This window comes from Pseudorca crassidens, chromosome X, assembly GCF_039906515.1.
Source record: "Pseudorca crassidens isolate mPseCra1 chromosome X, mPseCra1.hap1, whole genome shotgun sequence".
NCBI lineage: Eukaryota > Metazoa > Chordata > Mammalia > Artiodactyla > Delphinidae > Pseudorca > Pseudorca crassidens.
In genome coordinates, this window is record NC_090317.1 from 53107975 (window position 1) to 54261407 (window position 1153433).

Consider the following 1153433-nt stretch of genomic DNA (forward strand, 5'->3'; position numbering starts at 1 on the left):
TTTAAATTTAATGTATCTTTATGGTACATAACATATAGCTGTGATTTTTTATTTCACACTATCTGTGTATTTTAATAGGTGCATTTAGATCATTCACATTTAAAGTGATTATTAACATTAAATTAATATTTATCATGTTTATGGCTGTTTTCAATTAATGTATTTGCTTTTGTTTATTTTGTACCCTCTTTTTCTGCCTTTCCTAATTAATTTTTTTAATTGAAGTAGAGTCAATTTACAATGTTTTATTAGTTTCAGGTATACAAACATAATGATTAAATATTTTATAGATTATACTTAATTTAAAGTTATTACAAAACAAGAGCTACACTTCCCTGTGTTGTACAATATATTCTTGTTGCTTATCTATTTTATACATTGTAGTTTGTACCTCTCAATCCCATACTCTATCTTGCCCCTCTCTCCTTCCTTCTCCCCATTGGTAACGATTAGTTTGTTCTCTATATATGTGAGTCTGTTTATGTTTTGTTACATACATTTGTTTTATTTTTTAGATTCCACATATAAGTAATAACATAGAGTATTTACCTTTCTCTGTCTGATTTATTTCACTAATCGTAATACTCTAGGTCAATCCACATTGTTGCAAATGGCAGAATTTCATTCCTTTTTATGGCTGAATGTATATACATATATACATATGTATATACATATATACATATGTATATACATATATACATATATACATATGTATATACATATATACATATGTATATATATACAAATATGTATATATGTATATCACATCTTCTTTATCCATTCATATGTTGATAGACACTTAAGTTGTTTACATGTCTTGGCTATTGTAAATAATGCTGCTATGAACATTGGGGTGCATGTATCTTTTTGAATTACTGTTTTCATTTTCTTTGGGTATATACCCAGGAGTGGAATTGCCAGATAATTTGGTAGCTCTATTTTTAGTTTTTTAAGGAACTTCCATATTATTTTCCACAGTGGCTGCCCCACTTTACATTCCCACCAAAAGTGTACAAAGGTTCCCTTTTCTTCACATCCTCACCAATATGTGTTATTTGTAGACTTTTGATTAAAGTCATTCTGAGAGGTGAATTGATATCTCATTGTGGTTTTGATTTGCATTTCTCTAATGGTTAGAGATGCTAAGCATTTTTTCATGTGCCTGTTATCCATCTGTATGTCTTCTTTGGAAAAATGTTTATCAGGTCTTCTGCCCACTTTTTAATTGGGTTGTTTGTTTTTTGGATGTTGAGTTGGATGAGCTGTTTATATATTTTGGATATTAACCCCTTATCGGTCATGTCATTTGCAAATATTTTCTTCCATTCAGTAGGTTTTTCCTTTCATATTGTGGATGGTTTCCGTTGCTGTGAAAAAAAATTGTAAGTTTGAGTCCTATTTGTTTATTTCTGCTTTTATTTCTTTTGCTTTAGGACACATGTGCAAAATACTGCTATGATTTATGTCAAAGGGTGCTCTGTCTATGCTCTTTTCTAGTTTTATGTTTCAGAGCTTACATTTAGGTCTTTAATCCATTTTGAGTTTATTTTTGTATTTGGTGTGAGGAAGTATTCTAATCTTATATTTTACACATAACTATCTGGTTTTCACACCACCAATTATTGACGAGACTGTCTTTTCCCCATTGTATATTCTTTCCTCTTTTGTCATAGATTAATTGACCATAAGTGGTTAGATTTATCTCTGTGTTCTCTATTCTGTTACATTGATTTCTGTTTTTGTGCCATCTTCTGTTTCTAATACTGTTTGATAGACAACTTTCAGCCAGTATCTAGTGCTCTTTTTGTTGCTGTGTGTCTCTGACCATGTTCTACTGGGTCAGAAAACTGCTTCTTGAAATGGATCCTGCTACCTAAAAGTCCTGGCACAACCCAGTCCAGGTTCCAGTGAGGCCAATGTGAACATTACATTTTAAAGCTTTTATAACCTTTGTTACTCTAGCCTTTGGATTCTTGATTCTATGAGCTTCATCTACAATAACAGCTGACCATTCCAAACTGCTAAGTTCATCCAGACACAAGTACAGTATTTCATAAGCCGTTACAGCAATTTCACATTTCCTCTGCTTTACACAAGTCGGTTCATTGTCTTTTTTGTTACCATGTAAAATAGTGATTCTGAAATATCCCCAGGTGTCCAATTCATCCTTCCAGTTGTAGAGGACAGAAAGAGGAGCAACTATTAAGAACATATTTTTTGCTATAAGAGAAGAGGTGCTCCTTTTTCATACTTTGTAGTAAAACCTCTGTCATTTTATTTTCAATATCTTCATGAGTAATCTATTTATGCAAAACTGCCACCAAAAATGAAATACCCTGTACTATTTTTCCAAGTTCCATATCATCACCAAGAATACTCCCTCTTCCTTGGATGAATTGTCCATAGATAAACCGGACTCCTTCCCTTTGGTAGTCTGTCAAATACCCATTAATTGTATAAGGAATAGAGTTTCAATCTTCAGATAAGAGAAAGCAATAGCAGAAGATGGAAATTTTCTGTCTAGGAAGTAAGGTTTTTCCAAATCTTCATCATCAAATATAAAATTCCTGAAGCAATCTTTAACACTTCTTACTTCTTGAAATCTTTTGAGAAGTATTTTCCTTTCTTGAAAATCTGAATATAAGATGATGCAAATGACTTCCTATTTTCATCCACAGTGATAGATTTTATGAAGTTTTATGAAGTGATAGATTTTTATAAAGTTTTTCATTATCTGGAGAAGAGGAAAGACATCTTTCTCCTGGATGCCATGTATTTGCCAGTCGTTTCCACACCTGGTTTCTAGGCAGAAGGATCCGTCTGGCCAGGGGGAGGGGCCTGACAGTTTGGCTGCATTTAGCCCCAGGCCAGGCAGGAGGATGACAAGGAGGAGGCCAGTGGGAGGATGGTGGCCAATACCACTTCCTGCTGCCCTCTATACAGTGCCTCCCCCATGTGGCCCGTTAACATGTGACAGAGGGAACAAAGGAGGGGCCCAAGGCGATGAAGGGAGAAAGGACAGTGGCCAAAGTATGCTGTGGAAGCTGACAAGGCAGCACTCACTTAGTCCTCTAGAGCTCTGCCATGGTGGAGGACAACAGGTGGGCAAGTCAACCCCCTACCCTCCCTTTCAGTGTTGGGCCTCCCTTTACAGCACACTGCAACTTCCCAATTCTGAAATGTTTGTGAGAATTCATCAGTGAAGCCATTGAGCCATGAGCTTTTTGTTGGAAGGTTGTTAATTACTGATTCAATTTTTTACTGGTAATTTGTCTGTTCATATTTTCTATTTCTTCATGATTCAGTTTTGATAGGTTTTATGTTTCTAGGTATTTATTCATTTCTTCCAGACTGTACAATTTGTTGGCATATAATTATTCATAGTAGTCTCCTACAGTCCTTTGTATTTATGTGGTATCAGTTGTAATGTCTCCTCTTTCATATATAATTTTATTTATTTGTCTTCCTTTTTTCTTGGTAATCCAGCTAATAGTTTGTCTATTTTGTTTATGCTTTCAAAAACTAATTCCTAGTGTCATTGATCTTTTCTATTCTCTTTTTGTCTCTAATTTATTTCCACTCTGATGTTTATTTTCTGCCTTCTGTTAATTTTGGACTTAGTTTGTTCCTTTTCTAGTTCCCTGATATGTAAAATTAGGTTTATTTTAGCTCTTTCTTGTTTTTGTTTGTTTGTTTGTTTGTTTTTGGCTTTACAAGCTTTATTTCTCCTTCAATTCAGAGTTTATGATTTGTCTATCACTGATATCTTAAAATTAAGAAGGCACATTCTGTTTTATAATGTTACCAACAATTTAAAAAGAAGATTATTTTTTTAAAGATTTTTAGAAGTTTCATGTAATGTCTGAAACATTTATATTAACATGTTTCCATTAAAATAACCCAAAGAGAGACTTCTGGGAAGATGGCAGAAGAGTAAGTCATGGAGATCACCTTCCTTCCCACAGATACACCAGAAATACATCTACACGTGGAACAACTCCTACAGAACACCTACTGAATGCTGGCAGAAGACCTAAGACCTCCCAAAAGGCAAGAAACACCCCACATACCTGGGTAGGGCAAAAGAAAAAAGAATAAACAGAGACAAAAGGATAGGGACAGGTCCTGCACCAGCGGGAGGGAGCTGTGAAGGAGGAAAAGTGTCCACACACTAGGAAGCCCCTTTGTGGGTGGAGACTGCAGGTGGCGGGGGGGGTGAGCTTCGGAGCCACGGAGGAGAGCACAGCAACAGGGGTGTGGAGGGCAAAGCGGAGAGATTCCAGCACAGAGGATCAGGGTCGACCGGCACTCACCAGCCCGAGAGACTTGTCTGCTACCCCGCTGGAGTGGGCGGGGCTTCGGTCAGAGCCCAGGGAGAGGACTGTGGTTGGCGGCCTGAACACAGCCTGCAGGGGTTTAGTGCGCCACGGCTGGCTGGGAGGGAGTCCGGGGAAAAGTCTGGACCTGCCAAAGAGGCAAGAGACTTTTTCTTCTCTCTTTGTTTCCTGGTGCACAAGGAGAGGGGATTAAGAACGATGCTTAAAGGAGCTCCAGAGATGGACTGCGAGATGCGGCTAAAAGCACGGACCACAGAGACACACATGAGACGCTAAGGCTGCTGCTGCTGCCACCAAGAAACCTGTGTGTGAGCACAGGTCACTATCCACACCCCCCTTCTGGGGAGCCTGTGCAGCCCGCCACTGCCAGGGTTCCGGGATCCAGGGACAACTCCCCCGGGAGAACGCACGGCGCGCCTCAGGCTGGTGCAATGTCACGCTGGCCTCTGCCGCCGCAGGCTCACCCTGCGCTCCGTGACGCTCCCTACCCCTTGGCCTGAGTAAGCCAGAGCCTCCGAATCAGCGGCTCCTTTAACCCTGTCCTGTCTGAGCAAAGAACAGATGCCCTCCAGCGACCTACACGCACAGGTGGGGCCAAATCCAAAGCTGAGACCCTGGGAGCAGTGAGAACAAAGAAGAGAAAGGGAAATCTCTCCCAGCAGCCTCAGAAGCAGCAGATTAAAGCTCCACAATCAATTTGATGTACCCTGCATCTGTGGAATACATGAATAGACAACGAATCATCCCAACTTAAGGAGGTGGACTTTGAGAGCAAGATTTATTATTCTTTCCCCTTTTCCTTTTTTTGTGTGTATGAGTATGCTTCTGTGTGAGATTTTGTCTGTATAGCTTTGCTTCGACCATTTGTCCGAGGGTCCTATCCATCCATCTTTTTTTCCCTTAATAATTACTTTTTTATTTTAATAACTTTATTTTATTGTAATTTATCTTCATTCTTTCTTTCCTTCCTTCCCTCCTCTGGACAACAAATCATCCCAAATTGAAGAGGTGGACTTTGAGAACAAGATTTATGATTTTATCCTCTTTTTCTGAGTGGGTATGTGTATGCTTCTGTGTGAGATTTTGTCTGTATAGCTTTGCTTCCACCATTTTTTCCAGGGTTCTATCCATCCATTTTTTCATTTTTTTCCTCTTAATAATTATTTTTTATTTTAATAAATTTATTATATTTTATCTTACTTTATATTATTTTACTTTAGCTTTTTTCTTTCTATTTTCCTTCCTTCCCTCCTTCCCTCCTTGCACCCTCCCTCCCTCCCTCCTTTCTGTCTTTCTTTATACTTCTACTAATTCTTTCTTTCTACGTTTTCTCCCTTTTCTTCTGAGCCGTGTGGATGAAAGGCTCTTGGTGCTAAAGCCAGGAGTGAGTACTGTGCCTCTGAGGTGGGAGAGCCAAGTTCAGGACACTGGTCCACAAGAGGCCTCACAGCTGCACATAATATCAAAAGGTGAAAATCTCCCAGAGATCTCCATCTCAATGCCAGCACCCAGCTTCACTCAACGACCAGCAAACTACAGTGCTGGACATCCTATGCCAAACAACTAGCAAGAGAGGAACACAACCACACCCATTAGCAGAGAGGCTGCCCAAAATCATAATAAGTCTACAGACACCCCAAAACACACCACCAGACATGGACATGTCCACCAGAAAGACAAGATCCAGACTCATCCACCAGAACACAAGCACTAGTCCCCTCCATAAGGAAGCCTACACAACCCACTGAACCAACCTTAGCAACTGGGGACAGACAGCAAAAACAACAGGAACTATGAACCTTCAGCCTGCAAAAAGGAGACCACAAACACAGTAAGGTAAGCAAAATGAAAAGACAGAAAAACACACAGCAGATGAAGGAGAAAGATAAAAACCCACCAGAACTAACAAATGAAGAGGAAATAGGCAGTCTACCTGAAAAAGAATTCAGAATAATGATTGTAAAGATGATACAAAATCTTGGAACTAGAACAGCAAAATGCAAGAAACATTTAACAAGGACCTAGAAGAACTAAAGATGAAACAAACAATGATGAACAACACAATAAATGAAATGAAAAATACTCTAGATGAGATCAATAGCAGAATAACCGAAGCAGAAGAATGGATAAGTGACCTGGAAGATAAAAGAGTGGAAATAACTACTGCAGAGCAGAATAAAGAAAAAAGAATGAAAAGAACTGAGGACAGTCTCAGAGACCTCTGGGACAACATTAAACGCACCAACGTTCAAATTATAGTGGTTTCAGAAGAAGAAGAGAAAAAGAAAGGGACTGAGAAAATATTTGAAAATATTTGAAGAGATTATAGTTGAAAACTTCCCTAATATGGGAAAGGAAATAGTTAATCCAGTCCAGGAAGCACAGAGAGTCCCATACAGGATAAATCCAAGGAGAAACATGCCAAGACACATATTAATCAAACTGTCAAAAATTAAATACAAAGAAAACATATTAAAAGCAGCAAGGGAAAAACAAATAACACACGAGGGAATCCCCATAAGGTTAACAGCTGATCTTTCAGCAGAAACTCTGCAAGCCAGAAGGGAGTGGCAGGACATATTGAAAGTGATGAAGGAAAAAAACCTGCAACCAAGATGACTGTAACCAGCAAGGATCTCATTCAGATTTGATGGAGAAATTAAAACCTTTACATACAAGGAAAAGCTGACAGAGTTCAGCACCACCAAACCAGCTCTACAACAACTGCTAAAGGAACTTCTCTAGGCAAGAAACACAAGAGAAGGAAAAGACCTACAATAACGAACCCAAAACAATTAAGAAAATGGGAATGGGAACATATGTATCGATAATTACCTTAAATGTAAATGGACTAAATGCTCCGACCAAAAGACACAGACTGGCTGAATGGATACAAAAACAATATGCATAACTTTGCTGTCTACAAGAGACCAAATTCAGACCTAGAGACACATACAGACTGAAAGTGAGGGGATGTAAAAAGGTATTTCATGCAAAATGAAACCAAAAGAAAGCTGGACTAGCAATTCTCATATCAGACAAAATAGACTTTAAAATAAAGACTATTAGAAGAGACAAAGAAGGACACTACATAATGATCAAGGGATCAATCCAAGAAGAAGATATAACAATTGTAAATATTTATGCACCCAACATAGGAGCACCTCAATACATAAGGGAAATACTAACAGCCATAAAGGGGAAATTGACAGTAACACATTCATAGTAGGAGACTTTAACACCCCACTTTCACCAATGGACAGTTCATCCAAAATGAAAATAAATAAGGAAACCCAAGCTTTAAATAATACATTAAACAAGATGGACTTAATTGATATATATAGGACATTCCATCCAAAAACAACAGAATACACATTTTTCTCAAGTGCTCATGGAACATTCTCCAGGATAGATGATATCTTGGGTCACAAATCAAGCCTTGGTAAATTTAAGAAAATTGAAATTGTATCAAGTATCTTTTCCGACCACAATGCTATGACACTAGATATCAATTACAGGAAATGATTTGTAAAAAATACAAACACATGGAGGCTAAACAATACAGTACTTAATAAGAAGTGATTACTGAAGAAATCAAAGAGGAAATAAAAAAATACCTAGAAACAAATGACAATGGAGACATGACGACTCAAAATCTATGGGATGCAGCAAAAGCAGTTCTAAGAGGGAAGTTTATAGCAATAAAATCCTACCTTAAGAAACCGGAAACACCTCGAATAAACAACCTAATCTTGCACCTAAAGCAAATAGAGAAAGAAGAACAACAACAAAAAAAAGAGATAGCAGAAGGAAAGAAATCATAAAAATCAGATCAGAAATAAATGAAAAAGAAATGAAAGAAACAATAGTAAAGATCAATGAAACTAAAAGCTGGTTCTTTGAGAAGATAAACAAAATTGATAAACCATTAGCCAGACTCATCAAGAAAAAAAAGGAGAAGACTGAAATCAATAGAATTAGAAATGAAAAAGGAGAAGTAATAGCTGACACTGCAGAAATACGAAAGATCATGAGAGTTTACTACAGCACTCTATGCCAATAAAATGGACAACCTGGAAGAAATAGACAAATTCTTAGAAAGGCACAACCTGCCAAGACTGAATCAGGAAGAAATAGAAAATATGAACAGACCAATCACAAGCACTGAAATTGAAACTGTGATTAAAAATCTTCCAACAAACAAAAGCCCAGGACCAAATGTCTTCACAGGCGAATTCTATCAAACATTTAGAGAAGAGCTAACACCTATCCTTCTCAAACTCTTTCAAAATACAGCAGAGGGAGTAACCCTCCCTTACTCATTCTACGAGGCCACCATCACCCTAATACCAAAACCAGACAAGGATGTCACCAAGAAACAAAACTACAGGCCAATATCACTGATGAACATAGATGCAAAAATCCTCAACAAAATACTAGCTAACAGAATCCAACAGCACATTAAACAGATCATACACCATGATCATGTGGGGTTTATTCCAAGAATGCAACGATTCTTCAATATATGCAAATTAATCAAAGTGATACACCATATTAACAAATTGAAGGAGAAAAACCATATGATCATCTCAATAGATGCAGAGAAAACTTTTGACAAAATTCAACACCCATTTATGATAAAAACCCTGCAGAAAGTAGGCATAGAGGGAACTTTCCTCAACATAATAAAGGCCATATATGACAAACCCGCAGCCAACATTGTCCTCAATGGTGAAAAACTGACATCATTTCCACTAAGATCAGGAAGAAGACAAGGTTGCCCACTCTCAACACTCTTATTCAACATAGTTTTGGAAGTTTTAGCCACAGCAATCAGAGAAGAAAAGGAAATAAAAGGAATACAAATCAGAAAAGAAGAAGTAAAGCTGTCACTATTTACAGATGACATGATACTATATATAGGGAATCCTAAAGATGATACCAGAAAACTACTACAGCTAATCAATTAATTTGGTAAAGTAGCAGGATACAAAATTAATGCACAGAAATCTCTGGCATTCCTATAAAATAATGATGAAAAATCTGAAAGTGAAATCAAGAAAACACTCCCATTTACCATTGCAACAAAAAGAATAAAATATCTAGGAATAAACCTACCTAAGGAGACAAAAGACTTGTATGCAGAAAATTAAAAGACACTGATGAAAGAAATTAAACATGATACAAATAGATGGAGATATATACCATGTTCTTGGATTGGAAGAATCAACATTGTGAAAACGACTCTACTACTCAAAGCAATCTACAGATTCAATGCAATCCCTATCAAACTACCACTGGCATTTTTCACAGAACTAGAAGAAAAAATTTCACAATTTGTATGGAAACACAAAAGACCCCGAATAGCCAAAGCAATCTTGAGAACGAAAAACAGAGCTGGAGGAATCAGGCTCCATGACTTCAGACTATACTACAGAGCTGCAGTAATCAAGACGGTATGGTACTGGCACAAAAACAGAAAGATAGATCAATGGAACAGGATAGAAAACCCAGAGATAAACCCACGCACATACGGTCACCTTATCTTTGATAAAGGAGGCAGGAATGCACAGTGGAGAAAGGACAGCCTCTTCAATAAGTGGTACTGGGAAAACTGGATAGGTACATGTACAAGTATGAGATTAGATCACACCCTAACACCATACACAAAAATAAGCTCAAAATGGATTAAAGAACTAAATATAAGGCCAGAAACTATCAAACTCTTAGAGGAAAACATAGGCAGGACCCTCTATGACATAAATCACAGCAAGGTCCTTTTTGACCCACCTCCTAGAGAAATGGAAATAAAAACAAAAATAAACAAATGGGACCTAATGAAACTTCAAAGCTTTTGCACAACAAAGGAAACCATAAACAAGACAAAAAGACAACCCTCAGAATGTGAGAATATATTTGCAAATGAAACAACTGAGGAAGGATTAATCTCCAAAATTTATAAGCAGCTCACACAGCTTAATAACAAAAAAGCAAACAACCCAATCCAAAAATGGGCAGAAGACCGAAATAGACATTCCTCCAAAGAGGATATACAGAGTGCCAACAAACACATGAAAGAATGCTCAACATCACTAATCATTAGAGAAATGCAAATCAAAACTACAATGAGATATCATCTCACAACAGTCAGAATGGCCATCATCAAAAAATCTAGAAACAATAAATGCTGGAGAGGGTGTGGAGAAAAGGGAACCATCTTACACTGTTGGTGGGAATGTAAATTGATACAGCCACTATGGAAAACAGTATGGAGGTTCCTTAAAAAACTACAAATAGAACTACCATATGACCCAGCAATCCCACTACTGGGCATATACCCTGAGAAAACCATAATTCTAAAAGAGTCATGTACCAAAATGTTCATTGCAGCTCTATTTACAATAGCCCAGAGATGGAAACAACCTAAGTGTCCATCATTGGATGAATGGATAAAGAAGATGTGGCACATATATACAATGGAATATTACTCAGCCATAAAAAGAGGCAAAATTGAGCTATTTGTAATGACGTGGATAGACCTAGATTCTGTCATACAGAGTGAAGTAAGTCAGAAAGAGAGAGACAATTACCGTATGCTAACACATATATATGGAATTTAAGAAAAAAATATGTCATGAAGAACCTAGGGGTGAAACAGTCATAAAGACACAGACTTACTAGAGAATGGACTTGAGGATATGGGGAGGGGGAATGGTACACTGTGCCAAAGTGAGAGAGGCATGGACATATATACACTACCAAAGATAATGTAGATAGCTAGTGGGAAGCAACCACATAGCACAGGGATATCGGCTCAGTGCTTTGTGACCGCCTGGAGGGGTGGGATAGGGAGCGTGGGAGGGAGGGAGATGCAAGGGGAAAGAGATATGGGAACATATGTATATATATATATAACTGATTCATTTTGTTGTGAAGTTGAAACTCACATATCATTGTAAAGCAATTATACTCCAAGAAAGATGTTAAAATGAAAAAAAAAAAAAAAAAGAAAAGGAAAACAAAACTGTTTATGTGATATAACTACCCAAGGGCAAAAAATAATAATAATAACCCAAAGAAAGTTTAGTATTAGTTGTTTTTTGTTTGTTTGTTTGTTTTTATACTGCAGGTTCTTATTAGTCATCAATTGTATACACATCAGTGTATACATGACAATCCCAATCGCCCAATTCATCACACCACCATCCCCACCCTACCTCAGTTTTCCCCCCTTGGTGTCCATACATTTGTTCTCTACATCTGTGTCTCAACTTCTGCCCAGCAAACCAGTTCATACGTAACATTTTTCTAGGTTCCACATACATGCGTTAATATACAATATTTGTTTTCTCTTTCTTACTTCACTCTGTATGCCAGTCTCTAGATCCATCCAGGTCTCAACAACTGATCCAATTTCGTTCCTTTCTATGGCTGAGTAATATTCCATTGTATATATGTACCACAACTTCTTTATCCATTCCTCTGTCAATGGGCATTTAGGTTGCTTCCATGACCTGGCTATTGTAAACAGTGCTTCAATGAACATTGTGGTGCATGTGTCTTTTTGAATTATTGTTTTCTCTGGGTATATGCCCAGTAGTGGGATTGCTGGATCATATGGTAATTCTATTTTTAGTTTTTTAAGGAACCTCCATAGTGTTCTCCACAGGGGCTGTATCAATTTACATTCCCACCATGAGTGCAAAAGGGCTGCCTTTTCTTCACACCCTCTCCAGCATTTGTTGTTTGTAGATTTTCTGATGATGCCCATTCTAAATGGTATGAGGAGATACCTCATTGTAGTTTTGTTTTGCATTTCTCTAATAATTAGTGATGTTGAGCAGCTTTTCATGTGCTTCTTGGCCATCTGTATGTCTTCTTTGGAGAGATGTCTATTTAAGTCTTCTGCCTATTTTTGGATTGGGTTGTTTGTTTCTTTAATATTGAGCTGCATGAGCTTTTTATATATTTTGGAGGTTAATCCTTTGTCTGTTGATTTATTTGCAAATATTTTCTCCCATTCTGAGGGTTGTCTTTTTGTCTTGTTTATGGTTTCCTTTGTTGTGCAAAAGCTTTGAAGTTTCATTAGGTCCCATTTGTTTAGTTTTGTTTTTATTTCCATTACTCTAGGAGGTGGATCTAAAAAGATCTTGCTGTGATTTATGTCAAAGAGTGTTCTTCCTATGTTTTCCTCTAAGAGTTTTATAATGTCTGGTCTTACATTTAGGTCTTTAATCCATTTTGAGTTTATTTTTATGTATGGTGTTAAGGAGTGTTCTAATTTCATTCTTTTACATGTAGCTGTCCAGTTTTCCCAGCACCACTTATTGAAGAGACTGGCTTTTCTCCATTGTATATCTTTGCTTCCTTTGTCATAGATTAGGTGACCATAAGTGTGTGAGTTTATCTCTGGGCTTTCTATCTTGTTCCATTGATCTATGTTTCTGTTTTTGTGTCAGTACCATATTGTCTTGATTACTGTAGCTTTGTAGTATAGTCTGAAGTCAGGGAGTCTTATTCCTCCAGCTCAGTTTCTTTCCCTCAAGACTACTTTGGCTATTTGGGGTCTTTTGTGTCTCCATACAAATTTTAAGATGATTTGTTCTAGTTCTGTAAAAACTGCCATTGGCAATTTGGTAGGAATTGCATTGAATATGTAGATTGCTTTGGGTAGTATAGTCATTTTCACAATATTGATTCTACCAATCCAAGAACATGGTATATCTCTCCATCTGTTGGTATCATCTTTAATTTCTTTCGTCAGTGTCTTATAGTTTTCTGCATACAGGTCTTTGTTTCCTTAGGTAGGTTTACATTTGTTTGTTTTTAATTTTGGCATTTATCACAATGAACTTGCCTCTTATAGCTGCTCTGTGGTGTTCCATATTTTTTGGTGTATTGTGTTTCATCTTCATTTCTCTCAAGATACATTTTTAAAATTTATTTAATTTTTATTTATTTATTTTTGGCTGTGTTGGGTCTTTGTTGCTGCACACAGGCTTTTTGTAGTTGCAGCGAGCGGGGGACTACTCTTCATTGTGGTGTACGGGCTTCTCATTGCAGTGGCTTCTCTTGCTGTGGAGCATGGGCTCTAGGCACACGAGCTTCAGTAGTTTTGGCATGCAGGCTTCGTATTTGTGGCTCACGGGCTCTAGAGCTCAGGCTCAGTAGTTGTGGTGCACAGGCTTAGTTGCTCTGCAGCATGTGGTATCTTTTCATACCAGGGATCGAACTGGTGTCCCCTGCATTGGCAGGTGGATTCTTAACCACTGTGCCACCAGTGAAGTCTCTCAAAATATTTTAAATTTCTCTCTTGATTTATTATTTGACACATTTGTTGCTCAGGAGCATGTTTAATATACATATATGTTTATATGTATAAATGTTTATATGTTTACATTTATGTAAATTTTCCAGTTCTTCCTATATATCTGGATGTCTGTTTTTTACCCCAGGTTAGGAAGTTTTAGCCATTATTTCTTCGATTAAGCTTTCTGCTGCTTTCTCTCTCTGTGTCTCTTACACTGCATATATTGGTTCCTTTCATGAGTCCTATAAATCCCTTAAGCTATCTTCACTACTTTTCCTCATCTACTTATTTACTTCATTTTTTTCTCATTTCTTTCCCCATTTGAATGGATTCCACTGCCCTGTCTTCAATTTCACTGATCTTTGCCTCTGCCACATCTAGTCTGATGTTTAACCCCTCCACTGAATTTTTCAATTCAGTGATTTGTGTTTAGTACATTTTAATATTTTCTATCTGTTGAAACTCTCACTCTGTTTGTGCATTATTCTCCTGATCTTGGTTAGAAGCTTTATGACACTTATTGTGAACTTTCTATCAAGTAAATAAATTATCTCAATTTCATTGGGGCATGATTCTGGAGTTTTGTTGTTCTTTTATTTATTTTTATTTTTAATAATTTTTATTGGAGTATAGTTGCTTTACAATGTTGTGTTAGTTTCTACAGTACAGCAAAGTGAATCAGCTATACATATACATAAATCCCCTCTTTTTTGGATCTCCTTCCCATTTAAGTCACCACAGAGCACTGAGTAGGGTTCCCTGTGCTACACCGTAGGTTCTCATTAGCTATCTATTTTATACATATATCAATAGTGTATATATGTCAATCCCAATCTCCCAGTTCATCACGTCCCCCCTTTCCTCCTTGGTATCTATACATTTGTTCTCTACATCTGTGTCTCTATTTCTGTTTTGCAGATAAGATCATCTATACCATTTTTCTAGATTCCACATATGAGTTAATACATGATATTTGTTTTTCTCTTTCTGACTTACTTCACTCTGTATGATAGTCTCTAGGTCCATCCATGTCTCCACAAATGACCCAATTTCATTCCCTTTTATGGCCAAGTAATATTCCATTGTATATATATATATATATATATATATATATATATATATATATATATATATATATATATACACACCACATCTTCTTTATCCATTCATCTGTTGATGGACATTTAGGTTGCTTCCATGTCCAGGCTATTGTAAATAGTGCTGCAATGAATATTGGGGTGCATGTGTCTTTTTGAATTATGGTTTTATCAGGGTATATGCCCAGTATTAGGATTGCTGGGTCATACAGTATTTCTATTTTTAGTTTCTAAGGAACCTCCATACTGGTCTCCATAGCAGCCATATCAATGAAAGAATTCAAAGATGACACAAACAGATGGAGAGATGTACCACGTTCTTGGATTGCAAGGGTTAATATTGTGAAAATGAGTATACTACCTAAAGTAATCTACAAACTCAATGCAATCCCTAACAAATTACCAATGGCATTTTTCACAGAACTAGAACAACATATTTTACAGTTTGTCTGGAAACACAAAAGACCCCGAATAGCCAAAGCAATCTTGAGAAAGAATAACCAAGCTGGAGGAATCAGGTTCCCTGACTTCAGACTATACTACTATAGTAATTAAGCTATAGTAATTAAGGCAGTATGGTACTTGCACAAAAACATAAATATAGATCAATGGAACAGGATAGAAAGCCCTGAGATTAACCATCGCACCTATGGTCACCTAATCTATGACAAAGGAGGCAAGAATATACAATGGATAAAGACAACTTCTTCGATAAGTGGTGCTGGGAAAACTGGACAGTTACATGTAAAATAATGAAATTAGAACACTCCCTAAAACCATACACGAAAATAAACTCAAAATGGATTACTGACATAAATGTAAGGCCAGACACTATAAATCTCTTAGAGAAAAACATGGGAAGAACACACTTTGACATAAATCGCAGCAAGATCTTTTTTGACCCACCTCCTAAAGTAATGAAAATACAAACAAAAAGAAACAAATGGAACCTAATGAAACTTAAGAGCTTTTGCACAACAAGGGAAACCATAAACAAGATGAAAAGACAACCCTCAGAATGGGAGAAACTATTTGCAAATGAAACAAATGACAAAGTATTAATCTCCAAAATATAAAAACAGCTCATGCAGCTGAATATCAAAAAAACAAACAACCCAATTCAAAAATGGGCAGAAGACCTAAATAGACATTTCCCCAAAGAAGACATACAGATGGCCAAAAGGCACATGAAAAGATCCTCAATGTCACTAATTATTAGAGAAATGCCAATCAAAACTACAATGAGGTATGACCTCACCTCACACCTGTCAGAATGGCCATCATCAAAAAATATACAAGCAATAAATTCTGGAGAAGGTGTAGAGAAAAACGTACTCTCTTGCACTGTTGGTGGTGTTGTTCTTTTATTTGGAACATATTCTATTTCTTTATTTTTACTCTGTGTGTTGGTTTCTGTTCATTAGGTAAAACAGCCACCTCTCCCAGTATTGAGTGGTCTTGTGTAGGAGATGGACCTCCTCGATCAGCCTACCAAACTCCTGATTTTGTCTCAGACCTTTGATTGTTCAAGCCACCTTCTTTGTTCTTAGTGTCTACCAGTAGTTGAGGGTGGCCCGAGACCTGCTAGTGTTCCAAAGAGGAGGATCACATTCAACACCTAGATAGGAAGTTGGATCCTCAGGCAACAGCTGGGAAAGTATGTGGTTAAGCCCCTTCCAGGGAGAAATGGGGAGATGGACATCTTTGCTTATTGTTTGTATGCTAGACCTGGAAATACAACCATGGGGGAGGTGCTTCTGCATCCATTAAGAAATGCTTCTTTTTTGCTACAGTCCTGTGGGACTCATGAGTCCACGCTCCATTGTCTATCTGAGCCAGATGATCCGAGGGCCAGTCCCTCAGGTAGCAGCCACAAAAATTGGGACACCATATGTGTCAGTTCCTTTCAGGGGAATACTGGCAACTTGGAAAGTGTTTGAGGGAGATGGTGAGAGAAATGTCCATCAGCTTACCCTGTCTCTGGGGAGGATCAATGCCAGACTTTAGATGTGTGCTAAATTAGAAGCTTGACCCTCAGGCAGCAGTTTTTAGAGTGTGAAGGTGGACCCCTTTCAAGAAAAGACTGGGAGATGGTCATTTTTGCCTGCTTCTTCTGTGCAGACCTCAGAGGGGAAATAGCTGGTTAAGAATTCCATTGTTTGCTACAGTTCTGTGGGACTCATGAATGGAAGTCTTCTTGGCTAACAGAGCCAGGTAATCCAGGGATTTGTCCTTAGGCAGCAGAGCAAAATCAGGGTGCATACATGCATACAAGCTTCTTTCTGGAAGATACTGGTGACTTGGAGTCGGCTACGTAGAGATGGCCTGGTGACTGCCAATTTCCCTGGTTTCTGGGGAAGAGTGCATCTAGTCCCTAGATGTGTGCTAAATTAGAAATCTGGCTTTCATTCAGCAGCTTTCAGAGTATGCAGATGGACCCCTTTCAAGGAAAGATTGGGAAAGGGGAATTTCTACTTGCTCCCTCTGCACTGCACCCTGAGGAGATAGCCATGGGGGTGCTTGCCACCCATTAACAACTACTGTTATAGTCTTGTGAGTTTCCTGAATACAAGCCTCATTGGCTTTCAGAGCTAGGTGTTTTGGGGGCTCATCCTTTAAGCAGGGGTCTAAAAATTTGGGACACTAGATGTGTGGTACAAACCCTTTTCTCCTCAGGGAGAAGCTAGGAGTTGGAGCTCCCTCTGGATTGTGTGGAACGGTGCCAGTGTGGGGTTTATCTTGAGAGTGTTCCTCAATCTTTTCTACCCATTTTGATGTGAGTTTTTCTTTTGATGTGGGTTTTTCTGATTTGCCTGTTGTGTAGTAGTTGCTCAGTTCACTTCAGGATTTCTTTCAGAGGTAATTGTTGTGTGTAGATCTACAGTTGTTATGGCCATGGAGGAGGGGAGTTCAGGAGCCTCCTGTGTTGCCATCTTGGTCTACTCCTCTCCTGTAGCCTTGTTTGATTTAAATTCAATTTTGTTTAATACTTGTTTAGCACTCCCCTTTCTATTTTCCTTACGATTTGCATGGAATATCTTTCTCCATCATTTCACTTTCAATCTATTTGTGTCTTTGGAACTACAGTGAGTTTTTTGTAGACAACATAGAGTTGGTTTATTTTATTTTTAATCCATTTTGTCAATCTCCATCTTTTGACTGGAAAGTTTAATTCATTTACCTGCAAAGTATTTACTCAAAAGTAGAGACTTCAGTAATTTTGCTATTTGTTTTGTATGTGCCTTATAATTTTTTTGTCCCTCATTTTCTGCATTATTGTCTTTTGTTGTTAGTTGACTTTTTTGTACTGAAACATTTAAATTTCCTTCCCATTTCGTTTTTGTGTATTCTGTAGCTGTTTTCTTTTTGGTTACCATGGTGATAACATTTAACATCCTTAAGTTATAAAACTGAACTTAATTTTTTAGCAGCTTAACTTCGATAACATACAAAAACACTGCTTCTACCTATATAGCTCCATCTCCACTCTCTTTTAACTATTAATGACACAAAATTATGTCTTCATACATTGTCCAAAATGTAGACTAGTAATTACTTTTATGCATTAGTCTCTTAAATCAAGTAGAAAACAAAAAGAGGGAGTTTCAAATCAAAGTACAATAATTGTAGTTTTTATAATTTTCTATGTATTTACCTTTACCAAATTTCTTCATGTCTTCATACATGTAGTCTCCTGTTATTTCAACTGGAAGGACTCCCTTAAGCATTTTTTGCAGGGTTGGTCCGGTGATAATGAACTCCTTCAGCTTTTGTTTATCTGAAACGTCTAATTGTTACCTCATTTTTGAAGGACAATCTTTCCAGATCAAAGATTCTTCTCTGATATCACTCTATTAGGGAGCTGTAGGAGTGCCTTTTTTCTGCATCTATTGGCATTTCTGAGTTCCAGCCTTCTTAAACTCCAAATCTTGGATATAAGAGGCAAAAAGAAATCCAAGAACTGACCACCATGTCTTTCTTTAGGTTTTAAAATCCCCAGCCAGTCTTTCTACTTCTCACCATTTTTTAAAGTTTCCTTATGTTTGTTTTATATAATGTCTGTAGTATATTTGTGCTTACCAAAATGACGAAGGTAAAGTATGTCTAATGTATCTTCCTAGAAGCATTAAAAAACTCTATTGAGATTTTCATATGTTATTTGTCCTTTTATTCTATTAATCTGGTAACTGACATTTATTGATTTTTCCCCCCTTGCGGTACGCAGGCCTCTCACTGCCATGGCCTCTCCCATTGCGGATCACAGGCTCTGGACGTGCAGGCTCAGTGGCCATGGCTAACGGGCCCAGCCGCTCTGTGGCATGTGGGATTCTTCTGGACCGGGGCACGAACCCGCGTCCCCCGCATCGACAGGCGGACTCTCAACCACTGTGCCACCAGGGAAGCCCCCTTTATTGATTTTTTAAGTGTTAAACTATTTGGCATTACTTGAATAAACTTTATGTAGTTTTATATTAGTATCATTTTAATATATTTTGTATTCAATATTCTAATATTTTGTTATAGATGTTTTAATCTCTATTCTAGGCATACATTTCTTGTTTTCTGAAAATCTCCTTGGCATGTTTTGGTATCTGGGATATTTTGACCTCTTAAAAATTAGAAAAATGCTCTCTCCTTTTTACTATTTTGTGGAGGAATTTATATATGAATACTGTAATTTTGTTCTTAAAAAATCAAAATAATTTTATGATTTAACCTCTGGATTTGAAATTTACAGTGTAAGAATGCTTTTAATAATGGAAATAATTACTTTTAGTAAATATGGGACTTTTGAGATTCTCTGTATTTTTATCAGCTTTAGTAAGTTTTATTTTTTTTAATTGTTCATAATATCTTATTGAAATTTGTAGGATCTGTGGTTATGTCTTATTTCATTTATTATATTTGTACAATAATTTGTAACTCTTTTAAAGAATATTTATGACTTTTAATTTTATATGCCTTGTGTTAGTGTTCTTTTGCTGTCTGTTATGTACTGAGTGTTTGATTTCCTGCCCCAAAATCATATGTTGAAGTATTAACCCCCAATGTGCCTGTCTTTGGAGATGGGGCTTCTAAGGAAGCAATTAAGATTAAATGAGATCATAAGAGTAGGGCCCTGATAAAATAAGATTAGTGCCCTTGTAAGAAGAGGCACCAGGGAGCTTGCTCTCTCTCTCACAAGCACAAAGAGGTCATGTGAGCACACAATGAGAAGGCAGCTATCTAGAAGCCAGAAAGAGCCCTCACAAGAAATTAAACCCTGCTGGACTTTGATCTTGGACTTTCTAGCCTTCAGAGCTGTGAGAAAAATAATTTCTTTTGTTTAAGCCATGCAGTCTGTGATATTTTGTTACAGTAGCCTGGACAGACTAAGACACTGTCATAAAATTAATACAAAGATAGCAGCTTAAAAAAGCATAAATTTATTATTTCACATTTTTTTAGATCTGAAGTCTGGGTGGATTTTAATGTTTTTTGTTTGTTTGTTTGTTTCTTTTTTTTACTCCTTATCTCACATGGCTAAAATCAGGGATAGAGGATCCTTTTCATATACCAGTAGCAATAAAAAAAATACTCATATATATCTTAGTGTAAAGAGGGTATTACACTGTAAAAAATACCTGAATAAGTGAGAACAGCTTTGTAATTAGGATTTGAGCAGGGGCTGGATGATTTTTAAGGACTATATTAAAAAATGTCTAAATTCCTTTGAGCAGATTGTTTGTCAGACTGTTTTTCAAGTTGGTTCTACTATTATACATTCTTACTAGAAATATATGAGGATTTTAATTGGCCCTGTATGATTTTCATGATATATTTAAAGTATGGCTCTGTAGTTTCTGAAACCTGCTGGATCTCATTGGCTCCTTCACTTTAAGGCTTTGTCTTAGAAGGGAGATTTTGTTGGTTAGTTTTGATTGTTCACATGGCCTTCCTGCTCCATTACCTAACTGCAGTTTCTTTGCAGTCACCTCTGAATTTCCTGTGTAATGAAGTTTCTATGTATGTGAAGAAGTAAAAACCAAACAAAAAAGAACTCCAAATTTTAAAAAGCGCACACACAATAAACTTTGTAAACACTAATCACTTATCAATTCTCTATAGGGGAACTAGGTTATGTTTCTGATATGTAATAATTGGGCATTATAGAAAGACCAATGAAATATACATTAAAGTATATATCTGAAAAATAGTTTTATTATCCATGTGACAATAAACATGCAACATTTATGCTACCTTTTTTAAAAAAAGGGAAATCCTTTATTCATTACATTTTAATAAAGTATGCATCATTATTAAAACATTGTGTGAACATGAGATGACATTTTTCAAGGCTTTGTCTTTTGACATAGTGCAATACATTTACTTAAACTTCTTTGGAAAAATTTAATTTGATACTGACCCTATAACAAAATATAAAATATGTGATATAGGCAATTTAAAGTTACACACAAAAGAGGAAAAGAGACTGCTCACTAAGATTTCAGAACAGTAGCCTTCAAGTTATTAAAATATTTATATTAATAAATGTGTAATGATATCTACAATTGTGAAGTAGGGAGTATGTCTTTTATCCATTTGGAAAGTTTTATTTAGAAAGATTTAGATGCATAGAGTATTAATGTTTGTGGTTGTGGAAGTAGTTAAGGATTTTATCATAGAGACTACTTTTCATAATCAGCTACATACGTATTCCAAATAATCAGGAACTTACTTTTCCATCAGATCAGTCAAAATTAGAAGACAGTTCTTATTTCATCTTATAAATAATAATTGCTATAGGTTATCACATATCCACCATTTAAACATAGAAAAATATGTGGCTATCATTAATGTTATTCACCAGAAAATGAATGGTATCAGCCACTTTCAATTCCTGAAGATAAGGAAAACACTAATGGTTGGATTCATTTTTATTTTCCAAAACTTTCTATGTGTTCCAAAACTCTGTAAATCCAGGAGCAGAGAATAGTCTAGAAAATGGTGATTCTCTTCCAAGTCTATCTTTTTATTACCTTGAAAAATATCGTTTCAGGGCTTCCCTGGTGGCGCAGTGGTTGAGAGCCTGCCTGCCGATGCAGGGGACACGGGTTCGTGCCCTGATCCAGGAAGATCCCACATGCTATGGAGTGGCTGGGCCTGTGAGCCATGGCCATTGAGCCTGTGCATCCGGAGTCTGTGTTCCGCAACGGGAGAGGCCACAACAGTGAGAGGCCCATATACCGCCAAAAAAAAAAAAAAAATATATATATATATATCATTTCAAACATTTGGGACACTGTCTTAAACTGATAGTTAACATTTACTGTATATGTATCATATTTTTCTCCCAAAATTAAAACCTCTTGAGAACAGGAGCCATGTTATTTACTTGTTTTTCTTATTTAGCACTGGGGAAAAACACGAGGTTTATTAGTTCCTCAAAAAAAAAAAAAGCATTGGACTTGCAATATACTAAAGAAAAAGAAATCCCTCTGTATTCATAAAAGCATACTCTGCTATGGATGCATAATCACATGTGTCCTAAAGATGCAGTACACTGTTGAAATGATTAAAAATTGTCTCCATATAATATAAGTATTATTATTATTTAAATCTGAGCATTGAATCTAAAAAGAGATACCTCTTGTATGCCAATGATAATGGTGAGCTAACATTTACTACTGCCAGGGAAAATGGTAAGCATTTTCAGGTATATTTCATTTAATCCCCTTAAATATTTATGAGACAGATGTAATTATCCCCATTTTACAATTTTAAAAAAATGAGTCAGAGAGGTTATGTAACTTTTACAAATCTTTCAGTTAGTAAGTGGTAGAACTAGGCTTCAAAGTGTACACTTTCAATGTCTATACTATATTGCCTTTTCAGTTATGTAATACACTGGATGAGAAGAACTCAGGTCATACAGTTGGACTGATTATAAAGAACTGAAGTCTTGCACAATAGCACAATAACCTGATTCCTCAAGTACCAAATCTACTCAATATTTTGTCACACATCTAGCAGAAGAACCTTATTATACAGTTCTCTATCAAATAGTGACAGTAATTTAGTACGTTACTAAAATAATACCTGATACTAATTTAGTGTCTTACTAGAATAATATCTTTTTCAATAGAAAAAAAAGAATGCAGTTCTTCAAAACTCTATGATCCAAGGATCAACTTTAAACCTAAGCAAACATAACTCAGTAATATTCTTTGCTGGTTTCAATTACTTGTGTGCAGCTCTGCCACTTTCATTCCATTATTACTTGAGATTCCATCTGTAGAAACGACATCTGTTTCCCTGTAGCCACAAAGAAAATGTATCCACGTGTTCATATAAACACTTTGAAGCAGGGAATACATTATCACAGTGAATACAAGCTGCGATTGAAGCAGTGACATCCATAAGAATATGTGATACAAAAATTAACTCTGATTTCCCAATAGAATATGATGATTTTATTGCTACCATTGATTTTCAAAGTATTTCATATAGATTAACTTAAGATATAGTCTTGGGCTTCCCTGGTGGCGCAGTGGTTGGGAGTCCGCCTGCCGATGCGGGGGGCACGGGTTCATGCCCCGGTCCGGGAGGGTCCCACATGCCGCGGAGCGACTGGGCCCGTGAGCCATGGCCGCTGAGTCTGCGCGTCCGGAGCCTGTGCTCCGCAATGGAGAGGCCACAGCCGTGGGAGGCCTGCGTACAGCAAAAAAAAAAAAAAGATATAGTCTTGACAAAACATTGCTGATGCTGATGAGTCAGCTCCAAAGAACATGAGAATCATTTCAAATTTGTGGCATTAAAATATAGTTTTCACAGTAAATTGAGGACTAAGTAAACATAAGTAAAATACTTTGGGCAAAGAGCTAACTAGGATTATCCTTTGGTTTAGGTCATATATCAACTGTATGCTTACCTTACATATCTATACTAATTCCATAAAATCTTTCATTTGATGAAAGTAGCAAGTGTGAGATTCACAAGTGACCAGTAGTAGAATCTTAAAATTCAGCTAACAAAAGAAGTAATTGAAATTAAAGATATAAAACTTAAAAGGGACAAATCTGAGTTCTCTTATATATGTCTAGGTAGATTCCATATAACATGTATTACTGAGAAGTAAAACTATTCCCCAGAAGGTTCTGGATTAACTAAGCACTGAAGGGCATTTGAAGAAAAAACCTGTTAGGGAAGGGATCAAGGTGACAATGGTGTATGAACCACATAAACGTTAGGAATTCTGATATCATTTTTGAGGTTGCTATTTAGAACCATTATGAGAATAAGTATTATATAAGTGCACTGATGTATAAAAAAGTTAGACAAAACTTGAAAGCAATCACTTTCTGGGACAGATTTCTTAAATATCATGACACCCAGCAGTAGTGCTACAGTACTTTAAGCTATGATTCCACACTGCCAGATATGCCATTATTGTAACATTGACATGGTATGTTAGATAGGGTAGGAAAAGTTTATTAAAATTATAAAAGTTGGTTGATATTTCCTCAGATTTAAAATATAGTCTATTTTTATTGGTTTAGCACAAATGCAAGGACACTTCATTGGACAGATGGAATAACAAGAATCTGAGGTTTTTGGCCTGCAAAGTCTTACAAATCATATTAAGTATGATGATCTAGAGTGTTTTAATTACAGAAATAATACCCATAGCCTGGGAGTCTTCAGATTCTTCAAGCATATTAGAATGCTCAGAGTGACTGGTGAGCAGAGCGAAATCTCCCATGGGCACTACCAGCTGGGTGGTGGTGAGGCTCAGTGGTATAGATCAGGAGAACAAGGTGAATGGGGAGAAGATATAAGGGGAGAATCATATGAATGATAGGGATGATACGAGATACAGGACCATTATCATGATAGTCAAAATTATAATAGTATAAACAATAAATGTGGTATAAAACTCCAATAAAATTTTTTAGAATAAAATCATATTTTCCAAGGTTGTTGGACAGAGGCATTCTGAAGTTTTTTATAAGGTAGAGCAAGCTTGGAAGTGGGGACAAGTGGATGGATGGAGCCTGCTTCATTGGTAGGTGGCAGAGAGTACACACTAAAATAATGTCACTCATTGGCTACTTTCCCCGTTTACATCATGTTTTGTTTTAATGGTGTCTTACCTAATGGTTTTTAAGCAAAATCTCAGGAGTCACTTATCGTATTTTAAAATTGTTTAAAATTCTAAAGTAGAAACTACCACACCACTGTAAAGCAATTATACTCCAATAAAGATGTTAAAATAACTCTAGATAACTTACTCAGTGGGAGGAAACATATTCCTCTTCCCCCCCAGCTACACATATGCTGCCACTGTTCTTCAAGTTCAAGCTATCCACACAGCCAAGAATTGTCCTCTTAGATAACTAAACCAGGCTGAAATGACAGGTGGGACTGTCACATGGATGGACTTGGAACTTACACCTGGAACTCCAGAACTCTATACCAGCTGAACAGTGTACCTAAGTAATTTATTTAACTGTGCAATAATGTGACCCCACCATCTTAGGTGACTATATACTTTGAATTTCATATAACATCATTGTAGAAGGTTTTTGCTCAAGTATTTTGTCTCTATCCCTAAACCACCAAAAGGCACACACACACACACACACACACACACACACACACACACACACAGGAGTACGGGGATAAGAGGTTTTGTATGTGTTTAACTCTCCATGCAGAGATTGACAAAAATCAAATGCAGAATTGCATCCTATTAATGGTTGAATTACAACACAAGTTGAACTTCCAGCCTCTCATGGTGTCTGCTGTTAAAGGGAAAGAAGAGTATCCTGAAAATTGGAATGGGAAGTGTGTAAAGACCCTGATGGGAGACCTTCAAGATGGCGAGGACTAAGACATGGAGATCATCTTCCTTACCAGAAATACTTCAGAAATACATCTACATGTGGAACAACTCCTACAGAACACCTACTGAACACTGGCAGATGACCTCAGACTTCCCAAAAGGCAAGAAACTCCCCACGTACCTGGGTAGGGCAAAAGAAAAAAGAAAAAACAGAGACAAAAGAATAGGGACAGGACCTGCACCTCTAGGAGGGAGCTGTGAAGGAGGAAATATTTCCACACACTAGGAAGCCCCTTCACTGGTGGAGACGGGGGTGGCAGGGGGGAAACTTCAGAGCCGCAGAGGACAGCACAACAGCAGCGGTGCAGAGGGCAAAGCAGAGAGATTCTCCCACAGAGTAGAGGTGTTGACCAGCACTCACCAGCCTGAGAGGCTTGTCTGCTTACCCACCATGGTGGGAGGGGACTGGGAGCTCAGGCTCTGGCTTCAGAGGTCAGATCCCAGGGAGAGGACTGGGGTTGGCTGTGTGCACACAGCCTGAAGGGGGCTAGTGCACCACAGCTAGCTGGGAGGGAGTCCAGGAAAAAGTCTGGAACTGCCTAAGAAGCAAGAGACCATTGTTTCGGGGTGCACGAGGAGAGGGGATTCAGAACACCACCTAAACGAGCTCCAGAGACGGGTGTGAGCTGCAGCTATCAGCCCAGACACCAGAGATGGGTGTGAAATGCTAAGGCTGCTGCTGAAACCAACAAAAAGCCTGTATGCAAGCACAGGTCACTATCCACACCTCCCATCCCAGGAGACTGTGCAGCCTGCCACTGCCACTGCCAGGGTCCCGGGATCCAGGGACAACTTCCCTGGGAGAACACAGGGCCTGCCTCAGGCTGTTGCAATGTCACGCTGGCCTCTGCCATTGCAGGCTCACCCCACATTCCATACACCTCCTTCCCCCTGGCCTGAGTGAGCCAGAGCCCCCTAATCAGCTGCTACTTTAACCCTGTCCTGTCTGAATGAAGAAAAGATGCCCTCAGCCAACCTAAACTAAGAGGTGGGGCCAAATCCAAAGCTAAACCCCAGGAGCTGTGCGAACAAAGAAGGGAAAGGGAAATTTCTCCCAGCAGCCTCAGGAGCAGTGGAATAAATCTCCACAATTAACTTGATGTACATTGTTGCATCTCTGGAATCCATGAATAGACAATGAATCACCTCAGAATTGAGGTGGTGGACTTTGGGAGCAACTGCAGACTTCAGGGTTGCTTTCTACATCTAATTTGTTTCTGGTCCTATGTTTATCTTAGCTTAATATTTAGAGTTTATTATCATTGGTAGATTTGTTTATTGATTTCATTGCTCTCTTCCTTTTTTTAAAAATATATATATATATATTTTTTTCTTTTTCTCTTTTGGTGAGTGTGTATGTGTATGCTTCTTGGTGTGATTTGGTGGTCTGCATAGCTTTGTTTTTACCATTTTCCTAGGGTTCTGTCTGTCCCATTTTTGTTTGTTTGTTTTTTTAGCATATATTTTAGCACTTGTTATCATTGATGGATTTGTTTTTGGTTTGGTTGCTCACTTCTTTCTTTTTAATTACTTTTAATTTTTTAAATTATTAATAGTTTTTTTATTTTAATAAGTTTATTTTATTTTTTCTTTCTCTCTTTCTTTCTTTCTTTCTTTCTTTCTTTCTTTCTTTCTTTCTTTCTTTCTTTCTTTCTTTCTTTCTTTCATTTTTTCTCCCATTTCTTCTCAGCTATGTGGCTGACAGGGTCTTCATGCCTGGGTGTCAGGCCTGTGCCTCTGAGATGGGACAGCCAAGTCCAGGATGTTGGTCCACTAGAGACCTACCAGCTCCACATAATATCAAGCAGTGAAAGCTCTCCGAGAGATCTCCATCTTAACGCTAAGACCCAGCTCCACTCAACAATGACCAAGCTACAGTGCTGGACACCCTAGGACAAACAACAAGCAAGACAGGAACACAACCCCACCCATCAGCAGAGAGGCTGCCTAAAATCACAATAAGGTCACAGACACCCCAAAACACACCACCAGACACAGTCCTGTGCACCAGAAAGACAAGATCCAGCCTCATACAACAGAACACAAGCACTAGCCGTCTCCACCAGAAAGCCTACACAATGCACTGAACCATCCATAGCCACTGGGGGCAGACACGAAAAATAATGGGAACCACGAAGCTGCAGCCTGTGAAAAGGAGACCACAAACACAGTAAGTTAAGCAAAATGAGAAGACAGAGAAACACACAGCAGATGAAAGAGCAAAGTAAAAACCCACCAGACCAAACAAATGAAGAGGAAATAGGCAGTCTACCTGAAAAAGAGTTCAGAGTAATGACAGTAAAGATGATCCAAAATCTTGGAAAGAGAATGGAGAAAATACAATAAATGTTTAACAAAGACTGAGAAGAGCTAAAGAGCAAATAAACAATGATGAACAACACAATAAATGAAATGTAAAATTCTCTAGAATGAATCAATAACAGAATAGCTGAGGCAGAAGAATGGATAAGAGACCTGGAAGATAAAATAATGGAAATAACTACCACAGAGCAGACTAAAGAAAAAAGAATGAAAAGAATTGAGGACAGTCTCAGAGACCTCTGGGACAACATTAAACACACCAACATTCGAATGATAGGGGTCTCAGAAGAAGAAGAGAAAAAAAAAAAGAACAGATAATATATTTGAAGAGATTGTAGTTGAAAACTTCCCTAATGTGGGAAAGGAAAGTGTCAATCAAATACAGGAAGTGCAGAGAGTCCCATACAGGATAAACCCAAGGAGAAACACGCCAAGACACATATTAATCAAACTATCAAAAATTAAATACAAAGAAAAAATATTAAAAGCACCAAGGTAAAAACAACAAATAACATATAAGTGAATCCCAGTAAGGTTAACAGCTGATCTTTCAGCAAAAACTCTGCAAGCCAGAAGGGAGTGGCAGGACATATTTAAAGTAATGAAAGAGAAAAACCTACAACAAAGATTATACTAACCAGCAAGAAACTCATTCAGATTCAATGCAGAAATTAAAACCTTTACAGACAAGCAAAAGTTAAGAGTTCAGCACCACCAAAACAGCTTTACAACAAATGCTAAAGGAAAGAAACACAAGAGAAGGAAAAGACCTACAATAACAAACGCAAAACAATTAAGAAAATGGTAATAGGAACATACATATCAAAAATTGCCTTAAATGTAAATGGATTAAATGCTCCAACCAAAAGACATAGACTGGATGAATGGATACAAAAACAAGACCTACATATATGCTGTCTACAAGAGAACCACTTCAGACCTAGAGACACATACAGACTGAAAGTGAGGGGATGGAAAAAGATATTCCATGCAAATGGAAATCAAAAGAAAGCTGGAGTAGCTGTTCTCATCTCAGACAAAACAGACTTTAAAATAAAGACTCCAACAAGAGACAAAGAAGGACACTACATAATGATCAAGGGATCAATCCTAGAAGAAGATATAGCAATTGCAAATATTTATGCACCCAACATAGAAGCACCTCAATACAGAAGGCAAATGCTAACAGCCATCAAAGGGGAAATTGACAGTGACACAATCATAGTAGGGGACTTTAACACTCCACTTTCACCAATAGACAGATCATCCAAAATGAAGATAGATAAGGAAACAGAAGCTTTAAATAATACATTAACCAAGATGGACTTAATTGATATTTAAAGGATATTCCATCCAAAAACAACAGAATACACATTCTTCTCAAGTGCTCATGGAACATTCTCCAGGATAGGTCATATCTTGGTTCACATATCAAGCCTTGGTAACTTTAAGAAAATTGAAATTGTATGAAGTATCTTTTCTGACCACAACATTATGAGACTAGATATCAATTACAGGAAAAAATCTGTAAAAAATACAAAACATAGAGGCTAAACAATATACTATTAAATAACCAAGATATCACTGAATAAATCAAAGAGGAAATCAAAATATACCTAGAAACAAATGACAATGAAAACATGATGGAGACTTCCAGTAAGATGGTGGAAGAGTAAGACGTGAAGATCACCTTCCTCCTCACAGATACACCAGAAATACAGTTACACGTGGAACATCTCCTAAAGAACACTTACTGAACGCTGGCAGAAGACCTCAGACCTCCCAAAAGGTAAGAAAGTCCCCATGTACCTGGGTAGGGCAAAAGAAAAAAGAATAAACAGAGACAGAAGGATAGGGACGGGACTTGCACCAGTGGGAGTGTGAAGGAGGAAAGTTTTCCACACACTAGGAAGCCCCTTCGCGGACAGAGACTGCAGGTGGTGGAGAGGGAAAGCTTCGGAGCCATGGAGGAGAGCACAGCAACAGGGGTGTGGAGAGCAAAGCGGAGAGATTCCCGCACAGAGGATCGGTGCTGACTGGCACTCAGCAGCCCGAGAGGCTCGTCTGCTCACCTGCCAGGGTGGACGGGGCTGGAAGCTGAGGCTAGGGCTTCGGTCGGAGCACAGGGAGAGGACTGGGGTTGTCGGCTTGAACACAGCCTGGAGGGGGTTAGTGCACCATGGCTGGCGGGGAGTCTGGGTAAAATTCTGGACCTGCCAAAGAGGCAAGAGACTTTTTCTTCCCTCTTTGTTTCCTGGTGAGGGAGGAGAGGGGATTAAGAGCACTGCTTAAAGGAGCTCCAGAGATGGATGCGAGCTGCGGCTAAAAGCGCGGACCCCAGAGACAGGCATGAGATGTTAAGACTGCTGCTGCCGCCACCAAGAAGCCTGTGTGCGAGCACAAGTCACTATCAACACCCCCCTTCCGGACAGCCTGGGCAGCCCACTACTGCCAGGGTCCCAGGATACAGGGACAACTCCCCCGGGAGAACGCATGGCATGCGTCAGGCTGGTGCAACATCACGCTGGCCTCTGCCGCTGCAGGCTTGCCCTGCACTCCGTGCCCCTTTCTCCCTCCGGCCTGAGTGAGCCAGAGCCCCCGAATCAGCTGCTCCTTTGACACCATCCTGTCTGAGTGAAGAACAGATGCCCTCTGGTGACCTATACGAAGAGGCAGGGCCAAATCCAAAGCTGAGCCTCTGGGAGCTGTGAGAACAAAGAAGAAAAGGGGAAGTCTCTCCAAGCTGCCTCAGAAGTAGCGGATTAAAGCTCCACAATCAACTTGATGTACCCTGCATCTGTGGAATACATGAATAGACAATGAATCATCCCAAATTAAGGAGGTGGACTTTGAGAGCAAGATTTGTGATTTTTCCCCTTTTCCATTTTTTGTGAGTGTGTATGTGTATGCTTCTGTGTGAGATTTTGTCTGTATAGCTTTGCTTCCACCATTTGTCCTAGGGCTCTATCCATCCGTTTTTTTTTCTCTTAATAATTATTTTTTTATTTAAATAACTTTATTATATTTCATCTTACTTTATTACATTTTACTTTATCTTCTTTCTTTCTTTTTCCCTTCCTTCCCTCCTCTCTTCCTTCCTTCCTCCCTCCCTCCCTCCCTTCTTTCTTTCTTTCTTTCTTTCTTTCTTTCATTCTTTCTTTCTTGCCTTCTACCTCTACTAATTCTTTCTTTCTACTTTTACTCCCTTTTATTCTGAGTGGTGTGGATGAAAGGCTCTTGGTGCTAAAGCCAGGAGTCTGTGCTGTGCCTCTGAGGTGGGAGAGCCAAATTCAGGACACTGGTCCACAAGAGACCTCCCAGCTCCACATAATATAAAATGGCAAAAATCTCCCAGAGAACTCCATCTCAATGCCAGCACCCAGCTTCATTCAACAACCAGCAAGGCACAGTGCTGAACATCCTATGCCAAACAACTAGCAAGACAGGAACACAACCACACCCATTAGCAGAGAGGCTGCCTAAAATCATAATAAATGCCTAAATGCCTAAAATCATAACCCCAAAACACACCACCAGATGTGGACTTGCCCAACAGAAAGACAAGATCCAGCCACATACACCACAACACAGGCACTAGTCCCCTCCACAAGGAAGCCTACACAACCCACTGAACAAAACTTAGCTACTGGGGACAGACACCAAAAACAACAGGAACTATGAACCTGCAGCCTGTGAAAATGAGACCCCAAACACAGTAAGATAAGCAAAATGAGAAGACAGAAAAACACACAGCAGATGAAAGAGCAAGATAAAAACCCACCAGAAAAAACAAATGAAGAGGAAATAGGCAGTCTACCTGAAAAAGAATTCAGAATAATGATAGTAAAGATGATCCAAAATCTTGGAAATAGAATGGAGAAAATGCAAGAAACATTTAACAAGAACCTAGAAGAACTAAAGATGAAACAAACAATGATGAACAACACAATAAATGAAATGAAAAATACTCTAGATGGGATCAATAGCAGAATAACTGAGGCAGAAGAACGGATAAGTGACCTGGAAGTTAAAAGAGTGGAAATAACTACTGCAGAGCAGAATAAAGAAAAAAGAATGAAAAGAACTGAGGACAGTCTCAGAACCTCTGGGAAAACATTAAAGACATGAACATTTGAATTATAGGGGTTCCAGAAGAAGAGAAAAAGAAAGGGACAGAGAAAATATTTGAACAGTTTATAGTTGAAAACTTCCCTAATATGGGAAAGGAAATAGTTAATCAAGTCCAGGAAGCACAGAGAGTCCCATACAGGATAAATCCAAGGAGAAACATGCCAAGACACATATTAATCAAACTGTCAAAAATTAAATACAAAAAAAAAATATTAAAAGCAGCAAGGGAAAAACAGCAAATAACATACAAGGAAATCCCCATAAGGTTAACAGCTGATCTTTCAGCAGAAACTCTGCAAGCCAGAAAGGACTGGCAGGACATATTTAAAGTGATGAAGGAGAAAAACCTGCAACCAAGGTGACTGTAACCAGAAAGGATCTCATTCAGATTTGATGGACAAATTAAAACCTTTACAGACAAGTAAAAGCTGAGAGAGCTCAGTACTGCCAAACCAGCTCTACAAAAACTGCTAAATGAACTTTTCTCTGCAAGAAACACAAGAGAAGGAAAAGACCTACAATAACGAACCCAAAACAATTAAGAAAATGGGAATAGGAACATACATATTGATAATTACCTTAAATGTAAAGGGACTAAATACTCCCACCAAAAGACACAGATTGGCTGAATGGATACAAAAAGAAGACCCATATATTTGCTGTCTACAAGAGACCCACTTCAGACCTAGAGACACATACAGACTGAAAGTAATGGGATGGAAAATGTTATTTCATGCAAATGGAATCCAAAAGAAAGCTGGAGTAGAAATTCTCATATCAGACAACATGACTTTAAAATAAAGACTATTAGAAGGGACAAAGAAAGACACTACATAATGAGCAAGGGATTGATCCAAGAAGAAGATATAACAATTGTAAATATTTATGCACCCAATATAGGAGCACCTCAATACAGAAAGCAAATACTAACAGGCATAAAAGGGGAAATCGACAGTAACACATCCATAGTAGGGGACTTTAACACCCCACTTTCACCAATGGACAGATGATCCAGCATGAAAATAAATAAGGAAACACAAGCTTTAAATGATACATTAAACAACATGGACTTATTTGATATTTATAGGATAGTCCATCCAAAAACAACAGAATACACATTTTTCTCTATTGCTCATGGAACATTCTCCCGGATAGATTATATCTTGGGTCACAAATCAAGCCTTGGTAAATTTCAGAAAATTGAAATTGAATCAAGTATCTTTTCCGACCACAAGGCTATGAGAATAGATATCAATTACAGGAAAAGGTCTGTAAAAAATACAAACATTTGTAGGCTGAACAATACACTACGTAATAACAAAGTGATCACTGAAGAAATCAAAGAGGAAATAAAAAAAAATACCTAGAAACAAATGACAATGGAGACACGATGATCCAAAATCTATGGGATGCAAAAAAAGGAGTTCTAAGAGGGAAGTTGATAGCAATACAATCCTACCTCAAGAAACAGGAAACATCTCGAATAAACAACCTAACCTTGCACCTAAAGCAATTAGAGAAAGAAGAACAAAATACCCCAAAGTTAACAGAAGGAAAGAAATCATAAAAATCAGATCAGAAATAAATGAAAAAGAAATGAAGGAAATGATAGGAAAGATCAATAAAACTAAAACCTGGTTCTTTGAGAAGACAAACAAAATTGATAAACCATTAGCCAGACTCATCAAGAAAAAAAGGGAGAAGACTCAAATCAATAGAATTAGAAATGAAAAAGGAGAAGTAACAACTGACACTGCAGAAATGCAAAAGATCATGAGAGATTACTACAAGCAACTCTATGCCAATAAAATGGAAAACCTGGAAGAAATGGACAAATTCTTAGAAAGGCACAACCTGCCAAGACTGAATCAGGAAGAAATAGAAAATATGAACAGACCAATCACAAGCACTGAAATTGAAACTGTGATTAAAAATCTTCCAACAAACAAAAACCCAGGACCAGATGGCTTCACAGATGAATTCTATCAAACATTTAGAGAAGAGCTGTCACCTATCCTTCTCAAACTCTTCCAAAATACAGCAGTTGGAGGAACACTCCCAAACTCATTCTATGAGTCCACCATCACCCTGATACCAAAACCAGACAAGGATGTCACCAAGAAAGAAAAAACATATGATCATCTCAATAGATGCAGATAAAGCTTTTGACAAAATTCAACACCCATTTATGATAAAAACCCTGCAGAAAGTAGGCATAGAGGGAACTTTCCTCAACATAATAAAGGCCATATATGACAAACCCACAGCCAACATCATCCTCAATGGTGAAAAACTGAAAGCATTTCCACTAAGATCAGGAAGAAGACAAGGTTGCCCACTCTCAACACTCTTTTTTTTTTTTTTAACATAAAAACTGTATATATAGCATCACAGTTCTATGAAATGTCAATGTAATGTATATACAATATATTTGCGTATATGCAAGCAAATTAAAAATAAGGGAACAGAACTCAGTAAAATGTTTCTTTTTTTCCAGTGATGGTGGGTTTGCTGATTATTGATGTTTTCATCTCTGTAGTGAACTGTATTTCAGTCATTTGGTAAAATGAATGTCCATTACATTTACGATGAAAAAAACTTTCAGCCCCTAAAGATTTGTTACTTATCAAATATATCAAATTACAAAACTGTAAAAAGAGCTATAAAAAGGACACACGTACCATACTATGCAGGTTATAAGCAATAAACCTGACAAATGCTTTGAGTCCCTCTCCTTATTGCACCATCCTTCCTTCCCCCTCAGATGTACATATATATATATGTATGTACATATATATATATATGTATTTCATACTGTAAGTGTCCTTATCTTCCATTTGATAACTTGATTTTTTTTTTCCTTAGGCACCTGTTTATGTATGCTATTCTGCTCTTTACAATAAATAATTAAATTTAAAAGACTTAATTCCTCACTTTTAAGACCTTATTAGTTTACAAATTACATATTGACCTATGCTAAATTTTATACCGACCCATGCTAATGAATTCAGTACAGAAAACAAAAAACACTGCACTCAAGCAAACTACATATATATATATATATATATATATATATATATATATATATAACTTATATGAGAATTGCTACTCCAGCTTTCTTTTGGTTTCCATTTGCATGAAATACCTTTTTCCATCCCCTTACTTTCAGTCTGTATGTGTCTCTAGGTCTGAAGTGGGTCTCTTGTAGACAGCAAATATATGGGTCTTGTTTTTGTATCCATTCAGCCAATCTGTGTCTTTTGGTGGGAGCATTTAGTCCATTTACATTTAAGGTAATTATCAATATGTGTGTTCCCATTCCCATTTTCTTAATTGTTTTGGGTTTGTTATTGTAGGTCTTTTCCTTCTTTTGTGTTTCTTGCCTAGAGAAGTTCCTTTAGCAGTTGTTGTAGAGCTGGTTTGGTGGTGCTGAACTCTCTCAGCTTTTGCTTGTCTGTAAAGGTTTTAATTTCTCCATCAAATCTGAATGAGATCCTTGCTGGGTAGAGTAATCTTGGTTGCAGGTTTTTCTCCTTCAACACTTTCAATATGTCCTGCCACTCCCTTCTGGCTTGCAGAGTTTCTGCTGAAAGATCAGCTGTTAACCTTATGGGAATTCCCTTGTGTGTTATTTGTTGTTTTTCCCTTGCTGCTTTTAATATGTTTTCTTTGTATTTAATTTTTGACAGTTTGATTAATATGTGTCTTGGCGTATTTCTCCTTGGATTTATCCTGTATGGGACTCTCTGTGCTTCCTGGACTTGATTAACTATTTCCTTTCCCATATTAGGGAAGTTTTCAACTATAATCTCTTCAAATATTTTCTCAGTCCCTTTCTTTTTCTCTTCTTCTTCTGGAACCCCTATAATTCGAATGTTGGTGCGTTTAATGTTGTCCCAGAGGTCTCTGAGACTGTCCTCAGTTCTTTTCATTCTTTTCTCTTTATTCTGCTCTGCAGTAGTTATTTCCACTATTTTATCTTCCAGGTCACTTATCCGTTTTTCTGCCTCAGTTATTCTGCTATTGATCCCATCTAGAGTACTTTTAATTTCATTTATTGTGTTGTTCATCGTTGCTTGTTTCATCTTTAGTTCTTCTAGGTCCTTGTTAACTGATTCTTGCATTTTGTCCATTCTATTGTGCATTCTATCTCCAAGATTTCGGATCAACCTTACTATCATTATTCTGAATTCTTTTTCCGGTAGACTGCCTATTTCCTCTTCATTTGTTAGGTCTGGTGGGTTTTTATCTTGCTCCTTCATCTGCTGTGTGTTTTTCTGTCTTTTCATTTTGCTTATCTTACTGTGTTTGTGGTCTCCTTTTTTGCAGGCTGAAGGTTCGTAGTTCCTGTTGTTTTTTGTGTCTGTCCCCAGTGGCTAAGGTTGGTTCAGTGGGTTGTGTCGGCTTCCTGGTGGAGGGTACTAGTGCCTGTGTTCTGGTGGATGAGGCTGGATCTTGTCTTTCTGGTGGGCAGGTCCATGTCTGGTGGTGTGTTTTGGGGTGTCTGTAGACTTATTATGATTTTGGGTAGCCTCTCTGCTAATGGGTGGGGTTGTGTTCCTGTCTTGCTAGTTGTTTGGCATAGGATGTCCAGCACTGTAGCTTGCTGGTCGTTGAGTGAAGCTGGGTGCTGGCGTTGAGATGGAGATCTCTGGGAGATTTTTGCTGTTTGATATTATGTGCAGCTGGGAGGCCTCTTGTGGACCAGTGTCCTGAAGTTGGCTCTCCCACCTCAGAGGCACAGCACTGACTCCTGGCTGCAGCACCAAGAGCCTTTCATCCACAGGGCTCCTTAATTTGGGATGATTCGTTGACTATTCAGGTATTCCACAGATGCAGGGTATATCAAGTTGATTGTGGAGCTTTAATCCGCTGCTTCTGAGGCTGCTGGGAGAGATTTCCCTTTCTCTTCTTTGTTCTCACAGCTCCCAGGGGCTCAGCTTTGGATTTGGCCCCGCCTGTGCGTGTAGGTCACCGGAGGGCGTCTGTTCTTTGCTCAGACAGGACGGGGTTAAAGGAGCCGCTGATTCGGAGGCTCTGGCTCACTCAGGCCGGGGGGTAGGGAGGGTCACGGAGTGTGGGGCGGGCCTGCAGCGGCAGAGGCCGGGGTGACGTTGCAGCCTGAGGCGCGCCGTGCGTTCTCCCGGGGGAGTTGTCCCTGGATCCCGGGACCCTGGCAGTGGCGGGCTGCACAGGCTCCCCGGAAGGGCGTGTGGCTAGTGACCTGTGTTCGCACACAGGCCTCCTGGTGGCGGCAGCAGCGGCCTTAGCGTCTCATGTCTGTCTCTGGGCTCCGCACTTTTAGCCGCGGCTCGCGCCCGTCCCTGGAGCTCTCTTAAGCAGCGTTCTTAATCCCCTCTCCTCGTGCACCAGGAAACAAAGAGGGACGTAAAAGTCTCTTGCCTCTTCGGCAGGTCCAGACTTTTCCCCGGACTCTCTCCCGGCTAGCCGCGGTGCACTAACGCCCTGCAGGCTGTGTTCACGCCGCCAACCTCAGTCCTCTCCCAGCGCTCCGACAAAAGCCGGAGCCTCAGCTCCCAGTCCCGCCCGCCCCGGCGGGCGAGCAGACAAGCCTCTCGGCTGGTGAGTTCCGGTCGGCCCGATCCTCTGCGCTGGAATCTGTCCGCTTTGCCCGCCGCACCCCTGTTGCTGTGCTCTCCTCCGCGGCTCCCAAGCTCCCCCACTCCGCCTCCCGAAGTCTCCACCCACGAAGGGGCTTCCTAGTGTGTGGACACTTTTCCTCCTTCACAGCTCTCTCCCGCTGGTGCAGGACCCGTCCCTATCCTTTTGTCTCTGTTTAGTTTTTTCTTTTGCCCTAACCAGGTACGTGGGGGGTTCCTTGCCTTTTGGGAGGTCTGAGGTCTTCTGCCAGCATTCAGTAGGTGCTCCGTAGGAGTTGTTCCACGCGTAGATGTATTTCTGGTGTATCTGTGGGGAGGAAGGTGATCTCCGCGTCTTACTCTTCCGCCATCTTCCCGGAAGTCCTCTCTCAACACTCTTATTCAACATAGTTTTGGAAGTTTTAGCCACAGCAATCAGAGAAGAAAAGCAAATAAAAGGAATCCAAATCAGAAAAGAAGAAGTAAAGCTGTCACTGTTTGCAGATGACATGATACTATACATAGAGAATCCTAAATATGCTACCAGAAAACTGCTAGAGCTAATCAATGAAATTGGTAAAGTAGCAGGATACAAAATTAATGCACAGAAATCTCTGGCATTCCTATACACTAATGATGAGAAATCTGAAAATGAAATCAAGGAAACACTCCCATTTATCATTGCAACAAAAAGAATAAAATATCTAGGAATAAACCTACCTAAGGAGACAAAAGACCTGTATGCAGAATATTATAAGACACTGATGAAAGAAATTAAATATGATCCAAATAGATTGAGAGATATACCATGTTCTTGGATTGGAAGAATCAACATTGTGAAAATGACGATACTACCTAAAGCAACCTACAGAGTCAGTGAATTCCCTATCAAACTACCACTGGCATTTTTCACAGAACTAGAAGAAAAAATTTCACAATTTGTATGGAAACACAAAAGACCCCGAATAGCCAAAGCAATCTCGAGAATGCAAAATGGAGCCAGAGGAATCAGCCTCCCTAACTTCAGACTATACTACAAAGCTACAGAAATCAAGACAGTATGGTACTGGCATAAAAACAGAAAGATAGATCAATGGAACAGGATAGAAAGCCCAGAGATAAACCCATGCACATATGGTCACTTTATCTTTGATAAAGGATGCAGGAATGTACAGTGGAGAAAGGACAGCCTCTCAAAGAGTGGTGCTGGGAAAACTGGGCAGGTACATGTACAAGTATGAAATTAGATCACTCCCTAACACCATACAAAAAATAAGCTCAAAATGGATTAAAGACCTAAATATAAGGCCAGAAACTATCAAACTCTTAGAGGAAAACATAGGCAGGACACTCTATGACATAAATCACAGCAAGATCCTTTTTGACCCACCTCCTAGAGAAATGGAAATAAAAACAAAAATAAACAAATGGGACCTAATGAAACTTCAAAGCTTTTGCACAGCAAAGGAAACCATAAACAAGACCAAAAGACAACCCTCAGAATGGGCGAAAGTATTTGCAAATGAAGCAACTGACAAAAGATTAATCTCCAATATTTACAAGCAGCTCATGCAGTTTAATAACAAAAAACAAACAACCTAATCCAGAAATGGGCAGAAGACCTAAATAGACATTTCTCCAAAGAAGATATACAGACTGCCAACAAAAACATGAAAGAATGCTCAAAATCACTAATCATTATAGAAATGCAAATCAAAACTACAATGAGATATCATCTCACAACAGTCAGAATGGCCATCATCAAAAAATCTAGAAACAATAAATGCTGGAGAGAGTGTGGAGAAAAGGGAACCCTCTAGCACTGTTGGTGGGAATGTAAATTGATATAACCACTGTGGAGAACAGTATGGAAGTTCTTTAAAAAACTACAAGTAGACCTACCATATGACCCAGCAATCCCACTACTGGGTATATACCCTGAGAAAACCATACTTCAAAAAGAGTCATGAACCAAATTTTTCATTGCAGCTCTATTTACAATAGCCTGGAGATGGAAACAACCTAAATGTCTACCATCGGATGAATGGATAAAGAAGATGTGTCACATATATACAATGGAATATTACTCAGCCATAAAAAGAAACGAAATTGAGCTATTTGTAATGAGGTGGATAGACTTAGAGTATGTCATACAGAGTGAAGTAAGTCAGAAAGAGAGAGATAAATACCGTATGCTAACACATATATATGGAATTTAAGAAAAAGAAATGTCATGAAGAACCTAGGGGTAAGACAGGCATAAAGACACAGACCTACTAGAGAATGGACTTGAGGATATGGGGAGGGGGAATGGTAAGCTATGACAAAGCAAGAGAGAGGCATGGACATATATACACTAACAAACATAAGGTAGATAGCTAGTGGGAAGCAGCCACATAGCACAGGGAGATTAGCTCGGTGCTTTGTGATCGCCTGGAGGGGTGGGATAGGGAGGGTTGGAGGGAGGGAGACGCAAGAGGGAATAGATATTGGAACATATGTGTGTATATATATATATATATATATATATATATATAACCGATTCATTTTGTTGTAAAGCAGAAACTAACACCCCTTTGTAAAGCAATTTTATTCCAATAAATATGTTTAAAAAAAAAATTATGACCCAAATCCTATGGGATGCAGGAAAAGCAGTTTTAAGAGGGAAGTTTATAGCAATACAAACTTACCTCAAGAAACAAGAGTCATCTCAAATAAACAACCTAACTTACATCTAAAGCCTTTAGAGAAAGATCACAGAACCCCAAAGTTAGCAGAAGGAAATAAATCATAAAAGTCAGAGCAGAAATAAATGAAAAAGAAATGAAGGAAACAATAGCAAAGATCAATAAAAATAAAGCTGGTTCTTTGAGAGGATAAACAAAATTGATAAACCATTAGCCAGACTCAACAAGAAAAATAGGGAGAAGACTCAAATTATTAGAATTAGAAATGAAAAAGAAGTAACTACTGACATTGCAGAAATACAAAGGATCATGAGAGATTACTACAAGCACCTATATGCCAATAAAATGGACAACCTGGAAGAAATGGACAAATGCTTTTTCTCCATACCTGTTAATAAAGATGACCAGAAGCAGTTTTCTTTCAGCTGGCAAGGTGAGAAATATACTTTTACTGTCCTATTTCAGAGGTATGTCTACTATCTGGCCCTATGTCATTATTTAGTTCATGTGGATCTTAGTCGCCTTTTCCTTCTGCAAGTTTTCACAGTGATCCATTACATTGATAAATTTATGCTGATTGAACCTAGTAAACCAGAAGTAACAGCCTACTTATTGGCAAGACATTTGCTTATCAGAGGATGGGGAATAAATCTAACAAACTCTTATAGGTTGTCTACTTCAGTGAAATATCTACGTGTCTAGTGTTATGGGGTATGTTGAGCTATCCCTTCAAAGGTGAAGAACAAATTGTTGCATCTAGCCCCTCCAACAACTAAAGGAGAAACACAATGCTGAGTGGACCTCTTTGGATTTTGGAGGCAATATATTCCTCATTTGGGTGTGTTACTTTTGCCCATGTACTGGGTAACCCAAAAAGCTGCTAGTTTTAAGTGGGGCACAGAAGAAGGGAAAGTTCCGCAGCAGGTCCAAGCTATTGTGCAAGCAATTACATCACTTGGACCATATGATCCAGCAGATCCAATGGTACTTGAAATGTCGGTGGCAGATCGGGATGCTCTGTGGAGCCTTTGGAAGGTCCCTATAGGTGAATCTTAGTGCATGCCTTTAGGATTTTGCAACAAAACTGTGCCATCCTCTTAAGGTAGCTACTCTCCTTTTGAGACACTTTTTTTTTTTTTTGCCTGCAACTGGGCCTTAATAAAGACTGAATGCAACAGTAGGCCACCAAGTTACCATGTGCTGTGAGCTTTCCATCCTGAACTTGGTGTTATCTGATCCACCAAGTTATACAATTGCACATACACAGAAGCATTTTATCATCAAATGGAAGTGGTTTATAACTAACTGGGCCAGAGCAGGCCTTGAAGGTATAAGTTACATGAAGAAGTGGCCAAAATGTCCATGGTCCCCATTCCTGCTACATTGCTGTCTCTCTCACAGCCTACACCTATGGTTTCATGGGGAGTTCCCTACCATCAGTTGACAGAGGAAGACAAGAATCAGGCCTGGTTTACTGATGGTTTTGTGTGAAATTCAGGTACCATCTACAGGTGGAGAGCTGCAGCACTGCAGCTCCTTTCTGGAACATAGTTGAAGGATAGTGGTGAAGGGAGATCATCCCAGTAGACAGACCTTTCAGTAGTGCACCTAATTGCTTACTTTTTTTTTGAAGGAGAAATGGCTGGATGTGCAATTATATACTGATTCATGGGCTGAGGCCAATGATTTGGCTAGATGGTCAGGGACTTGGAAGAAACATGGGTGACATAGAAATTTGAGAAAGGTATATAGATAGATGTCTCTGAATGGGCAAACCATATGAAGATAATTGTGTCCTTTGTGAATGGTCATCAAAAGGTGATCTCAGTAGAGAAGAATTTTAATAATCAAGTGGATAGAATGACCTGTTCTGTGAGTACCAGTCAGCCTCTCCCTAACCACTCCTATCATCACTCAATGGACTCATGAACATTGTGGTCATGGTGGCAGAAATGGAGGTTATGCATAGGCTCAGCGACATGAACTTCAACTCAGCAATGCTGACTTGGGCACAGCCACTGCTGAGTGTCCAATCTGCCAGCAGCAGAGACCAACAATGAGTCTCCTGAATGACAGCAATCCCTGGGTAGTCACTCAGCCAGCTACCTGGGCCATATTGATTACACTGGACCATGTACATGATGAAAGGGGCAGTGTTTTGTTTTTACTGGAGTAGACACTCAATATGGATTTGCCTTCCTTGCACACAATACTTTTGCCAAAACTACCATCTGTGGACTTACAGAATGCCTTGTCCACTATTAGGGCATTCTACACAGCATCACTTCTGATCAAGGAGCTCACTTCACAGCAAATAGTGTGTGACAGTGGGCCCATGCTTATGGAATTCACTGGTTTTACCACGTTCTTCACTACCATGCAGGATATAGCTTGATACGATGGAAGGTGGAATGGCCTTTTGAAGACTCAGTTACAGTGCCAGCTAAGTGGAAACACCTTGCAGGGCTGGTGTAAGGTTCTCTAGAACACTCTATGTGTTATAAATTGCATCCAATATATAGTACTGTTTCTCTCACAGCCAGGATTCATGGGTCCAGGAATAAAGGGGTGGAAATGGCCCCACTCACTGTACCCCAAATAACCTACTAGCAAAATTTTGGCTTCCTATGCCTGTGAGCTTATGTTTTTCAGGTCTAGTGATCTTAGAGAGAAATGCTTCCATCATGAAATACACCAATGATTCCACTGAAGTAAAAATTAAAACTGGCTCCAGCCACTTTGGGCTCCTTATTCCTCTGAATCAACAGATAAAGCAGGAAGTTATGGTGTTGGCTGCAGTGATTGATCCTGATTACCAAAGGGAAATTGGACTACTACTCCACATGGAGGAAAGGAGATTGTGTTTCCAATACAGGAGACCACTTAACACATCTCTTAGTATTACTATGCCCTTTGATTAAGATCAATTCAAAACTACAACATTTCAATCTAGGCCGAGACCCTAGGGACTTGTCTGCCTCCATAATTGTGTGGGATTATTCCTTATTAATATATAAGGATATATTGAGTGTTTTGTTTCTCTGGAAAATTCTGACTAATACATGGACCGTTTTTGTTTTGTGACTATCCATTTTCTATTTTATCTTATTTTTCTAATGGAATTTAAAATTTCCTTTCAATGATCATCTTTCCCCTTCTCTCATTTATATGGTTGTGGTCAAGACAACATCATCTCTCACTGAAGAACTGGGCACCAATCCATGATCAGCTAATCAGACACTCACAGTAATTGGTTCAGGGATGAGAACATGACCTAGTTTGGACTGGTTATAGTCATGCCTGGGACTTTTTTAGAAAGAGTGAAAAAATGTGGCTCTCTTTCCACTGAGGTGTTAATTTCTAGTTGCTGTGGTTACCTTTCAACTATAAGAGCAAAGTCTTTCTGAGAATGATGCAAACATAGAACCAAAATATGGAGATAATGAAATTCTTAATGAAAATTTTGACCTTATCAATCTAGCTATTCTTCAAGTCTACCTTTGGATTTTTCAGTTATATAAACTATTCTTGATGGGTTTCTGTCACTTATAACTAAGAAAGTCCTGTTTAATACAACTCGTACAGCTGGAAATATTTCATTTTATCTTCCCATATGAATGCTATCTTGCTTGAGCATGTGTTTCTTGCCTTACAATCATTTTCTTTCCATTCTTGAGATATTCTCCTACAGTATAACTTACACTTATACAAATGAGAAATTCAGTGACAGTATGATTCTCTTTCATAGCTATTGTGCTTTTTCTCTTTATGGGAGATTAACAGAGTTTCCTTTTTTTCCCTGTAATTTAAAAATTTTTCCATCACTTGTCTAAGTGTAGTTCTTCTTTAATACTACTTCCTGAAATTTTGCATGTGCTTGGGTATAAAAATTCAATTTTTTAATTACTTTGGTTCAAAATTCAGTGAAGTTTTCTTTTTAATTACTCTATCTTTGAGCATAGATTTCCTTTCATCTTTTCCTTCCTTCCTTTTTTTCTCGCTCCCTCCCTCCCTCCCTAAATCCATATTCTATTTTAGTTACTTATTTTGTCATTATTAGTAATGTTAATAGAAATGATAAAATATCTCAGCCTTTTTTCATTGTAATACAGCCATGATATTAATTTTATTAGAAGACTACATTTCTTGATCAGGTAGAGATATGATTCTGTGTTATATTCAAAGGACATCCTACATTTTAAATGAAATTTTGAAATTGCATACTGTGACTAATGAGAAATTATGTTATATAGTTTCATCTTTTATTTCAGTCCCATATTACTGAGTCACAAATGTCACTTCATGTGTTTCTGAGGCAAGAAGGAAGCTTGACATTATGGTATCTAAACATTCATATAACCTTTTCAAAAATATCCATTTAATATAAGAAGTTATGCTACTCTTAGAAATAAGTTATAGCATAATAATAGACATATCTTAAATGTTGACTTGAGATTTATTGTAGGGATTTTTAAGGAAAATTTAGGGGAGAAATAACACTATTGCATAGTAATATTTTAAATCTTAAGAAATTATCTTTAAATATCACACAATTTTCAAATTCCCAGATGTTATTTATTTATCATATATGCATATGGATTTGAAGATACTTAAATTATCAAGACTTCAGGAAACAATTACTACTGAAATTTTCTTTTGTTAATTCAAATGCTTTAAGTTACACAATGAAGTTGTTTCACCATACTACATCTAGATTATATTTCCAAACAATTGAAGAATTTACTGCATGTTTTTAGTATTCAGTTATTTGAAATTATATACATAGTCATAGTAATGCTCTGACTTAGAATGCATTCATCTATTTTTATTATAAATTATTTTTTATTTATTTTTTTTAAGTGAAAATTGTTTAATCATCTTAAAGCAGTCGAAATACAATATAAGATTGGTATCTTGGTGTCTGAAAGCAATCATTTTACCATTTGCATTTTAATCTTTTGTATTATTCATTTAAGTTGATGGTTAATTAAAAAACCTAGTTTTAATCAAAGTTGTTTTCAAACATTGTCATAATGTCACTTTGAAGAGTCATATCAATGGTACCAGCCATTGCTTCTCTTCTCCTCCGCTCTTGCTCTTTCCCCCTTGCTAAATTACAGTCTTTGAGAAGCCAGAGTTTGCCTCCATCTTGAGCTTACAGTGACTGCTGACGTTCTTTCTGCTCTTCTCCAAGACACTTGTTTTGCATTTTATTTGGAAAAGATTCTAGAGTGAAGCCATGGTCCCTTTGATTTTCTTGAAATACTTTTGGTTCCTTTGTATTCTGTTCCAGATGTTTCTGTATTAGTTCCTGTGTTTGAGCTCTCACTTCCTTTTCTATCACTGCTTTTCTAAATTGGTTGAAGAGTTCATCTGATGATTTCATTACCCCTGATGTTTTGACTGGTTTGCCTAAACTTTTCCAAGAATCTGCATTCTTGATCTTTATGTCCTTTTGCACTGGAACTTGGCATTCTGATTCTAACACCACTGTGTCATTATCACCAGACTGATGCATCACAGTTAGGCCATTCAAGCATTGTTCAGGATTATCTGAAAGAGGCAGAATTTGTAAAAGTGAAATATTTTCCACACTCTGTAAACATTCTGATTCTTGATAACTTGATAACTAACTGGTGGTGATTTGGTGGTGTTCCACCTGAACATGTAGTCTGATGAACCAGGCTAGTTTTCCCAGAGGTTGTATCTTGCACAGAAGATTGTATCTTTACTTTCTCTTTAGAAGAAGAATCATTCTGTTTTACTCCAGTAAATTTAGGAAACATTTCTGATTCGGAATCACTGCGTCTGAAGAACTTGAATCACTGCTACTACTTTCAGACTCTGATGAGCTACTGATGCTGCTACTGCTGCTGTTTTCATTCATTCGGGAACCACTTCCAATGGCCTATTTTTATTATAAATTATATTTTAAAAAGAATCAAGTTTTACAAGTGTTCTCTTAAGTAAAGTTTGCAATCCAGATTACTGTATAAACATGTTATGAATGTGCAGTTGGTGAGGATAACAAGAATAAATGTTTATTAATAGATCACTTCAGTCACTATTGTAATCTTGGATTATATTCACTGTCATTACTATGACTGTAATACCTTCTTTCCCACATTTCTTTTTAGGCAGTTTCCCCTCCTTCCAGTTTAGCCATATAGACTGAGTAGGAACTGCCATTCTCTCATGTGACCCTACCACAATGGGCACCATTGATAGTCAAGGGATAGACACTTAAACCAACCTGAGACAGCCATTTTTTGAGATTTTTCTAACTAGAGATATCAGTTAACAGCCTTTTGCTTTCCAGTCACAAAGACATAAGGATAGAAGTCTAGAGTTGTTGGGTATATACCTCCTTTTATAGGGAAAACAAGTCATAAAATAAAGTGTAGTAAAGAAAGAAGAAAAGATGAAAGATGAAGAGACAGTTCTGACAGCATCGGAGACCATAGTTCTAGATTTTCTTGGCTTTCTTAAGATTATTTGTTGTTCAGCCATTATCTGAGCCTGGGAACTGAGCCACTGTAGTTTCTTAGTAATTAATTTCTTTTTTTTCTTCTTATTCTACCTTTTTTTTTTTTTGCTTAAGTTATTCCAGTTAGTTTTCTGTTACTTGAAAACTAAATAGCCTGCCTAACTAATATACAAAGTCTTGCTCTTGCACATATATTGAAATTATCCCTAAGAAGAGCAAATCTGAAGAGTATTTCTCAAGTCAGTTCCTACCAATAACACAGCCCCCTCTGAAGGAGTATATTCTTACTCTACATCCAGCCTTTTTCTGAGGTTTGTGGTGGTTTATAAATGTGTCCAACATGAAAAGTTCTATCAAAACAGAGGTGATGAACTAGACAGTAAATATGGGGAAATTCTATCATTTGCTAGCAACAAGAGAAGCTGAGAGTGACTCATACGTCAAATTGTGAGTAAGCAGAAGCAAGAAATAAAAAGAAACCATAAAAAAAAGAAAGAAAATATAAAGAGAAGGTGCACAATGTAAAGACTGAGGCAGTTTGTTGGTAGTAACACGTACAGGAGAAGTAAAGTCAAGAGGCATGGTATTGCCACAATGGAGAAAGCTTAATGAATCCATAATGCTAACAGACTAATATGATAATCTGGATCCCAGAGGACTGGGCTTGTATCTTCTAAACTGCATTTTATCTCCAATTGTAGAGTTATACAGCTGTTTCTGCAATCCTGTAAAATTGCTATTTCCTTTACTTCCATATATGGCATTCATTATTTATCGTTTGAGGTAATGAGTGACTAAACCTTTTGACTAAAATAAACTAAATATCACAGTTCTGCACTTTCTATCTCACACCATTGTAAATTACTTACAAATATATATATATAGTTTTATAATGTCTCACAGACAAATTACAAGAAATCAGGTAATCATAAACACTTCACCCATGCAACAGTTAAAACATTAAGTCTATTAGAACAAAAAAATTAGTATGGTAAGAAAAATTGGGTAGCTTCCTTTTTAAATATTATTTTTCCTTCTGAAATCTTCAAATATTGATTTCAGGTTTTCTATTTTGTTTTTATTTCTTAATACATTATTTTAAAAGTTTTATGCTCCATTGGAACATTGAATCTGAGTCCCTACCCACCTTGGCAAAATATATGAGAATATATATCTATGGGACTTCCTTGTTATTATTTATTTTTAATACACACTTTAATTAAAATTTTGGTAGAATAAATATGATATCACTAATGGGATAACACTTTCTATCAATATATATACACACACACATACATATATATATATATATTCATATATATATATGTATTGTAAGTATACATATAAGATCTTGACAAAAATAAGTCTAAATGGACATTAAATTTATTAAGAGTAAAGGGAAACTAAGAAAGGCAATCACTAATAAGTAAACAACATGCATTACTGTGAGTGATTGTTTTACTTACAACATATAGACAACATAAATTTAGTATATTAAAAAAGGAAGATAAAATGTTCTTCTTGCTTTGATAGAATAACTAGTAGTGGACTTACCTCCCTCTTCCAGAAAAAATTAGAAAACTTGGGGGAAAAAAGGATACTGTTTTCAGACATTGGTCAACATGCAACTTAGCACTGTGATCAGTAAAAGGCTGTAACAAGGTAAATAGTGCAATATCCTAGACAGAGGAACAGGGAAGATGAACCCAGGGGAGGAACTGTGGTCTCCCTAAATTTAAGGTATAGAAATTGGAATTTAGGGAGGTTTAGATGACTGGAATTTGTAGGGCAGAGTACCAGAGAAGAAGGTACAATACAGAGGAAGAACTCCAGAAATTTGCAGAGAAAACAGTTTGAGATTTTTGTGCAGTAAAAAACTGAACATAAAAAAAAAAAAACTGAACATCCATGAGACTATACAGAGAACAATAACTGGGAATTTCCAACCTGAATGATTCCCAGATATCACACAGGGCTGGGAAGCATTCAAATTCTAACCAAACAGCTTAGGGAAACCTCACTATACCTACCACAGGGCACTCAGTAGAGATCTCAGAAGCTTCACACCTTAGTAGTAGAACATAATTATCTCTATGGTTAAAGCTACTCCACACATACCCTAACAAAGCTTAAAAGCAAGTCCCAAACGAATCAAGCTTATCTGTAAGTTAATGCAATGGTAAAAGTTATGCCATGCAAACATTAGTATAAACAAAGCAACAGTAGCTATATTAATGCTAGATAAAGTAGACTTCAAAACAAAGATTACTAGGGAAAGAGATAACAATAAAAGGTTGGATTGAGTATATTAATATCAGACTAGGGAAAGTTTAGGACAAGTAATAGTAGCAGAAATATCTCATTCCATGAGAAGAAGGTGTAGTTATATAGTCTCCTTTACCTAGGGTCACACACCAGTTACCCATCTGGACTTAAAATAAGAAGAGGACCCAGATAAAATTTTCTAATCCAAGAATCAAGACATTTGAGAAAGAAAACGTTTCTTGTGGAATATCAATTTTTCTTTGAATATCAGTGACCAAGCCTGGAGAACTCAAGGCATAGTTTATACCATTAAAAAAAAGTGTAAAATAATTCATGGCTACATAAAAACAAGTTTCCAACCACATACAGAGGAAATAAAAGCATCTCTGTTCTGACTAGAGTAGGATGGAGAAAACTAAAAGAAACGACCAAGACAATAATCTTGATCTAACAACCTGAGAAAAGTGACTCAATTCTATTAGAGTATTGTAAACCTGGAAGTGGATGATAGTAACTCAGAGAGAGGTCTAAGGAACTAAATGGTGAGGTGACTTACTCTGAATCCTGATTGAAAATTTGAGGGGAAACAACTTTGTGGAATGTCACTGTAGAGTAAGAATAAGCATAAGATTAGTTTCCTTTGGAGGAGAGTAACTGAGTTGGGATAAACCCCTCACTGTTCATCATTAAGTATACCATAAAATTTGAACAATGTGAATGAATTACATCTTCAATTTTATTTATGTATATATATATGAAAAAGGATTAAGTTTTTCTAAAGTTAATTGATTCATTGGCTCTGATTTTTTTGCACTCTGCTAAAATTGTAAACCCAAGCAACATAACACATGGAGCATTAAGGTAAGTACATAATTTATATTAATATACAGTAAACATAAATGCCTATTATAAATGGCACATATATAATTTGTGTTTCTCTATTAAAAAGTGTCAGTTGTCAGCCAAAAGAGGAGTAAAGCTGAGAGGATGTGCAAGAGAGGAAAGAACAGGTAAAGCCAATTTACAATACATTTCCTTAAAATAGAAAATAGAAAAAATAAATAAAGAGGATATAGTGTTTTTTATTATTATTATTGTCTGGCTACTGAATATCTCTAGACCTTCCTATTCAGGGAAAGAGGGTCATGATGGGAAGTGGAGCTCTACTTCCTACCCTGAGAATCAAAGGTGATACTTGTGCAAGTCTGGGTCCACTGGATACACTTGACAAGAAATTTGAAAATTGAAAGGATAACATAAAGATACAGAGATATTTAAAAATTATGTTGCAGACTTGAGATTCTAGACATGGCATCAGGAGTGTCCAGGAGTGGCCAGAAACGGCAGCTCCAGGGATGTTATGCTAACCAAACTTCAATGAACTTCATTTTGTAGATTCTTATCTTCCTTTGGTTTCTCCTTCATTTTCATACCTGGTTATCCATTTTCCGTTGATTTTGTGACTTATACCTTTTCCTTTTAATAAGCTCGTTTTCTGTATAAGTTATCCACAGCAAGTTTCTACATTTTACAACTAACAAGCCATGCTTATAAAGTGGATTTTGGGTTGTAGGATACAGGTGATGTTTATTCTGATAGGTGTAAGTGTTTAAATGACTTATGGAGTTTTTTGTATGTTATGTGTGATTAAGTGAAAGAGCAACACTAATCTTGCCTCTGCCATAAACTTGTTATGTATCCTTGAACAAGTCATTCAGTTCTCTGGTACTCAGTGTCCATATATATAAAATCAAGTGACTAGGAGTGACATCATGGAAAATGGCAGTGTAGGGAGCTCAAGAATCAGTCTCTCCACTGAAGGAACCATTATGCTCACAAAAACTGTCTGAATCTTTTTTTTTTTTTTTTTTGGAATTCTGGAATCTAGTTTAAAATTTATATTAACAAGGAGAATGCTAAGTAAAGAGAGAGGCTGCTACATTTTAGTAATAAAATATAGTGGTATTTTTGCTTACCCGCCTGCCATCTCTTAATTCCCCAGCTCAGTTAGCTGTAGGGACAGAAGCCCACATTCCTGGTACAGCTTTCTGGTGTCAAGGGGAAAGGCAATACAGACCTCTTTCTCAAAAAATTTGTGGTTCTGTGTTCAAATTGGTCTTGTATGTAAAACAACAATTATAAATCTAAGTTAGTGTGCACAAGATGTATAAAAGATGTGTTTGTGGTGGCATTATCAACATAAAGGGAATGTATTAGCCTGCTCAGGGTGCCATAACAAAAAACACAGACTGTGTGACTTAAACAACAAAAATTTATTTCCCAAAGTTACGGAGGCTGGAATTCCAAGACGGTCAGGTAGGCTTTGGTTTCAGATGAGGGCTCTCTTTCTTGTTGGCTGGGGACACCTTCTCACTGCAGTCTTCACACAATCTTCTGAGTTAATCAGAGAGAAAAAGAAATGGGGGGAAGAGAGATATCTGTTTTTTTCTTACATGCTTATAAGGTCATCAATCCTACTGGATTAGGACCCCACCCTTATGACCTCATTAACCTTAATTACCCTCTCACGGCTCTATCTCCACATACAGTCTCATTTGGAGATTAAGATTTCAACACATGAATTTTTGAGTAACACAATTCAGTCCATAGCAGATGGGTGCTGAACTGTATAGGACCAGAGTTTTTGTATGTTATTAAAGCTAAATTGGTATCTATTCAAACTAGACATTTATAAATTTACAGTGTTGATTGTAAACCCCAGGATGAAACAGAACCCTAAGATATATGAAGCAAATAGTGACAAAAGTAAAGAAAGAAATAGACAGTTCTACAGTAATGGTTAGTGACTTGAATACCCCAGTTTAAAAATGGACAGATCAATAAGGAAATAGAGGCTTCAGAACAACATTATAAAGAAGTTATATCTAATAGACATCTATAAAACATTTCAGCCAATAAGAGCAAAATACATATTCTTCTCAAGTGCACATGAAGCATTGTCCAGATAGACTATAAGTTAGAATTAAAAAAAAACAATAAATTTTCTAAGATTGCAAATATACAAAGTACATTGTTGACCACAATGTACTGAAGCTAAAATCCATAAAAGAAAGAAAATTAGAGAATTCAAAGATTAAGAGTGAGAAACATGCTCTTAAACAACAACATGGTCAAAGAAGAAATCACAAGGCAAATTAGAAAATTATTTGACATTAATGAAAACAAAAACACAGTGTACTGAAGACTTATGGTTTCTAGTCCAACATGTAAGGAGAGTGTCACTCAGACAGTAGTCACTCCTGTCCTCATGACAAAAAATTGTGGAAAACTGAAAATTGACAACTATCTTAGATCAATGAAGATGTTGAGGTATCAGGGTAAATTGTCTCCCCTCAAACTGGAGAGAATGCAAATACAGAGAATCACAGCTTATCAGGAGCATAAACCTCTACTGAAGCCTACAAAGAATATTTTAAAATATCCTTCAAATTACAGGAGAAATAAAGACATCCTCAGACAAATAAAAATTGAAGGAATTGTCACCAGTAGACATAGCCTGCAAGAAAGGTTAAAAGTTCTGCAGAGGAAAGAAAAATTATATAAGTCAGAAACTCAGATCTAAATAAACAAAGGAAGAGCATTAAAAAAGGAGAAAATGAAAGTAAATAAGATCTTTCATTTTTCTTGTTCTTAATTGATTTAAGAGTTAATAGCTTGTTCAAAATGAAAAGAGCAAAAAACTATTAGGTGATTATAGCTTATGGAAGAGTGAAATGAATTAAACCAATTTAATAAGAGATAATAAGGAAGAATTGAGAATAATTTGTTATAAAGGACCTGAATTACCCATGTTATTTGAAAGTGGATTTAGATTAGTTGTATATTACAAACTCTAGGGCAACCACTAAAAAATCTTTTAAAGGAAGTATAGAGAGGGCAGACAGCAGAAGCAAGAAGAACTACAATCCTGCAGCCTGTGGAACAAAAACTACATTCACAGAAAGATAGACAAGATGAAAAGGCAGAGGGCTATGTACCAGATGAAGGAACAAGATAAAACCCCAGAAAAACAACTAAATGAAGTGGAAATAGGCAACCTTCCAGAAAAATAATTCAGAATAATGATAATGCAGATGATCCAGTACCTCAGAAAAAGAATGGAGGCAAAGATCAAGAAGATGCAAGAAATGTTTAATAAACACCTAGAAGAATTAAAGAACAAACAGAGATGAACAATACAATAACTGAAATGAAAACTACATGAGAAGGAATCAACAACAGAATAACTGAGGCAGAAGAACGGATAAGTAACCTGGAAGACAGAATGGTGGAATTCACTGTTGCTGAACAGAATAAAGAAAAAAGAATGAAAAGAAATGAAGACAGCCTAAGAGACCTCTGGGACAACATTAAATGCAACAACATTCACATTATAGGGGTCCCAGAAGGAGAAGAGAGAGAGAAAGGAACAGAGAAAATATTTGAAGAGATTATAGTTGAAAACTTCCCTATCATGGGAAAGGAAATAGCCACCCAAGTCCAGGAAGAACACAGAGTCCCATACAGGATAAACCCAAGGAGAACCATGCTGAGACACATAGTAATCAAATTGGTAAAAATTAAAGACAAAGAAAAATTATTGAAAGCAGCAAGGGAAAAATGACAAATAACATACAAGGGAACTCCCATAAGGTTAACAGCTGATTTCTCAGCAGAAACTCTACAAGCCAGAAGGGAATGGCATGATATAATTACAGTGATGAAAGGGAAGAACTTACAACCAAGATTATTCTACCCGGCAAGGATCTCATTCAGATTCAATGGAGAAATCAAAAGTTTTACAGACAAGCAAAAGCTAAGAGAATTCAGCACCACCAAACCAGCTCTACAACAAATGCTAAAGGCACTTCTCTAAGTGGGATACACAAGAAAAGAAAAAGACCTACAAAAACAAACCCAAAATAATTAAGAAAATGGTCATAGGAATATACATATCGATAATTACCTTAAATATGAATGGATTAAATGCTCCAACCAAAAGACACAAGCTTGCTGAATATACAAAAACAAGACCAATCTATATGCTATCTACAAGACACCCACGTCAGACCTAGGGACACATACAGACTGAAAGTGAAGAGATGGAAAAAGATATTCCATGCAAATGGAAATCAAAAGAAAACTGGAGTAGCAATACTCATATCAGATAAAATAGACTTTAAAATAAAGAATGTTACAAGAGACAAGGAAGGATACTACATAATGATCAAGGGATCAATCCAAGAAGAAGATATAACAATAATAAATATATATGCACCCAACAAAGGAGCACCTCAATACATAAGGCAAATGCTAACAGCCATCAAAGGGGAAATTGACAGCAGCACAATCATAGTAGGGGACTTTAACACTCCATTTTCACGAATAGACAGATCATCCAAAATGAAAATAAATATGGAAACAGAAGCTTTACATGTCACAATAGACCAGATAGATTTCATTGATATTTATAGGACATTCCATCCAAAAACAGCAGATTAAAATTTCTTCTCAAGTGCTCACAGAACATTCTCCAGGAGAGATCACATCCTGGGTCACAAATCAAGCCTCAGTAAATTTAAGAAAATTGAAATCATATCAAGCATTTTTTTCTGACTATTATGCTATGAGATTAAAAATGAATTACAAGAAAAAAAACGTAAAAAGCACAAACACATGGAGGCTAAACAATACGTTACTAAATAACCAAGAGATTACTGAAGAAATCAAAGAGGAAATCAAAAAATACCTAGAGACAAATGACAATGAAAACACAACAATCCAAATCCTATGGGATGCAGCAAAAGCAGTTCTAAGAGGGAAGTTTAGAGCTACACAAGCCTACCTCAAGAAACAAGAAAAATCTCAAATAAGGGACAATCTAACCTTACACCTAAAGGAACTAGAGAAAGAAGAACAAAGAAAACCCAAAGTTAGCAGAAGGAAAGATATCAGAAAGATCAGAGCAGAAATAAATGAAATAGAAACAAAGAAAACAATAGCAAAGATCAATAAACCTAAAAGCTGGTTCTTTGAGAAGATAAACAAAAATGATAAACCACTAGCCAGACTCATCAACAAAAAGAGGGAGCACTCAAATTAATACAATTAGGAATGAAAAAGGAGAAGTTACAACAGACACTGCAGAAATACAAAGCATCCTAAGAGACTACTACAAGCAATTCTATGCCAATAAAATGGACAATGTGGAAGAAATGGACAAATTCTTAGAAAGGAATAACCTTCCAAGGAAGAAATAGAAAATATGAACAGACCAATCACAAGTAATGAAATTGAAACTGTGATTCAAAATCTTCCAGCAAACATAAGTCAAGGACCAGATGGCTTCACAGGTGAATTCTATCAAATATTTAGAGAAGAGCTAACACCCATCCTTCTCAAACTCTTCCAAAAATTTGCAGAGTAAGGAACACTCCCAAACTCATTCTATGAAGCCACCATCACACTGATACCAAAAGCAGACAAAGATACTACAAAAAAAGAAAATTACAGACCAATATCACTGAGGAATATAGGCAAAAATCCTCGACAAAATACTAACAAACAGAATCCAACAACGCATTAAAAGGTTCATACACCATGATCAAGTGGGATTTATCCCAGGGCTGCAAGGATTCTTCAACATATGAAAATCAATCAATGTGATACACCATATTAACAAATTGAAGAATAAAAACCTTATAATCATCTCAATAGATGCAGAAAAAGCTCTTGACAAAATTCAACACCCATTTATGATAAAAACTTTCCAGAGTGTGGGCATAGAGGGAGCCTACCTCAACATAATAAAGACCATATATGAGAAACACACAGCCACCATCATTCTCAAAGGTGAAAAACTGAAAGCATTTCCTCTAAGATCAGGAAAAGACAAGGATGTCCACTCTCACCAGTATTATTCAACAAAGTTTGGAAGTCCTAGCCATGGCAATCAGAGAAGAAAAAGAAATTAAAGGAATACAAATTGGAAAAGAAGAAGTAAAACTGTCACTGTTTGCAGATGACTTGATATTATACATAGAGAATTCTAGAAATGCCACCAGAAAACTTCTAGAGCTAATCAATGAATTTGGTAAAGTTGCAGGATACAAAATTAATGCACAAAAATCTCTTGCATTCCTATACACTAATGATGAAAAATCTGAAAGAGAAATTAAGGAAAGACTCCCATTTACCACTGCAACAAAAAAAATAAAATACCTAGGAATAAACCTACCTAGGGAGACAAAAGACTTGTATGCAGAAAACTATAAGACACTGAAGAAAGAAATTAAAGATGATACCAACCAATGGAGTGTTATACCATGTTCTTGGATTGGAAGAATCACCATTGTGAAAATGACTATACTACTCAAAGCAATCTACAGATTCAATGCAATTACTATAAAATTACCAATGGCATTTTTTATGGAACTAGAACAAAAAATCTTAAAATTTGTATGGAGACACAAAAGAACTTGAATAGCGAAAGCAGTTTTGAGGGGAAAAAAATAATGGAACTGGAGGAATCAGACTCCTTGACTTCAGACTATACTAGAAAGCTACAGTAGTCAAGAGAATATGGTACTGGGTCAAAAACAGAAACATAGATCAATAGAATAAGATAGAAAACCCAGAGATAAACCCACACACCTATGGTCAACTAATCTTTGACAAAGGAGACAAGGATATACAATGGAGAAAAGAGAGCCACTTCAGTAAGTGGTGCTGAGAAAACTAGATAGCTACATGTAAAAGAATGAATTTAGAACACTCCCTAACACCATACACAAAAATAAACTCAGAATGTACTTGAGACGTAAATGTAAGACCGGACACTATAAAACTCTTAGAGGAAAATAAAGGAAGAACACTCTTTGACATAAATCACAGCAAGATCTTTTTTGAACCACACCCTAGAGTAATGGAAATAAAAACAAAAGTAAACAAATGGGACCTAATGAAACTTAAAAGCTTTTGCACAGAAAGGAAACCATAAACAAGATGCAAAGACAACCCTCAGAATGGAAGAATATATTTGCAAATCAATCAACAGAACAAGGATTAATCTCCAAAATATATAAACAGCTCATGCAGCTCAATATTAAAGAAACAAACAGCCCAATCCAAAAATGGGCAGAAGACCTAAGTAGACATCTCTCCAAAGAAGACATACAGATGGCCAAGAAGCATATGAAAAGCTGCTCAGCATCACTAATTACTAGAGAAATGAAAAACAAAACTACAATGATATATCACCTCACACCAGTTAGAATGGGCATCATCAGAAAATCTACAAACAACAAATGCTGGAGAGGGTGTGAAGAAAAGGGAACCATCTTGCACTATTGGTTTGAAAGTTAACTGATACAGCCACTATGGAGAACAGTGTGGAGGTTCCTTAAAAAATTAAAAATAGAATTACCATATGATCCAGAAATCCCACTACTGGGCATATACCCAGAGAAAACCATAATTCAAAAAGACACATGCACCACAATGTTCACTGCAGCACTATTTACAGTATCCAGGTCATGGAATCAACCTAAATGCCTATCGACAGAGGAATGGATAAAGAAGATGTGGTACATATATACAATGGAATATTACTCTTCCATAAAAAGGAACGAAATTGGGTCAGTTGTTGAGACCTGGATGGATCTAGAGACTGTCATACAGAGTGAAGTAAGTCAGAAAGAGAAAAACAAATATCATATATTAATGCATGTATGTGGAACCTAGAAAAATGGTGCAGATGAACCAGTTTGCAGGGCAGAAGCTGAGACACAGATCTAGAGAACAAATGTATGGACACCAAGGCAGGAAACCCGTGGTGGAGTGGGGACGGTGGTGTGATGAATTGGGCGATTGGGATCGACATGTATACACTGATATGTTTAAAATTGATGACTAATAAGAGCCTGCTGTATATAGAAATAAATAAATTAAATTTTTAAAAAAGAAGTATAATTGATATGCTAAGTAAAGAGAGAAAAAAGATCACAGAAATTATCAGTAAAATATAGACAAGACCAAAATATAGTGGAACATAAAAAGAAAGAACAAGGGCAATGAATGGAAAAGATTTATAAATATTGTTGATATTAATCCAATTATATAAATAATCACATTAAATGCTAATGGTCTGGGGGTTGGCGGTGTGAACAAAGCCTGAAGGGGGCTAGTGCACCACAGCTAGCTGGGAGAGAGTCCGGGAAAAAGTCTCATGCTGCCGAAGAGGCAAGAGACATTTTCTTCCCTCTTTGCTCCCTGGTGCGATGGGAGAGGGGATTAAGAGAGTTGCTTAATGGAGCTCCAGAGACAGGCGTGGGCCACGGCTATCACCGTGGACCTCAGAGTCAGGCATGAGATGCTAAGACTGCTGTTGCAGCCACCAAGAAGCCTGTGTGCAAGCACAGGTCACTACCCACACCTCCCCTCCTGGGAGCCTGTGCAGCCTGCCAATGTCAGGGTCCCGTGATCCAGGGACAACTTCCACAGGAGAATGCACGCATGCATCAGGCTGGTGCAACGTCACCCTGGCCTCTGCCACTGCAGGCTCACCCCACATCTGTACCCCTCCCTACCCCTGGCCTGAGGGAGCCAGAGACACCAAATCAGCTGCTCCTTTAACCCTGTCTGGTCTGATCAAAGAACAGATGCCCTCAGGCGACCTACAAGCAGAGGTGGGGCCAAATCCAAAGCTGAACACTGGGAGCTGTGAGAACAAAGAAGAGAAAGGGAAATCTCTCCCAACAGCCTCAGGAGCAGTGGATTAAATCTCCACAATCAATTTGATGTACCCTGCATCTGTGGAATACCTGAAGAGACAACGAATCATCTCAAATTGAGGAGGTGGACTTTGGAAGCAAGATATATTATTTTTTCCCTTTTTCCTCTTTTTGTGAGTATGTATGTGTATGCTTCTGTGTGATTTTGTCTGTAGAGCTTTGCTTTCACCATTTGTCCTAGGGTTCTACTGTCTGTTTTGTTTTGTTTTGTTTTTTTTATTTAAAAATTTTTCTTTTTAATAATTATTTTTTACTTTTTATTTTAATGATTTTATTTCATTTTATCTTACGCTATTTTATTTTACCCTATTTCTTTCTTTCTATTTTTTCTCCCATTTATTCTGAACCGTGTGGATAAAAGGCTCTTGGTGCTCCAGCCTGGACTCAGTGCTGTGCCTCTGAGGTGGGAGAGCCAACTTCAGGACACTGATCCACAAGAGACCTCCCAGCTCAATGTAATATCAAATGGCAAAAATCACCCAGAGATCTGCATCTCAACATCAAGACCCAGCTTCACTCAACGACCAGCAAGTTACAGTGCTGGACACCCTAGGCCAAACAACTAACAAGACAGGAATACAACACTATTCATTAGCAGAGAGGCTGCCTAAAATCATAATAAGGCCACAGACACCCCAAGACACACCACCAGACAAGGACCTGCCCACCAGAAAGACAAGACCCAGCCTCATCTACCAGAACACAGGAACAAGGCCCCTCCACCAGGAAGCCTAAACAACCCACTGAACCAACCTTAGCCACTGGGGAGAGACACCAAAACAATGGGAACTACGAACTGCAGCCTGCAATGAGGACACCACAAATACAGTAAGATAAGCAAAATGAGAAGACAGAAAAACACACAGCAGATGAAGGAGCAAGATAAAAACGCACCAGAAAAAACAAATGAAGAGGAAATAGGCAGTCTACCAGAAAAAGAATTCAGAATAATGACAGTAAAGATGATCCAAAATTTGGAAATAAAATGGAGAAAATGCAAGACACATTTAACAAGGACCTAGAAGAACTAAAGAGGAAACAAGCAATGATGAATAACACAATAAATGAAATTAAAAATACTCTAAAAGGGATCAATAGCAGAATAACTGAGGCAGAAGAATGCATAAGTGACCTGGAAGATAAAATAGTGGAAATAACTACTGCAGAGAAGAATAAAGAAAAAAGAATGAAAAGAACTGAGAACAGTCTCAGAGACCTCTGGGACAACATTAAACACACCAACATTCGAATTATAGAGGTCCCAGAAGAAGAAGAGAAAAAGAAAGGGACTGAGAAAATATTTGAAGAGATTAGAGTTGAAAACTTCCCTAATATGGGAAAGGAAATAGTTAATCCAGTCCAGGAAGCACAGAGAGTCTCATACAGGATAAATCTAAGGAGAAACACGCCAAGACACATATAAATCAAACTGTCAAAAATTAAATACAAAGAAAACATATTAAAAGCAGCAAGGGGAAAACAACAAATAACACACAAGGGAATCCCCATAAGGTTAACAGCTGATCTTTCAGCAGAAACTCTGCAAGCCATAAGGGAGTGGCAGGACATATTTAAATTGATGAGGGAGAAAAACCTACAACCAAGATTACTCTATCAAGCAAGGATCTCATTCAGATTTGATGAAGAAATTAAAACCTATACAGACAAGCAAAAACAGAGAGAGTTCAGCACCACCAAACCAGCTTTACAACAAATGCTGAAGGAACTTCTCTAGGCAGGAAACACAAGAGAAGAAAAAGACGTAAAATAACAAGCCCAAAACAATTAAGAAAATGAGAATAGGAACATAAAGATCGATAATTACCTTAAATGTAAATGGATTAAATGCTCCCACCAAAAGACATAGACTGGATGAATGAATACAAAAACAAGACCCGTATATATGCTGTCTACAAGAGACCCACTTCAGACCTAGGAACACATACAGACTGAAAGTGAGGGGATGGAAAAAGATATTCCATGCAAATGGAAATGAAAAGAAATGAGTAGTATCAATTCTCATATCACACAAAATAGACTTTAAAATAAAGATTATTAGAGGAGACAAAGAAGGACACTACCTAATGATCAATGTATCGAACCAAGAAGAAGATTTAACAATTGTAAAAATTTATGCACCTAACATAGGAGTAACTCAATACATAAGGCAAATGCTAACAGCAATAAAAGGGGAAATTGACAGTAACACATTCATAGTAGGGGACTTTAACACCCCACTTTCACCAATGGACAAATCATCCAAAATGAAAATAAATAAGGAAACACAAGCTTTAAATGATACATTAAACAAGATGGACTTAATTGATATTTATAGGACATTCCATCCAAGAACAACAGAATACACATTTTTCTCAAGTGCTCATGGAACATTCTCCAAGATAGATCATATCTTGAGTCACAAACCAAGCATTCGTAAATTTAAGAAAATTGAAATCGTTTCAAGTATCTTTTCTGATCACAATGCTATGAGACTAGATATCGATTACAGGAAGAGATCTGTAAAAAATAAAAACACATGGAGGCTAAACAATACACTACTCAATAACGAAGTGATCACTGAAGAAATCAAAGAGCAAATCAAAAAAATACCTAGAAACAAATGACAATGGAGACAGGACAACCCAAAACCTTTGGGATGGAGCAAAAGCAGTTCTAAGAGGGAAGTTTATAGCAATACAATCCTACCTTAAGAAACAGGAAACATCTCAAATAAACAAACTAACCTTGCACCTAAAGCAATTAGGGAAAGAAGAACAAAAAAACCTCAAAGTTAGGAGAAGGAAAGAAAGCATAAAAATCAGATCAGAAAGAAATGAAGGAAATTATAACAAAGATCAATAAAACTAAAAGCTGGTTCTTTGAGAAAATAAACAAAATTGATAAACCTTTAGCCAGACTCATCAAGAAAAAAGGGAGAAGACTCAAATCAATAGAATTAGAAATGAAAAAGGAGAAGTAACAACTGACACTGTGGAAATACAAAAGATCATGAGAGAATACTACAAGCAACACTATGCCAATATAATGGACAACCTGGAAGAAATGGACAAATTCTTAGAAATCACAACCTACCGAGACTGTACAGGAAGAAATAGAAAATATGAACAGACCAATCACAAGCACTGAAATTGAAACTGTGATTTAAATTCTTCCAACAAACAAAAGCCCAGGACCAGATGGCTTCACAGTTGAATTTTAGCAAACATTTAGAAAAGGCTTACACCTATCCTTCTCAAACTCTTCCAAAACATAGCAGAGGGAGGAACACTCCCAAACTCATTCTATGAGGCCACCATCACCCTGATACCAAACCAGACAAAGATGTCACAAAGAAAGAAAATTACAGGCCAATATTACTGATGAACATAGATGTAAAAGTCCTCAACAAAATACTAGCAAACAGAATCCAACAGCACAATAAAAGGATCATGCACCATGATCAAGTGGGGTTTATTCCAGGAATGCAAGAATTCTTCAATATATGCAAATCAATAAATGTGATACACCATGATAACAAATTGAAGGAGAAAATCCATATGATCATCTCAACAGATGCTGGGCAAGCTTTTGACAAAATGTAACACCCATTTATGATAAAAAAAACTCTACAGAAAGTAGGCATAGAGGGAACTTTCCTCAACATAATAAAGGCCATATATGACAAACCCACAGACAACATTTTCCTCAATGGTGAAAAACTGAAACCATTTCCACGCAGATCAGGAACAAGACAAAGTTGCCCACTTTCACCACTATTATACAAAATAGTTTTGGAAGTTTTAGCCACAGCAATCAGAGAAGAAATGGAAAAAAAAAAGGAATCCAAATCGGAAAAGAAGAAGTAAAGCTGTCTCCGTTTGCAGATGACATGATACTATAAATAGAAAATCCTAAAGATGCTACCAGAAAACTACTAGAGCTCATCAATTAATTTGGTAAAGTAGCAGGATACAAAATTAATGCACAGAAATCTCTGGCATTCCTATACACTAATGATGAAAAATCTGAAAGTGAAATTAAGAAAACACTCCCACATACCACTGCAACACAAAGAATAAAATATCTCAGAATAAACCTACCTAAGGAGACAAAAAACCTGTATGCAGAAAATTATAAGACACTGATGAAAGAAATTAAAGGTGATACAATAGATGGAGAGAGATACCAAGTTCTTGGATTGGAAGAATCAACATTGTGAAAATGACTCTACTACCGAAAGGAATCTACAGATTCAATGTAATCCGTATCAAACTATCACTGACATTTTTCACAGAACTAGAACAAAAAATTTCACAATTTGTATGGAACCACAAATGACCCGACCCTGAGTAGCCAAAGCAATCTTGGGAGCACAAAATGGAGGTGGAGGAATCAGGCTCCCTGACTTCAGACTATACTACAAAGCTACAGTAAAAAAGACAGTATGGTACTGGCACAAAAACAGATATATAGATTAATGGAACAGGATGGAAACCCAAGATAAACCCACACATATATGGTCACTTTATCTTTGATAAAGGAGGCAAGAATATACAGTGAAGAAAAGACAGCATCTTCAATAAGTGATGCTGGGAAAACTGGAAAGGTACATGGAAAAGTATGAAATTAGAACACTCCCTAACACCATACACAATGATAATCTCAAAATGGATTAAAGACCTAAATATAAGGCCAGACACTATAAAACTCTTAGAGGAAAATATAGGCAGAACACTCTATGACATATATCACAGCAAGATCCTTTTTCACCCACCTCGTAGAGAAATGGAAATTAAAACAAAAATAAACAAATGGGACCTAATGAAACTTAAAAGCTTTCACACAGCAAAGGAAACCATAAACAAGACCAAAAGACAACCCTCAGAAGGGAGAAAATATTTGCAAATGATGCAACTGATAAAGGATTAATCTCCAATATTTACAAGCAGCTCATGCTGCTCAACATCAAAAAAATAAAAAAATCCAAAAATGGGCAGAAGACCTAAATAGACATTTCTCCAAAGAAGATGTACAGATTGCCAACAAACACATGAAAGAATGCTCAACATCATTAATCCTTAGGGAAATGCAAATCAAAACTACAATGAGATATCATCTCACACTTGTCAGAATGGCCATCACCAGAAAATCTACAAACAATAAATGCTGGAGAGTGTGAAGAGAAAAGGGAACCCTTTTGCACTGTTGGTGGCAATATGAATTGATACAGCCACTATGGAGAACAGTATGGAGGTTCCTTGAAAAACTACAAATAGAACTTCCATATGACCCAGTAATCCCACTACTGGGCATATACCCTGAGAAAACCATAATTCAAAAGGAGTCATGTACCAAAATGTTCATTGCAGCTCTATTTATGATAGCCAGGTCATGGAATCAACCTAAGTGTCCCTCATCGGATGAATGGATAAAGAAGATGTGGCATATTTATACAACGGAATATTACTCAGCCATAAAAAAATGAAATTGAGATATTTGTAGTGAGGTGGATGGACCTAGAATCTGTCACACAGAGTGAAGTCAGAAAGAGAAAAACAAATACTGTATGTTAACACATATATATGGAATCTAAGAAAAAGAAAAAAAAGGCATGAAGAACCTAGGGCGGACAATAATAAAGACACAGACCTACTAGAGAATGGGCTTGGAAGGTTTAGCTGGGACAAAGTGAGAGAGTGGTATGGACATATATACACTACCAAAAGTAAAATAGATAGCTAGTGGGAAGCAGTTGCATAGCACAGGGAGATCAGCTTGGTGGTTTGTGACCACCTAGAGGGGTGGGATAGGGAGGCTGGGAGGGAGGGAGATGCAACAGGGAAGAGATATTGGGACATATGTATATGTGTAACTTATTTACTTTGTTATAAAGCAGAAACTAACACACCATCGTAAAGCAATTATAATCCAATAAAGATGTTAAAATGTAAATAAATAAATAAATGAATAAAATAAAACAAAATAAAATAAAATAGCCATGTAAATATCCGTAATGTAACAAAGGATGATAATGGCAACTTTAAGCTCAACTAAGCCTCAGTAAAGAAGAACCAAGCAGAAAAACTGGATATGAAAGCCTAATAGTTAAAAAAAAAGAACTCAGTCAATGAGTTGATGAGCAGAATAGATTCAGACAGAAGAGAAATTAGTGAGCTAGATGAGGTTGGAAAATTTACCCAGGATGCATCATGAGAAATTTCTGGAGGAAAAAAAAAAGACAAAAGAACAACTCTTACAAATGAACTAAAGCCAGGTAGACATAAGACCTCTAATGCGCATCACTGTATGCAAGAAGACAGTGCATAAAATTTTAAAGTTTCAGAAAATTAAAACAATGTAAATTTAATCACAAAATTCCTTTAAAATTACTATTAAAATGGGAAGGTGAAGTAAACGTATGTTTACTTTCTTGGATAAATATCTTGGCTATTGTAAATAATGTTGCAATCAATATGGGGGTGCATATAAATTTACAGTTAGGGTTTTCATTTTCTTCAGGTAAAAACCCAGAAGTGAAATTGCTGGATCACATGGTAGTTCTATTTTTAATTTTTTGAGGATACTCCATACTCTTTTTCCATAGAGGCTGCAACAAATTACAAGGATGGCAATCATCTCTGTATGCATAGGCTACTACCTGAGTGAGAAGTGGTTTGTTTTCAATTCCTTTGAATCTTGGCTGGTCCTGTGATTGCTTTAACCAATAGAAAACAGCAGAAAGGATATGCTGAAACAACTGAGCCTAGACTTAAATAGGATTGGCAGTTCCCATTTCCTTCCTTAGGCAAGTCTTGTGTTGGATTCCCTCTTAGAATCCAAACACCATGCTATGAGAAGTCCAAGCTTAATGGAGAGACCACACCAAGTAGAACAAAGCTGGTCATCAGCCACAACTCAGATCATAGTCAGCATCTAGCCCCAACTCCCAATCATACAAGTGAACAAGCTTTGATTTTCAAGCACAGCAAAGCCCCCAAATATCTGCAACCCCATTTGATATCTGAGAGAATAGAGGAACCCCCAGCTGAGCCTGGTTAACTCATAAAATCATGACATATAATAAAATGTTGCTTTAAGTCACTAGGCCATGGGGTAATGTATTACCCAACCATAGATAAATGAAACAGCTGGAAGGCTGGGGATTGGAATAATCTGATGGTTCATTCACTCACATGTCTGGAAGTTCATGCTGTCTCACAGCTGAAACCTTAGCTGAGGTCATTGTACAGAATTACTTCATATGACGTCTCCATGTGTTGACCAGGTTCCAAAAACAAGTGTGCTGGGAGAAAGAAAAAGATATAAATGAAGTGAAGTGAAAACTGTAAATTTTCAATGACCTAGTCTCAGAAGTCAAATAGCATCACTTCTGCCATATTCTACTGGTTGGAGCAGTCACAAGCTCTCTAGGTTCACAGTAGGTAGGAGAATAAATCCACCACTTTGTGGGGACTGGCAAAATTCTGGAAAATAATGCAAGACAGAAAATACTCATGTGGTTATTCTTGTAAAATAAAATCTACCACAAATATTTCTTAAAAGGAAATGTGTGGTCACAAACTTAATGAAATTTATCAAACCTGTTTTTTTTTTAAATCTTGCTTCTCTATTTTAAAGAAAAAGCAACTGAAATACCATGCCTTATCATAAGTTGCAGATTAACCTTCTGAATATAAGGATTACAGTACAAATTTACTAAGAAAAAATTCTATATAAAGGAAATATTTTCAGTGCCTGGATACAAGCAGTACAGAAGCTCATAGAAATGTTTTGCTTCAAAAACATGTAAAATGTACTTTCTCTTTTAAAATGATGTTTTCACTTAGAAATAAATATAGCATGAATAAAATGAATAATTGCAATTAACAAAATATCCGTTAAACAGCCTCCTGTTAGCTCTTGCTGTATTGCTTTACAATAATTGACTAAAATGAGTAAGTGAATGCCATTTTAGAATTATTTCATAATAATAATATGCCTCAGGATGATATTAGAAAACCTGTTTTAAAGACAATGAATTTGATTAGCTTCAAAGTATAATTTTAATAACTTTCCAAAATACATTCACCTTAATCTCTACCTTGCTAAGAGATAAAACAGAACCATTTTGTGCTTAGAATTTTATTTGTTTGAAATTCATTGCTTAAGAGAAGACACACTTTAATGTTTCGTGAAAATGCATTTGCTAATTCACATTCTTAACATATTTACTGTTTAATCTTCTCAAGACCCCAGATGGCACTATCTTGTCTCTTTCTTCTGATGATAGAAAAGATGTCACGTTTCTGATACTATATCCTGTCCTATGTCAGATCACTTTTAAAGCCATTGGAAGAGAAAAATATCTCAATGACCTTGAGTTTGGCAATGACTTTTTAGAAGAAACACCAAAGGCATGGTCCTTGAAAGAAATAATTAATAATAAGGACTTTATTAAAAATACAATTTTTTTGCTCTGCAAATGACACTGTCAGGAAGATAAAAAGATAAGTTGTAGATGGAGAAAATATTTGCAAAATACATATGTGAAAAGGACTTCTATACAAGATATCCAAAGAACCCTCAAAAGTCAACAATAAGAAAACAAACAACCTCATTAAGAAATAAGTCAAAGGTCTTAACAGACACCTCACAAAAGAGGATATTCAGGTGGCGAATAAACATTAAAAAATGCATATGTCATCAAAGAAATGCAAATAAAAACGAGATAACACTACACACTTATTAGAATGGTCAAAATCCAGACCTCTGACACCACCAAATGATGATGACTGGTGGAAATGCAAAATGATTCAGCAACTTGTGAAGACAGTTTGACAGTTTCTTACAAAAATATACATACTCTTACCATCCATCATCACACTTCTTTGGTATTTACCAAAGAATATGAAAACATGTCCATACAAAACCATGCACACAGATGTTTACAGTAGTTTTATTCATCATTGCCAAAACTTGGAAGCAAACAATATGTACTTCAGTAGGTTAATGGATAAATAAGTTGTGGTACATCTAGACAATGGAATATTATTCAACTCTAAAAAGAAATGGGCTATCAAGTCATGAAAAGACATGGAGGAAACGTAAATGCATATTACTAAGTAAAAGAAGCCAATTTGCAAGGACTATGTACTATTGAATTCCATATGCTTTTTTTTTGAAAAAAGCAAAACTGTGGTGATAATAATAATAAAAAAGTGGTTGCCAGAGGTTTGGAGGAAAGGAGGGAAGAACAGATAAAGCACAGAGGATTTTTAGGGCAGTGAAACTACTCTCTATGATACCATAATGGTGGTATTTGTCATTATACATTTGTCCAAACCCATAAAAGTTACAATATCAAGAATGAAACCTATTGTAAACTATAGGTTCATTGATTGTAATAAGTGTACCACTCTGGTGGGAGATGTTGATAATGGTAGATGCTATGCATGTGTGGGAGCAGGGGGCTTATGTAAAATCTTTGTACTTCATGTTCAATTTTGCTGTGAATCTAAAACTGCCCTAAGAAATAAAGTCTATTTTTGAAAAAAGAATAATTTTCAAGCTGTTAAATTAAAAAGTGAACTTGGCATTTTATCACCTTAGATCTTCTATTTCCTCCCATATCAATAGTGACACAATCTACTCATGTTTCCCAAATTGGAACCCTGTGATTCATCCTAGACATTTACATTTTCCTCATCACCTGCATCCATTCTGTCATGAAATCCTGTGAAATCTAATTCCTAAAAATTCCTCAGACCTCATTTTTGCCATCTTAATTGCCACTGCATTAAATCAATGTTCATCACTTTTTTTCATGAATTGATTACTTTCTGATAATTCTGCTTCCAGTCCTATCCCTGGCCTGCTATTAAATTACTCTCTTTAGAAAATCACAAATTACTTTTTTCATCCTTTACTTTATACCATCCAATAGCTAATCTTACTCCTCAGGATAATGGTTCAACAGAGTATAAAATGTACACTGGGGTAGTTCCTGTTTGCTTCACCACTCTCATCTCTGGCTACCTACCCATAACAATTGGCATTTTGTTATGTATATCATATTCTTTCTTGCCTGTATGTCTTTGCCAATGATATATCCTTTGTCTGTTATTCTTCTCTTTTCCCACTCTCATATTATTTCTATTTGTTGCTCAATACTCAGTTGAAGTGTCATGTTCTTGAGGAAGAATTTCCTGATTTCTTCACACTCACATCCCCATCCCAATCAAGTCATGGTTATATACTCCTCCTCTGTTTTCTTTATAATATTGTTTTTAACACCATGATAGCATGCGTGAAAATGCATTTCAATTTTCTACTAGTTGTCTTCCACCCTAGACTCTGGTCTCCTTGAGGACAGAAATCCTCTCTTGCTTATTGTTGTTTCCTCAGCATTTAGGCCTGTGCTAACATAAAATAGGTATTTAATAAGCATGTGTTAATGACTAGTTGAGTGAATTAAGTACAGTAAAATGGAACAGGCCATGGACTAATTGCCAGAAATCTAGCTCCCAATCCCATTCTTTTACCTAATAATTGTGTAAGTAGGGACAAGTGACCTAACCTCTCTGAACCTCAGTTGTCTCACCTTTAAAATAAAAGAGGCCAAAAATAAATAAATAAATAAAACTATAAAATAAAAGAGGCCTACCCATTTTACCAAAAAAAAAATGTTAAAGCACCTTACAACATAGATATACTATCATTATTTCCAATTTTTTCTAAGATTTAATTTATTATAACTAACCCATTGAAATAAGTCAGGGTTGAAACTTCAGTTGTTTTACCCAGAATCAAGGCTTCTATATCAGCTAAGATAATTTTAGCTACAAGTAATGAAAAACCTGAAATTGGAATGCTTTATACAATGAGCAATATTGATTATTTTCAGCCAGTGAATGAAAAGCTATGGACTCTTTGTTTACTATAGCCCTCCCCACTTCATTTTTCCTCTCTATAAAAACTTTCTCCTTCCCTTGCTGTGCAGGATCTTGCACATGGCTTGCCATGGTTGCAGACTCTGAATTGCAATTCTCTGCTGAATGCTAATAAACCAATCTTTACTGGAGAAATACCTGCCAATCGATTTGTTTTAGGTCAGCACAACATTTACATTTTTATTTTTCAAAAATTTTCTTCCATTGATTTAATGAAAGAAACATGATAATTTTATATTTGGTAAAATTTACCCTCCTGCCAACATTTCTATTTTTTTCAGTTCTTCTAATTATTCTAACTTGTTGGTTTTACCAAAAGAACTCTAAACTCTAGCTTCAGAAAAATATCTAATGACATTTTTATTGGGCTACTTTAATGTAAATAACTTGGGGAAAATTAACTTTTATGATGTTGATTCTTCCTATTTAAGACCAGAGGACCCTACTAATTTTTTAAAAGAGTTATACTGCTAAAAATATCAGAAATTAACACTAAATATGTCTATTTTTTTAAGTTTAAAATGTACCTTGGACTATCTATATTAGGAAGAAGGCTGGAAAGAACAGTTTTCCCCAGCACTCACTTCACATAGAATCAGAAAGAAATTGCACATGGGGAATATTCCAGAGGTTAGGGCCAGCACTGTGGAGAATGATGGACAAAAGAGCAAAAGATGAGCTTAACCAAGGAGCATTTTCCAACCCCAAGTTACCTCTATCCCATTTCAGAATTTCTATGTATCAATGTCTGTTGTATGTATTTCACTATTTTTCATTTTTTCTCCATGGAAATACTTACTGCTATTAAAGTGTGCAATAGTGTGCAATAACATTATGTCAAAAAGTAATATGCATACCTTACTAAAAATAGTTTATTACTAAAAAATATTAACCATCATCTCAGATGAGTCTTCAGCAAGTTGTAATCTTTTTGCGATAGAAACATCAAAGAACACTTATCACAGATAACCATAACAAATATAATAATAATGAAAAAATAATGAAGTATTATGAGAATTACCAAAATGTGACACAGAGACACAAAGAGAGCCAGTGCTGTTGGAAAAATGGCACTGATAGACTTGCTCAATGCAGGGTTGCCACAAACTTTCAATTTATAAGAAATGCAATATTGGTGAAGTGCAATAAAATGAGACACAGTAAAACAGGTATGCCTGTATTCAATTTTCCTCTGTTTATGAGAACACAGGGGATTAAGTTTTCCACCTCTTGCACTTAAGTGGGATTGTTTGTTACCATGAGATGTAGATATGTATTTGATACATGGGGATTGTACATTTTCTTTTCTGTATTCCTGGTTCCCTGGCAAATAGGGATTGTACATTTTCTTTTCTGTATCTCTGGTTCCCTGGCACATTATATATACACTTAGCAAATATGTATTAAAAGAATGGAAGCTATCATCTCAGAAATTCTAGCAGTAGTATCTCATGACCTCATATATTTTTGCACTGTAAATATAATTAAATTTCCAAAGTTTTATGATTATTAGTTTTCACTAACTTCCAATTTTCTGAACATGTCAGAAAATATGTATCTAAAGGAAATATCCATCTAAGGAAATTATTTTCCTTTATTTCTGTGTTTTACTCATCCTTCAGGAATTCTATTCCTTTTCTACCAATCTCTTAGTCATGTCTAGGTATTTTAGTGCTGTTTTGTTTAAAAAAATATATCGATACATGAAGGGTAGATTTTTACAGTTGTCTAGTAATAAAACTCATCACCTATTTTCCTGAGATTAGTCTAGAAATAAAGTAAAGCTCAACAATAATTAGAAAATAGATTAACTGTGCCCATATAGACCATTGTACTTCCAATCCAGTGGTATGTTTACTTAACTGACAACTAAGTGTCTCCTTTTAGGATGTTTTGAACAGAAATAAGTACAATTTGAGCTTGATAAAGTGCTGATGGAATGAGAGTGACATCTCAGTTCATCTATTGATAGCTATATTTAAGGGAAGATACTTTGGGGAGATTCTATTCCTTAAAGTGAGTGTAGTACTGTCGGGAGCCATATAGGAAGTGCCTTTGAGTTACAGCACAGACGAGACCCGTAGTGTTAAGCAAAGTTGATGCTATCAGGTACAAATATGGAGAGGCAAAGTTCTCCTCTGTAAAGCTGATGCTGTCAGATATAAATATGGAAAAGCAAAGCTTCCTGAACATAGGGTTTTTTACACTCCCCCTACCCTGTTGAGGCCTCCTGGTGGCTGGTGCCGTGCAATCGGTCTCTCTTGCCCAGTGTTGTAAGCTGGGCCCTCCCTGGAGGAGAAACCTGGGTTCCCGAAGACATGTGACCAGAGCCGGGGCCCCGCCAGTTGGCGAGGGAATCCCAAGGCAGGTGCTGGGCGTGGAGGCCACGGGGGCATAGGCCACCAAGGTGACAGAGAACTGACCTTCTCTGGGGGCGCTGCACCTCGCTCATTCGCACACCTCACATCTCCCTGCTTGGCCCCGGAGGATGGCTGGTTAGCCAGAGACGGGTAAGATTCCTCAGGGAAGGAACAACCTAAGACAGGCACAGTCGCAGAGGGGCCATCAGGAGAGAACTTGGGGGCCAACAGAGGTGGGGCACAGACCCTCACCCCCCCAACTTGTCCCCATGGCTGCTTCGCTTCCCACGCCCAGCTTAGATGGGAACCCAGGTGGCAGACAAGAGACCTGGCCAATGGCAACTGCTCTCCCGCCGCAGCAGGGCTTTGTTTCCCATGTCCTTCGTGGACCACAGCTTTCCTCTGTGTGGTAGCAAGGCTTTGCTCTGTGTGGTTCCCTTTGTCTTCCCCTGCCTTTGCCTAAGGTGATTTTTGGAGGATTGCTATTGGTGTTGGGAAAAATGTGTAGTTTTAATGCAGGGGTTTAAGAAAGACCCCAATTTAGGGTAAAAATCAAGAGAAGGATTATAGCTACTTCGGCTCCTTTAATGATTATATTTGTTTAATGATTATATTTGTTGGGGAAATACAATGGTGGGAACATTTCTGCAGCAGCTTTTGATTTTAAAAGAAAAATTGCGAGAGTTATGGCCTCCCAGTGGAGTTATAAACATGCTGGGAAATACCTGGGTATGGTGGCGAAGTTTTATGCAACGGTGGGTTTAATCAATGAGTTCATGGTACAATGCCCGCTCCCATGGTTTTCTAGAAGTATAAAAAATAATGTGTATTGTTTTGATTATTATGGTAGGGTAAGAAAATTTGTGGATGAGATGTTGTATTATTGTTTTTAATGGTTAATCGAATAATATGTTTAAGTTTATGGTTTGATCAAGCGGAATGTGCAGGTACAAGAACACCTTAATCTCCTGAGAAGAACAAACAGAGTTCCTGACCTAGATGTGATCAAGATGTACCTAACCACAGGGGACGAAGGAGACTGGAAACAATAAGAAGATTACTTAACTTGTTTAACCTGCTGATGTAAATTACTTTTGTTTTTATGATGTATGTAGGGGATTTTTTGGCATGGGAATGAAGTTTTAAGATTGAAAATGAGATTGCCTTACAGTATAAAAGCTGTGGAATCATGACAATAAATTTGGCAGATCCTTGCATCCTCTGAGGTGTCTTGTGCTCTGTCCACGCCGACTCCGTCTCCCCTTTGGGTGAAACCTGTTCAGCTGGGGCTGGTCCCCGGCATAGTACAAGGAAGCTGCCATTAAATCTTGCTGATCCAAGGACACCTGGACTTATAACTTGTAAAGGACTACATAGACAAAGAGTGTTCACACTTTGGGGGCGAGGTGGCTTTTTTTGAAGTTCTTACATATACTTTTAAAGTTAAAAAAAATACAACACACTTGCTCAAACTATCTTTTTAGATGCACAGAGCACTTATTTAAAAATTTTTTTTTCTACAAACAAGATGCAGTATATTCTGATCTAAAGTAGACATTCAGTAATTTTGACAAAGTATTATAAAAATCTACTTTTGAGTTACCTAGCTTCAGAAATCATCTGAAATAATTTACATCTGAAAAATATATTGAGACAACTGAAGTGGGGTATTACATTATAGCAAAGCTTTTCTACAAGCTTCCTTTCTAAGAGCAAGAAAGAAATTGAAGTTGACAACATGATTAAAAAACTGTATATAGTACTTATGCTAAGGAAATCACACAGCAGACTTTGATTACCTAAGGTAATGGGGTGCTGATAGAGCATGCAGTTAAGCTCCACAGATAATCATTTTAACCATGAGTTTCAACCATCTAAGCTATTAGTAAGTAGCCAATTTTTATTTCACTGCTCTCCTCCCCAGTATCATTAAAAGTGATAGTCAATGTTAAGGAACAAGGGTGAGTTACTAACAACTCAGAATATTCCAAAACCTGAATTGATTTCCTGTATAATGTAGGATTTATCATGCCTCTTAATTGAGAAACACGACTTATGTAGAGAGCAAAAGAGGTAGAAATAATTGAAAAGTCTTTGCTTGAGGGACAGAGAGGAACCCTAACAGGGCTGGCCAGCCCACTCAAAGGAAAAATAGCTAAACATTTCTATAATTTTTTTCCAATGGAGGGATGAAAATTCTTTATGTATACACTGCATGCTTGATGTTTCTATAGTCTAGAAACACTATTTGAAATTGTCATTGACCTCTGAAGATTCATAAATGGATAGCATGATTATTAATCATAAATTATGAATGGAAAGACAATTTAATTTTTTTATATTGTTTTAAAAAGTATTATATTATTACCTTGAAAGTTAGCTACTACTTATTGTACATTATTTCATGCTTATGTAAACTTCAAATTGATTATTTTCCTGATAATTGTTTCATCCCCAAAATGATTACTTAACTCATCAGTAGCATATTTTTACCCTATTTTATTCAAGGCAATATGACAAAAGGTAATTTAAAATCTTACCCTAAGTGTCAGAAATACAAGGAATGGCAAAGATTATGGTAAACTAGAGAGCACATGTTTCACGCTGACCATACAACTGCTATTACAGCCAATTATTCCCATTCAAAGACATAAGGCCAAGATTGTCAGATCTCCTACTATTTCAAGAGAAGCAACTAATAGCATAATTATCATAGTTACACAGATTAATATTTTCATCATTTTTCTGTTCTTTATAACTCAGGGACAAAATGGCATAGTATAGGGTTTCTGTCCCTTAAATTCTTAAGCAAACTTTTCATGCAGCCACATAGTTTTCATATCATGCTTCATTAAATAACTGTATACTTTAGTTACCTTTTCTTATTGTTAATGCCACATGCTGACCACAAAGACAACATCTGGCTACTAAGAAGATTTTGTTATACACAATAATGATATTTATCTTGTTCTGATACAGAATCTTGCTCTGCTATACTCTTTTTTTTTTTTTTTTTGCATGGTACTCAGAAAACTAGAAACATTTAACAAAAAGTGTTTCCAATTTTAAAAAGAAAAATAACTAACTCCTGTTGATGTGAATCAGGGGATATAAATTCTATTTTTATGAAACATTCTGTACAAACACTATGATGGTAAGCAGAGGAAGTAAGCATAAAATAATTATGATCTTCCAAAAATATATTGGTTCCCTCAAAGTTTAGGGAGCACCTATGCTGATGGTTACAGTTATAGCCACATGAAAAGTAGGAGTGTGTGTGTGTGTGTGTGTGTTTAGAGAGGAGGGGAAGGACCTTTCTTTGAAATCTGCAAAAGATAAATCCAACCAGTTCATTTTTTATATGTGCATGAATGCACATACACACACATTGATATTCATTTAGTCCCTTTTGGTAAAAACGTGCTACAGAAGTGGCTATCAATGCAAGATTGCAAGATTCAGGAGAAAATGCTATACAATATTTTTTGAAGAGTTGCTTTGTAAGACTAGCTGCATATGCTGTATAGTAAGTAGAGATTGTTTAGATAAATTCCTGTAATTCAAACCTTGAGGAGAACTAAAGATTAAACATAGGGCAAAGCTTTTAAGTCTAGATGATACTAGTTCTCCTTCAAATCCTTATACTTGCACTCCAGAAACATACTAGAGAATGGATTTTTAACATATTAAAAAACTTAGCAATATTCAGTATTAATTTAAGATGCCCATGGAAGAGAAATAATAAAAATTCCCCCCAACCACACACACATACACACAAACACAGAGTGGATAACAGTGGCTGATGCTGTAGGCCAACTGGACAGAAAAATAGAAGCAAATAGAAAAATCTGAAAAAAAAATCCCCATGTGTTAATTAAGACCAAAGTCATGTCCCACATATTAAGCTCATTGCATGAGACTTTGGGCTAAGCAGAATAATTCGACTCATGAATAAATTAATAAAATCTGCTGTCACTCTCCGTATCTTCAGATAATATAAAGCTTCTCTTCTAAGGATGTAGGAGGTAGCAGAGAACCTGGGATCAGGACAATGTGCCTGTTGTCCTAGGCTTGGCATTTATGTTATTTGTCAGGAAAAAACCTTGACTTTACCAATATATATCTTATTCTTATACTGTACCTACATAAACCAGATGCAATCAATTATAAACCTATGGGACAAAGGAAATTTCCACTCAAGATGAACTCTTTAAAATATCAATAGACAAAAGCAAAACCAAAAGTGTGAATAATAGCCAACAAACTCAATAATCAGAAAAACTTGCTTCTGAGGAAACAGAAATAATAAAACAATCTGAACATGACTTTAAAATGAATGTTTATTATCTACCATAGAAAATGAAAGGGTTGATATCCAGAAAAGAGCAATAAATCATTAAACAAAAGAAAAAGGCTATGAATCAAAAACAGATATCTAAGATAATAAACCTTTCAGTTAAAAAAATATAAAATACAATAAGAGCTGATATATTTAGAACTCAGATGAATAATTAGGAACTGATAGTACTTAAGAATTAGCAAAGAATGCATTACAGAGCAAGAAAGTTATTTAAACTATGAAAAATAAACCAGAAAGGACCTACTGTACACAGGGAACTCTACTCAATATTCTGTACACAGGGAACTCTACTCAATATTCTGTGATAACCTATATGAGAAAAGAATCTGAAAAAGAATGAATATATGTATATGCATAACTGAATCACTTTTCTGTACAACTGAAACTAACACAACATTGTAAATCAACTATAATCCAATAAAATAAAAAAAATAAATGAAGAAACATAGAGAATAGTTTGAGATTAATTTCATGACTGAAAAGAGTTCCTAATATAGAGAATGGAGGAAATGACATACAGGCATCATAGTCAAGTTTTTTAGAATTGAAGACTTGAGTCATAAGCTTGAAAAATAATACCAAATATTGAATGAAATTAGACTGCAAATTATCATGGACTAAGGCAAAATCTCAAAATCTAACTGCAATTGACAGAACTGTTCATAATGACTCAAATTTGGAAAGTATATAAATATCTGTCAATAGTAGTGTGCACAAATAATTTGTGCTTTAATTACACATTAAAATACTATATATCAATGATGATGAATTAACTATAATCATATGCACATTTTAAATTCTTAAAATGGAAAATATTTATTTCTTGCTCATGTTACATGTCTATGCAGGTAAGTTATTCATCTTATTCACTTGGAAGCAGTCCTCAGTATGGGAAGTTGGCGGATAAATATCCCAGGTTTCTCACTCCTCAGTTGGTGTAACTAAGAGATGTGTTTCCTCACTGTCTCTCAGAGATCCTCAGTGGGATTAAACTACAACTGCCACACTGATGACTGGTTTGATAATGTTAAATTTCTCGGTTTACTTTTCTTCCATCTTATTTTTCCACTTCCCTGACACTGTTTACTGAGATCACCTTCCAAATAAACTATTTGCACTCAAATCCTTTTCTCATTGTCTGTTTCTTTGGAAACCTAATTCAAAGCAGTTCCCCTTCTGGGTGAAAAATTACAAAAAAACACCCCTTATGAGAAGACAAATTAGAAAAGTCATGCTTCCTTCAGCTTTATGCAGCTTTTTACCAGATGATTGTTTAGTGAGCAAAGTACAGGGTAGATTTTAGTCCACCCTTTCCTCATTGGAAGGGAGCCCTTCTTATGGAAATATCCTACGAATTGTACACATTGATTTCGTCGGGTATGTTCTTTTTCATTAGATAATTACTTGACTGACACCCTTGTTGCTTTCAGTTTTCTGCTCAAACATCATAGGTTAAATGAGACCTTCTCTGTCAAATCGCTAATACAGTAAAACCATTAACTACTGTTTATGAATCAGTGTAGATCCATGCCTTTGTCCATCTTTTCTCTTATGTACAATATAATACCTAAAGTACTACTCAAATTCTGCCCTCTGGGTTGGGGGTGAGGTAGGGGTGGGGTGAGGTGTGGTGGTTCCTTCCATTATCTTCTCCAGTGCTACACAGCTGGTGCCAACATATCATGTAGGACTATCTGCTAAACAGCTCAATTATTTTTTTTAGTAAACAGGTTATAGGGAGCATCTCAGGAAGCACTATGATGTTTAAAGAGAAACTGGATCTGTTGAGTGGATGCTAAAGCCCAAGTGGCAGAAGTTGCTCACTTTACAACTTAAATCATTCCAGAGAGCCTTTTCTTTCTGGGATTCCTCCAAAGAAGGCAGCATTACTGGTCACTTCATAAATAGATTGAAGTAAATGAAAATGCACAATATATTGTCTACAAAATAAAAAAAAATCCAACAAAGATTGTGTATGTTTCTTACTGGAAGAGATATAAAGTGCAACAACTCATCATTCATGAGGTTGAGATTTACTGCTTTGAACCAATTAGGGGACTGGATTTAACTGATTTGTTGTGGGTTTGCCCAGATAGAGAATTTACAGGTGCTTCAACCCAAGTATATCCATTCTGATGGAAAACCTCAAGGCAACCCTATCCAATTATGAGCTGCAAAACTCAAATTCCCCTTTCACTTTCCAGTCCTCTCTCTTATTTAAGTATTTGCTTTACATGATTCCCTGTGAATTGCAAAGTGAATATATTTGAGTAACTGCAATAGTCCACTAGGACTGCCATAACAAAACACTGCATGAATTAAACAGAAATTTTTTTTCACAATTCTAGAGATGAGAAGTCCAAGATCAAGGTGTTGGCAGAGTCAGTTTTTCCTGCAGCTTCTTTCCTTGGCTTTTTGATAACCATCTTCTTACTGTGTCCTCACATGTCCTTTTCTTTTTGTGTGTGCATTCCTGTGTCTACAAGGACATCAGTCCTATTGAGTTAAGGCCCCATCCTTATGATCACATTTAACCTTAATTGAATCTTTTTCAATTGACTTATAGTTGACTTAAAACATTATGTTAGCTTTAGGTGTACAGAATAAGTGATTCAGTATTTTTGCAGATTGTACTCCATTAAAAGTTATAACAAGATAATGGCTATAATTCCCTGTGCTATACAATATATCCTGGTTACTTATCTATTTTATATATAGTAGTTTGTATCTCTTAGCCCTATACCCCTATCTTGCCCCTCCCTCATTTCCTCTCCCCACTGGTGTCCAGTAGTTTGTTTTCTATAACTGTGAGTTTGTTTTTGTTTTGTTAAATACATTTGTTTGTTTTATTTTTTATGTTCCATATATGAGTGATATCATACAGTATTACTCTTTTTCTGTCTGACTTATTTCACTAAAGCATAATATTCTCCAGGCCCAACCACATACTACAATTTAACTCTTTTTTAGGGCTGTGTAATGTCCCATGGTGTGTGTGTGTGTGTGTGTGTGTGTGTGTGTGTGTGTGTGTATACCACATCTTCTTTATCCATTCATCTGTTGATGGACATATACTTGGTTTGTTTCTATATCTTACTGCTATGAACATTGGGGTGCATGTATCTTTTAGAATTAGGGTTTTAGTTTTTTTCTGAATATATACCCAGGAGTAGAATTGCTGGATAATATGGTAGCCCTATTTTTAGTTTTGTTAGGAACCTCCATATTGCTTTTCATAGTAGCTGCACTGATTTACATTCCCACCAATAGTGCATGAGTGTTCTCTTTTCTCCATATCCTCACCAACACTTATTTGTAGACTTTTTGTGATAGCCATTCTGTCAGGTGTGAGATGATATCTCATTGGTATTTTGATTTTCATTTCTCTAATCATTAGCAATGTTGAGCATCTTCTCATGTGCCTGTTGGCCATCTGTATGTCTTCTTTGGAAAAATGTCTATTCATCTCTTCTGCCCATTTTTTGATTGGGTTGTTTGCTTTTTTGATATCGAGTTATATAAGCTGTTTATATATTTTGGTTATTAAACACTTGTCAGTCATATCACTTGCAAATATTTTCTCCCATTCAGTAGGTTGTCTTTTCATTTTGTCCATGGTTTCCCTTGTTGTGTAAAAGCTTTTAAGTTTAATTAGGTCCCATTTGTTTGTTTTAGCTTTTATTTCTTTTGCATTAGGAGACAAATCCAAAAAAATACTGCTAAGATTTATGTCAGTGTTCTGCCTATGTTCTCTTCTAGGAGTTTTATGGTTTCACATCTTGCATCTAGGTTTCTAATCCATTTTGAGTTTATTTTTCTATATAGTGTGAGGAAATGCTCTAATTTGATGTTTTACATGTAGCTGTCCAGTTTTCCCACACCCATTTGTTGAAGAGACTGTCTTTTCTCCATTGTATACTCTTGCCTCCTTTGTCATAGATTAATTGTATGGGTTTATTTCTGGGATATCTATTGTGTTTCATTGATCTATATGTCTAGTTTTGTGCCAGCACCATGCTGTTTTGATTACTGTAGCTTTGTAGCATAGTCTGAATATTGGGAGGGTGATGTCTCCAGCTATGTTCTTCTTTCTCAAGATTGCTTTGGCTATTCAGATCTTTTGTAGTTCCATATTTTAGAATTATTTTCTCCAGTTCTTTGAAAATTTTATGAATATTTTGATAGGGATTGCATTAAGTCTATAGATTGTATTGTGTAGTATGGTCATTTTAACAATACTAATTCTTCCAATCCAAGAGCACTCAATATTTTTCCATTTCTTTGCATCATCTTCAACTTCCTTCATCAATGTTTTGTACTTTTAAATGTATAGAATCTTTCACCACATTTGTTAAGTTTATTACTATGTATTTTATTTTTTTATGTGATTTTAAACAAGATCTTTTGTTATCCCTTTCTGGCAGTTAATTATTAGTGTATAGAAAAGCAACAGATTTCTGTATATTAATCTTGTATCCTGCAAATTTGCTGAATTCATTTATCAGTTCTAATAGCTTTGTCTGGAGAATTTAGAGTTTTCTATATAAAGTATCATGTCATCTGCAAATATGACAGTTTTACTTCTTTTCTTCCCTTCCAATGAGGATGCCTTTTATTTCTTTGTCTTGTCTGATTTCTGTAGCTAGAATTTCCAATATTATGTTAAATAGAAGTGGAGAGAGTGGGCATCCTTGTCTTGTTCCTGAAATTAGAGGAAATGTTTTGAGCTTTTCACCATTGATTATGATCTTGGCTGTGGGCTTGTCATGAATGGCGTTTAATATGTTGAGATATATTTCCTCTATACCCACTTTGATGAGAGTTTTTATCATGAATGGATGTTGAATTTTGTTAAATGCTTTTTCTGCATCTACTGGGATGATCATGTGATTTTATCCTTCCTTTTTGTTAATGTGATGCTTCACATTGAATTATCTGAGAATATTGAAACATCCTTGCATCCTCGGAATAAATCCAACTTGATCATGATGTAAGACCCTTTTTATGTATTGTTGGATTTGGTTTGCTAATATTTTGTTGAGAATTTTTGCATCTATATTCATCAATGATATTGTCCTGTAAGTTTCTTTTTTTTGTCATATCTTTGTCTAGTTTGGGTATCAGGGTAATAGTGGCCTTGTAGAATGAGTTTTGGTGTTCCTCCTCTTCAATTTTTTGAAGTAATTTGAAAGGGATATGTACTAGTTCTTCTTTATATGTTTGGTAGAATTCCCCTGTGAAGCCGTCTGGTCCTGGACTTTTGTTTGCTGGGAGTTTTTAAAGTACAATTTCAATTTCACTACTAGTGATTGATCTCTTCAAATTGTCTATTTCTTCTTGATTCAATCTTGGAATATTGTATTTTTCAGGAAATGTGTCCATTTCTTCTAGTTTGTCCAATTTGTTGGCATTTAAATGTTTGTAATATTCTCATGATTTTTTGTATCTCTGTGGTATCAAAGTTCTTTCATTTCTTATTTGGTTTATTTGGGTTCTCTTTCTTCTTGCTGAGTCTGGCTAAATGTTTATCAATTTAGTTTATCTTTTCAAAGAATTAGCTCTTGGTTTTACTAATATTTTCTATTGTCTTTTATCTCTACTTTATTCATTTCCTCTCTGATCTTCATTGTTTCCTTCTTTCTGTTTATTTTGGGCTTTCTTTCTCTATACTCCTTTGTCTAAGTCCTATAGGTAGTACCCTAGGTTGTTTACTTGAGATTTTTCTTGTTTCTTGAGGAAGGCTTGTATTGCTCTATACTTCCTTCTTAGCACTGCTTTTGCTCCATTTTGTAGATTTTGGAGGTTTTTTTTCCCCATTGTCATTTGTCTTGAGGCATTTTCTGATTTCCTCTTTGTTTCTTTACTGACCCATTGGATTTTCAGTAGCATGTTGTTTAGTCTCCATGTGTTTATATTATTTTCCCATTGTTCTTTATGTAATTGATTTCTATTTTCATATAGTTATGCTCAGAAAAAAATTCTTGATATCATGTCTATCCTCTTAAATTTGTTAAGATTTGTTTTGTGGCCTAGTATGTGATCTACCCTGGAGAGCATTCCATGTACAGCAGAATGTGTATTCTGCTGTTTTTGAATATAATGTCCTGTAGACATCTATTAAGTTTAACTAGTCTACTGTGTCATTTAAGAGCACTGGTGGTTGCATTATTGTTTTTCTGTCTGGATGATCTGTCCATTGATGTAAATGTAGTGTTGAAGTCCCCTACTATTATTGTATTATTATCTATTTCTCCCTTTATGTCTATTAGTATGTGCTTTATATATGTAGGTTCTCCTATATTAGGTACATACATGTTAACAAATGTAATATCTTCTTCTTGTATTGATTCCTTTACCATTATATAATGCCTTTCTTTGTGTTTTGTTATAGTCTTTGTTTTAAAGTCTGTTTTATCTAATATGAGTATTGCAACCCCCATTTTCTTGTAATTTCTGTTTGCAAGAAGTATCTGTTTCCAACCCCTCCCTTCACTTTAAGTCTCTCTCTGTGTTTAGCTCTAAAGTCAGTCTCTTCTAAGCAGTATATAGAAGAGTCTGGTCATTTTATCCAATCAGCTACCCTATGTCTTTTGATTAGAGAATTTAGTCCATCACTATCTAAAGTAATTATTGATAAGTATGTATTTATTGCTATTTTATTACTTGATTTCCAGTTATTTCCATAGTTCTATGTTCATTTCTTCTTCTTTTTGTTTCTTCCCTTTTGGGTTGATGCTTTTTTTTAGTAGTATGCTTATGTTCCTTTTTTTTTTGGTTTTTGTGTATCTATTGTAAAGTTTTGATTTGTGGTTACCATGGGGTACAAATATGTTGAGCTATAATTATATCTACTTGTTTCAAACTGATAATTATTTAAGTTCAAGCACGTTCTAAAAGTTCTACATTTCTTATTCCCTTCCCCCACATTTGACATCTTCATATTTATCCTTTAACTCTTTACTGTAGCTATAGTTGCCTTTATAACATTTTTGTCTTTTAATATTTTTACTGGCTTATTTAAGTAGTTGATCCTGTCCTTACTATATATTTGCCCTTCCTAGTGGGATTGTCCCTTTCCTCTAGATTCTTACTTCTTTTCCACTTAGAGAAGACCCTTCAACCTTTCTTTTAGGGTAGGTTCAATCTTTCTGGGTAGAGTATCCTGTGCTATAGGTTCCTCCCTTTCAGCACTTTGAATATATCATGCCACTCCACTTTGGCCTGAAAAGTTTCTGCAGAGAAATCAGGTGAGTTCCTTATGGGAATTCCCTTGTAACTGACTCTTTGTTTTTGCCTTGCTACCTTTAGAATTCTCTTTATCTTTAAACTTTGCCATTTTCATTATGATATGTCTTGGTGTGGGTCTGTTTGGGTTCATCTTGTTTGGGACCCTCTGTACCTGGATATATGTTTCCTTCCTCATGTTTGGGAGGTTTTCAGCCATAATTTCCTCAAATACATTTTTCTTTTTTTTGTTATGTTCTTCCATAAAGATAAATACACAAACAAATAAAACCTATTTTTTGGAAGTATAGTTGATTTACAATGCTGTGTTAGTTTCTGCTGTACAGCAAAGTGATTCAGTTACACATAAGTATGCATTCTTCTTAATATTCTTTTCCATTATGGTTTATCACAGGATATTGAATATAGTTCTCTGTGCTATACAGTAGGACCTTGTTGTTTATTCATTGTATATAAAATAGTTTGCATCCACTAACCCCAAACTCCTAATCCATCCCTCCCCTATCCACCCTTGGCAGCCACAAGTCTGTTCTCCATGTCTGTGAGTTTGTTTCTGTTTTATAATCAGTTCATTTGTATCATATTGTAGATTCCACATATAAGTGATACCATACAGTATTTGTCTTTCTCTTTTTGACTTATTTCACTTAACATGATAATCTGTATGTCTATCCATGTTGCTGCAAATGGCATTATTTCATTCTTTTTTATGTTTAAGTAGTGTTCTATTGTATATATGTACCACATCTTCTTTATCCATTCATTTGTCAATGGACATTTAGGTTGTTTCCATGTCTTGTCTATTGTGAATAGTGCTGATATGAGCATAGGGGTGCATTTATCTTTTTGAATTATAGTTTTATCCAGATATATGCCCAGGATTGTATTGCTGGATCATACGGCAACTCTATTTTTAGTATTTTGAGGAACCTCCATACTGTTTTCCCATAGTGGCTTCACCAACTTACATTCCCACCAGCAGTGTAGGAGGGTTCCCTTTCTTCCACACCCTCTCCAGAATTTGTTATTTGTAGATTTTTTTAATGATCACCATTCTGACTGGTATGAGGTGGTACCTCATTGTAGTTTTGATTTGCATCTATCTAGTAATTAGCAATGTTGAGCATTCTTTCATGTACATGTTGGCCATTTGTATGTCTTCTTTGGAGAAATGTCTATTTATATCTTCTGTGCATTTTTTGTTTGGCTTGTTTCTCTGTTGTTTAGTTGTACAAGCTATTTGTACATTTTGGAAATTAAGTCCTTGTCAGTTGCATCATTTGCAAATATCTTTTCTCAGTCTGCAAGTTATGTTTTTGTTTTGTTTATGGTTTCATTTGCTGTACAGAAGCTTGTAAGTTTACTTAGGTCCCATTTGCTTACTCAAATACATTTTTCAATCCCCTTCTCTCTCTCTTTTCCTTCTGGGACCCCTATAATGTGAATGTTGGTATGCTTAATGTTATTCCAGAGATTTCTTAAATTGCTTGCACTTAAATTTTTTTTCCACTTTTTCTGTGCTGATTGGTTGATTTCTATTATTCTATCTTTCAGTCACTTATACATTCTTCTGTATCACTTATTCTGCCATTAATTCTTTCTAGTGTATTTTTTATTCCAGCTATTGAATTCTTCATTTCTGATTGGGCCTTTTTTATATTTTCTAGTTCCTTGCTGTAATGTTCATTGTTTACATTAATTCTTTTCCCTGATTAAGTTAACATTTTTATTACCAATGTTTTGAATTATTTATATGATAAATTGCTTATTTTGGTTTCATTATGTTTTTCAGGGGTTTTCTCTTGCTCTTTCAATTGAGAGCAGTTCCTGTGAATTTTCATTTTGCTTACTTTCTCTGCCTCTATGAATTTAGGTGAAAGAGTTACCTATTGCATTCTTGAAGGGGTTTTCTTCTGTGGGAGCATTTGTATACAGACTGTGTGTGCCCAATGCCTTTGGTGGGATAGCTGGATTTGACATGAATGCAATTCACATATTTCCTCAGGGTGTGCTGGCATCTATTACCTTGATAGGGGGTGGAGCTGGAGCTAGAGAGCCTAGAGCTAGCTCTGGGTGTGAGGCAGGACTTCCCTGCTGCTCCATGGCCATCACCACTTTATTGGGTGTGGGGTCTGATCCCATGTTCCTGGAGCAGAAGCTCTGAGGATTAGGCCCTGTGCTGGCTCTGTTCCCTTTAAGTGTGTGTTTTCCCCCTTCTTCACCCTGAGACACTTGCCCCAGAGTTGGGGAGTGCTGAAGGAAGGAGGGTCTATGTGGACTTTCAGCTCATGTTGTGTACAGACAGAGGTACAAGCTACTTCTGGTGCACTGCCTGTGCAGGTGTCTTTACTTTTATCCCTCACTCTGCTCAGACACAACGTCAGGTGCAAGTACCCTTTGTCCCTCACAGTCAATCACTTCCCCCGAACTCCTCTTCCCCCACCCTATTGTGAAACCACTCCACAGGGTAAGACGGGCCACATGGACTCTCAGCATGTATTGGAGAGTAGGCTGTGATGGAGTGGCCACCATCGGAGATCTGAACTTCTGAGGCCCTGCTTGAGTAAGCACCAACAGTGGCTGCTGCCACATCCAGACACTGCCTTGGGTCCAGGTTGTCTCTGTGCCTCATGGTTGGGTGTTTTTCCCAGTCATGACTCCCCCAAATGCAGTGCTATACAGTGGCATGGAGTGAGTGGGGCTGGAGTGTTGACTCAGCTTGGGCTGGCACACATGATGGGATGGTGGCAGGAAACCCAGCAGTTGCTAAAGCAGACGTCTCTGTGCCCTTCCTCAGGGGAAAGCCAGCAGTGCATACTCCTCATGTGTGGAGTCCAGGCTTCCCTCTATTCTTCCCTTAGTCCCAGTGGTGCTCCAATCAGTCAAGGGATCTTGTTTCCCAAACATAGGACTCAGGACTGGCATGCTCATTCTGTGGCTTAAACTGCTCACTCCCAAGGGTTGGTGTCCACTGGTGTACTCTCCCTCTTCCTATGAGTCCCCTCCCAGGGGCGCAGGTCTTAACCCAATCACTTTTCTTCCCTTCCGATCCAATTATGTGTGTGTCTTTCTTACAGCCTTGGTTGTACAGGAATACTTCTGCCAGTTTCCAGTTTGTTTCCAGTGAGAATTGTTCCATGTGTAGATATATTTTTCATGTGTTCATGGGGGGAAATAAGGTCCACACTCTCTTACTCTGCCATCTTGATTGATCTTCTTTTAATTGCCATTTTAAAGGCCCTGTATCCAAATACAGTCACATTGTGGGCTAGGGTTTGAACATATGATTTTGGGGGTGACACAATTCAATCCATAGCAGTAAGTAAGGAGCTCTCAATTGTATGTATTCCCTTAGTTTTGTGTCAGTTCCTTTGTTCTGGAATGATGTTTGACATGTTCATGTGCATAACTACCCTTGCATAATGTTAAAATTAATTTTTAAAATAATTATGAGTTATTTTTACATAATCATTTAATGCACAACTATAGATTCTGTTATGGACTAAATTTTTTTCCTTCCCCCTAAATTTATATATTGAAGTCCTAACACTGAATATTTCAGAATGTGACTGTTTGGAGATAGCACCTTTAAAGAGGTATTTGAGTTAAAAGATGTCATTGGGATAGGCTTTAATCCAACAGAACTGGTGTATTTTTAAGAAAAGGAGGTTGGGACACAGACACATACAGAGGGAATATTGTGTGAAGACACAGGGAGAAGAAAGCCATCTACAAGCAAAGAAGAATGGGTTAATAAGTAAACAACCCCACCAACACCTCAAACTCAGACTTTTGTTAGAAAATGAATTTCTGTTGTCTAAACTACCCAGTTTGTAATATTGTGTTTTGGCTGCCCTAGCAAACGAATACAGGTACCTAGTTTCTATATATTTTTTCACATTTGACCCAGGCCCCTGTTCCTTTTCTGACCCGATTATTGTCTGCAAATTTATATGCTATGGGATAGGGATTCACATCTCTGAATCAATCAGATACTTGATGTCAACTGCTCTTTTGGGATGGTTTGCCCAGATGACAACCTTGCAGAAACCCCAACTGAAACACACCAGATTGGGTGCAAACCTTAGAGATTCTGTGCAATTTCTTCTTTGCATACTGGGTCAATTCATCCCAAATGTCCTAGTAACCCAGTAAAGACAGAAATCTCCCAGAAAAAAACTCAATTCCCCTGTCACTTCCCAGATAAACCCTCTCATTTAAAGTCTTGCTTTCCATGATTGATAATGAAAGAAAATGTGAAGTGCATTTTTGGGAACTGAGGATCTCTCTCAATTTTACTGACTCACTTATGTCTTAGCCATTTTTTTTGACTAATTTCCTTAGGAAAATGTGAATTGCCTCTTCTCTGTGCCTAATTGGGCTTCCTCTTTTTAAAAATGAGTATCTTTAAAAAAGAACATACAGACAGTGACGTTACCAAATCACAAGTGTTCAGGTGGATGAACTGACCATTTAAGTCAATATACATTGAATTAATTCCAGTATCTAAGTCCTCTGTGTCTCATATCACTATCACTATTCCCACTCTCCATTCTAACACTGTAGGTTAGTTTTCCCTGTTTTTGTAATTTTTATCAATTGAATCATAAAGTATGTGCATTCTTGTTACTGACTTTTCTTTTTTCTTTTTCTTTTTTTTTTTTTTTTTTGCAGTATGCTGGCCTCTCACTGTTGTGGCCTCTCCCGTTGTGGAGCACAGGCTCCGGACGCACAGGCTCAGAGGCCATGGCCCACGGGCCTAGCCACTCCATGGCATGTGGGATCTTCCCGGACAGTGGCATGAACCTGTGTCCCCTGCATCGGCAGGCGGACTCTCAACCACTGCGCCACCAGGGAAGCCCTTGTTACTGACTTTTTTGGTTCAACACTATATATGTGAAATTTTTCCACGTTGTTGCATATGGGGACACTTTGTCCTCTTTTTAATTCTTCATAGTATTCCATTATGTGAATCTCCTGCAAGTAAACTTACTCGTTGGTTCATTTCACTCTTAATGGCCATTAGGGCCATTTCTAGTTTCTGAATTATGAATAATTGTTCTATGGACATTTTTACATTTGCATTCTGGTGCATGTATGCACCCATTTCTGTTGGTCATATTCTCATGAATGGAGCTTTGGTTCAAAATTTATGTATATGTTCATTTTTAATAGAGGCTCATGAACAGTTTTACAATGTAATTTTACCAATGTGGATATCCTTTTTACAAAGAGCCTTGATAAACTTTTTTCCCATTTTCCTATTAGGTTGTCTATCTCTTACTAATTTCTAGGAATTTTCTATATATTATGGACACAGGCACCTTTGTCCATAATATATATTATCAGTTAAATCTATTTCAAATGTTATAGTAATACTCTGGCTTGCATTTTCGTTCTCTCTTTTTTTTAAATTAATTAATTTATTTATTTATGGTTGTGTTGGGTCTTCATTTCTGTGTGAGGGCTTTCTCTAGTTGTGGCAAGCGGGGGCCAGTCTTCATCGCAGTGTGCGGGCCTCTCACTATCGCGGCCTCTTTCGTTGCGAAGCACAGGCTCCAGACGCGCAAGCTCAGTAATTGTGGCTCATGGGCCCAGCTGCTCTGCGGCATGTGGGATCCTCCCAGACCAGGGCTTGAACCCTTGTCCGCTGCATTGGCAGGCAGATTCTCAACCACTGCGTCACCAGGGAAGCCCGCATTTTCGTTCTCTTAATGGTATGTTTTGATTAAAAGAAGTTTTTCATTTTAGTGTAGTCCAATTTATCAATCACTTCCTTTATGGCTACTGCTATTTTTCCATTTTATAAATATTTTCCTATCACAATGTCATGAAGATATTTTTTGATATTATATTCCAAATGCTTTTTAGTTTTACATTTCACATTTAGAGGTTAGAGGCTCCTGTTAGGGATCACCAGGGACAAACCAATAGCCTAATAAAATCTGATTATTGACCCACCACAAAGGAGGGGCATTTTAGAAGGCCTGTGGAATGTCATTTGACAAGACAGAGGAAGGAAATATTTTTGTATGGTTTGGATTACTGCTGAAGTATTCTGAGGACAGTCTAAAGGAAGAATGGATCAGTTCTAGAGTGGTTGTTATTTCTGAGATTAGCTTAGAAGCAACACAGATTATTAAGGGTTTGGTTACTGGCAAGAGGTGAGAGAAGTTCAGCATTTGGGTTTCCCTAGTAAGAAATAATAGAAAATCTAACCTGGGGGTATCAATAGTAAGAAAGTAGCACTCTCTCAAAGAGGTGATTTTTATGGCATATTACAGCTATTGTATGATCTTTGAAAAAACCGTTTCCTTTTAACCACAGCTGACTTTATCATGTCTACCCTCCCAGAGTGATTAACAACAGGCTGTCATTTTTTTTTTTGACTACCCAATTGGCTCAACACCATTAACTGAAAGGACATTTCTTATCCCACTATTCTGATGTGTTATATTTAAGATAAATCAGATGACTTTATGTTGGTATGTTTCTGGGCTCTAGATTGTTTATTCTGTTTCACTGGTATATTGTTATGAAAAATACCACATCGTCATCTGTTTTTTTCCTTACATCTTTATTGGAGTATAATTGCTTTACAATGGTGTGTCTTTTTTCTGCTTTATAACAAAGGGAATCAGTTATACATACACATATATTCCCATATCTCTTCCCTCTTGCATCTTCCTCCCTCCCACCCTCCCTATCCCACCTCTCTAGGTGGTCACAAAGCACTGAGCTGATCTACCTGAGCTATGCGGCTGCTTCCCACTAGCCATCTACCTTACGTTTGGTAGTGTATATAGGTCCATGCCTCTCTCTCGCTTTGTCACAGCTTACCATTCCCCCTCCCCATATCCTCAAGTCCATTCTCTAGTAGACCTGTGTCTTTATTCTTGTCTTAGGCCTAGGTTCTTCATGACATTTTTTTCCTTAAATTCCATATACATGTGTTAGCATACGGTATTTGTCTTTCTCTTTCTGACTTATGTCACTCTGTATGACAGACTCCAGGTCCATCCACCTCATTACAAATAGCTCAATTTCGTTTCTTTTTATGGCTGAGTAACATTCCATTGTATATATGTGCCACGTCTTCTTTATCCATTCATCCGATGATGGACACTTAGGTTGTTTCCATCTCTGGGCTATTGTAAATAGAGCTGCAATGAACATTTTTGTACATGACACTTTTTGAATTATGGCTTTCTCAGGGTTTATGCCCAGTAGTGGGATTGCTGGGTCATATGGTAGTTCTATTTGTAGTTTTTTAAGGAACCTCCATACTATTCTCCATAGTGGCTGTACCAATTCACATTCCCACCAGCAGTGCAAGAGTGTTCCCATTTCTCCACACCCTCGCAAGCATTTATTGTTTCTAGAATTTTTGATGATGGCCATTCGGACTGGTGTGAGATGATATCTCATTGTAGTTTTGATTTGCATTTCTCTAATGAGTAATGATGTTGAGCATTCTTTCATGTGTTTGTTGGCCGTCTGTATATCTTCTTTGGAGAAATGTCTATTTATGTCTTCTGCCCATTTTTGGAATTGGTTGTTTGTTTTTTTGTTATTGAGCTGCATGTGCTGCTTATAAATTTTGGAGATTAATCCTTTGTCAGTTGCTTCATTTGCAAATATTTTCTCTCATTCTGATGGTTGTCTTTTGGTCTTGTTTATGGATTCCTTTGCTGTGCAAAAGCTTTGAAGTTTCATTAGGTTCCATTTGTTTATTTTTGTTTTTATTTCCATTTCTCTAGGAGGTGGGTCAAAAAGGATTGTGCTGTGATTTATGTCATAGAGTGTTCTGCCTATGTTTTCTTCTAAGAGTTTGATAGTGTCTGGCCTTATATTTAGGTCTTTAATCCATTTTGAGTTTATTTTTGTGTATGGTGTTAGGGAGTGATAAAATCTCATATTTTTATGTGTACCTGTCCTGTTTTCCCAGCACCACTTATTGAATAGGCTGTCCTTTCTCCACTGTACATTCTTGCCTCCCTTATCAAAGATAAGGTGACCATAGGTGCATGGGTTTATCTCTGGGATTTCTATCCTGTTCCATTGATCTATCTTTCTGCTTTTGTGCCAGTTTCATACTGTCTTGATCACTGTAGCTTTGTAGTATAGTCTGAAGTCAGGAAGCCTGATTCCTTCAGCTCCGTTTTTCATTCTCAAGATTGCTTTGGCTATTCAGGGTCTTTTGTGTTTCCATACAAATTGTGAATTTTTTTCTTCTAGTTCTTTGAAAAATGCCACTGGTAGTTTGATAGGGATTGCATTGAATCTGTAGATTGCTTTGGGTAGTAGAGTCATTTTCACAATGTTGATTCTTCCAATCCAAGAACATGGTATATCTCTCCATCTATTTGTATCATCTTTAATTTCTTTCATCAATGTCTTATAATTTTCTGCATACAGGTCTTTTGTCTTCTTTGGTAGGTATATTCTGAGATAGTTTATTGTTTTTGTTGCAATGGTAAATGGGAGTGTTTTCTTGATTTCACTTTCAGATTTTTCATCATTAGTGTATAGGACTGCCAGAGATTTCTGTGCATTAATTTTGTATCCTGCTATTTTTCCAAATTCATTGACTAGCTCTAGTAGTTTTCTGGTAGCATCTTTAGGATCTCTATGTATAGTATCATGTCATCTGCAAAGAGTGACAGCTTTACTTCTTCTTTTCCGATTTGGATTCCTTTTATTTCCTTTCCTTCTCTGATTGCTGTGGCTAAAACTTCCAAAACTATGTTGAATAACAGTGGTGAGAGTGGGCAACCTTGTCTTGTTCCTCATCTTAGTGGAAATGCTTTCAATTTTTCACCATTGAGGATGATGTTGTCTGTGGGTTTGTCATATATGGCCTTTATTATGTTGAGGAAATTTCCCTCTATTCCTACTGTCTGGAAGGTTTTTATCATAAATGGGTGTTGGATTTTGTCAAAAGCTTTCTTTGCATCTATTGAGATGGTCCTATGGTTTTTCTCCTTCAATTTGTTAATTTGGTGTATCACATTGATTGATTTGCATATATTGAAGAATCCTTGCATTCCTGGAATAAATCCCACTTGATCATGGTCTATGATCCTTTTAATGTGCTGTTGGATTCTGTTTGCTGGTATTTTATTGAGGATTTTTGCATCTATGTTCATCAGTGATATTGGCCTGTAGTTTTCTTTCTTTGTGACATCCTTGTCTGGTTTTGGTGTCAGGGTGATGGTGGCCTCGTAGAATGAGTTTGGGAGTGTTCCTCCCTCTGCTATATTTTGGAAGAGTTTGAGAAGGATAGGTGTTAGCTCTTCTCTAAATGTTTGATAGAATTCGCCTGTGAAGCCATCTGGTCCTGGGCTTTTGTTTGTTGGAAGAATTTAAATCACAGTTTCAATTTCAATGCTTGTGATTGGTCTGTTCATATTTTCTATTCCTTCCTGGTTCAGTCTTGGCAGGTTGTGCTCTTCTAAGAATTTGTCCATTTCTTCCAGGTTTTCCATTTTATTGGCATAGAGTTGCTTGTAGTGATCTCTCATGATCTTTTGTATTTCTGCAGTGTCAGTTGTTACTTCTCCTTTTTCTAATTCTATTGATTTGAGTCTTCTTTCTTTTTTTCTTGATGAGTCTGGCTAATGGTTTATCAATTTTGTTTAACTTCTCAAAGAAACAGCTTTTAGTTTTATTGATCTTTGCTATTGTTCCCTTCATTTCTTTTGCATTTATTTCTGATCTTATTTTTATGATTTCTTTCCTTCTGCTACCTTTGGGGTTTTTTTGTTCTTCTTTCTCTAATTGCTGTAGGTGCAAGTTTATGTTGTTTATTCTAGATGTTTCCTGCTTCTTAAGGTAGGATTGTATTGCTATAAAGTTCCCTCTTAGAAGTGTTTTTTGTTGCATCCCGTAGGTTTTGGGTTGTCATCTCTCCATTGTCATTTGTTTCTAGGTATTTTTTTTTATTTCCTCTTTGATTTCTTCAGTGATCACTTCATTAATAATTATTGTATTGTTTAGCCTCCATGTGTTTTTATTTTCTACAGGTCTTTTCCTGTAATTGATATGTAGTCTCATAGCATTGTGGTTGGAAAAGATACTTGATACAATTTCAATTTCCTTAAATTAACCAGGTCTTCATTTGTGACCCAAGATATGATCTGTCCTGGAGAATTTTCCACGAGCACTTGAGCAAAATATGTATTCCGTTGTTTTTGGATGGAATGTCCTATAAATATCAATTATGTCCATCTTGTTTAATGTATATTTTAAAGCTTGTGTTTCCTTATTTATTTTCATTTTGGATGATCTGTCCATTGGTGAAAGTGGGGTGTTAAAGTCCCTGACTACAAATGTGTTACTGTCGATTTCCCCTTTTATGGCTGTTAGTATTTACCTTATGTATTAAGGTGCTCCTTTGTTAGGTGCATAAATATTTAAAATTGTTATATCTTCTTGGATCGATCCCTTGATCATTATGTAGTGTCCTTCTTTGTCTCTTCTATTAGTCTTTATTTTAAAGTCTATTTTGTCTGATATGAGAATTGCTCGTCCAGCTTTCTTTTGGTTTCCATTTGCATGGAATATCTTTTTCAATTCCCTCACTTTCAGCCTGTATTTGTCTCTAGGTCTGAAGTGGGTCTCTTGTAGACAGCATATATATGGGTTTTGTTTTTGCATCCATTCAACCAGTCTGTGTCTTTTGGTGGGAACATTTAATCCATTTACATTTAAGGTAATTATCGATATGTATGTTCTATTCCCATTTTCTTAATTGTTTTGAGTTCATTATTGTAGGTCTTTTCCTTCTCTTGTGTTTCTTGCCTAAAGCAGTTCCTTTAGCATTTGTTGTAAAGCTGATTTAATGTCGCAGAACTCTCTCAGCTTTTGCTTATCTGTAAAGGTTGTAATTTCCCTATCAAATCTGAATGAGATCCTTGCTGGGTAGAGTAATGTTGGTTGTAGGTTTTTCTCCTTCATCAATTTAAATATGTCCTGACAGTCCCTTCTGGTTTGCAGAGTTTCTGCTGATAGGTCAGCTGTTAAGCTTATTGGGATTCCCTTGTATGTTATTTGTTGTTTTTCCCTTGCTGCTTTTAATACGTTTTTTTTTTTGTATTTAATTTTTGACAATCTGATTAATATGTGGCTTGGCATGTTTCTCCTTGGATTTATCCTGTATGAGACTCTCTTTGCTTCCTGGACTGGATTAACTATTTCTTTTCCCATATTAGGGAAGTTTTCAACTATAATCTCTTCAAATATTTTCTAAGTCCCTTTCTTCCTCTCTTCTTCTTCTGGAACCCCTATAATTTGAATGTTGGTGCATTTAATGTTGTCCCAGAAGTCTCTGAGACTGTCCTCAGTTCTTTTCATTCTTTTCTCTTTATTCTGTTCTGCAGTAGTTATTTCCACTATTTTATATTCCAGGTCACTTATCTGTTCTTCTCCCTCAGTTATTCTGCTATTGATCCCATCTAGAGTATTTTTAATTTCATTTATTGTGCTGTTCATCATTGCTTGTTTCATCTTCAGTTTTTCTAGGTCCGTGTTAAATGTTTTTTGCATTTTCTCCATTCTATTTCCAAGATTTTGGATCATCTTTACTATCATTATTCTGAATTCTTTTTCAGGTAGGCTGCCTATTTCCTCTTCATTTGTTAGGTCTGTTGGGTTTTTATCTTGCTGCTTCAACTGCTGTGTGTATTTCTGTCTTCTCAATTTGCTTATCTTACTGTGTTTGGGGTGTCCTTTTTGCAGGCTGCAGGTTTGTAGTTCCCGTTGTTTTTGCTGTCTCTCCCCAGTGGCTAAGGTTGGTTCAGTGGGTTGTGTAGGCTTCCTGGTGGAGGGGACTAGTGCCTGTGTTCTGGTGGATGAGGTGGATCTTGTCTTTCTGGTGGGCAGGTCCAAGTCTTGTGGTGTGTTTTTGGGTGTCTGTGGACTTATTATGATTTTCGGCAGGCTTTCTGCTAATGGGTTATGTTGTGTTCCTTTCTTGCTAGTTGTTTGGCATAGGGTGTCCAGCACTGTAGCTTGCTGGTCATTGAGTGAAGCTGGGTGCTGGTGTTGAGATGGAGATGTCTGGGAGATTTTCTCTGTTTGATATTATGTGGAACTGGGAGGTCTCTTGTGGACCAGTGTCCTGAAGTTGGCTCTCCCACCTCAGAGGCACAGCATTGACTCCTGGCTGCAGCACCAAGAGCCTTTAACCCACACAGCTCAGAATAAAAGGGAGAAAAGTAGAAAGAAAGAAAGGAAGAAAGAAAGAAAGAAAGAAAGAAAGAAAGAAAGAAAGAAAGAAAGAAAGAAAGAAAGAAAGAAAGAAAGAAAGAAAGAAAGAAGGAAAGAAAGAAAGAAAGGAAGGAAGGAAGGAAGGAAGGAAGGAAGGAAGAAATAAAGAAAGAAGGAGAGAAAGAAGGAATGAAAGAAAGAAAGAAGGAAGGAAGGAAGTAAAGAAAGAAAAAAGTGGAAAGAGGGTAAAATAAAATAAAATAAGATAAAATAAAATAGTTATTAAAATAAAAAATAATTATTAAAAAAAATAAAAAAAAAAAAGAAATGACAGATAGAACCCTAGGACAAATGGTGACAGCAAACCTATACAGACAAAATCTGACACAGAAGCATACACATACACACTCACAAAAAGAGGAAAAGGGGAAAAAATAATAACTCTTGCTCTCAAAGTCTACCTCCTCAATTTGGGATGATTCGTTGTCTATTCATGTATTCAACAGATGCAGTGTACATCAAGTTGATTGTGCAGGTTAATCCACTGCTTCTGAGGCTGCTGGGAGAGATTTCCCTCTCTTCTTTATTCGCACAGCTCCCAGTGCTCAGCTTTGGATTTGCCCCTGACTCTACGTGTAGGTCACCGGAGGGCATTTGTTCTTCGCTCAAATAGGACAGGGTTAAAGGAACAGCTGCTTCGGGGACTCTGGCTCACTCAGGCTGGGGAGAGGGAGGGGCACAATGCGGGGCGAGCCTGCAGCGGCAGAGGCTGGCATGACGTTGCACCAGCCTGAGGCGTGCCGTGCGTTCTCCCGGGGAACTTGTTCCTGGATCCCGGGACTCTGGCAGTGGTGGGCTGCACAGGCTCCCCAGAAGGGAGGTGTGGAGAGTGACCCATGCTCACGCACAGGTTTCTTGGTGGCGGCAGCAGCAGCCTTAGCATCTCATGCCCGTCTCTGTGGTCCACGGTTTTAGCCGCAGCTCATGCCCATCTCTGGAGCTCCTTTAAGCAGCGCTCTTAATCCCCTCTCCTTGCGCACCAGGAAACAATGTGGGAAGAAAAAGTCTCTTGCCTCTTCGGTAGGTCCAGACTTTTCCCCAGACTCCCCCCCGGCTAGCCGTGGTGCACTAACCCCCTGCAGGCTGTGTTCACGCCACCAACTGCAGTCCTCTCCCTGCGCTCTGACTGAAGCCCTAGCCTCAGCTCCCATCCCCGCCCACCCCGGGGGGTGAGCAGACAAGCCTCTGGGGCTGGTGAGTGCCAGTCGGCACCGATCCTCTGTGCAGGAATCTCTCCACTTTGCCCTCCACACCCCTGTTGCTGCGCTCTCCTCCGCGGCTCCGGCTCCGAAGCTTCCCCCCTCCGCCACCCACAGTCTCTGCCCGTGAAGGGGCTTCCTAGTGTGTGGAAACCTTTCCTCCTCCACCGCTCCCTCCCACTGGTGCAGGTCCTGTCCCTATTTTTTGTCTCTATTTTTTCTTTTTTCTTTTGCCCTACCCAGGTACGTGGGGAAATTTCTTTCCTTTTGAGAGGTCTGAGGTCTTCTGCCAGCATTCAGTAGGTGTTCTATAGGAGTTGTTCCACGTGTAGATGTATTTCTGATTTATCTGTGGGGAGGAAGGTGATCTCCGTGTCTTACTCTTCTGCCATCTTCCCGATTCCCCCATCCATTTACTTTTAATTTGTGTGTTTCTTTATATTTAAAGTGGGTTTCTTGTATACACATACTTACTGTTAATCTGGATTTATCCTGTGGTTATAACTTTGGGAAACATTTCTGTAAATAGAATTTGTGTATGTTTCTGCCAGTAGCCGGTGGGAATCCTTTATCCTATGATATCTCAGTCCCCTATAGAGTTTTTAGCTGAAAGTAGAAATCCCAAACTAAGAATTTATAAGTCTGAGTATACCATTTTATTTCCTTAAGCTCTCAAGTGCAGTTGGAAATAGACATCCAACCCACAAACCTTGTGTTCCTCATTCCAACAGTGTATCATAATAACTCTTCATTACAGTCACCAGTGAAAACTTAAGTAACTATTTGCCACTGTCTTCTATGAACTAACAGTTGTGTATTCTCCAATAATAACAAGATTTTCACTACATTTATACACAATCAGGTCAGATAACCAATCCCACATTCTCAATCTTGAAGTTTTATTGCCTGAAATTACTTCTAGTATCAAACACTTTCTCAAGGCTTGGTTTAGATAAAAGAAACTATTCCAAATAGTTTAATTAAAAAGGGACTTATAGTAAATTCAGTGTTTATGAGGTTATTGCAAGAGTTAGAGGATGAAGCTCAAGACTTTACTGGACCTCCACTAATGGTACCTAGTACCCTTCAGAACAGATATTTTAGAAGTGTTAATATTTTTCATCATAATCAGGAAGGTGGGGAATCAGGAGGTGACCCCATAAGTTATGAACTTTAATATAGCATTATAGTAGCCATGATCCAGGAATTAACAAGACTGTTCAGGAAGTCATGACTACTACTACAAACACTGCATGTGTCTGGACACTGAAATATGGACTCTAGAGTCCATGATAGCCACTTTTTTTCTCAGTACCCATAACGCTAATGACTGGATTCTGAACTGTTGAGTCTGGCCACTATTATTGCTGTAATTGCCACTTTCATGAAACTGGAAATTGAGTAATGACATCTCTACCGTCAATTTTTGCCAGCCAGAAAACTGAAACGCTATTTTAGAGGGCCTATGCCTGACTTCTGCCTTCTAAATCTTATGTGCGTACAACTCATTAGCAAAACTTAATTTCACTATGTAGTTGTTTTCTATTGCTGCATAACAAGTTACCACAAACTTAGCAGTTTAAAACAATTTCCATTTTTTTATCTCACAGTTATCTAGTCCAGGAGTCTGACATGGCACCATTGGGTTCTCTGCTCTGTATATTACAAGGCTGGAATCAAAGTGTCAGCCATGCTGAATTATGGTCTAGATGGTCTGGGAAAATATCTGCTTCTAGCTCATTCAAGTTGTTGGCAAAATTTAACTCCGTGGAGTTGTAGAACTGAGGTCCACATTTCCTTAAATGCTGTTAACCAGGGGTCACTCTTTGTTTCTGAAAACCACTCTCTGGTTCTTGCACATGATTCCCTTCATCTTCTAAGCAAGCAACAACAGGCCCATTAAATCCTTATTCTGCTTGAAAACTCTGTGACATCTCCTTCTGCCATCAGCTGGAGAAAATTTTCTGCTTTTAAAGGACTCAATTGAGTCAGGTCCACCCAGATAACCTCTGTTTATTAACATCAACTGACTTGGGACTTCAGTTACATCTGTAACAATCCTTCAAAGACATACCTAGATTAATATTTAATTGAATAACCAGAATATGGGAATATTAGGGTTGAAGGGCTGAGTTAGACTCTTATCTATCACAGCCTCCATAACTCCAGTCACAAGAGATTTCTGGATATTTTTTTTTAGCTAGTATTAAAAATCATGCTAGAAGGAACTTAGAACTGTGTCATTTAAACACATCCAACCAAGGATATAGCTAATAAATAGGAGGTTTTTTAAAAGTAGCATGTATAGGAAACTGCAAGAAGTTCAGTATGTTTAAATTGTAGCATAGGTGCATGATGAAAGAGGCAAAAAATGAGCCTTTCAACGTGGGTTCGGGAAAATTGTGAAGAACCATGTATGAATGTATGAGGATTTTAAACTTATTTCTGCAGGTGATGAGAATTTATATAAGATGGAGTTTAAATCATAAATATTGAAATGATATTGAGATTAAAAATACTGGTTTATATCCTGGTTTCACCATTAATGAACTTTATTTTCTTGTGCAAATTACTTGAAGTTTCTTAGCATCAGTATCTTTATATGTAGATGAGGATAATAATGGTAATATATTATTTTAAAAGGATTTTAAAAGACTACATGTTAAGTGAATAGGATATAAAGAGCACTTTAAGATGCTAGTTTTTATTGCCATTAAATGTATTGTACAGGATATTTATCTGATTTAACATGTGTTTTAGAAAGAAAACTCCCAAATAAATGTAGAAGATAATTTAGAATGGAGAAGAGACCAGAGAGTTAGACAAGTAAGCAAAGGTCCAGATAAGAGATGATAAAAATATGTAAACTAAGACACAGTTGACCAGAATGAAAAGGAAAAGAAAAACTGAGAATCATTTCAGAAATAGATTTATCCATGTAAATTTATTTAATTTACAGGTGTCTTCAATTGGTCAATCACAGTACCTACTATGTCAAAGCTATTCCCCTGCTAGGGGAAGTGGCCCCTGGTTGTTTCTTGATTATGTTATGCTCATGTGATGTCCCACTTTATACTTCTCCACAACCAACCCTTACCTACAGGGTATTAGACTGTGAATGGTCACTTGATTATAACAAGTCATTCTCTAAACTTATCAGAAGCCTATGAGGTGAAAAAATTGAACAATTCTGGAAAAATAAGGATAAGCTGAACCAATAATATTCCCTTTTTAAGAAATATAAAGGGGTGATCTCAAGAGAATGATGTAGTTAATAAGGACAGCTGAGGCTAAAAGCATGTACAGAAGGATGAAAAGGCATGAAGGACCATAAAAAAAAGATTCAACTGAAGATCATGGGTTGGTCAAAATTATAAGTAAGCAGAAAATTTGTGTAAGTTGGAGATTGTTTTATCGGATGTCAATGTTACACACACATTTTAAAAATTTATTATAAAATAAATTTAGAATATTTGAATATGGTAAGTTATGCATAGTAAACCTGGTTAACATCAGGGAAGACAGAAAATATACTGAATAGAGGTTAAAATAGTCAATGCAGAGAAGGAGGAGAAATAAGAAGAAACAAAGAAAACATTAAAAACCAAAAGAGTAGCTGTGTCACATTAATGGTAGGACACTAAAGTGAAAATCCATGAACAACTGTTACAGGGGTTCCTGGAAGTCTTGACAGTCCATAACATAGTCTCAAAACTATGTTATAGTTCAGTCTGTGAAATATGACTGCTGCTCTGCTCATCTTTTGGAATTACCATGGAAGCCCTATCACAAGTTTTCTCATATTTCTCCTCATATTAATGCCCATAACTTGAACTCTTCCAAGAACGATCGTGTTCCTTGCAACTAGAAAAGACAGACATAAAATAAGGAAGCTCTTATCTGTCTGTTCTTTGTACGATGCTCCATTTGTTAGTCTCTCTATTGCTTGAATTCTTAATATCTCCCAGTGTTGGGTTTTCCTCTTGTGTCTTCAAACATGGCGCAGCTCTCCCTGAATCAAAAATTCATTTACTACTTCCTGTCACCTCTTCAACGTACTGTCTTGTCTATTTTTCTTACTTTCACATTTCCTTCAGAGAAGATTTCAAAATTGTCTTCACTTCTTTACCACCCATTCACAGTTTTACTTCTTAAAATCATTCTCTTAACTGATTCGTCTGAACCATTTTACTGAAACTGCTTTACTAGATATTAAAAATTACCTTCTGGTTTCCAAATTCATTCACCTACATCAATATTCATTTTTCTTGACATTTCTGCAGTATTTGATGGTGTTGACAACTCCATACTTCTAAGAATTCCTCCTCCTTTGGCTTCTGTAAAACTGTACCCTCCTCATTTCTACTTGACTTCTGTATCTTTTGTCAGTTTCTCTTATTCTTTCAGTCTGCTAAATACATACAACCCAAATTTTACTATCTTACTATCTCAATTGCTGACAAATTTTACTTTGATCCCTCTACAATGCCTGGCCTTATCATTTGTCCCCTTGGGGGAATACCTTTAAGGGCTCCACATTCAATGTACCAGCATTGTGCCATTGGCTGCTATGGTCATCCCTGTTTTCCAGCTAGGTACGGTTTTCTAATTTTGATGGCCACTGCTCTGTCTAGTACAACAGGCATTGATGAAATGTTGTAGGTCAGTCTGTTGCCACTAATCTGTTCCTACATTTGTGGATACTGGTGTTTTCTACTTGATCTGCTTGGCACAACATTTATCTCTTCCTGTTGCCAAAGGTAACAGGGTTTGCATGACAGTGTGATGGAGTGTAACTCCCTCCCCTTTATTTTCCAATTTGTTAAAAGAATCCCAAAGAAGTGTTCTTGTGCATCCATATCTTAAAGAATATTTAGTGACATATCTCTCCATAGGTCTCAGACAATCCAACTGGAGCTGAGCCAGGAGACTAAACATAATAATAATTAACATTTGTTGAGCACTTACTAAGTCTCAAGAACTGTTCTATATACAGACAGTATTTAACTTCTTTTACCACTACAACAGACTTATGAGGTAGTATTATTTTCTCAATTATGAATTTGAAGGTACTGAGGCACAGAGAAGTTAAGATACTTGCCCAAGGCCACAAAGCTAGTAAGTGGAAGGGCAGGAACTCAAACCCACACACTCTGGCTCTAGAGACTCTATTCTTAACCTCTAGATTCTACCTTCTTTCAAATCTGTGCTGTGGACACAATGTTTTTCTTAGATTGTTCTTTCCTAAATTAACTAAACTTCATTCTACGTCAAGTGCAGGATTTTAAACCTTCCTGCCAGGAAACTTTTCTTGGAAGGGTGCAACAGTTTGCTGGACATGCCTACCTGTGCCTGAATTATTTAAAATATAAAAAAAAAATCTTCACACAATTTACCTTGTGAGCCCATCACATGAGTTATACAGCTATTTGCAGATCTTCCTTAATCAATTTTTTTTTTCACGGTACACAGACCTCTCAGTGTTGTGGCCTCTCCGGTTGTGGAGCACAGGCTCCAGACGCGCAGGCTCAGTGGCCATGGCTCACGGGCCCAGCCGCTCTGCGGCATGTGGGATCTTCCCAGACCGGGCCACGAACCCGTGTCCCCTGTATCGGGAGGCAGACTCTCAACCACTGCGCCACCAGGGAATCCCCCTTAATCACTTTAATCCTTAAGTTGGATCTTGCTACTTTTGTGTATTGCTTAAGATTCCATTCATGACCTTCTGGTCATCTGTTCTTTAGCATCCATTCCTCAGAAAATTTATCTACATCCATAGATTCAACTATCACTTCTATGTAAACAACCCTTACATCCATATCTTCAGTCCTAATATCTCTCTAGACCAGGAGACCTGCTGAGCTAACTGATATTTCCACCTCACTGGCACCACAAATTCAACATTTTAAGAATTAAACTTTTCATTTTCTTTCTCAAGACAATTTATTTTTCTGACATTTAATTTATTGCAACAGTTCTACTCAAGCTTGAAATCTCTATATCATTTTTTACCCTTCCTCTCTATTTTCTATGGCCAATCCGTGGCTGAATTTTATTAATTTTAGTTTCCGTGGGATACCTTTTATCCATTCTTTCTCTCTGTTTCCTCTACCACTGCACAAATTCATGCTTGATTGACTTAATATTGAACTTTTATAAGGCCTTCTTAGCTGGTCTTCATCTTTTCCGCCTCCTCACTTCCAAATTATCCTATCCTCCTATCAGAAAAATATTCTTTCAGTAAAGCTTTATATATTTTATTTTCTTACTTTAGAATATTCATTACTCCTCCTCAGTTAACTATGAAATTAACTTGAAACTACATCACTTTGCATCCAAAACTCTCATCATTTTATTTCAAATTACCTTCTCAGGCTTTTATTTGTCTAACTTGCTAGATCATGTACAAAAGATCACTCCACAGACATATGGGGATGCTTATTGACTCATGCTTTGCTTCTTCCATGCTTATTTTAATCCATCTTTTTGGAATGTCTCCTATACCCACCCTGGAGTACATATTTTAAAATTCTGCAACTCTATCTCACCACTTCTTTAATGAAACCTCTTTTGATCCCTCTAATTAGATGTGGTCTTTCATTCATTTCTCCCCACACCATTTTTACCTATTTTAGTGTATTTTTACATCCTGATTATTTTAGTTATTTTTCATTTATCTCCCTTCTATTTCCACCTTACAATCCCACTCCCAACTTCATCCCAGTTTGTGTCTAAGCAATTCAAGAGAATGGAAAATAATTTTTTATATTCTTTTCCCTTGTAGTGATTAACAGATTGCTTACACATAGAAAGTACTCTGTAAAAATCATTCAGTTGAATTAAAATTTCAAATAAGTCAGAATTCCTAATGCATGTGGTGGAGATATAAAACATTTGTCAGTTTCGTTTCTTTTTATGGCTGAGTAATATTCCATTGTATATACGTGCAACATCTTCTTTATCCATTCACCTGTCAATGGACACTTAGGTTGCATCCATGTCCTGGCCATTGTAAATAGAGCTGCAATGAATATTGTGGTACATGACTCTTTGAATTATGGTTTTCTCAGGGTATATGGCCAGTAGTAGGATTGCTGGGTTGTATGGTAGTTCTAGTTTTTTAAGGAACCTCCATACTGAGGTGGATGGACCTAGAGTCTGTCATACAGAGTGAAGTAAGTAAGAAAGAGAAACACAAATACCATATGGTAACACACACACATATATATATGGAATCTAAAAAAAAAGGTTCTGAAGAACCTAGGGGCAGGACAGGAATAAAGATGCAGATATACAGAATGGACTTGACACGGAAATTGAGAAGGGTAAGCTGGGTCAAAGTGAGAGAGTGGCATGGACATATATACACTACCAAATGTAAAATAGATAGTGGGAAGCAGTCGCATAGCACAGGGAGATCAGCTCATTGCTTTGTGACCACCTAGAGGGGTGGGATAGAGAGAGTGGGAGGGAGACTTAAGAGGGAACAGATATAGGGATATATGTATACGTATAGCTGATTCACTTTGTTATAAAGCAGAAACTAACACACCATTGTAAAGCAAGTATACTCCAATAAAGATGTTAATATATATATATATATATATATATATATATATATATATATATGTCCATGCTCACGGAAAGAGAAGGAAAGCTGCTAATTTCTTGAGTAGGGCAAGGGTGACAACAAATACAGCTACACCAAAGGTTGCCCACTAATAATTTTCAGAGTGTCGCCCAAAATTCATCAGATATCCTCATTACACATAAGTCACCAGTTGTGAAATAATGAACAATCAAAAAATCTAGAACAGTTTGTGAAGTCCCTGAGGTCAGCAAATATCTTTATTTTCTTCACCACTGTATCCTCCATGACTGGTGGACTATTGATGCATAATATACCTCACATATTTATAGAATGAATATATAAAGGAAAATAATTGAATAATGGAAGTGAAAGAATACCATGAAGGAGGTGGTTTCCTTTGTCAATCTGTTTAAAAGTTGTTCTTAGCTTAGTGAGAGGTTAAATTGGGGTATGGAACTCTGAGTAGAGTGAGAGTAAAGAAGGAAGCCATAAGGTAACTTTGAACACACTGACTATGAGAACTTTAAAATTTACTGATATGCTTGTTGATCCCTATTCAAATAAACTCTCTACTTAAATATAAAATTGTGCTAATATCTATTACAAATGCATAATTGTGCATTTTTGAAAATTTTCATTCTACCAAATGTAGAAAGTGGAGAAAGAGAACAGACATGCTAGTTTCTAGAGCATCATGTAAGGAGCTTGGAAATTAACAGTCCTAATAACAAGGAAATAGCTGAACAAACTGAAAAATCGACAACTCTACTTAGATCCATAAGAGAAGTGAGGTCACAGGGCAAACCACTGTCCCCAAAATTGGAGAGACAGACAGGTAAATACAGAGAATCACAACTTACCAGACCAGAAACCCATGAATAGAAACCTCCATGGGAACCTGTGCTGGGGTAGGAAAACCTGAACTGTAATTGATGAATTGCTGGAGGCTCCGTGTGGACAGGTCTGAGAGTCAAAAACTCCAGGGAGACCCAGTTACAGGAGTGTGAGTTTTACCTCTAGGAGCTCACAGGTTTTCACAGTGAATACTTAAAAGGAAAAAAACCACTTCAGGCAGAAGGAGGGAAAAGGTAGCCATTTTGAAATACACCAGAGCAATCTGTTCTTCTTAACAAAGCCTGCAGTCAGGAAAAACTATTTAACCAGGACCTAACTTATTGGGGATTTATCAGAGTCTAACTGACCCGAGGGAAGGGAAATAACCAACTCCAGGCCTCTCTATCCTTCCATGCAGGGGAAGGCAATTATTTAATTCCAGCCCACTCTAACCATTCTGTTCCACCTAAGGGAGGGGTCTCTGAAAAGTACTTGTGAAATTCACTGTCCAGAGGCACAGGTTCACTAAAAGACAGAGATCTAATCATAGGACTATAGAACGTTTCCTCTCCCCACACATCTTACCATTATTAAAGACCTATTAATGGTAGTTTCTTTTATCCAATACATCATGTCTGGATACCAAGAGAAAATTACAAGGCACAATAAAAGGCAAAAACCACTGTTTGAAGAGATAGAACTAGCATCAGATCCAGACTCAATTATGACAGAAATGTTGGAATCATCAGACTACCAATTTAAAACAACTACAGTTAGTAAGCTAAGAGCTCTAATAAATAAAGTAGATAGTATGCAAGAACAGATGAGTGGACTTCCCTGGTGACACAGTGGTTAAAACTTCACCTGCCAATGCAAGGGACACGGGTTCGATCTCTGGTCTGAGAATATCCCACATGCCGTGAAGCAACTAAGCCTGTGTGCCACAGCTACTGAGCTTGAGCTCTAGAGCCCACAAGCCACAACTGCTGAAGACCGTGTGCCTATAGCCCTTGCTCTGCAACAAGAGAAGTCACCACAATGAGAAGCCCATGAACCACAACAAAGAGTAGCCCCCATTCACTGCAACTAGAGAAAGCCTGCACACAACAACAAAGACCCAACACAGCCAAAAATAAATAAATAAATAAATTTATTTTAAAAAAGAGCAGATATGCAATATAAGCAGAGAGATGAAAATTCTAAGAAAGAATCAAAAATAAATGCTAAAGTTCAAAAACACTGTAACAGAAATTCAGAATGTTTTTGAATGGTTTATTAGTAGACTGGACACAGCTGAGGGAAAAACATCTCTGAGCTTGAGTATGCCTCAATCAAAACTTCCAAAATCATAAAGCACAGAGAAAAAGACTGAAAAAAACAGAGCAGAATATCCAAGGACTGTGGAACAACTACAAAATATGTAACAAACAAACACATAATAGGAAAACCAAAGGGAAGAAAGAGAAAGGAACAGAAAAAAATATTTGAAGAACAATAATGACTGAAAATTTCCACAAATTAATGTCAGACACCAAGTCACAGATCTAAGAAAATCAGAGAACACCAAACCAGATAAATGCCAAAAAAAAAAAAAAAACATTCTATACTGAGGCATGTCATATTCAAATTGCAGAAAGTCAAAGGTAAAAAAAAAAAAAGTCCAAAGAAAAGCCAGAGGGTAAAAACGGTATACCTGTAGAGGAGTAAGGATAAGAGTTATATCATCAGAAATCACGTAAGCAAGAAGAAATGGAATAAAATACTTAAAATGTTGAGAGAAAAAACTCACGCACCTAAAATCCTGTACCCTGCAAAATTATCCTCCAAAAGTGAAGGAGAATAAAGATTTTCTCAGGCAAAGAAACATTGAGGGAATTTGTTGCTAGTAGACCTACCTTGCAAGAAATGTTTAAAGAAGTTGTTTAGAGAGAAGGAAAATGATTTATATTAAAATCTCAGACCTACATAAGGAAAGGAAAAACATTGCAGAAGAATAAATGACGGTAAAATAGAAACTTGTAAAAAATGTTTAATGGATAAAACAGGTAATAATTTTTGTAAAATAATAACATCAACAGTACAATATATTCAATTATGTATTCATATATATGTATGTGTATGTATATGCTTATGTATTAGTGAAATGAATGAAAATTGTGATTAAAGGGATGTGAACAAAGAATTAGGATAATTTTGTTATTATATGGTACCTGCATTACACATGAAGTGATATAGTGTTATTTGAAAGTGGACTTGGATTAGTTGTAAACATGCATCACAAACTTTAGGACAACCACTATGAAAAGAAAAGTAAAAGAAGGAGTATAATTTATATGCTAAGAGAAGAAAGAGATGGAATTACATAAAATGCTCTAATAAAACCACAAAAGACAGAAAAAAGTGGAAGACAAAAATAGGAACAAAGAAAAAGGGCAACAATTAGAAAACAGTAACAGATAAGGTAGATATTAATCCAATTATATCAATAATTATTTTGAATGTCAATGAGTTAAATGTACCAATTAAAAGACAGAGATTGTCCGAGTGATTAAAAAAAATAAGACCCAACTGTCTTAGTCAGTTTGGGCTGTTAAAACAGAAATATCATAGACTGGGTGACTCAAACAACAAGCATCTATTTCTCACAGTTCTGGAGGCTGGAAAGTTCAATATCAAGATGCTGGCAGATCTGGTTTTTGCTGAGGACCTGCCTCCTGGTTTTCAGAGGACCATCTTTTCATTGTATCCTCACATGACTGAGAGATAAGAGAAGAAGAAAACTCTCTCAGGTCTCATCCTTTATAACACATTTATGAGAGCTCCACCCTCATGAACTCATCTAATCTTAATTATCTTCCAAAAGGTCCATTTCCAGTAATGCCATTATATTGGGGGGTAGGATTTCACCATATGAAATTTGGGGAGACTTAAGCATTCAGTCTATAACACCAGCTATATGTTGTCTACAAGAAACCCCCTTTAAATATAAAGACATATATAAATTTAAGGTAAATGGATTGAAAAAGCTATACCATGCTAACAACAATTAAAGCAGGAGTATCTATATTATATATATTTTAACATTTGGAAATAAATTAATGTAATCCATCACATCAAGAAGCTAGAAAAGAAAAATTACATGATCATATCAATATATGCAGAAAAAGCATTTGACACAATTCAATACCCATTCATGATAAAAACTGTCAGTTCACTAGGAATAGAGGGGAATTCCTCAACTTGATATAGAATATTTACAAAAACCTACAGATAACATCACACTTAATGGTGAGAAAATTGACAATTATCTGCTAAGAATAGAAATAAGGCAAGGATATCTCCTCTTACCACTGCTTTTCAATATCATACTGGGAGTTCTAGCTAATGTAATAAGTCAAGAAAATGAAATAAAAGATATACTGATAAGGAAGGAAGAAAAATTGTATTTATTTGCAGATGACATGATTGTCTATGCAGAAAATCTAAGAGAATTGACAAAAGAACTCCTAGAACTAATAGTATTTAATTATAGCAGGTTTTCAAGAAATAAGGTTAATACACAAAAGTCAATTGCTTTCCTATAAACAAGCAATGAATTACTGGAATTTAAAATAAAAAACACATTCCCATTTACATTAGCATCCAAAAAGAGAGGAACACTTAATGTTATGAACTGAATTTATGTCTCTCCAAAATTCATATCTTGAAGCCTTTAACCCCCAATGGTATCTGGAGGTAATTAAGGTTAGATGAGGTCACAAGAGTGTGGTCCTCATGATGGGATTAGTACTCTTAAGAAGACACCATAGAACTTTCTCTCTCTCTCAATGATGTGATGGACACAGAAAGAAGACAGCTATCTGCAAGCTAGGAAGAAGATCCTAGCCATACACCAAATCTGTGAGGACTGATATTGCTGTGAAAGAATTGTTAAAGGTGATTATGATGAGGACTTAGAAAGAAAAGGGAAAAGCTGTCAATAAAACATCCATCTTTTTAGAAAATACATAAATAATTATGCAGACAATGCTAGTAGAAATATGGACAATTAAGGTCATTCTAATGAGGTCCCAGATAGAAATTAGAAATGTGATTGAACAATGGAGAAAAAGCAATTCTTGTTATAAACTAGCAAATAATCTGGCTGAATTGTTTGTTCTTGTGTTTTGTGGAAAGTAGAACTTGAGAGTGATTAAAATTGGATATTTAGCTGACAAGATTTCTAAGCAATGTACTGTGTTCTAAGCATCTTGGTTCCTCCTGACTGCTTATAGTAAACTATGAGAAGAGAGAAATGAATTGAAGAAATAATTGTTAAACAAAAATGAGCTGAACTTAAAGATTTGGAAAATTGTTATCCTATTTATATTGAAAATAATTAGACAGTGTGTTTGTTCAGAAGGGAATAGCAAGGGTGGTGCTGAACCTTTGATAAGGAGATTAATATGGGTGTGAATCATGGAGCTAAACAGTCACTCAAGCAGGAACACTGTCCAGTTTAAACTAAAGGGGGGGGGTAAATGGGACAGAATGAAGGAAGGCTGTTGAACTTCTTAGATCCCACAGGACAGGATGATAAAGCTATTTGGCTGTGAACTTGTGCTATTCTCCAAAAAAAGGGAAGGTGGCCCCAAAGGCAAATCAGAGATCACCAGGACCTTTGCCACAATTTCAAAAGGCAATACAGCATCCATCTGAATCCATGGGGTCTGGGCCACTCAGAACCCTGGGAGTGAGACTTCCACCCAGCAGAGCCCTGTAGGTGGAAACCCCACTCTGCAGAGTCTGCCTTGGCTCTCTTTGGGAGCCCTTCCCATGCCACAGATCTGCCATACAGTGGAGAGGGTGCACCCCACACAAGTGGGAGTGGCATTGACACCACAGTGGAACTGGAAGGTAGAACATAAAACCAAAGAGGATTACTTGCTCCTTAAGATCTAATGGGATTTTTCCTGCTGGGTTTTGACTTGTAAATCTTATGCCTGTTCCACCATTGTATTCAAGAAGCATATAACTTGTTTTCTTTCAGGGGTTCACTGCTGGGGAGGAATTTGCCTGAGGATGAATCTCATCTCGAGTCTCACCCATATCTTATTTACATGTCATTTAGATGAGACTTTGAACTTTACAGTTGATGCTGGAATGAATTTAGGCTTTTGAGACTATTAGGATGGAATGTATGCATTTTGTATATGAGAAGGAAATAAATTTTGAGGGACCAACAGAAGAATGCTATAGACTAAATATGTCCTGCTGAGATTCATATATTGAGGCTCCAAGCACCAATGTGATGGCTTTAAGAGGTAGAGCTTTGAGAGGTAATTAGATTTTGATGAGGTCATGAGGGTGGAGTCCTCATGATGGAAATATAGTGCCCTTATAAGAATAGACCAGAGAGTTTGATCTCTGTCTATTCACAATCCAAGGGCACAGAAAAGAAGACTGCCATTTGCAAGCATGGAAGAGCACTCTCACCAGACACTGAATCTGCCAGTACCTTTGTCTTGGACCTCCCTGTTTTCAGAACTTTGAGAAATGACATTTGTTCTTTAGGCCACTCAATATAGGGTATTTTGTTTTAGCAGCCCCAACTAAGACACTTAAGTGTAAATCTAACAAAATATGTGCAAGATATATATGAGGAGAACTACAAAACTCTGAAGAAAGAAATCAAAGAACAGTAAATACTGAGATATTCCATATTCATGAATAGGAAGACCCAATATAGTCAATATAGTCAAGACCCAATATAGTCAAGAAGTCATTATTCAAAACTTTATCTGTAGATTCCATAAAACCCCACTCAAAAATGCACCAAGCTATTTTGTGGATATCAACAAACTGATACTAAAATTTTTAGTAAGAGACAAAACACACAGAATAGCCAACACAAAAAGGAGAAGAATGAAATTGGAGGACTGACACTACTCGACTTCAAGACTTACTCTAAAGGCATAATAATCAAGAGTGTGTAATATTAGCCTAAGAACAGACAAACAGATCAATGGAAGAGAATAGAAAGCCAAGAAATGGACCCAAATAAATATAGTTAACTGATCTTCAACAAAGGAGTAAAAGTATTACAAGGGAGAAAAGATAAATTTTTCAACAAATCATGCTGGAACAATTGGACATCCTCATGCAAAGAAATGAATCTAGACACAGACTTCACAATTTTCATAAAAATTAACTAAAGATGTATCACAGATATAAATGTAAAACTCAAAACTGTAACTAGAAAATAAATCCTAGAAAATAACATAGGAGAAAATCTACATGACCTTGGGTTTAGTGATGACTTTTTAGATATAACATCAAAGGTACAATCTATGAAAGAAAGCAATGGTAAGCTGGACTTCTTTAAAAATAAAAATTTGTTCTCTGCAAAAGGCACTGTCAACAGAATGAAAAGACAAGCCACATACTGGGAGAAAATATTTGGAAAAGATATATCACATAAATTATTGTTATCCAAACTATTCAAAGAACTGTTAAAATGATTTAACAAAATGAACAACTGGATTAACCAATGACCCAAGACCTTAACAGACACCTCACCAAAGAAGATATATAGATGATAAATAAACATATTAAACAGCACTTCACATCATTTGTCTTCAGGGAAATGCAAATTAAAATTGCTACACAACTATTAGTAGGCCGAAATCTGCAACACTGATAAATTCAAATACTGGAGAGAATGTGAAGCAACAGGTACTCTCATTCATTGCTGATGGGAATTCAAAATGCTACAGCCACACTGGAAAACAGTTTGACTGCTTCTTACAAAACTAAACATACTCTTACCATATGATCCAATGATCATGCTCCTTGATATTTACCCAAAGGGGTTGAAAAATCATGTCCACGGGGAAGTTTGCACAGATGTTTATAGTCGCTTTATTCATGATTGTCAAAACTTGGAAGCAACCAATATGTCCTTCAGTAGGTGAATAGATAAACACACTGTGGTAACTGTGTGCTTTTAATCCACACTGTGGATTATTCAGCTCTAAAAAGAAATGAGCTATCAACCCAAAAAGACACGGAGGACACTTAAATGAATAAGGAAGAAGCCATTCTTAAAAGGCCATATATTCTGTGATTCCAGTTATATGACATTCTGGCAAAGAAAAGTTATGGAGATAGTAAAAACATCAGTGGTTGCCAGGAATTAGTGGGGAGGCAGGAATGAAGAGGCAGAGCACAGATGATTTTTAGAGCAGTGAAGTTATTCTGTATTATACTATAATGGGGGATACATGTCATTATGAATTTGTCCTAACGCATAGAATGTACAGCAAGGGTGAACCTTAATGTAAACAATGGACCTTGTTTGATAATGATGTGTTACTTGTTCATCGATTGTAACAAGTGTACCACTCTAATTGGGGATGTTGATAATGGAGGAAGGTATACCTGTGTGGGGGTAGAGGTATATGGGAAATTTCAGTACCTTCCTGTCAATCTTGCTGTGAACCTAAAACTGCTCTAAAAAATATATTCTTTAAAAAAATGGAGGGTGACCACCAAACATATCAAAGAGCAAATCAGTAGAACTTGCTAAACTAGAGACAAAACAGGATTTCTGCCTTAGACCATTTATAGTTTTCAGTGCGGTTTAAACTTAGCCCTTCCAACTACATTGAGTAATGCCATATCTTTTAATAAACTTGGCACCTCTAAAATTTACTTTTCAAATAATGCAGAGAAAAGACATAAACAAATCAAATGTATTTCTTCTACAGAAGTCACAAATACAGTGTATCTAAATTTAAACATGGTAAAACCAGGAAAGATTAATTTTTTCTTCAATGATGTTTCTATTTAGGCAGCATTTCTTTCAGGAAAACAATAAGTAAGTATATTTAATACTTTTTATTCTGAGTTGCAAATTATAATTTTGATTTATGTAGAATTACTCAAGAGGCAATTTGTATGCAAGATCAAATATGAAGAATCAGAATATTTTCCTCTTGGGACTTTCTGTGATATATCAAAATTGTATCACAATGGTCTTTAGATAAATGAAAGAAATATAAAACAGCAGGTTTAAAAAAATTATTTTGGTTTTGTTTTAAATAATGATTGTATCAGTTACAGGTCAATGGAGGAAGAAAAAGTAAGGTGTATATAAAAAATTGACTTCTTTTTAAATTTTCCTTTGTCATTAATCTTTCTAATGTTATTATGTAAATACCAATCAGCACTATAAAGTGACCTTTGATTTCCTTGTATCTAGAAATACAATAGCCACTGCCTTTCCTTTTTGCAAAGAGTAAAATAAGCTACAAAAGGCAGCATTTTGTGGTTTATCACAGGCTAGGAGATTATCGGAATTTAAAAAACAAAAACCCTGTAGGAAAAATTTTTTCTATAAGATGTGCCTGTGCAACAATGAAATTGCCAGATCATCTTTGTCATTACACATGAAAATAAACATCTATGAATACATATACCCAATAAGATTTTGACCAAAAGAAAGATGAAAATGGCTCAGCTATAGATATCCATTACAACTGAGATGAGGAAAACATAGGAATGAAAATCACATTTAGATTGTATCAGAGTCTGAATTTCTTTACAGCTTGCTACAATAAAATTCTGATGTACTTTAAGAACATTTCCTTTCTTTTCTTTTCTTTGTTTAAATTATTTCCCTTTCATTTGGTAAAGGCACCTTGCCTTTCTTTTGGAAGATAACACTTTCCTCAATCTTCTTTTTTTTTTTAACTGAAGTATAGTTGAATTACCATGTTGTGTTAATTTCTGCTGTACAGTAAAGTGATTCATTTATACATATATATACATATTATTTTTCATAATATTTTCCATTATGGCTTATCATAGGATATTGAATATAGTTCCTTGTGCTATACAGTTGGACCTTAACTTATCTATATACAATCATTTGCATCTGCTAACCCCAAACTCCCACTCCATATCTCCCCTACCCCCTCCCCCTTAGCAACCACAAGTCTGTATTCTAAGGAACATATCTTTTCTTATCCCAGGTTTTGTTGTTAATACACGATTCAGAATGGTGAACATATATTTTTGGGTGTGGGTATTTTTTGTTTTTTTTTTTTGAGAGAGAGTTGTTGAGTTAGAGTGAACTATGTTTAAATCCCTGCTTCACCACTTTCTAAGTCATTGGGAATGTTATTTAAAAATTCCCAAACAATTTTGGGAATGTTATTTAAGCTTTTTGAGCTTTAGTTCCTTCACTGTGAATAACAGAATCTACTTTGAAGAGTTGTTGTGACAATGAAATGTGGTAAATAAATTTTATTCACACACTTAGATGTTACACAGTCATAAAGAGGTACCATCAGTTGCCTTAAATTCTTTTTGACTGAAACTCATAGAAAAGATATTGAAGGAAATAACTTCATTTAGAGGTGTTTTTTTTCTCTTTCAAGGAAATCTACATTTCCTAGATTATAATACTTGATCCTTTCTCAATGATTTTTTTCACAGAATGTATAACTTTTGACAGGAAATTAGTTTTAAAGCCTATAGTCTCCAACACACCTAGAAACCTATAATTTCCACATTTACCTTCATGAAGTATATGTTATTCATAGCACTTTCCTTTGGAATCTAGAGCAATAGTTATATGCCTCCCAATAACGTCAAATTTACTCCATTGTCTCAGCAGATTTCAGCTATATCTCAAACAGTATACAGTTCATAATTTAAACAGGCATAATAGAAAAAATAATAATAATAAATAAGAGAATGGAAAATAGTCCAAATATAACAATAATGACATTCAGAATATTCACTTCCTGTATCAAAAGAAGATTGGGATAAATCACAAATCTAGCAATATAGTGACACCTGGAAGAGCCACTTTTAGAAAAATATTAAGTAGAATAAAATATGGGTTTGTGATATATTTTTAAATAGCAAGAAAAACATAAGTAAAAATTATAATGCCTAAAGGGGGGTGTAAATAAAGAAACCCCATTCAAGAGGACTAATTTAGTGGCACAAAGGTAAAAACTATAGTAAATATTTTTTTTAAAAAAATGAGTATATATTTCTGAAATAAAACAGCAAGAACATATATACACGGAAAAATGGATAAAAATGCATGGAAAAAACAATGGAAGTGGGCTTCCCTGGTGGCACAGTGGTTGAGAGTCCGCCTGCCGATGCAGGGGACATGGGTTCATGCCCCAGTCCGGGAAGATCCCACATGCCATGGAGCGGCTGGGCCCATGAGCCATGGCCGCTGAGCCTGCACATCTGGAGCCTGTGCTCTGCAAGGGGAGAGGCCACAACAAGAGGCCCGCATACCGCAAAAAAAAAAAAAAGGAAGCAAAATTTCAATGAGATATATTTATATAGAACTAATAAGCTAAAAAATATACTAAGATAAAGAGGACAATTAATAAATAGGTAACACAGATTTGTGTTGTTTACTAAACAGAAAAATAACTTATATTTCCTGTAAAATATACCTATATATTTTATTGAAATGATGCAATAAGCTGTCATTAGAGGCTGTCATTAGATTTTTTGAATAAGAACTTTACACATAACTTTTTTAGATTGAAAACTATAAACAAATAAAATGTAATCAAATTATTTAAATATTTAGGCTTTTCAACGTACCCTTTTAATTATAATAACCTCAGGAAAGAAATCATAATATATCAACAAAACATATGTGTAAATAAGAAAATTAAAAACAGAGGTTGGTTGGTTAATCCAATACACATTCATTCACCATTCTTTTGATATACTGCCAATGGTTATTTTATTGTTATAATTTTAAGTATGGAGAAGTAATTGAGGTCCCCCTCACATCACCTCTCTTATCTAAATCTTATCCATGGTACAACTTCTACAACTTCCTGTCTCATTTTTTTAAAACTGGAGCAATAATTTATATATCCTTGTGAATTAGTCTGAATATGAAAACTCTTTGAATTGTTATGATTTGTTCTCCAGTCTTTAAAGGTTGTCTTAAGTGCACTTAATTATATAGCAGTTATTTTTAGTATTTCTCTGGCATTAAGTCTTACCAAAACATTCAATTTAGTTTCTATAGAAACACTTCTTTTTTTTTGCACTCATATTTCCCAACTTTGCATGATATTATTTATGTATATAACTTCAGTAACAAATATGGGTAGTATAAATAAGTTTGGCAATAAACTCAACACACTCTGTATAAACATAATTTAACTGCCAATCTGCTCTCAACTGCTTCTATAGTACTTTTAGAGGGACCCAGAAAATCTTGATTATTTATCCCGTATTACAGGAAGAGTGTTTAGGATTCCATTAGGTTGCTGTTCACTCCATCCACTTAGACTGTCTCCTCACTCATATCAGTGACCTACCTTTACCAGTTAAGAATTCATTTAGCTACAAACAACAGATAGCTACACTAATTGTGATTCAAGCAAGAAGAGGCTTTCTTATATAACAAGAAGTCTGTAGTTAGGCAGTCCAGGACCTTTGCAATTCAGAAAGAATGTCATCAAGGGCCCAGTCTCTCTATTTCATGTTTTACCATCCTCAACATGTGTTTTTTGTCCTTGTGTTTTCAATGTAATTAATGCACCTACAAAGAGGAAGAAAGGTGAAGGACAAAAGGCAAAATGTCAATGAAACAGCTGAGAGACTGAATACACAAGTGGAGAATGGCAGACCATATATAAAAATAGGACTCTGACCCCAAATCTTCAGCAACCAGCCTGGAAAGCCAACTCATTATCTACAGTGACCATTCTAGGAAGTCAGTCTACTGTCTCTAGCAACCAATTTAGGAAGCCAAACAATGAGCCCTGAAACAATCCGACCCAAGTGGTCAGGACTTGGTTAATGGTTGACAACTACTCTAATTTTTGTTCTCTTTTCTAACTGGAGGAAGTTAAATATGTACCCTTAACCAATCACATAGGATGCCCCACTTCTAGTTAGCCTGCCTACTGCTTCCCCCATGCCAACAGCCTCCTATCAGAGCATACCTGAAGTCTTCCCTTTTTACCACTATAAAGCTTTCCCACTCCTGTGCTTACCTTTGAGTCTCTGCTAAATACAAGTGATGTTGCCAGACTTGCTATAGCAAGCTCTGAGTAAATAGCCTTTGCTTGTTCTCATTTGGGTGGTCTTTGTTTATTTCCACATAGCCATTGATCTTGTCCCTTTCAAAAGAATTCCAAAAGACATTCCTAAACTTCTTACTCTTACATTTTATTATCTGCAAAAGAAGGAATCTGAAAAGGTGAATATTTTAGGTTTCTAGATGTCATTAAAGTAAGGTAAAAGTGAGTTTTAAATGACTTTGAGTAGACATTCTGCAGTATCTGCCACACTACTTAACATTTAGTATCTATGTGGAACAAAGGACAATTTTACAAAGTTTCCATTCTCCTGGATTACAACCTAAAATATATATTTTTCTTGGGAAAATTCTTAATTAATTAATTAATCTAAGGTTTCTGACCAGGTTATTTTTAAATGTATAAAGATAAGAACTTTTAAATTATAATCATAATAACAGTATCACATATAAAAACAAATAATAAAAATTACTATCCTGTCAGTTCAAATTCCCCCACCAATTCATATTCTATAGATTATTCATATAAGAATCGAAATAATAGTTATACTTTTAAATTTTATTTTATCTCTCTTATGTTTTTCTCCTTTAATTTATACTTTCCTCTTTTTTTTTTCCCCAGGATTAATCATATTAAATAACCTTAAGGCACATTAACGATCCTGGAAAGGGCTGGCGGCACAGTGATCTGTTGATTCTCAGGGAGCAGGTAACCATCAGTTAATATGTGTTTCCATAGTCAATAAGGCCACCAAATGGCAAAAATCATTGAATATATTGTGTTGAAATAAATTTCTAGACCCAAGATGGAGCCACTCCTGCCTGGAATGCAATGTCAGCCAACCAAACTTTTGTACTCCTATAAACACTACACTTGACCGGAAAAGCAGTTGATCAGAAATGTGGTGCAGTTGACCCTTGAACAATGTGGTTTTAAACTGTGTGGGTCCACTTATATGTGGATTGTTTTTCAATAAACATGTACTACAGTACTACATGATCCCAGGTTGGTTGAATTTTCCGATGTGAAACTGTGGATATGGACAGTAAAGTTATATTTGGATTGCGCCCCTAACCCCTCCTCTGTTCAAGGGTCAACTGTATGTCCAATCAGCCAATCACAAAATGCCAAGCCAGCTCTGGGCTCATACATATTTTCTTGTTCCTTCATCTTTCTAAATAAGTCAAATACAAAACCCCAGCCAATCATGCCCTTTTTTCATGTTGCCACTTCTAACGCTGTTAGAAAACTCTTGCCCAAAATCCCTCAGGAAGAGTGCACCACTGCTTGTGAGGCACCACACTCCCCCAGTCTATGAAATTTTTCCCTAGAATAAAGGACATCAAGCTTGTTACTAACTTGTTTTAGCTTTGTCATTTGATATTTTGTTGAGTCTTCATTGTTCTTAATGCTGTAAGAGTATGTGGAAATCAAAGGGGCTGCAGCAGAGGACTAGCAGCCTGCCTGCTTCTAAACAGCCAACCCAAGGGGATACATTTAAAGTGCTTCTTCCTTCCCCCTTTGTACAAAAAACTGGTTAGAATACTCCAACAACCATACCTAAACTACAATGAGCTAACGAGTTAAATAATTCATTTAAAGCACCCAAACTGCCAGAAATAGAGACATCAGTGAGAATATATAATACATTCATAAGAAAGAAAACTTGCTGACAGAGATAGATGAAGACTGAAATAGAAAAATAATAAAGGACTCTTGAGGAGCTACAATCATAATTTCCCAAGTAAAGAATTCAGTAAACAAATAGAAGATGATGGCCAGTGCTGAGACCCCATAATTGGCATTATTATTTTAAAGTTTAAATCAACATTAATGAGGTATAATTTACTTTACAAGAAAAAACACAGATATCAAGAGTTCAATTCATTTTGTCAATTGTGTATAAACCTGTGTACTCACTACCTGAAACAGGCTACAGACTATTTCTATCTAACTTAAAACATTCAGCAGTGCTATTTTGCAGTCAATCCTCTCAACTCTTGGTCCTAGCAACAACTGATCTATTTTCTTTCAATATAGATTAAGTTTTGCCCATTTTAAAATTTCATATAAATGGAATCATACATACAGCTTGCACTGTTTTTTGTCTGGTTCCTGTTTTTGTCTGTGTACAGTTTTTGAGATTCATCCATGTTATTGAATGTATGAGTGTTCCTTTTAATTTTCAAGTGCATTCAATTGAACGGATATATGGCAATTTGTTGATTTATTCTCCTGTTGATTGATTTTTTTGTTGTTGGCTACTATAAATACAGCTGCTACGAACATTTTTCTACAACTCTTTTGGTGGATGTGTTTCCCCATTTCTCTTGTGTAAATACCTAGGAGTGGAAATGCTGGATGGTACAGCTAGTATAGTCTTAGCTTTATAAGAAACTGTCAAACTATTTTCCAAGATGACTGTACAATTTTTATTACTACAACATATGAGAATTCCAGTAACTCCACAATCTAACAAACACTTGATAAAATTAGTGTTACTATTTTAATCAGTCTAGTGAGTATGTAATTGATATTTTAATTTGAATTTTTCTGATGTTTAATGATTTGATTACATTTTCATGTGTTTATTGGCCATTTGTACATCTTCTTCTATGATGCATTTAAATACTTCACCAGTTTTTTATTGGGTGGTATGTCTTTCATTGTAAGAGTTCTTCATATAGTCTAATTTATTTGACAGATATACATATTGTGAGTATTTTCTTCCAATCTATTGCTTTTATTTTCATTTTAACAGTGTCTAATGAAGAACAAAACTTGTTATTTTATATGAAGTACAGTTTATAAATTTTTACTTTTAATTAATTTTTTACTTTTTGTGTCCCATCTAGGAAATCATTGCCTATGCCAAGATCATGAAAGCTTCTTTTATTTTCATATTGGTTCTGGGAGACCTATGGGGAGACGCAGATCTCAGCAGCATCTTCAGCTACTCAGACATCTGTTGTTCATTGCTTTTGTATGTTAATGGTTTATCCTCCTATCTCATTCAAATTCTTTATATTTTGAGGGAGTTTTGAAAAAAAACATTGATTCTCTTGTGTTTTCCATACATAATATAAAATCACTACATATAGAGATAGTTTAAATTATTCCTTTCTAATTCTTAAGCTTCTGGTTGTTTCCTGTTATTGAATTGCATTTCCTTATGCCTCAAACACAATGATAAATAGTATTGGAAATAATGAGATTTTTTACCTTGTTTATATCCAACAGTGGAAATGACTCTGTTGTTTTCCATTAACTAAGACACTTGTTTGAGAAAGAAAATATATATTTATATTACCACATTAAAAAAAAGTGTGCACTGATTTTTTTATTAAAGGTTTTCATCAGTAATCAGTGTTAGAACTTAGGAGTTCTGTTTCCAGGGACAATTGAGAAAAAAAAAGCGTTTATCTTTCCAATTTATGCAATAAAAATATGCAGTAAATAAATTAAACAATGCTGTACAGACATTGGGCAATAAGCAGTGCAGGACAGTGATCACTGGGAGAAGACAAACAAATGAGATTAGCCTTATCATTGACCCAGTTTCCAGGCTGAAGCACATTGAGAGCAGTCCCATAGACAGCACACTGGTCTCCCTGAGTTGAATAGACATAGTTGAGCAATCAAGGACAGCACACCAGGTAGAAATGACAATGAAGATTACCAAGGGAACTGCACAGAAAAGGGTTGCAGAAGATTCACTTGAGTGTGCAGTTTATCACTTATTAGTGCAAAACAGGTTTCTAAATTACTAGAGAACAGAGAGAGAACTACAATAAATTAGCAGGGAAAACAACTCCTAAAGCACACACAGGTTTGGGAATAGTTCCTGCTCCTCAAAGAAAGGAGAAACCTCTTAATACACACATCAGATAGAGATATCTGTAGAATATTGCATCAGCAATGATGTCAAACTAGTACTAAAGACTGTTCTGGCTTTGCATAACAATGCTTACAAGAGAGTCCCAAAATGATTAAACTATTTTCAAGTAACTTAACTTCATATCAGAACAAATCCCAAAATTATTGAAATGAATTTTAAAAAAGAGCATAAGCACTCAGCAATGAAAAATTCACAATGTTTGGCATCAGAAAACAAAATTCTCAGGCATGGAAAAAGCAGGAAAATTTGACTAGTAACTTTGAGAAACATCAATAATAGAAATAGACTTAAAAACAGATGATAAAATTAATACTGGAGAACATGTAATAAGTATTATTGACATATTTTATATGCTTAGGAAGTTCAAGGAAAGAATAAGCACATAAAAGACACATGGAAGATGTAGAAAAACACAGAATGAACTTCTGGAAATAAAAAAAAAATTAAACTGTTGGAGATGAAAAATACACTGGTTGAAATGAAAGGCAGATTACAAATAATAAATTCTGGAGAGGGTTTGGAGAAAAGGGAACCTTTCTACACTGTTGGTGGGAAAGTAAATTGGTACAGCCACTATGGAGAACAACTGCCATATGACCCAGCAATCCCATTCCTGGGCATACACTTGAAGAAAACCATAATTCAAAAAGATATATGCACCCCAATGTTCATTGCAGCACTATTTACAATAGCCAAGGCATGGAATAATCTAAAAATGTCCATCAACAGAGGAATGGATAAAGAAGATGTGGTACATATGTACAATGGAATATTACTCAGCCATAAAAAAGAACAAAACAATGCCATTTGCAGCAACATGGGTGGACCTAGAGATAGTCATACTGAATGAAGTAGGTCAGACACAGAAAGACAAATATATGATACCGCTTATATGTGGAATCTAAAAAAAAAGGGTACAAATGAACTTATTTACAAAACAGAAGTAGAGTCATGGATGTAGAAAACAAACTTATGGTTACCAGGGGATAAGGGGGAGAGGGATAAATTGGGAGATTGGAATTGACATATACACACTACTATTTATAAAATAGATAACAAATAAGAACCTACTGTATAGCGTGAGAAACTCTACTCAATCTCTGTAATGGCCTATATGGAAAAGAATCTTAAAAAAAAAAAGAGTAGCTATATGTATATGCATAACTGATTCACTTTGCTGTACACCTGAAATTAACACAACATTGTAAATCAACTATACTCCAATAAAAATTTTTAAAAAGGAAAGCAATCATAATAAGAAAGCATAAGAAAATAATGTAAATTACTATTTACAGTAAAAAATAAAATGTGGAGCAGAAAAATAATAAAATTAGGCAATGTGAGCTCTTCACAGATATAATGTTAAGAAATTTGTTATGATTTTTTTGTAGAAAAAAAAGGCATATAAACTATGTTTACTATTCTTGAAAGAAATGTCTCTTCTAGGGGACTTATTTTCCTATGAAAATTGAATTGAAGATAACTAATGAATAATTGTTAACTAAATCAATTTTAGGACTTTACATTTCACTAATAAATTAGGTCATTATTAGGTTTTTATGAGGATTTTACTATTCTTATTTCTCTGTGCTATAATTTTTGGCAATTATAAATAGCATAGAATATAGAATGTAAACTTTAGGAAGTATCCTAGATAATTTAATCCAATAAAAATTTGGAAAAAGCCAAAAAAAAAGAAAAAAAAGGAGAGTAGACAATGCAAAAGAAGAGATTAGTGAATTTGAAAGTGTTACAGCAGGCAGGTTGCTAGATATCAGCAGAGAAATGGGGACAGGGACCAGGTGGCAGGAAATCATGCATCTTGTAAACACTGGGGGGTCCATGGGCAGACAAAGAAAATCAGGAACCTTCAGACTGACAGGGAATGACACATTTTGGGTGATGTGTCCTGGAGGCAGACAAAAGAAGGTGGGAATCTCCTTCATCCAAATGTAACCTGTTGCTCATTATGCTCTCATTACAACAAAATGATCCTTGAAGCTAAGAAGTACCCATCATCCACCGACACCATGACACTTCTGATCTAAGGTAAATAAGGACAAAAGTCCTTCCCTCGGGAAGATGGAGCTGGGATGAAAATCAGGGAATATGACCCCCAAACTCCTCCTTCCCTAGTGAATATTCCACACCATGTGGTTGGAACTCATGGTGGTAGGACAAAGTCTGGGCTGCCATTGTTCAATGCCCATCTCCTGGTGTTTGGCTGGCCCCCTCCAGGGTCCACCCTGACCCCATCCCCACCCCACCCTGTTGGGGTGGGACAGGCCACTCATGCTGGGTGGGTTGTGCACACGGCTGTGCGCTGGGGATACATGCCTAGGCAATGACTTGCATTTGCTGTGCTTGCTTCCTCCAGGGTCATGGGATTGGGAGTGTCCTTCCAGAGTCACAGGGCCCTCTGTCTCCCAAATGCAGATGTGGTGCCTCCGCCTCAGGCTCCATATCTGCCCCTGCACCCATCCCCACTTCCCACTGCCTGGAGCACATGTAGGAAGGGGTGAGGGGGAGGATGGCACCAAGGACCTGGGGGGTGCCACCCACAAAAAGGAAAGGAAGAAAGAGGGTTTTTTCACAAACCATCTCCCTTAATGGCCATGCCTATGTTCCAAAACTTACCACCTTTTTAGAGAAAAAAAAAAGGCTGGGACCTAAATAGGTCCTGGAACCATGAGGATGTCCATTGCAGGGGAACATATCCCAGAACACAGGGATTAATCTATAGAATCTATAGAGAAGCCTACAGGAAGGTCACTCATCCTGGGTACTGCAGATGCCAGGATAGGACACAGGTCCCAGGATGCTAGAGCCATCAGGACTGCCACATGGGGGAGTAGCTAACTCCTATTATGGATAAGGTCAGCAGGACTAGGTGGACGGGGACACCTAGAACCAGCTCTGTCTTAGACAGCCGCCAAGGGACCTCCTAATGCTAATGATCCTCTCTGTTACAGGAGCATCCTCTCCCTGAAGGAACGATGGGGAACACCTCCTCCATCCCCAAGGACTCACACCTCAGGTGTATTTTGATTCACTGGGACAAGTTTTCTCTAGATTCTTTAAAATGAAAAAAACCTCATTTGTTTTGTAATGAAGTCTGGCCCCAATATAAACTTGAGGACAATGAGGCCTGGTCAGAAAATGGGAGCCTCAACTATAATACCATCCTACAGTTAGACATCTTTTGCAAAAGGCAAGGGAAATGGACAGAAGTTCCTTATGTTCAGGCTTCTATGGCCTTAAGAGAGAACCTAAGAGCTATGGAAGTCCTATGTTAGGAAACCTTGCCGGCTGGGACCCATTAAGGCTACACAGAAGCCCTCTCTAGTGGCACCCCTGGAGCAACAGGAGCCCCAGACAGAAGATTCAAGTCCTAACACTCTTTCGCCATCTTCAGCTTCTCCCCCACCCTATAAGGCTCTTTACCCTGCAGTACCAGAAATGCAGCCAGAACCTCTTTGCCCCCTTCAGAGAGTAGTAAGTAGGCCTCAAAGAATTACCTGAGTCCACATCCCTTTTTCTTTGTCTGACCTTAACCAGTGCTGTACCCTCTTAGGCAGATTCTTGGAGGACCTAGCCAGTTCATCGAAGAATTCGAGGCACTGACCCCCTTTTTTGACCTTACCTGGAAGGACGTAAATATTATCCTTTCCCACTGCTGCACCGAGGAAAAGGCCCATATTTGGGCACAAGCTTAAACATATGCTGATGGATTACACATTGTCCAACCACATCAATACCCTGTGAGCCTAATGGCAGTGTCTCTAATGGATTCCAATTGAGACTATCAACCAGGCCAGCCTGGAATCACTAGAAGTGATCACATGGTCTTTTGCCTCATTGATGGGATGAAATAATGTATAATTAAACCTGTTAACTATGATAAGGTTAAAGAGATCACCCAAGGCCAAGATGAAAATCCAGCCCTATTTCAGACCTGATTGGAAAATGCCCTCAGAAAGTATACAAATGTAGACCCAACTACTTTTGTATTTGCAACCCAATTCATTAGTCATTCAGCCCCTGATATCCTTCAAAAGCTCCAAAAGCTTGCCATGGGGCCCCAAACCCCTCTCAACCTTCTATTGACACAGCTTTCCATGTCTTTAACAATAGAGACTAGATTGAGAAGGAAAGGAAAGAACAGCGTGACTTAAGGAAGGAATGATGGCAAGCCAGGCTTTTGGCAGCTGTCATGACAAGACCTAATCCACCTCCTGGTCACGCCAAAATTATTCCCAGAAGACCTCCACCAGGGAAGGGAGCCTGTTTTAGCTGTGGGGGTCCCGAACATGAGCAAGGAATGCCAGGAAACAGGTGCCAGCCTACACCCAAAATGCCATGCCCACTCTGCAAGAAGATGGGTTACTGGAAGAGAGAATGCCCCCAGCTTCAAAGGGAGCAAGGAAATTCCCCCACACCTGTCACGGCAGTGTTTGATTGACTGGACCCATGATCTCCCAAGGTTCCCAAGACAGTCATCATCACACGGGAGGAACTGTGGGTGACCACTGACATGGCAGGTAAGCTTGTCCAGTTTCTAGTGGACACGGGAGCTACTTACTCTGTCCTGACTTCTCATGCTGGGCCACTTGCCACTGAAACCTGCTCTGTTGTTGGGGTCAAAGGAAAACCAAAACTAAAACATTTCACCACCCCTCTAGCTTGCACCTGGGGAAAGACTCATAACTCACAAGTTTCTTGTCATGTCTGAATGCCCCAGCCTGTTATTGGGAAGAGATTTTCTCTCAGCCTTGGGGGCAACTCTTACTCTTCCTGAAAACCAAAGCCAAGGAATGTTTTTGGCTGGACTATGTGTTATACAAGACACAGACAATCCAACCCAAAATATCCCCCCCAGAAACTGAAAAACTTTTACATCCACAGGTCTGGGACCAGGGAATCTCAGGGAAGGCAAAGTTTGTCACTCCTGTAAAAATAACCTTAAAGGAAACTAATAACTTCCCTTTCAGGAGCCAATACCCCATAAAACCAGAGGCTCGATGAGGCCTCCAACCCCTAAACTCAAAATTAATTAAATATGGGCTTTTGGTGCCATGCCAATCTTCCTATAATACTCCAATCCTACCTGTCCTCAAACCAAATGGGGAAATGTAGAATGGTCCAAGAGCTCCTGGCTGGCTCGCCAAGATGTTCCAGGTGAATTTAAGGTTCTTGCCTCAACGCGGAAAGAACTTGGAGACGAGACAAGGAGGTTAAGAAAGTAAAGTGAGAATTCATTTAAGCAAGAATACGCTCTCAGAGGCAGAGCAGGGGGACAGGTGAGTAGCTGCCGCCTTGGGTTTCTTTGACAAGCCAGTTATGGGGGGCATACAAATGAAGGGGTGGAATATTCACTGGGGAAGGAGGAGTTTGTTGTATTCCCTGATTTTCATCATAGCTCCATCTTCCCAAGGGGAGGAGGGATTTTTGCCTTTATTTAGCTTAGATCAGAAGTGTCATGGTGTCGGTGAACGATGGGTACTTCTTAGCTGCAAGGCTCATTTTATTGTAATGAGAGCATAATGAGCAACAGGTTACATTTGGACGCAGGAGATTCCCGCCTTTCCCCCACCTTCTTTTGTCTGCCTCCAGGACGCTTATCACCCAAAATGTGTCATTTCCTGTCAGTCTGGAGGTTCCTGATTTTCTTTGTCTGCCCATGGACCTCCATTGTTTACAAGATGCATGAATTTCTTCTACCTGCTCCCTGCCCCCATTTCTTTGCTCATATCTAGCTACCTGCCTGCTGTAGCAAAGACACATCAATAGAGCTATCTAAAATGAACACAGAGAGAAAAAAAATTGTGTAATTTGAATTTCAGCAGGGAAGAAGAGAAAACATCTTTGGAGAAATAATCATGAAAATTTTCCCAAATTTGATAAAAATTTTGAAGCAGGGTTTCTCAACAGCAGTGCTGTTGAAGTTTTGTGTAAGATAATTCTTTAGTATGGGAGACTATTCTTTTCATTTTAGGGTGTTTGGCATCATCCTAGTAGATATCAGTAGCACCCCCACTTATTTAACAATGAAAAATGTCTGCAGACACTGCCAAATTAACCCTGTGGGGTAAAGTTTTCCCTGGCTCAGATATCCAGAATATATAAAGAACTCCTGCAACTCGATATCAAACACACACACACACACACACAATCTGATTAAAATATGGGAAAATGGCTTGAATAGATATTTATCCAAAGAAGATATGAAGATATGCAAAAGACTAATAAGCACATGAAAATATTCTCAACATCTTTAATCATTAGGAAAATGCAAATCAAAACTTCTAAGAGCTACCACTTCACACTCATGAGGAAGACTAGTAATCAAAAAATAGAAAATAACAAGTGCTGGAATGGATATGGAGAAATTGGAACACTTGTGATTACAGAACAATAAAATTCATCCAATCTACACAACAGAGGGAAAAAATACATTGAAAAAATGGACAGATCCTCAGGAATCTGTGAGAAAAAAAACACAAAAGATAAAAACTTCTCAGTAGAATTCTAGGAAGGGAGAGACAGAGTGAAGGTGAACAAGTATTTGAAGGAATAATGGCTGAAAACTTCTGAAGTTTGGCAAAAGATAAAAACCTACTACCCCCAAAAGTCAAATGCACCCCAAACAGGATGACCCCACAGAAATCCATGCCAGGACACATCACCATTGATCATTTGAAAACAGAAGACAGGATAAATCCCTAATGTAGCCAGAGAATAACATATAGGGGAACAATAAATCAAATGAAAGCATATTATTTATCTTAAGCAATGGAGACCAGAAAGGAGTGGCACAATATTTTTCAAGTGCTGTAAGGAAAGAACTGTCATTCATGAATTCTATAGCTCGTCAAATTTTCTGTTAGGAAAGAAGGGGGTATTAAAACATTTTTAGATAAAAGAGCACTAAAAGAATTTGTCATTAGCAGAACTACCATATGAAGGAAAAAACGGAGCTGGAGGAATCAGACTCCCTGACTTCAGACTATACTACAAAGCTACAGTAATCAAGGCAATATGGTACTGTCACAAAAACAGAAATATAGATCAATGGAACAGGATAGAAAGCCCAGAGATAAACCCATGCACCCATGGTCAACTAATCTATGACAAAGGAGGAAAGGATATACAATGGAGAAAAGACAGTCTCTTCAATAAGTGGTGCTGGGAAAACTTGACAGCTACATGTAAAAGAATGAAATTAGAATACTCCCTAACACCATACACAAAAATAAACTCAAAAAAAAAATTAACTACCATAATCCAGGGAAATAATGAATAAAATGAACTCAGAGCAAGAAGAATGCACAAAATTATATGCATAATATACATAATAAAATAGTATATAAAATAAATATGTGTGGATGTCCATGAAGTTGAAAACAGAAAAACAATTTAAAAAGATTGTAATGTATAATTTGAAAAGATCAATAAAATTAGCAAACTTCTAGTGAGGCTGACAAAGAAAAAAAGAGAGAAGATCAAAATTATTAATATCACAAATGAAACAAAGAGTATCACTACAGACTCTGCAAACTTCTTAAGACTAACAAAGAAATAGTATAAAGAATGATACACACAAAAGTTTGACAACTTAGATTAAATGTACCAATTCCTCAGAAGGCACAAACTACCACTACTCATCTAGTATGAAATAGATATCCTATAACTATTAAAGTAATTTAATTCATAATTAAACAGTCTCCCAAAAAGAAATCTGCAGGCCCAAATGACTTCTCTGGTGAATTCTACCAAACATTTAATGAAGAATTAATATAAACTCTACTGAGTATTTTCTACCTCTATCTCTCATGAATATAAAGCAAAAATTGTTAATAAAATAATAACAAATTGAATTCAACAATATATAAAAATAATTATAAAATATGAACAAAAGGAATATTCCAGGGATAAAGGCTGGTTCAGTATTTGAAAATCAATCAATGTCATCTACCATGCTAATAACTTAGGAGAAAAGTACATAATCCTATCAATTGATGTAAAAGAAATAATTGACAAAAATCTAAATCCCACTCGATAAAAAACTTTCAAGAAGTTGGAATAGCTGGAAAACTGCCTCTATATGATAAACAGCAGCTACAAAAATCCTACAACTAATATCATTAAAAAAATATAATTGAAAAATCCAGCACCTGTTCATGATAACGGCTTTCAGAAAAATAGTAATAGAGGGATCTTGATAAAGAACTCTTACAAAGAACATACAACTAACTTTATACTTCATGGTTAAATACTATATGCTTTCCCCTTAAAATCAGGAACAAGGAAAGGATGTCCACCCTCACCACTCTTACTCAACATAGTACTGAATGTTCCAGCAGGTGCAGTTGGCAAGGAAATGAAATAAAAATTGTACAGTTTGGAAGGAAAGAAACAAAACTGTCAGTATTTCCTGATGACATGATAGTATACACAGAAAATCCCAAGCAATCTATTAAAACCACCTAAAACTTATTCATCAGTTTAGCAAGGTTGCAAGATATGAAATTTAAAATAAATTGCATTTCTGTATACTAACAATGAACATTTGGAAACTAACATTAAAGTCAAAATATTACCTTTAATCTTTCCAAAGAAAATTCGATGCTTAAGTATATACTGCAAAAAAAAAATACACAGGTTTTGAAATTAAGAGAAATCACTTTAATGAAATAAGTCAAAGAAGGATTAAATAAATGGAAAGACATACCATATCCATAAATTGGAAAACTCAACATGGTCACAAAGTCAATTGTCCCAAAATGGGTCTGCAGGTTTAATGCAATTCTTATCAAGATCAGAGCACAGATTTTTGAAGATGTAAACAAGCTTAATCTAAAATATATATAGAAAGGCACAGGACCTAGAAAAGCTAAAATAATTTTGAAAAGAAAAAAGAATGGGGAGATATTATCCACTCTATATTAAGGCCTATTATGTAGTTACAGTGATCAAGTGTAAGATTGGTATGGAGGGATAGACAAAAGATTAATGGAACAGAAAAGTAACTCAGAAATAGACCCATTCAAATATGCCCAGGATGACGGGAATATGGCAGAAAAGGAAGACGCGGAGATCACCTTCCTCCCCACAGATACACCAGAAATACATCTACATGTGGAACAACTCCTACAGAACACCTACTGAACACTGGCAGAAGACCTCAGACCTCCCAAAAGGCAAGAAACTCCCCACGTACCTGGGTAGGGCAAAAGAAAAAAGAATAAACAGAGACAAAAGAATAGGGATGGGACCTGCACCAGTGGGAGGGAACTGTGAAGGAGGAAAGGTTTCCACACACTAGGAAGCCCCTTCATGGGCAGAGACTGCGGGTGGCGAAGGGGGAAAGCTTTGGAGCCGTGGATGAGAGCACAGCACAGGGGTGCAGAGGGAAAAGCGGAGAGATTCCCTTACAGAGGATCAGTGCTGACTGGCACTCACCAGCCCAAGTGGCTTTTCTGCTCACCCACTGGGGCGGGTGGGGCTGGGAGCTGAGGCTCGGGCTTCAGTCGGAGCGCAGGGAGAAGACTGGATCTGGTGGCATGAACACAGCCTACAGGGGGTGAGTTCACCACGGTTAGCCAGGAGGGAGTCTGGGTAAAATTCTGGACCTGCTGAAGAGGTAAGAGACATTTTCTTCCCTCTTTGTTTCCTGGTGTGTGAGGAGAGGAGATTAAGAGTGCTGCTTAAAGGAGCTACAGAGAAGGGTGCAAGCTGTGGCTAAAAGTGTGGACCCCAGAGACGGGCATGAAACGCTAAGGATGCTGCTGCCACCACCAAGAAGCCTGTGGGCGAGCACAGGTCACTATCCACACCCCCGTTCTGTGGAGACTGTGCAGCCCTCCACTGCCAGGGTCCCGGGATCCAGGGACAACTTCCCCGGGAGAAAGCACAGCACACCTCAGGCTGGTGCAACGTCACACCTGCCTCTGCTGTTGCAGGCTCACCCTGCACTACATGCTCCTCCTTCCCCCCGGCCTGAGTGATCCAGAGTCCCTCGAAGCAGCTGCTCCTTTAACCCCGTCCTCTCTGAGCAAATAACAGATGCCATCCTGTGACCTACACACAGAGGCAGGGCCAAATCTGAAGCTGAGACCCTGGGAGCTGTGAGAACAAAGAAGAGAAAGGGAAATCTCTCCCAGCAGCCTCAGAAACAGTGGATTAAAGCTCCACAATCAACATGATGTACCCTGCATCTGTGGAATACATGAATAGACAACAAATCATCCAAAATTCAGGAGGTGGACTTTGAGAGCAAGATTTATGATATTTTTCCCTTTTCCTCTTTTTGTGAGTGTGTATGTTTCTGTGTGAGATTTTGTCTGTATAGCTTTGCTTCCACCATTTGTCCTAGGGTTGTGTCTATCGTTTTTTTTTTTTCTTTTTTTTTCTATTTTTTCTTTATTATTTTTTATTTTAACAACTTTATTATATTTTACCTTACTTTATTTTATTATACTTTACCTTCTTTCTTTCTTTTTTCCTTCCTTGCAGCCTTCCTTCCTTCCTTCCTCCCTCCCTCCCTCCCTCCTTTCTCTCTTTTGTTAATTTTCTTTCTTTCTTTCTTTCTTTGTTTCTTTCTTTTTTTCCTTCTACTTCTACTAATTCTTTGTTTCTACTTTTTCTCCCTTTTATTCTGAGCCGTGTGGATGAAAGGCTCTTGGTGCTACAGCCAGGAGTCAGTGCTCTGCCTCTGAGGTGGGAGAGCCAACATCAGGACACTGGTCCACAAGAGACTTCCCAGCTCCAAGTAATATCAAATGGAGAAAATCTCCCAGAGATCTACATCTCAAGACCAGCACCCAGCTTCACTCAACAACCAGCAAGCTACAGTGTTGGACACCCTAAGCAAAACACCTAGCAAGAAAGGAACACAACACAACCCATTAGCAGAAAGCCTGCCGAAAATCATAATAAGTCCACAGACACCCCAAAACTCACCACCAGACGTGGATTTGCCCACCAGAAAGACAATTTCCAGCCTCATCCACCAGAACACAGACATTAGTCCCCTCCACCAGGAAGCCTACACAACCCACTGAACCAACCTTAGACACTGAGGACAGACAGCAAAAACAACGGGAACATCGAGCCTGCAGCCTACAAAAAGGAGACCCCAAACACAGTAAGATAAGCAAATTGAGAAGGCAGAAAAACACACAGCAGATGAAAGAGCAAGATAAAAACCCACCAAACCTAAAAAATGAAGAGGAAATAGGCTGTCTACCTGAAAAAGAATTCAGAATAATGATAGTAAAGATGATCCAAAATCTTGGAAATAGAATAGACAAAATGCAAGAAACATTTAACAAGGACCTAGAAGAACTAAAGATGAAACAAACAAAGATGAACAACACAGTAAATGAAATGGAAAATACTTTACATGGGATCAATAGCAGAATAACTGAAGCAGAAGAACGGATAAGTGACCTGGAAGATAAAATAATGGAAATAACTGCTGCAGAGCAGAATAAAGAAAAAAGAAAGAAAAGAAGTGAGGACAATCTCAGAGACCACTTGGACAACATTTAATGCACTAACATTCGAATTATACGGGTTGCAGAAGAAGAAGAGAAAAAGAAAGGGACTAAGAAAATATTTGAAGAGATTATAGTTGAAAACTTCCCTAATATGGGAAAGGAAATAGTTAATCAAGTCCAGTAAGCACAGAGAGTCCCATACAGGATAAATCCAAAGAGAAATATGCCAAGACACATATTAATCAAACTGTCAAAAATTAAATACAAAGAAAACATATTGAAAGCAGCAAGAGAAAAACAACAAATAACACAGAAAGGAATTCCCATAAGGTTAAAAGCTGATCCTTCAACAGAAACTCTGCAAGCCAGAAGGGACTGGCAGGACATATTTAAAGTGATGAAGGAGAAAAACCTGCAACCAAGATTACTCTACCCAGCAAGGACCTCATTCAGATTTGATGGAGAAATTAAAACCTTTACAGATAAGCAAAAGCTGAGAGAGTTCAGCACCACCAAACCAGCTTTACAACAAATGCTAAAGGAAATTTTCTAGGGAGGAAACACAAGAGAAGGAAAAAAACCTACAATAATGAACCCAAAACAATTAAGACAATGAGAATAGGAACATACATATCGATAATTACCTTAAATGTAAATGGAATAAATGCTGTCAGCAAAAGACACAGATTTGCTGAATGGATACAAAAACAAGACCCATGTATATGCCGTCTACAAGAGACCCACTTCAGACCTAGAGACACATAGAGACTGAAAGTAAGGGGATGGAAAAAGATATTCCATGCAAATGGAAACTAAAAGAAAGCTGTAGTAGCAATTCTCATATCAGAGAAACTAGACTTTAAAATAAAGACTATTAGAAGAGACAAAGAAGGACACTACATAATGATCAAGGGATCGATCCAAGAAGATATAACATTTTAAAATATTTATGCACCCAACATAGAAGCACCTCAATAAATAAGGCAAATACTAACAGCCATAAAAGGGGAAATCGACAGTAACACATTCATAGTAGGGGATTTTAACACCCCACTTTCACCAATGGACAGATCATCCAAAATGAAAATAAGTAAGGAAACAAAAGCTTTAAATGATACATTAAACAAGATGGACTTATTTGATATTTATAGGATATTCCATCCAAAAACAACAGAATACACATTTTTCTCAAGTGCTCATGGAACATTCTCCAGGATAGATCATGTCTTGGGCCACAAATCAAGCCTTTGTAAATTTAAGAAAATTGAAATTGTATCAAGGATCTTTTCGAACCACAACACTATGAGACTAAATATCGATTACAGGAAAAGATCTGTAAAATATACAAACACATGGAGGCTCAACAATACACTACTTAATAACAAAGTGATCACTGAAGAAATCAAAGAGGAAATAAAAAAATACCTAGAAACAAATGACAATGGAGACACGATGACCCAAAACCTATGGGATACAGCAAAAGCAGTTCTAAGAGGGAAATTTATAGCAATACAATCCTACCTTAAGAAACAGGAAACATTTCGAATAAACAACCTAACTTTGCACCTAAAGCAATTAGAGAAAGAAAAAAAAAAGTTAGCAGAAGGAAAGAAATCATAAAAATCAGATCAGAAAAAAATGAAAAAGAAATGAAGGAAATGATAGCAAAGATCAAAAAAACTAAAAGCTGGTTCTTTGAGAAGATAAAATTATTAAGCTATTAGCCAGGTTCATCAAGAAAAAAAGAAAGAAGACTCAAATCAATAGAATTAGAAATGAAAAAGGAGAAGTAACTACTGATATTGCAGAAATACAAAGGATCATGAGAGATTACTACAAGCAACTTTATGCCAATAAAGTGGACAACCTGGAAGAAATGGACAAATTCTTAGAAATACACAACCTGCCAAGACTGAATCAGGAAGAAATACAAAATATTAACAGAGCAATCACAAGCACTGAAATTGAAACTGTGATTAAAAATCTTCCAACAAACAAAAGCCCAGGACCAGATGGCTTCACAGGCGAATTCTATCAAACATTTAGTGAAGAGCTAACATCTATCCTTCTCAAACTCTTCCAAACTACAGCAGAGGGAGGAACACTCCCGAATTCCTTCTACGATGCCACCATCTCCTTGATACCAAAACCATACAAGGATGTCACAAAGAAAGAAAACTACAGGCCAATATCACTGATGAACATAGATGCAAAATTCCTCAACAAAATACTCACAAACAGAATCCAAGAGTACATTAAATGGATCATACACCATGATCAACTGGGGTTTATTCCAGGAATGCAAGGATTCTTCAATATATGCAAATCAATCAACGTGATAAAGCATATTAACAAATTGAAAGACAAAAACCATATGATCATCTCAGTAGATGAAGAGAAAGATTTTGACAAAATTCAACACCCATTTATCATAAAAACCCTGCAGAAAGTAGGCATAGATGGAACTTTCCTCAACATAATAAAGGCCATATATGACAAACCCGCAGCCAACATCGTCCTCTATGGTGGAAAACTGAAAGCATTTCCAGTAAGATCAGGAACATGACTAGGTTGCCCACTCTCAACACTCTTATTCAACATAGTTTTTGAAGTTTTAGCCACAGCAATCAGAGAAGAAAAGGAAACACAAGGAATCCATGTTGGAAAAGAAGAAGTAAAGCTGTCACTCTTTGCACATGGCATGATACTATACACAGAGGATCCTAAAGGTGCTACCAGAAAACTAGTAGAGCTAATGAATGAATTTGGTAAAGTAGTAAGATACAAAGTTAATGCACAGAAATCTCTTGCATTCCTATACATTAATGATGAGAAAATTGAAAGTGAAATCATGAAAACCCTCACATTTACCATTGCAACACAAAGAATAAAATATCTAGGAATAAACCTACCTAAGGAGACAAAAGACCTGTATGCAGAAAATTATAAGACACTGATGAAAGAAATTAAAGATGATTCAAATAAATGGAGAGATATACCATGTTCTTGGATTGGAAGAATCAACATTTTGAAAATGACTCTACTACCCAAAGCAATCTACAGATTCAATGCAATCCCTATCAAATTACCACTGGCATTTTTCACAGAACTAGAAGTAAAAAAATCACAATTTGTATGAAAAAACACAAAAGATCCCGAATAGCCAAAGCAATCTTGAAAACGAAAAGCGGAGCTGGAGGAATCAGGCTCTCTGACTTCAGACTATACTACAAAGCTACAGTAATCAAGACAGTATGGTACTGGCACAGAAACAGAAAGATAGAGCAACGGAACAGGATAGAAAGCCCAGAGATAAACCCACGCACATATGGTCACCTTATCTTTGATAAAGGAGGCAGGAATGCACAGTGGAGAAAGGACAGCCTCTTCAGTAAATGGTGCTGGGGAAACTGGACAGGTACATGTAAAAGTATGAGATTAGATCACTCCCAAACACCATACACAAAAATAAGCTCAAAATGGATTAACAACCTAAATGTAAGGCCAGAAACTATCAAACTCTTAGAGGAAAACATAGGCAGAACACTCTATGACATACATCACAGCAAGATCCTTTTTGACCCACCTCCTAGAGAAAAGGAAATAAAAACAAAAATAAACAAGTGAGGCCTAATGAAACTTCACAGCTTTTGCACAGCAAAGGAATCCATAAACAAGACCAAAAGATAACCCTCAGAATGGGAGAAAATATTTGCAAATGAAGCAACTGACAAAGGATTAATCTCCAAAATTTACAAGCAGCTCATTCAGCTCAATAACAAAAAAACAAACCACCCAATCCAAAAATGGACAGAAGACCTAAATAGACGTTTCTCCAAAGAAGATATACAGACTGCCAACAAACACATGAAAGAATGCTCAACATCATTAATCATTAGTGTAGTGGAATAACTGAGGACATGGAAAGGAGGTGTGACCCATGAGCCCTCCCCCCCAGCAAACGGGGGGCTGGTGAATAAGCCAGAACTGCAAACAGTCCTGACTGCTTTGAGCCCCCGCAACAAACCAGGGGCATGAGAATAAGCCAGAACTGCAAACAGTCCTAAATGCTTTGAGGCCCCCCCCCCGGCAAACCGGGGGCCTGCGAATAAGCATTGAGTGCTTTGGACACTGATCCATGAGATGTCCTCAGTATAATCAGAATGGTGAGAACGCAAGGAAATGTCCTTGTGCTACTTCATTATAATCAAAATAATGGTGGGAACTTTATGCTGTTTTTGCGCTCAAGGACGAAGCACGACATGTTTTCAAGAAAGCCCATTATTGCTTGTATAATCAATAGAAGCATATGTTACTGCTTTGGCATTTCTAAAATGTTAAGAAAACAAGTCTTAAAATGTAAACATAGATAATGCTTTAATAAAAGCTACCACAACAGGACAGACGGTGCTGTTTTGCCTGAGTGAGTGGCAGCCCTCTACTGCTGTGCTTCGACACAATTCATGTCATGTGATGAGCTTACTTTTGGCCCTGTCATAAGATAAACTACAACATTTGGCACCCGAACAGGGACCTGAAGGTAAGTAATCACGTGATTGCGGGACCGAAGGGGAAATTGGTCCGCTCAAGAGTAAGCGAAACCTTTGGGAGCAGTAGAGTAACTGTAATGGGGAATTCCCATTCAATAGAATTTCAATACATTAGACTCCTGAAACAGTTATTACAGAGTTCAGGAGTGAAAGTAAAGCCAGAATCTTTTGATGAATTGTTTGCGCTGGAATGTAAACATTGTTACTGGTTTCAACCTACTGGTCATAACCAGTTGAATTTAAAAGTTTGGAAACAGGTTATGTGAGCCTTAAGAAGAGCTCATCAGCATGGAGACCCTATATCTGTCCGTGTTTGGTCTCTTTGTAAATTAATTTCCCTTGCCCTGGAACCATTACAATCTGAGACTGAAAGTGAAAATGGGGCACACCCTCAGCGTCCGAATTCTGCTCCCGATCATTCTGCTGCTTTTCGTACTCTGTTTCGTGAGTCTCCTATAGAGGACCTTCCTCCGCCTCCTCCTCCCCTTGTGTCTGAGACAGGAGAGGATTTTTCAGGTTCCAGTGATGCAGGGGCTTTTTCTGATGATGATAAAGATCGGGAGCAGGCTAGCAAACAAAATGAGATGCCACTTTCTCAACAGAATGAGATTTCTGATATACTTTCAAAGTTAAAAAATTTGATGGTTAAATTGGAAGAAAATAAAAACAATGCTACCACTCTTTTATATCAGGAGCCATGTCCTACTATTCCTTCTGCTCCTCCTTTAGAATTAGCAGCTTATCTTGTTGGAGCCTCTTGTCAGTTTCGCTTTCCTCTAAAACCTGAATCTAATAGACTATTGTTGGAAGAAGAGATAAATAAGGAGGAAAAGCAATATTCTGAATCATTTTTTGCTTTCCCTATTGTTAGACAAGCTATGTCTGCTAATGATCAATTTCCGAATGGATATGTAAATGTTGAGTATAACCATCATTATGTAAAATTTTAAAAATGCTAAAAGAAGCTATTAATGCATATGGGATGCATTCTAATTATATTCAAGGTCTTTTGTCTAGGTATGCTTCCGAAAACATATTAATTCCTCAAGATTGGGAGGCACTTGCCAAGACTGTTCTTGACTTGGTGGAAAAAAGAAGACACCTCCATTGACCTGGGGGCAAATGAAAAAGTTTACAGGCACTGCTAAAAATCTTGTCATTTCACAGGGTAAACCCCTCACTAGCACCAATCTTTTTGTGGCCATGATGGCAGTGTTGTCTACACAGGTAATAAGCATATCAGCCAATGAGATAAATTGTACTAACCATACTTATTGGACTTATATTCCTAACCCTCCTCTTAATATGGGGGTTACCTGGTGGGATGCCCCAATTCTTGTATATGTAAATGAGTCTGGATGGTTGCCTGGTCCTTTTGATGATAGAGGCCCTTTGAAGCTGAAAAAAGAAGGAAGGATAATAAAAAATTACACAGTGGGTGTTAATGGACCTCCTATTTGTATGGGAAAGGGAGATCATTGCCTTAAAATGAATTATCAGGCATGGTTAAGTGTTGTCAAAAATGAAAACAGATTTCATGGGTTATATCTTTTGAGTGCTTATAGCTTTAAAAGTTCTAATTCCACTCTTAATGAGAATGTTTCTGCACCTTACTTGCCTCCATGCCAGGTGCCTCTTGTGGATCGATTATTGGATTGGGTCCATTGGACTCAATGCCGAGGAGAAATGGCTCGGATTCTTGTTAATACTTCTTGGGGAAGTGTCATTGATTGGAGCCCTTTTGGCTCCACCCGAGGATAAAGGGGTCTAAAAAATTTACACTGGTATAGAGAGGATAACACTATTTATAACAATACTATTAACGATACCATAGTATGACATGCAGGAGGGTTTTCTCCTCCTGGTCCTCATTTAAATGGATATCCTATCCAAAAGGATTTGTGGAAGCTTATGACAGCTTTGAAAAAGATTAATGCTTGGGTAGGACATATGGTTAACAAATCTGGAAATCATAGTTTGACTTTTCATAAAAATGTTACTCGGTATACTCGTAGTTATGTGAAATTACCTTATATATTGTTAAAGGGACCAGCTGTATGGAATGAGACTCAAGGTATTATAATGTGTAAAAATTGCTCTCTGTATACCTGCATTAACTTTAGTATATCTTTTAACATATCTACTAAAAGTTTGTATATCTTACAAGCTCGGACAGGTCTTTGGCTTCCTGTCAATCTTTGAAGGAAATGGCAAAAATCTCTTCCTAAGACTGTTTTGCAATATTTAGTTGATGCATTAAAAAAAGGTAAAAGATTTGTAGGAATGTTGATTACAGCTGTCATGGGTATTATAGCCATAACAGCTACTGCTGCAGTAGCTGGAGTTGCTTTAGAACAATCTATTCAGACCGTTGATTATATAACTGATTGGCATAAAAATTCTGAAATGCTTTGGTCCTCTCAACAACAAATTGATTCGGAAATACATTCGGAAATAACAGATTTACAATAAGCTGTGGTTATGTTGGGGGACCAACTTGTGAATTTACAAAGACAAATGAAGCTACGTTGTGACTGGAATCAAAGTGCCTTTTGTGTCACTTCAGTTCCATATAATCAGTCTACATTCCCCTGGACAAAAACTAAAAAGCATTTATTACATCACAAAAATTTGACAAAAGAAATTGTAAATTTACAAGAGAAAATTCAACAAACTTTTCAGAAGAGATTGCAACAACTTAATTCACAAGAAGTATGAACTAGAATTATTCAAGGACTTAATAATCTAAATCCCATGTCTGAATTACATGCTTTATTTGGTTCTACTGCAGGATTGCTAATGCTCATTATAATAATAACCATATGTTTAATTGTAGTCCAACGACAAGTAAAAACTACCCACCATACAACATTGCAACAAGCTGCTGTGTTCTCCTTGATGTTACACAAGCTACAAAACAAAAAGGGGGAAATGTAGTAGAATAACTGAGGACATGGAAAGGAGACGTGACCCATGAGCCCCCCCTCAGCAAACTGGGGGCTGGCGAATAAGCCAGAACTGCAAACAGTCCTGATTGCTTTGAGCCCCCCCAACAAACCGGGGGTATGTGAATAAGCCAGAACTGTAAACAGTCCTAAATGTTTTGAGCGCCGCCCCCCCCGGCAAACCGGGGGCCTGCGAATAAGCATTGAGTGCTTTGGGCACTGATCCATGAGATGTCCTCAGTATAATCAGAATGGTGAGAACGCAAGGAAATGTCCTTGTGCTACTTCAGTATAATCAAAATAATGGTGGGAACTTTATGCTGCTTTTGTGCTCAAGGTGAAGCACGACATGTTTTCAAGAAAGCCCATTATTGCTTGTATAATCAATAGAAGCATATGTTACTGCTTTGGCATTTCTAAAATATTAAAAAACAAGTCTTAAAATGTAAACATAGATAATGCTTTAATAAAAGCTACCACAACAGGACAGATGGTGCTGTTTTGCCTGAGCGAGCGGCAGCCCTCTACTGCTGTGCTTCGACACAATTCATCTCATGTGATGAGCTTACTTTCGGCCCTGTCATAAGATAAACTACAACACATTAGAGAATGCAAATTAAAACTACAATGAGATATCATCTCACACCCGTCAGAATGGCCATCATCAAAAAATCCAGAAACAATAAATGCTGGAGAGGGTGTGGAGAAAAGGGAACACTCTTGCACTGCTGGTAGGAATGTGAATTGTTACAGCCACTATGGAGAACAGTATGGAGGTTCCTTAAAAAACTACAAATAGAACTACCATATGACCCAGCAATCCTACTACTAGGATTGCTACTAGGATTCCTACTACAATCCTACTACTGATCATACCTGAGAAAACCATAATTCAAAAAGAGTCATGTACCAAAATGTTCATTGCAGCTCTATTTACAATAGCCCGGAGATGGAAACAACCTAAGTGTCCATCATCAGATGAATGGATAAAGAAGATGTGTCACATGTATACAATGGAATATTACTCAACCATAAAAAGAAACGAAATTGAGCTATTTGCAATGAGGTGAATAGACCTAGAGTCTGTCATACAGAGTGAAGTCAGAAAGAAAGACAAATACTGTATGGTAACACATATATATGGAATTTAAGAAAAAAAAATGTCATGAAGAACCTAGGGGTAAGACAGGAATAAAGACACAGACCTACTAGAGAATGGACTTGAGGATATGGTGAGGTGGAAGGGTAAGCTGTGACAAAGCCAGAGAGAGGCATGGACATATATACACTACCAAACGTAAGGTAGATAGCTAGTGGGAAGCAGACGCATAGCACAGGGAGATCAGTTCAGTGCTTTGTGACCACCTCGAGCGGTGGGATAGGGATTGTGGGAGGGAGGGAGATGCAAGAGGGAAGAGATATGGGAACATATGTATATGCATAACTGATTCACTTTTTTATAATGCAGAAACTAACACACCATTGTAAAGCAATTATACTCCAAAACAGATGTAAAAAAAAAATGACATTTGACAAGAATGAAAGAATGCAAAAATGATTCAATGAGGAAAAATAACCTTTTCTACAAATGGTCATGGAGTAATTAAAAAATTCAAAATGGATTACAGACTTAGGTGGAGAAAGGAAAAGTATGAAATTTTTAAAAGATTATGGGAGAAAATCTTCATGATTCAGAGCTAGGCAAAAAGGTTTTAGACTTGATCCCAAAAGCATGATCCATAAAAAGATAAGTTGATTAATTGGACTTCAAAATTTTTTTTAAACCTATATTTAAACTTATTTTATTAAAAATATTTTTCCTTTGTGAAAGACGATGTGAAGAGGATAAAAAGACAAGTCACAAGTTAGGGGAAAACATTTGCAATCTATATATCCTACAAAGGACTTGTGCCTAGAGTACATAAAGAATTCTTAATACTAAACATTTATAAGAACTGTATTAAAAATAAGTGAAATACATGAACAGACATTTCACTAAAAAGCATATGTAGATGTAAAATAAGCACATTAAAATATGTTCCACAACATTAACCATCAGGGAAATGCAAATCAAAGACTACAATAAAATATCACTACACATTTATTAGAATAGCTAAAATAAAAAATAGTGACAACACCAAATTCTGACACATCCATATCCAGAGAAACTGGAGCATACATACATTGTTAATATGAAATGATAGACCCATCTAGGAAAAAATTGGCAGTTTCTAATATAACTAAACATGCACTTACCATATGATCCAGAAATTCACTCTTGGGCATTTATCTAAAGAAATGACAACTCATGATCACACAAAAGCCTGTATATAAATGTTCATAACAGCTTTATTTGTAAGAGCCAAATTTTTCAGAACTCATTCAACTGGTGAATGGTTAAACAAGATGTGGTGCATGCATAACATGGAATACTACCTCAGCAATTAAATGATACATACAAATAACTACTCAGCAATTTAAAAAAGTAAACATACTAATTCAACCTTGTTGAATTGCCATGGAGTTATGTGGAGTGAAAAAATCAATCCCAAAAGGTTACATACCATATTGCTTCATTTATATACATTTTTTAATAACAAATTTTAGAAATGCAGGACCAATGGAGGTTTCTAGGGGCTAGGGACAGGAGGGAGGGGAGAAGAGGTGGGTGCAGTTATACAAGGGCAATATCAGGGATTCTTTTTGACTGAAATGTTCAGTATCTTAACTGTGGTGGTGGATTCAGAAACTTCCACGTGTGATAAAATGTTGTAGAACTAAATACAAATATACACACAAACACATGCACACCTCACAAATGAGTACAAGTAAACCTGGTGAAATCTGAATAAGATCACTGGGTTTTATTAATGTCAATATACTGGTTGTGATATTGTTGTATAATTTTGCAAATGTTACTACTGGGAAAACCAGGTCAAAGATAACACAGTGGATTTCTCTGTTGTATATTATAACTGCATGTGAATCTGTAATTATCTCAATAAAAATTTATTTTTCTTCTTCTTTGAAGAAAATAAATCTCAATTTCTAGTTTTAGTGTTAATGGTGGAAGGTTAAAAAAAAAAAGAATTATACGGAAGAAAAACCATCTAGGGAAATATTGAAAAAGTCATCCTCCTTTATGTATGTAAAGCAATTAGCATTGTGTCCTCTTGCAACACAGAGTGAGTACTCAATAAATGTTATCTACTATGCACAATGACCCTACCTCAGTAAGGGAAGGATTATTCCTGAAAGTCTAATTTGAAACTCTGAACATTTTTTTCCATAGAAACTTTGTTAAACATAATATAATGTTTTGTGCTACAATCTGTTTAGAACAATACTTAAGGGACCTTAGAAGTTAAATAAGATTTTACGGAAGTGCTGTAGATATCTATCTGCCATATTAAATATTCCCTAGAAGAAAAATAATTTCCAAACAAATTAAATGCAAATGAACTTTACACCCTTCTCACAAATTGTAAATTATTATTATATTTATGGGTATTTAAAAAATATTTTATTGTAGTGCAAATATAATTTTCATATCCAAATATATATATAAACTTTATTTCAAGAATTATTTGTACCAGTCATTATTTACATTGCCAAGAAAAATCTGATCTATCTTTAAAGAATGCACGAATTATTTTTACAAATATATTATAATTTTTAACTGATTTTCTTTCCATATATTTCTATTCTATATTTGTTTTCATTAATTGTGCTCCTTCCCTTTTGTCAGCTCCTTCAAATCAAGACTCTGATGTCTATGAATAAAGTGTCTAGATGTGAAGAGAGAAATTATTTCTTAAAAAACTATTGAATATTAGGAAAATCTGAAAAAAATAATTGAGATGAATGTGCAGACACCAAAATAATTAATGGGAATATTGTGATGAAAATTAAAGTTAAAATAAGAAATACCTTAAAATTCTGCTTGTGATTATTTCACTTTGGGGAATGTGTAAAGGAGAACAAAATCAAGTTTTTTTTTTTTTTTTTAATGACCTGCAAGTATCATAACAAAGCAAAACAAACACCATATACTAGTCATTGTTTATATGGCCTAAAGAATATTTTAGTTACTATTACTAAACTTTACCTCATTAAGCAATATAAAAGAGTTGAATCGCTAACAATTGGGCATCTACTTCTAATTAGGGCAATTTAAATTTAAGTAATCCAGTTAAAACGTGGCCCTTGATTCTCATATAACAGCATTGCGAGTTATGCATCAAATAGAAGCAGGCCCTACTTCTAGCAGAAGGAATGGAGGGAGAGAGGGTAGGTAGCCTAAAAACACTCACAATTTTAAGACTCATATCCTGCTAGTATGCCAGATTCCTTGAGACCTAACTGGCATGCATGCTGGTTTTGAAGATCCTATTTAGATGAGTTAGGAATGACTGTTTACTTCTCCCCTTAATACTTCTAAATAACTGTAACGCCAACTAGAATGGTTAGTCAACATAATATATAATCTCGCTTAGGGCAGGAATGATTCATATGCATACATTTGTTTTAATTGAGTAGATAAATTGTCTTTGACTAAAATGTAACAAGTTTAGTATATCTACTAAGATAAACATACTAACATAATGTTAATTTGAAAAAAACAAGAAACACAAGTACAGATGGATCAGAGAATTCAAAAGGAATTTGAAATTTACAGTTTTCCTGATATTGTGCCATTAACATACATTGGGTAGAATTATTTTTATCATAGCAACTGATTTAAATTTTGACACTACCAGAAACTACCAGTTTAATGTACTAAACTAGGTTGATTCTTTATATATATTTTTTTTCTCAAGGTAGACTTTGTTTTTGTGTGACAATTAAAGACTTATTAATGCATTTACAGATTTTCCCTTTCAATCTCCCTTATTCATACCAAACCCATCCCTCACCCAGGAAAATCCCTGTGTTTGCCTATAATGTTAATATTTGGGACACTTTGTGCAAATAGGATAATGGGTGAAGAAAACACATGAGTGAAGTCCAGAAGTACTATAATGGCCTGTAAAATAATATATTGAGGTACAATTGACAGGAAGAGGAGTAGATTAAAATTTTTAAATTTATAGTAATTCTTGGTAAAGTTGAGGTAGTAGTGGATATAGAGGAGTTTGTAAAATAGAATTGTGAAGAGTTAGACACTGAGATGAGAGACGAATAATTTTAGTACATTTAGATGTGTGTCATGCACATGCATTCCTCTGAAATTACTCAATGATGATTTAAATTGTTTTCCAGGACTTTGTGGTCATTGACTTTGGGTTTCCATCTACATCACATCACATGATAGGGTTGACCACAACGACTCACACAGATTTGGATTATGCATATTTTAATTTATGCTATTTTTAAAATATTTTTAAAGTATGGAAGTCATACCTGCTCATTCTACTAAGTGAAAATAATACAGAAATGTAGAAAGTCAAAGTTGAAGGAAATATATATTCTCATACAATTCTGATAAGAGTGTAAAATGTTAAAACTATGTTAGCCTCTTAACATGATGAAAATCATTACATAAATTGTACTATATAATACTGAAAATGATTAAATGATGGATTGACATGGATAAATCTACAAAGCATGATAACCAAAAAATGTTGCAGAAAAGAATGCTTTGTATGATAGCAAAGGTGGTAGGCAGCCACTGGGATCACCTCTAATGATTCCCACCTCCTGATATTTATGTCCTTGTGTAATCCTTTCCACATGAGTGTGGGCTGAAATTAATAACTTGCTTCTAATGAATAGGAAAGACTCTGGCTTTGGTCTTGGCTGCACTCTCTTGCTCTCTTACTTGGGAGCTCCAATGGAAGTCAGCTTCCATGTTGTGAGCTGCCCTATTTGGAAGTCCATGGGTCAAGAAACATAGGGAGGGTATGATGGTTAATTTTATGTGCTAACATGAGGGGACTAAGAGAAGCCCAGATAGCTGGTAAAATATTATTTCTGGGTGTATCTGTGATTGTGTTTCTGGAAGAGATTAGCATTTGAATCAGCAAACTGAGTAAAGAAGAGTGCCCTCACCAATGTGAGTGGGTATCACCTAATCCACTGAGGGCTTGAATAAAACAAAAAAGTGGAAGAAGGGACAATTTGTTTTCCTTGCTTGAGCTAAGACATTCATCTTCTCCTGCCCTCAGACATATGCACTCTTGGTTCTCAAGCATTTGAACTCAGCCTGGGACTTACAATATTGGCTTCCCTGGTTCCCACGCCTTCATACGTGGACTGAATTACAGCACTCACTCTCCTGTTCTCCAGCTTGCAGAGAGCAGATCATGGGACTTTGTGGTCCATAATCATGTGAGCCAATTTCTATAATAAATGTCCTCATATTTCTATCTCTATCTATCTATCCTATAGTTTCTGTTTCTCTGAAAAACCTTGACTAATACAGGAGGCTTCTGGTCAATGACCAGTGAGGAACTGCGACCCTCAGTTCAACAACTCAAAAGGAACAGGATTCTACTAACAACCATGTGAATGAACTTGAAGGCAGATTTTCCCTCTGTTGAGCTGTTAGGTGACATTGCAGCTATGACCAATATCTTTTTTTTTTTTTTTTTTTTTTGCGGTACGCGGGCCTCTCACTGCTGTGGCCTCTCCCATTGCAGAGCACAGGCTCCGGACACGCAGGCTCAGCGGCCATGGCTCACGGGCCCAGCCGCTCTGCGGCATGTGGGATCTTCCCAGACTGGGGCACGAACCCATGTCCCCTGCATCGGCAGGTGGACTCTGAACCACTGCGCCACCAGGAAATCCCCTATGACCAATATCTTGATTGCAGGCTTATGCGAGACCTTGAGACAGAGGCACCCAGTCAAGCCACGCCTAGATTCCTTATCCACAGAAACTGTGAGATAATAAATGTTTGTTCTTTTAAGTCACTAAGTTGTAGGGTAATTTGACATACAGCTAAGATAACTAATATAATATCATTTATGTAAAATTTAAAAGCACAGTACATTACATTTTATGGACACGTAAAAAAATATGAATAGGAATAACGACAACTTTTGGATAATACTTCTTAAAATAAGAGAAGGGAAAGGTGGTGAGTGGGGGTGGTCAATGGCAAGGCATAAGTGAGTTTCAACTGTAACTATAACATTTTGTTTACTAAAAAGTATTTTAGAAGTAAACATATTAAATATAGGTGGTAGGTAATTGGAGTATTATCTCATTCTCTGTTTTTTCTACTATATTTTGGAAATACTTCATAAGTTAAAAAACAACAGTGAAAACAATGTAAATATTCTAAATAATTTATGTTTATAAAAACTTATCATTCTATACTATTATTTTCTGTAACTTGAATTTGTACTTACAAATTTAAACTGGATATCTTATAATGATATTCTGCTTTATAGTTGCAGAGTGGTCCATTATGTAGAATTACATAATTCAGACGTCGAAATAGATAGGCATTTTTATTGCTTCCTATATTTTATTAAAATATTGTCTCTGAATATTATTTGCATTTGTACAAATGCTTGCTCAGAAAAAAAATGGACAAATGGATTTTATAATTCAATGGTTTTGTGGAATTTACATTTTAATTAATATTTCTATGGTTCTGAATATGCTCCAAAAATTTATGCTTGTACCAACATTGTATAAATATGCTTTTGCTAGCACTAAATTTTTTTTTATATTTTAAATCTTTGAAAAAGTGAAGAGAACTTGTTTTGATTTGCATCTGTTTGATTAGTAAATTTGATGTTTCTTTTCTTATGTTTGTGAGCAATCTACAATTCTTTTGTTAATTCTTGTGTTTACTTATTTTAAATGAGGTATTCATGTTTTACTGGTTTATAGATTCTCATATATTATAGACACGTCTCTTGTTTGTCACATATATTTGTAAATTTCCCAATTTGCTACTTATTCTCTAAATTTGTTTATAGTGTCTTCTTTCACATAGATTAAAAAATAATTCTGCATTCAAACTTGCCTGAATTTCTTTTTAAAATTTTTAATCTTTGAATCATGTTTATGTACATATCCTCTAATATTTTCTTTTAAAACTTTAACAATTTTTAAAATTATTCTTTTGGTTTACATTTAGGTCTTTCCACCATCTGGAATCTATTTCTGGAAATGGTGATATAAGCTAAATATTTCACTGTATTCTTTTTCCAAATGGTTAATTATTCTAACATAATTTATTGAGTAATTCATCCTTTCTCTCCAATTACCTGAAATATTACCTTTTCTATATAAATTCTTATTTATGTTTTATTTTGCTTCTGGACTCTGTTGCATTTATCAATTTTTCTACTTAAGTTCAAAACTCTTGAACCTTTGAGATTTAAAATAAGTTTTGCTATATTTTAGTGAAAGTCCTAATTTTTTTCCATAAATTGCTTAACTATTCCTACACTTTCATTAAGCTATTAATTCAATAAATATTTGAATTTCTAACATGTGTCAGGCACCACATTTGGTATTAAAGTAGTGAACAAGCTAGATGTGGAAATTTCTATATCATTATCTGGTTAATATTACATTAGTTAATTTTCATTTGGTTCCTAGCATAGAGCCTTGCACATCATAGACAGTCAAATATATATCAAATAAAGAAGGAACTTTTATTCATAAGTGAGACAAGGTTATTGTTAATTTTTTTCTAAATTTATCATGTTTTATTATCAGCATTACTCTAGATTCATAAATGAATTCTGGTGGTTTCCTTCTGTCTCTATGCTATGAGCTGGTTTAAATAACATGAATTATTTATTACCTGAAAGTTTGGTAGAATTTATATTCACTTTAATCTAGTCCCACAATTCCGGTTTGGGGAGTAGGTCTTTGACAATTTTTCACAAATTTAGCTGATTGGCAGAGTTCATAACCAGCTCCACTATTTATTAACTCTGTGTTCTTGGGAAAGTATTTCTTCCTTATCTCTAAAATACAGAGAATGATAGTATTAAGCTTACAGGGTCCTTTTGAGGATTAAATATGTGAAAAGCACTTAGCAAATGTTTGGAAAAAAGTAATTTTCTTTGTGACTTATATAGATGATCACTATTTGAAATGTGCCATAAACATTTGAAGACAATGCACATTTTCTGTTTAAAAAATACCAGATAGATAGATAGATCTAGAGCTAGATATGCTTTTGCCAGTATCTATTCTGCAACTGAATGCATCTCTTCATATAATTTTTGGCAATTTAAACATCCTAGAACACTGAGAAATTATTCTTTTTATGTGGAAGTCTGCACTCTTTTTTAAAGTATATTTCAAAAGATTTTTTTCAAAGTTCTCTCCTTTTTTTTTTTTTCTATGAAGCCTCTTAACAGGTTGAAGCCTCTTAACATGTTGATCCATTTGACCTGAATTGACAATTTGAATTTTCTCTTTTGAGCTAATATACTGATATATCCAGTGATTTTAATTTTGTATTCTATTCCAGATCAATAAGCCATAAACTGGGGGCCTATAGTTTGGTACGGTGGATTTACTTTCATGTTCACTGGAGTCCCCATAATCACTTAATATTTTCCACCCAAAGGGCTTCACATAGTTACATTTCCCGATTGTTTTCTGATGAGTTTGCTACTTCTGGTCTAAGTGAATCGGTGTTGTTAATGGGTGTGAGTCCTTCCAAATGTATATAAATTTATTTTTCACATTCTTCCCTGAAACAGATGAACAGTAGATAAAATCTCTTCCCTTATACACTTGGGAATGAATAGAATGGGCCAACTAGGGCAGGTGGAAGTGTTAGACCTGCGCGGTCTCCTAGGAGTTTCGACTCGCCCAGGAAACAACAAGAGTCGGAAGTCGATGCAAAACGCAAGAGGTTTATTGAAGGCCGGTGCACCGGGGTTCCTTGGTCCTCATGCAGGAGGTCGAAGAAGAAACTCTTTTGGGCGCGAATATGTCAGTTTTATAGGTTCCCACTTCCCCGTATGTAAATTATAGATTTGGTTGTGTTCTCCTGCTGATTGGTCCCGGCTTAGGCTCGGACCAGAGAGGGAACTTGTCCCCAACTGCCTGATTGGTCTTTGACAGACACCCTTTTTTACATTTTGTTATCTCCCTCCTTCTCCCCAGCTGCCTGATTGGTCTTTGACAGACACCTTTTTTACATTTTGTTATCTCCCTCCTTCTCCCCAGCTGCCTGATTGGTCTTTGACAGACACCTTCTTTACATTTTGTTATCTCCCTCCTTCTCGGAAGGGGGCCGGACATCCTGGAAATTCACCCATTGTCTAAGAAGCCCCTATTGTCTGGAGAGTTCTTAATCATTAGCTGGAACAATGTCCCTCGAGTCCCACATTCCCCCCTTTTTCTTGTGACTATTGATTCCAATCATGGAATCTCAACCTTCTGTTCGTAAACTTTGGTACTGTTGTCTTAACATTAGAACTTGTACAGTACTGATACGTTCTCTAATAAATGCTATCAAGCGATTTAGAACACATGGTCCAAAAGTTAAAATCAACAATAAAACAATAAGAGGTCCCAACAGAGTAGAGATTAAGGTGGTAAACCAGGGGGACTTATCAAACCATGATTGAAACCATCCTTTTTCGTTTTCTCTCTCCTTTTGCCTTTTATCTAAGCGTTCCCTTAGTTTATCCATGGTTTTGGTAATGGTTCCTGAATGATCAATATAAAAGCAACATTCTTCTTTTAGAGCGGCGCATAATCCCCCTTCTTTAAGAAACAGCAAATCTAGGCCTCTTCTATTCTGCAACACCATTTCTGAAAGTGAGGTGAGTGATTCCTTTAGTTGAGTTATGGAACTTTCTAATGCTCGAAGGTCGATGTCTACAGCCTGTCTTAAACTTGCATAATACTGGGGTTGTTGTATGAGGGCTGTGGTTCCTGTTCCTATCCCGGCAGATATTCCTAGTCCTAGAAGGACAGCCAATGTGAGGGTTACAGGCTCTCTCTTCCTTCTCGTTTTTCCCTCGTATTCATCTAAGAAGGACGAATCTGAATGATAGATAAGTCTAGGAACTAATTGCACTAGCACACAAAAATCAGCTGAATTGTTGAGAACCTCTAGAGAGACACAAGGGGTTAGCCCCGTGTTACATGCCCACCATCCATCTTGGGGAGGTACAAGATATCCCGAGCCTGAAGGGAGGCTGAAATCATGACAAAGGTGTCGATGGGACTGGGGAGGTGTTCCTATACAAGTACCATTTCCAGAAACCGAAGACAGAGTTAATTTACTGTTCCCTTTCTGTTTCCATCGACAATGGTCCGGGGAGCTGACATTAGTATAATTAGAACTATATCCTATAGCATCATAATAAGGGGGAGGGGCAGCATAACAGAGCCAACATGATTTTGTAGCCTCCGGGTTTGTAGCATTAAGGACCGTAAAGGCTGCCTGCACCAAAGAAAGCATCCTATCCTGAGGAGCCCCAGGCTTAACTGTGGGTTCTTTGGATCCAGAGGTTTCATTAGTCTCATTCTTTGTTGACGTAGTTGGAGGGGCCGGGGGAAGCAAAGGGGGGCCAAGTACGGGATTTGGGCCTATTGATATAGGAGCAGGAGTCTCAATCTTTAGCTTAAGGGTCATTAATATTCCCAAATCATATCCATTCTTGTAAAATCTAATGCCCCATGAGTGGCCATTTACCCATTTTTTATCTCTTTTTCCAGGATTACTAAAGGAAATTTTGAGGGGGTGGCACCATCCTGAACATTCGGGGGCGACGGGTCGGGGACCCCTATAAGAAGTATGAGTGTAGTTGGCTGTTACTGTAATAAAATCCCAAGTTGAGGTGGGTCTCCAATAAGTATCTCCTGTGGTTTCACATCCCCAGTTTTGGCAATATAAATTTTCAGTTCCCCCACATTTATAATTCAGGGATCGGGGGCGATGGAACCCCGGACATACATAGAAGGAGAGGGTTCTGAGCCAACTTCTTCGGACCTGGTTTTTACAACCCTCTCCGGAGTAATCAGCTTTAGTTAGAAGTTGGGACGGAGCATTATGCTGATCATAATAACTCTCTAGATCCCAATAGGGAGCTCCTATGGCCAGTTTACAGACATCAGGAAAAAGGTCTGGCCACCAGGTCCAGGGAGGGGCAGTATGGCTAATGGACCAGGTTATATCTCCAGTTTGAGAAATTACCTGCCAAGTTAGACGTTGGGGCAGGTGAGGGCTAAAATCACTTACAGTCAGTAAAGGCAGTAAAACCAAAATTATAAGTCTTAGGTTCGTAGAAGCTTGAGTTTGAGCGGGTTGTCGGTTCTTTGGGCCTGCCATCCTGATGATGCCGCCGCTGGTGCAGCTTTCACGTGTGAAGCATGGATCCAGGCAGCGATGCCGTCCACTTTTATGGCCGTTGGGGTGGTTAGGAGGACGGTGTATGGTCCTTTCCATCGAGGTTCCAACGTCTGGGTTTGATGCCGACGGACGTATACAGAGTCTCCGACTTGGAAAGGATGAGTTTCTCCCAGTGTTCCCGGTTGGTAGGCCTCGGCGAGTTGGGACCATATCTCCTTTTGGACCAGTTGGAGTCCCAATAGCCTAGCATACAAGTCAGTGTTATTTTGACAGTCTGGTTTTATTTCTTCTCCTAAGGGGAGAAGGGGAGGTGGGGCCCCGTATAGCACCTCAAAAGGAGTAAGATGGTACCGGGAAGGTGTATTCCTAACCCGGAACAGGGCTAAAGGAAGGAGCACCGTCCAATCTGTACCGCCAGTCTCCAAGGACAATTTGGTTAGGGTCTCTTTTAGAGTTCTATTCATTCTTTCTACCTGACCTGAACTCTGGGGTCTATATGCACAATGTAATTTCCAATCAGTCCCCAAATATCTGGCCACATCCTGACTTACCTGGGCGACGAAGGCTGGACCATTATCAGACCCTATTACCTTTGGTGCTCCAAATCGAGGAAAAATTTCTTCTAAAATCTTCTTGGCTACTACAGCAGCTGTTTCTTTCTTTGTTGGGAAAGCCTCTATCCATCCTGAAAAAGTGTCTACAAAAACTAAAAGGTATTTATTACCGTACCTTCCAGGATGCACTTCGGTAAAGTCCACCTCCCAGTAAGTTCCTGGGCGGTCCCCCCTGAGTCTCTTTCCAGTTTCAAGTTTCCCTTTGTGAGCATTTACCTGTTGACATGGGACGCATTCCTGCACAATTTGTTCAGCTAATTTTGTCATTCCAGGGGTTTCGTACCCAGCTTTTTGTAACAAGGCTACCATCTTTTTAGTCCCCAAATGTGTCCATCTGTGCATCTGTTGTAACATGGATTCTGCTTGCTGAGAGGACAAAGTTCCTTTTGTTGTGGCCGGGATGATTTCTTCGTCGCGGCCTGGTTTTTCAGGAACTTTATCTGACAGTCCTAGAATGACTTCTCCCGATGCTATTTCTCGGGCCACTTGGTCAGCCATATTATTTCCCCTAATTATTGGGGTATTTCCTTTTTGATGTCCAGGGCAGTGGATGATACTGACTTTAGTAGGAAGCATAAGTGCAGTCAACAAAGCCATGATTTCGTCTTTGTTTTTAATTTCTTTGCCACCTGAAGTTAGTAGCCCTCTCTGTTGGTAAATGGCACCGTGGATATGAGCGGTAGCAAACGCATATCTACTGTCTGTGTAGATGTTTACTTTTTTATTCTCTGCCATCTCTAATGCCCTCGTCAGGGCAATTAATTCAGCTCGTTGGGCTGAGGTCCCTTGTGGTAGCGCCGCTGCCCATATGACTTGTTTTCCGTCTACCACGGCTGCCCCAGTTCGACGCTTACCTTCCTCCAGGAAACTGCTCCCATCCGTGAACCAGGTGAAATCAGCATCAGGGAGGGGCAGGTCCATCAGATCTGGCCTACTGCCGTGTGCTGCGGCCAGTACTTCCTGACAATCATGTATGATGGTGGAGCCTTCCAAGTCAGGATCAGGTAGCAAGGTGGCTGGATTGAGTCCTGTGGCTGGAGCAAACTTGATGCGATCTGAGTTTAGCAACAGGGTTTGGTAATGGGTCATCCTGGCATTAGTTAGCCACCTATCCGGTGGTTGACGGACTACATTTTCCAGGGCATGAGGAGCTGTTATTGTTAGATTTTGTCCTAAAGTTAGTTTGTCAGCATCTTTGACTAGAACAGCCACTGCAGCGATTATCTTTAAACAGGTGGGCCATCCTGATGCCACAGGGTCCAATTTTTTTGACAAATAAGCAACTGGGCGATTCCAGGGACCCAATTTCTGAGTCAATACTCCTTTTGCAATGCCCTTATTTTCGGCCACATATAAATGAAAAGGTTTGGTTACATCTGGCAGTCCTAGGGCTGGAGCTGAAAGTAAAGCTCGTTTGATTTGGTCAAAAGCCCGTTGTTCCTTATCGCCCCAAACGAAAGGAGTGCTGTTTTTGGTTAGGGGGTACAATGGGGCTGCCAGCTCAGCAAACCCTGGAATCCATAGTCTACAGAATCCGGCCGTCCCCAAAAATTCTCTAACCTGCCTAGCGTTTTTGGGAGCCGGAATTTGGGCCACCGTATCCTTTCTGCTCTCCGTGAGCCATCTTTGCCCCCCTTTTAATAGATACCCCAGGTAACTGACCTGTTGTTGGCATATTTGTGCTTTCTTGGCTGAGGCTCTATATCCCAGGGTTCCAAGTTCCGTTAACAGTTTTTCAGTACCCTTGATACAATCTTCTTGGGTCTCAGCAGCTAATAAAATATCATCAACGTATTGGAGTAATGTTACCTGGGGATTTGATTCTCTATATAATGCCAAATCCTGATGGAGGGCTTCATCAAAGATGGTCGGGGAGTTCTTAAATCCCTGAGGTAGCCGTGTCCATGTCAGCTGACCAGACATTCCCGATGTTGGATCTTTCCATTCGAAGGCAAAGTAGGGTTGGCTCAGGGGAGAGAGTCTTAAACAAAAAAAAGCATCTTTAAGGTCCAAAACAGTATACCACGTATGTTGAGGTGGAAGAGTGCTCAGGAGGTTGTAAGGGTTTGGAACTGTGGGGTGGAGGTCTGCCACCCGTTTGTTTACCTCTCGTAGATCCTGCACCGGCCGATAATCATTTGTTCCTGGTTTCTTTACCGGCAGGAGAGGGGTGTTCCATGCTGATTGACATCTTATTAAGATGCCCAAGTCTAGTAGCCTCTGTATATGGGGACGGATACCGTCTTTGGCTTCTCTACTCATGGGGTATTGACGGACCGTTATTGGGGTGGCAGTTGCCTTGAGTTCCACTAGCACCGGGGGCCGATTTTTGGCCATCCCCATTCCGGCAGTTTCTGCCCAGGCTTGAGGGAACCGAGTTACCCAATCTGTAACATTAACTCGTGAGGATGAAGGCTGCTCGTATAATTTATATTCATCTTCTAATTTCATAGTCAATATTTGAAGTAACCTTCCTTTATTATCAGTTATGGTGGGACCTTCTGGCTGAAAGTGGATTTGAGCCCCTACTTTGGAGAGTAAATCTCTTCCCAGCAAAGGATAGGGGCATTCCGGAATAATCAAAAATGAATGGGTTACTCGTCCAATCCCAAGATCTACTGTCCTTCGTGTGGTCCATGAATATTGTTTATTCCCAGTGGCTCCTTGTACCCATGACCTTTTAGCTGAGATAGGACCTTTTGAGTGGAGAAGGACGGAGTGCTGGGCTCCGGTATCTACCAAAAATTGAACAGGTTCCCCCTCCACTTTAAGAGTTACCCGGGGCTCGGGGAGAGGGTTCGAGCCCTGACTTTCCTAGTCTTCTTCTTCCAAGGTTAAGATTTTGTTTCTGGTTGGCCTTCCTCCATTCTTTTTCTTAGGGCATTCTCTCGCCCAATGTCCTTTTTCTTTACAGTAGGCACATTGGTCCTTGTCTAATGGTCGCCTTCTGTCTGCCGTTCGCCCTTCCTGCCCATTTCTATCCCCTATATTTCTTCCTCCAACCACAGTGGCCAGTATCTTACTTAAATTCCTCTCTTGTCTCTTATCTCGTCTTCTTTCACGGGCTGCCTGCTCTTTCTGCTTTCTTTCTTCCTTCTCTTCCTCTGTTTCTCTTTTGTTATATACTTTATCTGCCTCTTTTACTAACTCCTGAAGCGAAAATCCCTGCAAGCCATCTAGCCTCTGTAATTTCTTCCTAATATCAGGGGCCGCTTGATCAATGAAAGCCATTGCTACAGTAGCCCTATGTTCCTCCGAAGTTGGATCATAAGGGGTAAAGCGTCTAAAGGCTTCCATTAAACGTTCCAGGAACACAGTTGGCGATTCCTGGGGCCCCTGAGTTACTTCCCTTACCTTAGCCAAATTAGTGGGCCGTCTGGCTGCTCCATGGAGACCCGCCACCAGAGCCTGGCGATACATTTTCAGGCGCTCCCTACCTTCCGGGGCATTGAAATCCCAGTTTGGCCTGACGAGTGGGAAACCAACATCAATCTCATTAGGCAGCTGGGTAGGTTGCCCATTGGCGCCTAATACATTTTTTCTGGCTTCTAAAAGAACCCGTTGCCTCTCCTCAGTCGTTAGGAGAGTCTGAAGCAGCTGCTGACAATCATCCCATGTGGGCTCGTGGGAGAAAACAAGAGATTCTATTAAAGCGGTAAGGGCCTGTGGATTTTCGGAAAAAGTTGGGTTATGCATTTTCCAATTATAAAGATCTGCAGAGGAAAAGGGCCAATATTGGAGAGGTCTATTCCCTTGGCCGTCGGGGGGGCCATACTCTCTAAGAGGTAGGGCAGTGGAGTCCGGGGAGATAGCCCTCCGGCTCCTAGTGCCCGCTGAGGGACCCCTTTCTTCTTCCATCATGGATGGTTCCCTTTGTGCCGAGGGCAGTGGAGCTGGGGGTCCTCTAGGTGGTAGGGGATTTGGGGCCGGAGGATAAGGGGGTGGGGAATCCAAAAGAAGCAAATCGGACTGCGGGTCAGGATAAATCGCCTTCGGTGGATCCGGGGCGTCAGGTAGCTTTTCCGTGTTGGGGTTTTTCTTTAAGGCTAATATCTCCGACGCTGCTGATGTGTGCGCGGACGTACCTGTTGAGGAAACAAAGGGCCGGACCCACGGAGGTGGAGAGAGAATTAAATCTTCCCAGACCAAGACATATGGTACTTGGTCTGGGTGTCCGTGGGGATCTATATTAAATATTTTAGACTTCAGCAGCTTAATCTTGTCTAATAAAAAGGATCCTTCGGGGGGCCATCCTATCTGAAATGTTGGCCATTCAGAGGCACACAAAGTCTGCCACTTTCCTTTCTTCACCTCTACCGAAAAATTATGGGCTCTGGCCCGAACTTCGGTCCAATGGCTTAGGGTAAGGGAAAGAGGAGTCGTCACAGTTTGTCCCATTGTCGTCCGTCAGAGAAGAAGAATAGACCACAATACAGAAACAGTTAAAACTCCATGAAACACATATATGCATGGGCCACCGCGAGCTCGCTTCAAAACCGAAACTTCTTCAGATGGCAATTATCACCAAGGGAACTGCCGAAACCGAGTGAAGGGGAGACAGAGTTTGCCTCTCCTTCCAGATGAGCCACCAGGGCGTCCCCTAGGGCTCATGGACGCCGGCTATTAGCACGTCTGCCTAGCCAGAGGTCCGATACAGATTCCATAATAAGCCGATTCTTACGGCTTTCCTCCGATAATGGCCCACAAAGAACAAGGGACAAACAGACAATCAAGCTCGAGCTTACCTGGTACCTCCAACTCCCGATGTTCTTGTGGTCCGGGGCGAGTGGAATCCCGGACGAGCCCCCAAATGTTAGACCTGCATGGTCTCCTAGGAGTTTCGACTCACCCAGGAAACAACAAGAGTCGGAAGTCGATGCAAAACGCAAGAGGTTTATTGAAGGCCGGTGCACCGGGGTTCCTTGGTCCTCATGCAGGAGGTCGAAGAAGAAACCCTTTTGGGCGCGAATATGTCAGTTTTATAGGTTCCCACTTCCCCGTATGTAAATTATAGATTTGGTTGTGTTCTCCTGCTGATTGGTCCCGGCTTAGGCTCGGACCAGAGAGGGAACTTGTCCCCAACTGCCTGATTGGTCTTTGACAGACACCCTTTTTTACATTTTGTTATCTCCCTCCTTCTCCCCAGCTGCCTGATTGGTCTTTGACAGACACCTTTTTTACATTTTGTTATCTCCCTCCTTCTCCCCAGCTGCCTGATTGGTCTTTGACAGACACCTTCTTTACATTTTGTTATCTCCCTCCTTCTCGGAAGGGGGCCGGACATCCTGGAAATTCACCCATTGTCTAAGAAGCCCCTATTGTCTGGAGAGTTCTTAATCATTAGCTGGAACAATGTCCCTCGAGTCCCACAGAAGCTTTAAGGGTATTTGCTTCGCTCAGGTAGTGATGGGACTGCACATTATTCCTTGCAAGCCTGGAGGCTTTTCCACAAATAGTTATAAATGTCTGTAGATGGCTAACTAAACAAGAGGGCAGGTTGAGTCATTTTCCGGCAAGTGTATGTGTGTGGTTTGGTGTGAACTGCTGTATGTCTATTCCAGGAGGAGTAAAGATCAGGAGTATACAGGCCTCCTCTTGCTATGTGACTGGGAATAACGTTCCCCAAATGAGACAATTTTGAGAAGTCTCATCGTGCAGTTTCTGTAGCTTTCTTATTTAGAAGGGCTGCTACTAGGAGTCTAAGAGATGGGACGCTTTCTAAGGGACCCGTCTCTCTAAGTGACTTCATATAACTATTCTGATTCATTCCCAGGATAAATATAGGTGTACAGAAATATTTCCACGTGCTTTGCTGTCTTCTACAGGAGTAGAACATTTTATAGCTGCTGTTCACAATGCAGAGTAAACTCTGAGGCCTACAGTTAAGAAACTAAGTGTATTAGGACATTCTGCAAAACAAAATTTTGTCTCTTGAGGTATTAACCTTAAACCATGCAAAACTGCAGCAGATTTGAGATTACAGTTATTTTAAATATACCCAATTCAAATTCTTAGATGGGACTGCCTTCTCATGCCAAATACTTTTGCTTTTCTTTTCCCTGTTCAGAGAATACCTCAGGTATGGCGGGTGTTCTCCCAGTTTTATATGTAAATAAAGACGGATGGAAAAATATATGTAGATATAGAAATAAACACCTAGGGTCAACTCTGTAAGCTTTTGTTACCTAAAACTTCAGAAATAGGTTTAAATGGTTCAAAAGATTTATTTGCTTAGTATTTGTTATTGTCTACTAAACAGCCTTGAAAATAATGAGAGTAGTGAGTGGTGAATGCTTGCTTGCGCCTTAAGCCATAGTGAATAAACTACACCAAAAAAACAAGCAAGAATCTCTAAATGTAACTCCAGTGTCCTCCAGCCTGTTAGCTCCTGATTCCTTGTCCTTCCTCTATGCTTTAGGACAAATGATGCTGCCGAGAACGGACATTGTAACTCCTTGAGATGATTTTAAAGCAATAGCATATAAAGTTTCTAACCTGTTTTATTATGAGAGTATTGCCAGTTCCTCAAGAATTGATCAAGCTGGAAAGAAGGGAATATCCATTTTCAAAGTTTGATTGTAAGCAATTTTTACCTCTAAATAAAAATAATCTCTGGAAAATCTTAGGCTTACTTAAAATAAATCTGTGAGAACTGGGGTAAGGGGAAATGGGGAATTTTGTTGCTCAATGGGTTTAAAGTTACAGTTATACAAGATGAATGAGTTCTAGAGATCTGCTGTACAACATAGTGTCTATAGTTAACAATATGTTATTGTGCACTTAAATTTTTGTTAAGACAGTAGATCTTATATTGTGTTATTACTGCAACAACAAAAATAAATATAAATCTACAAAATTGTAAATTCTACAAAAATTCATATGATCTTTCCTAGATGTATGATGAGTATATGGCAATGCAAAGATTGAATCTAGATTATAAGGATATGATAAATAAAGTCGTATGTCTTCGTTGACTATTTTTCATGATCTTTTGAATGTTATCATTAGTATAATAGTTTGTATTTTTTCAGAGAAAAGGATTAAATATATTTGCTTTAATTAATTTTTTTCATATTTTTGGAAAAATATCAAGTAAGGCAACTTATGTAGCAACCAGAATAAATAAATGAAAGAAGTCTAGGGTATGAAATTCAAATATGGCAATATCTAACAAAATGTGAAGAGCTACTTAAGAAACAATTTTGCTTTGGACAAAATTCATCTTTGTCAATAGTTTTATTTTTTCATATAAGCAAAAATTTTATTTTAATTTTCCTTTTCAAATCTAGTTCTACAAAAGGTCGGGCAGAATGTAGAAGGAATAACCCACTTATATGTTCATTTATTTCTACTAATGCATCAATGCACAAGTAAAGCATATAAATATTAACTAATTGACTAAAATAAAGCTCTTTACATAATCAGTTTGAAGGTGCATTGTTTCAACTATCTATTGCTAATAACAGCTTAATGATACAAAAGAGCATTAATATATTATTAACTATTGTTATTATTATCATCACTTATGGTTCAGAGGATTGATTTGGATCAGGTAGACAATTCTATTATTATCATCACTTATGGTTCTGAGGGTTGATTTGGATCAGGTAGACAATTCTTTTGTGGGCCTCCCAGGTTACAATCAGTTGATGACAGGGGCTGGAGTCATTTAGAAGGCTTCCTCACTCACATGTGTGGCAGTTGATGTTGGCTGCTGCCTGGGACCTCAGTGATGGCTGTCAGCTGATGTATCTTGACAAGGATTCTCAATGTGGCTTGGGCTTCCTTATAGCCTGGCAGCTGACTTCTGGTAGTTACTGTCCCATGAGGAAAACAGGTAGAAGCTCTATTGTGTTGTCAATGATATGAACTCTTATCAAGAATATAACCTATTCATGAACCTCATATACAGTAACATTACTTACACTATATGTAATATCACTTCCATCAGGCCAGTAAGAAAGACCCACTCAAGTTCAAGAGGAGGGAATATAGTTTCTATCTCTTGATAGAGTTGTTTGTGAAAATGTGGAAGAGCATGTGGGACTGTAAATATTGTTGCAGTTGTTGGAAAATACTATCTGCTATAGGAATCTAAGGAAAGTAACATAAGAGAGTAGTTAAGTATGGTTCAGTCTCTGACAATAACCACAAGTATGAGCTTAGGTAGGTAAATTGTTCTACGTTTCTAAGGCATGGTTTCCTCATCTACAATGTGGGGATAACAACTTCTAATTTTTAGGGCTAATGTGAGCATTAAATGGGATAATGCATTTAAAGTGCTTGGCACATTGTGGATGCTTAACAAATATTACCTACTACTACTATTATTATTATTCATTATTATTGCTATTGTATGAAATGGAGCCACTCTATCCAATAGCATTTTCTTTATTAATATAAATGTTCTGTATTTTCATTGTTCAGTATGGTAGCCTTTAGCCACATATGGCTATGGAATTCTTTAAAAGTGACTAGTGCAATTTATGAACAGAATTTTAGAATTTTATTAAATTTAAAATAGTCACTGTTGGGAGATTTTCAATGGGCCTCTTGAATTTCTACATCTCTTGTGAGGGAAGTACTAACTGTCTCTTGTTCTGAACTAGCTTATCAAGGATGTTTGCAGAGAGAAGAGCCTTGGTAGTGTCTCCCTCCAGAGAAAAGAGCAGGCATACTTAAAACCCAATAAAAGATTTGAGCTCCGTAAACTCAAAGTTTATCATCTATAATACATCTCATTGTGTATGCAGGTTTCAGATGGCTTTTTTTGTATCACCCTGTGGGAACTGAGGCTCAGAAAACCAGTGCAAAATATGATACTCTTGCTACTGCTATTGCTGTGGGTAATGAACTACCCTTGTCTCGGATCCAGGAGTTTCAGAAAGCTGAATAATATTCTATTGTATGTATATGTCACATTTTCCTTATCCATTCATCTGTTGACAGACATTTAGATTATTTCCATATCTTGGATATTGTGAATAATGCTTCAATGAACATGGGAGTGCAGATATGTCTTTCAGATCCTGATTTTAATTATTTTGGATATATACGCAGAAGTGGGATTATATTCAAGTTCACTGATTCTTTTTTCTGCTTGATCAAGTGTGTTGTTGAAACCCTCTAGTGAGTTTTGCAGTTCAGTTATTATATATTTCAGTTCCAGAATTTTTGTTCAGTTCTTTTTAGTAGTTTCTCTTTGCTGATATTCTTATTTTATTCATGTATTGCTTTTTAAATTTTGTTTAGTTGTGTATCTTTGTTCTCTTATAACTCACTGAACTTCTTTAAGATGATTATTTTGGGCCTCTTGCCTTCCAAGATGGCCCACACTCTGTCTATGGAGTGTGTATCTCCCTGAATAAAACTTCCTTCACTTTACTATGTCTTGCTCTTGAATTCTTGCCTGCACAAAGCCAAGAACACACACTTGGTGGCCATCCCAGGGACTCAGACATGACTTGGGATGTGACCATCCTCTCGCACCCCACTCTCTTTCCTGCAACATCTTTTCTGGCACCCAATGCGGGGCCTCAAAGGCCATAATCTCGATCCGCCTATTGGGCTATGGCTCCCCTCTGAAGGGTGGCTGGGACTTATTCTGAGCCATGGAGATTCAAGTAGCCCGTTAAGTGGCAGCTGACGTCGCCTGCAGGATCTGGCAGAGACCACTTCTCTGGCCGCTAAGAAGCACACTGAGGCCAAGGCTTTTCTCCCTCAGTCTTTCTCATTCTCCTATTGCTCTATCTCTTTGGACTTGAAAAGATCCACCCAGACGACCACCGAACATCCAAATTAAGACTGCGCGGCAAGTAATTGACAACTTGGTTGGGTCTAAAGAACTCCTGCCAGGGGGCTTATCTGGTGGCACAGTGGTTGAGAATCTGCCTGCCAATGCAGGGGACAGGGGTTCGAGCCCTGGTCTGGGAGGATCCCACATGCCGCGGAGCAACTAGGTCTGTGCACCACAACTACTGAGCCTGCGCGTCTGGAGCCTGTGCTCCGCAACAGGAGAGACCACGATAGTGAGAGACCCGCGCACTGCGATGAAGAGTGGTCCCCGCTTGCCGCAACTAGAGAAAGCCCTCGCAGAGAAGCGAAGACCCAGCACAGCCAAAAATAAAAAAGAAAATAAATTTAAAAAAAAAGATGATTATTTTGAATTCTTTGTCAGATGATTCATAGATTTCCATTTCTTTAGGGTCCATTACTAAACATTTTTGCTGTTGTTGTTCCTTTATTGTATCATGTTTCCCTGATTCTTTGTGTTCCTTGTAGCTCTGCTTTGATGTCTGTACATTTGAAGAAACTGCTGCCTCTTCCAGTCTTTACAGACTGGCTTTGACAAGGAAAGACCTTCACCAATCAGCCTGGCTAGGCATTCTGGGAGCCACTCAAACCTTTTCTATGAATGTATCTTCCTTGAACTTGTGCATGTAGATTGTGAATTAGAGTGATTTACTGGTTTCTTTCTTTCTTTCTTTCTTTTTCAAGACTCTATAATCTCCTGCTCCTCTGTCCTTCTGGTGTCTGACTGCTATACTGTAGGCTAGGACATTAGAGGCATGCTCTACTTCCCTCTCTCCTTCCTTGTGGAGGAGTCTTAAGATCGGCCCCTTTTCCCAATTTTGCAGAGCGGTGCTGGGAACAGCAAGCCACCCTTCACTCTTCCTTCTTATTAATTGCCTCCATAAACCTAAGTTGGTTCCACCAGGGTCCTTTGTGAGGGGTGACAGAAATGAGCCTCTTGGGCAGCTTAGTGAAAGACCAGAATGTTGGACGCATTCTCTACTCCTCTCCTCCCTCTAAGGGGAGAAGTTTCAGGTTCTTTACTTGATTGCAATCTCACAGAGCAGTGCCAGCCACAGCAGGCTGTCTGCCCCATTTCTTTTTTTCTTAACTTCCCCCTGGCATCTGAACTATGCCAGTTTTACCAGGACTACATATGAGGCAAGACAGAAACCAACTTCTCCAGCAATGCATGTAAGCACCAAGATATTTGAGGCATGTTCCATTCTATCTTTTCCCTGATTGGAGAAGTTGCAGGCCAAGGTTGTCTCTATGTGCAACTTGAGGAAAGGGCTGGCTCAAGTTAAATAAAACTACTCTTCTTTCTCATTTCAGTGTGGCTGTTCTTTGTTTTGTGCTCATCTGGAGTACTGCAACTTCCTAACTGAATTTTAGACCTCTCATAAAGGTATTTTGGTCCATATGTTATTGTTAAATTGGTGTTTCTGTTGGGGAACGAGGACTAGGCCTTCCTACTTTGCCATCTTGCTGACATCATTCCCTTGTTATTTTAATTGATGACTTATAGTCCAGTTTTCCTCAAAAGTCAGAATCTATTCCAAAGGTAAGAATCAGGAACTAAAACTATTTTGAAGCTATGTATAGGTTGATGGGACTTGCTTACTGATGAGCTTAGTGAGAGCTTTCTTTTATTGGACTGAGATTTGGTCATTATGTTTGTGGATGCCCACATGTTAGAACTTGGAAAATTTCACTCTGGGATAGTTCAATTTATTTTGATTAGAAAAACTGATTGTATCTGGAAGACAGACTTTGGGAGGTAACAATTCTTTTTTAGGAGAGGGAGAGCAAATGGGAAATTTACTTGTCAGTGTTCAGTCTTTCAATCAATTTCACATTTTCAGTCACATATTTTTTTTCTAAAACGCTTTTATCTAGTAGAAAAGGTAACAGTAGGCACTGAAGAACTCCAGAAAGGTTGAGTACATAGAAAGAGCACACATGATGGTGTGGAACTTGTCTACCTGAAAGAGAAATAGAAGATTATGCCCACAGGTATTTCAATAACTTCTTCGATTATAGATGTGAGCCTAGGCACTCCAAGATATTTTCTAATTTTGAATAACTTTGTAAAATTTGTGTAGGTTTGCAGAATTTGCTGTGAAAGAAAGTGTTGTTTACAAATTTGAAAGAAATAATGAAAATAGAGACAGAATCTTTACAGAAATGGGATTCTTATCATGGAAGAAATAGTATAAGCCTGTCCTGTAAGCTGCAGTTAATAGACCTTTTAAAGGATGGCAGAACTGTTTTGTGTAAATGTAGATGAGTGAATTATAATTATAACAGCACTAGCTACTATTATTTGTTGTCAAGCAATATGATTTGCATTATTCAAATAATTTAATCTCCACAGTAACCCTCTATTTTACTATAACACAAAAAGCCTATAATTCTGATGTTATTTTTGTCTTCAATACAGTGGAATAATTTTGTAACTAAAACAGATTAAGCAATTAACTAATAACAACATAAGCTCCATTAAAATACACTTAACATATCCATTCCATAGACTGGGGGCCTGGGGTAAAAACAAAAAAGACTACACATCATAAAAGTAGGTTACCTCTAATCCTAGATTCCTATAAATTAATGTAGCTCTGGTCTTTCATAAGTGTGACAGACTGAATCAAAGCATTGTTGTTAATATGTAGCATTTTTAGAAGGCCAGTTTTTAAGTAGTCATTGTAAACCACCAAGAAGTAATAAATATCACTTAATACAGAGAGTTATTACATTGTCATGGCAATATTGATCGAAGTGTGACTAAAGGTATGGAATGGGATGCTTTGGAATCTGACCTCTTGAGGTTCAACCTAGCACAGTAACCTTTTAATGTCAAGATAACTGACTTTCTACTCTGCATTTGATGCAAGATTTCCAATTTATAAGACATTCTTTTCATTTTAATTCATAAAGAATGCACTGTTAAATGTTTCATGTAAGAACCTGACTGGTACCTTGTAAAAGTATAGGTTAATGTGAAGAGTGATCCCTTTTGTTACATTTTGAATAGAATATTCAAAATATTCAATTTGAGTATAATTTGTATAATTTTAGTTTCTTTGAATAATTCAGATGCATTCATTTATTCTTGATTAGTGAATCAAAATCTGAAAAAGAATATATTTTACTTTATGACATGTAGCATTAATAATTTATTACTTCACTCACAAATCTTTCTTTCGGGAAAGCAGTAGGAAATTTTCAGGGAAAGTAATACTCAAAATCACAGATGTACTAATGCCAGGTAGCCACAGCATGATATGAAGAGCAATCTGGATGGATCTGATAAGAGAATTTAGTGTTCTGACAAGCACAGCCATATAAAAATACACCTTTTCTATGATTTTAGAATGAAATCTTTTCCCTGGATTTTATCTAGGTACATATATATGGGTAAAATGTCTTCGAGATTATGGTTTATCCTCATAGCACTCTCAGACACAATTCAATGTTACTATGCCTTCCTAATATTTTTCACGAAGTTCTACTTCTATGACTGATCAGTCACACTAAATGAAAAATAGCCAATTTGGTGCTCTTAGGTACCTTAGAAAACACCTACAGGACCTCTATAATGAACAGATTATATTGAATTCCATCAAGATATGGATTCTCAACAAGTCACATGTGCCGTAACCCCTTCCCAATGTGTTGCCAAATATTTTCCAAAGTGTAAATTTTATTTTTGTTACAACTGAGAATATGTATTTCATGGCAAAATCTGTCAGAAGAAATATTGAGCTGAGCAGTTGTAAGATACAACATAAGAAGGAAGAAGTATAGCAAATACCAAGCTGTTGTCAGATGAAAATCTTTTACTCCATGAAACACTAGTGAAATTTGCCTCTTGAGTGTATAAAAGGGTAAGGTCAAGTCAGTAAAAAGCTGTAATGATTTAACTAAAGTGAACATAAAAGTCAATAGAGTGATCAATGCTGATGATATTGTGTACCTTCTGAGTCAATATTATACTGTAGTAATGATTATTTTATAACTACTGTTGATTTGTGATTGTTGTGATACTTTTAATTTCTACAATTCTGTCACCCAAACTTCTAACATTTTAAATGTATTGTGAAGTTCCTGATGAAAACGGAACACATATGTTTGTTTTCTTCTCTCCTGAGGAAATACTGCTAGGAGATTCAAGAGTCTCTAAAAAAATTCTACCTAGTGTTCAAAGAAGATATTGGAAATCCAAGGTTTGAATAGCTGGAGAAGGCCCTGGATGTCAAAGGAGCAGGATATTTTAATGTATTAGAGCTTCGCTTCAAATTATACTAATCCATTCAAAATTTACAACAAAAATATTTCCTTTAAAAGCCAGTAATAAATGAATCAATTAATTTTGTATGATTATACTTTTTTTCATTATGAGAAGTTTCAAACCTATGCAAAGTAGAGAATTTTCTAATGAAGCCACATGATCTCACCACTAAACTTAAAAACTATTCAACTGTTCAAATTATTCATCAACAATTCATGTCCTAACTTGCTGAATCACTACATACAAGTCCCCTGCCCCACCCATAACTGAGATTATTTTGAAGAAAATTACATAATTATTTCATACTTAAGTATATGCCTCTGCAAGTTAAGACTTTTAAAAATATAACCACAATGGAATCATCAAACTTAAAATGAATAATTCCTTAATATCATGAAATATCCACTAAGTGTTATCCGCTAAATTTTCCTCATAGTCTTACACATGTTGTGAGACATTTTAAAGGCTTTTTTAAATTCAAAAGTTAGAACTCTCTTGAGCTTAATTTAAGGTTTGCATTTAGTACAAAAAATTATAATGTTTTTTCTTTTTCTCTTACTTTTGCTCCTGTACACAGGAAGTTTAAATGACCTGCATGAAGTATTTGTCACAGTGGGGGGAAAAAAACAATAAAGCAAAAGAAGCAACATTTCTCTGATAGTGCAGTGCTTAAGAAAGAGAGAACTGGGAGAAAAATAAAAGTACTATTTCTACAGTGTTTTTTTGTTTTCTTATGATAAAGGTACAACAGTGTCTATACTTAAATCAAGAGCCTTTTGAATAATACTTGCTGAAGAAAGTAGATTTCAATTTGTTCTATAATTCACTAACATTATCCTCCATCCAATTCCCACATATATCAGAATATAAATCCTAGACTTCCCGTGACAGTGGTCTGTAATGAAAATGCAAGCAGTATTGACAGCAAACGAAGAGCCAAAATATTTTGAACTGGTTCTACTCTGTCCAAGCTAGACTCAATCCTCAACTGTTATTCTAGCTACTTATATTCAATAATTTTGAGCCCCCTTGTTTCCTGCCAAAGCTGAGAGGCAAGACTGTTGACTTCAGTAGAATGCACTTCAAGCACATATATCTAAAATTGGGAAATTACAGAATGTTAGAATTCTAAACTTATGCACATTACAACATTAGTTTCTGAACAGGTTAGTATGCTTTCAAATTTCTTCACATGAGGTATTTTTGCTACCATTGCCACACCCCACATCATGGACTTCAATATTTAGTGAATCTACTATAATGATTACTCCATTTCAGAGCCGTATATTTCTTTGTAAAAATAATTGATTGTAAAAGGATGAGGAGAAATTTATTTTTGTTTCATTACATAATTTTTTAAATCTAATTTTTCATTCTTTATTTGACAGATTCATAACTTTACAAGGTTTTCTTTTTCTGCATCTATTCACATGACACTAAAACAAAAATTGATTTATTATTTAGGGATTTCCTAGAGTATTTACCTTCCAATACAAACACATAAATGAATGGGAAACCAACAGAACATGACTTGCATTTTATTTATTTCTCCAATAACAGCCATTAAAAAGTCAAAACCCTTAAAACATCTCAAGGAAAATTCACAGTTTGTTCTATATGCTTTTAGTTTAGGTTTTTTTTAACATCATTATTGGAGTATAATTACTTTAAAATGGTGTGTTAGTTTCTGCTTTATAACATGTTATCGGCTATACATATACATATATCCCCATATCTCCTCCCTCTTGCATCTCCCTCCCACGCTCCCTATGCCACCCCTCTAGATGGACATAAAGAACAGAGCTTCTCGCCCTGTGCTATGTGACTGCTACCCAGTAGCTCTCTATTTTACATTTGGTAGTGTGTATATGTCCATGCCACTCTCTCACATCGTCCCAGCTTAGGCTTCCCCCTCCTCATGACCTGAAGCCCATTCTCTGCATCTGCGTCTTTACTCCTGTCCTGCCCCGAGGTTCTTCAGAAACTTTTTTTTCTTTTTTTAAGATTACATATTTATGTGTTAGCATATGGCATTTGTTTTTCTCTTTCTGACTTACTTCACTCTGTATGACAGTCTCTAGGTCCATCCACCTCACAACAAATAACTCAATTTCGTTTCTTTTTATGGCTGAGTAATATTCCATTGTATATATGTGCCACATCTTTATCAATTCATTTGGCAATGGACACTTAGGTTGCTCCATGTCCTGGTTATTGTAAATACAGCTGCAATGAATATTTTGGTACATGATTCTTTTTGAATTATGATTTTCTCAGGGTATAGGCCCAGTAGTGGGATTGCTGAGTCATATGGTAGTTTTTAGTTTTTTAAGCAACTTCCATACTGTTCTCCATAGTTGCTGTATCAATTTATATTCCCACCGACAGTGCAAGAGGGTTTCCTTTTCTCCACACCCTCTCCAGCATTTATTGCTTGTAGATTTTATTTTTTGCAGTACGCGGGCATCTCACAGTTGTGGCTTCTCCCATTGTGGAGCACAGGCTCTGGATGCACAGGCTCAGCGGCCATGGCTCATGGGCCCAGCCGCTCCGCAGCATGTGGGATCCTCCCTGACCGGGGCACGAACCCGCGTCCCCTGCATCGGCAGGTGGACTCTCAACCACTGTGCCACCAGGGAAGCCCTGTAGATTTTTTGATGATGGCCACTCTGACCTCTGTGAGGTGATACCTCATGGTAGTGTTAATTTGCATTTCTCTAATGTTTAGTGATGTCGAGCACTTTTCAAGTGTTGGTTGGCAATCTATATATCTTCTTTGGAGAAATGTCTATTTAGGTCTTCTGACCATTTTTTGATTAGGTTGTTTGTTTTCTTGATATTGAGCTGCATGAGCTGCTTGTATATTTTGGAGACTAATACTTTGTCAGTTGCTTCATTTGTAAATATTTTCTCCCATTCTGAGGGTTGTCTTTTTGTCTTGTTTTCAGTTTCCCTTGCTGTGCAAAGCTTTTAAATTTCATTAGGTCCCACTTTTTTATTTTTGTTTTTATTTTCATTTCTCTAGGAGGTCCACTTTGAGTTTATTTTCATGTATGGTGTTAGGGAGTGTTCTAATTCCCTTATTTTACATGTAGCTTTCCAGTTTTCCCAGCACCATCTATTGAAGAGGCGGTCTTTTCTGCATTGTATATTCTTGCCTCTTTTATCAAACATAAGGTGACCATATGTGTATGGGTTTATCTCTGGGCTTTCTATCCTGTTCCATTGATCTATATTTCTATTTTGCACCAGTACCATATTGTCTTGATTACTGTAGCTTTGTAGTATAGTCTGAAGTCAGAGAGACTGATAACTCCAGCTCCGTTTTTCTTTCTCAACATTGCTTTTGCTATTTGGGGTCTTTTGTGTTTCCATACAAATGGAGAAATTTTTTGTTCTAGTTCTGTGAAAAATGCCATTGCTAGTTTGATAGGGATTGCATTGAATCTGTAGATTGCTTTGGGTGGTGTAGCCATTTTCACAATGTTGATTCTTCCAATCCAAGAACATGGTATATCTCTCCATCTGTTGTATCAGCTTTAATTTTTTTCATCAGTGTCTTATAGTTTTCTGCATACAGGTCTTTTGTCTCCTTCGGTAGGTTTATTCCTAGATATTTTATTCTTTTTTTTGCAGTGGTAAATGGGAGCGTTTCCTTAATTTCTCTTTCAGATTTTTCATTATTAATGTATTGGAATGCCAGAGATTTCTGTGTATTAATTTTGTATCCTGCTACTTTCCAAATTCATTCATTAGCTCTAGTAATTTTCTGGTAGAGTCTTTAGGATTCTCTATGTATAGTATCATGTCACCTGCAAACAGTGACAGCTTTACTTCTTCTTTCCCAATTTGGATTCCTTTTATTTCTTTTTCTCCTCTGATTGCTGTGGCTAAAATTTCCAAAACTATGTTGGATAATAGTGATGAGAGTGGGCAACCTTGTCTTGCTCCTGATCTTACTGGAAATGGTTTCATTTTTTCACCATTGAGAACAATGTTGGCTGTGGGTTTGTCATATATGGCCTTTATTATGTTGAGGTAAGTTCTCTCTATAACTACTTTCTGCAGGGTTTTTATCATAAATGGGTGTTGAATTTTGTCAGAAGATTTTTCTGCATCTGTTGAGAGGATCATATGGTTTCTCTCCCTCAATTTGTTAATATGGTGTATCACATTGATTGATTTGTGTATATTAAAGAATCCTTGCATTCCTGTGATAAACCCCATTTGATCATGCTGTATGATCCTTTTAATGTGCTGTTGGATTCTGTTTGCTAGTATTTTGTTGAGGTTTTTTGCATCTGTGTTCATCATTGATATTGGTCTGTATTTTTCTTTTTTTGTGACATCATTTCCTGGTTTGGGTTGCAGGGTGATGGTGGCCTCATAGAATGAGTTTGGGAGTGTTCCTTCTTCTACCATATTTTGGAAGAGTTTGAGAAGGATAGATCTTAGCTCTTCTCTAAATGTTTGATAGGATTCACCTGTGAAGCCATCTCACCCTGGGCTTTTGTTTTTTGGAAGTTTTTTTTTTTTTTTTTTTGTGGTACGCGGGTCTCTCACTGTTGTGGCCTCTCCCGTTGCAGAGCACAGGCTCCCGACGCTCAGGTTCAGCGGCCATGGCTCACGGGCCTAGCCACTCCATGCCATGTGGAATCTTCCCGGACTGGGGCACGTACCCGTGTCCCCTGCATTGGCAGGCAGACTCACAACCACTGCACCACCAGGGAAGCCCCCACCTTTATCTGAGTGGTCTGCAGAAAAGCTATTGACCTTTAATTTTTTTTTCCTTTTAATTTGATTCCAAATATGCCTTCAAATTATCTTAATATTTTTACTAGTTCATAGAAGAGTCTGTGGAATTCCAGAACATTTTTGGAAATAACATTTTTTCAATATTTATTGGAAACAACTTTAAGTTTTTAAGATTTATACTGAAAGTTTCATTTTATTATCTTATTCTACTATATAAAATCTCCAAAAAGAATGTCATATATTAGTGAAGAGAGCATGTATATGTCTTTTTCTGACAATAATGGAAATTAGTATTTCATTACTATTTATGTCTGTTAGTTTTATTGCAAAATGTATTTACCATATTTTGTAGTTCCCTTTAATTTTTATTTACCTACATTTTTATTTGAGTTGGATGTTTAATTTCAGCTTCTATTGATACAATCATATATTTTCCCTTTTAATTTATTGTTAGAGTGAATTCTATTGATAGAGTTTCTAAAAAGAACCCAATTTTGCATATGTGGAGTAGAACATACTCTGTCATCATGGTATATTGGTGTATTGTTCTCTTCATGTATTACTTAATTTGGATGACTATTTTTTAGATTTTTTCATTTATGCATAATTTAACGTTGTTTAACATTTTCTTCTTTTGTGCTACTTTTGAGGTTTAATATTTAAGCAGTAAAGTTTTGTTGGTTTCATAAAATAAATTAAGGAAATTTTAATTGTTTTTTTTAATGAATGGTGTAGGGGAGCAAAATTTGCCACCCCAAAATGTATCTCTTTGGTATGAGGATTCATTTAAGCTCATTAATTTTAAGGTGCAAAAGACCCAGGAAGAACCTTTGACCTTCCCCCTAACTGCCTAAAAGAATGTAGATAGAGGACCTGTTCCAGGCAGACAGCTATCACCATAGATAACTATAGTATGAATTAGGTATATAGAAATAGAGGAACCTACAAAGTCTGTTTGTTAAAATTCTTCTCTGTGTCCCACCTTCTCTGCTTGGCCCAGGAAACATTTGCGTTTTCATCTCCATGTGAATTGCCTTCCTCCCCTTTGAAGTTCCAAACCACTACCGCCAACATCCTCTTTTGTCTTTAGTTGAAGATGGTATTTAAGGTGAGGGTTTCAGCCATTTTGGTGAGTTACTCAGTTTTCCTGAGTCTCTCTCATGTATCAATGTTATTAAGTTTTTGTTTGATTTTCTCCTGTTAATCTGTCTCATGTCAATTTAACTCTTAGACCAGCCACAAGAACCTAGAAAGGTAGAGAAAAATTTCTTCTTCCCCCAAAATGGAATGAGTTTGAAAACTATAGCAGTTTTAAGTGTCTTAAAAGTTATATAGTTGAACAGGAAAACATCTAAGTCTGGACTTCTTTTTAAATAGGTTGGTGTTTAATTGCCTCTCTTCTGTCTTCTAAGATTACTTTTATGTTTAGGTAGTTTATCATTTCTTTGGTCAACTTTGGTAATTTATATTTGCAATGAAATATTTTTTTTCCTTCAGATTTTAAAATTATTTGAGTAGTATTCCACATTAATTTTTTAAAATAAGTTCCATATCCATGATTACATTTTTTTCTTATATGACATAATTTTACTTTCTTTATTATGCTTACTAAGTTTAGACAGAAAGTTACCTATTTTATTTGTATTTTTAAGAATTAACTTTTGGTTTCATTTGACATTTCTTCAATTTTTAAGATTAAGGTTTAGGGAAATTGATTCTAGAATAGTAGTGTGAGGAGCTTGCTCCAATAAAACAACCATAAGTGGTAAAAGTTATTGAAAAACAAAAATAAATAACCATTTAAAGTCTCTGGAAATTGTTCCAAGGGCATATAATACACTTTTTTTTTTCCAAGAAAATCTGGTAAGAACAGAATGTCTATATGGCGTTTGAGCCACAGTCCACTCCCTTTCTCTAGAATCATGGGAGGTCCACTCATGCTGGGATCAGCTAAGAACACAGGGTTCCCTCCCCACCACCGACTTCCAATCTATTGTTTCAGTGTCTTCCATGGATGGGAGGGCTACCAGTATATCTTACCCCTCCCAGATCTGTGTTGCAGAAGCTCCATTCCAGGCAAGACTGATTCTGGGAATCTCTTTCTCTACTCAGCCCTAACTCATGGGGTACTAGCTCTTCTCCTGGTATGGCAGGCTGAGGATACTAGGGCCTAGTTACCTTCACTTCAGATTACTCATAAGATGGAGCCATTCTAAGGAGGCAAACTGAGAAAACCAGAAGCTACCATCCACTTTGGGTGTGAATGGTGTAGGGGAGCCTGAGAGTATTGAGCCACTGTCATGGTCACAAGGTCTGGAGCAATGGCAGAAAGATTTTGCACAATGATAGAGACAAGTTGTAAGAACAGAAAACTCTGAAGCTCACCCCAAGTTATCAGGCTAAATTTAGAACGGACTGTGGGGATGTTTAAGCCTAGGAAATTTGTTGAAAGTAATGCAGATTTTAATGGTAAGCAATTCTGTTGCCTCCATGAGAAAATTCACCAAACCATAGACCAGCTAGAACTTTACGAGAGACAACCAGGGAAAGAGACAACGAAGAAGGCACCTCCAGGGTTATAACAAGAGAGAAGGAAGACTATATGGTCACAGATGCAGGCAGTTGGAAATAGGAATTTGTGGTAGGAGCTTGTGAAAATTCTGTTTGAGTTGCTCCAATGTTCTCATTAAAATAAGCAACAATATTATCAACCAAGGATGAGTGAATCATCTAGAAGAGTAGAAGAAAAAATACACTAATATGGTATGGTTGTTGGGCAGCATTAAGGTCCACTTGAAGTGAAAGAACAGTAACAAAGTTCTGACAATTAACAGAGTCAAACATTCACATTTTGTTGATATTCTTTCCTTCTTTGACTTCTACAAAACTACTCTTGTTGTTTTCTCCATACTTATTATCTCTACCTCCCAGTCTCAATTCATCCTTTGTTGCCTCTTTTATCATCCATATCTCATCTCACCTCAAATGTCTTCTCAAAGAGGCCTTCTAAGGTTGCTGAGAATTTAGCTAAGCCACTCCATGATATTACTACCTCAGCACCCATTTTGCATCGCTAATAGCCTACAGGGGCCTTGAACTGACACTAGTCTTACTCACTAGTGCATGCCCTAAATAATGGCCTTCAGAGTCACAAGTAAGTGCAAGTTCCTGATATGACTTCCTCAACACCTCTGGTGATAAAACAGTCACTCCTGCCTCCCAACTCCTTCCTCTTGTATCCCCTTTAGGTAAGACCGCTGTGGAACTTACCAAAACCCCACTTTTTTGATTTGAATTGACCAATCTAGCCTTAGTCCAGGAACCCCAAAAGCATTCAACCCATGGACCCTAACAAAGGCAAATGCCCCAGGTCTTGTTTCTTGCTTTCTGCCTGTACTCTGCCCTGCCCTTCCCATTTGGACCCTCAGGATGTACTCTCTACATCTCTAGAATAGTAATAACCTTCTGTATTTCATTTTCCCTTGTAGTCTTCTTTGAACAGGTGGTTCACCGACTGGTACCCCAGGGCTTTACGTAACAAATGTTAATTTAATAAAAATCACAACAAAACTGGCTCCGTATTTGACTAAACCAAATCTATTTCTTCTAGTTTAATTTATTCATGGCAACTTCATGCACTTTACCAGTGATTGTTTCATTAGGGACATGTGACCTCATTTTGGCCAATAAAATAGTCAGCTGGGAGGTCCCCGAGGAAGATTTTTCTGTTTCTTGAAATATGGCATCTCTTCTTCTTTCTCTGGATGTTGCTGTATTTAGATGTGACAATGAAATTGCAGCCGTCTTCTTACTAGCAGCCTGAGGATGAAGCCAATAAACAATAGTAGGTAAAACCAAGGGAATTAACAGAGAAGCAAAGTTAGAGCCTGGATGTACCACATCTGAAACATCCTCACCTTAGGATAGATATGGTGTTAAGTCAAATAATGAAATTTCTCATTTTGAACTTATTTGAGTCAGGGTTTTCTATTATATGGAGCTAAAAACATCTTAATACACATACTAAAGAGTCGGCCTCTATCATATTACTTTGTTGGATTTTCCTCACTGATCACTATCAGACATTTTCTAATAAATGTATGTGTATTCTTGTTTATTGCCTGTCCCCTACATATCATTAGATCACTAGCACCAGAAGAGCAGAAACCATTTTTCTTCTCATGATTGTATCTTCAGTGACTAGAACAGTGCTTTCCACTTCATAGGCACTCATTAAATACCCACCGAATTATCAATTCTCTCTTTCAAGGCTGTCTTTCTTATTTCCTTCCCTGCCTCATTATCTCACTCTCTAAATATTTGTTTCTTTAAGTTCTTTCCTTTACTGCTATCTTCCTCACTAATAAAGTTCTAAGCATAAAACTTTAGTAATAATATGATGGCCATGATCAGGTTAGGTGTTTGAAAATGCCCATAAGCATTGCCTCAGTGCCAATGGGATGAGAGGCCCTTGTGTTCTTCAGGTGACTAACAACTTCACTTCATCAGGTGGTTAGATTTCAAGTGTCTCAGGGCTGAGGCACCTTCTCTAAGGACAGAGGAGGGTTGACTAGTTCATTTTTCTTTATTTCACTTCCCCATTGAATGGAAAGAGGTAAAAATCTAGTAAGGTGAATTATATATAGGTGTCACTCCAGAGGAAATATTTTTCACTTTTTTATTTGTCCTTTTAGTTGTTCCCTTCTCCAACCAAAGTTCATAAGTCACTTATTGCCATGATTGCTTATAATATACCTGTATTAACCCCAGTTTACAAGAAAGAAAAATGAGGCTTAAATATTGCCCCATGGTAATCTAGCTTTCAAGTGGAAAAACTGGGATTTGGGCCTAGATTTGTATGATTTTAGAACTTAACTACTAAACAATTACTGGAGGCAGATAGAATTCTAGCTAAGACCACCTGCATGTCAAAAGAATATACTTCTCTCAGAACCCGAATACTGAATGAAACAGCACTTCATCAGGCCTGATCTTGTATGACAGATCTTAGTTAAGATATGCTTAAAATTAAAACCTGTATTAATCAGGGTTCTCCAGGAAAAAAAAAAGTACATATAGATAGATAGATAGGTAGATAGATAGATAGATAGATAGAGAGAGAGAGACAGAGACAGAAAGAGAGACAGAGACAGACAGACAGAGCCTGGCAGAGACAGAGACAGAGAGGTTGATTTTAAGGAATTAGCTCACACAGTTGTGGAAGCTGGCAAGTCCAAAATCTGAAGGTATGCTGGCAAGCTGGAGACCCAGGGAAGCAATGATGTTATAGTTCAAATCTGAATGTGGTCTGCTGACAGAATTCCCTCTTCCTCAGAGGGAGGATAGGAGTTGTTTCTTAAGGCCTTCAACTGTTTGTATGAGACCCACCACACATTGTGGAGGATAATCTGTTTTAACAAAGTTTTCTTATTTAAAAGTTAATCTCATGTAAAAAAGACCTTGACAACAACATCTAGACCAGTGTTTGACCAAATCTCTGGTACTATGACCTACCCAACTTGGCACATAAAATTAACCAACAAAGAATCTCAGTACTCTGCCTTGGTTACCTATCAAATCTAATTGCTAGAATCAATTTTGTTGGAAAATCTAGTGTGAACTATTTTAACCAGAGACATAGACAATAAGATTTTCTAAGTAATACATTTCCTGGATTTTTCCACTTGCTCAGCAGCACATTGCAGACAAGAATAATAGGATGATTGGATAATTCCTCCAATTGGATGGCTGGCAAGACAAGTACTTTGTATCCTTACAATTCATGTTTAAAGTTCAGCTTCTTTCAGTGTCATTCCTGGTTGAGAAACAGACTTGTGTGTAAGACAGTCTTTCTTGACACCTTACCGAACACAGCTAGGTAAAACTAAAGCTATTTGGAGAGTCGTTGGCTGACCCTTTAAACAAATGCTCCCTTCTAGGCATATAACTGTATTGTAATATGTAAGACAATGACTTTAAGTACTGGAAATGGGCAGTGTATGACTTAGGCTCTTAGTTTCATTGTGTTTGATCACGTGAATGCTTTCATAGAAAAATATACAGTGACAAGCATTATCATCTTTGTGCCTAAAAGGCACTCACATGTGTCATCTAGTAATTGATTTTTTTCTCTTCCTATGAATAAAGAATGCAGTGGAAAAAATTTACCTTGGGCTATCGCAGGGTAATTTGCTTTATAAATTTGAACTGTTCTTATAGAAGCATTCTAAATTGAAAGCCACAACTTTTTTTTTCCTTTAGTTTATGAAAAATCAATTCCCTCTCACACATTGAGTATATTGTTTGGTAATAAATTTTTGTAACTACCAGATATATGGCATCAAAGAGCCAATTGGTTTAGGTGTAAAATTTAAAAAGACTTAAGAAAAGGGCCAACAGTTTTCTCTCATTAGATAAATCTTCAATAACATTTCTCCCTTGACAATGTCTAGTGAATATCCCCTAGTAGATAAACTTGAGCTTCAAAGCACCAATCTATTAAATAATAATCAATTTATCTACACTTCTTCACAACTCCAAGACAAGTAAAACAAGTTAGAATCCAGCAATTTTTGTCCCCAACCCCAGAAATAAGGGATATTTACCTATTGTATTGTATTTGTTCTATGTGTGTCTAGGTGCTCAATGTCTTCTACTTGTCATTAAAAAAGGTAAAATCTCAGTTTTCCACCTCCTTCTGTGTTTCTCTTTCTTATGTATCTCCTTTACTACTCACACAGAATAGTTCACTTCAGATACTTCTAGTCACAAAATGTGTGGAGGTTTTTTTCCACACCAAGCATTTCTCTGCATGCAACACCAGCTGGGTGTGCTACAATTCAACTCAAGTCTGACACTAGATATCCAGATAGCATAGGATTCTATAAGTTAAATTTTCAGTCCTACAAGACTGTCCCCACCCCCAACTTTAGACACCAGTAGTAAGCACAGAGTGTTACCTGTGCTTCCCACTGACCAGTTACAGATTGGAGATTCCTCCCTTAGGTTCCATTAATTTGCTAGAGCAGCTCACAGAACTCAGTGACATGTTTACTTACCTTTACCAGTTTATTAAAGGGTATGATAAAGGATACACTGAACATCCCTTTGGAAGAGATGCATAGGGCAAGATATGTGGGAAGGAGTGCAGAGCTTCCATGCCCTTTCCAGGCACACCACTCTCCCAGCACCTCCACATGTTCACCAACCTGGTCATGTTTGAGTTTCTATGGAGGCTTCATCACATAGCCATGGTTGATTATTAACTCCATTTACAACCCTTTTCTCTTCTCAAGAGAATGGGGGCAAGGGCGAGGCTGAAAATTTCAAGCTTCTAATCATGGCTTGGTCTTTTAGATGACCAGCTCTCATCCAGGAGTCCACTCAGAGTTGCCTCATTAGAACAAAAGACAATCTTACCACTCAGGAAATTACAAGGGTTTCAGGAGCTCTGTGTCAGGAACCAGGGTCAGAGGCCAAATACTGAAACAAAAGATGTTCTTACTGCTCTTATCACTTAAGAATTCACAAGGGTTTTAGGATCTCTGTGGCAGGAACCAGGGACAGATACAAATATATATGTATTTCTTATTACAAATCACAATATCATAGACATGATTCCTGAAATTTTCATCATTAGTGGAATATCACCACAGCACTCATTTACTATTTAGTAACTGTGGGAAGGGGAACACAGTTACTTATTATTTTCTATTAATACTTTAGTTAAAATTGCCCCATTAGACAATGAAAAATTAAAATGAAATGTTACGATAGTAATCTTTGTGAAAAGTGGTAATTTGGGAAAGAGCATATCTTAAATTATCCCATGGACTTCAAGAGCATGGAAGGAATGTTGTCGGGATATCCTGAGCCTCCGTGCACCAAACACTTGAAAAATTGTGGGTCTCTGATTCAATGGTGAAGAGTGAAACCTAAGCAGAAAGTGAGATGATGCAAAACACTAACTGTATAAGTTAAATAATGTACTATCATGTACAATTCATAAAATGTGATGAAACAGGCACTTTGCCTCTATGGTCTTCCACTCAAAAACATATAGCCCCAGTCTAATCAAGAAAAAAACACCAGATAAATCCCAACTGAGGGACATTCTACAGAATACCACACCAGTATTCAAAACTGTCAAGGTCATCATTAACAAGGAAAGTCAGGAAAATTGTCACAGTCTAGAGGAGCTTAAAGAGACATGACTACTTAATGCAATGTATAATTCTGGATGGGATCCTGGAATGGAAAAAGGACAGTAGCAGAAAATTTAGGAAAACTGAATAAACTATGGACTTTAGTTGATAATAATGTACCAATATTGGCACATTAATTGTAACAAATATGCCATGTTAGCTATGTTAATAACATGAGAAACTGGGAGATGAGTATTTGGGAGCTGTATCATCTTTGCAATTTTTCTGTAAATATAAAACTCTTCAAAACTGTTTATGAAGAAAATGTACAATGAATAGATCCCTGATATACTTAAATTGTTGACAGGATTAAGCTTCCATTTATGGTTTTCTTTATTTTTGTCTTTTACTTTTGTTTTCCCCAATTAACTTTAGAACACTTTGATAGACAATAAAGGAATTAAGCCTGCGTACAAGTTAAATTTCTATTGTTTTTATGCAGCTGTAGATTCTCAGATACTTGAAATGGCTATTGAATTTGTAACCCAACTTACAGAAATTAAATACTGTACCTACTTGCCTGCTTCACAGTTGTGTTTTGTTTTCTTTTGCTTTGTTTGAAGCCATTTCCATTACACCATTAACAATTTATTTTATCAATCACTGTGACCAGTTCTAGCAATGAAAGCAGCAAGTTCAATAATGTCTTTTTTTTTTTTTTTGCGGTACACAGGCCTCTCACTGTTGTGGCCTCTCCCGTTGCAGAGCACAGGCTCTGGATGCGCAGGCTCAGCGGCCATGGCACACGGGCCCAGCCGCTCTGCGGCATGTGGGATCTTCCTGGACTGGGGCACGAACCTGTTTCCCCTGCATCGGCAGGCGGAATCTCAACCACTGTGCCACCAAGGAATCCCCAATAATGGTTTTAATCAAACTAAATATTAGCTCACTAATTTTTCCACTTGTTGAAATATAAATTTTCAACATTCTTTTCCAGTAGGGCACTTTTCCCCCATTCACACAGTGTGTATTCACTTTTTCAGGTTTTTAGAGTTCTTGCCAAGGTTATTATGATAATGTCTATCTCTAATCTGGTAATTCCTAATCTACATATTACTCACTACAGCTTGTGTTTTTTCCCAAATGGCTGGAGTCAAGCTGAGAAATAACACAAATTAACCTACACATATGTTATACTTCTTCTAAATCTCCAATCTCCTTTTGCCAGAAATTAAATATTTGCTTGATTTAATTTTTTGTTTTTAATTCCTTCATCAGCCAACCTTTGGTAAGAATGAGTACATTAATATCACAATTACAGAAAAATGGGTGAGAAAAGAAAGAAGACAAAAAGCTCTAGATTATTGCTCTATAACTCTTAATCAAACTTCAGGACTGATAAAAATACCAAGTGCAATGGAATATTTACTGATCCTGTGTAGCCTGAGAGGTTTCAAAGTACTGGAATTCTCTCCATTTAGCCAAAGTGAAGCCAGGAGTGAAGTTATTTTGTTCCACAAATATTATCAACATTCTCCAGCATCTTATTTCACTTGGATCCTCAAGGGTTGTGTAGGGAAATCCTTAGGTGGCTTTTACATTAAATGAGACAATAGGCCTATTCTGAAATAAATAAATATCTCAAGTTTGTCTTGTAAGATTCAAAATAAGTGTTCTAAAAGACTACAATATTGCTTACCAACTTTGAAAAGTGGGTGAAAAGATGTGCATTTCAAAGAACTATATTGAAGGGACTGAGCAAACAAAAAAGTAAGCTAACTCATCAAAATGTTCCACCAAAAGGTGTATTTTACTCTAGATAGATTTAGAAAACTATTTAAAATAAAATAAAACCTTTGACTTTTGAATTAATAAACACACACAATGAATATGTATCTTCATTTCTCAGAGCTTTATTAATACCTATATTAATGAATAAGAAAGCATGCAATACAGAATCTGATATTGAACAATTAATACACATTTGCCACTGGACTACATACTGCCATCCTGGGCCATACAATATCCAACCGTCTCACTTCCAAAGTATGGCTAGAGCTGCTTTGGGATACTGTTCACTTTCAGATGCTGTATGATGTCACAGAGGAGGAATCTTCTCGAAATACAAACATAAATACATATTTCATAAAATTCCAAGTATTTTAAGCAGGGATAGCATAAATTTCACACATTTTATTTGTAAAAGTATCACAGACAATCACTAAACAATTGCCTTCATTATTTTTGTTTTCATTTGTGCACACACATTTTTCTGAGTGGCCTTTTCATTTTACTACTTTTACTGATGTCAACTTGTACTGCTTTTAAAAATCATATTTACTGAAAGCATATGGATGGTTAGTGTAAGAAAGCTACTATGAATGAATATTTTAAGGCCTCTGCATAAAATTGCTCTGGTGTGATAATTGGCATGTTAATGTAAAAAGTTTCCTGTCCAAATATAGTTCAGCTTCTCTTTCTCCCATGTTTTCCAGGGCAATTGTACCAGTTGGAAATAGGCAAAATAGTCTAATGATTGTGAGAAAAAGTTCATCTATATATAACCATAAATTTGGTTTGGAAAAAATATGAAAGAGGAAAGACAGGAAATGATAACTATAGTGGAAAATATACATCAGAAGAATATAAAAAGAGAAAAGATTAAACAAATAGGTGTTCACAAATGTGGATTAGGAGATATACGCACATTCAGACTTAATATAAACAACAAAAAACTAATGTTGAAATATACATGTGAGTAAAACTTAATTTTCCCATGACTTTAATGAAAGTGTGTGACAAATATTGGTTTGAGAAGGCAGAGGCTCTTCATAACTGTCACCAGTACACAATAGCACTAATCATTTAGCAACCTTTTTTTTTCTAACCAAATTTACATTACCAAAAATAAAATGTTAAATAATTAGATGAGACTACACAAAATGTACCTTCTAAATGTATTACATTGTTTGTACCATATGTAAGTTTGTTTTTAGTACACTGACACAGTATTAGCTAAAACTTGAAGATAAAGTTCAAGGAAAAAATATGTATGCACTTAGCATATAAGATACACAGTGTTTGAATACATATTTACAAATGTGGTATATTAACATTATAACTAGTAAATTAATGATCACATGTAACTGAACATGGACACAAAATAGAACAACCAGTCTGACTAAACATATTATTACCATCCTTGTCATTCAGTTATAAGTTCTTATTTCCAACTAAATCAAATCTTACTTTTTTCAAGGGAAATATTTTTGGTTGATGGTAAAATAAGACTTATTGGAGTTCCAGGACTAAATTTTTGCACATTAAAAAAGCCATCTGTGAGTTTTGTCAACCTACAGCTCTGTCCATCCACTCAAAGAAAGAATTTGCAATGTGATGAGAAAGATCTCATCAGATCTGAAACCTTGGACGTTACAGGTTGCCAAGTCCAGACCCAGTGGAAGCTTAGGAAGAGAATGCATAGGGGAGCATAACTGGGCTCACACCCCTTGCCTCTTTGGCTACTTTGAGCCTGCTTCCATTCAAAGCCTCTCTGGTACAAACACAGAAGAGGGTGCCCAGTCATTTAATATTCTAAACACAATCTAAGTCTGACTGTATAATCAGAGTTAGAAAGGACAATAAAAGCATATTTGTTCATTCCTATATCTCTAGGAAAGGTATCAAAACTTCACAAATTTTACATGAGGATTTAAGAGCCACCCATATAACTCAATAAATCACACTATCAGAAAAAAAATCCCAAATATCTAACATTGATTTCTATTCTGATTTTCATTAACATAGATAATAACTATTCATACTACTGACATTATTTGTCTTTCAGTTTCTCCTTTTTATCTCTTTTTCATTTATTTCTTTTTGTGTGTGTAGATCTTAACTAATAATGTGGAGAAGAAAATGTAGAAATAACTAAAAAAAGAAAAAAAATAGCACATTATCTTTGCAAGCTTTAGAGGCAAAAGCATTCTAAAATCTACTGGAAGCACCGATTTTGTCATTCTAGGTTTCTTTATCTTCCCCAGGTATAAAATCTTCATTAACCATAGCAACAAGAATACCAACACATATACGTCATCATATTTCAATATCTTCACTTTCAAACATCATCAGTCCTTCAGGACTCACCTGCATCTGGAATACCAGGATGCTCCAAATCCCTTTGAATATAACAAACACAAATGAGGGAAAAAAATCAGTAATACTAACTAATTTGAAATTTCAGTAATTAAACTCTAGTAGTTAAAAGTTAAGAAGTTCTACACACCAAATCAGATATGATTTAAAGAGCTTCATAATGGGAACAATATATTCTCAAAATGCTACGTAACCTGCTGGGCACATGAAGAGAAGCTTTCTCAACATTCAATGGAAACTTTCACCAATGAAACTATACATTTACCACAGTTTATAATACAACATTTACACACAGTTTAATCATAAATTACATATCTTCAAGTTACACATTACAAAGTCTACATCTAATTTAAGCAAGAAGAAATATTCACTCCCCCCCCACACACCACAACTAAAACATCAATTGTCTCTTGGTTTAGCGTAATACTGAAATAAATATTTTCAGTTTTGCTATGGATGAAAATTAAGTTGATGGTGTTTCGGTAAATTGATCAAATGTGCACATAGAAGACCACGGACAGTTAAGAGGACAAAAAATAAAATAAAGAACAGACAACAGAAGGAAACTAATGTTCCCTAGGAATACTCATGTATTCTTTGCTTAGAATGACATATATTGTTTCATATATGAGATTTTGTTGGTTTATTTTTTTGTGTGTGTGTGTTATTGGGGTATTTCTTTTCAACCCCAAGAGGTAGTCATGAACCCCATTTCTCCCTCTGCACATCTCCTTAAAATTCTATACTGTAACACATTTGATGTAGATTTATAATTATGTCTCTTGAAAAGTTCCTTCCTGACTTTCATCTTGTTATCAGTGGTTTTCTTCAGTAGGTTGAACTAGAATGACAAAAATCCCTTAGTCTTATAGGTTTAGTATGTGGTTTTATCTACAGTTATGTTTATTTTAATTAGGAGTTGAATACATCCACCTTCTTTATGATTTTCTAAGCTGTTATATACAAATTTCAGAAGATAAAGACCCAATTAATAATGGAATATAGGCTTAAAATGACAGATACAACATGATTTCTGATGCACTTTACACTAAACTACAAAGATAAATTTAACACAAAAAGAAAGAGGCCCTTTTTAGCAAATAATTGCCTAATTTGGGCACAGTTATTGCACTTCAGTGTCTCGAACTCTACTAAAGAGTAGAGAAATAGGTTATAGACGTAAATCTGTACAGTTTTTATAAGTTCTTTACTGAAAATGTATATACAAATTATATCAACAATATATTCTTAAAATAAAGGTAGAAAACATAAAAAACAGACAGAAACAAAAAATATAAGAGATATCTCCACCCCCTATTGGTCATTTTTGCAGAAAAACTAATAACAAAAAAGTGGAGACAACAACAAATATCAAACAAAAAGACAAACAAAAATGTCACCGTACTTAAACCTTCTAACAGTCTAAACAAAAGTTTAGATAGAATAAACGTACTCTTGGAAAATCAGATATTTGTTAGTTTTCCATTAGCTATGTACTGGGTCCACAAAAAACAGAATGGAAAAAAATCAGTAATATTGCACATGTTGGTAAAAATAAATGAAAAAATACAGTGCACCAGAAATAATATATACTATATATTAATATATGCCATGATAAGCCTTTCTGTACAAAAGGGTGCAACTTTTTTTTCAATTTCTTTTATTTTTAAATACACATTCTGAATTAATCAAATTGTAAATTTATTTTTAACTTTTGACTAAGGGTCTAGCTCTAGACTTGATTCTGGTATTGGTTTCTATTTACATAGCTATTTACAAATCTAATAATTTGAAGTATTCATTGAAATTGGATCTTAAACTTTGATTATATACATCCTGTTGGAAAATGTGAAGTAGCTGTTTTAGTTTTATAAAGGATGTTCTTCCATAGTGGGAGAATCACCCCTAGAGGGTCTGGCCTGCTGCCCTGGAGTGAAGGTTTTCAAGGGAATGACTTTAATTGAATCATCACTAGGATGAAGTCTTTCAGACATGGCGTAAAACTGAGATCTTGTACTACCTTGTGCTCCCTGATCAAGAGAAAGTAGTCCATCAGGGCCAGCACTTTGCCCCCAACCTTGCTTCAGACCCATTGGTGGTTGTGCGGGGCTACAATGGAGGGCAGCAGCCTGTGGCAGAGGAGGGCTGCAGTGGATTGTGGCAGCCTGTGCCAGGGGAGGGCTGTAGCGGAGGGCAGAGGCCTGTGCTGGTGAAGGGCTGTGGCGAAGAGCAGTAGCCTGTGCTAGAGGTGGGCTGTGGTGCAGAGTGGAGGTCTGTGCTGGTGGAGGGCTGTGGCACAGTGCAATAGCCTGGGTCACCGGCGGACTGTGGCAGAGCACAACGGTCTGTGTCACTGGAGGGTTGCGCCGGCGAAGAGTGGTCTGCGTCAGGGGTGGGCTGTGGCACAGAGCAGAGGTCTGTGCCTGTAAAGGGCTGGAATGGGTCAGAGAAGCTGGCATCCAGCAGGCATCAGAGTGACCCAAGATGAGACATTCTTGAGTGCAGTTGTCAGAGGCCTCTTCCAAGGTTGGTTGAACAGTTATTTCTGCAGCTGTTAGGGTGGGAAACAAATAATAAAATTTATGTTTCAAAGGCATATGTTTAATAGCTACTTAAAATAAATCATATTGTTACAGGAACATTTAATAATCTGTATATAAATGCATCAGAGACTTCTAATATTTTCACGATTGGTACTTGATTTGTCAAGAAATAATTCTTACAGTAACATAAATAGCCAGGAGTGGGAGGATGGCATTTCATTTCTATAATTAGGATACTTTGGTTTAGTCTCCCAAATGTAGATATTTTAAATTATGTTTGTGACTGGGAATGGAAGCTGTGGTCATTGATCTCTACACACAAGTCAGTTGAAATATGGTCCTAACACAAAGAGACGACATGAGTGAAACCAGTCACAGAATGGTAAATGGAAAAACCAGTCACAGAAACATGTAATTAACTAACCAATTATAGCTAACGGTTTGGTTAAGAATCTAATTAATTAATCTGAGAATAAATCTAAGAATCAATTAGGTTAATTTGGAAACATAGCTTATTGAACTCTAAGATATGTCTTTTAGTTTCCAGAATGAAATATAGCTGTAATTATCTTAAAGACAATTGATTTCTGTATTCCTCATTTTCTGAAATCATGGCAAATCAGTTTAGCAACATAATTAATTACAGATCCAAAATACTTAGCTCTAAACTACAATACTTTTGAAAACTCCTTTATAAGATTTCTGTAACATTTTCAAATTTCCATAGGTATGAAATATCAATAAGTATACCATACAAAGACTAGCCAAGTAAAGATAGAGTAGCTATATCAATGTAAAAGTTGACTTTAAAGCAAAGAATGCTACTAGCGATGGTGAAGGATATTACATCATGACTTTTTTTTAAAAAAAAGGTCATTTCTCTAAGAAGACATAACAATCCTAAAAGTTAAAAATAGAATTCACGTTCCTATAAGTCCTCAACAGGATATAGAGTCCAGGTACTCGCATTATACTATCACACTTAAAGCCAAAGAATAGTATATATCAGAAGTGATTCTCATTAATAAGGCTAATTTTCCCCATTAGATAACCATTTACTTTTCTTCATTTAGAAGGCACTTTAAAAATGTCCCTATGAGATTAACATTTAAAATATTCTATATTTTTGCACAATTATATTTGGGAAGTATTTGGAAAGGTAGAGTGTTATATATTTCGGGTGACATTAAATCATAAAAGCATGCATGGAAATATATGAACATACATACAACTATACTTTAAAACAAAATTTAATTTCCTCACCATCAGAAAAGCAACTGATCTGGCAGCTTTAAATTTTACAACACAAGAATATATCATAATTTCAACATTGAGTTATTTGCCTCTTTATGATGAGGAAACATACCAAGTCATTTTCACTGAAATATATGATTTATAGAAATTCCTTTTTTAACAGCTTTATTGAGATATAATTCACATGCCATAAAGTTCACTCATTTAAAGTGAATAATTCAATGGTTTTTAGTATATTCACATAGTTGTGCAACTATCACCACAATCAATTTTGGGACATCCTTATCAGTCCCAAAAGAAACCTGGTATCCATTAGCAGTCACTGGCCACTTCCCCCCAAAATCCACAGCCCTAAGTGACCATTAATGTACCTTTTTCTTCGATAGATTTGCCTATTCTAGGCATGTAATATGAGTGGAATCCTTTAAATGAAGTCTTTTGTGACTGGCCTGTTTCATTTAGCATAATGTTTTTAATGTTCACCCACGTTGTAGCATGTATCAGCGCTTCAGTTATATTTTTTATTGCTCAAGATTACACTTTGTATGATTATACCACATTTTATTTATTCATTCATCAGTTGATGGACATTTGGGTTGTTTTTACTTTTTGGTTATCATGAGTAATGCTTTATCAACACTGTATAAAAGTTTTGAGGGAGGGGAAGATGGCAGAAGAGTAAGACGTGGAGATCACCTTCCTCCCCACAGATACACCAGAAATACATCTACACGTGGAACAACTCCTACAGAACACCTACTGAACACTGGCAGAAGACTTGATACCTCCCAAAAGGCAAGAAATTTCCCAGGTACCTGGGTAGGGCAAAAGAATAAACAGATACAAAAGGATAGGGATGGGACCTGCACCAGTGGGAGGGAGCCGTGAAGGAGAAAATGTTTCCACACACTAGAAGCCCCTTAACGGGTGGAGACTGTGGGTGGCGGAGGGGGAAGCTCTTCTCTGTGGAGGACAGCGCAGCAACAGGGGTGCGGGGGTCAAAGCGGAGAGATTCCTGCACAGAGGATCAGTGCCGCCCGGCACTCACAATCGCGAGAGGCTTGTCTACTCACCCACCAGGGTGGGCGGAGCTGGGAGCTGAGGCTCGGGCTTCAGTCGGAGCTCAGGGAGAGGACTGCGGTTGGCAGCGTGAACACAGCCTGCAGGGGGTTAGTGCACCATGGCGAGCCGGGAGGGAGTCCAGGGAAAAGTCTGGACCTGCCGAAGAGGCAAGAGACTTTTTCTTCCCTCTTTGTTTCCTGGTGCGTGAGGAGAGGGGATTAAGAGCGCTGCTTAAAGGAGCTCCAGAGACGGGCGCGAGCTGCGGCTAAAAGCACGGACCACAGAGACGGGCATGAGACGATAAGGCTGCTGAGGCCTCCACCAAGAAGCCTGTGTGTGATCACAGGTCACTAACCACAGCCCCTTTCTGAGGAGCCTGTGCAGATCGCCACTGCCAGGGTCCTGGGATCCAGGAACAAGTCCCCCAGGAGAACGCACGGTGCACCTCAGGCTGGTGCAACGTCATGCTGTCCTCTGCTACCGCAGGCTTGCCCTGCACTCCGTAGCCCTCCCTCCCACCCTGCCTGAGTCCCCGAAGCAGCTGTTCCTTTAATCCCGTCCTGTCTGAGTGAAGAACAGACACCCTCCGGCGACCGACGCGAAGAGGCAGGGCCAAATCCAAAGCTGAGCCCTGGGAGCTGTGAGAACAAAGAAGAGAAAGAGAAATCTCTCCCAGCAGCCTCAGAAGCAGCGGATTAAAACTCCACAATCAACTTGATGTACCCTGCATCTGTGGAAGACATGAATAGACAACAAATCATCCCAAATTGAGGAGGTGGACTTTGAGAGCAAGATTTATTATTTTTTCCGTTTTCCTCTTTTCGTGAGTGAGTATGTGTATGCTTCTGTGTGAGATTCTTTCTGTATAGCTTTGCTCCCACCATTTGTCCTAGGGTTCTGTCAGTTTTTTTTTCTTTCTTTCTTTAAAAAAATTTTTTTCTTAATAATTATTTTTTTATTTTAATAACTTTATTTTATTTTATCTTACTTTATTTTATTTTCTCTTCTTTCTTTCTTCCTTCCTTTCTTTCCTTCCTTCCCTGTTTCCATCCTTCCTTTCTTCCTTCCTCCCTACCTCCCTCCCTACCTCCCTCCCTTCTTTCTTCCTTCCTTTCTTTCTTTCTTCCTTTCCTTCTTTCTTCCTTTCTTCCTTTCTTCCTTTCCTTCCTTCTTTCTTTCTTTCTTTCTTCTTTCTTTCTTTCTTTCTTTCTTTCTTTCTTTCTTTCTTTCTTTCTTTCTTTCTTTCTTTCTTTCTTTCCTTTCTACATTGTCTCCCTTTTATTCTGAGCTGTGTGGATGAAAGGCTCTTGGTGCTAAAGCGAGGAGTGAGTGCTGTGCCTCTGAGGTGGGAGAGCCAACTTCAGGACACTGGTCCACAAGAGACTGCCCAGCTCCACATAATATCAAACAGAGAAAATCTCCCAGAGATCTCCATCTCAACACAAGCACCCAGCTTCACTCAATGACCAGCAAGCTACAGTGCTGGACACCATATGCCAAACAACTAGCAAGAAAGGAACAAAACCCCACCCATTAGCAGAGAGGCTGCCTAAAATAATAAGTCCAGAAACACACCAAAACACACCACCAGACGTGGACCTGCCCACCAGAAAGACAAGATCCACCTCATCCACCAGAACACAGGCACTAGTCTCCTCCACCAGGAAGCCTGCACAACCCACTGAACCAACCTTAGCCACTGGGGACAGACACCAAACACCATGGGTACTATGAACCTGCAGCCTGCAAAAAGGAGACCCCAAACACAGTAAGATAAGCAAAATGAGAAGACAGAAAAACACACAGCAGATGAAGGAGCAAGATAAAAACCCAAAAGACCTAACAAATAAGATGAAATAGGCAGTCTACCTGAAAAACAATTCAGAATAATGATAGTAAAGATGATCCAAAATCTTGAAAATAGAATAGACAAAATGCAAGAAACATTTAACAAGGACCTAGAAGAACTAAAGATGAAACAAACAACAATGAACAACACAATACATGAAATGAAAAATACTCTAGATGGGATCAATAACAGAATAACTGAGGCAGAAGAACGGATAAGTGACCTGGAAGATAAAATAGTGGAAATAATGACTGCAGAGCAGAATAAAGAAAAAAGAATGAAAAGAACTGAGAACAGTCTCAGAGACCTCTGGGACAACATTAATCGCACCAACATTCGAATTATAGGGATTCCAGAAGAAGAAGAGAAAAAGAAAGGGACTGAGAAAATAGTTGAAGAGATTATAGTTGAAAACATCCCTAATTTGGGAAAGGAAATAGTTAATCCAGTCCAGGAAGCACAGAGAGTCCCATACAGGATAAATGCAAGGAGAAATATGCCAAGACACATATTAATCAAACAGTCAAAAATTAAATACAAAGAAAACATATTAAAAGCAGCAAGGGAAAAACAACAAATAATACAGAAGGGAATCCCCATAAGGTTAACAGTTGATCCATCAGCAGAAACTCTACAAGCCAGCAGGGACTGGGAAGACATATTTAAAGTGATGAAGGAGAAAAACCTGCATCCAAGATTACTCTACCCAGCAAGGATCTCATTCAGATTTGATGGAAAAATTAAAACCTTTACAGACAAGCAAAAGCAGAGAGAGTTCTGCACCACCAAACCAGCTTTACAACAAATGCCAAAGGAACTTCTTTAGGCAAGAAACACAAGAGAAGGAAAAGACCTACAATAATGAACCCAAAACAATTAACAAAATGGGAATAGGAACATATATATCGAAAATTACCTTAAATGTAAACGGACTAAATGCTCCCACCAAAAGACACAGATTCTCACAATGGATACAAAAGCAAGACCCATATATATGCTGTCTACAAGAAACGAACTTCAGACCTAGAGACACATACAGACTGAAAGTAAGGGGATGGAAAAAGATATTCCATGCAAATGGAAACCAAAAGAAAGTTGGAGTAGCAATTCTCATATCAGACAAAATAGACTTTAAAATAAAGACTATTAGAAGAGGCAAAGAAGGACACTACATAATGATGAAGGACACTACATAATGATGAAGGGATCAATCCAAGAATATGATATAACAATTTTAAATATTTATGCACCCAACATAGGTGCACCTCAATGCATAAGGCAAATACTGACAGCCATAAAAGGGGAAATCAACAGTAACACATTCATTGTAGGGGACTGTAACACCCCACTATCACCCATGGACAGATCATCCAAAATGAAAATAAATAAGGAAACACAAGCTTTAAATGATACATTAAACAAGATGGACTTAATTGATATTTATAGGACATTCTGTTCAAAAACAACAGAATACACATTTTTCTCAAGTGCCCATGAAACATTCTCCAGGATAGATCATACCTTGGGTTACAAATCAAGCCTTGGTAAATTTAAGAAAATAGAAATTGTATCGAGTATCTTTTCTGACCACAATGCTAGAGACTAGATATCAATTACAGGAAGAGATCTGTAAAAAATACAAACACATGGAGGCTCAACAATACACTACTTAATAATGAAGTGATCACTGAAGAAATCAAAGAGGAAATAAAAAAAAAAAAACTAGAAACAAATGACAATGGAGACACGACGACCCAAAACCTATGGGATGCAGAAAAATCAGTTCTCAGAGGGAACTTTATAGCAATACAATCCTACCTTAAGAAAAAGGAAATATCTCAAATAAACAACCTAACCTTGCACCTAAAGCAATTAGAGAAAGAAGAACAAAAAACTCCCAAAGTTAGCAGAGGGAAAGAAATCATTAAAATCAGATCAGAAATTAATGAAAAAGAAATGAAGGAAACAACAGCAAAGATCAATAAAACTAAAAGCTTGTTTTTTGAGAAGATAAACAAAATTGATGAACCATTAGCCAGACTCAGCAAGAAAAAAAGGGAGAAGGCTCAAATCAATTGAATTAGAAATGAAAAAGGAGAAGTAACAACTGACACTGCAGAAATACAAAAGATCATGAGAGATTACTACAAGCAACTCTGCCAATAAAATGGAAAACCTGGAAGAAATGGACAAATTCTTAGAAGAGCACAACCTGCCAAGACTGAATCAGGAAGAAATAGAAAATATAAACAGACCAATCACAAGCACTGAAATTGTAACTCTGGTTAAAAATCTTCCAACAAACAAAAGCCCAGGACCAGATGGCTCGACAGGAGAATTCTATCAAACATTTAGAGAAGAGCTACACCTGTCCTTCTCAAACTCTTCCAAAATATAGCAGAGGGAAGAACACTCCCAAACCCATTCTACGAGGCCACCATCACCCTGATACCAAAACCAGACAAGGATGTCACAAAGAAAGAAAACTACAGGTCAATATCACTGATGAACACAGATGCAAATTTCCTCAACAAAATACTAGCAAACAGAATCCAACAGCACATTAAGAGGATAATACACCATGATCAAGTGGGGTTTATTCCTGGAATACAAGGATTCTTCAATAGATGCAAATCAATCAGGGTGATATACCATATTAAGAAATTGAAGGAGAAAAACCATAGGACCATCTCAATAGATGCAGAGAAAACTTTTTACAAAATTCAACACCCATTTATGATAAAAACCCACCAGAAAATAGGCATAGAGGGAACTTTCCTCAACATAATAAAGGCCATATATGACAAACCCACAGCCAACATTGTCCTCAATGGTGAAAAACTGAAAGCATTTCCACTAAGATCAGGAACAAGACAAGGTTGCCCACTCTCACCTCTCTTTTTCAACATAGTTTTGGAAGTTTTAGCCACAGCAATCAGAGAAGAAAAGGAAATAAAAGGAATCCAAATCAGAAAAGAAGAAGTAAAGCTGTCACTCTTTGCAGCTGACATGATACTATACATAGAGAATCCTAAAGATGCTACCAGAAAACTACTAGAGCTAATCATGAATTTGGTAAAGTAGCAGGATACAAAATTAATGCACAGAAATCTCTGGTATTCCTATACACTAATGATGAAAAATCTGAAAGTGAAATCAAGAAAACACTCCCATTTACCATTGCCACACAAAGAATAAAATATCTAGGAATAAACCTACGTAAGGAGACAAAAGACCTGTATGCAGAAAATTATAAGACACTGATGAAAGAAATTAAAGATGATACAAATAGATGGAGAGATATACCATGTCCTTGGATTGGAAAAATCAACATTGTGAAAATGACTCTACTACCCAAAGCTATCTACAGATTCAATGCAATCCCTATGAAACGACCACTAGCATTTTTCACAGAACTAGAACAAAAAAATTCACAATTTGTATAGAAACACAAAAGACCCTAAAGAGCCAAAGCAATCTTGAGATCAAAAAACGGAGCTGGAGGAATCAGGCTCTGTGACTTCAGACTACGCTACAAAGCTACAGTAATCAAGACAGTATGGTACTGGCATAGAAGCAGAAAGATAGATCAATGGAACAGGAAAGAAAGCCCAGAGATTAACCCGTGTGCACATGGTCACCTTATCTTTGAAAAAGGAGGCAGGAATGTACAGTGAAGAAAGGACAGCCTCTTCAATAAGTGGTGCTGGGAAAACTGGACAGGTGCATGTAATAGTATGAGTTTAGATCACTCCCTAACACCATACACAAAAATAAGCTCAAAATGGATTAAAGACCTAAATGTAAGGCCAGAAACTATCAAACTCTTAGAGGAAAACATAGGCAGAACACTCTATGACATAAATCACAGTCAAGGTCCTTTTTTGACCCACCTCCTAGAGAAATGGAAATAAAAACAAAAATAAACAAATGGGACCTAATGAAACTTCAAAGCTTTTACAGAGCAAAGAAAACCATAAACAAGACCAAAAGACAATCCTCAGAATGGGAGAAAATATTTGCAAATGAAGCAACGGACAAAGGATTAATCTTCAAAATTTACAAGCAGCTCATGCAGATGAAGAACAAAAAACCAAACATCCCAATCCAAAAATAAGCAGAAGACCTAAATAGACATTTCTCCAAAGAATATATACAGACTGCCAACAAACACATGTAAGAATGCTGAACCTCATTAATCATTAGAGAAATGCAAATCAAAACTACAGTGAGATATCATCTCCCACCAGTCAGAATGGCCATCATCAGAAAATCAAAAACCATAAATGCTGGAGAGGGTGTGGAGAAAAGGGAACACTCTTGCACTGCTGGTGGGAATGTGAATTGGTACAGCCACTATGGAGAACAGTATGGAGGTTCCTTAAAAACTACAAATAGAACTACCATATGACCCAGCTATCCCACTACTGGGCATATACCCTGAGAAATCCATAATTCAAAAAGAGTCATGTACCAAAATGTTCATTGCAGCTCTATTTACAATAGCCCAGAGATGGAAACCACCTAAGTGTCCATCATTGGATGAATGTATAAAGAAGATGTGGCACATATATACAATGGAATATTACTAAGACATAAAAAGAAACGAAATTGAGCTATTTGTAATGAGTTTGATGGACCTAGAGTCTGTCATACAGAGTGAAGTATGTCAGAAAGAGAAAGACAAATACCGTATTCTTACACATATATATGGAATTTAAGAAAAAATAATGTCATGAAGAACCTAGGGGTAAGACAGGAATAAAGACACAGACCTACTAGACAACGGACTTGAGGATATGGGGAGGGGGAAGGGTAAGCTGTGACAAAGCGCGAGAGTAGCATGGAGATATATACACTACCAAACATAAAATAGATAGCTAGTGGGAAGCAGCTGCATAGCACAGGGAGATCAGCTCCGTGCTTTGTGACCACCTAGAGGGGTGGGATAGGGAGGGTGTGAGGGAGGGAGATGCAAGAGGGAAGAGATATGGGAACATATGTGTATGTATAACTGATTCACTTTGTTATAAAGCAGAAACGGACACACCATTTTAAAGCAATTATACTCCAATAAAGATGTAAAAAATGAAAAACAAACAAACAAAAAAAGTTTTTGTGTAGACACAGTTATTCATTTCTCTTGGGAGTGTACCTGTGTATGGAGTTGCTGAGTCATATGGCAACTCTATGTTTAACTTGAAGAAGTGCCAAACTGTTTTCCAAATTGGCTGCACAATTTTACATTGCCATCAGAAATACATGAAAGTTCCAATTCCTCTTCTAACTTTCTGCAAAAATTCAGTTTGAATTTTGTTAAGTATTGTTTTGAATCTGAAGATCATTTTGTGAAGTATTGAACTTTAACAGTATTAAATCTTCCTGTCTTTGAACATGGGATGTCTTTTCAGTTATTTATATCTTTAATTTCTTTCAATAGTTATTTCAAATTTTTCAGAGTAAAAACTTTGCACTTCTTTTGTTGAATTTGCTCTTAAGTATTTTATTCCATTGCAAATCGAATTGTTTTCCTAATTTCTTTTTTGGAATATTTATTGCTAGAGTATAGAAATACACTTGATTTTTATATATTGCTCTTAAAGCCTGTAACACTGCTGAGCTTGATTAGTTTTAATAGGTTTTTATTGGATTTTGTAGGATTTTCTCTATACAAGATCATATCATCTGCATATAGAGATAGTTTTGCTTCATTCTTTGCAGTATGAATGCCATATATATATATATATATATATATATATATATATATATATATATAGTCTAATTGTTCTGGCTCAAACCTCCAGTATAATGTTTAATAGCAGTGATGAAAGTGGACATCCTATGTCTTATTCCTGATACTAGGGGAAAACAGAGTATTTCACCATTAAAGTAATTTCTAATTTCTCTTGTGATTCCTTCTTTGACCAATTGATTATCTAGGAGTGTGTGGTTTAATTTTCCCATACATATTAACTTTCCAAATTTCTTTCTTTTATTTCTAATTTCGTTCCATTGTGTCCAGAGAATATATTCTGTGTGAATGCATTTCTTTCAATTTATTGAGAATTGTTTTATAGCGTAGCATATAGTCTATCCTGTACAATGCTGCATGTGCACTTGAGGAGACTATGTATTCTGCTCTTATTGGCTGGAGTGTTCTGCAGATGTCTGTTAGGTCTAATTTACTTAGAGTACTGATCACTTCTTCTATTTCCTCTGTGGTCTTTTACATGGTTATTCTTTCTATTATAGAAAGTGGAATATTGAAATCTCCAACTGTTATTATTGAATTGTCTATTTCTCCCTTCAATTATGTCAGTTTTTGCTTCATGATTTTTAGAGCACTGTTTTTAGATGCATATATGTTTATAATTGTTATATCTTCCTGATTATTTGACCATTCTATCATGAAAAAATATCCCTCTTTATCTCTAGTAACATTTTTAAAGTTTTTCTAATTTAAATAAGTCTGATATTAGTGTAGTCACTCTATCATGATTTCTGTGTGCATGATATAACTTTTCCATCATTTCATAATTAATCTATCTGTATCTTTGAAACTAAGACCTGCATCCTGTAGGCATACATTTGGATTTGATTTTTTTAATTCAGTGTTACAATTCTTCCTTGTTTGGGGTTTCTAATCAATTCATTTTCAATGGTCTTATTGATATAGTACATTTATATCTACCATTTTACTTTTTGTTTTCTATGTATTTCATGTCTTTTTCTGTTCCTCTATTCCTCCTTTACAGCTTCTTCTGCATTAGGTGAATACTTTCTAGTTTAATGTAATTCTTTTAATGATTTTTGACTACATATGTATATATAATATATAGTGTATATAATGTTACATGTAAATATGTATACTTATTTATGCACGCATATGTGCACACGTGTGTGTGTATGTCATTCTCTTAGTGGTCTTTAGATTGTGTGGGCTTATTACAATTACTTCAGATTTATTATACATTAATTCCAGTGAGAAATAGAAATATTACTCCTATATATCTATATTTTCTCTCCTCTTTATTGTGCCATATATATATATACATATATATAACACATATGTATGTAAAAATTCAATATATTGTTATAATTATTACTTTATGTATTATTTGTTTTAATGAAGCTGAAACAAGGATAGGAGTGCAAGTTTTATAAATAATTATCAATTATTTTTTACTAACATTCTTATTTGCCATTTCTGGTTCTCTTCATTTGTTTGCTTGTTTCTGTGTATTTTGAGTTACCATATGATGTTGTTTTGTTACTCCAATTCAGTTTTGCTCCTACCCACCCCTTTTATACTGTTATTGTCATATATATATGTGTGTGTGTGTATATATATATATATATATACATGTATAAATTTTATATATATATATAATTTTAATAATGCTGTTATCAATGCATGTGTACAAATATATTTGAGCCCGTTTCAGTTGTTTGGGGTATATATCCAGGGATGAAATTACTAGGTTATATGGTAATTCTATGTTTAATTTTGTGTGGGATCACCATACATCTTCTATAGCAGCTGCACCATTTTATATTCTCACCAGCAATACACAAGTATTCCAATTTCTCCACATTCCCCTTGAAGCTTGTTATTTTCTGTGTGTGTTTGTGTTTTTAATAACTGCCATTCTAATATGTGTGAAGTAGCATCTCACTGTGGTTTTGATTAGCTCTTCCCTAATGACTAGTGATGAACAGCATCTTTTCGTGTGTTTATTGGCTATCTGTATACTGCATTTGGAGAAATGTCTTCAAGTTTTTTGCTCATTTTTAAACTGGGTTGGTTGAGTGTTTGTTTTGGTGTTGTTAGAATTCTCTTTATATTCTGGATATAAGTCCCATATCAGATATATGATTTGCAAATATTTTCTCCCATTCTGTGTGTTTCCTTTTCATTCTGTTGACCAGATCCTTTGTTGTACAAAGGATTTTAATTTTGATACAGCCCAACTTATCTATTTTTTTTTATTGCTTGTGTTTTTGGTGTCATACCCAAGAAATCTTGCCAAATCCAATGTCATAAAGTTTTTTCCCCATATTTTTTCTTGTAAGATTTTTATAGTTTTAGTTCTTACATTTAAGCCTTTGATCCATTTTGAGTTAAATTTTGTATACGGTATATGGTAAGGGTGCAACTTCATTCTTTTACAAGTGGATATCCAGTTTTCCCAGCACTATTTGTTGTCTTCTAGTTGCTAAATGGCAGCCATTCATATTGCCCCTTCTCAAAAGATCTATTTCTATATATTTAAACAAGCATCTTTCAAGTTTTAAAAGTCTAATTTATTAGGAACCATCCACCTTCTGAATTCACTTGCTGTCACTCTGTCTCTAGTTAAGCATTAACTTTACCAAGTGAAATCAATAATTTCCAACTAGATAGCTTTCATCCATAGAGAATAAAACAAAGCATGCTAAGAATTGAATTCAATACTAACATTTTGACTAACAAAATTAGAGAGTTCTTGAAAACTTGGGAAATTAAGTAACAAATACATACAGAATTGAAGAAAAATTAAAAAGCCAAAAGGTAAGGGCTTTTAAAAAATTCATTATGCATATAAAATATTGTAGTGTTTTTCACAATTTGACAGATTTTCTGAAGAATTTGGAAACTAGCTGACACATAATATTTTAGATGGACAGACGATACTTCACATAAAGTGCTTCCAAAATATGTGATGGAACAATGTAATATTATTGTTCAAATGATATTTACTATAAAATATAGGTAATTAAGTACATCTCTAGAACTTTTCTCAATAATTCACCTTGACACTAATCCAAAACATCTTTTTTATTTTCTCACTTAACTCTAATTGGCTTATAGTAGATAAACCACATAAATACTAATTGAATAGAGACTCTGTCAATTTGGTAGTAGAGTTTTAATAAATAACCAGAAACATTGATATTATTTGTCCTTAAAAAAACTCTGTCTTGTCCTTTAAGTAATGGGTATTGCTATAGTTAGTAACATTCATGACTTGAAAAAAGCCTATTCACAAACTACAACAAACAGAAAACATATATCCAAACCTGCTAAATGTAATTATACCCAATTAGATAAACAGGAGATTGTTCACAATGTGTGTGGGTGTGTGTGTGTGCGTGTGTGTGCGTGTGTGTAAAATTTATAAAAAGTCACATTTTTAGCTAAATGTTTTTAATCTCAGAATTCAGAATACCTTGGTGAAAATCCTAGTTTTAATTAAAACAAGTTTTGTAATAAACTTCGTTGTTGTATCTCTAAGTGCATAAAAATCCACCAACTACTAGAGAAACAATATAAATAAAAGCACAAAAACAGAAGTGTAATTAATATTCTAAGAGGTTCTATTTGAATGAATGCTACTAAAATATTCTTTTAAGCATATTTTTTTAGTGGGCTATACAGTCTCCCTTAATACTATCGATACCGTTTAATTAATGAACTATTTCCCAAAGAGAGAGTACAAGTCAAGCACAGACTAGCTCAGTGAAAGTTCAGAATAACATTCGTTGTGAATTAGTGGAGTTCAAATTAATTACACTTAAAACAACATTCTCTGAGGGCTTCTGTAACTTATTAATAACATTTAACTTTGAAGAAATAAATATTCTTCCTAGGGAAATATATTATCCTCGTAAAGCACAAAAATACCCTTTGGATATCACAGTAATTTTCTATAGGGAAAATGCGATGTAGTCATATTTTTGATCATTTTATCATGTTGAAAAGGCAACTTGAACTAAAGTTATGAGTCAAGTGATGACCAAAATTCTGCCAATATGCACCTCAATCGAGTATACTGGGAAAATGGAATATATAACAGGGTGATAAACATACCTATCTATAAAGAATATATTGCAAAGGAGACAGACCCAATATCTCTCTTTGGAAATCACTTACAAGAGAACTGTTACCATCTGCAGTTGTTGAGAAGGAGTGAGGAAAAATGACAGAATATTGAACTATATTTTTAGCACAATGAAATTAAGATCACTGTTAGAGTGTAATTCATCTGTTTTGTGTCAGAAAGAAAATGTGCTCTTATGAGGTTAAATGAATTCATTTGGATATTCTTTTCCTTTGTTCTAAATGCTTACACTTATTTGACCATTAAATTGCTTTTGAGAACTATCTGTTAACTCACATTTATTTAGTTGGCTGATATATATATATATATATATATATATATATATATATATATATATATATATATATATATATATATATATATATATATATTTCAAGAAATAGAGGAAAAATTCCAGTCTTTCAGAATTCAGATAACAAGTTCATAGATATGATTAAATGTGCTCTGGTGATGCTCCCTATCATTCTCTAACCTTTATCAATTTGAAGACAAATGCATATTTTATAGACATTTTCCTTAGTGCTATTCCAAAACTTAATAGAATGTTCATTATACAGAAATCTCCAAACTGTTCCATTTAATATATCTGTTAATCTCTGATAGCAAATTACATATGATAGAGTTCTTATACAGATCATTTGATTAGTTTTCAAAGCTGACCTCTCATGAAAAAGAATGTGATATTGTTATAAATTTGCTTTGGTCTTTCTTTCTCTTGCTCTTTCAGTAGCTTTCCAATTATACCACTGAAGATTTTCAGTGTCATGTTTTAGGGGAATACTGCATTGTAACTGATACATTTATTTCAGCAAATAATTTTTACTGCCCTCAGTTGTTCATCATTTGGTCTTCCCAAGTGAATAACTGGAAAATTTATGACTTGCCTAATGGGTTGACAGTTCAGAGTTTGGTTTAATGTGGTCCAAATGCCTAGTAAAGGTATTTGGGACATTCAACTCAGATTTTCACTTTTTATTTAAAGTTTTGTGAGATTTAAAGTTCCCCTAATATTGTTGAAGATAATCTGTTGCAACTTGATACCTTCAATCTATTCATGTAAGTTAACTAGTCAGAGTAGCAAAAGGACACACTAGAAACAAATATAATAAGATGAATGATCCTATTTTCACCTGACATCTCTCCAATATCCACTGAGACTTGTTGGGAACAAATTGAGTAAAGTTCCCATCACCAAAATAATAATTTGGGCCCATATGAGTAAGCAAATATCTGGAAATAGGTGGGGTTGGAAAGCTTACTATGAAAATATCGTTAGAGTTGGCTACCTTATAGCTACAAATATATCTATACTTTTTTATGCTAATAAATTGTTTATTCTACACCAGACCTTTAATCAATCCATGGTTCCATAATCATATATTAGTTCTGAATTTAGACTTCCCAGAGTTTTATTCCTATATAACTTAAAGTCTAAGTTAGTTAACTAGCTTAACAAAGAGCAGGTTTTTGTTTTGCTTTGTTTTGTTTTGCGGTACGCGGGCCTCTCACTGTTGTGGCCTCTCCCGTTAAGGAACACAGGTTCCGGACGCGCAGGCCCAGCGGCCATGGCCCACGGGCCCAGCTGCTCCGCGGCACGTGGGATCCTCCCGGACCGGGGCACAAACCCACGTCCCCCGCATCGGCAGGCGGACTCTCAACCACTGCGCCACCAGGGAAGCCCAAGAGCAGGTTTTAAATTAAGCAAATTCTTAATATTAACAGTATAGCATTGCATTTAGAGTAAAATGATGAAAGAAGCAAAATTCTCACACAATGAAACTGTCTATAATTACACAGATACTTTTCATATTTCAAAACACTGCAAATACATGAAAACATAGTTCGCAATATCAACAACCATCAAACAATGAGAAGTGACTCATTTGCTATAGCATTTCTGATTAATCAACAAGTGTAGCAGTTTTTATATTATCAGGTTATTGGGACCTCAGCGAAACAATGGTGACAACCTTACACTGGTTCAGTTAACAATAGTCACTAAGAAGAGTCTTCCTTTCCCCTTTAAAAGTAGTATTTGATGAAAATAACAATTCAAACCTGGTAAAAGAAGAAAATCTTCGGAACTACCACAGCAGCCAAAAATAATCTCATGGATAATATCACTGAATAAATTTTGTTTCATGTCTATCTGCAATACTTTGAAAGACTTAAAACTTATTTGTTAATATTAATTGATATACTTTAATAAAATGAGCTGTGATATCTTTCATTTCAAAATTCTGTGACATATTCTGCATCATGTGACTGTAAAATATTTTAAACACCCAAATCTATGCAAAACTAAGACAGAATGCAGGTAAATGCCAAATTTTTAATTACTTTATTCTTTTATATTTTATCATATTGAAATAGTGCACACATACTTGATGAAGAGGCAATGACACTTTGATGCAAAACATTATCACGCTAGGAGTGTTGTGATGCAAAGTATACTTCACAAAGCACTAATTGTATTTGGCTTTTGAAATTGGAAAGTAAAACATTTTCATTTTTTCTGGGGGATTAGCAGAGAATATTTTATTATTCTTTAGAACTTTGATTTATAGCGTGAACTTAATATCTACAAGTCCAAAGCAGAACAAGGCCATTACCTTAGTGTGACTTTTAATTTTTTTTAGTTTAATGAAGAATCTATCAGACTTATAGATTCTCCTTTTGGAAGATGGAAAAAGGGACTTTTGATCTATGGCCACAGACACTATGAAAAACATACAGAATTATTAATGACCAATAAATGTAGCCAATGCCTTTCATCCAATAATCTTGGCCTATTTGTGCTAATGAAGTGGGCTTGGTAATACCTATTGCTATTCTATAAAGCAGGAAGCCTGTGTTTATTTAGACTGGGAAAACTGGGACACACCTGCCTTGTTTAAGAACTCACTTGGCAAAATCTTCACACTTCAGGTTTAACCAATTTTTTTTGAATATATCTTACAAGAAATAGAAATTGTTCTCTCCATTTAAAAATTAATAATGCTAAGATTATAAACTTCTCCTATTATGAATTCTGGGAGTTTCTTACAAGCATGCTAGGTCCTTCTAATAATGAGTCTTTTTAGAATACTGAATCATTAATAATAAATGCTGTCCAGTGTATTTGTTAACAAAGGCTATTACAGTTAAACATGTTAATATACGTTATTACAGAGACTCATAGGTGACTATAAACACAAAATCAGTCATGATATTTTGGGATTATTTGGGGAAATATTTGTTCATAAATTTACTATTAGTTAGTAACTATTCAAGAACTATATTTTGCAAAAGCAATAGTTAATGTTATTGCTTCTAGGCCTTTTGGCTAAGATCAAGTGAAGAGTTAATTTTAGTGATTAAAGAGATATGTAATCAATTAATTTATATTTTAAAATGTAATTGATAGCTTTTAAAATATGCCATTTAAATATGCCTTTCAACACAATCTACAGTATTGGTGTCTTTGACATAAAGAATAGGAAGTACAAGAAAAAATATATTCAAAGGTACTGAAAAAGTACCATTTCATGCTTATTAAAAAACAAAGTCTGTCATATATAATACTATGTAATGCTGTTAAAAGATATACATAGAAAGAAAACTCAGATATCTAAATTACTTTGGATATTCCATTTAAATAATTTTGTTTCTATAAAACTGATTTTTATACTGAAAACATATACAACAGAGAAAGTGTGAGCTATTACTATCATCATTGCTATCTAATTACAATCTGAAGAAGAGAAAGGATTTCTTCCCCTAATGATGCTCTTTGAATAGGGCACTAATAAGAGCAAGGATAAACAGTAGTGACACCAGATATTCCCACTGCTGGGATCACCTCTAGGTTATTCTAAGGTAGGATTTGGAAATGTCAAAGTATATAATGAAACAAATGTGGAAACATTTATTCTATGGTAACTTTGAATAAATTGATTCAAATGTGAGAGAAGTCATGCAAACTTTCTCTAGTGGAAATATTCTTACTCCTGTTACAATGTTTATGAACTATTACCCATAATATAGGTGGGTATGAATTAACCATTTGGGATTCAGTATTACATATTACTTGAATGAAATTTTCAATAAATTCTAACTTACTGCAGCCAAACATTATGCATGTGAGCATTTATTCAGTATTTTGTATTTTAGTCAAACTCAATATGTTCCTGGTGTCAATATGCTGATTGTCTTTGAGCAAGAGAGAAGAAAAAAGTGTTGCTTTTCTTTTTTGAAACAGAGAATGCCTGGTACTTGCTTTTCTATTTGTGCTTGTATTGATTTGCATATTCTTTAGAGGTAGGTCATTGAAAAAACAATGCTTTATATAATTTTACACTAATAATGCAAGTACATTTAATTGGTCAAGAGATAAAGCTAATTGCTTGCTTTTATTAATGCAGATATCATAACTGTACTGTAAATGACATATGAAGATTTTCTTTCAAATTGTTTTTTTAAAAATGGCAACTGGTGCTCCAGTTGTATTAGGCATACTATAGATTCAATATTTTTGATCTGTACAAATTTGTATCTGTTTTGTAATGAGGAGCATTAGAATGTTTGTACAGATATATTTTGTAATGAGGAGTTTTTTAATGAGGAGCATTAGAATGAGGAGTTTTGTGAAGTTTTATAATGAGGAGCATTAGAATGTTTGTACAGATATAAGGTGGACAAGCATTAATCAAATTTAGTCTAATGAACTATAACTTTGATGTTTGCACTGCAGACAACCTGTATTTCAATTAATCTGTACAAGATTTCAAAGGTAAGTGTATGTGCTATAAAAACATATAGAGAATCATAGAGATAATGTTCATTTAAACAACAACGTTTCTTCACAGCAAACTAAAGTTTAATTAACAGTATAGATAAATAAACTGTTATAATGTAATAGACTAATCATACATTTCTTACAAAGTGGCTGAAGATATGGACCAAAAAAAATAAGATTTCTTAAAATGTACTTAATCCAAATATATGTATGTAATTTGTGAATGACAGCCAATTTAACTACTCCATTTAAGAGGAAGATGATAAATAAGGCATAGGTTGTGTGTGTGTGTGTGTGTGTGTGTGTGTGTGTGTGTGTAAAATAAGGAGGATGTGATTGTGGTGGCTATGGAAGAGAGAGCACAATATCCATAGAGGTCTGGGGACGATAGAAATGAGTGAAGAAAAGGAGAGATTTAGGTACAGGGAGATTTGCAGGGAACTAGTGTGAACAGTCCTTTGGACAGTTAATTGGAACCTTAAGTGAAGAGGAAGGCCCCGGAGGCAGTACTCTTTCTCAATTGAGGGAAATGAACCAAAAATGATCCCTGATAAATGGACATGGAAATAGATGAAACATTGTTCACGGTATGTAGGCTGGCATATTAAGATAGAATATAAAGCAACATTCCCTGAATTAAACAGCATACTTATTTCAATACATTTTTCCTAAAATTGCTTTTCCTCACTATTAACATGTATCCTCCCCACATATGGATTTTATTGTACATACATACACAACTTAAGTGTAATTCAATACATACAAATGAACTTTCTTTTACTAAGAAAGGAAGAAAGGATTAACCTCATATTCTTATTCTATTTTTAACTCATTATGTTTTCTAGTGATTCAGTTGCACTTAGGCTCTAAAGATGGGCCTGCATTTATTCACTATAGCAACAAAACTTACTATGTTACTGGGGTGAATTACAAAGACATATTTCTAAATGTTAAAGAAACCATGAATTCCCAGGAAATACTTCATTCCCTAATATGTATCTCACATTTTATATATTGTTAGATTTGTTTTGCTAATATTTTAAATGGACATTGTGCCTATATTCATGAGGAATATTGTTTGTAGCTTTTTTATTCTTTTCATTTCACACTGTCTTTTCCTGGATTTTAGTGTCAGAATAATGCTGGTCCCTTAAATGAGTTGTAAAACATTCCTTCTTGTATTTTTTGAAAAAGTCTGTGGAGAATTATTATTCTTTCATCCTTAAACATTTTTGAAAATTCACCTTTGAGACTCCCTGGGCTTGATGTTTTCTTTGTGGGAAGATTTTCAGCAAAAAAAGTAAATTCCTTCTATAGATATAGAACTGTTCAGATTATATATTTTCTTCTTGAGGGAGTTTTGATAACTTGTGTCTTTCAAGGAATTTGTTTATTTCTTCTAAGTTGTCCAAATTGTTGGAAAAAAGTTGTGCTTAACTATTCTCTTATTTTTTAGTATCTGTAGGATCTTTGGCAATGGCTCCCCTTTTTTCCCTGATATTGATTGATTGATTTTTGATCCCTATCTTTTTTCTTCATTGCTTTAACAAGGGATATATCAGTTTTATTAAAGTTTTCAAAGGACTAGTTTTGACTTGTTCATTTTCATTAATGTTTGTTTTCTATTTTGTTGGGTTATGCTTTTTTCTTTATTACTTCCTTCTACTTACTTTGGGTTTATTTTGTATTTATTTTCTAGCTTAAGTTAGTATCTTGGGACATTAATTTTAGACCTCTTATTTTTTCTAATATAAGCATTTAAAGCTTATGTTTCCTCTGAGAATAGCTTTAGTTATTTGCATCTCATTAATTTTGATATATTGTATTTTTATTACAATACAGTTTGGAATAGCTTAAACTTCTTGATTTCTTCTTTTTCTCATTGAAGTATGTTGTTTAAATTCCAAATATTGTGATTTTTCCTAGGTATCTAATTGTTATTTATAGTTTAATTCCATTAAGTTCAATAAATATATTGTGTGCTTTCAATCCTTTGAAATTTATTAAAATTTGTTTTATGATCCAGCAAATGGTCTACCTTGGTGAATGCACTATATGCATTTGGAAAACAATTCATATCCTGCAGTTTTAGGTTGTAGTATTCTGTATGTAATTATCAAGTAGGTGAATGTGGTTGATTGTGTTGTTTGGATCCTCTATTTCTTACTGATTATTTTTTTTAATCTACTTGTCAGTTGCAAAGAGAATGATGTTTAAAATCTCCTACTATTTATGGGATTATGTATTCCTTGTTTTAATTTCATCATTTTTGCTTCACATATTTTGAAGAAATTAAGTGCATACCCATATAAGATTAATATATTTTCCTAACGAATTAACACTTTTTAAATTATGAAATAGTCTTTATTTTTGGTAACACTTTTTGTCTTGAAGTCTATTTTTCTAATATTAACATGGCTACTCTGGCTCTTTATATTTACTGTTCAATTTATATATCTTTTCCTATCCATTTATATTCAAACTATCTATATCTTTGTATTTAAAATGCATCTCTTCTAGACAGCATAAAGTTGGATTTTGCTTTCTGCCTTTATTTAGAGTGTTTACTTTGTTAACATTTAATGTAACTTGATATAGTTTAATTTGGTTTCCCATTTTATTGTTAATTTTCTGCTTGTCCTCTATTTTTCTTAATATCTGTTCCTATTTTTCTGCCTTTTATTGGATTATTTGAATTTTTTAGATATCCACTTTAATTTATTTATTGGCTTTTTAGCTATATGTCTTTACATTTTTTTAGTGATTGCTCTAGGAATTAGAATACATATTCTTAAATTTTTACAATCTACTTAAAATGAATGTATTGTTAAAAAATTATTCTGACACTTGTTAAAACTATAAGGAAGACTTTACTCAAGACACTGTCATAGGTGTGGTGTGAAGACATTTTCAGTAGAAGAGAGAGATTGAGCTCTTCTCTGAATACAGTAAAGACAGCTGAGTACTTATAGTCAAGGAGAAGAGAGAGGGGGAGATGGATGGGGAGATGGAAAATTACTAAGAGGAGACATCAAGGGTAGGGAGATTCTTGATAAACCAATTCAACAGAATTCTTGCTGAAGTCATGCCTGAGTAATCAAATATCGAGGGTGTGGGATTCTCTCTAAACTGAATTTTCAGGGCTTGACAGGCCAAAGAGAGGGCCCAAAAATGAGATCTAGTCAAAAAGAGGGCTCAGAGGAACCTATCTAAAGTTTGGTGAAGGAGAGAGTCTTTGTCAGTACCACTGAACATAAAATGTAGTAATTTACTGTGTTTACTATGACATATTATTTGGAGAACAATACCAAAATATAGTAAGCAAGAATTTGTAAACTTTTCCACATAACGATGTTTTTAACTACCCACTTTGTCATTCTTCTACAGATTTCTTCTGGAAGAGACATAAAGCATATTATTTCTTTATTAAAAGAAAGTTAATATTGGGGAGGAAGAAAAGTATTTGATAAAAACAGTTCTGATAATTGGATAAGGAAAATCTGAAAATATTAATTATATTTATAATTTAATTCAATTATTTAAAGTGTCTATGTTTTCCCTTTATCACTTTTCTGGGCAGATTGAGCAATAACTCAATAATAATCATGATATTAAATCCTGCAGGCACATTACAAGAAAGACATTATAATGTTATTGTAGTTAATACAAATATAACAGTTAACAGAGAATATTCCAAGACCATGTTCTTATATTCAACCCAAAGGATTTTAACAGTGCTTCTTGACTAGGGTTGCCAGATTTGACAAATAAAAGTACAAGTGGCCCAGTAAAATTTGAATTTTATATAAACTCCAACTAACTATTAGTGTAAGTATGCTTGATGCAATATTTAGATCTACTTATGCTAAAAAAAATGTTGTTTATCTGAAATCCAAATTTATCTGGACATCCTGTATTTTATCTGGCAGTCCTATTCTTGATATGATGCTCTAATGTATCCACGAATTTTCTGTAACTGCACAATAACCACAAAAAACATCAATGAGAATTTATTTGCTTTCAATCAGATGCTAAAAAGATAACTTAAGTAACCCTTGTATATGCATAGTAGGTAACTATTTTAAAGAAGAAACTTATCATATATTTCTTATATACATCCTAACATTATAAACCATATACCTTGTGGAGAAAGAGAGGAACTAATTTCTCAATATTAAATTCTTCAATTTAAATCCCAGGTCTTGAAAAACAGTCTCTTTTTTAACATATTAGACCAGCTCTGCTCCCTACTCTCAGAAAAATTCCTTTCGTTTTTTAAGGAATACATGATATTATTTTAGCAAAGACCTGTTGAGCAATTAATATTTATTTGGTTCTAATATTTCTGATATTGATGGAGGCTAGACCATATACAAAAATTTTGATAAATCTGTTGCTTTTCATTTTGTGGTGCAATCTATTTTAGTTTATGTCTAAAAAAAGGTGTTTAAGGAGGCACATTCTATTATTCTGGTCATCTTAATATTAACTAATAAATTATTATTCATTTATGAATATTACTGTGCTAATTCAAAGTTAGCAGGAGAGATGTCAGAGCCTTGCTGAAGGCAGTCATGGATTTATACTGAGATAGTCACTTTCTTGCTTGGCCCTGCCTGTGACCAAGGATCCACATTTGTAAGAAAGACAAACCAAATATTAAATTTTTATTACATGAATTGCAGGAAGATTTTTGAGCTACTGTACAATAAAAATGTGTTTTAAACACAAGGGATAATATGTACCTATATTATTTACTTTTACAAAAGCTATTAAAAGTAAAATTGCATCTAAACAAGTCAATAAGTATGAAGTATGTCTATATTTTTGCATTTTTTCCTAAAGTGTTGCAATTCCAACCCAAAATACATTTTCCCCAAGGTTTGAATCATCTGTCAATTTCACAGAGCAATCATTATATAATTGAAATATGCAAATATGCAGATTTTTGAGTTAGACATTTTATGATATTGTGTGGTTACATAAGTTGTAAAATGAAACTCACTATTAAAACTACTTAGAATATTTTATAAAATCAATTTAAGACATAGTCAATATACTATTATAGTACTCTTTTTTTAAAATAAGCTTTATACCTTAATGATTACATATTAAAAAAGTTTATTATAGCTCTGTGGTGATTCATCCTATTTACTCAGGTAAAAAAATATATATATTTTCAAAACCTAAATTGCTCTGACAATATTACACCTCTAGGAACAATACAATGCAGGAAGTTTTCAATATTCAACTAATGTGTTTCTTCCCAGCTAGTCTTGCCAATTATTTATAATATCATAGAGATAGTAAAATGTAATTGAAATCTACTTTATATCACTTAACTGAGTACATTATGTATATCATATAATTTAGAAAATTTTATTAGATTCCATTAGTCATGTTCCAAAGGCTACAAACACAACAAATATGAAACATATATATTAGAATTTATAACACCTGTGCCTAACATTCACACCTTTCAAAATAATGATAGAATAGATGCCATGCATATGCACTGCATACATGCATATGTTTGCCCACAATTAATTTGTATTTTGTAGTTAATATCTTATTGTTATGGGCTTTTTAAAGTTTGTTTTATATAAATTTTGGATGGTAACTGCATATATTATCAAATATAATAATTCCTTTCATTAAAAAAATACACATTGTTTCTCAAAGAAAATTTAGATCACTTTCTATAAATTAAATGCAAATCAACAGAGTGATAGATTACATTTATTTATACAAGAGTGTGAGTATAAATCAGTGTAGGTAGATATGAATGTTTTAAAATATATGGTAACAACTTACACAATAAAAAGGGTAAAAAGCAATGACATATTTTGATTATTGGTTAGTTGCACCAGAAAGTATAAACATAAAATGAAACATTTCATGAAGCAACAATTTAGTATTTTAAATGAAGGGAAAATGCGTAGTCAAACTGACAAATAGAAATAATATGAGTGCTACAATTTTCACATCAATCTAAGGAAAAAACTGTTTTGAATTACAGTCTTTTTAATCCTATGTGATAAAGAAAATTATTTCAAATGTGTAATAATTTTAAATAGTATAATCCAGATTTCACTGTGCCCCTATCAAATCTAACAGTGTAAAAGTGTGCTTCTGAGTAATGTATATCTTCCGGCATTTCTGAAAAACTGTTGAAAGCTTTTGTATTAGAAAAGTGGTGAGGGGGACCTTGAAGATGGCGGAAGAGTAAGACGCGGAGATCACCTTCCTCCCCACAGATACACCAGAAATACATCTACATGTGGAACAACTCCTACAGAACACCTACTGAAGGCTGGCAGAAGACCTCAGACCTCCCAAAAGGCAAGAAACTCCCCACGTACCTGGGTAGGGCAAAAGAAAAAAAGAAAAAACAGAGACAAAAGAATAGGGACGGCACCTGCACCAGTGGGAGGGAGCTGTGAAGGAGGAAAAGTTTCCACACACTAGGAAGCCCCTTCATGGGCGGAGACTGAGGGAGGCGGAGGGGGGGTTTCGGAACCGCAGAGGAGTGCACAGCAACGGGTGCGGAGGGCAAAGCGGGGAGATTCCTGCACAGAGGATTGGTGCCAACCGGCACTCACCAGCCCGAGAGGCTTGTCTGCTCACCCGCCGGGGCGGGCGGGGCTGCGAACTGAGGCCCGGGTTTCAGTTTCGGACTGAGCGCAGGGAGAGGACTGGGGTTGGCAGCTTGAACATAGCCTGAAGGGGTTAGTGCACCACGGCTAGCCAGGAGGGAGTCCGGGGAAAAGTCTGAACCTGCCGAAGAGGCAAGAGGCTTTTTCTTCCCTCTTTGTTTCCTGGTGCGCGAGGAGAGGGGTTTAAGAGTGCTGCTTAAAGGAACTCCAGAGACGGGCGCGAGTCACGGCTAAAAGTGCCAACCCCAGAGACGGGCGTGAGCCGCGGCTAAAAGCGCGGACCCCAGAGATGGGGGGGAGACGCTAAGGCTGCTGCTGCTGCCACCAAGGGGCCTGTGTGCGAGAACAGGTCACCCTCCACACCCCTCTTCCGCGGAGCCTGTGCAGCCTGCCACTGCCAGGTTCCCGGGATCCAGGGACAACTTCCCTGGGAGAACGCACGGCGGGCCTCAGGCTGGTGCAACGTCACGCCGGCCTCTGCCGCCGCAGGCCCGCCCCGCACGCAGTGCCCCTCCCTCCTCCCCCCCCCCCCCCCGGCCTGACTGCGCCAGAGCCCCCGAATCAGCGGCTCCTTTAACCCCATCCTGTCTGAGCAAAAAACAGACGCCCTCCAGCGACCTACACGCAGAGGCAGGGCCAAATCCAAAGCTGAGCCCCTGTGAGCTGTGAGAACAAAGAAGAGAAAGGGAAATCTCTCCCAGCAGCCTCAGAAGCAGCGGATTAAAGCTCCACAATTAACTTGATATACCCTGCATCTGTGGAATACCTGAATAGACAAGGAATGATCCCAAATTGAGGAGGTGGACTTTAGGAGCAAGATCTATGATTTTTTTCCCTTTTCTTCTTTTTGTGAATGTGTATGTGTATGCTTCTGTGTGAGATCTTGTCTGTATAGTCTTGCTTCCACCATTTGTCCTAGGGTTCTATCCGTCCATGGTTTTTTAAATTTTTTTTCTTAATAATTAATTTTAATAACTTTATTATACTATACCTTCGTTCTTTCTTTCCTTCCTTCCTTCCCTCCTTTAGACAACGAATCACCCCAATTTGAGGAGGTGGTCTCTGAGAGCAAGATTTATGATTTTTCCCCCTTTACCACTTTTAGTGAGGGTGTATGTGTATGCTTCTGTGTAAGATTTTGTCTGTATAACTTTGCTTCCAACATATGTCCTAAGGTTCTATCCGTCCCTTTTTTTTTAAATAAGTATTTTTTAATTCAATAACTTTATTATACTTTATTTTATTTTTACTATATCTTCTTTCTTTCTGTCTTTTTTCCTTCTTTCCCTCCTTCCTCCCTCCTTCCCTCCCTCCTTTCTTTCCTTCTTTGCTTCTTTCTTTCTTTCTTTCTTCCTTCCTTCCTTCCTTCCTTCCTTCCTTCCTTCCTTCCTTCCTTCCTTCCTTCCTTCCTTCCTTCCCTCCTTTGCTTCTTTCTTTCCTCATACTTCTACTAATTCTCTCTACTTTTTCTCCCTTTTATTCTGAGCCGTGTGGATGAAAGGCTCTTGGTGCTCCAGCCAGGAGTCAGGGCTCTGCCTCTGAGGTAGGAGAGCCAACTTCAGGACATTGGTCAACAAGAGACCTCCCAGCTCCACATAATATCAAATGGCGAAAAACTCCCAGAGACCTCCATCTTAACACCAGCACCCAGCTTCACTCAACGACCAGCAAGCCACAGTGCTGGAAAACCTATGCCAAACAACTAGCAAAACAGGAACACAACCCCACCCATTAGCAGAGAGGCTGCCTAAAATCATAATAAGTCCACAGACACCCCAAAACACACCACCAGACGTGAACCTGCCCACTAGAGAGACAAGATCCAGCCTCATCCACCACAACAGAGGCACTAGTCCCCTCCACCAGGAAGCCTACACAACCCACTGAACCAACCTTAGCCACTGGAGACAGATATCAAAAACAGTGGGAACTACAAACCTGCAGCCTGCAAAAAGGAGACCCCAAACACAGTAAGATAAGCAAAATGAGAAGACAGAAAAACACACAGCAGATAAAGGAGCAAGATAAAAATGTACCAGACCTAACAAATGAGGAGGAAATAGGCAGTCTACTGAAAGAATTCAGAATAATGATAGTAAGAATGATCCAAAATCTTGGAAATAGAATGGACAAAATGCAAGAAACACTTAACAAGGACCTAGAAGAAATAAAGATGAAACAAGCAACGATGAACAACAGAATAATTGAAATTAAAAGTACTCTACATGGGATAAATAGCAGAATAACTGAGGCAGAAGAACGGATAATTGACCTGGAAGATAAAATAGTGGAAATAACAACTGCAGAGCAGAATAAAGAAAAAAGAATGAAAAGAACTGAGGACAGTCTCAGAGCCCTCTGGGACAACATTAAATTCACCAACATTCGAATTATAGGGGCTCCAGAAGAAGAAGAGAAAAAGAAAGGGACTGAGAAAATATTTGAAGAGATTATAGTTGAAAACTTCCCTAATATGGGAAAGGAAATAGTTAATCAAGTCCAGGAAGCACAGAGAGTCCCATACAGGATAAATCCAAGGAGAAATATGCCAGAACACATATTAATCAAACTGTCAAAAATTAAATACAAAGAAAGCATATTAAAAGCAGCAAGGGAAAAACAACAAACAACACACAAGGGAATCCCCATAAGATTAACAGCTGATCTCTCAGCAGAAACCCTACAAGCCAGAAGGGAGTGGCAGGGCATACTGAAAGTGATGAAGGAGAAAAACCTGCAACCAAGACTACTCTACCCAGCAAGGATCTCATTCAGATTTGATGGAGAAATTAAAACCTTTACAGACAAGCAAAAGCAGAGAGAGTTCAGCACAACCAAACCAGCTTTACAACAAATGTTAAAGGAACTTCTCTAGACAAGAAACACAAGAGAAGGAAAAGACCTACAATAATGAACCCAAAACGATTTAGAACATGGGAATAGGAACATACATATAGATAATTACCTTAAATGTAAATGGACTAAATGCTCCCACCAAAAGACACAGATTGGCTGAATGGATACAAAAACAAGACCCTTATATATGCTGTCTACAAGAGACCCACTTCAGACCTAGAGACACATACAGACTGAAAGTAAGGGGATGGAAAAAGATATTCCATGCAAATGGAAACCAAAAGAAAGCTGGAGTAGCAATTCTCATATCAGACAGAATAGACTTTAAAATAAGGACTATTAAAAGAGACAAAGAAGGACACTACATAATGATCAAGGGATCGATCCAAGAAGAAGATATAACAATTTTAAGTAATTATGCACCCAACATAGGAGCACCTCAATACATAAGGCAAATACTGACAGCCATAAAAGGGGAAATCGACAGTAACACATTCATAGTAGGGGACTTTAACACCCCACTTTCACCCATGGACAGATCATCCAAAATGAAAATAAATAAGGAAACACAAGCTTTAAATGATACATTAAACAAGATGGACTTACTTGATATTTATAGGACACTCCATCCAAAAACAACAGAATACACATTTTTCTCAAGTGCTCATGGAACATTCTCCAGGATAGATCATATCTTGGGTCACAAATCAAGCCTTGGTAAATTTAAGAAAATTGAAATTGTATCAAGTATCTTTTCTGACCACAACGCCATGAGACTAGATATCAATTACAGGAAAAGATCTGTAAAAAATACAAACACATGGAGGCTAAACAATACATTACTTAATAATGAAGTGGTCGCTGAAGAAATCAAAGAGGAAATAAAAAAATACCTAGAAACAAATGACAATGGAGACACAACGACCCAAAACCTATGGGATGTAGCAAAAGCAGTTCTAAGGGGGAAGTTTATAGCAACACAAGCCCACCTTAAGAAGCAGGAAACATCTCGAATAAACAACCTAACCTTGCACCTCAAGCATAGAGAAAGAAGAACAAAAAAACGCCAAAGGTAGCAGAAAGATAGAAATCATAAAAATCAGATTCGAAATAAATGAAAAAGAAATGAAGGAAACAATAGCAAAGATCAATAAAACTAAAAGCTGGGTCTTTGAGAAGATAAACAAAATAGATAAACCACTAGGCAGACTCATCAAGAAAAAAAAGGGAGAAGACTCAAATCAATAGAATCAGAAATGAAAAAGGAGAAGTAACAACTGACACTGCAGAAATAAAAATGATCATGAGAGATTACTACAAGCAACTCTATGCCAATAAAATGGACAATCTGGAAGAAATGGACAAATTCTCAGAAACGCACAACCTGCCAAGACTGAATCAGGAAGAAATAGAAAATATGAACAGACCAATCACAAGCACTGAAATTGAAACTGTGATTAAAAATCTTCCAACAAACAAAAGCCCAGGACCAGACGGCTTCACAGGCGAATTCTTTCCAACATTTAGAGAAGAGTTAACACCTATCCTTCTCAAATTCTTCCAAAATACAGCAGAGGGAGGAACTCTCCCAAACTCATTCTACGAGGCCACCATCACCTTGATACCAAAACCAGACAAGGATGTCACAAAGAAAGAAAACTACAGGCCAATATCACTGATGAACATAGACGCAAAATTCCTCAACAAAATACTAGCAAACAGAATCCAACAGCACATTAAAAGGATCATACACCATGATCAAGTGGGGTTTATTCCAGGAATGCAAGGATTCTTCAATATACGCAAATCTATCAATGTGATAAACCATATTAACAAATTGAAGGAGAAAAACCATATGATCATCTCAATAGATGCAGAGAAAGCTTTTGACAAAATTCAACACCTATTTATGATAAAAACCCTGCAGAAAGTAGGCATAGAGGGAATTTTCCTCAACATAATAAAGGCCATATATGACAAGCCCACAGCAAACATCATCCTCAATGGTGAAAAACTGAAAGCATTTCCACTAAGATCAGGAACAAGACAAGGTTGCCCACTCTCACCACTCTTATTCAACATAGTTTTGGAAGTTTTAGGCACAGCAATCAGAGAAGAAAAGGAAATAAAAGGAATCCAAATCAGAAAAGAAGAAGTAAAGCTGTCACTGTTTGCAGATGACATGATACTATACATAGAGAATACTAAAGATGCTACCAGAAAACTACTAGAGCTAATCAATGAATTTGGTAAAGTAGCAGGATACAAAATTAATGCACAGAAATCTCTGGCATTCCTATAAACTAATGATGAAAAATCTGAAAGTGAAATCAAGAAAACACTCCCATTTACCATTGCCACACAAAGAATAAAATATCTAGGAATAAACCTACGTAAGGAGACAAAAGACCTGTATGCAGAAAATTATAAGACACTGATGAAAGAAATTAAAGATGATACAAATAGATGGAGAGATATACCATGTTCTTGGATTGGAAGAATCAACATTGTGAAAATGACTCTACTACCCAAAGCAATGTATAGATTCAATGCAATCCCTATCAAACTACCACTGGCATATTTCACAGAACGAGAACAAAAAATTTCACAATTTGTATGGAAACACAAAAGACCCCGAATAGCCAAAGCAATCTTGAGAACGAAAAAAGGAGCTGGAGGAATCAGGCTCCCTGACTTCAGACTATACTACAAAGCTACAATAATCAAGACAGTATGGTACTGGCACAAAAACAGAAAGATAGATCAATGGAACGGGATAGAAAGCCCAGAGATAAACCCATGCACATATGGACACCTTATCTTTGATAAAGGTGGCAGGAATGTACAGTGGAGAAAGGACAGCCTCTTCAATAAGTGGTGCTGGGAAAACTGGACAGCTACATGTAAAAGTATGAGATTAGATCACTCCCTAACACCATACACAAAAATAAGCTCAAAATGGATTAAAGACCTAAATGTAAGGCCAGAAACTATCAAACTCTTACAGGAAAACATAGGCAGAACACTCTATGACATAAATCACAGCAAGATCCTTTCTGACCCACCTCCTAGAGTAATGGAAATAAAAATAAACAAATGGGACCTAATGAAACTTCAAAGCTTTTGCACAGCAAAGGAAACCATAAACAAGACCAAAAGACAACCCTCAGAATGGGAGGAAACATTTGCAAATGAAGCAACTGACAAAGGATTAATCTCCAAAATTTACAAGCAGCTCATGCAGCTCAATAACAAAAAACCAAACATCCCAATCCAAAAATGGTCAGAAGACCTAAATAGACATTTCTCCAAAGAAGATATACAGACTGCCAACAAACACATGAAAAATGCTCAACATCATTAATCATTAGAGAAATGCAAATCAAATCTACAATGAGATATCATCTCATACCAGTCCGAATGGCCATCATCAAAAAATCTAGAAACAATAAATGCTGGAGAGGGTGTTTAGAAAAGGAAACACTCTTGCACTGCTGGTGGGAATGTGAATTGGTTCAGCCACTATGGAGAACATTATGGAGGTTTCTTAAAAAACTACAAATAGAACTACCATATGACCCAGCAATCCCACTACTGGGCATATACCCTGAGAAAACCAAAATTCAAAAAGAGTCATGTACGAAAATGTTCATTGCAGCTCTATTTACAATAGCCCGGAGATGGAAACAACCTAAGTGCCCATCATCGGATGAATGGATAAAGAAGATGTGGCACATATATACAATGGAATATTACTCAGCCATAAAAAGAAACGAAATTGAGCTATTTGTAATGAGGTGCATAGACCTAGAGTCTGTCATACAGAGTGAAGTAAGTCAGAAAGAAAAAGAAAAATACCGTATGCTAACACATATATATGGAATTTAAGAAAAAAAATGTCATGAAGAACCTAGGGATAAGACAGGAATAAAGATGCAGACATACTGGATAACGGACTTGAGGATATGGGGAGGGGGAAGGGTGAGCTGTGACAGGGCAAGAGAGAGTCATTGACATATACACAGTAACAAACGTAATAAGGTAGATAGCTAGTGGGAAGCAGCCGCATGGCACAGGGACATTGGCTTGGTGCTTTGTGACAGCCTGGAGGGGTGGGATAGGGAGGGTCGGAGGGAGGGAGACGCAAGAGGGGAGACATGTGGGAACATATGTATATGTATAACTGATTCACTTTGTTTTAAAGCAGAAACTAACACACCATTGTAAAGCAATTATACCCCAATAAAGATGTTAATTAAAAAAAAAAAAGAAAAGTGGTGAGAGATTGGCTCAAGATGGCAGAGTAGAAGGATGTACGCTCATTCCCACTTGCTAAAGCACAAGAATCACAACTAATTGGTGAATAATCATTGACAGAAAGACACTGGAACTTACCAAAACAGATAACCCACATCCAAAGACAAAGGAGAAGCCACAGTGAGATGGTTCGCAGGGTGCAGTCACGATAAAATCAAATCCCATAACTGGTGTGTGGGCAACTCATAAACTGGAGAACAATTATACCACAGAAGTCTACCCACTGTAGTGAAGGTTCTGAGCCCCACGTCAGGCTTCCCAACCTGGCAGTCTGGCAATAGGAGGAGGAATCCCCAGAGAATTGGACTTTGAAGACCAGCAGGATTTGATTGCAGGACTTCGACAGGACTGGGGGAAACAGAGACTCCATGCTTGGAGGGCACACACAAAATAGTGCATGCACCAGGACCCAGGTGGAAGGAGCAGTGACACCATAGGAGACTGAACCAGACCTACCTGCTAGTGTTGGAGGGTCTCCTGCAGAGGTGGGGGGCAGCTGTGGCTCACTGTGGGGACAAGGACACTGGCAGCAGAAGTTCCAGGAAGTACTCATTAGCTTGAGCCCTCCTGGAGCCCACCATTAGCCCAACCAAAGAGCCTGTAGGCTCCAGGGCTGGGTCCCCTAAGGCCAAACAACCAACAGGGAGGGAACACAGCCCCGCCCATAAGCAGACAAGAGGATTAAAGTTTTACTGAGCTCTGTCCACTAGAACAACACCCAGCTCTACCCACCACCAGTCCCTCCCATCAGGAAGCTTGCACAAGCCTCTTAGATAACCTCATCCATGAGAAGGCAGACAGATAAAGCAAGAAGAACTACAATCCTGCAGTCTGTGGAAAGAAAACCACAATCACAGAAAGATAGACAAAATGTAAACGCAGAAGACTATGTCCGAGAGGAAGGAACAAGATGAAACCCTAGAAAAACAACTAAATGAAATGGAGATAGGTAACCTTCCAGAAAAAAGAATTCAGAATAATGATACTGAAGATGATCCAGGACCTCAGAAAAAGAATGAAGGCAGGATCCAAAAGATGCAAGAAATGTTTTACAAAGACCTACAAGAATTAAATAACAAACAAATAGAGATGAGCAATACAATAACTGAAATGAAAAATACACTAAAAGAATCAATAGCAGAATAACTGAGGCAGAAGAACGGATAAGTGACCAGGAAGACAGAATAGTGGATATCTCTGCCGTGGAACAGAATAAAGAATGAAAAGAAATGAAGACAGCCTAAGAGACCTCTGGGATAACATTAAATGCACCAACATTAGCATTATAGCAGTCCCAGAAGGAGAAGAGAGAGAGAGAAAGGACCCGGGAAAATATTTGAAGAGATTATAATAGAAAACTTCCCTAACATGATAAAGGAAATAGCCACCCAAGTGCAGGAAGTGCATAGAGTCCCAGACAGGAGAACCCAAAGAGAAACACGCCAAGATACATAGTAATGAAATTGACAAAAGTTAAAGCCAAAGAAAAATTATCAAAAGCAACAAGGGAAAAAAGACAAATAACATACAAGTGAACTCCCATAAGGTTAACAGCTGATGTCTCAGCAGAAATACTGTAAGCCAAAAGGGAGTGGTATGATATATTTAAAGTGATGAGAGGGAAGAATCTAAAACCAAGAATACTCTACCCAGCAAGGATCTCATTCAGAATCGATGGAGAAATCAAAAGCTTTATAGAGAAGCAAAAGCTAAGAGAATACAGCACCACAAAACCAGCTCTACAACAAATGCTACAGGAAATTCTCTAAGAAAGAAACACAAGAGAAGAAAAGGACCTTCAAAAACAAACCCCCCAAAATTAAGAAAATGATAGTAGAATCATACATATCAATAATTAGCTTAAATGTGAATGGATTAAATGCTCCAACTAAAAGACGCAGACTGGGTGAATGGATACAAAAACAAGATCAATATATGTGCTGTCTACAAGAGACCCAATTCAGACCTAGGGACACATACAGTCTGAAAGTGAGGGGATGGAAAAAGATATTCCATGCAAATGGAAATCAAAAGAAAGTTGGAGTAGCAATACTCGTATCAGAACAAATAGACTTTAAAATAAATAATGTTACAAGAGACAAGGAAGGACACTACAAAATGATCAAGGGATCAATCCAAGAAGAAAATATAACAATTATAAATACATATGCACCCAACATAGGAGCACCTCAGTACATAAGGCAAATGATGACAGCTCTAAAAGGGGAAGTTGAAAGTAACACAATAATAGTTGGGAACTTTAACATTTCACTTACACCAATGGACAGATCTTCCAGACAGATAATTAATAAGAAAACACAAGCTTTAAATGACACAATAGACCAGATTTATTTAATTGATATTTATAAGACATTCTAGCTGAAAACAGCAGATTACACTTTCTCCTCAACTGCACATGGAACATTCTCCAGGATAGATCACATCTTGGGTCACAAATCAAGCATCAGTAAATTTAAGAAAATTTAAATCATATCAAACATCTTTTCTGACCACAATTCTATGAGGCTAGAAATAAATTACAGGAAAAAAAAACTGGAAAAAATACAACACATGGAGGCTAAAAAATATAATACTAAATAACCAAGAGATAACTGAAGATATCAAAGAGGAAATCAAAAAATACCTAGAGACAAATGACAATGAAAACACTACAACCAAAAACCTATGGGATGCAGCAAAAGCAGTTCTAAGAGGCAAGATTATAGCAATATAATCCTACCTCAAGAAACAAGGAAAATGTCAAACAAACAATCTAACCTTACACCTAAAGGAACTAGAGAAAGAAGAACAAAAATAACACAAAGTTAGTAGAAGGAAAGAAATCATAATGATCAGAGCAGAAACAAATGAAATAAAAGAAAGAAAACAATAGCAAAGATCAACAAAACGAAAAGCTGGTTCTTTGAGAAGATTAAAGAAAAAAGATAAACCTTTAGCCAGACTCATCAAGAGAAAGAGGGAAAGGAATCAAATCAATAAAATTAGAAATGGAAAATGAGAAATTACTACGGACACCATAGAAGTGCAAAGCACCATAAGAGACTATTACAAGCAACTATATGCCAATAAAATGGACAAATTCTTAGAAAAGCACAACCTTCTGAGATGGAACTAGGAAGAAATAGAAAATATGAACAGACCAATCACAAGTAAGGAAATTGAAACTGTGATTAAAAATCTTCGAACAAAGAAAACCCCAGAACCACATGGCTTCATGGGTGAATTCTATCAAACATTCAAAGAAGAGCTAACACCCATCCTTCTCAAACTCTTCCAAAAAATTGCAGAGGAAGGAACACTCCCAAACTCATTCTATGAGGTCATCATCACCCTGATACCAAAACCAGACAAAGATACTATACACAAAGAAAATTACAGACCAATATCACTGATGAATATAGATGCAAAAATCCTCAACAAAATACTAGCAAACCAAATCCAACAATGCATTAAAAGGATCAAACACCATGATCAAGTGGGATTTATCCCAGGGATGCAAGTCTTCTTCAATATATGCAAATCAATCAATGTGATACACCATATTAACAAATTAAGAAATAAAAACCATATGATCATCTCAATGGATGAAGAAAAATCTTTTGACAAAATTCAACACCCATTTATGATAAACACTCTCCAGAAAGGGGGCACTGAGGGAACCTACCTCAACATAATGAAGTCCATATATGACAAACCCACAACAAACATCATTCTCAATGGTGATAAAGTGAAAGCATTTCCTCTAAGATCAGGAACAAGACAAGGATGTCCATTCTCACCACTATTATTCAACGTAGTATTTGAAGTCTTAGCCATGGCAATCAGAGAAGAAAAAGAAATAAAATAAATCCCAATTGGAAAAGAAGAAATAAAACTGTCACTGTTTGCAGTTGACATGATAGTATACATAGAGAATCCTAAAGATGCTACCAGAAAACTACTAAAGCTAATCAATGAATTCCATAAAATTGCAGGTTATAAAATTAATGCACAGAAATCTCTTGCTTTCTTATACACTAAGAATGAAAGATCAGAAAGAGGAATTAAGGAAACAATCCCATTTACCATTGCAAAAAAAATAATAAAATACCTAGGAATAAACCTACCTAAGGAGACAAAAGACCTGTATGCAGAAAACTATAAGACACTGATGAGAGAAATTAAAGATGATACAAAGAGATGGAGAGATATACCATGTTCTTAGATTGGAAGTATCAACATTTTGAAAATGACTATGCTACCCAAAGCAATCTACAGATTCAATGCAATCCCTATCAAACTACCACTGGCATTTTTCACAGAATTAGAACAAAAAATTTCACAATTTTTATGGAAACACAAAATACCCCAAATAGCCAAAACAATCTTGAGAAAGAAAAACGGAGCTGGAGGAATCAGGCTCCTAGCCTTTCAGACTATACACAAAGCTGCAGTAATCGAGACTGTATGGTACTAGCACAAACACAGAAATATATATCAATGGAACATGATAGAAAGCCCTGAGATAACCCCATGCACATATGGTCACCTTATCTTTGATAAAGGAGGCTAGAGTATACAATGGAGAAAGACAGCCTCTTCAATAATTGGTGCTGGGAAAACTGGACAGCTACATGTAAAAGAATGAAATTAGAACACTTCTTAACACCATACACAAAAATAAACTCAAAATGTCTTAAAGACCTAAATGTAAGGCCAGACACTATAAAACTCTTACAGGAAAACATAGGCAGAACACTCTATGACATAAATCACAGCAAGATCCTTTTTGACCCACCTCCTAGCAAAATGGAAATAAAAACAAACATAAACAAATGGAACCTAATGAAACTTAAAATCTTTTGCACAGGCAAGGAAACCATAAAAAAGGAAAAAAAGACAACCCTCAGAATGGGAGAAAATATGTGCAAACGAAGCAACTGGCAAAGGATTAATCTCCAAAATATACAAGCAGCTCATGCAGCTTAATATCAATGAAAAGAGCAACAGAGTCCAAAAATGGGCAGAAGACCTAAATAGACATTTCTCCAAAGAAGATATACAGATTTCCAACAAACACATGAAAAGATGCTCAAAATCACTAACCATTAGAGAAATGCAAATCAAAACTACATTGAGGTATCACCTCACGCTGGTCAGAATGGCCATTATCAAAAAATCTAGAAACAATAAATGCTGGAGAGGGTGTGGAAAAAAGGGAACCCTCATGCAGTACTGGTGCACATGTAAATTGATGCAGCCACTACGTAGAACAATATGGATGTTCCTTAAAAATCTAAAAATAGAGCTACCATATGACCCAGCAATCCCTCTACTGGGCATATACCCAGAGAAAACCATAATTCAAAAAGAGTCATGTACCACAATCTTCATTGCAGCACTATTTAGAATAGCCAGGACATGGAAGCAACTTAAGTGTCCACTAACAGATGAATGGATAACAAAGATGTGGTACATATATACAGTGGAATATTACTCAGCCATAAAAAGGAACGAAATTGGGTCATTTGTAGTGAGGTGGATGGATCTAGAGTCTGTCATACAGAGTGAAGTAAGTCAGATAGAGAAAAGCAAACACTGTATGCTAACACATATATATGGAATCTAAAAGAAAAAAGTTTCTGATGAACCTAGGGGTAGGACAGGAATAAAGACACAGACATAGAGAATGGACTTGAGGACACAGGGAGGGGGAAGTGTAAGCTGGAATGAAGTAAGAGAGCAGCATTGATGTATATACACTACCAAATGTAAGATAGATAGCTAGTGGGAAGCAGCTGCATGGCACAGGGAGATCAGCTCGGTGCTTTGAGACCCCCTAGAGGGGTGGGATAAGGAGGGAGGGAGGGAGATGCAAGAGGGAGGAGATATGGGAATATACGTATGCATATATCTGATTCCCTTTGTTATACAGCAGAAACTAACAAAACACTGTAAAGCAATTATACTCAAATAAAGATGTTAAAAAAAAAAGAAACTTGGTTGAAGATCAAAATATGCACTGGAGAGAGACAGTTAATTTCAGATTAAACAGTATTTCCTTACATTGACCCCAAATCACAATACTGTCTAAGTAAGTAGCCAATGAAATAAAATGAAAATCCACTTCATGTTCAAAATGAAATAAGTAATGTATATGAAAGTCTTTATCAACTATTAATGACTGCTCGAAAATAAAGTAATGTAACATATCAAATTAAATTTTAAATTAGGAAAGCAAAGTCAAATTTAAATACGTAATTTCTAACTTGAACATTAGTGTGAGATTTGGCAATTACAACTTAGTATTCCTCATAATGTACTAAAAGCAGGATTTTGGACCTCTATATCACTGTATTTTGTGAGATTATATGAGTTTTTATTTTTTTTTATTGTACCTTGTTCTGTTTTGGTCAGATGTATCTGGTGCCTGTTTTAAATTATTAAATGGCAAACAAAAAGGCAGCCTCCTTAATGGGAGAAGGCATTTACAAATGATATATCTGCTAAGGGGTTAATATCCAAAATATACAAATAACCCATACAATTCAATATAAAAAAAAAAAACTCAATTAAAAAATCGGCAGAGGGCTTGAACAGACATTTGTTTCCAAAGAAGACATACAGATGGCCAACAGACAAATGAAAGTATGCTCAACATCACTAATCATCAGGGAAATGCAAATTAAAATCACAATGAGATACCAACTCACACCTATCAGAATGGCTATTATCAAAAAGACAACAAATAACACATCTTGGCCAGGATGTGGAGAAAACGGAACCCTCCTGTACTGTTGGTGGGAATGTAAATTGATACAGCCACTCCAGAAAACAGTATGGAGGTTCCTCAAAAAGTTAAAAATAGAACTACCATATGATCCAACAATTTTACTTCTGGGTATTGACCCAAAGGAAACAAAAACACTAATTCAGAAAGAAATATGTACACCAATGTTCATTGCAGCATTTATTATAATTGCCAACATATGAAAGCAAACAAGTGTCCATCCTTAGATGAATGGATAACGAAGATGTTATTTTTTTTTGTGTGTGTGTGTATATATATATATATATATATAATGAAATCAAACTTGCCAACAGAGACAACATGGATCTATCTAGAGGGCATCATGCTAAGTGAAATAAGTCAGACAGAGAAAGAAAAATATGATCTTACTTATATGAGGAATCTAAAAATAAAAAGAAAGAAAACAAAGCAAAAACAGGCTCATAGATACAGAGAGTAAATGTGTGGTTACCACAGTGTAGGGGGGTGAGGTGTTGAAATAAGTGAAGGGGATTAAGAGGTACAAACCACCAGTTACAAAATAAATAAGCCATGGGGATATACAGAATAAGGATACAGAATAAAGAATATGGTCAATAATATTGTAATAACTTTTTATGAGGACAGATGGTTACTAGACTTACGGTGTTGATCATTTCATAATGTATGCAAATGTCAAATCACTCTGTAATACACCTGAAACTAATATAATGTTGTAGGTCAACTATATTTCAATCAATCAATCAATCAAATATTGAGTGGTACACTTTAAACCTGATTTTAATAAATGACAATTATACTCTCCACACATTAAGTATATGGATTAGACATTTCTTAAGACATTCTGATCTTTTGGTTTATATTTTGACTGTTGCTTCATTTAATATAATTTTAATAACTGTGGTAATGCTTGCAGTATTCTCTAATAACAGGTGAAACATGTCACTTCAAAAAGTTTACTTTTTTTCTGTGTTGTTATGAACAAACATTTCAAATAGTATTTATGTCACTTGGTGTTAGCTCTGTCATCTATTAAGAGGACTACTTCTGATAGCATTCTGAGAGATAAGGGGAAGACGGCTGAAAGCAAAACTTTGACATTGCAGTATAGTTTTTGTTCACATTCCAGAAGGCACTAATTTTAAGAGAAATTAATTTAGGGATGCTCATCATATTATCACAGGTTTGACAGGATCAGCAAGTGTCATTGTGAACACTGATGATAAGATGTCAGAAGCTAGATAAAAGAATAAAAAATAAATGAAAGTACAGGAAGGAAATGAGCTCTTCCCTTTATGGGTATTTTATAGATAGTGATGCAGAATTTAAACTTGAATTGTGTTGGGAGGAGGAATCCAGATCATCTTTTTTTAACAAGGGCTTTCGGTTTTAATCAACTTTTACATATATCGAAGCTATTGGCACCTGATACAAATAGAATTTAGAGTTTTAATATAATTTCTGTACTACCAAAATAACATTTTAAAGGATGCTAAAAATCTTACAAATAGTTCACTATCTATACAATGGTGGTGAAATAGAATATTTTTGCAAAATCCAGTGTATTTTTTCTTATTTACAGATGGAACTGATAAAACTATACAGCAATAAGAGTATCAGTTTAATACCAAGAAAAAGCTCTTTAGAATAAAAATGACCAGTTATCATTTTTCTCAAGGTAAGTGTGTATCTTCTAAAAGCCTTGATAGGGAAAAAGCACACTAAAGGTAAATCTTCATGATAATATAAGGTAAATAACTAGCAACATTCTAAATTTTAAGGTGGGGAGGGGGGAAGGAATGAAGGAAAGGAGGGAGAGAGAGAGAGAAAAGGAGAGAGAGAGAAAGAGAGAGAGAGAGGTTTGTGTTCACATTTCTTCTTGAGATTACAACTTAATCTTCATTTAGAAACCCTAAATGGGAAGTAGAATATGCATTTAAATAGCATTTTTCCAAAAAATGAGTATTACCTTAAGCAACATTTAAAAAAAATCAGTTGTTATTTCACCATATTTTATTTTATAACCAATTCCCTTTATCACTATTCTCTCACCTTTTATGTCATTTTCTAAGTAGTTTATCAAGGAATCTTGACAGCTATGAAGGAATAGAGAAATCTGGCCAAATCACCATGATGGTACTCTAATTCACAGAAAGAAAGTGTTAATAATTCTTGATGGGGATTTATGTTGAATTTATGGTGGCAATAGTGCTTTCAATGGAACTATCTAGAAGCTAGTTCTTTTTTGCTGGGTTCTCCTAAGGGTGCAATAAATATGTCCACTGTGAGGAGGAAAATTGTTCCCCCCAGCCCCACAGTAGTGAGTGATGTTAGTGCTCCAAGGAGGACAATAAGATACTGTGCTGGGGCGTACTGTGAGGAGACAGGGAAGAGAACAGCAGATCAATTTTTGCAATTCAGGCAACAGGTCCTTGTAATATAATAATTAAATGTTGATTAAATTTATGGAGTCTATGTGCTCCTGAAGCTGTAGATCCAATATTAAGGAAAATTAAGCTAAAGGCCACTTGCAGACATTACTTTTTTTACAAGAAAAGCAATATACTTGTGTAAATGGAGGGTAGTGATAAAATAATTGTGTGGCTTGAAATACTGTAAGGAAATACAAAATTTCATCAGACACCTGCACATTTTACATAGTTCTCAAACTTGGCTCTTTTTCTCCACTTAACTATAGATTATTACTGTATAGTAACTTTATTTAGGCTGTCATAACATCTGTAATTTGGAAGAGAGGAATGTGGGGAATTGGCATTACCTAACTTTTTCCTTGAGTAACATACTCTAACAATTGTTTCCTAATTGTTTGCTATCTATCCTCAAAATAAGAGTTAATAACAAGGAAAATAAACTAGTAATGATTCATCTAGAATACTTATTGAAAAAAAAGTTCTCATAAATACACGGAGATGAGAATTTTCTAAGATGTCTCCACATATGTTGATGGAAGATAACAATATTTGGCCTTTAAAGTGATGCTGTCTTCTCTAATACTGTATAGTTTCTCATTTTAGCGTTATTCCAGCCAGATTCTGGTAGCAAGTCAATAATTTTTCTTTTGGGTTTTATTCCTAATTTCCACAACTAAATAAATGTGTGATCTTAGGTTAGTCACATCCTCACTAGGGCTTAGTTTTCTCATCTATAAAATAAACAGTGTGAACTCCCTGATCATCAAGGTTCTTTCAGATAAAAAATTCCTTTCCTTTTCTTTGTCATTTTTTTCAAAGAGGAAAAAAGGCCCCCAGTTGTGTAAGGTTCAGCCCACCACATAATACCTTGACTGGATATTCAGCAGTTCATTGTCGGGTGCATACTTTTAAAATATTGGGTTGGCCAAAAAGTTCGTTTGGGTTTTTCCGTAACATCTTACTTAAAACAAACGAACTTTTTGGCCAACCCACAATAAAAGGAGCAGATCCTTATCAACAGTGCCTGAGGGCTAGTGATAATACTTCCTCTATTCCCCATCATACAATTTTGGAGAAAGAGATAACAGAGAAAATGCTACCTTTAAACCAAAGGTATCAGGTGTGACAATAATTTTATATTCTTAACCTAAAATGTCTGAGAAGGGGTTTCTAAATTCATACTACTGATTTTTCTATCACATTATGCGCAAGAGCCTTATTTAAATTTATGCACATGACCGCATATCAGTGGATTAATTATCAGTCAAGAATTTAACTCTTAAAGTCAGTGATTCAAAAAATTACAATTTTACATATCTCCTTATCTGATAGAATAAATATCTCCTATGTGGTAAGATATCATTCATCTTTGGAACAAATAAACTCTAAATTATAAATTGCTCTGGTAAAAATTGAATATATGCTAAAGTAAATCCTCACATGCTCCCTTGGTGGTTATAAAACTCACATGCTTATCATTATGACTTTTCTCTCCACTCTCTCCCAGGGAGTATATCAAAAGCTATAACGGCCTTTTCAGTCCACCTTATGGGAGCATGCTTTTAGACAATAGGATCTCTCCAATTATTCTATTAAAACCCCTATACTATGCACTAACATTTCCGTCCACTTCTAGGAGTCATGGAACATCGGTGCAGGTAATAGGAAGAGATAGGTGCCAGTCTACTCTGCCTGTGTCTTGAGGTGTATGAGTCTGGATATATAAATTGCAGGATTCTAGGCTATCAGTAAAAATACACCACCTAAACTGATTCTAAAAATTTCATTTATACAAGTTTTCCTTACTTTAAAAAATTGCTTCCATTGTTAATTCACACCAATATATTTTCTTCATTAAAGGCATTTCTAGAATTTGATGTTCAGGAGAGCTTTGATTAAATCAGGTCTTTAATTACAGTGAGTCTAAGAAAATCCAATTATTTTAGATAATGTGTCCAACCTTCTGAACTAAAATAAAAATCATATAATGGGGTTAAATGTTAAGATGTCTGTCTCCAGTGGTAACTGTTCACATAAGATAGGAACAAAGAGGGTAAGACAAAATAAAATAAAACAAAAGCAAAAAAAAGAAAGCAAAATTGTCTTGTGCTGAATTCTCAGTGTACTTCCTTGGCTAACTAAGTCTAAGTCTAACAACAGCTCTTCTAATCTCATTATTTAAAAAAATAAATCAAGGGCAAACTGTTTTGCTGTACTCTTTGTTAAACATAGCCAGTAATTTTCTCTTCTATTCTTCAAGGGCTCTGTTCTTCATAAAACCTATTTTGGAGGAGAACATAGCTATATTTTCTCCAAGGGTAACTTATGTACCTAGGAAAAAAGCAAAATGATACATTCTCTTAAGGCATTTTGCTATCCTACTTAACTAGTTTATGGGAAAATGTGAAATATGCAGAATCATTCCCCAAAAGGAAAATTTAGTGATGAAATTGTACCTGCCTGAAACTCAGGGTTTTATTCCAATACATATGGATGTCACAGTGAGGAAGGTGTTTAAAAACTGCCCTATGCTGACCCTCCCCGCCAAAACCTACCAGTTTCATTTAAGAGGGAAATGAAATTGTCAGAGGCTGATTTTTCTTAAACTTTCTTCTTCCCTTCCCTCCTTTCCTTCCTTCTTTCCTTCCTTTAATGGTCTATCGACAATTGAATCTATGCTACTTACACAGTTGTTTTTTTTTTCTTGTTTTATCTTAGATATCTATGTTCTTATTTACCTTTCACATATTTGGAAAATAAGATTGTCTTTTGATGACTTCCTTAGATGACTTGAGTACAGCATATCCTTCTGTTCTAGAGTATGTACTATGTGCAAACTTTTTTTTTTCCAAATAATGACCCTGATACTGATCTTGTGAATTCATATGACAACTTCTAGCCTATTTAGAACATTTGAAAAAATGAATTAGCTAGAGATTTCATTCTACTTTCTGATTAGTAGGGATTATTGGGAAATTAAGGATTGAAAACAGTCTATTACCATGTATATTCTTTTTTTTTTTTTTTTTGCAGTACACGTTTCTCTCACTGTTGTGGCCTCTCCCGTTGTGGAGCACAGGCTCTGGACACGCAGGCCCAGTGGCCATGGCTCACAGGCCCAGCCACTTCGCAGCATGTGGGATCCTCCTGGACCGGGGCACGAACCTGTGTCCCCTGCATCAGCAGGTGGACTCTCAACCACTCGCCACCAGGGAAGCCCACCATGTATATTCTTGACATGTTTATACTTTTGGAATTGATTGGCCAACAATGTTGATTTGAATAACAATTTAATGCTGTGTTGATAACTGTAGGTCATCTTTATAGTATAAAAGTCAATTTTATGTGATATTTACCTTCAAGCAGAATTTTGAGAATTTACATGTGTCTATAGGAAATCATGGCAATGTTTAAAAATAAAGGTTCAAAAGTTATTAAGGGCCAACTTTTAAAAAGCTCTATAATTATTATTGTATGATCAAGAACTGCAGTGTTCTGACATTCAGACATTAAACTGACTAGTGACTTCAGATATTTTTAAAAAATAAACATGACCCCTTCAAATATTTGTAGAAATCAGATACTCTCACTAGTTCCTCATATTCTAGATGAAAAAAATGGAAGTGAGTGTTCTATAATCCAGACTTAACACTTTTTTGAAAGATGAAATAAAATGCTGAAGAATTTTGATCTCTTATGATGAATGATCCTGTTCAGGATCATTAATAACACAATTGGTTGAAACACTTCATTTTTCTTCTGTACCATGGAGTATCTAGAAAGATGGCTCTCTGGAGAGTAAAATGATATTTTCTTTATTGCATTTTTAAAGAAGATCATGTATTCTTTTTATTAGAACTGCATTGAACTTCGTAAATTTCTGCCACTTGAGAGGCTTTAGGTTTTTCATAGAGAATACTAGTCATCAGAAAATAAATAACAATTTTTTAATGGTGAAAGGATTCCATTTGTTAATGTTATTTTGCATACTTTCACAGAACATGTTTTTATTCTTTCATCTAAAAGGAGAATGTTATGTATCTCACATATAAATTGGCTTCAAATGATTTTCTTACAGATTATTTTTAAGAAGCATATGTTGAGCCACAAAATTTGGGCTCCTATTATGAGCTCTTAAGAAAAAATTAGGAAAATGTTTTTATTATAACTTTATTAAAATTCATAGACACTTTGAAACATGCTAATAGTACTTTTAATCAAACAATAAAATGTAGAGTACAGGCATATCTCACTTTACTGCACTTTACTGAGTTTTTTTTTTACAAATTTCATGTTTGTGGCAACCCTGTAGTGAGGAAGACAAAGTCCATGGGCACCATTTTTTCAACAGCATTTGTTCACTTCATGTCTCTGTGTCACGTTTTGGTAATTCTCCCAATATTTCAAACTTTTTCATTATTGTTATATTTGTTATGGTGATTTGTGATCAGTGATCTTTGATGTTACTATTGTAATTATTTTGGGGTGCCATGAATCATGCCCATATAATATGACAAACTTAACTGATAAATGTTGGATAAATGTTGCTTGTGTTCTGACTACTGCATGGACCAGCTGTTCCCCCATCTGTCTCCCTCTCCTTGAACCTCCCTGTCTCCTGAGACACAAAAATATTGAAAGTAAGCAAATTAATAACTCTACATAGGCTTCTAAGTGCTCAAGTGAAAGGAAGAGTTACAGGTCTCTCTTTTTAAATCAAAAGCTAGAAATGATTAAGCTTAGTAAGGAAGGCATGTGAAAGCTTACATAGGCCAAAAGCTAGGCCTCTTGTGCAAAAAGTTAGCCAATGCAAAGGAAATGCAAAGGAAAAGTTTTTAAAGAAAATTAAAGGTGCTACTCTGGTGAAGACACTAATGATAAGAAAGTGAAACAGCCTTATTGATGATATTGAGAAAGTTTTAGTGGTCTGGATAGATCAAATTACTCACAACATCCCCCTTAAGCCAAAGCCTAATCTAGGGCAAAGCCCTAATTCCTGCAAATTCTATGAAGGCTGAGTGATGTGAGGAAACTGCAGAAGAAAAGTTTGAAGCTAGCAGAGGTTGGCTCATGGGGTTTAAGGAAAGAAGTCATCTACATAACATGAAAGCACAAGGTGAAGCAGCAACTCCTGATGTGGAAGCTGCAGCAAGTTATACAGAATATCTAGCTAATTAATGAAGGTGGCTACACTAAACACTAGATTTTCAATGTAGACAAAATAGCTTCTATTGGAAGAAGATGCCATCATAGCTAAAGAGGAGAAGTCAATGCCTGACTTCAAAGTTTCAAAGAACAGGCTAACTCTCTTCTTAGAGGCTGACACACCTGGTGACTAAGTTGAAGCCAATGCTCATTTACCATTCTGAAAATACTAAGGCCTTTAAGAATTATGCTAAGTCTACTCTGCCTGTGCAGTATAATGGAACAACAAAGCATGGATGACAGCACACCTGTTTACAACATGGTTAACTGAATATTTTAAGCCCACTGTTGAGATCTGCTGCTCAGAAAAAGAAAAAAAGTCCTTTCAAAATATTACTGCTAATTGACAATGTACCTGGTCACCAAAGAGCTCTAATGGAGATGAGCAATGAGATTAATATTCTTTTCATGTCTGCTAGCACAGCATCCATTCTGCAGCCCATAGATCAAGGAGTAATTTCAACTTTAAAGTGATTATCTAAGAAATACATTTCATAAGGCTATAGCTTCCATGGATAGTGATTCCTCTGATGGATCTGGGCAAAGTAGATTGAAAATTTTCTGGAAAAGATTTGCCATTCTAGATGCCATTAAGAACATTCATAATTCATGAGGAGAGGTCAAAATATCAACATTCACATGAGTTTGGAAGTTGATTCCAACTCTCATGGATGACTTAGAGGGGCTTAAGACTTCAGTGGAGGAAGTAACTGTAGATGTGGTGGAAACTAGAGAACTAAAATTAAAAATGGCACCTGAAGATGTGACTGAATTACTGCAATCTCATGATAAAACTTTAATGGATGAGGAGATCTTCTTATGGTTGATCAAAGAAAGTGGTTTCTGGAGATGGAATCTACTCCTGGTGAAGAGGGTGTGAAGATTTTTGAAATGACAAAGGATTTTGAATACTACATAAACATAGTTGATGAAGTGGGGACAGGATTGACTCCAACTTTGAAATAAGTTCTATCATAGGTAAAATGCTATCAAACAACATTGCATTATTTATTTTCAACAGACTTATCGGGTCCATAAAATAATTTAGAAGTAAAAATATAAAGATCTAAGTTAGATTAGATCATATAATCAAATACTAGCCAATTAGAAATTGAAGCAAAGGTAGGAATAAGATCCTGTGATACAGTATAGTACCAGTAAGGATACATATTTGAAAACACGACATTATGTAGAGTGATCTTAGGTTAACAAGACTATCTCCTCAAGTCTTTCTTATTTTAGCACTGTTTTGCATAGAATCGACAAAAACTTTTGCCTTCTCAAAGGTATCATACTGGCTGGGTGAATAAGAAACGTCTTAGAGGTTCATCCTTTAATCTTGATATTCAATCCTTATAAAGTGTTTTGTGTTACAGGGTTTGATAATGCTGTTTCTCTAGTGAGTTTGTGTTCCCCATAATCTTTTTTTTATGTTAACATTTCAATCTCCCCAGAAAAGTTTCACCTGTATGAATCTTACTGGTAATGAAGTTAAGGTAAGTGTCGCACATTTTTTTTAAATATAGAAAAATAGAATATAGTAGCTTAGTAGTTTCAACAAAGAAACTGCTATTTCACCTCAATAAGAGTGCTTATTTTTTTTTCTGAAATTATCTGAATAAAAATATTCACATAACACTATTTATGAAGATTCCTAATATGATTTGATGTTAATATTAACAAATCACACTCCTCCCACAATCTATCTGGTACATATGTTGAAACCATGGCAACTATTTTAATATAAATCTTTGTCTTCACAAAATAATAGAGTCACATTGGGATTATTCACTAAAAATTTCAATATTTGTAATCATTTGACTTTGCTATACAGTTTAGTAAGGAAAAGATTAATGTTTTTATCTGTCTTGTAGTCTTTTGACTAAAGATACACAGTAGTAATTAATAATAAATTTCTCATAAGGAAATATCTAGTTGTCCTAGCTAAAATTTTACTCTTGAAATATTACTGTCCCACAAAACACCTTCTAAGAAGCTTGTACAAGTTTTATCATTATATTATGGAGACTATTGCGCTACATGTCTTAAAGAGTTTCTAAGTTCAGGAAAGCTTAAGAATATAGTATGAATATCTTTGTTTAAAAATTGGTTATAAAAGTTCTAAAGCCAGAATCTGATAATTTAATATAATTTCAAAAGTCTTATAGATACATGCAAGTATAATTTTTCTTTTTCTCTACTATAGATTATAAACGTATTCACACTAGATAGTAAGCTTCAGGTTACATAGACTAGACACATGTTAAATTTATGTAATGTAATTAGTAAATATGGTCACCTGCTTCAGGTCTTACAAAATCATCACCTTTTCAAGATTTCTACCTGGGCAGGCCTATTTAAAATAAAATCTGCCCTGCACCTAAAAATCAACTTGCAAATTTCCTACCTCTGCACTAAATTTTTCCATACCACTTGTCACCTTCTAATATATCACAAAATTATTTCTTAAGTTGATTGCTTATTGTCTCTCTTTTACCACTAAAATATAAGTTCATAGAGGGCAGGGAATTTTTTTTCTGTTTTGTCCTCTGATAAAACCCAGCTACCTAGAACTGGGTCTGGTATAGAGGATCTAATAAATATTCACCAAAGGAATTTTTATTATACATATAAAATTATGCCATAACATCACAAGTATTAGGGCTATATTTTAGTATTATTCATCTTTATTTTTCTCTCTCAAAGATATTTTATTAGTATTCTATCTTGTCTATGATCTCCTTCTCAAGGCCTCCAAACAAACTGCACATTCTGTTCTAATCAGTTTTTAATGTTTACAAATTTTTTTTAGAAAACAAACATTTCCTTGCTAGATACATTACTCCTTAACTTATCCTGAGTCCCTTTTAATATATTCTTAAACCTCACTGCATCCTAATGTGAACAGCTTTTCACTTTCTATGTTGTATCTTATTAAACCTAATCTGTATCTTTTCTCCCATTTCTACTATTTCCTAATTTATTCCCCTCATTCTGACTAAACACTTCGTGTCTCTACTGTCTACTCTCATATATGCTTAAGTACAACAAAGATTTAGTTGATGATGAAGATAGTATGGTATTTGTTAGTATACTGTATTTAGTAAAGAATTTTCTTCTTTAAAAAATTATTTAACATTAGAGCTACTCCTTATATTTGAATAGTAAAGGTAACATTAAGTCTAATTTCTTAAGGAGAAAACAAATGTAACTGAATTTAGGTTAATTTAAACTCTATCTGAAGAGTTTCTTATTGATGTCCTCACTCCCCTTTTATTGATCACTTTGGGAGAATGAACACTATATTTATCAATAGCCAATATTTATGGACAGCAGCTAAATAATGGAAACTTGAAGTATAAAGGACAGACCAGATACTCTCAAGGTACTGTAGGGTCTACAACAATTAAAACATATTTCTATTGGTGTATCTTTCTTTCATGAAATTCCCTATACTAGACCTCGCTTTCCCCAGTGTCTACTTTGTCCCTGTACTAGGTTAACATGATTACTGAGGTGCCTCTGTGGTATCATTAGTAATACATTACTGCTGCATGACAGAAAATCCCATTTATCCTTAGAATACCAATGAAAAATAGGAATTAAATTATCCACATTAGTGAAATTAATGAACTTAAAGATCTTTTCATTTCCAGTCCCTCAGGCACACTGTTAAGCCATGATTTTTCATGATTTTCTCTGTGAAAAAGATAATTGAATATTTTTTGACAATATAAGACTCTCACTAAACTCAGAAAAGCTTAAGGCTAAGAAAGATCACATAGGTGGGTCAGTGGTTTAATATTAATACTTTTCAAGTCAAGTTCTCTGATATGTCAAATATTGTCAAAATAAGATTTTTTTCAGTGTTAGTGTAAATATTTACTTGCTTATTTAAGATATTCATAAAAACCTTCAATTTTTGATAAAATCTGGTTGAGCAAATTTTCAGAGCATGATATATAATATGTTAATAGCAAATAAGCTGGTTTAAGCAAATAATGTGTAGGAACACATTTATGAATTAAATAAGTAAATTCATTAAGAGTATGCACACAGAGTTCAGATCTTCAGAAAACAGCATATTTCTGTCAATGATTTATATTATAGAAAATTATAAATATAAATTATAAACCCATCTCTGGATTTCACTTATGGGGGAAATAACTTTGACATCTAAAGTTAAAAACATGAGAACACTGACATTCTGCTAAAAGACGTAGCTTTGGCATTTTTTGATAATACCTATGACGTCTTACCCTTTGTTTTAGATACACTGAGGATAGAGTTTTATTTTCAAAGTTAATTTTAAGACATTAAGTTTTGTTCTAAATCCTTCAAAGAAACCTCAGAGGAGTTAAATTAAGATTCTGTCTACACAGTTTAAAATTGGCACTTTACTCCTACTGAATTGATCTATCTATCTATCTATCTATATATATATATATTTGGCTCAAGGAAACCTTTCCATTTCTAGTGTTTTTCTCACATGTGGGAGTGCCACAGATGTGTTTCTTCTAACATAAGAGAAATAGTTTTGGAGATAATGCATTAACTTGAGAATTAAAAAAAATACGTTCTACATCTACGTTTGCTACCAATATACTTTTAGACCAGTTGAAATTGGCACCATCTATCCATCCATGAAAGGATAATTTAAAAGGCTTTACTTAGAATTGTGTGACCAACATGATGACTACATCAGATGACTCCATGACTAATACAATTGTTTCTTTGTAATCAGTTGTCAAGGGAGAGAAAGAAAGAAAGAAAGAAAGTAAGTAAGTAAAATCAAGAAGGGAGGAAAGAAAGAAAGAAAGGAAAAACGAGCTAAAAATAGTTGATTCAGAGATTCATCACCTAAGTGATATCATATTCTGTCTTTGGGTTCTGTGAGTCTGGGGCATTTTGTTTATACCTTTTTAAAGTTCTGCAATCTTATTCTTTAAGCACAGAACCATTTTGAAGCATTACTGTAACTTTTGTACTAAGAGACCACAGGGTCTTTGAAAGGGATATGCATGACAAAGTATTAGGAAAGTGGCATTATTAGCACCCATCTCTGAATTTCTCCTGCCTGACAGCTATAGTTTGTATCTATTACTGGGGTAAGGCTTAATGTTCTTTGTAGTTGGTACATTGACAACAATGTGGGGCCTGTTTTGGTGGTGGTGGATGTTCTCCCCCAGCCTTCTCAAGAAAGTTTGCATTTGTACACATTATATGTAAAAGGGGGAGTCAAGCTAATTTTTCAAAATAATCAATATTCAAATGATTTTGAATCTTATTGGAAGAACTTCTACTCCCCCCATAGATGAAGACTAATTAGGAGGTCTAATATGTACCTTGAACTTGGGGTTCAAAGAATAATAAAGAAAACAAAATTTTTAATCTTTTAAAAAAATTTTTTTTTCGCTTTGAGGACCGCCTGAATTGAAAGTTAATTTTCAGGTTCTAAGGTTTCTTTTCTTTTCTTTTCCTTTTTTTTTTTTTTCTAAAGAGGAAAGCATGGTGGCAAAGTATTTCAAATCACTTATTTTAATATCCCTAATTCTATTACACATAGTTTATTTACAAAACGCTGTTTCACAAAAAAAAAAAGGTCAGTCCTTGCTAAAGCACGGTATCTTACAGAGAAGTCCTTTGTATATTCCCAATAAATCCTTATATAATTTTCAATTGTTATTTCTACCAAATCTAGAAGACGGTTATCAACAATGATGGACACCATTATTGGCTCAAGTTATATGTACCTCCAATTTTCCTTTCTCATTCACAAACAGATCACAGAACCTATATTTATTTACTTTTACTTTTTGAAAATATCTCTTTCTTTATTAGCATCCCATAGAACATACTTTAGTAAATGCTAGTCTCTACTTACATGCATTTGAGTCAGCTATTCTATTTTCTTTATATTCAACAAATGAAACCCAGAGAAAAGATGTGCCATCTGTTTTGGCTACTTATATGTAATTATTCACGATTTTACATCCATTAATCCTCTTCATATTCACTGCTATCCCAGTGCTACTCTGGGCAAGAGCTTAGACTGACTATTGCTCTTGTAGTTGCTCTTTCTTATTACAGTATAAGGGCTCTACTGCATTACCAAGATCCATGAACACAAATAAATAACAGAGAAATAAAAATCTGGAAAGCTCTAAGAGTGGTAATGGCACTAAATAATACATATAGATTCAGTGGACTGTGATTAGCATTTGTCTGAAAGGTATCACAGCTCTGTTCTGCTGTTTGTTAGAACAACATTTGCAGCCATGGAATATATCTATATTAATGCTAGAAACCCTGACTAATGCATTTAGTATGAATAACCCATCCAAAAAACAAGCAATGGTGGTTTGCTGGTTACAACAACACAGATTGCACACTAATCACTGCTTATTCTGTAAACATGAATCCAACTGTGTTCTTTTCTTCTGATTTCCTTTAAAAAAATCATTCATTCTATAAACACATAAAAGGGGGAGCTTTCCACAGTGTTAAGTATAATGCTTCAGGAAAAAAGTGGTGCATTAAAAAGCTCTACCCTTTAATCCAGACAGCAATCTAAATCTAACCTGGGCTGTTTATTTTTTTAAGGTGTGTGGATCTGATTATTATATCATTCAGTGATTCCCTCTGTTACCTTTATCAATTCTGTACTAATCTTTCCTCAGTTAATAATGTAACAAATTTTAGGGCTTAAATTGGACATAATTTCCTAAATCTCTATACTGATGCTCTTATTTTATCACCTGAGTTACATATACATTTGTAGGTAGTGGGTTTAAAGATAAAGACCACTGTTCTTCTTTTGACCATCCAAACTTTTGTACAAACATTACCTCTTCTTTTCTCAGAGATATTAAAGTAATAATTCAAATTCTTATTAAAACATGGAGAAATATAGTGTTTTCAGAGATATATGAAAAAAGGTTGAACTGGAATTTCACTAAGAATTCCTGCCACAACCTAGGACTCATTAAATGCATGTGCATTGTGCATGTATATGTCTGTGTCTGTGTGTGTGTAATTTTATTTGTCTTAAAAGGAAACTTCTCTGTAATTTTGTTAGCTGCATTATGTGACCTCTTGTTCTTGGAAGAATAATCAAACTCTTTAACTAACCAAAGAGACCTGCTTTTACAACTAGTTCCACAGTTACCAGTCTCATTCCTCTTTTGATTAGTATCTAGGGCTAGGAGAGAATTTAGAGGTAGTTCTCACACTCTCCTCTCATTTTCATCTATTCATCTGATAATGGGGAATGTTTTTCACACTCAAAGAGCTATCTGGAAGTCTGTCAGATTATGGTCCATTTCATTCACTCATGCATTCTTACATTCATTCATAATAAATCTATGATTGCTTTTTAAATATGCTTGACATTACTGATGGAAAGAAGAGAATCTAATTTTATAAGTGAAGTAGAAATCAGATATTTGGGTTAAAATTTTACTTGGGTCTTGAAGGAATGAATGAATGCCCTTTGGAAGAAATGGTCAATTATATTAGATAACTTCTCTTGGGCGGGATTGTTGAATAGATGAATACAATTTTGGATATTTATCTTTTTAAAAGTGTTTTCTTTTAAGTGCAGGGTCTGATAATTTTTTTAAAATAAATTAACTTTAGGGCTAATTTCTCAACCTATATTAAATAACTATATTCTGTTTGTCAAAATTTCCAGCATTTTAAAATTGGTTATAAGCATTCTAAAGGTATCAGAATCATACCATGTGTAATTAAAAAAGAAAAAGAAATGTGTCCAGTGATTTCAAATATCCTTCACGGGAAATTGTACTATTATAATGCTTTTAAATGAAGACATTGATTTCATTTTTATATATTACATTAATTTAAAAAAATATCTTCATTTATGCATGTGATCTGTTGGCATTTTTAGGATTTATGACAAAAATACTTCAATCTTGTATTCTGTCTAAGAAGACACTATATAAAACTCCCTTTCAAGCTTCACACTCATCAAAGACATTACATCAGATATCACACTGCTTATTTAGTTAAACATATGAAGATTTCAGTAATAATGTAAATATTTTAAAATTTGCATGTCAACTTAGCCACAACTGAAAATCAAAAAGTTCAATTTTTACCAGTAGAATAAAACACATTATTTTTACTCTGAATGTAAATATACATGGGCATTAGCCATCTCTCTGAATAAAATCTACCCAATGTATATTTTTACCATATGACTTCAGGATTTTCCAGTAAAAATGTCTTTCTCTCTAACCAAGTCTATAGCATAAAAGCTCTAATTTTCAGGAAATGAGGAGTTTTGTTTTAAAATGTGATAATATGTTTTTACAAAATAAAACAAAGAAAAATAGACCAAAACAACAACTTCCCCCATGTAAACATGAGCTATTAAATAGCAAGCAAGTAAAGCAGAGTTCATAGAAAGCTCAATTCATGGAAAAATTACGGATTTCTTCTTTTCCTTACTTGGCTTCCACCACCTTCAGTACTCCAAAAGCTGCTAATGATCATAAAGGTGAAACCAAATATCAAATGTTGCAGGTGGTAGAATAAGAAAGGAAGGAAATGCTAAAGTCAGTCTACAAGGACATAAACCTCCTGTGATGAATTAAGAATAACTTTTATTTCAAGGACAGGTACTCTTTTAAAAGTTCAGATGCTGGCCTATTGTATTCTGACACCTGAGAAATATTTAGCTACAGGGAACAGCAGGGAATCTGCAGCCCAAGTACTGAGTTCCATTTCTTAATTTTGTATCCCAATTAATTCTTAGGTCATTTCCTAGCACTCTGTGTTTTATCTTCTAATTTGAAAAATTAGAACAAGAAATTTGAAAATGATCCAGTGAATGAATTCTATTGTCTAGCTTGTCTAGCTAAAGTTGCATTATCATTGCAATATTTTTCTTTTAAATGGTTATCAATTAAAATTTAACACACTGGCTTCAAAAATGGTTATGGTTAGGATGTTTTATAAGGCAAGGTTGATAGAGAACTTTTCAATAAGCCATTGTGTACCTGATTGGCCAAAACCTCATAAAATAAAGATTCCATGTTAAAAAAAATCTTATTTTTGGCAATTTTATGCAGTACCATTTTTGTGAATAGCTTTAATTATTTTTTATATTTTTCTTGACATCATGACTGTATCTATAAAAGAAAAAAGTAGGCAGCTTCTTATCAAGTTTAAAAAGAAGACACAACTCAGGAAGGAAATTTGGCAGATATCAAAAAGAAAATTCAAAATGGTTAAAAAGGATATGATAGTATGAATCATAACACCACATGGAAACTAAGTTTGTTTTTAATGGGTTGAAGACATAATATTTTATGAAGATTCTACACAGTTTCTATTTAAGGACTCTTTTCTGGCACAGTTACTTATTACTGAGTAAGGAAAAACTTTACAAGTTTGTTTCTCATTGTCAGATTTACTTTTTTGGGTAGGTTGCAGATCAATTATCAAAAATCACGGAGTTCCTCATAGCAGAAAAACAAGGTCCTGGTCAAAGACATGAGCACAAACCGTGTACTGGACTTTAGGCATTGCCAATACACATTCTAAAGATGACATTCTCTTAGCTATCTATCCTCCTATTAAGTTAACTTTTGGTCAATTATCAGATCTCAAGGGAATGGCAAGGCACAAAATGGCAATAGATTGAAACAAGTGTCTGTTACAGGGACAGAACATGAATTCCAGAGGATAAATTTCACCTGTATTTAGTTGTAGTAAAGAAAAGGACAAACTGACCTTGAAAACTAACACTGAAAACACAAATCTCCAATGAAAACACAAATCTTTTGTAGGGGTATAAAAATAGGGATGAAATAACTGGTAGGTGGGAGTGGATACCCACATTGTCAGAAATCAGAGGATAAGCCAGATAAATGTTATTGCCTTAGTTTCACCACAGTATGCATTAACAAGAGCTCCTTCTGAGAAATGAATAGGTAAAGAATTCAGATTTTGGATAAGAGACATAGAGCAAAAGTTGGACATCTGATAGATTTACACCGTCTAGGTAGTTAATCATTTGTGTCTTCCTATATTAACTCTACCTGATATATGGCATGATATGTTTGCTTCATATTATAAACTCTTTTTCACAACTCTAGAGCAATTTAAAGAGAAAAGGGAAAGAGATCTTCCAAGAGGATAAGTTGCTTAAAATCAATAGGGATAAAGGTAGTAGCTGGGTACTGAGGTGTCAAGGTGTTTAAAATTTAACTCTGGATAATACATGATAAACGAAAATAGCCAGAAGCTCTAGAATACCAAACCATTTTTTCTTCCGTAGTAATTGTTTACTACACGGCTTCTAGCCTCCCTTTTAGAGCATACTGAAACATATCTAGTTTGGTATCTGAAAGTAGCTCACCTTAATTCAAAATGAAGTCATAGAAAAAGGATGAAGAAACAGTCATATTTCATTTGGGAAAGGTGCTAAAAACTAAACATTAAAAACAAATTATGATGAATTGAGAGGTCAAGGACATTTCTGAAAATAAACAAAAAAGAGCACGTGTTAGATTCAGGATGTAAGAAAAGTAATGATCAGTGAGCAAAAGAAAGAACTTTATGATGAGGTGAGCTATTAAGTACCAGAAAGGCTAATTGATTCACTGCTGCAAAATCTCTTTCCCTGGAAGTTTTTAAAAAAGCATGTGTGCATTAGGGCATATGCTCACGCCCTTAGGGAGGCCACGTAAACTTTGTGGGCAGGGTGACCAAAGCAGAGATGGAGGCAGTTGGAGAAAATCCCTGCCACTGAGTTCCAGGGTGAACTCTGGTGGGCACAAAGTCAAGATTATGATAGCACCAGTTAATGTCAAATTTCAATCTTGATTCAATATGTCTTGTTTTTATGAGATGTGAGAAATGTATAACATTACTCTTACTATTTATAGAAAAAAATGTAGCTCACAGCTATCTAACACATTATGAGGGAAAAATAATGAGGAGATGAGTGGATAAAATATTTGTGGACCAATTTAATAACATGAAATTTTAGAAATAGACCAACTATAATTCCCTGTGTATGTAGAAAGGGATTCAAAAGAGCCTGTGGGCAGAGTAGTAAGCAAAAGACATGACTCATCCAAACCAATAAATATCATCATTTTGGTCGAAAAGCAGTGCATCACTGAGAAAAGTTGATATGACATTGGATGGTAATGACAAAATGGATTGCCTGTTGCTGTGATGTTATTCTGGGGGAAAGACTTTAAAATGTGACATCTTTTAAGGGATATGCATATTTATACAATGTCTGCATGAGCTGAACAATACTTCAGACCAAATCATGTGCAACCAAATTTTATAGTTTTCTAAAACAGCCTGAGAAGTTCTACTTTGCTACCTTCAGCAGTTTTGCCCCCAAACATGACACTTAATTAATGATCATTAAAATAGTGCAGAAGGCTTGACCCATCATTTCCTGTCCTATATTTAGCTTACTCTCTGACTGATGCATCTATGGCAGATTTGTCAGAGAGCCTTACTTTCTGAATGGTCAAAATCTTAACTGCAAAGAACAACTCTTGAATATAGCTTATTCAAGTGGCATCAAGTTGTGGGAAAAGTATAAGTATTAAGGGTCAGATAGACTTGGGCTGTTTTGGCACTTAAGAGTTTTTGATCTTGGGAAAATTAATTAGCTCCCTCTGTGTCCCTTATCCCCTTTTTCTTAAGGTCCAGAGTGAGTTTGCAATTCCTATTCTTCAGAAAGACTGTTTTGAAAATTGGACATAATGTATGTAAATTTCTTATCAGAGGATCTAGAAAATAAACAAAATAACATTTACTATAAATACAATAAATGTTCATGTTGATTCCTTTCTATTTCTTGCACCCCCAAGATATTTTTATTTATCAGCAATTTTTCTATACAATGAGTCATTTTTACAAATAGTGTCCAATTATTCTTTTTCCTCTCTCATTCATATAATTAGAAGCCAACCAACTGCTCCTTCCATCCTACCCCACAAGGCAAAGAAAACACTTAATACTTGTCAGTATCATTTCTCAATTGTCATAGTACAAATTCAAATCTACAAAGATATATCTATTGACATTATTGTCATCTCTAGTCACAAATCCTCAAAAAGCCAACAAAATCTGTAAAAAAACAAGCATTTCCTATTAATATGTACTTGAAGTGGGCATATGAAGGCAAAGAGAGGGTGAAAGGGATAAAGGGAAAGTATAATATTGTAAAAATGACATGCTGAAAAATGAAACATATTATTTGAATATACTGGGACGATTAATTAACTAATGATAAAGATATAATTTTGATTTATTTTCCTGTCATAAATTAAAAAAAAAGAATATGATGTCATTATGGTAAATTTCTGCTTTCTGATGCCAACTGTAATTTGAACTAATTACAACTGATAGGTTAATATGCCTTTTGATAAATGAGTCTACAGTCATTAATTATATTTTTTATCTCTAACAAAGAAAGTAATAATTATACTTAAGCACTCTGCAAGACAGAGAGTGGTACTAGCTTAATCATAAAGTAAAGTAAAGGCAAAGAACATATAACCTGGCATTAGGGAGAAGGAGAAGGTCATGTTTTGATAGAAAGGATAAATCTATGTCCTAGTATAATAGAAGGATAAACACAAGTTTGGCTTTAATTATGAATGAGTTAACACCCAGTTTCATATGAGCTTGAATGAGTTACCCAGGTTCTCTATACATAGTTCATCTGCCAGTGCAATGTATGAGGCACTTGACATGCATTATTTTATGTATTCTTACAAAAATGAAGTAGTTAACATTATGATCCTCATTTTACAAATGAGGAAATGGGGTTCAGAGTGTCTAAGAGCTTGTCCAAGGTCGCACTGTTAGTAAGCAGTAGTAGCAGGACTTGAAAGATCTTTTTATCAGTAAGTCATACTGAATGCTCCCTGAAAGATTTGTTTTGTATCTAGCAAATTCCTTTTTTGCTAACATGCTCCCAGAAGGTCTTCAACAGACTACGTTAGGATGTAATGCTGAAGGGCCTGATCATTCTAGCTTTTGCAAAATTGAGGAAATAGGCCTTATATAAGCAAGTCAAAAAGGTGCCTAGACCAAGTGGAGAATGCAAAACATCATCTCCTTTTCATAGTGATGAAAGGTATATGGTGATATCCTCCCAAGAAAATAATTGGCTCAATTGAATTGTTCCAGACCATATTCCCTAGCAATCACTGGACTGAGTCTACAAAGTGCATATGTATACTATGCACACACACACACACACACACAGTGTTGTGATTGTGTTTTACAAAAGTATTTTATAATATCAATATTTATGCTTATACATGAAGATATAGTTGCTGCTAAGGAAAGTATAATAAAAATATCCACATGATAGGTAAAGAGAATGTAAACAAACATGAAAAGAAAGACATTTCAAAAAAATGATATATACAGCATTTAACTTCTCAATTTGGATGAGTTTACAAATATTCTTTAAGATTAAAATCCAGTTAAATTAAAACAAATTAGTTAAATGAAACAGGTTTAAGGCAGATAGGAAAGTCAACTTTGTTTTTGAAAAATATTGAAACTATATGACAGCTTTCACATACTAATTTGTTTAAAATAACATAGTATAAAAGAAAGAAAGAAAACAAGAAAACATGGGATTAATCTATCATCTTAGTTCAAACAATTTTCACCAATAGACCATGGAGGTGAGATCCCCAGTGAATGGAAATACTGTCATTGCACTGTAACATCTTTTTAAAAATCAAAGAAGTGGGCTTCCCTGGTGGCGCAGTGGTTGAGAGTCTGCCTGCCGATGCAGGGGACAGGGGTTTGTGCTCCGGTCCGGGAGGATCCCACATGCCGCGGAGCGGCTAGGCCCGTGAGCCATGACCACTGAGCCTGCTCGTCCGGAGCCTGCGTGTCCGGAGCCTGTGCTCCGCAACGGGAGAAGCCACAACAGTGAGAGGCCCGCGTACCGCAAAAAAAAAAAAAAAAAAAAAAAGCCATTTATATTAAAAAATAGGACAATAGAGACAGAAAGTAGATTAGTGATTGCCTGGAGTTAAGGATGGACACAAAGAATCTTTTACGGGGTGATGAAAATGTTCTACAATTGCATTGTGGTGATGATTGCACAACTCTGTAAATTTGCTAAAAGTCATTGACTTGTACACTTAAAATGCGTGAATTTTATGGCATGTAAATATTATTTCAAAGAATCTGTAAAGGCAAAGATTAAACATTAAAAAAAATCAACATGCGGAACCTTATGAAAATAAGAATATAAAAGGAAAAAAGTACTTTTCGAATTGAAAAGTTGAAATGATGGGAATAAAAATGTCAAAATTAGTGAATCTTCAGAGGTGTAACCTTCATTTCAAGTCTGAGTGTTTAAGATCTTCAACAGATAAAATAATCACATATTGAAAATTTTTATGGTCACGAAATCCTTATGAAATGTCACATTATGTGGTGGCCATATTTCTAATATTCTTATTTTTGTGTAGTGCAAAATATAAAGGAATTCCTCACTATGATTTTTTTATCAATTCCATAACTTCATTTCTCCCTTTATTTCCAAAGTTTCATTATTTTTGATAGTAACATTTTTCATACTTTCACAATATAAAGGCCACTACTTTCTTAATAAGAAAATCTTCTTTCCATTCTCAGTAAAGAAGCAATTTGCCCTTGTTTTTTTAGAAAGAAGGGGCAAAACTTGAAGTTACTCAAGTTGCACAGGGTATGTGTACACATGTGTGATTAAAAAATGCATTCACCTTTGTCTCCACTTTGTATTTTAACAATAGTAAGCATGAGAATACACTATATTTCATAATATAAAAGAGATAACATACTGAATAAGCACCATCCTAACTGCCTTAAGTCATTCTATCTCTATTAATTAATTCTTAGGGCTGAAACATATTGAGGACTTAATATATGTCAGGCATTTTTCTATACACGTTATACACATCATCTTTCATTTAATCTGCAAAGCATTTCCATGAAGTAGGTACTAATATTATCTCCATTTGACAGATGAGAAGCCTGAGGCACAGTTAAGTAACTTGCCCAAGACCACACAGCTAGCAATTGTAGAGCTAAGAATAAAATTCAGTAGTCTGACTGCAGAGCCAAGATCTTAACCACTGCTCAGTGCTGCTTCCCACTTTGTGTTAAATTTTCAAGCTAATATTTCAAAATAATCCAAAATCATTTGATTTAATAAATGTACTATAAAAATCACTTTCCCATTGTGCTTCAGCACTCTGTACACCCACTGTGAAATGATGGCTCAGTTTTATGACCTGTAGTTACAAAGATACTAACTATGGCTTTAATTAAACATTTTCCTTTCTTTCGTGTATCATCCTTTAAACATTCCTCCAGTAATTTCATCCTAGTTAAATAATTTAGTTCTCAGGAGAAACTCATCTTAATTCCATACTTCAAAAACCCAGTCTCCTCAAGACACTTTAGTTGGTTCTCTAAAAATGTTGTAACAAGAGGAAGAGTATTCTGATGAGTTCAATATAATTATATTTAACCCCAAAATAGTTCCCAGTATTAATATGCTAACTACCATCTACTAATCTTGGAAGTGTTGTAGTCATCAAAGGCTGTTGCATTTTCCAGTGATGTGTCTCTCTTTCCTTCAAAAGAGAAAGCACTGATTCAACTCAATGAGCCACAATGAAAAGATAATATTCTTTTGCTTTCCAAAGCACTGGTAAATGGACAGGTATCTGCATGAATGTGTTGATGCTTCAAAGAAATAGACCATTATATTAGGATGTGCTTCACCTAGCGGATGGTATGTGAAATCAGTTTCATGGATGATGAGGCTTCTAAAGGTTTTGATTTGTAATCCATTGCTTTAACACGAAGTAATACATACTCAGGGAAGAGTTTCCCCACAGCAATATTTTATAATGATCCATATTTGAAGGAATACCCTTAAAGACAAGCACAGACAAGCAATAGACATTACTATGTGACGCCATAGATAAAGGCCTTATTGGATTTCAGCTAAGTTTGCCATCAAGAAGCTGGACCTGTCATAATCTTATGCCCCCCCTCATCTTCTAGGAGTGGGGAGGTTCCTTGAAAGCTTTTGATTCCACTATGTACACACTCAAGAAGCAAAGAACACGATATGGAGTTTCAGGGGATTTTTTATGCTGCTTCAAATTATTTCTTAGAAAATACAGGAAAATCTTATCCTGCCTCTGTTCTCTGTCACTAAGATGCTTCAAGGCAGAAATGCACTGAATTAAGACTGGGTTTCAGACTCATCTAGTTCAATTAACTTCTCTGTGCCTCGTTTTGTCTCTCCATGGACCAATAATGCTAAAAGCAACAATAACAACGATAGATACAATAAATTTGGAAGACACTCTGTTACATGCACCGTGCTTAGTGTTTGTTAAAAAACACGTTATATTGCATTAAGGTGGATATAATCACATCCATTTTATAGCTGAAACATATTAGGTTAATAACTAATGAATACAATATTCAAACCCAGACTCCCTCTTCCGAAGCTGCACTCCCCTTTCCAGCTTAATGTTGCCTATTTTAATGTTGCCTATTTTGCCTCCTCACTACCAAATAATGGGATTTTGAACTTTAACATTCTCTGTTGTCCCATTTGATCTAAATTACTGCCAGCAATATGTTCTAACGATGCTCTGCAACTGTCTCTGCCTGGGGTCAGTAGAGTTACTAGAATTCCTAGAATCACACAGTTGCCATAGGAATGCCTTTCAGACCTGGCTCACAGACAGTAACAATTTTCAGGTATGCTCATCTCTCCGGAAGAGATAGCACAGGAATGTGTATTGGACACATGCAAAGACACAGCGTCCAGTGACAAACTGGAATCACTACAGGCTTTACTTTTATACTCCTAAATTGCATCTGGGAAAACTGGCCTGCAGAACCTCCCAGCACATTCAGCCTTGCTGTCTGCAGTCTGAACATTCAACAGCTTTAAAAGGTATTGCTAAAAATAGCCAAAGCAATCTTGAGAATGTAAAACAGAGCTGGAGGATTCAGACTCCCTGACTTCAGACTATACGACAAAGCTACAGTAACCAAGACAGTATGGGACTGACACAAAAACAGAAATATAGATCAATGGAACAGGAAAGAAAGCCCAAAGATAAACCCATGCACATATGGTCACCTTATCTTTGATAAAGGAGGCAGGACTGTACAGTGGAGAAAGGACAGCCTCTTCAATAAGTGGTGCTGGGAAAACTGGACAGGTACATTTAAAAATATGAGATTAGATCACTCCCTAACACCATACACAAAAATAAGCTCAAAATGGATTAAAGACCTAAATGTAAGGCCAGAAACTAACAAACTCTTAGAGGAAAACATAGGCAGAACAATCTATGACATAAATCACAGCAAGATCCTTTTGACCCACCTCCTAGAGAAATGGAAATAAAAACAAAAATAAACAAATGGGACCTAATGAAACTTCAAAGCTTTTGCACAGCAAAGGAAACCATAAACAAGACCAAAAGACAACCCTCAGAATGGGAGAAAATATTTGCAAATGAAGCAACTGACAAAGGATTAATCTCCAAAATTTACAAGCAGCTCATGCAGCTCAATAACAAAACAAAACAAACAACCCAATCCAAAAATGGTCAGAAGACCTAAATAGACATTTCTCCAAAGAAGATATACAGACTGCCAACAAACACATGAAAGAATGCTCAACATCATTAATCATTAGAGAAATGCAAATCAAAACTACAATGAGATATCATCTCACACCAGTCCAAATGGCCATCATCAAAAAATCTAGAAACAATAAATGCTGGAGAGGGTGTGGAGTAAAGGGAACACTCTTGCACTGCTGGTGGGAATGTGAATTGGTTCAGCCACTATGGAGAACAGTATGGAGGTTCCTTAAAAACTGCAAATAGAGCTACCATATGACCCAGCAATCCCACTACTGGGCATATACCCTGATAAAACCATAATTCAAAAAGAGTCATGTACCAAAATGTTCATTGCAGCTCTATTTACAATAGCCCAGAGATGGAAACAACCTAAGTGTCCATCATCGGATGAATGTATAAAGAAGATGTGGCACATATATACAATGGAATATTACTCAGCCATAAAAATAAATGAAATTGAGCTATTTGTAATGAGGTGGATGGACCTGGAGTCTGTCATACAGAGTGAAGTAAGTCAGAAAGAGAAAGACAAATACTGTATGCTAACACATATATATGGAATTTAAGAAAAAAAATGTCATGAAAAACCTAGGGGTAAGACAGGAATAAAGACACAGGTCTACTAGAGAATGGACTTGAGGATATGGGGAGGGGGAAGTGTAAGCTGTGACAAAGTGAGAGAGTAGCATGGACAGGTATACACTACCAAACGTAAAATAGATAGCTAGTGGGAAGCAGCCGCATAGCACAGGGAGATCAGCTCAGTGGTTTGTGACCACCTAGAGGGGTGGGATAGGGAGGGTGGGAGGGAGAGAGACACAAGAGGGAAGAGATATGGGAACATATGTATATGTATAACTGATTCACTTTGTTATAAAGCAGAAACTAACACACCATTGTAAAGCAATTATACTCCAATAAAGATGTAAAAAGTAAAATAAATAAATAAATTAATAAATGCTGGAGAGGGTGTGGAGAAAAGGGAACCCTCTTGCACTGTTGGTGGGAATGTAAAGTGATACAGCCACTGTGGAGAACAGTATGGAGGTTCCTTAAAAAACTAAAAATAGAACTACTGTACAGCCCAGCAATCCCACTAATGGACACATACCCTGAGAAAACCATAATTCTAAAAGAGTCATGTACCACAATGTTCATTGCAGCTCTATTTACAATAGCCAGGACATGGAAGCAACCTAAGTGTTCTTTGACAATGAATGGGTAAAGAAGATGTGGCACATATATACAATGGACTATTACTCAGCCATAAAAAGAAACAAAATTGAGCTATTTGTAATGAGGTGAATGGACCTAGAGTCTGTCATACAGAGTGAAGTAAGTCAGAAAGAGAAAAACAAATACCATATGCTGACATATATATATGGAATCTAAAAAAAATAAAAAATAAAAAAAATGTGGTTCTGAATGAACCTAGGGCTAGGACAGGAATAAAGACACAGACATAGTGAATGGACTTGAGGACACAGGTAGGGGGAAGGGTAAGCTGGGATGAAGTGAGAGAGTGGCATGGACATATATACACTACCAAATGTAAAATAGCTAGTGGGAAGCAGCAACATAGCACAGGATCAGCTCGGTACTTTGTGTCCACTTAGAGGGGTGGGATATGGAGGGTGGGAGGGAGATGCAAGAGGGAGGAGATATGGGGATGTATGTATATGTATAGCTGATTCACTTTGTTATACAGCAGAAACTAACACACCATTGTAAAGCAATTACACTCCAATAACGATGTTAAAAAAAAAAAAGGTATTGCTAAATCTGCACTTCTTAGAGATAAACACTTAAGACAATTGAAAGCCTGAGAATAGATTTCCATAATTTAAGAATACCTTTCATGCACAGTAATTGAAAAGCAGAGTGAATCTGATGTTTCTGGGGAAGCTGTACTTAAAAATCAAGAGATGAGTTAGGATAATATGAACTGAATTTCTTAACAATCTTATAAAAGGCACAAGCAGAAGTGTTCTATTAAGAGAACTTGCACCTTCCAGAACTGCGCAAGATACAGTCTGTTAATCCAGGGAGGCATTGTTAAGAATATTTAGTCAGATACACCCCCATACCTGAATCACTCCATGGTGATAAGTTAGGTTGCTCTACAGCATAGTTAGCTTTTCAAGGCCTCTTCAGGACAATTTAGTGCCTTGAAAATTGTCAGTAATATGCTAAATGCCCTCAAGTTGCATTTTCATGGTTAAGCAAAGTAGAGACAGGCAATTATTATATCAGAATAATTCAGACAAAACCCTTTCCCCAAATTTGTACTGAGAGCTAATTTAAAAGATTCAGAAACTGGCATTTGCAAGATTTTTGCCCTGTTATTTAATTCTTTCAACCATGCTGATACTGCTCAAGTGTTTATCGTATTGCCATGTTGTTATTCAGGAACAGGGGAAAGCAGGTTTCATTCACTATCACTAAAGGAATGAAATAAAGTAATCAACTGAGAACAACTCTGTAGACAAGATGTTATAGCCTGGCGGTGGTTCCTACTAATTAAATATTTCAAGGTTGTCCTCAGTAAGTTATAAATTCCAATTATATCAAGATTTAGGTTTGTTTTGAAGCAAGAAATTATTTAATTTCACCCACCTTCAAGTTCAATACTTCATGTTTACTTTCACACAAGAACAACAATTACATTACAAATTAAAACGTCTGAAAACATATTGTTTCATTATTAAATATCCTATAATTTTTGAAGTGAGATTCTAGCTAAATCTCTATTTTAAATCGTGGCATATTTCATTATGAGTCTCAAAAAAAAGGGAGAGATATTGTAAGGCTCAAATGAGAATATGACTTAATAAGAAAATTTGCAGGTTTATCTCAAAGATCAATAATTAATATTTTTCCTACCAGTGTTTCCTTATGTTGCACAGAGAAGCTATTATGAATTTGACCTTTGTCTAGCCAAACAATTCTTTACCCAGGGGTGAGGATGGAAACTAACAACTATTAAGCATCTCCTATATACTAAGATCTAGAATAGAAACCAGGTCACCTAAGTCCCAGCCCAGCCCCATGTTTTTCCCCATATACCATTGTTGCATTTCTTGAAATGCAGAAGAAATAAACAAAAAAAATATTACTGAGGCAATATTAGTTCTTATAACAACTGACTAGGAAGCTGTAATCAATAAGTATGTAGACTGCTCTCAAATAATACTTATCTAAAAGAAAAGGAGAATCTGAAGCAGAAACCATTTTGCAGAATTCTAATCAGAATATGTCTCAAAAAAGGAAAAGTAAATACAGTATTTCTTGTCACTATTAATAGCACTTTCTTTTTATCTGAACTTTTGGCCTTAAAGAATCACAATATCCAGATTCCCAAGTTATAATTTATTTGAAGAAACTCTAAGTCTAGTGCCAAACTGTCAATCACTGTAGGTCTTACATGTAGGCAAATCTGATATACTCATTCTCCCCACCCCCACCCAACCCTCATATACACAGCGCAATTTCCATCCCATCATTTCAGCTAAGAAGTAAATCTGACAATTTATTACAGCCCTCCTGCACCAGATAATGGTCCAATTGATGGTATGTGACAGAGCAGCTTAACTTCAAGAGCTACTGCCGCTTTCTACAACTGCTGTCACTTTTGCTTTCCTCAGCTTCACCTTAGTAAACGATTTCCTTGCTGCTGTTTTAATTTTGATATGTCTTGTTTCCCTAGGAAATTTCTATGAAAGTGAATAAAAATAGGTAGCTGTGAAGTTTTTTTTCCCCAGTATATACATCAACTTTTGTCTAACATAGTCTCAGAATCAGAGCAGTGGCTAACACCAGACATTTTTTTTTTTCTAGCCAGTATGAAAACATGGGCACTGTCTCATCTTGGCAAAACTCTTTACTTTTTCAGTGATATATAATCTATTGAGGCAGAAGAAAAAAGTTTTAAAAATTCATTGTTTTGATCTTAATATTTAGTAAAATTAGATGTTCTTCAGGAAATTTAAAAATATGTTCTCTTTCAACTTATTTGTATATACAAAGTTATTTTCAGGCACCTATTAAAATCCCAGCTAAATTTCTGTCCCAAATGCTGTTCTAATTTTGCTATTATTTTAGTTATTTTAATCTTATGTTGATTTATTTTAATGAGTTTTATGTTAGTCTTAGCTTTACATCATTTGTAAAATATCCATAAAATGTTATGCATTCTAAAATGAGAGGGTTGATATGTGTTGGAGGTTCAATGTTAAAATTCTTGTTTCTTGTTGTTGCAGCCCGGCCTCTTTACTGCTACTCCAACACCAGTTAAACATCAGTTTACAGCATGAAAGTTTTTCTTTAGGTGCAAATCAAATATTTAATATCCACATGGAAACCCAGATGATTCAGCAGAAGTTTGCGCCAGTCATTTCGATTTCAAATGAATAAAATGTCAGTGTCTAAAAACATTTTTCTCACTTAAAGATCTGTATTTCTCATTGTAAGAAACTGAACTAGAGTCAGCTCTCACCAATCTGACCCAGCAGAGGACAGTAGCAAGGATAATCCATAAGGTATTTATATTTGGTTTTGGAATGCATTTTTGACATGGCATTTTTTGCAATTGAGTGTTTTCTGATGTGGAGCGCTCAATTCAAAGTGATTCAAAGACATTATAAAAGTCCAATTCTGAAATGGCTGGAAAGCTGCTCTGATTTGCACTCTCAGAACTGTCCCCCCTCCCACCTCATGTTTATGTTCTCGATTTTCTGCCTAAATCCTCCCTATATCTCTCAGGCCTCTATATTGTTACATGTTTCTGGCACTATTTCTGACAGTTTGTAGGATCTCTCTTTAGCTCAGTCCTGATGGGAAATAAAGGCTTTTGCCACTTTTCCTCAATGGAAAACAAGTAGAAATATATTCACCCTCTACATTACATTTTCGACCTTTGAAGATGAGGATAGGAATTGATGTTGTAAAAAGGAAAATAAAAGGTGAAACAAATCACATGCTTTTCACAGATTAAGGTAATTTTTTTCAAAATTAAACACTATTAATTAGAGAGATGTATAAAAGGATCCTGATTCCTGGAATTGAAATCATTTGAAAGATAAATTGTTTGGATAAGCATATAAAAAAGTGGAGTGCAACCACTTTAAAACATTTTACAACTTGATTACACGTTCAGTGTAATTTTCATTCTGGGTATCAATTACAAGAAAAGTGTTTTAAGCCACAGAAATTTTCATAAATAAATTGCCTCTATAAAGATTCATTTTAGCTGCATTAGAAATGTGTTACAAAGCAAATACAGTGAGGAGCTGGATTCACAGTTGAAGAAAATTATACACGTTACGGTGACAAGAACTAGCATTATAAAGGCCAGAGAAAGATTGGAATTACTTATTGCCCTTCTTCAATGGTATTTCTAAAATGCATTATTCATAGTGATGGCAATAACTATCCACTGGTTTTCAGAAACTCCAAAGGGAGAGGTACTTTCATTTATTTTATTCTTTTTTTTTAAATCCAGAGCTCATGTCTGGGCAAAAATTACTATCAAAATTGTATAAATATAGAATCAAATATTTGATTGTTTTATATTTATCTGTTTACACTGAAGAGAAATAAATCTTAATTAATTAGCATCATATTGATAATGAGTAAATTTTTCCCCTAAGTAAATAGTCATAAATATCGAGACAAATTTCACAGACCCTCTAAATTCTGAATTAAAAAATATATATATTGTATTGAAGTGATTTAGATTTAATGAAAGGAGATAAGGTATAAAAGAAACCAGAATGAAACAATTAGGAGATATTTAGTACATTTAGGGAGAATTTGGGAGGCACTAAAACAATCTAAGTGTCTGTGGACTTCTTTTCAGGAAGATTATAAAGAATTACCCAGAAAAAAAATATGCTATATTTTCCATTCCCCAAGTTATCTCTAGAATATAGTCAAGATATTTTGAATTATGCTATAATATCTAATCTATTGCTGATGTGCAATATACATGAAAGAACTACTCAGTTTTGCAAAGAAGCTGCTTCTTTTCAAGATAAGGAATTTATCTTCCACTGGGTATTTTAATCACTGCTTCAGGTTTATATTATTCATTTCATATTTGAAGGTTGCATTTTATGTGTATAAGTGTGATCTTTATTTTTAAGCATTTTAGGATTAAAGTGTTATGTATCACACAAGTATATAATAAACTTAAAATTTGCAATGGTTTCATAATCACTATATTGTTTGATTGACTTAGTACATTATAAGGCTAACTATATAACTAATAAACGGACTTGAAGTTTCATTCTTGTGTCATGGTATTTATTTTTAACAAACTGGGCAGCAGAATTTTTGAGGAAAAAAAACCTCTACTGCAGTAATGTAGCAGATTTGTTTTAAACTATCAAATGTCTGTATGTTTAGTGATAATCCACCACATTCTGTTAGTGAACCACAGGTGTCTCTAAAGAGTGGGTAATTTGGTATACCATATGTGATGACATGCTGTCCCAATAGGATAACATATTTGCTATAGAAACTTTACAATTTAGCGTTATGCTTTGTTACTTTTGTAGGTGGACTAATTTTACTCAAGACAAACTAAACTACCTCTTTTAAAGAGCATACTTTCATAAAAATAACTTTAAAAGAGAGAAAAGGAAAACTCTCAGGGCATGCTTAATTGTGGACATCTGAGATAATGGTCCAATTTACGGAAGTACCATTATACTCTATGCAAATGTTTGTTATATTTTGCAGTTTAAACCAACAAGAAATGTGTCTTTGTTTTTTGTTTTCTTTGCGGTACATGGGCCTCTCACTGTTGTGGCCTCTCCCGTTGCGGAGCACAGGCTCCGGACGCGCAGGCTCAATGGCCACGGCTCACGGGCCTAGTCGCTCCGCGGCATGTGGGATCCTCCCGGACCGGGGCACGAACCCGTGTCCCCTGCATCAGCAGGCGGACTCTCAACCACTGCACCACCAGGGAAGCCCAAGAAGTGTGTCTTTATACACTAACAAAACAATGAATTAAAAAATTTTAAAAAACGAATTAACTGGATGTTTGACTTTTCTCCCACAAAGCAAATTAATCAGACTTTTTGTAATCATGTATTATCCTTAAGTGATCAATATTTGCACGGAACATCTAAGGGCATAGCAATTTTACAAAAGCATATCAAATAAAATTTTGATAACTTGGAATATTGATATACTTGGCAAATAACGGACATTTGCCTAGTCCTATGCATATATATCTATATCTATAAATATATATCTGTCTAGTTCCAATTCAAACAAGATCATTCTCTATTATGATAATTAATGATTTGAAACAAAGCAATATTAAAATTTCTCATGATTGATCAAATAGTCAATTAAATGAAATAATTCTTATTTTTATAATTATGAAATATATATAAACATTTCAATCAAAAGTTTGTACTTTGAAAGATTCACCTTTTAACTGTAGAATCCTAGTGTCTAAATCCTAATGAATACCTGACACTACTGCTATATTTTAAAAAATAGTAGTTTAAAGTTACCTTATGCTCTGTACTTAAAAAGTTAATTTCAATTCAAATAACAACTTATCACAGCAGAAATCCACAAGAAAAACCCCCATGAAAACCAGTGCCAGGGTAGGAAAACCTAAACTGTAATTGAGAAATTGCTGGATGCTCAATGCAAACAATTCTGAGAGATAAAAACTCCAGTGGGACCCAGTCATTGAGGTGCCCCAATAGTTTTTGAGTTTTACACCCTGGAACTCTACATTTTCTTGAGAAAAATCCCCAAGGTCTTTTGGCAGGGAGAGGGAGAAAAGAACCATTTTGAAAGATGCCAGAGCCCTCCGTTCTTCTTAATAAGACCTGAATTCAAGAGAAACTGTTTAACCACAGCTTAACCTGCTGAGGTTTTATCAGAGCCTAACTAACCTGGGGGAAGGGAAATACCCAACTTTGCTGCTATGGACTTCTAAATGGAGCAAGGGAAATGTCCAAAGCCAACCCCTTTAGCCATCTTGTCACTCCCAAAAAGGGTGGGGAAGTTGAGAAACATTTGTGAAGTTCACAGTCCAGAGGCATGGGCTCACTAAAAAATTGAGACCTAGTCATAGGACTACAGAACACTTCTCCTTTCCCTTATACCTTATCACCATGTTAATGAAGATCTATTTACAGCAGTTCCTCTTACCCAATATATCATGTCCTGTTATCAAGAAAAAAGTGACAAGGCATACTAAAAGGCAAAAAGCACAGTGCGAAGCAACAGAGCAAGCATCAGAGCCAGACATGGCAGGAATGTTGGAATCGTCTGACTAGTAATTTAAAACAACTATGATTAATAAACTAAGGACTCTAATGAATAAATCAGAAACAGCATGCAAGAACCGATGGTCAATGTAAGCAAATAGATGGAAAGGATGAGTAAGAAATATTAGAGATCAAAAAACGCTGAAACAGGGCTTCCCTGGTGGCGCAGTGGTTGAGAGTCTGCCTGCCAATGCAGGGGTCGCGGGTTCGTGCCCCGGTCCAGGAGGATCCCACATGCCACGGAGCAGCTGGGCCCGTGAGCCATGGCCACTGAGCCTGCACGTCCAGAGCCTGTGCTCCGCAACGGGAGAGGCCACAACAGTGAGAGGCCCACGTACAGCAAAAACAAAACAAAACAAAACAAAACACTGAAACAGAAATGAAGGATGCCTTTGATGGGCTTGATAGCAGGCTGGACACAGCTGAGGAAAGAATCTCTGAGTTTATTTTAGCTGCTATGACAGGGGTCCATATAGGATATAGTGTTCAATTCTACCTGGGGGAGGGTCGTGGAAGCATTGTAAAAGGAATTGACTCTTGAGCTGTGGGTTGAAAAATAAGAAGTGCTTTAAAGTGGACATTGCAAACAAAGTAGTATATAAACCAACAAGGAAGCTGAGTGACTCATTAAGTGAACTTTAAATTATTTGGATTGTTTAAAGCATTGAGATTGAGGGGCAAGTGGAGAAATGAGCATGGAGAGATAGATGAGATGCAGATCATGGAAGACTTGCTAAGCTAAGCAATTTGCATTAGTTGATAAAAAAGAATGGCAACCAGAAAAAAAGGGCTGCATCAATATATAAAATGTTTATACAAATATTACAGGAAACTCACTGTTAAAATGCAGTGTGATGTGATGAGAAAAGGACTAGGATAGAGTGTGACAAATCAGCCTTTAAATATCAGCCCTTCTATTTAATAACTATATACTACAGGGGAGTTACTTAACATTTTTGAATCTCAGTTTACATATGAACAACTTAAATTGCTTAGATATTGTGGACATAACACCAATGCAATGGTATTATTGTATCTGGCAGAGTCATCAACTGTAGAACAGCACCTTGTAGTCTATATATATAACTGTAAAATGCGAGCCCAGCAAGGCAAATGATTATGTTCAGTTTTAGTTACAATACATGTGAACCGTTCCCAAGTCTGATGCATTTACTGATACCTCAGGTTAGAGAAAAAACTCCTACCACTCTTCAGGGTCTGATCATTATTCCAGAAAGAGGGCATCACTGTAGATCAATGCATTTTCTTGAATGCATTATGTAAATTCAGTATTGTCAGTGAGAAAGGATGGATTACAGTAGTGCTGGCCTATAATATTCACTGGAGAAAACAAGGAGAGTTAAAAAAACATCAAACGTCAGCCTCTCTCTACTGAAACGAAGTGAAAGGTGAACTGTTTATACATATGGCATGACAGCTCCACTAACATATACTTCATTTTTCATAGGATAAACAGACAGTGATATTTAATACTCCTAACAGGGGATAGATGTTCTGATCTGTGAAACTGCTTGGCAGTTCATGAGGAGAAGACAAAAGTGCACTGATATCCTATTGAAAGGCCAGGACAAAATATATCTCTTGAATCACAAATGACATGAAAAGGACTTAGAAGGACTATATTTGCATGATCTTTGGGTTATTTTATAATAACAGGTTTTGAACAATTTATACCTCTTTACTATTTCTTGTACGATACTTTGACCCTCATTTTCTTTAAGGGAATTGTTGAATTGTGTGAGTTTGAGGTGTGGCTTTCCAACTCCCTTTAAACTAGATGGATGGGTAAAATAGCAAAATGGATATTTTGGTAGGGTTGTGTGTTTGACCGTTCAACATATGCTTCTCATTTTTTTTTTTTTTTGCATTATAATACTTAGCTTTGTGAAGGGAAAGAAAATAACCTTTTTGTAAAATGTTGTCAAATAGGGTTATAAAAATCAAGGGGACAGGGCTTCCCTGGTGGCGCAGTGGTTGAAAGTCCGCCTGCCGATGCCGGGGACACGGGTTCGTGCCCTGGTCCGGGAAGATCCCACATGCCGCGGAGTGGCTGGGCCCGTGAGCCATGGCCACTGAGCCTGCGCGTCCGGAGCCTGTGCCCCGCAACGGGAGAGGCCACAACAGTGAGAGGCCTGCGTACAGCAAAAAAAAAAAAAAAAAAAAAAAATCAAGGGGACGGACATGTAGTTTTTATTGCTTTAGTTCACTAGTTTCTGTGTTATGCAGAATCCAAGTATTAAATAAAAGTTTCCCATATTTTTTGGTCGTAAAGATGGATTTTGTAACAAAAATGAACACACTACTGCCTTATTGACTTCTAATGAGACCAAAACCGACAGAGGTGTGAACTGCCCTATTTATTATATTGAAATTCCAATATTATCATTTATTTATGACAGTTTTGATGTTCTTACTGAAATAAGACTTTAGAGGTTTTTTTAAAAAAATATTAACCTTGCAATCAAAAATAAAATATCTCTCACTGAACTATATTATATTCTCTCACAATGAGATCTGTACTTATGACATTTTAGTATGTGCAAGATACATCCATATATGCACATCACAAATATATTTTATATAGATATTTTGGAAATGTATATTTATTTCACATGATTCTTATTTTAAAAGAAGAAAATATTATAAATTAATTATTAGCTAACATTTAGAGAAATCACACCCTATTTAATATCAAATGTTGGGCTCTCAAGGGTGTTTTATAAAGATGTTTGCAAATTCTAGAGCTTTTTCTCAGCTCTAAAGGATCACTTGGTAACATAGTAGATAAGTTAAAGAAATGTACTAGTAGTCTTTTGGGGAAATGAAAAAAGAGAAAATTTGTTCTGATCCTCTCTGGAAAATTAGTCCCCATAATACTTGCCTCAAAAGTTCTGCTTACCACCGAGCATCTATACTTTCAGAATTTTTACATATACAGTTTAACAAGCAACATACATATTGGTAAACGCATCTTCTATGACTCATATATCCTAGAGCATGTTACTGTCAGTGCCTTAACTAATGACATTCTTCAGGCTCATGTTCCAGATGAATCTCAGTAAGGTTAAGGACCTCACAGAAGGACACACAGGCATATTCTAGTGACTGGGATTTAAATATTTAAATATTCTGCCTAGCTCACCAAGACATGCTGGCTTTGTGGGAATCAACTCCAGCAACAGCAACACTATTAGTACTTGTAAAGGGCCTCAAGGCTGATGTATGCGGATGATTTTCAGAGGGCATGGCTATATTCTAAGAAAGTTAAAGCATAGTAGTCGTCATTTTCATATCAACAAACCATCTCTACTACCCCTATGGTGTGCCAGTGTGTAAAAATGAACTGAAAATCGAAAAACCTGAAGAGTTAGAAGCAACCTGACTAATTTCACATCTGAGTCACTGAGAAATACAGCCTAGTATGTTCTCAGTGTTTTCAACTTTGGTAATGAGTCTCCTATCTCCCATCTGAATCTCATGCTAACCCAGGCAGTGAAGCAGGGGGTTGCTGATCCTTCCCATCTGACACTGGAACAGCTGAACTATATACAATAGGTATGATTTTTCTCAAAATAAATGACAGAAAAAAGACCTAGGACTAGAATGCAAATCTCTAGTTTCCCAGCCCCAGGCACTTTGAAGTTCCTGAAAAGCTGATGTAGTGACCTGTTATTAAGGCTAAAAGAAGAAATCAGCTTAAAATATATAACATGTTTTCAGTCATCAAAACATATCTGTTTACTTTTGCCCAAACTCCAAAATGTATGTTAAGCAAGAACGAAGCTCACAGTTAAATTGAAACCCTGATTAATTAATCCGGTCTTATATGTTTTCTATGGGAAAGATATAAAAGAAGGTGTGACATCTCCATAATAGTGTTAGCTTGTATAGTTTGCATGCACGATCTGAACAAAATACTTTTTTTTATGGGCAGATTTAGATCTGAAACATCCTTTTCCCCCCATTGTATACTGATTTGGGGAAAATTTTTGCTACCTGAATTTCTAATCAATGACACAATAAAAGTTTGGATTCAGCTCACCAATACACAGAAAAAGCAGCTTTCTCCAAAACAAACATATTTCACTCTAAAAAACCGTGAGAGAGAGCAAAATACTAAAGTGATTAACTGAAGTGAAGAAATATATGTAGAAAGTTATTTGAATATTTGGTACCTAGCTATTCTGTAGTGAAGATAATATCACAATAAAGGTTGCTATGTTTGCAAAAGTGAATTCAAACTAATTGAATTGAAGCACTTATTTGTGTAAACTGCTATTGTAAAAATACTATTTTCTAATGATGTAGATTACCTTAAAGTTTAAGTGGCTTATTGTTTTATTGCAGAAGTATAAGTAGTATCTAATCCTTCAAGTTGTACCCAGAGGCTCAGAACCAATTAGCAAAAAAAATAATAAATACATAAAAAATTAAAAAGCTAATTCAACACAGTTCACTTTAATTTTTACAAACAGCTAAAATAAAATAGGTTTGAGGATAAAACCTAAACTTAAAATGAACATGGCTTGTCACCATTAAAGACTGAAATTTTTCCAATTAATACATATTTTACTATACCAAATTCAAAGCTGATGAGTTTCATGACATTCAGATACAGATATTGCCAATACATGCCATACAAATCAAGCTATTAACAGAGACTTAATGTAAGACAATGGTAAACTAAGTCTCTTGTGTTAAGCCACTTGGACTATACAACACAGTCCTAGAAATGCAACACGTGGAGGAATACCCAATATTTTCTTTATTTCATTTTTTTTTATATTACATGGAGGGAATCTGGAATTTTCTAAGTACAATTTATTATGTACCTTACATTTTTTTGCCTTCTTTTTCCTCCTGTTTCTCTTTTAAACTATTTTAGTGAAATTTGAATTGGGATTCTGGCAATAACTTATATGCCATGATTTAAAATAAATTTGAGTAGAAAAAATATACTCACTCATAATTTACTCAACTCTCTCTTCCTTTTAGAAGACCTGTTTCACTTCCTATTAAAATAGATCACAAAATAGATCACAAGACAAGCTTCACAAGATCCTCCTGAGGTCTGTGCCTTGTTTTTTAGTTGATATGCTTGTAACTAATAACAATCATTCAACTATCAAAATTCCCAGATTAGAATTCCCTAAGACTCTGTGTCAAAAATCACAGCTGTCTTTAATTTCTCTCCTAGTTATCATTTCAGTAATTGTGCCAAAAACTGAATGGCTCAATGAAGACTGAATTTCTGTCTCTCTCTTAAAACAAGTTGTGCAGGGCAAGCATGGTAGTGAGACAGGGCAAATAAATTCAGTGCCACTGCACATGCCACTTCTGTACTGTGTATTTAATAGATAATCATGGTCTCTGGGGTCCCTCTTTCTGACATCTGGCTTAACTTCTATTGGTGACAAGTTCATTATAAGTACATAGACAGATTTTTCATGATCATTGTTATGAAAAGTAGCATTTTACTTCCCAGAAGTATATAACTTCAACCCACATGCATCTTCACACGTAGGTTTTGTTAATTGTATATATGTATTTCTGACATAAACCTAACTGCATCATCACTGTCAATACAAGGAAGAAAAATACTCCAGAGTATATGACATAAAGATATGTGGAGGAAAAAAAAAACTATAGAGGTTTAGGTGATATAAATTATATTTGACGTTTTATTGCTGTAAAGCCCATGATTAAAATATCTATTCTAAAGATAATCCATGTCCTTATTTCTCTACTAATTTGTCTCTGATGCTCTTGTTACTCTTTGAAAACAAGGAGCTCTCCTGTCTCTTTTGTACAAGTTCTTAGAAACAGTAGTACTGAGAATGTATTGACTACCATTTCATCTATTAGTGTCAGTTCTAAAGAACTTATTAGGTTTGCATGTCAGCAAAACCTTTTTCTACTTTTGTGCAGTCCAAGGACTGGCATCGCTTTGTCATGTTCACAGTTGTTTTTTATCTATCTGCCTTGAAGTTCAATTTTATTTGAGAAAGCTATTATATTTTTGTTTTTGCTGTTATTATTATTAGTACTTTAATCATTATTACAGAATTATAGGTGTTAAAAATAATATGCCAGAATTAATACTTATTGGGTTCAAATAAGATCACGTTGTTTCATACAACAGCTTGTGTGAGAATATTAGTGATTTGAAAGATATACATAAAAGTTCTGTGGCATGACTCCTATTATTTCAATAAATGAAATGGGCCAGAATTAGAAAGATTAAAAGGGTGGAGATGCAGATTGTTGCAAAATAATTTTGATAGTAAGAACAGAACAGAGTCTGACAGAAAAGGGTATATTATTTCATCCTCAGTTTAGCTCTATGAGGATCTGAAAGAAAAACTTAAAAAAGGAGGGTGGAAATAATTAAGTAAACTCACAAAGTTTGACTCTGCCCCAAAAGAAAAATAAACATTGTGAGAGAAGGGGTAAGGGACAAATATATTTTGTACTAAATGAACATTCAAGTGTAAACATATCTGGGTTTCTGGGTGAAGGTCTCTGAGAAGCCATTGTTTTCCCCAAGCCTAACATGGGCATTGCCTGTGGTGACCATTTTGACTATGACAGCCATTTTTGTTCAGAGCAGGTGGTGGGTGTCTTTCACCAGGATATAATACCAGAAACGTCTTTTCCTCATGCTTTTATTTTTTCAGACATAGGAGTAATCCAGCAAGGTCCAAAAGTGAGTGAAAAAGTTCATTCACATTAATATTTCTGGTGGTATAATACCACCATAACTATAATCACAATAAATGCCAATCTACTGTGATGTTAAAAAATAAATTAATCCAGCTCTGCTATTTATTAGTTAGAAGTCGAAGTCATCAAAGTTAAATCATTAGTTTGGATATAAAACTATGTTATACACAGCATATTTTAAAATGTTCACTTGATGTGGGTGTGTGCCCACATCCAGGGTCTGGGTGCATCTGGCCATTTGGAAAAGCTACAAATTAGCTTGTGTGTGAAATAATCCCCACAGAGCTGCACGTGTCACTTTCTGGAAAGTTGAGCTGTAATAAGTTGTTCCAAATAACTGTCTTGAAAATTGGCCATATCATCCCTAATTGTTCTTTCTTCACTTTCTGTCCATATAAAGACAGACTCTAGGGGAATCTGCATATCACGGTTTCTGAAACAAGTGTCATTTCTTCAGATCAGAGTTTGTATGGTATATACCTGTTCTGCAGCAAATAGTGTTTTACTATATCTAGATTTAGACTGATTAGGTCTTTCTTTGCAGTCCACATTGAAACTATTTTGAATACAAACCTAGCTTATAAACACGCTTCTTCAAGCCTGCCTGAGTCTAACAATTAAAGATTTTGAGCTTTCTAGTAGTTAACTAGCTCAAAAATGTAAATTCAACCTTAGTCATTGTTCATGAGCCCTGTATATATTTGTAAGACAACTAGAATAATTGTACTCTACTAAAGAAATAGACAAATGATTGATAAAATTGGGCAAAAATTCACTGAACAAGTATTTATTGGAAAGCTTATATATGCCAGGTACTGTTATAGGCACATGGGAAACATCAGTGAATAAAACAGACCAGAACTTGGCCATCACAGAGCTTACTTCCTAGTGAACTTACATTCAAGTGACTAGAAAGAAATCCCTCTCCTAACACTCAAGACACTAAGCAAAACTTTCCCCAGAATAGAGGCTTCTTGTCATTTCTTACAACCTGCACCCTAAGAAGAAGTTACTGATGGTAAGAGGTTAACTGAGGAGATGATTATGTGATACGGTTCTAATAAAACATTAACCAGATTCACCCCTTACTGATATTCAGGATTTGAAATTAATTGGGAGGTAATTCAATCACATCATTACAGGGTGTTCATTGAAGGATGAATTATTCTTGTCAGTGGTGCATACACATCATTAGTTGGCAAATATTGAGTCCTAACAGAAACCTATTAGCTCATAGGAGTCAGAAAGGGCCTTCTTATTTCTCCAGAGCAGAAAACTATTTTCATAACTATATCTTCATATAGTTCATATGATATATCAACTATATCATAACTATACCTTTCATAACTATATCTTACTATACTATATGGGAATTACCTATTTTTGAACCTAAATCTCTCTTAGAAACAGAGATTGCAGTATACTTATTTCTGAGCCCTAGGGTCCTACCGCAATGCCTGACACAGCATAAGGGCTCAGAATTGCTAACTGAGCTATTATTGAACAATAAACAATCTTACTCTTTTTTTAAATGAAGATTTAAATACCATTTATAAATAGCAACCATTTGAAAATTTTACCTTTTTATGCCATTTCTCTGTATACAGAAATAATTTGGCATAATTAAGTACTAAAATACTTAGTATTTTATAATAGAATATTAGAAAACTGCATTACCATCTTGTATTAGCTCAAATAAAAGATGAAAAAGACATTTGATCAGTGATCTTAATGGAAGGTAACTTTACCTCCAAGGGGACACGTAGTAATGTCTAGAGTTTTGTTGTCACAACTCTGGGGCGGGGGAAGGGTTACCACTTTTATCACTTGACAGAGAATAGAAGCCAGAGATGCTGCTTGGCAACCTACAATGTACAGGACAGCCCCACACAACAAGGAATTACCTAGCTCCAAATGTTAATAGGGCCAAAGGTGAGAAACCCTGCGTTAGATAAATATGGGCTAAAATTATAGGAAGTATAGATAAAATTCTAACATAGCTTGTCAATATTTAGGTGACAAGAGTAAATAAACATTTCAGTGAACATCATGAGTGGAAAACTGGTAAGATATGGTAAAACCTTTAATTATTTTATTTGTTACAGCTATTTTAAATGTTTATTGATGATTTCCAAAGGCAGCTGGTTTGCATATTTATTGCAAAATGGTGGTGGGGGGAGGGGGAGAAGTCAGTATATTCCAGTAGATAGAACTCTGAGATAAAAGATCAATGATCATCTTTCTCTTCTAAGTGTAGCACTAACTCCGGGACATCTTGGGGAGGTCACGTAGTTTCTGGGACTCAGTTTTTGTTGTGCCACCTGCTTCTGATCAGTAAGTCCTCAATAACCCACTCCTCTCTACGGCAGCATTGTCCAACAAAAATATGAGAGGCCCAGGTACAAGACACATATGTAATTTAAAATTGTCATGTAGCCCCATTAAAAAAAGTAAAAAGAAACAGGTGAAATTCATTTTAATATTATACTTTATTTAACATAATATATCCAAAATATTATCATTTCAACATGTAATCAAAACAAAAAACTACTCAGATATTTTACATTATTTTTTAATACTGTCTTAAAAGCTCATATTTAGTTTACACTTAGGGAACATATCAGTTTGAGCTAGCCACATTGCAAGGATTCCTAGACACATGTTGCAAGTGGTTAATATATTGGTCAGTACAGACCTAGATATTAAAACCTGACTCTTAAATTTGCCCATGGAGGTTTGAAGAAAGAGAAAGGAAAAAAAAATCAGAAATCACGGCATTATCACTATTAACAAGTTTTACTGGTTCCCTCTTACCCCATTTATGTGACTCTTGTGATAAGGTTTATACCTATAAACATAGCCATTTTTTCTTTTCATCTTCGGGCATTATTAGATAAATAAGTATAATAAACTAATCTGGAACTTTTGTTTTACATCTGAAGAAAGTTGAGATGGGTGTTTTCATATATTTACAACTATGTGTTTCAAGGTATTCTCCGGTAATGGTAGCCAGAGATATTAACTAAACAAACAGGAACTGAGTAATGTCTGTAAGGGCAGAAAAATTAACAACATTAAGTACTGTCTCTGCAATCTTTTCTTTCTTATATCTTTCCTTTAATAGACTAACCAAATTGTGAAGCTGTATCTTTAAGTTCAAGTGAAACAAAAATAGAGTTTTTTTCTTGGAATTGAAAAACTATATATTTGTTATGTCACTGAAGCTTTGCTAAGGAAAGCACTTCATCCACAATCATATGAAGTTCTGAAGCTTCACAATGTAATACTTCAATTGAAAACAACACAGGATTACATGACAGTTGGAAAAATGCAATACAGTATCTCTGAGAGGATATACTAAAATCCGTTTTGACAGCATAATGATATTACTACTGCTTAAAGACACATGCTAAAAATGTTTTTTTCAATTTGTTCACTTAATTGTGTGAGTGGTGATAAAAAATCAGAAATATTTGTTAAGTTTATTGCTCATATCAATATATTTGCACAAGCAAAATAATTTCCCAAGAAAAATTAAGTAGGTAAGGCAGAGAAAATAAATGAATTATGAGTTATGATGGTTTGGAGCATACCGGTTAAAATTAGTATATTTTCTTCTAAAGAAGAATTTGAATATAGGAGTATACAGATATTTGAATCAACTTGGGATATGTGAGAGTCACTTTACTTTTTTATAGCTTTGCATTGTATGTCCATGATCTTTAGCTTTTATGATTCTGTATACACATATTGCAAGGAGCAGCTGATACATACTGAGCATTTACAACACGACAGGTGTTTTGCAAATATTGGTTTCAACATAGTACTGTCCCACATTTTCTGATGAAGAAATCAAAGGTATTCGAGTTTCAAGTTATAAAGATTAAGGAGATAGTAATAAATTTCCTGCTTATTATTTAATACATGTATACAGGATCATTTTCATGAAATCCTTGAAGAGTGGAGAGATTTATAAATAAGATTTAATAAATTTACAATGCTTGCCATGTTAAATATAATGCCTTCTGTATCATTTACTCTGTGAATCTTGCCCACCTGTACATCCCAGCTAACAGGTAAAACAGACAATTTATATTCTCTTATACTCTGAGTTTTGGGGGGAATTAATATCACTTTACTTAATGATAATAGCAATTAAAATACTTCATTTTTCTTGCATCTAGATAGTTAACACTTGCTCTCTAAACTCTGTTCTGCATTCTGACAGCACTTTTCAACCTGGTAATCTAGTACAAGGAAAAATTCCCAGAAGGCAAGCTTTTTTTTTTTTTTCGGTACACAGGCCTCTCACTGTTGTGGACTCTCCCGTTGCAGAGCACAGGCTCTGGACGCGCAGGCTCAGCGGCCATGGCTCATGGGCCCAGCCACTCTGCGGCATGTGGGATCTTCCTGGACCAGAGCACGAACCCATGTCCCCTGCATCGGCAGGTGGACTCTCAACCACTGCACCACCAGGCAAACCCAAAAGGCAAGCTTTGACCTTATGTTCTACTACATAAAGAATTAGGAGGGAGGGGAAGATGGCGGAAGAGTAAGACGTGGAGAACACCTTCCTCCCCACAGATACACCCGAAATACCTCTACACGTGGAACAACTCATACAGAACACCTACTGAACACTGGCAGAAGACCTCAGACCTCCCAAAAGGCAAGAAACTCCCCACGTACCTGGGTAGGGCAAAAGAGAAAAAGAAAAAACTGAGACAAAAGAATAGGGATGGGACTTGCACCAGTGGGAGGGAGCTGTGAAGGAGGAAAGGTTTCCACACACTAGGAAGCCCCTTCTCGGGCGGAGACTGTGGGTGGCAGAGGGGGGTAGCTTCGGCGCCACAGAGGAGAGCGCAGCAACAGGGGTGCGGAGGGCAAAACGGGGAGATTCTCGCACAGAGGATTGGTGCCGACCAGCACTCAACAGCCCAAGAGGCTTGTCTGCTCAACCGACGGGGCAGGCGGAGCTGGGAGCTGAGGCTTGGGCTTCGGTCAGAGCGCAGGGAGAGGACTGGGGTTGGCGGCGTGAACACAGCCTGCAGGGGGTGAGTTCACCACAGCTAGCTGGGAGGGAGCCCGGGAAAAGGTCTGGAGCTGCCGAAGAGGCAACAGACATGTTCTTCCCTCTTTGTTTCCTGGTGCACGAGGAGAGGGGATTAAGAGTGCTGCTTAAAGGAGCTCCAGAGACCGGCGGGAGATGCAGCTAAAAGTGCAGACCCCAGAGACGGGCATGAGACGCTAAGGCTGCTGCTGCTGCCACAAAGAACCTGTGTGCGAGCACGGGTCATTATCCACAACTCCCTTCTGGGGAGCCTGTGCAGCCTGCCACTGCCAGGGTGCCGGGATCCAGGGACAGCTTCCCCGGGAGAATGCACTGCGAGCCTCAGGCTGGTGCAACGTCATGTGGGCCTCTGCCGCCGCAGGCTCGCCCTGCACTCCATGCCACCCCCCGGCCTGAGTGAGCCACAGCCCCCGAATCAGCGGCTCCTTTAACCCCGTCCTGTCTGAGTGAAAAACAGACGCCCTCCGGCGACCTACATGCAGAGGCAGGGCCAAATCCATCGCTGAGCCCCTGGGAGCTGTGAGAACAAAGAAGAGAAAGGGAAATCTCTCCCAGCAGCATCAGAAGCAGAGGATTAAAGATCCACAATCAACTTGATGTACCCTGCATCTGTGGAATACATGAATAGAAAACAAATCATCCCAAATTGAGGAGGTGGACTTTGAGAGCAAGATTTATTATTTTTTCCCCTTTTCCTCTTTTTGTGAGTGTGTATGTGTATGCCTCTGTGTGAGATTTTGTCTGTATAGCTTTGCTTCCACCGTTTGTCCTAGGGTTCTATCCGTCCGTTTTTTTTTAATTTACTTTATCTTCTTTCTTTCTTTCTTTCCTTCCTCCCTTCCTTCCTCCCTTTCTTCCTTCCTTTCTTCCTTCCTTCCTTCCTTCTTCCTTCTTTCTTTCTTTCTTTCTTTCTTTCTTTCTTTCTTTCTTTCTTTCTTTCTTTCTTTCTTTCTTCTTTCTTTCTTCCTTCCTTCCTTCCTTCCTTCCTTCCTTCCTTCCTTCCTTCCTTCCTTTCTTTCCTTCCTTCCCTCCTTTAGACAACGAATCATCCCAAATTGAGGAGGTGGACTTTGAGAGCAAGATTTGTGATTTTCTTCCCCTTTTCTTCTTTTTGTGAGTGCGTATGTGTATGCTTCTGTGTCAGATCTTGTCTGTATAGCTTTGCGTCCACCATTTGTCCTAAGGTTCTATCCGTCCATTATTTTGTTTGTTTGTTTGTTTAAAAATTTTCTTTCTTAATAATTATTTTTTAATTTGATAATTTTATTATATTTTACTTTAGTTTATTTTAATTTATCTTCTTTCTTTCTTTCTTTTTTCCTTCCTTCCCTCTTACCATCCTTCCTTCCTTCCTTCCTCACACCATCCTTCCCTCCCTACTTTCTTTCTTTCTTTCCTTCATTCCTTCTTTCCTTCTTTTGTTCTTTCTTTCTTTCTTTCTTCCCAATTCTACTAATTATTCCTCTCTATTTTTCTCCCTTTTATTCTGAGCCGTGTGGATAAAGGCTCTTAGTGCTGCAGCGAGGAGTCAGTGCTGTGCCTCTGAGGTGGGAGAGCCAACTTCAGGACACGGGTCAACAAGAGACCTCCCAGCTCCACATAATATCAAATGGTGAAAAAGTCCCAGAGATCTCCATCTCAACACCAGCACCCAGCTTCACTCAACGACCAGCAAGATACAGTGCTGGACACCCTATGCCAAACAACTAGCAAAACAGGAATACAACCCCACCCATTAGCAGAGAGTCTGCCTAATATCATAATAAGTTCACAGACACACCAAAACACACCACCAGATGTGGACCTACCCAGCAGAGAGACAAGATCCAGCCTCATCCACCAGTACACAAGCATTAGTCCATTCCACCAGGAAGCCTACACAACCCACCGAACCAACCCTAGCCACTTGGGACAGACACCAAAAACAACGGGAATACGAACCTGCAGCCTGCAAAAAGGAGACCACAAACACAGTAAGATAAGAAAAATGAAAAGACAGAAAAACAGACAGCAGATGAAGGAGCAAGATAAAAACCCACCAGACCTAACAAATGAAGAGGAGATAGGCAGTCTACCTGAAAAAGAATTCAGAATAATGATAGTAAAGATGATACAAAATCTTGGAAATAGAATGGAGAAAATGCAAGAAACATTTAACAAGGACCTAGAAGAACTAAAGATGAAACAAACAATGATGAACAACACAACAAATGAAATGAAAAATACTCTAGATTGGATCAATAGCAGAACAAGTGAGGCAGAAGAACGGATAAGTGACCTGGAAGATAAAATAGTGGAAATGACTATTGCAGAGCAGAATAAAGAAAAAAGAATGAAAAGAACTTAGGAGAGTCTCAGAGAGATCTGGGACAACATTAAACACAGCAACATTCGAATTATAGGGGTTCCAGAAGAAGAAGAGAAAAAGAAAGGGACTGAGAAAATATTTGAAGAGATTATAGTTGAAAACTTCCCTAATATGGCAAAGGAAATGTTAATCAAGTCCAGTAAGCACAGAGAGTCCCATATAGGATAAATCCAAGGAGAAATACGCCAAGAGACATATTAGTCAAACAGTCAAAAATTAAATACACAGAAAGCATATTAAAATCAGCAAGGGAAAAACAACGGATAACACACAAGGGAATCCCCATAAGGTTAACAGCTGATCTTTCAGCAGAAACTCTGCAAGCCAGAAGGGACTGGCAGGACATATTTAAAGTGATAAAGGAGAAAAACCTGCAACCAAGATTACTGTACCCAACAAGGATCTCATTCACATTTGATGGAGAAATTAAAACCTTTACAGACAAGCAAAAGCAGAGAGAGTTCAGGACCACCAAACCAGCTTTACAACAAATGCTAAAGGAACTTCTCTAGGCAAGAAACACAAGAAGAGGAAAATACCTACATAAACAAACCCAAAACAATTAAGAAAACGGGAATAGGAATATACATATCGATAATTACCTTAAATGTAAATGGACTAAATGCTCCCACCAAAGGACACAGATTGGCAGAATGAATGTAAAAACAAGACCCATATATATGCTGTCTACAAGAGACCCACTTCAGACCTAGAGACACATACAAACTGAAAGGGGATGGAAAAAGTTATTCTATACAAATGGAAACCAAAAGAAATCTGGAGCAGCAATTCTTATATCAGACCAAATAGACTTTAAAATAAAGACTATAAGAAGAGACAAAGAAGGACACTACATAATGATCAAGGGATTGATCCAAGAAGAAGATATAACAATTGTAAATATTTATGCACCCAACATAGGAGCACCTCAATACATAAGGCAAACACTAACAGCCATAAAAGGGGAAATCGACAGTAACACATTCATAGTAGGGGACTTAAACACCCCACTTTCACCCATGGACAGACCATCCAAAATGAAAATAAATAAGGAAACACAAGCTTTAAATGATACATTAAACAAGATGGACTTAATAGATATTTATAGGCCACTCCATCCACAAACAACAGAATATACATTTTTCTCAAGTGTTCATGGAGCATTCTCCAGGATAGATCATATCTTGGGTTACAAATCAAGCCTTGGTAAACTTAAGAAAATTTAAATTGTATCAAGTATCTTTTTCGACCACAACATTATGAGACTACATATCAATTACAGGAAGAGATCTGTAAAAAATACAAACATATGGAGGTTAAACAATACACTACTTAATAACGAAGTGATCACTGAAGAAATCAAAGTGGAAATAAAAAATTACCTAGAAAAAAATGACAATGGAGACACGACGACCCAAAATCAATGGGATGCAGCAAAAGGAGTTCTAAGAGGGAAGTTTATAGCAATACAAGCCCACCTTAAGAAACAGGAAACATCTAGAATAAACAACCTAACCTTGCACCTAAAGAAATTAGAGAAAGAAGAACAAAAAACCTCAAAGTTAGCAGAAGGAAAGAAATCATAAAAATCAGATCAGAAATAAATGAAAAAGAAATGAAGGAAAAAATAGAAAAGATCAATAACACTTAAAGTTGGCTCTTTGAGAAGATAAACAAAATTGATGAACCATTAGCCAGACTCATAAAGAAAAAAAGGGAGAAGGCTCAAATCAATAGAATTAGAAATGAAAAAGGAGAAGTAACAACTGACACTGCGGAAATACAAAAGATCATGAGAGATTACGACAAGCAACTCTATGCCAATAAAATGGACAACCTGGAAGAAATCGACAAATTCTTAGAAATGCACAGCTGCCAAGACTGAATCAGGAAAAAATAGAAAATATGAACAGACCAATCACAAGCACTGAAATTGAAACTGTGATTAAAAATCTTCCAACAAACAAAAGCCCAGGACCAGATGGCTTCACAGGCGAATTCTATCAAACATTTAGAAAAGAGTTAACACCTATCCTTCTCAAACTCTTCCAAAATATAGCAGAGGGAGTAACACTCCCAAATTCATTCTACGAGGCCACCATCACCCTGATACCAAAACCAGACAAGGATGTCACCAAGAAAGAAAACTACAGGCCAATATCACTGATGAACATAGATGCAAAAATCCTCAACAAAATACTAGCAAACAGAATCCAACAGCACATTAAAAGGATCATACACCATGATCAAGTGGGGTTTATTCCAGGAGTGCAAGGATTCTTCAATATACGCAGATCAATCAATGTGATAAACCATATTAACAAATTGAAGGAGAAAACACATATGATCATCTCAATAGATGCAGTAAAAGCTTTTGGCAAAATTCAACACCAATTTATGATAAAAACACTGCAGAAAGTAGGCATAGAGGGAACTTTCCTCAACATAATAAAGGCCATATATGACAAACCCACAGCCAACATCATCCTCAATGGTGAAAAACTGAAAGCATTTCCACTAAGATAAGGAACAAGACAAGGTTGCCCACTCTCACCACTCTTATTCAACATAGTTTTGGAAGTTTTAGCCACAGCAATCAGAGAAGGAAAGGAAATAAAAGGAATCCAAATCGGAAAAGAAGAAGTAAAGCTGTCACTGTTTGCAGATGACAGGATGCTATACATAGAGAATCCTAAAGATGCTACCAGAAAACTACCAGAGCTAATCAATGAATTTGGTAAAGTAGCAGGATACAAAATTAATGCACAGAAATCTCTGGCGTTCCTATACACTAATGATGAAACATCTGAAAGTGAAATTAAGAAAACACTCCCATTTACCATTGCAAGCCAAAGAATAAAATATCTAGGAATAAACCTACCTAAAGAGACAAAAGACCTGTATGCAGAAAATTATAAGTCACTGATGAAAGAAATTAAAGATGATACAAATACATGGAGAGATATACCATGTTCTTGGATGGAAGAATCAACATTGTGAAAATGACTCTACTACCCAAAGCAATCTACAGATTTGATGCAATCCTTATCAAACTACATCTGGCATTTTTCACAGAACTAGAAGTAAAATATTCACAATTTGTATGGAAACACGAAAGACCCCGAATAGCCAAAGCAATCTTGAGAATGAAAAACGGAGCTGGAGGAATCAGACTCCCTGACTTCAGACTATACTACAAAGCTACAATAATCAAGACAGTATGGTACTGGCACAAAAACAGAAAGATAGATCAATGGAACAAGATAGAAAGCCCAGAGATAAACCCATGCACATATGGTCACCTTATCTTTGATAAAGGAGGCAGGACTCTACAGTGGAGAAAGGACAGCCTCTTCAATAAGTGGTGCTGGGAAAGCTGGACAGCTACATGTAAAAGTATGAGATTAGATCACTCCCTAACACCATTCACAAAAATAAGCTCAAAATGGATTAAAGACCTAAATATAAGGCCAGAAACTATCAAACTCTTAGAGGAAAACATAGGCAGAACACTCTATGACATAAATCGCAGCAAGATACTTTTTGACCCACCTCCTAGAGAAATGGAAATAAAAACAAAAATAAACAAATGGGACCTAATGAAACTTCACAGCTTTTGCACAGCAAAGGAAACCATAAACAAGACCAAAAGACAACCCTCAGAATGGGAGAAAATATTTGCAAATGAAGCAACTGACAAAGTATTAGTCTCCAAAATATACAAGCAGCTCATGCAGCTCAATAACAAAAAAACAAACAACCCAATCCAAAAATGGTCAGAAGACCTAAATAGACATTTCTCCAAAGAAGATATACAGACTGCCAACAAACACATGAAAGAATGCTCAACATTATTAATCATTAGAGGTATGCAAATCATCTCACACCAGTCAGAATGACCATCATCAAAAAATCTAGAAACAATAAATGCTGGAGAGGGTGTGGAGAAAAGGGAACACTCTTGCACTGCTGGTGGGAATGTGAATTGGTACAGCCACTATGGCGAACAGTATGGAGTTTCCTTAAAAAACTACAAATAGAACTACCATATGACCCAGCAATACCAGTCCTGGGCGTATACCCTGGGAAAACCATAATTCAAAAAGAGTCATGTATGAAAATGTTCATTGCAGCTCTATTTACAATAGCCCAGAGATGGAAACAACCTAAGTGCCCATCATCAGATGAATGTATAAAGAAGATGTGGCACATATATATAATGGAATATTACTCAGCCATAAAAAGAAACGAAATTGAGCTATTTGTAATGAGGTGGATAGACCTAGAGTGTGTCATACAGAGTGAAGTACGTCAGAAAGAGAAAGACAAATACCATATGCTAACACATATATATGTAATTTATGAAAAAAAAATATCATGAAGAACCCAGGGGTAAGACAGGAATAAAGACACAGACCTACTAGAGAACGGACTTGAGGATATGGGGATGGGGAAGGGTAAGCTGTGACAAAGCGCGAGAGTAGCATGGAGATATATACACTACCAAACATAAAATAGATAGCTAGTGGGAAGCAGCCGCATAGCACAGGGAGGTCAGCTCGGTGCTTTGTGACCACCTAGAGGGGTGGGATAGGGAGGGTGCGAGAGAGGGAGATGCAAGAGGGAAGAGATATGGGAACATATGTATATGTATAACTGATTCACTTTGTTATAAAGCGAAAACTAACAGACAATTGTAAAGCAGTTATACCCCAATAAAGATGTTTAAAAAAATAAATAAATTAAAAAAAAAGAATTAGCACTCAGCCTCTCCATCCAACCCAGTTTTAATAAAGCTACCCAAATCCTCTTGGCTGATTCTTTGGCAGGATTGTATCACTCAAATACTCAATTTTTTGCTTGCTAATTCAATAGGCAGCCTGAAAATGCTTTCAGCTCTACATTTAATGGGATAAAGATTTTTATGTATTTTCAATTTTTGTTCTGTTGACAGAAAAAAATGAGTTTTGAGAACTCCAACAAGACTTTCTTCTCTCATAATAAATGTTACTTCTAACCTAGGGGCAGGACAGGAAGGAGGGAGAAGCAAGAGTGAGGGGATATGGGATATATGTATACATATAGCTGATTCACTTTGTTATACAGCAGAAAGTAACACAACACTGTAAAGCAATTATACTCCAGTAAAGATATTAATAAATAAATAAATAAATGTTTCTTCTAACTTTAACATTACTTACCATTTCATCAATCTTTCCACTATTATGCAAGTTTACATTTTAGAGGAATATAATATTAACTTTATTATCACAAGTAATTGAAACTTTATGGATTATTAATAATAATAAATTAACTCATTCCTTCAGGGCTTAAAATAACTTCATATTTTATTACCTTTGGAGAGAAAATTTATATTTAAATATACTAAATGTGTCATTGTGTTACTTTATTAACCCTTTTCTTATTATTAAATGCATAATTGTTCTTCACTGTAAATGTGTTTCTTATGAGATGTGAAAAAATATGAGCATGTTTGACATAAGTGAAGTCTTCCTGATCTTTTCCTATGTCATTATCATTAATCACTAATTTTTCTGGGGTAAGTGCACTGCTATATGTTTATGTCATTATCTTTTTCAATATTCTTAACAGTTTTAGTCATATGACCAATGAAAGAGTGCTCCAAATACAATCTTTATGATGTTTACTATTATAATAATAATTTAAACACTCCCCAAAATAGGTTATCTCCAAAGATCCAGTATTCCCCAAAATAGGTTATCTCCAAAGATCCAGTATTTCTCATCTTAAGAAAAACTGATTATCACCATGCAGAGCATGGGAAAGAAATAAAACAAAACAAACAAAACAGATACAAATATCAAGGTACCTTTTGGTACCTGGGTACAGTAGAAAATTGTCTAACAAATAATTAATACTTTTAAAGCAATCATCCCTAAACCCTTATATCTTAATGGTGCTTTGTGGCTTCACATTGCTTTTTAGAAGTATAAAAACCAGTTTATCATTCATCACTTGAATGTTAATTCAAGTGTTTTCTTAATTTTGCACATAGCTATGATCTCTGAAGTCTACTTTAGTCTTCTTTCTACTGAACATTGCTCCTTCCTGAAGTTAAGTAGTAATGCTCAGGAGGGAAACATTACATATTACACTGCTATGTCACTGCTTTCTCAGTAGTTCACATTCTCTGGCAGAAATGATATAAAATCAGAAATAACCTCACACTGGAATAGAGACTTCGATTTCTAGGCAATACATCAAATGCAAAATATTGCTTAAGTGTTTAAATCAACTATCTATAAAAAAACCATTTCTCTTATGGAGTGGATTGTGAAAGAATAAAATAAAAGATAAGCTTGTTCTTTCTGAGGTTAGGAATTTAAACTTAACTGGTGCTTATATGCACACAGGGCAAAGAATGTTACAAGGAGGAGTTTGAATTTCCAATCAATTACAAGTTTCCTTGTAATCATATCTATTGACTTTTTACAAGAATAGTGAGCTAGACAAAGCAATGCAGACCAATTTCATGAAAATGTCTAAGTGTCAATTTCCCTAACAGACCTTACATAAAAATGGAATGATTTTTAAATGGATCATGACATATACCTGACTGTAACTGAAAAGAGACATTATCAAGGACTGCATACTCAGTAAACAAGAGATTATTTTCCCAATAAGCAAAGAGAAGCTATTGCTTGTTAGGCTCATTCAGGCACTCTAAGTGACATTCTGAGACTTCGTTTCACTCTGAAAAAATAAAATAAACAACAATAAAGTTATGGAGAAAACTTCATTTTCTTCTAAACACTAAATGAAATTAACATTATGTGGAATGAAAATCTCTTAAGCTAAAAGCTCTATTTCTCCACCTAAGGCAAATTTCAAAATAAATATTAAGATTTTCAAAGGATAGTGTTTAAAGTTCTTGTTACTGAGGGAAAACAGAATGAAATTAATAAACATATGTGCATAAATATGTATCGAATCACAGTCTGATAAAATAGAATGGAAGTATCTAAATATTTTGTGATAAATTCTTGTGGAAAATATGCTGCTATAAAATGTGTGTAGCATTTAACTTGTAAACAATTCCGAATCATCTTCTAAATCATCTATCTGTAGGTGAGGTTCTCATGCAATCACTAACACATTCATTTCTAAAACCACTAAATGTAAATTTTAATGTTAGGGATAACTTCTGATGACAAAAAAGGAAGTACTTCTAACTGTACCAGGTTCCCTACCATATGTCTTCACACCTTCCCTTACCTCTATCCACCCACCTATAGATACCAATTGCAGTTCCTGGAAGATACTTCTTTCAGATAATCTCATTATATGGCCAAAGAACTGTGGTGCTACTTTAAGCTCGAAACATATTCCAAGTTAACACCCTCTTGTGATATGGCTTCATGTAGTGTACAGTCATCTAATCCACCCTTCCAACTCTGACTCAGAATTTCCATAGATACTTTGCACATGATTTAGAGAAAACCATAAAATAGAAATAATAAAAATAGCACAGTCTGTTGTTTCTTAAGCTATAGACAATCATAAAATGCCAGTATGAAACATATTTGTAACATTGCATATACATAACTATTTATTCAAAGGTACCTCTTATCCTGTGTGATATGAAATGGAACCCAGCAGGTCTTCATTTAAAAATGATTAAAATTATGTGAAATAATTTTAAAACCATTCACCCATTTTGTTTTGTTTTAGAAAATGGCATTGCAAATTATTACATTATTTACATTCTCTGTATCATTTATTGTGCCTTTTGGAGAGGGTATAATAGAATGCGAAGGGGATTCATAATAACGTTGACTGGGTTTAAACTGTGAGACTGCTACTTAAAGTCTGGATGCACAGAGAAATTAAGCGACTTGTTCAAATGACAAAAAGTAAGATTTGTAGTATTTTTATTATTAATATAGGATTGATACAGTGGAAATTAATAGATAATATTATATAGTTCTCTGTTAACTGCTCTGTATCTACTACCTCACCCTTTAAAAATATTATATTCATGGATTTAGAACATGGAATTATGCAAATCATATAGCAAAGTACCAGAACACAGAAGGAGTTAAAAAATGTTAGGTATTGTAGTACTGTATAGAAAGTTGGAATATGTTACCAAGTTCTAGTTAGAAAGTAAAGAACAGAGTGAAAGGAAATGAATATAATTCCTGATTTTGAGGATGTCTAGGTGATGGGTTGCATTCCATTTCTCTTAATGTCACTGCAGATTACCAGATGGATATCTCACTGAAAATTAGTGTCCTATCATTTATAACTACACACGGTACCAGGTAAGATAATTGTTCAGTCCTGATTATTTTTAGACCAAGGCCCCCTCTTATTCATGTCTATATTTTCACATCTTTTTCCAACTCATTTGCCATTCAAGTCCAATATTGTAATCCTCAAAATAGTACAACAGACCAATAACAAAATTGTGATAGAATTCAGGAAATTTTAGAGAGATTTAATCTATTAATACATTTTAAAGTATAATGTTACATCAATACAATTTAATGGGAGAACGAATAGTCTTTTTAACAAATTCTGCCCTGTAATCACATGGAAAAGGATGCAAAAGGACCCCTAACTCAAACCATGCACAAAATTAACTCTAAGTACATTATAAACTTAAATATTGTATAGAATCTAAACCTATATATCTCTTAAAAGGAAACATTGCAGCAAATGCAATCTTGGATTTGGCAATGGTTGCTTAGATATGCCATCAAAAGTACAAACAACAGAGACAAAATTGGATTTCATCAAAATAAAAAAACTTTGTCTTTGAGAAAAACTGTCAAAAGGATGAAAAATTAAGCTAAATACTGGGAGAAAATATTTGCAAATCACATATTTGATAAAGGAATGTATTCAGAACATATAGGTAACTTACAGCTCAACAATAAAAAGACAAACAGCCCAATTAAAAATGGGCAAAGTGTTTGAGTAGACATTTTGCCAAGAAAATATACAAGTGGTCAATAAGCACGTTAAAGATGTTCAGTATTATTAGTCTTAGGAAAATACAAATCAAAATCAGGAAATATCACTTTATACCCATTATAATGGCTATAATAAAAAAGATAATAACAAGTCTTGGGGAAGATGTGGAGCAACTGAGAACTTCATGCAGTGCTGATGGGAATATAAAATAATGCTTTGGAAAACAGTTTGGCCATTCCTCAAAAAGTTAAAAATAAAGTTATCATATAACCCAGTAATTCCAACCCTAGGTATATACCAAAGAAAATTAAAAATATATGTCTACACAAAAATGTATATACAGCAGGGAAACCTTCAAGATGGCAGAGGAGTAAGACGTGGAGATCACCTTCCTCCCTACAAGTACATCAGAAATACATGTACCTGTGGAACAACTCCTACAGAACACATACTGAATGCTGGTAGAAGACCTCAGACCTTCCAAAAGGCAAGAAACTCCCCACGTACATGGATAAGGCAAAATAAAAAAGAAAAGACAAAAGAATAGGGACAGGACCTGCACCTTGGGGAGGGAGCTGTGAAGGAGGAAAAGTTTCCACACACTAGAAAGCCCCTTCACTGGAGGAGACAGGGCTGGTGAGGGTGGGGGAAACTTCAGTGCCAAGAAGGAGAGCACAGCAACAGGGGTGCAGAGGGCAAAGCAGGGAGATTCCTGCACAGAGGATCGGTGCTGACCAGTACTCACCAGCCTGAGAGGCTTGTCTGCTCACCTGCCAGGAGGGGTGGGGTCTGGGAGCTGAGGCTCAGGTTTCAGAGGTCAGATCCCAGGGAGAGGACTGGGGTTGGCTGTGTGAACACAGCCTGAAGGGGGCTAGTGTGCCACAGCTAGCCAGGAGGGAGTCCAGGAAAAAGTCCGGAACTGCCTAAAGGCAAGAGACCATTGTTTCAGGGTGTGTGAGGAGAGGGGATTCAGAGTACCACCTAAATGAGCTCCAGAGAGGGGCACAAGCTGTGGCTATCAGAATGGACCCCAGAGATGGGCATGAAATGCTAAGGCTGCTGCTGCAGCCACCAAAAGCCTGTGTACAAGCACAGGTCACTATCCACACACACACACACACACACACTGGGGACATGTGCAGCCCACCAAGCCAGGTCCTGTGATCCAGGGAAAACTTCCCTGGGAGAACACACAGCACGCCTCAGGTGGTTACAACATAACACAGGCCTCTGCCTCCACAGGCTCACCCTGCATTCCGTACCCTGCTCTCCCCAGGCCTGAGTGAGCCAGAGCCCCCTAATCAGCTGCTCCTTTAACCCAGTCGTGTCTGAGCGAAGAACAGATGTCCTCTGGTGACCTACATGTAGAGGTGGGGACAAATCCAAAGCTGAATCCCAGGAGCTGTGTGAACAAAGAAGAGAAAGGGAAATCTCTCACAGCAGCCTCAGGAGCAGTGGATTCAATCTCACCAATCAACTGGATGTACCCTGCATCTCTGGAATACCTGAATAGCCAACAAATTATCTGAAAATTGAGGCAGTGGACTATGGGAGCAACTGTAGATTTGAGGTTTGCTTTTTACATCTAATTCGTTTCTGGTTTTATGTTTATCTTATTTAGAGTATATTATCATTGGTGGATATGTTTATTGATTTGGTTGCTCTCTTTTATATATAGATATATAGATTTTTTTTTTCCTTTTTCTCTTTCTGTGAGTGTGTATGTGTAGGCTTCTTTGTGTGATTTTGTCTGTAGAGCTTTGCTTTTGCCACTTGTCCTAGGGTTCTGTCTGTCTTTTTTTTTTTTTTAAGTATAGTTTTTAGTGCTTGTTATCGTTGGTGGATTTGTTTTGGTTGGGTTGCTCTCTTCTTTTTTCTTTCTTTCTTTTCTTCCTATTTTTCTTTTTTATTTTAATAACTTTATGTTTTTTTCTTTCTTCCTTTCTTTATTTCTCTTTTTTCTTCTGAGCCGTGTGGCTGACAGGGTCTTGATGCTCTGGCTGGGTTTCAGGCCTATGCCTCTGAGGTGGAAGAGCCAAGTTCAGGACATTCATCCTCCAGAGACCTCACATCCCTATGTAATATCAAATGGCAAAAGTCCTCTCAGAGATCCCCATCTCAATGGTAAGACACAGCTCCATTCAAAGACAACCAAGCTACAGTGCTGGACACCATATGTCAAACAGCTAACAAGACAGGAACACAACCACACCCATTAGAAGAGAGACTGCCTAAAATCATAAAAAGGTCACAGACATCCCAAAACACACCACTGGACATGGTCCTGACCACCAGAAAGACAATATCCAGCCTCAGCAACCAGAACACAAACACCAGTACCCTCCACCAGAACGCCTACACAACCCACTGAACCAACCTTAGCTACTGGGGGCAGATGCCATAAACAATGGGAACTACAAACCTGCAGCTGGTGAAAATAAGACCCCAAACCCAGTAAGTTAAGCAAAATGAGAACATAGAGAAACACACAGCAGATGAAGGAGCAAGGTAAAAGCCCACCAGACCAAACAAATTAAGAGGAAATAGGCAGTCTACCTGAAAAAGCATTCAGAGTAATGATAGCAAAGATGATACAAAATCATGGATATAGAATGGAGAGAATACAAAAACCCTTAACAAGGACCTAGAAGAAATAAAGAGCAAACAAACAATGATGAACAACACAGTAAATGAAATTAAAAATTATCTAGAAAGAATAGCAGAATAACTGAGGCAGAAAAAACGGATAAGTGACCTGGAAGATAAACTAGTGGAAATAACTACCACAGAGCAGACTAAAGAAAAAAGAATGAAAAGAATTGAGGACAGTCTCAGAGACCTCTGGGACAATAGTAAATGCAACAATACTAGAATTATAGGGGTTCTGGAAGATGAAAAGGAAAAGAAAGGAACTGAGAAAATATATGAAGAGATTATAGTTGAAAAATATGGTAATATGGAAAAGGAAATAGTCAGTCAAGTACAGGATACAGGATATCCCCATACAGGATAAATCCAGGGAGAAACACACTGAGACACATATTAAACAAACTATCAAAAATTAAAGGCAAAGAAAAAATATTAAAAGCAGCAAGGGAAAAACAACAAATAATATACAAGGGAATCCTCATAAGGATAACAGCTAATCTTTCAGCAGAAACTAGGCAAGCCAGAAGGGAGTGGCAGAATATATTTAAAGTGATGAAAGTTAAAAATCTACAACTAAGGTTACTCAAACCAACAAGGATCTCATTCAGATTCGACAGAGAAATTAAAACCTTTACAGACAAGTAACAGGTAAGGGAATTCAGGACCACCAAGCCAGCTTTACAACAAATGCTAAAGGAACTTCTCTAGGCAGGAAACACAAGAGAAGGAAAAGACCTACAATAACAAACCCAAAACAATTAAGAAAATGGTAATAGGAGCATACATAATGATAAATACCTTAAATGTAAGTGGATTAATGCTCCAACTGAAAGACATAGACAGGCTGGATGGATACAAAAACAAGACCCATATATATGCTGTCTACCAGAGAGCCACTTCAGACCTAAGGACACATACAGACTGAAAGTGAGGGGATGAAAAATGATATTCCAATCAAAAGGAAATCAGAAGAAAGCTGGAGTAGCAATTCTCATATCAGTCAAAAAAGACTTTAAAATAAAACTATTACAAGAGGCAAAGAATGACACTACATAATGATCAAGGGATAAATCCAAGAAGAAGGTATAACAATTGTAAATATTTATACATCCAACATAGTAGTACCTCAATACATAAGGCAAATGCTAACAGCCATAAAAGAGGAAATCAACAGTAACAGAATAGTAGGGGACTTTAACATCCCACATTCACCAATGGATATTTCATCCAAAATGAAAATAAATAAGGAAACACAAGCTTTAAATGATACATTAAACAACATGGTCTTCATTGATATTTATAGGACATTCCATCCAAAAACAACAGAATACACTTTCTTCTCAAGTGCTCATGGAACATTCTCCAGGATAGATCATATATTTGGTCACAAATCAAGCTTTGGTAAATTTAAGAAAATTGAAATTGTTTCAAGTATCTTTTCTGACTACAGTGCTATGAGACTCGATATCAATCACAGGAAAAAAACTGTAAAGAATAAAAACACACGGACTCAAACAATACACTCTGAAATAACCAAGAGACCACTGAAGAAATCAAAGAGGAAATCAAAAAATACCGAAAAACAAATGACAATGAAAACACAATGACCCAAAACGTTTGGGATGCAGCAAAAGCAGTTCTAGGAGGGAAGTAAATAACAATACAATCTTACTTCAAGAAACAAGAAACATTTCGATAAGCAACCTAACCTTACACCTAAAGCAATTAGAGAAAAAAGAACAAAAAAAAACCCAAACTTAGAAGAAGGAAAGAAATCATAAAGATCAGATCAGAAATTAATGAAAAACAAATGAAGGAAACGATAGCAAAGATCAATATAACTAAAAGCTTGTTCTTTGAGATGATACACAAAATTGATAAACCATTAGCCATACTTATCAAGAAAAAATGGGAGAAGACTCAAGTCAATAGAATTAGAAATGAAAAAGGAGAAGTAACAACTGACAATGCAGAAATACAAAGGATCATGAGAGATTACTACAAGCAACTACATGCCAGTAAAATGGACAACCTGGAAGAAGTGGACAAATTCTTAGAAAACCACAACGTTCTGAGACTGAACAAGGAAGAAACAGAAAATATAAACAGACCAATCACAAGCACTGAAATTGAGACTGAGATTAAAAATCTTCCAACAAAAAAAAAAAACCCAGGACAAGATGGCTTCACAAGCGAGTTCTATCAAACATTTAGAGAAGAACTAACACCTATCCTTCTCAAATTCTTCCAAAATATAGCAGAGGGAGGAACACTCCCAAACTCATTCTACAAGACCAGCATCACACTGATACCCACACCACATATGTCACAAAGAAAGGAAACTACAGGCCAATATCACCGATGAACCTAGATGCAAAAATCCTCAACAAAATACCAGTAATCAGAATCCAACGGCACATTAAAAGGATTATACAACATGATCAAGTGGGGTTTATCCCAGGAATCCAAGGATTCTTCAATATATGCAAATCTATCAATGTGATACACCATATTAACAAATTGAAGGAGAAAATCCATATGATCATCTCAATAGATGCAGAAAAACTTTTGACAAAATTCATCACATATTTATGATAAAAACCTCCAGAAAGTAGGCATGGAGGGAACTTACCTCAACATAATGAAGGCTATATATGACAAACTCACAGCCCACATCACTCTCAGTGGTGAAAAACTGAAACTGTTTCCTCTAAGATTAGGAAAAAGACAGATTGTCCACTCTCACCACTATTATTCAACATAGTTTTGGAAGTTTTAGCCACAGCAATCAAAGAAGAAAAAGAAATAAATGGAATCCAGATCAGAAGAGAAGAAGTAAATCTCTCACTGTTTGCAGATGACATGATACTATACATAGAGAATCCTAGATATGCTACCAGAAAACTACGAGAGCTAATCAATGAATTTGGTAAAGTTGCAGGATACAAAATTAATGCACAGAAATCTTTTGCATTCCTATACACGAATGATGAAAAATCTGAAAGAGAAATTAAGGAAACACTCCCATTTACCACTGCTACAAAAAGAAACAATTACCTAGGAATAAACCTACCTAAGGCGACAAAAGACCTGCATGCAGAAAACTATAAGACACTGATGAAAGAAATTAAAGATGATACCAACAGATGGAGAGATACACCATGTTCTTGGATTAGAAAAATCAACATTTTGAAAATGACTATACCATCCAAAGCAATCTACAGATTCAATGCAATCCCCATCAAACTACCAATGGCATTTTTCACAGAACTAGAACCAAAAATTTCACAATTTGTATGGAAGAACAAAAGACCCCAAATAGCCAAAGCAATCTTGAAAAAGAAAAATGGAGCTGGAGGAATTAGGCTCCCTGAGTTCAGACTATACTACAAAGCTATAGTAATCAAAACAGTATGGTACTGGCAGAAAAACAGAAATATAGATCAATGCAACAGGAGAGAAAACCCAGAGATAAACCCATACACATATGGTCACTTTATGTTTGATAAAGGAGGGAAAAATATACAATGGAGAAAAGACCACCTGTTCAATAAGGGCTGCTGGGAAAACAGGACAGCTTCATGTAAAAGAATGAAATTAGAACACTCCCTAATGCCATACACTAAAATAAGCTCAAAATGGATTAAAGACCTAAATGTAAAGTCAGACACTATAATACTCTTAGAAGAAAACATAGGCACAACACTCTATGGCATAAAGCACAGCATGATCCTTTTTGGCCCACCTCCTAGAGAAATGGAAATAAAAACAAAAATAAACAAATGGGACCTAATGAAACTTAAAACTTTTGTACAGCAAAGGAAACCATAAAGAAGACAAAAAGAGAACCCTCAGAATGGGAGAATATATTTGGAAATGAAGCAACTGAAAAAGGATTAATCTCCAAAATTTACAAGCAGCTCATGCAGCTGAATATGAAAAAAAACAAACAATCTAATCCACAAATGGGCAGAAGACCTAAATAGACATTTCTCCAAAGAAGATATACAGACTGCCAACAAACACATGAAAGGATGGTCAGCATCACTAACCTTTAGAGAAATGTAAATCAAAACTACAATGAGGTATCATCTCACACTGGTCAGAATGGCCATCATCAAAAAATCTACCAAACAATAAATGCTGGAGTGGGTGTGGAGAAAAGGAAACCCTCTTGCCCTGTTGGTGGGAAGGTAAATTGATACAGCCACTATGGAGAACAGTATGGAAGTTCCCTAAAAAACTAAAAATAGAACTATAATATGACCCAGCAATCCCACTACTGGGCATATACCCTGAGAAATCTACATTTCAAAAAGAGTCATGTTCCACAATGTTCATTGCAGTTCTATTTACAATAGCCAGGACATGGGAGCAACCTAAGTGTCCATCGACAGATGAATGGTTAAAGAAGATGTGGCACATATATATAATAGAATATTACTGAACCATAAAAAGAAACAAAATTGAGTTATTTGTAGTGAGGTGGATGGACCTAGAGTCTGTCATACAGAGTGAAGTAAGTCAGAAAGAGAAACACAAATACCATATGCTAACACATGTATATGGAATCTCAAAAAAAAATTGTTCTGAAGAACCTAGGGGCAGGACAGGAAAAAAGACACAGATGTAGAGAATGGACTTGAGGACACGGAGAGTGGGAAGGGTACGCTGGGATGACGTGAGAGAGTGATATGGACATATATACACTGTCAAATGTAAAATGGATAGCTAGTGGGCAGCAGCCACATAGTACAGGGAAATCAGCTTGGTACGTTGTGACCACCTAGAGGGGTGGGATAGGGAGGATAGGAGGGAGATGCAAGAGGGAGGAGATATGGGAATATATGTATTTGTTTAGCCGGTTCTTTTTCTTATAAAGCAGAAACTAACACACCATTTTAAAGCAATTATACTCCAATAAAGATGTTAAAATAATTTATACACAATTGGTGATAGCAGCATTATTCATAATAGCCAAAAAGTAGGGAAGAAAACAAATATCCATCAAGTGATAACTGGGTAAATAATTTGTGGTTATCAATACTATGAGATATTATTCAATAAAACACTATGGAACTGTACATTTTAAAATGCTTAAGATGGTGTATTTTATGTCATGTTTTTATACTATAATATTAAAAAGCCAGGAATTGAGGTACTGATATACATACTCCAGAGGGATAAACCTTGAAACTACTATTCTAAGTGAAAGAAGACAGTTAGACCCCAAATAAATAATTTCATTTATATTAAATATTCAGATTAGGCAAATCAATAGGGACAGAAGGTAGATTAATGGTTGTTTATAACAAGGAGCATGGAGTAGAACAATTGGGGGTGACTGCTAATGGGTATATGTTTTTTTTCTGGGGCGACAAAAATGTTCTAAAGTTAGATTGTGATGATGGTTGCACAACTCTGTGAAGATATAAAACCCATTAAATTGTATATTTTATGTGGGTACATTTTATGGTATGTAAATTATATCCCAATGGAGCTGCTAAAATTTATCTATCATCTATCTATTTATTTTTCTTTCAGACTTTGATACTCACTTCTGAAGAATAGAGTATGGAAAGGGAAAAAGAACAAATTTACAGTGGAGAAACCTGGCATAATATCACCTTAAGCACGTGGTCAAAGAAAATATTACCATTGATGTCATAAGGATATTATATACTCCCAATATAATGAGACAAGAAAGCCATTTCACCCTTCTTTTATTCTCCCTCAAATCCATAACCCCTCTGTTATTCTCCCTCAAATCCATAATCCATAATCTAATCATGAGACAGACATCAGACAGATCCAAATTGAGGGACATTCTAGAAGACCATTACTCTTCAATATTGTCAAGTTCATAGGAAATCGTCATAGGTCGCAAAAAACATGACAATTAAATGCAATGTGTTATCCTGGATTAGATCCTGGAAACCAAGAAAGAACATTTTTGGAAACACTGGTTTAATGTGAATAAAGTCTATAGATTAGTTCCGTTTTAGCAGTGTTGATTTCTTAGTTTTGATAAATGTACCATAGTTATATAAGTTATTAACAATAGGGTAACCTGTGTGACAGCTCTAAGGGAATTCTCTGCATTATCTTTACAGATGTTCTTTAAATAAATGATTCCAGAATAAGAAAAAAAATTCACGACAAAATATTAGATATATACTATATGTAACTATTACACCTCTAATTTACAAATCATTTAATTAAACAAAAACAAATACAAAATGATTATTTCAGTGGCAAAATTATAGATAGTAGAATATGACTTTTGATATTAAAATAAAATGTATATATGATAAAAATGTTTTCTTATGTGCTCCCCCTCCCATGATGCAACATATTCATGTTAAATCAGGGTATCATCAAAGTGCAGAATCTAAATAAAGACATTATCACTGTGTCAGATTTGGGGGTGATGAATTTTAGCAATATATTGCATATAATTTTATGAATAAAATAAATTGTACAATATACAACACTGAAATATATAATTTATGTAAATTAAGGGGAAAGTCTATATAACTGAAAGAACATAGGACTTCCTGAGCATGTGTTATTGACTCCTCTGATTTTGGGCCTTCATAAACTAACTATATGATCTTGAAGAACTACTTTTCTATTTATGTACTCCATTCCTACTTCAATGCAAAACTGTTCATATGCATCATGATCATTAAAATCAATATTTGCATCACATGTGAAAATAATAAGACATATTTCCAGAGAAAACCATAATTCAAAAATATACATGCACCCCAATGTTCACTGCAGCACTATTTACAATAGCCAAGACATGGAAGCAACCTAAATGTCCATCGACAGAGGAGTGGATAAAGAAGGTGTGATACATATATACAATGGAATACTACTCAGCCATAAAAAAGAACAAAATAATGCCATTTGCAGCAACTTGGATGGACCTAGAGATTGTCATACTGAGTGAAGTAAGTCAGACAGAGAAAAATATATGATATTACTTATGTATGGAACCAAAAAAAAAAGGTACCAATGAACTTATTTACAAAACAGAAATAGAGTCATAGATGTAGAAAACAAACTTATGGTTACCAGGGGGGAAGGGGGGGGAGGGATAAATTAGGAGAGTGTGATTGACATACACACACTACTATATTAAAAAAGATAACTAATAAGGACATACTGTATAGCACAGGAAAATCTACTCAATACTCTTTAATGGCCTATATGGGAAAAGAAGCTAGAAAAGAGTGGATATACATATATGTATAATTGATTCACTTTGCTGTACACCTGAAACTAACGCAACATTGTAAATCAAATAAACTTCAATAAAAATTCTAAAAAACGATAAAGTCAAAAAAAATAAATAAGTGCCTTTGTAAATATATCGCAACTCTCTTAGTACAACTTATATATGGTGAAGAATAAAAGATTAGAAATAATTCAACAGCATATGTGTTTTTCTCTAAGCTATTACTAATCATTTGTGATTTAAAAATTTTAAAAATATTTAAAAATCAGTATTTGCATCACATGTGAAAAGAATGAGACAAATTTTTCCCATGCAAGGTGCAGTCTATTGGTCAAGTGACAACAAAGCCACATGCTTCACTGAAGGAACTGTGTCTTTGGGGAATAGTTTAAACTCCAAAGCATTGAGAAAATGCCGTTTTCCCAGCAATCCTTCACTACTTCTGACAACAGTCTGTGTAAAAGGCGATAAATTGTTTAGCTGCAAGGAATGTCAAACAAGCCATGCGCCACAACTGTAACAATTTTCTCTTTCTTTATAAAATTATGGTAATCCATGTGTCTCTGTTGATTTATAAATTCATTTTGTCATTTAAAAAAAATAGAATCTGGATTATCATAATGTCATACATAAAGCCTACAAGAGGCAGAGAATTTAGTTTGAGTTTAGATGTGTGTCATATGACTTCAGGGAATTTAATAAATACCCTAATTATCATTGAAGGGTAAAAAAAGACAATTAATTTACATGTTCCACATCTTTCCTCAAAACACCTCATATGCTAAGAAGTATCAAAGGATGAGATAAGAAAAAAAATACTGTTTAATGTTTAGTGTCAGATTATTAATTCAGACACAATATAGCATTCCCATGGATGTTAAAATACAAATGTTACTGCCTAATTCTTAAAAAGATATTCCTATTTATAACTAACAATAAAGTTGAGACTATTTATAAGGAGTCTACACACAAGTTTGAAGACTAAGAAAAACAAGTAAAAGAAGAATGTCCCTACAATTTTAATAAAACATATGTGGGTACGAAAGAGTTACTACAACCTTAGATTTATACGCATACATCTATTAATTTCTATCAAGATTTGTTTAGATTTTAAAATATGCAAATTAACCTTGCTACCTCCTTATCACCTTTAGAGTTAGACACTAATTAACAGAGAAGTTAGCTTAGTTAAAGGTAAAGGTTAATTGTATTTAAGTATAAGAATAGAGGGTTCAAAACATATTCAACAGTTATAAACTTCTTTGATAAACTCATTAAGAAGTATCTCTCTTGCTTTTTAACTTGACATATATGCCTGAAAATACTGACAATGATAAAAGAATATAATTACACATGAAGCTTTATTTTTTAAATTCATAGAAAAAATATTTCATGGATTGATGAAAACAAGCAGCACCTCTTTTTTTTTTTTTTTTTTTTTTGCGGTACGTGGGCCTCTCACTGTTGTGGCCTCTCCCACTGCGGAGCATGGGCTCCGGACGCGCAGGCTCAGCGGCCATGGCTCACGGGCCTAGCCACTCCGTGGCATGTGGGATCTTCCCGGACCGAGGCACGAACCCGTGTCCCCTGCATCGGCAGGCGGACTCTCAACCACTGTGCCACCAGGGAAGCCCAGCACCTCTTTTATTAATTTATATTTGAAATAAAAATAAAACAAAATGAGTTTTGCCTAAAGGCTAAGCAGGAAAACAGTATAATTTGCATCCAGATAAATAATAAAAATGGGAAAATAACAAAGCTGTTATTATATTAGCATAATACTGAACATCTTCAATGTCCAAAGGACAGGGCTAAGTTCTTTGTATGCATTAATTCATTAAATCCTCACCACACACTATGAAGTAGTTGCATAATGGTATTTATATTTTACAAATGAGGAAACTGTGCCTTTAAGAGGCTAAATGAGTCTTTGCTAAGAAGAAAGATATGTTTATAATTTGAAATGCTGATGCAAGGAAATATCTTTACACCAAGTCAGGTTGAAAATTGTGGAATGGGTCATTTAAAATCAACCAGGATTTAATATCCTAAAAACCTGAATGAACCTGGAATGTCAGAAACAACCCCAATTTCCAAAATAGTTCTCAGCTTTCTTGGATATATCTCAAAGGTCAAAGTTATTGAAACTACTTTGTTAAAAATATGTTTAGACATCTTTTAAACATGGTTACAGCATTAAAAGTTGCTTTTCAAACAGTAAAGTGTGGTGTGGCAGGCAGAATAAATTCTCCTATCCCCAAGATGTCCAAATCCTAATCCTTGGAATCTCTATTATGTTATATAATACATGGCAAGGGAGAAGTAAGGTTATAGGTGGAATTAAGTTTGTTAATCAGATGATCTTAAAGGAATTATCCTGGATTATCCCAGTGGAGCCAACGTTGTCACAAGGGTCCTTAAATGGAGGAAAGGGAGGAAGAAGAGTCAAAACCAGAGCGATGACATTGTGAGAAAAACTGAACCAGGCTTTGCTGGTTTTGAAAATGGTAAGAAGTCATGAGCCAAGGAATGCTGGTAGCCTTTAGAAACTGCAAAAAGGCAAGAAAATGGATTCTCCTTTAGAGGCTCCAGAATGCTACACAGTCCCATCAATGCCTTGATTTTATCCAAGTGCATTTTGGACTTCTGCTCTCTGGCAATGTAAAATAATAAACTTATTCTGTTTTAAGACACTAAGATTGTGGTAATTTGTTACAGCATCAATAAGAAACTAATACAAACAGAATGTTGCTATAATCTGCTTGATTATTGTTCTAGTAATCTTAGGTGCTATTCAAAATGTTGGTCACAAATATTCACTAGAAACCTGTTAATAAATTGACTTTGAAAACAGAGGAGGTATGCAACTCTCAGAAAGATTGATAAAATTTGCATCCATCTATCTATATCTGTATCTATATCTATATATCTGTATCATCTATACCTATATATCCAACTATATATGCAAATCTAATAGCCAAATTAATATTCAGGAGTTAATTTGCAGTTATTAAGGCATAATTCTAAAAGCATTTCTACCAGTTTTCTATCTGCCTGCTTACTTAAAGCAAACACTAATAAGTTTGACATTCTCTTTTCTTTCAAATACCTGAAGGAAAAATGTTATTTGGTATGAATCACCTGGATTATTTATGTGACTATAAAATTTAAGTTAAAAAAGAAACTTAAAGATTGAATTAGAAAATGTAACCTAATTTCTTGTTACCACCTGAATGGATATCATTCTTGGAAACTTTAGTCGTATAAAAATTATGAACCAGTTAGATGGCTAAATTCTTAATAAACCAGTCAAATTGAATCAATTTAAAAATACTTAAAATATGTCTTTCCTAATTGTATCTCAAGATTTTTATTATTCTAAAATCTAAATTTAATTATAGTGATAACAATAAATTGTTTCATGTGGAAAATTCCTAAAAGTATCTCAAACTATATTAAAGGCCTATAATTTCCATAATCCTTAAAGCTTGTTTGATTATCAGTAGAAGCCTGATACAGTAGAAGATCTGTATTTACAAAGAAAAGTAGCCTTATAAAATTTTCCCTGGTGGACAGGAGACTTTTCTTATGTTACTGAAACAGCAGAGATAAAGAATGAGATTAGCTTTCCAAATGTAACAAAATTCCCTACATGTATTAGGTATTCTATATGTCTAAAATGTGCAAATTAAATTTTATAAGAAAAATTAGGGATTTCTTTCCAGATATTAAAGTATTGTTAGTTTAAGTAAAAATTAAGGATAAATTTCTAGTAATAAAAAATCAATATAAGGTTTACTTTGTAACAATCTATTTTTGTTCTAGTTCTCTTGATTCTGCTTGTTTTATACATAATTTTAAGACCAAGATATACTGTATAAGAATGACATCAAGATTTCTCATAATCCTTACCCTATCATTATTTTATTTTATTTGTGAGGAATTTATCATAATGAGATGTATGAATCTATCCTTGAATTGACCATTTATTTAGAAAAAAAATGTCATTTTCAATGATCATGACAGATCAGCTATGAATATGAGAAAAAAAACCTTTCAATAAACTGACTTCAATCTATAAAATTGACTTTAAATGTGAATATTCTTTTCTTAAATATAAGTAACGTCAAAATTATTTAAAATTTATTTTTTGTGTGTAAATAACCTCAAAATATATACAATTCCAAGGAATATTAGGAAAAAAAGCAGCTGTTATTGATTTAACTTCACCATTTCTGTTAATGATACTTAACCTATATTCTGTTTTACCTTCTGAAAAAAATTTATATATCCTATAACCTCAGTAAGTGTATTTTTACACCAACTTTCTCTCTGATGTTATTTTTACACACATTTTCACCTTTTTTTGTGTGTGTGTGGTACGCAGGCCTCTCACTATTGTGGCCTCTCCCGTTGTGGAGCACAGGCTCCGGACGCACAGGTTCAGTGGCCATGGCTCACGGGCCCAGCCGCTCCGCAGCATGTGGAATCTTCCCAGACTGGGGCACGAACCCGTGTCCCCTGCATTGGCAGGCAGACTCTCAACCACTACGCTACCAAGGAAGCCCCACATTCTCACATTTTGATAAATCTGTGCTTTTTATTCTATGGTGTTGTAAGGAATCCATATTACTTTGTACCATAAAACATGAATATTTCTTGAACCATAGATCTCAGCTCATTATGAAAAAATTTTCGCTAATATACTGTACTGTTGTAACATATTCAACCTACAAATAATGAAAATAAATTCAGTAAATAATTATTTATTAATAATTAAATACTCTATACGATGGCATTAATCCATGATTGAGTAATCAATATTAATTCATTATGAGCCAGACACTAACCTAAGCATTAGATATATATCAGTGAACATGATCATAAGAGTACTTTTAGCTAGTAAAATAATAGAATTTATTAGCATAACATAAACATAGTCCAGTTGTTTTATTTCCCCATTTCACAATTTAAAACAGTTCACAGAGTATTGAGCACCCAACATACTGACAGATATTTTGTTTAAAGCTAAATTTTATATTTTCACTATACTTCATAATATATAAGATTTTTAAGTGCGGAGATTTATAATTAAATTTTGATGGTTGAAACAGTGGGAATTGAAGGTATACAGAATTAGGTTCAAAATCTTGCTTCGACTATCTGTGAAATGGTCAATATATAGTATTTTGACCTTTGTTTCTTCATCTGTAAACTGAAGGTAACATTTACCATGTGAGGATTAAAAGAGATAAAGAATTCAGAATTATGCCCTCCATTAAAGGTTGTTATTATTTTAACTTCTTATTTCTAATTGTATAGCTTAACTAGTAGGAAAATAGACTGTATTGCATTTTTAATACTATAATCAGATGAAATGTATTCAATAAATGTAATCACACCTAAAACTGATTCCAGGACTGGTGCCAGCTAACATTGTAGAATAAGAAATTCTCAAAATCCTGTCTTCCATGAAAACAATGAAAACACTGGCCAAAATATCAGAACTAAGTTTTTTCAGGACTCTTAAAGCTAACCAAAGGTTTTAAGCAATCCAGAGAAGGTTTATTCAAGAAAAACAACTTTACCTCTAAAAGAACAGCAAGATTTGTCATGCTTTAGCTTACACTAGACTCATTCTCAACCCTTCAGCTCAGTAGTAGCTTTGAAAAATAACAACCCATATTCCTGGGGCAGCTTGGTAACCCCTGAAGAGAGTAGAACTTAATTGAAGCTATTTGAAAAGCCTCATTCCCAAAGGGTTGTCATTATATTACCTGTTTTGTGGTCCCCTGTAAGACCTACTTTTAAGCTGATACAGAGCTCACCCAGTGCTAAAAACCTTCTCCCAGAGAGCTGATGTTGAAAACAATTACAGGCAAGTGTTTTGACATTTCAGCTTCCTGAAGTGATGGATAACAGGGAGTACATAATAGACGTACCAAAAAGCTTAAAAGAAAAGGTGGGGAATGAATTTCAACAGGGCCTTTGATAAGCCACAATATATTCTTGGATAACTACAAACACATAAGGGTAGGCCTGATTACATTCTCAGGAAGGACCTGAGAAAGCCCTCAACTTTTGCCTTTGGCTGATATTGAGGCTCTATATGAGCAGAAGTAAAGGCTAAGGGTAGAGGTGTAAAGAGCCTAGCTGAGTGTTGAAGGCATGGCTCAATAGACACAAAAATCTTCTCAGCAAAGACTAGGAGATTTATAGTTCCAGGCATTTAAAGAAAGTGCTGCCCAATCATTAGCTTACCAGTTAGCTATTCAGGTAAATACTTCAGTGAACATGCATAACAAAGAACACACAGTTTAGAGAATTAGTTAAGAAAAGTAATTAAATAAACAAATACAAGTGTCAGCAACAACAAAAAAATATCCTGGGGATGGGGGAGAATCTGATTTCTAGAGTTGTCACATTGTACTATTTTAAACTGCCAGTTTTCAAAAAAATATAAAACATAAATTATGACTTATTCATAGGAATAAAAGCTATAAATAGAAGCTGTCCCTGAGAAAGTGCAGACATTGGACTTATTAGATACAGACTTTAAGCATATATTTTAAATATGTTCAAAGAATGAAAGGAAATTATGTCTAAATAATTTTTTTAAAGCATGGGAATAATGTCTCACTTAATAAAGGATATCAATAAAGAGGTAGAAAATGTAAAAAGAAACAAGTAGATAATCTGGTATTGAAAAGTATGATAACTGAAATGAAAAATTCACTGAAGACTATCATCAACAGATTGGCACATGCAGAAGAACCAACAAAGTTAAAGATAGGTCAAATAAAACTGTCTATAGGTGGAAAAGAACTAAAAAAGAATGAAGAAAAATGAAGAGACCTGTGAAACACCATCAGATGGACCAATATATTCATAATGGGAATCCGAGAAGCAGAGAATAAAAAAGAAATAATCTCTGAAGAAATAATCACCAAAACCAGCCCCAAATTTGGTAAAATACATTAATATACACATCTGAGAAGCTGAATGAACTCCAATAAACACCTAGGCACAACATAATCAAACACTTGAAAGACAAAGACCAAGAGACAATCTTGAAAGTAGCAAGATAGATATGACTCATCCTGTACAAAGAATCTTTAATAAGATTGACAGTGGACTTCCCATCAGAAACTGTAAAGGCCAGAAGTGTTCAAACTGTTGAAAGAAAAGTACTTCAACCAAGAATTCTTTACCTTGTAAAACTATCTTTCAACAATGAAAAACAAATTAAGACATTCCCAGATTTATTTTTAAAAGAGAGATTCCATTACTAGAAAACCTGCCTTACAGGAAATAATAAAAGAAGGCCTTCAGACTGAAAGAAAAGGACACTGGAGAGTATCTCAAATGCTGGTGAAATAAATGCATAGGTAAATATAAAAGATAATATAATTTATTTTCTATTTGTAACTTTTTATCTCATTTGATTTAAAAGAGAACTGTATAAAACAATAACTATAAATCTTTTGATTGACATACAATATAGAAAGACATAATTCATATGACAATAACAGCATGATGGAGGGGAGAGAGAATGGAACTATAGAGGAGCAGTTTTTATATATTATTAAAATTAGGTTAGTGTTCATCATAACTAGATTGTTATAAACTGCATTGTTCATTATAATCCCCAAGGTAACCACTAAGAAAATAACTCAAAAATATAATAAAAGTAATGAAATTTGTTAAATAGTCATTTAACAAAAAAAGAGGAAAACAATGGAGGAACAAAGGAACAAAAAATGCATAAGACATATTGAAAACAAATAGTAAAATTAAAAATTCAAGTCCTAACTTGGTAATTACCTTAAATGTAAACAGATTAAACACTTGAATCAAAAGGAAGGGAGTGGCATGATATACTTAGAGTGATGAAAGGGAAGAACCTACCACCAATATTACTCTACCTGGCAAGGATCTCATTCAGATTTGATGGAGAAGCAAAAGCTAAGAGAAGCAAAAGCTAAGAGGAGTTAGCACCACCAAATCAGCTCTATAACAAATGCAAAAGGAACTTCTCTAAGTGAGAAACACAAGAGAAGAAAAGGACCTACAAAAACAAACCCAAAATAATTAAGAAAATGGTCATAGGAACATACATATCGATAATTACCTTAAATATGAATGGATTAAATGTTCCAACCAAAAGACACAAGCTTGCTGAATGGATACAAAAACAAGACCCATATATATGCTGTCTACAAGAGACCCACTTCAGACCTAGAGACACATACAGACTGAAAGTGAGGGGATGGAAAAAGATATTCCATGCAAATGGAAATCAAAAAAAGCTGGAGTAGCAATACTCATATCAGATAAAATAGACTTTAAAATAAAGAATGTTACAAGGGACAAAGAAGGACACTACATAATGATAAAGGGATCAATCCAAGAAGAAGATATAACAATTATAAATATATATGCACCCAACATAGGAGCACCACAATACATAAGGTAACTGTTAACAACTGTAAGAGAGGAAATTGACAGTAACACAATAATAGTGGGGGCCTTTAAAACCTAACTTACACCCATGGACAGATCATCCAAAATGAAAATAAATAAGGAAACACAAGCTTTAAATGACACAATAGACCAGATAGATTTAATTGATATTTATAGGACATTCCATCCAAACATAGCAGATTACACTTTCTTCTCAAGTGTGCATGGGACATTTTGGGTCACAAATCAAGCCTCAGTAAAATTAAGAAAATTGAAATCATATCAAGCATCTTTTCTGACCACAACGCTATGAGATTAGAAATGAATTACAGGGGAAAAAACGTAAAAAACACAAACACATGGAGGCTAAACACTATGTTACTAAATAACCAAGAGTTCACTGAAGAAATCAAAGAGGAAATCAAAAAATACCTAGAGACAAATGACAATGAAAACAGGATGATCCAAAACCTATGGTATGCAGCAAAAGCAGTTCTAAGAGGAAAGTTTATAGCTATACAAGCCTACCTCAAGAAACAAGAAAAATCTCAAATAAACAATCTAACATTACACCTAAAGGAACTAGAGAAAGAAGAACAAACAAAACCCAAAGTTAGCAGAAGGAGAGAAATCATAAAGATCAGAACAGAAATAAATGAAATAGAAACAAAGAAAACAATAACAAAGATCAATAAAAGTCAAAGCTGGTTCTTTGACAATATAAACAAAATTGTTAAACCATTAGCCAGACTCATCAAGAAAAAGAGGGAGAGGACTCAAATCAATAAACTTAGAAATGAGAAAGGAGAAGTTACAACAGACACTGCAGAAATACAAAGAATCTTAAGAGACTACTACAAGCAACCCTATGTCAAAAAAATGGACAACCTGGAAGAAGTGGACAAATTTTTACAAATGTATACCCTTCCATGACTGAACCAGGAAGACATAGAAAATATGAACAGAGCAATCACAAGTAATGAAATTGAAACTGTGATTAAAAATCTTCCAACAAACAAAAGTCCAGGATCAGATGGCTTCACAGGTGGATTCTATCAAACATTTAGAGAAGAGCTAACACCCATCCTTCTCAAACTCTTCCAAAAAATTGCAGAGGAAGGAACACTCCCAAACTCATTCTATGAGGCCACCATCACCCTGATACCAAAACCAGACAAAGATATTACAAAAAAAGAAAATTACAGACCAATATCACTGATGAATATAGATGTAAAAATCCTCAGCAAAATACTAGCAAACAGAATCCAACAACACATTAAAAAGATCATAAACCATGACCAACTGGGATTTATCCAAGGGATGCAAGGATTCTTCAATATACGCAAATCAATCAATGTGATACACCATATTAAGAAATTGAAGGATAAAAACCATATGATCATCTCAATAGATGCAGAAAAAACTTCTGACAAAATTCAACACCCATTTCTGATAAAAACTCTCCAGAAAGTGGGCATAGAGGGAACCTACCTCAGCATAATAAAGGCCATATACAACAAACCCACAGCAAATTTCATTCTCAATGGTGAAAAATTGAAAGCATTTCCTCTAAGATCAGGAACAAGACAAGGATGTCCACTCTTATCACTATTATTCAACATAGTTTTGGAAGTCCTAGCCACAGCAATCAGAGAAGAAAAAGAAATAAAAGGAATTCAAATTGGAAAGGAAAAAGTAAATCTCTCACTGTTTGCAGATGACATGATACTATACATAGAGAATCCTAAAGATGCCACCAGAAAACTACTGGAGCTAATCAATGAATTTGGTAACTTCGCAGGATACAAATTAATGCACAGAAATCTGTTGCATTCCTATACACTAACGATGAAAAATCTGAAAGAGAAATTAAGGAAACACTCCCATTTACTATTGTAACAAAAAGAGTAAAATACCTAGGAATAAACCTACCAGGAGAGACAAAAGACCTGTATGCAGAAAACTATAAGACACTGATGAAAACAATTAAAGATGATATCTATTGATGGAGAGATATACCATGTTCTTGGATTGGAAGAATCAATATTGTGAAAATGACTATACTACCTAAAACAACCTACAGATTCAGTGCAATCCCTACCAAATTACCAATGGCATTTTTTTATGCAACTAGAATAAAAACTCTTAAAATTTGTATGGAGACAAAAAAGACCCTGAGTAGCCAAAGCAGTTTTTAGAGACAAAAACGGAGCTGGAGGAATCAGATTCCCTGACTTCAGACTATACTACAAAGCTACAGTAATCAAGACAGTATGGTACTTGCACAAAAACAGAAATATAGATGGAAGCAAGGATATGCAATGGAGAAAAGACAGTCTCTTCAATAAGTGGTGCTGAGAAAACTGGACAGCTACATGTAAAAGAATGAAATTAGAACACTCCCTAACACCATACACAAAAATAAACTCAAAATGGATTTTAGACCTAAACGTAAGATTGGACACTCTAAAACTCTTAGAGGAAAACATAGGAAGAACACTCTTTGACATAAATCACAGAAGATCTTTTTTGATCCACCTCCTAGAGAAATGGAAATAAAAAACAAAAATAAACAAATGGGACCTAATGAAACTTCAAAGCTTTTGCACAGCAAAGGAAACCATAAACAAGACCAAAAGACAACCCTCAGAATGGGAGAAAATATTTGCAAATGAAGCAACTGACAAAGGATTAATCTCCAAAACTTACAAGCAGCTCATGCAGCTCAATAACAAAAAAAAACAAACAACCCAATCAAAAATGGGCAGAAGACCTAAATAGACATTTCTCCAAAGAAGATATACAGACTGCCAACAAACACATGAAAGAATGCTTAACATCATTAATCATTAGAGAAATGCAAATCAAAACTACAATGAGATATCATCTCACACCAGTCAGAATGGCCATCACCAAAAAATCTAGAAACAATAAATGCTGGAGTGGGTGTGGAGTAAAGGGAACACTCTTGCACTGCTGGTGAGAATGTGAATTGGTTTAGCCACTATAGAGAACAGTATGGAGGTTCCTTAAAAAACTACAAATAGAACTACCATATGACCCAGCAATCCCACTACTGGGCATATACCCTGGGGAAACCAAAAATCAAAAAGAGTCATGTACCAAAATGTTCATTGCAGCTCTATTTACAATAGCCTGGAGATGGAAACAACCTAAATGCCCATCATCGGATGAATGGATAAAGAAGATGTGGCACATATATACAATGGAATGTTACTCAGCCATAAAAAGAAATGAAATTGAGCTATTCATAATGAGGTGGATAGACCTGGAGTCTGTCATACAGAGTGAAGTAAGTCAGAAAGAAAAAGACAAATACCGTATGCTAACACATATATATGGAATTTAAGGGAAAAAAATGTCATGAAGAACCTATGGGTAAGACAGGAATAAAGACACAGACCTACTGGAGAACGGACTTGAGGATACGGGGAGGGGGAAGGGTGAGTTGTGACAGGGCGAGAGTGAGGCATGGACATGTATACACTAACAAACGTAAGGTAGATAGCTAATGGGAAGCAGCCACATGGCACAGGGATATCGGCTCGGTGCTTTGTGACTGCCTGGAAGGGTGAGATAGGGAGGGTGGGAGGGAGGGAGACGTAAGAGAGAAGAGATATGGGAACATATGTATATGTATAACTGATTCACTTTGTTATAAAGCAGAAACTAACACACCATTGTAAAGCAATTATACCCCAATAAAGATGTAAAAAAAAAAAAGACACATGTACCCCAATGTTCGTTGCAACACTATTTACAATAGCCAGGTCATGGAAGCAACCTAAATGCCCATTGACAGAGGAATGGATAAAGAAGTTGTGGTACATACATACAATGGAATATTACTCAGTCATAAAAAGGAATGAAACTGGGTCATTTGTTGAGACCTGGTTGGATCTAGAGACTGTCATACAGAGTGAAGTAAGTCAGAAAGAGAAAAACAAATATCGTATATTAACGCATGTATATGGAACCTAGAAAAATGGTACAGATGAACTGGTTTGCAGGGCAGAAGTTGAGACACAGATGTAGAGAACAAACATATGGACATCAAGGGGGGAAAACTGTGGTGGGGTGAGCCTGGTGGTGTGCTGAATTGGTCGATTGGGATTGACATGTATACACTGATGTGTATAAAATTGATAAAAAAAAATGCAAGTCCTAACTTGGTAATTACTTTAAATGTAAACAGATTAAACACTTCAATCAAAAGCTATAGATTGACAGAACAAATTGAAAAATGATCCAACTATATGCTGACCACAAGAGAAACACTTTATATTCAAAAATACAAATCGGTTGAAAATAAAATGATGGAAAAATAGATACCATGCAAACAGTAATCAAAAGAGGAGTGGAGAAATTGTATTAACATGAGACAAAAAACACATTAAGACCAAAAATGTTACTAGAGACAAAGAAGGATATTAGATAAGAAAGGGAGATAAAAGAAATTCATATTGGAAGGGAAGAAGTAAAACTCTCTCTATTGACAGGTGAAATAATGTATACAAAAAATCCAAAGAAATACACATAAATACTCTTAGAGTTAATAAACAATTTAGTAAGGTTGCAGGATACAAGATCTACATAGAAAAGTCAATGTTTATGCACTAGCCATGAACAATTTGAAATTGAAATTTAAAAACAATTCTATGCACATTAAAAGAATAAACTATTTAGGAACCTATTTAACAAAAGAAGTTCAAAACTTGTGTATTAAAAACTACAAAACATCAAGAAATTAAATAAAATTTAAATAAATGGAAAGATATGTGTTCATGGATTAGATGACTTTATATTATTAACATGGCAATACTTCCTAAATTGTTCTATATATCCAATACAATTTTTATTAAAATCTGAGCTGATTTTTTTTTAAGAAATTGACTTGCTGATCCTAAAGTTGTTTCAGAAATTCAAGATATCCATATTAGCAAAAACAATCTTGAAAAGGAGGAACAAATTTGGAGAAATGCTTTCTGATAGCAAAACTTAACACACAATTACAATAATCAAGCCTTTGTGGTACAATCATGAAGATAGACATGTAGATTAACAGACCACAATTTATATTCCAGAAATAAACATATTCATTTTGCTCAATTTTTGACATGAATGCCAAGAGAGTTCAATGGGTAAGGAATAGTCTTTTCAACAAATGCTTCTGGAACAATTTGATTTCCACATTCAAAAAAAATGAAGTTGGTTCTTACCTCACCCGATATACAAATATTAACTCAAAATGAATCAAACACCTAAACGTAAGAACTAAAACTATACATTTTTTAGAAGAAAACATGGGTGCAAATCTTGAAGACCTTGTATTAGACATTGATTTCTTGATGTAGAAACCTAAAGCATCAACAAACAAATAAAAAATAGACAAATAAGACTTCATGAAAATAACTTTTGTACTTCAAAAGACACTATCAAGAAAATAAAAAGACAATCTACAGAATGAAAAGAATTATTTGCAGATTGTATATCTTTTATGTAACTAGCATCCAGAATTTATAAAGAACTCTTACAACTCAATAATTTAAAAAAAATACTCCAAAAGAAAAATGAAAGGTATTCAAATAAACTTTTCTCCAAAGAAGATATACAAATGGCCAATAAGCACATGTAAATCTTCTGAGCATCATTAATCATTAGCAAAATGTAAATCAATGCCAAAGTGAGATAATAATTCACACCCATTACTGTGGTTACAATTAAAAAGACAGATATTGACAGATGTTGGTAAGGATTTGGAGAAATCAAAACCACCATACAGTGCTGATGGGAATGTTACATGGTACAGTCACTTTGGAAAACAGTTTGGCAGTTCCTTAAAATATTAAACATAATGTTAACACATGGCCCAGCAATTCTACTCTTTTAAATAATCACTGAAGAGAACTGAAAACATGTTCACACAAAAAAGTGTACACAAATGTTTGTAGCAGCATTATTCATAACAGCCAAAAGATGGAAACACTCACATTTCTATCAACTGATGAATGGATAAACAAAATGTGTGTACCACACAATACAATGATATATTACTCAGCCTTACAAAGGAATGAAGTACTGATATATACTATAATGTGGATAAATCTTGAAAACATTATGCTATGTAAAAGAAGTCAGACATAATAGACTACATAGCGCATGATTCTATTTTATGAAATTTCCTATATAGGCAAATCTAGAGACAGAAGTGAGAGTATTGGTTGCCAGAATGCGGATATGGGGGATTAGGGTGTGACTGCTAATGGTTATGTGGGTCTTTGTGGGTGATGAAAATGTTCTGGAATTCAATAGTGGTGAAGGTTGCTCACATTTATGAATATATTAAAAACAACTGAATTGTACATTCTAAAAGGGTGAATTGTATATTATGTGAATTATATCTCAATAAAAGCACTAAATCAACATATATTAGTTCTGCTATATAAGCTTTCAAAGAGAAAATGCTTACAATAGTTGTATTCAAGGGAAAATTTAAAAGTTGAAGAAACGGCAACACACAGTACAACTAAATACCATAACAATGCAACAAATCCTTTTAAATTAGGATGTGTTAATTAATTAGTTAAAAAAAATTTACAATTTCCAGTAGAGAGTCTTTTCAAGAAAGTATCAATTGATTGGGTGATATTTCTTAAGTAAATTCTAAAAGTAAGCAAATGTGTATGGTATAACCCTAATTTTGAGTTTCCATTAAACTGTAAATAAGAATTATTATATAATATTATCATAGATAAAATGGAAATTCAGAGTTCTTGCCAGAAAACCTAAAAGAACATATGGAATTAATAAAACCTTGGTAGTATTTTCCCTTCATAACAATGCTGTTTTTTTGAACATCAACTAATTACAATAAAATATTAAGTTTAGGGGAGTCATAGAACTAACCTCAAAAATAAATTAGGCAGTGCAGTTACTGATAACTAAGGAAAGTGGATGCTTTTATACTTGAGCCTAAAATTAGATTATCAAGTTAAGTAGTTCTGTTATCTGACTTTCAATCAATCCTGATTGCTTTAGCAGCTTGAAAAATGTGGAAGAATATTCAGAAGTATATATGATTAAAAAGTAGTTTTGTTTATACAGTTTTAAACAAAATTCCAATATCATTTTTCATGATGAAGCTATGCATGGACCATTTTGGTATTAAACTGAAATGCAATCATATAGCAGGCATGAAAGAGTACATTCTCAAAGTGATCCATCCAGGCAGACTCTTTGGCTTATACTTCTGCCTCTGAATATTTTGAGAAAATGTTGAAAATTGTATATAGTTTTTTTTCTAGCAATCCCATTTGAAATTTATCTCTATGTTATCCTAATGCAAGGTCACAATATGTTAAATCTTCTTACAAAGTATACCATGGAACATTAATATTAAAATTGTAATTTCATATATTTATGAATAAATAACTCTACCTCTGCCTCTATCTAACTTCCATCTCTAACTATAGCTATACTACTAATTTTCTCCCATGTCATCCCTTGCCTATTGGAGAGAGATTAAAAGATGAAGGAAGGGAATTAGTATAGTGCCTGGCATGTATCAGATACTCAAAAAAGATTGTTGAATAAAAGGAAGCAAAGGGAAAGAGAGCTGTCGAGAGCTGTCAAGAGGCCTGTGAAAGGGAAGGTTGGGAGGAAAAGGCAGGTTTGTGCAAGACTTTTAGGAAACTCTTTACTCTCAATGTACATTAACATGAAAGGAGCAATAGGGCTACATCTACAAATATAAGCCAGTTTGATGAAATATTGTTAGAAGAAATCATACAATCATTTAAAAATAACCCATTGTTTGAAAGTGACAGACTTCATCTGTCGCTGCTTTGAAACGTGAACAATGAGTAATGTTTTATACCTACTCATTAAAAGTTGGTGATTATTATTACCACTATCATCAAAATCCATATTTAAAAAAAGAGAATAGCTATTACTTAGTGCCATACAGTCTGCCTTCTGCAATCATCCTTTCTTTCAAGAGCTATGTCTAAATTAATGATAATAGAATCACTCTAGAATTTAAATTTTTGGAGTAACAGTAATTTCCATAGTGTAGCATGAGAACTAATTTCAGTATTTCAATTCAATGAAATATATTTATCAGAAATGTTTGGAACTAGTTTTGTCACAAATTATACAGATATTCAGGAGTAAAATTTTAAATGAAGTCCATTTCTTTGATTAATTAATATTCACATATTTTCTTCTACTGTATGTCCCCAGGTTTATAGTTACATCTTTGACCTACTATAATTTTTTTGGATCTGTATTTTGGAGTGATGATCTTTTTCCAAATACTTTGCCAAATTTCACAGCACAATTTGTTTAATAATTCATGCATATTTGTTTACCTCTGGTTTTGATTATTTTTTAATCATATATTAACTTCATGTATGCATTATGGTCAGCTTATTTACTATTTTACCACATTGATCTATCAATTTCTACACGCTTACCATCTTGTTTTTGTTAAAGCTTTATATATTCTGACATTTGCTGACAAAAATCTTTCCCCTCTTTTTGTTACTTCTCTAAATATTCTTATTCTATGCATTTTAAACACATTAGAAAAAGCTTAAGAAGGCCAGAGTCAATATATTTGGAAAGTATTTAATATGAGTTTTCTAAAGTTCCCTATTTCTTCCCTCTTATCTTCTAGGATATTGTTATATTTGGAGAACAGCAACAAATATAGACAGCAAATAAAATACAATTTTTGTTAATCTGATATAAATTCAAATTGTGTAAAGCCTTCAACAGTCAGTTTCTTCAAAATGCAAACTGTTAAAATTTTATAAATTTCACTTGGATTCTGAATAATAGGTAAATAGTATATTCCATATCTTTACCTATAAGCAACAATATAATTAGATATGATTGTAGTTAAGAACATGAAGCATTTTTCGATTTACTTGAATGTTGTCTTATTAAATGAGCATTGCAGTTCATTACTTTGTAAGGTGTTTTCTGTTTTTAGCTTGGTGATATTTTGGACCAGTAATAAGTGATTATCAAGTGAAGAAATCAATGCTTTAAATTGTCTCTGACACACAGCACTATTTAGAATCATTTTTATAGCGGGTGAACCTAGGAAATACACCCTGTGAGCATGAGCACCATGAATACCACATGCAGACATCTATTATATAAGTATTTTAGATTTGTTTAAGAAATTACATGCTCTTATTTCATATTCTTAGAAATTCACATTCTTACATTCACATTAACATGGTAAATTATATTGCTAATCTTTTAAAATTGAAGTATCACATTTTATATGAACTGGAAGATAGAAAATTTTCAGCCTTCTGGCTCAAGTTCTGGTAGTGCTACATATTGATTATTATAAAACGCTATACAATACACGTTTTAAAATCATCCATGCCTCGAGATTAACAAGCACCAATCAGTGTTCTCTACTGAAGGCTCCTCTTGAAAACTACTCAAGAATTTCAAGGAGAGCAAATTGCAATGAATTGTGTTTCTTAAGAGCCTCAAACATATGACAAAAAGTCTGCAATTGAAAGTGTTGACTTTGATCTATACAGCCCTTTGCTGTTTCACATTGCACATTGTTTCATCCCCCATGACAGCGAAAATCAACAAGAGTACATTTACCAAATGTTTTCTGTTTTTCTTTGAACTTTGACCAGCCAGGGGGAAAATGTCCTCAGATGAGCAAGGATAAATTCAAGGTTTTCAAGCGTTCTTTGTTTGTTTGTTTTTCTTCAAGGTATAATATCAAGCCAATGTATACGAAAGCCCTTTTTTTCTCTGCAGCCCAATCCCAAATCCCTAGTCTTCGAGAGGTATCTAAAGCTTTTTTGATGTAGCAGCCACTAGTCACACATAGCTATTGAATACTTAAAATGTGGCTAGTTGGAACTGAGGTGTGCTGTATGTGTAAAATGCATGCCAGATTTCCAGATTTACTATGAAAAGAAATGTAAACTATCTTATAGAAAATTTTTATATTGATTACCTGTTGGAATAATGATATTTTGTTTATGTTGGGTTAAATAAAATATATTGGTAAAAATGAATTTCACCTATTATTGGTTTTTTTGTTTGTGTTTTAAATGTGGTCCCTAGACAATTTAAAATTATATATGTGTCCCTCATTATATTTCCAGTGACAGTGCTGATCAAAATCAATGATAATAAATTACTTGAACTTCAAGAATCCTGGGCTATATTCTCAGATAGACAATTTACCTAATGAGAAAGTTGCCTTTTCAACAATCAATTGTTATGTGTGTCCTAGAAAAAAATCACCTGTTTGTAAAGTATATTTCGATAGAAAAATTCTGCCTCATAGTAGATCCAGCTTTTGATATGGCATCTGCAAATGAAAGTAAAGTAATATTTTATCATTTTACTGTGTCAGTCAAATAGTATCAATTTCAAGGCAATATAAGAGTGATGTAAAATAAAATTATGCTTTAGGGTTACTATTCTTATTAGCTGTAGCAGAAGTAATGTTTATGGGTCATTTAAATGTTCAAACCATGATTTGCTAACAAGCAGCTGACCAATATGTCACCTAGCAATACTATTTATTTCTCTACAAAGATTTTTTAAAAGACATTAGTATATACTCAGAACATAAAGTTTAAATTATGCATTTTTATTCACAAATTATATACTGTTTCAAAGCTATGCCAAGAGTTTTTATCAGAATGATAACACTAAAGTACTGCACCCATTTTCTAACTTTAATACACTGCATAGCCTCAAAAAGATACTAAATTTTCTACTAATCAGTCAACTTTTATGTGATAAATAATATCACATTTGTTTCTTTTTTCTTCATTGTAAAAAAAACATTAAAAAACAATACAATTTTATCATAAGACATGTTTTTTCTAATTCTATGTGTCACTGTATAATACATAATATGGTGGAATGAACTTGTTATACATGATCTAAAGAAGGCAATTTTAGATAGTAAAATATGCAAATCCTTCATTAGACTTAATTTCTTTCACAAATATTGCTCTATGACATTCTAGAGTCTACTATTAGTAATCGAAAACAAAACTAACAAAACTGCATATTGATTTAGTCCTTTGGTCTGAGAATTTAGGGAGATATTATATAAATTAACATAAAGTGATTAATATTATGGCCTGTGCTATAAGTTTTTCATTTTGAAACTTACACATACATTTTCATTAACTCCTGGCCATGAAAAAAAAAAAGATACCTTATGAAAAGACATTACTTTTCTTACTAATTGACATATGAAAAGCTCCATATCTATCATGCATAAGGATGAATTATATTTTATGTTCACAAACTATTATTAACTAAGTAGTTGGATGAAGATAGGTGAGGTGATTCATTTGGCTGAGAGATAACTCATTTCCCCAGTTTTTCCTAGAACCTTCCACTTCAACCTACTTTCCACCCCCCCCCACATTCTAATCTCTAAACAGCTTCTCCTGACTCAAATTCAACATTTCAAGTCTAAAGTAATGAACTCCTAAATTACAGCTGGCCCTTGAGTACTAACAATAAATATGGAAACCTCTCTCAAGAACAGATCCATGAGAGCTATCTGAAGGCCAGAAGGGTAATAAAACACTGTAATGATATGCCAACACTCAGCTTGGACAACTGAACATTACTATGGACAATGAACGACTGCAGGTAGACAAACCAGTTGACATTCTATTGCTTAAACCCTAGACCTCAATGAAAACAGAAAATGTAATTGATATATTATAGCTAAAACTCTCACCTTACATTAAAACTTGTCCACAAAAAAAGGAAAGTACACTTGCAAGCAAATTCAATGAAAGGTATTAATTTATAAATGTTTATTAATGTATGTTTTCCTCAGAAGGTGGTACAAAAGAATTTGCTCTGAATGAACTGACAAGTATATATTTGCAATTTCTTACTTGGGGACAAGTAAAGCATAACAGAATTAAAAGTAATTATCTTATTACTAAGAATTTGCATGTATATATCTTATTTACTGTGAGGGAAAAAGCCTACATATTTTTGTATTTAAGAAAAAACTCAATGTCATCCCTGGTTATCAGTTACCCTTCAATAGAAGAGTTAAATAAACAAAATGATCTTAGTTTTATAAATTTATGATTAGACTCGCAGAGGGCTTCTTCCTCTTATAAACTAACATTTAACTACATAAAATATGCCTAAGAAATTGTGCTATGTGAGTTAAATAATAGCAAGTCTACTCAAATGAGTTGATGAAAAATGGATATATAAAATATGGTATGAAAATTTTCATAGAATATAACTACAAAAGGTACTATGGTGTTTCAGTGCAGTTGGAGGCAGAGCCCAGTTGCATTATGAATATACTAAATAAATATCAATTACAGCAAGGTTTAAAATATGAGTTTAATTGCAATGATCATTACTCATTGGTGTATTGATAAAGGTTTAAAAATCTAAGTAATAGTAGTGTTTTATACAGGGAAAGTGCTTTAATTCATTTTATCAAATGAATTTCTATATTATTTAGCCTTTCTTTGCCTCAGTTTCTATCTTTACAAAAATGGATAAAATGATAGAACTTACACATAGCAGGGGTGTATTAAGATAAAAACATTTGTAGGTTATAGGGACAGCGTATAGAACTGTACACACTTGTGTTTTTTTTTAAATTTGTGATTATTATTATGTTGTCATGTTTTAGCAGCATGACTTCTCCTGAGGCTTAAGCATAATTATGATTACTAGATTTTTTTAATGAGGGAAAGAAGAAAATGAAGACTCTGAGTTTAAATGACTTGGCCAGTATGCATCTAGTCAGGTGCAGAACTGTCATTAGAACTCTAGATGTCATGGCTCACATTCAAATGCTCTTTCCACTATGCCTCTGAATAGTTATGCTCAAAACACCTTGACTTTGCATCACAACCCAAAAATATCACCATGACTTTATATAGCTCTAGTTTCTGAACAGTATCTATCATGGGATACGTAGAAACTAATGAGAAGGGGAGAGAAAAAATGAAAAGTACATGTAATGCATCCACTTTCACATGAATAACCCATGTAAATGTTGAATACTCAAGACTTTCATGGGGAGTAAAATATTTAGCTTGAAATTCTGCTAGTTAGATGATAGTTAAAAATTTATCATGGACATTAAAACAAATTACATAAGATCACAAGAGAAATATGCCAATGCAATGTAAAAAGACCAAAGCAACATTGAAAAAAACATTTAAAATACCAAAAATAATAACACATGCTGTTAGTATTGATGATATGTCAAAATTAAAAACTAAAGGGGAAGTTCTTTACATAACGATTTAGATTTTTATGACTGATTTCAGAAAAAATTATTCTTTGAGTGCTATTTCCACCCAGTCAAAATATTGATGGACTGTAACATATTTTAAAAGTGTGTGAAGTGAAACGAATTATTGTCTTAAATAGCAATGAAACAATATGATAGATCCATCCTGAACTATGAAATACACAATAAAGAAATTGGTGCATATACACAGAGAATGCAAATATATTTGGAACATTCAAAATACCCTGCATCATTTTAAAACTTTATCAGCACAGTAAAATTAGATACGTTTTAACTGATTGCTTAAACTCCATATTTAAAGATATTTGTTTTCTGTTGACCATGACTTAGTATAGATTCACATGTAATCCATATATATTTTTTGGCAAAGAAAATGCATATTATTTACAAGTTCACAAAGAATGTTAACTTGGATTATTTTGTTAGGCATGTATACAGCATTCACAGTTTACAGATCAACTTCAAATGAAAATATAGAAAAGTAGAATTATATATTTAATGCATCCTCAGACAGATGCCTAAATATGCTTATACTGTCAGAGGAGAAAAATGAATAATTAAATTCATAGGTAATTTGAAAGTAACTACTGTAAGTCAAATAAATGACAACAGGCTCACATTAACATCTAAAGATTAATTACACATAACATGGAAAAAGCATCCAGTTATATAAGATAACCAAATGACTGATACCTTTCCTAGATATCAGTTCATTTTAAACATATTAAAAATGTGTTTGAAGCAAACAGTTGAAATTGCAATGTTTTATGAGAAATGAAGAGGCCAAAGTTCTTAAAACAAACACAAATTCATTTTAAAATGATAAATGCACCATGGTTATGATTTGTGTTGATTTCTACTGTACCTTTCTTTAGTCCAGGAATGAAAGCTAAAAAGACAGTTTAACAAAGTTAAGTACAAATAAATATTTTCTTTTATTCCCAATATGTTACATTAACTAAATAAATGTAAATTGTAATATATTGCAATATATGTTCAACATCATTTTTTAGAGAACGTGATGACTGAGATAGATAAGGTAGAATACTGATAACCCATAAAAATCTATCTCCTATAGTATGTTTTTCTAAACTCAGACCAAGCCTATGCTATATTCTGACCTCTTGGGAAGTCATGATTGGTCCTTCCCCTGAAGGCAATGTATTGTTGAACTCAACATTTTGCAAGAACTCAGTAGATTTTCTAGCTTCATTGCTGATGATAACAAAGTGTAGTCCTCTATTAAAATTTCACTTTTTCTCCTGGAACCTCCTACAGGAAGTGTAGCATAAGGAAAACATTGTTTTTGACTTAACAGGTTGTTTTTCCTCCAAATCCGATTTGAAAAAATCATGGGAAAAAACAAAACATCAATGGATACTAATATTAGATGGCATAATAGAAGTATTCTTATCTTGGTTAAGACACTTTTTCTATAATACAGCTATTTTCATAACTAAAATTTCATTTATTTTTCACAATTAAAAATGGGGGATTCGAGATCATTATATTTATTATCCAGATAAATAAATTATGGCACTGCATTATCAAGTGACTTCCTTCAAAACACTGTGAGATCATGCTTGATCTAAGACAAATAGCAAAGTCTATTTTCAAACAAAACAAAGTAATTATATATTTATAAATACTTTGATATGTGTTGATCTGGACAAATGAATCACAGATTTATTCTTTGTAAAATTTTAAAGCCAACAGTAAAAATGATTTTCTGATATATTTAATAACACACATCTAAAGATAAAAACGTTAAAGATAAACATTTTGAACTTGTTAAAAATCAACTTTGGATTAAATTTGAATATTATGAAACTAAAGATGTATGCAATGCTTAGAGAGAAGGAATAGGTCAAAGACAGAAAAATGGAGGTGAAAGTAATGTTTCCATACAATAATATGGATTAATTAGAGAGCATTGCACAACATTTTAAGTGTCATTGACATATACATGGCACATTTATTTTTCATCATAAGGTGTTTTGTCCATAAGCAACGTAATTTAATGGTAATACAAACCAAAGTATAAAGAAAAAAAAAAAGTAGTGCTTTCACAAGGCACTTTAGGTAGAATTGATCTTCTAAATAATATTCATCAACTCTGCACCACTCAAATAATGGTTCTACTTCAATGATAAGTCTCTCACTCTCTATCTCACACACACACAGTATTTTAATTCATTATTTGAATTAATAATTAATTCCTGTAATACTTTTTTTAAAAATTCCTGTAATATTTAAATGTAGAGTTTTCAATATACTGGAGTGAAAAAGAAAGGCTGTTTTAAGCAGAGAAGTAATAAAGTGCTTGCTTTCATTTTTAAGTATGTAATTTCAGTGTGTTCTAGACCTAGTTATTAAAATCCTTTCCAATTTGGTAACTGAAAAGGTCAGAAAAAAAAATGTGATAGGCCTAGACTTATTTCTAAGGGTAAGGAGGTACAAATAAAAAAAGCAAAACAAGTGACATGACAACAATGAAAAAGAAAACAAACACATTTTAAAAATCTATCCCAGGAGACATTTAGCTCCCAAGCTGAAAAATGAAAATTGGTTTATAAACTAGTAAAGTCAAATATTGATCAATTTTCTTTAAAATTCAGGACAATAAGCAGATTCTGCATAAAATTTTCAGGACAGTTCTGAAGAGACACAAATTCATCACATGAAAAATAGTCAAAAAGGGAACAATTTTCCCCCTCTAAAGCAATATTAAGTACTCATATGCTGACACAGAAATTAATAGATACATTCATTATATTAGGAAGAATTTTTACATAAAGTTCATTTCCAAATGCATTCCTAAATTTCAATTGCTTCCTAATGTTTAAAGGTTTATCATTGATATTTTTGAAGCATCCACACTGCTCAAGATTTTTGCAAGATCAAAATAAGGATAATCCTTGTCATTTGAGATACTAGAATCTATGTGAATCACTATGACTGAAATGAATTATTTTACTAATAAATCCAACTACAGTTATATTATGGATGAGTTATCATTTATGTGTAACTTGATATTTTACTAATAAATAAAATAAATATATCTAACAAGTTAAACTTGCTTTCACCAAGAAAATTGTTTTCAGGTTATTAAATATTCTGCAATGTATTTAATAATAAATGTATTAATTAATAAATTTAAGCCATTAATAGTTCAGGTATCATTAGTTTTACTTACACAAATGCAATAATCACATAAAAATTTAAGTTTGTGTACATGCTTACTTTGAAATATACTTGAGGTTTTAACATTACTTTCTAAATTTATTACTCAAATATCTTAATTAGTAAAGGAACATAAGTAATTAATTAGTAAACAACATGAATTACTGGGATTCTTGTACTACAAAGTTTAAATTAAGGAATCACATTTTACAGTAAAAAATGCAGCTTCTACTTAAGTCACATAAAAATTACAAAAATTTATCACAAGAACAATAACAGAACATGTTTTATTACTCTATACAAACATATTTTAACATTTCCTTCATAATCCTAACATAAATGTTTAAATACTCAACATGCACTAGGAACATCTGGCTAAATGTGAAAAAAATATTGATAAATAGATACTGCTTGAATAGCTTAAAGGTCAACAGAGCTCACCACAAAATTGATTGTGTTGCCTTAATGTTTGTTGATCAAATATCATGCACCAATCTATTACTGCCATTTACTTCAAAAAATAGTAACAATTGCAGTTGTTTTATCATGTATAATTTTTAAAGTCACATAATAAAGCTACTTTAATGAAATTTTAAAAGGTCATTACCTTGGGGGTAAGTAAGATTTGAAAACATTTTTAAAGACATTCATTTGGAGATAAGCAGATATCTTTGCCACTATAGTCAATTGAAGGATAATGTTTTCTATAAGTATTAAATAAATATTTAAATATTTATTTATTTAATGCATCACCATGTCTCAGTACATTACAGTGTTTACTATGCTTCTTAATATAGAGAAAAATCTGATAAATCAAGATTCAATTCATCTAAAGCCTAACATATTCTAAGTTATGGACTAATTTTTGAGAACAAGTTCCTCATTCATTTTCTTATGCCAAGCCACACAAGAGTTTGTACTGAAGGTCACAGAATATAGCTGAATCAATATGAAAAACAACAACAACAATGTACTTGAAGATGTAATGTCAAATTAATTGGCCAATACCTAGTTTTCTTTGAATAATGCTAATTTTAAAGCGTTACAGAAGATGTGCCAAGAAGATCCAATTCTTGATGTATAATCCAAATCACCCCAGTGCATCTCCTGTTTATTGCAAAACTAATAAGCTACAGCATTATTGTACGTGAGTCTGAACCACAAAAATAGTGAAGCTCAAATCAAATTTTCTGTTCAAATTGTGTGAAAGGTTAAGGCTACAAATGCAAAAGATGCAAGGCGATTAGTATAATGAGTACCTTATTTACAATAAAAGCAATGTTGCAAGTATAAAATAAATTTCTCATCTCTGTATATTAAAATTTCTATTCATATCGGTCCTGAGTTTCTATAAAAGTTAGTTTACTGCTGGATTAAAGAAATATTCAGGGAATTCCCTGGTACTCCAGTGGTTAGAACTTGGCAGTTTTACTGCCATGGCCTGGGTTCAATCTCTGGTGGGGGAACTAAGATCCCGCAAGCTGCGCAGTGCAGCCAAAAAAAAAAAAAGAAATATTCATTTCAAAATTGACAACCAAAGTCATAGTGTTGGCTTTATTGGAGAGACTAAAACCTAGAAATTAAAAGGAAACATTTTCACTAATATGCAATTACCATTCTCTACATTAATAGGATTTTGGTTAACCAAACTCATGCTGAGCCATACCAAATGGCTTATTTTCCTTTTTAGCCTAGAGTTGTACATATTTTTAAGTTTCTGAAGTTAACACATTTTTCCTATTTATTACAAAATATTTCTAATCCATAAACTATTGGCTGTATTTTCTGCCTTTTTATTTAGGGGATATCTTTGGGACCACAGCTTAGAGCTGTATGTCTTTTAAAATTCCTGAAATTAACTCATTTTTTCTATTCATTACAAAATCTTTCTAATCCATAATCTATTGGTTTTCTGACCTTTTATTTAGGGGATATGTTTGGGACCAGTGTAACAGATAGTACTTTCAAATGTCATTTTCTTTTTTATGTTGACAGTGTTTGTACTTCAAAGAGCACAGAGGTACAACTTAAATTTTTTCTAGAATAAAATAAATTCACAGGCCAAAGACCAGAGCCCTTAGAAAATCATTTGATTCAATATTCTTAGTATACATATGAAGAAATGAGGTCAAAAGAAATGAAATGACTTAAAAAGTACAAACTTGCAACTAGAAGATGAACAAGTTCTGGAGATCCAAGGCATAGCATACTGGTTACAGTCAAAAATACTATATGACATACTTCAAAATTGCTGAGACTAGCTCATAAATCTTCTCACCTCAAAAAGAAATAATAATTATGTGACATGATAGAGCTGATGGCTAAAGCTAAAATGGTAATCACATTGCAATATATAAATGTATCAAATCAACATGTTTCACACTTTAAACTTACACAATGTTATACGTCAATTATATCTCAATAAAAAATAAAAATAAATTTAAAAAATAAGAGGAAATGAAATTACTTATCTATGATCCACACAACAAATGAAAGGAAGAAGTAGAATTAGAATTCACATTTTCTCTACCAAAGAACTCACACACTATGAAATGTTTTATTGATGGTTTATTGATCATTTCCAAGAGATGGAAACAATATGTATATCCGAACCTATTTGCCCAAGATAAACATTTACTGCAGAGAGTATCAAAAAATCAGTGCTTTTAGAATATATTTTGGGGAAATGCCAACTTAGATGAATATTAAATGTAATTTACATTTTACTGTACACACCAATTGACAAGGGCAAACAAGAGAAGAGCATACTTTACGAATCAAAATCTTGATTTGGCAAATCAAAAAAAAGATAATTCCTAATAAAAATTGTAATTTGTAATTTAGCTTGGTCCTGGAGTGTTATTCCTCCTTTCCTTAAAGATTTAAGTCAAAAAGTTCCACCTCAAAATCTGACCTTAATGTTTTAAATGGCTCAGAAGCATACGGAGTGAATCTAGCCAATCATAATAGCTCCTTTTGACAGTTACAATTAAGAGAAGAAAAATTCTGAGGTGTACAGGGCCAGATACCTTAAAGAATAGGACTCCTGTGAACACAGATATTTTGGCTTCACTTAATCACTTTGTAAAACTGTTCTAAGCAGCACAAATGCTAATTCCAAATACTTCTGGTTTAGTTTGGTTATTTAAGGGAGAAGATCCTTCTTTTAAGAATTGTGCTGCAAATTCCCTGGCAGTCCAGTGGTTAGGACTCCAGGCCTTCGCTGATGAGGGCCTCGGTTCCATCCCTGGTCAGGAACTAAGATCCTGCAAGCTGTGCAGTGCTGCCAAAAAAAAAAAAAAAAAAAACAAGCAAACAAACAAAAAAAACCCAACCAAACAAACAGAAAAACACACAAAAATAAAAAAAAAAACTATAAAATAAAATGAGTTGAGCTCACTCCCCCAACTTCAAAACAAACAAACAAAACAAACAAACAAACAAACCTCAAAGAAACTGAAACATGAAGGATTCTGAACTTTTCAAGAAAGCAAAAGTTGGAATATAAATGTTTTTACAGTTCATTGAAAGGACCTACCAAGGCCCTAGTTACATTATTCTGAGAGGTGTATGAAGCTGTTCTGAAAATAACACAAATTTAAATGATCTTGAGAAATTCCAAAAACAAAAGCCTGAGGGCTGGATCCATTGTGTTTTCATTTGGCAAAGAAAATACTAAAAAATCAATATTTATGAAATCTGCCTCTAAGCTATCCAAAATGTTTGAAACAATTGTAGCTCTCAAATATTTCACACCTTTTAATACTCAATCTGTTATTGAGTGAATGAATTCTAAATTATGACCATTTTAAAATAGGACTTGATGGTGTATCTGGTCTTTGGGTCCATAGAGAAATTGATTTTTGAAGCATTTTCCTTTGCCTGATTTAATGTAAAGTACATACCTCCAAGGTAATAGTGTACAATTTTCCCACTACTAACGGATTTAAGTTTTTAAATCTCTTCTTTGTGAAATTTAATATGATTTTCTTTTAATCAGTTTATTCAATTTTAGAAGCTTTGACTGGCTTGTCAATGACCATGAGTTGTGCACACAGAAAAATAACACAGATAAACCTTAAGTAAATCTAGAGATATGTGCTAAATGTACTAGGCTTATTAATATAATGAAACTTTCTTTTAAAAATAAGTTACTTTTTAGATTAAAAAACTTTTGAATATATTCCCTCACATTTTCACCAAACTGTTTGCTCTATAACAAACAAATTAAAAAATCTGCTGTAGTAGGAAGAAAACAGTAGGTAATTAAAGTCTCTGTATGGCATAAGTGGACATGATATCAGGGAATGGCTTTTACTAAAACACTTCAGATTATTATTTCATTAGTGGAAATCAACTTTGTGAATTCCAGAATATTTTGTCCTTCCACATGAATATATGCATTTTTAAAAATATTAGGCTCTGCATACCATTTAAAGTACAATTTAGAGACAAAGATGTTTCATTGGAGAAACATTTATATTTATAATATATGCACATCTATATTTATATTATAAACATATTCTGTATATTACTTATGTATAATATATGTGTAGTATATGAAATAGGAAACCAGGAAAGGAAATAGTTCATATAATAACCATTTGAAAAATACCTGATTTAATTCTATTTTGAGCAGAGGTTGATACATTTTTGTACACAGGAGCATAATTTTTAAAAATCCATGAGAACTAACTTCAATAACATTCTATCTTTCACTATCAGTAAATATTATATGGCTCTCCAAAACAATGTTCTATTAATTTCACTTTAAAATTCTTTGAAAAATGAGAAAGATAGTGAACACTATTTATTGATAGCATTTGTTCTCCCAATGCATCAATTTAGAGAGATGTATCTGGATGTACTACTTAGAAAATTCCAAGTAAATTGGTCATTCTATGATGTATCTCTTAATATTTACATAGCACATATTTAAGTAGATAAAATGACTGAAAGAAAAAGTATGGTGTTAGAAGGGCAATCTGACTTGATGATTCTCTTTATGAATATGTTTTCATTTTCTCATATGCTACGTTAGTGCCTAGGAAGTTATGATTTCTTGTAATCACAGTGAATTAATACCAGTTTAAATCACAGTACCAAGCTGGTATTTTTAAATAATTGGAGACTTTTCGTTTATTTTCTATTTTATAGTCTTTCTCTCTAATGTATATTTTGCTGGGACTTTGTGCCAGAGTACAGAACACAAGCTTTGGCAGAAATTTTCATTCTTGGAACTAACTGGCTATTCATGTGTTGTATTTTAACATTTGGGGAAAGGAGTTGACCTTGAAACAATAGGCCATTTCTAAAAAATAGTCTCAAGCTAGTTTTATTTTTTCAACTATTTGGGACATTATATTGAAGAAAAAATGAAAAGTAAATGTATTGGAAGACCTATTTTTCCATTAGGACAGTTAAAAGAATGAAATAATATCCACATTTATGTTTGCTTGATATCAAAAGAAGTATGATCATTTTTCTTTATTTTAGATTTAAATTATTTTAAAATCTAGTGTTTAATGGCACTATCCATATATAATTATTATCCATAAAATTATTTAGTTTTATATTTCAAATGTCAATGGATAAACCTGACATATGGACATCTGGCTATAGATTTTAGGAATAAACAAGAAGAAACATTTTCCATGTGGTGTAACATTGAGTATCTACTGTGGAGAAACAATCTCCTTTGGTGATATATTGATAAGTATTTTACAAATAAAAGAATAAAGAGTAAAAGACAGTGCCACAAACATGAAGAAGAAATGAAAAGTAGAAGTAAGCTATTTCAAACTGAATTAAATAAAAGTTTATATGCACAGGAAGAGAAGGAGGAGTATGAACGACTTATGCTACCAGTCTGACAGATGAACTGACTGCATAGGACATGTTAAAAGGTTTTTTTGAATAAACCAAATGCTATCTGCCTTAGAAATCATCTTCACTTCATGATTAGAAGACACAGATTCAAGGTAATAGCTCTTTGAATACACAAAATATAAATATTATATTTTGGTATTTGCAAAAGAAAAGCATATCAGTTAGAGATAAAATATTGCCTAAGATCTACTTTTTACATAATAAGAAAGAAAATATAAATCTTTCACATAGTATAAATTTGATACTGTACTTGCCTGAGTTCTTAAGTATTAATCTCTCCCTTTACTTAGCTAAGTTGCTTCAGACATAAAATGATAATATTTCTGCTAGCCAAGCTGGGGAAATGATACACAAATTGTGTCAAATATGCCGATTAGTATTGCTAAGAATCTGAAATTTGGCCTAAGAGAATCTAAAGCATGACCAACCAAGACGTTTATTTAAAATGTATGTCACTCCTATCTGGTCCTCCAATGCTCACTGCACTCAGATGAAACATTATGACACAAGGATTTGTAAGAAGGGACAATTAAAATGTTCTAGGCAGGTCCTTGAATCCCCTGATCCCTAAGTAGCAATACTTTCTTATTCTGTTTCTACATTTGTACTGGATCAGGCAGGGAAGAAACCAGTGTTCACTCAGTTTGCATAGTTACAACTCACTGAAAAAATTCTAAAAGTGATTCTACATGTTTTTTTTAAATAGAATTAAATTCAATTTTATTTCTTTAAATTAAATTTAAGGACTACATGTAGTTTTGTTTGTAAAAATTGAAGGGAAAATTGTGTAATTAAATTAAATAACCAAACCACAATGTATGTTTCCAAAAACAAAATAATCTGATCTTTTCCCTGTAATTTGAAACATTACACCTGGATTTCAAGTGTCAAGAGAAAGACAAAAATACTCATTTTTAAAATAATAAATACTACTTGATTTAAATAAGACCTAAGAATATTGTTTTTTCTTACTAGAAGAAATTTTTGGATTTTTATTTTTTAGAATATATATTATCCTTTAGGTTAATGAAGATAAAAGAAGAATTTGATATATGGTTTTGAAATAAATATGCATGAATTTCTAATCCTATGTTTTTAAACTTTACTTCCTATACATACTTAACTGAATAACATCAAAAAGAACCAAACCTAGTGCATCATTACATATTTTCAGCATAAAACCATATATGGTTATCAATAAACTCTGAATACTATCACAAAACTCTCATTTTGAAAAATAGGCACTTTCAGGAATGGACACAAAACATTCCCAGCTACCAATTGGCTCTTTAGTTCAAATAATTTAAATGAGATACATTAGAAGGAAGATATAGGATAGCCTCATCCACCAGAGGGCAGACAGCAGAAACAAGAAGAACTACAATCCCGCAGCCTGTGGAACAAAAAACACATTCACAGAAAGATAGACAAGATGAAAAGGCAGAGGGCTATGTACCAGATGAAGGAACAAGATAAAACCCAAGAAAAACAACTAAATGAAGTGGAGATAGGCAACCTTCCAGAAAAATAATTCAGAATAATGATAGGGAAGATGATCCAGCACCTCGGAAAAAGAATGGAGGCAAAGATCAAGAAGATACAAGAAATATTTAGCAAACACCTAGAAGAATTAAAGAACAAACAAACAGAGATGAACAATAAAATAACTGAAATGAAAACTACACTAGAAGAAAACAATAGCAGAATAACTGAGGAAGAAGAATGGATAAGTGACCTGGAAGACAGAATGCTGGAATTCACTACTGCAGAAAAGAATAAAGAAAAAAGAATGAAAAGAAATGAAGACAGCCTAAGAGACCTCTGGGACAACAATAAAATGCAGCAATATTCACATTATAGAAGTCCCAGAAGGAGAAGAGAGAGAGAAAGGACCCGAGAAAATACTTGAAGAGATTATAGTCGAAAACTTCCCTAACATGGGAAAGGAAATAGCCACCCAAGTCCAGGAAGCACAGAGTCTCATACAGGATAAATCCAAGGAGAAACATGCCGAGACACATAGTAATCAGATTGGCAGAAATTAAAAACAAAGAAAAATTATTGAAAGCAGAAAGGGAAAAATGACAAATAACATACAAGGGAACTCCCATAAGGTTAACAGCTGATTTCTCAGCAGAAACTCTACAAGCCAGAAAGGAGTGGCATGATATACTTAAAGTGATGAAAGGGAAGAACCTACAACCAAGATTACTCTACCTGGCAAGGATCTCATTCAGATTCAATGGAGAAATCAAAAGCTTTACAAACCAGCAAGAGCTAGGAGAATTCAGCACCACCAAACCAGCTCTACAACAAATGCTAAAGGAACTTCTCTAAGTGGGAAACACAAGAGAAGAAAAGGACCTACAAAAACAAACCCAAAACAATTAAGAAAATGGTCATAGGAACATACGTATTGATAATTACCTTAAACATGAATGGATTAAATGCTCCAAACAAAAGACACAGGCTTGCTGAATGGATACAAAAACAAGATCCATATATGTGCTGTCTATGAGAGACCCACTTCAGACCTAGAGACACATACAGACTGAAAGTGAGGGGATGGAAAAAGATATTCCATGCAAATGGAAATCAAAAGAAAACTGGAGTAACAATACTCATATCAGATAAAATAGACTTTAAAATAAAGAATGTAACAAGAGACAAGGAAGGACACTACATAATGATCAAGACATCAATCCAAGAAGAAGATATAACAATTATAAATGTATATGCACCCAACATAGGAGCACCTCAATACATAAGGCAACTGCTAACAGTTATAAAAGAGGAAATCGACAGTAACACAATAATAGTGGGGGCCTTTAACACCTCACTTACACCCACGGACAGATCATCCAAAATGAAAATAAATAAGGAAACAGAAGATTTATATGGCACAATAGACCAGATAGATTTAATTGATATTTATAGGACATTCCATCCAAAAACAGCAGATTACACTTTCTTCTCAAGTGTGCATGGGACATCTTGTGTCACAAATCAAGCCTCAGTAAATTTAAGAAAATTGAGATCATATCAAGCATCTTTTCCAACCACAACACTATGAGATTAGAAATGAATTACAGGGAAAAAAACATAAAAAACACAAACACATGGAGGATCAACAATACGTTACTAAATAACCAAGAGATCACTGAAGAAATCAAAAAATTCCTAGCGACAAATGACAATGAAAACACGATGATCAAAAACCTATAGTATGCAGCAAAAGCAGTTCTAAGAGGGAAGTTTATAGCTATACAAGCCTACCTTAAGAAACAAGAAAAATCTCAAATAAACAATCTAACAAAAAAAAGAAAGAAAGAAGATGTAATTCAAAATTAATTATATAATCTAAATCAAGGATTTTAGGAGTCATAAATATATAATAGAATGTAGTACTACTACTAATAAACATATTGCCACTAAACCTAAAAATATTAATACGTATGTGTGACTTCTTGACAAAAAAATGTCTCAAAGAACAAATCTTTACACAGGTGAAACTATTTTCAGGCCATGTATAATACAAATCCGAACATATCCTGTGGTAAAACAATGCAATACACTTAGGGGCATATAGTAATTTAGTAATAAATTCTCTCACAATATTTTTGGTCAAAAAAATTTTTTCAGGCTAATGTGCTATGGTATATTTAGCAAAAGATTGCACAAAAATAACCTAGAATAGTGTCTGGCATCATTAAGCATTTGGCAAATATTGAGTGAATGAAAACATGTTGAATATTTGAGTGTCAATATGTCACAGTCACCCTGTAACACTAATTCCAGCTCAGTGAAAAATAACGAAACAAAATCTAAGGATGAAAGAAAAAAGTCTATAATGTATGCCTGTATCAAAACCATTTCTCACCCTCTTGGGGCAAATTTTCCAAATGGTCTTTTTGTCAGACTTTTGTATAACCTATTTCTGTTATAAAGAACATCCTTCTGCATCACTGCCTTGGTTTGCCAGGTCATGAGTTCTCCACCAATAAGAACTTCTGGAACCCTACATTTTTCATGATTTTTAATCTTAAAAGAAGAAAGAATACTTTTTGCTTACTCTGTTTTGTTTAGGCAGAATTTCCAAATCTAAAATACCAAAAAGCATCTCTGACATTCATTAGACCAAAAAATATTTATCATTTATTATGTTGTAGGACTTGCTATATATTGAGAATACTTTGGTGAAAAAAAAAGAACATGGTCTCAGATCACCTGGCACTTTTATTCTATTAAATATATATATATATATATATATATATATATATATATATATATATATATATATATATAGGAAGACATGCTAATGTACAGGTTTCTGTTTAGCATTTTTCAGCAGTTTTGTCCTGTCTTTGGTATGTTGTCTAAATGGCTTAACCTCAGTGAGTCACTTTAAAATGGGAAAATTCGGTGTCATTTTCCTACAGGTCATTGATCCAAATTATCTGTATATAAGTACAGGTACAGATCATAGAACATCAGGTCAATAGAAGAGTACATTCAAATTTCACTTGATTTGCAGGTACTTGCAATCACTTTACAAGCCTTAACTTTAAGAATGTAAATATTTTAAGTACTATTTCAAATGGAAGAATGCCTTCTTTGGTTTTCAAAGGACATTTAAATCATAGACTGTCTCAGAAACAATTATTCAAAAATAGTTTATAAGGCAATAGAGAAATGTCTAAAAGATGCTGTAGGTACTACAATAAAATAGAAAAATAAATTTCATTCTGTTGACCAAATGGTTGGGGTGGATTCCATTTTATGACTTTTGAATTTGATAGCATTTTTAAAGAATCTAAATTTGACTATTGAGTAGAAAGAACACTGACCCAGTTTTCAAATACCTATGGTTACACTCCTTACTTGGTATGTAACCTCTGCTGACTTAAAGTACTTTGCCAGGTCGATATATGTTTATAGTTCAAACAATTAAGATAAGAGTTCACCATCTTATATTTTCATAAACTAGTGTTAATTAGGACCAAATTCAGAATGGATACTCATGACTATAATACTTGCTATCACTTCTATATGCTGCATTTCTGTGGCATGCAGGAGTACAAATGAAATGTTTATTACACAGCAAGAAAACTAAGTCATTTCTCTAGTTTCCATTGACATAGCAATCAAGGAAGTCACTTGGTCTTTATCATTAATGTTTAATCCCAAATTAATATTTAATACTGCATAAGATGTATCATTACCGGTCACATTTATAAGACAGATTTAAGAGAGGAAATTGTATATCTCAAATACTATTATAAATGTTGACACCTCTATAAATATTCAACATAATTATAATTCTATATGGGTCATTCTCTAAGTATGTCAGGGAACTTGTAATAGAGGGACAGAAGACAATAACAAAAACAAAGGTACAGAAATAAAAGAAGGAAGACATATAAATGCCACAAATATTGTATTGTTTAGTATGCCATTATATATCTCATAATATTATATATGTATATATATGAAATTTTGCTTTGTTTTTAGATCATCTCAGTTTTGCACTGTAGTGCTTGAAGATCATTGCTATACTCTTTGTCAGGGTGGATTTGTCTTTGTTCTTACAGGAAGTCTTTATTGTAGATGTTAAAGAACTCAGAAAATGAGTGATTAAAGCTGCCTAAGTTTACAAAGTTGGTAATATTTGGACTCAGACAATCTGATCCTGATGCTTATATTCTTTCTTTTGATAAATGTTTTGTTTTGATAAAAGTCTATACATGAATCAATATGCTCAGAAAACATTCATCCTGGATGTAATATATGTATATTTATATATCATGCTATCTAATCTATCTATACATATCCATAAATAGATAATATTAACATACAATACAATTCACACATTCATGTGTACTAAAATATCATTTTTAACAGTTCTTCAGTTTTCATATCAGTTCTATGAGTACTCTCAGATTCATAAAAATATTATGATATAATTAGCAGATGAAACTTTAATACCCATTTGAATGATTACTGATCACCTTCCTGTTTCCTTTATTTTGGGAATTTTAAAATCATTGAATTTAGCCCAAGAAGAATTTGACATGATTAAAAGGAAAATTTTGCTTTTCATCTCTCTAGTAAAGTATTTTGTGATCCTCAAACTAATACTGTTAAGTAGTTGACCATAAACAAAGTAGAATGCCAGAAGTTTGTGGCTCTTCATTAAATTAATTGCAATTAATCAAGTTTCTTTGCTTTCCTTATCATGAAGGCTTTTCTATGTTACATTTAGCCTAACAAAGTTTTGAGAATGTGCTTTCTTAGTAAACATATTTTCTTCCCTTGTGACACAAAGAATTGATGGAATCTAAGATAAAACTTTACCTTCATTCTCACCAGAACTCAAATGGTAAATGATTGGAAGGTATTTTAAGTTTTTCCATTCAAATACTGGTTCTCTAATTTGTCTGCACATTTAATCAACTGGATAACTTTGCAAAACTACCATTTCCAGGTTCTATTCCCAGAGTAAATGATAATATTGGCCTGGAGTGGGACATGGCATCAATATATTTTGCCTTTTTTTAACCGTGGTAAAGTATATATAACATAAAAATGTACTAAAAAAGAATTTCCATTAACAAGATCCACAGGTGATGCATCTGGGCATGAAAATTTGAGATGCATTCATTTTAGCTACTCTAAAAATCATTCATATGTACTTTAAAACTTTGTATCTCTGATTAAAGGCTGATGCTGCTGTCAGGTAGCAGTCAAGTAGCTGTGAAGGATATACACAAACTGCAAACAAACTTTTTAGATATTAGAAGATTAAATGTATTGTGTTGACTTTTCATCAAAATTTCAGTTTGGCTACGTAAATACAGTGCTAAATTGTAGTGAGGTCTACCATAATTAGATGTCCCACTTTGATATGGCAAATATTTTAACATTAATAAATTAAAAACTGTTTTGACAGGCCTCTACTTAATCACTTCATTGGTCAAACAAATTCATTTTTCTTTCCATGAATAAAACATACTGACTTGTTGACCTCAGTAAGCTGTATGTCCCCAATTAGGATGCTACTTTATAGTATAGTATGTCCATTTACTTTTTTGCTGCCAAAATGTGTTTTATGCTTAGGAAAAGTTAGATATGTGTTCATAGACATGTTAATATCAGCTGCATTTGCTATTAAATTTATTTCATTTAATTAAAATCTTATGTTAACTAGTAAAATATGAATACAAAATAATTGTTTCAAAGAAGATTAAACTGAGCTTTTCAGAAAGACTTGTTAATGGCAAGTTGCACCAAGGCTTGTCATAGAATTACGTCTGAGCAGGATAACAGCAGAAGATTCAGGAAAAGTACCATAAAATTCCAGAGGCATTCCATATTCAGAAAGCTTTTCAAGAATGTTTAAATACACACTATTTTATGGGACCCAAAACTGGCAATTACAGACTATGTATTATGGGTGTGGTTTTTGTAATAATATGGTGCATGACTCTAACCAGTGAACATACAGCTAAAGAAAAGACAAAGACATCAAATAATAGAAGATAAATGTGCACTTATTTGTTTCAACTATTTATGAATCACATATATTTAAGGTACGTATGCATTTTAAAATAATTTACCCCTTCATCTGATTTCTTTGGTAAAGCATCCTACAACTGGTTCTAATTGTATCTGTTAATAGGTTTCCTATTAGAATTGAATAGGGTTATGTTCTTATAAATAAGAGTCTTCTAATCAAAAGTTTGTTAATCTTATCAATAAAATTTAACTTTAATTTCTGGTCTTTGTGGTTTAATTCTTGGTGGGTGTGCATGAATGTATGTGTATGGTAAGAAAATTTTCCCAGTGATCTGTGATGGACACAATTCAATAAACTTTTATCTTTGCCATTTCAGGAACTCTATAATAAATAAGTCATTTATTCAATGTGAGATGAAATAATTTTTTAAATTACACAATTATACATTTTCAATTTTAAAAAAACCTATAATATACTTTTGTTTGTTACACATACTATGTGTCAAGAACTCTTTTTGCATTTATTTTATTCCTTCAACAACTGTCTAAGTTTGTAAATATTACTATTTAATTCCTACTTAATGGATGAGGAAACTGAGTTTCAGATAAGAAGATAAGGGGCAGATCTGAGATTGAAATAAAGGGGTTTCTGACTTTTGAGACCTTTGTGGGCTTAATCATTGCATGAAAATATTTCTTCAGAATGTTCCCTGACAGAATGGGCAGAACACAAGGCAAGTTCTCATGTAAGATTCAAAAACAATTTTGAGACTGGTTTTTAACCCAAGTGTTATCATTACACTTTTGTGTAACTTTGTGCAAATAACCTATCCTTCTGCCTCAATTCCAGATCTGTGTGGTAGAATGTTTGTGTATATTATTTTAAATATTCACTTTAGAATTGAAAGATTTCTTATACTCTTATATTAGGGACTAATTTTTGAATTAGCAGGTTGACCAGAGACTCATTTTCTCCTTATTCTCTTGGTTGGTATCTCTTCTTGTTCTTCTCACTCACATGAGAATATCCCCCTGATAATGCTATGAAGTCAAACAAAAAAATTCAATTTAATAGTCAATTAAAATTTGTGGTAGAGAAGATTGAAGTTATTTATTATATTAGAAGTTAATCAGAGAGTGTTTGTGCTTTTCAAATATCTGATTTGCCCTGGTTTTATTTAGTTGACTATAATTGCCTGTTCATACTGTCTATACATGAAATGTCTAAGTATGATACCTGTGCTATTTGCTAAGATTTTTCTCTAAAAGTAACATTCTACATGCTACTTGTAGGGTAATGATTATAGTCCATCATGAATGAGCAACAAATTCAAAGTATGGCTATGTTGATCTTCCTGTTCTGTACCAATTTAGTTAGGAGATGAATGTCAAACATTTATTTGTTAAACTTGGCAAATAGAAGTAAAGACTTATGTTTCATTTGAAGAGGATCTTAGAAAAGTCCTATATTCTACATCACATTCAAGTGGTACCTATCTGAAGAATGTCAAAGCCATCTGCAAATGAGCAGATTTACTTATGTGAGTCATTCTAAAATGATCTGAATATCTGTTACTATATATTTTAAAGTATAATGCTTTTGCCAGCTAATGAACAATAAAATTCAGGCTATAAGACATTAGTGAAAATGAATTACCTAAGCCAATACTTACATGTATTTACATGTATTAAATACAATGTAACAATACTTACATATATTATAAGAATTTTACCTTTCAAAATTCTCAAATTGGGAATGGTTAAATCCTGCTCTCTATTTCCCAACTTTTTTTGTCTGTGTGTTCATTCTCTTTAGTTCTCATTTTAAAAAATAATAGAAATTACATATAATCAATTCAGGACAATTTTATTTAATATTCTAGTTTGTATGTGCTCACTCCTGTGTCTATTTAATCTGGAAAAAGAAAGCCACATTATTTGCACACTACATAGGAAAGAGGAGAGGCTAAAACTGATCTAGAGTCAAATACTGGCTGATATTCAGGAAGTAATAAGTATTCTTGTTCTTTCTTTTGTTAATTCTGCCTCATAATCCCTTGAAAATGACTTTCTAAGATTAAAAATCTAGGTGTTATTAAGTAATTATACAGAATTTAAAATTTGACTTGGATTTGGTGAAATGTTAAGCCATGAAAAAAAATAATATGAGGTTAAATTAAGAACTTCACTGAAGTTGGAGGCATTTGATGACATGTTTAATTCATTCAGAATTATCATGGAATCAAAGTGTAGGGACAAAATAATAATTCTCTTAATCCAGTCTGCTACCTCATTGCAAGGCTGAATTTTAGTTATCTGTGTTACTCTTAATTATTCTCAAGAGAGATGACTCCACAATTTCCCAGAGACTTTATCCAATGGCCTATCTTACTCTAAAAGAAGCAGTTCTTTAGAGCTAGTACAATATCTAAATTTAATTCAAAGGCTTTTTCTATATTTAGTGAAAATAAAGAACTGTTGATCTTCAAATACTCTGTTTTCACTAAATATTTAAATACTTGAAAACAATTTTAAAATCACTTTTCAACCTTTCCTTCTCCCAATTCCTTTATACTTTTCTCATGGGTTATGTTTTCTTCCCTTGATTGGTTGTTTTGTTCTACTCTGAATACTTTCGTTGTTATTGTTGTTGTTGTTTTAAACAATCCTCATAACTCATGGTGCCCCAAACCCTAACAGTGGTAAAGGAATGATATCAAAGTTCTTCTGTTCCATGTAGACTGTTACTTATAAGATTTATACTTTTCTAAATTGATCCAAAGTGTGTGATCCTACTTCTTTGTTGCAAATTTAACTTTGGACCTCATTAAAATCTGTGCTGTAATTTGGTGATATTTAAATCTTTTTACCAAAAAAATTGTTCATTTTATCACATAATGAAATAGAAAATAGATTTATTACTCATGACTGGTGGATCAGTAAATTACATTGGCTGCTGTCCCTTATGCTATGCTTACAAAAAACTAAACAAATAAAAATCCCCCTTAATTCTATCAGCTCTAACTTCAATTTTTTCTTCAGTTATCTAAGTTTTTCTGAATAGTCTTTAAATTAAGGTTGCCCTTAATGATAAGCACTTTGAGTGACTGTATCCAAGATCTGAATATTACACCTTTCATCTTTGAATTCTCTAACATGTTAGTTAATAAATTTACTACTAAAACATTGATTTCTTTAGGATGAATGTTATCCAACTTTATAAAGTGGCTTCCAAACAATTCTTTCATTGATATGCCATAAAGCTAAATCTCAATCATACTTGGCATGAACTATTGAAATCTATGTTGGCATTAATTTGTATTTTGAATCATTTTAAAGCAATTTGTGGTATTTAAAAATATGAAATCTCACAAATTTAAGAGATCATTGGAAGAATGGTTTAAAAAGTTAACATTTAACATTATTTAACAATGTTAGAATCAAGACTTGTATGTACTTGAGAATCTAAAGGGAAAAACATATTAGCCCGTCATAATAAAAGCAAAAAAAATAAATGAAAAAACTAGCTATCACAGCATTGTAATTAAGCATGATTATCAAGTAGAAATGACTTTAAAAGTAATATTTTAGACTCCATACTCTTATATTATATCCTATAATTTATAATACTTTTTGGTTTACTGTTTTCAAAAAGTCTTTAATCTTCCAAAGTTTGTGACTATAGTGTTCTCTTCAAATCATTTTGCTTTAAATATCTCTAATGCATAAGCAGATGCAAAGAAAAGAAGGAGGAGGCAGGAGGAAGACAGGGAAGGAGGAAAAGAGAGTTGAAATTTCTATGTTGACATATTTTTACACACCTAAACCTGAACTCTCAAGAAATTCACAAAATGTCTGTTTAAAATGCTTCGAGGAATGATTACTTAAATAGCATGTGTCTTTAAATGTAGATAAGAAGACTTTTAGCATGCTTTTTAATCTTAAACTCAGGTGTTTTTTTTCATACTCTTACAAATATATGCTTTTAAACTGTAATGGTTTTAGTACTAGGTGATTTGATCAACAGCTACTCAGAAAAGCTGCACTTTTTAAAAAAATCATCATATGGAGGAAGACCCCATGGCTCTGATTCAGTATGTAGTCTGTCTATACTCTTCCAGATTGAGGTTACACACTGTTGTCCTTTTAAGCTCTGGTCTCTTATTTCAATATAATATAAATGGTCACAATCCAAGGTGATCGCTAGGACAGCACAGAGCTAAATTATTTTTATTATTGCTGCCCACTTAGTGTTATTACCTTCAGAGATGTAATCCTAGAGACACTCCTCTTTCCTTCTTCATTTTTATGACAGTTTATAACCTCATTTTAATTATGTAAATGCCATTAATCCACAATGGCACCTAAGAAGCACAAATGAAGTCTGAGTTATATATTTATGCACAGTCTCACATTCATTGAAAGGCCAGGTTTCTCCTGTGTGTTTCTTTAACAGAAAAATACCAAAAAAAAAAATCCCATGTATGTCTATGTGCCATGTCATGACATATATGCTCAAGTGCATCAGATTTCCCTTAATGAATGCTTGGTGCATAATTCACTTTTTAAAGTTAAATACAACAAAATCATCAGTTCCCTTAACTAATACTGCATTGAGTAAAAGCAACAGCACACAGGTACCTTTTTTTGTTGTTGTTACAGTGTGTGTCATGTTTTCTAAAGTATGCGCTCATATAATTTTTAACACAATGTAAAGAATCTTTCAGGTTATGATTTGACTTGTCATTAGAGTAGGATTATGGAAAGGACAATATGTGGATTAAGTTCTTTGACTGAATAATGAGAAGTAATATATGACCTCTAAATTTCCTTACAAGACTGAATTTTTATAAACTCTAAAATATTGCCTTTTGCTTATGTCTGTCTGACTACCCAACAGATTATGTTCAAACCATGCAGACTGCCTTTTAGGCAGAACCCAACTTCTATTCAATCTTATCTTCCATTACTCATCAGTCATTCCCTTATTGTTTCCAGTACACCTAAATCATACTTCCATCCTACCTGTTACCTGTACCTGTAATTGTGTTACCTTTCTCATCCATCTTTCTACAAGCTGTACTTTAATCGAGGCTTATAACAACATCCTTTCCCATCTTCCAGTTCTTTCAGACTAATTCTAAGTTACAATTGTTTTCTTACATGACCACTATATGTGTACAAGAATCATATGTATTACACACCACCTAAGAAAATTTCTACACTGTTGCAGGATTTCTGTTTCCATTTAAATCTGTGGACCATTCCATGTGAGAAATCTCTTCTGCTTCTCTAAAAGCCTCAAAGGCAATAATAGCACATTGCCAGAGCAAATGATACAATTAACAAAGCCAGTGAAATTAATTAATAAGCAGATGTTAAGTTTAAAGAGAGAAGGGAGGGCACACATGGACAATTAGCAAATTAATTATAGTCATATTTATGCCTCTATTATTAAGGTCAATTATGTATTTATTTTAAGTAAGGTGATTTAACCTTCATTATCAGTATTTGACTTTCCAAACTTACATTTACTTTTCAAATATATTGATTTTCTGAGTAGGGATTCACCCAAGAGATTCACTACAAAATTTTACTGACACTTGTAGAAAATATATGAAATTTTACCAAAATGATTATGTGATTATCTTTAAGTAGAATTGTCAAGAGAATTGTGACTTACTATTTTGCTAACCACCCATTCCTATTGTTGATGTCGATCTTGAGCCATTATATAAAACATATATACATACACTGTATTTGTCTCTTTATTTTTTAAATGTGATTTATATATTTAAGGTTACTTAGTGTCTCATTAATAACAGCACTATGAATTTTTCAAAGTCCGTCTTTGAAAATTCTCATCTAAAACTCCCATGTTTTCATCCCATGTTGTTTCAACCATATTGTTCCCCATGTTTATTGGTAACAAGGTCAAATGCTTACTTTTACTCAACACTTATATTTGGGGGTTTGAACTGGCTTTGTGCCCAATCTTATATTCAGGCACTCTGTGCAAGTTAAATACAATTACAGATACTAAACAGCAATATATTAACAACCCGAATAAAACTTTTGCTGCAACACACACTCAAATTTGATGACTACCTGCTCCTTGATGAGAAAACATCAGGGGAAAAGTTCAGACACAAATTATTTTAGAATTAAAAAGAGAAGACAAAGTCTCAAATAGCAGACATTATAACCAGATTAAATGACTTATAATATTATTTTTTATAAGTGACAGTTGAGGCTTATATCAAAGTTCACAGTATTCAGGTTTTCTTTATTAAATATTCCTACATACAGCTAGTTCATACTCACAGACAACAATAAACCTGAACAATGCAATTGAAAAAAAATCCCTGTGTATATACCCATGCTATGCGTGAGTTACCCTGTGATGAGATATACCTATTAAGCACTACAGTGGACAAAAACATTATCCCTGCTGGCTTCTAAGTTAGTTAACAGTGATACATTGTTGATGTTATAATTACAGAAAACAATGAAATAGCAGATTAGTACTTATTTTAATTCCTTGAATAGTATTTCCACAAGTCTATGGAAGCTAGGGGATTGGTTGTAAAATACAACCATGTAGAAATACCAGATATTAAATCAGGAGAATTCAGGATATTATGCATATTTCTGGTTTCTGGAGTTATTAATTTTTTGCCTAATTCTTCTTAAAACATATTAAATTCATGTTTTATAAGGGACTTTTTTCTACTATATTTATTACTTTAATGATTATATATGTCAGCTATTTCTCTATGATAGTTTCTATTATTATTTTGTTCATCTATTTAGAATTTATTCTTTTATGTCATTCAGTTTTCTCCATGCAGATTTTATCCAAATCAAGATGGGAGATTTTTTATTTGCACTATTTAAAATTAAAAATTTCAAACAGTTTTACTTCTTTGGACAAAAAAATGTTATTTTTTTTTAATTGTTGAAGATCCTTTAATTTTGTTAGTCTCCAAATTATTTTCACTATGAATTAGGGGTTTTAATGTGAGTCTTAACTGATAGTATTTTTTTCCTAAATTGGTACTAGACAACCTGTCAAAAAATGAGGAAGTTTTAATTTTGAGTATGGCCATACACCATTACTTAAGGTATCCATTTATTGAATATGTTTTTTAAAATTCAGTCTACTTTTTGCCATTTATATTTTATTCATTATGAGTAAAGATATTTAATACACTCTGCCAAAGACTGACACATTTTGTCCTTTTTTTCCCCTTAAGCTATGCCAATGAAAAAAGTAGTGTCATCTCATTATAAAATCTTGCTATGATTTTTGAAAGATATATTTGTGGTAGTTATAAAAGGTGGTTCACTCATGTTCCTTTCATTCAGCTTCTTTTTGTTGAAGCAAACGTTAAGCACCATACTGGTAAATGGCAAAAGTCTATTTGTACATCATGGCATGAATGTATAATTATAAAAATACACAGATGATAAATGATAGATAAATTTTAGTTTAAAATACATCTATAAGAACCCTATGTTTATGCTGTATGATTTTAAAAGAGGAGAAAATAATGAAACAGATTCTCATTGTATTCACAATCTGAAGCTAACTCTAGGCAAAGTTAGTTTGCTTTTGGTGTTCTCTTGATTCCATGAGCCTGCTGTGTGTTCAGAACCTTTTCTCACTGTTTTACCACTACTCGCATCACGGATGTTATTTGATCATGAAAAGACATGTATGTGTCAAGTTGCACCTGTATTCCTAAATCTCCCTATATCAACGAAAACAGTGACAAAAACAATAATGTATCATAACTGTGCAGGTAATAGGTTTCAAGCACTATACTATGTGCTTTATGTACATGTGTCATTTGATCTGCACATCTACCCACTGAGGTAGGCATTATCATATTCATTTTACAGCAAAGTCAGTATTCACTTTCAGGACTGATTCCAAAACACACGTTCCCTTCACAATTCTAACTGAGGATCATTTGTGGAATAAATTATAAAATTCCATAACACTGACATTTTGGCAACACACCACAGACTCCTACCATAGATGTTCTCAGAACATAAAATCTAAGAAAAAGGAATAAGGCTCATGGGACATCTTTGAGCTGTCTTACATGTCCTTCATATGTTCACAAGGCTTTATGTGAATCATGATAAAAAGTGAATATTCCACAGTGTGAAAGTAGGCCTCTACAGAATGCTTGAAAAATGTAGGTCACCTTTCTGGACCTACAGGAAAGAAGGTTGAATATTATTTATTTATTATTATTATTACTACTGTAAATAATGTCTTATTTATACACTTATTTCCTTGCTACTTTTGGTTGCTTGGTAAGGCCAAATGAAGGAAGGGGATATTGAAACTTTAAAATACTAAATGATTTATAAGCCTTTTTTGGGATAAGTTTATTGTTGGCTTATATTCCCTAGTAGCAATTACAATGACAGTTTCTAAAACAACAACCAAACAAAACCCCAAACATACAAGCCACAAAAAACACCACCAAAAAAAGTCTTCCCTATCATTTCCTACTGAAGAAATTAAAATCATTCATTTATTGTCTATTCCTTGTTGAACCAAGCTACACTTTACTGTGCCCAAACCCATGTTGACAGATTTACAGCAGGCTTTGAAGTAATACAATATTCTTTAGTGTATCTCAACCAAAATTGTGTTGAAGATAATTTAATTTAAAATTAAGTCTTAATTAACTTAAAGCATGAAAATGAAATAAATACACTTTGAAAATTTGCTCACCAGGTTTTCTTGTGGATTTCCCTAAAGATTCAGAGCTCTAATTATAAAACATCATAGCCAAGAGTAATAAAACAACCATAATGATGCTGTCAATATAATGAGTAGTTATTTTTGTTAAATAATGAAATTTTAACTTTATTTAGCTGTCATATTTCTAAATAAATAAAGACCAAACCCCCATTTTAACAAGGAGTGCTCACAGAAATTACAGTCATATTCTGGCAGGATTTCTTTAGCAACTGTTTTTCATGCATATTCTACAACTATTTATTCATCTCCTACTAGATATCAAGCACTGAACTAACTACCAAAGGATATGCAGAAAAGAAAAGGAAGTATTTGGGGCTATACTGCATTTATGAACCCATGTGATGGAATTTTTCAATTCTTGAAAAGGTGATTTTGATGTCACTCATATCTAGGAACATTACATACTGGAGAATAAAACTTTAAAATGGAAGACAGTTTAAAGTAGAGCTTGCTGTGCAAAATCTAATCTATGAAATCTTTGAACCAGTCTAAATAATATTTCTGTTGAAAGCCACTGATATAAATATACAGCTGGTTATAGGAAAAACTGGTCATAAAAGCTTCAGAAGTATGGTGCCACATGATTTGTAATCAACTAAAAATTCAAAAATTGACAATGAAATTTTTAAATGACTTTGAAACAAATGCTAAGAAAGATGAAAAAATAGAAACAACAATACCAACAATCCTGGTATAAAAATTCAAAGGGATCATTAACTATGATAAAATGATCAATTCATTATTATTATTTGAAACATGCTTTTGTTCATATTTGTTGGGTGGTGCATTTCTGGGCCAATCAAATGTTAATAAAATATTTCCAAACCATTTTCTAATTTATATTAAAATATGTAAAATAAATCTAATTAATTACTAGGTTAATACAAATTTAATTGAAGAGTTAGAGGTAATATTTCCTTTATAGTGTTTCTTTAAAGGAAAGACTTTAAAAATTATTTAGGATTCTAACCTTATCTAATTTTCAGAGGAGTGAAAACAGGTGGACTCCTAGACATAAGCTAATTAATTTCCATAAAGGTGATACACAGTGAGATAATTCAGTTCCTAAGCAATATCCAACTTCCCAAATGACTGGCTTGACTATATTGTAAGTTGGTGATTTTCAGGCAGAAAAGGATATAGGCAGACAGAGTATGTTCTCATGCCACTTGAAGATAATGTATTTAAGATGGCTGAGGGTTGAATTAATAAACATATCACACATGATTGATAGACAATAATAGCTTGATAATAATGCCCCCTACCTATCCCTCACCACCTGCAAAATATATATGTGTGTTTACAAATGCTTTGATTACTTGTAACTACGTTTTCCCCCTTACCTTCTTATAGGTGTCAGTAAGCCTAACAAAAATGGAGATTCAGTTCTCTTGTCTTAAATTTGATGACATTCTGCTAAATCCTAAATGTTTCCCTTTTATCATAGTGCTAATTCATGGACAGTACTATCATCTAGGGACAAAATACCTCTTTAAAGTATATTTATCTTTAGTGGAAAGTGCCTGTGTACAAATTTTATAAATGCATTACTTCTATCATGCAAAACATCAACAGAACATTTTCTTCACAAGTATGGAGACTTAGAACTGTAAGTATTAAAGACAGTGTAGAAAAAAGTCAGTCTTCAGTTACATTTTGAGGGAGAGTGTTAGGAATCCTGTACTTTTCATTTTATTTCCCCAAAACAATATTATTATATAATATAAGGTGAGGTTAGCTTTTTTTACATCTTTATCTTAAAAAAAGAAAGAAAGAAAGAAAGAATGTCTCCTGCAGGTAAATCTTCATTTTGTAAAGTCAGTAGAAGACTAAGTACAGTGGAATTCACTTTAGCTTTTAATTCTTAGGCATTAATTTATCAGCAAAGAAATTTCAAAGTTGAGGTTTTGAGAATACAAAGATATATTATCTTAATAATCAGCCCTATAAAACATATGCTATCATGCATTACAGATGGATGCAGAGTTGTAAACCTGACTTATGCTGTTATATGTACTATATATAGTGCTGCCTCTGACTAATGACAATGAACCACATATGACAAACTACAATTACAGTACATTGTACTTTCAGACTATTTCTAACAAATATTTTAAACCAGTCTTCCACAACAGAAATAACACAACTTTGTTCCTCTGTGACTTTTAAATATATTTTTTAACACATCATTAATGAATACAGATTTAAGATTGATGGCAGTGGAGGTTGCAAATTATTTTTAGAGGAGAAATGTTGAAAGTTCAACCACATAGCCAAGACATTTACAGTCCCTAAGAAGACCACACTCCTTGACATTAAACTGTTCTATCAGCAAGTTTCCTCTTCCTCGGACATAATAAATGCAAAAACATTGAAATTATTATCACAAAAAATGAACACTCTAAAGTAAAATGGATAAACTGCTCAATTGACACTGGAAATGAAAAGTCTAGTCAAATAACTGTGCCAAACTACTGAATAAACATGTAATCAATTGCCATGGGAAATTAATTCTTAACTGCTATTTTTCACATTTAATATATTTTCTTCTGAATCTTATTTAGCCTTATCTCCATCCTCAGATAAAAATAGAACACAAAAGTTCAAAAATGGAATTAGAACAGAAATATTATGCATATTAGGATGAACTGTCACAAATTGTGAACTTCCACAAGAAGGCCTAAAATTTGGCAGGATGCCATTTAGAGGATATTTTCACAATGGACAAAATCCTAAAGATGCTCACAGTACAATAAGTTCAAGTCTATTAATTTTAACCCTGGAAAGAAATCATTGATAACTGTTCTCTGAAGACATTAAGGCAGATGGTAAGTTGCATATTCTCATACAAAGCATACTTCATGCTTCTGTTACAGACAGAAGTTGCTAAACCTGAAAGAACATTTCTCTTGTTTAACAATACACTGGAAGTTTTAAGAAAACTTATTATGGAGGAAGAAAAGTCATCAGTTACTTAACTTTTCTTCCACATCGACAAACCTGAGTGTGATATTATCTGTCAATGAAGCTCACCAGGCAGTGATTCTCACAGGGCTACGCACCTCTGGGAGGTTCAGAGAATCTGGGTAGTGAGGAGGTGTAATTTGAAAGAGCCCATCAGTTATCACGATCTGCATCCCCTAGAGGTGCATTACCGCCCACTCATACTCTCTGAAAATCACGGATCTCTCCTCCACCATAAGGCACAGAATACTTCAAACAAGGACTTGTGTATAAAAGCATCTAAAACTCCATCTATCTCAGCTTTTCATTAGCCAGGTGTGGATTATTCTTTTAAAATTTCACTAACTCCCTGACATTGGCTTTCAATGGCCTGTTTAATTCCTAAAGTGTGTGTATGGCAGATACTATTAATGGACAATAGAGTTACCTATGACATTTATCAGGCTGCTAGATGCCACCTGTGCTTTCAGGGCAGGATGATTCTGTAGGAGGGTGTCTGTGCCCTCCAAGGGTTGACAGACTTCTCAACTCTTCATTTTTATACACCAATTGTCACTTTCAAGACTTATTTTACTTCCTATGACCCTGGAGTTTCTTTTCAGATACTGTTGGATTTTTCATTGGTCAAGGTAAGTTTTGTCATATAGGTGAAAGGGAAAAGTCACTTAGCATTCTGAATTATCTTCTCCTGAATAAATGCAAAAGGTTATTTATGCTAGTTCCCATCATTGGCCACTGAGAAGAAAATTATTTGCTATTTTCTATATAAGCTAAGTATTTTATTTTTATTTTAAAATTCAGGACCCCAAAACCCAGCACTGAGGCATCTAGAATGCATTTGGTTGGACCCAAGCATTGTCTGGTGCAGGACATAATCAATTCAGTACCCTCGACAGAATTGTGACTGGGCTTTATGCAGTGTTATCCCTCTTGCCTTATTGAAAGCCAGAGTATATGAGTCCATCTGCTCCAGATTCACCCTACCATATGTGTTATGAAAGCTCTCCTGCCTCAGAAGAGAGGGTGAAACTATAAATACCCAGGTGCCTTGACAGCTGTGGCACAAGCTGGATTTATTCAGTTCATGTTAATTATGTCATCAAAGAAGCTAAAAGGCTAAATTTTCAGATGACACAACAGTGGCAGCATGCTTACTGAACCAAAATAAATAAGTAAACGTATGAGAGTTGGCAATGCTAAAAAAAAGAAGAGGCATTTTTATAAACGTAGATGAATAAAGGCCATGGTGTGTGAGGCATTCAACCACTTATTCTATCTGGATGGGTGGGAGGGGGTGTATCGTGATGTGTTATAAAAGATTTTTTCCTAGAATGTCAAAGGCACAGAAGGAAATCAAAAGGGACACCAGAAAGTGGAGACTATGACAACTGGTACGTTTGCTTACACATACTCTTGCCTTCCTCCATTATCTCCAGAGAGTAAAGTCGGGAAGGGAAAATGTCACTCACCTGGGTGGGCTGGATGAGAAAATAAACAGCGGGCCAAACAGAAGGGAAAGCACAGGAATGTGTACAAAGCAATCCATTGCCACATCACTCATCCTGTTACAAACACAGATGCACAATTCAATTCATGCTAATAAGGGCCATCAGTTCCCAAAGAAAACTCATTGCCTTTTCTTTATGGTGCACACACATGTTCTGCAAGAGTTTTATTATGACTCTGAAGGTAGCACTGCAAGAAATGTTGCTGTATCATTTGTATACTTGTATGAGAAATTACAATGGCATCAGCAAATGCTCATTTGAGGCTCATAAATAAAATTGTCCATATCACTTTTCATCTCAAACCCATTCAATAGTACAGTTAAACACTCTAATAACAAGCTCAATTTGATTACAATTATTAAAAGAACTGGATTTCTTAACACGGAATATGAAGATATGCCAAAAGTCTTAAAGCAAAGATAATACTACTTTAGATTATGTATCCCTTTTATGCCTCCACTTACTTATGATGTCACTAACTGAATTTTAAGTAGACCAGTTCCATAATAGTTCACAGGTCCTACTATGGCTATTCTTTGAAACAGTGACTATGAATATGTTCATGAGTTTTCATAAAGGTATTTCCCATTTAAAGAGAGTTGTTTCTGATAATAATATTGATATTAAAAAATAACACATGAGTACTTATACTGTGTCAGGTGTAACGTTTAAAGCTAGCAATGTCATAATAAATTAAGCATAATTATCCTTATTTTCTAGATTAACAAACTGAAGATCTGAGGTATTAAATATTTGCAAATTTCAAATGATTGATAACTATAAAAAGTGGAATTCAAAACCATGGTTGTCTGCACTCTTAAACCAGTAACTTTTAGGTATATTGGTCAACACCCCAGAGAAAAGAGAAATCTCAGAACATGATTGATCTGAAGTTCATGAAATAAATCTGTAGGGTTACTGTTATTTCTTTCTGTCCAAGGATATATGGGCTATTTTGTTCTCTGAAATAGTAGAGGTTATTTTTTTAAACTACAAAGAATTTAGAACATTAGAGTTCTTCTTCCAAATAACTTCAGTGGTGTGTGTGTGTGTGTGTGTGTGTGTTTGTGTGTGTGTGTGTGTGTGAAGTAAAGAATTATGGGGGATAGTACTAGAATGATTCTTCTCTTTCAACCTTCTCCCATTTCATTAACATTTAAATCTTCCTTTCTTTTTTTTTTTTTAATTTATTTTATTTTTTTATTTTTGGCTGTGCTGGGTCTTCGTTTCTCTGCGAGGGCTTTCTCTAGTTGCGGCAAGCAGGGGCCACTCTTCATCGCAGTGTGCGGGCCTCTCACTATCGCGGCCTCTCCTGTTGCGGAGCACAGGCTCCAGACGCGCAGGCTCAGTAGTTGTGGCGCACGGACCTAGTTGCTCCGCGGCATGTGGGATCCTCCCAGACCAGGGCTCGAACCCCTGTCCCCTGCATTGGCAGGCAGATTCTCAACCACTGCGTCACCAGATAAGCCCCCTGGCAGGAGTTCTTTAGACCCAACCAAGTTGTCAATTACTTGCCGCGCAGTCTTAATTTGGATGTTCGGTGGTCGTCTGGGTGGATCTTTTCAAGTCCAAAGAGATAGAGCAATAGGAGAATGAGAAAGACTGAGGGGGAAAAGCCTTCGCCTCAGTGCGCTTCTTCGCGGCCAGAGAACTGGTCTCTGCCAGATCCTGCAGGCGACGTCAGCTGCCACCTAACGGGCTACTTGAATCTCCATGACTCAGGATAAGTCCCAGCCACCCTTCAGAGGGGAGCCATAGCCCAATAGGCGGATCGAGATTATGGCCTTTGAGGCCCCGCATTGTGTGCCAGAAAAGATGTTGCAGGAAAGAGAGAGGGGGCGTAAGAGGATGGTCACACCCCAAGTCATGTCCGAGTCCCTGGGATGGCCGCCCAGTGTGTGTTCTTGGCTTCGTGCAGGCAAGAATTCAAGAGCAAGACGTAGTAAAGTGAAAGAAGGTTTATTCAGGGAGATACATGCTCCATAGACAGAGTATGGGCCATCTTGGAAGGCAAAAGGCCTAAATCTTCCTTTCTTAAAGGAGAAGAATAAGCAAAAAGCTGATAGGGAGTACGGAGAAAAGAAGGAAAAGAAGAAAAGGAGAAAGGCAGCTAGTGAAGGGGAAGAGAAAGGAAAGAAAAAAGACATTTTCCTAATATGTTTAATTTTCTTCTCTAATATGATTCTGAAAAATACAGCAGCAAGAGTACTGAAAACCACCTGATACCAAACTTTGTCAAAATTAGCTGTGTTACTTTGGGTGAGTCATTATATACACTGTATTTAAATTTCTACATTTGTAAATACATAAACTTGGACTATATCATCTAAAGTGTCCCTTCTAAATAAAATTATATTATTTTCTCTAATATTTTCACCTTAAGTTCTAAGATAAAATACTATTTTAAAAGAGTATATTAAAGATAAGCAATATCTTGTTTTCAACATTTCAACATATTTTCATCTACATGAATATAAACAAGTATGATGTTTAATAATTTCTTAAAATAGTATTATTTTATGTATTAATATGTAAGCATTGATATTAGGTATGATATTGTTAAAATTGAGCCTTTATATTGCTCCCTATAATAGTTTTTAGCATCTCCATGAAAGTATAGTTTAATGCAAAGTTTTCATTATTTTGAAATATATATGTCTGTCCTAAATATGTAATCCCAAAATAATGTATGCCAACTTGTTATTACAATATTCATAAAATTGATGACAACACATTTCTTAGTCATTTTAGGTTGCTCTCTTTCTCTACCTTGCATTGCCCTTTTAAGACAGAACAGTAATGTTTCAAATTGCTTTCAGCAATGCCTGAAGTCTAGAACTATTGAAATGTCCTTCTAGCTCTATAAATATTATTTATGCTTATTTACTAGGAGTAGAACATTTTGGTCAATTCCAGTATACTTTGAGGTTAATAGTTATCTATTGACTATTTAATAGCTTAATCATAACAATAGAAAAATGAATGCAAAAGCTGAAAGAAGCAACATATTAATAAAATCATAATATTTTGTCAAACTACATTCTAGATTTCTGTTCTTTGAAAATCTTTTCCTCGAACTCACACAATTTCTCTGCTTCCCTTTTAGCAAACTCTTCAAAATAATTGTCTATGCCATTTGTATCCAATTTCTCTCCTCTCATCTGTCTTGAACCCACTTGATCCAGACTTTCACTTTCAATACTACTCTGATTATTCTCAAGGTATAAGCAACTTCCATGGTGCTAAAATCAAATAGTTAATTCTCAGATCAAATTTTACTTGAAAAATCTCATTTTCTTTCTTTTTTTAACCTCTTTATTGGAGTATAATTTCTTTACAATGCTGTGTTAGTTTCGACTGTATAACAAAGTGAATCAGCTATATGTATACATATATGCCCATATCCCCTCCCTCTTACGTCTCCCTCCCACCCTCCCTATCGCACCCGTTTAGTTGGTCACAAAGCACCGAGCTGATCTCCCTGTGCTATGCGACTGCTTCCCACTAGCTATCTATTTTACATTTGGTAGTATATATAAGTCCATGCCACTCTCTCACTTCGTCCAGGCTAACCCTTCCCCATCCCCGTGTCCTCAAGTCCATTCTCTACATCTGCGTGTTTATTCCTGTCCTGCCCCTAGGTACTTCAGAATCTTTTTGTTTTCTTTAGATTCCAGATATATGTGTTGGCATAAAGTATTTATTTTTCTCTTTCTAACTTACTTCACTCTGTATGACAGTCACTAGGTCAATCCACATCACTATAAAAAACTCAAATTCGTTTTGTTTTATGGCTGAGTAATATTCCACTGTATATATGTGCCACATCTTCTTCTTCTTTTTTTTTTTTTTTTTTGCAGTATGCGGGCCTCTCACTGTTGTGGCCTCTCCCATTGCAGAGCACAGGCTCCGGACATGCAGGCTCCACAGACATGGCTCATGGGCCCAGCCGCTCCACGGCATGTGAGATCTTCCCGGACCGGGGCACAAACCCGTGTCCCCTGCATCGGCAGGCAGACTCTCAACCACTGCACCACCAGGGAAGCCCTGCCACATCTTCTTTATCCATTCATCTGTTGATGGACACAGGTTGCTTCCCTGTCCTGGCTATTGTAAACAGAGCTACAATGAACATTATGGTACATGATTCTTTTTGAATTAGGGTTTTCTCTGGGTATATGCCCAGTAGTGGGATTGCTGGGTCATATGGTAGTTCGATTTTTAGTTTTTTAAGGAATCTCCATACTGTTCTCCACAGTGGCTGTATAAATTTACATTCCCAACAACAATGCAAGAGGGTTCCCTTTTCTCCACACCCTCCCCAGCATTTATTGTTTGTAGATTTTTTGATGATGGCCATTCTGAGTGGAGAGAGGTGATACCTCTTTGTAGTTTTGATTTCTCTAATGAATAGTGATGTTGAGCATTCTTTCATGTGTTTGTTGACAATCTGTATATACTCTTTGGAGAAATGTATATTTAGGTCATCTGCTGATATTTGGATTGGGTTGTTTGTTTTCTTCATACTGAGCTGCATGAGCTGCTTGTAAATTTTGGAGATTAATCCTTTCTCAGTTGCTTCATTTGCAAATATTTTCTCAAATTCTGAGGGTTGTCTTTTCATCTTGTTTATGGTTTCCTTCGCTATGCAAAAGCTATTAAGTTTTATTAGGTCTCATTTGTTTATTTTTGTTTTTATTTCCATTTCTCTAGGAGGTGGGTCAAAAAGGATCTTGCTGTAATTTATGTCATAGAGTGTTCTATGTTTTCCTCTAAGAATTTTATACTGTCTGGCCTTACATTTAAGTCTTTAATCCATTTTGAGATTATGTTTCTGTATGGTGTTAGCGAGTGTTCTAATTCCATTCGTTTACATGTAGCTGTCCAGTTTTCCCAACACTGCTTATTGAAGAGGTGGTCTTTTCTCCATTGTATATTCTTGCCACCATTATCAAAGGTAAGGTGACCATATGTATGTGGGTTTATCTCTGGGCTTTCTATCCTGTTCCATTGATCAATATTTCTGTTTTTGTGCCAGTACCATACTATCTTGATTGCTGTAGCTTTGTAGTATACTCTGAAGCCCAGGAGCCTGATTCCTCCAGCTTTGTTTTTCGTTCTCAAGATTGCTTTGGCTATTTGTGGTCTTTTGTGTTTCCATACAAATTGTGAATTTTTTTGTTCTAGTTCTGTGAAAATACCATTGCTACTTTGAAAGGGATTGCATTGAATCTGTAGATTACTTTGGGCAGTACAGTCATTTTCACAATGTTGATTCTTCCAATCCAAGAACATGGTATATCTCTCCATCAGCTTGTATCATCTTTAATTTTTTGCATCAGTGTATTATAGTTTTCTACATACAGGTCTTTTGTCTCCTTAGGTAGATTTATTCCTAGGTATTTTATTCTCTTTGTTGCAATGATAAATGGGGGTGTTTCCTTAATTTCTCTGTTAATTTTTTGATGATGGCCATTCTGACCATTGTGAGGTGATACCTCACTGTAGTTTGGATTTGCATTTCAGATTTTTCATCATTAATGTATAGGAATGCAAGAGATTTCTGTGCATTAATTTTGTGTCCTACTAATTTACCAAATTCATTGATTAGCTGTAGTAGTTTTCTGATAGCATCTTTAGGATTCTCTATATAGAGTATCATGCCATCTGCAAAGAGTGACAGCTTTACTTCTTGTTTTCCAATTTGGATTACTTTATTTCTTTTTCTTCTCTGATTGCCTTGGCTAAAACTTCCAAAACTTTTTTGAATAATAGTGATGAGAGTGGACAACCTTGTCTTGTTCCTGATCTTAGAGGAAATGTTTTCAGTTTTTCACCATTGAGAACGATGTTGACTGTGGGTTTGTCATATAAGGCCTATATTATGTTGAGGTAATTTCCCTCTATGCCTACTTTCTGGAGGGCTTTTATCATAAATCAGTGTTGAATTTCGTCGACAGCTTTTTCTGCATCTATTGAGATGATCATATGGTTTTTCTCCTTCAATTTGTTAATACAGTTTATCACATTGACTGATTTGTGTATATTGAAGAATCCTTGTTTCCTGGAATAAACCCCACTTGATCATGCTGTATAATCCTTTAAATGTGCTATTAGATTCTGTTTGCTAGTATTTTGTTGAGGATTTTTGCATCTATGTTCGTCAGTGACATTGACCTGTAGTTTCCTTTCTTTCTGACATCTTTATCTGGTATTGGTATCAGGGTGATGGTGGCCTTGTAGAATGAGTTTGGGAGTGTTCCTCCTTCTGCTATATTTTGGAAGAGTTTGAGAAGGATAGGTGTTAGCTCTTCTCTAAATGTTCGATAGAATGCGTCTGTGAAACCATCTGGTCCTGGGCTTTTGTTTGTTGGAAGATTTTTAATCACAGTTTCAATTTCAGTGCTTGTGATTGGTCTGTTCATATTTTCTATTTCTTCCTGGTTCAGTCTCAGAAGGTTGTGGTTTTCTAAGAATTTGTCCACTTCTTCCAGGTTGTCCATTTTATTGGCATATAGCTGCTTGTAGTAATCCCTCCTTATCCTTTGTATTTCTGCAGTGTCAGTTGTTACTTCTCCTTTTTCATTTATAATTCTATTGATTTGAGTCTTCTGCCTTTTTTTCTTGATGAGTCTGGTTAATGGCTTATCAATTTTGTTTATCTTCTCAAAGAACCATCTTTTAGTTTTATTAATCTTTGCTATCATTTCCTTCATTTCTTTTTCATTTATTTCTGATCTGATCTTTATGATTTCATTCTTTCTGCTAACTTTGTTTTTTTTTTGTTGTTGTTGTTGTTTTTCTTTCTCTAATTGCTTTAGGTGTGAGGTTAGGTTGTTTATTTGAGATCTTCTTGTTTCTTGAGGTAGGATTCTATTGCTATAAACTTCCCTCTTAGAACTGCTTTTGGTGCATCTCATAGGTTTTCAGTCACTGTGTTTTCAATGTCATTTGTTTCTAGGTATTTTTTGATTTCCTCTTTGTTTTCTCGAGTGATCACTTGGCTATTAAGAAATGTTTGGTTAGCCACCATGTGTTTATATATTTTACAGATTTTTTCATGTAATTCATATCTAGTCTCGTAACATTGTGGTCAGAAGAGATACTTGTTATGATTTCAATTTTCTTAAATTTACCAAGGCTCGATTTGTGACCCAAGATATGATCTCTCCTGGAGAATGTTCCATGAGCACTTGAGAAGAAAGTGTATTCTGTTGTTTTTGGATGGAATGTCCTATAAATATCAATGAAGTCCATATTGTTTAATGTAACATTTAAAGCTTTTGTTTTCTTATTTATTTTCATTTTGTATGATCTGTCCATTGGTGAAAGTGGGGTGTTAAAGTCCCCTGCTATGACTGTGTTACTGTAGATTTCCCCTTTTATGGCTGTTAGTATTTGCCTTATGTATTGAGGTGCTCCTATGTTGGGTGCATAAATCTTTACAAATTGCTTTATCTTCTTCTTGAATTGATCCCTTTATCATTATATAGTGTCCTTCTTTGCCTCTTGTAATAGTCTTTGTTTTAAAATCTATTTTGTCTGTCAAGAGGGAAGAGATATGGGAATATATGTATATGTATAACTGATTCACTTTGTTATAAAGCAGAAACTAACACACCATTGTAAAGCAATTATACTCCAATAAAGATGTAAAAAAAAGTCTATTTTGTCTGATATGAGAATTGCTACTCCATCTGTCTTTTGATTTCCACTTGCATGGAATATCTTTTTCCATCCCCTCACTTTCAGTCTGTATGTGTCCCTCAGTCTGAAGTGGGTCTCTTGTAGATAGCATATATATTGGTCTTGTTTTCGTACCCATTCAGCCAATCTATGGGTTTTGGTTGGAGCATTTAATCCATTTGCATTTAATGTTATTATCAATATGTATGTTCCTTTTCCCATTTTCTTAATTGTTTTGGGTTTGTTATCATATGTCTTTTCCTTCTCCTGTGTTTCCTGCCTAGAGAAGTTCCTTTAGCATTTGTTTTGAAGGTGTTTTTTTGTTGCTGAATTCTCTTAGCTTTTGCTTGTCTGTAAAGCTTTTAATTTCTCCGTCAAATCTGAATGAGATCCTTGCCGTGTAGAGTAATCTTGGTTGTAAGTTTTTCCTTTTCATCACTTTAAATATGTCCTGCCACTCCCTTCTGGCTTGCAGAGTTTCTGCTGAAAGATCAGCTGTTAACCTTATGAGGATTCCCTTGTATGTTATTTGTTGTTCTTCCCTTGCTGCTTTTAATATTTTTTCTTTGTATTTAATTTTGATAGTTTGATTAATATGTGTCTTGGTGTGTTTCTCCTTGGATTTATCCTGTATGGGACTCTCTGTGCTTCCTGGACTTGACTGACTATTTCTTTTCCCATATTAGAGAAGTTTTCAACTATAATCTCTTCAAATGTTTTCTCAGTCCCTTTCTTTTTCTCTTCTTCTTCTAGGACCCCTATAATTCTAATTTTGGTGCATTTAATGTTGTCCCAGGAGTCTCTAAGACTGTCCTCAATTGTTGTATTCTTTTCTCTGTATTCTGCTGTGCAGTAGTTATTTCCACTGTTTTATCTTGCAGGTCACGTATCCGTTTTTCTGCCTCAGTTTTTCTGCTATTGATCCCTTCTAGAAAATTTTTATTTTCATTTATTGTGTTGTTCATCATTGTTTGTTTGCTCTTTAGTTGTTCTACGTCCTTGTTAAACATTTCTTTTATTTTTTCCATCCTATTTCCAACATTTTGGATCATCTTTACTATCATTTCTCTGAATTCTTTTTCAGGTAGACTGCCTATTTCTTCTTCATTTGTATGGTCTGGTGGGCTTTTTCCTTGCTCCTTTATCTGCTGTGTGTTTCTCTGTCTTCTCATTTTGCTTAACTTACTGTGTTTTGGGTTTTCTTTTTGCTGGCTGCAGGTTCTTAGTTCCCCTTGTTTTTGGTGTCTGCTCCCAGTGGGTAAGCTTGATTCAGTGGGTTGTGTAGGCTTTCTGGTGGAGGGGAGTGCTGCCTGTGTTCTGGTGGATGAGGCTGGATCTTGTCTTTCTGGTGGACAAGTCCACGTCTGTTGGTGTGTTTTGGGGTGTCTGTGGACTTATCATGATTTTAGGCAGCCTCTCTGCTAATGGGTGGGGCTGTGTTCCTGTCTTGCTAGTTTTTTGACATAGGGTGTCCAGCACTGTAGCTTGGTGGTCGTTGAGTGGAACTTGGTCTTAGCATTAAGATGGAGATCTCTGGGAGAGCTTTCACCATTTGATATTATGTAGAGCTGGGAGGTCTCTGATCGACCAAAGTCCTGAAGTTGTCTCTCCCACCTGAGAGGCACAGGCCTGACACTGGCTGGAGTACCAAAACCCTGTCAGGCACACAGCTCAGAAGAAAAGGGAGAAAAAAAGAAAGAAGGAAGGAAAAAATAAAATAAAATAAATAGTTATTGAAAACAAATTTAAAATTATTAAAAAAATTATAAACTAATTTTAAAAAAGAAAAAAAAAAAGAAAGAAAGGAGAGAGGCACTAAATCAAAAAAACAAATCCACCAATGATAACAAGCTCTAAAAACCAAAATTAAAAAAAAAAGGACAGTCAGAACCCTAAGACAAATGGTAAAACAAAGCTATACAGACAAAATCACACAAAGAAACATACACATACACACTCACACAAAGAGAAAAAGAAAATATATATATATATATATCCATATATTAACAAATAAAAGAGAGCAACCAAATCAATAAACAAATCTACTAATGATAATATACTCTAAATACTAATCTAAGATAAACATAAAACCAGTAACCAGTCAGTCACATACAGCAAACCCCAAGTCTCCAGTTGCTCCCATAGTCCACCGCCTCAATTTTGAGATGATTTGTTGTCTATTCAGGTGTTCCACAGACGCAGTGTACATCAAGTTGATTGTGGAGATTTAATCTGCTGCTCCTGTGGCTCCTAGGAGAAATTTCCCTTTCTCTTCTTTGTTTGCACAGCTCCTGGGGGGTCAGCTTTGTTTTGGCCCCTTTTCTACGTGTAGGTCACCTGAGGGCGTCTGTTCCTGCCCAGACAGGATGAAGTTAAAGGAGCAGCTATTTCAGGGGCTCTGGCTCACTCAGGCAGTGGGGTGGAGGTGGAGGGTGGGGTATGGAATGCAGGGCGTGCTTGCGGTGGCAGAGGCCAGCGTGATGTTACAACAGCCTGATTTGAGCCCTGTGTTCTCCCAGGGAAGTTGTTCCTGGATCATGGGACCCTGGCAGTGGCAGGCTACACAGGCTCTTGGCAGGGGTGGTGTGGATAGTGACCTGTGCTCGCACACAGGCTTCTTGGTGGCTGCAGCAGCAACCTCAGCATTTCATGCCCATCTCTGTTGTCCATGCTGATAGCCTCATCTCATGCCTGTCTCTGGAGCTTGTTTAGGCTGTGCTGTGAATCCCCTCTCCTCACGCACCCAGAAACAATGGTCTCTTGGCCTCCTAGGCAGTCCCAGACTTTTTCCCAGACTCCGTCCCAGCTAGCTGTGGTGCACTAGCCATCTTCAGGCTGTGTTCACAGAGCCAACCCCAGTCCTCTTCCTGGGGTCTCACCTCCAAAGCCGGACCCTCAGCTCCCAGCCCCCACAAATCCCAGTGGGTGAGCAGACAAGCCTCTCAGGCTGGTGCGTGCTTATCAGCACCAATCCTCTGTGCGGGAACCTCTCTGCTTTGCCCTCTGCACCCCTGTTGTTGCACTCTCCTTCATGGCTCCGAAGCTTCCCTCTCCCCCACCACCACCTCATGTCTCTGCCAGTGAAGGGGCTTCCTAGTGTGTGAAAACTTTTCCTCCTTCACAGTTCCCTCCCCAAGGTGCAGGTCCAATCCCTATTCTTTTGTCTCTGTTTTTTCTTTTTTCTTTTGCCCTATGCAGGTATGTGGCGATTTTCTTGCCTTTTAAGAAGTCTGAGGTCTTCTGCCAGCATTCAGTAGGTGTTCTATATGAGTTGTTCCACAGGTAGATGTATTTCTGATGTATTTGTGGGGAGGAAGGTGATCTCCACGTCTTACTCCTCTGCCATCTTGAAGATCTCCCCTCATTTTCTTGACGTTATGTTTGATATTGTTCCTGTGGCTTCCAGTATCCCACTGACTCAATTTTTCTCTTACATCATACTGCTCTTTCTCAATCTTCTTTGTTGATTTCTTCTCACCTCTACCACCTCTAAAGGTTGGAATGTCTTTGGAATAAGTTCTCAGAACTTTTCCCTTCTCTGTCTATACTTATTCCCTAGGTGATATCCATCTTCACGGCTTTAAATTCCATCTATATACTCAACTCCAAGCCAAAGCAACTTGCCTAAAATCCAGCCTCGTATATCTAAGTGCCTAGTTAACATATATTTTGCATGTGAAAGTGGCATCACAAATCCAATATGTCCCTCTCCCCTGGAAATTTCTTTTAACCCCACACTTGGTTCTTCCACAGTCTTTACCATTTCAATTTAAAAAAAATACTTCTATTTCCTTAGGTCAAAAAATTGGACTACCATTGATTCTTCCATCATTCTTAAAATTGCATGTCTGATATATTAGGAAAATTTCTGGCTTTATTTTCAAAACATACCTACAATCTGATGACTATCCTCCACATATACTGCTACTATCCTGGTATAAACCATAATTCATCTGAATTATTGCTATACTTTCTAACTAGTCTTCTTGTTTTTGCTCTAGTACCATTCAGTCTGTTCTCCAAAGAGTAATCAGAGTGATCATCTTGAAATAAACATTAGATCATGCCATTTATTGGCTCAAGACCCTCCTTTAGGAGTTATCCTAGCCTCACATATTCATGCTGATAAAGATAGTTTGTCCCAGGAGCCACTGCTGAAACCAGCTTGCAGTTGTGTCAACACTTAAAGGAGCAATAAAATCACACCACCTCCTCAGAGACCCCTGTGACAGTTAGCCAGCATCCCCTTCTCAAAGGCCAGAGTCTCAAGCCCAGAGAACCCTCCTCTGTGCTCATAGATGTAAGGACCAACTGAAATGCACCTCCTTCTTAGAGGGTTCTAATTCTGTCCAAAATGTAGTAAGCCCAGTCTAGCCTATGTTTATCACTGATTAGGACTAAAATCTCTGGAAAATATTTAAAAATCAACTACCTGAAATATAACCAAAAAAGAGGGTAGATGGTGGAAAGGAGTAAAAACATGGAGAAGCAGGGGTCTTCCCTGGTGGTCCAGTGGCTAAGAATTCACCTTCCAATGCAGGGGATGTGGGTTCAATCCCCGGTCGGGTAACTAAGATCCCACATGCCACAGGGCAACTAAGCCCACATGCCACAACTACTGAGCCCGTGTGCTCTGGAGTCCACACACTCCACAACTTGTGAGCCCCATGTGCCACAACTAGAAAGAAGCCCATGTGCCTCAATGAAAGATCCCATGTGCTGCAACTAAGACCTGATGTAGCCAAAAATAATAAATAAATAAATAAATAAATAAGTAAAAATTTTTTAAAAAATGAAGAAGCAACCTATTCTGGGATGAGAATCCCCCTACATTTTGTCCTTTTTGTCTCATGAATTTGCCCATAGGGTCCCAGTTGCAAAGCTGAGCAAAGGTTTGGAACTGGCAGCTAAATCTCCAGTAGAAACTGTGTCTTTCTGGCCAGAGGAACAAGAAAAGTGTCAGAGAATGTGAGGGAAGTCCTAGAAACATAAATTTAAATAAACAGACTCCCTAACTCTGTGTATGAATCCACACAAGTCCCAGGCTCACCCCTGAGCTACACAGGCTGGAGACAGGCTCAAAGCAGATTAGTAAAGGGCCTTGAGAACTGAACTATGATATCCAGGCATACTGCTTAGATATTGTGAGTTTGGTGTCCGACCACTGCAATAAAGCAAGTCACATGAATTTTCTGGTTTCCCAGTGCACATAAAAGTTAAGACCATGGGAATTCCCTGGTGGCTCAATGGTTAAGAATCCACCTGCCAATGCAGGGGACACAGGTTCAATCCCTGGTCTGGGAAGATCCCACATGCCACAGAGCAACTAAACCTGTGTGCCACAACTACTGAGACCATGTGCCACAACTACTGAAGCCTGTGCACCTAGAGCCCATGCTCTGCAACAAGAGAAGCCACCAAACTGAGAAGCCCACACACCACAACAAAAAGTAGCCCCCACTCGATGCAGCTAGAGAAAGCCTGTGTGCAGCAACAAATACCCAATGCAACCAAAAATAAATAAATAAAAATAAAATAAAACAATTTTAGAAAAGTTATCTTCACACACTAGTCTAGTCTATTAAGTGTGTGATAATAGCATTGTCTAAAAAAAAGTATATATCTTAATTAAAATGTAGTTTATTGCTAAAAAATGTTAACCATAATCTGAGCCTTCAGTGAGCCAGAATTTTTGCAATAATAACATCAGAGATCACTAATCACAGATCACCATAATAAATATAATAATAATGAAAAAGCTTAAAATATTGCAAGAATTACCAAAATGTGACACAGAGATGTTGGAAAAATGGTATTGATGGACTTGCTTGATGCAGAGTTGCCACAAACCTTCAATTTGTAAAAATTGCAATATCCATGAAGCACAATAAAGTAAAGAACAATAAAAAGAAGTACCTCTGTAAACTACAGCCTAAGCCTCAACTAACTCTTGAAGCATGCATGTACTGGATTAACCAAAACATCACAGCAAACTCTTTTAAAAATGAGATTAAAAAAAAAATAATAAGATTAGAACAACTGTCTGCTAAACAAACAAATGGAAAAATCAGCATTATTAAGATAATTCAAATAGGACCCAAGATTTCTACCACATAAAATTTGAAATTAAAAAGATGTAGGAAAATATGACCAATTCTAAATACTTAAGAAAATGAGCAGATGCCAATACTGAGATGATTTAGGTATTGGAATTATCAAAGATTTTAAAGCAGCTAATACAACTATATATTTGCTCCATGACATAAATCAAAAGGTAGAAGTTCTATTTCTTTCACAGAAGTAGAAACAATACAAAATATCCAAATTAAAATTATATGACTGAAAATGCAATATCTAAAATAAAAAATAAACAATTCACTTAATGTGATCAATGACAGAATGGAGATGATAGAAGAGTCAATAGACTTGAAGTTAAATCAATGGAAATTATCCAATCTGAAGAACAGAGAGAAAAAAATGTTATAAAAAGAATGAATAAAGCCTCAGGGAACAATGGGACAATTTCAAAAGTTTTAAAATATATGCCATTGGAGTCTCAGAAGAAGAAGAGAAAAAGATCAGTGCAGAAAAAATATTTGAAGATGTAAGGGCCAAAAACCTCCACATTTGATGAAAGACATAAAATTACAGATTCAAAAAGCTCAGCAGACCCTCAATCACAGTAAACTCAAAGAAAACAATGTCCAGGCACATCATAATCAAACTACTAAAAACAGACTGGAATAAATAATTTTGAAAACAGCTAGAGAAAAACAATGCATTACAATCAGGGGAACAATGATTCAAATTACCACTGATTTTTGATTAAAAATCATGGAAGCCAGAAGACAATGGGGCTGCATCTTAAAGGGATGAAAGAAAATAACCACTAATCTAAAATTTTATGTATATGGAAAATCTCTTTCAGGATGAAGGATAAACAAAGACATCATCAGATAAAGGGAAACTCAGAGAAGTCATTGCTGGTAGACCTGCTCTAAAAAACGCTAAAAGAAAATTTTCAGCTAAAAGGCAATGATATAAACTTGAATTTATTAAATCTCTTTCTCAGAAGAATACATTGTTAAAGATTATATTTCATTATTATAAGTAATAAGAGGTTTTTCTGAAGGCCAGTAGAGAGTATATTCAGGAATGAAGGAAGAGCAAGAAAAATAGTGAATATATCAGTAAATGTAAAATCTTATTTTCTTTTAAATTCTTTAAAATATGTATGCTCACTGAAATCAATTTGTATAGATTTAACCCATATGACAACTGTAATGAGAAGTCTAATGGGGGAGAGTAAAAGAAATCTATATGGTTGTAAAGCTTCTACAGTTTTACTGAAGTAGTAAAATATAACTGAGTAGAATGTGAAAGGTTAGGTATGTATATTATAAAGCCTAGAGCAAGCACTAAGAAATAATACAAAAGATATAGCCAAAAGTCAATAGGTAATTTAAACTGGAATATGAAAACAATTCTCAAAGAATACAAAGAAGGAAAGGAAAGTGGGAAAGAGGAGCACAAAAGAGAAGAGACAAACAGAAAATAGGTAATATAATGGTAGAATTAAATACAATTATATCAATAAATACATCAAAATAAATAGGTACATCACATTTATTAAGATATTGTCAGGTTGGATTAAAAAAAAAGACTCAACTATATTCTGTCAACAAGAAACCTACTTTAACCATAAGGATATAGATAAGTTAAAAGTTGAAGGATGAAAAAAGATATGCTATGTGAACAATAATTAAAGGGAAATTGGAATGACCACATTACCATCAGAAAAGGTAGACTTCAGAATAAAGAATAAAACCATGGGTAAAGAGAGAAATTATATAATGATAAAAAGATCAATTCATAAAGAAGACAACAATTTTACAAGTATGTGTTTTATGTAACAGAGCTTTGAAATACATGAAACAAAAAGGAATAGAAATGGAGAGAGAAATGAAGAAGGCACTTCTAATTAATACATGGGCCAAAAAGGAAGTTTCAAGGGGAATTGGAAAAATTTTTGTTGAATGAAAATAAAATCACAACATGCCACAATTTGTAAGATGTAGCTAAAGCAGTGGTTAAGAGAAGATTACATTAAATATCACAAATTAGAAAATAAGACAGTCCTCAATTCCATGTTATAAATTTCCACCTTAAGAAATGAGAAAAGGAAATTACACCTAAATCAAGCAAAAAGAAGGAAATAACAAAGAAAATAGAAATCAACAAAATTGAAAACAAAAATAATAGAAAAAAACAATGAAACTAAAAGCTGGTTATTTGAAAGGTTATTTGAAAGTGGGTGAAAATTTTAAAAAGCACAGGATATAGTAAATAATACATTATCTTGTAAAGATACTTTTGCTTCTGACAAAGTAAATCTATGGGCAAGATAATCAGAGTTTGAGCTATCTTCTATTTTCACATGGACAATTTGATCTTAGTTCATTCTATTTCTGTACAATTGTTGAAAATCACTATAATTATACAAGCCAAGTGATGGATGAGGCATGATCATGGAAACTATTGGTTATCAAACTTTATGGTCTAGTACTGTGTAGCAGAGAATTAGAAACAAAATTTGAAAACTAAAGGATCTCATTCTATAACATTAAAAAAAATATCTTAAAGCATATTTGGTTGGGAAAATACGTATTAGTAGTGCTTTCCTAATATGGAGTTGGAGCTGTCAGAGGCCCAATTTGAGCCCCTTGAAAAATTCAGATTGTGTTAAACATAAATCTCCACAATCTACAAGTCTACATGTATTCCAAACAGATGACATTTGTGGTCTTCATTTATTCTAAATAATAAGATGTTATGTATATAATATTCACAAATGAATAATAGATCTGAAACTTTTGAAAATATCTGGAAAGTCATTGTAAATAAATATGATTTGAGATTTAATAAAAAATGAGAAGATAGCTGTGAAAGCCTTGGTCACACATGCTTTGGTGACTAAAATGATGATCAAACTGCCTCTCTGTAACCATAATAGAGTCTTTACATAAAAAGTCTCAAAAGGTAATGGGGAAAAGAAAACGCCATACATACTTCATCAGGGAAAAATTTTTAAATAAAACTATAAACATATTTACTTAGAATATTTTGTTTGTTTTGTTCCTCTCACCATTGCATTGGAAACCTTTTCAATATAAACTTTCGTCTAAAAATGAAATTTACTCTGGATATATCTGCGAATACTCACACTGCAATAGCAGAGTCCCTATTAAAGTTATCAGGCTTTGTAGAAAGTTGGATGTTTGTACTGATTAGAATCTGGCTTGTTGCTCCAGGAATCTACGTCCATGAAATGGCATCTGTCTGTCAATATTCCCCCCAGTAAATAAATTATTAAATGAATTATGACAGTAAGTGAATGTAGAGAAACAACATTGGGAAAGCAAGTGAAAAGCTATGAACCCCTTTCTAAACATAAAGTCATAAAATTTTGTTCTCTGGTGTCATTTTCTCACTAATCAAAATATGTCACATTGCACTAAAAAATGAAATTTACATAGCTATCATTTCCGTTGAAGTCCCTTATGCACACAGCACAAGGTAATTTGATGCCATTCTAGGTGGATAATATGAATAATTTATGACAAATCTCATGGGGACTAATCTTGTCTTATTCAAGGTTAAGATTTCCTTTCTCCCGTCCTTCCAGGTTTATTGGCCTGATTTTCTAAAGAACCACTGGGTCTTAGTGACTACTACAAAAAATAACAACATCTATCATTATTTCACAAACTGTTATTAAAAAATCAACAAAAGCCAGATCTGGTAAACATTTTATCACTTGAATGCAGTTGTATGCCAGAAGAATTATTTCCTTTTCTAACAACACACTGGTTTTATTATGTTCTGAAATTGTCCTAAATGTGCAGAAAGTACTTGGCAAATTCCTAAAAGTTGCCTTATTTTACTAACATTTTTTTCTAAATGAATAATTTATCATTATCAAAGGATAGGAGACACTGAAAGTTTATCAAAGCTCCAAGATATGGATTACTTATCATTTAAATATCACAACAAACCTCTAAATAAAATATTATTTTTAAAAAATCAGGAAATTATATCTGCCTTTACAGATACACTTTTGTGATTATCTGGCCATTTTTACTTTATGATTATCTGCGGTTATGGATAATCAGGAATTTACTCTATTTTGATACTTTTGTCTTAGCAGGCAGCAAAACTTAGTAGTAATTATTCTATACTCTTAAACTAGTTGAAACTACTAGTACTATCAAATGTGTTAAATCAGAAAAACTAAAAAAAGAAAAAAAAGAAAAACTAGTAGGTAGGGAAGAGATCTGGCATTGGGCAATAGAAGCATGTTGGAAGTGGTGGCAAATGTACCTCAGCGGAAGGTTAGATGAATTTTATTCAATATCATATTAAAAACATGAAAATCCTTATTCAACTAGGTCAAAAGACAATTATATTAAAATCGAGTAAACAGAACACACCTCATGTAGTAAACCAGTCTGTCAGGAGTGGGTTAGTCAAAGCTTAGCTTTCTAGTATATGAAATAAGAACAAGCTTTTGCATAAGAGAAGAAAGAGACAGAAACAAAGAACAGAAGAAAAAAAGAAAGCAAAAGTGTATGACCAGGGCTGTAAGCCAAAGTGACTTGATGGCTGTTCAATATTAATTAAACACATTAGGCAATGAGCTAAACCTCTGCAGTATTCACTGCCAATAACAGTTTCATAGTCTCCTTAACCAGTCATTATTGCCTTTAAATTTAGCGTGAGCAAGGAGCAGAAACAAAGTTTAACAAAAATTACATGTATAGATTAGAACTCCCTAAACATTGAAATATATTTTTCTAATTCATATTGAGTATTCCCTATGTGTCTGTCCTGAAAGAAAGTTAGAATAACATTCTATTTCAATATTGTAAGTAATAAAAAAAAATCTGTTTGAAAGCTAGTATAAAAGATCCATAATTCAAGTGCTGACACATTTGGGAGCCAGCCGACTGCAACCAATGCAGGGTGCATATCTTTTGTTCTAATGCTGAATAAATTTCTAGAAATCTAAAAGAATAATATCAATTTGGCAGCTATGTGCCTGGTATGACATTAGCACTATAATAGAAAAAAACACAAATAATAATTATTAATACTTTGGAAATACCAACTCATACAAAATGCAAACACTAATATTTACTTGCTTTTCACAATTCAACTAACACTATTCGTTATATTCTACTAGGAGTTTATTTATTGTTACCTTTCTCTCAACAAATCATTAATTTGTCTACAGATGGCATTTATCCCATGCATAATGCACACTACACCATCACTCTGAAAAGGACTACAACAGCTAAAAACAATACCTCTGACTCTCAGCCGCCCACCTCTGTCATTGCTAAAATCAATGAGATGCATTTATGTGTAATGAAGTAATTGTCCAGTATACTAAAGCTATAATTATGAGATGATGTTAAAAAAAAAGCCACTAAAGTGGCTTGGATCCTGAAAACACAATAAATTATGTACAACTTTAATTTATAGTTAACAAATATTTAGTTACTAGAATAAATAGAAGCGCCAGGTTTAATGTTCTCAAAGAGAAATATGCACTAAAAAAAACAGAGGAATCAACTTTCTAATTATTTCCATTCTCAATTAAGCCCAGATCTTCTTTTAAACATATGCCTGCTTTTTCCTCTCTGCTTAATTGAATATACTGGAGTTTTATACACTAAATATTGATAAGTTTACTTAAGAAAACACACACACACACACAATCAACAGCCTACCTGTAGCTTTTAATTGGTTAGAAAACATGAGAAATATTTTGAATTCAATTCACTTGGGAAGCTTCATTATATGTATATTCAATACAGCACAGTAAGAAATAAAAACAATGTTTACTTTCCTATTAGCACATATTAAAGCCATTTTTCCAATCATAAAAAGTGTAAAATAACTATGGATATTTAGTCTTCCCTAATAATATAAAGCTTTGGAAATAATTTTTCCTAATAAGTGAATTGTAGAATGTCAATATTTTAATTGCAAAATTTGGAATTTGTGCCATTTCACCTATTAGTTAAAGCACACATTCAGCATAAATTGTGTCTTGTAATTCACACTTTCATGATTGCTATTCAGCTAAGTATCTAAATAGACCAAACACACCTCTCATTGTAGTTATAAACATAACACATTATTTTTCTTTTCTAAAATTCCATACAATTTTGCTTTAAAGTCACTAAAATTGTTTCTATTGGAAATGTTTTCAAGTTGTCTATACTGTATCTTCTTGATTATTTTAATGCAAATAAATGCTGACTTGTATTTTAGAATATTTCATTTCATACTTTTTGAGTCAATAAAATACTATTTCTTTTTTTATAAAATAAATTTAATATTCAGATAAGACAATTGATACACTTGTATTTTCATTTAGGGACTAGTAGTCTAATTCATATTAAGAAGTAGAAATTAGGCTTTGTTAGTCAGTGACAGAAAGGTACATTAATGTAATGAAGTAAAGTCCATGATCTCTTGGAAATTATTTTAAAAGATAAAATGATAAGCATACATATGTTCACCCATATGAGGTAAATCATCTCTTGTAGGAAGTTAAGTGGTCCTCCTGAAAGCAGTAGTGCAACTCAGAGTAGAACACTCTCCTCTGATGAAGATGCACTGTTAATGGGTAATTATTAGTGAGTTATAGAACCTTCACTCAATACCATATGCTTCAGAAAAAAAACAAAAGCTTAAATAGTGTAAAGTTCTGAAGAGTACTACATTTCATTCCAAAGCCCTTGCTTATGAAAACACATTTTTTCCTCTTTAATCTAGCGCTATTGATCAGAACTGAGATTTGATATTAAAATAAATGACAACAAAGTATACACTGTACCCAAAGATAAATGCTGAGAACTATAATATAATTGCCTTCTGGAAATCAATTTTTCAATTTGGAGGTCATTGGATTTGGCTGAGAATAAAAATTCCAGTGTGATTGTTTATGTCATTCTTTGGGTAAGAATTTCATCCTAGGACTCAAGACTTGAGGTGACATTGGTACAGCCATGTGACTCTTGGTTTATAGTGGTTGATTGTCTTGGAAAGCTGTAACCTTTTAAAATTAAAAATAATAATAATGATTCTGTGAAACAGTTGGTGATATCTTTACTTCTTGCTCAACTCATAATCAATGTGCATGTGCAAATGTCATAAATCTGTAAACAAGCATTTGTGTCAGGTTCATTTAATAGTTAATAACAAAGATATTGGAATCAGATGTACCACTGGTTCCATCATATTCTAATGGTATAACTTGGCAACCTATTTAACTTCTGTAAGCCTTCGTTTAACAACCTATAAATTTGAGATATTAAATTCTGTTCCATATGTTTGATTTTGAGAATAAAATCTTAGTGCCTTGAACACAGTAAACACCTGATAAAAGGCATTGATCTCATTATTAATTAGTAATTAGCAATATTAAAACATTTAGTTTGCCATATTTCTAAATTTTCCACTGGGATTACCTCTTGATTCATTCTATTGTGGTATATTAAGAGAATATGAATTGAGAGACCATAAATAACTAAGCCCACCAGACCTACTTTGCAGCAAGACCTTAGAAAAGTATGTGCATCAATGTTTGATTTCCCTCAAAGAGAGATAGATAGCAATAGAATTTGTTGTGTTCTTGAGAAAATGATAAATATATATAGATCCAAATGTTGCCAAGTTCTTCTTAATAAATTCTGGGTTGTTTGTACTGTAGGAAATAATCAAAGATTATTTATTATAACTTTTGTGAATTTCTCTGTGAAACAATAATAAATTAACATGGAGACCTGAATTAGGAAAAATAAAACTAGATTTCAACAACAACAAAGAACCAAGCCAGGGGTAAAAAGAATGTTCAAACCGAATATATGATTACCCACAATTGGCAATTTATATTGAACACCTCTTAACTAGGTCATCTATAAATAAAAAGAACTAATGAAAGTGATGTTGGCTGGTTAAATTTTTGTAGGCACAAAGGTTAATTTTTAAAACATTGAAATTTAGGTAGAGTTTTCTGATCAGTATCCCTAAATCTGTTTTAAGTTTTGTCATATCATGTCTATTCCAAACAAAAAACAATGATTCATTAAATAAGAAAAAGTAATTATGTTGAATGCATAGTGATAGCTTAATAAAAAATTCATTTTAAAAAGTTGGTCTTTGGGGGCTTCCCTGGTGGCGCAGTGATTGAGAGTCCGCCTGCCGATGCAGGGGACACCGGTTCGTGCCCTGGTCTGGGAAGATCCCACATGTCACGGAGCAGCTAGTCCCGTGAGCCATGGCCGCCGAGCCTGCGCGTCCAGAGCCTGTGCTCCACAACGGGAGAGGCCACAACAGTGAGAGGCCCACGTACCGCAAAAAAAAAAAAAAAAAAAAGTTTTAAATTGTCGTTGTTTAGTTGTTTCAAGTATTACATTACTTTTCAGGAATATAAAAAGGTTATCCAAGAAGAAGATGGAAACAAGTAGGACACTGAAAAGTAATAATATCTAATGTGATTGAATACAGAATTTATTAAAATATATTTTCATTGAACTAATTATAATGTTATGAGGCAACTTCCAGTTTCCACTTTGGTATGCAAAGAGCTAGCTCCCTTACAAGAAAAATCTGAACAAGATGAAAATCAATTACTTTTCTTGGATCTATCAGAGAACTAAGGTTGCAGGACAAATTGTCAGCCCAAAATCTGGAAAGATAGGCAAAACCAGAGTCACAGGTGACCTCTGCATACCTGGAGCAGAAGCCTCTAGAGTCATAAGACAGTAAAAACACTTAAATGGTAATTTTGATGAAATGCTGGAGGCTGTGAACTATCCTGAGAGTAAAAATCTCCTGAAGAGACGCAAGAGGGAAGAGATATGGGAACATATGTTTATGTATGACTGATTCACTTTGTTATAAAGCAGAAATTAACACACCATTGTAAAGCAATTATACCCCAATAAAGATGTTAAAAAAAAAAAATCTCCTGAAGACCCTCATTTCTGGAAAGGATCCTCAGTGATAAGTCATGTATATAATGTGTAATCTTCATATGATATGATGACAATAGTATTTTACCTCTGTTACCCTCAGTTTATCTGATTAATCCTCTCTGAAACAGCATGTTTGATTTGCATTTCCTGTTAACTCTTAAATGCCTTGAAAAATAAGTGCGACCACATAACTTTGCCAATTTATTCAACCTGAAGGGAAATATATGTTTAGTGTGTCTTCATAGCATTGAACTACCCAAACATTCTCTGGCAAAAATTTCTTGCAATATATTGTATTTTAAAATCTTTCTGCCTCATATTTTTGTTAGTTTTAAAAATTAGTGATACAAAACAGCCAGGAATAAAGAGAACATTGAGGTTATTTAAACTGTAATCTGCTGATTTTATCCACTTCCACAGCTAATAATGGAATGCAAAAGGTTTTTTCTTGATTTGTCTTTTTCTTACAGACTGATACCACATAGATCTACATTGCTTCCTAGAGAGTTTGCAGATACCACTTTCTTATCCCAAAGGCACAGATTTTCTTTATCCTTTGATGTCATCAAATACCAGCTGACCCTTCTGAGATCCCTCAAGAAAGCAGTCCTTACTACTTATGCAGATTCCCTTATCTTCCCATTGTCCCTTGTAACTTTTTGGCATTGTTGATTCAAAATATCACTTCTAAAATCCTAATATGCCCTACTAAGTTTTATAATAATGAATATTATGCCAGGGCTTCTGGGTATACAGATTATTAAGGACTTTAAGCCAAACTGGCAAACATTAATGATAATCACAAATTATATTTTCCTTTATATCTTGAAGGAATCACCTATCTCTCTTCAAAGCTATCTTTTCATCACCCCCTTTCTTATTCTCCTTTTCATGCAGGTGTAGCATTAAAATTCTCTTAGTTGGTACTGCAGGGGCAATTCTGCATGAAGAGTTTCACTCAGGTACCAATTTCACCTTGAAAATATAAGAATATATCTTTTGTTGCTGTGCAACTAATTCTCAGTATAGACAGTAAGTTGCCAAGCAAGTCACTCACTATATGTACCAAGAAAGTGACTCACTCCATCTCTAGCTAAACACCTGGAAGGATTCCTATCAGCAAGCAATGGGAGGAGAAGAGATAATTATGCTTGGTAATTCCTAAGTGTGATTTTCCTCCCTTAATTACATTCCTTTCTACCAATTTTCCCAGTAACAATGATGGGACGGGCGGGGAGGTGCGGGGGCGGGGGGGGGGGAACCCTGAAATGCATAAAGGATGGTTTCTTTAAAAATAAATTATATGGATGCCACTGGAGGGAGGGAAGCCTTTATTCTCGCATGGATACATCCTTTTAAATTCCTCTCAAAGTAATTAAAGCTATTACTACAGTCACATTTCTAGTTTAAATTCTGCTTTCGCCAGTCCAATGTGTAAATATATGTTTATTTTAAAATGTTAAAAGATACGCTCTTAAAGTGCTGGGGAAAGATAAATATTTCACACTTCAAAGTGTAAGTCTTGAATAAGCAATTTCTTGGCATTGATTTTCAGTAAATACAAATGTTAAGAGTCCACTAATTGAAATAGAATAAGCACAAGCAAAATGAGGTAGAGTAAAGCAATTAACTAAAAGTACTGTGAATCAAATAGACTTAAGGACCAAATCTTCACTTGAGTTTAGCCATTGTTACTTTTTAACCCAATTTTTAACAAAGCATAATTTCAATATAATACGTTCAATGTAACACAATTTTGTGGACCACAGAGTTTGAAATTTTTTGTATTTCAGAAATAAGGGAGAAAAACACTGCATAGCTCTATTATTTCAACCAAATGGCATTCTCTCATTACTATCTACTTGCCAAATCTACACTATATTTCCATTAATATACATAATGTGGATGATTTATTCACCAACATGGAATTTATTCAAATAACAAAATAGTTATAGCAACAAGACAAACAGTGTTTTATAATTTGTATACCTCTTGATCTCAAAGTGATCAAGAGCAGGGGAAGTTTACCATTTTGATGTGGTCTTTAAACAGAATGTCAAACCAAGTTCTAGCTTAAGTATTATGTGGTATGCTTGTGTCTATATGAGATAACTACTATTTAAAATTGTCCTCTGCTGAACTATGATGACATCAGGCATATTATTGGATGATACATAATTTAATTCTAAAAATGCATTTGGTATTGTAAATAGCATCTCTCAAATTGGTCCTGCATGATTAAAATAAGTATAGCCACAGTCAAAGAAAGTCATGCTAGCAAAATAAATTCTCCCAAAGTACTTTAAAACTCATTTCAAAGTAGCAAATGATGTCTTTCACCCTTAGTCCTCAGGAAATATATAATATACAACATATCAGTGTAATGTTGACATTTCCCAGCTTAAATTGTATCACTCTAAGTATAATTAGCCAGGTATCTTTTTAAAAATATTTTAACGCTAAACATGCTTTTCTATAGATAAAATCTATATAGATTTATATAAAATATAATCCTGTTAAGAATAGTGATAAAAAAGACATTTCTCGGTGTGATGAACTGGGAGATTGGGATTGACATATATACACTAATATGTATTAAATGGATAACTAATAAGAACCTGCTGTATAAAAAAGTAAGTAAAATTAAATTTAAAAAAAGGCATTTCTCATCATTAAATGCATTCTAGTAAACTACAGCAAACACTAACATTTTGGGTGTTTCTTCTGCCTTCTGTATGAGTTAAATAATGCAAATTAATTTCTATGCATACAGCTTTACGTAACTGACAAATCTGAGAATCTACTTTTTAAAAACTGCAGAAATTGGTAAAAGTCCAATATGTTGAAAAGTAATAAAGATAAAGGGAAATTTTTTATAGCTGAAATTAATATTCTGGTGAACACATGTTAAAACATGCTAAGATGTACTGTCTCACTCATAAATATGGAAAATTACATCTGGACATCAAAGAAACACATTTTTCATATATCATTTTGGCAAAATTAAAACATACTAATAATATCCAGTGTCTGCAAGAGTGTAGGGAAAGAGCAAACACATACATACTTTGGGGTATTGTAAATGTTTTCCACTGCCTATGTCATTTGATCCTGAAGACAATCCAGTGGGGTGGGTATTAACATTATACACATTTATACAAAGGAGGAAATGATAGAGCTTGAGTATGCAACTTCCTCAAAGTCACAACCAAACATCATCTTATAATGCACATCTTTATTCTTCATAGGAAGTGTTGGGGCAATAACAGAATATTATTTGCATGCATTGAAAGTTCCCCTAACACAACAAATCATTTGTGTCCTTTAAAATTCTTCAGTTTTGTGTTTGCTTAAACAAAATGGCAGAGGCCAGAGCTGGCTATATTATATGTAGTTAAGTCCATTCTTCAATATCTACCTACCTCACAAATCCACTGGATGGAGTGGTAGAATTTAGTGATTAATTTTAAAGACCAACCTATGGCCTAGTCACTCACCGTTCTACTTAAACTCTGCTAGAGAAAGAGTTCCAAAGATATGTAAGCAGGAAGACTGGAAGTTGTAATCCATTTGCAGCTCTGCTATTTATTTTTTCCCTTAAATAAAATCTTTCTCTTTAGAAGAAAAATAAGGTTCCTATTCCTATACATACAACTTTAAGATAAATAACAAATGGTATTATATTTTTACTATAGATTAAAACTTGAAGGTATAGTAAGGCTAAATCTCATATATATATTTTTTGTTAATTAGCTAGGAGAGTATATACAATTGAAATTTTCATTCTACATCTCCATGTGATCCAGCTAAAGACAACTTCTTTTTTTTTTTTAACATCTTTATTGGGGTATAATTGCTTTACATTGGTGTGTTAGTTTCTGCTTTATAACAAAGTGAATCAGTTATACATATACAAATGTTCCCATATCTCTTCCCTCTTGTGTCTCCCTCCCTCCCACCCTCCCTATCCCACCCCTCCAGGCGGTCACAAAGCACCGAGCTGATATCCCTGTGCCATGGGCTGCTTCCCACTAGCTATCTACCTTACGTTTGTTACTGTATATATGTCCATGACTCTCTCTCGCCCTGTCACAGCTAAGACAACTTCTTTACATAGGTAATTTGAACACAAATGAGGGTAGATTGAAAGCCCATTCATTCATTCATTTATTTCTGAGGATGGTGAAATGCGTAAGAGTTTTAAAATCTGGTTCTATTTTCTTTCATATCTTTTGATTGCTCTTAAGATAGAAACATAGTTTTGTTAGATTTTTGATTTAAGTATTAGTAAAAGTAAGGTCAATTAGAAAATGTACAATATCACATGGCATTTAAAATTTATTTTTAGCAAAAGGAATTATGCTTTTAATATTAAACTGTGAAACTTTAGTGAAGCCTTCTTACTTAAATTCTGCCAGTATTTCCATTGTGCAGAATTAATTACAATCATCATCTTAAACATAAGATAGTGATTCAAATCAAATGAATTAGTCCTATTTATCATTTTTGAAAATTATGGCTCAAACCAGGAAAAGTAAATCCTACAAAAGAAAGGTGAAAATGTGAGTCACTTTGATTTTTTGGTTAGATTTTATCTAAGAGACAAAGCTTAGCTTATCATTGAGTCTTCTGTTTTCCTGATTGCAATCTCATTTCACTTGCCCTTGATAAGAAATGTTTGTAATGACCTCCAGCTTGTTAAATATTCAGCAGAAAGTTTATGGACTTTCCCATAATATTGATTAAAAGGCTTTTGGGAAAATAAATGCTGAAACAAGAACTTTCTTTGAAAAGCAACTTGAGTGCTCCATGCTGATTTCAGTTTCACTAATAGTACTTATGATCAGCAGTCACTGGCATAAGATGAGGCCAGAGGTAAAATATGGAAAAGCAACCACTCTCTTCTTATGAGTTACTGTCGTAGCAGACTAAATGAGGTATTTACAACCTGATTTAGCAAGCAGAAGAGATTTATTTTTAAACTCATGGGAGGAATGCATGAAGTGACTTACAAATTCACATTCTACAAAATAAATAGCAAGTATATATCCCACCCATATCTCTGAACACACATGTAAACAGATACTCACATAGGTACTCAAATACAAACAACAATTCATGATGTTTTGAACCAAAATAAATAGGAAGTTTGTAGATTTTAAATTTGAAGATCTAGATGTAAATTAATAATTCAGACTGATTTGAGTTCATATGAAACCCAGGGAAATTTCTAAGATAGGAGGAAGCTTCATTATCTCAAGACAGACAGTAATCCTCTGCCTAAATATCTAAGTCATATTTACCTTAAATTGCATAAAAATGGACTTGTTATATTTTATTAGTAATTTATGGTTTATCATTTCTTCAGTGTATTACTTTGTTCTGGAAGCTATTATCAGTAACTCAAAGGCATTGCAGTAAGATTTCCTGGATTTAAATGCACTATTCACCTTTAATTATAATCTATAAAAATCTAGTACATTTAGTTTTCAACCTGCTGTTTTGTTTTGTTGTTATATGTATAAAATAAGTTACTAAAATCATTCATGATCATTATATCTCTCCCTTTGATAAATGCTTAGATTGGAAAAAGGAATCTAGAAGTTCAAAAGGAAATTTAGTTTCTATACAATGTTCAAAAAATAGAAGTGAGCACCATAGCTTGATCTTCTTAAGGTATATTTTAGCTATGATTTTTATTTCCTTTATTTTCCTCCCTTTTAAAAATGAGCTTCCTACCCAAGGTATTTATTTCTTACATTATGTATGAGTGATATTTGTCAGGTAGGTTTTAATGTAAAACTTGCCACTAATTTTCAATGGAGTTAAAACATAAGCAGAAGAGAAACAAACCTTACAGATAATGACATTTAGTATTTTTTGAAAATCATATGAAATACATTCAGTGATCATCCTTACAAGTAATGCTGACATCAGAAGTAAGCCATAGTCTCAGAGAAAAAGTGACTTTGTTGTTTAATATTGAGTTATCAGAAGTAATGATAGTCTAGCTATCATTCTGTAATGCAAATTTAAAAATGGAAGATATTATATCAAACTAAAATTTCTTTACAAACTTAAAGAACCTACCATCATTTCTACTGAAAATTTCATAGTGCTCTGGGTTTTAAACATGATGGATAGCATAACCTGGATTAAAGTCCCAAGACTTTTAAGTACATAACTTACAAATAATCCATTAAACCAAAGTCATGACAATGGGTGCAACCTCTGTATTAGTCTTTGGATGGTAAGTATTAAGAGTATGAGAAATTGTGCTGAAAACTCTATCAAGAATTCACCATACCTTCATCATATTAATGGCCTGAGAACAAAATACAAGTTCTTTGGAGCATATTGTGTTACTTTTCTTAGAAAAAATATTTTAATGTATTTTAAGATATTTTAAAGTGATTTGGCTTCAGGGTTATGTCAGATATGTAAAATAAGTCTTTAATATATTATTTCCATGGGCCCTTAAGAACTTTGTGAATCAATGCAGAAATAACACAAAATACATAGCATAATTTAAAAAATATATATGTGTGTGTGTATTTGTGTTGTATAAATAGAGTACTTAATTGTTCCCAGTGAGAGCCTATGTTCACATAAGGGTATTCTTTACTTTCTCTTACCTGTACTATATCTTCCAACAAAAACATAATCTTAAACATTATTAGTAGGCCTGTGCTGAATGAAGCAAATCTTTTCATAGTATATTAAAAAAGAAAGTAGTGTGTAATTAACTTTGTCTTTAACTACATACATCCTCCCTTCCCATCCGAATGAAATCTAATGAAATAATAATCTCTTTTCACCAACCCGCAGGTGAGAGGTAAGGCTTATCATTAACCCATAAAAAGTATAAGCCCTCAGCAGGTTTACAGGGAGAAAAAGTATTTTTTATCCCAACATTTGATTAGATGATACTTTCTCCAACCAATGAAAGAAAATACTGAAAGATGATATATATGTGTCTGCTTTGGCAAATGTCTGAAATTGTAAACACATATAAAAGAAGAAATGCAGTAAAATCAGTTGAAAAAACAATGTTAATTGTTCATCTTGTATTTGCCTATGAAGCAATTGTGAAATTTGGTGTTAAGATCTAAGGAAAGCTGTGTGGTCAAAACATCCACAGAAAAAGCCATAAAAGCCTTAGGTATTTCTGATAAGATAGTGGGCAGCAGTGGAATGGTGTGCTTCAGGAGCCAATTCTATAGGGCAGATAATAGATGTAGACTATTTATTTAACATTTCACCAACAACTACTCCCTCTATTTTTAAAGCAGCACAAAACAGAGTGTCACCTGTATTTGTAAATAAATTAAATAGTTCATGAAAAATAATAGTTTCTTCGGATTGAGTTATGCTGTAAAATGTTAAAATGGAAAAATAAATATTTCTCAAATTCTAATGATTCTCCTTAGGTAATACTTTCTACTGCAAGCACCTTACGTTTTATCAGAATTCCCTATGAAATTTTCTATCTCCCTAAATTTATACATGATTGATTCAGTACCTATGAATCATCGATAATAAACCGACATGTATAGTAGAATACTTTAATGATATTTTAATAAAAATGTTTTGTTGCTGCCTGTGATCACTGAAAATATTTTCTTTATTTTCTCTAATATTTTCTAAAGTTATATCATACCTACTGGTCTACTAGAATTTCCCTTAAGGCTTAACCTGGGTAAGATATTCTCCTAGGTATTTAGCTGGTGAATTTTTGAGGTATTTAAAGATTTCACCCTCATGTTGAAGTTATTATATTTTTAACACCGCACACTATTTTGTTAGCTAAAAAAGAAAATTAAAATTCAATCGTTTGGGATGAATAACAGGTATTAGTGATAGTTATTATCCAACATTAACAAATTAAGGTAATGTAACAGAAAAAAGTAGAGAATTTTTAAATTGCTACCTAAGCAGAATATAATATTGTGTATGGGAAAATTGAACAACAAAATTATAGAGTCATTCCAAGCCTGTTATTTTACAAATATGTGACATGGGCCTAAAGAGAATAACTGACCTCTTTAAGGGCACAAAGAGTTATTGACAGATTCTATATCTCTGTCCCCCTTATCCTTAACCTTGTTCTTTCCATGTCTATACAAGTAGACATGTATCTATTAATTTGATAAGAAAATTATTCTTTCCTTCAAAAACAGGAAGGAGTAACTGAAAGAGGACACTAAGGATTAATTCATGTATCCATCTAAGTGCCATTTACTTTTCCATGCAAATGAGTATTTCCCTTAAAAGCCATTTCTATATTTGCTTAAGGACGTAGATTCAAGAAAGAAGAGAAAGAATATAAATGAGGCATTATCATTTGATCTACAGTAATTTGTCAAAACGGCAAATCATTGCTTCAATAACTTTCACACATGCCTAACACTGTCTTCATTAGATAATTACTTGTTATAAATCAGCACAAACTGAAGTCTTGATAGGGCATTCAGTGTTCCAGATATACAGAAGTTTCTTTACTTATATCAAGATAAAATACTTTAAAAGAAATTTCATTGATTAAAAACATATTTTTGTGCTCACCTATGACTTTTTTTTTAAAGAAATAACATTTTGCCATGGGTTTACTTGCAATAAATCACCTTAAAATATTCCAATAAAATGGCTTGGTCTCATATAATACAGGCATTGCACAGAGCATTTAAGAAACATGATTTACAGTGAAATGCTTTTGTAATGGAGCAAAAACATGGGGCTGCCATATTCATGCAATAAAAACATAATATTGGGCTTCCCTGGTGGCGCAGTGGTTGAGAGTCCGCCTGCCGATGCCGGGGATACGGGTTCATGCCCCGGTCTGGGAAGGTCCCACATGCCACGGAGCAGCTGGGCCCGTGAGCCATGGCCGCTGAGCCTGCGCGTCCGGAGCCTGTGCTCCGACTGCAACGGGAGAGGCCCCAACAGTAAGAGGCCCGCGTACCGCAAAAAAAAAAAAAAAAAAAGTTAAAAAAAACATAATATTAAAGATGGTTTATGTCTCTGAAAATGGTGGGAAGTTATAAAAATGGCAAGTATTCTTTTTATTTCTTCATGCTCAGAGTAAGTTAGTTTGCTTTATCTTCAGTATGTTCAATCCTCACCCTGGGGAGGAATACTTATTTGCACTTATGCCTAAGGAGTGTGAGGGTAAGCCTGATCTACAAATCAGCAGTAACATATTCTCCATTTACCCCTTCTAACATATCAATCCACCCACTTACAAAGAAGAGTATACACTCTGTAAATTTCAACATGAACATTTTACTTTTGACTGTATGATTATTATTGCTGCTGCTGCTGCTATTGTTGATAGGATCCTAAACTATTCATTTCTGGGAAAAGTTCTAATAGTTAATTTGAAAATTCTAAAACAATTTGAAATAAAATCATTAATATATTTTAAATTCTGTGAAGGTTTAATTCAAATAAGTCACAATGTTGAATAGAATTTGGCTGTCTTTGATTCCTACTGTGGAATAGAAAAAGCCATATACCATAAGAGATGAAAACACATCTGCCTACAATTTCCCTCAGCATCTATATTCAGAAAGCATCATGCATACTAAAATCACAGACTTCCCTTCATTTTATGTCCATTAGACTCGAGGCATAGAGCCTCCTAAAACAAACTAGGAGGGGGAGAGTACGGAGAAAGATTGCAAAGAAAATGAATGATAATAATAAAACATGATGCAAGAACAAATGATCAGTCAATAATTCTTCACTCTTTCGAACTAAACTAGGATATATTAGTGAGCAATGAGATAAAGAAAGAAATAAAACTCACACATAATGAGCAGTTACTCAAAGTTCCTATCAGAGAATATATCCACATTGAATTGCTAAGCAAATATGCCTTCTCAAAACTATTAGGACTTTAACAACAGGACATTTCCTTTTTATGATTCAATAGGCATACACAAAACACAGACTCTTCTGGATACATGCAAAAGTAGTCAAATAAAACAGTACAGCACCCCACATTCAATAGGAAACTTATCTGTCTCTTTGCATTTACTTTTTGCCACTTTCTCGACTTCTTTATTCATCTTCCCCATTCTGATAATAGTTCACAGAAATCAGACCATCAACACGAGCAATGATCCAGAAGGATTCTTAATCAGCTTGTGTGTAATGGGAAGCTTAATGACTTCACGTGCATATAAGATGTTTGCTGAGTCGATTAGTTGACTGTGCAGCTAGTGCTCTACTTTGCTAATGCCCTTTCTGCCCTGTTGTTCTGATAAGTTTCCCAGAAATAGAGAGCCTGTATATAGCTGCACACCTAGAATAAAAAGAGCATTTATCCTCACCTAGATGACATGGTGACATATAAATAGAATATTGTTTTTCAAATTGGAATTGTCAAAAAAATAAGATGTGTGCACTTGTATGTACATGTGTGTGTGTGTACCTATGTGTGTATGAAGAGACAGTAAGGAAAGACAATCTTTTGGTTGAAGAACCAAGTGAGTACATACTAACACTTCAAAACTATCTAGAAGGCTTTTCTACACTTCGGTACAAGATTTATGCCAAAGTGTATACAATATAAACTCCAATACAGTAAATTTTGATATTTCTTAAAATATAACAGAACCTCCACTGAGGCTTTATCACAGATCATCATGAGTTATTTTAATGCCTTAACTCATCATGGCTAATTGTTGCACTGCTCTCCCTCATCTCTATTTTGGTCAGCTACTCAACACATTTGTTAGAACTTTGCTAATCAAAGTGAGGTTCCCAGACTAGCAGGATCGACATTGTCTGGGGCCTTGTTAGAAATGCAGAACCTCAGTTTCCCACACCAGACTACTGTGTCTACATTTTAACAAGATCTCCAAGTGGTGTGTGTGCATGAAACTTTGGAAAGTACTGTGTGAGAATATGCATTATCCCAAGAAAAAATCCTGTAAAATGCTTTAAGTATATGTATATACTCAGATACATGTGCACACACTCTTTTAATACAACAATTCTGTGAGACAGCTGTTATCATTGCCATTTTAAAAATGAGGAAAACTGAGTCACAGGGAACTTAAATTTCTTGTCAAATGTCATATTGCTAGTGAGTTGCAGGACTGAGTCTAATCAAGTAGTCTGGCCCCATCCCATTAGAATGCTTCTTTTCATAACTAATTATTTAATCATGCATATTACAACAGCAGCTAGGCTCACTTGTAGATGTGAGACTAAAACAGAAATGGGAGAAGACAAAACATATCTGCACTTCATCTTAATGTATTTTTTTAATCTTCTGAGAGTTAAAATTCTTCAATTTCAGGGAAAAAAAACCTATCTGGGAGTGGGCAAACAAAGAAAATCAATGTCTTTAAAAATCAAAGTCTCTTAAGGTCTTAGCTTGAATTTGCTCCAATATTTCTTTCTTTTTGCAAAAATAGTATTGCTGAAACAGCTCAGAAAACTCAGTTTAAAATGTGTGATTAATTTTACCTATGCCGTGGTCTTTCACTCTCTGTCCTAAAAGCAATCTGCTTTTTTCCTATATTGAGTGATAATGTATAGACAGATTCATTTCAGACTATTGGGTATTATGGGATCTTTCTAGATGAAAGGTTTTTTTACTTAGCCACAGTTCATATCCTTTGAAACCCTGAGGGGATATTTCAAAGAGTTACATGGGTATTGAATTGGGTTCAATGTGTTTAAGATCTTTCCTCATGATATTTGGATTTCAGATATTATATTTTGGAAGCTAAGTTGTTCTGCAAAAAGGTAATGGCTAGTTCTTTCAGAAGGGAAGTCTTAATAGTTCAATATGATGGGATTTTTCATTGGAATTTCAATATTTGGATTTACTTCTGGTTGAATCCCCAAATTCCAATTTTCTACTTGAATAAAAACAGATACCTGTGTGAAGTTTTTGATATATCCTGTTCTCCTGTCCAATTCAACTCAGAATCAGCACTGGAGAAGAGGACAAAACATTAGTATTGCAATGTTTGTAATAGTTCTAAACTTGTAAAACTACATTTTATAGAAAATGATCTCTAGGAAAAAACAAACAGAAACAGCTCAATAAAAAGCATGATAATCCAACAATTGAAAAGGCCTTTGGTGCATTCATATTTCAAAAACATCTCAGATGAGTACTGCATCCTTGTAACTGGAGTTTGAATTAAGCAAAGAATCCCTGAATTTCTTGTTAATATTTAACTTAGTCATATAATTTGCTAAAGATTAATTTGCTACATTCTTTAAAATGACTTAGACAACATGTACGTGCCTCTGCAAAATTGGCTTCTCCTTCAAATCAAAGCCAAGAAGTATTTATACATTATGAGAACACATGTTTCGAAAAGAGATAAGCAGGGTGTAGTTGAATAGAACCATCAATTAAGAAGGAATTGTGCAATTCAGTTTTGGATTAATTTCCATGCATAGATCTACATGTAAGTAAATCTGATCTGACCCCAACCCTGGAAAACTAGGCCATTAAAACAAAAATGATAATGTGCCAGTGAGCCTTGTGCTACACTGCTGATGAGCCAAAGAATAGGAGTAGAATATCAAAAAGTCAAATGAAAATCATCATATTTTACATGCTTAGATAATTTTGAGCTGTAAAAATAATGCTATTTGTAAGACCAAAAAGTATTTTTCTCAAAATATTTTTTTTAATTTCAATGTGATTTTCTCAATCCAGAGGATTAACTTCCATGTCATCAATTTAGTATAAATAAAAGCAACATACTTTCTAGGTAAGACAAACTTCTTCACATAATTTAAAAGTTTGAGCAGAGTACAGCTGCTTTATAGCTCTAAAAGTTATCATGCCTTTATCTACAGTTCTGATCAGTGTCCATAAAAGACTATTATAATGTTTTCTCCAAATATTTTACTATACGGCACACTATTAACTCAGTAGACTTGAGTCTATCAAAATCACTTCCCTGTTAATTATAACTTCAACATTCTGCTAGGAAATTGAAGTAGGATAGAATGACAGGAATTTCAGAATGGAGGAAGAGTTGAGTTTTCAGCAGAAAGGATGAGGGATATGTTCACATATTCATTCTGTTTCACCCCCCTGAGATCCTTTTTATGTACTTTTCACCCTATTCAGAGGAAATTAACTTTGTACAATTAATTTTTAATCCCAATTTGCTCTGTAAGTAGTATGCACACACACATGCATGCACACACACACACAATCAAAATTTATGTATGTTAGATAATCATAGTAAAGACTAGCTAGTTTCCTGACATAGCAATCATTAAGATTCAGCATGTTTTCAATTTTCCCTATAAAACTTTCATTGGTTAGCACTAAGTAATTTTAGAAATGATCAGTCCATATTGCTCAATTGCCTTTCAGTTCTATAAGATGCTAAATGGGAACCATTTTAAAATTTTAATACAAGGCCTCATCACATATATTAAAAATATTTCCATATGGATATATTATAACATTCCCCTTGAGGGATGGTAAATATTTAAATTTTATACTTGTCTATTCTCAACAAGTTGCTTCATTTAAATTACAAAAAGTAGCTGCTTACCAACATTAGTGACTCTTCTAGTTTAGAACATGATAAACATTAAATCTTGGTTTAGGACTTTAAGCTATTGCTTAAAAGGCTTAAATCTCAGTTGTCTCATTTGCATAATGAGGGAGTTGGACTAAATGGCATTAAGGTCCCTTAGAGCTCTGAATTTCAAAGACTATATAAATGGCAACATCTGAACATGTACATTTTGCGATTTTAATACTTACAAAATTATGACCCTAGAAGGGACATTAGAGATCAGTATAATCCCCTTATTTTTTAGCTAAGGAAAAGAAGATTCAGTAGGTTAAAATGCCTGTCCAAGGCCACATAGCTAGTTAATTGCAGTGCCTGAATTAGAACCCTATAATATGCAAAATAATGGCCTAAATGAGTTGATGTACTGTGGTCTGTGGTAAAAATATTTCATGGATAGTGATTACAAAATGAAGTATTACAATAAAACTATTAGTCAACATCCAAATTTTTTAAAAGTATGATTTACATAGATACCTCAAAGTAATATTTAAAATCATCTGTTTTCTCATTGCTTTTGAGAACTATACATATTACAGAAGAAATTTCTGACAAAAAATATACTTTTAAAGGCTAATTTCATATATACTACTTAGAAGAACTTTTTTATGTAACCTACACATTTTTTCCAATATAAGATTGATAAAGTGCCAGATGATCATGTACTTTATTTTTATTTTAGTGGAACTGGGACAAAAATTACTAAGATTATTGATTAAAATGGGGAAAAATTGGTTCAGCAAACACTGTCACTTCTATTCTCTACTGGGAATCTTCAACATTTGATAAAGATGTAAATTAACAAATTGCAGAAATCATGGTAAGATAGATCATCTATAATTATTCATTATTTAATGATTTCCTTGATATACTTACTAGTTGTCGAGTGTTCTGTTGATGCAAGCAGTTATGAGACTTGCAAGTTACTGTACAATTTAAAAGTGTCATGGGGACAAAATATATTGCTATAGTGCTTCTCATTCATTAAAATTTATAAATTATTTTAAGACAAGAAATTGGTATATGGCTAATACTACTAAATAGTCCAAGTCACCCCAAAGTTGCATCTTGCATGACTGATTGTATTATCTTTCAAAGAACTATAAAAAAGAACACATGGCAAACATTCTTGTCTTATAGGCAAAGTGAGAAGTAAGAGTAAGATAAAAAAAAGCAGAAGAAAGACAGAAGAAGGTCATAAAAAGAACTGCCTCATGGCTCATAAATAACAGAAATATAAATGTCAAATGAACTTTATTATGTGGTATAGGTAGCCTAATAAAAATTTAGACACAAAGGAAGGCTTATTGTGAAGAGAAGGCCACATATTCTCTGCCACTGAAGGTGGTTTTTCAAGCTTACTGACATTCTAGACCTTATGGCATTGGCTTTCAATTGGCAGCTTGTGCCAAGCTTCTAGTGCTTGTCATTTTCAAACAGAAAAGACAAGATAAGAGATTGCTTTACTTAGAGGGGCCTGCTTTTGACTGATAAAACTCTATCTAATCCATATTAGATTTAAGATACTAAAGATACACTCATCTTAAAGGCTGTCACCCAAATGGAATCCTGTAAATGTCTTCAAGTTTCCAACTTCAGAGGTATACTTTTCATCTTGATCCATGACTTTTGTGACTCTTTTTTTTTTTTTAGATTATCTCTAGTATAAATCCTTCATTGACTTCACAAAGCCTAGATACTCCAAATGAGATGTCACTTTTTGATTGCTTTGTATGGTGATTGCATTTCCTGTATAGGAAAGTTAGATATGATAGGATGGTGCAGTAGGATTTGTTTCACCCATTTTCTTATTAAGATATATATTTTAACTTTCGTAAGTATGAAAAGAAAAAAATTGAGTTTTTGAAAGCATGTCAATTTAAGTGATAAAATTAATACAAATTACAGAGCATCTGCCACTAGATCACTATTTATATCTGCCTAAGCTCATTTAGTATACAACTACTATCAAGTGTGCCTTATTCGTTCCCAAGCAATGGCAGACCGCTGAACTCTTGGATGGAACCATTCTTTCTAATCTATTTATATACACTATTATTTATATAACACACCAGGGACTAAAATAAGCTGGTAGGCACAGACAGTATTCATGACTGCAATGATTTCCCTGTGAGAATCAATAAAAGTGACTTATTTGATATTATTGTTAGCTTAAAAAAATATTACTCTATGTGAAGGATTTTGTTTTTATTTCAATAGATGGATAAAGCTGAATGTTGTTGTCTATTGTCAAGGCAATGAAAATTAGCAGACATTTGTTTTATACCTTCAGAATCCAGGAGCACTGAGCTCAGTCCCTTCCTCCAGGTGGGACAGAACAAATACTAGAAATACTGATTGGTTTATCTTTCGAAATCCGTGACTTCAGGTTTGTTGAGCTGATTTAAATTATTTATTTATTTTACTTTTCCCTCCCTGGACTGACACTACTATACAGGCTAAGAATGAACACAGTTTAGGAAACTATCTTTCAAATACATAACCAGCTGAGACAGAATTGGCCTGGGTGGATAATTAACCTTTAAAAGCAGCATAACTTTTCTTTCTCAGTTTGAATGCATTTCCTGTTTGTTTCACATAACAATATTAACAAAATGATGCCATTCACTTTTCTTTCTTTTTTTTTTTTTTTTTTTTTTTTGCGGTACGCTGGCTTCTCCCTGTTGTGGCCTCTCCCGTTGCGGAGCACAGGCTCCGGACGCGCAGACTCAGTGGCCATGACTCACAGGCCCAGCCGCTCCGTGGCATGTGAGATCTTCTCGGACTGGGGAACGAACCCGTGTCCCCTGCATCTGCAGGCGGACTCTCAACCACTGCGCCACCAGGGAAGCCCAGCCATTCACTTTTCTTTCTGTTGTGGTATGGGAATTGATGTGTAGCTTTGCTCAAAAATGCATTTAAAAAAATATCGGAGGATTTAAGAAGTCAAATTTGGCAACAAACAAAAGTACCTAATTAACATTTATATGGGTAACATTTGCTGAATTATAGATTTAGATGATTTTCTGTGACATCTTTTGGAAAAGTAACGGCTACTGGCCCCTTAAATATATATACCATTATTATTATTCTTTCTAACAAACTGAATGGTATTTTCTCATTGAATTTTTCGGATGAATAATTAACACAATACTAGTATATCAAATTTGCCTGAAAAAATGTTTCCTGTACCGCAAAAAAAAATTAAAAAATAAAAAAAATAAATAAAGCTCTTATATTGTTACTAACACTTGCAGTTTTTTTTTATTGAAATACAGTTGATTTATAGTATTATGTTAGTTTCAGGTATATACTTGCACTCTTAACTACTAATAAAATGTGGTCCTGTAAAGAACTCTGCATTTGAATTTTTTTTTTTTCCGATACGCGGGCCTCTCACTGTTGTGGCCGCTCCCGTTGCGGAGCACAGGCTCTGGACGCTCAGGCTCAGTGGCCATGGCCCACGGGCCCAGGAGCTCTGCGGCATGTGGGATCTTCCCAGACCGGGGCATGAACACGTGACCCCTGCATCGACAGGCAGACTCTCAACCATTGCGCCACCAGGGAAGCTCCTTAAATGTTTTATAATAGATTCTAGCCCATACCAATTCTGCCCCTATTACTATCAATAATATACCATCTTAGTCTCATTCGGCTTGAAAATTTATTTCAGGGTTAGATCCACACTGTGGATGCTTACTTTGAGTTTATTCTTTAATTGTTGCTATACAATCCTCTAAGAAAAGGGTTTAATAACACATCATACGCAAAGGAATCAATTCTCTCTAGTTTATAAAAATGATGCTTATTTCATCTATATATTTCTATCCGTTAACAAGGCAGAGATAGGCCTACAATTACAATAATAACTTATGAAGTAAAAAAGAACAAAGATACCTTTGCTTAATGCATATTTGTAACTTATGACCATATTCTTATTAGAAATTGGCTCTGAGTTCATTATAGCAGAAGATATAGTCACAGTCATGTATTTCTACCAGAAGTCACTATATCATATTATACATAAGTAAATGAAAGGTAGATTAGTATTGCATATTATGGAAGAATTTTTCATCCTCAGAATGAATGCTGATAAATTGTTTTAAGTATAAAATTAAATAAAGAGACAGATGTTTAGGACTTTCTGAATTTGGTGTCTAAATAGTCTCTAAAATGTTTATATTGAAAACACTTTTAATATCCAGTGTCTACTTTTGTAGAGAGAAAAATTTTGTTATGCTGTCATTGGTTCTGTATGCTTAGTCTTAGATTACATTCTGATCTTTAACCAATGCATTTCCCTTAGTTTTTTGAGTTTAGAAAATAGAGATTAAAATACAATGTTGGGATAAATAAATAAATAAAATACAATGATGGGGAAGCCATTTTGTTCTCAAAACTGGAGGTTTATTTAAATTATATATCTATACAATCCATAATGCCCAAAATACCTTACAAAATTTCTATTTTATATTTATTTTATATGTTATGTGGTCCCTTTTTTCTTCTTGTTTTATACCTATGACTCTTCTCTATCACATATATGCTCTTTTGGACCTACACAGATTTATGTACATAAAACATACCTGAGGCAACTTATAATTCTTCAAATATAAGAATCTTCTGAGATATGTATAATCTTACCAAATTTTGTATTTCCCAAAATTATGAGGAAGTAGTGATGTTCAAGATACATGTTCAAGATAATAAATTTAATGAACTCTATTTAGTATCAACTTCATGATCCTTTTCAAGAGTTCAACATCTTTGGATTGTGCAAAATATATCCTTTAATACCTTCAGTCTGGAGACCAAATCTAAATGTTTTTCTAAATAGTAACATGGCTTAAGGCATGTGGTTTCAATACATTATTGAAAACCTCAGACCAATTCTTCTACCTTGGAGTCAGGATCTCTTATTTCCTCAAAAAATAATTAATTGTTTATGATTCTTATCTCTATTAAAGATTAAAAATAAAATCTAGAAAATACTTTATATGAATTATAAAAATATTTTATCTGTACAGAAATAAATGAATAAAATAAACTGGCTGATTATATACATATAAATACATATGTATGTATAGGTAAATGGAAAACTCTATGTCTAAACAAAATGACTATTCAAATTTCATAGTAAATTTCAAAGTAGATGTGATCACATATTTCAAAAATGATAAACTGCTGCATATATGCCTTCCACCTAATTCTGTGTTTTTACTTTTTGAAAATGTGTTACTAACATAATTAAATGGCCAATGTTATTATGGCTGCAGTTGTTTGATTTTCAAACACAGTAAGCCCATTTATACTGCAGGACTAGAGAGGTATCACTTACTGGATTCAGGATCAGAGTTGCCATCCCCTTCAGTGCGGTTGTTGGGTGCAGCATGATCAAAGTACTCCTCCTGAGGATAGCCAAGGGGCAGGGCATGGGATGTGCTGGGAAGGTTGCCTGTATCATGGTCTCCTAGTCTACCATCACTGCTGCTTTCCTGAGAGCCTTCTGGTAGGTGAAATGTGACACGCCGCTGGGACTGAAAAAGACAGAAAATTACAGGGTTTCAGCTATGATCTGAATAATTGCTTAATACATACAATTTAGAAAATGTATTATTTCAGCTATCTAGTGAAGTCACATTAATATTATCTTGAGTTGTGAACGATTTCAGGCTTTTGTGAACAGTCAGCTCTGTGTTCAAACCTGCTTTACCTGGCAGCAGAATTGCTTTTATTATATTTTTTTAACAGGGCATATCCAGTTGCAGAATAAAAGTTAACTTGTTCTAAAGCAAGAGGCTGTCACCCATATTGACATTTGAGCACATTGGATATTCTGATCATCATTTGAACATGGATTTATTTAACTATAATTTGACAAGATTTCATTTTTTGAATAATAAACTTGAATAAATATAATGAAATTTTACTGTTATATCTGTAAGATTCTGGTGGGCAGAAACAGTAAATAATAATACAAATTTATTCAATCATGTAGGCTTATAAATTAAAATTACAAATCATCTTTTCAAAGAATCTTAAGGGCAAGATTTTGAATTGGAATTCATTTAAATCAATTCTACACTCTAAACAATAAAAATAATTACTTGGTATGGATAACAGTTGATAATTATAAAAGTAAACTACAGGGATCATCTCTTATAGTAATTATAGCAGAATATAAAAAACTTATACACGCCAATATATAAAGATGTAGGATTTGGTTCATGACATCCAATAGTGTGGTAACTCCACCAGATGTAGCAGTAGTTTTGTTTGCGGTATTGCTACATGTAGTAGCTAGTCTCTGAAGATAGCCCTGACAATGGACCTCACATCTTGGTATTCAGACCCTTATGTAGTCTTCTACCACAATGAATATGGAGAGGCCCTGTGTAACCAAATCTCACAGTTTTTGCCTTGCTCCCTTAGAATACTCATTCAGGAAAATCAGCTGAGTTGAAAGTAGTCTGACTACTTGGAGACTGCCATACAGTGAGGAAGCTCAAGCTTCCCATGTGGAAAAACTCCATAAAAAGAAAGTATAATACAATACCCAGAGAGGCCCAGCTGCTCCAACCACTCGAGATTAGTGCTAAATATGTATGTAAATAATCCATTCTGGACATTATAGCTTATGGTCTCCTTTGAGCCATCCATCCCAGCCATCTCCAGATATTTGAGCCGTTCCATTTGAGATACCAATCACTGTAGAGCAGAGATAGCAATCTCTGCTGTGCACTACCTAAATTCCTGACTTAAAAAATGTTAAGTACAATTGATTTTTGTTTTATGCTCCAAAGATTAAGGATAGTTTGCTATGTAACAATAGATCAACCAAAACATTTAACTACTAGTAGCATGAAAGATGCAATTTAGAGATAATTATTTAAGGAATTTATACATATCAAAGGGTACATGTAATTAGGCACTAGAAATTTCCATGACAGAGTGCATATACTTTCACAGGTTCAGGCTTGACAGTCAGCCATTTCTTCAGATGTTGGTATTGCTGTAGACTGTATGTTTGTGTCCTCTCAGAATTCATATGTTGAAACCTAATCCTCAACATAATAGCATTTGGAGGTGGGGTCTTTGGGAAGTGATTAGATTATGAGGATGGAGCCCTCATTAATGGGATTAGTGTCCTTATAAAAGCAGCCCAAGAGACCTCCCTCTCCCCTTCTGCCATGTGAGGACACAGTGAGCTAATTTTGTCTGTCCAGCAAAGCTGCATTTGACTGTTCTCTCTCTAAGAAGCCATAAGCTCATTTAGTTATAGGTTAAACCCCATTTAATTCCAAAAATTACTTATAGTTGTGAATATATTTTCAGCCACTTCAAGTAAGATATAAGCATTTATGCTCACAAAACTTTTAAAAATTCAAGAACTGGAAAAACAGTATTTAAAAATGCCTGAAACATTGTATTGTAGACATTTATCAACAGTCAGTTATTATATGTAACTTAAAGTCAAAATAATACTTAACACATAAATTTAAAAGTCATTGTATATAAAATAAGCCAGTTAAGCATGAGACTAATTTACAGTTTACAGGAACTCTGATTACAGTTGTTCCACTACAATGCATAACTGTTAAGAGGTATTTTAATTTTCTATTAAGACATAAGTCAGATATTTCAAGTATTTTTATCATTTAGCTTTTTTTAAAGTATTAGACCTAGATAATAGAATCTATATAAAGGAAAATAATTACTGATGACAAAAATAAATGAATCTAGAATTTAACATGTGCTAGTTAAGCATGGAGTCATATACCCTAACAGAATTAAAATTGCCAGTGAATAAAAGGTAAAGGTCTATCAAATGATAGAAGTAGGGCCTATATATATATTACTTCCAGATGTAAGAGAAATGAGGTTTGGGTTCAATTGCTTATCTACACAGAAAAGAAGAAGGCAATTTAAGTCAAAAAGATATCCCATCCTATGACACCTGTAACTAGTAACAACTAAAATCCCTTGCAAAGGAATGCCCTAGAGTGAATCTGTAATTAGCCAGGTCATGTATTGACCCCCAACTCTTCTGATACTCATAAATTGAATCCCCTTAAGGGTACATAAGAGGGAATAAATGGGTTGGTAAGGACTCCCTTTAGTGAACACAACTGTTTTTTGTCCTTTCCTGAATGCCCGTAAAACACCACAAGCACCAGCATCCTGTTCCTGAAATGCAGTTCTTATATGTGACATTATTACGTATACACCTTTGAGATTTCAGTCATATTAATAAACTCTCTTGTCTATATTAACTTTAACAAATATCGGAATGCTTCAAGTGGAAACCAAGGTATGTTGTTTGGTCATTAATGGCTCTATATCATTTTAAAATAGTCTGAAGTTCAACTGCATACTGAGGATTTGATTTATTTCTCAATTCACAGTTTCAAAGTTTACAGTCTAAAGCATTTTTTTTACCTATTTCTATAATCTATAGAAGGCATTCAAATATCATTGATTAAATGTAATATTCTATTTCTTTATTCAGTGAATTCACAAGAGGCTGTTTATTGGCACATGGGTGATCAACTAGGTTGTCCATCATTTTACAAAATCTCCATGAAATAGTTCCTTAGGTGAAATTGTTAGAATTTAATTTTTAAGGAATTGTTTCAAAAGGCTTCTGAAAATTTAATTTTTAATGGGAAAAGAACAGCTAACTATTTTTTCCTAGGGTTACTTTAATGATTCCTACTTAAACTTGCATTTTGCAATTTGTGACACTTCTAGATAGAACTGAACATAAAATAATTATATGAACTTAACAATTTATGAATCCTTTGTAGTAAATTTTGGCAATCTGGTTTAACTCATTTACCCTTTACTTTTTAATGGATGAATCCCTAATCTCTGATGGCACTTTTCTGCTCAGATTCATAATATGGACGTATTCAAGATACAGAGGTATTTTTCTTATCCAGTATATTTAGAAATATTAACTATTTCATGAAAATCATTCCTTAGGTCTCTCAAAGAGAAGACTAAATAATTCCCTTTTTTCAAGTGTTGACGATGATTACTGTGCAATATAAAAGAGCTATTACGTTAATGACCATGTCATAATTTGTCTGTCTGCTACTCTTCTAGGAAGCTGTGGCATTCAAATTAAAGCAATCTATTGATTGCAATGGTGCCTTTACGGGATGGAAACAAATCCTGGATTATTCATGAATAAATGTCTGTACTGAAAGTCTAGTTATTTTTCTGCCAGTAAGAGAAAAGTCGACAGAGAGCCTCTCCCTATAATCTACATGCCTTCTTTTTACCTCAAATCAATCAAAATTCCAAAATGTATGAATGCTCAGAAATAATATTGGTGTTACCTAGATGAATCATTTACAGGCAAACTATCAAATTCCCAACATTCTTGTGTCCATTATACCTCATGAAGGCATAATTCCATACTAAATATCAGGTGAATATTGTTACATTTCCATAACATGATGTAAGTGGCATTTTAGAAAGGTTAATCTGGCAGCAAAGAGGCTGCATACAGATAGGCCAGCCTATGAATCTCATTATTGAATGCTTGAGTATCATGTTTTAGAGGGCTCATTAGAATTACCTGTCAAAGTTTTCAAACTAATCATACATCCTTGCATTCCCCCTGACTCCAATTCTAATATACCTTGACCCAGTCTACCTTAGATTCACTGCCAACACCAGGAACTCTGATTAGAAAGGGTAATCATAGATAGGGTTATTATTTTTTAAAGATTACCATATGCAAGAGTGTTTTTGATTCATATATAAAACATTTTTGATATCAAACTAACACATTTTAAGCTTCTGAGCTCCCCTATTCTATAATAATCAACAGCTTCATTCTGAATGTCAGAGGTAATCTCCATTTTCCCATGGGTCCTGTCTCTTTGCAAAAGAATTTATAATTACTCAATATATTATAAAGTTAAATGTGAAAATAGTTAGAAATTCAACTTGAAATTTTCACCAGCATTACATGGTCAGCACATATATCTCACTTGCAGCTCATAATTCCCAGTGTAAAAACTCCCAGATGACATATTTTATAGTAGTCCTTTATTATTTGACCCTATACTTATAGTTATAAAGCCTCCTGCGTTTCCAACTCAAGTCATCTTGCAGGATATATCAGTTCACCTGATTGTTTTTTCAGGGTTCCATTTCATAAAATTTGAAAGGTCTGTATAATTTCTCATTTTCCCTTTCACATTATGTTCCTGAAATGTTTACCCTTCAAGGCTTTTATTTTTTTAATACCATAACTTATTACTAGCATATGCAGGAAGTTCTTCATGATCTTCTCCAGAATCAGATCTTCTCTTAGCTCTATTTTGCCATGATTTTTTTTCATGGCACTTGGTCATTTTTAAAATTTTATTTTATTTATTTAATTTTTGGCAATTGTCAGACATATTCATTTGATAGAAGACTACATGGCATTTCTTGAGGGCATCTTTCCTTGAGTCATGAATCATTTCAGCTTAATCAAAATGGAAATAATCTATTTGTAGATAGGTACTATGATGAATTGTTAAATTGGCAATTGAGTTTTGTGAATTTGAATCTACAATGCTTCAGAAACTACAATTGTGTGACTAACAATGAAAATAGAACAAAACTGAAAACCTAACATGCTTTGAAACTGGCATGTGTACAAAAATTAAAACCAGATATTAAAATTGAAACCAGGCCATTGCAATGGTCTCTAAGACAAAACCCAAGTATCAATTTTAAAAAATAGATGAAACATTTCTACATTGTTTTTGGTGCTAACCACATGTAGATTTAGTGACTTACATTTAAACATATAAATCATCATAGGACCTTCATTGTCCAAAAGCAGTTATCTGGTAACCTCAAACTATTCAAAAAACAGTCATTCAAGGAAGTAAGAAAGATAAAAAAAAAAAAAAGGCATGTGAATTGCTAAAATATTTAACAGGTAAGTTCATGCTAAGAATCATGTCTGCCTTACTCTGCTTTTTTATTTGAGTTTAACATCTTTGATTATTTGATTCTCCGGCTCAAAATGTAATAGAACTCTTGGTAGCTGCTGGAAATAAAAACATTGACAGAAGGAGAAATTTCCACCAGTTATTACTATATCTGTCTTCTGTAGCTATATAGAATAAGTGTGATTCTTGTACATGACAAGGCTTCCAGTGTTTGAAGATAGTTAAGCCTCATCTACTAATATTCCTATTCCAAGCTAAAATCTCCAACTTAATTTGGCATCTGTAGAGGAGCAGAATTTGCCACCCTGAAATATGTCTCTTTGGCATATTAATTTTTTTAAGCTGGTTCTTTTCTAAGCAGTAGACACGGGAAAAACTGAAAACCAAGTAGGAGTTACCCTTTTATAAGAAACATTTATATTTGTAAGGGAAATCTCCATTTGTAAGGGTGTGTCCCTCCCTGTACCTGAAGATTTAGAAACTCTTATTAATGGAGAATTCAATGGCTTAAATTTGCATAACAACCTTACTCTTGTTTACTGTGCTGTGCTTGGTCATCTCCCATTACTGCCTCTCCCATCCAACATCCTCTTTTGTCTTTAGCTGGAGATGGTATTTAAGGTAAGGGCTGCGGCCATTTTGGCAAGTTACTCAGTTCTTCTGAGTCTCTCCCATGTATACATGTTAGTAAACTTTTGTATGATTTTTCTACTGTTAGTCTACCTCATGTCAATTTTACTCTTAGACCAGCTAGAAGAACCGAGAGGGGTAAATGAAAATTTTTCCTCCCTGACACAGTATTTTCAGATCGTTTACATTTTACTCTTTTCCTTTTTACCCATGTAATTTATTTATGTAATTAACAAAGTCAGACCTTAAATATTTACCACTTTATTGTTGGTGATAATGTGGGCTTAGGAGATGATGGCTTTATAGATCACATATGATACAAATAACCATTTTATTTTTCATAATATTAGTCAATATTTAATATTTTCAAGTTGTTAAATTGTTTGAAAATGTGTTTCCAAGACAGAAGCCACAAATTTTGCTTTGAGCAGTGCTTTGTCTCTGGTGTGACCTTTTATATTTGCAAAATAATTCTTCCATTGCTGTAGTTACACAACATGTCTGCTTAATTGATGCATTTTAAACAAACCAAATGTCATTCAAGCAACAGATGGTTTCTGACTTGAATTATATAGGTTGGAATCACTATGCAGTATACAGTGAAAGATGAAAAACCTGGCATTGTCATTAATTGCATAAACACTTGGAACAAAATATTCTCTTGTTTAATGTTAGTAGAAATCACAACAAGAAACTATGTGATGGTGATCAAATACCAGTTTAAAAATAAAAATGACCTAGAAAATTTTCCTAATAAAACTGAAGAGTGCACATCAGCTGGCATGGTGGTAATTTATTTATTGCATTGTACCAAACATTGGTAACCTGTTTGTTTTAGACCCTTTCAAGTGTACATAAAGCATGTTTAACTTCATCTTCTTTACCTGGTGTTCATCAGAGCACATCAAAAACAACTGCTACTCAGGTAAAATGGGTAACATCCTGGAAATATATGAGATTAGAAGACCAATATTCCCTTTGAACTCTTGTCACTCTTTAAAAAATATTTGGAGTTCTATAATTCCCATTGGTAATCAAAGAGTAAATTAAAATAGCTGCATCTTCCAGCAACAACTGTCAGTGATGGAAGGTAGCAGTAAGCAATGTAGGGTTGAATATAGTTGAGGGTGGAAGGAAGAAGAATTGCAAAGTATTAGTATCTGTAGTATTACTGTACTCTTTTATTGTGCAACTCTTTATACAGATATATTTTTCTAAAAGCAGACCTCCCTCTATTTATTTTACATACAAACAAGAACACCCTTATATTCCATTTATCACACCCACACACACACACACACACACACACACACACAAAAATGGTATTAAAAATAACCTCAAAGTGATCTACAAGTTAAAAAGGTGAAAAAAATATTATGCTACTGTACCAAGAGAAAAGTGATATGGCACTACCCTTTTCATTGCTTTAAAAAAGTTATATACACATATTTCTAAAATATATCTAAACTGAGGATGAAATAGAAACTAGTGAAATATTTTGTTTCCTAACCCCAAACCCTCAAATCAATCTTATGTGTTTACCTTAAATACATTATTTGGACCTATTGTAATATTACTTTTGTTGCTTTTCATTGTATTTGGGAATTAGGGAGAAAACGGCATTCAATTTTGGTAAAATTGCTAGCCAGCTAATGTAACCAGCTATTCTGTGGTTTAGAAAACACTAGATGCATACAAATCACCTAGTTGATGTGTTAGTAATGCAGATTCCTAGGATCCAACCCTCAAATATTCTGATTCAGTGGGTCTAAGATAGGACTCAGATGTTGCATTACAGAATCCTTTGACTACAATTTCAAGGGGAAAAAAAAGAAAACAAGGAGTCCTGCTTAAATTTTCTAAATATTTTTGAATAGACAATTTGACATTTTAAAATAAATTGAGTCATTAGAATAATGGGATTCTAATGTCAGACTGTAGTCTAATTAGTCATTAATTCATAATTTTTATATGAGACATTTCCTTTTGCATTCAGGAAATGTTCTTGCTCATTTTTGGTGAATGATACATATGATATACCTATGACATTATTAACATAGAGGTGACCATGGAATAAAATGATGACTGTGTGTGTGTGTATATATGTGTGAGAAACTTCATAGATATAAAATTATCTCTCTATAACTTGATCATGCTAACATGCAGTATTGTTCTGAACAAAAACAAAGATAATTCCAATGGTATTATAAGTATTAAAATGTATTTTCAGTTTATATGTGTATATGAATGATAGAATAATAATACAATTTGATTTAATAAGCATTAATTATTATTTGGTGCAGTCTTTATAATACAAAATTCTGCTTTTATTGACACAGAAGACAACTTCAATGATAAAACTGTTAAAATTAAATATATGAATTTGATGCCATGGAGGAAAAAATGTTGCTGAAATATATTTGTACTTAGAAGCTCTTTAAGCTCTGTGGTGTTGAGACAACTTCATTTATAATACTCTGAACTAAATATAAGAACTCCAGGCCCAATACTGAATTTAATTAATGTTTAAATTCAATAAATCTTCCAAAATTACTTATTCTTGAAGTGCATTCTACAATTTGGTTTAAGGTACACAAATTGAAAAGATTAGATCCTACAAAATACAGTAGGTCATATTTTACAATGTTCAATGAGGAGTGTTATCTCTAGATCTCTGAAGTTCCTATGAGATTTTGAAATAATGTCTTTTAGTGCTTTCCATGCATGCCCTGACAATTCTTCAGTAAGCGATCAACACATACAATAATTATAGTTGTACTTAGAAATTATATAGACTATTTCCTTGGATGTCTGAAAGTTTTTTCTAATATTACTGATTCCCAACATTACTGATAAATGATCTGTTTTGAAAAGAATGATTTTGAACATATTTTTAAATCTTTGAGTAAAAGGTAAGTGACCCATAAGTAAATGACATAAAGGTCAGGAGTAAGAACTGGTGACACTTTAGGAAATACCATTAGGTAATAATGTTTAAATTCAGACAGAATGCTAAAGTTAAAAATATTGGAGCATTAAGTTATTGCCATAAATAAGTAAAGAGATCTCTTTTTATTTTTTTTCCAAAAAGTAATACTGAAAAGAGTTAGGCAGACCAAATACTATTTCTTTTACTGACAGGGAAACAATGTAGCAAACCCCTAAGATTTACTTCCATTTGACATCAGCCCCTGGAAAATATTTTGCTAATCAAGACATCACCTTCACTTAGCAACCACGGGCAACCAGGCAACTTAACATCCTTCACAGCTCCCTGATGGAAATATGGCACAAAAGAATTAATGTAACTCTATTGTTGAAAGATGAATTTGCCGTATATTACTGCTGCTGGATATTTTCGGTTCAATAGTTTCATGGAGCGGCAAATCTTCAAATCTGTTCAGTGTGTTTAGGTTAAGTTAGGTTAGTTTTCATGTTCCTCTAAAATAGCATATCTATGAACCTATTCAATTTTTTTTTTTTTTTTTTTTTGCGGTACGTGGGCCTCTCACTGTTGTGGCCTCTCCAGTTGCAGAGCACAGGCTCCGGACGCGCAGGCTCATTGGCCATGGCTCACGGGCCCAGCCGCTCCGTGGCATGTGGGACCTTCCTGGACCGGGGCACAGACCCGTATCCCCTGCATCGGCAGGCGGACTCTCAACCACTGTGCCACCAGGGAGGCCCCCTATTCAAATTTTGTTGTAGTAATAAAACAAAATAATTACACCACTTTGAGAAAATAAGACAAGTAACTTGATGGTAAAATGTTTAACTCTAAGTTTAGAAGTTGGTCACAAGAAATGGGATAAATTCAAATTAAGGAGAACTGTTCACTCACAACTGGTTTTAAAAACAAGTTGGAAAAGTCTATCTGTGGTGCATTATACAGAAGATTTTACTCTGATCTAAATGATAACCCAAAAAAATATGTTGTGATGTTTAAATTTAAAAATATGACCTCAGACATAATAGGCAAGGGGAAGACAAAACAGAGATAATCTTGAAGTTACACAAGATACACACACACACACACACACACACACACACACACACACACACATACATACAACATGCTTTTCACAAATCCAAGTGCATCAATATGTCTTATTTTCCTTCTGGAGTTATTTTATTTATTTATTTATTTATTTATTTATTTTATTTATTTTTGGCCTTGCCACACAGCATGTGGGATCTTAGTCCTGAGACCAGGGATTGAATCCATGCCCCCTGCAGTGGAAGCATGGAGTCTTAACCACTGGACTGCCACGGAAGTCCCTGGAGTTATTTTAAAAATTAATTTTAACAAATATGACATATTAAAAGTCATTTAAACAAATATTGATAAGCAAAAACTTCAAACAGATTATTTTAGCTAGATACTATTTGCTATATTGTTTAAAGTAATAATAATTTAAAATAAATGTAAATTTAAGCTAATTCTCAGAAACGTACACAGAATGATACACAAGAAAGTGAACTCTATAAAATGTGCATGCTTAATTCGATATTTAATAATCCCAAATATTTAGGAGCTTTTATTTTTTAATCTCTCTTTTTAAAAATTTTGTGCTGCCATTATTTTATGAAGAAATCACATCCAAGCTTTCTCTCCCATGGATTAATATTAACATTAACAAAAATTACTAGAATACTTATAATTTCAAGATGGTTACTGATAATTCAATTTGATAGCCCTTTTGGAAAATAGTTTATTTTCATACACACTTTAAATATGGATAAATATGATCTGAATCACTGCACACACATAGTGATATGAATTATCATTTTAAACATCCTATCCAATTAAATTCCAAAAGCATTTGTTAAATGTCAACAATGTACTAGATACTGTGCTAAGTGCAAGGGACAGAAACATGAATAAAATATAGTTCCTGATTATCAAAGCATCGTAGAAGTTCACACTTCATGGTGAGTTTGCTCAGATAAACTTATTATACTTGAAAACAACTCATATCCAGATAAGCCACTGAACTTTCTGTTACTCTCAAATGAGCCAACAAAAGTTCATTTTCCCAGAGAATCATTCTTTAGTCAAACAAGTTAAATCAATTATCAAACTAGAAAGGTAGTATAATATGAAGTTTACATACCTAATAGACATTTCTTAAGGTGGAAAAAAAAAAGGACTTCTAATTGATACTCTAAAGTATTAATAAAAGTCTTTCTGATTGTTACAATCTTAGAATTCAATATCTGGAGACAGTGAGTGCTCTCTGGGAGACAAGGGATAAACCATCTTTGGATAAAACAGAAAGATTAAGATAAGTGACTTGTGCTATGGAAATCTAAGGCCGTAATCTCAGGGCTGGTAGTGGGGGGGAATGGACAAAATGTGACTTTATAAATCAATTGATAATAATCTTCAGAAATTTAGAATTTGGTACATGTATTTTAAAACAATTGAATTTATTTGATTTTTTAAATTTATATAAAATAAAAATAGGAATATGTACAGTTCTGTGATTCATTTCAGAAGAAAAAAAAATTACAAATATAAAAATGAGGCTTTGAAAATCCAACAGATGGAAGAAATGTTCACATATTGAGGTATAGGGAAGTCATTCTGGCTTATACATAATTTAACTTAAACTTTATGCTGAATAAAACTGCCTGTTTGTGGCCTATCAAACATACAGTGCACATCTGCTTTAACCGTTAAAGAAAATAATGCATTTAAAAATGATTATTTGAATAAATTCAAATTATTTTTTCTCCCCCATAGCAGCATGAAGTTTGCATCATTTAAACCAGTATTTCTCAGTACTTGGTCTAGGAATAGTGGGGGTGGTGGTGGTGAGTGACAAGGTCAAATTAAATATTCACATTAGTTGGTCCCATCACAGACCTATTGAATCAGAATCTCAGGTGTCATGGTCTAGAAATCGGCATTTTTACCTGCACCCTTCATGATTCTTATGTTCACTAAATTTTGAGTGCTGCTAATTTTAAGCACTGACTATGGATAAATTATTAAAAACTATATTATTAATTGAACATTCATTTTCAGCTAATTGAAGAAAAATAGAAGGGAAAAAATTCCAAGCACTTAGATGTGATTGTAATTTTTTTTTTAATTTACACCATAACAATATTTATTAACTAGATTGATCAAAATAGTTATTGAATACTTAGATATTGTTTCTACCACATTGAAAATGCATAATATAAATCAAGAAACCTAATATGGTCAATACAAACCAGAAGAATCAGATGTTCATATAGCTGTATCTAATTCTCCCAATAATCCACTCATTTAAGATTAATTCAAATCTCTCATAGTGTATCTCTCTTCTAAAGTAGTTGTGCCCACTGAAAGTTATGATTTCATGACATAGACACAAGGTGCACATTAGGGGAACTGAAGAACAAATATACACCTAATGTACTTCTGTTACATTAACAAGAAATGGAAAGCATGATACCAGTGATGTTCTATACAATTTCAAGAGTAGTTTCTTAAAATCTCTCTTCTATTCTTATAGATTATTTATTGATTATTTGTGTTGACAGATTAATGGGATAAATATTACCTCAATAGAGCTGATAGCAGGTAGAATTTATTTCTTGTAAATAAATGCAAGTGGCAACTGCTTCACCAAAAAGAAAAAAAAGTTTTATTTCAAAACACACTCACACACACACAAACACACACATCCTTAGGATTTAAAATCTAGAATAAAAAATCAAATGAATCAAAACACCTCATTATTAACCTTTGAAAATGAAATGACAATAGATAAGTCAAAGTTACATTAGAAATTCCAGAAGAGTTAGATATTTATCTCTGAAATTACTTAGTCAACTAGTATACATAGAAATGTATGCTATTTATTTAAAGTTAAATGTAAATGTATTTTACCTTTATGTGTGTATATATATATATATATATATGCAGTCATACATACTAACAGTGAAAGCATTCATATACAAATAAATGGAAATAAATATCAATAAATGAACTCTATAGAGCTCTAAGAAGACTATACTAGGCAAAAGGTTTATATGTCTTATGTAGATTTTCTAGGTTATCTTGCAACATAATAGAAACTAGTGAAAATACATTACCAGTTAACTCTGATTAATACTATGGAAATATGGTTTCTTTAAAAAGATTATTATGTTTAGAATTAAAATTCCCTTAAATCTCTTTAACAAATATGCACAACATTCCTAGGATATTAGAACACCAGAACTGAACTTAAGAAATATTTTGGGTCCATACATTTTTTTGAAGGTTCTCAATTATCCATGGCCTCAGTTATTAGTGATAAGTTGATTTTGACTAGTAAATACATATTTGAAAAAATTTCTGCAAATGTGATAGTATAATAAATTATAAAATGGTCATATAATCAACCTAATCCTTATTTCCTCTTTAACCACAATATATCAGCTTAAAATAATCTCATATGCTATTTTTAATAATACCATCTTGTTGTTCTAAATTACCACTGCTCTCTCATTATCATATGATATTGACTGAAAATAGGAAATCAATCTGATTTTAGAGAGCTTTTCTAAAAATTCTGATAGAGAGCGAGAGAGGGAATAAGGACAATAATGAAATATGTACTACAGGAACATGAAAGAGTTGAGTGAGAAAATACAGAAGATTTTAAATATAAATTGAAGTAAGTTTGCAACAATCAAGGAAGCAATTTTAATTTAAAATTGCTTCCATGATTTAACTAAATGGAATAGAAATCTCCTGAGTCTCACTGCATTTACAAGCCATTTCCTATAACAATATCTATAAGAAAAACCAGGCTCTGTTCTCAGTTCTATACATGATTAAGATCAAGATTTTCCTGACTTGTTTTGTCATTCTCCATCTTCATTCAAACTGAGTCACTTTGCTGTACAGCAGTAATTAACACATTATAATTCAACTATACTTCAATAAAAAATAAATTTAAAAAATTACATGATACATACTGTCCTATCAATGTTAAGTATTATGAGTAATTCCAACATACCAATACTACCAATGAATGCACATATATGGCATTATAAGTAAAAAGAGCTGGCTCAGTGTCTCCATTAGTCACAGCACACTTCCCTCTCACTGTTGCGGCCTCTCCCGTTGCAGAGCACAGGCTCCGGACGCGCAGGCTCAGCAGCCATGGCTCACGGGCACAGCCGCTCCGTGGCACGTGGGATCTTCCCGGACCGGGGCACGAACCCGTGTTCCCTGCATTGGCGGGCAGATTCTCAACCACCGCGCCACCAGGGAAGCCCCACAGCACACTTTGAGACAGATGTTTTTCACTCTGGGTACCTTACTCTTGATTTTCAGTTACCCTTAAGCTCCGTGCAGGGTACTATTCAGCTTGGGCTATCACTTATTCTGCAATATCTTTTTGCAAAATGAAACATTATAACTGCCACTGAGTTGACAGATTCAAGGGATGAAGAGGCCCAGTGTGAGACTGTGAAATTGGTGAAATTCAACACCTGGTGATAGTTAGCACATACATCCATCACAAAAATTAAGAACACCATCGGGAATATAAACATATTCTTCCTGGATGATTGAATATTATCAGCATAATCAGTGTTAGTTAGTATTAGATACAGGCAAGGCATTGTTTAATTAGTGGTCACAAAAAGGATGGTAAAAATTTAGTGTTTCTTAGACTGTTTTCTTTTCCACTGTGAAGGCAGTGATGTTCGTTTATTTCTAAAACTCACTAAACATCGTGCACTGGAATCTATACATTATAAGCTGTAGCTCTCTTACAACTCATTTCAACTGTAAGTACTTTCAAGAACAGACACACACAGTAGACCTATTGTTTCCCAACTGTTTAATTTATTTCAATTCTACCAGAAACAGTGTCTCTTAATCTAGCAATTGAAAAGTAAATGATAATTGGTCCGGATAAATGTTGTTAACACCTTAATCAGTTGATACAATGTTTTAAATGGAAGTATCTTTTACTCTTTTATCTAACAACTGAGACAGAATCCATTAAGAGTGTTGGAGCAATTCATGAAGAAGGAGCTGCATGAGAAAAACGTCCAACTAAAATTAAAAACCAAAGGAAATCTTTTAAGATCTGAGTTAGTAAAAAAAGAAAAAAAGAAATTACAGGGATTTCAAGCTATTTTGTTTCTGCTATAAATAAGAAGTAATTACATCTAAGTCCATTTTATCACTTGCTTAATAGTTTACTAATAGTTACTAAATCAAGCAATACCTAGCCTAGAAGGGGAGAGTCTATCAGTGAATTCACTTTTTTTCCACCAGCTTTATTGAGAAATAATTGGCATATATCACCATATATGTTTAAGCTTGCAGCATGATGGTTTGATTTTCATATATTGTGAAATGATTACCACAAGAGGTCCAGCTAACATCCATCTTCTCTTATAGATACGATAAAAAGAAAAGAAAGAAGAAACAAACAAACAAAAATCCTCCTTGTGATGAGAACTCTCGGGATCTACTCACTCTCTTAAAAACTTTCCTATATAGCACAGAGTGGTATTAACTATAGTTATCATGTTGTACATTACATCCGCAGTACTTATTTATCTTATAACTAGAAGTTTGTAACTTTTGACCACCTTCCTCCAATTCCCTCCCCCTAACCCCTGACTCTGGTAACCACAAATCTTACCTCTTTTTCTATGAGTTTGGTGGGGATTTAAAATTATTTTTATTAGATTCTACATATAAGTGAGATCTTACAGTATTTGTCTTTCTCTGTCCGAATTATTTCACTGAGCATAATGCCTTTTGTCACAAATGGTAGGATTTCTTCTTTTTTTATGGCTGAATGATATTCTATTGTGTACAACAACCTCTTTATCCATTCAGCTGTTGATGGGCAAGTTAGTTGTTTCCAGGTCTTTGCTATTGGAAATAATGTTGCTATGAACACGAGGGTGCAACTATCTTTTCTAGTTAGTGTTTTCTTTTCCTTTGGATATATTCCCTGAAGTGGAATTGCTGGATCATATGATAGTTCTATTTTTAATTTTTTGAGGATGCTTTATAGTTTTCCATATTGCTTGTACCAATTTACAATCTCACCAACAGTGCACAAAGGTTTCCTTTTCTCCACATCCTCCCCAGCACTGTCTGTTAATTCATCCCCCTACCCGTGCATAGCCTGGGAATGCTTCACACCTGGTACTGACTTTGCTCTGGGGGTGATCAGCTCTGCTTGCCTCCTTCTCAGCTTTAGTGCCACTGGGCCACACTGCTTCCAGGAGCTATTGCCAGCCCTTCTGGTCAGATGGGGCTGGAAAACACTCTCCACAGTGAGTGGGTCTGTGATCCAGCTCCTCGCCTGGGCATCGGAAAACTGGGCTCTAGGGCCAGCAAAACTCCTCATTTGACGATGTGAATCAGGCAGATCTGCAGCCTGCTGAGTTCCCTGGTCAGAATGTACCCTCACTTGTTTCTGCATTTGAGCAAAGCTGCTGGTTGGAATTACTACTTAAGTACTGCAGATATGAACTCTATCTGCCAAGACCCTTGTGCTGGTTGTTGCAACCACACCCTCCACCCCACTCCTGCCTCCAGTCTACCATCATAGTCATATTCACAGTGGTTGAGGCTTCCAGATTTCCCTGCAATCCCATGATGTGAGATCTAAGTAGGGGCTTCTGAAGAGTGACCCATGATGCTGAAAGTACTTGGTTGTCCCCTGGTTCTCTTTTCCCACTGGAAGAAAAATAGGCTCAAGGGAGACTTCTCTGCATGGAGCTGTACTGGCCTGTGTGAGGGACAATGCAGTCAACATGTAGCTGCTTCTCTTATCCTTCAAATGCAGTCTGTCTTGGTCTCTGTTGTACATGGAGGTGTTTCAGCTTCACCCCTGTGTTTTAGCATCCTCTCAATGATGCCCTCTTCTTGAAGAGTTGTTAATCTTCTTGTGAAGGGAATTGACATCACGAACAACTTATGTCACCATCTTGATGACATCCTCTCTCTGAATTCACTTATTATATTGTAATAGTTTAGTTCATTTTAAAACATATTTTTCAAAACAGTTTAAAATTGAGGGTTGGATTATTGTCCTCTATCAAAATAAATAAACAAGAATTGCTTATCATGAAAAATAGGACCATGCCTCTTCCAAGAATCTTTTATTTTTCTCCATGCTGTCTATCAGCATATTTTTGTGATAGCCTTTTGAAAGGAAATTGTGATATGGATAATCATTAATTCCTCATTGTCCTACATGGGTTCTGGCCTTAATTTCTTTATTCATTAGCATATATTGATTGCATTTGAGCTTAAGAGAGAGATTTATTTACTCAGCTAGTTATCAGTTTCTAAGAATCATACTGAATCAATGTGCTTTTAAATGGAATAGATACATAATATCATTTCTTGCATTATAAAGATAAATAAATTTCATCAGTGTCTCATAATATAATTGTAATCACCTCATGCATAGGGCCTTTGTTTGCATTATGACCCAAATCCAGCTGATTGTCTTCCTTATGTACCCAAAAGTATCTAAGGCTTTATACTTAAGAGCCAGCCACAGAAGGAAAATATTTTCCACCATGCTTTTAAGGCTTGCGAGTTAAAAAAAACCCTGATGCTTATAAAAAATTGCTAAGGAATTTTTCCTTCATTGATTTTTACAACATAACATATTAGTAATATTACAAATATATTTACTTTACCCATAAGCATTTACATGCTATAAAAAAGGAAATTCTGTTTTCTGTTACTGATTCACTATACTGAGAAACACTCTTTCAAAAAACACCTGTTATTATACTTTATTATATATGTTAATAATTATTAGCTTAGTTATATATTTATGGATATATAAATGTACTCACATTTTCATCATATGTTTTCTTATTTTAACATGGCAATTACCTTCTGATGTATAGAAGTCAGTAATTATTATCGGATATACAGGTAATCCTCCATATCTGTGGGTGCCAAATCTGAACCAACCAACCGTGGATCAAAACTACTTGAAAAAAAATCTGGAAAGCTCCAAAAAGCAAAACTTGAGTTTGCTGTGTGCCAGAACATATTTCCATAGCATTCACATTGTATTTACAACTATTTCCATACCATTTATGTTGTATTGGCATTATAAGTAATCTAGAGATGATTGAAAGTATATGGGACTTTGTGCTTTGATTATATGCAAATACTACACTATTTTATGTAGAAGACTGGAGCATCCCAAGATTCTGGTATCTATAGGAGGTCCTGGAACCAACCCCCTGTTGATATCAAGGAACAGTTTTATATACAAGATCTAAACACTCCCAGTGCTTCCACTGTGAGCACACTATCCATGCCACTAACATAGTTTGCTAAGAATATTGCATTAGCTACCTAATTGGTCTTGTTAACTTCAGTCTATCTCTCTTTCCATTATCAACATATCAGACAGAGTGAATTTGTTGAAACCAAAGTCAAATTATGTCAATTATCTTCTTACAATACTCCAGTGTCTTTCTATTTCACTGAGAGTAAAAGTCACAATCCTATAGTAACCTTCTAATCTCTACATAATCTGGCCCTTCATTATATCTCTGACCCATCATACTATCATTTTCCCCTTCCTCAAATCGCTCAGACATAATGGCATCCTGGTAATCCTCATACACATCAAGTCATGCTCCTGCCTCATAGACTTTACACAGTCTGTTCCTTATAACTGGAAATGCTCTTCTTCGAGTTACCTGAAAGACTCTCTCATCTCCTTCAAGTCTTTCCTCTACTATCACCTTATAAATGAGGCCTACCTTAAGCATGCTACTTAAACTGTGACTTGCCTACCCCCCAAGTGGTGTTACTAATACTATTTCCACTTCTCTAGGTATTCCACAGCACAAAAATAGCTTCTAACATACTATATATTTTTATATTATCTTTACTGCCTATCACCTCCATGAAGACAGAGGCTTTTGTCTGTCTTATTCACTGTAATATGCTCAGTGCCTGGAACAATGTCCAGAACTTAGTAGGTAAAAGTCAATAAATTTTGTTGAATTAAAGTAATGAATTTAATGACTGATATTTGTAAAAGACTATAATACTTAGACTTAAGTTACATGTTGAGAAATGTAATGTTTTATGAACTGGATCTTCCAGCCTGTACCTAAGATATTGAAAACAAATGTCAAAAGTAGCATCCTCGGGCTTCCCTGGTGGTGCAGTGGTTGAGAGTCCGCCTGCCAATGCAGGGGACGCAGGTTCGTGCCCTGGTCCGGGAAGATCCCACATGCCGCGGAGCAGCTGGGCCCGTGGGCCATGGCTGCTGAGCCTGCGCGTCCGGAGCCTGTGCTCCGCAATGGGAGAGGCCACAACAGTGAGAGGCACGCGTACTAAAAAAAAAAAAAAGTAGCATCCTCTTTTCCTATTTAAGTCAGTTCAGTAATGAACATTCAAGTTGAGATGCCAAACAAGCAACTGGAAATTCTGTTTTGTACCTCAAAAGAGAAGTCACCTACACTTTAAGGAGTCAGTTCCAATTGAAGAAGTGTAGAAGAAGGTGATTTTTAAAAAATCTAGTACTTACTGAGTACTAACTTCAGGGAGTATTTTTTACTAAGAGTTTTGAAAATGGGATAGAATGGGAGATAGGAGAATCAAGGATAGAAAAGGAATGGTCAGAGGAGTAAAAGAAACAAAATCTAAGAATGAAGGATGTAGGCTGATGATTTCAGATATCAGCTAGATGATAAGACGATTGACTAGGATGTTTCAGGTTCTCATTTCCCCAGTGAAATACCAAAGTAAATGACAACATACTTAAGAAAGTAGCTTTGTTGGAGCTCTAGAAAACAGTTAAGAATATGCATCTAACAAGTGAATGCCCAACCAAGAAAAATCCACACTCAAAACAGTAGGGAATTCGTGACATTTTTGCTTATTTTTGCCCCATTCCTTCTCCAGTGGTGTACAGTAAAGAGGAAGCAGTCCTACTCCCAGTTGCTCACTCAGGAATGAAGGAAAAGTGTCAAAATTATTTTCAACATTCTGGCTTTTGAGGAGGAGGGGCTACCCAAAATATGTGATTCTGTCTTTCCTGACTCAGAGTATTGATGGGAATGATGTAATAGTTTGGCTATCAAGTTAGAGGCCACTAAAAGCAGTACTTGTAACCATGTTCTTCAAAATCACCAAAAAATTGGCAAACTTTTAGCTAGATTTACTAAGAAAAAAAGAGACAATACTCAAATAACTAAAATCAGCAATGAAAAAAGGATATTGAAACCAACTTTACAGAAATAAGGATTGTAGGAGTGTACTATGAACAAATGTATGTTAAAAATTTCAGTAACCTAGATGAAATGGACAAATTTTCAGAAACATTCAACATACCAAGGTTAAGTCATAAAGAAATAGAAAATATGTACAGACCTATAATGAGTAAGAAGATTGAATCAGTAGTCTAAAATCTCCCAACAAAGAAAAGCCCAGGACCAGATGGCCTCACTGGTGAGTTTTTAAAAATATTTTAAAAGGAATTATACCAAAAAAAAATATTATACCAATTCTCCTGAATATATTCCAAAAATTTGAAAAGGAGGTAATTCTTGTCAACTCATTCTATGAGGAAGCTATCACCCTGATGCAAAAGCTAGACAGAAGACATCACAAGAAAAGAAAATTATAGAGCAATATCCCTGATAAACATTAATGAAGAAATCCTTAACAAAATGCTAGAAAACAGAATTCAATAGCACACTAAGTGGATTACACACCAAGACTGAGCAGGAATTATTCCTGGAATGCAAAGATGGCTCAACATATGAAAATCAATCAATATAATATGCCAAATTAACAAAATGAAGGGAAAACAAATCTCATTTGCTTCAGAAAAAGCATTGACAAAATTCTACACCCTTGCATGATAAAATTGCTCAATAAACTAGAAATAGAAGGCAATAATTTCAACATTATAAAGACCACATATGAAAATCCAACAGCTAACATCACACTCAATGGTGAATGTCTATAAGCTTTCCCTTTAAGATCAGGAACAAGACAAGGAAGCTTGTTTCTACCACTTCTATTCAATATAGTACTGGAAGTCCTAACTAGAGCAATCAGGCCAAAAAGAAGAAGTAAAAGGCAATCAACTGGAAAGGAAAAGAAAAGATTATCTCTGTTTGTAAGTCTACATGAACCTACATTAAAGAACCATAGGGCTTCCCTGGTGGCACAGTGGTTGAGAGTCTGCCTGCTGATGCAGGGGACATGGGTTCATGCCCCGGTCCGGGAAGATCCCACATGCCGCGGAGTGGTTGGGCCCGTGAGCCATGGCCACTGAGCCTGCGCATCCGGAGCCTGTGCTCCACAACAGTAGAGGTCACAACAGTGAGAGGCCCACGTACCGCAAAAAAAAAAAAAGAACCATAAAGATTCCACATCGCACAAAATGTTAAAATTAATAAACAAATTCAGCAAAGTTGTAGGATGCAGAACTAGCACTCAACAATCAGTTTAGTTTCTATACAGTAACAATGAGCAATCTAAAAAGGAAATTAAGAAAACAATTTCATTCCCAATAGTATAAAAAACTATTCTTTTGTGTAAACTTAACCAAGGAGGTGAAAGACTTATGCACCAAAAACTACATAATTTTACTGAAAGAAATTAAAGAAGACACAAAGAAATGAAAAGACATTTTATGTTTATGGATTGGAAGACTTAATATTATTTAGGTGTCAATAATACCTAAAGTGATCTATAGAATCAATGAAATCCCTATTAAAATCCTATATTTTTTGCCTATATAAAGAAATCCATCCTAAAATTCATAGGGAATCTCAAGAAACTCCACAGAGTCAGAACAATCTTAGAAAAGAACAAAGTTGGAAGTCTCACACTTCTTGATTTCAAAACTTATTACAAAGCTACGGTAATCAAAACAGTGTATTACTGGCATAAAGATAGATATGAAGACCAATGGAATAGAGTAAACCTATAGAATAAATAAGTCCAGAAATAAAACCTTCACATATACAGTCAAATGCAAGTGTGCCAAGGCCAGTTAATGGGGAATGGACAGTCTTTTCAACAAATGATGTTGGGAAATATTGATATCCATATGCAAAATAATGAAGGTAGGCCCTTACCTTACATCCTATACCAAAATTAACTCATAATGGATCAAAGACCTAAACATAAGAGGTAAAACTATTAAATACTTAGAAGAAAACATAGAGGAAAATCTTCATGACTTTGGATTTGGCAACTTTCTTGGATAAGGCAGCAAAAGTACAGTCAACAAAAGAATAAATACATAAATTGGACTACATTAAAATGTAAATCTTTTGTGCATCAAAGGACACAATCAGTTGAGTGAGAAAACAGCTCATGAACTGTATAGTTAAAAATGATTAAGAAGGTAAATTTTATGTTATTTGTGTTTTAGCACAATCTTTAAAAATGTTACAGTAGAGGAGGGAGTCATATAAAACGGGACAGAAAAAAAAGATAAACAAGACGACAACAACAACAAAAACTAAAAAAACAGTGATTTTCAAGAAGCTATGAACTGAGAAAAATCAGCTGATATTGGTAACCACTGGTTCCCTTTAAGAATAAAATGATAAAATTGTGAAAAATAATTCCAGGTTTCACAAAGTTTATGAGTTGATGTCTTCTGGTAGCAGTTATGGAATGAATGATCTTTTAAATAATTTGAAGACAAAAGAAAGTGAAGAGTTTGGGCATAAGTCTGAAGGAAAAGCAGGGCTTAAGACATTTAGAATTGTTTGTTTTTTAAACTAATGAGGACCTGATTGATTGTGCATAAAGATATAGGAAGACCAAATAGAATAATGACTTAAAGATGCAAAATGGGGGAATTCAAAGGAGAGATATATATTTTCTTCAAAGATAAAAACAAGAAAAGACAGTGAAAGGAAAGATTCAATAATATTCTGAAGTGTAGAGGAGAAAACCCAAGTTAAATTATCTTAATCTTCTAAAGAAGATAGCAGTTGAGATAACATCTGGCAAATCGTTAAGTGGCATAGGGTAGGACTCGGAGTTTGAAAAGACTGAAAAAGTTTGAATCAGCTTCTGAGGATAATGTGATAAGAAATAATAAGAGGACTAATAAAAATACTGCCCAGAGGCACCAAGAACCCTGACAGCATGAGTTTGCCATGGTCCCAGACAGGCCATTTAAAAAATATATTTTCCAGCAGTTCTTGGAAATGTGTGAACAGAAGAGCAAAATGCTTACTTTTGCATGATTCAACCCATTAGTTTTAATATGAATGACACTTTAGTGACCTAATGAAGACCTACAGTGCCCAGAATGGTGCCCAGAGCATATAGACAGTAAAGAGATTTTGTTGACCGACTAATGATGCAATGTCTTTTTAAATATGTATGATGTAGTAGAAGTTAGAGAAAAAAAGAAAAGAAAGAAAAAGCTACACGAAGGCAGTTTTGCTGGTATTTTTTTTTAAACTACAAGATGAAGGGGAGAAATTTAAGCTTTAGTTTAGACCAGAAATACTGAAACAGCATTTTGAGCTGATGTCCAATTTTTTTCTCAGCTATATTTTTAAATAATCCCCTCATTTTAGAATTGCTTACCTGATTTATGGACATCCAGTTTAGGTAAGCTCAATTCCTAGAAAAGACAATTCTATTCATTCATCTTACACGTAATATATTGGACAAATTCAAAATATTTTGAGTATTAAAATATTCCAGTCTTTCAAATGTTGTAGAAATAGAAATGAAATGAATCTATTGCCCTAAAATAATTTTATGCTACAGAAAAGTAGCATAAGAAAAGCAAGAGATAAAGCTATATTTCACTTTCACAAAATGATAAAAGTACTGTACAAGCACTTCAAAAAAGGAAACAATTAGAATCTATATAGTTTTATTTGTACTCTTGAACTTATTTACAAAACAGAAAATAGAGTCACAGATGTAGGAAACAAATTTATGGTTACCGGGGGCGGGGGGGGGGAGTGGGTGGGGGAGGTGGAGGAGGGATAAATTGGGAGATTGGGATTGACACATACACACTACTATATATAAAATAGATAACTAATAAGGACCTATTGTATAGCACAGTGAACTCTTCTCAATACTCTGTAATGATCTATATAGGAAAAGAATCTAAAAAAGAATGGATATATGTATATGTATAACTGATACACTTCGCCATACAGCAGAAACTAACACAACATTGTAAATCAACTATACTCTAATAAAAAATTTAAAAATAAACTATACATACTTTTAAACTATTAAAAAAATCTACGTAGTTTCAAAATGAGGTATATTTTAAGCTTCATAAAACGTAGACTTCAGATCTTTCAAATGTAGATAATTTGTAAAAATGATTCCCTAAGGAGTGAGAAAATAAGGATCCTAGCAATGAAATTTGATTGAAAGATTTTTTTTTTATGCTTAGAAAAATAGGTTTGTTTGCGCTTACAGACAACTCATTTAAAAAGTATGTGCTGGGTGCAAGTCACTGAGGAGGAGCAGAACGACTGTTTTTTTTTTTTTTTAATGGAGCAATATTGTGTTTTAAGAAACACTTTTGTTTGCTTGTTCCAATAAGATCTAGTTACCATGCACATAGCCCAAAATGCAGTGATGGAGAGACAGACTTCTTATACTTGCAGATTGTGTACATATTTTAGCTCATTTGCTGGCTCTGTAAATCTTAAACGGCAGAGCCAATCAAATCTATTGTGTCATGAAATGAATCAGATGTTAAGTCAGCTGGAAACACTGGTTTTTGATCCACTGAATTTTATCATCGAGTCATGAACTTTGACTTAGACTAATGTTTAACTTCAATTAGTTTGCTTTTATTGTATTGTGTAAGAAATTGAATGCAGCAATCCAAGCTGTTCACTGAGTATATGTACCAAGGGATACATTTATCCTTAATTGTTGTGCAAAATCTATTTGGATGTTTTAAACTAATGTAGTAGCCTATAGACTTTTAAGTACAATTCATTCTCACTTGCATTTTCTTTCCTAGTGATCAGTAACTTTAAATAATGAGATCCCAAATTTGACTTTATTAGTGATGATTATAAATAATCAGTCCCTTCTGAACAACCCAAAAGGTAGAGATAATCTGCTCACACAAAATGTATGTTTATCTTCCTTCATTCCCAAACTTATCACATAAATATATACTTTTTCTAACAAAGGGCAGTTAGTATCAAAGAACACAAATGAGATGCAATGAAGAATAGCCATTCCTGCCCCAGGCATGAGACACCACCACTAAACAATGTGTGACAATCAATTTCCAGGGAAAATGTACACTTTACTTACTGCCTTCTGATGACAGCTTTTCATGGGAATCAGATTATAAGGCTGCAGGACTACAGGTTAGTGAGAATTGATGAAACCATAAATGTCCTTGCTTTAAGACTCTACAGCCTGAAATATAAACTTCTTGTAAGACTAATAGCACATCCCTTATGAGCAGAATTTGTAATAAACGAATAGAAGAACTTATAGATATCAGATTCTAGATGCTAAAAGAAAATAAGAGGAGCTAATGGACGTGGGATAAAATGTTATTCTGTTTGCCCAATATCACACTTTTGTCTCTATCTGTGAGCACAATAGAGTATTTTCTCATGTCTGTTTGAGTCCCCGATTGTGTTGCTGGTAACTTCAGAGCTAGGAGGAATACTAAGTTTCTTTAAGTCACAATATAAACCATGGGTGATTATGGACAGACAGAGAAATATCCAAATAATCAAATTCCTGTGTTAGAACAAAGTTCAGTGAAGCAAACAACCGTAAGTGTATAACAGAAATATATATATATTTCTGTTATATAAATATAAATATATATATATATATACCTTACCTGAAGTATTATAAGATTGTTTTTCATAAAAGACTGAAAAGTATAAATCCAGTACCTAAAAGGATCTGGCCATGGCCAAAAATACAGATTCTACTTTAAATGAATGCATACTTTCAACATCTTTGTGATTTCAATAACATGAATGTGATATCTTATCATTTTGTGTGTGGCACATAATTGGCAGTCAAAATTCTTTGTTGAATACATGAATGAATATGTATATTAAGAGGCTCTAGAATCTTTCTCTACTCCGCAACTTCAATTATTGCCTCTAACAAATGGCTTTCAAACATTTATCTTCAGCCTAGTTAGATGTCACTTTTGAGATTTAAACCAATATTGTTTTCCAACTACATACAGAAGATGTCCAACTGACTGCTCATAAACATTTCAAAATCAACATATCAGAAACATAATCCATATTGCCTTTGTCCCAGCCTTATCCTTGTACTTCATGTTTTCTGTCTTTTGTGGTTCCTTAACCTTTGCCCCTTAATAAGACATCACAAATTCTTGTCATTCTACACTGCCTACATGCCCCAAATATCTCCCTTCCCCTACCCTCCAAACCTCTCATTTTATTCCTACAGTCACTGCCTGTGACTAAAACTCTATCTGCAAGTAAAATAATAAAATAAAATAAATAAAAGTAACATACATCCCTGAAAATTAGCTTTCAACATCTTCAATTCTCTTAAGTATTAAAAAACAGGCAGAAGACTGAAAAACTACAAAATAAAATAAAGAAAAGCATATCTATAATTAATGAGATTAATTCAGATAAAACAGGGTAACAGAAACGCTGGATTAATTTTTCTCCAAATTGGGTAACTGAGGTAATTTATATCCTCAATTATAAGAGTTAATGGCAAAGACAATATTAGGACATGAACATTCTTGCTTTTAAAAGATTCCTCCAGACCTTCAATTTTGGTAATCACATTCGACTGCGTTTTTAGAATAAAGCAAAACGATCACCATGACTTCTAATTAATGGCCTACATTTTCTGTTTTTAGATAAATCTAACCAATAATGCTTTGGGTGATTCATTCAGCAAAAAACTGACTACTCTCCGCTGAGAATCAAAGTGAGTTTTTGAAACTTGGCTCCATCCTGAGTCGCCTACATTAGGCACTCAGTACTTTAGTTTCACTGTTCCATAGGAGCCACATTCCCTGCAAAGAGAAGCATTTCCTGCTGTCTTTAACAATAACCATCTGCATTATGGTCTCCGAATCATCCAGAGTGGGCATCTTTATGTACCATCTTTGTACAATAGTAATTGCTGTATGAATGACATTCACTTTAAGTAGATAACTAGGGGAACTGACATGGCCAAAGACCTTACTCTGAAGATCACAGAAATTCCCCAGTAAAATACCCTGTGGCACATTTGTTAATAGTTTGGCTGTATTTATTCTATTAGGGTTGAAAGATACATAGTTTAAGCTATTTCATTTTCTTGCTCAGTGATTATGGAAACAATACCAAAATGGTAATACAACAAACAAATGTCATTACCTCCTGTAAAAAAGGCACCACCCAGATCAAACTTGTTTTCTACTTTCACTTACGCGATTATATTCTTGTTGCATTTGTTGTTTCCTGTATCAAGAGGCGAGTACATTGATTAGAAATTTTATTATGACAAGATGATTCTACTCTAAACTATGTTGTAACTATAGGGGAAATATTTTGGAGGGTGAATCACTTAATAATTGTAAGCTTAGGATAAATAGTTAACTTAATGGAATTTATATGACATATAGCCAGGTATATTAGAGCTAAATTTGGTAGTTTTTTCTTCTTTAAATAATTTAGTATTAGGTAATTACACACCACATTTTTAGAGACATGGAACTTTTTAGTGTTGTTAATGGATCCTTTTTATAAAGCAATATAAATTCTAGTTTCTTTGCTGGCAAAGCAAGGCCAGTCTGTGAATAAAGTAAATGAATTCCTAGTGCATGAAAGAAGCAGAGAAAAATGTTACAACTTCTGCTTTGCTCTCCAAATTATCTCCTAGTGTTTCCTCTAGGGAATAAAAGTTGAAGCTTTTACCAGGAGTACTGACATAGAAGGAGCTCCTGGTGGTGTAATCAAAAGAGACAACAGGAGCTATTCTTTCATTCTATATATGAATTTCTCTGCCAGCCAGCTGATATATGAGGCTACAGAAATAGCAACACTTGGTGTATTTAAGGCAACATTTAAAGTGTCTTTTTGAATTCACAAGGATTATATGGAGATTTGTGAAATTGTATATTTGCACAGTCCCAAGATTGGGTGGCACATTTCTCTGATGGCAGTGATCAGTTACAAATGTTCAAAAAATACTGCAATATAAATCTATATTCTCTCCCTGTATCCTTCTAAATGGATCCTTAGGCTGCTAATGCTCGGTCAGGACCAAACTAGATGTCTATGAGACAGATATAGAACACAGAGTATCTTTATTAGATCATATGGTATTTGCAAAAAATGCAAGGATTCTCAGAAATTTACAAAGACAGTTTAAACTGCAGTTAATAAATGACAAAACCATTCAGGATGTCATGTTTTAATAATATATTATGGTAATAAAGCTCAAAACTGTATCTTTTACTTGTGCCTTCAGATAGTAAAGAGATTTTTTGTTTGTTTATTTCGTCTTTGCATTATTTTTAATATAGGAGATTCTACTTCAACAACTCTTTTTTTTTTTTTCCTGCAAAGTAATCAGCGTAGATTTTATTGGATGTCAAGGGAGATAAAGATTACAAGACTAGCAGTTCCTTTTAGAAAGTGAAATCAATAAAAATTACTAATTAATTAGAACTCTAATTACCGACTAGATAAATAGGGACAATTTATTTCAGTGATGCTGCTATTGTTCACAACATCTTGCTGTTTCTCTTTCAGGTTGATCTGCAGTGCTAGGTTATAAGCCACATAAGAAGATCATTGTCATTATTTTACTGATTGACCTCACATTATCAAGTCGTTTAAAACTCTACCACACTGAACTCCTTTTTTTCACTGAGTATCTACTAATGTTTGATGATTTTCCTTGGTGCCTTTATTATAAATTCACCTAATTTCAACCATTTTCTTTCCTCTTTGACTATATATGTCAACACCAACACTTGTCTTAGTGATGAAAACAAAATCCTACACTAAATACTTTATTTCTAATAAAATGTGCAAGACATAGTTAATAATAAGGAGAGTTTAATAGAGTAGAAAGTGCCCTAGACTGTGAATTGAGAGACCCACATTTCAGTTCCAGTTCTAGTTCATGTAAATCTGGGTAATCAAAACACACTTGACATCAGTTTTCTCATTTGTCAAATGACAGAGTTAGGTCAGTCTCTAATTTTTAATATCCCTTTCCTCTCTAAAATTTTATGGCTTTTTTAGAAAGGGTTAACTCTAGGCATGAGCCCCAATTAATTTAAAATGTAAGGTCAACAGATGGAGTATGAAAGTAACATACCACATCTTCAAAGTCAGTATCTTTTTATTGTATAAAGTAGAAAATCTTGATGATAATAAAGAAAATTACCCTGTCCAATTTAAGGCAACTGGAAATAGCTTTCTCCCCAATTGATGGTGTGATCATCTAGTTGGATTGAGTTACTCTCCCCAATTTCCCACTGTCTGAAAATAGAGATTTTTATATATATAAACACTTCACAGCTCTTCTCCATAATCTATGTAATGCTTTGTAGGCAACATTTTGGTGTGGAATGATGATCTTAAGGAACCAAAACATCAGTAAATCAATAGTTGATGTGCCAGTAATTCAGGGTGTATGAACCTCTCCTGTAGCCAACACCATGGAAGTTCCACATCAATCAGATTTGTCCAGATGAAGGGAGAAATCACAGTGGAGAATTATGAAGGCAATTGAAGAAAAATGCATTTCACCTCAGATAACTGTGATTCATATGATACTTGCAGTAAATGAGCATGCAGTGTCTGATCACTGAGTTACAAAATTTGGCCCAAGTCCAGTGTACACTATTCAAATGTAAAAGTAATGTAATTAGTATTACACTATAAATAACATTGATAACTCTTAAGGTGAAATTACATAGTTACAGATCTTAGAAAACTAATCAACTTGAATTTTAAAGATAGCTAAAGAAATGGAAAAAAAACTTACTATTAAATGCACATTACAGATTTAGGTGAAACAAAATAATTTTCAAAAAAATTAAATATTATTAGTTTACATGAAGTTAAATTAGGTCATCCTTTAGTTGAACCCAGTCTGAGTCATTCTTGGGCAGTTTATTCTGAAGGTAAGGAAATTTGAAATTATTTATTTGTGAACCAACACAAAAGAGTTTCACTGGGGTAGAATTCAATTGAAAGGATGGTTCAAAGAAAGTGAGTCTTGTAAAGTAGAGGTAATTTTAGTTCTTGAAACAGATGTACCTGATTAGGGATTATTGTCTCTTAGGACTGAAGAACAATGGAACTGTGATCACAGTAAGTAAACATCTTGCCAAACAATGGTTACTCAGAAGTTTGAAATCAACTCACATGTTCTTTCTTTCCCTTTGAATTGCAAAGTAGTCTGTATAAGTTCAAAAGCTGCCAGCAGTGAAATGGAAAACCTAGAGAAACATGCCAATTTTCATTGTCTATCAGTGCACAAATATTTCATGACAAAAGAAGAGAATAATGTATGATATGGGTAGAATGGACATGTTTTGAAGTACAGTAGCATAAAAATAAATGTAACAAGATAAATGGTCACAGGTCTACAATTTTTACACACTTACTGATAAGCTTTCCTGCTTCATTTGTATTCAAGTTATAAATGCAGGTCTATAGGAACTTATATGAACTACAATTTTTTTCCGAAGTTAGGAAAGAGATAGCAAATGTTTTTAGACATTAATAAAATATTTACATAGACAGAAATTATATTTGCCAGGAAGGATAGGGCATGGTTCCAATTATCATACAATCTACTTTTGAATTAATTTTCAAATTTCTTTATATAGTTAACTTAAATTTAATCATCAACTAAAATCCATAAAAATTATTTTTATTCATTCAACAAATATTTATTCATCATCTGTTGTGTGTTAAAAACTGTTGTATGCCATGAAGACACATCAGTTAAAACCAAAGCAAAGCAAGAATTCATCGTTTGATAGAACTAATATTCTAATGTGGGCATCCAAATAATGAATATTTAGATCATTATATAGCCTAGATAATGACAATTTTTGTTTGTATACTCAAATGTTTTAAATTGTAAAAAAATCTAATTCTTAGATATATAAGTATACAATGCCTTTAACCATCTAAATATGTGTGTTAAGGTATATTTCACAAAGATCTAAGCAGAAAGTTACCATGTTTGAGATCCTATGAACTCTACCAGCTACAGCCACATGCACTGAGCTGCAATTATGTACTAATCCCCATATATTTAAGATGTTTAGAGTTCTTTTTAGAATGAATGCTTCTCTTTAGGAGAGCAACTGTGCAGAAAAATTTCACTACTGTCAAGAAGCCAATGGTGCTGACTATGATCAGTGTCCCATACTTTATTTTTCCATTATCATTTGTTGGGTTTGATTTCCATGAGTTGAAACATATGATAGATGAACGGTCTTAATCTCTTAACTCTGATTTTTGAAGGTTACTGAAGAGAAAGTAGTACAGCATATTGGTGGAGTTCCTGGGCTTGTAGAGTCAAATAAACCAGAATTAGAATCCTATACTGCTATTTGCTAGCTTAGCAGAGCCCTTGGCTTAAAATATTTAATATTTATTTTTGTATTTTGTTTTTCCTTTTGATTTTGTGAACAAGTCAGGGGCTGAATCATTGGTTGCTGGTAGCTCACAGGTTCACCATCAGAGGTTGTCAGACATGAAATGACAAGCCTCCTTCAATTACTTAAACAACCTCTTTGCTTGAGCTTGAGGAATTCAGATGAGAGTGTTGTACAAAAGAACAGATAAATGTTAGAGTCTGGCTGGGGAGAGTAGATACTATAAATTACCCTAAAAAGAAAGCTCATGCTCTGAAGTGAAAATGGGGCTCTGACTGACATCAACCATTGTTCTGTTTTTAAATTTCTCTCTGGCTCAAATGTATGCCTTCCTGTTTCATGTAATCTCTATGGCCTTAACCTAATACAATGTTTGTCTTCAAGGATAGATTTAAGCCCCAAAATGATGCCACTTGAAGAAAATAAGAAAACTATAAATAATCTTTGATTTGAAAATCAATTAAAGACTCAAATATTGATATTTTTGTGGAATCTAGCATGTTTATACTACAATACAGATAATGTGCATAAATTATAAAGAGTTTTTCTTATATAAAAATATACATTTTGCCCAAAGTCAGATTATTTTAAAAAAGTAGAATCCATGAGGTCATAAAATAGAATGTAGATTTGACCCCCTGCCATCTAGTAGTCCAGGATCCTCAACTGCAAACAATGGAAAATACCTTGTGACACAAACCTGGTGTCATAAGCCTGGTATAAAACCCTAGTATAAATGGTGTTCCTGAGGGTTAGCTGCTTTCTTTTGCACACAGATATACTTAGGAAATCCATTTCTACCCAGAATCCTCTCAGATTTTAGACTATGATTTCAGGTGCCCTTTATTTTCTCCAGAATGTTTTATTCTTTTCTTTCTAACTGCCAGATTTTTTGTTGCATTAGAAGACTGTAAAGGCATCTGAAGGGAAAAAACAAAACAAAACAAAACAAAACTCTTTATTAACTATTAGTGTCATGGTTAACATCAAACATTTAATTGCATCAAACTATGTGAATGTATAATGACATCTAATTTTCTACAATTTCTTAAATTACTTAATGTGTTACTCGTCTATGAATAAGTTATTTATATGATTGTTGATTAATATGACATTTATCACCAGCAGTAACATGGTTTATGGCTGAGCTTGGCCAAACACAAACACAAATATGGCCACATATGCAAATAACTAAAAAATCTATTTTATAAAGCAAGGTACAGGAGTAATTCAACATATACTTAAGGATGTAAAAGAGAATTTTAAGTGTATCTAAAGATAGAAGAGATTATTTTAGCACAAAAGACATATAAGTAGATACTTCAAATGAATAATTTGAAAGTGATTTAATAAAACCCAGTTCTTTTTACCCCCAATTAACATAAAGTTAGTACAAAATCAATTAAAAAGAATTATGTCTTAATGGGTGCCACACAAAACATTTTCTATAGGAAAAATATACCCTAGGTCATTTTCTTTAAGGTTTGAATACCTGTAGAAAGATGCCTGTTAAAAACTGTGATAGGGCTTCCCTGGTGGCGCAGTGGTTGAGATTCTGCCTGCCCGATGCAGGGGACGCGGGTTCATGCCCCGGTCCGTGAAGATCCCACGTGCCGCGGAGCGGCTGGGCCCGTGAGCCATGGCCGCTGAGCCTGCGCGTCCAGAGCCTGTGTTCCACAACGGAAGAGGCCACAACAGTGAGAGGCCCGTGAACCGCAAACAAACAAACAAACAAACAAATCTGTGATATAACAGTGAATTAAAGCATAATCTAGTCATATAATAACTAAATGTCTATGGCTGCCACCATAAGGATGGACTAAGATAGTCTCCTTGACTAGAATGAATTATTGAACATCAAGAAAACAAATCTAATAGAATTTGAGAGGAATATATAATTGTTCTGTAAGAAGTCAGGATACACAAGCATTTGTTAAATATTTATTGTAGTCTACTATGTATGCCTATGTTTTCACTTAAACATATAATTCTATGCATCACAGGTAAATTTTTCAATACAAAGTCTTACTTTCTCAGAAGACAGTCTGATAAATCTATTGGTTCTTGGATCTGTGCAGATTTTATTGATATTATGAGAGGAGGAGGTTTGGAAAGTGGAAATAACTTCTCTTGCACAGAGGATCTACCTAGTGACTGAGTATTCTATTATTGCAAAGTTTAAAGGATTATAAGCCTTGAGGTGTAAAATGAGGTAAAGATGCTTTGTTCTAACAAATAATCCATGAAGCCCAATCTGAGTTGTTCACTGACATTAAACAGACATTTCTATTTTACAGGACAATATGACTGACTGATAAGAATTCTATGACCTTTCCTTTTCTTCTCTTTCCCACACTATAAAAATGATCTACTTCAAAATGTCATGGAAGGTATAAAAACTTAATCTTGAATCTGTCATATGAGTTGATAGACTAATTGCTAATATAGCATTCGTAGTTTTTAATGTACATCTAAGATCATTAATATTTGTTTCAATAAGCAAATATTTGTTCTTTCAACAAGGAAAAAGACCAATAACTTAAAATTGGAAATTCAAAAAAACATTTTTTTAAAGATGGAGTTCTATGTATTTTCTCCTTCTTATTTTAGGATTCTTTTGAAATATTTTTCACACGTAAGAAGCTAGTCATTTTATAAGAAAAAAATACAGATACTAACCCTTGATACTATTCTGATATATACACAGGAGTGACTAATCAGTTATCAGTACCTCATCTATTGTGTTCACTTATTCTCAAGATAATGAATGAGTTTATCTTGATGAACTGTGGAGTAACTCCAAAGGACAGATGCAGATGTCAGAAATAACTTGTTGAATTTCAACAAGTGAGAAAGACGCTAAATAACTATTAAGACTATGAGCTTATTTTATAAAGCAATTGAATTTTGTTTGAGATTTCTTCTTCTGAGATTACTACAGTTCTTGAAATTAATATAAGTGAAAAAATCATAAATTAAAAGCATTCTGGATTTAATAAAATTTCTTTAAGGCATTTGTTAATACACTTCTTTAAAGATTTTTTAAGGCTTCTTCTAATATTCTGATAGTGTGTGTTGGGAATGTTTCTATTGTATAGTTGAGGGTAGTGGGAGAAAGAGTATAAAGCTTCATATCCTGAGTTTCTCTATGGTTTTCGCCTTGTAATCCCTCCAAATTTATTCTTTCCAAGCTAGTAAGAAGTTCTATGTGATAGTACTACACATCCAGTTTACTGCATTGAACCCAAAGTGACTTTTGATGATTTGTCTATTTGTAAGGGATAGTAGTCATTGTTGAATTCAGTCATGTTACTAAAAAGCAAGTAACTACAACAGGAAAATCACACACCCAATTAAACAGATCTGCTTATTTCCTTCTGTTTTTGCTCTCTTCTCAATATAGCTATGTTATTGTTTCTTCATATTCCCTATTGTTTGGTTAATAAAATTTATAAACTCCCTGTCATTCAAAGAGCTCAAAAACTGAACCAAGTGAACATACAGAGACATATGGGAAAGTCAAAGGAAGTAAAGTGGAGAAGGAATAACAAAAAAAAGGGGGGGTGAAGGGCAAGCATTTCTACCTTTTGATTGTACAAAATTAGGAAGAACTTGTGGGAGGAATTTGTCCTACTTCTGCTTCCTGAAGAGACAGTAGACAGCACTCTGCTAGATTCCTGGATTATCTTCCCAGATTTACACCCATTATTTTATTTTTGTATTTCCATTTAACATTATTAATTTCAATATTCTTTGTTGTTATTACTTTTGCCATTGGCCCTTTTCTTCATTCCTTATTCAAAATTGAGCTTATTATATAAACTCGGATGTTGAGAGAGAATGTAGGAGTAGCTTACAAACAAAATGTTCTTGACGAATAAATCTGTTTTATTTCCTTATCAAATGTCATTAGTTTTCTTTGCCTTGGTGAGATATTTATAAAATCCATGGAAGGTATTGTCATCAATAGCATTTCTACAATACAATTCTATAGTACAATTGTGGAAAATGTAAGGAAAAAATATTTTTACAAGTGTTTAGCACTACATATAAATTTCTTTTGACATATTAATCACCCCTTTCCCAGAAAGTGGAAGAGAATGGCAGTCTATTATAAGTGAGAATTGAGACTAAGAACGTGTAGATTATGCTTCTCTCTCTGCCTTGACTTGCTATACGACTTTGATAAAATAATGTAATAGCCATATTGTTAATCAGTTTACAAAATAGAATTAACAGTACTTTCTTGCTTCTTGCTGCCTCATCATTAATAATACCTTTAATTTTCCTCTAAAGGCATGAGGAAAGGGTCAGATGGACATAATCCCCAGATATCATCATTCATTAGCTTCATATTCTGTATATCAGAAATTATTTCTTGATTCTCTATTAAGTGTAGAATATTATGCTAAAACTTGAGGAGCCAAATAACTTGTTGTTCAGGAGCAAAAAACCCCATGTAATCCACCTTCAAGGAATTTTTAATCTGATGTAGAGGTAGAATACCCAAAGTAAAGTTTTCTCATGTAGCTAAATTCTTAAATACTCTAAATTCTTAAATACTCAATTGTATTCACATTGTTCAAACTCAACGTAAGAGTCAATTTAGTTTACATATAATGTATAATTGAATGTCCCAAAAATAGTATTTTTAAAATAATTTTTATTGGAGTATAGTACTGTATAGCAAAGTGAATCAGCTGTACATATACATACATCCCCTCTCTTTTGGATTTTCTTCCCATTTAGGTCACCACCACCACAGAGCATCAAGTAGAGCTCTGTGTGCTATAGTGTAGGTTCTCATTAGTTATCTATTTTATATGTACTCTCAATAACGTTTATATGTCAATCTCAATCTCCCAATTCCCCCCACCCCCCCTTTCCCCCTTGGTATCCATACATTTGTTATCTACATCTGTGTCTCTACTTCTGCTTTGCAAATAAGATCATCTGTACCATTTTTCTAGATTCCACATATATACATTAATATACGATAATTGTTTTTCTCTTTCTGACTTACTTCACTCTGTATGACAGTCTCTAGGCCCATCCACATCTCTACAAATGACCCAATTTCATTCCTTTTTATGGCTGAGTAATATTCCATTGTATATATGTACCACATCTTCTTTATCCAGCAATCCCATTACTGGGCATCTACCCAGAGAAAACCATAATTCAAAAAGCACATGAACCCTGATGGTCATTGCAGCTCTGTTTACAATAGCCAGGACATGCAAGCAACCTAAGTGTCCATCGAAAAATAATATTGAATGTTATTGAGTTAGGGATTAAATTTGGTAGCATTATTTTCCCAATTTTCTTGAGTAAAACCATTTTTTTCCCAAAAAAATCATGTTTAAAAATGCACAAACAGTGGATTTTTAAAACTACAGACAAGATCCATCAGATAATTCAAAGCTAGTTTGATAATGTTAAAAATCTTATCTAATGTGATCTTTTCCCCTAAAGACAAAAAGTCTTTTTACATGAAGAATTATACCTAGAGATGGAGCCTTAGATAAAACATTTTGTGTATGTTCCCTTATTTTCATATTCAATATGAGTGGTTCTGAAATAAAATTTAAAGTGTCATTACAGGTTTAAGATTGTTTCCTTTCCCCACCCTTCATTTTAATCTAACCTATTCTACTAAAAGGTGAGGAGAAAACCTATTCTGAAAACGAGTCTGAATGTTTAAGTGCTTTTGGTTGATTTATAAAGTGATAGAACCATATAGGTCTATATCATTAGTGCTCAACTGGTTTCTGATGAATTCTATTCTACCTAACACTCAAGAAGGCAGATAGAATTTCCAAAATGAATCCAATATTAAACTTTGGTCTTTCAAATGGCTTTGAGGCACACCATCCTGAAAATGGATTTTGCCTGAACTCTGTCTGCTACACATTTACAATAAGACAGCTATTTGAGTTTCAAATAAATGTGTTTAGCACCAAGCCAACTTTAGCAAATCATGATTCTGATCAAATAAAACACTCAATTCCATTAGACATATTCTTACATTTAGCCAGTTGTTTAGTTTGGAAAATGTTTCAGATTAGCTACTAAACAGCATGAAATAGACATAATCCAATAATCAGAAATGATAAACAGAAGAATATAATTAACTTCAAATATTTTTATTGTTCATTTTGAATTTCTAAACAAGGTAAATATATTCAAATTTTTAGCTTTGTTCAACCACTAGTGATTATGAATGGAGAAAAAGTAAACCAAGCACTTCAAATTCAGTGTTAATACCTGAGCTTCAGGGTATCAACCAACAGGGCCCAGCCACTTATTGCACAGGAATTGGTAGCTATACAAATTAACAATTTAATGTAATTGACTGGGTTATTTATAGGCATTTAACATGCTGTGTTTTCTATATTTCTAAACCACTTGAAGACCACTATAACGGGATCTAAATCTAACAATTATCCAAGGCAGGAAAACAGTATTATATGTTGGAGTGCTTCCAATATTTGGTAAAGAATTTAATTTATATATGTGTAATCTTATGAATTTGATTATAGGAGAGAAAATTAACTACAGGTTTTATACATAAATGTGCTTGTAGTTGCTTTTATATACACTTCTTTATGTATCCATGTACAAATTACTCAATTTAAAAAAAGGAATATTGTGACAATACTCCACAAATGCAAATTCTGCACTTTCCTTTCTCAACGTGATTTAAGAATACAGAATGCAGCCTAAATTCTCTAAAACAGTAGAAGATAATTTATTAACTTTACCTAACTGAGAAGCAAGAAATTCATATAATAGGTTAATGATGGTAGCTATTTGAATAAGAAGCTTCTATTCGAAAAGATTGTCAACCTGTTTATTGTTTTATTTGAAAAAGTAATGTGGGTCTGAGAAAACTGAAGCATGCCCTCTTTGTGTGAATATAAGCTTTTAATTCAAGAATATTTTTAAAGCAAACTGCTCAAGCAAAAATAATTCTACTTGTTAGATATGGAACTATAGACCTAAATGGGGGGCAGTAAAATGTAGAAGTTAAGAATATGTTTCTGGAGTCTAATCAAAGAACTGAGTTGGAGGCTGAAATACTTACTTATTAGCTGTGTGACCTGAGACAAGTGTTTTACTCTTTTACTCTTTAAGCTTACATTCCTCATCTCTTTGGGTATATATATATATATATATATATATATATATATAAAATTACATATTTGTATCCCAAAGGGATTTTTTTTCTGGTGATTTTTTCTGTATTTATGGGTTTTTAAATTAATTTTTATTGGAGTGTACTTGCTTTATAACATTGTGTTAGTTTCTGCTGTACAGCAAAGTGAATCAGTTATATGTATACATAAATCCCCTCTTTTTTGGATTTCCTTCCCATTTAGGTCACCACAGAGCACTGAATAGAGTTCCCTGTGCTATACAGTAGGTTCTCAATAGGTATCTATTTTATACATAGTATCAATAGTGTATAAATGTCAATCCCAATCTCCCAATTCATCCCACTCCCGCTTCCCCTTTAGTATCCATAAGTCTGTTCTCTACATCTGTGTCTCTTTTTCTGCTTTGCAAGTAAGTTCATCTGTACCATTTTTCTAGATTCCACATATAAGCAATATTATATGATATTTTTTTCTCTTTCTGACTTACTTCACTCTGTATAACAGTCTCTAGGTCCATCCACCTCTCTGCAAATGACACACTTTTCCCCTTTTTATGGCTGAGTAATATTCCATTGTATATATGTGCCACATCTTCTTTATCTATTCTTCTGTTGATGGACATTTAGGTTGCTTCCTTGTCCTGGCTATTGTAAATAGACCTGCAATGAATATTGGAGTGCATGTATCTTTTTGAATTATGGTTTTCTCTGGGTATATGCCTAGGAGTGGGATTGCTGGGTCATATGGTAGTTCTATTTTTAGTTTTTTAAGGAACCTCCATGCTGTTCTCCATAATGGCTGTACCAATTTACAATCCCACCAACAGTGTAGGAGGGTCCCTTTTTCTCCACATCCTCTCCAGCATTTATTGTTTGTAGAATTTTTGATGATGGCCATTCTGACCAGTGTGAGATGATACCTCATTGTAGTTGTGATTTGCATTTCTCTAATAATGAGTGATGTTGAGCATCTTTTCACATATTTGTTGGCAATCTGTATGTCTTCTTTGGAGAAATGTCTATTTAGGCCTTCTGCCCATTTTTGGATTGGGTTGTTTGTTTTTTTGATATTGAGCAGCATGAGCTGTTTGTATATTTTAGAGATTACCAAAGGGATTGTTATTGTTTGTAAGCTTTTAATTACATTTACATTCCTTAGTGTGGTTCCTAGAATACTCTAAACACTATAAATGGTCAATACCGATATAGTTATTCATTTTTCCCATGGTAAATCACCACCTTTTATATATTTACCCATATTTAACAACCTTAAAAAAAACCTTAAGATGAGCTCTCTGGAATCAAGACTGGTTATAGCAAGTAATCTCTGAGAATCTACTGTAATTACTCAGACAGATTTACTTACTTCCTACTCTCATTAATATCAATGATTGATAGGCCCTCATATCAATTAATATTTTCATTTAAAAATTTATTCACATTGTATTACATCTTTAAATTTCCATGTCTCTTGAATGATTATAAACTTGACTGCAGCTAGAAGCTTGTCTTATTCAGCTCTATATCTCCAGGGCCGAGAACAATAAGTGGATTGAGGATATTTTTTGTGAATGAATGACCTATAAGTGTTAATCTTTTTTTCCAGCAATGTTACTGGGGACAATGTATTTTCTTTCTCTGAAAAACTAATGACTGAAACCATAAGAAGCCTGTAAACTTTCTAAAGAGAATGAGAACTCACATTTACTTATTATCTACCATGAGCAAGGCACAGGGTTAGGTTCTCCATAGAGAATTTGTGGAATTCAACAATATGACAGAAGTAGTGTAAGGCATCTTGGAGAGCAAGGTGAGAGCTTCTCAGTTAACAAATTCAAATTTCCTACCTTAAAAGATAAAGCACAGAAAATGCACCACGCTGCTCACAGATGCAAATTCAGTGTTCCAGCTATTTCCAGTTATTTTTCAGCCTTATAATAAAGATCAGATATTTCTACTATGAACTGCCAAACATGTATAGCTTAAATAGGATCAAACTTATTATTTGTGCAAAAGCTTAAGAATACCTTCACATCTCCATTTATTTTTGGAGAAGCCCTCTGCCACATAGAATAAAATGTCAAATATTTTGAGTCAACCCCTTCTTATGTAAATATAAAGCTAAGAGATCATTGTAAGGAACTGAATCCAAAAGTGTGTTCTATGAATTGTTTGGTAGAGTTGAGTTAATGAGATCTCAGCCTCTCTGACTCTTTTCTTAAAACAACTTTGTTGAACAGATTGGCTCAAAATCTTACTAGAAGAGACACAGCTGCAAAGAGATAAGTATGCTAATGAAGTTGTCCATGCATTGTACATTTCATAAATGTTTATAAATTTTGAAAACTTTGAGTGAATTTGAAGTATAGCAATTGTGCAGAATACAGTTTTCACTACAGCACACATGGTGAAAGTCAATGAATTCAGTGTAACTGAAAAAAAACAATCCGAACAAAAAATATTTTGGAAATATACCAGGAACTCAAATGAAAAAGTTTTCATATGTCGTCAGAAATGAGGTTTTGACATTTTCAGGTTCAAGATAATGTGAACAATCAGTAATTAATTAATTAAAGATTTTGGATATATTTGTCATGTATGTAAAATAAGTGTTTCTATATATTTCTTTTCAGAGTTATGCAGTACCTAGGGTTTTAGCTAGAAAATCTTAACTACTTCAGCATTACAACTGAGTCTTGCAAGTATCTCAAGATTCAATCTAATTATGACCATGAAGTCACCTTTTTTTTGAAATAATTTTGTGTGTGCATGCTCTTAACAGATTTCTTTGGAAAATAAACCTTTCCTGCTTGTGAGAAATAATATAAGAATAAATTATATGACTTTTAATGATCACTGTCATTATATATAATTGTGACATATTTAGATGACAGTTTCCCTATAACTATAATGTAATGAGCACAAACAAAATCACTAAGGTTATTTATGTAGTTGTTGTCTTGTGGTATATGTCACCTATAAGCATTTAAAACATAGCCCACAGAGACCTTCAAGATGGTGGAGGAGTGAGACGTGGAGATCACCTTCCTCCCCATTAATACATCAAAAATACATCTACATGTGGAACAACTTCTATAGAACACCTACTGAACGCTGGGAAAAGACTTCAGACTTCCCAAAAGGCAAGAAAATCCCCATGTACCAGGGTAGGGAAAAAGAAAAAACAGAGACAAAAGAATAGGGACAGGATCTGCACCTCTGGGAGGGAGCTGTGAAGGAGAAAAAGTTGCCACACACTAGGGAGCCCCTTCACTGGTGGAAATGGGGGGTTGGGGGGGAAGCTTTGGATCCACAGAGGAGAGTGCAGCAACAGGGGGGCAGAGGTCAAAGCAGACAGATTCCCTCACAGAAGATTGGTGACGACCAGCACTCACCAGCCTGAGAGGCTTGTCTGCAAACCCACCGGGGCAGGTGGGGGCTGGGAACTGAGGCTCAGGCTTCAGAGTTCAGACACTGGGAGAGGACTGGGGTTGGCTGCATGAACACGGCCTGAAGGGGGCTAGTGTGCCACAGAAGCTGGGAGAGAGTCAGGGAAAATGTCTGGAGCAGCTGAAGAAACCAGAGACCATCATTTTGGGGTGAGTGAGGAGAGGGGATTCCTGCTCCATGCGCCCACAGAAGGCAGAGCACCACTGAAGCAAGCTCCAGATATGGGCACGAGCTGTGGTTATTAGCTTGAACCACAGAGACGGGCATGAAACACTAAGACTGCTACTACAGCCACCAAGAAGCCTGTGTTCAAGCACAGGTGACTACCCACACCCCCCCAGGAGCCTGTGCAGCCCCACTGCCAGGGTCTGGAGATGCAGGGACAACTTGTCTGGGAGAACACACCACGCGCTTCAGACTGTTACAATGTCACACTGGCCTTTGTCACTGTAAGCTCGCCACACATTCCAATTATGATTACCATACCCCTCCCTTGCCCCTGCCTGAGTGAGCAAGAGAGCCCTAATCAGCTGCTGTTTTAACCCCCTCCTGTCTGGGCAGGGAACAGATGCCTAAAGGCGGCCTACATGCAGAGGTGGGGCCAAAACCAAAGCTGAAACCCAGAAGCTCTGCCAACAAAGAAGAGAAAGGGAAATTTCTCTGTGCAGCCTCAGGAGCAGCAGATTAAATCCCCACATTCAACTTGATGAACCCTGCATCTGTGGAATACCTGAATAGAGAACAAATGTCCCCAAAATTGAGTTGGTGGACTTTGGGAGCAACTATAGACTTGGGGTTTGCTTTTGGTGTCTGATTTGGTTCAGGTTTTTAAGTGTATCTTAGTTTAGTTTTTAGTCCTTGTTATCATTGGTGGATTTGTTTATTGGTTTTGTTGCTCTCATCTTTCTTTCTTTTTTTTTTATTATTTTCTAACTTTTTAAAAAATATTTTTCCTTTATTTTCTCTTTTTGTGAGTGTGTATGTGTATGTTTCTTTGTGTGATTTTGTCTGTTTAGGTTTGCTTTTAGCATTAGTCCTAGGGTTCTGACTGTTCATTTTTTGTTTTTGTGGTTGTTTGTTTCTTTTCTTTTTATGAGTGTGTATGTGTATTTCTTTATTTGATTTGTCTGTTTAGTTTTGCTTTTACCATTTGGCTTGGGGTTCTATCTGTTCTTTTTTTCCTTGTTTTTCTTCCTTATCTTCTGAGCCATGTGGCTGGCAGGGTCCTGGTGTTCCAGCTGGGTGTGAGGCCTGAGCCTCTGAGGTAGGAGATCCAAGTCCAGGATACTGGACCAGCAGAGACCTCCCAGACCCACGTAATATCAATGAGTGAGAGCTCTCCCAGAGATCTGCCTCTAAACACTAAGACCCAGCTGTATCCAATGACCAGCAAGCTCCAGTGCTGGACACCCCATGCAAAACAACTAGCAAGGCAGGAACACAACCCCACCCATTAGCAGAAAGGCTGCCTAAAGCCATATTAAGAGACAACCAAAAAACACCACCAGACACAGCCCTGCCCACCAGAAAGACAAGATCCAGCTCTACCCAGCAGAACACAGCCACCAGTCCCCTCCACCAGGAAGCCTACACAGGCCACTGAACCGGGGGCAGACACCAAAATCAACAGGAACTACAAAGAAGTAGCCTGTGAAAAGGAGATGATACACAGTAAGTTAAACAAAATGAGAAGACAGACAAATCTGCAGCAGATGAAGGAGCAAGGTAAAAACCCACTAGACCAAACAAATGAAGAGGAAATAGGCAGTCTACCTGAAAAAGAATTCAGAGTAATGACAGTAAAGATGATCCAAAATCTTGGAAATAGAATGGAGGAAATACAAGAAATGTTTCACAGGGACCTAGAAGAACTAAATAACAACAATGGTGAACAACACAAGAAATGAAATTAAATATTCTCTAGAAGGAATCAATAGCAGAATAACTGAGGCAGAAGAACGGATAAGTGACCTGGAAGATAAAATAGTGGAAATAACTGGGGCAGAACAGAATAAAGAAAAAAGAATGAAAAGAATTGAGGACAGTCTGAAAGATCTCTGGGACAACATTCAATGCACCAAAATTCAAATTATAAGGATGATAAAAAAAGAAGAGAAAAAGAAAGGGTCTGAGAAAATATTTGAAGAGATTATAGTTCAAAATTTCCCTAACATGGGAAAGGAAATAGTCAATCAAGTACAGGAAGCACAGAGAATCCCATACAGGATAAATCCAAGGAGAAACACGCCAAGACACATATTAATCAAACTATCAAAAAATTAAATACAAAGAAAAAATATTAAAAGCAGCAAGGGAAAAGCAATAACATACAAGGGAATTGCCATAATGATAACAGCTGATCATTCAGCAGAAGCTCTGCAAGCCAGAAGGCAGTGGCAAGACATATTTAAAGTGATGAAAGGGAAAAACCTACAACCAAGATTACTCTACCCAGAAAGGATCTCATACAGATTTGATGGAGAAATTAAAACCTTTAGACACAAGCAAAAGTTACGAGAATTCAACACCACCAAATCAGCTCTACAACAAATGCTAAAGGAAGTTCTCTAAGTGGGAAACATAAGAGAAGAAAAGGACATACAATAACAAACCCAAAACAGTTAAGAAAATGGTAATAGGAACACATATACCAATAATTACCTTAAACTTACCTGGATTAAATGCTCCATCCAAAAGACACAGATGGGCTGTATGGATACAAACACAAGACCACTATATATGCTGTCTACAAGTGACTCACGTAGGACCTAAGGATACATACAGAATGAAAGTGAGGGGATGGAAAAAGATATTCCATGCAAATGAAAATCAAAAGAAAGCTGGAATAGCAATACTCTTATTAGAAAAAATAGACTTTAAAATAAAGAATATTACAAGAGACAAAGAAGGACACTACATAATGATCAAGGGATCAAATCAAGAAGAAGATATATCAATTGTAAATATTTATGCACCCAACATAGGAGTACCTCAGTACATAAGGCAAATGCTAACAACCATAAAAGGGGAAATCAACAGTAACACAGTAATAGTAGGGGACTTTAACACCCCACTTTCACCAATGGACAGATCATCCAAAATGAAAATAAATAAGGAAACACAAGCGTTAAATGACAAATTACACAAAATGGACTTAATTGATATTTATAAGACATTCCATCCAAAAACAACAGAATGCACATTTTTCTCAAGCAATCATGGAACATTCCAACAGGATAGATCATATCTTGGGTCACAAATCAAGCCTTGGTAAATTTAAGAATATTGAAATCATATCAAGTAACTTTTCCAAACACAATGCTATGAGACTAGATATCGATTACAGGAAAAAAACTGTAAAACATACAAACATATGGAGGTTAAACAGTATGCTACTAAATAACCAAGAGATCACTGAAGAAATCAAAGAGGAAATTTAAAAATACCTAGAAACAAATGACAATTAAAACACAATGACCGAAAACCTATGGGATGCAACAAAAGCAGTCCTAAGAGGGAAGTATATAGCAATACAATCCTACTCAAGAAAGAAGGAAAATCTCAAATAAGAAACTTAACATTATACCTAAAGCAATTAGAGAAAGAGGAACAAAAAAATCCCCCAAAGTTAGCAGAAGGAAAGAAGTCATAAACACCATATCAGAAATAAATGAAAAAGAAATGAAGGAAACAATAGCAAAGATCAATAAAATTAAAAGTTGGTTCTTTGAGAAGATAAACAAAATTGATGAACCATTAGCCAGACTCATCAGGAAAAAAAGGGAAAAGACTTAAATCAACAGAAAAAGAAATGAAAAAGGAGAAGTAACAAATGACACCACAGAAATACAAAGGATCATGAGACATTACTACAAGCAACTGTATGCCAAAAAAATGCACAACTTGGAAGAAATGGACAAATTCTTAGAAAAGCACAAGCTTTTGAGAGTGAACGAGGAAGAAATAGAAAATATGAACAGACAAATCACAAGCCCTGAAATTGAAACTGTGATTAAAAACCTTCCAACAAACAAAAGCCCAGGACCAGATGAAGGTGAAGTCTATGAAACATATAAATAAGAGCTAACACATATCCTTCTCAAACTCTTACAAAATATAGCAGAGGGAGGAACACTCCCAAACTCATTCTACGAGGCCACCTTCATCCTGATACCAAAATCAGAAAAAGATGTCACAATAAAAGAAAACTACAGGCCAATATCACTGAAGAACATAGATGCAAAACTCCTCAACAAAATACTAGCAAACAGAATCCAACAGCACATTAAAAGGATCATACACCATGATCAAGTGGGGTTTATCTCAGGAATGCAAGGATTCTTCAGTATACAAAAATCAATCAATGAGGTACACCATGTTAACAAATAGAAGGATAAAAACCATATAATAATCTCAATAGATGCCGCAAAAGCTTTTGACAAAATTCAACAATGATTTATCATAATAACTCTCCAGGATGTAGCCACAGAGGGAACTTACCTCAACATAATAAAGGCCATATATGACATACCCACAACCAACATCATTCTCAGTGGTGAAAAACTGAAACCATTTCCTCTAAGAGCAGGAAAAAGACAAGGGTGCCCACTCTACTGCTATTATTCAACATAGTCTTGGAAGTTTCAGGTATGGCAATCAGAGAAGAAAAAGAAATAAAAGGAATAAAAATTGGAAAAGAAGTAAAACTGTCACTGTTTTCAGATGACATGAAACTATACATAAAGAATCCAATAGATGCCACCAGAAAATTACTAGAGCTAATCCTTGAATTTGGGAAAGTAGCAGGATACAAAACTAATGTACAGAAATCTCTTGCATACTTACACTAACAATGAAAAATCTGAAAGAGAAATTAAGGAAACACTCACACTTACCACTGCAACAAAAAGAATAAAATACCTAGAAATAAACCTACCAAAGGAGACAAAAGACCTGCATGCAGGAAACTATGACACTGGTGAAAGAATTTAAAGATCATACAAACAGATGGAGAGATATACCATGTTCTTGGATTGGAAGAATCAACATTGTGAAAATGACTATACTACCCAAAGCAGTCTACAGATTCAATGCAATCCCTATCAAACTACCACTGGCATTTTTCACAGAACTAGAACAAAAAAATTCACAATTTGTATGGAAACACAAAAGACCCCGAATAGCCAAAACAATCTTGAGAATGAAAAGCGGAGCTGGAGGCATCATGCTCCCTGACTTCAGACTATACTACAAAGCTACAGTAATCAAGACAGTATGGTACTGGCACAAAAACAGAAATATAGATCAATGGTAAAGGATAGAAAGCCCAGAGGAAAACCCACGCACATATGGTCACCTTATCTTTGATAAAGGAGGCAAGAATATACAGTGGAGAAAAGACAGCCTCTTCGATAAGTGGTGCTGGGAAAATTGGACAGCTACATGTAAAAGAATGAAATTAGAACACTTCCTAAAACCATACACAAAAATAATCTCAAAATGGATTAAAGACCTAAATATAAGGTCAGACACTATATAATTCTTAGAGGATAACATAGGCAGAGCACTCTATGACATAAATCACAGCAAGATCCTTTTTGACCCACCTCCTAGAGAAATGGAAATAAAAACAAAAATAAACAAATGTGACCTAATGAAATTTAAAAGCTTTTGCACAGCAAAGGAAACCATAAACAAGATGAAAAGACAACCCGCAGAATGGGAGAAAATATTTGCAAACGAAGAAACTGACAAAGCACTAATCTCCAAAATATACAAGCAGCACATAGAGCTGAATTTCAGCAAAACAAACAGCCCAGTCCAAAAATGGGTGGAAGACCTAAATAGACATTTGTCTAAAGAAGACATATAGATTGCCAACAAATACATGAAAGGATGCTCAACATCACTAATCATTAGAGACATGCAAGTCAAAAACACAATGAGGTATCACCTCACACTGGTCAGAATGGCCATCATCAAAAAATCTGCAAACAGTAAATGCTGGAGAGGGTGTGTAGAATAAGGAAGTCTCTTGCACTGTTGTTGAGAATGTAAGTTGATACAACCATTATGGAGAAGAGTATGGAGGTCCCTTTAAAAGCTAAAAATAGAACTACCATATGACCCAGCAATCCCACTACTGGGCATGTACCCTGAGAAAACCATAATTCAAAAAGAGACATGTACCACAATGTTCATTGCAGCACTATTTTCAATATCTAGGACATGGAAGCAACCTAAATGTCCATAGACAGATGAATGGAGAAAGAAGATGTGGCACATATATACAATGAAATATTACTCAGCCATAAAAAGAAACAAAATTGAGTTTTCTGTAGTGAAGTTGATGGACTTAGAGTGTGTCATACAGAGTGAAGTAAGTCATAAAGAGAAAAGCAAATACTGTATCCTAACACATATATATGGAACCTAAAAAAAAAAAGTTTCTGATGAGCATAGTGGCAGGAGAGGAATAAAGACACAGACATAGAGAATGGATTTGAAGACACAGGGAAGGCAAAGTGTAAGCTGGGATGAAGTGAGAGAGTGGCATGGACATACATACACTACCAAATGTAAAACAGATAGCTAGTGGGAAGCAGGTGCATAGTACAGAGAGATCAACTTGGTACTTTGTGACCACCCAGAGGGGTGGGATAGGGATGGTTGGAGTGAATCACAAGAGGGAGGGGATATGGGGATATATGTATACATATTGCTAATTCATTTTTTTATATAGCAGAAGCTAGCACAGCATTGTAAAGCAATTATACTCCAATAAAGATGTTAAAAATTATTTAATTAATTTAAAAAATAAATAAAATGTAACCCACTAGTTAACTTCCAAATCATAACACAGCTTTGCCAACTGACTAATACTGGCCTAATGAAGGTTCTAGGCTTATTTTTATACCACCTACTGTGCAAATGTAGGTCAGTAAAAACAAAATAAAATGATATTAAATTAAAAAGAGATTAGATATTAACTGTCAAATAATAATCACTATTGTGAATGTTTTAAAAACACACTCCTTCTACCAGTGTCTATCTACTCACATACATATACAAACATTTATAAGATACTGGCTAGAAATAAATGATCTCATTATAGTGAAGTTTCAGGCTAACCAGTAAAGTATATTTAAAGCAACTTTTCTGCACAATGTTCCTAGTAAATACTTTCTGTTACTCATTTTAAGTGTGATTTTCACACAGTTTGGAAACCTCAAGAGTGTTGGCCTTCTCCATTAACAGATGGAGTGTTATTGATTCAATACTTGCAGATTAGAGAGGAGCTCATTTTCACCGTTAAGATTTGTTATCATTTGGTTGCTTCTAGTCCAACAATGGATTGAAAAATATGCCTATGCATGCAAAGCTTGTTCAAGATGAATACATTTCAATTTCCTACAAATGCCTTGATTTTCACTTATTCTCAGACAAGTTTCAGGAATCAAAGCCTGGAGCACATTTCTTTTAGATTCCTGATGATAGATGCAAGTGTGATTTATACATAAGCTACTTATAAGTGAACCAAATAGAAAATTAATCTCTCTTGTTGGATCAAGATTCACTTGAGGTCTAAAACTATGGACTTTGGGGAGACCTTGAAGATGGCAGAGGAGTAAGACACGGAGATCACTGTCCTCCCCACAAATACATCAGAAATACATCTACATGTGGAACAACTCCTACAGAACATCTACTGAACGGTGGCAGAAGACCTCAGACTTCCCAAAATGCAAGAAACTCCCCATGTACCAGGGTAGGGGAAAAGAAAAAACAGAGACAAAAGAATAGGGAAGGGATCTGCACCTCTGGGAGGGAGCTGTGAAAGAGGAAGAGTTTCCACACACTAGGAAGTTCCTTCACTGGTGGAGACGGGGTTGTCAGGGGGGAATCTTCAGAGCCATGGAGGAGAGCACAGCTATAAGTGTGCAGAGTGCAAAAGGGAGAGATTCCCACACAGAGGATCTGTGCCAACCGGCACTCACCGGCTTGACAGGCTTGTCTGCTCATCCACTGGGGTGGGTGGGGACTGGGGGCTGAGGCTCTGGCTTCGGAGTTCAGATCCCAGGGAGAGGACTGCGGTTGGCTGTGTGAACACAGCCGGAACAGGGCTAGTGTGCCAAAGTTAGATGGGAGGGAGTCCGGGAAGAAGTCTGGAACTGCCTAAGAGGCAAGAGACCATTGTTTTGGGTGTGCGAGGAGAGAGGATTCAGAGCACAGCCTAAACAAGCTTAAGAGACGGGCACAAGCTGCCGCTATCAATGCGCACACCACAGATGGGCATGAAACACTAAGGCTGCTGTTGCAGCCACCAAGAAGACTGTGTGCAAACAAAGGTCACTATGCACACCTCCCCTCAAGGAAGCCAGTGCAGCTGCCATTACCAGGGACAATCCCGTGATCCAGGGAAATCCCCAGGAGAACACATAGCACGCCTCAGGCTGCTGCAAAGTCACTCCGGCCTCTGCTGCCACAGGCTCACCCCGCATTCCATACCCTTCCTTCCACCCTGGTCTGAGTGAGCCAGAGCCCCCTAATCAGCTACTCCTTTAACCCCGTCCTGTCTGAGCAAAGAACAGATGTCCTCAGGCGACCTACATGCAGAGGCGGGGCCAAATCCAAAGCTGAACCCCAGGAGCGGTACGAACAAAGAAGAGAAAGGGAAATCTCTCCCAGCAGCCTCAGGAGCAGTGGATTAAATCTCCACAATCAACTTGATGTACCCTGCATCTGTGGAACACCTGAATACACAAAATATCACCCCAAAATGAGGCTGTGGACTTTGGGAGCAATTGTAGACTTGGGATATATATATTTCTTTCCTTTTTCTCTTTTTCTGAGTGTGTATGTGTATGCTTCTTTGTGTGATTTTGTCTGTACAGCTTTACTTTTACCATTTGTCCTAGGGTTCTGTCTGTCCTTTTTTTTTTTTTTTTTTGCTCTTTGTTTTATTATGTATAGGTTTTGGTGTTTGCTATCATTGGTTGATTTGTTTTTTCATTTGGTTGCTGTCTTCTTTCTTTATTTCTTTTTCTTTTCTTTTCTTTTTTCTTATCAATTTTTTTTACCAATTTTTAAAGTTTTTATTTTAATAACTTTATTTTAGTTTTTCTTCTTTCTTTCTTTCTTTCTTCCTTCCTTCCTTCCTTCCTTCCTTCCTTCCTTCCCTCCCTCCCTCCCTCCCTCCCTCCCTCCCTCCCTCCTTCCCTCCTTCCTTTCTTTCTTTCTTTCTTTCTTTCTTCTTTCTTTCTCACTTTTCTTCTGAGCAATGTGGCTGACAGGGTCTTGGTGCTCCCTCCGGCCGGGTGGCAGGCCTGTGCTTCTGAGGTGGAGAGCCAAGTTCAGGACATCGATCCACCAGACCTCCCAGCTCAACATAATAACAAGTGGTGAAAGCTCTGCCAGAGATCTCCAACTGAATGCTAAAACCCAGCTCCACTCAACGACCACCAAGCTACAGTGCTGCACACCCTATGTCAAACAACTAGCAAGACAGGAACACAGACCTACCATTAGCAGAAAGGCTGATAAAATCATAATAAGGTCACAGACACCCCAAAACACACCACTCGACATGGTCTTGCCCACCAGAAAGACAAGATCCAGCCTCATCCACCAGAACACAGGCACCAGTCCCCACCACCAGGAAGCTTACACAACCCACTGAACCAACCCTAGTCACTGGGGGCAGACACCAAACACAACAGAAACTATGAAGCTGCAGCCTGTGAAAAGGAGACCACAAACACAGTAAGTTAAGCAAAATGAAAAGACAGAGAAACACACAGCAGATGAAGGAGCAAGGTAAAAACCCGCCAGACAAAACAAATGAAAGGGAAATAGGCTGTCTACCTGAAAAAGAATTCAGAATAATGATAGTAACAATGATCCAAAATCTTGGAAATAGAATGGAGAAAATACAAGAAACGATTAACAAGGACCTAGAAGAAGTAAAGAGCAAACAAACAATGATGAACAACACAATAAATGAAATTAAAAGTTCTCTAGAAGGAATCAAGACCAGAATAACTGAGGAAGAAGAACGGATAAGTGACCTGGAAGATAAAATAGTGAAAATAACTACCACAGAGCAGAATAAAGAAAAAAGAATGAAAAGAATTGAGGACAGTCTCAGAGACCTCTGGGATAACATAAAACGCACCAACATTCGAATTATAAGGGTCCAGAAGAACAAGAGAAAAAGAAATGGACTGAGAAAATATTTGAAGAAATTATAGTTGAAAACTTCCCTAATATGGGAAAGGAGATAGTCAGTCAATTCCAGGAAGCACAGATACTCCCATACAGGATAAACTCAAGGAGACACATGTCAAGACATATATTAATCAAACTATCAAAAATTAAACACACAAAAAAATATTAATAGCGGCAGTGGAAAAACAACAAATAACATACAAGGGAATCCTCATAAGTTTAAAACCTGATCTTTCAGCAGAAACTCTGCAAACCAGAAGGGAGTAGCAGGACATAATTAAAGTGATGAAAAGGAAAAAGCTACAACCAAGATTACTCTACACGGCAAGGATCTCATTCACATTTACTGGAGAAACTAAAAGCTTTACAGACAAGCAAAAGCTAAGACAATTCAGCACCACAAACCCACCTCTACAACAAATGCTAAATGAACTTCTCTAGGCAGGAAACACAGGAGAAGGAAAAGACCTACGATAACAAACCGAAAACAATTAAGAAAATGATAATAGGAACATATATAGTGAAAATTACCTTAAATATAAATGGATTAAATGCTCCAAACAAAAGTCATAGACTGGCTGAATGGATACAAAAACATGACCATATATATGCTGTCTACAGGAGACCCACTTCAGACTGAGGGACACATACAGACCGAAAGTGAAGGGATGGAAAAAGTTATTCCATGAAAATGGAAATCAAAAGAAAGCTGGAGTAGCAATTCTCATTTCAAAAAAAATAGACTTTAAAATAAAGACTATTAGAAAAGACAAAGAAGGACTCTACATAATGATCAAGGGATTGGTCCAAGAAGGTATAACAATTGTAAATATTTATGCACCCAACATAGGAGCACCTCAATGCATAAGGCAAATACTAACAGCCATAAAAGGGGAAATCGACAGTAACACATTCATAGTTGGGGACTTTAACACCCCACTTTCACCAATGGACAGATCTTCCAAAATGCAAATTAATAAGAAAACACAAGTTTTAAATGATACATTAAACAAGATGGACTTAATTGATATTTATAGGACATTCCATCCAAAAACAACAGAATACTCTTTCTTCTCAAGTGCTCATGGAACATTCTCCAGGATAGATCATATCTTGGATCACAAATCAAGCCTTGGTAAATTCAAGAATATCAAAATCATATCAAATATCTTTTCTGACCACAATGCTTTGAAGCTAGATATTAATTACAGGAAAAAATCTGTAAAAAACACATGGAGGCTAAACAAACACTACTTAATAACAAAGAGATCACTGAAGAAATCAAAGAGGAAACCAAAAAATACCTAGAAACAAATGACAATGAAAACAGGATGATCCAAAACCTATGGGATGAAGCAAAAGCAGTTCTATGAGGGAAGTTTATAACAATACAAACCTAACTCAAGAAACAAGAAACATCTCAAATAAAAAACTTAACCTTACACCTAAAACAATTGGAGAAAGAAGAACAAAAAAACCCTAAAGTTAGTAGAAGGAAATAAATCATAAAAATCAGATCAGAAATAAATGAAAAACAAACGAAGGAAATGATAACACAGATCAATAAAACTAAAAGCTGGTTCTTTGAGAAGATAAACAAAATTGATAATCCATTAGCCACACTCATCAAGATAAAAAGGGAGAAGACTCAAATCAGTAGAGTTAGAAATGAAAAAGGAGAAGTAACAACTGACACTGCAGAAATACAAAGGATCATAAGAGATTACTACAAGGAACTATATGCCAATAAAATGGACAACCTGGAAGAAATGGACAAACTCTTGGAAAAGCACAACCTTCTGAGACTGAACCAGGAAGAAATAGAAACTATAAACCGACTAATCACAAGCATTGAAATTGAGATTGTGATTAAAAATCATCCAACAAACAAAAGCCTAGGACCAGATGGCTTCACAGGCGAATTATATCAAACATTTAGAGAAGAGCTAACACCTATCTTTCTCAAATTCCTCCAAAATATAGCAAAGGGGGGAATACTCCCAAACTCATTCTCCAAGGCCACCATTACCCTGATACCAAAACCAGACAAAGATGTCACAAAGAAAGAAAACTACAGGCCAATATCACTAGTGAACATAGATGCAAAACTCCTCAAGAAAATACTAGCAAACAGAATCCAACAGTACATTAAAAGGATCATACACCATGATCAAGTGAGGTTTATCCCAGGAATGCAAGGATTCTTCAATATATTCTAATCAATCAATGTGATAAATGATATTAACAAATTGAAGGAGAAAAAGCATATGATCATCTCAATAAATGCAGGAAAAGCTTTTGACAAAATTCAACACCCATTTATGATAAAAACCCTCCAGAAAGTAGGCATAGAGAGAACTTACCTCAACATAATAAAGGCCATATTTGACAAACCCACAGCCAACATCATTTTCAATGGTGAAAAACTGAAACCATTTCCTCTATCAGGAACAAGACAAGGTTTCACACTCTCACCACTATTATTCAACAAAGTTTTGGAAGTTTTAGCCACAGCAATCAGAGAGGAAAAAGAAATGAAAGGAATGCAAATCAGTAAAGAAGAAGTAAACCTGTCACTGTTTGCAGATGACATGATACTATACATAGAGAATCGTAAACATCCTACCAGAAAACTACTAGAGCTAATCAATGAATCTGGTAAATTAGCAGGGTACAAAATTAATGCACAGAAATTTCTTACATGCTTATACACTAATGATGAAAAATCTGATAGAGAAATTAAGGAAACCCTCCCATTTACCATTGCAACAAAAGAATAAAATACCTAGGAATAAATCTACCTAAGGAGACAAAAGACCTGTATGCAGAAAACTATAAGACACTAATGAAAGAAATTAAAGGTGATACAAAGAGATGGAGAGATATACCATGTTCTTGGATTGGAAGAGTTAACATTGTGAAAATGACTATACTACCCAAAGCAATCTACACATTCAGTGCAATCCCTATCAAGCTACCAATGGCATTTTTCACAGAACAAGAACAAAAAATTTCACAATTTGTATGGAAACACAAAAGACCCCAAATAGCCGAAGCAATCTTGAGAAAGAAAAACGGAGCTGGAGGCATCATGCTCCCTGACTTCAGACTATACTACATAGCTACAGTAATCAAGACAATATGGTACTGACACAAAAACAGAAATATATATCAATGGAACAGGATAGGAAGCCCAGAGATAAACCCACACACCTATGGTCAACTAATCTATGACAAAGGAGTGAAAGATATACAATGGAGAAAAGACAGCCTCTTCAATAAGTGGTGCTTGGTAAACTCGACAGCTACGTGTAAAAGAATGAAATTAGAACACTCCCTAACACCATACACAAAAATAAACTCGAAGTGGATTAAAGACCTAAATGTAAGGCCAGACACTGTAAAACTCTTAGAGGAAACATAGGCAGAACAAGCTATGACATAAGTCACAACAAGATCCTTTTTGACCCACCTCCTAGAGAAATGGAAATAAAAACAAAAATAAACAAATGGGACCTAATGAAACTTCAAAGCTTTTGCACAGCAAAGTAAACCATAACAAGACAAAAAGACAACCTTCAGAATGGGAGTAAATATTTGCAAATGAAGCAACAGACAAAGGATTACTCTCCAAAATTTCCAAGCAGCTCATGCAGCTCAATATCAAAATAACAGAAATCCCAATCCAAAAATGGGTAGAAGACCTAAATAGACATTTCTCCAAAGAAGACATACAGATTGCCAACAAACGCATGAAAGGATGCTCAACATCACTAATCATTAGAGCAATGCAAAACAAAACTACTATGAGGTATCACCTCAAACCACTCAGAATGGCCATCATCAATAAATCTACAAACAGTAAATGCTGGAGAGGGTGTGGAGAAAAGGGAGCCCTCTCGCACTGTTGGTGGGAATGTAAATTGATATAGCCACTATGGAGAAGAGTATGGAGGTTCCTTACAAAACTAAAAATAGAACTACCATACAACCTAGCAATCCCTCTGCTGGGTCTATACCCTGAGAAAACCATAATTCTAACAGAGTCATGTACCACAATATTCATTGCAGCTGTATTTACAATAGCCAGGATATGGAAGCAACCTAAGTGTCCATCACAAATGAATGGATAAAGAAGATGTGGCACATATACACAATGGAATATTACTCAGCCATATAAAGAAAGGAAATTGAGTTATTGGTAGTGTGGTGGTTGGACTTAGAGTCTGTCATACAGCGTGAGGTAAGTCAGAAAGAGAAAAACAAATACCGTATGCTAACAGATATACATGGGATCTGAAAAAGAAAAAAAATGGTTCTGTAGAACCTAGAGGCAGGAGAGGAATAAAGACTCAGACGTACAGAATGGACTTGAGGACACGGTGAGGGGGAAGGGTAAGGTGGTACGAAGTGAGAGAGTGGCAAGACATATATATACTACCAAATGTAAAACAGAAAGCTAGTGCGAAGCAACCGCATAGCACAGGGAGATCAGATCGGTGCTTGGTGACCACCTAGAGAGATGGGATAGGGAGGATGGGAGGGAGACGTAAGAGGGAGGAGGTATGGGGATGTATGTATATGTATAAGTGATTCACTTTGTTATAAAACAGAAACTGTTAACAGACCATTATAAATCAATTATAATCCAATAAAGATGTTTTAAAAACAACTGTTTTACTCCAATAAAGATTTTTTAAATAAATAAATAGAACTATGGACTTTGGTGTTCATCTTGAATTGATAGTAGTTATTTTTATGCTTTAGGATCTGAAAAAAAATGATTTTACACACAATCTAGGTGGCTACTGCTTCCAATGTTGGAAAAATAATTTTATTATCTTCAACCTAAAAAAATAGGAGGGAGTTATAGCATATCATGAATAAACAATTAATTTGTTTTCTCCATAACGGAACTGATTGACCCTAACCCCTAACTCTGAGAGACTGAACAAAATAGTCCAAAAGCAAGTGCTATATTCAGAGCCTGAAATGCAAACAGAAGCTTTCCAGTGCAGTTGAATTGCAAAAGCACAAATTTAAAATAGATTCCAGGTCCAATTTTCAACACTGATGATAATTTGCAGGTTATTTGTAATGGTAAAGGACTGTAAGGTTTTTCTGTCACTAAAGGTGCTAATAAATATATCTTGCTTAATTGAAGTTTACTTTCTAGAAATATCAAAGATAATTTCTAAGTGCTAAATTGATATCAAAAGATTGAATGGATCAGTAAGTATTTATATCAAATTGGGCAAATTGCCAAGTTCAACTAGGCACATGATCTGTCCTATTACAACCTCTATTCAGAACATGAAGTCTGTTCAATGCCCACTTTCCCTCAGGAAAGTTCTCAAAGTGAGTTCTTTCAATATCTTTACTCACGTGGCTGCATATGCATTTCAAGTGAATTTCTGAATAGTGAAAAATTATTTCCAAAGCAATCTTCCAGAAATTGAATGCTTGATAAAACCTTAGTTCTTCAGTGCAAAAGGCATCCTCCATCAGGTAGAAATGATTTAATGACTCTGTAGCTCACATACACCCATTGATTGTCAGCTGTACAACATAAGCCACAAAAAAGTACACAGAGTCTTTGCATGCAAAATCTTAGGATTTAAATCTCTTGCAATTCGAATCCTTCATATGTATTATTTTATCCTCACAAGATGCTATTCATCAGGTACTAGTATCATCATCCTCATTTTACACATTTGAAATTCAATCACAGAAGTTTTAAATAACTTGAGTTTTTATCACTAATTCATGGTGAAGCTGGGCATGAAATTTTAGCAGTTTCAAACAAAATAAAGGGCACTAAACTAATACTCTGTGCTGCCTCCTATGTACATGTTGCATAGATTTTCTACCTTCACTGTTTCTTGCTTACCCTGGCATTTAGCATGATAGCATTTCTTATTGGCTAAGCACCCCTGAACGCCTAGGCATAAACCCAAGTTGGTAAGTTTCACTTGGTTTAACCCAATAGTTAACCTTAACATGCATCAGAATAACTCGTAGGCTTATTAAAACATCCATCTTTGGGGCCCACCCCTGGGGTTTTTGATTCAATTGGCCTGGTGTGGGGCCTGAGAACGTGCATTAAGATTCAGTTCCCAAATGCTGCTGTTGGTCTAGGAACTACAGTTTGAGAAACAATGGTCTATTAACCCAATCCATTGCTTATTAACAAACACAATATTTTGTGAAAGTATGTGATAAGGGGTCAATTATAACATTTAGCTCCAGAACTTGTCAGGACATATTTGTAAACTGAAGCCAATAATTTTCTTTACTAATTTATTTTTCTTCACTGACACACAGACAATGTGTACTGGAAGTGAGAGGTCATATTTCAAGAAATACATAGGAGCTCAAATTACCAGAGATCCTACATCTTATGCTCTTATTATAACCTTTGTAACCTTTACATACCTGAGACCCCCCCATACACACACACAAACAAAAGATTTAGGAAAAAAGACAAAGTACAACCTGAATGTTCTTTTTAAGAGTGAAGCTGCCCTGTGATACCAGTAAATAAATGCATTTGTCAAAAGAAATGAAATACTCATTAAAAAAGTATTTACTTGCTTTCTTAATTTCTCTTGTTTATACATCTCATTATGCTGAATATTGTCACTTTTCCAAGAAATTTAGGTGACCCAACTTTTAAATGTTTAGCAGATAATTAGCGAAAGGTAGTGATTTCACTGTAACTTTATTAACAAGGCATTTTTAAAAAACAGTCTATAACTGTAAACTTCAAATTGGAAATAACAAAACCCTAGTTATGACACATGTTATGATTAATGTGTGCCAGATAGTGCTACTTTGCTACTTATCTGAATGCCTATTATTCATGGAACACTGAATTTAACATGAAGGCATACAAAAGAAATGGGAAATAAGATTCCTTGATCACAATTGAGTTAAGTTAAAGATGTAATGTTGTAAACAAGCAGACTAAGTTAGAAAAACTGAGTTCAACAAGCTTGAGAGGATGTGTATTAAAACCTGTGAACGAGTGAGAAGAAATTAATCAGGGAAGGCTTTACAGAGGAGGTGGTTTTAAAACCAGTTTGTAAAGAAAGGCATAGACTGGTTAAGAAGGAAAAGGACCATTTGAATAAAATATGTGATAACCCAACTTCCTCTTTAAAATTTCCCCAAGCATATGTGTGTGTGTATATATATATATATATATATATATATATATATATATATATATATATATATAGAGAGAGAGAGAGAGAGAGAGAGAGAGAGAGAGAGGGAGAGGTAGAGGTAGAGCGAGAAGGAGAGAGAGAGAGATTCATTTCTCTCAAGCAAATGACTAAGGGTAGAATGACTAGGTCATCTAATGGGAGTATGTTTAACTTTTTAGAAACTGTCAAACTGTTTTCCAGCATATTTCTTCAATTTACATTCCCACCAGCAATATATGAGAGTTCCAGATGCCTCATATTCTCACTAAGAGTTTTTAATTTCAAGTATTCAAATGTCTTATTTTGCATTTCCCTAATGACATGGAATGTGCGTATTTTAATGAAATGTTTGCCACCCATACATATTCTTTGTTGAAGTATCTGTTCACATTGTTTTGACCATTTTTAATTAGGCTGTTTGTTATCTCACTACTTAGTTGTGAGAATTTCTAAAAATAAATTTCTGGATATAAATCCTTTATCAAATATGAGATCTGCAAATAAATTCTCTTTCTGTGGCTTGTCTTTCCATTGTCTTAAGAATGTCTCTACAAATGAAAAAATGCAAATAAAAATTTAAAGGGCCTGGCACACACACACACACACACACATTTACACACACACGCACACAAAAAGGAATGTCTCTAAAAAGTTGAAATGCTTAATTTTGATGAGGTACAATTAATCTTTTTTTTGGTGTTCCATATAAGGAATTATTGTAAATTATTGTATAACCCAAGGTCGGAAAGATCTCACATGTTTTGTTCTAGAAGGTTTATGGCTTTAGATTTTACATTTAGGTTGATGATCCATTTTGAGTTAATTTTTATTGATTGATATATGATGTGAAATATGATTTGACATCCATTCTTTCACATGTGGATATCCAAATATTGTAGCACCACGTATTGGCAAGAAGATAATTTCTCCACTGAATTTTTTTTTATACCTTTGGTAAAAATCAGTTGTTTATATATGTGTGAGTCCATTACTGGACTCTCCATTCCATTACTCTGCTCTATTTGTACTTTTTTCCCCCACAAAACCACACTGTATTGATTACTGCACCATTAACAAGTCTTCAAGTCAGGCAATGTATGTCTTTAAACATTGTTCTTCTCTTTCAAAGTTTCTTATGCTGCTCTGGTTTTTTAGCATTCCCATATGAATTTTAGAATCAGCTTGTCAATTTCTACAAAAAAATGGAAGCCTACAGAATTTTGATTGAGATTTGAGATAAACTATAAATCATTTAGGGAAAATTGACATCTCAACAATATTGAGAATTTCAATCCATGATTGATATTTTGGTTATTCTTTGCTAGTATATAGAAATGCCATTAACATTTGTATGTTGATCTTGTATCCTACAGCCTTGATGAAGTCACTGTTAGTTCTAGCAGTTTTTGTATAAGATTTTTTGACATCTTTGAAGAAAGATTTACTTCTAGCAGTTTTTGTGTAAGATTTTTTGACATCTTTGAAGAAAGTTTTACTTCTTCATTTCCAACATTATTTCTTTTTCTTACCTTAAGTATTGGCTAATACCTTCACTACAAGTTAAATAGAAGTGGTAACAAGGGACATTCTTGCCTTGTTCCTGACCCTAGGGAGAAATCATTCAGTATTTCATCATTCTGTATAATGTTAACCATAGGTTTTCACAGATATCCTTTATCAAGCTGCAAAACTTCTCTTCTAGTCCTAGTCTATTGAGAATTTTTATAAAAACTCAGTGCTGGATTTTGTTGCATTCTTTTTTTGTATTGATTGAGATGCTCACATGGTTTTCCTTTTTCAATCTGTTAGTATTATGAATTACACTCATTGATTTTGAGTGTTTAAACCAATCTTGCATACCAGGGGTAAGACCCACTTGTTCATGACATAGTATCCTTTTACTACATTGTTGGATTTGATTCACTAAACTTTTGTTAAGAATTTTTGCATCTATGTTCATGAAAGATATTGGTGTGAAAGTTTTCTTGTTGTCTAATGTCTGTTTCTGCTGTTGATATCAGAGTAATTTCAGCCTCAAAGAATGATTTGGGATATATTCTGTCCTCTTCTATTATCTCAGTGTTTGTACAGAATTAATATTGTCTTGTTTAAAAATGTTGAGTAGAATTCCCTAGTGAAGCCATCCAAGCTTGGAATATCCTTTCTCAAAAGAATGTTTATAATTTCAAACTCAATTTCTTTAATTGATATAGAGCTATTCAGGCTTTCTATTTCTTCCTGAGTAGGCTTTTGTATTTTCTTCCAAATGATTTTTATATTTCATCAAAGTTGCCAAATGTACAGGTATAAATGTTAATACTCCTCCTTTATACTTGAAGTATCTGTAGAATCTCTAGTGATGTCAGCTTTCAGAATCCTGATATTAGGAAGTTTTGTCTTCTCTGTTCTTTTCTGATCAGTCTGGCTATTAATTTTCTCAAAGAACAAGATTTTGCTCTCATTGATTTTCTCCATTATTTTTCTTTTATTTATTTTTATTTTATATTGCAGTATAGTTGATTTACAATGTTGTGTTAGTTCCAGGAGTACAGCAAAGTGATTCACTTATACATTTACATACATCTATTCTTTTTCAGATTATTTTCCCATTTAGGTTATTATGGAATACTGAGTAGAGTTCCCTGTACTATACAGTACTTCCCTGTTGATTATGTATTTTATATGTAGTAGTGAGTATATGTTAATCTCAAACTCCTAATTTATCCCTCCCCCACAGCTTTCCCCTTTGGTAACCATAAATTAGTTTTCTAAGTCTGTGAGGCTGTTTCTGTTTTGTAAATAAGTTCATTTGTATCATTTTTTAGATTCCACATATAAGTGATATATGATATTTGTCTTTCTCTGTCTGACTAACTTCACTTAGTATGATAATTTCTAGGTCCATCCATGCTGCTGCAAATGGCATTATTTCATTCTTTTTTATAGCTGAGTAATATTCCATTTTATATATGTACCACATCTTCTTTATCCATTCATCTGTCAATGGATATGTAGGCTGCTTCCATGTCATGGCTATTGTAAATACTACTGCAATTAACATTGGGGTGCATGTATATTTTCGAATTATGGTTTTCTCCAGATATATGTCCAGGAGTGGGACTGCGGGATCATATGTTAGCTATATTTTTAGTTTTTTAAGAAACCTCCATACTGTTCTCCATAGTGGCTGCACCAATTTACAATCCCACCAACAGTGTAGAAGTGTTCCCTTTCTCCATACCCTCCCTAGCATTTATTGTTTGTAGACTTTTTGATGATGGCCATTCTGAGCAGTATGAGGTGATACCTCATTGTAGTTTTGATTTGCATTTCTCTAATAATTATGAATGTTGAGCATTTTTTCTTGTGCTTTTTGGCCACCTGTATGTCTTCTTTGGAGAAATGTCTATTTAGATCCTCTGCCCATTTTTGATTGGGTTGTTTTTTTTTTCTTTTGGTATTGATATGAATGAGCTGTTTGTATATTTTGGATATTAATCCCTTGTTGGTTGCTTCTTTTTCAAATATTTTCTCCCATTCTATAGGTCGTCTTTTCATATCGTTCATGGTTTCCTTTGCTGTGCAAAAGCTTTTAAATTTAATTAGGTCCCATTTGTTTACATTTGTTTTTATTTTCATTCCTCTAGGAGGTGGATCTAAAAAGATATTACTGCGATTTTTGTCAAAGAGTGTTCTGCCTATGTTTTCCTCTAAGAGTTTCAGAGTATCCAGTTTTACATCTAGGTCTTTAATCCATTTTGAGTTTATTTTTGTGTTTGGTGTTAGAGAATGTTCTGATTTCATTCTTTTACATGTAGCTGTCCAGTTTTCCAAGCACCACTTATTGAAGAGGATGTCTTTTCTCCCTTGTATATTCTTGCCTCCTTTGTAGTAGATTAATTTACCATAGGTGCGTGGGTTTATTTCTTGGCTTTCTATCTTTTTCCATTGATCTATACTCCTGTTTTTGTGCCAGTTCCATACTGTTTTGATGACTGTAGCTGTGTAGTATAGTCTGAAATCAGGGAGCCTGACTCCTCAAGCTCCATTTTTTTTCTCAAGATTGCTTTGGCTCTTCAGGGTCTTTTGTGTTTCCATACAAATTAAAATTTTTTTTTGTTCTAGTTCTGTGAGAAATGCCATGGGTAGCTTGATAGGGATTGCACTGAATGTGTAGATTGCTTTGGGTAGTATAGTCATTTTCACAATGTTGATTCTTCCAATCAAGGGACACGGTACATCTTTCCATCAGTTTGTGTCACCTTTGATTTCTTTCATCAGAGTCTCATAGTTTTCAGAGTATAGGTTTTTGCCTCTTTAGGTAGGTTTATTCCTAGGTATTTTATTCTTTTGATGAGGTGATAAATGGGATTGTTTCCTTAATTTCTCTTTCTGATCTTTCATTGTTGGTATATAGAAATGCAACAGATTTCTGTGTATTAATTTTGTATCCTGCAATTTCACTGAATTCATTGATGAGCTCTTGTAATTTTCTGGTAGCATCTTTAAACTTTTCTATGTATAGTATCATTTCATCTGCAGACAGTGACAGTTTTACTTCTTCTCTTCCAATTTGGATTCCTTTTACTTCTTTTTCTTCTCTGATTGCCATGGCTAGGACTTCCAAAACTATGTTGAATAAAAGTGGCAAGAGTGGACATCTTTGTCTTGTTCCTGATCATAGAGGAAATGCATTCAACTTTTCACCATTGAGTATGGTGTTTCCTGTGGGTTTGCCATATATGGCCTTTATTATATTGAGGTATGTTCCCTCTCTGCCCACTTTCTGGAGAGTTTTTATCAGAAATGGGTGTTGAATCTTGTCAGAAACTTTTTCTGCATCTATTGAGATGATTATATGGTTTTTATTCTTCAATTTTTTAACTGTGTATCACACTGATTGATTTGCAGATATTGAAAAACCCTTGCATCCTTGGGGTAAATCTAACTTGATCATGATGTATGATCCTTTTAATGTATTGTTGGATTTGGTTTGTTAGTATTTTGTTGAGGATTTTTGCATCTATGTTCATCAGTGATATAGGCCTGTAATTTTCCTTTTTTGTAGTATCTTTTTCTGTTTTGGTATCAGGGTGATGGTGGCCTCATAGAATGAGTTTTGGAGTGTTCTTTCTTCTCCATTTTTTTTGAAATAGTTTCAGAAGGTTAGGTGTTTACTCTTCTCTAAATGCTTGATAGAATTTGCCTGTGAAGCCATTAGGTTCTTGACTTTTGTTTGCTGGGAGTTTTTAAATCACAGTTTCAATTTCAGTATTTGTGATTGGCCTGTTCATATTTTCTATTTCTTCCTGATTCAGTCTTGGTGGATTGTACCTTTCTAAGAATTTGTTTATTTCTTCTAGGTTGTCCATTTTATTGGCATATAGTTTCTTGTAGTTGTCCCTTATGATCCTTTGTACTTCTGGGGTGTCTGTTGTAATTTCTCCTTTCTCATTTCTAATTTTATTGATTTAATCCCTCTCCCTTTTTTTTCTTGATAAGTCTAGCTAATGGTTCATCAATTTTGTTTATCTTTTCAAAGAACCAACTTTTAGTTTCCTTGATCTTTTCTATTGTTTTCTTCATGTCTAAGCCATTTGTTTCTGCTCTGATCTTTTTGATTTCTTTCCTTCTACTAAGTTTTTTTTTTTGTTGTTGTTGTTCTTCTTTCTCTAGTCACTTTAGGTGTAAGTTTAGGCTGTTTATTTGAGATTTTTCTTGTTTCCTGAGGTATGATTGTATTGCTATAAACTTCCCTCTTAGAACTGCTTTTGCTGAATCCCATAGGTTTTGGATCATTGTGTTTTCATTTTCATTTGTCTGTAGGTATTTTTTTTATTTCTTCAGTGATCCATTGGTTGTTTAGTAGCATATTGTTTAGCCTTCAAGTGTTTGTGTTTTTTTGCATTTTTTTCCTTGCAGTTGATTTCTAATCTCATAACATTGTGGTTAGAAAATATGCTTGATATGATTTCAATTTTCTTAAATTTACAAGACTTGCTTTGTGGCCCAGCATGTGATCTATCTTAGAGAATGTTCCATGTGCACTTGAGAAAAATTTGCATTCTGCTGCTTTTGTATAGAATGCTTTATAAATATAAATTAAGTCTATCTGGTCTAATGAGTCATTTAAGGTCTGTGTTTCCATATTGATCTTCTGTCTGGATGAGCTGTCCATTGATGAAAGTGAGGTGTTAAAGTCCCCCACTATTATTGTGTTACTGTTGATTTCTCCTTTTATAGCTGTTAGTATTTGCCTTATATATTGAGGTGCTCCTATGTTGGGTGCATATATATTTACAATTGTTATATCTTCTTCTTGGATATGATGATCCCTTGATCATTATGTAGTGTCCTTCTTTATTTCTTGTAACAGCCTTTATTTTAAAGTCCATTTTGTCTGATATGAATATTGCTCTTCCAGCTTTCTTTTGATTTCCATTTGCATGGAATACTTTTTTCTATCCTTTTGCTTTCAGTCTGCATGTTTCCCATAATCAGAAGTGGGTCTCTTATAGACAGCATATACATGTATTTTTTTTTATCCATTCACCCAGTCTTTTGGTTGGAGCATTTAATCCATCTACATTAAGGTAATTATTGATATGTTTGTTCTTATTGCCATTTTGTTAATTGTTTTGGATTTGTTTTTGTAGGTCTTTTTCCTTCCCTTCCTCTTTTGTTCTCTTGTGGTTTGATGACTAACATTAGTGTTGTGTTTGGATTGCTGTTTCTGTTGTATGTGTATATCTATTGTAGATTTTCAGTTTGCAGTTACCATGAGGTTTTGATATAGCAGTTTATATATATACAAGATTGTTTTAAGTTGTTTTTCTTTTAATTTAAAATTCATTTCCAATATCTTGCATTTGTACTTGTCTCTTCTCACAATTGCTGGTTTTGATATCATATTTGTGTGTGGATGATTTTCTACCTTTACTGTATGTTTGCCTTTACCAGTGAGCTTTCCCATTCATAATTTTCTTGTTTCTAGTTGTGGTATTTTCCTTTCCACCTAGAGAAATTCCTTTAGCATTTGTTGTAAAGCTGGTTTTGTTGTACTGAATTCTCTTAACTTTTATTTGTCTGTAAAGTTTTGATTTCTCTGTTGAACCTGAACAAGAGCCTTTCGGATGTATTGTATTCTTTTTGTAGATTTTTCCTTTTCATCATTTAAAATATATCGTGCCATTCCCTTCTGGTCTGCTGAGTTTCAGCTGATAACCATATGAGTATTCCCTTGTATGTTATTTGTTGCTTTTAATATTTTCTCTTTGTCTTTAATTTTTGTCAGTCTGATCAATATGTGTCTTGGTGTTTTCCTCCTTGGGTTTATCCTGTATGGATCTCTCTGTGCTTCCTAAACTTGGGTGACTGTTTCCTTTCCCATGTTAGGGAAGTTTTCATCTGTTATCTCTTCAAGTATTTTTCAGGCCCTTTCTCTCTCTCTTCTCCTTCTGGGACCCCTATAATGTGAATGCTGGTTCATTTAATGTTGTCCCAGAAGTCTCTTAAACTGTCCTCATTTCTTTTCATTCTTTTTTCTTTATTCTGTTCTGCAGCAGTGATTTCCACCATTCTGTTTTCCAGCTCACTTATCTGTTCTCCTGCCTCATTTATTCTGCTATTGATTCCTTCAAGTGTATTTTTCATTTCATTTATTGTATTGTCCATCTCTCTTTGTTTGTTCTATCTTCTAGCTCTTTGTTAAACATTCCTTGCATCTTCTCAGTCTGTGCCTCCACTCCTTTTCTGGGATAGTGGATCATCTTTACTATCATTACCTTGAATTCTTTTTCAGGTAGATTGCCTATTTCCACTTCACTTAGTTGTTCTTCTGGGGTTTTATCTTGTTCCTTCTCCTGGAACTTATTCCTTTGCCATCTCATTTTGCCTAAATTTTTGTGACTGTGGTTTCCATTCAGTAGGCTGCAAAGTTGTAGTTCCTCTTGCTTCTGTTGTCTGCCTCCTGGTGGATGATGTTGGCCTAAGAGATTTGTACAGGCTTCCTGGTGGGAGAGACTGGTGCCTGCCTACTGGTGGGTGGAACTGGGTCTTGTCCCTCTGGTGGGGAGGTCCACATCAAGGGTTGTTTTTAGAGGTGGCTGTGGGCTCAGGAAGACTTTAGGCAGCCTTTCTGCTGATGTGTGGGGTTGTGTTCCTCCCTGTTGGTTGTTTGTCCAGAGGCATCCCAGCACTGGACTCTACAGGCTCTTGAGTGGGACCGGGTCTTGGTGACAAAAAGGTGGCCTCCAGGAGAGATCACACCAATGAGTACTCCCCAGTACCTCTGCCACCAGTGTTCTTGTCCCCATAGTGAGTCACAGCCAACCCTGCCTCCCCAGGAGACCCTCCAAGACCAGCAGGTAGGTTTGTCCTAGGCTTCTATGAAGTCGTTGCTTTTTCCCTGGGACCCGGTGCACATGAGACTTTCTGTGTGTCCTCCAAGAGTGACATTTCTGTTTCCCCCAGTTCTGTGGAGTTCCTGCAATCAAGACCTGCTGGCCTTCAAAGCTGAATGCTCTGGGGGCTCTTCCTCCTGACACCAGACCCGCAGGCAGGGGAGACTTGTGTGGAGCTCAGAGCTCTCACTCTTGTGGGAGAAACTCTGTGATATAATTATTTTCCAGTTTGTGGGTCTTCCACCCAGCTTGTATAGGATTTGATTATATTGCAAATGTGCCCCTCTTACAGTCTCGTTGTGGCTTCTTTGTCTTTGGATGTAGGATATCTTTTTTTGGTAGGTTCCATTCTTTTATGTCGATGGTTGTTCAGTTTTTAGTTGTGATTTTGGTGTTTCCATGAGAGTTGAAATCAAGTCCTTCTACTCCACCATCTTGTCTCCAACCAAAAGGGGGAGAGATGAGACAGTGGGACAGGGCAGTGGCAACTGACTTGGAGTTTCTGCTGTGGCTTCCTTCCATCCCTGCTATCAAGCTTTGAGAAAGCCTATTTTTCTGTTTTTTATTTCATTGATTTGCTAATTTTTATTATCTCTTTTCTTCTGCTTAACTTGCTTTTATTCTGCTTTTCATTTACTAATTTCTTAGTGTGGAAGCTTAGATAGTTAATTTAAGACCACATTTCTTTTCTGATATAAGAATTTTATACTATAAATTTTCCTTTAACACCACTCTGGGACTCTAGTCAACTTGGCCTCCCTCGACTCAAAATTCCGAAACAGTCAACTTCAAGACTCCAAAGTGTTCTGCCTGGGTTCCCTCTCACTGTACTACAGCATAGAAGTGTTATCCAGGCAGTAAGCTAAAGCAATAGCAGAAATCACCTTATTTGTTTTCTGTCCCTTAGTATCACTATTCTTGTAACTCTACATATAATATCTTTAGAACCATTGTTTCATACATTTATTTCATGGAGGATTAACCCTCTCCCTGTTACTCAGTCTTGGTCAGAGACAGAAGTCTTGAATTCTGTTGTTTTTATTTAAATATAATTATTACCTCAAGAGTCTGGGTTTCTGAAAAAAATTAAAAATAGGGCACTCTTTTTTTAAAAAAATAAATTTATTTATTTATTTATTTTTGGTTGTGTTGGGTTTTCATTTCTCTGTGAGGGCTTTTCTAGTTGCGGTGAGTGGGGGCCACTCTTCATCACGGTGCATGGGCTTCTCACTGTCGTGGCCTCTCTTGTTGCGGAGCACAGGCTCCAGACGTGCAGGCTCAGTAGTTGTGGCTCACAGGCCTAGTTGGTCCACAGCATGTGGGATCTTCCCAGACCAGGTTCGAACCTGTGTCCCCTGCATTGGCAGGAAGATTCTCAACCACTGCACCATCAGGAAAGCCCAAAACTAGGGCACTCTTAAGAACACATTACATGATTCAGAATCATTTGAGTTATGTCTCAGAAATGTTATATTATATTTCTGAGGAAGAAATATTTACAGGCTTGATCTTATTTACATCTTAATTACCAATTTCTTATTTGCTCCAACAAAGTCTTTCTGTTGGAGAAATGTTCCTCAAGGAGGATTAAAATATATTTTGATGATATATCCTAGTTGAATAGAAATGTCAACATGTGTACTAATGTCAGGTGCATAATATATTGAAAATTTGAAATGTCTTCAATAATTAAATTCTGCAAAACACAATCAAAAGCTGCTAGGACCAAAAGTAAAATGGTGAAATTAATTATTTCTTTTCTGACTGAAAACGATTAATTCTTATACTATGATAGTTATTTTCTCAAGTAGCAAAAAGCACATGGACACCTTGCAGGTAGTCTAAAGGAAGCCTTTTATGTGTTCTTTCTAAGAAACCTCTTTAAAGCTTCAGAATATAGCTCAGTATGCAGTCATCTAGACTGCCCAAGTGCAAGTGACAAATGAGAAATTTTGAGGACAATTGAGCACTGCAAAACCACACAATGGATTGACATAAGGTTTTTTAATTACGGTTGTTTTTGAAACAATATAATTCAAAATGTTCAAGGGCTTCCAAGTTCATTCTTTGACCCTCTAATGTAAGATTATTAGTTCAAATGCTAATCTTTCTATTTCTACACTGTAATGATTTCTTTCACATATGGCCTTTGAATGCATGTAATTATGGGCTGAAGATATATGGGATATGCATACTCTAGTTTTCCCGACCATTAAAACAGATAACTAAGAAGACTGATGAGGGACTTCAGATTGGAATGTTTTACAATTCTTCACTGTTTTACATTTGCAAATCATGAGGTGAAGGTTTGGTATTTCTAATAATTTCCACAATTTTTTTTTTTGTATTTTTCAAGGAGAATCTGACTTTTCAAATACTGATATAGGTAACAATACCTTCATTAAACATGGAAAAGTTAAGTAAGAGTTTACATGTTTTGGGGTAGTCTTCCTAAGGGAAAAATGCAAAAAGAAAATAAGTCCTAAGTGGCATTCAATCAATTATCCTATCATTTTCTTTTCCATTATATATCGATAAACATTTATCAAAAATAAATATAACATGTTATAGAGTAAACATAATGAAGGCCTGAAGGCCACAAAATGTCCACATTACTCATTTTGGCAGATTGTTATTTTCCAAAGATATCTACAAAAATATCTCCTATCTTACAATTTCCTCTAGAACCTTGCCACTCCACCATCAAGTGGTGGAGTCTGTATATCCTCTTCTTGAATCTGAGTGGGCCTTTGTGACTTCCTCTACTTACACAGTACAGCAGAAATGATGCTAGGTCATAAAATATTGTGTACTTTCACCTGTTTAGCTGTTAGATCCATGAACCTTGACGCATAAGCAATCTGATTTCCCTGAGGCTGCTATACTGCAAGGGAATCCAAACTACTCGACATGGAGAAGCCCAGAATGTACCTGAGGAAAGAGCTGCCCTGCCAGTCTCCAGCTCTTTCAGTCATCTGTTCCAGTTCTAGCCAACTTCTGACTGCAACCACATGAGAGATCCCAAGCCAGAACCACACAGTCCAGCCCTTCCTGAATTCCCAACCTATAGATACTGTGAGACATAAAAAATTAATTGATGTTGTTTTAAGCCACTGAGTTTTGGAATGATTTGTTATGTAGGAACAGATAATCAAAATACTCATTCTTTTGGTTTATTTTACAACATTGACATGTTTTGCTGTCATCAATTATTAACACTGTGGTATTAATTTCTCTGAGCAGCAGTTGACTATAAAGGGAGGCAATGGGGGAAGGCTAGCTTTAATAGGAATGTGGAGCTCAGGAAAATTCTAGAGCAATTGATGAAACTTATATGGCTTTAGGCAACCAGGGTATAATGTGAGGACAGGTGCTAGATTAAGAGATGTATTGGAGGCAGAAATAAGCTTTGTCTGCTGAATCAAGGTGTTATTAAAGTATAAGTAAGGGTCATACTGACTGTGGCACTTGCCACAGCTGTAAGGCTACCCAGGACACAGTTATGATTTGCCTCCTCTACAGCACACGGAGAAATTAGAACAATATAAGATAATTTGTGATTTTTCCTCTCATTTAAATGAAAATATCATTTAAAATTAATTTTTCTCTTTAAATTGGAATGATGGGTTTTCTAAAATTTATCTATTAAAGTATTGTTTTCTTGATGTTAGGATTATTTGTGCAGAGACTATCTTAATGTAATTTGATTGCACTCATAGTTACTGCTTTTTGGAAATTTTTACATAATTTTGTGAGAAAAGCAAGAGTTGCTGGCTACTATCATTTCCTTTCTGTTTTCATTTATTTTATTTAAGATCAGAGAAAGTGTGGTCTGAACTAGAGTGAGTCATTACTCCTTGAATTCTTAGACTTACAATGTTGCTAAGTTTGGGAGTATACAAGACCATCCCCAAAGACTTTGGTTGCTCAGTTTCTATCTTTCCCAACCAGATATCCTTTTGTCCCAAAGAATTGCAGTATGTTAATAATGACATTCAAGATGATGGTGATAAATAATATTATTAGATACTAGATTGTTATCTTTTTTATATTAAGAGATTAACTCAGCAATAAATTGTATATAAACATTATTCAGGATAGTCTTTCTGTTTCCTGAAGGCATTGAAAGAAAAATAAAATGTCACCAAGTTATTTCAATAATGCTACAGAGTGCTGTGAAGGTCTCATGCTATAAATGAAGGTAGATTCATCTGACCTATGAAGTCAGATTGTTCACTCTATTGACACTGCAGAAAGGGATTGCCAAGTTGATTTATAAGTACTGGGGACACCACCAAGTTAACTCACTGCCTTCCAGCAACAGGTTGTCAAGTTTACACAGAAGACCTTATGCACTGGGGTGGCCTCATGTGTGACCTGAGCACTCTAGCTGACAGGGTAGAGCAGGTGTCAGTGACTTTAGCACATCTTGTTAAAACCCTTAACTGTACAAGAAATGTCATACTCCTGCTCATCAAAAAAAGTATATGAGGGTTTCTTTTACAGTTCTACCTTTTATAAGCCAGGATTTTCCCTCTCTATGCTAGTCCCACCCTAAACTACCAGCTTAAAGCAGAAACACACTAATCACTGTTATCAAGATAATTTTAAGTAAGTCAGATAGAGACAAATATCATATGATATTACTTATATGTGGAATCTAAAAAATTGATACAAATGAACTTATTTACAAAACAGAAATAGACTCACAGTCGTAGAAAACAAACTCATGGTTACCAAAGGGGATGGGGGCTGGAGTTAAATTAGGAGTTTGGGATTCACATATACACACTACTGTATATAAAATAGGTAAAAAAAAAAAAGGCCTACTGTATAGCACAGGGAACTATACTCAATATCTTGTAATAACCTATAATGGAAAAGAATCTGAAAAAGAATATATATATATATATAATATATATGTATAACTGAATCACTTTGCTGTACACTTGAAACAAACACAACACTGTAAATTAACTATACTTCAATTTAAAAAAGATAATTTTAGTAAAGAAATACAGAATATATGAGCTAGGCTTAGATCATTATCTAAAACTACTATCTGGAATATTGATTGAATTTTATTTTTAACATAATTAATTTTCTTGGATTGGCCTTAAATGTTTTATTAAAGCCTGGAAAAATTGAAAAAGGTATAAAATAATACCATTTCATTTCTACCATTAAAATGAAGAGAAATCCAGATATTTAAAAGAAATAGATTTGACACTTTTAGAAGCAAGGTGAATCTGATAAGGCGGTCTTAGGGTGTGATAACGAAGCTCCCTTCTCCAGAGGCTCACATCTGTGTTCCTAGTAAAATATCAGTATCTAAAAGTTGAGGGGAATGGGCTATTCTAATATAAACACAGAACATTCTCCTATACAGGGCCTCACCAGACCACCAGTGAAGAGACATGTATGGACTCCAGGTTTCAAGAATGAATCTGTGGATGTATTGCTTCCTTATTCATCTAATAGTGGGAGGTAAATGAAAAATCCTACAGTTACTCCTCTTTCTGGTCCTGCAACAATTGGAATACCAGGCTATCTAAATAGTATAACAACAGGGGGAAATAAATCACAGCCTGATAGCTTTTTCGATTAGTTCTTATAACGTATCATAGTTTTAATTGAATCTCTATAAGACAAGCCTTATTTCCCCTTTAAAACAAAAGCTTTAATATTTTCTGTTCACATAAGCATAGTGATTGCATTAAATAGAAAGAAATAGGCTTTTTCCCCTATGAAGCCTTTATGAAGTATTTGTTTATTATAATGCACTTGCTTTTTAATTGGTTAGTTTCTTGCTTAAGCAAGCAAATAACCTAAAAAGGATAGTGTCATTACTCAGCAACTAAACAAAGTTAGCTGTAAATGTATCATCAATTTCAAGTTAGTAGTCTTTCCCAGTGGTTCCAGTGAAAAGACAGTATGGAACCAAGAGAGGAAACACAAACTATGTGACAGATCTAAAGGACATAACACCACTAAAAGAGAACTGAAATAAAATGGTATTAATAGGCATGCTCTTCACCATTTCAGTTTTACTATAGCTCTTTGATTTCAAGCTTTTTTTTCCTGTCTCTGTCATTCTTTTGTCCTTAAGATGACAATATTCCCCTTGCAATAGGTTTTATTAGTGTTGTTAATATAATGTTATTAATAGAGTTGTGGTAGCAATTGAATTAGTATTGTTAGGAAATGACTCTTGTAACTAAAAAATTTTTTGTCAAGAACTATTTTTAGTGTTACCTGTTTATATGATGTGTCATACAGTTGGCCCTCCGTACCTGTGGGTTCTGCATTCGGGAGTTCAACCAGCCGTGAAAAGAAAATATTAAAAAAAAAAAAATTCCATAAAGTTCCAAAAAGTAAACTTAAATTTGCCTCAGGCAGCAAGTATTTACATAGCATTTACATTGTATTTACAACTATTTACATGGCATTTACATTGTATTTACAACTATTTACATAGCATTTACATTGTACTAGGTATTATAAGTAATCTAGAGATGATTTAAAGTATACCAGGATGTGTGTAGGTTATATGCAAATACTAAGCCATTTTATATAAGGCATTTGAGCATTTTTGGAATTAGATATATGTGGCGGTCCTGGAACCAGTCCCCCATGGATACTGAGAGACTACTGTATATATTTGTACTTAGGTGAGTAGAAATATGATAAAATTAAAGTAAGACATAAAGACTTCATAAAGCTCTAAGACTATACTCATGTCTTCATGATTAAGCCCACCTTTTTCATATATTCTTTGCATTGTACTTAACCCCTCTCAGCCTCAGTTTTGCCATTTGTAAAATATTGATAAAAATAACTTTTTTCTTTGCTTATTTTCAGTTATATGAAATAATGAACAGAAAGTACATAGTAAATACTGAGTAAATGTTTATTTTTGTTGTTACTATTGTTAGTGTTTTTCCTCATACATATTTGATTCAGCCACCTATACATTTGAGAATATTGCATATAATTCTGGAAAATGTTGGTAGTAATTACCGAGGGTAAAGTTAGTTATATTTAAGGTAATACTGAATATTTAGTACACTTTGTCTCTTTCTGGTAAATACTTGTATGTGTACATGTGTTAAGTATGTAAGATCAAATTCCTTAGTATATAACTGATTAAATTAGCCATCAGAGAATATCAATAGAAAGTTATACAGACAATAATTATAATTAAAAGGCTACATATCAACAACATATATGTTTCTGCTACAAAAGCTTAAAAATAGAAAATATTTTGTATGCTATGTGTGCAATTCTGTGAAAGCTACATGTGAATATACTCAAAAACTTGAACATAAAAAAAAAACCTCAATGTTCGAGTAATGGGTATAAAAAGATTGAAAGTAAATTTTTCCTTTCATCCTAATATCTTCATATATTGTTTGAATTAAGCATGTACAATGAATCATAATAAGTTTAAAAACCTGAAACACCCTTTACTTGCTAGTGATATGAGCAAGCCTAGTGATTTATTCATCATATATTCTCCATATTCTCCATATCATATATTGTCCATCATATATTCTCCACAAAACGTGTATGTTTGTGTGTGTGTGTGTGTGTGTGTGTGTATGTGTGTGTGTGTGTGAGAGAGAGAGAGAGAGAGAGAGAGAGGTCTTTGACTATTTGTTAAGTCTGCCCACTTCCTCTCTACATTGTCAGTTCTATAACAGGAGCAGGGGACAAGGAAAGTAAATTTCAGAGGTATTACATAAGTAGGTACAAAACTCAGAGGAATATGAGCCAGAACTTTTGTCTACTACAATGATTGCTCATAATAATTTATTTTTCTCACTAGTCAATTGCCATAAATACATACAGCATTTGTGTACCATTCATAAAACTGAACAGTATGAGAACAGGTAAAATGAGATATTTTTGCCTTGTTTAAGTACATGTAGAATGTCATATCACATAGTGTTTTGGTACCAACCCAAACCCATTAACTGTAGTAACAATTCTGGTAGTGCATGGTAACTTCAATTAAATTACTGAACATACATGAATATTGATTTGAATTGTACCATGATGCTCACTTAGCAAAATGAAAAAAAAATGTGTAATATTTCAAGAAAGCACAGGAAGGTTACAAATAAATGGCAGCATTTCAAAATGTATTCTATATTCACTAGCACACAAATCAAAAAAGCCTTGTTCTACTAATCAGTATTATTTTGCATTTGCAAATTTTAATCTCTCATTGATAATAATAGCAGCTCTCATCTATACAGTGTTTATGATATGAGAGGCCTTGTGTTAAGCACTTTACATGTAAAATCTCATTTCATTTTCTTGATAATCCTATCTGAGGTAGACATGATTATCTGCATTAACATAGAAAATAACTGAGCTAAGTAAATCTTAATTCTGTGCCCATGGTCACATTCTTAATAAGTAGAAAACCTGGACCTTAAAATTCAATCCAAATTATTTAATTCTATACTTTGTTACCTCACCAAATTTTTAAAACCTCATGTTCAAAGTCCTCATGCATTGATATTTGTTTATCCTAAACAATCAAAATTTAAGTTGACAATTTTGCAGGATGGTTTTAGGATACATATTGTAGACATGCATATATGATAAATGACCAACTGATAGAGGAAGGTGGACTTACCATGCACTCTCAAGATAATCAGGAGCCCCATGTAAAGCTGTATAGTACCAAACATGGAGGTAATAATGGAAAATTCAAGTCATTATCAAAGTTATCTAAATGTTTCCACAAAACGTTTTGATGTTTAATAGAATCTTTTGGTTTAGCTTACAGCTCTGTCTACAGAGCTATGAGGCTGCTTTTAAAATGTGTGTACAATTAGGCATCTTTAGAGAGAATTTACATTCTTTTAATAAAGTAGACAATGCCTACTTTATTCTGTAAGGAAAAGTTGTTTTATAAAGATAATGATAGTTTCATTGATTAAGACTTTTAATGGTATAGAGCCTGTGAAGTCTTTAAATGACCATGGATTTCTCAGTCTTCAAGGATGTTAACACGTTTCCTTAACCTCTCACTGATCAGTAAAACTGATGAAAAAGTTTAACAATTAAAGAATTTTTTGCCTTTACCTTGGGTGGTATTCTTTTCATTTTGTTCTAGAGGAGTCCATTTTCCCCTAATTAGAGAGATAATGGAAGAGTTACTGAGATTTTAGGTTATCAGACGTTAAATCAGCCCTTTCTATGCCAAGGAGCTTTGAAATAATAAAGGTGCTGACCTATACCCATGAAGAGGATATTAAACCCTAAACTCACATCAGTGAAAGAGTAAAAAGTATCCCAAGGGAGAAGCAAAAGGATTTATGCAAATAAACCTCAAATACCCAATCTCTGTATTTCAAAAGACAACTTTGAGTCTGGATATGCAATCATAGACAGAAGAAATTTCTCAGCCAAACTGCTTCCTACTGATTATTCCTATTTTTGTCTTTGCGTTTGCATGTGGTTTTTGATTGCTGGATTTCACAGGCAAGACTTTTCTGGTTGACAACTATCATAAAGCATGGCGAAATCAAGTTTAACTACAATATATGGAATTCTCAGGAATGTGGCAAATTCCAAGTCAAGGGATAAACACATCAGTTTTGAAACGCAGATACGCAATAAAAACATGAGGAAGACATTTTCTTCCAGATGGTATACTCTGATAGAACAATTTTATTCAAAGTAGATTTTATCAGTGGGAATTGTGATACAAAATTGATTGCCCTATATTTTTCTTAGGACGAAATAAATATGGCATTAGAAAAGTGATTTTACACTATGGATTTAAGCATGAAATAAGCTACAAAAGGTAAAAAAATAAGTTAATGATAATCTTACATTTTCAGAGAAATTGTACTTCTGTTGTTACTACTACTACTGTCACTACTTCTACTACAACTACTACTAATAAAAATAACTAACATTTAATAAGAAGTATTGTGTGTTGAGATCTTTTATGTCTATTGATACATTTGATGCTAATAGTAGCCAGAAGAGATAGTTACCATTACCAGTTAGGAAAATTGAGTTTTAAAGAAGCTATGTAAATTGCTAAATTTCAAATAGCTAGTAAATGGGGTATCCAGGATCTAACCTCAGGTATTTCCAATGCCAAGTGTGTAAGCCTTTCTCCTATACCAAACTATCTTTTGCACTGAAGTATGAGAAGAAGAAAATATCTGAAGAAACTGCTTAGATTTGCTATGGATTTTAAATCTTGGTTCAAAATACTCTATAGATGTTTACTTAATGCTTTTGTACCCAGACAATCATTACAACTGAGAAATAATTAAGATATTTTACAGACCACTGAAAAATATTCTCAATAGTTATTGTCAGTTTATAACCATGCTTGATATATTGTGAACTGAGGAGCAGTATTAGAGAGAGAGAGAGAGAGAGAGAGAGAGATTTTTTAAAAGAACTATTCTTTTAACAAACAGAAGTGTTCATATTTGTACAACCTAGAGTTTGGGGCTTTTTAAACAAATTGGTAGAGTGGTGAAGAAATATGAGACAAGAATGTGGAAATATACTTTATAGATTAAAAGAGGATAAATACACACCACTGTAAAGCAATTTTACTCCAATAAAGATGTTAAAAAAAAGAGGATAAATAAGGAACTTTTAAAGACATATCAAATTATTTTTGTCTATCAGTATGTCTTCAATTAAATGTTATTCCTGGGGCAGCCTGTCCAGGGGCAATTTCAAAACAAGTGATAACAACATATTCTTTCCAATTAACATTTCTTCACTCTTGTTCCTATCATATTTCCACTCTCTAATTCCAACGTTTTAAACCTAACAAGTTTTACAGATGACTTTCCTTTTCTGTCCTTGACTGAAATTGTTTCGGATAGTATGTCTTTGCCTGTCTTTCAGACATGAACATTTTAATTCCATTTTTGGCACTGAAGACCTGAATTGAGCTTTTCAGTGTAGAAGAGCACAGTGAATAAATGTCTATCAGAGACTGGTTCTTTGAGTACAAGGACTTTATGAGATTAAAATTTCAGAAAGGCAGTTCCTTGGTTTAGCAGAACTAGGAGAAGAGTTTCCAAAATCTACCAATTCTAAATCCCTTAAAACTTAAAATACAAAGTAACTTTACTTTTCTTAAAATTCTTTCTGATATCAGCCTCAGGACAGTTTTTTCCCTAGTAAATTATTTGTAAAGAGTTCCAAATTAAAGAAACTAATAATATTACATCAATAACAGAAAAACAAACAAATCTGACATCACTGTTGTCATAATTTCACAATGGTATCTTTCACAATGACACTAAAAATCCCTAATAATGTTTAATTAAATTTCTAAACTGAATGAATTATTGGGTGCATAATCATAGATAATGTTGTTTTATGAAAAGAAGTTTCACATTTTAAGAAAAGAAAAGCATTACATCATATTTTAACTTGCCTTGGATATAAACAAGAGCTAATTTCGGATCTCCTTTTGAAAATTAAGTTTTGGCTAACTGATTAACTAATCAAATTCAGCATTTACTGTTCTATTTAGAGAGATCTATAGATGTCTCTGCATCTTAAGCAATTTTCTGATGGGATTATGGAAACCAGTTTCATTCAATGTGTCAGCAGAGAAAAAGGATGATATATAATAAACATACCATGTGTTTGGTTTATATGATGTTCCTTTAAAATAAAATCAGAGGACACTGACGGAAGTGAGTAAAATTCTTTAAAGATATGACCTAGGTGCACAATGTTCAAATTTCAATTTCTACAAAGGAAGCTGAGAAGTAGTGTAATTATTCAAGAGTAATTCAAATGATCATTCCTTAACCAAGGGTGTTTATAGGCCTGAGAAATCACTTCCCCAAGCCATATATACATATATATATATATATATATATACACACACACACACATATATATATACGTATATATGTATATACATATATATATATATATATATATGGCATGTGTGTGTATGTGTGTTTGTGTGTGTGGAGAGAGAGACACACACAGTGAGTGACAGAGAGAAATTTTGTCTCCATCAACTCTCCCTACTCTCTAAGTATATACCTACCAAATGAGCAAGTCAAACCAAACACTTTTATTTAATGCCTATTCGGCAAATACAAGGCCCTAAAGAGCTTTTAGAGCAACTATTCATAACCCCCACCCTTCCCACTCTCTATCAATTGATAGCTTACTCCATTGTAGTAAAATTAAAGGTCATTGTATACTCTACCCTTATTTTTCTTTCTTCTATCTAAAATATCTCTACTTTTATGTACCTGGTTTCATCCTAGTGGTGTCACAAAGAAAGAATATTACTCTGTTCCTCACCTCCCTCATAATCCCCCATGTACATGTGTATATGACCTCAACTGATGCTAAAACAAAATTCTATTCAACTCCAGAGTAAGCTGTGCACAGTTATTTACATTTTGCTATTACTTTTGCCTATAACGCTATCCCTTCTGCTTCTCTTCCTTGAAAAAGCCTAATCATTCTTCAAATTCAACTCAAATATGCATCCTTATATGACTTTCTCAAGTAGTCATTCTCACAGTATTCTTTGCCTAGCATTTGGTAATATTTAGAGAAAACATTAAATATACTGTTTTACAATTTATGGTTTCTGTATCTTCTCATACTACTATGAGTTTGTCTAAAGCAAGCACTATGACCTGCTTGTTTTTAATCTTCAGATTCTAGCACAGTTCCAGGCACTAAAGTTCCACAGAAAATGTGATGATTAAATCATATGGGGTTCAATAATTCCTTTGATATTAATACGGCACCAATAATTTGTTCTATCAATGGAGGCAACATTTGCGTTGCATTCATTTCCCAAATCTATCCAGGTTAAAAAAAAAATAGAAGTCAAGTACCATCTTGTTTTGGTTGTTATATTTTCATTAACTACCTGAGTTGTTTTCTCAACTGTCCACTTAGTTTGTGTTAAAAAATTATAGCAGCAATAAGTGAAAAACAGTGCCCCCAAATTAAAGGATTATATTAATTCCAACATGTATGTTATGGTTCAAGGTCACTTCTCTGAGGCCAGTTCTGTGTAAGTGAAATTATTCAGGTGATTCCAGTCAATAATTAAGTAAGCAATCTAGCTAGCAAACAAAACAAAACAAAAATCAGCTGTTAAGAAAAGGGAGTTTGGGGCTTCCCTGGTGGCGCAGTGGTTGAGAGTCCGCCTGCCGATGCAGGGGGCGCGGGTTCGTGCCCTGGTCCGGGAGGATCCCACGTGCCGCGGAGCGGCTGGGCCCGTGGGCCATGGCCGCTGAGCCTGCGCGTCTGGAGCCTGTGCTCCGCAACGGGAGAGGCCGCAGCGGTGAGAGGCCCGCATACGGCAAAAAAAAAAAGAAAAGGGACTTTGAAATATCTAAACTGGCTCTCTGTTGATTAAAATTTATCACACCGATGCCAATCTTGCTCTGCACTTCATGGTATATAGTTCTGGCATGAGTAAATGGTACATGTTACAGAATATTTTAGTACAGCATTGAGTGTACAGCTAATATCACTGTGCATCCATGTGCATCTATAAAAATTCAAAGATTTGAAAGGTGTGTAGCAATTCAACTTGCTCAGGGCTCTCTGGGAGGTATACATATTGATTGCACTCTTCCTGCAGCATTCACTTCCCAGGGGCATGGATGGAGATTCGCTAAATTCATGCTGGTACTTGAAAGGAAAAGAAATTAAATAGAAACTCAAGTCGTGGCATATTATAAGGCATTCAAATTTAAACATATTGAAATCTGCACTTGTGGACGTTTTCATGGAAATACTGATTTACTGTGGTCTCCAAATATTGCACTTTTCATTCTTCATAGACTGATAAACGGTCTTATGCCCCTTATTTTTTAATCTTGTGCCCTATTTATATAATTGAGAACCTTAATATTTTAGGTATTGTAAAAAAACAATCCAGTGCTCTGCGTTGATGTATTTAATAAGATTGTGCAAAGAACAGTTTGGAGCTAGTATTAGTGTTGTTTAAATTAAATTATACAAGTATAATTTGTTCAAGAAAACATTACTTAGCAGATATTCTAATGTAAGGACCACGATAAATTAGTCATATCTTTTCCTTAGTATGAAGGCAGTGTGTAATGATGGAAAGAGCATAGCTTTTGCCCAGATAGATGTAGGTTTGCTTTCTCATAACATCAGTCACTATGTGACCTTGGCTGAGTTCCTCCACCTCTCTAAGGCTGTTTCTTCAACTGCGAAGAGAGCTAAAAGTACCTACCTTTAGGTAAAGTATTTTGTAATGTCCCTGTCCCATAGTAAGTACTCAATAAATGTTAGTTCCTGTCCTTCTTACCAAAGAAACAAAAACAAATAGACAAAAAACCCCACAAACCTACATTCTATGGAATTACAGACCACAAAAGTGCTGCCTCTGCTTTGCTACTGTCACTGAATTGCCTTGGTTCCCCTAAGTGAGGACTAATGAAAAACTCCTGTCACTGGGAAAACATGGGCAATGATCAATATACAACAACCCAGGCATTAATGAAGAAACCATCATGTAGGGAATAGTAGCATGAGGAAAATCAAGCAATCATCATTGACAGCTTTAGATATTTGATGAAATAAGTCCACATCACGAAAACACACTGGGGGAAACCTCTACTGCTGAACAAGGATTAGGATTTCAGGCCTTAGCAGTATCCTCGTTAATTCCTCTCATTCAAGGATACATATTACAAAAAAAAAAGAACTTGTGTCGTAGGAAAATTATCTAAAATAAAGGAGTAAGTTCTAACAGTGGAAAATGTTTTCAAATGCAAAAAATCCACTTGAATATAAATTTTAAATGGTTAAGATGATTTGTGGCTGGTGGAAAATTCATTCTAATTTCTAAGGTTTTAGTAACAGCTTGTCATTCCTGCAGATGGAAAACTGAGGCAGGCACCTGTCTCTTTTTTTTCCTTAGTGGCAGGCACCTGTCTCTTTTTTTTTTTTCTTAGTGTTCTTGTGTAGTAATTTATTTGAAAATAATATAATGTTTATGTCTGTTATGCTATTAATTTGGGTAGTAGATTAGTCAAAATACTTTTCCCAGGGGACCTAATCTCTAACTTTAACATGTAAGTTAATATAAAAATAGGATTCAATTTCCACAACTTTAAGTTAAAGGAAACTTGCGGTGGAGTAAAATTATTTACTAAGTATAAAACATCTATGCTAATTAAATTTCTTTCATGCTATATACAAACTCCTCTTTGAACTTGACAGCAATATTAGATATCTCCATTTTCCTATTTTGCTCTGTAAGTTCTCTAAAGGGCACAACTGCTTCATGGCAAACATTCTGCTCTATCATAAAAAAGAAGGTAAACAGCTATGTTTTGTGGGAGGTGAATAAAATAGAAAAATTAGTTTATCATGTAAACAGTTTCATACCCACTAGCAGAAAAGAGTCAGTGCATAGACAGATCTGACCCTTTTATCTCAAAGGACACTGAGGCATGCTTTTGCACTGCAAAGATGCCAAATTTAGCTATGTGAAATAATTTAAAACCAAGTTTACTTGACAATGCTTAGATTATCTAATCTACTCAGTACAGATACTTAATTCTCAAAAGATGACTTTTTGTTGCTCTATTTTCTCAATGATAGTAACTATTATTTCTTTTCTATGCTACAAAGAAAACAATCCTGTTCTATGGAAAAATTTAATAGCATCCTGTTGCCTCTTAATCATATATTTCATACATCTTATCTATATGTCATACACAATGAGGAAAAAAGAAAGGACTATATCTTTTCTTTCCATTTAAAAAATACTAGTTATAAGACCTGAATTCCCATATTAAAATTGTACAGCTGAATGTTAGGAACAAAAATGTGTCATGGACACTGTAATTCCTTCCTTTCTGGAATGCATGAAGCCAACACTAGTAGTGTTGGGAGATAAGTCCTGTGAGCTACTCTGAAAAAAATTTGATTTCATTGCTTTTCTAGAGAATTTCTTTCCAACTGCCAAGTGTGGTGGCTCCTTTATTTTAACTGAACAATGTCAATATTTAAGTATGAGGGCTTTTTTTTTTCTAATTTAAGAACTATGTATTTAAACGACAATTCCTTCTGCTGATGGTACATCAAGTAAGATTACAAGATAATCAGAAAAAGAAAGACAAGAAGTAATAAATGTAAACATTAGCCTCTACTTAGAAAACTAACAATTAGCTAATGTAGAACACCACCGTTTTTAGAAGGTTGACTTGACTCTACCTTGAAATGGATTCAAGGTGAAAAATAAAACTAATTTGAAAGCAGAAAAGAGCCTACTGTAATTGAATATCTACTATGTTTCTTGTAGGTTTTATGCATTATCTTACTTCTTATTTTAGAAAACTTTGAGAGATTGGTATCATCCCCATTTTACATTTCTAGTTTTCTTCAACATTTCACATATCAAAGTTTATTTTCCATCTACTTTTCTTCAAATAGAAATTAGGTAATCTGGAAGTTTGGTTGAGGTAAAAGTCACTATAGACAAAATCATTTGGGTTTCAGAAGGAAAAAGAGATTTCAAATGTGATGATGTTTATAAAATTGAAAAGTCCCTATTTCCAAATTTAATTAAATGTAACTTCCCTCATGCAACCTTCTTATTTTGCCATATTTCAACCTGAACAGAAGATCAAAACATAAAAGAATACTGGAAATAAAGGAGAAAAGTATGCAGTCAGGTCATAAAGGGAAGTTGAATAGAGTAGTTTACAAGAAATGACGGGTACAACAAAAATAAGTCACTGTAGTGACCTGCATGGAGAAAAACAGGGCAGGAAGTCCATGTAAGAAAACAGGAATGATGGCTTGACTGAGGGGTAGAAGCCAGAGTAACTGGAAATTGAGCCAGACCTTTCTGTTCCTTAAAAAAAATTTAATAATACAATTTTTAAAAATTTTAACCTGCACAATTAACAGGTATTTAGAAAGCAACAGAAAGCAAATCTAAGTCAGTATTAAATAGAAAATTTCTGCTATTTTGTCTGCATTTTGTCCCTACATCACTAGCTTGGCGAAATTTCCCTGGCAACGAGAGGTGCCCTGTTAGCAAGTGCTTTCCTTTGTTTCCTCTGTGGAGAGAAAGTACCATTTTATTTCAGACATGGTGCAAGTTACAGGTTTGCATTTTGTTCTGTTTTGTTTTAAATTTGTTTCTTTTACTGTGGTAAAATATACATAACATAAAATTTACAATTTCAACCATTTTAAGTGTACAATTTGGTGGCATTAAGTACATTTACATTGTTGTGAAAACAGCACAACCATCCATATCCAGAAATTTTTCATCTTCCCAAACAAAAACTCCATACCAATTAAACAATAACTCCTCATTCTTCTCCCTCCCCTGCCCCCAGTGCTTGGCAAACACCATTACACTTTCCATCTCTATGAATTTGACTACTCTATGTACCTCATGTAAGTGAATTCATACAGTATTTGTTCTTTTGTGAATGGCTTACTTCACTTAGTGTAATGTCTTCAAAGTCCCTGCATGCAGCATGTGTCAGAAGTTCCTTCCTTTTTAAGGCTGAATAATATTCCATTATATGTATATACCACATTTTGTTTTTCCTTTCATCCATTGATAGACAGTTGAGTTTCTTCCCCCCTTTGTGCTGTTATAAAAATACTGCTGTAAATATAAACATGGGTGTACAAATATCTGTTCAAGTCCCTGCTTTCAATTGTTTTGGATATATACCCAGAATTGGAATTCCTAGGTCATATAGCAATTCTGTTTTAATTTTTCTGGTCCTGAGATTTTCTCTGTTGAAAAGTTTATGATTACTGATTCAACTTCCTTATTAGTTATAGGACTGTTAAGATTTTCTATTTATTCGTGAGGCAGTTTGGGAGGCTGTGTGTTTCTAGGTATTTGTCCATTTTATTTAAGTTAGCCAATATACTGGTGTACAACTGGTAATGGTATTCTCTTATAATTCTTTTTTTTAATAAGTAGTCATGTTCTCTCTTTCATTTCTGATTTTAATTATTAGTCTTCTTTCTTTTTTTCTTAGTCAGTCTTGCCAAAGTTTTGTCAATTTGTTGATATTTTTGAAAAAACAACTTATGGTTTCATGGATATTCTCTATTGTATTTCTATTCTCTATTTTATTTATCTCTCCTCTGATCTTTATTATTTACTTTGCTTTGGTTTAGTTTGTTCTTCTTTTTCTTCTTCCTGAAGGTGAAAGGTAGGTTGTTAATTTGAGATTCTTTCCCTTTTTAATGTAAGCATTTACAGGTATAAATTTACCTCTTAGACTTGCATCCCATAAGTTTTGGTACATTGTATTTTCATTTCCATTTGTCTCAAGATATGTTCTAATTTCCCTTGTGATTTCTTCATTGACCCATTGGTTGTTTATGAAATTTCTCTATATTGAGAATTTCCCTTCTGCTGTCGATTCTAGTTTCATTCCATTGTGATTGAAAAAGATGCTTTGCATAATTTCAATCTTTAAAAAAATTTAAAGACTTGTTTTATGGCTTAACATACCATCTTTCCTGGGGAATGGTCTATATGTTCTTGAGAAAAATGTATATTTTGCTGTTGTTGGGTGGAGTGTTCTGTACATGTCTGTTAAGGTTCAATTTTTCTATAGTGTTGTTCAAGTTCTCTGTTTCTATATCGGTCTGGTTATTTCAGGTTTTAGTTTTTAAATTTTTGCTCTTATTAGCTAGTTTGGTAAGGTTATATATCTTAACCCAGGAATACAAGGCATTATTAACAAAGTATTCTCACCTTGAAAATGATCAATTTTTCCATTCTTAGTTGTGCAGTTTTGAATTATCCTCTACTGTTAGTGTTCTACATTTAAAGAGTTTTCTCTTTATTAATGTATTCAACCTAACCAGTACTAGTGTACATTGACACAATGCCACACTTGGTTTCTATATTCTCTCTCTCTCTTTCTCTCAAGAGCTTCCTTCCAAATAGCCATAAAGCTCTGCTTCTGCATCACTCAGACAACTCAATGCTTACTATCTTAGGAACTAGAATGCAAGCTTTCTGAATAATAAGTGTGCTTATTGCTTCACATTTAAATAAAAGTGGCATGCAAAGACAACATTTTACTGTTGTTTCAAAGAGGGTTTTGTTATAAGGGTGTAGAATTATGTCTCTACCCAGCTGGAAGCACCTTTCATTCTACTGGGCTCCAAATGGTCACTACATATGAAGCTTATGAAATACTGACTAGAAAGCGAAACTTATTTATAAAAATCTTACAAATAATTTAAAAACTGACTACTACCATTATCATTTATTTTATTTTGGTTCAAAGTTCTTCTGGAAAAAATTCCTTACTCCTTTATGTTGGTTGAATGTTCTGGATAAGTGCACCTAAAAAGCAAGTGACTAGTTTGAAAATACTGTGTCATTCAATCACATTTCACTGTATTAGTAACATACAAGTATGTGCCAGCTCTTCCTCTAGGTAGATTACACTTTAAAAGTTTTTGAGTAGCAAAGGTGTGGTAATAAGGTAAAAGAAAATTGATATGTTTAAGAGATGTTATGGACTGGACTGTATACCCTCAAAGTTCATATATTGAAGCTGTAACCCCTAATATGACTGTATTTGGAGATATGCCTTTAGGGAATTATAAGGTTAAATGAGATAATAAGGGTAAGGTCTTAATTCAATAGGACTTGTGTCCTTATAAGAAGAGGAAGAGACACCAGAGAGCTTTCTCTCCATGAATGCACAGAAAAGAGATCATCTGAGGACACAGCAAGAAGGCTGCCATCTACAAATATCATATGATATCGTTTATATGTGGAGTGTAAAAATATAGTACAAATGAACTTATTTACAGAACAGGAATAGAGTTACAGATGCAGAAAACAATCTTATGGTTACCAAGGGGGATAAAATGGGAGATTGGGATTGACATATACACACTACTATATATAAAACAGATAACTAATAAGGGCCTACTGTATAGCACAGAGAACTCTACTCAATACTTACTAATGGCCTATATGGAAAAGAATCTAAAAATGAGTGGATATATGTATATGTATAACTGATTAACTTTGCTGTACACCTGAAACTAACACAACATTGTAAATCAGCTATACTCCAATAAAATTTATTTTTAAAAATTAAAACATAATAATCAGGAAAAAAAAGAAGGTTGTCATCTATAAGCCAGGAAGAGAGTTCTTACTAGAAACCAACCCTGAGAAGTACCTCGATCTTGGACTTCTATCTTCCAGAACGTTGAGAAAATAAATTCCTATTGTTTAAGCCATCTAGTCTGTGGTATTTTGTTATAGCATCCCTAGCAGCAGGCTTTCAGCTGTCTATGTGTGGCACCATTATCAATAATTTTGGGATTTATTGAGGAATTTTTGCTGAGTATTTATGTAATCTGTTGCTAAGTGCAGCCTTATTAAAATATACCAAATCAACAAAAAATTTTGATTCAATTGGCTGAAGGTAGGCAGATGTGAGTATAACAGTTTTCAGTATCATCTCTTGGGAAACATTAAAAAAAAAATGCTGCAGGATTATATTCGTTGCAATCATGGCTAACTTAAGAGGGCTGAGAAACTGTCATTTTTCTAGGTTTACCTCAATTCGACATCATCTTATTTTCATCTCAAATTCACTAGAAGAATTGGTCAGTGTAGCAGTTTTATTTTATTCTTCTTTGATCAAAGATTATTATGACTTTTAACATAAGGGGTATTCTAGTAAAGTGGAAGAAGATAGGGCAGACAGAAGTCAAAACATAAGGATGGTTGTCCTGTCCCTGACAGTAAGATGTTTTGTGAGCCAGGGAATATCACTTAATATTCCTAAACCTCACATTCATCATCTGAAAAATGGGGGGGTAAGCTAGATAATCCCTAAGGATTCCCCCAGTTCTGACAATATATTATCTGAAGATTAATGTTCTTCTTACATAATACACTCTCTTTATTTTGTTTGAAGTGAATTACAACAGTCAAAAACAAACACATCTGACATAGATAGGGACATCATAATTAACATGTTTCTATATTAGATGGTTCTTTTCCAATATCATAAATACATATCAATTAAAAACAAAATTAATATATCTAATCAGCATTTTGTCAACTTAATAAATTCCAGTGAATTTGAGTCAGTTTCTGTTTCTGCTTAATACTTTGGACTTAAAGGCTTTCAATGATAGCAAGATCATCATTTTTATAGATCACATTCTCTAAATGAATACAGTGAAAGCCTTCAGTAAAAACAAGTTTTACTTAATTATTTTCATCAACATTGAGTCCAGAGCTAAATTGGGAAACATAAAGAAAGAATTTTGCAGGTATCTTATTAATATTATCAATTTAACTAGCCAACCAGGATGACCCTGGGTAGATATAATCTAAATATGACACAGGTGTAAAATACTGTTTTTGTGATTTACCTTTAAATACTCTCCCTATTTGTTTTCCCTAAACATCATTGCTGATAAAATTTCTCATTCCACTGGAAATTAAGTGTTCTTATGCTCCTAACATAAAATATCTCATCTTATTTAAAACTCATGTTGCATTGTAATAAATATCTGAATGCATTTAAGCACTGTTTATCTTGTAAGGCATGATTCTAAAACACTAATATTAATGGCAGTACAAGGGACTGTCTTGGGTTGTAACTGCAATCATTAGTGTTAGTTGTATTCATGGGAGGGAAAATCAGCTTCTCAGTATGAAATTACTATGTAAAAGTGATCTTTAAAAAATGAGAATGAAATTTTACTCTTTAAAAGGTTTAACAGATATCACTTCTTAAACATCTGGGGGCCTGAGAAACATTTGTTTACAGATGCCAAACAAATGCAAATATATTCATAGTTGGAGACACAAAATGGGACCGCTACACAAGACATACAGTCAAAACCACACCAATTGCCAGATAGCGTTTCTTTAAATGACATACTGTCAAGATTGTTCTTTTTGTTCAGATTTATCTCACTTAGGGGTTCTCTAGGATACTATATAAATGATCATCTTGGAGGAAGAGATATAAAAATCCACTGAATTTTAGAATTCTGTATAGAAATGCTGACCACACTTCCCTGCCTGAAACTCTGTCAAGCATTTGCTTTGCAATGCTGTTACCTTCCTCTCTTCCATCCTATTATCTTCCTCCATAAGAGTGAAATTTTTTGGCTCTTTTTCTTCCAATCATGTCATTGAAATTGTATTCTGCTAACATTTGTAAATGTTATCTTCTTCTTCTATGTGTTCTTGGGTAATGTCATCTATTCCAGTGACTTCAAATACTATATGCCCTGTCATGACTCCCACATCTTTATCTCCAAGGTCAAATTCTCTCAGAACTCAAGACCTGTATTTTAGTTGCCTCCAGAACATCTTCATCATGATAACCTACAGTTCCAGCAACGTAATGTCTCCAAAACCATATCCATAACCTTCTGCCTCAAGTTTTGTCCTCTCCCTATATATCCTACTTGTGTTGAAATCAGAACTTAGCCAGAAACTATTGTCCCATTATCAAATTTTTACTTGTCTCATATTCAATTTCCATATTCAATCAATAATTTTTCAACTTTCTACCTCATATATCTTTTGAATTTATTCTCTATTTGTTCTTACTATTGGAGTCACCGTGTAGGCTCTTAAGAAATTTAATATGTGCATCTGTGCTTAGCTTACTCCAATACTTGTTCCACACAGCTGCTAGAATTGTTTTGTTAAACCCAAATCTAGTCATATCACTCAGGATCTTAGAGGATACCAGGGTGTTACATTGCCAAAATGGTAATTTTCAATTTTCTTAGTATGACATACAAGGCCCTTCATAATCTATGGTAACCTCATACCTTAAGCTCTAGCCTATTTAAAACAAAACAAAAAGTGCTCCTTCTAATAAACTCTGATTTTATATTCCTTTATCTTAAAATTATGGGGTGAAAAGTTACTTCTAGCAGGACACCTGAGGAACTCCACAGACTTGCTCCCCAGTGAAACTGGTAAAAATTGTAGAAGAACAGCCATTTAAAGTCTCTGGAAATGGGCCTAAGGCATCCAACTAATGAAGAAATACTTATTCAAGAATATCTACTAATTAACAGGATGGAAGAAAGTGGCTTCCCCTGCCCTGCGCATCATGCATTCCCTGTGGGGGACACAGGATGCATGGGGGCCGGCGGGGCCGCGTAAGCAGCTTTCAGGGCTCGGGACGTCTTCCTAGTGACACGGCGACAAGCTGCTGCACATGCTCGTTTGGAAACCAAGCTGAATGCCTGCCCGGCAACCACAGGTCTGGGTGAAGGCCGTCTCTCCAACTCAGCCCAGGGCCGCCTGTCTTGTCCGAGGCCAGATGCCTCTCTCCCCAGCCTGTCTTCCATGGAGCAGGGGGCCACTTCCCAGTGTGGCTCAGACAACCGCGGGGAGGTGTCCATTCCTGGGTCAGGGTGCCTGTCTGGGTATGGGTGGGAGGCTTTGCTCCCTCGCCTCACCTTGGAGAGTCCCTTGTGCCAAGTGCAGAGGACCCTGAGGGCTGGAGGTGTCGCTCTCCCGAGCAGCTGTGGGTTGTCGGGCGCGGGCCGCTGTGGCTCCCACGGGGCCGGGAATTGCTGTGTGGGTGGGTTGGGTGCACGCCGGGTCTCTGCTGCCCCGGGACTCTGCACAAGGGGCCCCTCCTCCTCCCAAAGCCATCGATGGAGCTTCTTTGGAATTGTTTGCCAAAATCCCAAGGTAGAATCCAAGGGTCCAAGACCATTTCCATTGAGCACACGTTTTCCTTTTCCATAGGAACATTTTTTGTTTTTTTTTAACCAGCACCACACCATGCTTCCGAAGGCCATGTTTCGTCTTTCCTGGATCACTACAGTGAAGTATTACAGTTGTACAATTCCCAATCTGGCCTTGGCTTGCTCGGATAAAACTTTGTATGTATTTTGTAAGGCATAGATTCTATATTGTAATGATGTCCTATGCAAAAAGAAAAAAAAATAACTAAATTGTAAATTTTATTGTTTTAACATGTATGCATGTTTAGTGACATTTACATTTTGAAATTAAATTTATGATTCATTAAAAAAAAGAATACTAAAATTCGGTCAAAAACAACAAGAGTCTATAGTATCTGAATGAAGACCCATGTCTTCCATTGCTCTCTCTTTGAAGTGAAAGCAGCTGAGAGGTAGGGGCTCTCTGCTTCCACCAAGCCCTCACTCATGGGTTGGAGGCTTTACTTTGGACCAGAACCCTGAGAATATTAAGGTCCCAATCTAGCCTGCCCTGGCTTGTAAAGCAGTGAGTGGTTCCATGCCCAGAGAGAAAGGCTAAGATTTGAAACTATTGTGACTGCCCATCCCTTCCTTCACCAAGCCCTCAGCTCCTAAACCAAGAGTATCACTGAGACAGAAGTACACCAACCAGGACCAGATGACTTCACTGTTGAATTCTACCAAATATTTAAAGAGAATTAGCACCAATCCTTCATAAACACTTCCTCCAAAATGGAAGAACAAGTGAACACTTCCTAACTCATTGTATGAGGACAATATTACCCTGATACCTGATACTAAAACCAGACAAAAATATCACAAGAAAATTACAGACCTGTATTTCTTATGACTATAGACACAAAAATTCTGAAAAAATACTAGAAAACCAAAACAGCAACATATAAAAATAATTATACATGACCAAGTGGGATTTATCCCAGGAAAGCAACAGTAGCTCAACATACAAAAATCAATCGTATATCACATCAGTAAAAGACAAAAATACACATTATCATTTTAATAGATGTAGAAAAAACTTTTAATAAAATCCAATACCTTTTTATGAAAAAATACTCAACAAACTAGGAGTAGAAGGGAACTTCCTCAATCTAATAAAGGGCATTCATGAAAAACCCACAGATAACATTGTAACTGATGCAAACAATTGGATGCTTTCTCACTAAGACAAGGCACACAACAATGACGTCCACTCTTGCCACTTCTATTCAACATTGTTCTAGAGTCTTACTAGAACAATTATGCAAAAAATAAAATAAAATAAATAAATGAAATACATCCAGATTGGAAAGGAAGAAATAAAACTACCTCTATTTGCAGATGACCTGGTCTTGTATATAGAAAATCTTAACTAATCCACTAAAAAATAATTAGAACCAATAAAGTTCAACAAGGTTGCAGGATACAAGATCAATATATAAAAATCAGTTGTATTTACCAATTCTCTCATTTTTTTTGTTTTTAGATATAACAAATGTAAGTAACACCATATATTTAACTTTTGGACTGGTTTTCATTTTTTGTTTTTTTTGTGTTTTTTTTTTTTTGTGGTACGCGGGCCTCTCACTGTTGTGGCCTGTCCCGTTGCGGAGCACAGGCTCTGGACGCGCAGGCTCAGCGGCCATGGCTCATGGGCCCAGCCGCTCCGCGGCATGTGGGATCTTCCCGGACTGGGGCACGAACCCGCGTCCCCTGCATCGGCAGGCGGACTCTCAACCACTGCGCCACCAGGGAAGCCCTGGTTTTCATTTTTGTAATGCTCTCTCAGTTCTATAATTGCTTGCAGTTCAGTGTTTATTTTACAATTTTACTCATAAATCATATTTTGCATTTGTCCTTTGAAAAATTTAAGTTATTATTCATGCTGATTTTCTCTATATTTTGGTATCATTACAAGTTTTCTTAATCATTCATGAAACTACAATTATATATTTATTCCAATTAATTAACAAACACAATAGCTGACCTCCTTTTAGGTAGTTACCATTTTGGCTTCCAGAGAATAGTTTTAAACAGCTGAGTGAGAAATAGAAAATTTCAGAACTTCCATGACTCCATAAGCTTTTACAATGTGAGATGTTTCATCGTACAAAACTCAAGACCATAATAGCATTGTGTTCACTGAAAATGGCAGGAATATGTTTCTCTAGGACCTTGAATCTAATAATTACTATTTTTATGTATTTCCACACAGTAGTTCTCTGACAGGATGCCCTTGTTTTACAACAGAAAACACTAAGGTATTCTTGATGAGAACTAGTATATAGCACTTGCAGAACAATAGTTTATAAAAAATTCTCTTTGCAATCACTATGGATCCACTTGTTTTTCCCCAAGACCACAGCTCCTGAAATGTATGAACAAAAATGGAATATCCATTACTGTGGAGTGTTGGGATGACTGGAGAAGCTGGGTACTTAACTAATGGACATATTCCCTAAGAAGGGGAAATTATTAAGCAGACTGGAGTAAAAGCCATTGATACTGCTAGAATTGCTACTGGGACAAAACTCTCCAATATTTTTAGTATATAATTAAAATTATTATTTTTTATTTTAGAGTCATTTTAGATTTTCAGAGAAGTTGCAAAAGTAGTACAGATAGTTCCCCTACTCCACACACATTTTTCTGTTACATTGCTATGATAAATTTTGCAACTATTAATGAACCAATATACTATACACTATTATTAATTAATTTATGCTTTATTAATTAATTTATGCTTTATTTGAATTTCCTTAGTTTTTACCTAATGCCTTTTTCTGTCCCAGGATCTCATCCAGGATTCCACATTGCATTTGGTCACCATGTCTCCTTAGATTCCTCCTGGCTATAACAGTTTGTCAGACTTTGTTTTTGATGACCTTGATAATTTTGAGGATTACTGGTTAGGTATTTTGTAGTACGCCCTTCAATTTAGGGAAAACTTAATGTTTTAAAATTCAGATTTCATAGCAGAAGACACAAAGATGTGCTTCTACATGCCAACGTAGCCTTTGAGAATGTGTTTACAGTTTTAGTTCTAAGTTCAAAGGAAACCAGATAAGTGATATAGAACTTCAACTTTCAATTCTAGGCCTAGATATGTCAACATTAACAGATTAGACACAAGTTTCTAAAGAAGTTAAAAACCTGGGCCTTTTATGTTTTAATTGTATTTGATTTGTATTAGACTGCCATACCAAGTATCTTCTCATTAGAAGGTTGCATTTATTTCCTCTTTATCTGCTTTTTATTTGTCCCTTTTACAACATGATTGAAAAGTTATCTTGGCATAAAGATATCTTATGGCTAGAAATATAATTAGAACTATATAAGAAAGTACAAAATGCTGACCAAAATTCCCAACTTCCTAGAACTTGTTTTTATACTCTTGACATTTTAAGCGAAATACACAAATCACAATGAAAATAAACTTAAAGCATGGATTTATTCCCCAAATAACTTTCAGGTTATGTTCTTTAATCATAGGGGATTCATCTCAATAGCCTATACTTTGCATACCTAAACTACCACCGTGTACCCTGTTTTGTTTGGCCATATTAACTCTGAAACCAATACTATTCTAAAACATTTATAGTTATAATAATTTTCTGTTAATGCATAAATGACTATCCTAATGCATCAGCAAATGTAATATATGTTTATTTATATTTATTTTATGTAAAAACTTTTGTTCCTAAATTTAATGCTTCTAGTTTTACTGGTTTAGCTTTATTCTATATAAAGTGGTAGGAGGGGCATTAGGGTTTATTCCTTTTTACTCAATAATTAATTCACAATGTAAATATTTTAGGGCAAGTGTGACCAAGCAGTTTATCAACTAATTGATGATATGGAATTCTAAAGATGGAAGAAAATAAGTTAATTACTGTATCTTGATTTCCCCATTTCCAAAATAAGCATCACATCTAGTGAGAGGAGCAAGAAAGGGCCAGTTAGAGGGCTCTGAAATCCTTAGAGCAAAGTATATACATAATACATACATACACACTTAAAATAAAACAAAATACATACATACACACTTAAAATAAAACAAAATACATACATACACACTTAAAACAAAATATTTAAGTCTTTACTATAACTAGAATAGAAATGGAATCAAGTTTGTAAACTTGTAAATCAAGTTTACAAAAACAAGTGATTGTATCCATTATAATTCCAAAGTGACTAATTAAATTTTATTCAATGTTGCATTAAGTTTTACCTTTAGTCACACTGGGACATTTTATTTAAATGAAAAATCGTGTTGTATGCCATTCACCACACACAGCTTTTCTTAAACTTGGCATCAAAAATGACATTTTGGTGTCACTGAGATCTGCCTACTACTTCACTATTCCCCTCACTTTATTTTCCATAGAAGAAACTTTAATGTAATGAAATCTTAGCTGGTGCAAGCTCATGGTCAATTACAGCTTGGGTCATTGTTAACCCACTTAAGAACACCGAGAAATCCAAAAAATGTTTCAAGAAATTCATGGAATATAACATATAGTACATATTTAATTTTTTTCCCTGTCAGCTCAACTTTTCCTAGGCAAATAGACATATAACGTTGTTCCTTACTGAGAATTTTTAGTCATGAGATATGATAACCACGATACAGGAAACCATACAATAGTCCACAAATCCTTAAAGGAAAAGAACATTTTAATTTGATTAGCTCTCTAAGATTGTTTGGTAGTGGTTATTGCAGACATAGCAGAGGAATGCACTGGCTGTAATTATAGTATTGGACAGTTTAACAAATAAAGTATCACATTCTTCAACATTTACCAAGCATTTTCTCTTTTCTTTCTTTCAAGGGATACAGTTAAAAATCTCTGCACAGATGCACACATGTACAGCATGACAACTGCCTTGGCAAAAACCTCTTTGTTTTGCTGAATGGTTCCATTATGATCTTCTATCTCTGGCTGTCATTGATTCCTAAAACAAATATGATTCTTTCTTGGTTTTATCAGGCAGGCTCTTTCTTGTTAATTACTCTTAGTTCAAATCACTTTGCTTTTCATTAAGGTCAACAAATTGAAGGAATTAAATAAATAATTCATGTCGTACTCTTACTGTAGCTCTCTCTCCTTGACTTTGCAGTTCTTTGAATACCAATAAATACTAAACTGGCTTTCTTCCTTGCCTATTGTTCTCAATAGTGACTGTGCGTAGTTATGTGTTTTTGGGGGGGATGTGGTTTTGTGGTACAGTGCATCAACTGTAAAGATTTCATAACAAGAATTAGGAAGACAACTTTCTTGAACATTTTCTTCTTGACTTTTCTTGTTTTGCTTCTCAGGATTGTAGCTCCAGTATGTGACAGTCTTATTTGAATATCTACAGATGTATTTTTTTTAAAAAATCATCCCCTATGTGCCAAACTCTAAGAGATCTCCTGAATTGTTTTCAACTAAAATAGAACAAGAGGTAATCTGACCTAGCAAGCAGTGCATAGAAATGACTTTCATGAAAAGATAGTATAAGTAGAAATAAAATGAGAGTGAGAGCATTTAAAGGACAGTGTGCAAGTAAAGTGCTCCAGCAACATACAAATCCATTAAGGATCTTTCCAATTTATAAATTCCCCATTGTTTTCAGTAAAACCTTACCTGTTGACCGTTATGGCACTTAAATATTTTTTCTAAAGTGAAAATTTGTTTTTTCTCCTGCAGCAGAACCTGAGAATTGTTCACCCATTAATCAAGCAAGATCAGCCACTTTATTAGTTCTTAGATGCAAATGACTCTTTGCACCCATAATCCAGAGAGATAAGATTAAACTCTATGTTTTCTATGTCTAATATGTTATAACTATTAAATGTAAAGCCCAGTATTATATATAATGGCCCATCTTTTCTTGGAATGCGTATGACCATCTACTAATACTTAACCAAAGAGATATAGTTGATTCTACATTCTATCTATTCAGAGCTGATTTTCCAGAAAGTCTCGAGGGTGGATAATTAAAGAAAATGAATTATTCTTGCTTTCACTGGCACTCATGCTTTCTAGAACAACAAGAATACAAAGCCTGCATCATTTTTTTGTTCGTTTGTGAAAAGGAGAAGCAATGCCGCCGTCTTTCCCTTTCTCATGAACTTGCACATCAAAGAACTTGATTACATGAATACCTGGTTAAAATGAACTTGATTGGCAGTTCTAAAAACAAATTAGCCTTATAACCCCTAATATAATCAACAATACACTGTCACACTGTCTTTTATGAATCTAGATCGGTAACTGCATTTTCAAGTGAACTCACTCTCAAGGATGAGTATTTTACACAAAATTGCAAAACAGACTCACATGACGATTTTCAAATCTATTTTATAGTACATACAACACTATATTTTCCTATGCATCTCCAATGTAAATACATATCTGACAATCAGAAATATTCAAGAGCAAAAATAAGGGAACTTTCTATTTCTTAGGCATGAAACAATGTAGTCCTAGAAGTTTATATCACATTTTCACCTAAAAAACTCTCCAGATATGCAATTTTATTTGATTTTATTTGACATTTTTTCTCTAGAACAACATCATCTTCATATTTCTGAGCACTTGATAAAATAAATACCAGTAGCATTTATTGCTTCCTTGTAACCACAGATAAATTGGAGAAGAGGGAATGATGCCTTCAGACCTTCATTTGTGGCCTAGCTCTGCTGTTAGTAAATCAGATGAACAATACTTTCTGTCTAGTTCTAATCACTAATGGACATGACAGAAGGATACCCTCTACTTTCCTGATTTCCTCCTTCTATTCAAATTGTTTTCAGAACGCTTCAGTAATTTCCCTTAGAAATATCATCCTAGGAGTTCAAATGATAAGGTCAAAGTCACTCTCTATGTTACTTGATGCCTGCTGTCAGGCAGTCTTAGTCACCTCTTTGAGCATAATGGAATAAAAGTTCTGATCAAAATTGCAAATGGCAACCTCCTGCATTCAATATTCAGAACTAGTTTTACATACAGAAGGCAGTGGTTATGTAAGTCATATACTGGAGGAATGCAGGGGAAAAAGCCAACTTGTCAAATAACCACCATTTCCATCTTGACCCTTTCATACCCACAGTGTCCCATGGCAATGACTAACTACAGTTATTAGGGGTTCATTGTTTTTCTTCAGCCGGTGCATTTAGTGCAATTCTTGAAGAAAATGCAATTTCACCTGAAGCGGGAAAAGATAAACCAAGATACGAGACAGGGGATCATGAAGAAGAACGCTAAACAGCTAGAATCCCATGAGACGCAAAGCATATGAGTGAGATAAAGGCAACTATAAATGAAGGAGGTAGAGCAGAACTAAGACAAACCTGGTCTATTTCAAACTTTGTGTCATCTTCCTGAGAGGAAATGTCAGAAGAGACACCTCAAAAAACCTCTGTATTACATAATTGGTCTAAATATGCTTCATGGGAGATGAACACTCCTCAAAGTGAATAGGCTTTGTCACAGTTTATAATCTGCTTTTGTAACTACAGCTCTGCCTCTGCTGATGTTCAACACAGCAGGGAGATGAATCACATCAGATGTGCAATTGTCTACAATAACATATTGTCCTTTTCTATAACAAGTGCTTCATGAAATACTCAAACAAAAGGTTTTTTTTTTCCTTTTCCTTTGTGAGGAAAGAAAAATTGAAAGCTATTTTTAATTTCTCATTCAGATATTACTTACGCTCTCCCCCTTTGTGCTTTCAATCTTAATTATCCTGGTAAACACGGTAGAGTAAAGGGATGTAGAACTAAGGTGTTGACTTTGAAGAAAAACGCTCAGCTTGTGAATATGTAATAAGTCCTGCATTGGGGGCTGAGAACATTACATATTTTTTCTTATCAAAAATCATAAATTTAACCAACAAGGACCTACTGTATAGCACATGGAACTATACTCAATAACCTATAATGTAATAACCCATAATGGAAGAGAATGTAAAAAAAGAATATATGTATATGTATAACTGAATCACTTTGCTGTACACCTTAAACTAACATAACATTGTAAATCAACTATATTTCAATAAATTTTTTTAAAAAATCATAAACTAAGTATTAGGAACCATTTTTAAAAAGCATTGAAAAGCTTAGCTTAGGGTTAGGTAAATAATGTTATTCAAAATAAGTGGGAATTTTCTGTTTTTCCTAATGAGAAATACACATAGATAGTCAATCAGAAATAACCCATCTCAAAATATTTATGACAGGGCTTGAAAGTTTATTGAAAGGTAATCTGATCTCCTACAGCTTTGACTGCAACCAGCAGGCTACTCTTGATTATTTCTGCACAACAGGAAGCCAATTAGAATTACAGCAATCACTTTCTCATGTCTAACTTACTGAAAATTGGTCATCTGTCTCCAGAAGCAGTCAGGGAAATGTACTGTATGTCTACCAACATCAAAATTTCAGTTTAGAACTAAGAGTCACAACGGAGATAAAAATGAGATCAAATTCAATTTGTAGAAAGAGAGAGGAGTGTATCAAACTATTGACAATTTAGGAAATTACCAAGTATCAGTAATTCGTGTAGCAAAGACACACATTTTCTGAGATTTTTGAAAGACTTTTATCTATTTGTGAGGAAACAATTTGACCATAAGTCCGATTTAAGGAGATTCACACAGTAAATAGGTATTGTAAAGCTTGCTTGTGGTAGGCTATTGTCTCTCCTGCTTGGCTCTAATTCCTAAAGTGTCAGTCACACATTTAATATGGATATCTCCAAGCAGTATCATAAACATTGCCAAGAGGTCAATATGCTACCGCTAAAGACTGAGCTAAGAAGCCTCCATTTTTCTTACCATTTTTTCACAGTTATCAGTTTTTCAGGGTAGAGAACAGAGGATGGAGTACAGACAGGACAATGCAGATAAGAAGTTGGGAGCACAAAGAGACATGCCATGGGTCATGCCTGGCCTAAGCAGGGATGATTCTAACCCAGTTGGCATGGGTTGCATGAAAGCACCAGGCAGATTGAAGGGAGGATTTACTAGAGACAAAAAGCTTACTTTGGGGAATTTTTCCTGGATTGGGCCATAACCCTATTGACGGTACCAACAAAATGTTATTGTAAGTTTATTTTATTCACATTTCCAACTTATTTTTGTGTGCAGTATGACAGTTTATCGTATATAAGTAGTATGTATGAAATTTCAGGTAGACTTCTGGCAACTTATTTTAAAGTTTCAAATTGTTCTAAGTTTTTCCTGTACTTGTAAAATTACTACTGATTCTTGGATAGGAAATGGTTTCCATGTTTTTCCCACTCTTCCTAGAATACACTTCCTTTTCTGTTCTCTTCCATATTCCTTTGCATCTAGCTCTCTATAAATAACTGTTACTCTTCTTCACAAGCAATCCAGTAACTACAAGCGAAATTTAGGAAAAAATAAGTTAGTAATGTGGATATTTATTTTCTCTTCTTGAGGAAGGAAGAGAAGAAAGAAGGGGAAATTAAAGAAAGGTATTGATGCTTTTGAAGGGAAACTGGAAAAAGAAGGAAAATGAAAGCAAATCAGGGAAAGAAGAGAATGAAAGGGAAGACAGGGTGTCAGATTGTCACAGGCCTATTCCACTCTTGCCACTTATCTCACAATGCTTTTAAAAAACTTCAAGTTTATTCTGGCCAATCAGCTCACTACCTTTTATCCCATCTACAATCCAAATTCAAAAATCACAGTAGCTCTACCAAAGAAATTGTGGTTAAAATAGATTTGCAGTAGGCAGAGTTATAGGCAAGTAGCATTTATTGATATTATAAATTTTTACCAAGAAGTGTTGGCAATGTCTCTTCCCATGTTCCTTTTTTCAGTTCTAAAGGAAAAGCCAGCAGCAAAACTTCATCATGGTAACTTAAGAGTCATATAAAGGACAGAGGTAGAAACTATCCTTTTTTCCTTACAATTCTAACCTGAGATCCAAGGAAGGGATTGCATTTACATAATGGAAAAGATCATTTCTTCATGAAAAAAGATTTCTTCTTTCACTTACCATTTCCATTCATCCATTCAACAACTCTGTCCCTGCCATCCCCCTTTTCTAATCCCTTCCCTGGATTTCAAGTCGGGAAAGTGAGAAAAAAAAAAAAAAGATACTTTCCACCTTTGGGCTTTGTATGACTCTAAAATACTACAATCATTTTCCATGATGAAGCGTTGCTGCTATGTTCTTTTCTCTTAGAACTGAAAAATAGGTCTAGGGAGGAGACATTTTCCAACACTTCTGGATGAAATTTATAGTAAACTATGCTTGCCTACAATTCTGTCTGCTGCAAATCTCTACTAACCACAATTTATCCATTTTACCAAGTAGAGGGATGATTGGCATTCATGATTCCTCTCAACTGGTGAAATTCATATGGACCTTCTAGATTATTAGGAAAAGTTTTAAATGATATTTGCTATGTTTTTAGTGTCAACTACTCTATATTGTATTGTAATGCTTTAAAAAATGATCATCAAATGATGATATATAATATTTGATAACTATTAAGTTTAACCAACCTGAACTTTCTCCCTCACTCTGATTAAAAAACAGCAACTTTACTGTACAAAATCCTCACTCCCTGATGTAAGGAGTCAGTCTAAAACAGCAGGGGCAAAGAGCAGACAACCACAGCTGTATCTTTCAACAGCCAGGGGATAGCTCAGTTGAATGCATGACTTCAGGTCTTTCTATTTTTCAAACTCTGTCCTATTCACAGAAATAAATGGTGCAGTATAACTGTACTTTCAAAGAGTTGAATATGGATTCAGGAAAGAAGGCTAAATTCATCTGAGTTCCACACTGCTTTTTACTTAGAAAGCTATCTTTTGCTGCCTGAAAAGAAGTGTTATTAATATTCTGTAAAGTCTCATATATACTATTTTCAGGAATTTACATTTTCATAATGTCACACAGTAGACAAAGTTATGATTTAGACGTAATTACAAAATCATAAATCATGTCTCTGATGCTTTTGTTCAAGGTAGGATTTTTCCACCTCTGCACATTCAGGTACAAAAACTACTATTTGATTCATTTCAAAGATGAAAAATAAAAGTGAAGCATATAATTTTAATAATAGTTTATGGAATTTTTTCAAAAGGAGGAAACTCACAACAAAACTAAAAACTAATTATCTTTCCCATAGTTTAAGCAACATGGAGTAATTAGATAGTTCGTTTTGCTAGCTTAAGATTGCATAGCCACTTTTATCCTGTATTGGTTGGATGCGTAGGCTTTAAAAGGTTGGAATTGGGTTAGAGCTGATGTGTGTTATATTTTATTGAACCTTAAAAGTTACAAATGTGGTGTATCCATCTGTGAGTTCTCTCAATATTGTAAGAGGTTGAATCTTCTGTGATTTCAACAAAAAGGAGCATTCCAATTTTTTCTGAAATTATTGTTAATTATTTAAAGCTACCAAACATGTATCTAGGACACAGGATATATATCTCTCCACCCTAAACACACACACGGACTTATTAGTGATTCCATAAGCAAAAATGCTTAGAAAGACAATGTTATACCAGTATCTTTAAACAAACAAAAATTTCTTTCTCAGTTCATCTTTCATCCACTAATTACATCCTCTATGTAAATTACTTTGAGACTCTAAAAGTATAAATCATATAATTAATAAATACGTGGTGGTACGTTGTTCTTACCACTATGCAAATGTAACCACTATACAATAACTTTGCATGAAATAATATGACTGATAAAATGGGCCCAATGACTTCGATCAGATTTATTTCTTTTGAAAGTATTTGCACACTTAGTTATGCCACTGGTTAGTCATTGCAAAATATTAAACTTATTTCAGACAAACATGACAACATAGAAGGGCAATTTCCTCAAAACACTTGATTTTTTGCTTTTACAGAGAATAAATTCAATTTCTCCACAAGTCAACACACTGATATGCTTTCCATAAAATCACTGAAAGTATCTTTATTATGACTAAAATGATCTGATGTGTTATTTAAGTAGTGGAATCTGAATTAAGGTTAAAGCATCTGCTTGTGGAGCCAGATGTTAGAAGTCAACTATTCTTCCTTGGTTATTTCCTTGAATAGCTTTCACAATGCATTTTAACCATCAAGTGAATCTGTGGAAGTGGTATACTAATTCTAACCTCTTTCCAACTACAGTGGAAGAAATAACCACTGGATTGCAATAGCTTGTAAAATTTAGCATATTTTATACTTTATCATCTCTAACATATGTATTGCAAATTGAAGGTAAATAAACTATGAAGGTGTAATTAACACTCACTAATTTGATTCATTAATGATTTTATTAGATATCAAACAAATGAGAACCTTGCATTGATCATAATCAAACTATAACTGTTAAAGAAAAATAATCAAAACTGCAGTTTTATTTAATGACAATTTTAAATGTCGTCTGTCATTGCTGCTACTACCCTTATATCAAAGAAGTGTTTTAGACTAATGTGTTTCAGATTCTTGACTATGACTCAATTCCTTTAAAAATATGTTAAAACAAGCTATGATTTAAGAAAGCTTAAATAAATGATAAACTTCCCTAGGAAATATTTATTAGATGAGATGATAGTTCTATGAAACTTTTCATATAAAGAATTATGATATCTATTAATTAGTTAAAAGAAAAATTTTAAAAAGTATATTGGCTTCTGTGTATTAAATTATGATCTTTCACTAGATTATCCGTCCAATTACCGAGTCTACAGAGTGTAAAACATAGGTGTACTTTTTAGCTGAATTTAAATATCTGACCTCGTCATAACTATATGGTATTTATGTTATCATCCTCACAAATTTCTTTTCCTTTTTGTTCTCATTCAATAGTACTCAGCTCTTAATTCGCTAAAATCTATTAAAATAAGATTTACATCTTCCATTTTAAGTATATAAGTGAAAGCTGAAATAAATTGGGCTGTAATTTAAAACATGAAAATGCAGTTTTTTAACTTCCTAATGCTTCAGAAGCTATGTTTCAGCCCTTGTTATACCAACTTGGAAAAACAGAGCCTGATTTCCAAAAACTTTAATAAACACTTTTAAACAACTTTAATAGACATTTCACTTTGGTGTCACATACTACGTTCATTGAAAAGATAGAAAATATATGATTCTATATGAGATTTTAAGTATATAGACTGAAATACAGATAAAAACTTCACTGTAATCATTAATAATATAGATGTAATAGTAACAATTTGTATTTTAATATAAAATTTAATTATGTAAATAAAAAACCAGCGGCAGTGGTTGATGGTGAGGGAGGACCCGGGTCTGTTGCCGAGTAGAAGGGAAAACAAACAAACAAACAAACAAAAAACAGAAAAAAACCCAAAACACAGTAATACACTTTGAAAGAATTTCAGTAACTAGGTCTGAGTTATGCAGCAGATAAGGAGCACCTATAAAAATTGAACCAAGTTAAGATTAAGTAGTAACTCTATTTGATAGTTTTAGTACTAAATTCCCTAAAAGACAAATTACATACAGTCTAAATTAAGAGAAATATTTTCAGTGTCTTAGTTGATGATTCAAAGTTCTTAAAAAAATAGAAATTATAGTGGGATCAAATGCAGAGTGGTTACCTTTCAATATAGCATCTATTAATTTCTCTTTTACATTATAGAAATATTGATCAACTGATAGTTTATCAAATTAAGAAAATATGTTCATATTCATGATACTCTCTTAAAAACATTTTGAAATGCAGACTGGAATTGTTTCCTGGGATAATACGAAACCTGGTATATGCTTTTGAAAGAATCACATTAAGATTTAAAAAGGATCAACTTAAAAAAATAAACCAAAGAGCTGTTTAATGTATTTCCTATGATTTTTATTTTTCTACCCTGACAATAAAATTTAGCCAATGTAAATACCATAGCATGTGCAAGGAAATGACAGCCTTCCTTGATTACTGGTAAAAATAAATACTTTTTAAGGCTTGGATTTATCTATACAGCTTTAGAAAAATAACTAACTCAAAATTTCTAGCGACCTCACTATCTCCCAGTGACTAAGCAGATCCTTTCATAAGGTAGGATAAGAGCCAACTGACTACTATCCCAGACCTCTCATAACAGAGCTAAAATTCCCAAAAGTAGCCATTAATTTTTGACTTTGCAATCGCCCTGTCAGAAAGGAAAGTGCAATTCTAAGAGTAGTAATACTTTAAATCCAATAGCACAGACTTATTTTAGTAGAATTAGCTAGCTGTCTGTTTACTGTGTAGAAAATAAACCCTGAAGAAACAAGATATTGGGTAAGAACATGTTGAGGTAGGAAAATTTAAAGAAAAGGGGGTGGCAGGGAGAACAATTTTACAATCCAGGATATTGTCCAAATAGTGTTAGATCATTTGGGACATACAACACAATTATCTGTGCTGCTGGATGATTGAATGAGGACATTGGAGAGACAGAGAATGCAGATGGTGGAAACTGAAAGGGATATATATTGGGACAGGTAAAACAGAATCAGTATTTTCACACTTTATTTTTTACTGATACTCAATTACAAAAACAAGCTACTAGTTTGGTATCCATTGTTTTGAAGTCATGTAAATACAGTGCATTGAATCATGCTAACATTACCACTAATAATAATGATAATGGCTAAACTTTGCATAGTGCTTCTGTATACCAGGCATGGTTAAGATTAATTTTAGATACATAAAGTTATTTAATATACACTTAGTAAATCCTTACAACAACTCAATGAAGTATGATTATTATCTTCATTTTACTACCTTGAAAATGACCTTATTTGATCACTTAATATGATTTCATGTTTGTAGATGTGAGATCTTTCGAAGGGGACCAATATCTGTAGATTATAACCCCCTTCTTGTTATATTTTCAGATTTTCAGTAGTTGCTACTTTTTCTTTTTGAAATCTTTAAATAGCACTAAGAAGGGAACTAAATTCTCTAATAGAGAATCTACAGAATTGGAAACTAGTAAGATCATTTAGGAGAACATACCTTTGTGTAAGCATCAATTTGAAAGTACAGAAGCCCATTTAATTTAGAATGAGATAACTGTCCTCTTTTAAGGAGTCCATTGTCACTACATCCATTTGCTTTTCCTTTATTATTTATTTATATATTCTTTTACTTTTTGAATTGCATTTCAAGCATTAAGAAAAACAATGCCTAACATTCCACTCTACTTTTCAAAATGTCAAGTGGACTTTTGGCTAACCATCAGTACCCCTCAATTAAGGGCTAATTCTGAATCTTCTGAGAATGCTGGAATATTTTTGTGCACCAACAATAAAGATTTTTTTTTCTAAGCTCGTTAATGAAAGCAAAGCAGAAACCACTGAGGAATGATAAAGCAGTTTTGAAAAAAAAACTTTTTTCTAATAAATATTCCATATATATGAATAGAAAAATATACAATTTAGGTCACTATGTTTCCTTGTTTTCAATTTTAGTTCTCTAATAAAACTCAAACTTAAAGCATAAAGATACATTATTACATACATAGATTAACTTACTGCTTTTCTTAAAATATGCTGCTATCAGAAAATCCATACTCTATAATAACGTGGGACCAGTACCATAGACCTTACTAGCATATCTGCATCTCGTTACATACTGATATCCTAATAATAATAATAATAATAAAACAACTAGGCACTGAATAAATGTCATCTTTCATCATAGTAAAAATATCTGTGCTTGTGTCTTCCTTGCAATATCAGTATAGGTTGCTTGTATGCAATATGCAGTTATTTGGAGTGAGAAAGCAGAAAAGCAAAAAAGCAAAGAAAAGTGCCTTCAGTGTCTATGGGCCTTCACATACCACAGTTCACTAGCTACCCAAATTGTTTTCAGACAGTTTGGCATATCTCATCAAGTCCTTCAGATTAAATTTGAAATGCAGTCTCAGATGTGAAAAGACAGTATTTTGTACACTAAACCCCAGAGTTCCAGCTTGTTTTTACACAAATTTATGCAAAAAGCCATTGAGAATTGACACCAGATTATCCCCCAAATAAAATCTCTACATTGCATTAGAATAGATCCTGCTTAAACATAAAAATAAACTATTTTTTAGGCAGCAGAAATATTCTTATGCACAAACAATTTTAGCTTCCTTCAGAGCTTCCGAAAAAAGTGGCCCTACTTCTCAGCAAAAATTGTTCTTATCCTGTGTTTGCTGGCAGTTATTAAGTGTACCTATCAAGAAAAGGCTAAGTAATATCACTTTCTCCCATTCTTAGAATTATCCTAAATCATGGACATTCATGGTGGATGAAAATACTGTTGTTCAATGTTTTTTATTCTGGGGAGGTGTAAGAGAATACACTTTATAGCAGATATCAGCATAACTTTTTCTTTTTGTGTTAAATTATAATTGCTTTAAAAGCACATAGTAATTTACAATGTGTAATAGTTTGATTCAGTCTTACACATATTCTATTCCATACATGCAGCTTTGACATTTTTTTCTTTCTAAAAATACAATCAAGAAGCACAACCTTGGGGTTTCCCTGGTGGCACAGTGGTTAAGAACCCACCTGCCAGTGCAGGGGACACGGGTTCGAGCCCTGGTCCGGGAAGATCCCACATGCCGCGGAGCAACTAAGCCCGTGTGCCACAACTACTGAGCCCATATGCTACAACTACTGAAGCCCGTGCACCTAGAGCCCATGCTCCACAACAAGAGAAGCCACCGCAATGAGAAACCCACGCACCGCAATGAAGAGGAGCCCCCACTTGCCACAGCTAGAGAAAGCCTGCGCAGAGCAACAAAGACCCAATGCAACCAAAAATTAAAAATAAATAAATAAATTTAAAAAAAGAAGCACAACCTTAGAGCCAACAGGAATAAATATGAGCCATTATAATGATTAGTACTAATCTAACTTTCTCCCAAGTATAGTAAAAGATAACAAGAAAATTTTATATTGGTCACTAAATTTACATAAATAGATTGATTTATGTTACTAATAATTCACTAAGTTGACTATCGATAGAACTCTAAATAGAATTCACATGTCTTAATTTGAATTTTATTAGGAAAAAGTTAACTACAAGAATCAGTTTAAAATGGTAATTTCAGTCAGTCTGTGCTTGGAGAGAGAGTCTGAAAATTTGAATCCACTAAAAGAAACATGGGTAATTTAGTCAACTAATAAAAAAGGTAACTTGCCTAAAATGAGAAATTTTAAATCAGTTGATGAACACTGTATAATATTTATTTTTAAAAAAGAAAATACACTAAAATAAAAGAAATATATCTTCCATCATTCCATACTCCACTTCATGTAAAAGGAAAAATTTAATCTAAAGAGTCCAAAATATATACCTCAAATAAAATAATTTATATGAAGCTGTAAAACTAATGAGAGGTTAATTAATGAAATAAATATGCTTAGAACCACAGGTTATATTACATGATGATATAGCATTTTATATGGGCATATGTGCAAAACTGTTCATCAGACCATGAAAAGGGCCAACATCTTTGTATTAGAAAAGGTGATTTGTGGAACTAAGAATGGAATCATGTGGGAAGAAAATCAGGCATCAGAAACCTAAACATAGTTGTAAACAGCAAAAATAAAATGAAATAAAATCATATTAAATCACTGCCTCATCAATGTTGGCCATGACATGAAAACTGGACTAAAAGAAAATCTTCAATTCTGACTGGGAAAAGGTATGAATCTGAAGTTCAGTGCATTCTGCTTTAATCATGCTGCAGCACTGTCCACTCATGGTTAGGGGATGAAAGTAACAATAATAAAGGTAGACAATTTCAATAGAAATTGTAAAGAAATCCTTGTTTACATAGTTTTTCTTGTCATTAGGGAGAACAGGGGCAAGAAAATTAATAATTATCTCCCATACCCCTGAATGCAGCATAACTTGGTTAATCTATTCAGTTTTAAATACCTGCTTTTATATGGAGGTAAGAATTGCCATAAGTGTTGCTAAAACAATTAATCCCAATTGGAATTATCATGTAGTGAGCTGGGGATATAGATTGTCTTATTTAGTTTAATTTTTAGCTCAAGGGATCTGGCTCTACTGTCATACTGAGTCTTCAAATCCCAGCTTCACACACATCCTGGCATATGGTATGTGCTCCACAAATTTGGGCAATGGTAGACCTATAGATAGATAAATATTTTTATAAATTTTGGTCTTCTTTTCCTAATATCAAGAGACTGATTGATTTTATGTGTCTTTTTCAATGTTGCACAATAGATTAACAATTTCAGCATTACAGAAAATAGTACTCATAATTTTCCAATAATGAAAAATCTCTTAACAGTCTACCCATGCCTTCCCATTATAAATAGTGGAACTAATATAAAAATCCATGTATAATTTTACACTCAGGCCTCTGTATCCGAGGTTCCGAATCCTCGGATTCAACCAACCACAGATCATGTAGTACTGTAGTATGTGTGTATTGAAAAAAATCTCCATGTAATTGGGCCCACACAGTTCAGTTAAGTTCAATTAAGAACAAGTGAATTATGGATATTGACCTGATAACTATACCATATTTTCAACTCATCTGCAATGAGAATTGTGTGTTCAAAGGTCAGCTGTACTACTGAGCCATGTCCTCTTTCAGTCCTTATTATTACTAAATTCCATGACATTAAAATTCTATACCTTTTCCAAAAATTGAACTGGGATATTATTTTTGTAGGACATTAAATATGTGAAGCTTAACAGCCTCTGAATTTTATAATTTTTATTCATTTTTGAATATGAGCACTATCAAATTTCAACTTCAAGAGCTAAAATACAATTTAAATTTAATAATCCATTAGATATTTTTCAGGCAATCATTTGCTGGAAAGCTCCCATGGAATGGAATGACAACTCCATAAACATGATTGTAGAACTGCTGGTATTCTCCCATTTCCCTTTACCCTCCTTCTTCTCTTTGTTTTCCTTTTTCTCTTCCCTCCCCTGCTGTTCCCTCTTCTTTCTCGTTGTCCTCCTCTAACTCTTCCCTTTCTTCTTCTTTCTTCTCAGAGAAATTCAGGTCCAGAAATTTTAAATAGCTTGACTAATGTCTATATATCTGAATGTAAATGTCACAACCTAACAACTAGTTCAGTTCCTGCCATACAGTGGGACTTCCATAAATGTTTGTTAAATAAATGAATGAATTTGAGTCCCCTTAGCATACATGATAATATGTATTTTAGACATATCATTTAGCAGGCTCGTTCTTACCAGCTACCAGTTTAGTCTAAGAAGAATATAAGGCCATGATACAGGGTCCAGATGAGTTAAAAATATGGGATAGGTCAATATCCATAATTCACATGTTCTTAATTTGGACTCTTGCTGTTTGAAGGAAAAGCCATGTGACAATGGAGTCAGAAAACCCAATCAACAGAGATTATAATTCTATGCCTCATAATTTCAGACATTTAAGATTAATTGATGTTAATTTTCCCTATAAATTGTATATCACTCAATCATATTTATATATATTTTGTTTCAAATTGACTATTTACCTTTTTTAATCATCTTGCCAGATCCAGCTTTGCAACTTTTACTGTCACTGCTTAAGTTTGCTTTTATTATTATTTTTTTATTTTTGTTTATTTTTATTTTTTTTGCGGTACGCGGGCCTCTCACTGTTGTGGCCTCTCCTGCTGCGGAGCACAGGCTCCGGATGCGCAGGCTCAGCGGTCACGGCTCACGGGCCCAGCCACTCCGCGGCATGTGGGATCCTCCCGGATCGGGGCACGAACCGGCAGGCGGACTCTCAACCACTGCGCCACCAGGGAAGCCCTGCTTTTGTTTTTTAACCACCAATTATTTTTCCACAATGTGTATATGGAAACACGCACAAATTAAAGTTGGGTAGATTGAAATACAGATACTTGACCGTATGTAAACAATCCTTTCAGAAATGGAAAGGAGGTTCCGTTGTTATGGAGATAAGCAGTGGTATGGCCAATAGAAAAATCCAGTAAGACATTGAGAAGCAAGCTTTGCTGGTGCATCATCTTCTAGTCAGTTTAGTCGAATGAGCTCAGGACACAAATGGCCCTCATCCGTCACCACCATTGATACTTAAAATTCAGTTTGTTAAAAAACAGATGCTCATGCCTACAATACTACAGAGGGAACTCATTCTGAACTTTAACATATATTTTTGTCAGCTCCTTGGTTCATTTGCTGAAAACAATTTTTATTCTTCCTATCTCATAGATTTATTTTTAGCAGTAATATTAGATGAGATCTCAAGTTTTTTCCACATTTGATACTAGACCCAATAAATGAAGAGCTACTTTTCACTATAATGTCAGAATTTTTAAATATCTATTAGACTAAATAGATTTATATCTCAAAGGATTGTTTGTTCAAAGTAACCCATTTGTTTTCCCATTTTCTACCTAGTCTTTATTTAGTTCTATATCACTGCATATTTGTAATCACTTAATTTGGAGCAAAATTTTCTTAGAGTTTCATTAAATATGTGAAAGATACAGAACTGGACAATAAAGTATAAGAAAAAATTCTTGAGTGAAATATAACAATGGCTTTTTATTTCGTATCTTAAATCTATCAGATCTGCAGTGAATTAAGTTGAAATTTCAATATTTTGAATAATTAAAAATGTGAAAAATAAGCCAGGCAATAGCCATTCATATATTGCCAATATATGCCAACTAATACATATACCAAGTAATGTATTGCCAAGTAAAAATTACTTTGCTACGCTATATTTATCATGGCGCACATCAACTTTGAGAATGAAAGGATAAGTTAACTATCTTTGTTATTACTCACCTGCCCTTCAGAGTTGAAGAAAGGGATAATAAACTAGTTATTATATCTTTACTGTACGTTTAACTTATCTTTGTTCAGCAAGTCATAGTAAATAAACACTGGGCTGGAATTCTGAAGGCTTAGGCTTTATTCCTGACTCTTCTACTAAGACATATGATTCTGAGAAGGTTACTTAATCCTTTGGGCCTCAGTTTACCCATGTGTGAAATAAAATTATTGGGTTTTATTCTATCTAAAGATGCTTCCAATTATTAAATGTTAGTATTCTACTAGAAATCAAGACAATTGGAAGTTTATATTCAAGTTTCATATTTTTCTTTAATTTGTTGAAAAGTGACTTCAAATTCTTTAATATAATTGTACTTTCAATTTAGTCAAAACATGGTATATATAGAATTATGAAAAGATTATCCATTAATTAACTCAAGAGACTTCTAATTAAGAAGGAATAAGTAAAAATGACTTGTATTTACATGATATGAAATGTGTGGGTAAAAAGTGACCTGATCAACTAATGAACAAATTTTTTCCATATAGCTTGGTTATCGACATATTTCCAAAATTAACATCACAATTACTAGACAATTTTTCCACTTTCTAGAAAAACTATTTTGATATGATATAAGCATAAGACTTAAGGAAAAAGAATGAAAAGATAAAGTGCCATTATGAAAAGTTAGTCTAGGGCTTCCCTGGTGGCGCAGTGGTTGAGAGTCCGCTTGCCGATGCAGGGGCCGCGGGTTCGTGCCCCGGTCCAGGAAGATCCCACATGCCGCGGAGCGGCTGGGCCCATGAGCCATGGCCGCTGAGCCTGCGCGTCCGGAGCCTGTGCTCCGCAGCGGGAAAGGCCACAACAGTGAGAGGCCCGCATAACGCAAAAAGAAAAAAAAAAAAAAAAAGTTAGTCTAATGAGGAGAATTATCAGAAGCAAAAAGAGAAAATTAAAGTTACTGAATAACTGAAAAATTCCTTCAACTAATTCAGTTTAAGATATGGTTAAATAGGAAGTCATGTAATTAACAGATGTTGGATTTTCTGATTTCCAACCCAGGATATTCACAATATATGCCACTCCAATAATAAAAATGGTAAAACTACCTATGAGTATAGATATGGCCATAGACCAAAGACTGAGATGAATTGTGCATTTAAACTTGCATTGAAAATGTTTTCACTGTAATATGTAAATGGATATTACTTTCAATAATTACAAACTTATCTTTTTCAGTCACTATTAAATTGTCATTTCAAAATGTCACAATTACATTCAAATCATGTCTGCTTTTAGTTTAGATACTTTCTAACAGACAAATGTGAAAATCTAGGCTATTATTAGTCTCAAAACCAGTATGTATATATACATCTATAGCTATAGTATCTAAAGTCACAGTTGACCATGGTAAGTCATCTAAATTTGTGAATTCGGTATGCTTTTAGAAATTATTTTATTTCTGTTCAATTACTATAAATCATTTCAATGTCTTTTTTTTTTTTTTTTTTTTTTTTTTTGCGGTACGTGGGCCTCTCACTGTTGTGGCCTCTCCCGCTGAGGAGCACAGGCTCCGGACGCGCAGGTCCAGCGGCCATGGCTCACGGGCCCAGCCACTCCGCGGCATGTGGGATCCTCCCGAACCGGGGCACGAATCTGCGTCCCCTGCATCGGCAGGCAGACTCTCAACCACTGCGCCACCAGGGAAGCCCTCAATGTCTTTTATTGCCACTTTGTTTGACATGAAATAACTTATATATAAAAAAATATATCCTAATGTAAAAAGCTAGGTAGAAATCCAATACATTGAATTCTAACCAGAAATTTTGTGTATTATCATAAGCTCATTTTTTCTACTTAGGAAAAAAGACTTCTTAGGAAGAGAACCACACTTGCTTTAATAGAGTAAAACATGACTTAAGACAGATCTATAATACCTTAGGATGGAGCATTCCCAATGGGTTAATAATTCCCAACTAATACACATGAGTTTCCTTCCTCTTGACTTGAGGAAATATGGGTTAACTTGTGTCCTAAAAGGTGTTCAATGAACTAAGTTGTGACAGTTTTTCAGCAGCCAATGTCTGAATTGTGTTTTTGATGTGAGAAAATGCTGAATCTATTCTTGAGCACTTTCTCAATATAGTTAAGACCCCCACTTGAAAAGTTGCATAGTCCTTGTCAAGTTACACACCTCCAAAGGAGAGAGTTAAAGTTGGAGTTGAATAATATTCAGATATGAATAATATTCTTTCTTTCCAAACTTCTAATGTCTTAAGCCACAACTCCTCAAATTTCAATGAATGCTTAGTGTAAGAGCATATATTTTCTTAACAAAAGTTGTCATGTATTTTAAACAAAACAAGGCGAGGTAATTCCAAATAGTGATGGTAGCAGCATGGAATTAGAAAGCAGTGATAGGATGTTATGCCTATGACACCATAGATTCCATCTATTGAGAATATTCTTATCTATAGTGAAAGCATATGATAAAATAAACTTAACCAAAAGCACATAGAATATAAAAGAAAATTACATTGTTTGCTTTCTCTTGATAGTGCTGATGAGGAAGACTTTCACTAAATATTAACTTAAATATGGTTAGTGCTTGGTATAAAGTGTCCCAGTGAGGCTGAATTTCTGATGTTTTATATTAAAATACCAACAGAGATCCTGAAATAGCAGTAATACTCTCTGCTAGAAAAAGTATTAATAATAGAGTGTTGTAACAACTCAATGCACAGTGAATACATCTCTCAGAAATATTGTTATGTGTCACATAAACAAGTTTTATACATTGAATAGTATATGCTAGGCAGATAATGACACTTATTTTACAAGGTTCTATATCTAAGAAAATTCTCTAATCCTCTAATACACTGCCAAGAATACATCAAGGATTTGTGGGTGCCATTCACATTTAAACAGATTTCTTGATAACAGCCACTTGAATAATGAGTGCAGAGTGAAAGATCAAGGCTTCACAATTCACACTCTTTAGTAAGAGCAATATAAACTTGTTTTTTTGCACATTTTGTAAATAGGTCAAAGAGTACTCACATATATCATCAGTTTACAGAACTTTATTTCATGTGTGCCCTGTGTTCTCTTGCCATCCAGTTCTTATGTACTTTATTTGTTACCATTGTCTTTAATTTACCCTCAGAATTCATTTGAGCTCCACTTTAGTGGGATACCAACTACCCTGATCATTTTCCTGCAATCTTTCCTGTTTGACAAAGCTTTTGTTTATCCAGCAGTGCTACAATATAATCACAGAAAGAATGGAAAGTCTATTCAGTTATTACATGTTTATAGATTTCAAATGAGTATATTTAATATACTGTTACCTTGGCTTGGGAGAGTGTCAAGAAGCAATACTATTTCAATACTTCATTCAATAACAACAAAATATGGGAAATTACACATATTGTGGTTGTTATTTGGATCAACATAAATAAATGGGTACATTACTATCCTTACTCAATACGTAGACTTGAAATCTAGTATGCTATAATCATCATAGCATCTTTCAAACATTACTAAATTGTAAGATTGGGAAAACACTCTAACTGGGTTCTATTAACCAGGGATTGAATAAACCTATTGAAAGCACGAGCTGCCTTTTTGGAAGGTTTTATATCGTTACAATCACACATGCATATATAGAGTAGGGTTGATTAACCTCATTGGCAAATATGTTACTGGTCATTGCTTGCCTTCTCTGTGGGTACTGGTCCTATATTGGCATGCAAACTATATTTTACATCAATAAAATTAGGGCACTATTTTAATAACATTCATGAAAAGACCGATCAATCCAATTTTTTTCCTCAACGAAACTTAGGATTTTATATAAAGGATTTGCCACAGAAACAAATAAAATTTGCTAAATCTAAATTAAAGGCAGTAAGAATTGAATAAAGTAGTTCTCAAAGTTGGCTCTGTATTTGAAACATGTAGGGAGCTTAAAAAACTACCAATGCCTGGGTCCCACCCCAGAGATGTTGATGTAATTGCTTGGAATGCAAAATGGACATTGCCAGTTTTCAAAAGTCCCTAGGTGATTCTAACACGCAACCAGAGTTGAGAAGTACTAGAAAAACTCCCTCCCTACTCAAGAATCACTGTGCAGTGAGCCACATTAGCTGACTGATGATCATAAGGACATTGGGAGAAGCAAATGGACTAATTGAGCATTTGCTATCTACTTGTTTCACAAAGCCCAACAAAAGCCAAAAAGCTTACCCACTAGCAACTTTTGTTTACTAAGTTTAAATGCATTGGTTTCTGCCATGAAGTGTGGTTTTTTTTTTTTTTCCTGCTGCAGGTGGCTTCTTTGCTCAGTCTTGTAATGGGATTTCCTGTTTTGCAATACTCACTGCAATTTTTATGGCTAATTCAAAGCATAATGTTTTAAATCAATTTAACACCCAGACAACTTTACATAGGCATTACAGAGATGGTATCGTCTCATCAATAAAAATGATACACAGCCTGTTCCGGAGTTACACAGCAAACAATTCCCAGCAATCACCTTTATTACAGAATATGAAACAGATCTCAGAGACAGTTCTTTAATGCTAGAGATTTACAGCACTGCATTCACAATTGCTTACTATGGAAAAGACTGAAGGTCAGTATTTGAGATTTGCTCCACTACACATCTTGCTTTCAAGAAAATAAGGAGGATAATCTGTCATGTTAGTAAAGAGTTACACTGTTTGAAGTATTATGCACTTCAAGAGAAAACCCAACTCTTAAATCAATGTTTAAAGTATATTTGGATAACATTAGCTCTCATTCATAAATAATAATACAAGCTGTTAAAGGGTATCTGATAAATACTGTAGGCCAAGAGGAGGCAAATATAATGGGAAGGGGTATGAAATTTAAACAGAATAAAAATACACTGGCATATGTGTCTGATATAAGCTAAAAGAGACCAAAATATAGGTGCTCAAAAACATAAACAAGAAGCCATTATATTTTAAAGAAAGGTTAGTGAATTTATGGAAGCTCTTACCTCTAAATGAGTAAGCCTGACAGAAAACCTAAGTACAAGTGAGTGGACTTTATTTTTATTCAAGAAAAATATTCTAAATAGGTTATTATAGTAAACTAAGCTTGTTATATAAGGTTGAATTTTTGGTTTACATATTTATTTTCCTTACTATACAAGGGGGTCTTTGAAGTCAAAGAAACTATCTCATTCCTTTAGATATTTTCATTACCAAGTACAGAGTTTGATACATAGAAGGCATTCCATATATGTTTGTTAAACAAAGGACAAATTTTCATTAAATATTTACTAGGTTTCAAGTAGTGTGTTAGGCATAGACTAAAGGAACTTATAAGACATCTTGAATTATTAATTCTTTATATCTCAACATTAGACTGTAAAATTTATGCTTTAGTGTCTCTAAAGCATAAAAGTTAATCCTATAAACTTCTTTTAAGCAATTAAGAAATAATTCAACTAAATGAAGAAGACTAGTTTCACAGGGATCCTCAATAAATGGGCTAGGAAATTGACTAACATATTCATAATTTTTTGGTAAAATAACAAATGATGATTAATTCTTAGAGGCTTCCCTGTGAGTCCCCTCGGAGTTAAGTAGGATACTTGCCTACTTTAAAAATTAAATGCATGAGGGGCAAATATGTGAGAAGTAAAGGAATACGAGGAAGTATGCCAAAGATAATGTTTCTAACGTAATCATCACAACATATGAGACTTTGAAATCTCAGTTCTTATTTATAAATGTCTCAATATCTGATTCAGCAACCGTTGCTAACTCTACTGAAGAAATGTGTGCTCAGAAGAAAACTTCTTAACCTTCCAATATAAATGTTTCTTGGTAGAAAAGAGATGGCTCTAAGTCACTATTACCAAAGACTTATACTGCACTCTTAAATCCAGATATTTTGTCATAGAAACAGACAAAATATTTGAATCAGTACTCTCATGCATTGCCAAACTTCGTTCACCTCCATGGGTCTAATCTACTTATAACATTTATCATTAGTGTGTGCTTGTTCTAGTCCTCAAACCATACTGCCTAAGGGACATAACACATACAATAAATATTTAAGAAAAGATAATAAAGGAGCTTTTGATGATTGAAAGACTCAATGAAAAGTCTACATATCATACTACTATAAAGCTTACAAAATTATGAATATTAGAAAACTATGAAAAACTGGCATCATTGCAAAAGAACATGGTATAACACATGTGAAGATGACATATATTCAGTAGAAACTGCAAAAGAATCTGTCCCCTGCTGGTGGCAAGAAAGCAATAGATCATAGAATAACTAAACCTCAGCTCAGCCACGGAGAAAAACATATGATTTAATGAAATAAACATGATTTGTCTAGTAGTCCAAAAGAGAGTGGTCAACGTTATCTCTTTAGCAATGATATTGGCAAATGTTATTAGAAAACATTATCCAATAAATTGCCTAAGAAAGTTTCCTCTCCGAGTTACTTTCAGAAATCAAAAGATATGAATTAAGAAGGTGATACACCTGAAACAAACACAATATTGTATACTTTGATTAAAAGAATAAATAAATAAATAGGAAAGTAAAGTAAAAAAAAACCCACAAAACTAAACTTTAATTGCGTGAATTATATCTCCAATAAAGCTGTTAAACAAAAAGAAAGTGAAAGAAAATTTAATCTTTTTATCCTAAAATAGGGGAATTTTACATTTCAAAGGTGTCATGAATTCAGCAGTGAGGACAGTTATGTCACTGTTTCTGATATGAAAATCTAAGTTTAGAATAGAATTATAATTGTTTCAATTGTTTTGTTGAGATCAGAAGTATAAATCCTAATCTGAGCTCTATAGTTTGGAGTATCGATTTCAATGTATCAGTTGTTGAGTTAGTCATAGACAGTAGAAGACAAGGCTTCTAAATTATGTACTGACTCAGATGGCATTGAATGAACAGAAGCAAGGACTTTCAACAGTTGCTAGAAAAAATGAATGGAAAACTGCCCAATCTGTGAAAATGGAAAGAGTATATATGCGAAAGGCTGAATCTGTAACTACATCTAACACTATTGTAAAGCTAATGACCTGAGAATAGTGTATTTAATACACATAAGAGTGCTATTCAAATAAACCTTGAAATTACTTTCTTCTTTTCTACTGCTTTGAATAAAATATATTTTGAAACCTTTTAAAACCTTGACTTATTTTACTTAATATATCACTGTCTATTGTTTCCCATACATTCAGAAAAGGGCATAGAGCTGAAATGAATATATATGATTTTATTTCAGACCATCCTCAATACTATGCCACACACAGAGTGAAAATACCTGCTTCTCAGAGACATAATGGGTGAATTTTGATGCTGCAAGGTGAGACAATGGTAGGTAGGAAGGCTTAGAACATTTTCAAGGGAGGTTTAGAGTCTTTCAGTAAGGGATGAGAAAAGGACGCAATGTGATCATATAGCCACACCCCCTCCACTTTTTTGGTATAGGAGCAAAGAAAAATAACATTTTTATAGAAATAAAGAGTCCAAATTGGACAGTTCAGTCACCTGGGACCTTACAGAAAAAAATATATATATAAAAAATATTCAGAGCATCAGAGTTTTACAAAGAAGACACCTCTCAGCATTGATTTTCCCAGGATACTTCTATGCACACTAAAGAACAGGATTACAACTGCCTGAATTAGGCTAAGGAGTAGTTTACCATTTGTGCCACATATTTCTTTCTGTTTTACATGAAGTCAGAGGACCCTAAAAAGAAGATTTTTAAATCCCTGTATAATCGAGCATTTGCTATTACATTAGTAGAATACTTCACATTTTATTCTGGAAAATTTGAAATCAGTTTCCTTTGGATTAAGTCAGTTCTGTTAAGCTCTTATCAAAATATGGAAATTTAGGGCTTCCCTGGTGGCGCAGTGGTTGAGAGTCTGCCTGCCGATTCAGGGGACAGGGGTTCGTGCCCCGGTCTGGGAGGATCCCACATGCCGCGGAGCGGCTGGGCCTGTGAGCCATGGCCGCTGGGCCTGCGCGTCCGGAGCCTGTGCTCCGCGGCGGGAGAGGCCATGGCAGTTAGGGGCCCACGTACCGCAAAAGAAAAAAAAAATGGAAATTTAAAACAAGACAAATACACTAAATGTCTATAAAAAGTGAAATATGATAGGTCCTAGTGATGAGGTTCAGGGCAGGTCACCCCAAGATACACTACTTCAGTGTATTGATTATTTGGAATTAAAGTAACTTAAGAAATAGCAAGTGCAAGAAGAACACTCTGACCCTCCTTTGTCCCCCTAAAAACAGGAAATAAATCTCCAATGTGAAAGGTATCTTCCCTGTACAAGGAGAAAGATAGAGATCCTCATCACCAGAGAAAGGGAATTCAGGGCCGAGAAAGTTGTATACAAAAACTTTGTTACTTCTTTACTAATTTTACTACCTTAAGCCCAAATCCCTTTGTCTTGTCAATTCTTTACAAATTTATTGTTTCTTTATCTAAAAGATATAAAAGCTGCCGGCTTTGGTTACTTCTTTGAGCATCATATTTTTATGAGCTCCCATATGTACAAACTTAAATTTGTTTTTCTCCTGTTAATCTATCTTATGTCAATTTAACTATTAGACCAGCCAAAGAACCTAGAAGAGAGAAAGGGAAAAGTTTTCCTCTCCTACACTAGGAATCGAAAGAATACAGAAGAAATATGTACTTGATTAACATGAACTCACAATCCAGTTGTGAACATTATATTTATGGGTAGCAATGGATGGACAGATCACAGAAGGCTTTATAGAAAAAGGTTTCCAGAAATACTGGGAGAGGAGCAGTGTTTAAAATGTCAAATGTAACAGAAATTCTGGAGCCAGTGAGCAGAAAATCTTGGACAAATGATGAAAGGATTATATTTTAATTGGAAGTAAAAATAACAAATTATAGCAGGGAATATGTAGTGAGAAAATGCAGTTAATAGAGAGATGATCCTCTCAATTTAGTAGTGAATTACAGCAATGGCTGAAGAGGATATATTCTACTTGGGGGGTGGTTATTTCATATTTATTTTCCTTGACAAATGACATTTATGTATATTTAAAGGAAAAATGGAAGTGGCATGTATAAAGAGACTAAAAAGCTAGATATTTCAATAACTGAAAGGGAACAAATGAGATACTAGAAAGGAACTCAGAAATATATTGGGGTTACAAAGGTGGTCTCTATCTTAGGAGAGTAGGACCTAAAGTTATCTGCTGGTAATTCAGGGTTGGAAATTGTAAAAGGAATTTGAAGATGGTTGAAAAGGTTTGGGATAGTCATTCAAGGCCCAGGATAGAAAGTTAATGGAAAGGAGCATAAAAAGACTTCTGAACAATACCTAGAGCCACAGCAGAAGTTTAATACTATGAATGTGTAGTAAGCTAGATTTTGAGTACAATTTTGTAATTTCTTTTTTTTTTTTTTTTTGCCAAAGAGTGTTCAGTGAGCTGTGGAGAATACAATCTGTGAGGGGACTACAGTTGGAAATTGGCACCATAAACAGAGTGAGAAGCCAAGAATGAAAAGTCAAGGATAGTAATGATGAGATGGGGAGAGGAATGTAACCAGGAAGGAATTTCATAAAGTGGGATGAGCAATTAGAGGACCTAATGAAGGGAAAGTTCAAGTTCACAAGAGGATAACACAAGGCGGATAATAAAGTTATGGTCATAAAAAGAGAGGACAATGTTCAAAATCATGGAGTCCTTGTAATCACGTGAAAATAACATCCAGAGAATGCACATATGTACATATAAGGGCAATAGAATCAACAAACCGAGCAACAAAAATCAACAAAATCCAAAACAGATCAACAAAAACAAACATGTAAGACAAAACAGATATCGATTTGTGGTGATAGCTACATTAACAGTTTTAACATTGAATAGTGCAAGCAGAAGTCTTGAATAAGCATAGAAGGAGAATCCAAAGATCAAACCAAAGATGTCCTTTAAAATCTGTCACTTTTTTTGCCACTAACTAAATTTTCAGTCACTACCCATTGAGTTAAATAATCTATTCCAAAGCAAAATAAGAAGCTGTTAAGACACTACCAAAGGACTCAGTATACCTGCAGTACAATGTCCCTGGAAGATCACATCTATGGAACATATGTAGGAAAAAGGTAAATAGGTTTGCTTGTAGTTGGTAATGCTAAATTAGAACTCTTATGTGATTTAACTTTCTCATAGCATTACTAACATTCAACTGAATGCCTGATAAGGAAAACTGGTTAGTATAGAAGAAACAGCATTCACAATTGCTATAGATTTAGCTTCATGCATTTGTTAGATTATCATGTTGCAAAAAGTATGTATGAAAATAATCCTTCATTAAAGCCAAGGCTTGTGGATACGTCTCTTCAGAAACGTAACCTTAGAATTAGTTTCATTTAGAGAAAACCTTTAAAAAATATCTCAACATGCTGTGCCATATTCAAACTTCTAAATTATACAGTTAGGACAATTTATGATGAAGAAACTTCCCAAAGTTTCTGGATTGTTGAATAGGATAAGGGAAGAAGAAGTAGCTTGGAGACACCAGTAAAATGTTACTTTAATATATGTTCCTCTGAACATTCTCATTGCCTCCCTCTTCTTCATGTAGCCTTGGAGCAAATGGTTACACAAATGACAGGAGTCTGGAAGAAGAGAGGCCAATAACAGGCAATGACTTTTATTTGCTTTTTTCCTATAGCTATTCTTTCTGCTACCAACTAGCCTAGTCTGAAAGAAAACACTTTGTAAATTCACCTCAGGCAAATATAAAGAAATAAGAAATATACTCTTTTGAGAATCTCAGTCAGCTCTGTTTCTGCCAACTTCAGTTTAGCATTTTGGTGAACATACTCTTTAACAAGCATGGCCATTTGTGCAAACCCTGAGGGCAATTTAAACTCAGGCTTAGCCAAAGGGGAGGGATTTAAAAAAAAATCTACGTGGAAATTTTTAGGTTAGTACTAACTTAGGGAATCAGTTTGTGTTTAAGCAAGAAATGTTTGTTTTATATTAACCAGGTTCAAAAATTGTACTTCTCTCTTTTAGTTGAAAACAAACATTGCTATCACCAATCTATTAAGTCACAGGTGGCTATGTGTTGAAATGTATTTTCCCCTTAATTAACTCTTAGCCATTCCATACTAAAGAATGAATGAAGTATGGAGTATGACATTTGCTTTTATTCTGCTCTTTGAATGCCACTAGCTTCCCTGTGAAATGTAATCTTTTAAAAGAGAGGTAGAAAAACCTGTCTATCTATCTCTGTACCTTAAAACTCTGATTTGGAATCTAAAACTAGTCTTGTTTGGTGAGGTCTCTGAAGTCATTTAAATGCAAATAGCTGAGGAAGTCTTTGAGAAATTATAGGTCCTTTGAAGTTTGAGACTCTAGGTCCTTTGATGTTTGAGACTTTAGGACAATAAAGCATTCATTTAGATACTTCATTCTTAGCTAAGTTAATATGTGGCCCTATTTTTTTACAAATGCAGGAAGCTTATATTTTTCACTTACTCTGAATTAAACTGAACGTAAAAGTAATATTTTATAATTTATATTAAAAATACCTAAATAGGTGAGGTTCAAGAGATTAATTCGACTTTTTATGGAGATATTTGCAGTAAATCCAAAGTTAATGAATATTCTGACACTTAATATATTTAAGGTTTATAGCTTCTTGAATTTAATATTCAAAATACCCTTCAAATACATAAACGCAATGAACCAAAAATAAAGGGTGTCAGAGGACAGACCTAATATCCATGGTATATGTTAACCATATTATATCAGGCTAGGTATAGAATGCATATAGACTAGTGAAAAGGGCTTCATAATAGGTCTGTAGCATCATCAGAGTTGACAGAAGTAAATTTTTTAAAAAATATTATTCTTCCAGAAGCATCTTAAAACATTAAATATATTCAGGGTAATTACTAAAATACAATAAAACTATTATTTTGATATAAAAGAAGTATTTGTTTTATGATTCAAGTTTTTCTCTTTTATTTTTTTTTTAATTATTCTGGATAGATTGCCTGGGTTCAACTCATGGCTTTTCTACTGGTGAGCTCTATAATCTTAGGCAAGCACTTAAGCTCTCTGCACCATGGTTTCCTCATCTGTAAAAGAGTTCATAGGATTAAACTATGAGTTTATAGGACTAAATATGTAGTAGGTATAGACATATAGATATAGATGTAGATATAGAAGTATACACATATGCACTTATATGTATACACACACACACAGTGCTTGGAACAGAGTAAGCACAATATTAGTAAGTTAATTTTACTGTGTTTACTTTGGTATAGAACAGTATTGGGAAAAAATGACCAAGTGCTCACAGCTGTCCCTTTCTTATACTCTGCTTTTGAGACCGGAGAGAAGTGGGCAGGGCACAAGAATTAAAAGAATGACACAGCCGTTGAGAAAAACAGGATACTACAAAAACTGGTTAGAACCTACTAGGTCCAAGACGGTGGAAGATTCAACTTCCAGTAGACCTTGAGACTCATTATACACTCATTGTAATACATTAACATCTAAATGACACACCCACAGGCATGACAGTTCAGAGGCTGACAATAAAAGACCAAAAGTTGGTGGTGCCCCAACTCCTGGAAATCTCTGCCCCTTCCCCCAAATAGTTGGAATAATCCTCCCACTTGTTAGCCTATGAAATTACCCAGCCCATAATAACTAACAACCCATACCCCAGGGCCCTCTTGCCTTCTGAGATGGCCCAAATTCTATCTATGGAGTGTGTATCTCCCTGAATAAATCGTCCTTCACTCTACTTTGACTTGCTCTTGAATTCTTTCCTGCATGAAGCCAAAGACCTTCGCTTGGGAACCCATCCCAGGGCCTTGCCTGAAACCTGGGATATGATCATTCTTTGGCTCCCTCCTTTTCTTACAACACTTTGTCTTGACCAAACTTTAGTCAGGAATCTCTCCTTCCTACAGGCTCCTGAGCTCTGCTTGCCACCAAGTAATGAGCAAGCACTAAAAATGTGGAATGCATCCCCTTTATCAGGGTCTCTTGGGAATCAGCTGACCACAGCAAGACACTTTTCCTGGTGGACCCCACTGGCCACTTATCTGGCCTGTCCGGTTTCTTCTTAAAAGATTCTGCTTATCTCTGCTTACCCCTTTTTACCTTAAAAAAAGAAGCACCTTTTTTCTGTTAGATTTTAAGACCTTGCAGATTTCTGAGGTCAGAGCCTTTTCTCTATTCTGAATAAAATCTCTAAGTCCAGATTTGGTTTTATTTGACAAAAAAAAAAAAGTATCCATCACTAAAAACCACACTTTCCATTGCTCCTTATATTGTGATTATATTACCGTTTTAATATTCACAATTGAAGTGGTTTATGTTAAAGTTTCATGACCCAGGTGTTTTCTGAGTTCATCCCAGAGTGCTGTGTACAGTCTTAATTTTTTAAAACAAAAACACTTTTCTATTTATAGAATAACTATACTAGATAAAATCTGCCAATATTTATGTTCTTCAAAATTCCAACATTTAAATAACTGAGCAACAGGTCCTTTCCTAAATTTACCAGAATGGTTGAGAATGTTAGAACACCTAAAATCTGTAGAGCTTCTCTCTCTCTCTCCCTCTCTCTTTCACTTTACATAGCTAGTGACATTTCATTCCCCTTGCTTCCCTCCTTTTAATTGGAGAAATCTTCTATAAACTTTTGCCTTCTCGGAGGAGTTAATTCTCAAAAAGTCATCACTCCAAGGTCACAGTGATAAGATGGTTCAGACGGGCATTTGAAAACTCTCAGAAAGGTATACTGAGTGAAAATTCTCTAATGCTGTTATTTTAGTTTATCTCTCAAACACTAATGAAAATTCATTTTGACATTCTAGTCAGGCTCCGTTTTCAGGTAATTCTCACACTTGATAAAGCCATCCAGGGCTAACAGAGTACTTCTGGCATAGTCTAGACCACCCTTTGGCAAGTTCTTTTTCAAAGACAAAATTTGGTCTCTCAAACTAGAAAAACACTCATATTTAACCTAGCATATAGTTATGACAACATTTTGGTTCCAAACCTCAAAACATGGTGAAGAAACCAAGGCATAAATTCTAGAAAACAAATGTCAGTGAACAGCTAAATAACTGTTTATTTTTAGTGGTGGTGCAGTTTAACCAATGAGGTAATTAAAATTTAACAATATGTGTGACATAGTTTATTTTTTTAATGGTAGAAAACCGAATTTTTCTAGACAGCTAGACTGTTCATATATATGTGAGCAGAACTTAAAACTTTCACATTGAAGGAGGCCAAAATATACAATGTGAAAAATTATCTTCAATAAATGGTGTTGGGAAAACTGGACAGCTACATGTAAAAGAATCAAACTGGGATACTTTTTCACACCATATACAAAAATAAACTCAAAATGGATTAAAGGCTTAAATGTAAGACCTGAAACAATAAAAGTCCTAGAAGAAAACATTGGCAGCATGGTCTTTGACATAGGTCTTAGCAATATTTTGGGGGGTCTATTTCCTCAGGCAAGGGAAACAAAAGCAAAAATAAACAAATGGGACTACATCAAACTCAAAAGTTTTTGCATAACAAAGGAAACCATCAACAAAATAAAAAAGGCAACCTACAGAATGGGAGAATATATTTGCAAATGATATAACTGATAAGGGGTTAATATCCAAAAGAACTCATACAGCTGTCAAGAAAACAAACAACCTGATTAAAAAATGGACAGAGGAACAGAATAGACATTTTTTCATAGAAGACATACAGATGGTCAAAAGACACATGAAAAGATGCTCAACATCACTAATCATCAGGGAACTTCAAATCAAAACCACAATGAGATACCACATCACACCTGTCAGAATGGCTATCATTAAGAGACAACAAATAATGAGTGTTGGTGAGGATGTACAGAAAAAGGAACCCTTGTGCACTGTTGGTGGGAATGTAATTGGTACAGCCACTGTGGAAAACAGTATGGAGTTTCCTCACAAAATTAAAAATAGAACTGCCATATGATCCAGCACAAAAACACTAAAACACTATTTCATAAAGATATATACATCCCAATGCTCATTGCAGCATTATTTACAATAGCCAAGATATGGAAGCCAAATAAGAGTCCATCAAATATTATGAAATAATAATGGAATATTACTCAGCCATTAAAAAAAGGTCATGCCATTTGTGACAACATGGATGAATCAAGAGGATATTTTGCTAAGTTAAATAAATCAGACAGAGAAAGACAACAACTGTATGATCTCATGTGTAATCTAAAAATCAAAAACAGACTTCAGAGAACAAAAAGGCAGTTGGCAGAGGGGAGGAAAGTGGTTGAAAAAGGTGAAGGGGATTAAGAGGTAGAAACCTCCAGTTTTAAAATAAATAAGTCATGCTGATGTAATATACAGCATAAAGGATACGGTCGATAATATTGTGATAACTTTATATGGTTACAGATGGTTACTAGACTTATCATGGTGGTAATCATTTCATAATGTATGCAAATGTCAAATCACTATGTAATACACCTGAAAGTAACATAATATTGTACATCAACTATATTTCAATTAGAAAAAATTTTTGCATTGAAAGATGACATTCTAAAGCCCAGTTTCTCAGAGAACATCAATTTACTGATTAACCATGTTTAGTTTATGCTATTTTTCTCTGTGACCTTATCAGACATCATCATGCTTCATATTCACTAACTTTTGCTGTCACTGTTAAATTGTAAATTGACACCAAAATGGTCCCTTTTATTGCTAAAATTTATCATAAAATAACTGTATTACCAGAATATTCACGAAGTGATGCTGTCAGCAGTATGTTGTTTTGGCACAGTGGGAAAAGAAAGTGTTGATGAAAAATAAAATAAAATAAGACTTGAAAATTGCTTCCAGGACTGTGTAAGTGATACAAAATGTAGAGACAGCTCAGCTTGAAGCTCTTTTGAGGCAGAACTACAACATATGTCATCTTAAATACTTACAGTTTTAACTCCACTTAGTAGCTACTGTGGCTTCAGAAACGCAAGAAAAAAATCACAACGTATTTTGAAATCAATTTTCTTTGAAATTTACAATCTTACCTTTCCTGCCTTTTTTCCCTCGGATTTCTGCTGATTTAGGATAAAGTGGAGGCAAAGGAAGCAAAGGAAAACAAAACAAAACAAAAATCAGCTCCAATTTGTTATTGCAAATATATTTTTTAAAAAACATGCCAAAATTCCAAGTGCAATAATACACAATTTTGTTTTTCTAATGAAACTATTTTCATCTGTTGCATTCTTCAGTGGTTTCAGGAAAGGGATATAACATTGTAAATCTCATACAGCAATATGTAGAGCCATATAAAAATCTTCAATGGTCATCAAAAAGTCATTAAATCCTTAGCTCACATAGGCATTGGCCAAGAAAAGACATATTTCCAATTAGATATTCCCTTATTTATTTTCCATCCATTTTTAAATGGATGAGTCTTTATCTCAAGCATGAACACATTTCTTAAAAAAAAAAACTAGTTTAGTTGGAGATTCATGAATTAGGAGTAAACATAAATATCTATACAGCTTTGGATACTCTCTCTAAATATTAATTTTTGTGGGTTTTAGGAGCTCCTAATTCAATTCTGTTCAACTAAATAATTTTTGCAGCCATCCTGGTAAAATCATTTTGTTCATTTTTATTTAAGACTTCTTTTTTCCCCCATTCAACCTCAGGAAATGGGGTAAATTGATTTTGAAAACTCCAGAAGCATTTAGGCCATTTGTCGCTTGGATTCATTCTCCTTTGTAGAGGATGAATACATCACATGATAAAAGGATCACATGTCTAACATTTCTAGTTAACGATGCTCCCAAGTCCTTTATCCTCAAAATTTACCTCAGTTCCATGTCATTGCTACAGTTATGCAAAAGTTTCTCTGAGCATCAGAGAAAATTGGGGAGGAGATAGAGGTGAATTTGAAATAAGGGTATATACAAAGAGAGATACAAATGTAGTAAGAGGATGAATGCTGTTGTTTAGTGGTTTGATATGATTTCAGATCTATTTGTTCATGACAAAAATTGTTTTGATCTAAGAATACAGTTGTTTTTATAAGTAAAGTTGTTTCAATAAAAGTATTGAAGTTGTTGTGTCAGGATGTCATCATCAACATCTGCGGTTGCTGACAAGCACTCAGTAGTAGCTCAACTGCTGAGGGGCACCACCAGGGTCTTATCAATAAGAACATATGAAGAAGCAGCTATGGCAAGGGGACATTAGAGTATAAATACCCAGAGTGTGTGAAGACCATCTGAGAGTGTTTGGTCTGGGCAAGATGACTCTTTGCTGATCTAAATAGCTCTCTGAAGACTTTGGGGTATTGGCTCCTGCCTAGGAAGGTGGATCTCTGCTCAGCAGTGGTGAAAACCATGAAGCAGCCCCAGGGAAGGAGATTATCATGCTTGCCAGCCTCAATGCCTTCATTTCCTAGCCATGTGCTCTACAACAAGAGACTTTCATCTTTGCGCTGGCAGCTGGACATTAGCTCTCAGTTGACTAAGCTCTCTCTCTCGAGAACCAGCTCATAAAAATGTTAGGGAGTCATTGACTGAAACCTTGACCAGGCATGATGATAACCTCTTGCCTGAGTTGTCTTGCAACAGGAGGTCTCAATGAAGAATGTGGTGCTGCCACCAAAAACTAACCAGGAATATTTGGGAGGGGCCAAAGGAAGGAGGACATGCCAACCCATAGTATGTCTTGTAAAACTAACCTGGAAGAATTTGGGAGGGGCTAAAAGAAGGAGGGAGGAGATGACATGTCCTGTCCACCTCCCAGAAACCCTCATGCTGGAATCCATCTTGGCTGAGAGAGGTGAATGCCACCAGGGAAGACACTTAGTTAGATCAAATATGGGCCATGCAAGATGATTGTCCAGAGATAACCCGGAAACTAATCCCATTACCATAAAACCTGAGACCACAGGCCATGTAGCAGAGCAGTTCTTCTGGGTTCCTTTACCCTGTTGCTCTCTGCCTGGGTGCCCATTTCCAATACAGCCTTTTGCTTTGTCAGTACACATGTCTCCTTGGACAATTCATTTGCGAGTGTTAGACAAAAGCCCACTCTAGGCCCTGGAAGGGGTCCCCCTTCCTGCAACAGAAAGGTACACCACAACTAAATTTGGACTTTATTCCTTTCATCGTGCCCTTTGCCTGGAACAATAGTGTAATTAATCAATCATTGGTTTGGAGTATGTTATTTCTTTATTGGCTTATTAAAGGACATTATCTTGTATGTTATTGGCTTGTGAAATTATAATTCCCACAGTAGACCTGTGTTAAATAAAATATTGGCAAAGATAATCTCAGTCTCTGAGCATAATTTGCCTTGAAACAAAACAAAGGCTCTGTATTTTGTTATTCAATGACTTATTCTCAGACCAAAAAGGGTATAGTTTTTTTCCTGTCATTTTAATATAACGTGAGTTTCCAAAATTGACTTTTGAGGAAGGTATCCAGACATGGTCACAAATCTATTATCTAAGGAAATCAAAGTGTGTTTTTTTCTTTCCACTTTGGGTAGTTATTTTTAGCCTAAGATATTCTTATTGTCCTTATGTGTTGATCAAATTCAGCCATCAGTGGCTCAGTGATAGAATTCTATTTGTCTGTGAAGGCATAGCCTGAGGATAATGCCTTGAATAATCTCTTTCAAGAAAGTGTCCTTGGATTTTAATATCTTTAAACAATTGGTATTTACATCTCTCTCTATCATGAATGATAATTCTTAAATAACAGGTTAAAAATTTTAACTTTCCAACAGAAATAATATCATGGGCAAAAAACCCTCAAAACTTTACCCATATTTAAGAATATAATATTAAAAATTACCATTCTTTATTTTATAGAACCACGATAGATCTTTTTATATTCCCTCCATTAGAATTTACTGTCAAGAAAACAGTAGATTTTAGTTAGATGTTTTACCACTTATTACTGAGCAATGCAAAATCCTCAGCAAGACAAGTGAAGATGTGAAAATATTAATTATATCTATATTGGTAAATTAGTGAATTATTGAAAAAGTAATGAAAATATTTAAGGCTAGTCAACGTATTGAGAGCACCTCTTTACCATTGCAGTGAAAAAAGACAACTCCAGAATGTGTTTATTTCCCTAAATTATATATTTTAATTAAGAGCATTGCCTATGCTGTGCTCCTTTTGTCCTTGTTTGAGAATTTCTATTGAGAAAGTTTAAAATAGATCAAGTGGGAAATATTAAAATGATAGTCTTTGCATTTTCTACACCACACAGACAGAACACAATCTGTCACCATAAGTGGGCCCTATCTCATGACAACTAGACAAGCATTAGAATTAAAAGAAAGCACAGAAATATATTGGCAGGCATGTGAGTAGGTTGGCAAATTGATACCAGATTTGATGATAGAAACATTTAAAAAAAATCAATTCTGGAAGGGGAAAAATCATGCTGAAAAGCAATTTCTATTTTAACGGAGACATGGATTTTTATCCCCTTATTTTAAAAATGACTCCCAAGAGGCCAAAATTATATCAACAAAATCACTCTTCAAACTAAATTATATATAGTAAGGTAGGGAGAAATGTTCACCAGTCTGAATGTTATGGGCTCAGAATTTTCTATAGTATACATTAGTCATGTAGTTTTCATACGTTCTTATTAACCTCTAGGAGTGAATAAATTCTAACTCCAACTGCCAATAAATGAATATTTCTCCTATTATATCTAATTTTCTAGAGTGATAGAGCTGATTGACTCTAATGAAAAAGAGGGCCAAGATATAGCATACAAGAGAAGTAAAGTCTGTTAATACCAAGGGGATGATCCAACTAGGAGAGCATCCTCAAATTTTAGTCAGCTCTCTTCTGTATCATACAGCATTAGCACAGTAGAGTATGGTGGCAGATAAGTCACCACAGTGAAGAGTTATTCAAGTAGACACTGAGGCTGTAGCTGTATTGGTATAATTGGAAGAAATAAGATCAAATGATTTTGGTATTTCTCAATATCTATGTGCTTTTGTGTTTCAGCTTTGTCTGTTTTTGATCTGTGCATTCAGAATGAACACAACAAGGACAAAGGGTGGGGTCAACACAAGAAGAGATTTCCAACCCAAAAGAATATTGCCTCTGTGCAGTCTCTGAAAAATCCTAACTCCTTCTTTTACCCATCTCCAAGTTTACTACTTCTCTTTTCCTTTTCTGACTTGTGTACAGTACAGCTGTTACCTTCATTCTGCCTTCATGTATTGCTGCTGCTTATAGAGCAGCTGTCCTCTTGAACACAACTATTAGGAATTTCTGATCATTAAGCCTAATGACAGAGTAGAGGGAACAAGACTAGAGTCAGAAGTCAAGGCAGCCACATCTCTAAACACAGGTAACAGAAAGAGGAAGAAACTTATTAGAGGACAAAGACACCAGAGCTTATCCTAACTCACTACTCTGCCTGCTGATTAGGAAAGAAATAGAACAGAATGTGTACAGGAGAAAATGCACTTGATAAGCACAGCTTTATTTTAAAAGCTGATTATGATTATCACTCAATAAAGCATCAACCATCACTAAATTTCTTTTTTTAATTGAAGTATAGTTGATTTACAATGTTAGTTTCTGGAAAACAGCAAAGTGATTCAGTCATACATACATATATATCTATTTTTTTTCAGATTCTTTTGCTTACAGGTTATTATAAAATATTGAGTATAATTCCCTGTGCTATACAGTAGGTCCTTGTAGGTTTTCTATTTTATATATAGCAATGTGTATATGTTAATCCCAAACTCCTAATTTGTCCCCCCCCGACCTTTCTCCTTTGGTAACCATGTTTGTTTTCTATGTCTGTGGGTCTATTTCTGTTTTGTATGTAAGTTTGTATGTAAGTTTGTATGTAAGCTTTGTATGTAAGTTTGTAAGTTTGTATCATTTATTTTTTATATTCTACATATAAGCAATATCATATGATATTTGTCTTTCTCTGTCTGGCTTACTTTACTTAGTATGATAATCTCTAGGTCCATTCAACCATCACTAAATTTTTGTCAGCTGGATCAGGTGTAATAGCAACTTGAGATGTCCAGTAGTGGTCAAGATTTAACAAAACACACTTTCAATGACACCAGCAGAGTTGTGGTGGTAACTTTTCTGAATGGCATGGTCAAATGAAAATAGTTATGACTGTGTACACAACTAAATAAATATTTGTCTAACAGATGGAAAAAACTGGGGAAGAAGGTTTTTTATCGCAGTGTGTGCATGTGTGTTTATAAAAAATTAGAAGCCTATGGAGTCAGGTTTCTAATACTATACCATGTGGAATATCCAACCCCTCCCCCTAATCTACGCTTTAAAAATATCAGAACTTGAAGTGTATTTTTTACTTGGCTTAAATCTCCATATAATTATCACAGCCTAGTTTATTTTTTTAGTAGGCTGGTACATGTGACATTGTATTTCAGAACTTTATTCAGTTAGCAACTTAGAGTGTTGTTGGCTTTAAAGGAAAGATACTGGTGAATCTAATAATAATAGTAAGCCTAAATGTCCTTCTCAACATGTTTGTTTACTATCTATTTCCTCTCTAAAATGTAAATCACCATTTGAAAAGAACACAAGGGAATGTATCTATGGATTTTTATTGTCTTATTCTCTTTTTTCTAAATTTGAGACTGGTATAAAAATTGTATACATAGTTTCAATACATCAGTAAAGAGAATATGAAATTTGAAATCAGAAGATTCAGGTTTCAGTCCTGGGTTCACAAGTAGCTATGTGAACTTATTCAAGCAAAACTTTAGAAGGCTATGTCTTCCTCCTACACTGAATCCAAGGCATTAGCTACATTTAATGATGATGAAGGTGATGATTGTGACAATGACAGGAATACTATTACTACAACTATCACTGCCACTGCTATCATCACCTTTCATTCATTGAGTATGAAGCATTTTAGTAAGTGCTTTACAAATATTATCTCACTTGTTATAGTGACAAATATCATCTAACTTAATTGTTATAGTGACACTTTGATGTGAGAAAATTATCATTTCCATTTTACAAAGAGGAAAATGTGGATCAAAGAGATGAAGAAATTTACTTAATCACTCTACTTGTAAGGTATAGAGCTGAGGTTTCAATCCAGATCTTCTGGATTCTAAAGTTCTAGAATGTAAGCTCCGTGGCAGCAGGCATTTTGTCATTTTGGAGTTTGGAATTCTGCTATATTCTCAATGCCTAAAAAAGTGCCTGGTACTAAGGAGACCTACAATAAATATTTATAGACTGAATCAAATAACAAGATATTCCTCTATTATTTAATTACATAGATAATTAGAGCTAGATTGTAATAATTGATTATGAATCTTACTGAAAAGCACAAATTTTGGAGCTATATTGACTGGATTCTACTCTTGTCTCTAACACTTATTACCTATGTGACTCCAGACATGTTTCTTCTTGTCATTTTGCCTTAGTTTCATCATCTGTAGAATAGAGAAATATGAGTTCCTACTCCAGAGTATTTGTTACAAGGGTTAAATCAGTAAACTAGGGGCATCAAACAGTAGTTGGCACTTTGAATAGTGTATATATGTTAGCTCTTATTACTGGTGTTTTATTTTAACATCTTTATTAATATACCTTATATACCATAGAATTAATCCATTTAAAGTATAAATTCAATGTTTTTTTTGTATATTCACAGGTATCTGTAATCATCACCATATTCAATTTTATAACATTTTCATCACCTCGAAAAGAAACCCTAAAGCACAACATTGTAAATCAACTATACCCCAATATTTAAAAAAAAAACACATAAAACAAAACAAAACAAAAGAAACCCCATACTCTTTAACTATCACCCCCTAACCTCTCACTTCTCCCAAGTTTTAGACAACCACTAACCTACTTTCTGTTTTTTTATTGTATATTTCTCTGTTCTGGACTTATGAATAAAATCATATAATATGTGGTCTTTTGTGGCTGGCTTCTTTCACTTATAATAATGTCTTCAAGTTTCAACCATGTTGCATCATGTTTCAGTAAGTCATTCCTTTTTTATGTCCAAATAATATTTCATTGTGTAGATATACCACATTTTGTTTAAACATTCATCAATTGATGGGAATTTGGGTTATTTACACTTTCTGGGTATTATGAATAATGCTAATATAAACATCATACAGAAGTTTTTGCATGGACATGTGTTTTCTTTTCTCTTGGGTATATACCTATGAGTGGAATGGCTGGGTCATAGGGTAACATTATGTTAAATCTTTTGAGGAAATGCCAGGCTGTTTGCCAATGCAGCTGCACTATTTTACACTCCCATCAGTAGTGTACAAGGGTTCCAATTTCTTCACATTCTTGCTCTCAAGGTAATTTATTTTTAACTTTAGAATTAAAGACTGTCTAAATTAGAATTAAATATTAGAATACTTAGAATTAAATTCCTATCTAAACATTTTTTAAACTATACACTGGCATCCAAAATTATTTTAATTAGATCAATAAAACTGTAGCATAAACTATTCTATTATGTGAGCTTAATGTACTATTCCCTGTTACTAAGATACCATTGAACAGATTGCCAAACCCATCCGTTGAGAGGGTTGAAAAGTTACCTATTTCTTGATATTAATTTGCATATAATTTGAAATATATTAAGGAAATTCCCTCTACTAAAGTGAATGAAACTTTTAAAAATGTTTGTCAAATTATTTATTCAAATCCACCTACCTTATAGTATATCACTGTTAAAAGTCTGATAAAACAGTTGGAAGAACACATAGGATATCATGGGACAATGACATTGCATTTGCTGAATATGGGAGAAAGGGATTGACAGTACTGATTAAATCCAGTTGAAATAATTTTTTCATGGGTGCTGAATCTTGGATTTGGAACATGCAGAGATTATATAGAGTACCAGAATGAGAGTCAAACTAAGGGGGGAAAGAAACCAATGCTTTATTCAAGATTGATACTAGAATTGATCTAACAAAGCTAAACAAGAGTAAAATGTTCTCAAAGTGACATAGAAGCGGAATATTATGGATGATACGAAAATCACAGTTTCTTATGAGAAGGCAGGATTAAGTTAGAATACTATTACACTTGTTCTCACATAATCTTTCTGGTTTATTCAAAACCCTACTCTTGCCCTGAAACATTCTTATACTGTGACAATAACAAAATCAATGTGACAGACAGGTCTGCTTTCTTAAAATATTGCATGTCAGTCAGAACAGTGTTTCATTTTTAATTGTTTGAATTTTGCATAAATATACCTCTGTTTGCTGCTAAAGACATATGCAATTGTCTCTGATATCACTTTAAATTACAGATCATCTTAACACGTCATTCTCGTGAAATGTAAAACTGAGATTGTTGCATTGCATCTATTAAAGCTTGTAGATGTTTACAAAATGAACATCAAAGTAATAAAGTGATTATAAGAATAAACATCAGAATACAAATGATCTTTCTCATTAGTTAAAAGGAAATCATTGTTTTAATGTGCAGTAGCTACCAGACTGCTTAATTCTGTGAATGCCTGGTTTTTATATTAGATGAAAGCATGACTAACTAGATCTATGATAAGAAATAAAAATTTAAAAGTGACCTATGTGCCTGTCTTTATATCAAACCCTGAGATAACAAAAGGGTATTTTAAAACAGTGTCATTAGTTCATTAGCATCGATTCAAGTGAACGTTAAATTCTCATATAGTGGTCTCACATAGGTACTAGTTAAGCATATGACTTCCTGATTGTGACTTGAACCTAAGATATAGTTGCATTCATTTTAATGTATCCTTCAGCTTTAGTTTTAATCTAATATTACCTAGCTTACAGCAGACTAAGTTATTATAATTGTCTGATACCCATTATCATTTCTTGCTTATTTCCTAGGTGGGAAAAACATTCTCTTCTGGGATCACCATAGTTTTCTTGAGCTCTTAGCTGATTACGGATATATTCTCCCCTATTTCAAACTCCTCTAGCAATTCCATACTGAATTTCCACTTTTAGTGCATTTTCTGTAGAATTTTCAACTTTATTTCAAATCATCTGAAAAAACTGAAACTCAAAGCCCTTCATTTTTTTCCCCAGTTGAATTCATTGCTTTTAGGTTTGTAAGATTTCATTAAGCTTGTCTTAATACTATCAACTCAAATGAAGCATAATAGCTTTAGTGGATAGAATAGTGTCCTCCAACAATTCATGTCCATTCCAAACTCAAAATTTGATCTTATTTGTAAAAAGGGCTTTTGTAGATGTTAGTTAGTTAAGGATCTTGAGATGAAATCATCCTGGATTTCAGGATGTCCTAAATCCAAAGACTGGTGCCCTTGTAAGAAGAGGACACACAGACAGAAAGAAAGCGGCCAAGTGATGGTGGGGCAGAGACTAGAGGGATGCAGCTACAAGCTAATGAATGTCAAAGATTGCCAGGTGCCCACAGAGGCTGGAAGAAACAAGGAAAGATTCTTCCCTAGGGCTTTCAGAGGACACCTTGATTTCAGAATTTTAGCCTGCAGAATTGTGGGAGAATAAATTTCTGTTGTTTTAACCAAATATTTTGGTAATTTGTTATGGCAGTCCTAGTTAAAAATACAATGAGCGAAGGGGATATACTCCCATTTCAGGAAAACAATACACTAGGATAGAAAATAGGTTGTTCTGTTTTATGATTATCAAACCGAAAATGCATTGAAAGATTACTGAATGCAAATCACTATATTTCATCTAATATGTAAGTTTTTGGAGGACTGGGATGATTATAAGTAAGCATATGGTACAAGAGAAATAGAATATCCGGTTTTGAATAATGTGACATACGTTCCAGCTCCAGATCACTCACTCATTTGTGAAACATTTAGCAGAAGACTATTTGGTACTATGTATAAATTTTCTAAATTATAGAAAAATGAATGGGATAAGGCCCTTGCCCAAAAGGATCTCACAGTTTAATAGGGAAGCCAGAGGTAGAAATAGATAATTACAGTATTACATTTTAAGTGTTTTAATGAGCAGATGAATAAAATACTATCATACCACAAGGGAGCAAAGAGCTGTGTGACCCTGAGCAAGTCCTTTGAGCTCTCTGAATCTGTTTATTGATATGTAAAATGGAGATAACAATAACAATTCATAGCTCTCCTACCTTCTCCCAACTATTTTGGACATCTACTACTTTTTTTTTTTTTAGGCTCACGGACGTGCAGGCTCAGCGGCCATGGCTCACGGTCCCAGCCGCTCCGCGGCATGTGGGAACCTCCAGGACCGGGCACGAACCCGCGTCCCCTGCATCGTCAAGCGGACTCTCAACCACTGCGCCCCCAGGGAAGCCCGGACATCTACTGTTTTTAAGAGTCCTATGAATCAGACTTTCTCTTAGCTATTTAATATACATTATCTGAATTAATCCTTAGAATAGTTCATCATATAAATACAATTATGCTAATGTTACATGTGTGGAAACTGAGGTACAGAAATTTATACTATGTGCCAAAATTGCATGAATCAGGAAGGAAATATTCTTTTCACTCAAGCCTGTTGTATGTCTTAGGTAGAAATGCATCAAAAATAAATATTATACTACTAGAAGTTAATGTTCGATGTGCCACAATATCTAGCAATAAATAAATTAGATGATGAATAATGTTTCAAATATGTATGAATAATTCCAAATAAATATTATATATCCCCTATAGTACTTTATTTCCTAACTAATGATTTTCTATGCTAGAGAAAGTACATTCAGATGTGCTTCTATAAAGTAGTCATTTGCATTGATTTTAACGTTAGGCAGTTACATTTGTATTTACCTACTGGATTTCTCTAAGTTAATTTTCCCTCAAAAATTACTGTTACAGGGCTTCCCTGGTGGCGCAGTGGTTTAGAGTCCGCCTGCCGATGCAGGGGACACGGGTTCATGCCCTGGTCCAGGAAGATCCCACATGACGCGGAGCGGCTGGGCCCGTGAGCCATGGCTGCTGAGCCTGCGCGTCCGGAGCCTGTGCTCCGCAACACGAGAGGCCACAACAGTGAGAGGCCCGCATACCGCAAAAAAATATATAATAATAATAATAATAATATTAACAGTTAGAATATTCAATGTTTTTACATATGCAAGTAACATGGCCAGCTGCATAATCTGGAGCCTCTAGTATTAGTTCATTTTCTATAATCTAGGCAAACTACTAACTTGTATAATTGACCAATTTTCCAATTCAACCATTTTAATTCTTTGTTCAGTTTCCATCTGGTTAAGTCAGATGCATCATATGTAAAGAGAGCATCTTATTTGTGGAGAAAAGACCAAGAATTCACAATCTAGTTGCCCTTCAAGGTAAGAAGGACTACCCAGTGTGACAGTGCTCGGAAAATGCAACCTAGAATGAATTTTTGTTTCCTCCATCACCTCTAACTTCTTCATTCACTCATTCACCAGGCTAGTTACTAGGATACAGTGATTGCCAAGATAGAAATAATCATCTTTGCCCTTACAGAGATTATAGTCTTCATAAGGGAACAGAGACAAGAATATAGATAATTACAATACTTGTGATCTCAAAATAATTTGGCAGCTTTTCCCTCAATAATAGAGAGGTATCCTTGTATAATTTTATTTCCCAGAGAATAATTTCTAAACATTTAGTTATAGCTTTAGCAGAAATATAAAGTGAATATTAATTAAACACACAAATGAATATTTACCATAGCTAAACTCCAATATCTATGATGCTGCCAGATTTCTATAATACAGAAATAAAAGCACTCCTCCTGAGTGATCCATAAAGTCTTGAATTATCAAAGACTTACATTAAAACTGCATAAGATAGGGTCTGAGCTTCATTTAAAAAGGTATTTCATTCCCCTAGAGGCTCATCCGCCTCAGGCGTCTTCCCAGAATTTAGCTCTTAAAGTATCTAAAATATTTTAAGCTTGTACATTTTTTACTGCTTTGTGAATCTGTCGTGTCGATTTTCATTTTTTTTCCAAGTTACCACATTGACATTGTTATTTTCAGCTTCCAATTCAACATAAAACAGTGGATGGCTCCATTTATCTCTCTGGCTGCATTTATTCTCAGCAGAGCTCTGTATTCAGGACATTTTTATTTTTATGATTGGTTATTTATCGTTAGTATTTTTAGAAAAATGAGAGAGTTGTAATTCTTGGGAGCTTTAACTATAGAATTTTATCAGTCAACAAATATTTATTGAGCATCTACTATGTGACAGGCATGGTACTTAGGATCATGGGCTCTGGAAGTAGACTGCCTGGCTCAAAGCTCAGCTCTACCATTTATTAACTGTGTGACCACGGGCCAGCTGCTTGAATACTCTATTTGGTGCTTGAGCTTGTCTATCTGTAAAACACCAAGAATAAAAATAGTAGCACTATGATAGAGTGTTTGTGAGGGCTAAGTGCATTAATACAGTAGAGCACTTAACACCATCATATAGTAAGCTTTCAACAAACTCTGTCTGTTATTGTTAATATCAACATCATCATCCTTTATTTTAACCATGCACTGTGAAACCTTGAGTACACTATAACAAGGAAGAATCTTACAATCTACTGTCCAAGTCAGCTACTAAAAAATACTTAGAGATGATCAATGAATTAATTTCTGATATATACAAAAGTGCCTTGAATGGTAGTAAAAGACTGTGAGAGGGAAAAATTTTGCTTTGAGGTCGCAAGTAAATCACTACCTTATGAAAATGAATTATAGAAAACTGTATAATACTGATCTAGTTTGCCTGAAGCATATAAAATAAAGTCCCAGTTTCAAAAAAAATCAAACATTTTATTCAGCTAGTGACTATGGTCCAAAAGTAAAAAGCTAAGTTTATTAAGGGCTTTAAACATTTATAAATCTCCAGAGCCACAAGACTTAATGCATGGCCCTTAATGTTAAATTAAGTAGTGAAACAGAGGTTTCTATCTTGGGCTCATGGGATCAGAATCTTGGCCCAGATGATGAGATCTTTATCATATTCATTCTAATTGTGGCTCATCTTGAAATGATTAGATCTATTGTTAGAAAGAGACCTTGTCAGCACTAAGGATGCAGTGATTAATAGAAAATTCAGTATAATTCGTTTAGATATATGTCTAAAATCTCAATTGAGCCCTGGACCCACATTATTAAGTGATTAAAGCAATTGTAATTGCCACCCTTTATTCACATTCATCACCTGACTAGGAATTAATCATTGCAAGCAAAGAACAGCAGAAAGCAAAATATTTCATAACTAGTACTATACAGATAGATAGCAAAACTTTAAAATGGGCTACAGGAACAATGCTTGATACCATAAGCCAAAACAAACGTTAAATCATTAGAAATGCTCTAACAAAATCTGTTTTAATTTCAGTGAAGGTCAAATTTACCCTTGGGGCCATCAAAAATGTGTTTTTCTTTCACAGTTATGGCAACCTTAGTTATTTTCTTTTACCCCAAGAAAGGGTAGAAAGTGAATTTCAGTCAGCCCTGCCTGATAATCTCCAAAAGTTTTATCTTAATTGTATGCTCTTTGTAGGTGAGTTATCACTCTGACTTTTTTGTTCATCACAAAGACATGTTTCCAGGTTGTAGCATATCAACATTAAAAGATCAGGACTGTCTCATTGTTTCTCTAAATAAGGTCATAGCTAAAATAAGCAGAATTTAATGTACGTGCATTTCCTTGGAATGAGAATATATCAAAACAAGAGTCAAGTGAAGGGAGAATGTTCTGTTAGCTGAAAAAAATACAGTGGTACAATTAGAATTCTAGGGAATTCTGCCAAAATTTTAAAGAATAGTTGATTCCAAGTATATTCCAAGAAAAATAAGAGGAAGCATGCTTCCCAATTCATTTATAAGGCTATTATTGCCCTGATACCAATGCTAGACAAAAAAAATATAAAAAAATAAACTACTAATCAATATCTCTTATGATTGTTGAAGCAAAAATTCTAAATAGATATTAGCAAATCAAATTCAACAGTGTATAAAAATAATTATACACCATGACCAAGAACATTCCAGGTGTGCAGGACTTGTTCAACATTGGAGAAACAATGTAATCCAGCATATAAACAGGCTAAGGAGGAAAATCATATGGTCCTATCAACTGATGCAGAAAAAGCATTTTGAAACCGAACAGGACCATGTGGAAACTTTTGGAAACTTTTCTGAGTCCCCTGTTTCTTGTTTGTAGGGAGTAGGCTTCAGCCTCCATGACCTTCCCTGAGTTCCAAAGGGCAGGTTCAAACAGTTGCTTATCAGGGAAGGGAGGGGATGCAGAGACAAGGGAGGAGCAGTCAAGAAACAATAGTGCAACATTATAAATTGATGAATTTTCACAAAGTGAACACACCCTGGGTGTTCCATAACCATAACCTGGGTCAAAAAATTGCACAGAAGTAGCATCCAGAACCCAACATCCTGCTGTAGCCCACTCACTTCCTCATAGTTTAGTTTAGTCTATTTTGGTACTTTATAAGAATGGGATCATACTGTACTCTTTATTTTTGAATGGCTTCTTTCAACATCATTTGGTTTGTCCAATTTTCTCATGTGCTTGGGAAAATTGTGCCAATAATTTAATTTTTGCACTGTATTATATTCCACTGGATGAATATATGGCAATTTATTGATTGTATTGTTGGACAATCTAGGTTATTTCTAGCTTTTCCATACTGTAAATTATGCTGTTACGTATATATGTGCATGTGTTGGGTGAATGTATGTACACATTTCTGTGTTGTATATAACTTAGAAGTGGGATTGCTGGGCCACAGGCCATATCTGTTCAGCTTTAGTATTTAAATTACCTTTAAACCACTATCATATCAGTGAGATCAAAGTAATGAGGTGAGGCAGATTAAGTGTTTACTTTAAAGTCAGCTGGAATTTAGTCTTGTTCCCACTACTTTTTACTACTAATATTAAGCATGTTATATAATTTCATTGACCCTCAGTTTATGTATCTGTAAAAAGCATGAATACTATACCATACATTCTTATAAAAATACTAAATAAAATAGTGTATGTTGAAAAGTATTTTTTTAAAAAAAGAAACAATAGTGCAGCCTTGGGACAGGGTCCTGGTTCTGTCTCAAGGGATATACATAACAATTTCTTTGAGCTCTTCTGCAGAACTAAAATCCCCAACAAATGGAAGATGTTAACTACTTAATGAGCATTCCTCATTCCAGAGAGAAGGTCACAGTTTGGATAACATCAGAGAACCACAGAAGCTCATCAGGAGACCACCTGAGGACAGATTAAAGGAATGCAGTTCCTGCACATACCCTCTTCCTTATCAGCAACACTGTCCCTGAACCATTGCTATAAAACTCTTCACCAAATCCCCTCAGGTTGGGACACACAGTTTTGAGGGCTTGAGCCCACAGTTTCCCCCTTTGCCTGGCAAAGCAATAAAGCTATTCTTTTCTACTTCACCCAAAACTCTGTCTCCAAGATTCAACTTGGCACCAGTGTACAGAGGCTGAGTTTTGTCATCAAAATGGCTATTATCAAAAAGACAACAAATAACAAGTGTTGGTAAGGATGTGGAGAAAAGGGAATCCTCACGTACTGTTGGTGGGAATGTAAATTAGTGCAGCCACTATGGAAAAAAGTATAGAGATTCCTCAAAAAATTAAAACTTGAACTTCCAAAAGCACATTCCTTAAAAGTAAAATTGATTAATTAGATTTCATCAAAATTTAAAATGTTTTCCCTGTGAAGAGGATGAAAACACAACCTATGGTTTGGGAAAATATATTTGCAATTCATACATCTGACAAAGGAGTAGTATCTACAGCATATAAAGAGCTTTCAAAATGCAACAGTAAAAAATTCTCAAGCAATTCATTTAGAACACGAACAAAAGATATGAACAGCCATTTCCTTAAAGAGGATATACAGATGGCAAATGAAAGGATGTTCAACATCATTACCATCTTGGTCTGTTTGAGCTGCAATAAATAAATAGCATAAACTGGATAACTTATACACAACAAATATCTATTTCTCACATTTCTGGAGGTTTGGAAGTCCAAGACTTGGCTGATTCGATGTTTGGTGTGGGGCTAGTTCCTGGTCCGTAGAAGGTGACTTCTTGCTGTGTTCTCACATGGTGAAAGGGCACTGGAGCTTTCTCAGGCTTCTTTTATAAGGGCACTAATTCCACTCCTGAGGACTCTGACTTCATGACTTAATCACATGCCAAAGGCCTCACCTCCTAATACCATCACCCTGAGGGTTAGAATTCCAGCATATGCATGGGGGGTGGGGCACAAACATCCATACCATAGCAATTAGCCATCAGGGAAATACAAACTTAAATCACAATGAGATAACACTACACATCTATCAGAATGGCTAAAGTTAAAAAAAAATAGTAACAACACCAAATACTGGAGAGATTGCAAAGAAATGAATCACTCATTCATTGCTGATGGGAATAAAAATGGTATAGACACTGTGGAAAGCAATTTGACAGTTTCTTATAAAACTAAACATGTGACCCAGCAATTACACTTTTGGACATTTATCTCAGAGAAATTAAAACTTACATCACATCCACACCACAACTTGAACACTAATGTTCATTGCAGTTTAATTCATACTTAATTCAAGAAAAAATTAGAAACAGCTAAAAAATTAGAAACAACTCAGATGCCTGTCAACAAGTGAATGGTTAGACAAACTATGATATATCCATACCATGAGATGTTACTCAGCAATAAAAAGGAATTAACAATTGATACATGAAACAACATGAGTGAACCTCCAGGGAATTATGCTGAGTGAAAAAAACGCTACCCAAAGGTTACAAACTGTATGATTTGATTTATACACATTCTTAAAATCACAAAATTATAAAAATTGAGAATAGATTAGTGATTGCCAGAGATTAAGCATGGGGAGGAATGGTTTGAGGGAGATGAGTATGCTAATAAAAAGGCAACAAGAGGGAAGGTTTTAGTGATAGAACTGTTCAGTTTCTTGACTGTGGTGGTGGATACATGAACATACACGTGATATGGTTGTGCAGAACCACACACACACACACATAAACGCAAATGAGTGTATGTAAATCTAATAAAATCTAAATGAGTTTGGTGGATTGTACCAATGTCCATATCTTGGTTTTGATATTATGTTAGAGTGTTGCAAGATGTTACCTTTTGGAGAAAACAGGTAAAGGATACAGGGGAACTCTCTGTATTATTCCTTACAACTTCATTTAAACCTAGAATTATCTCAATAAAAATTACAATTTAAAAAGCAAAGCTTACTTAAGTTTAAAAGAGACTAACCAAGGAAAAGCAAAATTTTTAGAAGCCAATAATCTGCCATGTCTGGCACAAAATATATTTGCTATAAACATTTTCTCTGGTGCTGCAGACTTCTACTTACAGGTATGTCCAATTTTTATAGTTATAACAAATTCTTAGTTCTTTGTAACTGGAGTTTTTAATGCTCAGTTGTTTTAAAGAAATGACAAGGGAAAATAAAAAGTGGAAAATGAAATAAGATCTATCTATGAAGCTGGAAAGATCTCATCATGGAGAATATTGGATTTGGACACCATTAGAGCACAACTTTCATGTGTGCTGTAAGTGATAAGATTAGATATATTGAGAAGAGTATATTGTTTTTTATAAGTCACTGCACACCATTTCTTTGTTGATGCATTCATTCTATTCTTTCTAATTTTATTTAGCAGTTTGTTAAAGAAAAAAATAATATGATATGTGTCTCCACTTTTTTTTTTTACAGCTATATTCATTTGTGTTAGTCCTCAGTAACATCACAGCCAATGGGTCTTCTTTATTACTTTTTGCAAGGTGACCCTAATTTATAATAACTCTGTTCAAAATATGATGGAATTTATTTGGACCACTATTCTCATTTATATTTAAATGCACACCATTAAAATCAGTGCAACTTTATCATTACTATTTCAATATCAGCTCCTGTATGTCATCACATGAATATATACTAGGCAACACTTTTCGTGGGCAGAGTAACCTGCATTAAAAATGTATACACAAACTATCCTCTTATTCATAATTTCAAGGTTTTCGCTGAGATTAATAAAAAACAAAACCCCCTAGGCCAGCATTAAACTGTGGTTGTCTGACATGGAGACATTTTTAGCCTGGTTCTAGTCTAGTCAGAGGGCAAACTTCAAGTGACTGAGAAAAGTAACTGTTTAAAAAAATAGTAATTCTACAGCAACTTCTACAAACAGACTTGTATAACTTTCCATTAGCAGAGCCACATATTTGACCATTATACCAATATTATAATTGGGAAAATTGATCAAATGAATATTAAAAATACAAAAAATTAATTTAAAATGTGGGCTTTAAAGTTTAAGAGGTAAGGGTGAATTTTACTATATATTTAATTATACTTTAATGAAACTGTAAAAATATTAATGACAATATAGGTGGTGGTTTGTGCAGGGCAGAATTCGTAGCTAACCTTCAATGATCCCCACCCTTGTCTAAGCCCCTGTACTTTGATTGTGGGTAGAATCTATGAGATGTCACATTCATGATTATGTTAGATTATTTTATATTATATGACAAAAGGAAGATTGTCCTGGTTGGGTCTCCTGAGCCCTTTAAAAGCAGAGAGTTTTCTCAAGCTGGTCAAAGAAAAGGAAGTCAGAGAGATGCAGAGCAGGTGTTCTGGAAGAAAACAAGCATTCCTGTTGAAAACTGCCTATGTTGAAGGTCACATATTAAGGAACTGTCGGTTGATTCTAGAGTTGAACCCAGCCAACAGCTAGCCGGTAAATAAAGGCTACAGTCCTACAACCGCAAATGAATTTTGGCAATAACCAGTATGCTTGTAAGAAGACTTTGAGCCCCAGATGAGAATCACAGCCCCAGTCCATGCCTTAATTTCAGCCCAGTGAGTTCCTGAGTAGAGAATCCAGTCATACTGTGCCTGGGCTTCCAACCTATATTCAGGTAATAAATTTGTGCGTGTCTTTTAAGCTATTAAGTATGTTTTAGCTAGCAGGAGAGAGCTAATAAATGGTTATACAAGTATTCACTGGAACATTATATCAACTTTGTTGTATATTTGAACATTCTTTTAATTAAATGTTGAGATAAGAAGAAAAATCTAAAAGGGTGAGCAATATTGGAGAAGTGGCTTGTTAATCTTCAGACCAATAAGCTTTGGTTTCAGTGGAGAAATAAAGAGTGCTACTTACTAATCTCAAGCATAATTCATCTGAGTATGTGCCAGAGGGTGCAGATATGGTTAATGGAAGATAATAAATAACTACAGTGTGTGGTACATAGTGAAGGAGAAATAAAGTGCTCTGAGTTACATAACAATGTTCAATCAGACAGTTGGGTCAGTTAATGTATGAACTAAAGGTTGGCACATCCATCTCCCTAGTTGTCCGGAAAGAGAGCAATGTGTATTGTCAGTGATATGGAACTGCATGATTCAGTGAAGATCATTTAAAAAGTCTCAAAAAAAAATAAATTAAAAAAATAAAAAGTCTCATAGACAAAAAAAATGTCATTTCAATTGCAGTTCCTCCATATCAGTACTTTTAAGTTAATTTTCATGATTAGGTATATTAAAATTGATTGAAAGTGAAATTTACCATGGATATTGCAAAGCATATATGCTTCCCATTTGAAACCATTTTAATTCTCTGCATAATGTGTTTTAAATTTGGCACCTGCATAGCACTAACCATCTATGTTACTGCTAAATCTATGCCTGGTGGACTCCAAAACCACAATCTATATGTGAATTAACTAAACAAGAAAAAGAGATGGCCAAATATCAGTGCCTCACAGAATGCTTTTGGATAACACATTGCATATTAAATGCAAAATGCCGATTTCATATCTTTGCCTCTTGAATCAATATTTAAGGAGTGACCCATTCATTTCATAAACTCTTATTCCAAATTCCAATATATGAGACCATTGGAAAATAAATGAATGAGGAATGAATGATGGCTGGAAATAAAGGCAGATGATATCTGGTGAGATGAAGTGAAATGACTACAAGCAAGATAAATAAAGCACCTATTTCAAAGACTTGCAGAAAGGTAACAGATATGTATCTATGGATAGAAAGGAAATATAAAAAGCAAACCAACTTTTATTTTTCTAAAATAATGACTGGAATGTTTTGTGATGAGCACTTATGAGTCACCAGCCACAGATGGACATGTAAGTCTCTATCAATAGTTGCTGAAGACTATGGGTATGTAAGGAATGTGCAGTATTGATAATTTTTAAAGTACAGTTTGTTAAGCACCTTCTATTTACTAAGCACTGTACTTTACATGTATTTTATATGCATTATTAATGTAATGGTAAGAGTTAGGTATGACTGTTTTCCCAATCTAGCCTACTTAATTGTATAGGTGGACAACAGCAAGAACAATTATAAACAACAGTAAAGGCTAGAATTTATGAGCACTTACTGAGGGTCAGACATTATTACAAGCCCTTGTGTTATTATTATCTGTATTATCTCATTTAACCTGTGTAATAACCCAAAGAGATAGTCTTTGTTTTTTTTTTTACTTCCACTATATAGATGAAGAAAGTGTAGCTCAGAGATGTTAGATAACTCACCCCAAATTAGTCACCTTGTAAATGACAGAAATATGACTTCAATGTATACCTGCCTGAATTCTGTTTATCATCATGCACAACGCCAGCCTGCCTAGTGAATATGATGTTGTCTACAAATAACAATTTTATATAATATGATCATAATCAATTAGATGTCTATGTAAAATATTCACAGTACGCACATAAAAAGTATTGGTCTTTATTTTGATATTATAATATCCAAGCAAGATAAAAAGTCAAACTTTTCAAGATAACAAGGTGTCTTTTTAAACATTTTTTAGTTTTAAAAAATTTCTGAAGGGAGCTTCCCCGGTGGCGCAGTGGTTGAGGGTCCGCCTGCCGATGCAGGGGGTGCGGGTTCGTGCCCCGGTCTGGGATGATACCACATGCCGCGGAGCAGCTGGGCCCGTGGGCCATGGCCGCTGAGCCTGAGCGTCCGGAGCCTGTGCTCCGCAATGGGAGAGGCCACAGCAGTGAGAAGCCCAAGTACCGCAAAAAAAAAAAAAAAAAAATTCTGAAAATTGTGAGAGCATCCCATGATGCTCAGAAATAAAAAAATTGGGCTGAGGCTTGTTTTCATCCAAAGATGTGGAAGTTTATCTTGTAGAAAAGGCACACCTTAAAAAGTCTATGAGCTTTCTATGGATAAAATGCTGGAATAAACTTACTTTCATAATGATAGACAGGAACATGGAGACATATAGGTAGAGTACACAAGCACAAATTAATTTAATGCCCTCAATAAGTAAACTCATTATGGTTCTGAAGCTGCAAACTGTTAGCCATTGTGTGATTCTGTACTAAATTGCTGATTTGTTTTAACCATGCCTCGGCATAAATGATTTCATAGATGATGGACTTGTTTCATCATCTGTAATTAAATATGGGCCCAGAAACCTAAGGAAACAACAACAAATATGGAACTGAAGATTGAAGAGAGTCACTGCTTTGCAAAATAAGGCAAGACTAAGGAGGTACTCATTATAGCTACTTACTGGGTATTGATAATCTACTAAAAGGAATTTATATATTCCTTTGAATTTGTATCCTGGTACTGACAATTGGATTACAGCAATGATAGAAACTTAATTTTAAATAATAATAGCTACTTTTATTGAGGATTTATATTGTGTCAGGCATTATGCTTTATTTGTACATGCATTCTTATTAAATTCTCCAAATACACTTCTGCATTAGGAACTGTCACTATCCCATTTTACAGATGAATTAACTGAAACATACAGAATTTAAGTGGTTAAATGAAGTAAAGAGGGTAAACAACTTGCTCATGATGACAGAGCTAAAATGAGCAGAGAAAGGATCCAACCCGAACCTATCTGATTCCAAAGTTTAATATATTGACATTAAAGTAATTGGCAAAGTTATTGATCCTTATGGATTTCATTTTCCTTAATCTAAATCTAATTATAAATTTCAGGTAAATAATAAAGAATATTTTACTATTTAACCAATTTTATAGATACACTTTTTGAAAGCCAATTACCTTTTCTTATAGAAGACCATGTTTACCTCTGTATTAGAACAATGAAAAGGAATGCCACTTTTGAAATTAGTATAAAACAAAAATAAATCAAGATAAAACAAAATATAGAAGAAAATATTAAATAGCATACATTTATTTAATCTGGAAAAAAGAAAAATAGGAAATGAACTATTACAATTTTTAAGAACAATGAAATCCTCACAGAATACCTCATTATTACATAGATTTAAAATATTATGGGGCTTCCCTGGTGGCGCAGTGGTAGAGAGTCCGCCTGCCGATGCAGGGGACACGGGTCCAGGAAGATCCCACATGCCGCGGAGTGGCTGGGCCCGTGAGCCATGGCCGCTGAGCCTGTGCATCCGGAGCCTGTGCTCCGCAACGGGAGAGGCCACAACAGTGAGAGGCCCGCGTATCGCAAAAAAAAAAAAATATATATATATATATATAATGGTTAATTTAAAAATAAATAACACTTGTATAAATTATAATTTCATTAAAAATCTACTAAAACATACGACTGCCTGTAAAAGAGTTCTAAACTTTAAATTCACAACAGTCATTTTGAGTGAATTTATTCCCAATGTCAAAATAGAACATTATGCTCTTTGTTAAAGTTGCCATTTCATGACTGATAGAAGTGAAAAGGAACAGTGGAATACTAGCTGATATCTAAATATAAAATTCAGATTTTTGAAATGAGTTAAAAATGAAATTAGAGTCTCCTTTCACACAGATCCCAAGCTAGCAGGTATATCATGGCAGGTGTCTTTTTATTTTTGTTCTTTGACAACTTTTAAGGAATTGAAACCTACAGTTCCTAAGTTGGATTTAAAACTGTCATTTATTTGGCAAAAGATTTTACCAGCTCAAATTGTCATTATTAGAGAAGAAAAAAACAAATGAATAGATCCCTTTACTGGTAACGTCAGTGAGTATCAAGCTGCCTAAATCAGTATTTCACTTGGATATTGTGGACAGTTCCTAATAAGACTACTTAATAGAAATTTATTTTCTCTTTGTGGACCTATTAAGCAGTATGAACATATTAACCAGATAAAAGAATTTATCTTAGCTATGATATTTCTGTAATACACTAAACATTTTTTTCTAGACTTTCTTGTACAGCAACACAGTAAAAATGGCCAGTATCACAAGCCAATATCTGTCAGATTTCTCTTTTTGCTAGCTTGATTCTTATTAGCAGTTTTGAGAAATGTTTTTTAGCCTTTTAAAAAATTTTACGTCTTCTTTACCTTGCATACGTTTTCCCAGTCACTAACCCATTCTTCGATCATTCTTGTGGGATATCATGGCAGTCAGGTGAAATTCTAGAAACTCAGAAATAAGTCAATGAGTCAGGAGAGGAACTGTTTAGGAACGTAGCACAAGGGCTACTTTTATAAATTTTTAAATCATTATTAAGAAAAAAATATAAAATAATTGATTTCATTTTTTATTATCTATTCATTCTCTCAAAATGCAAATAAATATAGATTATTTCATTTTTAAAAAACCCATTTTCCCATCTCTGAGTTTCAAATCCCATTCATTAATAATACTATTCAGTCAAGACTAAAGTAGGGGCTCTGGATTTGTTTCTCAGATCTCAGCTGACCAGGCCTTAACTTAATTAATCCTCATGGTACATGAATTCTTTGATCTTCAGATGTTTAAAGTAAACAGTACTTAAATCTACTTAACAGAGCATAAATCTCAGATTTCTGTTAAAATTCTGAGAAATAGAATATATTTAATAGAAGATGTTAGCTTTTTAGTATCTAAAAGGTAAAGAACGTTTTATTATAGTTACCTTAGCATACGGAAATATCAGGATAAGGTAATGATGTAGAAGTTGGTTAGGTCATCTAAGCCAATATTATCTGTTTTTCTTAAGAAAACATCAATTCAATCTTGAGTTGACTAGTTTTTCCAGGAAAATAACAAAAATCCTGCACAAAGCTGTACATGAGAGATGGCAGCCAATTCTGAGGTGCAGTGCAAGCTATTGTTTGATCAACAATCATTTGATTTTGAGATGCAGTTCAAGCAAGTACAAAAAGCTGGATCCCTCTCAACATGATCCCACTACATGGGCTTGCAAGTTGGTTCTTTAAAAAGTTCACCCCTTATTCCTTTTTCCCTCCCTTATGTGAGAAGGCATATAAAGACAGCTTTGAACGGTGGAGGGTTGCTCTGCTGGCTTTATCAAAGCTCTAGAGCTGCAAACCAACATTGCCATTTTCTACAGTCATGATAATGAAATAACCAAGTCCATCTGCAAAAGACTTTGAGAGGTCACACCAGCTACAAAAGCAAAATTAGAACTCCTGTGTTACAAGGGAGAAAATATTTCTGAGTTGGTTTTATTTATATTCTGTTTCATATTATCATTTACACTATACCATCTTTATCTGTATGAGGATTAAGGAGCCTTATTTGTCAAAACTCTTACATAATTGGTTAAGAATTAACATTGTTACTGAAATCATAACCCAAACCTGACAGCTAGAATTCAATGCAACCCAACCATGCAAAGCCTCAGGGAGTCTCAGGGTTACTTTTGAAAATCCAAGAATACAACCAAGAATCATCTATATAAGCAAACTACTGGATTCCTGGACTGTAATATAGCTATAAAAAAGAAAGGAACACATTTTGTGCTTGTATTTCTTTTTCTTTCTTATTGTATCAATGAGGACTTTCAATTAAAAAAAATCATGCTTCTGAAGTTTCTTAATGTATTAAAATATAGTTTGAAGATATATAATTTATTAAAAAATATTATCCTTTACAATTAAAACAACACACGGGAGAAGGAATTATTTTATTATCTTTTAATGTACCAATTCTTAAGAAAGCCATGGTTTATCCAAGGATAAAAATTCTTCCTTCTGAGAATTTGAGTAAAACACCTTGGCTCCTTCATGGTCCACTTACTAAAGTGATAGTTTGCTCCAAATGTAAATGCTAACAATAGAAAAAAGAAAAAGAAAAAGAAAAGTTCTTTTGGAGCTAGAATAAGTACAATAATCCTTTATATTGTTTATCGTTTCATTTAGAGCAAACAATGTGATATTCTATGTGTTCCATGAGCTTTGTCATAAAGTGCTACAGTGTACATTCATTATATATATGTACAAGTCCCTTGGAAAAGAGAGCCTAAAAACGAAAAAGCATGATGAGTTTGTTGAATGCCAGTATGAAGATGAGTGATAAAAACTACCTTATATGTTAGATTTGATATCGTCTGGTTTTAACTACTGCATTGAGTACATGCAGTCATGCCTTAATAATGCATAACTCTGGGCTTCCCTGGTGGCGCAGTGGTTGAGAGTCCGCCTGCCGATGCAGGGGACATGGGTTCATGCCCCGGTCCGGGAAGATCCCACGTGCCGCGGAGCAGCTGGGCCCGTGAGCCATGGCCCCTGAGCCTGCGCGTCCGGAACCTGTGCTCCGCAACGGGAGAGGCCACAGCAGTGAGAGGCCCGCGTACCACAAAAAAATAATAATAATAATAATAATGCATAACTCTGCAGAGGATATTGCCCCCTGAATCTCCTCTGGTATGGCTGTGAGAGCCCCTTCTTTCTCCACGCTGGCAGCTGCTGTCCCAGATCAGCCTGTCAAACCTATCTCTGTAGTTATCACTTTCTGTGCATGCTCTGACTAGCCGGTCTTCTTTTTGTAGGTAACTTTTAATTCAGTACAACAATTGACATGCTATAGGCAGGCAGAGATAAAAATTGTGCTATTCAATGCTGTAGAGCAGCGGTTCCCAGCCCTTTTGGCACCAGGGACCGGTTTCGTGGAAGACAATTTTTCCACGGACAAGGTGGTTGGGGTGGCAGGGAGGATGGTTCAGGCGGTAATGCGAGCGATGGGGAGCAGCTAGCCCACCGCTCACCTCCTGCTGTGCGGCCTGGTTCCTAACAGGCCCTGGATGGGTACCAGCCTGTTAGGGGTTGGGGACCCCTGCTGTAGAGTTTATGCCAATTAAAAGCAAATGATGTATTTAAAAAGAACATCTTTTTCCTAGAAAAAGAGCAAGTGCTTCTCCCATTTTAGACACTAATTGTAACAATATTATTGAATTATCTGGATTGTCTTGGCTCTTTGATGGCATCCTTGAACATGAGGTCTAGAGATATTGCATTATTCTATGAAAGTCAAGCTGTTAAAACCAAGTGAGTACTGCCATAGAAAACTGAAACCACTATGTCTTCACATAGTCATAAATTTGGAGTTCCTTTACATTTGGGAGAACGGCTTTTTAAAAATCAATGAATACTGCAAAAAGAATGAAGTATGTTGTAAAAAATGTAATAAAGGTATAAGTGAAACACCACTACTCTTGCATCAGTGACCGACAATAGCCTTTACTACTTAAGATTCAAACACATCTGAAATATCTGTGGATAGCAGAATTACTCTCTGGATTCAAAAATACCCATAGCTTTGAAGTATATTCTTCATTACATTGGTTTCAAGTAAATAAATATATATATAGAGAAATTCGAAAATGAAAATAATTTTCTCTTTGAGCTAAAACACCCACACGCACATACACACACATCGATTAGTTCCAACAATGATTTGAATTAGTCTTACATGATAAAGCACAGGATAAAATAGAGAAAACTTAAGTAAAAGTGGAAAAATAAAAATATCAGGAGCTGAGAAATACATACTACTGTAACTCATAGGTGTTTGAATTTTATAGTTAAGCAATAAAATTTGCTCTGACCTTGCATGACAAGTAAAACACAAAGAAACATCTAAGTTACTACCAGGCGTATGGCATGTTGTTCCAGGAATGTATGAATTGCATATTAAATTAATATTATACAGAATGTTACATAATACTTTCTATATTATTAAACAAATGAGAAAAGACAGTGTGCTACTAGGTACTAAGTATGACAATAAGAGAAATAAATAAGCAATCAATGAGGTCATAGTTTACCATAGTATAATATTACCAAATATAAGGAAGCAATCCACAGTATGAGTTATTTCTTAAGAAAGTTGAGGCACTAAGTGAGGTTTAGGGTGCAGGAAATCAGAAGAAGCAATGGGTAGGAATAGGTGAGGAGTTGAGATGGAGTCAAATTTTACTGTTGAACTATATTTAGGCCATGCCTGAATGTCAGGATGAGCAATCTTCCTCCTAGTTGTGAGTCTCTAAATTACACTGTCAACCTTGGGCTCGTTGTATATATATATATATCTATATGGCCTGGAAAAAATAATGAGTGACTATATGGATGCCACACACATGACGTTACTCGTTACATGTGTTTTTCCCCCAGGGGCAACAAAAGCATATTAATTGGCAAGTAGAGTTGTATGCACTACCTTTAGAGAGTTAAAAGTAAGACAGATATTCCATATTTCTAAGAATTTCAAAAGGAACATTTAAATATTTCATATACACAGGGCATTTGGGGTATCTTTCAAAATTTGGGAGAAGATGTAATCAACAAAGTTGCAGAGTGCACCATCTAGTGGTTCAGTGTAGTACATGACAATATCCTCTAGTGTTAGACTGCACAGGGTTCTTGTTTTGCAATTCTGTTTTATAGTTGTGTTATCCCTTCTCTTTGCTTCAGTTGCCACTAACCATTCTATTCCATTATTTTGAAGAGAAATGAACACAATCAGCATAGCTTTTATAATATCCACTGCCATAAATCTGTTCTATCATTGCTCATCTTAAACTACAGAAACTTTGCATCAGACACCTGATTCATGCAACAATAATGGCTGTGATATATATCATGGTCAAAGAATGGGTGAATCCCAAATGCAATCATCCATCTTTCCTCACAAAACTGATACTACATTTGGAGCACTATATGGACCTTTGCCCTCCTCATAGTTTCTCAAATCATCAAGTGTGTGGCCTCACATTTGACTGAAATGAGTCTTCTTTGTTTAATCCAGCCCAAAGGTGTACTCAATAGATTCATGATGGCCCCGTGAGCTTTTGCACAATAATACAGCATTATGGATTGTGACTTCCCATGGCCAAGTGGAATCCTTGGGGAGAAGTGTATCTTACTAGCCTATGTCCATAGAACTTAAAATTGACATATGTCTAGTTATTTCTTATTTTACATACATTTTCACATACCAGATGATCCTTTTTGTACTTGTAAGGTTCTCATTCAACTAATTATTAATGACTAAAGAACAGAAACCACATATTTAACTGTAGCAGTAAATCATTATATCTCTACACAACTGCAAAGGGCAAATACAAACATATTAAAGGCCCTGTGGCCTAATACAAACAATAAGCTTCCTAGCACTTGGTTTCCCTAAACCAGAATGGAATTTCCCCAGTTCACCCACCTAGCCTCCCACTGACATTTTTATTGCTGTTATTAGAATTGTTTGAAATAATGGGGGAAAAAAAGGGATGAAATTTTCAGGGATGCTCTTTCTTCCAGATGATCTGGAGTTGTTTTTCTTAGATCTTCAGCTATAGAATATCAAACATTACACAGAAGAGTTACAAATTATTTTAAATGAGTGGAATTTTTCCCCACTAGCTTACTTTTTCAGTTAGTAAACAATGAAAAAGCTTATTTCTAATTCTCTTCTGGTACCTCAAAATGGGCACATTTGGGAAAACAAACGGAAAAATAAAATGCTCTTCTCTACTAAGACAGAATTAAGAGGGCTCTGACAGAAAGAGGATTCTGTCTCTGACAGAAAGAGGATTCTGAGCCCTCTTTCCATTTCTACTATGGTCGAAGTTACCTATTATACATAGACAAATTCTCTACTAGAAGTGAAGTGTTTATTGAAAACTGCCTAAAGCTGCTGTCTTTCTTCTCCATAATCACAGATCTTAGTGGAGAACTGCAGTGATTCTACCGCTTATTCCCTGTTGCCACCTTCTGTACCTCCAAACTATATTCTATAGTTGTGGTAGATTGAAAATAAGAAGTCCCTGAAACAGTGACTAATGAACTTCATGGCCTTTCTGCACAGCCATATTATCCTTTGGTAAGACTAGCAATGGAGAATCAAATTGGAATGTCCCTGCACTGTACGGCTTCTCTGGAATATTTGCTGACAGTGGCAGAACATTTGTCACTAGCTCTGGGAAGTTATAGAGCAACATCTTCCTGTTGTCTCTTTGTCACTGAAAAGTAAAGGAACAAGTTCCCTGGACACTAACTTGGTTGGTTGCTCTAGCAACATCCATATTCGCCAAACTAAGATGACTTCTGGACAGAGAAGTGTGCCTGCCTTCCAACATGAGAGGTATATAAAAGCCTTATGCATAGACAGAGACGTTTTAGGACAAAATTGAGATATTAAAAACAAAAATAAGACAATGGCAGAACAACTTGAGTTCCAGGGGACACTGTGAGAGTGCCTGTTCAGGCTGTCTTAAGGTTATGTTTTTACCTTCTCTGGTGTCCAAATTACAAGAAATAAAAGAGCTTTTATATATATATATATTTGTGTGTGTGTGTGTGTGTGTGTGTGTGTGTGTGTGTGTGTGTGTGTGTGTGTGGTACGCGGGCCTCTCACTGTTGTGGCCTCTCCCGTTGCGGAGCACAGGCTCCGGATGCGCAGGCTCAGCGGCCGTGGCTCATGGGCCTAGCCGCTCCGCGGCCTGTGGGATCTTCCCGGACCGGGGCATGAACCCGTGTCCCCTGCAATGGCAGGTGGACTCTCAACCACTGCGCCACCAGGGAAGCCCAGAGCTTATATTTTTTATACACGGATATTGCTCTAAAACAATTTTCCTTACACTTAAAATAGTTTTCAACTATTTTTAGCATAAGCATATTTCAGAATATGACCAAGATTTTTGTCTTACAAAAATGGGATATTCTCACTTTCAGATTATCCAAATTTTCTGTGATTGCCATCCATTGACTTTAATTACCCAGTGTGATCCACACAACATTAGTTCAAAGCAATAAAGTCATCAACATTTCTGGGGTTTTCAACTTGAAAATGGTTTTAATACACTTTTATAAGGTATTATAAACTGTGCCTAACTAGGCATTTGTGTTTTTTTAGAAGTCATTTCTTAGGGTGACCATAAACTATTTTTCAATAAAGCGAGATTGTAAAACAAAATCACATAATTTCATTCACTGACTGTATCAGAGCCTAGGCCTCATAGCAACTGAGGTCGTGCTCTGAGAAATAAGTAAGCTAACTTACAACTTCCTTCTTTTTTTATTTCAATTTATCCAGAATAAATATTAAAATCTGATTTTATACTTGTCAGTGGCCTGAATGGCTAATGACTTAATTATAAAATTGGAAAAACTATGATATAATTATACCCAGAAAAAACTTATGTCAACCCAGCCACTCCTCTGATATAAGCTAACAATTTATTTCAGGTGCTGTCATGAAAGTTTCAAGTCTAGAGTTTTTCTCCTCTCTCGGCTGTTAATGCATCCTGACATTATTAATGGCTCCCTTATGGAATTACACAGTAAGCTGAAAGCGCAACTCTCTAGGTGTTAGCATTTATATTTCAGAATCACTTAGCAGGGAAGAAAATAAATTTAAACTCTTCTGTGCCAAGCATTACTATCACTTGGTTATCTTTGGGAATTGTCTGAGAAGAAAAATGAGGCCTTGGCAAAACGAGGGGAGGCCTGATGGCTACTGCATGTTGTCCTTATGATCTGATTCCGTCCCCCACAGATGGCATTTTTGTTTCCCCTACTATGACTTTACTCACACTGTTGGTAATTTCCCCACTTTACAGCTCACTAGAATATTCTACTTTTTCTTTTTCTTCTATCCAAATCATACTCATCTCTGAAGGCCAGCTCCAATCTCATCTTTTCTAAGAAGCTTTACTGGGTAGTACAGCATATATCAGTCCCACTAGTCTGTAGCTCCTACAGAATAGAAATTCTGCAGTGCACAATTTTAGCACTTAAAGCAGATTTGTGATTTTTTTTTCCTTTTTTTTTTTAATTGGACTAAAATTGCTTTACTATGTTGTGTTAGTTTCTGTTGTACAATGAAGTGAATCAGCTATATGCATACATATATCCCTTCCCTCTTGGACCTCCCTCCCACACCCCCCACATCCCACCCATCTAGGTCATCACAGAACACTGAGCTGAGCTCCCTGCACTCTCTTTCTCTTTTCTTCTCCCTCCATCCACTCTGTGAAATGAATATTTGGCCATGCTATCTGTATGTGCCCCACGAGTTTCTCAAACCACACACATGACGTTACTCGTGAGCCTCTACACAAGGCATTAACACCAGCCAGCCCTATTGAATTCGGCTACCTGGGGGCAGGGGGGTGGCTGGGGCAATAAATTCATCATCTCATTTCCTTCATCATCTCACCCCATTTCATTCCCTTCACAGTCACTTGCCCCAAATGAATAAAGATCTTGCACCAAAAAAAAAAAAAATAAATGTTTTGTTGAAACCCTTGGGGGAGTTTCGGTTTTTTGAGCACAAGTCACCCATTCTCCTTGCATGGCCCTGCAATAAACCTTTCTCTGCTCCAAACTCCGGCATTTCAGTTTGTTTGGCCTCACTGTGCAATGGGCACACAAACTTGCTCGGTAACATCCCCATCCAAGGCATAGGTTTGGAAGAAAGAAGTGGTCTTTGAATATCTGTATATCCTTTACCCTGTACAATGCACACCTGAAAATCTGATGAATCACTTTGGGCAAGATCTCTGTAATGATTGATAAAGTCTCAAGTAGTGAAGGTGTTAATCACCACTTTTCAGTGGGAAAAAAAAGGGCTATTACTAGTCCTTGAAGATAAATAGAGCAAGCAGCCCAGATAATATTCCTTTTTAGATGTTAAAAAATTAAAAGAAAATAGATTCAAGAAATAGTAACAGCTGCTGTTTTATTTATTTATGTATTTATATTTTTGGCTGCATTGGGTCTGTTGCTGCATGCGGGCTTTCTCTAGTTGCAGCGAGTGGGGGCTACTCTTCATTGTGTTGCGTGGGGTTCTTATTGTGGTGGCTTCTCTTGTTGTGGAGCATGGGTTCTAGGCGCACGGGTTTCTGTAGTTGTGGCACACGGGCTCAGTAGTGGTAGCTCTTGGGCTCTAGAGCTCAGACTCGGTAGTTGTGGCACATGGGCTTTGTTGCTCCGCGGCATGTGGGATCTTCCCGGACCAGGGCTCGAACCCGTGTCCCCTGTATTGGCAGGTGGATACTTAACCACTGTGCCACCAGGGAAGTCCCAACAGCTGCTGTTTTAGAGCTTTGACTATCACTGGCCCAATTGTTTTATATGCATTGTTGAATTTGATCCTTCTAGCCCTATGCAGCAGGTATGCTATTATCATCTCCATTTTACGGATGAGAAAACCGAGACTTAGAGAAATTAACTAGTTTGTCCATTGCTGTGTAACTAGCAAAGACAAGATTCAAACTTCAGTGTGCCTGTTTACAAAGCCCATGTTTTTTAAGCATGAAGTATGCTTTATGGTCTCCCCAAAGTGAAACTGAATTCAGTGGAGAGGGAGTAAATGCAGAATTTCTGCTTTCAAATTTGAATATAAATAGATTCACAGGGGCAGACCTTAGAGATACCCTGCAGTCTCCCTGCCTGGATCATTTTCTTTCGGCAGTTTCAAAGCAGCCTCTGAATCCCCCATTTGAGTGTGACTTAAACCATTACCTTCTCATTTTGACATGTTTAGTAAAGGAGGAAAGAGAAACCAATGGAAGTCCTTTCTGCTAAATCCTTGTTTCATACTTAAGCTTCAAAGTTACTTGATCTAAGACTTAGTATGCACAAATTAGCTGACTGTATGTACCAAGGCTGATGAACTGAAGTCCCAAAGAAAAAATCAGGTCCTCAAATTTCTTAGTCATTGTTTAAGATGTCAAATGATTGAATAGCAGTGCCAGTTATGGGAGTGTCCAAACATGGTCTAGATATAAAATGTTTGAATTCATGTAGATTTCTTAGATTCTATGTCTACTGCTATTACTTTTATATTGTTGCTTGAAGTTCTGTGCCTCTAGCAGAAAAGTCCAAGTTTACTTTTTTTATCTATTAAATAGCTTGATCTCAATAAAAAATAAAGGAAGGAGAGATCCACTAAAAGAAAAGTCTATTCTTAGTCCCTCCCATTGGGACAACATAAATTACTTCTTCAGTTACTGTTGTCTTCTGAATGTATCATTATTTAGTCTATCACTGAGCCCAGTTAGTACATATCTGGTAGCCTCTCCTTTAAAAAACAGTTCAACCTCAAGATTTTTAGATTAAGTACAGATTATTTAAATGCTCTTTGCACAAATCAAATTGTAGTATCTCTACAGTAAATTTCTTTAAATCCAATACATATTCACTTAACAAACTTCTTTTCCCCCTTCTATAGCATGAATCACAGGAATTTAACAATATGTAAAAGGAGTACCAGAGGTGACAAAACATGTTTGCTGCCTATTATATGCCCCTATATCATTATAAGACTAGTACCAATAGATAGTAACAGTACATCAAATAAATAATGAGTATTTCATTTTCTTATATATTGCCTGAACCCCAAAATTTAAACACCCATTTTCTCTGTCTTGCCAGGATTTTTAGTATTTTCTAAGTATCTGTTAGGGAACATGAAAAACATCTTTCACTTCCTTGAGGTCAGTAGATCATTCAGTTAATCAATACACATTTATTGCTTGAGTTTACAGGGTAATGGAAAACAATATGTTAGATTTTTTAACACAAGCTTCAATGTCCAACTAGCTAGCAGACACCAGAAAATAAAAATCTAGATCACCATGTTTTGGCTGTAGGTTGGTAAGGCTACATTCTCTTAAACACTGAGAACATCAAAATGGGAAGGTAAATAAATTGATAATTTTTCAGTAGCAGGTATAACATAGCTTTTCATGTCTCTTTTCAGTCAATTTCTATTTTATTTTATTATGGAATAATTTTTACTGTCTTGTTATAACTGCTTACTTACATGATTCACTTTCAAGGACACAATCTTTTTATAAAGTATATACATCTATTTTTCATTCTTTGATAGAGCAATGCTCTCCATGTTCATTGTTATAGGAATATGCTTGTTTCATTGTCTGAATTGTAATGATTAGCAGAATCTTTCTATAGGCTGTTACTGTATCTTAATAGTGTCTACACTACAGCGTCTACGAAAGTAGAAAAGTAAATGTGAAGCTGTCATGATCTGAATCATTAATGCCCCGCCCCCCACTAACACATTAGTTTCTCTCCCCAAGGAGTACAGAAACTCAGAAATACAACAATTTGAATTATAGATTTGATTTTTAAAGGTCCACGGTAATATTATTTAAGTTTTGGTGGCATTTCATCTTAAAAATACAGTGTGCAACCTTCAAGTCATGTTCAGAAGGATATAAAACAGACTAAACAATCACAAGGGGATTTTATTTCAATGAACAAAAGACACAGGTTCATTTATTAAAAATTAAAAAATAAAATAATATATGCCAGGAAGCCCAGCAGCATTAGGATTATTAGGCATAACCAGGAGCATTGTCACATTATCTTAGAGAATATATTTCTGAACAGAAAATAAACTTGAGTGAATACAAATGACTGTAATTTATTGAAATTTGCATCAAGTTTATAGATCTTGACATACTAAGTAATGCCAGGGGGAAAAAAAAATAGAAAGAGGAGCTAAAACTAGCATATTTCATAGGACCAATGCAGGGATCAGGTGTTACATTTGGCAATTAAATAAAAGAAACAGAGGAAAGCTGGGGAAAAGCCAAGGAGTAAAATTCAAATGCAGAAGTTCTAAGTGCACTCCTTGGAGGGAAGTTGATGTTATATGTGGGTCAGTGTGTATGAGAGAAAAGACAATAATATATACAGTCACTTGCAAACTTGCTGATGCTCAGAATGTATACTTTATTCACTATTAAAACTGAATGTGCTCTTAAATTATACTTACAGTATAGATTAACTGGGGGCATTTCCTGTCTGCTTCAAAAATTTCTTCTAAGGATTAAAATTTTTAAATACAGGCCACTTGAGAGTTCACCTGTTTTGGCATCTTTATCTCTTTAAGTTTTTATGTGCTTCCATGATAAAAGCTCAGAATCAAAATATTATAGGGCTTCCCTGGTGGCGCAGTGGTAGAGAGTCCACCTGCCAATGCAGGGGATACGGGTTCGTGCCCCGGTCCGGGAAGATCCCACATGCCGCGGAGCGGCTAGGCCCGTGGGCCATGGCCGCTGAGCCTGTGCGTCCGGAGCCTGTGCTCCGCAGCGGGAGAGGCCACAGCAATGAGAGGCCCGCGTACTGCAAAAAGAAAAAAAAAATTATAAATGACACAAGGGTGTATGTGTGCTTAATATTCCCAAAATGTTATTTGGAGTTCTTCTGCATTTGGGTTTCAACTAACCTTTCAGTTCCTGACAATCAAAAATGACTTTTGATCTTTAATCTGTTTCCCTCATGTACTCTTTCCCCCAAACGGAAGTTCTCAAGGTAATCCAGTTGAACCTAAAATTGATCCAATTCAAATTAAAATTTTTTCTGTTGATATTGAGGCAACTCTGTTAATCAGGGCATGCTATCTTCAGGAAGAGAAAAATATTGTAGAAAGAAACTATTATGTAAAACAGGAGATCTGGTTTCCAACTCTACCACTTACTACCTATGTGAGGTTGTGATATAATAACTATTACTGCTGATAAGGGTCTGCTGAATACAAATCACTGTGCTTTAAAAAAAAATTAACAAATGTGTTATTGATCCTAATTCTACTCTTATTATCCTACTCTTTGAATTCCAGTTCCAACCAGAAATCATTCCTGATTTCCACTCCCAGTCGAATGCAATCATTTTTCCATGATCATAGTATTGTTACTTATTCAAGTATTTATCACCTATTTATTTCTATTTTATTTTATAATTAGTGGTTAGCACATTTTTTCTTACTAGGCTGTAGGCTATTGGAAGACAGGGCCTGTATTATTTTTCTTTTTTCTTTTTCATGGTTTTATTTCCAGTATTTGCCTCAGGACTTAGCACAAACTAAATACTCAATAAATGTTTTTTTGAATTATTGTGTTAAGTGACAATAAAGCAAGAAAGAAATAGTACGAATGGCTTACTTTGGAAAATATTAGACCAAGCAGAGAGAATGGGACATATGGCACAAATAATTTATTTACCTTCATTTAGAACAAAATGCATTTTGTACAGGTGTAAATTATATTGCCTCAGAAGAGCTAACTCTCAAAGACGTTTTTATTAGAATATTAAAAGAAAAACTTTGCATTTGACATGTTGTAAAACTCCCTTTCAAACTAACAACAGAGCTTTAAAAGTTGTTGTAATAGAAAAAATATCAACAGAAGCCCAATATGTTTCTATGCTACGTATTGACAACGATGCCAAACTCTCAGAGGTGATGCAACGGAGAAGAGGAAGGGCAATTGTGTTGGTGGAGAACACCCACAGAATTCTCAGAGCACACTTGAGTAGCCAAGACATAACCATTTTAGACAGAGCAAAGGTAAATGATGCCTAGGGAGTGTGTTCTGTGATTAAGTACCACTTTTAAGGGGTTGCTGGAGTTGTTGTTCATTTAATTATTTTCTTGTATAAATACATGTATTAAACACTTCCAAGGATCAAAAAGTCTGCAATACTTTTTATCCTCCTTTTCCCATAAACATTCTCTACTACCATCTCCTTAGGGCATCAGTGAGAAGGCATGCTATGCTGGTCAAGTAACCTCAGTGTTGCCTTCAAGTATCATAAGCTGAAATAAGCACGACTGCCTCAAAGAAGAGTCAGCACAGACATGTGACTGAATATTCATCTTGCCTTAACTCTAAACATACCTCGATTAGATACTTCTTCACATTGTCCTATGGTCAATAGGGGAGGGAGGTTAGGGGCTGGGATGCAGAGGTGTTGCCATTCTTATTCCTTGCATCAGAACACTTGAGATGCTCCCTTACAACCAATTTTTTCTACACATGAAGGACACCTTAAACTTACACAAAGTTACATGTCGGTTATATCTCCATAAAACTGAAAAACAATGGCCCAAGCGGTCCTCACGGTTACCTCTCATGGTCCAAATAACATGTGCATTAATGAGGCAAGGCAGATCACTAAATCCTCTCTTTGTGTACCTTCAGTACTTATGCCTAGCAAGCAGCTTCCCATTATTGTAAATACACAGAACGTAAAAGTAGCTTACGTATGAACAGATGCTTTAGAAATAATCCACCCTCAAAATTATTTTATGGAGTATTTTAAGAGAACAGTTGATAGTATTGAGCAAATTACTTATAGTTGATTTTTCAAATGTAGCTTTAATTAGGATGTCAATTATTGAGGTCTCCTAGCGGCAGAGTTCATTTGATCATGTTTCAGATTTAGCCTCACGTACCAAGAACACTGACGGAATTCTGAAGAGCAGCAGTGATGTGATGATGGATAGAAAGTGAAACAGTCAGCTTTGCTTCTTGGGTCTCTTGTTCTATTAAGTCCTACCATTTGACCCCTTGCCAAAGAAGGGCAGAGTTTAATGAATTAGTGATTTTAGAGGCTAAGTAATTTTCCTCTTTAGAGACTTTAAAACAAAAATGGAAACCTCGCTGTGAGATGACACAGGTTGAAAGAGAGAGCAGCATGGACTTTTTGAGAATAAATGGATAAAGAAATAAACAAAGCTGCATTACATTATAAAACACTGATTTGTGGCCTGTTGTTCAATAGGTGAAGCACATATATACATACATACATATATAAAGATTAAATATATATTAATATATAATTTAATTAACATTGATTGAATATTTACTGTGTGCCAGGTATTGTACTAAGTACTTTATACAGGTTATGTATATAAACTAGATCAATTCCTGATAAAAGGGATGTATTAGTGTTGTCATGACAAATGATGAAAATAAAACTCTGAGCTATTAAATAGTTTGGCAAAGATTACATAACCAGTCAGTGGCAATGCTGGTATTTAAACCCAGACTTGATTCCAAAGTGCAAATTCTTATCCAACATGATATATTGCCTCTTCAAAAAAAGTGTAGGTGAATACCAGTGCTTAGGGGAGAGAAGAATGTTTTGCCTCACACCGGAAAACTATTACTGAATTCAAGATACTATACTAGGTATGGAGTCATGAGTTGAAAACCATCCCTGCTCTCAAAGAACTAACATTTAAATGGGAGAATAAGACATGGGCACAAATATTTGAAATGTAATTCTGTGTGTGATAAGAAGCCTTGAGAGGTACATACACAGTGCTATGGGAGCTCAGAGAATGAAGAGCTAATAGCCAGTTGGGTGGATGGAAAAGTATTTCACGTGGCACCTTAAAAGATGAGTACTATGCGAATGGTTAAGCACAGGAGGAGATAAGGGAGAAGCATTGTTTGGAAGGGGAGAAATAGATACAAATAAATAGGTAGGGAAGAATAAGAAAACTGAAGGAAGAGTAAAGAGTATAGTTTGATTGGAACTTAAGGTAGGCATTGAGCAATGAGCCAGAAAGAAAAGTGTAGAAAGACCAGAGAGTGTGGGCCAAAACATGGAAACCTGTGACTGTAACTAAACTTCTTTCTATAAGTAATGGGAGACATCTGAAGATTTTTAAAGTAGGACCCTCCATATGGACCTTCCAATCAGTATTGGAATTTAGGATGAAAAATATGGTAGGTCTTCGAGAATAGACAGGAGAAATCTAGGAGAAGGGAGAGGAGATGGAGTTTTACAGCAGTAGTTCAGGTGATGTGTTTTTGCAGCCTTATCATAAAGAATATGTAGATGAAATATATTTGGAAACTCACTGATGAATTCTTTCTAAGGTAACTCAAATCTAATCAAAGATTTTTGGTAGAAACCTGGTGAGAGTTTCAATATGAGCACAAAGTCTTCTATTGCCCTACTCATTTTTCAATAACTTTAGTTAACAAAAAAGAGCTCTATATCATAGAGAACGGCTGACAACTGCAGAGGGGTCAGGATGTTCTACAATGTATGTTAATAGGAATTAGCAGCAGGAAATAACAGCAGGGGAGAAGGACTACCTACTGCAAAGTCAAAGAAAACAGAAAACAAACAAAACAAAAAGGAAAATCTTTAGTGTCAGAGGCATGCAAACTGCTAAATTGCTCTAGCATTGTTTCCCTGACATTCATTCAGGCACTAACGTTAAATGGAGCAATTTGACATTGTTGCATGTGAGACAGAATGAATTCTACACAAACAAGGCCTGGGATGACAGATTTACTATTCATATTGTTATCTGCCAAAATCGTGAGGTGAAATACTTCCACATCACATTAAGGAACTCCCTGCCATTATATATTCCTTTAAAATATACATATATATATATATATATATATATATGTAATGAGGGTAATGGTTTACATCACATTTATGCTGGAAATCAACAATTGGTCTAATGATTAGGTCATAGAATAGACCTATGGATGAGATTTTGATAAAGTTTACTTTTGTTTTTACTAATTTTTAACTTAGCTCTAGATTATATCAGCAGGTATCAAAGTAACTTAGGGACCTTATACACTTGTTACTATGAATCCGAGCAAACTCAGCAGTGTTTCCTCCAAGAGAATTTCTTTACTTTAATTTGCTTATATTAGTTTTAGATTAGCCAAAAGGAAGTATTTTAAGCATATAATTTCATGCTGATCTGAGAAACTGATATATAAAATTAAATCAACTGGAATTTTTTTCCTTTAAGGTATCTCCTATCAAAATGAAGAGACATGGACATACGATGTCTCTGGCAATTATCTACTTTTCCTTTATATATACTTCTGAAGATTGTCAGCCCACTTAACTGTAGGAGGTGAATGCCAACTCTACCTTGGGCTTGAAATGATCTGCACCATATCTGGGAGTATTTTAAGATGCCCAGTCATTTCACTACCTAAGTGCAGAGTGTGGTGTGCTAGGGTAGGCCATGGAAACCTGAATGTCCATGTTTGTTAATGGCAGTTTCACTCACCCAGCTCATATGCCTGGAATTTTCCCCAGCTTCTTGTTTTACTTTCTAATTTTTAGATGGGATTGGAAAAAAATAAAAAAGAATTGGATATCTGCATATTGAACATCTATTGGGTGCTTGCCTTAGAATATATTGTGTTAACTCTCATAGCAATTCTATAAGAATGATATAAATATCCTCATATTACAGATGTGGAAACAAATTCAAATACTTTGTCACTGGCCCCAGGCTTCACACATAGTTAATGGGAGAGCCATTGGCTGGAGTCTTACTACAAAGAGAACCCAATAATATGGTTGCCTGACCATGATTATCAGCACTGTTTAAATATCTTTTCTACAGAACCCCTCCCACTAGTTCAGGACCTTTGGTTTCTGAAAGTTAGTCCAAATTTATCATATTTCCCCTTGGGAATTCTAATTTGCTTGCTGACAGTTTTCCTGTGAGGATTGTACTCTTACCCTGAACGGTGCCCCCAACTCTAGCCCTACCTAATTTGATGTTTATTCCTCCCTCATGTGGCCTACTTTTAATTCCCAACATGCTTTATTCGTGAGCCCACATGATAGATAAACCAAGTGATGAGCTTTTAGCACTTTGATTTCAGTGTCATCAAAAAGGTTTCATCTGTGATTACAAATACAATTTATTTTGCTTGTGTGCTAGGCATTGCTAGAGGACTCATGTGCAGGCTGACAACTCATAATCCAGATTCCATGTAAAGAAATGATTAATATAGTAAAAGTAGGTTCATCCTTGATTTCTTCCTTATGTTTTGAAAATTGAGACCTATTTTTATTCCTATGAATTACTATTGTACCTAATGATATTTAAGGTCTATATTTATTTTCTACTTTAAAGCTTAATAACAAGTGGATATTAACATCATAGTTAGCAATTTCATTTCAAAACTGGTTGCCAATATTTTGTAGTCTAAGAGCTCCAGACGAATGGTCCCCATCTGTTGCAGTGTGTATTCATCTGCTGTGGGTGCTCACAAGCCTTTTATCTGTGAACATGGCACAAATCTGCTATGCTGCTGAGATTCACACATAAGCCATGGAATCAGAGGGATGTCAGGTCACATGTAGGATGCATGTTCACTGAAGAGACATTCTCTGTGAATATAATAAGAATGGGAGGCAGTGTGCAGTTGGGGAAGAATCATGGACTTTAGAATCAGAACATTAAAGTTTGAATCCCCCTAACACTCGCTAGCTGTGCAAACTTAGGCGCATTATTCCACCTCTCTGAGCCCCAGTTTCCTCAACTAAGAAAAGCAGATATTATAGCTACACCTCAACAAAACTGCTGTAGAGACTGAAGAAAAGGAAATAATTACTGTGGAGCACCTAGCATGATGCTTTTAGTAGTCACTTAAAAATAAAAGTCATTAATGACTAAAAGTAAAGTACTCACACCACTAAAGGTCAAGGACAAAGGCTAAATCTTAGGAGTCTGGTCGGAGAACAATGTTGAGTAGTTTCCATATGTCTGAAAATAAACGTTATATATAATGTCACATCAAGGCATGTTGATTTCTTTTTAAATGAGGCTTCCTATTGTGTCAAGACTTACCTCTAAAGTTGGCTTAGCATTTTAAGGCCTTCCACAAAATAATCCTAGAAGATGAAAATAACTCTTAAAAATTCCCAGATTAAGCTTTGGAAAAATTCTGATCTCAGATTCTTGCATGATCATTAGCTTACATTCTCATAGAACATATACTTTTCTCTACAACATGAAGAAATCATAACAAGAAAAAAAACACATCTTGAATTTCCAGCCAAAAGATAAGTGCTTTGATCTTTGAGGAAAACATGAATTATGAAGTGTGTAGTTCAAAAAAAATTTTTTAAATAAGTGTATATCTTAAAAGCATTATCAAAAATATCATCTGATGTGAAACCGAGGCTGGCAACTAACGGAAGTTAATGGTATGTGCACCTTGGAAAATGTTTTGTGGTTTCATGACCCCAATGAATTTTTTTCAAGATACTTTTGCTGCTAATGAAGAAACATTACAAGTGGCCCCACTGAGTAGACACATTGAAATCAAAACAAAATGCTGCCTAAGTGTAGTCTAACATTTCATGATTTAATTATTCACAGTCTAGGAAGGCAGTTTTCTTGAATTATCTTTTTTTTTTTCCTTGCAAGAGAAGCAAAGACACTAGTGTTGACCCTTATCGTGAACATCTAAACTTTCCTTTGGAGTTCTATTTCAAAACAAAAAAACAATAATACCGTGCAGCTTATTCTATCAGTAGTTGTAGGCCATTTAGAATAGGAAGGAACTGTAAGAGCTGGTTTTACTTTACGAAAACTGATTTGCCAAAGAAAGCCCTGTGGATTTCCTAACCATGCTGTGGTAAAATATAAGATTAGTGTAGCAATTCCTTCATCAAATGACTTTACTGTTAACATATCGAATTAGTGATCCTGTTAGCCACTATTCCAAGATTACAAGGTAATTCTTTAAAACCACGGGAATTCTCACACATTCTATTACTGTTAATTAGCATTTCTCATCCTGCAGAAAGATTTTCATTAAGGATTATCATTGTATTTAATATGTCTACAAATTGCATTTTTCTGATTACTTTTAAACCTCATATTCTTTATGATCCACACGTCTTATTGTTCTTTTATTTTCATTCCAGCATCATAACAAGGTCATCTTCCTTTATCATATGCAAATACAAGCAGGTGTTCTAGCTGAATAGAAAATTATGTTAGTTTAACACTAGAAAGAGACTCCTTTTAAAATATTTCTTGTCCCAGGGACCACCTTCCATTATTGCTGTTCATTCGTGGTGAGAAATTATTAAGCAGTTGTTACAAAGATGAGCTTTAGAGCCAGACCCAGGGAGTCTGCATCCTGTCTTTGGTACTTGCCATCATCTCTTGGTGCCCCAACTTCCTCATCTACAAAATAGGGTTAATGATAACAATAATAGGTTTAATAATAGTTATAAGTTTGTAATAAGAATTCAATGAGTTAATGTTTTAATTGCTTAAAAGACCACCTGATATGTAGTAAGTTTATATAGGTTTTGTTAAATAAAAGAAATAAATTCCATTGCCACATATGACTTCTGTCATCTTTCCAAAGTAAAAATTTGCTCTACATTTCTTATTTCTCTTGTATCCCTTCATAGTGTTTGCACTATTTCATTTACTTTCTGTGCCAGAGGTGAACTGTGTTCTTTGTAGGAGACATAAGTCACTAGCTGTGGTTGTTAAGGTTTGGGGAGTTAATGTCAAGCAGTGGGTCCATTCTCCACTCATATATTCTATAGCAGTTGCCTGATACTACTATTCTAAGCTATTTATTTCTCAATGAATATAAGTCATGATCACAATACATCTGGATTTAATGAAGTACAGTGGCAGCCAAGTTAATGTCTATATTCATAATCAGACTGTCTTCAGAATTGTTTCACAAACAAGGCCATTGTAATTGAAAGTCATAGAAAGTCACAGAAAGACTCCCCCCAGATATACTAGTTTTATTTTGTTTCAAGTTTTTGACAGAATGTTATTCAGTTTTAGACTTGCTAGCATACAGAGCATTGTAATTACTAAGAATCAAAGGCAGGGAAGGTGATTGGGGGCGGAGAATTTATTATGCAAGGGGAAAAGATCGAGTTATTATAGAATGCTGCATTACCAAAAAATAAGAATTTCACATGAACTGGCATATGTAAACAGCATGTGAAAAGCTGGTCAACAGCCATTTCCGAGTAGCTCTCTATTTCCCCTAATACTACACAGATGCTAGGAGGTTAGCTACAGTGAATGTTTATGACCCCATTGCTGTCCACCTCACATTGAAAAGCTGCTATGCGTGATTTGATTCCTTTTCCAATGTTATTTAAAAATCACGTTAATTTTAAAAAATCTAACTTGGAACTTCAAGACATGCACCCCAGTTGTACACATATTTTCTAAAGATTCTAAGAAAACCGCTAAAGGAAATGGACTTACAAGGGTATTTCTTGTAAGGAAATGGACACTTTCATTTTGATTTTCTTTGGTCAAAGAATAAGTTGACCTATTTCATGGTTCACAAGTTACTTTAATTAGTTGAACAGTTGGCTTTTACAGCTAAGAACCATTCTGCTTTATGGGACACCATTGTAGTATTTGCTCATTTAAAAGAAATAAACCCTCCAAGTCACCATCTGTATCATGACTTTAATTGTCATCTGAAGGGTAGAGGGAGGGATAATCAAAGAGTTTAAAGATTTCAATGGAGGAATAGAAATAATTTAATTGTCAGGTTACACTCTAGTTTCAGTAGTTTCTATTTTTAGATTGTTGCTTTCGAAATCCAACAAATGAGTATTGAATATCTTGCTAAATATAAGGAACCATAAAAGCTTATTCATAAAACACATATTTTCTTTAAATTTTTCAGAGGCAAGCACAATGTTTACCAAAAACAAGGTTGGAAAGTCCCTATCTGTATCATATTCATGATAATTCTATGCAGTGCAATCCACCACTCTATGACACATCTTAAATTTCAATTGAAGTCTCAGGCAGTAAGGACAATCAAGGCTCTCAGATATCTAAAAGATTTACCTAATAAAAGAACCTCAAGCAAAATGAACCCACTACAGGGAAACCAGTTCAGTGCTTTGTGACCACCTAGAGGGGTGGGGCAGGGAGGGTGGGAGGGAGACGCAAGAGGGAGGGGATATGGGGATATATGTATACATATAGCTGATCCACTTTGTTATACAGCAGAAACTAACACAACATTGTAAAGCAATTATACTCCAATAAAAATGTTTTTAAAAAAGAAATAATTGTGTCTCCAACAAGATTTTAAGTTCGTAAACAAACAAGAGAATCAGTAATCAGCAAGAAATTAGTAGAATTACTTATATTGCACTCCTTTTAGTAGAATACAACCAGGAGTAACTGGCTAGGTAAAAAATATTGCTCATAGAGCAATGTCTTATTCATAGAGGAACAGTGCTATAACAATGTCTAATTTCATCTGTCATCTAACTATTTATCCTAGTCCTATCTCTTGTCACATTAGTAGTTCAAATCTTTGGACCTTAAAGTACACATTTTAAAATTGTGTACTTTTCCTCAAAACAGCTATTCTGAAGACTGTATAGCCTCTTAATCAAGGATATAGATGTGGATTCTATCATCGTGTATTCTACATCCTCACCAATTTTCTTGAGACTGAATCAGAGGTGCAGGACCGGAAAGTCAGTTTGAAATTTGGCAAAACTTCGTGAATTCGGACTTGAGTAATTTAAAGCTAGTCACAATTTGGACAGCTCCTGGGTTGCAATGAACCTTTATTTAATTAACCATTTCTTTCCACAGGGCATGTATTAATTATGTAACTCTTCCTAAAGAGCATAAATTAACACTGTAAAATATTGTAGGATGTTATTATTATAGAACACATGATTTCCATGAATTTCAGAAGCACTCGTCAAATAACAAAGGATAAGCAATGTGATTCTCTTCTCACTCCATTTGGGTTGTTTTTCTAATACTCTAGACATGCATTTATGTATCTACATTTTTAAAATTTATATCCTTTGTAACAAATAAATGACATTTGAAAATAACTGGATAGCCGATAATTTCTGGTTATTAACGTGGCACCCAAGGGGTCAAATTCAGGACCTCTATGTTATGGAAAACAGTAAGTAAACCAGCCACAATAATAAATGGCCAACAAATGTTTAGATTGGTCTCCTCACTTCATTTTTAAATTCCCCTTATGGCCTCTGAAGAAAACAAATTAGGTTGGATTTGTTAGTCACATTTTGAGCTGTCCTGATTGAAATGAGAAAAAGTGGATTCTTTAAGAATACTTTATAACATAATTTCCTTTAAAATTCAAACTGTTTTTTTTCAGGGAGGTCTTACTAAAATTTGCCTGATTAGTGTAAAATCAAATTGTCCTATATTATGCTAAACCTTAAATTTAAATCATATTGTAAAACAGCAGTTCTCAATTTTTTTTCACTCCACGACCTCATGATTAGACAAACATCAGTGGAATAGATAACCATTTAGAAGAGGCATTTTGAAGAATACTTTTACCTTATGCAAAAAATAAACTACCTCCAATATTATTATCAAACTACACTAGGAAGAAATACGTATTTACTGTCATATTTTCACACTAGAGTCAAGCATAAAATCACCTAAAGAAACTTCATGGAATACATATTGAGAAATACATCTTAAGAATGTTTTTTAACTCTTCCAAAATATAGCAGAGGGAGGAACACTCCTAAACTCATTCTATGAGGCCACCATCACCTGATACTTAAACCAGACTAAGATGTCACAAAGAAAGAAAACTACAGGCCAATATCACTGATGAACATAGATGCAAAAATCCTCAACAAAATACTAGCAAACAGAATCCAACAGCACATTAAAAGGATCATACACCATGATCAAGTGGGGTTTATCCCAGGAATGCAAGGATTCTTCAATATACGCAAATCAATCAACATGATACACCATATTAACAAATTGAAAGAGAAAAACCATATGATCATCTCAATAGAGGAGGAGAAAGCTTTCGACAAAATTCAGCACCCATTTACGATAAAACCCTGCAGAAAGTAGGCATAGAAAAACTTTCCTCAACATAATAAAGGCCATATATGACAAACCCACAGCCAACTTCATCCTCAATGGTGAAAAACTGAAACCATTTCCACTAAGATCAGGAATGAGACAAGGTTGCCTACTCTCACCACTATTATTCAACATAGTTTTGGAAGTTTTAACTACAGCAATCAGAGAAGAAAAAGAAATAAAACAAATCCAAATCAGAAAAGAAAAAGTAAAGCTGTCACTGTTTGCAGATGACATGATACTATACATAGAGAATCATAAAGATGCTACCAGAAAACTACTAGAGCTAATGAATGAATTTGATAAAGTAGCAGGATACAAAATTAATGCACAGAAATCTCTTGCATTCCTATACACTAATGATGAAAAATCTGAAAGTGAAATTAAGGAAACACTCCCATTTACCATTGCAACAAAAAGAATAAAATATCTAGGAATAAACCTACGTAAGGAGACAAAAGACCTGTATGCAGAAAATTATAAGACACTGATGAAAGAAATTAAAGATGATACAAATAGATGGAGAGATATACCATGTTCTTGGATTGGAAGAATCAACATTGTGAAAATGACTCTACTACCCAAAGCAATCTATAGATTCAATGCAATCTCTATCAAACTAGCACTGGTATTTTTCACAGAACTAGAACAAAAAAATTCACAATTTGTATGGAAACACAAAAGACCCCGAATAGCCAAAGCAATCTTGAGAACGAAAAGTGGAGCTGGAGGAAGCAGGCTCCCTGACTTCAGACTATACTACAAAGCTACAGTAATCAAGACAGTATTGTACTGGCACAAAAACAGAAAGATAGATCAATGGAACAGGATAGAAAGCCCAGAGAGATATCCACGCACATATACCAGGTCACCTTATCTTTGATAAAGGAGGCAAGAATATACAGTGGAGAAAAGACAGCCTCTTCGATAAGTGGTGCTGGGAAAACTGGACAGGTACATGTAAAAGTATGAACTTAGAACACTCCCTAACACCATACACAAAAATAAACTCAGAATGGATTAAAGACCTAAATGTAAGGCCAGAAACTATCAAACTCTTAGAGGAAAACATAGGCAGAACACTCTATGACATAAATTACAGCAAGATCCTTTTTGACCCACCTCCTAGAGAAATGGAAATAAAAACAAAAATAAACAAATGGGACCTAATGAAACTTCAAAACTTTTGCACAGCAAAGGAAACCATAAACAAGACCAAAAGACAACCCTCAGAATGGGAGAAAATATTTTGCATTTGAAGCAAAAAAGGATTAATCTCCAAGATTTACAAGCAGCTCATGCAGTTCAATAGCGAAAAAACAAACAAAGAAATGAAAGAATGCTCAACATCATTAATCATTAGAGAAATGCAAATCAAAACTATAATGAGATATCATCTCACACTGGTCAGATTGGCCATCATCAAAAAATCTAGAAACAATAAATGCTGGAGAGGGTGTGGAGAAAAGGGAACACTCTTGCACTGTTGGTGGGAATGTAAATTGATATAGCCACTATGGAGAAGAGTATGGACGTTCCTTAAAAAAACTAAAAATAGAACTACCATACGACCCAGCAATCCCACTACTGGGCATATACCCTGAGAAAACCATAATTCAAAAAGAGTCATGTACCAAAATGTTCATTGCAGCTCTATTTACAATAGCCAGGACATGGAAGCAACCTTAGTGCCCTTCATCGGATGAATGGATAAAGAAGATGTGGCACATATACACAATGGAATATTACTCAGCCATAAAAAGAAATGAAATTGAGATATTTGTAGTGAGGTGGGTTGACCTAGAGTCTGTCATACTGAGTGATGTAATTCAGAAAGAGAAAAACAAATACCGTATGCTAACACATATATATGGAATCTAAGGAAAAGAAAAAAAGGTCATGAAGAACCTAGGGGTAACACGGGAATAAAGACACAGACCTACTAGAGAATGGACTTGAGCATATGGGGAGGGGGAAGAGTAAGCTGGGACAAAGTGAGAGAGTAGCATGGACATATATACACTACCAAACGTAAAATAGATAGCTAGTGGGAAGCAGCCACATAGCACAGGGAGATGAGCTCGGTGGTTTGGGACCACCTAGAGAGGTGGGATATGGAGGGTGGGAGGGAGGGAGATGCAAGAGGGAAGAGGTGTGGGAGCATATGTATATGTATAACTGATTCACTTTGTTATAAAGCAGAAACTAACACACCATTGTAAAGCAATTATATTCCAATAAAAATGTTAAAAAATAAAAAAAATTAAAAATTTAAAAAAGAATGGTTTTTATACATTCATAAAAATCAAGTAAAGGGAAATATCAAGTGTTTCCTTTCATACCTGTGGTTGGGGATGAGTCCAGATTTCCACAGTAGTTGTCTCTTTCATGGGTGTGCGAGATCGTATAACCTCCTTCATTGGCTTTACAAGGGGAACAAAATAGAAGTATTTTTGTTTGTTAAATGTGGAAAACATAGTACAATGCACACATGCATCAAACACAGGTAAGTAAAATAGTGCCTGGGTAAATATCTCTTTCTAGACATTGTAGTTATTGAGGACTTACAATGTGATAGGCACACCTCTAGGTACTGGGAATAAACAAGAGACAAAAAAAAAAAAAAGAAATTCCTTTTCCGATGGAGCTTATAACCCAGTGTTACATTTAAGAGTTCCATTAAACATTTGAGTGCAATTGTGGAGGGCAGTTTAAAACATTTAAATGGCTGAAATTTAAGTTGGAGAGACTTTCAGTCCAATACTTTTACAACGCAATGGCTTCAACAGCTTGTATTTGCAAATTTACAGTGTCTGAAATTAAAATCTATCCTGTGCATGCCACCACATCACAAATTTGCTATCTATCATATAAAGATATTTAACAGTTGTTATAAATGCCAAAAAGCTTATGAACCAATATAGAGATACTAGCATACCAACCCAGAATAATTATCAAGATTTTGAAAAGATGATGTCTATATCCATTTTATTTTCTTCAGGACAGAGAGTATATTCTCTGTTTTAAAAAATATTGAATGTATACTCTACACATTTCTATGTATGTGATTTTAGTATATGGGGGAAAGGGTTTGGTTAAAAAGTTATCCTTTTATCTAGCCAAGGGAGAAATTTTTCAAGGAAGCTAAGAAAACCAAGTTCAGTGACTGTTGGAATCTCATGGGCTATAATAGCAGAACAGAGTAACAGTGACAGAGACCTTATGTCACACTCTCACGACTTCATACTGATGTTTGGTGTACTACCAATTAGAGTTATGTAATTATTACTTGACAGGGTTTTGAAGGAGAGCATATTTGCCACCCCAAAATATTTCTGGCATAAGGATTATTTTAGGCTGATTATTTTTATGAAACAGCAGACATAAGAAAAGCTCTGAAAACCAAGAAAATTTACCCTTTTGTAAAGGATATTTACATTTATAAGGGAAATCTCCATTTGTAAGTGTGTCTCCCTCTCTGTACCAGGAAGTGAAGGATGACTAAATCTCTAAAACATTTTTCAGTGAAGTAGGCAACAGACTTAAATCTGCACAACAATCTTACCCTTGATTATTGTGCTTTTCCTCATAGCCTCCCATAACTGGCTCCCCTGCCCCCAACATCTTCTTTTGCCTTTATCTGAAGATGGTATTTAAGGTGATGGCTTGGGCAATTTCAGATAGTTACTCAGATTTCCTGGGTATCTCTCACATATACAGGAGGGATACATGGTATTAAACTTGTTTGTTTTTCTCCTGTTAATCTGTCTTTTATTATGAGGTTGGGGGGAGGGTCTCAGCCAAGAATCTGAAAGGGTGGAGGAAAAATTATTTTTCCTCCCACACAGTTTTAAGTGCCCCATTCCTATTGCCTTACCATGACAGTTTATTTTTTATATTTTTATTATTCCTGCATGCCCATTATGTCAAATCAAGAAAAGAAGAGGGTGAGAGTCCGCCTGCCGATGCAGGGGACACGGGTTCGTGCCCCGGTCCGGGAAGATCCCACATGCCGCGGAGCGGCTGGGCCCGTGAGCCATGGCTGCTGAGCCTGCACGCCCGGAGCCTGTGCTCCGCAACGGGAGAGGCCACAGCAGTGAGAGGCCCGCGTACCGCAAAAAAAAAAAAAAAAAAAAAAAAAAAAAGAAGAGACAGTTAGGGCTTCCCTGGTGGAGCAGTGGTTAAGAATCCACCTGCCAATGCAGGGGACACGGGTTCAATCCCTGGTCTGGGAGGATCCCACGTGCCGCAGAGCACCTGGATCCATGTGCCACAGCTGCTGAGCCTGCGCTCTGGAGCCCGCATGCCACAACTACTGAAGCCCGCGCGCCTAGAGCCCGTGCCCTGCAGCAGGAGAAGTTACCGCAATGAGAAGCCCATGCACTGCAACAAAGAGTAGCCCATGCTTGCCGCAACTAGAGAAAGTCCTCGCACAGCAGCGTAGACCCAATGCAGCAAAAAATAAAATAATAAAATAAAATTTAAAAAAAAAAGAGAGACAGTCAGATGTGGAACATCACATTTTTAAGGCCCAGTTGAGCAAGAATTATTTTGTTATCATTTAAATGGCAAATTGTGTTTATTCTGCAATGACACTATACCTGTGACAAAAAGAATGTAATACACGTTAATATTACAGACTAAGCACTCATCACAATATTCCAACTCACAGGAAAGCAACAGTTAGAAGAATTCGAAAATTAAAATGAAAGGTCTCATCATAGCAGAATTTCATCACAAAAATAAATGAAAATGAGTGACAAAAGTAAGTTTCTGAAAAGCTAATTTGTTAGCCAAGCAGAGAGAACTACTCACTGATGGTGAGTTATTAAACAGGGTTTGCTTACAGCAAGCAAAGAAATACATCTAGAGAAAACAAACTTAAGACTATTAGCGTTTCACCAAGTACAGTTACTCAAAAAGTTGAGGACATTGAGAGCAACAGCAACGGTAATTTTTTTTAAAAAGAGGGAAAATGGTATGGAGTGTTTTTCCTTTGTGAGTTAACAGATGTTACCAACAATGCTTAATTGCTGTTACTTGCTTGAGGAAGCAATACCAAGTTTGAAGAGACTGAAAAATTAGCCTCTATGAATGAATTGTCTGTGTGGAACAGAACAGGTAAGAATATTTTCAAAGAATTTGACAAAACACTAATTCAGTAAAACCTGATGTGGGATCTGTTAAGGTGTGTTACAACTAATGGTGAGTGAAATATATGTTGCACAGAAAAAAAGTTTAGCTGGACAAATATACAATGCTTTGGAAAACATAAGGTGTTCAAAACCTATGGCTGTTTATTGTATTATACATCAGCAGGTACTTTGTGCAAAATATTTGAGTCTATCATGTGTTATTGAACTAGGAGTGTCAATAGTGAACTTCATTCGCTATTGCTAATGGAACCATTGTCATTCTGTGAACTTTTGTCAAAATTGCAAGTTGAATATCCTGACTTGCCTTACCATACAAGCAGTTGGATGGCTTATAAGTGGCAAAGGTTTATTTTTGAGCTCAGAGCCAAGACGGAAATTTTGCTGAATGAGAAGTACCCTTGACCACTATTATTGAATGCTGAATCACTCTGGCAATTAGTTTTTGTTGAAAACTTGATAACGTTTGATAAATCAACCTAAAATTGTAAGGTAAAAGAGTGCTTATATGCAAAATTTATACTGCAGTAAAGTCACTCTGATGACAACTAAAATTGTTTGAGCCACAAGTAATGGTAAGTTACTTTATACACTCCAGCCCTGTAGAAGTTAAAACAAGAAGCAGAATTTCCATTTGTGCACAAACTCAAATTTTCAATAGGTTGCAATAAATATGGAATTGAGGAACTTTTATCTGTCAATTAGAAATGATTAATCTTCAATGTAATGGCATGCTAAATGGCAGATATGAAGAAAAGAATCTAATAGAGCTCTTCACATGCCTTCCAAGGATAGATATGTTGAGTTAAATCTATATGCTTGTGGATTGATATCAGTATTGGGCAGTACCTATCTGTGTGAAAAGACATTTTCTGAGATCAGATATACAAGACCATTCATTTCATTAGTAGTCCTCTATTACATAAAACATTGTACTCATTATTATTACATTTGATGGTTTGAATATCATCAATTGAAATTTTTGGGGAATTTGGTTTCTCTTTTGTTATATATAAAACCTACTGAAACTGAGCAGGACCCTGTGGGGCTCCTGGGCACAAAAGCCTTTCTGCCTCCCCTGTTTCTTGTTTGTAGGAAATAAGCTTCATTCAGGTTCCATGACCATCCCTAGTTCCAAAGGGCAGGTTCAAACAGTTGTTAACCAGGGAAGGGAGAGGATTGGGAGACAAGGGAGGAGCAGTCAAGAAATGATAGTGCAGCTTTGGGGCAGGGTCCTGTTACCTCCTCAAGGGATGTACATAACAATATCTTTGAGCTCTTCTGCAGAACTAAAACCCTCACCAAATGGAAGATGTTAACTACTTGATGAAGCATTCTTCATTCCAGAGAAAAGGTCACAGTTTGATAACTTCAAGAACCACAGAAGCCCATCACAAGACCACGGTGATACCAGATGATCCCTGGATTGAAGGAATGCAAGCCCTGCATGCACCCTGATCCTTATCAGCAACCCTGCCTCCCTTGAACCATTACTATAAAACTCCTCACAAGCCCCCATGGGTTGGGACACATAGTTTTCAGGGCATTAGCTTACTGTGGCCTGCTTCACCTGGCAAAGCAATAAAGCTATTCTTTGCTACTTCACCCCAAACTCTGTCTCCAAGATTCAGTTTGGTGTGACAGAGGTCAGGTTTCAGCAACACTACTCTGGCCCTTTACAGAAAAAGTTTGCTGACTTCTGATCTAGAGGAAAAGAAAAGACAAACTAATAACTGTAATTAATGGCCAAGTCTATGAAATAAGTAAAGTCTGGTAGAATCTAGATGCAGAGGGTGAAGAGAAGACTTTTTTTGGCAGAGAGAGCAATATGGTCTAAGGTAGGGAAATCCAGGTTGTGGTCTATATGACTGAAGATGTAACTGAAAGATGGGACAGATGTATGAGAAAGTGAATTAAGCACATACTCCTGATGGACTTGCAAAGTCAGCTGGTGATTTTATAGTTATACACTAAGCAAAGATGAAATTCTCAAATGTATTTGAGTAAAGTGTCCTGTGCTACAATAGTTTCTAAGCAGATTTGTGCTCAGGTCTCAGATTTAACCTTATTTTTTAGACCAAGTCTACTAGAGTTGCATTTCCTATGCACAGTTTACGAATCTGATTTTAAAATTTTCTGTCAATTGTGAGCAGTTTTATGTCTGTCTGTGTGTCAGTCTGTCAAACGTATCATGCCACATTGTAGGGTAGCAAAATTTGCCACCCCAAAACTTATCTTTTTGACATGAGGATTAATTTGGGCTGGTTATTTCTAAGAAACAGAAAGATCAGGAAATTTTTCTTGTTCCTTCCCCCTTAACTGCCTAAAAGCATTTAGATGAAGGGCCTATTCCCAGAATAGAGCTATCACCAGAGATATTTTCAAAGAATATAAGCTTGGTGAGGTGGAGGAAACTCAGCAGGGCCTAGAGATCAGAGTCCACTCTGTGTCCCATCCTCCCTGCTTGCCCCAGCAAAATTTGTTTACCAAACATTTGCTTTTCCATCTCCATGTCAATTGCCTTCCTCAGCATCAAAGACCCAAACCACTACCCCCAACATCCTTCTTTGTCTATAGTTGAAGATGGTATTTAAGATGAGCATTTCAAGGCTTCCCTGGTGGCGCAGTGGTTGAGGGTTCGCCTACCAATGCAGGGAACATGGGTTCGTGCCCCGGTCCGGGAAGGTCCCACATGCCGCGGAGTGGCTGGGCCCCTGAGCCATGGCCGCTGAGCCTGCGCATCCGGAGCCTGTGCTCTGCAATGGGAGAGGCCACAGCAGTGAGAGGCCCGCGTACCACAGATGAGAGTTTCAGCCATTTTGGTGAGTTATCCAGTTTTCTGGGACGTCTCCCATGTATATATGTTATTAAATTTTTGTTTTGATTTTCTCCTGTTAATCTGTCTCAAGTCATTTTAACTCTTAGAACAGCCAGAAGAACTTAGAAGGACAGAGTAAAATTTTTCCTGCCTGACAACATTCAAATGTCCATTAAATTAATTAGGGATAGTATATTAGGTGGTTAAATGCTTAAAGCTATGTGGATGTATCTTGTCCATTTAACTTTGACAATTAAATATCTCTATTGTATAATATGCTTCAATATTCAAATATTAGGAAAAGTTTATTGAATTATATTGCACACAAAAATAACAGTTTAAAGGTGAAATAATACTCCCACCCCTAACAATGTTCTTTCCATTACTCTTCTCCCTTCCACCAAACCCCATAGTTTTAATACTAATAAGTAAGAAATGGTCTAATAAAATAGCTCCAATATACAGAACTGCTGAGGATTAACTATAATACAAATGAGAGAAATGGCAGTTCTAGGAAATATTAGTGCTCAAAAAATCTATGCTTGACCTTTTTAATAAAACAAAATATGGTTCATCATTGACTTCTGAAAGATAAGATGCAGATCTATGTTTCTGTATCTTTACATGCACCACATACTGAACCAAAATGTATCTTCCCTTTTATGGAATCAGATGTCAAGCTGTCAAGTAAAGAGTAAAGTGCTTTATAATAATCACCGTCTTTACAGATTTAAACCTCATTTTAATCCAGTTCATATTAAGACAGTGCTCAATAGTGAAAAGTGAGAAGTACATCTTACTGTTGATCGTAAAGAGTTGTGAGAAGTGTCACTGTTATTATTGCTAAAAATTAAATAATAATACTTCCAAGAGGATGGATAGATATTGGCTCTTCTTATCTATCAGATATTACTAGTTCATAGTTTAGACATTGGAAGGGAATTCAACTTTATTTAAAAATGTATTAAATCCGTTAGACACTAATATTTCACCAGTGATGCCCTGTTGATCTAATGAAATAGTCATACATGAAAGAAAAATAAAACGTTCATTTATCTTATTTCACCTTTCAGAATCCAGAAATTTTATGCCTTAAAAAGTTGTCTATAGTCTGTTTGAATGACTTTATCTATGAATGTGGGAAGAGTCTGGCTAATAAGGAGCACTAATTCAGAGTAAATGTCCAAAACTGCATTAAATCTCCCCTAATTTTTTGTCTCATGCAAGAAGTAAGGAAATTTTCAACCAAATTTCCATTCACAGAAATGTGAATTATAGCCCAAAATATACACAGTGATATAGTTTTTGTGATAAATTGGAAAATATTTTCAGTGGCCAAAGGGTTTAGTTTTTTAAAAAAATAATAGGTGACCTACAAGAATAAAATTCACTTCTCCAACTGTGACTGCCTCACAAAAAAGGCTTATGAAGCAAGATAATTAGATTGAAACTTCTAAATATGGCAAGGCCTTCTAAATGTTCTTCCCAAATGTTTTCCTGACAGTGTCGCACAGAATTTGAGATTCAGGGACTTAACATATTAACTGCATACCTTAACCTGACTAATCCCCAAACTACTGGGTCAGGCAAACCCAGACTGATTCTGTGATTCTTTTAGGGTGAAATGCAGAATGCATCCTTTATTCTCCCTTTTGGGAATATTTATTGCCACTTAAATCTAATGGTAAGAAAATCATAGTTAGAATAAGATCATGATATTTCTGACTAGTCTCAACGTTACATTATTGTTTCAAAATCTAGCAAAATGAGAATCCAGAGGAGCTTCAGTGATTCAGCAATTACATTTCTTTCTCAAAGGTTGCAGGTTTCCCACTAGGAAGGTAAGTATGCTTCCATTTTCTTGGTAATGGTAAGAAACCCAAGAATCTCAGATTTTGCAGAAATGTGACATTCTAAGTTGTCACAATCATCTTTTTATTTTAGCTACCAAAGACTACAAGTGAATTTAACTGATAGATTTTTGTTATTTTATTGCCATATATTAGACACATTGACAGGTTAGGGAAAAAGTCTTCTCAAACTAGCATATAAGACATTTTTGGAGAGTCTTATGTAATATCTACCACAATGATATATGCCTAAAGACAGGTAAGTATGCGATAATATTTAGTGATAATATTTATAAAATATTCTAGTGATAATATTTATAAAACTTTTCCCTCATTCTCATTTAATTCCTTAAAAGAAATCCAAATCCTTACTATGGGAATAATATCCATCAAAACTATGGCAAACATTTACAAATACAAAGTGAAATTTTATCCTTATTTTTGCCCACGATATATTTACTTGAAGGATTTTGTGTTAAAAGTGTTGGCAGAGGGGAGCTTCAAGATGGCAGAAGAGTAAGACGTGGAGATCACCTTCCTCCCCACAAATACAACAGAAATACATCTACACATGGAACAACTCCTAGAGAACACCTACTGAACGCTGGCAGAAGACCTCAGACCTCCCAAAAGGCAAGAAACTCCACACGTACCTGGGTAGTTCAAAAGTAAAAAGAAAAAACAGAGACAAAAGAATAGGGATGGGACCTGCACCAGTGGGAGGGAGCTGTGAAGGAGGAAAGGTTTCCACACACTAGGAAGCGTCTTCATGGGCGGATGCGGGTGGTGGAGGGGGGAGCTTTAGAGCCACGGAGGAGAGTGCAGCAACAGGGGTGCAGAAGACAAAGCAGAGAGATTCCCGCACAGAGGTTCGGTGCCAACCAGTACTCACCAGCCCGAGAGACTTGTCTGCTCACCCTCCAGGGCGGGTAGGGCTGGGAGCTGAGGCTCCAGCTTCGGTGGATCCCAGGGAGAGGACTGGGGTTGGCTGCATGAACACAGCCTGAAGGTGGCTAGTGCACCACAGCTAGCTGGGAGGGAGTCCGGGAAAAGCTTTGGAACTGCCAAAGAGGCAAGAGATTTTTCTTCCCTCTTTGTTTCCTGGTGCGCGAGGAGAGGGGATTAAGAGGGCTGCTTAAAGGAGCTCCAGAGACGGGCGCGAGCCGCGGCTAACAGTGCGGACCCCAGAGATGGGCATGAGATGCTAAGGCTGCCACTGCAGCCAACAAGAAGCCTGTGAGCAACCACAGGTCACTATCCACACGTCCCCTCCCAGGAACCTGTGCAGCCCGCCACTGCCAGGGTCCCGTGATCCAGGGACAACTTCCCCGGGAGAACACACAGCGTGCCTCAGGCTGGTGCAACGTCATGCCATGCTGTCCTCTGCCGCCGCAGGCTCGCCCCGCATCCATACCCCACCCTCACCCCCGGCCTGAATGAGCCAGAGCCCCCGAATCAGGTGCTCCTTTAACCCCGTCCTGTCTGAGCAAAGAACAGACGCCCTCAGGCGACCTACACGAAGAGGAGGGGCCAAATCCAAAGCTGAACACCTGGAGCTGAGCAAACAAAAAAGAGAAAGGGAAATATATCCCCGCAGCCTCAGGAGCAGCAGATTAAATTTCCACAATCAATTTAATGTACGCTGCATCTGTGGAATACCTGAATAGACAACAAATCATCCCAAATTGAGGAGATGGACTTTGGGAGCAACCATATATATACTTTTTCCCTTTTTCTCTTTTTGTGAGTGTGTATGCATATGCTTCTGTGTGTGATTTTGTCTGTATAGCTTTGCTTTAACCATTTGTCTTAGCGTTCTGTCTTTTCTTTTTCTTTTTTCTTTATTTTTAGTATAGTTTTTAGCACTTGTTATTGTTGGATTTGTTTTTTTTTTTTGATTTGGTTGCTCTCTTCTTTCCTTATTTTAAATTAATTTTTAATTTTTTAATAATTATATTTTATTTCAATAACTTTATTTTATTTCATTTTATTTTATTTTACCTTTTTTGATCTTTCTTTGCTTTTTTCTCCTTTTTATTATGAGCCGTGTGGATAACAGGCCCTTGGCACTCTGGCCAGGCATCAGGGCTGTACCTCTGAGGTGGGAAAGCCAAGTTCAGGACATTGGTCCACAAGAGACCTTCCAGCTCCACGTAACATCAAATGGCAAAAATCTCCCAGATATCTCCATCTCAACGCTAAGACCCAGCTAAACCTAACGACCAGCAAGCAACAGTGCTGGACACCCTATGCCACACAACTAGCAAGACAGGAACACAACCCCACCCATTAGCAGAGAGGCTGCCTAAAATCATAATAAGGTCACAGACACCCCAAAACACACCACCAGACATGGACCTACCCACCAGAAAGACAAGATCCAGCCTCATCCACCAGAACACAGGCACTATCCCCTCCACCAGGAGGCCTACCTAACCCACTAAACCAACCTTAGCCACTGGGGGCAGACACCAAAAACAACGGGGACTAAGAACTTGCAACCTTTGAAAAGGAGACTCCAAACACAGTAAGTTAAGCAAAATGAGAAGAAAGAGAAATGCACAGCAGATGAAGGAGCAAGGTAAAAACCAACCAAACCAAACAAATGAAGAGGAAGTAGGCAGTCTACCTGAAAGAGAATTCAGAATAATGATAGTAAAGATGATCCAAAATCTTGGAAATAGAATGGAGAAAATACAAGAAATGTTTAACAAGGAACTAGAAGAACTAAAGAGCAAACAAACAATGATGAACAACACAATAAATGAAATTAAAAATTCTCTAGAAGGAATCAATAGCAGAATAACTGAGGCAGAAGAACGGATAAGTGACCTTGAAGATACAAGAGTGGAAATAACTACTGCAGAGCAGAATAAAGAAAACAGAATAAAAAGAAGTGAGGAGTCTCAGTGACCTCTGGGACAATATTAAATGTACCAACATTCAAATTATAGGGGTCCCAGAGGAAGAAGAGAAAAAGAAACGGACTGAGAAAATATATGAAGAGATTATAGTTGAAAACTTCCCTAATATGAGAAAGGAAATAGGAAATAGTTAATCAAGTCCTGGAAGCGCAGAGAGTGCCTTACAGGATAAATCCAAGGAGAAACACTCTAAGACACATATTAATCAAAGTATCAAAAATTTAAAAAAAAGGAAAAAATATAAGCAGCAAGGGAAAAACAACAAATAACATACGTGGGAATCCCCATAACGTTAACAGCTGATATTTCAGTGGAAACTCTGCAAGCCGGAAGGGACTGGCAGGACATATTTAAAGTGTTGAAAGGGAAAAACCTACAACCATGATTACTCTATCCAGCAAGTATCTCATTCAGGTTTGATGGAGAAATTAAAACTTTTGGAGACAAGCAAAAGCTAAGAGAACTCAGCACCACCAAACAAGCTTTACAACAAATGCTAAAGGAACTTCTATAGGCAGGAAACACAAGAGAAGGAAAAGACCTACAAGAACAAACCCAAAACAATTAAGAAAATGGCAATAGGAACATACATATCGATAATTACCTTAAATGTAAATGGATTAAATGCTCCAACCAAAAGACATAGACTGGCTGAATGGATACAAAAACAAGACCCGTATATATGCTGTCTACGAGAGACCCAATTCAGGCCTAGGGACACATACAGACTGAAAGTGAGGGGATGGAAAAAGATATTCCACACAAATGGAAATCAAAAGAAAGCTGGAGTAGCAATTCTCATATCAGACAAAACAGACTTTAAAACAGAGACTACTGCAAGAGACAAAGGAGGACACTACATAATGATCAAGGGAACAATCCAAGAAGAAGATATAACAATTGTAAATATTTATGCACTCAACATAGGAACACCTCAATACATAAGGCAAATACTAACTGCCATAAAAGGGGAAATTGAAAGTAACACATTCATAGCAGGGGACTTTAACATTTCACTTTCACCAATGGACAGATCATCCAAAATGAAAATAATTAAAGAAACACAAGCTTTAAATGATACATTAAACAAGAGGACTTAATTGATATTTATAGGAAATTCCATCCAAAAACAACAGAATACACATTTTGCTCAAGTGCTCATGGAACATTCTCCAGGATAGATCATATCTTGGGTCATAAATCAAGCCTTGGTAAGATTAAGAACATTGAAATTGCATCAAGTATCTTTTCCAACCACAATGCTGTGAGACTAGATAGCAATTACAGGAAAAGATCTGTAAAAAATACAAACACATGGTGGCTAAACAATACACTACTAAATAACGAAGTGGTCACTGAAGAAATCAAAGAGGAAATCAAAAAATACATAGAAACAAATGACCATGGAGACACGACGACCCAAAACCTATGGGATGTAGCAAAAGCAGTTCTAAGAGGGAAATTTATAGTAATACAATCCTACCTTAAGAAACAGGAAACATCTTGAATAAACAACCTAACCTTGGGCCTAAAGCAATTAGAGAAAGAAGAACAACAACAACAAAAAAAACCCAAAGTTAGCAGAAGGAAAAATATCATAAATATCAGATCAGAAATAAATGAAAAAGAAATGAAGGTAATGATAGCAAAGATCAAAAAAACTAAAAGCTGGTTCTTTGAGAAGATAAAATTGTTAAACCATTAGCCACACTCATCAAGAAAAAAAGGAGAAGACTCACATCAATAGAATTAGAAATGAAAAAGGAGAAGTAACAACTGACACTGCAGAAATACAAAAGATCATGAGAGATTACTACAAGCAACTCTATGCCAATAAAATGGACAACCTGGAAGAAATGGAAAAATTCTTACAAATTCACAACCTGCCAAGACTGAATCAGGAAGAAATAGAAAATATGAACAGACCATTCACAAGCACAGAAATTGAAACTGTGATTAAAAATCTTCCAACAAACAAAAGCCCAGGACAAGGTGGCTTCACAGGCAAATTCTATCTAACATTTAGAGAAGAGCTAACACCTATCCTTCTCAAACTCTTCCAAAATATAGCAGATGGAGGAACACTCCCAAACTCTTCTACGAGGCCACCATCACCCTGGTACCAAAGCCAGACAAGGATGTCACAAAGAAAGGAAACTACAGGCCAATATCACTGATAAGCATAGATGCAAAAATCCTTAACAAAATACTAGCAAACAGAATCCAACAGCACATTAAAAGGATCATACACCATGATCAAGTGGGTTTTATCCCAGGAAGGCAAGGATTTTACAATATACACAAATCAATCAACTTGATACACCATATTAAAAAATTGAAGGAGAAAAAACATATGATCACCTCAATAGATGCAGAGAAAGCTTCTGAAAAAATTCAACACCCATTTATGATAAAAACACTGCAAAAAGTAGGCATAGAGGGAACTTTCCACAAAAGAAAAAAGGCCATATATGACAAACCCACAGCCAACATCATCCTCAATGGTGAAAAACTGAAAGCATTTCCAATAAGATCAGGAACAAGACAAGGTTGCCCAGTCTCACCATTCTTACTCAACATAGTTCTGGAAGTTTTAGCCACAGCAATCAGAGAAGAAAAGGAAATAAAAGAAATCCAAATCGGAAAAGAAGAAGTAAAGCTGTCACTGTTTGCAGCTAACATGATTATATACATAGAGAATCCTAAAGATGCTATCAGAAATCTACTACAGCTAATCAATGAATTTGGTAAAGTAGCAGGATACAAAATTAATGCACAGAATTCTCTGGCATTCCTATACACTAATGACGAAAAATCTGAAAGTGAAATCAAGAAAACACTCCCATTTACCATTGCAACAAAAAGAATAAAATATCTAGGAAAAAACCTACCTAAGGAGACAAAAGACCTGTATGCAGAAAACTATAAAACACTGATGATAGAAATTAAAGATGATACAAATACATGGAGAGATATACCATGTTTTGGGGTTGGAAGAATCAGCATTGTGAAAATGGCTCTACTACCCAAAGCAATCTACAGACTCATTGCAATCCCTATCAAACTACCACTGGCATTTTTCACAGAACTAGACCAAAAAATATCACAATTTGTATGGAAACACAAAAGACCCCAAATAGCCAAAGCAATCTTGAGAAAGAAAAACAGAGCTGGAGGAATCAGGCTCCCTGACTTCAGACTATACTACAAAGCTACAGTAATCAAGACAGTATTGTACTGGCACAAAAACAGAAAGATAGATCAATGGAACAGGATAGAAAGACCAGAGATAAACCCACGCACATATGGTCACCTTATCTTTGATAAAGGAGGCAGGAATGTACAGTGGGGAAAGAACAACCTCTTCAATAAATGGTGGTGGGAAAACTGGACAGGTACATGTAAAAGTATGAGATTAGATCACTCCCTAACACCATACGCAAAAATAAGCTCAAAATGGATTAAACACCTAAGTGTAACGCCAGAAGCTGTCAAACTCTTAGAGGAAAATATAGACAGAACACTTTATGACATAAATCACAGCAAGATCCATTTTGACCCACTTCCTAGAGAAATGGAAATAAAAACAAAAATAAACAAATGGGACCTAATGAAACTTCAAAGCTTTTGCACAGCAATGGAAACCATAAACAAGATCAGAAGACAACCCTCAGAATGGGAGAAAACATTTGCAAATGAAGCAACTGACAAAGGATTAATTTCCAAAATTTACAAGCAGCTCATGCAGCTCAGTAACAAGAAAACAAACAATCCAATACAAAAATGGGCAGAAGATCTAAATAAACATTTCTCCAAAGAAGATATACAGACTGCCAACAAACACATGAAAAATGCTCAACATCATTAATCATTAGAGAAATGCAAATCAAAACTACAATGAGATACCATCTCACACCAGTCAGAATGGCCATCATCAAAAAATCTAGAAACAACAAATGCTGGATAGGGTGTGGAGAAAAGGCAACACTCTTGCACTGCTGGTGGGAAAGTGAATTGGTACAGCCACTATGGAGAACAGTATGGAGGTTCTTTTAAAAACTACAGATAGCAGTCTTCCCTGGTGGCACAGTGGTTGAGAGTCCACCTGCCAATGCAGGGGACATGGGTTCGTGCCCTGGTTTGGGAAGACCCCACGTGCTGCAGAGCAGCTGGGCCCGTGAGCCATGGCCATTGAGCCTGCACATCTGGAGCCTGTTGCTCCACAACGGGAGAAGCCACAACAGCGAGAGGCCCGTGTACTGCAAAGAAAAAAAAATAGCCCTTTTTCAAAAAAAAAAAAATCTACAAATAGAACTACCATATGACCCAGCAATCCCACTACTGGGCATATACCCTGAGAAAACCATAATTCAAAGAGTCATGTACCAAAATGTTCATTGCAGCTCTATTTACAATAGCCCAGAGATGGAAACATCCTAAGTGTCCATCATCGGATGAATGGATAAAGAAGATGTGGCACATATATTCAATGGAATATTACTCAGCCATAAAATGAAACGAAATTGAGCTATTTGTAATGAGGTGGATAAACCTAGAGTCTGTCATACAGAGTGAAGTAAGTCAGAAAGTAAAAGACAAATACCGTATGCTAACACATATATATGGAATCTAAGGAAAAGAAAAAAAGGTCATGAAGAACCTAGGGTTAAGACAGGAATAAAGACACAGACCTACTAGAGAACGGACTTGAGGATATGGGGAGGGGGAAGGGTGAGCTGTGACAAAGTGAGAGAGAGGCATGGACATATATACACTACCAAATGTAAGGTAGATAGCTAGTGGGAAGCAGCCACATAGCACAGGGAGATCAACTCGGTGCTTTGTGACTGCCTGGAGGGGTGGGATAGCGAGGGTGGGAGGGAGGGTGACGCAAGAGGGAAGAGATATGGGAACATATGTATATGTATAACTGATTCACTTTGTTATAAAGCAGAAACTAACACACCATTGAAAAGCAATTATACCCCAATAAAGATGTTAAAAAAAAAAAAAGACAGTATGGTACTGGCACAAAAACAGAAAGATAGATCAATGGAACAGGATAGAAAGACCAGAGATATACCCATGCACATATAGTCACCTTATCTTTGATAAAGGAGGCAGGAATGTACAGTGGAGAAAGGACAGCCTCTTCAATAAGTGGTGCTGGGAAAACTGGACAGGTACAAGTAAAAGTATGAGACTAGATCACTCCCTAACACCATACACAAAAATAAGCTCAAAATGGATTAAAGACCTAAATGTAAGGCCAGAAATTATCAAACTCTTAGAGGAAAACATAGTCAGAACACTCTATGACATAAATCGCAGCAAGATCCTTTTTGACCCACTTCCTAGAGAAATGGAAATAAAAACATAAATAAACAAATGGGACCTAATGAAACTTAAAAGCCTTTGCACAGCAAAGGATACCATATCAAGACAAAAGACAACTCTCAGAATGGGAGAAAATATTTGCAAATGAAGCAACTGACAAAGGATTAATCTCCAAAATATACAAGCAGCTCATGTAGCTCAATATCAAAAAAAACAAAAAACCCGATCCAAAAATGGGCAGAAGACCTAGATAGACATTTCTCCAGAGAAGATATACAGATTGCCAACAAACACATGAAAGAATGCTGAACGTCACTAATCATTAGAGAAATGCAAATCAAAACTACAATGAGATATCATCTCACACCGGTTAGAATGGCCATCACCCAAATATCTACAAACACTAAATGCTGGAGAGTGTGTGGAGAAATGGGAACACTCTTGCACTGTTGGTGGGAATATAAATTGATACAGCCACTATGGAGAACAGTATTGAGGTTCCCTAAGAAACTAAAAATAGAACTACCATACGACCCAGCAATCCCACTACTGGACATATACCGTGAGAAAACCGTAATTCTTAAAGAGTCATGTACTTCAAAGTTCATTGCAGCTCTATTTACAGTAGCCAGGACATGGAAACAACCTGAGTGTCCATCGACAGATGAATGGACAAAGAAGATATGGCACATATATACAATGGAATATTAGTCATAAAAAGAAACAAAATTGAATTATTTGTCATGAGGTGGATGGACCTAGAGTCTGTCATACAGAGTGAAGTAAGTCAGAAATTGAAAAACAAATACCATATGCTAACACACACACACACACACACACATACACACACACATATATGGAATCTAAAAAAAAATTGGTCATGAAGAACCTAGGGCCAAGACGGGAATAAAGATGCAGACCTACTAGAGAATGGAGTTGAGGACACAGGGAGGGGGAAGGGTAAGCTGTGACAAAGTGAGAGAGTGGCATGGACATATATATACTACCAAACGTAAAATTGATAGCTAGTGGGAAGCATACGCATAGCACAGGGAGATCAGCTTGGTGCTTTGTGACCACCTAGAGGGGTGGGATAGGGAGGGTGTGAGGGAGGGAGATGCAAGAGGGAGGAGATATGGGGATATATGTATATGTATAGCTGATTCACTTTGTTATAAAGCGGAAAGTAGGATACCGTTGTAAATCAATTATACTCCAGTAAAGATGTGTTTTATATATATATATATATATATATATATATATATATATATATATATATATATATATATATATATATAAAGTCTCCCAGCTAGAGGGGTGGCACAGGGAGGTTGGGAGGGAGATGCAAGAGGGAGGAGATGTGGGGATATATGTATTTGTATAGCTGATTCACTTTGTTATAAAGCGGAAACTAACACACCATTGTAAAGCAATCATACTCCAATAAAGATGTTAAAAAATAAAGTGTTGACAATATGTCAACTTTTAATTTTTATAGTAAGTAACGTGGAACAATTTTCATTGGCAGTGAATACACTCCAGAAAGTTCCTGAAATAGGAATAAAATCCCTTAGTTAATTCCTACACTCCTTAATGTTTCCTAAGGTCCTTCTGTGTGTTTTTCTGTCTTACAATTAGCAAAGTGGTAGGCAATATCTGAGGAGGTAAAGATAAGTGTTTAAAAGAAATTAACATCAGGCTTCCCTGGTGGCGCAGTGGTTGGGAGTCCACCTGCCGATGCAGGGGACATGGGTTCGTGCTCCCGGTCCGGGAAGATCCTACATGCTGTGGAGCGGCTGGGCCCGTGGGCCATGGCCGCTGGGTCTGTGCGTCCGGAGCCTGTTCTCCGCAACGGGAGAGGCCGCAGCGGTGAGAGGCCCGCGTACCGGAAAAAAAAAAAAAAATTAACATCTGCTCATCATTATAGTGCAATAGTGGAAAAGGCAGGGCCTTTGAAATCTGCATGTGGCTCTACATCTACTAGGTTTACGAATTCTGTCAAATTAAAGATGACTCTCAGTTTTATCATCTGGGAAATTAGTATAATATGAGCCTCTTAGGATCACTGTATTTTACTGAGTTACTAAAGTGCCTGGCACCTTATAAGTATCCTGTTCACTTGAACTGTTATGGATATATCTACCCTAATCACATGAAGTGGAAACCTTCTACAGCCATCCCCCATGTGGTTCTCTCTCTCTCTCTCTCTCTCTCTCTCTCTCTCTTTCTCCCTCCCTCTCCCTCCTCTCCCTCTCTCTTTTCATCTCAACACTTTTTTTTTTTTTTTTTTTTTTTTTTTTTGCTGTACACGGGCCTCTCACTGTTGTGGCCTCTCCCGTTGCAGAGCACAGGCTCCGGACACGCAGGCTCAGCGGCCATGGCTCACGGGCCCAGCCGCTCCGCGGCATGTGGGATCTTCCCGGACCGGGGCACGAACCCGTGTCCCCTGCGTCGGCAGGCGGACTCTCAACCACTGCGCCACCAGGGAAGCCCTCAACATTTTTGAAATTAATAATTCCAATTACTTAGAAAAGGTTTTTGTATATTTGAAAAATTAAAATTACCAAGTGCTACAATAAATAGCACAGGAATGTGTTGATTGAGGGTTGAGGGAACAGGGAAGAGGTAGACCTTAATTATTCCTTATTTTTCCAATTATTGCATAACTCCTAATTGGGAGAAACCGCTTTTGATTATAGATAAATTCCTTTTAGTCACATAAAAGTAAATTATCTGTGAATTTACTTGGCATTCCAAAAACCACGTTGGCTTACAGAACTGGAGATTTCCCGAAATCTTCAAAATCTGAGAACGAGTATTAATCATATTTATGAATACCTAAAGATAGACAAAGCCAAACTGACTATTGAAGACTTTTAAATGAATTGACTTATTAACATGTTATACAATGTGTGTAAATTTGCTTAGAATTCAGTGAAATTTTTTTGGATTGTGACAAGAAGGAGAGGGTTTGGATTGAGTAAATTTAAAGATGGAGTTTGTTATTTGGTTTTCATTTAAAATTTTCAAGTCTTCTTAAAATATTGTCTCCTAAAAGTACTGTATACATTACATGCTTGAAGAAATATGACAAATTTAAAATTTCCTAATAAGTTATTCAGAGTAAAGTGTTCCCATATAAACTCACAGACTAAATTTATAGCATATTTTTGGAAGATGAGGCTAGGCCAGGAATACACAATTTACTATGTTTCCTTTCCACATGACCAATGGGACACATTTGTCAGAATTTAAATGGTATGAAAACCTATGTTCATCAGCATTCTGGTATAGATAGTACATTGTGGATTTGGAACACCTTATGTCCTATGACCTTATGTCTTTATTGTTTGGATCTTTTTTTGCTTTGTTTATTTTGCTTTTTACTTGCAAACTGGTGTTAAGAGACATGGGTTTCTAAAAGTAAAGAACACATTTGATAGTGGTGGATGGAATGGTGTAGAAAAGATTTAACACAGGTTAATATAAACTAAAAGTTATTTTAAGATTATTTTTTCTAGGATAACCACTATCATCAAAGCTAAAATGATGAGGGCCTAAGGAAAACAGTGTTGGATTATTCCATTGGCATATCCACTATTTTCCAGACTTGTCTGAGTCCCTCAGAATGAGTTTGGCAGCACAAGAATATGCCGACCCTCTTTCTGGTTGTAGTTAGCCCTAAGCAAAATGTGACAAAAAGAGGGGAGTAATTTGTGAGGAATATATTAATTTATCCATAAGGATTCCAAGGGTTCTGCCAAAAGCAAACAGCTATTTTGAAATTGTCTTCAAGGGTAACAAATCACCAGGTGGAAAAATCAACAAGCTTGGAGCACTTAATTAGATCTTTTATCTTAATCATCAACAAGTCAAGTGTATGCTTATGTGTTTAGGGAAGGGGGAATGTTTTAGAAGGGGGATGAATTAACACTTAGAAAGCTCAGAGGTTTAACAAAATCTGACATGAGATTTGCCAGATGGTTTGGTACCGGATTGTAAAACTTGAAACTAATCTTCATTTAAGAGTTTTAATGGTTGTATCTCTCTTACGAAGCCTCTTGCTCTTCTGCTGTGGTGATTCTGCAAAATTATAGATCAGGCTTTAAAGAACAGCTTCTATGAAAAGAGTCTCCTTAAATCTCAGCTAAACTGAGCAAGAAGATTACATGTTATTATGATGTAGCACAGCAGGATTTTCCCCCAGCAAACATAATGATGTGAAAAAGGATAAAGCTATCACTCTGTGCAAAGAGGTCATCCATAGAAGAACAATGCTTTTCACGCAGATTATCCATACATGTTGAAATGTTCACATTGCAAAAGCTTTTTCGTAATGTTTCTTTGAAGAGCTCTGATCCTGACAAGCATCCAGATCTAGATAAAAAGACCCAGTGATCATATCTATAGGAGGTGGCCTGCCCCAGGGCACTTGGGAGAGATTGTACCTGTCACAGACATTACTGGAAAAAAATAAAGTATTTTTTTCTCAGGTAAATTATATTTAGTCCAAGCTGATCAATTTTATTTGAAGGAGAAGACATTTTTCTCAATTTTACATAATTTAAGTTTACTACACATTAAAAATACATATTCTTATTAGCACACAAAAGACCAGAAAAGTAATACACAGAACTATAACTCTGTATGTGTTTTCATATTTCAATGTTCCTACTGAAAGCCAATTAAGGTATGTTCCATAATAATGAGCCTCAAATATTCAGTAGAAGGATTATGCTGTCATCAGATTATTTAACACCAGATCATTTGAACTTTCATCTTTTAAATATCAACGCTTATCAGAAAATATCAGTAAATTATGTTTAACACCTTTAAAGAATAATTCATGTTTGCTTATTCACTAGATTATTTCTTGCTTTCAACTCTCTGAGAATGGCTGGAAATTACTCCTCATAGTAGACACGGATATTTCAAACAAATGGCTGCCGATTATTTTTCAAGAACTAGACCCAAATAAAGACACAAGTATGCACATGCACACACATGCACATGCATACACACACACTTCTATAAATTTCATTTAGTCCTCATTTAGTCCTCATTTTCAAAGTAATTATTGTCATTGAAGTTACCATAAATTCTCAAGAATACACTATGTAAGTAGCATCTGGGCTAATCTCTTAAATGGTTTCAAATTCTTTAAAGCTGGCTATGAAAGCGTTAAAAACTATTCTAAACTTATAATTCAGAGACAACAATTATACATTTTCAAAGATTTTATAAATTGTTAGAGAAAGCGTAGGGGTGGTGGTAAACCTTTGTTTTAAAATACTTTTTCCATGGGCTTTTCTGGTGGCGCAGTGGTTGAGAGTCCGCCTGCCGATGAGGGGACACGGGTTCATGCCCTGGTCCGGGAAGACCCCACATGCCACGGAGCGGCTGGGCCCATGAGCCATGGCCGCTGAGCCTGCGCGTCCGGAGCCTGTGCTCCACAACGGGAGAGGCCACAACAGTGAGAGGCCCGCGTACCGCAAAAAAGAAAAAAAAAAAACTTTTTCCAATAGGAATTGAAAGAACTCAAAAGAGTGAGATTAACTGACTATCTACCCCTTTAATGTGGGGTGATTTTTTACATAAACATTAATTTTTATATTATTTCTAAGACACTAGAGTAGAAGTAATTCATGCATTTTTTGTACATTTTAAAACATGTGTCTTTCACTTGGAAACATTTTTCCATGCATAAATCTCTTGAATGGGGAAATATATGATAATTTATTATATGTTGTAGCAATGTTTAATTTGAAATATAAAAGTATTATTTTGCAATTGGAAAGAAAAATACAGCAAGTTTGGCCAAATTTATGCTCAAAATACTAAATGTGATTGCAATTAAGCAAAAATTATAGTATTCCTATTATTCATAGAAATAAATACAGTACAGATGAAGCTAAACTCCTAAAGACTTAACTATTCCCTGCAATGAAAAACATGGCACAATGAAAATTGTTTAGGTTATTGGCATCATCATTCTTGTCTCTACGAAAGGGGCTCTACTGTATATAAACTAGACGGCATCATGAAGAGGATCTGTTGTATATCAGTAGTACTAATATCCACACCCCCTTGCAATCTCTGGTAAAGATAAATTAACCTTTGTCTAGAACACACACATAAAATAATAACTTTATCACTACCTCCAGTCTGTAATCTTGCCTGCAGTAAATCTTCCTAATGATTATGTCAAATGAAAAATCTCTCTTTCAGTTACACATTAAAATCTGGATTGGTAATTTCTAAATGTTAAACATGTCTGCCCTTAACTATAAATGAATTATAATTGCATCATCTGTGTCTACTCTAACTTGCCATCATTCAGACATGAAAATGATGACACCAATTATTTAAATAGAGAATGGAATTGTGGACTTCTAGCTTTTTCTTCTATCGTTTCACCTGTGAACACAAAATCTATGGAAAAAGGGATGTCTGAGAGCTGGTGGCCACAGCAATTATGAATTAGCTTTCTTCTCCCAAAATCAAATTACAAGTCAAAAATTAAGAATTATATACTTTTTGTCCTAATATCAGGACATTAGGTTCAAGTGTGGGACAGAGACAGAGAATAGTCCTATTTCATTATGGAAATCATGATTTCCCTCAGGATTTATATCATAAGGCACAAAAAGGGACTTCTTCCTAAACTTGAGAATTTAGTGAGGCATGTTAAAAATTTAGGAAATCTGTTTTCAACTCCAACCAAGATTCACATGCTAGGTACAAACAAAGTCTTACTAGATTTCTTGTACAAAAGAAAACTGTCTCATGAGGTTGCTGTCATGAAAGTCTTCTGAGTTTTTCAAAGATGCTGCTTATGTTGAATTTTTTTGGCAACATAAACATGGCCAAATAGGGGCCCTCATTGCTGCTATGAAAACTTGGCTTTGTGAGCATAAATTCAATATTAAAGAATTAAAAACAATCCATGTAGATACATTATTTATGCTATTAATTAAAATTGGTTTTCAGCACCAAAAATCTTACTAATTAATTATTTTAAAAACATTCATCATGGGCTTCCCTGGTGGCAGGGTGGTTAAGAATCCGCCTGCCAATGCAGGGGACACGGATTCAAGCCCTGGTCCAGGAAGATCCCACATGCCGCAGAGCAGCTAAGCCCGTGCGCCACAACTACTGAGCCTGCACTCTAGGACCTGCGAGCCACAACTACTGAGCCCACGTGCCACAACTACTGAAGCCCTCACACCTAGAGCCCGTGCTCCGCAACAAGAGAAGCCACTGCAATGAGAAGCTTGCGCACCACAACAAAGAGTAGCCCCCGCTCACCGCAACTAGAGAAAAGCCCGCATACAGCAACAAAGACCCAACACAGCCAAACATAAAATAAATAAATTTAACAACAACAAAAAAAACATTCATCAGTATTGCTTGCTAAGCATATGTATATCCAATTCCTAGGTTGTTATCAATAAACTAGTAAAGAAATAAGATGTTTTCTATAGTTAAAAAATGTGCTAGACTAAGGTATTGGTAAATCTAACTTCCTTTTGTAAGAACCTGAAGAATATGCATTATGACTATATTAAAGCCCTTCATATAATAATGACATTTCTAATTCCTCAAGAGATCCTTCTAGGAATCTTGAGTGATATGCTAGAAAATATTTTGACCTGAATTAGTCTACAACCTACATCAATCAGCTAAAAATCTGAAGCAAATAGTAAACGGAGGAACGGAGAGTAATGCAAGTAAGTAAGAGTGGAAAAATAGTAAATATAATTAGTGAGGAAAGAAAGAAGTTAGCTGTCTGAAATATGATGGAAAATAATGTAGGCAAAATAGAGATGTGACCTATATAACTGTGCCCCTATCCTAGGCAATTACCTATTGAATTTAGGAGTACAGTAATGAGAGTCCATATTAGCTCAAGTAGAGCAAATTTACCTTGACCAAAACAAGAGGAATAACAAGCAAATATGAAAATGGAATTTTAAAATTGGAGTTAAGTTACAAAGGGTAGAAAGTTTAGTACTGGTTATTTTTGTATTAGAGCATTAGGAAAATTTTGCATATTATAACATTATAATAAAAATTAAAAAACAACATCACAATTATATCTCTTTATAGTAGATTTTCTAAACCTAAGCTAGATTAATATCTCAAGTTTATTTCATAGTAGATTTTACAGTAAGTGGTCTTTAAGGACTAGTTAAAAAGGGGGAAAAAGTAAAAATGAATAATCTATATTTCTGAGAAAGCAACATTTTTATATATCAAGAACTTTATGATCACTATATTATTACTTTCCTATCAAAGGTATTGAGGAAATATTTATTTACTAGACTCATTGGAATTTTATTTTAAAAGAAATGCACACTCATTATATATAGACATGGGCAGAATATTGAGACTGATGAGAAAGACAGGAATGTTGAAATCCTTTTGAAGTCAAGGGAAAATGCAATTGCTTGCCAATGTTGAGTGGGTACAGTGATTGCAGAAATAAACTAAATTAATAACCAAGGTTTTAAGCTATTATTTCTTAAGTTGCCTACTTCATCCCAAGCCTAACATGATTAAATAATATGTCAAATAGGGGCTTCAAAGAAGATAAGCACATAAAGATTCTTCTAGCTCAAGACCTACATATTACATTTTGTTTTAAATATCTAATAAATTTGGCTTTTTATTCGTAATATGTTTTTTGTATACAAATAGTTCGAGTAGATTAGTAAAAACAGCAAAGAATTTACAAACATAGGCTTTAGAATCACACAGACCTGAACCAAATGCCATTTGTGCATGCTAATTTGTTCTAAAATCTTGTACAAGTTAGTTAACTTACCTGAATCTCTGTTTCCTCATCCTTAAAAAGGAGAATGAAAACACCTCTCTCGTGGGATTGGTGTGAAGATTAAACAGATCTCTGTGCACAGCAATTAGAATAGCACCTGGCATATATCATTAGTATTCGATACATGCTGCCATTTATTTCATGTTAGTTCAAAGCAAATATAATCATCTTAATCGACAATCAACTTTTGGGCATAAGAGGGTCTACTTTAGCTTCCTATAGATTCCAAGAAGGAAGAAAATCATAGTCTAACACAGCACTTGAATTATAACATAGCATACCTCTTATTTGAGCATGACTTTTTAACAATTTACATCTCATTGTGTGTAATACCACCTACAAGACATCTTATGAAGCAGCCTCATGCTACATTACTAATCTTATTTCCCTCTGCCTTGCCCTTGCTCAGACTGGCCCATCCACACTGGCTTCCTTGTTTCCTTTTTTAATATACAGCCATGTTCTGGCCCCTTGTTCTTTGCTCAGTCCCTTACTGTTTTCAGATCTTTGACCAAATATTATATACTCACATATCTAAATTTGCAATTTCTCACAATCTCTAACTTCCTTCTCTATTTTATTCAATAGCACGTCTCAGCATCTTGACTGTCTTAGTTTTCTAAGGCTGCCGTAACAAATTACCACAATTTTGACCGCTTGAAACAACAGAAAATTATTTCAGTTTAGGAGGTCATAAATCCAAAATCAAGGTGTCAGCAGAATTGGTCCCCTCTGGAGGCTCTGAGAGGAAATCTGCAGCATGCCTCCTCTCTCCTGGCCTCCGATGGCTACTGGTAACCTTTGGCATTCCTTGGCTTGGGACTGCATAACTCCAATCTGTGCCTCCTTCACATGGCCTTCTTTCTGTGTCTCTGTGTCTTCCCCTCTTCTTATAATGACACTGTCACTGGATTTAAAATCCGTGCCCCACCCCCGCAATCCATGATGATCTCATCTCAAGATTCTTAACTCAATTATACCTGCAAACACTCTTTTTCCAAATAAGGTCACATTTATAGGTACTGGCAATTAAGACTTGGACATATATTTTGGAAAGACACATATTAACCCACTAGGTTAATTTAGTATAAATTTACTTATTTATTTATTTATCTATTTATTTATTTATCTATTTATTCATTCTCAGTGTCCATCCACTAGAATGTTGTCCATGACAAAGGTTAAAAACTTTTCGTTTACATTTGTGCCTTGACCAATTTCTGGCACACAACAGGAGCTTAATAAATACATGCTGAATAAACAGAAGAAGAAAATGTGGATGAGACATAGGGGTTATCAAGATAACTGAAGCCAAAAGTAGAAAAAAACAGGGAAGGAGAATTGGAAAAAGGGGTCAGACTGTGTGAAGAAATACAGAATAGAGTAGAGCCCCTGAAGTCAAAAGTACTGACTTTACATGTGAAAGAAAAAAAAGAAGAGAAAAGAAAAGAAAAAAGAAAATTATGGTCACTTCATTCCCTGGAGTAGTGACTGGTATTGATAGGTTATTTGTTAGAGATGAACAAGCTGATGTTAAGGCTGGGTGGGTAAGGACAAATAGGATCGTTTCCTTTAATTACTCAATTAACATTAACTGAGAAGCTACTATATGCCAGATAGAGTTGTAGGATGTAGAGTCAAAGAACATGGCTGTCTGAGATTTGGTCATCTCTACTGTATGATGATGTGTTCCCATTTAATGTTGTTGTCTCAAAGACTCAGAAACATCTGAGAAACTGACTACTGTTTGCCCTCCATTTTCATTAAGATATTAAGTATTTTACAGACACAGCCAAAACACTTGAGTTTCAAGAAAAGGAGCTGAAAATAAATGTGTTAGCCTGATTACACTAAAATGGATATGATTACACTAAAAAGCATGACATATATAAAAATATCACATAAAATGTTAAAAGAAATTATCAAATGATATACTAAAAAAAGCAAATATATACTGTAAAATATGCTTGATATAAATAATAAAGTTGCATCTGCTAAGACATATTTTCTAGACCAAGAGGATCATCTACAGAGGAGTTCACTACAGTGCCAATATACAGACTTTTAAAAATAATTTCTGTAATGTGAATGTACATGATGTAATAGGCTGTCAAAAATTTAACCATTGTTAGCTCAGTATCTGTATAATATTTGCACAAAAAATAATTGCAGTTGTACTGTTAAATTTAAACTATGTGTCCTTGCTTCCCAATACCATTTCTATAGAACCTTAAGATAGATTATATATTTATGCAAAGTGCTGAAATAATTTAATATATAAACACTACTTTTAAGACTGCCCTCAGGTTTTAGAATCTTAGTCATGTAGCTAGATTAAAATCGCTTATATTTATGGCTTTCCACCAACCAAACTTTACCATGCAAAATTCTATTCCAAGGATATAGAATCATGGTAAAAATCATACAAATATGAAATTATATTGAAGACACTTATTACTGCAAAGAAAGATTTTCCATTGTTCAAGTTCTTCCCTTGTAAATGTCATAAAATCAAAGCCTTTGGCATCACATCTTTGAGATCACTTTTGTATATAAATTTGTTAAATGTGGATATCTTTGTAAGTTGTCCAAAAAGCACAGACTTGCAAAGATGTTCATTTTACTTTCTTAATACCTTTAAGCGTCTCCAGAATACCTTTCTATCTCATCTCATCCATCCTCTCTCATGGCCAAATATAAAAAATATGAATGAAAAAATGGGAAAAAATTAATAGGTGATGTCTTCCTCCCAAGCAATATTCTCTACCTACTCTCAGTGATGCCAGTTTTTTTCTAGTCATGACAAAAACTGAATGGCTGCCCCAGGATTCCCTTCATTATAAACCCCATTTAGACTTATTCTCCCTCAGCAGGTCCCCAACATAAATTTCCTTTCTCTATTATTCCATCAAATAGATTTTACGGCTTTGTTTGCTCAGGACCTTCCATAGTGAATCACAAGCCAATCTGATTAATATATCCTAAAGTGTTCATTTCTTATTATGCTAATTCCTCCCTGGCTGAATTTGTGCTTGTGGAGACCTAATGTCTTAATCCAACTGAATGACTTAGTCATGACTTAATTAATGACTTAATCCAACTGAATGACTGTAATAATGAAAAATGTGGAGGCTGGGAAAGGCCATTGAGGGAAGAACGTAGAAAGAAGAAAGAGACAGGCAGGGAAACTGGGGGGATAGGTCCTCCCAGTCCTGTCTCATCATTTTCCCAATCACTCCATTCATGGTATCTAGTCTCAGCTTTCTCAATCTCTGCCACAGAGATTATAGGAATCCATAACTGTCTCCAATGGGTAAATATGAATATAAAACCCACCTGTGGAATGAGGTGACAATTGTCTCAATCAGATGTTCAGCCTCCCAGACTTTTCCAGAACTTTATGTAATCAGTTCTCATATATAAGTTTCACTCTCCCTGGGCACTTCATCTAAGTCCTCACCTTTCGATTCCTATTTTCACTGACTATAAAGATCAATACAGAAGATTTTCAAGTCTATGATAATGCAGAGAAGAACAAATACCCTTATGTTTATATTCAAGATTAGCCATGGCGGTCTAGTGGTTAAGAATCCGTGCTTCCACTGCAGGGGGCACGGGTTGGATCTCTGGTCGGGGAACTAAGATCCCGCGTGCTCTGTGGTAAGGCAAAAAAAAAAAAAAAAAAAAAAAAGATTAGCCATTGTTTAGAGCAAATAAAATTCACTTGAACCTTGGAAACAAACCAGTCATGCTATTTAATAAAAATCTGGTAACATTTTAAATCAAATAAGTACCTGCATTTTCTTCTTTGGTGAAACAAAAACCTAAACTTGCAGACTAGTTTGCAGCATCTATTCTTTCAAAAGTACTGGCATACCTAATTTTTTAAATATTAAGATCCATATATTACCTTGGGAATGATTTCATTATTTGCTTAGATGTTGGCAGTGTTTCCTATCACCATTTTAAATTATTTCCATTAAAAATTCAGCCTTTTGTGGTAAGTAGAATAATGACCCCTCAAGTATGTCCACATCCTAAACACTGAATTTGTAAATATGTTAACTTGCAGATTTGATTAAATTAGGGGTCTTGAAGTGGAAAGATTATCCTGGATTATCCAGATGGGTGCAATGTAATCACAAGGGTCCTTATGAAGAAAAAAATGAAGAAGGAGAGTCAGAGGGAGAGATGTGAAGAGGGAAGTAGAAGTCAAACTGATGTGGCCCTGAGCCAAGGAATGCGGGCAGCCTTTAAAAGCTGGAAAAGCCAAGAAAACAGATTCACCCCAAGAGCATCTGGAAGGAATATAGGCCTGCTGACACCTTGATTTCAGCCTCATAAGAATCATTTTGGACTTTTGATGTCCATAACTGTAAAATAATAAGTTTTTGTTGTTTTAAGCCACTAGTTTTGTGTTATATGTTACAGTAACAATAGGAAACCAATATACCTAATAAATGTTGAGTTCAAACCATGGATATTCTGAAATATGTAAATATATGGGTTAGACACAAAACTTTTTTCATTTTTTTGCTGTTTTGGGTCTTCGTTGCTGCACACGGGCTTTCTCTAGTTGTGGAGAGTGAGGGCTACTCTTTGTTGCAGTGCACAGGTTTTCTCATTGTGGTGGCTTCTCTTGTTGTGGAGCACGGGCTCTAGGCATGCGGGCTTCAGTAGCTGTGGCACAAGGGCTTAGTTGCTCTGCGGCATTTGAGCTCTCCCCAGACCAGGGATCGAACCCGTGTCCGCTGCGTTGGCAGGCAGATTCTTAACAACTGTGCCACCAGGGAAGTCCACAAAACATTTTAAATGGCAATCACAGCCATGAAAATACTGGCTAGTGTTGACATGTCAGGACCTAAGAAAATTCAATGGCTTTTGCAGTACCTACATGATATACAAAATCTCATGAGAATAGATCACTAATGAACTGTGCAGGAAACTAAAGACAAGGATACTTGCGATGAACATTCATTCACTCAATAATTCAATAAATATTTAACGAACACCTACAAAGTACTATATACTGCTCCACATATAGTGGATGCGGCTGTGAATAATGTCATCAAAATCTCTACCACCATGGCCATTATATTCTATAGGAGGTGTGACAGAAAATAAACAAAATAAAAAATGTATAGTCTTTATATGGTGATCAGTGCTGTGGGACAAAATTTAATACAAATCAGAGGGATAGAAATTTCTGGAGAGTATGATTGCTATTTTACATAGAGTGATCAAAGAAATTCTTACTGAGGAGCTAACTTTGTGTAGAGACCTAAAGGCAATAAAAACAAGCAAGCCATAGGGATATCTGGGGAAAAGGAATCCCAAGCAAATAAAGCAGCAAGAACAATGCTCCTGACACAAAACAGTGTTTGGTATGCTAGATGTGTCTAATGAACAGCAAAGAGGCCAGTGTAGTTAGAGTATAATGATCAAGGAGGATAGAAACATATGAGATTAGAGACACAAGGCCTATCAAGTCATATAGGGTCTTTCAGACCACTGAGTACATTGAAATTTATTCTGAGTGAGTGGTAAGAAATTGGACAGTTTTGAACACAGGAGAGACATGGTCTGACTTGAGTTCTTAAAGGATTTCACTAGATGCCATGTATTGATAAATAGATTGGAGGACAATAGGAAAGGTAGGGACACCTGTTAGAAAGCCATTTTGGTAATCCAAGAGAGACATGATGATGGCTTGGACAAGGAGGGTAGCAATGATGTAGTCAAAAATGGTTGGATTCTATATATCTTAACAGTAGAGCCAACAGGAGTTGTTAAAGGATTGAATATGTGGCATGACAGAAACAGAGGAGTCAAGACTGATCCCAAAGGTTTTGCAGGACCAACTGAGATGGCAAAGTCTCAGGAAGAACAGATTTGGAGGAAGGGAATCAGGAATTGTCTTGGGCATATTAAGTTAGAAATGCCTATAAAACATCCAGGTAGAGACTCTCGAGTTTAGGGGAGAAGAACGACCGGAGGATATACATTTGGAAGTCATCAGTATATAGATGTTATTTAAGCCACGAGACAGTATAAGCTCACCAAGAGAGTGAGATTCGATAGGAAGGAGAAATGGTTTGAAGACCAAGCCCTGGCCACTACAATGTAGAGTGGCTGAAAAGATGTGGATTCAGCAACGGACACTGAGAATTAGTGTCTTTGAGGTTAGAGTGACAAGAGAGAGTAAAGAGCAGGAGGTGGAAGGGTAAGCTGGGACAAAGTGAGAGAGTGGCATGGACATATATACACTACCAAACGTAAAAGAGATAGCTAGTGGTAAGCAGCCACATAGCACAGGGAGATCAGCTCGGTGCTTGGTGACCACCTAGAGGGGCAAGATAGGGAGGGTGGGATGGAGACGCAAGAGGGAGGAGATATGGGGATATATGTGTATGTATAGCTGATTCACTTTGTTATAAAGCAGAAACTAACACACCATTGCAAAGCAATTATACTCCAATAAAGATGTTAAAAAAAAAAAAGAGTCATGTACCAAAATGTTCTTTGGAGCTCTATTTACAACAACCAGGACATGGAAGCAACATAAGTGTCCATCAACAGATGAATGGATAAAGAAGATGTGGCACATATATACAATGGAATATTACTCAGCCATAAAAAGAAATGAAATTGAGTTATTTGTAGTGAGGTGGATGGACTTAGAGTCTGTCATACAGAGTGAAGTAAGTTGGAAAGAGAAAAACAAATACTGTATGCTAACACATTTATATGGAATCTAAAAAACAAGCAAACATAAACAGTCATGAAGAACCTAGGGGCAAGACGGGAATAAAGATGCAGACCTACTGGAGAATGGACTCGAGGATACGGGAAAGGGGAAGGGTAAGATGGGACAAAGTGAGAGAGTGCCATGGACATATATACACTACCAAATGTAAAATAGATAGCTGGTGGGAAGCAGCTGCATAGCACAGGGAGATCAGCTCAGTGCTTTGTGACTACCTAGAGGGGTGGGATAGGGAGGGTGGGAGGGAGGGAGACAAAAGAGGGAAGAGATATGGGAACATATGTATATGTATAACTGATTCACTTTGTTATAAAGCAGAAACTAACACACCATTGCAAAGCAATTATACTCCAATAAAGATGTTAAATAACTAAATAAATAAATAAGTAAAAAAAGAAAAAAAGAGAGAGAGAGTAAGGTCCAGGAAGCCAATGGAAGAAAGTTATTCAAATAGGAGTAAGTGACCAACTGAAACAAATTTTGCAGGCAAATCAAGTAAGATAAGTATTTTGAACTAATTCCTATATATAGCCACATAGAAATAAGTATTGATCTTGCTATAGCTACTTCAGCGGAGTGGTAGGGGAAACTCCTGATTGGAGGGGGGTAAGATGTCTGTCAGGCTCTCCAAACATGTTTCAGATTTCTACAACCTTACTATCTCTAATTGTTTTCTGAATAAGCTCAAAAAGATACCGTGATAGAAGCATGGAATTCATTTTTAACGCTGCCTATTCCATTAAATAAGGTATACATAAAGTAATAAGCACTTTCCTGACAAGAAACTGTGACTTTTTTAATACCAAAACTTTTTCAATGAAACAACATTTTTTTCACTACATTTCTTTCTCCATATCATTCTAATTATATGGCTGAGCAGTTTAAACACTTGTCTTTTTTTATACACATGTTTTTACGGTCAGTGGTAATATGGTTTTTATATTCATTTTTTGAAATTCAGATGGATTAAAATTTTCAAATGTTTGTGTCACCATTAGTGATGGATATATACAATAAAGGGAAAGCAAAAATGCTTAAAAGAGGGTTACTTGAAGTATTCTGCCTTTTAGAAAATTAAACCTGATGATTTTGTCTTTATATTCTTATTAAAATGGCATACTATAATTATTAATATTCACTTGCTTTAAACTGTCCATGTTGTGTTCATATACAAAGTGTGAAATGGAAAATTAAAGAAATAATTCAAATACTTTAAGATAAAAAAAAATCCAGCTTTACTAGCTTCTAATTGAATGCTGTGTTTTTGACCCAATCTGTAAGCTTCTGTCAGCAAAAGAGTTTTACCTATTACATGGAGAGGTGTTCATTATACATTGTGAAGTTGATAAAGCAGTTTAAAAGAAGGAAAAAAAATCCAGATTTCACTTCTGTTAGTTATAAATTTCAGGGAATGTGATCTTTTGGCTTGAGTTTGTTAAATTGTTTCATTCTTCTACCTTCTTGTATATGTGAGGAAACATGAGAGTTATTCTTGATTGAGAAACTTAGCATACCTGCAGGGAAAAGTTGCTGGAAAAAAGAAGAGTTATTATCTGAAAACATTTCATATGAATCCATGTGTTTTAAGTAGTATTAATAATGGCAGTGAAAAATGTCCTTGCCCACTTTTCATAAAATGTTTCATTTAATTCTGAAATAGTCTCTGACTTTGATTTGGAACAAAAGGTTCCTTTCATTATAACTTTCATTCTTTATGATTGTGAATTTTGTTTGACTTGTAATACATGGTAAAATCCATTATTTAAATCATTAGATGAAGACTTTTCAAACTTGGGAAATATCTGTCTACACTAAGGAATATTCATCCTCGCCCTTGGTAAATCAACATGAAGCTTAATATATGTGATTTATTGAATAAGCCTTAGAACCTGGAAACCATGGAATATAGGACATAAGTGAAAACTGCACAGTTATCTGACGAATTTTAAGCAAGGTAAAAAATCAACTTAAAGATGATGTATTTTCAAATATACATTTCCAAATTGCATGAATTTACCATAATATATTGCCACTTTCAAAAATTTTAAAGTATGTAGACATATCATTAGACCGCTGTTTTCAGTAATACAGAATAATATCACAAGAATATGACTGCCAAATAAATTCAGGTTTTAATTCTTGAGATATGTCTGCAGCTAGATGTGATTCTATGGTTATAGAATGTCTGAAGCAGGAAAGAGTGGATGCAAATAACGAACATCAATTGAACATCTATAGCCATCTTAGTTTACTAAATAATATTCACTGGTTATTCGCTGTGTGTTATTGAAGCACACTCTGCTGTATGTTAACAATAAGCTGCAAATTCCAGACATTGTTCTTCAGTTTTCATTATTTTGAGAGTCACTGGGGCCTTCAGGATTGTAGCAAGAATTTAAGTGCTTTCATTCTACTTGGGATTCCTACTATTCCCAACATAGCGTTCAAATTATTTCTGTAAAAAATGTCTTTTGTTCTGTACTTGTGAAATTTTATATTTAAAATAATGAGAAAAGAAATCAATCTGAATTGTCCTCACAATTCATTTAGCCATGCCTTATTGTCTTTCTTTGAAACAAATAAGACTCAATGGAAAGACATTTATGGGTAAAAAGTGAGTGGTGGTGGTAGCTGGAGAGAGGTGTTAGAGAAAACCAAAACAAAACAAATATTCAGTAGTACTACCAAATATAAAACATTTTAAAAAGTATACATATATATCACCCATAAATAAAATGTCTTCAAGTGATTGGGGTTACATACAACCCTGACACACCATCTAAAAACATTTACAAAAAACTGGCTCAACTAAATCATTCTAGGTTTTGTGTGAATGTTGCACTGAAATTCAGGAATTCAACTCAAAAAATGACTATTACATTTTTGCTTTAAACACATCAAAATGTTTCCAAAACTTATATGGGCAAGCCCCGAAAGATAAACATTTATTTGGCTACATGATGACAAACTTAAATGGCCCCATTATTCAACTGACTTGTAAGTTTTACTGTCTATTAGGCCACCTCCGGGGTTTGAGGGTTTTATATCATCTCAGTTCTGGAATCTAGCCCCAAAGAAGCTTTGGTAATGAAGTCAGAATGTGCTACTGTCTATATGCTGAGTTTTTCACCTCCGTACTCTAATAGCTAGGTGCATTATTTGTACCAGAACTTCTCCAAAGAAACGCAAGCACAGGGCACAGTGTCCCAAACTAAGTCTGGATTAAGAATCACTTAAATCACTTTGTTTACAGTTTAAAACAACTGCTAGTTACAGTGAGGGTTGTGACCCCCCCATTTCCCCACCCCCCAAAAAAGTATGGAAAACTATTCTAAGGGTCTGTGGTGTATGCCCTAGAGGACATTAGAGAACATGGCAGAAGTTATTAACCCAGGCAGTGATAATGTAATATCTCCATGTATATACTTTTTCTCTTCTTCCACTCCCATGTAAAAGTAGCAGACCGCTTGAATTACAGAACCGCATATGGTTTTATGAGCAAGGATATAAAGGTTAACTTTCAAAATTGACAAATGTTCTGCATATTGAATCTGGATCTCGTTCTTGAAACAATATTCCCCACTATACTGCACATTGAATGACTGTATGCGGTGTTGTAGGAATTGAAGGAACTTAAACTTGGAAGATTAAGGAAGCTTTACTTTTCAAGCAACTCAGCACATTGCCTGAAAATATCTACAAGCCTGTGATTTCACTAATCCATTAAATTCCTGTGGCATCTTCAGTGAGGATTTTAAAGCTCTAGTGAAATCCATTACAATGAATAATAAGAATCAAGTCAAAAGTATCTCTAAATCTACTCATTTTTGTCCAGACCCAATCTGAGAAGTCAGCTCCTAGGTACATCCTAAATTTTTGGAAACCAAGGTGACATTCCAATGATGAACTATATGTCAGCACTCTTGTTCATTTTGCTTCTTCCAGTAAACTCGTAGTGTGGCAGTGTGTCATAGTGAAAAGGAGTACATAAAAAATCAGAAGTTTAGAACCAGTTTTATTTTGCCACCTCTTTTTCTGTGGTTTTAAGATAGTTACTTTGACTGTTAAATGGAAAAATTACAATGTTTTACTAAAAGAGGAAACCAATCTGAATAATTTGACTTCATGTAATTATAGATTGGGAAGTTCTTATTTTAGGGATTTTAGGTTATCACAGAGGTGTGTGAATACATGCATATTTTTGTACATATGTGTGTCCTTTTCAAGGGAGAATATCTTCTTCAGTTAGCAGTAATTTCTATGTATCATTCTTACCTGCTTCAAAAAGTTAGAAATTTTTAACTAAAGGTGCCTAACATTTGAATTTTTTTGTCTTTATTTTTTTAACTGAAGTATAGTTGACTTACAATGTTGTGCTAGTTTCAGGTGCACAGCAAAGTGATTCAGATATATATATATATATATATATATATTCTTTTTCAGATTCTCTTCCATTATAGGTTATTATAAGATATTGAATATAGTTCCCTGTGCTATACAGTAGGACCTTGTTGGTTATCTATCTAACATTTGAATATTATAGATCCACTAAGTCCATTTAATTAATCATCCAAAAGTATGGCTTATTCTTCATGGATTTCTTGTAAAATCAGAATTTTTTTCCCCTGTATATTGAACTGTATGCTAGGCCGTGGCAGTTTTGCAGGGAAGCTGCAGATGCACAATGTCTACTTTTCTTCTCCTTTAATGATTAAATGACACTTTAAAAGTTCTGTATATTTTAGATGCTTTTATGCTGAAACTAAGTTTCTTAGGATTATTCTGTGTGGTTAACCACATTTAATAGCTGCTGGGAAACTATCATTTTTCATTACTGAAGTACAAGGAGCTATGAAGTTATAATCTTTGTAAAACAAAAAATGGTAAAGGCTCTAGATCTTAACATCAAGAAATAACATTTATTTTGGATAGTTTAAGGACTTAACTATATGCAACCAAGAGGCCTCAGAGATATAGGTGAAAGATGGATGGTATGCAAACATACATTTTATCATAGATTTGGGAGATGTAACAAAAGCTGTCATTCTTAGACAATTAGATCTTTCTTTTTAAAATCAAACACTTTCTTTGTTTCAGCATGAAATTGTCTCAAATCTACATTTCCAACTCTGATTTAGCTTTTTGTCCACTAATTGATTCTCTACATTTTCTGATTCTCACATGCATGTGACATGATACCTGCAACTTAACAAAAACTGAACTCATCAATGTTCAGCCATTTTGTTTTCCCATAAACGTCATGGTCAGTATCATTTTCAAGCAGTGGAAATGTCTTTGGTAGCCTCCATTCCAAAAATGTGAACTCAAATTCAAGACTCTAGTAAAAGCATCACGTTTTCCTCCAAGCCAATCAATAACATCTTTATCTTTTGCTCTGTTATCCCTCTTTGCTTATTTAAAGCTGGGTTTTATAAGTTTATTATCTCTTTGTATTATTAATTTTAATCGCTCTTGTCTATAGACTCTTGTTTTTAGGATCACCTTTGAAACTAAAAATAAAAGTAGCTTCTCCTTTGTCCCAATTTTCTTCCAAGATTCTGTGGAATATTGCATTTGTTCCTTTCCTTAATAGGTAATCTCTGATATTTATTCTCATTTTACCAAAGCTTCTTGTTTAGGTGAGCAGTTGGTTTCCTGGTTTCTATTTCTCATTACATGTTTTAAATTATTTTTTAATTGAGGGAATATTGGTTCATGACATTATATAAGTTTCACATGTACAACATTATATTTCTACTTCTGTATACACTACAGAATTACAAATATATTTGGAAGTCACAGATTTGAAAATCAGACTTTACAGGAAAAATTATTTGTGCCAATTAAGTAGAAAAGTAGGGTCTCTGTGTATTCCTTTTTCTACATGTCTACTTTCCTGGTGTATGTTGAAGTAATCACTAATGTCTGACCTAATCAATTCTGGCTGCTTATTTTCAAGAAGGAGCTAAATAGTATTATTTGACTTGTCAGATTGTGTCACTAATGCTTCTAACAAATTCAGAAGTAATAAGAAGAAACTTAAAGAAACGATTGCCTCAAACAAACAAACAAACAAAATTAATGGCTTTTTTTCATCTTCTTTATTCTGAAAAATTACACAGTAGGGGCTATTTCATGGTTGAGCAAGACTTTAGCACTGAGGTCAGTACAGACCCACCTGCATTATGTCCTAGACTATAAAAGCAACTAATCTCAAAGTCAATACCCTGCATTGGTTAATATTTTAGGACCCCCAGAAAGAAAGGTTACTGCCTTTCCTGGCATTATTTAGGTAAAATAGTCCTTCAATTAGAACCTAAAGTTAAGAAATGTGATTTGAGATATTCTATCTGGTCATAGAAGATTAAGACAATAGAATAATTTCTTATAAAGATACCTTTTTTAAAACTATGAACAATTTCCATTTTAAGGTACTGAGGCAACTTTCTTGGTAATTCAAACATAAATCTGTCAATCATTTGGATATTTTATGGAAAAGAAATCTTGAGAAAGAAGTCGGTGACCATAATTACATGGACAATTGCCTTAAATACATTTGGAATAAACATGCCTAGTGACTGCAGTATTTCCAAACACGTAAAGAGAAGATTCATTCATTTTAAGCACAGAAATAAATCTGTATTCCTTTAAGAATAATCTCAGGTGTTTTCTAAGCAACTAATATTCTTTGGAGTCCATCCACTGCCCAGATCGGTGTTCTACAATTAACCAGCAGTAACTATGTGCTGAGATGTATATGGATTAAACATTTTGCTCACAAGGTTTTCTGTTTTGCTTTGTATTGCTTCTCTTCTACTGAATTTTGGGCAATGGAACATATAATTTTATTGGTAATCTAAAGTCAATTAAAAATTTTAACTAAAATCTCAATGAAGCCAGCACACCTTGGTGATAAAAATATAAACAAGAACTGTAAGGAAACTCCCTTAACTTGACAAAAGACAACTATAAGATAACCACAGCTAGCATCATACTGAATGGTGGAAGACTAAATGCTTTCTTACTAAGATCCAGACTATCTGGCCTCCCACTTCAATTCAACATTGTACCGGAGATTCTAGCTGGAACAATTAGGCAAGAAAAAGTAATAAGTGACATCCAGATTGGAAAGGAAGAAGAACACCTACTTCTATTTGAAGATGACAGGGTCTTGTATATAGAAAATCCTAACTGAATTTCTTTACTGTAGCATTCCTATCCAAAAATGAAATTAAGAAAATAATTACACTTGCAATACTATCTAAAAGATAAAATACTTAATAAATTTAGCAAAAAGAAAGTGCAAAGTTTTTACAGTGAAAATTCAAAACACTGTTGAAATAAATCAAAGAAATCTTAAATAAATAGAAAGATATCACATGTTTATGGATCAGAACACTTAATATTGTTAAGATGGCAAAACAATTCAAATTAATCTACAAATTCAACATAATACCTATCATAATTCCAACTGCATTACTTTGAAGAACTAGACAAGATGATCTTAAAATTTATAGAGAAATGCATAGAACTTCGTCAAAACAATCTTGAAAAAGAAAAGCAACAGCATTGGGGGACTCACACTTCTCAGTTTCAAAACTTACTACAAAGCAAGAATATCAAGAAAGTGCAGTAGTAAAAATAAGAGATAGATGTATAGATCAATGGAGCATAATTAAGAGTCCATAAGTAAACCTTCACATTTTCAGTCAATTTCTTTTTGACAGGGTACCAACACAACTCAATGGGGAAAAAACAGTCTTCTCAACAGATGTTGCTTGAAAAACTGGACATCCACATACAAAAGAAAAAAAAAATGGCATTGGACTCCTTTCTCACACCATATGAAAATAGTAACTCAAAATATATCACAAACCTAAATTTAAGAGCTAAAACTTCAAACTCATAAAAAAATAGGAGGAAGTTTTAATGACTTTGGGTTAGGCAAAGCCTTCTTAGATATTACACTAACAGCACAAGTATCATAAGAAAAATAAATAAAATTGGAATTAATCAAAATTTAAAACTTTTGTGCTTTAAATTATACCACAAATAAAGTGAAAAGGCAATCCACAGAATCAGGGAAAAATTTGCAAATTGTATATCTGATGATGGACTTGTGTCCAGAATACATAAAGATCTTTTATAAGTTAGTACAAAAGGATAAATAAGAATAGAAACTTTTTCAGAGATGATACACAAATGAACAAAAAGTGCATGGAAATATGAGGAATGTCATTAGCCATCAGGGAAATGCAAATTAAAATTACTATGAGATACCATTTTACACCTACTGTAGGATGGCTAAAACCAAAAAGACAAATAATAACATGTTTTTGAAGATGTAGAGAAATTGGAACTCTCAAACATTGCTGATGGGAACATAAAATGGTGCAGGTGCTTTAGAAAATTGTTTTGCTCAAAATGTTAAACATAGTGTTACCTTATCCCTGACCTATCAATTCCACATCTAGAGAATTGAAAACATATGTCCATACAAAAACTTGTACACAAATGAATACTTACAGAGCACTATTCACAATACACATAAAGTGGAAATAATCCAAATGACCATCAACTAATGAATGGATAAAAAATGTGGTATGTACATAAAATGGGATATTATTCAGCCATAAAAAGATGAAGTACAGTATACATGCCAAAATGTGGATGAACCTTGAAAACATTATGCTGAGTGAAAGAAGTTAGACACAAAAGACCATTATTATTTGGTTACACTTATATAAAATGTCCAGAATAAGCACATCTTATAGAGACAGAAAGTACATTAGTGGTTGCTTAGGCATACAGGGATTTGGTGATTGACCTCTGATTGATACCGGGTTTCCTTTTTGGAGTGATAAAAATGCTCTAAAATCCTTTGTGATGATGATAGCAAACTTTGTGAATATGCTAAAAAACATTGAGTTGTACACTTTAAATAGGTGGATTTTACAGTATGTGATTTGTATCTCAAAAAAGCTGTTATAAAAAATAATTTAATAAAATTTACTCCACATTCATTCAATGACCATTTTTTGAACATCTGCTTTGAGTTTCTCAACCTTGAGTGCACATTAGAATCACCTAGAGTGCATTTAAAAATCCCAACAGCTGACAGTCTCCCAGACCAATTCTGTCAAAATCACTAGGAGTAGAACAAAAGTTATCAGTATGTACAGCCAAGGTCAGGAACCACACTGTGAATGTAAATAACACTTTTGGGCACTGAACTAAAAGGTGACTCGGAACCTCAGTTCCTTTATTTGTAAAGTCAGCATAATAATATTGATCCTTAGTATTAGAAGTGACTATCTGTATGAGAAAGGACTTTTTGACCATAAAAAATAACCGAAAATAATCAGGTTTTAAAGGGAAATGTTAGTGGTAGAATCTAGGTGTTGCGTATATTGACGTCTACTGTTAAATTAATAAAATCACTGTTAAATTCTTTCTTGTATGTGTAAACATTTTCATTTCTTCACACCTGGAACAAAGTTTGAGAATTGATTCTATTACAGGGACTACTATATTTTCGTACATTTCCATTTTATTTGAACTGTCCTTTAGTAACCTTAGATTTTCTATTCTTTAACAACAGAATCAAACTTCTGTAGATGCATAATTCATATACATGTACTTTAAATATATAATGTTGTTTGTCTAGAAAAGCATAAATGATAAATATTCTCAAAATTAATACTTTCTCTTAAATTTATCTTTAATATTAGGTAGGAGAAGATAGTGTAATCATCTACACATCTTAGTCTGGAATATTTTGAGACAATTATAAGCACAACTTTGTTAGGAATTGAGGGTGATATGAAATATATAGAGAAGTATTGTTATTTTATTTCTATGTCCATATTTTCATGCAAAATATATCTTTATCTTAAATAATGTGATGTTAACCATAGAATAATTAGACTGGAAAGTACTTTGTATGAATTTCTCCAGCCTAAGTTAATTGCTACTACCTCTGGGTCTATACTCCCCTCTGTTCAAACCCCATGCTATAAAACGTGGTTATTACAATTAACATTTTTATATGTAGATATGTTTATCTCCCCCACTAGATTGTGAGATCCTTGAAGGCAGGAATTGTATCTTGTTAGTCATTAGCCAGTTCTTGTTAGTCTTGTTAGCCAATTCAAAAAATTTTTCTGTGTACTTATTTTCAACCAGATACAGTGCTAGATGGTGGGAATTCAATGAACTTAACGTTTAGCACATTCCCTAGCTTATAATGAGCCCTGAAAAGGTGTTTACGGATCTTGAAGAAGGAATAAATGCAATATATTCCAGTGTATCAATAACATAAAATAGCGAAAAGGGGTTATACTAAGTAACCATCTAGTCAATTATTCAAGAAATTGGCTAGATTAATTATAAAGAATGGATATGCAGTCTGTAAAGTTATCGGTCCAGAAATATATGGGTGTGGTGCAATTCATATAATAATAGTTGCCATTTGCCATTTGAATTAAAACCTAAATCTAAGATGATCACTAGGTCTTTTCCTATGAAATTAAAATTCTGTGTTTCAATCTCCATCTGTTGTGAGCAGGGCTGTGGATGAAAACATTCAGAAGAGTAAGGATGCTTCTGAAATTCAATCTTAGCTCTACTCTTATTTTGTCATATAAATTTAGAAAAAATACCATATTTTTGCTATCTCTGAAAGCATGGGACTATATTTTCCTTTCTCCCTTGAAGGTTATAAATCTCACTTGAAATCTATAATTCTCACAACGCTTCAAGGCATTAAACCAAGTTTAGACCTCCATTGGAAATGAATATAACTGACTTCCCTTAACTGAATGAACAGAGACAGGGTCAAGAATAAAGTAGGGAAGAGAGAATACAATGATACTTCCCTAATTCTGCTACTGTATACTCAAGCTGCCTTACATTCCTCCAAGTGGATTTAAACATACTCAGTTTTTGCCCCTACAAACAATTTATTTCCCAGAAATGAAGACTAAGAAGTCCTTTTCCCTCCATTCAGTTTGAGAAAGTATTTGTGACTATACTGTCTTTAACCTGAAGAAAAGAATCAAGAATATGGTTTTCTAATCTTCCATTAACACGACACTCCTTCAATGGTGTGCCACATGATCTAGTAATAATCTTGTAAAACACACATAGAACATGTTTTAGGAAAGGCACTATTACCCAGCTTTGAAAATTTAAGGGAAAATTGTCACACCAAGCTAGATCCAAAGCTGACCTATTAACCAGAAACTATACTGAACCCATAGAACTGTGATTCAACTTCTAGTTTGGCTTTGCCCAAGCATGTGAACTTAGAAAATTCACTTCATCTCTCTGAACCTAAGTTTTCTCACCTTTTAAATGAGATTATTGGACCAAAGATATCTAAAATAACTTTCAACAGTACAACTCAATGATTTTATGGTAAAAATGGAAAACTGGTCCTTTGTCCTCAAAACTACAAAGAACGGGCACACTCGCAAGTTTATTTATTTTCTGCCCAAAATTTGGCATTTATATAGTTTAAGGGATTATTGTGTACTCTAAATTTGTTGCAGATAAAGCAACAGTGTTAACCTTTGCATCACAGGTTGAACTAGTCCTCATCCTAGCAAGCTCTAACTTGTTTTCTTTCTTCAATAATCCCAATCAGAACTCATCAGATATGTACTTACCCATTTTCTATTATACAATGAATAATTTCATTTAAACATACACTTATACAGTATATTGTAGTGACTCTCTAAATTTTGCCAATTGCCCCAATTTTAGGAGAGGAAGAAAATAGATGACCAGTGGTTATGATAAGAAACCACAAAATAACAAAACATGTAGCAAGATTTTTCCAGGAATTGAACTAGATGGCCAAAGTCATCTACTATCGAAAAGCAAAGAAATACCTATAATCATTTTCTATGACTGGCTTTTGTTTTCATCCTAAGACAACATAGGAAATTAGTAGTTATGAAGACAAAGAACATGAACAAAATGCAAAATTTGGAACAAGAATTTTAATTTTGATTCTTCTAAGAGCCACACAATTCCCTGAAATTAAATATTATTAGATATTTTCCTATAAATGAGACACCAAAAAAATTTTGCTGAAATAAATTATTATTATATTGCTACTTGCAATTGAAACATGAATATTTCTCTTCATGATTCTATGGCTTGAGAGTCTCTAGATTGCTTGTTTTCTGATCTAGATTAAAACTGTTCATCTGCAGTGTCATTCAATGTCTATTTTAAAAGTTCTTCAGTTATATGGCTGATTCCCTTTCAGCCATATAACTTCCAGTTTTATAGCTTTTAGAGAATCCTTCTAATAAATACTTTAAGGTTTAATTTGACACTTCATATTGAGTGAGGAAAAGGAAACAAAAATTAGCAGGTAAAACTACAGTATACAATTGAGGTTAAGATGTTTCAGCAAAAAGAAATGCAGGTGCAGATTTAAATGACAGGAAAGTGATCCTTTTAATGCTCATAATAAGGAGAGTTGCCAACATGATAATGAATAGAATCATCAATTTGCAGCCATTGGTGACATTTCCTGTTGTCATTCAGCAAACCAATTGCCTCTTTTGTCAGATGAATTTCTTATAACAGAAATGTTACAGGAAATTCTATTTGGGCAAAAAAGTTCTGATATTTAAAAACTTATGCTTAGATAATTTTTCTTTTTGATATATGGATAGTGTTCAGATGATTGAGGTGGGATTTATTAGCAAGAATTCCAAGTGAAATATTATGCAACATATAGGATTGTGAAGTCTGTGGAAACCCACATTTTAAACAAAGAGTTTACAAAATTAGAAATTATTTTCTGATATTCAAAGGCAGAGTCATAACTGTATCTACTCAAAATCATTAGGCATCAGAAATAACACCAAACTGTACATAAAATATCATTTTATAAAAATAAGATTGAAATAATAATTACATTAACAGAATAAAGTGTGTGTATTCTCTGAACACTTAATCTCATAAGTACTAATATATACTAATGATAGCTTTTTTTCTTTTAAAAGTATTGAAAATACATTTCATTATTGTATGATGAAATAAAACAATACAGTGGTTAGCTTCAGAACTTTAATAAGTGAAATAGATGGTATACAAAGAAATAATTGGAAACAATTTATATTTAAATATTAATATTACTGTATATTATATTTAGCTATACATTATTTAAGACAGATTTTCATAAGTTTACACAATAGAAGTAATGTCATTCACAAATCCTATCATCACAGTAACTAAAAGAATCAGGTAAATATCCTTAGGCCAATGTTGACCTTTCAAGCCTTTTTGTAATGCAAATGATGTAACTTTATCAATTTGTCTTTTTTGGCTAAATTCCCCTTGCAAATCCTGTGTGTCTAGTAACAATCACATAATCCTTTTAGGAATTTCATGAAAATTATTTCCTGCTATGGAAGACGTATTTATAACAGGAAGTACTAGAAATGCAAAAGTGCAAACAATGATTTTTCATTAGCTGTAAAGCCATCCTTAAGCATTTAAATATAACGCAGACACATTACCAAAGCAATTACAGGGCACATAACCACTCAAATCTGAGCATGGACCAGTTCTAAATTGCTTTAAAATCAATAATATATATCACTGGGCATAATTACGGAACATCAGAAGCAATGTAGAGTTGTATATAATTATGGTACATCCATGGCACTTTACAACATAGCCAATAGCCTCTTGGACTGAATCTCTTTCACTTGTGCTGCCTAATTCTGTTTAAGTGGGGCATTACATATGTAATAGAGCAAGAAAAAAAAAAGATAGATTTTATAATGACAAATGCCCTGTAGAGATCAAAATCCTATAGGCAAGATGACTTGAAAATACATTAAGGGTATTGCAGAGGCTGCTTTATTTGAGGGAGTCCATGTTCACTGTCAACAATATCAATCAAATAGAAAATCAGATTGTGATCTCAACCCGTTTTCATCTTTCAAAATATGCATAGAGGTTGCTGCTTATCAGAGCATCTTTAAATTACAGAGATTTTACATGGGGTCTGCAATGAGACTCTCTTTGTGTTCTTATATATCAGGAACTCTTTGTTATATCTATTTATGATATTTTAAAATTATTACTTTATTTTTATCAAGTCAATGACTCAATCTTAAAATACCAACATAAGGATATTTATCATACATCATACTATACATGGAGTTCTTGCATCAACAATGTCACATTTTTGGGCTTCCCTGGTGGCGTAGTGGTTGAGAGTCTGCCTGTCAATGCAGGGGACATGGGTTCATGCCCCGGTCCGGGAAGATCCCACATGCTGCGGAGCGGCTGGGCCTGTGAGCCATGGCCGCTGAGCCTGCACGCCCGGAGCCTGTGCTCCGCAACGGGAGAGACCACAACAGTGAGAGGCCCGCGTACCGCAAAAAAAAAAAAAAAAAGAATGTCACATTTTTATTTGACTCAGGAATTCTCTGTGGTGAGATGTATTAGTGTTTATTTTAAGCAATTGGCTTTGTCTTTAACCTTATTAACATTTTTATTGCTTTTTAATGTATGTTCACACTTCCCTCCAAAGCTTGCATTCAAGAACATTCATAAGTACGTCATTCATTCCTAGCATATCTCAGACTATTTCTAATGAAACAACACACAGCAAAATATAATTACTTATAATTAGTAAGAGAAATGAAGAAAAATAGTTATTTTAGAGCTTTTAGAACATCACTTTTTTAGATGGTGGTATATTCCTCCCTAACCAATTTTCTACTTTGTCCTCTTTATATGGGCTAAACTGTACTTTTCCAACATTCTGCCTCAATAATAAAGTCCTTCTATTTAGTAAACCAAAATAAAACAAAACAAACAACTATTAAAAAAAATAATAAAATGGATATATGTTTATGTATAACTGAATCACTTTTCTGTACACCTGAAACTAAAACAACATTGTAAATCACATATACTCTATTATAAAATAAAAATTAAATGAAAAATCCCCAGAAATGTTCTTTATTAGTATATGTCAGTAACTGGAAGACAGTGCCATAAATATTATTTCTAACTTTCTGCAAGGTGCAGGATACTTGAAAACTACATAATAATGCTAATTAAAAACTATTTTCCCCATAAAATTGATTAAATTTGGAAAACATGACTTATTACTAAGTTAAATTTCAGAGGATTGTAAAGATAGCAATATAATTCAGTTATTAAAGTTTTCTCTTTGGATCAAGATGATTCACTTATATTTAGAAAGTACAGTGTGTTTAGATGATAATTTAACTTTTTTAAATTGTGAAATGACTAAACTTTTGATTATTTTGACATATAATATTAAAACCAGTCTTCTAAATTGCCATCTTTTTGTTCCCAAGATGGAGCACTCCACCAAATCCCTTTGTATTTTCTCTGGATAATTCTTTTTTATACTGAGAACATACACACACTTTTGTTTTTTTTTTCTTCTGAGCAATAAAACCCTTTCTAAGGAGTTTTATAACACTAAACTATACAAACTGTTACCCAATAAACTATGAAAACTTTTAAAAATAATAATGTGATGTGTTTACTGTATACAAACCAGGAATTCATACATGTAATTCTTCCTCACTATGAAAGATGTCATTCTGCATCAAAGACCTGTTAAACATTTTGCAGTGGGTCACGTGAGAAAACCCACCCTCCCATATCCACATCTGAAAATAACAGCAGAATGAGAGATTCTGCCTACGTATTGATCCACAGCTGTTTCCCAAACTGTATTCATTCATTGTTACTTCATATATTCCTGTATAGTATTTAGCCTAAATCCCTTCTAAAGTTTCTGTACTTTTAAATATTTATATTAGAAAAGCAAGAAATTTGGTTATTAGCATGTTAATTTGATAGAGGCTACAAAATCCATGAGATATTAATTTGTTTTTATAATATGTACTTGTATTTGTCCACAAAATCTCAGAGGCATTTTGTGCATAAAAATGAAGGCAAATAAAGTGAGTGTAGTTCACTAAGTATAAAAAAAATTCTATTCTAGAGAAGATTCTAAAGTGCACTACTATTCAGTCAGTCTTAAAATCCAAGTTAATGATCACAAAGATAAATAAGTTGAACAGAGCCAACTATCTATAAAATACATTTCCTGTGAAGTGCAAATGTGTTGAGATTTAAAACATAAACTATTAAAAAGTATTCTTGATATTTCCTAACTTAAAACAGAAAGGTATTATTGAACTGGTTTTCAACATATAAGTCATTCCTTTCCCTGTTATAAGTAACTAGTACTATCATTGATATTGTTCAAATATTTATTTATAATATAAAAATGAACACAACAAAAATTCTAAAAGTTGGTATGATGAAAATAAAAACCTAGTAAGAGTAAAATATGTTTAAGTTCTAACTGAGTTTCTGAACAGATGCCATTTATAAGACCAACAGCAAAAAGAAAGTGAATATTTGAGTCTATCAATTATTTATTCCTTTTTAATATAAATATCATTTTGAACAGAAATAAGCATATTTCCACAAACTACTTCATTTTAAATGGTACCCTGACATGCTTTAAAATTGTTTTATTACAACAATTGACCATGTATGTAACAACTTTCTTTTACACTCTGTCTTTTTTTTTTTTTTGGTTAATAGACCAATGGTTCTAGCTTTTGCCATTAAATGGTCCTACATCCTCCACTTTTGCTCTCGCCTGATAAGTAATGGCAAATGATATTAATCCTCAATAGGGAAAAAAGTGTAAGTCTTGTAAGTTGTCAACAGTGCAATTAAACCAGGACCTACTATGATCAGCAGAGGAATAGTACAATAGAAGACAAACCATTTGATAAGTTTAAGGTGAGGGAGAATAGGGCCTTTATCTCAATAATAGGAAACTGGTTTAACTCAGACATTCCTAAAAACTACTGTCCTACATATCAGAAAGATGCTTTATTTTATGATTCTCAAAGGTTAGGGAAATTGGATAGATGACCCTTGCTGAGTTTTAGGTATGGAAAATGTGTTCTAATGGTCTTCTAAATAATTAGACTTGTGTTTTGATACAGGACATACTACAACCATTTGATTTTGTATTTCAGAGACAGATTTTTAGAAGTAGTAATGCATTAGTTAAATAAAGCACTTGTCTTATTTAACTTAAAGTGTATTCAAATATCTCTTATGGATGTCATTTTAAACCCATTCAAGGAGAAGTTAAATTCAAGTACCATTGCTGTCTTTTGATTTCTTATGCAACAAGAATGTTAGGACATTTATTTCTGGAGTGTGAACTTATTCTTTGTGTATAATTTTGAAACAGTCAAGTTCACATATACACAAAGAAACAGAGTAATTTCAAGGCTTTTGGCTTGAGCAACTGGAAAGACAGTGTTGACATTGACTGAAAGACCAGGTTTGATTGTAAAATGCTGACTTGGATCAGTTTTAGAAATATTTCTCCTCAGTTTAGCCTAGAGTTAAGCCTTCTTGACATGGTAGACCTTTGGTCCTCCCCTCTAGTATTTTCTTATGAGAAAGTAACAGATAAAGAGAACATATGATTGATCATTCAACCAGTATACTCCTGAGAGTGAAAGGCAGTGTAAATATATTATACCATAACAACAGGCGTAAACAGCACTGTCCCAGAAAAACTAACAAAATTAGATTAAAGCAAAGATTAACTACTTGGAATTTAATTTAATTTGTCATTACCAAATGGAATTTTTCTTCATGACATAGAAGAGATTTTATATAGGAATGCCTTAAATATCTTTTCCTGAAGTATCTCCAGAAGTATCTTAAATCACTTAAACTATTTTAATATCATTAAATAACAGAGTTGATCAATAATGGAATGAAACTTGAGAAAACTGGTGGTCAGGTTTCCTACTTCCCAATCAATAGATAGGTAGGTGAGTTTCCATTTGCAAATACATGTTTAGTCACAGCAGATTTCATTAATCAAAGTTGAATAAAAGACCTATGGTACAGCTCTTACATAGTTATTTTTAACCTAAATATTTTGATGCTTTATTTATGGTTAGGCTGCTCGTTTATGCCCTACATTTTCAAAATTTCTACAGCCATTAATTTTTGGTGTTTTCCTCACCATATAACTACCTTTTATGTTGTTTGTTGCTATGGTGATTTTATCCTCCTTTGTTCTTGCTTTCATCAAAAAGAATAAAGAAATCTGTAATAAAACAGCTTTGTTTACAGACAAGAACACTTTGTTCTTATCATTACTTCTGCTATGTCTGTTGATTCTTGTAAAATTAGTGTTGGTATTAAAACTATATAGTTCTTATGAAAACCCTAGATTTGTTTAGTGATAGAATTCTTATAGTCCCTGCCATGCTCACCACCCCAATACATGTCTGTCTTTTGTGAGCATACCACTTGTAGTAAATGGGGAAAATCCTTTAAATAATACAAAATTTTAAATATAAATAAGCATATAGACAGCATGAAAAAATTACCCCTTTCTATAGACAGAATAATTGTCTACAAAAGAAGTGTCTGGGATTTCAATACAGCCCTAACTGTTCTTAAATTTGTTCTTACATTATCTAAATTGTCAATTTGATAAAAATAAACCACAACAAATCACTGAAAAACAGTGATTACTTTCAAGCTGCATACAAAGTCCAATGAGGTTCTGTTTTATAGGATTATATTCCTTGTGTATGTGTCATATAAGATGGCATCACAGTCTAAGATAGGAATGACATTTTATTGCAACTGGACTTGGTTCATGAAAATGAAAGCAAAGATTCCACATAAAGGAACTATACAGATGCATCCTCTTGTGTGTCAAATATCAGACTTTGTGATATAGATTTTAATGTGTCCCACAAGTACATCTTCTGGGAGAAAACTATATTCTCAAAAGAATTTCACTGTATCTCATTAGTAGTAGTAGTAATAGTAATATTACTATTATCAAAAGGGATGCAATGAATCTTCACATTTTTTCAGACTTTTGTTCGTGAAACTTGAAGAAAGCTTTGCTGTTCTGAAGTGGGCTTCATAAGATTATCCTATCAGCATTTTGTGGCTGTGTATATATATAAACATATAAAAACATTCATCTATTTTAAATAAGCAAAGTCTCTTGAAATAAAAGTTTAAAGTGCAATTCTAAAGCACATTGTCTTTGACTTTCTTTCTACCATTCAAAACATTTTAGTGTTCCAAGTATCCATGAAGTGTTCATGAAGTGTAACTGAAGCTAAACAAGCAAACATCAATCTGCTCCAGTATATAAACTTTTGGGAAAGAGTTTCCTACGTTGAATTACAACTGAAAAGTACATAAAGTACTTAGAGTATTTTTACTAGATTATTTGTCTAACACTAAAAACAAACCAAAAAATGTGATATTTTAATCAGTTTCTGGCATAATATGATTTTGTTTTCTAACTTCAGTGTTGGATGGAACTATTCAAATATAAAAATGTGTTCATTGATGTTTGTAAAGGCATTTCCATACTACAGTGAAGTCCTCTTAATCATCAGCACAAATTCTTTCCTGTTTTAAGTACATTCTGCTTCATTGGCAGGTCTACACAATCAACACAGCTGTTAGCATGACACGATGCCCATCCAAAAGCTGTAATGCCAGAGTCAAAAGATACAGGTGCAAAACAAACATAGGTGAGGTTTTAAACCACATCTACCAAAATATATTCTGCTTTTTATCACCTATATGATTTTCTTACTTCTTCTTGTAATGCCTTTGTAGTATCTTATCTTTTACTGTTATGGGATTTACCTCCTGAAATTTTAGATCTAGAATGTTAAAAGCACATAGCCATATGTAAGCTGTCTCAAATTTTCAGAGAAATAGTTCTATAGAAATTTATTGGATTGATAAAATACCTATTAACACATAAATGAACTCTAAGATTTGCTTGTAGAGAAAAAGGTGAAAAACCTTTTTCTCTAGTCATGTCTACAAATATGAAATAAACTAAATGTAACAGTAATAACTCCTAATAGATACTAAAATGAAGTTTTATTGTTCACTTTTTATCTCCAAAACAGAACAACAGAAGATAGATTATAGATACATCACTTCAGTTTCAAAACCAAAATATATAAAAAAATAAATATAATACACTGCATGACAAAATAAAGGAAAGAACATTATTTCAATAAATGCAGAAAAAGCATTTAAGAAAATTCAACATCCATTCATATTAATATTAATATTCATATATATGTCAATTTATGCAAGGTGAGTTCCTGAAATTATGCTTGCAGATGACCTTATAAAGAAAAAAAATGTTTCTTAAGTGGCTGAAGAACACGTATGTTAAATGAAATAATAATTCCCTAATGTATATTTTATATAAATCTAGATGTGCCTACACTAGATGTGCTAAGTAAGTGGTTCTAATGTAGTCTATCATAAATGCTATTCCTAAATATTATGAAGAATTTCAGTAAGTGAGGATTATAACTACATAGTAGGAGAAAAAGAAAGCCTTGAGGTTTATGCTAGGGCAACATACCATTTTTAAAACAAATTATGAGAAATTTTATAAGTATTTTTTAACACAGTAACATTTCATAGTCTCTTCTGTACTAATGAAAACTAATTGGCCTATTTTCAAGAGAATTAAAAAGGTAAAGCTCCCAAACAAGTTGCTCTCTTCTGCAGCTAAAGAGAAAATAGGAACATAAAACCTTGCTTATTTAATAAATAGTGGTATAAAAATAGGGTAAAGGTACAGTTTAAAATGTCAAATTCAAATTATATAATACTGTAAATTTTATTACAACTTGGGCACTTAGATGACCTTGTTGTAGCAGCTGTTTAGATTTAAGATTGAATAATTCTAAGGTTAATAGAATTTCTTAGATTTATATTTCTAAAATTGCCTCTTACCTAAGTAGCCTTTTAGGGATGAGTGTTTCACTCTGTAAGTAAGGATTGCCACAATCTCACAAGCTACCAGTTACTACCTGCCTCCATTTTTGCTTGTCCATTTTTGTTTTCTTCACGTCACCTTAGGCCTTGCCTGTGCATACTATGTCTCTAAATATCAAGTACAAAAAAAGCTTCCCTGATATCCAAGATTGTCCTACTGCCTTTCCCTTCATTAGAAGTTTTACTATCTTAGAAAAGTCACTTTGTTTCTATCTTTTGACTAGCACTATTCAATAGAAATATAACATAAACCTCAAATAAAAGCCATGTATATAATTTAAAATTTTCTATTAGTCACGTTATAAAAAGTGAAAAGAAACGGGTGAAATTAATTTTAATAATATAGTTTATTGAACCTAATATACACAAAAATTATTTCAAAATGTAATCAATATGAAAATTACTAATGAGATATTTTATGGTTTTTGAACTAAGTCTTTAATATCTGGTATATATTTTACACTCATAGCACATCTCAATTCAGACCACTGTCATTTCAAATGCTCAATAGCTACATGTGGCTAGAGGCTTCAGTACTGCCCAGGTTTCAAAGGTGTTAGGAACTCTTCCTGGCCTAAAGACCCTGAAATATATTAGAGCACTTACTATGTACAAGTCATAATGTTAGGTGTTACAAGAAAACCAGACATAGAGTCTAGAATTTAATAGAAAAGATTGCACAACTATATTATTCTACCATTAACTTATAAAAACTTGTACTTGCTTGTATCTAATATCTATGATGCATTGAATACTGCAAAAATTAAAAGTTTCATTTATTTTGCCTGAAACTAAGAGAAGAAAATGAGTCATTGTCTTTCATCACAGCTCTGATACTTCTCTAGTGTTCTGCTCCAAAGTTGTCAACTTGCCTTTGGCAATCTTGGTAATTTCCCTCTTAATACATAGGTGTGTAGCAAATTAATCAATGATTTCCTATTGAAAGAAGTTAAACTGCCATCAAGTTCTATGTCGGATATTGGAAAGATCTGTGAACTCCTTGCAAATAGATTAAACAATAGCAGGATTTACAAGAACAGTCCCTCCTTTTTTTACCCCCTCCCCTTCAATTATTTGTCATTGTACCATCAAGCTTTCCTGGCCCAAAGCCCAATCAACAGCAACAGTCTTCTTTTCAAATATACATTAAAGTAGAATCTGAAAAGAAGTCCCCTGGAAATGAAATTTGAAAAGGTTTCCAAAAAATCTAGACGTAAAGTTATCCAGAAAATGTTGCAATTAGAGATGATGTTCAAATAAGAGGATTAAATTGATCAGGTTGTATTGTCATTTAAAAAGATAGATACTTATTTTAGACCTAAAGTAGTTCAGTAGTCCCACTCACAATTTTATTTCTGCTGACGGTTTAAACAATTTAACATCCCAAACTCCAATTTATTCCTTCTCAAATTAAAATAATAATTATAGGGGGACTTCCCTGGTGATGCAGTGGTTAAGAATCCCCCTGCTAATGCAGTGGACACGGGTTCAATCCTTGGTCCAGGAAGATCCCACATGCCGTGGAGCAACTAAGCCCATGCTCCACAACTACTGAGCCTGCACTCTACAGCCCGTGAGCCACAACTACTGAGCCTGTGTGCCACAACTACTGAAGTCTGCATGCCCAGAGCCCATGCTCCATGACAAGAGAAGCCACCGCAATGAGAAGCCTGCACACTGCAAAGAAGAGTAGCCCCGGTCGCTGCAACTACAGAAAGCCCGAGCACAGCGATGAAGACCCAAAGCAGCCAAATAATAATAAAATAATAATTATAATAATAGACACTCAAATAATAACTATCTCTTTCCCATTTAAGATAAATAAAAATGTACCCCCATATCATCTATTAGCAACATTCTATGAGTATATATTATTATAGCTATAGTTTAACCTCCAAATTATCCACACTTCAAATTCTATGTGTCATTTATGGTATATTAACAGGTCTTCTACAAATTTAAGAGTGTACTTAGGCTAAGAATTACCAGGGGAATTCTGCAATGTGGGCTTGCTTATTGATACCACAAAAGTCCACCCCAAAATGCTTAATGAAAAGAAAAAAGTATTTTGAGAAAATAAAGACTTCAGTTAATGGGGAAAAAAGAGTATCCTCTATTTTTCCTTTTTCTGAGACATTTTGACTTTTAGCTATAGCACAAGTTGCACATATATCAGCGCTCTACATTGCCCCTGCCATCTCCAAAAGGCAAGTGGTTGTACGGAGCAGCATTCTCCAGTTTAATAGACTCCCAGGGTGAAAGAAAAGATTGTTGTACCTGCCTGGAATGTCTTTAGGGATTCTCAGTTGTCAAAATTAAATTTCAAAATAATAGTTCAGTTTTTATTGGCTTATTCTTCATCATAACCAGGAAGAAAAGGGGAGTATACTAAAACACCCACTAAATGTGATGTCTATGAATAAATATTACCCATGGCAGTTCTATAGAATGTTTCCTAGGTCTTATGATTTTGATGATGAAAAAATGTATTTAGGGTTGCCTGTTACGTGCCAAGCACATTTGCAAGGCACTAGACCAGAGGCAATGCAACAATTCAATGCTTCTGCAGTCTCCAAATGGATATATTATACATTTAAAAAAAACAAAAACTTTGGAACAGCTTGACATTTTTATTTGAAAAATAGTTTCTAAGCATGTGGAACTGAACCATCTTTCAAGAGATTATAAAACTGCTGAAAAAACATTATTAAGTTATCATGAAATGTATTCAAAAATCCATTGGGGTGGGGGAATTCTGGAGCTATACAAAATTAAATCTGACTTTCAAGTCTCTATTTCCCAAGGAAATTAATAAATTTTTATAATGATAGTTTAAGTGAATAAGACCATTTCATTCATTTATTTATTTACAAATTTCAAGTACCTGCCTGTGTCAGGCACTGGTAGACTCTTGGTTCTGTGTTTTGGTTCTGTTACAACCGACAATATTGAATAGAAGTTTCAATCTGCCACCTCTAATTAAAATTCACACTTCAAAAAATCTATCCACAATTATATATTTTTAAAATAAAATAATTTCCTTATTTTCTACATATGCTATTTATAACGCAAAGATATCTTATTTGATACAAAAGCCTTTTGCTAATACATTTTTAAGTCTCTGGGAAACATTGCTTTTACTTGCAACGTCAGATGTTTTCCATGAAGCCTAAATTCTGTTCTATAGTTTTCTGCTCACCATAAAAAGCAAAATAAATAATAAAAAATAAGACAAATAACAGCTGTAGATATTGGAGTTGATAAATATTCATCAAGTGACTACAGCAACACTTCTCCAAAAGTTCCAATTCTTTTTAAACTGTTCAAGTGCTGTCCTCACATTTTTCTGATTCCCTTTGTTTATATTTAATGAATATAAAATTGGAATCATTGTGTATGCACTTGAATTAAATACAATCAGTTATTTACTTTGCACAATCATCTCACTGTCAGCAGGTTATGTTCATTTGAAAGCCAAGCTTATTGCCCAAACTGACACTATGGTGATTATGCAATGGTTTTAAATAGATAAAGCAATCAAAATAGATGGATCGATAATGCCTAGCAGAATAAATGTGGGATAGAATGGTAGCACTGTTTGACAGTTCCCCAAACATGTTTGTATATAATCCAATGACACCGTGTCATTTAGATTTTCTATATGCAACAAGCAATTCTGTAGCTCCAGTTCAAAGGTTAGAAGTTTAAATCAATTGGCCATAGAAAATTATCAATGCTTAAATTTCTAACACACGTCAGTGTTATTGTGTCATCCCTCTCCACTGATTTCATGAAGAATAAAGAAAAATTCAGAGCTAAAGAACTAAGTCCTGTGAAATCCTAGTAGTACTGACATTAGGGTGGTTGGCTACACAGCACTGTAGAATAGGAGAGCAAAACTGAAGGAAAGTGTTGGGTGATACTGTCTGAAAATGTCAAAGTGCAAAACTGCCGAATAACCAAAAGACAGCAGCCAAGGATAACTGAATCTGTAATGGTATTTTAAAACCCCACATATTTATTTATGTATAGAACTAATAGAGCAACAGCAATTCTTGAAATGCACTTTATGAGGTGCATATTCCATCCCTTTTTTCTTTTCTTCCTTCCCTTTGATTAATTGGACTTATTTGAGCATTTTGACTTACTCCACGTTACTCTATCCATGACTGGTTGAAATAACCACATCTTTTGTGGACCTCAGTGTCCTGGATGGTAAAAAGCAGAACACTAACATATGAGTTCTGTGTTATCACATCAAATGATGGTCAGATTATGTTCTTAAAAAAAAAATGTTTCCGAAGTAGATTCAAATTCTATTGGCTTCTGAGAGAAAATGAAAATTCTAGGCAATTGGTTTCCATTTCCTACTATAGAAAAGAAAAACTTGGCAGTTGAAAAGGCCTTTCTGGAGTTTGCTCTGTGAAACTACTGATATCACTGTTAAAACACTGGAGTCAGAACAGAAACTTACTAACTGAATAAGAATATTCAGGGCATCCACTTATTTTTATTGTCATTATGTAATTTGCTTGTTGATATCAGTGTGCAATCCCCTCACACAACAATCCCCTTTCTTGATTTTAAAATTTCTACAGTAACAATGACAGAATTTTCTCCTTTGATCAGAATAATAATTTTTTTTAGACAACTCATAATATTTGAAGGCATTTTTTGGATGAGTGTTTTAAAAATATAAAGGATTTTGCACATGTGAAAAAAGCAGAGAAAAACATATATCAATGTAATTCCTATACATTATACAAAATAATTAATGATGATCTTAATATAAACCATAAAGTTAATATATAATGCATGATATTTGATAATTTATAACAATAATATGTCATATTTTATCAAACTTTTGGAACATGTGAAAGGAAGGAAGAAACAAGAAAATGGAAATTAGGAGAAATATGGTGGAAAAAGTAAGTTGCATAAAATTTTAAATGCATGTGTGTGTGTGTGTGTGTGTGTGTGTGTGTGTGTGTCTATGAAAAATTTAGGGTAAACTTTTGAAATAAAGATTGAAAACATCCCATATAAGACTGTCAAGATTAAAAAAATTAAAGGACAATAAACAAGGATGTCAGATGATTCAGTAAATTCACTGTAAAAAAAAATGGAAGAAGTTATTTGTATTTGTCAAATGGATTAAGTATTTTGAAGGTGTATTGTGTGGGCATGCCTTGTGTATGTGTGTGTGGGTGTGAAAGTCATAAGAGCTTATGCCCGGTTACTTCAGTTAAGTGCTAAAACTGTGAAATACTTTGGTTGCCAAATTGTGCTTTGGTTATTTCAGTCATTAGAATAGATTCATTTAATCCCTGTCTCTCACTTGACCTACAAAGAACTGAGCCACTTGATTACAGGAAGCTCCTTGCATACATGGCCATAGTAGGACAGGGGTGTTTTACAGTTATCTGATGAATTTGAGACAATCTCTAAAATGTATTCAGCTAAACTTATACAACTTGTTTTTAATGTAAAGTTTTATAAATTATGTACTTCTATCTTGTCTTATAAGATGTACCCAAACAAGGCCACATACAGAACAATATTTAGCAATGATGTAGAACTTTATGGAGTGAAGAGTCACACCTTAAAACTTACATACAGTATTCAGACACATGAAATATTCAAATTACAGGCAACTAGAAACGTATTCTTAAATATAGAGCTATTCTTTGAAGTTAATTTTGTTGGGTTTCGTTCAAATACCTATCTCTGCTGTAACTTGACGTCCCAGACTACTATATACATAATGAATGTACTGTAGAAATATTGTAGGCAAAACTATTTTTTTAAAAATGCTAATTTGTTTAACTAAAGCACATGGATTTCTTAAATGTTAAAATGATAATGCAATTGATGTGAGAGAAAAATGGTATTTGAAAGCTAACATTGGGTTTAAACGGTCTTTTTGTTGCATCAAGCATCTTACAAACAATACGGAATTTAAAATGGGAAAGGAAAAATTTCATCTTTAATATAGCCTATAACCTTACTCTTTAAAGTTAAAGCACTGTCTTTGCCTGGCTTAAATTAAGATGTGATACTCTCTTAACAGCATTCCCTTGTTTTGCTTTTATGTTTTTTAATAAACTAAGTAATTTATCATGTTCCACTTTATACTTGCTGATCCAGCAATCTGTCAAGTGTGGCCCCATACTAACATGGCATACTAATTTGTAATGTTAACAATTTGGTAAATGGCATAAACAATGAAAAATAGAATTTCAAATTTAAAAATCTATGTAACATTCAATATTACTGATTACCAATAAAATCCTGCATGCCATTCATATCAAATTTCAATTTAATTCACTAATGTGAGAAGAATGTTAAGAAAAACGGACTAAACTAAATCAAGCCAGCGTAGTTTTCTACTCTCCACCTGTTTCCCCTCCTTTAGTAATAACTATAAGAATAATCTGTAGATGGTGGCATTGTTTCCAGACACAAATGAAACAGAATGATGATGCCCCATTCCCAAGTAAAATGAATGATAGAGTAATAATTAATATAAATGTACATTAGCTACATAGGCCATTCTTATAGCTTTATTTACATACTCATCCATCTTTCTCTATAATTATAAAAGAAAAATACGTATTTACTAGCATAACTTCATTTTATGTACTTCATTTCAGGTACCTCTTAGATTGAATGCTGAGAGAGATGAATTACAAGCTAAGTATGTACTAATACTAGATAAACATTTTTGGGACAACCAGACATTACAGCACAGAGCTGATGGCTTTTATAAACCTTGCTCATAGGGGAGTTGAGGGGAGTATAAATTCACAGGAAAAATAATTTGGGGAAAGAAGGGCCATTTGGTCTATAAATTTAATGTAAGTTTTTTATTTCTCAAGACTTTTGATTTTTCATGAGTGGGTGTTTTTTACACAAAAAAAAAATTATAAAAGGATCTTCACTTCAAGATTAAGAAAAAGTGATGTAAAAGCACTGTCATTATTTTTATTTTTATGTACTGTTTTATTTCATTTACTGTTCTTGGGTTAATTATACAAGAGCTCTGAAAACGTATCTCATTTAGTGGGTCCCTCTTTAATAAAATCTATGGCTGGTAAAGTCTCTTAGAAATAACTTCACTTAAAGGTAACCATACTCTAACCATATGATACAGTATAGCAAAAAAAAGTGAAAAAAGTTAAAGTTGTGTTTGAACAGAGATCAAAATGAAAATCTATTTAGATATTGACAACTAATATGATAAAACATCTTTTGGAATAATCATTGACCTCATAAATCTCTTCCTGTTTATTATATTCATATGTATGATAAATATATACATATATATACACACATAAATGTGCACACATATATAGTTATTTCCATATATACATATATTTATATTGTCCATTTCAAAATTCTGTTTTTGAAGACATTTTAAAATGCTGAAAATAGTATGTATTTACATCTGTACTTTAAAAGTTATTCTTTTTTCAATATGTATTAATCCTGATTATTACTTCCTTTCCCATTTTCTCTCTGAGGTCAAAGAAAACATGAAAGGAGTAAAGGGGCATTGATAGTAGATAATTTTAATCCTCTCTTAAAAGTGATTCTATAAATGCAGTAGGTGAAAAACAGTATGAATAACTGGGAATTATATAGATAAATTGTCCCCTCTGTTGATAGATCGTAGACCCTAAATAGCATTTTAATGATGAAGGCATATATCACATTCCCTGATGAATTATGCCACATAAACGCTAGTGTGTACATTGTGTTTAATTATTAACTATTAACATTATCAATAAGTTTGTGAAATGGCTTTTATAGCCACAGTGCATAGATTAACTAGCTTTCTGATAAAGGTTTCTTATTCTTGTCTTATGGATAAATAGTTAATAGAGAACAACTACAGGTTTTATTTAAGTATGGTACATGTGCCTACAGCTGTCATTGTGATTAAAACTTTTTAAGTAAAATTGACTTTTTTTTTTCAGAAAGTACCAGATACTATCTGTAGATAATCTTAATGTCAGGAACTTAAAAATGGAAAAAATATTGAGCTGAATTTTCATGAAAAAACAAAATGTTCACTCGCTGCATCTACATTACTGAAGAGGAGAGGTGAAAATAGTCTCTATGTAAATGCATTTTCAAGGACATATACCCTGCTACTGTTATTAACAATTAGTCAAAAAATTTGCATGCAGATTGAACGTTCTCCTTTGTCCAATAAAATTCAAATGTGCTGTGCATGTGTGAAAAGCCTAGGGAGATTGTTGATGAAAAAAATGATAGTCCTCACCTTAAGATTTCTTATTGCACACGATCCTCAATGTGTTAGAAAATTGGAATCTGGCATAATTATTTTTGTATATAAATGCTGTTCAATATATTATGCATATGATTAGAGAAACTAGATAGATTAACATTAAATATTTGGATCTGAGTATAATACTACAAATGATCGCCCATTACATATTATAACTACATTCTGTTCCTTTAATTTCAGGGTTCTAATACATTAGACACTTATTTAAGCCAAGACTATGATAAGAACTAACAATTACAATGTGCTTTGACATGCTAAGCTATTTCAATATTCAGAGAGTATGCTATATACCACATTTGCTATTGTATTTCCAATGCACATATTATAGGATATTTCCTCCCAAGTGCCTATGCTGCAATAATTTATGGAAATAATTATTTTTCTCTTTTTAATAAATTTATTTATTTATTTTTGGCTGCATTGGGTCTTTGCTGCTGCATGTGGGCTTTCTCTAGTTGCAGCGAGCGGAGGCTACTCTTCAATGCAGTGTGCGGGCTTCTCATTGTGGTGGCTTCTCTTGTTGCAGAACACAGGATCTAGGCACGTGGGCTTCAGTAGTTGTGGCACGCGGGCTCAGTAGTTGCGGTACGTGGGCTCAATAGTTGTGTCTCGCAGGTTCTAGAGTGCAGGCTCAGTAGTTCTGGCGCACAGGCTTAGTTGCTCCGCGGCATGTGGGATCTTCCCGGACCAGGGCTCGTACCCGTGTCCCCTGCATTGGCAGACGGATTCTTAACCACTGCACCACCAGGGAAGTCCTGAAAATAAATTCTGTTGCTAGAGTAAAACTGAGGGAGGGTATGCCAGTTTTTATAACAGGGCATGCCACTTAAAAGCTTTCACAAAACATTACTCTAAATGAAATAAGCTAGAGAAAAAAGACCATCTATTGTATGATTCCATTTATATGAAATGTTCAGAACAGGAAAATCTATAGATTAGTGGTGGTCTGCAGCTGGGTGAGGGGGGCAGGCAGGGGTGATTGCTAACAGGTATTGTGCTTCTTTTTAGAGTGAAGAACATATTCTAAAGTTAATTTTGACGATGGTTGCACAACTCTGTGAATATAATAAAATCATTGAGTTGTACACTAAATCTGTAAATTGTATGGTATGTGATTTATATCTCAATACATCTGTTACCAAAAAAAGGACTTCATATACCCAAGCATATAGGGAAACATGGTATGAGATGCTTGTATGCTTCATTGCCTGCTGGAACTAAGGACCACATATTTACAGCCATTAAAGTAACTTGAAGTTGATCTTTGCTACTGCAGACATTCTTCAACTTGAATTTCAAGCTCTCCAAGGTGACTTTTTTAAGGGACAAAAAAAGAATATGTTCCCTTCATTTTACAGTTTAACAAAAATCAACTCTTTATTTTATAATTACACTTCATATACATAAACATATACCAATATGGGTACACATATGTGTGTATACATAGGTGTCTATGTATATATTTGCTTATGGTATAAGAAAAATAACGAGCAGAGGGAAAAGGCAGACATATTAGAAGATTTGTTTTCCTGTTATGAAGATAAACATTTTTAAGAAGAAAGAAAATAGAAGCCACTCACCCCAGTCTCCCCACCAATTTATTAATACAGCAGGTAGCAGACAAAGGGATCCTGTTTTTAAAAGGAAATAAACTGATATCATTCCTCTGCTCAAAAACCACTCTGATGAAAAGTTATGGTCTTTAAAATGGCCTGCAAGGCTCTACAACAGGGGTTTCGGTAGCAAACAGTTTTTGTAAAGGGACAGATAGTAAATATTTCAGGCTTGGCAGGGGCTAAGGTACGTTCTGCCACTGCTCACTTCCACTCCTGTGGGACGAAAGCAGCCACAGGCAGCACATAAAATAATGAGCATGACTATGTGCCAATAAAACTTTATTTATGAAACTGAAATTTGAATTTCCTAAGATTTTTATGTGGGAAGTAATATTATTTTTCTTGGGATATTTTTCTCACCATTTGAAAACGTAAAAACCATTCTTAGCTCTCGGGCTGTCCAAAAACAGGCATAATTTACTGACTTGTGCTGTGTCTCCTGCCCGACTCCTACTCCTCTTCCTCTAGCTAGGTCGACTCCAGAGATGCTGATCATCTTGCCGGCTACATCAGGCATACAGTGGGTGCCTTTGTAATTTTGTTCCTTCTGCAGGGAATCAGCTTACCCCAGAAAGTCACATGGTTTACTCCCTCATTCTTTCAAATCTTTGCTCACTTGTCACCTACAATATCCACAACAAGATGTTTGACTTTTATTTCTTTGCTTTGCTAATGAACAGTGCTTTAAGAGCTAATGTGGGACTAATTAGCATTCCAGTGTCTTAATTTGAACATATAAGAAGACTTCTTTGCCATGTGCTTGTAATTTGTAAATGAAAACCAATTATTGACTGAATAATTACAAGTGAGCAGCCTATCACCACTCCCAAATATTTTTGTTTAGAGCTAATGACATTTTTTACTTATGTCATCTTCAAATTACAGTATGTGTGTTCTTGGCTCCATTATTTCTTTCTCATTACTAAAGATTGCAAGTTCAGACTTTCTTCACCAAGATTATAATTTTCATTCCAATTACTGTACTCAAAAGACAAGTCTGCCAATTGACTTCATGTATTCCACTACACACACAGACACACACATACACATACACACACTCACACATATATACATTATAATCACGGAACTAAAGTCTGAGTTATGGGGTAGGTACAACTTGTTTACTGTTCTCTCCAAGAGACATATGATAATTTCCTTTGTCAGTGTTCAAAATAATATTTACACTGAAACATAAACACTACTCTTGCACAAACACTTGAGGGACACATTCTAGCACTCTTATTGGAATAATAAAGCAGAATATTAATAAAATGTAGTGATTTACTTGCAAAAAAAAAAATAAGCCTTTCACACAGGACTGTTTACTACACAAAACCATCATGGCCCATATAGTAAAAAGCACTGTTATTATATTTGAAGAAATTATTCATTCTTGGATAAGATATTCATTGAATGGAAATAATGCACTTAATTAAGCTATCATTGTGACAAACTGGATGTGATGAGACTATGAATGATGCTAATCTCTCTTTTAGTTAAGCTACATTGAAGCTAGGGACAGATACAGGATAATAATAAATTCTGGTCTCAGAGAAGACCAATAGCAAAATTACATTAGAAAATACATTAACTATACTGTCTTATTAGTTCATAGTAAAGTGTGGAACCAAAATCCAAGCAGGCTACCATCTTTTAATAGTATGGAAACACTCTCAGGGATCTTATTTTTATTTCCAAATATTTGTTACTTTGTAATATCTAAAACATCCCTTCTTCTGAGAGAACATTTGTTTCTTTTTTTGAGGGCTATTTTTCTGAAACATACTATCATAGCAATCAGTTCTATTATGAAGAAAGTGTGATCCATTTCCAGAATGTGTATTCTGTTCCCCTCTGAAGCAGTCTGTCCATCTGTAAGTACAGACCATATATATTGTCCTTATATCCTAAGGTGTGTGGCTTTTAATAAAAATACATTTATCAAAATAAGTAGCAAGAAACTTCACAGCTTCCTACAATACCAGGTATCTGTGAAAAGTTTCAAAATAAGTCTCTAAAAGTATTTGAATTTTATTAAGATTAATGTGAAGAAAGCTTTTGGACTTGATAGTAGCAAAATATATATAAACAATCATTCACAATTTGTAGAGAAAGTTATAACTATTCCGCATAATGACATTAGACAATGTTGTAAGCTAATTACCATGATTTTTAAAGGAAAATATCTACTTGATATGATTATATTTTCTTCATATGTAAATCAGTGTACAATGTCATTAATTGGGGAATTATTTTACAAGACATTGAAATAAAGCAAAGGGCTTTTCAAGAAAACCTCAAAAAGCCAAAATCAGGAGTATTGAATTTGTGTTGTTTTGCTTCTAAATATGCACTTACTTGATGAAATTTTTAAGTGTTAAGAAATGTCAATTTTTAAATTACTAATTGAAAAAGATATGAATTCTTCTTAATCCAAAAGTAGTTTATTTTTCCTATTAATGCTTTAGATTAGAGCAAACTTTGAATAAAGTTGGAAATTAAAGAAATAAAAAACATTCCATGTCACAGTATGTTATTTTCCCATCAGACTGTAGAGGAAGTTTCTAACTCTTGCTGTGTCTCATGTAAGTAAATCCTCCTTAACCTTTATTTATTTTTCCTGTCTCTTGATTTAATATTCAAATTCATAAAATATTTAGTCTGACCTTAAGACTTTGAAAGGGGAACTGAACACTGTACATATTTTTAAACTCAATAAATATTAATCACAACGTAACATAATAAAATAAAACGATTCACTTTTCAAATAATGTGATATAACACATTAGAAAATGATCTTGTCCTGACAATGATCCAGTAAGATCAATTCAAGTATATACTGTGATTCATACGTGTATTGTTTTCAATAGTACGAGGACATTCTGCTAAGTGGTAATGTATTTTGCGCTCATAACTGAAATTTTCACTGGGAAGTTCATAAAAGCATAGAAAATATTTGGTACATGAACACTATATTATGATTGTTTTATCTCTAAAAATCAGAAAATGACTTCAATTTCTCCAGCTTGAAAACTACTTTTAGGTTGATATATGAAACATATGATACTTCTGAGGCAATAATTTATTTCCCCAGATCTCCATGGAAACAATACATTCATTCATTTGTTCAACAAATCTTTATAATACCTATCACATACCAGGAATTCTCTTTGTTTCTAGATATTTACAGGTAAACCAAGTAGAAATTGTTATAGTCTTAATGAACTTTTTTTTAAAGCAAGGAACTCTATTTATTCACATTAGGGTAGGAGAAATCATTCCAACATTCAGTCCAAATAAGCAGCTGTCTGTGTTTCTTCTATATGTTTCCACAGATAATTATATTTTAGAAGCTGTAACATGGCATCTGTGCACTAAATGAGTTAATGTCATTTTTCTAGGTCATTCTAGCTACTGTACCACAAAGAGAATATTGACTACAACTAACTGCTGAACAATCATCGACAGGAAGACACTGGAACACACCAAAAAAGAGATGATCAGAAGGGCACAATCACAATAAAATCAAATCCCATAACCGCTGGGTGGGTGACTCACAAACTAGAGAACAATTATACCACAGAAGTCCACCCATGGGAGTGAAGGTTCTGAGCCCCACGTCAGGCTTCCCAACCTGGGTGTCTGGCAATGGGCGGAGGAATTCCCAGAGAATCAGACTTTGAAGGCTAGTGGAATTTGAGTGCAGGACATCAACAGGACTGAGGGAAACAGAGACTCCACCCTGGAGGGCACACACAAAGTAGCATGTGCATGAGGACCCAGAGGAAGGAACAGGGACCCCAAGACCTACCTGCTAGTGTTGGAGGGTCACCTGCAGAAGCGGGAGGTGGCTGTGACTCACTGCAAAGACAAGGACACTGGCAGCAGAAGTTCTGGGAAGTACTCCTTGGTGTGAGCCCTCCCAGAGTCCATCATTAGTCTTACCAAAGAGCCAGGCGGGGTCCAGTGCTGGGTCATCTCAAACCAAACAAGCAACAGGGAAGGAGCCCAGCCCCACCCATCAGCAGAAAAGCAGCTTAAAGTTTTACTGAGCTCTGCCCAACAGAGCAACACCCAGCTTTACCCACCACCAGTCCTTCCCATCAGGAAGCTTGCACAAGCCTCTAAGATAGCCTCATCCACCAGAGGGCAGAGAGCAAAAGCAAGAAAAACTACAATTCTGCAGCCTGTGGAACAAAAAGCACATTCACAGAAAGACAGACAAAATGAAAAGACAGAGGACTATGTACCAGATGAAGGAACAAGATAAAACCCCAGAAAAACAACTAAATGAAGTGGAGATAGGCAACCTTCCAGAAAAAGAATTCAGAATAATGATAGTGAAGATGATCCAGGACCTCAGAAAAAGAATGGAGGCAAAGATTGAGAAGATGCAAGAAATGTTTAACAAAGACCTAAAAGAATTAAAGAACAAACAAACAGAGATGAACAATACAATAACTGAAATGAAAACTACACTAGAAAGAATCAATAGCAGAATAACTGAGGCAGAAGAACAGATAAGTGACCTGGAAGACAGAATGGTGGAATTCACTGCTGCAGAACAGAATAAAGAAAAAAGAATGAAAACAATTGAAGACAGCCTTAAGAGACCTCTGGGACAACATTAAACACACCAACATTCACATTATACGGTCCCAGAAGGAGAAGAGAGACAGAAAGGACCCGAGAAAATATTTGAAGAGATTATAGTCAAAAACTTCCCTAACATGGGAAAGGAAACAGCCACCCAAGTCCGGGAAGTGCAGAGAGCCCCAAGCAAGATAGAACCAAGGTGAAACATGCCAAGACACATAGTGATCAAATTGACAAAAATTAAAGGCAAAGAAAAATATTAAAAGCAACAGGGAAAAATGACAAATAACACATGAGGGAACTCCCTTAAGGGTAACAGCTGATTTCTCAGCAGAAACTCTACAAGCCAGAAGGGAGTGGCACGATATATTTTAAATGATGAAAGGGAAGAAACTACAACCAAGATTACTCTACCTGGCAAGGATCTCATTCAGATTTGATAGAGAAATTAAAACCTTTACAGACAAGCAAAAGCTAAGAAAATGCAGCATCCCCAAACCAGTTTTACAACAAATGCTAAAGGAACTTCTCTAAGTAGTAAACACAAGAGAAGAAAAGGACCTACAAACAAACCCGTAACAATTAAGAAAATGGTCATAGGAAAATATATATCGATTATGATCTTAAATGTGAATGGATTAAATGCTCCACCCAAAAGACACAGGATCGCTGAATGGATAAAAAACAAGACCCACATATATGCTGTCTACAAGAGACCCACATCAGAACAAGGACACATACAGACAGAAAGTGAGGGGATGGAGAAAGATATTCCATGCAAATGGAAATCAAAAGAAAGCTGGAGTAGCAATTCTTGTATCAGACAAAATCGACTTTAAAATAAAGACTATTACAAGAGACAAAGAAGGACACTACATAATGATCAAGGGATCAATCCAAGAAGAAGATATAACAATTATAAATATATATGCACCCAACATAGGAACACCTCAATACATAAGGCAAATGTAAACACCTATAAAAGAGGAAATTGATAGTAACAGTATAATAGTGGGGGAACTTTAACACCTCACACCAATGTACACAACATCCAGAGTGAAAATTAATAAGGAAACACATGCTTTAAATGACACAATAGGTCATATAGATTTAATTGAAATTTATAGGACATTCCATTCAAAAAAGGCAGATTCCACTTTCTTCTCAAGTGCATTATCCAGGATAGATAACAACTTGGGTCACAAATCAAGCCTCGGTAAATTTAAGAAAATTGAAAACATATCAAGCATCTTTTCCGACCACAATACTATGGGATTAGAAATCAATTACAAGGAAAAAGAAGTAAAAAACACATGGAGGCTAAACAATGCATTACTAAATAGCCAAGAGATCACTGAAGAAATCAAAGAGGAAATCAAAAAATACCTAGAGACAAATGACAATGAAAACACGATGATCCAAAACCTATGGGATGCAGCAAAATCAGTTCTAAGAGGGATGTTTATAACAATACAATCCTACCTCAAGAAACAAGAAAAATCTCAAACAATCTAACCTTACACCTAAAGGAACTAGAGAAAGAAGAACAAACAAAGCCCAAAGTTAGTAGAAGGAAAGAAATCATAAAGATGAGAGCAGAAATAAATGAAATAAAAACAAAGAAAACAATACCAAAGATCAATAAAACTAAAAGCCAGTTCTTTGAGAAGATAAACAAAGTTGATAAATCTTTATCCAGACTTATCAAGAAAAAGAGGAAGAGGACTCAAATGAATAAAATTAGAAATGAAAAAGGAGAGGTTACAGCAGACACCACAGAAATACAAAGCATCATAAGAGACTACTACAAGCAATGCTATGCCAGTAAAACGGACAACCTGGAAGAAATGGACAAATTCTTAGAAATATGGACAAATTCTTAGAAAAATGGACAAATTCTTAGTATAACCTTCCAAGACCAAGCCAGGAAGAAATGGAAAATATGAACAAACCAATCACTAGTAATGAAATTGAAACTGTGATTAAAAATCTTCCAACAAACAAAAGTGTAGGACCAGATGGCTTCACAGTTGAATTTTATCAAACATTTAGAGAAGAGCTAACACCCAATCTTCTCAAAATCTTCAAAAACATTGAAGAAGAAGGAACACTCCCAAGCTCATTCTACGAGGCCACCATCACCCTGACACCAAAAGCAAAGATACTAAAAAAAAAGAAAATTACAGACCAATATCACTGATGAATATTGATGCAAAAATCCTTAACAAAATACTAGCAAACAGAATCCAAAAACACATTAAAAGGATCATACACAGGGGCTACCCTGGTGGCCCAGTAGTTGAGAGTCCGCCTTCCGATGCAGGGTACACAGGTTCGTGCCCTGGTCTGGGAAGATCCCACGTGCCGTGGAGCGGTTAGGCCCATGAGCCATGGCCACTGAGCCTGCGCATCCGGAGCCTGTGCTCTGCAATGGGAGAGGCCACAGCAGTGGGAGGCATGCGTTTCGGAAAAAAAAAAAAAAAAAAAAAAGGATCATACACCATGATCAAGTGGGATTTATCCCAGGAATGCAAGGATTCTTCAATATATGCAAATCAATCAATGTGATACACCATATTAGCAAATTGAAGAGTAAAAAGCATATGATCATCTCAATAGATGCAGAAAAAGCTTTTGACAAAATTCAACACCCATTTATAATAAAAAACTCTCAAGAAAGTGGGCATAGAAGGAACTACCTCAACATAATAAAGGCCATATATGACAAACCCACAGCAAACATCATTCTCAATGGTGAAAAACTGAAAGCATTTCCTCTAAGATTAGGAACAAGACAAAGATGTCCATTCTCACCACTATTATTCAACATAGTTTTGGAAGTCCTAGCCATGGCAATCAGAGAAGAAAAAGAAATAAAATAATACAAATTGGAAAACAAGAAGTAAAACTGTCACTTTTTGCAGGTGACATGATAATATACATAGATAATCCTAAAGTTGCCACCAGAAAACTACTAGAGCTAATCAATGAATTTGGTAAAGTTGCAGGATACAAAATTAATGCACAGAAATCTCTTCAATTCCTATACACTAATGATGAAAAATCTGAAAGAGAAATTAAGGAAACACTCCCATTTACCATTGCAACAAAAAAAATAAAATACCTAGGAATAAACCTACCTAGGGAGACAAAAGACCTGTATGCAGAAAACTATAAGACACTGATGAATGAAATTAAAGATGATACAAACAGATGGAGAGATATACCATGTTCTTGGATTGGAAGAATCAATATTGTGAAAATGACTATACTACCCAAAGCAATCTACAGATTCAATGCAATCCCTATCAAATTACCAATGACTTATTTACAGAACTAGAACACAAAAATCTTAAAATTTGTATGGAGACAAAACAGACCCCAAATAGCCAAAGCAATTCTGAAGGAAAAAAGCAGAGCTGGAGGCATCAGACTGCCTGACTTCAGACTATACTACAAAATCTACAGTAATCAAGACAATATGGTTCTGGCAGAAAAACTAAAATATAGATCAATGGAAAAGGATAGAAAGCCCAGAGATAAACCTACGCATCTATGGTCAACTAATCTATGACAAAGGAGGCAAGGATATGCACTGGAGAAAAGACAGTCTTTTCAATAAGTCGTGGTGGGAAAACTGGACAGCTACATGAAAAAGGATGAAATTAGAACACTCCCTGACAGCATACACAAAAATAAGCTCAAAATGGATTAAAGACCTAAAGGTAAGAATGGACAATATAAAACTCTTAGAGTAAAACTTAGGAAGAACACTCTTTGACATAAATCACAACAAAATCTTTTTTGACTCACCTCCTAGAGAAATGGAAAAAAAAAACCGAAATAAACAAATGGGACGTAATGAAACTTAGAAGCTTTTGCACAGCAAAGGCAACCATAAAAAAGACGGAAAGATAACCCTCGGAATGGGAGAAAGTATTTGCAAATGAATCAACGGACAAAGCATTAATCTCCAAAATATATAAACAGCTCATGCAGCTCAATATAAAAAAAAATAACCCAATCCAAAAATCGGTAGAAGACCTATATAGACATCTTTCCAAAGAAGACATACAGATGGCCAAGAGGCACATGAGTAGGTGCTCAACATCACTAATTATTAGAGAAGCAAATCAAAGCTACAATGAGGTATCACCTCACACCGGTTAGAATTGGTATCATCAGAAAATCCACAAACAACAAATGCTGGAGAAGGTGTGGAGAAAAGGGAACTCTCTTGCACTGTTGGTGGGAATGTAAAGTGATATATCCACTATGGAGAACACTATGGAAGTTCCTTAAAAAACTAAAAATAGAATTACCATATGACCCAGCAATCCCTCTACTGTGCATATACCCAGAGAAAACCATAATTCAGAAAGACACATGCACCCCAATGTTCATTGTAGCACTATTTACGATAGCCAGGTCATGGAAGCAACCTAAATGCCATCGACAGACAAATGGATAAAGAAGATGTGGTACATATGTACAATGGAATATTACTCAGCCTTATAAAGGAACGAAATTGGGTCATTTTTAGAGAGGTGGATGGACTTAGAGACTGTCATACATAGTAAAGTAAATCAGAAATAGAAAAACAATTATCGTATATTAATGCATATTTGTGCAATCTAGAAAAATGGTACAGAGGGACTGATTTGCGAGGCAGAAATAGAGACACAGATGTAGAGAACAAATGTATGGACACCAAGGGGGGAAAGTGTGCAGGAGGGTGGTGGTGGGATGAATTGGGAGATTGGTATTGACATATATACACTAATATGTATAAAATCGATTACTTATAAGAAAGTGGTGTATAAAAAATTAAATAAAATAAAAATCCAAAAAATTTATAGCTGATTTACAAAAAAAGTGAATATTGACTATATCAAGCAGTAATGATGTAATAAAAGTTTCATCAACATAAAAATACATATTCTGATCACAAAGAACTAGAAATACTAATCATAATTAATGTTATACAATATAAAAGCTAAGTATCCCAAGGAAAATTTAAATGCCTAATTTTTTCTATAATAATATTAAAACTGAGTTAACAATAGTAGTTTCTTAAAGGATATAAACTAATGACAATTTGTCTAATGATCTAGTAGGAATACATTAAAATGTGGCTCAGACTAGATGGTTATTTAAGGGAGTTTTTTTAAGAAATAGGAACACAGTATAAATATGTGAAATAGTTTGCAAACAAAAATACAAAGAAGAATCTTGCCAATATGTGCAACACTTTTATTTGATAAATTACCTATCTGCAAAATTTTGTTTTCCTTTTCCTAGTATTATATAAATGTGTATATTACATATAATATATATTCTTCTAGTAAGACATAGATAATATTAAGAAACCAGATCTTAAATTTGAAAATGTTTATAGATATATATGAGCTCTATTACTCATAAAATAGTTACATTCTACTAGTACAAAACTATCTTAAAGAACAATGTTAAGGAATTAATACAGAAACATACACTATTTATTGTATTGATTTCTATATAATAACTGGATAAAAATAAGATGAATTCATTATTTTTATTAATTTACTTATTTTCTGGGTATATAGGGCAACACCAATTCCAACAATGACAACTATAGTAGCTATAATGTACTGTATTTGGGCTCTTAAGTATGTATGTTTGGAACATTATACTCTTCTAATACTGATGATATCACCTGTAAAGATATGTTCTTTTCATAGCAAATCATTGTGTTAGAAAATATGAAATGAATTTTGACAAATAATCTGTCCTCTGTTCAATTATCTATCTAATTTGTGAAAAATATTTTCTGATGACCCAGGAATCATCTTAAAGAGCTAATACTGAGAGATTTCAGATAAAAACACTGTTTTTAGTTATCTGGGTCTTCCTTTCCTGTCCAAGGCACACATAATTCCTAGAACATTATTTCTTCACCCAAGCATGTTGCTGACTGACTCAAACCCCAGGAGAATGAATTCAGAGATGTCAGAACAATGATTGCTTTCCTTTTTCTGTAAATACTACCGAGCTCAGACTCCCACCAGAATGTTTTACATTTGTATAGCATTTAATGTTTTCTCAAGTTGCTTCCACATTCATTATAATTAACTGCAACACCTCACTTGGAGATGCATTGGTGCCTGAGTTTCAAGACTATAGATTTTAAGAAGCTACTTACAAATCTTCACACACCACATAGAGAATGAGCCTAATTCGAATCAAAATATTCTCTACTGAGACCAAATAACACTTTTGGCTATTTATTATTTTCTAATAACCAGATTCCCACTTCTACCTGAGTGTAATCTGATTCAGTAATCACAATAACAGTAACATAAAACTAATAGCTCTGCATTGACAATATTTTACATTTGGATTGAAGTATACAACTAAGCGGGAAAAAGAAAGAGGGAAGGGTGGATATGTGGCTGCTTCTTATGCAACATTTAAATCACTTATTTAAACCCTGCCTTATTCCATAAAGGATTTAAGACTAATATTTTAATTATCAAAATAAAATTACAGCATAATTATAACCAAATACAATGAAGGTAATCAGTCTAATTCAACAGTGGAGGAAATAAAACAAATGAATCCAAGAATAGGGAGATTCAAATTTTTGCAATTTAGGTAAGTTATTCAGTATCAACTTCTATATTGAAGGAAAATGAGAACACTAATAAATTATATGAAAAAATTACATGGAATATTATAGATACTTATTAATATTTATAGCCATTTAATAACTATACATTTTAGTAATATATATACTCTGTGGCTTGGCAATGAATGCATCAGATAAAATATACATACTTCCCAGAAGCAGTAATTAATTAGGCCCACATATTTCATTTTATCACTTCAGGCTGAAAAAGTTTTCATTCATCAACATGGAATCAGTTTTCAAACAATTATAAGCATTTCTGTAACAGATATGCCCATTAAGAAAGGTTAAAATGAAAAAGGAAAGACTTATCTTGGATTAGAAAGGAATCAAATGATATATTTAATCAAAATCTTGCTACTTGGCCACAAAATTCAGCTTCCCTGTTTGAAATAGTGACATCATTAGCAGTGAAACTTTGTTTACATAGTTCAAACAAAACCAAAAACACATATGTTCTTCCTAAAACATACTTTTTTTTTTTACAGTTTTTTTTTTTTTTTTTTTTTTGCTGTATGCGGGCCTCTCACTGTTGTGGCCTCTCCCGTTGCGGAGCACAGGCTCTGGACGCGCAGGCTCAGCGGCCATGGCTCACGGGCGCAGCCGCTCCGCGGCATGTGGGATCTTCCCAGACCGGGGTACGAACCCGTGTACCCTGCATCGGCAGGCGGACTCTCAACCACTGTGCCACCAGGGAAGCCCTAAAACATACTTTTTAAGATATTATTCTTTAAATTACATTCTGTCACACTTTAAACTTTTTTCCCTTAAAATCTAACCTAATACATATAGACATACACACACAGATCTTCATTCTGGTGAAAATTCTATTCCAAATCAAAAGAGGGAATACTTATATTTTTAACTCATTTTAATGGAGGTATGATTGACATATATACTATTCCTCTTTAATTGTTAAGAGTTAGTTTGGGGCCTTCTTGAACTGATTCAGAAAAGTCAGATTATAACTAAGCTTACATTTGAAAAAAATGAGCAAATTTCCTATAAATATTAGTTTATTGTAACATCCTTTGTAAAGAGCAGGCATTTATCATTAGGTTACTAATAGTTTTGTTCATTAAAAAAAAACTTCATTTAAGATGTTTGCAATAACCACTGTTTCCTACTGCTATAGGCTGTGTCTATAAAGCAAGGAGACGGAATTCAATAACTAAGTCATCAAAATCAGTGCTGTTACTTGTAGTTACACCTGTGTAACAATGCCAAATAGAACTTTCCTTTGTGTTTGAATACAGAACAGTATGCCTGTGGCAATGTCACTTTTCGAGACTTTTATAGGAATGTAAAACACATACAACAAATATGAATAACTTTCTTTGATACATATAACATTGTAATTTTAGTAACTCTACTGTTTTGACTGAAAGGGCACAATATTGCTTATGTTGAAGATATATTTATAAGCATTATCTTGTTAATATATCTTTATATATGATTAGAACCATCCATAGTGGCTCATGAAACTAAATGTTGCCTGCCTCTACTGTATTGTTCTTTTCAAGTAATTCAATATAAAATTTCAGTTTCACTCATTCATTCAGAGTGCATGATTAAACAGTATGTGCATAAAATTCAAATATGTTCATCCATTCATGCAATAAATATTTAGTGAGTTCATATTATGTGCCAGATACTTGTTAGGCACTGGAGATACAGTTATGAACAAGGCAGACACATTCCCTGACCCACTCTGAGTGCACAATCTAGCAGGTAAGACAGGCAACAAACAGGAAAACAAATGGGTGAATGAATCAAAGGTCACAAACTGAAGGCCCAGGGCCTGATATGGGCTGCAGGCATGCTTTGTTTGTTCTATACATTGTTCCAAAAATATTGTTTTACCACATTAAAAAAATATGGAACATTTACATAAACATTTAGAGTCCATTTTTTTTTTGAAGACCTTAGAATATTTCCAACATCGCAGTCTTATTTACAAATGGCCTGGTACCAAACAGTTATTGCCCAATTTAGACCCAGAATGTCATATCCAGCTGGCCAGAGTCCTTGCCATACCTCATACAGCTTTATAAGCAGACCCATTTTACCCATTTATTTTACCTGACTGGCTTCTGTGGCACTGGAATTTGTAATCCCTGAAGTATATCTTAATTACAATTGTGACACAGACAATAGAGGAAGGAAGAGAATGAGGTATTAAGATGAATCTATGTAAGAGGTAGGCTCTGGAAAGTTTCTCTGAGGATGCGGAAACCTGAAGTTTGAGAATAGAGGGTGCAGCAGTGTCCTAGGAAGAAAGCATAGCAAGGGCAAAGACACTGAGGCAGGACAGAGCCTGCCTTATTTCATAAAAATAAAGAAGGGAAACCAATGTGTCTGGAATATATATTGAGCAAGGAGGAAAGGGGAATGAAATGAAGTTAATGACGTAGAGAAGTCAGTCAAATCATGTAGGGTGTTGTAAACCATGGTAAAGATTTGTTGCTTATTCTAAATGCATTGGAAAGTCATCCTAATCTGATTTATATTTTTCAACATCACTCTAGCTATTCTGAAAACTGTGAAGAGATGTGAGAATTTTAGTTGCAGAGACTGTAGTACAGAGTGTATGGTGGGTTGACAATGGCTTGGTTTAATGTGGAAGCAGTGCAGATGATTAGAAATTGATGAGTAAGACAGAGTTTTGAGGCAGAATCAATAAGATTTGGTGACGGACTGAATGGAAGCTGAGTAGGGGAAATAGATAAACTGAGCTGATGTTCACACTCTTTATTGAGAAAGAGATGATGAAGGAGGAACTATGGTTGGCACCACAGCAAGAGAGTTAAAATTTAAGGTACCTATGACTTATGCCAGTGTGGATCTTAAGTAGGCAGTTAGATACACATGTTGAGAGATGAAGGAGAGTTATCAGCATATAGATGGTATTTAACGCCCTAGGAAGTAACACGAAGAGAGATCATAGAGGAAAAGTAGATAGTGACCTAACACTGAGATCTGAGGAACTACCATATTTACCAGTTGAGTAGATGCTGTGACAATGACACATTGTATGGTTCCTGCTCTAATTACAGAGCAGGAAAGAGCTTACAGACTAATTATATATATAATATATATAAGATTATATATATATATATATATAAGACTGTATATATATATACAGTCTAATTATATATATATAGGGCTTCACACACACATATATACACACACACACACACACACACACATATATATATATATATATATATATACAAAATCACTGGATTATGATAAATGGAGTAACAGCAACAATATACTGTGGTAGATAAGAGAGAAGGGAAGGAATATTCATCTAAGTGGGGAAAGTCAAAGGAGAATGCTTGGTAGAGAAAGTTGATGTGGCATTAAAGAAAAAAGTCATGCAGGTCATGCAGAGGTGACACTTAGGGACAAAGAGAGGGATATCAGGTGAGAATAAATTTTCCCCAAAAGGATGCAGGACAAAGTTGTTCATGTTGCAGGAACCACAGGTCGCCCAATGGGTTAAAGCATAGGATGAATGAAGGGCGATACTTTGAGGTTATAATTTTCTTAAATGTAAACATTAAGTACTCAAGAGTATCACTTGGCCTTCATTCTCATTATACCACCATTTAATGTGACATTCGTTGATTCCATTTATTTTTTTTCTTTGTAGAGGTATTTCTAGCCAGGTTCACAAATACAATACACATGGTAAGTACAAAAGAAACAACAAGGATTATGAACTAGAGATTTCTTATCATAGAAACCATCTTGAAATTAGTTACAAGTAGACCAAGAACACAACCAGTTCAAAATTCAGTAAATTCAAAAATTATTTGCGAAATTGTCCCATTATGCTTGTTTCAGGCATAGGAATTATAATGTGATTAAAATTCTAATTGCATTTTGTTTTTCAAGAGATGACTGTTTCTTTTACATTCATTTGCCCTTTGAAGATTGATGTCATAGATTGCCTTTCTACCTCCATTTCAAATTATTCATTTGTCTATCAACTGGCATTTTAAAAGTTTTATTTATTTATTTATTTATTTTTGGCTGTGTTGGGTCTTCGTTGCTGTGTGCAGGCTTTCTCTAGCTGCGGCGAGAGGGGGCTGCTCTTCATTGCGGTGTGTGGACTTCTCATTGCGGTGGCTTCTCTTGTTGTGGAGCCCGGACGCTAGACACGCAGGCTTCAGTAGTTGTGGCATGTGGGCTCAGTTGCTGTGGCTCGTAGGCTCTAGAGCGCAGGCTCAGTAGTTGTGGTGCACGGGCTTAGTTGTTCCGTGGCATGTGGGATCTTCCCGGCCCAGGGCTCGAACCTGTGTCCCCTGCACTGGCAGGCGGATTCTCACCCACTGCACCACCAGGGAAACCCCAACTGGCATTTTTTTTTAATTTTTTAAAATTTTGTTTTCTTGTAGGGGGGAGAGGTGGTGGATTATAAAAGTATATTCTACTATGGTTTTATCCTTTATATTTAAAAATTAAAAGTATATCTATACTAATTAAACTGAGAAAAAATATTTCCTTCTAATCATATAGCTCCCACCCAAAAGTTAATGTTCAACTTTTTAAAATATCTAAACATTTAAAGACAAATATGAGAGAGAAAGTAAAACCACTTAAGAAAGAAAAAAAATGATGTTATCCTTGTTTGAATAAAAGAATTATATTTTGCCCCAACTATTAATTGTTCCTAAAGAACTCCAGGAGGTAAGAGAGGCATTGTGTGAAAGATGACACACAGATTAGGAAAAACGTGTATTGAGAGTACAGACACCCTAGTGACTTGACATAATGTTTATAAAGACCTAAGTTACTTAGTTAAGTGTCAGAGTTAATTAAAAATAAATTTAGCAGGTATGTCTGAAAATAAATATCATGTTATTAAAATTATAACACATAACAGCTAATTATCATAGAAATGTTAAGTAAGCTTGCTTATTGGCCAATGCTACATGTTCATATTATCAAGACAATGAAGTATAGTCAGAGAATTTAATAATTGACTGAACAAAAAAATACGTGAACATGTACTAGACCTCTGAAATACTTTTTTTTTTAATAAAGAAAGGCTGCATGATTAAAAGGTATCATAATCCAGTGTGCACACACTACAAATAATGAATGCTTATAGAGAGCCCTATGTTATTAATTTTTTTCAGCTAAAAACATTTATGCCTGAGAGGACAAAATTATGTTCAAATAAATTTTATTTTCACCTATCCTAGTCATGTTATAATTGTCACTTAGTGAAAGACAAGCCCATTTCTGTAACAAGACATTAGCTTCCAAATTCATATGGTCTGTCTCCATTTATGGGTCTTAAAGGCATCACTCTTCCACTACAATATCACCAAACATATAAGGCTTAAGGTCAAAAAGTGTAAAATATGAATTTGGCAATTGACACCTAAAATTACTTCATCAGAAATGAAATTCTACCTATTCTTTTTCTTTTTTTTTTAATGAAAGCTTCTTTATTTAGTTAGTTAGTTATTTTTGGCTGTGTTGGGTCTTCGTTTCTGTGCGGCAAGCGGGGGCCACTCTTCATCGCCGTGCGCGGGCCTGTCACTGTCGCGGCCTCTCCTGTTGCAGAGCATAAGCTCCAGACGCACAGGCTCAGTAGTTGTGGCTCACGGGCCTAGTTGCTCCGTGGCATGTGGAATCCTCCCAGACCAGGGCTCGAACCCGTGTCCCCTGCATTGGCAGGCAGATTCTCAACCACTGCGCAACCAGGGAAACGCCTTTACCTATTCTTTTTTTCAGGCTCCAGATGCGCAGGCTCAGTGGCCATGGCTCACGGGCCCAGCCGCTCCGCGGCACGTGGGATCCTCCCAGACCGGGGCACGAACCTGTGTCCCCTGCATCGGCAGGCGGACTCTCAACCACTGCGCCACCAGGGAAGCCCCCCTCTACCTATTCTTAATCTCCATTTTAACTCTACTTATTTTTTTTTTACCCAAACATCTAAGGAAAGTTAGAAAATGTTGCCATTCTACAAGTGATTATCTTTACTTCATAGTACATATCGTGGATGGCATAGGGATAACTTTGAATTATTAGAAAAAGATGGTAGCATACTCTTTCTGCCCCTTTTCATCTTACTCCATTCTGACAGTGTGTTTTGAAGCAGTTTTATGATATATCATATTGATACCCTTGACAATCAAGACCACAAAAGTACTTCCCTCAAAAAGTACAAGAAGACAAAAATACTGTTATTGTGTAAAAGCCTCTAGTTCAATTTTGCAAAAAATTAAAAATCTGTCTTCCCTCACAGGTAAACGAAGAAATGTATAAAATATTAAAATTGCATAAATATATTTTAGGTATTTGACATACATTTAAGAGCACACACAATTTGCCAAGCTACGTGCTACCCACTCAACCTGGCTTGAATGTATGTATTCTGTAAAAAATGTTTATTTGGAAATAATAGAAATAATAATAAAAAAAAAGGGCTCTACAACTAATGAGTAAACTCTGTATTAGGAGGTTATTTAACTGCTTTGAGCCCTCCACAGTTCCACCTCTATTTTTCTTATTTCCTATCTGTTCTAATAAAGTACTTTTGGTTAATATGGAATATCTATACCCAATACTATACTCCAAAAAGTTATACCACATAGGTAATTTGCTGCTGGTTAAGTTCTGGCTCTACCATGTCACTTGACGTTTTAAATAATTTATCAACTTTTCTCAATACTGCATTAAAACCAAACTAAAAACTGTGCATGCCTAGTTTGCAAACAAAATTCAATAAATTTCGGAATGTGACAAATTTGAAAGAAAATGTTTATAGAACTATTAATTTTTAAAGATATATGTTTAATTCATATTGTAAAGCACACGTGGAGGAGAGCTGTGAGGCTGGAAGCTGGTCAGGAAAGACTTCCCTGAAATTGAGATAACAGCTAAGAGGTTGATGTCATTGTTTTCTGGTTTTGAGGTCTTTTAAGAATGCTTAGAAATGAATGAATATATGTGTATATTCCACCCTTTTCCCATCTTGTGGGCTTGGAGTTTCTAGACTATAGAGATCTCATGTTGCTAGTAAAGCAGAAAACCATATTTGAATTCCAGCATTTACAGCCTTGTTTAGTTAACATGTTAGCTGGATTTATTTTTCTGACATCTTGTTTTGTCCCCTTTAAATGAGAGACTTTTATGAAACATTAGGATAATGTACATTATTATGGCAGGAAAACCCAAACTGCATTATTACTAAAGGGCATGTGGCTTCATAAAGCTGCTGGTGGTAGATCTGTGTTGTAGGTTGGAAATCTATAGCAACAGTAATCTGTGGCTCAAGAAATAATGTAGGTGCCAAGTACCTGCATATAAATTGGACTTTTGTAGCTGTTAAGAGGCTACTGTTTAAAAACAGCAGCATGCATGACCATAAATCCATTTGACATTTATATAGCCCAGCTCTAATCTCAATGTTCCCTGCATGTGGAACAGCAAGAGCAATAAATGTTATTACACATTGCTCATTAATATGCAAAGGTGAACCTGAATACTCAGTGGATATTGCCTCAGCTTGTTAATGAGCATTTCATGGACTGTGTAACTGCTGAACTACATTTTTATAGAAACAGTGAGTTGTTTCTTCAGGCCTTATGTTTCAGTATGCTTGTTCTCACTTTGATATATAAATTAGAGCACTACATTGAAGCGACCCAGGGGTTGCTAGAGATGTTGAATCTTTCCTGTGAAATTGAATGCTGTGTTAAAATGCACTTCTGAGGCATTTTTCCTTCCTCTATTTAATGCATAGAAGAACTTCTACTGCCACAGAAATCAACTCCTCTGTTAAAAATTACTTTTATTTTTTTTATTTAACAAAAGCTTAATTTATCACCTTTCCCATGCATTACATGAAAAATATGATACTGAATTTTGAAAAACAACTTCCACTAGTATATACATATCTTTTTATATTTGTTCTTCTGGAGAATATTTGTGTAAGTATGATATTACTTTTTGATGATTTTCCCTACCTTTTTAAAGTCTAAAGACATAAAAGGATTGAACTAGAGGAATCTCAGAAATCAACAAGTTCCAAACCTTCATTTTATAGAGGAGACAAGTTCAGGTGAATATAGGGAAAGAGAATTTCCCAAAGTTACACAGGTAATTCCTACCCAGGATTCCTAATATTCAGAATAGTATTACATGTGCTTTTTAACACTGCCCCTCTAACATTGATATTATTACTTATAAAATACATTTGCTGAAAGAAAACTGCCAGAATGACTTTCTAAGAATTTACTTATCCCGTAGCTTTCTACTTCTGTCTACAACGGCATTAATACTAATGCATTAATATTGGTTTTGGCCTCCATTGCTATTAAAGTTGAAATGTGTTGATCGGATAACCCAAAAAGAGCATAGAAAAGGTTGCTTCTTGATTCTCTCTTCAGGTCAGTAACTTAATCTTGATGTCATTATGAGTCAATTTGAAAATTAAAAACTTTTTGAATTAAACCAAATGTTGCAGGCTACAAGAAAAACATACTGTCAAGTTAATAAATGAATACAAGGCCTATGTCTTAATGGGTTAATCCCAGTTTTAGGCAAATTCTCAAAGGAAATTAAAAATATATTTCACATATAATATTCTAAGTGTTAAAATTAAAGTGTTGAAGGGCTAATTAAAACACACATCTACAATTCTTATAAAACATACCGCTGCAGAATAATACATTTTAAAATTTACATTATAAGCAGCTATCACTCAGAAAAGTTCTCTGAATCTGAGACTATAGGACCATTATAGACTCCTAGAGTGATAACACCATATGATAGCAATTTTGTAGAAACCTCTCCTTCAAACATTTTTCATCATTTTTGTACTGCTTAAACCTTAAAGAACAATAAAAGTTAAACTTTATTACTCTTGAGACACTTGTGATCCACTTATTTTTCTTTCATCAAACATATATTAATTGTCAAAGTAAGGAAATTTTATTCTAGTCTACATAGATAGCTCTAACATTAAGTAGTGATAAGAATGAGTGATAAATGGTAATGGAATTCAATGAATACAGAGGTGACTTCCAGCTATTATAATTTAGAAGACTTCATGGGAGAAGTTTAACTTAAATAAAACCTTGGAAGGGCAGATGACATTTGTATAGGAGTGTAGGGGGTGGAGAGTAGTAAATGAAGCTTTCAAGTTGGAGCTTTGCAAATATCTGCAAAGGCAGAGAGCAAGAAAACCACGAGGTACATCTAGACAATATCTAGGAAACAAGCTTGCATGAGACAAACTGTTTGCATAGAGGAATAAGTAGAAAATATAATGAGAATGTAGAGGACATTGAATAATGTTGATCTTCATCCTTTAAGCAAGGGGTTTTCAAAAATTTGAAAAGTTTAAACTTTGTAAAAGATCTCAAGAGGGTAGACAGCAGAAACAAGAAGAACTACAATCCTGCAGCCTGTGGAACAAAAACCACATTCACAGAAAGACAGAAAAGATAAAAAGGCAGAGGGCTATGTACTAGATGAAGGAACAAGATAAAACCCCAGAAAAACAACTAAATGAAGTGGAGATAGGGAACCTTCCAGAAAAACAATTCAGAATATTGATAATGAAGATGATCCAGGACCTTGGGAAAAGAATGGAGGCAAAGATTGAGAAGATGAAAGAAATGTTTAACAAAGACCCAGAAGAATTAAAGAACAAACAAACAGAGATGAACAATACAATAACTGAAATGAAAACTACACTAGAAGGAATCAATAGCAGAATAACTGAGGCAGAAGAATGGATAAGTGACCTGGAAGACAGAATGGTGGAATTCACTGCTGCAGAACAGAGTAAAGAAAAAAGAATGAAAAGAAATGAAGACAAACTAAGAGACCTCTGGAACAACATTAACGCAACAACATTTGCATTATAGGGGTCCCAGAAGGAGAAGAGAGACAGAAAGGACCAGAGAAAATACTTGAAGAGATTATAGTCAAAAACTTCCCTAACATGGGAAAGGAAATGGTCACCCAAGTCCAGGAAGTGCAGAGAGGCTCATACAGGATAAACGCAAGGAAAAACATGCCGAGACACATAGTAATCAAATTGGCCAAAATTAAAGACAAAGAAAAATTATTAAAAGCAGCAAGGGAAAAACAACAAATAACATACAAGAGAACTCCCATAAGGTTAACAGCTGATTTCTCAGCAGAAACTCTACAAGCCATAAGGGAGTGGCATGATATACTTAAAGTGATGAAAGGGAAGAATCTACAACCAAGATTATTCTACCCAGCAAGGATCTCATTCAGATTTGATGGAGAAATCAAAAGCTTTACAGACAAGCAAAAGCTAAGAGAAGGTAGCACCACCAAACCAGCTCTACAAAAAATGCTAAAGGAACTTCTGTAAGTGGGAAACACAAGAGAAGAAAAGGACCTACGAAAACAAACCCAAAACAATTAAGAAAATGGTAATAGGAACATATATATCAATAATTACCCTAAAAGTGAATGGAATAAATGCTCCAACCAAAAGACACAGGCTTGCTGAATGGACACAAAAACAAGACCCATATATATGCTGTCTAAAAGAGACCCACTTCAGACCTAGAGACACATACAGACTGAAAGTAAGGGGATGGAAAAAGATATTCCATGCAAATGGAAATCAAAAGAAAGCTGGAATAGCAATACTCATATCAGATCAAATAGACTTTAAAATAAAGAATGTTACAAGAGACAAGGAAGACACTACATAATGAGCAGGGGATCAATCCAAGAAGAAGATATAACAATTATAAATTTATATACACCCAACATAGGAACACCTCAATACATAAGGCAAATGCAAACACCTATAAAAGAGGAAATCGACAGTAACACAATCATAGTAGGGGACTTTAACACCTCACTTACCCCAATGGACAGCTCATCCAAAATGAAAATAAATAAGGAAACACAAACTTTAAATGACACAATAGACCAGATAGATTTAATTGATATTTATAGGACATTCCATCCAAAAACAGCAGATTACACTTTCTTCTCAAGTCTGCACGGAACATTCTCCAGGATATATCACATCTTGGGTCACAAATCAAGCCTCAGTAAATTTAAGAAAATTGAAATCATATCAAGCAACTTTTCTGACCACAACACTATGAGATTAGAAATCATTTACAGGGGAAAAAACACAAACACATGGAGGCTAAACAATACGTTACTAAATAACCAAGAGATCACTGAAGAAATCAAAGAGGAAATCAAAAAAAATACCTAGAGACAAGTGACAATGAAAATATGATGATCCAAAACCTTTGGGATGGAGCAAAAGCAGTTCTAAGAGGAAAGTTTATAGCTATGCAAGTCTACCTCAAGAAACAAGAAAAATCTCAAATAAACAATCTAACCTTAAACCTAAAGGAACTAGAGAAAGAAGAACAAACAAAACCCAGTGACGAGGGGAAGATGGTGGAAGAGTAAGACGCAGAGATCACCTTCCTCCCCACAGATACACCAGAAATACATCTACACGAGAAACAACTCCTACAGAACACCTACTGAACGCTGGCAGAAGACCTCAGAACTCCCAAAAGGCAAGAAACTCCCCACGTACCTGGGTAGGGCAAAATAAATAAAGAAAAAACAGAGACAAAGAATAGGGACAGGACCTGCACCACTGGGAGGAAGCTGTGAAGGAGGAAATGTTTCCACACATTAGGAAGCCCCTTCGCGGGTGGAGACTGCGGGTGGCGGAGTGGGGGAGCTTCGGAGCTACGGAGGAGAGCGCAGCAACAGGGGTGCGGAGGGCAAAGCGAGGAGATTCCCGCACAGAGGATCGGTGCCGACCAGCACTCACCAGCCCGAGAGGTTTGTCTGCTCACCCGCTGGGGCAGGCAGGGCTGCGAGCTGAGGCCCGGGCTTTGGTCAGAGCACAGGGAGAGGACTGGGGTTGGCGGCGTGAACACAGCCTGAAGGGGTTAGTGCACCACGGCTAGCCGGGAGGGAGTCCGGGAAAAGGTCTGGAGCTGCCGAAGAGGCAAGAGACATTTTCTTCCCTCTTTGTTTCCTGGTGCGCGAGGAGAGGGGACAAAGAGCACTGCTTAAAGAAGCTCTAGAGACGGGCACGAGCCGCGGCTAAAGGCGTGGACCCCAGAGACGGGCAGGAGACGCTAAGGCTGCTGTTGCCACCGCCAAGAAGCCTGTGTACGAGCAAAGGTCACTCTCCACACCTCCCTTCCGGGGAGCCTGTGCAGCCCACCACTGCCGGGTTCCTGGGATCCAGGGACAGCTCCCCCAGAAGAATGCACAGCGAGCCTCAGGCTGGTGCAACGTCTCGCCAGCCTCTGCCGCCGCAGGCTCGCCCCGCACTCTGTGCCCCTCCCTCCCCCGGCTTGAGTGAGCCAGAGCCCCTGAATCAGTGGCTCCTTTAACCCCGTCCTGTCTGAGCGAAAAAAAGACGCCCTCCAGCGACCTACATGCAGAGGCGAGGCCAAACTCAAAGCTGAGCCCCTGGGAACTGTGAGAACAAAGAAGAGAAAGGGAAATCTCCCAGCAGCCTCAGAGGCAGTGGATTAAAGCTCCACAATCAACTCGATGTACCCTGCATCTGTGGAATACATGAATAGACAACAAATCATCCCAAATTGAGGAGCTGTGTGGAGAAAAGGCTCTTGGTGCTGCAGCAACAAGTCAGTGCTGTGCCTCTGAGGTGGGAGAGCCAACTTCAGGACACTGGTCAACAAGAGACCTCCCAGCTCCACATAATATCAAACGGCGAAAATCTCCCAGAGATCTCCATCTCAACGCCAGCACCCAACTTCACTCAATGACCAGCAAGCTACAGTGCTGGACACCCTATGCCAAACAAGTAGCAAAACAGGAACACAACCCCACCCATTAGCAGAGAGGCCGTCTAAAATCATAATAAGTCCACAGACACCCCAAAACACACCAACAGACGTGGATCTGCCCACCAGAGAGACAAGATCCAGCCTCATCCACCAGAACACAGGCACTACTCCACTCCACAAGGAAGCCTACACAACCCACTGAACCAACATTAGCCACTGGGGACAGACACCAAAAACAATGGGAACTAGAAACCTGCAGACTGCAAAAAGGAGACCACAAACACAGTAAGATAAGCAAAATGAGAAGACAGAAAAACACACAGCAGATGAAGGATCAAGATAAAAACCCACCAGACCTAACAAATGAAGAGGAAATAGGCAGTCTACCTGAAAAAGAATTCAGAATAATGATAGTAAAGATGATCCAAAATCTTGGAAATAGAAGAGACAAAATGAAAGAAACATTTAACAAGGACCTAGAAGAACTAAAGATGAAACAAGCAGTGATGAACAACACAATAAATGAAATGAAAAATACCCTAGATGGGATCAATAGCAGAATAACTGAGACAGAAGAACAGATAAGTGACTGTTCTTATAAAATAAAATAGTGGAAATAACAACTGCAGAGCAGAATAAAGAAAAAAGAATGAAAAGAACGGAGAACAGTCTCAGAGACCTCTGGGACAACATTAAACGCACCAACATTCGAATTATAGGGGTTCCAAAAGAAGAAGAGAAAATGAAAGGGACTGAGAAAATAATTGAAGAGATTATAGTTGAAAACTTCGCTAATATGGGAAAGGAAATAGTTAATCAAGTCCAGGAAGCACAGAGAGTCCCATACAGGATAAATCCAAGGAGAAACATGCCACGACACATATTAATCAAAGTGTCAAAAATTAAATACAAAGAAAGCATATTAAAAGCAGCAAGGGAAAAACAACAAATAACACACAAGGAATCCCCATAAGGTTAACAGCCGATCTTTCAGCAGAAACTCTGCAAGCAGAAGGGACTGGCAGGACATATTTAAAGTGATGAAGGAGAGAAACCTACGACCAAGATTACTCTATCCAGCAAGGATCTCATTCAGATTTGATGGAGAAATTAAAACCTTTACAGACAAACAAAAGCTGAGAGAGTTCAGCACCACTAAAGCAGCTTACAACAAATGCTAAAGAAACCTCTCTAGGCAAGAAACACAAGAGAAAGAAGAGACCTACAATAACGAACCCAAAACAATTTAGAAAACGGGAATAGGAATATACATATCGATAATTACCTTAAATGTAAATGGACTAAATGCTCTCACCAAAAGACACAGATTGGCTGAATGGATACAAAAACAAGACCCATATATACGCTGTCTACAAGAGACCCACTTCAGACCTAGAGACACATGCAGACTAAAAGTAAGGGGATGGAAAAAGACATTCCATGCAAATGGAAACCAAAAGAAAGCTGGAGTAGCAATTCTCATATCAGACAGAATAGACTTTAAAATAAAGTCTATTACAAGAGACAAAGAAGCACACTAGATAATGATCCAGGGATTGATCCAAGAAGAAGATATAACAATTGTAAATATTTATGCACCCAACATAGGAGCACCTCAATACATAAGGCAAATATTAACAGCCATAAAAGGGGAAATCGACAGTAACACATTCATAGTAGGAGATTTTAACATTCAACTTTCACCAATGGACAGATCATCCAAAATGAAAATAAATACGGAAACACAAGCTTTAAATGATACATTAAAAAAGATGGACTTAATTGATATTTATAGGACACTCCATCCAAAAACAACAGAATACACATTTTTCTCAAGTGCTCATGGAACATTCTCCAGGATAGATCATATCTTGGGACACAAATCAAGCCTTGGTAAATTTAAGAAAATTGAAATTGTATCAAGTATCTTTTCCGACCACAACGCGATGAGACTAGATATCAATTACAGGAAAAAGTCTGTAAAAAATACAAACACATGGAGGCTAAACAATACACGACTTAATAATGAAGTGATCACTTAAGAAATCAAGAGGAAATAAAAAAATACATAGAAACAAAAGACAATGGAGACACGATGACCCAAATCCTATGGGATACAGCAAAAGAAGTTCTAAGAGGGTAGTTTATAGCAATACAAGCCCACCTTAAGAAACAGGAAATATCTCGAATAAACAACCTAACCTTGCACCTAAAGCAATTAGAGAAAAAGAACAAAAAACCCTAAAGTTAGCAGAAGGAAAGAAATCATAAATATCGATCACAAATAAATGAAAAAAAAATGAAGGAAATGATAGCAAAGATCAATAAAACTAAAAGATGGTTCTTTGAGAAGGTAAACAAAATAGATAAACTATTAGCCAGACTCATCAAAAAAAAAAAAAACGGGAGAAATCTCAAATCAATAGAATTAGAAATGAAAAAGGAGAAGTAACAACTGACACTGCAGAAATACAAAAAATCATGAGAGATTACAACAAGCAAGTCTATGCCAGTAAAATGGACAAATTGGAAGAAATGGAAAAATTCTTAGGAATGCACAACCTGCCAAGACTGAAGCAGGAAGAAATAGAAAATATGAACAAACCAATCACAAGCACAGAAATTGAAACTGTGATTAAAAATCTTCCAACAAACAAGAGCCCAGGACCAGATGACTTCACAGGCGAATCCTATCAAACATTTAGAGAAGAGCTAACACTTATCCTTCTAAAACTCTTCCAAAATATAGCAGAGGGAGGAACACTCCCAAATTCCTTCTATGAGGCCACCATCACCTTGATACCAAAACCAGACAAAGATGTCACAAAGAAAGAAAACTACAGGCCAATATCACTGATGAATACAGATGCAAAAATCCTCAAGAAAATACTAGCAAACAGAATCCAACAGCACATTAAAAGGATCATACAGCAAGATCAAGTGGGGTTTATCCCAGGAATGCAAGCATTCCTCAATATATGCAAATCAATCAATGTGATACACCATAGTAAAAAATTGAAGGATAAAAACCATATGATCATCTCAATAGATGCAGAGAAAACTTTTGACAAAACTCAACACCGATTTATGATAAAAATCCTGCTGAAAGTAGGCATAGAGGGAACTTTCCTCAACATAATAAAGGCCATATATTACAAGCCAACATCATCCTCAATGGTGAAAAACTGAAAGCATTTCCACTAAGATCAGGAGCAAGACAAGGTTGCCCACTCTCACCGCTCTCATTCAACATAGTTTTGGAAGTTTTAGCCACAGCAATCAGAGAAGTAAAGGAAATAAAAAGAATCCAAATCAAAAAAGAAGAAGTAAAGCTGTCACTGTTTGCAGATGACATGATACTATACATAGAGAATCCTAAAAATGCTACCAGAAAACTACTAGAGCTAATCAATGAATTTGCTAAAGTTGCAGGATACAAAATTAATGCACAGAAATCGCTGGCATTCCTATACACTAATGATGAAAAATCTGAAAGTGAAATCAAGAAAACACTCCCATTTACGATTGCAACACAAAGAATAAAATATCTAGGAATAAACTTACCTAAGGAGAAAAAAGACCTGTATGCAGAAAATTATGAGACATTGATGAAAGAAATTAAAGATGATACAAATAGATGGAGAGATATATGATGTTCTTGGATTGGAAGAATCAACATTGTGAAAATGACTCTACTACCCAAAGCAATCTACAGATTCAATGCAATCCCTATCAAACTACCACTGGCATTTTTCACAGAACTAGAACAAAAAATTTCACAATTTGTATGGAAAAACAAAAGACCTCGAATAACAAAAGTAATCTTGAGAATGAAAAATGGAGCTGGAGGAATCAGACTCCCTGACTTCAGACTATACTACAAAGCTACAGTAATCAAGACAGTATGGTACTGGCACAAAAACAGAAAGATAGATCAATGGAACAGGATAGGAAGGCCAGAGATAAACCCACGCACATATGGTCACCTTATCTTTGATAAAGGAGGCAGGAATATACAGTGGAGAAAGGACAGCCTCTTCAATAAGTGGTGCTGGGAAAACTGGACAGGTATATGTAAAAGTATGAGACTAGATCACTCCCTAACACCATACACAAAAATAAGCTCAAAACGGATTAAAGACCTAAATATAAGGCCAGAAACTATCAAAATCTTAGAAGAAAACATAGGCAGAACACTCTATGACAAAAATCAGAACAAGATCCTTTTTGGCCCACTTCTTAGAGAAATGGAAATAAAAACAAAAATAAACAAATGGGACCTAATGAAACTTCAAAGCTTTTGCACAGCAAAGGAAACCATAAACAAGACCAAAAGACAACCCTCAGAATGGGAGAAAATATTTGCAAGTGAAGCAACAGACAAAGGATTAATTTCCAAAATTTACAAGCAGCTCATGCAGCTCAATAACAAAAAAACAAACAATCCAATCCAAAAATGGTCAGAAGACTTAAATGACACTTCTCCAAAGAAGTTATACAGACTGCCAACAAACACATGAAAGAACACTGAATGTCATTAATCATTAGAGAAATGCAAATCAAAACTGCAATTAGGTATCATCTCACACCAGTCAAAATGGCCATCATCAAAAGCCTAGAAACAATAAATGCTGGAGAGGGTGTGGAGAGAAGGGAACACTCTTGCACTGCTGGTGGGAATGTGAATTGGTACAGCCACTATGGAGAACAGAATGGAAGTTCCTAAAAAAACTGCAAATAGAACTACCATATGACCCAGCAATCCCACTACTGGGCATATACCCTAAGAAAACCATAATTCAAAAAGAGGTATGTACCAAAATGTTCATTGCAGTTCTATTTACAATAGCCCGGAGATGGAAGCAACCTAAGTGCCCATCTTCGGATGAATGGATAAAGAAAATGTGGCACATATATACAATGGAATATTACTCAGCCATAAAAGGAAACAAAATTGAGCTATTTGTAATGAGGTGGATAGACCTAGAGTCTGTCATACATAGTGAAGTAATTCAGAAAGAGAAAGACAAAAACCATATGCTAACACATATATATGGAATTTAAGAAAAAAAATGTCATGAAGAACCTAGGGATAAGACTTTAATAAAGACACAGACCTACTGGAGAACGGAGTTGAAGATATAGGGAGAGGGAAGGGTGAGCTGTGACAAAGCGAGAGAGAGGCATGGACATATATACACTACCAAACTTAAGGTAGATAGCTACTGGGAAGCAGCTGCATAACACAGGGAGATCAGCTCGGTGCTTTGTGACCGCCTGGAGGGGTGGGATAGGGAGGGTGGGAGGGAGGGAGACGCAGGAGGGAAGAGAAATGGGAACATTTGTATATGTATAACTGATTCACTTTGTTATAAAGCAGAAACTAACAGACCATTGTAAAGCAATTATACCCCAATAAAGTTGTTTAAAAAATAATAAAAAACAAAGTTAGCAGAAGGAAAGAAATCATAAAGATCAGAGCAGAAAGAAATGAAATCGAAACAAAGAAAACAATAGCAAAGATCAATAAACGTAAAAGCTGGTTTTGAGAAGATAAACAAAATTGATAAACCATTAGCCAGAGTCATCAAGAGAAAGAGGGAGAGGAATTAAATCAATAAATTTAGAAATGAAACAGGAGAAGTTACAACAGACACCACAGAAATACAAAGCATCCTAAGAGACTAATACAAGCAACTGTAGGCCAATAAAATGGACAACCTGGAAGAAATGGACAAATTTTTAGAAAGGTATAACCTTCCAAGACTGAATCAAGAAGAAACAGAAAATATGAACAGCCCAATCACAAGCAATGAAATTAAAACTGTGATTAAAAATCTTCCAACAAACAGAAGTCCAGGACCAGAGGGCTTCAGAGGTGAATTCTATCAAACATTTAGAGAAGAGCTAACAGCCATCCTTCTCAAACTCTTCCAAAAAACTGCAGAGGAAGAAACACTCCCAAAATCATTCTATGATGCCACCATCACCCTGATACCAAAACCAGACAAAGATACTACAAAAAAAGAAAATTACAGACCAATATCACTGAAGAATATAGATACAATAATCCTCAACAAAATACTAGCAAACAGAATCCAACAACACATTAAAAGGATCATCCAACATGACCAAGTGGGATTTATTCCAGGGATGCAAGGATTCTTCAATATATGCAAATCAATCAATGTGATACACCATATCAACAAATTGAAGAATAAAACCATATGATCATCTCAATAGATGCAGAAAAAGCTTTTGACAAAATTCAACACCCATTTATGAAAATACCCTCCAGAAAGTGGACATTGAGGGAACCTACGTCATATAATAAAGGCAATATATGACAAACCCACAGCAAACATCATTCTCAATGGTGAAAAACTGAAAGCATTTCCTGTAAGATCAGGAGCAAGTCAAGGATGTCCAGTCTCACCACTATTATCCAACATAGTTTTGGAAGTCCTAGCCACAGCAATCAGAGAAGAAAAAAAATAAAGGGAATACAAATTGGAAAAGAAGAATTAAAACTGTCACTGATTGCAGATGACATGATACTATACATAGAGAATCCTACAGATACCACCAGAAAACTACTAGAGCTAATTAATGAATTTGGTAAAGTAGCAGGATACAAAATTAATGCACAGAAATCTCTGGCATTCCTATACACTAATGATGAAAAATCTGAAAGAGAAATTAAGGAAACACTCCCATTTACCATTGCAACAAAAAGAATAAAATACCTAGGAATAAACCTACCTAGGGAGACAAAAGACCTGTATGCAGAAAACTATAAGACACTGATGAAGGAAATTAAAGATGCTACAAACAGATGCAGAGATATACCATGTTCTTGGTTTGGAAGAATCAATAGTGTGAAAATGACTATACTACACAAAGCAATCTACAGATTCAATGCAATCCCTAACAAGTTACCAATTGTCTTTTTTTTTACAGAACTAGAAAAAACGATCTTAAAATTTGTATGGAGACACAAAAGACCCCGAATATCCAAAGCAGTCTTTAGGGAAAAAAAAACGGAGCAGGAGGAATCAGACTCCCTGACTTCAGACTATACTATAAAGCTACAGTAATCAAGACAATATGGTACTGGCACAAAAACAGAAACATAGATCAATGGAACAAGATAGAAATCCCAGAGATAAACCAATGCACCTATGGTCAACTAATCTATGACAAAGGAGGCAGGGATATACAATGGAGAAAAGACAGTCTCTTCAATAAGTGGTACTGGGAAAACTGGACAGCTACATGTAAAATAATGAAATGAGAACACTCCCTAACACCATACACAAAAATAAACTCCAAATGGTTTTTGGACCTAAATGAAGACCGAACACTATAAAACTCTTAGAGGAAAACATAGGAAGAACACTCTTTGACATAAATCACAGCAAGATCTTTTTTGATCCACCTCCTAGAGTAATGGAAATATAAATAAAAATAAACAAATGGGACCTAATGAAACTTCAAAGCTTTTGCACAGCAAAGGAAACCATAAACAAGAAGAAAAGACAACCCTCAGAATGGGAGAAAATATTTGCAAATGAATCAATGGACAAAGGATTAATCTCCAAAATATATAAACAGCTCTTGCAGCTCAATATTAAAAAAAACAAACAACCCAATCCAAAAATGGGCCGAAGACCTAAATAGACATTTCTCCAAAGAAGACATACAGATGGCCAAGAAGCACATGAAAAGCTGCTCAACGTCAGTAATTATTAGAGAAATGCCAATCAAAACTACAATGAGGTATCTCCTCACACCAGTTAGAATGGGCATCATCAGAAAATTTACAAACAACAAATGCTGGATAGTGTGTGGAGAAAAAGGAACCCTCTTGCACTGTTGGTGGGGATGTGGATTGATACAGCCACTATGGAGAACAGTATGGAGGTTCCTTAAAAAACTAAAAATAGAATTACCATATGACCCAGCAATCCCACTACTGGGCATGTACCCAGAGAAAACCATAAATCAAAAAGACACATGCACCCCAATGTTCATTGCAGCACTATTTACAATAGCTGGGTCATGGAAGCAACCTAAATGCCCACTGACAGATGAATGGATAAAGAAGATATGTTACATATATACAATGGAATATTATTCAGCCATAAAAAGGAACTAAATTGGGTCGTTTGTTAAGACGTGGGTGGATCTAGAGACTGTCATACAGAATTAAGTAAGTCAGAAAGAGAAAAACAAATATCATATATTAACGCAGATATGTGGAACCTAGAAAAATGTTATAGATGAACTGGTTTGTTGGGCAGAAATTGAGACACAGATGTAGAGAACAAACGTATGGACTCCAAGGGGGGATAGTGTTGGGGGTTGGGGTGTGTGTGATGAATTGGGTGATTGGGATTGACACGTATACACTGTTGTGTATAAAATGGATGGTTAATAAGAACCTGCTCTATATAAAAAAAAAAAGGCATGAGCTTCCCTGTGATGCAGTGGTTAAGAATCCACCTGCCAATGCTGGGGACACAGGTTCGAGCCCTGCTCAAGGAAGAAACCACATTCTGCAGAGCAACTAAGACCGTGTGCCACAAAAAAAGAAAAAATAAAGAAAGAAAGAAAAAAGGGTCTCCCCACCTTTTTAATGGAAATTGAGCAGGATCAAAGCCACAATACAGAAAATAGATAAAGGTGTAGCTATTGTGGTTGATGTAGGAGTAGTACCCTCTCCCCTCTACATAACCCACATACATTCACTGACCTTCCTCAAACATTTAGGATGTGAAAATAGTTTTAAAATGTCTGTTTAAGCTAAAGAGTGTCATTATAGGTTCTTGTGAAGAAAAACTGAGCAATAAAATAAGTGTTTTAGATAAAATTAATCTACTGCTGGTATTACTCCCTTGCACCAAAAATACAAAATATAAATCACTGTCCTCTTTGAAATTAAATAATTGACACTGAAACAACTTGAGTAATTCTTCAAGGAATCTTCAAATGATCAACTTCAAATATTATTAGAACTCAGATGTCCTGACCAGAAAAAACAAAGGTTGAAAATGCAGAGAAGGGAACCCTCCTGCACTGTTGGTAGGAATGTAAATTGGTACATCCACTATGGAGAACAGTATGGAGGTACATTAAAAAACTAAAAATAGGGCTTCCCTGGTGGCACAGTGGTTGAGGGTCCTCCTGCCGATGCAGGGGATACAGGTTCGTGCCCCGGTCTGGGCGGATCCCACATGCCGCGGAGCGGCTGGGCCTGTGAGCCATGGACGCTGAGCCTGTGTGTCCGGAGCCTGCTGCTCCGCAACGGGAGAGGCCACAATGGTGAGAGGCCCGTGTACCGCAAAAAACAACAACAACAACAACAAAAAAAAACTAAAAATAGTGCTACCATCTGACCCTGCAATCCCACTCCTGGGCATATATCCAGAAAAAAACATGGTCCACAAGGATACATGCACCCCAATGTTCATTGCAGCACTGTTTATGATAGTCAAGACATGGAAGCAACCTAAATGTCCATCAACAGAAGAATGGATAAAGAAGATGTAGTGGGGCTTCCCTGGTGGCGCAGTGGTTGTGACTCCGCCTGCCGATGCAGGGGACACGGGTTCATGCCCCAGTCCAGGAAGATCCCACATGCTGCGGAGTAGCTAGGCCCGTGAGCCATGGTCGCTGAGACTGCATGTCCGGAGCCTGTGCTCTGCAACGGGAGAGGCCACAACAGTGAGAGGCTCACATACCGCAAAAAAAAAAAAAAAAAAAAAAAAAAGATGTAGTGTATACACACACACACACACACACACACACACTGGAATATTACTCAGCCATTAAAAAGAATGAAATAATGCCATTTGCAGTAACATAGGTGGACCTAGAGATTGTCATACTGAGTGAAGTAAGTCAGAGAAATATAAATATGGTATGATATACCTTATATGCAGAATCTAAAAGGAAATGCTACAAATGAACTTATTTACAAAATAGAAACAGACTCACAGACTTAGAGAACAAACTTACGGTTAGCAGGGGGGGAAGGGTGGGGGGAAGGGATAATTAGGGAGTTAGGGATAGACATGTACACACTGACATATTTAAAGTGGATAACCAACAAGGACCTGTATAGCACAGGGAACTCTGCTCAATGTTGTGTGGCAGCCTGGATATGAGGGGAATTGGGGGGAGAAAGGATACATGTCTATGTATGGCTGAGTTGCTTTGCTGTGCACCTGAAACCATCACAACAGTTTTAATCGGCTATACTCCAATATAAAATATAAAGTTAAAAATAAATAAATAAATAAAAGGAACGAAATTGGGTCATTTGTAGAGATGCAGATGGACCTAGAGACTGTCATACAGAGTGAAGTAAGCCAGAAAGAGAAAAACAAATATTGTACATTGATGCATGTATGTGGAATCTAGAAAAATGGTACAGATGATCTTATTTGCAAAGCAGAACTAGAGACACAGACATAGAGAACAAATGTATAGACACTATTGATACTATGTGTATAAAGTAGGTAACTCATGAGAACCTACTGTATAGCTCAGGGAACTCTACTCAATGTTCTGTGGTGACCTAAATGGGAAGGAAATCCAAAACAAGAGGGGATATATATGTATACATATAGCTGATTCACTTTGGTGTACAGTAGAAACTAACACAACATTGTAAAGCAACTATACTCCAATAAAAATTAATTTTAGAAAAAAAGAAAAATGGCTGAACAAATTAATAGCAAAGATTTTCTTAACTCATGATTAGAAGCTTAATAATAGTGGATTAAATCCCCAAATGGAGTATCCTGCTAGAATAAAAAAGAGAAGTAAATACTTTTTAGAATAATATAAGCAAACAACATGATGATATAGCAATGACATATGAAAACATTATAATGAATCTCTTTAACTAAAAAATGAACATGCCTATGCAAATTATCCACACAAATGGCAGTAAGTAGCAATTATATGATCAAAATCATTAATATTTTAATTATTTTGTATTGGGAGAGAAAACAAAATACCAAATATTTCTTAAACTTTGGGGGAGATTATTTATTTAAAAATTTTAAAACAGTATAACACTATAATAACTCTAAAGTAATATTTCTCACCACAATCTCATCCTACACACAGATACTACTTGTTTGTCAAGCCTCCTGCAACCCTACAAGCCCACCATGATGTATCTGGCTTCTGGACAAATAGAACACATCATGCCTGTCCTGATCATGTGAAGTTTTTGTCTTGTATATATATCTGCTACTAAATTATAAAATCCATAAGAGCAAAAATCATAGCTTATATCTTTTTGTTTTCTTGCATTACCCACAATGATTGGTTGAGTGATAATCAGTGCTGTTTAGGAAAATGAGCATTAGAGTGAGGGTTGCAAGATGGATGTTGGCCCCAGTTCTGTCACTAAGGATGTGATTTGGAAAAACTATTTTATCTTTCAGGATTTCAATTTTCCCTTTTATAAAATGATGGCATTGGACTACATATTCTAGGGCTCTTTCAACTTAGTGATTCTATGATTAAAGAAAACTGAATAAATATCTGATGATTGTTTTCTTTCTTATGCATTTTGCTCCTTGAATGCTATCTTATAATTAAAGAAATGTATGGAAAATTGACTGTTATTTGAGGAAATTTACTTTCATCAAGTGACATTACATTTTTGTTTGAGACTAGTGGATAGAGCCTATTTGAACTGAGTTTCTAATAGAGGGGCAACTACATTTTCATGAAAAACTCCTTTCTTATCAATAGCTAGGAGCATTAAGGTAATATATGGAATTTTCAGGTAGATGCTTTTTTTATCATTATTTTTACTCTGAGTACTCAGATGTCTTGGAGAAAGACATGCTAACTTTCTAAGTAGTTGAAAAAGGGAGGAATTTTTAAAAATTTAGTCTTAAGTGATTCAAATCCAGCTCAGAATGTTTACGGCTAATACAGAGCTAACTTCCATATCCTCCAAGCCTACAGAGATAATACTAATAATAAAATACCACTGATGCAGATTAAACTAAATCAGACTCATAATAATCTTTCTTTTACCAAGAAGTCTAAGGGTATAGACACTCTTTTAGGTGAAAATATTTTGTTTGTGGAGCTACCAAAGTCCCAGAAAACCCCAGATGCTGATTGAATTTATAGAATAACCTGCCCTAAGAAAAGTTTTCTGTTTGCTCTGGTTCCACTAAGAAAACAAAGCAGAACCTGACAGGGATATTTAGAGCTGTCAAAAATATGATGCATTGGGCTTTTCTGGTGGCGCAGTGATTGAGAGTCCACCTGCCGATGCAGGGGACACGGGTTCGTGCCGCGGTCCGGGAAGATCCCACATGCCACGGAGCGGCTGGGCCCGTGAGCCATGGCCGCTGAGCCTGCACGTCCGGAGCCTGTGCTCTGCAACGGGAGAGGCCACAACAGGGAGAGGCCCGCATACCGCAAAAAAAGAAAAAAAAATATGATGTCTTCTGAAATTCAAAAGTTTCTCTTTGATTTTTTAGATGTGTAGTCTATACTGGTGTTTGTACTGTGAATTCTTAATCTACAACTTTATTTTTCTCTTTCTTTGAAAGATCCTAAGACTTCTTATTCCAATTGAATTACTTAAACTACATGAAAAATTCTCATTTTCAATAATCTGGAATTCCTAATTAGTTTTATTTAAAAGTATAAGTTTAAAACTAAAACCCTTTTACATATGATTGATTTATATTTAGGGACTAATCAATCAGTTAAAAACGGCTATTTGAATTACGAAGTAATTTTGAGAAAAGATTAACTGCTAAGAAGTATTGCAGCTCAATTGGTCAATAGCTGAAATATATAGTGTTTTCTTCAAAATACGGACCATCAAAGAATAACTTCATCCTATTATAAAACTTGTAATGGTGCTTCCCTGGTGGCGCAGTGGTTGACAGTCCGCCTGCCGATGCAGAGGACACGGGTTCATGCCCTGGTCCGGGAAGATCTCACATGCCGCGGAGCAGCTGGGCCCGTGAGCCATGGCTGCTGAGCCTATGCGTCCAGAGCCTGTGCTCCGCAACGGGAGAGGCCACAACAGTGAGAAAACTTGTAATGATAATAAAGCATTTTATATAGCATTATTCAATGCTTAGAAATACACATTTTAGACTAATCTTAGACGATTCTGACCATAATCACCTTTGCATTTTAATTCTATGTCCTTACTTCTTATAGCTTATTCAAAACCTACAGGAATAACGTGTTTTTTTTTATAGCAAGGTTAACGCTTAGTAGTACAAAGGATAGAAGTTATGTTTACAAATGCATTATTGGAATTCTATTTAAAAATTATTTCCTCTCATAGTCTGCTATAAAAAACCAGTTTTATGGTAAAGGTCAGAATGGGAAACAGAACACTTTGCATTATATTCATACCGTAATGGTGAAACATTAATCTATATTGATAGATTGAGGGAACGTTTTTTATCATATTGAAGTGTGGAAGGTAAGACTCAATGCAGCAGAAAACTAACCTCAGGATGATGGTGTTTTATATTTTTTATTTTATTTTATTTTTATTGTGTTTTATTATTATTAAGCCTCTGCTAAACACTTGTTTCAGTTCCCTTCTAATATTCAAAATTGATGCATGGTGATTTAAAATACAGTTTCTTCCCAAGGCAGTCAGACTTGGAAATACTAAATTCCCTTCATTTATTTTCTTATCACAATGTTAAATTCTCCTGAATCTCAAGTCCAACTTGGCTGAATACACTTGCCAGTCTATTGCCATTGCAGCACATTCTTAAGAAAAGGGAGGGCTTCCCTGGTGGCGCAGTGGTTGAGAGTCCACCTGCCGATGCGGGGGACGCGGGTTCGTGCCCTGGTACGGTAGGATCCCACATGCCGTGGAGCGGCTGGGCCCGTAAGCCATGGCCGCTGAGCCTGCACGTCCGGAGCCTGTGCTCCGCAATGGGAGAGGCCACGACAGTGAGAGGCCCGCGTACCGCAAAAAAAAAAAAAAAAAAAAAAAAAAAAAAAAGGGAATACACTAGAGAACTAAATTGTCATATATTTCCTTTGATACTGATGTAGACATTGTGAAAAAATCACGTATTTTTTTGTTTGTTTGTATTTTGGCAGCATGTGGGATGGTTCCCCAACCAGAGATTGAACCTGGGCCTCTGTAGTGAAAGCGCTGAATTCTAACCACTAGGAAACCAGGGGACTTCCCAAGAAAAACTGTGTTTTGAACCTGGTGTCTTTTCAGGGACAGATCTTGGACTGTATGACGCTGACATAGTTAAGTGGCATCAAGGACTCTATTATTAAGTAATTTTTACTTACTGGGCTTGTTAAAGAACTCTGCTTCCTAATAATCAGATTTATATTCTGTCTTTATCAGTTCATATTGCTTACATACAAAGACTCTTTGCAAACTATCAAATAATGTTGATAAATTAATTTGACTGGTGATTTTCCATGCATATTGTAAAGGTTACTATCTGAAGGAAGTTAAACTTTTAAAATCTGGTAATACAATATTCTATCTAAATATTATACTTCAGTTATTCCATACCTTACTCGAGCTTTGCCTTTATATCTCTTCATTTGGCTACAATTCCTCTCCCTTCTCCTAAAAATGCTATACCCTGCTTCCAGTTTTTCATGGGAAAGGATTTGTTATGAACAAATAAAAGTTAAAATTGTAGTTTATGACACGAAATGACATACTTTTTAAAAATGCTTTTAAATTTTGCAGTGCCCACTTAAGTAACTGGAGAGGGTTTGAGTTATTCTACAGCAAGAGCTGGGAAGGAAATAAAAGAAAGTGACAAGTTAAGCTCAGCAGATACAAGGATAGCCAGGCTAGCTTGAGGGAGAGGTAGCTGAGAGCAAGTATTGCTACTCACTGCAAGGTTCATGCACTAAATTTCTGCTTCAAATTTTTACTTTTGAGTTGGTCTATGCCTACATCCAACAGCAGTTCAGTTCTAATAGCCACCTTTTTTTATAATATTTTGAATCACATGACCTCAGTAATTTACTGTCCTTCTGTTAAAATGAAGGTAAAATTATTTACTCTCTTTTTAAAGGTGTTAGATTTCATGAGTTAACAGTACTCTAAAGGTGAAAAGTGCTTAATATTACTATTATATATATATATATGCATATGTATGAAATGAAGTGAATAAAGAAATCTATAAAAAATACAGCAGCTGTGACATTACTGCCACACAGACATGTTACATTTCCAAGCAGCTCATGGAGATTTAGGCACTGGATCCCATTAACATCAAAGGGTGTCACACAGCTAAATCCTAGCAAACAGCTTGGAAAATGTAAGTGATGTCTTGTTAACTATAGAGTCAATTCAGTATTTGAATTTGTTTAAAGAGATAAATCACTAAACAATAATAAAGCTCTTTTTATTTTCTCCAATTTGAAAAATTTTATGATAATATATTAATCAGCAAGTATTTGAGGAATTCCCAGTCCTTTACTATGGTAACGTAAACTTAGCAAGAGAAATAATTATTCAATAAATATTAATGAAAATAAAGTATTTGGATTAGCATATATTTGATAAAAATATACTGTGTGCTACTACCAATTTTGCTCAATATCCTCATATTTCTTACATTTGCAGATATTACTTTGCTAAGACTGCAAGGGCATTTACAATAGCAACAATGAAAAAGATAAAGTACCCAGGAATAAATATAACTGGAATTGTGCAATGGTCATAAGAAAAATATTTAAAATACTTTAGGACACAACCTTAAAGTGGAACAAAGGAAAAGACATGTTGTAATCTTGGATAGGAAGGCTCAACATCATAAAGCTGATGCTTCTCCTTACACTAATATTAAATTTGGTGTAATCCCCAAAACAATAGTAACATTTTTCTAGAACTAGATAAATTAATTTTTAAAGTTCATTTGACCCAACAATCACACTTCTAGGAATATGTATGAATGATATCTGTGCAATGTCATTTATTACAGCACTGTTTACCATTTTAAGAGTGTAGTTAAATCCTGGTATCCATCTACAGGGGACCGTTTATAACAAATAGGATACATCTTATGAATATTTGCTTATATCTACATAAAGAAACTCTGGAAGCATACATAAGAAAACTGAAAGTGATAGCTTATTGAGGCAAAGATAAGTGGGATAGACAGGGACTGGCATGGAAGTAAGGTTTGTAGGTATGTACCTTCTTACATAGTTTTGATTTTTGAACCATTCAAATACATTACCTATTTAAACCCCAAAAACCTAAATTAAAAGAAAAAAGACCAAACACCTGAAAAAAATGGAAAGAGTACTGAATATACATTCTACTAAATGCTGTAAATGGTAGTCCTGCCAATATGGTAGAAGTGTTTCAAAAACATATTTGATTTAATGATAATTTGAATTAATCTGTTGAGTTCAGCCATCATTTATCTTTGGCTACTTGTAAGTTGGAGCTGGTTTTCAGAGAAATTATAGAGAAGATCGCTTCTTTTCACCTGAACATCATACCATAGTGCACAATGCAATTGGTTTTGATAACTCTCAAAAGTAGTACAAAACCCTGAACAATATTTTAGCATGTACATATAAACAGATGTTCACTGAGTGACAGCAGGAGGCATAACAATGGACTAAATGATTGAGTTTTGTATAAAAGTGTGGCACTGGCCCCTGTTCTCAAGGTGCTAACAGTCTAAATTTACTCAAAATACTTACTGCTTGCCTTCTATGGGGAAAAACTGCCTTTTTCTTTTCCTATAGTTATTGCAGGCAGAAGATGTAGCAGAATTCAGAAGTGAGAGAATAAAGAACTTAGCAACCACAGTTTCCCTGAGGTTAAGGTTACTCAATTTGGGGGAATTTTATTCAAAAGAGTAAAATGATTAATGTAGCTCAGCATATGACCTGTAATTGAAGACACCTGGCTCAGAGCTTGCTATAAGTTTGATACATGAGGTTCTTTGGCATTTACTGCCATGAAGTTTGAAGGGACCATACTGAAAAGAAGACACAGCAATAAACTTTTGGCAATAATTTCTCTCTCACAGTTTCTGCCAAGCTGGAAAGAAATGTCATTTATATTTCTTAATTAGATTCATTTCCAGACAAATACAGACTTTCTGTAAAAGTTTCTAAACAGCTGTACACATGGAATTAATAACAACACAAAGCACTTATTGAGCCAAGTTGTGAATGAACAATTCAAACAGGGAAATGACAAAGAAATCCAAGAACAGAAAAATGGTTAAGGTATGAAAGCAGTTTTTAGAGATGTTTCTGTAAAATAGACATGAATTACAAGGTAGTAATTTCCTTGATGTGGCCAATATGGTTTGGCATTACACTTTCAGGAACACACAGATACATATGTATATGCAATGATTAAGTACAAGAGGGCATTTGGAGCTTCATTGGACAAGCACTGCCTGCTCAGTTGATTTTGGCAATCCTAAGAATATTTCCAGAACTGTGCCTGTGCTTTAACCATGGATAAGATTCTAGCTAGTGGCCCAAGGGAAGAAAACTATGATGAGCAAGTTAAAACACAATCTTTCAGTTCAGCCTTTTGGTTTAAATGGCCAACTACATGTTTATTTAAGTAAGCGTTTATAATATTTACTAAAAACAAAATCAAAAGGAAGATGCATGATATCGCAATGATTTATCTTATTAGTCCTATGTGTCCTACCTTAGAAACACATTTACTAAGGACTTAATTATCATTAGAATTGAATCTAAATCTGCCTAAATTTGTTCCTGTGCTCAAGTTCTGATCACATAACTTCACAACATAAAATGTAGTTTTTCACTACTTTCATTAGTGTAAGTCAGAAAATGCTGGTGCAAGAGGGAAAAAAAGTAAATCCTTAGGATCAATGAAACATCTGTTACATTACTTTTTTCTTAAACACTTGTGCTTTAGGATTGATTTAATTGAATATAAATAAAATATATTTATATATAAATATATTATATAAAATACATATGAATAAATATGTATTCATATATAAATATAATAATTATATCTATATAGAGAGAGATAGCACAAACAAATAAAATAAAAGTTCATGTGTAGAAATTCTGTGCAGTTCTGCTTAACTCATTTTTAGCTATATAATCATAATCTGTAGCTTGCATATTAATAGAGTGTCAATTCTGCTAAATAATATATTTTTCACATGAATATACACTATCATTAGAGATGCAAAGGCTTCTAGAGGAAGTAAAAAGAAAAAAGAAAATTTGTTGGTGCTGGGGGAACTGTGCAGTGAAATGTATTTGCTTGCTTCTTCCCTGAGGACTTTTAAAATTTTGCTTTCTAATCTGAGAGGAGAAAATAAATAAAATTAAAGACAAATTGAAGCAACATTATCAATATTTTACACCTTCTTATTAATTAAAGTGTTATCAAAAGGTGAACATCTTTGTCTAATTGTTATTGACTTGTGTTTGGCAGATCTATTAACTTCAGTTCCCATGTTAATTCCAACTTCTCTCAAGTTTTCATCCAAACCACATACACACACAGACACACACACAGGCACACACACACACACCCTACTCTAGGCCCTCTAACCTATGTGTAAGCTTAGCTGCTCATTCAGTCTTCTCACATAGTCTCTGTGAGAGCAAGTAGATGTAATGTCTTCAAAGTGCCTTGTTATCTTAGCTTAGAACAGTGAAAGGGACTTTCATATATATATATATATATATATATATATATATATATCTTTAAGAATGGATCTCCACTACTTCCATCCAGGAATCAGGTGATGTTCCCTGCTTATTTTAAATTTGAATAAAGATTGATCTAGCAAGTGACTTATATTATAGAATATATTAAATATTTCAATTTTATCTTATTGTTCTTTTAATATGTACATAAGGAAAACTTTCTTCTTCTTAATGCCTACTGTGATAACTTCCGTTGGTGACTAATTCTGTTATTTGCAATTTTATAATTTTTTTATTGTTGTATTGCTTTCAAGAATTTTCCAAAAACGTGAAACATCTTTGCTTTTTTCTCACAAAAATATGCATAATGGTTGGCCTGAAAGTGCTCAATGATCCTCTTTGTCCAGGAAATTGAATAGTAAAAAACACTTCTGAGTCAACACTATTGCCATTTGAAGAACATTTCAAAGGTTTTCCAGGAAAGGGGAAGATTTCCCAATGTAAAGATCTCTGGCTTGTCAATATCCATTGACAATTTCACAATGTGTACAAATTTAATTATTAAAAAGCACAAAGTCACTACAGTTGAAGTGTAGGGCACAAGTTTTAAACAGCACATCTTTTAATATTATGGATCATTTAATTTTCAAACTCAGATATGAGGAACTGCCAAGTAATCACTCTATTAGGATTTCTCATCGTTTTAACTTTGAATTAGACTTATTTTAGGACTATAGAGATTACTACATGAAAAAGAGGCTACTTCAATAGATAAGAAACCCCATAAAAATTACAGCGTGAGGGTGAAAATGCAAATTTCATCACTTGGGATGTGCCACACTAATGCCAGAATGAAATACTTTTATTTTATCAAATACACATTAAAAGGCATAACTTTTTTAGGGGTATATACTTCTAGACAACAACCTAGAATATTCTAAAGTAAATAAATTGTTACTTGAAAATAAAAACATATTTTGTATTGGGAACTGAATTCTGAAGACATAGTACAACCTTTCATAAAAGTAACAAGAGAACAAAAAAACAGGCAAAGAAGCAAAGATATAAAATACAGAAAAAAGCCTGAAAAGTAGTTGGCAACAAGGGAGCAAATGCATTAGCTTATCAAAACACTAATGGCAACCTAGATATTTCTGTGGTGAAAAATGCCATGGCGGGGGATGGAGATTGAAAAGATATCAACTGAGTGACTTTCAAGTACAAAGATTTAGGATTTGACCTTGCATTTTTATTAGAATGTAATCCCCCACAGAATTCAGTAGTTATTTCTATGTTCAGTGGGTGATACTGAAAATGTTACCATATGTACTGTAATGAAAAGGATTTGCTCGTAGAAAAAGTACCGTTAATGTATTTAAGTACTGATAATAATGTATGTGTGTTTGTGTGTGTGTGCCATTGTAAGCAATCAAATCAAAGCAGCATTTTAATATTTTTAATCTCTAGATTTTAGAAATTACTATGATACTCATTTCAAAACACTCTGCAAGCATATATTTTAAAACATTCAAATTTTTCTTTCTAAAGCTAGGAAGTACTCATGACAGCAGAGCATATTGTCCTGGTGAATCCTGTTGGCAAAATCAAACTGTTCTAAAGGCTGAATTACTAGGAGAATTGGAAAGTATGATCATCCAATTGGCCGACAGCCTAGTAATGGAGATGATGGAGCAGTTGGAAGTTAAAACAGGAGTCTCAAATTGTCCTAGGATATAAAATGAGGGGGAAATAAGACATATTTCCACACCCTGATGCTTTGTATATTCCTTTAGGAAGAAAGAGAAAAGCGGACTACTGCTCACATGTAGCTAGATATCCTCAAAGTTAGATATGTGTTAAATCTGAGTAACACATGTATGTCAGAGGGCATCAAAGGTTTTTAAAACAAGGAATGATGGTTCCAAATCTCGTTTTTATTTAAATATCTACTAGAAATAGATTCAATAATGACTGTTAAACTTATCTCTATTATATATATATATTTCAAATATTTTTCAAAGGAAAGGTTTGATAAAATATTACTGTCCGTTTTTTCAGTTATTTGAGCCAGTATGTGTGGGATGTTAACCAAACAACTATGGTGAATATTTTTCAAAAGCAAAAATAAATAAGTGGAAAGGAATAAAGCTTTATGAATAAAAAATTCACACATAATTTATGTTTAATAAAAACAGGCAGATTTAGGAAAAAATAAAGTCATGAGTTTAAGAAAATGTGTATTAAATTATTTGTACCAAGTAATAACCTCACTAAATGAGGAATGTGGACATTTTAATATACTGCACCAAAATGAGTTTTAAAATTTTTAGAGAGTTAATCTCTTTCATATCACCATATATTTGTCCTACAAATGCTGATACACTGGAAAATTGAGTCACTTTCTCTCATAAATCTGAAGATGTTCTATGTCTCCTTTTTGCTTCACTGGACACTTAGCATTCTTGGTGTCAATCTGCAACTAATTCTCCAAGACTACCACTTTTCACACAGATATATTCCTAAAGAATTTACAGTTGAAGGTCTGTGTACACATGAATGAGTCTCTAGAAGGAACAGTGATTAGGTATGAAATCATATGAGACATTTGCGCCTATCTACTTCTCACGGCGCCAGGGGTTCTTTGTCCCAAGAATAAGGGTAGTTTCACTGAGGAAATTCTTACTACTACTGCGGAACCCATTTGTCCGTATCTTAAATGATCTATTCAAATATGGCCCAACTTACATTGACATAGTAATAACCTTCTTCTCTAGTTCAAACTGTACACAACATTATCTCATAATTAAAATGTTTTCTTCTTGCTAAGATGGTTACCTGGTTTAAAATGTGCAAATTATGCTGAAAGAGAAAAACAGTGAAATGATACCTATTCATTAAAGCACATTTTCAAATAGATTCTTGTTCTCACTCTTCATCATGTGAAGGTGAAAACCTAGCCCCTTGGCTTGGAATAGTCACAATTCTCCATATGCATAGAGATCACTACTATCTCCATTTGTACTCCTTAGAGAAAGACCAATGTCTTCAGTGCGTTAACTTGTCAGGTCCTGAAGGATATAAATTACATTTCCTTGCCTGCTGACATATTGGGCAATTATATAACCACATCAACCTACCTAGATTTGAGAATAATTATGTACAGAGCTGAAAAATGCAAAGATAGACATATCTGACAACAGAGAAGACAAGAAGTCTGAGAACAAATCTATACTGGCAGCCTAATCTGGGAGTTTAAATGGAATATGCAAAGAGTTGTAAGGATGTACTTCACAGCCTTCTGCTATCGTTGTTGGATTCATAACTCTGCAGTCTTCTAAATTGACTTCCTGTTTTAAAAACTAGAAATCCCTGAACCACTTGATCGACTGTAGAAAAGAAAAGAAAGAAAAAGCAAAAACCTCACTAAAGCATTACTACTTATGTTAATATGATAGCAACTCAATTTATTCAAGTGTTGATCAATGCTAAACAATCAGAGAGGTTCATGAATTATGTATTTCAAGAAATCCTGGTACTTTTTAGTGGAATGTCACAAGGTTAACCAACTGGTAGACATGGGTTCCCTTGGGCACAATTTCAGATGCAATGCTTACTATTCTAGTCGATGGAAGAACAATATCAAAATAGAGCTTTGTTTGAAATACATAATGAACTGCTCTCATAAACCTCAACCTTCAGAAATCATTATACATGAGAGTTTGATACTGCAGACAATTACCAGACCTCCACTTGTCTGGCAGTATCATCTCTTGTTGCTTTGTCTGTTCCTTAACCATGTCTCAGTAATTATTGATAGCACAATTGTCATAGATTGCCCTGTTAATACAAATGCATTAGCAATTAAAACAACTTGTTATGTATTCCCTACTTCAGGGGTCTCTAGTCTACCTCAAGTCTGTCTCCATTTCTCAGTAATGCTTACTTTTGAAAAACCTGAAGGCCTAACCTCCACTTTCTTATGTCTGGCTCACTCACATAACTATTTCCCCACTTTTCATTTTTATGTGTATTCATGTCAGTAGCCCTTTACCCTACCATTTTAAAATCCAGGACAATTACCTTTGAAGCTAAAGTTGGAATATCAATATCAAAACTGGCATTTTTCTGGGTGTTTGTAAAAGCTGTCAACTAATGAGGTTAGAAACTTAAATAACCCATTAACTCTTAAGACTATCTGGAACCCATTTTTGCAAGGAGTTCCTCTCATGCAGCCCTTATTATTGGAAACATTGCCATTATTCATAACTCTTTGAAAAATTGCATTGTCGTTAGCTTATCATGTCCTCAATAAAATGGTGGCAGTGTATCTAAACTGTATCTGAAAGTATTCAATTCTCTGTATAGCTCTTTATACACTCAATGGTAAATCTTGACATTTCTAACATCTACCACTCTTAGCAATGCCATACAATCAGAGTCTATTCTTTCCAAATGTGGTTCAAAATAGAGACTGTAGAAAAAAATGAATGAAGTAGCTATGTGACTCCACCATTATAAGGAGATACTGATCTTGAAGAAAAATGGGAGCAAATTGCAAAAGATTTATTGCAATAACAATAAAATGCTGAATCAGTCTCTGAGCAGTCTGTCAATTCACTTAATCAAATCTTAAATCACCTGCTGTCACATGTTTATGCTACATCCCCTTCTAAACAAGCAAGAAAAGGCTGAAGAAAACAACTTATTTAAGGTAGGCATGGCCCCACTACCCCCAAAGGAATGTAGAATATGGGCTTTTATTTTATTTTAGTTGTCCCAGTAAGCTAAGTTCAAGAGACCATGAAACATTAAAAAACGTAATGACACTAATACCATAATTATATATAACCATATGATGCAAAAATGATTTAGCATCTACCCATATTGTTCAGAAATCAAATGAGTATACAATACTTATATTGTTAATTATTTAGGAAGATTACCTGTTCTTCAGTTTAATGAGTGGATACCATAATTCTCTCTGTATTAAATCACGTTATTGTCTCCTATATTATGTGTATAGTTATATCAGAGCTTATAATTGCCTTGCAAATGGTTTATATTCAAGGTGTAGAATTGGAATACCAACATGTTTATGCTTCTCATGAACAATACTTAGGACATATTTGCACATATCTGAAAGGATTATTGCACACTGCCTAGTAATAAGAAATTGTCTTCAGATGTTCAGATGTTTTCTCATCCCAAGGGTTATTTCATTCTTCATTCTTCTCTTTAGTGAAACAACCTGTCCTAGGTTTTGTTTTGTTTTGTTTTGTTTTGGCAATTTCTTCCTTTCTGGTATCTGGCCATAACAATGCGAAAATACTATTAGGACACTAATATATGAATGTGTTACTTTAAGATGGTGGTATTTTGTGGGACACTACAAAGATCTCCAAATTTAATGGATCTGCCAAAGAAAAATAAATAGTCCTAGGGAAGTAGAGGGAAAGAAATCCCAAGTCTGATAGAATTGGGGAAATAATATAAAAAGTTATTGGAGTATTTTCCACTCAATTCACAGAAAGAAACACACTTTGCACTAGGGAAATCCAGTCAGTTACTATCTCTCTACTTTGGCATTCTGATGTGAATCTATACGATATTTCCCAGATGTAAAATGGCTCCTCCAATCACACACTGACTAATAAATTGAAAGTGTCTTTGAGCTTTAGAGCATGATTTTGAGGAAGCGTAATAAGCAAAAGTAATTTCTCTTCTTATAGCCTGTTTCATACTTATTTAAAATGAGAATTGTCAGATAATTCACGGACTAACTAAACGAGCAGACGTGCATATGAGTTCCCAATGATTTCCTAAGACAAGGTCAAAGTATTGAAAAAAAGAGAATTCCTTAGAAGGGGGAATATCTAATACTTAATCTAAAATAATGACATAAATGTTACCATTGTTTTTTAAAAAAATAATAACAAAAAAGGGATAAACTGCTGCAACTATTAAGACAATTGAAAATAATATTCAAAGGAGAAAATGTGTTGCTCAGAATTATATGGCCGAATGATTCTATAACCATGCAAATTTATTAAATCCATTTAATCTCTTACTTTAAATGTAGTTTTTATAATGATATATATATATATTTCCACATTTACTTCTACTGAATATGGCTGACATAACTTTAAATTTCCATGAAATGTAGTCAAAACTAGAAATCTCACACTCAAAATTATTGGGGCTTTAAGAAAACCTAAGTGATCAAGACCTTCTTTATGCAGTTAAGTTGCTTATTAAGCAAGTAAGAAATTTCAAACTAATTAAAATCAGCATTCTTTAAATTCCATTAATCATTATTTGCCATTGCAAGTGCATATTTGGAGGGCAAAACAACAGTAGACATGCTATAAGATGAGTAGCTTTTTCAGCTAGCTTAGTCATAATTCTAACATTAAATGATGAAGAAGAAGTTGAACAAAAATATGGAAGTAATTATCATGATTTGATTAGATATGAACCGTGAAAATTCATCTGTCACAAAATATACGTAATATATTAAAACAAAGAAATGTGTGAGGTTATCTTTCTCATAATTCAGAAATACCTAAAAAAGAAAAACTTGTACTTTTGAGAGCAGGAAAATAAGAAGTACAAGGGGGCAAAATGAGTATGTCCTCTAAAAAAACTATGTTTTACAGTTTATTATTTTGAGGTTCAGGTAGTTTCTTAACATCAATAGATAAATTTTCATAAACATCATTTCCAATTAGGCAGTTATCACCATTTTTGTGGCCTAAAGAATAATCCCCTTTAGAAGATACTGTAAGAAGAAGTCGAGTCCCTAATTAACTTTTAAGTTTCTGGATCCTTAAAAGCATATTTAATGTTAATATGCATATGATTAATAATAGTAATTCCATATTATTATTTGATATTAAAATCCATAAATAGTACATGCCTTTGTCTTTGATATTTTTTAATCAGCCATAATATAATTAGTATCAAGTAATCTTCAAACAAAATTTTCCTTACTACTTTTAGCATAAAAGAGAGTTCAACAAAAATGTAAGACATATGTAATATCTAATAGCTAAAAAAAGCAAGAAGAAACAGGTGAAACTAATTTAATATATTTAACCCTATATATTGAAAATATTCTCATTTCAATGTCAATCAAGGGGATTAAGAGGTACAAACTATTAAGTATAAAATAAGCTACATGGATATATTGTACAACACGGGGGATATAGCAAATACTTTATAATAACAATTAATGGAGTATAACCTTTAAAATTGTGAATCACTATACTCTACACCTGTAACTTAGATAACATTGTACATGAATTATACTTCAATATAAATTTTTAAAAAATTATCCATGAGATATTTTACATTGTTTTATCCATACCAAGTGATCAAAATCTGGTAAATATTTTATACTTATAGCACACCTTAATTCAGACTAGCTGTATTTCAAGTGCTCAATAGCCACACATGACTACTAGCTACCATACTAGCCAGTACAGGTGGAAAATATCCTCTGCAGTGGTATTTTAGTTTTGATAGCTATAAGTGAATGAAGCCTGTGGAGTCCCAGCTCTGTGTTATTTTTTTCTTTCTTTCTTGCATAGGTGCTATTTGAAAAGAAAAAAAAACTGTTCTGACCATAACTTAACATTCCTTCTTTAGTTTTCAAAGTCTCAATATGCCAGATGTTAGAATTTCTTTGGACTATTTTTTTTGCTTCTACAATATGAAGGTGGGGGGTTGTAAAAGATTTAACATAGCTGAGCACATCCCGTTAAGTAATGGCAGAACTCCAGGGTAAAAGAACACAGGCAGCCATGGCATGTGGGTGGCATTTATTTTATTTTATGTTTTTTGCAACCAAGTTAAGAAGAAAATTTAGAGAATGAATTTCTATCACAAGAGGAGTAAGATTGGAGGTGGTGGGGGAGGTAGTTTTAACTTCAGTCTGCATAACCTAGTGAAAGGTTAATTTTAACTCCAAACAATTAGAGCTACATGTAACAAATAATATTTATCTTATATTAATAAAGAAATCTATGGCCAAATGAGTAATTGACTCAGATGGTGTTAAAGAAAGCAAGTTCATTTATAATCAGAACTACAGCTTCAACTACAGCTTCAAGCAATCATATAACTATATCGACCAATGCACCATTGTGTAATGACTCTTAAAAACCCTGTTAAGTCATGATGAGTTCCAACTCTGGTAGTAAAACCAGGTACCTGTGATCCTCTAGAGGTGCAATTACTGCACGCTAGCTACACACACCCGCCAATTTTCTTATTACTATGGTCAAATCTCTTTTAATTTTATAGGTATAAATTATTAAAGTCAAAACCTTTGATCTCTTGTTAATATTAGACTATTTCAATGAAGCAAGATGTTCAGAAGTTAATTCAATCATATTAACTGAACACTTCCAAATTCTCCAAAAAACTAGACCGTTTTGATTAAAAAGGGGGTGACCACAAGAATGTTCCAGTAAATTACGTAAATAAAGTAAGCTACTCATATGGTTTTACCAAAAGCGTCTTTCCTCAGTAAGATGCCTTTTGTAAAGTAGTGGTTATCACATATTTACATTTTCAAATCAAGTAAAACAAAATTTAATTTGGTGTTGAGAAGGAGGCCTTATGAATTTAAAAGGAATGTAAAGTCTAACACAACACAAAATAATGGTTAGACAAACTTTTAGAGTTCTTTTGACCTTTGTTAATGCAGATATAAGAAACAGTGCTGTATAAGGGAAATTTATACTTAAAATTTGTAAATTTCCTAGTTTGTAGTTTACATGACTATTTATTTAAAATTCCTCTCATATTTAAAAGAGACAAAGTGTTATTTTTTTTCTGGAGTTTAAAGCAATGCAGAAAAAGTGCTATTTAGATTAGTTTTCAAAGTCGAATTTTCCTTGAAGTTGCAATTTTGTAAGTTTGCTTCAATTTATTTCTTGGGTTTATTCTACGTTGTTCCTAAATGGGCACACAGCTTAAGTTAGGTGCAGCTTTCAAGGTTGGAATACACTTCTCTTAACCAATAGTGTGAGCCAAGATACCATTACAGTAAGGTTTTCATGAGACACAATGTCAGCACTTAGTAAAATTTAAAAATAAGTAATAGATAGTAAACTAAAGAACTGCATACTTCATGTAAATTTCTGGTGGCTCCTGCCACTTCTGACACAATTCCATACACCCATATATTTCCTAAATAAATGTATCATACCTGACAAGATACCCATTTCTAATATTACAATATTAGTGTTAACTGTGGTCATTCATAGTGTTAATATGATCCAGGCCGGCAACCATAACTATGGTCCTGTCATCTAAGCACTGCTGTGATCCTGAACCATTTAAAATCTGTATTCCTCTAAAATTATTTAGTTATATAAAGTGTTATCATATAATAGCAGCTCAAGACCAAATATTTTGAACTGCTTAACAATGTTTATTATTTTCCCTCATTCTTTCTTGCAATTATTAATTTATAATTTCTATTAATATTAAACATCTGAGAAAGTATCATCTTTTACCAACACAGAAGAAATGTGTCCAAGTTTACTTTTCATATATAGACCACTGCATTTTATCATTTTCTTGAGAATGTGGAATGCCTTAGTATCAGCAATGTCAACAATTCAAAGGACCTTAGCATTTTAGTGTGAGAAATACATTGGATAAAAATCTGATCAACCACCTCACTTGAAAGATGAGGAAATGAGGTTAGTAGAATGGAGAAGTCCATTTTACAAGGTCACACTAGGTAGAAGCTGTGGCTATACTAGGCAACAAGTGTTCCAGTACTAAAATCAAGACACAATACTGTTGTTTAGATATTCTGAAATTAGCAAATCTTCATGGTTCACATCAGTTACCTTACTTAAACATAATACTTGTACATGTTTAATTTTGGTGGTAAATATATTGACTTAAACAACTATCAGGACTTGTTTTTCCAAAATGGCTTCCTATTGCATGGTCATACACACAGAAACTTGACAGCAAGTTTCTTATTTCATTTATATATAACACTAGTGCTCCCAAAGATGAATGCAAGCTCTCATATCTAATATACTTCATTCTTTTACTTATTTGATGAGCTCTAATGCTTCACATATCAAACTTCACATATTCATAGATATATATTTCAAATACATTACAAAATCCCACTGCATCTTCTTTAAATTCTGCAATAATTATGCTATTGATATTTGCATATTTGTGAAGGTAATTATTAGTTTTTTTAGTATAGTGAAGAAAAAATTGGAAAGCCTAGAAAAGCTTCTAGTTGTTAAAATACATTTTTCTTCCACTTATTTTCAACCTGAGATTAATAGCCCATTCCATCACCTGTTAATATCTCTGCAATTATTAACAAACTTAATAAAAATTTGTATACTTTTCTGAATTAATCTTAAATAATAATTCATATTTTTATAGGCTCTTAGTCATGTACTATGTTTCACATGCAGTGAAATTACTCCAATTCAAATCATCTGCCCACTTGCTTTAACTATCACTGATTGACATTTCTTTACCTCTTTCAAAAGCAATACCCCTAAGCACATTCGTCTTTTTAGGATGACTTATAAAGTACTTCAGTTATTATAACTATCCTATCATATCACATATTTTGAAGTACTCCATATTATCCTTGTGACAACAAGAGCAAAGCTTATCACACCATTAACTTCATTTCCATGACATTCAGACAAATGATTTTAGATGTTAACATGCACATCAGCAATTTACATAGTTATGTCAAAGAAATACAGAAGCCTCCTGGAGATTGCTAGTTTAATTTATTGAAGAAATAATAATTTCTCAAAGGTTAGGTGTGTATATATGCAAAGATATGACTCATATGGAAGTACGCTTACCTACAAACTGAATGAAGTCTTCGTTAAGTGTTTGAAACATACCCAATCTTATTTCCTCTCTATATCCCAACTCCTCAAGCGTGTGAGAGCAGAATTGTATCAGACAGACCTGAGTTTCAGTCCTAGCTTTGTCACATACTAGATCTTCAACCCTGGGAAAACTGTTAAATGATTCTAAGTCTCAGTTTCTCCATCAGGGAAACAAGGGTAGTAAATAGTACCTACCCCAGAGGGTTGTAACAAAGATAAAATTAAATAAATGATGTAAGGCACTCAGCCTGTCAGATATTTTTGCTTTTTCTAATCAAGCTATTCCTTATAGTATTCATAAGACAACTTGTTTTTCATCTATTGTGCCATTATTTGAGCAGTTGCTGTAAATTAAATAGACATCATATAATAGTCATCGCTTAAGACGAAGTCTGGATCTTACCTCTTCTATGTAGCCAGTATCCAATTCTGTGTGTGTGTGTGTGTGTGTGTGTGTGTGTGTGTGTGTGTGTGTTTGTGCATCTTATTGGTTCAGCTAAAGCTGAAGCATTATGTTATTCTCTAATTTCCAGTGCCTTACATATTAGCGCTTAATTATATATTAGATCATACTAATGATGATGTGTCTGTGTGCATTTTATCTTACCAATTAGACTGTAAGTTATTAGTGAATTGGAGTGAGTCATAGATCTCTCTTGTAGTCACAATGATTAGCCACATAGTAAGTACTTAATTGATCAACATTAGATGAATTATGTATTTGGTACAAGTTCCCCATATCTATCTCACTCCTCATATATCATTGTCATATGCGTCCCTCACAATAGAAAATGAATTTTGAGAGGAAAACATGCACAGGTGTACATGAGACACAGGTGTTTCATTTTCCTGACATATTTTTGGTCAGAGTCAATCCCTCTCTCTCCCTCTCTCTCTCACCCTCTCTCTCTAAATTTCCCAATAAGGTATTCAAGCACGGTTGCATCTAGGTTTTCTGGGCCCTGAAAATTATGTGAGAGACACTTTTTTAGTGTCTTAATATTATTATTTTAATAATATTATTTTTGAAATTTTATAAAAACGTATGATCATTGTGACACATTGAAAGGAGAGCAACCCCCTCTAGGACTTAAATGAGTGTTGTGCTTTTATTGGTATCAAGGTAAATCATTGTCTGCATTCAATAGTTGCTCCTGGTAAAGTTCCCAACTTGTGTTGTCATCTCCAAACTCTTCTACTCCTTGATAACAAATGATATTGAAGGGGAATTTTTTTTCAGCTAAAATGTTGTTCTCATTTGACTCTTTTTTAGTGTTAGTTAATTTTATCATTTTGACAAAAATGACATCAACAACAGCAAAAAATATCAACTTATTATTTGAAGACATCTGTATTTGTTTCCTATCACTACTGTAAAAAATTTACTTAGTTTAAAACAACACAAATTTATTATCTTACAGTTTTGGAGGTCTGAAATCTGAAATAGATCTCATGGGCATGAAATCAAAATGTCAGTAGGATTGCATTCCTTCCTGGAAACTCTAAGGGAGAATCTGTTTCCTTGCCTCTCTCAGCTTCTAGAGGCCACCCACATTCCTTGAATCATGGTCTTCTAGCAATTTCATAGTCAGAAAGGTTGGGCCGAGTCTTTGTCATACTGCCATCTCTGGTTCTCCCTCTTCTGCCGCCCTCTTCTACTTTTAAGGATCCTTGTGATTACATTGGGTGCACCAGGATAATCCATAATAAACTTCCTATTCTTTTTTTTTTTTTTTTTTTTTTTATGGCTGGCATGCAGGATCTTAGTTTCCTGACTACGGATCGAAACTGCGCCTCCTGCAGTGGAAGCACGGAGTCATACCTACCGGACCTCCAGCGAAGTCCCTAAGCTTCTTATTTTAAAGTCAGCTAAAGAGTAAGTTAAACTACGTCTGCAACCATAATCCTCTTTTGCCGTGTATCCTAACATATACACATTTACCAGAGATTAGAATGTGGACATCCTTGGTGGGTAGACATTATTCTGCCTACGTTCTCTGGGAAATCATTGAGCAATAATTAGAACCCATTCATGTAAATTTGTCATTAAATAAATAATATGAATTACAGTTTCTGGGTCAGTGATTCATTCCTTCATGCAACAATTACAATTATCTCTATTAACAGTAGTTCTATAAAGTTGCTGTGAACACCAAATTAGCAAATACTGAATCCTTATTCCTAGGGGAAGCATGTGTGTGAGTGTGTGTGTATATATGTGTGTGTGTGTGTGTGTGTGTGTGTATATATATATATATATATATATACACATTTCTGGAGATCTTTGTCCAGCTCTTTCATGATCTTGTACACACACACATCTATCCATCCATCTATCTATCTATCTATCTTTCTTTCTTAGGCCTAAGTACAATTCTTCCTAGCAGATTCTATTTATTTTACAAAAGAGAAAAGGACATTCATACATGTTAACTGACTTGCCTGAGGACAACCATTAACAGGTACCAGAGTTGAGATTTAAATCCCATTCAACTGGTCCGAGTCAGAGCTCATACTACACTGCACTGCCCCCACTATCCCCATCTTATGGCCATTTCTTAGAGCTGAGAGAAGGCAGAAAAGTGTCTGGTGGATCTCAGCTGGGAACGTGCACACCAGCAACTCAAAATTTCACCACTCCCTGCATGTCCACAAATGACTGTGAAAATGCCACAAGTATTGATTTGGGGGGTACAAATAAATTTTAGTGAAGTGTATTTGCAAATACAGACTCTGTTAATAATGAGGATCAGCTCTATTTTCTAAGCACCTACTGTGCAGCAAGCTCTATTCTAGGTTCTAGAAAGAGACAGATTCCTTGTTCTTAAAACGCAGGGAGATAAGTCAGAGAATAAGAACGTAGGTGGATAGATAGATAGATTGATAGAGATATGCATGGAAGTTCTATATGGGTATATGTGTGTGTGTACAAGATCATGAAAGAGCTGGACCAAGACCTTCAGAAATGAAAATATGCAAGAATACACTGAATGACAATGCCAATGAAACAGCCATGTAATCTCATTTTCCCTAACCTTGAACAATTTAATATTCTCTTTCTATTCCCGGCAAGTAGGCTTAGGGGAAAAAAAAAATGAGTAAGGCTTAACACAACTCTGAAGAATTAGCATAGTCAGCTGCTCAGCTGAGCAAAAGTTTTAATGTGAAGTACTGTTAATTGGGAGAGTGGTACCGTGCTATACAGACAGCCTTGCTGTTCCTTTTTATAACTGTTCTCATTCTGCCAAAAATCCTAAGAATCACTCATTAGCAGCCTTAAAACAACTTGAAGCTGGTACCCCCTGCAAATATTACAAACAGGTCTCAAGAAAACTTATCTAAATCAACAACACTTGTAAACACATATCTAATGTTGAATTTCAAAAAGTAAAGCAAATGGTGCCCAAAATGAGTATACTATCTATACAAGTAAAAAAGGAAGAAGAGAAAGAAAGGATTTAAGCTTTCTGTACTATTGGGATTCAGCTACATTAGATAAAACATTTTATAAATATTTTGCAATGTGAGCAGATCTTTGCAATGCTTAAACTGAAATATTGTAAGGATGCCAAATCTTCCAGCATCTCCATTTTAAAAGAAAAAAAAAGAAGTTCAATTTTCAGTAAAGAGCCATATTTATTCATAACTGAATATGATTATTACAAAATTAAAATAAAGGTGAAGGCTTAGGAATACATATATTTCTGCTCAAACATCAGATGAGAATATGAATTTTTCTAAAGCATGCAGGAAAGAGCCAAAATAGTTTTAATAATCTATTGAGTCCACAGGGAAAAATTACTCTACTTTGTTTCCAGGAACAAGCATAGTGCTTGAGAACAGTAATAATAATATTTATAAGGCACTCATTTTCCTTACTGAGGGACTCAAAATATGACAGTTCAAATATGACCATAAATAAAAATTTAACCTTTTTATTACTATAATGAAAAATTGTGAAAATGTTTGATTAGGTTTTTGGAGGTCCAAAGTCTTAACGAAAATAAAAGTATTCCTGGTTTTGCCAAATTGGAAGTATTTAGCTCTAAGCTTTAGTTTAAATTCCTTCAAGAAACTAGCACAGATATACCCCTATATATTTCTTACTTTTTTGGAGTTTATGAACTATATGCTAAGGTAGGATTTATTTGACCAGTTTATTTTCACTTAACGTCTCTTTTCCTCTCCCCTTCCTTCCTTCCTTCCTTCTCTCTCTCTTTTTGTTTTTGAAACATTTGTTATAAGCAGCCAACAGGAATACGGACTGCTATGGAAGCAATGAGAAATACCTTCTTCCAAATGACATTCCCAGTATTATATAGTTCTATATTGGTGGAGCTAGAAGGAAATAAATTTCATGAAGTTCACTGTCCTGGTTTTACAGTTAAGGAAGTTGAAGTGCATGAAGTGGAAACAATTTCACAAACGTCACGTGGTGATACAACAATAGAATTAAAGCTAGAATAACTATTTCCTTACTTCTGCTCAGGTGTCCCTTCAATTGCATTATGCTGTCTTCTATTCATGCAATAGGGGTGCACTGACTGCTTACTATGGGCCAAGAATCATGAAAAGGCTATGGAAAAATTGCATGAATCGTCTACAAAGTTTACTATGATCATGGGGCTGGTTCACCTCTTTGTACTCAAGGTTTCCAGATTAAGATTTAAAATGATAGTAATTACAATTTAATTTTAGGCATGTGGAACAACTGCTTATGACTTAAGTTATGTATGAACTCATCAAAGAAAGTTGCATGCTAGGGTTATTGTTTTCTGGCCATAATATCAGCTATATGTAAGTAGCTATATATGTCAGAAAAAGACTCTTGTCATAATATGTACCATCAATAAAAGGATGAGAGCAGTTAATGGCTGTGGAGAGTTCTGAAAAGCTGTCTAGGACAGTGTATAAACGTTATGAGGACCAGGAACAATTCTGCCTTGTTCACCATTATTCCTTTGTACCTAGCACAATTCTTTGCCCATTGTAGGTGCTAAAGAGTTTTGTTGTTTGAATGATATGTGTGAAAAGCTATACCAACAAGAAAAATTAAAGACAATGAGCCTATTTCATTGAACATCACTGTTTTAGACCATAGAGGGAGTTTATGAAATTATTTCTAATATTTCAAGTGAAAAGAGCTTCTTTATCAAATAAGTCTATTCCTCCCAAAAGATTTTCAGCCCGTATTTCTAACATACTAGATCTAACTTATCCAGGAGATCATTTGAATGCACAGAGGTAGATTTTTGTGTACTTTTAGTGCCAGAAAATAAAAACTGAGGATTTAGAAATTTTGGGTAAACCCAGCTGGGCAGATGTCAATTTTATTGTATTTATGTATTCAGCTCAGAATATTGTGTTAGCTGGCAGGAAACAAAAAAAGCTAAATGCCAGTAAAAATAAATGACTCAAATAGGGTTTTACTGAAATAATGTAATTTGAAGATTTTACATATTTGATGAGGAAACCCTCAGTTCCACAAAGGCTATGGGGCTCCAATTATATTTCCCTTTTGATGTAATTCTGCCTTTATGATGCTGATCCTTTTCCAACCCTTTTAATACATCTGTTCCACGTTGTGAGCATCAAAGTCTGATCTCAGTAAAATCCAAAAGAGGAACCACTTAATTGATCACAGACCTTACTGGAAACATTCCCAAACAAACTATAGCTGGGTCCTTTGCTTCCCTTTCTGGGTGATAAATATTGGCTTCTCACTACATTGCACTAGGAATGATTTCTAAGTTTGGCTCATCTTCATTTGATGATGACAATAACAAACAGTTGCTGTGGTCTTTCATTGGTTTTCTCTCAGAGACAGGCAAAATGTTAGAAAAAGAACTCGTGTAAAATGATGCATAACCTTTTTAGAGACCATAAATATGCTGTCATTGGAACCATGTTTGAGCTAGATGTTAACATATTCACTTACACAGACTTCCTTTCTCTTCATCTTTTACCATAAGTCTCTCTAACACCTCCTTTGCCAATTCAGAGAAATAGTTGTAGTTACAAGGATGGTGCCACATGTCTTCCAACTGGGTTGATTTCACTGAAGTCTTATTATTCCTTCATTTCCAGAATAAAAAAATGGGATACCAACAAGAAGTCATTCACACCTTCTTACAGCCTCTGATTATAAATATGCTATCCACTATGCCTTTGTACACAAGTTCATAATGCAGTGGAAAAAGAGTCATGGCCTACAGTGGATATACCTGAAGCATGGATTTGTCTTTACTAAATGTATAGCTTGGGGAAATTGGTAATACTGAAGTTCCATTTACCCATTTGTGAAATGAAAAACTTGATAGTTACTCTCATGACTTTTTGTGAGGAATAAATCAGATTTTTAAAATTTGGTTGAAATTTGTTCAGTTCTTACAAGTTCATTTCATGGTTCCAGATGAATTTTTTGAAGAATTTTTTGAAGAATTACCTTGGAACAGATACTTTAAGTCCAAGAAAACTAAAATAAACTTGAAGAAAATAAAGTTTTCTCAAAGAATAAAAACAAAATCTCTAAAGTAATATATAGTCTGAGTCACTTTCTGAAAGTTTAACGGTTGCTTTGCTTCAAGGCAGGTTTTTTACACTGTGGCACTGAGGTACCACAGAAGGGAATATGATTTGTTCATTCAAATAGAAATCCCATACAAAGTATTTGCTCAGGATAGGCATAACCTAAATCAGTGCTTCTCAGAGCTGAGTCCAAGAGGCATCCATCATCAAAGATTCTGAGGTACCTGTTTACAATGCAGTTTCCTGCACATTACCTCTGACCTATCAAATCTACAGGTTACCAAGACTCTCAGGTGATTTTTTTGAACTCTAAAACTTTGAGACCCACTGACCTAAGTAAATAAAATGACTAGTAATTATATCATTCTTATTTAGGGCTCTGTGAGATTTAGGTAAAAACTAGAAAAAGTATTTCAAGGATCTTTGAATCTGTAGTCCAGCATTGCATGAGGGAGAAAGTAGCCCCACCTTGTAGTCACTACCACGAGTGCAAGTATCCCCATGCATATATTGTGCAACTTTGTTTTGCTTCATTTCTGATATTGATTTTTACCTATGAGACCTATGTCGCTTGAGTAAATAGATACAGAGACAGAATTGGGAAAGGCTGCTAACATGGGTAAGTTCAGTGGTTGTGATGTCAGACCACACAATTGCTTGTAACTCCAGGGTAAATAGAATTAAGGGCATTGCAATGCTGTTAGGAAAGAAAACTAAGAAAGGAGGAAAGAAAAGCAATTTTTCTAAATACAGAAAATAAAACATGATTTTAGCTGGAATTACAAATTAATAGATCATTACTTATGAAATTAAATATTGGGTAGGAAAAATTCTCAGAAGTGCATTATATGGAAACATTATTGATTATTTAGAAATGGAATGGATGATCTATTGAATTCTTTCCATCCCTGATTTATGTCTCTATACCTGCAGTTTCACACAGAGGTGTTTTCCAATAAACTAAATTGAGCAGCCAATAGGTGAATAAATAGAAAATTTTCATACAAATAACATAAAGACATACAGGTAGTGGAGAATGAGGACTGAAACACACCAAGAAAGATAATTCTGTTATAAGACACACCAAAGTACTTAAAGTTTTTAAAACTAGATCAGTGTGTACAGTAGGAAACACAGATGTTTTGTTTTTCTTCTTCAGTTTCAGACATAAATAAGTTCATTTCCTAAAAATAGCAAAACTTTCCTAGCACAAACTTTATATCTGAAGCTAAATTATGTCTTTTAATTTGGCCTCATTTTAACTTTATTTTATTGGAATACAGGATAATTGCCATGATTTATGTTCTTTTCCTGTGTCCAATGTCACAGTTTGCTTATAAATGATCTTTCTCACTATCAATTGCTAGCAAGAGAAAAAGTTTATTATGAAGTGGCATCATGGCAAAGAGGAATCAAAGAGATAGACATTTCTTGTTGTGGATCCAGCAACCACCTGAATCAAAATTATACTTTGATAATGTTCCCCCCAGATAACTCTTATTCATATTTTTATAGATCATACTTTGAGAAATATATCTAATGGAAATAAAGCAACTTTCAATGAGCGGATGAAAATGACATCATAAGAAAATAAATGAACCTAGTGAGCATCAAATTGTATACTATTATACATACATGGAGAACTTGGAAATAGCACGTTAACATACTTGTTTATATCTTTTGCCTCAGCTGGATTGGTCTACATTATTTCCACTGGCTACAATTCCAAAATGGGTATGGCCTCTGTACTTTTGTCATTCAGCTGCTTTCTTATACAAAAGGAAACATGCTCACCTTTCCTGAAACATCTTGATTAACAGTCCCATCATTAATGAGTCTACCAACCTCATCTAGACTCCCTCTGTATCTAACAAACTGACCCTTCAGAAAATACCAACCTCATCTAGACTCCCTCTGTATCTAACAAACTGACCCTCCAGAAAATAACCATCAGACTATTAATCTTACAATTTGTCTTGCATTAGTTCACATAGACAAGTCTATTCCCCTCCATCACCTCCAGGTTCCTCTATGATTGTTCTGCAGACACTTAGAAAATAAAAAGTGTCTAAAGTGCATGAAACACGGTAATATAACCTACTTTATTATCACTCCTTTTATCAGCTGGCTTTCTATGTTCCACACATTGTATTAGATATGGAATGATTAATATCTGCCTCATATTCAGCATTGCTTTAAAATAAAAGAAGCAAGTTACACAATACTGTTTAAGAAGGGCATTGGCAGAAGAACTGCAATCCTGCAGGCTGTAGAACAAAAACCATATTCACAGAAAGATAGACAAAGTGAAAAGGCAGAGGACTATGTACCAGATGAAGGAACAAGATAAAACCCCAGAAAAACACCTAAATGAAGTGGAGATAGGCAACTTTCCAGAAAAAGAATTCAGAATAATGGTAGTGAAGATGATCCAGCACCTCGGAAAAAGAATGGAGGCAAAGATCGAGAAGATGCAAGAAATGTTTAACAAAGACCTAGAAGAATTAAAGAACAAACACCTAGAAGAATTAAAGAACAAATAAACAGAGATGAACAATACAATAATTGAAATGAAAAATACACCAGAAGGAATCAATGCCAGAATAACTGAAGTAGAAGAATGGATAAGTGACCCAGAAGACAGAATGGTGGAATTCACTGCCATGAAACAGAATAAAGAAAAAAGAATGAAAAGAAATGAAGACAGCCTAAGAGACCTTTGGGACAACATTAAACACACCAACTTTCACATTATAGGGGTCCCAGAAGGAGAAAAGAGAGACAAAGGACCCAAGAAAATATTTGAAGAGACTATAGACGAAAACTTCCCTAACATGGGAAAGAAATAGCCACCCAAGTCCAGGAAGCACAGAGAGTTCCAGGCAGGATAAACCCAAGGTGAAACACACCAAGACACATAGTAATCACATTGACAAAAGTTAAAAACAAAGAAAAACTATTAAAAACAACAAGGGAAAATAACAAATAATATACAAGGGAACTCCCATAAGGTTAACAGCTGATTTCTCAGCAGAAACTCTACAAGCCAGAAGGGAATGGCATGACATATTTAAAGTGATGAAAGGGAAGAACCTACAACCAAGATTACTGTACCCGGCAAGGATCTCATTCAGATTCAACGGAGTAATTAAAAGCCTTACAGACAAGCAAAAGCTAAGAGAATTCAGCACCAACAAACCAGCTCTACAACAAATGCTAAAGGAACTTCTCTAAGTGGAAAACACACGAGAAAAAAAGACCTACAAAAACAAACCCAAAACAATTAAGAAAATGGTACTAGGAACATACATATCTATAATTAACTTAAATGTGATTGGATTAAATGCTCCAACCAAAAGACACAGGCTTGCTGAATGGATACAAAAACAAGACCCATATATATGCTGTCTACAAGACACCCACTTCAAACCTAGGGAGACATGCAGACTGAAAGTGAGGGGATGGAAAAGGATATTCCATGAAAATGGAAGTCAAAAGAAAGCTGGAGTAGCAATACTCATATCAAATAAAGTAGACTTTAAAATAAAGAATGTTACAAGAGACAAGGAAGGACACTACATAATGATCAAGGGATCAATCCAAGAAAAAGTTATAACAATTATAACTATAAATGCAGCCAACATAGGAGCACCTCACTACATAAGGCAAATGCTAACAGCTCTAAAAGAGGAAATCAACAGTAACACAATGAAAATGGCAGGACTCTAAAACCTCACTTACACCAATGGACAGATCATCCAGAAAGGAAATTACTAAGGAAACACATGCTTTAAATGACAAAATAGACCAGATAGATTTAATTGATTTTTATAGGGAATGCCATCCGAAAACAGCAGATTCCACTTTCTTCTCAAGTGCACACAGAACATTCTCCAGGGTAAATTACATCTTGGGTCACAAATCAAGCCTCGGTAAATTTAAGAAAATTGCAATCATATCAAGCATCTTTTCCGACCACAACACTATGAGATTAGAAATCAATTACAGGGAAAAAAGAGTAAAAAACACAAACACATGGAGGCTAAACAATACGTTACTAAATAACCAAGAGATCACTGAAGAAATCAAAGGTAATCAAAAAATACCTAGAGACAAATGACAATGAAAACACAATGATCCAAAACCTATGGTATGCAGCAAAAGCAGTTCTAAGAGGGAAGTTTATAGCTATACAAGCCTACCTCAAGAAAAAACTCAAACAATCTAACCTTACACTTAAAACAACTAGAGAAAGAAAAACAAACAAAACCCAAAATTAGTAGAAAGAAAGAAATCATAAAGATCAGTGCAGAAATAAATGAAGTAAAAACAAAGAAAACAATACCAAAGATCAATAAAACTAAAAGCCAGTTCTTTGAGAAGATAAACAAAATTGATAAACTTTTATCCAAACTCATCAAGAAAAAGAGGGAGAAGACTCAAATGAATAAAATTAGAAATGAAAAAGGAGAGGTTATGACAGACACCGCAGAAATACAAAGCATTATAAGAGACTACTACAAGCAATGCTATGCCAGTAAAATGGACAACCTGGAAGAAATGGACAAATTCTTAGAAAGGTATAAACTTCCAAGACCAAACCAGGAAAAAATAGAAAATATGAACAGACCACTCACAACTAATGAAATTGAAACTGTGATTAAAAATCTTCCAACAAACAAACGTCCAGAATCAGATGGCTTCACAGGTGAATTTTATCAAATATTTAGAGAAGAGCTAACAGCCATCCTTCTCAAACTCTTCCAAAAAACTGCGGAGGAAGGAACACTCCCAACATCATTCTATGAGGCCAAAATCACCCTGATACCAAAACCAGACAAAGATACTACAAACAAAGAATATTACAGACCAATATCACTGATGAAAATAGATGTAAAAATCCTTAACAAAATACTAGCAAACAGAATCCAAAAACACAGCAAAAGGATCATACACCATGATCAAGTGGGATTTATCTCAAGGATGCAAGGATTCTTCAATATGTGCAAATCAATCAATGTGATACACCATATTAACAAATTGAACAATAAAAAGCATATAATCATCTCAACAGATGCAGAAAAAGCTTTTGACAAAATTCAACACCCATTAATGATAAAAACTCTCCAGAAAATGGGCATAGAGGGAACCACCTCAAAATAATAAAGACCATATACAACAAACCCACGGCAAACATCATTCTCAATAGTGAAAAACTGAAAGCATTTCCTCTGAGATCAGGAACAAGACAAGGATGTCTGCTGTCACCAATATTATTCAACATAGTTTTGGAAGTCCTAGCCATGGCAATCAGAGAAGAAAAAGAAATAAAAGGAATACAAACTGGAAAAGAAGAAGTAAAACTATCACTGTTTGAAGATGACATGACACTGTACGTAGAAAATCCTAAGGATGCCACCAGAAAACTAATAGAGCTAATCAATGAATTTGGTAATTTTGCAGGATACAAAATTAATGCACAGAAATCACTTGCATTCCTATACACTAACAATGAAAGATCAGAAAGGGAAATTAAGGAAACAATTGCATTCACCAATGCAACAAAAAGAATAAAATACCTAGGAATAAACCTACCTAAGGAGGTAAAAGACCTGTACCAGAAAACTATAAGACACTGATGAAAAAATCAAAGATGACACAAACAGATGGAGAGATATACCATGGATTGGAAGAATCAATACTGTGAAAATGACTATACTACCCAAAGCAATCTACAGATTCAATGCAATCCCTATCAAATTACTAATGGCATTTTTTACAGAAATAGAACAAAAAATCTTAAAATTTGTATGGAAACACAAAAGATCCTGAATAGCCAAAGCAATCATGAGGGAAGAAAATGGAGCTGGAGGAATCAGACTCCCTGACTTCGTACTATACTACAAAGCTACAGTAATCAAGACAATATGGTACTTGCACAAAAACAGAAATATAGATCAATGGAACAAGATAGGAAGCCCACAGATAAACCCACACACTTATGGTCAACTAATCTATGACAAAGGAGACAAGGATATACAATGGAGAAAAGACAGTCTTTTCAATAAGCGTTGCTGGGAAAACTGGACAGCTACATGTAAAAGAATAAAATTAGAACACTCCCTAACACCATACACAAAAATAAACTCAAAATGGATTAAAGACCTAAATGTAAGACCATAAAACTCTTAGAGGAAAACATAGGGAGAACACTCTGACATAAATCACAGCAAGATCTTTTTTGACTCCCCTCCTAGAGAAATGGAAATAAAAACAAAAATAAACAAAAGGGACCTAATGAAACTTAAAAGCTTGTGCACAGCATAGGAAACTACCAACAAGACAGAAAGACAACCCTCAGAATGGGAGAAAATATTTGCAAACAAATCAACGGACGAAGGATTAATCTCCGAAATATATAAACAGCTCATGCAGCTCAATATCAAAATAAACAAACAGCCCAATCAAAAACTGGGCAGAAGACCTAAATAAACATCTCTCCAGATAAGACATACAGGTGGCCAAGAGGCACATGAAAAGCTGTTCAACATCACTAGTTATTAGAGAAATGCAAATCAAAACTACAATGAGGTATCTCCTCACACCGGTTAGAATGGACATCATCAGAAAATCTAGAAAGAACAAATGCTAGAGAGGGTGTGGAGAAAAGGGAGCCCTCTTGCACTGTTGGTGGGAATGTAAATTGATACAGCCACTATGGAGAACAGTATGGAGGTTCCTTAAAAAACTAAAAATAGAATTACCCTAAGACCCAGCAATCCCACTATTGGGCATATACCCAGAGAAGACCATAATTCAAAAAGACACATGCACCCCAATGTTCATTGCAGCACTATTTACAATAGCCAGGTCAGGCAATCAACCTAAATGCCCATCAACAAACGAATGGATAAAGAAGATGTGGTACATACACATAATGGAATATTACTCAACCATGAAAAGGAACGAAATTGGGTCATTCTTAGAGATGTGGATGGACCTAGAAACTGTTATACATAGTGAAGTAAGTCAGAAAGAGAAAAACAAATATCGTATATTAACACATATATGTGGAATCTAAAAAAATGGTATAGATGAACCTGTTTGCAAGGCAGAAATAGAGACACAGATGTAGAGAACAAACGTGTGGAAACCAAGTGGGGAAAGCCGGGGAGTGCTGGTGGTGGGATGAACTGGGAAACTGGGATTGATATATACACTAATATTTATAAAATAGATAAATAATAAATACCTGCTCTATAAAAAAGTAAAATTAAGTATGTGGAAAAAAAAAGTGCATTGCCACTTTCCCTGTTCTCAGTGGGCAGAGTCTATCTGGTCCTATTTTATCCCTCTTATGTCGCTTATATTTTACTTTGGAAAGATTTCTGATAATTTGTCTTATATCAATGGCCATATTTTGAAAAATCAAAGCATATTGGTGCCCTGAAAATTTATAATAACTGGACTTTGCAAATTTGTAAACCATTATCCTTAGGCATGTCTGACTTATTATATGACAATTCTTCATGACACTCTAACAAACATCTCTAGATTCAGTCTTCTTAGACATTATAAACTTATTTTTTAAACTATATGCATAAAAAATTGATCTTAAAGGAAGTATGGAGATTTAAACATCTATCATTTTAATGTGCCTTTAGGGGTTCCATGACTGAACAGATAAATGATGGCTAAAGTAATCATGACTTTTGTAATGCTTAGTAAAGAAAATAAGTTTAATTCACAGCAGTGGCAGATTTGTAGTAGCAATTGAACAAATTGACATCAAAAAAATAGCTCTTCTTCCATGGGAGAATGATTGATATAGATAATCACAGGGATGATATTAGATAAAAGAGTCCAGTATACTTTTTTAAGAGCAGTAAGCTTAAATTGTTTTTTACTGATTATACTTTTTCTGAGCAGGTGTATACTAAATTAAATGTGTCCATTGTGGAATGGAATTCAGCAGCAGCAATTTTAAGACAATCAAGAAGTTTTCTCTTTTTAAGTAAATATTCAGATAGGTACCTTTGGATAGGAAGACGTAGAGAACAACAGTTTTTAGAATGTTCAAGTTTTGTTTGATTAACATAGATATGCAGATACACTTTCTCATATATAAGTGAATTTAATGTTAAGAACGAACTTCTGCAGGAGTCAGAATAGGTTATTACTTTAACCCTTAAAGCAGAAGTCCAGAGAGGTTAAGTGAATGGTTCATGGCTAAGGCAAATGATGGAGCCAGAGCTGGAACCATGGCCCTTGAGAGGCATCAGTACATACTTAGTACTTCCAGACAACATAATGCCTCTTAAATTGTTTTTTCTTCTAATTATTTTCTAAATTAGTCTAAAATATCATCTGATAATTAATACTAAATATTTCAGCAGCATTTTAGGAAATATTTTGCATTTTCTACCACATCAAGATTATTTCTTCTTTCTGATGTAAAAAAAAAATGAAGAAACTAAGTCTCAGAAAGGTTAAATAATTGTCAAAGCTCAGGTGGGTCCAAGTCTTCTGACTTCCTATAATATTATAAAAATAGAGATCTGAGGAATGGAGAGGTATGAATTACTTCATCTAAGTTTTGTTCTAAATCCACAAGAGTGACAAAAGAAAGACCATTGGGGTTGGTTCTAGTGACTAGATCAGTGATTTCTCAACTGTGGCTACATATTAGCATGACCAAGGGACTAGCAGTATCTTTTAAGGCACCCAAGAAACTCCAATGTGCAGCCAAAGTTGAGGGTCACTGCTGTAGGCACAAAGGCAGTGTTATGAAGGCAAGTTCCAAGTGTACTCTCTCTTGCCTCTGCCTCCTCCAAGTTTTTTTAATACATAAGATATTAAAATATTTTTCCTAACTCACAGAAGAACAAACTTGGGATCACAAAACTTTCGGGGAGCTAAAGATCATCTAGGTCATTGATTCTCAACTTTGGCTACACATTTGAATCACCTAAGGAGCTTTTTAAAAATAATCAATGCCTAGGTCCAACCCAGAGCCATAAATCAGAATATCTGGCTGTGGGGCCTGGGTACCAGTATTTTCTAAAAGCTACCCCAGTGATTCTAATGTGCAGCAAGGATTGAGAAATATTAAACAAATTCCTCAGTAAGTTAGAATTAAGATCTTAAAGCTATTTGCTCTAGGAAAGCAAAGTTGAATTAGTTGGGTTGAATAATTGCCTTTTTACTTAGAATAATAATGTGCTTCTAACTACAGAAGATGATTTAAGTGCTTCAAGATATTTTGATTTTAAAGGTTGCCAATATATTCTAATACTTTCGTTGATTCAAGAAAAAAATAGGTGCTTTTGAAGAGAGACTCTATTTTATAAGAACAAATAAATATGCATAGCATATCTATTACCAGTCATGATATCCTTAATGCATTTACTGGAAAAGAAAAAAAAAGAGATAGAGAGAGTCTATTCCACAGACCTCAACAATGTCTAAGATTTATTCTTTCTTCTTCAGGTCACAATTAATCCTTTGAGAAATTTCATACTCAATAATTCTCCCTTGCATATTCCATGATAGAATCTATATTTAATAATAATTTTTCTTATATTAAAATTTAAATTAATTTGTGGGATAGTCCTTGGAAAGTCATAGCATATCAACATTTTTCTTGGAATACATACTATATTCATAACTTTTCAAATTTAATACTTAAGTGTAACAACAGGCATAAGATCTATAAAAATAATTTTTTTCCTTTAGTACCTTGAAGTGCTACTGGGCTATTTATTGTGGATGTGTTAATTCTACAGAGCTTCGAAACAAAGCAGGGCCTTGAAGGGTCACACAGTTTGGAAATTTGGATAGACGTGTACTTTACATGAAATCCTCAGTCTTTGTTATAGAGTAGGGGTACTAGAATTCCACACACTGCTTAAAAAATGAAATTTAAAATGTCAAACATCCTCAGCTATTAGGATTTCACATTATTACTAACCTCAAGAGTAATTTCACTTTGTAAACATTACTGCAGAGTTCAATTTGGTGCTAATAAGTTCTTTAACTATCACGCAATCACAAATCTATAATTACTGCATGATTCCATTTATATAAAACTCTAGAATAGACAAAACTAATCTATAGTGAGAGAAAGCAGATCAGTAGTTGCCTGGGACAGGAATAGGGAAGAGTTACTACAAAGCGGTGTAAGGGAACTACACACTTTGTTTGATGGAAAATATTCTATAACTCAATTGTGGTGGTGGGTACATGAATGTGCAGAGTTGTCAGAATACATTGAACTGTACAATCAAAATCGGTGCATTTTATGGCATGTACATTTTTCAAAGGACAAAAATATGGAGCATAAGGCAATAGACTCTTCAAAAGGTTTATAACTAAAATGACCATACAATTATATGGTAATTCGAAATTTAGAGAAACTATCCCACTCCATATGGAATTCTTTTATTTTATCTTATGACACATAGAACAGAGTAAAGCCATATTTTTTTTATTTTAAATCATTGTTAAATCATTGTATTTTTAAATTGAAAGTTAACCAGGGTATGGATGAAATTGTCTCTAAGTGCCAAGTAATTAGCTAATCCAGGTTTTTAGAGGCAAACATTTTCTCATGGAAGCAATTTTAGTGCTTGCAACAATCTGTACCTATGAATAAAACAGAAAAGCCTAATTGGATCAAGGAAAGTGCTTAGATATTCAATTAGTTGTACATACCACATTGCATATGCAAGCAGAGCAGATGCATTTAGCTGTGGCTAGAATATATATAATGTTTTTCAAATGATGAGTAAATTGACATTAAATATCTGTGAAATAGCTAAGCAGAAAGTTTAAGTAGTAGCTTGCAGAGTTACCATAAAATTATCATATTGAAGAGGTCTAAATTATGGGACTGTAATTCTAGGATCAGAAGTCAAGCTTTGTTCCCCATCATAAGAATCAATGTTTCATGTGCAGGTATGATACAGATATATTTTTTCCTCAAATGTGACATTTACATAATTTTTAAATATTGAAACTAGATAAGGAATCAACATAGAACACATATTGCTAGAATTCCTTTGGTTTAAAATTCATTTGATGTATACTAGCCTACTTCTTACTATTGAACCTTCATATCTACACACATATTATAAAGATATATAGACCTAAAACCGTTCTAATTTTATGATTGTTCCTTTCCCTTGATTAGGTGAAAATGAGATTCTGAATATTCAGAGGCAATGTGGTGTAATAAAAATACCACTGGACCTAAATTAGCACTCTACAAAAAGTAAAATACCTTCTTGAATTTCAGTATTCTCATTTTTCAGTGGAGATTAATAATCCCTGTCTTAGCTAATTCACAAGGGTTTTGAGGATCCAATAATGTAATATATGGGAAAGTCCTGTATAAACATGAAGTTAATATCATTATTATGCTTAAGTTTTCTGCCACACAATATTTGTTGTCAAGAAGTATGTATCAGATTTCTACTCTTTATATATTATTTAGAATTTTAGCCATTTTGCTTTTAAGTATAAAACTAATGCACTCATGTCATACAGCCAAATGTTTATTAGATACAGGGAATCAGCATTTTAATAGCTTTTAACAACTCTATAGCAGCACCATATTACATGCTTCAGTTTAACTTAGACCCAAAACCTAATTCAACACTTTGGATTTTTATATTTTAGAACACTTAGGAGCATAGATTTTCTTTACTCCTCCAAGAGCCGGCCACTGTTAACAATGATTGAAACCATTCAGACAAGAGAGGAATATATGCACCTTGAACTGTGATATCAAATTCAATTATCCACCGTAATTTCTGGAGATTATAAATCACAGAAAAAATACAGCATTAAAATAAAGATTAATATTTTGAACCTGAGTATTTATTAGTTTGTTCTTTTTTTAAAAAACATCTTTATTGGAGTATAATTGCTTTACAATGCTATGTTAGTTTCTGCTTTATAACAAAGCTAACACATATATATGGGATCTAAAAAAAAAAATGGCTCTGAAAAACCTAGGGGCAGGACAGGAATAAAGACGCAGACATAGAGAATGGACTTGAGGACACAGGGAGGGGGAAAGGTAAGCTGTTCTTTTTCTTTTTACTGTAAATCTGAATCCTGGTCAGAATTTATAAGAATAAACACATATGTATTAGTACACTTAAATTGGAAATGTAATAACAATATCAATGACTAAGTATAGTGTCTCTTACTTGGTCTAAAATGTTTTGTAAAGGTATGTCTTACAAGAACAAGAAAATTTGGCTGTGGTCATTGTATAAGCACTGTGACCTGTACATGTTTATAGGCTAATTAAGCACACTATTTGAAAATTAAATGCATACACATATATGTTGATATATATGTAACTGATTTTACTCATAGCATTTGCAACTTCTAATGGCCCATCTCCATAAGTTTACAAAATATACCTCTCACCACCAACACTTTCCCTTTTATTCATCAGTAGTCACAGATAAAAACAGAAAAGCAGGTATCTAATTTGAAAACATCCAGCCACGTAACTATCTCCATTAGCCACAAGACTCTAGAGGACTGAGTTACAATGAGTAGGCCTGAGAGAAGTGGACCGAAATAACTGGGAAGTTATGTCCCAAGACTTGAGTATCCAAGACAACATTGAAATGAGAAGAGCAACAGAGACATAGAAGGAGTTAAAGCAGATTAAGTAGACTCTGCAATTTTGTTACATGTGGCTGCGAAATCATCTACTATCATCATGATTAAAAGAAATAATTTCAATTGCAACGGCAAAATAGCTGGCTTCAGAATTGAATCCACAATATAATGAGCAAAATGTCTATTGTCTAAAGAGTGCCAGTATCATTTAGTCATTTATCTATGAAGATAAGCTATAAATCATATCCTCAATATATGTTAATGTTATACCTTTATAAAAATGAGCTATGCTGTGTAAGTTCAAGTTGAACACATGGCAAACAGAATGTAAATTCAGAACTGAAAAATCAGTTTTCAAAGATTGCACTGTGTTGGTACTTTGATAAGTGAGCTAAGCACCACTAATGTTCCTCATTTATTTCATTTGTGTTTTTGGAGTTTTTAGTTCCAGTTCAATAATAAAATGAAAGCTTGGTATAAACTGAAAAACATTATGCAATACCTGAAAGATAACACAATTTCCAGTTGTCAAAGTAAAATTAATTTCAATATCAGCTGGCCAATGCTAAAGGCTGTCAAATTCACTATGGTGTTTTAGGTATATTACATGGTATCCTTAACCACATTACATAGAAAACTACTATGGCAGGATTCTGTGCCACTTAGTGGCCATATAGACCAACTATAAACTATAGCTCACACTTGGCTGGGAGAAAAAGAAGCCCTTATAAAGAGCAGAGACTGACCCTCCAATCTGATTCAAAACAGATAATTTGTAGACCATTATGGATGTCAATATGCCCCATTTAATCCCCCATATAAAGGAAAAGTTATTCATATTTTCCTTTAATGTTGGCTAATTTCTTAAATAAAATCATTTTTGCATAATAAAATATCATGCTTCCCTTCTCACTTCAGTGTCCATTTTGTTGTTTGGAAAACCTACCTTATTGCACTCAAGTGTAATTTACACCTAAAGACATAACTAGATATCTTTGCCCAGAATGAAGTATAAGGTCATAAATGTATAACAATATAAATGCATATGAAAGTAAAAATGAATTGTATTATAGCTCTAAACATTAAAAAATCCTTTACCATATAAACGAAGAGTAATCAACTCCTGTGTATGTTATTTCTTTGTAAGTAAAAATCAAAAAAACTTCAAGCAGTTTAATTTTTAGAATAGGAATACAATTTTTTTCAAGTTCACTCTAAATACATGAACATTAATTTAAATAATTGCTACCATGGTTCTTATGTAAAGCCCAAAACACATGTGATAGAAATATATTCAGCAAAAATAACATAATGACATTTGCTAACATTTCAAATAATCCACAGAAGATTCATAGTCTCTTCCATTCCAAGCTGGAATGGAAGAGACTATGTCTGGTTTCATTTCAATATTGACTTTCTGTTTAAAAATAAAATTCTAAGTTGGTTGTCAATGGATGCTTCTTAAATTGGTCTTTTTTTTAACAGACACATAGTAACAAAATGGTCTGCCACGTGTATACTAATATGTACCAAGTGGCAGTGTAAATCAAAGTAAAATAAAGGAACCTAGTTCAAATTTTATTCAGGCATATTTATCAGGACATTGCATGCCAACATATCTCTGTAGATCTATTTGCTCTTTATAGCCACTTTCCTCTAGGAAAATTTAAAGTGATGATTACTTTAAAAATTCCACTTTACCTTTTCTGGAATAGGAAGTTCACGGCTTTTGGGATACCAGTTAAGTGCTCTTGATACACAATGGGAATTTCATATTCTTTGAAAGGCAAATTCCCTTTCTCTAAAGTATACTTTATACATTTTGAATTTCTCTTGAGTAACTCGTTTCCTTTAAAGACATTGTTTTGTTTTCACTTTCAAAGGCAAATCAAAAATCACCCTGAGCTTACTTTTTAATCCCAAGTACCTCTCCCTTAACTGGAGGAGTAACAATGACTACCTTAAATGCAGACATTTCTTACTGATGAGGCTTTGAATGATGAAGTAAAAGTTTTCATATGAAATATCTCACCGGACTCCCACAAAATCCTTTGAGTTGTGCATATGTCATCCCCATGGGCCACTTTAATAGATGAATTGACTTTAAAAAGGTTACACAATCAGGATATGACAAGAACACTGATCCTGCCCATTCCTTGTAAATTGCACTGCTTTACTTCTTGGTCCAAAATAGACATAAAGAGACAAAGTGAAGCCGAATTTACAACTTGTAAATGATTTAGGAACTAGCAAGGCATTTATATAAGCTCTTGACACACTTCAAATTATCCTCATAGCAATGTTAAGCGTTGAAAGGTTAGACATTTTTAATTAAATGGTTGTCTGTGAAGTGGAATCAGTAGCATGGGTCTAGGTTCTACCAAGTATGAGTTCTGTGACCTTGGCCAATTTTCTTATTATTTCTGAGCTTTCATTTTCTCATTTGGAAAATGGGAATAACAGCATCAACCTCAACTAACTATTCTGAAAATTTAAATGACGTAGTAAGCACAGATGAAAAAGCTTAGCATGAAACTTAAAGGATATTGGACTCTCATTTCAATGTCAGTTCCGCCTTCTGCCTCTTATCTGAAAAATTGCCACAAAAACACTAGTTAGCCAAACCCTTATGGTTTTATGATTTTCAGAACATCCCTGATCATACCATATTATGAAATTTTTAATAATTACAGAAGTGTAGGTCACTAATTATGAATTACCACTGTGAAGAATACAAAATCTTATAAAACTGACATAAAGTCAAGTTTATAGCTATTTTTAAAAATAATAGGTGACTCCTGGTGTTTCTTATCGTACTGTTGCCTATTGAGTTAGTTTGTGGCCCTGTGCCTCATCATGCACTTAAAACATATATTCAATATGCCAATAAAACATAAATTGTCTTCTGTTAACAGCACACTCAGGAGATTTGAGAAACACCTGAAATGCAATAAAGTTGTTTCTAATAACTTCGTAAATTCAGATTACAATTCACATATGTAAATACATGATTGGCATTGTAATAAACATTATCACACATGAAATAAGAACTTCTGTGGTTCGGTCGGAGCGCAGGGAGAGGACTGGGGTTGGCGGCTTGAACATAGCCTGAAGGGGTTAGTGCACCACGGCTAGCCGGGAGGGAGTCCGGGGAAGAGTCTGCACCTGCCGAAGAGGCAAGAGACTATTTCTTCCCTCTTTGTTTCCTGGTGCGCGAGGAGAGGGGTTTCAGAGCGCTGCTTAAAGGAACTCCAGAGACGGGCGCGAGCCGCGGATAAAGCGGGAACCCCAGAGACGGGCTTGAGCCACGGCTAAAAGCGCGGACCCCAGAGACGGACGCGAGTCGCGGCTAAAAGCATGGAACCCAGGGACGGGCGGGAGACGCTAAGGCTGCTGCTGCCGCCACCAAGGGGCCTGTGTGCGAGCACAGGTCACTATCCACACCCCTCTTCCGCGGAGCCTGTGCAGCCTGCCACTGCCAGGTTCCCGGGATCCAGGGACAACTTCCCCGGGAGAACGCACGCCGGGCCTCAGGCTGGTGCAACGTCACGCCAGCCTCTGCAGCCGCAGGCCCGCCCCGCACGCAGTGCCCCTCCCTCCCCCCCGGCCTGAGCGCGCCAGAGCCCCCGAATCAGCAGCTCCTTTAACCCCGTCCTGTCTGAGCAAAAAACAGACGCCCTCCAGTGACCTACACACAGAGGCAGGGCCAAGTCCAAAGCTGAGCCCCTGTGAGCTGTGAGAACAAAGAAGAGAAAGGGAAATCTCTCCCAGCAGCCTCAGAAACAGCGGATTAAAGCTCCACAGTCAACTGGATGTACCCTGCATCTGTGGAATACATGAATAGACAACGAGTCATCCCAAATTGAGGAGGTGGGCTTCGAGAGCAAAATCTATGATTTTTTCCCCTTTTCCTCTTTCTGTGAATTTGTATGTGTATGCTTCAGTGTGAGATCTTGTCTGTATAGTTTTGCTTCCACCATTTGTCCTAGGGTTCTATCCGTCCATGGTTTCTTTTTATTTTTTTTCTTAATAATTAATTTTAATTTTAATAACTTTATTATGCTTTACCTTCTTTCTTTCTCTTTCTTTCTTTCTTTCTTTCTTTCTTTCTTTCTTTCTTTCTTTCTTTCTTTCTTTCTTTCTTTCTTTCTTTCTTTCTTTCCTTCCTTCCTTCCTTCCTTCCTTCCTTCCTTCCTTCCTGCCTTCCTTCCCTCCTTTAGACAACGAATCATCCCAAATTGAGGAGGTGGTCTCTGAGAGCAAGATTTATGATTTTTTCCCCTTTACCTCTTTTTGTGAGGGTGTATGTGTATGCTTCTGTGTAAGATTTTGTCTGTATAGCTTTGCTTCCAACATTTGTCCTAAGGTTCTATCCGTCCCTTTCTTTTTTCTAAATAAGTATTTTTTAATTCAATAACTTTATTATACTTTATTTTATTTTACTGTATCTTCTTTTTTCCTTCTTTCCCTCCTTCCTTCCTTCCTCCCTCCCTCCCTCCCTCCTTCGTTTCCTTCTTGCCTTCTTTCCTTCTTTCTTTCTTTCTTTCTTCCTTCCTTCCCTCCTTTCATTCTTTCTTTCTTCATACGTCTACTAATTCTCTCTACTTTTTCTCCCTTTTATTCTGAGCCGTGTGGATGAAAGGCTCTTGGTGCTCCAGCCAGGAGTCAGGGCTCTGCCTCTGAGGTAGGAGAGCCAACTTCAGGACACTGGTCAACAAGAGACCTCCCAGCTCCACATAGTATCAAATGGTGAAAATCTCCCAGAGACCTCCATCTTAACACCAGCACCCATCTTCACTCAACGACCAGCAAGCTACAGTGCTGGACAACCTATGCCAAACAACTAGCAAAACAGGAACACAACCCCACCCATTAGCAGAGAGACTGTCTAAAATCATAATAAGGCCTCAGACACCCCAAAACACACTACCAGACATGAACCTGACCACTAGAGAGACAAGATCCAGCCTCATCCAAAACAACACAGGCACTAGTTCCCTCCACCAGGAAGCCTACACAACCCACTGAACCAACCTTAGCCACTGGAGACAGACATCAAAAACAGCGGGAACTACGAACCTGCAGCCTGCAAAAAGGAGACCCGAAACACAGTAAGATAAGCAAAATGAGAAGACAGAAAAACACACAGCAGATAAAGGAGCAAGATAAAAATGCACCAGACCTAACAAATGAAGAGGAAATAGGCAGTCAACCTGAAAAAGAATTCAGAATAATGATAGGAAGGATGATCTGAAATCATCTTGGAATCTTGGAAATAGAATGGACAAAATGCAAGAAACAGTTAACAAGGACCTAGAAGAAATAAAGATGAAACAAGCAACAAAGAACAACACAGTAAATGAAATTAAAAGTACTGTAGATGGGACCAATAGCAGAATAACTGAGCAGAAGAACGGATAAGTGACCTGGAAGATAAAATAGTGGAAATAACTACTGCAGAGCAGAATAAATAAAAAAGAATGAAAAGAACTGAGGACAGTCTCAGAGACCTCTGGGACAACATTAAATGCACCAACATTCGAATTATAGGGGTTCCAGAAGAAGAAGAGAAAAAGAAAGGGACTGAGAAAATATTTGAAGAGATTATAGTTGAAAACTTCCCTAATATGGGAAAGGAAATAGTTAACAAACCCAGGAAGCACAGAGAGTCCCATACAGGATAAATCCAAGGAGAAATACGCCAAGACACATATTAATCAAACTGTCAAAAATTAAATACAAAGAAAGCATATTAAAAGCAGCAAGGGAAAAACAACAAATAACACACAAGGGAATCCCCATAAGGTTAACAGCTGATCTTTCAGCAGAAACCCTACAAGCCAGAAGGGAGTGGCAGGACATACTGAAAGTGATGAAGGAGAAAAACCTGCAACAAAGACTACTCTACCAAGCAAGGATCTCATTCAGATTTGATGGAGAAATTAAAACCTTTACAGACAAGCAAAAGCTGAGAGAGTTCAGCACCACCAAACCAGCTTTGCAACAAATGCTAAAGGAACTTCTCTAGACAAGAAACACAAGAGAAGGAAAAGACCTATAATAACGAACCCAAAACAATTTAGAAAGTGGGACTAGGTGCATACATACCGATAATTACCTTAAATGTAAATGGACTAAATGCTCGCACCAAAAGACACAGATTGGCTGAATGGATAAAAAAAAAAAGACCCTTATATATGCTGTCTACAAGAGACCCACTTCAGACCTAGAGACACATACAGACTGAAAGTAAGGGGATGGAAAAAGATATTCCATGCAAATGGAAACCAAAAGAAAGCTGGAGTAGCAATTCTCATATCAGACAAAATAGACTTTAAAATAAGGACTATTAGAAGAGACAAAGAAGGACACTACAAAATGATCAAGGGATCGATCCACGAAGAAGATATAACAATTGTAAATATTTATGCACCCAACATAGGAGCACCTCAATACATAAGGCAAATACTAACAGCCATAAAAGGGGAAATCGACAGTAACACTTTCATAGTAGGGGACTTTAACACCCCACTTTCACCCATGGACAGATCATCCAAAATGAAAACAAATGAGGAAACACAAGATTTAAATGATACATTAAACAAGATGGACTTCATTGATATTTATAGGACACTCCATCCAAAAACAACAGAATACACATTTTTCTCAAGTGCTCATGGAACATTCTCCAGGATAGATCATATCTTGGGTCACAAATCAAGCCTTGGTAAATTTAAGAAAATCGAAATTGTACCAAGTATCTTTTCCGACCACAACACTATGAGACTAGATATCAATTACAGGAAAAGATAAGTAAAAAATAAAAACACATGGAGGCTAAACAATACACTACTTAATAATGAAGTGATCACTGAAGAAATCAAAGAGGAAATTAAAAAATACCTAGAAACAAATGACAATGGAGACACAACGACCCAAAACCTGCGGGATGCAGCAAAAGCAGTTCTAAGGGGGAAGTTTATAGCAATACAAACCCACCTTAAGAAGCAGGAAACATCTCGAATAAACAACCTAACCTTGCACCCAAAGCAATTAGAGAAAGAAGAACAAAAAAAACCCCAAAGCTAGCAGAAGGAAAGAAATCATAAAAATCAGATCAGAAATAAATGAAAAAGAAATGAAGGAAGCAATAGCAAAGAACAATAAATCTAAAAGCTGGTTCTTTGAGAAGGTAAACAAAATAGATAAGCCACTAGCCAGACTCATCAAAAAAAAAAAAAGGGGGAGAAGACTCAAATCAATAGAATTAGAAATGAAAAAGGAGAAGTAACAACTGACACTGCAGAAATAAAAAAGATCATGAGAGATTACTACAAGCAACTCTATGCCAATAAAATGGACAATCTGGAAGAAATGGACAAATTCTTAGAAATGCACAACCTGCCAAGACTGAATCAGGAAGAAATAGGAAATATGAACAGACCAATCACAAGCACTGAAATTGAAACTGTGATTACAAATCTTCCAACAAACAAAAGCCCAGGACCAGATGGCTTCACAGGCAAATTCTATCAAACATTTAGAGAAGAGCTAACACTTATCCTTCTAAAACTTTTCCAAAATATAGCAGAGGGAGGAACACTCCCAAATTCCTTCTATGAGGCCACCATCACCTTGATACCAAAACCAGACAAGGATGTCACCAAGAAAGAAAACTACAGGCCAATATCACTGATGAACATAGATGCAAAAATCCTCAACAAAATACTATTTTGCAGTGTCCAACAGCACTTTAAAAGTATCATACACCATGATCAAGTGGGGTTTATTCCAGGAAAGCAAGGATTCTTCAATATACGCAAATCTATCAATGTGATAAACCATATTAACAAATTGAAGGAGAAAAACCATATGATCATCTCAATAGATGCAGAGAAAGCTTTTGACAAAATTCAAAACCCATTTATGATAAAAACCCTGCAGAAAGTAAGCATAGAGGGAACTTTCCTAAACATAATAAAGGCCATATATGACAAGCCCACAGCCAACATCATCCTCAATGGTGAAAAACTGAAAGCATTTCCACTAAGATCAGGAGCAAGACAAGGTTGCCCACTCTCAACACTCTTATTCAACATAGTTTTGGAAGTTTTAGCCACAGCAATCAGAGAAGAAAAGGAAATAAAAGGAATCCAAATCAGAAAAGAAGAAGTAAAGCTGTCACTGTTTGTAGATGACATGATACTATACATAGAGAATCCTAAAGATGCTAACAGAAATCTACTACAGCTAATCAATGAATTTGGTAAAGTAGCAGGATACAAAATTAATGCACAGAAATCTCTTGCATTCCTATATACTAATGATGAAAAATCTGAAATTGAAATCAAGAAAACACTCCCATTTACGATTGCATCACAAAGAATAAAATATCTAGGAATAAACCTACCTAAGGAGACAAAAGACCTGTATGCAGAAAATTATAAGAACCTGATGAAAGAAATTAAAGATGATACAAATAGATGGAGAGATATACCATGTTCTTGGATTGGAAGAATCAACATTGTGAAAATGACTCTACTACCCAAAGCAATCTATAGATTCAATGCAATCCCTATCAAACTACCACTGGCATTTTTCACAGAACTAGAACAAAAAATTTTGCAATTTGTATGGAAAAACAAAAGACCCCGAATAGCCAAAGCAATCTTGAGAACGAAAAAAGGAGCTGGAGGAATCAGGCTCCCTGGCTTCAGACTATACTACAAAGCTACAGTAATCAAGACAGTATGGTACTGGCACAAAAACAGAAAGATAGATCAATGGAACAGGATAGAAAGCCCAGAGATAAACCCACACACATATGGTCACCTTATCTTTGATAAAGGTGTCAGGAGTGTACAGTGGAGAAAGGACAGCCTCTTCAATAAGTGGTGCTGGGAAAACTGGACAGATACATGTAAAAGTATGAGATTAGATCACTCCCTAACACCATACACAAAAATAAGCTCAAAATTGATTAAAGACCTAAATGTAAGGCCAGAAACTATCAAACTCTTAGAGGAAAACATAGGCAGAGCACTCTATGACATAAATCACAGCAAGATCCTTTCTGACCCACCTCCTAGAGTAATAGAAATAAAAACAAAAATAAACAAATGGGACCTAATGAAACTTCAAAGCTTTTGCACAGCAAAGGAAACCATAAAGAAGACCAAAAGACAACCCTCAGAATGGGAGAAAATATTTGCAAATGAAGCAACTGACAAAGGATTAATCTCCAAAATTTACAAGCAGCTCATGCAGCTCAATAACAAGAAAACCAACAACCCAATCCAAAAATGGGCAGAAGGCCTAAATAGATATTCCTCCAAAGAAGATATACAGATTGCCAACAAACACATGAAAGAATGCTCAACATCATTAATCATTAGAGAAATGCAAATCAAAACTACAATGAGGTATCACCTCACACCAGTCAGAATGGCCATCATCAAAAAATCTAGAAACAATAAATGCTGGAGAGGGTGTGGAGAAAAGGGAACACTCTTGCACTGCTGGTGGGAATGTGAATTGGTTCAGCCGCTATGGAGAACAGTATGGAGGTTCCTTAAAAAACTGCAAATAGAACTACCATATGACCCAGCAATACCACTACTGGGCATATACCCTGAGAAAGCCAAAATTCAAAAAGAGTCATGTACCAAAATGTTCATTGCAGCTCTATTTACAATAGCCGGGAGATGGAAGCAACCTAAGTGTCCATCGACAGATGAATGGATAAAGAAGATGTGGCACATGTATACAATGGAATATTACTCAGCCATAAAAGGAAAGGAAATTGATCTATTTGTAATGAGGTGGATAGACCTAGAGTCTGTGATACAGAGTGAAATAAGTCAGAAAGAAAAAGACAAATGCCATATGCTAACACATATATATGGAATTTAAGAAGAAAAAAAAATGTCATGAAGAAACTAAGGGTAAGACAGGAATAAAGACACAGACCTACTGGAGAATGGACTTGAGGATATGGGGAGGGGGAAGGGTGAGGTGTGACATGGCGAGAGAGAGTCATGGACATATACACACTAACAAACGTAAGGTAGATAGCTAGTGGGAAGCAGCCGCATGGCACAGGGATGTCGGCTCGGTGCTTTGTGACCGCCTGGAGGGGTGGGCTAGGGAGGGTGGGAGGGAGGGAGACTCAAGAGGGAAGAGATATGGGAACATTTGTATATGTATAACTGATTCACTTTGTTATAAAGCAGAAACTAACACACCATTGTAAAGCAATTATACCCCAATAAAGATGTTAAAAAAAAGAAAGAACTTCTGTGAATAAAAATGCATTTATCACTCAATGAACATATATTCATAAACTAAATATTCACAGATCTTTCTTTTCACAGTGGAAAATATTTCTGCATCTAATTCAGCAGTAAAAATAGAATGAATTTATTTTTTATTTTTTTACTTTAATTCAAACAAAAATTCCATAGTAAGTAATAAAATTTTCTTACTTCATAAAGCTTTGATAGTGTGTACACTAGGGAGCCTAAATAGAGAGGAGAAAGCTAGGAATTCCTTGGGAAATAAAATTTTTAGAGAATCACAATTATAAATATAATGAAGTTCAAATATATCACAAGTAGAATAGAATATAATCTGCAAATTGATTATGTTAATGTATAATATTTGTTATGGTTTAGAAAGAAAAAAATAAATTAAGTACAATATAGATAAATTTACACCTACCAGTTTGATCGGAATTTTGAGGAATGTGTGTGTCTGGGAATTTCATTTCTACTCTATTTAAGTAGCCTTAGTATAAATCCAGAACTAAACTGAGAGAGAGAATGAGAGTGAGAGAGAGAGAATGATTTATAACTGGGCTATACATATGGTACCATTTTTAATAGTATTTTTTCCTCAGAATTTAATGATATCTTCACCATGATTTTTATTTCTCTGTGGTTTATAATATATTAAAGAGGGCAAATTAATCAATGAAGGCTTGAAAATCAGAACACATTTATATATCCTTTCTGAAACAAATCATTTTCATGACTAGTATCACTCATTCCAACAAAACTCACATATAAATATAATTTAATAAGTGGTCCCTTGTAATACTTTTCATTTTTCCTACAATAATCAACAGTTTTCAAAAATATTTTGCCTACCAGTTTCTTTAATCATATGGAACCTAAATTCCAAAACCTGAGTTAATTCTTATTATCTAAACAAGTGAGTTTATTAAGGCAGGAGAAATGGGGAATGGGGCATTCATTCCAACTCCTCTGTGCTACTTAAGGAGATAAGAATGATGTGAGGAGCAAATTGGGAAGACAAATGAAAACAGGATTTTACTACTTTGTTACTCCTCAGTGTGTAGGTTTTGGCTTTCACTGGAGCTGGATGGAGAGACTAAAGTAGAATGCTTTGTATCACAGTTTAATTGAAAGTGTTCAGAATAGAGTTTACATTTTTAAAGTGTTTGCATGAGTATCTTAACAGATTTATTGAGATATAATAAAAGGCCATAAAATTCACTTTTTTAACTGTATAATTTATTCGGTTTTTTGTATATTCAATTTTGTGCAATTATCAGCACTATCAAACATGCTCTTTTAGTTATTCATCTGGATGCTTAGAGTTATTTAACCAGGCTCTCTCTAACTTCTTATCAAATTTTAATGTCCTTTAGCTTTAGAAACTCCTACCCTAACATCCATCTGATGCTTTGGTGATTTGTTGAGACCAACATTGTACAGTCTTAAGAATGAAATCCCATACATCCTCACTTCCCATACAGCTAGAAAAAGGAATGTAGATTTGCATATTTTTCATTGTATTGTTACTGGGACAGTAAAAATAAGAATGTCATCTACATGTATACATGTGTCTCAACAATTGATATTTTGTTCCTAACCATAAATAATAAATACCTAATTAACATATAGGTGAATTTCCATCAGCTTGGAATTTAGAACATACTGTGTTGGAAATCATTTCTGGGTCACTTATAACAAAATCATAAAGAAACATTTTCTCTTTTGAAGCACCAATGCCTTTTAACATTAAATGTTCAACAACAATTTTAATTATCCAATTTTTAGTAGTGAAGAGGGGCAATGACAACTGTAAAACAATACTGAGGATGTAGAAAAGAGAGAGACAATAGGACAGAAATATTTGCCATATGCTGATAAAGGAAAGGGGAAGAAATGGAAAAAGTATCTTACTGGTTTAGTGTTTGGAATTGAATGGCTGGTAATTCTATATTTTGCATCTGGTTGTATATCCTTCCATCCACCTATTTATCCCTCCATTCATTCATCCTTTAACCTATTGAACTGTGGAATGCTAATTTTCATGCTATAGAAATTTGTATGAATAAACTCTTGAACATTTATTGTATCAGAAAAAGAATATCATCCAATGGTATTGATACAAACAGAGAAAAAGGGGACATCATGTTTTGAAGTTCTTTCAACAAATATTTTTTGCATTAGAATGTGAACCAGCAAACTTGGTCCAATATGGTGTCACATTGGATTCCAGTGTAAGTTGAGCCAGAAATTACAAGGAAATTATAATTAACTTCCAACATGCAAAGGAACATTTATTTTCATTCAAAATATTTATTATTTGCTTATGATACCTAGTAGGTACTCTCCTAGGTACTAGGTATATAAAGATAATTATGTCATAAGCCTTACTCTTGCCGGGTTTACAGCCTACTTTCCTGGTACTTAGGTTAAGTACCCTTTTACGGTAAACAAAGTACTATTATTAAAAACTCCATTTCAAAAAATGAGGAAACTGAGGCACAGAACTATCCGTTGACAACTAGAAAGCCTCAAGGAGCAAGAATTCAAATCCAAACAATCTAGCTCCAGAGTCCATAGTTTTACAAAATGAGCTATACATAGTGTTTTATACAGTGAATACTTAATAAGTGAACAAAGCATAAGAACATAATTCCAGTAGACTATGAATTTTATGCTGGGAAATCATTCTACCATCTTTCAGATTTATGCCAATAAAATGATAAGCAATACAAGAAAAGACAAAACTTCAATTTATATCAGTATCTTGCTGTATGCTATGAAAATACAGTATATTTCTTGAAGTATGAATTCCAGCTTTCCTAGGAAGTAAAGATAATTTTATTTCTTATAGCTATAACACTTAAAGTTGTAACTGAAAAAGAGCAAATGAATCAATGTGTGTTCCTGGGTCATCAAAAATTTGGCATGTATGTATCAATAAGAGCTCTATTTTGATGCCAAGGTTTTTTTTGTTTTTATTTTTATTTTTTCGTTACACGGGCCTCTCACTGTTTTGGCCTGTCCCGCTGCGGAGCACAGGCTCTGGACGCACAGGCTCAGCGGCCGTGGCTCACGGGCCCAGCCGCTCCGTGGCATGTGGGATCTTTCCGGACCGGGGCACGTGCCCGTGTCCCCTGCATTGGCAGGGAGACTCACATCTACTGTGCCACCAGGGAAGCTCTTGATGCCAAGTTTTTGTTAAATTTGGAAATTAAATCACACCAACAATCATTAGGATAAGCTTAGCATGAAGAATAAAATATTTTTCATTTGCACTAACATTAGTAATTTTGTATAATAAATTATGGAAAATACTACAATAAATATGGAAAGGAACAATCATTTTAGTAAATGTAAAATGTTGATGATATATTTACTTTTAATTAAAAATGCATATTTTCCTACAGATATTGGTCTTTTCCATCTATGAATGCAATTTAAATCCTTTAAAGGCTCAATTCAGTATTGCTATAATAGAAATCTGAATTATGTGAATCCCTTAAATTCCATAGGAGGTCCCTAAAACTGCATGCAGTGTGAAATCATAACAGCTAATGCCATAAAATGAATTTATTTTCTAATAGATATTTTTGCATGGTACCTTTAACAAAAAAAGTGTTATTTTTAACCAAAAAATTCAGGCCTTATGCCACATTTAGCTTCTCTAGGTAAGAAACTATGCAAAAAGAATATATATTCTTTTTTAGTACTTACTATAACTAAACTTTGAATTGTTTGGTAATGAATATTTGGCTCATACATGTTAAGTGCCTTGAATTTACTCATTGAAACTGGATGGCTTGTTCTCCAAGTAAAAGCTTTTTTATTTCATTTATTTTGAGTTGTATCACATAAACTGGAGGTCCTGTAGTCTCAAAATTTTAAGGAATGAGTATTTGAGAGAAAGAACACTTTGAACACGGCCTGTGTGAGAAAGTAGCTGTTGAGGAGGAGAGAAAAATCTTTTTTTTTCTTGAAAATAGAAGTTTCACATCACTTTGCAAGCAATAATTATTTGTGTTTTGAAAGGATGTGTTCTCAGATGATCATATGACTCTTCCAAAGCTCAGTAAGTTAGACTATCAGTCATTTCTCCTGAACTATGAAAGTCCTGCATATGAAGACATTCACAAGTATGGTATATAACTAGATAAGAATCAACATCTGATATTGAGACGAATGATATTACTTTAACCTGACCTGAAAAGAGTAGTCAACAAATATTCTTTTTCCTCCCATACATCCGAATGCAGTGAATTCATCCATCTTGCACTTAAGGTTCATCCACGAAAGGACTGTGTAGCCCAAAGTGGTTCTTGTGCATATATCTACTTTAATTTTGACAATTCATTGAGCTGGATAATGCTTGCTTTTTTCGGGACTGTTAAAACCTTCTTTTCTAGTTTGCTTGAAAATACATTGTGTGAATGTTTCTAAATTTGACTTCCAAAAATCTGTCTGTATTCTTCCTATCACAGTGGGGTTTCAAATTTCTGTCTGAAAGATGAGAAGATGGGGGAAACTATTTACTCTGACTTCTTAGAAACAACAACAAAAGAGAAAATATTATTCACCTTCCTATATATTGCCTGGACGTGTAAGCCATAAATATACTCTGTTTAGGTTACACTATGCCACATATCAGCTTTTAATATATGGCATGATCACATCATATCCTAGACCAAGTGAAAATATAACTAAGCAAAGGGCCAAAGTTAAAGTACATAAAAAAACAAAATCATCTTAAATGTATTGATTATTTTAAAAAACTGGAAGCTGTATTAATCCAGAGGCCCAGTAGTGACTCAGTCTATGTATACACAGCAAGATCAGTCAAGACAAAAAGAGAATGGCTGTGGTGGAATCCCAGTTTTCCAGGTTGCACACATGGAGTACAGAAACCAAAAATGTTTATGTTTCAAGGAATATAAGAAAACAGGAGAAAACTGAAACACAAAGGAAATTATTTCCAAATATAAATTGTACAGTATTATTATTACTATAATCACTTTAGTATATTTTCTATAGCCTTATACTACATATTATAACAGAGGATATATCATGCAAAGGAGATAACATTTCAAAAACATTAAAATGTAAGATCATTACAAAGATATCTCATTACTCTTACAAGCAGGTATTAGTTGGCTCCAGCCACACACTGTCAGTATATCTTTAGTAGCAGTGGTTACAAATAGAATGAAACATATTAGGGACAGATATTTTCTTTGTATCTCTGCCAAAATAAACCTCCTGAAGTAAAGTTCTGACCCTCCAGCCCCCAAATTATGAATGCCAACAGAGCTCCTTCACCTAGCATCCAAGACCTAAATCTAACATTTCAAGTTTTCTTCCAACAACTCTATTTCATGTATAACACAACAAAACTGAACTATTCGATGTATAACAGTGCACCACAGAAATCTGCTTTTGTGCCTTTAATAGTTCTGTTATTACTTCTTTCTTTTTTTTTTTTTTTTTTCCGATATGTGGGCCTCTCACTGCTGTGGCCTCTCCCTTTGCGGAGCACAGGCTCCGGATGCGCAGGCCCAGCGGCCATGGCTCACGGGCCTAGCCGCTCCGCGGCATGTGGGATCTTCCCCGACCGGGGCACGAACCCGTGTCCCCTGCATTGGCAGGCGGACTCTCAACCACTGTGCTACCAGGGAAGCCCTGTTATTACTTGTTAAACACATTTTTCCTCATGACCAACATGTCTAAACTTGATCTTTCCACAACCTGCTCAAGAGTCACCTGCACTAGGAATCCTTCTCTTGCCCAAATAGATCTATCCCTTCCTCTGGTCTCCCATGGCTTAGACTCTCAATCTCCTTTCTGGAATCAATCAGTTTCTCCCTCGATTTATAATTCTTGGCCTATATTTCTTATCTTCCCTAATTTGACTATAAACTTCCTAAGGGCAGGCACCAGGTATAATTCACATTTATATTTCTCAGACCTTCAGGCACTGTGAACTCATTCAAATACGTACTTGAGCCTAATTCATCTGTTAAAGCATAACGGTGAAGAAAAGAGTGTTGTCATTTTCAAAAGAGCATTATCAATCTTTTCAAGATTTAATTTATAGCTTATCTTCCTTGGTTATTGCTAAATATGAACTTATGCACCATGCAGCTTTCTCCCTAGGAATCCCTTCTGTAATTCAGTGAAAGATACAATGGATACAAGAGGTCTGAGAACACATGACCATATAGATGTGGTTACATACCATACACATTATTTGATACAAATAAACAATCCCCAAATAACTCATTTTCCTACCTAATGCTTTGACTTTTAGCAGCATTGTACTTACATTAATCAGAAAACGTTGTAGTGGTAACTCTAAGTCAAAAAACATTTCTTTCAAAAACAAGAATTCACCCATTTGGTCTTGACCATAGATTGATAAGAAACACACCTAAGGTTTAAGATTTGAAACCTCAAGAGAATAGATGCAAACATGGCTGTGAGCAGGTAGATAACCTACATGCAGAGAATAACAACAACAAATACAACAAAAACCTGTGTAATCAAAAGTATAAGCAGGGTAGAAACAAACTCAAAGTTAGATGCTAAAATTTTACATACTTTTAATTGACATATATTTATACTTTAAAAGTCTATGTTTATTTACCAATATAATAAAGCCATGGAAAGTTTCTGCCTTCTATTACCTATATCATTAGTTATATATTAAGAAATCCAGGAATCCCATTATAAACATTTTTTTACAATATATTTCCATTAAATATGCAGACATATGATCTCATTATTTATCTAGAAAAGGAGGAGTTGGCAAGATTATAAAGCATTTACAACTAAATTTCTTTCTAAGTAAATCAAAATAAAAACGAATCCTCTAAACAACAATAAATATATTCATCTCAATTTAACCTTCAGCTCCTGTCAGTGAAAACTTTAATAGACAACATAGTCAACAGAATTACTCTGTCACAATTCTACAGAGATTTTGCTAATTCTTTTCAAGTCCATTTCATTAGTTGGAAAAAAATATTTTAAAAAGTCAAATCCTGATTTAATAAGTGGGGGATTTGAATAAATTACATACCTCCCATGTTCAATGAACTTTAAATGAATTTCACTACAATCCATTGCCAGGCAACTAGGCTCTATCCTTAAGAATTTCAACAACATACTTATATTAAATTGACAAGCTGAACAAATACTTTACTGAGTATTTCAGCCTTGTAAGATTTTAAATAAGTGGGATTTTTCTCATTAACTCTATCAATCATCTATAAATACAAGATTATACATACCTAATACATTGATGCTGCTATTTTAGACCTCAAGATAGTTATGCCTATGATAGTATGTTTGTCAGTAAAGCTCAAACCATTTAAAGACAAATTAAAATTTTATATTAGGATTTGTATATGATTGAACTTCTGTGGGGATTATACATCATTTTGACTGATAAACTGACAACTTGCTATTTCTGTGAAGTTTATTTTTTCATACAGAGAATATTTGCTTATAAATTATAGCAACCAAGGGATTTTCATTCTGCATATATTAATTTTCTTTTCCTAGCTCCAGGTTTTAGGTCTATCACTATGCACCAATGGCCCATGAAAGCTTGAGAGGGAAAGATCATTTAGTGCTCTGATGAAGGACTAAGAGAATATCAGTATATCTATTTTGGAAAAATATTCATTCCTAAACACAGGCTTTGAAATATTTTTGGAATTATGGGCCGTATGCGATAACAACCATGACAATCTGCTGGAGATTTTTTAGGCCCTCTGCTGTGCATAGATTCAATGATTTACACCCCAGTCCTCTACATTTTATGCAACCATTACATACTTGCACTGACGAGGAAACAAATAGAACAATAACCACTAACTGCAGAAATTACAATGAAACTTCACTGAAAACAAAAAGCCAATAGAAGTAAAATGTGTTAAAGAAATTATTTGTATATTTAAGCACTGTTGTTCTTAACATGCTGATATACAAGAGATAATATTTAATTTCTAAAAAAATAATATACTCCCTCATTTTTAACTATATATGTATTAATATGCAAGTGTCATCCCTTTCAAGAAGAAAGCTAGGGCATCTTTCTTCAATAACAACATAAAAATATCTACTCTATGAAAAAATGCATAATTATATGTAAGTCACCTACAATGGTATAATAAACTGAAAATCACGGAAATGTGCTATTAAAAAAATTAGCAATAACTGTACAGCTTCCCAAACCACAGTCTTTCTTCAGAGTTATTTGCATTTGGAAATAGCTACTCACTAGCAAAATGTGGTTCACTGAAAGAAAATCAGTATATGTATGTTACTATAAAAGCCCATGTCAGAAACCTTCAAGATGGTGGAAGAGTAAGACTTGGAGATCACCTTCCTCCCCACAAATACATCAGAAATACATCTACACGTGGAACAACTCCTACAGAACACCAAATGAGTGCTGACAGAAGATCTCAGACCTCCCAAAAGGCAAGAAACTCCCCACGTACCTGGGTAGGGCAAAAGAAAAAAAGAGACAAAATAATAGGGATGAGACCTGCACCACTGGGAGGGAGCTGTGAAGGAGGAAAAGTTTGCACACACTAGGAAGCCCCTTCACTGGCCTAGATGGGGGTGGCAGGGGGAAAGCTTCGGAGCCATGGAGGAGAGCACAGCAACAGAGCTGCAGAGGGCAAAGCAGAGAGATTCCCCCACAAAGGATAGGTGCTGACCAGCACTCACCAGCCCGAGAGGCTTGTCTTCTCACCCGCCAGGACGAGTTGGGGCTGGGAGCTGAGGCTTGGGCTTCGGAGTTCGGATTCCAGGGAGAGGACTGGGGTTGGCTGCGTGAACACAGTCTGAAGGGGGCTAATGCCCCACAGCTAGCCGGGAGTGAGTCTGGGAAAAAGTCTGGACCTGCCTAAGAGACAAGAGACAATTGTTTTGGTGTGCACAAGGAGAAGGGATTCAGAGCACTGCCTAAACGAGCTCCAGAGACGGGCGCGAGCCACGGCTAACAGTGCAGACCCCAGGGACAGGCATGAAATGCTAAGGTGGCTGCTGCAGCCATTAAGAAGCCTGTGTGCAAGCACAGGTCACTATCCACACCTTCCCTCCCGGGAGACTGTGCAGCCTGCCACTGCCAGGGTCCCATGATCCAGGGACAACTTCCCCAGGAGAACAAACGCCACGCCTCAGGCTGCTGCAAAGTCACTCTGGCCTCTGCCGCCGCAGGCTCGCCCTGCATTCCATACCCTTCCCTCCACCCTGGCCTGAGTGAGCCAGAGTCCCCTAATCAGCTGCTCCTTTAACCCCGTCCTGTCTGAGCAAAGAACAGACGTCCTCAGGTGACCTATATGCAGAGGCGGGGCCAAATCCAAAGCTGAACCCCAGGAGCTGTGCAAACAAAGAAGAGAAAGGGAAATCTCTCCCAGCAGCCTCAGGAGCAGTGGATTAAATCTCCACAAACAACTCGATGTACCCTGCATCTGTGGAATACCTGAATAGAGAACAAATCATCCCAAAATTGTGGCGGTGGACTTTGGGAGCAATGATATATATATATATATTTTTCTTGTTTCTCTTTTTGTGAGTGTGTATGTGTATGCTTCTTTGTGTGATTTTGTCTGTATACCTTTGCTTTTACCATTTGTCCTAGGGTTCTGTCTTTCCAGTTTTTTTTTTCTTTTTCTTTTTTAGTATAGTTTTTAGCACTTGTTATCATTGGATCATTGGTGGATTTGTTTTTGGTTTGGTTGCTCTCTCTTTCTTTCTTTCATTAGGTTTCTTTTTTTATTACTTTCCAATTTTTTTTTTTTCAATAATCTTGTCATTCACACTATCTCAGCCACCTACTCTCATGGTCATAGTCTAGATATTTTCGTTTTTAATAACTATAGCTCCTCTATAATCTTAGTTTCAATTATTGCATTTTCCACTTATTAACTCATTATCTCTCCAGCTGCAATAATCTGTCAATCTCTCAGGACTTCTTTATTGATCCTAGTGCTTTTTAATCTTACAAGATGAAACAATACAATCTCTCATTTGCATGAACCCTGAACGCCTTTATCAATCCCTGTTTCTCCTTTCTGTTCCAATCCCTTTCCTCATCTTCAGCTGACAACCTTGCTTCCTTCTTTCTTTCTTTTTTTTTTTTTTAACATCTTTATTGGAGTATAATTGCTTTACAATGGTATGTTAGTTTCAGCTTCACAACAAAATGAATCAGTTATATATATACATATATTCCCATATCTCTTCCCGCTTGCGTCTCCCTCCCTCCCACCCTCCCTATCCCACCCCTCCAGGCGGTCACAAAGCACCGAGCTGATCTCCCTGTGCTATGCGGCTGCTTCCCACTAGCTATCTACCTTACGTTTGGTAGTGTATATATGTCCATGCCTCTTTATCGCTTTGTCACCGTTTACCCTTCCCCCTCCCCATAGCCTCAAGTCCATTCTCTACTAAGTCTGTGTCTTTATTCCTGTTTCACCCCTAGGTTTTTCATGACTTTTTTTTTTTTAAATTCCATATATATGTGTTAGCATACGGTATTTGTCTCTCTTTCTGACTTACTTCACTCTGTATGACAGACTCTAGGTCTATCCACCTCATTACAAATAGCTCAATTTCGTCTCTTTTTATGGCTGAGTAATATTCCATTGTATATATGTGCCACATCTTCTTTATCCATTCATCCGATGATGGACACTTAGGTTGTTTCCATCTCTGGGCTATTGTAAATAGAGCTGCAATGAACATTTTGATACATGACTCTTTTTGAATTATGGTTTTCTCAGGGTATATGCCCAGTAGTGGGATTGCTGGGTCATATGGTAGTTCTATTTGTAGCTTTTTAAGGAACCTCCATACTGTTCTCAACAGTGGCTGTATCAATTTACATTCCCACCAACAGTGTAAGAGGGTTCCCTTTTCTCCACACCCTCTCCAGCATTTATTGTTTCTAGATTTTTTGATGATGGCCATTCTGACTGGTGTGAGATGATATCTCATTGTAGTTTTGATTTGCATTTCTCTCATGATTAGTGATGTTGAGCATTCTTTCATGTGTTTGTTGGCACTCTGTATATCTTCTTTGGAGAAATGTCTATTTAGGTCTTCTGCCCATTTTTGGATTGGGTTGTTTGTTTTTTTGTTATTAAGCTGCATGAGCTGCTTATAAATTTTGGAGATTAATCCTTTGTCTGTTGCTTCATTTGCAAATATTTTCTCCCATTCTGAGGGTTGTCTTTTGGTCTTCTTTATGGTTTCCTTTGCTGCGCAAAAGCTTTTAAGTTTCATTAGGTCCCATTTGTTTACTTTTGTTTTTATTTCCATTTCTCTAGGAGGTGGGTCAAAAAGGACCTTGCTGTGATTTATGTCATAGAGTGTTCTGCCTATGTTTTCCTCTAAGAGTTTGATAGTTTCTGGCCTTACATTTAGGTCTTTAATCCATTTTGAGCTTATTTTTGTGTATGGTGTTAGGGAGTGATCTAATTTCATACTTTTACATGTAGCTGTCCAGTTTTCCCAGCACCACTTATTGAATAGGCTGTCCTTTCTCCACTGTACATTTCTGCCTCCTTTGTCAAAGATAAGGTGACCATATGTGCGTGGGTTTATCTCTGGGCTTTCTATCCTGTTCCATTGATCTATCTTTCTGTTTTTGTGCCAGTACCATACTGTCTTGATTACTGTAGCTTTATAGTGTAGTCTGAAGTCTGGGAGCCTGATTCCTCCAGTTCCTTCTTTCGTTCTCAAGATTGCTTTGGCTATTCGGGGTCTTTTGTGTTTCCATACAAATTGCAAAATTTTTTGTTCTAGTTCTGTGAAAAATGCCACTGGTAGTTTGATAGGGATTGCATTGAATCTATAGATTGCTTTGGGTAGTAGAGTCATTTTCACAATGTTGATTCTTCCAATCCAAGAACATGGTATATCTCTCCATCTATTTGTATCATCTTTAATTTCTTTCATCAGTGTCTTATAATTTTCTGCATACAGATCTTTTGTCTCCTTAGGTAGGTTTATTCCTAGATATTTTATTCTTTTTGTTGCAATGGTAAATGGGAGTGTTTTCTTGATTTCACTTTCAGATTTTTCATCATTAGTATATAGGAATGCCAGAGATTTCTGTGCATTAATTTTGTATCCTGCCACTTTACCAAATTCATTGATTAGCTCTAGTAGTTTTCTGGTAGCATCTTTAGGGTTCTCTATGTATAGGATCATGTCATCTGCAAACAGTGACAGCTTTACTTCTTCTTTTCCGATTTGGATTCCTTTTATTTCCTTTTCTTCTCTGATTGCTGTGGCTAAAACTTCCAAAACTATGTTGAATAAGAGTGGTGAGAGTGGGCAACCTTGTCTTGTTCCTGATCTTAGTGGAAATGCTTTCAGTTTTTCACCATTGAGGATGATGTTTGCTGTGGGCTTGTCATATATGGCCTTTATTATGTTGAGGAAAGTTCCCTCTATGCCTACTTTCTGCAGGGTTTTTATCATAAATGGGTGTTGAATTTTGTCAAAAGCTTTCTCTGCATCTATTGAGATGATCATATGGTTTTTCTCCTTCAGTTTGTTAATATGGTTTATCACATTGATAGATTTGCGTATATTGAAGAATCCTTGCATTCCTGGAATAAACCCCACTTGATCATGGTGTATGATCCTTTTAATGTGCTGTTGGATTCTGTTTGCTAGTATTTTCTTGAGGATTTTTGCATCTATGTTCATCAGTGATATTGGCCTGTAGTTTTCTTTCTTTGTGACATCCTTGTCTGATTTTGGTATCAAGGTGATGGTGGCCTCGTAGAAGGAGTTTGGGAGTGTTCCTCCCTCTACTATATTTTGGAAGAGTTTGAGAAGGATAGGTGTTAGCTCTTCTCTAAATGTTTGATAGAATTTGCCTGTGAAGCCATCTGGTCCTGGGCTTTTGTTTGTTGGAAGATTTGTAATCACAGTTTCAATTTCAGTGCTTGTGATTGGTCTGTTCATATTTTCTATTTCTTCCTGATTCAGTCTTGGCAGGTTGTGCATTTCTAAGAATTTGTCCATTTCTTCCAGATTGTCCATTGCATTGGCATAGAGTTGCTTGTAGTAATCTCTCATGATCTCTTTTATTTCTGCAGTGTCAGTTGTTACCTCTCCTTTTTCATTTCTAATTCTATTGATTTGAGTCTTCTCCCTTTTTTTCTTGATGAGTCTGGCTAGTGGTTTATCTATTTTGTTTATCTTCTCAAAGAAACAGCTTTTAGTTTTATTGATCTTTGCTATTGTTTCCTTCATTTCTTTTTCATTTATTTCTGATCTGATTTTTATGATTTCTTTCCTTCTGCTAGCTTTGGGGTTTTTTTGTTCTTCTTTCTCTAATTGCTTGAGGTGCAAGGTTAGGTTGTTTATTCGAGATGTTTCCTGCTTCTTAAGGTGGGCTTGTATTGCTATAAACTTCCCCCTTAGAACTGCTTTTGCTGCATCCCGCAGGTTTTGGGTCGTTGTGTCTCCATTGTCATTTTTTTCTAGGTATTTTTTTATTTCCTCTTTGATTTCTTCAGTGATCACTTCATTATTAAGTAGTGTATTGTTTAGCCTCCATGTGTTTGTATTTTTTACAGATCTTTTCCTGTAATTGATATCTAGTCTCATGGCGTTGTGGTCAGAAAAGATACTTGATACAATTTCAATTTTCTTAAATTTACCAAGGCTTGATTTGTGACCCAAGATATGATCTATCCTGGAGAATGTTCCATGAGCACTTGAGAAAAATGTGTATTCTGTTGTTTTTGGATGGAATGTCCTATAAATATCAATTAACTCCATCTCGTTTAATGTATCATTTAAAGCTTGTGTTTCCTTATTTATTTTCATTTTGGATGATCTGTCCATTGGTGAAAGTGGGGTGTTAAAGTCCCCCACTATGAATGTGTTACTGTCGATTTCCCCTTTTATGGTTGTCAGTATTTGCCTTATGTATTGAGGTGCACCTATGTTGGGTGCATAAATATTTACAATTGTTATATCTTCCTCTTGGATCGATCCCTTGATCATTATGTAGTGTCCTTCTTTGTCTCTTCTAATAGTCTTTGTTTTAAAGTCTATTTTGTCTGATACGAGAATTGCTACTCCAGCTTTCTTTTGGTTTCCATTTGCATGAAATACCTTTTTCCATCCCCTTACTTTCAGTCTGTATGTGTCTCTAGGTCTGAAGTGGGTCTCTTGTAGACAGCAAATATATGGGTCTTGTTTTTGTGTCCATTCAGCCAATCTGTGTCTTTTGGTGGGAGCATTCAGTCCATTTACATTTAAGGTAATTATCGATATGTGTGTTCCTATTCCCATTTTCTTAATTGTTTTGGGTTCGTTATTGTAGGTCCTTTCCTTCTTTTGTGTTTCTTGCCCAGAGAAGTTCCTTTAGCAGTTGTTGTAGAGCTGGTTTGGTGGTGCTGAACTCTCTCAGCTTTTGCTTGTCTGTAAAGGTTTTAATTTCTCCATCAAATCTGAATGAGATCCTTGCTGGGTAGAGTAATCTTGGTTGCAGGTTTTTCTCCTTCAACACTTTCAATATGTCCTGCCACTCCCTTCTGGCTTGCAGAGTTTCTGCTGAAAGATCAGCTGTTAACCTTATGGGGATTCCCTTGTGTGTTATTTGTTGTTTTTCCCTTGCTGCTTTTAATATGTTTTCTTTGTATTTAATTTTTGACAGTTTGATTAATATGTGTCTTGGCATGTTTCTCCTTGGATTTATCCTGTATGGGACTCTCTGTGCTTCCTGGACTTGATTAACTATTTCCTTTCCCATATTAGGGAAGTTTTCAACTATAATCTCTTCAAATATTTTCTCAGTCCCTTTCTTTTTCTCTTCTTCTTCTGGAACCCCTATAATTCGAATGTTGGTGCATTTAATGTTGTCCCAGAGGTCTCTGAGACTGTCCTCAGTTCTTTTCATTCTTTTTTCTTTATTCTGCTCTGCATTAGTTATTTCCACTATTTTATCTTCCAGGTCACTTATCCGTTCTTCTGCCTCAGTTATTCTGCTATTGATCCCATCTAGAGTACTTTTAATTTCATTTATTGTGTTGTTCATCATTGCTTGTTTCATCTTTAGTTCTTCTAGGTCCTTGTTAACTGATTCTTGCAATTTGTCCATTCTATTGTCCATTCTATCTCCAAGATTTTGGATCAACCTTACTATCATTATTCTGAATTCTTTTTCAGGTAGACTGCCTATTTCCTCTTCATTTGTTAGGTCTGGTGGGTTTTTATCTTGCTCCTTCATCTGCTGTGTGTTTTTCTGTCTTTTCATTTTGCTTATCTTACTGTGTTTGGGGTCTCCTTTTTTGCAGGCTGAAGGTTCGTAGTTCCTGTTGTTTTTTGTGTCTGTCCCCAGTGGCTAAGGTTGGTTCAGTGGGTTGTGTAGGCTTCCTGGTGGAGTGTACTAGTGCCTGTGTTCTGGTGGATGAGGCTGGATCTTGTCTTTCTGGTGGGCAGGTCCACGTCTGGTGGTGTGTTTTGGGGTGTCTGTAGACTTATTATGATTTTGGGCAGCCTCTCTACTAATGGGTGGGGTTGTGTTCCTGTCTTGCTAGTTGTTTGGCATAGGATGTCCAGCACTGTAGCTTGCTGGTCGTTGAGTGAAGCTGGGTGCTGGCGTTGAGATGGAGATCTCTCGGAGATTTTTGCTGTTTGATATTATGTGCAGCTGGGAGGCCTCTTGTGGACCAGTGTCCTGAAGTTGGCTCTCCCACCTCAGAGGCACAGCACTGACTCCTGGCTGCAGCACCAAGAGCCTTTCATCCACAGGGCTCCTTAATTTGGGATGATTCGTTGTCTATTCAGGTATTCCACAGATGCAGGGTATATCAAGTTGATTGTGGAGCTTTAATCCGCTGCTTCTGAGGCTGCTGGGAGAGATTTCCCTTTCTCTTCTTTGTTCTCCCAGTTCCCAGGGGCTCAGCTTTGGATTTGGCCCCGCCTGTGCGTGTAGGTCGCCGGAGGGCGTCTGTTCTTTGCTCAGACAGGACGGGGTTAAAGGAGCCGCTGATTCGGAGGCTCTGGCTCACCCAGGCCGGGGGGGTAGGGAGGGTCACGGAGTGCGGGGCGGGCCTGCAGCGGCAGAGGCCGGTGTGACGCTGCAGCCTGAGGCGCGCCGTGCGCTCTCCCGGGGGAGCCGTCCCTGGATCCCGGGACCCTGGCAGTGGCGGGCTGCACAGGCTCCCCGGAAGGGCGTGTGGCTAGTGACCTGTGCTCGCACACAGGCCTCCTGGCGGCGACAGCAGCGGCCTCAGCGTCCCATGTCCGTCTCTGTGCTCCGCCCTCCCAGCCGCGGCTCGCGCCCGTCCCCAGAGCCCTCCCAAGCAGCGTTCTTAATCCCCCTCCTCGCGCACCAGGAAACAAAGAGGGACGTAAAAGTCTCTTGCCTCTTCGGCAAGTCCAGACCCCTCCCCGGACTCTCTCCCGGCCAGCCGCGGCGCACCAACGCCCTGCAGGCTGTGTTCACGCCGCCAACCTCAGTCCTCTCTCCAATTTTTTTTTTTATTTTTAAGAATTATTTTTTATTTTAATAAAGATTTTATTTTATTTTATGCTTCTTTCTTTCTTTCTTTTTTTCTTTCTTTCTTTTTTTCTCCCTTTTCTTCTGAGCCTTGTGGCTGACAGTGTCTTGGTGCTCTAGCCAGATGTTAGGCCTGTGCCTCTGAGGTAGGAGAGCCGAGTTCAGGACATTGGTCTACAAGAGACCTCCCAGCTCCATTTAATATCAAAAGGTGAAAGCTCTCCCAGGGACCTCTAACTCAGTGCTAAGACCCAGCTCCATTCAATGACCAGCAAGTTACTGTGCTGGACACCCTGTGCCAAACAACTAGCAAGACAGGAACACAACCCCACACATTAGCAGAGAGGCGCCTAAAATCATAATAAGGTCACAGACACCCCAAAACACATGACCAGATGCGGCTCTGCCACCAGAAAGACAAGATCCACCCCACTCACCAGAACACAGGCACCAGTCCCCTACACAACCCACTGAACCAACCTCACCCACTGGGGTCAGACACCAAAAACAATGGGAAATACAAAACTGCAGCCTGGGAAATAGAGACCCCAAACACAGTAAGTTAAGCAAAATTAGAAGACAGAGAAGCACACAGCAGATGAAGGAGCAAGGTAAAAACCCACCAGATCAAACAAATGAAGAGGAAATAGGCAGTCTACCTGAAAAAGAATTCAGAGTAATAATAGCAAAGATGATCTAATATCTTGGAAAGAGAATGAAGAAAATACAAGAAACATTAAACAACGACCTAGAAGAACTAAAGAGCAAACAAACAATGATGAACAACACAATAAATGAAATTAAATTTTTTCTAGAAGGAATCAATAGCAGAATAACTGAGGCAGAAGAACAGATAAGTGACCTGGAAGATAAAATAGTAGAAATAACTACTGCAGAGCAAAATAAAGAAAAAAGAATGAAAAGAATTGAGGACAGTATCAGAGACCTCTGAGACAACGTTAAATGCACCAACATTTGAATCATAGAGGTCCCAGAAGAAGAAGATAAAACGATAGGGACTGAGAAAATATTTTAAGAGATTATAGTTGAAAATTTCCCTAATATGGGAAAGGAAATAGTTGATCAAGTCCAGGAAGTGCATAGAGTGCCATACAGGAAAATCTAAAGAGAAACATGCCAAGACACATATTAATCAAACTATCAATAATTAAAATCAAAAGAAAAATATTAAAAGCAGCAAGGGAAAAACAACAAATAACATTCAAGGGAATCCTCATAAGGTTAAGAGCTGATCTTTCAGCAGAAACGCTGCAAGCCAGAAGAGAGTGGCGGAACATATTTAAAGTAATGAAGGGAAAAACCTACAACTAAGATTACTCTACCCAGCAAGGATCTCATTCAGATTTGATGGAGAAATTAAAACCTTTACAGACAAGCAAAAGCTAAGAGAATTCAGCACCACCAAACCAGCTTCACAAAAAATGCTAAAGGAACTTCTCTAGGCAGGAATCACAAAAGAAGGATAAGACCTAGAAGAACAAACCCAAAGCAATTAAGAAAATGGTAATAGGAATATACATATCGATAGTTACCTTAAATGTAAATAGATTAAACACTCTAACCAAAAGACATAGACTGGCTGAATGGATGCAAAAACAAGATCCGTATATATGCTGTCTACAAGGGACCCACTTGAGACTTAGAGATACATACAGATTGAAAGTGAGAGGTTGGAAAAACATATTCCATGCAAATGGAAATCAAAAGAAAGCTGTAGTAGCAATTCTAATATCAGAAAAAAATAGACTTTAAAATAAAGACTATTACAAGAGACAAAGAAGGACACTACAAAATGATCAAGGGATCAATCCAAGCAGAAGATATAACAATTGTAAATATATATGCACCCACCATAGGAGCACCTCAATACATAAGGCAAATGTTAACAGCCATAAAAGGGGAAATTGACAGTAACACAATCATAGTAGGGGACTTTAACACCCCAATTTCACCAATGGAAAGATCATACAAAATGAAAATAAATAAGGAAACACAAGCTTCAAATGATAGATTTAAAGAGATGGACTTAATTGATATTTATAGGACATTCTATGCAAAAAAAACAGAATACACTTTCTTCTCAAGTACACATGGAACATTCTCCAGGATAGACCATATCTTGGGTCACAAATCAAGCCTTGGTAAATTTAAGAAAACTGAAATTGTATCAAGTATCTTTTCCGACAACAGTACTGTGATACTAGATATCAATTACAGGAAAAAATCTGTAAAAATTACAAACACATGGAGGCTAAACAATACACTACTTAATAACCAAGAGATCACTGAAGAAATCAAGGAGGAAATCATAAAATACATACAAAGAAATGGAAACATAATGAGCCAAATCCTATGGGATGCAGCAAAAGCAGTTCTAAGAGGGAAGTTAATAGCAATACAATCCTACCTCAGGAAACAAGAAACAGCTCAAATAAACAACCTAACCTTACACCTAAAGCAATTAGAGAAAGAAGAACAAAAAATAAAACCCAAAGATAGCAGAAGGAAAGAAATCATAAAGATCAGATCAGAAATAAATGAAAAAGAAATGATAGAAACAATAGCACAGATCATTAAAACTAAAAGCTGGTACTTTGAGAAGATAAACAAAATTGATAAACCATTAGCCAGACTCATCAAGAAAAAAAGGGAGAAGACTCAAATCAATAGAATTAGAAATGAAAAAGGAGAAGTAACAACTGACACTGCAGAAATCCAGATGATCATGAGAGATTACTACAAGCAACTATATGCCAATAAAATGGACAACCTGGAAGAAACGGACAAATTCTCAGAAAAGCACAACCTGCCATGACTGAACCAGGAAGAAATAGAAAATATAAACAGACCAATCACAAGCACTGAAATTGAAACTGTGATTAAAAATCTTAAACAAACAAAAGCCCAGGACCAGATGGCTTCACAGGCGAATTCAATCAAACATTTAGAGAAGAGCTAACACCTATCCTTCCCAAACTCTCCCAAAACATAGCAGAGGGAGGAACACTCCCAAACTCATTCTACGAGGCCACCATCACCCTGATACCAAAACCAGACAAAGATGTCACAAAGAAAGAAAACTACAGGCCAATATCACTGATGAACACAGATGCAAAACTCCTCAAGAAAATACTAGCAAACAGAATCCAACAGCACATTAAAAGGATCATACACCATGATCAAGTGGGGTTTATCCCAGGAATGCAAGGATTCTTCAATATATGCAAATCAGTCAATGTGATACACCATATTAACAAATTGAAGGATAAAAACCATATGATCATCTCAATAGATGCAGAAAAGCTTTCAACAAAATTCAGCACTCATTTAGGATAAAAACCCTCCAGAAGTTAGGCATAGGGGGAACTTATCTCATTATATTAAAGGCCATATATGACAAACCCACAGCCAACATCGTTCTCAATGGTGAAAAATTGAAACCATTTCCACTAAGATGAGGAACAAGACAAGATTGCCCACTATCACCACTATTTTTCAACATAGTTTTGGAAGTTTTAGCCACAGCAATCAGAGAAGAAAAGGAAATAAAAGGAATCCAAGTTGGAACAGAAGTAAAGCTGTCACTGCTTGCAGATGACATGAGAGTATGCATAGAGAATCCTAAACATACTACCAGAAAGCTACTAGAGGTAATCAATTAATTAGGTAAAGCAGCAGGAGATAAAATTAATGAGCAGAAATCTCATGCTTTCCTATACACTAATGATGAAAGATCTGAAAGAGACATTAAAGAAACACTCCCATTTACCACTGAAACAAAAAGAATAAAATACCTAGTAATAAACCTACCTAAGGAGACAAAAGATCTGTATGCAGAAAACTATAAGACACTGATGAAAGAAACTAAAGATGATACAAACAGATGGAGAGACATACCATGTTCTTGGATTGGAAGAATAAACATTGTGAATATGACTACTACCCAAAGCAATCTACAGATTCAATGCAATCCCTATCAAACTACCAGTGGCATTTTTCACAGAACTAGAACAAAAAATTTCACAATTTGTATGGAAACACAAAAGACCCCAAATAGCCAAAGCAATCTTGAGAAAGAAAAATGCAGCTGGAGGAATCAGACTCCCTGACGTCAGACTATACTACATAGCTACAATAATCAAGACCGTATGGTACTGGCACAAAAACAGAAATATAGATCAATGCAACAGAATAGAAAGCCCAGAGATAAACCCATACACCTATGGTCAACTAATCTATGAAAAAGGAGGCAAGGGTATACAATGGAGAAAAGATAGCCTCTTCAATAAATGGTGCTGGGAAAACTGGACAGCTACATGTAAAAGAATGAAATTCGAGCACTCCCTAACATCATACATAAAAATAAACTCAAAATGATTAAAGACCTAAATGTAAGACCATAAAACTCTTAGAGGAAAACATAGGCAGAACACTCTATGATATAAATCACAGCAAGATCCTTTGTGAGCCCCCTCCTAGAGAAATGGAAATAAAAACAAAAATAAACAAATGAGACCTAATGAAACTTCAAAGCTTTTGCACAGCAATGGAAACCATAAACATGATGAAAAGACAACCCTCAGAATGGGAGAAAATATTTGCAAACGAAGAAACTGACAAAGGATTAATCTCCAAAATTTACAAGCAGCTCATGCAGCTCAATATCAAAAAACAAACAACCCAATCTAAAAATGGTCAGAAGACCTAAATAGACATTTCTCCAAATAAGATATGCAGATGGCCAACAAACACGTGAAGGGATGCTCAACATCACTAATCATTAGGGAAATACAAGTCAAAACTACGAGTTATCACCTCACACCAATCAAAATGACTATCGTCAAAAAATCTAGAAACAATAAATGCTGGAGAGGGTGTAGAGAAAATAGAACCCTCTTGCATTGTTTGTGGGAATGTTAATTCACCCAGCCATTATTGAGAATAGTGTGGAGGTTCCTTAAAAAACTAAAATTCGAAGTACCATATGACCCAGAAATCCCACTACTGGGCATATACTCTGAGAAAACCGTAATTCAAAAAGAGTCATGTACCACAATGTTCATTGCAGCTCTATTTACAATAGCCAGGATATGGAAGCAACCTAAGTGTCCATGGACAGATGAATGGATAAAGAAGATGTGGCACATATATACAATGGAATCTTACTCAGCCATAAAAAGAAACAAAATTGAATTATTTGTAGTGAGGTGGATGGACCTAGAGTCTGTCATACAGAGTGAAGTAAGTCAGAAAGAGAAAAACAAATACCGTATGCTTACACATATATATATAGGGTTTTTTTTTTAAAAAAAAAAGAACCTAGGAGCAGGACAGGAATAAAGACGCAGACGTAGAAGATGGACTTGAGGATACGGGGAGGGGGAAGGGTAAGGTGGGACGAAGTGAGAGAGTAGCATGAACTTACATATACTACCAAATGTAAAATAGATAGCTAGTTGGAAGCAGCCGCATAGCACAGGGAAATCAGCTCTTTGCTTTGTGTCCACCTAGAGGGTTGGGATCGGGAGGGTGGGAGGGAGACGCAAGAGGGAGGAGATATGGAGATATATGTATACTTATAGCTGATCCACTTTGTTATAAAGCAGAAACTAACACACCATTGGAAAGCAATTATACTCCAATAAAGATGTTAAAAAAACCGAAAACTAAAATTAAAAATTTTCTCTGATCAAAAAAAAGCCCATGGTAGGTGTTCATTAGAAGAAAATAATAAATTATAGTATTTGTCAAAAGCTTTTGTACTAAGAAATGATAAATTTTATAAAGTATGTGTTTTCATTTGAGTCATATGATATTTTATATACAGAACTCTTTAGAAAGATACATTTCATACAGATCAATTTTCCACTAACACTTATACATGTATTTTTTAAAAGTAAATATGTTTAGTTTATAATTTATTCATGACAAAAATTCTGATCATTCAATAAAGAACTTGACAGCACCATATTCCACAGTATATTCTAATTTAGTACTTGAATATTTTAAGATAAAGGCTATTTAAATACAGTGTTTCTTAATTTTGAACATTAAACTTTAATGGATTACATGGGAAATATTCAGACTTGTTCTTATCACATAATATTTTAATTAAAATAAATTATATTTTAGGTAACATTTATTTTAGAATTAAATCACATTTATTAACATTGCTATGTTAATAATCACTGTGGGATCAAAATTAGTGAAGAGTGTTTTTTTAAACTGTAATACTGGTTATTTATACAGTACCTATTCACCCTTTTACAAAATGTATAAATGGTGTATTAAAATCAATTGAAGTTCAAGGAATAGAACCCTGAATTATTTACTCCTTTACTGACCTAACTACCAAGACACATCACCTTACTCTGCCTTTTTTAAATGAGAAAACAAGAAGAAGCAGATATCCTGGACTGTGATTTCAAAACCCTGAATGTTTATATAACCCAATTATGAAATGGTTTGCATTAGATTATTATGAGATAAAATATCAAGACCATAACAGGAAAGTGCTCTTATCGTGATACAGTACCGATAAGGTGATTGTATAAGAAAATTACTTAGGTTTTATATTTATGGTCTACTATATGAACAGGTCTACTTTTAAAAGTGTCATTTTTTTAAATGACCAATAATATAAGCAGTAACTCCTAAAACATCCAAAATAGTGAACCATAGCTTTGCCTTAATGGCAAAATTCTGAAACTATTGAAAAAGGAATTGTTTTGTCATTTTCAAAATGCATTAATCTTTGGTGAAATCTTTGCCCCACCAGAAAATGTAAAACATCTCTATTTAGAAGATAATAAATCTCTAAGATTCAGAAGAGTTCTAAACATACTATTTAGAAATACTAAAAGGTTAAAATCTACTTATTGTACTGTTCTATGTTTTTTTGGCATGATTTTTCAATATTAATCAGGACCCCAGTGTGAAATGAATAACAAATCAGGTAAGATTTCTCTTTATGTAATAGGTGATAAAATAAGGCTTTACCATGAAAAATTATAATATTTGTTAAGGAAATTTTTGAAAATCAAAAGTTTTCTCTTGATTTTCAGAAACACTTAATGCTACCTAAAGGCAATAACAGTTTCGAAATGTACTCCTTCTTCCCGATTTCTTTGCAAAGAAGATTCCTGAAATAGCATATGCTACAATAAGTCCAAAGGATAACTTACCTAATGTCAGACTGAATTGGTAACATAAAGGAAATAGATATGGTAATCCCTCAAAAATGGTGGGTCTGGAAAAATTATGACAAAAAGATCTGAATGATATTGGCAGCCCCACAATTTCATGTCCATTATAAATGCTGATCTCCTCCAATTTCTGACGATATCTCATATTTTAGATTTTAACTACATAGAGGGAGAAATTTCAGCCTCACTTGATTGCCCAAAATGAGGTGGAGATAAGTAGTAATACAGTGAACTGAGATGGAAAGGCAGCTAAAAGGAATGGGAGGAAGGATTTGAACATATAAAGTATTGCTGATTATGTTCATTTAATTACCTGTGGGAGGGGGTGACAAAAGTCATATTGGACTTTGAATATAATCTTTAAGCACTTTGTAATCAGTAAACTTGCTCTGATAGTGCTCTCTTAAAGAGCAGAGTCACTGAAGTCCCCTTTAATCAGTAGTTGTCTTGTAGCAGATGTGCATTTTACCAACAAACTAAGCCAGATTCTCCTAATGTATAAGCTACTCCTGGGGGGTGTACTAATCATTTCTGGAAGATACATTAACTCTTTCAGGCACTGAAGCAGTAATTTTCAATGGTACCCTCTGGCCCACCAAAAAGACAAGAAAATGTCAAAACCAACAGTGTGTGTAGGTTGCTCAAAATGGCTCATTGAGTCTCCATTCCATCCTGGCATAATTTGTAGTTTAAGCAAAAAATCTCAAAAGGAGAGAACAGGCAACGTGTTGTTGCTCTGGCCGTGTTTGGGGCCGCCTTTGTACCAATGTTTACACCTGTTGAGTCCTAGGGAAACTCTTCAAAGGGCCACAAAGTAGAAAGTAATTTGTGAGTGTTTCAGCTTCATGGGATTCAAAAAAAAAGGAAATGTGAAAAAGAACTCATACATGATAATTCATAGAGAAGAGCATAGAGCCTCGTTTAAATGAGGGAAAAAGTAGAAGGAGGTGAAGTTAAATAGAAATGACTCATATTGGTAACCTAAAGGAAGACTTTGTAGGGCTATTCTAGACTATTGTAAGGATCTTAGGTTTTACTCTAAATGAGAAGGAGAGGTATTGGAGATCTGAACAGAAGAATTAGCTGACTTTCTTTTTAAGTCTCCTTCTGTAGGCTCTTTGGAGAACAGAGTGTGGGAAAGCAAGTGGGAAAATAAGGAAACGATTACAGAAACTATTGAAATAATTCAGATGAGATAATTGTGTCTCAGACCAGGGCACTAATAGTGAAGGTGGTGAGAAATTGGTTTTTTAATAAATTCTAGGTCTGACAAAGTCACAAGTAGGAAGCTTAAAAATAAAGATCAGATTTTCAAGTTGGCTCTAATCCTTGTTGTCACTATCTTACAGAATATGAGATATGTAATGGAACCCACAGAGAGGCTTTGGAGAAGTTACAGTCAATTTTCAGAGACTTCCCTCACTGTGATCTTTAAATAAATTTTAACATTTACTTTTGTTTCTCTTAATTAGTTAATAAGCTTTTTTGATGGCACTGACTGTGTAGGGAGCTTTACACTAGACATGGAGAGATAATTAAATAATAATATTTAGAAAACTGTATTTAGACTGGAGGGGGAAGGCTAGATGATAGAAAGGCTGGTAGAAGAACTATTAAGGAATTTAATGAGAAAGAGCACAGTCAGGACTCATCTACGACAAACTGTAAAAGAGAAAATGAAATTAAACGGTAAAGGCCTATAATTTTTAGCAAAAGCATTAAATATTAAAAATGCATAAGTCGGATGGTAAGACAATTATATAGTAGATTTTCTTGCAATTCGATGTCATTGAAATGGTCACATACACATTTATAACAATAACTTAGATCCCATATCCTGGAGGAAACATTGAATGTTAAGTCCATTCCCTCTGGAATATTATAGTTTGGTTTATATAAGTGAGTGTCAGATACCTAACTATATTTTTGCAGCTATATTATAGGATTATATGGATTTTATAATGCCTCTTTCATGCATGGACTAACCACTAAGCATAATTGATAAATCTAATATTCATGGATGAATGAAAAGAGGAGTGATATGGTATCACTTTCATGCTTCTCTTGCTATACCATACACAAGATCTAATAAACCTATTTACAACTCACATTTCTGTCTTTCTTGGTGATAATGCACACAGTCCCTAGGGCTATTTAACTTGTTCTGCATATTTCCTATCCTTCAACTAAGAAGCAATCAGTGAAAATTGCTTTGGTCCCCTATGCTCTATATTATTTGGCTTCTGTACAGCTAGTAGATGGAAATTTAGCTACTGTGAGGGCATTTAGATACCAATTAGGAGTTTTCTTACACAGATCAACAAGCCCCTTGGCTATTGTATTCCAGTGAAATAAGAAAACTAAATTTTCTTAGATAATCACCAATAATCACCATGTTGCTATGGCAATGACACTATCACTGGGACACATACACGCATAAAAGCAATATGCAAATAATCCACATTATATATATGCACACACGTGTGTGTACTAGGAGTGTGTGTAGATATACATGTGTATATATGTGTTTATAATGTGGCTATACTTAAACACACTGATTTTAGCACAAGAAAGAAATTAAAAGCATATTCCTCAACAAAAGAGTAGACATAGTCACAAAAATGGCAGTAAATAACCCTGATGATTGTGAGAAATAAATACTCATTACAATCACATTTCCATGAAATAAAGGGCAGAGGTTGATCAAACAAGCTAAATTCCAAGTGGACACAATGCTCCCCTTTGAGCCTAGGAGTGTTCCTTTGTGGGTTCAGACTAGCCATTTGCCTCCCAGCACCTGCATTCTAGTCAAGCAACAGGAGCACCAGGTAATAACCACACTCATCTTGAAGCAGATACAGCTTCTACTCTCTCATGAAGGATGAAGAAGAAATCAGGCAATAGGATAAAATCACAAGCTGTCTTTTCTTCTTTCTATCCACGCCCTACCCTATTTGATATAAGAACCGCGGTAATCAGAAACACGCTGGTTGTGGTTTAAAATTGGAAAAGTATTCTTCCCCTAATTCCCAAGGGAAACCCATGAAGATACTATTTTGCTTCATTCATATCACTCGTTAAGTCCATACAATTTTATCTCAAGACTGGATAATGAGTGTTCCTTAAGTCTGGGGGGAAATGTATCCCTTGTTACACTCACGTTTTTTTACCTAAGTGGATGATTTAAAAATTTGCTAAGTAGTCAGCAAATTTTTTCTGTAAAGGGATAGATAATAAATAATTTAGGCTTTGTGGACCATGATTTCTGTTGCAACTACTCAGCTCTGCCATTGTATTGTGAAAGCAGCCATAGATGACATATAAACGAATATGACTGTGTTCCAATAAAACTTTACTTATGGACACTGAAATTTGAATTCCATCACGAAACATTATTCTTCTTACCAGAATGTACATAGTTGAATAAAAGCCATTTCCAAGTAGTTATCTTGAGAGGCTGTATTCATTACTCACAAGGAGCCTTCTATTGCTCACACCTTTTTTGTAATGTTTAATTTGAAATTGTATTTCAAGGTAACTGCTATGAAGACAATGGCATTTTGGACTCTGTACCTCTGATATATTTGTTTTAACACTGTTAACATTACCTTTATAATAATGTCTTACTTGGTGATGCACAACATTAATTATAATTCCATTTATAATTCCATCAAAGTATGAACATTGATTTGTTCATTCTTTTAACTAACTTCTGAAATTGTTACTAATATTTTTAAAACCAAAATAGATCTACACAATTTTATTGACACATTAATTTAATAAATACTTGGAAAACAAACTTAAATATAATTTGAGGTTGAGACTAAACTAATGCATAATGGTTGCAGATAATCTTTCTCCAGTCATTTCTGTGGTAAGCCCCTTTAACACTCCCCATGAGCTCTGGCAGCAAATAGTAAGAATGAGACAAACAGATGCCAAATAGTTACTAAAGCATCTATGTAGTTGTGTCAGCCTAACCATTTAGCTTCTTTTTATGGTTGTTGGTATCTATACATTTCATAACCTGGTAAAGTGTAAATATCTACTATTTTGTATAAAATATAAATATCTATTTACTATTAAAGGTATGCAATGTAACATTTCCTTTAAATCTAGAGGATTTTTCCCGATGGGACTATGGACTGGTACCAGGCTTAGCTTTTTAAGCCCACAACTGATTTTAAGCAGAGATTTTACAAAGTAAAGCATACGTTAATTTAACTATTCGTCATAATACTGATTATACATAGCTCAAATACTGGTATACATTTATACTTTCAAGAAGATCACATTTGCCAAAGTTGTTATTAAAACCTTCATTCAAATTATTTTAAAACATTTTGTATGAATTCAGTTTTCTACATTTTATTTTCAAGAGAAAAACAACTTCTTATAGAAGCCAAGAGAATATTATTCTTAAAGCAGTACAGATGTGCAGAACAATTTTACACATGGGATAAATTCTCTTTGACCATTTAAGGAAGTATCATATATTCACAGCTGGAATTTCTTTAGTAGGAGGTCTTTTAGGGTAAAACCAGCTGCCATTTTACTGTCTCCCAAAGACAAACCACTCAGCAGCACATCAAAACATTACAACGTTAAACAAAAATAAAACATGGTCTTTATGAACACACAGCTGTTCGATGCATTCACCACCAATTCATTATTTTCATATAAAGCAAAGAATCAAGTTGTGTTTGAAGTTTTTAGAGTAAAAAGGATCTGTGCTAGATGTACCTATTAGGTTGAAATGGCCACATATGTCAAGGTTACCTTTTTTTAAGCTAACATTAATAAAAAAATAATTACCTTTTAGATTTTAGATGATTCACTAGGGTGACTTTAAAATGCATCAGAACTACTGTATAGGGAAAATATTTGACCAAGAGTTGAAAGGCCTAGATTCTAAGGTTGGCTCTACCGCTAACAAGATTTGGACTTTCAGCAAGTCACTCTTCTCTGGGTTTTAGTGGCTTCATCTGTAAGACTATGGTTTTCACTAAATAATCTTCACAGTCCCTTCTAGTGCTGATTCTAAAAGCTACCATTGTTTTTCCTGTTTCTATTGATAACTTTTTCTCTGTCTATCTATCATCTATCTATCAAATTTTTTCTCTATCTATCTATTGATACTTATCTATCATCTATCTTTCTAATTTACCTTATACATTAAACAGTTACCCTAGGGGGTATGAAAATAGGAAATGCTACCATCTAAATCTTTTCTCAGAAAATTTTTTTTGGTGTGTAGAGTTTACACTTTCTTGAGATCGTAAAATTCTTCAAAGCCATAAACTTTCTTTTCTATATACTATTGTATACTTCATGTATTAGATTCACCTCTATGAAATAAGGAGGTTGGTCAAGCAAGTTAAGTTAAAACCCATTTGTTCTTAGAAAAATTTGCCTTCTCCAGACTGAAGCCACTTTATACTAAGTGATATACTGTGAAACCAGGGCCCTGGATAAAAATAGTAACTGCTGCTTTTTCACTAACTTGTGACTTCCTCAGTACTCATCTAAAAAAGAGATAAGACCTGTACATATCAATCTTGTAGGATTATTTTATCAAATATTTGAACACATAAAACCAAACCATTCAGTACACATGGAAAAATGTGTGGATCATGAATTCATAAGGTAATGAAAGAACTCTTTGGTATAGTAAGACGGTACTTATATACTAATCATTGTAATGAATTTATAACATATCTGGGGGGTGGGGGGGAAATGTCATGTTATTGGATATGTCTGTAGGCACAGAATAAGTAAAAAGAGAAATAGGAGATATAATCACTTAGGATAATTTAATGATCACCAAAGAGGGCATATTTTTTGACAAATCTCTGTAACTTGGTTTCAGTGCGCAATTCTGAAGGCCAATTCACATTTGGTGAGTAATGCAACTTATATATTTTCTATTTTAAGTGAAAGTTGATAATTTGCAAAAGTAATTTTGTTCTGCACAGTTCCTTATAAACTTTATTTTGATGAAAGAAAACATTATTTTTCATCACTTTAAAAACACACATTCCTATCATAATATTTTTATGAGAAATTCCAAGATATTAGTATATTTAAAATATTGAAATATGTAGGAATTTCATGTAATTACATCATAATTTCATTTTATTTCATAAAAGATCAATGGGAAAAATTTCTGATAATTTTGGGTAACATAATTCCATCACAAAATACAGTAAGTTCCAATTTAAATATATGCTGAAGAAAAGTAGTCTGAATACTATTAAATATTTATAAATTTTTGGGTAAAGTTATAGCTTTCAAAAATTATTTTTCTATAAGAATGTTCCATAATATTACTCATAAGAGAAAATAATTTTTTTCAATAAGGAATTTCTAAATCTAAAATATATAATTCATTATATGCAGAATATAATCTAGCTTTTGTGGTAAACTTTAGGTTTGCAGTAAATGATTAAAGTTAACTACATAAGAACTATTCGTATGAAGGCAGAAGCAAACTAAATAGAACATACTGAGGCAAAAATAAATCAATAATAAAAAATCTTCCATTTTATTCTTAGCATGATGATGGCATTGCCTCAGTACATTATATGTAAGAAGCCACATAATTTTCATTATTTCAAAACTTCCTTAACAGTGGTTTTATTCTATGTCATTTTGTTGCTTATTAGTATATTTAAGCTTTAGGATAGAATACCTTGTTAAAAAATTAAAGTTCAAAGACATAAAATTATGCTCTTAATACTTTTAGAACTGGACCACAAAACATCCTGCAAAATTTTTCCAAATAACAACTGTATTTTAATATTTCCATTATTCTTACCTGGAAGCTAGGAGAAGAGCTCTAGAATAATTCTTTTGAAGGTAAATCCAGTCATAACCATGTCCAATCTTAATAATGGGAATAAACTTAGAATTTTTAATATAGTTAGTAAAAAGGAGATAGTTTACTCCTTATCCATAAACACAGTTATATTTACTGTATTCACATTTGGCTAAAATTATTATTTGTGTAAAATTAATTATTGGTGGAATTAGCCTGATTGTTTTGTTTTGGGTTTGCTTGTTCTGTTTTCTTTATCAGTGCCTGAGCATCAGAGGTATACCCATAACATTGACTAGTCAGAGTTTTGCTCACGTTCACCTGTTATCTAAAGAGGACAAATTGGTGTTGATTGATTTGAAAATATACTTTACTTTTGATTAGTACAACAGTCTGTGTCATTCATGTTACAATGTATACTTAGTCTACTGAGAAATGTACAAAAAGGAAAATCAATATTAATTAGGAAAAAAGATGCTAATTAAATATAACTTTAAATATCATAGAAACTGAACATATAAAATACCATTTTACTTCATTGTATGCAGTAATACGTCAGTTACCTAGAACCCATTTTTCACGTACAGATTTGCTAAGATGCCAGTGGACTGGGTTCTAGTTAACTGAGGAGTATAACTTAATTAAGGAGTATAACTTCAGAGTAGCCTATGTATGATCTAGTCCTTGTCATACATAATCATTACTTTCTTACCTGGGAAGGGTAGAACCTGTTTGCCTGTCAATTGTTTCATGTTTTTCAGTCATAAGTCTAAGATTTGTTCTCTAGCAAAGAGAACTAGAGCCAATACTAGACTTTTAAAAAAATTTTAGATTTCTATTTCAATGTTGTCACTTTCAACCTGCTTACTCTGAACTAGTGGGAGCAAACCTGCTACTCCTATAACCTTAATCCAAGGACATGCAGCTTTGGTAGGGATTAAAAAAAAAAGAAAGAAATAATAAGAGAGAAAGACATGCCCTGCTAGATTATTTGAATCAACACCAGCAATGAAATCACAATTATCGTAAATATTATTAAAATATTTAATAATATTTAATAGTATTCAGACTAATTTTTTCAATATATATTTAAAATGGAAGTTACTGTATTTTGTGATGGAATTATGTTACACAAGATTATCAGAAACTCTTCCCATTGATCTTTTATGAAATAAAATGAAATTATGATGTAATTACAAGAAATTCCTACGTATTTCAATATTTTAAATATACTAATATCTTGGTATAGTCTACCCACCTGATTCCATGAATACCTCCTAATCTCTCCACCTTCAAGCAAAACTAGTGCTAACTTTATATTCTTCAAGTAAAAAGTTTGAAGCTGTTATTTTTTATGAAGCTCCATTCTCTCTGCTCTTCTAAACCATGTGAATTTTGGAGGAAATATTTTAATTTTTCTTCTAATTTTATGCTTTTTCATGTAACGTTATTAATAACAAAGTTGAGGGTTTTTTCTATTTACAAAAAAATGATTTCAATTGCTTTCCTACAGGTTTTAAGTTAAAAGAAGTCCAAGTATATGAACTGATATAAGTAGACTGGGAAATCCATTCTACATTTTGAAGTGAATACAGCACTGCTATATATAGTATAAAGTTGAGTATTTTTACATGGTCAATTTCTAAGCATATTGGTCTGATTGAAGTTTCATGAGAAACATAGTTGTCTTCCAAAAAAATTAAAAAGATAATTAATAGTGCAAGCAAATAACAATACACAGATCTGAGTGCTTTGGTGGTTGAGCCCAGTATTCTATTTGGGGTATATCCCATCTTAAAAAATTCTATTGCATAAAATGATGAAAACCATTAAATGAAAAATTAATTTATCAAAATACAATAGCCACCAACATGCCAGTTAAGTGAAGTGTTATTATATGATTCTTTTACAGTAATGTGCTATCAATCAGGCAACAGATTTACTGATACCTAGTAAATGCTCAGTACTGTATTAGGCACGGAGAAAAAACAGAAAAAACAAACCTATGAATCCTAACCTTCAAGAAGCTTATAATTTGGTTGGAGAGAAAATAACTATGTCAAAGGATACACAAATATAAATACACAAATATGCACACGCACTCACACACACACACTCAAAATGTTATGATAGGTAACTTAAAGAAATGATTAGTCTGAATGGACTAAAACTACAGAGCTAAGATATAGTAGAATTGTGTGAGACTTTTAAATGTAAACAAATACCATGATAGCAATACAGAAACAATAATAGAGATGATAAAGCAAAGTAATTACAAAATCATTTAAATCATACATTATTCTTTAATTGAAGAAAGATTGGAATGCAGTAGGTCAATGGCCTGTGCTTCTGATGAGCTTCCATTCTAAAGCAGGACAGTATACACAGTAAGTCTACAATATGCATATTATATATTTTTATTTTCTGGAAATACAGATGACATAAAATTACCATTATAAAGTGCACAGTTCAGTGACATTCAATACATTTGCAATGTTGTGCAGCCATTACCACTACCTAATTCCAGAACTTTTTCCTTACCCCAAATGGAAACTCCATATCTATTAAGCAGTCACTCCACATTCTTTCATCTCCCAAGCCACTGGCAGCCACTAATCTGCTTTTCTTCGCTGTGGATTTGACTATACTGGATGCTTCATCTAAATGGTATATAGACTCTTGTCACTGGTTTCTTTCACTTGGTATAATATTTTGAAGGTTCATCCATATTGTAGCATGCAAAAGTACTTCATTTCTTTCTTGACCGAATAAAATTCCATTGTATGGATAAACCACATTTTGCTTATCCATTCATCAGCTGATGGACCTTTGGGTTGTTTCCAACTTTGGGCTATTGTTAATAGCATATATGATATATTAATCAATGTATTGGATGTATATTATAAACACAATAATCATACACACAAACATACACATATATGTACACACTAGCATTCTATTTTTTCTGCTTATATTGATTGTTAGTCTTTTGTTTAGGTGACCCTGATAAAAAGGTAATGAAGAAAGCTAGCTGTTTCATATGGAATGTTCTGGGAACAGTAAGACCTGGGTTTAAATGGACAGTCTGAAGGCATATTAATGCAGTGTTTTTGCTCACAATATAAGCATTAAAGTTAGACAAGATACCATCTACTACATCAAAATATACCTATGGTATAAATATAGATCTCATAGTCCATTATACAAAAGCTTTTTCTCCTACATTTTTCCCCTCGTGGACATTTGTTAAAATTACAGCATTTCAAAAGCTCATCTGTTTGTAATTTTACTTTACCTCATATAAACTTACAATATACTCTGGGACTTTCAACAGCTTTAGTTCATATTTTTTCTCTGTTTAATAAGGGTTAATATCTTTGAGGTGAGTCTCCAGTAGTTAAAGAATAGTTAAATTTAAACTTATATCCTAAATCAAAAATCCTTAAATAAAGAGGAGGTAGTTATAGACATAGAATACTACTGCTAGCTTCAGTAATAAAAACTAAAGTAAAAAGCACAGTACAATAATTGGCCAAATGTTGCAGAGGATCAGTATACACTGAATAAGAACAGTAACAGAAAATTTTATTCTTGACATTAATAATAAATATGAGTATAAATGAAGTCAGACTAATCACCAGAAAGGAACATTACACCTACAGCCAAGGAGAAGGGAAGATGACCCTAACAGGCTTATTTCTTTATATTTCCCTGAAAGCAGTCTTGTTAAAGCAGTTTTGTCAGCCTTCCTGCAGATTTTCAGGTCCTGAGGAGAATGAGGTTTTTCTAATTCCATCAGCTACAGTTATCACTTCACAGGAACACAACTTTAATGCACTGGCATTACCCACCCCCACCTCTTTTTCTCAAAGAAGGGGCGAGAAAAGCCAAGATTATAATCTGAATTTTAGCAGAATTTATAGCATAAAGTTTTTTTTAAAAATATGTATATTATTGATTTAACCTGCAGCTTTCCATTTGTAAAAGGATAATTCAAAACAGTGGTAGTCATAGCAACTTTTCTTTAATCTTTGAAATAAATCACAATCCATATAGGTTAGGAGAAAGTTAACAGAAGATACACTGTTCCAATTACTGTTTGGCTGCTAAAAGCACTAGGTAATATTTGTTCAAAATTACTTTTCATAAAATACAAACCATTCTGTTAACATATCACATTGTGAAACTAATTAACAAGAACACAGTCTTGGCAAACTTGATAATCTGAAAAGACTCTAAACTTCAACAAATTTCACCTTGGTGTACGCAGTATGTTCATCTTTGCAAACAGATCTAAGCTGGTGTGCAAAATATTTAGTTATTCCTGCAAATGAACATTGGTACAACTTTTATGTGGCCAATGTCATCTCTGATTTAATGATTTCTATTGCTTCTTGTTAACAGGGGCTCCACCACTATTTCTCACTTTTACATTTCCAGGGCCAAGCCTAATATCTAGCATATGATGTGTTCATTACATGTTTGATGTATGCGTAAATTAATTAATGAGAAACATAAGTTATTTCTCCCAAGTTCTACCCCAAACTAGATCTCTATTTACAGTAGTAGAGAAGCTGTCTCTTTAAAATCAAAAGCATGGGATTTCATGTTGACCAGACCTAAGTTGAGTCCTTGCTCCACCATTTATTTGCTGTGTTGTTTAAATCACTCAACCTCAGTTACTTCATCTAAAATATAGAGATAACAATAATACTTGCCCCATAAGGTTATTGTGAAGCCAAAACAAGATAATATTTCTCCACCTGTGAGCCCAGAGTAAGTATAACAGAGGTCGATGCTGGAAAGATGGTGGTGGTAGCAGTTTTTGAATTTGATTTTCCAGAATCCCCATAGAAAAACAGACAGAGCACCTAGATTGCAAAACCAAAAAAACAGGGACAACATTTACAACTGAATCAGGTGACAAGGTATTCCCATGATTCTCAGAATAAAAGTGGTTCAGGAAAAATCACCAACAATTATAAGACCATCATGTTATCAAGGTCTGTGTAGGAAGAAGCAGAAGAAGCAATAGGGTGGTTGATGGATCTGAGAACAGGGGAACCCCAAAATAGCCAACTAGTATTCACTGGAAAGCACAGTAAACAAAAAGTTGAGAGAGCAGCTGAAGTTGATAAGGGTTTAGTCCACTCTACAAGTGAGTGTGAGAGGCCAGCATTTGTGATTGAAGGGACTGCAGCAATGTAGCCTGACAAACTTTTGAAAATGACCAATCAGGGGTCCCTTCCAAGACAAGGCTCTAAACTGAGACAAAACTTCTGGGAGTGGAATCAAAATTGAGTGGGATAGGGACAATAGTGACGAAGGCAAAAGAAGGTCCAGATAAAGTGGGGAATAGAAAGAACACCATGATATCTCAGAAAGGAAGCCATCATTTTTTGAACGCAACAACAGAAAAGGGAGCTTTGTGAAGTTAGAGCTACTTGTGAAGGTAGCTCCCATGAGCTACCCTGTATACTGCCCCCATCTAAAAGTTCAAGAAATCTAATAATTCTACATAAGAATGAACAATCAAATATTATTGAGGTAAACCTCATAGAAAGTTATTATAGGGCTTCCCTGGTGGCGCAGTGGTTGAGAGTCCGCCTGCCGATGCGGGGGACACGGGTTCGTGCCCCGGTCCGGGAAGATCCCACATGCCGCAGAGTGGCTGGGCCCGTGAGCCATGGCGGCTGAGCCTGCGCGTCCGGAGCCTGTGCTCCGCAACGGGAGAGGCCACAACAGTGAGAAGCCCGCGTACCACAAGAAAAAAAAAAAAAAGAAAGTTATTATAAGACAAAAGAAAATAAGGAGCAGAATAGCATTCCTACAGTTCATAAAAATGGACTAACACTATATAACTTACTATTTTAAAATGAACTAAAAGACATTAAGAAAATTGTACAAAACATGAAAGAGCAATATAAAGCAGACTTATAAACTGTAAAAAAAGATAAGGTGACAGAATTCAGGAAAAAATAGAAATAAAAGAATTCATTTAAAAAACATTCCTTCTAAATTTAAAGAACAGAAAAATATAGAAGTAAGTCAGAGAAAGACAATATGATATTGCTTATACATGGAATCTAAAAAAAAAAAAAGAGGTACACATGAACTTATCTACAAAACAGAAATAGTTACAGATGTAGAAAACAAACTTATGGTTACCAGGGGGCAAGGGGGAGTGGGGAGGGATAAATCGGGAGACTGGGATTGACATATACACTCTACTCTCTATAAAATAGGTAACTAATAAGGACCTACTGTATAGCACAGGGAAACTCTACTCAATACTCTGTAATGGCCTATATGGGAAAAGAATCTAAAAAAGAGTGGATATATGTATATGCATAACTGATTAACTTTGCTGTACACCTGAAAGTAACACAACATTGTAAATCAACTATACTCCAATAAAAATTTTAAGAAAAAATATAAAGGTCAAATGGAGGAAAAACTTTAGAAACAAAAAAGAAATTTAAAAAAGAGATGATAATGATTTAATAGAAAGTGTCAATTATTGAAAACAAGTAAAGAAGATCCAGTACACAAATAATAGGACTCACTGAGGAAGAAAATCAAACGGAAGAACAGAACAAATACAAACTGAACAAAAATATTGAAACTACATATTGAAAGAACACACCACAACACCACATGCCTGAAAACTGTCAACCCCGAATGACCAACACCATTATATTTTCTTTAAACAGCACTAGAATTAACCAAAAAAGAGAAAAAAATCTTAAAACATCTAAGAGAGTGAATTATTAGGGAATGTAACGTATTATCATAAGACTTTTCAGTAGTAATTATGCCATAAGGAAATGGAGTATATGGTGACTTTATATCCAGTAAAACTGACTTACAACTATAAAAAACATAAACTGTAGTTATCAATATGAAAGAACTTAGGAATATTGTTTCCATGAGTGATCCAAGATTCCATTGGCAAATAAGCTTCAGACAACCAAAATGACTGGAGAGACAAAAAATAGACACTAGTACAAAGCATTAAACATATAATTATTATAGAATGAAGACTAAATTAGGGCTAAAACAAAGAGACTGTAGCAAGTATATTTATGTACTATATCAATGTAGATATAATACAACTATTTTTGAAAGAGTGCACAACGAGGGAGCATAGCCAAAACTAGTTTTAACTCTTTTCAATGATTATATTTGTCATCGTAGTATATGTATTATTATTCTGAAATGATTGAAGGTGTAATATGGGAAGAAGCAAATGATAATCAGAGACTATTCTGACTTTTTTCGTACCTTATGTCCTTTAGAACCAGGATAATAGATCTGAAAGAAAGAAGGTACAGATAAAATACAGAAGACATTATATAAAAAAACTCATAGTCCTGAATTTGAAGTATCAGTGTAAATCTATGAAGTGTTTTATCTTTAAATATATATGTGTCAGTGTATACACATACACACATGTTTCGTATCTCTGTCCACTGAAAAAACCTATAAGAATAACCCAACCAGTAGCAATGAAGATCCCTAGCACCTAGATTATGGTTTCAAAATATTACCCACTAAAAGAAAAGAGGCTCTCTTGGAATACTGGCAGTTTCAAGATCTAAAACAGGAAACATACAAGGTGACCCTGGAACATTTTATCTTACCAAATAGCAAATAGCTGTCAAGATTATTAAGATCTTGCCAAAAGAACTCAGGAGCCAACTTGAAGAGGGGCTCAAAATTGGATAATGTGAGCTTCAATAAGGATAAGAATTATAATGAAATGAAACACATCAAATATATTTAAATCTATAAATTCATAATGATATGAAGATAATCTACTTGGTCTCTCTTTGAGGATGACAGAATCAACTCACTATCTTAGAAACTGGTAAGTAGAGCTAAAGAATCATGCCTTTATCTTGCTCTTCTTATATGAATTGTACCACTAGGTAACCAAATAATAGATAAGGGGTAGCATTTCTTTTATAAAAGTGTTGTAGGAAATGAATTAAAGGCAATAATATAATTATAATATCATCATGTTGCAACCACAGTGTATTAATGGATTTTGGAACTGAACATTTCTTATATCGCAAAGAAGATACAATCAAAAGATAAAGTAGATGTTCTTTTCCCTGTTCTTTCTGCTAACTACAGCTCAAAGCACTGAACATCATATATCAAACAAACATAAGGAATGTCCGAAAGTTGGAGAGAGGGCAGATCAGTGACCTCAGAGCCTAAAGAAAGACATGGTTGTGAGGCCCCGGGTCTTCATTTTGCCTCATGTATCCAGACTGTATACTTGAGAAGTCAGTAACCTGGAAACACCAACAGACACAGACCAAAAAATTCCCATCAAACGCCTGCTCTCAGTAACCGAAGGTCCTGGAAAGGGACAGCCTAGCAACAAAGAAACTGTTAGGCAGCAACATTTTGACTCAGCCGTACACCACAGAAAAAAATGTGGCTCCATCCCTACATACACTAGCCTAGTGGAGGCCCTGGTTTTCCACCTTTGTCAGGTGCTTTAACTGCTTTCCCTGCCACTATCCCCCTCCGCCTTCTTCTTTATCCTCCCACAGTGATTTCAGAGAAGATGGTGTGGGGGCAGTAATGAGTCACTCCTACCCCTCTCAGTGGAAGATTAGTGGAGAGGCCAGAACTACCACCTCATCCTAGAAGTAACAAGGAATCACCCCTTACACACCACTGCTCAGGTGTCAGCAGAGGCAGAGTGGGAAACCTAGACTTATTCCCTCCACACCAGGCAGTAACAAGATGCCCCTCTCCCTCCCCACTGGGGTAGATGGTGTCAGGAAGACATAGTGAAAAGTCAGGTCTCTCAGCACTGCACAACCCTAAGGAAGACAGCCTCCCTCAGTGTTAGTGAAGGCCACTTATCGAGTAGTAGTAAGGCAACTCTGCCTCTCTCAACTAGGGTGGTATCAGAGGAGGCCTAGTGGAGAAAAGGGACTCCTAACCCCACCCAGTAATAAACCCCTGCACCCACAGGGTGTCAGTGGAGGCTGAGTGGGAAACTGGGACTTTCACACCACCTGGCAGTAATAAGGCAGTGTTCCGTTCCCCACTCGAGTGGTGTCAGATGAGGCTTGCTAAAACAGAAATTGTAAATAAAATCCAGAGTGTCATAACATAATGTGCAAAGTGTCCAGATTTCAACTGAAAATCATTCGTCATACCAAGGAGCAGAAAAATCTCCACCTGAATGAGAAAAGACAATCAACAGATACCAACATCAGAATGACAGAGCTGTTAGAATTACCTGAAAAGAATTTCCAAGCAACCATCATGAAAATCCTTCAACAAGAAATAACAAACACACTTAGAACACTGAAAAAATAGAAAGTCTCTGAAAAAAAAAAGAGAATATAAAAAAGAGCCAAAAAAAAAGAGGATATAAAAAAGAGCCAACAGAAACTCTGGAACTGAAAAAATAACCAGAAAAAAACCCTCAATGGATAGGTTCAACACCAGAACATAGGGGAGAGAGGAAAGAGTCAGAGAACTTGGTAACAGATAAATCAAAATTACCCAATTTGAACAACAAAGAGAAAATAACTGAAAAAAAAATGAACAGAGCCTCAGAGGCTTGTATGATTATAATAAAATATCTAACGTTGATATCATCAGAGTTCTGCATGGAGAGAAGAGGGCAGGCCTGAAAAGATATTTGGAGAAATAATAATGTAAAAATTTCCAAATTTAGCAAGAAATAATTTTATGGGTTCAAGAAGCTGAGTAAAACATTTAAATCTATTTTCTTCAGGACTTCTTAGAACCTTGTATATACTAATGTGCATTATGAAATCATAATTTCACAAATGGATTAGATACTCAACCATTTTTTTCATGACTATAGTTAGGAGTCACGCCACTCGCTCCCACCTGGGATTAATTTACAGTCTGCATTGTTTCCTTTTCTTTTTCTTTAACAAGAAATATTGGGAAATCAATGACAGTAGCTTTTTTTATTTGAGAAGTGTAAGCAACATTGGAATCAAAAAGGATGGACTTTCTTGGGGCCTCCTAGAATCACGGAAGGCAGCTTCCCTCTGAAGGATGTGTGAGAAACATCATTGTCTAATGAAAAAGGTCTAATCAGGTCCTCTGTGTTTTGAAAAGCCAACTGTTAGTAGTAGATTTCTGGATAGTGAAGGTGATAATAAATCTGGGTCCATGAGGTAATAGATGCAAAAACTAAACTTGATTGAGAGTTTCTTGAACCAGCTGGTCCCCTGGCAAAAGGATATATATTTGAATCAATAAGTGATTCCTTGGAAGCCCAAGAATATATAGGCTTGGAAAGCTGAGCTCATTAGCACTAAGTAGTATGCTTATTTTTGGAAGAACACTAAGAGCTTGTGTTGAGATCTGGACCTACACTACACAATCTTAGCACTGGTCTGTGTCCTCTTCTAGACCGTGTAGGATGAGTGTGCAACTGCATTAGACAGCAGCCAGCAGCAGTGGCCATAGTGGACTGATCAAATATCACTTCTCAGATTTGGAATTCAAACAGATCCACATTAGTACTTCATAAGGCACCAGAGTATTACTGGTCAAGTTGAGGTGGGGACAGGGGGAGAGCCTCAATAGAAAATATAAAGTTAAGTGACCTTATTTCCACATGGTATTTGTAGGGACAGTACACTGCTTATACTCAGGAATATTTACTACTCTTTCAAGTCATTTTGAAGATCAAATAGAGCTTCAGTTATTCAATAAATATTAATTGAGAGCCTGCTATGTATGGCTCAGGCAAAGCGCAATATGTGAGAAATGCTGTTATTATTCATATATTTCACAGGCATTTATTGATGGACAGGCAGAGATTATAGGAGTTAATGTCATAATCACTGCCCCCAAGGAGTTCAAAATATACTAAGACAGATAAAAATACAAACATGAATTACAGGACAGTATGATAAGTACAATAAAAGGTACGGACAAATTACTTTGGAAACATTAAAAAGACAGTGCTTTTCTTTGCCTATGGGGCTAACTATAGAAAGTGTTTGCATGTGAGATTGTGGAAAGGACCCCTGAGAGATCCACACAAACCTTTATGTTATATGTTTGTGTTCTAAAAGAAATATAGCATTGTGAAATGAGATAATGTCCTTTCTCTGGTATATTTTACCTCATAAGTGAATATAAAAGACACTTTCTTCCCACCAAAGATACTATTTAGGGATCTCGGTAAAGATAAATTCCGAAAGTGACTATAATTTTAAAAATAAGTCTCAATGAGCCCCAAACTACCTAGAGGTCCTATTTATCTCTCTCTGAAACAGTATTCCTCTGTCAAGGGCTCTAATCATCCTATTAAAACCAAGCTTTGAGAAGCAACCATAGTTTATTACTGTTGAATCTGATTAATCCATCAAGTTTACCTCCTCCCTTACTCATTCTTGACTATGTTGCTATATGTTACAGTTAAAATTAAAATCTGCTCAAAATATTATTTACTTCTTTTAATTGTGTGGAATTTTAATGCTTCATTCTACTGCTTCAAAAGAGAACGTATCAATGTTTCTATACCCCAAGATGCTGACAAATTGTTTCCTAATGAAATCCTTTTATGTCTTCAGCACTTATCCACTAAATTAAAGTGGTTTAAAAGACAATGGCAAATTGCTTAATTTTTAAAAGAAATTAGTGAAAAAGTAAGTTATACTGACCATTTTACTAAAATGAGTATCTTTCACATTTTTATTCTCTAATATTTGACATAGAGATATTAGGAGGTACATGAAGGCTCTATATCAGGTGAATTCCCTCAGAAAATGACAACAGAGCTGCAAAGATAAAATGAATATGATGTTTAAATTTAGATTTGTTATAAGCACCTTCTATATTGCAGATTAAATGTAATTGCAAAATCTCCAAGCAGTTCATTTAATCAAACGCTGCCTAATCTCTGATCACTTGAACACATAATCAGCTTCACACTTTTGTCTACTTGAGAATTATTGATTCTTCCTTTTAAAACAAATACAGATCCAGGTGATATATATTATAATTATCACAGCTAAAATGATTACTGCATGTAAATTGATTACTATAATTAGGATATAGTTATTTGTATGAGAGAGAGAGAAGTAAACTGTAGTTGTGGCACGTGGGCTCAGTAGTTGTGTCTCGTGTGCTCTAGAGCACAGGCTCAGTAGTTGTGGCACACGGGCTTAGTTGCTCCGTGGCATGTAGGATCTTCCCGGACCAGGGCTCGAACCCGTGTTCCCTGGATTGGCAGGCAGATTCTTAACTACTGTGCAACCAGGGAAGCCCAGTATTTTATTTCTTAAAATAAAAAGTGTTCACTATAATATTCTTAATATTTAGAAAAAGGAAGTTACAAATAGAGTTTTTTTCTTTTTCATCATATATTGTAAAATATTTATAATGAATAGTATGAAAATTTATAATATATGTTTTATAAATAGAAGCTTTAAAATATAGACTTTTACATAATTACTAGATTTAGTCATTGTAACCTAGATGTACAGTAAACATTAGACACTCACCAAGTCTAATAATGTCTAACCCAATTTAATGTTATTTGATTAAGAACCAATATGTTTGGCACATTATAGGTGCTCAACAAATACTTGAATATTCAACTCATTCTTTTTATTTGACATGATTTTCATTTTAAGTCTGGCTCTATATATTTCAGTTAAATTTGTATCATGATGATATTACTGAACTGGATTGATTACATTGCCATTTCATTTGCTTAGGTAAACTTTTAGATAGCTGAGAGCAAAGCTTTAAATACATACACCGTAGTAAGAGAGAATGATGGCACCCAAAGATGTTCATGCCCCAATCACAGAACCTAGGAATATGTTACCTCACATGGCAAAAGAACTTTGCAGATGTGATTAAATTCCTTGAGATAGGAAGATTATTCTGGATTATGAAAGTGGGCCCAATCTAATCACATGAGTTCTTAAAAGATGAAAACCTTTCTCGGTTTTCCTGGATGCAGTCAAAGGGAGATATCAGGAGAAAAAGAATGAGACAGATGCAAAGTTTCTGCTTTGAAGATAGAGGAAGGGGCCATGAGTCAAGGAATGTGAGTGGCCTCTGAAAACCAGTAAAAGCAAGGAAACAGATTCTCTCCTAGAGACTCCAGAAAGGAACATAGCCTGATTGCCAGGCTTGTAGCCCATTGAGATCTGTGTTGGGCTTCTAATCTTCAGAAACGTAAGGTAATATATTTGTATTGTTTTAATCCACTAAATTTGTGATACTTTGTTATGGCAACAATAAAAAACTAACACATACACATATTATTCAGCTCCTGCCTATTGACGTTGACATAGTATCAATGACATACATAGAGAATGTGTTATAAAATGGTTGATTCATACATAATTTAATTTAAAGTTGACAAATTTAAATCCATATTAACTTTATTTTCCTAAAGGAATTTGAATCCTTAGGTTTTTGTTTTTGTTTTCTTTTCCGGTGAGCATAATTTAAAATGGTACCTCCAAAAAATTAGCAGTTGGAGCTGCAAGCATTTTTAGATGAGCTGGTCTACTTCTTCCTTACCTCATCTCATAAAATCTACTTTCAAGAAAAGGCTGAGGGCTTCCCTGGGGGCACAGTGTTTGAGAGTCCACCTGCCAACGCAGGGAACACGGGCTCGTGCCCCAGTATGGGAAGATACCACATGCTGCAGAGCGGCTGGGCCCATGAGCCATGGCCGCTGAGCCTGCGCGTCCGGAGCCTGTGCTCCACGACGGGAGAGGCCACGGCAGTGAAAGGCCCGCGTACAGCAAAAAAAAAAAAGAAAAGAAAAGGCTGAGGTTCACTGTGCTGAAATAACTTATTTAAGCTAATCACTGAAACAAATAGACTCCTGAGGAATAGAGCCAGATACGAAAGTGGGAGAAGAGGCATCTGCTGTCCTCACTGTGGTGGGATATATCCCTGTGGGAGGCTGAAAAACATCTGTGCTTCATGAAACTGTTTCATGAAAGAATCATGCTTCTCCACCAGACATTTCAAGCTCTTAAAAAAGATACATTTAAAAAAGACAATTTTCCATACTAGCATTTCACTTAGCATTTAGCTTATTTTTATTCTGAATTAATTTAAATGTTCCTATAAAATAGATTTCAAGTTAGATGTGGCTTTTTTCTAGTTTTACAAAAAGAACCCTTTCCTTCTGAAATGATAGCTATGTGAACTTAGAAAACAAGAAAGAAGACAGGAAGAATGTATTTAAAAGTTAAGCCCAGATATAAGGAAAGCAAACAAAATTCATAGCGAAATCTGCAAGTGTCTTGGAACATGGCAGTATTCTTTGAAGAAAATATAGATTTCCTACAGGGAAAATATAGATATTGAGTATTTTTTCCCTGTATATCACAAATGAAACTTTTGAGTATGTAAACCTAGTAGACTTCCATTTCTGGTGACATGGTAGAATAAATAATCTGAAAACTAGCCTGTTACAGAACTCATAGAATGTAGGATAAAATATAACAACATCTCTTTAAATGTAATACTGAGAATGCAAGAAAAGGAAAGCAATCCTCAGAGGACAAAAAATAATAATAATAAAGTAAAAAGAAGGAATTGACACTGGGGCTGCCCTGGTGAGCGTGTTGGAGGAGGAGGGATTGACAGGTCCTCAAACCAAGGCGTTTGTGATTCCATTGCAAAACCTCCTCCTAGGTTCATATGAGGTGAATATTGTAAAGGAAATCCCTGAATAAAGCCAAGACCTTTAAAGAACTATACATAGGTTGGATTTTTTTTTAATTTAATTACCCATCAGAGCAGTGAGATTCCAAGAATCTGAACTTTTCTTGTTTTGGACTCTGGGTGGAAAAAATTCTCTCCTGAGAATTTACAAATACAGACCTGTATTTTAACAGGTTGTGGTCTAAATTTATACTACTCATATGGTCTAGGGATGCCCAAAGTAACAAGTTGCACAGTGGTCCCAAATACATAATACTCCTGGGTTGCCTGGCAGTAGTAAACTCAAAACTTGTCTAGAAGGATGCATGTTCAATTCAGGCAGAATAGAATTCCTACAGATAAATCATCTTTAAAGATTATCTCCAAGTTCAAAATTTACCATAGAAAAGAGTCAATAGCCACACAAATAGCCCTGTTACTACCCCAAGGAACTTTTGAGAATCATTAGATAGATGAAGAGAAGTATCTTTAAACCAATTAAAGAAATAACAGAAGAATTTTTAAAACATAAGCAAAGAATAAAACATTGTCACAAAATACACAAATATTAAAAGAAATTAAACTAACAAAAAGAAATAAATATATAGCTATTAAAATTAAAATCTAGCAGAATATTTATTCAAAAAGTGAAGTCTCCAGAGTGATATGATTCTAATGAGTAAAAAACTATTAAAACATTTTTAATAAGGTAATATAGTAAAAATTAGGACAGTCATGCCACATGGAATTCACCTTATTTTAGATTTTCCCCTGATTTTAAAAGAACACTATAACAATTCCAAGGTTAAAGAGCATCACTGATATATAGAAGTCTAGATGTATATTTATAGTTCCAAAAAAAAAGAAAGAAAAGCAGTTTTCCTTATGAGGCATACAGTAATTAACTGGGATGATTTTCAATATTCAACTCAAATTAAAGACTTCACATGAAACTCTAACTGTTAATAATGCATACTTATATGATAAGTATTTTCCATAAATATGTTAGGAGCAATTTTTTGTTTGTTTGTTTGTTTGTTTTTTGCGGTAGGCAGGCCTCTCTCTGTTGTGGCCTCTCCCGTTGTGGAGCACAGGCTCTGGACGCACAGGCTCAGCAGCCATGGCTCACGGGCCCAGCCGCTCCACGGCATGTGGGATCTTCCCGGACCGGGGCAAGAACCCATGTCCCCTGCATCGGCAGGAGGACTCTCAACCACTGCGCCACCAGGGAAGCCCTAGGAGCAATTTTTATGATATATTTTTGTCTACAGTTTATAACATACAGTATGTATCTTTCACATGAATATGTATTCTTTATTTTATTAAATTGGCTTCATTGGTAGTATAAATGGTTAAGTGGTAGATCAAGAATTAATACCTATAATTCCGACTTGAATTTTTTTCTAATTAAATCCTCTTTTGCGTAAAAACAGCAGGCAGTGGAGGGTTTATCAGGTAGCCACTCACGTTTTTTATCAGATCTTGGGTCATTGTAAACTGCCAGACGACTTAAGAAACCACAACTATAAATCCCTGTTGAATATTTGATTTTTACAAGGACAAGTCAAGTTTCTGTTGAATTAAAAAAAAAAGGTTTATCTGAGAGTGATCAGTATGATGGAACTCAGTTCTCCTTCATTTTTCCCTTATTCAATTCCTCACTTAGTGATTAAATGACGAGGGAGGTATAATTTTTTTACATTAATTTTTATTGGAGTATAGTTGCTTTACAATGTTGTGCTAGTTTCTACTGTACAGCAAAATCAATCAGCTATACATATACATATATCCCCTCTTTTTTGGATTTCCGTCCTATTTAGGTCACCACAGTGCATTAAGTAGAGTTCCCTGTGCTGTACAGTATATTCTCATTAGTTGTCTATTTTATACATAGTATCAATAGTGTATATATGTCAATCCCAATCTCCCAATTCTTCCCACCACCCCCCTTCCCCCTTGGTATCCATACATTTGTTCTCTACATCTGTGTCTCTATTTCTGCTTTGCAAGTAAGATCATCTTTACCATTTTTCTAGATTCCACATATATGCATTAATATACGATATTTGTTTTTCTCTTTCTGACTTACTTCACTCTGTATGACACTCTCTAGGTCCATTCATGTCTCTACTAATGACCCAATTTCATTCCTTTTTAAGGTTGAATAATAGTCCCTTATATATATGTACCACACTTTCTTTACCAGGTGCATGTGTCTTTTTGAATTATGGTTTTCTCTGGGTATATGCTCAGTAGTGGGATTGCTGGGTCATAGGGTAATTCTATTTTCAGTTTTTTAAGGAACTTCCATTTTTAAAAATATATTTATTTATATATTTGGTTGCACTGGGTCTTAGCTGTGGCAGGCGGGCTCCTTAGTTGCAGCTTGCAGTCTCCTTAGTTGTGGCATGTTAACTCTCAGTTGCAGCATGCATGTGGGATCTAGTTCCCTGACCAGGGATCGAACCCGGGCCCCCTGCATTGGGAGTGCAGAGTTTTATCTACTGTGCTACCAGGGAAGTCCCTGGAACCTCCATTTTTAAACTTAAAAGCTTTTGCACAGCAAAGGAAACCATAAACAAGATGAAAAGACAACCCTCAGAATGGAAGAAAATATTTGCAAAGGAAGCAACTGACAAAGGATTAATCTGCAAAACATACAAGCAGTTCATGCAGCTCAATATCAAAAAAAAAAAAACAACCCAATCAAAAAATGGGCAGAAAACCTAAATAGACATTTCTCCAAAGAAGACATACAGGTGGCCAACAAACACATGGAATGATGCTCAACATCACTAATTATTAGAGAAATGCAAATCAAAATTACAATGAGGTATTGCCTCACACCGGTCACAATGACCATCATCAAAAAATCTACAAACAATAAAGGCTGGAGAGGGTGTGGAGAAAAGGGAACCCTCCTACACTGTTGGTGGGAATGTAAATTGATACAGCCATTGAAGGAAGTATAATTCAAAAAAAAAAGACAACTGTTGGTTATAGCACTGTACAGTCCACTATTAAACATTTATTAATTGTAAGATTTTTGCTATACTATGAGCTTCTTGGAGACATGGAACAAATCTTGCCTACTATTTATATCCAGAGCCTAGCAGAAAATTTCAAAAATAGTAGGCACTCAATGATATCTACAAAATTAATAAATTAACTGATTTCAACTCTTCTTCCTTATTTCCTTCCTCTCTAACATAAAAAATTTTTATATTAGAAAAAATTTTTATCATTTTTACACATACCCTTCATCAAGGCAACACAAAATACTTTATAAAATCCCTCGCTTTTTGTAATTATCACTTGTTAAAATTGCTTTCCTGGGGACTTCCCTGGTGAAGCAGTGGCTATGAATCCGCCCCACAATGCAGGGGACACGGGTTCGAGCCCTGGTCTGGGAAGATCCCACATTCTGTGGAGCAACTAGCCCGTGTGCCACAATTACCGAGCCTGTGCTCTAGAGCCACAACTACTGAAGCCCACACGCCCTAGAGCCCGTGCTCCACAGCAAGAGAAGCCACCGCAGTGAGAAGCCCACGCACCGCAACGAAGCGTAGCCCCTGCTTGCCGCAACTAGAGAAATCCCGCATGCAGCAACAAAAACCCAACACAGCCAAAAATAAATAAATAAATTTATTTTTAAAAATTGCTTTCCTAAGATATCCATCAAAAGATATAATTAAAGACCTAGAAGAAACCTTGAATATTATTGAGGAATTGTTCAAATGGGCTGTGATTGGTCAAGGAAACATCCCTGCCATTTAGGTCAGCTTGACTCTTTGCTTTGAAAGAAATATTGCATGTCATTGGTGGAGATGTGTGTGGAGGGCAGTTCAGAAAGAAAGAATGGCTTAACCCAGCTTCCCAGATCTGTTTTTAGAAGATAAGTACTTCTGGTTCAGGGTAGAGTCATCAGCTTTTTAAGTGTTAAAATTTCTACTCCACAGCTTGCTTTCATTCACTTCAATTTTGTCCTAAACTTAGGGTAAACAACCACAGCTGTCCTTAATTCTTAGAAATTAAAGACCAAGCATATTCTTGCTAATTTTAAACCATGGCAATTCAGGATAAGATATACCATTCGGTAAACTCCTCAGTGTCCCCTCAGTTTCTGATGTACCATTCTAACCATCGACTATTGAGAACTTCAGTTCTTATTTGATGAGTCAGAATTTGGAAAATTGTATTCACCTGAATTCATTGATTTTAAAAAATGTTTGCCTTCAGATAGAATATTTGACAATTAGATTGGCTGTTATGTGACTCTTTTACTATTCAGTAATTACCATTTTGTTATACTTCCATTGGCTGTGAAGATAAGGCTTTTTCAAAATTTTGTATTTCAATTATTCATAGGAACAAGTATGATGACTATAGTTCCACACAATTCATAATCACTTTACAGAGATATACAAGTATCTTTTCTGTGTAGTAAATAAAACTGCACACACTCTGGAAAAGAAACAATGTCAAATGAAGGGGAACAGCATAGAATAGGGTAAAGATCCCCAGTGTGGGAGTAAAGGGACTTAGATTTTAGTCCCAGCACTGTTATTAACTAGTTGTATGTCTTTGAGCAAGCCATTTAGATTCTCTGAGTTTCTGTTTCCTTATCTATAAAATTACATGCTCTATTTTCATGGTAAAAATAATGTAATATGAATGTTGTTGATAGGAAGGAGAAACAGAAATGCATTAAAGAAGACAATATAAAAAGTAATAGCCTATCATTATTCTTTCTTTTCTTGCACCGACACTTTAGCAAAAGTATTAAGGGGTCTTTAATAGTTTTAAGTAACACAAATTATTACACATTGATTTCAAACCTAGAAGATTAACTTTGTGCCTTTCATATTCTATAACTTGCCAAATAGCAGATTTGTTGTTTTAGAATTTGTAATCTCACTCTCAAGAATAAATCTACTGATTTTTACAATGGTTATTTATTCAAAACTGATACTCTACTCATGTTTGTTACAGACATATAGAAAAGATATTATTAGTACACTATGTTTTCGATCTAAATTTTGTCTGAATGCTGTTAAAACAGTTTCACGGTAATACATTCCAATATATAGAAAATTCAATATCTTTGATTTGTTGTTAAATTTTAAACTGACAAAACTGCCCTTTATGGAAGGCTTATATTGTATAATAAATTCAGACATGAAGTGCTAAATTACACATACCATAAGCCTTAAATCATCAGAGATATCTCTAGAATTATACTATGCCTTAAGATATTGGAAGAAATCCTGAAAATTGAGAAAAATGATGGCAGCTGCTGTCACTGATGCTGGAGCCAAACCAAACTGCAATGTCCACACATAATCAATCACAGTGCCCTGGGCCCTGCCTTTATCACCATCTCCAAAACCAGAGGCCATGAGTGTAAGATGAATAAGCACAATGTCATGAGGAAGTCTGAGCCGTGATGAGAGGAAGAGATTGAGAATCAGGCAGGCAAGTACTGGATAGCAGCTGCTTACAGAATATAAGTAGGGATAAATAAGGAGATCACAATTTCACCTATTCAAGAATCATCCCTTGTGCACCTATTATGTGCCAGACTCTGCTGGGTGCTAAAAATGAATTAGACACAACCTTGCTTATCAGAGAGCTCACTGTATAGCAAGTGAAACAGAGACACATAAATATTAAACCACATTTAACAGTGATAAGTGCTACAATAAAGCTATGTGCAAAATGTTATTGGTAGCCCAGAAAAAGAATCATCTGCCAAAGAGACTTGGGAAACTCTCCACAAGGGAATTGTTTCATGGTGCTTAGTAGAAAAATAGGAATTTTCCAGTTGGAGGAGGGAGTCAAAGGGAGTATAGGCAGAGAAAAGCACAGGTAAAAGAAGGGGACATGACAAAGCACTCAGGCTAAAGGGACTAGGTTTTAGCATGCTCACCTAGAGCTCTTGGAGTAGGTTAAGAAAAAGTAGAAGTGAAGTGACTAGAAAACTAGATTGGAACCAGATGATGAAACATCTCCTCTGCCACGTTAGAGAGTCTGGATCTTACCCTGCATCCAACAGGGAAGTCAACAGGATTTATGAAGAAGTGTTTTTAGAATGGTATATCTGGGGAAAGTGTGGAGGGGTAACTTGATAGGGAGGACTGAAGGAATGAGGGGGGAAATACTAATTAGGAGACTGGGTTAAAATAGCATAGACAAAGATTAAAAATCCAAATGCTTTTAAAGGCCTGGAAAGTAATGCAAATGTGAAGGTGGTCTGTGTCCCCCGTACCCCAGGCATTAAATTCAAGTAAATAAATAAATAAACTATCCTGGCCAAGCATCACTTAGGATAAAATTTTCTTTAGGGATGCCAGGTTTCTTAAAATCATATGTAGGAGAAAGGAGGATAACATTATGAATTATGTAATGAAAACATGAGGAATGAAAAAGAGATGATGAAATCCAGATCTATTTGAGTGGTGAATAGAACAGTTCCAGCTATTTCTGAATCACTAAGAAATCAGAATATACACTAAAAATTCTATAATGTGTGCTGACTGACTCCATCCAATAATGGCTAAGGAGAAAGTAAGGGAGAAAATCCTGCCCCTCATGCACTGCCAGTGGCAAAAAAATTGTACATAGAGACTGAGAAGTATAAGTCAATACCATTTTTTAAAAAACATATTGAAACCATAGCTTGGTCCTAGCAATACAGAAAATTGCCTAGCCTTAGTCAGAAGGTGTTTTAGTTTTTACATTATTATTTTTCTAAGGTGGACAGTAGCTGCATTAAGCACCTGGGCAAAACCCAAAATAAACAAATAAAAACTATGCTAGAGCAGTAAGAGAGGCCAGAATGACTATACCATTAAAAGTTATTTCCAATTGCAGTTCTGCTATAACTTTTTACAATTAATTGTTTTGCTCCTTCAATCTATATCTAAATAGACATATTATCTACAACCATGGTGTGGCAGGAAAGATCGCAGACATGGAGTCTACTTAGACTTGGAGTGAGGGAAACATAAATGAGGAAATACAGAGACTTAATTCTAAGGGTTCAATAATTTCTGGACAAAAGGGGAATTCTAATGGATAAGAATAATAGATTGAATACAGGTGGTTATCTCAAAACCAAAGTGGAATGTTAAAATGATTTTCCCCACTTAAGCTAACCTGATCATAAATTATTATTGAGGTAATATGGATAAATATTATCTTAAAAACTACTATATGTGATTTTTAAAAGCACCATATGCAATTCTGATACATTTAAGCACACAATTTAAATGTGTTTCCTGCTTTCACAAATGACTGCACTTTACATGTATCACCTGCATAAACATAGTATGTCAGATGATTAATGAATAGGTTAAGTGAACAGTGGTTAGATAGCATGATAGAATGGCAAACTTCATGTCAGAAGACTGATATGATATACTTAAAAAAATTCAAGAGCTGAGTGAGAATTTAGAGTCTTGATGATATCACAGCTGGCCATTTGCTGTGCAACCTTAAACAAGACAATCTCTGTGTTGAAATTCCTCTTTTGTGAAGAGGGATAAAGGAAGGCCAAATTACAAACCAAGAGTCCCTTTTTTTTTTTTTAACATCTTTATTGGAGTATAATTGCTTTACAATGGTGTGTTAGTTTCTACTTTATAACAAAATGAAGAGTTCCTTTTAACAAACATTCTATCATTCAATGCCCTTGTAAAAAGAGAGAAAGAATGTCTAGCCTTGAAATAAATTTGGATGAAAAATTTAACTACCCCAAGCTAAAAATCAAGGTCTTTTATATCTATGAGAATGGAAATAGACTTCCCTGGTGGCGCACTGGTTAAGAATCTGCCTGTCAGTGCAGGGGACACGGGTTCGGGCCCTGATTTGAGAAAATCCCACATGCCACGGAGCAACTAAGTCCGCGAGCCACAACTACTGAGCCTGCGCTCTAGAGCCTGTGTGCCACAACTACAGAGCCCATGTGCCACAACTACTGAAGCCTGCGTACCTAGAGCCTGTGCTCCGCAACAAGAGAAGCCACTGCAATGAGAAGCCCATGCACTGCAATGAAGAGTAGCCCCCACTCACCACAATTAGAGAAAGCTGTGCACAGCAACAAAGACCCAATGTAGCCAAAAAAAAAAAAAAAAGAATGGCAATAACTGTGCCTTCAGAATTACATCTGATTATTTTCTCAATGTCAAAGCAAAAGTGCACTTAATATCCAGGGGTCACAAATTCAAAAATTTCCAAGAGCCAAGAAAAAATCATAAATATGTGAAGCCTCCCAAATTCAATATAATATGAGATGATGGAGTCTATGGCCAATAGGAGAATACATATCTTCCAATACCTCTCACATTCAATTCTTTTTTTTTTTATTTCTAAAAATTGCCTGCCAAAGCCCATCTTTGACCAGATCTGGACAGTGTGCCATAAGATTGTGACCTCTGAACCCTGTCACTTATTATTAATGGTCTTAAAGTGTCTTTTTTCACTTGGGAAGTCATATTGCTTTTCACAAGTCAGTAAACTATCTTATCAATGGCCAGTTTCTTCCTCATTTTATCTGATGCTATGAACAGCATTTAACCCATTAGATCACTCCCTCCTCCTTAATAGCTTTACTTACCTGGCTCACCAGACACCGCATACTCAGGTTTTCCTCTGAGCCACTCCTCAGTCTCCTTGACTAGTTCTTCCTCTTCTCCAAGATCTCCAAATGTTGGACAACTCTAAGGTTTCTTCCCTCTTTCTCTACACATTCAATCCTTTGGTAATATCCAGTCTCTCATCTTTAAATAACAATATGCTGTAAACCACCAAATTTATATTTCCAGCCCAGGCATTTCTCCCAAACTCCAGATTCTTATATCCAACTGACCATTGAACATCTAGACGTGGTTGTCTGACATTTCAAACTTAAGATGTCTCAAACTGAAATCGTGTTCTCTTCCACAAATGTGCCTCACTTGCATTCCTTCCAATTTCAATTAATAGCAACTCTATTATTTCAGTTACTGAAGCCAAAAATTTTGATGTTATCTTGACATCTCTATTTTGGACATGCAGGCTCAGTGTCCATGGCTCACGGGCCTAGCTGCTCCGTGGCATGTGGGATCTTCCCGGATCGGGGCATGAACCCGTATCCCCTGCATCGGCAGGCGAACGCTCAACCACTGTGCCACCAGGGAAGCCCAATATCTCTATTTTTCTCACACCTTACATCTTAGTCTGTCAGGGCATCATCTTAATTTTACTTTCAAATAAATATAGAATCTGACTACTTTTCAGCACCTTCACTGTTTCCATGCTGTTCCAAGGCACTATTCTCTCTCTCCTGGGGATTACTGCAATAAGTCTCTACTGGCACCATTACCCCATAGACACTATTCTCAACACAGCAGCCAAAGTGATACTTCTGAAATCGAAGTAAAATTATTTCACTCCTTTGGACAAAAGCCCGCCACAGCTCTCTGTTTTACTCTGAGTTAAGCCATTGTCCTCTCAGTGGCTTCTTACAAGGCCCTTCAAAATTTCCCTGCTGCCACCATCAACATCGCCTCCCCCTATGTCCTCTCCTAACATTCCCCCTCAGTTTAGGCTGCTTTAGTTACACTCACCTCCTTATAGTTCTTTGAACATCCTCATCATGTTTTCATATAAGGATTTAATTATTCCCTCTGGGTGGAAAATTCTTCCTTAGATATTTACTTAACAAATTCCCTCACCACATTTGATATTTGCTCAACTATCACCTTCCCAATGAGTCAGACCCAGACCCCACCTACAAAACTGCTACCACCCCAAGCCCTGGCACTTCTAATCCCATTTACACTACTCCAAAAAGTCTATCACATTCTAATACTCTACAGTTTATTAATTTGATTAGCATTTAATATTTTCTCTCCCCTTGCTAGATTCAAAGTGCTATGAGAACAGATATCTTTTATTGTTCATCTCAAGCACCTAGAAGAATGTCTAGACCACACTCAGTAAATATTTGTTGCAGTTTATTAACTTTCAGAAAAGACAATTTATCAGAGAGTTTAAATTCAATTTTTAGAGTCTTGGTATTATTTTTACAACAATTATCAATAAAAAGGGAAGTAAAACAAAGGATGTGTTAAGTGCCTACTATGTGTCACTGTGCTACGATATTTACATATATTGTCTCATTTATCCTCATGACAACCAAGTCAGAATGGTATAATGGGTCCTGTTTTCCAATAACAAAGCCATAGTCATATAACTTGTAAGTTGCATTGTCAAGCTTTGCACCTATGGTCACTTAACACAAAATCTACAATGCTCAAAAAGAACTCGTATGACGTATATTCTTTAAGATAATTAATATACAAATATGAAGTAAACCATAGAAAGGTAAGAATAACTGGCCATGTGATTGATGTACAATTAATTAAGGTCATTCGTTTGCATTTTAACATTTCTTTTGAAGGTTTGCTCATATTATAGAAAAAATTTTTTTTCCAGATTTGTAGAAGCTCTTCTACCACTATAAAATTGAGAATAGGGAATTGATACAAGTGGGAAATACCCCTAACATATGAAGCTTTACAAAATACCTGTTAATTTTATTTTTAAAGTATAGCTTACATGTAGCTAACAGTTTGCCTAGACTGATATAGAATAATATATGAAAAATTATACTAGAAGTAGTAAAGTGAGTTTTCTTCCAGTTTCATTTAAGCTTTAAATGCTTAAAATTGAACAAATCAGCTACTTGAAGAAATATCAAAGGCTTGTCCGATAGCTTCTGTTCACTGTCAGAATTCTGTCAACTAGTTTTCAGAACAGGCAAAAAAATGTGTCACTTAAGAGGCTAATACATTAAGTCTACAAGACAAATTGTTCACTAAGGTTGAAGTAACTGTTTTCAAGAAGAAACAGCTGTGTTATCATTAGAAGTAAAGTTCTCATGATCATACAGCCAATTATATCAGAAATTCAGCCACCTTAACTTCAGTGTACAATTTGTCTTCGAGACTGGATTCATTGTCTATATAACTGACAAAACTCCCTGGTTTAGAGTTTATTCACGTGCTAAAAATTGAGTAGCATGTTTGTACAGATATAAATGACTCTAAAGGCCCACTCAACAACAGAAGTCAGTGTCCTTTCCAACCTTGCTAAAACACCAAGACACACTGAGTAAGCTTAATTGAATTGTTTTATTTTACCAAAGTATGCAAAGTTATTCGATTTCTTTTTATTTTCTTTGTAATAATTGTGACCTCAGGCTCTAATAAATGAAATTGATTCTCCTTTTGAAGAAAAAGATCAAGAAAAATTCCCCAAGTGCAAAATCAAAAAGAAAGATTTCAAGTAACTATACATCTTGTCTTACTGTTGCTTTAATGTTCTCTTAAATAGTGAAAATTAGAACAGAACAGGTAGCTATGCTGTTTTTTCCCTTACCCATTCTTCTAAGGAAACAAATTTATGAACATTTCAGTGAACTTTAAAATTATGATAATACTAAGTAGCATTCGCATGACACTATAGTCTACAATGCCTTGCACCTTCACTTGCATTTGGACTTCACAGTCCATTCAAAATTTGAAACTAACAGTCATTGGAAGTTTATGGGGTCAAACACTGTATAAGGTGCATTCACCATATCACATCATTTTACTCTCAATGAAATAGGTATCGTTATATCTCAATTTTTAGATGCAGAAACTGAGTCACATAAAATCAAGTAAATCACATAGGAACACACAACTAATAAGGCAGAGAAGTGGAATTCATACCCTCATAGGTCTATGCTACTGTTAAAAGGTATTCTCAATTGCACTTATAAATTAGGCACCGTCTCCCATTTTGTTGACCTATGATCCAAAGTATTGTAGTGGGTTTTTTTGCATCATGTTTTATGGCATTTACTACTTTAAAAAGCAGCATAATAATCAGAATTGCCTTTATTGAGTGTCTGCTAGGTATGCACTATGAAATTTACCTTATTGCTGATTTTCACTAGAACCATTCAAGATAGGTATTATTATTCTTATTTTATGAATAAAAAAACTGAGGCTCAGTGAGGTTAAATAAATTATCCCACATCACATAGCAAGAACTGGCAGAATCAGGATTCCAGGCCACTGTCTTTCCACAGACCATACGGCCAAACAGGATGACCCTTCTTTGATCATCCTTACTACCTGGATGCTCAGTGAATTCTAAGCAATGTGCCTTGAACTTTCTAATGGGACACTGTTTTAAAGCAATCACAACTATTTTATATGTAACAAGACATTATTTTCTAAGAACTTGCACATAAAATGAGCAAAGTCTTGTTTGGATACTAATTTTATAGTGCAAATTGGTACAGGGAAAGCTGCTTTGACATGTGGATGTATTTGTAAATGTTGCCTCTGGACTTGCAAGGTATTCTTCTCTGGGATCAACAAAATGTAAATATAATTAAACTACCCTTTCTGAGGTGACCACTTTTTAACCAACTATTTTTTTTTATATCAACTACATTCCTTTGGGTAATAATGGGATAGCTGGTATTATGCAATTATCTGTATAGTATTTTAATTAAAAGATGTATCACTGAATACTTAAACATTCTGTGTCTGCCAGAACCTACAATCATTATGCAAATGTAAGAGAACAGGGAAAGAAAATTCACATCTTTTCTGTTTATATTTTAATTAGATTTTGTGAAAGTTCATTGCTGAAACTGAAGATTTCACATTTTCTAACAGATATAAAAAGTTCAGACATGCTGTTTTTTAGTTCTAAGCTACACCAAATTCTACCAACATTTGTTAAAGTTTAATAATTTCATGTTATATATTTATATATGTATATGTTGTATATGAACCCACAAAGTACAACTGAGCTAGGTCACCCATTTTAAGATTTATAAAAATATGGTATCATAAATCACAATGTTTTATTGCAATATTTCAATCTGGCATGGTGAACTAGATCCTTCCAAATTGATAAGTTCTTCTGGAGTTGAAAAGAACACTTCTTAAATGATATTTTAAGTCATCAGTGTATTTGATAATAACATGGAATGGTAAAGGGTGAAGCGTGGCTGAAACATATGTTAAAGTCCTATTAGCCTCAGGACAATTAAGCTAAGACTGAATAAGAGGAGACATACAAGAGAAATAAAAAATACTTTTGCTGTCAAAAGAGTTCCGGTCTAGAATCAAGAACATGAGATTGGTGTTGAACACAAACTAGCTGTGAGGTCTTGTGAACCATTCTTTACTTGCTTGGGACTAGGTTGCTTTAAATGTGAAATGAGATAACAAAGGAAAGGACAAAAAACAGGTGTATTGGTAATATTTTGAGAGGGGAAACACTGCATACAAATCTAAGGTATTTCTATTGTTATTTTATTGTTTATACTGCAGATAGATTGACTATAAACATTTAACGGCATGAACCTATTGGAAAAATATTAGTATGGCTCAGAAGGGACTATAAAGAAAAGTGAACCTCCTATCTGAAATCCATTCTCCAGAAATCACCACTGTTAGCAATTTCTTCTCTTATCAGATTAAAAAAAATAAATGCTAAGGCTTTCTATTGGAGTGAAGAGCTCAGTTTTTAAATCGGCTCATATTTGAAAACTTGCTTTTCCAACCCACTATACAACTCTGAATTCTGATTTACTTTGTAGTTCAGATGTGGTGGGAGGTGGGGGAAGCAAATAGATTGTAGTCAGAAGACCTTGTTCAAGTTCTGGCACTGTACCTTATCAGCTGTGTTGCTGGGTAAAAAGTGGAAACTCTGAGTATATGTTTCTTATCACTAAAATCAGAATAATAATATGTCCTCTCAGAGTCGTTAATGAAATAAGAACACGCTTTTTAAACTACAAGTGAAATATTAAGTTGTCATTATGAACATAGTTTTTAGAAAGGTTGAATATTGTTCTGTCTAGATAGGGACAATGGAATAAAGTACTCCCAAATTCAAGATGCCTACTCATGTCATATTGTTAAGGGGTTCTGCCTCTGTTCTACTTTGTCATCTCTCTGGGAATGTTGAAAGCTGACTATGAAATAAGGAAACATTTCTGCTTATCTCCTTTTTCCACAGCATTCTCACCCATACAACCTGTTCACACCCTTTCAATAAGTATACACAGGTAACTGAGAAAACAAAGGAAGAACAAGGAAAGAAACTGACACAAAAACAGTTCCCTCCATCTCTCTGCCTTAAATTAAATTTCCCTTTACCCAACAAACTGTCAAAGCAATAGGAAAAATATATAGGATAAAATCTTCAGGTAAGAAGCATATCTTCTCTGTACTCTAGGAAATAATGTTCTGAATAAGTTAATTTACCTCCAAAAGCATCAAATATTCATGTATTCAACTCACAGAATGTGGCCTTCTAAACCTTAAAGAACCAAAAGTATCATTCTCTAGACTTCCATCCCCTTATAAGTCAATGTGTTTGACTTCAGAAAGTGTAACTAACAGTTGCTTAAAGAACTCTCTTAATTGAAGCAGGACTTTTATTAAGAGATAGCTATAAAGAAACAGAAAGTGGAAAATCAGTTCTTTCTAAACTGAAATAAGGAAATCCAGTTGCATGAATTGTGGAACTGACTCTGTGTTCTCTGTCAAGTTCCTTAACTGTTTGGTCCCTTTCTTACTCAACTATAAATTAAGTTTAACTCACAAGTGTGTCCAGGTGAGTCACACTTGTGAGTTAAACTTGTGAGTTAAGGTGTCACTTAATGCCTGCTGTCAACAAAGCCAAAGCTGGGAATTGCACATTTGACATGCATGGCCTCTAATTCTTACTTTGGCCATGAATGCAGGGGGAAGGAAGGATATCAAAAACTGAGTCTGCGAGGGCCATCACCATGCTTAACATATAAGAATGATAAGTTGTGTTTGTGTGAATGACCTCCAAATTTACTCTTGTGTGCCCTCAAATGTATTGATATCTTACTCACTTTTACAAATAGAATAAAGAACAATATTCCTAGTCACTATAATTTTACCTATCATTCCATATTCTTCTTTCCCATTCACTATCTTTCATTTTATATTATCTTCCACTCCCATAACTCATTAAAATAGAAGAATATCATAACTTTGCATCCTATTCATTCCCTCTATTTGTGATAACTTTAAGTGTATCCCCTCTTTTTTAAAAGAGTGCAATGCACTTTAAACTACTGAAAACAAAAGTGAATAGAATGTTTCCCATTTTCATGCATCTTTAAAATGTTGACTACTTCAAATTCAGTATCTGTCATCATTATGTAAAATCATCTGTAAGAAAGAAAGTCAGTGACCCACAAATTATAGCTAGACCTGGCACCATTTAAACTAAATGTAAGCAGTTTCCTTCAGCTCAGGCCTTATCTCCTTCTCCTTTTTTCAAGAGCTATCTACGGTTGCTGAAGATCCTAAGGGTCTAAGCTTGTACCCTATTCATTACAGGTCATCTCACATTGCATGTTGCTGGGCCACAGAGGCACAGGTATGAGATGGCATATGATCTAGTACAATCTGTCAGTCCTCTAAACAAAGCACATGTAAGTACTGCTGATGGAGGAAAGTCTAGAAGAGAAAACCACATTTTAGCAAGAGCGTTTTCAAATAGAGAAGAGGAAGTAAAAGCATTATTTAAATTCAATGAGTATAGAGCACTATAGTATAACCACCACGATTCTCTTTTAAGTAGCCTTCATGCAGCCACAGTAACTAAGTTTGCAGATAAAAATGCTATTGTTCATTAATATAACACAGTCTAATCATATTAACATTGGACATGTATTTTTCTTTAGCTAAAAATCTTGATGAAGCCCTGCAATATGAGTCTTAGGCAAGACTCGATGACTTTATAGTCAACCAACTAATGAAAAGTAAATATTGTGAAAATTTTACATTTTTAACAAAACAAGTTGAGCTTCTCTGAATCATTTCAGGGAGAAAAGAAGCAAGCCTTATGAATTTGTTATTATTGCCATGGATGCTATCAATAAAATGCTAATAAAAATGTATTATCTGTCTAGTTGGAACAGTGCCACTTTGTCCTGAGGTCCACCATATTAACATTTCTATCTAATATTTTTCATTATTAATATCAACTCATATCTCAAGACTGAGAGATATGTCAACTTTTCTATAATGCCGCCCTTCATGCATAAAATAAACATTAATCTTATATTCTTGTAGATGTCAACATAACTCATGTTATCAAAGCTATATGGTAGAACTTCATAAGAAACAACCTAACTTCCAGACCCTACTCCCAAATAACATTGATGTAGCAAATCTATCTTATCTGGTTCTCAGTCTAATTATAGACTATTAAGAAATATACCAATATCTAGGTACATTGATCTTAGGGCTTGTAGAAAAATAAAACCTATTGGTAAGACACTAAAATGCATGGAGGAACAAGATCCAAATTTGAAAGAGAGAAGGTATTTTGTATTTGTGGCTAGCCCTCTAATGAGAAATTAATGGTGGATACTGAATTTCTGAATTTTTTTCCTCCAGTGCCAACTGCTCTGAAATTACAAGGGCAGAAGTGTAACTAACACAGGTACCCTGGTAATTATTTAGTTACCAGGTATGCCAATTCATTTCAGTTTAGTTACAACAGCCAATCTGATACCTCTTGAAGGTCCCTCTGCATCTCCTTGGTTTAGATTGTGATTAGACTCTCAGCTGGTTGATATGCCCCAAAGTAAACGTTTTTTTTCCTTCCAATATAGTTATACAAACAATGCATCAAAAGAGCTGTTGTATCCTAGCTTTATTTATTTATTTATCTGTTTATTGGCAGTTTTATGGTTTTTCAAAGTTTAAAAATGGTAACTTCTTTTCAGCAAAAATGAAAAATTAAACTGACCAAAGAAAAAGTATAAATAGAAAAACATTACTTGTTGCTGAATTTAAATAGTCAAGAAAACGTCATAAAGTGCTTTTGTTCAACCTACTTCAAACTTTACATGCCAAAACAGAACTCAAGTGTTAATACTTTTACATTAAAACAGATATTACTGATTAATAACTTATCCATTGTCAAATCAACTCTAATTTGCAAAAAGTTTATCTAATTCATCTGTTATAGGTATTCTTAAAAGTGAAAGTAATTGCCATTCTAAAGTATTTTCAGTGCGTATAGTTTTTGGTATTGCCTATTTTCCAATAGAAAGGGGTGACAGAGAGATAGAGAATGTTGTTGGGGTACTTAAGGTAGTTTTGTTTTTGGCTTCCAGCTCTGATGGCTAATAGAACTTGTAAGAGGTATGGAAGAGCAAGGTATCCAGAGTTACAACACTCATGATACTGACATAATAGCCGCCATACCAATGAATAGGTCTAGGCTTTACTGCTACCACTACCACTGCAATTTCAACAGGCAAGGGCTCCTCAAAGAGCAACGGGAAGCTTTCCTTCCCACTGGTGCTGAGGGATAATCCCTCATCTATAATAATGAAAACGTAAGAAATTCCCAAACCCTTAGTCGAGAATCATCAGAAAGTAAAATTTTCTCCATGGCTTTATTAATTCAATGAGAGAGAAAATCATGCATATTGATTTACTGCTTATTATGTGATTGTTGGACTGGGACAACTATGAAAAACAAATATGAAGATGTCAGAAGTCACATTAATTTCACTGAAAATTTTGTCTTGTTAAAAATGAATCTCAGGCAATTCGGATATTTGATGCACCAAGGAGGAAAACATTCAACACCAATAACATTTATTTTCAATGGAAATTCAATACACAGAATGTCAAAATTTAGTAACCCTTGATGATTCTAATTTGTGTCCAAAAAAATATCTGCCCTGTCCTTAATATTGATAATAATGCAAATAATTTCTAGATCTGTTATGTTTAAATATTAGGGTTATGACTTTAAAAATCCCATAGAAGAATAAAAAGACTATTCTCCAAGCTTGCAGAAAAATAAGTCCACACAAATGCTGTTACTATGAGTACAGCTGCTGTCCTGCTGCTTTAAATTGTTTCGAATACTATTCCCACACCCTGTTCCATAGCAAACAGCAGTTGCAGTTGTACTGACTTTCAAATGGCTTTCACTCCAGTGGCAGAGGTGTTTTATAGTCTAAGTACACTCACTTTTAACATAGTGCCCCGAGAGTAAAATAATAAACCATGGTTGGCTAGTTACCATTTCTACCTGAAAAATGAAGATCCATTATTTATTGATACTTAAGATGTAGTCATAAATGCCTTCAGCTGAAAAGCTACAAAAATGTCTAGATCTCCTTTTGAAAAAATAATAAGGTTGCTCATAGCAATTGTAACTTCCTTATATCTCTCTCTACATGGGAGTGATTTCACAAAGCTCCTTTAAGGTACAATATCCCATTTTTCAAGATGTGAAAAACAATTCTGATTTTTTAAAAACAGACTAACCTGGGTAAAATGTATTCCTATGCCAGGCACTATTCTAAATGCTGTGAATGAATAAAGAAGGAACAAAATAGACAAAAATCACATGGAGTTACACCCTAAAGGAGAGAGCAAAATATTCCACCTCATGATTGTGTATTTTAAAATACTTTGTGTATTGAAATATATTTTGAAATGTTGAAATATATTCTGGTCTTGTAATATGTTCTGTGAGAACTTAATATGCTAGTATAAATAACCAAGTCATGCAATTCTGTCTGATGTGTCATTTTCAACCCTTAACTCCTGTGAGGCTGCTCTCTTACAAACCACTCCCCTTCCTGTCAAATACACCCATACTTCTCCTCATCATTCACTTACTAGTACTGACCTTTTTGTCCTTCTTTTTCTCTCTGCCTATGAAAATCCTACCCAGCTTTTTAAGCAACTGTGATGTATGTAGTTTAAATTATACCTCATTCCTCCCAATCACTTCAGCTTTTGATTATTTCTTCCTCCTCTGAACTTTTATAGTACCAATTAATTAAATAATTATTGTCCTTTTCTGATTAAATTCTCAAAGATTAAATCATTACACAATATCTGGAATGGATTTTAAAGATCTTCAAATCTAATCTCTTTTTACAGCAGAGAAAACTGGGCCCTAGAGGCCGAGTAATTTACTCACAGTCACCCAGGTTACAAATGCAGAACTGGGTCTGAAGCCTCAGCACTTGATTCCCAGTAAAGTATTTTTCCACTCCACCAAACCTGCTTATACATGTTTATTTTGAATTTTTTTCCTGGTCACTAATCTATATTTTATAATAATAAAATGCAATCCAATTCCAAATGCTTTAGCCCATGATAATATCTCTCAGGTTAGCTCATTTATTTAGAAAGCACAGTACTCTCTATTGTAGATTTTTCCTCCTACGTCTGCCTCTCTGAAAAATCCTTGGAAATTTTTATCTGATTAACTAAAAATTGATGATTTTAGTCATTTCCTGTGCATGTTCAGCTTCTATTGTTTAAACTCATCTTTGTAAGACTCTTCCTTGAGGTAATCAATCCCCAAATGTCATATATACCTTTTTACTGCCCCCTCCACGCACCTTAACTTTCAAGTGACAGACCCACCACATTATTGCCGACTCCATGTTGCCTACATAGTGGACAACATCTTCAACTATTATTTAAACACAGCTTTTTCCTTTTCATTTGCTTTGCTTGCTGATTTTATTGTGTCTATTTTTACTAGTATTTCTTTCTTTTAAGAGATAATTTTGGGGTTTAAGCTTCCCTTCGTAGGAAAATTAAAGATTTCACTTAAAAATAACTTTATTCTAATAACAATTAAAATCTGGCAGTTAAAGCACAGAACTGGAAGCTAAGAATCCAAGAAGAGTAAGATTGTTTACATGTGAGTGAAATATATAAACTGAGCAAGCACCTTAGGTTTGCTTCTAGGAAATCCTAAAATGAAGATTGACATATTGCAAATTCAAAACATTTCAGGGGCCTCAGGAACCTAGATTAGGAAGGTGACATGGGTTGAGTGGAATGACTCAGCAGAATGCCTTGAAGGTATTTCTATCCTACTGGTTGGGTCTGATTTTAGAAATAGAAACAGAATTGCCCTTTGATTTCCAGAAATTTGGGTAATTGGGTGGATGCCAGCCGGTTACCCAAGTTACTAGACGGGTGTACCTAGAGAGACTATGGTTTAAGGTAGCCATATTCCACATACCAATCAGAGAACTGGAAATTACTAGATTCACTAATTTGGGTACAGTTCCCATGCCAAGGCCTGAGGCAAAATCACTCTACATGTTACCAGAAAAGTGGTAGAGGAATTGCTAACACAGAGTCCTGCCCTAGAGTTCTTTTGAGAAAAATCGTTATAGGCATTTCTTCCTCCCTAAGATTTCTTTTCTTTTAAACCTCTAACTGCAAAATTATACTTAAATCTCTAACAAAATTATATTTTAAACCTTTAACTGAAAAATTAGTTTGATTTCTAGTTGCAAAATTTTCAGTTGCATCTAAAATAACCATATCAAATATAGGAGTTTCAAACATAAATCTCCCTCCAACTACTAAGTGTATCAAAAAATAATGGAGGGGCTTCCCTGGTGGTGCAGTGGTTGAGAGTCCGCCTGCTGATGCAGGGGACACGGGTTCGTGCCCCAGTCCGGGAAGATCCCACATGCTGCGGAGTGGCTAGGCCCATGAGCCATGGCCGCTGAGCCTGCGCGTCCGGAGCCTGTGCTCCACAACGGGAGAGGCCACAACAGTGAGAGGCCCGTGTACCGCAAAAAAAAAAAAAAGTATATATATATATATATATATATATATATATATATATATGCACATAATAATAATAGTGGAATTTTTTGTAGAGGATATTTATGCAAAACATATCATGCAAGTGCACATAGGTTCCTAGAGTATGAATAGAGATAAATGGATGACTTCTGGTCTCCCTATTCTTAGATTGCTTCTTACCTACAAAACAGAGCAGCACGCTATGGGTTCCTCTCAGGTACAAATCCTTTCCATGTCCCCAGTTTCCTGTTTATAGGAAATAGACTTCATTAAGCCTCCTCGACCTTCCTTGCGTTCCAAAGGGCAGATTCAAACAGTTGCTAGTCAGGGAAGGGAAGGAATACAGAAACTGAGGAGGAGCAGTCAAGAAACCATAGTGCAGCCTTGAGGCAGGATCCTGGTTCCTTCTCAAGGAATATACATAACAAAATACCTTTGAGTTCTTCTGCAGGAACTAAGGCCCCCACCCAGGTGGAGGATGGTAACTTCAGGCTGAGCACAAGATTCCTGGAACACTGCCCTGTCAACTCACCACCAACCAATCAGAAGAAAGTCATACCCCCTGCAGCCCTCACCCCAAATTTTGCCTGTAAAAACTTCTCCCCAAAACCATCAGGGAGTTTGGGGTTTTTGAGCATGAGCCACCCATTCTCTTCATTCAGCCCTGCAATAAACCTTTCTCTGCTCCAAACTCCAACATTTTGTTTTGTTTGGCCTCACTGTGCATGGGGCACAGGAACTTGTGTTTGGTAACACCTACAGCTTCTTTTATCTTATTTACATCAAGATTTTCATCTGGGTGAAGTCAAAGCAACTATTTCTGGGACCCCAGTATCAAGTTGTTTTAGACTGCTACATCTCTCCCCCCACCACACACACACACACACACACACCTTCCCTTAGTTTGCAAGCACAAGTGCACATACAGCCATTAAACTTTTAGTGTCAAAATTTTTGTAGTGGGTCCCAGCATGAGCATGAGTAAAAATTCTTCTTGGGGAATAATTTGATAGCAACATGGTTTTTATAATGGCACCCTCTGGTTTACCACTACCCAAAATCTGCTTTGTGCATATAGGCACCTGGGGTTTATCCTCATCCTAGATACAGTTGCATTAGGTGTTTCAGAATTAAATTACATGCTCTCCACCCCAATAATTGAAGCATGCATTCAGGTAGGAAAACATATGTGCAGAGTAAATAAAATGAAGATTACATTAACGTCCAACTTCAAAGATTTTAACCTGGCGTGCTTTATTAGGTATACTAGAAGTATACCTTCTTGTACTATCTCTGTAAATATGTATGAAATTTGAATAACCATAGCAGATAAACACGAAAGAAGAAAAAATAGGAATTGGTCAGAGAGAGAGAGAGAGGGTAAGAGAGCAAAATTCAGAATTAATGACATGCAAATTATTGCTTTTTTTTTCTTTTCTTTTTTTTTTTTTTTTTTTTGCGGTATGTGGGCCTCTCACTGTTGTGGCCTCTCCCGTTGTGGAGCACAGGCTCCGGACACGCAGGCTCAGCGGCCATGGCTCACTCCGCGGCATGTGGGATCCTCCTGGACCGGGGCACGAACCCGTGTCCCCTGCATCAGCAGGCGGACTCTCAACCACTGCGCCACCAGGGAAGCCCCAAGCTTTTCTTTATTGAATATTTTAAATACCAAAAAATAGAACAAGGAAGCAGATTTGAATCCAAATCCAGTCTCCAGACATCAAGCATGGGTGACAGAAACACAGTTCCCCTATAATTTTTATGGTCATTTACAGTACTTGCAGTCAAATACAATACAGCTTTTTTTTTTAAACTTGTGTGAGAGTCCAACATTTTTCAATTCAAAAATGTATTAAGAACAAGATCATGTTACTGAGAAAGCTTCTTCAGCACCTATACATTATTTGTATAATGATTACAGTATAAATTATAATATCCCCAACAATAGGAGTATGAATAAAAAACAAAATTTAACATCTAGTTGAAGCAAAATAATGTGGATGGGCACTTCAAAAATGCCTCCTAGATATGTGATTCTGGGCCTGTGATGGAATCTATGTGTGTTTCCTTTTTTATCAAATGGGGATAACAATAATAACTATAGCCAAAGGGGTATTGTGGGGATTGTGAGGACTGCAATCAATATAAAACAGCTTAGTGTACTAAATAAAACAGCTCAGAGTCTTCAACTTCAACAGGGAGATTTTTTTTTCGTGTGTGTGTGTGTGTGTGTGTGCATGTGCATAATCTTCCTCGTGCATTGTATTTGTTGTGTGCCTCATTTAAAAATATTACATAGGTACAGTACCTACATACTAAAAATTGTTTAGCTACTACTAGAATAATTGATTCATACAAAAAGTAGTTCATGCCAAATGTCTAAACTGAAATCTGGTGACACAACTAGGAACAGAGCTGCGAGGTATAGAAAATCCAAGGTGGGTTTGGAAACATGGAGCAATTTCAAAATGGCTAAAGATTCAGTTTCATCATACAATTACCTAAACTTGGGAGACAAATTTTAGTTTTTTGAAAAGGTTAATATAATTCCTTCTCTGTAACAAAAGTGTAAAATTGCAACTATTTTGAACTTACAATATTTATCAAATATGATGTGAACATGCTGTGTTTTCAGAACATCAGAAAATACATTTTTCACCCTTAAAAATTTCAGAGATTTATTATAGTGTACTTGTCTTCTGATTTTAAAAGACAATTAAAATAATAGAGTATTACATTCTTTCAAGGTTAGTACAAGGACATTGTGCATCTAGTTCATCATGAACAACAAAACTGGTGTTTGTTATTTCAGGGATTAAAGAGGCCCTGGGGGACTTCCCTCTTGGTCCAGTGGTAAAGAATCCACCTTACAATGCAGGGGACGTGGGTTTGATCCCTGGTCAGAGAACTATGATCCCACATGCTGCAGGGCAACTAAGCCAATGTGCCATTACTACTGAGCTCGCATGCCTCAACTAGAGCCGGCGTGCCACAAACTACAGAGCCCACACGCTCTGGAATCTGTGCACGACAACTAGAGAAGAGAAAACCCACGCCACTACTAGAGAGAAGCCCGCAACTAGAGAGAAGCCTGCACGCCACAGCTAGAGAGAAGCCCATGTACCACAGCAAAAGATCCCACATGCCATAACTAAGACCTGACACAGCCAAAAATAAATAAAAATGAATAAATAAATAAATAAAGAGGCCCTGGAAAATTAGGAATTTCATTTAGGGTTATGTTTGACTTTAATCGTAAAGGCTAATGTTATTTATATTTCCTTCTCACCACCATAAAATCTTAGTCTTTCAGTTTCGACTGCTAGCACGTGACAGCAAAATGAATTGACATGGCACTCTAGTATTGTCACAAGACTTACTTGCATGTTTTAGGGGTGGGGTTTAAAGATTTACTCCTGAAAGATTATAAAATTAGTCACTTCATACAGGGTATTTCATTTTATCACCTGAATAGTATTTTTCTTTAATCTAAACTTCTGAGATTAATTTTCCATAGGAACAGTGTATTTTTAAAAATATGACCATTTCCAATGTATATGAAAACACTGACATCATCCTGACATTTTAAGATATACATAAGTTCTATAAAGACAGAGAAAAATTAGAGACAGCTGCATTTAATATAAAGACTTTCAGAGAATAGGGATTTTAAGCATGAATTTACTGTGGGTCAGGTGGTGGTTTTGACCTAATTATTGATGAGATTACTTAATGGATCCATGCTGCATTTGACTTGCGTTTTGCAAACTATTCATTTTAATAGTATTAAATGTATTTTTAAAAGTTCTACAAAAGGATTATTTTCTGTCAACTAATGATAACATTATGCTAAATAATAAACACTCTAGTTTCATATTACATGGATTGATTAAATGTGTAAGTCCATTTCAAAAGTAAACCCATACATAATTCTTTCACTATTACCAAGGGATTTTGAGGGATCAACTAAAATAAACTATTTCAATTTGCATTCTGTGAGAATATTTCCCTTCCAAACTATTTTCCACAGATAGAGCCAGTGTATAAATATCCAAGGGAAAAATGAGGAAGTGTCAAAGGATTATTTGATGTTACGTAATGATACACTACACGATTCATACAAAAAATTACTTCCTTCATATATTTTATGTTTCTTAACATTAAAAAATTTATTAATGTATAGACTTTTGGGGTGAATATTGCTATTGACTGATCTGAAATACAAGAACTTTTAACAATTTTTGAGATGCTGCAGACCCTTACCTTTCACCACAACAGTTTCAACTTAGCTGTGTTTTCCGATTAGAATTTCAAGCTAAACTGTTTTTGTGAGTACTTCTTACCAATTAAATTCAGTCATTTTACTCATTTCACACATTTGTATCAAGTTCCTCTTTTGTCCGTGGAATAGTTAACCCTAATTTTATCATGATGTGATCAAGGAAGTTCTAATTGTGTATTAAAAGTACAAAGCTGTTGTAGGTCTGTTACTAGCATCGAACAAGAGCAACAGCAACAACAAAAATCCAGGAAGATGTATCATTTTGGACCATGCAGTTCTAAAAGGAGAAAAACAGTTAAGCAAGCTAAGGTGAAATCACAGATGGTTCTCACCATATATGTTAAATATTTTAATGGTTATATCAAAAACTGGAAATAAACCTCTAGGCTTGTTGTTGTTTATTTTTTAGAAAAGAAATATAGAGCATCATGGTTAACATAGTTTATGTGCTCTCTTTTAAGTATGTCAATAATGTTTTTCTGTTTTCAAATTTCAGATGTGAAGTACTGACAGAATAACCATTACATTGTTAGCTTCTTAGTACACTAGTTGCAGAAATACTTTTAAGCAACTATTTATGATTTATGTATGCATCAAATATAATTTTGACTCCAAAGTATACAAATCTAAACCTTTGTTTTAACAATAGTTTCAAGTCATGCAAAAAAATATAAACAGGGAAATGTCATAATACAGAAAAACATATTAAAGGCATCTAATAAAAATTACTTCCTTTGTATATTTTATGTTTCTTAATATTAAAAAATAATGTATAGATTTTGGGGGTGAATATCCCTATTGTCTGAACTCAAATACAAGCATTTTTAACAATTTTTGAGGTGCTGGAGAGCACTACCTTTCACAACTGTTTCAATGTAGCTATGCTTTCCTATTAGAATTTCCAACTAAACTGTTTTTGTGAGTACTTCTTACCAATAAATAAACAGCATATGTTTTTTTTTGTTTTTTTTTTTTTTGTTTTTTTTTTTTGCAGTATGTGGGCCTCTCACTGTTGTGGCCTCTCCCGTTGCGGAGCACAGGTTCCGGACGCGCAGGCTCAATGGCCATGGCTCACGGGCCCAGCCGCTCCGTGGCATGTGGGATCTTCCCGGACCGGGGCACGAACCCGCGTCCCCTGCATCGGCAGGCGGACTCTCAACCACTGCGCCACCAGGGAAGCCCAACAGCACATCTTTTTAAAAGTTAAGTTTTTTGTTGTCTAACTCAAGTATGATTTAATAATGTGAGTTTAATGAGCCAATTTAAGTTTACTAAGTTTTAAAATATGTAATTGTTACAACTTTACTGAGGTATAATTGTTATACAATAAATCATACACAAAGTGCACAATTTGATAAGCTTTGAAATATGTGTACATCCTTGACACCAAGAGCACAAATTCGTGAACATATTCATCACCCCAAAGATCCCTGCTACTCCCGACTCCGTAAGTAACCACTGTTTTATGCTTTACGTCATTATAGGTTAGTTTGCATTTTCTACAATTTTATGTAAATGGAACCAAACAGTATGTAGTCTTTTTTAATCTAGATTCTTTCATTCAGTATAATTGAGATTCATCTGAATTGTACAAGTATCATTAATCCGTTTCTTTTTTATTGCCAAGTAGTACGTAGTATTCTGTTGTATCGATATATCAATGTGTGTTTTTCCATTCACTTATTGATGGACATTTTTGAGTTGTTTACCGTTTTTGATTAGTACAAATAAAGCTTTTAGAAACATTCCTATACAAATTTTTATAGAGACATAAAGTTTCATTTATTTGGGGTAAGTAGTCATGAGTGGAATGGCTAGATCATATGGCAGGTGTGTATTTATCATCTTAATAAACTTCCAAACTGTTTACCAAAGTGGTTGTACCATTTGCATTTAGACTAGCAGTTTTCCACTTCCTCCACACCCTCACCAACCCTTAGCTAATGATTGGTCAGTATGGTCAGTTTTTAACATTTTAGCCATTCTAACTGGTGTGTAACTACAATTTTAATTTGCATTTCCCTAACGACTAATGATACTAAGCATCTTCTCATGTCTTTCTTTGCCATCTGTATACCATCTTTGGTGAACTATCTGTTCAAATCTTTTGTCTATATTTTAATTACATTCTTATTTTTGAGTTTTGAGAGTTCTATAAATTCTGAATCCACATCCTCTATCAGATATATGCTTTGCAAATTTATTTCTTAATCAGCGGCTTGCCTTTTCATTCTCTTAAGTGTTTTTTGAAGAGATTTAAAATTTTGAAGTTAAATTTACCAATTTGTTCTTTTACAGATCATGATTTTTGATGTCATATTTAATGATACTGCCTGATCCAAAGTCATAAATCTTTTCTCCTGTTTTTTCTAAAATTTTCATAGTATTAGGTTTTACATTTAAGTCTATGATCTATTTTGAGTTAATTTCTGTATATGTTGCAAGTTATGGATCAATATTTATTTTTTGCACCTCGATATCCAATTTCTTCAGTACAATTTATTGAAAATACTATCCTTCTTTAAATTACCTTTGCACCTTTGTCACAATTTGGTTGTCCATAAACATGTAGGTTTATTTCTGGAGTTTCTTTTCTATCCCACTGATCTATGTGTCTACCCTTCTATCAATACTACGTGCATTTCTTTACTGTAACTTTACAATAAGTCTTGAAATTTGAATTGTTAGCTGTCTAAATTTGTTCCTCCTTTTCACAGTTGTTTAGGCTATTCTAGATCTTGTTCATTTCCACAACAGTTTTAGAATCAGCTTGCCAGTTTCAAAAAACTCTGTGATTTTGAAAGGGGTAGTGTTAATTTACAGATAAACTTGTGGGAGAATTAACAATAACAAGACTTTTGACCCATAAGCAAAGTATATTTCTATTTAATAGACTTTCTTTGACTTCTGTCAGTAATGTCTTGCATGTTTCTGTAAATTTTATCCCTATTTAGGATTTTTATGCTATAGTAAATGGTACTGTTTTATTTTTAAAATATTTATTTACTTATTATTTTTATTGAAGTATAGTTGATTTACAATGTGTTAGTTTCTGGTGTACAGCAGAGTGATCAGTTCTACATATATATATATATATATATATATATTCTTTTCCATTATAGGTTATTATAAGATACTGAGTATAGTTCCCTGTGCTATACAGTAAGACCTTGCTGTTTATCTATTTTATATGCAGTAGTTTTTATACCTGCTAATCCCAAACTCCTAATTTATCCCTCCCCCTTGTATTGTTTTATTTTAAATTCCAATTTCTCATTATCCCTTGCAAGTGTAAAGAAATACAATTGTTTTTTGTAAATTGATCTTGTATTCTGCAAACATGCTAAATTCACTCATTCAAATAGCTCTTATGTAGATTCCATTGAATTTTCTACATAGAGAATCATGCTTTCTGTGGACAGTCTTATTCCTTCATTTCCAATATGAATGTCTTTTATTTCTTTTTGTTGCCTAAATACACTGGCTAGAACCTCTAGAATCATGTTTAAATCAGTGCTGAGAATGGATATCCTTGTCTCGTTTTTGATATTCAGGGAAAAGCCTTCAGCTTTTCACCACTATTGTGATGTTAGCTCTAAGTTTTTCATAGATGCCCCAAATCAGGTTGTAGAAGTTCCTTTCTATTCCTACCTTGCTGAGAATTTTTATAAGGATCAGATGATAGATTTTGTTAAATGTCTTTTCAGCAACCTTTATGCTGATCATGTGTTTTCTTTCTTCTTTAGTTTCTTTTTAATATGGTAAAATGTATTGATTAATTTTTGAAGGTTAAACCTTTCCTCCATTCTAGTATAAACCCCACTTGATCATGATGTATATGATGATGAGTCTGATATAATTTGATATAATTTTGTTTAGAATTGTGCATCTATATTCATCAAGGAGACTGGTCTTTAGTCTTCTTTTGTTGCTGATGTTTGATTTGGTATGAGGATTGTCCTGGACTGATACAATGAAGTGGGAGATACTCTCTCCACTTCAATTTTCTGGAATTTTTTTTGTGGAATTAGTGTTTTGTGTTCCTAAAACACTTGGTAGAATTCACAAGTGAAGCCACCTGGTCTTGTTTCCTGTGCGTGAAGGCTTTAAACCATAATTTTTTTATCTTTAATAGATATGAGACTCTTCAGCTTATCTATTTATCCTTTAGTAAGCTTTAGTAGTTTGTGTTTTTCAAGTAATTTTAATATTTCATCAAAACTGTCAAATTTATAGGTGTAAAGTTTTTCATAATATCCCCTTTTTATCTTTAAAATAGTTTTAGAATCTGTAGTGATGTCATACCTCCCTAACTGTGGATACTAGTAAGTTGTATTCTCTCTCTTCTTTTTTTAGGATCAGTCTGGCTAAGGATTTATCAACTTTAATTTTATTAATTTTTCTCAAAAAATCAAATTTTGGTTTGATTGTTTTTCTGTGTTTTTTTTTTTTTCTGTTTCCAATTTCATTGGTTTTGGCTTTGGTATTTATTATTTATCTATCTTTACTATTTCCTTTTTTATGAGTATTTTGAGTTTAATTTGTTCTTCTTCTTCTGGTTACTTAAAATGGAGCCTGATGGGCTTCCCTGGCTGTGCAGTGTTTGAGAGTCCGCCTGCTGATGCAGGGGACACGGGTTCGTGCCCCGGTCCGGGAAGATCCCACATGCCGTGGAGCGGCTGCACCCATGAGCCATGGCCGCTGAGCCTGCGTGCCCGGAGCCTGTTTCTCTGCAACGGGAGAGGCCACAACAGTGAGAGGCCCGCGTATCACAAAAAAAAAAAAAAAAAAAATGGAGCCTGAGGTCACTGATTTTATACTTTACTTCTTTTCTAATAAAAGCATTATAAATGTCCTCCTATTTCCTGGTTTAGTAGCATCCCACAAATTCTGATAAATCGATGTTTTCATTTTCATTCAGTTCAAAACATTTTCTTATTGGAGCCACACTTCTTATTTAGAAGTGTGTTATTTAGTTTTCAATTATTTGGACACATTTTCCAGATGTCTTTCTCTTACTGATATATAATTTTATCCCATTGACCTTCACCAAAGGTACAAACATCTGATTATAAGATGCTAGAGATGTAATGTACAACATGGTGATTATAGTTACCATTGTTGTATGATACATATGAAAGTTGTTAAGAGAGTAATCCTGAGTTCTCATTACAAGGAGAAAATTCGTTTTCTCTTTTTTTCCATTTGCTTTTATTGTATCTATATGAGTTGATGGATGTTAGCTAAACTTACTGCGGTAATCATTTCACTATATATGTAAGTCAAACCTTTATGTTGTACACCTAAAAATCACACAGTGATATATGCCAATTATACTTCAATAAAACTGGAAAACAGAGAAAACATAAATAAAATAAAAGGTATTTTTTGTAGGCAGCATTATAGTAGTCTAGTTTTTTTTAAATAGAATCTGACAGTCTCTTCATTTTAATTAAGGTGTTTAGACCCATTACACTTAATTTGATTATTGATATGTTTATGATTAAGTTAATAATTTTGCTATTTGTTTTCTATTTGTCCTTTGTTCTCATTTTCCTTTTACTGCCTTCTTTTAGATAGAACATTTTTGTGATTCAATTTTATCCTCCTTGTACTCATTTTAGATATCTTTTAAATTATTATTTTAGTGGTTACTTTAGAATTAATTTTCTATATCTTTAACTTATCACAGATATCTTCAATTGATATAATTCAATTGATACAATTGATTATACTAATTCATATATAATATAAAAATTTACAATAATGTACTTCCATTTTTCCTCTCCCAGCTGTTAGCCATTATTGAAATACACTTTACTTTTTACTTGTGTGTGCTATAAAATCCACAATATATTGTCTTTCATTTTGTTTAGTAAAGTTACCTTAAAGGAGAGTTAAATAATGAGAAAATATCTTATATATTTGCCCTGTAATCATTATTTCTAGTGCTCTACATTCCTTTATATACACCCACATTTTTATCTTATGTTTTTTCTTTTTTCTTGAAGAACTTCCTTTAACATTTCTTGTAATGCATGTCTGCTGGTAAGAAATCCTTTCAGCTTCTGTATGTCAAGAATATCTTTATTTTGCTTTCAGTTTTAAAAGATATCTTCCCTGGCTATTTTTTTTTTCTTTTAACACTTTAATGATGTTCCTCTACCATCTTCTCACTTGAATTGTTTCAGACAATAAGTCTACCATCATCTTTGCTACTATCTATGTAATGTGTCCCATTTGTCTGGCTGCTTTTGAGAAATTTTATTATTATGAGTTTGGTGTAGGCTTTTTTAATGTTTCTTGTGCTTGAGGTTAACTAAACTTCTTGACCCTGTGAGTTAATAATTGTCATGAAGTTTGGAAAATTTTGCCATTATTAATTCAAATATTTTTTCTGCCTATCTCACATCTCTCCTTCTTGGAATCCAGTTCCTCATATATAAAGCTGCTTAAAGTTGTCCCACAGCTCAGTTACTCTTTTTATCATTTTAAATTCATTTTTCTGTATTTCATGTTGGATAATTTGTATCGTGATTTCTTCATATTAACCAATCTTTTCTTCTTCCATGTCTAATCAGATGTTAATCCCATCCTGTACTAATTCCATCTCATAGATTGTAGCTTTCATCTATAGAAGTTTGATTTGTCTCTTTAATGTCTTTCATATCTAAACCTAATGTTTTGAACACATAGAATACAATTATAATAAATTTTTAAATGTCACTTTATGCTAATTCTCATACCTGTGTCAGTTCTGGGTCAGTTTCTATTGATTGATTATTTTCCTCATTATAGGTTATGTTGCCCTGATTTTGTGTATGCCTGGTAATCTTTCTTTGGATGCCATTCATTTTGCATTCACTTTTTTGGCTGTTGGATATTTTTCTATTCTCATAAATATTATTGAGCTTTTATCTGGGATGCATTTCATTTATTTGGAAATAGTTTGATCAAGTCTTCCTTTTGTTATTTGTTGGATAATTCCAAAGTAATACTCCATCTAGGGCTAAATAGTCCCCACTGCTAAGCAGGACCTTCCTGAGTATTCTACTCAATACCCCAGAAATATGAATTTTTCCAGTCTGGCTAGTGGGAACAAGTACTGTTCCAGCTTTATGCAAGCAACTGACACCATTCTATAATACAACCAGATGGTTTTTCACTGGCCTCAGATGGTTTCCTCACACAGACACTGATGTGTAAACTGAGGAATACCCAAGGAAGACCTTCTAGTGATCCCCAGAGTTTCCTTTCTGTGTAGCTCTCTTCACTTCATCACTGTGTCCTGGAAACTCTAGCCACCTTGGTCTCTTTGGATTCCCATCTCTGTCTCCTCAACTCAGGGAGTTTCCAGGCTCCATCTGGATTACCTCTCCCTGTGCTGTGCCCTGGAAACTCCCTCAAGATTGTAAACTGTGGTAATCTTAGAGTTTACCTCATTTGTTTCCTGTCTCTAAGGGATCACTGTCCTTCATTGCCTGAGGTTCACAGCTTTAGAAATGTCGTTTTATACATTCTCTCTCTCTCTCTTTGGGTTGTTTCAGATGGTATGATAAAGCTGGCCCCTTTTACTCCACCTTGGGCTGAGGCAGAAATTTTTTTTTGTTTTGTTTTGTTTTTTTCTTTTTGCGGTATGTGGGCCTCTCGCTGTTGTGGCCTCTCCCATTGTGGAGCACAGGCTCCGGACGTGCAGGCTCAGTGGCCATGGCTCACGGGCCCAGCCACTCCGTGGCATGTGGGATCTTCCCGGACTGGGGCACGAACCCGTGTCCCCTGCATCGGCAGGCGGACTCTCAACTACTGCACCACCAGGGAAGCCCAAGGCAGAAGTTTTTAAGTAGTTTTATAAACCACAGGTGTGCTTCTGAGGATGTACTTTGTGAAAACATACAGGTTCCAATTCAGAAATTTCAGGCAACGTTGACTTCTCCAACCTTTGGCTATTAAAGGGAACTTGTAGTAACTTTGATTCAAGGCAGTACTTATTCGTGCATATTATCACTCTTTTGAAAATTTGATGTGAATATGTGTACATGATAGAAGCTTATGCATTTTCTGAAGGGATTGGCACAGTTTCATTATTTCATGTCCTAGTGCTAGTTTTCTCAGTATGGGAAGAATTACATAACATTAAATGGCCAACTTAAAATTAATGGTGGCTTTATTGGCCCAACTAGACAAATAGACATACATAATGAATTTAATTCAATTGCATGAGATATAAAGGTCTTATTTGCATGAGGAAATTGAGCTTAATTTTTTAAGTTGATGAAGAAAAATGGCTGAAATTCTGCCATATACTGAAGGAAAGTTATGTACAGGCACTAAAGGCAAAGAGTGACACTGTAATACTTTAAACTGAGACCAACTAATAAATGTAATCACTACTCTACACATATAGTGAAAGCTATGCATATCAGAATCACAATTAGAAATCAGAGGATTATTGAAATTAACACAGGATTATCAAATATGTTTTCTCATATATTTTTAGATTCATAAAAATGTGGATAAAATAAATAAGTAAAACTGATAACAGTAATATCACAAGCATCCAATATCTAGACCTCTTAAATGCTATTGCATTCATTTGAAGTAAATGCTGTTTCACTTTCTACATGATGCATAAATTTTGTACTTTTAATATTTCTTACTATACATGATGCACTGAAACATTATTCTGACTTAAATCACCAGGCATGTTTGTTTTACAAATTGCATAAGATAATTGGACAGATAGTACTTAAGAGGAAAGTGAAGAATTTCATGTACTAGGTAAGAATTTTTTTTTTAATTCCACTATGCTTCTGAAAATATAACAGCTCAGTATTGGTGTATATTACTGTTTAAAAGGAAAAATAGTCATGTAAACTGAGTTATAGACATATGGAAGATGCTCATTCTTTTGTTTTCCTTCTTATTATGTATATTGAGGGTTGAATGAAAAAAGTCAGTGAGTTTAAACCATCCTCATGTATAAAATCTGTATATAGCCTTAGAAAGATGGATTAATATTAGGTGGCAATTATATAATCAGTTATATAGCATTGCAATCTAGACTCTTAAAGCTATTTTAATTTTACAAAAATTATTCTTTTGCCAGTTGTGACTTTGAATTAAAGTACTTAAGTCATTATCTAAATAATTAAAATAACATGTGACATATTTAAGCTTATTGAAAAAATAGTTAATACTAACAGTAAGAAAGTGGTAAGCATCCTCACTGAATATCCAAAAAAAGATAAAATATTAAGCCCATCCAATTATCATTTTCTTAATAATACTTTGATACAGATAAGCTATGAACTTTTACTCATTCAAGGCTTGATGCTATAATAATACAGAAACCTAGCCTACATCTGAACTTAAATCATAAATCAATCACAGATCATTCCTTTCAGGATTCTCAAAGACCAAATCCAAACAAATAACTTAAAGTGTTGTCTTCAAGTTAATGGCAAATGGCAAAAATCATAAGCAAGGAACCATTTCCAACGTTATTCAAATTATACTTTCTAAGGGGCAGGCTATATATTTCAAAGAGGAGCTATATGTTTCAAAATGATAAACAAGTCAGGAATGAAAATGCAATTGTAATTTGTAGGAGTTTGAGATAATTATAAGAGGTCAAATATGTTCCTATCTGGGCGTGAACCAGATAAATGTGAAGAAGGCTAACATTACTCAGGAAAGTCTACTTTTCATCTCGGAAGACTACCAATTACTGTTTAACTTCAATCCTTTCCAATTTTTTAGCCACTGTTAACTGCAGAGTACTGAGGAGAAATATTACCCTGGTAGATCCCAATCTACTGAAACCCTGCTCCTGGATCTTATATAACTTGACTGAAAAACATAAAGCACCTCTTGGATAGAACAAAGAAACTGATGCTTCCCCTCAAAGGGACCAGTAACAAAAAAAAAAAAGAAAGAAAGAAAGAAAAAAAGTGACAGGGTTTGGTAGATATTTTAGTGCTAGGTCACTATGGAGGTTTAATTCCATATCATTAAGTTAAGTTAAGTGAAACTCACTGATAATATAAAATAGTGTATAAATTTAGGAACAAATGTTGCTTAAGGAAAATGATTTATCTTTAGAATAAGTGACAGTATAGTGGGGAAAATTTCAATGTAAAGAATAGTACACTGGGCTTCCCTGGTGGCACAGTGGTTGAGAGTCCACCTGCCGGTGCAGGGGACACGGGTTCGTGCCCCGGTCCAGGAGGATCCCACGTGCCGTGGAGTGGCTGGGCCCGTGAGCCATGGCCGCTGAGCCTGCAGGTCCGGAGCCTGTGCTCCACAACGGGAGAGGCCACAACAGTGAGAGGCCCACATACCGCAAAAAGAAAAAAACAAAACAAAACAAAAACAAAAAAAGAATAGTACACTGAAATTATAAGAAAATACTTTAGCTATCTGTGAAAACTGAAATATTTTCTTTTATCTCTCCCTTATTTCATGAGGTCCTTTTCACTTATCCCTTTAGAACCATTCCTTCACCTAATAACTCTTAAACCTCTTAAACTAGATCTTCTCTAGTAACGGACATTTCTTATATCTATAGCCATGATAAATTGAAAATATGTTCCAATATTCTTTCTCACTTGCATAGGTTATCTTTTTATACAGTGGCTTTTTTAAAACTTGAACTTACTAGGCTTGATAAATAATTGTGATAACACATCTTGCTGAGATATTTTTTACCTGAATTAGCATGCATTGAAAAATACTTGTTTCCCTTTCAAATTTCTGGTCTTCATTGAGCTGTGTCTGTTGAATTTCATTGCTTTGTTACTTTTTGAGTAGCATCTTATAAAATTAACTGTTCTCCTAACAGCCCAATAACTCTCTCTGTTCATTTTCCAGCTTTAAGATAATTTGTTTTAGACACAGTGTTATTTCAGTTTAAATTTACTAACAGATCTACAGTGGGATTCCCGTCTAACTTCTTTCATTTGTCCAGGACTCTCAGGTGGGAAAAGGCAAAACTCAAATTTCCTTTAATTCAGTAAAGAACAACTACAACAAAGGTCCTTCATTGAGGAAAAACCAATGAAGATGGCCACAGTTGGATTTGTGACATATCAGTCATATGAACGTCAACAATTTGATGGATAGAACAAAGTTACTAGGATTTTGTGTAAAAGATTAATTGAACTAGTGTACTCCAAAGTGAGATTTTAAAATCATATATTGACTTTAATTCTAACTTAAACTGTTACCATATAGTTCTGAAGGACTGGATAGGGTCTCCCTAGCCTGTTTTAGCATAGCCCAGAGAGACACATAGACAATGTCCTATAACTAATGTCTATAAACCTTACACCAGTCAGCAACTATCTAGCTAACAGAGGAGTGCTATGTCAAGAATTTCCAATTTTAGCAAAAAACAAAGGTTGAGCTCTAAATCTCTGGGGAAATAAGCCACACTCTCAAAAAAAGCAGATTATCTTTCTTAAAAGTTAGAACTAGAGGCATAACAGCAGTTGACAGACATCTTTAATTGTGGGTACTATTCTAACTCAATCCTGGAGGAAGGAAGTCTTCCCTTGGTGCTGGCAAAATTTGAATGCCACTAATCAATGATTCTTATCACTTGGGCTGTGCTATTCTTCTACAATAACATTCCCATGGTTAGGGACAATTAACAAAGGGAACAGCAAAGAGTAAGATGAAGAAAAAGCCCATCTTAAAAGGAAACAGAGAGTTAAATAACTGAGGTGAAATATTTAGCTATCTTTTAAGAAAAGAATAATGTGTCTGGGATGTTAGGTCTATTGTCCTAATTAACAGACTTAGAATGTTTTCTTTGGATGGAGACATACCCTTAACCACAACTTTGCTATCACCCTTTCTCGAAAGCACACTTAACAAAAGGGCTAGTATACCCTGAGAAAACCATAATTCCAAAAGAGTCATGTACCACAATGTTCATTGCAGCTCTAGTTACAATAGCCAGGACATGGAAGCAATCTAAGTGTCCATCAACAGATGAATGGATAAAGAAGACGTGGCACATATATACAATGGAATATTACTCAGCCATAAAAAGAAATGAAATTGAGTTATTTGTAGTGAGGTTGATGGACCTAGAGTCTGTCATACAGAGCGAAGTAAGTCAGAAAGAGAAAAAAATACCATATGCTAACACATATATGTGGAATCTAAGGGGAAAAAAATGGCCATGAAGAACCTAGGGGCAAGATGTGAATAAAGACGCAGACCTACTAGAGAATGGACTTGAGGATATGGGGAGGGGGAAGGGTAAGCTGGGACAAAGTGAGAGAGTGGCATGGACATATATACCCTACCAAACGTAAAATAGATAGCTAGTGGGAAGCAGCCGCATAGCACAGGGAGATCAGCTCAGTGCTCTGTGACCGCCTAGAGGGGTGGGATAGGGAGGGTGGGAGGGAGGGAGATGCAAGAGGGAAGAGATATGGGAACATATGTATATGTATAACCGATTCACTTTGTTATAAGGCAGAAACTAACACACCATTGCAAAGCAATTATACTCCAATAAAGATATTTTAAAAAAAAGAATGTTTCTACTCAGAAACCTGATATTTTTGTGTGTGATTTGTTTATTGCTCACGTGTTATGGTTGTTATTACTTTCTCTCTAGTAACTTTTTGAAGGGGAGAATTTAAAACTGGTTTCAAGCAATTGGCTTAGGCATGTCTGACACCTAAAATATTCACTTATTCACAGCAACTATCCCATTCTGCAATTCTTATTCACTGACAAGTTTAGAAATAATTGCTTACTACCTAAGCAGTTCATAAATATGCATTGATTTTATCAACAAACTAGAGTATATTTTAATAAAAATGCATCTAAATATATCAAGATTACAGCTCACGTTAATGTTGTCTTTCCTATATATAAGCTGGATTCCTTATTCCTAGAGAAATTTGCTTTAAAATACATCAAGGGTGGAATATCTTCAAATATTTGCATAGAGAACTGCGCTAAATCGTGTTTGAAGGTTGAAATAATGTATTGTAGGTATTTGAACTGCCTATATTGTAATAAGAATCCACTAACATTAAATAATAGTATAAACACCCTCTGATATTTTAACGTAGGGTGGTTCACTCTTTCTTTAAGAAGACCTAGTCAATGAGTAGCCCATTCTCTCTCCCAAGGAAATAATTTTCTCTGATGTGTCTGAACTTTCTGAATACAGCTTGGTTTGTTTATTACTTCAGTCTTTCCCTTGGCTCTAATCAGAGATTAATAAGTAGCAACTGCTTTGCAAGGCATAGGTCTGCTTTTACCAGTTAGAGGGGATTTTCAAAATAGGTGAATCAAGACCCCACTTGATAATCCCAAAATAATGTTATAATCAAAACAGTGATGTTTAGGAAGTCAAGAAGTGAAATAATGTTTTTCATGATAAAATTTTTCATGACATCTGCAGAGAATGCATCATTTCAGTATTGGTCACTAAAGGAGGACTTTCCACCCAAAGGTGAAGGAATCATGGTTAACAACAGGTATGTAATTCCAGGAGCCCGACACTCCTGTAAGACTTGTAGGGAGAAAGGGAGTACAAGCAGTCTATACCTCCTATTTGAAATGCTACTTGTAATTAAATCATTAATTTAATAGGATGATTATAAGATGTTTACATTATTAAGTAGATACTATTTAATGATCAGTATGCCTCAGTACAGAGTAACTCTAGAAATTATCTCTTTGTCTCTCATTTCTCTCTCTCTCTCTCCTCCACACACTTCTCCATACCTGTGTTTCTCTCTTTTCCACCCTCACATTCTCCTTCCCTTTTTCCTCTTTTCTCTCTTGCTGTAGATTATCTCTGCCTCTCTCCATCGATCCCAGATTTTCTTCTCCACCTGTCACTCTTTCTTTTTTTTTAATTTTATTTTATTATTTTTATTGAAATATAGTTGATTTACAATATTGTGTTAATTTCTGGTATACAGCAAAGTGATTCAGTTATACATATATATATTTTTTCATGTTCTTTTCCATTATGGTTTATCACAGGATATTGAATACAGATCCATGTGCTATACAGTAGGACCTTGTTGTTTATTGTCACTCTTTCTTTTTAACTTTACTTCTCTACCTCCCCTTTGCTCCCTCTTCCCAAGTTTCTCCCCTTCATCTTTACTATACTTTACTATACTTACTCCCTATTTTTCACTCCCTTTCTCTCTCTAACCTCTCTCTCTCTGTCTCCCTTCCTACCACCTCCCCCTTAGTATTCCTTTTCTTTCTCCCTCAAAATCACAAAACTCTATGCCATTTTTTTAATTTCTTTTCTTTCTTTTAAACCCACACATAATCATGTACAGTGTTCCACATCCACAATTTTTGTTTGGCTCAGCATTGGTCAGGAACAGACCCTAAAACAATAATATGGTGTATTTCTATTGAGTGGAGAATTAACTCCCTAAAATATGACTTTTCTGTGGGATTCATCTGCATTTCTCAAACATGGAAAAATACTCTTTTAGATGTCTTGCTGAACCCAACCCTTGATGAAAGACTTGTTTCTTTTGCAGATAGAAATTACTAAATAAATCATAAAATTTTAAAAACACAGGTAGGAGTAGCCTTGGAATTAATACAGTACAACCTACTATGAACTTCTTCAACATAATCCTCCATAAGTGCCCATCTATCCTTTGCTTTTTAAATTCCAGTATTGAGAATCTCACTACCTCATTAGATAGCTCATTCCATTTTATTAGAAAATCCTGCCTTCTAATGAAATAAAATCTGTCTGTGTAAACTCCACTCCTAGGTTACTACTAATTACTCCTAGTATATTAGCAGACCATTTTCAACATAATTAATTCTGCCTTTCATAATTTTTTTCTGGCAGCCCAACATGCACATACTTTTACTGCATCTTATTATATAAAAGTTAATTGGGACAAACTGAAAAAGTTTCCAAAAGTTTTTCTTTCATGCCAATATATGTTGACAGTTAATTTAAGATTAACGATTGTACACACACACAACTCTGTGGGAATAAAAGAAAGAGAAGTGAAAATGCTACCTATAATGAACCCCAAACACTAAAAGTTCACCGAAGTTCCCTTTCCTGAACACTGTTTCTGAATATTTCTTTTAGAATTTCTTGGGCTTTCAAATGTTATATATTTAGAGAGTGAAGTCTACTTAATGACTAACCATAGAATGGCCACACAGAATTCCCCCATCTGCATATAAATTTTATGCTTAGATTTCACGTCTGAACACCGTAACCACAATGAAATTTACACTATAATGACCAACTCTAGGAAGACATTAGGCCAGCTTCAGAGCTTACCCACCATGCCCTGTGGTGCCAGCATCAAGGGCCAAATTAAGGCATTAAACCAAGTTCCAACTCAACGAATAGTTCTCACTCTGTTGGGAATTTTATGAAAAACTAAAACCTAAATGGACTGGAGCTTGTGACAGGGGCACCAGCTCTGTTGCATCTGGTAGCTAAGGGCTACTGACCCCGCTTCAGCAACCACAAGTTGGACCCCAACTTGAGAAGTTTCCTTCTCTTCTGATCAAGAGACAAAAAGAAGTGTTTCTTTGAAGAGGATCTCCTTTTTTGTCCCTACTTTTTTTCCCCAAATATCTTTCCCTTCTGCATTGTCTAACCTGTTATTTTACAGAATTATATGACTGCATATCTTACCATAGTTCCTTAGGGGAAATTCTTTTCTTTTCTTTCTTTTTTTTATTCTCTTACTAATGTCCTCTCTCTAGCTCTCTCTCTCTCTCTCTCACACTCACACACACACACACACACACACACACACACACACACAGAGCAATTACCCTACTATCAGATAAGCTTCTAAATTTGGTCATTTTTTAATATTTAAAATGAATTTCTACACATTTCTACCAATTTTTTTTTCTATCACGTTAATGCACTAAATATTCTATATCTCAGAGCTATCTATAGACATTTGGGCTGATCTAACACCATTAAAACAGTGTTTTGGCTGAAGAAACTTCTCTTATTTGGGTCTATTTTCTTCTATTGTCTTTCTAATTCCTCGATTTATTCTTAGAGATTATTTATATGTACTAATATTAATCCATTTTCCTACAACTTTTATGGATTTCAACTTGCTTTCTGTCATTTCTAACATCCTCTTTTTAAATAGATCACTCCACTCTTCTCCTCAGTGGAGATAATTTGTGATCCTGCCAAGTATCTGAAGAACACATAATCACCAACATATCATGAATTTGCATAACGCTGATGGAAGTAAAGCAGTACTAAAAACTAACCAACTTTCTTGGAAACAAAATCTCTAGAATCAACTAAATCTTTACCACATATCTTTCCATATAGACTCTTGGAGTCTGTTTGAATGACTGAAGTTATTAAATGTGCTATTTCTTATTTCAATTCCTTTTCACTTTCTCTACTATGAAGTTTAATTTCATTAATTGCCCCAGATTTCTATTTTAAATAGCATGTCTGAATCTTTTATAAGTGTACTGGTAAGAATGCTATTTGCTTTGCTGACCAATATAGCCATGGTAATCAGTAAAGATAGTTAAAACTGGATTTCTCCAGCCAGACTGCTTAGGCTTGAATCTTAGCTCCATTTCTTCCTAGATTGGTGACCTTGGGCAATTTACTTAGTGTTTCTGGGCTTTATTTATTTATTTATTTATAACCTAGAAAATAGGATATAAAGAAATGTATTTCATAGGGCTCTTGTGTTACACACATTCAAGTGCTTAGATTAGCACTTGGTACATAGTAAGAACTCAATGAACTTTGTTATTCCTCTTTTTAACTCTCTATGTACATGATGATCAGATGGACTATAAATGTAATATGTTAGCTAAAACTAGATATAAACCAAATAATTCACACCAACTATCAAAATGATTTAAATGATTTTATGAAAAACAGGTCATTTCAATTTTCAGAGAAACAGCTAAACAGAATTAATTGATTTTGTCAGAATTTGAATTTATTGCTTCATCTTATAATTGAAATTTACTAAACTGTATAGAAAATATACTATTCATTACCATCTAAGCTAGGCACAATTTAATCAGATTCAGTTTATGGTTTTTAAGGTTTCTAACACATAAAAAACATCTTTTAAATGCCCTAAGGCATCTATATATAGGGGATACATAGACAAAAAATTTTATGTATATACACTATACCTAAATACTTGCTTCATTTGCTCCTATTTAACTTTCATTAACATGCTTATACAATTCATTTGTTCCCCTAATCTACTCATGGCATTTCGTTAATTCTGTGACATCCTGGAGTAGAGAATTCCATAAGTTAAAATAGACTATTTAATGTCTATTTCAAGGATACTTTATCAGATCACAATACTGGAAAAGAAATCAACATTCTTTTGGATCATTTTCAGAGCATGTATCATCATTCATTATGAACTCTTACACATGACATTTACATTCTCAGCTAGGATATACTAGTCATTCATTTCCCATTGTAAAGACATTTGCTCACACATCAAACCACTAATTGTTGAATTGCAATTTGAGGGTGTCTGAAAGTGTACTCTCTGGGCAAACTCCTGTTAAATTTAAAACTCAGTAAATGTAGTAAAATCCTTATTTCCTTCCTCTCAGACTAATATTTGCATTCGATTTAGGCTACAATTTTTTTTCTTGATTTACAGTAATTATTTGTATATCTCATCATGTCTGATGAAATTAATCATAGCCCTTTTAGCATCTTCTCTATTTAAAGCGGCCACTCCTTATATAATATATATGAATAAATGATGCTCTTTTGCGTGATATAAGGCTATGTTTTTACTATAGGTGCCTGCAAAGAATACAAACCACAAGAGCCAAGTTTCATTAGGTTGTTCATTTTACAAAACCCCAAGATAAATTTTAGTCTTTATTATATGCATAGTGAGGGAAGTGTTACTCAGTGCAACAGTCAAGAACATATTCACAGCCTGCTGTCAGTAGTGAGTACAGATAAGGGGAATCACTAAAATAAACCTTGAAATTTAATTTCCAGTCTAAGTGTCTATTTGTATCAACTTCTTTATTTTTAACTGAAAAATAGGTGCAGAGAAATATATGTACTTTTATCTGGCCATTTATTTGGACTATAAATTAGACTAAGTCTACGTTTTGACAGTGGCCAAATTATTAATACTCTCCCAGTAACTATGGGGCCTTAATACAATCCTTCCTCCTTCACATCCTTGTGAATTATGAAGCCTACTCAAGTCTAAGCCAATACCTAATTAAGTAGCAGATCAGAACCTGGAAACAGATTCTGTGTCACACTGCCTCTCTCAGTATTCTCAGTATGTTTTTTTTTTTTTTTCCCATCTTCCCTATCCACCATCAGCCATTTGTAATGGGGGAAATTCTCAGAAAGTTTATGACAGATATCAAAGATATGCTGCATGAGCTTAGCCAAATCCTTTAACTTCTCTGGTTTCCTGAGATTCCTCATCAATAAAGTGAAGGAATATGACAAGAAAGCCATTTACCTTGCTTACAACATCAGTCACATAACAAGATTTCTTTTTTAATCTTTTTTGAAAGGCAGTATGCTTGATAGTTAAGAACATGGCCTCTAGAGCCAAAAAGCCTGGATCCTTTCCTTAGCACTTACTAGTTCTGAGACCTTCAACCAACTATCTAAACTCTCTGTTCCTCAGTTTACTTATCTACGAAATGGGAAGGATTATGGAATCTATGTCATACAGTTACTGTGAGAATTAAATGAATTAGCATATTAAAGCATTTAGAAAAGTCTTTGACACTTAGATAGATGGTGAATTTGTTATGCGATCTACCTGCTAATGACAACAACCTGGAATCATGGCCTATAATATCACTATTTTTCTGAGCAATTTCCAAAAATACTGTTTTGCATTGAAGAACATTCAGATATTCAGAACAAATATGTGACGTGTTTGTGTGTATTAATTTCTTATCAATTTCCTATCACTGCTGTAACAAATTGCCATGGACTAGTGGTTTAACACAATCAAAAGCTATATTATAGTTCTGGAGGCCAGAAGTCCAAAATGGGTCTTGCTGGGCTTTAAAGGCAAGGTGTCAATAGAGCTCTGTTCCTTTCTGGAGGCTCTAGGGAAGAATCCCTTTCTAGCTTCCTGAGGCCACTCACATTCCCTTGGATTATAGCCCTTTTCCTCCATCTTCAAAGCCTATAGCAGTCAGTGCAACTAACTTCCCATCACCATGACTTCCTGGTCTGCCCCTCTCAACATTTAATTCCACTTTTGATTACATTGAACTCATCTGTATAATTCAGGCTCCTATACCTATCTTAAGATCAGCTGGTTAGCAACCTTAATTCCATCCATAAATTTAATTAGCTTTTGCTACCTAAGGTATCATATTCACAGGTTCCAGGGATTAAAACATGAACATCTTTGGGAGTATATTATTCATCATAGCACAGCATGTATTTTTTTACATCGAAACCCACAAAATATTAATTAGTTTTTCATTTTCATTAATTCAAGAATGTGTTTCTTTTAATTTAGAATTTCCAGAAAGTGTTCCTTTTTAAAGTCTATGTGAAATTACAGATCCTCTGAATCTGGTTTAAGGGTTAGTAGGAGATAAGCATTGCTTGCTTTTGCTAAAGGTTATATGCTGCAAAAGTGTTTTTAAGTTCTGAAAGATATTTACAATAGAGATCTAAGATTCTGTCATCTAAAGTATCTTAAAAATTGCTACTATAGTCTCAAAATTAACAGCATGTATTCTAGAGCTAAACTGACTGCATTTAAATCTGAGCTTTACCACTTACTAATCCTGTCATCTTCACCTAACAATGCTATGCCTCAGTTTCCTAATCTGTAAAATGGAATTCAAAATATTACCTAAATAAGATAATATGTGTTAATAGAACAGAACCTGGCACTCAGTTAAGTGCTATATATATGCTATTATTACCAAGTTATAATAAATGTTGAAATTATCTATTTAAAATTTCTAATTTAATAAAATGCATTATGAATATAATAATTGATCTTACAACTAACTATATTATAGAACAAAGGCTAATTTAAAAATGGAAATTTTATATGTGCATGTGTAATACAAAATATGGACTAAAGTAAAGGCCACTCCTATATGATAGAAAACACTGAATCATAAAATGGCTGAGATATTATCTGCTACCATCTTCAAAATGAAAGAGAATCAAATGTTTCTAAGGATAGAGATGCTCTGAGGGCAAGTTTGTAAATGAGAAATTCATCCACAGACCAGTCATCACTGGAGGCTCTGTGGTAAATTTTATTAGTAGCCTTTTGGGTGATATTTTGAGTCTGTATGGAAATCCATAGAGCCAAAAGCATTTGTAGATCTAGAATTTTTCAAGTTTGTGCTCTCTGCAAGCACTTGGATTATGAAATTACAGACTAATTAGTGTTACTGGCTATTTAGGTCTCAATTGAGGTTTACATAAAATTATAGGTCTGCTAATGAGCAGGTAAAAGAGTATCTACATGATTCCAAGATTTCCTAAGACAGAATTTTTCAAATTATGAACACAGTAACAGTAAAATTACAGTTACTGGGAGAAAAAAAATAAGATGAAGGCAAAATAAATTCAGGAATTTTTTCTACAAATATATTTTTCTCATCACTCTGTTATGTTCATACAAAAACATGCAGACTAAAATGTCTCAATTGTTAAGAAAGTGTCACAAAGCAAATTGTAACAACCACAATAAAGACCAAAAACCTTTAATTTTTTCTAGGGTGCCAGATATCTCTGTTACTCTTACTCCTAGCAATTCAGTAGGCAATTCGGTATCATTTTACATATTCACTTTCCTTTTAAAGACGTATACTGACTGAGCAAAACTCCTTTTACAACTTCATTGCCTTTTCTTTGCGATTGTTTACTGAATGCAAAATACACGTTTGAATTATTTAGCATAGAAGAGACTTACTGAGGGCTCTAGAGAAAATACCTCTGGTACAATACAGTGTGTCCCGATTTTATCCACCACTGCACAGAACATCTATAAATGGCCCCAGTGCTTGCACAGTGCTATAGGGCTCATTCCCATTATCCCTGCGCTGTGGTTACTTCAAATGCTCTGCTAATCGTTCTGTGCTCTAACATGCTCTGGAGGAAAATCTAAATGTTCCCACAAAGTCAAAGAGGAGTCCCACTAATGAAATTAAGCAAAGGCAATAAAATGTGTTTTTGTCAATGTAGACCCCTTAAGCTAAACTTTGGAAGGTAATGCACATGGATTATTCAGTAGAAAAGCTTTTAATTAGTGTTACTGTACACTTACTCCATAAAGGGCAAAAATAATCAAAACAGTCCGTCAGGCTTGTTGAATGTGTAACTAAGCAAGTTTTCAACAAGCTGAGTTCACATTAGTTATCTACTTGAAAATTACCTGAAAGTTAATTTAAAACAAGTCACAAGGAGTGTCTAATCAAGTTCTTTCAGAGGAAGTATACTTTGTTCCTTTAATATTTATAGTAGAGTTATTTTTTTTTTTAACCAAACTTCATTCTAATTATTTCTAATGTGTATTTCTTTTTCTTCCTGATTGGGTTCTCTTTTTCTCAGTACCTCACTCTTTAGTCCTGGTTGTGGAATGTAAAGTGCATTGAAAACACCAATTTCCCAAAGCTTTGGTGAGGACACAGTGACAGAGAAAAAATATGCAAATACACTGCCTCTGCCTCAATATTGATTTCTCACCAGCCCGAAGTGTTAATGTAATTGCTTTAATGGACAATTGTCTACAGCTTGTAAACGTCAGTCAACCCACATCATTCTTTCACTGTGGTGCCCAAAACATTGTTGATTTAAATATTGTCTCTAAAAACAAAGGTAATCCTTTTTTTAGACTTCAAATTTAATTTAAAGACTGCGTGTAAGTGACACTAGGTCAGTGCTGCCATCAGCTGAAGGCCAACTGACCTTGACGGTTCTGACATTTCAAACAGGCGGTTGGTAGTGATTGGCTCACCAGAGAACACCTCATTATTTATTGTGCTATCTCTTACTGAAACAACTTGATTCTGACCTGAGCAGTTTTCATCTGCATCTGAGCAGTGTAGAATTATAGACCCTCACTGAATTGAAAAGTAATCTGTTCCTTTGTATTCTCTAATTTTATGGCTTTCATTTTATCAGTCTCCCTGAAGGGTCTATATCCTCTCCTGTGGGTGATATCCTATCTACACTGTCCCAGGGGAAGAATTGCTAGTACATGCCCTTCTCTTAAGTCTGTATTGTCCTGAATTCTATTTTGTGGATTGGAGTTTTTCTTAATGTTTGAAAAGAGAGAGAGAACCAGAATACCAGTGGTTGCTGGAGGAAATCATTTATCATGAGGCCATGGTAAATAGAGAAAAAAAAATCTCATACCTGAATCCATAAAACACAGGTTGACTTTCCAGGAGGTTTAATAAAGCAAAAATTCCCTGAAGTAATTGAGAGCTTTCCTTGATTAAAAGTGGAAAATCCACCATTAGTACAAACTGCAAAAAAACATTTTTCTACTAAATAATCCCATAGCAATATTCCCTGAACACATTTCATACCCAGTAGAATGCCTCTTGTGTGATGAATTGGGAGGTTGGGATTGACATATATACACAAATATGTATAAAATGGATAACTAATAGGAACCTGCTGTATAAAAAAGTAAATAAAATAAAATTCAAAAACCCAAAAGAATGCTTCTTGATCAATTAAATCTTGATCTACACCCAACTCATGATTATCTATCATTTTTGATGTCTCCCTCCCCTTATCCTTCAATGTTTAGATATCACGAAAACTTATATTCCTCTTGGAAGATTAACATATACCTTTTGTGTTGGACAAATTATGCCAAACATAAGCATTTGAAATGGAATCTCAATTAATAATATGTCTCATTCTGCTTCTGCTATCACCCAGTAAATGTAAAATACTTTTATATGTGATCTCTCAAGATTAAAATAAATGATGGCAAATATTAAAAAACACTTTTCTTCCCAAGAAAGGAAACTTAATCTAGGAGACTGAAAGACTTAACAAAATTCACTGTGCTAGTAGTGGTAGTCAGAGCTAAAATCAAATTTATAGCTATCAAAATATTTTAAAACTTGCTATATATATAAGAGGAAAAAGCCACTAAATTAATGGATTTTTCAACTTATGGTTGTTTATTGGACTGTTTGCTCATCTGGGGGGACCACAATATATATATTGGGTTGGCCAAAAAGGTGATTCAGATTTTTCCATAACATCTAATGGAAAATGCCAGACAAACTTTTTGGCCAACCCAATGTAGTCTTTGCATTCCAAACACCCAATATTTCACCTGGTATAAAACAGCTCCTCAATACATACCTTAGTTGTTTTTTACTGACATAATTAAGGTAATTTTCAATCCAACAAAATGTATATCATCAGAGAGCAAATTTGCTCCGTTCTCTCTGTGGGGTAGATTTATATCTAGAAAGTTACCAAACAATCAATAGAGATATGGAAATTGTAAAGTGCCATAAATATCTTGTGGTTATTTTGAGAATGTTGACTTTAATCAATGACAATTTCTAAAACATTTGATTGGAAGATTTAAAAGGCTGGTTACATGCTAAGTGAAATAATTCCAAAAACTTATTACATTTTCCAAATCATTTTGCACATTAATTAGTCATGGTGTGAGATGGTTCAAAGAACTGGAACAGATGCCTAAAAATTCATGATTCGCAAGTCACTCTATGTTAAGTAGAGCCACTTCTTTAAAATTACTGCTTGAACAAAAGCTAAGAGAATTCAGCACCACCAAACCAGCTCTACAACAAATGCTAAAGGAACTTCTCTAAGTGGGAAACACAAGAAAAGGAAAAGACCTAGAAGAACAAACCCCAAATAATTAAGAAAATGGTAATAGGAATATACATATCAATAATTACCTTAAAAGTAAATATATAAATACTCTAACCAAAAGACATAGACTGGCTGAATGGATTCAAAAACAAGACCCATATGTATGCTGTCTACAAGAGACCCACTTCAGACATAGGGATACATACAGACTGAAAGTGAGGGGATGGAATTCGATATTCTATGCAAAGGGAAGTCAAAAGAAAGCTGGAGTAGCAATACTCATATCAGATAAAATAGACTTTAAAATAAAGAATGTAACAAGAGACAAGGAAGGACACTACATAATGATCAAGGGATCAATCCAAGAAGAAGATATAACAATTATAAATATATATGCACCCAACATAGGAGCACCTCAATACATAAGGCAACTGCTAACAGCTAGAAAAGAGGAAATCAACAGTAACACAATGATAGTGGTGGACTTTAACACCTCAATTACACAAATGGACAGATCATCCAAACAGAAAATTAATAAGGAAACACAAGCTTTAAATGACACAATAGACCAGATAAAATTAATTGATATTTATAGGACGTGCCATCCAAAAACAGCAGATTCCACTTTCTTCTCAAGTGCACACGGAACATTCTCCATGATAGATCACATCCTGGGTCACAAATCAAGCCTCATTAAATTTAAGAAAATTGAAATCATATCAAGCATCTTTTCTGACCATGACACTATGAAATTAGAAATCAATTACAGGGAAAAAAACGTAAAAAACACAAACACATGGAGGGTAAACAATACGTTACTAAATAACCAAGAGATCACTGAAGAAATCAAAGAGGAAACCAAAAAAATACCTAGAGACAAATGACAATGAAAACACAATGATCCAAAATCTATGGGATGCAGCAAAAGCAGTTCTAAGAAGGAAGTTTATAGCAATACAAGCCTACCTCAAAAAACAAGAAAAATCTCACATAAACAATCTAACCTTACACCTAGAGGAACTAGAGAAAGAAGAAGAGACAAAACCCAAAGTTAGTAGAAGGAAAGAAATTATAAAGATCAGAGCAGAAATAAATGCAATAGAAACAAAGAAAACAATAACAAAGATCAATAAAACTAAAAGCTGGTTCTTTGAGAAGATAAACAAAATTGATAAACCATTAGCAGACTCATCAAGAAAAAGAGAGAGGGGACTGAACTCAATAAAACTAGAAACGAAAAAGGAGAAGTTACGACAGACACCAGAGAAATACAAAGCATCCTAAGAAACTACTATAAGCAACTCTATGCCAATAAAATGGACAACTTGGAATAAATGGACAAATTCTTAGAAAGGTATAACCTTCCAACACTGAACCAGGAAGAAAGAGAAAATATGAACAGACCAGTCACAAGAAATGAAATTGAAACTGTGATTAAAAATATTCCAACCAACAAAAGTCTAGGACCAGATGGCTTCAAAAATGAATTCTATCAAACATTTAGAGAAGAGCTAACATCCAGTCTTCTCAAACTCTTCCAAAAAATTGCAGAGGAAGGAACACTCCCAACACATTCTATGAGGCCACCATCACCCTGATACCAAAACCAGACAAAGATACTACAAGAAAAGAAAATTACAAACCAATATCACTGATGAATATAGATGCAAAAATCCTCAACAAAATACTAGCAAACAGAATCCAACAATACATTAAAAGGATCATACACCATGATCAAGTGGGATTTATCCCAGGGATGCAAGGATTCTTCAATATATGCAAATCAATCAATGTGATACACCATATTAACAAATTGAAGAATAAAAACCATATGATCATCTCAATAGATGCAGAAAAAGCTTTTGACAAAATTCAACGCCCATTTATGATAAAACTCTCCAGAAGTGGGCATAGAGGGAACCTACCTCAACATAATAAAGGCCATATATGACAAACCCACAGCAAACATCATTCTCAATGGTGAAAAACTGAAAGCATTTCCTCTAAGATTAGGAACAAGACAAGTATGTCCACTCTCACCACTATCATTCAACATAGTTTTGGAAGTCCTAGCCATGGCAATTAGAGAAGAAAAAGAAATAAATCTTATCCAAATTGGAAAAGAATAAGTAAAACTGTCACTGATTGCAGATGACATGATACTATACATAGAGAATCCTACAGATGCCACCAGAAAACTACTAGAGCTTATCAATGAATTTGGTAAAGTTGCAGGATACAAAATTAATGCACAGAAATCTCTTGCATTCCTATACACTAACAATGAAAAATCTGAAAGAGAAATTAAAGAAACACTCCCATTTACCATTGCAACAAAAAAAATAAAATACCTAGGAATAAACCTACCTAGGGAGACAAAAGACCTGTATGCAGAAAACTATAAGACACTGATGAAAGAAATTAAAGATGATACAGACAGATGGAGAGATATACCATTTTCTTGGGTTGGAAGAATCAATATTGTGAAAATGACTATATTACCCAAAGCAATCTACAGATTCAATGCAATCCCTATCAAATTACCAATGGCATATTTTACAGAATTAGAACAAAAAATCTTAAAATTTGTATGGAGACACAAAAGACCCCGAATAGCCAATGCAGTCTTGAGGGAAAAAAGAAGAGCTGGAGGAATCAGATTCCCTGACTTCAGACTATACTACAAAGCTACAGTAATCAAGACAGTATGGTACTGGCACAAAATCAGAAATATAGATCAATGCAACAGGATAGAAACCCCAGAGATAAACCCATGCACATATGGTCAACTAATCTATGACAAAGGAGGCAAGGATATACATGGAGAAAAGACAGTCTCTTCAATAAGTGGTGCTGGGAAAACTGGACAGCTACATGTAAAAGAATGAAATTAGAACACTTCCTAACACCATAACATAAAAAAATAAACTCAAAATGGATTAGAGACCTAAATGTTAGACCATAAAATTCTTAGAGGAAAACATAGGAAGAACACTCTTTGACATAAATCACAGCAAGATCTTCTTTGACCCACCTCCTAGAGTTACGGAAATAAAAACAAAAATAAACAAATGGGGCTTAATGATACTTAAAAGCTTTTGCAAAACAAGGGAAACTACAAACAAGACAAAAAGAATGGGAGAAAATATTTGCTAATGAATCAACGGACAAAAGATTAATCTCCAAAATATATAAACAGCTCATGCAGTTCAATATTAAAAAAAAATCAAAAAATGGGCAGAAGACCTAAATAGACATTTCTCCAAAGTAGATACACAGATGGCCAAGAAGCACATGAAAAGCTGCTCAACAACACTAATTATTAGAGAAATGCAAATCAAAACTACAATAAGGTATCACCTCACTCCAGTTAGAATGGGCATCATCAGAAAATCTACAAACAGCAAATGCTGGAGAGGGTGTGGAGAAACGGGAACCCTCTTGCACTGTTGGTGACAATGTAAATTGATACAGCCACTATGGAGAACAGTGTGGACCTTCCTTAAAAGAGTAAAAGTAGAATTACCATATGACCCAGCAATCCCACTACTGGGCATATACCCAGAGAAAACCATAATTCAAAAAGACACATGCACCCCAATGTTCATTGCAGCACTATTTACAATAGCCAGGTCATGGAAGCAACCTAAATGCCCACCGACAGATGAATGGGTAAAGAAGATATGTTACACATATACAATGGAATATTATTCAGCCATAAAAAGGAACAAAATTGGGTCATTTGTAGAGACGTGGATGGATCTAGAGACTGTCATACAGAGTGAATTAAGTCAGAAAGAGAAAAATAAATATTGTATATTAACACATATACGTGGAACCTAGAAAAATGGTACAGATGAACTGGTTTGCAGGGCAGAATTAGGAACACAGATGTAGAGAGCCAACATATGGACAACAAGGGGGGAAAGTGGCCAGAGGGGGATGGTACTGTGATGAATTGGGAGATTGGGATTGACATATATACTCTAACACACTGATATGTATAAAATGGATAACTAATAAGAACCTGCTGTGAAAAATAAATAAATAAAATAAAATTCAAAAATTAAAAAAAAAGTGTAGCAGAAAAATATAGATCAGTTCATGATCATAAACATTAATTAAATATATAAGGGAAAATTACATCTTCAAAATTAAGTATTGCTATATTTGTTTTCTTTACAACCATTTTATTTCTGTTTTAATTATTATGTTCTTTCTTTCAGATAATTTACAAGTTTTTCTAAGTTTGTAAGATTAGTGTGCAATGGAGGTTATAAACTCAATAAAGTTTGGATATGACCCCACCCTGGAGAAACCACCAAAAACAAAATAAAATTAAATTAAATTACTGTTTGAGAACATTTAATTTCATTATTTAATTCATTATTTAATTTCATTATTTTAATTTCTGTTTTCTTGGTAGGTTAACAAGTGTTATAAAAATAGAGTTTAAAGTATGTAAAATCAGTTTCTGAGAGTACTGTAATTTCCTTTTACTTGTTCCTTCATACTTAAATATAACACATTAAAAGAAAATGATGTGAAGATTTAGCAAAAAAATTAAAGATAAGTATTTCACTGGAAAAGAAATGCACTAGTACAATAGATTTTTCTAACAGAATTGCTGTATTGCATTCCATTTTCATAAATTGAAAGAAATATTACAGAATTCGTGATAAAATCTGTTCATCTAATACAGTTTTATGTAATTTTTACCAAATATTGTTACCTGAAAAACTCATATTTACATGTAATCAAGTATCTCAAATATTCCCCCAAATATTGCAATAAACATGGTTCTATGCTCTGCCTAGATAATACTACAAAACAAATGCAAATATTTTTATATTCCCATAATGCCAAAAAAACCTAGATGCTTGCAGTCATCAGGAAGTTTAGCATTCTACTGAGAAAGCTCTACTCATTTAACCTATTAGATGATATATACTGAGGCTATAGAAACATGTAAGACAAAATCAGGAGACCCTATAGTGTAACTGACACCAAGCTTAATGCAACTGGGATGCTTCCTCTTTCCTTTCTTGAATATTTATTTTACAGACTATAGTTTACTTGTGAATAGGTAGCCTTATCTTTTCAGTAGGGCTGAAATTGCTGTTCATTAATAATGGAGGACAATACATACTGTTCCCACCTCTTGCAGAGTTCTCTGTTGGACTAAATCTCTCATTAATTAAGCCAGAGAACATACAGTGGTATATTTTGTTTATTCTTTCTTCACTTGAGATAGAAGTAAAATGGAAAGCCCCTGAAATATTGATGGCACATATAATAAATTATCCAGAGTCCATTTTACTTCCAGAGACTGGTTTGGCTAGAATAAGTGTATTTAGAACTAAATAGATCATTTTCATTCAACACCTTTGTGACAGGCAGAATGTTAAAATGACCATCTCTCAAGATATACATCATAGTCTCTGGGACTAGGAATTTGATGAGATGTCTATGATAGTGTTAAATGGCAAAAGGAATTTTGCAGATTTAATTAAGGTTACTGATCAATTGTCTTAGAGTTAATCAAAAAGGAGATTATCTGAGTGGGCCTGATCTAATAACATAAGCCTTTTAAAAGAAGATAATTTTCTTTAGCTGGTAGCAGAAGAAGATATCAGAGAGATTTGAAATGTGAAAGGGATTCAACACGTGGGAAGTATTTCCTTTGCGGAGATGGAAGGGACCAAGGACTAAGGATCTAAGAGTGGCCTCTAGAAACTAAGAGTGGTTCCTAGCTGATAGTCAGCAAGAAAATGGGACCTCAGCTCAGGAACTAAGTTTTTCCACCACCTGAAAGAGTTTGAAAACAAATTCTTCCCCAGGGACTCCAGATAAAAGCCAGCCTGGTCAACACCTTGAATTTGGTCTTGCGAGACCCTATGCAAAGAACCCAGTCAAACTTGCCTGAACTTCTGAACTGCCCAGTTGTGAGATAATAAATGAATAGTTTTAAGCTGCTTAAAGTAGTGATAATTTGTTACACAACCACAAAGACTAATGCAACATTCATTTTTTATAGGTAAGAAAACTGAATCTCAAAGAGGTCTACAAGTATAAAATGATGTGCCTACTCTTCATTCTGCACATCCCACTCAGTACACTTGCTTTGTGTTTTTCTATTGGCAACTGTCTGTGAATCTCACAAAACAAAATATCTAATTAGTTTTAAATAGTCAAATATCCATAAAACTCATAAAGCTGACAAGGAAATAATACATGAATTATCGAGTTATCGAATGTATTAATGTGTGAATTATTTTTATACATCTCCATACTCTAATTAATTGAAACCATTTTCTTTTTTGCCTCGGCAGTAATAAACTGATTAAACTCTCTATTTTAATAGGTCCAGAATCTTTGGGTGTCCATAATAGTTTTTCTACATATATATTAAATTAATTATTTAAAAACAACTTCTAGAGATAAGCTTAATTACTCTGACTTATCTAGTTTCATTGTTTCATATTGAATGAACATGCAAAAGTCCCTATGTGTTTGCAAATTTCAGAAATAAATATAAAATCAACTATCTTTATATAGACCTAAATGAGCTTTAAAAATACATCATATCAAATTAATGGAGTTTCAGTAATCCTATTAAGGAAAAGAAACTGCTGATGTGACTCTGAAATCTGTCACTTGCTTGAGTTAGCAAGTGTTTGTTCTAGTTTGTCAGGCATAAGAAAAATATCAAACTATGGCTATATTAGACTTCTATAGCCAAATAAAAGGGAAAAATTAAAGTAAGCCTTCAGAATGTGTCCAAATACCAGTTTATTTGGTACTGTGTGTGTGGGGTTGTGTGTGTCTGTATGTGCATTTTTATATATGCTTCTTGGCATTATCACTAGTAAAATAAAGGTAAATTAAGTAATATGAATCAGGAAGGTAGGTTAGTCGGCTCTCCATAACTAGAGAAAGCCCATGCACAGCAACAAAGACCCAATGCAGCCAAAAATAAATAAATAAATAAATAAATTTATTTAAAAAGAAAAAAAAAAGAAGGTAGGTTAGTGTCTTGTAAAAAAAATCACTGAACTAGGTAGCAGTCAGGAGATTTGACTAGTCTGTCATGAACCCTGTTTCCCAGTCTGTGTTCCCTGTAATGCCCTTTCCACTTTATGGATACATTTTACAGGTGGGCCTAATTAAACTGCCTTTGCTCATATATAAGATTTTTTTCGTTTCAGTTATAAGTCCTATCCCTCCTCCATAATTATAACACTTATATAATGATCACAGCATTATAATGCTTAAGACTATAAGAATGCACCTAGAATTTTTAGTCAGTGGTACTTGAGTCTGACCTATCTCCCCTTTGATTCTATACTCCTTCAACACAAATTGTTTTATTTCATTCAAATTGTTCAGGCTCTCAGTTCATTTTTTTTTTTTTTTTTTTTTTGCGGTACACAGGCCTCTCACTGTTGTGGCCTCTCCCGTTGCGGAGCACAAGCTCCGGACGCACAGGCTCAGCGGCCATGGCTCACGGGCCTAGCCACTCTGCAGCATGTGGGATCCTCCCAGACCAGGTCACGAACCCGTGTCCCCTGCATCGGCAGGCGGACTCTCAACCACTCCACCACCAGGGAAACCCCTCTCAGTTCATTTTTAAGATCTTGAATTTTCACTTTTATGGACCATGACACAGAGTGGTTTGATTTATGTGGAAATAAATCATTACTTTTAAGAAAATGCTTTCTACTCTTATGTGCATATGTATTTTGGTGCCTGGTAAACATGAACATACTGGTATGCTTTGTGCCAAGTGTACTGATTATATTAACTGAGGATATTGATCTATTAAACTTATTTTGTTGTCAAGTATGAGTATTTGATCCAATAAGATTAAAATTATTTTTTAAATAAAGCAATAAAATAATTAATTCTCTATATGTCAGTGTCAATGTTCCAGGGTCAGGATTACAGTGAGACAAGGAAGTTTCTCTATCGGGGCACTTGCAGGTCCTTGAGAGTGAATGCCTCTAAATTTTGTGCCCTAGGTGCTGCCTTTAGTTCAACTTAGTCCCGACTGTGTAATGTACATTAACTGATTTTTATATTATTTAATTTTACAACACTTTTTCTGTTCAGACACTATATTCAGTAACAATTGCAGGTGTATAAAATTGTCATGTATGTATGCATTTTCAATACTTGAGAAAAAAGGACAAAAATGCAATATCTTTTACAAAGTGTACTTGAAGTACCAATGAACATGCTCACCAAATACTTTGTTTCAAACGAAGGAACATTTATTTTTGATATAAATAACAGGGTAATAGATTTACCCCTGGACATGAGAAGTAGATTTGGCCTAATATAATTATTGAAATGGTCATGTATATGTAGTAACAATAAAGAAAGAATCTAACACTTATCACATTGAATTAACTTCATAGTACCTTTGGCATTTTGTTATTTTACTTCCAAATACATATCCTTAAATGTTATAAACTTATAAAAACCCGTGTTTGAAATTCAGATAATGAACTTTTATTAAATAAGAATTTCTGAAACAAAGTAATAGCTTCAAAACCTTCCAAAATATGCTAGTTTTTGTTCTGTTTTTAGATTTCCTAAAATAAGTTGCAGATTAGTGGTAGTTGCAAGAGGTCCATATTAAAATATTTTGATAGGGTTTTATGAATTTTATCTCATAATGATGTATGGTGTTAAAAAAAAGCCAGCCAAACTGCCTTATACATCATTAACTGAACCAAATAATTATGATTTAGGGAATAAGGTGAGAGTGACATTTTAAATAAAGGTCAGACACTTTCATAGAAAACAAAATGTGCATTTGACATTGTTGAACTTTGTAAATTAGACAATGATACTGATAAATGTGATCTGATATAAAAATCCATCCAATCTTTCCTTCTTGGATGTTTTTGTATTCTTGCAGATCATCATGTAATGTCCTCTGTGAGGTTTGCAAATGCCAATATTAGGATGTAACTTATTTAAGGAAGTCAAATGTTGTTTATCTAAAAGCTCATTGAAAATGGCCTTTTTTGTTTGTTTGTCTTCATGAATATTTGTATGAAGAACTAAGATCTTGCTTAAATCTGTGGCTGAATGTTTCTGCACAAGGCAACTGGAGCTTTCCTATAGTAACATTTCATTGTATATGCAAATTACCAAGTTCAAAGAGCAAGGTGTTTTGCCTAGGCCTACAAAATAAATGTATATCATAGTTCAATATTAGTGTCAACCTTTTCCAACTTCTAATTTCATCTCTTCCCACCTTACGTAGACTTTACTGGGAACTAATAAGGCCCAGCAAAGGAAACATAAGTGTTGTTATTTTTGTTGCTTCACATAAAGTGAAACCTTATCATGGTGATATTCATAAACAAGCCAGAGATAGAAAGGCCAGTATGCTCATCAGCAGTCCTTTCAGATTAGTTGGAACATTTTGTTTCAATGACAGATGCTGTAAAAAAAATGTATATTCCAGGGATCAGAGCTTAATGAAACTGGCTTAAATGGCTGGGTACTATTGGGCAATGACTCTGCAAGCCAAAAACAGGAAGCGTTATAAAGCAGACATTACCAAAGAGTGAAATTACCTTAGAACTGGAAATCTAATCGTATAATGTACCATCTTTTCAGACAAATTAAAACATGGATGTGACATACCAGTTTCCAAGATCGTTCTTGAACAGAAGTTTTCAACAATTTATTAGGTAATACCAGGTAAGATTCTGAATCTAGTGAGGCATCAAAAAGATTGCTAAATTTGATTTTTTAGCTTGGATTACTGTCCTTTGAAGTTAGCAAGCCAAAATGTCTGCACCTTCTTTCATTATATCAGTGAGACTTTTTTAAATCAGCAAAACACTGCAAGAACTTTAAGGGAATTCTTTCAACCTATAAGATGCCATATATATTTTTAATGCATTTTCCTTTAGATGCATTGAGTTTCTTATGAATGGGAATGTTTAGAAGGTGGGACATATTAAAAACATATGAGCTACCAAATGTGACAGAAGCAGAGGATCAGAAAGACAGGTAGATATTTTTACAAAGTAGTTGCGATGGCAGCATCAAATTGTTCAAAATAGTTTTATCATTTTCTTTAAATTTGTCATTTTAAGCTTATTTTTTCCAAAAATGTACTTTAGCTAATTGTGAGCAATCAAGTTTCCACTCAGCTTTAACTTGGATGCAAATCTTGGAGCAAATCATTTGGAATAGCTTGTTTTGAATAAGCTGTGTAAAACTGTCTCTTCTAAAAAAAATGATTTTATAATTCACTATTTTTTACTTTATTTTGAATGTTTTATACAGTTTTAGAATTACACAACTATGTGTGATTATATTTGAAGAACTGGTGAAGAAATAACTGAAGTGAATAAAGTTGTCCTTTACATTGGCAATACGTCATATTTGATTTTTAAAAATATGAATTGAAAAGCATCTGTACTAGTTAAGACCATGGTAGCTTGCAAATCTGTATTTCTCTACTACAATAAATATAGGTCAATGTGTGTATGTGTTGAGGGTGGTGTGTACCTGTATGTGTATGTGGGTACCAGTGGTTGCTCTTTGGAAAATAGAAATAGAGAAATTCAGAAGTCACTCAACAAATAAAAAGCAAGAACCCGATTCACCTTACCCATACCTACAGATCCATTATTTACAAAATCACTAAAATCAGTTTAATATTTGCTCGCATTTAAAAATTGTACTAGTGAAAATAGTTCCGTAATACACATATTTTAATTTCCACTTGCCATACTATTTTGCTTTATTTTAAAGATAGAATTACACACTGCACATTGTTTGTGTGTCATTGAGTTGGCAGAGTTCCTAAAGTTTATTTCTTGGCAATGTACAGTGTGTCCATTTAGCGCTGTAATGGTGAAAATGCTTTTTTTAGCAAAATTATTCTTGATTTTCCTTAAGGAGATTTATCCTTCTTAGAAAAAAAGAACAATAAAAGAGCAATGATAATATTTGTTCCAAAAGTAGTTTTGTGTTTGATTTTTAAATACTGATTTCATAAACATTTTGTCACTTACTATGAATCTAACCAATGTCATGATTCTTCAGTGATTTAATAAGTTCTTATTACTATATTAAACAAACAAACAAACAAATAAGCAGAAATGTTTCCTAAGTGCTTATGTGATTAAAACTGATCTAGTTACTGGAGGTACAAAATTAATATAGACATTGTGCCTGCCATTGAAAAGCTCAGTCTAGTGAATAAGCTTATTAATGACCAATGTTTCAAATATGTGGGTGAGGATTCATTTAATGGAGGTATGTTTGTGTTAAATGATTATCATCTCTGTTTGCACATCTAAATCACTTGTTAAGCTATTAAAAAATAAAGATAGCTAGGCTTCAATTCAGACCTTCTCTGTCAGAGTCTCATGGGATAGGTTCTGACCTCTAAATGCAATTTTAATGCACAGCCAGTGTTGTGAATCTCTGGTCTAGACAGTGATCAAATAAAAGGTCACTTTTATCAAAATGGTTAATATAATGGGTCAGCGATGATTCAGCTTGCTTGTCCCATTCTAATAATGGGGGAGGGTGAAGTCCACTTAACACTAAGTAAAAACAAATTTGAAAAATGGTAAATAATCTTCAATATATCATTGTTTATTAGATAATTTAACTCTCTATGTCCAACATAGAAAACAAAAACGTCAATATGCTGAATTTTATTAAAATAAGATTTAAAGTTATCTCTACATAATAGTGATAAGTTAATGTCAACTTCTAGAGCTATTTGTAAGCCAAAAATGTCTTCTTTATTACAATATTAAATATATAGCATTATGCTTTTTTCTAGTGTTGAGTACGCTAGTCTTTATTTTAAATATGGCACAACAATTTAAAGATATTACATGTATATTGAAAAACCACATCCTGAATTGCAATTTTTCTAAGTGAATTCTCTGAAGCATTAGTTTTGAGGTTTAAAAATAACAAGTGAATGGTTACATGTATAAAGATTAAGAACTAATGGGTTGACATGCTCTTGGCTTGGAAAAATTAATATTGTTAAAATGGCCACAGTATCCAAAACAATCTACAGAGTTAATGTGATCCCTATCAAATTACCCATGACATTTTTCACAGGACTAGAACAAATATTCCTAAAATTTATATGGAACCACAAAAGACCCAGAATTTCCAAAGCAATCCTAAGGAAAAAGAATAAAGCTAGAGGCATAACCCTCCCAGAATTCAGATAATACTACAAAGCTACAGTAATCAACACAGTGTGGTATTGGCACAAAAACAGACATATAGATCAATGGAACAGAGCAGAGAGCCCAGAAATAAGCCCATATACCTACAGTCAATTAATGTTTGACAAAAGAGGCAAGAATGTACAATGGAGAAAAGACAGTCTCTTCAGCAAGTGGTGCTGGGAAAGCTGACAGCCTCATGTAAATCAATGAAATTAGAACACTCCCTCACACCATATACAAAAATAAACTCAAAATGGCTTAAAAACTTAAATATGACATGACACCATAAAACTCCTAAAAGAGAACATAAGCAAAACATTCTCTGACATAAATCGTGGCAGTATTTTCCTAGATCAGTCTCCCAAGGCAAATGAAATAAAAGTAAAATAAAAAAATGAGACTAATCAAACTCAAAAAGTTTTACACAGCAAAGGAGACCATCAACAAAACCAAAACACAACCTATGGAATAAGAGAAAGTATGTGCAAATGATGTGACTGACAAGGGGTTAATTTCAAAAATATACAAGTATCTCATGTAACTCAATATCAAAAAAAATCCCAAACAACCCAATCGAAAAATGGACAGAAGACCTAAATAGATATTTTTTTCCAAAGAAGACATACAGATGGCCAAAAGGCACATGAAAAATGCTCAACATCACTAATTATTAGAGAAGTGCAAATCAAAACCATGATGAGGTGTCACCTCACGCTAAGAATGACCATCCTAAAATATCTACAAATAGTAAATTCTGGAGAGGGTGTGGAAAAAGGGAATCCTTGTACACTGCTGGTAGGAGTGTAAATTGGTGCAATCACTATGGAAAACAGTATGGAAGTTCCTTTAAAAACTAAAAATAGAGCTATGATATGATCCTGGAATCCCACTCCTGAGCATAACTCTAGAGAAAACTCTAATTCAAAAAGATACATGCACCCCGATGTTCATAGCAGCACTATGTACAGTAGCCGAGACATGGAAGCAACTTAAATGTCCATCGACAGATGAATGGATAAAGAAGATGTGGCACATATATACAATGGAATATTACTCAGCCATAAAAAAGAATGAAATAATGCCATTTGCAGCAACATGGATGAACCTAGAGAATATCATACTAAGTGGAGTAAGTCAGAGAGAGAATGACAACTATTATATGAGACAAACAATATACTAAATATTATATTTTCTGCCATTAAAGTAAAAATGTGTACAATAGATGTAAAGGGGAAAAGATCACAAAAAGGAAAATGGAAATACCATTCAATCTCTAAAAACCCACTATTTGTTGATTATACATTATTTTCCAATCAGAAGTGAAAATATAATTTTACAGAAAAAAATCTATAAAATGAAACTTTGTAAACTAAGTTTCTCTATAAAAATTACTTTATGTACAAATAGCAGATATTATATAAGAAACAAAAAGGTGTTTAATAATGATATCTATTAGAGTACTTGATAACTGATAGGATGAAATATAAAGATGTTTTAAAATTCAGTCACTTAAATTTTTTTTTTCTTATTTATGCTTACAATAAATTTCTAGAAGTAGAATTGCAGACTTTTGGTACACATTACCAAAGTTTCCTTCTAAAAGCTGTCCCTTTACATACTACCACAAGTTTCTCTTGGAGTTTCTCAGTAGAAAATCACTATATAGTTAAAGCACTGCATTTCATTTTCAATATCTATTATTTTCCCCATATTATTGTTTTGAAAGAAATGTCCAAAACAATTTTAAACAAATAGTGATCTAAACTCATTACTGATTTTAATGGAATCTTCTCAAGTGTTTCTCTGTGAATTGTAATGTTGACTGTTGGGTAAGTGCACAGAGAGATTTATGTTCACTAAGTTTCGGTATATGTTTGTAATAGCATAAAATTGAAACATCCAAAATATTAGATAACTTAATGTATTATGGAATATCTATATAATGTAATATTATATAGCCATCAAATTTTTTGTTTTAGAAGAATATTTAATAAAATAGTAAAATAATCCCAATTTTGTAAAAACAAAAATAAATCACTGGAGTATATACACAGAAGAAACATTGGAAAGTACACACGAAAATAACAATTTTTTTTTTTTTTTTGCGGTACACGGACCTCTCACTGTTGTGGCCTCTCCCATTGCAGAGCACAGGCTTCGCAAGTGCAGGCTCAGCGACCATGGCTCACAGGCCCAGCTGCTCCGCGGCATATGGGATCTTCCCAGACCGGGGCACGAATCTGTATCCCCTGCATTGGCAGGCGGACTCTCAACCACTGTGCCACCAGGGAAGCCCATAACAACATTTTTATTGTCATTGAGTTGGTGGATTTGCAGGTAACTTGTTTTTCTTTATTTTATTTATCTATTCATCTGTATTTTTCAAACTTTCTATAATTATTGCATGCTATTTTATAGTCAGAAAAGGGTCAATTACCTACAAATACAAGTTATTTTGGGGAAAAAATATCCAAGATGGATGGTAGTTGAAGAACTCCTTGCTCATTAATCAGTCAATCATAGATGGATTGTTTCCACTAAACCATATAGTGAAGAAATATAAATACATAGTTGTAGTGTTTAACTGGAACTTATTCTTGTCATATGTAAAACTGTGCTAAATATCTATTTATCTATGATATAACAGCTTTCATACAGGCCATGTTCATCTCAAAATATTTAATCACTGCACTCATCTTCTCACCCTTTTTCCCCCTACAGATTAAAGGAATTAGTGTCCCCATCTTTACATGGAAAACACATACACATTTTTTCTCCACCTCGTCATCTCCCAATTCTTTATAGAAGTTGCATTCCTAGCTACCTTGGTTCAAACTCCAACTACTAATCTCCAACTGACTGCCTTAAATTTTGGAATCATGTTAGAAATGTTATTCACTTTGATCTCCCATTTCATTTGTCAAGCCTGATTTTCAATTCCTACCTCCACCACACTAGTCCTGGTGTTTATCTCTTACTTTGATCTCAACATAACATTCTCTTAGCTGATTTCCCTACTTTAAACTTGGCTTCTGTCTTCCATTATGATCTTTAATTCCTTAGTTAGTTGTCTCAAAAATAATTTTCAACATAATATTTTCCCACTCATTATTTACATCATATATATATATATATATATATATATATATATGTATTATATCCCAGGAATGTGCTTATGCTGGGAATACAAAAAATATTCTCTCAAACAACTCAAAGTCTAGTGGTTAGAAAAAAATTTTATGTGATCATGGTAAGAAGGAAATTGGTCAGGGAAGGCTTTGTAGAGGAGCCTGAGCTGAGTCATAAAGAATTCATGGAAGTTAATCATGTTAATAGAATGACAAAGAGCAGACCTCCACTAGAAAAAACAAGAATGAATTTGCAGAGACTAAGAACAGCATGTTGTATAATAGAACACTGAAAGAAATTTGATTTTCCTGCAGCATAAACTATGACCCAGGGAGGGATGGGTGAAACCTAAGGCTGAAAAGTAATCAGAGATAACATCATGAGAGCTTAGTATGTTATGCTAAAAAACTAGGGTATTTATCCTGAAAATTATGAGGAGCCAGTGAAGGACTTCAAACACAGGAGTGGAATGATAAAATCTGCAATTGAAATAGAACATCCATTGGTTGTGTAGAGACTGGTTTGAGTGGAACAAGACTAGATATAAGATGAATGCCATTCAAGCAGCTACTGCATGTATCCAAGTGAAAGATGAAGAGGACCTAAAATAGAACAATGTAGTAGAGACAGGAAGCAATACAGGCTACCATTGTGTGTAAGAGTGTGGAATCTGAAATTAAAATATTTGGATTTAAATACCACCTCTACTGACTATTAACTGTGTGACATATGGCAAAGCATTCAACTGCCCTAAGCCCCATTTTCCCCATAAGCGAAAAAGGAAAAATGGTACCTTTAACATGAGGATTAAATGAGATGTTTTTGGCACATTCCTGGCCTGTAGTAAATTTTTAAAATATATTATCAGCTATTATTTTCATTATTTTAATAATATTTCAAATGTAAAATCAGAAAAAAAGATGGTTGAATTATTGGAATGGGGAGGGATCAGGAGAGAAGGAAGCATAAGATATTACCTAAGTTTTCAACTTCAGTGGTTTGAGTGAATGTATCAACTCCATTAGTTGATACAGGTAATGAGCCAAATTTGGGAAAAGGAAGTCAGAGGGAACTGATCCCATTCGAAGAATGTTGAGTTTGAGGATCCATGGACCACTGATGGGAAGATGTCCATAGGGGAGTTTTACACATCTGTCAAAACTGCAGGGAGAGGTCAGGGCTAAATACAGGGATTAGAACTCATAAGGATATAGGGCACATATGAAAAAAACAGGGAGAGTATAAAGTGATGAGAACAATAGATGAAGGATATAATTCTAAGAAAAATGAACACTGCTGCCATGGACAGATGATGAAGTACTCACACACATACAGAAAATAAAATTGTCATAAGGCAGAAGAAAAATCAGAAAATAATATTGTCATGGAAACCAAGAAAACAGAACTCCAAAAGGAGTGAATGAATGAGGAAAAGTGTCAAATGAAGGAGAAAGGTACTCAAATGAAAAATGTCCTTTGAGTTTAGCAAATAGGAGGCCACTGCTAACAAGATGAGAGATGTGAGTAGTGAGCAGATGTGGGAAGAGACTACATCACAATGTTTTGAGGAATGAAGAGGAATTGAGGAAATATAGACAGTAAATATAATTTTCCCATTTGGGAAGGATATATGAGAAACGGTGCTCCAAAACTAAATACCAAAACTCCTTTAGTCTGGTATTATTGTCTCCTCAAAGTTGTCCAAAATAGGGCCCTAACACATTTTCCTAAATATATCTCAAAGGTAGCTGAAGACCCTGTTCTAAAAATACAACATGTGCTTTAGCTCATTTAATTGCTACCAACTGGGACTTTTTCTTCCTCTCCATTTTAAATCCGACTTTAAAAACTAAATCATGTTCTTTCTCCTCCATGAGTCTCTCTCATTCTATTCTAGCTCACAGTGGTTTTTCTCCTCAAACTCAAAATGAAAATGATACCTATACTGCCTTGTATTTTAGGTATTTATCTTCATTGGTGTACAATTTATGGGTCTAGATCATGTGTTTTCAATTTTAAAACCAGTCTTTGAGTTACTCATTTGTTAAATGAAGAAGTTAACACAATCATTTATAGTCACAGTATGGTCAGAATTCTGTCATTTTAAATAATATATGTTTTAAATATATAAGCTTATGCTTAAAAAATATTAGAAATTTATCAAAATGCTAAAAGGAGTTAATTTTGAATAGCAGGAATGTAAAGTGATTTCTATTTTCTTCACTGTATTTTTTCATTATTTTCTAAATTTTCTATCATAAAATTTTATAATCAGAAAAATTAACTACAGTAGAAATAAAATAATTGTTCTCCTGAGCTGAAAATCTATAAACTATTCATTTAAAATTTTATGGATGTGTAATTTGGTTTGCTAAACCAATATGAACAAACTAGCATTCCAGTTGTGATGGAAATAAAACATTTAATTAAAAAATATTTAACAGATTCTAGACAGTATATGATATAATTTAAAGTTTCAAACAATGTTTTTATGCAATTTGTTTTCCATAGCATGTGAATTCTAATTATGTTGAACCTAGGCTCTATTAAAATTTTTTTCTTAATGTTTTATCTCTCGATACCTATTTTAATTAGAACTATCCTTTGCAAGATAGTCATTCATGTATACAAGATAATAGAGTAAAATAACTAATATTAAAATGACATATTAAGTCAGATTCTTATCATTATATTATAAACTTTCCCCTCTAAAGTTATTTATTCACAGTTCAGAAAAATAGTCTTACTCTTATCTCCCTATGCCTAAGGAAAAAGAATGTGAAAAAGATAATTAAGTATATGTTTAATGCCATGCATAACAACTTGAATTTTCTGAGTCTGTAAACTACCTCTGAACAGAGGCATTTTGGGTCTTATGCCAGGGGCAGGACAGTGGACAGAAAATTAACTTGGACAGTAAATGGACAGTGGACTTGAAACTGAGAGTCAGGCCAATCTTGGTAAAATTCCAGACAGGCCAACTACCAGTTGCTTGAGCTTGAGCAAACCATTGAAACTCTTGAGACTCAGTCTCTCAATTTAGTTTGCAACGTGAGGATGATACTAATAATATCTTGTTCACTGGGTTGTTGGGTGGATTAGTTGAGACAATTGATGAAGGGCGTTAGCACTAATTAAGTGCCTGTTATGTGCCAGTCACATTTTATAGAATATCTCATTTAATTCTCACAGCAACCTTATGAGTTTGACCTTATTGTAGCTATTTTTATGGATGAAGATCCCAAGACTCAGAAACATTAACAAGTTTTATGCAAGACCCAACAGCTAAAGATAACAAAGTCAGGGTTAGAACCCACACTGCCTGATTTGGAAGCTAATCCCTTCCTGCTTCCCCAGTGTGCCTATCACAGAGAAGGTAGGTACACAGGAACAGTTTTCTCCCTCTCTTTTTTTTTCTTTTTGAGAAGACTCACTATAGCTCTATCATTTCTAAAATGGCTCTCACTTGCCACTGAAAGCTGTCTCAGCTTCCTTAATTAAATGCCAGGCAAAACCCATGGTTTTAAGGAATTTGATTCCATGTGCTTACAAACTATTCTAAGAAATACTTGATATAATTTAGTTCAAGGATTAGAAAGTGCATTTCAGAAACCCAGGAGTCTCCCAGTCTCCCCATATAATCATAAGCTGGCCATTTTGGGAACTTGCATGAAATATTAATTAGATACTTGTAATCAAGAATCCATCATTTTCAGTGTCCTGTGAGGGAAGAAACGTGATTGCAGAGCAGTTTTAAAGGCTTTCTTAGTTCTATTGTATTGATAATAATTATCATTTATGTAGATCTCTCATTTTTAAAATTATTTTTCCAAAATCATCTTATTTGAGGTTCTGAAAAACCCATCCTCCTCATTTTGCACATGAAGAAACTGAGTCTCAGAGAGCATGTGATCTTTCAAGGTGACAGCAGATTTATTACATAGGAAACCTTAAACCTCAACCACAATCTGATTCCTACAACAGTTTTATTTTTGTTAGTTTCCCGTTTTTTCACAATTTTAATATTATTCAATGCCACTTTGTACCATTGTTATTCAGGGCACAAAGTTATCAGACTAAATAGGTTGTGTATGTAGTGGTAAGAATCCTGAACTGGAAGTCAGGACATTAACACTCATCACATGATTCTTTTAAAATCCCAACCATATGACCTTGGGCAAATCACTCTCACATTCTGAGTCTTCTTCATCGAACATTTTATGATTCTAACACTAAGTTAGGCTTGTCAGTAGTTTTCACAATCCTTAGAATGCCAAACTTTATTTCCACCAGCTACATTTAAAAATTCATTCACCTACAACTGAAAGGATTTTAAAGTTATTATTTCCTAGAGCAATACTCAATACTTCTTCTCAGGCTCCTGTAAAGAACACACTTGATAGGGTTCAAGAGGCAAGGCTGCTTTGTGGCTGAGCTTTAGTTAAGCAGTTAATAAAAAATACGGTTGCCTAGGTTCTTGATTTTAAATAGCTGTGATGTAGGGTAAAGAGTACTTAAATTGGTTAAATTGGGCTTGGGCAAATATTGGAAGCCCCCAAGACCCAGGTTGTTGGTTTGTTTTTAATCTATAAAATGGGTATGATATCAATAATATCTAGCTCACTGTATTGTTCAGGTTAGATGAGTTCATCAATGTGCAACAGGACTTACATTTATTGTCTGCTTTATGCGAGACACTGTACAATGCAAATTTTTATACACAATCTCATTGAATCCTCAATTACAATCCTGTTAATTGAACACCTTGATTATCACAGAAGATTCTGAGGTTAAAAAGGTTACACGCATACAGCTAATATCTGAAAATTCAGATTTGGAAACCAAGTCTATCTGACTCTAAAGCCCAATCACGTCCCAATACATCTTGCTGTGCAGTGTGCCTAGCACTACTCCTGTTGCCTAGCAGCCACTCCCAAAATTTTCCTTGAACTATCCTTTCCTCCTTTCCTTCTTCTTTCCAATCCTATTTTCAGAGCCTAATGTAGCATGGACATTTGATATATACGTTCCCTAAATTGTCTTAAGGAGTTAAGGCAACTTCCTAAGTAAGTAGTAACCTTTCCCATTTGAAAAAAAATATATTGTTTAGCATATGTTGGACACCACTAATAATTAATGTTCCTATAGCTATATATGAATTGGTTAAACTAGGAAATGTAACCCAGAAACAAAATATTTTTTCAATTTCTCCTATGTAATCCAAAGTTAATAATTCTAAATGACTAAGAATTCATATTGTATTTCAATTAATAATTTTCAATACTTTTTATAGATAGCTGGTGGTCCATATTTGATATATATATATATATTTCTGGTTATATGTCTCATCAGGTTAATCAGAAATTCATAACTATACTGAATGTGTTACAATGCTCCTTTTCATTGTAAATTGATGTAGAAATTAATTTATATTTGGTGACACACATGTACTTTCAAACTCAACTTGTGGCTTACCAAACTGTAGAACTTTAGAATCATATTATGTTTTAAATATTGAAAAGGCAGAATGGAAAGGGAACTTTCTGCAGAAAGTTCAGTTTGATTAAACACTTTTTGAATAGCCACTATTTTAAAAGTTTGTTCAGGGGTTCATATATTGAGAGTGGAAGTAGGTGGAAGAAGAGAGCCTTCTTTGTCTACACTATTTGCATTTTTCCAACTGACCTGTTCATTGGGAATTATGCCCCATAGCTTTCAGAATGAACATGGTGCTTGTCAACCTTATGAAAATCTAATAACAAGAATCATCTAAAAGATCATCTGTCTGAGCTTAAATACATGAGCATGAGTCCAGGAAGGGGCAAAGAGAGTTGGGAAAATCTACACCAGTTTACTGGGTGTTGATTTGTACAGCAGAGGAGAAATTTAATAAGAAGATGGTAAAAGTGAAGGACCTCTGAACTTCAAATCAAGAGCTGTGGGAGCCACACCTCTGCCAGACCTGTGATGAAATAGAGAGGAAGGAGAACTTGAGAGTTAATTAGATCTAACCACAGATCCTCTCTTGGCCACTTACTCTGAGATAAAGAACTATTATATGTAAGGTGACTAGCACACTGCCTGACATAAAATAGGTGTTCAGTAAAGGTCTGTTCTCTCTCTGGGCCTTGGTTCCACTATCTGTCAAATAATAGAGGCAGACTAGGATACCACATGGTCTCTAAGGTTCATTGTATCTCTGAAATAGAAGCAGATCACAGATGTAATAATACAGCTCATAAAGGTTACAGGAAATATTACAGATCTGGGAATTAGATTGGTCAGCATAATACAACAAGAAGAGTAAAAAGCATTTTCAATAATTCAAGTAAAATATTTATCCAAATTCAAAACAAAAATGTTATCATTAGAAGAAAACCTTTGTCTTCCTAGTTTTCCTTTTTAAATTAGGATTTAAATTTAAGTTCAATTAACTCTATTTTTATATATATATATATATATATCATATTAGTATTTATAGATCTAGATCTCCTTGGAAACTGAAACTTATATGGAGATCTTTCTGAATTATTAGACTCCTTTAGGCAAAGGGAAACCTCAGGGGGAATATAAATATATGTGTCTGCCAGGGAAGGGAGAAAGGGTAAAAGCTTGGGGGATGAATATATGAACCTTTAAGAATGATCATCTGTACAATACAAGGGCCAATAGTAAGCATTACCAGGGAGAGTCAAATTAATGAAGACATAAGTTGATGAAATTGAAGAAATGTTACAGAGAAAGCCATGGTTTTTTTTTTTTTTTTGTCTTTCTATGGTCTACTTTATTCAAATTGAGAAAGCATTTGAGAATGTAAGAGGAAAATAAAAACCAAGAAACTAAATGGCACTAACCCATAAATAAGAAATAGACAAAGGATTAATCTCCAAAATTTACAAGCAGCTCATGCAGCTCAATAAGATAAAAACCAAAGAACCCAATCCAAAAATGGGCAGAAAACCTAAATAGACATTTCTCCAAAGAAGATATACAGATTGCCAACAAACACATGAAAGAATGCTCAACATCATTAATCATTAGAGAAATGCAAATCAAAACTACAATGAGGTATCACCTCACACCAGTCAGAATGGCCATCATCAAAAAAATCTAGAAACAATAAATTCTGGAGAGGGTGTGGAGAAAAGGAAACCCTCTTGCACTGTTGGTGGGAATGTAAATTGATACAGCCACTATGGAGAACAGTATGGAGGTTCTTTAAAAAACTAAAAATAGAACTACCATACAACCCAGCAATCCCACTCCTGGGCATTTACCCTGAGGAACCATAATTCAAAAAGAGTCAGGTACCACAATGTTCATTGAAGCTCTATTTACAATAGTCAGGGCATGGAAGCAACCTAAGTGTCCATTGACAGATGAATGGATAAAGAAGATGTGGCACATATATATGATGGAATATTACTCAGCTATAAAAAGAAACGAAACTGAGTTATTTGTAGTGAGGTGGATGGACCTAGAGTCTGTCATACAGAGTGAAGTAAGTCAGAAAGAGAAAAACAAATACCGTATGCTAACACATATATATGGAATCTAAAAAAAAAAAAAGGTTCTGAAGAACCTAGGGTCAGGACAGGAATAAAAATGCAGACGTAGAGAATGGACTTGAGGACAGGGGGAGGGGGAAGGGGAAGCTGGGACGAAGTGGGTTAGTGGCATGGACATATATACACTACCAAATGTAAAATAGATAGCTAGTGGGAAGCAGCTGCATAGCACAGGGAGATCAGCTCGGTGCCTTGTGACCACCTAGAGGGGTGGTATAGGGAGGATGGGAGGGAGACGCAAGAGGGAGGAGATATGGGGATACATGTTTATGTATAGCTGATTCACTTTGTTATGAAGCAGAAACTAACACACCATTGTAAAGCAATTATACGCCAATAAAGATGTTAAAAAAAATTCTCAGTTAGCTATATGACCCAATATTTAGTTCACACTGACATGAACCAAATATTAAAATTTCAAATTCTATAACAAATTGATAAAAAGAGAAAGTTTAAAAAGTCAGAAAAAGTACTTTCTTTGTGAATGTGTACGCTGAAGAAATTTCTCATGATTAAATTAACCAGTTAGAATTACTTGGAGAAGTAGCTATATCTCTACCTCAGTCAACACTATTAACACCAGTTAACCAGTTAACATGAAGTTTTCTGATGTAACAGTTATTTTCCTGGAAAAAATTAGAAGTACCTTTAAAATTTTAATTTATTCCCATCTATAAGAGTACTGGTTTTGTGGGCCACCTGGTAACCATCATTTTCGTACACAGCTTCTATTGTTGGACTACTTCCCCTAAGGCCAAATTCAGGCATAACCTAACTTTGTAGTAAGGCCTTATCCAAAGTATGTACTCAACCACTATCTAATGGTTGAGTGAATGAGGATGACCTGGAGAAAGCCATGGTTTTAACCCTTTGGCTCCTACCACCTCTTTCTCTTTTTCTGTTAGGCTTTTGTTTTTTTCAGCACTAGTACTGTCTCCCTGTGTCTCAGTCTCTTTTTCACAAGATTCAAACACCTTGTTGCTTTAGCTATGCAAACTATACTTCTTTCAGCATGAAAAATGTAATTTCAGAATAGCAGGTTATGGTGGGTAAACTTTACTCTCCATACAGTGCATATTTTCATTGTAACGAGTGCAGTGATCACTGCTCAGGGAATGAGAGTGTTCAGGTGATTTGACTGAAGTACATCAAAGAGTGATTTTACTAAGAAAGAGTTACAAAAACGTATTATAAGGACGGGATGGTCAGAGACTTACTTTCCAGGGGAGAAAGGGCCACCTAGTCCAGAACATATCTACGTAACTGAGGCTTTTTCTCTTATTGGATTGACAGAGGTTAGAAAAAGAGACAAGACACATCCAGAGAATAGAGAGGACTGACCTACAGCATATTTCCTTTGTGTGTTAAGAGGGCAAGTCTCTCTCAGCAGGTCCAATACTTCCCATGCCCGTATGTGATAGTCAACCTGGGGTTTTAACACATTTCACAAGCCAGACCAACCTGAAGAAGAAAGGGAATGTTGACAACTCTATTATCAGAGTTAGGAGAAGGGATATGGAATTTTGCTCCATGAAAAGCAAAATGTACCATGAAATTTAATATTTCACACACAAGCGCAAAGACAGTTGTGGTAGGAATATACTTAAGACAGATTTGGCATATAGCTATGGTAATTTTTCAGTTAGATTGATTTTAGATAGGATTGTTCCCAAGAAATAAATCAGAGTAAAAAATACTTTTTGGCTCTATCAGATGAAAAAAGAATAAGTGAGGGTGTAGTTTATGAATAATAATTTTCCCACGGCTGTGATAGAAGCACTTCAAAAATATATTAAAAACCATACAAATATGAAAGGGAAGTTTGTTCACTAGAAATGTGGCAATGTGTTACTCTTGCAAGGTTTTCATGTTATTGAGTCCTTAGCCTTGTCGTTCTATCCAATCTTCCAACTTCATTACCCCTTTATTTTGGCCCTATATTCCCAAGGGGTAATGTACTGAAGAAAATAGCCACTGACTTTAAGAATGTTAATAATTGCTTTTATTTTATCTGGGATAGTTGGAAAACTCAATAATTATAACTGAGCTAAAGAAACATTATTTCCCTACTTATGATGATGTTCACCCAATCTCCAAGGATGTTTCCTGCATGCAATTTAGAAAGTTTTTTTTTCTGTCATAATAAGAACAAAAGAAAAAAAGGGCTAATTTAAGGACTATGTGGTTTATTTTCATCTATTTTGAGGAAGCAGGTGGTGTATTTTCTTTCAGTATGTGTGCCAAGAAGTGCATTCCTTAAAGATATATGTGTGTGTGTGTGTGTGTGTGTGTGCATATGTGTGTAATACACTCTCAATTTGGGGAGGGGATATGTGGTTTCTGAATTTTCAGGGTAGCTCTACCATGTTATAATTTGGATGTTATCTACATTTGATATCCCATGGTTTCTTCATCTGTCCTGTTTTCACAAATTTGATAATTTTGACTTTCAGTATGGGGGGAAGAGATAAAATGATTTCTATCTGGGATGACCATTTCATCTCAGTACTTCAGTGACAGTTTCTATGTATAGACAGCACATTTTAACCAGAGTTCTCAATATCTATTTGTTACCATTCACCATGGAAAAAGTTCCTCTATTGAGGACAAGAACACATTTTTCTTGCCATATTTATAAGAAATGTTACATTGATATGCTCCTTTTGCCAAAATGTCTAAAAGCAGTATGTGGTTCTCCGGTATATGTTCATATTAAGATGAACAAATGGGTTAAAATTTTCTGTTGATAGTTTTTCTTTTAAGTGCAACTCATGGACAGGAAATGTAACAAGAATCAAAGTATCTGAGGTAAATATTTAAAAATCTTTCTAAGATTAATGAAGAAAAATGATGTAACATTAATTTTCTGGAAATAGTTTCCGGCAACTACTGTTTGAAGAGCTATATGACCTAGTCATTTGTTGAGGCTTTTCATTTCACGAGAATTATGTAAGGTTAATGTTAAGAAACAGGAAAGATGTTGAAGAAAAGGGTACCATCCAGGCTTCTTTCATTTTTAATAAAATCACAGGTAGCATACTTTCATTTTTTTTATCATATTCTCTCTGCTATTAAAAGTATATTTTCTTACATTATCTCCACAATTACACTTCTACTTCACTGACCATGGCTTAGTTATTTTTGTTGTCCTCACAGAATCTTAACGAAAGGAAGTGCTTAATGTAATTCTGGTAAATTGTTCAGATTTATGGAAGCATCAAAGTGCATGAAATATTCAAGGAACAAGAGGTAGTAGGTAAGACAAAAATGTGGGGTGCATGGAGTAGTAGGAGATAAGGATGAGCAAGTAGACCTGATTAAAATTGTAAAATCCTTGAAAAATAGAGTAATTAAGGTTTTATCCTATATGCAGTGGGGAAAGGCTCAGAAGCTTTTCTCTCATAGGCTTCACTTGATCAGATCTGTGTTTTAGGAAGTGTTCTGGGCACAGGGTAGAAAATAAATTGGACAAATGAAACTAGGAAGCAGGACAACCTGTTAGTAGTGGAACCAGTAACTTGTGACGAAGACCTGAATAAGTAAATGTAAAGGGAGAAATGTCTGAGGTATGTTAGAGGCAAGATCAACAGAATTTGGCTGTTATTTGGATGTGATTCGGGAAAGTGTTGATGACTTTAAGGTGCTTCCTAAAATGGGTTAAGTATATGCTTGCTCAGTTCAGATTTCAAGAACTTTGGAATGAATACCTAATACATGTAAGATACTCTACTAGCGATATTCACACACACATGTGCACACACAAACATACACATACACACCCTCCTAATTATTATGATAAAACTTTTAATTTTTTTCTTTTGTTTTTTTTTAAACCTTATATAATCAGGGATTGTCTGCACTAGAAAAGCTGAAAGTTTTTTTTTTTTTAACATACTTTCAATTAAACTTGTTGGGTAAAAGGCTTTTTACACTAATAGAAACCAGGAGAGAACCTTGATTGTCCCACATCTCTACCCCTTAATACCCCATCCCTCACCATAACCACCATCATTCTCTACATTGCTTTGTTCATAGCAGGAGTTTGAGAAATATTTAATTCATCTCATTTGAACTCATGGTAAACTCCATTATCTATAGCATGTTCTATGAAAAACAATAGTTAATAAGTGGTACCATATTACCAATATTCAAAGAATTTGAGTACAATAAAATGCACAAAAGTAAAACTTTAGTTGAATATGAGTCACTTCAATCCACTTCATTGCTTTGGACCAGTTATCTCCCAATGTTAGTGGTCAGGAATGCCAATATATAAAGTTCTGGTTAACACAACACAGATAATGAATTATACCATGAAATTGTAGGATGTTAGTGTGCTAAAAATTATTTTAGGATCCTTGATGATGTCAGTGAAATCAGTAGTCCCTGATGACAACAAGCGCTTCAAAAAATATCAGAAGATATGTTATTGCAATGCAGAAACAACTTTATTTATAGGTATTTCACTTAATACAGATTACACACACTTTATGTACTGAAAATATATCAAATACAACCAATGTTAGTAACTACATGTATTCCAGTTGAAAGATGCCCTATAATATTCACTCTAACATATTCACACAAAAACCTGTTTATTCTTTTTTAAAAGTACAGCTACAAATAACAAAGCAAAAACAAAATTTTAAGAGTGACTGTGACTGCTCTTGTATTTTAAATCTTCACAATTTTAATGTTACTTTACACAGCTTTTCTTCAATGGCAGTTCGTAGTACTAGCTCCACTCAAAACCAGAAATGATAATAAATTGTACACATTACTCAATCTAAAAACTGAATCTATCCTCACTAATATTTCCATGATTTATGTCAATCCATAGTTCACACCAAGCTGTTTATAAAAGTGTATGTGTGTATACACATACATAGATAAGTATGTATGCATGTACATGATTATGGCAAATTCATATCTTAGCCTTTGATGGAAACATAAACCCACAAAGTTGCAGACTTATGAAACTGAAAATCTGACATTGTACAGAGCACTAACAGAGAATTACTTATCTTTTTTTTGGTTTCAGTGGTATTAAAATTAAATAAGGTATTAATGCAAATAAAAATAATTATTTTAATGGATTCTTTTATATATGTTTTAGTTATGCCAACTGAGCAGAAGTTGACTATTACTGAAGGCAAATTTATCTTAGCTTTTTTGTGTGGAAAAGAAGTAGAATCTACACTGGTAATTAGATAGGAAAAATAGTTTAATTTTTAATGTATAATGTAGTGTTACTGGATCTGTGATCCTTCAGAAAACAGGGAAATTTTATGAAGAGAAGTACTGCAGTTACATTAGAGGCAAAATAATTTGAAAGTAAAAAACACATGAGCACATATTCAGAATGCAGTGAATGTGACAAGTTTTTTTTTTAAATAAAAGGTGCTATGTAGGGTGATATAAGGGATAAAGGATGATTAAAGTTTGGAAGTGAGGCATAAGTTTAAAAGAACAGAGAATAACATTGTAAATATAGATGTATGATCTTTGAACACGTTGTCTTTAGTATAAAGTTTATGTTACTTTTTTCTGCTAGAAATTTGAAAAACATAAATATACACACATATACGTAAACATATGTATGCTTATACATACCCTAGCCCATTTTAATCCCACTGTTTTAGAATTACATAAACATCAAATTAAAATGAATTTTCCTCTAGACTCACAATTAGGTCTCTTAATTTTAAGAGTTTGGTATGGTTGTCTTTTAAGTCTCACACCTAAAATGACATAATTGTATGTACCTCATCATTTCTACAGTTTGTGTGCATTTTGAAATAAATGTGTGTATAGTCTTACAAACAAATCAAATTTATATACGTAAAGTTGAATTGTAGCACCATGTAGAATTTTGTTGTTAAACGTTATCAATTGCTCTAGTTCAGATAATGTTAACTTTATATAGCATGTCAAATTCTTTTTTCCTATCTAAAATGAAACTATTATAATATCATTTTGTAGTACTAGATAAAGTCTGCGTCTTTATGGAGTCAATTTTTTCAGGTAGACAAAATATCCCCATATTCAGTGAAAAATTGTATTTTGCCTCCAGATGTTTTAGTATCACGTAGACAAAACTATGATACCTATCAGGAAGAGAACTCAGCACCTTCTCTTTAATAACTATATTTGTGTGAAAAATATGTACTTATTCAATCTGAACTTCATAAATAATGTATATAATTATCTACAAAAAAGGCACCCAATACATAGCTCTGAATAAGTGATCAAATAAATAAAATTAGTAATGAAATATAATCTCTCATTTAGCAGTTCATAGATTAGTTTTCCAGCATCCATGCAATTCCATTTTTGTGTGTTTTTTCCCACCTTGAATATAAGACTAGGTCTGTGTTTACATACCAAAAGAGCTGATCAAATTTGTCCTTGTGTGTGTGTGTGTGTGTGTGTGTGTGTGTGTTTAATTACTTCGAGGTTGTGACACTGAACAACTATTTGAGCTATATACTTGAATTATGGGAAATGTTTTTGTGTAAGGTGATAGTGTTTATGAGCAATTCTGTTTAAAGTATCATTGAAATAGTGGTCTGTGTTGATTTTGAATCTGAGGTTAAAACTGATATGTAGTAATATGAGTAAATACATTTTAAAGTTTATTTTGTGGATTTCTGAAAATAATATTTTTCACCAATATTGCACATTTGTTTACTTCTACTACCACCAAAGAGAGTAAAAGTGGTATTATTCAAATTTTCTCTAAGTATCTAATGAAAGTATTATTTTGTTATCTAATGTTTTTACCAAGTGTTAAGACAAAAAATGAAAATGTTTTTAAAGTGCATTTCTAAGAGAATAACATTTATGAAGTAAATCAGTGAATAGTTAGTAAATATAAGGCTCCAGGACAAGGGAGAAAAGTGCATATATTTCTAGAATATCCATTGAAGTACTTCATTTCCATTATTATGTCAATTTGACTATCTGAAACCTAATAGAATGTGATTTTTTTCACTTCACAGAAAAAGATTTACTCCTAACTGGATAGTACCAGTGTATGTGTGGATAATTAAATATAATTAATCAGTTGAAACGGGAGAGTTAATACAATTTTAATTGAGAATATCTAGAATTTGCAAAAGGTAAAAATTGGTTACGAGGCTTTTTAGAAATAATTATAATAGATAACTTAGTTGTTCATTCTAGGGGAACTTTTGGCAGATATTTAGATGGCATTCTTTTTAATGGAAAAGCTTTTTCATCAAGACTTGATATTTTCACTGAGGGCAGATTAGTCTCGTGGTGGAGATATATAGTATTCCCTTCAGTATACTATAAACTAATCAGACTCAACTATTTCATAAATTTGTCTAATCATACATCTATAAAAATAAACAATATGCATAATAATTAAGTCAATTACCACTATGTGTAAAAAATCCTGCATGTATAGTTTATAATATAAAAAGAGAAGAATACTTCTGTAATTTTAAAGTGCACCACTTCCAAAGGTTAAACAGAATTACTAAGTAAATTATAAAGAAAAACTTACTGGTATAGCCTGAAGGAAAAACAAATAGTTTTAAAATTCTTCATCAAATTTTCATAGATACAGTTAAAATCTATCTACAATTTCCTAAATTTTCTACAACAAATGTATATTGCATTGTGCAATAAAAATAAAGGCCTATGACTACTCTACAATTTTAAAAAGTCTACTCCTAATTCTAAATACCACATAAAACCACGGATGTTATGTATGAACACACATAATGCATGAAAAAACAAATTGAACTTCAGTTCTTTTTAAAAATAATAATTATATACAACACATACAGCTTTATATTATCACAGCACCTTTGAATATGCTAGAAACCTAAATCTAAACAATAAAAATAGACAGAAACTAAGCAAATCCTAAAGAAAAAAGTCTATTACACAAGAGCACCTATAGGAAGCATTTACACAGTGTAGATTAAGTTCATATAAGATTACTTAAGCTCTGCTTGTCCTGTAGCACTTCTGTTGAGATCAGGCTTCAAATCACACCTAGCTAGACGGACAATTACAAAATCTAATTAAACAGTGACGAGTGCAGGTGAAAAAATTGTAAAATGTGTCAGTATTGTTTTGAAATGAAAAGATTAGTAAATATTGCATGAAATAATGACTGATTGAATCTAAATTCAGCTTTTAAAAGTTATTCTAAAGTATATGAGTTCACATTGATAATGTGAACAGGATGGTCAGCAGAGAAAACAGAAGTATACATAAAAGATTAATTAATGGATAGAATTAAAACTGTTCTATAAAATTTTCAATTTAAATCATTGAAAATAAAAATAACTTAAGAAATGTAATAGCTTGAATACCCTATTTCCAAAAATAAACTTTTATATTTAATGTAAAATGAGGAAATGTATTTCAGCAATTTTTTTCAATTTATGCACTTTGGATTTTAATCAAAAGAAAATAATACTCCTTCGAGTGTTTACAGGTATGAAAGTATACAGCACATTGTAGTTAATCGATTAGGTAATCCCTAAAAGTTTCTTTGCTGACTAGTCTTAAGATTTCCTTTCCCTCTGTTTTCCTCTATTCACTGACTAGAATAAGAACAAGAGAGACCATCAAGGACACTTCATTGAGAATATTCTAAGAGTCCATTAACACCAATACAAGAGATGGGAAGATATCTGAGACCTTGTAAGCCAAACATGTAATAACACCAATAATTAAATTAAAAGTATCATCAAATCAACTGATAAGAAAGAACCAACAGGAAAATATATAATTTTGTCCTCTCTGGCTTTTGTGGAAAATTCGTTTCAATGCCGTCCATACTGTTCTCAAATGTTAATATTATTTCCTCAAGCATAAGCAAAGGACCGACCAAGGGTAGTTAATAATCAAAAGTAGAATCCATTTTCATCTATGGCTGAAGTTTAGATACAGTTAAACCTCAATCATCATTGGTTTATATGGGTAAATATTTTAGCCTCAAAGAGCAGGAAAGAAATCAATTCAGAAGTTCCTTTCTCACAGAAATTATATTCTGAGAAGAATCACTTGCAGCTTTAAAAATAAAGTTTCTATTTTCATCTTCTGCAAAGATGACCCCCATAAAAATACTGAGGAATTTTTTAAAGAGATTCTGGGTAACTGTTTCAAGACATTTTCATCTTCATATATACAAAGGAGTGATTAGGAGTTTTCCTTATCACAGGCCTAAAGGAAAGGGTCACTGAAGCAGAAGAAAAATGAAGTATTCTCCTCTAGCTCACAGAATGTGTGGAAAAGCAGAGACCAGGGTGGTCATGACACAAGCATTTAAAATGCATTTATATAATAATTACATATACAAATGGTCATGAAACCACACTAGTTTATCATGGGATATGTGAAGTACTGATTCATTTTCTTGGGCATCATAATTTTTTTCACAATTAAGTGAGACTATGGATTTTGGAAACTCCTACTCTTAGTACGTCTTTGTACCTGCAGGGCACTGACTCTAGAGGTATAATAAGTTGGCTAAATTTTGACATTCCTTGAAATGATTTGAATTAAACTGAAATATTTAATTTATCAGGAAGAAATAGGGGAGAGATTATAAAGTTACTCTATATGAGTAACTTTCACAAAGGTAAAATTTAATTTTAAGTATTTTTCTACAATAGTTGTTTATAAGTATGTAATACAATATTATAATTTACAGGACATTTCTCATTACCAGTAAAACAGTTACACTTACAGTCATTATAATTAACTAAGTAATGTTTAAAAAGCCAGATAGCAAGCATGTTCAAGGAACTTGACATTATTGGAGGTACCAGAGATTCTGTACTGAGTAAATGGGAATGCTAAATTTTAACAGAAATCTTTTTAAAATATTGCCTATATATTAAATATCCAAGAATTACACTAATTTGAAATGCTAAATAGAGCATAAGCCTCTTCTAAATACCTTTACAGCAAGGAACACTTTAAATAATACACTAATTTAATGCACATACATAATAGACCAAATCCTGTCCACACTTTGCTAGGTAAAATGATACACAATGAAGCATTTGAAAGAGAATCCAGGAAACATATCTTATGTTGTGATTATAAAGGTCCTTTATACTCCCTCTTAGCCCCAAGAAATCGTGCTTTTAAAAAAATTCTGTTAGTACTTTTAGTAAGTCATAAGCAGCTTAAAGAATACAATGTAAAATTGGGACACAACCTTCTTTCCTTAATACATTTAATGTACACCAAATTTGACGCATTTAGTCATTTGTGTAAGAAACTGATTAATCAACATATTGTGAAGAATGAGTTAAAGGCCAAATTACTCAAATCAATGAAATATATTCAGTAATTTAATGCCAGAGAAATTATGTAGATCTATTTAGCTGTTTGACTCTAGTAGCTTATATTTTCTTAGGTAGTTTCAAAATTAAGATAAAATCTTTCAAAATATACTATTTAAATCCTTGTCTCTACTCACATATGAATGGAATTATATTTCACTATATAAGAAACATCAGTACTTTTTTTCCCCAAAATATCAGGGAGTATAAAGAACTTTACATTCTTCTTTTGATAGATAAAAATAGAAAAAAAAAAAAAACCTCTTTCTTTTACAGTATTTATAGAAAAAAAGAAACATGATTACAACAAAAATATTTTTTAATGATTAAAGTAGTGAAACAACATGATTACAATCAACATAAAAACCCATTAAAATTATTTTATATCATCTAACTTTTCAGCAGAGTGATGGATAATTATAATTATTTTCTCAACAACACTATAGTAGTGAATATTTTCCAAAAAATGATCTAAAGTGGTTTTTTTTGGTTGTTGCTGTTTGTATTTTTGATATTAAAGAAAATCTCTTGCCCTTGGATACCTTTCAGAGGGTAGCTTGGATAGTTCAGCTTCACTTCCAAACTCCCGCAGATGATGTTTAAATTCTTCAGCAATCAGACAGGGCAAGTAATTCCACGTTTCATGATTGATACATTAACCATCAGTTTGTACATCAAGACATATTATATTACATCACACTTGTTGGCATTCAGAGGAAGCAAATCGAGAAACAGCATGATAAAACTTTTTTTTTTTATCACACTGCACTGTTTCTTCCACAAATTTAAAATTTCGATTGCAAGATTACAGCTAAAGTAAGCATGGGGTTCAGTGGGACATATTTTTTAAGGTGGTTTTTGTTTTGCTTGCTTTTATAGTGGGAAATCCAGATTACAAGCTAAATGATCTTAGCCAAATTTTGAAATCACAAATCATTGGAGTTTTTTGGAAGGGGAATAGAATTATGTTGTTCCTAGAAAGTTATATCTCACTGTAGATTTCAATAGTTGATGTCCTGGAATCAGTCTAGGACAAGAAAAATAACATGTTATCAAAATCAGATGGTTGTGTTCTAGGAGTCTTAGTTGCCAAGCATGCTACATGGCTAAAATTCACATTGCTAAAATACAGATGCACAATATCAAGGTTATGGAATGTAACAGTAGTAAATACCAAGCCTATTCCAAGCTAACTCAGACTCCTCTTACCATTTTGAATCCATGTATAATACCTACACTCATGTAACCATGAATTATTTCTTTTTGAAATGAAGTACCTCAAATACATGACTAAGACAGTGACTTGTACACAGAAGGCCCTTTCCAAATAATAAGTTCATTTTTGTTCCCCTATTTTTCAGATGTATAGTCTTCACAATATTTTAATGGAAGAACTGTGTTAAGCAAGATTTCGTTTTGGCATTGTATCTCTTTTATACAACAATTATCAAAATTGATTCTAAAATGATTATTCTTATTGTTTTTCTAGAATCGCACCAAACACTATCTGCTTGCTCTGAAAGACGTTAATATAAAGTACACTGTAAGATCATCTTTTACATTTCATGTTTTAATTTCTACTATAATATATGCATACAAAAATGCCTTCCAGAATACTTGTAAAAATTTATATCAAAGAGGATCCTCATATTCCCCAGGTATAAATGGTTTTGTGCAATAGATACGTTTCTATCTAATGAATGTTCCATATTTTTTCAGAACACGAGTCAGAAAAAAAAAAAACTATAGAAAGTATTTGATTCCCTTTTTAAAAACATGAAAGTTTTTATAAATCCCCTTATATCTTACTGCCTCCTAGAACCATTTAATTTCTTCACTTTCATATTTCTATTCAGATGAATAATGAACTAAACAGAAATATCACCCTAAACCCTCCTTTTGAAAATATATTTCTCACTTTGTTTAAAATCAATTGAATATAATTCTGCCTTCTGATAACAGTAATATTTTATTCCACTGTCAGAATTTCTTTAAGGAACAATGGATTTTTATTTTACTGTCTGACACTTTTCCTCATTTTGTATGATGTTTCTTTAAAAAGAAGACACCTACTGTATTTGAATTTTTATAAATACACGAGTTCTTTTTCAGTGCTCACTTAACTTTTTCGCATTCTCCAACATCACTGAATATAAGATGCCTCTCCTGGTGTTAATCAGAAATTGAAGCGTATACAGAAAGGGTGAAGAACATTGCAAATGTAGCACAAAATACAAGGATTCAAATTATTTTTAGTGTCACATTAGTCTGCCTAAGTTCACCAATTCATGTCCAGAAGATATTTAGTAATTAATCTGAAACATCTGTGAACCAATGACATAAAATATACAATTTACCTATTTTTTTAAGATGAGAAAAAATAGAATAAGTCATCTGAGAACCCACTGATTCTAAGATACTCCTTTTAGCTAATAAAAACCGAATGATAACCAAGAATTTATTCTCATTAGCATTTACTTTCCTTATTTTGCCTATCTCATGAAGTTACTGTTCTGTGTTTAGGAAAAAATTTCTTAGCTAAATAAAATAAAATACCCGAATGAAAAAGTTATTAATTTTATCGACTTTCTCAGGATTACAAAATATCAAAAAAAGCAATAAAAGAGGAAGATATTTGGAAAACACTTCAATATTTTCCTTCATCTATGCCTTACTTACTGTATGTTCATGTCCTCATGTAAAATAAGTCTAGCTCTTAAAACATTTCCATGCTTTCAAAAACAGTTGAAACCAGAATTTGCTCTTCTAACTAACTTCACAAGCCAATCTATTAAAAATGATGCTCTGCAAAAGTAATTCACAAACCCCACCCTTTGTATAGATTTTTAAGTGAGTCACAAATTTAGCCCTGGGAAAAGTGCTATTAGGATATACAACACACATAAAGTGCTATTCATAAAGAATACTTTTCTGTTGAGAAATGTTTCCAAAAAACCGGATGATAGCAATGAGAATTAGAAAATGAGAGCACCCTTTTTAATAGTTAAATAAAAACAAAAACATACCATGATGAGATATTCGGCATCTGTTATGTTTGCCACCCATTTAAGATCCACCTTTGTCAGAAACCATGAGGCTCATGTAAACTGTAGAAATAACCACTGCCCTATAAACTCATTCAAAGCATAACAGAAACTCACCACAAAGAGAGTAGGGTTCTATTTTACCATTTGCGATAGCATAATTATGAACCTATTGTAACAAAAATGCACCCACAACTGAATTAGTATCTTACTTTCACTGTGTGATTAAGAGAGAAAAGTTAACGTTATTGTATAATTTAACTATGCAAATCCATGAGTGACCTCAATTCTTAAAAGCATTTCCTAAATTATGGTAAATTATTTTCATTGTTATTTTGAATCCTGATAGACTTCTCTAATATCTCTAAATTTGGTGAGAGGAAACCTATTCTGACTTTCACATTACTACTATTTAATTAAGCCTAAATAGGTTTTCAAAAGTTTTATTCACTGAAACTGATATGAAGACCTTCTTAAGAGTAACACAGATGAAATGATAAAATCAACATGCTGTATAACTTCCAGAGAAAAAATGTAGATAAATTCTATCACTTGACTTTATTAAGGAAATAAAAATACTTAAATCATTTACTTTAGTTATGAATTTCTAGATACATTTTAATTCATTTCTCCATGGAATACAGATAAAAAAGACTGTATAAACTCTTGTTTTCATAAATTTAATGGGTTTTAAATTATTGTATACAGATATCTTGGGTCTTAATATGTGCATAGTTTCCTTCAGGCCCATTAGAGAAAGCAATAATATTTCATTTTCAAAAAGTCATTATCTCTTAAGAATGTCTCCTGAAGGGTTCTTAATACCTTGCATGAATATGCAGATACTCAAATGGATATCTAAAGTAGAGATCTCATATATATTTCATTCTCTGGCTTGAAGGTGAGAGTGAGTAGCATGACTTCATTTTCCTAATCCCATTCTTGCTACATTGTGTTAATACAGATTTATGAACCAGAATAATGGTGAGTTCCTAATCTGGAAATTACACTGTCTTTTCATTGTGGGGGTTTAGAGGAATGGTGGGTAGGGGGGATATCTTTATGTTATTTGATTATCTTGGGTAGACACAGATTTTTCCAAGTGAAGCTGGAACTCTCAATACCATTAAGTATTAAGACCTGTTTATCAGATTCCAAGAGGCTTTACTGTGATGTATCTAGCCATGACTGTTTTGATCCTCATGCACACAACTGTACTGAGGACAGTGCCATGACCCTTTATTTTGGAGTTTTTCCAGTATATTCTCTAGCAAGAAGTGTCATACTGCCATCTACAGACAACACTGTCCCTATTATAATCATCATTCCTCACCCAATTTTCCTCCAATCAGGAGTCATTTTGTTCTGATTTTCTACCAAACTTAAAATGAATCCATATATCTATTCAGATACTTCTGCAGAACATTTTGATCCCATGTTGAGTCAGTAGATTCTGTAAAGTCCTAGTTCAACTGAAAATAATTAAAAAAATATAAAATTAGAAAGGTTACTTAGAAACTTGGATTACCTACCAGTCTGGTGTGTACAGACACAGGGGTCTTGAAAGTTGTTACTGGATAGCTGCACTCAGAAACGCTGTAGGGATCAGAACTGCTGGAGGAACACTTGGAGATGGAATCACAGCCCACGAAGGTGTTATCAAGAGGCAGTTCCTGGATGATGTGGTGCTTTGAATTCAGGGGAGTTTCCGGCTGGATCTGGAAGGCAGGCTGTGGAGAGGCAGATTTGTAGTGCCGGGCCAAATCAGGACTTTCAGGCTTGAAAGTAGTAGGTGTAGTGCCCCAGTTGTACTTGCCCATGGTTTGCTCTTCCAGTTCAATGGGAAGGTCTAGTGTGACGCTGTTTCCATCATTGTCAGCATCATCTGCCTTAGTTTCTTCAATAGTAACAAAGTTAAGCAGCAAGTTCTTAGGGGTATGCTTCTTCTTCTTTTTCTTCATCATTATCATCTGCCTGTTTTCTGGGTTTGGAGTAACCCATTCGGAATTCTGCTTGTTTTTCTGAGCAGCCTTAAGGTGTGGTGATTGGCGGCATCTTACTACAGCAGTGATGAAAATAACAAGGATGACAGTTATGGTGCCTGCAACAATGGCAACCACGATCTTGACATAGTCACTGGATGGTGAGGATGTATCAGCTGTCTCAATACTTTGGGTCACTGGTGTTTCAATGTTTTTTCGCACCAATTCATAAATCAGTGTAGCATTGGTCACTGACTCATTCACAAATAGATTAACATTTACAACATTGAAGAGAGAATCAGGTTGTCCTAAGTCCTTGACTTTGACTACCAGTTTGTGTAAACCAAGGTCTGCAAGGACACATTTCTCCTTCAGTGTAATGTTGCCTGTTGTTTGGTCAATCATAAACAGACCTTTTGTGTTTCCTCCTACAATGCTGTAATGAAGCTCTGCATTCATGCCAGTGTCATTGTCAACAGCAACTACCGTGAAGACCACTGTGCCTGGATTAGTGGATGGCAGAACCAATTCAAAGGAGTAGTTCGAAGAAGGGACAACAAAAACTGGTTTGTTGTCATTGACATCAACCACATTTATGGTGACTTTGGCAGTTGAAGAACGTGATACCCTACCACCATCCTCAGCCTTTACATAGAAAGTATAAGATTCTTGTTTTTCTCTATCAAAGGAAATATTCGGTCGGATGACACCAGTCTGTGGATCAATGGTGAAGTCATCACTTGCGTCTAAAATGGAGAGAGTGACTGCAGAATTTTCTCCATAATCAGGATCAGTTACAGTGATTAGTCCTACTGTGCCATGTCTTGGAAGGTTTTCTGGGACATAGAAGTTGTACTCATTGTGAGTGAAAATTGGACTGTTGTCATTCTGATCAAGAACAGTCACTAAGACTGTGGCATTGGTTATTAAAGGTGGCATCCCATTATCTTTTGCCAGAACTGTGAATGAATATTTTTCCTGTTTTTCTCTATCCAGTTTCTTCGCTGCAGTCAGAATGCCTGTACGACGATCCAGGTTGAATTCAGATGGAGCATCAATGCCAAGCAGGTAGTTTATCTCAGCATTATGCCCTGTGTCTGCATCCGTTGCACTTATTTTTGTCAACTGGGTGCCAGGAGAGTTATTCTCAGGAACAGAAAGACTTATGAAAGGCTGAGTGAAAACTGGAGCATTATCATTTTCATCTTTTACTTTGATGAGGAGCATGGATGATTGATTCAAAGGAGGTTTGCCAGCATCTGCAGCCAGTAATTTAATAGCATATTCTCTTGTGGACTCGTAGTCAAGATATGCAGCAGTCTCTAGGAGGAACTGATTACTGAATACTGGCCTCAACCTGAAAGGGACTTCATGATCTGTAAAGCACGTCACCCTACCATTAAGGTCAGCATCCTTATCTGTCACAGTTATGAGCGCAATTTTTGTGTTGAGTGGAGAATTTTCGGAAAGAACCACGGTGCCATTGATTGGATTGATGATATATCTTATGTCAATTGATGGGACATTATCATTGACATCTGTAACATTTACTAGTACCATTGATCTTGCTGGTATCAATCCACCATCACTTGCCAAAACCAGTAACCTGTGGTTTGGTGATTCCTCCCTATCCAGTGGTTCTTTGATTGTGATAAGTCCACTGGTGGAGTTGAGGTGAAATAGCCTCTTGGCCATGTTGGAGACTAGATTGCTGAAATAGAAGTGAATCCTGGCATTTTCACCTATGTCGGCATCTGTGGCATGAAGTTGTGTCACTGAAGTACCTACAGGAGCATTTTCTGGTATACTGACTTCAATCTCATTCTCCTTGAAGACTGGGCAGTTATCGTTTGTATCAGCAACACTGACTTGCAAAATGGCAGTACTGGATCTTTGAGGAAAGCCACCATCTTCAACCTTTACTTTCATTACATATGTATCTTTCTCTTCCCTATCTAACTCCTTTTGAACTATCAATTGTGGCATCTTCTCTCCTTCTGGTGTTTCAATAACATCAAGCCCAAAAATACTTTGACCCTGGAAAACATAGAAGGAAACATTTTAGCTTATGTTATTATTTAATGAGACCAGTTTTCAATTCCTTGAAGTCATATGACATAGGCTCAACTCAGAAATAAGTGCCAGAGACTTGAGTTCTAAGTCCCAACTTCGTCAGTAACTAATATTGTCACCACAAACAAGATGCTTAACATCTCTACACATTTGTGAAATTAGAGTTGTGCTAGAAGATGTTCTAAGCGCTTTTCACGTTGTAGCACTTTGTGGTGATAAATGTAACATTTATGTGAACTATTAAAGATTTCAAAAGGAAGAAGTATGTAGAATTTTAAAAAGAATTATCACTAAGTTTCACATGGTGAATGAACTTATAAGTGAATTAAAAATGGTTACTCCAAATGAATTAAAATATCTTACTGTAGATTTCAGTTGTCTAGGACACCTTTTCACCACCAGAAGTAACAATCAAGTATAAAATCTTTATCCAAGACAAAAGTGCATATATCACATCTAATAAATACAGCTAATAACTTTGGCAGAGGGAGAAAATATGCAAACTCTGATAAGAATAAAACCTTGTGTAAAATACAGACTTTCTTTTTTTCCCCTATAGAAACAGGTGTTAAAAATGAAATTTCTGGGAATTCCCTGGTGGTCCAGTGGTTAGGACTCGGTGATTTCACTGCCAGAGCCCAGGTTCAATCCCTGGTCGGAGAACTAAGATCCTGCAAGCCATGAGGCCTGGCCAAAAAAGAAAGACATTTTCTTGGAGATTAACAGAACAATGTTATTTAACTTCTAATTTTTTTTTTTAATGAGCACGCACAATGGACTGAAACTAACATGCCAAAATGTCAAATTGGAAAATATAGCTATAGGAACAGTACCTATATTTTCTTTATGCCTATAAAGTCAGATTATGGGAATGTTTAAAATCAGTTTCCTCTGGTTCTGGCTTCCCTCAAAACCCTCAAGGAAGTGGTTCAATTAATATAAAACTGTAAAATTCTTAAAGTGCTTGGGCTCTCTTAAGTGCTATTGTTTATCAGCACACAGAGGATCTCATACTCTTGTATAAGTCTTTAAAATAGTCAAATAATTTTGATAAAGTCCAATTTATCAATAGGAAATAAAAAAAATTAAAGTCCCTTCTCTGAACTACAATAAGATAAGCCCTACACAGACAAACAGTGATCTTGATAGCTGATTGAGGAGTAGCATTCACTGGCTCTCAGGTGCAGTTCTAGCCAGTGTTACCTGTAGCACTTTGACAGAAATGAATAAGATAGAAGGTACTGGAGGCTGTGAAGATCAGAAGATCTTAAGATTCCTAGTACACAGGTGATTTATGAACCCTTACGTACACACGTACATACGTGCACACACACACACACACACATAACCACACACTACAATTTTAATTCTTCAATATATTTTTTAACATAAAAGTTGCTGACATGTGCTGAAGATCAGTTATTGAGATACCATCTATGTGAACAGGAGAGCATCTGAGGGTTTTTTCTCATTGTTCTGTCATACCAGTTTCTAAAATAAGATCCTAAATGTTAGAAACCAATGAAGGATATCAGGTTTTCAGGGACCACTAGAATATATGGTGAGATTATATGGTCATATTATCTTTTATAACTTATCAAAGTGTTATAATTGCTTACATAAAATCTAGTACAGTACTTAAGTACAACTACATTTTTCCTCATGAATTGCTTGAAGATATTTCTGCATTTTTTGGATTTTTTGTGTGTGTTTAGATTCACTTACTCTTTTATTCAAATCCAGACCATAATATATCTTGATGGAAGAATTAAATGTTTATTACGAAATTTAAGGTGGCATTTCAAAAATATTAATTAAAATCATCATTTTGCTTCAATGTAATTAAAAAAAATTTCCTACAAGGTAACCAATGTGTATTAATCTTAGTTTTAATTCATAAACTAAAATGAGCATTCTATTAATATTTTACTTATATAAACCAATAAACAATTTGCCTTTTCTTTGCCAAGGAAAATATTTTTCATGTAATACCTATCTACAAGTGTGAAAATTAACAAATCTATTTTAAGAAAAAAAAGAATTTTACAACAATAATATTAAATATAATACAGTATTTACTATTATAATTTGATTTAGGTAAACTTAGTGATTAATGATAATTTTACTTTTGTAATGATATTTCAAAAGGCCTTTAGGAAGGTTCAAATCTGGAATGTCTCACCTATGGGTAGAAAAAATAGCTTCTGAATTGAACTTCACAGAAATCCATGGCATTTAATACAATTTTGTTAATTCTTGTCATGCCAATATTCAGTGGCTAATATGGTCACAGCATTTTTCTAGGCACTGGCGATATGGTGGTAAGTAAAAATATTTTGCTAATGTAATGGAAATTAAATTTTAGCTAAGATGAGGGAAAATCAATAGCAATCTAAGTATCTACTGATGTTGATACTAATAGATTTATGTTAATTGAAAATAATTACATTTTTAATAAGGGCTATAAAAGTAGATTATAAAGAATTATTAGAGGTTATATAAGGGGGAACTAGCATATATAATATAGCCTAAAAACAACAAGTGAATAACTTAAGGTCTTGAGTTTCAGACTCAATTATCTAATTTATGACTATAATACATCTGGGGAAAAGAATATGCTAGTTTTAATTTTTAATTTTATTCATTTATGTTTATGTATTTTGTGTTTGTATATTTAGAGCTTAGTCTTATGTGTTTGCCTGAATTTTGCATTGACCTTTGCTTTCCCAAGCAAATGAATGCAGGGTTATGACACTTGAAAAACCCAAGAACAGCATGTTTGCTGTCCTTAACTATTATATGTGACGTGACAGTAATGTTAAAAGATAGATTTTTCAAATTTTCAAGATGATAATGAGATATACATACAAGATAATGGACAATGTCCATACTGCTCTTCTGTCTTCTACGACTGCTCTGTCCAATATGACAGCGATTAGTCACAAGTATTTACATTTAAATTTTAATTAATTATAATTAGATAAAATAAAAAAATCAGTACCTTAGTCTCACTAACCACATTTCAGTTCTTACAGCTACATCTGAGTAGTGGCTATGGCATTGGACAGCACAGATATAGAACTTGTCCATTATTACACAAAGTTCTATTGCACTGGACTGTTCTCAGATGTTACATTTTTCTTTAATAAAAATCTATGTTCAGGTCAGGGGATTTTGTGCATACCACCCCCACTCAGATATTTAGAGCTCTACAAATGACTTCCTAGTTTACATATTTAAATTTCAGAGTGGGCATGAAGATGGCGGAAGAGTAAGACATGGAGATCACCTTCCTCCCCACAAATACATCAGAAATACATCTACATGTGGAACAACTCCTACAGAACACCTACTGAACTCTGGAAGAAGACCTCAGACCTCCCAAAAGGCAAGAAACTCCCCACGTACCTGGGTAGGGCAAAAGAAAAAAGAAAAAAACTGAGACAAAAGAATAGGGATGGGACCTGCACCAGTGGGAGGGAGCTGTGAAGGAGGAAAGGTTTCCACACACTAGGAAGCCCCTTCACGGGTGGAGACTGTGGGTGGCGGATGGGGGAAGCTTCAGGGCCACAGAGGGCAGCACAGCAACAGGGGTGCAGAGGACAAAGCGGAGAGATTCCTGCACAGAGGATCAGTGCCAACCAAAACTCACCAGCCCGAGAGGCTTGTCTGCTCACCCGCCGGGATGGGTGGGGGTTGGGAGCTGAGGCTCGGGCTTCGGTTGGATCCCAGGGAGAGGACTGGGGTTGGCGGCGTGAACACAGCCTGAAGAGGTTAGTGCACCACGGCTAGATGGGAGGTGGTCTGGCAAAAGGTCTGGAACTGCCGAAGAGGCAAGAGACTTTTCTTGCCTTTTTATTTCCTGGTGCACGAGGAGAGGGGATTAAGAGCGCTGCTTAAAGGAGCTCCAGGGACAAGCGTGAGCTGTGGCTATCAGCTCGGACCCCAGAGATGGGCATGAGACACTAAGACTGCTGCTGCAGCCACCAAGAAGCCTGTGTGCAACCACAGGTCACTATCCACACCTCCCCTCCAGGGAGCCTGTGCAGCCCGCCACTGCCACCGTCTCATGGTCCAGGGACAACTTCCTTGGGAGAACACCCGACATGCCTCAGGCTGGTGCAACGTCATGCCAGCCTCTGCCACCGCAGGCTCACCCCGCACTCCATCCCCCTCCGTCCCCCTGGCCTGAGAGAGCCAGAGCCCCTGAAGCAGCTGCTCCTTTAACCCCGTCCTGTCTGAGTGAAGAACACATGCCCTCAGGCGACCTACACGGAGAGGCGGGGTCAAATCCAAAGCTGAACCACAGGAGCTGTGTGAACAAAGAAGAGAAAGGGAAATCTCTCCCAGCAGCCTCAGGAGCAGCAGAATAAATCTCCACAGTCAACTTGATGTAGCCTGCATCTGTGGAATACCTGAATAGAGAACGAATCATCCCAAATTGAGGAGGTGGACTTTGGGAACAACAATACATATATATATATATTTTTTCCCCTTTTTCTCTTTTTGTGAGTGTGCATGCATATGCTTCTGTGTGATTTTGTCTGTATACCTTTGCTTTTACCAGTTGTTCTAGGGTTCTGCCTGTCTGTTTTTTTTTTTTTTTTTTAGTATAGTTTTCAGTGCTTGTTATCATTGGTGGATTTGTTTTTTTTGCTTTGGTTTTTCTCTTCTTTCTTTCTTTTTTTTAATTACTTAAAATTGTTTTAATAATTATTTTTGTTTTTTATTTTAAGAACCTTTTAATTTAATTTAATATTATTTTATCTTTTGCTTTCTTTCTTTCTTTTTTTTCTCCATTTATTTCTGAGACGTGTGGATGACAGGCTCTTGGTGCTCCAGCCAGGCGTCAGGGCTGTGCCTCTGAGGTGGGAGAGCCAAGTTCAGGAAATTGGTCCACAAGAGGCCTCCCAGCTCCACATAATATCAAACGATGAAAATCTCCCAGAGATTTCCATCTCAATGCCAAGACACAGCTCCACTCAACGACCAGCAAGGTACAGTGCTGGGCACCCTATATCAAACAATTAGCAAGACAGGAACACAATGCCACCCATTAGCAGAGAGGCTGCCTAAAATCACAATAAGGTCACAGACACCCCAAAACACACCACAAGACGTGGACCTGCCCACCAGAAAGAAAAGATGCAGCCTCCTCCACCAGAGCACAGGCACTAGTCCCCTCCACCAGGAAGCCTACAAAACCCACTGAACCAACCTTAGCCACTGGAGGCAGAAACCAAAAACAAGGGGAACTACGAACATGCAGCCTGCCAAAAGGAGACACCAAACACTGTAAGTTCAGCAAAATGAGAAGACAAAGAAACACACAGCAGATGAAGGAGCAAGGTAAAAATCCACCAGACCTAACAAATGAAGAGGAAATAGGCAGTCTACCTGAAAAAGAATTCAGAATAATGATAGTAACAACCATCCAAAATCTTGGAAAGAGAATGGAGAAAATACAAGAAATGTTTGACAGGGACCTAGAAGAACTAAAGAGCAAACAATGATGAACAACACAATAAATGAAATTAAAAATTCTTTAGAAGGAATCAATAGCAGAATAACTGAGGCAGAAGAACGGATAAGTGATCTGGAAGATAAAAGAGTGGAAATAACCAGTGCAAAGCAGAATAAAGAAAAAAGAATGAAAAGAAATGAGGACAGTCTAAGAGACTCCTGGACAACATTAAACGCACCAACATTCGAATTATAGGGGTCCCAGAAGAAGAAGAGAAAAAGAAAGGGACTGAGAAAATATTTGAAGAGATTACAGTTTAAAATTTCCCTAATATGGGAAAGGAAATAGTTAATCGAGTCCAGGAAGCAAAGAGAGTCCCATACAGGATAAATCCAAGGAGAAACACACCAAGACACATATTAATCAAACTACCAAAAATTAAATACAAAGAAAAAATATTAAAAGCAGCAAGGGAAAAACAACAAATAACATGCAAGGGAATCCCCATAACGTTAACAGCTGATCACCAGGAGAAACCCTGTCGGAAGGGAGTGGCAGGACATACTTAAAGTGATGAAAGGGAAAAAAACTACAACCAAGATTACTCTATCCAGCAAGGATCTCATTCAGATTTGATGGAGAAATTAAAACCTTTACAGACAAGCAAAAGCTAAGAGAAATCAGCACAACCAAACCAGCTTTAGAGCAAATGCTAAAGGAACTTCTGTAGGCAGGAAACACGAGAGAAGGAAAAGACCTACAATAACAAACCCAAAACAATTAAGAAAATGGGAATAGGAATATACATATAGATAATTACCTTAAATGTGAATGGATTAAATGCTCCCACCAAAAGACACAGACTGGCTGAATGGATACAAAAACAAGACCCATATATATGCTGTCTACAAGAGACCCACTTCAGACCTAGGGACACATACAGACTGAAAATGAGGGGATGAAAAAGATATTCCATGCAATTGGAAATCAAATAAAGCTGGAGAAGCAGTTCTCGTATCATACAAAATAGACTTTAAAACAAGCACTATTACAAGAGACAAAGAAGGACACTACATAATGATCAAGGGATCAATCCAAGAAGAAGATGTAACAATTGTAAATATTTGTGGACCCAACATAGGAGCACCTCAATACAAAAGGCAAATACTAACAGCAATAAAAGGGAAAATCAACAGTAACACAATCATAGTAGGGGACTTTAACACATCACTTTCACGAATGGACAGACCATCCAAAAGGAAAATAAATAAGGAAACAAATTTAAATGATACATTAAACAAGATGGACTTAATTGATATTTATAGGACATTCCATCCAAAAACAACAGAATACACATTTTTCTCAAGTGCTCATGGAACATTCTCCAGGATAGATCATATCTTGGGTCACAAATCAAGCCTTGGTAAATTTAAGAAAATTGAAATTGTATCAAGTATCTCTTCTGACAACAACCCTATGAGACTAGATATCAATTACAGGAAAAGTCTGTAAAAATTACAAACACATGGAGGCTAAACATTACACTACTTAATAACCAAGAGATCACTGAAGAAATCAAAGAGGAAATCAAAAAATACCTAGAAAAAAATGACAATGAAAACGCGATGACCCAAAACCAATGGGATTCAGCAAAAGCAATTCTAAGAGGGAAGCCTATAGCAATACAAACTTGCCTTAAGAAACAAGAAACATCTTGAATAAATAACCTAACCTTACACCTAAAGCAATTAGACAAAGAAGAACCAAAAAAAACCCAAAGTTAGCAGAAGGAAAGAAATCATAAAGATCAGATCAGAAATGAAGGAAACGATAGCAAAGATCAATAAAACTGAAAGCTGGTTCTCTGAGAAGATGAACAAAATTGACAAACCATTAGCAAAACTCATCAAGAAAAAAAGGGAGAAGACTCAAATCAATAGAATTAGAAATGAAAATGGGGAAGTAACAACTGACACTGCAGACATACAAAGGATTCATGAGCGATTACTACAAGCAACTATATGCCAATAAAATGGACAACCTGGAAGAAATGGGCAAATTCTTAGAAATGCACATCCTGCCGAGACTGAACCAGGAATAAATAGAAAATATGAACAGACCAATCAGAAGCACTGAAATTGAAACTGTGATTAAAAATCTTCCAACAAACGAAAGTCCAGGACAAGATGGCTTCACAGGCGATTTCTAGCAAACATTTAGAGAAGAGCTAACACCTATCCTTCTCAAAGTCTTCCAAAATATAGCAGAGGGAGGAACACTCCCAAACTCATTCTACGAGGCCACCATCACCCTGATACCAAAACCAGACAAGGATGTCACAAAGAAAGAAAACTACAGGCCAATATCACTGATGAACATAGATGCAAAAATCCTCAACAAAATACTGGCAAACAGAAACCAAGAGCACATTAAAAGGATCATACACCATGATCAAGTGGGGTTTATGCCGGGAATGCAAGTATACTTCAATATACGCAAATCAATCAGTGTGATACATCATATTAACAAATTGAAGGAGAAAAACAATATGATCATCTCAATGGATGCAGAGAAAGCTTTCGACAAAATTCAACACCCATTTATGATAACAACCCTCCAGCAAGTAGGCATAGAGGGAACATACCTAAAATAATAAAGGCCGTATATGACAACCCCACAGCCAACATTGTCCTCAATGGTGAAAAACTGAAACCATTTCCACTAAGATGAGGAACAAGGCAAGGTTGCCCACTCTCACCACTATTATTCAACAAAGTTTTGGAAGTTTTAGCCACAGCAATCAGAGGAGAAAAAGAAATAAAAGGAATCCAAATCGGAAAAGAAGTAGATCTGTCACTGTGTGCAGATGACATGATACTTTACATAGAGAATTCTAAAGAAGCTACCAGAAAACTACTAGAGCTAATTAATGAATTTGGTAAAGTAGCAGGATATAAAATTAATGCACAGAAATCTCTGGCACTCCTATACACTAATGATGAAAAATCTGGAAGTGAAATTAAGTAAACACTCCCATTTACCATTGCAACAAAAAGAATAAAATACCTAGGAAAAAACATACCTAAGGAGACAAAAGACCTGTATGCAGAAAATTATAAGACACTGATGAAAGAAATTAAAGACGATACAAATAGATGGAGAGATATACCATGTTCTTGGATTGGAAAAATCAACATTGTGAAAATGTCTCTACTACCCAAAGCAATCTACAGATTCAATTCAATCCCTATCAAACTACCAGTGGCATTTTTCACAGAACTATAACAAAAACTTACACAATTTGTATGGAAACACAAAAGACCCCGATTAGTGAAAGTAATTTTGAGAAAGAAAAATGGAGCTGGAGGAATCGGGTACCTGGACTTCAGAGTATACTACAAAGCTGCAGTAATCAAGACAGTATGGTACTGGCACAAAAACAGAAATATAGATCAATGGAACAGGATAGAAAGCCCAGAGATAAACCCATGCACATATGGTCACCTTATCTTTGATAAAGGAAGCAAGAATATACAATGGAGAAAAGACAGCCTCTTCAATTAGTGGTGCTGGGAAAACTGGACAGCTACATGTAAAAGAATGAAGTTAGAACACTCCCTAACACCATACACAAAAAGAAACTCAAAATGGATTAAAGACCTAAATGTAAGTCCAGACACTATCAAACTCTTAGAGGAAAACAGGCAGGACACTCTACGACATAAATCACAGCAAGAGCCTTTTGACCCACCTCCTAGAGAAATGGAAATAAAAACAGAAATAAATAAATGTGACCTAATGAAACTTAAAAGCTTTTGCACAGCAAAGGAAACCATAAACAAGATGAAAAGAGAACCCTCAGAAAGGGAGAAAATATTTTCAAATGAAACAACTGGCAAAGGATTAATATCCAAAATTTATATTCAGCTCATGCAGTTCAATATCACAAAAAAACAAACAACGCAATCCAAAAATGGGCAGAAGACCTACACAGACATTTCTCCAAAGCAGATATACAGATTACCAACAAACACATGAAAGAATGCTCAACATCATTAATCATTAGAGAAATGCAAATCAAAAGTATAATGCGATATCATCTCACACTGGTCAGAATGGCCATCATCAAAACATCTACAAACAATAAATGCTGGAGAGGGTGTGGAGAAAAGGGAACCCTCTTGCACTGTCTGTGGGAATGTAAATTGATACAGCCACTATGGAGAACAATATGGAGGTTCCTGAAAAAACTAATAATAGAACTACCATACGACGCAGCAATCTCACTACTGGGCATTTACCCTGAAAAAACCATAATTCAAAAAGAGTCATGTACCACAATGTTCATTGAAGCTCTATTTACAATAGCCAGGACATGGAAGCAACCTAAGTGTCCATCAACATATGAATGGATAAGGAAGACGTGGCACATATATACAATGGAATATTACTCAGCCATATAAAGAAGCAAAACTGAGTTATTTGTAGTGAGGTGGATGGACCTAGAGTCTGTCATACAGAGTGAAGTAAGTCAGAATAGAAAAACAAATACCGTATGCTAACACATATATACGGAATCTAAAAGAAAAAAAAAAGGTCATGGAAAACCTATGGGCAAGACGGGAATAAGGATGCAGACGTTCTAGAGAATGGACTTGAGGGCACAGGGATGGGGAAGGGTAAGCTGGGACAAAGTGAGAGAGTGGTAGTGTATATATGGACATATATACACTACCAAATATAAAATAGATAGCTAGTGGGAATCAGTTGCATAGCACAGGGAGATAAGTTTGGTGCTTTGTGAGCAGTTAGAAGGGTGGGTTAGGGATGGTGGGAGGGAGGGAGACACAAGAGGGAAGTGATATGGGGATATATGTATATGTATAACTGATTCACTTTGTTCTAAGGCAGAAATTAACACATCATTTTAAAGCAATTATACTCCAATAAAATATTTTTTTAATAAATAAATAAATAAATACATTTCATATTATCCCAGTAATTTGAAAAGGAGTTGCCTACATATAAGACATAAATACTTTTCAACAAAGTTTTGGACAGATGCCTAAGTCTGATGCTAAAGTGTGGTACCAACATGAGCTTACTATCTTTAATGAATGACTATTCCAAGGCTGTTCCTCTGTCTTGTCTCCTTCAGGAATAAAGAATGACTAACACATGGATCCAACATTAGTTCTACCCCATGTCAGTTAGCTCAACTGACATTCAAATCCATATGAAACATGAAAAAACCTGAAGCTCTTTGCCATATATTAGACCATGACATGAAAACAATGGGATAGATGAAAAGAGGAAATAAAGATATATGGTATCTTAATTTATCACCTTGCTACCTTTACTGTAGATATGTCCTATATACAAAAAAAAAAAAAATAGTTAAAGCTTTGGGATAATTGTAGTATCCTGAATTCCAAACTTACTCAGAATTATTTCCCCCTTGTTTATAGGGAAAAAATCTTGAGAAAATCCTTTGCTATCTCTCCCAAATGGTCATCCTTTGGTGAGAGAACTATCACTCATCTGTGTCTCTCTCTCGGTAATTTACTTAAGCCTCTATTACATGAATTAATGTGAGTGTAGGATAAAATGGCCTCAAGCTTCATTTATATGTATGATCTCTAAGGACATAGCACCCAGCATATACGAACACATTAAATAAGCATTTGTTAGATGAATAAATGCACAAATTAAAAAGAGAATTCCTATTTTAAAAGAAAAAAAGAGAAAGAGCAAAGTTTGGTTGTTCTTGTTTTTAATTTTCAGTCTGTGCTTGAATAGGAATATACTGTAATTGTTGACTCAGGTTGCTTTTTTTCTTTTGCTTTAATTAAATTGTCCAAAAAACAATTTCAGAATTATTTTATAAAACAACTATTTTTTTCTGTTAGGGATATGATAAGCTACAGTGTCAATCTCTGGTAAAAATTTATAGCCTAGTTGTAAACCTTTATTTTTGGAAGAAATAATGACAAGTACTTAGTTTGGTAAGTGGCCTGTGTACTGACAAAATACAAAACCCTACATCTGTCAAACACCCATATGTACAAACAAAAAAAAGAGACAACAAAAACTCAGAGAAGAAAACAACATACTATATGAATTGAATGCAACACATTATATGTTGATTTTGGATCCTGGTGTCTTAAACTAGTTTGATCTCATGTACACAAAATTGCCAATTCCAGTTCAGGTTAAGAAAAAATTTGGGACTTTCTAATAATCTCATGTAATTCAAAAGACTTAATTTCATTTGTGAGTGGCATTTCTTCCTAAATTCAAAAATAAGATGAGTTTGCAAATCTAGGACAAAAACCGCTGAAATAAGCAAGATGTTATTAAGCTCATATGAGACTTTAATTCTTTGTAGGGATTTGTAAAATTAAGGAAAAGAAAGTTGGTGCTGGATACGAAATTCCCAAGAGAAGTATTTTTGCTTTTGAAAAAAATGAATAAGGAATATTCCTTGCCGAATTAAAAGCTATTTTTTTGCCTATCCTTCTGTGAAAGAATTAGCTGAACCATTGTACTAAACTTTAGCATTTTTGACATATGCATGTGCAAGACACCACTTTATTGCCTATTGGAAGGTAATAAATAACACAGCAGTTCCAGAGCTATAAATCTAGTACAGTTGCCCAGAAAATGCATACAGTGCCAGTAAGTACTAAAAATAGTTCCAAAGAGATTGGATTCTAAAACTGCTTACATAAAAGCTGTTTATTCTGTAGATTGAGGAATGCTGGGGGAAAGACTAAAAATTTATTTCTGAGCTTTACCACTGCTTGATTTATCAAGAACTAACCTGACTTTTAAAAAAAAAATTCTTTTTTTTTTACTGTTACTGATACATCTTTGGGCCAGAGAAATGCCAGTGTTTATCCATTTGCATAGTTTCAAATGGATAAAACCACAGAGATATGGCTATTTTGGAAAACAATAGGGAAATAAATTTAATATTCTTAATACAAATATAATTGGTACTATAATAAATTTACTTTAATTCCATTAAAAGTTCATTGGTTTGCTATAGGCTGCCTAGAACTACAGAAGAGGATAGCAACTCTTTCTGAAATATTCAACATTGTGATGTCATTTAGATTCTATGCACTATTTCAAGAACATTTCTTTCAGCATTCATTTGTAGCACTGTCAAGGGAAATACAATAAAAAATGGATTACATGTAAAATGACCTGAGCCGTTAGTCACATATTTGACAATAACCTTGAAGTCACCAAGTCCCTACCTACTTTAAAGTTATATTACAGAAAGGAAAGTCATGTATTTAAGAAAGTATCAACTCTCTTCGGAAGAAAAGAATTTACATTAAAATATTAACAGCACTGGTGTTAATCTTGGCAAAGCCATGCACAAGGTTTAAGATATCATACGTTTATTTTATCTATTTGATATTTAGCAAAGACTATTTAATAGAACAATGATATTGTAGCATATGGTTCTTTTTTTAAATGTTAGTCCCAAGAAAAGTAATTCTTTCCATTGACTTTTTTTTCTTTGTTTCATCAGATTTCAACATTAGGAACAGCTTGTTTGTTTTTCCTCTTTGACAAAAGAGTACGTACTCGGGAAGGTCACTGAAAATGGTAGTGTCTTGATACTAACTTCTGTCTTAAAGGATTTTTTGTGGTGATGTATGATAAATCTATCTATTTCCTTTTTTATGGACGTGTGTCATTGTCACTATTCTGTGTCCTCCAACTAGGAGAATAATCAAACTACTTGATTATATTATTTGGAATAAGCATTCAGATTGAAATGTTTAAAAGTGTTAACTTAGGGGCTTCCCTGGTGGTGCAGTAGTTAAGAGTCTGCCTGCTAATGCAGGGGACACGGGTTCGAGCCCGGTCTGGGAACATCCCACATGCCACGGAGCAACTGGGCCCGTGAGCCACAACTACTGAGCCTGAGCGTCTGGAGCCTGTGCTCTGCAACAAGAGAGGCCACGATAGTGAGAGGCCCGCGCACCGCAATGAAGAGTGGCCCCCGCTTGCCACAACTAGAGAAAGCCCTCGCACAGAAACGAAGACTCAACACAGCAAAAATAAATAAATTAATTTAAAAAAATTAAAGTGTTAACTTAAATTCATAATGTTATGGGCTGGAACAAAGGAGATTTTTTTTTCACGTTTAAAATAAATATATTTTATTCCTTGCCAGGAGACTCCATGGAAAAAATAAACAGTATATGAACATAGAAAGCATTGTTAAACAATTTCAATGTACAAACAGAGCCAGAGAAAGTACATCACAGGCTTGATAATATTAAAAAAAAAAATTTCCACTAGTGCTTAAATGAGAACTAAGAAACTGACACTTGTATCTGTTAACCACTCCACCCCAGCCTCCACTCTGATTCACAGTGATTGAATCAGGCCAGAGGACGCAGATTCTCTACCTGTGACTTTGGGAGGCAATGGAAACCCCCCAGTATCAAGCAGGAATCAGGAAGGATACAGAGTTACATGGTGCAGGTGGTAGACTAGCCCGTCATTATCCCATGAAACCTCCCTAATGGCTTGTGAATAGGTAAACAAAAACTTTTATTAACACGGAAAAGTGTTTCTGCCTTGGAGGCTATCATTACTGTAAAAATGTACCTCTAAAAAAATTGTGTAGTTATGTCATTAAACAAGTAATAAACCACTTTTAATTTAAAGTGACATCAACAATTGAACAAATGACATTTGATACTTGAACTGGCAGTTGCACTATAACGGAATTATCTTCTGCTAGTACAGTGAATTTGTTTTATACTTCACTGGGCAACATGAAATAAAAGATGCGGTCTGAGAGCATCCAGAGAGCAAGCACAAGCTTCTATACTTACTAAAGTAGAACATCTTTAGCCTTATCTTGCCACACTGTACAACAGTCCCATTTCCTTACCTTGATGTCTTGGTCTGTGAAAGCAAGACAGTTATCTTTTTGACCCTTTCTTAACTGGATATGTAAGTAATCTGTTCCATAACCTTGGTGTCTTGGTTATTTGGGGTATGCAAGACAAAAGGAAAGCACCAAACGTACGGGAAAGAACAGAGCTATACTTCTGTATGTGCAGAGTCTTCAGAAGATTAACCAGGGGGAAATAATTTTGACTGGGTCTTTGCCATGCAATCTTGAGTGTTCAAAGAGGAGAATAGAAGCTTTTAACTGGTTTTGGGTTGCACGACATAGCTGATTTTTAGAATTAAAATGTTTGTACTTCTAGGTAAGTTAGACAGTGAGGGGCATATATTGATACATATGAAAACTTCTTGAGTTTGAATATATTTTCAGTCCAAAAACTAAGCAGCAGTAAAAATGTATTTTCCTTGCATTTTAAATCCCAGGAGTGAAGGTACTGGGGAATGTCTGAAGTAGCTAGAAAGTGTCTTATGGCAGCAGTGGTGACTGACCGACACCACTGTTCTCCACGGAGCTGGGCGAGGTGCTCGGACTGTGCAATGCTGTGTTCCCACTTGAGCTTGGGGTCAAGGGTTCATGTCCTTCAGAATTCTCCAGCATTTCCTGAATGAGAGGGGGCATCGAGCCAGGAATTTCCATTTTCAAGGTAATTACACTTTCTGCACCTTTAGCACTGATGCTGTGATCTGTGATTTTCATGAGGATCTTTGGAAACATGTGAGGCTTCCTGGGTCGTCTCTTTCTGATATAAATTTTTAGTGCTTCCAGCAATGGTTCTTGTAGCTTATCTAATTTTGTTGGTTCCTCAAGGTCCTGGCGGTCTCCACAGATCAAGCAGATGGCGCTGAGAAGGCCTGTCTCCGTGTCGTCCATCTCCAGATGTAGGAGCTGGCTGGCGAAGGTGAATACGAGGTCGGTCAGGAGTCTGATCCTGACGTTGTGCATCTGGGTTCGATTCAGGGTCAGGCCGTCTGAAAATGGCATGGTGTCTTGCTCTGGGGTATACCTGGTGCAAATTCTCAGAATCAGGATGTCCAAACAGGCTGCCTTCAGCAGGGTGATTTGGTTTGCGATGGTCAAGCCGGTGAAGCCTGGTAGATGTTTAGCAAACTCCACGATCTCAATAATGCACTTGGTGGCCAGTTCACTGAATTTGTCCCAGAGGCCCAGGTCCAGTCGGACTCAATGGTCAGCACTGGAATTCCTGTTCCTGAGCCTCGCACGTGCCCAACCTGTGCGTCATGACCGAGTGGGAGGAAATGCCCACCCTACTCAGTGGCTGCTAAAACCCCCGCCCGGGGTGCCTCCTCCAAAGGAGATTTAATTGAAGATATCAGGGTGGTTATATCCATGAGAACAGATGGATATTGAAACAAATCCATTCATCAGTTTCCAATTTTTTTTCAGTCTATTCTTCACTTAGTTTTGAAAAGCCAGGTTTTGACTTTCAGAAAAAAAGGGAAAATCTTAAACAAATGACTAAATATGAGACATATATAAATGAAACAGAAAACAAAATCTGATTCATTCTACTAATGTCCTACTTAATCCTCAAAGCCCAGAAATCTCCTTTACTCCAAAAAAGGATTTCAGTTTCTATATCATATGGGGAGGCCATTTCTTCTCTGTGTCAGGGTGTCTGAATACTGATTAACTAGATGTCATGATAAAGATGGTGGCAAATTTTCTTGAGAGAAGTCAATGACAAAGTTGTCCAAAGATTACATTCTCTTGGAAATGGGTAATCATTGCAAGAATAGCTCAAATCCTTTGCTCTGTGAGGAATGGAGTTTCAAATGGGCAGTGACTAATAAGAGATGGTTCATTCTAATCGAGGCTTTGCTGAATAATTGGAAGTCATTAATGCTAATGCTATCAATGGATGAACAGACAAATCTTGTGGATGATATATATTTTTTTTGTTTGTTTGTATTGTTAGTCAGTAAAACATTGTTCACATTTGTTAACGAAAGTACCAGATTTTTCAGTGATCTGGTTTTTGAGAGGTAGGTTGTAGCCCAACAGTTGAAGCAGATCATCATGGAGGTGGGGGCAGAGTTTGTTGGAGGATGGCCTGAGAAGGGCAGCAAACCTGGGTCTTTTTTTCCCGTGCACATTTCAGACAGACCAAAGAGTATATTTTTTTTCCCTAATGGAAGCGAAGGATTGGCAACATTAGACATGGCTTTCTGCAGTTCAGACTTTAACTCAAATGCACATTCTTCTTTGTGGGTTAAGACTGGGCAAGGAATGGAGGCCATGGGATAGTTTTGACATGCCTCTGGATTAAGAGATAATTAAAGAGAGAAAAAAATCAGGGCAGACAATATTAGATAATGCCCAGACAAAAGTATCTTGTCCACTGAATCAGAGAAAGCTCCAGGTGAGGCCATTTATAGTCAAAGTTCTTTTCATAATCCAAGGCTTAGCCAGTTGGTACTGACCATATGGGATATATCTTGAGACATTAAGAGGGCCTTACCTCTTACCTATCCTTTCCTGTTTTAATTTAAGGGGAGGAAGAACTCATCCCCATTTGCTTAAATGTTTTTCTGATTCTATTTTAGAAGGAAGTACCATGTCCTCTGAGATCATTTCTGATTCTTCATTATTGACCATGTTTTTAGCAAGATGGAAACATGAAGCTCAAATTTCGCTGATGTTAAACAATTCATGAGTAGCATTTTTAATATCATCAAATAAGTGATTATCATTAGAAAATTCATGATTTTCATCATCAACAGTATCATCATTATTGCCATTATCCTCATCATATTCATTACCATGATTGTTGTAGTAATTTTCCTCCTCTTATGGTACTACCTCTTCTGTACAACTGGCACTACCAGTTCCACAGGCCAAGACAGGTATCTTTTACAGAAACACAAGGAACCAACAAAGTCAAAATAAATTTTAATATCTATTAAATACATAAGCTATTGCTATCTAAATGAATTATCAGCATAGTAGATGACAAAAATATTTTTGTCACTACTTTCCAATAAAAAAATCATGTCTTCTTCTTAAAGTAGCCCCTCCATAGGAAAAAAGCCAACAGTGTTCTATAAGTATAGCTATATTTATATATTTAAGGAGTCTTAGCCTACTCAAATTTACTAGACATATTTAATATCAGCAAATACTACGCCCCATGACACTGATTCCAGGAGTGATTTAAATTATGTCTGGGATCATTTTGAATCAGGAGAAACAATGATATTTTCAAACTACTAGTAATTTTTTCCCCCTCAGGTGCACTGAATCACACTTTTTAATCAGGGTATCCATATACTATAATATCTAAACTCCATCCAGAGAATAGTAATGTTTATAAAAGTTCTCCAAAATTAATTAAGGTTATGCCTTGAAAGGCAGAACCAGTATTTTTATGCCATGACATCTAGCAACTATGTCAATCAATGAAACAACTGAAACTTCCAGTCTTATTAAGTTAATCAGTTCTTTACAGACACAGCCAATGACAAACTTAACTAAATTGGTCCCAGTTTCACACATTAAAGCGTAGACATTTTCAGTGACGAATATAGCAGTTTAGATAAGATTATTGTAGGCATACGGTCAAAATATATTTTCATGCCTCACAATACTAAAAGAAAAAATTATAAAATTTAAGAGCTAAAAACAATTGATCATAAATAAACCCATTAGTAAAGACATTGGCTTAATAAATGCTTCTTTTAACAAGATAGCCATACTAGTGCTATCATACAAGGCAAACTGTGTTACATTCATATACTGTATCTTCAAGCAGTTCTTAATTTGTCTAATGCTAGATGTTAATTTTTATAATTTCTTATCCTTAACAGTAGCAAATAGTTTTTTTTCAAAGTTTACTATTTTAACATTAGCATTTAACTATTTTAACTAATAATTTTTACACAACCATGAAATCAAACTAAAAAAATAATGATTTTACTACTGAAAAGAATAAACCTTTCTTTACTAGCTGAGTTCCCACAATTTATAACATTTTACAAACAAAAATACTCATACATATTAATTTTATCCTTCTAATTTTTATTCTAAGATTGGAAATTAATTTGGGCAAAGGACACATTTGTTTCATATAAATATTCAATTTATAAAGTGGATTCATTGCATAAGTTAAGATTTTGTTAGTGTTAACAATAAGTGTATTTTCTTGATATATAATAAAACAGAATAAATATTGAAATACTTTTGTGCAATTAATGAATTGTTTATCCCATCTGAAATTAGAAGAAAACCATCTTTCAAGTTACTTTGCTCTATATTTAGCATAATGTTCCCTTTCTAGTTACATAGATAAGAAAGTAACTTCTACACTGAAAATTAATTATAATATTTTGGAAATTATAAAAAAGCATTATTCATAAAATCTATCAAAGGTGCTAATACTTTTTTTGGGGGGGTAGGAGTTTATTAATTAATTTATTTATTTTTGCTGTGTTGGGTCTTCGTTTCTGTGTGAGGGCTTTCTCTAGTTATGGCAAGCGGGGGCCACACTTCATCGCGGTGCACGGGCCTCTCACTATCGCAGCCTCTCTTGTTGCGGAGCACAGGCTCCAGACGCGCAGGCTCAGTAGTTGTGGCTCACCGGACTAGTTGCTCCGCGGCATGTGGGATACTCCCAGACTAGGACTCGAACCCGTGTTCCCTGCATTAGCAGGCAGACTCTCAACCACTGCGCCACCAGGGAAGCCTGGTGCTAATACTTCTTTATGTGCTAATACTTTTCCACTTATGACTCCTAAAGTTTAAGAAACTGTTCAAATTGCATTTATTGTTTAAACATTTGTGAAGTATTCTCTCATCTGGAAATGGTCATCGTTTGAAGGTTTGGGAAAGTGTTCAAAACATCCTGACTTGTCCTTGGAGTTACTAAAAATAAGATAAATCTGCTCCTACCACACTAGGCTGTGCAAGGGTGGGCTAAAGCAGTAGTTCTCTGCTAAGGAAATTCCAACCCCCTCCCCCACACAGGGGATATTTAGCAAACTCTGGAAATATTTTTGGTTGTCACATCTAAGCAGGAGGGTGCCACGGGGACTTAGTGGGTAGAGGCCAGGTATAATAATAAACTTCCTACAATGCACAGGACAGCCCCCATCCTGTCCTACCCCATCTCACAAGAGGGAATTATCCAGCTCTAAACGTCTATAGTGCCAAGGTCAAGAAACCCTGGGCCAACACACTGAGAATTATGATCCTAAAAGGAAAAGACTAAATTGTATCCAAATGCGAAGTTTTACTCTGAAATCAGTATAACTACAATTATACTTGTAGGATCCAGCAAATAAATAATCAGAAGAGCCTCAGAAATATAAATGGAAAGAAATGAATCACATCTGTGCATTAGAATCATTTGTACAAACATCACTTTTCTATGGCAGTAAGCCGACTATAAACATATTTTCATATAGACTATCTTATCTTGTGGTTAATTGTATTTTTAAAAACTCTGAGATCACCAGTAAGTAATACCTAATTTTATGAAAATATAAATGGTTTAAATGTTTCCAGGAGGAGAAGCTTTTGACTTTATTTGTATGCTAGGCCAGAATAGCAGCAAACTAATTTCTATTTGTGACCAATGGAAGTACTATTTAAAATTTCCAAGGTTTACACAGTAGCTTGAAATTATAGGTGGTAAAATCAACACACATTTAAAATGTAATACTTGAAATTAAGTGAATCCACCTAGTGTCTAATGATCAGATCATCTGATACAGAACTGGAGAAATTTGATCTTTGGTTACCAACTAAAATTTTAAAATCAAGTTTTGATTCAGGTTCCAAGACACGTTCTTATTCAATAAGAGCTAAAGCTACAGATGCCAAAGAAAAACTGAACATTATGGGAAATATTATATATACATAGAAAACATTATTCTATTTATCTGATATGAATAAATGTCCAACTCTTTATTTTACATTTGTTAATTTAAACATGGTATTTTTAAATTATGTTAAACAATAAATGTTTATTATTTTTAAAATAAAAATGGTGAATATATTTGATTGGTGACAATATCATATGAAAAAACACAGTGGTTTAAACATCTAGGGTTTTGTAGATATTTTCATAATACTATAATTCTTAGAGTTTCATGCATTGCTTACTGATTTATAGATGTACAGTCAGTAAACATATGTTTATGACAAAATATAAGAAATTTTCCACAGCTCACTACATATCTTAATTAATTTGTATCATATTGAAAAATAATGGATAACCCAGTGGACAGTACAGGAAAAAACAAGAGCATGATGGCAGAATTATCACTATTTTCACTCTACCAGAAAGCTGCTCTACTTAAATCCCTTACTTATTATAACAATGCCTTTCCCTTATTCTACTAAAAGAGCTGTCATAGATGGCAAAACATATGACAATTCTTGACAGTTAAGGGTTATAAAATAAATGCTTCAAAGTATAAAGTTAGTAGAAAGGAGTTTTTGGTTTCGCTCTCTTTTGAATTGGGACATTTTCGGGGTTTTACCTCCTTTTTTAATACCTACATTAAATAAAGTTTACCAAATAAGGTCATAAATAAGCAAAGGTATTTTCAGTCCTCGTGCAGCTACAAGTCTTAGTTTAAAAGGGTGAGATGAGGGGGACAAAAAGAGGTACAAGTTTAACCATAATAGGAAAATACTGTGCATTTGGAAAGTCACGTCTTGATACGATTTTTAGAATAAAATGTTCTCAAAATCAAGTTCTAAACTATAATGTACACAAATACATTCTGTAGCATTAATAAGTTACTTTGATTAAAGGATGATAATTGGGCAATGTGGTAAAAGAAAATTATTTTTTTATCTTGACTAAGAATTAATGTAAAGGTCTTATATGCCAAAGCCAGTATAATATTACATTTCCCCTCTGGAAATCAAAGCAGAACTTAAAATTGTTGGTATCCACAGCCTCTGTACGTTTTCACAACCTCAGTAAGCCAATAGTTAGAAGAAAAATGGTTTAAGGAAACATGTACAACTACCAAAAAATCTGCAAAGTGAATGTAGCTACATCAAAATAAATTGTTAAAAGAGGAATCTCTTTATCAATGATTGAGGTTTGTGATACCTAGAAAGTCCAATTTGAAATTCCCTTTAAAAATCCCTACTATTCTAAATAAACACACCAATTTGCTTTGACTATCTTCTTAGAAGGGGGAAGATGCTGCTTCTTGTAAAATATCCTATATATAATAAAAACCAAGGACAAAGCTGCTACAACACTGATCAGAACTAGAGGGGATTTTACTAATAACAGGAAAAAACATCTAATGGAGATGTGAGTTTATCCAATCCCATGAATAATTCTGGAATTTAAAGAAGTTTTCTGGGAGACTTTTTTTAAATTGAAGTATGGTTGATTTACAATACTGCATTAGTTTTAGCTGTACAGTCTGGGAGTCTTGACATACATTTGCTGAAGTAGAAAATTTCTAGGAAATATTTTTAAAGTATTTTGGAGAAAAAAGGTAATGGGAAAAGATATGATTCACTTAAATCTGATTATTAACCATAGAATAACAAAGTATTGACTACAGTTTAGAATGAATAATTTATATAGAATTATGATCAATTACTTTCATGCACATAATAGCAAGGACAAGAAGCCTGAATATTAAAGTGATGCTCAAATTATGTTTTGATTATCAAACTATAATTTAATGTAATCACAATTTCTCAAAAATTTGACAACCTTGGGATATATATTTTTGAAGTATAGCAAAACCCTATCAATGATAGTAGACTGGTAAACATTTAATAAATACTGGTTTTAACTTCTGAAAAAGACATTCTTCTCTGATCAAAATCATTTGTGGGAGGAGATATGGGGATATATGTATACATATAGCTGATTCACTTTGTTATACAGCAGCAACTAACACAATATTGTAAAGCAACTATACTCCAATAAAGATGTTAAAAATAAATAAATAAAATAAAAGCAGGTACTAAAAAAAAAATCGTTTGTGATTTGGTAAACTGCCAAGAGGTGGAAGAAAAACAATTAATATAAAGTTAAGGAATCTAATAATAAGCAATTTGCATTTTAAAACATCATTACTCTAAAATCAACTGTATACTATTAAACCATTGGATTATTAAACTAGCTGAACTCTGTACCACATTTTATATTTAACTTGATTTTTATTACCACCAGAATTATTAAGTTTGTAGTGATTGCTATTAACTCTATTACCTAGATACTTGAATCTAATTCAATTCTTTTTATTAGGGACTATACTAAAATATTCAAGCTATCTCTAAGAATTAAAGGCAAGTTTCAAAATAAACATACTTGAAATGTGTTTACTAATTCATTGAATCGCTTTGCTTTTCATGAATAATGTCATATAAAAGAACAGTAATCCTGATATGCACAATTGACTTTTAAAATAGAATTCTGCATCATATCTGGTTCTATGAGTCAAGGCATATAGGACAGTTAGGGGGTGAAATTTAAATTTATCTTTAGAAAAATGATTAGCTCAACTAGAATAGGATATGGGCACTCTTAAGTCACCATCAGAATACACCTGATATATATATATACAATATATAATATATATCTCCTGATGGTGACCTAAGTGCCCATATTTATCTATCTAAAAATATATATTTATATTTAGTATGTATGTAAAAAAAAGTTCAAAACGCTGAATGAAGTCCAGGCAAATCCATGAAGAAAACCAAAACATATGATGCAAAAATAATTAAATGATTATTGGTGACATCATGTTTTTTAATGTTGGTGAATGGAGAAACAACAACAGAGTACAATTTGATACTGCATCCAAGTATCCATTATTATTCTCAAATCAGTATAATGGAGGAAAATATAAACTGTTCTTTTAAAAGTATTTATGAAGAATATGTCCATGCAGATAAAATCACTATTCTTCTCTTACAAAAACCACTCAAGGCTCTTATCTACAACCTAATTTTTAGTTCGAAAAGATGTGCAAGAGGTTCTCTAACTCATCAACTGTTTAGGCTATACTCAAATGGCCTCTAGATAAATAGGTACTCAGGGAAAACAGTGTAGAAAAGGAGAAATGGGGTAACACATTTAACTTCTTAAAACCTTAATTGTTTAGAACCTTGGCCAGAGGCTAATCCCTCCTAATTTTTGTGAGTCAAAGCTTGGAAGCAAAGGACAGATAGCCTTCATATATTTAAATAATGATTAAGGAAATCATATGTCCAAAATAAAAGAATTTTTAATGAAATTACATCTGCTTTCCATGCCATTCTCTTGCCTGTTTAGCTTTAGTGAACACTACATGAGATGAACAATGCCAGCTCAGAAAAGGATTCACCCTACATAAATTTGATGATAGCATGTCTGCTGCCAGATAATTCTTCACAAGCCAATCTTTTGCCAATTGAGCTAACTCAGAATTGTTCACCTGAGAATTGTTCAGCTAAAATAAATGGAGAGTCCAGTTTGTGTTAGTGCAAGTAATAGTTTACTTCATTAATATGCAGGAAGTGGCAGCTTTCTGGCTCAAGGTAGTTCAGACCTTTAGGAAGAATAGGAAACATAAAATGGCAAAGAAGAAATTAGACATTTTGGGTTTTATGTATTGTGACCATATATTCTTGGTCCCTGTTTAATTATTAAGAGGTGCCCTTTCACTTTTAAACTTGTCCTTATTTGGAGGATAAATTATGTGGTTAGCCTCATTTTATACAACAAAAGTAAATAACAGAAAACCAGGTGAGGATAAAATAGAGGCTAAAACATATATATACACAAAGATATGTATAAGGCACCCAAAGATAATTCTCTTTTTAATCTACAAATTGAATCTGAACTCTACAGGTCAAACCGTTTGTCCACTGTGTCTGTGGAAATCATTTGAGAAAGCAACACTTAAAGTAACTACAAATATTGCCTAAGCAATAATCAAAATAAGCAGTTATCTTTTAAAGCAACTAGGACAGCAAATCCAGTTATTTGTGAAACAGAAATTGCTAATGTGTGAAATCATAGAGTTATGCAGTCAGTTATGTGCGGGGAAAAAAAAATCTTCCAATATCATAGTAACACAAAATACAAAAGCTGTTGTCAGTAAAAAGAATTGTGGATAACTCATTGTGGCAATGCACTGCAAATATGGGTGAATCAACTATCACTAACCCATTGGAGCAATTAAGTTTAAGAAAGCTTAACAATTGTGGCAGATGAAACAACTGTCAGTAAACTGTGTAGCAAACCATGAAGATACTTTGAAATAACTCTTGAGGTTATCTAAAACAATAGTTTGTTTACTTATAGCTGAATCTAATTAATACACTATGCCTTAAAATGGGGAAACAATACAAAAATAATTGCTTAACCAAATACCACAGTTGTCTCATAATATCAGGGAGCTATTTGGTAAAATGCTATTTTTACACTAATCAATACTCAAATAAGGCCAGCCACTAGATTGTAGGGTATGTAGAAGATTATCTCAGACAGGAGTCAATTTTTTGCCTCAAACCTTTAACAGTCTAGATTACAGAAGGCCAGACATAGTTAAAATGAGATTACTATTTACAAAATACCAAATAAAACAAGTGGAGAAAAATTTTAAGTTACTTTAAACTACTTAAATTTGCCATAGTATGATTATATTTGTGTAGAATATACAGCTCAAGAAGTCATGTCTATTAGATAAATAACAAAAAATCAGATTTCTAAGAGTTAAAGGGATTAAAATGTCAGTTTTATTAATCTAGCTATTTTGCATGTAAACTGGTTTTCTATGTGAGACCTCTAGCTTTATAAAAATCCGTTCGTTTTACCAATTAGGTATTTGATCTAAAGCATCATTTGAAGGACTAAAGCAAAACTCGAGGCAGCTAAATATGCCTGAAAACTCAAGACGGGTTTTCTGGAGAAAATAGATTTCAGAGAAATGTCTAGAATCCTAAAAGCTCCAGATGGATAAGCTAGTTCAGCCTATATAGAAGCCATCCAACAATGTTTCAACTCAGTGCCATATATATACCATCCTCAATGAGGAAATTTTCACTTTTCCAGTCCCATGAGTACTTCTAGTTAAAGATACATTCCCACACCACTACAATGGCTTCCAAAGGCTTAAATATGATAGGATGGTCATCGCTACTTCTTCGACTTAGAAAGTTCTAGACTGGTTTTGGAATCTAGAATAATGAGGTATTTGAAGGGGTGATATGGTTTTGAAGAAAATGCTATGGCTATCTGTAGCTGGTCCTTCAGGAATCACTTTCCTCAGAGTAAAATTAAAAGATTTGAAGGCCTCCTGAAACTCACAAAATCTGTTAAATATTTAAGTCCTTAGAGAAAAAGCAGTGTGACACCACTAAATGAAGTCAAGAATATAATAATCAAAATCAGAATTTTATAGTTTTTTTGTGTATTCAACCAATCTAAGTAGCCTTCATTTCATATTTATTTATGGAAGGGAGTTGAATATCTAAGTTAATCAAATATTCATTACTTTGTATAATCTAAACACGATTATATTTTCCTACTTTTTGATAGCTATATGCACTCTCACATTCATCCATACAATCATTCAGTGACTTCAATAATGCACTATGTTCAACTAAAATTAATCTATAAAGTTCTACACTTCTTTATTTATAATCCATTAAATTGTTTTTTTTTTTAATTTTTTCATCCCTGGATTGTTTAGAGCATCACTTTGTTCTTCTGTTAACTATTTATTTCATTATTTTCCTTACTGACAGCAAAGCTCTTCTTGTCCCTGACTAAGCTACTATAAATGGATGCTTCTAAGCAAACTCTTGTGCTCAGTGAATATAAGGGCCCCCTCCTAAACCAGGAAAACATACTAGTATCCATGAAAGTGTAGTTCTAGCAAATATCCTGCTGCAAAAATGACTTTTAAAACCTATTTAATTTAGAATGATTAAAAATTTAAAAATTCAAATTTGTTATTATATATCTCTCCTACAGAATCCACTGCAGAAAGACAATTTTGACCAACTTACAAGAAAAGAAATAGGAAAATAGAAAAGAGTTCAGTGTGAAAAAGAAAAGACAAGATAGGACATCTAATTTTTTAAAATGGCATATGAATGAGATGTAAATAAAGTAATTCCAGATGGTAGAAGCTGTATATGAGAAAGTATTCACATTAGCAATATCATAGTCATATGGAGGGCCAGGAGGAGGGAAAGACAAATGAGGAGAAGGAAACATTTGATTCAAGAGACAAGTTAAAGAAGGTAAATGGAAGTTTGTTTTAAATTGAACTAAGTCAAGAAATAAATGTGGAGCCAGTGGCACTGATTGAGAAAGAGAAAAATGCTGTCATATATTCCTCTGTATACATATATAAAATATGTGTGAAAAGTTTAGGTTGTAAAATAAGGCTTTTAAAGAGTATAGAGCATAATTTTAGAAAAGTTGGAGGAGACTACAATCTTAAACCAGAGAGCAAAACCCGTAACTACTGTTTATAAAACACTTTTCTTCAAGGCACTCAGCAAATTTTATGTATTTTTCTTATTTCATTAATTTTTATAATATCCCTGCCTGTTAGATAAAGATAATTTTATTTTCACCATTATATAGAAGAGGAATTGGAGGCATAGACGACAAGTTTAAGAATTAAGATAATAGAAGGACTTATGTAATTACCACCACTAGCACAGGAATTAACATTTTCATCAAAAAGATTTTATTTCCAGTCTTGAAATTGTTTTTCAGATAAATGTTGGCAGAAAGTATCACTGCCACAATTGCAGACCTAGTAAAAAATAAAATATCATGAATTAATGAGAGTGCTGGGTGAAAATCTACTGAAAGTAGATTGGGAAATTTTAACTTGTCTGAAACTGTGGACACTTAAATATAATTCCATGTTCTTAATGTCAGAATGACCAATTCAAGATAAAATGTTCTTTTAATACAATAAATGTTTTCTTCCTTACTATCATTAGTGTAGAAATATATTCCCCATAATGCCTTGTTATTAAGCTCCCTGGGGACAGTGACTATTTTTCAAACGTATTTTTATCCCTCAAGACTTTGTACGCTGGGCACTCATTAAGTATATGTTAAATTTAGATGACTGGAATTAGACTAAGATGTTAGTTGGTAGTCAGTTACCGTTACAACTAAGAAAATAGTAGAACAGCTTTCCATTCTTTAGAGCTTTACTTCATTCTATTGGAGAAGCTTAAAATAATGGAGTTCTATATTTAAAATAAGCAATAGGATAAGATATGTTCATGAGAACATCCTCCATAAAATAAAATTCCTGGTTAAGTGAGATCTCAAGGACAAATGTAAATTAGGTGAGATAACCTAAAACCTCATTTTACGCATTCAACTTTTAAAACTCCTTGTTTTGTTGAATAAAACAAAGTTTAAAAGTAGTTTTTTCAAAAGGTTTTTTATTTCTATTTCCTATTCTATAACCTTGTATTACTTTTCTTAGTTTACCTGCAAGTTTACAGACATCTACATGCAGCAATTAAAATATAAACACTCTTTCACTGTGTTAAAAATAAAGCAATAGGTTTCTTATGACTGATTATCTAGAATTACATCTTACATTTCACAGCAAATGAAAAATATATGGACAGCTATAGTTTTATTGTTTTAGTTGCTAAAAGACACATTTCTGTGTGCTTGCATGTGGATATTATATTTTGATGCACTGAGCTCTCTAGTGATGAATATTTAACTTTTTACGAAGAAAAACAACCATTATCACATAATTGTGGAATAATATTGGTGGAGATATATTAATTTCTGCAAGCAAAAGACCAATGTATAAAGAACACTTCAAAAATAGTTATTTAAGCTCTGTGTTTTAAAATTAAATTGAACTTAATACTTTCCTTCCTCTGGTACCTTCTATGTTCATTCAGAAACTAAGACACTTCAACAAAGATATACTAAAATTTAATTTGTGGTCAAAGCAGTTTATTTTCTCTATTATGCTATCGAATTATTCACACTTTTTTACTGATTTATGAAGATGACTAAACTGATAAATGTGAAGGGAGAATACTAATTTCTTTTGTATTTGATTTTGAAGTGAGAACTATTTTTCATATGCATTTTATATTTTTTGATAAAGAATAATTTCTTCAAAATTGGTCCAAATTCACATAAAAGCATAAAGCATAAAGCTTGGTAAAAGCATAAAGCTATTTAAATTATTTTATTGATTGAATTAAGTCAAAATCAGAAATTTCCCCCCAAATGACCTTATTGCTTTTATCATCACTTCTGAACAAGATGTTATCACCTCTGGTACAAAAGTTTTACCAATCCATCATTTTTTTTGGTCTAAGATTGAACGAAGGATCATAATTCAGTTCACTAAGAGTGTTGTTATACAGTCAGTATAATGTTGTATAGATCAAAAAAATAATTTATGCTGAACTAACTACACACATTGGAATGTTTATTATCTCAGATTATTAGCATCGATCAGAATTATGGGAGCCAAGTAGATCTGTATAACCAAACCTCATGTTTTCATGAAAGAGTTCTATAATTTTGTCATATAATTAAATATATATTTAATAGATTTTAAGTCTTTCCCTTTGGCAGGCACAAAATTAAACATAAAATTGTTTCTTATTTAGATACAGTGAACAATGGAATAACAGATCAATAAACCTGTGCCTAATAATAATCCATGTAAAATTTAGCAGTATTTCTTATAGCTAGTTGCTATTATCAGGTCAAAGGGCAGAATGTGAGTAAATTAATCAAAGTTGGGGACATACATTTGCTCTTCAGAATCTTAGTTTATAAATTCTAGAATTGAGCTATCTAAAATGTCCTACATATATGTGTTGCATGTGGGACTATTAATAACACGTGTATTTAATGAAAGGCATTAGTGGACTATATTAACCAGGCCTCTGATAATAGCAATGAAGTCAAAAGTTACTTAATCCTATTAGTGTCACACTCTCATTGTAATAAGACCTGACAACATTAATAAAGATCCATTTATGAAGAGAATGAGTTTTATGTTGTCATTTTTCCCCACTGGAGGTACACTTTGATAATAACCCCTAGCTTTCAGGGACCTAACAGTCATTTGACTGTCACCTTTTTTACTTTTTAGCACAGATCAAAAATGTTAATCTGCACATCATAGAATTCAGAGAATATAAAATCAAGTTATCTTAAAGCTGAAAGGGTGAACTTCCAAATAAAACTTCATTTTATAGTTGAAAACTGAGAAAATCATTATATTCAAACTCTTCTGAATATCTTTAGAGGCAGCTTTGCTTTCTAAAGCAGTTAAATACATTGTTTGTTATAGCATATTATGTATATTATAGCATATTATAACATTGTTTGTTATAGCATATTATGCCTGCAATGGCATTAATGAATTTTACTCACTCCTCCTGATACTACACACTACTTTGATCTATTGATACATATGATAAAGAAATATTAATTCCTTTAGAATAATAAAGTTTGCTTGCTCTTTAGCTCCACGATATATTATTTGATGTCTCATTCTTGGCAAGTGTATTCAAGGTTACTAAATCTAATGGTAGATAGAATTTTCACAATTTGGATTTTCTAATCCCAGATTTCAAAGCAAATCTAAGTCTAACCTAAGTTTCATAAATCCAAACTCTTGATCAACAGGCAATATGTTTAGTTCTCATTTAGTTTTTAAAGTAAAAACCAAATATATCTTATTTTAAACAAAATAGAAACAAGGTCCCAAACTTTGATTATGTGAAAAGACTCTGGCCAAGATTAATTTTTTTTGAGGTGGATGTAAAAGATGAGGATGCTTTATGAGATGGGCAAAAATGTGTGAGGGCTTTGAGTCGGGTCACGAATCTGAGAAAAATTTGACCTTCACGCTCCGTCAGCACAGTCAACCTTTGAAACATTGTCATGCCTGCCTCAAGGGGACCAATCAACACACTGCCACTGGGCTAGTATAGAAATATTATTGCTGATATATGTGAGGGAAGATGAAAATCTGAAGCAGAAAATGAAGACATATGCAACATCATTACACAAACTAATTTCCCCTGAGTTCCAACCATGGAAAGAAGTAGATCCCTGTGGTTTATATCCATATCCTGAGTCAGATTGGGTGCTTGAAGTATATTTCTATTTGTGAATGTACTAGCTTCCCTGACAACAGACTTAGAATATGAAAAAAAGCTTTATAAGTAACAGGCTGTCAGAATAATAAGGTGGAAGTTAGAAAAACATTGTAACTTTCTACTCCTGGACAACAGCTCTGTCAAATACTACTAGGGCTCAGTGGTATATATTTATTAGATAGATGACACATAGATGCAGATAATTATATATATAGTATACAATATGTATGTAGGTATAGTGTACACGTAGTATATACTATATACCATGTATAATATATATTTTAAAATATATTATTTAATAACATTTAAAAATTATATGTTTATAATATATATATAATATTTATAATATATAAAAATGGCATATATATACACATATATATATATGTGTGTATAGAGAGATATATATAGTTATAGATCTTTAGCATAGCTAGTCCAAATTAAGGGAAATTATATCAGAATATCATGGGGAATTCTCATTATACCATGTCTTTACTTGAGACAAGGAAAAGGGAAGATTTCACTTCTGGATATTATTTTAAGTGGCAATTCACATCAAAAACTTTTATAGATGAAGCTTTTTTTTTTCTTTAGAGTAACCTAATCTCTCAAAAATTTGAAAATTAACCTTGCCAAGATCATGTGGATAAGTTTTATTTTACCATAATTTTCTTTGTACTAAGCAGAATCACTTGGTAATCATGTTATTCATTCATTCCTCACTTTCTTTTTACTTTGTCTTTTTTCATTTTCTTCTTCTTCCTTCCTGTTAAACTTGCTGTGATCCTCACCCTCAAGGTTATCTATCTGTCTCTTTCTGTCAATCAAATCTAAGAGTCAGAAGACCTTATTCTGGTTCCCAATTTACTAGTCATATGATCATAAACAAAACAAATTATTACCCTGAAATGCAATATCCAAATTTTTAAAGTGTGTAATCATAATGCTTTCCTTGTTTATGCCAAAGCACACCTAATATCATGAAATGCATAAATGAAATTAAAATATTTATATATTAATTTTTTGAAGATCAATATTGTATGTTTTGTCTTATGTTACATTTTATTATATACATTTTGATACATTTATCAAATACCTTTATTTTCAGTTAATTATCTTGTTAATTAACATAGATTTGTTAATAGCAAGACACTTTCATGTGTAAATTGACCTAATTTTTCCTAGAATTTTTCCCTATATCTCCCCCTTCTCTCCCTTCGTTATCTGAACTTTTCATATAAATTTTATATTTCCTTAGTTAAGATAAACTGTGATTTTGTTATTCTTGTCTACTCAACAAAAATAGAACAAGTTAACATTAATTAAATTCTCAACCTCTGCAGGAAAGATCTTTTAAAATAAATTAGTATGGTTGGCCTACTTACTTTCAAATTATAACACTTTTTAAAATTTATGGATGAATCATAACATGTTTCTTTTTTTTATTTTTATTTAACCTCCCTATCCCCCCTCCCCCAGTGTACATACCACTTTCATGACAGGACCTTTTTGCAAGTCAAAGTGCACTCAGTTAACCCATGAGATGGCCCTCTGCAAGCCCAGGGCTATGCTTTGTGTTCCATAATTATTATTTTTAACAAGCAGTCAGGACAGTATTTGCCCATTGGGCCATACAAATGCCCCAGTACTTAGGTACATCACTTTTGGCTTATCACACATTCTAAAACAGAATGAAATTGTAGAGCATGTCTATTTCTAAGACTCATCTAAGAACCTCTAGTGAGCCTGTCTTTATGTCACTTGCTGATAATCTTTCAAAGAAATTCAAATGAAAATAGATTTTAACAAACCTAAATTAAGCCAGTGGGTTTATTTGTTTTTTTTTTTTAATTTGAATTTGTTAAGCAGCTTTCAAGACAAATCAGAAATTTTTTGGAAGTTCATTAAGCTGCCCTGAGGGAGACATTACAAAATTATTCTTTCAGTAAAGCACTGCATTTCAAAATAACACATTTGTCAGGATTGTTGGGTGGAGAGACCCTATTACTAATTCCTGATTTAAATTTGGTAAGGTCCCATTTTGATTTGAATCTGTCAATTTTTATTTTCCAAATAAATTGCTTTTCTTTGTTTAGGCTGTGCTCTCCAAAATAGTAGCCACTTACCACAGGTGGCTATTAAAATTAAGATTAATTAAAATTAAAAATTCAGTTCCTTGGTAATAGTACCCACATTTCAAGTAATGAATAGCCACATGTGGCCAGTAGCTACCATATTGGATACCACAGATAATAGAACTTCCGTCATCACTGCTGGACAGTGTAACTGTCCAGTCATCTACTGGACAGTGTAACTTTAGAGATAGTATCCACTCTGCTATGCAACTTACTGTTTAAAGTAATAAGCCTCACATTTCTATAAACAGTCAAATGTTTCAATGCATCTCGAAAAACCTTCTATGCAGGTGTATCTACCCTCTACTTAGTGCTTATTCTTCCCAATTCTGTCCCTGTGAAATTTATATCATCAATCTCATATTATGACTGGAGAAACTAAAAGTAAGAAAGATTAAGCTGGAGGTGGCTTGTCTAGTCGGTGGTAAGCACAAAATTGTGATCTATATCTTACTGACTTCTGCATATTTTTGCATTTCATCAGATAAGGAGACACTATTGCAAGGACCTTACTTAGAAATGCTTATTTATAAATCATCCATCTGTTTTCAGTTTTTACTTCTTATATTCACACACAAATCTGCATTTCACTTGAAATCACTCAAAAGATCTCCAGAGTTCGATTTCTGAATGTATTTATAAACAAATATATCTTCACAACATATCAGCTTCATCTGAGCAGTTTTCCAATATTACACAACCTCCATGCTAAAACCTTCAGATGATATTCATCAAAATATCTTATTTATGTGTTCTTTGAATAATTTTAACATTGGTCATTATGATAATCATAATCTGGTAATGCATAGTCAGAAAATGTTTATAAAACTTTGAAAATTGCTTGACCATATCTATATTATACCTGCACATTTGTTCTTTTACACATTTGCCAAGATCATTCAAGTGCATTGTACTATATCACATACCCCAATCTGAGTTTTCTACTACTCTATGTACCATATAGCCAATTAAAAATATTCTCCCATTCGCTTGATAAATGCAGTCTCTCTGCACATACTTCAAAGAATACCAAATATTCCATCTATTCTTCCCTCTGCATTTACCACCCCAAGACCCAAATCAAGCCAAAATAGGTTCTTTAGGTTAACTGAAACTCTTTGACTGAAAAATTGACTTACCCTTTACTGCAAATGAATGCTCTGTGTTTTCAAAGAATTGGAACAAAATGAAAATATTTAACATTAACAAGACATATCTAAAATTTAATCTCATTTTGTGACTCAAGAGATGCTTAAAGATCTTGCTTTGACTTGAAATCAGCATGAAAAATATTTTTACTACTATATCTGTGTAGAAATGCTAGTAATAAAAATGTTCTATTCACCCCCAAAATAAATGTATTTGGCTTCTTTTCAAAGGACAAGATAAAGCTTTCTGTCTAAAATAATCACATAGAAAACCCGATAGGTTTGTGGATTCATTCTTGACGTTTAGATTTGCTTGTTTAGGCCAAGTTTGAGGCAAAGTCATGACTAGACAGATTAAAAGTAAGATACTGTGTAGGTTATTGATTTGTAAGCAGCAAGGCTGAACTCCTTGTCTGACCACTATAATAGATTGTTAGTGGAAACACAAATAACTGCTTGAAAATGAATATACATAAAATGAAGATTCATAAACTCCATGCAATTGCAAAAATTGCATTGATAAATTTTCTTTGCTATGCTTTACTTAAACTTTGTAAAATTGTGGTGATGGCTTACTCAAAACTTGAAGTACACTAAGATTCTTTTTTTTTCTTCCCTTTAAAAAATGTGCTATCTTTAATGAAGCATTTTTAAAACGCACCTTAATTAGTTGGTAGTTTTGAACTCCGTTTATTCCTATGTCAGGATCAATGGCTGCTGGGAGAGCATATCGAGAGTTTATAGCTGAGTTCTCTGGAATTGATATGTTGATAACCGTTGCAGGGAATAATGGTGCATTATCATTTATGTCTTCTATCAGAAAACGTATTTTAACCAGTCTAAATATTTCATCTGGCAGAACGGCAACCTCCACCTCATAAAAGCAACGGGTGTCCACTAAGACACCAGCACATAATTTCTCACGATCAATGCGAGCTCCAGTAGTGAAGATCTCACCAGTACCCTCTTCAATTCGAATCAGTGGCACATCTCCGGTCTTGTACACTAACTTGAACTGCATAGGCGTTGTTAAGGACTTGTCTGGAATTAGCGACAAGTTGAGGTCTTTCAGCAAGTCGCCTATCAGGACGTTTTCTGGCATTTCTTCCCGGACGGTGTAGTTCTTCTCCTGGGCGCCAGACTGAAACACGACGCATGCTAACAGGACCGCAAATATATACGTCCCGGACAACAAGTCCATACCAGGCAGGATTGCACTAGTTTTTTTGTATCAGTCCACAGAGAACTGCCAAAGAGAAAAGAAGAGTAGAAAAGAAAGAGAAGAGAAAGAGGAAGAGGAAGAAGAAGCAATTATTAAAGCCAAGCATTAATGTATGTTAACTAAATGCTCAGTTTTAAATTAAAATTACTAAATGAAATAAACAGCAAGGTCCTACTGTATAGCACGGGGAACTATATTCAATATCCTGTAATAGATCATAATGTAAAATAATATGAAAGAGAAACACACACACACATATATATATATATACATATATATAACCAAACCACTTTGCTGTACAGCAGAAATTAACACATTGTAAATCAACTATACTTCAATAAAATAAAAATTTGCCAAAATCATTAAATGAAAATACTAGCACGAAAAACACTGTTAAATAAACTAATGACAGATTTGTTTGAATCTAATATTATGCATTTTTACATCAAGATGAAAGGTAAATTAAGCAAGATACGTTGAGTAATTATGAGACCCAGAATATTTATAAAGGTGTTCACCATTGATAAGATATATAAAAGATAATATTATAACAAGACAGTTAAAAGTAATAAAAATAATTTAAAACATTTAATTCAATAGTTAAGGAAAAGTAAAGGGATATGTGTTACTAATAACAAAAATATAATCATTTACTCTTTGTTACAATGTGGTTTTCAAATGCAATTCTTCTATGTGTCATGAATGTTTTATACAATATTCTGTGTGTTCAGCTCTGGGCTTCAAAATGTAAATATCGATCTAGGTTAGGAAGTTTGGATTAAAAAGAAAAGTCCTTTCATAGAGGAGAGGGTTCAATATGGCAAATGCCTAAACATGGGAAGAACAATCATGTGAAAGAGGATTAAAGTTGTCTTTCTTTGGATGAGAGGAACAAGAATAGGTATAAAATTACAGGGAGGCAACTTTCAGATCAACTTAAACAACTGCCTATTAAAGCATTCTGGAAAAAAAATGGTTTTCAGGAGAGATTGAATTCCATATATTTGGAGGTACTGATACAGAAGCTGTATCACTAGTTTAGATCTACATATTTATGATTTGTTAGACAATATTCAAACATTCAATGAGAGAACTGGAGTGCAAGGCATCCCAACTCTGAGAGTTTGTTTATAGATTGCATAAAGTAGTCCATGTGAAAATGGGTTTTCACATCTACAGACTGACATAAGAATTACCCAACTACATGAAACAGCTTGACTAGGGTTTAAAAATATGAAAGGCATTTTAAAAGACTTTATCAAGTTAAAACAGAGAGTCAAAAAACAAAGAATATCTCTGGCTCCTTTCCCCCTCCTTGCTTATTATTTTTCATTCACTGAAATCTGCCACTTTATTTCAGTTCTCTAGTTCTTCTGAAAAAATTCAACAAGGAATTTTTATTTCTTTATAAATTGCAAATTTGTCTTCAGTTTCCTTTATTAATTCTCAATTCCTATTCTCAAATTTATTTGGTGGATACAGTCTCAATTTGGTATATTAAATATCTTTTAATATCTAGTATTATGAAACATTTTAATATGCTTCTGGATGTTATTTGTAGGTTATATAAACACAAAGTGAAATTTGTGTTACACTGCTTTAAATCCTATCAGATATTATATTTTTATAATTAAGTAGGGATTAATGCAGCTCTCAATTCATTCTGAAGTTTTAAAGAATTAGCTAACAGATGGTCATTTAAAAATCTATTATGGAAAACTATTAATGCACATAGGTATCTAATTAAGGAAGTTCTCAATTTTTATTGGTAATTGATAACCAATTAAAATTTACAAAAATTTTAGTCATAGTTCTACAAACAGGAGGACTCATGAAATGATATAAATAACTTGCTATGGATATTATGATCTGATTATGCCAGACAATGTATTACATTAAATAATTTTAGAAAATATGCATATTGACAGGCCTGAAGACACAAGAGTGGGGAAAAAGAAACCTTCTTATTTGCAATCAGTAACAGAACAAAAGCATTTGTTGCAACAATCGAGATAGCTTGGGTCACAAATAGAACAAAGAAATAAGCTAAATAGACTTGAAGCATCTCATTTTATAAATTCTTATCACAGAATTTAAAAATTATATATTATGAGTCCAACCACTTTCCTATGTTGGGCAGTTGGCGTCATTTATATAAAAAAATTAAGTATAATAGTGAGTAATGCTGATGCTGAAGACATTTTCTATCCTAGTAAACAACACAAAAAGACTATTGCCTGTGGTATTTTTAGCATCATTTGCTCAATGGTGAGCATTGGGATTACCTAATATAGCAACCTTTTCAAGACTCATTCTCTTGTGAATTATTGGCCTTATACTCCTCTATGAATGTGAGAATTAAAATACTTCATTTTTACTTACTATGAGTTAATATGCATACATATATGTGTGTCCTATTGTGACTCTAGAACATCTAAAAAAAACCGAGTGTCTAAGTGTGTGATTTTATAAATACCATGCAAACATAAGCAAAAATAAAAATGGGGCACTTACAATTAGAATTAAAACTACCACTCTATTCTTATCTTACCCTTAGGTATTACACGTTATTACAACTGGCAGAAGAATACTACAGACCATTTTTTAAAACATTGTGTGCATGTTGCAATATCCTAAACAAGAGGAGGGATTAAGAAAGTGACCTAATTCTAAGCAGTCCCCCTCTGCCAATCCATTCTAAATGTGTTCTACTCTACTTTAATAATAACATCAAATAAAACATTTTAAAATATGTTTCATCACTTGAAATTCTTTCAGAGGTTTTGAAAACCAGGAAAAAAAATGGGAAAAAGGACAATTCAATTTCTAAAACTTAGGCAAATATACATATTGCAAACCTAGAAGGACTATTTACTGTCTAGTTAGTAATTAGTTTCATGAAAGGGCAGTCACGTATTCAACAAATATTTATTAAGCAATTTGTGTATGCCAGGCACTGTTGTAGACACTGAGAATAAATCAGTGAACAAAACAGGCAAAAACCTCTGCCCTCACAGAGTTTATAATTGATAGCAAAAATATTCCAGAATATCTTTAATTCAGTGTTCAACAAATGTATAACAAAGTCAACTCTGCCTCTATCAGGATGTAAATATGCATGATAAAATAACCTCAATCTCCAGATTCTGATTCCAACCCTTGCAGTTACCACTTGAAAATGTATTGTTATGTTTAAAATTTAAAAAGTTTTCTTTTAGGGCTTCCCTGGTGGCGCAGTGGTTGAGAGTCCGCTTGCCGATGCAGGGGACACGGGTTCGTGCCCTGGTTTGGGAAGATCCCACATGCCGCGGAGCGGCTGGGCCCGTGAGCCATAGCCGCTGAGCCTGCGCATCCGGAACCTGTGCTCCGCAACGGGAGAGGCCACAACAGTGAGAGGCCCGCGTACCACAAAAAAAAAAAAAAAAAAAGTTTTCTTTTAAACTGCTGAGTTTAATTATTTGAATGACCAATACAGAAATTAGGATATAAAGAGTCACTGCTTAGTCTTATGGAAGGATGATGAATTTAACTCAGATATGCAGGGAAAGTATTCCTATGGACATATCTTACTTAGTTCTAATTTTCTCTCTCCCATGAACAAACTATAAGATAACTTTAGATTTCTTTACCATTCTCCCACATCCCACTGCTACTATAGTCTACGGTTAGTTTGGAAATTGATAAGAAAGGTACAATGAAAGAAGATGCAGAGAATTAAAATTTTCTACAAGTTTCAGTAGTGCCAGCGTTATTTAAGTGATGTTTTTACAGGCAATATATAGTGATTGGGTAGGGAACAGTCATAGTTAGAAGGACAGAATCATGACAGTCAGAGGAAACAAAAGCAGAAACAAAATAAGCAACTCTGAAATTTTAAGACATGAAAAGCAAAAATGCAAGTTCGTTTTATAGTCTCTGAGCAATTTAGTTTTAAAAAGGTAAGTAGATAGGGGAACTAAGTCTCTACTATATGCAGTTCTAGAGATTTCAAACCATAAAAGTGATATTCAAATGGTTTTTCAGAAGAATTCCAATGCATAATTTCCCTGACATACTTGTTACATTTTCCTTCATTGTACTGCTGTGTTCAACTTGTAATATACTTAAGGTAATTCTGCATGAATGAGTGGCTTACATGCTACAGTAACAAATTGTTAAAATAGTACAAATTTAGGGCTTCCCTGGTGGCGCAGTGGTTGAGAGTCCGCCTGCCGATGCAGGGGATACGGGTTCGTGCCCCGGTCTGGGAGGATCCCACATGCCGCGGAGTGGCTGGGCCCGTGAGCCATGGCCGCTGAGCCTGCGCATCCGGAGCCTGTGCTCCACAGCGGGAGAAGCCACAATGGTGAGAGGCCCGCGTACCGCAAAAAAAAAAAAAAAAAAAAAAAAGTGCAAATTTAGGTATTATATGAAAATAAGAAATACCTGTATGTTGCCCACGATCCTAAATCCACTTGGCTCTCATCATTCTAATTACTGTAATGTCTTGTGAAGTCAAAAATACACAATTAAACAACCATAATGTATTATATAGTTACTTCTACATTCTTGTTCTCATGCACAGTCAAAGCTTCTTTCAAGACTGGGAAAACAATAATGTGGTTCTTCAGGTTGACAGGAAGGAATCTAGAACATTGCACCTGGAGAAAGACAAACTGGAGCAACTGATAAACTCAATCTTTTCCAAGGGATTGACCACAAGTAGAGTGGGGTAAGTGCACTGGCTGTCCTGTTTGACATGACTATTTCCTATGTATTCTGAAAGTTGAAATGTCGAAATGAAAGATTTAGTAGCGTACTTTGATTCTATTAAACTGATATTTTTATTAAATTTTATTCCACAAAAGACTCATTTATCGTACTTCTTTTTGTACCGGTCTAATTTTCACGTTTGGATCTAATCTTCTCCAAGAAGTCGATTCCATCAATGTTCCTTCCTTCTCTAAAATGTTTATGTTTTATTGAATCATTCTAACACTCCACACAGAAGTGCAGTGCTCTCTAATGGGGCTTCAAATCTGTTAATAATCAATGCTCGAATATCACTTATAAGACAATTTGTGAAGGTTGCTCTTCTATATTAATTTTTCTGGATTTTTGATATGATTTAGGGAGCATTTTTAAAATAGCTTTACAGATTAATCAAGCAAGAGACATATTCCATTTGGCAAAAATATAATGGTCATTCATCATCATATATCCTTTTATAACCTTGGGGTGAATTTAATCATGATTATTTCAATATCTACTAATTACTTTAATATGTTTGGTCTATAAGTAACATATTATCATAACAAATAGTTCTTGGATTCGCTGAGGTTAAAAGGATGATCTCCATTTGGCGTAGCATTTTAATTCCTCTAAGTAATTTCAAATCAGTTATTTCAATTAATCTTTATAACAACTATATGGTTTATATGAATATTGTAGGCATTAATTCATATATTAAATGTTTATATCAAATAGGTGGTAATTTCACACTCTGTAGATCCTCTAGATGACCAGGTGTTTGTTTGTTTGTTTGTTTTCGGCACGCGGGCCTCTCACTGTTGTGGCCTCTCCCGTTGTGGAGCACAGGTTCCGGATGCGCAGGCCCAGCAGCCATGGCTCATGGGCCCAGCCACTCCGCGACATCTGGGATCTTCCCGGACCGGGATACGAACCCGCGCCCCCTGCATCGGCAGGCGGACTCTCAACCACTGCGCCACCAGGGAAGCCCTAGATGACCAGGTTTTAAGATCATGTTTTAAGCAGGTAAATAAATGGGGTAGATTTCTGACTTCACTGAGAATTGATTGAATAGTCCATTTTGATTTTTAGATATGTAAGGATAAGTGAATAATTCTATTAATTCCTATTCTCAGGAATTAATTAATCCCTATTCTCAGGAATCAATAAAACAGTGTAGGTTTAATCAGAAAAAAAGTGATGACTTGGTATATTTTTTATTTGTGTCAGATGCTAATTTATCAAAATCATGATGCAATAAATTCAACAGTTAAAAGAAAATGAGATATACCACCAGAATCTTGGAAGGTGCTGAAAACAAGATCCCAGTTGATAGTCTGAAAAATGAATCAAGGTAAGATATTAATCATCGGAAAATGAATGGTATCTACCAACCTATTGTTCCAAGGAACAAGGAGATGACTTTCATCCTTAATAGCTGCATTCATTCACCCAGGGAGACAAAGAAGCTTTTCCAGGTAAAATGACTTCGGGGTGACATAAATCCTCAATCAATGGCTACACATCATAGACCACCAAGCAAAAATGACACAGCAACTTCTTAAAAACCAGTCTTGCTACTTGGTTAATCAACTGCCTAATAGCAAGTACCTCAGCCTAAAGGTTCAGCAAAAATCCCTTCTCCTTTTAATTCTTATTCTTTTACACATATTTTAATATCATTTCTGTGATTTTCATTTTCTGTCACCACAAAACTCAAACTGGATGACAAGTTAAAAATGACAACATAGGGGCTTCCCTGGTGGCGCAGTGGTTGAGAGTCCGCCTGCCAGTGCAGGGGACACGGGTTCGTGCCCCGGTCCGGGAGGATCCCACATGCCGTGGAGCGGCTGGGCCCGTGAGCCATGGCCGCTGAGCCTGCGCGTCCGGAGCCTGTGCTCCGCAACGGGAGAGGCCACAACAGTGAGAGGCCCGCGTACCGCAAAAAAAAAAAAAAAAAAAAAATGACAACATAAATGAATCAATGGGTAGAAAAACATTTGAACCATAAATGGGACATACACAGGCCACATTTTGATACATTTAATTTGGGGCAGAACAATAATTACACAGAATTCTGGCTTTAAAAACTGAATTAGCATTTATGAATTAAACACTACTTCTGGTCGGTTCTTAATTTGTACAATAAATTCATATTCTGGGGTCAGCCCCATTTTCATGAAGGAATTGTTTCTATAACAAATACAATTCAAATGTATTTACAAAGAGCTCACACAAAGACAAATTATAAATGTTAGTATTTCTACTATTTTTACTTTCTCTTTCTTCTAAGTTAACACATAAAGAAATGTGCTGTTGATTTAGCAATATCCCTCAAACCTGTAGTGAGTTATTATTTCAACTTTGTCTTACCTCATTTTAATTCCAAATATAAATATAATACTAATCATTCAAACTTCAATTTGGGCATTCAAAAACACCTTGCTAAATTTGAGGAATCCTAATTTTAGAGAAGGTCAGTTGGGTCCTGTTTCAATATTATTAGTATATTTGAAAGTGTACAAAATGGTCAGTTATAAACTGGATGCTTTTATGTGTAAAATCCTACATAATACCTGAAGTTTTAGCTCTTCAAAAATAGAAATTTAGGTATAAAATTCATCTCCCATAAAAATATTCTTTAAATTGAAATAATTGTATAGATCTGTAATATTTTATAGTGTCATCCTCTATTCTGATTGCAAGTGAATCATTTCAAATATATAACAAAATTTATTAGTAGGCCTTTATATTTACTTTAGCAGTGTATGGGCACTGTGCCAGACATATAAGTGTTAAGTTATAACATAAGTTAAGAAATATTTATTGGGTCTTTGGGTTTCTGATTTTTTTGTTTTGAACTCTTTTTTTTTTCAAGATCATATTACTACAAAGACTGCCAAAGATTCTAAGACACAATAGGAATAATATACAACAACTTGGAGTATTCATTATACCGTGCATTCTGTTTTATTTTTAAAAACCTACATTATTTTCTAAGAGTATATTTTAAGCACAATCTTCTCCTGCAGGTATTTTCATTACAAATTAAATTGTTCTTAGCAAGCAGTTTTCCCAACTAGAAGTACATAAAATATTTAAATTAATTAACAAATCCTATACCTTTTCAATGTATAGATTGCTGTTATTTAAAATTGCTTTTTATCATACTTCCTACTTTGGAGTACCACAAATCTCACTTAGGTTCATAAGAGAATTAAAAGTGATTCTTTTCATCATTAGATTTCATTCACTATACTCCATACTTTCCCACCATAAGTAAAGAGTCTTCCTTCTACACAGTAATAGGCTAGCATGTTGGAAGAAAAATTTTATGCTACCTTTTTATAACTCAAGCAGTACATTAACTTCAAAGTGACTTTAAGTAACTGTCAAATGGGAAATCAAGAATGTACAAGTTCCATTTCCACAGAGTTGGATACAGTTTTGTTCTTTGGACTAGAAAATGCCAGCCAAATCCTAATTGTGGAATATTCATGAGATATTTCATTTTTATGTTTAAAATAATCATCTTCATGTTCCACTGTGGGTATATGTCCTTGTGTGTATGTGTGTTCAATGAAAATTGGCAACTGAGATGCCATTACATTAGACAATAGTTGAAATCGAAGTGGAGCGGTCAGAATTGCTCTCATATTAAGGCAGTCTCGATATGCAGTACTTTCACTATGTCCCACATTAATGCATAAGGAGACCAAATAGATATTTTTATTTAGGCATTTGCAGTCGTCACTTTTTAAATTTAGCTCTTTCCCTGCTTATGAAGAACATAACTAACTTTATTTATGAAGGTTTGCAAAAAAAATTTTGTCTTCTGAAAAATAGATTTCACATTGATTTTGAAAAAGTTTGCCAAAGAAAGAAAATAAAGATACCATTCTTCCTATTAGGTACCAGAGACTCAAATTATTTGTGTTGCTTTACCCACCCCCCCGAAAATATTCTTGGTTTTTAGAATTACACCTTACATTGTGATGATTTCAACTTGAAACAGAGTATGAAATAGGTATCTTATTTTAGATAAATCACAATTTCTGTATAGATAATAAATGTATAATAGTGTCCTCACATTTTCTTCTTATTCCAAGAATATTTGAAATACTGAAAAATATTTTTTTCCTTTGCAAAGGTATTCAACACCTTAATGGAGATGATAGAAAGAGCTATCACAACCAGAACTATATCACGAGTGAGTGCTATAACTGGCACTCACTCTATGAAATTGTGATCAAATGCTGTATTAATTCTTCCTATAAACTAACAATCCTGGAAAATTAAGGCCAGTGCTATTCAGGATAAAAATTGCTTTGCATCAGGACTTGCTATTATAGATGGCACAAGAATAAAAATTTAGAAGCAAAGGTGATTATACCCTGAAAAAAAAAAGTCTCTTTTCCACTCTATAGTCATATTTAGACCATAAGCACCTGGAGCTGTGCATTTCAGTATAGTCATCCTGGCCATATGTATTCAATATATTATAGGTACTTATTTATATTATGCATGCATTTCTGATATTATAAAGCAAGATAAACCTATATAGTTGTCTATTAGGATATTTGCACTATTCCCTTCAGTTTCCTGTCTGAAGTTCTTGAAGAATTAATGATTTCTATCATGCATTATATTCTTCATGTTATCCCTATAAGGATTATGATGATGGTAAATCAGGAGAACATGGTGAGTACCCCACACTTCTATTGACTGTAAACACTATACTAAAAACTATCAAGTGGGTAGTTGTATTGGTATATTACCTCTTCATCATTTTAGTGTCTCAGATACAGTACATTTATTTATATAGTATTTCTCATAGGTTTTATGGGGATCATATAATGTTTTATGAAAATAATTGTAAGATACTATTTGTTTATAAAACTGCACATTTTTTCTCTTGGAGGATCTCAAGCAGTTTGATTTCTAATTTAACTGGAAATTTGATTGTTTCTCCTTGAATTAACAAGTTACCAATCTCTTAAAAATATTCACTACCTAATAGTTTCAAGATTTAATGTCATAAAATAGCATTCATCACTAAATGATTCAATAATAAATTTTACTGCATCATCTCATTTTATCATTTTTTTGTCCCCTGCCTATGAATCGGATACCCTAGCCATCATTTCACTTTCCTTGGATGCACGCATAGCTCAAGATTATTTTCCTCTCGCTGTAGATTACCACTGTCCAGTAGAACTGTTTGCCTGGTAGAAATGTTTGATAACCTGCACTGTCCAATACTGTAGCCCTTAGCCACATTTGCCTATAACACTTGAAGTGTGCCTAGTGCAAATAAATGACTGAATTTTTAATTTAATTTATAGTTATAATAGAATCATGCAATGTAAGCCCCTATTGGCTGTTATGTTTCCTTATATTTCTATTTCTGTGCAAACTTAACCCTTGACCTCCAAGTTCTCCACAGTGCTGAATACAGTCTTAATAAATGCTGCTCATTTAAAATTTTTATGTGTGTGTATATATATATATACATATTAATAAAGAAATATAATTTAATAAATAAAAGACTTTGAGAGTTTAAAAACTTAGACAAAGTGATTTAGACTTTAAAAACTTAGACAAAGTGATTTAAACCACTAGTAAAAGCCATTAACCCCTGAAATCGAAATGGAATCCTTCAGTTTCTCTGTGCAATATCCAGTCTTGCTCCTAGTCTGTTTTTTCTCTAAAATTCTTATTTCTTAGGAGTCAGCTATTCCTATTTTTAATTTTATTGTGTTTAACTTTTATTTGGAAAAAACTGGACAAATAGAGGCAATGTATGGAGGAAGATCTAGCATTCTAATTTCATTTAAATATATATATATAATAAGTTTTGGAATTTATTACATTATACATAAAACAGTAAATGAACATAGGAATTTTTTTGTGCATAAGGTATTGGTTTCTTACATTTTCCAGATCCACTATATAACGTTGCTTTAATTGTTTCACTTACTTATACTTATTTCCTTCCCATATGTCAATAAATTAACATGTCAATGTCAAAATATGCCCTCTTTAAAAGGGCATGATTTTACCCAATATTACTTTCGAAGTAGCAATTGAGTCTACAGACTAAAGCTGGAAAAAAAAGTAGGACTTTTATTTCTGCATTGTGTGCCATGTTCATGAAAAAGTATAAAATCAATTTTTCATAGTCATTACCAAGTGTACAAAAAAATAATTCATTGATAGCTAATTCCACCATGCTCACAAAAAGAAGCCATATTGTAGAAGCATTGTTAAAATATACTTTTGGTTTGATCTTCTTGTTTTAAAAATAAATGAAAATTTATTTATAAGCAGAATCAACCAAAAGCCTACACATAGATCCATTCTTGCTACTGCCTTAATGACCAATATTGATGATATCAGACAAATCATTCATTCAGGGATTTACATACATTGTAGCAAGACCATTCATTTAAAACTATTATTAAATATATTTGGCATAGAAATTGAGACAAACATTCATTTTCCTACTTAAAAATCAAAGTCATAGAATGTTATTATATCCAAATATAGATTGCCTTGGAACAATGAAATTAAAAAAAAAAGACATTTTATTTAAGATTTTGTAGCATGAGCTATGGAGATGGATCGCCTGGTTTTGAATCCATGATCCATCACTTATTAGCTGTGTAACTTTATGCAAGTTTTTAAAAATTCTCTGTCTCATTAAAAAATAGATATAATAATAGCATCTACCTCATAGTGTTACTGTGAAGACTAAATGAATTAACATATGTAAAGCACTTAGAATAGTTCCTGAAACTCACAAGTGTTGTATGTGTTTGCAATCGTTGTTGTTGTTACTATTAAACTAAAGAAAATAAACAAATGTGGTTGTATATCCTGCACTCACAAAGGCAAATAAATAAGTCTAATCCAGTGCGAGAAAAATAATTGGGCCTGAATTCTAGTGTTAACTTTGCCTTTAAGTAGTTATGACCTCGGACAAGTCATTTAATCATTCTGTGCCTCCCTTTCTTCATTATGGTGAGTAGGATTGGAGTTCATCTCTCAGATCTTGTTCTAGCATTTTATGATTGAAATAAGCTTTCATCATAAATCTGTAGTCATTTGCATAATGGATCTCAGTTATGTGCAATGCTACAGCTTTAAAAGTTTTTACAACACAATTCCAAATATCTTATTGTCATCAACTACATATTTCATATAATTTTATTTGATTTAAAATCATGTTTACAAGGTTTAAAGACTGTATGCCTTGTTTTCAGTAGGTAGTGATTTTATGGTTGTTTCTAGCTTGGCAACAAATAATTTTTCATATATTGGGTTGGCCAAATAGCTCCTTCAGGTTTTTCCCAAAATGTTATGAAAAACCCGAATGAATTTTTTGACCAAACCAATAATTTAGAATGGAAACCTTGTTTTAAAAGAGTATTTTAATGATTATTTTCCACTTTCAAAGGTTTATGGAAATAAAATTCCCCTCAAAATTTTCTGTTTCTTGATAACATTTTCAAAAAGGATATATTCTAATGACATTTATCTTTAGATATTATTATGATTAGTTTTCAAATTGGTCAAGTTTTCAAATTGACCAGTTCATCCCTTTGATGAAATACAAAATATATACTGACTCATTGTATGATTTTAATTGATATTTGCTTTTTTTAAGAACAAATATAAGTTAGAGAAAGCAGGGGTTTATTTTCATTGGATAATTGTAATACATCTTGAATCCCTGTAATACAGTACTGTGTTGAAAATATTGAAGCAAACACATCTCACAAAATCAAGTCATTTTTTTGAAACAGTACTTCCAACTAAAATATGCCATCATGATTTCATATTGAAAATGATAAAAATTCAACTTCTGAAAGTTGATAACTTTAAAATTAAAAAGATAATTAAAACCTGTTATAGTTTACAACCACAACATTGTACCTTCAAAATTTTCCACTAATTACAGCTGCTAATTTTCAAGAGGAACTGTTAAAGTGAGTCAGATTTGACATAAGGACAGCTTCTCCACCTCTTTTTTTTATTCAGAAGAAAAGTTTTTTAAAACAGAACACTTCCAAATATATTATCTATCCAACTAGCACTTTTTTATGGACTACTTTTACTTTTTTTGATGTTGGAAAATAAATATTAATTATTTCATAAAACATTATATACAACAATCAAAACAAAACAACAAAAACTGAAAACCAAAAAACTACATGTGTTATATATTAAAATCTACAGAATCTAAACTCTGAGGCCTAGCATTCAAAGGTCCTTAATTAGTTGCTTCCAATATACGTCTTTCTCATTAATTTCTAATCCATGACCTCTCCTCTTCAGTCAAGCCAACACCCACTCTAACCACAGCATTTTCCACATCTCTGGTCATCCAAGGTCCTCATCTGCTCTGGGGCATTTCACACAACTCATTTCCTCTAAGAAACTTTCACAGATTAACATCACATGGGGAATATCTGAATAAGCATAAGAGTAAGGATAAAGTTAAATGTAAGTGCTTAAGGGACTTGTAGTTAAAATATGGCAACTATGGAGAAGGCAGTCAACAAAGTCATGGAGTTTTGTTTTTCTAACTTTAATTTGGAAAAAATATCTCATTAATAGTTATTATGTGTCATGTGCATTTGAATAGCACATTCCCTTACTCATCTATTCTTTCTCCTTCAGAACATTGTTTTGAACTGAATGTCTTGTTTAAAGAATTTTTTATCTTAGTTTAATTTGGCTTTGCTATCTTAATGGTAAACTATCACTAAGAAAATGGGGACTGTACTTCCTAATTTTTTTTTTATAATTCTGCTCTATTATCTCAAGTCCTATTGAAAGCAAACTTGGTACAAATATTAGGTCTTTGAAACATGTGTGCATGTTAAGGGACAATAAAGAATACGATTGAATCATCCTGCCAATGATTAAACTACAAACGGTCTTACTCATGACAGTTTGTACCCTCAAGATGTTTGTAAATGTAGTAATAATGTGATGAGTTATGTTCCAACTACCTGTAAGGGCCTTGAACAATTTGAGAAGAACTGTGAGGCACTAGGGAAACAAGGAGTAGCAGAGGGTATGGAAGAGTCTGTGGAGGAAACTTGAAAAGAGTGGGGGTACTAAGGAGAGGCAAGGAATGATTTTGAGCATCAGGATGGACTAGGAGAATGAGAAGTATTCATGGAATCTAAGCAGGGCAAAGATGGATGAAAACTAACTGGGGGAATCTGAAGTTGGGGAACCTAAAAAGTGGGTAGAGAGTAAGAAGTTAATTATAGAAACTCAAAAGCACAGTGAGGAATTTGGCGAAACTGTAATGAACTGAGCATGACTTCCATGAATGGGAGACTTGAAGGACTGGAAAGAACAAGGAAGGTGTGGGGAGATTTGATGGATCTGGGAGGTCTTAGGTACCACTGAGAGTGGATTTGAGTACCTGAAGGGGATGGTGGATAGAGATAGAGGGATAAAAGAGATAATGGAAGGGAACAATGAAAATAATGACATAACAAGTAAAATAAGGTTGTTTAAAATTTTTTCATCCTTAAGATTAAATTACTGGGGAAATTTTACATTGGTTAGCACTTTTAAGATATTTCTTCTTTCAGGAATGCCGGGGGTGGGGGTGGGTGGGGGGTGGCACATATTTCACTTTCTTCTTCTGCCACATGGAAGAGAAAAACTGAGAATGGGATTTGTGACAAAGAACTTAAACACATTATTTTAAAATATAAAATATATTGTACTACTTTATAACAGTACTATTTAGTACTGTGAGAAGGTTGAGGGGCTGCACTGGAGGACACATTAACCACTAAGTCTATAAACTTAAATGATTTTTGAAAAAATTAAAACTTCCCATGACACTCTGAACATTATTTCAAATTTCATTTGATTAAACAGAATCTTAAAAACTTTTAATCACTTGAATGAAGATTGGAGGGATAGACCACTAGCTTATTTAATCAAATCATCATCCTATCAGTACAAGAAATTCTATATATTTATTTATTAGAAAAATCTCTTCTTTGCTAGTTTAGTATATATTTATTGAGTACCTTCTATGCACCAGGCATTGGAAATGCAAAAATGAGGAAGAACAGTCCCTCTCCCTAGGGCCTGTCCCTCTACCACCACAAAAGAGGTATTTGTTCCAAAAATAGGTTTTTCTGTAATTTATCAGTACATGGATATCTAATGGTCCTAATGATATCGCTGCATGATCCAAAGCAGCCTTTAAGTCTTCATAGGTAACCATCAGTCAGGCTATAGTGTATTTTTTTTCTCATAATTGATTCCTTAGAAATTTACAATACATTGATGACATGTGTTGTCATCCAAGTCAATAGAAACACTTACTGTAATTTTGGGGATTTTTCTTGTATTACATCTCTCCCCACACGATATTAATCAGTATACTGGAAGATAAGCTTCCCTTTCCCCTCATCCATTCTCACTGTTAACAATTTAAGCTTGACACAAATCTTTTAAGGAAAAGAAAGATTCAAACACTAAAAATGGGAGTTCAGATAAAATCTGTACTCCCAAAAAGACCCAAAAGAAGTGTGATTTATATGATGTTTAACATATATAAAACTCACCTTGAAATATCTGAATTAAAACCCACTTTCCTACAGTCCTCATAGTGCTCTGCAATCAGCTGTGGGGTAGAGGATGAAAAGAGGAGGGGAAGAAAAAGATCTTTTCCTCCAGTACAATGTAATCGTTTGAAACTTAAAATAGATGCACTAAAAGATTGGGCTTCAATAACCTTATACTACACTAGGTGGGAGGTTCCACAGCAGGACCTCTAAGGTCCCTTTAATTTCAGGGATGCAATGACTCTGTGTTCCCTGATGGATAAAGTGCTGTTAGCAGAAAATCATTCAGGACTCTGAAATGCAGGCACAAAATATTCTAGGAATTCAAAATGAGGCAAAGACTCTGCTACCCTTATTTGCCTGCTAAGGGAAGCTCAGATAAAAATGCTGTATCCACTAACTGGGCTTTCTACCTTGGATTTTTATAACAGTTCTATAAACCTAACACATAGAATTGGGAATCTGCAGTAGGATTATGAAACAGTAGAATGCATAGATTCACAATACTATATATGTGCACTAGGTATGATCCTAGTCCCTTTGACTAACAGTATTTGTTTCCTGAAGCTGAGGAAGGTGGTCAATTCTTGAATATTAATCACATATTATGTCACTAAGAATTAATAATTACCTACATATTAATTTCAATTTTCTTCAGTTATGAAGCTGTTCTTAACTCTAATGCTTCTTGATATCAATTCGTATTATCTTAGAGAGGGATTTCCAATTCTGTAAGTAGGATAGCAAATTTTTGTCTCACCCAAGCTTGTTAGCTTCTTCATAAGACTATGAACTTGAGAGCATCTGAGGCAAGACCTCTCTGGCATGTGATCTGTGGAATCCTTCTTACTCACAAAAGGGTTTTCCTGTGGTAGGTCAAACACTTTGAGTTGGATTTCAAGAAACCAAAAATCTAAAGTCAAAAAGCAGACAACGCATGGCAGAGGTCCATCATTATACGGCAGGATCCTCCAATTTGCTGTAATGGCTACAAACTAAGAAAAGGTTAATTGTCTTTGCACAATTTTAGATTTTGGAAAAGGGGAAGTAAGGCATATAAATTTGTGTTTTCAATATGATCTTATGGCTATTTCTTGGATTAAAAAACAAAAAGTCCATAATACTTTTGGAGGTAGGATATGCTGGAAAGGTGTTTCTAGGCTTTAGACTAGAAGAAGCTTTTAAAATTTTCAAAAGCCAGCCCACACTGCTGCATTCTTAATTCCAATTAAGTCTGATCTGTTAAAGCATTTAATGCATATTTGTGTAGAGATTATGGCAACTTACTATCTACGTCTATTATATTTTGAGTTTTATATTGGTGTTGCAAAAACTTATAGATTAAATGAAAATGTGATTAGAATGATACTGATATAAATGTTTTTCAGGGAATAATTATTTACATTGTAAATGGCTGTAATTTATACTTTTTAATATGGGGAAGTGGGAATCCTATGCCTTGTTACTTTATGATTATGACTTTCCTAGAATTCCGGAGACACGTGTTTCTCACATTCATTTCTCCATCAAAACTTTCTAGAGCAGTGCTATGCAACAGAACTTTTTGTGATGATAGAAATAGTCTATATCTGCAAGGTCCAATATGGTAGCCAAAGGTGGCTGTTAAACACTTGAAATGTAGCTAGTGAGAACTAGTAGTGTAACTGAGAAAATGAGTTCTTAATTTTACTTAATTTTTATTTAAATAGCTACATGTGCTAGTAACTACCATATTGAACAGCACAGTACAGAGGTACTTCGTATTCTGTATTTAATTTAAGGTATGCATGATTTACCTATGGAAAATGTGTTGTTAGGATACTCATGCTTTTCTATCTATCCATCCATCCAACCGTCTAGTTGATCTTTAATTTTGAAGCACCCTCAGTATGTAAAACACTATGTTAAATTTATATAATAGAGGAACTTTACATTAGGTTTTTTATGGTGGGGGAGATAAGACAAGACTTGTACAAGATAAATAATACGGTACATTGAATAGGCTAACTGACAAAGGAAAAAGTATAATGCTATGGGAGTACCAAAGAACACTTTTGCATAATGGAGTTAGGAAGAGGTTCATGGAGTTCTTTAAATGTTTTGGATAAGTGGTTGCAAGGCATAGGAAGAATTTTAAGGAAAGGAGATTGCAAGATAGAAAGTCTGAAGTTTAGACTGGAATATGGGGATAAGAAAGAGGGAATACTCCAAGGTTTTTTAAGTGACTGATAGTTAGTGCCAAGAACAGATAAGGTAAAGTCAGGAGAATGAACATGTTTTGTAGGAAAATGTTCAGGCTAAATAAGAAAATATATTTTAATCTAAGATTTTTAGAGAAGTTATTTATTATAAAAGTTAATTTAAAATGAGTTAAAATTTTAGCCATCAAGCTAGCTTTATATATTAATTGTAATTGTACTAATGATAAATATGATAAATATAGATCATATTTATCATATGATCAATATGCTTAAAGAGACCACTAGTAAAGTGAAGTCATTAATCATCTACCTAAACTTTCATCTTGGCCTCTAAAGATTAACGATTAGGCTAGCTACAGTAAAAAGAGTCAAACACAAACATATGTGACTTTTCCCTTAATTCCTATATAGAATAGAATTCTATTAGAATTCGAATAGAATTCGAATAGAATTCTAATTCCTATATAGAATTCCTACTGGGCAGTGCCAGATAACCTAAGATATATTAAATTATTTTTCATGACCAAGGAGAGTACCTTAAATTCCTCAGCAAGTATTGCATTCTGTATTAATCTAAAAGCAAAGATCAAAACACTTTGGGGAAGTAGACATCCTTATAATGTAATGTAGGTAGCTAATCAAATGCCACAAATATAGAAGCAAACTGATGGACTTATTGATGCCCAGATCATGTTCCTTTTCAATGTAAATATATAAACATGTATTAAATTTGAATAAAAGTTAACATTTATTTTCAGAGATCACTGTTATTTTTGTTTTGCATCTCTGAATTAATGTTCACTGTTTCTTTTAATTTCTTTTCAATTAAAAGAAAAAATAATTTTTGCTTCCTGTGCAAATAGAGAATTGAAGATTTCCATAGTTTGAATAAATATGATTTTAAATAAAGACTCAGGTAGTGAATGTTAATACTTAATTAACTTGAACGTACTTTGAAGTGTGGGAAATAATCAGGGTTTTATCTTTGCCTTTAATAAAGACTGGGCCTGTAACAGGCTAAAGTTATTTTCATAGCTGAATTTTCCTCTCTGGATTTATAGAAGTAACAGATATGGGTGCTTTATTTTGAGGAAATTATGATTTCCAGCAATTTGATTAACATGAGTGCTCATTTCTTCCATTAATAAGAAATTTGAAAGTTGAGAAGTTGTAGACCTTTACATTTAATATTTTATGAACTGTTCAGGTGCACTTTATGACTTAGGGGCTATGCCTATGTAGGAAATTTTCTTCGTACTAGAGTGATATATGAGGATCAAGAGGTTTTGAATATACAGTTTGCTGACACATGGATTCTAAACTCCTGGAATTTCTGCCCTCTAATAAAAAGTATCTCTATTAGCTTGTCTACCCAATGGTACGTTGCTGGGTGAATTAAAATACTATTTTTTCTGATCTCTCTCTCTCTCTCTCACACACACACACATAAATTCACACACTTTCTCACATTTACACACATACCATTTTTATTATTAATTAAGAGTGTAAATGGCAAATATCTGAGGACTGAATCATATTTATCTCTTCAAATTAAGTTTAGTTCTTGGTAATGCAACATGTCAATGTGCCTAATTCACTCCAAACAAAATGTTAAAGATAAAACTGCCTATGAGAATAACTTTAATTAGTAATTGACTTGATGGCACATTTAAGAGATGTATATTTTATGTATAGATGTAGTTGCTCTGAAATTCAAGATGAGGTTGCTCTATACCATGGAAGCCAAAATATAGCTAACTACAGTTGACTGCCTCTCAGAGAATAGTTTCTTCCTTGATAAATTGTTACAATAAAACGGGAATGGCCAATACTTAATGCTTTGAGTTCTTCCATTTTAATCCTGCTAGCTGATGACTTACTAGTAAATTTGTATAATTGCAAACTGAAGCAAAAATTATGTAAACCTTAAGTATATTTATTGTAGGAAAATCGGATACAGGGTAAAATACGAAATTTCAGGTATGGCATTACTAAGATGAACTATCTGCCAAGTGTTGAGTCTAGAATAGTAACAGTAGTGTGCATTGTACAGAATAGCAAGAAATTATGCAAATATTCAGGTGTAGAAAATATAGAGATTACAGTAATATTACAGGATGTTTGAAAGATTAATGGAAAGCAGTATGCTACTTTCATAAAATACTTTCTTCTGGTTGGCCAACATGTTTTCACCCATTCTGATAATGAAATTCCATGATTTTTTTCCATGAGGCTCTGAGAACTTACTAAAGAAAACTTGGAATAAAACAAACAACAAATCTTTAAAAGAACTGTCATTCATAAGTATTTCTAGGTGTAAGAAAAAGTTATTCTAATGTTTTTAAGGTTAAGAGACATTCAAGCAAACAACCACATAGCTAACGGAAGTTGAAAGGTCTGACCTAAGATTTTGTTAATATACAAGAAAATCAGATAAAGATGACTGGGGTGAGAGGAAACTACCTTACCAGCTAAAGGAAACATACTGTGTTCTCTTCTTCAATAGTCTCCATTAGACAACCATCTTCACAGGTTGATTCGACCTTATGAATTAATTTATTAATTCCAGTCACTGTCTGCCTTAGGTATTGATTCTCCCTGTTCACCTTTACATCAGTAAGTTTTACTAAGAGGTTTCTGTTAAAAGTTAAACTATTTGAACTTTGTTGAATTAGGAGTATTTAACTCATTGCCTCTCCCTGATTGTTAGATGCATAGGTCTATAAGACCACATCCTTGATGTTTTTGACAGTAGAAAACCTACATCTTTCAGATTTCACAGAAGGTATGAGTAAAACATTGTTTACTCTCTGCTCTTCTGCACATGTTCAGATGTTATTGCATGAATCCAGTTGGTAAGGAAAAACAGCAAGGAATATAGACACTGGCCCCTGCCAACATCAAGAAAGTTTATGAATTTTTTGTTGTTGCATTTTTCCTGCACTCAATAAGTGTGCTCAAGTACCAAATTCCACATTGCCTATTATCTTTCCACCAGTTTAAGCCTAAGGCTAAACTCAATTTTTAACTTGCTTGTGCAAATTTAATTTGCATAGAGAGATTTAGTTCTTCAGTGAGATTAAAATTCCCATCACCTAGGTGCCTTATTAGTTGAAAAGTAATAAGAAAAGAAATTCCCACAGGTGAGGTAACTGAAATTTACACTCCTTGTGACTTATCATCTTGAGAAAAGTTTCTTTTGTGGTTTCAGGTTTCTCTGGGCTACAATTTTTTAAACAGGTGTACTGTGGAGATTATGACAAATCTGCAGTTAGAGAATTTAAGATATCTAAGAGAATTGTCACAACCACGAAAGGTGAGAAACACCAAATGCACATTCTCTCCTTTTAAAACAAAACAACTTTTTCTAGTGGAAATCAAACCCTTTAAGTGGCTGTGCTTTAGCAAATACAAAACATTCCTTCACTTTCATTCTTTCTATTCTTCCAGCAATTTTTTTTTGGCATACCCCAAGACAAGGGAAAAATGTAAATATTTCTTCCCAATTTTCAAAAATTAGTAAACCTTTAGAACATTCATTTTTATAAGGAGATCAAAACATTCAACCATATGTGATTACAAAGACAACCAATTTAAATTGAGTTTGAATAGCAACCTTTCTTCTCCCCTTCACTTATACAGTCCTGTTGATCTCCCCACTTTATAGTCCTTTAAAGTATTCACATAAAATGTACTAAATTATTCAAGAAAAATGTACTTCACTTATTCAATGTTATTTTCATATATATTACTGAACCTTTTTTCCTTTTATTTGAAGGGGGTAAGCTTTCTGTTTATTTTGCCCTATATCTTTTTGTCACGATCACTTATTTTAGTGTGAAGATGCTCTAAATATAATACATGTAACCAATGAAAATTATTGTGGTAAATATAATGGTTCTATTCTAGTATTAGAGCCTTAGAATATTTGACATTCCTTTTTGAGATGTTACAACAAATACTGATTAAAAAATACACACATGTATGTATGTATGTACATGTGTATATGTTTAATATGTATATATGAAATATACAGTATCTAAAATTAAAAAAAGCAAGTGTCTAGTTTAAAGAATGCCAGAAAACTGTATGAAACTAAATTGTGGAAAGAAAGAGAATTTAGGGTCTCAAAAATTCATGCTCTGTATATATTTATTTGGGAAGAAGGGGGGACTAAAAGTCTACAAATAACTAGTACATTTAAATATTCTATAAGCATTGTTATTTTTTAAATGTTTTTTAATATCTTTATTGGAGTATAATTGCTTTACAATGGTGTGTCAGTTTCTGCTTTATAACAAAGTGAATCAGCTATACATATACATATATCCCCATATCTCCTCCCTCTTGCGTCTCCCTGCCATCCTAGATAGCTAGTGGGAAGCAGCTGCATAAGCACTTTTAAAACAGATCAAGTGAGTAGGAATAGAATCAATAGAGAAAGAAAGTTAAATCTGATTATTACCTTTTATATTCACAAAAAAAAGTCTTCCTTAGAATAAAGTTTGATATATTCATCATCTTTAAATACATCGCAAAGGGAAACTGCAACTTCTAAGAGTAATGACAGTAAGTGATTCTATCAGTATTTTTGTCACTTCCATTTTCATAAATGGAAATTGAGTATTTTTCTTAGCTATTTTTATATAGGTTATATTTATTGTTTCAAAACTCTATTATGTTAAAAAAATGAAAGAAAAATATTATTCTTGGATCACTTTCTAGGACTGAGTTAAGTTTCTCAGGAAAATTAGTCTTTATGAGTAGGGCCAAGAAATATCTTTAACCAAATGTCTTTTATCATGGCATTTTATAGTATACCCATTATTATTATTATTATTATTATTATTATTATATGAATCTTTTTAAAACTTGCATACTTAGCTAGCTTATTTCAATATCTGGTTCAAAATTAAAATATTTGTGAATATTCAATTGAAAAATAAATAATTACACTTTATTACCTCTTTGATCTGACAATGTGATCAGTTTAGAAATAAAATATAATTTCAGGCATAAAATAAAGGAAACCCACTACCACATACATGTTAACTGAGTAGTCATTTGAGAAGGATGAATTAACATATTTACTTTAAAATAGAATTTCCTCAGTTAAACCAATAAATACATTACTAAAGATTTGTAGACAATAAATTTTAAATAAATTTAAAACTTTTTCTAATAAATTAACGACATTTTAAACAGTCTTAAATCTGTTCTTTCTTTCTCCCTGGTTAATTAAAAATGACCAGAACCACTTTAAATATGACACTGCTATTTCACGTTTTGTGGCATTCTTCTAGATAAACAATATTTGGAATCACCACGAAAATCTAAATTAAAGTGGCAACTTTAATGATATAATACCTTTTAAAACAATTCTGAGGAATTTTCCAAAAGAATTGGGATTAATCTTACTAAGAGTATGAAAAGACTTGCATTTGGTAAAAAGGGAGATCATATCACATTAACATTGCTTAAGCTGTAAAGAAAGAATATTCTTTATTTGTACTGACTTCTATTACCAGCACTGCGGCTAATTCACGAAGTCTAAAATTTCCACTATTTAGCAAATAGTCGAAATTTATCGGTAATCACACTATCAATACGTGATTTTTTTAAATCTAGGAAATTGGATAGTCCTCCACTCAGGCTATTGAACTCCTCTTTCCAGGATTATTTATATGCTGGTAAATTCTTGCAAGTCATAATCCTGTTAAAATATAAAGGAAATAAAGATCCATGTTTCTGAAAATTATTATGGTGACAAATATCTTGATACATTCAACAGTTGATGCATTCATCTTAATATAACTTCTAATGTATATAATCAATTATTAAAATAATAGTAGTTACCATTTTATTGAGTACTTCTTCCAGGCCAAGCACTATGCTAAGTACATTTAATACAACAGTCCTATAATATATGTACTGTTATTGTCACTTCTATTTACATATGAGGACAAAAGGTAAGAGCTTAAGTAACTTGTCTAAGGTCTCAGAGCTATTAAGGTATGTAGCTACAGTCTGAAAGCATATTTATCTGACTCCAAAGCTTAGGCTCTACTTAACTACTAAACAGACTTTATACATGACAAAATGTTTATGCGTTCACCTATGATAAAACAAACAAACAAAAGCTAGCAATGTCTTGGAATTAGAATCTAGATCAAGATTATCAAAGGGCTCACCCATTAAAGAGTTCATCTGTATGAAAATATAACTTTAGGAAAAATGGGAAAGGTACTTGATGGCAAATGATTTTGTTCATTTAACTTTTCCTTAGGAGTCAAATTTTCTCAGCTTTCTGGTAATAGGATAAACAAATATATGGAGGTCTCATTCCATGTGTTTCTATAATCTTTATTAAAGTAAAAACACTATAAATCTGTTAAAAGAACTAAATACTATCATTTGATCCAAATGCTATCTTCTCATTAGAAAAATGTCTACTCATTCAATAAGTAATTGAATTGGAAAATAGATTTGCTTCCTGCTACATCTCATTGAAATTTATGTTGTAATAATTGGATAATTTGCACTAAGGACATTAAATGGAACTATGTTTCATTTTTGGGAACTCATGTGAAAATTAGATCAGAAGTCCCAACTTTACAAATCTCACTTTCTCCTAAAATATGCATTATTCATAAAGATTTCTCCAGCAGTAATTTTTACTTAAGCATTATGTAATGATCTTGACAAATCGGCATATCTGAGGATTATATACAGGAAATATCTCCACTGACAACATAATTTTGGAGTTAACAATAAAGCTATGATTTCTCCCTTTCAGTAAATCTTCTGGACTGTGGCCTTTGATTATTAGGTTGAACCATATGAAAGTGCTGATAATCAATTTTAACCTAAAAAATAGCAATTCCATATGGTTCTACTTCATATATTCTGTCTAGGTATTTAGCCAGACTTTCCACTAATATTCAATCCTCTGTATAAATTACTGTGTCAGTAAGAAAAGATTAAATCCAAGTATCTGGGGAATATGCAAGCTGGGTGTGCAGAAAAATCTTATTTTATGCAGGTGGACATTAATAAATAAGTGGAAATTATCAGAATGTGTGGGCCTCTTAATAACGTAACTTTGATGTGGAGTGAGCAGCAGGTGCTTAAATAAGTAAAGAGAAATGGCTTATTTGAGTTGATAGAGGCATGGCAGACAATATAAAAGGTGTTGTGGGGCTTCCCTGGTGGTGTAGTGGTTGGGAGTCCGCCTGCCGATGCGGGGGACGTGGGTTCGTGCCCCAGTTCGGGAGGATCCCGCATGCCGTGGAGCGGCTGGGCCCGTGGGCCATGGCCACTGGACCTGCGCGTCCGGAGCCTGTGCTCTGCGGTGGGGGAGGCCACAGCGGTGGGAGGCCCGTGTACCACAAAAAAAAAAAAGGTCTTGTGGTGAGAAGCAGGAAATAAAATGGATCCAAAAAGATGAGTTTTAGTCAACAGAATTATTTGAATCCAAGCAAAGTGCAATATATGGCGTCAGCACAAGTAACTGTAATGAAAAGGTAACAAAGGCAATACAAAGACAAGCTGGGAGAAAATAAAGAAAATCACCTATATTTAATTTGATAGATTTCCTCTAAGATGGAAGACAGTTTGTCAATAACAACTTGAGTAGACATATTGTGCACTCTATCTCTTCCAATATATGCATGCAGGGATAACATTTGCATGTGTATTATTGTCCTTTATACACAAAACTATAAAGGACAGGAAGAATATCTTCCCCACTTGCAGGAAGACCAGTTTTCTGAATTCCCTCAGTCAAGTATTTTCTCTAGTAACCACTTCTTAAAGAACGCACATTGTTGGGGACTTCCCTGATGGTGCAGTGGTTAAGAATCCACCTGGAATGCAGGCGACACGAGTTCGATCCCTGGTCCAGGAAGATCCCACATGCTGTGGAGCAACCAAGCCCATGTGCCACAACTACTGAGCCTGCGCTCTAGAGAGCGCCTGCCCTAGAGCCCGCGCGCCTCAACTACTGAAGCCTGCACCCTCTTGGGCCCGCGTGCAGCAACTACTGAGCCCACATGATGCAACTACTGAATCCTGAGCCCCTCGAGTCCGTGCTCCACAACAAGAGAAGCCACCACAATGAGAAGCCTGTGCACCGCAAGGAAGTGCAGCCCCTGCTCGCTGCAACTAGAGAAAGCCCACATGCAGCAACGGAGACCCAGTGCAGACAAAAAATAAATAAAATTAAAAAAAAAAAGAAAGCACATTGCTACTGTACCAATGTCTTTACAAATCTGTCAGCATTTTATTGTTTAATTAAAATAAAGTTCATTAACAGATTTTGGCCTCCCAGATTCTTGTATCTACTAAGCATCTTTCACTTATATTCTCTTCTAAACATAACTCTTAGTCATACATGTTACATGTGAGTAACAAATGCCATTTTTAATAGAGTCTGGACCCTATTATTTAAGGGTCTATGACCAATCTATTTACACTATTTACAAAGTCTTTTGCAAAACAAATAATTGATATTTAATGTTATATATTACCCTGCTACACATATAATTTTAGTTTTATTTAATGACAAAATATTTCTATTTTTAAAATATGTATTTTTCCTATATGAATTGCCTTTGTAGATAAAGTTTTACAATATTTATATCACTCCAAGTGAAAGTAAAATGTGACTTTCACTAATGAAAGAAAAGTTTCTTTATTTCTTTCTGGAAAATCATGCCTGACTATTTCCTTCCCTTTGAAAATAATCAAGGGTAAATCTACTATTTCTATGCAAATGCTTTTCAGTTTATGTTGAAGAAAGTTGTTATTCAGACACAAAATGCAGCCCATCTTAGCTTTTGTTAATAACTTTAAAATGAAGTAGCCCTGAGAAACTAACACAACATTGTAAAGCAATTATACCCAATAAAGATGTTAAAAATTAAACAAAATAAAATAGCTGCTTCTGTTAATGATACAAAAAAAAATAAATAAAGAAGTAGCCCTCCAAGTAGCCCTCCTCTTGAAGCTCAAGAGCCTTTTATGTAGTGACGAAAAAAGATATAAATGATTCTCTTTAAAACCCTGTTATTTGTTTTAAATTCTTCTGAGCTGAATAAGTAACAACTCTATCTATTAAAATTACCTTATTTTAAGCCCAGATGGGATAATTAACTTAAAAAAAATTGTATGTTTTTTTACAAAAAGAATGAAAAACTTTTAAAACTTAAACTAAATATTCCTAAAAGTTAAATATAAGCTATCACAGGCCTTAAATTGAATGATGAACTGAAAGTATTATAATAGGATTAGTTTGGTTTTGGTTTTGCTGCTTTTTCAAGTGTTAGTGGATAGCAGCAGAAAGGGTCTTAGTTTTTAAAAGAAAGCTATTGCTTCATCATATCCTAGATGAAAAACAAATAGGTACATTAATATAATGCTTCTCATAGAGAATCATTTTAATTAGAGCAAAGTTATCCATCACATATCACCTTTGTTCAAAATGCTAGACAAAATATATCTATATATTTATATGTTTGTTGGTTGGTTTATTTCAACATCTTTATTGGAGTATAACTGCTTTACAATGGTGTGTTAGTTTCTGCTTTATAACAAAGTGAATCAGTTATACATATACATATATCCCCATATCTCTTCCCTCTTGCATCTCCCTCCTTCCCACCCTCCCTATCCCACCCCTCTAGGTGGTCACAAAGCACCGAGCTGATCTCCCTGTGCTATGCGGCTGCTTCCCACTAGCTATCTATTGTACATTTGGTAGTGTTGATATGTCCATGCCACTCTCTCACTTTGTCCCATCTTACCCTTCCCCCTTCAAGTATCCTCAAGTCCATTCTCCAGTAGGTCTGTGTCTTTATTCCCGTCTTGCCCCTAGGTTCTTCATGACCATTTTTGTTTGTTTGTTTTTTAGATTCCATATAAATATGTTAGCATACGGTATTTGTTTTTCTCTTTCTGACTTATTTCACTCTGTATGACAGACTCTAGGTCCATCCACCTCACTAAAAACAACTCAATTTTGTTCCTTTTAATGGCTGAGTAATATTCCACTGTATATATGTGCCACATCTTCTTTATCCATTCATCCAATGATGGGCACTCAGGTTGCTTCCATGTCCTGGCTATTGTAAATAGAGCTGCAATGAACATTTTGGTACATGACTCTTTTTGAATTATGGTTTTCTCAGGGTATATGCCCAGGAGTGGGATTGCTGGGTTGTATGGTAGTTCTATTTTTATTTTTTTCAGGAACCTCCATACTGTTCTCCATAGTGGCTATATCAATTTACATTCCCACCAACAGTGCAAGAGGGTTCCCTTTTCTCCACACTCTCTCCAGCATTTATTGTTTGTAGATTTTTTGATGATGGCCATTCTGGCCAGTGTGAGATGATATCTCATTGTAGTTTTGATTTGCATTTCTCTAATGATTAATGATGTTGAGCATTCCTTCATGTGCTTGTTGGCAATCTGTGTAACTTCTTTGGAGAAATGTCTTTTTAGGTCTTCTGCCCATTTTTGGATTGGGCTGTTTGTTTTTTCGATATTGAGCTGCATGAGCTGCTTGTATATTTTGGAGATTAATCCTCTGTCAGTTGCTTCATTTACAAATATTTTCTCCCATTCTGAGGGTTGTCTTCTGATCTTGTTTATGGTTTCCTTTGCTGTGCAAAAGCTTTGAAGTTTCATTAGGTCCCATTTGTTTATTTTTGGTTTTATTTCCATTTCTCTAGGAGGTGGGTCAAAAAGGATCTTTCTGTGATTTATGTCATAGAGTGTTCTGCCGATGTTTTCCTTTAAGAGTCTGATAGTGTCTAGCCTTACATTTAGGTCTTTAATCCATTTTGAGTTTATTTTTGTGTATGGTGTTAGGGAGTGTTCTAATTTCATTCTTTTACATGTAGTTGTCCAGTTTTCCCAGCACCACTATTTGAAGAGGCTGCCTTTTCTCCACTGTATATTCTTGCCTCCTTTATCGAAGATAAGGTGACCATATGTGCGTAGGTTTATCTCTGGGCTTTCTATACTGTTCCATTGATCTATCTTTCTGTTTTTGTGCCAGTACCATAATGTCTTGATTACTGTATGTTTGTAGTATAGTCTGAAGTCCAGAGGCCTGATTCCTCCAGCTCCGTTTTTCTTTCTCAAGATTGCTTTGGCTATTCGGAGCCTTTTGTGTTTCCATACAAATTGTGAAATATTTTATTCTAGTTCTGTGAAAAATGCGAGTGGTAGTTTGATAGGGATTGCATTGAATCTGTAGATTGCTTTGGGTAGTAGAGTCATTTTCACAATGTTGATTCTTCCAATCCAAGAACATGGTAAATCTCTCCATCTATTTGTATCATCTTTAATTTCTTTCATCAGTGTCTTATAATTTTCTGCATACAGGTCTTTTGTCTCCTTAGGTAAGTTTATTCCTAGATATTTTATTCTTTTTGTTGCAATGGTAAATGGGAGTGTTTTCTTAATTTCACTTTCAGATTTTTCATCATTAGTGTATAGGAATGCAAGAGATTTTTGTACATTAATTTTTTTATCTTGCTACTTTACCAAATTCATTGATTAGCTCTAGCAGTTTTCTGGTAGCATCTTTAGGATTCTCTATGTAGTATCATGTCATCTGCAAACAGCAAAAGCTTTACTTCTTCTTTTCCGATTTGGATTCCTTTTCTTTTACTTCTCTGATTGCTGTGGCTAAAACTACCAAAACTATGTTGAATAATAGTGGTGAGAGTGGGCAACCTTGTTTTGCTCCTCATCTTAGTGGAAATGGTTTCAGTTTTTCACCATTGAGAACGATGTTGGCTATGGGTTTGTCATATATGGCCTTTGTTATGTTGAGGTAAGTTCCCTCTATGCCTACTTTCTGGAGGGTTTTTATCATAAATGGGTGTTGAATTTTGTTGAAAGCTCTCTCTGCATCTATTGAGATGATCATATCTTTTTTTCCTTCAAATTGTTAATATGGTCTATCACATTGATTGATTTGCGTATATTGAAGAATCCTTGCATTCCTGGCATAAAGCCCACTTGATCATGGTGTATGATCCTTTTAATGTGCTGTTGGACTCTGTTTGCTAGTATTTTGTTGAGGATTTTTGCATCTATGTTTATCAGTGATATTGGCCTGTAGTTTTCTTTCTTTGTGACATCTTTGCCTGGTTTTGGTATCAGGGTGATGGTGGCCTCGTAGAATGAGTTTGGGAGTGTTCCTCCCTCTGCTATATTTTGGAAGAGTTTGAGAAGTATAGGTGTTAGCTCTTCTCTAAATGTTTGATAGAAGTCGCCTGTGAAGCCATCTGGTCCTGGGCTTTTCTTTGTTGGAAGATTTTTAATCACAGTTTCAATTTCACTGCTTGTGATTGGTCTGTTCATATTTTCTATTTCTTCCTTATATGTTTGTTTTTATCAGGCAACATTTAGATATATAAATCAAAGCTTGATTCTCCTGGGCATATGTTCCTTTATTGCACATCTCCAGACTACTGAGAGCAAGCAAGGGGCCAAATTCAGAGCAGAGGGCAAATATTTGCCTTAAATAGCCCAAGAACATATTCTTAATTGTAAATTTTGTTTTTATTTTTAGAAAAAGGGATAATTTAAAAACACAATAATAAAATGAATTTTCAAACTTTCTTTTTGGCATAGATGCACATATGTAGAAGAATAGAAATAGATAATAGTGTGACTTGTAGTAAAATATTTAATCTTTCAACAATTCACTTTATAAAGAAAGGGGGTGAAAATTCAGTGGAAAAAGGAGAAACATAGTAGAAGGAAAAGATAAGGGGGTGGGAAGTGGAAGAGTATGAGTGCTGGGCAAAAACCTTAATGAGGTATCAGGTCAGTCTTTCTACTGTGTGAACTTGGCAACTTTCTGTGATGTGGAATATGTTTGTGCCTGTTACTAAGGGGTCAAAGTGCTGCTAGTGTCTAATAAGTATATACCATTTGTCTAAGCAAGAATATATGGGCATTTTTATCCACAAAAGTCTCTCAATAAATACTAATGTCTAATATATGAATAATATGTGTATCAAAATTCTATAAATGCACTTGTAATAATATTTAGAACATTTTACTTGTTATCTACCATCTCATCTGGTTTTATAAGGTTATGTGTAACACCTAATTTTAAAAACTTATTTAGAACATATCAGTGTTCAGTGTTTGTGGTCCCTTATGAATACAAATGTATAACATTTAAAATATTTAAACCTTCCTATCTTTCAGTTCTGTTCTTCTGAGTGATTCAATTTTTTTCATGTCTCATGACTTATTTGTACAGTCTCTCAAAAAAAAATGTTCAATGGGCATTCATTTTATTTCACAACCAGGAAACTATTTGGGTAGTTATACAGAAATTCATAGTAAATCAAGTGAATCGGAAGAAATCTATCTTCTTTTGTGAATCTTTAAAAAGCTTATTAAGTTCATTTATATCACTTATCACACTATATCAAAAAAATTAAGTGTTTGACTCCTCATAACAAAGAACCTAGCACAATGCCTCAATAGAAATGGAGTCACTTTCTTAACAGAACCACATATGTTTATGATTTATTATTTAACTGAAAGATGATAGAAATTTCAGTTGCAGGTATTCCTTTTAAAAATCCATCAGCAGTACAATAATTTGTATCTAAGAGATGATGGGTTTAGTTCAAATCTCTAACTTTGTAGAATATTCTTCTAAAATTTCTATCTTAAATTTCCAGGTATCTAAGATATTTTTTCAAAACAAAATAGTTCAGGAAAATATTACAAAATATGGAGTCAGAAATAAGCTAATCAAAGTCTCTGGATAAGAGTAAGGTTTGAATAAGTATTAATTGTTGATATAAGATAAGATAACTACAATGAGTTGGGCCCAAATATTTATTTTTAAAAATGTTTTGAATATGTATGTAATTGTGATTTGTGTACAATTTCAGATATTCTGTATATTACAAGAAGAAAAAGTCCATGTCTGATTGAAACACCTACCAAACAAGAACTAAATTATTCAACAACACTGCTATCTGGTGGTAACATATCCTAATATCAGGAAGACAACCTAAGTTCCACAGAATAGGTTATTTTCTGTGAACACTAGAATTCTTAAGTAACAAAGTGGCACTGAATATTACTCAGAGAAATACAATTATTAAGCATTATTAAATATAAATGTATACTTGTCTATATCTAATTTGAAGGCCACCATGTATCACAAATTTTAAAAGGGGTGTGCGTGTATGTATGTGTACTTGTATTTTAGAAAAGTGATTCTATTTTCTTCAAGATTTAAAAATATCACTATATTATTTTTCTTAGGGCTGTGCCACACGGCTTGTGGGATCTTAGTTCCCCAGCCAAGGATCGAACCCCAGCCCTTGGCAGTGAAAGCACAGAATCCTAACCACTGGACAGCCAGGGAATTCCCAAAATATCACTATAATTTAAAAATGCATAATGTGTGCCTACTAGAATGAGAATCTACTTAGTCAAAATTCCACCATATTAAGCTTCTTGTTTGTACTTATCAAGCAGAGGCATGTGTGTTCATCTATGTTCCATATTTGCACTGCATTTGCATCACTATTGCATGGCGATAATGTTAACTATTTTAAAAATATCAAAGACAAGATATTTTAACTTTTGACTGATCTTTGATCAATAACCTTGACTCACTGTTTTTCCATCCTGGCTGATAAGCCCTAAGGATGTGATTAAAGAATAAGGAATTGCTGTACTGTGCTTGTCTGAAGTAGAAATACAAACTCAGTTATTTGGACAATAGTCTAATGTCTACATAAAAATAAAACTAACAGTTAATTTGAAAAAATCAGTTAAAATAATTCATTGATTCAACTAGATGTGATACTGTGCAGATTAATTGTAAGTTCAATCCTCCCTTTGTGGTTCAAGAGAATGTTAGTGATTTAGTTGTTTAATGGTGTGAGACATTTTATTCTTCTAGTATTTATCCTAGAGTTATGTATAAGGATTTCTGAACAGAGACTAGAACTGAAAGCTATTATTTAAACTTGGGATTGTCCAAGCAAATGCATTAAAAATAAAAATTGCTACATGCCTCTAGATCAAACCTGTCAAATTTCTAATACAAATGAAATTAAAATGCAACAGTCTTTGATGAGAAAGATCATAAGCCATCTATAATTTTAATTTGCTGAAATTGATTATATAATCTACAACAAAAAATGTGATTATCAAAGGATAAAGTCTAGGTTTTAAATTAGATCAGTAAAGTGTGTGTCTGCATCTTCCAGGCTGTAACTGAATTGTTAATCACAGGTGATTTTATAGATTAAATATTTCTCCTAAAATTAAGATGTCCAGAAGGAAAAAAAAACCTTACTATCTACTTTAACTGATGTAGTTTTTGTTTCCTCAAGGCATGCTATTCTACAGCTCTAATACAGTTAATAAAGCTGAGAAATGAATATAATTTGAAACATGTCTAAAGAGAAATAAAAATAAAATATCCATGTACATAGTCATTATTAATGTAGTTAAATGGAATTTCAAAAATGTAGACAATACACAATACTGATCAATATTCTGTAAAAACAAAAATGGGAAAATAATTTGAAAAAGAATAGATACATGTATATCTGTAACTGAATCACTCTGCTGTACACCTGAAACTAACATGACATTGTTAATCAACTATACTCCAATATAAAATAAAAAAAATTTAAATGTAGACAAAAATAAACTTCTATTTGTCATTGTAGTTAAGTCTGGGCTGCGAAGTAAAACATATCTGAAGTTGATTCCTGACTTAGTCGTTTACTATCTGTTTAACTTTGGGCAAGTCTCAATTTCCATATTTATAACATGGAGAAAGAATACTTCCTACCTCACAGGGGTACAGATGTAGATGTTTAAGATAAAGACTACTAAACAACAGAGGAGGCTTCTGATTATGTTGGACCAAAATAATCAGAAGCCTCCTCTCTTATTTAAGTGTGTATACATATATACACATCTATATATATATATATACATATAGTGGTTATCAAGTGTGCAAACTATATATATATATAGTGCAAAAATATATGTAGTGATTATCAAGTGTGCAAAAAGAATAGTTGTGAATAGGTGTACATTTATATTGTAACCATCATTTTCGGTTAAATGACTATGGATTTTTCAGTTATTGTAAACTTGTTAGTTTTGAGAATCAGCTTATCAAGTAAGTCTTTTCTAGAAGAGCTAAGAAAATTTTTGTCCCCTTTTAGTCATTTAACAGTTTCCAACTTTACCTGTTTTTCTTTAGTAGCTTCTGAAAGGAGAAGATTCTTCTATGCTGCCTTTTTCACCACATAGCTAATATTTTAAAATTTATCTGTATAATAGTTAAAAACAATCATGCTATTAAAAAAAAACTACACCTAGAAATATTCTCTGGAAATCAAATGAAGTTCAAATTATTTCTTAAAAGAATTTATGCTATGCAGAAAAAATACATGGCTCTGCTAAAAAGAAAAGAAAAAAAATTGTAGACCAATAACTGGAAGATAAAATGCTGTTGTTTGTTCCTAATGAAAACTCCTTAAATTTTGAAAGAAAAAAACATATAATCTTAGTTATGTAAAATAAATTTTCATTCAAACAAGTATAACTCGAGCAAAATATGACTGAGGTTTTTGGCTTTTAAACTATTTCCTTACAGTTAACCAAAAGTCTTTAATTTATATTTTGAAAAACAACATGACCTTTGAAGGTGTGCTTGCTAAGCAAAAGTTTACAACTCCACTACATTAATCTATTAAAAGCCTAACGTGTTAGACATTTTTAGCAGGAGAGCAAACACCTTTAAAATAAACAGGTAAAATATTTAATTTTCTGTAAATAAGCAAAACATAAGTTTAATAAATTGGATCATTCATAGTGTTTATGGAACTTTAAAACTTTAATGTATTTTGGGGTCCTAGGTAACAGGGACATGCTATTAAAATTAAGATGACTACAGAACTGTTTTTATAGTATTTTTCAAAACAAAATTCTTAGATTCAAGACAGATCGATGTTGTGATACAGCAGAGTATTATAGTGAAATTTCAGTCAAATTTTAAATTGCATGTACAAGATATATCTAATATTCAAGTTAGTAAATTATTTGAAATATGTAATATTGCCTTATAAAATGTAGGGTTTTTTCATAAAATCTGTCAATGAGTTAACATCTTTAATTTGTTCAAAAAGAATCACCACCTTTGCTACTTAATACACTCTTGTTTGATATTTACTATTCAACTCTATAACCAAATTAGTTGTAGCACTTTGGAACATTTCAGGCTATATGATCATTACACATCTAATTTTGCATTATTTACATAAGCTCTTTTACCATGGTAAAAGATGTAATACTGTATGATGTAGTGAAAAGCACACTGTCCAGAGAGAGATAAATTCTGTTCCAGACTGTCACTAACTAGCTTTTGTTACCTTGGGCAAGTCACTTCAAAAGAAATGGAACCTTCTGGAAAACAACAAATCTTAAGTAGGTGTAACTGATCACATTTAAACAGTATTTGCGTTTTAGTAAGTTACTTTAGAAAAAATTGCAAGTTATGCACAAAGACCAAAAATCCCAAAGGATGACCTTCCTAAGCAAAAAACAAACAAAAACACAATAAACTAGAGATTCAGGGATATTTCATGTCTATGAGCATGTATTTCACTAAAATTTCCCTCTTTCTTTAGTTGGAGGCACTAATAATGAGAACAGAAGAAAAATCCTAACAGCGAACAAATTAAGTATATTTTCATCAAAACATTGCTAGTTATGAGTTACCTCAGCATACTGCTAGTTCCGTCAAGCTTGAGTATTTGTCTCATAACCTTTGCATTGTTGTCTGCAGAGAAATGTTAACCCTAACACAGAGTAAATGTCTAAGAGACATCTCCTTTCTCTTCCTTGCTTTATTAAAAATTTTAAATCATTGCATAATTCCCAGGATAAGTTATCTACAACCAGTGACCCAATTTATTTAGCATAGTGAAAAGCTCATGGAATTTGAAGCTACTCCTAATTCGGTGGTCTTAGGCAAGCCATTTAGCTAATTCTGGACTAGGTTGATTCTTCATTTGAAAAGAAAAAAGACAAGGAGGATAAAAATGTCTGCACCACCTAACTCACAGGATTATTTGGAGTGTTAGATGATTATATGTGAAGTCTTTTGTCAGGAGAAATTCACCAACAAATATCAATTTTATGTAGAGGAACTGTAGTTTTTAAGGAAACATTACAATAAGGATAGTGTTTGTCTTTTATATTCAGTAGCACTATGGCAGAATATGTGTCATCGTTTACACTTTTAAGTCTACTAATTATCTCATGAGATTCATTAAAGAAACTAAACAGGGTTTGCTTCTCTGACAACAAAATATATTTTTATAATACCTTCTACTAATCTAGTTCTTCCAAGGGAAAATGAAGTGTGAACTCCCAGTGGGTAAAACTATTCACCCCACGTGGTTAACTACTATTACAAAAATCTATCTTACAGAAATGCTTGAATGTAATTCAAATAAATGAGAAACCTGAAACCTCCCAAAGTTCCAGGTTGCAAGGATTGCCAGGACTTAGAGCGATACACCTTAGATTGTGATTTAACATTCTATATCTAAGCCAAGCCATAGCAATAATAGATTTTCCTTTTTTCTTCCAAAAACTCTCCCTCCAGACCTATTCTCACAAATATTTTTATCTTCACACAGAAAGAAAACTATTAGGAACTTGGCTCTTGTGCCAGAACCTATTTTAAATTGGAACCAAATCCTCAATTTTTCCTAAAAAGCCTTATCAGATTTATTCATCCTAGTACTCTTCTCTTGTTCAATATGATCACATCTTTATTTCCCAGCCCACTATGACTATTGTGTCATTGCATATTTATATGTTTGAAATTACTAAGGCCAGTGATATTATTCTAATTGTGCTGAATAAAATTCAATGAGTGCTCACAACTTTCTAATACAAACCCAAAACTCCTGAAAGATTAAACATAATAAATACATTGTTAATTGTTCCTTTGATGTATAGTCTTAAACATATTTGAACCTAAAATTTTAGCACACACACTAGCTGATGGAATGAATATTATCCCAGGGATCATGCTGTCTTTGACATTCAATAGATATGTGAACTTAAGGAAAAAAAAATAAAACTTGTCTATGTGGCTTTCCTCATATGTCAAAATGGTCTAGTACCTGTTTCACAGGACTGTTGTGAGTTTCAGAGGAGACAAAATCTGTAAAATCCTGAAGTGCAAAAAAACAGTTTTAAAATGATAATGTAATCATTCACATAGTTAAAAACCTGGTAGTAGTGCCTTTCATACTTACTGAGAGGTACTATTTCAGGTAATTACTTTAGATTTAATGCAGAGACTCATGATGAATCTACTTTGTTTTTGGTTTTTTCTTCCCCCAAAACTCAGTTGTTTCAGTTACTGGCAAAGCATGTTCTTAAGTGATTTAGTTGCTAACATTAGTGTATGATATAAAGAAGATATAAAGTGTAAGGACATTTTCAAAGGAAATATTAAACATTATGTTCTCAGAATGTCTTCCATTTCTTTGAAAGATGATGCTTCCTTGAGTTGTCAGTCTCCATCCTGGAACCTAACCTTAACTTGGAATTCTAGTTTTTTCTAGTGAATATAATCCACCCATTTCCTTAGTAATGCTATTACTAACTTTTGCAATCCTAACATATTATTAGTAATTATAAGTACTTCAACATTTAATGTACATTATATGATATTATCTACTGGCTGATTGTGTTCAATCTTCACTGACACCTATTTTAAATCTTTACTAAAATTATATGACTTATAATTAAAATTCTGTCCAGTTAAACAATATTTTCCTCAAACTAAAAAATCACATTCTATTAATATGTAACCATATTGCCTCTGAAACAGGAAAAAGGAGAACTGACCTAGAGTTATACAGCCAGATTTGATTACTCTAATTCACAACATTGTTTAATATTTTTAGCATTTCTAATATTTGTTAGGTTAGTGCAAGAAATTATCTCCTATTTTTTCTTACAGTTGTATGATCCTGAAATTGTCTGGTGCTTTACATCATATTCAATTCTATATAGTTTTTGAGTTTTAGTGCCATTGTAAATTAACTCAATTTTTCCTCATTCTGTCTCAAGTCTTGACCAGTGTATTTTCATAGAAGTACTATCTCTACTTTCTATAGAGCGATTTTCCATCTCTAGCCTTTGAAAATAGGAATCTAAGAGCTCTGTTATTTTTCATCTGGTTTTTTGTTGTTGTTCTGTTTTTTGTATTTATTCTCCTCTGTCTATTCTGGAGTTTCCCCCTTTAAAAAAAGATATATGGTATTTTGCTTGCTATACATGCTTCCTCAGGCACATAGAAACAGTCAATGCTTAACATTATTAAATAATGTTAAGGGTAATGAAATCCAGGGCATTTTGGCAGACACACAAGTTCATTTAGCACTTACAAAAACCATTTCAATCCAGTTGGCCCTTTAGTTCACTGGGATCCTCAAGTTGCCACCAAACAAGCTCTACTGGTTGCTATTAAAGTATCAGAGCTTAGAAAAGACTAATAGAGTTTCACCGGAAAGGCGGTAGCTGCTGAATCCCAATGCCATAATTAAGACATGAATCCCAGCTTTGAAGTGACAACTTTTTCAGTTGTTTCCCTAACCCTGCCGGATCCACAGCTGTGCCTCCTAACAAACACAGTTTAAACACTTACAACTTGACTTATTTCAATAGCTCCTTTCAATGTTGTTTGTTTTAATTTGACACTGGTTCCATACCAAGATGTACTGCACATAAAGAAATGGAACTACGAAGATTTCCTAAACGGATTATGATGAAAAGTTCACTTAGATTAAATGGCTATTCTGCTGTAGTCTATGATAAAAATCTAAGTGTAAAGAAAGTAGCTAGGCACCATGTCTAATTTACTAATGTCTAATTTACCATTTGTTCCTGCTTTGAGGGGAGTTTTAGGGGATAGCAAATATAAAATAACCTCTACCAAGTCTCTTTCATTGTTGTTGTTGTTGTTGCCCTAAAAAATGTCAGATACTAAAAAGAAAATAAAAATAATGTCTTCGAGCTAGGTAAATGAAAATTTAATTGGTCATTTTACTCTGATATCTGAATAATTAACTGATATGTTCATTTCCAATATGTCACAAATGAATATCTTCAAAGATCTACACCATATTAAACTCAGAATTTTGGGATCTTGTTGGAAAAGTTTTTAAAATATTGGTAAGCTATTGACACCACGTGGTCAATGGTTTTCTTTTTGAAATGGTATAAATGTATGTACATAGTCCTTATAAAATAGATTTGAGTATAAAATGAGCAAGCAACTGTTTTTTTATTCTGAGCTACAGTTTCAACTGATATAGTTACATCAAAGGTTAAAATCAATTTTAATACCCAAATGCAATAATTGTATATCATTTTTAATTTTTAAATATTCCACCCCTTGCAAAACAGCTACATTGAATCTTTTTTTTAAAATCTGTTACCAGACTTCCCTGGTGGCGCAGTGGTTAAGAATCCGCCTGCTAATGCAGGGGACACAGGTTCAATCCCTGGTCCGGGAAGATCCCACATGCCCTGGAGCAACTAAGTCCTTGCACCACAACTACTGAGCCTGCACTCTAGGGCCCGTGAGCCACAACTACTGAGCCCACGCACAGCAACTACTGAAGCCCGCACCCTCTAGCCACAACTACTGAGGCAACGTGCTGCAACTACTGAAGCCTGTACGCTTAGAGCCCGTGCTCTGCAATAAGAGAAGCCACGACAATGAGAAGCCCACACACTGCAACGAAGAGTAGCCCCCACTCGCTGCAACTAGAGAAAGCCCGCACGCAGCAAGGGAGATCCAATGCAGCCAAAAAAAAAAAAAAAAAGAATCTGTTACCTTTTGCTTACCTCACATTTTCATGCTTGTTTACCAGACTAAGAATTAACCCTTTGTTTTCAGTGTGGTTTGAAAGGCAGCAGCATCTACATCCCCAGGGAACTTGTTAGAAATGCAGAATTTCAGGCCCCAGATAGAATCTACTGAATCAGGATCTGCATTTTAATGGGGTTCCCCAGATGAATGGTATGCACATTAAAGTTTGAGAAGCACAGGAATAGAATATAACTTCCTAGAAACTGGAGTTTAAAATAACAAGTCATCAGCAGTGATGGTGATTAATTAGAAGTTGTGTATTGGCTCTATTTCTCAAGTGTTTAGATTCTGTTAACAGCTACACTGCTATATAATTTTTTAGCATTGGCCTTATATTCCCATAACTGTTTACTCTTGTATGCAATTCGAAGTCATTCAGAAGCCATATGATATTTAATGGATTCAAACTCCCTTCTTCAAATACTCCTTCTTTGCACTCATTCACTTTACAAAATGGCCAGCATATATCGTAAGTGTTTTATCTCATGGATGTTAAAACCGAGTTCATGAGCTAAGAAAAGTTGCAGGACAAGGGATGTTGTAAGAAATGTGGAGCCTGACTGAAGGCTAAAATAACAGTCTTAAACTGAGCAATTTTATTCCTGGTGTAAGCAGAAAAAACAATGAAATCCTTCCTGATGACGGTAGAGCAAATTCTCCATGTAAAAGTTTTATTGTTTGTGTGTTTTCGTGTATGTTTATTACCCATTCTTAAGCGTCTTTTTAAAAAAATTTAATGTATTCCCATGTTTTTTTTTGAAGATATTTGATCCTAGTAAAACTAGCAAACAAGTGTCAAATAACAGTTGAGATATTCCAAATATACAATATGAGAAGTGAGAGAGAAGCCAGCCTAGGCAGTTTCAAAAAGGTTGCATATTTCACACTAAACTGAAAACCAGGCCCTATCACCTAACACTCTGGCAGTGTTCTTCTCTACTTGATTTATTTTTTGTCCCCTTCTTTCCCCTCTGCCAAAAGTAAAATAAAGCAGTCTAAGGTTATGAAGGGGAGAAAGGTAAGCTTTGCTTTGGTACATTTTGCCTACATTTACCTGACCCATATTCCCTTACACATACAACCCTCGACATGAGCAATAAGATCATGCAACAAGCAGACCGAAGTTTAGAAAATTCACTTAAAATCTTTCCCAAATTATATTTAAACCTTCAGGAAAATGTACATTAAAGTCCTTAGGTAAATATGTATTTATAAAAACAAAACCATCCTTTGGGGTGTGTACGTTTCTTGCTATCTTAAGTAAATGGGCTTTTCAAGTCCTTTTTAAAGAGTTAAAATATTTATATACTTTAATGCACCGATGTTTTAGTCTATTCACTCTACCTTCACGTCAAGATACATTTTGCATGTTTTATAACATCATATGCACAATAGACGTGTTTTTAATAATCTAAGTTCTAAACAAAGTGTGGAAAACATAGCATTTTCTATACCTAAGTCAGATTGGGAAATTGTCCAGCTTAATAAAGCCAAAGAAATAAACAAGCAAGTCCTGGATATATTTAACTTTCTGATAAGGTACAAAACTATTCCTGCATTTGAGCAAAGGAGGGAACAGGTAAGGTTGTAGAGTAAATTAAATAATGTTATCACCCAATACCTTACATGAGCTCCAGTTAACACTCATTTCACATCTCTGAGACTTAGTTTTCTTATCTGTAAAATTAAGGGGTTGGACTAAATGACCTTTCTGGTCCCTTCCACTTCCAGAGTTTATGAAACTTGGACCATTCTTGGTATATTATAATGTACCACCTGGCACTCGATATTTGTTAAATTTAATCTAATGTGACTATATATTACTTTTTTGTTGTTGTTGCTTATTGTTTTTGCCCAATCAGAATATAAGCTTCGCAAAGGAGATACTGCCTTAAATTTCTTTAAGGACCCCCTTTCTCAACCCAGTCCAACCACCACATTTAAAGTATTGTAATGCTGGACCAGCAATAGGTTTTTAGATATTGAGGGCTAATGAATCAATGTGTTGAAACTGGAAATACCTGCAGAGCCAAGGGACAAGGAAAGAATACATGGTAGAGCTTTCTGTAAAACATCATATAAATTTTTTTCATTGGAAAGGGCCTTGAAATAATGTAAAACTTCTTCATTTTACATTTGGGAAAACTGTATTCCAGGGAGATGAAGTTATTTGCTCAAGATCACTCTCTGGATACTAATAAAATATAAATCATAAAATACCTTGTGTTCACACAATTTAAATAAACCTCTGCTCTCATTTCCTGTACCCAAAACCACAGGAAAAAGGAGTTTATAATCCTGAAGACAACAGAAAATGATTTGCATATTGGGAGCTTAATGTCCTTTGGTTGATATGATACAAACCTACACACAATTGATTCCCGAAGATATTTTGCTTCAAAGATGGCATATCAGAAGAAAATCAGTATTTACAAATCATTGTCAAATATTCTCTAAAACAAATCCTATATAAAATATAGATGTCCTAAAAGAAAAACGAATTAGGCAATAACACTAAATATGTGCCACATTAAGTAAAATTAAAGTTTATGGAGTGTCATTATGATGGGTCATAATTTGAATTATTCTTATAAATAAAACAGAGGAAGTGTATGAGCATATATGAGCATGTACTGTTAAATTTCAATAGTCTTATTATTTTATTATATAATATTTACAGGGTTAGTAAGAGGAGAATATGACACAAGTAAACAGTTAAAAGACTTATTTAGATATATTTGAATATACTTGTCTTTGAAATTTTTATTTTTTAATCCAAGAAGCATTCTTTTTTGTTTTCTTTTTTTTTTTATATTCAGAACTTTGAGGAAATATACTCAAAGAAATGCGAGGCAAGGCAGGTGTTGGGAAAAGCCCTGGTTTGGAAGCTAAAAGTCCTGTATAGGCTTCCCCTCTTACTAACTGGAAAGCCTTAGAGATAGGATTTCACCTGTCTGACCTTCAGTTTCCTCATTGAAAAAATAGGTACAACCATGCTTTCTTTTTCTACTCAAAGTTTTTTATTAGACTAAAATATTTACTTTTAAAATTATATAAAATATAGGATACTGTATAATTTTTTATTTGTTTTCAGTATGCGGGCCTCTCACTGCTGTGGCCTCTCCCGTTGCGGAGCACAGGCTCCGGACGCGCAGGCCCAGCGGCCATGGCTCACGGGCCCAGCCGCTCCGCGGCATGTGGGATCTTCCCAGACTGGGACACGAACCCATGTCCCCTGCATCGGCAGGCGGACTCTCAACCACTGCGCCACCAGGGAAGCCCAGATACTGTATAAATTAAACTAGGAGAATGAATTGAAACAAGAGGGTGGCAGAAAATTTAATGTTCTGTTTTCATTTCATATGACAATAAATGAATTGTAAAAATCAGTACAATCTTGATTTGCATTCTAATAACTTGAAGACTTAAAAAGAAAGGAATTTTCATATAGTTTAATTAAAATCCATCAGGAAATTAGTTTTATTGTCATGCTAAAGGATATGTAAGATTAATATAGTTTTTATTGAGAGAGAAAAATCCTCTCCTAGAATTTATTCTCTTCTTTCTTTTGCCTTTCCTCTTTTTGTTTTCCCAAATCTACATATTCAAGATGAGCAGATTAGGTGGAAAAAATCATTCTTTCAGATCTGGGCTGGAAATGACAACTATAGCCATTGTCACCCTTAGATTCAAAATTTATTATACTGATTTGATGCTTAACACATTAAAGTCAATTAAAAGGGCAGCTTAAAATCCTTGATCAGTTGAGGATGTTTAGAGTGTAAAAGATAATAGAAGCATTTATGATTTCTGCCAAGCCACTCTTCTAATTCAAAAACCGTAATTGAAAAAGACTCTTTATCCAATTTATTTTTACTGTTTGATAATGAGAATGCAGTCTTTCTACAGATGTAACCAAATCTCAAGACACTTTTCACCCTAAAATAGCTTTCTCCATGTGATAAACCTGTGTTTTACAATTAATGTTGCACAGGGCATAAATCTTGAGGGACCATTACATACAGGTTATTTGATGTTTTCTCTTAACAAAAGATGAGCACATTTTGGGGATGATGCCTTCTAGATGAACTTCTATTGAAAAATGACACCTTTTCAAATAGGATTAGATTAACTTAAACAATGCAAGCCAGTCTGGAATATCAAGGCATCTTACCTAGTTTTCTTCATTCTGGATACTGAATGATCAATAAAGTCTTCAGATAATAGAACTCTGCTCAGACAATGACATGTAATTTGGAATGTTATAAAGTCAATCCAGTTAAATATACTTATAAATTTTATTTTTCACAAAGGTAAAATTTACCTATGTCATTGATGAAAGAATGTATCATCTATTTTTATGGCATACTCTTTCTTACCTCCCCAATTCCCAGTGATGTTGAGCCAACCTCAGTGCATGTGGAGATACGGACAATTTGAGAATTGCCCATTTCCCACACACACAAAAATAACTTTCTACAAATGCAGTACAAAGCAAGGGTTCCTTTGCCTCTGAAGATTGACATAGTAACTGTGTATGTTCGTATGAACATGCTTTGACAAAGGCCTTAAAGTCCTTTGTGTGTGTGTGTGTGTGTGTGTGTGTGTGTGTTAGGAGAGATCTGTCTGAGGCGGACACCCTCTCAAAATATTTAAATTTGAGCCACTGTGACAATTCCACAAAGCAAAAAGGAGGGGGAATAAAAATGAGACAGAAACTTTCACTGAAAACAGAAATAATGACCCATGGGAAGAGGACACACCAGAAAGAATGGGATGCCGAGAAACAGTTTCAGGAGTGTGTGGTGAGAAATTCAGAAAAGTTGAAAATACTCCCCAAAGTACAATATTTAAATCCCTAGCTGTAACCAAAGGAAAACAGACATTTGCAGGCATGATAAAAAATATAAGAAATCCAAGGAATTCCACTATAAATCTTGTTTGAAATAAAACAGCAAAAGACATACATAGACGGCAAGAAATATTCTTGTGAGGAAAATTTGAAAAATCTGTAAGTTTAAAGTAGAGGTTCCGTGGTTCCTTTTTTAAAAAAACATCTTTGAGGTCACTGAAGGGGAAGAGAGTCCAAGGTAGCTAGTGGGAAGAAAGAAGTAAAATGGGGATTAGTGGAGAAATTACCTAGGTAGGTAATGCAGGGAAGAAGCAGCGAGGGAAGACTGACGGGAGAAGGAAAAAGAATAGAGATAGAGGTGTTTGCTAGGGCCTCAAGAGGAGGAAAAAGCCAAGATTAAGGGACTCTGATGGTTGGTAGAGAAAGAGCTGAAGGGGGTAAGGATGGGAGAGATGATATGGTGCACGGAGATGATGCAGGGAGGTGTGTGGAAAATGAAGTGCGGTGGGCATAAGTGTGCTTGCAAGTGACTGAAGGAGTTTACTCTGATGGTGGAAGATGGGGAATTTAGAAGGTTGGGTGTGGAAGCTGAGATGAGCCTAAAGATAAAACTATAGAGATGATTATGACTAAAGAGAAATTCTCTTTTCCAAAATGACATTCTTAGTTTTATTGATTTACCTTAGGCCCTCTTCATTCATTTGTCCTCTTTTCTGGATGTTACAGTATCTTCTTACCTTATTTACCTCAACTCTCTATTCCAATGCATTAGTTTATTCAAATACACATTTAAAGACAACAACAAAAATGTTTCTATTGTGTGCCACCTACTGCCTAATTTTCTCACCCTGTTTTGTTGTTGTTGTTTTTAACATATCTGCTTTAAAAATCTTCAAAGTGGACTATGCCTACAAAATACACACACAAACCCCCTAACTCCACAGTGGAACATCAAGCCTCACCCCCACCCGCCCTCTCCTTACTTAAGTCTGTATCAGGTTCTTCCAGGTCTACCTCCTGGCTAGCCACTGCCTATGAATGCCTATTTTTCAAAGCCAGAGAGACACCTTCTTTATGAATCTTTTTTTCAACCTCTTAGCAAAAATTAATTCCTCCCTCCATTATGTTCAATTAGAGCATTAATCACATTGTATCATAAATTTGTCAAAGTCTCCTGGCTCACAGAAACCCGAACAACCTTTTCCCATTCTCTTTTGCATTCCTGTAGCCTAGCACATTGTCTGGCACAGTAGGTGACTAATTAATGTTTGCAGATTCTTTGGTGAATAAATAAACAGATGACCCTCCTTTAAAATACATGAAGCAAGATTATTGGAGAAAATCAGATTTCAAAATTTCATCCCCTGAATAATTCCCCTTCCTACTAATAGAAAATGTGGCAGCCATACATATTTTGTCAATTTAGCTTAAACCAGTGGTTTATATAAAGTCTCCTTGTCCGCACGCCTCCCCTCTCTTCGCCAAGAACCTTGTAAATCCTGACTAAAGGCTGTTGTGGACTGCTTGCACAGAGAAAAGGAGAATTTTCTGCTTTCTAAATCCCTTACCAGATTTCTTCCTGCCACCAGCAGTCTGGAAGTTCTCTATCAGGAATTTCTATCTTTCAAAGAACATAAAGTTTTGAATACAAAGAGAAGAAATAATGTGAAAACTGCAATTCCTTCTGCCAGGCCTCCCAGCTGCCAAAACCCAACATTGCTTGGGCATCCATCAGAATCGCATTCAGGTGATTAAAAAAAAAAAGTCTCCTTTAAACCTTTAGCAAATGATTGAACTCTAAAAACTGAATGCGCTTTTATGCTTGGTCTGAGTTTCCTTCCCATTCCTGTATTTCAAATGCACAGCAACTCTAAGTTTGCTGCCTTTGCTGATATAACATGTAAGGGAAGCCTTCCACCCAAGGGAAGAAAACAAAACCCCAGATTTATAAAACAGAAGAATTCTTTGCTCCTGCTCCCTTTCCCCCAAATCTCCTACCCGCCTCCAAACCAAAATACAGTCAGTAGGTAAGCAGTTTGTTGCGATCCTCTCTGAAGATAATTTCCTTGGGAAGGAAACTCAGTTCCGAGGCCCAGACGCCTCCACACACGCTGCCTTCATTCCCTCCCTCTTGCCCTGTACAACCTTCTCCAACTGCGCGCTGCGGTCCTTCTCCCAGAGCTAAAGAAAAAAATTGTCTGCAATCAGGGGAAACGGATTAGCCTCTAATTCGGGGAAGCAGGGGGTTGCTCCCTTAAAGGGAGAAGAGCAAACTCAGAAAGGAAGTCGCAGCGGGCTTCCGTCTTTAAAAGCCCATTTCTGAATCTTCCCCATTTGGCGCGCCGGTCTCTAGGAGTGACTGCGCAGCTTTATAATAAAGAGGACGGTGGCCTGCCCCTGCGGCAGCAGCTCCTAGAGCCTTTCGTAACTTCCAATTTTCAGTCCCTTCTCTCACTTAAGGGGACTCTCCACCCTGTGCCAGCGCCTCCAATCGTCCCCCTCCCACACCTCACCATTTCACTGGGAAGACGACCCTCTTCGCCTTCTAGGGAGCTTGTTCTGTTGAAAGCAAAGAGACAGCCACAGGATTTTAAGGATACCGGTCTTCACATCCCCCTTCCTTATAATCCAGGGAGGAGAGAAAACAGCGGAAATTTAACACTGGTAACTATTATTTCATCTGAAGAACTAGCCCTCTAGAATGCCGCTAAATAAGTAGATTCATAGTGAAAAGTGAAGGTGCAAGCTGAAAACAGGAAGGACTGGGGGGAGGGTCGTGGGGGACAGGGACAAGGAGGGAAGGAGTGCGGGAAGACCCTACATCTGTATCAGATTCCGGGTTCAAAACCGGCCGCGGCCGGGACCGCAGTAACCTCCCCCGCCCCGGCCGCCTCGGCGCGCCTGTGGGGAGCGAGTGAGCGTGATGGATGGGCCGAGAGGGAGAGCGCGGGAAGGAGGCCGAGAGAAGCGAGGGCGGCTGCGCACAGGCCGGGACCAGCCGCTCGGCCTCCTCTCCGCCCGCCGAGGCGCTCCGGGGCTGACATCATTGCCAGAAGGAGGGGCTGCCCGTGCGAAGGCGTCTGGAGAACGAGGTTCTCGGGCCTCGCTGGCGGAGGCGTTCCCTTGCCGCTTGGCAGGCGCAGCGCGGAGTTGGCCGGATTCAGCCCGCGTGAGCTGCGCGCGGCAATTCTTATTTTAGCGGAGGGAGGAAGGTATCTTTAGACCTTAGCGCGTCCATCTCTGGGTTCATTCGTCAGAACCGCCCGCACACCGTCCGCGCTTCCTCCGACGAACCAGACAAAGGCAAGAAAGGGGGAAACACATACAAATACTATTACTTCGACTTGCTTTCAAATGTCCCCCCACTCGCCCGGGAAAGGATAGCCCTAAGGCTGAGATTTCCCGCCGTGATTGTTTCAAACAAGATTGAGAGTGGAATTCCATTTAGTCTTCCCTAAGTTCCGAAGGTGCCCGCAAGTACCCTTTTTTTCCTTGAGTCACACCTGTTTTAACCTTTCATGGGATGGGAGGAGTCTCTTTAGTCTAAAGCGCCGCTACCTTCTCCGGTGTTTTGCTCAATGTTGAGGATTCTTCGCACGCTCCTCAGGTTGTTTCCTTGTTGCAGCTCTAAGAGCACGCAAGCGGTGTCAACACCCTCGCCCCCTCCCCATATTTCCTGTCCCCTTCACCGCCTATCGCGATGTTTAAACAATTTCTTCCACACACTTTCCTTCGCACAGTAACGGCTCCTATGTGGGGTTTAAACCCAAGCTTGGGATGTTTCCACGCAAGGACTCGCTTTTGTTTGGTTCTCCCTGCTTAATTTTATTTATTCTTTTGTCTTCGCCCCTCCCTCTTCTCTCAAGTCTTTGCTTTGTGGGTGTGTGCCGCAGTGGCGCAAGTTTCTATTCCCAGCCCCCTAGCCAACATTTTGGAAGGGCACACCGCTTGGAGACTCGACCGCCCGCCCGCAGACGCGCGCGCACACGCACTCCACATGCGCGCCCCAGCGCCCCACACCCCAAACCGCAAAGGAGGCCAAAGCAGTGAAGCACAGAATAATTCATTCTGAAAGCGGAGACGCCGTTTGCTGTTGAGCTCTATAAGTCTTTCCTTGGGGGAGAAAAGGAAGTGGTTGGAGCTATACGCTCTTGGAAAGTGACACACACACACACACACACCCCTTTATTTTTCAAGGGGAGGATGCCAATTTGCGGCTAAGCGCGCACATGCAAGTCGTGTCTCCAACCGAGGGCAGACTGCCGCTCCGCTCTTCCAAGTCTCTAAAGAAAAGACCCATTTGCCGCTATGAGCTTTTAAAAAGTCACCTTTTCCGATGACTCTCTTAAGAGGCATTCATTATCGCGAAAAGGGGCTGTTTTATGGCTACGCGCTTAAAAAATTAATTCCTTTGTGGACACATAATCTGTTTTTCGGTCCTATCGTAGTCCACGTCATTCATTTATGGGATAGGTAGGCGGGTTTTGGCTAAGGGATTAAAAGTCATTTCTTTACAGAAAGAGCAACCGCTTTATGTTCGGCTACGCTCTTAGAAAGTCTTTTTTTTTTTAATGAGAAAATGATGCCGTTTTTATGCTACGCAATTATAAGACGTTCCTTTTTTTAGAGCTAGGCAGAATTTTCCACACCTACCATCTCCACATCCAGCAGGTGCTGGCTGAGCACAGCCCCAGAAGTAGGGCGGGAAGGAAGGGCGGGGAGGCGAGCGTCAGGCGGAACTGCACGGGGGACCCTGCGCGCTCCGTGGCGCGCTGCACTCTCCTCTCTGCGCCGAGGGTCGGGCTCCCAAGGATTAGAGCCAGCCTGGCACGGATCCAGATCCGGAGACCCCAGAGATGGGAGCGCAGCGGGGCTGGACCGCCCTGGAAGTCCGAGCCGGGCTCTGGGCTCCGGCCTTTGCCCCTCTGCTCAGACCGCTTCGCCTGGCTAACCCGAGAATCCGGAGTGTGATCTTTTCCCAGCCCCTGCCGCAATCTTAAGAGTTTCTCTCAGCTTCGCAGAAGCTGGCTGTATCTGTTAAAGTGAAAGATCTTTTTGCACGGCCAATGTTGAGGAAATTCATGCGCGGACACTTTTCTGACAGAAGTGAGAGTTTTTGCAAAGTAACCAAGCCAAGCCGACTGGTGGCTGTGCCAAAAAGATATTCTAGCCGCACTCACCTCCGGGGTTTGCTCTTTCTCTTATCTCCAGGGAAGAGATGGGGGAAGGGAAGACACAGGAAGCGTCTCTAAAATCACTCTGTGGTCCTAGTCAAAGACCCCAAGAGCAGGCAGCCGGAAGCCTCCGCGCAGTAAGTGCGGGACTCACGCTTCACACGCCGCACTCTGTTCTGGCACCCGGACCGGATACTTACCTTGTTGTCCAAGCCACTAGAGTAGAAATGAGGTGGTAAGTAAAAAAGAGAAAAGGCTTCCGCTAGCCCCACGGAGACTGCGACTGCTGTAGCGGGGCTCTGCCGCCACAGCTCGCAGTCCGCGGAGCAGTTGGAGTCGCGAAGGCTTCCTTTGAGGCTGTTTGGGCCGCCCGGGTTGCCTGGGCTGCCTGTGTCGCCGCTGCCAGTGCCACTCTGCGCACTCTGTTCAACTGCCTTTTTGCTTTGCCGCGCGGGCCGCTGCGTGCAGCTTGAGCTCAGGGCTCCTCCCGCCCTGACAGTTCGCCGACTGCAAGGAGCCAGTGCCGAGCCAGCCCTTTTCAATGGCGAGTGGGAGGGACTCGATAGAGGGGGAGAAGGGGGAAGGAAGGGGGGTGAGCGAGTGGAAGGCGGGTGGGGGGAGAGAAGTGAACCAGTGCCCTGACCGCCTGCTGGGAGGGGGCGGCGCAGCACCAACTGCTGGGTACCCCCCTCTGGTCCCCACTCCCTGCACCCCACGGCTCCGGGGGCGGCCCCTCCAGCCTAACGGGGAGCCGGGGAAGAAGGGCGGGGGAGAAATGGAGGTAAGCTTAGGAAGTTACTGTTCGCCGCCCCAAGAAGGCGGCAGGAAGCGCGCTGGCGGCACCCTCGAGTGCGGGAACCGCTGCTGGGAAAAACGCGCCGCTTTAGGGCTTCCCGCTTTGCGGAGCAAAACCAAGGGCATATTCCGCTCCGCTCGGTTCTCCGCTCGCTGCTCTCTTAGGCTTCCCTTTAAGTTGAACTCATTCGAATTATCTTACGGAAGTTTTATTTTTCTTGTTCTGTATGCTTTTCTAGCGATCCTGCTGACCGCCCTGACTCCGGCTAGAGAACAAGCGTCCAGCAGCACCATTTTCTATACAAAGGATACTTAAGACAGACTAGTGGAAGTAGGGGCAGGAGCCCGGCAAAGCCGCAGTTGGAGCCGAGAGACTGTGCCTTCATATATCACACTCAACTGTGAGCCGGGTCTGGTACCTCGATTGCCTTCAGATTGATTGGGGGTGGCGGAGACGGGGGTGAGGGGGGAGATCTAGCATTTGGCTACCCCAGATTGCAAGTACGAGTGAGCGTAAGCAGGTCGGTGGCTTTGGGCTGCTTTAGTGGGGTCCAGCCGCTTCGCTGCCGGGGACCGGGCAGCATCGCGGGCGTGGACAGCGCGTTTCCGCGGTAGGAAAGGATGCAGGAGAGGGAGGAACCCAGCCGCAAGACTGGTGCTTGCCAGCGCGCTCCCTCTGCCTAGTCGGTGACGCCCGGGCGGGCATCGGGGTGTCAGGTCTTCCAAGACCACTAAAGCGACCAGGGGCAATCTGGCTGGTTTATGGCTCGGATGGGTCGTGGGTAGAAGCAGGGCTAATTCCCCCGTCCCTGTTATGGGATTAAAAGCAAATAGCAACAACAACCAAAACCTCCCCAGCTGTTCTACTCCGATTCTTGCTCCAAGGAGCAAGTCCTTAAATTTACCCAGAGGCTGGAGAATGAACCAGGTGAATTCTTTAAATTCCTCTCCAGAAAGGTGTAGGGTTTTAGGTTTAGGTTTTAGCATCCATTTTCCATGCTTAACCAGTAGAAAAACTTATCTTTCGAGTGCTCTGCTTTGTTTTTGGAAGGAGGAAGCTCTCTTTCCTGAAATAAAAGGAGGAAAAGTAGATAATGTTTTCAGGAGCCAAGAGCACAGTATTCATTTTTATTTTTGTCTACTGAATGGAAGGGAGAATGCATCTGCATAGGGATAGAACATCAGGAAGGAAAAATTTTGCCAATTATCGTGAGTTGATTTTATCTAATAGCTTCTTCATGGAAAGTTATTATTATTTTTTTATTGAAGGGCCAATCTTTCTGGCTTCTTTCCCCAGTATGTCCCTCTCCATCTTTGTAACTGCCGTCTTTCCAATTCCTGACAGTTTTAAAGGTTAAAACCCTGGTTCAGATAATCCTCACATCCCCCCCATTTTGTTCCTCTTGCCTTTTTTCTTCTTTTTCTTTCTTTCTTTCTTTCTTTTTTTTTTTTACACCTACAGCCACTACTGGGAGGGACATTAGCACCACAGTTCAGTGCAGTCTGCATGAAAGAGGACACAGGAAGTGTTTACTATTACATTTTACTCCTCCTGTAACTCTGCCTGCATTATTCACAGTATCCAGCACATGTATTGTCCTCTTCTCGGGAGCTGGGAGATGTCTTGGAGTTGAAATTAGAAGCTGTCAAATGGTTACAGTTTACAGCTCTGACTCTTGGGGTTTGCACTGCTGGATGAGACTCAGTCATAGGTGATGGCAGGAACTCAATGAAAATAAAATCAGTGATTGATCCAGGAAAGTGTGGCAAAGCCATGCTGTGGAGGCACTCTCAGAGCACTAATAATCATTCATAACATCCACATTAGATATCAGTTAATTGATGTGTTAAGATTTCCATCTAAACCCAAGGCAGGGGGAGAGAACTATTCAGTGACTCTTATGAGGTATTTAAAGTTATCATCATGACAGTCTCATGAGGTTAATATTATTATCCACATTTTACAGTTCCTGAAACTGAAGATCACAGACAGGTAATTTGTACAAGACCATGGAGCTGAAAAGTAGCAGACTCTGGATTTTCATTCAGAGTGTGAAACTCCAAAATGCAGCTAAATGGTTGCTTTATAGTGAATCTGGATTATTCTATATATACAGCACAACATTTAGTTTTATGTGTCTAGTCCAATAGAAAATGATCTCTGTAGAGTAGCAACATTACTTACAGACTAAGGAGACTACTAGTTGAACTAAGTAACCCGGAAAATCATCTGAGAAATTGTTTGTTGATAAAAGTGACAGAAATCCACATCTGAAAATAATGGAAAAAATGTTCCCATTTTCTTTTCTCCTTTTCTGTCTGATGGTGGCACCAATGAGCAACGGAATAGCCAAAAGCCAGGACACCTGGCAAAAGCCCTCCGCTTGGTGCTCTAACTCTAAAAGGACTGATGAGGACTCTGCTTGCTTACAGAGAGAAGGACTCATTGACTGAATGCCTTTTATGCACCATTTGCATTATATACATTGTCCTATTAATCTTCAAAACCATCCTATGAGATAGGTATTATTAGCTTCATTTTTTTTTAACAAATGAGGAAACAGAGATTCACAGAGACTAGGTAAAATGCCCAAGGTTATATAGGTATAAAGTATAGAGTTGGGAAATTCAAACCCATGTCATTTCTAGTCCACTATGCTGACCCTTAGCATATGGTCCTCAGATTGTGTGATTACACATTTTCAGAATTTACATTACGTCAAAAATTTTATAATTAACCAAAGGAAACTTTAGGAATTTGTTTTTTGGAGGAGATGCCATGAAGGAACTGTTATATTTATTGCATTTGTTTGTTCAGTGTTCCAATTTGGAACTTGAACCAGGGTTCTACTAAGATCAGAAAAAAAATATGGTAATGTGTACCCTATAAACATAGAAATATGTGCAATATCTGAGGATTAAACTATAAAGCCATTGTATAATTATAGAATGGCTTATACAAGATAATTAAAATACTTCGAGTTAGGATGTTTCTCAGGCCAGTGAGAATTGACTAAAACTGAGAAATAATGCATTAATCTGAAGAAAGGCTTGATCAGCTACGCAGACCTAGTAAAAGAAGTCCCAAAGAGATGAGCATTGGTAACTCTTATCCATGTACATTTTCGTCTCACTGGCAAAAACCACCCTTGATATGAGATTGATGAAGCTAATCAAATACTCTGATTTCAGTTGCCTTTGCATTGAAACACCCCTTATCAAGCAGCCTGCCATCTGACTGTGATCTGCCTTCCCACGTACACTGTCTAGAGAGAGAATGCACAGGTCTTGCGGATGGATGAGAATGACTACTATGCATCATGTGCCAGTTATTTTACATCAAATTCCATCATCTTTGTGTTGTCCACAGCAGCTTGCACCTATATTGTACGTAAATGTTATAATCGATAAATTGTCACTGTTACTGAGAAAGTAGGTGAGTGTATGGACACAAAACTGTAAGAATGGATAAATTACATTCTCCATGACATTTTTCATATTTAATATTAACTATTGACAACGATTGGAATTAGTAGGAGACAGTGAAGCCCAGTGATTAAGAAAAGAACTTTGGTTTTAAACCAAATTTGGAATTCTGGCTCTGGCATTTTCTAGTTGTGTGGCTGTGAGTGAATTAATCTCTGGACCTGTACTGTATAAGATAGTGACTAGCCACATGTGCTACTGAGCCCTTGAAACTTGAGTAACCCAAATTGAGATGCACTGTGAGTATAAAATACACGCCCTATTTCGAAAAGTGAGCACATGTACATATACACACACGTATATGAAATATATAATTAATATTTTATACAAATTGCATGATGAAATGATAATATTTTGACTAACAGGTTAAATAAAATATTAAAATAATTTAACTTGCTTATTTTCAATATTTTAATGGGCTTCTATAAAATTTAAAATTGTATATGTGGCTTGAATTATACTTTTGTTGTAGAGAGCTATCCTAAGAAGCTTCAGTTTCTTCATCTAAAAATGGGGATAATAATCTTATTTAGCTTAAGTTGTTGTAGTGATATTTAAATAAAATAATGCACCTCAAATGCTTAGCACAGTGCCTGACATTTAGTTTAAAAGTTGTCACTCTCCAAGAGTTAGGAAATAAAGATAAGTAAAAATATAAAACAAAAACTATAAACCTGAATGGATTGGGGACTGCTCAAAGAGAATGCTTTAGTTACAAATTAGTTTTCTTTATCTCAAGTGAAACCATTCTACTTCTCTCTCTAAAAACAGGGGCAAACATACATGTGTGGTGGTGGTGGGGAGGACAATATTTGTTACATACAAAACTAATAATGTGCATGCAAGTGTTTTGAAGAGTTAAAAGTACTTTCTCAATTCCAAGCATTTTTACTATCCTAATTTGTGAGACACTTTTACATTTAATTCGTAGATATTTCTAGTGTTGGGGCATTCAAGTCACAAATGAAAATAAGGCTGAAACTGGTGCCGGTACACATAAGGCAAATTAATTTCTGCAGAAGATACAGAAACAGGAGAAAGCCTGGTAGTTTACTGTGCCTAGCTGATGACAGAAATGCATAGCTCAACTGGAGACACTAGAGGGTGCTATTAGTGAGAACTTAGAAGGATGAATAAAGTCTTCCAACACCCATCCCCCTCTCCACTGCTATAGATTATAAGAATTTGAAAAGGGCATACCTGTGAAATGAAACTAACACTTCTCCATTCCTTCTTGGACATGACTTGCAAGGTTTTTTGTAGTCCTGAGACTGGCCTTTACAACATTCCCCAAATAATAAAATATTAGAAGTTTGCCATAGTACTTGGGCAAATAATTTGGAAAAGTTTGAAACAGTTGGTTCCCTGCTCTGAGAAAAACACTACCAAGGCCCAAGGAGGGGAGTATAAGAAATGAAAACACACAAGAAAGGGCTTTCAATGAAGGAAAGACTCCAACAACCTCTGTAATTAAGTAGGGATGGGGCAATTTTTTGGTAATCATGCCATATAAGATTTTTTTTTCTCTCTCCCTAGGCTTGACCAGCTACCCACTTGCAGTGGACAGAAACTGCAGCGGAATTTCTTTCATTGGAGCCTGGGAATTACAGCCTAATGTGTATAGCTGAACTTTGCTGAAGCACTGAGCTCTGATTAATGCAGTAAAATGAATAAAAAGGTACGTGGTGTTGTCTTCAAGGTTGCTGTTTCCTACTAAAGAATGCATTTCTCCTTCTGTACTCTTTTTCTTTTTTTCTTTTTTGTTTTTTTACAGATAAGTAGTTGCAAACTGTACCGGATGAGGCTTTTGATCTGTGTGTTATTTGCCTGTATTGTGATGGAAGCACACAAGGAGGGAAAATTATCGTGTCTTTTAAAGCATAGAAGGATCAGAATGCTATTAACAGTTTCTATCTTTCTTGTTTCCTTAGGACAGGCTTTAACTTGAGTTATCCAGATGTTGCCTGCTGAGGTGAAAGAGTTAAAGAGATTTTGGTTGCTGAGGAAAGCGGAATTCCTTTTTGTTCTTTCTTTTAACATTGAGATTGAATTTTTTCCATCCTACCAAAACTCCTATGTGGTCATGTATTCAGGAAGTAGGCATCAGTGACTGCCCTAAACTTAGGAAATACACACACCTATGAAAATAATCACATAATGTTTCCAAAGAAATATATTGGGATTGATAAAAATATACATTTTTAAAGAATCGTGAATTAATCTCACACCACTCTGAGCCTTCTTTACTTTTTAAGCCTCTTTATTTCTATTATAAGATATGACTATGAAGTAAGTAGATTTAACTTTTGTATGGTTTGTGAAATCAGTTATATTTTCTGATGTATGATAAAAAAACACTGTGCATTTCATTGAAACATGTAGGAGAACTGCTTTAAGTTTTTTTTTAATTAACAACCGTGGCTGTAGTTTAGTCAACATAGTGTTTAATGGATGGCTATTTTGAGCCATTTTTCATTGACTGGGGTACTGCAAACATCCCATTTTAAGTGATTAGACATGTGTTTAGATAATCAACATAGGGTCTCTGTTTTCTTTTCAGATTGAACAGTTTTTATCTCATCATTACTGAAACTTAGCTGAATGTCAGTTTCTTTGGATAAAATACGAAAAACAAGAATTCTTCTTAGTTGCCAAAACGCAGCTGGTCTCAACTATTCCTTTTGGATTTCCTGTTACACAAAGTGAAGAATCGTGATTCATTTTACTTTTACGCAAAAAAAAAAAAAACAACACTTGAATCTTTCAATTAATTTTCCTTTCTTGACTAACTTCTAAATAAAGTGAAACCACAGATGTAGTCCGGCACACTATTGATCCTATTGTGGTTATCTTTTCTGACAGGCTAGATAGTGAAGGAAAAGTGTTTGGAACATCCAAGGGTCTCCTTTTAAGGAAAAAATAGTGTACACAAAATTGACAGTGAAAATGAAATATTGTTGCTGGATTCCTTCCACTGTGAATATCGTTATTATTAGGCTCCATCTTCCCTAGATCTGTTAATGGAGCTCAAAGCACTAAAGGAGCTTCTCCTTCAGACTGAACATAATCATGTCATACCAAAGAATCCTTCAAAAATTTCCATCTTGTCAACTGATAGGTTTTCAAATTTGATGTCTTTTCGACCACTATTCAGAGTTCTTGTGGTGAATCCAGTAAATCTGAGTTTTACTACAAGTCCAGTGCTGGTGATCTAGTTTGTACAATTAGCCATCTACCTCACTTATGTGAGTGGCACTTGAGTACCCACCACTAGGACCAGTGTTCAGGCTCTGATACTCAGTTCGAGCACTGGCATCCTGCCTAGTTTCCACCGGTCCATTTCCCTGGTGCCCTAGGCTCAGTATCAATGAAATACTACCTGCTTGGCTAAGGGTCATGTTCCCAACAGGACATCTTTCTTAGAAAAGTCCTATAAATATGAAAATAACATGACTCTAGCTTCACATTTTATGTTTTGCATTCTTGGACCATTTATTCTATGGAAGATGCTGAAGTAGGTAGGCTATGTTTGTTGGTAAGCCTCTTGCAGTTCATCACAATAAGTGATGATATGTTATTCAAAGATGGTTATTATTCTTGAAGAGTGCAACTGAATTACTGAACACCCACACTTCCACTCCCAGCAATTATAAATTATTCTCCAAAAATAATCATAAGATGTAACAATCATAGAAAAATTACAAATAAAATATCAGAAAAAGTGAAATTAATTTTGTCATAAACTTGCTAAATGACAGAGGTTTCCAAATGTCCTATGAATTATTAAAATTTCCCCCTTTTTACAAGTATCACTTGGGGTGGGGAGCCCAAATGGATTTCTGTAAAGGCAATAATATTTTGCAAGATACCATGTGTGGTAACTTTGAAGTATATATCAATTAGTGACACAGACAATGAAATGTGTATCTCCTCTCCAAATGTAGTCAAGGACCTTAAGAATTATATACTTATATTGAAAGTATTAAACTGTATTTGTCAGCTGTTGTCCTAAACTTATATCTCATGGAGAATTAAATACTGCTACAGCTTGTACTAAATTAACTTTTGTTTTTAACTCTGTGTCATTCTAATCTCTTCTTCTTCTAGGGTTTTTCTGGGTTAACAATGTATAAAAATAACAAATCAAAATTTTCTCTGAAATGTAGTGCTTGCTTCTTAGACTTTACAGAACAACTACAGCATGAGATGCCGTCTTAACTAGCAAAAACGTCAGATAAACAATATCTTTATTGTTACATTAGAAGCTATAAATTATAGTTCAATAAACTCAACAAAATTAGCTTAGAGTTCTATTCAACTAATAATAAATGAAAAGACATTTAAAAACTAGAAGATAGTCTTTTGTCTCCAAAGTATGTGAGGAGGAGGAGGAGAAGTGGGAAGAGGAGAAGGGCTATGAAGAATAGGCAGCCTCAGGGTCCTGAGGGAGGGAAGGCAGTACAGGTCCCTTTTCCTTTTAAAATTATTTTTAAAAATTTCAACTTCCCTATCATTACTTTAAAAACTTATTTTATGCAACTTCTCTTTCAACTTTTCAAGTACTCCAGCAGGGTAAAATGCTCATATGGAGACTGGTGTGGGGGGAAGTGGAAGTGACAGCAAAAAGGGAATTGAAGTACCATTCTCTTCACAGTGACTTTCATACAGCAGACCCTGGAAAGAAACGGAGGGAATTATCAGTTAATAATAGTGGAGAGATACAGATTGATGTTCAAACCCTGTTCGCAAACCCCTAACCACTTTGCTTTGAGCTCCCCAGGCCTGAGTTCAAGCAATGTAGTTTGCAGTAGAAATACAAGTCAGCAGGGAAAGGGGCGGTGATGGTATGTGTGCTGTGTCTGAGGACCTTTAAAGGGCAGCAAAGGAACATGTTTGGAGTTGGCGGACGTTGGAGTTGGGGTGCTGCCCAGAAAGGAAACAGGTTTATTTAGAGTAAGACATCCTGTGTGTTTAGTATGCAAATATGTGTGGTGACTCTCCAGCAGGGACCTATGAAGAGTTTATTCAGCCAGGGAACCCTTTTGAAATAGTATGAAAAATGCTGCTAGATAGTTTTAGAAGCACCTGTTTGGGGTCTTCAAACCTGTTTGCCCCATCGTGATGAGGCTAATCCTTCTGCATATAGTGGTGTCATGCTATTAACATTCATGTCACCCTTGATGTGCTGCTGCCCAAAGCAGACCAGACCGCATTTCAAAACTGGGGATAGGAGGAGCAATTTATGGATATGGAAATGAAAAGGAATAAATTGAAGAAATCTGTTGATTATAGCACAATAATGAGAGATTCTATTGTAACTTTTGCCATTATATATTACATTTTTGTCTGGAACTTGTCCAGAACACAATTTTAATTTAACATTCTCTCTTAAAATTTTTTTGGCTATAATTTTACAGCATGGTATGATGGGAACAGAAAAAACTATGGTGTATTTTACCTAAGAGTCAAGAAAGCTTGGATTCAATTTGTGCTTCTATGGCATTCTAGCTGCAGAACATTTGATACGTTACTTAAACTCTCTAAATTCCAATTTCAGTAATTGTTTATTGAGAATTGTTATGAGGAATAAATGAGATAATGAACATAAACACAGCTAATGGAGTACCTGACACAGATAGTTTAGTGTGGTTGAATGCTCCAATAGATTTAGACTTCATTACACACCTAAAGCAAACATTGAGGTAAAAGAAAATGGGAGGTGGGGATTGCTGTATTATTCATCAACTCATTTGTTAGTTCATTTATTCATTGATACAGAAATATTTAATGAAGAACTGTGTATTCAAGGCACATTTTTAGGTAAATTAATTCTTTAAATAGCCTTTCCATCCCACATGTATTTTAAAGATCTAGATGTTGAGTTATATAATGCTGAGTACAACCCCATTAATTGAGGGAGGCAGGGAGAAAGCATTGGTAACCTCGATTTATTTGCAGAAAATTAATACCCCCTTCTACCCCACCTCCTGCCATATAACTTACATCTTCCCTGGGGAGCCATTTGCCCTGAAGTACATTCCAAAATTAAAATTAATGCTTTGGATTAATGTTTGTGTGTGTATGTATGTGTGTATACATAAATATGTATAACTAGTTAAATAGATTAGATAGATAGATAGGTAGATAGATAGATAGATATTTTGAAACAGCAGGTTGTCACTAGTTTAGACTATTTGAGCAGCCACACAGTGATCAAATGACTGATATAAACAGAGCCAGATTTATTATGAGGTGAATGAAGTTTTAGCTTAAGGCCCCTCACTTGCATAGACCTTTTCTGAGGCCTGGTATTAGAAAATCATCATCATAGGAAGAGAGAATCAAATGATATGCAGCTGAAAATGTCGAAAAAAACGTATCATAGAGATATATCAAGCAGTTTACTAATACACATATGCAATTGCGATTTTTGTGATGTCAGCTTTTATAAATTTGTCATTTGTTGTGATTCTTTTTTTTGTTTTTTTTGTTTTTTATTTTTGGCTGAGCTGCGCTGCTTGCAGGATCTTAGCTCCCAGACCAGGGATTGAACCCGTGCCCTTGGCAGTGAAGGTCTTAACCACTGGACCACCAGGGAATTCCTTGTTGTGATTCTTTTATGTCTATAAATTAATATTTCATTCATACCAAATTTTGTATTAGTAATTTTGTATCCTTTTGTTAAAGAGAGCCCCTGTGGGGCTTCCCTTGTGGCGCAATGGTTGAGAGTCCGCCTGCCGATGCAGGGGACACGGGTTCGTGCCCCGGTCCAGGAAGATTCCACATGCCACTGACCGGCTGGGCCCGTGAGCCATGGCCGCTGAGCCTGTGCGTCCGGAGCCTGTGCTCCGCAATGGGAGAGGCCACAACAGTGAGAGGCACGCGTACCGCAAAAAAAAAAAAAAAAAGAGAGCCCCTGTGTATAAGCTTCAGACTCCACAATACCAGTATTCACCTCCTATTTATCCATGTAAAATTACTTTCCTTTTATTCTTCCAGAGGAAATTAAAAAAAATCATTAAAAATAGAATTTAAGTTATAGGCTTGGGTCTTTGCTGAGTATTAATTTAAGTGTACAAAAATGACTTCAATTTTTGATTCTGAAAAGTTTTCAATCATTTCTATAGCCTTCTGGAATATGATTCTTAGCCACATCAGCAACTAAAGGGAAAATAAAAACAAAACCTCCATACACTTATGGAAGAGATTTCAGTCCTTTAATTAAAGGACCAAAAACATGCAATCTGTACAATATGGACCTCTGTGAATGAGGAGGTGCACTTATCATCTTGAAAATTATAAAATTTGTTCAAGTTTTGGACTTTCCGTCATAGGACACTTTTCTTCTCAGATATAATCATCTGTCATGTTTAAAGGATATATGGAATTCCTGAGAAATCAAATGAAATGGAATTTTGTATTGAACATAAAGTAGAAAACTATCAAATCAATCTTTCTTTCTAGTTCTATGATGACAATCCACTATTGGATGAGATTTTTTCCACTTTGAACTGCTAAGTATATTATATTTCACACAAAAGGAGCATTAGTCAAACTTCAAAACTTTTCTTCAGAACAGTTGTCATTTTTGTTATTTTTAAATGACAAAGGATAGGAAGCAGTGCAATGATTTTATCCACTCCAATTGAGATTCTGTGCTATTATTTACAATCTGCTCTGAGAAGAAACATGGAATCATAATTTACAGACTGAATTAAAGTGAATGGGATTCTTTTATGAAAATAGAGTAATTAGATTTTAGCAGATAATAATAGCCCATGAATCTCTTAATTGCTTTTATGTTTGTTGTAATACTACACATAGTATTTTTCAAGTAAAAAATTGTTGATACTTGTATAAGAGAAAGAGCAGTTTGAAATTTGTCAGTTAAAATGGAACATTTGTTAAAAATATGATTAAATCTTGAGTTTTCCCCCTTGGGAAAGTTCCTTTAAGTAAAGTATGTGTTTAGAGGTAATGGCTGAAGATCTATTAGTTAATAATGACGAACAAGTGTGCTGCCCACCTATGCATATGATCCTGCTTGCTCCTTTAAAAAAAAAAATAGCACAGTGACGGATTTCCTTTAAGATAAAAAAATAGGCATTCATCAGAGGATTGGTTAATGGCAAAGGACCTAGTGTGGGTGGAAACAAAATATTTTTTCTGTACAAAATTAACTGGCCTACATGTGACTCAAATCCATGGCCTTGGACTCATTAGCACAATGCTCTAATTAAACTAATGAATCTCAAAATAACGACAAATCCTAAGTTTGAAAGAATAAGGTTCTTCTTTAACTTGGCTTGTTAAAACAGATGCAGGCTATTAAGCAAGGGTGCCAAAAATGTGCTAACACTTCCTGAAATCACAATGACAACAGGAGAAAGAATTGTCTTTCTTTTCCTCCTGGTACTTGTTCATATGCACAAAGAATGTCATAAATTAGCATTCAGTAATCTACTGTCCAAGTGTTGATAATAGTAATAAATATGAAGGATGATAGGGGGAACTCAAAAAATAAAGATAGAGATCAGAAATGCTGGATATTGCTAAAATACTATGTATGTATGTTCACAAACAAAATTGGAAACCTAGGAAATCTAATAAGTTTTCTATTCCAAAATATTTGGTGCTGAATCAGAGGTCATGCACCACCAAATCTAGTATTGGGGGGATCAACAAATGTAAAGTGGGCAATTAAATTTTTGTCTCATTGATCATTTCAGTGATTTTAAGTGCAATAGGACTGAACACTGATCCAGCAGTTTGCTTATTAAGCTACCTTAAAGATTCATTCAGACAACCATATAGCCCTTGCTAAATACTTATTAGCTCAATGATACATTTACTTAGCTGGTGTTTTCTAAAGCATGTTCCTTGGATTGGTAAGTAATATTAGTTTTAAAGACTCTGAGATGTATTACAGCAAAGAAATAGGTTCAACACTTTCTAACCCAGAATTCCCCCAAATTAATTGCCTGTGGAGTCTTTTTTCTTTTCTTTTTACTACTGTTCCATTAAACTCATTTTGAGAAATGGTGACTTATAAGCTAATTATGTTCTTACTGAGAAAATATATAAAAAATAGATGAAAATTACTTGTATATTGAAGAAATATCACACGGGAGAAAGTGAGGCCCAACTGTGTTAGGAATTACTTTTTAAATTATCACTAATTTATTTAATGTATAAAATTATGCAATATAATGTTTAAAATGATTAAAATCAAATTAATAGACTTAAGCAGCAATTCTTTAAATTCTAGGCATTTGGGCCAGAGTGTATTTATTATGTGTCAAAACGTTCATGAGTGCAAGAGAAGCAATATCAGTTACATGGTCAAAGTACAATTTCAGCTAAATTGCATCCTGCCTAATTAAAATTCCCCTTATAAAATCTGTTTCATGTAGTTTTATTCCACTTCTTGCCTCAAACCTCTGTGTTATGTTGTCTTATGTTATTTTGTTGCTAAGTAGCACCCCTAAGAAGACTGATACATTGGTTTGAAAAATGACTTCAGATGATAGTCACAGTATAAGTGAATCTCATTTTACTTTATCATAATTGCCTTGTTAATTTCTTTTGTCTTTGTTTTAAGATATTTTTTTTTTTACAGACACGAAGGAGAACTCACATGTACTCTAGTGTATGTAATTCAGCAGGTCAACTCAGTGATTGCCCATATTCCAATTTTACTTTACGGATTGTTGACATGCTAGGAGATTATGGTGTGACATATCAATTTTGGCTGTTGACAGTCAACCATGGACATTAAAGCCACATATTTAAATCACCGTTTTGGTTAAGATTAAAAATAATGTTCAACATAGGAGATATTGAAAGTCAAACACTTATTTTTAATATTTTTATTAAATGCTCCACAGGAAATAATATATTTAATAGATCAATGACATTTGCAGGTTCATTCTGATTACCAAAGTAGTTTTTGAAAAATAATGAACGAATTTATAGTACCAACTTTGTCATTTCTATTTGTATGCTTGTTTAAATACATCAGACATATTCTTTTCTAAAATTAACCTGACTCAGATATACATATAGGCTTTCAATTAGTTTTAAAATTATGTTTCTAGTTGTATAGCAGAATATTCCCTCATAGCCGTTAAGTGGTTGCTCCTACGGTAAACTTTATCACAAGTTTAAGACAAATGCAAGTCTTCTTTCAAGTGGAATTCTGAATTCATGAGGCATATGTGCTGGGTGCACAGGAGATGCATATTCATTAATTACATGTCTCATTGGAATAGTGCCACTACCTATTTTTAGCTCACTTATAACCAACTATTTTTGATACCCTTTTTAGAAGAGCACCATAATGCCAGCCATATAATTCCATGGTCACAAACTTAGTTTTTGTCATTTGGAAAGAAATAAATGTTGTGTTCTGAAATGTATCAGTATAACAGGGTCTGAGTCTTTCACAGATCTAATAACCTCTGTAGGGTATTGACTTTTCTTGGTGTTTATTAAATTCATCAGTACTGGTATACAAATTTCACAGTCACTTTCGGAGCTGGTAATAACTAGTACTTTGTGTGATGAGAACACTAGAAGTAGTTTTTTTTTTAATGATGTTTTAAATGAAAAATTAATCTGCTTTTATCTCTAACCAATGAAGTAGAAAAAGTAAATACATTTTATGACAGCAAACTTCGTTTCATAACTGGGAGGACATTGTGGTCTTTTAAAATATGAAAATCAAAGGGCAAATAACACAAATGAAAAAACTTTGCTATAAAAGTATTAGATTTACTTCCTATTCTGTTCTTAGATAATACAAATTTTTTCTATATAAAAAAGTGAATAGATCTTTTTAGTTGTCATAATTTTAAACGTGCATTTGAAACTGGAAGAGATATTAATGATCATCTGCTTCAGATGTTTTCACACTGTATTCCTCAGAGTCCTAGCCCTTCAGGGAGGTGCCTTAGAAGCCTAAGGTATGAGGTGCAATGAGAAGCAAGTTTGTTGGGAAAGGCCCTGGGTCATCCTTAGTTAGAATTGCTCTGTTTTTTTTTTTTTCTGATGTATATGTGGGGTTCCACTTAATATTTTGTATGAAGCCAGAGTTCTGCTAAAAAATGAAAAGTAACTTTTAAAAAAATCACTGATCTAGGCCACCATCCTCATTTTACAGTTGAGAAAACTGAGGCCCAGTGGATTTAAATAACTTATTTATGAGCATACCCATTTACTGAGTGGCAGAATAAATTTTCATCAAAGTAACTTGCCCGGATATATTTATTACTCCTTATATTTATATATGATTTTGAACTTTTCAAAGCAGCCTCATGTCTGTTATTTGATTTGATCTTCAGAAAATAACACTATTAACTAGTTATAGAAAGCTTTAGTTCAATTTTAGAGATGAGGAGATGAGGTTGAAAGAGATAAAACCACCAGAGTTACACCACATTTTTGGTAGAGACAGGATGAAAACTAAGTTCTCTTGACACGCAGGGGTTTACCTTAGATCATAGTTTGTTCTAACACAGCTTGCCTAGGAAGTGGCAATTTACACAGATGTGGCACATGCCCTTACAAAATGCTTATCAGAAGTCCATGATGCTGTCACTATAGACTCTCAGAACTCACTGAGATCTTAAAAATATCTAGGCCCACTTTCCCATTTTATTGATAAAGAAACTGAACCTCAGGCTAAATAAAAGAGCTTGAATTAAAATCCACACATCCTAAATTCAAGTCAGCATTTTTTCCTAACAAACTGCTTTGCCCCTTAATTTATAAACATATGCTAACTAGTGAAAACACTCATTCTTGCCAGAGTTCCAACAACCTTGTTTTCAATTATCTAGCTCCTCTGCTGTACAATGCCAAAGCACCTTGCTGCAGTAGACTTATAAACCCTATAAAATGGGTGTGATAAGCCCTTTTATGATTTGCGATGACCCTAAGGAATAAAGGAATGTTAATGTGAGAGGAGGGGTTATGATCATCTAATATTTGCATAGAAATAGTAGTTTTCTTGGTCAGTTACTATGAGAGCTTGCAGGTGAGTAAGTTACTACCCACTTGTCTATCCAGTAGAGAGATTCAGTCTCCATGTTTTCTAAATGAGATGTCAATCCGCTAGAAGTTTAACTCTTTTGAAATGTAAATGAATTTCCCAGACAATTCAGACTCAAGGACTGTGCTTATTTAAACAAGTGATTTTCCTAAATCTCTACTAGATCTATTAAAATTATTTTTTCATGGTTAATTTTCTGTATGCACTCTGTTTCTATTATGTCCCCTCAGATTCCTTATTAATGGTAGAGCTTCTTTAACAAATACACTTGCAAAAGGAAATGTGATTTAGTGTATCTCAGTTGATAATCTTAGCAGCAATTATATACTCCTTAACTGACCATTGTCTATATTGGAATTTAGCAACTACTTTTTTGCCAGTAAAAAATGAACAAGAAAAATATAAGCTACTCTCATGGGTTTATGGCTTTTCATTTAGTTGAAATTAAAATAAGAAACTATTGAAGATCCATTTGAATGATGCAGTTCATTGGGGAAAAACATGCCTCCAGTGGTAGAAATAAACTAGGCATAGAGATGCACTCCAGATCAACAGTTATGTACAAATTATTACCAAACTAGATTAAATTTTTCAAATATAAGAAAACAAAGATTAGAGTTTAGGAGAAAGTAAGAAGGAGACAGGTTATGAAGGTAAGATCTCTTCAGTAAATACGGTTGAGCAGGGTAGAAAAAGTTCTAAGAAAAGAAAGAAGCCAAAGGGTAAGGGCAATAACCCTTGGCCCCTAGAAACTACAGGTCAGGACTGCTGTGTATGTTTGTGCAGTTGTTCACAGCACAACGGATTTGCAAGTAGGGCAAGTGGGGGCTTAAAGCTGAGCATTCTAGAAGTTTTTTTCTTTTAGAGGATGGATTACTATGGCAACCAGAATTTTAAAGTCCCTCTACTCCTGAATTCCGCTCAAGATTTTCATGCCCTGGCTATTCAATCAAACACTTATCTGGATTCTATCATGAAGCAATTTAGCAAATGCAATTAATGTCCCAAGTCAGTAGAATGTAAAATACAGATATTATCTAGGTAGGCCTGACCCCTTTAAAAGCAGAGTTTTCTCCTGCTGGAAACAGAAGGGAAAGTGACAGATCGAAAGAACATGAGGGATTCAACATGACTTTCTGACTTTGAATATGGAGGGGATCATGTGAGAAGGAATGCAAATAACCATTAGTTGCTGAGAGCAACCCCCAGCCAACAGCCAACAAGGGAGCAGAAACCTCAGTCCTACAACCATAAGGAACTGGATTCTGCCAACCATCTGAATGAGGTTGGAAGCAGATCCTTCCCCAAAACCTACACTAAAAGAATATAGATCTGCCAACATCTTGATTTCAGCCTTGTGACACCCTGAGCAGAGAACCCAGTCAGGTCCACCTGGATTTCTGACCTATAGAACTGTGAAATAAAAATGGGTGTTTTAAGTCTCTAAGTTTCTGGCAATTTGCTATGTTAACAATAGAAAGCCAATACAAATGCCTTCAAAAAAATCATATGAAGATGCTCTGTGAGCTAATGGAAGCTCCCTCCCTCTATAGTTTTATGCCCAAGTTTTTCAGAAAAGCAGAAGAAAGTCTTAGGGGTGGCCTATCACATGTTTTTCTTTTAGATTCTCATTCCAAGTACCATTGCTTTCAGGGGCAATTGTGACAACTGTCAGTGCAACTACTGACCTGAAAAACTCAATCAAATATAGAGGGTTGTTTGTTCTCATGCTTGTTTCCCCCTTCAATTTCACTTCCTTTTCACCTTTAATCTCTTCCACAGGACATCATAAGAGCGACTTTGTGGCAGACCCGTTAATGAGGCTAATTTTTCCATAAACAGATTTTTAGGTAAGACTTTTAACTGTGAGTGTCATTAAGTGCTTCTTAGAACTAGCATCCTGTTTATTGGAAAGAGGTGATAATTCATTAGGGCTCTGGTTGGGCAGTGCAGTGTGCCTAGGGTGACCAGAGGGTATAAGATTTGATACCTAACATTGTAAACTGAAAATCCAATCCTTGTAACTAAATAACTCCTCTGAAATAAGGGAGGGCAGAACTCCTGTGATTCATCACACAGATGCTTCAAGAAACAGACAGTAGAAACATGGCTGAGAGGATACTGTTGAAATATTTTCAATTATAATAAAAATGCAACTTTGTCACCCTACTATGGACTTAACTATAAAATAACTTATACTTTGTATTTTATCTTCTTTTTGTGCATTCATAGGCTAGACATTTCTGTTTTCCCAAAGGGACACATAGTTTAACATGTAATAATAAAACTGGAGAATTCCAGTTAACTCTATTAATTAAAAATCAAACGAAATGAAATTAAAAAAACAGTAGTATTACATGAAATCTTATAAACAGCATTTGTTTGCTTTTCTAGTGTACTTTATGGTATTTATATTTTATCAAATTTAGAGATTTCAAATTTCCTGCAAAAATGACACTACAATATGAGCTCCTGAAATGTGAACTCCTGTGGCTAGAAACATGTTTAACTTATGAACAGTTTGTTTGTTGTTTTAGAGTAGAATAGAGTACAGATATAGTTGTAGGCCGCTGACTTTTATAACTTAATGCACTCTAAAGAAAAAATAATAATTTTGTCACCGAAGGCTATAATCTGTAATGAAATGGATAAAAATGGAAGTTTCATATGCGCTATGACTAGATGAAAACAAATTTTATTATAAACAAAGTGTTATTATGGCAAAGGCAATAGTAGTTGCGTTATGTAGTGATCACTAGTCATTATATCTAAATTATAATACGTCCTAACATAGGGGTGACATTACATAAAATATTGCACTCAAGCTGGACGGACTCAGGTGGGGTCTAAAATAACACATTCACATATTCGGACATGTTAAGTGCTTGCCCTGAAACTTTTACCACTCATGAATTCCTATTTAAATACCATTCCTTATTTCTGGGATTCAGTGACTGGCTTGCTCTCTGAATCAGTCTCATTTACCTACTTACTGTGTGTCTCCATTTCATTTCATCTAAACTACTGTTTAGAACTGGAAAATGTAGCAACATTTAAGAGAAGATACTTTATCTCTGTAATAAGTGCTCTCTAGAGAAATGTGATATTGGATTATGTTTGGTTTGGCCTATAAATATTGATTATTAATATGACATGGTGAAGAAAATGATGAACAGAAAATAAAAAATTCTGAAGTGTTATTCTTTAATGTTTAGATGTACCACTGCAGGGCAGTCATAACAGCTAAAATAGTAAACTACTTTAAACAAGCTATTTGTGACTTTCAAACAAAACTGCATGTGCTTGAATTAAAAGAAAATCTACATATCACTTTTCTGAGATCTTGAAAATTTTGTAGCTCTTTTTGCTAATGGATTTTTAGGGAGTTGGTTTGTTTATTACCCTTTACTTTATTTTTTGCTTATTCTTACCATTTCTTCTTTCTAAAATTCCCCTTCAGTTACAACCACATTGAAATACCAAAGTAATTGTCATTATTTTTTAAAACTGAAATGCTGATCCAGAAAATGTCAGATAGTGAATGGAAACCAATCTACATTTCCTAAGTGCTGCATTTACTTTCTTCTGCATCATTTGAGAAATAAGCTGAGATGTTAATAAAGATATTACAATTAATCTCATGAAATTTATTATACATTTGGTCTAAAGAGAATTTGTAACATTCTGTGTTACCATAGTATTTATGTTAGAGAATTATTCCCAAGTGTAGAGATGACAAGATCTTTAGGATGCATGCTTACTTTGAATGGCTTTTTCGGTACAATGACAGTGTCAACCCCAGAGATAAGCAGGTAAGTCCACAGACAAGTGGAGAATAAAATTGGAAAATCCCAAAGCAGGCAATAGTAAGGGAAGTTTGATAGCTAATACAGAGACCAGCCGTTGGATATTAGGGAGCAAGACTTTTTTCTTAGGAAGACAACTAGCAAGATGCCAGTAGTACTCCCCTCCCCGAGTTGTGACAACCAAAAATATCTCCAGAAGTTGCAAAATGTCCCCTGAGAGACAAAACTGCCCCAGGTTGAGAATCACTTGACTAGAGTATAGGAAGGGCTCAGTATGCTGCAGAAAAAAGCCTGACCATATGACTGAAGTATTTGAAGTAGAGAGCAGGAGGCTGTTTCTGACCGTAAAGAAATGAAAGTCCACTGAAAATGGACTTTAAAATGGTGTAGTATCTGCCCTTGAATATTAACACAAATATTAGTGACCACAATGATTAATTACGGCTTACCACAATACATTTGTTTGTTATGTAAGATATTATTCTTTACAAAGTCAAGGGTAAAGGTATAGTTACCAATTAATTTGATATTAAAGATGGTAAATCAACTTCAGTCTACAAATGCAGAAGTGATAATATAAAATAAAGTAGGCTAAATATTTATTGGGCACATTGTAAGGCAAGTTACTATAGGAGAAAAAATGTATAATATTTTATAATTGTACACAAGAAGCTTATAATTTTATAAGGACAGTTAAGATATGATCCCATAAATTTTAAATACTAATATGAGATTTACAAGGTAAAACAATTGATTAATTACAATATTAGTGGCAAAACAAGTTATAAATTCAGAGGAATTAGGATTGTAAAAGTAGAGGGCCAATTTTGGAGCCAAAAGGCAAAGATTTATTGAAGAATGTTGAGTATAAGAAAGATTTTATGAAACTACTCCTCAGGAGATTAGTTTGATAATGATTAGTATAATGAATTAGGAGTAGGGTGGGAGAGGGTGCAGAAGAAAAAGTCTTGTTAGAAGGTTAGTGTAGTAATCCAATGGTGAGAAGAAAAGAATCTGAGCTAGTGTAGTAGCAATGGGCATTAAAAGGAGGTAACTGATGAAAGATTTTATAGGACTTGGATCAGGGAAGATATAAAGTGTAGACGTTGACTGAGACTTTTAGTTCAGATATCTAGTTAATGATGATGACATTAATAGAAATGGAAAACTTGGGATAGAGAGCTGGACTTCAGGGAAACGCTGACACCTGTATTCAATTAGCTATGAGAAAAAGCAGGGCATTTATAAAATTGTGTCCAGTAAAAAACTGTATCTGTTAGTTTGGAGCTTGGAATAATCACCAGAAGAGCTGGAGATGTAGATTTGGAAATTATTCATATGCTTTCTATGTACCAGGTACTGTTCAAAGTGCTATCTATGTATTAACTTATTATCAATAAAATCTCTTAATAACCCTATCGGGTAGTAAGTTATTGTCTTTATTTTGCATATGAGGAAACTGAGGCCCAGAGATGTTAGGTTATTTGTTCAGGTTCACATAGCAAAATGAGATCCATGAGGGGAAACCTGAAAAGAAGGAAGAGCAGAACTGGAGAAAATGTATTGCTATAGACTGGATGTTTGTATCCCCACCGAATTTGTATGTTGAAATCCTACCCTGCAATGTGATGGTATTAAGAGGTCGAGCCTCTAGGAGGTGACTGAGTCCCTAGGGCAGAGCCCTCATGAATGGAATTAGTGCCTTTTTAAGAGACCCCAGAGAGCTACCCAGTCTATGGTATTTGTTATAGCAGGCCAAATGAACTAAGACACCTATTAATATAACTTTAGAGGTTGAAGGAAGAAGGTGAGCCTGAAGAGTAGTTAATGAAGGACTGATCCAAAAGGTATGAGATATACTAAGATAGTGTAGCATTATGTAAGCTGGGAGGATGCCAAGAAAGAGTTGGAAAGTAATGTGAAATGCCTAAGCAAGGCCAGGAAGGATTGGATTTTTTTCAAAAACCTGTTGGATAACACAAGGTGGTCAAGTTTTAATATTATCTCTAGTTTGAACTCTTTCCTCTCTTAGATTGGCCAACTATTTAGTTTAATTAGTGTTAATAGTAATAGAAATGAGTCAATAGTGATGATCAACTCAGTCATTCTATTAGGTATCATGGATTGTGAGTAAGCCAGAGATAGGTTAAAAAAAAGTTAGATACAGATACAGATATAAATTAGTATAGATTCCTTAGCCAATGTATTGAAATATTAATATAATTTTGACAAACACAAATAGGTGGAAAATGTAGACAGGAATGGGGCAGTTAAGATATTTTTAAATGCTCAAGAAGTATAGCATTTTAAGATTCCAAATTCGACATATTTTCAAGAAATCAACAATGACGCTTGCATTTACTTAATTTTTATCCTTCAGATCCCTTTCACATCTATTATCTAAAATAAACAGGAACTAAACTGTGACCTCAAGGTGTTTATTTTATGGTAAAATAGCTACATTACAAACTGAAGGCATTATTTACATTTAGAAGAACTAGATTCTTTGCTTGCCTTCCAGTAATTGAATAAATATATGCTGTGCTTATTTATCCCTGGCTTTCGAGCAGATGAATAAATAGAAGAAACTAGGAAGCTAGAAATGGCTTCTGGGTGTGAATGGGAATAAAGGTTTCTGGAACTTATCATGGAATAAACCAGATTCTTCCAATGCCAAAAATTTCTCCTGGCTATGCCAGTTTGCACTCAAACAGTAATTCACTAATTTGAATATAAAAGGCCTGAAGGAGTGATGCAGAGTTCAAAGATAATTTGGTTTATGGGGATCATTAATTCACTGTGAAAGTAGAAAGTATGTGTGAATCACTCTTCCTCCAAAAGGAAGGAAGAAGGACGGAATTTAGGAACTTCCTGACATGTTTGTTTAAGACTACTTCCATTAGGTAACATGTATATGGCAAGTGATTAATATATCATGGAGAAGCATTTTTAACAAGTGCTGCTCAAACCTCAATGTGTATACAAATCATTCGGGGTGGGGATCATGCTAAAAATGCAGACTGTGATTCTGAGGGTCTGGGGCAAAGCCTGAAATTCTGCATTTCTAACAATGTACCTGGTGATGCATCTGCTGTTTGTCCATAGACCACATTTGGATTAATAAGGACTTAAATTCACTGGTCTGCAACTTCTTCATCCATAAAATGAAGAGTATGGCTTGTATAAATATATAGTCTCTTTTAACCATATTTTTTTTATTCTGCTTGATATATTCTTTCTTTTTTAACATCTTTATTGGAGTATAATTGCTTTACAATAGTGTGTAAGTTTCTGCTTTATAACAAAGTGAATCAGCTATACATATATCACCATATCTCCTCCCTCTTTCATCTCCCTCCCACCCACCCTATCCCACAACTCTAGATGGTCACAGAGCACCAAACTGATCTCCCTGTGCTATGCGGCTGCTTCCCGCTAGCTATATATGTTACATTTGGTAGTATATATAAGTCCATGCCACTCTCTCACTTAGTCCCAGCTTCCCCTTTCCCTTCCCCGTGTCCTCAAGTCCATTCTCTACATCTGCGTGTTTACTTCTGTCCTGCCCCTAGGTTCTTCAGAACCCTTTTTTTTTTTTAGATTCCATATATATGTGTTAGCATACAGTATTTGTTTTTCTCCTTCTGACTTACATCACTCTGTATGACAGACTCTAGGTCCATCCACCTCACTACAAATAATTCAATTTCGTTTCTTTTTATGGCTGAGTAATATTCCACTGTATATCTGTGCCACATCTTCTTTATCCATTAATCTTTCGATGGACACTTAGGTTGCTTCCATGTCCTGGCTATTGTAAATAGAGCTGCAATGAACATTTTGGTACATGACTCTTTTTGAATTATGGTTTTCTCAGGGTATATGCCCAGTAGTGGGATTGCTGGGTCATACGGTAGTTCTATTTGTAGTTTTTTAAGGAACCTCCATACTGTTCTCCATAGTGGCTGTACCAATTCACATTCCCACCAGCAGTACAAGAGTTTTCCCTTTTCTCCACACCCTCTCCAGCATTTATTGTTTGTAGATTTTTTGATGATGGCTATTCTGACCAGTGTGAGATGATACCTCATTATAGTTTGATTTGCATTTCTCTAATGATTAGTGATGTTGAGCATCCTTTCATGTGTTTGTTGGCAATCTGTATATCTTCTTTGGAGAAATGTCTATTTAGGTTTTCTGCCAATTTTTGGATTGGATTGTTTGTTTTTTTGATCTTGAGCTGCATGAGCTGCTTGTATATTTTGGAGATTAATCCTTTCTCAGTTGCTTCACTTGCAAACATTTTCTCCCATTCTGAGGGTTGTCTTTTCATCTTGTTTATGTTTTCCTTTGTTGTGCAAAAGCTTTGAAGTTTCATTAGGTCCCATTTGTTTATTTTTGTTTTTATTTCCATTTCTCTAGGAGGTGGGTCAAAAAGGATCTTGCTGTGCTTTATGTCAGAGAGTGTTCTGCTTATGTTTTCCTCTAAGAGTTTTATAGTGTCTGGCCTTACATTTAGGTCTTTAATCCATTTTGAGTTTATTTTCGTGTACAGTGTTAGGGAGTGTTCTAATTTCATTGTTTTACATGTAACTGTCCAGTTTTCCCAGCACCACTTATTGAAGAGGCTGTCTTTTCTCCATTGTATAATCTTACCTCCTTTATCAAAAATGTGACCATGTGTGCGTGGGTTTATCTCTGGGCTTTCTATGCTGTTCCATTGTTCTGTATTTCTGTTTCTTGTGCCATACTGTCTTGATTACTGTAGCTTTGTAGTATAGTCTGATGTCAGGGAGCCTGATTCCTCTAGCTCCGTTTTTCGTTCTCAAGATTGCTTTGGCTATTTGGGGTCTTTATTGCTTGCATACAAATTTTGAAATGTTTTGTTCTAGTTCTGTGAAAAATGCCAGTGATAGTTTGATAGGGATTGCATTGAATCTGTAGATTGTTTTGGGTAGTATAGTCATTTTCACAATGTTGATTCTTCCAATCCAAGAACATGGTAAATCTCTCCATCTCTTTGTATTATCTTTAATTTCTTTCATCAGTGTCTTATAGTTTTCTGCATACAGGTCTTTTGTCTCCTTAGGTAGGTTTATTCCTATTCTGCTTGATCTTGAGTTAATATCTTTTATGTTATTTGTTTTGGGGTAAGAAGGTACTCTTTTCAAAACCTTACTGATTATTTTCTTTTGTTCCTTGTTTAAGTACTATGATGACATAAATAAAGAATTTTTTTCCCTCTCTAGTCAGACAGAGAAAAACCTAGAAGAAAGTGCATTTTGGATAAAACATTTAGCCCTTCTCTTTAAGAAAGTTGGCAAAAGAGCAAGTTTGGAGAGTTCGCTTTCCAAGGCTACCTGTTATCCATCTGAATAATAATTTCCCACATGGTTTGGACAGGATGAAAGTAGAATTTGGAAGCTGGTAGCTTTCCAGACTTGATTATCAGAAGAGGGAGGGTCAGTCACGTTCTTCACGGTAGATTCACAAGTCTGTCAGATTATACGCTCCTATTGAAATCTAGCTGCAGACATGTCAAATCAAATATTGATGTATTGATGTGTTTTTCAATACCCACCATTGTGAATTTTCTATGTGATTGCCCCCACTCACTGGTGTGGATAACAGGAAATTAACTGCACACTCAATGTACACTCAATTTGTTTTATGCAAAGCCTTTTACCTATCAGTTCTCATTTGCTATTTTGGAGCATGTTGTCATGCCTCAGTTGCAGCTGATTCTCAGGTGCTAAAGAAAAAAAATTACTTTTGATTCTTAAGAATACAGAAGACATGCAGTTTTTGCCTTAACTTGCTTAAGATGATAGACACTCTCAAATGTGTTTTACTATTTTTTATAGTAGTAAATGTGTTTTACTATTTATTATTACGATTTTTTTTTTACTGTGGAAGCAGGTAATCCATGTACAGGTGTGATCTGTGTAATTTAGTAATCCTAAACCAAAGCCCTTTTCATTCCCTGTAGCTTTAGTTACTGTAAACCAAATCCTTTTTTTAGATGTGTGTTCACAGCTCTTGTAAACATCAGCAGGTGTCATATGTGTGTTGATAAAAGAAAGTTCTGGTTAAATTTTCTTTCTATTCTCCATATCTGAACTCTGATGGGTGGCTCTGGATCACAAGAGGTATACTCTGTATGTAAAATTTCCAAAATATCTTTATAATTATTATAATTCATAATCATCTCTGTTATCTCACCCAAAAGGCTAAATTTTATTTGGTTTTAGAACAGTTCTGCTTATTAATTTATTATTTGTTTTTTTTTCATATGGCAGTTATAACTCTGTAGTAAATATCATATATAGCTAAGAAAAACACACATAGAGATGTATCTGCCTTCTAGGACATTCAGTCCTAGAAATAATTTTCTGTGTGTATGTGTGAGAGAGAGAGAGAGAGAGAGAGAAATGAGGAAAGAGACACAATCATAAGTATTTGGGTACATTATGACAGTAAAGAATTAAAGAAATTATATATTTCTCATAGTTTTATTTTTCCTGTAATCATTTTTCCCTTAGCAGTTGGGGCAAGAAAGAATGCTAAAAGAAAGAAGGTGGCAGTAGCACAGGGAAGTGAGTATCACAGAGAAGAGTGAAGGGCAAGGACAGAAATTAAAGGCCTTGCCCAAAGGGCCAAGAGTACATTGTCAGTTATGCCTAGTTTGTGGGATTTCTTGCTCCGCTTTTCTCCCCATGGAAATCATACATTGACAGGAGAGAGGTTTCATGACATAAATCTCCTCCCTTCTGTTAGTTGGTTTATCCATTGTAAAAAATTGTGCATTGTATTACTATTCAGTAGTTCAGAACTACTGCGACCATGTCCTTCCAAATAACGGCTATAAAAATCTTGGAGTAACAAGCATGGTTTGTCTGCTTATGTAAAAACATCAGTGCCATCTTCCTGCTGTGGCCAAATGGCTGCAGGCTATTTCATCGGCAGCCCTATCACATTTACATTTTCATATTATGAAGTCTGAATTACCTGACAGGAACACATTTTTTTCCAGTGATTTTCTTGTTATTGTTGATTTTGTTCATCTATGTTCTCCCTGATTGCACTGGCTTACCTAACTGGACAGCTGGAATATGTTAGAGAGCAGACTGCTCAGAGAAACAAAATTGTTCTTTTCGAAAATTTTCCAGGAATGACTGGAAGATCTTAAGTCCCTTTCAGTGCAAAAAGACTACAATTCCACATCTAGTACTGTCTGACTTTTATTTGAATTTATTTTCTTTCATCAAGAAGAGTACTTTCTGGAAGCAGCTTATTAAATTGATGTTTTTTTTTTTCTGTGAATGCCTTTGGTGACTACTGAGAGCATGGAAAATAAAAAGTGTAGTAAAGAAATTATATTAATTAAAAGATTTTTCAGAATGTATTTTTGGAACTGCTTAGGTCTGTTAACCCAGAAGTCCTCTTTGTGTTTCCCACCCCCAACCCATGCTAGAAGGTAAATTCCCTAATAGCATTATCAGGAATTTTTTTTTATAAGGCTATGTCCTTGCTGGTTAAAAGACCTTTAACTAAGAAGAGAGAGATGTTTTATATTTCAGGGGAATACTATAAGTCAGTGTTAAAGGAATTTTTTTCTTGTTAAAAGTAAAACGTGTAACTGTGATATATTTTTTAGTTTTATATTTTACCATGGTAATATTTTAGTGCATTCACTTAGGTCTTGCTAGAGCTAAATAAATGTTTAGTAAATTTGATGCTTCCTGAGTTTATGGCATGACTGACTTCTTTGTACTTACCAACATTCATTAAAACCGTATTTCCCTGTAAGAAGCTCTAAAAACAGATTCTTTTGTCCCTTTATTTTGTTCTATTGTCTCCTTCACTCAGGAGGTAGGTAAGCTGTTATTGTTTAGTAATTTTGTTGAAATGTGATATTTACTATTATTTTACACAATGCTCGAAGGGGAAAAAACAAATCTTATAGGATGACCCCCTGAAGAGGTTTATCCTGTCCTCATCAGCTTTGCATCCAAGGTCTATGAAAACAGCTTACCAAATGTGTGGCTTATAACTGTTTGGATAGCTCTTTCTGCCAGTAGATGGTTTATGAGTCTTAGCTCACACCCTGTATAGACCATGATTTTTGGTGCCAGATAGCCTTCACACATCCCTATCACTGATACCAGTGATTCTTTGTACCTGGGCTCTGTAGTGTAGTAGCTCATTACTGACTGGCAGGTGAGTCATAGCATATCAGTTTTTGAAAATCTCCTCTTAATAACTGCCATATATTATTCAATTAGCACTGCTTCATAATTAATACTCTGTGACCACTCTATCAACTGGTATCATTATGGTAATTTCCTGCTCGCACACGACATAGTATAGATATTTTCAAATGAGTTTCTATCCAATGTTATGATTTTTAGAAGCAGGTATCACCTTACTACTCAAGTAGTAAGTGCTCATGTTTTACTCTTGTATGTCAAACCAACAGGGAAAAAGAAAGCCACCATTTGTTAATTTTGTCAAGCTGGATGGAAGAGGCATTATAAAATAGTTATGCCGCCTTTTGTGAGTGGTTAGTGGCTTTACAGAATCAGGTGTTCAGAATTATAAAGAGCTCATGTGTACCCTTGTCCACCATGCTAATTTCACAGATGCAAAGACTGAGGTCCAGGTAAGTTATATTTTCTAGTTTGTGTTGGGTTGTGAATGGAAGCCAGTACTTTTGACTTTCAATCAAGAATCTTTTGACGTGAAGCTAAGTTTTCATCATCACATCTTACAGAGCTACACTGGGTCATCATGCCTGGTGCACCTGCAATATAAAAACACACTGAGGGCTTCCCTGGTAGCACAGTGGTTGAGAGTCCACCTGCCGGTGCAGGGGACACGGGTTCGTGCCCTGGTCCGGGAAGATCCCACATGCCGCGGAGTGGCTGGGCCCATGAGCCATGGCCGCTGAGCCTGCGCGTCCGGAGACTGTGCTCCGCAACGGGAGAGGCCATGGCAGTGAGAGGCCCGCGTACCGCAAAAAACAACCAAACAAACAAACAAAACACTGAAACACTCATTCTGGTGATTAAAAGGCTGCTTCGAAGTTGTTACCTTGTATCCTGTGGTGGGCTTAAATTGTGTGCAATTTCATACACCATCAGATTTATAATGTAAAATAAAACTAGTAAATAATATTGCTAGTGCTATTATTTTAAATTATTGGGCCACAGAGCAAAATGAGGCCACTTTACTCGTTCAAGTGCTTTGAATACAATTGTTTCACAAATGTGAATTGATAGCATTGCCTTCTATTAGTTAAACAATGAATAGTTCCCTGGGGGAAAGGGATATTCTTTCTTGCCCTTCCCCAAATCGTAACAGTGCAGGGAATACTAGTGCTAATTATGCCTATATCATTCAGTTGTTGGATAATTGTTTTGAGATTAAATGGATTGATATATGTACATGAGTTAGGACAATGTTGGTGTGTCACAAATTCTACGTCAATATTAGCTATATGTTTTGCCAATAATGGCTGAGAACCTGGACTCTAGAGTGAGACTACATAGATGCACATCTGGTTCCACCATTTACTTCTTTTTTTTTTTAACATCTTTATTGGAGTATAATTGCTTTACAATGGTGTGTTCGTTTCTGCTTTATAACAAAGTGAATCAGCTATACATATACATATATCCCCATATCTCCTCCCTCTTGCGTTTCCCTCCCACCCTCCCTATCTCACCCCTCTAGGTGGTCACAAAGCACAGAGCTGATCTCCCTGTGCTATGTGGCTCCTTCCCACTAGCTAGCTATTTTACGTTTGGCAGTGTATATATGTCCATGCCACTCTCTCACTTCGTCCTAGCTTACCCTTCCCCCTCCCCGTGTCCTCAAGTCCATTCTCTACTAGGTCTGTATCTTTATTCCTGTCCTGCCCCTAGGTTTTTCAGAACCTTTTTTTTTTTTTAGATTCCATATATATGTGTTAGCATACCGTATTTGTTTTTCTCCTTCTGACTTACATCACTCTGTATGACAGACTCTAGGTCCATGCACCTCATTACTAATAACTCAGTTTCATTTCTTTTTATGGCAGAGTAATATTCCACTGTATATATGTGCCACATCTTCTTTATCCATTCATCTGTCAATGGACACTTAGATTACTTCCATGTCCTGGCTATTGTAAATAGACCTGCAATGAACTTTGTGGTACATGACTCTTGAATTATGGTTTTCTCAGGGTATATGCCCAGTAGTGGGATTGCTGGGTCATATGGTGGTTCTATTTTTAGTTTTTTAAGGAACCTCCATACTGTTCTCCATAGTGGCTGTATCAATTTACATTCCCACCAACAATGCAAGAGGGTTCCCTTTTCTCCACACTCTCTCCAGCATTTATTGTTTTGTAGATTTTTTGATGATAGCCATTCTCACCGGTGTGAGGTGATACATCATTGTAGTTTTGACTTGCATTTCTCTAATGATTAATGATGTTGAGCTTCCTTTCATGTGTTTGTTGGCAATCTGGATGTCTTCTTTGGAGAAATGTTTATTAAGGTCTTCTGCCCATTTTTGGATTGGATTGTTTGTTTTTTGGTATCGAGCTGCATGAGCTGCTTGTAAATTTTGGAGATTAATCCTTCGTCAGCTGCTTCATTTGCAAACATTTTCTCCCATTCTGAGGGTTGGGGTGAGAGCAATGGAAGAAGGAGAAAATTCATGAGAAAAGAGGGTCTAGAGAAAGCACAGTAAAATGAAAAGGAATTAAATAATTTCAGAATGGCTGGGACAGAGTATATGGTGGAAATTGAAGATGAATGAGGCTGGAGAGCTAGATGGGGATGGGATTAGATGACAGCAATAACCCAAAGCCATGATAATATGTTGAGGGCAGAGATTTGAGAGTCAGTTAACTGTTTTAAGAAGGGGAATGAAATGATAGAATTTGTGTTTTGAAAATATTTCCTTGACTCCAACGTGGAAAATAGAATTAACTTGGGTAAGGCTGGAGATGGGGAGACCACTTAGAATCAGTTGTATTAGTGAAGGTGAGAGATGATGATAGCCTATATAAGCGGAGAATAAATAAGATTAAATGGAAGCAGATTTCAGATACATTTAAGAGATCGAATCAACAGAATTAGATAATAGATTTAATAGGGATTAGGAAGAGTTAGATATGACTCTCAAATTATTGGTCTGGGCAACTAGACAGGTGGTGGTACCATCCACTGACGTAAGGAAGGCAAAAAAAGGAACACGTTTTGGGAGAATGGGGTGTCATCATTTTAGGTTTAGACATACTTCGAAATATCTAAGTGGAGATGTGAGGTGAGCAGTTGGATATGTGGATCTGGAGTTCAAAGGAGAGATTAGGGCTGGAGATTTGGGAGTCATTTGTGCAGAGATGCCAAGTGAAGCCAATGGGAAAAAATGAGATAGCCCTGAGAGACTGTGTAAGCCTAGGAGGGAAAATACTTTATGACACAGCAAAGGGTTTTTAACCTTTTTTGTCCCATTAACCCCTTCAGCAGTCTGGCGAAGCCTAAAGGACCCCTTTTTAATGTTTTTTAATTATATATTTGTGTGTGTATACCAATGTATATGATATATATGCATATACATACACATAATATGTAATCATATGTTTAGTATATATAATATAATTTAGTATACAATAATATAATTACAGAAAAATCTTATTGAAAAAAGTTATCAAAATATTTTAAAACATTTGTTAGAAACAAAAATATGTATTTTTATTAACACATTAAATCACAAGATATAGTGGGCCTAATAATAACCTTAATTTCAAAGTAATGAGGACATCAAGTGATATTCTGGGATATTGTTAACAACTGTGATGCAACATAAAATTATCTGATTTCTATTGATGACAAAGTTATATGTATTGTTCATAGTGTTTTAATTTTTTAAAGATAATACTAACCTTTTTGACTTCAACTCTGAGAGATTAGTGAAAATAAAGATGTAATTCTCCCCCATCCAAATCATATGAATATTATCCTTGGGCTCTTCAAGGTCTGTGGACTCCAGATTAACAGGCAATTAGAGCCCTGATAAACAGTGATACTTAACGGGATGTGCAGAGTAGGAGGAGCTCAAAAAGGAGGCCAAACTCGAGGTGTTAGAGAAGTCAGAGAAAAACAAGAATGTAATGTTATAATGGAAAGCAAGGAAAGAGGGTATTTCCAGAAAAGATAGTGATTCCTGGTGTTGAATGCCACAGAGAATTCAAGTAAAGTAAGAACTGAGAAGTGTTCTTCAGATTTAGCAGGAAAGAGCTCAATGTTAGACTTGACAAGAGATTTCAGTGATGGTAGTATGTTTGCTGTTCGTGGTAGTAATGGTGGTTAGCTAAATTTCAGTAGGTTAAAGAGTGATTCATAGGTGGTGAAAGGCAGATGGCAAACAAAAATATTTTTCTGGAAAGGTGACAATATAAAGGACAAAATGTAGATGGAAACATGGTTTCAAAAGAAAGATTTTTGTTTTTTTTTATTTTTGATAACAGACAGACGTAGAGAACAAACGTATGGATACCAAGGAGGAAGCGGGGGTGGGATGAATTGGGAAACTGGGATTGACATATATACACTATTGATACTATGTATAAAATAGGTAACTAATGAGAACCTACCATATAGCACAGGAAACTCTACTCAGTGCTCTATGGTGACCTAAAGGGGAAGGAAATTCAAAAAAGAGGGTATATATGTATACGTATAGCTGATTTACTTTGCTGTACAGCAGAAAGTAGCACATCATTGTAAAGCAACTATAGTCCAATAAATATTAATAAAAAAATTAAAATTAAAAAAAAATTTAAAAAGACAGCAGACAGTTGATTATATATAAATGCTTATAGAAAAGTGTCTATCATGTTAAAAGGAGCATAAATACATTGAGTGGTGTTTGGAGAAGGGGCAGAGGAGGAGATGGACTAGAATCACGAAAAAATGCTTTGAACTTTCCAAAGTACAATGCTAACCAGAACGAAGAATGATAGTATCTATTTAAAGACTGAGAAGTATACGATAGTATAGCCCTTCCTAGGTTAGCAGTGTGTCTTATCTAGCCGTTTTCCTGTGTTTTTCTTCTCTACTGTCTCCTCTGCCTTACTCTTTCTTGCTCAAGATACATTCCTTGAGAGTGAATTTAAACCTCCAGGAATATTTTTTCTTGTATATCTTGATAGTATGACTGCTGTAAGTTTTAATCTTTGATTACATCAGGACAGTCTGAATATGCAATGCCCTACTCTGGGATTTACCTTTTTATAACCTCCTCATCTGTAGTTTTCTTCAATTTACAGGTTTTTCCTCCATATTATTGAAGTTTTTCTGTGTTAGATGAAAGTCCATGTTAAAACAAGCAAGGAGTGTATAAAACTTTGCTTCCTTAATTGTTCTGCAGGTATCAATATTACTAAGAATATATTGTTTAGCCATTTTTTACAAAAATCTTATATTTTTCCACACCCAGCCTAACACGCATAATCTATGAAGTACATTTAACAGTATGTTGAAAACACACTTCAGTCTTTAAATAATGTTTAGGGTTGTTGTACCCTTTCTCCTCTTACCTTATAAATCATCATCTTTATTTTTGCCCTTGATATATATATGTAACAAAGCATTTGTGAGCAAATGAAACTCCCATGGATGCAAATCTATGTTATATGAAGGTAGGTCACATTGTACCCTGATCAAGAATGTGGGCTCTGGAGCCAGACTGTCTACTTTTGAATCCTGCCTCCACTACTAACTAGCTGTGTGACCTTTGGATAAGTTATTTAACCTCTTCATGGCTGAGTTTTCACATCTTTAAATGGGGATAATAGTGATACAGGTTTCATAAAGTTGCTGGGAAGATAAAATGAGTCAGAGTAGATATAAATTTAAGATGATGCCTGGCACATAGTAAAACACAATAAATGTTTGCTGTAAGGGCAATAAATTTTTTGCTATATAGGTAAAAAAATGCTTCATCATTTTACTGAAAACGAATCTGCTGTCTGTAAACCAGTGCTAACTGGGTTTTGTCGGCCGAATGGTGACCCTCAAAAAGATAGATCCATTCCTTGATTCCAGGAACCTGTGAATATTATTTGATGTGGTAAGAGTGAATATTACCTTATATGGCAAAAGAAGTGATTAAGTTAAGGATTTTGAGAGGAGTTTATCCTGGATTATCCCAGTGGGTCCTAAATCCAATAACAAGGGTCCTTTTTAGAGTGAGGCAGAGGGACATTAGACAGACAGAAGAGGAAGAGGCAATGTGACTATGGAGGCAGAGCCAAGAGTAATGCAGTGACAAGAAAAGAAAAGCCTGGAGCCCCCAGAGGCTGAAAACAGCAAGGAATGGACTCTCCCTTAGAGGAAGTGCAGCCCTGATGACACCTTGATGTCAGACTTCTGGCCTCCATAACAGTAAAAATACGTATCTGTTGTTTTAAACCACCAAGTTTGTGTTAATTTGCTATGACTGTCCTAGGAAATTAACACACTGGAACAAGTTGGTTAGTTTACTTGTGTTTCTTTGACTAGTCTTTCTTTTTAACCTGTTACTAAGCATTCTGTTCAATTTTTTCAACCCTCTCAATTGACTGTCTACAGCATTTTTGGACTGGTAGAAGGAAGCAACTCCAGTGTTAATTTTTCAACACACAAAGGAAAAAGTTTAGTTCTCGCTCTTATTATCATCAGCAGCAGCATTATCATTTTTAGTTAACAAAGAGCTACCATTTGTTTAGAAAGTGTACATCATGCTAGTTCACACTTTATTCCTTGACATAATTGCTTTTCTTCTTTTTTTTCTTCCTCACTTAGCTTTTTGGTACATATATATTTGATTTAATTACTCACCATTCCATCTGTTTTCTCTCTGTGTTACTCCTCTACCCTTGAATCCTTGCCTAAAGAGATCAACAACCATATTGTTTCAATCTATTTTAATGCTTTGCATTTCATAATATTTTCACATAAATGCTAATCTGATCCATATATTAACTCTGAGGTAGTCATGTCAGAATTAGCATTGCTTTTTGTAGATGAGGAAACTGAGGCTTAGAAAGGGGAAAGAAGCAGAGCTAGGCTTTAAACCAGGTTCATTGTTTCTTCTATCACACCAAACTTACTGCTCTAGCCCTGTGCTCTTTGAGCTTTTGTGGGCACATAATCATCAGGGGACCTTGTTAAAATATTGATTATTATTCTGTACATCTGGGATAGGACCTGAAATTCTGCATTCCTATTAACTTCACAGGTGATGCCTATGCTACTGTTTTGTGGAACACACTTTGAGTAGCAAGGAGGATTTAGTTGATAGATTTATAATAAAAACTAGAAACCAAAACTGTAAAATTATAAAGTCTATAGCTTTAAACTTTATATGCTGGTTCATGGCCATGTTTGCAAACCAAAAGAAAATTACAGATACTTGGTGTCAAAAATTCAAGTATAAAGGTTTTTACAAGTGCTCCAAACTTTCCCTTGTAGTTTTTTCAGTTATTTGTGAAAGATGCCCCATAAAAATGAGACATTTATCATGTATTTGTTTATACAGAGCATATTATTCATATACAAAATTCTGATTATACATACTATGAATAAAAACAGATGTGACATTTTAACTCTCACAGAACAATTAGATGATACGGTATTTTTTTTTAACTTGGAAGGTTAGCTGTTCATTTAGCCCATTTGCCATTTATAAAGCATTGTGTTAGTATTTCATTAGTTTACATAGTGTTTTAATATGACTTGCAGCAGTAGGGTGCATAATTGTTTGAATGTTTCTTTCCACTGACTGCACAGCATTGCTTCTTCCTGAACCTGAGAAAGTGTTTTCTTCTACCTGACACTTAATGAGCAAATTTCTAGTCATTTGGCAACAAATGCATACAATTTACAACACATTTCATTCATATAATTAGGATTTAAAATGAAGCAGACTGCCAAATAGTATTAGGACAGCAGATGCACAGGGACAATTGTCTTCTCATTATTCTGCATTTTATGGTGCATTCATCTTGTCCTTATCCTCTCTCTCTTCCCCTCCCCTGCTGCCCCCCATCTGTCTCTCTATCGCTCTTTCTCTCTGTCTCAGTCTAAGATATCATAGAAGTGAATCAAACCAGTGAATCAGTTTTTCCTCTCACCAAGAATGTAATGCTAACAGAATCAAGATAAAGACTAAAAGTAAATGACCCTTTCTTTGTTTTCCTTGTAAGTTCAATTATTAATATGTAATGGGAAAGGATCTTGAGAGTTGAACTTAAAGTAGTGACTTACAGTACCCTGCAGAAAATAAGTCAAGTATTCTGAGCAACAATAATACACTCACTTGAGAAATGATGGACATTATGTTTTACACTTAGAAAAAGATGTTCCTTCAAAACCTAAATGACTAGGACATCATTCAGCCATGATTAAAGGTTATGTCTTTGAGTCTTTGTGTTTTTTCTTACATTTGTTTGGCTGCACCAGGTCTTTAGTTATGGCACACGGGATTCTTGCTGTGGTGTGCTGGATCTTTAGTTGCAGCATGCGGGATCTAGTTCCCTGACCAAGGATTGAACCCAGGCCCCCCGCGTTGGGAGCATGGAGTCTTACAAGGGATTTTTCTTCTTCAACTCATTGTCACTAGGGAAACAGCAGTTCTAAAACTCTAGTAAGCTTAAAAGTTGCTTGAGTATCAATGAATGCATAATATATTTAACCTGGTATTTTCATTCCTACCCCCAATTTTTTAAAATTCCATTTTTTCCATTAGTATCTATCTTTGCTATTTTTTTCTTCAGGAGGGCAAAGCCTTATATAGTGAGACACTTCACTGGTAAACATTTACCTACAAGTATAGTGGCATGCACAGGGCAGATGAAAATATATGGGAAAAAGACTTCCGTGTGTTCCATATATTATAAAAAGAAGCATGAACTCTCCTTTTTGTATTTAAGGATTCGTAATAAAAATATTCAGTCTCCTGAACTAATTTATTTCTACCTAACTGCTGCTTTTTTCACCTACCCCAGAGTGTTTTGAAAGACAGAAAATAAGATTCCTTACTGTTCTTGATATAGATTTGTCTTCCCACTCAGAAAGATCTCAGTCAGATAGAAAGGGGAGATAGGCTTTTAAAATGTCCCAGATTCAAACATGAACAGTAGGATCCATCTGGTAGCAGGAAAAAAGAGAATGATTCTGAAATAGATGTTGCTGCATCAATTCTGACATGCAAATACTTATTTCTTTCTAAATATACACTATTGAGAGTAAAGTGTTAACAATTCCTCATGTTATTTACTTATCTTAAGATGCATAAATTATCAATTTGACCCTATTCTTAGGTACTAATTCATTACATTTACATCACTAATAAACTTTGTATAATATTTTAATAGATAACTATTTGACAGGGTAAACTTATTATAGGAATGGAAGATTTTTAAAAGGACAAATTTTCTGTTAACATTAAGCAAAAATCAGTTTCTTGCTGTTATGAATTTCAAATAATACTCAAAAGTGTGAATGCACATGGCAGAATAATAAGATCATTTTGATCTTAGTTAATTAGGGAGCAGAAATGACGGAGATTAATCCTGATCTCTGCCACTGGCTTCCTTTGTGACCATGACCGCACATTTCCTGTCTTCTTTTTATAGTTGGGATAATAATAAGCCTAATCTTTCTCAGAGGATTTGATATAAAAGGACAGAATACTTCCTCTTTTTAACACTCACTGAATCTTCCTGGAGGGAATAAAGGGCTCCAAGTCATCAAACCTGCAGTGAATGAAATGCCGGTGACTTCAAATCTTGGGTACATCAGTTCAAGGCTCCTGTTGACCATGAAAGATTTATCTTCAATATAGAAACATGCACAGATAGAAGAGGAGGAGAGCAAACTCAGGTAAGATAGTGACTAGAGAGATTATTTTGAAGGAAAATGGTTCTAAGGGACTCAGAAAAGACAATTAGACTGTACTTCTTGAAAGCCAGGAACAATGTCTTATTTAACTTGTATTCACGAGGTCTAACATAGTGCTTAGCACATAGTAACCTTTTGATAAATTTTTGTTACAGTGAATTCAGAACAAAAATTAAACTTTTTGAATTAGTTGGAGAGGTCTTTTGCTTTGAGGAAAATGTTTCAGGCAACCATTTTCATACTGAATTAGTTGGGGGTTGGCATAGCAGATGTTAACCATTGCACTTGGAAATTAGGCCTTTTTGTAAAATGAAGCAATATGTTGCTAAATTTGTCTAATCCAGTTTCCTTCCCTTATTGAATACATAGCGTTGATTGCTGTCAGCTCCTTCATCCTTTGAGTAATATTAAACAAACTGTACTAGTCTACCAACTGTGACTATATAGCAAAGAGAAAACTTAGGCATTTACTAGAACATTCAAAATAAATAATATCTTTGATATCATCAGTAGTTTGAAACCCCTTCTAGTTAACATACAATTTTGAGGTCTGACATCACAAATTACAAGCAGGTCCTCAGATGGAGCACATTTTAAAAAGCTGCTGATATAGGAGCTTCACCCAGACTTGAGGAGAGCAATGAAGGCAATAGGAACTAGTTGAGATGTCCTGAGAGCAAGTACAGTCACTTGTGAAAGACACTACTACTCCTATGGAAGGGAAAATGATGGAAGACACAAGAGTTAGGGTGTAATTCCAGTCACTATATTTGTGTATGTGACATTTCCTTGAAGACCTTACAGAGGTAATATTCCAGAGGAGAAGAAATTGTCTCTTTTCGTGTGATGCCACAAAGTCTACATTACCGTGGACTCTGAGTTCTGTGCCTAACCAACATATCTAGGTGCAGTAAGTTGCAAACAGGTGGAAAATCTAAGATAGAACACTCTCATTGTGAGGAAAAAGGCTTTTCTTGAAAATGTTAATCACTGCCTCTTTTAGGAAACATTTTCAAAATTTCCTCTAATTCCTTGCATTATTAGGAAATGCTGTGGTAAAGAACAAATCTTGATCTCAGTAGCTTAAGACAAACAAAAGTTTATGCTTTGCTCACACCTGTTCCCCTGTGGGTTCAGGAAACTCCACGAAGCATTTGTGTGTTGACTTGGCATTCCAGATTGCTTATGGCAACTCTACATCAAGATATGTTTCTCCAATTACTGTAACAGGGAAGGAGCAGGATAGAAAGTAAAGCATCAACACATTTTATCTGTCAAAGCATGTCATATAGCCACATTTATGGCTATTTTTGCATGGACTCCCATTCCACTGTTTCATGATTTTTCCTAGGTTGTTAATGGTCTGTGCCACCATGTAACAACAGCTTAACTAAAGCAGACTAACACAGCCTAACACAGTAAATCACAGAAACATATTGTACTTCACCCAATGTCCATTCTTGATATCATCTTCCTCTAAGCTCAGTATGTCCATCTGCCCTGTCTTGGGAGTGCTTATTGCATGCATTTTCCACATTTTTTGTGCATTTTAGTCTTGTTTCAAGAACTCCAACTCCCCTCACAACTTTTCCATCAAGTTATCATTACATTTTTCTTTTAAGATAAAATCTTACATTTACTGTTTTAGCTCTTCATTTATTAGTTTAATGTATCTTTTTGTAATCAGTGCTATTATTTTATTAGGATTTTTAAAACATTGTTTGCTTCCCACAACTTACATAGAGTTTGAGTGGACTGCTCAAACATATTTTTCCCCACAGAACCTTTTCTTTTCAGTGAGTGCTTTTGCAGACGGTGAAGTTCACTTAATAGTGCACATATTGCTTATAGCAGAAATGCTCGTTTTGCAGTCATTGTTGTTCCAGTACTGGGGAAGTATCAATAGATATAAGCAGAATGAGGCTGTAGAGGGGGCTTTGCTCTAGCAACCACTCCATCTCAGGTTTGAGGTACACATACTAGGTCACTATATAAATCAAAGAGGCCCTGGGGACTTTGAGCAGCACTAGGGTAGTCCAGAACTTTGTTTAATAATCAGCCATTTCAAAATGTTTTTGACACCCATTCCATGGTTTCACAGTGTTACTCTACATGGCAAGGATCTGCCTGTTGCAAAATATTGGGTAATTAATACTTTCATTTTAATATAATATCCTTTTGTCACATTAAGGCCAGAGTGCTTAAAAATTGAGAATTTTGCACCTTTTATTAGGCTATTGCACCTTTTATTACAGTAGAGAGATTCCTGCCATTTTTTTTTTTTTTTACGGTATGCGGGCCTCTCACTGTTGTGGCCTCTCTCGTTGCGGAGCACAGGCTCCGGACGCGCAGGCTCAGCGGCCACGGCTCACGGGCCCAGCTGCTCCGCGGCATGTGGGATCCTCCCGGACCGGGGCACGAACCCGTGTCCCCTGCATCGGCAGGCGGACTCTCAACCACTGCGCCACCAGGGAAGCCCGATTCCTGCCATTTTTACATGGAGGATTACTCATCAATGAGAAATGATCACTTAAAATTAATGCAGATTCTTTTTGTCATCTTTATCCCTGATCCTCTCATTATACATACAACTTCACTACTTAGAGAAGCTGCTTTTCAGTTAAAAAAAAGTTTTATTTAAACGTGAGGATATAGTACCAGTCAGATGCTAATAATATAAAAATAGTTAAATTCAAGTATCTTTCACAAATCTTTACAATTTTAACTCCTTACTTGAAAGAAAATTAACTTGACCATAAAAGAATGAGAATAAAGTACGTGACCAACAATTAGTGATCATTCTGTTTGTAACCTTCATAAGAAATATTATTAATAACAGTCACCTTTATTCTCTTTCCTCTTAGTAAAAGTATGTGAGTGCATTTGTACAGTCACTGGAAGTTCTGTGTGGGTCGTTACTGTCTGTACAGAGGCTCTTGCAAACCCCATCACATCCAGGATGGGACTATGTTCAAAGTGATCGTGACACATTTTTTTTTTTTTGGTAGTGAAAATTAGAGGATGATGAAACAGGAAGTATTTTCTATTAAAATTGCTTTTGGTTTTATACAAAGACTTAAAATTAAAAGTATGGGATATCCTTAAATATCATATTCCATCTCTCTATCTCTAACTGCTTTTTGGTAAAGGAAATGATGAGTGCACTAAACTAGGGCACATTTAAAATTGTTACACTGAGGCGAATTATTGTAACCTGCATGTCTGTATGTTAGATATACTGCAACTGTACAATGTGACACCTTCCCAGAGAGGTTTATTCTACTTTTGCTTTTTCAGGATTCTGTAGCCCAGGCAAAGGAAGAGATATCAAAAAGGGCTTGAAAATGATTTATTGTTAAACATAGTCCTTGACTACTAAACTAGATAGTAACACTAGGAAAGCTGCCACAATTTTATGAGATGAATGTAAAATAAGAGGTGAACAAGCTTTGGAGTTCTCAAATGTCCCTTCATCAGTTACCACCTTCATCCTGGAGAAAGGAGCTCTTATTCCTCCAAAGCGGGTGTATCCAATGTTTTTCTATTGCAGACACATAGAAGACATTTCATTGTTAAAATAGTAGAGCTTTTGTGGAAAATTCTTTGCAAGGTACTTTGACTTTAAAGAAAGGTTTGAGAAAATAGTGTACATGAAGAGCTGTTTATTTGAAGTTCTTGCTCTAGAGGGTAACTCAGTTCCTATTAGAAGTTACCAATTAGTCACTGTTTTAGATGGAAGATGCTATCAAAAATAACAGCAGCATTTAGATATTTAATAGATTCAGTAGAAATATATATTTTAATGTTGAATATGCAGCATTGCAACTGTTCTCTTTTGGTAACCATCATATAGTAAACCAAATTGCTGTTTGAAAAAAAGGTTCAGGCATAAGAGGCAGGAATTCTGAACCTTATTTGTAAATTGGGAATAACATTTATTTCCTCACAGTTTTGCTGAGAAGCCAAATAAGATAATATATATTAACGTGCTTTGTGATTGTAAAATGTTCTGCAGATATTAATCCTAATTCCAATGTCAAGTACAATAAGCATTATCATTATTTTAAATTCTACTAAGTGTTCTTTATTCCAGTGTGAGAGAAGAATATATTTTATTAATTTTTTAAATTTTATTTATTTTTTAACATCTTTATTGGAGTATAATTGCTTTACAATGGTGTGTTAGTTTCTACTTTATAACAAAGTGAATCAGTTATACATATACAAATGTTCCCATATCTCTTCCCTCTTGTGTCTCCCTCCCTCCCACCCTTCCTATCCCACCCCTCTAGGTGGTCACAGAGCACCAAGCTGATCTCCCTGTGCTATGCGGCTGCTTCCCACTAGCTATGTATTTTACGTTTGGTAGCCACTCTCTCGCTTTGTCACAGCTTATCCTTCCCCCTCCCCATATCCTCAAGTCCATTCTCTAGTAGGTCTGTGTCTTTATTCCCGTCTTGCCCCTAGGTTGTTCATGACCTTTTTTTTTTTTCTTAGATTCCATATATATGTGTTAGCATACGGTATTTGTTTTTCTCTTTCTGACTTGCGTCACTCTGTATGACAGACTCTAGGTCCACCCACCTCACTACAAATAACTCCATTTCGTTTCTTTTTATGACTAATATTCCATTGTATGTATGTGCCACATCTTCTTTACCCATTCATCTGTGGATGGACCCTTAGGTAGCTTCCTGGCTATTGTAAATAGAGCTGCAATGAACATTGTGGTACATGACTCTTTTTGAATTATGGTTTTCTCAGGGTATATGCACAGTAGTTGGATTGCTGGGTCCTATGGTAGTTCTATTTTTAGCTTTTTAAGGAACCTCCATACTGTTCTCCACAGAGGCTGTATCAATTTACATTCCCACCAACAGTACAAGAGGGTTCCCTTTTCTCCATACCCTCTCCGGCATTTATTGTTTGTAGATTTTTGATGATGGCCATTCTGACCAGTGTGCAATGATATCTCATTGTAGTTCTGATTTGCATTGCGAGAACAATATATTTTATTTCCCCACCAATTGCATGAATTTTCTGGTGAAATCAGGTGTCTATGCCATTTGCTCACTGATGGAGAAAAAAGAAAAAATATATGGTCAGTAGAATATCTATTTTGTGAAAGGGGAAAGGAATAAAATTGGAACTAGTCCCAGCCATCTCAAGCATTTTTCAAGAGATGCCTTCATTTTTACCTATAACTAGGATTCTGTTCATGTTGTTATGTATTTCTGAACAAATATAAGGGATCAAGGGGAAAAAAATTTTCTCTGTCTGGCTTTACCTTAGTCCTTCTATTTGGCTTTCTGGATCATTCTTCCCTAGGTGAAAATTTCAAGGAAATTTACAATCACTCTGATCATATTTATCCTCTGGGGTAATGTACAAGAGGTGTCAAGGTATGAATAAGAAAAATAGCACTGAACAATTTTTAAATTAATATATCTTTCAAGTATATAACATTGCCTTAATTAACCATGATTTGAATTTATCTGTTGAATTATTTCAGGGAATAAAGGATAAAATAATTATAACTTCTAAAGCATATGTGTAAGTATTTGAACATTTTAACTGTTTTATGAATTTTGCAATTTGTATTTCTTTGGCATGAATTGTGCTAGTCTGGGTTCAATCATTGTTTGAAAGAACCTAGTTTTTGTAATAATATCTGTGTATGAATGTGTGTGTGTTTGTGTGTGTGTGTGTGTTTGTGTGTGTGTGTGTTTGTGTGTGTGTTTATTGCCAAGCACCAAAAATTTTTGACATGTACTCAATTAAATATCTGGAAATGTATTACAATATATAGTACATGATTCTACGCTATCTATTCATAGATTTTAAAAATTGATTTTCATTTTATTTGTAGAATTAAGGTTTCAGGTTTTTTTTCTTCTGTCTTATCCTAAATTAACTTAATTCTTATTATGACTCTACCAAATTAGAGCCTCTGGAATGTGTTATCCAGCCTTATGATTCTATTAATCTCTGTATTAGTAAAGCATATACATAGTTTGAATACAGAAATAAATTCTTTTCAGTTATTAAGAAAGAAAAAGTTGAAATAATTATTTACATGGATTGAGATAAAAGACCAGATCCCATATACTATTTCTTTATTTCAACCTTGGCTAAAGCTGTGATGCTGATCCAAAGCTTTCACAAAGATTGACCCCCTACCTTGGAAGCAACATCATAGATAAGTGCTGTGATCACAAAGATCAGTGAGTATGCTTTCATTATCCTACTCAATCTCATTTCCTGCTTGGGACAACTAAACTTTTTTTTTATTGGGGGAAGAGGTGGGAAGAGGGAGTTTCATAGTAAGTTGCACATTGTAAATTCTCAATATATTCGTTGAACAAAGCTAAAATCCCTCTAATGCTTTACTTCCCATGTCCTACATCATAACACAGACTTTGATGTTAATGTAGGTATATAAAAATATAGGTGTCCAAATACAAAAATATTTCTTCTTTACCTGAGTTATGTGATTATAGTACACAGTCAGGAATATAGACTTTTAAGGGAATGAAGAGTCTGTGGTAAGCTGTGCAGTAGAATGATATATTTGAGTTTTGTAAAAAGAAGAAATAATTTCAACACTTCATATCCGTGTGGAAAGCATTGCTGTGGGAGCCATGTAAAAGCTGTGCAGGAAGTGGAGGTATAGAAAAATCATACAGGAAAAAAGCCTACTGAAAATAATTGTGTCTGGATTTGTTAGCTATACTGAAGTAAAAATGAAAGATTATTTTATCTAGGATATTTAAAACAATTTGATTTCATTACCATTATCTTACCGACCCTTGTCCATGAATTTATATTTTATATAAAATACAAATAATAAGTTTATATACGGTTACTAAAATCAGGTCTTATAAAGGCTTTTAATTTAAAAAAAAACTTGTAGAGTTATGAACATTAAGTATAATACTTTTATTGTACCTAGGTTTTTTTAAATTTCCATTGAAATATAGTTGATTTACAATGTTGTGTTCACGTTACTTGTACAGCAAAGTGATTCAGTTTATATATATATATATATATATATATACACATATATATCTGTGTGTGTATATATGTATATACTGGGTTCATCTGCTTTAAGTAAAAAGACAAATCTTTCATTTTCACTAAGAACTTTATTGACCAACGTATTCACTAATCAAACGAACTTTTGGCCAACCCAATATATATATATTCTTTTTTAGATTCTTTCCCATTATAGGTTTTCACAAGATATTAAGTATAGTTTCCTGTGCTATACAGTAGGTCCTTAATGGTTATCTATTTTACATATAGTAATGTGTATATTTTAATCCCAAACTCCTAATTTATCCCTCCCCACCTTTCTCCTTTGGTAACCATAAGTTTGTTGCCCTGAGATATACCAACCTTAACTGTATACTCATCTTAACTGAATTTTTGGTTCCGTAAGCCTTTTCAAAACAATTTTCAGTCACTAGTGGCATTTACTCAAAATTAACATGTGGAAGGTAGTATATAATTAGTAGAAAGAATGTGCTTTTCTCCCTAGCTGCACTTTCAGAACATTTTCCATGCTTCCAGAATCAGTCTACCTCATCCCACCAGAAATGAACAGCCCATTGTATTCTCTCTTGATTTGGACCATATGGCCCATCTTTATGAATGAATGGCTACTTATGTGGCATGATGTGAAAACTTCTGACATGCCCCTTAGTTTCTTAATATCTCCCTTGTTCTCCCTGCCATTATTCTTGACAAGGTCCTTTATTATCATTCCTATTGTAGGTTTTTTTTTGTTTGTTTTGTTTTTGTTTTTGGTTTTTTTTGCGGTATGCGGGCCTCTCACTGTTGTGGCCTCTCCCATTGCAGAGCACAGGCTCCGGAGGCACAGGCTCAGCGGCCATGGCTCACAGGCCCAGCCGCTCCGCAGCATGTGGGATCTTCCCAGACCGGGGCACGAACCAGTGTCCCCTGCATTGGCAGGCAGACTCTCAGCCACTGTACCACCAGGGAAACCCCCTATTGTAGCTTTGAACAAACATTTTAACTTTTATTACCTGCAGTGTTTTTGTAAGTACAGTGAGAGTAATGAGTTATTCTTAGATTCAAGGGAGATTATTTGTATGAAATGCTTAAAGCACTATACAGAGTAAATGCTGTAATAACAACAATAATTACAACTACAGCAAATGTGAGGATAATTCCATTTTATTTTTGTGGAAGACATTATTAATTACTCACTAATATTTCTCATTCTTCTCTCTTTCAAGGTATAATTGAAGATTGGACTTCCCTTCCCCTTTGAAAATAGGTGTAGCCATTAGAGTTGCTTTGAGCAGGCAATAAAATGTGAGCAGAACTTACAAGTATTACTTCCAAGCAGATATCTTAAAATGTGTGTCTTGGTCTCCCTCATAACTCCCAGTGTCAGTTAAAGTAAATGGCAACCATCCAGATAGTGGAGACTCAGTCAAACTGTGTCCCTGTGTGAGGACCCTGTGGAGCAGAGCAGCCCTCCCGAATCTATGCAGTGGACATGTAGGGTATGTAATATGAGGGGAAAACAAACTACTGTTTTTAAGCCAGTGAGATTTTGGTGTTGTCTTTTTACCATACCATATATTACTGTATCCTGATCAGTTTAACCTTATTAATTTAAGTCTTTCATTATATTGAGTATTTTTTATTGTGGTAAAACATACATGAACACAGGATGCTTTTACATTTATTTGTATGTTGTTGAATTTCCTTCAGCGATATTTTGTTGTTTTCAGTGTACAATTCTTTCATCCACATGGTTAAGTTTATCCCTAAGTATTGTATTCTTTTTTCCCATATATTATTTTTTATTGTGACAAAATAAATATACATGGCATACGTTTACCATTTTAACCATTTTTAAGTGTACAGTTTAGTGGCATTAATTATATTCACACTGTTGTACAACCATCACCACTATCTCCAGAACACTTTTATCACCACAACTGAAATTCTGTGCCAATTAAATAATAACTCTCTATTTCCCTCACCCTCACCCCCTTGTTACTACTATTCTACTTTTTGTCTATATGAATTTGACAATTCCGGGAAATTCATGTAACACGAATGGTACAATACCTGTCTTTCCTGACTGGCTTATTTCACTTAGCATAATGTCTTCAAGATTCATTCATGTGGTAACATGTCAAAATTTCATTTGTTTTTAAGGTTTAATAATAATTCATTGTATGTATATACCATATTTGCATATCCATTTAAATGTTGATGGACACCAGGGTTTTTTCTACTTTTTGGCTATTGTGAATAATGATACTATACTATATAAACATGAGTACTGTACCATGCTTTCACTTTTTTGGGGTATATACCCAGAAGTGGAATTATTGGGTCATATAATTCTATGTTTAATATGTTTAGGAATTTTCATACCATTTTCCATAGTACCTGCACCATTTTACATTTCCACCTGCAGTGCAAAAGGGTTCCAGTTTCTCTATATACTTGTCAACACTTATAATCTTTGTTTATTTGTTTCTTTCTCTCTCTCTCTCTCTTTCTCTCTCTCCCTCCCTCCCTCTGTTCCTTCCTTCTTTCCTCCCTTCCTTCCTTTCTTGTTTTATGATAGGTGTCAGGAGCTATGCTGAGCTGGGAGAGAGTGAGCGAGTGCTGAGCTGTTAGATGTCACAGTAACCCATTAAAGCAACAAGCCAAAAATGAAAGAGTAAAGCCTTTAATCACTTACCGTGATAGTATAAGCAAGGCACTAAAACCAGGAAAAGTGTCCTCTTCCCTTGTTCCCCCATAGAACAGTGCACGGGTGTATCATTGCAGACATGGGGTCTTCTCACTGTTGAGAGAACCCCAAACAAAAAACTCCAACAGTTTTATGGACTCTGGGGTTGGGGGTAGGTCAGGGGGAGGGCTAACAGTCGACTAATACTGAGTACTGAGTCAGAGTAGATAAAAGTGACTTCAAGTTTTCCCCCCTCTTCCTCCATAAGGAGGTCTTGGCAGAGGTGCCTGAAGGGGACCTCGGAGGAAGTCCTCAGATGAAGAGAACTGGGATGGCATCAGGGTTAAGAATGTAAATATGTGAAGAACATGACTACCTAGAGGAGACTGAAACCTTGTCTGTAACACTCTTCAGAGATTGCAATGCACTGGTTGTGCCCCAAGTCTGGTGTGGAGAGGCCAGCTTCCCCACCCCCACCCCGCCAGGAGACCTGTCAGGTAATTGTAATTGCCTATGGTCAGACCTGAAAAATCACACATTGGTTTTTAACCAGGAGTTGGGCTCCTCAATAGACATTTTAATATGTATGAAATGGTATCTCATTGTGGTTTGGATTTGCATTTCCCTGATGACTATTGATGTTGAGCATCTTGTATTTATGTGCTTATTGGCCATTTAGATAGCTCCTTTGGAGAAATGTCTATTCAAGTCATTTGCCTATTTTTTAAGCAGGTTGTTTTGGGATTTTTTTGTTGTCAAGTTGTAGGAGTTCTTTATAAATTCTGGAGATCAGTCTTATCACATATTCCAACACCATTTGTTAAAGAAACTATCCTTTCCCCATTGCATGTTCTCAGCACGCTTTGTCAAAAATCATTTGACCATTTATGTGAGGGTTTATTTCTGGGTTTCTATTCTATTCCATTTGTCTATATATCTGTCATTATGCCACTACCACTTTGTAGTATATTTTGAAATCAGGGCGTGTGAAAACCTTCATTTTTATTTTATTTTTCAAGCTTGTTTTGACTATTTGGGGTCCCTTGAGATTCCATATAAACTTTATGATGGATTTCTATATATCTGAAAAAATATCACTGGTATTTTAATAGAGATTGCATTGAATCTATACATCACATTGAGTACTATTGACATTTTATCGTTAAGTCTTCGAATCTGTGAACATGAGATTTCTTTCCATTTATTTGTGTCTTCTTTAATTTCTTTCAACTGTGTTTTGTAGTTTCCAGTGTACAAGTCTTTTACTTCCTTAGTTAAGTTCATTCATAAGCATCTTAACTTTTGACGCTATTGTAAATGGAATTGCTTTTAAAATTTCCTCTTTGGATTATTCATTGTTAGTGCATATACACACAACTGATTTTTTGTGTGTTGATTTCATATCAAACAGTTTGCCAAATTTGTTTATTAGTTCTAACAGTGTTCTTGTGTGTGTGTGTGTGTGGAATCTTTAGGCTTTTCAACATTGTCTTTGTCTGGCTTTCATTGAAGGTAATGTTGGCCCCAATAGACTGACTTAGGAAGTGTTTTTTCCTCTTCAGTTTGTTGGAAGAGTTTGAGAAAGATTGTTGTTAGTTCTTCCTTAAATGTTTGGTAGATTTTACCTTTGAAGCAATCTGATCCAAGGCTTTTCTTTGTTGGATGTTTTTTGATTACTGATTCAATCTCCTTACTAATTTAGGTCTATTCAAAATTTCGATTTCTTTGTGATTCAGTCTTGGTAGCTGGTATGTTTCTAAGAATTTGTCCATATCATCTAGGTTATCTAATTGGTTGGTGTACAAATGTTCAAAGTAATATGTTATAATGTATTTTTATTTCTGTAAAACTGTAAATAGTCTCAACTTTCTGATTTTAGTAATTTCTCATCTCTCTTTTTTCCTTAGGCAATCTAGCTAAAAGTTTACCAATTTTGGTGAACTTTTCAATAATCCAACTTTTTGTTTCATAGATTTTCTGTATTGTTTAGTATTCTCTATTTTAATTATCTTTTCTCTTATGATTGCTATTTCCTTCCTTATGTGAGCTTTGGCTATGGTTTGTTTTTAAAATCTTATTCCTTAAGATATAAACTTCAGTTTATATCTTAAGTTGCTGATTTCTGATTTTTCTTCTTTTTAAATTTAAGCATTTACAAATATAAATTCCCCTTGTAGCACTGCTTTTACTGTATCTCATAAGTTTTGGTGAACTGTGTTTTTGTTTTCATTTATCTCAAGTTATTTTCTAATTTCCCTTGTGATTTCTAACTATGCTTTCCTCAGATTTGGGGGATTTTGGACTATTATTTCTTCAGGTAGTCTCTCTGTCCCTTTCTCTCTTTTTTTTCTTTCTAGGACTCCCTAAACACACATTTGTCTCCAGTAAGTCCCTTGGGCTCTGTTCACTTCTTTTTTTTTTTTTTCTTTCTAGGACTCCCTAAGCATACATTTGTCTCCAGTAAGTCCCTTGGGCTTTGTTCACTTTTTTTTTTTTTTTTTTTGTGGTATACGGGCCTCTCACTGTCGTGGCCTCTCCCATTGCGGGACACAGGCTCCAGATGCGCAGGCTCAGCAGCCATAGCTCACGGGCCCAGCCGCTCCACAGCGTGTGGGATCTTCCCCGACCAGGGCACGAACCTGTATCCCCTGCATCGGCAGACGGACTCTCAACCACTGCACCACCAGGGGAGCCCTGTTCACTTCATTTTTTTTTTTCTTTCTGCTATTCAGAGTAAAATTTCAAATGTCCTGTATTCAAGTTTGCTGATTATTTCTTCTGCCTGCTCAAGTCTGTTGTTGAAACACTCTAGAGAATTTTTCAGTTGAGTTTTTATATTTCTCATCTCCAGAATTTGTTTGGTTCTTATAATTTCAATCTCTTTGCTGATATCTTATTTTGTTCATATATCATTTTCCTGATTTTCTTTACTTCTTTTTCCATGCTTTCCTTTAGCTCTCTGAGAATATTCAAAACATTTGTTTTAAAGTCTTTGTTTAGTAATTCTGATGCCTGGGTTTCTTCAGAGATGCTTTTTGCTACTTTGTGGTTTTTTTTTTTTTCCAATGGGCCATGTGTTCCGTTTTTTTTTATGCCTTTAGATTTTTGTTGTTGTTATTTATAATTGGGCTCTTGAAAAAAACAGCCATTTCTCCCTGTCTTTGCAGATTGGCTATTTGCTGGTTAAGTTCTTTACTAATTAGTTGGACATTGGTTACAAGGCTTGGTATTAGCCCAAGGTGAAAGCGTAAAGTGTATCCTGATCTTTTTTGACCATGCTCCTTTTTTGGGCCTTTGTGTAGCTTTTTCATTTCCCCTGAATGCATAGTTTCTTTTAAACGTCTTAATTTCCTGAAGAGGTTCACCGCAACTTCTCCTCAAGGCCTTTGATTGTCTATTGTACTCTTTCTATAATCTCTTGGCCCAGGCATCTGCAGACCTGTAGTTTCCCTACTGCTTTGCTTTTTTTTTTTTTTTTTTTTTTGCTACATCACACAGCATGTGAGATCTTAGTTCCCCGACCAGGGTTTGAACCTCTGCCCAAACCATGCCCACTGCAGTGGAAGCATGGAGTCTTAACCAGTGGACCACCAGGGAAGTCCCTTCCCTACTGCTTTTATGAGTGGTGTCCACTGTTTTCTGCTACTTCCCAGCCTGAGATCTGAGTTATGTTACTTCTTTCCACCTGAACTCTGAGTTAGGCCAAACAGAGGCCAGTCTTTCAGGCAGCCCCCAGACAGGTTAGACCATTGCAAATAAGGTCTGATCTACTCCCTCTAGTTTAAGGTAGGGAATTGAGAACTGGGCTGGAACTTTTGCCAAACCAAGATCAGGTTGCATCAGAGAGGGGATAGAGTAAGGAAGAGCAAAAGTGCTATGAATTTTCCTATTGCTTTGAATGCTGTTTTTCTTGATTGGGCATTTGCTTGGTTGCTGACACATTTGTTTCCCAAAGCTTCTACATGTTCTTTTAGCCAGTTCTTTGCTGTTTTTTCATGTATCAATGGGAGAACGAGAGCTTGGGGCTTCATAGTCTGCTATTTTGTTTGAGTATTTTTTTATTGAGTATGTAAAAAAATCTCAATTCTGCCATCTATACATTTACCATATCTCTCTGTTTTGTCATCTGTAAATTATATTATTTATATTGAACAAGACTGAACCAAGTACAAAAGCTTATGGCAGACCACTGGAAAGCTTCCTCCAATTTTGTCAACGACCCATTAAATAATATGATTTTAAGACCAGTTGTCTACCAAGTTAGAAATCTCCCTAACCCTGTTATCTAGGTCACTTTTTTTTCAGTTGTCTCATTTTTTGCTTTAGTTAAGGTAATAAATCATCTTGAAAATTGTTCTGATCTACTAATCTTATAACTCAATTAAAAATAAAGTTAATTTGCTTTCCTTGACTCTCAGAACCATTTCTTGCCTCCTGTGATCACCAGTTTCTTTGACACATTCTCTTAAACTATGCATTTGATAACCTTTTTTATTTTGCCATCAATTTCAACTCTTGAATTTCCTCCCCAAACCTGCTTCTCCCCAAGTTTTCTTCATCTCCGGTGTGGCAACTCCATGTTTCCAGCTGTTCATGCCAAAACTTGTAGTCATTCTTCACTCTATTTCTCTAACACCCCGCAATCAATCCTTATCATGCCCTTCCATAGCTGTTCCAAACACTAGGTTAAACATGGTCAGATTTTGTAAAAGGTTTCAATCATTTCTACTTTACCTCCAGGTTCTTCTAGATGAAATCAACCAGTAAGACAATATCCCTTACTGTTTTCACAAAGTTCTTTAACAAGTGAACATTTCTTCAGTCTTTATAAGACAGTGATTATTTCTATTGCCCCCCACCCTGCTTCTCTTTGATCACATTATATAATAAGATATTTTCTGGATATTTTGTTTCCTGGTGAATACCTTATTTTTCCACATTAACAAATATTTATTTATACAATTATAGCAAGAGAGGTTTTAAAATTTTATTTCTTCACATATTTTGAATTGTAGGCAACTACTGACAAATGGATTTCTAGCAATATGTAAGATTAGCTGACTTTCACTATTTCAAGATATTTCATCTGTTTTGTTTGTTCATGTACTTATTTTTAAGTACATTGTCAAAATCACTAATGCACTTTGAGCAACAGCTACTAGTGTTCTTCTGGTGCAGAGATTTGAAATTAATTAATGGAATCTTATAGTCTGAGATTGTTGTGAATTTGCAAGATAATAAGGAAGAGTCATGAGAACAAGCACGTGTGAGGAATTCAAGTATTACTTCCAAGAAGAGGAAATGTGGGGTGATGGTTGCTTCTTCCTTGCTAAGACATGAGTGACAATGGAATAAATAGGATAAATGATCACATGCATTATTCTAACAGCAAACTTAGAAGAACAGTTATAGCAGGAGCTTTATCTTTGACTTTAGCAAAACACGATAGTAATTGACAATATTAGGTAAACAGAGATATTTAATTAAACAATTGAATTCAGAGTCTCTATAATCTAGGGAGAGGCCATATGTGTGGAGGTTAGAGCTCAGGCTTTTGAAACAGTCTCTCTGGGTTCAAATACTCACAAAAGTTAATTACTAATGTAATTTCCATTTTGTAGACAAGAGAGGTAAATGCTTATAAAACTTAGGCTAAATGAATTTTCCAAGTCTTATTGGCAGTGGCACAGCCTGATCTTAGACCTGCGGCTTTTTGACTTAGAGCTCGTACTTTGAAATTGGTATTTGACTTTTCAAACATTATGACATCCTTTCATAGCTCCATGTCTTAATTGATGGTGTTTATTCTGCCTGGAATATTCTTCACCAGGCTTCCTTTTTTTAAAGTCTTTGCTCTCTTTCTTTTTCTATATATGTGTCTTATTTTATCTTATTTTTTAAATAAACAACTGCATATATTTAAGGACAACATGGTTTTTTGATTTACATAGTGAATTGATTACTGCAGTAAAGTTAATTAACATATTTATCTTTTCACACACTTACCATTTTTTGTGTATTAAGAGTGCCTGAAATCTCCTCTCAGCAAATTTCCAGTATGAGAGTTTTGTTTGTTTGTTTGTTTGCTTGCTTGGCTTAATTTTATAAGTACTTATGATATATTATTTAAATTACTGGAAACTTTATGCAAAAATCAAAGTTACATAATCGAGAGGCTTTTTAGAATACACAAACTCTTGTGTAAAATGTGTACTATGTTTACCCAAGAAAGTAAAAAAACAAAGACTTGAGAAAAACATCTGGATACCTGGATAATCTGTGCCATATCAATATCATTGTTTGAAATACTCATGGAATTTGGTTAAAAATATTTACTTATTTGTATATATTTCTCTCAGGTTTTCACTTCACTGTTACCTTATAGACAAAGTCAAAAAATTTTCATCTATATTTTCTACTTATTTAGTTTTGTTTCCTTGGAAATTTCACAAACAATTACTCATGTTTTCATACTTTACATGATGCAAAGTGTGAAAGGCTGCCAGTTGTATCAGGTTAGACAAATATCATTCTGCCTGTAGAAATCAGATGAAGAGAGTTCATGTAGCATGTTTACCTCAATTGTCAGACTAGAATAGAATGGCATATTATAATTCTGAATTTCATTGCATTCCCTCAACCTCTGCTTTATGAAACTTGGCTGGAAATAGTAAATAATGCTGGATTTCAGATCTGTCTTGCAGCTTCTGAATTTGTAATGAGTAACTGTATATAATGATGCCAATATTGCATGTCCATATGACAAACATAAAATGTAAACTTTCTCTCCAGTACTTCCTGGAAATACTTTTGGTGCACTCAGTAGAATTTAAAGTAATGCTTATGAATTCATACACCTTTTCTGCCTGAGGAGAGAGATAAATTGATTGATTTACATATTTATTAAATATATCTTACGAAGATGCACACACCTGTGATATTTTATCTCATTTACAGGGTCACTTTTGTTGCAGCTAGTCATAAATGGAAGATATGAAACAAAAGCCCACATAAATTGAATATCTAAAACAAAAAATAAATTAAAATATGAGAATAAGTAGATATATCATATTCTATAGACATAAAAAAGGACATATATAAGGCAAGCAAAACGTAAGGTTTTTAAGGAATTTTAGAGCTTTATATTTTTATTTAACAATGTTACAATAAATGCAAACTCTTTAAAATTTGTTAAATATTAGACTTAAATATTATTTGTGAAATATGATTCAGGCTTTCTTTGTCCTCTGGTAAGTAAATTAGGAAATATGTTCTTGGTGTTTTTATAATATATTTATCTAAAAATGGCTATTTTTATTAATAGTATGACAAAGATTGTTTTCAGCAATCAGAAAGTATTTGTTTTTGGCACTTCTTTAGCTGTGATGTGTACTTTCTGGGTAGCAGAGAGACATTAAAGATATAATCATACACAATTCCACAAATGTAAAAATGGAATAAATATTTGAAAGCCAACTATTTCTTCTATAGGTAAGAGTAAATTCATAGTTCTTTTAACTATGAAGTAACCTGGAGATGTATTGCTATTAAAGGTATTGCCATAGAGCAGGAACTCATGTTATATAATGTTATAAAATGAGTCTCAAGGTTCTAGAGACTAAGAATTTTCTAATTTGAATAGGTTTTAAATAATAAATATTGCCTAAATCAGGTTTTCTGAAGGAACACAATATATGGAAAAGAATTTGATGATCCCTAAATTTGAAAGATACTTGAACACCAAACAGCATCAGACTTGACAGGACCATCTAGTTCACATCTGTAAGCTTATTAAAGTCAAGTCGTGTGGAAGCTGAGACTAGTTTACTAAGTATAATAATTTGGATCAGGACAAACTGTGCTCAGCCCTGGGAGATGCCCCATATAAATCATTATTTTATTTTATGTCACTTTCGATCCCATGATCCTGGATCATGATATTTCTATGCCCTTTGAAACTGCAAAGAATTAAGTCATTGTTTTCCTAAAATTTGGTTTGATTGACTCTTTTAAGCAGTTTCAGAGCTTTATTTAGAACTCAAGTTCACTTAGGAGGTATCAATATGTCACAGTATATAGTGCTATATTTGGGGACTGAAGTTTGCCTAGAAGCTATTTCTTATGTCAAAGTACATAGGTACTAAGTTGTCTCTTATCAGGGAATATCAAATATAGCTGAAAAGTTATAGATTTTTGTGGCATGCAGACCAGGCTTTAAATGCTAACTCTGCTACATAATAATGGAATAATCTTGAGCAGGTTAATTATTTTTTAAGCCAAAGATGATGATTAATAACACATACCTCATATAATTTATTATTATCAAGATCACTTAAGGAGATATATAATAATGGCTAATTCATTTATGTAGTTTGGCCTATAGTAAGAATTATCTCAAATAGTATTTTCCTTCCAACTTTTTGCCTCCCTCCCCCAACATCCCAAATCTCTTGAAGAACTAAGGTTTCTGGTTATCTTCCTAGTATTATGATGCATAATGGCTGACCAATGGGGGAGACAAGTGACTAGCTTTTCAGATATACAGATTATTATGTCCCTGGTTGTATTAATGATAGAGTAATTACCTTTAATGTATTCCCTTTTACTTCCACAGGAAAATAAAATTATTTAGCAAAACATTCTAAATGAAGTCTGTCTTTCTCTGTCACTTATCTGTCTATCTATCTATCATCTACTTATAATCTATATTGAGCAAAGTTATTTGGCAACCAAGAATAATGGACAACTTTGATAAGGTCTCAGATTTTAAAAGTTTCTACTCCTAAATATAACTTATCCAATAAATGAATTAATAAAAGCCTAACTTCAATATTTCAGTCAACATCTAACATTAATTATTTTGGAGTTTGATTTTGAGATGTTTCATTATATACCTTTTTGGAAAGACTATGAGAAGATAATAAATTACACCTTTATTTTTGTTCGAAGTCAGTATGTATTTGGTTAAAATTGGATCCTGAATTTTAAAAATGTGATGCAAGATTATAATATATGGTAACAGCCAGAAATTTCATCCTATAGATCAACAGTAATAAGAAATGAAATGTTAAAGGCATCATAAACTAATCTATGTCATCTCAGCAGATGTTTTCACTTTACTTACCTCAAATAACAAAGATCTGAAAATCCTTATTGAACTCAGCTATGGAAAGAAATAATTCAATAACATCACGTCTTGTTTTATTACATGTGAAATGGCAATAATTACATTATGACGTTGCTTTCTTTTCCTTCAAGATAATCTAAGCATCGAACTGCTGTAGATTTCAAAGGGTGATGTAAGTAAAAGATGTAAGTAAAAGATGGTAAGTAAAAGATGTAAGTAAAAGATTTCACAAGGTTTGGATTCTATACATGACAACAATTGTCAAATCTTTATCAAAATTTGCATATTATATTTACATATTATTTACATAATGATGTATTAGCTTCCTAGTGCTGCCATAACAGAGTACCACAAACTAATGGCTTAAAATGACATCAATTTATTTTCTTACGGTTCTGGAGGGTAGAAGTCTAAGATCAAGGTGTTGGCAGGGCCGACAAAGCCTCTCAGGGGAGATCTTTCCTTGCCTATTCCAGCTTCTGGTAACCCCGAGTGTTTTGTGGCTTGTGGAAGTGTAAATATAATCTGTCTTTATCATCACATGGCTTTTTGTGTCTGTCTCTCCTCTTCTTACAAGGACACCAGTCATACTGGATTAGGGACCTATTCTACTCAAGAATGACCTCATTTTGCCTTAACGAATAAAATCCTCAATGACTCTAATTTTCAAATAAATTCACATTCTGAGGTACTATGGATGAAGACTTCAATATATCTTTTGGGAGGGACACAATTCAACCCACAACAGCTCACGCTGTGTGCCCCTAAAATTCATATCCTTCCCAAGTGCAAGATGTATTCACCCCATCCCCAAGTCCCTCAAAATTGTAACCCATCCTAGCAACAACTCGAAGTCCAAAATCTCATCTAAATATAATCAACTTAAAAAGTTCCAAATTTTACCTTATAAATCGTCTAAGTAAGGTATGAATGAGACTGAATATGGTTCTTTCTGGAGCAAAATTCCTATCTGCGGGCCTGTAAAACCAGAAAGTAAGTCATCTGCTTCCAAAATATAGTGGTAGGACAGGCATAGGATAGACATTCCTATTGCCCAAGGGAGACCTTGAAAGAAAAAAGAGGTTGTGGGTCCCAAGCAAGTCCAAAGCCCAATAGGACAAATTTCATTAGATTTCAATTCCTGAGAAATATTGTCAATGACTTGATGCTCAGTCACCTGGGCCTGCTTGGGGCAGGGGTGTCCCACACTCTTGGGCTAATTAAGTCCCATTAGCCCCAGGCTCTGAATCCATGGCTCTGACCTTGGAGCCATTCTTCCTTCAATTCATCCTGTCTCTGTCCATTTCAGTTCAGACTGGCAGTTTTTCTGCCAGTATAAAATCCTCAAAAATGTGTTGGTCTTCAGTGGATATCATGGGGATCCACCCCATTAGACACAAAGTTCTCCACAAATCCTTTTGGAAAACTCTATTTCTTTTCCTGGCTGTTGCTGAGATGGGTGATTGGCTCTATAAGAAACATAAGTTCACTGCCTAAACTCTTTTGTAAATGTTTATCCAGCCACAATCTTTGTCTTGTTTCCAGAGCACACTATCTGGATGGGCTGAGAATTTTCCAAATCATCAAAAGCTGGTTCCTTTTTGCTATCAATTCCTTCCTCAATTTATCCCTTTCCTCCCATATTTTACTATAAGTACAAAGGAGAAACCAGGTTTCAGCTTCCATATTTTGCTTGGAAGTTCTTTTGGCTAAATATCAAAAGTTCATTGCTTACAAGTTCTACTTTGGACCCAGTAGTAGAACATAATTCAGACAAGTTCTCTGCTCCTTTATAACAAGGATTACCTTTCCTCTAGTGTCCAACAATAGGTTCCTCATTTCTATCTAAGACCTCAACAGAAGCACCTTTAACATTCATATTTCCAGCAACAAGATGATCTATATAAAATTACATGTCTATATTAAATTATATATATTATTATATACTATCTATATTTAGTTATATATACATAACTTTTATATACACTATATAATTCCCTAAGACAATCAAAGATTTCTTTACAGCTCTCCTTTCTGAGACCTCACCAGAATTGTCTGTAATGTCCATTTTTCTGTCAACAATCTCTCAAAGGCAATGAAGGTTTTGCTATCAAATGCTTCAGAATTCTTCTAGTGTCTACTCATTACCCAATTCCAAAGCCATCTCCACATTTTTAGGTGTTTGTCATAGCAGCATCCCACTTACCAGTAAAAGAATCCGTATTAGTTTCCTAGTGCTTCTGTAAAAAAGTACTGCAAACTGAGTGGTTTAAAGCCATAGCACATAACAACATAACAGAGTTATGGAGGCTAGAAGTCTAAAACTAATGTCTTGGCAGGGCCATGCTCCTCCGAAGCCTCTAGGGGAGGATCCTTCCTTGCCTATTCCAGATTCTGGTGGCCCCAGTGTTCCTTGGCTTGTGGCCACATAAGACTAATCTCTGCCTCCATCTTCCTGTGGCCATCTTCTTTCTGAATCTGTCTCTTTTCTTCTCACAAGGACACCAGTCACGTTAGACTAAGGGTCCATCTTACTCCAATATGACTCATCTTAACTTAGATAGTTACACTGCAATAACTCTATTTCCAAATTCGCTCACATTTTGAGGTACTGGAGTTTAGGGCTTCAACATATCTTTTGGTGAGATACAATTTTACTGATAACAATGAATGAACTGTGGAATGAGCCCTAATGAATGAACAATATTTCAGTGCTTTGAGGTATCCTTACATCATATGTATGGTGTTGCTAATGTCCATTACTTTATTTTTCCTATCCTGCAGCATTTATAAGTGAATAATCAGAATTTTCAGCATGTATTCAAAAGTCAGATATATTTGAAAAGACTATATTTGATATAGTCTATAAAAGATATACTTGAAAAAAAGAGTTTTTAGGAGTGGAAGTTACAATAGAGTATTTCAGACATCATATAAACCAATGTGTCAGTGCAGAAGACAATATTTTAAAAGCAAGACATGATTTAAGTAGAAAAGTTTTTCTTCAGATCTTAGCTTTTCAAACATTAGAAAACTTTAACCCATATTTCCAGATTTGTTTTTCTCTTGCAAAAGATTGTGTATTAGTTTTCTATTGCTGCATAACAAATTACAACAAACTTAAAACAACATTCATTTTTTAAATATATCTTTATTGGAGTATAACTGCTTCATGATACCTTGTTAGTTTCTGTTGCACAACAAAGTGAATCAGCCATATGCATACACATGTGCCCATATCCCCTCCTCCTTAAGCCTCCCTCCCACACTCCCTATCTCACCCCTCTAGGTGGTCACAAAGCACCGAGCTGATCTCCCTGTGCTATGAGGCTGCTTCCCACCAGCCAACTATTTTACATTTGGTAGTGCATATATGTTGATGCTACTCTCACTTCGCCCCAGCTTTGCCCTCCCACCCCATGTCATCAAGTCCATTCTCTATGTCTACCTCTTTATTCCTGCCCTGCAACTAGGTTCATCAGTACAATTTTAAAAAATTTTTAGATTCCATATATACACATTAGCATGTTGTATTTGTTTTTTCTCTTTCTGACTTACTTCACTCTGTATGACAGACTCTAGGTCCATCCAACTCACTACAAAAAACTCAATTTCTTTTCTTTTCATGGCTGAGTAATATTCCATTGTATATATGTGCCACAACTTCTTTATCCATTCATCTGTCGATGGACATTTAGGTTGCTTCCATATCCTGGATATTGTAAATAGAGCTGCAATGAACATTATGGTGCATGTCTCTTTTTGAATTATGGTTTTCTCAGGGTATATGCCAAGTAGTGAGATTGCTTGGTCCTATGGTAGTTCTATTTTTAGTTTTATAAGGAACCTCCATACTGTTTTGCATAAAATCTGGCACAGCAGGTCTGGGTTCTCTGCTCAGGCTAAAATCAAGGTGTTGGTCAGGCTCAGTCCTCACCTGGAAGCACTAGAGAAACCTGCTTTCAAGCTCATTCAGGTTGTTGGAAGAATGCAGTTCCTTTTGGTTATAGACAGAGGTCCCTATTTTCTTTCCCAGCTGTCCACTGTGGGCAGTTCTCAGCTAAATAAGCCACTCATATTCCTTCTCAGGTCCATCACCTCCAGGAACAGCATGTTGAATCCTTCTCATGTTCCAAATTTCTGACTTCTTCCTCTGTTAGGGAAGAAAAACCCAGAGAAAATTATCTGCTTTTAAAGGGCTCATGTGGGAATTCCCTGGCAGTACATTGGTTAAGACTCTGCTTTCACTACTGAGGGCCTGGATTCGATCCCTGGTTCAATCCGTGGTTGGTGAGCTAAGATCCCGTAAGCCACGTGGCACAGCCAAAAAATAAATATATTAAATTTAAATTAAATTTAAAAAATTAATTTAAATTAAAAAAAAAGGGCTCATGTGATTAAGTCAGGGTTACCTTGATAATCTCCCTATCTTAAAGTCAACTGTGCCAAATAATCTGATCATCAAGAGTGAACATCCTTACATTTACAATCTCAGGTTTTATGCACATGGAGGGCAGTAAGACCCAGGGTCCACTTTGGATTCTGCTCCTCCAATATAGCACCTGATATTTCAGGTTATTATTTGGTTTTTAAAAAAGGAGTGGGGCTTCCCTGTTGGTGCAGTGATTGAGAGTCTGCCTGCCAATGAAGGGGACACAGGTTCGTGCCCCAGTCCAGGAAGATCCCACATGCCATGGAGCAGCTAGGCCCATGAGCCATGGCCGCTGAGCCTGCGCCTCCGGAGCCTGTGCTTTGCAATGGGAGAGGCCACAACAGTGAGAGGCCCGTGTACCACAAAAAAACAAAAAACAAAACAAAACAAACAAAAAAAAGGAGTGAAAAAAGGGAATAGATTCATTATTATCTTCTTTCTCTTTCATAATGACATGTTATTACACTTTAAAAGAAATATTTGCTACATAAAAGTAATATAGGGCTTCCCTGGTGGCGTAGTGGTTGAGAGTCCGCCTGCCAATGCAGGGGACGTGGGTTTGTGCCCCGGTCCGGGAGGATCCCACATGCCGCGGAGCCACTGGGCCCGTGAGCCATGGCTGTTGAGCCTGTGCGTCCAGAGCCTGTGCTCCGCAGAGGGAGAGGCCGCAGTGGTGAGAGGCCCACGTACCGCAAAAAAAAAAAAAGTAATATATATTTATACATTATTATATGTTATATATACAATCATGATTAAATGAACAACCATTAACACATCTTGCAACCTAAGAACTAGAACATCTCCAATAGCTTGCATATATTTCTATGGGGTGCAATCTTTTGAGAATTTCTCTTTTAACTTAGATAGAAGGGCTATAGTCATAATTTGGTCTTAAGTATGCTACGATATACTCTCGATGTTCCTTCATGCCCCTTATAGCTGAGAATTGGAAACACTGGTGTTAATTTTAAGTTCCAAGCAGTTCAGAGAAGAAAGACATTAGCTGGAGGACTTAGGGAAATTTTTGTGGCAGGGCAGAGATTTGATCTATTATTGAAAGAGTGATAAGTAGTGCTTTGCAATCAAGGAGAAGACAATGAAGAAAATTCACATGGAGAAAATGCCTTAAGAAATGGTGTATATTTGAGAATGGAAATTTCATATGTGAAGGAGAATGTGGAGATGTCTCTGCCTATATTAGACAGTTTATGTTACATAGTATTGAAAGAGATATATATATAAATAGTTTGGAGCCATATCTTAAAGTACCTTAAATACAAAATTGTGGAGTTTGAAATTGACTCAAAAACAGGGGGAGCCATTTTAGGTTTTCATTATGCTAAGGCTAGAAGCACTATGAGAGCAAGAATCAATGTCTTGGGGGGAATCGGGAAGATGGTGGAAGAGTAAGACACGGAGATCACCTTCCTCCCCACAAATACACCAGAAATACATCTACATGTGGAACAACTCCTACAGAACACCTACTGAATGCTGGCAGAAGACCTCAGACCTCCAAAGGGCAAGAAACTCTCCACGTACATGGGTAGGGCAAAAGAAAAAAAGAATAAACAGAGACAAAGGAATAGGGATGGGACCTGCACCAGTGGGAGGGAGCTGTGAAGGAGGAAAAGTTTCCACACACTAGGAAGCCCCTTCGTGGGCAGAGACTGCAGGGAGTGGAGGGTGGAAGCTTCAGAGCCGCGGAGGAGAGCACAGTAACAGGGGTGAAGAGGGCAAAGAGGAGAGATTCCCGCACAGAGGATCCGTGCCGACCGGCACTCACCACCCAGAAATGCTTGTCTGCTCACCCACTGGGGCGGGCGGGGGCTGGGAGCTGAGACTCAGGCTTTGGTCGGAGTGCAGCGAGAGGACTGGTGGCGTGAACACAACCTGAAGGGGTTAGTGCGCCACGGCTAGTTGGGAGGGAGTCTGGGAAAAAGTCTGGACCTGCCTAAGAGGTAAGAGACTTTTTCTTCCCTCTTTGTTTCCTGGTGCACGAGGAGAGAGGATTAAGAGCACTGCTTAAAGGAGCTCCAGAGTTGGGCGCAAGCCACGGCTAACAGCACGGACCCCAGAGACGGGCAGGAGACGTTAAGGCTGCTGCTGCCACCACCAAGAAGCCTGTGTGCGAGCACAGGTTACTATCCACACCTCCCTTCCGGGGAGCCTGTGCAGCCCGCCACTGCCAGGGTCCCGACATCCAGGGACAATTTCCCCAGGAGAACGCACAGGGCACCTCAGGCTGGTGCAACGACCTGCCAGCCTCTGCTGCCCCAGGCTCGCCCTGCATCCACACCCCTCCCTCCCCCTGGCCTGAGTGAGCCAGAGCCCCAGAGTCAGCTTCTCCTTTAACCCCGTCCTGTCTGAGCGAAGAACAGATGCCCTCTGGAGACCTACTCGCAGAGGCGGGGCCAAATCCAAAGCTGAGCCCCGGGAGCTGTGCGAACAAAGAAGAGACAGGGAAGTCTCTCCCAGCAGCCTCAGGAGCAGCGGATTAAATCTCCACAATCAACTTGATGTACCCTGCATCTGTGGAATACATGAATAGACAATGAATCATCCCAAATTGAGGAGGCGGACTTTGGGTGCAGTGATATATATATATATTTCTTTCCCCTTTTTGTCTTTGTGAGTGTGTATGTGTATGCTTCTGTGTGTGATTATGTCTGTATAGCTTTGCTTTTAACTTTTGTCCTAGCGTTCTTCCTGTCCATTTTTTTCTTTTTAAAGAAATTTTTTTCTTAATAATTATTTTTGTTTTAATAACTTTATTTTATTTTATTTTACTTTATTTTATTTTCTCTCTTTCCTTACTTCTTCCTTCCTCCTTCCATCCTACCTTTATTCCTTTCTTCCTTCCTTCCTTCTTTTCTTCCTTGCTTCCTTTCTTCCTTCCTTCCTTCCTTCCTTCCATCCTTCCTTCTTTCTTTCATTCTTTCTTTCTTTCTTTCTTCTTTATTGCATTCTTTCTTTCTACTTTATCTCTCTTTTATTCTGAGCCATGTGGATGAAAGGCTCGTAGTGCTGCATCCAAGAGTCAGTGCTGTGACTCTGAGGTGGAAGAGCCAAGTTCAGGACACTGCTCAAAAAGAGACCTCCAAGCTCCACATAATATCAAACAGCGAAAATCTCCCAGAGATCTCCATCTCAACACCAGCACTCAGCTTCACTCAATGACGAGCAAGCTACAGTGCTGGACACCCTATGCCAAACAACTAGCAAGACAGGAACACAACCCCACCCATTAGCAGAGAGGCTGCCTAAAATCATAATAAGTCCACAGACACCCCAAAACACACCACCAGACATGGACCTGCCCACCAGAAGGACAAGATCCAGCCTCATTCACCAGAACACAGGCACTAGTCCCCTCCACCAGGAAGCCTACACAAACCACTAAAACAACTTTAGCCACTGAGGACAGACACCAAAAACAATGGGAACTATGAACCAGCAGCCTGCAAAAAGGAGACCCCAAACACAGTACGATAAGCAAAATGAGAAGACAGAGAAACAGACAGCAGATGAAGGATCAAGATAAAAACCCACCAGACCTAACAAATGAAGAGGAAACAGGCAGTCTACCTGAAAAAGAATTCAGAATAATGATAGTAAAGATGATCCAAAATCTAGGAAATAGAATAGACAAAATGCAAGAAACATTTAACAAGGACCTAGAAGAACTAAAGATGAAACAAACAATGATGAACAACACAATAAATGAAATTAAAAATACTCTACATGGGATCAATAGCAGAGTAACTGAGGCAGAAGAACGGATAAGTGACTTGGAAGATAAAATAGTGGCAATAACTACTGCAGTGCAGAATAAAGAAAAAAGAATGAAAAGAACTGAGGACAGTCTCACAGACCTCTGGGACAACATTAAATGCACCAACATTCGAATTATAGGGTTTTCAGAAGAAGAAGAGAAAAAGAAAGGGACTGAGAAAATATTTGAAGAGATTATAGTTGAAAACTTCCCTAATATGGGAAAGGAAAGAGTTAATCAACTCCAGGAAGCACAGAAAGTCCCATACAGGATAAATCCAAGGAGAAACACACCAAGACACATATTAATCAAACTGTCAAAAATTAAATACAAAGAAAACATATTAAAATCAACAAGGGAAAAACAACAAATAACACACAATGGAATCCCCATAAGCTTAACAGATGATCTTTCAGCAGAAACTCTGCAAGCCAGAAGGGAGTGGCAGAACACATTTAAAGTGAGGAAGGAGAAAATCCTGCAACCAAGATTACTCTACCCAGCAAGGATCTCATTCAGATTTGAGGGAGAAATTAAAAGATTTACAGACAAACAAAAGCTGAGAGAGTTCAGCATCATCAAACCAGTTCTACAACAACTGCTAAAGGAACTTCTCTAGGCAAGAAACACAAGACAAGGAAAAGACCTACAATAACGAACCCAAAACAATTAAGAAAATGGGAATAGGAACATACAGATCGATAATTACCTTAAATGTAAATGGACTAAATGCTCCCACCAAAAGACACAGATTGGCTGAATGGATACAAAAACAAGACTCATATATTTACTGTCTACAAGAGACCCACTTTAGACCTACAGACACATACAGACTGAAAGTAAGGGGATGGCAAAACATATTTCACGCAAATGGAAACCAAAAGAAAGCTGGAGTAGCGATTCTCATATCAGACAAAATAGACTTTAAAATAAAGACTATAAGAAGAGACAAAGAAAGACACTACATAATGATCAAGGGATCAATCCAAGAAAAAAGATATAACAATTGTAAGTATTTATGCACCCAACATAGGAGCACCTCAATACATAAGGCAAAGACTAACAGCCATAAAGGGGAAATTGACAGTAACACATCCATAGTATGGGTTTTTAACACCCCACTTTCACCAATGGACAGATCATCCAAAATGAAAATAAATACGGAAACACAAGATTTAAATGATACATTAAACAAGATGGACTTAATTGATATTTATAGGACACTCCATCCAAAAACAACAGAATACACATTTTTCTCAACTGCTCATGGAACATTCTCCAGGATAGATCATGTCTTGGGTCACAAATCAAGCCTTGGTAAATTTAAGAAAATTGAAATTGTGTCAAGTATCTTTTCCAACCACAAGGCCATGAGACTAGATATCAATTACAGAGAAAGATCTGTAAAAAATACAAACAAATGGAGGCTAAACAATACACTACTTAATAAGGAAGTGATCACTGAAGAAATCAAAGAGGAACTCAAACAATACCTAATAACAAATGACAATGGAGACACGATGACCCCAAAATCTATGGGATGCAGTAAAAACAGTTCTATGAGGGAGGTCTATAGCAATACAATCCTACCTTAAGAAACAGGAAACATCTCGAATAAGCAACCTAACCTTGCACCTAAAGCAATTAGAGAAAGAAGAACAAAAAAACCCCAAAGTTAGCAGAAGGAAAGAAATCATAAAAATGAGATCAGAAATAAATGAAAAAGAAATGAAGGAAACAATAGAAAAGAACAATAAATCTAAAAGCTGGTTCTTTGAGAAGATAAACAAAGTTGATAAACCATTAGCCAGATTCATCAAGAAAAAATGGGAGAAGACTCAAATCAATAGAATTAGAAACGAAAAAAGGGAAGGAACAACTGATACTGCAGAAATACAAAAGATCATGAGAGATTACTACAAGCAACTCTATGCCAATAAAATGGAAAACCTGGAAGAAATGGACAAATTCTTAGAAATGCACAACCTGCCAAGACTGAATCAGGAAGAAATAGAAAATATGAACAGACCAATCACAAGCACTGAAATTGAAACTGTGACTAAAAATCTTCCAACAAGCGAAAGCCGAGGACCACATGGCTTCACAGGCAAATTCTATCAATCATTAAGAGAAGAGCTAACACCTCTCCTTCTCAAACTCTTCCAAAATATAGCAGAGGGAGGAACACTGCCAAACTCATTCTACAAGGCCACCATCACCCTGATACCAAAACCAGACAAGGATGTCACAAAGAAAGAAAACTGCAGACCAATATCACTGGTGAACATAGATGAAAAAATCCTCAACAAAATTATAGCAAACAGAATCCAACAGCAGATTAAACGGATCATACACCATGATCAAGTGGGGTTTATTCCAGTAATGCAAGGATTGTTCAATATATGCAAATCAATTAACGGGATACACCATATTAACAAATTGAAGGAGAAAAACCATATGATCATCTCAATAGATGCAGAGAAAGCTTTTGACAGAATCCAACACCGTTTTATGATAAAAACCCTGCAGAAAGTAGGCATAGAGGGAACTTTCCTCAACATAATAAAGGTCATATATGACAATCCCACAGCCAAAATCATCCTCAATGTAGAAAAACTGAAAGCCTTTCCACTAAGATCAGGAATAAGACAAGGTTGCCCACTCTCACCATTCTTATTCAACATAATTTTGGAAGTTTTAGCCACAGCAATCAGAGAAAAAATGGAAATAAAAGGAATCCAAATCAGAAAAGAAGAAGTAAAGCTGTCACTGTTTGCAGATGACATGATACTATACATAGAGGATCCTAAAGAAGCTACCAGAAAACTACTAGAGCTAATCAATGAATTTGGTAAAGTAGCAGGATACAAAACTAATGCACAGAAATCTCTGGCATTCCTGTACACTAACGATGAAAAATCTGAAACTAAAATCAAGAAAATACTCCCATTTACCATTGCAACAAAAAGAATAAAATATCTAGGAATAAGCCTACCTAAGGAGACAAAAGACCTGTATGCAGAAAATTATAAGACAATGATGAAAGAAATTAAAGATGATACAAATAGATGGAGAGATATACCATGTCCTTGGATTGGAAGAATCAACATTGTGAAAATGACCCTACTACCCAAAGCAATCTACAGATTCAATGCAATTCCTATGAAACTACCACTGGCATTTTTCACAGAACTAGAACAAAAATTTCACAATTTGTATGCAAGCAATAAAGACCCCGAATAGCCAAAGCAATCTTGAGAATGAAAAATGGAGCTGGAGGAATCAGGCTCCCTGACTTTGGACTATACTACAAAGCTACAGTAATCAAGACAGTATGGTACTGTCACAAAAATAGAAAGATAGGTCAATGGAACAGGATAGAAAGCCCAGAGATAAACCCATGCACATATGGTCACCTTATCTTTGATAAAGGAGACAGGAATGTAGAGTGGAGAAAGGACAGCCTCTTCAATAAGTGGTGCTGGGAAAACTGGACAGCTGCATGTAAAATTATGAGATTAGATCACTCTGTAAAACCATACACAAAATAAGCTCAAAATGGATTAAAGACCTTAATGTAAGGCCAGAAACTATCACACTCTTAGAGGAAAATATAGGCAGGACACTCTATGACATAAATCACAGCAAGATCCTTTGTGATCCACCTCCTAGAGAAATGGAAATAAAATAAAAAATAAACAAATGGGACCTAATGTAACTTCAATGCTTTTGAACAGCAAAGGAAACCATAAACAAGACCAAAAAGCAACCCTAAGAATAGGAGAAAATATTTGCAAATGAAGCAACTGTCAAAGGATTAATCTCCATAATTTATAAGCAGCTCATGCAGCTAAATAATTAAAAAACAAACAACCCAATCCAAAAATGAGCACAAGATCTAAATAGACATTTCTCTAAAGAAGATGTACAGACTGCCAACAAACACAATAAAGATTGCTCAACATCACTAATCATTAGAGAAATGCAAATCAAAACTGCAATGAGATATCATCTCACACCAGACAGAATGACAATCATCAAAAAATCTACAAACAATAAATGCTGGAGTGGGTGTGGAGAAAAGGGAACCCTCTTGCACTGTTGGTGGGAATGTAAATTGATACAGCCACTATGGAGAACAGTATGGAGGTTCCTTAAAAAACTACAAATAGAACTACCATATGACTCAGCAATCCCACTACTGGGCATATACCCTAAGAAAACCATGATTCAAAAATAGTCATGTACCAAAATGTTCATTGCAGCTCTATTTACAATAGCCAGGAGATGAAACAACCTAAGTGTCCATCATTGGATGAATGGATAAAGAAGATGTGGCACATATATACAATGGAATATTACTCAGTCATAAAAGGAAACGAAATTGAGCTATTTGTAATGAGGTGGATAGACCTAGAGTTTGTCATACAGAGTGAAGTAAGTCAGAAAGAGAAAGACAAATACCGTATGCTAACACATATATATGGAATTTAAGGAAAAAAATGTCATGAAGAACCTAGGGGTAAGACAGGAATAAAGACACAGTCTTACTAGAGAATGGACTTGAGGATATGGGGAGGGGGAAGGGTAAGCTGTGACAAAGCGAGAGAGAAGCATGGACACATATACACTACCAAACTTAAGGTAGATAGCTAGTGGGAAGGAGCCGCATAGCACAGGGAGATCAGCTCGGTGGTTTGTGACCGCCTGGAGGGGTGGGATAGGGAGGGTGGGAGGGAGGGAGATGCAAGGTTAAAGAAATATGGGAACATATGTGTATATATATATATATATATATATATATATATATATATATATATATCACTGATTCATTTTGTTGTAAAGCAGAAACTTACACACCATTGTAAAGCAATTATACTCCAAGAAAGATGTTAAGAAAAAAAAGAGCTTGTTGAGTGTCTTCCCTGGTGGTGCAGTGGTTAAGAATCCGCCTGCCAATGCAGGGGATATGGGTTTCAGCCCTGGTCCGGGAAGATCCCACATGCCGTGGTGCAGTGAAGCCCGTGCACCACAACTACTGAACCTGCACTCTAGAGCCCATCTGCCACAACTACTGAGCCTGTGTGGCACAACTACTAAAGCTCACATGCCTAAAGCCCATGCTCCGCAACAAGAGAAGCAACCGCAATGAGAAGCCCGCGCACCACAATGAAGAGTAGCCCCCAATCACTGCACCTACAGAAAGCCCGTGTGCAGCAACGAAGACCCAATGCAGCCAAAGATAAATAATTTTTTTTTAAAAAAGAGCTTGATGAATATATTCTAGTGTAATTAATATTACTAATTCAGTATTAACTTCTGGTTGAACATTTAACTGATCGATTATTACTAAAGCTCAACCAGTATTACAGATTTGGGGAATTCTTATGTATAGTGTAGAATACACTTCACACTCTTTTACCCTTTTTGGCCTTGGATTGGATCTATATTAAGATGATTATTCAGTGTCCTCAATCTATTGCATTTTGGCTGACCCTACCTAGGGGGAAAATAAACAATTAGTGTCTTTTAAAATGGCGTCATCTTATAAATTATTTGCTTGTGTGACTGGGGCATATTTGTTATTTGAAATAAATTTAGCATCAAACTATGGGGTTTTTGTATTTCTGCCAACATTGAAATATGCTTCTGAATTCTCAAAAAAAAAAAAAAGAAATAGCTTCAAATGTCTTCAGTGACATATGAACCACATTGTTGCCTTTAATTTAAACGTCTTTCTATTAAGAAAAAGAGAATCTTTATGCTTTTGCTATTTTCAGAAAATGGGGCCAGTTTAGAGATTTACTTGATTTGGAAATTTAGAAAATAATTATCTTGATTAATGATTTACCTGAATCTATTAAGTCATTATTTTAGTTATGCTTAGAGTATAGTTATAATAATTCACCCAGGGTGATTCCTATAGATATTTATTATAAACATTGAAAAAATGTTTCAGTTATTGAATTTTTGCCCAAATATTTTTTTTTTACTTAAAGTATTATAGCTTTTAAGAAAATGGCATGAAGAAACAGATTGCCAGTTTGAATCCTGTCCCACTTTTTTTGCATGCTTTTTCTCAGTTAATATAGGGCATGATAATAGTACCAATTTCATAGTTTTGTTGTGAGGATTAAGTGAATTAGTACATGTGAAATGATTAAATATACTTGACATATATTAAATGCACTATAAGTATTATCTATTATCATTACTGTTTGATTTTAGAAAATTATCATACTTGAGTGTCTTTTAAAAAAGTCTCTCACTTTACATTGTGTGTGTGCATGTGCATCTGTGTGTCTGCCAGTAGTATAAGTAGCTATTTCAGGATGCCATTTTGTGACTTGCAGCTTGCTTTTGAAAGGCTGCTTAAAACATATATGAAATGAATTTTCAGTGTTGAAGACTGAATTTCCATATATCTTATGGACTTGACAGATTTCTTTATTCATTCTAACAACTAGAGACACTAGATTCCTCCTATACTTTCCTTACTTTAGAAAATTCTTAAATAATATAAGACTACCTAAAGATATTATTTATAGATGTCTATGGGTATTGAGACAAGAGGTTACTTTTTCAAAGAGGTGGTCATTCTCTTTAGTTGAATAGCATGTTACTTATTTTAAATAATCTTATATCTTTTACTTGTGTATAAGAAGACCATTTATATTTTAGACTGTAGGCTAGATGAGAGGCTATCCAACTTACCTTTATACTGAGGAGCAGATATTTCGAACCTCATAACTGATTGTGTCAAAAGATTGTAATAGATTGTAAGCTTCAATTTCCTATGTATGATTAGTTTTGCCACTATCCTTTACAATAGTTATGCCTGATTCTTGGACTGGTGGCATTTGTCATTTATTATACTGAGGCTGATTTTGGCTCTTAAAATGTCATCTTTTTGGTGAATAAGTATTCTCTAGTATGGTTTCTCTTCAGTTTTCTTGTTTCTATTACAGCCAGTTCTTCTTTCCCATGTGTTTAGAATTTATTTTAATCACAAAGAATATATTCATAATCGTAAAATATTTTCTTTGTAAATCCATTTTGCATTGTATTTATCATCAGAGAAGAAAAGGTTTATTTTTTCAACTGATAGAAATAGATTTACTTTAATAATTTCAAGTCGAATATACACATTGATAGCCAATAACACAATTTTAAGTCCTCTGTCATCCACTCGGTTATTTATTTATTTTTACATTTATTTAATTAATTTATTTATTTATTTTTGGCTATAGTGTGTCTTCACTGCTGCACGTAGGCTTTCTCCAGCTGTGGCAAGCGGGGGCTAATTTTTAGTTGTGATGCACGGGCTCCTCATTGCTGTGGCTTCTCTTTGTTGCGGGACATGGGCTCTAAGGGCGTGGGCTTCAGTAGTTGTGGCATGAAAGCCCAGTAGTTGTGGCTTGTGCGCTCTAGAGCGCAGGCTCAGTAGTTGTGGTGCATGGGCTTAGTTGCTCTGCAGCACGTGGGATCTTCCCAGACCAGGGCTCAACCCCGTGTTCCCTGCATTGGCCGGTGGATTCTTAACCACTGTGCCACCAGGGAAGTCCATCCACTCGGTTTTTAAAGCATTCAGTAATTTGTAATTTTTAGTTTAAATTTTTTAATTGCATAAAATACATAAAACAACTCAATGTATTATTTACAGCTATAAACATGTTTAACCATGATTTTCACTAAATGTGTATGAAATACATAAACACCTTAATTTATGTATATATGATAATTACATAAATTAAAAATGCAATACATTATTCCCTGTATTTATTTTAAAATTCACACTTGGGCCATTGATTTAATATGTAGAATACTCCGTAGTTATTGAAGTTTTATTTTCCTTTTTGCAGATATTCAGAATTATTACCACCAACTTATTTATCATGACATGATTTTAGCAAACACAGCCTATGTTTCATGTAAAACAGGAAAATTATTCTTGATGAAAAAACACCATTAGGGAACTTTACTTCATTAACAATGTATTTCCTGACATTGCTTAGATTTTAATTTCAGCTTTTCTCTCTTGTGTCTCAATTTCCGTTTTGTTTTAAAACATCTAACTGTGGGGTCTGCCAATCAAAATCAATTTTCATTAGTAATTTTTGTTTTATATACAGCACAAATAATTTGAAAAAATAATGCATTTCTGTAGGCTAAGTAAAGAATTTTCAAAAAATTGAGTAATCATGATTACCTCTAAACCAGGGAAATCGATTACAAAAGGAAGTTCATGTTTTTGCATTTGATGGGAATGCAATACATGCTGAAATCAATTGATGTGGGAAAGTGAAGCTGAAATGGTTTTACTTTATTCTTGTTCTTTCCATAAATTACAGCCCTAACTCTTCTCCAGGCTTGAAGATACAGAAGGAGAAATATCTAGGAGAGTTAAAGAAGAGATAGAAGGAAAGGGTCTGTGGCTGGGTTGACTTAGACTCAATCTCACAAATGTAATTACAGAGTCAAAAATAAAAATCAAAAATTTGTTTTACTTCTTCGCATGTACTTACTTCTCTATTATGCCCTTAACACTAGGCCTAGATCATACATGTCATGTTTTTCTATACAGTGGATACATTTAGATTGCTAGAGATTTTTTTTTCTTTTTGCATATTAAGTGATAGCTTTGGATTGTTATAATGCTCTTTCCTGAGATGACTGTGTTCTAGTAAAGCATAAATGTGATCACTTAAACTCAGTCCCTGAACATTTTGAGGGTCATCTGATTTATATGCCACTGCATTAATCAGAAACCCTGGTTAATTAGAGCCACTGGGTTAATAGAAGTACTAGCATTCATGTAAGATATTATTTTTTGAAAAATATGCCACACATATTATTCTGTTTTATTAGATATTCATAACTATCCTATGGAATATAGAAATTTTAGTAGCTCTACTTTAAAGATGAGGAAACTGAGGCTTGGTAAGCATAATATGATAAGAAATAGGATTGAAATTAAAATTTTATGTAATCTTAAATATTATTTCATCTGAATGACCAGAGTTTACTGAAGTTACCTAGATAATTGGCTGATGTATGTACAATATGTCATATGTCCAAAAGTTTAACAAGCTGTTGTATTATTTTCTGCAACTTCATCCATTGCAATAGCCAGTTTTTAAATTGTTTTTCATAATTATTGGAAATAATATTGCTATGTATTTCCAAGATGTTAGATTATGATAAGTGAATCTATTTTGAAATGATTTATAATAAAATAAACAGTTGATAATGTATAACTGAAGTTGATTCTAATACAGTCATAACATTGAATATAAGGACGATTATAGATAAGAAGGGAAACACGTGTGGGTGTGCAAGCACGTGTTTACACACATTGTTGAAAGAAGGCTGTCAAATGAAGACTATTTACCTTGTTTCCCTTACTTAATTCTCATATACTCTACCACAACTTTTTCTGTGTTCTTTGGCTTTACTGTACTTAGGAAACCCCACACCATGCCCTTATTTAATTTCCACTGATTTGACTATTCATCTGACAGCCTTAAAACAAGAATGTAGCCTGGAGGGGTGGGATAGGGAGGGTGGGAGGGAGGGAGATGCAAGAGGGAAGAGATATGGGAACATATGTATATGTATAACTGATTCACTTTGTTATAAAGCAGAAACTAACACACCATTGTAAAGCAATTATACCCCAATAAAGATGTTAAAAAAAAAAAAACAAGAATGTATCAGATATAGAGAATTCCCATGAAGTCAGCAAGAGGTTCCAACTATAGTCCTCTTTTCCTCAATATCCCTCCATTTGTCATTCTCTTGGTGACACTTTTTTTGTGAATAAGTCATATCCATATGTAACAGAAACCCCCTGTGTAGCTCGTAGTTTCAACCAGCCTGATTTACTACCAAGACTTTACAAGAGTGCTAATGAAGCATAATACCGATTTATTTGTAAAGGTTTTATTGAAAGTTCCAACAGGGAGTAAAATGAAAGGAAAAATAAAGTGAAATTATAGTAATTCATTGCTCCAGGGTCACCTCAAACTGATCATGTGTTTAATATTTTATTTTATTGAAATCAAACAAAATAGTATAAATTTATATATTAAATTGAGAAAAATTAAAATATAAAATTATCTGTGCCATCAGCAAATTAATCACTGCTTCTGCTTGAAGTAATAAGCATATATCCTTAGAGTTACAAAATGCTCAGTCCTAATTATCATTTGGATAAATAATTCACTAATTTGATCAGTAAAGTAGCCCCTGTGAGGTCCTGCTATCTGAAAGAATAGAAAAGTTTCTTTCTGTCTCATTTATAAACTTGAATAGTAAAAAATTATAATATTACTATAAAGTTTTAAGTGTATCAGCCAATAGCTGATGTAAATTCCATTTTGAGGCACCTTAATTATGTCTGCTCCACAGTTTCCCTTTTTAGTAAATAACTATGGAATCAATTTCAAGTAAAACTGCTATTCAGAGGTTTAGGAAATCTAAAACATTAACTATAATTGAATCAAGGTATTGTTGAATAATGGCTACCCTTTAAATGGCATCAAACAAATACCCAAATAACTAAACTCCCTGTGTCTTTTCAGAAGTAACAGCCATTGAGTTTATAAATACTGTAAAATTTCTGACTCCCTTCTGATTTTTTTCTTTTAAAAATTGGGTTGCCCAACACAACGTTATTGAAGCTTTCTTAGCCATATGGATACATTAAAGTTTAAATACTGGTTTCCTCTTTTAATGTGCCAAATTTATTTCAGATATGGTACACTGAAATTAGATTGCCTTAGGCTTAGTTTCCTTTTTCTACTTTGATAGTGCTTTTTCCCTCTTCTGTCATTTCATCTTCTTTATATTTTCCTAAATTGTGAATAATTGTGAATTATAAAGAAGTGGACAGAATGATAAGTGTACATCTTTTGTTACTTTAGAAAATTTACTCTGAGCCTCCAAGACCTCTCTACTTCCAAAATTATTCCCTATGCAAAATGATAAGTAAATGCAACATTATGCCTTTGATTCCAAATTCCTCAGTCAGTTAAACAATAATTATTAAAAATATTTTCTGAACAATATTCTCTGGCTTCATTTAATCTGGCCTCAGACCTCTGTGATTCTAATGTCCTTGTGCTTTGAAATTAAGTATAAAATTCCTCCCATCTACTAAGTGAAAATTTTACAATGTTTCAAATTAATATTTGCTTTACAATCCAAGCATAAAACATCATTAAAGAGTGAAACATATTTGCTGCTTGTCTTGTTAACACCAAAGTCAAGTACAGATTTTCTTCCCAGGGTAAGAGGTTATGAACTCTGCTTTATAGAAAACAATAACTATGCCTTTAATCATTTAATACATATCATTAAAAGAATTGGCAGTGTATTCACTGGCAGTCAGAAAACAAGCTTTAGAATTTCTGTGAATAACAGAAAATTTATTAAATATACCAGGGATCATTCCAATACTTAAACAGCATATCACCTCTTATTTAACACTGGCAGACAGAAGAATTGTTTTGGTTATTTATTTCATTTCTTATGACAGCAATTAAGTAAAAAAAAATTGGAAAGTTGCAAAATACTGTGACAACTTCTGATAGGAATGATTACACTCAGGTAATTACATTCGTGTCTGTATAAAGAGATGACTGACATAATGGGCCATAAAATACAGTGAAGACAAGGGTCAAACTGGGTGAACCAGGAGATCAGCTGGTATGATGAACACTTCTCCCATTCACAATATACAATCTTCATTCTAGCTACACCAGTTCCTATTGTTTCCAGGAATATCTCTGCCCATTCTTGTCTCTGCAACTTTGCTCATGTTATTCCTATCCCTGGTAATTCTCTTTCTAATTCTGACTTTTTATGCACTGCTTTCCATTGCAAGTTCAGGGAGTCTTCCTTAACTGCTTCAATTTTTAAATATCTACCTTTTATTTGAAGTATTATTACAATATTTTCAGACTACACCACATAGTTCATCATACAGTTTATATTATCTCATATATATATATATATATATATATGTGGTACACGGGCCTCTCACTGTTGTGACCTCTCCCACTGCAGAGCACAGGCTCCGGACGCACAGGCTCAGCGGCCATGGCTCATGGCTCACGGGCCCAGCTGCTCCGCGGCATATGGGATCTTCCTGGACCGGGGCATGAACTCGTGTCCCCTGCATCAGCAGGCGAACTCTCAATGACTGTGCCACCAGGGAAGCCCTATCATATTTTTTTTTCTTATTGTTTCACCACTTAATCTATCCTCAATAGCTACATTGTAAACTGGGTATATGTTTGAATATTTGTATTTTTGGTGTCTACCACAGTTCTAAAAATAGTTTTTGATATTTTCTAAATGAAATAGTCCAATCTATATATTCTACCATGAAAACTGCTCACTGAGTTTTTAATTTGGATCTTTGAGATTTTATTCTATTCTCCAAACCCACCTACAAGGTTTTGGAGGATTTGCATACATATAATGGAGCTTTCATTTTTATCAATGTATAATATCACTTTATGTGACATTCATACAACTGATAAATATTTGTTGAGCACCAGACTCTGTTGCAGACTTTGTATTAGATATTGGAATTAAAAGAATAAGAATACATAGCAGATATCCTAATATATTTTATGATTTAGTAGGGAAGAAAGCTCATGGGCCCCGGAAACTAGATCCATGAATCCTAGGTATTCATGGACCTCATTTTGGGAAACCATGATAAAGCAACTTTAAAAGATGTATTTAGATTTAAGAAGAGAATACAGAGAGAAAACTGCCTCTAAAGTTAAAATAAGAGATAATTAAAGAATTAGAATATGGTCAGAGCATTACATTCTGCGATGAGGTTAAGGGAAATGAAAATGAAATTGTCCACTATATTTGGCAATTAGGCTACTACTGACAATTGTAGAGCAGTTTAATTGGAATGGCAAGAGCATAAACAAGACTGCAGTGATCTAAGAAATGAAGGTTAAGTGAGAAAATTTCTCTTACTGGAGAAGGGGATTAATGGAAGGCAAGATATTAAATTATGGAAACATGAGGTTTTCAATGCAACATGTGCACTAAAAAGTAACTAAGGGGCAGGGCTCACAGAGCCCATTCACCTGGCCCAGCCACTGTGCCAGGCTGAGGAGAAGCCCGCTCCACATGTACCTGCTGGGGCGGCTTCAAGACGGTGGAGGAGTAAGACGTGGAGATCACCTTCCTCCCCACAAATACATCAAAAATACATCTACACGTGGAACAACTCCTACAGAACACCTACTGAAGGCTGGAAGAAGACCTCAGACTTCCCAAAAGCAGCCTCAGGAGCAGCGGATTAAATCTCCACAAGCAACTTGATGTACCCTGCATCTGTGGAATACCTGAATAGAAAAGGAATCATCCCAAAATTGAGGCGGTGGACTTTGGGAGCAACTGTAGAATTGGAGTTTGTTTTTGCATCTAATTTGTTTCTGGTTTCATGTTTATCTTAGTTTAATATTTAGAGCTTATTATCATTGGAATATTAGTTTATTGATTTGGTTGCTCTCTTCCATTTTTTAATATATAAATATATATTTTTTTCCTTTTTCTCTTTTTGTGAGTGTGTATGTGTATGCATCTTTGTGTGATTTTGTCTGTATACCTTTGTTTTTGCCATTTGGCCTGCAGTTTGAACTGTCATTTTTTTGTATTTATTTAGTTTAGTACTTACCGGTTGTTATCATTGGTGGATTTGTTATTTGGTTTGGTTGCTCTCTTCTATCTTTCTCTCTTTCTTTATTTTAATTATTTTTTTATTTTTAATAACATTTATCTATTTTAATAAATTTATTTTATTTTATTATTTTTTCTTTCTTACTTTCTTTCATTTTTTCCCCCTTTTCTTCTGAGCTGTGTGGTTGACAGGGTCTTAGTGCTCTGGCTGGTGTCAAGCCTGAGCCTCTGAGGTGGGAGAGCTGAGTTCAGGACATTGGTCCACCAGAGACCTTCCAGGCCCATGTAATATCAAATGGCAAAAGCTCTCCTAGAGATCTCAGTCTCAATGCTAAGACCCAGCTCCAGTCAATGACCAGCAAGCTACAGTGCTGGACACACTATGCCAAGCAACTAGAAGAGAGGAACACAAACCCACCCATTAACAGAGAGGCTGCCTAAAATCAAAACAAGGTCACAGACACCCCAAAACACATCACTGGACACAGTCCTGCCTACCAAAAAGACAAGATCCAGCCTCATCCACCTGAACACAGACACCAGTCCCTCCACTAGGAAGCCTGCAAAACACACTGAACCAACCTTACCCACTGGGGGCAGATGCCAAAAACAATGGGAAATACGAACCTTCAGTCTATGAAAAGGAGACACCAAACACAGTTAAGCAAAATGATGAGACAAAGAAATACACAGCAGATGAAGGAGCAAGGTAACAACCCACCAGACCAAACAAATGAAGAGGAAGTAGGCAGTCTACCTGAAAAGGAATTCAGAGTAATGATAGTAAAGATGATCCAAAATCTTTGAAATAGAATGGAGAAAATACAAGAAACGTTTAACAAGGACCTAGAACTAAAGAGCAAACAAACAATGATGAACAACACAATAAATGAAATGAAAAAAATCTCTAGAAGAATTCAATAGCAGAATAACTGAGGCAGAAGAATGGATAATTGACCTGGAAGATAAAATAGTGGAAATAACTACTGCAGGGCAGAATAAAGAAAAAAAAATGAAAAGAATTGAGGACAGTCTCAGAAACCTCTGGGACAACATTAAATACACAAACATTTGATTACAGGAGTCTCAGAAGAAGAAGAGAGAGAAAAAAGAGATTGAGAAAATATTCGAAGAGATTAGAGTTGAAAAATTCCCTAATGTGGGTAAGGAAATACTCAATCAAGTCCAGGAAACACAGAGAGTCCCACACAGGATAAATCCAAGAGAAACATGCCAAGATACATATTAATTAAACTATCAAAAATTAAATACAAAGAAAAAATATCAAACACAGCAAGAAAAAAGCGACAAATAACATACAAAGGAATCCCCATAAGGTTAACAGCTGATACTTCAGCAGAAACTCTGCAGGCCAGAAGGGAGTGGTAGGACATATTTAAAGTGATTAAAGGAAAAACCTACAACCAGGATTGCTCTACCCAGCAAGGATCTCATTCAGATGAAACAGAGATATTAAATCTTTACAGACAAGCAAAAGCTAAGAGAATTCAGTACCACAAAACCAGCTTTACAACAAATGCTAAAGGAACTTCTCTACACCAGAAACACAAGAAAAGGAAAAAGACCTACAATAACAAACCCAAAAGAATTAAGAAAATGGTAATAGGAACATACATATCAATAATCACCTTAAATGTAAATGGATTAAATGCTCCAATCAAAAGAAATAGACTGGCTGAATGGATACAAAAACAACACCCATACATACGCTGTCTACAAGAGACACACTTCAGACCTAGGGACACATACAGACTGAAAGTGAGGGGATGGAAAAAGATATTCCATGCAAATGGAAACCAAAAGAAAGCTGGAGTAGCAATTCTCATATCAGACAAAGTAAACTTTAAAATAAAGACTACTACAAGAGACAAAGAAGGACACTACATAATCATCAAGGGATCAATCCAAGAAGAAGATATAACAAATGTTAATATTAATGCACCAAACATAGGAGCACCTTAATACATAAGGCAAATGTGAACAGCCATAAAAGGGAAAATCAACAGTAACACAGTCATAGTAGAGGACTTTAACACCCCACTTTCACCAATGGAAGATCATGCAAAATGAAAATAAATAAGGAAACACAAGCTTCATATGATATGTTAAACAAGATGGACTTAATTAATATTTATAGGACATTGCATCCAAAAACAAGAGAATACACTTTCTTCTCATGTGCTCATGGAACATTCTCCAGGATAGATCATATCAAGCCTTGGTAAATTTAAGAAAATTGAAATCGTATGAAGTAACTTTTCAGACCACAATGCTATGAAACTAGATATCAATTACAGGAAAAATTCTGTAAAAAATACAAACACATAGAGGCTAAACAATACACTACTAAATAACCAAGAGATCACTGAAGAAATCAAAGAGGAAATCAAAAAAATACCTAGAAACAAATGACAATGAAAACACAATGACCCAAAACCTATCATATGCAGCAAAAGCAGTTCTAAGAGGGAAGTTTATAGCAATATAACCCCACCTCAAGAAACAAGAAACATCTCAAATAAACAATCTCACCTTACACCTAAAGCAATTAGAGAAAGAAGAACAAAAAAAGCCATAGTTATCAGAAGGAAAGAAATCATAAAGATCAGATCAGAAGTAGATGAAAAAGAAATGAAGGAAACAATAGCAAAGATCAGTAAAACTAAAAGCTGGTTCTTTGAGAAGATAAACAAAATTGATAAACCATTAGCCAGACTTATCAAGAAAAAAAAGGGAGAAGACTCAAACAGAATTAGAAATGAATAATGAGAAGTAACAACTGACACTGCAGAAATACGAAGGATCACGAGAGATTACTACAAGCAAATATATGCCAATAAAATGGACAACCTGGAAGAAATGGACACATTCTTAGAAAAATACAGCTTCCGAGAATGGACCAGGAAGAAACAGAAATTATAAACAGACCAATCACAAGCACTGAAATTGAGACTGTGATTAAAAACCTTCCAACAAACAAAACTCCAGGACCAGATGGCTTCACAGGCGGATTCTAACAGTAAGAGAAGAGCTAACAACTATCTTTCTCAAACTCTTCCAAAATATAGCAGAGGGAGGAACACTCCCAAACTCATTCTATGAGGCCACCATCAACCTGATAACAAAACCAAAGATGTCACAAAGAAAGACAACTACAGGCCAATATCACTGATGAACATAGATGCAAAAATCCTCAACAATATACTAGCAAACAGAATCCAACAGCACATTAAAAGTACAATACACCATGATCAAGTGGGGTTTATCCCAGGAATGAAAGGTTTCTTTAATATATGCAAATCAATCACTGTGATAAACCATATTAACAAATTGAAGGAGTAAAACCATATGATCATCTCAATAGATGCAGAAAAAGTTTTGACAAAATTCAACACCCAATTATTATTAAAAAAAAACCCAGAAAGTAGGCATAGAGGGAACTTACCTCAACATAATAAAAGCCATATATGACAAACCCATAGCCGACATCATTCACAATGGTGAAACTGAAACCATTGCCACTAAGATGAGGAACAAGACAAGGTTTCCCACTCTCACCACTATTATTCAACATAGTTTTGGAAGTTTTAGCCACAGCAATCAGAGAAGAAAAAGAAATACAAGGAATCCAAATCAGAAATGAAGCAATAAAACTGTCACTGTTTGCAGATGACATGATACTATACATAGAGACTCCTAAAGATGCTACCAGAAAAGTACTAGAGCAAATCAATGAATTTGGTAGAGTAGCAGGGTACAAAATTAATGCACAGACATCTCTTGCACTCCTATACACTAATGATGAAAATACTGAAAGAGAAATTAAAGAAACACTCCCATTTTCCCTTGCAACAAAAAGAATAAAATACCTAGGAATAAACCTATCTAAGGAGACAAAAGATCTGTAGGCACAAAACTGTAAGACACCGATGAAAGAAATTAAAGTTGATACAAACAGATGGAGAGACATACCATGTTCCTGGATTGGAAGAAGTAACATTGTGAAAATTACTATACTACCCAAAGCAAGCTACAGTTTCCATGCAAACCCTATCAAACTACTGATGGCATTTATCACAGAACTTGAAGAGAAAATTTCACAATTTGTATGGAAACACCAAAGACCCAGAATAGCCAAAGCAATCTTGAGAAAGAAAAACGGAGCTGGAGGAATCATGCTCCAAGACTTCAGAATATATTACAAAGCTACAGTAATCAAGACAGTATGGTACTGGCACAAAAACAGAAATATAGATCAATGGAGCAGGATGAAAAGCCCAGAGATAAACCCACGCACATGTGGTCACCTTATGTTTGACAAAGGAGGCAATAATATACAATGGAGAAAAGACACCCTCTTCAATAAGTGGTGCTGGGAAAACTCTACAGCTACGTATAAAAGAATGAAATTAGAACAATCCCTAACACCATCCACAAAAATAAACTCAAAATCGATTAAAAAACTAATGTAAGGCCAGACACTATAAAACTCTTAGAGGAAAACATAGGCAGAGCATTCTATGACATAAATCACAGAAAGATTCTTTTTGTCCCATCTCCTATAGAAATGGAAATAAAACCAAAAATAAATAAATGGGATCCAGTGAAACTTAAAAGCTTTTGCACAGCAAAGGAAACCTTAAGCCAGACGAAAGACAATCTTTAGAATGGGAGAAAATACTTGCACATGAAGCAACTGACAAAGGATTAATCTCCAAAATTTACAAACAGATCATGCAGTTCAATATCAAAAAAAAACCAAACAACCCAATCCAAAAATTGCCAGAAGACATAAATAGATACTTCTCCAAAGAAGATATACAGATTGCCAACAAACACATGAAAGTATGCTCACCGTCACTAATCATTAGAGAAATGTAAATCAAATGTACAATGAGGTATCACCACACACCTGTCAGAATGGCCATCATCAAACAATCTACAAACACTAAATGTTGGAGAGGGTGTGGAGAAAAGGGAACCCTCTTTCACTGTTGTTGGGAATGTAAATTGATACAGCCACTATGGAGAACAGTATGGATGGTCCTTAAAAAAACTAAAAATAGAGCTACCATACGACCCAGCAATCCCACTACTGGGCATATATCCCAAGAACACCATAATTCAAAAAGAGTCATGTATCACAATGTTCATCGCAGCTCATTTACAATAGTCAGGGCATGGAAGCAACCTAAGTGTCCATCGACAGATGAATGGATAAAGAAGATGTGGCACAAATATACATTGGAATATTACTCAGCCAGAAAAAGAAATGAAATTGAGTTATTTTTAGTGAGGTGGATGGACCTAGAGACTGTCAGACAGAGTGAAGTAAGTCAGAAAGAGAAAAACAAATACCATATGCTAACACATATATATGGAATCTAAAGAAAAAAAATGGTTCTGAAGAACCTAAGGGCAGGACAGGAATAAAGAGGCAGACATAGAGGATGGACTTGAGGACATGGGTAGGGGGAAGGGTAAGCTGGGCCAGAGTGAGAGAGTGGCATGGACATATATATACTACCAAATGTAAAAAGATCACCAGTGGGAAGCAGCCACATAGAATAGGGAGAGCAGCTCAGTGCTTTGTGTCCACCTAGAGGTGTGGTATATGGAGGGTGGGAGGGAGGCACAAGAGGGAGGAAATATGGGGATATATGATATATATGTATAGCTGATTCACTTTGTTATAAAGCAGAAACTAACACACCATTGTAAAGCAATTATACTCCAATAAAGATGTTTAAAAAAAAAGTGACCTAAATTTTGTTATGTTAGCAACTGCCAAATAGCATCCTAGAAGCATAATTTTTAAAAAAGTAAAATATCTTTCTGGAAGTAAAGGAGAGCAAATACTGAATTTATCATGGTGTAAAAAAAAAAAAAACAAGAAATACATGATATAGGCTCATAGGCCTTTCCCAGGGAAATTATGAGGAATATATCAACTCATAACCTTCTTAAGAATAGGGGCAGTATGCAATTCTTTTTTTCTGTATCCTGGAGCCACCAGAGCTAAGATCACAAATGTTCGTCCATAGTAAGTACTAGGTAAACTGAATTGAGACAATAGAGCAGAATGCTTAAGAGCATAAGAGAAAGGCCAGGTTTCACGCTCTGGTTCCAGCTCTTATCAGACAAATAACTTGTCCTTAGTTTCCTTTAGATGTATTATATTTCTGGAATATAACTCTATGGTCAAGAAACTTACTACAGTATGTTACTGATAACTGTGAAAATAGATAAAATTTTAAATGGGTCACCCAAACCTACCAGAAATAGTGCAGGATGTATTACATCAAGGTGGTTAAGAACAAAAACTTGGGCATAAGGTAGACCTAGGCTAGAATACTGCCTCTTGTCCTTACTGTTTCTTAGTTTCCTCATTGGTAAAGTGTGGAGAGTAATTGTATCTTCATTAAATAAAATAATGCATTACATTGCTTACTCCAGTGCCTGACACTGAGTAAAAATTCAACAAATGTTAAGTCATTATCATTAATGGAAAAAAATCTCAGGTTTCATTATATGCTTGTGATGTATCGCTTTGTCACATTTGTGTAGATATTGATTAACTCTAAAACATTGGGGTAAAATCCTGATTTAAATTATTCACTCTTGTATTAATCTCAGCAATTCAAATCTTTGGATTGAATTTTAAAATGTAGATCTTGTACTGAATATAATTTCATTCAAATGCATCAAAGATGTATTACACTTTCAGTGGGAATTTAGGGGGATACCCAGTTCAATTCTATTAGCTAACTCATGTTGATAACTATATCTTATCTTTATTTTACAAATGTAATCAATTTGATTTTTAGAGACTTCAAGATACTGAATGTTATATTCAATACTTCAGAGAACAATGTTGTCCATAAAAGCACGGGGCACATGTTGTTGTTGCTTTTTGTTGTAGTTGTTACTTTGTTTGCTTTAGTTTTAGAAAATGGATATTTAGTATTTTATCTAAAATACTGAAATAGTCATCATGGGATAAATCCAGAAATGTGTTGGGCTTCCCTCTCTTAATCTTGATGTTAATATTCTTTTTATTTCAATTCATATAGAACAGAGTGCTCCCCCATATATATACATATTTTTGTTGTTTTGTTTGTTTGTTTAAGGTTTCTAAAGGCACTAATGGATTCAAATTGAAAACATTTAACTGTGGTGGGGGGGCATTGGGAATTGTGTGGTGGGACAAGGATACATTCATGGGATCTGTTTCTTGGATCATCCAGAAATTGGGATGTTGATTTTGTTTATCACATATGTCCCATGTATGACTAGGTGTGAATGAATTGAGTTTATGTGTGCATATAGAAAACCATTAAATGACTATCCAATATTTTTATTAGTTATTATTTTCATAATCATTATCATTGATTATGCAGTTTTGAGGCATGTCAGTTATTGCTACTGAGGTTTTATTTTTTCTACATAAATACTGTCTGCGACATCATAACTCCAAAGTAAAAAACATTTTGTGGTAAATATCTGTGCTCATGTATTAATTTTCTATTCTGCTGTAACAAATTACCACAAACTTACTGCCTTAAACAACACAAATGTATTTATTATCTTACAGTTCTAGAGATAATAAGACAGAAAGAAAGTTTCACTAAGATGAAACCAAGGTGTTGGTAGGGCTGTATTCCTTCTGGAGAACATAGGGGAGAATCAATTTCCTTGACTTTTCCAGTTTCTGGAGGCCACCTACATTTCTCGCATGTGGTCCCACATCAATCTGACCTCTGCTTCCGTAATAGCATCCCTGTCTCTATTTCTGACCGTCCTGGCTCCTTAGGGACCCTTGTGATTACATTGAGCTCACTCAGATAATTCAGGATAATGTTCTCCTATTAAGATCACATTGCAAAATCCCTTTTGCCATGTAAGGAAACATTCCCAGGTTCCATTGTTTGGATGTGGACATACTAGGGAGGCCATTATTCTGCCTACCACAGCTTGTGTGTTTTCAGGGGATAAAAGTTTAATGGCTTAATATATGAATGTCTTCAATTTAAATACTTGTACTTTGATAATGGTGCAGGGTGATTTTCTGGTTTCCAGTTATAAGTAATAGGAAATTCATTTTAAGACACTGATTGACCTTAACAATTATAATACCAGTTAAAAATGAAACACTGTTCCATAATTTAGTGTTGTTCATCTGTAGATTAGATATAGTCAAATATTTCTAATGATTTATTAATTAATCTTTAGCCCTTTTTTGCCATACGTATTTTTAAGTAATTTATGTCAATTACCTTACCCAAAGTGTATTTCAGAAGCTTAGGCTTTTGTTTTATTCAATAACTTGGTCTGAGATTGGGTTATCTCAGCAGAGCAAAATAATTTTGCCTCAAAATAGTAAAAAATTTAAATGTATGGAAGTATCCCTTTCTGTTTCAAGAGGATGAGAGACATGTTTTTCTCTTTCTTTTAAATGGCTAAAACTGGCTTTTTTTGTGGTTGTTCCCTATCAGCTTCGAAGGTCATGGTTGAGACCAGGACTAAGCCTCTTGAATAATGTTTACAGTGTTCTCAAATGAGTTAAAAATGGACTAAATTGTTTTGATTCTACAGTAGTAAAGGTCAGAGAAAAAATCAGTTTAGCCGGTCTTGTCTAGTTCCTAAGTACACATAGTAAAATATGCTATAAAGTACAGTGAGGAATTTTTAACTTTAAAAGAAATTGGTAGCATAGTGATTAGAATGCTTGTCATGTGTATTTAAATTGCTGGCCAAGGACTTTGAAATAGGGGCTATTATTAAAGGTTTCAGACCAATCACTCTTTCCTTTTTATGTTTGCACTCTTAGTCACATTAGACTACATTATTTATATGAAAAATATTTAAATTTATCCCCTTTTCAAGTTACTGGGCATAGTTACTTGAAACTATGTATTTTCTGTGTGTGGGAGAGTAGGGAGAGAAAATACTCATGATTTCCAGTTGTTACATACATGATCTGAAAAGCCTATATTTACTCTGGTTTAGGATTTTATTCTCCTTCTCAGGAATCACTTAGGAACAAAATAAATAAATAAACTGTTCTCTCCTGTGGCTTAATCCTAGTGAACTTGACACAATTTGTGCAACTGTAATCCAATAAAATGTCAGTTCAGAAATACCTCAGAAGGATTGTTAGCATTAGTCTCCTCTAGCAGATTTCTGCTGCTGCATCTGCAGAATCTATGAAAATAGGATTTCTTAATAGACTTGTAACTTGTTCATTAGTCAGAGTGCTACTTATTTAGACTGTCAGCAATTACACAAATTTTCAAGTAAAGTTTAAGCCAATGATTAGTTATAGTTGAAATATACAAGTGAGAAATCTTTATTATGAGCTCAGCTCAGAATATTTTAATGATGATTTTGGTTTTGAGGATGGGCCAAAAGCAATGATTTTCTTCCTGCAAATCACCCCATTGTAATATAAGTTGAACATTTGAAAAACATAATAGGAAAGAGGTAGATTCTTTTATTAACTCCCTCTGTGGCTTACTAGGTCCTTTCATCTAAGACTGAGACTAGAGGAATTGCCTTTAACACATCAAAATGATGTCCACACATGCATATAGTGGTACCTTACTATAGCTAAGACATGTAGTCTTGGAAAAAATTCATATTGTTTCCATGGGTAAATATCCCTATTGGGGAATGCCCTTTGCACTCCCTTCCATATATTCCAAATTATGACTTTGTTTCTGTTCAGTTCCCCTTTTCCATCAAGATTTTCCTCTAGTCCACTGCCCAGGTTAAAAAATAAAAATGTACAAAACTACTGGAAGCACCCTCTCTGTAAGCCTCTTACTGAATATATTTCCTCTCTACCTACCAACATGAAGTAACTCCTATGCTGAATTAACAGTTCACATCAATAAACAATATTTATCCTTTTAATACACATATATGCATTACTAAATAATTTTATATTTTTTCCAAAATTTTTATGAAATATTTCAAACATTCAGCAAATCTGAATGAATTATATAATCAATACTTGCATACACACTTTCTAGATTTTACCCTTGACATTCTACTCTATATGCTTTTTCATATGTCTATCCATTTTAGTATTGTTTTATGTTTTGAAACTTTATGTAAATTGTCCTTTGTTTTTCAGAGAACAGAGTCATACCTTAGTGCTAGTACTTATTATTATTATTACTACTCCATTTTAGTATACTTCAGCTTGTTTAAGAAAGAGTTAGATTATCTTAAATGTAGATACAAGATAAAATAAAATTTAAAAATAGTGGAGTAATAACATCTGTACTAAAGGAAAATAGGATAGAAAAGATACAATGCAGTAACAAAATATGTGCTATGAAGTCCTGTACACTTGCTAGAAAACATTCACAAATTTGACTCTCTGTATTTTTACAGCCAAAGTGGAGAAGGAAACACAGTTAGTTTAAAAGACACATTTATTCATTTAAGAGTATTCATTGAGTTCTATTAAGACACTCCCTTGAAAGTCTCAGTATACATAAAAATAAAAGCAAACTAGTTTTTCAAGAGAAACATAATTCTTCCTGGGCCTGAGGCCAGAGTGAAATTCCTTTTGTGGGTCACCATAAAGAGAATACTGTGTAATGTAGTGAACACCATACCCACCAACATTCTCACAGTAAATAGAACGATGAGTTTCAGAGGATAGTTTCTTATAATGTAGTTGATTACCAATGGCCAAAGAGCCATTTTGAGAAAGCCATTATTTGAGAAATCAAAATGGTTTGGCTCCATCACACAGCTCTCTGGTTATCTGGCTTCCTCTAGGGATAGATTTTAAAGTATAGATTTTAAAGGGATAGATTTTTTTATCTAGGGATAGATTTTAAAGTATAGTCAGTTCTGGTATCACAGGACTTATTGTACCCTAAAACTCACATTTTTCAAAATTGCACAGTATAAATCACAGGGCTCATGGCAAAAAATTGGGTTGGGGGCACAACATTGAAACACTTTGTTAATAACACATTTAAAAAAACAAACAAATAATAGGAACTTAATAAATATGGTAGCACAGTTTTACATAGGTTAAATGGTTAAAATATAAAATACATAAATGCTACAATAAATATGGCACCTTACCTTGAAAAAGATCTGAAGTTTTCTTGTGGAAATGGGTTTCAGAAGAGTTGCAGCTTGTGAGTCATTGTGAGGTTGCATGGAGGGATTATCTGAAATCACATGGAAAGTTGTAGCATCAGATTTTGATGGGTATGACTCATTTTACTGAGTTTGGAATTGTTGCCAAACACCACAGCTAAAAATCTTTTCCAGTCTTACATCCTGACCATGTTGCTCGGCATTTAAGTGTTCTTCAAACCCTTCCTGTAGCTCTTTAAGGCATGAGTTTATAATACTCATTTATCCAAAATTGAAAATTTGGTCTACTGTATAGATTAACTTATGTATCACTGCTGGAAATTATTTTGTAGATTTCTCATCTGCACTCATGGCTTTGTCTGACAGCTAAAGGCTTTGAGAATTGTAGATATGCTTCAAACCATAAGGTTGCCACCACTAAGATTAAAAGACGTCACATCTGCAGGATTTGATGATTTCTATTTAAGGCCGTTGTGTATAGATAGTCTGTTCTCTTTGTGAGAAAATTTATTCCCAGTTGTTGTGTTTTTTGGTCTATTATACACTTGATAATATTTTTCACTTTCTCAGTTTCTTTAGGCCTTGTTGTTCCTGACTCTATAGCAGTACTTGAAGTTTTTCCAGCCTGTATGAGTTTTTTTTCCATACCGACAACCAATTCTCTGATTCTCCAACACTAACTGGGGGTCCAACAATTCAATTCAATTCTGACACTACCTAGAGTTAGAATCAGATCCCACAAGACTTTCTCCACCTCTGATGCCAGTGATAAGTCGTAGGGACCAGCCAGACTTCTGACTGACCTGCTATAAGTAGGGGTTCCCATGACCTCATCCTCAGGTTTGACAATTTGTTAGAATAGCTCCCAGAACTCAGGAACACACTTTACTGGTTTATTATAAAGGATACAACTCAGGAACTGCTAAATGGAAAAATGCTTAGGAAGGTTTGGGGCTGTGTGAAGTGCAGCTTCCATGCCCTCTTTGAGTGCACTACCCTTTTAAAACTTTGATTTGTTCATCAACCTAGAAGCTTCTTGAATCTAATTGTTCAAGAGTTCTTATAGAGCACGATCTCCAGTCCTCCCTGTACCCCAAAGTCAAGGACTGGGGCTGAAAGTTCCAACTCTCAAATCACTTGGTCTTTCTGGTGACCTGAACCATCTTGAGACTATCTAAGGACCTCATTCTAAGTCACTTCACTAACATAAACTCAGCTGTGATCAAGAAGAGCTCATTATGAATAACAAAATACACTACTATTACTCAGTAAATCCCAAGGGTTTTAGGAGCCCTGTGCCAGGAATCTTGGACAGAAACCAAATATATTTTCTATTATACAACACAGCATAGACATTTCTTTTGTTTTTGCACTTAGTCACTGACGGGTGACAAAGTGGATTCCTTTCTCACTGTTGCTTGGAAGACATCACATGTTCTTTCAGTTATTTTCTTTCTAAACACTTTATAATTTCAAACTTCTCCTCAATACTTAAAATTTTCCTTTTCATGCACTGCTTGGTGTTTTTGAACTAAGACACTTATCCATGCTGTGGAAGTTGATATTTTAAAATATAAAGATGCTCACAATTTCAAAAGAATGCCAAAACAAAATATTGTAGGATGATATATGTGGTGAACTAAAGTAGCTGATCGATTTATGAGACGTGTGCCTATGTATTTTTACACTGAGCACAGTTTTCTGTGTTCACCTAATGACTTTTGGACTATAATCAAATGTGAAATTCTCTCAATGCTCAAATTGTTCCTTAATATACCAATTGTGTTGGAACAAATTCATGTCTTCAAAAAAATGTTATGGCAGAACTGACCACATCTTGAGGAATGAATGGACAGCATAGTCTTCAGACAATACTACCTAAATAATGTATATATTTCTCACCTAAAGTTGTTTTATAATATTGAACAATAGAGCTCAAGATGATCTTCCCTAATAAGTAGCTGGAGTGCAGTTATTCTATACTGGTATTTATATGAAATACTACATGCCTTAACCTGGAAAATCAGAGCTAAGATTCAGGACCCAACACTCTATCTTCCTTGCCAAAATTAGCTAATTAGCTATAAGATCAACCTTTAGCAAAAATAAATAAATACAATTTAAAAATAAGATAAAATACAAATTTTAAAAAGGTGAAAGACAGTAATTTCTGATACTACTACCATCCTTTAGTATTTTAAAATTTAATGTAGCTTATGATGCAATTTCAAACACTTAAGTCAGCATTTATCATGTTTTTACAAAGTCCATGAGAGCAAGCCATTTACCCAGTTAATCAAGCAACAAATATCTGAGTCCAAGTATAGGCAATAAGTTTAAACTCCCTCAAGAAGCATATATCATTCTTTCCATTTTACTTTCTTCATACCCTATTTATTTGCTGCTGCTGCCACTATATTACTACTATGAAGTTTGTTTCTATCACCATTAGAAGTTGCCCCATAATTGACTAAGCGCGACTTAGCTCAAGGATGCTTTATATGAAAACTACTGTAGAAATCTTTACCTTGGAAGAAGGCACAATATTAAAGTTATGTCATACTTTATCAGCTAGTCTCCCGTAAGAGAAAAGTACTTTGAGATGTTCTCTTGCTTTTTGGCATTGTATAATTTATCAAATAAAATGAACAGCATCATCCACAAGAGATATGTGAAAAGCTGAGTGACTGATTTGAACATTAGGCTCAAACTATTCCCTTTCTTGTCATTTCCAGCAGACAGCATGAAACAAATTTGAAAGCTTTCTTTTAGTGGAGTTTTGTTTTGTTTTGTTTTGTTTTGTTTTTTTCGGTACACGGGCCTCTCACTGTTGTGACCTCTCCCGTTGCGGAGCACAGGCTCCGGACGCGCAGGCTCAGCGGCCATGGCTCATGGGGCCAGCTGCTCCGTGGCATGTGGGATCTTTCCGGACCGGGGCACGAACCCATGTCCCCTGCATCAGCAGGCGGACTCTCAACCACTGTGCCACCAGGGAAGCTCTAGTGGAGCTTTTGAAATAAGTCAGCCACCCTTAGGGTGTGGGACTATAACTTCTGGTTCTACCTAGTGGGAAAGCACTATAATATGAGAGAAGACACTGTTTTGAACAATTTGTAGTATAAAGACAAATGCTTACTATTAAAAAAGGAAAAAAAAAAAAAGAAAAGTACACCATTTGAAATGCTAGCCCACCAAAAAATGGTGACTTTTTAAAACTTTTTATTGGAGTATAGTTACTTTAAAATGTTGTGTTAGTTTCTACTGTACAGCAAAGTGAATCAGCTATACATATACATATAAATGGTGACTTTTTTCAAGGAAATTCATAATATCATGAATCAGAGTATAGGACAGTGTTCTCCACTAATTTCTAGTTGGAAGGGGTACCTTCTTTGAAGCCCTTCAAAGTGTTAATACAAGAGAAGTACACTTGTGAAATGTGAATTATAAAGATAAATGAGAGATGGAGAATATTACTTAAACCTAGATCCTTCTATTATTATTCCTGGTAGGAAATAGCAAAATATTTCCTGTTTTTATGTTAAAAGAGAGGAAAAAAAATTGACAAAAATTATTATTTTTAATGATGAATGTTGCCTTGAATGGGAGCAGTGTTAAAAAAAGAATAATATTTAAACACTGTAATTAAAGGAATGTGTTTTCTCTTACAATTCTGTAGCATAATAAGCCAATATGTTAATATGTTTAATTATACCTTTTAACATCTTTGAATGAGATATTTACATAGTGTATTTCAAAAGACAAATAACTGACCCATAGCCTATAATTTATTGGATATTCTTAAGGCTATTTTATTTTGATATTTAGGTCTTATTATAATTTAATATTTTTATTCAATAAACATTTTTTTAAACAACTATGTGCTAGGGACTCTGTTAGGCATTGGGGAAAAATAAAAATAAGATATACAGTATAGCAGGAAGTTCTTTAGACTCTATGACATATCCTAATATTATCGATCAAATACAAACTATCTTTTTGACTTGAGTAGTGTCAATATAAAGAGATGATGCAGCAGCTTTCTTACAATCATCATTAGCATATTAATTAAATTAAAGACATTATAAATAGGAAAATCCATTATCTCTTTGAGGTATAGTTGACTTATATATTAGTTTCAGGTGTACAACATAGCAATTCGATCTTTTTATAGATTATACTCCATATAAAGTTACAAAATATTGACTATATTCCCTGTGCTGTACATTACATCTTTGTAACTTATTAATTTTATACCTCGTAGTTTAGAAATCAGTTATATTCATACTGTTTCTATTTACTTAAAAAAAAAAGGTCCAGTAGAATGAAGCTGCTTTGAGCAATAGAGCATGTAATAATTCATTTGTGAAAAGTTCCATTATCCATAAACTTGCTACAATATTCTTATCTGTTCAAAACTGAGTCCTTTTCCTATTTCATTCATTCATTCATTTATTTATTCGTTCATTCATTGTGGTGATAATTCATTTATCAAGCAAAGCCTCAGCCCTAGGCATAAAAGGAGAAGTCAACATGGTTGCTGTTCTCAAATAGCTCAGTCTCTTAACTTGTTCTAGCCCTCTATACTCATTTTTCCTAAAATGGCTGCACCCCTGAAAGATTTTTCAATAGTAATATAAGATCAAGTAGTTCAGGACAAAGGTTTGAAGCAGGGAAACAAATCAGAGTAGAGTAAAGATCTGATCCCTTACCTTCTTCAAAGCCCTTTGGCAATAAGCTCAATATTCTACTATAATAATAGAAGAGAAAAATTGGTCCAGGGATACCCCCTAAACTTCAACTCTTTCCTATACAAGACAGCTTATTTTATTTATTTATTTTGCAGACACTTAAATAGTACTTAACACTTGCAGTGTTCCAGGTGCTGTTTGAAACACTTCAAGATCACAAAGCACTTTATAAGTAGGCCCTGGGTAGTAGAAAATATACAGTATAGAAGCTGGTAGAATTGAAATTTCTGGTGAAAAACTAATCATAAGGTTAATAATAACGACTAATACGACATGTGCCTGGGATTTATATACATTTACTTTTAATACCAATTGAAAGCCTATAGACACAACCTATTGCCATCCCAGTTATACTGTTGAGTAAAACAGAGGTTAAATAAATTGAAGGTCATAAAGTACTTGATGGAGCCTGGATTCAAATACACATCTGTTTGACTCTAAAGCATAAGTTCATACACATCACACTGAACTGGTTCTGTGTGAATTTGGATGCACAGTTAACAACCTTCTGGCCGTAAAAATTCTACCTCATAGCTTCTCAAATATTCTGAAACTCTACCATTATTGATTCATTTTTAGGGATCTCTTTCATTTTTTAATTGAGCTATTTTTTTTATTGGAACTTTCTTTTTATTTTATTTTTTTAACAACTTTACTGGCTTATAATTGCTTTACAGTGGTGTGATAGTTTCTGCTGTATAACACAGTGGATCAGCTATGCATATAAATATATGCCCATATCTCCTCCCTCTTGTGACTCCCTCCCACCCTCTCTATCCCACCCCTCTAGGTGGTCACAAAGCGCTGAGCTAATCTCCCTGTACTGGGTTGCTGCTTCTCACCAGCTACCTGTTTTACATTTGGTAGTACATATATGTCATGCCACACTCTCACTTCATCCCAGCTTACCCCTCCCCCTCCCGTGTCCTCAAGTCCATTCTCTTCATCTGCATCTTTATTTCTGTCCTGTCCCTAGGTTCTTAAGAAACTTGTTTTTTTTTTAGATTCCATATAAATGTGTTAGCATACGTTATTTGTTTTTCTCTTTCTGACATACTTCATTCTGTATGACAGTCACTAGGTCCGTCAACCTCATTACATATAACTCAATTTTGTTTCTTTTTGTGGCTGAGTAGTATTCCATTGTATATACGTGTCACATCTTCTTTTTTTAATTCTTTTTTTTAACATCTTTATTGCTTTACAATGGTGTGCTAGTTTCTGCTTTATAACAAAGTGAATCAGTTATACATATGCATATGTTCCCATATCTCTTCCCTCTCGCATCTCCCTCTCACCCTCCCTATATCACCCCTCTAGGTGGTCACAAAGCACTGAGCTGATCTCCCTGTGCTATGCGGCTGCTTCCCACTAGCTATCTATTTTACGTTTGGTAGTGTATATATGTCCATGTCACTCTCTCACTTCGTCACAGCTTACCCTTCCCCCTCCCCATATCCTCAAGTCCATTCTCTAGTAGGTCTGTGTTTTTATTCCCGTCGTACCCCTAGGTTCTCCATGACCTTATTTTTTTTTCTTAGATTCCATATATATGTGTCAGCAGTTTTGTTTTTCTCTTTCTGACTTACTTCACTCTGTATGACAGACTCTAGGTCCATCCACCTCACTACAAATAACTCAATTTCATTTCCTTTTATGGCTGAGTAATATTCCATTGTATATATGTGCCACATCTTATTTATCCATTCATCTGTTGATGGAAACTTAGGTTGTTTCCACGTCCTGGCTATTGTAAATAGAGGTGCAATGAACATTTTGGTACATGACTCTTTTTGAATTATGGTTTTCTCAGGGTATATGCCCAGTAGTGGGATTGCTGGGTCATATGGTAGTTCTGTTTTTAGTTTTTTAAGGAACCTCCATACTGTTCACCATAGTGGTTGTTTCAATTTACATTCCCACCAACAGTGCAAGAGGGTTCCCTTTTCTCCACACCCTCTCCAGCATTTATTGTTTGTAGATTTTTTGATGATGGCCATTCTGACCGGTGTGAGATGAGATCTCATTGTAGTTTTGATTTGCATTTCTCTAATGATTAATGATGTTGAGCATTCTTTCATGTGTTTGTTGGCAATCTGTATATCTTCTTTGGAGAAATGTCTATTTAGGTCGTCTGCCCATTTTTGGATTGGGTTGTTTGTTTTTTTGTTATTGAGCTGCATGAGCTGCTTGTAAATCTTGGAGATTAATCCTTTGTCAGTTGCTTCATTTGCAAATATTTTCTCCCATTCTGAGGGTTGTCTTTTCATCTTGTTTATGGATTCCTTTGCTGTGCAAAAGCTTTTAAGTTTCATTAGGTCCCATTTGTTTTTATTTCCATTTCTCTAGGAGGTGGGTCAAAAAGTATCTTGCTGTGATTTATGTCATAGAGTGTTCTGCCTATGTTTTGCTCTAAGAGTTTGATAGTGTCTGACCTTACATTTAGGTCTTTAATCCATTTTGAGTTTATTTTTGTGTATGGTGTTAGAGATTGTTCTAATTTCATTCTTTTACATGTAGCTGTCCAGTTTTCCCAGCACCACTTATTGAAGAGGTTGCCTTTTCACCATCATATATTCTTGCCTCCTTTATCAAAGACAAAGTGACCATATGTTCATGGGTTTATCTCTGGGCTTTCTATCCTGTTCTGTTGATCTGTATTTCTGTTTTTGTGCCAGTACCATATTGTCTTGATTACTGTAGCTTTGTAGTATAGTCTGAAGACAGGGAGCCTGACTCCTCCTGCTCAGTTTTGCTTTCCTAAGATTGCTTTGGCTATTCATGGTCTTTGTTGCTTGCATACAAATTGTGAAATGTTTTGTTCTAGTTCTATGATATATGCCATTGGTAGTTTGATAGGAATTGCATTGAATCTGTAGATTGCTTTGGGTAGTATAGTCATTTTCACAATGTTGATTCTTCCAATCCAAGAACATGGTATATCTCTCCATATGTTTGTATCGTCTTTAATTTCTTTCATCAGTGTCTTATAGTTTTCTGCATACAGGTCTTTTGTCTCCTTAGGTAGGTTTATTCCTAGGTATTTTATTCTTTTTGCTGCAAGGGTAAATGGAAGTGTTTCTTTAATTTCTCTTTCAGATTTTTCATCATTAGTGTATAGGATTGCAAGAGATTTCTGTGCAGTAATTTTGTATCCTGCTACTCTACTAAATGCATTGATTAGCTCTAGTATTTTTCTGGTAACATCTTTAAGACACTCTATGTATAATATCATGTCAACTGTACACAGTAACAGTTTTATTTCTTCTTTTCCGATTTGGATTCCTTGTATGTCTTTTTCTTCTCTGATTTTTTGTGGCTAAAACTTCCAAACTATATTGTATAAGAGTGCTGAGAGTGGGGAACCTTGTCTTGTTCCTGATCTTAGCAGAAATGGTTTCAATTTTTCACCACTGAGAACGATGTTGCCTGTGGGTTTGTCATATATGGCCTTTATTATGTTGAGGTAAATTCCCTCTATGCCTACTTTCTGCAGGGTATTTATCATAAATTGGTGTTGAATTTTGTCAAAAGCTTTTTCTGCATCTATTGAGGTGATCATATGGGTTTTCTCCTTCAATTTGTTAATATGGTGTATCACATTGATAGATTTGCATATATTGAAGAATCCTTGCATTCCTGGGATATACCCCACTTGATCGTGGTGTATGACCCTTTTAATGTGCTGTTGGATTCTGTTTGCTAGTATTTTATTGAGGATTTTTGCATCTATGTTCATCAGTGATATTGGCCTGTAGTTTTCTTTCTTTCTGACATCTTTGGTTTTGGTATCAGGGTGTTGGTGGCCTCATAGAATGAGTTTGGTAGTGTTTCTCCCTCTACTATATTTTGGAAGACTTTGAGAAGCATAGGTGTTGGCTAGTCTCTAAATGTTTGATAAAATTCACCTGTGAAGGCATCCGGTCCTTGGCTTTTGTACATTGGAAGATTTTTAATCACAGTTTCAATTTCAGTGCTAGTTATTCGTCTGTTTATATTTTCTCTTTCTTCCTGGTTCAGTCTCAGAATGTTGTGCTTTTCAAAGGAATGTGTCCATTTCTTCCAGGTTGTCCATTTTATTGGCATATAGTTGCTTTCATGATCCTTTGTATTTCGGCAGTGTCAGTTGTTACTTCTTTTTCATTTCTAATTCTATTGTTTTGAGTCCTCTCCCTTTTTTTCCTGGTGAGTCTGGCTAATGGTTTATCAATTTTGTTTACCTTCTCAAATAACCATCTTTTAGTTTTATTGATCTTTACTATCATTTCCTTCATTTCTTTTTCATTTATTTCTGATCTGATCTTTATGATTTCTTTCCTTCTGCTAACTATGGCTTTTTTTGTTCTTCTTTCTCTAATTGTTTTAGGTGTAAGTTGAGATTGTTTATTTGAGATGTTTCTTGTTTCTTGAGGTAGATTGTATTGCTATAAACTTCCCTCTTTGAACTGCTTTTGCTGCATCCCACAGGTTTTGGGTCATTGTGTTTTCATTGTCATTTGTTTCTAGGTATTTTTTGACTCTCTCTTTGATTTCTTCAGTGATGTCATGGTTATCTAGTAATGTATTGTTTAGCCTCCATCTGTTTGTAGTTTTCACAGACTCTTTCTTGTAATTGATATCTAGTCTCATAACATTGTGGTCAGAAAAGATACTTGATGCAATTTCAATTTTCTTAAATTTACCAAGGCTTGATTTGTGACCCAAAATATGATCTATCCTGGAGAATGTTCCATGAGCACTTGAGAGAAAGTGTAATCTGTTGTTTTTGTCTGAATGTCCTATAAATATCAATTAAGTCCCTCCTGTTTAATGTATCATTTAAAGCTTGGGTTTCCTTATTTATTTGCAATTTGGATTATCTGTCCATTGGTGAAAGTGAGGTGTTAATATTCCCTACTATTTTTGTGTTACTGTGATTTAACAGTTTATGGCTGTTAGCATTTGCCTTAGATATTGAGGTGCTCCTATATTGGAAGCATAAATATTTCTTCTTCTTGGATTGATCCCTTGTTGATTTAGTAGTGTCCTTCTTTTTCTCCTGTAATAGTCTTTGTTTTAACATCTATTTTGTCTGATATGAGAATTGCTACTCTAACTTGATTTTGATTTCCATTTGCATGGAATATCTTTTTCCATCCCCTCACCTTCAGTCTGTATGTGTCCCTAGGTCTGAAGTGGGTCTCTTGTAGACAGCATATATATGGGTCTTGTTTTTGTATCCATTCAGCCAGTCTATGTCTTTTGGTGGGAGCATTTAATCCATTTACATTTAAGTTAGTTATCGATATATATGTTCCTATTACCATTTTCTGAATTGTTTTGGGTTTGTTTTTGTAGGTCTTTTCCTTCTCTTGTGTTTCCTGCCTAGAGAAGTTCCTTTAGCATTTGTTGTAGAGCTGGTTTGGTGGTGCTGAACTCTCTTAGCTTTTGCATGTCTCTAAAGGTTTTAATTTTTCCATCAAATCTGAATGAGATCCTTGCTGTGTAGAGTAATCTTGGTTGTCGGTTTTCCCCTTTCTTCACTTTAAATATGTCCTGCCACTCCCTTCTGGCTTGCAGAATTTCTGCTGAAAGATCAGCTGTTAACCTTATAGGGATTCCCTTGTATGTTATTTGTTGTTTTTCCCTTGCTACTCTCAATATTTTTTCTCTGTATTTAATTTTTGATAGTTTGCTTAATATGTGTCTTGACGTGTTTCTCTTTGGATTTATCCTGAATGGGACTCTCTGTGCTTCCTGGAATTGGTGAATATTTCCTTTCTCATATTAGGGAAGTTTTCAACTATATTCTCTTCAAATATTTTCTCAATCCCTTACTTTTTCTCTTCTTCTCCTGGGACCCCCATAAGTCGAATTTTGGTGCATTTATTATTGTCCCAGTGTTCTCTGTGACTCTCCCCAATGGTTTTCATTGTTTTTTCTTTATTCTGCTCTGTGGTAGTTATTTCCACTACTTTATGTTCTAGGTCACTTATCTGTTATTCTGCTTCAGTTATTCTGCTATTGATTCCTTCTAGAGAATTTTTAATTTCATTTATTGTATTGTTCATCAGTTTTTGTTTGCTCTTTAGTTCTTCTAGGTCCTTGTTAAATATTTCTTGTATTTTCTCCATTCTATTTCCAAGATTTTGGATCATATTTACTATCATTACTCTGAATTCCTTTTCAGGTAGACTGCCTATTTCCTCTTCATTTGTTTGGTCTGGTGGCTTTTTATCTTGCTCCTTCATCTGCTGTGTATTTCTCTGTCTTCTCATTTTGCTTAACTTACTGTGTTTGGGGTATCCTTTTCACAGACTGCATGTTCATAGTTCCCGTTGTTTTTGGTGTCTGTCTCCAGTGGGTAAGGTTGGTTCAGTGGGTTGTGTAGGCTTACTGGTGGAGGGGACTGGTGCCTGTGTTCTGGCGGATAAGGCTGTCTCTTGTGTTTCTTGTCAGCACTACCATGTCCAATGGTGTGTTTTGTGGTGTCTGTGAACTTACTATGATTTTGCACAGCCTCTCTTCTAATGGGTGGGGTTGTGTTCCTGTCTTGCTAGTTGTTTGGCATCGGGTGTCCAGCCTTTTAGCTTGCTGGTCGTTGAGTGGAGCTGGGTCTTAATGATGAGATGGAGATCTCTGGGAGAGCTTTTGTCATTTGATATTACATGGTGCCAGGAGGTCTCTGTTGGACCAATGTCCTGAACACGGCTCTCCCTCCTCAGAGGCTCAGGCCTGACACTGGCCAGAGCACCAAGAGACTGTCAACCACATGGCTCAGAAGAAAAGGGAGAAAAAATAAGATAGACAGAAAGAAAAAATAAATATAATAAAGTTATTAACATAGATAAAAATTATTAAAAATAAAAAGGTAATTAGGGCTTCCCTGATGGTGCAGTGGTTGAGAGTCTGCCTGCTGATGCAGGAGATACGGGTTCATGTCCCAGTCTGGGAAGATCCCACATGCCACGGAGCAGCTAAGCACGTGAGCCATGGCTGCTGAGCCTGTGCATCCGGAGCCTGTGCTCCACAATGGGAGAAGCCACAACAGTGAGATGCCCGCGTACCACAAAAAAAAAAAAAGTAATTAAAAGAAAGAAAGAGAAAGAAAGAAGAGAGCAACCAAACCAGAAAGCAAATCCACCAATTATAACAAGTGCTAAAAACTATACTAAAAACAATAAAAATTAAAAATAAAATGGACAGCTGGAACCCTAGGACAAATGGTAAAGCAAAGCTCTACAGACAAAATCATAGAAAGAAGCATGCATGTACATACTAACAAAAAGAGAAAAATGAAATATATATATATATATATATATAATGATGAGAGCGACCAAATCAGTAAAGAAATCTACCAATGATTATAAGCTCTAAATACTAAACTAATATAAACATAAAACCAGAAACAAATTAGTTGTAGAAAGCAAACCCCAAGTCTATAGTTCCTCCCAAAGTCCACCGCTTCAATTTTGGGACGATTTGTTGTGTATTCACATATTCCACAGATGCAGGGTACATCACTTTGATTGTGGAGATTTATTCCGCTGCTCCTGAGGCTGCTGGGGGAAATTTCTCTTTCTCTTCTTTGTTTGCACGGCTCCTGGGATTCAAGTTTGGATTTGGCCCTGCCTCTGTGTGTAGGTCGCCTGAAGGTGTCTGTTCCCCACCTGGAGAGGAGGGGGTAAAGTAGCGACTGATTAGGTTGCTGTGGCTCACTTAGGCTGGGGTGAGGGAGGGGTACGGAATGAGGGATGAGCCTGTGGTGGCAGAGGCTGGTGTGACTTGCAACAGCCTGAGGCCCGCCATGTTTTCTCCAGAGAATTTGTCCCTGTATCACAGGACCCTGGCAGTGGCAGGCTGCACAGGCTCATGGAGGTGAGGTGTGGATAGTGACCTGTGCTTACACACCGGCTTCTTGGTGGCTGCAGCAACAGCCTTAGTGTTTCATGCTCGCCTCTGTTGTCCACGCTGATAGCTGTGGTTCACGCCCATCTCTGAAACTCGTTTAGGCAGTGCTCTGAATCTCCTCTTCTTGGGCACCCCAAAATAATGGTCTCTTGCCTTTTAGGCAGTTCCAGACATTTTCCCAGACTCCCTCCCTGCTAGCTGTGACACACTAGCCCCCTTCAGGCTGTGTTCACACATCCATCCCCAGTCCTCCCTCTGGGATCTGTCCTCCAAAGCCTGAGCCTCAGCTCCCAGCCCCCACCCATCCCAGGGGGTGAGCAGACAAGCCTCTTGGACTGTACCAAGTTACATCCCCATCAACAGTGTATGAAGGCTCCATTTTCTCCACATCCTCGTCAACATTTATTATTTCTTATTTTTTGTTGATAGCCATTCTGTCAGTTTTGAGGTGATACTTCACTGTGTTTTTTCTTTGCATTTCCCTCATGGTTAGTGATATTGAATATCATTTCACATGCCTGTTAGTGATCTGTATGTCTTCTTTGGAAAACTACCTATTCAGGACCTCTGCACATTTTTTTAAAAATTGAGGTATAGTTGATTTACAATATTATAAAAATTTCAGGTGTACAATTCACAATTTTTAAAGATTATACTACATTTATAGTTATTTTATTACCTATATTCCCTGTGCTGTACAATAAATCATTGTAGCTTATTTATTTTATACATAGTAGTTTGTACCACTTAATCATTTACCCCTATCTTGCCCCTGCCTCTTCCCTCTCCCCACTGGTAGCCACTACTTTGTTTTCTATATCTGGGAGTCTTTTTATCTTTTGATATATTCACTAGTATGTTTTATTTTTTAGATACAGCATATAAGTGATTGTATACAGTGCTTGCATTTTCTCATCTGATTATTTCACTAAGCAAAAATACCATCCAAGTCCATTCATCTTGGGGCAAATGGCAAAATTTCATTCTATTTTTATGGCAGAGTAGCATTCATATATATATATATATATATATATATATATATATATATATATATATATATATATATATATATATATACACACACACACACACACACAAACACATCTTTTTTATCCATTCATCTGTTGGTGGACACTTCGGCTGCTTACATATTTGGCTATTGTAAATAATATTGCTATGAACATTGGGGTGGATGTATCTTTCTGATGTTTTCATTTTCTTCAGGTATATACCCAATTATTTGTTGTCTTTTTTATGATCTCCACTCTGACAGGTGTGAGGTGTTATCTCATTGTGGTTTTGATTTGCATTTCTCTGATGATTAGCAATGTTGAGCATCTTTTCATATGCCTGTTGGCTATCTGTATGTCTTATTTGGAAAAATGTCTATTCAGGTCTTCAGTGCATCTTTCAAAGGGTTGTTTGTTTGTTTTTTGATATTGACATGTATGAATTTTTTATGTATATTGGATATCAACTCCTGGTCAGTCATATTATTTACAAATATCTTCTCCCATTCAGTAGGTTGTCTTTTCGTTTTGTCAGTGGTTTCCTTTGCTGTGCAAAACTGTTAAGTTTAATTAGGTGTCCTCAGGAGACATATCCCAAAAAATATTGCTAAGGTTTATGTCACGGAGTGTTCTGTCTGTGTTCTTTACTAGTTTTATGGTTTCCAATCTTACATTTAGGTCTTTAATCCATTTTGAGTTTATTTTTGAATATGGTTTGAGAAAATGTTTTATTTTCATCCTTTTACATGTAGCTGTCTAGTTTTCCAAGCACCACTTTTTGAAGAAACTGTCTTTTCTCCATTGTATATTCTTGCCTCTTTTGTCATAGATTAATTGACCATAGGTGTGTGGGTTTATTTCCAAGCTCACTCTTCCGTTCCATTGATCTATGTGTCTGTTTTGTGCCAGTGCCATGCTTTTTCAATTACTGTAGCTTTGTAGTATAGTTTGAAGGCAGGGTGCATGATTCCTCCAGTTCTGTCCTTCTTTCTCAAGATTGTTTTGGCTAATCCAGGTCTTTTGTGTTTCCATACAAATTTTAAAATTATTTGTTCTATTTCTGTGGAAAATGCCATTGGCATTTTGATAGGGATTGCATTGAATCTGTAGGTTCCAATACTATGCTGAGTGCAAGTGAAGAGAATGGGCATCCTTGTCTTTTTTCTTATCTTAGAGGTGGTGCTTTCAGCTTTTCACCATAGAGTATGATGTTACCTGTGGGCTTATCACATATGGCCTTTATTACATTGAGGTATGTTCACTCTATACCCATATTCTGGAGAGTTCTTTTTAGTCATAAATCAATGTTGAATTTTGTTAAAAGCTTTTTCTGCATCCATTGAGATGATCATATGTTTTTTATTCTTCAATTTATTAATGTGATACATCACATTGATTTGTGGATATTGAACCAACCTTGCATCAATGGGATAAATCCCACTTGATCATGGTGTATGACCTTTTTAATGTATTGTTGGATTCAGTTGCTAATATTTTCTTGAAGGTTTTTGCATCCATGGTCACCAGTGACAGTGGCCAGTAATTTTCTTTTTCTGTGGTATCTTTTTCTGATTTTGTTGTCAGGTGATCCTGGTCTCATAGAAGGTGTTCCAAAGTGATCTTTCCTCTATAATTTTTTGGTATAGTTTCAGGATAGGTATTAACTCCTCATTGTTTGGTAGAATTCACTATGAAGGCATTGGGTCCTGGACTTTTGATTGTTGGGAGTTTTCTTTTTAAATTACTGATTCAATTTTATTACTGATAATTCACCTGTTCATATTTTCTATTTCTTCCTGGTTCAGTCTTGGGAGATTTTACAATTCTAGGAATTTGTCTATTTTTTCTAGGTTGTCCATTTTATTGGCATATAGTTGTTTGTAGTAATCTCTTATTCTCTTTTGTATTTCTGTTGTGTCTGTAATTTCTCCTTTTTAATTTCTGGTTTTATTGATTTGGGTCCTCTATCTCTTTTTCTTGATGACTCTGGCTAAAGGCTTATTGATTTTATCTTTCCAAAGAACCAGTTCTTAGTTTCATTGATTTTTTTTCTTTACTTTCTACTTCATTTATTTCTGCTGTGATCACTAGGATTTCTTTCCTTATACTGACACTGGGTTTTGTTTGTTCTTCTTTTTCTAGTTACTTTAGGCATAAGGTTAGGTTGTTTATTTGAGATTTTTCTTGTTTCATGAGATATCCCTATAAACTTCCCTCTTAAAACTGCTTTTGCTGCATCACACAGATTTTGCATTTTTGTGTTTTACTTTTCATTTCTCCTCAGGTATTTTTAAATTTCCTCTTTGATTTCTTCAGTGATCCACTGGTTGTTTAGTAGCATACATTTTTAGCCTCCACGTGTTTGTGGGGGCTATTTTTTGCTGTTTTTTTCCTTCTAGTTGATTTCTAGTCTCATAACATTGTGGTCAGAATAGTTGCTTGAGATGATTTCAATTTTCTTAAATTTACCAAGGTTTGTTTTATGGTCTACAGTGTGATCTATTCTGGAAAATTTTCCACGTGTACTTGAATTGTTATATCTTCCTGATGATTTGACCCTTTTTTGTATATCTATTGAGTCCATCTGGTCTAATGTGTCATTTAAGGCCAATATTTCCTTATTGACTTTCTGTTTAGATGATCTGTCCATTGATGTAAGCAGGGTGTTAAAGTTCCCTACTATTATTGTGTTGCTGTCAATTTTTCCCTTTATGTCTGTTAATATCTGCTTTATGCATTTAGGTGCTTCTATGTTGGGTGCATATATATTTACAATTGTTATGGTTTCTCCTTGGATTTATCCCTTGATCATTATGTAATGTCCTTCTTTGTCTCTTGTAACAGTCTTTGTCTTAAAATTGGTATTGTCTGATATAAGTATTGCTATCCCAGCTTTCCTTTGATTTCCATTTGTGTGGAATATATCTATCAATCTGAATTGCGTCCTTTGTAGGTAGCATATACATGGGCCTTGTTTTTGTATCTCATCAGCTGGTTTATGTCTTTTGATTAGAGAATTTAGTTCATTTTCATTTAAAGTAATTATTGTTATATATGTTCTTATTGCCATTTTATTAGTTTTGGGGAGGTTATTTTTGTAGTTTTTTGGTTCCTTTTCTCTTTGTTTGTTCTCTTGTCATTTGATTATCTTTTGTGTTACATTTGGATTCCTTTCTCATTTTTGTGTGTGTATCTATTATAGATTTTTGGTTTGTGGTTACCATGAGTTTTATATATAGAAATCTTTCTCTCTCTCTCTCTCTCTCTCTCTCTCTCTCTCTCTCTCTCTCTCTCTCTATATATATATATATATATATATATATATATATGATTGTTTTATGTTGTTGATCTCTTAATTTCAAGTGCATTTTAACAACCTTGCATTTGTACTCTCCTCCCCTCACAGTTACTCATTTTGACATCCTATTTTCGTCTAATTATTTTGTGAATCCCTTAACTGCTTATTCTGGATTTAGATGATTTTACTACTTTTGTCTTTTAACCTTCCTACCAGCTTTGTATGTGGTTGATTTTCTACATTTACTGTATATTTGCCTCTACTGGATGAGATTTTTCCTTTCCTAATTTTTATGTTTCTAGTTGTGGCTTTTTCTTTTTAGCATAGGTAAGTACCTTTCACATTTCTTGTCAAGCTGGTTTGTTGGTGTTTTGCTCTTTTTGCTTTTGCTTATCTGTAATACTTTTGATCTCTCTAACAATTTTGAATAAGAGCCTTGCCAGTTAGATTATTCTTAGTTGTAGGTCATTCCTTTTCAACACTTTAACTATATTATGCTACTCTCTTCTGGCCTGCAGAATTTCTGCTGAAAAATCAGCTGATAGCTTTATGGGAGTTACCTTGTATGTAACCTGTTGATTTTCCCTTGATGCTTTTAATATTCTCTCTTTATCTTTAATTTTTGCCATTTTAATTACAGTGTGTCTTGGTGTATTCCTCTTTGGTTTGATCCTGTTTGGGACTCTCTGTGATTCCTAGACTTGGATTTCTGTTTCCTTTCCTAGATTAGGGAAGTTTTCAGCTATTATGTCTTCAAATATGTTCTTTGCCCCTTTCTCTTGCTTCTCCTTCTGGGTCCTCTATAATATGAATCTTAGCATGTTTGATGTTGTCTCAGAGATCTCTTAAACTGTCCTTATTTCTTTTCATTCTTTTTCCTTTTTTCTGTTCAGCTTCAGTGATTTTCACTACTCTATCTTCCAGCTCGCTGATTTGTTCCTCTTTATCATTTAGCTTACTGTTGATTCCTTCTAGTGTATTTTTCATTTCAGTTATTGTATTCTTCATCTTTGGTTGTTCTTAATATTTTCTAACTCTTTGTTAAAAACTTCTAACTTCTTGCTCTGTGCATCCATTCTCCTGAGTTCTTTGATCATCTTTATTTTCATTACCCTGAACTCTTTCTCAGGTAGATTGGTTATCTCCACTTCACTTAATTCTTCTTCTAGGGTTTTATCTTATTCATTTGTTTGGAACATGTTCCTCTGTCACCTCTTTTTGCCTAACTTGCTGTTTTTATTTCTATGTATCTGGTAAGTTAGTTACGTTTCCCAACCTTGGAGAAGTTGGAGACCTCCTATGCATCCCAGTAGTGGACTCCCATCTCATCACCAGAGCTTTATTCTCTAGGCTTAACACCTCTGTGGGCTGTGTGTGTCCATGTGTTTTGTTATGCTACTACTGTGGGTTGTTTGTTAGACTTATTTGGCCCCTGGCCCAGTTGATTGCTAGGCCCTGCCTTGTGCAGTGACTGCTGTCTGTTGGTTGGTGGAGCCAGGTCATGAGGCAACTGGCTGCATAACCCTGGAGGGCCTCAAGGCAGTTCTGGCTCACTTGTGGTTGAAGCCAGGTCCTGGAGCTAATGTCAGCCCACTGGTAGGCAGAGCCATGTCCTGGGGTCTGGTTGCAGGGCCCTGGGGAGTCTTAGCTCTAGTGCCTATACACTGGTGTGTGGGGCCAGCTCCTGGGCTCTCTGATGGGCATGGCTGTATCCAGGGGCAGCTGTGGGCTCATGAAGGTCTTAAATCAGGCTCTCTGCTGGTTGATGGGGCTGTGTCTCAGCCCAGTTATTTGCTTGGCCTGAGGCATCCCAATACTTGTGCTTAAAAGCTGTTATGCCGATGCAGGGATGGGTCTTGGGGCTAATAAGGTAGAGGGAGGATTCCAAAATGGTGCTCACCAACACCAGTGTCCACATGGTAGAAAAAGCTCCCCAAAATGGCTGCTGCCAATATCTATGTTCCTAGGGTGAGCTCCAGTTTCCTCCTGCATTTCTGGGAGACTCTCCAAGTTCAACAGGTAGGTCTGACCAAGGCTCCTTTCAAATTAGTTTCTGTCCAAGGTCCCAGAGCCCGTGAACTTTTGTGTGCATCCTTTAAGAATGGATTCTCTTTTTCCCACAGTCCTCTGAGTCTCCCAAATGTAAGCCCTGCTGGCCTTCAAAGCCAAACATTTTAGGGGCTCATCTTCCTGGCTCAGGACCACTGGGCTGGGGAGCATGATGTAGAGCTCAGACCCCCACTCCTTGTGGAGAACCTTTACAATTGTAATTATTCTCTCATTTGTGGACCACCTACCCATGGGTATGGGACTTGACTATATCACATCTCTGCCCCTCCTACCTGTCTCATTGTGGTTCCTTCTTTATATCTTAATCGTAGAAGATATTTCCTGATAGGTTCCAGTCTTTTTCATTGATGGTTATTCTGTAAATAGTTGTAATTTTGATGTGCCCATGAAAATAGGTGAATTCCATTTTTAAATCAGATTGCTTTGTTGATACTGAGTTGTATTGAGTCTCTTTCTTAAAAATTCAAAAAACAAGAATCCTAGTAGTATATTGAAGGAGTTTTGATAATGAGTTGTCAGCCATGCACAGTGAGACCTGGGAACAGTAGTTGGCAAAGTCCATGAAGAAAATGACCTGGCTAGATAGAACAAGGAAGTTGATAAGAGCTGGTGACTTAATTGACTTAACAGTTTACCTGTCCACCTCTGTCTACCCAACTCTGATTGCCAAATGTAAGAATGAAACATGAGATTATATTTGTAGCATCATTTAATTTGCAGCATGCATTCCTTCTTTTCTGTGGATTTAAATTAAAGTAATAAGTTTGTGGTAGACATCTGCTTTAACAGAATAGTATCAGTTTTGGCACACTGGATTTTCTTTTTAAACCAGAGACTAGATTAATAAAAGTATTGCCTCAGGAAAATAAGTCTTAAAATTTTGTATTCAGGACTTAATTCATCCTTAAGTGGATTCCTTTCTTTTTCTTCTTTCTTTTAGGTCTTTCTACTCATATCAGAGTCCCCATTCTTGTCAAAACATGCCTTATTGAAATTTCTTTCCATCTACTGTTGTAGTTTTAGCTATTTATCTGACATATAAGCATACAGTAGTGCCTGGATCTTTCTCTCTTTTTAAATTTTTTTTCAATTCAACCCTGATATACACATTTAATATGTATACACATTACTCCACTGCTTGAAATCCTTCAATGCCTTCCCATCTCAATATGCGTAAAAGCCAAAGTCCTATAAGGCTCTATACAATGTAACTATTCTGAATGTTGATATAATAAGGAAAAACAAAAGTGAAAGATAATCCCATGTTACATCTTCAAGTCTTTCAGTATTTTTTTTTTACTCTTCTGATGGTTCTTGAAAAATTTAACAGTTTATTTAAAAAAAATCTTTAAAAGTAGCTGTCATAGTGCAGCCCAAACACAGTACTATCCCATTAACCAAATCCTGAAGAAAATCTTTGTGACATCAGCAAAGGTAAACTTCCCACACAATTTACCTTAATTTGGTGTTAATCATGGAGCTTACATTAAAACACTTACATTTCAAAATAACTCAGAACTGGCAGAAATCTTTCCTTTTCCTTCACCTTCTAAAATGGGAAAATTTTAAAACTTCTGGCAATAAGAAAAAAGTTCTTTATGCCTTATGGCATCACTTATCCACACTGCTGATGATAAAGTTTGAAGAGAAATTGAATTACATTCTATACAAGGTTGAATTCTACAAAAGCCTGTGACCACACAATAATGAGCATCATAGCAATATGAGCCTTTTGCTCATCATTATAAAATTTGAATTCATAATTTTAATAGTGTGTTATTATGCATTTGTATTTAATTTGTCTATGCTGCTCACATACAACATAAAATACAATTACAGAGAAGCAGTGGGAAGAAAAAAAATAATGACCATCCCAACAGGGATATGAACAGAGATTTCAATTTTACTGAAAAGACAGAGAGATAACACTGAGGATGGGAAACATAAGAAATATACTTCAACTAGTAAGTTTTTCCAGCTTTTGCTTTTATCATTTGGGGCATATCAAATCATGTTACCCCTCTGTCTTAGTCTGTTTGGGTTGCTGTAACAAAATTCCACAGACTGTGTAGCTTATAAACAACAGAAATTTTTTACAGTTCTGGAGGCTGAAAGTTCGATATCAGGATTCCAGCATGGTCAAGTAAGGGTGCTCTTCAAGATTGTATCCTTACATGGTGGAAGGGGCTAGGGAACTCTGAGATCCATTTTTTAAGGGCACAAATTCCATTCATGAGGGCTCCACTCTCATGACTTAATCACCTCACAAAGTCCCAACCTTCTAGTACCCACACATTGGGCATAAGGATTCCAAACATGTGAGTTTCAGGGAGACACAAACAACCAAACCATAGCATCCTCTGCTTAAAATCCTCCAGTGTCTTCCCATCTCAGTAAGGGTTAAAGCCAATGTCCTACAAAGCTCTACACAATCCAAATCCCTTACTTCTCTGACTTCACCTTCTCCTTTGCTCTTTCCACTCCATCAATATTGTCTCCCTCATTATTTCTCCACAGTCAAGCTCAGAACTCTTGTATTTGCTTTTCCTTCTGGTAAGAATTATCTTTTCCCAGATATCCATATGTTTCAATCCATTGCCTCTAGATCATTGCTCAGATATTGCCATCTCAGTTAGCTTTTCTCTGACCATCCTATATAAAATTACAAATCCCACCCATTCCTCTTTCCTGCTTCATTTTTCTCTTAACAATTATCCCTTCTAACATGATATATAATTTACTTATTTATTTTGTTTATATTCTGTCCTCCCTCACAAGTATGTGAGCTCCATGAGGGAGCTCTTTTCTATTTGTTCACTCCTCTTTCCCCAGTGCTTATGACAATGTCATGCACATAGTAGGTGCTCATAAATACTTGTAAATGAATGAATAAACGGTGGATAGTCATATAAAGGAAAACAACTCTCTGTTACACTTATAGTGTATGGACCTTGAAGCTTGCTCACAGTTAAATATGTGCGATATTCTTACAAAAAGTTTTGCATAAGCCACCTCCCCCTCTTTTGTTTCTAACTGAAACTTCCTTTTTACCTTCCTAAAACCAACATGATGTATATTTTCAAACATGATTTTCATTTTCCATTGGAGAGCAAACTGGATTTTTTCAAAGGGAAAGATAACCTCATAAGCGAAAATATATTTGAAACCCAGAGCATAAATAGCATTTCAATGCTCTTTGATAGGGTACACTATTACAGGAAGCTAAATATCAAAGTATAGAAGTTCTTCCTTTCCTGTCATATAATACAGCAGTAAGAATATGCTCTCTTGTAAGTTTGAAAATTGAGGATTATTCATATTCTAAATGGAACTTCCAGGAAAGTGTGTGTATATTGGGGGGTGAGTAGACAAGATGGGGGATGTCCTTAAAATTAACAGAAGCCCATGAGATCTGATACAGGATCAATGCCTTTTATTCTTATAACTTTCAGTGTAGAATTTATATGAAATATTTATTTAGCAGTATATCATCAGCTGAAAAGGACTGGTAAGTACAGTAAATTATTAATTTACAACCCCTTTGAACAAAAAGCTAGCTTTTTAATCATGAGGCTGCTAAAGAATCCCTTAGCATAAAAAATAATAGGTATCATTGCTAACATGGGAAATGTCACTGTGATTTTTAAAATAACCCTTCTATTATCACCCAGATCTTTACAGAAAAAGCATGCTAATTCATCCTTGAAAATCGATTCACCCTCTATCAGTCACATATGCTAAAAAAGACTGCAAAATGATTGTGAGAAAGGAGTAACTATTGTCTGCACAATGTGAATGAGTAGATTTAAGCTGCTATTAAAAGAAATAAATGACCTAATTTGGGTTAAAATGTTTTTCATGGTGAAACTTTATTATATAACACATTATTAAAACATGTTTTGGGCTTCCCTGGTGGCACAGTGGTTGAGAGTCCGCCTGCCGATGCAGGGGACACGGGTTCGTGCCCCGGTCTGGGAGGATCCCACATGCCGCGGAGCGGCTGGGTCCGTGAGCCATGGCCGCTGGGCCTGCGTGTCCGGAGCCTGTGCTCTGCAACGGGAGAGGCCACAGCAGTGAGAGGCCCGCGTACCGCCAAAAAAAAAAAAAAAAAAAAAAAAAAAAAAGCCTTATTTTCCCAACAGACTGCTAGCATTCTAGTTAATAAGTGAAATCACATGGACTGTGCTGCAGTCCTGTGCATCACACTTGCTGCGTACAAGCCACTTAAATTAATCATTCATTGTTTTTGGTTATGAACTTCAATAGATTGACCAGTAGGATGTACAATAGCAAATTAATCCCCTTAAGATAAAATATGAAAAGGAGAGATTATAATTTTAATATTATATAGAGAATTACCTGTGTACTGTAATCTCTTGTTTTATAATACGTGGTTCTTTTCTGAGTTTCTAAATCAGGAATTTAAACATCTCAGATTAGTTAATCTACTATACTGTCTAACAAAATTATATTCTTCTCCAGATTACACTGGGCACATTTTGACAGAGCCAAGCTATGTAATCAGAGTACTTGGGCTGGAGCAACTGCAGGGAGGGGATTTTGAGAGCACTATTAATGATTATACTGTAAATACACATTTGCATATGCACTGCCCCAGAAAGATTAATGATTACTCATTTACTCATTCAACAAACATTTACTGATATTTAATATACTGAAATCCAAAATACAGCCATACTTTCAAGGACCTCACTATCTGATTGGGGAGCAGCATGCAACACAAATAACCTATACTCATAATATATTGTTCTATGTGAAATTATAGAGATATATTTTTAGGTTTAGTGTAAGAGGACTGATAAACTCTGCTTACTTAAGTCAGAGGAATTTGATTTGGATCTTGAAGGAGTGACATATAACTATTTATGTGGAAGTTACAATGAATTTATAGTCTCCAAGTTTAGATTGGTACACAACACTTTTCAGTAATTCTGCCACCAAAAAGATAGATAAACCCTCAGACTCCTTTCCAGTGCTCCCCATTGTCTATTCCAGACTTACGTTTTTTTCCCTCAAATCTATCATTCCACCTTCTCCTTTAAGTCTCAACAGAAGACGGCCTCTCACTGCACTGAGGAATTTGAAGCCACAAGGCAAAACTTCCTACAACCTTCTTCCTTCCTGCCTCCTATGTTTCTTCATATCCATGTATTCTTTTCTTTCTTACTCATAATACAAATGGAAGAGGGGTTCTTTTCTTCCCCACATGGCTAATTTCTCCCCTTTTGCTTCTCTGAGGAACTTGTTCCATCAGATACCTTCTTTATATCCGTTGTCAATAACATAAATCTCTCTAACCATCAAGCTGTTTCATTATAACTAACAGTCATCACAAGAGCAGTCTATATTTACTGCCTCTACTTAGTTGCTGCTCATTGTCCCCAACATACAACCATCTGGATTCCCAAAAAACCCTACCATTCCTTTGAAAGGAGTCTTCCTAATTTACCAAAGGGCTCAGTATTCTCAAAGGCATCAGTCACTTTCTTTTTCTTATTTCATATTTCTTTGATGTTTGAGACTTTTGGGCCACTGTCTCCTTGAGACTGTCCTTCCTCAGCTTCTCTGACACCCTTTTCTCCTGGTTTTCCTCTACTTCTCTGGCTTTAAAAAAATCTTACTCTCTTTTCAAGTAATTCTGCACGTACATCCCTAAAATATTGATGATGTTCAGAGACCCAGCCTTACCTCCTGCTCTTTTGACTCCTTAGCCTCTTCCTGGATAACCACAGATATGCCCATGTCTACACTTCACTTCTATGCCTATAACTCCAAAGTTTCTACCTGAACTCACTACAGAATTCCAAATCATATACATTCTTACTTCCAACTGCACAACTACATTGTAATATTCCAGTGGCATATCATTAAACAAACTTCCTCCCTCCAGTTTTTTCTTCCTGCATCCCATCTTTCTTCTCTCCCCAAGCACTATCTGGTGCCCACTAAAGTTTAGGCTTAAGAAAAAAAAACCTCCATGCTCTTATTACATGCAGCCATGCCTCCAAAAGTAAGAAACAATGCAAGCTAGGATATGAAATACAGGAAATAAAAGTGACCTCTTTTAAAAACATTCTAGAACATGCTGGCATCATTCTAATAATTATAAATCATGGATGGATAACATACAAATATAATTATAACTAATAGAGTGTCTTATGACCTTCAAAACATCCTAGTTTAATGAAAGTCTTTAAGTGACAACATATTGGCTAAATACATGTTCACTTCAGAAAGCTATAAGGAAAAACCTTGGAATTATAGTAGCAATTTAATATTTCATTTGGGATAATCTGAGAGCATGTTAAAGTTTACATTTAAAATAGATTTCTAAGAATACCACTAATTATCATAAGCTAATAAGCAAGTATAACTTATAATTATTTTCTTAGACTTCCTCCCAAGTATTTTCTCAAAGCAAGGGGAATACGTTGAGAGTAGTATTATCATTTTAAGCCAAATGCATGTTTCAGCTTAGGTCATAACTGAAATGAAAGTGGAATTTACACCTAGAGGAAGAGCAATATCCTCTCAGTTTGATTGTGAAGATCTGATCAGGTTAGTGTGTTCTGATTTCATTTTCTAAAACAATCTTCAGTTTCTTATTCCTACTTCTTACTAATACAGTATGTGTCCTCAGGTTCCCCATAATCAGCATCGAATTTATGGGGGATGAAAAATAGAAAATAGTCAGTTTAGCATGATTTATTCTACGTAAAATAACCGGCTTACTTGTTGGTTTTATATTAGCTTGTTTTTACTGAATTAATTTCCTTACATAAATGTTTGAATTTTCTATTTACATTGGTTTCCAATCTAGAGAAATCTGAGAATATAAAATAATTCTCTGATTGAAACGTCCCCAACTCATGTCAACAAGTGGAAACAAAAGTTAAGGTATAAAATGGAGTCAGCAAAAATTTCTGCTTATTAGAAATTAAAGTACAATACCAGTTTTCATATCAGCTATAGCCATTACTGGTGTTCACCTTCTAGCTGCCCAGTGTGTATAGTAGCCTGTGCTCTTTTATACCATATAGTACATTTTAAGTTGTTTTTCAAAATAGCATACAGCTTATTTTTTGCATATATTAGCAGATCTTTAAGATATGAGCAAATAGTGTGCTTAAGCCTGCATCCATTGTTTTTAATGCATATTTTGGTATCACTATGTTTTTGTTTCTTTCATTTACATTATTGTCAAACATTTATTGAGTAACTGCTTTGACAAGTACTGTTCTCTGGGAGATACAAAATCGAAAAACAAGGCAGGGTCTCTAAACATAAAGTTATTACAGTCCAGTGGAGGAGAGAGATGTACCAACAACAATAATTCTTTTTTTTTTAATAGTAAAATGATAGTGGATATTCCAAGGACAGGAATGGTTATTTCTACCACAAGCTTAGGTCAGGAGAAGTGTCATGGAGGGAGTTTTTGAAAAATTTTAAGCTGGAAAATGACATTGTCAGATGGACATTATATATAGATTACTTTGATGGACAAATAAAAATCATTGGATAGGTGCAAAATTGGATCTGGGAAAACCAGTTAGGAAATTATTTCACTTATCTACACAAAAGAATATGAAGCCCTGACCTCAGGTGCTGAGGATGGAGAAGAAAAGACATATACAATGTGAAGGATGTTGAATCAGTTGGGTATGAGGAGGTTGAAGTAGATATTGGAAATGATTCCTAAGTTTCTGACTTGACATAGTGAGACATTAATCAGGATATGAGATACAGGAAAACACAGGTCTAGGGAAGGAATTTATGATGATGAAATTAATTTTGGCTATTTTAACCTTGAGAAACCTGTAGGACATCCAAGTGAAAATGTCCCATTGAAGTTGGTTTTGTTCATCTTAATCTCAGCGGCAAGATCTGGGAGGAGGAAGGATTAAGATTTTTGAGTTGTTAGCATATTGATGGTAATTGAAGCACTAATAGTGAATGAATTTATCCAGGGATAGTAAGATAAAAGGACTGAAGATAAAACCCTAAAGAACACTTGCATTAAATGGAAAAAAAAAAAAGGCAAGCAGTCAAGGACAGAAGCCACTCCTCAAATGGTAAAACACAGGAAAAGAGCCAGGGCAATGTGTTATCAAGGAAGCCTAACACAAGAGACAGCTTAAGACAAAAAAAAGAGTAGTTAGTTGTGTCAAATATCTTATTCTGCCTGAGACTGCTCCTCAACAGGAGTTGAAAAGGAGTATTTGCAGTTATTTTTTTCATATTGGCTCAGCTGATATTTGAACCAAAATATGTAATTAATTCTTGCCCTTTCTCTGTTTATGGGAAATTTTAATGGAGAGAGAATAAGCAAAAAGAAAACAAGAAGGATTGGCTGGACTTATGTCAATGTTTCCTGTCAAACTAAGGAGCAGACTGGGATGGGTTGTGAAGTTAAATTTTGATGTTAACTAATTTACTACCATGAGTTTCTAGGTTCAAAGGTGAATATGATATGACTCTTATCCTCAAGGAGCTTATGGTTTAATATAGAAAACAGATAAATGTTTAACTCTGGTACAACACAATGAGAGATAACTAGAAGTATTACTTTCTTGGAGAATTTACTCTTTAGTTCTCTAGTTCTCCCTGATTTGAGTGTTTAGAACACATTTCCATGTTCTTTGAAGTATTAAAAACACCAAAAAAAAAAGAATATCATATTTACACACAAGTTTAAATGACTTTTGGAATTTTCACCATGGATATTAATTTCTTGATATGGGAGCATCAGTTTCCTAATCTGTTATACAATACAAACACTTCAAAATAGCATCTATAAATATGTAGACAGCAAATAGTCTGCCTGAATTTCTCCCTACTAAAAAAAAAAGAGAAAATGAAAATAATCATTCCAAATTTAATAATTGTGTTTCTCTATAGATACACTCTCTCCTCTGGAGTTGGAGCTTTGCACATCAAAACATTTGACAGCAGCAAAATATATACATTATGTACTTTTAAGCAAAAAACGTAAAACAGACAATGCATTATATTGGTATGTAAGCCAACAAAATAATATCATTAAATTACATTAAAAGAATAAGAATAATAACAATTTAAAAACTAAATTGTTTACAGACATATGATCTATGTAGTGTTTACACTATCAAAATAATGTGTCTGGCAAGATAATCACCCAGTCCCACCAATTCATAATCAGCTGTATTTAAAGAATATTCTCCAAACTATAATTTTCTCATTATTTCCCTCATTTCAAGAGTCCAAATTTTTCTTTATCTTGGGAGCCATAAACTAAAAGATTGATATTAAAATAAAAAGACAAGTTCATGTAGTGGAGAATATAGCCTATCTATGGCTATAAAAACCTGGAAGATTTAGAGTAATATTTAAACTTCAAGCCAACGGCCTTGATTAAAACATATTTTGTGAATTGGAATAGATTTTGACTGAGAACCTTTTGGCTTGTTGTTTCTGTAGCATTAAGGCTTTCTCTTCTAGTCTTGCAAATTAGACCTTGGTTAAACATTTCCTTTCTATGGTTAGATTTCCTTTTCTCCTTCTTAAATGTCTGACAGCCATCTATTCCAGCGAGCTTTCAATTTAATAATTTATCTGGGAAAATATTTTGAGTCTTATTTGTAGAAGTTTTTAGTCTATAATTTATTTTCCTTTGGATGTGATTCAGAACTTAGTGTTTCAAGGTGAAGGATACTTTTAGTTATTATGCTAGGGATTAAAAGGCGACTTTGTTTCTGCTTTGATCAACATATCATTTCCTTTGAAATGTGGTAAATCCAAAATCTAATAAGAATTAATACCCATCCACTGGCGCTTTTACATGAAACCATCTACAACATGAACATGGGGCTATCAGAAAATAATAAATCAATGAAAGGGGTAAAATACACTTCTGTATTTATAAATCAAATCTAAAAATGAAGCTGAGCATTAAGACATCCCAATATAAAAAAGATTTTGTGATTAGTTGTGATTGAATTCAGTCATTGTTAAATATGATTATAAACCCTTAGACAGATGATTATTTCATGTTCAAGTCACTGTCTAATAACATGAAAGATTTAAGCTGTGACTCTCAAGCCCAGAGGGATGCAAAGAAAAGAACCATCTAGAGCACAGTAAGGGAAACCATCACATTCTGCAGTCCTCTCTTATATCAACCCTTGGAGGGAACAGAGTCCTCAGAGGCTTCTAGAAGCTGTTCTTCCAAGCACTCAATAGGAAAGTTGCAAAGTGAGACTGGAATCAAATTATAAATTTGCATTTAAGATTTTACGTTTTACATGCCTACCACTCCAAGGATCTATCATATGTTTTTAGCTCAAATTAATTTACCATTTTATTCAAAAGCTATAACAACTGTATTTCTTCATGCTAATTAGGACAAGTTTAAGCTGCCAATAAATATTTGTTTACTTACACATTCTTTAACATTGTTTTAATTGGAAAGTTGGAATAGAAATAACACAAGAGCAAGGGATATTGGATAGATAATTAATTAACAAGTAATACCATGGAAATAATTATAAAACCTGTTACTCATCTCCTAAATCGACATATGAATGTGTATGGTGTGTGTGTGTTTGTGTGAATGTGTGTGTATGAAAATGAAACATTTAGTTGATAAGTTAGGAATATCTATCCAACCTTTAATTTTAAACAGATGGCTCATACTGTCTAGAGAGTATTTATTGAATAATCATGCATAATCACAGAAATGGTTCAATAACAATGAAATGCAAATGTTAAAATATTTGCACAAATAATTACTAAGATTGATTTTATAAAACTGATTTTTAAATCACTGTGTTGTGTTTCACATCTGTTTTAGACTCTGTTTTCACTTCAGTATATTTCCCCTAACTCTGTATATATTCCACCAGCTGTTCTTTATAGTTAAGTACTGTACTTCATGGCTTCCTTCACCCTGACCCCTCTAAGTCAGGTTCTCTCCTTCACTGGGTTTGCACTCTTCTGAATATCCCTTCTCTTCTTTACCTATTTAACTTGTACTTCTCCTTTGTTTCTGGACTCCAGTAAAATTTCCTTGAGGAAACCTTCCCTGGGCTTTCTGACTAGGTTAAATTCCTATTATATGTTCCCACAACACTACCTTGCTCTCCTTCATACCAGTTTTCACAGCTCTAATTTTATATTTATTGGTGTGATAATTTTATTAATGTCATTTCCCCTAACAAGATGGTCAGCTACATGAAACACTGTGCTCATTTTGGCTCCCCATTCCTTATTCTTCCTTCTCCTGTCACAATGCTTGATATCAAGGAGGTACTCAATAAGTGCTGAAGGCAGGAAGGAAGCAAGGAAGGAAGGAAGGAAGCAAGGAAAATATGAGTGGAAGGAGGGAGGAAAATACCAAAATAAAGTTTATTCAGCTGAAGTAAAATAGAGGAGAATTTGTCTTTCTTCTTTGATAACAGAGATAAATAGTTGTGACATCTCTTTTCCTCTTTCATTGGTTAATCACTGGAAATCTGTACGGCAGGTCAGTTATCCAGAAAGAACTCCTGAACTAAGGGGAAAGATTCTACCTCTTGATGTCAGATTTTAATGATTGAACAGGAATTCAAGTGCGGTTCATATATGTATTGTATACATTTTAAAACAGGGTAGTGAAAGTCATTCACTATTTCACTATTCTGGTCAGACTGATCCTCAGAAATATGTATTTTGGGTGCAAAGGTCATGACAATATTTCTCTTCCTCATTTTTATGAAAACATCGTGGAATGATGCTAACTGGAAGCACATAGATAAATGAGACAGCCAATACATTTCCAAATGCTCAGCAGTGCCTCTACTTCACTTGGGGATTAGTGGTTTGCTCCACTAAAAATCACAAGTCGGATGGAGATTGAACTTTTTGTTTGAATATCTTTTCATGTTGTTCAAGCACCCCTTAGGTTAAAAAATTTTTACTCAGTTGTCACCTTGACATTGTTACTGTTATTTCTTTCCCAATTGAAATCATAAATCCTGTTTTAAGAATCATTTAAACTTTCTGCATTTATATGTTATTTTCTTTTTTAAAAAATAAATTTATTTATTTACTTTTGGCTGAGTTCTTTCTTTCTGTGTGCAGGTTTTCTCTAGTTGTGGAGAGTGGGGGCTACTCTTCATTGTGGTGTGCAGACTTCTCATTGAGGTGGCTTCTCTTGTCACAGAGCACGGGCTCTAGGCATGCGGGCTTCAGTAGTTGTGGCACTCGGGCTCAGTAGTTGTGGCACGTGAGCTCAGTATTTGCGGCACATGGGCTCTAGAGCACAAGGACTTAGTTGTCCACGGCATGTGAGATCTTTCCGGACCAGGGATGGAGCCTGTGTCCCCTACATTGGCAGGCGGATTCTTAACCACTGTGCCAACAGGGAAGTCCTGTTATTTTCAATGTAACTGAAAATCTTTTTACCTTCATCAATCATAACAGCTGTGTTTCCTTTAAAAAGTATAGTAAAAGATCAATTGGATGTAGAGGTGGAGGAGGAGAATGAGTGATGATTAAGAATAAAGATGCATAGTGTATATTTTATTGATGATCAGATTAAATGGAACTTGAGAAGGAGGTTCCAAGATGCATTGCTCACTTTACCAAACATTCCTTTCATATGGTCTCTTTCTATTTTAGATGTAATTTGACACAGAGATGGTTACAAAGTGCAGGGAAACACAGGCTCCCTAAGCAAAACCAAACGATATTGACTAAGTGTTGTGTCACTGGAAGCAGACATTCAGACTCCCCGATGTTTTAATTTTTGATTTAATTTTTTGATAATGCATATAGTTGCATCTCTGTGTCTCAGACAGGAAAGAGAAAAAAAATGACAAGCTAAACCATTAGGGGGTTTGCATCTACTTACCAGGTTTTTTATACTTTCTCTATTTTTAATATCCCAAATCCTGAGGCCTCCCAGGATAATAAAAGAGATGTGATTGGGTTATTATCTGTCAAGGATAAAATACAGTGACTCATACAAAATTAAATCAAAGAGATTTGTAAAGTCTAAAATGATATCATGTTCCCCCCATTCTCATAATCAAGTTCTCATTTACCTTGGGTATATAAATATGCAGTTAGATGCTCTATTTTTTCCTATTTCCTGCACTCTGATCAATGCCTCTATGACCTATTACTACGTAGAACACATCTACTTCATGAGCATGTATTTGGATCATAAAATGAAGCAAATAGAAAAATATATTTTTTTCTTCTAAAAGCATCTAGTTGATCATACAAAAGTCAAACCTACTGAAAAGTTTCCAATTGTTTGATTTCCAAAACTAAGGCCAAGGTTCAACTCCTCCACAGTTTTAGCAGCTTAGGAAGTTTTCTTTTGTCTGTATCAATTTAAATCACTTGATTTTATAACTCAAATTCTCAGATTGGAAAGTTGTATGCTTTGATATTTTTATTTCAACTAATAGTAAGGGGCTCTTAAAGCAATGTTTTTATGATTAATCAAAATGACTCTGTTAGCTTTGGGGTTAGAACTAATGAGTGTGAGAAAGAGATAAGAGCTAGAAAAGGGAGTAACGGCCACTTTTTAAAATTATCACATACACAAAAAAATAAAAATAAAGTTTGTCATAACATTTGTTTGCCTACTGTGATGATAATGAACATAAAATGAATAGCAATTTTTTTATTCAATGCCTATGTGCCATGAACTGTGCACTCAGTATCCATTATAGATAGGTTTTATAATTTATAGTTTACATACAGATCAAGGATCTAGGTAATTAGACCTCAAGTCCCTCAGATAAAATTGGCTAAGATTAAATATGATTCAATTAGACATCAAGACTTGCTCTCATTGTTTCTGCACAGAGTAAGGTATAACCTATTCTTCATATACTGGTGAAATTCAACTTACTCCTTTAGCACAAATCAGATGAATCTGTTACTTTGCAGCAAAGGATTCTGCTTCTGCTTTATCAATCTGCTAACATGGCCAGATAAAACTGTATATTTTTATACTTGGAAACATTCAAGGAATGACTTGATTCTTAATTAGCAGGTAAAGGATTCTTACATGAAAGGTATTTTCTCCCACCATAACAGAGAATGTATATTTATTCCTAGTAGAGTGGTAAAAACCAAGGGGAGGGGTGTGTGTTTGTGTGTGTGTTATAGAAAAATGTTGTGACGCTCATATATAATTTATTTAGCACAACGCTAACAATCTCTCTTACAACAATGTTACAGGGAAGTATCTGCAGGCAACACACTGAGAGAGCTTGCAATTTTGACCTATCTTGACTGTGGATTTTGATAACTCTTCCTATTAGCAAGCTTTGCTTTAGTAAGTAACTCCTTACAAAATGTTAGTGACTTTTGAGTAGCTCAAGTCCCAGGTCGCCTAGACATCTGTTATGAAAATCGTGGGTAGGTGTTGATTGATTCTGCAAGGAGTGAAAAACTAGGAGGCACAGAGTTGTCTAGAGATCTAGATAACTTCTTGCAGTGCATTCTGATGCTATGATTTCACAATTCTTTGGTAATGGTGATGAGGATAATTTCTGTGCTTCTTAGCTCCCCAAACCCATTGCAGAACACATTCTGAAATTTCCCAGATGATGGAAGTTAAAGTTTGATTAAATTGAGAGTTGTGAAATAGTGGCTAGAGGGCATTCAGCACAGTTAGAAAAAGAATAAATCTCAAGTGAGAGTTTACTGCCTTCCTCAAAGAGGACCTAGTGTTATGGTTCTGTTCTTGCTCCATGAGTACCTATAGTGCCGGGTCTTTTTATTCTCCTGATGCTTGGTTAGTACCTTAGAGTGAAATGTGAAGATTATTGAACAAGAAATTCAGAGTCATGAAATGATTCAAGTATTTCATCTATACATTTGACATTTAACTAAAATAAGGAAAATAAATGATCTGGACTCTGAGTTAGGCAATTCTTTAAAGAAGAAAGAACATGGGAAATGATTCAGTTTTTTTCTATCAAAAAGTCTTAGCCTTAGATTGGAAAAATTTCTCTGAACAAGGAAGAAAATAAACTTAATTTAACAAATATCTGAGTGCCTAATATGTGCCAGTGGGGGCTGGGGGGAATGCATATATGAATTAGAGGAGACCTTTACTTTTGAAGAGGTCACAGTACAGCCAGAATGACAATTAGCAAAAAATTGCATTTTTTCACACACCTTAGTGAACTTTTAGATTAGATTATTTCATTGTGCACTATCTGTTAATAATCTTGGAAAGCACAGTGAAACCATTTATGAATTTATTTCCAGCATATTAACTAAAAACTATACCCAGAAAAAAAATGATTCAATATTCCTTTAAAGGCCCAGGTAAATCTCACTTCTTTCACAGAGTTTTCTCTGTTTGCTTCAAAGTACACACCGTTTTTTTTTAACTACCATATTTCATACTGCCTAAAATATCTACATAAATTCAGTGGTATACTGTGTCATTATTTAAAATCTTTATGAATGAACTTTCCTGTATTAGAGTGTAAGCTATATGAAAGTAAAATATTTTTTTGTCTGTTTGGTATACTATTGTACCTATAGCATAGTAAATATTCAACAACATTTGTTGAAAGAATGCATAAGTTAATTAAAGGAAGTGTTTTGTTACTCATTAAGTGGCTTGACAAATAATTCATTCTGGTTTTCTATTTTAATTGTCCAAGATACTTCTTACAATTGGCTAATTCTGTTTTTCCTTTTTGCTTCAAAGCAGTAACATGCAAGCAGATGCCTATGACTTCCCTAAGGTGAGACTAATGTAAAGAGCAGTGAAGTGTCTTTCAAATTATGACCCACTAAAATGTGCCGAGAAATCAATAAACAGATAGATAGCTCTTATAATCCACATTGTTAAAAAAAATGAAAAAGAAAAAGAAAAGAATCCTCATCATTATTTGCTCCTCTTCTAATTGGTTGGGTGTTTTCTAGTTTAAGGAATACTGAGTAAAGGGTGATTTTAAATATATATGTATATATAAACATATATGTATATATAAATGCTTCACTAAATCAAAAATATTTTTTTCTACAATTATGTTTGACCCATGTTCTCAAATATTCTTAGTTAACTAGAATCCAAATTTTGAAAAAGGCCATGTATTACTGCAGTCCTTTGATTAGTTTGCAAACTGCTAAGAATATACCTCCAAGGAATGCACTATAAACCAAATGTCATAAATGTAGATTTTGAAAATCAGCTGTGTCTTGCCATGTTGCTTGTTTTGACTACCAAAAAACAAACTAAAATAATGTATACGCTTAAAAAAAATAAAAATAGTATTGCATTAAATAGAATAGAATACATGCATAAATTCATTTCTGTTGAGTGAAAAATCGCACCAGAATTTTATTGTGTCCTTCATCTCTATTCTCTCATTTGTTATCATATTCAGACAATTTAACATCCATGTTGATAGCTCATTCATCTCCTCAACCTCACAATTATTTTACTTCAGCTGGTCAACTCTTACACATACTATCTTGGAAAGCACCTGTCCCTAAAACACAACAATCACCAACAAACAAGATCACATGGCATCATATTCTTTCAGCTTTTATTTCCTGTACTTAGACTTACCCCTTTCAGACCATAATCTCCTTATCATTTAGTATATCCTGCTCAACTCCACTCATTATATCTTTTTTTTTCTCTCTTTCGGTCCATTTACAACCTGATCTTTACTAAACTACTAATTTAATAGCTTATGACTTTTTAACTTAATATTTTTATTTTGAGATAATTGAAGATTCACAAGCAACTGTAAGAAATAGTATAGCTAGATACTGCATACCCATTACAGTATTTTAAACTATAAGCACAGTGTTACACAACATACCTTTAAAACTTTTTCATCTTGCATGACTGAAATTTTATATACATTGAACAGCAACTTCCCATTTCCCCTTTCCTCCAGCCCTTATTCTACAATCTGCTTCTATGAGTTTAACTATTTTAGATTCCTCATATAAGCGATATCATGTTCTGTGTCTGGCTTATTTCATTTAGGATAATATCCTCCAGGTTCATCCATGTTATTACAAACGGCAGGATTTCTTTCTACTGTAAGACTGAATAATATGCCTTTGGGTATGTGTGTGTATACACACACATATATTGTCTTCTATATCCATTCATTCATTGATGGACATTTAGGTTGCATCCATGTTTTACCTAGTGTGGATAATGCAGTGAAAATGAGAGTTCAGATGCCTCTTCAAGATCTTTTGGATATATACCCAGAAGGAGGATTATTAGGTCATATGGCAGTTTTATTTTTAATTTTTTCAGGACTCTCCATATTGCTTTCCATAGTGGCTGCACTAATTTACATTCCCACCAACATTATACAAGGGTTGTCTTTTCTCAACATCCTCCAACAGTTGATATATTTTGTTTTTTAAATAATAGCCAACCTGGGACTTCCCTGGCGGTCCAGTTGTTAAGGCTTTGCCTCCAATGCAGGGGGTGTGGGTTCTATCTCTCTTTGGGGAGACAAGATCCCACATGCCTCGTGGCCAAAAAACCAAAAATTAAAACAGAAGCTATATAGTAACAAATTCAATAAAGACTTTAAAAATTATCCTCATCAAAAAAATCTTTTAAAACAAAATAGCCAACCTAACAAGTGTGAGGTGATGTCTCATTGTGGTTTTGATTTGCATTTCCCTGAAGAATAGTGATGTTAAGCACCTTTTCATATACGAGTTGACCATTTGAATGTGTTCTTTAGAGAATTGTCTATTCACACACTTTTCCCATTTTTTAATGATGTTATTTGATTTTTGCCATTGAGTTCTAAGAGTCCCTTATATATTGTGGATTTTAACCCTTCATCAGATATATGGTTTGCAAATATTTTCCCCATTGTACAAATTGCCTTTTCATTTTATTAATTGTGTCTTTTGCCATGCATAAACTTTTTTGTTTGATGTAACCCCACTTACCTATGTAGGCTTTTGTTGCCTGTGCTTTTGGCATCACATCCAAGAAATCACTGCCAAGACCAATATAAAGAAGGTTTTCCTCTCTGCTTTCTCCTGGGAACTTTATGGTTTCAAGCCTTACATTTTAGTCTTGTTCCACTTTGACTTCATTTTTGTGTCTGTTATAAGATAAGCATCCAATTTCATTCTTTTTTTTTTCAATTTCATTCTTTTACACATGGACATCCAGTTATCACAACATCATTTATTGGAGATTATCCTTTCTTTATTGAATGTTCTTGGAATCTTTGTCAAAAAGTAGTTGAAAGAATTTGTGTGAGTTTATTTCTGGGTTCTTGATTCTGTTCCATTGATCTATGTGTCTGGTATTATGCCAGTATCATAGTGTTTTAATTACTATAGCCTCATAAGATATTTTGAAATGGGAATGTGCAATGCCTCCAGCTTTGTTATTCTTTCTCAAGATGGTTTTTTCTATTTTGGGTCTTTTCTGATTCTATATGAATTTCAGAATTGCTTTTTATATTTCTGAAAAAAATGACATTGAAATTTTGGTGCAGATTGCATTGAATCTGTAGATTGCTTGGGTAGTATGGACATTTTAACAATATTAAATATGCTGATCCATGAACAAGGTATGTTTTTCCATTTATTTCTGTTTTATTTCATTCCTTTCATTAATGTTTTGTAGCCTTCAATATACAGATCTTTACCTGCCTTGGTTAAGTTTTTTTTTTTTTTCTTTAGCATCTTTATTGGAGTATAAGTGCTTTACAATGGTGTGTTAGTTTCTGCTTTATAACAAAGTGAATCAGTTATACATATACATATGTTCCCATATCTCTTCCCTCTTGCGTCTCCCTCCCTCCCACACAACTTATCCCACCCATCCAGGCGGTCACAAAGCACCGAGCTGATCTCCCTGTGCTATGTGGCTGCTTCCCACTAGCTATCTACCTTAAGTTTGGTAGTGTATATATGTCCATGCCTCTCTCTCTCTTTGTCACAGCTTACCCTTTGCCCTCCCCATATCCTCAAGTCCATTCTCTACTAGGTCTGTGTCTTTATTCCTGTCTTACCCCTAGGTTCTTCATGACATTTTTTTTCTTAAATTCCATATATATGTGTTAGCACACAGTATTTGCCTTTCTCTTTCTGACTTACCTCACTCTGTATGACAGACTCTAGGTCTATCCACCTCACTACAAATAACTCAATATCATTTCGTTTTATGGCTGAGTAATATTCCATTGATTATATGTGCCACATCTTCTTTATCCATTCATCTGATGATGGACACTTAGGTTGTTTCCATCTCTGGGCTATTGTAAATAGAGCTGCAATGAACATTTTGGTACATGACTCTTTTTGAATTATGGTTTTCTCAGGGTATATGCCCAGTAGTGGGATTGCTGGGTCGTATGGTAGTTCTATTTGTAGTTTTTTAAGGAACTTCCATACTGTTCTCCATAGAGGCAGTACCAATTCACATTCCCACCAGAAGTGCAAGAATGTTCCATTTTCTCCACACCCTCTCCAGCAGTTATTGTTTCTAGATATTTTGATGATGGCCATTCTGTCTGGTGTGAGATGATACCTCATTGTAGCTTTGATTTGCATTTCTCTAATGATTAATGATGTTGAGCGTTCTTTCATTGTTTTTTGGCAGTCGGTATATCTTCTTTGGAGAAATTTCTATTTAGGTCTTCTGCCCATTTTTGGATTGGGTTGTTTGTTTTTTTGTTTTTGAGCTGCATGAGCTGCATATAAATTTTGGCGATTAATCCTTTGTCAGTTGCTTCATTTGCAAATATTTTCTCTCACTCTGAGTGTTGTCTTTTGGTCTTGTTTATGGTTTCCTTTGCTGTGCAAAAGCTTTGAAGTTTCATTAGATCCTATTTGTTTATTTTTGTTTTTATTTCCATTTCTCTAGCACGTGGGTCAAAAAGGATCTTGCTGTGATTTATGTCATAGGGTGTTCTGCCTATATTTTCCTCCAAGAGTTCGATCATTTCTGACCTTACATTTACGTCTTTAATCCATTTTGAGCTTATTTTTGTGTATGGTGTTAGGGAGTGATCTAATCTCATACTTTTACATGTACCTGTCCAGTTTTCCCAGCACCATTTATTGAAGAGGCTGTCCTTTTTCCACTGTACATTCCTGCCTCCTAAATCGAAGATAAGGTGACCATATGTGCATGGGTTTATCTCTGGGCTTTCTATCCTGTTCCATTGACCTATCTTTCTGTTTTTGTGCCAGTACCATACTGTCTTGATTACTGTAGCTTTGTACTACAGTCTGAAGTCAGGGAGCCTGATTCCTCCAGCTCTGCTTTTCTTTCTCAAGATTGCTTTGGCTATTCGGGGTCTTTTCTGTTTCCATACAAATTGCGAAATTTTTTGTTCTAGTTCTGTGAAAAATGCCAGTGGTAGTTTGATAGGGATTGCATTGAATCTATAGATTGCTTTGGATAGTAGAGTCATATTCACAATATTGATTCTTCCAATCCAAGATGATGGTATATCTCTCCATCTATTTGTATCATCTTAAATTTCTTTCATTAGTGTCTTATAATTTTCTGTATACAGGTCTTTTGTCCCCTTAAGTAGGTTTATTCCTAGATATTTTATTCTTTTTGTTGCAGTGGTAAATGCGAGTGTTTTCCTGATTTCACTTTCAGATTTTTCATCATTAGTGTATAGGAATGCCAGAGATTTCCATGCATTAATTTTGTATCCAGCTACTTGAACAAATTCATTGATTAGCTCTAGTAATTTTCTGGTAGCATCTTTACGATTCTCTATGTATAGTATCATGTCATCTGCAAACAGTGACAGCTTTGCTTCTTCTTTTCTGATTTGGATTCCATTTATTTCCTTTTCTTCTCTGATTGCTGTGGTTAAAACTTCCAAAACTATGTTGAATAAGAGTGGTGAGAGTAGGCAACCTTGTCTTGTTCCTGATCTTAGTGGAAAGGCTTTCAGTTTTTCACCATTGAGAATGATGTTGGCTGTGGGTTTGTCATATATGGCCTTTATTATGTTGAGGAAAGTTCCCTCTATGCCTACTTTCTGCTGGGTTTTTATCATAAATGGGTGTTGAATTTTGTTGAAAGCTTTCCCTGCATCTATTGAGATGATCATATGGTTTTTCTCCATCAATTTGTTAATATCACATTGATTGATTTGTATATATTGAAGAATCCTTGCATTCCTGGAATAAACCCCACTTGATCAAGGGGTATGATCCTTTTAATGTGCTGTTGGATTCTGTGTGCTAGTATTGTTTTGAGGATTTTTGCATCTATGTTCATCAGTGATATTGGCCTGTAGTTTTCTTTCTTTGTGACATCCTTGTCTGGTTTTGGTGTCAGGGTGATTGTGGCCTCGTAGAATGAGTTTGGGAGTGTTCCTCCCTCTGCTATATTTTGGAAGAGTTTGAGAAGGATAGGTGTTAGCTCTTCTCTAAATGTTTGATAGAATTCGCCTGTGAAGCCCTCTTGTCCTGGGATTTTTTTGTTGGAAGATTTTTAATCACAGTTTCAATTTCAGTGCTTGTGATTGGTCTGTTCATATATTCTACTTCTTCCTGATTCAGTCTTGTCAGGTTGTGCCTTTCTAAGAATTTGTCCATTTCTTCCAGGTTGTCCATTTTATTGGCATAGTGTTGCTTGTAGTAATATCTCATGATCTTTCGTATTTCTGCAGTGTCAGTTGTTACTTCTCCTTTTTCATTTCTAATTCTATTGATTTGAGTCTTCTCCCTTTTTTTCTTGATGAGTCTGGCTAATGGTTTATCAATTTTTTTTATCTTCTCAAAGAACCAACATTTAGTTTTATTGATATTTGCTATTGTTTCCTTCATTTCTATTTCATTTATTTCTGATCTTATCTTTATGTTTTCTTTCCTTCTGCTAACTTTGGGGTTTTTTTTGTTCTTCTCTCTCTAGTTGCTTCAGGTGCGAAGTTAGATTGTTTATTCGAGATGTTTCCTGTTTCTTAAGGTAGGATTGTATTGCTATAAACTTAGAACTGCTTTTGCTGCATCCCATAAGTTTGGGTCGTCGTGTCTCCCTTGTCATTTGTTTCTTGGTATTTTTTTATTTCCTCTTTGGTTTCTTCAGTGGTCACTTCGTTATTAAGTAGTTTATTGTTTAGCCTCCATGTGTTTGTATTATTTACAGAACTTTTCCTGTAACTGATATCTAGTTTCATAGCGTTGTGGTCGTAAAAGATACTTGATACAATTTCAAAGTTCTTAAATTTACCAAGGCTTGATTTGTGACCCAAGATATGATCTATCCTGGAGAATGTTCCATGAACACTTAAGAAAAATGTGTATTCTGTTGTTTTTGTGTGGAATGAGCTATAAATATCAATTAAGTCCATCTTGTTTCATGTATCATTTAAAGCTTGTGTTTCCTTATTTATTTTCATTTTGGATGATCTGTCCATGAGTGAAAGTGGAGTGTTAAAGTCCCCTACTATGAATGTGTTACTGTTGGTTTCCCCTTTTATGGCTGTTAGTATTTGCCTTATGTATTGAGGTGCTCCTATGTTGGGTGCATAAATATTTACAATTGTTATATCTTCTTCTTGTATTGATCACTTGAGCATTATGTAGTGTCCTTCTTTATTTCTTCTAATAGCCTATATTTTAAAGGCTATTTTGTCTGATATGGGAATTTCTACTCCAGCTTTCTTTTGATTTCCATTTTCATGGAATATCTTTTTCCATCCCCTTACTTTCAGTCTATGTTTCTCTGGGTCTGAAGTGGGTCGCTTGTAGACAGCATATATATGGGTCTTCTTTTTGTATCCATTCAGCCAATCTGTGTCCTTTGGTGGGAGCATTTAGTCCATTTATATTTAAGGTAATTATCGATGTGTATGTTCCTACTCCCATTTTCTTAATTGTTTTGGGTTTGTTATTGTAGGTCTTTTCCTTCTCTTGTGTTTCCTTCCTAGAGAAGTTCCTTTAGCTGCTTTGGTGGTGCTGAACTCTCTCAGCTTTTGCTTGTCTGTAAATGTTTTAATTTCTCCACCAAATCTGAATGAGATCCTTGCTGGGTAGAGTAATCTTGGTTGCAGGCTTTTCTCCTTCATCACTTTAAGTATGTCCTGCCACTCCCTTATGGCTTGCAGGGTTACTGCTGAGAGATCAGCTGTTAACCTTATGGGGATTCCCTTGTGTGTTATATATTGTCTTTCCCTTGCTGCTTTTAATATGCTTTCTTTGTATTTAATTTTTGACAGTTTGATTAATATGAGGCTTGGCATATTTCTCCTTGGATTTATCCTGTATGGGACTCTCTGTGCTTCCTGGAGTTGATTAACTATTTCCTTTCCCATATTAGGGAAGTTTTCAACTATAATCTCTTCAAACATTTTCTCAGTTCCTTTCTTTTTATCTTCTTCTTCTGGAACCCCTATAATTCGAATGTTAGTGTGTTTAATGTTGTCCTAGAGGTCTCTGAGACTGTCCTCAATTCTTTTCATTATTTTTTCTTTATTCTTCTCTGCAATAGTTATTTCCACTATTTTATCTTCCAGGTCACTTATCTATTGTTCTGCCTCAGCTATTCTGCTATTGATCCCATCTAGAAGATTTTCAATTTCATTTATTGTGTTGTTCATTGTTGTTTGTTTCATCTTTATTTCTTCTAGGTTCTTGTTAAATGTTTCTTGCATTTTGTCTAATCTATTTCCAAGATTTTGGATCATCTTTACTATAATTATTCTGAATTCTTTTTCTTTTGCCTATTTTCTCTTCATTTGTTAGGTCTGGTGGGTTTTTATCTTGATCCTTCATCTGCTGTGTGTATTTCTGTCTTCTCATTTTGCTTATCGTACTGTGTTTGGGGTCTCCTTTTTGCAGGCTGCTGGTTCGTAGTTCCCGTTGTTTTTGGTGTTTGTCCTCAGTGGCTAAGGTTGGTTCAGTGGGTTGTGTAGGCTTCCTGGTGGAGGGGACTAGTGCCTGTGTTCTGGTGGATGAGGCTGGATCTTGTCTTTCTGGTGGGCAGGTCCATGTCTGGTGCTGTGTTTTGGGGTGTCTGTGGACTTATTATGATTTTAGGCAGCCTGTCTGCTAATGGGTGGGGTTGTGTTCCTGTTTTGCTACTTGTTTGGCATAGGGTGTCCAGCACTGTAGCTTGCTGGTCTTTGAGTGAAGCTGGGTGCTGGTGTTGAGATGGATATCTCTGGGAGATTTTCGCCATTTGAGATTATGTGGAGTTGGGAGGTTTCTTCTGGACCAGTGTCCTGAAGTTGGCTCTCCCACCTCAGAGGCGCAGCACTGACTCCTGGCTGCAGCACCAAGAGCCTTTCATCCACACGTCTCAGAATAAAAGGTAGAAAAATTAGAAAGAAAGAATTAGTAGAAGAAGAAATAAAGAACGAAAGAATGAAATAAAGGAAGAAAGAAAGAAAGAAAGAAAGAACAGAGGGAGGGAGGAAGGAAGGAAGGAGGGAAGGAAGGAAAAAAGAAAGAAAGATAGAAGATAAAGTAAAATAAAATAAAGTAAGATAAAATATAATAAATTTATTAAAATAAAAAATATTAGGAAAAGAAATTAAAAAAAGAAAAAGATGGATAGAACATTAGGACAAATGGTGGAAGCAAAGCTATACAGACAAAATCTCACAAAGAAGCATACACACTCACAAAAAGAGGAAAAGGGAAAAAATCCTAAATCTTGCTCTCAAAGTCCACCTCCTCAATTTGGGATGATTCATTGTCTATTCATGTATTCCACAGTTGCAGGGTACATAATGTTGATTGTGGAGCTTTAATCCGCTGCTTCTGAGGCTGCTGGGAGAGATTTCCCTTTCTCTTCTTTGTTCTCACAGCTCCCAGGGCTCAGCTCTGGATTTGGCCCCGACTCTGTGTGTAGGTCGCTGGAGGGGGTCTGTTCTTCGCTCAGAGAGGACGGGGTTAAAAGTTCAGCTGCTTCAGGAACTCTGGCTCACTCAGGCTGGTGGGGAGGGAGGGGCACGGAGTGCGGGGCGAGTCTGCAGCGACAGAGGCAGGCATGACGTTGCACCAGTCTGAGGCGCACCGTGCGTTCTCCCAGGCAAGTTGTCCCTGGATCCCGGAACCCTGGCAGTGGCGAGCTGCACAGGCTCCCTGGAAAGGGGGTGTGGATAGTGACCTGTGCTCGCACACAGGCTTCTTGGTGGCAGCAGCAGCAGCCTTAGCATCTCATGCCCATCTCTGGGGTCCGTGCTTTTAGCCACGGCTCACGCCTGTCTCTGGAGCTGCTTTAAGCAGCACTCTTAATCCCCTCTCCTCACGCACCAGGAAACAAAGAGGGAAGAAAAAGTCTCTTGCCTCTTTGGCAGGTCCAGACTTTTCCCCGGACTCCCTCCCGGCTAGCCGTGGTGCACTAACCCCACGCCACCAACCCCAGTCCTCTCCCTGTGCTCCGAGCAAAGCCCGAGCCTCGGCTCCCAACCCTGCCTTCCCCCGCGGGTGAGTAGATAAGCCTCTCGGACTGGTGAGTGCTGGTCAGCACCGATCCGCTGTGCGGGAATCTCCCCGCTTTGCCCCCCGCACCCCTGTTGCTGTGGTCTCCTCCACGGCTCTGAAGCTTTCCCCCTCTGCCACCCGCTGTCTCCGCCTGCAAAGGGTCTTCCTAGTGTGTGGAAACCTTTCCTCCTTCTCAGCTCCCTCCCACTGGTGCAGGTCCCGTCCCTATCCTTTTGTCTCTGTTTATTCTTTTTTCTTTTGCCCTCTCTAGGTACGTGGGGAATTTCTTGCCTTTTGGGAGGTCTGAGGTCTTCTGCCAGCGTTCAGTAGGTGTTCTCTAGAAGTTGTTCCACGTGTAGATATATTTCTGGTGTATCTGTGGGGAGGAAGGTGATCTCCGCGTCTTACTCTTCCGTCATCTTCCCCTCGTCTGCCTTGGTTAAGTTTATTCCAAAGTATTTTATTCTTTTTGATGCTGTTGTAAACTGGCTTGTTTTCTTAATTTCCTCTTAGATTGTTTGTTATTAGTGTATAGAAATGCAAATGATTTTTTAAAGTTGATTTTGTATCTAGCAACTTTCCTGAATTTGTTTATTGGTGCTAATATTTTTTTGGTGGAGTATTTAGTTTTTGCTACATATAGGTCATATCAGCTGTGAGCAGAGGTAATTTTCTTCTTTCTTTCAGATTTGGTTACATTTCATTCCTTTTCCTTGCCTAATTGCTGTGGTTAGGGCTTCCAATACTATGTTGAAAATAAATGGGGAGAGTGGGCATCCGTGCCTATTTCCTGTTCTTAGAGGAAAAACTTTCATTTTTTCCATGTTGAGTATAAGGTTATCTATGGTTTTTTTCCTATATGGCTTTTATGATGCTGAGGCAATTTCCTACAGTTCCTAACTGGCTGAGTCTTTTTTTTTTAACAACTTTATTGGAGTATAACTGCTTTACAATGTTGTGTTAATTTATTCTGTATAACAAAGTGAATCAGCTATACGTATAGATATATCCCCATATCCCCTCCCTCATGTGTCTTCCTCCCACTTTCCCTATTCCACCCCTCTAGATGGTCACAAAGCACAGAGCTGATCTCCCTGTGCTATGTGGCTGCTTCCCACTAGCTATCTACCTTACGTTTGGTAGTGTATATATGTCCATGCCTCTCTCTCACTTTGTCAAAGCTTACACTTCCTCATCCGCATATCCTCAAGTCCATTCTCTAGTAGGTCTGTGTCTTTATTCCTGTCTTACCCCTAGGTTCTTTAGAAGCTTTTTTTTTTTAGATTCCATATATATGTGTTAGCATATGGTATTTGTTTTTCTCTTTCTGACTTACTTCACTCTGTATGACAGACTCTAGTTCCATCCACCTCACTACAAATAACTCAATTTTGTTTCTTTTTATGGCTGAGTAATATTCCATTGTATATATGTGCCACATCTTTTTTATCCATTCATCTGTCGATGGGCACTTAGGTTGCTTCCATGTCCTGGCTATTGTAAATAGAGCTGCAATGAATATTGGGGTACATGACTCTTTTTGAATTCTGGTTTTCTCAGGGTATATGCCCAGTAGTGGGATTGCTGGGTTCTGTGGTAGTTCTATTTTTAGTTTTTTAAGGAGCCTCCATACTGTTGTCCATAGTGGCTATATCAAGTTACACTTCCACCAACAGTGCAAGAGGTTACTCTTTCCTCCACACCCTCTCCAGCATTTATTGTTTGTAGATTTTTTTTTCAGAAGCTACATGATTTTTTTTAACATTTTTATTGGAGTATAATTGCTTTGCAATGGTGTGTTAGTTTCTACTTGGTAACAAAGTGAATTAGTTATACATATACACATATCCCCATATCTCTTCCCTCTTACATCTCCCTCCCTCCCACCCTCTATATCCCACCCTTCTAGCTGGTCACAAATCACCAAGCTGATCTCCCTGTGCTAGGCAGCTGCTTCCCACTAGCTATCCATTTTACATTTGGTAGTGTATATATGTCCATATATACACTACCACTCTCTCACTTTGTCGCCGCTTACCCTTCCCCCTCTCCGTGTCCTCAAGTCCATTCTCTAGTAGGTCTGTGTCTTTATTCCCATCTTGCCCCTAGGTTCTTTATGACAATTTTTTCTTTTTAGATTCCATATATATGTATTAGCATACGGCATTTGTTTTTCTCTTTCTGACTTACCTCACTCTGTATGACAGACTCTAGGTCCATCCACCTCACTACAAATAACTCAATTTCATTTCGTTTTATGGCTGAGTAATATTCCATTGTATATATGTGCCACATCTTCTTTATCCATTCATCTGTCGATGGACACTTAGGTTGCTTCCATGTCCTGGCTATTGTAAATAGAGCTGCAGTGAACATTGTGGTACATGACTCTTTTTGAATTCTGGTTTTCTCAGGGTATATGCCCAGTAGTGAGATTGCTGGGTTGTATGGTAGTTCTTTTTCTAGTTTTTTAAGGAACCTCCATACTGTTCTCCATAGTGGCTATATCAATTTACATTCCCACCAACAGTGCAAGAGGGTTCCCTTTTCTCCACACCCTCTCCAACGTTTATTGTTTGTAGATTTTTTGATGATGGCCATTCTGACTGGTGTGAGGTGATACCTCATGGTAGTTTTGATTTGCATTTCTCTAATGATTAGTGATGTTGAGCATCCTTTCATGTGTTTGTTGGCAATCTGTATATCTTCTTTGGAGAAATGTCTACTTAGGTATTCTGCCCATTTTTGGATTGTGTTGTTTGGTTTTTGTTATTGAGCTGCATGAGCTGCTTATAAATTTTGGAGATTAATCCTTTATCAGTTGCTTCATTTGCAAATATTTTCTCCCATTCTGAGTGTTTTCTTTTGGTCTTGTTTATGATTTCGTTTGATGTGCAAAAGCTTTGAAGTTTCATTAGGTCCCATTTGTTTATTTTTTATTTTATTTCCATTTCTCTAGGAGGTGGGTCAAAAAGGATCTTGCTGTGATTTTGTTGAGTCTTTTTATCATGAAAGGTTATTAAATTTTGTCAACTTTCTTTGGTATCTGTTGACATAATCACATGATTTTAAAACTTTGTTCTGTTAATGTGGTAAATCTCACCAACTTATTTTCATGTGTTGAAACATCCTTGCATTCCAAGAACTTAACCCAGTTATTCTTGATGATTGATCTTTTTAATATGCTGTTGAATTTGGTTTGCTTGTATTTTGTTGAGAATGTTTGCATCTATGTTCATCAGGAATATTGATGTATAGGTTTCTTTTCTTGTAGTGTCTTTGATTTTGTTATCAGTGTAATGCTGGCCTCACAAAATGAGTTTGGATGTATTACCTTCTCTTCAATTTTTGGAAGAGTTTTGAAATTATTGTTATTTATTATCCTTTAAACATTTGATAGAATTCACCAGCGAAATCATCTGGTCCTGGGCTTTTCATCATTAAAAGGCTTTTGATTACTGGTTCAATCTCTTTACTAGTTATGGTTCTGTTCAGATTTTCTCTTTCTTCATTATTCAGTCTTGATAGCCTGCATGTTTTGAGGAATTTATTCATTCTTCTTAGATTATCCAATTTTTTGATGTTTAGTTGTTCACAATAATCTCTTATGATTATTTTTATTTCTGACATCATTTGGAATGGCTCCTCTTTCATTTCTGATTTCTTAAATTTGGTTCTTCTCCCCTGTTTTCTTAGCCTATCTAATTTTTTGTCAATTTTACTGATATTGTCAGAAATCCAACTCAGTTACATTGATTTTTTTCTATTGTTTTCTATTCTCTATTTTGTTTATTTCTACTCTAGTCTTAACTATTTCCTTCCTTCTGATATATTTGGGCTCAGTTCATTTTTATTTTTTCTAGTCCCTTGAGTTATTATTTAGATTCTTTATCTGAAATAATTCTTTCTTTTTAATATAGACATTTATCATGATAAATTTCCCTCTTAGTACTTCTTTTGTGCTTCCTGTAAGTTTTGATATGTTATGCTTTCATTTTAGTTTCCCTCAAGATATATTCTAATTCCCCCTTTGATTTCTTATTTGATTCACTGGTTATTCAGGAGTGTTTTGTTTAATTTCTACATATTTGTGAATTTTGCAGTTTTTCTTCTGCTATTAATTATTAATTTCATTCCTTTCTGGTCTGAAAAATAGTTGGTACAATTTCAGTCTTTGTAAATTTTTTAAGACCTGTTTTGTAATCTAACATGTGATCCATCCTGGAGAATTTCTATATATGTATAAAAAGAATGTGTATTTTGCTGTAGTTGTGTGGAATATTCTGTATATGTCTGTTGGATCCATTTTGTCTATAGTGTTGCTCAAGTTCTCTGTTTCCTTGTTGATCTTCTGTCTCAGTGTTTTATCCATTATTAAAAGTGAGGTATTGAAATACCCAAGTATCATTGTTTCTGTTTAATTCTCCCTTTAGTTCTGTCAATGCTTGCTTCACATAATTAGGTACTTTGAATTTGCTTACATATATATATATATTTAGAATTGTTATATCTTCCTGATGAGTTGACACTTTTATCATTGTATAATGTCATTCTTGGTCTCTTGTGAGAATTACTGATTTAAAAACTATTTTGTCTAGTGTAAGTAGGGTCACCCATGTTTTCTTTTGCTTACCATTTCCAAGGAATGTCATTTTCTATCCTTTCACTTTCAGCCTGCATGAATCCTTAAATCTAACGTGAGTTCCCTGTAGACAAAATATAGTAGGACCTTGTTGTTTTTGCTGTTGTCATTGTTTTATAATCCATTAAGCCACTCTATGTCTTTTGATTGGGGAATGTAATTCATTTACACCTAAAGTAAATTATCTGTAGGGAAGGATGTACTATTGAAATTTTATTAGTGTTTTCTTTCTGTCTTGTAGCTTTTTGTCTTTTGGTCTTCTTTCCTCTCTTGCTCTCTTTGTTTGCATTTTGTTGATTTTTTTAAAATGATCTGCTTTGATTCCTTTGTTTATCTTTTATGGGTACTTTTTTGTGGTTACCATGTGCTTACATAAAATATCTTTTATTTACAACAATCACTTTTAAGCTGATAATACAAATACTATACACTTTTCCTTCTCCCTTCCCTCACTTTGTCATTGATGTCTTGAATTACAACTTTTTATATTGTGTATCCATTAACATATTGTTATAGCCATTGATTTTTTATATTTTTGTCTTTTAACTTCTATACCTGAATTAAAAGTGATTTACACACCATTGTTATATTATTAGAGTATTCTGTAGTTGTCTGTATATTTGCCTTTACCAGTGAGCTTTACACTTTTATATTCTTCCAAGTTGAGCTTTAGTGTCATTTTCTTTCAACTTGAAGAATTCCCTTAACATTTGTTGTAAGGCATATCCAACGATGATGACCTTAGCTTTTGTTTGGGAAAGTCTTTATCTCTCCTTCATTTTCAAAGAACAATTACTGGGTATGTTATTCTTTGTGGGTATCTTTTTTTTCAGCAGCTTGAATGTAGCACTCCATTCCAGACTTCAAGGTTTCTAGTGGAAAAATCCACTGATGGTCTTATGGGAGGATTATTTCTGTGTGACAAGTCACTTTTCTCTGGCTGCTTTCAAAATTCTTTTTATATTTGACTCTTCACAATTTGATTGTAATTTTCTCCATGTGGATTTCATACTTTGGGGGCTCATTAAGTTTATTGAATCTAGTTGTTCAGCTCCTTCCTCACATTAGGGAGGTTTTCAGACATTATTTCTTTAGATAATATTTCCATCCCTTTCCTGTTTCTCTCTCCTGGTGGGAATCCCATAATGCATCATTAAATGACATTCCTTAAGTCCCTTAGATTTTTTAAACTCTTTTTCCATCTTTTTTCTTTTTGCTTTTCTGAGTGTATTATTTCAAATGATCTGTCTTTGAGTTTGCTGATTCTTTCTTTTGCTTGATGAAATTTGCTGTTGAACCCCTCTAGTGAATTTTTCAGTTCAGATGTTGTGTTCTTCCACTCCAAAATTTCTATTTAGTTCTTTTTTTTTTTAATTAAGGCTTTGGAATTTTTTAGAGCAATTTAGGATTCACAGAAAAATTTAGAGGAAGGTACAAATATTTCCCATGTGCCCTCTTCCCCCACACATGCATAAGCACCCCCCAGACCCCACACATGCATAACAACCCCTGTAAATAATCCACACCCAGCAGAATAGTACATTTGTTAAAGTTGATTAACCTACATTGACATATCATAATCAGCCAAAGTCCATAGTTTACATTATGGTTCACTCTTGGTTTTGTACATTCTGTAGTTTGGACGAATGTATACTGACATATATGTGTCATTATAATATCATTTATAGTATTTTCACGGCCCTAAAAATTCTCTGTGCCCTGCCTATTCATCACTTCTCCCACACACACACTCCTTAGTAAACACTGATATTTTTACTGTCTCCATAGATTTACCTTTTCTAAAATATTATATAGTTGGAATAATATAGTATGTAGCCATTTCAGATTGGCTTCTTTCCCTTAGTAATATACCTTTAAGGTTCTTCCATGTCTTTTCATGGCTTGCTAGCTCATTTCTATTTAGCTATTTGCTTCTTTTTAATATTTTCTATCTCTTTGTTGAAATTCTTATTTTGTACATGCATCATTTTCCAGAGCTCATTGAGCATCTTTTTGATGGCTATTTTGAATTCTTTGCCTGGTAATTCATATACTTCTGGGTTTTTTGGGGGGAGGGGGTTGGTTTCTGGACATTTATTTTGTTCCTTTGATTGGACCATTTTCCCCTGTTTCTTCATTTTCCTTGTCACTTTGTGTTGGTATCCACACATTAAAAAAACAAACCAAAACAAAACAACAAAAACTTTCCCAGTCTTTATGTATTGGCTTTCTATAGGGAAAGACCTTCATCAATCAGCTTGGCTCTTGATTCTGGGGGCCTCTCAAACCTTTTCTATAGATTTATCTTCTCTGGGACTTGTGCATGTAAGCTCCTAGTTAGAGAGATTTGATGGTTCCTTTTTTCAGAAGCTCATAATCTCTTGCTCTTTCTGGTTTTCTCTGCTGTGCCATAGGTTCTCTGAAACAGCAATGTGCCCCTCAATACTTTTGTTCTCTGTGATGCCCAAGCATTTAGAGTAGAGTATGCCAGTTTCTATCTGCCGTCTGAGACATTTGATCTTCCCATTAGTCATGTAAGGTGATCCCATTTATCTATATCATTTCCAGAATTTGTTACTGACACTATATTTTATTTTTACCATTCTCATAGATGTGTATTGATATCCCATTGTGACCTTAATTTGCCTTTCATTGATGGCTAATAACATTAAATATCTTTACATATGTTTATTTACCATCTCTGTATCTTCTCTGGCTTTTGCTCATTTTGTAATTGGACATCTTTTTAGTTGAACTGTAGGAGTTCTTTACAAATTATAGAAAGCAGTCCTTTATCAAATTTGTGGTTTGCTATTATTTTCTCATAGTTTGTCACTTACATTTATCAGGTCAAAAAATTTTCATTTTTATGAAGTCTTATTTGTAATTTTTTTCCTGTTATGGAACATTGTTTTGATGTCAATTCTAAAAACAATTGCTTAGTCTTTACTACAAAATTTTTTCATTGTTTAAAATAAATGTTTTATAATGTTATGTTTTAGTTTTGTTTTCTAAATAATTAATTTCTGATTTTATCTACTCTATAACTTTTGTGTATGTTCAAAATTTGCCACCTAAAAGTAAAAAAGAATTAATGGAACTACAAAATGTTAGAGATGGTTTAGTAATCCTTATTTGCATTCAGGACAAAATATACAAAAGTGAAAGACACTGATGTTTCTGATAACACAAACAACAGACAAAAAATGCAACATATCACTAAACAACCTCTATATCAAAGAAGGGTATTAATAGTATAAAATGGGAAAATAAGGGTGTTTCTTCCTTAAGTAACTATTACTTTGCTTCTGTATACATTTTAATTAGTTGCATGAAAGGGATTGTGACAAATAAGAAAATACACCTCACAGATTTCCAACTGCAGGATATGATTGACTCAAAGCCCCAAGTACTGTGCTCTGAAGCCACATTACCCATGAACTGCTGTCAGTCGATGAGCAGGTTTACTAAGGTAGATGGGTACCTCAGAGAACTGAGACTCCTCATAGGGGCAACTGCTCTGCAGATTGACTTTGGCTTGAGTACTCTGAATTGGCAATGATGAACATTCTTAGAATGTGCACCTCAGTCTACAAAATTTTTATACAATCTTCTATCCTTCCCGCTCTTCTTCAGGAGAGTCAAACCTACATCATGGCCTGACAGCATTCCCAACCTCTCCAGGTTCTTTCCCTCCCTCCAGGAATTTACCCTAATAAATCTCTCATATGTTTGACTATATTTTGGCTGCTGTTTCTTGAAAGAACATGAGCATCAAATAAGTCTACTGGTGGAAAATAGCCAAAATGTATTTCAATTTGATATTTTATTTTTTATTTTATTTTTTTATACAGCAGGTTCTTATTAGTTATCTATTTTATACATGTTAGTGTATATATGTCAATCCCAATCTCCCAGTTCATCCCACCAACACCACCACACCCCAGCTTTCCCCAATGGTGTCCATACGCTTGTTCTCTACATGGTACAGGTGAACAAGTTTGCAAGGCAGAAATAGAGTCAATTTGATATTTTAAATGAGCACTACATTTTGTTTTGATTTGCACATGTGTTCCTTCCCTTCCTTGAAGGGAAGATTAAGGTGTGAGAGTAACATTAAATTGAGTAATTGTCATGACCAGAGCTATGATATGTATTTGAAGTGCATTCATGTGAAGTGCTTCTCTTCAGTGTCTTTGAATTTTGTAATACATGGGTGAATTTTCAGTCAATTCCTATAGCACTTGACAAATATTTCTAATATAATAGTTATCTAATAGGATTATGATAAATTGTTTATGTACATCTCTCCTACTATATTGTGAAATTTCTAAATTGGGAAAGGGTGTCTTATTTTTATGTATACCCTGAATGCCTAGCAGAGTCCCTAGGACATAGTTGTTCTTCAAAACTGTGTATTGAATGAAAAAAGAATTTTAAACCTCAGTAAGAACTAAATAATAAGGCAAAAATTGTCTTTAGAATATTTAATACAGCATAAATTGTGGGTAAGTTGTAGAAATTGAGTATGTATAAATTATTTTTATTTTGATATCCCATATATAAATATCTCACTCAAATATGTCAAAATATATGATTAAACTTATTACATATTGGCTTATCATCCTACAGAAGTGTAACAGAAACAAATATCCTTTAATTCCCATGTGTAAATATTCTTCCCTTTTATACTGTCTCCAGTCAAAGAAACATTCATTCTTAATATTATCAGTCCTGTCCTTTTTTTTCCATTTAAAGATAAAGTAAATATTTTTCTGTTTACCACAAGGAATAAGAATGGAAGATTCTAGGTTTAGATCTTTATAAATGAAATTTTATATGTCTATTCCTCTTGTCTCAACATCATGAAGTATTACAAATAAGGTACTCTGTTTTTTTTTTAAACACCTTTATTGGAGTATAATTTCTTTACAATGCTGTGTTAGTTTCTGCTGTATAACAAAGTGAATCAGCTATACGTATATATATATGCCCATATCCCCTCCCTCTTGGGTCTCCCTCCCACCCTCAATAACCCACCCCTCTAGGTAGACACAAAGCACCGAGCTGATCTCCCTGTGCTATGTGACTGTTTCCCATTAGCTATCTATTTTACATTTGGTAGTGAATATATGTACATGCCACTCTCTCACTTTGTCCCAGCTTACCCTTCCCCCTCCCCATGTCCTCAAGTCCATTCGCTACATCAGTACATCTGAGTCTTTATTCCTGTCCTGCCCCTAGGTTCTTTGGAACCATTTTTTTGTTTGTTTTTTGGGTTCCATATATATGTGTTAGCTTACTGTATTGGTTTTTCTCTTTCTGATTTACTTCACTCTGTATGACAGTCTCTAGGTCTATCCACCTCACAACAAATAACTCAATTTCTTTTCTTTTTATGGCTGAGTAATATTCCATTGTATATATGTGCCACATCTTCTTTATCCATTCATCTCTTGATGGACACTGAGGTTGCTTCCATGTCCTGGCTATTGTAAATAGAGCTGCAATGAACATTGTGGTACATGACTCTTTTAGAATTATGGTTTTCTCAGGGTATATGCCAAGTAATGGGATTGCTGGGTCATATGGTAATTCTATTTTTAGTTTTTTTAAGGAACCTCCATACTGTTCTCCATAGAGGCTCTATCAATTTACATTCTCACCAACAGTGCAAGAGGGTACCCTTTTCTCCACACCATCTCCAGCATTTATCATTTGTAGAAGTTTTTGATGATGGCCATTCTGACCGGTGTGAGGTGATAACTCATTGTAGTTTTTATTTACATTTCTCTAATGATTAGTGATGCTGAACATCCTTTCATGTGCTAGTTAGCAGTCTGTATATCTTTTTTGGAGAAATGTCTATTTAGGTCATTTGCCCATTTTTGGACTGGGTAGTTTGTGTTTTTGATATTGAGTTGCATGAGCTGCTTGTAAATTTTGGAGATTAATCCTTTGTCAGTTGCTTCATTTGCAAATATTTTCTCCCATTCTGATGGTTGTCTTTTTGTCTTGTTTAAGGGTTCCTTTACTGTGAAAAAGCTTTTAAGTTTCATTAGGTCTCATTTGCTTATTTTTGCTTTTATTTCCATTCCTCTAGCAGGTGGGTCAAAAAGGATCTTGCTGTGATTTATATCATAGAGTGTTCTGCCTACACGTTCCTCTAAGAGTTTTATAGTGTCTGGACTTACATTTAGGTCTTTAATGCATTTTGAGATTTTCTTTGTATATGGTGTTGGGAGTGTTTTAATTTCATTCTTTTACATGTAGCTGTCCAGTTTCCCAGCACCATTTATTGATGATGCTTTCTTTTCTCCATTGTATATTCTTGCCTCCTTTATGAAAGATAAGGTTACCATATGTGCGTGGGTTTATCTCTGGGCTTTCTATCCTGTTCCATTGATCTATCATTCTGTTTTTGTGCCAGTACCATACTGTCTTGATTACTGTTGTTTTGTAGTATAGCCTGAAGTCAGGGAGCCTGATTCCTCCAGCTCCATTTTTCTTTCTCAAGATTGCTTTGGCTATTCGGGGTTTTTTGTGTTTCCATGCAAATTGTGAATTTTTTTGTTCTAGTTCTGTGAAAAATGCCAGTGGTAGTTTGATAGGGATTGCATTGAATTTGTAGATTGTTTTGGGTAGTAGAGTCATTTTCACAATATTGATTCTTCCAATCCAAGAACATGGTATATCTCTCCATCTGTTTGTAGCATTTTTAATTTCTTTCTTTGGTGTCTTATAGTTTTCTGCATACAGGTCTTTTGTCTCCTTAGGTAGGTTTATTCCTAGGTATTTTATTCTTTTTTTTGCAATGGTAAATGGGAGTCTTTCCTTAATTTCTCTTTCAGATTTTTCATCATTAGTGTATAGGAATGAAAGAGATTTCTGTGCATTAATTTTGTATCCTGCTACTTTACCAAATTCGTTGATTAGTTCTAGTAGTTTTCTGGTAGCTTCTTTAGGATTCTCTATGTATAGTATCATATCATCTGCAAACAGTGGCAGCTTTACTTCTTCTTTTCTAATTTGGATTCCTTTTATTTCTTTTTCTTCTCTGATTGCTGTGGCTAAAACTTCCAAAAATATGTTGAATAATAGTGGTGAGATTGGGCAACCTTGTCTTTTTCCTGATCTTAGTGGAAATGGTTCCAGGTTTTCACCACTGAGAACAGTGTTGGCTGTGGGTTTGTCATATATGGCCTTTATTATGTTGAGGTAAGTTCCCTCTATGCTGACTTACTGGCACAAAAACGGGCACAAAAACAGAAATATAGATCAATGGAACAGGATAGAAAGTGTTGATGGACACTTAGGTTGCTTCCATATCCTGGCTATTGTAAATAGAGCTTCAACGACCATTATGGTACATGACTGTTTTTGAATTATGGTTTTTTCAGGGTATATGCTCAGTGTTGGGATTCCTGGGTCGCAATGAGCAGAAGACCTGAATAGACATTTCTCCACAGAAGATATATACATTGCCAACAAACACATGAAAGAATGTTCAAAATCATTAGAGAAATGCAAATCAGAACTACAGTGAGCTATCACCTCACACCAGTCAGAGTGGTCATCTTCAAAAATCTATAAATGATGAATGCTGGAGAAGGTGTGGAGGAAAGGGAACCCTCTTGCACTGTTGGTGGGAATGTAAATTGATACACCCACTATGGAGAACAGTACGGAGGTTCCTTAAAAACTAAGAAAAGCTATTGGGTTTTTTAGCTGGTGAACTTTGAGTGACATAGTACACTTTAGAAGGGCATGTGAAGGATTTACAGAATGATGTGGGTAATGAGGTTATGGAAGTATAGATTATTATTTTAAGAATTTTGAAATGAAGGAATTGAAAAAGACATTGCAGCTTGAGAGCTATCAGGATTTAGGGACTTTTTTGGTTTTATTTTCATTTTTTTTCTGTGAGTGGGAACATCTTGAATTTGTTTTTATAATGAAGGGAAGAGATTTGGTGTCAAGTGGGAGATTGAAAACAAATGAAGGAAAAGACTGCGGTGAGAGAGATGAAAAAGAATGTAATGTAAATGTAAAAATTTTAAAAAGAAGACGAAGAAGAAATCTAGGGCCTTAGAAAGAAAAAGACCAAATGTTTTCTCTGAAACAGGAAGAAAAATGTATGTTTGGTATAAATATAGATAAATTTTGAAATCAAGAAGAGAGACATTGAGGAAGTTCATGCAGTGATGCTTCCAACATAGATTACATCCTGGTCCTGTTTGATAATATTAAATTCAAGGAAAACTAGTAATACATATTAGTATACTAGTATTACTAATACTAGTAATACAATTAAACATCAAAAGAATATAATTTGAACATGTTTCATATAAGTTTTAACTATATTAACCATTTTCTAATTAACAGGTAAAGTTAAATTTAACAGCTTTAATTATAATGACTAGAATTGTATTCAATATAGTTATCAATACTAAGGTATATTTAATCCTTATTTGCAAAAAAATGCCTTCAACCTAGAAAATAAAGAATAAAACAAAACTCCAGAATATATTTTTAATTGAAGTATAGTTGATTTACAATATTGTGTTAGTTTCAGGTGTACAGCAAAGTGATTCAGTTAAATATATTTTTTTCAGGTTATTTCCCATTATAGGTTATTACAAGATATTGAATACATTGGGTTGGCCTAAAAGTTAATTTGGGCCAACCCATAGTTCTTATGTTATATAGTAAATCCTTGTTGCTTATCTATTTTGTGTGTAGTAGTTTGTATCTGTTAATCCCATACTCCTTATTTAGCACCCCCATACCTCTACCCTTTGGTAATCATAAGTTTGTTTTCTATGTATGTGAGTCTGTTTCTGTTTTGTAGATAGATTCATTTGCATTATTTTTTAGATTTCACATATGTGATTTCATATAATATATGTCTTTCTCTGTCTGAATGACTTCACTCAGTATGATATTCTCTAGGTCATTCCATGTCGCTACAAGTGGCAATATTTCATTCTTTTTTATGGTTGAGTAATATTCCATGCTTTGTTTACAAATATTTTCTCCCATTTTGCGTGTTCTCTTAACGATTTTTGACATTGGTTCTCTTAGTTGATGCAATATATCCCTATTGAAAAAGTAATAAATCGCCAAAGAGTTATTGCTATCCTGTTGTACATTCACCTCTTAGGTATCATAGAGGGTCCAGACAGCATGTTCCTTTTCTCTCATGAGATTTTTTAACAGCTTTATTGAGGTATAATTGACACATGAACTATGTATATATTTAACATGTACAACTTGGTGTTTTGTTATGTATACATTGTGAATGATCACCACAATCAAGCTAATTAATATATCCATAAACTCTACATGTTTACAGTTTTCGTTTGTGTTAGTGTATGTGTATGTGTGTGGGATGAATAAAAGACTTAATATAAGATCTACCTTCTTAGCAAATTTCAAGTATACAATACAGTATTGTTAACTATATTCTCCAAGCTTTACATTAGTACATATTCACCTTGAATAACTGACATTTTGCTGATGTTCATCAAAGGATACATAGTTGCACAGGATTTTTGTTTAATAAATTTATTTATTTATTTTTGGCTCTGTTGGGTCTTCGTTGTTGCATGTGGGCTTTCTCTAGTTGCAGCGAATGCTGGCTACTCTTCGTTGTGGTGCACGGGCTTCTCATTGCAGTGGCTTCTCTTTGTTGTGTAGCATGGGCTCTAGGTGCGCGGGCTTCAGTAGTTGTAGCTCACAGGCTCTAGAGTGCAGGCTCAGTAGTTGTGGTGCACAGCTTATTTGTTCTGTGGTATGTGAGATCTTCCCGGACCAGGGTTCGAACCTGTGTCCCCTGCAATAGTAGGCAGATTCTTAACCACTGCGCCACCAGGGAAGTCCCTGCAGATGATTTTTGATCAAATTTTTTTGATAACTCTGATACCTAGAGCTGCTTTTGAAGCAATGGATTGATAATCCTTTATGCCAATGGAAGATAAAACTTGCAGCTTATAAATGTGAACATATTTTTTAATTCAACAATGTGATTTTCTTCTTCTGTATTCTTTTTTCCAAATATCTTTATGTATTTACATTAATATATCCAAAAAATGTGTGATTATGGCATAAATTATATACTCTGTGACTAAGAGTTTGGAGTTTAAAATAAAATATCTCTAGGGATCTCAGAAGGACACTTTTGTTGTACTTACTGTGCACCATGGTGTGATGTTCGTCTTATGGAACTCAAATTCTATGTTCTGTTTCAGAATATTTGATCATGGCAAAGCTTTGAAAGGTGTGTTTATTATATATTTCAAGACCCGTGTTGAATATTCAAATTCCTCTTTATGGATAGAACCAAATACAATGTGCAAATGCAAACACTTCTACCACTCCATTTTTTTCCTCTATGAAATAAATAAGTAGATGTGAAATCATTTCTCCTAACTTTTCAAAAACACCCATTTTGTCTAGAACTCATTTAGTAATTATACTCTATTATCTAGATAATATGATTTTAATGAAAAAGAATCTAGTTCTAGGCGTAAAACCATGACGTCATTATGTGTGAAATCTCTCGAGAGGAACAAAAACAGAATTGATCCTCAAACAGTGTTCCTGAAAACTCTGTATAAAGTAAGGTATATTGAAGACCTAGACTCTTATTCATTAAAATAGAAGTGCCAGAGTCATGCTGACATTATGGAGCGCTGCTGCTAAATACTGGTACATTTGCATACAACACCTGAGTCGTTAGAAGTCTCCAAACTATTGTTCAAACAGGATGAGAGCAATGTATTGTACATAACTAGGTTTTGTACTGCAGTGCAAAATAATCTTTCTATAAAAGGGTAATCACAAAAAAAAGTACTTTGTTGGAAAGACCTTTTTGATTGCAGAGAAATAATAGAATACTTTGTGATAATATAAAAACTGCTCTGTATATTTCAAATTACATAGAGAGGAAAGAAAAGATGTGCTTTTGACTTCATACCACCCAAAGAGGGCTTTTATAAATAAACTTCATGTACTTCAAAAGTTAACAGTTTCTGTTAACAGGCCACCTTTGATAGCCATTTCGAGTTATAAGCTACTTCACAATATTCATGTGAATTAAAATGTGTTTCATTTTTGAATCAATAATTAATTTTTAAATTTACATACCAAATGCATATCTAAAGCTCCTACATACCCAAATGTTCTAAAGTACAGCTGATTTACGAAAACAACAATCTCTACCTCTACCACCAGTATAATTTTCAAGTAATTTACATTTGCTTTTATGTAGAATATTTACCTCAAATTAGGTTCATTTCCTTGATGATCTGTGATGGTGTTTGTTTCCCTAAAGTTATCTAAGAAAACAGAAAGTTGATTCATAAAAAACTTAGTGAGGTCCCAATGATGACAGGCCATCCTGATTGAAAGGTATCCTAATTGATAAAAATTAGCCATTTTGAATCTAAGAACTCAGCTCTAATATCTTTGCATCTGAATTATTTAAACAATACTTTGAAGACTATTTTGTGAGAAAGTCGTAGAATCTTATCACTTGAACCTGTGTCACTAAATTCTTATTTTGAACACAGAGCAAAAAAGAATGCTATTAACTTTTAAGTACCTACTTGCTCTCACATCTGCTGTCAGCACTTCTGAGTATTCTCTAGGCTTTCAATCGCGTGGTCCTTAATTGGCATCTTACTTGGTCAGTTAATAAAGTTTGTCTTAGATCTTAATTGTGGAAGAAGCTCCTAATTTAGCTTGTGATATCAAGAACTTACTGCATAGCAGATGTGAGTTATATTTGGCTCAGCTCAATCTGCTTGAATTGCAAGCTCAGCAAGAACAATGAGTGGTGGTAAGGAAAAGTTTTTATGCATTCACAGTATAGAGTAATGGTTAAAGAGCAAAAACTCTGGAGTCACATTGCTTTGGTTCAAATCCCAGGTCCACCACTTAATAGCTGTGGGATCTTGGGCATGTAAGTAGTATTTGATGTGCGTTGTTTTCATCATCTATAAAATTGGATCAATCAAAAAGCCTTACTTATAAGATTAATATGAGGATTAATGAAAATATTTTATGTCAAATGTTTGTTATCTGTCATATAATAAGCCTTCAGTATTTGAACTTTTAGATTTTAGTGTTCATTAGACTATTGAATATGTTCAAACTTTGTAATTATATTGAGTATGTCACTGCATTCTTGCTCATTTTGTCATTTCCTCTAGTAACTGATCTTAAGGTCTCTTTGAAACAGCAACTTCTTAAGTGAAGTAGAGGCATGTGTGTAGAGCAGTTAATTTTATGGAGAGATTACTTGCAATAAAGATTTTGACTCTGCATCCTAGAACCATGGGAGGGTGTTTCACTGTTCATTGGGTGATTAGGCTGTGCCACAAGATAGAGTTTAACAGGAGTGCAGCCAAGGTTAAAAGTTTATGTTATTTAGACTATAACATAGTGCCAACCAAGAAAGAGATCAATACATGAATCGAGGTCACTGAGAACAGACAACATGCACACCAGTCTCAAGTGGTACGTATTAACTTAGAGCAAGAGGAGAGAGTGCACAAGATCCAGCCCCTTGCAATGCATTGGTCCCTCATGGCCAGCAGAACCATTCCACAGCCAACATGGGCGGTATACCCACGTACATCCTGCATTGTGCTGCAATAGAAAGACCCTGTTCCCTCCGCACTGGGAACAGATATAGCAGTGGGGTTGGCCAAGTGCCACATGATGCATACTTAAGCAGAACAAATAAGTATACATCAAGCCCTGAACAGAGAAAGAAATTTCCAAACAATAAGATGTGCCCAGCACAGGCTGTGAGGGCTCTTTATCTCTTCGCAAGGAAATGTTTTAGGCCCCAGGCTGCTCTTATGTGACCATGAAAAGGCTGACAAGCTGAAATGATTGTCTTTCCCAACAGAGGGCTTTTTTTTTAATGGGAAATATTATACTATGTTTGTTCGTTGAAAGGGGATGATTGTAGGCATGAAGTTTTTGGGAAGGAGAGGGTAAGATTCAGTGAACAAGTAGAGACCTTCACTTATGACAGGGACAAGGCAGAATATATGGGTCTAGGGGAAGATAGGATGGTCAATACAGGGAATATGAGGAAAATCACTTCTGTTAGTACTATGCAGTGAACAAGAAGCAAGGACTTTAACCAAGAATAAGAAGAGGGAAGAGGTGTTAGATGTTTGAGGAGAAATAAGAAGGTGATATACAGTCACCTCAGAGAGTTGAGAAAGTTAATTGACAAGCGAATCGAGTATGATTGCCAGACTGCACTAAGAAGCTGCTTGAGCTTTGTGCTCATAAATTTAAAGTAAAAGCGATCAGCATGATTGGATATTTTCCTCTTTTGTATTTAGCTCATCAAGCTTGGTACAGAGAAGGAATACAGTTGGATTTAGCTATATGAGTATGTTAGAGGCATAGAAGGTCAAGGTACTTCAAGATGTAGGTAAGAGAGTAATTATAATAGTGGTCCATGGAATCCAAGATGGAAGGTCAATTACTTTTCTATTTGGATTTCAGGTGCATGTCTTTTAAAATTCAGGTTAAAACTGTTGTTACTGTAGCTGTTATTATGTCTGTATAACTTTGGACAAGTTAATTAAATTCTCTGAGCCTCAGTTTCTTCATCCAAAAAAGTGAGGAAAAAAATAAATTGTTCTAGGTATTTCAAGCAGAAAGAGATTTACACAGGGAACTAAACGTACAAAAACTGTAGGACTGTCTAGAAGAACAAATATCAGAGGGTTTCCGCTAGCTTTCCTGTGTCATTGAGGAACATTGGGTCAGAAATATGTTCTTCAATTCAGAAGAGATCAGGAAACTCCAGTAAACCACTACTGATGGAGCTTGCCCATAACTATGGGACAACTGAGAGGAAAAATCTCATGTTAATTATCTTCCAAGGCTGGGAAAATTCACAGGGAAAATTGGAAAATATACATGGAAGACAGAAGATTGAGGAGAGGATAGAGGGAGTAAAGTTGATGAGCTATAGCAGATATTTTGGGGAGCAGGAGACCAAGATGCAATGAGGCACACTGATAGATGGGCTGCCCTCTTCTCATACCTCAAATTCTGGGAATTAGTCTCTTTCTTGTTATTGACTTCTCTCTCCCTCTCACCCTTTATATCCAATCAGTTTCTTAAGCCTGTTCCTCTTTCTCAAAATTAAGTTCAACAAATTGTTATGTAATATTTACTGATCATTCAACTATTCAATCATTTACTCATTCATGTAACAAATATTTATTGAGCACTTAATATGTGCCAGACACTCAGAGCAAAATGCTGGTCTTTGCCCTCATGTGCAAATGAGTGTACTAGTGTTGTGTTTGAGAACACCAGTTGTGTATTAGAACACGTTGAATGGCAATTGACAATACATGTAGGCATAATCAAGGCTCTGGGAAATGTTGGATCACTTAATCCAGCATTTTCCAAATATATTGGACCACAGAATCCTCTTTCTTTGATCGAAACACCTATAAACATCCCATAGAATATCACATCCCTCTCTTCAGTATAAAACCTAATTAATTAGTTTAGCATACTAAGCCTATTACTCTAGTCCAAGCTATTTATATCATTGATTTCTTTGCCACTCCCCCCCCCACAAACCATATACTTTGGTTAGAGTTCTCAACTACTCAAGATCCACCCCTCTCCAGAACACAATATTCTTGTCTCTACACCATAGTGATTCTCAAAGGGATATGGGCTGGAAATCTAATGAGATGAATCTCTGGGTATTAGTGCCTTTTATCCATCATTAAACTGATATACTTCTTATCTGTGAATCTGAGAAATGCTGAGTATAAAGAACAATGTCACAGTGTATTTTACCTGTGAGTATTCTGTACATATCAGCACCATGTCCTTTTTTCAATGTCCGATGTCCTTTTGTCTTTTCCTTTTGAAGGGCCAATAATTAATTTCATGTTGCTTTCAGTTAACTATACCTTTCAGCAAGAAAATTCTAGAGAAAACTTTCATATCCAATTCACTCTACTCTGATCATCCATATTTGAGTCATCTAAGTTCTGTATATCTCAATCTTTCCATCTGTGAAAAGGAGAGAAAAGTACTGAATATATATCATTAGCTATTTTTGACAAAAGTAATGTGTTTGAATATCAAATGCTTGAAATGAATATATATGCAGCACTATTCATTATTCTCATGCTGATTTTGTACCACTAATTAAGATCATATATATGAAATCTCTTTTTAAAACTGTAAAGCATTGTATACAAATACAAATATAAGGTATCATAAAAGAACAATATGGTATTTGCATCTTTGCTAAGTACCTTATGTACATTATCTCATTTAAAGTTCTTAGCAAAGTTGTATGCAATTAAGTTCATGGGCACTATACTCAATGAATGTAATGACTCTAAATAATAATAATAATTGCTATATACAAAATATATTATCATATATGAAATGTGCTTAGTTTCAAGCAAGTGTTCTAGAAATTATAGAATTTTTCAAGTGGTTAGGGAAACCTAAACATAGGTAGAACGATCTTGCCCTAAGTATAAATGGCTATATAATTTTAATATGTTGTCATATAAACCCTAAGATAGTAACATCTTTAGAAATTTAGTGACTAGAAAAATAAAACCACTTCCCTGACTTAAATGGTTAGATGGTTTGTCTCTATGTTTAAATGTAGACAAAATTATACCTACTAGTTCTTATTTCAGTAAGTTAAGGGTAAATCAGTGTAGCCCAAAGTGGACTACATCTTGATCGACACCCAAAGAAATCCCATAATCTGCATACTTAGACTTGTTTGTTTGTATTTTAAGGAGTATAGCCTTTCAAATATGAATGCAGTGTCACTGGAAGATACTCCATAGCAATGATAGCCAGTTTATTGAGAAAATAAAACTACAAATATGATACAAAGCATTATTTAGATATTATTTAACATATGTATATTAGTATATGTATGTGTATAATGCATGTGTGTATACATATACCTCTGTTTTTTATTGATTTGCAGTAATTTTTATATATATACACACACACACACACACACACACACACACATATGCAGCATAAGAAGAAAGAACACAGGGCAGGAAGATGAGACATTTCATTAGTCAACTGAGGGAGTTGAAGATTTCTGAGCCCCTTTCTAATCCTTGATTTGAAAATGATAGTAATAATGACAATGATAATAATAATAGCACCACTTATAAGTATTTACTGCATCTCGGGATTTTCATATTTTATCACTTCACAATAACCTTGCATATTTGATATTATTTATCCCTCTTATGCAGATGACGAAAATCGAAGCTCAGAGAGGCTTAGTAATTTGCCTAAATCCACACGACCGGTAAATAGGGGAACCAAATAAGTTTTTTTACGTTGCACTTTTTAATGACATCATATTTTTATATTGATATATAACTTACATAATACAAAGTTCACTTCTTTAAAGTGTACAATTTTAAGTAGTTTTATAGTATATTCACAAAGTTGTGCATCCATCACCACTATCAAATTCCAGAACATTTTCATAGCAATCACTTTCCATTCCCTCCTCCCCTCAGCCCCTGGCAACCACAAATCTACTTTCTTTCTCTGTAGCTTTGCCTATTCTGGACATTTCATATAAACAACAGCAAACAATATGAGACATTTTTGTGCCTGGATTCTCTCACTTAGTATAATGTTTTCAAGGTTCATTCATGTTATAGCATGTATCAGTAGTTCATTACTTTTTAACATTATTGATATTCCATTACATGGATATTCCATACATTTTTATCCATTCATCAGTTGATGGATGTTCAGTTTTATCCAGTATTTTTATTATTATGAATAAGGCTGCTATGAATATCCAAGTACAAGTTTTTATGTTAACTTATATCTTCAGTTCTTGTGGATATATACTTAGGAGTCAAATTGCTTGGTCATACTGTAATTCTATGCTTAATTTTTTGAAGAACTGACAAGTTGTTTGCAAAAGCCCAGCTGAGTTTTTAAAACAATTTAATACTTAAGAAATAGCACTATAAAGTAGCATCCAAAATTCATAGCAACAAGATGAAAAAAAAAACCCTACAGTTCTCCCTTTTCATGAGTGAAAATGCCCAAGGGTAGCTCAATGAACTAAATGATAAATGATTATTCTACTCACTAGTATAAATATTGACCAAACAGCCTTAGGGTTTTGAGGATTCAAAGTTGTGCAAGAAAGGAGAAACCTCTCTAGTGAAGATCTGTTTATTTTCCTAATTACACTCTTTTTTTTGGTTTTGTTTTGCACTTTTAATGTAAATGTGCATGCTATCTTAAATAATTATACATGTAGTATTAAAAATCTACATTAACTCAGTTACTGATTACTCTCTATAATTAAAGCTGCGTGTTTGAAAAGCCAGCATTACTTTGCAACATTCATGGATGGAAAATCTATATTCTGTTATTTACTTGTACAAAATCAAAGAAAGAAAAGTCATTGTAAAAGAAATTTATAACTGAGTGGTCTGTGGATGTTAGCAGTACCTTTCTGTAGTTTTGTGAGTGTGCAGTTTATTGTTTCTGAATGACAGTAGAGCACATATTTTCTCTATAAGTCATTTTGTTTAATGTTATTTCTCTTAAAATTTGCCAATTGAAAGCATTAATATCTACAATAACCTATATTTCTTCTCTCTGTGCTTTTATTAATTGGACCCACCAAGATGTTAAAGAACTGGTAGTTAAGTGACTAACCCAAGATCCCAAAACTAATAAGCTTGATGAAGGACTTGAACTTATTCCTCTATATCGAGATGTGGACCTGTATGCTTTTAAAAATTTGTTTATTTTATAACTCTTTTAGGAGGGTGGTTTAGAGTGGTGATTGGGAACAATAACCAGAAGAAAAGCAAAATCTTTCATGCTTTCAGTACTGGAATGTCAAAGACAGAAAGAATAAGTCTTATGGTACCTAAAATAACTCTCTGGGAAATGAAAGTAAGCTTGGGGTTGAAGTCTCCTCATTTGGAGGATGTAGAGAATGTGAGCTTTGAATGGATTTGGGGATTTTTTTCTCTTTCTTTTCTAGTTGTTTTAAACTGAATTGAAAGTATTAATATGCTATGCACTGTGATTACTATGGTTTACCATATACACTCATGTACGATTGAACTGAAAAATGTATATGCAAGAAAAAGAAAGTGGACAAATTAATATTAAGTATAACATTAAAGAGAAGGATGTCAAAATACACAGTTGAATGAGCTACTGAAGAAAGGGAACTAATTTATCCCAACATTCAAAACACTCCTGGATCTGATAATCTACCCTCAAGGGTTAATGAGAACAATTTCAAGTTAAGCATGAATAACAAATAGAACTCCATGCATTATTGATAAGTACATAGGGCGATCTCAAAGACTGAACTTTTTAGAGCCTTCCTTTATCAGAGCTCAGTTGATGAAAGGGGGACTTTTACAGTGATAACTATCTCGTCAGATAGTGTCATTGCATGGCATAGGCAAGCTACTCCCAAGTGTCTTTTACTGCAGTGCTACAATAATTTGTCCCTTAACATCGAAAAATAACAGGCTATTACTTATTAGGTTTTTTCTGTAAAAGAGCTTGAAGGTATGAACCTGATTCAATTTTAGTGAAACCATTTCCTTGGTATATTTTCTCATTACTTTTTAGGAACCATGTGAATAGATTGTAAGCTCCACTGAGGGCAGTGTTTTTGTTTCATCCTCTTTTACTGACTGCTAGATCCCCAGCACCTATAACAGAGTCTGACACATAGTAGGTATTCAATAAATATCTTTTGAATAAATGATTTTATGGCTAATTAATCAAAATTATTAAGAATGATTTTTACTCTGAAATATCTGTAGAATCACTAATTGAAAACTGAGATTCCTGGCAGGATAAAAATGCTGTACATTTTTCTAAATTGTGACTAAGGTAAACTTAGCTAGAATTATGTCAAAGATATTTACTTTTATAAATGAATTAGTCAGCTATTGAGGCAACATCTAAACACAAAAATACATTTCTACTCCAGGATGAAAAAAAAAATCACCCAATCAAAAAATGTACAGAAGACCTAATTAGACATTTCTCCAAAGAAGACATACAGATGGCCAAGAGGCACATGAAAAGATGTTCAACATCGCTAATTATTAGAGAAATGCAAATCAAAACTACAATGAGGTATCACCTCACACCAGTCAAAATGGCCACCATCAAAAAGTCTACAAACAATAAATGCTGGAGAGGGTGTGGAGAAAAGGGAACTCTCTTGCACTGTTGATGGGAATGTAAATGGGTACATCCACTATGGAGAACGGTATGGAGGTTCCTTAAAAAACTAAAAAATAGAGCTACCATATGACTCTGCATTTTCACTTCTGGGCATATATCCAGAGAAAAACATAATTCAAAAAGATTCATGCACCCCAATGCTCATTGCAACACTGTTTACAATAGCCAAGACATGGAAGCAACCTAAATGTCCATCGACAGAGGAATGGATAAAGAAGATGTGGTACATATATACAATGGAATATTAGCCATTAAAAAGAGTGAAATAATGTAATTTTCTGCAACATGGATGGACCTAGAGATTGTCATACTGAGTAAAGTAAATCAGGCAGAGAAAGAGAAACAGCGTATGATATTCCTTATATGCGGAATCTAAAAAGAAATGATACAAATGAACTTATTTAAAAAACAGAAACAGACTCACAGACTTAGAGAACGAACTTATGGTTACCAGGTGGAGGGGACAGTTAGGGAATTTGGGATCGACATGTACACACTGTTATATTTAAAATGGATAACCAACAAGGACCAACTGTATAGCACAGGGAACTCGGCTCAATGTTATGTGCCAGCCTGGATGTGAGAGGAGTTTGGGGGAGAATGGATACATGCATATGTATGGCTGAGTCACTTTGCTGTGCACCTGAAACTATCACAACTTTGTTAATTGGCTATACTTCAGTATAAAATAAAATGTTTAAAATAAATCTCAAGATGGATTAATGAGAGTAAGAGGCCAATATTATTTGCAGGATTTTACTTTTTGCATTTATGCTAAACACTCATTGTTTATTTGTTTTTGGACTGCACCTCTGAGAACAAATACCTATTATCTGTGTGGGCTTCTTGTATTTTGGGTTTCCTTTGTACATTTGGCTATTCCTCCCTATTTTGCCTCTCTTTTCCCAACATGGACAGCTTAGATGATTTCCATATACTGTTGATTTTCCAAAGAATGTCACATTAATACATTATTAGGGACTTTCTTATCACAGAAGGGTTCCCATTATTTGGGGAAATGGGGTTTTTCATTTATAAGAGTGGTTGTTGTGTTATAAGGCTGTTTTAGACTGTTTGAGCTACTATAACAAAATACCACAGATTGGATAGTTTGTAAACAATAGAAATGTGTTTCTCACAGTTCTGGAGGCTGGAAAGTCCAGGATCAAGGCACCAGCATGGTTAAGTTATCTGATGAGGGCCCTCTTCCTGATTCATAGCTCATGCCCTCTGACTTTGTCCTCCCATGTGGAAGAGGCTAGGGAGTTCTGAGGGATCTCTTTCATAAGAGTATTAGTCCCATTTGTGGAGACTCCACCCTCATGATCTAATCACCTCCCAAAGGATCCACCAACTAATACTATCACCTTTCAGGGTTGGGATTTCAACATATGCATTTGGAGAGCATACAAACATTCAGTTAATATGAAACTTTATATTTTTAGAGCAGTTTTAGGTTCCCAGAAAAATTGACAGGAAGGCACAGAAATCTCCCCTATATTCTTGCCCCATGCATAGCCTCCCCCATTATTAACATCCCTCACCAGAGAGGTATGTTTATTACAATTGATGAGCCCACCCACATTGATGCAACATAGTCATCAAAAGTTCATAGTTTACCTTAGTGTTCACTCTTGCTATTGTACATCCTAAAGGTTTGGACAAAGGTATAATGACATGTATCCATCATTATAGTATCATATAGAATATTTTCACTGTTCTAAAAATCTTCTGTGCTCTACATGATCATCCAACCTTCCCTACCATCCTTGGTAAACACTGGTCTTTTTACTGTTTCCATAGTTTTGCCTTTTCCAGAATGCTATATAGTTGGAATTATGCAGTATGTAGCCTTTTCAGATGGGCTTCTTTCACTTAGTAATAAACATTTAAGGGTTTTCCATGTCTTTGCATAGCTTGATTGCTCGTTTCTAGTTAGTGCTGAGTAATATTCCATTGTCTAGATGTACCACAGTTTATTTTTCCATTCACCCACTGAAGTATATCTTGGTTGTTTGCAAGTTTGGAAATTAGGAATAAAGCTGCCATAGACATCCATGTGTAGGTTTTTGTGTTGAAATAAGTTTTCAACTCCTCTGAGTAAATACCAGGGAGCATAATTGCTGGATCTTATGGTAGGAGTATGTTTAGTTTTATAAGAAACTGCCAAACTGTCTTCCAAAGTGTCTGTACCATTTTGCATTCCCACCAGCAATAAATATGAGTTCCTGTTGCTCTACATCCTTGCCAACATTTGGTATTGTCAGTGCTCCAGATTTTGGCCATTCTAAGAAGTGTGTAATTATATCACATTGTTTTAATTTGCATTTCTCTGATGACATGTGATGTGAAGCATCTTTTCATATGCTTATTAGCCATTTTAAAGAAAATTGTATTTATTTATTTTTGCTGTGTTGGGTCTTCGTTTCTGTGCAAGGGCTTTCTCTAGTTGTGGCAAGCGGGGGCCACTCTTCATTGCGGTGCATGGGCCTCTCACTATTGCGGGCTCTCTTGTTGTGGAGCACAGGCTCCAGACTCACAGGCTCAGTAGTTGTGGCTCATGGGCCTAGTTGCTCTGCGGCATGTGGGATCCTCCCAGACCAGGGCTCGAACCTGTGTCCCCTGCATCTGCAGGCAGATCCTCAACCACTGTGCCACCAGGGAAGCCCATTAGCCATTTTTATATCTTCTTTGGTGAGGTGTCTTTTAAGGTCTATGGATCATTTTTTAATTGAGTTGTTTGTTTTCTTATTGTTGTGCTTTAAGTGTTCTTTATATATTTTACATAACAGCTCTTTATCAGATGCGTCTTTTGCAAATATTATCTCCCAGTCTGTGAGTTGTCTTCTCTTTCTATTTTCTCTTGCAGAGAAGAGGTTTTTAATTTTAATAAAGTCTATCTTATCAATGATTTCTTTTGTGGATCATTATTTTGGTGTTGTATCTCAAAAGTCATTGCCTGACACAAGGTGGTTAAGATTTTCTCCTATGTTATCTTTTAGGAGTTTTATAGTTTTGCATTTTATATTTAGGTCTGTAAGAATAAGTTTTATATAACTAGTTTATTTTGGAATAATTTTAGACTCAAGAAAAGTACAAAAATAATAGAGTTTCCTGTACCTCCCTTAACTAGTTTCCCTCATTGTTAACTTCTTACATCACCATGGTACATTTGTCAAAACTAAGAAATTAACATTGGCTCATTAATATTAACTAAAGTCTGTGATATTTGAATAACTCTGTGAAACTTATTTGATAAATAGGAAATGATTTTGAAGATAGACCCTTCAAAGCCACATAATAAAAACTCAGTTGATAAGACATTTTTGCATATATTTTCAATGGATACAAATCCTTTTAAACAAATTAAATGGAACTCTCCAGCTTTATATATCAAGATTACTATGGGAAACACAAGCAGACTTATTGTTAATATTCAAAATATATGAATTCTGTGGGATACTCATTTTGCTTTCCTTTGAGTTGCCTTATAGCTGGCGGCATTTGTAGATTTGAATTTAATTGCAACATTCTGGTTTTTCCTTATAATTTTTGGAGTTCAAGAATGAATCTGCTGATTTTGTTCCAATTTGTGTTTAAGAACTAAGCTAGGAATCCCATCTCTGCTTAGTAGCTGTCAACTACAAATTGGCACTTGCCATTTACCTCTATGAGGATTAAATCATGTACTGCTGCAGCTGTTGACTTTCAACACCCCCTGAAAAGAGCTCAGGGTGGAGAGAAGAAGTGAGGCACTCTGTGCTCTGGAAAAACTGGCAGAGCAGGTCTTCAGATAGTTAGATATTTTCAGGAGACAATTTTATGAGCCCAATTCTTTTATCTTCTCATATCTAGAAAAGCACTAAAATCCTTCATGGTAACGTCTGCTCCTCGTGACTAGCAGTAACCTTCATGAGACTAGCAGTAAACTTCTCCAAAAAATATGTGATTGATTGCATGTATTCCCCCTTCACCAAAATCACATATATACTGACCCCACCCCCACCTCTTTGGAGCCGTTTCTCAGAGCTATCTGAGATTCTGTCTCCCAGGCTATAGTCCTCATTTTGCCCCCAAATAAAACTTAACTCACAACTATCACATTGTGCTTTTTTTTTTAAGTTATTAAACTTGTCCAATATCCATTGAACTTGTCCTCAGAGCTATGACTGGACTATGATGATATAATAATTAAAACCTGAAGTTTGCAAGCTGCTTTAGGAAGGATTATAATATTCTTTGCTTTCTCCACCAGCTGAAGGGATTTATTTTTGTACAGTGAAAAGATAGGTTTCTAGAATAAGGCAAAGATATTTGAGAAAAATAACAAAATCTATTATATCTGAAATTAAAAATGTCTACCAGAGCAGGCATAATTTTTCTTTCTTTGGCTGGGTTGAGTCTTTATTGCTGCACACAGGCTTTCTCTAGCTATGGAGAGCCAGGGCTACTCTTTGTTGAGGTGCATGTGCTTCTCATTGTGGTGGCTTCTCTTGTTGTGGAGCACAGGCTCTAGGCGTGCAGGCTTCAATAGTTGAGGTGCGTGGGCTCAGTAGTTGTGCACACGGGCTTAGTTGCTCTATGGCATTGTGGGATCTTCCAGGCCCAGGAATTGGACTTGTGTCCCCTGCATTGGCAGGTGGATTCTCAACCACTGCACCACCAGGAAAGTTCTGGAGCAGGTATGAATTTAAGTAAACAACTTGTTTGCTCTGATATTTAATGTACTTTGGAATTCTTTAAAAAAATGTAATGCCGTCATATCATTTGGAGACTTGGGGACCAAATTTCTCATTGGATTCTGGTTATTCAGTAAGTACCTCCCTTAAAAATATTAGTGTATTTGCTCTTATAAACTATAATTTTTCAGTTGTAATATTTTGTATTTCTGGTTATTAAATATACTGTAATGCTATATATAGAAATCCTCTTTATTTCAGCTAAAATCAAATGGAGGTAAATGCTTCTGAAAAAAATAGAAAGGTTTAAAATTGAGCACTGGACATGACAAGCTAAAAGACAAATTATGAGAAGTACAATTCTAAATATAGATTTATGTGATGTGATAAGCCAAGTGCCCTCTAAAACAGATAACTAAAATTATTAATTTAAAAATTTTTCTAGTATAAAACCTCTTAATGATCTACTTGTCCAACATGATTCTAACATGCTAAAAGAAAGGATACTTATTTTTTAATTCAAAGTGAGAGCAAAATCGTTTATTCCTAAAACATGTTCATAAAGAACTTGTAATGTATGTGTGTGTATCTTTATTTTTACTAGAGAAGCAAACTGTTTCACTGCAACCTGAGCCAAAACATATTTACAATTTTTAAAATAAAATTTTCCACTTGAATACACTCATGGAAAAATAACTTGAGGAAATGAACTTTCTTAACCTCTAAACATAGTTTGACTGTTCTTTAAATATTTTAGAATAGAAAGCAAATTATTGAGTATTTCAATTGGTAGTTACTTTCTGTACTAAAGAATAAAAGACACCATCCTTGTGGAGGAGGACACTGACTTTCTCAGTAATGTCACTAAAAGCCATTCCGTATAACATGAATGTATTGACTAACTGGTAATCTATCTGCCAGAATGTTCATTCCAAAAAGTTTACATATATTCCTTTGGAGAACTTCCCAACTGCCTCCTACTCTTCCCAACTAAAATAGACATGCAAAATATGACCTTAGTCTTTTTTTCAAACACAATATTTCCAAGTTTGATTTCCATTCTCCTCTTGCAGTACATCTTCTGAGAACTGTTTCTCAAGGGTAAACACAAATGGGAATATATATGAGAAGTGTGAAATGAATCATGCCATAAGTTAAGATTAATCTAGTGGTGATTTATCTAGTCTACAGATTCATATAATTAATTATATTAATTTTAATATATTCTACTTCTGGTCATTTTATTAGCACTTCTGTGAGATAGCAGATAAAATTCAGTGTTGTCAAACATATTTCAATTTCATATGTTTTTTTTTTTCCTATGAAGGTAATAGAAGAGCTTGTGTAGTGGATCGGCCAGAGGCTTCAGATCATGTCTAACCTCACCTTCCTCCCTTGGGCTAGCAGAGACAATTAAGATTAAGCTATACATGAAAATATATCACAGTATTTACTTAACACCAGCTTATTTATTAATGTCCAGATAATCAGTTAAAGCAATTACTGGAACACTGAATTGTGGCCAATTTTTCTGAATCATAAAGATAATTAATTTGGAGACAGAAATATGAGGCATTTCTAAATCCTAGATAATATATATATTCTTTAGAACAATACTTTACATCCTTGATAAAGTATGGCTTGCTAGATGAAATTTCCATTTTCAATAAGTTGTTTGCCTCAAAGGCTTCAGTAAACGTGTTGTATTACATTTCTATTTTTCTAAAATAGTAATTTTGTTTGACTTCAAACTTTGAGTTACAAATGTTCCATTTTTCCTCTTTCCTTCAGATATTATAGGACTTCATAATGTCTTAGCCTTTTATATGATGAAATGATAACATGTGGAATTACTCTAATACAGAACTAAAAATAAATATCACAAAGAAACTTAGAGTAGTAGATGAGAATAAAAAGACAGCTAGAACCTCATACATGCATTTCAGTATCTGTGTGCTCTCTATTTAATTACTTTTATCATCCTTAGGGTCAGAAGCCTTACTTGTACATAATGGGATGAAACAGCGAAGTCATTGAATTAAAGTGAAATTGACATGCCATATATATGCTAATAATAATTCTTTGAATTTTAATGAAGATATGCTAAATCTAGGAACAAATTACTGTAATTGTAGGCACCGGTCATTAAATAGAGTAGAAAAATCACTGGAAAAGAAGAGAGAACTCAATCTTGGTTTAAAAGAAAAAAACTAAAGAACATAAAAAAACACTGAAAAACCCAGAACTTCTAAATTAAAAATGAATATAAATTTAAACACTAGTAGGGAAAAAATAGTTGTGACACAGCTGAAATTTTACCTTCCTTTAGGACAACCTTGTGTGCTGATTGCTTTATTTAGTATGCACTGGAAAACAATATATTTGTAATAGCTTGCCCACAGTTTAATTATAAAACATGTTCTTTCTCATCCTCTTTTCATTTGAAGGAACTATTGCCACTGCTAAATTGCAGCTCAGCTGTTAATATCGTTTCAGTGACTTACAAGACCAGTCACAGTACCTGAACTACTATTAGACGGATTAAAAAGAAAAAAAAAGTACACATAATTGGAGAAAAAGAACGCATGGTCATACCATTAGTACAATTACAAAAAGAGATAAGATTCAGGTTCTCCAGCGTTTTTAAGGAGATATACAGGTGTTGCTGAAAATTGTTACTCCTCCTTTGGGGTGTTAAGTTTGGGATTCTCTTTGCTCAAGTTACCTTCATGTTGATCTATGCTTTTCTTCTCCCAGAGGTAACATGTGGTCCTGAACTGCTTGTGAAACACTGAGTGAATTTTCTGAGTCCAGATTTATACAGAGGGAATTTGTTGTATTTTAGTGGTAATTAGATTTTCATTTATTTTTAAGTCACCGGCTAGGTGTATCAAGTGTTCATTTTTAAATTGTTTAGGGATGATTATTTTACTTAAACATGACCAAGAGTCTCCATTACATTTGAAATGATGGGAAATGTGTGCCATTTTACATTAGGTGCCTCTCAGGAAAGCAAGAGAGAGGAATTTAATAGCCACATGAGACACTGTAATCACTTCCCCCACCAACACAAATTTTTTGTGGTTATTTTGGGACTATAAATAATTAAGACTATGGAGAAGTTTGTCTTATGACATGTATATTGTCAGAAAGCTAAAAAATGTTTTATTTTATGTCTTTCAATATTTCATGCAACATATAAAATTAAGACTATGTTCATAATTCATTAGGTATCAAAAATAAAAGAGACACTGACTCCAGTAAAGTTTAATAAAATGAAACTATCTTGTACCTTAAAAATCAAAATAGCACAATTAATTCTACTTTCTCTAAACTGACTATTGTTTCTTTATATATACTCCTAGCCTGTTAGAAACTAGTGTGAACTTTTGCAACATTTTAATTTAAAACTCAGGCATTTCTTTGGGTGCTGCAATACAAGCAATCAGTAAATTATCCAATAAAGATTAAAGGAGGCATGCAATACAAAATTCAGTTAAATTGCATATGATTGCTTAATATGTTGAGAGCTGTTTCTACAGGCAACCAAAATTATAATTATGCATTGCTAATGAAGTATTGTTTTATCTTCCATATCTGTATCTCTCATTGACTCACAGAGTTTTTGCTCCATTTTCATGTGATCTCTTCCCAGCTGCCCTAAAAAGCTATTGCTATAGTCATCCTCTTAGTTATTTTACTGTAATACTTGCCTGGATGGTTTTATTAAATCGGAGGTCAATGTTTAATAATCAGGATATTTCTAAAGTAGTTTAATTACCAACATTGAAGATAACAGAGATACACACAAGTCATGTTTATGCCCCTGTTTAATTGAGCACCCAACACGTTTTAGACACAGAATACTTTGTTCTTCAATGAAGCTGCAGATTGCTCTGTATTCTCTGCCTATGTAAAAGAATATGATGAATACCAGATTTTAGCATTTTACTGACTTTCATGTTTTAGGGTTTCCTACCTGTGATTAAAGGATAAAGGTAACACACAGTGCTAATTTTATAGGTAGAATGGTCAATAGGCAGTTGTGTAAATGCAGGAGACTTTTCTTAACAAGATTCTGTGTTTGTAGATAAATTCAAAAGTCTACCAGCTGAAATACTATACGAAATCCAAACTATATAAAATGGGAGTTACCTCTTGGGGTTAGAATTAGGAGAGGGAATATGGCCTTGAGGATTTCATTCTTTTTTTTTTTTTTTTACATCTTTATTGCAGTATAATTGCTTTACAATGGTGTGTTAGTTTCTGCTTTATAACAAAGTGAATCAGTTATACATATACATATGTTCCCTCTTGCATCTCCCTCCCTCCCACCCTCCCTAACCCACCCCTCCAGGCGGTCACAAAGCACCAAGCTGATCTCCCTGTGCTATGCGGCTGCTTCCCACTAGCTATCTACCTTACGTTTGGTAGTGTATATATGTCCATGCCTCTCTCTCGCTTTGTCACAGCTTACCCTTCCTGCTCCCCATATCCTCAAGTCCATTCTCTAGTAGGTCTGTGTCTTTATTCCTGTCTTACCCTTAGGTTCTTCATGACATTATTTTTCTTAAATTCCATATATATGGGTCAGCATACAGTATTTGTCTTTCTCTTTCTGACTTACTTCACTCTGTATGACAGACTCTAGGTCTATCCATCTCATTAAAAATAGCTCAATTTTATTTCTTTTTATGGCTGAGTAATATTCCATTGTATATATGTGCCACATCTTCTTTATCCATTCATCCGATGATGGACACTTAGGTTGTTTCCATCTCTTGGCTATTGTAAATTGAGCTGCAATGAACATTTTGGTACATGACTCTTTTAGAATTATGGTTTCCTCAGGGTATATGCCCAGTAGTGGGATTGCTGGGTCATATGGTAGTTCTATTTGTAGTTTTTTAAGGAACGTCCATACTGTTCTCCATAGTGGCTGTACCAATTCACATTCCCACCAGCAGTGCAAGAGTGTTCCCTTTTCTCCACACCCTCTCCAGCCTTTGTTATTTCTAGATTTCTTGATGATGGCCATTCTGACTGGTGTGAGACGATATCTCATTGTAGTTTTGATTTGCATTTCTCTAATGATTAATGATGTTGAATATTCTTTCTTTTACACCTTGCTGCATTGCTAGAAATTGTTACAATGAACACACCACTTATAATGATTCCCTTTATGAAAAGCAAACTAATGAAAGAGTTTACTAGTCACAAAATTTCACTCTCCACCAAATCCAGTCTAGGCAGTGTCTTAATTGTTTTGGTTTTCCTGTACTTCCCCACCATTTCTCCAAAATTTACTAACCTACAGCTACATTTCTCCTAAATTGGCAATGTATACTTTTGGGTTAATTTGCTAAATTAACACTTTCTACTGTGTCACTAGTAGTGCTCTATAGTTCTCTAAATTTATCTCATATATAGACTCAGGTAACTGACAGCCTAAAGCAAGAGCCTTAAGGTGTCAGAATTTTTTAGTCAGGAGTGAAGCTTGGGTGGTGAAATATTTGGTAATGCTCAAATCAAACCATGTAATTATTTTCTTGTTTCTGGCTGCCTCTAAGGTTAGCCTTGTTACTATGTGGCAGTTAAAATATACCAAGTACACAGAAAATATAAAAACTCTAGTAGACTCACTTGTGAGTTGTATTTTTACTTTTTTTTAAATGATGATTTTCTAATATATAAGATTTTCATCCATGCATGATTGATATACTTGTTTGGGGGGTTTTGGAGAAATACATGCCCTTTTCCTTCTAGGGAATGACAGAATCTCATTATACCAAAGGAGAAATTTTCAAATGCAATTACTGAAGGGAGAGATAACATATTAACACATTAACACCTTACTAAAATTAGATTTTATTAGCTCAAAGATTTTGGTGAAGAAGAAAAAGAACGTTGGTCTCATATATTAATCGATTCTCTTCATTTGTAGAACAGAAATGTGTTGCTGTCTTTTCCAAACTGGATTTGATTTTGCAGTTTGAAAAAAAGTCCTTTGGCATTAACAAGTCACAGTTACCAATTGCTCTATTACAAGTTACACTATCTTGAGAAAGCTTGTTACAAGTATCCTCATGTTTTCATACATTCTTTGGCAAACAAGAGTTAACACAGTACAAGTTTCTTAAGTACTAGTAATAAAGGAAGCTTTGGGAATATTTGAAAGAAGTAAAATATGGTTTAGTTTACAATGTTGAAGGATTTTTTTTTTCTTCTTGTCAACATATTTGTGTTCAATAGAAAAGTTACATGAATCTTATGAAAATTGCTGCCGGCATTGGTGCCTATCCTAGCTCCTGCTTTTCAATAGCCTAGGGGAATCTCCAAATTGTTATCTGTATAAAGTGCATTTAGATGTATCACACCAAATTCTAGAAAGGCCTTAAAACAAAAATATGGGGAAATAGTGACAAATGGCATAAGCTTCATTGTTTTCTCAAGGGATAAATGACAATGCTAATAAACATGGGTGGTTTGTTTTAACCCTAACCTTCTTGCTGCTTCCTGCCTTCTCAGTTGTCCATGATCATATTTCTGTTTTGCTTCTTTGTGTTTAACTTGCCCAAGGTCTCCTGGTATTTTTGCAGAAAAACATTCACATCTGATTCCTCAGATAGTACTCTTTCTGCTGACCTATGCTGTTTTTCTCAGTTCTCTGTTCATAAATGATATGTCAGAAAGGATTTCATTGCCATTTGTTAGCTCTCTAAAGTACTCTGTAAGAGCTGGACTTTAGGAGATTTGAGGCAACTTACTTTCTCTCCCTCAATATTCAATCATGAAGAAGATGAAAAGACGTGGTTGTGAATAAACTAAAATTAGCTGTGATATGTAGATTTATATATTACAAAGCATATAATCAACCTTTCTTCTATTCTACATTGTTTGGTCCTAGCCATCTAACAATTAGACTAATATGAATTAGAATAATAAGAATTGAGGGGGAACCTTCAAGATGGCGGAGGAGTAAGATGTAGAGATCACCTTCCTCCCCACAAATACATCAAAAATATATCTACATGGGGAACAACTCCTACAGAAAACCTCCTGAACACTGGCAGAAGATCTCACACTTCCCAAAAGGCAAGAAACTCCCTGCACCAGTGGGAGGGAGCTGTGAAGGAGGAAAGTTTTCCACACACTAGGAAGCCCCTTCACGGGCGGAGACTGTGGGTGGCGGAGGGGGGGAGCTGCAGAGCGGCGGAGGAGAGTGCAGCAACAGGGGTGCGGAGGGCAAAGCGGAGAGATTCCCGCACAGAGGATCGGTGCTGACCAACACTCACCAGCCCGAGAGGCTTGTCTGCTAACCCGCCGGGGCAGGTGGGGCTAGGAGCTGAGGCTCGGGCTTCGGTCGGAGCACAGGGAGAGGACTGGTGGCGTGAACACAGCCTGAAGGGGTTAGTGCACCACGGCTAGCCGGGAGGGAGTCCGGGAAAAAGTCTGGAACTGTCTAAGAGGCAAGAGACCATTACTTTGGGGTGCACGAGGAGAGGGGATTCAGAGCACCTCCTAAATTAGCTCCAGAGATGGGCGCGAGCCTCGGTTATCAGTGCGGACACCAGAGACATGCATGAAATGCTAAGGCTGCTGCTGCCACCACCAAGAAGCCTGTGTGCAAGCACAGGTCACTATCTACACCATCCCTCCTGGGAACCTGTGCAACCCACAACTGCCAGGGTCCCGTGCTCCAGGGACAACTTCCCCAGGAGAACAAATGGCACCCCTCAGGCTGTTGTAACGTCACGCTGGCATCTGCCACCGGAGGCTCACCCCACATTCTGTACCGCTCCCTCCTCCCTGGCCTGAGTAAGCCAGAGCCCCCTAATCAGCTGCTACTTTAACCCTGTTCTTTCTGAGTTAAGAACAAATGCCCTCAGGTGACATAAATGCAGAGATGGAGCCAAATCCAAAGCTGAACCCCAGGAGCTGTGCGAACAAAGAAAAGAAAGGGAAATTTCTCCCAGCAGCCCCAGGAGCAGCGGATTAAATCTCCACAATCAACTTGATGTACTCTGCATCTCTGGAATAACTGAACACACAATGAATCATCCGAAGATTGAGGCAGTGGGCATTGGGAAAACTGTAGACTTGGGGTTTGCTTTCTGCATCTAATTTGTTTCTGGTGTTATGTTTATCTCAGCTTAATATTTAGAGCTTATTATCATTGGTAGATTTGTTTACTGATTTGGTTGCTCTCTTCCTTTATTTTATATATATATATCTATATATATCTATATATACATATTTTTCCCTTTTTCTCTTTTTCAGAGTGTGTATATGTATGCTTCTTTGTGTGATTTTGTCGTATAGGTGTGTTTTACCATTTCTCCTAGGGTTCTGTCCATTTTTGTTTGTTTGTTTATAGTATAGATTTTAATGCTTGTTATCATTATTGGCTTTGTTTATTGGTTTGGTTGCTCTCTTTTTTCAATACCTTTTTATTTCTTTTACTTTAATAATATTTATTTTTATTTTTTATTTTAATAACTATTTTTTTCTTCTTCTTCTTTCCTTTTTTTCCCCTCCCTTTTCTTCTGAATTGTGTGGCTGTCAGGGTCTTCGTGCTCTGGCCGGGACTCAGGCCTGAGCCCCTGAGGTGGGAGACTTGAGTTCAGGACATTGGTTCACCAGAAAACTTCTGGTGCCACATAATATCATTTGGTGAGAACTCTCCCAGAGATCTCAATCTCACCGCTAAGACCCAGCTCCACTCAACAACCAGCAAGCTCCAGTGCTGGACACCCTAAGCCAAAACACTAGCAAGACAGAAACACAACCCCACCCATTAGCAGAGAGACTGCATAAAATCATAAGTTCCCAGACACCACAAAACACACCACTGGACGTGGTCCTGTCCACCAGAAACACAAGAGACAGCCTTATCCGCCAGAACACAGGCACCAGTCCCCTCCACCAGTAAGCCTACACAACCCACTGAACCAACCTTACCCACTGGAGACAGACACCAAAAACAACGGGAACTATGAACATGCAGTCTGTGAAAAGGATACCCCAAACACAGTAAGTTAAGCAAAATGAGAAGACAGAGAAATACACAGCAGATGAAGGAGCAAGATAGAAATCCACCAGACCAAACAAATGAAGAGGAACTAGGCAGTCTACCTAAAAAATAAATCAGAGTAATGATAGTAAAAATGAACCAAAATCCTGGAAATAGAATGGAGAAAATACAAGAAACGTCTAACAAGGACCTAGAAGAACTAAAAAGCAAACAAACAATGATGAACAACACAATAAATGAAATTAAAAATTCTCTACAAAGAATCAAAAGCAGAATAACTGAGGGAGAAGAATGGATAGGTTACCTAGAATATAAAATAGTGGAAATAACTACCACAGAGAAGAATAAAGAAAAAAAGAGTGAAAAGAATTGAGGACAGTCTCAGAGACCTCTGGGACAACATTAAATTCACCAACATTTGAATTATAAGGGTTCCAGAAGAAGAAGAGAAAAACAAAGGGACTGAGAAAATATTTGAAGACATTATAGTATGAAACTTCCCTAATATGGGAAAGGAAATAGTCAATCAAGTCCAGGAAGCACAGAGAGTCCCATACAGGAAAAATACAAGGAGAAACATGCCAAGACACATATTAATTAAACTATCAAAAATTAAATACAAATACAAAATATTAAAAGCAGCAAGGGAAAAGCAACAAATAACATATAAAGGAATCCCAATAAGGTTAACAGATGATCTTTCAGCAGAAACTCTGCAAGCCAAAAAGGAGTGGCAGGACATATTCAAAGTGAAGAAAGGGAAAAACTTACAACTGAGATTACTGTACCAAGCAAGGACTTCATTCAGGTTCGACTGAGAAAATAAAACTGTTACAGACAAGCAAAAGCTAAGAGAATTCAACACCACAAAACCAGCTTTACAACAAATGCTAAAGGAACTTCTCTGGGCAGGAAACACAAGAAAAGGAAAGACCTACAATAGCAAACACAAGACAATTAAGAAACTGGTAAAAGTAACATACATATTGATAGCTGCCTTAAATGTAAATGAATTAAATACTCCAACTAAAAGACATAGACTGGCTGAAAGGATATGAAAAACAAGACCCATTTATATGCTGTCTTCAAGAGACCAATTTCAGACCTAGGGACATATACAGACTGAAAGTGAGGGGATGGAAAAAGATGCTCCATGCAAATAGAAATCAAAAGAAAGCTGGAGTAGCAATTCTCATATCAGAAAAAAATAGACTTTAAAGACTATCACAAGAGACAAATGACACTACGCGATGATCAAGGGATCAATCCAAAAAGAAGACATGCAAATTGTAAATATTTATGCACCCAGCATAGGAGCACCACAATATATAAGGCAAATGCTGACAGCCAAAAAAGGGGAAATCAACAGTAACACAATCATAGTAGGGGACTTTAACACCCCACTTTCACCGATGGACACAACATCCAAAATGAAAGTAAATAAGGAAAAACAAGCTTTAAACAATACATTAAAGAAGATGGATTAAATTGTTATTTATAGGACATTCCATCCAAAAACAACAGAATACAATTTCTTCTAAAGTGCTCATGAAATATTCTCCAGGATAGATCATATTTGGGTCACAAATCAAGCCTTGGCATATTTAAGAAAATTGGAATCATATCAAGTATCTTTTTCTGACTACAAAGCTATGAGACTAGATATCAATTACAAGGAAAAACTATTAAAAATACAAACACATGGGGGCTAAACAATGTGCTACTAAATAACCAAGAGATCACTGAAGAAATCAAAGAGGATATCAAAAAATACCTAGAAACAAATGACAATGGAAACACGACAGCCCAAAATCTATGGGATGCAGCAAAAGTAGTTCTAAGAGGGAAGCTTATAGCAATACAATCCTACCTCAAGAAACAAGAAACATCTCAAATAAACAACCTAACTGTACACCTAAAGCAATTAGAGAAAGAAGAACAAAAAAACCCCAAAGTTAGCAGAAGGAAAGAAATCATAAAAATCAGATCAGAAATAAATGAAAAACAAATGAAGGAAACAATAGCAAAGATCAATAAACTAAAAGCTGGTTCTGTGAGAAGATAGACAAAATTGATAAACCATTAGCCAGAGTCATCAAGAAAAAAAGGGAGAAGGCTCTAATCAATAGAATTGGAAATGAAAAAGGAGAAGTAACAACTGACACTGCAGAAATACAAAGGATCATGAGAGATTACTACAAGCAACTCTATGCCAATAAAATGGACAACCTGGAAGAAATGGACAAATTCTTAGAAATGCATAATCTTCTGAGATTGAACCAAGAATAAACAGAAAATATAAACAGAACAATCACAAGCACATAAATTGAAACTGTGATTAAAATCTTCCCACAAACAAAAACCCAGGACCAGATGGCTTCACAGCATAATTCTATCAAACATTTAGAGAAGAGATAACACTGACTTTCTCAAACTCTTCCAAAATATATCAGAGGGAGAAAAACTCCCAAACTCTTTCTCCAAGGCCACCATCATGCTGATACCAAAACCAGACAAATAATTCACAAGAAAGGAAACTACAGGCCAATTTCACTGATGAACATAGATGCAAAAATCCTCAACAGAATACTAGCAAATAGAATCCAACAGCACATTAAAAGGATCATACACTTGATCAAATGGGGTTTATCCCAGGAATATAAAATTTCTTCAATATATGCAAATCAATCAATGTCATAAACCATATTAACAGATAGAAGGAGAAAAACCATATGATCAACACCATAGCTGCAGAAAAAGCTTTCAACAAAATTCAACACCATTTATGATTAAAAACCCAGCAGAAAGTAGGCATAGAGGGAAATTACCTCAGCATAATAAAGGCCATATATGACAAACCCACAGCCAATGTCGTTCTCAATGGTGAAAAACTGAAAACATTTCCAGTAAGATCAGGAACAAGAAAATGTTGCCCAGTCTCACCACTATTATTCAACATAGTTTTGGAAGTTTTAGCCACAGCAATAAGAGAAGAAAAAGAAATAAAAGGAATCCAATTTGGAAAAGAAGAAGTAAAGCTGTCCCTGTTTGCTGTAGACATGGTCCTATACATAGTGGATCCTAAAGATGCTACCAGAAAACTACTAGAGTTAATCAATAAATTTGAGAAAGTAGCAGGATACAAAATTAATGCACAGAAGTCTCTTGCATTCCTATACACTAATGATGAAAAATCTGAAAGAGAAATTAAGGAAACACTTCCATTTACCATTGTAACAAAAGGAATAAAATACCTGGGAATAAACCTACCTAAGGAGACAAAAGATCGGTATGCAGAAAACTATATGACACTGATGAAAGAAATTAAAGATGATACAAACAGATGGAGAGATATACCATGTTCTTGGATTGGAAGAATCAACATTGTGAAAATAACTATACTGCCCAAAGCAATCTACAGATTCAATGCAAATCCTATCAAATTACAATGGCATACTTCACAGAACTAGAAAAAAATTTTTCACAATTTTTATGTAAACATAAAAAACCCAAAAGAGACAAAGCAATCTTGAGAAAGGAAAACTGGGCAGGAGGAATCAGGCTCCCTGACTTCAGACTATACTACAAGGCTACAGTAATCAGGACAGTATGGTACTGGTACAAAAACAGAAATATAGATCAATGGAACACGATAGAAAGCCCAGAGATAAACCCATGCACATATGGTCACCTTATATTTGATAAAGGAGGCAAGAATGTACAATGGAGAAAAGGCAGCCTCTTCAATAAGTGGGGCTCGGAAAACTGGACAGCTACATGTAAAAGAATGAAATTAGAACACTCCCTAACACCATACACAAAATGAACTCAAAACGGATTAAAGACCTAAATGTAAGGCCAGACCCTATAAAACTCTTAGAGGAAAATATAGGCAGAACACTCTATGACATAAATCACAGCAAGATTCTTTTGACCCACCTCCTAGATAAATGGAAATGAAAACAAAAATAAACAAATGGGATCTAATGAAACTTGAAAGCTTTTGCACAGCAAAGGAAACCATAATCAAGACGAAAAGAGAACCCTCAGAACTGGAGAAAACATTTGCAACTGAAGCAACCGACAAAGGATTAAGCTTCAAAATATACAAGCAGCTCATGCAACTCAATATCAAAAAACAAGCAACCCAATCCAAAAATGGGCAGAAGATCTAAATAGAGATTTCCCCAAAGAAGATATACAGATTTCCAACTAGCACATGAAAAGATGTTCAACATCACCAATCTTTAGAGAAATGCAAATGAAAACTACAATGAGGTATCACCTCACACCATTCAGAATGGCCATCATCAAAATATTTACAAACAATAAATGCTATAGAGGGTGTGGAGGAAAGGGAACCCTCTTGCACTGTTGGTGGGAATGTAAATTGATACAGCCACTATGGAGTACAGTTTACAATTTCCTTAAAAACTAAAAATAGAACTACCATACGACCCAGCATTCCCACTATTGGGCATATACCCTGAGAAAACCAGAATTCGAAAAGAGTCATGTACCACAATATTCATTTCAGCTCTATTTACAATAGACAGATCATGGAATCAACCTAAGTGTCCATTGACAGATGAAAGGATAAAGAAGATGTGGCACATATATGTAATGGAATAATACTCAGCCATTAAAAAACCAAAATTGAGTTATTTGTAGTGAGGTGGATGGACCTAGAGACTGTCATACAGACTGAAGTAATTCAGAAAGAGTAAAACAATACCATATGCTAACACATATATATGGAACCTAAAAAAACAAAATGTTCTGAAGAATGTAGGGCCAGGACAGGAATAAATATGCAGACACAGAGAATGGACTTGAATACACAGAGAGGGGGAAGGCTATGCTGGGACGGAGTGAGAGAGTGGCGTGGACATATATACGCTTCCAAATATAAAATAGATAGCTGTGGGAAGCAGCCGCATAGCACAGGAAAGTCAGGTCGGTGCTTTGCGACCACCTAGAGGGGTGGGATAGGGAGGGTCGGAGGCAGACGCAAGAGGGAGGGGATATGGGGATATATGTATACGTATAGCTGATTCACTTTGTTATACAGCAGAAACTAACACACCTATGTAAAGCAATTATACTCTAATAAAGATATTAAAAATAAAAAAATAATTTAGAGTGGAAAGGGTTTTTCCTGGCTCAAATCCCCATTTTAGTACTGTCTTCCCATAATAAGTTCTTAATTTACTGGTAAAATTGCCATTTTTTTTCCTGCATTGGCTTTTGCCTAGAATCTTAGACATTCAGCATCTTGGAAACATTCCCTTTTTCCAGTCATAAACTGTAATCATGAAAGTGTTCATATTTCCCCCGTATTTAATACTGAGTTGTAAGGGAGAGGGGATAGTAAAAAAAAAAAAAAAAAAAAGGAAGCAAAGTAGACAGAAGTGATAGGTTAAAAGAGATGTTTCAGAGTAATCTCTGCATAGTGACGTTTGGTGAAACAGACTTAAATTTGCCACAAGAATAACTAAGTTTAAGAATAACTAACTACCCTTTCCTTTTATCTCCAGCTTCTTTGTTTCCTTAATGATTTCCAAAAAGTTTTAAATTAGAAAGGAACTTTTGTCACTGTCAAATATAATACTGCGGAAGCAATATTTTGTTTATAAATCAATTACTACACCCAAAGTCAGGTAGAATTGGCTTTGAGTCCCAGACCCTCCACTGTTGGTTTTAGGAGCTAGTATGAATCATTGCACGTCTCAAAGCATGCATTTCCTAATGTTCAAGCATGCATGAAGAGAAACATTTCCTAATGTTCAAGCATTAACCACTCATAAGAATGATGTGGTTAATACATGAGATAATCTATATGAGAATGCTTTCTAAACAGTAAAAAGCCATTCAAATGTGAAGTATTTAATTCAACATATTTCGGACTCTGTTTATCTCTCCAAGCATATCTTATTACTTTCTTCCTTACTAAATTTTCTCCGTTCCTACTGGCTTTCCTTCTGCTCCTTAAACCCACTAAATTCTTTTCTGTCCCAGGTCTTATGCACAAGCTGTTTCCTCTTCCTGGTATGTTCTTTCCTCTGATCTTTATGTCGCTGGATGCTTCTTGCTATTAGATGTCAACTTGATCGAAATTATAGTCAACAATACTGTATTATAAACATCAAAGTTGCTAAGAAACTAGATCCTAATTGTTCCCACCACAAAAAAAATAAATATAATTATACGGTAGAGGTATTAGCTAATGCTATGGTAGTAATCATTTGCAGTATATAAGTGTATCAAATCAACATGTTGTACACGTTAAACTTACACAATGTTATCTGTCAATTATATTTCAATTTAAAAAAAGCAACAGAGCATTGACTGGGTGCTGTGCAGCCTGGGTTCAAAACTCTGTTGTAATTCTCACTTAGCTCTATGACCTTGGGGAGGGGTCAGTTCAATTCTATGCATTTTAGTTTCTTCTCCTATAAAATTTCTGCAATAGTATATACCACATGCAATTGTTTGGGAGATTACATTGTTAATATTAGGACACATAGAAGCTGTATATAAATGGTTGCCATTTTTAAATGTCACTTCCTCAGAGAGGCCTTCCCAGACCACCCAATCTAGAGTAGCCACCCATTCAAGCCCTTTGCACACATTTTAATTATTGGCATAGTACTTATTATTCAGCAATATATTTTGTATACCTGTCTGTTTATTTATTCATTTTTCTGTCTGTTTGCCTTTTCTCTCCACTAGAATCTAAGCTTCCTGGAGTTATAGACAATGTATCTCTTGTTCAATGCTATAACTCCAATGCTCCCAAATTGCCTTATACATAATAGGCATGCAATTAACATGTGTTGGCTGAATTAATGACTCTTTTAAACTGCCTTCACCCCCATTTTATGCTTCCCTCCCTTCAAAGGAGGGAAGTAACTTAACCAGGAGCAATAAGGCTAGTTAATGTCAGAATTGAGTTTTCTTGATTCATGACCCAAGCCCAGGGCCAGAAGTAAGGAGTCTTGTGTTTAAATCCCATTTCTCATTCTCATTCATCTTTGTGGAAATGGGAAAGTAATTTAAACATACTAACCTTCATTTTTCTTATCTTTAAAAGTAGAAAAAATATATGAGATGACCCCTCAGGATTCAAAAGCCAAAACCAAAGAGGGCTTTTAGTTTTCAATTTAGCAAAGCAGTAAGAAGCTTTGGACAACAGATATAAATGTAGGGATTCTGCAAGTTTCCTTTGAACTATTAAGAATCCTTGATCCAGTCTTTCTACTTAGGAAAGATGATCGCATTCTGCATCAGTGCTAAAGTCATCTCTTGGTATGTTTAAACATTTCTTTCTACAACAGTCTTGACAATCAATCTTTTCTCTTCTTTTTTTCTCCTCAAAGTGTGTTCCTTCCAGTCATTTTAATCTGACATGATCATTTTAATCTGACATGATCCCTGATCCCATGTCCAGTCATTGTACCTATGAAACTGTCATGTAAGTTAAAAATATTATGAATATAAAGACTGTAATTAACAAACCATTGTAGAGCCTCCTTGATATTTTTGGCAGCTCTTGGTATTCTAGTTTCTCTTTGAATCCTTCAAAGTAGTCACTATTCCCTAATACCTGGAATGTATCTATGCCTTAATTCCTGGAATGCATCTATTGAAGTTAAATATTGATAGATATATTGATAGATAATATATATGTCAAATTATCTGGCTAGTTTATATTTTTGTTCAGTCTGTAGGCTATCTATATGCTTGGTACAGTCATATTTTCCTATCTTGGAGTACAATACAATTGGCAGTTCTGTGATAGGCATGGGCCCTTTTTGATGATGATATTTACTTCTTTCTCTACGAAACTTAGAGACCATGGCAATTAGGTGCTGTGTAAGTTAAAGGTGGAATGAAGTGTTTGGAAAGATAATTACTCCTTTTATTCATAAGTCTGCATGCTGGAGGAAAAAATCTATTAAAAAACTGCATTAGGTGTTTTTTTCTTCCTGTTTTCAGTATTGGAAATATTTCTTAACTTATGTTCAAAGGTAAAAGACATATTTTCAAATGATCAGAGAAAAACATGTTGGGGAACTTATTGCTTCTGTAAGAAATGTAAAGCTCATGTCCTCATGGATATTATTAAATCAAATTCAGGTGGTCTGTGTGCCTGGTGGCAGCAGGGTTTTGACCATCAACTTAGGTCACGCTAAATTACATAGTGGAGTGAGATGTCTGGCCAAGAAGCCTGGTCAGAATGAGCCTTGGAATAAATCTCAAAACCATTTGGCCTCCATGTGAGTATTGTCTTGTCTTAAAACAAGAGGAAACCAGGCTACTAGGTCAGCAAGCTAAGAAATGATTCTGAATGCTGGAGCACAGTATTGTAAAATATTGAAATAATTAAGTCTTCTCTTGTGTTGTGGATTCCTTCCAGGCAAGAATTGGTTTCTTTTACTTCCATTAGACACAGTAACATATTTTTGAATGATGATGAATTGTGAAGACAGTGGTACACAGTAAGAGAAGTGACTGAAGTCTTGAATGCTGATTATTTTATATTTCATTGAGGAAGGTGATGCATGAACATACTGACTTATTTTTAATGATGATTTCACAGATTGTACAAGCCAACTGGGGAAGAGCAGTTTAAGTGGAAATGTATTTTTCAGATAAATGAAAGAAATAATCATTCATTTTCACTTTTCAGTTGTAACCATAAGAATATAAATATGGGCAGTAAGGGAATTATAATAAAAACGTGGCAAATTTCCTAATTTTTTAGCACTAATGGAATAAACACATGAAAATAAAATCATTTATAGTTTTATAAAATAAAACTGATATTTATGATATTGAGTTTAAAATGGGAAATTATATATGTATGTATATGAAATAAATAAATAAATATATATATATATATATATATATATACCCATATAAAAGCTGCTGTAGAGTGTCCCAAAGGAATCCCAAATATATTTGGTAAGATTTGGTGAAATCGTCTAGCTTTTTTAAAAAAGTGATGCAGTATAATAATTTGCAGTATAAATAGAAACTTAACATTTTAAAATGAATAGTAATAACAATGTCTAATTTCTACTATTCTGAAGTCCTCTTGTGGGACTGTAAACTTTGGGGAGCATTCTGAGAATCTGATGAAAGCTATGGTCTGCATCTCTAGAAAAATTAGAGATACAGAGACATATATTTTTGCATATCCTTTCAAGTGTCTGTGGGGGCCCTCTTAATACTTGCCTGTGGGTTCCTAGGGCAGAGATAGACCCCAGTTAAGAACTCTGGTAGTAAGGCAACTGGATATCCTTGTCTAGTTAGAGTTGATATCAGTTTTGAAAATCTCTACCAGGTGAAAATTTGTCCTGGGTAATGCCTTCATTAGAGCAGGTTGAGCTTTAATTCCCACTATGGTTCAGGTGTGTGATGTTATAGATAACTTTCTGTGCATTACCTGTGATACCTGGAGAAGTAGTAATTTACAAAGTCATCCCCAATCCACAGTCTACAACTTGAAATTCTAGCTCAGATTTTGTTTTGGCATAGAAGCTGATGTGCTCCAATGTTGTTTGTTTTAACAGTGAAGAAGCACATATTTGGGGAATATATGGGGCTACAGAAACTCCCTGGGAAGATGTTTCTCAGTCTCCCTTCACCATAGGGCCATGTGAGAAGCCTAGCAGTATAGTGGAGAGGATCCTGATTCAAGTGTTAAAAGACCTGAGGTCAAGCCCTGTTCTTTATCTTATCTTGGGTAAGCCACTTAATACTGCTGAGACTCACTTTCTGTTTTAATAAATTGAAAATAGCAATACTTGTTCTCTCTTTTTACTGGACATTGTGAGAATCAGTAAAATAATATATGTGACTTTTTAAATATAAAGCTATCAATTGAAAGATAAAGGGACAAATAGCATAATAGATACAACAAATTGGAACCTCCATTCATTCACCATGTATTTATTCATCAGTAAATATCTATAACCTAGGATGCACAAGAGCATCTTTAATTTCCCTATGCTTCTGATTGGAAACATTGCATTTCTATCCCTCAAAGATTTTTTAGAATCTATTCATCATGTTTAGAAAAAGAGAGACTAAAAGGAGGTTTAGTGATAGAGAATGAGGAAGTCAAATAATTTGTGTAATATTTAAATTGGAAAAATCAGTGACTGAGTAGTTTATATTACCTCTCAAAATGATAGTCAAAGGAATCAAGATGCTTTTAGGTTCTTCTGAAAATAGTGAGATCTCAGCCTGCTCCAGATCCTGACCTGCAGATGACTTAGTTATGGGGAAATTATAATACCTGCCATTTTCTGAGAGCTTCCCTCTCTTTACATATGCCCTATGTCATTTAATCATCACTTGCCCAAGGTAACACCACTGTTGCTCCCAGAGCTGAAATTCCAGCCCACGTTCTTTCACCTGCACAGTCCATGCTCATAGACACCTAGAAGCAGAAAACTGGGGCTGAATTAAAATGAGATGAACTGACATTTGCCTTTTCTGAGATTCATAGGGATCAGTGTTAATTCACATCCTTCAATCTTCAAAGTCAGAATAACCTTTGATCTTGCTCTTCAGGACTTGGCAATAATGGTAGTTGCCATCTGAAAGCAAGGTGGGACTCAGATGGAATCAGGTTTTAGCCTTATGAAACAAGGTTCTCACACATAAATTTTTTTAAGTGGAAAATTTTAAGTGGAAACTTTGTAGTAGGAAACTTGGCACTTTAGTCTATGGCACAGACTAAAAATTTGGTGAAGTTGATAATCAAATAAGGTGTACCACTCTTGAAAATGTTTTTACAGTACCTAACAGGGGTGTACTGAATACACATTTTGGCTGAACTCCAAGTGGCCAAGTACTAAAGTCAGTATTTGGTCAATGTTGGATATCTGCATCATTGAATGAAGTTCTAAGATAGAAGAATAAAATAATTTTATATTTTAAAGTATGAAGCATTACATTTTTATAACTAGTGGTCCAGAATTTCTTTACAATATTATATTCTTTAATTATTTTCTGATTATACAACTAAAGGGTGTGAATAAAACATTATGAATTTGTAATTTCTTAATCACTAAAGTCTTCACAATGTTCGCTCTATCATCAGTGATAATTACATAGCTATTTTTAAAATTGACATTCCATTCTATAAATATTTCTTACCATACTGATGATTGTGGCAAAAGCAACAACTGAGTGCCACATTCAACTTCTGTCCCTGTTTCAAAGTACATTAGGGATATCTTTAGAAGGAAAAGGCTTGTGTGCTCTCTTGCATGCTCTCTTTCTCTGTTTCTCTCTCATTATTTCTCTCTTCTGTCTCTCTCCCTCTGTCTCTGTCTCTCTCTCTCTAACTCTCTTTCTCTCTGTTTGTCTCTCCTCTCCCCACGATAATGATGTCACTTGGTACTTTTCATATTTTGGTATGGGCACTTAGACTAAGCCAAATTTAAGCCAAAGATTTAAATATTTCTAAATTAGTGCTGAAATTGAAATTTTGTGGAAAATAACAGTCATAGTGCACACACACATACACAAGCAGAAAGAAAACAAATGAATAGCCATATAAACCTTGTCATAACAGAATCACTAACCTGCAGAAAGAAAACTAGTTTGCTAAATATAGTACTGCACTGAATGAAGGAGAATATATGATGGTCAGTTTTGTGAAAGAATCCGATTTTGATTTGATAAAATAAATTTTACTTTAACAACTTGTGATTTACTTCATTCTAAACTGTAGTTATATTAACTTGGAAGATTGATAAGGGATAGTAGCTGATGCTAGTTGTTTGTAATATGTCTAAGAAAACAAGTTTCAATGTATAGGTTGGTCGATTTCCAGAAAGAATTTTCCCACTGATAAAACAAATATATAAAGAGCTGAAGTTAAGTGACAAGACCACATTTCAGAAAGTGAATTAGAAAAACTAATTTGAAAAAGTGCACAGACAAGCAAAGGGAAGTATAATCAAGAATGATTGAAAAAGAATTCATGATATTGTCTTTTAAGTTGATAGTTTGTGACACACACAAAATACAATAAGTGAAAAGAAATACTTTAAATGAAAGCTAGAAAGTTTTTTTCCCACTTGCTGGAACAAGTGTTCTAAATCTACGTAAAATTTGAAATAGAAATTAACAAACATTTAGATCTAGGTACACAATGAGTAAATTCTACTTGCTTTCTATTAAAAGAAGAAAGAAGTATATAGAAACAAAATGCCTCACTGAAATTGTTAGATAATTTTTCCAAAGTATTTTATTTAAGATGAAATTTTGCTGGTAAAATTGGGACGGGCGGGGGCATGGGGTCCCTATTTGATAGTCAGAGGGCAAGACTGCCTTATTCTAATGGGAATTTTGCTTTCAATTTTGTAGTTATATATAATCCCAGGCACAGACTGTAGCCTTCATGGACTTATTTACTCTTTCAAAATATCAGAAACTGCTTACATAATAAATTCAGCAAAATACTGAAAGAATGAAAAAAGTAATGTACTCTAAATCTATACTTGTCAGATCTAGTTCTTCAGTTTTAGATTATTAAATTCTTTTAAAAATTGAGATGTAATTGATGTATAACATTGTGTAAATTTAAGGTGTACAAGAGTTGATTTGATGTACTTATATATGGCAATATGGTGCAGCATTAACCAACACCTCCATTACATCACATAACTGTCATTTCTTCTTGTGGTGAGAACATTTAAGATCTAGTCTTTAAGAAACTTTCAAGTGTATAGTAAGGCATTGTTAACTATAATCACAATGTTGTGCATTAGATCTCCAGAATTTATTCATCTTCTAACTGCAAGTTTGTACCATTTGACCGACATCTCCCCAATTCCACAACCCCTCAGCCCTTGGTAAACATCATTCTACTAACTGTTTCTATGAGTTCAGCTATTTTATATTCCACTTGTTTATTTTTGCTTTTGTTGCTTGTGCTTTTGTCATATCCAAAAAAATCATTGCCCAGTCCAATGTCAAGGAGTTTCTTCCCTATGCTTCCTTCTAGGAGTTTTATGGTATCAGGACTTATGTTTATGTTTTTAGTCATTTCAAGTTAATTTTTGTGAGCTGTATCAGATAGGGGCCCAATTTCATTTTTCCGCATGTGGTTGTCCAGTTTTCCCAACACCATTTTATGAAGAGACTACTCTTACCCCATGGAGTGTTCCTGGCTTCCTTGTCAAGTATTAGTTGACCACATACACATGGGTTTATTTCTGGCCTCCGGATTCTGTTCCATTGGTCTATGTGTCTTTTTTTATGCCAGTACCATGCTGCCTTAATTACTATAGCTTTATAGTATAGTTTGCAATCAAGAATGTGATGCCTCTGACTTTGTTCTTTCTCATGATTGCTTTGGCTATTTGTGGTCTTTTGTGGTTCCAGGCAAAATTTAGGATATTTTTTTTCCTATTTCTGTGAAAAATGTCTTTGGAATTTTGATAAGGATTGCATTGAATCTATAGATGGCTTTGGGTAGTATGGATGTTTTAACAATATTAAATCTTTTGATCCATGAATATGGATAACTTTTCATTTGTTTGTGTCTTATTCAATTTATTTCTTCAAGGTCTTACAGTTTTCATTGTACAGATCTTTCACTTCCTTGACAAATTTTTTCCTAAGTATTTTATTGTTTTTGTTGTTATTTTGAATGGGATAGTTTTTTTTTAAAATTTCTCTTTCAAATGTTTCATTGTTAGTACATGGAAATGCAATTGATTTCTGTATATTGATTTTATATCCTGCAACTTTACTGAATTTGTTGATTATTTCCAACAGTTTTTGGTGGAGAATTTAGGATTTTTCTCTATATAAAATCATAAAATTTGAAAATAATTACAATTTTACTTTTTCTTTTCTAATTTGGATGACTTTTATTTCTTTACCTTGCCTAATTGCTCTAGCTAGGATGTCCAGTACTATGCTGAATAAAAGTGGTGAGAGTGGGGAGCTCTGTTTTGTTCCTGATCTTGTATGAATAGCTTTCAGTTCTCCGCTGTTGAGTGTACTATTAGCTGTGGGTTCATCACATTTGGCCTTTCTTATGTTGAGTTATGTTCCTTCTATACCCAATTTGTTGAGGGTTCTTAATCATGAAAGGAGAATGCATTTTATCAAATATTTTCCACATCTATTCAGTTACCTTCCATTTATATTAATATTGTGTCACATTTATTAGTTTGTGTATGTTGAACCGTACTTGCATCCCAGAGATAAGTCCAAATTGGTCACAATGTATAATCCTTTCAATATATTGTTGAATTTGGTTTCCTAATATTTTGTTGAGAATTTTTGCATCTATATTCATCAAAGATATTGGTCTATAATATTCTTTTTTTGTAGTGTCCTTATCTGACTTTGTGATCACGATAGTGCTGGCCTTATAAAATGAGTTTGGGAGTGCCCTTCTCTTCAGTTTTTTGGAAGAGTTTGGGAAGAATTTGTATTAACTTTTCTTTAAATGTTTGGTAGAATTCACCAGTGAAGCCATCTGGTCTTGGGCTTTTTTATGTTAGGAGGATTTTGACTACTGATTCAATCTCCTTGTTATTGGTCCATTCACGTTATCTCTTTCTTCCTGATTCAGTCTTGGTGGCTTGTAAGCTTCTAGTAATTTATCCATCTCTTCTAGGTTTTCTAACTTCTTGGCACATTTTTTTAGAGGGGTCTCTTATGATTCTATGCATTTCTGTGGTATCAGTTGTAAAGTCTTCTCTTTCATTTCTAATTTTATTTATTTGTGTCTTCTCTCTTTTTTTTTAGTTAGTATAGCTAAAGTTTTGTGAATTTTGTTTACCTTACCTAAAAACCAAGTTTTAGTTTTGTTGATATTTTCGATTGTTTTGCTGGTCTCTATTTCTTTTATTTCTTCTCTAATCTTTGTTCTTTCCTTCTGCTAACTTTGGGTTTAGTTTGTTTTCTTCCTAGTTCCTTGAAGTGTAAAGTTAGGCTGCTTATTTGAGATCTTTCTATTTTCTTAATATAGGCATTTATTCTTTGCTCTCAAAACTGCTTTTGCAGTCTCTAATAGAACTTGATATGTTGTGCTTCCAGTTTTCATTTGTTTCAAGATATTTCTTGATTTTGCATTTGATTTCTTCATTGATCCATTGGTTGTTCAGGAGTGTGTTGTTTAATTTCCACATATTTTTAGATTTTCCAGCTGTCCTCTTGTTGTTGATTTCTAGTTACATACTACTGTGGTCTGAAAAGATCTTGATATAATTATAATCTTAAATTTGCTAAGATATATTTTGTGCCTTATCATATGGAAAATATTGTGTGTGCACTTGAGAAGAACGTGTATTCTGCTTCTGTTGGATGGAACATTCTATAAATATCTGTTAGGTCCATTTGGTCTAATGTGTGGTTCAAGTCTATCATTTCCTTGTTGATTTTCTATCTGGATGATCTGCCCATTGTTGAAAGTGGGGTATTGAAGTCCTCTACTCTTATCATGTGTTGTCTATTTCTCCCTTCAGATCTGTTAATATTTGCTTAAAATATTTCAGTTGGATGCATATATATTTATAGTTGTTATATCTTCTTCATGAGTTGACTCTTTTATCATTATATAGTGACCTTCTTTGTCTCTTGTTACCATTTTTGGCTTAAATAAGTATAACTACCCCCACTTTCTTTTGGTTTCCACTTGCATGGGATACTTTTTCCATCCCTTCATTTTGAACCTATGTGTGTCTTTAAAGCTGAAATGAGTCTTTTGTAGGTAGTATGTTGTTGTGTCTTCTTTTTTCTTTAGCCATCCAGCTACTTTATCTTTTGATTGGTTAATTCAATCCATTTACATTTAGAGTTACTATTGATATGTGAGGACTTATTAATGCCACCTTATTAACTGATTTCTGGTTATTTTGTATTTCAATTGTTTCTTTCTTCTTCTGTTTCTGCCTACCTTTGTAAATTGGTGATTTTTCCTTGTGGTATGGTCTATTTCCCCTTTCTTTATCTTTTCTGCATCTGCCCTAGGTTTTTGCTTTGTGGTTAATATGAGCTTTACATAAGACATCAAGTTTTGGGTTAGCCAAAAAGTTCATTAGGGTTTATCCATTACATCTTATAGAAAAACCTGAACAAACTTTTTGGCCAACCCAATAGATAAAACAGTTAATTTTAAAGTGATACCAAGTTAACTTTGATGATCAACAAATATTTCACCCTTTTACTCTCCCCATTTATATTTTGATGTCATCAAGTACCTGTTTTCGTATTGTGTATTTGTTACCACATGATAATAGTTATAATTATTTTTAATACTCTTTTCCTCTGACCTTCATATTATGGTAAGTGGTTAACACATCTTCCTATTACATATGTAGAGTTTTTCTAAGTCTGAGTATATATTTATCTTAACTAGTTTGTTGCATACTTTTGTGTTTTTTATGTCACTAATTAACTTGTTATTTCAGCTTGAAGAACTTCTTTCAACATTTCTTGCAAGGCAAGTCTACTTATGGTGAATTTCTTCAGCTTTTGTTTATCTAGGAAAGTATTTATTTTGTTTATCCAGGAAAGTATTTCTCCTTCACATCTGAAGGGTAACTTTGTTGAGAGTATTATTAGCTGGGATTTTTTCCCCCAATACTTTGAATATGTCATTCTACTCTCTCCTGGCCTGTAAAGTCTCTAGTGAGAAATCTGCTGTTAGCCTAATGGGAATTCCTTTGTAGACTACAATTTTCCCCCTGTTTTAAGAATTCTTTCTTTATCCTTGATTTTTTGACTGTTTTGTTATCTATATCTTGGAGAAGATCTTTTTGCATTGAGATGATCAGGTTATCTGCTAGCTTAGTTAAATTGGATATCCAATTCTCTCTCCAGGTTTGGAAAGTTCTTTGCTATTATTTTTTCAACTAAATTTTCTGTTCCCTTCTCCCTCTATTCCACATCTGAAATCCAGATTATTTTTATATTTGTTCTTTGAAAGGAATCCCATAGATCATGTCGACTCTCTTTGCTCTTTTCATTTTTTTTCTTTGTTCTCTTCTAACAGTGTCATTTCAAAATTCCTATCCTCTGATTCACTTATTCTATCTTCCATTTGCTCACCTTTACTGCAGATGTTCTCTATTGCATTTTTCATTTCACTTATTGAATTCTTCAACTCCAGAAATACTGTTTGATTCTTTTTTATAATTTCTATCTCTTTTTAAAAATCTTATTTTTATCGTGTATTTTTTGGAATTTTGTTAAATTCTTTGTTACTTTTCTTGTAGCTTGTTGAGTTTCTTCAAAACAGCTACTTTGAATTTTTTTGCCAGCTAGATCACAAAATTTAGTGCTTTTGTGCTCAGCATCCACCACTCCAGACAAGTTATAGACATTTCCATCCATCCTGTAAAGTTCCCACATGCACCTTTGCAGTCAATCCCCAACTCCCACCCCACTTCCCATCTAGAAAGCTGCCGGTCAGTCTTCCTTCACTGTGGATTGGATTTGTCTTTTCTGGTGTTCACACAAGTGAAATCTGTCTTCTTTCACTCAGCGTAACACATTCATCCATGCAGTTGCATGTTAGTTCCTTCTGATCAGTGAGCATCCCATGGTATGGTTGTCCATGTTTTGTTTATTCATCCAACCTATTGACGGTCATCTGGGTTGTTTCCATTTTTGGGCTATTACGAATAAACCTGCTATGGATATTCATGTACAACTCTTTGTGTGCACATATATTTTCATTTCTCTTGGGTAAATACTTGGGAATATAATTGCTGGGTCTAGTAGGAAATGTATGTGTAACTTTATTAGACATGAGAATTGTGCTTTTAAATAGGGTGTTGAGGGCAGGCTTCACCAGGTGACATTTCAGCAGAGGCCAGAAGGAAGTGAGGGGAGCCTTGTGGGTGTCTGCAGGGAAGAGTATTCTAGGTAGAGGGAACTGGGGGGTGATGTGTCTGAAGAACAGCGTGGAGGCCAATGTGTTGGGATCAGAGTGAGTGAGGTGGAGAGGCTTAGGAGGTGAGTTCAGTGCATAACAGGGCTGTATGGTGTCTGGCCCTGTAGGTCATGGTGAGGACATTGGCTTTTACTTTGAGAACTCATGGGAGGGTTCTGAGCAGAGGTGGGACAGGATTGGGCTTGTATTTTAACAACCCCCTTCCCAGATTTCCAAGTGGAGAATGGGCTGTAGGACAGGGAGCAGGGAGGCCAGCAAGAAGGCTACTGCAATAGTCCTGGTGGGATATGCAGAAGCTGACTGGGGTTAAGGTGGCGGAGGGTGAGGAGTGTCAGATTCTGGGTCTACTCTGAAGGTGGAGCCACAGGGGAAGCATTGGATATGGGAGGTGAGGGAAATAAGGACATGAAGGATGGCTTGGCCCCGAGGTGGCCTTTAGGAGCTGAGATTTACTGCCAGCCAGCAGCCAGCAAGGAAATTTGTATCTCAGGCCAGCAACCCCAAGGAACTGGACTCTGCAGATCACCTCAGATGGGGTATTTTGTTCAAAGGTGTTATTATTTGGGGTTTTCTCTTTGTATGGGTACGCCTGCTCCACTCTTCTTGCTCCCTCTTGTGGCAGAATTCTTAAGCTCATTCTTTTCTCATTCTTACAACCCACCAGGCTGGCTACAGGAAACTTCTTTTTCTTTCCAGAAGGCGGCAGTATAGCTCAAGTTTGTGGTTTCTCCTTTGCCCCTAGACCTTGGCCTGTTTTCTGAGCATGCTCCCTGTCTACTGGAGCTCTCTCACTACAACACGTGGAAATATGCACAACGAGCTGTCAGCAGAGTAAGAGGTGTGGGTTTAACACTCTGGACATTGGAAGTGCCTCTGGACCTGGTAGGGAGATTCCTCAGGTGTGGTACTCCCAGAAGCTTGTGGGTGGACTTCCTGCTGTACACAATCCCTTTAATGCTCTTTGAAAAAAAAATTATTTGCCTCTTTCCCAATCTCCTTCCCCCTCCAACTCATGCAGGTCCTGCCAAAGTAGTCTGAGTTCTACTGAAGAGAAATGGGTTTCTCCAGTCATATCCCACACCGCTGGGGTAGCCAGGCACTCACTCACTGCTGTCCTTTTCTTGCATGGGAGAAGTCACTGCTACCGGATAGATCAACACCATGCAGTGTTTCCTTAGGAAAGGGGGTGGTACTGGGAAAGTTTCTCTTACCATCACCTCTGCTGCTACCAAACTCATTTATTTATTCATCACTTTTACTTCAATAGCATTCTGGACTCTTCCTTAAGGGAGGCTGGCCTTCTGTAAATTTTCTCTCCTGCATGATTACCTGCCCATGTCAGTACTCACCAGGTTTTTCCCTGATCATGTCAAGAAGGGTTTGGGGAGGTTTGCTGGCTCTTCTGTTTCTGCAACCTATAGTGATGTCTGTCTGCCTAGTTACTGGATGCACAGGTGGGAGAGACTCCTCCTGGGTTCCTTGACTTATGGTGCTAGATTGCATAACCCTACAAAGGTGTTTTTGTCTGTGGATGGCTTCATTGTTTAGAAACAATTCATTGTTCAAATTCATTGTTTATTTATTTATTTATTTTTTTCTGGTACGCAGGCCTGTCACTGTTGTGGCCTCTCCCGTTGCGGAGCACAGGCTCCGGACGCGCAGGCTCAGTGGCCATGGCTCATGGGCCTAGCTGCTCTGCGGCATGTGGGATCTTCCCGGACTGGGACACGAACCCATGTCCCCTGCATCAGTAGGTGGACTCTCAACCACTGTGCCACCAGGGAAGACCAAATTCATTGTTTAGAAAGAGAGATAACAAGGAGGAATGTCTTATGCAACATTGATAGTGACATCACTCCTTTTTGATTGTTTCTTTTTCTGTGAAAATACTTTTTAGTTTAATGTACTCCCACTTGTTGATTTTAGCTTTTGTTGCTTGTAATAAATTATTATAATCTTAAAGTTTTTGTGGTTGTACCATATAGTAGTTTATAAAATAAGAAAATAGCATCTTGATTGGTTGTCAACAGAAGAGTATTTAATATACTGTGTATTGCCAATGTATAGTTATAGTATTTATGAATGTTTCAAGTTGTTTTAAGCTGACATCTTTAAATCTGATTAAGAAGATATTTTTTCTAATAGTGTTCTTAAGCCAGCACGTTTCAGTTTTCTCCTTTTCTCTCTTCTTTACCCTTCTTTCTTCTCTAACATTCTGACTTTCTCCTTTCTGTCCTTTGTTGTTTTCCTGTCTTGTATTTTGCCATACCAAATTGCTTCTATTGGCCACATAAAATCATTTTCCAAAAAATAAAATCAATAAATGTTTCTTTTTCATGAAACAATCCACTAGTCAACTAGCCACAGATAGTATGAGTTATAGAATATTGTTTTTAATCTCATAACAAATATCATATCTGTGAAAACTATTTTCTTTAAAAATAAATGTGTAGTTAAAAATGCATATATTCTCAACATAATCTGCAAAAGTAACAAATTTTTTCGTAAAAATAGCTTAAACACTAAGTTTATAGTAAATCAATGCAAATAGGCACAAACATCACTAAAGTAAAGTTATTTTAATATACTGATTGGTTATAAACAGCGTTAGCAGTAATAAAAGCAAACTAGACTTTCAGCAACAATTATAATGGGAAAATTACAGTGAAAATTGTCTTCTAAATTTTACTGGAAGTTCTGTTTGATAACTTGGTAAAGGAGGGAAGTAGAAGATCCAAAGTTTCTTTGTTTATAATAGATGGCGTAGAAACCCCTATGCTATTAAAAAAAATGTTAGCTAAATAATAATATGTCCCATTTTTTCTTACAGCATTGCCACTTACTCATTACGCTGTTGTAGGTCAAGTCTAGAGGAAAAACTATTGAGAATACAATACAAATTGAGATTGATTCAAGATATTTAAGGATCATTTTCCAAGAATGAATTTTATATTTTTTACTGAACAAAAGATCAAATATTTTGGGTAGTATTGAGGCCATGTCCTCCAAATTTACTCCTGACTTATTCCTTGGGCTTCTGCTTCAAAAATGTAGGATTCATCTTCCCAAGAATATGCTATTTGTTAATAAAATACTATGGTAAAATATAACCAAATCATGTTTTTGATCATATGAAATTTTAACATACTGACATACTGACTAAGCAAAATGAAAGATAAAAATTTGCTTATGCATTTAGTGCATGCACATATATTGAATTCATACATGTAAATTCATGTTTTAAAAATTATGCGTAAATATTTTCTATACATTTCACAGGAAGGTTGATAAAGTTACATCACAGTGTAAATAAAGCACTTATGTATTCTCATGTTAAATGTTAGTGAGGTCTTTGTACAGTTGATCAAGACATATATGTCACAAGTAGGAAACTAATATGAATACTCTAAGCACTTTAAGGGAGGGTTGTAACACATTTACTGGGAGGAATAGCAAGTACATTATTCATCTTACCATTTTAAACAGACTGATATTGAAGTTTATGAAAATGTCATCTCTCTAAAATCTATGAAAATCCATAACTCATGAACTCTCTTTGGCAGGGTAATAGCAGTTTCAATTACTTGCCTTTTAAATGTCGAATGTCAAGTCTGAACAGTGAAACTGTCAAACTGTCAAAAGTATATATCATAGGCATTTCTTTCTTATCATTGTTATGAAGTATGCAAATATAGCACAGCAATTCTCTTCATAGAGCTAACACTATTTCTTCCTGCTGAGTAATAACATTTTTCAGAGTGAAAGACGCTGAAATAAATTTTGTACTTAAATGCAGTTTTTCTGGGATTGGTGCAAAGAAGATTTCAGATCTAGTGGTGGATTTATTTATTGATTTGGCATTTCTTTTTCTAAGCATATAAAGAAGTCAGGAAGTGTTCACTTTGTTGATGTTGGGAGACAACAATTAAGATTAGGAAAATTATTCAGCCTACAAACAACTTTCCCAATGCAGCACCCATTATCCTAAAATTGACATGTCTCATGGCTCAAATAATAATTATGTGAAAAGAAATCATATGAACATCTAGCTTGTTTTAGTTTGCACCAAAGTTCTATTAGACACTAGTAACTTGAGCTGAGGCCAATTTCACTACCAATAGAACTACTTAAATTTTTATATTCTGAGCTAAAAAATGAAAATAGTTCATTGTTTTAACAACATTAGACAGCATAGAAATGGAAAGAGGTATGAAAGAGTTCGAATTCCTCTGCCTTCTTTTGTACTAGTTGTGAATTTTAGAGTTGCATTTTTGTCATTATTTTTTTGGAAATTCAGAGCACATAATATACATGGGCTTCTGCATAGAATGTTGGTGCTATCACACATGTTATGTGTGAATAACATGTAATAAATGATAAGAATATACCCAGTACTAATACAAGCTACTTTCTCAAATATAACCATCAGAGAATGTTAAGAACGAAAGCTCCACTGTCACCAGAGCCAAGAATAGGCTACTTAATAGTAAATGGATCCCGATCATGATTGCTATGAGTGGGTTGGACTTGAAAACTTGTAAATGAACATTTGTAGAGTGCTAATGTTCATATTATGGGAACTATGCCCAGAGCCAGAATATTTAACTTTAATTCTATCATTAGCCACTCAGTCAATTGGCTTTTATTACACTTTCATTCCGAAAAGTGCTATTTCTTCACTTCTCTATTTCATAATTCACCTTCTTGTCCTGCCTGCTCAGGAAGCTATGTTATAATACTGTGTGTAACATTCTTTTTACTATAGTTCTGATTATAATTGTAATTCTGTAAACTGAGATTTATGAACAGTGACCAGTATAGTGTTCAGGATGAAAAGATGAATTAACAAATGCATTTTTAAAAAGTCATCAATAAAAGTTCTATAATTGTGAAGTTAAATTAAACATAATTAATGACATTATATAACTTTTTCATATTATAGAAGAAAGCCCTTGAGCATCTGTAGCTTTTCTAGCTAAGATATTGACTAGATCTAAAACAGTACTTATTAGTTATAAAAATTACCCATTGTTAAAGTGTTACAAGAATTTGCTGGAAACATGTTTGTATGTCAATGCTAGATCAACCCCCTATTTTAAAAGTGTCAGTGGGATGGGAATGGTCAGGTCACTTAGATACTTAGTCTCACATATATTCTTTGATTTTCTGAAATTCTTAGGTTTTTTTGGTTTGGTTTTTTTAACTTGACCATACTTAAAGAAATAAATAAACAAAAATATATGTATGTGCATGTGATATATCCAACAAATCATTTCTCTAAAATTGACAGTGTCTTTTGTCTTTCTGTGCATTCCCATGAAAGAGAAGATAAATTAAAACAAACAAGAATACTAGTGATTACTCAAATAACAAATATGGAAATTATGTGTTTCTCTTCTCAGGACAGTTTCCTGCTCAGGTAACCTATCTCTCACACAGACCCTCACAAGAGATGTATTTGATTTGTATCAAAAGACATTCATTTACATATTTAAAGTAACTAAGTCACCATACAGTTCAATCTGTTTAGAAAACCACTAGAACCATTAATAGGATTATTGACACTGTCTTATTAAGTGAAGCAAGTTGCACTACCATTGAATCTACTTCAAATGTTATATTTCTGAGCTACAAAAGGAAAATATTTCATTGATTTAAATAAAATTATTCATTTAGGCAATTATTAAGCAAGTAATTCATCAAATTGTTAAGTAAAATAGTCTTTATAACACGGTTGACTCCTCTGGCTTGAACAGATTTGAAGTATAATCAGAGAACCTATTTTTTACTACTTCAATCAACTTCAATTGTATATGCTGGACAGTCTCAAAATTATCCAATTATCTACAAATGGCAAACTATATTTGCTTAAATCAGGCACAGGAGCTTATTCTTGTGAGAAAGTAAGAAGTGTTGGGTGAAAGCCACTCTGCAAAATAATATAGTTTGGGGTCTGACCAAACGATATGGAATATAGTCATTTCAACAGGCTCTTTGCAATCGTTAATTTATAAAAACAAACACAAACACATACTCATTCACACAGGAGTGACTTTAATTAAGAAAACATCTAGTCTTCCCCCACCTCAGGACCACACTTGAAATCGAAATGACTGAAAGAAACTAATCTGTTTTCAAAAACACTAGAGATGTATAAATTTCAGAGAGAATGCTAACCAGTTTAGATTTCATGCTATAACTGGAATCTTAAACTCTTTTTCTATCTTCATTGGAAGTAAGAACAGCTTACCATTTTCTTCTGGTTATAATTTTTCATTTGGTCATCATGATCAATATTATGCTACCTCTCTTTTTTTATCTCCAGGCTGAATAATTGCAAGTTTTTAAACATGCTTTGTTTTCCCTATTTTTCTAGTTCTTTCCTCAGATATGGAACTGTTCTTCGAACTGTTTTCAAATCCACTAACTCTTTACTTAAAGAATCTTAGCAAGTCCTTGCTTGTATTTTCAGGGTTTGCCAAAGGATGAAAAAATTGAGGGTTGGCTAATATGGATTCTTTCATTCAGCAGATGAATACATAAAATCTACTGTATGCTGGGAAATATTTCAGGGGCCAAGGATACAATAGTGTGCAAGACAGACATACGCACGGCGTTTACAGTTGACTGGGACTTACACGTAAAGTAGGTCTTAAAAATTCTTTATTAAAATGGCAAAGTTGGTGATTACAATCCAGTTTGTCATCCATATGATCTCCCAGTTGCCATTCCCTATCTTTAATTTATGATGATAGTTAACTGAGGGGAGGGAAGGGTGACACCACTGAGTTTACCACACAGAGTTATAGTTGAAAATTGACTGGTGGTAATAGAAAATTAGTATCATGCGAAGTCTGAAGGTCATATTCCTTTATGTTTGTCAGCCATTGCCAATCCTCTCCATTACGGAACTTAAATAATAGTATATGTTCTCCGAAACCATGGCCGACAGAGTCAGGGAGGAAAATCTAGTTTTTCCAAAGGGCGAAAAATTAGCATTAGAAACAATTTTTGTGCATGGTTTTAAAACTGCTACCTGGAATGATTGCTCCAAGCTACTTGAAGACACCATCCTGAGAATCTCAGTGAAAGCTAGTATAAGGTGCCATGCATTTTCAAAAATGTTATTTTGAAAATATCTTTATAAAATAGGAAGACCAAGAATAACAGTGCTTTAGTACAGGCTTTTTGGAGCAAAAAAAGTTCAAATGCATTCAGATAGCAGTCGCTCAATTGTAAAGCTTTATGTCTTTATTACTGAAAAATAAATTAAGGGAAATATGTATATATGAAAAGAAATGTGATTCAAAAGTAGTGTAAAGAATCAGCTTCCTCATATTCTCTAATACAGGCTGGTAGATGGAGGAATTTGAAAAGAGGAGAATGTGAAATTACATCTCTAAATCATTTATTCAATCAATTAATTACCAAATCAATAATTTTTATTTAAAATTAAACATAGTATTTTACAGAGCTTAAATAATTACTGTGAGAGAAAACTAAATGGATTGAAGGATTCATGTAAAAATGTGTTTTCTCTATATTTTATTATGCGTTTATATCACAACAAAATTAGTATGTTAAAATAAAATGCATTTAGCATTCTCAAAGGTATCATCAAGCATAAAGAGTAAGAAATCTGAACTATTGGGGAGAGGGGACATAAATTATTATAAACAAAAACTTAATCACAATAATATTAGTTACAAATGCTTTCAAGAAAAGAAAACGAGGCAAGGGATAACTTTAGATAAGTTGTTTATGGAGCAAATGCCACAATCAAATGAGATAGTAAGTCATGCAGGTACTAGGAAGACATTGCTCATGTGCTCAAGGAGTTTGAATTTAGTTGCCTTGGTAGAGCATGGCAAGTCTAATAACAGTGCAAACCATTACTAATTCACAAGACTGTCAATACCTAGTCAGTTATACTTTTTGGTTTTCATCACAATCATCTAAAAAGGAAGAATTCCCTGAAGTAAGACAAGAAGAATCATAATGTGCAGCCTAGTTTTTAGATTCTGAGCCTAAACCTCAAAGCATACCAGACTGACCTGAAGCAGATACCTCAGAAGTACGAAATTCACACTGAACGTATGCACACATCCATTCTGTTTTGTTTCTGTCCTTCCTGTCCTAGAAAGACACTAGTCTTTCTAGTCTTTCTCTGGTTCCTCTATTGTCAAGAGCTCTGGTCCTAGCATCTATGTTATAAAATTTCCACCATCTATTCTTAGCTGAAGTCCTGTTAAACCCCTGTTATTAGTCCTAATGCTAATAATAATATCAGCAGTAACTGACATTTACTAGATGGCTATTATATGGCAAGGTGCATTTACCCATATTATTTCATTCAATCCTCACAAATTTCAGGCAAAATAGGTATTGTTTTGATCCCAATTTTTTTTAACATCTTTATTGGAGGATAATTGCCTTACAATGGTGTGTTAGTTTCTGCTTTATAACAAAGTGAATCAGTTATACATATACATATGTTCCCATATCTCTTCCGTCTTGCATCTCCCTCCCTCCCACCCTCCCTATTCCACCCCTCTTGGTGGTCACAAAGCACCGAGCTGATCTCCCTGTGCTATGCGGCTGCTTCCCACTAGCTATCTATTTTATATTTGGTAGTGTGCATATGTCCATGCCACTCTCTCACTTTGTCACAGCTTACCCTTTCCCCTCCCCATATCCTCAAGACCATTCTCTAGTAGGTCTGTGTCTTTATTCCCGCCTTACCCCTAGATTCTTCATGACCTTTTTTTTTCCTTAAATTCCATATATATGTGTTAGCATACGGTATTTGTTTTTCTCTTTCTGACTTACATCACTCTGTATGACAGACTCTAGGTCCATCCACCTCACTACAAATGACTCAATTTCACTTCTTTTTATGGCTGAGTAATATTCCATTGTATATATGTGCCACAACTTCTTTATCCATTTATCCAATGATGGACACTTAGGTTGTTTCCATCTCCTGGTAAATAGAGCTGCAATGAACATTTTGGTACATGACTCTTTTTGAATTATGATTTTCTCAGGGTGTATGCCCAGTAGTGGGATTGCTGGGTCTTATGGTAGTTCTATTTGTAGTTTTTTAAGGAACCTCCATACTGTTCTCCATAGTGGATATATTTGATCCCAATTTTACAGTTTCTGAAACTCAGACTTTGAGAGATTAGATAAGGTACCTTGAAGTCAAACAGCTAAGTAAGTGTAAGTGTCCATGTCTCCTTGACTCTGAAACCCATGTCCTTTTATGTCACCCTTTTTTCTTTTCAGCTCAGTTCTGATAAACTCCAACATCTTTGTACCACTGCACTGACAAATGGGTGTGTCCCATTTTCAAAGTTTTATCTAAGAAATGTACAGTATATATACCCTTGAAGTGTGGTATGATTTGATTTGGAGAAAGGGAATGATGAAGACATTTTGAGATATGAAGAAGGGGAAGGTTCAAGCAGAGGGTAAGTTGGGAAAAATTATGGAGGACCTAGAATGTGAGAGTAGAGAGTTTACATGATTTTAGTGCATGTGGCATAATAACATTTTATTTTATGCTGGTGTTCTATAGGAGAAATTATAAGAAGTAGAGTGGAAAGAAGTTAGGATGCAGAAAGAATAGTTGGGAAGCTGCTAAGAAAATGTAATGATGGGAGGTCTCATGTAAATTAATACTAGTGGAATAACAATGAAACAAAACATGAAAATGAAAGATACTTTGAAAAACGAATCAGGAGGGCTTGATGACTGGATAATAATTTTTATAATTCTTTGATTAGCATAAAACAATTATGACTTTTTGCTGAAAAAGGGTAAGCAAAAAGGAAAGATCAGAGAACATTTTAATATATTTAGTCCTAATAAATTTATTTATAGTAACAACATTCCAAAGATGTTGTGGGATTATACTTAATATTGAAAATATATTGATCTAGTTCTATTAAGTTTGTTCATTTTAATTGAAGTATAATTGACTTACGATATTATATTAGCTTCAAGTGTACAGCATAGTGATTCAGTATTTTTACAGTTTATATTCCATTGAGTTATTACAAGATAGTGGTTATATGAAGTTGGACCCTTACCTTCTACCATTAAAAAAAAAAAGCTCAAAATGAATCAAACCCTAAATGTAAGAGCAAAAATGTAAAACTCTTAGAAGAAAACATAGAGATAAATTTTTGTTCTCTTGTTGAGTAGAGTGTTCTATAGATGTCTGTTAAGTCTGGTTGATTTATAATGTTGTTCAAGTCCTCTATTTCCTTGTTGATCTTCTGTCTAGTTGTTCTATTTATTATTGGAAATAGAATATAGATGTCTCCAACTCTTATTATTAAATTATAATTTTCACCTTCATTTTTATCCATATTTGTTTACACTTTTTGGAACTCTATTATTTGGTATGTCAATGAAAATTAATCAACAATCTATGCAAGAAGTGGAAAATTTTATCCGAGCCAAATTTGAGGACTATACCCTGGGAACAGCATCTCAGAAAGCTCTGAGTACTGTTCTACTCATTAGAAGTCAAGACACAGTTATATAAGTTTTTTGAGACAGAGAGCTGGACATAAAATGATGTATTTTGACAGTTTAGACAACCCAGATCTAAGTGTCCTCTTGACCCCTTACAAGATCAAGTAGGAATTTTATCTTTTAAGGAGTTGTCTTGTTGCTGTTAGGAGAATGTTGCTCTTTAAGGTTGAGCAAGTATTTCTGCTGATGGGGGAGTTCTGGTTGATGAATAATGCAGATACACAATGCACAGTAGGAAGGAGAAAGGAGGCCAAAGGGCAGAGATAAATTTTTATGTTTAAATTTTTGTCTTGCCATAAAATATGAATTTTATTTCACAAGTACATATATATTTATAACTGTATATCTTTTGATGCATTAACTCTTTTATCATTATAAAATGTCATATATCTCTAATAAAATTTGGTGTTTTAAAGTCTTTTTTTGTCTGTTATTAATATATCTACTCCAGCTTTCTTGCATTTGCTATTTGCATATCTTGTACTATCTTTTTACTTTCAGTCTATTTATAACTCTGAATATAAAGTGTCTCCTGTATATTTAGTTCATAATTTTTTATGTCTTACAATCACTCCTTTTTTATTGGATTGTTTAATCTATTCACATTTAATGTTGTTATTAATAAAATTGGAGTTACATCTGCCATTTTACTTTTGGTTTTCTATGTGTCCCATGATTTTTTTTTTTGCTACCCTATTTCTCCTTTGCTGATTTTCTATTCACTGAGTTATTATTTATTGTACTTTTCTACTCCAGAATTTCCACTTGGTTATTTTTGATAATTTTCTACTTTTTTATTGATGTTCTCTATTTGATGCAACATTGTTATCATGTCTTCTTTTATTTCTTTAACAATGCTTTCCTTTAGTTCTGTGAACATATTTACAGTGGTACTTTGAAATCTTTCTCTGGTTACTGGTGTTCCTCTCTGCCCCTGAGCTTACTATTGTTATTTGCTTGTTTATTTATTTAGTGACTAACTGGACTATTTTTGGATTATTTTAGCCAAGTCTCTTGCTGCCCCCTCCATGCCACCTACACACCCACAGTGTTGTCTTTGAAATTGCTTCTCAGGAAGATACAGCTTTGGGCATAGTCACAGTCAGCCTGTGATGGCAGTGATACTAATAGGGCTCTCTTCTAAGCTTTCTCTAACCACACACAGCTGTTACACTGCATTAATTGCTGGTCAATTGCTCTTTTCTTTTCAATAAGGCCCTGAGGCATAAAGTCCTCTACAGACTAATCTAATCATGTAGTGGCCCCCTGCATGGTTATTTTCTGAGGTCAAAGTCTGCTACTTGTTCTCATCCCAGGAGTGTTCCTCTCAATCATCTTATTCCTCTGTTATGTCTTGCAGGCCTACAGTCTAGGCTTTACATTCATTAGATCCATAAATCTCTTCCCAGTTGCTTTTCATTACAACTTCTACTGTGCTTGAGAGCACCTTTAACTTTAAACTTCTCCAACCTCTGTTACAAATGAGGTTAGTTCCTTAGAGAAGAGATTAGGAACTATCTGTTTTATAGCCTGCTTCTCTCCCTAGGCAAAAATCTCTCAACCAGGGTTTTGGAGTTGGTAGTGGGGACAGTATCAACCTTTTCTCTGAGTGACGCCCCCACCCTTGGAGCTAAGTACTCAGTGGAGAAAGGAGTAGTAGCCTGAGGTGCTCTTGGTTTGCCTCTACTAGTGTGAAACCACTGCCTCACCAGTTACGGGAGAGCTATCTGGGGTCTGGAATTTTCAGCATGCCATGCCCAAGGTTCCATTCCACCAGTAGAGGAAGGGAGCCCCCTACCTTTTGACTGACCTTACTTGTGTGTCAGCAACCAGCAGCTGGGGTCAGGATGAGAAAAGCTGACATTCTTCTCCTGGGAAGAAAGGTCTGGGCTGAGAGCTCGAAGAGAGATAGCCTTTTGCTCTTGGCTGCAACAGTCTGAAGTGAAGTCTCTGCCTCACTTAGCTGGGAGTGGGGAGGAAGGGAGTAGTTGTACGAATTCCACAGACTGTCATCTTTTCCCCAACTTTTCTTAGATTTTCTTGAATAGATATGTGTTCATTTTCTGTTTGCCCTTAAGACCATTTCCAGAAGCTTTAAATGGTTGTGTGTGTTTTTAAAATATTTTCCACCAGATTCAATGGTGAGTAGATCAGCTGTTTCATATGCTGTCAATCTGGGACTCAATCTAGGTGCTAATGACCTTAGCCTTTCACAGAACGGGATTTCTTGCTCTTCAACTTGCTCCTAAACATCATGGATATTACATAAATAGGCAATGTTTTATCATATGTTTTATTGTAATGGTCATAGAATGAGGCAAAATACAAGCTTTACTTTTATTTCTGGTAGGAAAATTGCTTTCCATTTTGTTGGCATAATTTGTGGTAAAATAATTCCTACTACCATACTGCAGTGTGCTGAGTAGTGTGGTAAAGAATGTTTTCACACTGTAGTGGTTAAATCAAGAACAAATTACCATTCTTTCATTTACTCATTGACAAAATATTTAGTGAGTGCATATTATAGCCAAAAACTAGTCTAGGATCTAGGTTTAACCTCAAAATGAAAATAGACAAGATTTCTGCCAGCAATAGCATTAGTATTAAATTCAAAGAAATAATTTGCCAATTATAAAACAGTATGATAAGTGGCTATGATAGGGAAACAAGCTCACATGAATGATACCTAACATATAGTGAGCAAACAATTCACAGAGAAAGAGGTACAAATGAGAAAAAAAATATGAGCAAATGTATAATCTTAACTGTAATAAAGTAAATGCCAATCAAAATAATATGATACCAACTTCCAGTCTGAAAAGATGAAGTAGTGTTGGGCTGCACCCCGCAGGCCTGCAATCCCTGTACTTTCCCAGCTTCAACACCAAAGAAAGCGCCCAAAGTCAAGAACAGAGACATCAATAGTTTAGTAGATAGGAGATCTTACATGTCTGGAGCACAAGGGTCCTGGAGCAACACCCCACCATGAAGGGCAAAGAGTGGGGAGGACTCAGCAGCAGTCTTCATTCCATGGGGGAATAGGAGACAGGTTATAGGGGGAATTGATGTCAGATAGGCCCATAGATTACCAGGGAGACCAGCAAAGAGGCTCGGCCCTCATGGCCCCGCAGGCTAAGTGCCTTTATGGGGTGGAGGTCTTCTCTTTGTTAAACCATCAAAGGGGAGCCATTATGATCTAAAGATTAAAACAATCACTAGCTGGGGTGGGGGTGGGGGCATGGCCAGAATGTAGGTATTTACTGATTAGGCTGTACAGTTAATGGGAAAGGTCAGTCATGTGAGTGGGGTGTAGGTGAAGCAGGGACTGGAGGGACTGTTTGAACAGTGGATGTGCAGAGAAACAAACAGTTATCTTGGGTGGCCTGATCATACAGGTAGACCCATTATTTCTTATTTACCTTCCACTAAGTCCTAATATAAACCCTGGGCATGTACAAGAGGCAATCAAAAAACTGAAAAGGTGGTGAGATGACGGTGTATTGGTTTGGAACCCCAGGATTTCTCAGCCCCAGACCTAGTAATAGAAGACAGACTAGATAGGCTCATTCTTCTATCCAGCAACACAAGACAAGGTGAGGCTGGCACCACCAGCAAGGAGGGGTTGATTGGGAGACCTGCCAACAATAAGCAGCCAAGGGAAGTGCTATCTTTTTTGCAGGGCCACTATTCTGAACAGCAGAGAGAAAGTAGACTGAAAAAAAAAGAAAAGAAAAAGGACAAAACAGAGCAGAGCATCAGTGTCCTATGGGGCAATAACAAAAGATCCAACATTTACATCATTGGAGTCCCCAAAGAGGGGAGAAGCAAGGGCTGAAAAAAAAAATAGAAATAATGGATTAAAACATTAATGCTGAAAAACAATAACTTACAGATTCAAGAAGATGAGTGAACTTTAATAGGATAAACTCAAAGAAATCCACATACAATAATTAGACTTCTGAAAATGAAATAAAACTAAAGACAAAAAAAATTAATAATCTTGAAAGCAGCCAGAAAAAAACTGATACATTACTGATAGGAGAATACCAATCCTAATGATAGTGGATCTCTCATCAATAAATCATTGAGACAAGAAGTAAAGTGTCACAACAGCCTCGAGGTGCTGAAAGAAAAGAACTATCAACCCTGAATCTTATATCCAGTGAAACTATACTTTGCTAATGAAGGGGAAATAAAAACATTATCAGATTAAGGAAAACTAAAAGAATTTGTCTTTAGGATACCTATTCTTAAAGACTACATGAAATTTATCAAACAGAAAGGAAATTATATTAAAAAAAATCTTGGAACATCAGGAAGGAAGAACAAAGGAAAGAGTGGAAATATGGATATATAAATGGATTATTGCTTTTCTCATAAGTTTTCTAAATCAAGTCAATGATATTTAAAAGTGGGGAAGGTAAAGAAACCTAAATGAAGTGAGATTTCCATACTTTAATCAAAGTAGTAAAATGTTGATATCAGTAGATTGTTATATATTTATATTGTAATACCCAAAGCAACCACTATGAAAAGTGTACAAAGATACACACTCAAAAACAATATAAATAAATCAAAAAGAGAAAACAATGTGATGCCCAAATGAACACGTGAGGGAAACTCTCCGCAGATCTCCAGAGTTCACTTTCTGTATAGCTCTCTCCTCTTGAATACTCTGTCCTGTGAATTCCAATAGCCTTGATATCTTCAAATTCTCAGTTCTAACTCCCTGACTCAGGGAGATCACCAGGCTTCACCTGGGTTCCTTCTCCCTATACCATGGCCTGGAAACTCTCTCCAGGCATCTGCTCAGCATTAGTTGGGCTTAACTCATTTGTTTACTATCTCTAAGGGATAAGTATTTTGTTGCCTGATGTCCAATGTCTTGAGAGCCATTGTTTCATGTAATTTTTTTCTGATTTTTTAGTTCTTTTAGGAATGAGAATTAATCTGGTCTCTGTAAAAAAAATGGCAAGACCTATGCTGCAGTACCACTGTTTCTCATGGAATTTCCTTTAGAAAATTTAAGGGAGTCTATATTAGACAGCATAGCAAGAAGTTTTTTTGTTTGTGTAAAACTTTCCATTTTAAAGGGCTACTTTCCGCTTTCTAGGTTATCTTTTGAAAATCATTTTCATGTTTTTATGTTGAAATAATTTTCAAATGATTTTCATATTTTAGTTGATATGTGGATGGTTTTATTATTTGATTTTCAGTCTACGCAGAATGTCAAGTGGAGTTTTTGCTTTGTTTTTATTATTGCTCCAGCCCACTCAACAGCCTTTCATTCAAAAGGAGATTTCATTTAAACTTTTAATAAATATTGGTAAATGGTACTTAAGACTTTATTAGGCAGAACAATGATAGGGCTCTGCCTAATTACACTGTAACTACCACCATTTACAGATAATTTATTACAAGCTAATATATTCCTTAAAAAATAGTTATGTTGCCAAACACATTATAGCTAATAAAATATATGCAAAATGATGGATATGCATTTCTGTTGTTTTTTTGAAGATGACTGCTGGAAAGCCGGCTATAGTTATAAGGTTGCATATTACTCATTTAATGAGCATTGAGTAAATATGAACTCCTTCTATGACTTTTGATGAATCATGTGGAAATTATTCATGGTGGAAGAAGGCAAAACCATATGGCACATAATCTGTTAAGTATATTTGTGTTCAATGATGCCCAGAGTCATATCCATAGCAAATCATTACATGCTGTTAATTATTCAGAGACTAAGTAAAATGAGCTGGTAGTCTCACTCTAATGCCCAGTAGAACTTTGTTTACATCACAGAATTACCTGGTAGATCCTCCTTGACTGATTTATATTTAAGCTATGAGGTTAAAACAGACTAAATGAGAGATATTTAACCCGTTCTATATATAGTGTTCTGAGAATAGTATCAAGGCTGTAAAAAAAAGAATACACTTTTTTCTGACTTACTATATCTACCAAACAGAGCAATTAGAAAATGTCATTAGCTAATTGTGTCATTTTCAGTCACTAAATTCACTTAAAGATATAACCTTTCATTTCTGCTTTACAGATTTTAATTAGTTTTAATTATCCAATTTTGTTCCATTTATAATATTTATGGCCAAGACAGTGAGAGTAGGCAAATGTTTGAGAATTTTTTAGAAAAAATGTCTTTAAGCAGGAGGGAGGCTACTAGAAATTATGTTTGAACATGACCCTGAAAATAATCAGCACTCTTTACTTTTTGTCCAAAATAAAATCATATGAAACAGGCTCATTAAAACATCCAACTGTACCTAACATATGAAAACTAAGAAGTTAATTTTGAGTTACTAGTTAATTGAGAGTATTGTCTCATTGATTGTAAACCTAATAACCTGACAATTGAGGGAATTCTAACAAGAATTACTGAAACATAGAAAAACATGATCATTTACTGTTTTCACTAGTTTATATGTAGTTTATTCCTTCATTCATCCATATGAATCCATATGTACGTTCATTCATCAAACATTTATTAATCACTTACTTCATTGCAATGCATTATTGTATCCATTGGGGATTGAAAAAAATAAAGACAAGATGTTCAAAGTTTAGTGAAGGAAACTCAAATTACTATAAACTGAAGCCTAATGTAGGTACTACAGCAGAGGAATAGGCAAAATATTGTGAGAGCGTAAAGAAAGTTAGCTGAATTCTGAGTAGGCAGATCTAGGGAAGATTTCACACAGAAGTTGGCATTCGATGAACCTTGAACGATATGTAGGATCCTTCAAGTAGAGAATGGATGGAAGTACAGTCTAGGCAGAATAAATAATATTGGAAAAGGCAGGAAATCCTGAAAATTCAAGATAGAAAGGAAGGCAAAATAAGTAGGCATTCATTATTATGGTTTAAATACTCTTTATTTAATGAGAATAAAATTTAGTCAGTGAGAATGAGGGTAAGAGAGATGATATATTGCCTACTTGTGGAATGAGAAAAACAAGCAAACAAACATGCATTTAGAAAATAGTTTAGATTCTGAAATGAGCCTTTTAAAAACATATGCTCCAAATTTCTTACCTGGAAGGGTGATTTTAGATGGTTCCTAAATAGCTACATCAAAATAATAGTCATAGAAATACAGATAATTTTTGAAAGTCTATGTACTAGTCCTCAGTTTTGAGATGACAGGTTGTACATAGAATGCATTCTATCTTTCTCCCTAAGATTTCTTGTGCTAGAAAGCTTGACTTGTGTTTTAGTAGTTAGTTTGGGCTGCCATAACAAAAATACCACAGATTGAGTGGCTTAAACAACAAAAGTTTATGTTTTCTCACAGTTCTAGAGGATGGGAAGTCCAAGATCAAGGTGCTGGCCAATTCAGTTTCTAGTGAGGTCCTTCATCCTGGCTTGTCTATGGCTGCCTTCTTGTTGTTAATTCAGGTGGTGCACATACGTACACACACAGAGACACAGAGCTCTATGGTGTCTCTTCTCATAAGGGTACTAATCCCATAGGACTAAGGCCTCACCATCACCTAACACTGATTACTTTCCAAAGGCCCCATCTCCAAATACCATCACACTGTGGGGTTAGAGTCTCAACATAAGAATTTGGTGGGTACAAAGTTATTCAGTCCATAACAACTGGTGACCTGGGATACTGCATCTGGATTAGTACCAGAAATTATCAGCAAACTTATAGGCATCTCTATATATGCATTTTTCTTTTGAGTGTCTAGAAATTCCATCATATTTTCAAAAAGACAAGTGACTCAAAAATACAGAAAACACTCTAATATAGGATTTGGATTGTACCTTGTGAAAAAAATAACCCCTAGCATATTTAGACCAATGAACACTTAGAATTATCATATTTCATTCTTCCATGCTCCGTCCAGCTCACTCCATCTCATCCTTCAAGTCTCAGCTTAAATGTTACATCTTCAGAGAGGCCTTTTCTAATTGCTCAAAATAAAATATTTTCCTCAAATCTTGTTCTCTGTTTTATTGCCTTGTTTGTTTCCTTCACGGTACATAATCCACATCTTGAACTTCTTTTCTCTACTTTATAAAATATTTTGTTTTAGCATTGTTTCTAAAATCAGTGTCTGTCTTCTTCACTCTTATATCACCAGTGTCTACACATAGTAGTTACCATAAAAAGTTTTTAAAAAATTAATTGATAAAACAATGAATGAATGGATGGAAGAAATGGCTAGGCCTTTACAAAAATCAATTAGATTTATTTGACTCCAAATATTTCTTCTGCTCAGTTCTCTCTTTCTTATTCTGGTACAGTTTACACACATGTTTTGTTGTTGTTGTTTATTTGTTTGTTTTTATTAACTTTTATTGGAGTATAATTGCTTTACAATGTTGTGTTAGTTTCTACTGTACAGCAAAGTGGATCAGCTGTACGTATACATATGTTCCCTACTTTTTGGATTTCCTTCCCATTTAGGTCACCAATGAGCACTGAGTAGAGTTCCCTGTGCTATACAGCAGGTTCTCATTAGTTATCTATTTTATACATAGTATCAATAGTGTATATACATCAATTCCAATCTCCCAATTCATCCCACCCCACCTCCCACATTTCCCCCTTGGTATTCATACATTTGTTCTCTACGTCAGTGTCTCTGTTTCTGCTTTGCAAATAAGATCATCTATAATATTTTTCTAAATTCCACATATATGTGTTAATATATGATATTTGTTTTTCTCTTTCTGACTTACTTCACTCTGTAGGACAGTCTCTAGGTCCATCCACATCTCTACAAATGACCCAATTTCATTCCTTTCTATGGCTGAGTAATATTCCATTGTATATATGGGTCACATCTTCTTTATCCATTCCTCTGTTGATGAATATTTAGGTTGCTTCCATGTCCTGGTTATTGTAAATAGTGCTGTGATGAACATTGGGGTGCATGTAAGACACATGTTATACCTTTGATATTGGCCCACAGTTCTTAGATGTTCTGTTTTGTGATTTTTCTTTTTCTCATATATTTTTTTCATTCTTTTTTTCTCTCTGCATTGCAGTTGGAAAGTTAGTACTGGAATAGTGAGGAATTTCCTTCCTCCATGTGGGAAAATGTTTTAGTACTGTCCTCTATGAATATCTTTCTCTAGAGAGTAGGCTTTTGTTATGGAGAATGAACTAGTGAGGTTCTATAATGGGTACTCTCACTCACAGCCTGCCAGGGCCCTGAGGGGAATCCTCCTCTGATCCATACTGTGAGAACCTAGTAAGGTTTCTGAAGGGAAATGATTAGGAAAGTGCTGGGGTCGGGGATGGGGTACCTGTTGTGTTTGGGATCCCCCAGGAATTTCTCACTCTCTGCTAGTCCAACAATCAGCCTCCAACAATTCATCACAATTACTAGGCAAGTAAGTGGTTCCCAAATATGACCTCTAGAAGTTTCTGTTCTAGATGAACAAATGCTTGGACACTTTATCTTTCCCATTGACCTTTTTTTCTCCATATTTCAGAAAGGCAGTTTGCTCTGCAACCTCAGTTTGCTAACTGGTCTGAGAAAAGTTGTTGATTTTCTGTTTGTTTATCTTTTTCTTGCTTTACAGACAAAAGAGATGATTTCCTAGGTCTTTATATGTCAGGGCAAAGCCAGAAGTCTAGGTTCACTTTAAATTTGATTTGTTCATTGGCCCTTCTGATGTACGACAGCACTGCCACATCCTCCACCTGTTTGTCTTAACTCTACTAAGGAATCTTAAACATTTAGTGATCACTAATAAATTATTTCTCTCTTTTTGGCCCTGTCAAAGTGAAAACAAGTGAACTTGTAAGGTAGTTTTCTCTGGGGCAACTGAAAGAATTATCAAAAAAACCTTTGCAATGGTTTCTCTTTCATCATTGGTTGTAGGCCACAGCTTATTTTTCTATGTGAATTACAGCAATATTCTCAGAAGATGAAAATTGCAAGCTATCATTTTCCTCTATAGGGTTCATTTCCACAATTCTAGCCTAGTAATTTTAATCACTGATGATGAAGAAAACATTGAGAGGTATTTTGGGAATAGTGAAACAATTTTATAAGCTTGATGAGCACTGTAACAATAAAGTAATCAATACTTCTAAACTACTGATAATTTTTCAATGAATGAATTACTAGACTAGCAAGAATTACATCATTAAAGTGATCACAGTATTTTTGTTCAAGGAGTCAATTTTTTCATAGGAATATTCCTTCATAAGATAGACAGTATTGGAGAGACCTTCAAGATGGCAGAGGAGTAAGACATGGAGATCACCTCCCTCCACACAAATACATCAGAAATACATCTACACGTGGAACAACTCCTACAGAACACCAAATGAATGCTGGCAGAAGACCTCAGACCTCCCCAAAGTCAAGAAACTCTCCCCATGTACATAGTTAGGGCAAAAGAAAGAAGAAAACACAGAGACAAAATAGGGAAGGAACCTGCACCTCGGAGAGGGAGCTGTGAAGGAGGAAAAGTCTCCACACACTAGGAAGCCCCTTCACTGGTGGAGATGGGGGTGGGTGTGGGGAAGCTTCAGAGCCATGGAGGAGAGCACAACAATAGGGGTGCAGAGGGCAAAGCAGAGAGATTCCTGCACAGAGGATTCCTGCTGACCAGCACTCACCAGCCTGAGAGACTTGTCTGCTCAGCTACCGGGGTGGCTGGGGGCTGGGAGCTGAGGCTCAGGCTTTGGAGGTCAAATCCCAGGCAGAGGACTGGGGCTGGCTGTGTGAACACAGCCTGAAAGGGACTAGTGCACCACAGCTAGCCAAGAGGGAGTCCTGGAAAAAGTCTGGAACTGCCTAAGAGGCAAGAGACAATTGTTTCAGGGTACGCAAGGAGAGGGGATTCAGAGAACTACCTAAACAAGCTCCAGAGATGGGCACAAGCCTCAGCTATCAGTGCGGACACCAGAGACAGACATGAAATGCTAAGGCTGCTGCTGTAGCCACCAAGAATCCTCTGGGCAAGAACAGGTCACTATCCACACTTCACCGCCCAGGAGCCTGTTTAGCCCGTCACTGCCAGGGTCCCATGATCCAGGGACAACTTCCCCAGGACAACACACGGCACGCCTATCACAATGGCCTCTGCCACCTCAGGCTCACCCTGATTTCCATACCCCTCCTTGCCCCCAGCCAGAGTGCTCCAGAGTCCCCTAATCAGCTGCTACTTTAACCCCGTCATATCTGAGAGAAGGACAGATGTTCTCAGGAGACCTACATGCAGAGGCGGGGCCAAATCCAAACCTGAACCCCAGGAGCTGTACAAAAAAAGGAGAGAAAAGGAAATTCCCCCAGCAGACACAGGAGCAGTGGATTAAATCTCCACAATCAACTTTATGTACCCTGCATCTCTGGAATACTTGAATAGACAATGAATCATCCCAAAATTCAGGCAGTGGATGTTGGGAGCAACTGTAGACTTGGGGTTTGCTTTCTGCATCTAATTTGTTTCTTGTTTTATGTTTATCATAGTTTAGTATTTAGAGTTTATTATCATTGGTAGATTTGTTTATTGATTTGGTTGCTCTCTTCTTTATATATATATATATTTTTTCCCTTTTTATCTTTTTGTGAGAGTGTATGTATATGCTTCTTTGTATGATTCTGTCTATATAGCTTTGCTTTTACCATTTGTCCTAGGGTACTGTCTGTCTGCATTTTTTGTTGTTGTTGTTTTTAGTATAGTTGTTAGCGCTTGTTATCATTGGAGGATTTGTGTTTTGGTTTGGTGGCTCCTTTCTTTCTTTCTTTCTTCCTTTTTCCTTGTTTTTATTCCTTTTTAATTTTTTTAATTTTAATATTATTTTTTATTTTAACAACTTTATTTTATTTTATTCTTTCTTTCTTTCATTTTTCTCCCTTTTCTTCAGAGCCGTGTGGCTAACAGGGTCTTGGTGCTTTGGCGGGGTGTCAGACCTGTGCAACTGCAGCAGGAGAGCTGAGTTCAGGACATTGGTCCACCAGAGACCTCCCGTTTCCATGTAATATCGAATGACAAATCTCTCCCAGAGTTCTCCATCTCAACACTAAGACCCAGCTCTACTCAATGACCAGCAAGCTACAGTGCTGGACACCATATGCCAAACAACTAGCAAGACAGGAACACAACCCCACCCATTTGCAGAGAGGCTGCCAAAAATCATAATAAGTTCACAGTCAACCTAAAACACACCACCACATGTGGTCCTGCCCACCAGAAAGACAAGATCCAGCCTCATCAACCGGAACGCAGACACCAGTCCCCTCCACGAGGAAACCCACATAAGCCACTGCACCAAACTTAGCCACTGGGGGCAGACACCAAAAACAATGGGAACTGGCAGCCTGCAAAAAGTAGACCCCAAACACAGTAAGTTACACAAAATGGGAAGACAGAGAAGCACACAGCAAGTGAAGGAGCGAGGTAAAAACCCACCAGATGAAACAAATGAAGAGGAAATAAGCAGTCTACCTGAAAAACAGTTCAGAATAAAGATAGTAAAGATGATCCAGAATTTTGGAAATAGAATGGAGAAAATACAAGAAATGTTTAACAAGGAACTAGAAGAACTAAAGAACAAACAAACAATGATGAACAGCATAATAAATGAAATTAAAAGTTCTCTAGAAGGAATCAATAGCAGAATAACTGAGGCAGAAGAATGGATAAGTGACCTGGACAATAAAATAGTGGAAATAACTACCACACAGCAGTATAAAGAAAGAGGAATGAAAATAATTGAAGACAGTCTCAGAGACCTCTGGGAGAACATTAAATGCACTGACATTCGAATTACAGGGGTTCCAGAAAAAGAAGAGGAAAAGAAAGAGACAGAGAAAACAATTGAAGAGATTATAGTTGGAAACTTTCCTAATACGGGAAAGGAAATAATCAATCAAGCACAGGAAGCACAGAGTCCCATACAGGATAAATCCAAGGAAAAACATGCCAAGACACATATTAATCAAACTATAAAAATTAACTACAAGGAAAAAAAACATTAAAAGCAGCAAGGGAAAAACAACAATAACATCTGATGGAATCCCCATAAGGATAACAGATGATATTTCAGCAGAAACCTTGCAAACAAGAAAGGTGTGACAGGACATATACAGACTGATGAAGGGAAAAACCTACAATCAACATTACTCTGTCCAGCAAGGATCTCATTCAGATTTGACAGAGAAATTAAAAACTTTACAGACAAGCAAAAGCTAAGAGAATTCAGCACCACAAAACTAGCATTACAACAAATGCAAAAGGAACTTCTCTAGGAAGGAATCACAAGAGAAGGAAAAGACCTACAATTACAAACCCAAAACAATTAAGAAAGTGGTAACAGGAACATACATATCGATAACTACCTCAAATGTAAATGGATTAAATGCTGCAACCAAAAGGCATAGACTGGCTGAATGTATACAAAAACAAGACCAGTATATATGCTGTCTACAAGAGACTCACTTCAGACTTAGGGACACATACAGACTGAAAGTGAGGGGAGGGAAAAAGATATTCCATGCAAATGGAAATCAAAAGAAAGCTGGAGTAGCACTTCTCATATCACACAAAATAGACTTTTAAATAAAGACTATTACAAGAGAGAAAGAAGGACACAACATAATGATCAATGGATCAATTCAGGAAGAAGATATAACAATTGTAAATATTTATGAACCCAACATAGGAGCACCCCAATATATAAGGCAAATGCTAACAGCCATAAAAGGGGAAATTGACAGTAACACAATCATAGTAGGGGACTTTAACACCCCACTTTCACCAATTGACAGAGCATCCAAAATGAAAATAATTAAGGAAACACAAGCTTTAAGTGATACATTAAACAAGATGGACTTAATTGATATTTATAAGACATTCCATCCAAAAACAACAGAATACACTTTCTTCCCAAGAGCTCATGGAACATTATCCAGGATAGATCATATCTTGGGTCATAAATCAAGCCTTGGTAAATTTAAGAAAATTCAAATTATATCAAGTATCTGTTCCAACCACAACACTATAAAAGTAGATATCAATTACAGGAAAACATCTGTAAAAAATATAAACACATGGAGGCTAAACAATACACTGCTGAATAACCAAGAGATCACTGAAGAAATCAAATAGGACATCAAAAAATACCTAGAAACAAATGACAATGAAAACACGACAACACAAAACCTATGGAATGCAGCAAAAGCAGTTCTAAGAGGGAAGTTTATAGCAATACAGTCCTACCTCAAGAAACAAGAAACATCTCAAATAAACAACCTAACCTTACACCTAAAGCAATTAGAGAAAGAAGAACAAAAATACACCAAACTTAGCAGAAGGAAATAAATCAAAGATCAGATCAGAAAACAATGAAAAGGAAATGAAGGAAATGATAGCAAAGATCAATAAAACTAAAAGCTGGTTCTTTGAGAAAATAAACAAAATTGTTAAACCACTAGCCACACAAATCAAGAAAAACCGGGAGAAGGCTCAAATCAATAGAATTAGAAATGAAAAAGGAGAAGTAACAAGTGACACTGCAGAAATAAAAAGAATCATGAGAGATTACTACAAAAAACTATAGGCCAATATAATGGAGAAACTGGAAGAAATGGACAAATTCTTAGAAAAGCACAACCTTCTGAGACTGAAGCAGGAAGAAATAGAAAATATAAACAGACCAATCACAAGCACTGAAACTGTGACTGTGACTAAAAATCTTCCAACAAACAAAAGCCCAGGACCAGATGGCTTTACAGGTGAATTCTATCAAATATTTAGAGAAGAGCTAACACTTATCCTTCTCAAAATCTTCCATAATATAGCAGATGGAAGAACACTCCCAAACTCATTCTATGAGGCTACCATAACCCTCATACCAAAACCAGACAAAGTTGTCACAAAGAAAACTAGAAGCCAATATCACTGATGTACATAGAGGCAAAAATCCTCAACAAAATACTAGGAAACAGAATCCAACAGCACATTAAAAGGATCATACACCATGATCAAGTGGGGTTTATCCCAGGAATGCAAGGATTCTTCAATATATGCAAATCAATCAATGTGATAAGCCATATTAACAAGTTGAAGGAAAAAAACCATATGATCATCTCAATAGACGCAGAAGAAGCTTCCAACTAAATTCAACACCCATTTATGGTAAAAACCCTCCAGAAAGCAAGCATAGAGGGAACTTACCTCAACATAATAAAGGCCATATATGACAAACCCACAGCCAACATCATTCTCAATGGTGAAAAACTGAAATCATTTCCTCTAAGATCCGGAACAAGGCAAAGTTGTCCACTCTCACCACTATTGTTCAACAAAGTTGGGAAGTTTTAGCCACAGCAATCAGAGAAGAAAAAGAAAAAGAATGCAAATCAGAAAAGAAGAAGTAAAACCGTCACTGTTTCCAGTTGAGATTACACTATACCTAGAGAATCCTAAAAATGTTACCAGAAAACTACTAGAGCTAATCAATGAATTTGGTAAAGTAGCAGGATACAAAATTAATGCACAGAAATCTCTGGCATTCTTATATACTAACAATGAAAAATATGAAAGAGAAATTAAGAAAACACTCCCATTTACCATTGCAACAAAGAATAAAATACCTAGGAATAAACTTATCGAGGGAGATAAAAGACCTGTATGCAGAAGACTATAAGACACTGATGAAAGAAATTAAAGATGATACAAACAGATAGAGAAATATACCATGTTCTAAGCTTGGAAGAATCAACATTGTGAAAATGACTGTACTACCTGAAGCAATCTACAGATTCAATACAATCCCTATCAAGCTACCAATGGCATTCTTCACAGAACAAAAATTTTGCAATGTGTATGGAAACACAAAATACCCCAAATAGCCAAAGCGATCTTGAGAAAGAAAAATGGAGCTGGAGAAATCAGGCTCCTGGACTTCAGACTATACTACAAGGCTACAGTAATCAAGAAAGTATGGTACTGGCACAAAAACAGAAATATAGATCAATAGAACAGAATAGAAAGCCCAGAATTAAACCCACACACATACGGTCACCTTATGTTTGACAAAGAAGGCAAGAATATACAATGGAGAAAAGACAGCCTCTTCAATAAGTGGTGCTGGGAAAACTGGACAGCTACATGTAAAACAATGAAATTAGAACACTCCCTAACACCATACACAAAAATAATCTCAAAATGGATTAAAGACATAAATGCAAGGCCAGACACTATAAAACTCTTAGAGGAAAACATAGGCAGAACACTCTATGACATAAATCACAGCAAGATCCTTTTTCACTCGCCTCCTATAGAAATAGAAATAAAAACAAACATAAACAAATGGGACCTAATGAAACTTAAAAGCTTTTGCACAGCAAAGGAACACATAAATATGAAGAAAAGACAACCCTCAGAATGGGAGAAAATATTTGCAAATGAAGTAACTAACAAAGGATTAATCTCCAAAATATACAAGCAGCACATGCAGCACAATATAAAAAAAAACAAATAACGCAATCCAAAAATGGTCAGAAGACCTAAATAGACATGTCTGCAAAGAATATATACAGATTGCTAACAAACACATGACAGGATGCTCAGCATCACTAATCATTAGAGAAAAGCAATTCAAAACTACAATGAGATATCATCTCACACCGGTCAGAATGGCCATTATCAAAAAATTTAGAAAAAATAAAGGCTGGAGAGGGTGTGGAGAAAAGGGAACACTCTTGCACTGTTGTTGGGAATGTAAATTGATACAGCCACTATGGAGAACAGTATGGAGGTTCCTTCAAAAACTAAAAATAGAGCTACCATACAACCAGCAATCCCACTACTGGGCATATACCCTGAGAAAACCATAACTCAAAAAGAGTCGTGTACCAAAATGTTCATTGCAGTTCTTTTTACAATAGCGAGGACATGGAAACAACCTAAGTGTCCATCAACAGATGAATGGATAAAGAAGATATGGCACAAATATAGAATGGAATATTACTCAGCCATAAAAAGAAATGAAATTGAGTTATTTGTAGTGAGGTGGATGGACCTAGAGTCTGTCATACAGAGTGAAATAAGTCAGAAAGAGAAAAACAAATACCACATGCTAACACATATATATGGCATGTAAAAAATATGGTCTTGCAGAACCTAGGGACAAGACAGGAATAAAGATGCAGAGGTAGAGAATGGGCTTGAGGACACAGTGAATGGGAAGGGTAAGCTGGGACGAAGTGAGAGTGTGGCATTGACATGTATACACTACCAAATGTAAAAAAGATAGCTAGTGTGAAGCAGCCACATAGCACAGGGATGTCAGTTCAGTGCTTTGTGACCACCTAGTGGTGTTGGATAGGGAGGGTGGAAGGGAGACAGAAGACGGAAGAGTTATGCGGATATATGTATAACTGATTCACTTTGATATAAAGCAGAAACTAACACACCATTTTAAAGCAATTATACTCCAATAAAGATGTTAAAAAAAACTGAAGACCCCTTTTGGGAAAAAAAAAGACAGTATTAAAGCAGAAATGTAAGAATTTTATCAGGTAGCAAAAGCAAGCCACAAACAAAAAGTATACAGTCAAGTATAATTTTCTCACCTGGAAAACATAATTTTTCTTTTTGTTTGGTATCATCTAGTCCTTCTGCCGTGAAAATTTTACTATTATTGGACATCTTTTTGCCATACACATGTGAGCTGATCCAAGTCCTTATTTATAAGCTGTTTCTCCTCACAGCAAACTGACAGAAGAACCAATTTTTTTCCAGATAGACTGTTTAAGGAGAAATATTATAGCTTGACAAAGTGATTACACACATGGGCTATTATTGCAAGGTTGACTGAAGTTTTTGCTCATCAGCAGATGCCTATAATGGCAATCAATGAAAGGGGGTTGCTTAGAGGAATGTCTGGCTATCGCCAAATAAAAAACAAATCCAGGCTTAGGTAAGGAGGTATTTTATTTGAAAAGACTATTTCATAAATGGGAGAGAGATTATTGCAATTGGGTGAAAAGGGTTTGCAAGCATCAAGTCCCTCAATGGTCAGGCACAAAGGTTGTTCCCTTTTAAAATTTAGTTGTTAGTATTTTATTGAGGTGTATTTGACAATTAAGAATTATATATATTTAAGGTATACAATTGATGATTTGATATACATATACATTGTGATATTATCACCATATTCAAGCTAATTACTATATCCATCTCTTCAGGTAGTCACCACATTTTTTGTGGTCAGAACACTTAAGATATACCTTCTCAGTAAATTTCAAGTATACAAGAAAGTATTATTTACTATGGTCACATTATTGTACATTAGATCTCTAGTACTTATTCATCTTGAATAACTGAAACTTAGTACTCTTTGACCAACATATCACCATGTAACTCTCCCTCCAGTCCCTAGTAAGCACCATTGTACTCTGTTTCTGTGACTTTATTTTAGATTGCACATATAATGAAACTATCCAGTGCATGTCTTTCTGCACTTGACTATTTTAGTTTGCATATATAAGTGAGATATTGCAGTACTTGTATTTCTGCATCTGTCTTCATTTAGTATAATGTCCCACCAGGCTTATCCATGTTGTTGCAAAGAGGATTTCCTTATTTTTTTAAAGCTGAATAATATTCCATTCTGTATACATAACACATTTTATTTATCTGTTCACGGATTGACAGACATTTAGACTATTTCCATATCTTGGCTGTTTTTTTTTAAATGCTGAAATGAACATAGGAGTACAGATATCTCTACAATATACCGATTTCATTTCCTTTAGATATATACCCTGAAGTGGGATTGCTGGATCATAAGGTAGTACTATTTTTAATTTTTTGAGGAATCTTCATACTGTTTTCCATAATGGCTGAACCAGTTTCCATTCCCAGCAATAGTGTACACTGGTCCCCTCTTCTTCACATCCTTACCAACATTTGTTATGTTTCATCTTTCTGATAATAGCCATTCTAAGAGGTGTGATGTGATATATCACTGTGTTTTTGTTTGTTTGTTTTGTTTTGTTTTGTTTTGTTTTTGCTGTACGCGGGCCTCTCACTGTTGTGGCCTCTCCCATTGCGGAGCACAGGCTCCGGACGCGCAGGCTCAGCGGCCATGGCTCACGGGCCCAGCCGCTCCACGACATGTGGGACCTTCCCAGACCGGGGCACGAACCCATGTCCCCTGCATCGGCAGGCGGACTCTCAACCACTGTGCCACCAGGGAAGCCCTCACTGTGGTTTTGATTTGCGTTTCCCTGATAATTAGTGAAGTTGAGCACTTTTTCATATACCTGTTGGCCATTTGGATGTCTTCTTTTGGAAAATGTCTATTCAGGTCCTTTGCCCATTTTTCAATCATCTTATTTATTTTTTTCAATTCAGTTGTTTGAGTTCCTCATGTATTTTGGATATTAACCTCTTATCAGATATATGGTTTGCAAATATTTTCTCCCATGCTGTGTTGTCTTTTCACTCTGTAGATCACTTCTTTTGCTGTACAAAAGCTTTTTAATTTGAAGCAATCCTCTTTGTCTATTTTCACTTTATTTTCCTGTGCTTTTGGGGTCATATCCAATAAATAATTTCACAAACCAACTTCAAGAAGCTTTTACCCTAGTTTTCTAGTATTTTTTTTTCAGTTTCAGGGCTTATGTTTAAATCTTTAATCCTTTTTTTTAGAGAATAATTTTGCCAGATGTAGTATTCTTGGTTGGCAGGTTTTTTTGTTTTGTTTTGTTTTGTTTTTCTCTTTCAGTACTTTAAATATATCATCGCACTCTCTCCTGGCCTGCAAGGTTTCTGCTGAGATACCTTTGATAAATTTATGGTGGTGATGGTGGGGGGCTGTTCCCTTGTTTGTGAGAGTTACTTTTCTCTTACTGCTTTCAAAATTCTCTCTTTGTCCTTGACTTTTTTTTTTTTTTTTTTTTTTTTTTGCCGTATGCGGGCCTCTCACTGTTGCGGCCTCTCCCGTTGCGGAGCACAGGCTCCGGACGTGCGATCGTCCCGGACCGGGACATGAACCCGCGCCCCCTGCATTGGCAGGCGGACTCTCAACCACTGCGCCACCAGAGAAGCCCTGTCCTTGACTTTTGACATTTGGTTATAATGTGTCTGGTGTAGTCTTCTTTGGGTTGATCATGTTTGGAGACTTATGACCTTCACGAATGTGAATGTCCATATTCCTCTCCAGATTTGGGAAGTTTTCAGCCACTATTTCTTTAAATAAGCTTTCTGTCCCTTTCTCTACTTCTCCTTCTGAGACTCCCATAATGTGTATATTGATTCTTTTGATAATATACCATAAATTCCATAGGCTTTCTTCACTCTTTCATTGTTTTTTCTCCTCTGACTGGGTAAGTTCAAATATCTTGTCTTTGAGTTCACAAATTCTTTCCTCTGCTTGATTGACTTAGATGTTGAAGCTTTCTATTGCATTTTTCATTTCATTTGTTGTATTCTAAAACTGCAGAATTTTTTTTGTTCTTCTTCTTTTTTTAATTTTTATGATTTCTACCTCTTTGTTGAACTTCTCATTTTGTTCATGTATTATTTTCCTTATTTTGTTGAGTTGTCTATCGTGTTCTCTTGTAGCTTGTGGAGCTTCTTTAAAACAATTATTTTGAATTATTTTTCAGACAATTTGTAGATCTTCATTTCTTGGGATCAGTTACTAGAAAATATTTTGTTCCTTTGAAGGTGTCATGGTTTTCTTGTTATTTTTGTGTGTGTGTTTTTTGTAGTCTTTGCCTGCATGTCTCTATATTTGAGGGAGCAGTCACCTGTTCCAGACTTTATGGAATGGCTTCAGTGAGGAAAGTCCTACACCTAGGGATGGGTGTGAGACTGCCATCTGGGTTAGTTCTGGCAGCTCCAGCTCAGTGGGAACACAGTTGCTGGTCTAGCACAGTGGCATAGTCTCCCTCAAGCTCTGTCAACTGAGGTCTGTGTTGTCAAAGATTGCAGGGGTCCTCATCAGCCAAGTCTGTAGGTGATAAGTGTTGTCAGTATCCTCAGTGGTGAAGCCTACTGTGATCTTCCTGCTCTCCTTTTCCCTGTGAAAATAATTTGTGGCTGAAAGATATACAGGCACATATGCGGCAGAAGTGGTGGGATCTGGGGAACATGTGCATTTACTGCAGTGGTTGCACTGGTTTGTGAGTTGGGGGTGCATACTGAGTGGCTGTTGAGCTGGGGCCTGGGGCATGGGCATGGTTTTGGGAGTGGGAGTCATCTCTGACCCCAGAGGAGGTGGAGTACAGTGTAGTTCCAGCCTTGGGGGCAACACACAGCAGCTGTCCGGTTTATTCTTTCATTGGGAGAAGTAAACAAGGCTAGAATAAACTCGGTATGAGGGAAAGGAATAAGCAGGTGGCTTGTTGATATAGCTCTTCAGGCAATGTTTTTCCCAAGTTTAGCTTATTTTTGGGAGGAACTGTCAAGGAGGAGATGGCTGTTCCACACTTTGAGGTTGGCTCTGGATGAGGGTGGGTCAAAGTTCAGGTGCTTTAAGGGAGGAGAGAAGCCTGGCTAAAGTTTGGTCAAGTCAAATTAATGGATGTTTTGTACAAATTTGTCAGTAGGGACAAACAATTCAGTCAATCATTTGAAAGAAAGAATGGTAATTTGAAGTATCTGTATCTGGCCTTGTCACAGATAACCAAGGAATTTATCTGCCAGTCTTATCTAAGTCATAATAGGGAAGGGTAGGACTGTGTGATAAGCCATTTTCTAGAACACAAAAGTTTGGGGGAACTTTTATCTGTTTTCCAGGAGCATAGGACTCTGGTAAACTTTAACATTGTCACTATTTTTCAAGGTATCTCTAGTATATAGTAAAAAGGGCCCAGACTTGGTGACAGATTTCTTGTGAAGGAATACTTGGAATAATTTATTCCTATAGTGTTCTTGTTTAGTCTCATTGAATGCTAAATTAACAAATAGATTATCTATAGCTTCTCTGGACTGTTTCATCTTTAAAATCAGAAATAGAATATTCTAGAAGTTCTTTCTATAGAGGAGACAGAATCTTTCATTGTTACCATATACGATAGGAATAAAAATGTTATTTTGCTATAAACAGCAAATCTGTATGGAAGGACACAGAATACCATGGGCTTAAATATAACGATGATAATAAATCTTGGGGTTCATTACTCATGGTAGGAGACTTGGGGAAAGTGAGGGTCTGGAGTAACAATTTTGGTTTTGATTTCTATTAGGGTATGGATCTTTGGAGTAGTGCATAGAATGAAAATATCTATTGTTTAGAAGTTGTTTCCTCTCTGCATGATCACTTTATATTTTGAGCATAATCTTAGGTTGAAAAACAAGCACACAGTTTCTATCACAATTTTAATTTACTGCTTGCCCTAGTAATTCAGACTCTATTATGTCCTCAGTGTAGATCATGAAGAATATATATGTGGCAAAATTTGTGTTGTGTTAACCTTGCATTGGCAGTAAACCCTTGTGTTGGAAGCTTGCTTAGTTTACCAGAAACAGGCATAAGTCTGAGTTGCATTCTGAACACATAGAATTTTATGATGTTGCAAGTTTTTCCTTTTTCAGATGTGCTGGCACACGTGTCGGTTTAAATTCTGCACAGCTCCTGTGTTGATTGCTGTCACCCATGTGATAATATATTTTCTCTTTATAAATGACTTATCAGACTGTACAGACCTCGTGATCCGCTTCATTTAATTTCTTGTTAAATGCTTCCCCTATCGAAAGCTTAATGGCATGAGAATAAATGATTCTTTTTGTATACCTTAAATGTACTGAATAGCCCGCTGATTTAAATTCCATAAGGTTATGTTTCTTTCTGTTCTGCCCTGTAAACATGGTTGTGTTGGTTGAAATGATATTTTCTGTTGATGTGGGAACTTTAACATAAACAATGTATTTTGTAATAGAGAATCCTAAATTATATATCAGACAGTATTTTGGTGTATGTTGAATACTTTTATTTATCCCATTTTCTCATAAAAATATTTCAGGACAAAATTCTGGTATACATAAGCTCCAAACAATTACTCTTTACTTTATCAGTGGCTAAAAAATTTTGGAAAAATGGGATATTGAGTAGAAAACTCTTTACTATAGGAATATTATCAACTGTTTAAAAAAATTGGGATATCTTATCTCATTTATGTTATTCTTGTTCATAGGTGCCTTCAAGTATTATAAAATTGCCAGTTATTTCATAATTATATCTTACCACACCCGTAGGTTGAATTTTATTTATTTGGCTATGAAAACAAAGTGGCATGATCATAGATACGCTGTGACTGTCAGAGTTAAAAATGTAATTGTTTTATTTATTTTAAACACTAAAACTTGCTGCAACTAAGCTAGTTTGTGAATGTATCCTCTGCAGAACAAAAATTGCTATCTGTCTTTGCTTTGAACCCTTGTAAACCAACATCTTTTGAAAACCACAAAATTTATGTTGAGTCATGTAAAATATGACTCGTTAGAGTGCTATAATGAAATTAAACCCACTATAATTCACTTAAATGCAAACCAGATATTATTTTGCCACATTTTCTTTTTTTATCTTGTGTGCTTCCCAGAAATCTATTAGAGAAAGATTTTAACACAACAAGGATGTTGGATAACATTTTAGTAACTGTAGTATTGTGT

At 35.2% G+C, this 1153433-nt stretch overlaps 1 protein-coding gene, 1 long non-coding RNA gene and 3 pseudogenes across 5 annotated transcripts; 1 reads left to right on the forward strand and 4 right to left on the reverse strand.

The window, feature by feature from the left end:
* Positions 1–1781: 1781 nt before the first annotated feature.
* LOC137216336 (DNA excision repair protein ERCC-6-like 2) lies at positions 1782–2856 on the reverse strand (annotated as a pseudogene).
* A 42515-nt stretch (positions 2857–45371) lies between these two features.
* On the reverse strand, positions 45372–46155 carry LOC137216632 (bromodomain testis-specific protein-like; annotated as a pseudogene).
* A 136339-nt stretch (positions 46156–182494) lies between these two features.
* Positions 182495–929698, reverse strand: PCDH11X (protocadherin 11 X-linked). Of its 2 annotated transcripts, XM_067722353.1 has the most exons (7): positions 929410–929698; positions 879096–879680; positions 842096–844582; positions 564792–564872; positions 515714–515740; positions 386701–386899; positions 182495–187297 (listed from the first exon to the last, which is right to left on the reverse strand). In XM_067722353.1, the coding sequence occupies exons 2-7, from the start codon at positions 879633–879635 to the stop codon at positions 186615–186617; spliced, it is 4017 nt and encodes a 1338-aa protein (XP_067578454.1). In that variant the 5' UTR covers positions 879636–879680; positions 929410–929698; the 3' UTR covers positions 182495–186614. The 2 variants fall into 2 exon arrangements, with proteins under 2 accessions (XP_067578454.1, XP_067578455.1); XM_067722354.1 differs by lacking the exon at positions 515714–515740.
* On the reverse strand, positions 859495–862542 carry LOC137217254 (retinoic acid receptor beta pseudogene; annotated as a pseudogene).
* A 156-nt stretch (positions 929699–929854) lies between the features above and the next one.
* On the forward strand, positions 929855–948102 carry LOC137216371 (uncharacterized). Of its 3 annotated transcripts, none has more exons than XR_010939747.1 (5): positions 929855–929990; positions 930244–930414; positions 933197–933391; positions 935027–935168; positions 947325–948102. It is a non-coding gene; the product is annotated as an uncharacterized lncRNA (long non-coding RNA). The 3 variants fall into 3 exon arrangements; XR_010939745.1 differs by lacking the exon at positions 947325–948102 and adding an exon at positions 935422–936265; XR_010939746.1 differs by lacking the exon at positions 947325–948102 and adding an exon at positions 936051–936265.
* The last annotated feature ends 205331 nt before the right edge of the window (positions 948103–1153433 follow it).

Bases quoted from the DNA above. Each gene is read 5' to 3' on its own strand.
- PCDH11X (XM_067722353.1), bottom strand. From the start codon at position 879,635: ATGGACTTGTTGTCCGGGACGTATATATTTGCGGTCCTGTTAGCATGC. The intron at 515,741-564,791 runs GTATGAAAGGAA...CTAAATCAGCAG, and splicing joins GGACTCATCCCCAACCACAG to AAATCCGAGGGAAAAAAGGC. The intron at 386,900-515,713 runs GTAAGATTGTAA...TGTCTTTTTCAG, and splicing joins AGGGAAAAAAGGCAGGAAAG to TCCCAGCGGCGTGTCACATT.